Below are 944,375 nucleotides of genomic sequence, written 5' to 3'. Positions count from 1 at the left end.
TCTGAAAAATGTTACTATGAAATCATGTAAAATTTTTATGTTTTGGGGAACCCACCAGCAGAGTCCATGAGCACAAGCTCCAGTTTAAGGACCTCTCTACAAAGTGATCACCACTATATATCTTCCGACATACATTTCTTTACTCATCTTTGGGAATAAACTATGAATTTTTATAAGTTTATACTAAGATATAAATTGTGTGGATAAAGGAATTTGTCTGCTTCCTATGCCCAAAACAAAGAATCCAATAGGACCTTCCATCAGTTTTTAATCTTCTTTGGGATTGTTGATTTATGTGAGGGGAAAGCTGTGCTTTTACATATAAATAATTTGGATTCAAATGTATATAAACATATACAAATATGTATACACACATAGGATGTATATGTATGTTCAGGGGTTAGCTTTTATAAAATTCAGTTTAGAAATGAAATAATTGTTAGTTCTTCATTTATTGACCTGAAAACACCTGTTGGATGGCTGTGATAGCACAGGCACTTGAAAAAATAAAAAGAAATAAAAGCAATATAGACAAAGCATAGGCAGAGTTGATTTAATCTATGTAGTCATGTTATTTCTAACTCCCCAAAGCAGGGCTTACTTGGAAAATCACAACAAATAATGAATTTAAGTTATAAGGCGTTCTTGGACTTACTAGAAATGGGCTATTTTGTTCAATAGATAATGCTGGCATTGGAGAATATTCATTATACTAAAAAGAAAAACTTTTGAGAATGTTTTAAGAATCCATGAGATGATTACCTCAGCTCAACAGTGTTATTTTTTTTTCCTAAACAAACCACAAGGACATGTTTTTAAGCACTACTCATAAACAATTCTCTTTTCATGTGTTAGCTAAGACATTTTCATATCAAATTATATTATAGGAACATAAAATGCTGAAGTTAATAAGACCTTTATTTTTCAGCTGAGTAAACTGAGACCCAAAAGGACATGGTAACTTGCTTTAGGTAGTCCACTGAGTTTGTAGTGGAGCCAGGATTGGGGTTCACCTTTTCTAATCCCTGCTACTGAATGGCTCTTTTTACCTCCCTGTGACATATACATCTAATAAGACACAATCTAGCCCTCGTCCTTTGAACCTCTGTAAAATCCCTTTTTAGTGCTGTGTTGAAAGATAAGCCACATGTTAATTCCAGTTTCAGATGCCAGCAGTCACACTCTCCCTCTTTCCAATATCGCTTCAGGTTCTGAATTTGTTAGTTTTATATATTTTACATACGAGAACCTGTTTTCAGAGATCAGGTTCTTATATGACAGTTGCCATTTGACCAAAGAACAATATGACAATTGTGCTAAAGGGAATATATTCTCCAAAAGTTTACACTGGAGAAATAAGTAATAATGTAGTTTTTAGGAAATGCTAGTAATGTAATACTACTTTAATGTTAAATTTAGGTTCATAGATGAAAATAATAAATGTCACCATTTTCTAACCATGCAAGGGAGTTGATATTAAAACAAAGAGCTGTTGTTCTCTACTCTTATGATCATATCTTGCTTCTTGTGCAGGAGAAAAGAGCAGGCTTTTTGTAAACTACTGAGACAGGAAGTAAATGAAATCAAGTGCAGTGGGACTGGCATTTACTTCAATCACAGGGGAACAATGAGCACTCACTGTTTCCTTCTGTCTAAATCTCCTTCTATTGCCCCAGCTTTTTTATTCCATCATGTCCTATTCTCAAAGGACAGAATTACAAAAGTGAGCTAGATGAAGTGTTCCAAAGAAAAGAAGCAGACTTGCAGTACTTAGGAAAGAGGAGTCTAATTTCATTAGGAGAGAAGAGAGAGGCCTTATGAACCCATTGACAATTAGCATACAGTTAAGCAATGTTGCTTTAGAACAGAGCCCCGTACTCAGAATGCTCAGTGTTAAGTTACAGAATTAATAGGTAAGGGCAAGAAATACTTCATAGATAATAAAACTAGGAGGAAGAAAGAGGGGAAAGAAATACTATTTAGTACATCAAGACATAATACGTTTCTTTTTTTAACTCCCAAGTTGCACAAATTTGTAACGAAACTGGTTATTGCTCTGGCTTGAAAAAATGTGAAAAAATGTGAGGTGTGATTTGCCTTTTGGGAAGCCTTCCGCATTTTGGCTGACACTAGAATTTTAGCAGAAGCGTCCCCTTTGACCAGAATTATATTCGGCTTCTTTACGAGCAGAGTGGAACAGGTGCTGTTCCACCTAGAGAATGCCCACGTAGAGGAGAACCCAGCCTACATAACTGCTCTGATGTATGTAATGGGAAAGAAGGAGTCGTCATTCTTAGCTTCAGCTGCATACATGGCACATTAAAATTCTGACACTGAAAGGTCATATTTCTCAGTTCTTCCCCTTCTGCCCAAGGAATGAAAACCTTCTTAACAATTGCAAACATTGAGGGACAGATATTTTCTCTGTTGTATTGTAACAGTGCATCTGTTCATCTACATGAGCCCATTCATCTGCAGCTAGTTATCAACTTAGGACAGCTATATAATTCATTTTAATGGTGAGAAATCTCTGCAGTGCGTAAAACAGGGGCCTTGCTTGCCTGCTAAACAGTCCACTGCCGCCAACATACCGGCTAAGAAGCAAGCAGTTGAATCTGCTAGGATTTCCTCTCCAGCCGAGCCTTAGAGGAATGTGAAAAACCTTGCCGCAGGGATGCTGGAGGGGACCTGGGTGCACCCATGCTCTGGTTGGACAGGCTGTGCAGTCTGTTCCCCAGGAACCCAGAGAAGATCGAGTTCAGGAAAACCCCAGTCCTTGGGCCATCTCAGTGTTAATTAGCCACAGACCTGTGTGCCCATCAAGTGCAATTACACCCTTACGTAAGGATGTCGACTCTCTGCTTACTGACATCAGCAAGAAATTGTCTTTCTTTCCTTTTCATAGGAAAAGTAGGCGTCACTAAAAAGTGGGAGTAATCCCTTGTGGTACTGCTCTTTCTAGAGCGGGTTCCATTGTCGTTCTTTTCATCCAGCTGCCTCCCGTGTTCGTGGACGGGAGAGGACCCCACACTAGAAATCAGAAGGCTAGAGCTCTTTATCCACAAAACTTATCAGACCACATACACAGAAGTGGGAGTATAATCTACTGCTGCCTAACTGACGGGATGCAGTGGGGCCAAAGGATGGGGGAGGCGTGGGGGAAGAGAGAACAATTTCCTGGGCAAATCTTCCCTGCCAGGTACTTTGATAACACTAAAAAATAAAGCACTCTTCCAAGGAAGGAAAAACACAGGATGCTATGAGACACAGTCCATGGTAACTGAAAGATTTAGTGTTTAGTTGTATTTTCTCGGCACGCAGAGAAATATCCTAAAGCAAATCAGCACCACTGCTTGTCTTGTCCTTCCCAGATCCCCATCAACAAATTGCTTATTATGTCCAGTATCACTGCCTTCTGAAAGCCTTTAACTAATTTTTTTTCCGACCTCAGTGTGGCTGGAGATCATTGTATTAAGTTATGAAAATTGAGCTAAGAATTGCTGGAGGGTTATGTAAGGTATTCTGCTTATTTAATCTTTGATGGAGGGAAGAGCCAATTTTTATGAGACATCCTACTGAATTTAAACCAAGGCTTATGTCTTTTACACATGGAGATGATCCTTTAAAAGACAAAAGCACTGTATGATAGCCAATTTTTCCTACATGTGGACGGAAATAAAGTAAATTTATATTTCCATTCTCTGTTATTCATTTTCATCAAAGTTCACATTATGAAGATTTTGTATCTAAATTGCATGTCTGTATATATCAGTGTTTGTGTGTGTGAGTATGTGTTTATGGTAGATTATAAGAAAAGTTGCCTTAATGAAAATTGAATTCTTTAGTAATGTAATAAAGTGATTTCCAACTCTTCATTGTAAGCACTGAATAGTGGCATGTGTGCAATGAGGAGTGCTGTCCTCCCATCAGAATGTGAGATGCTCAGTAATCCCAGCATGGCATTTAACGCTTTTCTAGTTAAGTGGAAGTGTGAGATTATACAGTGCTGGAGGGAAGGACTAGCTCATATTCAATACTTGTAAGGAATTGAAAAAAATACATTTATTTTTATGTGTAATTTTATTGCCGTAAAGTCCTAGTAAATGCTTTTTAAAACCTTCATTCCTTTGGATCATAGCATGTTTAAAAGCTAAACAAGTATGGCTATACAAACATACTGAAAATTCTTTTAATTGTAAAATAATCGTGTACCTTTGGCAGTAATAATCAAGAATTTTCTCCAAGACTTTGGAAATAGGTTAATGTTCTTTTTTTATCTTGGTAAGTCCAAACAATCCCAGCAATCTAAAATATGAAAATATGAAGATATTACAAAAGTAATATTTCAGAAAGATGCCTATGAAAACCTTTGAAAGTGGTCTAATTTCTGAGTTTCCCAATTATTTGTAATTTACATTTCAACAGGATATATTGGGAACTAGAATTCTGATCTGTAAATTTAATATGCTGGGTTTGGGATTTTGGTTTTCTTTTCTTTTTATTTTTTTGTATTCTCAAATGTCAATAGTTTGTACCCATTAAAATGAGAATATTTAAGTATTTATACAATTTTAAGTGTCAAAATTATATATTTTTCTGTGCAGAAAACTGATAAAATATAATATGCTCATTGATGAAGTCTTAACCTTTGAGTATTTAAATCTGATCAATGAGGATTTCACTTTTGCCTAAACGCAGAGTACCTGTTTATTAACTCCTGCTTAAAGGGCTTGTTTTTTTCTGACACGTCCCTTTTTGAGATCTATGGATTACATGAAATTAATAATAATAATAGGCTTGTCTTACATTTACATAGGTGGGATATGAGCTGTTTGCCTTAAGCTCTGTCTTAGAGATCTGAGTTCCAGTACCACCTGAAAACTAGCTGTGTGATTTCCCCTATCAGAAAAGTGCAGACTGGAAAATTCTCTACGTTGCATTCCATTTTGTATTTCTGTGTTGGCTGTGAACTTCAGTAGTGCCATAATTTTATAAAGGAGAAGATGAGTAACAGTGCTTTAGACAGACGACTTTAGATAGTCATCTGCAGGGCCTAAGGTTTGAATCATAAGACACAATATTGGAATGCTTTCCTGCATCAGCAGAATGAAAAAATGTTTGCTCCAGAGTAAAAGACATTGTACTATCAGGACTAAGCGTATGTTCTTTAAATTAAATTACTATTCATTATTTTCATTAGCTTAAAATTCATTCGTGGACTCTGGTGCCACAGTACTCTATAGATTTTTAGAAATGGCAACTTGTTCCTTGTAGGGTTTAAGAGGGTTACTTGCTGTACTACACGGTACTACATTTTTCTCAATCACTTCTTACCACATTGCCGTCTTTCAAACGATTTACTTTCAGTGAAGCGGTTTCCCTGAGAGGGTGTCTTGCCCCCAGTATTTTGCCAAGCTGTCATGCATTCTGTAATGGGCATTCAGTAGGTCAAGTTCAAATGCATTTAAAAGGCAAGATTAGCAGTTACGTGCTTGCATTCCCAGTGTGCATTATTCGCTTTGTGTAATGGTGCGGTCACGAGTTTTAATAAAATGCATGTTTTAATAGTATTGCTGTTGTAAAATTACTCAGCAGCAGCAGCCAGTGAGGGGAAAGCACAAAAGATAATCGAGAAAGAAAACGCTCTCTGACATGCACAAATCGAGAAGACTTGAGTGCAGAGCACGATGCGGAAGATTAAAAGTTCTCTAAAATGCCTTCCCTTATTCATAGTGATCATTCTGCTGTTGTGCATGTGTTTGCCAGATCTCCAAAATACGAAAATATGTGACAGTAAAAGTTTCTCATCAAGACTTGTTTTATCATGCAGTGAAATCTACAAGAAATCTCTTTTAAGTGGCTTGTGTTTAGAGGTAATGTTTGCAGCTTTCTGGGAAACGTAAGCACGCATCCCAGAAGTGGGTTTACAGATCAGCTATAGACCCAAACACAGGTATGAAAATACTCTTTGACTTAGAGTGACTGTTAACGGCGACAGATTTCAAAGTCGCCTCATATGCATTTTGACCAGGAGATTTCTGAAATTTAAGTTTCAGGTTCTATCTGACAAGACCTCAAGGGAAGGTTAGATTAGTAGACCAATACTGATATCAAGTTTCTGAAATAACTGTCTAATTTCCTTGGGCTTGTTTTATGGTGGTGGGTGGGAAATGGTTTGTTTATTTTTCATTTCTAGTGAGAGACTTAAGAAAAATATTTTGGGAATAGTTACTTATGTTGTGGTCTTCAAAAGCAAATGGAAGCAACGTCCATACATGTGTTAAAAATCTATGGTTTTAAGTGTTTTCCAACACAAACAAAAAACACCGCAGCTCTGTGGTCTCTGGTAAGCCTCTTTTGGGGAGCTTGGCCCCACCCGTTCACCCTTCCCTGCCAGTATCTGGAAGAGTGCTTCGAATTAGAGCAGCCGACAGGCAGGACCTGCAGATCCACAGCCATCTCTGAAGATCTGCTGTTGCTACAGCTTCTCTTCTCAACTATTTGCTCTAATCTGTATTCCTCACCTATTTCCTTGAGCACAGCTCTACCCTTAAACCTTCCTCGCGACGCTCAGGCGTGCTTTCTTCTTCTTCTTGCCTAACCCGCTATGCAACTGGAACCCCCAGGTCCTCTGCCACACTTAGCATAAAACTCACTGCTGGGAGCTCTGGGCTGGCCCCATCCCTGCTCCCGTCCGTCCCCCTTTCTGCCTCTGGATTGACCTACAACCCTTGGTCCACACTTTCCTTTGTCTCGGGGTGTAACGGTGTCATAGAGGCCCTGCCCGGGCCCAGCCCTGACTCCGTGCCTGTGCTCGCTGTGGCTGCCCGTCGCTCAGTGGCTGTGGAAGTGGGTGTCCTCGTGGGGAGCCGAGTGCCGTGCCAAGCATCTCTCTTCCTGGGTGTGGCGACTAGGGAGGAGGTAGACTGTGTGTCTTCGGGTGGCCCTAGTCTTCCTTCCTCACTTGTCAGAGGTTCTGACCTAACCTGGACGAGCTCTTGTGTAGGGAGAGCTGCTTCAACTGGTCTACCTCGTCTCTCGTCTCTTGCTTTCCTCGACCTTGATACTAAAGAAGAGCAATTTGATTGGATACAGTGAATTTTTGATTAGTCCACTCTTAAGGAGGAAGGATGGTTATCATCCATCAAAGACTGTGTATGTGCCCATGTGCAGGAAACAGGCAACTCAGCAGGCTGAGACTGCTGGCCCTAGAAAGTCCCACTTGAGTGGTGTGTGGGTTGTTCCCACCAAAAGATTGGTTGAATTCCTAAGCCCCAACTCCTGTGAACGTGACCACGCCTGAAAATAGGTTCTTACCTGGAAATCAGGTGAAGACAAACACCGGGAGGGGCCTACGGGAGAGAAGGCTGTGCAGGGACAGACTACGCAGCTATACTCGGAGGCCGAGGGCTGCGGGGGCACCAGGGGCCTGGGGGAGGCAAAGAAGGACTCTTACCCTACAGCCTTCAGAGGGAACACGTCCTGCCTGCACTTGACTTTCAGACTTGGAGGCTCCAGAACTGTGAGGCACTGCGTTTCTGTTGTTTTCTGCCACCCAGTTTGTGAGAATTTGTTATAGCAACTGGAAGATACAGAGACACCTGGTATCTGCAAAGCTGGACTTCAGAAGGGTTCTCACCATCCTAGGTGCTGAGAGTAGCACAAGGTGAAGAATTTTCTTGTTTGTTCATATGTTTTTGTTTATTATTATTATGAAAATAATGAAAATGCTCTAATAATGTTTGAAGTGATGAATGCACAACTATGCGATTATACCAAATGCCATTGAGTGTACACTTTGGATGAGTTGTATGCTTTATTAATATGTCTCAATAAAACTGATTTAAAAAAGAGTAGTACACTGCGCATAAACTGTATAAACAATATGGTTTTTATGAACTGCTTTCCTTCTGGGGATCTGGAATGTAGGGGCAGGCTAGGTCTACGTGGCATACGGGACTAGGCTCCTGTAGAAACCATGGGTTAAAGGACTTCCTGGTAAACATTTCTCACGAACTGGTGCAGCCTATTGCTGGAGGAATGGCACATCCTGTGGGACTCCACTGGGAGAAGACTTTTGAAAGCTTGCACCTGGTTTCCTCCAGAGTTTGCCCCGTGTGCCTTCTTAGTTTGCTAATTTTACTTTGTATCCTTTCCCTGTAATACGTCTTAGCTTTCAATGCAATTGTTTGTTAAATCACTTGAGTTCTTTTAGCTATAAACAAGCCTGGCTCGGTCCTGGGACTCTGGACACAATCTGCATCCCCCTCGCACCTTGTTCTCTCACCATCCTGCCCTGTGCCTGGGGGAAGGGGATGCAGGAAGTTATCTATATTCTTAGCTGTCTCTGCCATTTCTTCCACTCTGTGCAGATGGCTGGACCCGAAAGGCAGGCTGCTATCTTCTTTCCTCTCTTCTCTCCTTTCTCTCTTTGCTTTCCTTTCTCCATCTGATTAACTAAGGGTGATAAGTGCCCCATATTTGGAGTCTTTATTAAGTGGTGAAAGCTGCATTCGGGACCATGGCATAAGCCTCATGCACAAACGCACATTCACCAGAGAACCCCAAATTGGGATGTGAACGCTGGCCCAGCTACTAATAGTGCTTTCTCTCCCCTTTGCAATTGTTTTTTCTGAATATGCCTCCCTCAGGAACCTGACAGGAACCAGAGGTAACTGACAGGGCAGAATTCAATCAGTCTCTGGTTCTTGTCAAGTGTTCACGAACGCCTGTTTCTTTTCCTCGGCACTATCTTGACTAAATTTCAGTCGGGCTTCTCTCCTTCCTACAGATTCTGATACTCTGCTTGTCCCCAAGCCTGGGCGAGCACACACACAAAAATATTCCCCCATTATCAACGTCCCTGCAAGTCAGCTGACCTCAAATCAGTAAGCACTGTGAGACCGCACTGGTCATTTACTCTTGCTCGCCCAGCTTCTCCTGAAAGCATTGTTTATCTCGCTCGCCCCTTTCTAATTCTATAAAAGCCGTGGTTGACTTTGAGATGCCTGCTGACTTCTGAGATGAGATCATTCTCCTGATGGCAATCATATTTTTTTCTGAATAAAGTCTCTCCCTAATTCTCTAAATCCAGATTTGTTTTTATTTCACCATCTCTTATGTTAAATATTAAAATGTCACCAAAATCTCTAATACTGCTCACCTGCTCGTCTCCTCCTCTTTCTAGTCATGCTGGCCTCCAGCCTCTCTCTTCCCTATATTTTCCCCAAGTGGATTGTGGTAGAAACAGTCTGGGCTGGTAGAATTAGTTGTTTCAAGACATTCCATCTTTCTTATTTCTATTTCCGTTGTTTGCCAACTGATCTCATTTCATCAAATCTCATAATTCCAACCTTAACCTAAAGGTTATATTCCTAGGAAAAATAAACTTTTCTCCATCAGCCATTCTTTATTACACCTTTGAAAACACAAGAGGTCAGTTTTCCCACCAATATTTGGTTTATTTCACAGAGCAGTCACTTTATTCTGTAACAGAAAATTTGAGGTCAATATATAACACAGTGATCCTGATTCTATTGTTTATTAAGTCCCATATTTTTAGTAATATGCTTTATTCAGGAGCTTTTAAGTTTCTGTCAGGATGAAGGGTGGTATTTATTTCAAATGGCTCCATATACTGATGTCTTTCTAGACCTACAGAATTCCAGAATTGATCATATAATGTGGCGATTACAATCCCTTTTAAGTTTTAGAGTCATACTGCTTAAGTTAAAAATCCTGCCTCCATCAATTTGAGCTTTTTAAGTAATCATGGAAAAAAAGCTTTAATTTTTCTTGGCTTTAGTTTATTCTTCACAGGATTAGGGTTACGTGAATTAAAAGAGAGAAAATGTTTAGGGACTGGCGCAAAGTGAGAACTCAACGCTATTAATAACAATGACAGTTTTAATCATTGGACAAATATCAGTGTGAAAGTTATGGAAACAGTAGGAAATAGCAGGAAGGATGGGGCATTAAAGTCAGGCAGGTATGAATTAAAAATTCTGGCTCTACCATTTTACTAGAGGTATGGATTTGGAGCAGATCTCTTTTCATCTAGTTTTGTCATCATTAAAATTGAGATAATATACATACTTTCAGGGTTTATATGAGAACTAGCAATTGTACAATAATAGTACTTAGAATCATGCCTGACTACATAGCAGATAACATATATAAGTGCAATTCTACCATTTTACTAGAGGTATAGATTTGGAGCAGATCTCTTTTCTTCTAGTTCTGTCATCATTAAAATTGAGATAATATACATACTTTCAGGGTTTATATGAGAACTAGCAATTGTACAATAATAGCACTTAGAATTATGCCTGAGTATATAGCAGATAACATATATAAGTGCAATTATTATAATTATTCTGAAAGAAATGTCAGTAGACTATGAATAAATCATTATTTTTCTGTATTATGACCTATTTATAAAAGTAGATTTTAAAATTTTAAACTCAAGACCATTCATTTTCCATAATAGAAAAGATGTTTTCTATGTGCATTCAAAAGTATTTTTCAAAATCCACAGTCCTTGTCCTTCTTTTTACTGTGGTGGATTGAATTATTTATAACCAATTTATTAATAAACATGGTCTTGATCTCAATCCGTGTTCCTGAAACCACTGTACAGTTACCCCTTCAACATCAAAACTTACCCCAATGCAGTCTGGATATACCGCAGGTTGGCATAAGAAATTAAATGGAAATTTGGGGGGAGTTTTTTGGCAGCCACAGATAACACACAAATGCCAGCACTAGTCTCAGAAAAATATTTAGAAACTCAGAAATGCATAAAATATATGTATAGCATTGTATAACACTCAACATATTTTATCTTTTGATACCATAAATATGCAGTTTCTTTCTTAAAGTTAAAATAAGTAAAAAGTGAGTTTGCAAAAAAAACACACAAATGCCAGAAGATGACAGACAAAGGCTAGAAATGTAGAGATATCTAAAAAGTTTAGCAACTCATAAATGCATAAAACGGATGTACTGCTAGGTATAATATTACCTGCACAGTATGTATTTTCCTGTTTAATAATGTAAGCGAACAGCTACACATTTTTTAAAAATTAAATTTGTAGTACAAGAGCTGTGGTTCTACACACTGGTTTGGCTACACCAAACCTGTTACAGCAACTGCTGACATGACATCTCGCGGCAGCTATCCGGCTCTTTGCAACTCCTTTCGTGCATCTTGTGTCGTTTAAACACCATAAACTCTATTAAAATCATGGATCCCAAGCGTCGTGTTTCTAGTAGTTGGGAAAGTGCTTCCAAGAAGCAGAGGAAAGTGATGAGCTTGAAGGAAAAAGTAGAATTGTTAGATCTGCTTGGTTCCCACAAAAGGCCTGCTGTGGCTGGCGGCGGTTGCTGCGCTAATGAGTCGAACAAAAGGCGATCAAGAACGAAGAAGGCAACCCGAGGAGCTGTTGCTGCAGCTACACAACAACTGCAGAGCGTTTGCAAAAACCACGAGATCTGCATCTCTCTAGTCTAGAAAGTGCAGCGTTCTTTCGGGTGCAGGATGGTTATTAACAAGGCATTCCAGTAGCCTCTGGCATCATACAAGCAAAGTCCCCATGATTCCCTAAAGGAAAAGGAAGGCGACGGGTCTACCCCTGTGGATTTTCAGGCCAGCAAAGGCCGGTTTGAAAATTAAAAAAAAAAAAAAAAAAAAAGTTGCACCTACACAATGTGAAAGTAACGAGAGAGGCAGTATCTGCTGATCAAGAGCACCTAGGGAGTTTCCAGAAACCCTGAAGGACTGATTGAAGAGAAGGGCTACGCACAGGAACAGATATTCAGCGCTGACAGAATGGCCCTGCATTGGGAAAAGGGCCTCAGAAGACATAAATCAGCCGAGAGAAGCGAGCCCCAGGTTTTAAAGCCGCAAGGGATAGGTAGCCCTGCTCCTTTGTGCCAGTGTCACAGCTTTCATAGTAAAGACAGCCCTGATAGAGGAATCTGCCAGCCCTTGAGCTTTGAAGGAAAGGACAAGTGCCAGTGCCTTTCTTCTGCATGTCAGATGAGAAAGCATGGGCATCCGAAGCACTTTCCCTTGGCTGGTTCCATCAGGGTTTTGTGCCAGAGGGTAGAAGCTACCTTGCCGGCAGGGGATTGCCCTGAGGGTGTTAGAGCTGCTGGACAATGCCCTGTGGGGCCACCCAGAGCTCCCTGAGTATTCGTGCTCAGAATTAGCTGCCATGTATCTATGACCAGACACTGAACCCAAACTTTATAATAAGGTACTATAAACACTCCAGAGAAGGAAAAGAAAACATTCAGACTTCTGGTACTAAGGGAGGGCCAAAAATTTTATGCAGATTTTCAAGACCCTGCGCCCCTAGCCCCTGCGATGCGGAAGGGATACTTGTAAAACCAGCCAGCTTGGTTAAGTGTGGCTCGAAGGAGTGAGGGTTGGCCTGATCCAGATTCCTGGAGTCCTTTTTAAGCAGAAGAAATTCGGGTGCCTTCAGAGCCACTGGGAGGAACCAGAAGTCGGGGGTAAGCAGAAGCCAGTGGAACCAGAAGTGAGCAGCTGGAAGAGGAGAAGGCGCCGCCGTGTTGCACGAGGCAAAGAGACAAGCCTGGAACCTTGCCATCTCCGGCACCCAGCAGGAGAACGTTACAGACCTCTGGGGGAAAGCATCCCCTTGCTGAGGCTTCAGTTTTGAACTTCTTCTTCCCTCAAAACTGTGAGCCAGCAAATTCCCATTGTTGAAGCCAACTCATTGTGTGGGAGTTGTCATAGGTGCCCGGCTAACTAAACATTTATTTAATGTCTATGCATATACTCGAACTATTTTAGCCATTAGCTGAGGCTACACACCAATGGAAAGTTCTTAGGAATCTTGGAACAAAAGAGCAGGGTTTTCTTTTGATTTTCTGGAAAAACTGTGTTATTATCAAAGGAAACAAATTCACAATTCTAAAAAAGTCTTTTATATCTTGACTTCAGATCTTGATTCTAGAGATCCTGGCCATCTGTATAAGTGGAAAGGCCACCTTAAACTTAGTATTTTTAGTATTTTTTTAGTATTTTTCTTGATATTCCATGAAATATGTACACACAAACATACACACACACTCCCACGCTACTGGTCATAAGCTATACCAGCACAGTGTAGTAGAAACGCCATGACACTTGGAGGTAATCAGATGTAGGCATAAATCCCAACTCCACACTAGCAGTATGACCTTGGACATCCTACATCACTTCTTAGCATTCCAACTTCATTACCTGTGGAATGAGGATAATACTCAACTCACAGGATGTTAGTGATGATTGAATGAGATCAAGTGTGTAAAATACACAGGTCTTGGTGTATCATATGATAATGTCCTCCCCATGTTAATCTGATCCACAGTTTCAACCACCATAACAATTCTCTGATGGTCTTAAGTCAAATCTGTTGCATGTTTTTATAACTTGTGAGTGTAGGCATTTATTACATTTCTTCCTGGACTATAAGCAATTTAAGGGCAAGGTTGCTATCTATTCACCTCTAAATCACCTATCTAATCATCTATCTATTCACCTCTAAATCATTAGCCTGTACATGTCTAATTCTAGCTCATACTCTTCTCGTTGTCTACAAATAATTTTTCTGTACTAAATTATTTCTATAAATTACTCCACTATTGGCTGTCATTAATGACCTTTTCATCATGACATATTTATGCTATGGAGGTTCTGATGTGGATGCTCATCATCTGCATCTAAGAATATAGTCTTTCATAGTCACAAGCTGATTTATCATTTCAATGTGCTTTCAGGTATTCTCGAGAATTTTACAGTGAAATACTTTCTTCTTCTCAGGCTCACTATTTTTCACCAGTTATGACTTTCTAATTTCTTTCATTAGGTGTATTGCTTTAATGCAGTCCTTACTTCTTCCATAACTACCAGCAACCCTCACATTTTGAGATTCCTTGATAGCCTAAAGTGGGGCTAGATCTTATTTCCTGCTTGTGAGTGTTTGTGTGTTTTTGTTCTGTTTTTATTTTCCTCTTTTTGCTATCTAACTTGTTGAGTTTCATTTTCATTTTTTCATTCATATATCTTTCATGCTTACCAGCCACTCATTGGGTATATAATGTCATAAAATTAACACACTACTTGTCTTCAGAGAGCTTAGTGGAAGGGAATGCCTGGAAGAATATGTACACAGATTATGTAAGGAGATGTTTTTTGATAAACTCTATGACGGAAAAGTAAAGTATGTGAGAAGCAGTAATGAGAGGGGGATCTAATTTAGATTGGGAGGACTTTTTTGAGAAAGTGACATTTAAGAAGAGATCTAAAAGATAAGTAGCCATTTGGGGAAAGAGCGGAGTAATATAAGGGGGCAGTCCTAAAGTGGCAGAAAGAATCACAATTTTAATGAGCCAAAAGAAAATCAATGTGGCTAAAGCACTGCAATGTAAGATGCCAAGTAGCATGAGATAGGGCTGGAGAGGCAGGCAGGAGCCAAAATAGGGAGGACTTGTGTAGGATCTGGAATTTAACCTGACAGAAACGTTAACCTTCTCGAGCGCTGCACGCTTGCTTTTAAACGGTCCCTTCATTGGCTGTATGGATATGAAGGCCAGTGAGGAAGCCCCTAAAGAATGCCAGGAGCGATCCACACTCCACCCACCATTTTTAACGGGGTCTATTACGAGAGACCATTATAGCAGTTTCAGCTACAGATGATGATAGCTTGGACTAGCATTTAAATAAAGAGATGACTGCATGACAGTAAGGGCAGGTTAGAAATAAGTGGAGATATTATTATTTACTGAAGGTAGAATTGAGGGCAATACTGATAGATCACATGTGAAGGACAAGTGGAGATGAGGTATTACAGATGACCTCTAAGTGTCTGGCATAAGAAATGCCTTGAGTAGAGGTGCCATTTATTGACTGGAGGAATTTTGAAGGAGGAACTCATTTTAGAAGGATACTATTAATTCACTTTTAGATATAAGTTTTCATTTCCATAGGATATTTAAGTGAATTTTCAAGCAGCAGCTGGCTATATAGCCAGGAGCTCAGAAAAGAAGTTTAGACAAGAGATATAATTTTAGAATTATGAGAAATTGTGGGAATTTGGAAAAGGTCATTCAGAAAGAAGTAGAATGAGAATATAAGGGTGCCCATGTCTAGTGGATGCTGTGGTGTACGACATAGATGGCTCCTTCAGGACAAGGCACTCATTCCCTTATCCACTGTCAGTGTTGGCTACTGAGTTTTTATAGGCAAGTCCCTCCTTGCAACTGTTCTCACAAAGGAGAGTTCCTTGCAGTTCTTCCTTGGAAGCAACTCAAATTAAAGGATAAGGGAGACACAATGTGGGGTAACAAGAGCCCAAATTCCTTGTTGTGATGTGAGATAGTTCTCATGAACCATCCCAGCTTCAGATAGCCCCCATAGGATCAGCTCAGGCCTCTGGAGAACCCAAGTGAAGACTGCTGATGCAAGAAGCCATCTTAGGAAGCAGACTCCAAAATGGGATTTTGCTGCTAGATAATCTTCCAGTTAACTGGCAATTAAATGGTGTGTGGAGTATGGATAGATCCTGGCATTCTGCAGTGGGTAATTTTAAAAGTTTTACCAGTGTGAACTAGAATGGGCTATTAGTAGAACAAAATGCTTTGGTAAGTGCAATAACTTGGATGTTTGTGTAGTTCAAAAGTGTTGTTAATTATAAGCCTATGGAATCTCATGGTTCTTGTTGAGTGAGTGATCAATTGCAAAAAGAGACAATGAAGGGAGACTTCTGGGAAAATGACATTGGATTAGCTAGTCAGGGCTCAAATCTCTCACAGAAATAATGGGGGAAGGGCAAAAAAATCTATCAGCAGGAGCTGCTTTGGGATCTGCAGAGCAGGAGAGTGCTGTGAATCATCTAGGAGGGTAAGGGACAGAGAGCCAAAGAGGCCAAATGAAAATTTTGAGTTACTCAACCCTGTGTATGGGAATGGCACATATCCTCCAGTCTCAAGGAGAATAGACTCAGTAAAACACCTGACTTACTGCAGCAAATTGAGAGGGGAAAAAGGTCCTCCTCCCTGGGAAGAAGAGGGGTCTGGAGGAGGGCGGGGAGTGGTTTCTCTTCATTGAGTTTGGTCTGCTGAGCTCGCTTTGAATCTTGGCTGTGGCTAGCCCAGAAAGTGGAGGTTGAAAGTGACCCATCCATGGGTCAGCACCCAGCAAACTCAGAGAGAGAAAGAAGTATAAGGGGGAAGGGATATGGGGTGGGCAGAATAGATGGGAAATAATAAAAAAAAATAAATACCCCAGCCATAACTGAAATGACCCCAGGAGTGGGGGAAAGGACCAGATTTGGAAGACTGTCCCACAGGCCCTGGGAGAGAGAGGAACTACCTCAGTGAGGGGGTGGGCTAACAGGGGAGAGAAGGAAGCCGGAGAGATAACAAACTATTAGAAACCCAACCCACCTGAAGGGATAGTAGAGGGGGGAGGGGGATAAGCTTTCAGAAGCCTACTTAACCTGTGGAATGAGTGTAGCTCAATGGATGAACACCTGCCTCACAGATACTGGGTTCCTTGTTCAGTCCCTGGTACTCCTTTAGGAAGGGATCCAGAGACTGATCCAGCAGGTTATCCGGCATCCCTTGTGACAGGGAACTTACAGACTGAGGTTTTTTTAAGGTTTTTAGATTGTTATTTTATATTTATTATTATTGTTGTTGTTTTTAACCTGTTTAATTTTTTAATATTTTTAAATTATTTTATTCTCTAAAACAAGGTACCTTACCTGTGGAGGATGGGCTGCAGGGTGATTGACTGATAAGCACTGGCATCCTGAGATGGATCCTAGGGAACTAAGAGGGAAGCCTGTTTTTCCTGAGTTGTGTTTTTTTTTTTGTATTTTCACTTTCTTGGTTTTCTTTTTCTTTTTTCTTTTTTTTTCTCCTTGGTTTCTTTATTCCTTTTCTTTCTTTCATTTTTCTTTTTCATTCTGTTTCTTCCATTCACCCTCTCTTGTGTCTTCATTTTTTTCCTCTTCTCATTTTTTCTTGTTTCATTTTTTTCTTTAATACACCTTTTACATTCTTACACCTTGCATTTTTAATGATTTATTTACTTTAGTACTTTATTTTTCTTGGCACTTTTATGGTTCCTTTCTATCTTTCTATTACTATTATTCTTTTTCTCTTCAATCTTTTCTATGGTCTTAAATTTTTTTCAAGGAAACACAGAAAACAACAAGGACACAGAACAAGTGTAAACAAGTGTCAAAGAGTAAATTTAACAAAAACAAAACAAAATAAAACCCTAGGGTAGAAAGAGAAGCTAACCATCTGAATAAACCTGTCAAGATAAACAGATGCCTATGAACCAGCAAAAAATTAAAAGTCATACTAAGAAACAGGAAGACATAGCCCAGTTGAATGAAAAAACTGAAAAACATGAGGAGATGCAGAATATGGAACAACTAATCAAGGATGTCCAAACAAATACAATGAATCAACTTAATGAAGTGAAGGAAGAGATCAAATATATTAAGAAGACCTGGAAGAATATACAAAAGAAATCATATACATACTTTAAAAGATAACAGATCTGATGGTGATGAATGGCACAATGCAAGAAATCTAAAACATGATGGAAGGACATAACTGCAGATATGAACAGGCAGAGGAAAGAATTAGTAATATCAAATATAGTACATCTAAAATCATACAGATAGTAGAACAGATAGATTAAAGTATAGGAAAGAATTTAGCAGGGACTTAAGGAATTGAATGACAACATAAAATGCAAAAACGTATGCATTATAGGCATCCCAGAGGAAGAAGAAAAGCGAAAGGGGGAGGAAGGAGTGGCTGAAAAATTTCCCAAGTCTTCTGAGGGACATGGATGTACATGTCCAGGAAGTGCAGTGTACTCCAAACAGTAGAAATCCTAACAGGCCTACCCTAAGACATATACTTATCAAATTGTCAAGTGCTCAAGACAAAGGGAGAATACTGAAATAGCAAGAGAAAAGAGATCCCTCATATACAAGGGAAGCTCAATAAGATTAAGCAACAATTTCTTATCGGAAACTATGGAGGTGAGAAGACAGTGGTATGACATAGTTAAGGTGCTAAAAAAAAAACCCGTCAGCCAAGAATTCTGTAAAAAGCAAAGCTGGCATTCAAACATAACGGGGAGTTCGTAATATTCACAGATAAACAGAAATTAAGATAATTGGTCAGCAAGTCTTGCACTTCAGGAATTACTAAAGGAAGATCTGCAGGTAGAAAGGAGAAAAACAGGAGAGAGGGTTGGAGGAGATGAGATAAGAAGATTATTAGTAAGAATAAAAATATAAAAAGAGAAATAAAAACAAAATATGACATATATAAAACTGAAGAAGAAATGGCTAATTAAGTACTGCCTTGACAGTAATAACACTGAATGTTAATGGATTAATCTCTCCAACCAAAAGACAAAGATTGGCAGAATGGATAAGGAAATATGACCCATATATATGCTGTCTACAAGAAAGTCAGGTTAGACCCAGGGACTCAAGAAGGTAGCATATGAATAGTTAGAAAACAATTTTACATGCAAACAATAACCAAAAAAGAGTGGGAGTAGCTATACTAATATCATACAAAATGGACTTTAAGTGCAAAACTATTGTAAGAGAAAAAGAAGGATACTATAAAGTGGTAATCTATCAAGAAGAAAGAACAATCATTAACATTTATGCACCTAACCAGGGTGCCCCAAAATACATGGGGAGAGCATTGGAAAAACTAAGGAGAGAAATAGATGCCTCTACAATTAGAGTGGGGGACTTTAATACACCATTATCACTATTAGACAGAGCATCTCAACAGAGGGTCAATGAAGAAACAGTTGCAACGTCTACTCTCCAGTTCTTTGGTCCCATCCAGCACAACTAACAAAGTAATGATGATGAACAATGCCCATCCAGAGAGTCTGCAACTGTAAACAAGGTAGTTCCATCCATCTGCCCCGTGGATCTAAGTTCCCTTTAATTAGAGGCAGAGTGGGCATCACCATCTTCAAATCCTCAGGATTGGGGAATGAATAATGGACTAAAGTAGACATTATTATTCTACTATAGACTTATTGTTACTTTAGTAATGGAAGAACTTGTACCATTGATATAAAGGCAGTGGCCACCAGAGGCTCTGAGGGAAGGGAAAGGGAAAAATAGGTGTAATATGGGGGCATTTTCAGGACATTGAAATTGTCCCACTTGACATTGGAATGATGGATACAGGCCATTTTCTATTTTGTCATAATTTACAAAATTGTGTGGGACAGAGCATAAACTCTAATGTAAACTATAATCCAGTTAGTGGCAACGCTTCATTATGTGTTCATCAATTGTAACAAATTTACCACACTAATGAAGGATGTTGTTAATGTGGGAAAGTGTGGGAGGGGGAAGGAAGGGGGCATATGGGAATCCCCTATATTTTTTATGTTAACATTTGTGTAACCTAATGTTTCTTTAAGATAATTAAAGTGGAAAAAATAATGCATTAAATGACCTAGACCTTATAGCATTATTCAGAGCATTACACCCAAATACAGCAGGATATATATTCTTTTTGAGCACACATGGATCATTCTCCAGGATAGACCACATGAGCGGTCACAGAACAAGGATCAGCAAATTAAGAAAGATTTAAAATATACAAAGTAATTTTTCTGACCACAACCGAATGAAGCTGGGAATTAATAAGGAGTAGAGAACCAGAAAAGGCACAAGGATATGGAAGTTAAATCACACACTCTTAATCAGTCAGGGGGTCAAGGAGGATGTTGCGAAAGAAATCAGTAACTACCTTGAAATAAATTAAAATGAGAACACAATATATAAAAATCTATGGGCCACTGCAAAAACAGTGCTGACGGGGAAATTTATAGCCATAAATGACTATATTAAAAAAGAAGAAAGAGTTAAAATCAAAGAGCTAACCACATGCCTGGAGGAATTAGAAAAAGAAGAGCAAACTAATCCTACAGGAAGCAGAAAGAAGGAAATAACAAAGATTAGAACAGAGCTCAATGAAATTGAGAATTAAAAAAAAAAACTAGAAAAAATATAAAACCAAAAGCTGATTCTTTGAGAAGATTAATAAAATTGTTAGCTAGACTAGCAAAGAAAAAAAAGAATATGCAAATACGTAGAATAAAAAGTGAGAGAGGTGATATCACCACTGCTCCCAGAGAAATAAACAGTAACATAAGAGGATACTTTGAAAAATTTTATGCCAATAAGATGGATAACTTAGATAAAATGGACAAATTTTTAGAAATGCATGAAAAATTTTATGCCAATAAGATGGATAACTTAGATAAAATGGACAAATTTTTAGAAATGCACAAGCAGCTTACACTGAATCTAGAAGAAATAGAAGACCTCAACAAAGCAGTCGCAACTAAGGAGATTGAAACCGTCATCAAAAACCTCCCAAAGATGAAAACCCAGAATCAGATGGCTTCTACTGATCATTACAAAAAGAACTAACACAACTCTGGCTTAAATTCTACCAAAAAATAGAAGTGGATGAAACATTGTTTAACTATTCTATAATGCTAACATCACCCTAATATGAAAGCCACATAAAGATGCCACAAGAAAAGAAATCTACAGACCAATATCTCTAAGGGACCTGGATGTTAAAGTCCTTAACCCGATACTTTCTAATCATATTCAACAAAACATCAAATGAATTGTTCACCATGCCCAAGTGGATTTCATCCCTGGGATGCAAGGGTGGTTCAACATTAGAAAATCAATCAATGTAATATACCATATTAACAGAGCGAAAGAAAAAAATCACATGATCATCCCTTGATACAGAAAAAGCGTTTGACAAAATACTACATTCCCTCTTGATAAAATCAAAAGATAGGAATAGAATGAAACTTCCTCAACATAATAAAGCATATATATGAAAAACCTAGCATTTCTTGCTACTCAGTGTGGTTGCGAGTGGATCCCGAAAGAGCTCGGTCCTGAGTCTCACCCATGCACTTGAACCAGCCTCCCACTTCTGCTTTGTCCAGTGCCTTTCCACACGTTGCCTTTTGCCCCTCCCAGAGGAGTCGCTGCCACCAGCTCACCCAAAAAGAAGATGGAGATTTCGAGGTCACCGCCATGCCTAAGAATAAAAGTAAAGGAGGTAAAAATAGACATACAGGGAAGAATGAGAATGAATCTGAAAAAAGAGAGGTGGTGTTCAAAGAAGATGGACAGGAGTATGCTCAGGTAATCAAAATATTGGGGAATGGATGATTAGAAGCAATGTGTTTTGATGGTGTAAGGAGGCTATGTCAAATCAGAGGGAAACTGAGAAAAAAAGGTTTGGATAAATACCTCAGACATTATATTGGTTGCTCTACTAGACTACCAGGATAACAAAGCCGATGCAATTTCAAATACAATGCAGATGAAGCTAAAAGTCTGAAAGTCTATGGTGCCCTTCCAGAGTATACTAAAATCAATGAAACAGATGCTTTTGGTCTTGGTGATGATGGAATACAGTTTGATGACATCAGAGACAATGATGAAGACATTGATGATATCTAAATTGAACTCAACATTTTAATTCCAGGTTTTCTTGGGATTGTTCTAAGTTTTGGATTTTGATCATGATCCCTAAAGAAGATTAAAATTTTATTAACATGAGTGCAATTTGTTACAGCAGACTGATTTGTTTTTAAGGTATTTGCGTTTCTTTAAAAACTGACAATGCTGAATTATCCTGAGTGAAATGGGAAACCATCTTTGTTCTTTTGATGTAGTAGAACTTATGGGTAAAATACCCACAACATTTACTGTTTAAAAAAAGAAGAAAAAATTGGATTACTGCTTTTCCTACATTTGCTCTACACTCATTATGGATTATGAGTAAGCCCTTGTTTTGTGTGGAATGTATAGAATCTTTCTGCGTATTCCAGCTACCTAGATATTCTCTTGAGATTTTGATACAGTTCCAGAGGAGGGAGGCAGAAATCTGCATTTGAAGTCAAAATGGGGAGATTTGTTTTTCATATTTGAAAATCATGTGGCTATTTCTATACAAATTTTTATATCACATACATTCTTTTCATGATCTTGTGTTGCCACCATAAACATGTCAACAAAGAAGCATTTCCAAAATGCAGTTTTTAGAACCTGGGTTTTAATAGCAATTTTGAATTTATAAGGTTAGAAATTGTAGAAATTGAACACTAGGTGGCACCCAATTATCTTAACATTAGAAATACTGATATATAATTGCTGACAGTTTTCTTAATGTGCATAGGAAATTTCCCAAACAAAAAAGATTGTTTTGATGGTGTGCGTGTTTGTAGAATATTTTAACAGAACAAAAGGTTATTCTAAAAGTGTCATTTTATTTTCAAAACTCATATGCGTTGTAAGCTACAATACTGGGTACTTTATAAACAGTTAAATTATATGTAAATGAAAATTTAATTCGATAACTCATACAAATTAAGCTTTTTTTCAAATTCCCTATTCTGGGGAAAGGAGGTAATCACAATTTCTGACAAGACAATCTCAAATTTCTGAATCAAAGAGCTACAGCTAAAATATAGTAAAATGTCATACTGCAGAGTGCATTAGGCCCTTTGTGTTAGGGAAGTATTTTATTGTATGTACAGGTATTTTTCTTTGTATTTTATTGGGAATTTAGGTTTATCCTTCCTTTTTTACTTTTTAAAATTATCAATCACAATAACATGAAGTAAAGGACTGGGCCTGGTTGGACCTCACTAGCCACATTTAAATCAAATGCAATTTGAAAAAAGATCTATTATCATGTAGTTTGTGAAGATTTTATTCTATTAGTCTCCAGAGAACTTTTCAATGATAAAAAGTAAAATAAAGGGGGATAAACCTTTACATAACCACATAGTGCACCACTATTTTTGAGAAGCTCAGTGGTATCTGTGTTCTGTAAGCCAGGGCGGATAATAGGAGATGCAGTAATAGAACTGAGATCACTAATACCAATAGGGATGATAAGATCCTAACATAATGGAGGCCAGTTGCAGATATCTGACCATCAGAAGCAAAGGGGCACAATTATCACAATGAATGGCAGGATCAGAACAGCACTGGGGAGTGCCGGAGTGCCTGACCTGTAGAGAGCTCTGTACGTGGTTCATAGAACATCATGTTCCCAATGTCAAGGTAGATAATTAGCCAACAAGGGCATGGTTTAATTTAAACATCCAAGAAATTTCAAGGTTGGATGATCAGGAGTGTGAGGGAAGCTTCCTAAATAAAAAGACATAATCCATTGTCCATTTTAAAAACATGAATCAGTTATCATTTCTGAAAATTACTGATTTTAAGAAGCCTGGTCCTTATGAGGAAGGACCCTGCAACCCTACGACAAATATATTTGGTAATTATTCCCCTAGTCCTTTCCTAGAGGAACCTATAGCCATTTACTCAATAACTTTATATTAGAAAAAAGGGAATATCCAAATATTTTAAGGATTCTTGGATGAAGGGCCTGAGCTGACATTGGTGCTTTAAGATTTTATTATCATGGTCACCCTGTTGAAGTGGAGTCATATGGGTGCAGCCCACAAACTCTTCCATGGTCATTTCTCCAAGATCCCAAGGGTATAACTGGAATAAACATAATTGGTAGTTGACAGAGCCCCCATATTTGTCCCTCAGACTGTGGAATAAGAGCTACTGTAGTGGAGGCCATGTGGAAGCCTCCAGCTTTGCTCCCCCTACCCAACCAAGATAGAAAATCAAAACAGACATTGCATCTTGGAGTGAATAAAAGTGAATTAAGTTCACCATTGTATCTCTCTTTAATCAGTTCACGAGCTTGGCTCCTGCAAAAATCCAATGAGTCCTGGCAAATGAGAGTGTAATACCTCAAAGACAATCTCTGGCGGTTCTAAATCATCTGCTGTGTTGACTTTGTTTTCTCTGCTTGAACATATCAATGCAGTCCACAGTGTGGACTCACTGTTCTGGAAAATACGTTTTCCTCATTCAGGTGAAAATGAGGATGAGAAGTAGTTTGGTTTCTCATGTGACTTTAAGGAATTTCACCAGGGCTATGTTAACTTTTCCAATCTCATGCTGTAGTAGGAAGGGATCTAGATGGGCTGAACATTCTTCAGATCATCACATAGGTCCTCCACATTGATGCCCCTTGTTATCTGGATAAGCAGAAGTGGCGACAGCTGTATTCCAAAGGGTGGGAGGTAAACCCTCTGAAGATCCATGGGCCAGGCATATCATGAAAGTTTTGGGGGTCCAGTGGTCTGGGTATACCTGACTATCTCCGCCAAAGTAAAGAACTATCATACCTTGAAAGGTAGCATAACAGTCTGGTAGAACTTTTTGTACTCTGAAGGCAGCAAGTTCCACACGTGGTCTCATTTATTACTTCATCTCACTTATTAGTTGATTTGTAATGCTTCTTGCTTTAAAGTGACCTGCAGCAGGTTCAGGTTGTGGTGCAACCTCTATACCTTTGGCTGTATGACCCAGAAGAAGTTGTGGTTCTAGAGGTATCTGTGATATGAAAAGACACTACTCAGATCTTATGGTAAGCACTAATAGCAAAATCACAGAATAACCCGCTAGCACTCTGGAGCATGGCCAACCGCCATTTGAGACACATCTCCAAAGATATTAAGATCCTAGTAGAAATGGACTCTCTGTCCATGGAACATAAAGTGACCATGCAGTCACAGTTCCCCATAATGAGCCCAGTTCTGTGTAACTCACCAACTCATAGGTTGGGTGATGCCAAAGAGCAATCCATTGAAAGATGAAGTGGTACACTTGATGCTGGACACAAGCAGGGCAGGGCCAGACGCTAGAGCAGGTGGCACAGACCCTGTGCTGTCAGCCACTGGAAGACAAGCATCTCTCTATATCTATGACCTCATAGGAAGTCCTTCAATGACCAGCTGATAAAGAAAAAAATTAGCTCCTTACTGGCACAGTTATCATTTCTATGCCCCAATTGTTTCTCTGACTTAAAGGTATACATTTTTTTACTTCTCATGATAGCATTTTATTAAAAAGGTATATTAATATTAATAGGCAAAATTATTTTGCAGAAACAAAATGTTTAGTTATATTTTCAACTGTCTTTTTAAGACAGTCTCTGCTAAGTTAACATGCTCTATGAGAATTTGGAGCAAATGAAGATAATACTATTGAGCACTTATTATGCACTATTATAAATGTGTTGAAATTAACCTTCATAATATGTTGAGGAAAGTATTATTATTATCTATATTTTACAGATGAGAAACAGAGGCACAGAGAGTTAACATAACTTGCCCAAGGTCATACAGAGAATGAGAAGTTGAGCCAGTAGTCAAATTCATAGAGAATGAATTCAAAGCCTGCATATATTAAATGTTTCCTCCTGTCTTTTACATAATATCACAACCTGTGTCATGTTACCTTCACATAAAGAGCGATTTATCATCTGGCTATTTTTTCTTCTTAGGTTTAAAATTATGGTAGGCAGAATAATGGCTCCCCAAAGATGTGATGTCCCTGTCCAGATCTCCAGAACATATGAATATATTACTTCACTTGGCAAAAGGGACTTTGCAGAGGTGATTAAGGTTCAGGACTTGGAGATGGGCACAGTATCCTGGATTACCCACGGAGGTCCAGTCTTACGCAAATCCTTAAAAGCAGAGAAACCTCCCTGGCAGCAGTCGGCCAGAGGAAAATGTGGCTAGAGAAGAATTGTCAGAAAGAGGCAAGCTTGCTGGCTTGCGGGGGGTGGGGGGGGGGGGGGGGGTGTTTACAGGTGGCCTATAAAGCTGCAATGGCAAGGAAATCACTTTTTCCTTGGAGCTTCCAGAAAGAAACCCAGCCCTACTGACACCTTCATTTTAGCCCAGTTGAGATCCATGTCAGAATTTGGTCTATGGAACTCTAAGATAACATATTTTCAGCTACAAAATTTGTGGTGATTTATTAGAGTTGCAGTAGAAAACGAATGCAAATCAGCAACTACATTCTCTTTGCTACTAGGGGAGAACATGTTTGATATCTCTCTCTCTCTCACTTTTCCACATGTAAATAAATACACACACACACATCTAGTCATTTCAATCACTCTGCTAATAGTATTTAAAAATGATCTAGTCTGATAAGATAAGGAAGGCTGACCAAACCTCAGGCAAAGGCTTTGTTTGCTTCAACAGCTGCACCCACACCAGCCTCAGAGGGTGGGTTTTCATGGCATTCCCAGACTCACCTTACCCCTATTACAGGATTCGTATTTACCCCCGTAGCTGGCCCTGAAGTCTACTTTGATTCATACACTATTTTGATACCTTTTCCTTATTCACCCAAATGCGGATTTCTGGTTTTACCATTTCTAGTCTCATGTGATTCAGATAGCTCGAGGCACAAATCCTTTGCAGTTATCCGAAATGTACACGTTCCTGAAAGTATCTCATTTGGAGACCAATTTACATGTATGTTAGGCTCTATCTCTCAAAATGGCTTCAGGCTGAATTGTCTTAGTTCTAGTTTGAATGAGAGGAAATGGCCATTATTAGACATTATAATTTGAAAAGGGAGCTTTATGAGGGGAAACAAAAATTGAAGTGGCATTTAGGGTCTTCAGGTCCTTTTGAAAAGAACTGCAACCCTTATTCCTCTCCTAGGTTCTTCACCTTTCCATTTTCCTTTTCATTCTTTTTTGACCTCTCAATTTCGGACGCCATCTCTCTTTGTCTTTTTAAATACACGCAACCCTTCTCAAGAGCACGGTGTGGAAATCCTTTGGAAATATCAACAAAAATATTTCCGTGCTTTGACTCAGAGATCCAACTGTTGTCAGATTTCCTCTAGGTTCTTGGCTAAGCTGCAAGAAATGAATTTTGAGAGCAGGTGGGTTTAGTTAGGCCAGTAATTTATTGAGGAATGGTGAGAAGAGAAATGGAGAAAATAATGGATCATGGCCTGGGTTCCAGGTAAAGAGGAAGGGGCTGAAGATAAAGTGGGCTGATTTACAGACTATAATTCCCCATTACAGATTATAAATGCCCAGGTTTACTCCTATATTGATCCAGGCAGGGGGGGCAAAGAAGGTAAGAGCAGGGGTCAAACGGCAAGAGAGGGCTGGTTCAACCTTTGCACCTGCTGCTTGAACCATTAATTATTCCACCCCTTTGCTAATGGCAGGGCAGGTGTCCCAGCTGTTTGCTATTTCGATTGATTACCCCACCCATCAAGCCCCCAGGAGGGCCCAATGATAAGGCCCCTGGGGAATCTCCGGGGCTTCTCCTGGCTTCTGGAGGAAGTCTCACTGGGACTGGGGCAATCTCCCAAAGTCTTCCGGCAGCCATCTTTGGAGTAGGGAAGGATGCTCCTTTAACTGCAGGAACTGAGTGTTTTGTCCTGCAAAAGAGGGGCTGACGTCAAAGTGTACACGCAAGCTTTAGAGAGGTAGAGCCCTTTTTAATTTATCTGTTTTGCTTATGGAGAGAATGTCTTGGCAACAGGAAGCAGTACCTTTCTGCAGTGTTTTGTCTTTGTGGTTTGACTTGGGGGTGAAATAGATTAGAATGGAACAAACTGTTTTGCTGATGGAAGGGCCTGGGTAAAGAACACTCAGGGCCAGCACAGTGGCAACAAGGTCTGCACAGTTGTTTTCAACTTAGCAGCCTTCGATGGGTTCACATGTGGCTGTTTTCAGCTACGAGTATTACAAAGAGCAAAGCAGACATAGCTGTTTTCAGTGAGCTTCTTATAGCTTCTTTAACCAGGTACCTCCTACATTTAATGGTGGAGGTTTTTCCTGCCAGGTTCCAGATCCGTCTATTGATGCTCTAACTAGCCAGCTTCATTACTCTTGGAAATATATTACAAGATATACATTACAGCACTAAAATCCTAGATATAATGTAAATGTCTAAATGTCTACTAGCAAGGCATTGGTCAGTTATGACACTTCAACATAAATAATATACAACCACAAAATTTATAATTAAGGAGAGCCTAGGAATAACTGCATTCAAATTCCAGATTAATTACCTAAACTACTGAGGAGGCATGTAAGTTTGGGCAAGGTACCATTCCTATTTAAACCACAATTCTCACACTTGAAAATGTAAGTGAGATTAGTTCTCATATTGATAATGTGAAGATTAAATGAGCTAAGGCATATGAAACACTCAGTATAGTTCTTGAAACATTACAACCGACTCACTAAATTGTAACATTTTTATTCTTTATTTGTAAATAAGAAATTAGAAATCACAAGGGTATATGCATTATGATTGTGAATATGAAACACGCTGAAACATGCAGATTAGTATAAATGTTATAGGAATGATTTCTTATGTAGTTATTTACAAAGAAATTATAAAACAATACAGTAAACATGGTCAATGTAGTCATCATAAGGCTTTTCTTTAAAAGAAAATACTTGATTATTCTTATAAATTTGAAAGTCCCATATGCAATTTTATTTTCATTACGCTGTGCAAACCAGCAAGTGCTTTTGCAAATAAGCAATGCAAAGTTTCAAAAACTCAAAACATCTTTTCACTTGTATTTTAGCAGCTTTCAGGAGTCTAATCAGAGGGGCAATGGAACTTGGTTCTGTTGACATGCCCTCCAAATTAGCACAGACCTCACAATAGGTGGCCAAAATGAGGCCCTTTTTGTGAAAGCAAAGAAAACTGTTCCTACCAATCAAAGCCCATATGAACAAGGAAAAGGCTATTTAAAAACATTCACCATCAATGCCAGTTGTCAGCCTGCTAGAGACACTGGCTGAAATGACTTGTACCCATCAAGTATTTGTTTCTACAGATGGAGAATTATATATTTGACTTGTTGGAAAGGTTGGGTACTAAAAATACATTCACTCTCTCCTCTCTCTTACAAAACACAGAAAGAGGAACAAAAAGAGTGGCAGCTGCTTATTTCTCTCTGTAACAAAATGTGACTTCTAAAGCAGCAATGGAAAAAGAGCAGAAAATGAAGCAATTTATAAAAGTCACACAATAAAACAAAGCCATAGAATATAATGTTGATTAGAATTTATTGAAACCGATATGTATCTTAAAATATCAACCATGTTGATTTTGGTATCTTATTGAGAAAACATGGAATTAACATGGCTGTGGTTTTATCACAGACATTGCTGCTATACAGGTGGATACCTTGAGCCCCTAGAGAAACAAAGCCATATCCAGTGTTGAGAGGCATTGATGAGGGAGGAAACTGCCTTGTAATGAAGAAAACACTTGATTTCATAGAGATCCCTGTCAGTAACAAGGAGAACTTCTTGGGTAGGCTTTCATGCAAGTTGTCAAATTGAAGTACATATCCGAAAATGTTGAGCAGATAAACACTAAGCATAAGGCAAATAAAATAATTTTCATATTAGGACAGAGCAAATAAATGTGTTAGGAAGGGCAGGAGGTTGATTTTGGTGATACATCCTGAAATACTATGACAGACTCATAGGGACTTTTTAATGGCGCATATTTGGTCATAGCTTTGACTAGGGAGGGAGTTGTGGAAAGATCTGAGACAATTTTAATTAGTATTACTGTAGACTCAATTCTTAAATTTTCTCTGTAGACTCTAAGTCAAATTACCTACCTCAGCCTATATGTGGAGGATTACTGCAGCAGCCCTTTATTATTTTGGATGCCCATTCCAGTTTTGTACAGTTCTATTGCACAGCTGTAGCTTTTATTGGACAAAAATGGCCCCCAATAATTTCTATCCATTGGAACTAATCCTTTTATGCTATACAAAGCTATAGTACAAATGTAATATCAGTCGGACTATTTTCAGAAATTCAACAAGTCTCAAAAATTCAAGGAGAGGAGGAATATCTGCACATCCTAAGTTAAGGGCTTAATAGCCAAGGGAACTAGAAATGAGTTATTTTACTAAAACTGCAGACAGCCTTATATTCAGATAATTGTTCTTCACCTTCCAATGTTTTATAGCATTTTAAACATTCTTTAATAAAGTTCTGCTTGTAAGATGGGAAAGCTTTTAATAGGCTTATTAGGACCATCATCCATGGATTAATGGACATCTGTTGAAATGGGCACTCAGCCAGACTGGCTGTAAGGCAGGGGACTTGTTCTTAGTGACTTTAGTGACATTTCATGGATGGGGGAGAACTCAAGGGGGCCTTTTCCTTGAGGTCCATAACAAATTTTGGATCAGGAATGTAAAATATAGGAGAACATGGTGCTTTCTGAGGGTAATAAGTATTTCTCAAGCTCAAAGGAATCAGTTAGGTTTGTTGCTATTTTATCAAAGAAAGGAACAATAAAAATGTCATTAAAGCATTTGGATGGATATAAAAATTATCTCATCTCTTTATAAGAATACATTAGTTCAGCTACATCTAGAAATTATTCCTTTTCTTGGAAATATACTGGCTTGAGAAAAACTGTCAAAGGGCTAAGCAAAAATAGCAAGGTAAGCACAGATGTCTTCTGCTTGAGTTTGGGGCTGGGGTTAGGGGCACACTTTGTATTAGATTACAAATCTTAGAATAGCTTCCACAGGCAAATACTAGGGGCTTCTTTGGGGACATCCCTCAGGGACTTAAACATCACCTTCAGGTAGAGATCAGGCCCCACTCTATTGCCTAGCCTTTTTACAAATGGCTCTGTCTCATCCATGTTTGAGAATAGTCTTTTTCCATGATTAGTGGCTCAGTTTCTTCATGCTTCTTTCTCTTGAAATAGCACAGCAGGCTTCTCCGCACAGCAGTGACAAAAGCCCCTCCCATAGCTATGACAACAGCCCCTCCCACAGCTCCCCCAATGAGCCATTTCCAATTATGAAGGGCTTGTTCAAAGAAGGGCTCAATGTCTTGAAAAAAGCCTGCATCTGGAAAAGAAAGACATCCATCATTTTTATTATACTTTCATCCTCTTCCTCCTTTTCCTTCTCCTCCTCGTCACCCTCCCCCTCCTCCTTCTCCTTCCCGTCATTATAATCAGCATCACTGTATAGTACTTTGAGGTCAGAACCCTGTGTGTTTGAATGTCAACTCTGCTATTTATTAGCTATAAGACCTTGAGAAAATTATAACAAATAGTCGTCATCAAGAATATAGGAAAATGATGCCACCTGTCTGAGATAATTTGAAGTTACAGACAATATCTGTAAATTAGCACAGTGTACTCAGTTGGATTTTAGATATTTTTCATAGCTCCTTCTGCTGATCTTATAACAATCTTGTTTATCTATTTAAGTGTGTTTTATCACTAAAAATTCAATAATCCAGCCTTTCAGTTATTTGACAAATGACAAAGTCTCAGGAATCTTAAGATACTTCCAAGAACTCCCACGGCATTAGAGCAATATCTGTCTTCATAGTGGCCACAGATTTAAATCACCAAACAAGAGATTTTAACCAACAATATTTCTGAACTAATTCTGAGTGAGGAATAATTTCTAGCTTTCTGATTATTCCTAATGCTTCAAACTAATAAAAATATCATTGGGAAGGCACAATAACCCAGACAACTGCTGGCCATATAGTCCTTTACACTTCTGAACTTATCTAGTTTTGATAACCTGAAATACAAACGGCAGAAATAATTATTGGGTCCCCTTACCCATTCTTGATTTGTTTCATGAAATCAAATTGTATCTCCTCAACTGCTGTGAGTTCCTTAAGAATATTAGATTCAATTCAACAGGTATTAAACATCTATGTTGGAGCTTTAGGTTTATGATTTCCTCTATTATTGTACCCATTATTCTATAGTCCAGTTATTAATTTACATATATGTCTTTTCTATTAATATAAATTGGCTCCTTGAAGCCAAGATTATGTTTTAATCATTTCTATAATCCTGGCATTTTCTTCAGAAAACACATGTAAGAGGATTAAAAATTGTTTATTGAATGAATGAATGTGTTATAGGACCCAGAAGAGATGGTGAAGGGATGTCCCAGGACGAGGCTGAGGGACAGGAAGATTAGATTCATTGGAATGTTGCCAAGGAAAAAACTCATAGTTCTCTTAAAGAGTGGGGTATAATTAGTGATGAAAACTTTAAAACAAAAGGAGAAAATAAAGTATTAACTCTGAGGGAAAAATAAGGTAAGAAAGGAAATGTATTCTTACAATTTGGCTCAATTCTGAATAATATTTACATAGTAACAATAATGAAAATCCTGAATGTGAATTCAAACCCGAATGGTGACATTACTATACTGATAAGATAGAGGAAAGAAAAGAGACAATATGGAGGAGAATTTAGGAGAATTAAAATCTTTATTTAGTATAGGAGGAATTCCAAAGGTAAACCTGATAAATTAAGAGACACTAATATTTGCCCACTAAGAAGACATATAGAGGGAAATGCCAGCATAAATAGCTAAAAGAGTTAAAGTAGCTGATCTGGAGGTGGGATTGGAGAAAGAGGTAGAGGCTGGAAGGTATAGCCTTTTGGTATAAACCTTGGAGCACTTTTGGCTTTTAAAATAACATGCATACATTGTTTGATAAAAATGAAACAAAGTAAAGCCTATGTCTGCTGACATGTTTATTTGTATGTTAAAAAATAAAAGAAAAAGCCCACAAACACTAAAAAAAACCCACAATAGGTAATCACTGTCTGAGCAGTGAGATTATGGGTGTTTTTTAATTTTTGTATTTATTCTGTTGAAAATTCCAAAATCTAAAATGAATATAGCTTACTGATACAATTAGAAAAAGTGTGGCGGCGGATTTGGCCCAGTGGTTAGGGCATCCGTCTACCACATGGGAGATCCACGGTTCAAACCCCGGGCCTCCTTGACCCATGTGGAGCTGGCCCATGTGCAGTGCTGATGCACACACAGAGTGCCCTGCCACGCAGGGGTGTCCCCAGCGTTGGGGAGCCCCACGCGCAAGGAGTGCATTCCGTAAGGAGAGCCGCCCAGCATGAAAGAAAGTGCAGCCTGCCCAGGAATGGTGCCGCACATACGGAGAACTGACGCAGCAAGATGACACAACAAAAAGAAACACAGATTCCCGTGCTGCTGACAACAACAGAAGTGGACAAAGAAGACGCAGCAAATAGACACAGAGAACAGACAACCGGGGTGGGGGGGAAGGGGAGAGAAATAAATAAATAAATAAATCTTTAAAAAAAAAAAAAGTGTTACTTAAAGAGTACCTGAAGCAATGAACAGATTATGTGGTCAAAGAGCCGGGAAATCCATGGTAATATAGTACAAATCAAAATAATAGAATATTATATAAGGATTATACACACTAAACTTTCCTATATAGCAACAAAAACTTAAAAAAAATTAAACCTAATGCAAAAGAAATCTTATTCCCACTATCAACAGGGTATTTAAGACCCTCAGCAGTTAAGTTAAAGAGGGATTCTTTGCTAGTCAGTGCTTGGTAATAATCCCTTGGTGCCAGGAAGGCTCATCCCTGGGAGTCATGTCCCATGCCAGTGGGGAAGGTAGTACATTTATATGCTGACTTTGGGTTAGAGAGAGGCCACATTTGAGCAACAAGGAGGTTTTCAGGAGGTAACTCTTAGGCAATATATAATACTAGACTAAGTTTCAATTTCACAAGAAAATTTTTATGAGTACAATAATCAATATCAAGGGCCTGGCATAATGGTCTGTCCTCTTTCACTAGGCACTGCCCATGTACTCAGGAGATTCTTACCACTTTAAAAGAGAATATAGGAGGAGTCATAGGATATATACTTAGTGCCCTTCCCCTCTTCTTCTCTCCCCTATTAATAACATTTCACGTGTAGGTGGTACATTTGTTACAACTGATGTACAAATATCAAAGCACTGCTGCTAACCATGGTCAGTGGTTTACATTATGGTTTACATTTTGTACTGTGCACTTTTACAGGTTTTGTAGTGGCCACCAAGGTTCTGAGGGAAAGAAGAGGGAAGAATAGGTGTGACATGGGTTTTTTTGGGAAATTGGAATTGTCCTGCATGGCACTGTAATGATGGACACAGGCCATGATACATTTTGTCAAAACCTATAAATTGTGCAGTGCGAAGTGTAAATTAATAATGTAAAATATTGGCCATGGTTAAGTAGCCATGCTTCAATATGTGTTCATCAATTGTGAGAAATACCACACTAATGAAAGATGTCGTTAATATGGGAAAGTGTGTGGGGGGGGAGGGGGTGGGATATATAAGAGCCCCTGTATTTTTGATGTAACATTTATGTAATCTAAATCTTCTTTAAAAATAAAATAAAAATTCAAGAAAGAGGGATGCTTACAATCTATATAATTGTAGAATCTATGTAGGGAACTATACATTTTGAGTAATGAAGAAGTCCTCATTTAATATCTGTTATATAGGAACATATAGACTCTCTATAAAAAAGCAATTTATTTACAGAAAATGCTTTATAAAAGAGCAATTTTGTCATATAAATGGAAAGAAGAGAGTACATCCTTGCCTTACCTTGCAGTAAGATATACCTTGTGACTAAGTTGAACAAAGCAGTAAGTGTTACTTTGGGCAATTTCCTTTAAAAGAAAGGGCATGCCTTCTCTTAGTCCCTTTTTCCTTTCTGTTAGCTAGAAGGTATATGGTATTGGTGAGTCATCATGGACCTAACTCGAGGGGCTGTGGAGCTACAAGAAAGGGATGACTCTGGTCCTTGAAACAACGAAGCTGATATTCAACAGCATACCATATTCAGACTGCTATTTAAACAATATATAAACTTCTAACTTATTTAAATCACAGAAATATAAGCCTATATCCAACCCCAGGAAAAAGAATATTATTTAATACAATATTTTGGAAAGGACTGATAGCAACATTAAGTAAAATTTAAAGTGAGAGTTCCTTATTCACCATAAACTCAGTAATGTTCAGAAATATTAAGAAGAAATGTTCAATGGTTTTTTAAATCAGTAGAATCTGATAAAAATGAACTTTATATCAAAGACTAATATTCAAAGATAAAAGTAGAATTTCCTAGCTTAAGCAATGATTGTAGGGCTAAAGCTCTTGGTCCTCATATTTTTTTTCCTCTCTTCTCCCTGGTACCATGTTATGTTGTTCGTGTGTTCCTAGGAATTTGTCCATTTCATCTACATTGTCTACTTTGTTGGTATACCATTGTTCATGGTACGCTCTTATGATCTCTTTTATTTCTGTGGCATTAGTAGTAATGTCCCAATTTCAATTTCTGATTTTATTTATTTGCATCTTCTCTCTCTTTTCTTTGTCAGTCTAGCTAAGGGTTTGTCAATTTTGTTAATATTCTCAAGGAACCAACTTTCAGTTTTATTAATTTTCTTTATCATTTTTTGTTATTGCTGTTCTCAACCTCATTTATTTCTGTTCTGATTTTGTTATTTCATTCTGTCTTCTTGTTTTGGGAATACTTTACTGTTCTTTTTCTAGTTCCTCATGCTGTGCAGGTACATCGCTGATTTTAGCTCTTTCTTCTTTGTAAATGTAAGCATTGAGGGCTATAAATTTCCCTCTCAGTACTTCCTTCACTGCATGCCAGAGGTGCTGACACATTGTGTTCTCATTTTCATTCATCTCAAGGTATTTATTGATTTCTTTTGCAATTTCTTCTTTGACCTACTGATTATTTAAGTGTGTATGGTTTAATCTTCCTATATTTGTGAATTTTCCCTTTTCCTGCCTGTTGATTTCCAGCTTTATTCTTTTACTATCAGAGAAAGTGCTTGTATAATTTCAATCTTTTTTAAGTGTATTGAGATCTGCTTTGTGACCCAGCGTATGGTCTATCCTGGAGAAAGAGATATGAGCACTTGAGAAGAATGTATACTCCGCTGTTATAGGGTGCAATGTTCTGTATATGTCTATTAGGTTTAGTTTATTTGTTATATTATTCAAGCTCTCTGTTCAGTTTTTCCAGTGTTTCCCTCATGTAATTGAGGCATCTTGGTTAGGTGCATATACATTTATGATTGTTATTTTTTCCTGGCGAATTGACTCCTTTTAAATATAAAATGTACTTTCTTGTCTCTAATAAAAGATTTGCTTTTTAAGTCTGTTTCATTAAATGTAAGTATATACTCCAGCTATTTTTTTTTTTTGGGGGGGGGGGGTTCCTGCATGCATGGAATATCTTTTTCCAACAATTCACTTTCAATCTATTTGTATTCTTGAGTCTAATGTGAGTCTCTTATAGATAGCATATAGATGACTCATTTTTTAAAAAATCTCTTCTGCCATTCTGTATCTTGATTGGGGAATTTAATCCATTAACATTCAAGGTTATTACTGTGAAGGCAGTTCTTACTTCACTCATTTTGACATTTGGGTTTTATCTGTCATATCTTATTTTCACCACTCTTTTTATTCTTTTAGTTACTTTTATTGATAAAATCTTCATTTTTAGACTTTTCCAAGCCTCTCTCTCCTGTCTTTTATATTCAGGCTGTAGCACTCCCTTTAATATTTCTGGAAAAGCTGTCTCTTGGTTATAAAATCTCACAGTTTCTGTTTATATGTGAATATTCTAAGCTCACTCTCATTTTTGAAAGACAATCTTTCCAGATTTAAGATTCTTGGCTGGCAGTTTTCTGCATTCAGTATCTTAAATATATCATACCATTGCCTTCTTGACTCCATGGTTTCTGATGAGAAATCAGCACCTAATCCTATTGGGCATCACTTGTATGTGATGAATTTTTTTTTTCTTGCTACTGTCAGGATTCTCTCTTTATCTTTGGCATTGGACATTCTGACTAGTATGTGACTCAGAGTAGGTCCTATTTGTATTAATTCAAATGGGAGTACTTTGTGCTTCCTGGACATAGATATCTATGTCCTTCAATAGGGTTGGGAAATCTTCTACCATTAATTCTTCAAATATTCCTTCTGTCCCTTTTCCTTTTCTTCTCTTTCTGGGACACCCATGGCACATATATTTGCATGTCTCTTGATGTCATTTAGTTCCCTGAGATCATGTTCAATTTTTTCCATTCTTTTCTTTTTTAATTTTTTTTTTTAAAGTCCAGGGATTGAACCCAGGACTTGTACGTGTGAAGCAGTCCCTTAACCACTGAGCTCCACCTGCTCCACCCATTCCTTTCTTTGTTTGTTCTTTTGTATGTTCGCTTTTGGAGGCCCTGTCTTCAAGCTCACCAATCCTTTCTACTGCTTCTTCAAATCTGCTGCCATTTGCCTCCAGTGTATTTTTAATTTCTTTTATTGTGCCTTTCATTCCCATCAGATCTGCTATTTTTCTATGTATGCTTTCAAATTCTTCTTTGTGCTTACTCAGGGTTGTCTTAATATCTTTAATCTCTTTAGCCATCTCATTAAATTTATTAAGGAGATGTGTTTGAACATCTGTGACTCATTGTTACGACTCCTTTATGTCATCTTGTTCCTTTGACTGTTTCTTGGTATGGATTGTAGTTTTTTGTTGCTGTTTCAGCATCCGATTTACTAGAAGTATTTATTCTGGGTTCAGTTTCTCTTTTTAGTCCAGAGCTATTTGATTGGCTTTGTGCTCCAGCCCCTCTTTCATACCTGGTTCAACTTAATTTGGAACTTTTATGTGTCCAACGGTCCAGTCCATGCAGGACAAAAGTGGCTGCAGTTGCTCAGAGAGGCTAAGGAAATTCATCTTGCCCTGTCAAGGGTGGAGATGGAGCCATAGGAGTGTCCAGCTATTTAGTCCATGCAGGCCCAAAGTACCTGCAGTTGCGAGGAGAGGATGAGAAAACTCTGCCCTCCACCTTCTGACGTATCAGAGGTTGGTGTATACACAACCATCTAGTCCAGGTGAGTCAAAAGTGCCCGAAGTTGCCCTGAGGGGCTGTGAATGTCCGTGCCCACTCCTGTCCATTGTGGGCAGGGATGTAGTCACATGGGTACCCTACAATCTAGTCTGTGTGGACCAAAAGCAATTACAGTTGCCCAGAGAGGCTGGTGCAGGTCTGCCAAGCTTCCTTCCTGCCAGAGGTGGGGCTTCAGCCTAGGCCAGATGGCAATCTGACCTGAGTCAAGGGAAGCTGATCCATATTGTCCCTGTGATTTTCTCAGCCCCACTTCCCCTCATGCTAGAGGTAGAGTTAAAATGGAGCCTATCAGCCTCTTTTTGACTTGGACAGGTTAAAATTTTAGCTGTTCTTAGGATTATGCTTTAGTCAGCTGAATTTACTAATCAGTAGCTGAAGTCAGTCTCCAGCTGTCTCTTCTTCCCCCCATTTTTTGGGAAATGGAGCTTCCAGCTCCAGCTATGGAATAGCTCTTGAGGCATCTTACACTGCCAGCATGGGATCAGCACCAGCCTCCATGGTGTGGTGTGTTTACTCACAAATATTCACTACAGATAGGTAATCTCCTCCATCTGTTCTTCCAAGGATTTTGCAGAATTCTCTTCTCATCTCCTTTCTCTGCACTCCCCCTCCCCCATATTCAAGTGACGTAGATGTGTAGGATGAGCTGACTCTTGGAGTTCCTTACTCTGCTGCTATCTTGCCCCTCCGATCTCTCAAACATACTTTGATAATTTATGTAGTTCAGCTATCTCTTCTGTATTTTCAGCCCATTTCTTTCTTTGCTCCCTTGTAATACTTGTCACCTGTATTATAATTATATATATGCAAGTCTCATTTTTATGGCTTGATCACAAACTTTTGGGAACAGTTTTTGTTTTATCATTTGTTTTGTGTCTCATTTTTCTATTAATGAATTCATTCATAAAACAAATATTCACTTAGGCACACTGCAGGTCAGGCAGTTGGCTAGGTATTGAGGATGAAAAGATAAGACAGAGACACTGCTCTGTAGGAAAGAATACCTAGAAGACCAGGCAGGTAAACACATTATTTCAAGAGTAATGCTGTTCTAATAAAAGTATGAAAAGATACAATTGGATTGTGGAGAAAAGACCTTCTAAGTCTGTTAAGGAGGTCCAGGCAAGCATCCCAGATGAAGATTATTCCAGTGAGTACAAGAATGAGCTGGACGTGTGTGATGTTGATGACACGTCATCCCAGGTAGAAGGAAGAGTGCAAAAAAAGGTGTAGCCAAGCACAGCTATTGAACACACCCATGAGTCATAGAAGCCTCATCAAATCCCATCTGCAGAATAAAATATTCTCATTACTGTGACCATGGTCTTCCCCTCCTGTGTTTTACTTCAAATTTCCAGGGCTTTTGGAATATGCTGGAAAGCAGAGCACTGTCCACACAGAAGCATCTATGGGAAGCCGAATTACATTTCTAAGAGTACTGAAGACAAAGTTTTTTGGTCCTATTTATGAATCAGTTGTGTATGTCAAAAAAAATCACCCATTACTCAAATTTTAAAAACACTGATGGATCTGTTTATATGAGAAAGTGTTTGACACATGTCAGACATCAGATGCCTTTTTCAGCAAACACTTAAGTAATTATAAACATGAGAAACTGACTGGTGAATAATGAAACACTTGAATCATATTATTACATCAAGTAAGTTGAATTTTAGCAATGAAGAGAGGCAAATTTTAAACTCTGAAAGTACAACAGAAACAAAAACAGAGTAATTCAGAGAATAGAAAAAAGACATTTCTTGTTTATTTCGAAGTCAAATCTCTCTAAAATTAACTTTGTAAATTGGCACCTGTATAAAAATTATTGTAAATAGAGTAATATTTCAAATCAATTTCATTTCATCAGTTTATTCACTTATCTATTTTATCAGTTTATATGCTAATGTCTCTCACATTAGCATCTCAGGGCCAAATCTCTCATCTGAGTTTCAGAGCGGTCCTTCCAACTGCGCCAGACACATCTTCACCCTGATGTCTTGTGTCTCCATTCTTACCATATAATACGTAGGATCATGCGCTTCCCTCCAGGTGTGGCCCTGATCCTATCATTACTACCTCAGCACATGGCACTGCCACTTACCAGTTCCACATATTAAAAATTAATGGCATCCCTGACACATCCTTCTTTCATACTCAGTATATAAGTCATTTATAAATTCTGTAAATTTTATCTTCCAAATATTATCAAATTCTTTCATGCATTTTCCCTCGCTTGCTATCACCACCACTGCATTCCAAAACACTGTCACCTCTCCCTGGACCCTTGCAGTAACATTTTCACGAGCTCCTGTGTATCTGCTTTGCAACTGCTACAAAACTTTCTACAGTAATCTTTTGAAAACTCAAATTTGACCATGATATGCTTAAAACAAAACCAGTGGCTTCCATTGTTGTAACAAAATAACCAAAATCTATAATGAAGGGCCTTTAGGATCTAAAGACTCCCGTGCCTCTTGTAAATTTAGCATATACTCTTTCTTCTGAGTTAAAATCTTATTCCTTTTTTCCATCTAGTTAATTCTTTTTTTTAATTTTTTCTTTATTTTTTTAATGTTACATTAAAAATATATGAGGTCCCCATATACCTCCCACCCATCTCACCCCACTCCTCCCCCCATAACAACAACCTCCTCCATCATCATGAGACATTCATTGCACTTGCTGAATACATCTCTGAGCACTGCTGCAACTCATGGTCAATGGTCCACACCATAGCCCACACTCTCTCACAGTCCACCCAGTGGGCCATGGGACGGCATACAATGTCTGGTAACTGTCCCTGCAGTACCACTTAGGACAACTCCAACCCCTGAAAATGCCCCCACATCACATCTCTTCCTCCCACTCCCTACCCCTAGCAGCCACTATGGCCACTTTCTCTACACCAATGCCACATTTTCTTCAATTACTAATCACAATAATTCATGAATAGAATATCAGTAAGTCCACTCTAATCCATACTGTATTCCTCCATCCTGTGGACCTTAGAATGGTTGTGTCCACTTCACATCTATATCAAGAATTGCTGGATACAATTTTGTGCTTTCAGTTGTAGGCACCCTTGGCTCCCTGGTGTGGTGGTTGAACCTCCATGTTAGCTGAGTGGGGCAAGTCTAATAAACCAGAGCATAGGAGTTGCAAGTCTGTTGAGGCTCAGGGCCTGGCTATCACAAGGACAGTCCAGAGATTCAGGTCCCCTGGGTATACACTAAACTCCAGCACCAGCTACAGATCCAGTAAAAGTAACAGGGGCGACTTGTGGACAAAGATCACATCTGAGCCCAGCTCCATCACACAGAAACACAAACTCCAAAGAAGTACCAACTGACATGGCACTGAACTCCATCTGCCATGGCCATAGAACCTGTGGGTCTCTGCGGGTCTCAGAAGAACCAATACCTGGGGTTGTATCTACTTTATCTGTCTCTGGGACTCTGCTCAGGTGTGCATAAGGGCAATTCCTCTGATAACCTCCTGGCTCTTTTTGGAGACTCATAGCCAAATAAACTCATTTGTCCTTTCCATTTCCCCCTTTTATTCAAGTCAAACGCATTTTTAATTACTGGTATTATACGTAGACTGAGATATTCTGCTGGTCCAAGTTGACCCTTTTATTCAAGGTCATTTTCTAGTTACATCATCAGCTGGTACTTGGTAGTAATCCCTCAGCACCAGGGAGGCTCATCCCTGGGAGTCATGTCCCACGCTGGGGGGAAGGCAACACATTTACATGCCAAGTTTGGCTTCGAGACTGGCCACATTTGAGCAAGATGGAGGCTCTCAGGAGGTAACTCTTAGGCACCCTGCAGCTCTAGGCATTGTTCTTATTTCAGGTGCACAGGCTCACAAGCATAGTCATTAGTATCAAGGGCTCATTGTTGGACCTTCCTTATGTTTTGATCTTTGCCATTGCACTCGGGGGATTGTTGCTATTCCTTTAGGGAATGTGATAGAGCTCCTCTGGCTAGAAACTCAGCACTCCCTCAGTTGCTGTTTTTAATTGTAACCACTATGAAAATATCCAAACATTTTTATGTACCCTGGATATATACCCAGTAGAACTCCCTGCCAACCATGTGTCCCCTGTCAATAACATCCCACACCAGTATTCCTCCCCTGCCATTGTTGAACCTCTCTGTGATCCAAAACTTCTTCAAAAGTGAAGCCCAATATATTGCCAGGTTCCATTAATAGTAAAATGGAATATAGCAATGAGTTTAAAGGTTACGTATAATACATATTAATTTGGAAAAAATAAGGTAAAAATAAATTGGGGTATCAAAATATTTAAAAATGCAAAAGCTTTGTTTTTGATGTTTTGCCTTCCATCACTGCAATAAGTGTTGCCTTGTATGCAAATTGGCAAGGCAACTACTTCCGTCTTTTCCTCAGTGTCTACATCCTTTCTTTTTCTTTTTTTTCCTAGTTATTAAGCTTATCTTTACAAAAGTCCTAGATCACAGCAATTCATATATACAATATACAGCACTCCCACATATCCAATATAAAACCTTTTTCCCTTCTACAGCAATAATCTTTTTACATATTCTTACTATATTTACTGAAACTTATGTACAGATTTTGAGACAATAGCTTTCAAACAAGGTAACATTTGGGTTTACATTGTGGTTTATAATTTAAACTAAACAATTTTCTAAATTTTTAGTTATCTTATGTTCTGTTATACCTATTTCCCCTGAAATGTCACTTCACTGACCACTACAAGTACATACATCTTTAAATAAATACGAAATTAGGTAAGAATTTCAGTCTCTCTCTTCCATTATGTAAGTTCTAAGGAGATAGAAACTAGGTTGTTTATCATTGTAGCAACAATATATAGCACAATGTTTTGTTCATAAGAGTTATTAAACAAATGTATGTAAAGTGAAAAAATAACTGAATAAAAACACTTAGAAAAGTGTCTAGTAAGATAAAACTGAAAAATGTTTTAAAATACATGTCTAAAAATGACCTGAGTCTTAAGAGGGGCGACATTTTGCTATCAAGCTTCATTTATATTACTTAAGAGCCACTGCCCTTCATGATACACATGATTAGCAGTCAAATTGATTCATTAATTTAACCTATCCCAGACATTTTTCTGGTACTTGGGATAGAGAGGTCTGTAAAATACCAATTTGGACCTTATGGTGCTCTCAGTCTAAGGGAATAAAAAAATTATTTTTACCATGCAACTCTATAAAAGGACCGAATAACCATGACTATGTATACGTATAAAATTATTTCACTTCTGAGAATTTGACAAGTGGAGGAATAGGATCAGAATTTCAGCAGGTTCAAAAGCATGGGCCCATGGAAGAGTCTGGAATGTTGTGGAAATGGAAATAAGGCTAAATCGGAAAACCCTAAATAGTCAATCTTTGGAAAACAGAAGGAAGAGAAAATCCATTACTTGAGGCTGCCCCTTTTTTGACTCACAGGAAGCCCCTCTCCACATGACACCGCCACCATTTGCCCCTCCCTCATTCTCAAAGATCTCAAGGCTTTCCAAAAGTTTGATCTCATTTGTCAGCCCTTTAAATATACTTTTCAGTAGCTCTGATCTTCAAATAAAGCAAAACAAGGCAATCAAACAGACATCTGCCCATTCAGTGGTCCCCCAAAGGGCAGGACAATGTCAATAAAATATGTATTCTCCTGTTGTCTCTTAATTGTGGCTCAGTTATGTGATGTGCTAGCCAAGTGACTGGGACCAGTTATTTAAATTCATTAGGTCTTCATTTTCTCATTGAGAAAAAAGGAAAAAGAAATAATAGTACCTACTTTATAAGGTGGTTATGAGCATTAAATGAAGCAATATACACAGGACAATTAGAACATAAAAAGTACTCAGTATGTGTTAGCTGTTATTAAATGACTCAATTTATCTTCTCAATGTCATTCCTCACTCTCATACTACTCAAACAGGGTATTTCAACATTCCATAAATACACTGTATACTTTCCTACTCTATTTTTCCTGTTACTCTCATAGCTTAGACTCTTCCCTGTCCTTCCCTAATTGCCATCTACCGACTCATCCTTCAAGGTCTTGTCTTGTCTTTGCTTATAATTCCTTTAGCTCACTTAACACAGCCTGATATTTTGTACTTGGTGCACATGTGTCTGACTGCCACACTGGAGTTAGAGCACTCTAAGGTCCAGAACGATGTCAGTTATTAATGTGTGACTGGACACATAATGGACAGAAGAGCTAGGTATTTGGTAACCTTCATTCATTTGTTCATGTTTGTTCCCTTTATCTCTTAATTCATTTATTTAATCAACCCATATTTGTTAAAAACCTCTTATCCAGAAGCCATATATTGTCTTATTGTTTTTTGTTGTTGATATTCGTTCAACAGAGTGGAAGCATACTGTGGTGAAATGAGGAAGAACTCCTGGATTTGAAATCTGGGTCTTCTGGCTATGTGATTGATCTCGGGAAAATTACTTAAATTCTCTTAGTCTCAGTGTTCTCATCTCCTTATAGGGTGAAAAATACTTTTCTCTTATATGACTGATCAATAATGCATGTAAATAACCTGCATTGAACAGGGTCTCAGGAAGGGAAGAATTTCTATCCTTTACACATTTATTAAGATGGTACTGAGATAGTTCTACTCAGGAAGATCATTTAAACTTCAGTTCTAATTCCAGTCCTATTATATTATATATAAGGTTTTATATTACTACCTTAATCATAACCATAGCATGGTAATAGCTATAATGATCATTATTATTATTTCCTGGACTTAAAACAATATTTCCATAACTTTTCTTAATAACTTAGTTTGCCAAAGGGCTACTGATGGAAAATACCAGAAATCTGTTGGCTTTTATAAAGGGGATTTATTTGGGTAAAACTTACAGTTCCAAAGCCATGAGAAGTCCATACTGTGGCACCATCAGAGAAGCTTCTCATCAAAGACAGCTGTTGTTGATCCTGGCATGTTGTCACACTATGAAGCAATATGGCAACTGGCCTCTGCCCAGGTTTTAGTGTTTCCCTGCGGGCACTCTCTCTCAGGCTCAGCTGTTCCACTTTCTTTCTGATTTCATCTGCAAACTCACATAAGGTCTATCTCTTAATTCTTCCCATATCAGTCTTAGCTATTCTGCTTGCTTCCCAAAGTCAGCTGTAAACTATCAGGCAAATAGCTCCTTCCTCACCAGGCTCAGTGTTTGAGCCTTCTCCTTTCTGTCACATGGCAGGATAAAAAATGACAGCGCTCTCTCTTCTTATGTCTGTCTGTCCATGTGGGTCTGTTTATATCAAACCAAGCAAGGGGGTGGGGACTCAACCTGAGCCATGCCTTACTGACCAGTCAAATGAAGAGCCCCAAGGCAAGGAATTGTGGGAAGATGGCCTTAGACTGGGAAGGCAGGGCTCAACTCTCTCACAAAGACAATGAAGAAAGAGCCATAAGCTGTCTGAAGGAACTGCTTTGGGGGTCAGCAGACCAGGACAGTGATAGACAACTCCCCAGAGGGTGAAGGACAGAGACATGAAGAACCAGAAACAATAAACATGAGTTACCAGACACCTGTGGTGGCTGGGAAGGGCTTCCCACCCCCATTCCCAGGATATTAGGCTGGACTAAAACCCCAGCTCCCTGCAGCCAACCGAGAGAGGAACAGTCATCTTTTACCCTTGTCAGCTGTTTACAAGAGAAAAGGAAGGGGGAATTGGGGGCCTTTCTTCAGTGAATTCGGCCAGCAGAGTCAAAAAATACAATAGGCAAGAGAGAGAAATTGGTCATCAGGGTAAATTCACCAACATATTCAGATGCCTAGACATTAGCAAAAAATTACAAGTCATGCTATGAAACAGTAAGAGATGACCCAGCCAAAAAAACAAACCAAATATCCTGAAGAGATACAGGATTAAAGATGATTAAACAATGATAATCACACAACTCTCCTAAATCAATTCATATAATTCAAAGAATATATGACTAAAGAAATAAAGGTTATTAAGAAGACACTGGAAGAGCATAAAGAACAATTTAAAAGGCTGCAAAGAAAGTAGCAGACCCTATGGGAATGAAAGACACAATGGATGAGATTAAAAATACATTAGAGGCACATAAGAGCAGATTCAGATTGCTCAAAGACAGAATTTGTGATTTTAAAGACAGAAGAACATCTGAACTGGAAAAGACAGAACAGGAATAAAAGGAAATGGAAAATAGAATGGAGTCTCAAGGAATTGAATGACAATGCAAAACATTTAAACATATGCATTATTGGTCTCCCAGAAGGAGAAAAGAATAGAAAAGGGGCAGAAAGAATATTTGTTCTTCTTCTTTTAGGAGACACTGGGACCCAGACCCAGGATCTCCCATGTGGTAGGTGGGTGCCCAACCTGTTGAGCCACATCCACTTCCTATACTAAATATTTATGCTCCTAACCTGAATGCACCAAGATACATGAGGCACATACTGGCAAAGCTGAAGAAAGAATAGATGTCTCTATGATAATAGTTGGAGACTTTAATATACCACTCTCAGTATCCTGGAAAGAGGATAAATAAATAAAGAGCTTGAATATTATGATCATGAACTAGACCTAATAGACATCTATAGAGCAATGCATTCCAAAGCAGCAGGATATACATTTTTTTCAAGTGCTCATGGATCCTTCTCCAAGATAGAACATATGTTGCATCACAAGACAAATCTCAATAAATTTAAAAAGACTGAAATTATTCAAAACACTTTCTATGATCATAACAAAATGAAGCTGGAAATCAATAATAGATGGAAAAGGAAAATTCATAAATATATGGAAATTAAGCAACACACTCTTAAATAATCAGTGGGTCAAATAAGAAATTGCAAGAGAGCTCAGCAGATATCTTGAGATGAATGAGAATGAGAACACATTGGAAAACAGCAAAGATGGTGATGACACGAATATTTATAGCCCTCAATGCTTACATTAAAAAGGAAGAGGACCTAAAATTGAAGATCTAACTGCACACCCGGAGGAACTAGAAAAAGAACAGCAAAGTAATCCCAAACCAAGCTGAAGGAAAGAAATAGTAAGATCAGAGCATAAATCAATGAAACAGAGAATCAACAAAACCAAAAGTGGTTCTTTGAGAAGATCAACAAAATTAACAACCCTTAGCTAGAATGACAAAGGCAAAAAGAGAAAAGATGCAAACAAATAAAATCAGAAATGAGAGGAGGGACATTATCACTGAGCCCACAGAAATAAAAGAGATCCTAAGAGGAGACTATGAACAGCTGTATGCCAAAAAACTAGATTGTAGAGGAGACGGACAGATTCCTAGAAATACACAAATCACCTATACTGACCCTAGAAGAAATAGAAGACTTCAACAAATGAATAACAAGTGAAGAGACTGAAATAGTCATGAAAAATCTCCCAACAATGTAAAGCTTGGGACCAGATGGCTTCTGGTGAATTCACAGGTGAATTCAACCAGTCATTCAAAGACAATCAAATACCCATCTCACTTAAGCTCTTCCAAAACATTGTACAGGAAAGAATGCTACCATCTTTCTGAAGCCATCACCTTAATACCAAATCCAGATAAAGATGCTATGAAAAAAGAATATTACAGACCAATAATCTAATGAATATAGACGCAAAGATCCTTAACAAAGTACTTTCAAAGTGAACCAAAAGCATATTAAAAGAATCATACACCACAATCAAGTGGTTTTCCTTACAGGTATGGTAGGGTTGTTCAATGCAAGAAAATCAAGTAGTGTAATAAACCACATGAATAAATTGAAGAAGAAAAATCACATGATCCTATTGATTGTTGCAGAAAGGGAATTTGACAAAATACAGCATCATTTCTTGATAAAAACACTCCAAAATAGAGGAATAGGAAAAAGCTTTCTCAATATGGTAAAGTGCACATATGGAAGACCTACAGCTGGCAAGACCAAAAGCTCCCCACTGAGGTCAGGAACAAGGCGGGCATGCCCACCGCCACCCTGTCATTCAGTACTGTGCTAGAAGTTCTAGCTAGAGCAACTAGCCTAGGGAAAGAAATAAAAGGCACCTAAGTAGGAAAAGAAGAAGTAAAACTTTCACTATTCGCTGATGATATGATCCTATACCTAGAAAATCCTGAGAAATTCACAAAAAAACTTCTGGAATTAATAGAAGACTTCAGCAAATTGGCAGGATACAAGATTAATATGCTAACATCAATAGTGTTTTTATGTACTACATATGTATAATCTGAAGAGGAAATCTGAAAAAAAATTCCATTTATAATAGCAACTAAAAAAAATCAAATATTTAGGAATCAACTTAACCAAGGACATAAAGGACCTGTATTCAGAAGAGTATAAAACGTTGCTAAAGGAACTGAAGAAGACTTAAATAAATGGAATGACATTCTGTGTTCATGTATTGGAAGACTAAATATGGTTGTCAATTCTACCCAAACAGGTTTACAGATTCAATGGAATCCCAGCAAAATCCCAACAGCCTATTTGCAGAAATGGAAAGGCCAACTATCAAATTTAACGGGCTCTGAATAGCTAATAATGCCTTAAAAATAGAAGAATGAAGTTAGCAGACTCTCACTAACTGACTTTAAAGCATATTACTTAGCTACAGTGGTTTAAAAAAAAAATATTAGCATGGTACTGGCATAAAGACAGACAGAAGATTGACCAATGGAAACAAATTGAGAACTCAGAAATAGACCCTCACATCTACAGTCAAGGGATTTTTCACAAAGCCGTTAAGCCCACTCAGCTGGGTCTGAAATATCTATTCAACAAATGGCGCAGGGAGAAGTGGATAGCCGCATCAAAAGAAAGAAAGTGACCCTTATCTCACATCTCATACAAAAATTAACTCTAAATGGATCAAGGACCTAAATACAAAAGTGAGAACCGTAAAATTCCAAGAAAAATGTAGGAAAACATTTTCAAGATCTTGTTGTAGGTGGTAGTTTCTTAAACTTTACATTCAAAGCATGAGCAACTTAAGAAAAAAGAGATAAATGGGACCTCCTCAAAATTTTGCACTTTTGCACCTCAAATGGGTGACAAGGCAGACAACTCATTGAAAGAAAATATTTGAAAATCACATATCAGATAAGTGTTTAAAACCCACAATATATAAAGAGACTATACAGCTTAACAATAAAAAGACAAAATTCCTGATTAAAAAATGGGCGACTTGAAAAGACAATTGCCCAAAAAAGAAATACAAAGGGAAAAGAAATACATGAAAAAATGTTCAACATCACTAGTGATCAGAGAAATGCAAATCAAAACTATAAAGAGGCTTCATTTCACATCTATTAGAATGTCCACTATTAGAAAGTTGGAAAACTGTAAATGTTAGAGAGGATGTGGAGAGATTGGAACTCTTATTCACTGTTGGTGGGAATGAGAATGGTATAGCCACTGAGGAGGACTGTTTGGCAGTTCCTAAGGAAGTTGAATATAGAGTTGCTATGTGATCCAGTAACACCATTACTAGGTGTATACCCAAAAGAACTGAGAGCGGAGACACGAACAGACCTCTGCACATCGGTGTTCATAGTGGTGTTATTTATGATTGCCAAAAGCTGGAAACAACCCAGTGTCCGTTGACTGACGAATGGATAAACAAATTGTGGTGTATTGATATGATGGAATATTATGCAGTGGTAAGAAGAAGGGAAGTCCTGAGGCATATGACAATGCAGCATGAGTGAATCTGGAGGACATGTTACGTGAAGCAAGCCAGACACAAAAAGACATACTGTATGACTGCACTTTTATGAACTAAATATATTATGTAAACTCATGGAGTTAATAATTAGAATATAGGTCACCAGTAAATAGAGTGAGGGTAGAGAACGGAAGGCTGATTGTTAATCTGTGCAGAACTGGTAAAAAGTTGTTAGTAAATCTTTGGAAATGAATGGAAGTGGTGAGAACACATCACAGTGTTTGTAACTAGCAGAGCTGTTATATGGCTATGACAGTGGTTGAAAGGGAAAGTCTAAGGTCATGTACATGACTAGAAGGAAAGCTGATAAATGTAACATGGGACTCTATAAGATAGTAAAACTTCATGTAAATTATGAATATGGGTGAATTGCATATGTAAGACTCTTTACAAAATATTAAAAAACCACCACCACCAAAGCAATCTTCACAGGTAATCTTATAAAACTCCCCTCAGCTGACTTTAATGCAATCAAAGCATATCATACAAGAGGAATAGATTCGTTTACAAACACAATCTTTCTCTTTTTGGGATTCATAAAATAATCTCAAACTGCCACAGCATCTCTAGCTGTAAATTCCCAGAGAAGATTCCAAAACTGCTGGGTGTTTACCTTGTGCCACACTGTACTCAGGCCTTTCTCATACCACAGTCCTGTAATTCTCACAATAATTCTTCGAGGTATTCTGATTCCAATATTTCAAGTGAATAAATTGAGATTCAGGGAATTAAAGTAAACTTTCCAAGATCACATAACACCCAGCTCATACATCCTTGTTTCAAGCCTATTCTTTTTCTCTTCTTAATTCAAGTGTTTTTCCTATGAGTGCCATGTGTAAAATGTCCCATTTGAAGCAGAATGAATAAGAATATAAGGATCCTGGGAATTTGGCCCATGGAATAAAAATCAGTCATCTGTTAATTAATTTAAAGCCCTTTCCCAATTTAAAGGGTTTTGGGATAACATGGCAGAACAGAAGATTTTGCATTTGCTCAAAAGCAACTTGTCACACTCTATTAGCCACTGATCAGAATGAAATTGAGTACCTGAGTCTAGCAGGTAGCTGTAGTCATAACCCAGATCTCTGGAAGAAATGAAAAAATCACCGTTTCTGTAGAGAGGTATAAAAGGAACCATGTAAGAGTCCCGGTTATGTCCAATGGGAGCGTTGGCTTCTGGAAAAACTTCCTTAGGTGGCTGGTGTCTTCGAAGCCACTGCTCATAAATACTGCAAAAGAAAGGGTTATTCAGACTCAAAAAATACAGTGTTCATTAAAAAATATTTGAAATGCTTAAAGTAAAATGAGGCATTTCTGAAAATCCCCCAGACATGGAAAGTTGCCAACTATCTTCTTCACACTTTGAAAATATTTTGTAGGCACTAATTCATGCTGTCAGACCCTGAAGCTTATTCATTTTAAAGAAATACTAGAGCACAGCTTTGTAACAGGAATTTCTTAGAGTACCGGAACTTACCTGAGAAGTTTAGATCCTTTGGAATGCTAAAGAGCATGATAATTATTGGTTGACTGACAATTTTTGATTCACGGTTATAAATTGAATATGCTTCTTGCCCCAAAGAGAGTCAGCCCAAAGGAAGAAAATACTAAATTATTGGAATCAGCAGTGGGATTTGGTGTCTTTAGTGGGTGGGAGGACTTTCCATTATTTCACCCCGATACAGATAGGGGACTATGTGCTTAAGGAATTTGGTGGGAGCTCATCTCTCATAAGAGAGGCTAAAAGTACTTATTCATGGTTTCCCAACTTTCCCTGAAACTGGTCAATTGAACCACATGGTCAATAATCATCCAATCAGACATACTGATCCAAGACTTTGAAATGAATGAGCAACACAAAGAAGCAAGGACACCGGAAAATCCTTCCAGTAGTGGACGATGTCGTTGCTGTAATAACATCCAGTTTTCAGGGGCAGTGGAGACAGATGGAGCAGCAGATGGATGCGCTGATCAGCGTCCTCCTCGTTCTACGGCGTGGTTTAACAGATCTTAGCTGCTGTGCCTCCCCCTTGTTTCTGCCCATTTCTGACCCTGTTTCTCCATAGCTCTGCGATCCCTTCAATATCCTCTCAGCAAATTCTTCTGTTGTTTATTTAAATCAGTGAGATATAGTTTTTTTTTGCATGAAATTGAAATCCTGACTGGATTGGAAGCTAAAAAATTAAGGGAACAAAAAATCCAGTAAGAATGGAGAAGGAACTTAAGCTGTAGGAAAATTTATACTGGATCGAGCAGAATGGGGTTGTAGTCAGGAAGAAAAACTAGATTTGGAGACAGAATTCAGTATATGGCCTAGCTCTTCTGTATAATAACTGTATGACTCTGAGCAAATCATTTAACTTCTTAGAGACTTACCCTCCGCATCCTTAAAATGGGAGTAATAATATCTGTCCTACCTGTTTCAAAAGGCACAATCCGATGGGGTAACTTTTATGAAAACACTATTAAGTAAGCTATTGTTACTTAATTGTACCATGTAAGCTGGGAGGTGAACGGGTAGTGCGTGGGTAGAAAGGGCCGTGTCAGGAAGGGAGAATGATAATGCTGAAAAAAAAATTGAGGGAACATTTTTGACAATTTGAAGCACCATGAAGAGAGAACAAGGAAGCCAGAGGGCAGCAAAGGTGGTATTTTCTTCATAAAGGAAAACAATTCTATTCACTTAAGAATCTGGACTTGAAACACTTGTTGTTGACAAAGTTGTGTGTGTATGTGTGTGTGTGTGTGTGTAAAATAGTGAAGCTTTATTGATAATGATTTATTACCTTAACTTAATAGTTTTCCAAAAAGTAGTCTCATTATGATTGTTACATGTTTTGCAACCAGGAGAACCATTCATGTAGGACCACAATAATATGCACTATCTGCTATCTAAGTCTTTATTTAGCATGTAAAATATTCTATTTAATCCAATAGCAGTTTTAAAAATTCTGATGCCACTTTTTCAATGTTTGTTGCTTTATGAACACTGACATGATTTTTTCAGCAGTTTTTTAATCGAATTTTTATTTTATTTTTTAATTTTCTTTTTTAAAGTTAGTAAATCACACAAAATGTTACTTTAAAAAACATAAGAGGTTCCCATATATCCTACTCCCCACCCCCCATCCCCATTGTTTTTTAATTGCATTTTTTAAAGATACATCACAAAAAATGTTACATTAAAAATTGTAAGAGTATAAGAGGTTCCCATATACCCCCACCCCCTCACACCCCATTCCTCCCACATCAGCAACCTCTTTCATCATTGTGGCACATTCATTGCAGTTGAATACATTTTGGAGCAATACTGTGCCACATTGATTATAGTTCCCATTGTAGTTTACACGCTCCCCCAGTATATTCACTTAGTTATGGCAGCATCGTCCCTGCAAAATATCATTTAGGACAACTCCAAGTCCAGAAAATGCCCCACATCACATCTCTTCTTCCCTCTCCCTGCCCTCATTAACTACTGTGGCCACTTTCTCTACATCAATGCTACAATTTCTTCCATTACTAGTCACAATAGTTCTATAGTAGAATACCAGTAAGTCCACTCTAATCCATACTTTATTCCTCCATCCTGTGGACCCTGGGATGGTGATGTCCACTCCACCTCTAAATCAAGAGGGGCTTTAGATTCCACATGATGATGGATGCAATTCTGCTTGCATTTGTAGGCACTCTCAGTTCCCTGGTGTGGTGGTTGACCATCTTCACCTCCCTGTTAGCTGACCTGGGTAAGTCCAATAACCAGAAAGTCAGAGTTGCAACTCTGCTGAGGCTCTGGACCCAACTGACACTTGGACAGTCCAGAGATTCAAGTCTCCTGAGTGTACACTAACCCTAGTGCCAACCACAGGTTCAGTAAAAGTTACAGAAGAGGCATATATAGAAAGGTCACATCTGAGCCCAACTCCGTCACACTCAGGAACACAAATTCCAAAGTAGGGCTTCTGACATGGCACTGAACTCCAGAGCCATTTGCCATGACCATTGAACCTGTGGGTCTCTGTAGTCCTCAGGAGAGCCAGTGCCTGGGTTTGTATCTACTTTGGCTGTCTCTGGTGTCCTGCCGAGGTGTGCATAAGTGTGACACCTCTAATGACCTCCCGACTCCTTTTTGAAGACCCTTAGCCATATAAACTCATTTGTCTTTGCCATTTCCCCCTTTTATTCAAGGTCAAAAGCAGTTTTTAACAGATGATCCTACATGTAGGCTGAGATATCCTGCTGGTCTGTGTTGACCCTTTTATTCAAGGTCTCTTTCTAGTTGCATCATGAGTTAGTGATTGGTAGTAATCCCTCGGTGCCAGCGAGGCTCATCCGCAGGAATCATGTCCATGCTGGAGGGAAGGTAATGCATTTACATGCTGAGTTTGGCTTAGTGAGTGGCCACAGATTAGCAACATGGAGAATCTCAGGAGGTAACTCTTAGGCACCCTGCAGCTCTAGGCCTTGTTCATATTTCAGGCACACAAGCTCATAAGCATAGTCATCAGTATCAAGGGCTCATCATTGGACAATCCTTCTTCATTGATCTTTGCTGTTGCACTTGGGGGATTGTTTCTGTTCTATTGGGGAATGTGACAGAGCTCCCCTGGGAGCAGTTTTCTTTTGAATATTTTATTGTGTAAAGCTTATTCATTAAAAAAAAAGACAATAAAAACATTTTTTAAAAAGGTAATTCATAATATTCTTCAAAAATTTCTCCTGGATTTTTGCTATTTTTTTTTCACTGCATTCTGAGCACTGAGAGAATGTGCTCACTTTCAACTTTTTCCAATACAGCTTTTGAAAATCATTTACATCCCCTATTAACTTCACTAGCAGTAATTAACCACCTATGAGTTCATCAAAATTAACAAGGTTTAACAATTTTAGAAATGCAAATATTGTTTCTTTTGAAGTGAAGCTAACACAAGATGTCAAACATTTCCATTATGTATCATTTTTGCCCAATATCAGATGCTCTAGGCTGTGATACATTATTATTTTTATTTTTTGTCTTTTTTTAAAAAAGATACATAGATCACAAAAAAATGTTACATTAAAAAATATAAGAGGTTCCCATATACTGCCCGCACCCCTGCCCCACTCCTCCAACATCAACATCTTTCATCATTGTGGCACATTCATTGCATTTGGTGTGATTTATTATTAAAAGCATTGCTTCTTTATTCCCTCTTAAGTTCTGAAGATTCATATTTATATTTAAAAGCAATGATAAAAACGTTTCCAAACTTCATTGCTGCTACATTCTTGTTTATTCTTTGTATTTTAAGTCCTCAAATTTATAAGATAGCAATACTGATCAATTATTATTTCCACAAGGATAACAGCACACTTACTATAAGAACAGTGGTACTTTCAAACTATTTAGAAGATATGTGGATATGAGAATAATGCTAAACTGGCAATTTTCCTATGTGTCAAGAGTGAGGAATGCTTGTCCAGGCATGGCTGAGCCCAGGGAGGGCCACAAACATGTCCGAGATGTTGCAGTGACAGGAGTCCCATCTGTTGTTGGGCATTATGACAGCCTAAGACACAAAGCTAGAGTTTAAATTAGAATTTATAGTACTATATTTTACTGCTAATCGCCGTTACTATTCTGTGTACTTACGCATACTGGCTGAATCCCAGGGTGTGAGAGAATACTGTAAGGCTATGTGAACTCTAATTACTACTCTGACTTTTAACACTGAAGGACTAAGCTGGGTAGGTCTGGGAGCCAGGGGGAGCACCCTGAGAAATCACAGTAATCAGGGGCCACCGGAACTAGGATTCTTGCTTCTAATGCTCAGGCCTTGTGGAATGGCAAGAGGGAATGATCTACTTTCTCCTGATTCCTTTAAGCTGAATGAAGAGGGGTATGTGAACTGACTTTGAATTAAAAAGAGAAATTGCCTTCACTTTACTTCTGCAGTCAGATGAGATGCCTCAGTATGAACAGTTCGGCTATAACCTGCAGCTAGCTGTCGTTAAATGCTTAGTGAAAGGACAGAGTTGATCACCATTTCTGCGCTAGTTATTACACCCTTAGAAAACAGAATGTGGGCTGGGTGGGGATGATTTGTCCTCATTATCTTGATAAGGCTAGCCAATAGGAATAGAATGTAAGCAGTATGAGAAGTTAAAATTTTTCCAGCAGCCATCTTAAAAAATGAAGTGAAATAGGTAAAAATAATTTTAATATACTCTTTTTAACCCAATATATCCTAAATAGCATTTCAATGTGTACTCAATATAAAAAATTATTGAGCTATTTGTACCTTCTTTATTTCAGATTAAGTATTTAAAACCCAGTGTGTATTTTATATACAGTTCTTTAGTTGCTCTAACCATATGTGTCTCATTTTCCTCACGTTAAAATTGGGAGAATAAACGCATTTACTCCTAATGTTGTTATGAGGATTAATTGAGCTGTTACCTGTAAACACTTACTTCATGCTCATTGCATGCCCGGAAGAGTACTAAGCAATTTGTGTGCATTTAATCCTCATAATATACCTGTGAGGGTAAGAACAGTTATCGCCCCAATCTTTAGGTGAGCAAACTGATGGCTGGAGGAGGTGAAGTGGTTTTACCAAGAGCATACAACTAGTAAGAAACTAAGCTGAGATTTGAATCAGACAACTTGATTCCAAACCTGGAGATGTTAGCCATTTTGCTAGAACAGCAAAGGAAACGTGGAGTCCGTTTAGGGAATAGTGCACGGTTTAGTTTGTGCATGAAGCCTAACAGTGGATGTGGAAACCAGTGGAGGCTGACTGATACCTGTATCGTCAAGTTCTTATGTGTGCACGTGAGACGGCAGCACCTGGCTTCCACAGCAGGTGCGCTCGTATTTGTGGGGGCCGTGTCCCTGAGCACGTGTGCAGTGAGGAGAGGAGCTGATGAAGAATGTGAGTCACACTCCCAGACACCTCGCGGTTAGCCTGGGGTCGCGGGAGCAGCAGGTGGACAAAGGTGGGGAGAATCTGATCCTCCAGCTACAGAGAGGAGCCGTGAAATAGGGAGAAGACAGTGTCCAAGGGCAAAGCTGGACTCATGAGGCCGAGAGGAGAAACTGGGCAAAGCCGGCTCACAAAGCGGGTCCCCTGGTCGTCATCTGCTGTTACCAGGGCACAGAAGCCCCATCACACGCTGTAGCCGTACCTCGTGCAGTGGGTTGAGAAACATGCTTTATGGGGAAACTTTCAGCACAGTGTCAGCAAGTAGAGACAGGCGTGAGCCCCCAGTCCTGCTCTCTTTCCATAGAGGAGCCAACTGGAACCCCCACTGGACACACGCGCGGGTGGAGGACTCCTGCCGCCTTGCTCCTCTCACAGGACACGCTCGAAAGCAGACTCAGCCCTGAGGGACACACAGGCCGCTGGGCGCCACGGCCTCTGGCTTGGCTGCCCGCTGCCCACAGGCTGTTGAAGGCGGCCCCCAGGATTTCCCTGCTCTTCCTGGACCTCAAGCCTTTGCAGATCCCCTCCCCTCGGGGGCAGGCTGGGTCTAGTGGCCGCTTCTAACCAACAGAGCAGGGCAGGGCCGAGGGCGTCCCCTGTGCGTGGGCTGCACAGGCCTGTGGCTTTCTCCTTGCCGGCAGACCCTTTCCTCCGCTGGCTTTATGGAGTGAGCGGCTGTGCCAGAGGCCCGTGTGGCCAAGAATTGAGAATGGCCGACAGCCAGGGAGCGGCCGAGGTCCTCCGGAGAGACTGGCCCTGCCCACGGTCACGTCGGGGAGCGCAGGAGCAGGGCCTCCCCTGTCGTGTCTGCAGGTGACCCCCAGCACTGACCAGCAGCTCGAAGGAGTGTCGGAGGCACCCCGAAGCCGATGACCGGGCCGAGCTGGGCCTGGGTCCCTGCTGCGCAGGAACCCTGGGTGATACAGGTGTGCTCTCTTCAGCCGCTTGTTCTGCCAAGTTTGTGAGGCAGTAACAGATCACTGATACAGGGGTGCTCAGGGATTCCAGCTCCCCAGTGACCCAGGGGCCCCTGGCAAGCCGACGTCCCTCTTCCAGGTGTGACAAGCGCCAGTGGTGTTTGCAGCCCTGCCCTGGGGGACAGGGAGCCCTCCGTGCTAACCAGCTCACTGTCCCGGCACCCCAGAGAGCCCCGTCCTTCTCAGACAATTGTGCGCCTCATGCCACATGGTAACAGAACATCTTCAGAGCAGTAAGCAGCGTTCAGCGGTTGGCAAACTCCCTTGCACAGAGATGTTCTTTCCCAGACACTAGAAACTTTGCCACGAGTAGAGTTGTTAAAGGCACCAAATGAGCTTAGAGAAAGGTCCCTCAAACCGTGAAGATGTCAGTATCTTATCTGAGAAATACTTTTTGCGATCACAAAGTGGGGGAAACAGGAAGTGGGGTCGTGTGACCGAAGTGAAATCTGATTTTTTTTAAAGCAGTTGTATTGAAATATATTCACACTCCATAAATCCATTCAAATTGCACAATCAATGGTGCTCACAGGTTGAGCACTCATGTCCCACATTCAATTTTAGAACATTTTACTCCAAAAGGAACACGCCCTTACTCCTTACGCCCCCCATCATTGGCATTCAGCGTTGTTATGGTAACTTTTACAACTGATGAAAGAATATTTTAACATTACTGTTAACTGTAGTCATAGTTTTCATCAGGTGTATTATTTTTTGCATATGCCACCCTTTTATTAACATCTTGTAATAGTGACATCCATTTGTTATAGTTCATGAAAGAACATTTCTTATATTTGAACTATTAACCACAGACGTTGCCCCCAAAAGAGTTCACTGTGTTACACAGTCCCATGGTTTATCCTCTAGCTTCCCTTCCAGTGGCAGAGGTGATCATAAACCTCCCCTTCCAATCATGTTCACACGCAATTCAGTGCTGTTAATTATACTCACAATAATGTGCTACAATCACTTCCATCCATTTCCAACTATTTACAATCAACTGAGTTAGAAATTCTGAAAACATCAAGCATCAGCAACTCATTCTCTGCCTTCATTCTTTCTCCTTGTAACTTACATTTCATGTTCCAACTTTATGAGTTTATTTATAAGTAGCTCATATCAGTGAGATCATACAGTATTTGTTCTTTGTGTCTAGCTTATTTCTCTCAACATAATGGCTTCAAGGTTCATCCATTGTTTATGCATCAGAATTTCGTTACATTTTACAGCTGAATACTATTTCATCACGTATATATACCACATTTTGCCTAACAGTTCATCAGTTGACAGACACATGGGTTGCTTCCATTTTTTGGCAGTTATGAATAATTCAAGTGTTTGAGATTTTGCTTTCAGCTCTTCTGGGTATATACCTACTAGGGGATTGCCAGATCATCTGGCAATTCTACACTTAGCGTCCTGAGGAACTGCCAAACTGTCTTCCAGAGTGGCTCACCATTTTACCTTCCCACCAACAAAGAATTAGTGTTCTTATTTCTCTGCATAATCTCCAATACTCTTAGTTTTTTTTAAAACTTATTGAAGTATATCACTCATACATAAACTATATAAACAATAAGTGTACAGTATTAGTTGTGAACTTACAAAACAAACATACGTAACATCATACAGGGTTCTCATACTTTACCCTACTACCAATACCTTGCATTGTTATGAAATATTTTTAACTAATGATTAAAGAGCATCTTCAAAATATTACTACTAACCAAAGTATTTTCCCAACCCTCCCTATTATTATTATTTTATACCATTTATACATGAACATACATAAACAATAAGTAAAAGATGTGAATCTACAAAGCAAACATGCATAATATTATATATGGGTCCCATACATCAACCCACCACCACCACCTTTCATTGTTGTAAGATATTTGTTACAAATTATGAAAGAATATCATCAAAATCTTACTAGAAACTATAGTCCTTATCTTACATTTGATGTATTTTCCTCTGACCAACCCGATTATTATATTTTAAGTATATTTTTATGATGGAATTTGTAAATTTACAAAACGATCATGCACATGTGCAGAATTCCCGAACAACACCCCTCTATCAACACACCACACAGAGGTAAAAATTTATTACAGATTATGAGATAATATCATCTGATTATTACCAGGTCCGCATTTGCCATACTCCCCCATTACCAGCACATACATCTTTGGCATAGATACACGCACATTACATTATTACTGTAAACCACAGTCCACAGGTCACTCCAGCTGTATTGTTTCCATGCTTCTCCACATTCACACCACCCTGCGATATTGATGTACATCTGCTGTAGCTTCCTTCATTGTTTCTGATGAGAATTGGCACTTAATCTTATTGGGTATCCCTTAAATGTTATACATTGCTTTTCTCTTGCTGTTCTCAGAATTCTCTCCTTGTCTTTGGCATTTGACATTCTGATGAGTATGTGTCTGAAGTTGGTCTATTCAGATTTATTCTGATGGGAGTACATTGTGCTTTTTGGACATTGATATCTATGTCCTTCAATAGAGTTGGGAAATTTTCTACCATTATTTCCCTTCTCTTCTCCTTCTGGGACACCCATGACACATATGTTTGCAGGTCTCTTGTTATTGCTTAGTTCCCTGAGACCTTGATCAATTTTTCCAATCTTTATCTGATCTTTTGTATGATCGCTTTCAGAGGACATTTCTCCAAGCTCACCAATCCTTTCTTCTACCTCCTCAAATCTGCTATTGTATGATTCCAGGGTATTTTTAATTTCACTTATTGTGCCTTTCATTCCCATAAGATCTCCTATTTTTCTAAGTATGCTTCAAATTCTTCTTTGTTTTTACTTAGTGTCTTCTTAATATCCTTGATCTCTTTAGCCATCTCATTGACTTTATTAAGGTGATTTGTTTGAACATCTGTGATTAGTTGTTTCAACTCCTTTATGTCACGTGGAGGCTTATCTTGTTCCTTTCACTGGGCCATAGCTTCCTGTTTCTTGGTGTGGATTGTAATTTTTTGTTGGTGTCTTGGCATCTGGCTTACTAGAGTATTCTGGGTGCAGTTTTTTCTTTAGTTTAGGACTTCCTGCCCTTTCTCCTTTGCTGGTTTTCAGTAGGAACCAAGGATGTAGTTGGTGCTATAAGTTGTGGAGGCTCAGGCTGCCCTCATTGCCCCAGGGACCAATGAAACTTCTCCCAACTTTCTCCTTTGCCAGGGGTAGTGACAGAGTCTCAGCTATGTGGAATAATTCAAGTACAGGCCTAGACTGTAGTTGCCCAGAGAGACTGATGAAGCTTCACATCCGTTTCTCCCCTGCCTGGGGCAGGGATGGGGCTGCAGGTATGGGCAGCAATCTATGCAGTGCAGGTCCAAGATGACTGCAGTTGCCCCAGTTGATTTCAGATTATTCAGTTTGTGGCAGCCAAAGGTACCTAATATTTTCTGGATAGGCTGGTGCAGAGCTAGCCAGCCTCCTCCCTGCTAGAGGCAAGGCTGAAGCCAGGCTTAGGGCTGCAGGCCAATCTGGGTGAAAGAAACCAGTTCCTACATCACTGTGATTTTCAGTTAGCCCAGCTTCCCCTCATGCCTGAGGTGGAGTCAAAATGGCAGCTACTAGCCTCCCCCAAACCTGGACAAGTTCAAACTTTATCTGCTTTTAGGGTTATACTTTAGCCAGCCAAATTTACTAGTCAGTAGCTAAAGTTGGCATCCAATTGTCTCTTCCTCTTCTGTTTTTGGGAAGTGGAGCTTCCAGTTCCAGCCACAGAATAGCTCTTGAGGTAGCTTGTGCCAGCAGAGTTGGAAGATCACCAGCCTTCATGGTGTGCCCTGTATTTTCCCGGAGATGCTGGTCCAGGTCCCCTCAGCTTCCTCCCTGCTGGAGGTGGGGCTGGGGCTTATGCTGGAGCTGCAGTCTGCTATGGTTGGAAAGAAGCAGGTCCCTATTAGCACTGTGATTTTCAGTCCGCCCCACTTCCCCTCATGCCAGGTGTGGAGTTAAAATGGCAGCTACTGGCCTCTTTCTGACTTGGACAGGCTCCAAATTTAGCTGTTCTTAGGGTTTTACTTTAGCCCCCAAATGTACTAATCAGTAGCTGAAGTTGTTGCCCAAATGTCTCTTCCTCCCCCATTTTTGGGAAGTGGATCTTTCAATTCCAGCCACAGAATGACTCCTGAGGTGGCATGTGCCACCAGTGGAGGATGGGCACTGGCCTCCATGGCATGGTGTACTCTACTTATGAATCTTCTCTGCTGATGGGCAGTCTCCTCCTTCCATTCTTTCAAAGATGTTGCAGGATGCTTTTCTGTCTCCTGGAGGCCCCAAACAGGTGCTATAGATAGCTCTGGATGATTAATAAATTCTCTGTAGCATGAGCTGATTCTAGGAGCTCCTTATTCTGCCATCATCTTTCTGGTTGTCCCAGTTTTTTGGTTTTTAAAAATGTGGCCATTCTAGTAGGTATTCAATGATATCTCATTGTGTGTGTGTGTGTGTGCATGTTTTCTTTTTTGGAGGTACTGGGGATTGAACTTGGGACCTCGTATATGGGAAGCAGGCCCTCAACCACTGAGGTACATCTGTTCCCCAATGAGAGTTGTTTTTTTTCTTTTGTTTGTTTTGTTTTTAGGAGGTACCAGATTTTGAACCCAGGACGTTGTACATGGGAAGCAGGAGATCAACCACTTAAGCTACATCCACTCTCCTCTCATTGTGGTTTTGATCTGCTTTTCTCTGATAGCTAGTGATGTTGAATATCTTTTCATGTGCTTTTTGGTCATTTGTCTATCCTCTTTGGAAATATGTCTATTCAAGTCTTTTGCTCATTTCTTAATTGGGTTGTCTTTTTATTATTGAGTTGTAGGATTTCTTTATATATTCTGGATATTAAACCCTTATCAGATATTTGGTTTCCAAATACTTTCTCCTATTGAGTAGGCTGCCTTTTCACCTTCTTGATAAGGCCCTTTGAAGCAGAGAAGTATCCATAGAAACCGTACTGATTTTTGTGCATGATTTTATATCCCATCACATTGCTGAGCTCATTTATTAATAAGCTTTGTTGTAGATGTTTCAGGACTTTCTAAATATAGGATCCTGTCATCTGCAAAAAATGAAACTTTTTCCTTTCCCATTTGGAGAATTTATTTTTTCTTGCTTAACTGCTCTAGCTACAACTTCTAGCACTATATTGAACAACAGTGATGACAATGGGCATCTTTGTCTTGTTGCTGATCTTAGAGAGAAAGCTCTCAGTTTTTCACCATCAAGTCAATGTTAGCTGTGGGTTTTTCACATATGCCCTTTATCATATTGAGGAAGTTTCCTTCTATTCCTACCTTTCAAAGTGTTTTTATCAAGAAGGGATGCTGGATATTGTCAAATGCCTTTTCTGCACCTATGGAGATGATCGTATGTTTTTTCCTTTCATTTTGTTAATATGAAGTATTACATTAATTGGTTTCTTATTAATTGTCTCTTCCTGGTGAAATGCCCCCTTTAATGATACATTGTGTCCCTCTTTGTCTCTTATAACAATCTAGCCTTTAATGTCTATTTTATCCATTATTAGGATATCTACCCCAGCTCATTTTTGGTTACTGTTTGCATGGAATATCATTTTCATCCTTTTACTTTCAATCTATTTGTGCCTCTTGGGTTTAAGATGAATCTTTTGTGTACAGCATACAAATAGGTCATACTTTTTTTATCCATTCTGCCAATATATGTCTTTTGATTTGGGAGTTTATTCCATTAACAGTCAATGTTATTACTGGATAGGCATTACTAATCTTGGCCATTCTATCCTTTGGTTTTTATATATCATATGTTATTTTTGTCTGTCATTTTATTTTTTTGGTTAACTTTTCTAATAATCTTCATTTCAACATTCTCCTCTAAGCCTCTCTTTCTAGTTTTTCCTTTCAGCCCATAAAACTTCCTTTAGCATTTCTTGTAGGACAAATTTCTTGTTGATGAACTCTCTCAGTTTCTGTTTATCTGTGACTGTTTAAAACTCTCCTTCACTTTTAAAGGACAGTGTAAATAATTCTTGCCTTCATTTCCCCCCCTCTCTTTCATTACTTTCAATATATCATACCACTGCCCTCTTCCCTCCCTGGTTTCTGCTGAGAAATCAGCACTTAATCTTATAATTTTTCCCTTGTATGTGACATCATTTTTTCCTTGCTGCTTTCAGGAATTTCCTTTTTACCTTGGCATTTGACTTTCTAATTAGTATGTCTGATGTAGGTCTATTAGGATTTATTCTGTTTGGAATATGTTGCATTTCTTGGACATGTGTATTTATGTCTTTCATAAGAGTTAGGAAACTTTTGGCCAGTATTTCCTCAAATATTTTTTCCATCTCTTCTTCATCTGGGTCTCCCATGACAGGTGTTTGTGTGCTTTGTGCTGTCATTCAATTCCTTGAGCCCCTGTTCAATTTTTTCTTTTCTTTATCTGTTCTTCTGCATGTTTGCTTTCAGATGTTCTATCTTCTAGTTCGCTGATCCTTTCTTCTGCCTGTTCAGATCTGTTGTTATATGAATCTAATGTATTTTTAATCTTTTATTTTGTGCCTTTCATTCCCATAAGTTTTATATTTCTCTGCGTGTTTTCAAATTCTTCTCTTTGCTGGCCCAATGTCTTCTTAATATTATCTCTTTATGTCTATTTTCCTTCATCTCCTTGAATTGATTTAGGAGATTTGTATTGACATCCTTGATTAGTTGTTCCAAATTCCATATGTCCTCTGAATTTTTAATTTTTTTTTTTCCTGTTCTAAGCCATACCTTCCTGGTTTTAGTATGGTTTGTAATTTTTTGCTGATTATCATCTGATTATCTTGATGAGTTTACTCTGAAGGTTGGTTTCTCTTTTGTGGTTTGACTGGCTTTGTATTAAGATTCTTCTCTGGCACTTCATTCTTCAGTGTTTTCCAGCCAAAACAAGGCCAGGGGCCCACAAAGGGTACAGACCAGTTCCAAAGGGCTCTGGGGAAAAGGTCAGGAAATAAGCAAAAAAGCCTTTTTTTCCAGCTCCCCAATACTGCACTCTCCTGGCCTGGCCAGCAGAGAACAATCTTTGCCCAAAAGCCTTTATGATAGCTCTCTTAGGGTGCATTTTCCTTGACTGCCAATAGATCACACTCTTTGGGAACTTATTTCCCATAGCCCTAAGTAGGCAGGGTGCTTTTAGACCTCTGCCAGCTCCTCATCTGATGTGGGGTTGAAGCAATGGTGCAGTGGCACCTGTCTGGGATGGGCTAAAACAGTGGGACACAGTGGTCTAAATTCACCAGACTAAATCTGGATCAGTACAGGGCTGTGCCCCCACTCCCACCATTTCTGGAGAAGGAGGATTTCCATGGTCTTCTCAGTCCACAGCAGCCCACCAGGCAGGGATCAGATCCAGTCCTAAGCTGCTTGCTTTGAGGGTAGGGGACTGAGACCCCAATGTGGGGGGTGGGCACTTGCAGTCATGACCTAGCAAGTTAATCATAGTCTTTCACTACAGTTTCTCAGTCTTTTTGTCCTGTTCTCCCCTAGATGCTGCCGTGGCCTCTGGAGCCCCAGAACAGTTGTTTCAGAGTTTTAAATTGTGAACTAATTGAGGAATCAACAGGTCACTGGCAAACTGAAATCTGGTCCATGAATACCAAATTCTTTCTACATTAGCTCAATTATTCAACATGCATTTATTGAAGTACCTGCTATATGTCAAATTTTGGAGAAACACAAACCAGAGTTTTGCTGTTTATGACAAGGGGAATTTGTAAAAATTTCTTCACCTACTTGAAGTTGATTTTCCTTTTCTTCTTCTGCAGAATGGCAATAACACCTGCATCGTGAAGGTATTGTGAGGACTGATGAAGACTATTAAACTAATTAATGAGAGAAGCAGATATGTCTTGACGGAGTGCCTACCTACCATATGGAAGGCCCAGGGTTCGATACCCAGGCCCTCCTGACCTGTGTGGTGAGCTGGCCCATGCGCAGTGCTGCCACACGCAGGGAGTGCCAATACCATGCAGGGCACCCCCGCGTAGGGGAGCCCCACGTGCAAGGAGTGCGCCCCTCAAGGAGAGCCGCCCTGCATGAAAAAAGTGCAGCCCGCCCTGGAGTCACACACACAGAGAGCTGATGCAGCAAGATGACGCAGCAACAAAAAGAGACGCAGTTTCATGGTGTCACCTGATAATGCAAGCAGACACAGAAGAACACACAGTGAACAGACACAGAGAGCAAACAATTGGGGAGGGGAAGGGGCAAGAAATAAATAAAATAAATCTTTAAATAAAAATAAATTAGTGAAATTAATTTATTTCAGTGAGTTAAAAATTAACATTAAAATTAATGCACATAGCTGAGTTTTTGAACACAATGGTAAGCAGAAGTTCTTATCGTTCCCCAATCCTTCCTCTTCTTTTGTCTATTATATTGGAAGGACTTTACAATTAGTGAGAGACTTGGGATATGATATAAAAGAACAGTCAAAGGCTTGACTATATGTGCTATGTCTTTAAGGATGGTTTTTATTCTGACAGGCAGATTCAGGAAAGGAAAAGTTTCAAGAAGATTGTGTGTTGTTTCATGTGACTCAGTTTCCTCAACTGAAGAAATGAACTATTTTAACAAATAAATCCCAAGTGCCATTCAAGTTCTTTAATTTTATGAATCTTTTCGTTTTAATTCTATGATTTTCTCCTCTTCATGAACCTATTGCTTATCCATTATATATAATTCAGAAAATACAAACAAGAAAAAGGGAGAAAAAAATCACAAGTAATTGCTCCCCATTTTTGGTGACTCTAGTTTTTTAATATCCATATATCTACCTATATATATATAGATATTAACAAAAAAGGGAATGGTATTGTAGATAATGTTTTATAAGACATTTTATTTGTACTGAACAATGTTTCTTCCAACTGGTAAATTTATTTTAATGAGGATACTCTCTGATAATTAATCCCTTCCCCATTGCCATTAAACTTTGATTTAGAAAACCCCAAGACACAATGAGCCACTAGATAAGCACTTGAGGCAAAAATTGTACCTTCCTTCAATTGAGAAAAATGGCCACCACAGTTCAATTTATAAATAATCTTGTTTCTGCCAAGAAATAAAAATTCTTTACCTAGGTAGGACAAGGACATCAATTGTTAGTACCGAAAGACTTAATGGATGAAACCATTAATGAGCCCAACCACCTTAACAACCTTTTAAAATGAAAGTATTAATCCTGATTAAATTCTTCATCAGTGGTTCTCATTTTCAGTTAATTTCATTGGGCCATGTCTAGAATGATTCACATCAGAATACTAATGTTTATCGTAGATAATCACACTGACATTTTCCAAAAAAGTCCTTTAAATTATATCTACATATATTTCTGGAAGCTGGAGCAAAAATGAAATACATAATTGAGGAATTAGTAAAAGAGAAAGATGTTACAGATGGAAATAAGAACAGATGTGCTTGGTAGATAAAAATGACATTGCACTTCTGGTTTCAACTCTGACGTGTAAGGGCCCTGGTCTTGCTGATCGTTACAATGAGAAAATTCAGACATACTGAAAATCAGTGGTTTTTCATGCACCCCTCAGAGAAGTGAGGTCACAGGGCAAAACTGCCACAGCCAAATCTTTAGAGACAGGTGCATTCAGAGGCAAACAGCTGAAATCTGCTTGCCAAGAGTAGAAGCAGCTGGACCCATAAACTGGTAGAAACATTTAAACCTTGATTAATGGCTGGAGACCGTGTATGACTGAGAGTTGATACTCATAACTCCTGGGGGCACCGCCTTAGGTGGGTTCCCACACATTCACAAGTGTTACCTTTAGGAACCTCACTAGGTTCTCATGATGAAAATTCAAGAATAATCTCTTCTTAGATGTGGCAGGAAGAGGGGAAGTGTAGCCATTGGGAAATAGGCCTACAGTCTTCTCCTAACAAAGCCGTATCTCGGCTGGAGGAGAATTCCTCCCAATCGGTCTTTTTAGCCTCCTGTCTCACTTAAGAGGGTAAAGACCAAATGGTCACGTCTTTAAAGAAATAGGTTGAGAGACCACAGCGAGGGAAGGGTGTGGGGGGCAGTTGGAGTGAAGTGAGGTCTAATGACTGGAGAAACAATTTTGAAGATCACACACAGTCCTGAGCAAAGGTTCACTAGAAGACCAAGACTTAATCAGCATGCTTTATTATTTATTTTTTAAGATTTATTATTTATTTCTCTCCCCTCCCCACCATTGTCTGCTCTCTGTGTCCCCTCGCTGTGTGTTCTTCTGTGTCTGCTCGCATTACCCAGCGGCACTGGGAAACTGGCTCTTTTTCACCGCATCATCTTGCTGCGTCAGCTCTCTGTGTGTGCGGCATGACTTCTGGGCGGGCTGTGCTTTTTTCATGCAGGGCGGCTCTCCGTATGGGGCGCACTCCTTGTGTGGGGGCTCCCCTACATGCGGGTGCCCCTGCGTGGCATGGTACTCCTTGGCGCGCATCAGCACTGTGCGTGGGCCAGCTCCACACAGGTCAGGAGGCCCTGGGGATTGAACCCTGGACTCTCCATATGGTAGACGGACGCTCTATCAGTTGAGCCACATCCACTTCCCCAGCATGTTTTAGAACCCTTCCCACCCCACATTTTACCAACGGAATTCCAGTATGATAGCAGTGGACTACAGCTACAAAAGGAGGTGTTCTTAGGAAAGCCGAGTCAAGAAAGGAAGCAAAATAAAAAACACCAGGGGAATTTGAAGCCCGTGGCACCTATACCTGCAGGATACATTAAACTCAGCCCAATTCCTAACTAGATTAACATAAAGCCTATTCGTTTCCATTCCTAGCACTTGATAAGAAAAAATGTTTGGCTTTCAATTAAAAGAAGTTACAAGGCATGCCAAAATGTAAGGGGAAAAAAAAAAGCAGGAGAGAGAAAGCAATCATTTTAACTCAACTCAGGTATGACGTCATCATATAGGGCTTTCACCCAGCTGTGATTCACATGTTAGGGGCTCTAAAGGAAAACAGAGGCTTCACCTAAGAACAGGTGGGTATGTGCAATTAAAGGTACAATTCCAGTCGCTCAAAATTTATTGAATTGCAGCTATGTAACAGCAAGGTTTCAAACTTTTCTACCTTTTTGTATTATTTTTTTCTTCCTGTAGCCTTGGTTTTCAAATATTTACCTGCTAAAACAAATCTTTCTTATTAAATGAACATACACGTCTCCATTTTTGTACTTAATGAGAGAATTCCTATGAGGCTCAGTACACTCATCTACAGAATGGGGACAGTATTATTTACAGTAATGTGGTCATGAGAAGAAAAATGAAAAGAAATGAAAATCTGAGTAACACTACTCAAGGATAAAATGAGACAATACTTACAAGGTTGAAAGGCGGTAGGTTTTTTCTAATCCCCTCATTTTTGAAAGGAAAACAAAGCTAACCTGTGGGGGTTCAGAAATGGGAGGAGTCTTGTCGAGCAAGATTCAGATGCACAAGGAAAGCACACGCAGTCGTGTGCTCAAAGAAGAATCTCCTTTATTAGTTTTTACCCGGTATATGTATTTCTCAGATTCCAGCTATGACGTAGAATTAACAAGTGATTATGACATAGGAATTGGTCCTCCTGGTTAGTCACAAGCATTTCTGGCCTAGCACAGCTCGTGATGAATGACTCCCTGTGTGCTCACAGCAGGCTATGTTCCCAACGTTACAGCTGCTTTCATCCCCTTGTGCACTCAACAAATTTTCCTGGGTACGAGGAGGCTCCTCAGCCAGACTTGATGGTGGCAGCTGCATTCAGCTCTCAAGCTCAAGGCTTTTAGGACGCGGCATTCATCTCCAAGCCGCACCTCCCCAGGCCTCGCAGAGGCTCCAGCTGCTGCACTAAGGAAGGCCACAGCTGGCTAGCAGCAGTCCAGGCCTGGAATCCACGGCTTGGGCTGCCCTCTCGTTCTAATGTCTGGAATGCACTGCTGTGGGTGCTCACACAGGATGGACGGGGCCGTGTCTGCCGTCTTCAGCGCACGTGTGCAGCTACCCAGGTCTCCAAAGAACACTTGGAGGAGGCTCTGCCTGAGCTTGATCTTGAAATGCCACCTGCTGTGCGCTAGACGCCCGCGCTGTGTCCGCACTGAACACGCTGAGCGTTCCTCTGCTCTAACTCTTGGGCCTTGGTTACAAACCAGAACGGCAGAGGATGCAATCCAGGGAGAGCAGGGAAAGGGTAGGCACCAGCATGGCAGATACGACATGGGAGAAAAAACGACAGCACGCTCCACCAGAAAGAAGAAGAGAGGAGGTAGTGACTGAGCTCCTCCATGGCGGAGTTAAGATCTGACTTCCACCTGTTGTGAGACGCGAAGTCCGACCCAGGGTCTTTGCCAGGCCTGACCTCGCCGGCAAGTGCAGAGGCCACAGCACAAAAGCTGCGTCTTGGTCAGCCCTGCTTCAGGCTTCTGGTATTGATTTTGTAAGGCGTGAGGGGATAATCTCTGTAAGCCTCAGTTTACTTATCAGTGAAATGTGGGTATTAACAAACTCCGTAGAGCAGGGAGACCTAAATAAGGCGAGGCTGGCGTGGCGCCGCACCTAACGTGCCGTCAGCTCTGTGCCCAGCTCTGGTTAGTCGGCACGGTGGTCCTTGCACACAGCAAAGACGGTTCTGCAGCTAAAGACGAGGGGCCCGTGTGACTTCCTTTAGACCAGGGCTTTTCACTTCCTTCTCCTTGAGCATTTTAGCTACCAAGAGCAGCGTGGAGGTAACCTACCACTTCAATATGTCAGTAACTTTTATTTCTCATTTTTTAGAAAACACACAAATTGGAAATGTTTTTATCACAGATTCTGGAGCTAGATGCTTGGGTTCATTTCTGGCCCTGATACTTCATACCTATATGAATTTGGGCAAGCCACTTAGCCTTTTGGCGCTTCAGTAGCCTCGTGGTAAAATGAGAATTATAATAGCACCTATATCAAGGGGTTGTTGTACTAAATGAATTAATACATGTAAAATTATGTAGAATAATTTGTAGCAGAGAGTAATGCTATTATTAATATTGATATTAAAATTAGAAATACTTTGGTTTTTGCATTTTTCTTCCATAAGTTTTCTTTAAACTTTTATCTTGTACTAAATCTTTTGCTTCTTCAAGGATCAGGTCAAATGCTACCTCTTTGAAAGCCTCACAGAAGCGGACGTGGCTGAAGCAATTGAGCTCCCGCCTACCACATGGGAGGTCCCAGGTTTGGTTCCTGGTGCCTCCTAAAGAAAACAAGCAAGATAGCAAGCTGACATGATGGGCTAGTGTGGTGAGCTGACACAAAAAGATGATGCAACAAGATGACACAAGGAGGAAAACATAATGAGAGACACAATAAAGCAGGGGGGGCAGAGGTAGCTGAAGTAATTAGGCGCCTCTCTCCCTTACAGTAGGTCCCAGGTTCGATTCCTAGTACGTCCTAAAAGAAAGATGAGCATATAACAAACAGATACAGCAAATGCAAACAGTAACAACAACAACACAGATGCAGCAAACACAAATGACAATGAGGGGGTGGGGAGAAATAAAATAAATTTTAAAAAAGAAAACCTCAGTCAGAGGCAGTTTCCCTCCTTTGATTATCATGTTGTATTGCAATTATTTGATTAAGGGTCATCCTACAAAACTATATGGGAAAATCACTGACAGCAATGAGGTTGCCTTATTGATCATTTTACACTCACTATCACATTTCATTATCACAAATCTGGGCGTTGAGCTTTAGATGGTTCACAAAATTTGCGGGAATGATGTCTCTCTCTCAGGAGGGGTCCACAATTTAATCAAACTCTCAAAAAACAAAAATATTCTAAGAATGAACTAAAACTTAAGAATTATTTATTTAGTGACCTGGGATAAGGAAGGATCCAAGAGCTGTCGATGCTTCGACTTGGATACCTCCTCCACTGTTGCCGCTCGCTCATCCGCACCAGCTACCACAGCGCCTGGTATGCAGTAAGCGTTATGCCAGGTGCTGAAATACAAACGCACTTGGCACTGCCCCTGTCCTCAAGGGAGTTACAGTCTAGTAGGTCGCTCACATGAGTGCCAGGGGAGGAGCAAGGCTGTTGATGCCCCAGGGGATCCGGGAAGGGCGAGAAGGCCACCTAGGTGGTGGGTGGGTGGTGTCAGGGAGGGCTGGCCCCTGTAGGAACCTAAGTTATGCAGTGAGGGTGGCAAGCAGAGAAGGTACAAGGCCCGTCTGGAAAGAGTACAGATCCTGCGTCAAGGAGGAGAGCTCAGATAGAGGCTTTTTTGGCCACTAGTTCGGTAGGGCTGGAGGGTCAGTTATCTGTGGGTGCTTGGGGCTTAACTCAGATAAGGCAGGGCTTTCTACGCAAGGTAAAGAATCCGAGGATTATTCTGAAGACTATGAGGTGCCAGCGAGGGACGGTAAGTAAGCAGGCATAATGACATCTGAACTAATGCATTGTTTGCATTAATCGACAGCTGAATTTAGGATCCCAAAGGGCATAATCAGGTAACAGATACAGGCCGACTTGTGCTGAGACCACAGAGAAACACTTGTGGCCTCTGTCTGGGCTTGAAATGACAGAGTCCCAGCAGCTCCTTTTCCTCACGCTCTTGACTAATGACAGAACACGCTTGGAGAATATTTGGAAGTTTAAAAACAACCCTTTAAAAGGAAATTGACACTTTAAGAGCATGGTTGTCAGGGATGAGGAGCGGCAAATGAAAAGCCTGTTAATACAGCTGAGAAATTCAGCTGGGGCCGAGCTCAATCGACTCTCATTTCAAGGATGCGTGCTACAGCCTCGCAGCTTGGTCGGGGAGAGGGCTAAAATGCCCTCCAGGGGAGGGAAAAAGGAGTTAAAACCAGATTAAAATCACTTACGTTAATGACGAAACTTAGTAAGAGAACCAAAGTATCGGTGAAAATGGGCCAAAGAGAATTAAAGAAGGGTAGTTTCCAAGGTTTATTTTCCTCTCACTTTCCCATAAACATTGAAGAGTATCATTAGGTGGCAGGCATCGTGCTCTGTGCTGTTTCGTGGGGTGGGATAAAAGCAAGCCTTGTGATCCCCTGGCGGTTACAATGTGCACCCAAGGTTGAATGTCACCGCATTAGCCAGAAACTGCACTCAGATGAAAGGCGCTGCAGAGTGACTTGGTGAAAGGGAGTCTTAAAGGGCCGGCATCCCGCAGGCAGTGGTGGGTGGGGGAGGCGGCAATTCATTAGAATATCACTGTTACTGATTGCGCCCGACAGCCTCAGCGTTTCTACCCTTGAAGTGATGACAGTAAAGCTTACCTTGCCCACTTCACTGAGCTGCCTGTCCACTCATTCGGTCAATGTTTTTTCACGTACCCACTTCAAGTCAAGCTCAAAGGATGGGCAGGAGTGGCCCGAGCTTGATGGGTAGAGAGAAGCACAGCACTGCAGTGCAACCAGACGATGCTCTTCAAGGCATGGGTAAAAAAACCTACTGGATTACAGCAGGAGCAACTAAGTTTCCTGAATTGGCAAGGAGGGTTGGACAGCAGGTGGTATCCGAGGTGAATTGTGGGGAAGACATGCATTAAATGCTCTCACCCACCAAGGCGCCTGGGCACTGCTGTGCTGAAACATGTGTCAAAATGTGGGCTAGTGCGCGATCAACAGGAAGTGAGGCGGGCAAAGGGGGAGAGGTCAGGTTGTGAGAGGCCTTACATAGAACAGGGGGAGGAGTTGGGCTTTATTCAATAATTAATTTGCACCAAAGTACTTTATATATGGCATAACCATGATCGGATTTGAATTTTAGATATATGATTAGAGTGGGTGTGTGTATTTCATGATAAATTCTATTATATTAAGATATCAAAACATATTATTCCCATCTATTTGAGATCATAGTGGATCAGGGGCGAAGAAAGAATAAGGCAACTTCTACACCTAACAAACAAATGTTACATTTCCTAAGACACTCTGTAGACCCTCTTCCTGCCAAATTTCCTTTCATCTAACAAACTTTTCCATTACTTCTAACTACTCCCCATGAAAGTGATGCTTCCTAGGCTCTGAAAATAATGGAAAACAGCTAGTCAATTTAGTAGTGATTCCCATTTTGAGTTATTCATCATGTGTCAGGTACCATGCTGGGGATTTTGATATACACTACATCTTATTTAATTTTCCAACAATGTTGCAAAAGAGGAACTAGTGGGAAGCGGCTGTGGCTCAGTCAGTTGGGCTCCTGTCTAGCGCATGGGAGGCCCTGGGTTCTCGTCCTGGGCCTCCTTGTGAAGGCAGGCTCGCCCACACGCTGCCCGGCCCGAAGATGCTGCGGAGTGCCACACACCCACTGTCTGGCCCAAGTGCCGCAGAAAGCCGACTTAGCTAGGTGATGCAACAAAAAAAGGGGGGAGACAAGCAAAAACACAGAAGAGCGTGCAGCAAATGGACACAGAGAGCAGAAAGCAAGCAAGCCACAAGGGGGGAGGGGAAATTAAAAAAAAGAGGTACTAGTAATACAGCTAGTGGGAAACAGATGTGGCTCAGGCAATTGGGCTCCTGCCTATCACATGGGAGGTCCACAGTTCGATTCCCAGTGCCTTCTAAAGAAGACAGCAAGCTGACGTGATGGGCATGGCAAGCTGATGCAAGAAGATGACACAACAAGAGACACAAGAAGAAAAACATAATAAGAGACACAGCAAAACAGGGAACAGTGGTTTCTAGTGCCTCCTAAAGAGGACAGGATGGTGAGCTGTCACTATGGGCAGGTATGGCGAACTGATGTGACAAGATGACGCAACAAGAGACACAAGAGGAAAAACATAATGAGAGGAGAAACAAAAGCAGGGAACAGAAGTGGTTTAGCTGATTAGGCACCTCCCTTCCACATCAGAGTTCCCAGGTTTGGTTCCCGGTACCTCCTAAAAAAACTAAGAAGAGGAACAGACACAGCGAGTGTGAACAATGAGGGGGTGGGGAGAGATAAATAAATAAAATAAATATTTTAAAAAATATAGCTAGTAAGTGACAAGTGGCAGAATCAGCATTAAAAGCAGGTAGTGTAAATACAAGGCAAGTGTTCTAAGCCTTAACAGAGTACTTCCTCACAGCTGAATCCCCACTAAAATACAAAGAAAGAAGCAAGCCAAAAAGGGAGGCTCAGGGAGTTAATTAACTTTCCTTAATTAATCTAGGTAATAAATGGAGCAGTGGGGATCAACCCTGGTCTATTGGCCTCCATTCTTTCCGTGACACCAAGAGCTTCCAGTGTGTGCTTTGCAAATACACACACACACGCACACACATCTCATGACTTTAAGATTCTCTGATGTAATCAGGAACATAGAATATTAGAAAAGAGGTTTGGAGAGGAATAAAACTTTGAAGCATTTTATATTAGAAATGGAAACTTAATCTGTTCACTGTTATATAGAACCTGAAACAGTGCCTGTTCACAGGTGGCACTCCATAAATAAATGTTTAATAACTACTCCAGAGGGATTCCTCAGCCTATCTGGAATCAGCAGAACATAGTGTACATTTCTTTAAACACTTTATTCAGGAAAGAGTTATTGAGTACAAAGCAAGGACAAGTGTATTGGTAAAGTGGGAGATAAGAAGCTGCAAAGGGCAGAGTCCTTCTCAAGAAGGTGTTAGAGGGGAAAGCCACTTCTAGCATGATACCTTTTTTTTCCTTTTGTTCTTTGAGGTACTGGAGGCTGGGGATTGAACCCTGGACCTCATATGAAGGAAGCTGGCACTCAGCCACTGAGCCACGTCGGCTTCCTTGAGTTGGTTGTACTGTTTACTTTGCTTGTTTGTTTTTGTTTTTTCAGGAGGCACCAGGAACGGAACGTGGGCCCTCCCGCGTGAGAGGTGGGTGCTCAACTGCTTGAGCCACCTCCACTCCCTTCATGTATACCTTTTTTTAAAAGAAAACTTTCATATCCTAGTTGTTTTGTTTGTTTGTTTTTAAAGATTTGTTTTATTTATTTATCCCCCCCCCCCCCATTGTTTGTGCTTGCTGTTTGCTCTCTGTTCATTCTGTTCTTGTCTTTTTTTAGGAGGCACTGGGAAATGAACCCAGGACCTCCCATGTGGTAGGCAGGCACCCAACTGCTTGAGCCACATCTGCTTCCCCAGGTATACTTTTTAATCCTGTACTTTAGCAAAGGCCTGAAGATCTGTATCTGATGTGAAATGCATATTCCAGCACTCTGTTGTAAAAGTTGTCATTCACAGTAAGAGCTGTGGAGTAAGATCAAGGGGGCATAATTGGTTTAGGTACCCTTTCACTGAGCCCACATCCTGCCATGGGCACCAGCCAAAAAATCTGGTTTTCAAAATCCTCTCTGAATTTTGCTTTTGGTTTCATGCCCCTAGGCTCTAAGCATCAATTTTTCTTTTTTTCAGGCGGTACCAGGGATTGAATGCAGGACCTTGTACAAGGGAAGCAGGCACTCAGCCGCTTGAGCTACACCTGCTCCCCTAAGCACCAACTTTTAATATCATGCCAACAGTCTTACTCTTTCCACTACTGTGACAAGTTTCACCTGCTTTGGAGGATGACAGTAGAAGAGGTCACCATACATCTGTTAGATGTACAGGTAGAGAATTCCTTTATAGGAGACAAGAATTGTTTCCCCAGATAAAAGGATATTACTACCGTTAGGCCTAAGGCCCTCCAGACACACTCTCTCACTCCCAGCCTCACAAGGTATGGGCACAGTTGTTGGGAATCCAGAGAAATTCTGGGTTTACTCATTAACTAGTAATCTACAGGAACACATAGAGATTCTTCCATCCATAGCTGCACAAAGGCTACAATTCCAGTAATCCATTTTCCCAAACCTCACCGTGAACTAGAATATCTTTTAATTCCCTTGTAGGGACTCGGGGTCCCTGTTAGTAAAAATCACCAAGCGCCACCTCATCCTTCACGCTGCCTCAGCCCTGGGGCTTCGCTCCTCAGTGCCCACGCCCGGCCCGCACAGCCCCTGGCCTCCACTTCTGCTCCACAGCACGGAGTCAGGAAATTCAATTGTTTGGATTGGTGCATATGGATCACAAAACGGAGGAGTGAGAAATGTGGGTAGAGAGGAATCAAATTGTAAAGCCCTCTGGTGTCAGCCCAAGGAGTCGGAATTCATTCCATATGTAATGAGACACTATTGCCATTTGAGTAGGAAAATGATATGGAAAAAATTTGCAGAGAAATATTTACATGGAAGTGGTGTGCAGAATGGATTGTTCCCTGGAGAGATTAGAAGTAAAGGACACTATATATGCCATGGGTAAATACCTAGTGTCTATACTAAGTGTAAGAAAAATCAAGGTGGTATCCGTAGAAGAAACAAGAAAACAAATAAGGTCACAAATGTTTGAACACCAGGCACGCCATCTGGCAGAAGGAAAATTCAGTATGAGCGCAAATGCTTCTTTTCCACTGAACAGCAAATATTCCATGCATGCCTAAGAATATTTATGATGTGCAATTATAGAACCATACGGAATTCAAATATACAAATAATTTATGCAGTAATAATACAAATATCATTTGGAAATTTAGATGAGAAAAAATATGATGTGCTCAAGTCTAGTATAATGAACAAAGAATATAATGTAAAACATCTTTCAGAGAGGAAATTTTGCGGGAGCTGACAACCTGACATCTTAATCACAGCTAATGATTCTGACTGCTAGCAGGAAGCAACCCAAAAAAAGAGAAGCAGGGAGCTGAAAAACAACATGATTTTCTGTGTTATACCCTAAAAGAGAAGATACCTACCTACTCACCTATCCATTTTTTAAAATGGTTTTCTGTAGCCAAACTCTTGGGAAACATTGACAAAGGAAAGTATTCCTACACAAAAGCCAGTGATCTGAGAGTCAGCCAATCTAGGGTGAAAAATGTAAATTGCCACTTTAGGCAAAAGAAAACCTAATATTCTGTTTGTATTGGAACTTTAGGATGGGAAGGGAGCTAATGCAGGGGAAAGGATCCCTACTTCCTGCACTAAGAAATGCTCTTTAGAAGAGAGAGATCAATAGAACTACTTTCTGAAAACAGAGGGTAGAAAACAAAAGGAGCAAACATAGACATCTCAGAAAAGTCAACTACCACAGTGAGAACTTTGAAGTCTCTATAATTTTTCCAAGTTGTTACAAATCATTAACTATTGTCTCCCCAAGTTATTAGTAGCAAAATCGGTCCATTAGGGACCATCAAGGAACACAGGAACCGTGAGATACATTTCACTCCACAGTCAGGCCACAGAGAGGAATTCTGAGGGGTAGCATGGACACTGAAAGCAGGGTTTTTAAATTCCTCCATGGTGTGATCTATGTATCTTCAAAAAAATACAATAAAAAAAAATTTAAAAAAAGAAATTAAACAGTGGCGGTGATTGCACAAGTCTGTGAATATACTCAAAACCCCTGTATTGTATACTTTAAAAGGGTAAAATTTATGGTATGTGATTTATATATCAATAAAGCTGTTTTTTTAAAGTTTAGCTATGACAAATACTCAACCTATACAATCAGTAAAATATTTTTCTCAATGGAAATGACTTTAAATAAACATATTATTTCCTTGCCAAAAAAAAAGAAATTCCTCTGTGGGCCCATTTGACACCCCTCTCTATTTTTCAGAGGTAAAAGTAATAAACATCTTGTCTGAAGCCTCTCCCTTCACTACTTCTTTATGCCAGGATGGTGGGAACTGCTCATTCCACTTTCTATGCCCCCCAGTGCAGTGGCTGAAAGCTGTATGTTTCCCAGCCAAACAGACTTTCCAGTCTGATCCATTCCTGTGGGTGGGAACCCAATGTAAGCAGGACCTTAAAAGGAGGATACTTCAGTTACGGTGTGGCTTAGGCCGACCAGGAGGAGCCTTCATCCGCCTACTGGAGTCCTCTATAAACAGAATGAAATTCAGGCACACGGAGAGAAAGCCTCCCGGGAAGCCCGAAGCTGAACCTCAGGGGAACCCAGAAGAGAAGGCAGAGAGCAGGAGATGTGTGCCTAGCCTGGGAAAGCAAAGGACCTCTGAAGGCCACCGGCCCAGGAAGAGAGCATTGCCTCGACAGCCTCTTGATTTGGACTTTTTCCCAGCCTCAAACCATAAGGGAATAAGTGCCCAACCTGCTTCATGGAATTTGCTTGAGCAGCCAAAGAAACTAGAACAAAGAGTGATTACGATTTTAAAAATACGAATGTGCAGGTCTCCACGAGGGTGAGTTTCACCATTTTCTCCTTGTCAACAAATATTTGAGAATCTCTACTTGTTAAGAAAACATTCCTAGACCTAATCTTTCAAAAAACAGAAGAATGTCTCAGAGGCTTGTTATCTACCTAATGAGTCTAGACCCAAAACTGATCTAAGAATCAATGATGTCTGAAAAAAAATTAAATGTTTCTAAACACATCATTACCAGGGACCCACATGGGGGAAGAGAAGGAGAGAAAATGCTAATGGGCTGTTTTCTTGAAGCAATGAAAGGAAAATGGTATTTAGGAAAAGTAATTTCCCCTAGAAAAGAAAGAAAATTGTTCTTTTAGACATAAATCATCCTTACACACATCACAGAATATTAAGGCTTAAAAGGAAACTATCACCTAATTTTTGCAGGGTTTATAAATGAGTAGCCTATAGCCATTGCAGTAATTGTGGATTTGCCATCTAAATGGGCCTTTACCTACTTGTATCTATTTTGTTTACTGAAGTGCCATTAAGTGTATGCTTTTAAAAAAGGGTGCTGAAGTTTCACTTCTAAAGTGGCATCAAGGGAAGCTCGGAGAACTTGCTCTCCAGTGACAAAAGCGTAACTGATGAAAATTATGAAAAGGAATCAAGCATATACAATCTCCAGAATTTGTTCTAAGGTAACATAAAATTCACCAATCTAATATGTATGTGTCAGTGAATTCTGGTATAATCACTATATTTGGCACCCATTGCTGCTATCTAGTTCCAGAGTATTTTCATTACCCGGAAAAGGCACTGAACACCTATTAGCAGGGTCCCCAATTGCTCCCTCTGCCAGCTCTTGGCCCTTGAATGTACTCTCTAACTCCATAGATTTGCCCACTCTGGGCATTCTGTACAAATTAAAGCACACAATATGTGGCCCTTTGTGCCTGAGTTCTTTCCCTTGGCGTACTATTTTCAAGGGTCACCCATGGATGAACATTGTAACTTAATTCCTTTTTACGGATGAATCACCATCCATCTTAAGGCTCTCCCTCAGGTTTCTCCAGGGCACATGGAACACTCATCAGGAAACTCTGTACATGAGGCCATAAAACAATCTAATACATCTAAGAAGACATAAACTATACCAAGTATGCTCTGTGATTGGTATGAAAAGAAATAAAAAATTAGTGAGAGAAGGGAATATGGAATATTAATAAATATTTGGAAATTAAGCTACACATTCCTGAATAACTGATGGGCCAGAGAAGAAATCAAAAGGGAAGTTAGAAAATACTTTGAGGTAAATGAAAACAAGTACAAAATACAAAACTCTTGGGATGCATCAAAATTAATAGCAGCAAATGCCTACATTAAAAAAGAAAAGGATGTCAAATAAATTACCTAACCATCCACCTTAAGAAACTAGAAAAAGAAGAGAAAATTAAACTCACAACAAGCAGAAAGAAAATAATAAAGATTAGAAAGAAAATACAGAAAATAGAGACTAAAAAAACAAATGCAAAAATAAACAAAACTAAAAGTTATCTCTTTCAATAGAGAAATGAAATGTACAAGCCTTTAGATAGACCAACCAAGAAAGAAGAGAAGACTCAAGTTACTAAAAGCAGGGATGAAAGAGGGGACATTGGTACTGACTTTGCAGATATAAAAAAGATTCTAAGGGAATAACCTTAACAATTACATGCCAATAAATTTGTCAGCTTAGATGAAATGGGAAAATTTCTACAATCACACAAACTACCAAAACTGATTAAAGAAGTAAGATAAAATATAAATAGACCAAAACATATAAAGAGATTGGACTAAGATTAAATATTAAATAATAATAATAGCTATTATTATTATAAAATTTAACTGCCCACAAGGAAAATGCTGTTTTTGGTGAATTCTAACAAACATTTCAAGAGGAATTAATACTATTTCTTAACAAACTAGTCTGAAAATAGAAAAGGAGGAACTACTCATTGTGTCTGCTTGTCAGCTCGTTGTGTCACTTCATTGCATCTACTTGTCTCCTTTAGGAGGCACCGGGAACAGAACCCGGGACTGTGGGAGGAGGGTGCCCAAGTGCTTGAGGCACATCTTCATGCCTCTCCTATATTTTTGATATAACATTTATATAATCTAAAACTTATTTTAAAATAAAATATTAACTAAAAAAAAAGTGTTCCATTGATTTATGCCATCATTATTGAGAACCATGTTCACAATAGGTTACCTTTAGCTGTCAGGCCTGATTTAGAAAGTGGATCAGAATACAGTAAGCAGTACACTAGTATCTCCAGCTGCATGGGGCTGGCAAAGTCAGTGGTTAATGGATTAAAAAATATTTCACATTCCTCATAAATCTTAACAAGATGCAATTGTGTTTTCATGAGAACAAGAGATTGTTCAAACTCCTTCTGCAGACCTATTTTTACACCTTTTATTCATTTTGAGGGTGTGGCATTGTGGCAGTAGGGTACATATTGTTTTGTAATAGGAAAAGGATCTACCTAAACACAGAAAAAATTTTTAACTATTTATAACTTAAGAAATTATGCTGCCTGCTGTCCTAAAGTTACTGAAGGGGAAAACTATGCTGCCTATTGGCTATCTGCATCAAATAAGTTGAGGATAAAAATAAAACTGACTCCTTTGTTAGTAATCTGATGGACATACAATAACATTTCTTTAAAGATAAAATGAGAAAAATTTCCCATCACCTGTATGCCAATATCTGACCAAAGGAGATTGTGCAAATTGGTAAAACAGTAAAATAAGATAGGGGTGCTACTGGTTCAGTGTGAAAATGGAAAGCTTTTAAACCTGGGTAGTAGATTAGAAAAACAAGAAAGAAATGATTAAGTGTCACTTCCTCTGACACCTTTCATGATGTGCATCATAGAATATGTTGAGAAAAAAATATCTATGATATTCTGATTAGGATAGTAAATGATTGAAAAAAATAAATGAAAAAAAGCATATTATGATAGGTGGACAGATATTTTGTGAATTTAAGAAAAACAGATTATTTTATTGTGTGTTTCTGTGAACACTGCGTATATAAGTGTGAACCTGATTTCGGCTTGAAGACTGATGGCGCGACGTTGCCAGCACTTGGAGACTTAGCCCTAAACTGTCATTGATTCTGGACTGCCCTGAACACTTAAGACCCTTCTGAGAGCTGTGCTGCTTCTTTTCTGCCATAATTCCTTGGCCTGGATCCCTACTTACTAATCAGTTAGTCAAGTCCTTCTAGAATTGAGTCCCCACCTACCAAAATAAACTTCTCTGGCAGCTATTTGTCCTACCCCAAAGTGAACATATATGAGTGGGCAATTTTAGTTTCCAAACAGACTGTGCATTTAATTGCAGCTAATGACACAACATCAAGGTATGCTCTCCGTAAAAAACAGTCACATTTTCCATAAGAAAGCAAGCGGCAGTGTTTGTTAATCCCCCCAAATCAAAGTTTCCATGCAAAATTCAGCAAATATTTGAGTGGTAACTATGATATTTGCCCATAAAGTCCTCACGAACACACATAGAAATATTGTCTCTCCTCTTAAGAGGTTGCAGTATAGATAGGAAGACAGATATGTGAACATGGAGTTTTTAAAATTTTTATTTAAAAATTTTTAAAATTTTAACACTTTTTTAAAATTAAAGTTAATAGGTAACAAAGAACATTACATTAAAAAACATAAAAGGTTCCCATATAACCCACTCCCCACCCCCACCCCATCATTTCTGTAAATTGTATTTTTTTAAAGATATATACATCTCAAAAAATGTTACATTAAAAAACATAAGAGGTTCCCGTATACCTCCCACCTCCCTACCTCAACATGCAGTTTTAATCAGAACTAGAATAAAGATAAGGAAGAGGTAGCAAAAAGGAGGAAGTAATCAGCTCTGCTTGGAGGCAGGGAAGACTTCAAAGAGGTAGCATTCTCTGAAATGGAGCTTAAAGGATTTCTAGAGACTTGGCTGGAGATGGGGAGGGAAGGAAAAGCTAGGAAATAACTTCAGACAGAGATGACACTCAGGATATCTTGATTCTCCACAGTTAAGGGAGAGAAAAATGTACTTCGTCTTCAGCATGCAGGGGCTGGAGTTAAGTAACCTACTTTTCAGACTCTACCAAAACATCTGTGCGGCCCTTCTCTGCATTTAGTGGTCTCTGTGCCAATAGGAAGGAGCTTAACGGTTAGTCATGATACCAAAGGCCTGTTTGTATTTTCCTTAAAGAGGTAAAGTTGATACTTTCTGCTGCTGTCATTCAGGCACACGCCTAAAGTAAATAATCAGAGTGGTGGAAGTGGAGGCTATGTACCGGGTCTGAAAGGTGTCTTTCCCCTCTTCAAGGCTGACCTAGCTACTGCGGCTGCTGGATGCCAAATCCTGGGAACACCAGAGAACAAGAACGAGCTTCTCTGGGAGCAGGCGCCAGGCAGCCGCCAGCCATTGGTCGGCTGGTTACAAGCTGAGGTAGAGGCCTGTGCTGTACGAAAGGAAACCAGAGAAGCCACCAAATTCAAAAACCCGGAACAAAAGTGTTTCACTCTTCCACACAAACTGCCTGACCCAGTCAGAGATGTGCCGGTTTCTGATTGTGAATATTATTTACATAGGTCTTCATGCAGTACCCAGCATTCACTTGGAATTACATTACATGCACAAAATTAAAATAAAAAATTCTTTTCAAGAAATAAAATAGGCAGTAGTCATAGACAAACAACAACAAACAAACCAAGGTGTTGAAACTTAAGACAGGCACTTTAAAATAACTGTGATTAATATGCTAACGGATGTACTGAAAGTTGTTCATGATATACATGCCCATATAGTAAATCAGCTTAGCTATGGAAACTACAAAAATGAGTCAAGTGGAAAACCTAGGAGGAAATCCTGCATCACAGTTGAAGAATTCCCTTTAATAGGTGTATCCGCCAAGGAAGGAATCGGTGACCATAAAGATAGGTAAAAATTTATCAAGACCGAATCACAAGAAAAATATATTAAGAAATAAGAATAGAATATCCAAGAGTTCTGAAACAAGGTCAAATGCTCTAATCTAAGTATATTTGGAGCCCCAATTACACAGAAGATAGAAAGAATGGCTGCTGAATTTCCAAAATTAGTGAAAGATGATGAACCACAGCTCCAAAAATCTCAGAGAACTCTAAACAGGAAATACACACAGGAGAGCAAATGCAGGAAAACCATAGTCAAACCAGTGAAAACAAAAGCTCTTGAAAATCTCTAATGCAACTTAAGAAGAAACATAACAGAAAAACAAACATAAGAACTACAGGAGAATTTTTGACAGAATCTGTGTAAGCCAGAAGACAATAGACTGGCATATTTTAAGCAATGAAAAAAAAATAACAACAAAAACTAGGAGCATGGTACTTACTAAAAGAATTTTCACAAAATAAAGTAATATAATTACATTTTCATAAAAATAAAAGCTGACAGAATTCATTGCCAACATAAATGCACTGAAAGAAATATCAAGAGATTTTTCAGACAGAACGTATGTGATTTAAAATGGAAAAATAAATATTAAATGCCAGAAATGATATTTATATTGGCAAATATAAAAGATAGTAATTTCTTATTTTTAATCCCTTTAGAGGATAATAGGAAAAAGCAAAAAAAAAAAAAAGATAATAGATTTTCTAAAATGAAAATAGTAAAGTGAACTGTAGAAATCATAACAAATGTAGATGTAAAATGCATGGCAACAGTCACACCAGGATGGCAGGGGAGAAATGGAAGTCACTGTTGAATGGGCCTTACACTATACATAAAGCAGAATAATACCATTTGAAGAAAGACAAAGATATATTAAGCATGAATATTGCAAACCCTGGAGTAATCACTGAGAGATAGTAGAAAGAACAGATAGCTAGAGGGAGAGTGGGAGAGGAAGAGGCAGGGATGGGGGAGGGGAAGAGAGAGAAAGGAGGAGGAGGAAGAGGAGGAAAGCAAATAAGCCAACATGTAGATAAAATAGAATCATAGGAAAATAATCAGAAAAGAAGGAATAAAAAGAGGCGGAAAAAAGGAACGAAGAAAATAAATAGCAAATTGCTTACTTTAATCCCAACCATATTGATAATAACATTACATACACATGTTCTTAACACTCCAATTGAAAGTTAAAGATAGATTGGATTAGAAGGCAAGATACCACTACATGCTACTTTTAAGAAATCCACTTTAAAATTAAAAAAGAAGAAGATACACCCGGCAAGCCAAATCTAAAGGAGACTGGAATGGATATATTAATGTCATGTAGACTTTAAAAGTAGGCATAAAGGGGAACCACTGCATAATGAGACAGGAGTTCCTTCACCAAGAAGGTGTAACAGCCCTAACCGTGTGCAGACCAACGACGGAGCTTCCAAACACATAAAGCAAATACTGATAGGACTGATAAGAAGCATCAACATATTCACAACTGCTGTTAGAGATTTCACTCCCAAACTTCTTTCTCCATAATCAAAAGAATAATAGGTAGACAGCACCCTGGGCTGGGGTCAGGAGAACCTGGGTGAATTCCTCCCTTTACCACATATTGGCTTTGCAGCTCTCCAAAAACCTCCCTCATTTCCTCATTTCTAAAATAAATCATTGCACTAGAGTTGCTAAAATTAAAGGGGATAAATACAGGAAGCATTTACTAAATATTGCTCTCTTTCCAATTCTGAAGTTCTAACCTCTGCACAACGGCCCTTGAGCGGTGTGTCTACCTTGTCAATTTCATCATGCACAAACCCCCTCCATTTATTATGGCCCAGTTGTACTACCATATCTGTTCCTTCAACTTCTTAAATTGGCTTTTCTTTCAGAGGCTTTTCATTTGCTTTTCCTGGATCATCAGTGCTGAGTTTAATTTCAAATCCCCACTTTTTTTTTTTTTTCAGGTATAGGGGCGGGGAATTGAACTGGGACCTCATATGTGGGAAGCCGGTGCTCAACCCCTGAGCCACCTCAGCTCCCCGGAGTTGGTTTCTTCATTTGTTTGCTTGTTGTGGTGTTTCTGTTTTTTAGGAGGCACCGGGGACTGAACCTGGGACCTCCCACGTGCGAAACGGGCGCTCAACCACTTGAGGTGCATCAGCTCCCCTAATTTTTGTGAGGTGCAAACCTCACATTCAAGTTCTCTGCAGTTATTTTTCTCCCTAGGTCTTAGGCAGAGTCTGAAAGTTTCTTCCTTGTCTCGCGGTGGGATTTGATTTTCCAGGACGTTCTCCCCAGTGTGCAGAGATTTCAGGGTCTTGACTCTGTGTCCCAGCCTTGGTGGGCCTACGCGCTTCATTAATGCCCCATGGGAACTCTAAACCCTAGCGACTCAGAGGAGAAACTCCAGCACCCCGTGGTAGCTGCGCCTCGCCTCCACCGTCGCTGCTCTGGTTTTCAGGTTCTTTTTCTTTTAAGAACCTAATAAACTTTACCTCTTTGAGAGCTAACTAGGCAGGTAAAACAAAGGTTGCTGTAACTTTTATCCAGCTATTAGAGAAACTATTTCTCTGTTTGTGTCAAGGGAATTTTCAGATTCTCTTAGTCTAATATCTTCCTGGACTAGAAAGTTAAGTATCATTTTTATAACTGCACTTACAAAATAAAGTATATTTTAAAAAATGATAGGGAAGGCATTCTTAAAAATGCTCTCTCAACGAGGGGACACTAGCCATCAGAAGAGCAAACACCCTCCTTGCACAGTGTGGGGGGGGGAGAGAGGGCAGAAGTGGGGGTGGCTCCTCAGAGGGTCATGCCACTGCCTGGGGGTCACCACTAAAACTGGGGCTCCTCTCCACACCTGCTTCCTTCCCAAACATCAGCTCTGCGCTTCCAGAGTTTAATTAAATGTCAATGATGTAACTGGCGGAGGCCAGAGTCTGATGTGTCAGGAGACCTCACAGAACAGAGACAAAGGGTTTTTTTAAATGCTTATTTCCAGTCTCCCAAGTGTTTCCTTCCTGGCTTGGTAAAAGGAAGCCCTATGATGTGGGTCTTGAAGCTCTTTTCACGGCTCGCCGTTTCTCTCCCTAAGACCAAAGGGACTTGGCCGCTTCTTTGCTTAGAGAGGGACTGTTTTACTTTTATGTTTTCTCTCTCTTCAATGTGGGTATCTTTGTCCTCATGGATTGTTTTGTAAAATAAGGATCCAGCACTAGAACACTTCTCATTCCTGCCTCTTCCCCTTTGTCTTCCTGAGTTGTGATGTCTTTCCTAAGTAGACAACAGATTCTCATCCTCGTTGTTATTTCTAGATGATTGTGACATTTTGTACTTGAAAAGAGTGATCTTGGGTTTGCTGGTCTCTGGGATGGAAATACCACTTGTATTGTGCGTCCTTGGTTTTCTCTGCTTTGCTGATCCCACATGCAGTAATCTTATTTTAATTCTCCCAGAAACCTCATCTCATTTAAATCGCATTAATAAAATAAGGTCATGACAAAAATACATTTTTATGACTGGATTGGCAAATGAGGTTCTCAGTATAGAATCTCCTATGGACGTTTTATGCATCAGTGCTCTGATTGGTTCCTCCTTTGGGGAAAACATGGGATAAATCGCTCCAGAGGCTGCCATCCTTTAGAATTTAAGTCATATGTATTTATTTTCAGATTTTAACCTTGAAATCAGTTTTAAATGCTCCATTTAAAAATTTTTTCTCTTTTTTTAATCAAATTTGCACTGAAAAGTATTTATTATAGTTAAAGGAAAGATGTAATTTCCAAATAATTATTCTTAATTTATATTCTTAAAATATTTGTTGGGCTAGCTCCCAATTTTATTATTACATGTTAAACGCTGGGTCTAAAAGTGACATTTTCAGTTCTTGTTCTTTCCTCATTCTTCTAGGTTGACTTTCATCTCTACCACCCTACTGACAATGTGCATGATATGATGCCAGGGACCTCATAATTGGGATCATAATAGAATGGACCAACAGGACTTTTGAGTAAGACAATAGCATTAAATTCCTATTTCAGTCAATTAACAGGTCTGAAACTTTGGACAAATTGTTTCATCTTTCTGAGCCTCAGTCTTCATGCTTTTAAAAAGAGGATAATGAATATTTAAGGATTAAGTAAGATAGCATATATGGCAATCCCTATTACGTTTTCAAGCAGACAGTAATGAAACAAAATGCTGTATATCTTTCCTGTTGTCCAGATCAGCGTGTTTCTTTAATTCAGCAGACCGTTTTCATACCAAATGACATAAACAAAAGGTGATTTCTCCATCACTTTTTCTCAAACCTCTTACAAAATCTTCCTTTCCTGTTTTCTCTCACTCAGTCCCCACCCCATTTCAGCTGATACCTGTCCCTCAGAATATATTGAGAAAATAGAAGTGATCAGATAGGAATACTCTTGTTTTTCCAACGTCTTTTCTCCATCTCCATTCCGGGGTCATGAAAGGCCCATCCCTACTGCTTGCAAAGACCCACCTCACCAATGAGCTTTTTATCCCAAATCTCAAGCACCTCGCTGTGGCAATTTTTCCCTCTCTCCACTTATTATCCAACTATCTTCCTCTTTAGTCTTTCATTTCCAACAGCCTACAAGCATTCTCTAATATTCCCAGATTCCTCCTTTCCCATCATCGCCCCTAGTTCTGTTGGTTTCACCACTGAATTACCCGTAGACTCAATCTTCATCCTGACAGCTCCATGGTCGCTGGTTGGAATCACTATCATCCCTCGCTTGAACCAATGCACAGGAGGAATCTGGCCCCTCCTGTAATTCGTGCCCTAAAAGTCCATGCTTCACATTCCCCAGGATAACCTTTCTGAAAATTTCAAGCTTCTAAAAATCGTCAGCCTCCAGATTAAAATCTTCCAAAGGTTTTCCACTGTGCTTAGACCTCTCCTGATCTCTTCAGCTCCTCTTGCACGCATTCCCCTTGTTTATGTTGAGCTTTGCTGGTCTCCTTTCTAACCTTGGGGAACTCTTTCCTGTGAAACTGTTTTCTTCCATAGGCTCTTTGCATTGGTCCATGGAACGCTCTCCTAAAGAATTTTTCTGTGTCTGGCTCATAATCAGTGTGAAGTTATAGCTCAGCTCCTCGGAGAGACCAGCTATGACTAGCATATCTAAATTGAAATCTCATCTCAAGTAATTATTTATAAAATACAAATTTTATATTGCATCATATGCGTAATTCAATTTTGGGCTTATCCCTTGTTTACTTGTGCTTTTCCTGCACTAGAATGTGTCTAAATGCCAGGCAACTTGTCTGTCTTATTCATTGCTGTATCCCAGATAGCTATATTTTTTAAAAAAAATGTATTTATTTATCCTCGCCCCTCCATTCCCTGTGTGTTCTTCTGTGTCTGCTTGTCTTCTCTTTAGGCAGCACCAGGAACCAATTCTGGGACCTTTCAGAGTGGGAGAGAGGCGCTCGATCTCTTGCGCCACCTCAGCTCCCTGGTCTGCTGCGTCTCTTATGGTGTCTCCTCTGTGTGTCTTTTTGTTGTGTCATCTTGCTGCACCAGCTCTCTGCGTGGGCCAGCACTCCTGCACGGGCCAATCAGTACTCTGCATGGTCCAGCTCACCGTGCGTGCCAGCTCGCCTTCACCCAGAGGCCCCAGGAATCGAACCCTGGACCTCCCAATATGGTAGATGGGAGCCCAATCTCTTGAGCCACATCTGCTTCCCCCCAGCTACCGTTTGAACTATTTTTGCATCTAAGAACTTGAGTGTGTGATTTTTAAAATTATCATATTAAAAATCAGGACTACAACTGTAGATAGCTGCTAGTGTTATCACAACATTTTGGGGAGAATTAACAGCCCACACAGCTCACAAGTAGCAGCTTTGGGAGTCAAAGGAGCTGTGTTTGGTGCTGGAATCTGTGCTCTTAACCACCGCAACGATTGCCTTCTAGTCTCCTGATTTGGGCTTTTTGATTTTTTTTTTTTTAATAAAGATTTATTTATTTATTTAATTCCCCCTCTCCCCCGGTTGTCTGTTCTCTGTGTCTATTTGCTGCGTCTTGTTTCTTTGTCCGCTTCTGTTGTCGTCAGCAGCACGGGAAGTGTGGGCGGCGCCATTCCTCGGCAGGCTGCTCCCTCCTTCGGGCTGGGCGGCTCTCCTTATGGGTGCACTCCTTGCGCGTGGGGCTCCCCTACACGGGGGACACCCCTGCGTGGCAGGGCACTCCTTGCGCGCATCAGCATTGCGCTTAGGCCAGCTGCACACGGGTCAAGGAGGCCCGGGGCTTGAACCGCGGACCTCCCATGTGGTAGACGGACGCCCTAACCACTGGGCCAAGTCCGCCTCCCGGCTTTTTGATTTTTGATTGCCCTGCGTCCTCCTTTGGATCAGGTCTCTGCTGCTCGCTCAGCAGTTCGGACCTTTGGTTCCCTAAATAACCATCGGGACTTTTCCTACAGACATTCTGCTTCAGCTTGCCCTGGTTAAATTCCCACCTGTCAGCCTGCCCCTGGAACCTTCTACCCTGCTCTATAAAACCTGCATATACTGTCCCCCTGCTTTGCATAAATCTGTGTGTCCTTGGGCGAGTCACACTGGCTGGGTCCCAGTTTCCCTGTTTGTTAAGTGAGGAGTTGGACTATAATTGAAGTTCTCTTTTAGATTTAAAAAATGATGACTCATTTCTGTATGCTCTTTCTTTAAGTTACCGATATATTTTTTGATTGCCATAGTACTAAAACACGTTAGTCTTACACAGGATGGGGAGATTTCCCACTTTATAGAAGGAACATCCCTTAGGCTATTAGGTACAGTACATAACTGCTTCATTGCTTAAGAGAATGTGATTCACTTCCTGACCTCAGTGTTTTACGTCACAAGGTCATGTATAAGCCAGCAGACGGCTGCCGGCCTTAGAGCTATCGGTTCCATGACACTTTGGTCTAAAGAGCACATGATGACTGTCGTCTGTGTGCCAGGCTCTCCGCGAAGGTTCCGGGCTAAAAGATGTCAGCAACTACACCCTGTCCTGAGGGAGCTCAGGACTCAGGGAGAGAGAGCAACGAACCCACGGGAGAGGCAACTAAAACAGCCTGGAACAAGAGCTGCAACTAAAAACAACAACAAAAGCAGCCGTGGGGAGAGGCCACGTGGAACGGTAAAGGTGCTGCTGCTACTTGTTCTCCCGCTTTGACAAATAATCAGGTATCTTCAAAAAGATACAATTTAAAAAAAAGATGGGGGTGGGGGTGGGGTATATGGGAACCTCTTATGTTTTTTAATGTAACGTTTTGTGTGCTCTATTAACTTTAAAAAAGATAATTAAAATATAAAATAAAATTTTAAAAAATAAGTAAAGCTTCTTTAAAAATAAAAACAAATAATCAGGGACCATGATTTGGGCAGGAGTTGAGGATGGCGGTTACAAATATAAATACAGGAATATTCTTCTGCTCCAAGGTGTTTAGAACGTGGTGGTACATGGGAAAATGTAAGTAACACAGTTCATAGACTATGGTTAACAATGTTGTAATGTTTTCGTAGCAAAAGCAAGGCTGGCACTGTATTAATGCTAAAGGTAAAAAACGAATATGGGGTTTGGTTTTGCGAGATATGAACATGATTAATCATTTTTTTTTCATTGACTATGCTATTTAACTAATCTATGTTCATTTGTGTATCTTTCTTAACAATAGGGGATTAAATGAGTTAGTAGTCTGGAATGAGATAAGATAAAAGTACTTTTTAGGAATAATGCATCCATATCTTCCTGAGCTGCCTTTCTCTGTTATTTTACTTTTGACTTTGAGATAAAGTTATTTAAAATAAAAACAGTATGAAAAGAGGTCCAAAACAGACAGGTTGCCTGCTCCAATCCCATCCATTGCTAGAGCAGACTCTAAGACACTTCTTTCCCTCTGAGCTCACTGCCTTCCACTAGCCTGGGATCTCTGCCTTTCTGAGCAAGCTTCGGGCTGGCATTCACCAGTAAAGCAGCAGCCTGCTGTCCACTCTGAAGCCCCAGGGCCTTGCGTGGCTGCCCCCCTTCTGCACAGACTATTTCTGGGCTGCCACGTTGGCAAGGCACCTGGAGTGTGGGCAAGTAGGCGAGGGCAGCCCTCTTAGTAGGACGGTCCAGGGGAGGCTTGGGGCAGGGTAGAGGGAAAGCTCATTCCAAGTACGTAATTACTCGCAGCTGAGGAGGAACCCAAGCCTGCGGTCCCTGGAACGATTTGCCTCAGGTTTGTGCCTAGTCGGGACTGTCAGGCAATCAGGAGACAGGCTGTTGGAGAAACGATATCGTCAGCACGGGAGAGCGCTCGGAAGGCAGGAAGGAAAGAGTGTGGTCTTGGGAGAATGCTTTGTGTTTTGTGAAGTGTAAACTAACATTTCTCGGGGGGGGAGGTGGCATTGTCACCCACATTTTATGAATGAGGAAACTGAGGTCCGGAGAGGTTCAGCAACTTCCCCAAGGTCCAGGAGTGGAACTGAGCAGAGCCGGGACGTGCCCAGGGGTCCCTGGCTACAGATCTCACTGTCCTTGGGCCGCGGGATTTATCGTTCACATCTGTCATCTAGTAACTGCGCCGCGAGCTCCTGGGGGGCAGGATCACAGCTGCCTGCGTCCCACTGGGCTCCTGGTCTGGTGCCTTCCCACTCCAGCTCCACCCGCAGAGAGGAAGGACTTAAGAATCATTTTTTTAAACTATTAGGAATAAGGTTATCTCTACTAATTTTACTTTTTTTTCGTTTTAAAAAACAAGTGATGAAAGTATATCATTCATCCATGAACATAAAAAAAATAAGTGTATAGTAAAAGTTGTGATACAAAACCAACATGCATAACATCCTACAGGGGTCCCATACATCGCCCCACCAAAAATACCTTGTATTGTTGTGAAACACTTGTAAATTATAAAAGAGAATCATCAAAATGTTGAGACTCATCAAAATATTTATAATTCTAGTAGTATTTGGCCCATATCTTACATTTGGTGTATTTTCCCCCAACCCACCCTATTGTTTTGTTGTTCATAAACTACACAATCCATCCAAAGTGCATAACCAATGGCATTCAGTACAATCGCAGAGCTGAGTCCTCATCACCCAGGCAACACCGGATAAGAATCACTTCCATTGCTGCTCTAGGCTTTTGGGTTATTTTAAAGGGCAAAGTTTGTGTCCCCTTCCCCACTCTTCCACTCCCTGTCTTGACTTGATGAGCTTGTTTACCAACTTGTTCTGCCCCAAATGACCTCCTGGTGTAGACACCAAATGCTTAACTAGAGCTCAAAATAGCCACCTGGCCTGGCAGCTCCTGACATCCTGTAAAGGAGACAGCCTAGACTCTCTTTATATCTACGTTCCTTCTCTCGGGTCTCTCTAAATCCATTGGGAAGCAGCAAAGAATATGAGTTCCTATCTTGACTAGTTACTTAACCTAGCTTTGCTTCAGTCTATCCACCTGTAAAGTGTGGCTGATAAAGGTACTTACCTGGTAGAGCTGTTAAAAGTTATAAATGACTCAATTCATGCGATGCACTTAGAACCTGGTGTGGAGTGCACACTCAGTAAATGTCCGTTTTAGGGTTTTAACTACTGGATAGGTCCTGCCGTTTCTGTTCACCTCATACCTTTATGCCTTTCTTGTTTTATTCCCTATGATTTAAGGTTTTTACTCTCAATCTCTGCAAGTCAAAATCCTACTCATTCTTCAGGAGGCCACCAGTCTTAATTGTTTTCTAAACAATGAATTCAACTACTCTTCTCTGAAGACAGTCTGGGCCAGACCTAGTGTTAGGTCCTGCAGATTCAGGGTTTGAAGACGCTCCTACTTTTGTGGTGCTCTTTTTTTTTCACTCCCACACACCCTGACATATTAAAGCACTATTACTGCAAAGGTAGCTTTTTGCTTACATTACTTAGTTGTTTACATTACTTAGTTGTTTACATAGCTGCACGGGGGATGGCCGGGAGGTAAGTGTTAAGTGAGGGCTGCCGCCCTGTAGCCGGGGCAGCCGCAGCACACAGGGCACTTAGTGTTTGCTGGATGAACAGATGAACGAATGCAGCTGGAGAGGGGTGCTGGCTTATGACCCCACGTGCCCGTCCTGGGTGCTCAGGTGCCAAGGAGAGGGAAGTGTTTCTGAGCTGCCTTTCCCCTGCTCTGCCATTTATTCATAGAGCACCGTCCAGCACCAACTTTCAGCCTCCCTCCTGAGAAAGTTAGAGGCTTCAAAGCTCCTGATTCCACTGCTAAAACTTGAAAGAGGAAACCGTGTTGGCCAAGTGTAGCACAAGGCGAGGCAGGCCTTACAAAAGTAAACCGTGGGTTTGCGAAAGGTTAGTTCCATTCACGGACTATCCCTAAGGGGAATCTGAAGATCTGCAGAAAGTGGAGGCTCCCGGAGTCACGAAGCAAAGGTCCAACCCCCAAGCTGTGCCGAGCAGGGTGGCGGTTTCAGAAACTGCTGCTGGGCAGAAAGTCAGGAAGAGTGTGTAAGGAACAATGTAGCACCTTGAGCTCAACCACCTAGTAGAGTTCTCCATGCAATCAATCTACGAGGGAGAGCATTCTAAATAGACATGATTTACCAGCAGCTACTGTAATAAAAATAAGAAAGAAACAAACAAAACTCTCAGCAGCTCTGAGAGCTGCAGGCCAATGATTGTACCTTTCATCTCCCCACTTTTATTTCCTTATGTTTGGCAAGCGGCTCTATCATTTGGTATTATTATAAAAGTGTATAGACTCATTGCAAAAAAAATCAGAAAATTAAGGAAAGTGCAAAGAAAATAAAGTTCATACCTAATTCTACCAACCAGACAGCCATTATCAACATTTTTTTTACACCCTGCTTCCTCTCCTCTAGGCACGCACACAAAAGTGAATACAGGGAAGTGGCTGTGGCTCCATCAGGTGGGCTCAGGTCTACCATATGGGAGGTCCTGGGTTTGCGTCCCAGGGCCTCCTTGTGAAGGCAGGCTCGCCCGCAAGCGCTGTGGAGAGCCAACTTAGCAGGGTGATGCAACAAAACAAAAGGGAGAGAAGCAAAAGCACAGAACAGCGTGCAACAAGTGGACCCAGAGAGCAGACAGCAAGCAAGCCACAAGGGGGCAGGGGAAATAAAACAAATACAGGCCCAGATAAACGCACAGTGAGTGGAAACAGAGCAGACAGCACATAAAAAGCCACATTGGGGGGGGAGGGTAAAAAAAAAGTGAATACATGTATGTTTTCAGAAGTTGAATCTTATTAAAGGTCCTGTTTGGTAATACCTTCCTCATTTAATAAAACATAATAAGCAGTTTTAAAAATAATTGCACATGTGTATCATTTTAATACTTATTGAATTTTCTATTGTGTGGATGAGTTCATTAAATACAGTACAGGCTATTTGGAAAGCACATTGGAGAAGACAGTTAAAATGCTTCTCCTAAAGCGGACAAAGAAGACAATGCAACAAATAGACACAGAGAACAAACAACCGGGGTGGGAGGGGGAGGGAAGAGAAATAAATAAATAAATCTTTAAAAAAATAAAAAAAAATAAAAAAAAATGCTTCTCCTAGACAGTTGGCTAGTTTGATGCAGAAGTTGGAAATTGTAACCTCTCATTTGTTCATTCAACAAAACATGTGATGGGCACTATGCTGAGTACAGAGAATACAAATAACAACACGTAATAGATAAAATGAAAATTGAGGTAACAATTCAAGGTCTCATTAGATGAGCTAGTATCTGGACAATTAAAGTACAATGTCTTAAGCTCGATAGAAAAGGTCAGCACAAAAATTCTTGGAGATCCACGAGAATGGAGTGAGTGTCTTAGAGAAGTAGAAAAGTACCCTGAGATGATGTTGTTTCAGCTGCCTCCAAATCCATAAATCCAGTGGGCACACCAGCCTCAGACTTTTAGGAAGGAGGCAAAAGCTGAAGCATATAGCAACAGTGCACAATGCCCTGAATAAATGTTTCTTGAAATATTATTGGGCGAATAGCTGCAGTAGTGAAATAGGACCATTGCACAGGCTAATCCTTGAGTAACTCCCTAAAGCATTGCTATTTACCCAGGGACATAACCATAACTTTAACATGGACTTCAGAGTCCCAGCAGAGCTTGGCTTTCCAAAGTAGTCCACACTCTGAATATCATCTAAACCCTCAAGCTTTCCACGAAATTCACCTGTTGGCAAAGAGTTCTTCAATTGACTGGAGAATATTAATAAGAATATTAATAAGTATTCCTTATTATTGAGCATCAGTTAAGGGCCACGCATGGCATGCATGCCATTTCTAATACTCCAAATAACCCACTAAGGTGGTATTACTATCTCCATTATACAGCCCAAGGACTGTGGCCAAGTGGTCAGCAGACCCAGATCTGAGCCTGCGTCTGTGCTGCCTACTGTTTACATAGTGTTCAGAGTCAAAACTTTATTTGTTTTCTGTTAACTTTTGAGTTGTTCAGGACCCATTGAACTACCCCTTGTACAAGCTGGGGGAAGGAAAGCTCAGAAAAACGATGTGGTTTATCTAAAGTCCCAGGGGTACTAACAAACAAGTTCCCAGTGTGAAGAAACATCTTCCACTGGTCCACTCTGTCACCAACCACTATCAACAGTTTCTGCCTGGGCACTTACCCAAGATATTAGCCACCAGGGTAGAGTCCTGCGGCGGCCTTCTCTAACGTTCTAATGACCATCTCGAGATCTTCGCTCAAGTCATTAGACTCTAGCAGTTCTGTTTATTTCAAAATTAAACAGAAAAAGAGCCCAAACAAGTCCTTTCTAAGATTTCAGCCTGGGCACTCAACTATCTTTGAAATAACAACACGTCTTTATCACCTTCAAAGATATAGCTACATCTGGGTCTTTCCATGTTCTTCATTACACTAAAATATTTATAATATGATCTATACTGGGAGGCAGCATGATGTGGTAGAAATTGATCAGGAGATCTGCATTTGAGATCTGGTTTCATCTTTTAGTATCTGTGCGAAGAAGCATGAATGATTTTTTTTCTTTTTTATCCTACCTTTCCATCTGTAAAAATGGGGGCGCAGGATCTCATATAGTTGTAGTGAGGATTAAGTAAAATAAAAAGAGTATAGCTTCACAATGGCAGGGATTTTTGTTCACTGCTTTATCCTCAGTGCTTAGTATAATGGGTGTGGAGCAGAGACTCAGTAAGTATTTGTCAAATTATTTAATTATTTATTATTCATTAATTTAATTCATTTAAGATGCTCAGCTGATATTTATTGGCTCCATTCTTTGCTAGGTTCTAGGGATAAGGCTTAGAAGGACTAACAGGACATAATGACAATAAAGCAGACAAGTAAACAGAGGATGACATGTGTGGGGTGTATAGAGTACATAAGAGCACACAAAAGCATAATCGAAGTTTGGAACCCAGAGATTCCTCCTTGGGCAAGTGGCATCTATAGCAGTAATATGTGAAAAGCCCCTAGCACAATGCCTGGCACAGAGCTGGTGTACAAAAATTTAGTTCCCCGTATTTTTTCCCCACCCTTTCCCATCACCCAAGTAGGACAGCATTTCAAGACAACCTCAGCTTTGCTCGGGAGCTGTTGTAGCGATAGGCAGGTCTATAGTCTCAGTTGCCCTGTCTTTACCTTTCCCCAAAACAGATTTCCTTGGAGAAAGAGAGTAAACAACACTCCAACCTATTCTTTCTTTTCGGGTGATCACTCTTCAACTCCCTCTCCTTGCCAGACAGTTTTCACAAATCTTAGGACAGCTTAGAGTCTCTTGTCAGATCTTAATCTGAATAGAGAAGGAAAAATTATTTTAATTATGAATTGGACTTATCTATCTGTCACTTACCTATTAATCATGACTAAAAGCATGCCACTATGAAATCTGCTAAAGCCCTGTAATTGTCTAATGCATTCCACTGTCATTTTTCAAGAAGACATTATTTAGAGCGCTGTAAAACCATACCTTGGAGCTTTAGTCCAATCCCTTATTTTTACAGATGAAAATACTGAGGATAAAAATGTTGAAAGACCTGAAAATATGAAGGAAAGAAAGAATAAAAGAAACCACATAATAAGGCATATCTCCTGTATAGTGAAAAAAATGCCTTTAAAATTTAAAAGGTAATTGACAATGAGAAAAAAGAGTATTTGTAATGTTTACAATGAAAAGGTAGTATTTTTAAAAATTATAAATAAACCACACATATCTGCATTAAAAAGGCAAATGAACCTAATATAAAAAGAGCAAAGAATATGAGCAGACTGTTTTAGAGAAATAAATGTGATTAATCTAGACCATGAATAGGAAAAAGATAAAGAAATTGAAATAAATATTTTTCTACATATCAATGTAGCATATATTACCAAGTTTGACAATGCCCAGTGCTGGTGATGACACAGGGTGGCAAATGTAGATGGGGCAATCATGTGGAAGCAATTTTGAAGTAGCTGCCAAAATTTAAAATGTTTTTTACTCCCCTCATCTTTCAATCCACTGTTAATAATTTATTCTATAGCTATACAATCAATAGAATTATTATTTTTATCTATAAAGCAAGAACACTGCTAAAAGCTACATCATAGAGCTGTTAGTGTGGATTAAATGAAATAAAAGTTGTCAATATACTAGAATAGCCCCGTCACATACAATAGCTTAATATATATTTACTTCTAAAATTATTATATCAGAAGCTCCTCTGATTTTTTTTATTACTTAAAAGTGGGAGAGATGGAATGCTATTCAGCCATGAAAAGGAGTGAGGTTCTGATACAGGTGGCAGTGTGGATGGGCTTCGAAGGCATCACATTGAGTGAAATAAACCAGACACAAAACCAGATATTTCATGATCTCACTGATATGATAAATTAGACCAAGCAAATCCAAATCCAGAGGGTCAAAAACTAGAATATAGGTTATTAGGAGCCTGGGTAGAAGTCGGGAATGGAGAACTAATGCTTCATAAATTATACAGTATCTCTATTTGGGATTATGGAAAAGTTTTGGTAACAGATGGTGGTGATGGTGGCACAACATTGTGAATATAATTAACAGCAATGGATTATGTATTTGAATGTGGTTAAAAAGGGGAAATTTTAGGTTGTATATATGTTACCAGAATAAAAATGAAAAACAAAACAAAACAAAACCTAGAGCTGTACAACATAGCGAACCTTATTGTAAAGCATGGCCCATAGGTAATAGCATGCTTATAAAAATGTTCTCTTATCACTTGTAACAAATGTACCACACTAACGTAAGACGTTAGTAATAGGGTGGTATATGTGAACTGTGCATGTTATACATAATATTTTGGTAAACCTACGACTTCTCTAAAACAAAAAAAGTGGGCAGAAAGAATTAGCTTGTGCTTAATTGCTCATTATTGGTTCATTTTGGGGGCAACGGTGGCTAACGAGATCGTAATGCTACCTCTGCATATGTTCTTGTTTTAGAAGCCAAGCCTCCATTTTCTCTTCCAGTTCATGCTTCCAGTTTGTGACTGGCCCTCCCTGAGACAGGAGGTAGGTGTCTGCCCTGGAATATCCACTCGTCTCTCAGGCCTGGCGCCCTCAGGGCTCAGCTCATAGGGCATCTTCTTTCACGGCGTGTTCCAGGAGTTTCTCCCGTGGAGCAAGGATCATACCATTCTCCAGCTGTTTACTTGTTCCTATTTGCCAAGAGACTAAGCTTCTCCAGTCTGGTAATCTTGCCTTATTCTGTTTCCTCAGTGCTGCCTAGAACCATGTCTGAAACATACTAAATTCTTAAAACATGTTCATTGTATTGAATCTTTATTAAATTCTGTTTTTTCAAGGCATGCAAAAATCAGTTAAAATGGTCTTTGTTGTTTCTTTTATAACTATAGGAAGTGTAGCTTTTCCAATAATTTATTTCATTGGTAGAAATTTATTATACATCTACTAACAAGTTGCTAAACAAATCACTATGAGAAAATAAATATAATCCAAGGCATAGATCCAGCTAGTAAGTAGGTAACAGATTAGGGGGATAGACAAAGCACACATGACTAATATAATAAAAAAGAATAATGCAGATGATGCCTCCAGAGTAAGAAGTAAAGAGACAATGTGGTGGGAGTTAATAGGTGAGCTGGCAAATATGTAACAACCATCTCTGTAAGAATGAAAGTCCTAATTCGTAGCATTTGCCAATTTACGTGATGCAAATATTCCTATGATAGATGATTTCAATCTAACAACTTGAGGTCCCTGAATGTGCTATTGGGAAAGATGTACACAATTAGATCTTGCTAGCCAGTGTGAATCGGTTCCAGCATACCCTGGGTGGGAGGACTCGTTATAGATGGTCAGGGCATATTGCATGGAAGAGGGAAAAAGTGAAGCTAGAATGGGAGATTGTATAAAACTTAGAAAGGACAAGAAAAGTATGTTCCAGGCTTCAGGTGTTTATAAAGAATAGAGAGGCAGGAATGAAAATGAAATTTTGCTGCAAACATACCCTGCACGGAATGGGTGCTCAATAAATATATTTTGTCAATTACTGAATGGCAGTGAGGAGAGCTACTGGCTGGAGAAATGAGTCTCTGTAACTAGAAATAACAATAAAATAGCCAGAGGGAAAAATACATATTAATGAAAGCTGTAGCAAGTTAGTGCCCCGATCACCTCAGGTCCCTGGTGCCAAATCTGTCTGACCACCTCTTTGGTCATACCTTACGGCCTGCCAGTGCACCCTTCAGAAGACTGCCCTTGGCCACTGCAGCCACCTGATCTATGTGGACTCTGGCTAGCACGTGGGCGTTTAACCCATAGCCAATGGCTGGTTAGTATGGGGGTATACAAATCCAGCCTCTTTGTCTTAGTGCAGGACACTCTACTGCAGCCTGCCTGAGTCTAGAACTGCTGCCTTTTTTGGTGTTTTCATCCTGATTTGTCTAATTTCTTCTTAGCTTCTCCTGGGAGAACATTTGCATCCAAAGCCTTAGCTTACGGTCTGTTTCTGGGGGACCTAATCTGACACAGTAGCCTTCTGGAACGCGTTGGCTTTTTCTACAACACAAACGTCACATTTGATAGATACCCACCACACTGAAACCCACTAAGCACGGGGTGCTTGCTTAAGTGTCCACTGACCTGTCGATGAATGCGTGGTGAAGAAGGAAGATGGGGTCGTTGGCAGAGGCGGGCACCTGGGACATGGTCCCGTTCATGTAGATGTGCAAGGCATTGTGCATGCTGCTCTGCCCGGCATCCGCCACGCCCGTCATCGGACTCGCAAACCCTGGGGGCAAAAAGACAATTGGAGAAAAATTGGCCCACCTAAATGATTGAGAATCTAAGTGATTATCTTGTTTGGTTTACAACTATCATTGAAAACGTGATTCAAAAGATAAACTCAGTAATCAAATTCGTTCTGAATTGGGATTCTTTACATTCTGTACACGGAGTAAATTTCAGAAAATCTTTGTGGAATCTAATGGCTTTAATCTGGGTGCAATGGATGGATTAGCCAAATGGATTAGGCTGAGCCAGTCTCTACTCTCTCTTGTTGCTTCTGCCTAGGATTCCCTCTTTAAAGTAGTAAGAACATTTCATAATAATTAGCATAGTCATTCTCACTTCAACTTGTAACAGCACCTAAAGCAGATCTTTCCAGCCTGTTTTATGTCCTCTCTTTTTTTCCTGTCCTGGTGGATACTTTTAACTATGGCTTCTGGTCCCAGAAAAAGCATAAAATTTGTGGCTTCCCACATTACAATTTATCTTGGACAGTCCCAGGGACATCCAGCCACAATTGTATGATTTTGCAAAATGTTTGTTTCAAAGTTAATCAGAACTCCAGTAAATTGTTCTATTAATTATGCCAGGAATAGTGATAATGGAAATAATAATTATAATAAGAACTATCATTTTCTGATTGTTAATTGCTTCTGAGCATTAACTGTGCTAAATGTCCTTAAGTCTTTCTGGCAACTTTGTTGATTAAAAACTGCCTCCATTGGAAGGAAGAGAAAACGGAGGTTCAGAGTTTTCGAAGGCTACACAGTGTTTTTAATTCATATCTATTAGGCTTCAAGGTCTGAACTCTCCGTTTTTTGTATTCTCTTTCACATCCCTGTGGGGAGAGGCAGAATAAGGTATTTCAGAGTCCATTAAGGTAAAACACAGAACACGTAGGTTGAACTGAAAATTAGAACCAGGCAAAGAAGGTAGTGACAGAGCGAAACGGTAAGCAAGAACCAAGTTGGAGAATTTGGCCCAGGATTTATTATTGAATTTCAGAATTTAGAAATATCAAGCAAGCAGAAATTGTGGCTAAGATTATAATCTAAACCAAAGACTAAAATAAAACAATGAAAGCTCTAGATTGGGACAGGGGAGGCCCAGCTTCATTTCATGCAATTGGGAATATTTTCTCATCAAAGGTGTTCCTTTTTAAGTGCAGGTCTTGACTTGTGCATTTGATCCCTCCTGTGACCCCCCACCCCCCAGTGTGGCTGAGAGTATTTCTGCTCCCTAGGCTAGTCATTTCCGCCCTCTTTTTGAGCTTAACTAACTCCTTCTCGGAGGTCATTCTAAACCCTGCTTCTTCTGGAAGCATAGCCTAACAACACGTACTCCATCCTCCTCTCAGCGCTCTTACCTGTGGCACCTTTTATGGATCTATCTCTGTATTTATATTTCTATGAATATACACATACACATTTACATAGGACTTACTAAGTGCAGGCATTTTTCTAACACCTTGACGTGAATCAATTTTATGTAACCTTTAGAATGGCCCTACAAGTTAATTATCTTCACCACCCATAGGTAGCCATGGAAACCGAGGCTCAGAGAGGTCAAGTAACTTGCCTAAGGTTAGAGAGTGAGTAAGGGGGAAGTTAAGACCGAACACAGCACAAATGTGATTTATTCTAGCACTCAAGCTGTTAAATGCAATGTTTCATGTAGCAATGCGTCATATTATCATGTTCTGGAAAACAGTGGTCCCCAAGTTTTATCCTTGGACATCACCAAAAGTTTTAAAACCATGTTTTATGGATGCTCTCTCGTGTTTTTATGTAGTTTCCAAATTGTCCTTATTGTGATTATAAGTAGCTTTAGAATATGTAACTTAAGGGATATTGTAAATTGTACACATTTAAAAATAAAATTTTAATATAGCTTTTAAAATATATTCACTAATGGGAAGCGGACTTGGCCCAGTGGTTAGGGTGTCCGTCTACCACATGGGAGGTCTGCGGTTCAAACCCTGGGCCTCCTTGACCCATGGGGAGCTGGCCCATGCGCAGTGCTGATGCGCGCAAGGAGTGCCATGCCACGCAGGGGTTTCCCCCGCGTAGGGGAGCCCCATGCGCAAAGAGTGTGCCCCGTAAGGAGAGCCACCCAGAGCGAAAGAAAGTGCAGCCTGCCCAGGAATGGTGCTGCACACACAGAGAGCTGACACAGCAAGATGATGCAACAAAAAGAGAAACAGATTCCCATGTCGCTGAAACAACAGAAGCGGACAAAGAAGACGACGCAGCAAATAGACACAGAGAACAGACAACTGGGGGTGGGGGGAGGGGGAAAATAAATAAGTAAATAAATCTTTAAAAAAATAAAATAAAATATATTCACTGAAATGATTTAATACTGTCAGTCATATAAAAAATGTACACTCTTTTACATTTTGAAATTTTATGTGGCTTGCTCTTTTTTTTAACTTGAACTTATGCTTTTATTCTATTTCTGCACAGACTTATATCTAAATGCTATATATTTACCCTTGAATTTTAAAAAATTCATTAATTTATCAAACTTTACTGCAACAAAAATAGGTTTAAATTACGATTTTTTTTTTTAAAAAGCTTCAGGTGACCATTAAGCAATCTTCTTATTAGTACATGACTGATAAAAATGGCATTTATATTAACTATTTTACAAAATAATGATTACCTATAACAAAATTTTATTGAAAATGCCTTTTTATAAGATTGATGAAAGATGGTTAAGTCATGATCAAAATTTAGTTTTCATAATCTGATTTATTAGCTGACAACTCAATGAAGAACTCTGATGAAAACAAAGAATTGGAAACCACCAAATTTGTAAGGTGTTTGCTACCTACTCATTAAAGTCACTCACTTTTTAGCAACACCGGCAACAATATTTTGAATTCACCATTTGTTTGGCACTCTGGAAGTTTTTAGCCTTTTTAAGAATGTACCATGGTGAGAATAGATTCAGGTCAGGTAAAGAGTCATCACTTTTTTCTGAAGAATCAGACAAAGGAGAATGTGCAAGGCAGGGATGGTGGGTAGACTGGTAAAGAACATTCAAGGGTCTTCTCAACAGGATTAATTTTAGACAGGGTACTTTAGAATAGGATCTAGAAATATATGTTTTAATCTCTGTGTGCAATGTACCCTTTAGAGAATCTTTATGAACTTTAAGTATGTCTAACCCAATTTGAAGATGCTGCTACAGAGGAAAGATTTTACACCTAAGAAGACCTGGGTTTAAATTCTGTCATGTACTGAAATTACGACCTTTGTCAAGTGAGTTATCTTATTTGAGCCCTAGGTTTTTCATTGATAAGATGGGGAACAATTAATATGAATTTCTTGAATGGTTGTACAGGTGAATTCTCAGTAGCATGTATGCAGCACCGACTGTAGGCTATGGCACAAAATGGGTGCTTCCTGCGTATTAGCTCTCATTTCAGTGATCTTGCTGCATTTGAGAAGTGGGAGTTGCTATCCACGAACACAGGGCACTCTGCCTCTACCCCTGGAGGAAAGCTGCTTTGCGGCAGCCAATTCCAGCTGTGGCCATCTCCCTTCCTTCTGAACCTCGTTGCTCTCAGGAACGCTGCCTGCTATGTAACCTCATCCAAACTGTTTATTTTTTTTTAAATTTATCAAAATATGTCACTCATTCTCCGAGGTGATCCTAGGTATAGAGTTGCCATTCCAAGAGTGTGTTCAGCAAGGCGAGTGTGTGTTTACTCATTTCTCGTGCTGCCTGCCTGACGCTGCATCTTGGGGGCGCCTCCAGTGTTACTGAGGAAGCAGGTGTGAACACGAGGCACGTGTGCCTTGTCGGAGTAAACTGTGATTTGTGCTCAGAAAGAGTTCAAAGCCACAGGCTGACCAAATACCCAGCCTCCTGGTGGTAGGTACCAGATTAATTCAAGAATTAGGATTATTTTAACAATTCTAAAAGAACAGAGAACATCTTGAATCTTCTAAAGCTGAAAATACCTCAGAAATAGGACGGAGTCTTTGCTTTTACAGTCAAAATAAAGCTTGGCCAGAGCTCACGGGAACAAGGAGGTAGAGGGAGAAACTCCTGGGCTCCTTGGCCCCACAGCAGTGAGGAAAAACCAGTAGAAAACGGCAGAAACAACTTTCTCAGAGCTCTGGAAAATAGTCAAAGAGTTGTAGTAACTAGGCAAGTGCCAAATCAAGAGAAGACAACTTTAAAATGGGAAGGAAACCTCGTGGCATGTTTTCTGGACCTTCCTGCACTGTCTTCCCAGCTGGTGTGCCACCAACTCAGGTTCCCCGCGTGGGTTCCTGATCCTCGGTTTCAAAGGAGGCAGAGTGGGCACAATAGGCTTATTGGGGCACATGTATGTCTGTGCTAATTCACTGAGCGGCAGTCTAAAGGACTCATCAGGTCCTCGTCTCTGCCTGGTCTGTCCCAGAACTTGATTTGAACATATTAAATCAACTAGCACCTTAAGAAAACAATTAAGTCACAGCTGCCTTGGGCAAAGAATGAACAATTGAGACACACAATAGCACCAAGGACCAGAATGAAAGACTGTGAATTTCCTCAGGCAAGTCTGGCTCAGTATCCCCCCACAGGGTGAGTCGCTACAGCCAGATGTGCCTGCCCAGCTCCTGCCCAGGCTGACGATAACAATAGGAAATTTCCATTTGTCCATCCATCCATTTCTTTTTCTTTTCTTCCACGCTGAGCATGACACCGTGGAGTTTGTTTCTCGTTTACTTCTTTGTGTGTTGCTAATATTAATGCTTATCTCCCAACCCTGGGGATTTGTGTTTTTTTTTAAACAAATCAATTTTATGGATACATATTAATAAAGCATACTATTCATTTGAAGTGTGCAATCAATGGTATATGCTATAATCACAAAGTTGTGCATTCATCTCAGTCATTATCAGAGCAGCATTTTCATTATTTCAATAATAATAATAAATAACTAAAAAACAGATAAGCAAATTAACAAGAACATTCCGCACCTATCAACGTGTTTTCCACAGCTGCTGTTCCTGACTAGAATGTGTTTCAAGCACCTGCATTTTTAACAAAGCATCCTGGGTGATTCTAAAGTGCAACTAGGTGTGAAGTATTCCCTAGTAAGCTAAATTGTTCTCATCCTCTAAGCATGAACAAATGCATTAAAAAATTTACCTCTGAAAATATTATTCTGTTCACTGGAAATCATCTCCTCCTATATCAACAATCCAAAAATGTGTCTGCCTTTAAAACCCCACATCACACACATCTGCCATGAAGTATTTTCTCACTGATGAGTGTTCTACTTTGTCCCCTTTAAAAATGTTTAAAAAATTGAGCAGCTACTATGTATCAGGTACTAGCTGGGCATTTTCACATAGATCATCTTTAATTCAGTATCTTCCATCCTAGGAAGCTTGGTAATAGATGTTGCACTTTATCATGCCTCTTAAAATTTGAAATGAGAGAAAACGTGTGGCAAAATATTCAAGAGAACAGAGAAGATTTATTTCATTTGATTGAAAAATATGAATTTCTGTTTCAACATGTTTTATGTTTCAGAGCAAGAACTAGAGAAAGGAAACCAAAAAGAAGATAGAAAATACACATGAGTGCATCTGAAAACAGAGAAGGGACTGTTAGACCACAGGCTATATTCCCCTTAATTTACTTGGCTAATGTGCAACTTAATTCAGGAACTATAGAGTGCACAACACCACAAGGTTCCACACAGCAATTTCAGGAGTTTGTATTTGATGGCTGAATTCCTTAGAAGGCTTGTAACTTAAGCTACTTCCAGCAGAAATATAAAATCCCAGATCAAAGAGCTCTTGGATGTAAGCAAGCCCCTAGGTACAAGGGAAGTGTTAACACTCAGTTCAATTCCCAGGTTTCTTCAGTAATGAGCTAATTCTACAGACATAAATGTAACTAATTAACATTTATGTTTACTAGAAAATACTTTTTATTTGACTCCAGAGATTCTTTCCATTCTGGAGCACAGAACAATGTAGCAAATAGAGCTGAGCGTTTCTTACCATATAATTATTGGGTGATTACTGAGGTCACAAATGCTGCACAAATTCTGTGGTCCTCAAAGTGTGGTTGCAGAGCTAGTAGCATCACCTGGAAACTTGTTAGATATGCAAATTCTCCAGCCCAATGAGAGAACTCCTGAATCAGAAAGTCTGGAGTGGGCCTCACCATCTGGGGGAGTGAACTCACCATCTGTGTTAGCAAGTCCCCCCGGTGATTCAGAGGTACATTGACGTTTGAGAACCACTGCTCTGTTTGTTTTCATTGTTTGCACAAAGACGATGGTGAATCAGTACAGCAGAAGTAGTTCATGTGTTACCATTTTAAATAGTTTATTATTTTAAACATCAGACTAATTTCTCCACTTGGTAAACTCAATATTTGTTTATAATCATTTTCTCTATATAAATGGTATAAATGCATAGCATATACATTTTTTGTACATGGTCCTTTAGTTTTTCTACATTTCTTAGATCCTATCTTGGCTTTATAAACAACTCCATGAAACGATTTTAGAAAGCAAGAGTAATGTTCCGTCTTTTTACTCTAAAATTTGTCTGAAACTTCATTTAAGGTAAAGTTTTATAATGGCTTCCTAAACTGGAGATTAGGTTTGTGCCGTTGGGAAAACTCAGGCATAATGAACCATAGGGAAGAGTCTTTTAGTTCATTAGATAACTGCACATAATGAGGCAAGCAAAGAACTTTTTAAGCTAAACTTTATTCAAGCTATTTCAACTCTTCTCTTATGGCAGAATCGTAAGAACCTAGTACATTAGGTATCTCTCATATGATATGCCAAAACTTTGAAACTTTGTGTAGCAGCCTGATATTGATGAATTTCAAAAAGAAAGATTGGATTATGTTTATAAACTGATCTTTTCCTCTGGGCATATTAGATTATGTTGGATTCAGAGGTTTACCTCATTAAGTAATCAGTAAACCTCTTGTGCCAGTAGGGTGTTCAGTGTCCACCCCTTGGTGGGTGGGGACTCACAAATAAAAGGTGTGGCAAAGGACAGAGTTGGGGTTTTTGATGTTGGAGTTTTGCTGTTGGAGTTTGATGCTAAAGCCTTAAGCTGGAGCCCTGGGAAGTAAGCACACAGAGGAAAGAGAAGCCAGCCCCAGGAAGGGAGGAACCCAGGAAGCCTGAGCCCTGGCAGCCGTCGGCAGCCATCTTGCTCCGTGAAAATAGACCTTGGTGAGGGAAATAATTTAAGCTATATGGCCTGGTATCTGTAGGCTCCTATGCCAAATAAATACCCTTTATAAAAGTCAACTAATTTCTGGTATTTTGCATCAGCACCCCTTTTGGCTGACTAATACACCTTGTTAATGTTAATATCAATACATATATAAATATATATTATATATTTTCTGTAGTGGCAATGCCAGAACTCTATCCTCAGTCTTCTCATGCCAAATCCAAGGTTCGTCCTTTTACACTCTGTGGGAGCCCAGAGACTGGGATGCCCCTTCCCTTAAAAGAAACACAGTCTGAAGCACATGGCCGCCCGGGCTAGCCTGAACACTGACTAGTTAAAAAGTCACAGACCTACTGCCAACTTTGATCTTCTCAAGGTTGCATGCTCCGTGCCTGCCACAGCATCACCAAATGCCCATCTGTGTGCCTCGCATGACTTTTGCAGGAACCCTGTTCTTGTACCCTATGGAATGTCTTTGTCCTGAGAACCCTGATAGTCCCCTCCTTTCCTCACTGCTTTGCAGAGCATTAATGTCATTCATTCTTTGACCAGCTGCCGTCGAGGAGTCTCTCCTGTTTCGAAGTCCCAATAAAGCTCACGTCTAACCAATTGTCTAGTGCATTCTTTGGTCTATGGCTGCCCTAACCTGTACCCTTCAAAGTTGGGTTGAAACACACTGCTTCGTAGCAAAGGTAGGATGACCAATCATCCCAGTCCTGGTTTGTCCGAGAGTATTCTGGTTTTAGCAGAACCACAAACATGCAACTGAGGGCCCCCTGCTCAGAACTAAGCTATGCTCGGTTCAATGCTATGCTGTTGCCATCATGAAATGTGTAATATTTTTTTTTGCACTTTGCCCTGCAAATTATGTGGCTTGTCCTGGTCCTGGGAAAACCCATATTCCTGGGCCAACAGGGAGGTTAAGCCACCCTACAAAGTTTCTGTATAGCATCTCTCTGTTGACTTGCTTTGAGATATTTCTACAGTATGCAAGTCAATTAAGTCACTTAAATGTATTCTACTATTTCATTTGTCTTTGATTTTTAATTAGGCAAGATCATTCAATGATTGTTTCATATTCAAGTACACATACAGACTCCTTATAGATGCATAATTTTCCATAATGAGTATTGTACGTATTTGCATTTTCGTTACAGTTTACATAACACTTTTTCCCACTTGACGTTCCCAGTAGTGTCCTGACTAAAGATTAGCAAGCAGATCTCAGTGGGGTAGGAATGTGGTGCAGCTTTGCAATGTTCACCAGTTTCATGGCTCTCTCGGGAGGGTCCGGAACTAAGTATCAGTCTACTTCGTCCTGAGCTGCGTTTTGGAATGTGAGGCTTCAAAACTTGCTGCTTCAGTCAGACTTGATTAGCACCAAAGACGTTATGAAGGCTCCACATAAACAGGCACTCACGCCCCACGTCCCACCTGCCCGTTATGAAGGCTCCACATAAACAGGCACTCACGCCCCACGTCCCACCTGCCCGTTATGAAGGCTCCACATAAACAGGCACTCACTCCCCACGTCCCACCTGCCCGTTATGAAGGCTCCACATAAACAGGCACTCACTCCCCACGTCCCACCTGCCCGTTATGAAGGCTCCACATAAACAGGCACTCATGCCCCACGTCCCACCTGGCGCCGTGGCTAGAGGATCAAGCCCACAGTGGGAATGCAGAGTCTAAAGAGTGGACGTCTTGAACGTGTTTATGTGTGGATTCCACCTCCGGCATAACAGAGAGGAGATAATTTATCAATAGTTTAAAACTGTTGCCAGTTTTTCTTATAGTCTAAAAAATTGCAATCTCATTTATAGCTACCTCCCTCCTTTTTCTCCCTGCTGGTCAGTTTTTCATGCCTATGTGTCATCAAGCTACCCACCTGATGCCACTGAACACAGATTTGGGAAGAGACTAATAATCAGCTCTTGGAAGCCAGTAGGAATCAGCTGCAGCACGCTGCTGGATGTTCCACAGCGTCACGGGCAGGTAGAGTGCCAAGACACTTGCTGCGAATGAGGACACTGAGGTGGGTGAACCGAGAGGATATAATTTAGGAACATATTTTCCAAGTGGCAATGCTGAAACTCTACCCTAAATCTCCTCCTTCCAAATCCGGAGTTCTTCCCACTATACTATTCCATCTCTCATCTATTGCTGTATATAAATTTGTATTCAGAGACTATTTCTGTAATAACAGAGCAAACATATGCCATGGATAATATATTAACATCAAGTAAATGTTGTGTCAGGAATGCATAATTAATAAAGGTTCTACTTATATTAAATTATGGGAAGTTACCTGTAAGATGCTTTGACTAAAATCACTTGAAAATATGCTTGAATTTTTCACAGATATGTTTGTATTTATCAACCTTTAATTTCAAATGGAGTCTTCCTGTCCTTGCATATCATAAGGCCTCATCTCCACAACTTAATTGTTAATAGAAATATGATTCATATATTTTATTTCTCTTCCTTGATAGTTATGACTCTAGAACACAGACTACCACTATTACTACTTCTCTTATTCTGATGGAGTAGGCACTAGACTAAGTGTTTCTTTGTGTTATTATCATATTTAATCCTCATATCAACTCTGTAAAAATGATATCATTAAATCAAGGCTGAGAAGGCTAAGTGGTTTATCTCAAGTCACTCAGCTGGTAAGTGGCAGACTAAGGATTTGGAGCAACTATCTGCCAGATTTCCAACCTCTGCTCTTAATCATTCCGTTATATTCTGTCAGTGGGTGTAGAGCTATTAATTGTATTAAAACCTAAAATCATGGACATAACAATAGATTTTCTGCCCTGGTTTCTCAGAGGAGAGAGGGTCGTATCATGTATTCCTTAGGCAAAGACTTTGTTATCAAAGGACTACAGGGGGCACACTGACAAAATACTCGCTGATCACTGGCCATCCTTTATTCCAGCTGGATAAATGAGTTTCTTGTCATAAAACAGAGAAAGCTGGAATTCTTTAGTAGTATCCCAAATATATAAGGTCCAGTTGGCCACCTCTATAAGCCTTACGTTTGTTTTTGTCAAAAATTCCCTTACTGGATTTCAAAACTTTGTAGAAGGATATAACTGCCTCTCAAAGATTGCTTTTAAAAGTCATTCTAAGCAGAAGATGCTATCATTTTACTAGACTTTGCCTCTTGGAAATGAGCTCCAATTAGGACTAACACTTTTCTGAAACTGATCTTGTCCACTGAGGTCTCAATTGCTTTTCTTCTCCACTGCTCTGTTGGGTTGTATGCAAAGCTAGAAAAGTTACTCTGTGCATTATACTGTCAATGAACTATTTTAAGACAATTGAAAATATTCACTCGTGTATTCTTCATAACAACATATGAGATAAGCATGTGATTAACCTCACTTTGGAGATGATGGACCTAAAGTACAGAGACGTGAAGTAACTTACCCAGAGTCATCTGTCTAGTAAGTGACAGAACCAACATTTGAACCACTACTCCATGCTGTCTCTAAAACCTGTCCTTTCCATTTGGAAGACTTGGGGACATGACCTTCCATGTTGATGACCCAATTTTGCTTCCTATTAGCTGTGTGATCTTGTCAGGTTATCTATCTCTGAATCTCAGTTCCCTCATATATAAATTGAGCATAATAATATTGATTCTTCTATTTTTTCTGGTATTTAATCTTCTAGATTTAGCTGAGCTCATAGTCACTGGTTGGAGATTAGATTCTCCAGTTTCTCTTAGATCTAAGTATTTGTTTAGACTTTTGGTATAGAACAGAAATGATTAGTAACTCCTCTGGATCATGCCTTTAAATAGTAAGGGGCACACTCTCTTCCCTTTTCCCTTTTCCTGATGATTAGGATGAAGACATGTAGATGGTGGACGATGGTTTAGAGATGAGAGATGCCAGAGGATGGCAGAGTTGTTCTACCAGTCTTGGATTATCTACCACTGCATTGTTTCACAAGAGCAAAATAAATTTCTATCTTGGGTAAGTCATATTATTTGGGCTCTTGTTTCTAAAATTATGTAAAAACATACCCTCATAAGTACAAGGAAAAAGTAGGCTAGTTCAGCAATATCCCATGAAACTAACAGCATGCAGAATCTGGAAGAAAAACACTGACCCATAGTTGCTTTTGGTGTATATACAAGTGATGTTTCCTTTCCTGCTTAACTGCCATCCTTCAAGTATTTCTTCCTATAAACTGGCCCTTTATATCCGTATATTCTCATCTATTTATTTAAGTAACAAAGTTATGATTCTCAGCACACATGCTTTCAAAGCTTCTGTTGGTGAGTTGCCCATTGTGAGGTTACTTTCAAGAGATTTTAATTTACTACAGAATGAAAAAAAAATCTTTTGGATTAAATTACTCATAAAAGATAACCGAATTAGAGCACTTTGAATAAACTACTAAAATATTTTCCTCATTGTGATAATAATGACAGCAGCTTCCCACACTTAACTGACATTATCTTGACTCTCACATCAACTCCCCGAGATAGAAAGAGCAGAGATACTATCTCCATTTTATAGATGAAAAAGATGAATTGTGTGAAGTTCAACGACTTACCCATGGTCTTGTATCTTTAATGCTAGTGATGTACTCCAAAGACGGTTGTATTCTTAACACATTCATAAACATTTTCTATGTGGTTAAGAGTTCAGAATGCCACACGGACTTTGAATTCAGCTCTGTCACTTGAGAGCTATGTTGTCATAGGCAAGTTACTTTGCCTTTCTGACATCTTATTATTCTAAAAATATAGGGATTATGCATAGAATCTACTCCATAGAGTAAGCCTGAAAAAAATGTAGATACAATATTTAATAAATTGGGAAGTGGACTTGGCCCAATGGATAGGGTGTCCACCGGTAGGCGTCCACATGGGAGGTCCGCGGTTCAAACCCAGCCCCCTTGATCTGTGTGGAGCTGGCACATGTGCAGTGCTGATGCGCGCAAAGAGTGCCATGCCACGCAGGGGTGTCCCCCGCGTAGGGGAGCCCCACGCGCAAGGCATGCACCATGTAAGGAGAGCTGCCCAGCATGAAAGAAAGTGCAGCCTGTCCAAGAATGGCGCTGCACACACGGAGAAGTGACACAAGATGACGCAACAAAAAGAAACACAGATTCCTGGTGCTGCTGATAAGGATAGAAGCGGTCACAGAAGAACACATAGCGAATGGACACAGAGAGCAGACAACTGGGGGTGGGGTGGGAGAGGGGAGAGAAATAAATAAAAAATAAATCTAAAAAATATTTAATAAATTATGTGACATTTTGTAACCTCTAAATAAATGTTAGCTATAATTTTTTTTTAAGTTTTAATTTTTAAGGGATAAGTGATATATAGTGCAATAAAGATGCAAAACTCTAGGGCATAACATTTGCATTTTATTTTAGTATAATTCATTCTCTGGAGCACAATACAATATAACTTGAATAGTGTTCCCTGGAATTGTATAATGCAGTTAATTTAGGAATTTTTAAAATTTCTTTCACCTTGAGGAAAGTGGTATCACACCACATAGCACTGGAGACAAGTTTCCATCTCATATATTTTCCCTTGGATATAGCAAAAAGTTCTATTACAAAGTTCTACTGAAAAACCTACGTAAACAAATAAATAATCATTTTGATTCCCCTAAACTTAAGTGTAAAGTAATTATTCATAGTTGTTGGCATGAAATTAATTATTTCTAAAATGATGGAGAGTAAAGTTAACCCTTGGTATTTGTCAATGTAATATTTCCATTTTAGACCAAGGTTTCCTCAATAAGTTTCCTAAAATTTATAACCTGCAAGATTTTTTAATGAGTCATTGGGAAAAACAAAATAAATTAGGTAATGGTAGGGAATGGGTTCTAAGATCAAATTAATTAAAAAGATTTTCAGTAAAACGGATCAAAACAGTAATCTATACCACAGAATTTCTTGGATCACTTATGCTAAGGTTATTGTGGCATTCTAAAAGGGTATCTACTATCTATAATTCTCAAATGTATCCTCCAATGATCAGCTTATCTCTTTATTTACCCTACTTTATACAGATCTCTGTTAAGGATAAATAAATTGCTATTTATGAGGGGATTGTAGGAAGATGGTGATGGACTAACAGGCAGGGCTTAATGCTCTCACAAAAACAATAGAGAAAGAGCCAAAAACCATCTGAAGGAACTGCTTTGGGGATAAGGAGAAGAGGACATTTCTATACAACTCCCAGATAGGTAAGGTACAGAGAAATGAAGACGCTGTAATGACCAACATGAGTTTCTAAGCTCCCCTGGCACTGGAAAGAGCTCCCCTCCCCCACCCCCAAGATATTAAGGTGGGGTAAAACCCCTGACTCACTACAGCTGCCTGAGAGGGAAAAAGACATCTTCTTCTTCCCTGTCAGCTGTTTCAAGGGAAAAGGGAGGGGGGTTGGTGCTTTTCTTCCGTGAATTCAGCCAGCAGAGTCAGCTTTGAATCTCCAAACTGGAGATTCAACACAGGAACACAGGAAAGCCCAGACTGAAACATCGCTGTGGAAAGGTGTGCTAACTGGTGCCATCTGCTGGCTAGTCTGAAAATTGCATGTACAAAAACTGCACTCTAACCAACCGGTGATAGAAAATCTACACACCACTTATGAGTTCCTGGCCGGATTTTGAAAACTTAAGATGGACAATTTTAATGCCTGAGAAGAAGTTGAGTCAAATATCAAAGAAGAACTGTGGTGAAAAAACAAACAAACAATAGGCAAGAGAGAGAAATTAGCCATCAGAGTATATTCACCAACATATCCAGATGCCTAGACATGATTAAAAAATGACAGGCATACTAGGAAACAAGAAAAAATGGCTGAACCAGAAGAACAAACCACATATCCTAAAGTGATACAGGATTTAAGACAATTAATCAGTGATAATCATACAACTCTCCTAAAATACTTCAAAGTATTTAAAGAAAATATGACTGAAGTAATAAAGGATATTAAGAAGACATTGGGAGAGCATAAAGAACAATTCAAAAGCCTACAAAGAAAAGTAATAGACCTTATGGGAATGAAAGACATGATGAATGAGATTAAAAATACAGTGGAGGCACTTAAGAACAGATTTGAATTGCTTGAGGACAGAATTAGTGATTTCAAAGACAGAACATCAGAACTGGAAAAGAAAGGAGAACAGAAAGAGAAGAGAATGGAAAAAATGGAACAGAGTTTCAGGGAAGTGACTGACAGTGTGAAACACACAAACATGTACAGTATTGGTGTCCTAGAAGGAGAAGAGAATGGAAAAGGGACAGAAAGAATAGTTGAGAAAATAATGACGGGAAACTTCCCCACCCTTATGAAGGGCATAAATATCAATATCCAAGAAGAAGAACACACCTGAAACAGAATAAATCCAAATGAATTATGCTGAAACACCTACTATTCATAATGACAAATATCATAGATAAAGAGAGTATTTTGAAAGCAGCAAGAGAAAAGCAAAGCATCACATACAAGGGAAATTCAATAAGATTAAGTGCCAACCTCTCATCAGACACCATGGAGGCAAAAAGAAAGTGGACTGATGTATTTAAGGTACTGAAAGAGAAAAACTGCCAGCCAAGAATTTTGTATCCAGCAGAGCTGTCCTTCAAAAATGAAGATGAGTTCAAAATCTTCACAGACAAATAAAAACTGATAGAATATGTTACCAACAGACCAGATTTACAAGAGATACTAAAGGGGATATTGCAGTCTGAGAAGAAAAAACAATGGTGAGAGATTTGGAGAAAAGTTTAGAAATTAAGATTATTAGGAAAGGTAAACTAAAAGATAAGAAGACAGACATTAGAATGATATGACAACAGAGAACCAAAGGACAAAATGAATGAAGACTGCACAGTAATAATATTGAATGCTAATGCATTGAACTCCCCAATCAAAAGACATAGATTGATAGAATGGATTAAAAAAAAATATGAGCCATCCATGTGTTGTCTACAAGAGACATACCTCAGATGAAAGAACACAAACAGGTTAAAAATAAAAGGTTGGAAAAAGTTATTCCAAGCAAATAAAAACCAAGAAAAAGTTGGAATAGCAATACTAATATAAGAGAAAATAGATTTCAAAGGCACAACTGTTATAAGGGATGAAGAATGTCATTATATATTAATAAAAGGGCATATTCACCAAGAAAAAATGATTAAATATTTATGCACCTAACCTGAATGCCCCAAGATACATGAGGAACACACTGGTACAACTGAAGGAAGAAGGAGATGTCTCTACAATAACATTTGGAGACTTCAATATACCACTCTCAGTATAGGAAAGAACATCTGGACAGAAGATAAATAGAGAAACAGAGAACTCGAATAGTGTGATAAGTGAACTAGACCTAACAGACATCTATACAGTACCGCACCCCAAAACAGGAAGATATACTTTCTTTTCAAGTACCATGAATCTTTCTCCAAGATAGACCATATTTTGGGTCAGAAGACAAGACTCAATACATTTAAAAAGATTGAAATTATACAAAATAATTTCTCTGATCATAACAGAATGAAGCTGGAAATCAATAATGGATGGAAAAAGGAAAATTCATAAATACACAGAGATTAAGCCACACACTCTTAAATAATCAGTGGGTCAATGAAGAAATTGCAAGAGAATTCAACAAATATCTTGAGATGAATGAAAATGAAAACACAACATATCAAAACCTATGGGACACCACATAGGCACTGCTGAGAGGGAAATTTATAGCTGTAAATGCTTATGTTAAAAAAGAAGAATGTGCTAAAATTGATGATCTAACTGAACACCTGGAGAGACTAGAAAGAGAACAACAAACTAATCCCAAGCCAAAGGAAATAAATAGTAAAGATGAGAGCAGAAATAAATGAAACGAGAACAAAAAGCAATAGAGAGAATTGGAAAAAAACACAAAACTTGGTTCTTTGAGAAAATCAACAAAATCGACAAACCCTTAGCTAGACTGATAAAGAAAAAAGAGAGAAGACACAAATAAATAAAATCAGAAATGAGATGGGACATTCCCACTGATGCCACAGAAATAAGAGAGATCAAATGAGGATACTGTGAACAACTGTATGCCAAAAAACTAGAAAATGTAGATGACATGGACAAATTCATCGAAACACACCAACTATCTACACTGACCCTACAAGAAATATAAGACCTCAATAGGCCAATCACAACTGAAGAGACAGAAATAATTATCAAAAATCTCCCAAAGATGAAAAGCCCTGACCATGTGACTTCACAGATGAATTTATCAATTATTCAAATATGGTCTAATACCAATATTGCTAAAATTCGTCCAAAAAATTGAACAGGAAGAAACTCTACTACTCATTCTATGAAGCCAATATTACTGTAATACCAAAACCAGATTAAAGATACTACCAAAAAAAAAAAAGAAAATTACAGACCAATATCTCTGATGAATATTGATGGAAAAATCCTCAACAAAAGACTTACAAACAGAATCCAAGCACATGAAAAGAATTATACACCACAGTCCGGTGGGTTTTATCCTAGGTATGCAAAGGCGGTTAAACACAAGAAAATCAATTAGTGTAATAAATCACATTGATAAATTGAAGAAGACAAATCACATGATTCTCTCAATTGATGCATAAAAGGCATTAGACAAAATACAGCATCCTTTCTTGATAAAAAACACTCCAAAAGATAGGAATAGAAGGAAGCTTTCTCAATATGGTAAAGTGCATATATGAAAAACATACAGCTAGCATAGTATTCAATGTTGAAAGACTGAAATCTTTCCTGCTGAGATCAGGAACAAGACAAGGATGCCCACTGTCACAATCACTATTCAATACTGTGCTAGAAGTTCTAGCTAGGACAATTAGGCTAGATAAAGAAATAAAAGACACTCAGATAGAAAAGGAAGAAGTAAAGCTTTCACTATTTGTAGATGATATGATCCTATATCTAGAATCTCTTGAGAAATCTACAACAAAGATACTAGAACTAATTGACAAGTTCAGCAATGTGGCGAGATACAAGATTAACACACAAAAATCAGTAGTGCTTCTATATACTACTGATGTGCAATCTGAGGAGGAAATAAGAAAAAAAGAATTCTATTTATGATAGCAATTAAAACAATCAAATATTTAGGAATAAACTTAACCAAGGACCCAAAGGACCTGTGTACAGAAAACTACAAAACACTGCCAAAAGAAATTGAAAAAGATCTAAATATATGGAAGGACATTCTGTGTTCATGGGTTAGAAGACTAAATATTGTTAAGATGTCATTCTACCCAAACTGATTTGCAAATTCAACACAATACCATTAAAAATCCCAAGAGCCTTTTTTTGCAGAAGTGGAAAAACCAATTATCAAATTTTTGGGAAGGGTAAGGGTCCCCAAATACCTAAAATGATCTTAGAAAAGAACAAAGTTGGAGGACTTTCACTTCAGAATTTAAAACATATTACCTAGCTACAGTGTAAAAACAGCATGGCGCCGGCCTAAAGACATACACATTGGTCAATGGAACCAAATCAAGAACTCAGATATAGACCCTCACATCTACATTCAAGAGATTTTTTACAAGATGGTTAAGCCTCCCAGCTGGGCCAGAATAGTCTATTCAACAAATGGTGATGAGAGAACTGTATATCCATAGGCAAAAGAAAGAAAGAGGACCTCTATCTCACAGCTTTTACAAAAATTAACCCAAAATGGATCAAAGACCTAACTCTAAAATCTACAACCATAAAGCTCCTAGAAGAAAATATGAGGAAACGTCTTCAAGACCTGGTGGTAGGTGGTGCATTCTTAAACCTTACACCAAAAGCATGAACAATGAAAGAAAACTTGGATAAGTGGGACCTCCTCAAACTTAAACAGTTTGTGATTCAAAATATTTCATTAAGAAAGTGAAAATTCAGCCCACTTGATGGGAGAATATATGTGGAAACCATATATCCAATTAGGATTTGACTTCCATTCTATAAAAAAGATCATATTACTCAACAGTAAAAGAGCAAGCAATTCAATTAAAAAATAGCAAAAGACTTAGACATTTCTCCAAAGAGGAAATATAAATGGCCAAAAAGCACATGAAAAAATGTTCACTATCACTAGCTATTAGGAAAATGCAAATCAGAACAACGAGATATCATCTCACACAGCATAGAATAGCCATTATTAGAAAAACAAAAAACAATAAGTGCTGGAGAGGATGTGGAGAAATAGGAACACTCCTTCACTGTTGGTGGGATTGTAAAATGGTGCAGCCTCTGTAGAAGACAGTTTTGCTGTGCCTCTGAAAGCTAAATACAGAACTGCCATATGGTCCAATTCCTATACTAGGAATATATCTAGAAGAATTGAAAACTGATGTGAATAGACATTAGCACACCTATGTCCATGGCGATGTTATTCACAATTGTCAAAAGATGGAAACAACACATGTGGCCATCAACCAATGAATGAATAAGCAAAATGTGGTATATCCATACAATGGAATACTGTGTTTCTGTAGGAAGAATTAAAATTGGGACACATATGATAACATGGATGAACCTTGAAGACATTATGTTAAGTGAAATAAGCCAAACACAAAAGGACAAATATTACACTGTTTCACTAATATAAACTAAATATGAAGAATAAATGCATGGAGTTAAAATCTAGAGTATAGGTTACTAGGAGATAAGAGGATGATAAGAAGGTGTACTGATGCTTAATGTATGTAGTTGTTTTAATTAACACTGTAAACATGCAGAAATGGATAGAGTTGATGGTAGCACATTATAGTGCATAGAATTAATGCAGCTGGTCTATAAATGGGATTGTGACTGAAAAGGGTAGTCTAGGGATGTAAATGTCAATTGAAAGAAAGCTCAAGAATAATCTAGGAACTGAACAAAATAGTGAACCCAGAGGTGGATGAGAATTGAGGTTAATAGAACACATACAAGAATATCCATCTATGAACTAGAACAACTGTATATCAGTATTGCAAGATGGTAAGAATGTGGAGAAGAATGGAAAAATATCATTAATGTCACCAATGGACTACAGTTAACAGCAATACTGTAATATTCTTACATCAATACCAAAGATGTCCTGTGTTAGTAATAGGGGGTTGTGGAAAAAATATATCAAATGTACACTATAGACCATAGTTAGTGGCAATAGTCTGATGATCATGAGATAATCTGTAACAAATGTTCCATAACAGTGTAGTGTGTTGGTGGTGGGTGGTGGTGTATGGGAATTTCACACATGTGCATCATTATTTTGTAAGTTCACAACCTCTCTAATAAAAAATATATTTTTTAAAGTAAAGAATTTCTCTTTTTCTTTGCACCATTATATGTGGTAGAATTTTCTGAGTATTTGTCTCAAGGTAATGAGAGGTTTTTATGTCTAATGCCTGGCTTCACATTCGGAAGAGGTGAGTGATTATTATGCTCTGTAAAGATCTTCTAGGACCCTAAGATGAACTGTTGAAAAATAAGATTATCCCTTAGCAAATAGCCATCTTCCACATTTCAAGTGAATTCAAACAATAAAAAAGTAAATGAACGCTGTCTATCACGGTTAAACATTCATCATGAAGACCAATAACTCATGCTGAATTATAAGGGAAGCTGGGAAGACTATTGAAGGCTACAGAGAAGAGAAGGGATGGGAAGGGAACTATTTCTTGTATAGGAAGTAGGATCCAGGTGGACATTTATCCTTACCATAGCCTAAACTTGTAATTATTAGGCAAAGTTTACAAGTCAGCAAGATGCTTAGGATGCTAGAAATGACTCAAGTTCAGTTCTGAACGCTTTCAAAGGGGGTGCTCCAAATCTCTCTAAAGGGTCTATAAGCTCTTTGCAATTGCCACCTGGGAAGTTCTTGTTGGTGTGGAGCTTCCTACGACTGTTTGCCAGCACAGGAGAGCAGCATCTTTTAATTCAGAGAAAAAGAGGACACATGCCTACTTAAATAAATTGACTTTACTTTCTCGACATTCACATTTAGCAAGAACAACAAGAGGAGGGGAGTAGGAGAGGGAAGGGATGGAAGGGTCATTCCCAGAGCTCTCCCCTGCCTGTCCCTGGCAGGAGCCACCACCCACGGGAAGAATCAACAAAACAGGCGGGACAGCTCTGCTGGGAAGGAAGAAGTCCAAGCCCGCCTGGTGCCAGGCCCCTGCACCCAGACACAGCGTCGCGCAGCGGGTGATTTCTGAACCATGGGTAGAATTTCAGCCCTGCCCGAGAGACTGCAGAGCACATTTGAGATGCAAGAACCAAAGGAGAGCAGACAGTTTCTCAATCTGGAGCAAGTTCTGCCTCCTAGCTGGAGCCGTACCTGACCTTCTGTGGCCAAACCACTGTTCCATCAAGGTGTTGCTTCTAGGTAAATGGATACACGAAAGCAGACTGGAATTTGGACATCATCTCAAGACGTTTTATACTTTGGATTAGTTGATTCTGATTTTTCCTCTGCTGATTCATTTCTGGTGTCCTTTTGAGGCACTAAACGCAAAGAGAATATACCAGGGGATACCAGGAAAGCTGCCCAAGTGTTAGCATTCCCAGCTCTGAGGAGCACAGAAAACGAAGACGTTTACCATTTATAAGGTTCTGGTCTCAGGTGGTAGGAGTGAGTGGTTTGTCTTCAGAAGGTATGCAGAATTTGATAAGTTTTACACCTTAAAGAAACAGTTTCCTATTATGGTCCTAAAGATTCCTACCAAAAGAATATTTGGCAATAATTTTGATCCAGATTTTATGAAACAAATTAGAGCATCCAGAGCTTTATAACCATCCAGATATCAGAACTTTCCTTCAGATGGATGTCCAAAACGTCAGTCGGATCCATCTGAAGATAAGGATGAAAGAAGGACTCAGAACCTGCTCTCCATCTCTCGGAACCCCTACCTGGGGCCAGCTGGAGAGCCTCATGCCCAACCCACAGACTTTGAATTCTTAAAAGGTATTGGAGAAGGTAGCTTTGGCAAGTTCTTCTTGAAAAATGGAAACTGAATGGGAACTTTAAGCTGTTAGTGTACAGGAAAATAGTTCTCAACAGAAAAGAACAAAAACATATTATGATTGAATGTAACACACTCTTGAAAAACGTGAAGCATCCATTTTTGGTTGGATTACATTATTCTTTCCGAACAACTGAAAGGCTTTATTTTGTTCTGGATTTTGTTAATGGAGGGGAGCTGAGCTTTCATTTACGAAGAGAACATTCCTTTCCTGAACAGAGCTAGGTTTTATGCTGCTGAAATCGCTAGTGCATGGGGTTACTTGCACTCCATCAAAATAGTGTACAAAGAATTGAAACCAGAAAATATTCTTTTGGATTCAGTGGACATGTTGCTTTAACAGATTTTGGGCTTTGTGAAGACAGAATTGCTATTTCTGATGCACTTTGTGTTGGAGTACCTTGCCCCTGAAGTCATCAGAAAACAGCCCTACAATACAGAAGACTGCTGGGCCTTGGTGCTGCTCTACAGATTTTCTCATTTTATTGTCACAATGTTGCTGAAATGGACAACCCTATTTTTCACAAGCCCCTGGTTTGAGGCCAGGAATGAGCTTCACAGCCTGCTCTATTCTGGAAAAACTCCTAGATAAAGACTGGCAAAACTGACTCTGTGCCAAAGAAGACTGTCTTGAAATTCAGAATCATCCTTCCTTTTTTTTTTTTAACATCTCTGCTGGTCTGACCTTGTGCCAAAGAATATTCTACCACCATTGAATCCCAATGTGGCGGGACCAGATGATATCAAGAACTCTGATGCAGCATTTGCAGAGGAAACAGTTCCATCCTCCGTGTGCATGTCTTCTGACTACAGTGTAATGGAGGCAGGCGATGCATTCACGGGATTCCCTTATGCAGCTCCTTCAGAAGAACAGTTTCTGTGAACAGTTTGCCATTCAGAAAACATGGAGCAGTCATAAGGCTAGAGACAGGATTGAAATTCTTATTTTTGTGAATATATTAAAAATCCATCTCACTAGAAAAAATACATAACTACATGGACACCAACAAAGTCAAAACTATGTCATGATTGTTATTAAAGTTGTAATAATAATCATCATCATTAATAATTATAAATAATCATTGACTGTTACTAGTATCAGCACTAATAACCCCAACCTAAGCTATTCTGTTTATATTCTTTCTGAAAGAAATTTAAAATCTGATTTTCCTATCACTTAGATATCTCTGCAATGTCTCTGGGTCTAGAGAAATCTGTCTTTGCAAAAATGGAAATGCCCCTTAATATTTAACAGTTATATTTTCTTGCAGGCTAGTACCACATCCTAACTAGAGAGTTTCTAAAGGCCAGATGAGTTGAGCATACTCTGGTCCTGCCACCCTTCTGCTTTGGGAGACAAAGTACTTAAAATGAATTTAAATGCCATTTAGATATATAGAAATTGTGCTTGATTGATTTGCAAGCCTAATACCTAAGTATAAACTCTTCCCTGAAAGAAGTTTCTGCCTGATGTATATTAAAACATACAAAAATATCCACAAAACCTTTGTCCATAATATGGCCATCCTTATATTGTTTCAAACTTTTTACAAAGGTGACTTTATCTCCTGATAAATGAGGCTCCTTCAAAGCAATGCTACTTGAAAGTAGCACACATGCCACTGGTTTGAATTCCCTACATGTTATAGGAGAGGTTCTGTTTTCCCTGAGAAGTGAGAAAAACAGTTACCCTTTAAAAGCAAAAGGAGTTGCATCAGATCACAATGGCAGGAGATAGATTGAATCTTAAACACACTGGAATAACTACTTCACTGGGGACAGAGCTTCAGCTTAATCAATGAATATTAAAATATCAGAGGACTGTTGTCAGGATTAAAAAAAATAATATGTGAGAATCACTGGCATAAGGGATTTTTATTGGTATTGTTATGATCAGGCTTACTACCACAGAGACAAGACCATATTCAGCGGAGACTGCCTGTGTAAACAAGCCTGTCAGTAATTTTGGCAGAGGGTGGTTCTGGGGAGTTCAGCAGCCTGGTCTCTGGAGGGCTCCCTGTTCTGGAAGACCAGGTCTCAAGATGCCCCACTTGATTACTAGCTCTGCTTTCTGGTTGCCTCAGGTTGGGTAAAAAGTGTGTGTAAAAGAGAATTTGATCTTTGTGCATGACTGTTTTGTAAACCTGCAACCTCTCTAACAAAGGGGTAAAAAAATAATTTTGAGACTTTGAATCACTACAACGTGTTACTTTATTTAAACCGCCTCCTTATCGCTCTGGTTTACAGTTAGACTCAGTTGAGTTGAGTTTTTGAGTCTGTGTCAGTGAGCCTGATGATTTATGGGTGTCCACAAAAAAAGTCCATTTATCAGGCTGGGAGACTGAAAACTATGTCATCCTCTGAGACCTCTTTCTGGCTAGACAGTTGGCCTTTCTCTGCAAACAAACACATTATTCATCCTAAAACTTTATTCAGAATTTCAAAACTTCTAATATCTTTCATTGTATCCCTCCCCAGGCAGCTCGTTTAGCACTCTCTAGATTGATCATTACCAAATCCAATCAAATGGAATAGTAAGACACCTCCCAGTGAAGTATTTATCAATCAAACACACACACACACACTCTCACACTTACACACACACAAGAAATGGTTGAAGGGTTGCGGGGGGAAAAATGATAAAAGGGTTGTTATTTGAAGATAGTCAGAATTTTAAAAATGTTTGTGTAGTTTAAGAGGGCAAAATAAGGACCAATTATTATACATCAATGGTACAAGTTTCAGAATTGTCCTCAACTGCTTGCTTGTTCTCCTGCCTCATATTCATCACTAAGATTTTCTAACTCAATGCTCAAGACAATTCATCTTCATCTTCACTGTCATTGACTTAGATCATGCCCTCACCACCTATCATTTTCCAAGTCAATGATCACTCTTTCCAAATTTTCCTATAGCTCACAGCAGGATATCTTTTTGAGACACATACTGGATAATATTGGTTCCCTGCTTACAAATTGACAATGGCTCCCATGGTCTAGAACAGTGTCTCACAAACCAAGATGCTCAGAATTATCTTGAATATAGGAAAGATATATCATGATTTTTAAATATTGGGTTTTCATCATGGTGACAGCTAACCTTTAGTGTAGCACTAAGGGATTTATATGTTTTCTTTATTAGTGCAGTTTTGAAAGCATTTAATGGAATAAACTTTAGCTTTATAATTCCCTAGGAATCTGTGAATATACTTTATGGGATCTATGGACTTTCTCCCAGAATAAGGTTGAGAAACACTGGTAAAGATGATATACTTTAAACTCCTCATAGCCCTTGGTATTTCCCACTACAAACCCCAAACTCTAGCCTTATTCAACTTTTCTGTTTTTTTGTAGCCAACCTCACTCTTTCACATCTCTATTACACTGCGTATTTTGATTCCTTCTGCTGGAAATGCCTCGCCTCCTTTCCTCTGCTTGGAGAGCAGTTATAGATATTTCATCCATTTCTATTTTCACCTTTGTGGGGAGTCTTTCTGGTTTACCTTTGGGTTCCTACCTCATTTTCCTGTGTCTATGTGGTGTTTCCTCACTAGATGGTGAGCTCTTTGATGGTGATACTGTATAGTATTCATCTTTGTGCACCTTTGCACTCTCCACAGTACCAGATTCATGGCAGGCTCATTAGGTTGAATGGAATTAGATTGTTGGTTCAAACTTTAAGAAATTTCTGGATCTCTCTTGTCAGATAGGTTGTTCCCATGTGTGGTGCTTGAGTCAATCTACTGAAAAGTCTCTCCCAACTATCCATGTCCAAGATCCTAAGTTGCATTTGTTAGAGGAGAATGGTTGGAAACAAGGCAGTGAAGAGAATGCAGATGAGCTTGGACCAACTTGAGATGGATTTTCTCTCTTTTCATGTTGCAAGTATAGATTTTATGAATGACATTAGCTTTCTTTTAATCATTATTTAGCAATCAGTAGGTCCCAAACATCTACTGTATTTCAGGTGCTGTACTTACAGAAGAGAACACGCCAATAACCTAGAGCTGTTCCTGATTCTGGCACTTTTTTCCCTTTGGGAACTAGGAACTTTGTGCTGTTTCATCAGTGCTTGGAACCCCCTCTGAAAGGCACCTCTGGACCTGCTCCAGAAATATTCCTTTCCATCCTCCTTTCTCCTTTATTTTTCCTCTAAACCTAGCTCATCATGATATATTTTCTCAGGACTCTATACTGAATATCTAAGCTAACTGTCAAAGAAGTTAATTATTGGTGATTGAGGTTGTCAGTAATTAGTCCCAGCTGAATAGAAAAATAGCTACCATTTATAGAAGAAATTCCAGTCTTACATATATTGTATCATCTAACTTTTGGGTTAACTGTATACTTTACTACTATTATCTCTATTTTACAGACGATGAAACTAAGTCCCAGAGAACTTAGACAACTTGCTGAAGGTAACCCATTTAGGAAGTAGTTCAGCTGGAATCCAAACTCAGGGAGTTTTGCACAGCATGCATTACCTTTACCTACTTCACTAAACTGCCAGCCCTCCAAAGGGATAATTACGTTTTGCAGTAGCACTCTTGTAACTGCTCCTAACTGTGAAGTATAGGAAACCACAGGTTTCAGAGATTTGCCTGAGAAGTTTCTTCTTTGAACCTAATAACCCATACTCCATGGGAACCACCTTTTCCATTTAAGAAGACTGCCTTCTATAATGCAATCTTGCTTTTCTTTTCTTGATGCAGGAACATATATGCAATTCATAAATTGCATATCTTCATTCTGTATTTCAGCCTTGAAAGTTAAGAAGAAAGCTGAGGTTACAGAAATAATTTCAGTACAAAAGTCTAGCAGTTCCTCCATTTTAGGATTGACTAAGAGTTTGTTCAATGCAAAGTGTATCACACACCTCTCACAGTCCTCAAAGGAGAAAGGGTGGCAATCCTGTGAGAGTCAGTCAAAAGCCACACTTTCATTCCACATGCGTTTACTGGGAGGGCAGAGTGTGGAGGTGCTTTCACCCAGCTCCCCTCACAGCCATGATCACTTGAGCTCTGCCTGGAGCCCAGCATGGTGCATCCCCATCTGTCCAGGATCTGGGATAAGGTGTGTCTCTCCAATGAACAAAAATTACACCTAGGGAAGCAGATGTGGCTCAATCAACATGGGAGGTCCCTGGTTTAGTTCCTGGCACCTCCTAAAGAAGACAGTGACCTGACACAACGAGAAGCTGCAGCAAGCTGATGCAACAAAAGAAACAAGAAGAAAAACATAATGAGAGACACAACAAAGCAGGGAGCAGAGGTGGCTCAAGCAATTAGGTGCCTCCCTCCTACACTGGAGGTCCCAGGTTCAGTTCCCAATGCCTCCTAAAGAAACAAGGAAGATGAACATTCACAGCAAGTGCAAACAATGAGGGGCTAGGGAAAGATAAATAAATAAAATAAATTTTTAAAAGAAAAAAGAATTGCACCCAGATCTTGGTCTCTAATATCATTCCCCCTGGAAGGAACGCTTGTTCCTTGGAGATGTGGCTGATTCCAGGCCTGGAGCAGTGTAGGCAGAAGATGAATCGAGATCTTTTTTTTTTTTAATACCAGAAAGAAAGAAAGTCCAGGAAAAAAATGGCAAAGATAGGAAATAGAAACACAATAGCCAACTTAAAGGTGTGCTCACTGGCCAAATCCAGGACTACTTGAACACCAAAATAATATGGCATATTATTGAAATATAAAACACTGAAAAAACAAGAAGTCTCAACTTGCCTGCGTGCTTGCCCATGCACACACACGCAGAAAGAAGGACATTGAAATGGGAGGGGAAAGACTGAGCGCTCTTGCTGACAGTGGAATCCTGAGTGTTGCCCGTTAGTGTGAAGGGTGTATTGGAGTTGGAAAGTCATCATTCGGTAAACATCAGTGGATGCTAACTACAGGAGAAAATTGTGATGAAGAGCAGACTATTTGCATAGTCTTAAAAACTATCTCCCTATAGAGATTTTTATTAATAGTTGTAAGGAAATACAAGGAATTATACTGTGAGGAATTTGGATCACGTTTGGAGCAGGTGATCAAAATTAAACATCAACAGTGAGAGTCAGGTGGCCTCATGTTGCCTAAAGATGTTACATCCTCTTGGGAAGGGTGGAACCTCATTTGAGAACCACTGGCCAAGAGAGCACAAAGCCACTTTTCTTTCTAGACCTGAGGCCTTAGTGAACCCTTCCCTGTCTCATCTTTGTGACAAGCCTTAAAGGCTAATTCAGTGTTTCGTCTCTCATGGCTGAAAAAGCTGAAAACCCTCAAAGTGTCGCGGGTGCCCCAAAGATGGAGCCCTGTGTTGTGATGTCATTAACATCGACAGCTGTGGACCTGCTGTGGACCTCTGCGAGTCCACTGGGCACCCTGGCCTCCTGGAAGCTGACTGTCCACTGCACGTCTTCCTGAGTCCTGGGATCTGGGCTATGGGACTCGGAATCAAGCATTGCCTTCTCGCATAATATTGAGGGACCGACTTCACACTGCACCTTCAAGACACTCCTCACCCTCTCGGGGTCCTCAGAGCACAGTGGAAAGAAAATGGGCTTTAGCATTTGATAGCTCTGGGTTCAAACTGAGGCTCTGCTTCTTACTGAATAAGCGACAACAGACACATTGCTTAAAATCTCCAATCCAGTTTTCTCTTTTTAGACTGGGAAGAATAATGTTCTCTTCCTAAAATGGCAGGTATAAGAATCAAGCAAGCGAGTGCGTGCACAGTGGTCAACGCAAAGGTGCCGGCCCGGGCGATCTCTCCAAATGTTCACCATTACTATTACTGCAGGAGGGTAAATGTAATTTCTATTTTACAGCAGGCTCAAGAATTCCTCTTTAGAGTGGGTCTCTCTTTGTTTCAATTGTTTCTGGGTGAGAGGAAAGCCCTGAGGTTATAGATTGGAAAGAAACAGGGAAATGAGAGAGAAAGTGAAACTACTCTGCAAAGTAGATTAACAGAAGTTAGAGGATAACAGCAACAACAGAAGTAAAAACAAAACAAAACAAAACAAAACAAAGTTAAAGAGAAAGAGAGGAAATAGGGTTCCAAAGGGCTTTTAGGGTGTAGATGTCTAGTGTTAAATTTTCAGTGGTTTGTCTGACAAGTTAGCCCCCAAGTCTCCTGATAAATCTATGACTTGAGTGTTTCTGGTTTTGTTTTATTTTGTTGGACTGTTTCTCTACTGCAGGTTGAGTGAGCGGGATGGGATTCATGACTGGGATTCACCTCTGAGCAGAGAAAAATGAACAAGTGCTGAATAGAAGAAGCAAGCAAGATAGAGAGCTCTCTAAGAGGAATCTTACAGAGATTGTGAGAAGGAATCTCTGACGAATCACGGCAATCTCAGAGGATAACAGGATGGAGACTTGATTGGACATATGGGTTGTGTCCTTTTTATATCTAAGACCACATACTTCCCTCAACGAGCTTACTACACAGACTGTTGTAAACTAGAGAAAAACACTGTAAAACAGGAAAATGTTATAGGTCCAAAATCCCATATCTATCATCCCTCAATTCAAAAAGCTCTGAAAATGAATTTTGTGTCTGTTTACCAGCAACAGTGTTTTAGTGATAACAACTGACTTTAACACCAGTCAACTGTCTATTGTCTCTATTCTCATCCTGGGCATATTCATACATCTGTACAATTTGCTGAAGCATTATAATGTCTTGTGTGCTGCCCAGACTTTGCTAATGGTGCTGGAATACACATATATATGTATATAGTCACATGTCCTTACCCAACTCAAAAATTTTCTGACTTTTCAAACATCTCTGGGCTCAGGGTTTTGGATAAGCGATTTTAGTCATGAATTCAGGGAGAAAAAAGGAGTGAAGGGAAAGAGCTTACCTTCCAGTGTATTTCTAAAGCTGAAATTGGAGGTTTTATCCATGGAGCCGGAATCATACTGGGTCAAATTCAGACAGAATTCCACATCGGCCGAGGAGGGCAGCCGCGGGGTCCGGGCTCTGTCGTGGTTTCCCGGGTTGCGCAGCAAGGGTCCCTCAAAGGTGCCGTTGCACAAAGCGTGTCGGCTGTTGTACTCCTCCAGCCGGCTGCAGATGATCTGCACAAAACGCCTGGAGTTAAAGGAGCTTCACCACCTGGGAGGTGAGGGGGCGGCGTGGAGTGGGCCACAGCAAACATTCCCCAAGTGGGAGCTTTGCTGTCGGTCCGCGTTATGTGCAGAATGACAAGGCCTGTGAACTAGTTTATCTTGTACTTTGCTGTCATGAACGTCCCATTATTGCTTTTTTTGAGATGCACTGTAACACTCTTGGTTGGTAATATTTTTAAAGCATAGCAGTTTCCCTGATTCTTTAATTTGGTTGGAATTAATATGACTCTCCTTGCAGAACAATCATCTCACAAATGATAATTCTTCACATTTATATAAAAATAAAAAAAATAAAAAAAAAAACCATGGTAAATGCCTTGTTTCAGCGGAATCACACAGCAATGATTTCCACATTTACAAATGAAGAAACTGAGGCTCAGAAAAGGTAAATGACGTCTCCTAGCTTGTCGGGCAAGTAAATGGGAGAGTTGAGACTCCAGCCCTTAGTGCGGTCATAGCCTGCCAGCATGGCTTAACGTCCAAAGTTATTTAACCAGTTTCGTCATTCTTTAGCCAGGGTTCTAGTCCTGTAGCTCGTTTGCAGTTGACTCCAGATATGACGTCCCTTTCATTTAACATAAAATATGATTAAAAATCTGGTCAAACCATCAAAGAACAGGGAAATGGCTAGACTTTGCCCTTTTAAATATAAACCTGACTCAGAGAATGCTTTGTGAGAGAAAGTTTGCTACAAATAATAGCACCCGGTACTAAATAAACACTTATTAGATGGCAAACGCTGGAATCAGACTATATTTGTGGGGCAGAACAGAGCTCCCCGCATTCTTCCTCTGTTGACTCGTTGCCATTCTCGCCCTGGCGTGCCCTGGGCTCTCAACCTGCTGGGGCATCGCCACTGCCTGGCCTGGTGCAGCGCCCGTGACCTCGCCGACCTCGTGCTGAAGGTCTCGTTTGGCTCCACAGTCGCCCTCGCCCTTTTTCACCCAGGTCTCTGCTCTAGGAAGCTGACTTTAAGGCGCTAAAACACTGGCCGCTCTGCCCTTGGCTTTCTTTGGGTTTGGCTAAAGAGGACATCACAGTCTTTCAGGGGACAGGGGCAGGTGGAGTGGGACTTGCTTTTCCCTGGGCGGCCTCTGCCCATTCAGCATGGACTGGCTGAATTCCTCCACTGAACGCCCCTCCAGGGCCCGCGCCCCTCGCCCCCCTCTGCTAGCCAGGCCAGGAACTTTGCTTCAGGCCCGGGGTGGGAAGAGCCGTTGTCGGCCCCAAGTGCTGCCCTCCGCTTGGTTGGGTCCCACAAAGCCCATTCAGAGTTTGGTTAATATAATCCACTTTTGGTCGTCCGTTTTCTGATGGGATCCTGACGGAGGCACAGTTTCCCTGCTCTCTCCCCCGCCCGCTCCTCTGCTGCCTCCCTGCCCGCCTCCTGCCACGGCTTCGCCAACGTGCTGCCGCGCCACGGCTGCACTGCCTCCATCTCCTGAGTGGACTGCACTTCCCCACTTAGTCCCTCACCTCTTTTGGTATCGCAGTGATGCCTACGCTGAAGAGCTACTCAGAACTGTACTCAGCCTCACCCGTCTGCTATGGCAGTGTGCTGGAACACTTAGCGCCAACTAGCAAGAGCTGACTGTGTGCAGCCCTTCCCAGCTCTGTGTCCCACGGGTCACCATTCTGGGACCACTTACACCGGAGAAGTTGACAAATGCTACAGTGCGTGGTCCTCCCTCCCCCTCCCTTCCTGAGAGCTAGCTGTTAAACAATTACCGTGCACCACAGTATTCTACTTTATCGGTAGCCCCTAGCACCTTCTGAGAGGCTATATAATTTATTTATGTATAACGATTTTATGACACACACACACCTTCCTAGCTCCCACCCCCACCAGAAGGGACTTACATACATTCCTCAACACTTAAGTTGATCATATTTTAAAAAATAAATTTTGGCCTTAATGAAGAAAGCAAGATGACGTCTATGCTCCATCTTCGTAACAAGCAGTAAGTAAGATCCATAAAAGTAAGGGCTGTATTTAACTCTTTTACTCTATATCCCTATTAGTTACAGTACCGTGCCTGACATGCAGTAGACGTTCGATAACATTGATGTTATGGAGCAAACGTGAGTCCTCGCCCAGTGCACACTGTATCAATTAAAGGACATTGACTTTTGAGAAGAGAAAGAGCTTACTTAGCAAAGGCAGGCCTTGTGGAAGATGGGAGAACTAATCTCCATCTGCCTCTCCTGGAGTTACAAGTGTAGCACATTCTACTGGCTTCTTGGTGGGGACTTGGGTGAAGCCAAGCTCCTCGCCTCACTGCACAGCCCATTGTCCAGTTGAAAATATCTGTTATTTATACAACACAAATTCAAAGAATTTCAAGACCATAACCACGGATGATTAAATCTCAGACATGGGGCTTCCTTATGATAAGCATGGTGATTTGTGCAGCTGCACTGGTCTTGGACCTGTAACTTCTTTTCTCTCTCTGCATCCTCTCCTTTGGCTCTATTAACGCATTTCAGGACTTACATACCAACTAATGAGGACTCCAGAATTCCTATCTCCAGTCTAAAAGCCCTCCTCTGGGTTCTAAACTTATATTTCCATCTCTGATTTCATATTTCAACATTGTCTTACATGCATTTCAAACATAACACTTTAAAGACAAAAAAAAAAAAGTTCTCCCTTGTATTTCCTGTCACACCAGCTGTAGCTCAAGCCAGAAAAACATCTTCATCATATTCAAGCCAGAAACTTTTATCATTTGTCTTTTATTTTTCTTTACTTTTCGCATTGAAACCAGCAGCCACTCCTGTCAATTCTACCTCCAAAAACACATCTTGAATCTGTCCACCGTTCTCCATTTGCTTACACCCCGTGTGGTTCTCCTGGAGTCAGACTTGCTCCTCACTTTTCTCTAGGAACTCCTTGTTCTTTGCCATTCCATGCTGCCCGTGTTCAAGTGTAAGCAAGCTTGCTCTTCTCTGAGTATCTAATACCTACCTTTCCCCCATTCCTGTTCTGAGGGGGGAAAACAAGGCATTGTTGACTCTAACTTAAAAAGTGTCTCAGTTCAATATAGAAGTGGCTTCCCCCAAAATGTGTAGGTTAAGTTTAATTATGTTCCAAGACAGGAAAAAAATGCAAGAACAAAAAAGAGACTCAGAAAGATCTGACTCTGGATGTGAAGAGATTTTAGAAATCCTCCAACCAATTATTTTGCTTACGGATTCATTTATATGCAGGCAGAAGATAAAATGTTACTAAATAAGCCTAACAATTCTCAGTGATTAAAAACATTATATCATAATGTATTTGTCAGCTTTGTTTTTCTTTCTCATTGGTACATCAATTAATGCTGCAACTTAAAATCAGCCATGTCCGGCATCAATAACACAGAGCACTTTATTAAGATAGCGAGAATGAATCCTACACTGAAGATGAAATGCAGGGCAGTCCATCCTGCCGAGCTTGACTGTTCAGGGGGTATTTGCTTCCACAGGGGGCTTGTGACCACTGTTTGGATAGCATTGTTCTTTAACCAACGTAAGGCTTATTTGTTTTAATCTCACTTAATCAACAACCATTACCACCACCCTAACAAAAATGTAATCTCCATGAGGACAATTGTTTTCGTTACTGTTCACTCCTTTTTCTCAGAACCTAGACCAAGTATCTAGCACACTGTAGAGACTTAAATATTTAAGAGACAGATGATCAAATCAATGAACGAACTAATGAATCTTCAACAGCAAATGGGCTGAACACCCATTTTACTAGGCCTGTGATTGATGCCAACTTCTGCCCTAGAATATATTTCAAAAAAAAAAATGTTTCCTTATGCATAACGTTTACTTTCCTTAAATACGTATTGAGTTTCTACTCTCTCCCAAGCCATTAGAATAGTACCTCTGTGTGAATATTTTCAAATGAATCTCACAAATCTTTATATGATTATGATGAAAAAACCAAGCCTGAGTGTGAATAATTGCAAAAAAAAAACAAAAACGAGCGGAAACTAAAGATTTTGTCATGATTTATGATTGTATGGACAGCTAGCAAGGTATATGGAATGGTGTTTTAAAAGCGAAAAGCCTTCCTGGTCAACTTGTTTGCACCACAGTTGAAAATAATCAAGATGACTCTACTAGTCTCCTCTCCCAGGGAGCTTGATGCCTCAAACATGTAAAAGGAAATTAATTCCCAATCAAATAAAACTGAATGTGCCATGCCCTCCAAAGATGGTTGCGGCTATGTTAGTCAAGAGATACTTAGAGAAGCTACTTTCAATTTTTGGTAATAAGATGTCATTTATATATTGAAGCAGTGTGTGATGGGAAAGAATTGGGTTCCCAATTCATGCAGAATCTGACTTAGCTTCCTATTAGCAATGAAGAAATTATTTAGACTTGTTATGTAGCAATTTTCCCATCTGTAATAAGAAATAAAGTATTAAAATGAGCAGTTCTTGGCTCAACAATCATCAGTCTCTAGTTTTTTTCTAACACTTAATGCCATTCGTCAATCTTTTTATCCATGAGATAGCTATTTGAGAATTAGAAATGTTATCTAAAGTCATATGATGTTTAGAGCCAAAGCCAGAACACTAAAACACAGATCTCCTGATTCCAAAACTATAACCATAACATTGAATATTCTCTGTAAATGACTCAGGACTGGTAGAATAAAACTAATCTAGCTTTCATGCTGAAAGTAATGTATTGAATTCCTTTATAATGTTGATTAACTGGACACCATGGCAGGTACACGGACTAAGTAATTTTCAACTCTGTTTGGATAATAAGATACCTCAGGATAGTTTTCAAAGGATCCTGCTGCTTAAAAGACTCCTACAGCAGGGCTGGGTTAAATTAGAAAGAGTGTGAATGGATCTATTTTTGCTGAAATGCCAACCACCAAGTCACCAAGTGTTCATATGACTGAAGGTGTTAGTTACATGAGCAAAATCTACCCTGTTCCAGAAATAATTTGAAAAGCTTAATCCTACACCATCACCTTTACATTTGATACTGCAAAGCAGTCAGAGGAGGACAAATTGTTATCACTGTGTTTATGAGCATGGACAAGGCAGTCAGAGAGACATGGGTTGCAAGGCTGAGTCTTATTAGCTGTGTGATCTTGGGTAAGATACTTACACTATCTGAGTCTCCAGATTTTTCATCCGTAAATGGGATAACAACTTTTTTTTTATCGAGGATCAAATTATCTAAATATGTAAAGCTCTTAGTATATACTACCTGGTGTCAAGTGTTTAATAATGAAAGTTATTATTTTTGAATCCCAGACCATTGGACAAGCCATGGAATCACTTTTAACTCTGGATCCATAACATTAGGTTGTATATTTATTATTATAATTGGTAGATATTATTTTGCATTTTACAAAATACTTATAATAATAATTACACCACATGGTATTCAAACACTATGAAAGATTCTAAACTAGTCATTTTACATTAAAATATACCATTGAGCCCCTTCACAATAATCTGTTAATATATATTATTCTAATTTCAGAGACAAAATGTTTTCCGAATAATTAAGTATCTTGCCCAGGGTTTGTAGCTAAGTAACTAAGTATGGTCTTTCTACTGCTTTACTCTACTTTCCATTTGATTTAGTCCCATCAACATGGGAAACATGTATATATGACAATTTAGCCCCAATTTTTTCTGGTGGGAAAACCAAAGATCAGAGATTCTAAATAACTTGTCCAAATCACCTGGTAAATGGCAGTGGTAGAATGTGAGCCCAGGCTTACTGACTGAGATTATGTTTTGTTTCATTTTATTTTGTAATCACAAGTGATTTATAATATATAATGGGGTAAAAATCAAGCATCCCAAGCCAAGTGAAAGAAGACAGAGAGAAATAAGGAGCAGAGGTACTAGTGAGGAAGGTGAACTTAGATAGCAATTTCTTAAAATTAAAGAAATAGTAATAAACTACTAGTTATAAAACCTCAAGGAACAAAGATATACTATTGTGTCATAAAAGGTTTATTTTGGGGGGAATAAAAATGTACTCTATGGCATTCCACAGAATCTTTTTCATAAAGAAAAAAGAAGCTGTTATTTCACTGAGCTGTTGCCATGGTTACCCAGAACCCATGACTTTCTGCTGAAATGTGACTTTTTTCCCATCCCACTGTTTGCTTTCATGTGATGTGCTTTCCCCCTGATGAGTGAAATCCCTGTCTGCATTTTGCTCTTGTCTATCATTTAGGAAATGTTTTCTCTCTTTATTTTGATCCATCATGACAGCTACATCTGGTATAGCTTTTCTTTTTATGGCTAGTTTATCTACTAGTTACATAACATTGGTCGAATTGTGCTGAGCACCCGTATTTGTGCTATCTCACCACCTCTAAAAATAATGGACTTTTTGTTATAAATCTATCTCTACTTTAAAAGCTCCTGGCATTAAACAATAAATAAATAAACAAAAAAGAAAAAGAGAATTCGGAATATAAGCTATCTATGAAAACGAACCTAAGTATCTGACTTTTTATATATTATTTTATTTAATAGACAATCCTACCAGGTAAATATTGTTGATCCCAAAGAATGAAGCAAGTGATGTGCAAATGTTAAAATTTGCTTCATCTTCTCTATCGTCTGCTGTCATTTTTGTAGGTACACCCACATACATACACATCATTGGGGAAATGTAATTAAAAACAAAATCTTCTCCCAACCCAGAAAACCTCTCCACAATTTTCTTATCGAATAAGCATTAAACCAGATTGTGATGCATTACAGGTGATCTGCTAAAGAGATTGCAAAGGCAGAAAGAGAGCTGGCCCTTTTCATGTGGCTATGCAGATAGAACCCACTACATGTACATTCTTAAAATATTTCTTCCCTCTATGACTGAAGGAACTTTTACAGTTTGGACCCAGGAGCCTCCTAGAAGTTATGCTAATTTCTTTCCCGGAAACTGGGCTACCTCTGCCTTGATTGCATTTCAAAAGGACAAAGAGAGAGCCTCTAACATGGTTTTCTGAAGTGAACACTAGGAGTTGGGGGGCAGAGGAAGTCCCTTCCCTTCTGTTCCCCAGGGAGATTTCAACCTTTTATTTTTCAATTTGTTTTTATCCTTACAACATACAAGTCCACAGAAAATCATGCCAAATATCTTGTGCTCGACTTTGCTTATAGGCATTGCTTTCTCCTTGGTATTGGGAATCCAGTGCTAAAAAGAAACATGGTCTGGTAACTGCTGATTATAGCAGTTTTACTTGTTATTGTAATAGTTAACTTTGGCTTTATTTCCATTCCTTTATTTGTTATTGCAGTTGTTAACTTAGCTTAACTGAGTGCTCCTTACTTTTTATTGTAATGATTACTTTTAGGTCATTTCCACATATCTGATTGATCTTACTTGTTATTGTAATGATTACTTTAGCTTATTTCCATTTCTTTACTTGATGTTGTAGTTGTTATCTTATATTAATTGAATAATTTGTAAAAACTCCTCAGCTGCAACAATTCTACCTCCCCTTGTTTGAATCCTATAAGAACCCTAAACTCTTTAAACTCAGAAAGACGGATATGAGCTTTCTCCTGTTTTATTACTTGGCTGCCTTGTAATAAAACTCTTCTTTTCTTGAAATCCCAGTGTCACAGAATTAGATTCTGTGCAGTGAGCCCTTGCTTTCTAACAGTCTAAGCCATGCAATTATAGCCATGCAAGGATTTGTTCATTAGTTTTAAATCTATATTAGATTCTGAACTAACATTTCTCTGATTTTTTATTTTATTAATTCCGTCATGCCCATTCCATGTATATATTATGGTTCTGGGCTCTGTGTATACAAAACTAGATTTGAAATAGTCTCTATCTTGGAGCAGCTGACAGTCTGGTAGACAAAGATAGACTTATAAGCCATTATGTTGAAGAGTTCTAGGTGCTATGGTGTAATATCTGTATAAAGAATAAGAAGGCCATAAAGGAGAATAGCAACTGACAAGAGTAGGGGATGTGGCTCAATAAAGTCTAATCGAATATTTCCATTAAAACCTGATTAAAAAGATGACATCAGTCTATCTGCCCATGTCGTTTGGCGCAACTGAATTTTAAAGGAGTCAAGGTGATGATGTGTCAATTTATACATCAATAAACTAATGGATTATTTGATCCCCTCTAAATGGTCCCTTAGAAATAGGAAACAACACAGTTAACTTTAAATAGCACTGGAGTCAGAGGCACTGGGTTTTAGTCCTCAGGTTTGCTACACATTTTCTGGGCAGCCTTGGGTAAATCATCCCATCTCTTTGAGCCTCTCTTCTTTTAAAAAATGAGAGCACTAGAAACCATTGCCTCAGTTAATAAATATTATCAGTCTCTTAAAAGCTCCATTTTTGTGCCAAATGGAAAAATATCGAAGCCAAGGAAAAAAATGGAAGCATTGCCTCAAAGAGGTTAGCAATCTAGCTAATTTAGAAGGCATTAATGAATTCATTTAGTCTGGAAGCTATTTGATCTCATCGAACAGAAAATAGTCCTGTTCTTGATTTGAGTCTTCAATTTAGGCAAAAGCATTAACATTAGTGGTGTGTTTATTACAGATCTGCATTTGTAAAGTGAAAGTAAAGAGATACAAAAACAATTTCCATATCAATTAAATCAGTGGTTCTCAGAGCTTGCTGAAAATTAGCATTACAGGAGTTGATTTTAAAAATGCAGATGTCTGGACTTAGCAAACCACCTAAACCTGAATTTCTGGTTGAAGCTGGATGGATAAAGTCCATTGAACAATCCTTCCTCTAAATTTTTATTTTTTTATGTTTAAAGCTCTATAAGTAAAGAGTTTGATACTGAAAACTACAGAATTAAACCAACCTTGTCAAAATGAAAAGTCATCAATATTAATATGGCCTGTGCATGAATTCGAACTTATCTTATTCTAAATCCAAGTATACCTAGTTCCCAGAAAGCCAGTTAAGTGATTTTGGCTCTATAGGCTTTGAATAATCAGGGAGGATGCAGACTGAATGTGTATATGAACTTACATCCAGACAGAATGTAGGTGATATGTTAATTCAAACTTACCTGGAATGTGGGTGATATGTTAATTTAAGTTTACCTGGAATGTGGGTGATATGTTAATTCAAACCTACTTGGTACCCAAACAACACTTAAAACCCTAAGAAACTAACAAAGAAAGTCATTTTTGCACAAAAGCACTGCTTGACTCCCGGCTCCTACATCCTCTGTATAAAAGGGACCTAGAAATCCTATTTGATGTTTGGTTCTTTGAATGGAAGTCCAACAGCCTGGCTGGCTGTTAATAAATCTTCCTTCTCAGAGATTCCTCATGTCCTGGCCTTCAATACCGCGATCTGACTTCTTTCTGCCATAGCATCACAATCAAAACTAGGTTTATTGATAGGCAAACTTCTAGAGCAGGGAGATCTCAAACCAGTGATGTCTGAATGAGTCTCCAAAGCCAGTTGGTCACTGCAGCTTATAAAGGCATTTAGGTGATAACTAGTTGACATTAAATTTCCTTATTACATAGAAGGGTCTTACAAAGCAGGAAACTGATATACATTTATTAGTATGATATGCTTGTCCATTCTGATAAGCTATCTCTTCTGGGCCAAAACTTGCTTATCAATAGGTATTGCTAACTGCATCTTTGTAGGGTGTGTTCCATTTTCTGGAAAGCCCCCAAATTCAATAGTTTTTGTCTTCTAGAAAATCACTGTCCTTTCTCAAAAAGGGGTCACTCCCAACAATGCCCAAGGCAGGTAACTTGTCACCTCTTCCACTAATTATCTAAGGCACCAAATGCAATATGTGGACAACAATGTTCATTCACATTTAAACTGTGATTTGCTTGTTTTTCTTCAATGGTCTTCTCCCATTAATTTTATTTTTAAAACCATTTACTACACAGAAAATAACCACAGAAACAGGTTGAAATCAATGTTATATCAATTTTAGTCTAGTGTTTACCTATTAGGCCCAAAAAGTTTTCTTCAGACATTAATAAAATTGGCCACAGTCATAGATAATAATTGGAAAAAAAACTTTCCCTTTAATAATCAACAGATATTTAGGGAAAATTAGGAATTCTAAATATCATGAGGTAGCACATATCCCATGTCATTAAAAATCACTTAGTATCTATCTATTATGCGTCAGTGTGTATTTTCTAACATTTTGGGTAATTTGGATAATTCTCCAGCCTTTCTGGGCCAGGTGAAGATGCATAGTTAATGAAACCATATAACTGACTGAAAATCCCACATCAGAGCTTGGAAATATTTTAAGTGGTAACAGAAGTTGTGAGAATTAGGTGAGAGTTTTGCACTTTATCAATTACTGTGGGTGGACTGAAATCTTCACTGAATAAAATTCTTTCAGATGAGCACATTGTTTTCCAGCCTGTCGTGCACAAATACATTCATTTCTCTTGGTAAATAGCTGACATTGGTGACGCCAGGAATTATATAGTGGAGGCTTTTCAGTGAGCTTCCCTAGGCTCGATTTGAAAGGTGGGTGAACTTCGGTGGGATGGCCAGCTCCACATCAGACTGCAGAGTATGAGGCACAAAGTGCAAAATTCTCCCATCCCATTCAGTATTGGACTGAATTCCTTTTTAAAGCCCTGCTAGTCAAAAATGCTGCATTAGAAATTTTGGAAGGCAGGCAGAAAAGCATTCCTTCTACCTACATGGTTTAAAAAGATTAAATAATTCAAAGTTTATTTCTTTGGTTACATTTTGTCCCTAATGTAGAGTGATCAGTTCAGAACAGGAGAAATAGCAGTTCCTTATTTTGGACCCCTGAAATTTGCAAGTATGTAGGAGCAAACCAAATTTCTTTTGCAGCCTAATGAAAAAAAATGAGAGAATACAGGTCAAATCCTGTGACTGAAGACACCACAGAAGACATGTCCTTGGAAACAGTATAGAGTGGTCATGTGGTCAGACTATCTGGGATCAAATCCTATCTCGGCCACTTACTAGCTGCGCGATCGTGTGCAAAAAATCTCTTAAATCTCAGTTTACTAATCTTTAAAATGAGGAAAAGTCAGTAAGAGTATTAAATGAATTAACACAGAAGCACTTATAACAGGGTTTTGCACATGCTCAGTGTTCAAGGAATGCTAGTTATTTTCACTATTTATCTACTTGGACTTCAGGGTTTTCATATAAATATATAAAATAAATAAAGATTTAATCCAATCAGTGCTCCCCAAACTTTCTTAATTATAATAATCATTATATACACATTAAGTTATACCTTCCCAGGACCCTTCACTGGAGATTTGGATCTGGGAGAGGGCCAGAAATTTGTGTTTTTAATGTGTACACAATATGAATTTTACTGTGAAAGAAATATCAGCTACATGGACCTAAATCATTTACTTATTCTCTCATGCAGGTATTCATTCATGTATTCATTCATGCAACAAATCGTTGGGGAGCACTTGCCATTGCTGCCCCACACCAGGTGCTGAGAGGGAGAGGGCAGATCCAAGCATTCTTCCCTCCTTCCAGCTTACAAACCTGGTGGAGGAGAGAGATGTTAAAGAAAAAAATCATGTATGCACCTGCAGTTGTGCAGTGTGGCATAAAGGACACCTGCAGGGCCCTCCGAGCGCTCCTCAGAGGACCTGCTCTCCCCTGGGTAGGGATGGCGGGGGAGCGCGAAGACCTCCCTAAGGAGGGGAGAGCCAAGGTGCCTTTCTGCCCTGACGGGGTGTTCCCCGGTTCGGTCAGCCTTACACACCAGCCCCCGCTCACCTGCCAAGAGGAGAAGAAAGACGCGGGGCTGAGAAGGCTCGGGTCCCCTCGGTGGCGCCCGCCCAGGTACTCGTCGGTGCAAATGCTGCATTCTTGTGCATCCCGCCAGTCCCAGTAGGGGATCGTGAAGTTCTCATCCCCTGCCAGCGTCTGGATCTCGTGTTCCCACAGCAGTAAGAAGAGCCTGTGCCAAGTCAGGAAGCCAGGTGCTTCATGAGCAAAATCAATGTCTTTCCAGACTTGCGACTCCCCAAGCAGCGTGTCCCTTGACACGTAATAATGCACCCAAACGAAGAGGTCATAGACACTGATGTCTCTAAACATGGGCGTTGATCCATTTCCCATCTGATTATAGGTGCCTATGGGGACAACATAATCCGAGCTAATGGTATACTTTGCCAGATTAAGGTAAGCAAGGAATTTGTTTTTCTCCGGGACACTCAAATCAAAAATGTTCCTTCTCACCAGGAATCTCCTTGCTGTGCAGTTCGGTCCACTAAAGCCAAACCTGCAGCTCCCACAGCTGAATCCCATGAAGTTGCCAGAGCACTGACAGGTCCTGTTATAGAAGACCGTCGGCCAAGACTCCCGGTCATCCACCCCCGTGAAGGGGAACTGGGGCCCCAGAGGTGCGTTTGAGAGGGCGATGGCCTGGCAGGAGCCTCTGCCCGAGAGCCGGCCACAGGGGCTCCCGTCCCCTCGCCATGGTGGGCAGCAGTCCTTCTCCATCAGGTTCTTGGAGGAGGCACAGGCTCGAGGGAACTGCCCGGCGGATGTCTGGAAACTCCACAGCAGGCAGGACAGCACAATCAGAAGCATTTTTCTGCTGGTCCTCACGAGGTGTGTGGAGCAAGTTGGTTAACTGAACTCACAAACTTCTCTCTCTAGTTTCCCCAACACACAGATCATCACATGTTTTGCTCGGAGCTGTATAATACCACTCCCACCCCAACATCAAACGCTCTCAGGCTTTATCTTAAGCTTTCGTCTTCTGAAAAGCACATGACTAACTTTTCTTTAGAGTTGGTAGCCCTCTTTTAAAGTGAGAAACGTTAATCACCACTAATAGCTTAAATGCTTATAGTAAAAGGAATAATATTAATAATATCTGATTTAAGTAAACACAGTTAATTGACTTTGAAATTAGTCGTGATTTGAATTTTCAAATGAGAACTAGTGTCAGGACCAGACCTGCTGATTTTAAGAAATATCAGGAAGTGTTAGAAGTTATGGGCACAATACGGTTGTTTCTCAGAGGCAATAAAGTGCAGAATTTAATAGCTTTGCAAAAGGGCTTTTTTTTTTTTAGGGTCCAGAGATAATTACCTGTATCTGATTATATTGCAGTTTATTTATTTTCTACAAAATATCAGAAGAAAAAATGTCCCTCTGATACTTTTTCTTGACAACCTCGTTGTACTTAGCTGTTTACCTGCTCACCACTGACTTTCTGACTATTGCTAAGGGTAGGTCACTTTGACAACTTTTACTAAGCAATACTCTGAAGGAGGGGTTCTTAACAAGGTTCTAGGAGCTTGAATTGAAATTCAAAAACCTTCCTGTGGGGACATATTCGTGTGCATGTGATCTATTTATTACATAATACACAGTAGAGCGTGGCCCTAGTAAGGGGCCCGTGGTTTTTACCTGACTGGCACAGGGGTCCGTGGAACAGAAAATGTTCAGAACCCCTGATTTAAACTCTTTCAGGAATCCTTTCTCTGCCTCTGTGGTGAGACAGACTCTCTAATGTATGGACCTATACTAAATGGTTTGAGCTGAAGAGAGCCCTCTTTTGAGTGGAAGAGTGGCAGGACATGAGCTGTTAAGTCAAAGCTGGTCACCAGAGACGTCTATCCTTATTCTGCCCTACGCTTAAGGTTGGGTGGTTCCTTGAACTTAAGGCATCCAAAAAAGAAAGCAGAAGCCACGAGGGGAGTGTCGCTGCCCGGCACCTCAGCAGGGGTGTTATACAGAGAAGATCCTGGGTGCTCAGTCTGCTCTGCTTGCTGCCCCTCCTGCTGGGGTTTTTCTTGTTAGCTGGAGAAACACCAAGGCTTCTCCATGTCACTGTCTGGGAACTCAAAGTGGCCTTTTCAGGTGGAAGGAGCAGTGTGTGGGTACGGAGGACGAGAAGAGGAGTTTCCATGGAAATGCCACCTCTGGCTTGGATCAGAAAGTCATCACATGATCTCCACAAGGAGGCTTAATCGGTTTTCTTCCTCCTTGCTTTCAGGACGACAAAGAGATTAGCGCAGCGCCTCTGTGTCCCTCAGGAGCCCTGGGTCTGTGTTCCTTAAAACCACATGGGGTGTTGTGGAATTCCGTTCCATTTCCATTTCAGACAGAACTCAACTTCTCACCTTCACATTAACAATTGTGCTTTCACTGGCCTTGCGATCAGGGCTCCCCATGAAATAACTCAGAAAGCCTCCGTCAATCCGCTGGGCTTGCTGCTCCTTCCGCCAGGGCTGTCTTCCACAGTGCTCTGCGCCTGTGTACAGGAATGGTTAAAATGGACTTATTTTCCTTTTCAAAATGGATTTCCTCAAGCAGACAGACTTTATTCCTCCCATATCCAGGCTTCCATCTCTTCTGGCCATACGTGTAAGGCATACTGCCTGTAGAGCCTCCCAAATGTAGAACTCCCTTTATTCTGGTTCCTCTGTGAACTCCAGATATACATTCCGTTGGGTCTCCAGGTTACAGGATTTGAAGGTGTCCTTTCCTACCCTTGGAGATTCTTTCATGACCGAACACCTTAGTGAGTACGATATTCTATTAAGTAGGGTTAGGGGGTTAGTAAATGCTCCACAAGTATTTATTAAGTATCAGCTGTCAGGCAAATGCTAAGATGGGGATGTTATGGTAAGCACAAAAGATTTCCACCCTCATGAAGCATATTATGGAGCATAATAAATACTTTTAGGAATTATTTGTATTTATAGCTATATATCATTTAAATGAATTTTTCATGATTAAACAGTTTTTAAAAATTTCTGTCAAAGAAAATTAAAGAGAGCTATTATGGAACATGGCCAAGCAATCTGTCTAGCCTCATAGGGCATGATAAAGGAAGGTATCCAATGGAGAGTGATATTCCAGGTAAGAGCTGAAGGATTAGTAGAAGTCTGGTGAAGGCGAGAACAGAGAGAGTAAAAGTTTTCCAGGTATAAGGAATATCATATACGAAGACTCTGATGTGAGAAGCAGCATTGTCATGTTCAAGCCTCCTAAAGACAGTTAAGATTGTTACAGCGTTTTGAACATCTAGGAAGAAGGCATCGAAGTAGGTAGGCACAGCTCAACTCTCTCACAAAAACAACAGAGGAAGGGTGAATGTAAACCATTATCCCTGTGGTGCAGCAGCGCTCCAAAATGTATTTGCCAAATGCAATGAATGTCCCAGGATAATGAAAAAGGCTGTTGATGTGGAAGGAATGGGGTGAGGGAGGTGAGGGTATATGGGGACCTCATATTTTTTTTAGTGTAATATTTAAGAAAAATAAAGAGAGAGAAAAATAGGGGAAAAAAAAAATAAAACCATAGAGAAGACGGCAACACTAACCACCTGAATAAACCCATCAAGATAAACAGATGGCTAGACACCAAGAGAAAACTACAAGTCATACTAAGAAAAAGAAAAATATAATCCAGTGTAATGAACAAACTAACAAACAGGAGGTGATACAGAACACAGAACAACTAATTAAGGATGTCCAAACAAGTATCATGAATTAACTTAATAAAGTGAAGGAAGAGATAAAGAATATTAAGATGGCACTGGAAGAACATAGCAAAGGAATTTTAAACATACATAAAAAGATAATGAATCTGATGATCATGAATTGAACAATGCAAAGAAATAAAAAACACCCTGATAACACATGACAACAGATTTGAACAGGCAGAGAAAGAATTAGTAACATCAAAGACAGTACACTTCAAATCAGACAGATAGTAGAAAGATAGATAAAAAGAAAAAGCTCAGCAGGGACACAGGGAAATGAAATGACAACATGAAATGGAGACATATGCACATTATAAGCATCCTAGAGGAAAAATAGAAGAGAAAAGGGGCAGAAGGAGTGTTGGAGGAAATAAAGACTGAAAATTTCTCAACTCTTTTGAGGGACATGGATGTATATACAGAAAGTGCAGCATACCCAAACAGTATATATCCTAAAAGGCCTACCCCAAGACATATACTTATCAACTTATCAAAAATCTCAAGGCAAAAAAATAATACTGAAAACAGCAAGAGAAAAAAGATCCATCACATGCAGTGAAGCTTGATATGATTAAGGGCTGATTTCTCATCTGAAACAATGGAGGCAAGAAGGTCATGGTATGGCATAATTAAGGTGCAAAAGGAAAAATAAAAAGCTGTCAGCCAAGAATTCTGTATCCCACAAAGCTAGCATGCAAAAATAAGAGAGAGTGCAAAATTTACAAAGAAACAGAAATTAAGAGAGATGATCGACAAGGGTCCTGACCTTCAGGAAATACTAAAGGGAGTTCTGCAGGTTGAAAGGAAAAAACACAAGAGAGATTATTGGAGGAGAGTGTATAAGGGAAGATTATTCGTGAGAATAACTAAATAGATAAAAGGAGAAATGAAAACAGAATACGATATATATAAAATAAAGAAAATATGGCTGATAAAGTAATGTCTTGACAGTAATAACATTGAATGTTAATGGATTAAACTCACCAGTCAAGATACACAGATTAGAAGACTGGATAAGGAAATATGACCCATCTATATGCTGTCTACAAGAAACGCACCTTAGAACTAGGGATGAAAGAAGGCTGAAAGTGAATGGTTGGACAATGGAAAAGAATTGAGAATTCTGATATACATCCTCATATATACAGTCATCTGATATTTGACAAGGCCACCAAGTCCACTCAACTGGCAGAGAATGGCCTCTTCAACAAATGGTGCTTGGAGAATTGGATATCCATATGCAAAAGAATTAGAGAGGAACACCATCTCACACCAAATGAAAAATCAACTCAAGATGCATCAAAGAAATACTTTTAAGGGTCCAGAGCAAAAAGATCTTGGAAGACAATGTAGGGAAGAATTTACAGGACCTTGTAATAGGAAATGGCTTCATGAATTTCACACCCAAAGTACAAACAGCAAAAGAAAAAATAGATGAATGGGACCTCCTCAAAATTAAAGCCTTTTCTACCTCAAAGGTATTTATCAAGAAAGTGAAAAGATAGCCTACTCAATGGGGGAAATATTTGGTAACCATATATCTGATAGGAGCCTAATATCCAACATATATAAAGAAATTCTATATCTTGAAAATAAAAAGACAAACAACCCATTCAAAAAATGGGCAAGAGGCTTGATCAGACACTTGTCCAAAGAAGAAATACAAATGGCTATAAGGCACACAAAAAGATGCTCCACATCACTACCTATTAGGGAAATGTAAATTAAAACTAAAGTGAGATACTATCTTATTCCCATTAGACTGGCAGCTATTAACAAAATAGAGGACTACAAGTGTTGGAGAGGATGGGGAGGAATGGGACCCTTATCCACTGCTGGTGGGAAGGTAGAAGGATTCAGTCATTCTGGAGGACAGTTTGGCAATTCCTCAAAACACTAGCTATAGATTTTCCATAAGACCCAGCAATTCCACTGCTGAATATATACCCAGAAGATCTGAAAATAGGGAAATGAACTGGTATATACACTGGTCATGGTGGCATTATTCACTATCGCCAAAAGCTGGAAAACAGCCAAATGCCCATCAACAGATAAATGGATAAACAAATTGTGGTGTATACATACAATGGAATACTACTCAAATATAAGAAGGAATACAGTACTAACACATGGGATAACATAGATTTTGAGGACCTTATGTTGAGTGAAGTAAGCCAGGCTTGAAGGACAAATACTACGTGACATCTCTGATCTGAATTAAGCAAATCAAGATGTCTGAGAGAGCTAGAGACTGGAAGATAGGCTTACTGGAAATGGGGTGGGGGAAGAAGATTGTGAGCTGATGTCTACACAGGTGAAGTCTATGGTAAATTGGAGGTAAGTAGTTGTGCAGTGAAAGGATAAGAACAGGGGCATAGGGATACTATTGGGTGGGACTTTGCAGGCTTGAGGGGGGCTAGAGTTGGGAGGATGGGTCAGACGGTCCATGGAATTGGGGGGGAGGGTTGGGTGGGAGCAGATAAATACAGGAGATTGTCAGGTATGTGGCTGAAACTATAATATTGAGAAAACTCTTTAGAAAATATAATAAGGGTAACTGGTTTAAGGTGTTTGATTGAGGGCATCTGGCACAAGGTGTACCTGGGCAGGCTTCTAGGGAGTGTGAGTGCACATCATGTCATAGTGTGTTATACCAGTGGGTGGAGACCCATACAATAAGCAGGAAGGTGTTATACCCCTATCCTGGGGGGGGTGGGGGGCTGATGTTCTCAAATAGAGGGGAGGGTGTCTCTCGAGAGCATGGTGGTTCCCAATGGGGGAGGACAGACTAGTGTGTCAAGCTCTCAGCATTTTACAAGTATCTATGAATCTTGTCTTTCAAGCAGTGAAGCTTGGGTGTCACTGTGGGTCCGGAGGGGAGGGGGAGAGAGGAGTAGAATACATGGAAGAGGGGGTAGCTAGGGGCAATGGAAGTGTTCTGCATGATCCTGCAATGATGGATATAGGCCATGTTAAATATCACGAAAGATTTATAAAAGTGTACAGTCTAAAATGTAAACCATAATGTAAAGCATAATGGAACCATGGTTAGTAGCTGTGTTTCAATATCTGTACGTCAGCTGTAGCAAGTGTAACATCCATATATAAAAAGATCATTGCTGGGGAAGGGGGAAAAGGGTTTGATGTTGGATATATGTGAGTCCCCTATATTCTATATGTGACTTTCCTGTGGCCTAAAACTTTTTTGAAGTCATAATAAAAAGAAAAAGAAAAGGATGTAGACACTGAGGAAGAAATGGAAGAGATTGCCTTGCCACTGCACATGCAGGGCAATACCTATTACAGTGATGAAAGGCAAAAGTTCAAAAAATTTTTGTTATTTTTCATTTTTTTAGTACTCCAATTTATTTTTAACTTTATTTCAGTTTTTCTAAATTATTATGTATTCTATTTCTAATCTTTAAAACTATCATTACTGTATTAGGATTCTCTAGGGAAACAGAATCAACAAGAGATATCTGTCAATAGTAAGAGATTTTATCAGAGTCTCTAAGGCAACAGTAGGGATGCACATGTCCAGGTTTCGCAGGCAGGCTGCAAACCAGGGGCTCCAATGAAATTCCAATGAAGTTCCTTGATGTGTTCTGGGAGACACTGACTGTCCAAAGATGAGATGGGAAATTCCCCTTCAATGATGGAATCACTTCCCCTTTTAAGGCATTCAACTGATTGGATAAAGCATCACTGACTGCTGATGGCAATATCCCTGATTGATGTAATTGTAATCAGCTATCCATGATTTACCACTGCAGTAAAGTCAATGGTGACTAAAGTCCATAAATGCCCTTGTATTACAATTAGCCCAAGTTGCTTTGCTTGACCAAACAACTGGGCACAATAACCTGGCCAAGTTGACACATTAGCCTAACCATCACGATTACTACTTTATTTTTCTATTAATTGAATTTGGCAATATATTAGACTTCATTTTTGAAGAAGTTTTGGGTCACAGAGGGGTTCAACTATGGCAGGGAAGGAGCACTGATGTGGTATGTCATTGATAGAGGATGCATGGATGGGAGGGAGTTCTTCAGGGCATGCATATAGGGTATATAGATAGGTTCAGGTGTTTGTTTGGTATGGACATAGTGGGTAGAGTTTAACACAACTGAAGAAGTGCTCAGTTCCCATTCTGGGGAACTCTGTCACACTCCCCAGTGGAGCAGCAGCAATCCCCCAAGTGCAATGGCAAAGACCAGGGAAGAAGGATGGCCCAATGATGGATCCTTGATACTGATGACTATGCTTATGAGACTGTGTGCTTGACATTTCAAATAGGCCTAGAGTTGCAAGGTGCCTAAGAGTTACCTCCTGAGAGCCTCCATGTTGCTCAAATGTGGCCATTTTCTAAGCCAAACTCAGCATATAAATGTATTACCTTCTCTCAAGCATGGGATAAGACTCCTGAAGTTAAGCCTCCCTGGCAATGAGGGATTACAACCAAGCACTGGCTGGTGATGCAACTAGAAAAAGACCTTGAATAAAAGGGCAAAATGGTAAAGAAAAATGAATTTAATGGCTAAGAGATTTCAAAAAGAGTGGGGAGGTCATCAGATTGGTTGAGCTTATGCATGTCTCAGCAGGATCTCAGAGACAGGTAAAGCAGATACAACCCTAGGTGCTTCTGAGGCTAAGGAGATACCCAGCTCCTATGGTCATACAGATGGCTCTGGAGTTCAGTGCCTTCCCTATGGGCCCTAATTTGGAATTTGTGCCTCTGAGTATGATAGAGTTAGACTCAGATGTGACCTCTTTACACATGCCTCTTCTGTCACATTTATTGAACCTGTGGTTGGTGCTGGGGTTGGTGTATGCTCAGGAAACTTGAATCTCAGGACTATTCATGTGCTACCTGTGCCCTGAGCCTCAGCAGAGTTGCAACACCTACTTTCCTGTTCATTGGACTTACCCAGGTCTGCTAACAGAGAGGTGAAGATGGTCAACCATCACACCAGGGAACTGGAAGTGTCTACAACTGCAAGCAGGAGAATCCCATCCACCAGCCATGTGGGATCTAAGCCCCTCTCGATTTATAGGTTGAGTGGACATAGCTATCCCAGGGTCCTCAGGATGGAGGAATAAAATATGTATTAGAGTGGACCTACTGGTATTCTACTAAAGAATTATTGTGACTCTACTTATGGAAGAAACTATATCATTCATGTGGAGATAGTGGCCATGGGAGTTGCTGAGGGCAGGGAGAGGGAAGAAGAGGTATGATATGGGGGCATTTTCGGGACTTGCATTTGTCCTGAATAATACTGCAGGAACAGATGTAGGGCATTATATATCCTGCCATAACCCACTGAATGGACAGGGAGTATAAATTACAACATAAAATATAATCCATGCAGTGTAGCAGTGCTCCAAAATGCATTCATCAAATGCAATGAATGTGTCACACTGATGAAAGAGGTTGTTGATGTGGGAGGAGTGGTGGTGTGGGGAGTGGGGGTATATGGGAACCTCTTATATTTTTTAATATAACATTTTGTGTGATCTATATATCTTTAAAAAGATAATTAAAAAAAGACTGATTAGTGGTTGGACATGGTGTTAGAATATCCTAGTTTTTATCTAGATCTCTAAAATTTTTTACCTCATGTATTTATCATCTACTGATAATTGTTTCCTACATCTATTATTTCACTAGTGGTCTAATTCTTCCTTTCCTTCACATTTATTAACTGTGATTGTTTTGTAAAGAATAACATTTCCTCATCAATGATTTGGTTGCCCTGAAATATAGTCTGTGTACTTAAGGCAGAGTAATTAAGCCTTCTAAAGTTGTATTTGTGTTTCATTCCGTTCTTTTGGAGGTACAGAATGACATATCTTTAGCCAATATTCAGTTTATTAGGGGGCACCAGCCTCGGTACATTCTGATATGTTGGACAATGCTTATTTTGGTTGTGTTTACATATGTGTGTATGTGTTGAGTTAAAGGGAAAAACCATCTAGCCACCAATCTTTTAGTCCTGAAGTTTAAACTCATTTTTTCAATATACACTTTGAACATGTACTATGCCCTTGAGCCTCTCCTAGATACTGGGGAAGTACAAAGAGTTTTACATAGAACACCAGCTGCCCTTAAATTTTATGCTCTCGTGTCAAAATCTCTGAATTTATATCCAAAGCTTTCCAGTTATTTGTTCTTAGACCCTAGAGGAAGAAAAAGGGAGAGAGTATGAGCATATAATTAGACATTGTTTAGTATTAATTTAACATGGCTTCAGTGTCCTTAGCGTACCTCAAAGGGCTGAATATTAAATGATACCAGATGTGGCAAACACTCAACACAATAAATGGTGATATGTACTGTTAACAATTATTTTCAGAGACCACAAACTGGGTGCTACAGCATTGTCGTTATTCCTAGATACAGGTTGTCATACTTTTCAGTGTTCAAACCTGAAGGAAAAAAGATTTTATTACATATGATTAGATCTCATTATTACAACCTGGCTTCTTCTTCTCTACCTAGCATCTTTTCATGCCCTTTCCTTTCATTAAAACCTTATTCTCTAAGATATTAAATTTCAGCAGTTACACCAAGATGTCATGATTCCTTAGGATTCATGCACTTTTCCCAACCCAATTCCTTCTTTATTCACTTGCATAACATCTGTTCCCACTGTCAGATTCAGCGCGGTGCCATAGCCTCCAGAAAGCCTTTGCTGATCCACTGTCTCCCAGAATGTCAGGCTGGGGCTCTTTCCTCTATTATCTCATTGTGACCTGAGGTTGCCTTTGTCATTGCACTCAACACTGCATTGTAATAATCCATTAATATGTCTGACATCCCCTGTAGACCTTGAGTCATTTGAAGGTAAAGATGAAGTTTCACACCAAGTAATGGCACAGTGCCTAGCACTGTAGGTATATCTTTATTAGATGAAGAATAGATGGGTGGAGAGACGGATAGATGGGTGGATGGACAGATTTCTTTCTCTTCTGTTTTCCATATTTTAGGGCATACATTTAAAAGTTTTAAAATATTTCAAATACATGAAAAATAAAAATAATTGAATGTACACACGTGTACCCCTATGCCTGTGTAACAAATCTTAATCTTTTAACCTGGTGGATGAACTTTTAATGCCACATAATAGCATTTTGGACACAGGAAAACCTGAGTTGGAAGAGGAAGGGAAAACGTATAAATGAGATGAGCCCTGGTACTTTGAAGATAGTGTCAGGCACTGACACAGGGGGGCAGGTCCCAGCGATAAGGTCAACATAGAGTGAGAAAGATGAGAGGAGGCCCATAGAAGAGCGCTAGGGGTCTGTTTTATCAGCACCTGAACAGGGCCTGCCTAGAAGAGAGGAGGGTACTAGTGCCCACCTAGAAATATTCAACCATCACTTTTATGCAATGTTATTTACTAGATGTCTACCTTCTGCATTTTGCATATACTTTTTTCGAATTCAATCCTCAAAACAATCTTTCGAAGTATACATTATATCCCTCCATAGTTAAAAAAACTAACGTTAATTCTTAAGTCAAACTTACAATAAAATGCAGGGACAGTATACAAGAAAGCCAAATCCTGCAGGTATTCTATTTTATTGTATCTATCATGCCACTGATAATTTTACTTGCTGATTGCAATTTACCATATTAACCCTGCTTCTATCTTATTCCTGACTTCATACTTCACCTGAGCAATGTCCTCATAATTGTTCTGATGGTTAGTTTTGGATAGTTGACTCTATTCTTGATAGGCTATTAGATTATAGATGTGTTTTAGCTATCTCTTGCCCTGGTTTGAAAATGGTCTTTTGTGATAGATTATCTCAATCAGATATTAACCACTTCCCCCTCCAAAAAACCCACAACTGATTTTAATAGGCTATTGAAGAGCTAAACAAACTTTTATCACCACAGTGCAGGGCAACCCATACTTTCTTTGCTTCAGTTCAACTGTCCATAAATTATACTAAAGATAAGTGATATCAAACTTCAGAGAGCTCATTTCCTTATAATGCAAAATTCTATGACATGCAGACCTACTTCTGCTATCCCTTAATGCATATCCCATTTGTAATTAAGCGTTTATTCAAAGTTATTTCAATAGGATTACAAAGAGCAACATCTGCATTCAGGAGTAGAGGGCATACTTGAAGACAAACCATTGAGAAAATGGGTTAGCAGTACAATGTAACTCCATATGATTGTAGAGTCGTGAGATGGCTGTTGAGAAGCAGCCCCGCCTCTGATGAGATCAGGGTAGACCTCGCCCATGAACCAAGATGTAGAAATAAACTCCACAGCTTGGTTCATTGAATTATCTACCCCGGTTTAGGCATATTCTTACTTCGACTTCACATTTCTATGGGTATGAACCCATTGTAAATAGGATCTCTTGAAGATGCTGTTTTTAGTGAAGGTGTGGCCCAACTGAATGAGTTTGGGTCTTGATCCAAATTACTGGAGTCCTCTGTAAGCAGTAGAAATCCAGACATCATCAGAGAAAGCCACGGGGTGGAGCCAGAAGTCAGAAGTCAGTGGGAACCCGGAAAAGGAGGAGAGGACACGGCCATGTGAGGGGAAAGCCAAGTAACCCATGGGTTGCGGGCCTGCTGGAATGCTTCCAGACTAGGAGGAAGGGAGCCTTGCCAGGTCCTGGATTTGAACCTTGCCTTCAAAACCGTGAGCCCATAAATCCTCATTGTTTAAGCCAACCTACTTTGCCATATTTGCCATAGCAGCCTGACAAGCTCAGTATTTCAAACCAGTTAAGGAGAATTTAAATTTGAGTCCAAGTGGAGGTCGGTGCAACAAAATGGGAAAACCAGGCCATAACTGCATGAGAAGAACTAGTTTGTTACTCACAGCTCCCAGAGAGAGGAGTGCCATGGGGTCAGTGCGAAGCATGGCAGGCTCTGGTGGCTCAGCCAGCAGGTGGGAGTGCACAGGCAGAGCCAGGGGACCTGGGGGCTTGTGCCTGTATTGTCATCCAGGGGTGGAGGTTGGTAGACTTCCCACGGGTGCCAAGAATCGTTTAGCTTCAAGCAAATGCATGTGCAAAAGGGAAAAGGGACTGGGGATCTGAGGTCAGCTTATCATTTGAGCCCGGCTGTGAGTCTGGATGAGGTGTGTGAGTGTGCAGGTGGTAGCTGCTCATGGGCTCTGGGGGAGGTTATCCTCCTGGGCTGGAAACTGGCCTATTAATCAGGCCAAAGGTCAGTGTTGAGGCAAGTGGCTTAGCCTAAGTGAGATGGATACCGAGGCAGCACACACATAATTTTGATAGCTATGACACTAATACAACAGCTTTTGTAACATTCGGGCAACTCTGAGTTAGAAGAGTCATCATGGAAAAGGGGAAAACATGGCACAAAAAATTAGTTCTGTCACTGCCATGCTCTCTGTGACTTTGGGCAAAACAACAAACCTCTCTGAATTTAACCTATCACAACTGAATAATGGAAGTGATAATTCCTGTTTAGTCTACTTCCAAAAGATAATAAAAAAGATATTACTTTTTAAAGAAAGATATATTTAATTTATTTCTCTCCAGGCCCCTCGCTGTCTGTGCTCTGTGTGTGCTCTCTGTGTTTGTCGTGTGCTCATCTTCTTTTTAGGAGGCACTGGGAACTGAACCTGGGACCTCACATGTGGGAAGGAGGTGCCTAATTGCTTGATCCACCTCTTCTCCCCACTTGTTGTGTCTCTTATTGTGTTTCCTTGTGGTGTCTCCTCATTGTGTCAGCTCACTGAGCAATCCCACCGAGTCAGCCCGTCCCATCAGCCCATCCTGTCAGCTTGCTGTCTTGCTTGTTTTCTTTAGGAGGAAACCAAACCCGGGACCAAACCCGGGACCTCACGTGTGGTAGGCAGGTACCCAATTTCTTGAGCCACATACACTTTCCAAGAGATACTTTTTTTTTATAGATATAGATCAAAAAGTAATTTCTTACTATCTGTGAATGTTTAAACTATTTCTTCCCAAATCTGACCCTCCCACTTCTCTTCTCCTGAACAGCTCCTGTAGTTCTTGGTTACCCTAGTGATCCCTGTAATAAATAAGGTAGAGATTGTGATATCCAGTATTAGATCTGCTTTGGTTACTCCCTGCAGTTAAACCTGTCCTGCCCACTCTTCTAAGATGATTTTATTTTTTTTTATTTTTATTTTTTCTGGTTTTTTTTTTTATTGACTTTGTAATAATATTACATTAAAAATATATATGTGAGGTCCCATTCAACCCCACCCCCCCACCCCACCTCTCCCCCCCCCAGCAACACTCGTTCCCATCATCATGACACATCCATTGGATTTGGTAAGTACATCTTTGGGCACCTCTGCACCTCATAGTCAATGGTCCACATCATTGACTATGAGGCCCATACTCTCCTCCATTCCATCCTGTGGGCCCTGTGAGGATTTACAATGTCCGGTGATTGCCTCTGAAGCACCATCCAGGGCAGCTCCTTGTCCCAAAGACGCCTCCACCTCTCATCTCTTCCTGCCTTTCCCCATACCCATCAGCCACCATGTCCACTTTTCCCAATCCAATGCCACCTCTTCTATGTGGACATTGGATTGGTTGTGTCCATTGCACCTCTATGTCAAGAGGAGGCTCAGATTCCACATGAATGCTGGATGCAATCCTCTCACTTTCAGTTGTAATCACTCTAGGCTCCATGGTGTGGTGGTTGTCCTTCTTCAACTCCATCTTAGCTGAGTGTGGTAAGTCCAATAAATCAGATTGTAGGTGCTGGAGTCTGTTGAAGCTCAGGACCTGGCTCTCACATTGTCAGTCCAGAGATTCAAATCCCCTAAATATATCTTAAACCCCAACATTAACTGCACCTCCAGCACATTAGCATGAAAGTCTTATGAAGGGAGATCCCATCTGAGTCCAGATTCATCACACATAAACACCATTTCCAAAGAGGGGCCATCTGACCTGGTAGTTAACCCCATCGGCCATGACCATAACTCCCATGGGTCTCTTTAACCCTCAAAGGAACCAATATCTGGGGGTTGTATCTGCTTTATCTGTCTCTCTGACTCTGCTCAGTTGTGCATAAGGGCAATCCTTCTGCCAGCCTCCAGACTCTATTTTAGAAACTCGTAGCCATATAAACTCATTTCTCCTAAGATGATTTTATATGGCACTTAACCTATTAGTCTCTGCTGATTTTTTTTAACACTTATTTTTATTTATTTCTCTCCCCTTCCTCCCCCAGTTGTCTGTTCTCTGTGTCTATTTGCTGCATTGTCTTCTTTGTCCGCTTCTGTTGTCGTCAGTGACACGGGAATCTATGTTTCTTTTTGTTGCATCATCTTGTTGTATCAGCTCTCTGTGTGGGCTGCGCCACTCCTGGGCAGGCTGCACTTTCTTTAGCGCTGGGTGGCTCTCCTTATGGGGTGCACTCCTTGCGCATGGGGCTCCCCTACGCGGGGGTCACCCCTGCGTGGCATGGCCCTCCTTGTGCGCATCAGCACTGAGCGTGGGCCAGCTCCACACGGGTCAAGGAGGCCCGGGGTTTGAAGCGCAGACCTTCCACGTGGTAGACGGACGCCCTATCCATTGGGCCAAGTGTGCTTCCCTTAGTCTGTTGATTGTACTCAAGCTTGATTTGCTCTGAAACATTCTTTTTAGATCAATTTATTTTTTTATTTTTGGGAAAATTGACATTCAATACATCAAATATTTATTTAACATTACCCAGTGTGAAGCACTACTTAGCACTGGGGGGAAATGAGACAGAGCCTACTTATAAGGAATCATAAACGTGCATTCCTTCATTCCTTCACTTAATCAATCAGTATAAAATGTATTAAGTGTTTACATTTTGCCAAGCGATGTGCTTGACAATAGAGGATAACAGTGAGAAATGGGCCTTGGCGTCTGATCTCACAAAGGTCAGTATCTGGCAAGGGGGTCAGAAAGGGCAAGAGATAATTGTAGGCCAGCTAGTGAAGTGCGTATTCTTAATAATACTGAATGTGGTATTGTCAGAGCCCTGACAGGAAGCAGCTGGCACACTCAAACTGGGCTTTTGAGAAGAGTTTCATAAAGGCACTATTTAGATTGTGGGGGTGGGGCTGGGGTTTAGCTTTTAAGGCAACCAATAAGGGAAAGTTAAGAACCCAGGGTCTGGATGGGCAGCAGGAGGGGACAGTCGCTGCAGCACAGAGAGGGCCACTGCCCTGACCGAGCAGCGGCGGGGCCTGGCCTGCGGCAGGAGGCAGCGCCCTCGGCCTCCGAGGCAGAGAGGGTGCAGGGGCTGAATACCCTGCCCCGACTCCCGCCTCCCCCCACGCTCTGACTCCCTGCCTGTGCGCCTCTGGAGGAAGCTTCACGTCCCTCGCCACGTGCACGCCAAGGGAGCAGGTTGCCCACCGCAGGGATTCCTGCACTTCTGCCGCAGGGGCGCAGAGTGGATGGAGGACGGAGGAGAAAGGCCCTGGCGGCCGACAGCAGAAGATCCAGCACCAGCGCCTACTTGGTGCTTTTCACACCATGTGGCTCAGCTTTGCAACAAACTCACATGAAATGGTGATTCTAATTTTGGATGTTCAGAAAGTTTAAACGACTTAACTAAGGGGATGCAACTAATGATGCAACCCGTACCTGGTGGACCAAGGGCTTGAACTCATGGTGTGGTTGCAGCTTCTCTGTCCTTTTCATCCTGTCAGTGTGTAGGGACTGATGTTTAGGGAAATACGGGATGCAGTGGAGCCACAGCTCCCACACAGCCTGGGAGCGGGCCTGGGAGACGAGACTGTCAGGAAGAGAAGACGTCAGCGAGATGACGTCTGAGCTGAGCTTTGAAGGGGAAAGTGGGGAAGGAAGTGTAGCCGTATGGCAGGAGCAGCAAAATGTAAAGATGCGTTTAGTGCTTTAAGTAACTGATTCATGGCAGAAATAGAAAAGGCAGAGTGAATGAGAAAGTATGACCTCTATGCTAGCAGTGTGAAAAGTTGACATGATTTGGGGATGTCTAGGTGAGATTTAGGTTTTATGATGTACACCTCACCATGGATGAATATTAGGTCCATGTGGGCAAACAAATAGGATTACTTTAGGTGAAATAAGAGGGCAATAGAGGGAATAATTATAACAAATAACAAAAAAAGAAACAACCTGTTTTCTCATGATTGTAGCCCAACTCCTTCCCATTGGCCTTCAAACTCATCACCCCAGAGGGCTAGGCCAACATTTCCTAGAAGTTTTACCATTATAATATTTATAATATTATTGTATAAATGTAATAATTTTGCATTATTGATGTGGCTGACAGACCTAATCCCATTATAAATCTAGAGTGTGTAAAAGAATCTACTGATAAAATCAAGTCTAAAAGGGGATTAGCAAGATCTCTAGCCTACAAGTTCTGTAAAGCACATTTGTAATAACTTGGTCCCCATATCCCTTACATCTGATCTCTATTAATTTTTTTGAGTATTTCCCATTTATTCACTGTTTGATATTGTAAAGGCAATAATAATACATTGAAAAATCAAATAAACAAGCAAAACAAAAAATCATGGGTTTGAAACAAGAGTCCAGTATACAAACCAAGATTTGTCTTATGTATTTTTGGCCTCAATTCTTTATTAGTAAAGTTGGAATAAAGTAATTTGCTCACAGGGTCTCACAGAATTATTGTGAGAATTAAATAAGATAATGCCTATAAAAGAAAAGGTTTCTGACCCCCATGTTCCATGTTTTCCAGATCCTTTTTTTCCCTTTATATTTTATATGTCTCCCTGCTGAAGGTCATGCTATTTCTTGAGTAAGGAAGGACAAGTAAGGTGAAAACATATGAAATTCAAATATATCCAATTTGTTCCTTAAAATAGCCATTCTAAAAAAGTTTTAGGCAGTGGAAATGAAAGAGTTATGCAGAATTTTGCATGATCAACTTCTCTCCCATTTCATATTGTATCAATTTATTACTAGTTCAGCTAAGTAATAAAAATATCTTTGAGCCAGTAAGAGTCCACATCATAATATCTCTATTATATGCTAGAGACAGACCAAGGGGTTAAGAAATTTTTTCCTGATCCTGTGATCATTTTATAGTTGTACCTAAAATTTCAAGCTTCGTGTTAGATCCCCACATTGTCTGATCTCTTTGCCCCTCAAGGAATTGATATAAGTAAAGTCCTTTGATATCAGATAAAAACAGCTCTTGTACCCCAGGAATATTTATATCATATGATCAGAGACACTGAAACAAGGACAAAACATGTGTCATGCCATGGGAAAGCAATTCTGATACAGTCTAAACTTTCCGACTTTGCCGACATCAAGCAAGAAGCCGGGGATAAGGAATTCCACCCCATCTAAAGCGTTGGCTAAAGTAGTTCTGGGGAAGGAGAGCCTGGGAATAGCTCACAGTTTTCAATCTCAGGTTCACCATCCAGCCCTGGACAAGGTAGGACTGTCCACCTACACCATATTGTACACTTGAACTCAGCTGAGGCTCCCCAAGAGCTGACCTAGCAGACCAGCCTGCTTCCTGTCTTCCATCAAGTCAAGAGATAGGAATTTAGTATAAATTAGGAGTATATATAGCCTTGACAGTTTACAGATATACCTCCATGCACACTCTATGACTCAGTTTTACTTCCTCAAGATTTAACGATTAGATGCAAAGCTATAAAGATGGCCATCCACTGCCAAGGGTGAACTAAGGATGTCAGGACGTTAGGGCTGTGTCAGACCTTATGGAAGAATGGGAAAACTTCCCTTGATTCAACAGTCTAACTCCTACGTCAGAGTCAGGCTACCTTCTCCATGTTGCTATTTAGTGGCTAGGATCTTTCCAACCAAGATTTAGGTCAGCAGACTTATTTTTACTTAACAAAAATCACATTATTTTATTGTAAGAGCTAAACTGCAAAGAATAAAAGAAAGAAGAGAATATATCAGATATAAGCCGATATATTGAACTCCCAGAAATATGTATGATTATTTTTCTTCTTCTTTTCAGATTATATATATAATACAATATTGAAAAATATATATATATTTTTAATTTCTCTCCCCTTTCCCAGCCCCCTCCCCCAGTTGTCTGCTCTCTGTGTCCATTTGCTGTGTGTTCTTCTGTGTCTGCTTGTGTCAGTGGCACCCAGAATCAGTGTGTTGTTTTGTTGCATCATCTTGCTGTGTCAGCTCTCTGTGTGTGTGACACCATTCCTGGGCAGGCTGCACTTTTTTCACACTGGGCAGCTTTCCTTACAGGGTGCACTCCTTGTGCGTGGGGCTCCCCTAGGTGGGGCACACCCCTGCGTGGCACAGCACTCTTTGCGTGCATCAGTACTGTGCATGGGCCAGCTCCACACAGGTCAAGGAGGCCCAGGGTTTGAACCGTGGACCTCCCATGTGGTAGACGGATGCCCTATTCGTTGGACCAAATATGTTTCCCTATAATACAATATTGATAGCAATCACATGAAGTACAAAACTGATCCAGACTCTCACCTGCTGTAGGGAAACAGAAGAAGAGATATGGTGTGGGGGCGTTTTCAGGATTTGGAGTTGTCTTAGGTGGTGCTGCAGGGACAGATGCTAGACGTTGTGTGTCCTGTCGTGGCCCGCTGGGTGGACTGGGGGAGAGAGTGGACTACAATGTGGACCACTGTCCATGTGGTGCTGTGGTGCTCCTGAATGTGTTCGCCAGGTGCAGTGGATGTGCCGCGATGATGGAAGAGGTTGTCGATGTGGGGTGGGTGGGTGGGGGATATATGGGGACCTCCTATTTTTTGAATGTAACATTTAAAAGAAAATAAAGATGAAGGAAAAAAACAAACTTAGATTCTGAAAAAAAAAGTATTTTGATTAGCAGAGGTTAAAAATAGAAAGAGAGAGAAGAAAAAGAATAAAGAAAAGGAAGGAAGGAAGGAAGGAAGGGAGGGAGGGAGGAAGGAAGGAAATCCTTGGTTCCAGAAATGATCCAAGAATTAAAATCAGTGCTATAATCTTTCAATAGGATCCACTTATTACCTATGAGGATAATAGCCCAGACATACACATTTGATGCTAGGAGATAAGGTTTTAATACTCATGCACAATGAGATATTTGGTGTTAGGCTTGTACAAGATGGGGAGTTGAAACAGAGGCAATTTGAAAAGGCAATCCTTCAGGAAGCAGATGGACAGAACAAATATACTCATTAGAACAGGAAAGTTGCAAAGATAACTAAAAACTACATATAACTGAACAATTTTTAGGATTACAAAAAATATGAGGCCCCAATTTTAAGAAGCACATTGAGCTGCAAGCAGAATAATTAAAATAGGCTTCTAAATGGACGTACAGGGGAGGGGCAAGATGGCATAAGTTTTAGTGAGAGCACTCACCATCTATCTTGCAAAAAACATCTGAGTGGGGGCAAGATCCTGCCTCAGTGAGCTGTTTTGGGAACCCACAGAGCAGGAGGCTTCAGGGCATCGACCTAGAGAGAGCTCAACAAAGAGATAAATTGCTTAAGGGAAAACTGTGAGTTTCTTGACCTAGAGGCTAGAACTGAGAAGCAGCTGAGCCCCAACTTCCAGCAGTCACTCAGCCAGAGGAAGCGTTCTCCGAGTGGGAGGGTGCTGGTGAGGTGGAGAGGGCTTTCCTCTCTGTGGGTTTGGTTGCCTAGACCCCCTTTTGAGTTCTGAGGAGCATATCAGCTGGCTGGAGGTGGCAGTAGGAAGAGGAGAGAGGGGAACCTGCTGAGGCAGCCCAAATTACCTAACCACCCCGGGATAGAGAGACTTGGCCAGGGAGTAGGAGGAGTCAGGCAATTGGCTAGTCCTATGCTGAAAACTATCAAAATTTCAACTCCCCTAAGGGAGGCGGACAGTAGGAAGTGCTTAATAAGCTTCCAAGAGCCCATTTAGGGTTCCCTGGGAGGAGGGGGTGGTCTAGAAGAGGGTTGAAAGTTATTTTTTCCTGCAGTCAGTTAAGTCACCTGGGTCGCATTTGAATTTCAAAAGGGAACACTCACACAGGCTATTGCCTCATGCTTCCCTGGGAGAGAAAGCAATACGAATAGAAAGGGGGACAGTGTCCTAATCAGCAGGAATTTATCCAACTGCAAAGAGTCAAACCTGCACAAGGGAAAGTGACTAGATAGCTTTCTGAAGAGCTAACTGACCCAACAGGAAAGTTTAACTCAGTGGAGGAGTTTCCGCCTTGAATAACAAGGTCCTTAGCTCAATTCCTGGCTCCTCTTAGACTAGAGATCTATTGGGATATTAAACATAGAGCTGATACTTTAGGACAGGGAAAACACAGACATTATTCTTGTAAGCTTCTCTTGGGTATCTTATATTTTCTAAAAAAAAGGTTACTTTTGTTTTAAAATTTTACTTAGTTTACTCACTAAAACTTGCTTCAAAACCTGCAGAGTAATTGATGAGCACTGGCGGCCTGAGAAGCTCCTCAGGGGCCTAAGAGGGAAGACTGTTTTTCCTTGGCTTTTGTCTGACTGCTTGCTTGTGGGTTTGTTTGTTTTTTGTTTTGTTTTGTTTTCTTGTCTTTCTCTCCTCTTCCCTCTCCCCCCTTTTCTTTGTATTTATTTTCATTTTTATTTATTCCCTCCCCCCTTGCGGCTTGCTGGTTGTCTGCTCTCTGTGTCCATTTGCTGTGTGCTCTTCTGTGTTTTTGCCTGTCTCCCTTTTTGTTGTGTCACCTTGCTGAGTCAGCTCTCTGTGGTGCTTGCGCCCCGTGGCACTCTGCGGTGCTTGGTGGCCGGGTGGCACTCTGCAGTGCTTGTTGGCCAGGTGGCTCTCTGCAGTGTACGGGTGAGCCTGCCTTCACAAGGAGGCCCTGGGTGCTTCCGTACGGCAGACGGGGGCCCAACGGACTGAGCCAAAGCCGCTCCCCTCCCCCCCCCTTTTTAAAGATATGGAAGTTAAACAACACACTCTTAGACAAACAGCGGGTCAAGGAGGAAATTTCAGAAGAAATCAGTAACTACCTAGAAATGAATGAAAATGACAACACAACATGTCAAAACCTATGGGATGCAGCAAAAGGTGGAAATTCATAGCCATAAATATACACATTAAAAAAAAAAAGGAAGAGCTTTAAACTCAAAGACCTAACCTCACCTGGAGGAATTACAAAAAGAACAACAAACTAACTACAAAGGAAGTAGAAAGAAGGAAATAACAAAGATTACAGTAAAACTAAATGAAATAGAAATTAAGAAACCTCTAGAAAAAATAAACAAAGCTGAAAGCTGGTTATTCAAGAAGGTCAATAAAATTAACAAACCCATAGCTAGACTAACAAAGAAAAAAGAGAGAGAAAAAGCAAATATAAAAAATAAGAAATGAGGAAGTGGATATCACCACTGACCCCATAGAAATAAACTGTATTATAAGAGGATACTTTAAAAAATTATATGTAAACAAGAAAATTTAGAGGATATAGGCAAATTCCCAGAAACACACAAGCAGCCTACAATGACTAAAGAAGAAATTGATTAAGTCAACAGACCAATCACAAGTAAGGAGCTAGACTCAGTCATTAAAATCCTCCCAACTGGGAGGAGCCCAGGACCAGACGGCTTCACAGGTGAACTCTACCAAACATTCCAGAAAGATCTAACACCAATCCTGCTTAAACTCTTCCAAAAACTAAAGTAGAAGGAACATTGCCTGATTCTATGATGCCAACATTACCCTAATATCAAAGCCAAACAAAGACATTACAAGAAAGGAAAGTTACAGACTATCCTCTCTAATGAACCTAGATGCTAAAATCCTCAAAAAAATACTTGCTAATTATATATTCAACAACACATCAAATGAATTATATGAATTATACGCCATGACCAAGTGGGTTTCATAGCAGGTATGCAAGGATGGTTCACCATAAGAAAATCAATCAATGTAATACACTCCATAAATAGATCAAAGAAAAAAAATCACATGATCAAATCTATAGATGCAGAAAAAGCATCTCACAAAATACAGCACCCTTTCCTGATAAAAATACTGCGAAAGATAGGAATAGAAGGAAATTTTCTGAACATGATAAAGGCTATATATGAAAAATCCACAGCTAACATCATTTGCAATGGTGAAATCTTAAAATCTTTCCCTCTAAGATCAGGAATAAGACAATGATGCCCACTATCACCCCTCCTGTTTAATGGTGTGTTAGAAGTACTTGCCCAAGCACTGAGGAAAGAACAGATATAAAAGGCATCCAAATTAGAAAAGAAGAAGTAAAAATTTCACTATTTGCAGATGACATGATCCTATACATAGAAAGCACTGAGAAATCTACAACAAAGCTTCTTGAGCTTATAAATGAGGTCAGTAAAGTCACAGATTATAAGATCAATGTGCAAAAATCAGTAGCATTTCTGTACACCAATAATGAGCAATCTGAGGAGGAAATCAAGAAAAAAATACCATTTTCAATAGCAACTAAAAAAATCAAATACTTAGGAATAAATTTAACTAAAGATGTAAATGCCTTATGTAGAGAAAAGTACACAGCACTGTTAAAGGAAATCAAAGAAGTCTTAAATAAAGGGAAGAATATTCCCTGTTCATGGATAGGAAGACTAAATAACATTAAGATGTCTATCTGACCCAAACTAATCTACAGACTTAATGCAATCCCAATAAAAATCAACACAGCATTTTTGTGGAATTGGAAAAAGTAACTATAAAATTTATTTCATAGGGCAAGAGGCACTGAATAGCCAAAGACATTGAAAAAGAAAAATGAAGTTAGGGGAATCACAATACCTGATTTTAAAACATACTACCGGAAAGAGGATGTGGCTCAACTGATGCAGTGTCCACCTACCATGTGGGAGGGTCCAGGGCTTGATACCCAGGGCCTCCTGACCCATGTGGTGAGCTGGCCCACACGCAGAGCTGCTACACACGAGTCCAGGCCACACAGGGGTGCCCCCACGTGGGGTTGCCCCACGCACAAGGAGTGCACCATCCAAAGAGAGCCACCCTGTGTGAAAAAAGAAAAAAACACAGCCCATCCAGGAGTGGTGCCACACACATGGAGAGCTGACGAAGCAAGATGATGCAACAAAAAAGAGATGTGGTTTCCCAGTGCTGCTAAGGGTGCAAGAGGAGACAGAAAAACATACAGTGAGTAGACACAGACAGCAGGCAATGGGAGGGGGAGGGGAGATAAATAAATAAAATAAATCTAAAATAATTAAATTAAACATACTACAAAGCTACAGTGGTTAAAACTGCAAGATATTGGCACAAAGATAGACTTACCAACCAATGGAACTGAACTGAGAGTTCTGACATAGATCCTCGCATATACAGTCATCTGATATTCAACAAGGCCACTAAGCCCACTCAACTGGAAGAGAATGGCCTCCTCAGGTCACTGGAGAACTGGATATCCACAAGCAAAAGAATGAGAGAGGAACCCCATCTCATGCATTGTACAAAAATGAACCCAAGATGGATCAAAGTTCTAAATACAAGAGCCAAGACCATAAAGACCTTGGATGAAAATATAGGGAAGCAACAGCAAGTCCTTGTAATAGGAAATGGCTTCATGAACTTCATACTCCAAGCATGAGCAGTGAATGGAAAAATTAAAAACTTTTCCATCTCAAAGGAGTTTGTCACAAAAGTGAAAAGACAGCCTACCCAAAGGAAGAAAATATTTGGTAACCATATATCTGATAGCCTAATATCCAACATATATAAAGAAATCCTATTATCTTGAAAATAAAAGAGAAACAATTCATTTTATTTTATTTTTTTATTTCTCTCCCCTACCCCCTCCCCCGTTGTCTGTTCTCTGTGTCTATATGCTGCATCTTCTTTGTCTGCTTCTGTTGTTGTCAGCAGCACAGGAATCTGTGTTTCTTTTTGTTGTGTCATCTTGCTGTATCAGCTCTCCGTGTGGCTGCACTTTCCTTTGCTCTGGGCGGCTCTCCTTACGGGGTGCACTCCTTGCATGTGGGGCTCCCCTACGTGGGGGACACCCCTGCGTGGCACGCGCACTCCTTGCGCGCATCAGTACTGTGCCTGGGCCAGCTCCACACGGGTCAAGGAGGCTGGGGTTTGAACAACAGACCTCCCATATGGTAGACGGACGCCCTAACCACTGTGCCAAGTCTGCCACCCAATTCATTTTAAAAATGGGCAAATGGGGAAACGGACTTGGCCCAGTGGTTAGGGCGTCTGTCTACCACATGGGAGGTCCATTGTTCAAACCCCAGGCCTCCTTGACCCGTGTGAAGCTGGCCCATGCACAGTGCTGATGCGCGCAAAGAGCGCCGTGCCACGCAGGGGTGTCCCCCACATAGGGGAGCCTCACGCGCAAGGAGTGCGCCCGTAAGGAGAGCCGCCCAGCGCAAAGGAAAGTGCAGTCTGCCCAGGAATGGTGCCGCCCACACTTCCCGTGCTGCTGATGACAACAGAAGCGGACAAAGTAACAAGACGCAGCAAATGGACACAGAGAACAGACAACCGGGGGAGGGGAGGGAATTAAATAAATAAATAAATCTTTTTTTTTTTAAAAAAAAGGGCAAATGATTTGAATAGACACTTCTCCAAAGAAGAAATACAAATGGCTAAAAAACATATGAAAAGATGCTCAACATCACTAGCTGTTAGGGAAATGCAAATCAAAACTACAAAGAGATACCATCTTACACATATTAGAATGGCAGCCATTAAAAAAGTCAGAAGACTACAGTGTTGGAGAGGATGTGCAGGAATGGGAAAACTTATCCACTGCTGGTGGGAATGTAGAATGGTGCCGCCATTGTGGAGGACAGTTTGGCAGTCCCTCAAAACACTAGCTATAGATTTGCCATATGACCCAGCAATCCCACTGCTGGGTATATACCCAGAAGAACTGAAAGCAAAGACATGAACAGATACCTGCACACCAATGTTCATAGTGTCATTATTCACTATTGCCAAAAGTTAGAATCAAACCAAATACCCATCAACAGATGAATGGATAAGCAAACTGTGGTATATATATACTATGTTATATTACACAGCTGTAAGAAGGAACATAGTACTAATAATGTGATAACATGGATGAATCTTGAGGACCTTATGTTGAGTGAAGTAAGCCAGGCATTGAAGGACAAAGATTACCTGACCTCTCTGGTATGAATTAAGCAAATCGAGAAGACTCAGAGAGCTAGAGTCTGGAAGATAGGTTTACAGGAAATAGGAAGAAAAAGGTTGTGAGCTAATGTCCATATGGGCAAAATCTATGGTAAAGTACGAGTGAATAGTTGTGCAGTGAAGGGATATGACAGCAATGTAATGATAATTTTGGGTTGGGTGGCGCAAACTTGCCATGGGGGATAGGGTGTAGGATGGGTGGGATGGTACATGGAACTGGGGGGAGGGTGGGGAAGGGAACAGGTAAACACCAGGTATTGGCAGGTATGTGGTTCAAGCTACAATGTTGAGAAAGCTCTTTTGGCAATATGACAAGGAAGGGTTACAGGTTTAGGGTGTTGGATGGTGGGGGCATTTGTGAGGAATGCACCTGGGGCAGTCTTCTAGAGAATGTGTGAGTGATCATTTTGTCATAGTGTATTGTATCAATGGGTCGAGACCCACATAATGATCGGGAAGGAGTTGGACTCCCTCCTGGGGGGGACCGACATGTTCTCAAACAGAGGGAAGGGTGTCTCTTGAGAGAATGGGTAATTCCTAATGGGAGGGACAAACTAGTGTGTCAAGCCCTCAGCATTGTTGCAAGTATCTATGAATCCTGCCCATCAAGGAGTGAAGCCTGGTGTTTGCCATGAGCCCAAGGGGAGAGGGAGGGAGGAATAGAATAGGTGGAAAGAGGGGTTATTTAGGGGGCAGTGGAAGTGTTCTGCATGATCTTGAAATGATGGATACAGGCTATGTTAAATTTTACTAAAAATTTATAAAAGTGTATGGTCCAAAATGTAAATCAAAATGTGAACCATTGACCATGGTTAGTAGTTATGTTTCAATATTTGTACATCAATTGTAATAAATGTACCATCCATGTGTTCAAGGTTTATAAAGGGAAAGGGAAAGGGGGGAGGATAATGGGTATATGGGAGTTCCCTTATATTCTGTATGTGACTTTACCATGACCTAAAATTTCTTTGAAGAGAAAATGAAAAACAGTAAGACTAGGGAAGAAATGGAAGAAAATGCCACTGTACTTATGGACAACAGATATTACAGTGATAAAAGGTAAAATGTTAAAAAAAATTTTTAAAAATATGTTTCATTTTTCAATACCCCAGTTTTTTTTACTTTGTTTTAGTTTTTCTAAATTATTATGTTTTTTTATTTCTTATTTTTAAATCTATCATAATTATATCATTTTCCTATTAATTGAATTTGGCAATAATCTTGGCTTCATTTTTGAAGAAGTTTTGGATCACAGAAGGGTTACAACTATGGCAGGGGAGGACCATTGATGTGAATTCTCAGTGATGGGGGATACATGGGAGGAAGATTGTCTTGGCATACATATAAGGTATAGAAATATGTTCAAATCTTCATGGGTTTTGCCACAGTGGGTAGAAATTCACAGAACAATTGAAACAATACTGAATTCCCATCCTGGGGAACTCTGCCACATTCTCTAATGGAACAGCAACAATTTCCCAAGTCCAGGGTCAATGACTAGTGAAGAAGGATGGTCCATTGACAGGCCCTTAATATTGATGACTATGCTTATGAGCCTTTTCTCTTAAAATTGCAACTTAACCTAGTGTTGTAGGGTGCCTAAGAGTTGCTTCCTCAGAGCCTCCATGTTGTTCAAATGTGGCCTCTCTCTAAGCCAAACTCAGCATGTAAATGCATTACCTTCCCTCCACCACGGGATAAGACTCCCAGGAATGAGGCTCGCTGGCACCGAAGGATTACTACCAGACACCAGCTGGTGATGCAACTGAAAAAATACCTTGAAAGAAAGGGGGAAAGGTAAAGATAAATGAGTTCATATGGCTAAGAGAATTCAATATGTGTCAGGAGGTCATCAGAGAGGTAACACTTATGGACGTCTCAGCAGAATCTCATAGAGAGACAAAGTAGATACTATTCCAAATAGTGGGGCTCCCGAGGGCTTTGGAGACACCCAGGTTCTCTGGTCACAGCAGATAGCTCTGGAGTTCAGTGCCTTGCCAGAGGGCCCTACTTTGGAGTTTGTGCTCCTGAGTGTGACAGAGATGGACTCAGATGTGACTTCTCTATACATGCCTCTTCTGTCCCTTTTATTGAACCTATTGGTGTTGGAGTTGGTAGGTGTACTTCCAAGAAACTTTTTTTTTGTCTTTATTCATTTTTTAAAAAAATATTACATTAAAAAAATATGAAGTCCCGATATACCCCCCATCCCCCTCACCCCACTCCTCCCCCATAGCAACATTCTTCTCCATCATCATGAGACATTCATTGCATTTGGTGAATACATCTCTGAGCATCGTTGCACCTCATGGTCAGTGGTCCACATCATAGCCCACACTCTCCCACGTTCCATCCAGTGGGCCATGGGAGGACATACACTGTCCAGTAATTGTCCCTGCAGCACCACCCAGGACAACTCCAAGTCCCAAAAATGCCTCCACATCTCATCTCTTCCTCCCATTCCCCACACCCATCAGCCACCATGGCCACTTTCTCCACACCAATCCCACATTTTCTTCGATTACTAATCACAATAGTTCATGAATAGAATATCAGTAAGTCCACTCTAATCCATATTCTATTCCTCCATCCTGTCGACCTTGGATTGGTTGTATCCGCTCCACATCTATATCAAGAGGGAGCTTAAATTCCACATGGATGCTGGATGCAATCCTCCTGCTTTCAGTTGTAGGCACTCTTGGCTCCCTGGTGTGGTGGTTGACCTTCTTCAACTACATGTTAGCTGAGTGGGGTAAGTCCAATAAAATAGAGTGTAGGAGCTGAAGTCTGTTGAGGCTCAGGGCCTGGCTATCATATGGTCAGTCCAGAGATTCAGATCCCCTGGGTATATATTAAACCCCAGCACCAACTACAATTCTGGTAAAGTAACAGGAAAGGCTTGAGAAAAAAGATCACATCTGAGTCCAGCTCCATCACACAGAAACACAAACTCCAAAGAAGTGCCAACTGACATGGCACTGAACTCCATCTGCCATGACCATAGAACCTGTGGGTCTCTGTAGCCCTCAGAAGAATCAATACCTGGGGTTGTATCTACTTTATCTGTCTCTGGGGCTCTGCTGAGGTGTGCATAACCTCCTGGCTCTTTTTGGAGACTCATAGCCATATAAACTCATTTGTCCTTTCCATTTCCCCCTTGATTCGGGTCAAAAAGCATTTTAACACCTGTTATTATATGTAGACTGAGATATTATGCTGGTCCGAGTTGAACCTTTTATTCAAGAGACTTGAATCTCTGTGCTGTCCATTTGCCAGCTGGGCCCTGAACCTCAGCAGAGTTGCAACACCTACTCTCCAGTTCACTGGACAAACCCAGGACAGCTAACAGGGATGTGAGGATGGACAATTACCACACCAAGAAACCAAGGGAGTCTACAACAGCAAGCAAGAGAGTCCCATCCATCCTCCATATGAGATCAACTCTCCCCCTCAATTAGAGGTGGAGTGGGCATCACCACCTCAGAATCCTCAAGATTGGGGAATAAAATATGGACTAGAGTGGATTTACTGGTATTTTACTATAGATATATTGTGATTCTAGCAATGGAGGAAATTATATCATTGATGTGGAGACAGTGGCTACCAGAGGTGTTGCAGCCAGGGAGAGGGAAAAGGGGCATTTTCAGGACTTGGAATTGTCCTGAATGACATTGCAAGGGCAGAATCAGGCCATCACATATCCTGCCATAACCTACAGAATTGAGTGGGAGAGAGTGTAAAATTCAGTGTAAACTATAATTTATGATTAGTGGCAATGCTCCAAAATGTGTGCATCAATTACAATGAATGTACCACACTAATGAAAGAACTTGTTAATGTCAACAAAAGTGGGAGGTATGGGGAGCAGAGAATATGGGAATCCCTTACATATTTTTCTTTAACAAATTATGTAATCTAAGTATCTTAAAAATAAATAAAATATGGGAAGTGGCTATAGCTCAATCAGATGAGCTCCCATCTACCATATGGGGAGTTCTGGGTTCATGTCCTGGGGCCTCCTTGAAAAGGCAGGCTTGCCTGCACACTGCGGAGCACTGACAAGCCCGCAAGCACCACAGAGAGCACACTCAGCAAGGTGGTGCAACAAAGAAGGGAGAAAAGCAAGAATACAGAAGAGTGCACAGTGAATGGACACAGAGAGCAGACAGGAAGCAAGCCTCAAGTGGGGGGGGGGCGAGGAGAAATAAAATAAATAAATACAGGCACAGAACTCACAGTGAATGGACACAGAGAGCAGACAGCATGCAAAAAGCTGCAGGGAGGGGGAGATAAAATAAAAAATATATATATATATATATTAAAAAATAGAATAAAGAGAACCAGCAAGATGGTGGAGGAGTAAGGAGCTCCTAGAATCAGCTTCTGCTACAGGGCAGTTAGCAAATACCTAGTGCTCTCTGGAGCAGCTGAATCATCTGTTTGGGGGCTCCAGGAGACCAGAAGAGCATTCTGCAATATCCTTGAAGGAGTAAAAGGAGAAGACTGAACATCTGCAGAGAAGACTCATAAGCAGAGGCTCCACGCCCCAGAGGCCGGCGCCCATCCTCCACTGGAGGCACAAACCACCTTGGGAACTGTTTTGTGACTGGAACTGAAAGCTCCACTTCCCCAAAACAGGGGAGGAAGAGACGGTTGGGCACCAATTTCAGCTGCTGATGAGGAAACTCAGTGGGCTACTGTATGATCCTGAGAACAGCCAAAGTTTGAGCCTGTCCAAGTAGAAAGAGGCTGGGAGCTGCCATCTTAACTCCATGCCTGGCACAAGGGGAAGCGGGGAGAACTGAGGATCCCAGTGCTGGTGAGGACTGGCTTCTTCCCATCCAGATCATATTGCAGGTCTAGCCTAGACCCCAGGGCCACCTCTAGCAGGGAGGAAGCTGCAGGGACCTGCGCCAGCCTCTCTGAGAAATTACTGGCCAAGCCATGGAGGTCAGTGATCATCCTAGTCTGGCAGCACAAGCTCTTCTATAGCTGAAATTGGAAGCTCCATTGCCCAAAAGCAGGGGAGTAGCAGATGGTTGGCTGCCGATTTCAGCTACTGATTGGGAGATTTGACTGGCTAAGATATAACCCTGGTAACAGCCAGGGTGTGAACCAGCCCAAGACAGAAAGAGGCCAGTAGCTACCATTCTGACTCTGCCCCCAGCCTGAGGGAAAGCCAGGTTGACTGAAACTCTCAGTGTCAGCAAGAACCAGTTTCTTTCACACAGATCAGCCTGCAGCCCTAGCCTAGGCTTCAGCCCCACCTCTGGCAGCAAAGAGCCTGAAGAGCCCTGCACCAGCCTATACAGGTAACTGCAGGTAACTTTGGCTGGAATAGACTGAAAATCAGAAGTCTACCAGGGCAACTGTGGTCATCTTGGACCTGCACTGCATAGATTGCTGCCCACACCTGCAGCTCCATCCCTGCCCTAGAAAGGGATGTGAAGCTTCATCAGTCTTTCTGGGCAACTACAGTCTAGGCCTGCACTTGGATTATTCCACATAGCTGAGACTCTGTCCCTACCCCTGGCAAAGAAGAAAGTCTGAAGAAGCTTCATGAGTCCCTGGTGCAATGAGGGCAGCTTGAGCCTCCATAGCTTACAGCACCAACTACATGCTTGGCTCCTAATGCATAACCAGCAAGGAAGAAATGATAGGAAGCCCTAAACTAAAGAGAAAAACTGCACCCGGAATAAATACTCTAGTAAGCCAGATGCGAAGAACCAACAAAAAATTACAATCCACAACAAGAAACAGGAAGCTCTGGCCCAGTTAAAGGAACAACGTAGGCCTCCAGATGAGATAAAGGAGATGAGACAACTAATCATAGATGTTCAAACAAATCTCCTTAATAAATTCAATGAGATGGCTAAAGAGATTAAGGATATTAAGAAGATACTGGATGAGCACAAAGAAGAATTTGAAAGCATACATAGAAAAATAGCAGACCTTATGGGAATGAAAGATGCAATCAATGAAATTTAAAAAAACATTGAAGGGAGGAGGCAAGATGGCGGCTGAGTGAACTTCCCGGTTACTAGCTCCTGGAGGGAATCGGCTGGGAAGCGTCAGAGACTCCTTGGGACCGGGCTGTTTCGGGATTTTTCCTGGTCCCAAGGTGTTTGGACATCGATTTGGAGGGAAGGTAACAGAGAGGATCCGTCTGTGAAATATACACGGAGATACCAGCTACGTGTGGAGGATTCCCTCCTTGGGTAGGCAGAGCCGAGGCAGCTAGCACCGCGCGGAGCCCCAGCGGGCGGCGGCCAGAGGGTAGCCTAGCTGGGCCGCGGTGGGCAGCGGGCGGGGGATCCGAGCCACGCCGCGGTGGGCGGCGGGCGGGAGAGCCGAGTCGCGCTGTGCCGTGGTGGGTGGCGGGCAAGGGAGCCGAGCCCAGCCGAGCTGCGGCAGGGGGCGGGCGGGAGAGCCGAGCCGCGCTGTGCCGCGGCGGGCGGCGGGCAAGGGAGCCGAGCCCAGCCGAGCTGCGGCGGGCAACGGGCGGCGGGCGGGAGAGCCGAGCCGCGCTGTGCCGTGGCGGGCGGCGGGCAAGGGAGCCGAGCCCAGCCGAGCCTAGCCGTGCCGCGGCGGGCGGCGGGCAGGGAAGCCGAGCCGGGCCGAGCCCAGCTGAGCCGCGGAGGGCGAGGGGGCCGAGCCCAGCCGAGCTCGGTCGAGCCCAGCCGCGCGGCGGAGGGCGGCGAGCGGGAGAGCCGAGTCGCGCTGCGCCGCGGAGGGTGGCGGGCAGGGAAGCCGAGCCCAGCCAGGCCCAGCTGAGCCCGGCCGAGCCGTGCCGCGCCGTGCGGGAGAGCCGAGCCGGGCCGAGCCCAGCTGAGCCGCGGAGGGCGAGGGGGCCGAGCCCAGCCGAGCTCGGTCGAGCCCAGCCGCGCGGCGGAGGGCGGCGAGCGGGAGAGCCGAGTCGCGCTGTGCCGCGGAGGGTGGCGGGCAGGGAAGCTGAGCCCAGCCAGGCCCGGCTGAGCCCGGCCGAGCCGTGGCGGGCGAGGGAGCCGAGCCCAGACGAGCTCGGCCGAGCCCAGCCGTGCCGCGCCGGGCGGGAGAGCCGAGCCGCGCTGCGCCGCGGCGGGCGGCGGGCGGGAAAGCCGAGCCCAGCCGAGCCCAGCTGAGCCGCGACGGGCGGGGGACCCGAGCCCAGCCGAGCCTAGCCAAGCCCAGCCAAGCCCAGCCGAGCAGCGGAGGGCAGGGGACCGGAGCCCAGCCGAGCCCAGCCGAGCCTGGTGGCAGGGTTTCTGTTCTTTGTTTTGTTTTTTGTTTTTTTTTAAATTTTATTTTTGTTGTTGTTGTTTTTTTTTTTAATCCTCTCTTTCCTGTCCCCAATATTCTTCTTATACTATTTTATCTTAACAATACAATAGGTCCTACAGGAAATACCTCACATTTGCTGGGTTTCCTCACCCTCCACTGCCTCATTTCTCTGTGAATAGATTTAGCCTATCTACACTATCCCCTTTCCCCTACAACTTGATATCCTCCACCACCTGCTATCTCTCCTATATTCCATCTCCCTTTCTTTGATCCACAAAGTGTCTAACTCTTAATTTCTAATACCTTTGTTTAGTTTTCCATCTGGTATTCGTCCCTGAAACTATTACGTTTCTTTTCTCTTTCCCTCTCTCACGGAAACAATAGCCTCTTAGTACGTACCACATTCCTCCCATATTCAGTCGTCTACCTCATTATAGGTACTTTCCTACTACTATAACTCTACACAATTTACATGATCTAACCTCCATCCTCCCAGAACTCATATTGTTGCTTTGTTAACATATATCACCAATACACTTTTTCCTCCCTTACACAATTGCCTTTCCCCAGCACTAATACTTTCCTTTAAAGTGAGCTTAACTAGCAATAAGAAATTGGAATAAGAAGAACAAAGTGAAAAAGAGAAGATATAACACTTACACAAAAACAACAGCTAATTAATCTCCAAGACTAGACAAAGAAGCTAAGGAACTGATTAAACTCGTCAAGAAAAAATGTTGACAAGACAGCAACAAAAATCTACAAACCAAACCAGTAATCAGGAAAACATGGCTGAATCCAATCAGGAAGGGGGGCAGGACTTCGCACAAGCAATGAAAGATCTCAAAACATTTATCACCGACAAATTTGATGAAGTAATGAAAGAGGTTAACAGCATGAAGACAACACTTGGAGGGGAAATTGCAGACATGCGCAAAAAAATAACAGATATGATGGAAATGAACACCACAATTCAAGAAATCAAAAATACACTTGCAGCAAATATCAGCAGACTAGAAGAGGCAGAGCAGAGAATTAGTGATGTGGAAAACAGTGCATTGGAAATCAAACAGATAGTAGAAGTGGTCAATAAAAAGGTAGAAAAAATCCAGATAGGACTTAGGGACCTGAATGATAACGCAAAACGCTCAAACATACGTATTATAGGCATTCCAGAAGGAGAAGAGAAGGGAAAGGGGTCAGAAGGACTGTTGCAGGAAATAATGAATGAAAACTTCCCAAATCTACTGAAAGAGACAGATGTACATATCCAAGAAGCACAGCGCACTCCACTGGTCATAAACCCCAACAGGCCCACCCCAAGACATATACTTGTCAAATTATCCAATGCTCAAGACAAAGAGAAAATTCTAAAAGCAGCAAGAGAAAAGAAAACCATCACATACAAGGGAAACTCCATAAGATTAAGTGCTGATTTCTCATCTGAAATGATGGAGGCAAGAAGGCAGTGGTATGATATAGTCAAGGTACTAAAGGAAAAAAATTTCCAACCAAGAATACTCTATCCAGCTAAACTAGCATTCAAAAATGATGGAGAGTTCAAAATATTCACAGATAAACAGAAACTGAAAGAGTATATCAACAAGAAACCTCCCCTTCAAGAAATTCTTAAGGGAGTTCTGCAGGAAGAAAGGAAGAAACAGGACAGTCAGAGATGGAGGAGAGTGTAAAAGCAACAAGAAAGACAAAAATAGAAGGGGAAAATAAAATAATACAAACAAAATATAACAAACACAAATCCAACCAAAATATGGCTACCATAAATAACTCTCTAAACGTAATAACACTGAATGTCAACGGACTAAACTCACCTATCAAAAGATTCAGACTGGGACACTGGAAAAGGAAGTACGACCCATCTATATGCTGCCTACAAGAGACACATCTTAGACCCAGAGACTCATGGAGGTTGAAAGTGAATGGCTGGAAAACAATCATACAAGCAAACAACAACCAAAAAAAGGCAGGAGTAGCTATATTAATATCAGACAAAATAGACTTTAAATGTGAAACAATTGTGAGAGACAAAGAAGGATACTATATTTTAGTGAAAGGGACAATCTGTCAAGAAGATCGAACAATCATAAATATTTATGCTCCTAACAAGGGCGCCTCTAAATATGTGAGGCAAACGCTGGAAAAACTAAGTGAAAGAATAGATGCATCTACAATTATAGTGGGGGATTTTAATACACCACTATCAACTCTGGACAGAACATCTCAAAAGAGAATCACTAAAGAAACAAAACATTTGAACAGTATATTAGAAGAGCTGGATCTAATAGACATATATAGATCATTACACCCAAACACAGCAGGATATACATTTTTCTCAAGCGCACATGGAACATTCTCCAAGATTGACCATATGCTAGGCCACAAAGAAAGGCTTAATGAATTCAGAAAGATTGAAATCATACAAAACAATATCTCTGACCACAGTGGAGTGAAGCTGGAAATTTGCAAGGGACAGAGACCCAGACTCCACATGACAATTTGGAAATTAAACAGCACACTCTTAGAAAAACAGTGGGTCAAAGAGGAAATCTCAAAAGAAATCAATGACTACCTTGAAACAAATGATAATGATAACACAACATACCAAAATTTATGGGATGCAGCAAAAGCGGTACTGAGAGGGAAATTTATAGCCATAAATTCATATATCAAAAAAGAAGAAAGAGCAAAAATTGGAGAACTAACTGCACTTTTGATGGAATTAGAAAAACAACAACAAAGTAACCCAACAGGAAGAGGAAGGAAGGAAATAACAAAGATAAGAGCAGAACTAAATGAAATAGAAAATAAGAAAGCACTTGAAAAAATAAACAAGACCAAGAGCTGGTTTTTTGAGAAGATCAACAAAATTGACAAACCTTTAGCGAGACTAACAAAGAAAAAAAGAGAAAAGATGCAAATACACAAAATAAGAAATGAGAAAGGTGATATCACCACTGACCCCACAGAAATAAAGACTAACATAAGAGGATACTTTGAAAAACTATATTCCAACAAAAATGACAATTTAGAGGAAATGGACAAATTCCTAGAAACACATAAGCAGCCCATACTGACAAAAGAAGAAATTGATGATCTTAACAAACCAATCACAAGCAAAGAGATAGAATCAGTCATTAAAAATCTCCCAACTAAGAAGAGCCCAGGGCCAGATGGCTTCACAGGTGAATTCTACAAAACATTCCGGAAAGAACTAACACCAATCCTGTTGAAACTATTCCAAAAAATCGAAACAGAAGGAACACTGCCTAATTCCTTCTATGATGCCAACATTACCCTAGTACCAAAGCCAAACAAAGACACCACAAGAAAGGAAAATTACAGACCAATTTCTCTAATGAACCTAGACGCAAAAATACTTAACAAAATACTTGCTAATCGTATTCAACAACACATTAAACAAATTATACACCATGACCAAGTGGGATTTATTCCAGGTATGCAAGGATGGTTCAACATAAGAAAATCAATCAATGTAATACACCATATAAACAGATTGAGAGAAAAAAACCACATGATTATATCTATAGATGCAGAAAAGGCATTTGACAAAATACAGCACCCCTTCCTGATAAAAACACTCCAAAAGATCGGAATACAAGGAAACTTTTTGAACATGATAAAGAGTATATATGAAAAACCGAAAGCCAACATTGTTTACAATGGCGAAATCCTGAAATCCTTCCCTCTAAACTCAGGAACAAGACAAGGATGCCCATTGTCTCCGCTCCTATTTAACATTGTCTTGGAAGTACTTGCTTGAGCACTGAGACAAGAACCAGATATAAAAGGCATTCAAATTGGAAGGGAAGAAGTCAAAATTTCATTATTTGCAGATGACATGATCCTATATATAGAAAACCCTGAGAGATCTACAACAAAGCTCCTAGAACTCATAAATGAGTTTAGTAAAGTCGCAGGTTATAAGATCAATGCGCAAAAATCAGTCGCATTTCTATACACCAATAATGAGCAAGATCAGGAGGAAATCAAGAAACAAATACTGCGGTCACCCCTCGGGCTGAAGTGTGGTTTGCTGGCCTGGCAGGGGAGCGGCCGCGGTAGGCCTAATTCCGCTGCCCCCATAATAGGGTGGTTGGTCGGGCCCACCGCCACCCCTGAAGGAAGCTCGGCATGGGCGCAGAGTGCCCTCGGGTCTCCCCTTCTCGGCAGCCATGCTTCCGCAGCCACCCCTCCTCCCAGATGGCGCCACCCGATGCCTTGTGGGGCGGCACCCTTCTTCTTCCTTCTCCCTGCGCAGGCGCAGGGCAGAAAATTCCAGTCTGCCCTTTTCCCTTCCCCCGACAGCAGCAACAGCCAGGCGTGGGCGGAAAAATCCAGCCCGCCCTTTTCCCTTCCCCCGACAGCAGCAACAGCCAGGCGTGGGCAGAAAAATCCAGCCCGCCCTTTTCCCTTCCCCCGACAGCAGCAACAGCCAGGCGTGGGCGGGAAACTCAAGTCTGCCCTCCACCCCAGCAACAGCAGCCACCAATCCCTAAACCCTGCCCCTTCCCCCAGCAACAGCGACAGCCAATCCCTAACCACCACCCCTCCCCCGTCCAGTACCGCCCACTGACCTTTCGCCGGCAACCAATCAGAACAGGGCGTGGCTTCGACCAATCAGCCTTCCCCAGCCCCTATAAAACTGTTGCCTCTCCCTCAGTAAAGTGGACTTGCGTGTTTACCTTGTCTCCGCGGTAGTTCTTCTGCCGTGCGCCCTCCAGTCCTGAGAGCCCCCGACAAGGGCCTGGCCTCCCTTGTCCCCAGTTCGTCGCCTGCTTCTCCGGGCGACCCCTTCGTCGCCGGCTTCGCCGGGCGACCCCTTCGTCGCCGGCTTTGCCGGGCGACCCCGTCAGCCGAACCGCGCAACCCCTTGTGAGACCGATCCCTCGTCTGCTGCCGGACCGACCCCTCGTCCCAAGTGGGACTGACCCCTCGTCCCAAGCGGGACCGACCCCTCGTCCAGAGCTGGACCGACCCCTCGTCCGCAGCCAGACCCCACCTCTACCGACTGAGCAAGCCGCCGCAAAATACCATTCACAATAGTAAATTAAAAAATCAAATACTTAGGAATAAATTTAACTAAAGAGGTAAAGAACTTATACACCAAGAACTATACAAGATTGTTCAAGGAAATCAAAGAAGACCTAAATAAATGGAAGAATATTCCCTGTTTATGGATAGGAAGACTGAATATTATTAAGATGTCTATCCTACCAAAACTGATCTACACATTCAATGCAATCCCAATAAAAATCAACACAGCCTTCTTTAAGGAACTAGAAAAACTAACTATGAAATTTATTTGGAATAGAAAGAGGCCCCGAATAGCCAAAGACATATTGAAAAAGAAAAACGAAATAGGAGGAATCACACTTCCTGACTTCAAAACATACTACAAAGCTACAGTAGTGAAAACAGCATGGTACTGGCATAAGGAGAGACACACAGACCAATGGAATCGAATTGAAAGTTCAGATATAGAACCTCATGTATATAGCCATATAATATTTGATAAAGCCACCAAACCCTCTCAACTGGGAGAGAATGGCCTATTCAACAAATGGTGCCTGGAGAACTGGATAGCCATATGTAGAAGAATGAAAGAGGATTACCATCTCACACCTTATACAAAGATCAACTCAAGATGGATCAAAGACCTAAATATAAGAGCCAAGACCATAAAGACCTTAGAAAGCAGTATAGGGAAACATCTACAGGACCTTGTAATAGGAAATGGCTTCATGAATATCACACCAAAAGCACGAGCAGCAAAAGAACAAATAGATAAATGGGACTACCTCAAAATTAAAGCCTTCTGCACCTCAAAGGAGTTTGTCAAGAAAGTAAAAAGGGAACCCACACAATGGGAGAAAATATTTGGCAACCATATATCTGATAAGAGACTTATAACTTGCATATATAAAGAACTCATATATCTTGAAAACAAAAAGATAAACAACCCATTTAAAAAATGGGAAAAAGACTTAAACAGACACTTCTCCAAAGAAGAAATACAAATGGCTAAAAAGCACATGAAAAAATGCTCCAAATCTCTAGCAATCAGGGAAATGCAAATCAAAACTACAATGAGATACCATCTTACTCCCATAAGATTGGCAGCCATGAAAAAAACAGTAGAATACAAATGCTGGAGAGGATGTGAAGAAAGGGGAACACTCATCCATTGCTGGTGGGAATGCAGAAGGATCCAACCATTCTGGAGGACAGTTTGGCGGTTTCTCAAAAAATTATCCATAGATTTGCCATATGACCCAGCAGTACCACTGCTGGGTATATACCCATCAGATCTGAAAACAAGGACACAAACCGATATATGTACACCAATGTTCATAGCAGCATTGTTCACTATCGCCATAAGTTGGAATCAATCCAAATGTCCATCAGCAGATGAGTGGATCAATAAAATGTGGTATATACACACAATGGAATACTACTCAGCTGTAAGAACCAATACACTACAATCGCACTTGATAACATGGATGAACCTTGAGAATCTTATGTTGAGTGAAGCAACTCAGGCATTGAAGGACAAATACTATATGACCTCAATGATATGAAATAAGTTAACTGCCTCAGAGAGCTAGAGTCTGGAAAAGTGCCTTACAGGAAATCGGGGGGTGGAGGAAGAATGTGAGTTAATGTCTGCAGGGGTGGAATCTGTGATGAGCTGGCGGTAAGTATGAGCACAAAGAAGGGAGAAAATGGGGGCAAGGGGTTACCTTCGGGTGGGGTTTTCTGGGTTTGAGGGGGGCTGGGGATGGGAAGAGGGGTAATATTGTCCAAGAAATAGGTGGGAGGGAGGGGCAACATACGAATATGGGAGAGTGTCAGAAGTTCGTTGAGAACTAAATGTTGAGTAAAATGTATCAAAGTACAAGTAGGAGGGTTACCTGGTTAGGACGCTCAGGGGGTATGGTCTGATGCGTGACGGACTCCGGAGGGAATAGCTGAAGGCTCATTTTGCCAAGGTGGGTTCTACCATTGGGTGGGGTGGACCCATATCCTGGGGAAGACTAATGCGGTTGAATAGAGAGAACTGTATCTCTCGTGAGAAAGGACGGCTCCCAGGGTATTAGATTGGCAGGCGTTGTGGGCCCTAAGGGGAGGGGAAAATGGATGTGGAATGGATGGAACAAAGGTAAATAAGGGGGCAAAAGAGGAGTTATGTGAGAGTACACGAGGATGAATATAAAACAGCTAATATTACACCAAAAACATATAGGGGACGACAGACTAATAATGAAAACCATAAGACAAAACATAGGATAACTAAAAAATTTAGAAAACTGTACAGCCTAAAATATGGACCACATAGTAAGCACAAATGTCACCTTGTTTGAAAACTATAGTGTTGGAATCTGTACATCAGTTTCAGGAAATATGATATGAATAAGTTAAAAGATTATTGCTGTGCAAGGGAAAAGGTTTTATGGTGGATCTGGGGAAATACTGTATATTGTATATATGAATTTCAGTGATCTAAGACTCTTCTGAAGCTGACATTATGTTGGGATTCACTTTACGGGAAGTTTTGGATCACAGAGTGGTTCAACAATGGCAGCGGAGGAATACTGATATGGGATGTTATTGACAGGATATATATGGTTGACAGGGAGTTATATAGGGCATATGCCCAGGGTATATGGTAATGTCTATATATACTCATAGTGGAAACAAAAACAACAGCTGGGGGGATACTGGGCTCCTGGCCGGGGGGTCACTGTTGTGGGCCCTGGGAGAGCAGCGGCAATCCTCCAGGTGCAACGGCAAGAACCAGGAAGGAAGGAGGGCCCATCAGTGGGCTCGTGATACTAATGGTTACACTTTTGAGCCTATACACCTGCAATAAGAACAAGGCCTAGAGTAGTATTGTGCCTGGGGGTTTCCTCCTGACAGCCTGCATGTTACTCAAATGTGGCCACTCTCACAGCCAAACTCAGCGTGTAGATGCGATGCATTCCCCCCAGTGTGGGACATGACACCCGGGAATGAGCCTCCCTGGCACCGAGGGATCACTACCACATACCAGCTGAAGAAGCAACTAGAAAATGACCTTGAATTAAAGATTCAATGCGGAACAGCAGAATATACCTGTCTTCATATAATAACATGACTTCGGGAAGCTGTTTGACCTAATGTAAGGGGGAAATGGAAAGGAGAAATGAGATTATAAGGCTGTGAGTCTCTAAAAAAGAGTCTGGAGGTTGTCAGAAGGAATACCCCTATGTACAACTGAACAGAGTCTAAGAGACAGATAAGGTAGATACAACCCCAGGTATTGGTTCTTTTGAGGGATAAAGAGACCCACGGGTTCTATGGTCATGGCAGAAGGGGTTCACTGCCATGACAGATAGCCCTTCTTTGGAGCTGGTGTTTCTGCGTGATGGAATTGGACTCAGAGGGGATCTCTTTTCACAAGACTTCCATGCTACTTTATTGGAATTGTAGTTGGTGCTGGGTTTAAGATATATGCAGGGGATTTGAATCTCTGGACTGATAATATGACACCCAGGCCCAGAGCCTCAACAGACTTCAGCTCCTACACTTTGATTTATTGGACTTACTCCACTCAGCTAACATGGAGTTGAAGAAGGTCAACCACCACAACATGGAGCCTAGAGTGTCTACAACTGGAAGCGGGAGGAGTGCATCCAGTACCCATATGGAATCTAAGCCCTCACTTGACATAGATGTGCAATGGACACAACCAATCCAATGTCCACAGAGAAAATGTGGAATGGGTGTGGGAACGGGAGGAAGAGATGAGATATGGAGGCGTTTTCGGGACGTGGAGTTGTCCTGGATAGTGCTTCACGGACAATTACGGGACATTATAGATCCCCCCAGGGCCCACTGGATGGAACGTGAGAGAGTCTGGGCTATGATGTGGACCATTGACTATGGGGTGCAGTGATGCTCAGAGATGAACTTACCAGGTGCAATGGATGTGTCATGATGATGGGAGAGAGTGTTGCTGTGGGGGGAGTGGGAGGCGGGGGTGGTGGGGTTGAATGGGACCTCATATTTTTCATAATGTAATTTAAAAAAAAATAATAAATAATAAAAAACAAACAAACAAAAAAAACATTGAAAACATATAATAACAGACTTGAGGGGGCAGAAGAAATGATTGGTGAGCTTGAAGAAATGGCCTCTGAAAATGAACATACAAAAGAACAGATGAAGAAAGGAATGGAAAAAATTGAACAAGGTCTCAGGGAACTAAATGACAGTAAAAGGCATGCAAACATATGTGTCATGGGTATCCCAGAAGGAGAAGAGAAGGGAAAAGAGACAGAAGGAATATTTGAAGAAATAATGGTAGAAAATTTCCCAACCCTATTGAAGGACACAGATATCCATGCCCAAGAAGCACAATGTACTCCCATCTGAAAAAATCCAAATAGAGCAACTCTAAGACACATACTCATCAGAATGTCAAAGGCCAAAGACAAAGAGAATTCTGAGAGCAGAAAGAGAAAAGCAATGCATAACATATAAGGGATATCTAATAAGATTAAGTGCTGATTTCTCACCAGAAACCATGGAGGCAAGAAGACAATGATCTGATATATTTAAGGTAATACAAGAAAAAAAACTTCCAGCCAAGAATCTTATATCTAGCAAGGCTGTCATTCAAAAATGAGGGTGAAATTAGAATATTCACAGATAAACAGAGACTGAGAAAATTTCTAAGCAAGAAACCAGATTTTCAGGAAATACTAAAGGGTGTGCTAGAGCCGGAAAAGAAAAGACAGGAAATGGAGCCTTGGAAGAGGGAGTAGAAATGAGCATTATATCAGTAAAAGTAACTAAAAGTGTCGAAAGAGTGGTGAAAGTAAAATATGACAGATGAATCTCAAATAGGCAGGAATAAACTTAACCAAAGATGTAAAGCACTTGTATTCAGAAAACTGGAACTCAATATTAAAACAAATTAAAAAAATCGTAAATAACTGGAAGAACATTCCATGCTCATGGACTGGAGGACTAAATATCATCAAGATGTCAATTCTACTCAAATTGATATACAGATTTAATGCAACTCTGATAAAAATTCCACCAGCATTAAGGGAAAAATTGAAAACATGATCATTAAATTTATTTGGAAGGGTAAGGAGTCCTGAGTAGCCAGAAATATCATAAAAAGGAAAAGTGAACCCTCATCTCCAAACTTTACACCATAATACCTACTTATAGTGATAAAAACAGCATGGTACTAATCAGAGACAGACACAATAGACCAATGAAACCAAATTTAGGGTTCAGAAACAGACTCTCACAGGTATGGTCAAGTGATTTTGACTAGCCTGACAAACTCACACAGCTCAGGCATAGCAGTTCATTCAACAAAAGGTGCTGAAAGAATTGGACATACATTTCTGAAGAAAGGAAGGAGGACCCCTATCTTACACTTTATCCAAAAATTAACTTGAAATGGATAAAAAAACTAAAAATAAAAGGAAGAACCACAAAAGTACTAGAAGAAATTGTATTTAAATATCTTCAAGACCTGGCAGTAGATGGTGGATTCTTAAAGGAGATAAGAGAAGGACTGAGTGGACTACTGATGTTTAATGTATGTAGAAGTTTTAATCAGCTTTACTGTAAAAGTGTGGAAATGTATAGAGTGGATGGTAACACAGTGAGTAACAGCTAGTTTATAAATGGGGATGTGGCTGAAAATGGTAGTCTAGGTATGTAAATGCCAATTGACAGAATGCTAGAGAATAATCTACAAAGTGGATAGCACAGTAAACCAAGAGGTGGGCGAGAATTGTGGTTGATGGTACAGATGCAAGAGTGTCCTTTTTTAGCTAGAACAAATGCACATAACTACTGCAGGGTGTTGGGAATGCGGAGAAGCATGGGAAAAATACAGCTGGAGTGACCTATGGACTGTGGTTAGTAGTAATAATATAATATTCTTGCATCTATGAGAAAGATGTACTGTGTTGATACTGAGGCAGTATGGAAAATGTGAGCCAAATGGTAACAATCAGGTGCTATTATTTTATCTGTAGCAAATGACACACCACATTGCAGTGTGTTGATGGAGGGGTGTTGTTGGGAATTCTGCACAGGTTCATGATTGTTTTATAAGTTTACAACTTCTGCTAAAAATATATATATTTAAAAAATAATCATAGGGTGGGTTGGGGGAAAAACACACCAAATGTAAGATAAGGACTATGATTAGTAGTAAGGCTTTGACATTATTCTTTCATAATTTGTAACAAACGTGTCACTACAATGCAAGGTGGTGGTGGAAGGTTGATGTATGACACCCCTGTATGATGTTACACATGTTTGCTTTGTAAGTTCACAACTTTTAGTATACACTTAATTGTTTCTGTATGTTCATAAATAAGTGATGTAAAGATAGTAATAGGATTGATTAGGGGAAAAATACTTTGTATAGTAGTAATAGTTTGATAATGCTCTTTAATTATTAGTTAAAAAGGTTTAGAAACAATGCAAGTTATTGGTGGTAGGGTGAGATGTTATATCTGTTTGTTTGATGTTATATATGTTTGTGTTGTAATTTCACAACTATTACACACTTATTGTTTATGTATGAATGATATATTTCAATAAATTAAATAAATAAATAGAGGAGGTAGCATGACAGTAAACAAAACAAAATTATTTCCTGTAAAAATGAGAAGACTTGTTCTCATAAATAATAAAGTTTAATAAGGTCAAATCTTTAAAAAAAAGAATGAAATTAAATAAAGGTACTTGGGGAAAAGATTGAGAGTATCATTCAAAGACTTTCAATGAAAGAATGACTAGAATATATATTCCATTGTGAAGGAAATCACACTCAGAAAGAAGTAATGGTAAGCAAAAAAAAAATCTGAGTAAAAGATATGGTAGATTATAAATACTTTGACCATAAAAGCAATACAATATTGAATAAATTGAGAGGTTTAAAAAAGAGGTTGAAATACAATTCCATATAACACAAAGTGGGCTTTAACCTAAAAAAGTTTGTTGAGTATAAAAAAAGCCATTACTTCATGATGGAAGAAACAATTTATTTACCAGAAATTTAAAAAAAAAGAAACTGTGTACATTTAGCATGTATTCATTGATCCATCCTAAATCCCAAATATAAAGACATCAAAAAGTTGAAAGTAATGGGTAGAAATGGAAACTGTGTAACTATTAGCCAAAATAAAGCTGTCATAGCATTATTTTTATCAAGAAAAAATTAGATTTTAAGTAAAAACATTCATTAAGGATAAATAAAGCCATTACTTAACAACAAAAGTAATAATTCCCTACCATATGGATTCAAGGCATTTATAATTTCCATTTAGTAGGCATATTATTTGTATGTATGACATAAACTTTGAGCCTATTGCTTTTGTCATTTTATTTCAAATATTTTATAATTTTGCACTAGCAGCATACAACATAACTGAATTTTTATACTTCTAGCTACATAGCTACAAAATCCATTGAGTGACCACTGACAAAACTCTACCCACTGGAATATTCTCACAATCTGCAGAACAAATCTTTTTATCCCCCAAAATATGAAATATTTTATCAATTGACAACGAACCAGTTCCCAAACTATATCTCCCACAAATACTGAATAAACAACATTATACCCATAAGTTTTTGATCATATTGCAATAAAAGTAGAAGTTAGTTACAAAAAGCCAATATTAAATCCTATTTATTTGTAAATATATAAATTACAGAAGGAAACAAAATAGACATGTGATATATTTAGAATTAAAAAGCAAAAGATAATAAGAAATAGCTCTATAACTAATTTTATAAGTCCAATTTCTTTTAAAAACAGTCCAAGAGAATATGAGGACAGACAGCCATAGGAAAATATCACTTATACATAATGTAAAAATCTCCATACAATTTTAGCACAAAGAAAAGGAAAATAATTAAAAATAACATGTTATGACAAACTAGGATTCATTCCAGTAATCAAAAGATAATTGAATAGATTTTGTTAAAAGCAAGTTTAATTTCACATCTTGCTAAAATTAAATGATAATGGGAATTTTTAAATGAATAAACTCATAAGGAGATGCCTAAAAGAAGAGGAGACAACAAATGTGGGAAAGTGAGATTCAATGGATAACAGGTAAGTACAGCCATTCTGATAAAGCTGATTCCTAAACCAGAAGAGGTGAAAGTAATAAAGCTATAAAAGTACATTTCAAAAACTTCAAAGGCTCAGAAACTGACAACATTATGTGCCAGTGGACATAAAGGTGAAGAGGAAATTAAAAACAGAGTGATCATTTGAAAGTCTTTTTTATAATGTAGTTTGAGCCCAAGATTCTTCTGCCCTGTTGTGGCAGAGGTTGTCCCACTGAGCTCCACTGCCATGCCAGCAGAAGTGAAGGGCCTCTGTGGTCTCTGCATCGAGGAGCAGCTGGAGTGGGGTACTGTCCTGCAATCACAGGGATTGGGGAAAGCCTGTCCACCTTGAAAGATGAACCCCCAGACCTCAAGCATCTAGCCTCAATCTTCATCTCCCAGGTGAAGCCTAGAAAACAACTTAATATACTGACTGGCTCTTGGATTTCCCAACGAAACAGCTCCTTCAGACCTTCCTATGAAAAAGTCCATGGTCTACAAGCCTCCGGCAGGTACACATATTTTCTAGTAAACTTTGTAGTGACTCAAGTTGAAGTGTGAGCAAAGGTCACACAACACCTGAAGAAATCTCTGAGAGAGACAGAAAGAAAGATGTGACAGCAGCTTTGACTCCTAAGTTTCCTAGCTGGAAACTCTTGTGTCAGAAGATTTCTCCATCAAAATCTAAAGATGAATTACCCACTGACTTCTGGCATTTGGTTTTACAGAGGAATGTGAGGCTAGGTTACTTTTTATTCATTTACAGATAATCTATTTTATCTGTTTGCATTCTTACAGGGTTCTTTCTGATATTCATAGGAAGGATCAGAATTTTGTAAAGAGATTGTAGGAGAGAGAAAAATTTAAGTATCATTGATCATGTGCCAGAAGGTCTTTCCGGAAATATTTGGATAAGGAAAATTATTATGAAGTTTTGCAAAGAACCAATGCACTTTCCCCTTTGCTGCCACTTTGAAAGACTTAAAGACATATTTAGAAATTTTGGCATCAGCCTCTAGTTCTTTTGGGTTAATTACCATATCTGTAAGACTGCCCACACAACCACTGATTATATTTGGCTAATAGATGTGTCAACAATCTCTCTAATGCTTCATTGGAATTGCTGTAGGCTAGTGGCTCTTTTCATATTTGCAGATTTAAGGAGGGGAATGGTCCTCAGGCACATCAAACATCATAGCCTCCGTGAGGTCTCCTCATGGAGATACTGTTGCCAAAAATTCCTGATCTTGAAATAGGAGAACTCTCATTCCACAGTGAAAAGATAAAACACCTCCCAACTGCTTTCATGTGGATAGGACTTGTGGGTTAAGAGGTGAATCACCAGCAGGACACTTACTGAGGCTTGTTGGTTCATGTATTTGTTTACGTTGACCAGCTCTGTCACTCTTATAGTTAGTGGACATTTTCAGCTCTTAGATTGTCCATTTGAGATTATGGTGTGAAATTTTGTCTTTATCCATGTCTTTACAAGTATTTTGGTGGTAAGTTTAATAGGCTGTTATCAGGGGCTGCTAGTCACATTCTGTTTTAAATGAGAAGTCTAAGTTATTGTTTAATAAACTTGGCAGTTATAAATGAAATATTCTTGTATGCCACAACTCTCCAGTGAATAGAAATGATTTAAAGTATTCATCCATGTAACATATTTATTATCTATTATGTTCCAGACTCTGGGTTTGGCCCTGGGGAAATAATTTTAATAAAATATTACATCCTAAAGGCACAGCAATCTAATGTAAAGACAGTCAGATAAGAGATAAATCCACTACAGCGTAGAAGGAGCTATAATTGTGCTGAGCAGAGAGTAGCCTCATTTAAGTCAGCGTAGGGAATTAGGGAAACGTTTCCAGGGGGAATAGAGTCAGGCATGGAAAGATGGTTAGGAGAAGAAAAAGGCTCCCACTTTCTCCTTTATCTGTGAGTTGAGACGGTAAGTATGAGGGATCTAAAACAGCCTCTGAAAGTAGCAGGCTGGGATGGAAATGGGCACCAAGTGCTGTTGCCCTGAACTTGCACTGTTGATAAGTCACACTTTCTCTTATTTTTCTTCAAAAATCCTCCAAGTATCTTAGAAGAAAATCTGAGGCTACGATCTTGGCCTCGATTCAGGTTATCTTACCTCCAGAACCTGAAGAGGCTGAGGATAGATAAGCAAGAAAGAAGCAATGGAGGAAAACTAGGAAGAAAAAGTAAAACAACCCCAGATGACAACAATTTATGATTCAATAGAGGAAATGAAGCATCTGCATTTTAACTTGCTGAACACCAGCCTCTCTCCTCTCCACACTCTGAGAGATATTCTGGGGACATAATAAACAGAGTAAAGACAGTAGAATCAGCGGACAGCAGCAAGGTCCTCTTCCTTGTCCATTATTCTGCTTCCAGTGTGCCAAGATTTTCAAGATTGCAAGTACACAAGTTTTTTTGTTGTTAACACTATGAACCAGATTACCAAGATTATGATAGTTGATATTTATCATTGCATTATTTTTGTCACAAGATCCAGAGTTGAAATTAGTTTTTAACATTCCTCTCTCTCTCTCTCTCTCTCTCTCTCTCTTTGTCATTACTGGAGACATGTTTATGCTGATTGAGGCTAAAAATGTTCTTTAAGATTTTGGTGTTTATTTTTAAGGGCTTAATTACACATTCACCCAAATCCCAATGCTTTCATGTTCCTCTCAGGATTAGTTTTCTGGATTGCTGTAAAAAAAATTTCACCACAGACTCAGTGGTTTACAATGACATAAATTTATCCTCTCACAGTTCTAGAGGCCTTTAATCTGAAATCACATTGTCTTTTTTTAAAATTTATTCTCCCCCTCCCCCATTGTTTGTGCTTGCTGTCTGCTCATCTTCTTTTTTGGAGGCACTGGGAACCAACCTGCTACCTCCCATGTGAAAGGGAGGCAATCAATTGCTTGAGCCACGTTCACTCCCTGCTAGTTGTGTCTCTCGTTGTGTTTCCTCATTGTGGGTCCTTGTTGCACCATCTCATTGCATCAACTTATTGTGTCAGCTTGCTGTGTCATCCCATCATGTCAGCGTTCTGTTTTGTCATCTTTATGTGGCACTGAGAACTGAACTCAGGACCTCCCATATGGTAGGCAGGCACCCAATTGCTTGACCCACATCTGCTTCCTTGAAATCACATTGTCTTTGGTGCTGCACTGCTTCTGAAGAGTCTAGGAGAGACTGCTTCTTGGCCTCCTCCAGCTTCTGATGGCTCTTGATCTTCCTCGGTTTGTGGCTCTATAACTCCAATGTCTGACTCCATGTTCATGTGAACTTCTCCTCTGTGATTTCTCCTTTTATGTCCCTTATAAGGACACTTTTCATTGGATCTAGTGCTCATCTGAATAATCCAGGGTAATTTCATTTAAAGATCCTTAACTGAGAGAGGAGGGGCAAGATGATGGCAGAGTAAGGAGCTCCGAGAGTCCTATAGGGCAGTTAATAATCATCCAGAGCTACCTAAAGCACCTGTTTGGGGACCCAAGAGACCAGAAGAGCATCCTGCAACATCCTTGGAAGATAGGAGGAGACTGATCATCTGTGGAGAATATCTGTGAGTAGACACTCCATACCACAGAAGCTGGGGCCCATCCTCTGCTGGTGGTGCAAGCCTCCTCAAGAGCTATTACGTGGCTGGAGTTGGAAGTTCCATTTCCCAAAAACAGGGGAGGAAGAGACAGTCAGGCACCATCTTCATTAACTGATTTGTAAATTAGACTGGTTAAAGTTCAATCCTAAGAATAGCTTAAGTTTGAACCTGCCCAAGTTGAAAGGAAGCTGGTAGCCTCTATTTTAACTTTTGGTCCAGCATGAGGAGAAGTGGGGCTAATTGAAAATCACAACACTGGTACAGCTGTCTTCTTTTCACCTAGGTTGGATTGCTGCCTAGCCTAGACTCAAGCCTTACCCCCAGCAGGGAGGAAGTTGGGGGGACCTGCACCAGCCTCTCCAGGCAACTGTAGTCACTTTCAGCACTATAGACTAGATCGTTGGGCACCAATGTGACTGCATCCCTGCCTCCAAAAGGACAGGAGGGAGGATAGTGTTTCCTTATCCTCTCTGGACAACTGTGGGCACTTTTGGCTTACATGGAATAAATTTTTGGACACCTACAGCTTCCCTGCACTCCTATAGGATAAGAGAGAGAGGCGGTGTTTCCCCAGCATCTCCAAGCAACTACAGGCACTTTCTGCCTGCAAGGATGAGATAATTAGGCACTCCTGTGACTCCATTGCCACCCTGGCAGGGCAGGAGGAACAATGCTCCCTCAATCTCTCTGGGCAACTGCAGCCACTTTTTGCCAACATGGACTAGACTGTTGAACACATCTCTGACTCCATTCCCACCCCTGACAGGGCAGGAGGAGGGATAGTGCTCCCTCAGCCTCTAGAGACAATGGCAGTTGCTTTCAGCCCACATGGACTAGATTGTTGAATGCACTCATGGCTCAATCCTGACTCCCAAGGGAGGGATAGTGCTCCTTAAAGCTCACTGGGCAACTGTAGTCAGTTTTGACCAGCATAGCTAAGTTTGTTGTTTTCACCTGTGACAACATCCCCACCCCGTTCACGGGAGGAAGGGGCATGGAGCTTCATCATTTTCTCTGGGCACCTACAGATGGTCCTCACTTGTATAGTTTGGGTTACTGCACAAGGCTCTGTCACCGTTTCTATCCCAAGCAGAGGTGAAAGGTGAGGGAGGCTTCCCCAGTTCCCAGGGCAATGCAGGCAGCTTCAGCCTCCATGGTTTACAATACCAACCGCAGCCTCAGCTCTTACCCCTGCACCCAGCAAAAGAGAAAGGGCAAGAAACTAATGAAATACAGCTGAAAACACCAGATTGGCTAAACATGAGCCACTACAAAGTTCCAAATTAAGTTGAACCATATATCAAAGAGGGGCTGTAGCACAAAGCCAACCAAATAGAAAACCCCAAACTAAAGTGAGAAACTGAGCCCAAAATAATTACATCTAGTAAATCAGATGCTGAAATGTCAACAAAAAATTACATTCCATACCAAGAAACAGGAAGATATCGCCCAGTCACAGGAGCAAACTAGCCTCCAAATGACATAAAGGATTTGAGGCAACTAATCATAGATGTTCAAACAAATCTCGTTAATAAATTCAAATGAGATAACAAAGAGATTAAGGGTATTAAGAAGATATTGGGTGAACAAAAAGAAGAATTTGAAAACATATATGGAAAAATAATAGATCTTATGGGAATGAAAGACAAAATAAATGAAATTAAAAATATACCAGAGGCATATAACAGCATATTTGAAGAGGCAGAATAATGGATCAGTGAGCTTGAAGACAGGGCCTCCAAAAGCAAACATATGAAAGAACAGATAAAGAAAAGAATGGGAAATTGAACATGTCTCTGGGAAATACATGATGGCAAGAGACAAGCAAACTTTATCAGTCTGCCAAAGGAGTGCTGATACAAAGTACCAGAAACCTGTTGGCTTTTATAAAGGGTATTATTTTGAGTAAAAGCTCACAGTCCCAAAGCCAAGGAAAGTTCAACTCAAGGAACCATAAGAGGTACTTTCTCACCAAAGTCAGCAGCCATGTGTTGAAGCAAGATGATGGGCATCTCTGACAGGTTTCAGTCTTCATCTCTGGGCTTCCTCTTCTCTTGGGTTTCATGGGCCCAGCTTCTTCCCAGTTTCAGCTGCAGGCTGGCATAAGGCTCATCTCTCAGGGTTTCTAGGTCAGTGTCAGCTCTCTTAGCAAGGTCATTTGAAAGCTCTCACACCCGGCATGGGGGTGGGCACTCAACATGAGTCACACCTTCTGATATACTCAAATTAAAATCATGCCTTAATCTTAACATGTAATCTAATCAGACATCTCAACTGAATTTAATACAAAGCGTATCTCACCCAGAGGAATAGACAGTCTTTCTCTTTTTCAAATTCATAAAATAATCCCAACTTGTCACACAAACATAGGAGTCATGGCTGTCCCAGAATGGGCCAAGAATGGACAAGTGACAGAAGGAATATTTGAGGATAAATAATGGTAGAACATTTCTACCAACTATTTGAAGGATGTATTTATCTGTGTTCAGAAAGCACAATGTACTCCAACCAGAATAAATCTGAATAAAATACTCTGAGACACATACAAAATAGTATGTCAAATGCAAAATAGAGAATCCTGAAAGAGGGAAGAGAAAAGTGATTTATGACATACAAGAGATGCCCAACAAGATTAAGTGCTGAATCTCCATCAGAAACCATGGAGGCAAGAAGGCAGTGGTATGATAAATTTAAAATACTGAAAGAGAAAAACTACCAGTCAGGAATATTAAATCTGGCAAGACTGTCTTTCAAAAAGGAGGCATGTTTAGAATATGCATAGTGTATTAGTCAGCCAAATGGGTGCTGATGCAAAATATCAGAAATCAGTTTGTTTTTATAAAGGGTATTTATTTGGGGTAGGAGCTTACAGATACCAGGCCATGAAGTATAACGTACTTCCGTCACCAAAGTCTATTTTCATGTGTTGGAGCAAGATGGTTGCCCATGGTTGTGAGGGTTCAGGCTTCCTGGATTCCTCCTGTCCAGGGTGTTGCTTCTGTCTGGGTTCAAGGTTCCTTTCTTCCCAGGATTTTCTTCTTCCTGGGCTCCTGGTTCCTCTCTTCCTGGGGCTGATTTCTCTTTCCTTTGTCAGGTTACTTCCTGGGTCTACAGCCTAAGGCTTCAGCATCACACTACAACCTCAAAACTCCAACATCAATAACCCCAACTCTGTTCTTTGCTATGCCTTTTATCTGTGAGTTCCCACTCACCAAGGGGTGGGGACTCAATGCCCTAATGACATGGCACAATCAAAGCCCTAATCATAACTTAATCACGTCCAAGTACAGACAAGATTATAAACACAACCCAATATATCTTTTTAGAATTCAAAACTATATCAAACTGCTACACACAGATAAACAGACTGAGAGAGTTTGTAACAAGAAACCAGCTTTGCAGAAAATGCTAAAGGGAGTGCTACAGCCTTAAAAGACAGGAGAACAACCAGCAAGATGGAGGAAAAGTAAGGAGCTCCTAGAGTCAGCTCCTGCTACAGGGTAGTTAGTAAACACCCAGAGCTATCTGGAGATATCTGAGGCACGTGTTTGGGGGCTTCAGGAGACCAGAAGAGCATCCTGAAATGTACTTGAAGGAATGGAAGGAGCAGACTGCCCATCTGCAGAGAAGATTCATAAGTAGAGCATTCCACACCCCAGAGGCCAGTGCCCATCCTCAACTGGAGGCACATGTCACCTCAAGAGCTGTTCTGCAATTGGAAATGAAAGCTCCCCTTCCCAAAAATGGGAGAGGAAGAGATAGTTGCGAACCAATGTCAGCTACTGATGAGTAAATTCAGCAGGCTAAAGTATAATCCTGAGAATAGCTAAAGTTTGAGCCTATCCAAGTCAGAAAGAGGCTGGTAGTTGCCATCTTAATTCTGCACCTGGCCTAAGGGGAAGTGGGGCAGTGCTGGTAAGGACTGGCTTCTTTCCATCCAGATCAGATTGCAGCTCTAGCCTAGGCCCCAGTGCCACCTCCAGCAGGGAGGTGGACATGTTATAGCTTCTCTGGGAAATTACTGGCCAAGCTGCAGAGGCTAGTGCTTATTCTACTCTGGCCACACAAGCCTCCCCAGGAGCTATTCTTTGGCTGGAATTGGAAGCTCCATTTCCAAAAACTGGAGAGGAGAAGAAGGTTGGCTGCCAATTTTGGGTACTTGTTGGTAGACTTGACTGGCTAAAATATAACCCTGGGAACAGCTGGGGTGTGAATCTGCCCAAGTCGGAAAGAGGCCAGGGGCTGCCGTTTTGACTCTACCCCCAGCCTGAGGGAAAGCCAGGCTGACTAAAATCTCAGTGACAGTAGGAACAAGCTTCTTTCATACAGATCAGCCTGCAGCCCTAGACTAAGCTTCAGTCCCACTTCTGGCAGGAAGGAGGCTGGCAGGCTTTGCACCAGCTTATCCAGGTAACTGCAGGGACCATTGGCTGGCACAGACTGAAAATCAGAAGTCTCCTGGGGCAACTGCAGGCATCTTGGACCTGCACTGCATAGATTACTGCCCACACCTGCAGCTCCATCCCTGCCCCAGGAGGGGAGAAAGGGGTTTGAAGCTTCATCAGTCTCTCTGGGCAACTACAGTCTAGACCTGTATGACTTGGATTATTCCACACAGCTGTGACTCTGTCCCTAACCCTGGCAAAGGAGAAAACTGGGAGAAGCTTCTTTGGTCCATGGCTCAATAAGTGCAGCTTGAACCTCCATAGCTTATAGCACCAATTACAACCTTCGCTCCTACTGCACAACCAGCAAGGTAGAAAGGGCAGGAATTCCTAAACTAAGGAGAAAAACTGCACCCAGAATTAATACTCTAGTAATCCAGATGCCAAGACACCAACAAAAAATTACAATCCACATTAAGAAACAGGAAGCTATGGCCCAGTGAAAGGAACAAGATAAGTCTCTAGATGACATAAAGGAGTTGAGACAACTAATCATAGATGTTTAAACAAATCTCCTTAATAAATTCAATGAGATGGCTAAAGAGATTAAAAATATTAAGAACAGACTGAATGAGCACAAAGAAGAATTTGAAAGCATACATAGAAAAATAGCAGATCCTATGGGAATGAAAGGCACAATTAATGAAATTTAAGAAACATTGAAATCATATAATAGCAGATTTGAGGAGGCAGAAGAAATGATTGGTGAGCTTGAAGAAATGACCTCTGAAAGTAAACATACAAAAGAACAGATGAAGAAAAGAATGGAAAAAATTGAACAAGGTCTCAGGGAGCTGAATGACAGCAAAAGGCATGCAAACATATGTGTCATGGGTGTCCCAGAAGCAGAAGAGAAGGGAAAAGGGACAGAAGGAATATTTGAAGAAATAATGGTATAAAATTTCCCAACACTATTGAAGGACATAGATATCCATGTCCAAGAAGCACGATGTACTCCCATTAGAAAATAATCTGAAAAGACCAACTCCAAGACACTTACTCATCAGAATGTCAAATGCCAAAGACAAAGAGAATACTGAGAACAGTAAGAGAAAAGCAATTCATAACATATACGGGATCCCAATAAGATTAAGTGCTGATTTCTCACCAGAAACCATGGAGGCCAGAAGACAGTGATCTATTTAAGATACTACAAGAGAAAAACTCCCAGCTAAAGAATCTTATAAGCAGCAAAACTGTCTTTCATAAATGAGGGTGAAATTAGAATATTCACAGATAAATGAGACTGAAAGAATTTCTAAGCAAGAGACCAGATTTTCAGGAAATACTAAAAGGTATGCTAGAGTCTGAAAAGAAAAGAAAAGACAGAAGAGGGAGCCCTGGAAAAGGGTCTAGAAATGAAGATTATATCAGTAAAAGTAACTAAAAGTGTCAAAAGAGTGGTGAAAATAAAATAGGACAGATAAAACTCAAATAGACAGGAATAAACTTAACCAATGATGCAAAGCACTTGTATTCAGAAAAGTGCAACTCAATGTTGAAAGAAATCAAAAAAGTCCTAAATTACTAGAAGAATATAACATGCTCATGGACTGGAAGAGTAAATATCATTAAGATGTCAATTCTACTCAAATTGATATACAGATTCAATGCAATCCCGATAATAATTTCACCACTATTAAAAAAAGAAAAAGGAAAACACAATCATCAAATTTATTTGGAAGAGGAAGGGGTCCTGAATAGCCAGAAACATCATAAAAAGGAAAAGTGAACCCTCATCTCCAGACTTTGAAACATATTGCCTAGATATAGTGGTAAAAAACAGCATGGTACTGGCATAAAGATAGACACATAGACAAATGGAACCAAATTGATGGGTCAGAAACAAATAGTCAAGTGATTACTGACTAGCTTGTCAAGGCCACAGAGCTTGGGCAGAACAGTCCATTCAACAAATGGTGTTGAAAGAACTGGATATCCATAGCCAAAAGAAGGAAAGAGGACCTCTATCTCACACCTTATCCAAACTTAACTTAAAATGGATCAGAAACCTAAAAATAAAAGGAAGAATCATTGTAGGAAAATATTTTCAATACCTGGTGGTAGATTTTGGATTCTTAAAGGAGAGAAGAGGAGGACTAAGATGGACTACTGATGTTTAACGTATATAGAAATTTTAATTAGCAATACTGTGAAAATGTGGAAATGTATAGGGTGAAAGGTAACACATACTGAGTAACAGCTAGTTTATAAATGGAGATGTGGCTGAAATGGTTGTCTTGGTATGTAAATGCCAATTGACAGAATGTTGGGAGATTAATCTAGGAACTGAATAGCACAGTAAACCAAGAGGTGGATAAGAATTGTGGTTGATGGTACAGATGCAAGAGTGTCCTTTGTGAGCTAGAGCCAATGTCCATCAGTACTGCAGGGTGTTGGTATGTGGAGAAGCATGGGAAAATTACAGCTGGAGTGTCCTATGGACTTTGGTTAGAAGTAATAATATAATATTCTTGCATCTATGCGAAAGATGAACTGTTTTGATAATGAGGCAGTATGGAACATGTGAGCCAAATATACACTATGGATAGGATGACAATCAGATGATATTATCTTATCTGTAGCAAATGTTCTACCACATTGTGGTGTGTTGATGGAGGGGTGTTGTTTGGGAATTCTGCACATATGCATGATTGTTTTATAAGTTTACAACTTTGGTCATAAAAAAAATTTTTTTTTTAAATAGGGGGTTTGGGGAAAAACACACCAAATGTAAGATAAGGACTATGATTAGTAGTAAGATTTGACAATATTATTTCATAATTTGTAACAAACCTTTCACGACAATGCAATGTGTTGGTGGATGGTTGATGTATGGGACCCCTGTGTGATGTTATGCATGTTTGCTTTGTAAGTTCACAACTTTTATTATACACTTATTGTTTATATATGTTCATATATAAATGATATAAAGATAATACAAAAGGATTGGTTGGAAAAATACTTTGGTTAGTAGTAATATTTTGACAATGCTCTTTAATCATTAATTAATAAGGCTTAACAACAATGCAAGTTATTGGTGGTAGGGTGAGTTATGAGAGTCCTGTATGATGCTACGTTGTTTGTTTTATAAGTTCACAACTATTATTATACTCCTATTGCTTATGTATGTTTATGTATAAGTGATATACTTCAATAAATTAATTTAAAAAATTAAAATTAAAAATTAAAAAAATAGAGAAGACAGATGGAAGCTTGGAAGACAGTCTGGAAATGAAGATCACAACGGCAAAAGTAAATGAACGTTTAGAGAGAGTGGTGAAAATAAGAGATGATAAATAAAACCCAAAAGTCAAAATGTGTGAGTAAGAACCACCTTTAGAATAATAACATTCAATGCTAATGCATTAAATTCCTAAATCAAAAGAGACTGGCAGAGTAGATGTGAAATTATGAGCTATCTATATACTGGCTATAAGATATTCATCTTAGACCCAATCTATTCCAATAGATTGAAAGTGAAAGACTGAAAAAAAGTATTCCATGCATGCAGTGAAAACAAGAACAAAAATAAAAGCTGGAGTAGCTATACTTGTATTGGATGAAATAGACTTTAAAAGTTTTAAGTACAGAGAAGGAAGGACATTTTATATTATGAAAAGGGGAAATTCATGAGGAATAAATAACAATCAAAAATGTATATGCTCATAACCAGAATGCCCCAAATTATATGAGGCAAACTAATAAAACTGAAGGGAGAAATACAAAGTCTCTATAATAATAGCTGGAGCTTTCAATACATCACTCTCATCATTAAATAGATCAATAAAGAAGAAGAAGAGCAATAAGAAACAGGAAGCCTGAATGATTTCATAAATTAACTAAACCTAATAGGCATGTACAGAACACTGCATCCCAAGCAGCAGGATATACATTCTTCTCGAGTGATCATATATCTTTCTCCAGGATAGACCATATGTTGGGACACAAAACAGATCTCAATACATTATAAGAGACTGAAATTATTAATAGCATTTTCTCTGATCATGAAGGAGTAAAACTGGATATCAATAGTAGGTGGAAAAAGGGAAAATTCCCAAATATTGGTAGATAAAACAGTATACTCTTAAATAATCAGAGAGTCAAAGAAGAAATTTTGAGAGAAATAAATATCTTGAGACAAATGAAAAGCAGGACACAACATATCAGAATCTATAGAATATAGCAAAGGCGGTGCTGAGAGGGAAGTTTATAATCCCCACGGCTTATATTAAAAAAAAAAGAAAAAGCTAAATCAGTGATCTAATCATACTGCTGGAGGAACTGGAAAAAGAACAGCAAACTATTCCCAAAGCAAGCAGAAAGGATGAAAGAACAAAGATCAGAGTAGAAATAAATGGAGTTGAGGGGAAAAAAATAAAACAACAAAGGAAAGAATTAATAAAACTAAAAGTTGTTTCTTTAAGAAGATAAACAAAATTGACAAATCCTAAACTAGAACTTACCAAATCCAATGGATGTGTCACGATGATGGGAACGAGTGTTGTTGGGGGGGGGGGGGAGAGGGGGGGTGGGGGGGTGGGGTTGAATGGGACCTCACATATATATTTTTAATGTAATATTATTACAAAGTCAATAAAAAATAAAAAAATTAAAAAAAAAAATCCTAAACTAGAATGACAAACAAAAAAGAGAGGATGCATATAAATAAAATCAGAAATAAAAACAGGTATCTTACTACTGATCCCACAGAAATAAGAGATCATAAGAGAAATACTATGAACAACTGTTTGTCAACAAACTAGAAAATGTAAATGAAATCGAAAAATTCTAGGAACATAGAAACAACCTACATTTACCCTAGAAGAAAGAGAAGACCACAACAAGCCCAACACCAGTAAAGAGATTGAAACAGTCATCAAACAACTCCCCAGGAGGAAAAGCTTGGGATGAGATGTCTTCACAGATGAATTCTACCAGGCATTCAAAGAAGACTTAATAACAATCTTACTCAAATTGTTCCAAAAAAGTGAAGAGGAAGGAATGCTGCCAAACTCATTCTATGAAGCTGTGTTAGTCAGCAAAAGGAGTGTTGATGCAAAATACCTGAAACCGATTGGTTTTTATAAAGGGTATTTATTTGGGGTAGGAGCCTACAGATACCAGGCCATAAGGCATGAGTTACTGCCCTCACCAAAGTCTATTTTCACTTGTTGGATCAAGGTGGCTGCCAACTGCTGTGAGGGTTCAGGTTTCCTGGGCTCCTCCCTTCCAGGGTCTTGCTTCTCTCTGGGTCCAAGGTTCCTTTCTTCCTGGGTCTGGCTTCTCTTTCCTTTGTGAGCTTACTTCCCAGGGCTCCAGCTTAAGTCTTCAGCATCAAACTCGAACCTCAAAACTCCAACATAAGAAACTCCTCAACTCTGTCCTTTGCCATGCCTTTTATCTGTGACCCTTATGATGTGGCCCAACCAAAGCCCCAATCATAACTCAATCACGCCCAGGTACAGACTAGATCACAAACATAATCCAATATCTATTTTTGGAATTCATAACAATGTCAAACTGCTACAGAAGCCAATTTCACCCTAATACCAAAGTCACGTAAAGATATTATGAAGAAAGAAAATTACAGACCTTTTGCCTAATGAATACAGATGCAAAACTCTTTAACAAAATACTTGCTGATCCAATCCAACAACGCATTTAAAGAATTTTTCATCATTATCATATAGTATTTATACTAATCATGTAAGGTGGTTCAACACAAGAAAATCAACTGTCAAAATACACCACATTAATAAATCAGAGAAGAAAAATGACATGATCATCTTAATTGACACATAAAGGCATTTGACAAAATACAACATCCTTTCTTTATAAAAATACTCAAAAAGATAAGAATTGAAGTAAACTTTCTCAACATGATAAAACCAACAGCTAGCATTTTACTAATGGTGAAAGACTGAAACCTTTCCCATTGAGATTGGGAATAAAACAAAGATGCCTACTGTCACCTCTGTCATTCAATATAGTGCTAGAGGTTCTAGCTAGAGTAATTAGGCAAGAAGAAGAAATAAAAGGCATCCAAATTGGAAAGAAAGAAGAGAAACTTTCACTATTCACAGATTATACGATCCTATACCTAGAAAAATCAACACCAGAACTCTAAGATCTAATTAACAAGTTCAGCGGAGTGACAGGATATAAAATTAATACACAAAAATCGGTAGTATTTCTATATATTAGTATTGGGCAATCTGAAGAGGAAGTCAGGAAAAAATTCTATTTACAATAGCAACTAAAATAGTCAGATACTTAGGAATGAATTTAACCAAGGACTTAAAGCATTTGCATTCAAAAAATTATAATGCTTTGCTAAAAGAAATTTTTTAAAAAAGACCTAAATAAATGGAAGAACATTCTGTGTTCATGGATTGGATGACTAAATATAATAAAGGTCTCCATTCTACCTAAACTGATATACAGATTAAAAGCAATCCCAATAAAAACCCTAATATCCTTTTTAAAATGGAAATAGAAAACACAATAATCAAATTATTTGGAATGGTAAGGATCCACGAATAGCCAAAAACATCTGAAAAGGAAGAATCAAGTTGGAGTACTCTTACTTCTTGACTTTTAAATCATATTACATAGCTACAGTGATTAAAAAAAAAAAAAGCAAGATACTGGACTAACAATAGACATATAGATCACTGGAACAGAATTCATTTTTCAGAAACAGACCTTCAGATATGTGGTCAAGTGATTTTGACAAGGCTGTCAAGCCCACCCAGTTGGGGCAGACCAGTCTATTCAACAAATTGTGCTGGGAGAACTAGATATCCATATCCAAAGAAAAAAGAGAACCCTTGTCTCTCACCTTGTACAAAAATTAACTCAAAATGGATCAAAGATCTAAACATAAAGCTAGAACCCTAAAACTCCTAGAAAAAAATGTAGACAAACATATTCAAATCCTGGCAGTAGGTGGTGGTTTCTTAAACCTTACACTAACTGCATCAGCAATGGAAGAAAACATGGATAAATGGGACCTTCTCAAACTTAAACACTTTCGTGCTTCAGAGAACTTTGTCAAGGGAAAAAGGCAGCCAACTCAATGGGAGAAAATATTTGGAAACCACATATCTGATAAGCATTTGATTTCCATGCTGTAAGAGATCATACAACTCAACAATAAAAGAGCAAGCAATCCAATTAAAAATGGGCAAAAGACTTAAAAAGACATTTCTCCCAAGAGGAAATACAAAGGCAAAGAGACACATGAAAAAATGTTCAATATCACTAACTCTTAGGGAATGCATATCAAAACTACAGTGAAATATTATCTAATGCTTCATAGAATGACATTACTAAAAACAAAAACAAAAACAAAAAAACAACACCACCAACCAAAAAAACCCTGGAAAACAGAGTGCTTGAAGAGGATGTGGAGAAATAGGAATATTCCTTCACTCTTCTTGGGAATGCAGAATGGTGCAGCCTCTGTGGAAGACAGCTTGGCAGCTACTCAGGAAGATAAATAAAGAACTACTGTATGATCTGGCAATTTCTCTACTAGGAATATATTCAGAAGAACTGAAAACAGTGACGTGCACAGACATTTGCAAACTGATGTTCATAGTGGTGTTATATACAATTGCCAAAAGACAGAAGCATCCCAAGTGTCCATCAACTGACAAATGGATAAATAAAATGTGGTATGTACATATGATGAAATACTATGCTGCTGTAAGAAGTGAAATTGGGACACATATGACAACATGGATGAACCTTGAGGACATTATGATGAGTGAAATAAGCCAGACACAAAAGGACAAATACTGCACGGTCTCACTAATATAAATTAAATATGAAGAATAAATGCATGCTGTTGAAACCTAGAGTATACATTCCTAGGAGTGAAGAAGAGGGCTGAGAAGGGGTACTGATGCTTTGTATGAAGAACTTGTAAATAGTTCGATTGTAAAATTGTGGAAATGGATAGAGTCGATAATAATAAACTATAGTGAGTACAACTAACATGGCTAGTTCATAAATGGGATTGTGGCTGAAAGGGGTAGTCAAGAGATTTAAGTGTTCTTAAAACTAGAAGAATGCTAGAGAATGATATAGGGACTGAATAACAGTGAACCTGGAGGTGGATGAGGATTGTGGTTAGTAGTATGAATACAAGAATGTTCTTCTATGAACAAGAATAAATTTACATCATTATTACAAGGTGGTAAGAATATGGTTATGCATAGGTAAAACACAATTAATGTAACTTATGGACTATAGGTAGCAACAGTATTGTAATAATCTTGCATCAATGTCAAAGAAGGTACTATATCAACGCTAAGGGTCAATAATAGGGAGTATGGGATTTTTTCTTTTGGACTAAAGAAAATACTCACAAACTTACTAAGGCAATGACTGCACAACTCTGTGATGGAAGTGAGAGCAACTAAGTGTACAATTTGGATGACTTTTACAAGACATGTAACTGTATAACGCAGTGAAACATAAGGTAGAAAAATTGACTGTGGTTAACAGTACAATTATGAGCTTGTTTTCTCTTGAACTATAACAAATGTTTCATACTAATACATGGCGTTAATAATAGGGGTGTACGTAAAAATGTACCAAATGTAAGTTATGGACCAGTTAGTAGTAATAGTCTGATGATGTTCTTTCATATTCTGTAACAAATTTTCCACAGCAGTGTAAGGTGTTGGTGGAGAGATAATGTATGGGAATTCTGCACATTGCGTATGATTGTTTTATAAGCTCATGACTTCTCTAATTCATAATAAATAATATATATATATATATAAATGATCCTTAACCTTAATTATATCTACAAGGACCCTTTTTCCAAATGAGGTCACATTCGCAGGTTCTGGGAATAAGACATGGACATTTTGGGGGTCTAGCTTTCTACTCACTACATACTCATTGGGAATTAACACGCAAAATTTTAGAAGTAGATATTTTAATTTAAGGGTAACACACAAAATTTTAGAAGTAGATATTTTAATTTAAGGGTCAACTAACTTAAATTAACTTAAACTTAATTTAGTTCCATCCGCTTATTTTATAGAGCAGGGAAATAAGGCCAAAAGAGGTGTAATAAATTAGCCAGATCGGAAAAGAACAGAGCACAGTTCCCTTGACCCATACTTAATGCTCTTTAAACTCTTTACCAAGGGTCAGCTTTATTAATACAGCCTGAGATTTTTCTTGTAAAGGGATAAGCTTTGGCAAATGAGGAAGATGAGAGAATAATAATATTGAGAATAATATAATAAATAGCTAACATTTACCAATAACTGAATTTGTACCAAACATTGATTCCTTATGATAACCTCCAGTTGTAGCTGTTATTATTCCTAAATACAGAGAGGAAACTGAGGCTTAGGGATGTCGAGACATGTACAGGGAATAGCACATACTTTATGTGTGACTTGGCCATGGCCTGTATATAAAAAGGCAGAAGAGGTAGTTCAAGTTGGAACTGCAGTGTTGGAACCATTTGTGGAAGGAATCTGGGACATCCTAGGAATAGTCAAGGATGTTCACGGAACGTTTTCACTACCTGTTCAGTTCAATTCATGATGGTTTAATTGAACCATGAGAAGAAATGTATAGCAGCAAGAACTGATGACTGGAAAGAGAATTTTCCTGAAAAAAAAATCTCTGATGTGGAAAACAAATGAGATGGTAACACCCTGGATTTGGCTGGGAAATGTGAGTGCTTGAATTAATTACATGGATTGAAATAAGTAGAAATCAGACTGACAAGGAGAGAAGCACTCTTGATTGGGAATGTGAAAGACCTAGAATCCAAAGAGAGTTGTGCCGTCAACTAGTCCTGTGACCTTGAGGCAATGTCTGAAGGCTGCAGTCCTCTTACTGTAGAGCCGGGATAATAAGACTATCTTGGAGAGCTGTGAGGGAGTTCAACGAAATAATTAATGCGGAGTAATTTGCACAGAATTTTGCATTAAGAGGTGATCAAAAGAAACATGCTGCAGCAGCATGCATGCTAGAGCCCAGCTTTTCCACATAAAGGTGGCTGAAAGTTTTTAAAGGGCTGTAAATTTATAATAGCCTGCTCTGAAATACTGCCTTCGAAGAGGTTTATTGTGCTAAAATAGTTTGTCTGATAAGAGACACATTATCTTATCTATTTATGAATTCCAGTTATTCTGTGCATCAGATAAGGTGGTCTGGTTGGCTTGTAAAACATCACTGGAGAAAAGGTTATGAAGGAAGAGCACAGCGTCTATTTCTATGCTTGCAGGCAAATGGCAACAAGGGTTTGGATGAGGATGTTGAAGTGGACATGTACAGCAAACACTTAAACAGTTTTGAAATATGAATAAGGAAGATTTTATATTTGGCTGGGTTTTAGAACAGAAGGAAAATCCAAAATGTAATCAATAACTTGCTTGGTTCATTATTAAAGAAGTAATACAGGTGCTCTACAGACTATGATAAAATAAGGAACACAGAGGAAAAAAGGGAGAAGGTCATCTTAGAACTGTCCACCTTTATTTCTTGTATAATTTCCTGGCTATTTTTACTTTTTACACAGTGTGACCATAGTATCCATACAATTTTGATATTCTCCATTTCACACTAGTCATTGTAACAAAAGACATTTTAATGTCCTCAAAACATTTTAAAAATATATTCTTAATGACTACTTACCAGTCCTTGGTAAATATATACCAACTTCTACTTGACAAATTTTTCATAATGTGAGATATTTAGATAGTTTCCGTATTTTGGGTATTATAAAAAAAAAGCTACAGAAACTACTTTTGTGTACAACCTTTTATTTATTCCCATTTATAAATTTTTCTTATAGAGAGAAGCTAAAAAATATAATGATTAGGTTTTAAGTTTCTGGATACATATTATTAAATTATTTATGAGAACTTCCCTGCCCTTCATACTATATCCAGTATTGAGCTTTCCCACCTTAAAAAAGGATTTTTATTTATATTTTGCACAATGTATTTCTGTATCATAATTATTTATAGTCATGTAATCAATAATATTTATTTGCATTTTATATTTATCTAATATTTAGTAACTACAAAAATTTTGAGCCTGGAAGCCAGAAAATTATTGGTCTGTTGGTGGATCTATGAAAGTATGAAAAAGAGCTGATTTGTGGAAAGGCAGTGAGATTCTAGAGCACTTCTACAATTGTATCCAGGTAGGCAGAAAAAGAGTCATTGAGGTGAGGGTGTTCACCTTTGAGAACAGGGCTGACTTTTCAAGCATTGAAAGAGAATAGGTAGCGCCAGGGAACCTGAGGCCCCTCTCAATCAGAAAGAGTGGGCACCATCACCCCCAAATCCTCAATAATGAGAAAGAACAAACATAAGGGGGGAATGCAACAATGGACTAGAGTAAAATTATTATTCTAACAATGGAAGAGCTCGTATCATGGATATAAAGGCAGTGGTCACCAGAGTTCCTTAGGGGAGGGAGAGGGAAGACTAGATGTAACATGGGGCATTTTTAGGACATTGAAATCGTCCTGCATGACATTGCAATGATGGATACAGGCCATTATACATTTTGTCAAAACCTATAAAACTGTGTGGGGCAAAGTATAAACTATAATGGAAACCATAGACCATAGTTAGTAGCAATGCTTCAATATGTTCCTCAGTTGTAACAAATGTACCGCATTAATAAATATGTCGTTAATGGGGAAAGAGGGGGAGGGGGAAGGAATGGGGTAAATGGAACACCCTAAGCTTTTGATGTAACATTTATATAATCTAAAGCATCTTTAAAATTTTAAAAAAAAAATTTAAAGAAGAGAATAAGATACCATTTCCCATGAGCTTATATGCCTCTCCTTTGAGATAAAACTGGCAATCAACGCTGATTTCAGGAGATGATAATTTAATCCATTTAAATTAGTTTATTTCTGAAAGGTAAATACTTCCTGCCTGGGAAAAATCATTAAAGGCTTTATGTGACTAACACCTTAATTTCCATATATCACATACCCCCAGGCTGATCCAAGTGGTGACACTATGGTGAGAAATCAGTTAAAACTGGACTGAAAGTTCCTGTGGCAGTTTGAAGTTACTTTATGAATGCCAAAAAAAGAAAGAGTATGTTTGTGAATTAATTCATCCCTGTGGGTGTGAGACCTTCTCAACTGGGGCTACATCACTGAGGCATGGCTCAGATTGAGTCTCCACCCACTTGCTAGGTCTTATATAAAAGGAGACACCTGAAAAAGGGGTCCACCATACTTTATCCTGCCATAGAGTAAAGAGAGGCTCAAAGAGCTGAGGCCTGGGGAGAGAGGAGCCGTATGCCTGAAAGCTTGCAGCTGAACTGGGGAAGAAAGTAGAGCATCTGAGCTGGAGAGAGACCAGGTAAGAGAAAAGCCCGGTGACTGGTTACCCAAAGCTGAGCTCCAGGAGATGGTAGAGCCTGGAGGGGAAGGCAGAGATTGCCTGCCATCTTGCTTCAACCTGGCAGCTGGCTTGGGTCAGAAGGTACCTCTTTCATGGTGCCTTGAGTTGGACTTTTCATGACCTTGGAACTGTAAGCTTTCACCCTAAATAAATCCCCTTTATAAAAGTCAGACTATTTCTGGTACTATGCATTGGCAGCCCTTTGGCAAACTAAAACAGATCCTAAAACCGCAATTTAAGGCAAATCAAATTCCATTAAATCTTGGAAATTACAGCATACAATAAAATAAATTCCAGAAGGAGTGAAGAATTCAATGTAAGAAATTAATTAGTACATACATACAACAAACCTCTAAAGGAATTCTAAGCATGTATTTTTTGGCTCTACTTAGGCAAGAATTCTATAGTCATGAAAACAATATACAAAAAGCAAAATACCAAAAATTAATGGATTTATTTATATATATTTTAAATATTAAAGTATGTAAAACACAATAATTAAAATTAAAAATTTAATGAGAAACTGGAATAAAATATTTACAATAAACCTTATAGGAAATAAATAAATTTAATTACTGTGAAAAATTTCAACTACTCAAAAACAAAATGACCAAAGATTTGAGTACATAATTCCTTGAAAAAGGAAAAGAGGAAATAGAGATATGTATGTTAATTCACTGAAGAACAAAATCCCATTTTGAACTTTATAAATAATTAAGTGAAATGAATGAATATACATTTTCACTTATCAAAATATTCTTTTAAAGATAATAATGTTTGTGAGAGTGTCATGCAACAGACAGTCTTAAATCATACCTGGGAAAGTCTGTAATTGGTGTGAACTTTCTAAGGAACAATTTTTCAATGTGAGACCATTTGAAAGGTTTAGACAATCTATGAACCTGTTCAAAGGAAATAATAAGAGAAGAAATTAAATTTAGATGACAAATCTGTCATTTGTCATAATACAAATGTTAGTTTTAATAAGGAATGCCTAGAAATGGCCTGAATGTCCAGAATTGAGGGGTTGCTTAAATAAATTGTAATTTTTTCATATAAGGGGACATACAGCTGCTAAAAATTTTCTTTCAGAGAATATTTAATGACTAAACAATGTGTACAATGAAGGTCAAGTGAAAAAAGAGGGATGAAACAATTGAAAATAAACATGTTATATGATCCTGCATCACCAGCAATTCTCAACCTAAGCATGCATAAGAATCCATGGGGGGCTTTTTAAAAAACAGATTGCTGGGCTGCACCCAGCACAGAGTTTATGATTTTGTAGATCTTGGGGGGGGGGGGGGGAAGTATGCAAGAATTTATATTTCTAATGATTTCCCAGGTCATAATAATGTGCTTGATCTGGGACCACTTAGAGAAATTTTTGCACCTGTACCTAGAGACATATACAATCCTCCTCACTGCAATATTCAATATTGCTTGTTTAGAAATAACACTTGGGGACAGTGGCTACAGGCATTGCTGAGGGCAGGGAGAGGGAAGAAGAGGTGTGATACGGGGGCATTTTCAGGACTTGGAGTTTCCTGATGATTTTGCAGGGATAGATGCAGGACTTTATATATCCTGCCATAACCTACTTAATGGACTGGGGAGAGTGTAAACTACAATGTAAACTATAATCCATGCGGTGCAGCAGTGCTCCAAAATGTGTTCACCAAATGCAATGAATGTGCCACACTGATGAAAGAGGTTGTTGATAAGGGAGGCGTGTAGGGTGTGGGGTGTGGGGTATATGGGAACCTCTTATATTTTTAAATGTAACTTAACATTTTTGTGATCTATGTATCTTTTTAAAAAAAAGACAATTAAAAAATTTGCTAAAAAAAAAAAAAAAGTGAAATCCAGGTGTAGTAGTCAGCTAAAGGGGTGCTGATGCAAAATACCAGAAACTGGTTGGTTTTTATAAAGGGTAGAAGCTTTTTTTGGGGTAGAAGCTTACAAATACCAGGCTAATAAAGCATAAGTTACTTCCCTCACCAAAGTCTCTTTGGAGCAAAATGGCTGCCAACGTCTCCAAGGGTTCAGGCTTCCTGGGTTCCTATGTTCCTGGGGCTTGCTTTTCTCTGGCTTCAAGGTTCCTTTCTTCCTGGCGCTGGCTTCTCTTTCCTCTCTGAACTTACTTACCAAGGCTCCAGCTTAAGCCTTCAGCATCAAACTCCAACATCAAAACTCCAACATTAGAAACCCTCAATTCTGTCTTTTGGCAAGGATTTTATGCCCTAATCATAACTCAATCATGCCCAGGTACAGATCAGATTACAAACATAATCCAATATCTATTTTTGGAATTCATAACCATATCAAACTGATACACCAGGTCTGTAATATTTCCCCATATCTCTAAACACATGCATATTATTTCATAACTTGTGGAATAAACTTAAGAGAGCCAACCAAACTCATTTCTTCCTTCAGGATCCATGTTTCTTGGATTTTATGATAAAGGTTATACTTCTCTGAGGTGTTCACATAAACAGTCATATTATTTATGAAATTCACTTACAAATATTTTTTAAATAAGGATCTAATATTTGATTATATTAACTCATTTTTACAGATCTTGCCATATTACCAAATGTTTTCACAGAAACCATTAATCTTATGTGATAATAAATTATTCTTATTTAAAAAAAAGAGATAACACTTGGAATTAAAAATGAAAGGCTGACAGTAAAAGATGGGGCACATAAATTGAGATATAATCATGAAAAATATCACTCAGCTATTAAGAATGGACTACATCTACATGTCATTATTAAGGGATCTCGAAAGTACAATGTGGAATGAAAAACAGTTAAAAGTTTATGAAGGATACATAGAGAAAAATATAAATTCATGCAATTTTTAAGATCTTATTGGCTATTGTTCATAGGTACATATGTGCAAAAATGACTCAAGGATAAGAATTAGAATTAAATTAGTGGCAATGTCTGTCTCTGGGAAGGACAGAAAAGGGTCTAATTTTTTCAACTTTATCTCTAATTAAGTTCTGTTATAAAATAAGGTTGGAAGCAAATATATATAATGAGCATTTTTGAAATGATATTGGGAATGAGAGCCTGACTTAACTTTTTCTTGTGGTATTTAGCATTCAGCTACTCTGAGGCATCTGTCTAGGTTCTGGGATCCAGAAACGTATGCAGCTTTGTCACTGCCCTCATAATTTTCATCCTGGTGCCTAGAGACAATCAAAAAAAAACCAAGTAACTATAGCAGCTAAACACTGGGTGGGCGTAAGGACTAGGGAGATGGATAACAGCAGTCAGAGGGACAGGAAATGCAAAGTAGGGGTGGGAAAACAGAGATGAGAGTTATTTAGGGGCGTCAATGACAGCGACGGTTGAGAAGGGAGTGAGGCGGTCAGGATGAATGCAAGAAGAGCACTCGGGGGCAGAATAGCCCGGGAGGAGGGTCGCTGTGCTTGAGGAGGAGCAGGGAGCATCTCGTGCTGGGAGTGAGGGATTCAGGGAAGGAGAAAAGGAGATGGGGTCAGGGAGGTAAGAAGCCACCCAAAGTATTGTCTTAGTATCCTGGCTGCAATCACACCTACCACAACATTAGTTGCTTAAACCACGGGGATTCATTGGCTCATGGTTTTGACACCAGAAGTCCAAACTGAGGCTTCTGCAAGGGCGGTGAAAACTGGAATTCTGGGGCTGGCTGCTGCGATCACTGGAGCCGTGGTTTTCCTGTCACAGGACAGTGCACGTGACCACACCCTCTCCTTTCTCTCCTGTTTCCCTTGGCTTCCAGCGTCTTGCTGCTGCCCCTGGCTGCTTTCTCCCTCAAGCCTTCTCTGAGGTCTCGTGATAAGCTGGGACCTGCTCTGACTCAGTTGGCCATACCGTCACCCAAAATAACATCTTCATAAGGTCCTATTGAACATGCATACCCACAGGAATGGATTAGGATGGGAAACATGCTTCTTTCTGGAGTAAATAAATCAACATACTCATGTAATTGTAAAATTAACCCATTTCATCAAAATGTAACATATATAGAGCCAAGTGCCCAAATCATGAGTTTTCAAAAGAACAACCTGTGTAACCACTGGCCAGAAAGAGGACACTGCTAGCACCCCAAAACCCCCTCTATGCCCCTTACCATACACTGATCCCTAACTTGATCAGATAACCAATATCTTACCACTATCTATCAATTTGACTAGTTTTTGAACTTATGTTATGGAATCAAATAATATGTATTCTTTTGTGCTGGCTTTTTCACTCTGCACTATGTTTGTATGAGACATCTATGATGTTTATGATGTTGGATGTGTAGCTCTTTCTCCTCTCTTTCTCTCTCTCTCTGTATAAATATATATATGGATTCCATGATTTGTTGACTTTAGTTTTTTTGTGCATTTGGTGAGGGAGATCATTCCAGGTTTTTACTATTGTTAGTTTTACTGCTATGGATGGTCTTACACATGCCTTTTGGTCAACAATATGGGAATGTTTCCATGGGCATATACCTAGGAATGAATCGCTAAATCATAGTTTATGTATATTTCAGTTTCAATGTACATTTCCATCAGTAGCTTATGAGAGTTCCAATAGCTGCACATCTTAGCCAACTATGGTATGATAAATCTTATTAATTTAAACCATCTTGGTGAGTATATAGTGGTATCTCATTATGTTTTAAATTTTCTTGCCTCTGATGGGTGAAATTGAATACTATTGTCATTATTATAATATCTTTTTTTGAAAAGTGACTGTCCAAGTATTTTCCTCTTTATTCCTTTGGGTCATTTAATTATTTAATTTGTATGTATTTTTTTTATATTTTTGATGTGTTGTTTGCTAGATATATGTATTGTAGATATATTCTCTTATCTTGATACTTGCTTTTTAAAAACTCTCATAGTAGTATAGTTTCTGAACAGATTTTTAAAATTTTAATGTTATAATTTGCTGATCATTTTCTTTATGGTTAGTATATTTCATGACCCTTTATAAATCATTACTAATGTTCTCCTATGCCATTGTCTAAAAGCTTTACTTTTTCTTTTAGATCTAAAAGCCACTTGGGAATGGTTGTGGGTTTGTTTTTTGTTTTTTTTTTACAGAAATAACCTATTTTTAGTGAAAAATAACTAAAATTTCAAAAACAAAGAATAATTTAGTGAGAAGAATAGCATCAGTTTACATATACATAAATCTCTTTTTTTAACAAATCAATTTTATTAATACATTTTAATAAAGCATAAATCCATCCAAAGTGGACAATCAATAGTATTCAGTGCCTATTAGTCAGCCAAAGGAATGCTGATGCAAAGTACCAGAAATTTCTTGGCTTTTATAAAGAGTATTTATTTGGGGTAAAAGCTTACAGTTGCAAGACCCTGAAGAGTTCAGCTCAAGGTACCATAAAAGGTACTTTCTCACCAAAGATGACTGCTGACCTCTGTGATGGTTCAGCCTTCCTTCTTCCACTGAAGGCTCCATGGTTCCAGCTTCTTCTAATCTCAGCTGTAGGCTGGCATAGAGGTTGTTTCTTTCTGGGCCTTCTCACCTACTCTGGTGTCTTCACAAGGTCAGCTGCCATCTATCAGGCTAATGGCTCAGGCTAATGGCTCATCTCTCCCTGGAGCTACAGGATCAAAACTGACAATGACCTCCCTTTTCCATTTCTTCTTCTGTGTGTCTTCTAGAGTGAGTGTCTGTTTCTATCAACCCACCAAGGGGTTGGGAACTCAACCCTCAGTTATACCCTACTGGTGTGGTCAAATCAAAATCCTAATCTTGATTTAAGCAAGTAAATGAAAATCCTGTGAATTTAAAGCAATCAAAGAATAGCATACCCAGAAGATTGCAAACATAATCTCTCTTTTTGAAATTCATAAATAATTTAAAACTGCCACACTCCACCCTCTGAATTCCAAAAAGACATTATAATATTAAAAAAAAACCCTAAATCCTTTCAGTTAACAATGGTAAGTACAAAATCATATCATAATCAGTTTGTAGAGATACAGTTTAAAAATGCAGTTTTTCTTGGGGCAAAGTTCCCTCTGGCTGTAGAGTGTGAAACTTACAAAACAATTTATCTCCTTCCAATATATAAAGGTACAGATACAGGATTAACATTTGTATTACCATAAGGAGAATTTGGAAGGGAAACGTGAATCACTGGTCCACAACAGTTCTGAAAACCTGCAGGGCATAGTCCATTAGATTGATTTTTAAAAGATTTATTTATTTATTTATTTATTTCTCCCCCCTCCTTCCATTGTCTGCTCTCTGTGTCCTTTCACTGTGTGTTCTGTGTCTGCTTGTATTCTCATTAGGTGGCTCTGGGAACTGATCCTGGGACCTTCTGGAGTAGGAGAGTGGTGATCATTCTCTTGTACCACCTCAGCTCCCTGGTCTGCAGCATCTTTTATTGTCTCTCCTCTGTGTCTCTTTTTGTTGCATCATCTTGCTGTGCCAGCTCTCTGCATAGTCCAGCACTCCTGCATAGGGCAGCACTCCTGCGAGGGGTAGCACTCTGCATTGGGGCAGCAATCCACATGGGCCAACTCGCCACATGGGCCAGCTTGCCTTCACCAGGAGCTCTTGGCTATCCAACCCCTGGACCTCCTGTATAGTAGATGGGAACCCAATTGCTTGAGCCATATCCATTTCCCTACTCCATTAGATTTTAAAGTCTGAGAGTCATTCTTAAGATGATGACTTCTTCTCTGGGACTCATGGTGGCCTACCCTTTCCACAGGCTTGTCCAATGGCCGTTTTCTTGGTTCTACATTTATCAGGCATCTGGATGGTGAACAAACTATACACATCACCCTCCAAGAAAACTGGGGTGATGGCCACACTTTCCCCAATCTGTGGGGTACAGTCTCAACACCCCTAGTACAGTGATGCGGTAGCAACACATTCTCTATCTCTGGCATAGCAGCCCAACCCTCTCAGAACAGTGAGTTGGCATCTTTGCCTTCCCTAATCTATAGGGGATGGGCCACCCCTCTCAGAGCTATGGGATGTTGACCTCACTCTTCCTCAACTATGGGGAACAGAGTCACCTCCTTCAGAGCACTGGGGTGTGACCTCACTCTCTCCACCCCTTGTGGAATGCACTCCACCCTCTCTGTAGACTGGGGCAGCAAAACTCTCCCTGAGCAGCAGGCTGGAACATCCACCCTCTTCAAAAGCCAGGGCAAACTCACCCTCTCTGTGCACATGGGTGGAGTTCCTCTCTTGGCCCAAGGAATGTCTTAATTCCAGACCTCAGCTTCCATGGTTTTCTTCTTAAAGCTGTTCTCCATTCTATCTCTCCTATGAAAGTCCTTTAAGTCCAGGACGACAGTGGTTTTGTTCATACAGATCTCAAAAAAAGCTTGTTGGTTTAACATGGAGGAAGCAGGGGTCCAAGCCATCAGACAGTAACACCTTCCACAAGCATTTCCTGGATGACTGCCCTTTTAATCCTGATTTACAAGTTCCAAATTTAGGGAAGTCCTCAAATGGGGTTCTATCATCTAGGGGCAGATTTCCAGTGGATTAGAATTTTTGGAATTAGTTTCTGATTTCTTTGTGCCCGATAATTTACTTATCAGCTTATCTCTGTCCTCTAACATTTTGCTGTAAGTTGCACGGAGAAGCCAGGTTGCTTTTTCCACAATTAGTTTGTAAGTTTCCTTGGCTAAATGTCTAAGTTTGTAATTTTCCAAATCTGCCTTTCATATAACATCAGGAGTCAATCTTGCTAAGTTCTTTGCAACTTTAAAACACAGATCACCTTTCCTCCACTTTCTAATAATAGTTTCGTTATTTCCTTCTAAAGCTTCATGGAAAGTCTTTTTAGCATCCATATTACCACCAACAGTCTCTTGAAAGCAATCTAGACCTTTCCTATCTAGCATCTTACAATTCCTTCAAAAAATACCCCTTATTCGTCTATAAAATCATTCCAGCATTTTTGGTAATTTTCATCAGTGCAACCCCACTCTCCCAGTTCCAAATTCTGTATTAGTCAACCAAAGGGGTGCTGATGCAAAGTACCAGAAATTTGTTGGCTTTTGTAAAGGGTCTTTGTTTGTGCTAGAAGCTTACTGTCACAAGGCCCCAGGGAGTCCAGCGCAAGGTTCCATAAAGGGCACTTTCTCACCAAAGATGACAGCCAGTGTCTGCGAGGTTCAGCCTTCCTTCTTCCTCTTAAGGCTCTGTGGTTCCAGCTTCTTCTGATCTCACTGTAAGCAGAGCCTTCTCACCTGCTCTGGTCTCTTCACAAGGTTAGCTGCAAACTATCAGGTGAATGGCTCATCTCTCCCTGGGGCTACAGGATCAAAACTGAAAATGTTCTCTCTCTTTCATATCATCTTCTGTGAATCTTCTAGAGTGAGTATCTGTTTCTGGGTCTTTGTTTCTCTGTCCCTCACCCTCCTGGGAGTTGTGTCGCTCTGTCTGGGTCTGCTGATCCACAAAGCAGGTCCCTTGTACATGTTTTGTCTCTCTGTTGTTTTTGGGAAATAATTGAGCCCTGCCTGCCTAATCTGATGACATCTTCTTGGCTAGGAATTGAACCTGCAATCTCTCATGTGGGAAGCCAGCAGCACTCAACCACTGAGCCACATTGGTTCCCGAGTTGGTTTTTCATTTGTTTGTTTGTTGTTTCTTTCTGTTTTTATAGGACGCACAAGAACCAAATCCAGGACTTCCCATGTAGGAGGAGGGAACTCAGTTGCTTGAGCCACTTCAGTTCTCCTCTCAGAATTGTTTTTTTTTGTTTTGTTTTTTTTCCAAGATTTATTTTTATTTACTCCCCTTCATCCCCTCCATTGTCTGCTTTCTGTGTCCATTTGCTATGTGTTCTTCTGTGTCCACTTGCATTCTTGTCAGGTGGCATGGGAATCTGTGTCTCTCTTTGTTGCATCATCTTGCTGCTTTAGGTCTCCATGTGTGGCGCCACTTCTGGGCAGACTGCACTTTTCATGCGGGGTGGCTCTCCTTGTGGGGTGCACTCATTGCACTTGGGGCTCCTCTATGAGTTGAACACCCCTGCATGGCATGGCACTCCTTGTGCCTGGCAGCACTGAGCAGGGGCCAGCTCACCACAAGGGCCAGGAGGCCCTGGGTTCGAACTCTGGACCTCCTATATGGTAGGCGGACACTATCAATTGAGCCACATCTGCTTCCCAGAATTGTTTTTGATACATGGTGTACAATAGGAGTCAAGGTTTATTTTTTCCCATTTACTTATACAATTGGCCTACTAGGCCAGTTTAGTCAAAGTATCATCTTTTCCCTCAATTCTCTGAAGTGTACCTTGATCAAATAGCACGTGACTATGTATGGGAGTCATTTTATGTACTCTCTAATAAGTATCGCTGGTCTATTTGTCTTTTTTCAAACTATGTCACATTGTCTAAATGTGCCTTTATAGTCTTCACACCTGATAGTGCAAGAGTTCTGAATTTGTTCTTCAAGGTTGTCCTGAATATTCTTGGTCCTTTACATTTTCAAATGAATTTTAGAATTGCCTTGTCATTTTTTACGAGAAAGGCAGATGGTGTACTTTGGGGGCATTTACATGGATTACCCAGAAGTCAACAGGGATCTTGAAGAGAAAGGATAGGACATTGCCATGGGATGAGAGGCAGAGATACAAGCCTGGGAATCCCAAGGATAGAGCAAGAACACTGGAGTCTTGGGGTGAAAGTGAGCTTTACCAATATCTCGATGCTGAACTTCTGGCTCATGAAACCAGAAGCTGATAAATGCTTGCTTAAGCCAACCCATTGTGTAGTACTTACGATAGCAGCTAAGGTAGAAGTAAGACACATTCAATCATTTGGATTTTAACCATGCTAAGAGATATGTAGTGATATCTCAGTGTAGTTTTGCTTTGCATTTCCCTGAGGAAGAGTGATGTTGAAAATCTTTTCATAGCTTTTTTGTAATTCACAACTCCTATTGAAGTGTCTGTTTGAAAATTTTGCTCATTTTATGGGGTTGTTTGTTTTCTTATTAGTTGAATTGTGAAAGTTCTTTATATATTCTAGATGTGTGTCTTTTTCAAATACTTATTTAGTACTCATATTTTCCTACATTCTGACTTTTCTTTTCATTTTCCTAATGGTTTAATTGACTAAATGTTTTGAATTTTGATAAAGTCTAATTTGTCTTTTTTAAAATGGTTGCTTTTGCTGTATCCTATCTAAAAAAATAAATAAATCTTTGCCTAACCAAGTCACTAAATTTTTCTCTGATTCTAAGAATTTTATAGTTTTGTATTTTACAACTATGTCCAGAAATTATTTTGTGCTATATGTTTATGTGGTAAGAGTTAATTCTGAGATTAATTTTTTGCATGTGTATATTCAGTTGTTCCAGCACTGTTTGTTGAAAGGACTATTCTTTCTCCTCAAATTATCTTCGTACTTTTGTAAAAAATTTAATTATTTTTTGTTGCATCAAACTCAACATCTACCCTTATGCCAATGCTACATTATTTTAATTACTGTTTTTTTAAATAAGTCATAAAATCATATAAGATAAGCTTTCCAACTTTGTTCTCATCTTTTAAATTATTTTGGTTATTTGAGGTCCTTTGTTTTTCCACGTAATTTTAAAAATTAGCCTGTGATTTTCTACAATGAGCCCACTGTGGGTTTTTTTAAGATTGTTTTGTATCTATAGATAAATTTTGCATGATTTGACACACCAACTATATATTGAGACTTCCAGTTCATGAACAGGGTGTATCCCTCAATTAATATATTTAATCTTTGATTTCTGTTGTCAATGTTTTATAACTTTTGGCATACAGATTTTGCATACATTTCTTTCACATGTTCTGTTGGATGTATCCCTTAAGACTGAATGCATTACGTTACTATTATAAATGGTACTTTGTAGTTAATTTCATTTCTTAATTGTCCATTTCATTTTATAGGTAGTTAATTTTGGTATGGTGACTTCATTATCTAAAATTTGATACGCTCATTTGTTAATAACTTGTTATGGTTCTTTTGGAGCATATTCACTCATGTCATCAATGATGAAAAGACAGGTATTTTTTCCTTGCCAATCTGTATGTCTTTTCACCTTTTTTTTTTTGCTGAACTGCACTGGCTAGGATATCCAGTACAATCTTGAATATGAGTGGTGAGAGTAAACATTATTGCCTTGTCCCTGAATTTAGGAAGAAGGTATTCAGTCTTTAAAAAATTAAGTAAGATTTTAGCTGTAGGCTTTTTGTAGATATGCCTTATCAGTTTGTGGAATTCCCTCTATCCTAGTTTCCTGAATATTTTTAAATCATTAATGGATGTTGAATTTTGGAAGATTTTCTTCTGTATCCACTGAGATGATCATATGATTTGTTCCTAATTGTCAGTGAGTATGGTGAATTACAATGACTGGTTTTCAAAATTTGATCAAGCCTTATATTTCTGGGATAAAATACACTTGATCATGATGTATTATACTTTTTATAAATTGCTAATATGACTTGATAATATTTATAGGAATTTTTGCATCCCTATTATTTAAAGAATAGTATAGTTAATAGAGCGGGCTAATTCTGACCCAGAATCTAGGATACGATTCATTCTAGATCATCACTGTTCATCATAATATTAACAATAATCCCTTACATTTACCATCAATATATGCTTTAAAATTCATTTTTAAAAGCATTATTTCATAAGATCATCAGAATAACCCCTTGGATTGCCATGGTGACGGGAGGAGGAAGGAATTGTGAGGGGACTGGTGAGATAATTATGTAATTTCAGCATGTTAACTGTGTGAAATCTTTGCTTTCTCCATTAGGCTTGGTCTGGGCAAAGCCTTTTGTATTAGTCAGCCAAAGGGGTGCTGATGTAAAATATCAGACATCTGTTGGCTTTTATGAGTGATATTTTTTGGGGGTAGAAGCTTACAGTCACAAGGTCATAAAACGTAAGTTACTTCCCTCACTGAAGTCTGTTGCCACATGTTGGAGCAAGATGGCTGCCAGTTTCTGAGAGGGTTCAGCCTTCGGCTTCCTTCTAAGGCTCCGTGGTGTCAGCTTCTTCCAGTCTCAGCTGTAGTTAACATAAGGCTCATCTCTCTCCCTGGGGCTGATTTCTTTCCGGGCTTTCTTAACTGCTCAGGGCTCTAGTCTCCTAAGCTGCAAACTATCAGGTGAACAGCTCATCTCTCTCCCTGGGGCTCCAGTATCAAAAAACTAAGTGCTCTCCTCTGCCCTGTTGTTTTCTGTGTAAGTCTCCACTCACCAAGGGAGCAGGGACTTAACATCCCACTGATGTGTTCAAATCAAAGCCGTGATCTTAATTTAATCAAGTAAAAGTGAAACCTTTGAATTTAATAAAATCAAAGGGTATCATACCTATAGGAACAGACAAGTTTACGAACATAATTCAATATCTGTTTTTGGAATTCATGAACAATACCACACTGCCACACCTTCTGTTAATAAAAATTCATAAGATCTTCCTCTTCTTTCTATATATTATTTTTTCACCTCAATTTCCTTCCCCTCCCAAAGAAAAAGGCCATATCTACTAAAATAGTTAGGGATAGAGTGGGTTCTTGTAACAAGAAAACAATTGCTTCCAAATTAGTGGAAAAATATAAGTGGTGACTATGACTGTCAGGACGTTATCGGAATATATAATTACATTTAAATCAATGTTAAATCTTCATCATATTTTAGCTAAACTCCAGCAAGTGATAGAACTGCAAATTGGAATGGAAGCTTCACAAACTTTAAAATGAGGGCTCTAAGAGTTTAAAGATTGACATGCCCCAAATCTGTCATTTGACAACTTTGTAATTATCCTGTGTAAGTTGATGATATCATCTACTAAACCGTATTCTCTTTGGGCTACAATATCTTCTGAACTTCTATTCAAATATGCTACAATAGTAGACACTGGAGTAACGAGAAATAGCTTTTGCAATATTTATAGGCAAATTCCCCTTTCTGGTTTTTTTTTTTCCTCCCCTGTTCATGAAACTTCAACAGTACCACTTACCTTACTATAGAATGGATTGGCAGTAAAATATATCCAGGGTTTGAGCCTGAATCTATTATGACAAGTAATAAATCACCTGAAAATTCTTTATGTATTTGAGGTGTCAAGATCACTCTAATAGCAAGTTGAAGACAGAAATTATTTTCCCCCTCAGTTGGCAAGAACTTTCACACTCTTTCCATTTTTAGAGTGGTGACTGAACTAATGACCCTATTTCCAATCAAATGTTTATGCTGTATCTTGTCATCTGTTTTGTGGTCCTGAAGAAGGTGAAATGTTTAAGGTACTGATATTAGGTATTTTTCTTTTCTTATGTCTTTAAATATATAACCAAACCATACATATCCTTATTAATCTCATAGGTACTTCCCCACCCCCCATCCCTCTCTACTCAAAATAAGTGGGAAAGCTGGTGAGATTCATCTGCAATATTTCTCCTCTCTAATCCCAGAATGGCACTAGGAAAAAAAATCACAGTACTGTGACCCTCTCCTCAAATACAAGTTAAATTTGTCAAATTTCAACTTGACCTTTGATACTTCTTTTCATCCTTTCTAACCCTTTCTTTTTTATACCCCTTCCTCTTGCCAGGTGAATGAACTGTTCTCCTATATTAGCTAGAAAATTCTTCCTTTTTCATAAGAAAGGGACTTTCTATCTTTCCTAGGCTAATATCTCTCCTTGCCCTTGTCTTTATTCTCTGATTTCTCTTTTAGGAACTTTCTCTTTCACCAGTCCTTGCATTCCGCCCTGAAATACATCACCTCTTCCTCCAGGAAAAACTCCTTTTTTAAAGTGGCTATTCCTTGTCTTCATTTCACAGCCCAACCCTCACCCTGTAACATGATGACAACTCCACTCGCCACAGGGAACCATCGCACAGGTCAGCAGTAGGTGCCTCCTGGCAACAGTGGCCTTTCCTTAGTTCTTCTTCTTGGACATCTCTTCGCACACTGATTCTGTTTCTTCTTCCTCCATGCCGAAGCTCTCCCCACTTTGGTTTTCTGTTATTTTCTCCTCCTCCTCATTCTACCTAATTCATAACTTTCTTTTCTTCCTCCCATCACTACTTATGTGGAGGTTCTCAAGGTTCTAGTCTCGGCCCTTTCTTTTAGTGAATTTATTTTCTCTCTTCAGGAGAATATCATAGTTTCAAGTAGCTGTTCTTCAAAAACATATTTCCACATCTATATTTCCTAACCTGTTTTACTGTCTGTATTTTAGCTTGCCAGTCTTAAAATCTGGGAGCTATTTCTCAAAATTTCCCTTCTCTCACACTTCGCATTTGGACAAATAATCATCCTAGCTATGTTCTAACACAGAAATGCTTTTATTGATTCATTTCTTTCATCCTCAGTGCCTTGCCATAATTTGAAACTTCATAATTTCTTCCCTGGACATTTGAAAATTTTTAACTGCTCTTCCCACCCTTTTCTGCACGTGTTCCTCTAACTGGCTTAAGTATTCTTTTTCAACACTTTCATAAACGTGTCTCTCTTTTTCAATGCCTCTTTAAAGAATGCTCCAACTCAACATGACCTCTTTCTCTTTCAAGTTAAGATTGTCATCTGTGAAAAATCAATGTCAGTTATTTTTTAATTTCTCAGATGGGAGAAATGAAGATTGATAGACACAACCTGAAGTTGCTCTGAGATTTGACAACAGGTCTGGAAATATAATTATAATCCGGGTTTTCAATTTTTTTGTCTTATAATTATGGTTAATGATACATGTATTAGTTAGCCAAAGGGGTTCTGATGCAGAATACCAGAAATCTGCTGGGTGTTATAAAGGGTATTTATTTGGGGTAGGAACTTACAGTTACCATGCCATAAAGCATAAGTTACTTCCCTCACCAAAGTCTATTTGGAACAAGATGGCCTCCGACATCTGTGAGGGTTCAAACTTCCTGGGTTCCTATGTTCCTGGGGCTTGCTCTTCTCTGGGCTCAGGTTTCCTTCCCTCCTGGTGCTGGCATCTTTTTCCTCTGGGTGCTGACTTCCCAGGTCTTCAGCATCAAACTCTAACATCAGAAAATCCCCAACTCAGTTCTTCAGCATGCCTTTTATCTGTGAGTCCCCACTCACCAAGGGGTGGGGATGCAATACCCTAATCATAACTCAATCATACACAGGTACAGATCAGATTACAAGCATAATCCAACATTTCTTTTTGCAATTCATCATTTATATCAAACTGCTACACTCTACCCTCTGAATTCCAAAAGTCATCACGATATTCAAAAAAGCCTTAAATCAGTTACAATGCAAGTACTGAATCATGTCATAATCAATTTAAAGATATACAGTTTGTCTTGGGGCAAAGTCCCGTCTGCTACAGAACTCTGAAACTTACAAAACAATTTATCTGCTTCCAATACACAAATGGATAGAAAAAGGATAAACATTTTCATTCCAATTAGGAGAATTTGGGAGGGAAACATGTGTTATAGTTTCTCTGCAGTTCTGTGGACCTGCAAGGCATCCTCTATTTGATTTCAACGTCTCATAGTCATTCTTAAGGTGATGGTTTCTTCTCCTTGGGGACTTATGGAAACCCACCTTTTCCACATGCTTGACCAATGGCCATTTTCTTGGTTCCACCCTCATCAAGCATCTGGGTGTTGACCAAGCTCCAGATTTCTCCCTCCAAGAGTGTTGGGTTGATTGCCACACCTTAACCAATCTTTGGGTTAGAGTCTTAACCCCCTCACCCCCCAGCACAGTGATGTGAAGAGAACATTCCTCCTAACCTTTGGCATACAGGTTCAACCCTTTCACAGCAATGAGTTGACGACCTGGCCTTCCCTAACCTTTGGGGGACAGGTCCACCCCTCTCAGACCTGAGTGGTGTTGATCTTAACTGCCCTAATTCTTGGGGAATGTTCTCCACCCTCTCTGTACCCTGTGGTGATAAAACTCTCCCAGAACATCAGGTGGGAACATTTTCACCCTCTTCAACTGCTAGGGAAAACTTATCCACTCTGTACATATGGGTGGGGTTCCTTTCTTGGCCCAAGGTGAAGTCTTAATTCCAGATCTCAGCTTCCATGGTTTTCCTCTTAAAGCTGTTTCTCCTTCAATCTCTCCTTTCCATATCCTTTTAATTCCAGGCTGACAGTGGTTTTGTTCATAAAGCTCTCTCAAAAAGTCTGTTGGTTTAGCATGCAGGAAGCAGGGGTCCAAGCCATCAGACTGTAAGACTTTCCACAAGTCTTTCCGACATAACTGCATCTTCAATCCTGATTTACAAGTTCCGAGTTTTGTTAAGTCCTCCAATGGGGCACTTTTATCTGGGAACTTGATCTCCAGGAGCTTGCAATCTCCAGAATCAGTTTCCATTTTCTTTGTGCCAGACAGTTCCATTCTCAGCTTATCTTGCTTGTCTAGTATTTTGCTATAAGCTGCAAGCAGAAACCAAACAGCACTCTCCGGTTTACTTTGGAAATTTCTTTAGTTAAATGCCCAGGCTCACCATTTTCAAATGCTGCCTTCCATAAAACACCAGAAGTTAATCTTGCTAAGTTTTCTGCAACTTTAAAACACAGATCACCTTTCCTCCAGTTTCCAATAATAGTTTCATCATTTACTTCTAAGGCATCACAAAAAGTCTCTTTGTCATCCATATTGCTGTCAACGGTCTGTTCAAAGCGTTCTAGGTTTTTTCATCAAGCATCTCACAATTCCTCCAAAAAATACCCCTTATCCATTTATAAAACCATTCCAGCATTTTGGTAATTGCAAAAGCACTTCCCCACTCCTCAGTATCAAATTCTGTATTAGTCAGTCAAAGGGGCGCTCATGCAAAAGACCAGAAATCTGCTGGGCATTATAAAGGGTATTTATTTGGGGTAGGAACTTACAGTTACCAGGCCATAAAGCATAAGTTAATTCCCTCACCAAAGTCTATTTGGAGCAAGATGGCTGCCGACGTCTGCGAGGGTTCAGGCTTCCTGGGTTGCTATGTTCCTGGGGCTTGCTCTTCTCTGGATTCAAGCTTCCTTCTCTCCTGGTGCTGGCATCTCTTTCCTCTGGGTGCTGACTTCCCAGGTCTTCAGCACCAAACTCAAACATCAGAAATCCCCAACTTTGTTCTTCAGCATGCCTTTTATCTGTGAGTCCCTACCCACCAAGGGGTGAGGATGCAATACCCTAATCATAACTCAATCATGCCCTGGTACAGATCAGATATAAGCATAATCCAACATTTCTTTTTGGAATTCATCAATTATATCAAACTGCTACAATACTCATTCAAACGCACACAGCTTCCTCATAAATAAATAAATGCTAGTGGAAATCTGTCATGATAAGTGGGTGCTCATTGAGTAAAAAGCAGTAATAGTTCAAAGCAGTCTTGGTTAATCTGGCTTGATATTAAAATAATTTAGGGATTAAAAAAAATTGTTGAAGCTTAGGCTTCACCAGAATCTCTGGATATGAGACTCTGGCACCACTACATTTTTTGAAGCTCCTTAGTTGATTTGAATCACTGGCAAGGCTGAGAATCAACAGCCTCCCTTGCTGCTTAATGAGTGATCTCCTGACCTATAGAGAAGGGTATAAGTAGGGTATAAATCCTACTTAACTTTCAAGACATCTTACTAATGTCATCTCTACAAAAATCCTTCAGGACTTCAAACTTCAAGTCACTTCTCTGTGTTCTTGTCTTTAGCCTCTGTTGTACCCATGGTGGCAATCGAACTTGAATTATAATGTGTGGTGTGTATGATGCGGGAATCCCTTCTCCCCTGCCCACATTCTGTATGGATCTTAGAAGAGAACACTTCTGCAGATCTTGTTTGTGGTCTGGCATCATGCTGAGAAGCCAACTTCTATTTTTGTCCCTATTTGCGGCAAAAAGAGTTAGTAATCTATTCTGTAAGACTCTAGCATATCATGAGCAATATCTTTCCATTAGCCTTTAGAGTTACTTTGAATAAATATTGGAAAATACACTCTATATTTTTTCTTTCAACATGTATTTCATAGATGAGTAAGAAGAACACTGGAAGGACTCTCAACTGTTTCTTGCTCCCATGTGGTAAGCACCTTTGGGTCAGGGTCTTAAACTTGTCTTCTAAAGGCATGCCTTGGATTTTCAGTGCCTGTCCTGTGTCTCTGCATCTCTGAATCCATTTCTCTCTCTTTCAATGTCTCTCTCAGTTTTTTCTTTTTTTCTTTCTTTGCCTGCGTGTATAGTTTTGTCTCTTTCCCTCCTTTCCTTATGAATAATTGTCAAGTGTGGAAGGCCTAAATTCTTTGTATCTGATGAAGTTAACTTCTCCCATAAGTGAGTATTCCAGGCTGTAAATATGGGTGAGTTGTTAAAGAAGTCTACTTGACTTATATCTAGGCAACCTTCTTCAATCCATTTTTACCTTGTGCCTTGATGTTACTGGGCACTTGCTTGGCTGAAGAAAAGGTTTTCTCTTTGTTGATTTTAGTTTTTCCATCAGATAGAACCTGTAGGGAAACCTCCCATCTGATCTCTAGAAATACTGATACTTTTGTGGGGGTGGAGGGGAGGGTTTGCTGGGGATGCTGGGAAAGAGGATGGTAGCAGCCATTTTGTGGTTAAATCAATTCTGTCTCCATGGAAGTGCATAACAAATGGGATTCACCAAATGCAATGAATGTGTCATGATGATGGAGGAGAATGTTGCTATGGGGGAAGTAGTGGGGTGAGGGGGATGGGGGGTACCTGGGGACCTCATATTTTTTTAATGTAATATTTTAAAAAATGAATTTAAAAAAAGATTAAAAAAACAAAACAAATGTGAAAGTCTGGGTTTCCAGAATATAGCTGTCATAAAAGGAAAAGAGATTCCGTTCAAGTAGGACCCCCTTGGATGAGACCAAGCACACTAAAGTATTGATGAGGGAAGACATTTGGACTTGATGTGGGAAAGACACTATGGGGAAGAAACGAGCCTCAGTAAGACCTCGTGTCTAAACATGATGCTATTGCAAATTTTTAAATTTTGGAAGAAGATAAAAACATTTGATATTCTTCACATGCATTTTCTATCTAAACTCATTCTCATTAGATTCCATCTAGAAGTCTTTACTATGGTTTTTGGCAAAGATGATCTGAGCTAAGTCCTAATTCCTGGAAACATAATTTTTCTTAACATTATTTTGAAAGCATTAAATATTACTAAGCATTTATTTAGAGAGAAGAAGCAAGTATAGATGTAGAACAATTATGTGATAATCTTCTGAGTTCTATTAACTTTTGGAGTCTTTTTTGGACTCTTTGAGTTCTGTTCACTGTTTATGCAGATGAACCCACATGTTATCCAAGAAAAATCAATGAGATGTGACTGATAATCAAGATTAAGTTGTTGAAAATTTTGGGCTTCAATTACTTTAGCCTTTATAGAGTATGAAATATGAAATTTCAATTTTGAACTTAACTGTTCTTACTGAGCAGAAGGAAGTAATGTTATTTATACATATGTTTCATTGCTAATATTGCATTATTTGGAATAGTCTTATGCCACCTTACAGTACTCATTTCCTACACCTCCTACTGCACCACATGGCAAGGAAAATTTTTCATGGGTAATTGAACTAGAATAAAATGTAATTATTTTCCTTTTCTTCTTCATTCTGGATTCACCTGGATATAAACACTGAACTATCGATCTATTGTCCTAGGAGAATAAAAAAACCAGTAAGAGTAGGCCTTGGGGAGCAATTTGATAACAGTGAGTGCAGACTTACTATGATTTATTGTTTTTTTTCCTTTCATGGGTTTGGATATATTCCTGGTTGACAATGATGTTACTGTCACCCATTAGAATAAAAGAACTACGTCTAATAAATGTCAAAGTTGTCTTCTCCTTTTTTTTCTGGCATTCTCATTTTAGTTCTTCAGGGTAAATGCTTTAAGGGAACTTCTGCCTTCTCTTTCCCCACCCCCACCTCCACCTCCTTTTCCTTTACTCGTTTCCCTATAGCAAGAAGAATAACTAATTGGATTGGTAAGGATTTGTCATTCATCAGGCCACATTTTCTCTATAGATGAGTGTTTCATATTCAAAGTCATTGTTCATATAAGACATGATTTCTTGCTTTAATTCAAGTGTAGTAAATGCTCACATCTTCTGGTCTTGCCAAATATGCATTGCTTCCACGCAGTAAACATATGAGCATACAAGAACAATCTATGATCTGCCTACTCTATTTCCCTCCTACCCCCACCTGGAAAAAGGCTCACCATTCTTGAACTCTCAATTCTGCAGGAAATCTGATGGGTGAACAGGCACCTGGCTAAGTGGGTAAAACTTGAATTACAGATCTCTGGTCTCCACCAGTCCAGTATGCTTCAAGGTAGCCCATTATAATATCAATTTAAATTTACATTCCAGAAATTCCAGATTTGAGAATAATTTGGCATTAAGATGGCCATTAATAGATTATTTTTTATATCTATTTGGACTGTTTCTGTGTTTATTGTCTCTATTATGTGGCACCTGGATAAAAGGAGGATCGAGGAAAACATCTTTCTGTTTCCTCTATCAGGAATGCTTGGTGTATTAGTCAGCCAAAGAGGTGCTGATGCAAAATACCAGAAATTGTTTGGTTTTTATAAAGGGTATTTATTTGAGGTAGGTTACAGATACTAGGCCAAAAAGCATGAGTTACTTTCCTTATCAAAGTCTATTTTCACATGTTGGAGTGAGAGGACTGCCAACATCTGTGAAGGTTCAGGCTTCCTGGGTTCCTCTGGGCTCAGCTCATCTTTTTTTCTCCACAAGGTCAGCTGTAGACTATCAGGTGAATGGCTCTGTCTCTCACCCTGGGGCTCCAGCTTAAGACTTCAGCATCAAACTCCAACATCAAAACTCCAACATTAGAAGTCTTTAACTCTGTCCTTTGCCATGCCTTTTGTGATGGGGTCAATGCCCTAATGACATGGCTCAATCAAAGCCCTAATCATAAGTCAATCATGCCCAGGTACAGACCAGATGACAAACATAATCCAATATCTATTTCTGGAATTCAGAGCCATATCAAACTGCTACACTTGGCTTATTTCTTTTCTTCATTTAGGTCTCTGCTCAAATGTCCATTTTCTAGAAAATCTTCACCTGACAATCCTCTCTGAATTCAAATGCTTTTCTCTCCCTGGTTCTAACTCTTATTCTATGTTTTCTCATAGCATTTATCATGTCACTTGATATTACATTTTATATTTGTTTGCTTATTATTTGTGTGATGGTCTAGAGTATAAATTCTGGGAGTTCAAGGTCTTGTCATGTTCATAGTCATATCCATTGTACCTATACAAAAACAGGGTACATAGAAAACACCTCACTGATTAAAAAATTATTCTTTATGACCCTGGTGCCTGTGACATCATCACTGCACACTTAATATGTTGAATTGAAATGCCAAATGCTAAAGCTCCTGCTCATTTCAGGGGCAAATCTTTAACAAAATGTGTGGTTTGAGAAATAATTTGAATCAAACTTGGTTTTAGTGTCCAGTTTTCTTTATGCAACACAACTGATTTAAGGATTTAAGGGAAGTTACTGACTCATTCACTTGGTCAGTATTTTCTAACTCATGCTGTTTCTTGAATAAACAAGAAGATGCAGTGTGGTCCCTACTCTCATGAAGTTTACATTCTAGAATGAAAGATAGTTCATATGCTTGTATTATAAAATTAATTTATTTTTCATTATTCTGTCCTTGGTAGACTTATGAAATATTTGTTCCCACACAAGACTACCTTATTGGTAAATTAAAAACATTTTCCCAAGGACAAAAATAAATATCAAGTGAATATTATGTGCCACATACTTGAGAGAAATACTCACTTCCCTTCTTACTCCTCCAAATGTAAAATAACATATAGTCCAACTTACTCAAGTTGTGGAATTTTTTCTGATGGAAATATATGTCCATAGGTAATACTGCTTTATTAAAGGCTCTAGGATTTAAGGTAGAAATAAGTTTCATCTTGAAATTAAATTGAAACTACAGAGAAGACACATTTTACTAGCATTCATTAATTCTTTATATACTTTTGGTCAAGAAACAAACATATGCAGAGAATTAAGTCTTCCCAATTGGTAAAAGAATGATTGAACTTTCTTATAAAGGGACTGCCATTTGGGTAGGTCCATCTCTCCCTTTGTTCAGAGAGTCATTTCACATGCGACGTTAGGCTCTAATGACAAATACTGCATGTCGTTAGTCAAAATAAGCACCCAAAGTCTCTTAGAAAATTATCATATGGGTTATGATTACTCTTTCTCTCAATAAATCCAACAAGTCCAGCATGTCCCAAATATTAGACATCTGTTTGTTTGGTGAGAACTGAATGATGTGGTTGCTTTTGTTCAAGGCCATGTGACAGTTTTAAAGGGTAGACTTACTATCTAGTCCTTTAAAAATGTTCAGTCTTCCAAGACTGTACCTAGGGGAACAATGAAAAAGGTATCTAGAAATTTCACAGAGGATCACCTTCACTCAACTAGCTTGTCCCTCACTCTGTTTTGCCTGCTGTCTTTTTTCAGGCTTTTCAGTTCGTGCTCTTAAATTTTGCTTCTGCTTTGTCTTCTTCTTTGATACTTATTTATATTTCCTTCTCTGCTTTAGCAGCCTTGCCTGACCCCTCACCCATCTCTGTTTACTCCATTACAGTCAATCCCGCTTATCTTATCTACTACTATATACCTCTCACATACCTTCTCCTTGCCTGCTTTCCCAAGGAGGGGATCAGGCACACATTGCTGTTACTCTATAAAAATGATGAATTTGAATCCCCATGTCTCCACTATTATTGTAACAGGAGTCAGGATCAAAACTGAAAACACAACTTCTCAGCCTCCCTGAGAATTGATCTCTAGGAATCAAACAACAAACATGAGCTGGGAACAAATAAGCTGGCAACCCATTTTGAAAGTTTACATAGTTTATTCTTGGGGAATTCAGAGTAATTGATCTTTCTGGACAGCCAGAGCAGCTGACCCAAAAAGGATCTATTTGTATGATATATTGAGAAACTTTATGGAAAAGAATTCACTCCAAAAGCAGAGAAGCAATTTGACAAGCCAATTTCATGGGCATTAAGGGAGATTGTTATAAGTAGAAGAATATGAACTCTTCAGAGTCCCTCCAAAGCAACACAAAATAAAATTATGGAAAACCCACATAAAATGTTAGATATGCCTCTTCTCAAAAATATTTGCCTGTTTCGTCATATTGCTTTCTTAGTTATTTTTAAAGAGGATTTAGTTTACATAATTGTTACATAAAAAATATAGGAGATTCGCATATTCCCTACTCCTTCTCCCTCCCACACTTTCCCACATTAAAAACTTCTTTCATTAGTGTGGTACGTTTGTTACAATAGATGAACACATATTGAAGCATTCTACTAGCCAAGGACTATAGTTTACCCTATAGTTTACACTTTGCCTTGAACAATTTTGTAGGTTATGACAAAATGTATAATGGCCTGTATCCATCATTGCAATGTCATGCAGACAATTCCAAAGCCCTGAAAGTGCCCCCATGTTATACCTGTCCTTTCCTTGCCCTTCCCTCAGAACCTCTGGTGACTACTGCCTTTACATCAATGATAAAAGTTCTTCCATTGCTAGAGTAATAATAAGTCCCTAATGGAATAATAATCAGTCTACTTTAGGACATTGCTTATACCCCAATCTTAGGGATTTGGGGATGGTGAGGCCCACTCTTTTTCTAATTGAGAGGGGTTTAATCTCATGAGGTAGGTGGATGGAACTGTTTCACTTGCATTTGCAGACTCTCTCTGTTCCTTGGCATGGCTGTTGTCCATCATCATCTCCTTTTTAGTTGTCCTCGGTGAGTCCAATGCACTGGAAAGTAGGTGTTGCAATTCTGCTGAGATTCAGGGCTCAACCAGCGTGCATACAGACCAAAGAGTTAAGTCACTTTGACATATATTTAACAAGTACACTACTAATTATAGGTTCAAGTAAAAGGGGCAGAAGAGCAACATGTAGGAAAACTATAAATGTCTACTTCTGTTACACTGGGAGTATAAATTCCAAAGGCCCACTGACAGGGCACTGAATTCCTGAGCTTGTCTGCCCTGCTTATAGTGTCTAGATGACTCTAGTGTTTGAGGCACTGTTTACTGTGGCAGTCAATGAGATCACGCTAAGACATGTATAAGTGCAACCTCTGGAATGATCTCCTAACTCACTTTGAAATCTCTTAGCCATAAAAACTCATATTTATTTAATATTTCCCCTTTTTGTTCAATGTCTTTTCCCAGCAGCATTGCTAATTGACACTTGGCAACAATCCCTCGGTGCCAGGGAGGCTCATCCCCAGCAGTCCTGTCCCATGTTGCGGGGAAGATAGTGCATTTATATGCGAGGTTTGGCTTAGAGAGCAGTCATATTTGAGCAAGAAGGATGCTTTCAGAAGGTACTTTTCCCTCCTATCTCTATTCTTCTTTTCTATTTCTATTGTCCCATATTTCTGTTCAGTTCTGATGTAGGGCAATTTAATGGTCTTTTTGTCATTTTGTCACTTATAGCTTACTCATACCTACAGTATCTCACCTTTCAAACTCAGTGACTTTTCAAAATGCTTTCCTAAACAAAAGTAAAATTCATTCTTTAGCAGGAGATATGTTGTTAGCTGTTAAGATTGTAATTCTTTTTCTCCCCTATAACTCTTTCAAGTTTGATTGCTATGTATTTTCCCCAATACAAGACACACTGCACAATCCTGGGGTGGGGGTGGTGGTGAGGGTTCTCATCAGTATCTTTTCAGGGAGGCATGGTTTGGCAAAATGGATTACACAAGTATATTATGTCTACTACTGATCGCATCTGTATTCTCTGAGCATTTGGATGTCCATGGTAAATCCTATTTAAGATCATTGCTAAATGTATATAGTATACTCATTAAGTGTTTAGGGAAACATTACTTACAATTCAATTCAATATCTAAATGTTTCTAACTGATTTGTTGCTCTAATTTGTATATTCATGTGATGGCATTCTCCTTAATTTTTTGACTCACTGAACTTTCTAAACAGATCATATATATGATTATATATGTACTTGTTTGCGTTTGTGTGTACATGTTATTCTGCAGGTTAGTGATATTGCCATCAAGTCATCAGATTGTATGTGGCTTTAGAAATTACTTACAATACAATTCATGCCCTAAGCATAATCTATTTAAGGTCTTTGTGTATAGTCCTCAATTCAAACCCAATTGAGAAAGACAATATAATTATACATAATAAGCATTATATAATATATAATTATCATGTATTTTAAAGTATAGTTATTATATAATATGATAAATTACATTTCTTATTATATAGATTATCAAATAACATATAATTTACCTATAACATATTATATGAATCAACCCTCATCAAAAGGACACATTTTCCATAAGCAATAATAAATATTTTAGAAGTTTATTTTCTCATCAATTTTCACTTTTTATTTATCATCTCACTCTGTCTTAGCTTGGAATGCTTTTGATTGATTTGACTTTAACCCTTGGATTTATGAAAGAATTATAGGATTTCAGAACTGAATGTCCTTGCTGAACATCAAAGGACTGGAATGGTTTATCTTTGGAGCAGTCAGATATTCTCTGACATGCCCACAGGCACTCTGTTCTTTCAGTCTAAGTTTTCTGACCTAGTCAGGGGGAAGACTTTTATTCACTTTTATTCTTCACTGCCCTCAGAGCACTGGTACTTTCTCTATATTCTTGGGAAAGAAAACAGAAAGAGATGAGAAGCAGAATGTAATCCCCCTGTGTCTAGGTTGTGATGTCAAACACTAGCATTTTCACTACCAACTTGCCTTTGCTTTATGCTTTTTACCAGGGCATTCCCAGTTGCAGCACAGTATTTCTGTATCATTTGGACTTTGAGGCAGCTCTATGGTGGAAGGTTGGACCAGGGGCAATCCTTTCTAAAAAACTTATTCTATATAAAACAAATGAACAAGAAGTATATGTGGATCTCTCTCTCTATATATATATACACACATACATATATATATTTCTATTTATTTATGTACTTATTTGTTTAAAAGTCTATTTTTGTAGTAATAAACTTTATTTTTAGGGAAGTTTTATATTTACATTTACAGAAAAATTACACTGAAGGAATAGGAAATTCCCATATAACCCCCCACTCACCCCCACACCCCCACAAATAACATCTTGTGTTAATATGGTACATTTATTACAATTGATGAGCCAATATTGAAGCATTGCTACTAATCAAAGCCTATAGTTTACATTATGGTTTATACTGCATAGGCTTTGACAAATGTATAATGGCATGTGTCTGTCAGTACAGTATCATACAGAACAATTTCACTGCCCTGACAATGTTCTGTGTTCTACCTATTCATCCCTCCCTCCCTTGGCAACCATTATCTTTATATCAAAGTTAAAAGTTCTACTGTTAACACAAGATAACTACAATAACACTAAATATACTTTGGTCCATGGTTACCCTAACCCTTTATGTTTGTGCATTCCTCAATCCTGAGGGATTTGGGATGATGTCCACTCTAACTGCTTCAGACTGAGAGGGGAACTTAGATATTATGGGGCAGATGGACAGAATTATTTTGTTTGCAGTTGTAGATATTCCTTGTTTTTTGAGATAGGACTTGTCTATTGTCATTCTGTACTCAGTGGCCCAGGGCAAGTATGAAGAACTGGAGGGTAGGAGTTGGCTGCAACTTTGCTAGGATTCAGGGCTCAAGGAGAATATGAACAATCCAAAGATTTAAGTCTCTGAGAGATATATTTAATGGATATATTGAAAATTGTAGGCCAAATAAAAGGAGTAGAAGAATCACGAGTAAAGGAATTATAAATGAGTATAACTAAGTTATACTGGGGAGAAAAATTATCATATATTCCCAAATAGGGCCTGCTGAAGGAGTGTTGATTTCATGAGGCTGTATGCCTTGCCTCTGGTGTCCACATGTCCATAGAGCCCTCAGGAGCACTCTTGTTTAAGTTTAAAAACCTATTTTTGAAGTACCAACTGATAAGTCTTAGAAGCTAACGATTATTTGGATATATATTTTTTAAAGAAACATTCTGTGAATTGGAAAGTAATCCATTATACCAGTATACCTGAGATCCAGGTAGGTACGGATGGATATCAGCATAACCAGGAATGTTCCCAAATATAAGCAACTTTGACATGTACATGCACTTTTCCATAGAGAGGGTCTATAAAAATGTAGAACTGCTCTGGCCCATAGGATATATGTGTAGTTATGTATTATAGAAATGGAAAATTCAGAAACATTGACAAAATAGAAACTTATTTCTTCCTCCCATAAAGTTCCAGGCTAGTATGTATCTTTAATTTTTTTTTTGAAAATTAATACCTTTATTAGGTAAGATAAAAGCACTACCATAAAAAATAAAATCACATTAAATTACAGAATAGATTTCTGGGAATTATATTACTTCATCCAAAATTCTGAACTTATATTGTAATACAATGTCGAATTACTATCACAAAAGTGACATGTATAATTTCATCATCAATATATTCAAAGTATATAATTCTTAGCTCCACAGATTGAAGTACTATTACTCATTTATTTCATTTGCTCTCTTAAAATTTTTTTCTCTCTCTTTTTTAAAAATGTTACATTAAAAAATATAAGAGGTCCCCATATACCCCCCCACCCCTCTCACTCCACTCCTCCCACATCAACAACCTCTTTCATCATCATGGCACATTCACTGCATTTGGTGAATACATTTTGGAGTACTGCTGCACCACAGGGATAATGGTTTACATTGTAGTTTACATTCTCCCACAGTCCATCCAGTGTGTCATGGCAGGACATACAATGTCCAGCATTTGTCTCTGCATTACTACCCAGGACAACTCCAAGTCCTGAAAATGCCCCCACATCATATCTCTTCTTCCCTCTCCTTACCCTCAGCAGCTACCATGGCCACTTTCTCCACATCAATGCTACAATTTCTTCCTTTACTAATCACAATAGTTCCATAGTAGAATATCAGTAAGTCCACTCTAATACATACTCTATTCCTCCATCCTGTGGACCCTGGGATGGTTATGTCCACTCCACCTCTATATCGAGAGGGGGCTTAGATTCCACATGAATGATGGATACAAGTCTCCTGCTTGCAGTTGTAGGCACTCTTGGCTCCCTGGTGTGGTGGTTGACCCTCTTCACCTCTCTGTTAGCTGGCTGGGGTAAGTCCAATGAACGAGAGGGTAGGAGCTGAAAGTCTGCTGAGGCTCAGGGTCCAGCTGTCACATGGACAGTTCAGAGATTCAGGTCTCCTGAGTATATACCAACCCTAGAGCCAACCACAGGTTCAAGAAAAGTGACAAAAGAGGCATGTGTAGAAAAGTCACATCTGAGTCCAACTCCATCACACTCAGGAATACAAACTCCAAAGTAGAATCAATTGACAGGGCACTGAACTCTAGAGCCATCTGCCATGACCATAGAACCTGTGGGTCTCTGTAGCCCTGAGGAGAACCAGTACCTGGGGTTGTATCTACTTTGGCTGTCTCTGGGATCCTGCTGAGGAGTGTGTAAGCATGACCTCTCTGATGACCTCCTGACTTTTTTTTGGAGACTCAGAGCCATATAAACTCATTTAACTTTGCCATTTCCCCTTTTTCTCAAGGTCAAAAAGCATTTTTTAACACATGATCCTACATGTAGGCTGAGATATTCTGCTGGGTCTGAGTTGACCCTTTTTTTCAAGGTATTTTTCTCATTATATCATGCTTGGTAGTAATACCTCGGCCCCAGGGAGACTCATCCCCAGGAGTCATGTCCCATGCTGGGGGGCAGGTAATGCATTTACATGCTGAGTTTAGTTTAGCGAGTGGCCACATCTGAGCAACGTGGAGGCTCTCAGGAGGTAACTCTTAGGCACTCTGCAGCTCTAGGCCTATTTCATATTTCAGGTGCACAGGCTCATAAGTAGAGTCATCAGTATCAAGGGCTCATTGTTGGACTATCTTTCTTTATTGGTCTTTGCCATTGCACTTGGGGGATTGTTGCTCTTCCATTGGGGAATGTGATAGCTCTCCCCTGGCTAGGAACTCAGCACTCTCTCACTGTCATTTTTTCTTTAATTTTTGAAATATCATGGATTCAAGCTCCTTTGATATTTTTTCCACCATTCTGTGATATTTATTGCTTCCACACATACCAAGATGACTTTCCAATAGAGCAAGATTTAGTCAACAAAGAGACAATTTCCCTTTAAAAGCTAGCTGGAGAATTGCACCATTCCTTCCATAAACACCCCACTGATAAGAATTTAAAAATAAAATCTTCATTCTGGGAGATTGGTGCTTAGCAAAATACTGGCATTCTATTACCATAGAGGAATAGGTTTTAAGAAGAACCAGTAGTCTCTGCTGCAAACAGGTAATACATAGTGCTTAGAAAAATACCTGGTACATATAAACATATATTAAATGGTAGCTATTTATGCATGGATTCTCTTAAGAATTCTGTCATATAAAAACTGGAAAGAAAGCAGTAGCAGAGGAGTCAGAATATTATAATTTGAGTTATTTACCATGGATACCATTGTCTTCTTTGTTTTATATATAATTTCTTTGGATTCTGAGCTGATATGAATCAACTAAGGCAATAGAAGGGGCTCTATAACTGTTTCTCCCACAGTACTGGGTATGCAACACAGGACTGACTAGTTGATGCAATCCCAGGTATGTGATCACTGAAGTAGAATTTTGTCTCTCGTGAGACTTTAGCCTTAGATATTACTTTATTTCTACTAGATGGCAGCAGATATTCTAGATTTGGACCAAAAGAAATGATTGGTCTACAGTGATAACTGGTGTCACCCACATTGTTTTAGTTTATGCAAAACTAATGAACTATGTTTTTACATAATGCAAAGCAGAACTCTGGGGTTTTATAAGTTAATATTTCTAAATTCATGAAAATGATGTCATTGTGTTATTATTTTATTATTACAATTATTAATATTGATATTAATATTTTCCTTATGAGGAATTTCCTAGCAGGACATCCAATTAAGAGAATGGAGCATCTTTGAAGATTCAGACTATCACAAAACCTGTTTATAAGCCCCATATGAAACCAGATCCATTACTTTATAGACATTTACCACATTTGGCATTACATAAAAATTTATTTCCCTTATTCAGAATAATATTTTTAAAAATTATTATTTTCATCATAATGGAAAGTAATATATAATGATAAACAATATTTATTAATTTGGTATTTTTCAGAGTTATTAGTAAGAAGTTTCAGTGTTAGATTGGGAATTAGAATAGGTGAACCTAACTTTATTGTTCTTTTTATCTCCAAGAGCTCACTAATTTGTTTTATCCATCATAAGGCCTATGTTCTAATTCTAATTCTCACTGTGTGATCATGAATGAGTCATCTAAATTTCCAATTCTGTAACATAACTGGATCAAACTAGATGCTCCAAACCCAAGAAATCTAAGATTTACAATCCAAACTTATTCATTGGGAGTATTAATCAGAAGGAAACTTTAAAAATGAATATATTGATTAGGGCTTTTAAATTAGAGTTGTAAGCCAAGAAACACAATTTGAAATAAATTACTAAAAAAGGGAGACAAAAGAATTTATTGGAAGGCTATTGAGGCATCTACCTTTGATCACATTTCATAAACAAATGAATCATGGCGGCTGGGTTCATGGGAAAATACAATTGGCAGGTAGGGAAATGCCTTCTTTCGTGCTTGCAGTCTAATTACTGGTCTATAACCACTCAAATTTATAACCATAAAGAAAGTATTAGACAATAACAATCACACTAAAACAGGGGGCCAAAATACTTTACATCATAGCCACATTGTGTGAAGTCTTTCCACTTAAAATGGGAATTTAAGTAGACATGTGTATGTACTTATGATATAATAAAAATACATTAATATTTTATACAGTATATTTTCTTTTAAAAGGTGGATAACTCGTTCAAATGAAGATTGTGATGTATTCAAATTGTAACTTTACTTATAGGTACATAAAGTTCTTATCTCTTTTTAATAATCCAATTAAGAGAGATAGAAAAACCTGGAGCTAATTAAATAGGCCAGAAGAGAAGTATTTATGGAAAAGGAAACTTAAAATAAAAAGAAAGAAAACTTATAATTTAGTTTAAAGGTTGAAGGACTGGATGCATGCTTATGCCATTCACTAAGTCAGGAAAGACAGGAGAAACAGTTTATGAGGGGAAACGGTGGATTCCCTTTGGACCTTAGTGTACTTTAAGGAATTTGCTGAGTACACAAGTGCAGATAACCACTGGACAACTAGAAATTAGTGTTGAGTTGTTCAGGAAAAGATTGAAGCCATAGATATAAATTTGGAAGACTAGGGTAGAGGTAATTGCAGGTGAGTGAGCCCTTCAAAGAGAGGTGCATAGAAAAAGGTATGGGAATGATGCCAGAATATAGGGGTTTTGTTTCCTGTCCTTGACAAGTCATAACATTTCTTATGATTTTCCTCTTTGTTCTAAAGACTTGATTCATGAAGTAGTGTTTAGAAAGCTGATACTGTAAATATTAATGTGGTGTTCAATAAAATCTATGTGACAAACACATGCCATTTTGAGATCCCATTTACATGGAGAATCAGCTACTCTCATGATTATAATTTCATAACACAATCCTTACAAATCTTTTTGACTTCACTGACACTTTAATTATCAAGTGACATGTCTAGTCCTAAAGCAACAAGTCTGCATAATCAGTCATTTCACTTCTTGTGTTTTTACAAATCTTAATACCGCTCAGCAATCTCAAAATCTGTCCTCTGCAGTTGTGGGGAGAACAGACAAGAAATATAATATGATTATCATTTAATATTTTGAATAATTATTTCCCAGTGAATTCAAAACCAAGGGCAATTTTTTAATGAGAACAATCTTTTTAAAAAATGTAATATTGGCTTTTAGGTGTCTTTGACTTGGTTGTGACAGAATAATCAACTACTGGATTTACCTTTTATGGTCCATTTAATTTTCTCTTGGAAGATTTCTTTCCTTATCCTGCTACCATGCTCCTCCATGAAATGGTTACAATGAATAAGGAATACTTACATATTTCAGGATACCATAAGAATAAAAGGTCAGTTATTTGTTTGGCTATTTTTCTCCCATGTGCCCAATACCCCCCCCCCCCCACACACACACATTAAAGGTGTAGCTTATGAGATAATATATTTAAAGGTAGTGAGAGATGGGGCAAGATGGTGTCAGAGTAAATGCACCCACATCATCTCTCCTACCAAAAAATGGCTGAGTAGGGACAAAGTCTTGCCTGGGTAAGCTGTTTTGGGAACTCACAAAGCAGGAGGCTTCTGGACATGGATCTGGAGAGAGTGCAACAGGGAGAGTGGTAGCTTAAGGTAAAACTGCAGGTTTCTGGCATTTCAGGCTGGAGCTGTGGGAAGGCTAAGCCCTTCCTCCAGGGCAGGAAGCTGAGGTGTTCCCCAAACCCCACTCATATAACTGGAGGAGACAAACTCCAGGAGTGGGAGGATTCTGGTGAACCCTATCTTCAGTCTCTAGCTCTCTGAGACAGTGTGATTTGCTTAATTCATATCAGTGAGATCATGTAATATTTGTCTCTTAGTGCCTGGCTTACTACATTCAACATAAAGTCTTCAAGATTCATCCATGTTTTCATGTGTGTCAATACTTCATTCCTTCTTATAGCTAAGAAATATCCCACCATATGTGTACACCACATTCCACTCATCATTCGTTGAGGGACAGGTGGGTTGCTTCTAACTTTTAGCAATAGTGAATAATGCCACCATGAACATTGGTGTGCATGTATCTTTTTGTGTCCCTGCTTTCAGTTCTTCTGGTTATATACCCAACAGTGGGATGCCTGGATCATATGGCAGTTCTAGAATTAGTTTCCCAAGGAACCACCAAACTGTCTTTCACAATTGCTGCACCATTCTACACTCCCACCAGCAGAGGATGAGGGTTCCCATTCCTCCACATCCTCTCCAACACTTGTAGTCCTCTGTTTTTTCAAATAGCCCCTGGTCTAATAGGTGTAAAATGATATCTCATTGCAGACCTGATCTGAATTTCTCTAATGTCTAGTGATGACGAGCATCCCTTCATGTGCTTTTTAGCCATATCCTCCCTGAAAAAATATATGTTTTAAACCCTTGTCCATTTTTTAAATGGCTTGCCTTTTTTTTTTTTTCTGAGATGCTGAATATTAGGTTCTTATCATATAAGTGATTCACAAATACATTCTCGCATCGACTAGGCTGATCTTTCACTCTCCTGATAGATATACAGTTCTCCAGCACCATCTGCTGAAGAGACCATTCTGTCCCAGCTGAATGGGCTTGGTGGCCTTGTCAAATATCAATTGACTGTATATGTGAGGATCTATATCAGAACTCTCTGTTTGGTTCCATTAGTCAGTATGTCCATCCCTGTGCCAATAGCATGAAATTTTGTCCACTGTAGCTTTGTAGTATACTTTAAAGTCAGCATGATTGCTTTTGTCTTTTTCAATGGATTTTTGGCTATTTGAGGCCCCTTGCCACTTCAAATAAATTTCATGGTAGACTTTTCCAAATCAGTAAAAAATATCATTATGATTTTTTATTGGGATTGCACTAAATAAGCAAATCAATTTGCACAGGACAGACATCTTAAAGATATTCTATCCTCCAATCCATAGAACACAGAATATTATTCCATCCAGCTAGGTCTTCCCTGATTTCCTTCAACAATGTTTTGATGCTTTCTGTGTACAAGTCCTTCTCATCTTTGGTTAATTTCATTTCTAGACACACTTGATTCCTTTAGTTACTATTACAAATAGAATTTTTTTCCCTGATTTCCTCCTCAGATTGCTTATTATTAGTGTGTGTGTAGATATGCTAATCATTTTTTCATGTTGATATTATATCCTGCCACTTTATTGAATTTATCAGCTCTAGAAGCTATGTTGTAGATTTTTTCAAGGTTTTCTGTGTATAGGACCATGGCATTTGAAAAGAGTGAAGTTTTATTTCTTCCTCTCCAATTTGGATGGCTTTCATTTCTTTTTCTTGCTTAAGTGCTTGAGCAAGTATTGCTATTAGAATGTTAAATAAGATCAGCAACAGTGGACATCCTCATCTTGTTCCAGATTCTAGAGGGAAAGCCTTTATCATTTCACCATTGAATTTAATGTTAGCTGTGAGTTTTCCATATATACTTTTTTTCATGTTGAGGAAGTTTCCTTCTATTTCTGTATTTTGAAGTGTTCCTATCAAGAAAGGATGCTTTTTGTGTGACCTATGTATCTTTTACAAGTAAATAAAAAATTTGGTTAAAAAATAGAGGCTGAAGAATGTTTGAAGTAAAAAAAAAAATGCTGTATTTCGCCAAATGCCCTTCCTGAATCAATAGAGATGATAATGTGTTTTTATCTTTTGATCCATTAATGTTGTGTCCTACATTACTTGACTGTCTTAGGTTCAACCATTCTTACATACCCGGGATGAAACTTGATCATGGTGCATTATTAATTTTTTTTTCTTTGTTTGTGCTGGGGCTGGGGATTGAAGAGCAGGATCTCATATGTGAGAAGCCTGCACTCAACCACTGAGCCACATTGGTGTCCCTGAGGTTTCTTTTTTCTGGTGTGCTTTTCGTTTGTTTTGATTTTAGGAGGCACCATGGACCAAACCCAGGATCTCTCATGTTGGAAGCAAATGCCCATGCATTATTAATCTTTTTTAGTATTTTTGTTTATATGTTATTAATTTTTAATCATACTTTACTTTTAAGATCACCACTCAAGACATGAGGGCTAGGAATTCAGAAGAATAGAATTCACACAAGTAAAGCCTAATGCATATTCATTTAACTGGCAAACATATTCCAGGGAGTTTTTGTTTTAATTCCTCTCTCACACTAAACTGTATATTAAACATTGTATTCCAACCATCAAATATAATTCATGTGTATGTTATAGAAACTATAATTAGTGTTTATTAAGAATAAATGTGGTTCCTTGTATTGAAAAAGGGACTTTATATCCTGAAAGACCTTACTGTCTGCCAAACCTGGGAATGTATTCTCAGTATGACTTGGACAAGTCACCCAAGTTCATTGGTCAGTGTTAGTAATAAGAGCTTACCTTTATTGAGCCCTTATCTCAAGGCTCTAAATATGAAGGTGTTCTCTGTGCTTTATGTATGAAAACTCCAGTAATCTAATATTTCAGAGGAGGAAACTGAGCCACAAGGAAGTTAAGTAGTTTGGACTAAAGGAGAGGCTCATCAAGATGGTGTCAGAATAAGTGCACCCACATCATCTCTCCTGCAAAAGAGTGGCTGAGTGTGGGACAAAATTCTGCCTGAGTGGGCTGTTTTGGGAACCTACAAAGCAGGAGGCTTCAAACATCATTCTAGTGAGAGAGAAACAGGAAGAGTGATTGCTCAAGTTAAAACCGCGAGTTTCTGGTGCTTGAGGCTGGAGCTGTGGGATGGCTGGGCCCCTCCCTTAGGGCAGGAAGCTGCAGAGTTTCTTGAACCTGGTGATCACACAGCTGGAGGAGACAAACTCCGAGAGTAGGAGGGTTTGAGGGAAGGGTGGACAGGGGTCCCACGAGTGCAGGTTCACTTGTCTGAACCCACCTTTTTGAACTTGAGGAGCATACCAGCTGGCTTGAGGAGAAACCCAGAAGTTGGGAGAGGTGAATCTGCTGAGGCAGGATGATTTGCCTAATATCCCTGAGATAGGGAAAATTGGTCTGGAAGAATGTGGGGCCAGGCAATTGACTGGTCCTGTGTAGCACACCTGGGGGAGAGGGATAGTGGGAAGTGCTTGATAGGCTTCCAGGAGCATATCTAGGGCTCCTGGCAAGGTGTGGGTGCTCTCTCTCAGGAAGACTGAGTGTCATTGTTTTCTGTGGTGGGTTGGCTCGCCAGGGTCTCATTTGAATTTCAGAGAGGAAATCTCATGTGGGCTTCCTGCTGCCCTGGGAGAAAGGGAAGTGGGGAAGGGAGAAAGGAGAAAGGGCAGATTCATAATCAGCTTGTTCAGTTGCAAGGAGTCAATCCTGCCCTGGGAAGGGGATTCTTTTTGAGGAGCAGGTTGACCCAGAGGGAGGGTTTGGCTAAGTGGAGGAGTTTCAGCCTTGAATGTGCAAGGTCTCTGGTTCAGTTCCTGGCTCATCTTAGAGTAATAGCCCACTGGGATATTAAACACCTAGCTGATACTTTGGGACAGGGAAAACATAGACATCATCCTCATATTAGCTTCCCTTGAGTTTCTTATTTTTCCTAAAAAAAAAAAAATTACTTTTGTTACATAATTTAACTTAGTTTACTCACTAAAACTCAATTCAAAATCTGCATTGAGAAAGCTGTAGGGTAATTGATTAAAACCAGGAGCCTGACAAGCTCTACAGGCTTAAGAGGGAAGTCTTATTTTTCTTAATTTTAGGTTGACTCCTTTTTTGAGGGATTGTCTGGGTTTTTTATTTTCCTGTCTTTCCTTCCTCTTCATCCTACCACCTTTTTGTTTTCGTTAAGGGCTGCTGGCTTGTTTCTTATTTGCTGTGCTTCCTCTTCCCTGGTTTGCTCTTTTCTGTGTATACTGATTTTGGCTACCAACACTATCTCTTTTCCCCCCTACATCTCTCTATCTTCTACCTTCTTTGTTGCGCTTACATTCCACCTCTCTTTGTTTAACTCCCAATATTTCTGGCTTTTTATTTCTAACACTTCTACTTGTTTTCTATCTTTTATTAATGTTTTATCTTATTGTTCTTTCTTTTCTCTTTCCCTCTTTCTTGATCACACCAACCTCTTAATTCATACTATATTCTTCTCCATATGCAGTTTCCCATTTCATTGTAGGTACTCCCCTTTTTTATTCCTATTACTCTACACTGCTTACATGAATTTAATATTCATTCTCCTAGGTCTTATATGGTTCTTCTGCTAACATTTACTATCAATATTACTGTTGTACTTTTTTTTTCCTTATCTCTTTTGCATTCCCTGGCCCTAATTTTTTGGTTCAAGGGAACTTAGACAACAAAAAGGCAATAAAATAAGAAGAACAAAGTGTCAAAGAGAAAATTTGAAACACACACAAACAAAGCACCTAAATAAAACCCAAGACTAGAGGGAGAAGCTAATGAACTGAACAAACCCATCAAGACAAAATGTTGACCAGACAGCAACAAAAAATTACAAACCATACCAATAATCAGTAAGACATTGCCCAGTCCAAGGAACAAACTAAAAACCAGAAAGTGGAGCAGAACATCAAACAACTAATCAAAGCTATCCAAACAAATATCATGTACCAATTTAATGAAGTGAAAGAAGAGATTAAGGATAGTAAGAAAACACTGGGAGAACATACTGAAGAAATTGTAAATATACACAAAAAGATAATGGATTTAATGGTGATGAATGGCACAATGCAAGAAATAAAGAATACACTCTCAGCAAATAACATCAGATTTGAACAGGCAGAGGAAAGAAGAGAGAATACATCTGAAATCAAACAGATAGTAGAACTGATGGATAGAAAGATAGAAAAAAATCCAACAGAGACTTAGGGATTTAAATGACAACACAAAATGCGCAAACATATGCATTATAGGCATCCCAGAGGAAGAAAAGAAGAGAAAGAGGAAAGAAGGGTTGTTGGAGGAAATAATGGCTGAAAAGTTCCCAAACCTATTGAGGGAGATGGATGTACATGTCCAGGAAGAGCCACACACCCCAAACAGTATAATCTCAACAGGCCTACTCCAAGACATATACTTGTCAAATTATCCAAAGCTCAAGGCAAAGAGAAAATACTGAATGCAGCAAGAGAAAAGAGAACCATCACAAACAGGGGAAACTCAGTAAGATTAGGTGCTGATTTCTTATCTAAAATCGTGGAGGCAAGAAGGCAGGGGTATAATATAGTCAAGATACTTCACTGAAAAAAATTTCCAGCAAAGAATTCTCTACCCAGCCATTCAAAAATGGTGGAGAGTTCAAAATATTCAAAGATAAACAGAAACTAAGAGAGTAAGCCAATAAGAAAACTACACTTCAAGAATTACTAAAGGGAGTTCCTCAGGGTGAAAGAAAAAAAACAGGAGAGACAGAGACAGAGTAGAGTGTAAGAACAACTAAAAAGACAAAAAGAGAAATAAAAACAACATATGACATACACATATCCAAAGAAAATATGGCTAATATAAATAATTCCTTGAGAGTAATAACACTGAATGTTAATGGATTAAACTCAGCTGCCAAGAGACACAGATTGGCAGAATGGATTAGGAAATGTGACCCTTATATAGGCTGTCTGCTAGGAATCCACCTTAAACCCAAGGATTCAAGGATGTTGAAAGTGAACATCTGAAAAACAATCTTGTGAGCAAACAATAACCAAAAAGGGCAGGAGTAACTATACTACTATCAGACAAAATAGACTTTAAATACAAAACTATTGTGAGCAACAAGGATGGACACTATATACTAGTAATTGGGGTAATCTTTTAAGAAGAAAGAACAATCATAAACATTTGTGCACCAAACCAGGGGACCTCAAAATATGTGAGACAAACACTGAGAAAACTAAGTGGAGGAATAGATGCCTCTACAATTATATTGGGAGATTTTGATACATCTTTATCACCATTAGACAGAACATCTAAACAGAATCAATAAAGAAAAAAAAGACTTTGAATAATATATTAGAGGATCTGGACCTAATAGACATATACAGAACACTATGCCCAAATACAGTAGGATATACATTCTTTGCAAGCACACATGGATCATTCTCCAAGATAGACCACAAGTTAGGCCACAGTGAAAGTCTCAATGAATTCAGAAAGATTGAAATCATACAAAATAATTTCTCTGACCACAGTGGAATGAAGCTGGATCTGCAAAGGCCAGAGAACCAGATTAGGCCCCAACATATGGAAGTTAAGAAACACTCTTAATCAAAGAGTGGGTCAGGAGGAAATCCCAAAAGAAATCAGCAGCTACTTTGAAACTAATGAAAATGACAGCACAACATATCAAAACGTATGGGATGCAGCAAAAGCTGTACAGAGAGGGAAAATCTTAGCCATACATTCAAATACCAAAAAAGAAAAAAGAGCTAAAATCAAAGACCTAACTGCACACTTGGAGGAATTAGTGAAAAAAACAACAAACTAACCCCAAAGGAAGAAGAAAGAAAGAAATAATAAAGACCATAGCAGTACTAAATGAAATGGAAAATAAGAATACACTATAAAAAATAATCAAAACAAAGACTGGTGCTTTGAGAAGATTAATAAAATCGACAGACCCTTAGCTAGACTAACATAGAAAAAAAGAGAGAAGATGCAAATACACAAAATAAGAAATGAGAAAGGGAATATCAACAATGACCCCACAGTTATAAAGAGTATCAGTTGAGGATAATTTGAAAAATTATACGCCAACAAGAAGGACAATGAAGAGGAAATGGAAAAATTCCTAGCAACACATAAACATCCTACATTGACAAAAGAAGAAATTAATGATCTCAACAAACCAATCACAAGTACCGAGATAGAATATGCCATTAAAAGCTTCCCAACTAAGAAGAGCCCTGGGTGAGGTGACTTCATAGGTGAATTCTACCAAACATTCCAGAAAGGTATGGCACAAATCTTGCTTAAAATCTTCCAAAATTCAAAATAGAAGGAACATTGCCTAACACATTCTATGATACCAACATTACCCTAATACCAAAGCCAAACAAAGACACCACAAGAAAGGAAAATTGCAGACCAATTTCTCTAAACAACCTACAAGCTAAAATCCTCAAAAAATACTTGTTAATCATATTCAACAACAAACCAAACAAATTATACACCATGACCAAGTAGGTTTCATCCCTGATATGCAAAGATGGTTCAACATAAGAAAATCAATCAATGTAATACACCACATAAACAGATCAAAGGAAAAAAATCACATGATCAAATCTTTAGATGCAGAAAAAGTGACAAAATGCAGCAACCTTTCTTGATAAAAACACTGCAAAAGATAAGAATAGAAGGAAGCTTTCTGAACATGATAAAGGGTACATATGAAAAACCCACAGCTAACATCATTTACAATGGTGAAATCCTAAAATTTTTCCCCCTAAGATCAGGAACAAGACAAGGATGCCCATTATCACCCTTCATATTTAACATTTTGTTAGAAGTAGTTTCCCAAGCACTGAGGCAAGAAACAGATATAAAAGGCATCAAAATTGGAAAGGAAGAAGTCCCTTGGGATAGAATGGCCTCTTCAATGAATGGTGCTTGGAGAATTGGATATCCACATGCAAAAGAGGGGGTTGAGGGGTATATGGGGACCTCTTATATTTTTTGAGAGTAACATTTAAAAAATAGAGAAAATAAAAGAAAAAAAAGAATGAGAGGATTACTATCACACATCTTATACAAAAATCAACTCAAGATGCATCAAAGATCTAAATATATAAGACAAGACCATAAAGACCTTGGAAGACAATGTAGGGAAGCATCTACAGGACCTTAATACCCAAAGCATGAGCAGTGAAAGAAAAAATAGAAAAATGAGACCTCCTCAAAATTAAAGCATTTTGCATCTCAAAGGGAGCTTATCAAACAAGTGAAAAGACAGCGTACCCAAAGGGAGAAAATATTTGGTAAACATGTTCCTAATAGGAGCCTAATATCCAACATATATAAAGAAATCCATTATCTCAAAAATAAAGACAAACAAACCATTCAAAATTGGGCGAAAGATTTGAATAGACACTTGTCCAAAGAAGTAATACAAATGACTAAAAAGCACATGAAAAGATGCTCAACATCACTAGCTATTAGGGAAATGCAAATTAAAACTACAATAAGATACCATCTTACACCATTAAACTGGCAGCTATTTAAAAAAACAGAGGACTACAAGTGTTGGAGAGGATGTGGAGGAATAGGAACTCTCATCCACTGCTGGTGGGAATGTAGAAGGATCCAGTCATTCTAGAGGACAGTTTGGCAATTCCTCAAAAAACTAGCTGTAGATTTGCAATATGACCCAGCAATTCCACTGCTGGGCATTTACACAGAAGAACTGAAAACAAGGACACAAACCAATATATGCACACCAGTGTTCACAGCGGCATTATTCACTATCACCAAAAGTTGGAATCAACCCAAATGCCCATCAACAGATGAATGGATAAACAAAATGTGGTATATACATGCAAGGGAAACTATTTAGCTATAAGGATGAATATACAGTACTAACACATGGGATACATGGATGGATCTTGAGGACCTTATGTTGAATGAAACAAGCCAGGCATTGAAGAACAAACACTACATGATCTCTGATATGAATTAAGTAAATCAAGCTGTCTCAGAGAGCTAGAGACTGGAAGATAGACTTACAGGATATAGCGGGGAGAGGAAGGTTGTGAGCCAACACCCACATGGGCAAAATCTATGATAAAGTTGAGGTAAGTAGTTGTGTAGTGAAGGGAAAAGACGGGGGTGTAGGTATATTACTGGGTTGAGCTTTGGAGGCTTGAGGGGGCTAGGGTTGAGAGGATGGATCAGATGATCCAAGGAATTGGGAGAAGATTCGGGGAGAGTAAGTGAACATGGGAGATTGTCGGGTATGTGGTTGAAACTATAATATTGAGAAAACTCTTTAGAAAATGTAATAAGAAAGGGTTACTGGTTTAAGGTGTTTGACGGGGCATCTGGCACAGGGAGTATGTGAATGCTTATCATGTCATAGTGTGTTGTATCGGTGGGTGGAGACTTATACAATGAGTAGGAAGGTGTTATGCCCCCAACCTGGGGAGGCCTGATGTTCTCAAACAGAGGGGAAGGTATCCCTCAAGAGCATATATGACTCCCAATGGGGGAGGACTGACTAGTATGTCAAGCCTTCAGCATTGTTGTAAGTATCTATGAATCTTGTCTTCCAAGCAGTGAAGCTTGGTTGTCACTGTGTTCCCCAAGGGGAGGGGGAGAGAATAATAGAATAGATGGAACAGGGGGTAAGTGGGGGGCAATGGAAGTGTTCTGCATGATCCTGCAATGATGGATACAGGCCATGTTAAATATCACCAAAAATTCATATAAGCGTATAGTCTAAAATGTAAACCATAATGTAAACCATAATGGAACCATGGTTAATAGCTATGTTTCAATATCTGTACATCAGTTATAGCAAATGTAACATCCACATGTAAAAAGATCATTGCTTGGGAGGGGAGAAAAGGGTTTGATGTTGGGTATATGGGAGGTTTTGGCCAAAATGGCCTGAGGCACTAAGCAGTTCTTTTCCTGTGGCCGATTCCTGCACGCGCCAACCTGAAGTCTGCCTCTTCCCTCAGCAAGAGAAAGCCAACAGCCAATCGCATGTGCCAACCTGAAGTTTGCCCCTTCCCTTAGCAACAGAAAGCTACCTGCCAATCTAAAATGTGCTGTCCTGTTCGCCAATCCATTCATAAGATGCCGCCGAAACCCAGCCTATCTGCGATTGCCACCTCTCCCCCCGCCCCCACCATAACCCATAGAAGCCGATGTACTCCCTCAATAAACTGGACCTGCACCACGAGCCTGCCTCTCCAGAGCGGTTACTGTGTGTTCTGTGCTCTGTTCGTCACTTACCTCGCTGGGCTGCCATCCCGCATCTTCCCCCCACCACGCAGGTGGGGCTGGAGAGAGTAGCGGAGACCGGAGGCGATGCCAACAACTGGCGCCCGAACAGGGACCCCCCTCGCTAGCCGCCAGTGGGATGCGCATCGACCCTCTCTGCATCGGTAAGTGAAGCTCAGTATGGGGAGTCTCTCCTCTTCTGAGAACGCACCCCAAGCGCGCATACTACATGCTCTCCTGGCAAGTCGCCGCGTCAACATTACTGAGAAAGCTTTCTCAGTACTGGGACTTAGTTGTCTGTTTTAATCCCGTGGCTAACCCCTGCCACTTTGTGGGACCCTGCCGCATGGACTAAGCTCATCTCCCGGGTGCAGTCCGCAGAACAACGGAAGGCAGGCCCTTCCCCCTAGGCTGATGCCCGCCCTCCAGGCCGTCCACGCCTGCCTCGCTAGGCCCTCCTCTGGCGAAGCTTCCCCCTCCCCCTCGTAACCTTTCCTACTTTACCCCTCCCCCGCAACGATCTCCTTTCAACCCTCCATTCCCCTCCACCACTCTTCGTCTCCCGCCCTCCCGGAGTGCAGCAAACCTTTCCCCAATCCTTCCTCCAGCCTCCGCCTGCACGATTAGAGCCCGCCTCCGGCAAACCCGATTGCGAGCTGCTCGCCTCCGCTCTGAGTCCCTCGGTTGGTCCTGTTACAACTCAGCCCCCGGATCTGCCTTACCCCCCTCCACCTCTTCCCCATTTCGGTTTCTCTTCCCGCCATCCAGACAAATCCTCTCCACCCCCCCCCCCCACCTTCCTCCTCCCCCACCCGGCACTCCCTTCTATTCCGTCCCCTACGCAAGCGCTTCTGCTTTTTATCCCTTTCCCTTCCCCCTTCCCCCCTGCCACTGTATCCGTTCCACTACCCCCCTGAGAACAGCCCAGCCTTTTGGGCCCCCTGGGACAATAAAACCATCCAAAATTTAAGGAAAGCAGTCCAGGAGGATGGCCTTAACAGCCCATATGCTCAAATGCTCCTGGAAAACATGGGGCACGCACATAACACACCCACTGATTGGAAAAACGTCACGCGCAGTCCTCCCTCCCGGTGACTTTGTTACTTGGCTCGCCCTTTACACCGACGGGGCTAATACTCAGGGCACACAAAATATTCAAAATAACCTCCCCGCCATCCCGCCTGACGCGAAGGACATTTTATCCTCCCCGCTCAACAACTTACCTGCCCAGCTCCTTATTTTGATCAGTGCCGCGCTCTCGCAATGGCTGCCCTCAACAAAATAACCCCAAAGGCAAACCCGTGCAGCTTTCCAACCTACTCCAGAGCCAAACGATCCTTCTCTTCCTTCTATAGTCGCGTCCAAGAGGCGGCTGAAAGGCAGGTTTCCCACCAAGCCGCCGCCGGCGCTTTACGCAAAGACCTCCTCTGGGAGGGGCCAGCTCCGCTTGCAGACAGGCTACGACGCCCTGCGCAACACGCCTCCCACGCACTGCGTTCCTGCCGGTCGCGACCTCGGCGGTTTTACTGCCGCCCTTACGGCTTCATCCTCCGCTTCAGCCTCTCTTACGCCAGCTGTCCTGGCGACAGCGATCGCTGAGCACCTGCAATCGCCCTCCCGACGAGATTGCTATAAATGCCGCCAACCGGGACACTTGCTAGAGAGTGTTTCCCCAATCCCCCCCACCCCACCCCCCTGCCCATGGCTCACCGGCTCTCCCCACTTCCGTGTGCCCCAGGTGCCGCGAGGGTTTACACTGGAAAAAAGACTGCCATTCTAAAGCTGATGCAGCTGGTAACCCGTCCCGCCTTTAAACTCCCACGGGGCAACCCTCAGCCCCACCACTAAGAGGGCCGCCCACTCCTCCCTCCGCACGTGCTCTCCCTTCTTCCGATCCCTGCTGGGAGCCAAACTCCTGCTGCCAAAAAACCTCCAACAATTTTAAGTTCCTGGAGGATCAAATAGCAGCGCTAGAAGGACATCTCTCTACACTAGCCGTTGAGGTATCTCCTCCTCCTGTTTCCCCCGTTAAAGCTAAGCCCCCAGGGGTCCCCTCCAGCCCCGATGCAGGTGTCCCCTCCGGCCCTGATGCGTGCTGCAAAGAACCTAGTGCTTATCTTACATTTCTTGAAAATCGCATCGCAGCTCTTGAGGAGCAGTGTCTGTTAGCTCTAACAGCAGGAGATTCTTCTCCTGCAACTCCAACTGACAAGCCTCTCAAATAGTTGCCTTTGCCTGTAAAAACCCCCTCTGTCCTCTGGACTATTCCCATCACCCAACATAAAGCTTTCCTCACCCTACAGGTTCAAAATAGACATATCAGAGGACAGATTGACACAGGGGCTGATGTCTCCGTACTCCGCTCCGCGGATGTTGACCCCTCCTGGGCCATAGACCCCATCCCCTTTGTCCAGGGAGTAGCGGGGCTCCAGCCTTCTCAGCAAATACGTGTGCCTCTCACCTGGACTGACCCAGACGGCAAATCTGGCACCATCCACCCCCTCGTTTTACCAAACATAGCTCACACATTATGGGGACGTGATTCTTGCCGCTCATCGGAGCACTTATTTCAACTCAAACATCCCCGCAAGCATAAGGGCCACTGATCCACCTCCGTTGTTTTACATCATCCCCCCCCCCAATCAAACTCAGGTGGACAACGAATAGTCCAATCTGGACGGACCAGTGGCCTTTGCCTCAAGACAAACTCCCCCATCCCCTCTTAACCCAGGGAAGAGGATATGCTTGTATTTTTCCAGAGAATACAGAGCATCCGTTGTGGATCCCCAGTCGTCTCGTGAAACCTGCAACTGTGTCAACAAACAACCCTGATGAACGCCTGCAGTAATAATAGTCTCCTTTTGTACGGCATAGTGGTTTTCAGCACCGTCCTCCTCCTGACTGGCATCACTCCCGCGGATTGGACAAAGGTTCAACAACGTCTCTTCATCCTTATCACTCTCCTCTACATTGGTATTCTTCTTCTAGTAATATGCTTCCTTTTATCTTAGTCTCTATCCTCCTTACAGCCCTCTTCCCCGCCTCCATTATAAGTAGGGGAGAAAGTAAAAGAGATGACTACTCCTGGAATTTGTAGTTAGAGAAACCTTCTCCCGCCAGGGACGTACCACATCTAGCAACATTGGATCAGGCTGTTGCCCATCCACAGGGTGGGCAAACGCTATTTCCATTAACCTCCATCCTTTGTCCTTTACACTTGATAACCCCACACCCCCTTGGTACGCTGTTTGGAATCAACCCTACGCATGCTTCCCCTTTCAACAAACTGAAGCATATTGTATTAAAAATAATTATAATCAGTCTTATGGCGGCTGCCCATATTGGACCTGTCAAATTGGAGATTATGGCACCTGTTTTATTCCCCCTGCCACCCCTAATAGGGCTTTACCCTACCCTCAATCTGTCTCATCTCCTTTAATGTTACCGGTGGGTCTCTAATGCTTCACATACAAGATCCTTGGGATTCCAAATGTGCTTCTGGAGTTTCCGGAGCATTATATGTTAATTCTGAGAGCAGGCCACATAGTTTTCTTTTTATAAATCGTCAATATACTTATGAATATTCTAATACAACTCGGGATATTACACGAGTTGAAAAAAAATACATGAATCTGAAACATCCTTACACAAAACTCTCAACCATGAGTCTCAATATTCTTTCCCTTCCTATATTGAAATTCTCAATTCCACTCTCAACTTCCTCAACCAGTCCACTATTCTCCCTAACACCACCCATTGTTTCCTCTGTGTGAAACTTAGTCACCCTTTACTTGCTGCTATGCCCATACCTTACAACATTACCAATTTCTCCAACCGCACGTGGTCTACTTGTGGAAACCCCATACCTACTGTGCCCTTGTGGAATGTCAACGGCGACAATCTAACTTGCCTCTTTACAAACTCCACAAATCATTACTCCTCTCAGCCCAGTTCTTGTGCTATCAATGAAACACTTCCTCAGAATTTTTCTATACCTGTCGGCTTTTACCTCTGGTGTAACCAATCCTTATTCACCTGCCGTAATGGAATTCGCCCTGAACCCTGCATCCTAGTAACCCTTACCCCTCAACTCACCCTTTATAGAGAAAGTGAAGTTAAATTTCTATTATCACCTATTCAGAAGCGAGCTGTTTTCCTTCCCATACTAGTCGGAGTTAGCCTCTCAGCATCAGTCACTGCAATTGCTACTGCAGGAGGCACTCTTGGCCACGGTGTTGCCACCTCAGCACAATTTCAAAAAGAGTTACAGGTAATCTTAGACTCTACTACAGCATCCCTTGAGTTCATACAGAGACAAATTTCCTACCTTGCTCAAGTTGCCTTACAGAACAGAAGAGCATTGGATCTTCTTACAGCTGAGAAAGGGGGAACCTGCCTCCTTCTCCAGGAGGAATGTTGTTATTATGTTAATGAGTCTGGAGTAATAGAGCAAAATGTAATCAAGCTAAAAAAATTTGCATGATACACTGTCTAACAGTCCTCTTACTTCCCACTCTCTTCTTAACTGTGTTTCCTCTCCAGTAGCACCGTGGCTCGCCCCCGTTCTCGGTCCCCTTGTTTTCATTATTGTATTTTTTACCATAGCGCCTTGTCTCCTAAAGTGGTTTCAGAAGAGAATTGAAAGTATTTCTGCCTTTACTGTTTATTCACTTCAAATTTGTCAATATCAACCACTAGCACAGAATGAAGACCCTGCCGTCGGGGAATTGGCCACAATGCAACTATAGTAGTGCACAGATAAATAATGGAACTGCAGTAATATCGTGCCCGCAAATTAATTCCCTCTGCCCAAGAGATTAACTGGCAGCCAGAGATGGGTAAGACCTCCAGAGGGAGGCAACCTAAGGCAGGCGCAGTTACGCGGGTGAAAGAAGGCAAATTATATAACTGGTAGCCAATGACAGGTAAGATTCTCAGAGGAGAACAACCTAAGACAGGCATAGTTATAGAGCCTTCTTAAAAAACACAGATGGCGGAACTGTTGGCCAAAATGGCCTGCGGCACTAAGCAGCTCCTTTCCTGTGGCCAATTCCCGCACATGCCAACCTGCAGTCTGCCTCTTTCCTCAGCAATAGAAAGCCAACAGCCAATCACGCACACTTACCTGAAAACTGCCTCTTCCCTTAGCAACAGAAAGCTACCTGCTGATCTAAAATGTGCTGTCCCGTTCACCAATCCATTCATAAGATGCTGCCCAAACCCAGCCTATCCGTGATTGCCACCTCTCCCCCCACCCCCACCATAACCCATATAAGCTGATGTACTCCCTCAATAAACCGGACCTGCTCCACGAGCCTGTGTCTCCAGAGTGGTTACTGTGTGTTCTGTGCTCTGTTTGTCACTTACCTCATGAGGCCACTGTCCTGCATCTTCCCCCCACCGCACAAGTGGGGCTGGAGAGAGTAACGGAGACCGGCGGTGACGCCGACAGGAGTTTCCTATATTCTATATGTGACTTCACAGTGACCTAAAATATTTTTTAAGACATAGTAAAAAAATGGATGTAGACATTGAGGAAGAAATGGAAGTGTTTGCCTTGCCACTGTACATACAGGGCAATACCTATTACAGTGAAGAAAGTCAAAACGTTAAAAAAATTTTAATGATATTTTCATTTTTTAATACCCCAGTTTAATGCTACTTTCAGTTTTTCTAAATTATTATGCAGTCTATTTAGAATCTTCAAATGTATCATAACTATTTCATTTTCCTATTAATTTGGCAATAATTAGACTTGACTTTTGAAGGAGTTTTGGATCACAGAAGGGTTCAATGATGTCAGGGGAGGAGCACTGATGTGGGGTCTTATCCATCAAGCATACCTGTGTGGGAGGGAGTTCTCCAGGGCATGCATATATATAGGGTATACAGATATGCTTGGATATTCATTGGTTGTTGACGTAGTAGGTAGAGTTTCACATGACAACTGAGGGAGTGCTGAGTTCCCATTCTGGGGAAATTCTATCACTCTCCCCAGTGGAAAAAAAAACTATTCACCAAGTACAAGGGCAAAGACCAGTGAAGAAGGAGGGTCCAGTTATGGGCCCTTGATACTGATGACTATGCTTATGAGACTGTGTGCTTGAAATTTCGACTAGTCCAGAGGTGCAGAGTGCCTAAGAGTTATCTTCTGAGAGCCTCTATGTTGCTCAGATGTGGCCACTCTCTAAGCCAAACTCAGCATGTAAATGAATTACCTTCCTCTCAGCTTGGGACATGATTCCCAGGGTTGAGCCTCCATGGTGCTGAAGAATTATTGCTGAGAACCACCTGGTGATGCAACTAGAAAAAGACCTTGAATAAAAGGGGGAAATGGTAAAGACAAATGAGTTTATATGACTAAGAGACTTCAAAATGAGTTGGGAGGTCATCAGATGAATCTCACTTATGCATGTCTCAGCCAGATCTCAAAGACAGTCAAAGTAGATACGATTCCAGGTAGTGGTGCTGATGAGGGCTATGGAGACACCCAGCTCCTATGGTCACAGCAGATGCCTCTGGAGTACAGTGCCTTGCCAATGGGCCCTACTTTGGAATTTCTGCTCCTGAGTATGATGGAGGTGGACTCAAATGTGACCTCTCTACACATGCCTCTTCTGTCACTTTTACTGAATCTGTGGTTGGTGCTGAGGTTGGTGCATGCTCAGGAGACTTGAATCTCTGGACTGTCTATGTGCCAGCTGGGCCCTGAGCCTCAGCAGAGTTGCAGCTCCTACTCTCCTCTTCATTGGACTTACCCAGGTCAGCTAACAGGAAGGTGAGGATGGTAAACCACCACACCAGGTACCTGAGAGATTCTACATCTGCAAGTAGGAGAATTCCATCCATCAGCCATGTGGGATCTAAGTCACCTCTCGATTTAGAGGTGGAGTGGACATTACCATCCCAGAGTCCTCAGGATGAAAGAATAAAATATGGACTAGAGTGAACTTATTGGTATTCTACTATAGAATTATTGTGACTCTAGCAATGAAAGAGATTACATCATTGATGTGGAGGCAGTGGGCATGGGAGTTGCTGAAGGCAAGGAGAGGGAAAAGAGGTGTTATTTGGGGGCATATTCAGGACTTGGAGTTGTCCTCAATGATATTGCAGGAACAGATGCAGGACATTATATGTCCCACATTATATATCCCCTGTGGATGGACTGTGAGAATGTGTAAACTACAAGGTAAACGATAATCCATGCTGTGTAGTAATGTTCCAAAATGTACTCATCAAATGCAATGAATGTATCACTCTAATGAAAGACGTTGTCAATGTAGGCAAAGTGGGGGCTGTGGGGAATGGGGTATATGGGAACCTTATATTTTTTTAATGTAAAATTTTGTATTGTCTATGTATTTCTTACATTTGTAAAGGCCAACCAGCTTTGCAGATAGGAACAACACATCCCAGATTTTCCCTTCTGCCACTGCCATTTTGCAGAAACTGAAGAAATAATCACATAACTGTAGTAGATTGAATTATGTATTCCAATTTAGATGTGCTTTTTTGGAGCATTTTTTATATTGTATATTTTTGAAGATACATAGATAACAAAAAGTGTTACATTGAGAAATATAAGAGTTTCCCACACACCCCACACCCCTATCCCCCACTCCTCCCATATCAACAACCTCTTTCATCCTTGTGGCACATTCATTGCATTTGGTGAATACATTTTGGAGCACTGCTGCAGTGCATGGATAATAGTTTATATTGTAGTTTACACTCTCCCCAGGTACATTCAGTGGGTTATGACAGGATATATAATGTCCAGCATCTGACCCTGCAATATCATTTAGGACAACTCCAAGTCCTAAAAATACCCCCACATCACATCTCTTCTTCCCTCTCTTTGCCCTCAGCAACTACCATGTCCACCTTCTCCACATCAAAGCTACAATTTCTTCCATTACTAGTCACAATAGTTCTATGGAAAAAACCTTGAATAAAAGGGGGAAATGGTAAAGACAAATGAGTTTATATGGCTAAGAGTCTTCAAAAAAGAGTTGGGAGGTCATCAGAGGGATCGTGCTTACGCACACCTCAGCAGGATCCCAGAGACAGCCAAAGTAGATACAACCCCAGGTATTGGTGCTCCTGAGGGCTATGGAGACCCACAGGTTCTATGGTCAAGGCAGATGGCTCTGGAGTTCAGTGCCTTGTCAGTGGGCCCTACTTTGGAATTTGTGTTCCCAAGTGTGATGGAGTTGGATTCAGATGTGACCTTTCCATACATGCCACTTCTGACTTTTACTGAACCTGTGGTTTGTGCTGGTATTGGTGTATACCCCAGAGACTTGAAGCTCTGGGCTGGCCATATGCCAACTGGGCCCTGAGCCTCAGCAGAGTTGCAACTCCTACTCTCCTGTTTGTTGGACTTGCCCAGGTCGGCTAGCAGAGAGGTGAAGATGGTCAACCATCACACGAGGGAACTGAGAGTACCTACATCTTCAAGCAGGAGAATCATATCCATGAACTATGTGGACTCTAAGCCCCCTCTTGATATAGAGGTGGAGTGGACATCACCATCCCAGGGTCCACAGGATGGAGAAATAAAATATGGATTAGAGTGGGCTTACTGGTATTCTACTATAGATGTTCTCTTAATCTTAATCCACATTCCTACAGGCTTGAACCCATTGTAAATAGTACCTCTTCAAGATGTTGTTTTAGTTAAGGCATGGTCCAACTGAATGACCATGTGCCTTAATCCAGATAACAGAGTCCTTTATAAGCAGAATAAATTCAGACATAGTCTGGAAAAGTCATGGGAAGGAGCCAGGACCTGGAAAGAACTTGGAAGTCAAAAAGAACTTGGAAGAGAAAAGAGAGGGCATCACCATGGTACAGGAAACTCCAGGAACCCAAGGATTGCTGGCTAGTCAGAATGCTGCCAACCCTGGGAGGAAGCAGGACTTCTAGACTTCAAAACCACAAGCCAATAAATTCCCATTGTTTAAGCTAATCCGCTGTGTAATTTGTCATAGCAGCCTGATAAACAGTCAACCAGCATTGAATAAGTGAACAGAAGACATTGTAAGTGATAGGTACCCAGATCTTCAGACTCCTCCCACTTTAAACCCTAATAGAGAAACTCGGTGAGGTTTCCACTCCACATGTTAGCTCAGCATGGAAGTACCAGCCTTGGCATGCATGTGCTGTATGCCTTTTCTGAATAAAGGCTGTACCACTGAGAGCTATACAATGATGTTAGGAAGAGAATAATATTGAGATATTTAAATTATGACATGGTAACTGCACCTGAAATAAGTATTCTTTTTGAGTCACATAATTTTATTAAAAAATAATAAATACACAAAATTGTTCATTTGCCTCTCCAAGGGGAAATTAGTGACTCATGAGAGGAAGGGAGCGAACAGGTAAAATGGTAAATCTTAGACATAATTCTTTATTAGTGATTGAGGAGGTGATATAAACCCAATGAAGGAATTTCTATCGGTTGGGGGGGCAAAATATTACATGTATGTGGCATGCAACATAGTATTAACATTAATCTAAAATAACAGAAAGTAAAAATATTGTGGTACTACTGTAAGAATAGGGAGGCTAGTGGAATAGAAAAGAAAATATAAAAATAGAACCAAGTTAATGTGGACTTCTAGTATATGATAAAGGTGGCATCTTAAATCACTGGGACAGAGATGGGCTTCTTTAAAATGGTGCCATGACAATCAGTCATTTGGAAAAAAAATAATAAATTTAGTGTAATGGCATAAAATGAATTGTATTTGGTGCCTCATCATCTATGCCTGACTTAGATATAAGTTTCCCTTTTGAGCAGTCACCCCAGTTAGCCCTGCCCTGGGCATAACCACAGCTGGCAAAGCCTCTACCTCCAAATGATTTGGAGGAATAAGAGACACCCTCAGCTTCTCCAAATGACCCTTTCTACTGCTTTTCACACTGTATAGTTTATAAAGCTGCTGATCCCCAGTACCTTTCGGAAAGCCCTACCCTCTGGGTCACAAAAGAAGTCAAGAGCCCAGGACCCACATGTGCTCTCCCTCCTCCCCCTCCTCCATTGACGCTTGTGGGAGCCTAGGCTGGGAAAGCTCCAGGACTCTCATCCACCCTTATTCTCCCTGTTCCCCCTTCGTGTTCTTTGATTTAGCAAAGCTGTAAATTTCTTTTTCTGTATAGTCAATGACTTTTATTTTATTTTTTTATTAAATTATCTTTTTTTAAAGGTACATAGATGACAAAAAATATTACATAAAAAAATATATGAGGTTCCCATATAACCCCCCACCCCCCATCAACAACCTCTTTCATCATTGTGGCACATCCATTGCATTTGGTGAATACATTTTGGAGCACTGTTGCACCGCATGGATTATAGTTTACATTGTAGTTTACACTCTCCCCCAGTCCATTCAGGGGGTAAAGCATTCTAGGCTGGCTGGGTGGCTGGGTGGCTAGCTGTGTTTGTGCCTCATTACCCAAAGAACTTCCATATAACATTCAAAACATTTACAGCCATCCCTCACCCTACGTGAAAGAATAAATTCTAAATGGATTAGTAATATAATAGTGAAATATCCAACCATACAAGCCCTAGAGGAAAGCATTAATACATTCTTGTTTAACCTGTATATAGAGAAAAGCATTCTAACTATGAATAAAAATCCTGATGTAATAAAAAAGATTGATACATCTTTAGAAAGGGGTAACCTTTCTAATATATAAAGAACTCTCAAAATTGAGGGAGAAAGAACAAAATCCTGATTACAAAATGGGCAAAAATATGTACAGATAATTCACAAAAATAGATACTAAAAATAAACTTAGGAAAATATATTCATCCTTGATCATAATGAAAGTGATTTAAATTACTCTACACTGAGATATTGTTTCTCATCTATTAGCTTGATAAAAATTAAAGTAAAACACCATACTTGTATGTGAGATTATGGGGAAACAGGCATTGTCATATATCATTGGTGGGAATGCTTGACATTCCCAATGTCAATATTTCTAGTGCCAATATCAAACAAAATTATATATATATATATATTTATCATTTGACCAAGCAATCCCTCTTCTAGAAATGTACCCTAAAGGTGTACTTTCAACAAGATATATCTCAAACAAGATGCAAGATATACCTCCAAAAATACCTTGCACAGTTGTTCATTAATAGCATATATGTATGTGCTAATACATAAGAGAGTAGTTGAAAAAACTATGATAATCCACACTATATAGTATTGTTCACCTTACAAAGAATAAAGAAAATCTCTACGAACTGATAAGTATATACACTCAAATGAATAAAAGTGAAGTGTAAAAGAGTTTGTACTATGATAACTTCTGTTTAAGAAAAGGCAGCATTAGGAAATAAACATGGGTCTATTGGCATTTTCACAAAAAATAAAGGGAAGATAATCAGAGAGTCCAGGGAAATTGGGTTATTTTCATGTGCTGGATATTATGGGTAAAATTGCTATGAACATTTGTGTAAACATTTTTGTTTGAGCATATGCTTTTATTTTTCTTGGGTAAATCGTGAAAATGCAATAGCCGGCTTGCAAAGCTTGTATATGTTTACCTTTTCAAGAAGTTAGTGAACTTCTTCTCTAAGTTATACCATTTTACATTCCCATTAGTAGCATATGAGAGTTCCAGTTCTACATTATCACCAACACTTGGCATCTTCCATGTTTTTAATTGTAGGTATGTTTTAGGCATGTAATATTCACTCATTGTGGTTATAATTGCATTTTCCTAATGACTAAAGGTGTTGAGTATATTTTCATGTACTTACTTGTCATGTATATATCTTCTTTGATGAAGCAACAGCTGAAATATTTTTAAATTGGATTGGTTGTCAACTTATTTTTGAGCTGAAGTGTTCCTTATATATTCTAGAAGCATGTCATTTATCAAATGTCTGCTTTGTAAATACTTTCTAACAGTTCATTGCTTGCTTTTTCATTTCCTTAATGCAGTCTTCTAAAAACTTATACTTTTTAGTTTTGATAAAGTCCAATTTATCCATCTATAGTTTGTGCTCTTTATGTCCAATTAAAAAATATTTAGCCATTGAGTTTAAGAAGAAATTTGGGGGAAATTAGAAAATACTTGGAGGCAAATTAAAGGAAAGACACAATAAACCAAAACTTATAGGATGGAGCAAAGGTAGTGCTCAGAGAGAAAGTTATAGCTATGTGTACCTATATTTAAAAAGAAGAAAGATCTCTAATTAATAACCTAAATTTACATATGGAGGAAATAGAAAAATAATACTAAAGTAACTCACAGTAAGAAGAAGAGAAATTATTAAGAGAAAATGGAGAAAAGTGAAATAGAAGATAGAAAAACAATTGAAAGAATAAACAAAGCATAAAGGTGGTTCTTTGAAAAAAATCTATAAAATTGACTAACCTTTAACTAGACTGACAAAGAGAAAAGATGCAAATAACTAAAATCAGAAAAGAAAATGGTGATACCACTACTGGTCTTATAAAAATCAAAAGGATTATAAGATAAAATTATGAACAAATTGAATACTTACATAGTAGATAATCTAGAAAAAATTGAAAAATTCCTCAAAATACATCAATTACCCAATTGACTCAAGAAAAAAATAGAAACATCAGCAAACCTATAACAAGTACAGAGATGGAATCAATAATCAAACTTCCACAAAGGAGAGACTATAACTAAGATGTCATCACTGGTGAGGTCTACCAAACATTTAAAGAAGAATTAATACCAATCCTTCTGAGACTTTTCAGAGTAATTCAATAAGAGAGAACACTTTCTAATTAATTCTATGGGCCAGCATTACTCTGATACCAAAACCTGCGAAGACATTCCAAGTAAAGAAAATGACAAACCAATTTCCCTTATGAATATAGATGAAAAAATCATTAACAAAATACTAGAAAACTGAATCCCATTGCATATTAAAAGATAGTATATACTGTTACCAAGTTGGATTAATCCCAGGGATGCAACAGTGACTCAAAATATGAACATCAGTCAATGCAATGCACTACATAGACTGAAGGAACAAAAACAAGGATTATCTCAATAGATGCTGAAAGGCATTAGACAAAATCCAGCACCCTTTCTTGAAAAAAGGAATAGATGTAAACTTTGTCAAAATGATAAAACATCATACTCAATGGTTGTAATACTTAAAGCTTTCCATCTAAGGTCAGGAATGAGACAAAGATGCCATTTTCACCACTGCTATTCAGTATTGTACTAGGTAAGGAAAAGAAATAAAATACATAAAAACAGGAAAAGAATAAGTAAAATTGTGTATACTTTCAGATGACATGATCATATAGAATCCCCAAAGAAAATCACAAGAAAACTATTAAAGTTAATAAATGAACTCAGCAAAGTGTCAGCATATATGATGAACATGCAAAAAACAATTGTGTTTCTAGGTTAGTAATGAACAATCCAAAGATGAAATTAAGAAAGTAATTTCACTTATAATCTAAAAGGAAAAAACTATATACTTAGTAATAAATTTAGCTAAGAGTATGAAACTCTTGCATACTGAAAACTATAAAACATTCCTGAAAGAAATCAAAGAAGCTCTCAATAAAATGCAAGAAATCCCACGTTTATGGATTGGAAGAGTTACATTGTTAATATGTCAAAATTATTCAAAGCGATATACAAATTCAATGCAATCTCTTAAAATTCCAGGAAACTTTCTTTGCAGAAGTAGAAAAACTGATCTTCAAATTTATATGGAATAGTAAGGGACCTTGAATAGTTAAAACACTCTTGAAAAAGAATAGTTTTGGAAGAATCATACTTCCCAAATTCAAGTTGTACTACAAAGAGACAGTAAACAAAACAGTGTCATACTGGGGCAAAGAATGACAATAGATTAATGGAAGAGAATTAAAAGTCCAGAAATAGACTCACATGTATGGCCTATTGATTTTTGATGAAGGTCCTAAGTATATGCAGTGGGGGAAAAATAGTTTTTTTTCACAAATGGTGCTGGGAAAACTAGATATCCATGTTCAGAGGAATGATGTTAGACCTATACCTCACACTATACACAAAAATCAACACAAGTAGATCAAGGACTTAAATATGCACTAAAACTATAAAACTCTTAGAAGATAATGTAAGGGCCCATCTTCATGACCTGGGATTCAACAATGGATTACTATATGTGTCATCCAAAATACAACAAGAAAAGAAAAAAATTAATTTGATCTTATCAAAATTAAATACTGTTGTGCATCAAAGGAAATGATCAAGACAGTGAAAAGACAACCTAGTGAACAGAAGAAAATAGTTGCAAACTATACATTAGATAAGGGTTTAATAAAAAATATAAATAACTCATAACTAAACAACAAAAGACAAACAACCCAATTTAAAAATGGACAAAAGACTTGAATAGACATTTCTCCAAAAAAATATACAAATGGCCAATAAACACATGAAAAGATGTTCAACATCATTTTCCACTAGGGAAAAGCAAATTAAAACCACAATTAAATACCACTTCACACCCACAAGAAGAGGTATCAATTTAAAAAAAAAGGAAAATAATATATGTTGGAGAGGATGAGGAAAAATGTAATTCTAGTGCATTGTTAGTGGGAATGTCAAGTAGCACAGCCACTGTGGAAAGGAATATGTTGGATCCACAAAAAGTTAAATATAGAATTATCATTATATTTGTCAACTCTCTTTCCAGGTATATTCCAAAAGAGAGTGAAAACAGGATAGCAAACAGATACTTGTACACCAATGTTAGTAGCAACATTATTCACAATAGCCAAAAGCTGGAAATAACTCAAGTGTCCATCACTGAATGACTGGATAAACAAAATGTGGTACACACACATGATGGAATATTATTTCACCACAGGAAAAAATGAACTTATGAGACTAGTTGCAACATAAAAGAATGTTGAAAACATGCTCAATGAAATAAGCAAGACACATAAAGACAAACTTGTATGATTTCACTTATAAGAGATCACTAGAAATAAATGCAGAGATAGAAAGCAGATTAGAAGAAAAAAGCTGGTTAGTTGAGAGTGGGGTATAGGAGATGTTTGGAAAAAAAAGAAAATAAACCCTGCAAAATCCAAGATATTTTATTTTCTTCCATATGTTTGATAGGTCTTATATTTAGGTCTGCAATCTATTTTGAGTTGATTTTGGTATCTGATGTAAAGAAAGTATCGATGTTTACTCTTTTTGTATATAATTATCCAATAGTTCAAGGACAATTTATTGAAAAGATGATCTTTTCCACATTGAATCACCACAGTATTTTTAATGAAAATTAATTGGCAATATAGGAGTAGGTCTATTTCTGGAGTCTCTCTTCTGTTCCATTGATCTATATATCTACATTTACCCTCTTTCCACTTTCTTGATGACTGTAACTCTACAGCAAATCCTTTATAGTAAACCACTTTACAGTAAACCCAAGTAGTGTAAGTTGTTCAACATAGATTTTCTTTTTGAAAGTTGTTTTTGTTATTTTTGATCCTTTGTTTTAGCATACCAAATTTATAATCACCTTACAAATTTCTACAAAAACATCTGATTTTGATTGAGACTTTGTTGAATCAGAGAACTTTGGGGAAAATTCATATCTTAACAATCCTGACTCCTCTGACTCATCATCATCATCATATATATCTTCATTTATTAAGGTCTCTATAATTTCTCTGTGTTGTTTTGAAGTTTTCTCTATAGATGTCTTACACATCTTGTATAAATATTTTCCATGTTATTTCATATTTCAATGCCACTGTAAGTGGTATAGTTTCTTTAAATTCATCTTCTGATTGTTAATTCTTAGTATTAACAAATGAAATTAATTTTTGCATATTTACCTTATATCCTATAACCTTACCAAACTCACTATTAGTTCTAGCAGATTTTTAAAAGTAGATCCTGAAGATGTTTTACATTAACAATAATGCTGTTTGAAATTAAAGGTAATTTTAATTGTTCTTTTTCCAATCTGGATAGCATTATTTCTTTATCTTGCCAGGACCTTCAGTACAATAATGAATAGAAATAATGGTAGCAGATATTCTTACCTTATTTTTTATTTTAGAATGAAGCATTCAGTTTCAGTCTGTCATCATTTAAGTAAAATATTAGCTATTAGTTTTTCAAGGCATGCCCTTTATCAGGTTGAGAAAAATCTCTTCTATTCTTAGTTTGTTAAAAGTCATTATTATGACTAGATTTTGGATTTTGTCACATTCTTTTCCTGCATCCATTGAGATGATTATTTTCTAAAATTTCATTCATATGATGATTTACATTAATTTTTCAAATATTAAACCAACTCTTGCACTCTTTAAGATCAAACCCACTTGGCTAAGTCATACTTTCTCTTTCATATTTTGATGGATTTGATTTGGTAAAGTTGTTTTTAGATTTCCTTGATTGTTTATTAAAGATATAGTTTGGCTCTTACCTTCTTTTTTAAAGTTTTATTTTATTTATATTCCTCCCCACTTGCTGCTTGATTGCTGTCTGCTCTCTGTGTCCATTTGCTGTGCATTCTTCTGTGTCTACTAGCTTGCCTTTGTTGGGTCATCTTGCTGTACCAGCTCTCTGCGGGTACGGGCCATAAACTCTCTGTGGGTGCAAGCCATAAGCTCTCTGCAAGCATGGTCCATCAGCTCTCCATGGGCATGGGTTGTCAGCTCTCCAAGGATGTGGGCCTGCTTGCCTTCACAAGGAGGTACTGGGAAGTGAACCCAGGGTCTCCCATATGGTAGATGGGAGCCCAATCGATTGAGCCACATCCACTTCCCTCTTACATTCATTTTTTAATTGTCTTTTTTAAAGATACATAGATCACACAAAATGTTATATTAAAAAGTATAAGAGTTTCCCATATACCCTATTCCCTACACCCATCCACTCCTCCTACATCAAGAACCTCTTTCAACACTGTAGCACATTCATTATATTTGATGGATACATTTTGGAGCACTGCTACACGGCAAGGATTGTAGTTTACATTGTAGTTTACAATCTCCCCCAGTCCATTCAGTGGGTTATGGCAGGATATATAATGTTCAGCATTTGTCCCTGCAGTATCATTTAGGACAACTCCAAGTCCCAAAAATGCCCCCCATATCACACCTTTTCTTCCTTCTCCCTGCTCTGAGCAAGGCCCATGGCCACTGGCTCCACATCAATGATACAATTTCTTTCATTGCTAGAGTCACAATAATTCTATAGCAGAATATCAGTAAGTCCAACTCTAATCCATATTTTATTCCTCCATCCTGAAGGCCCTGGTATGGCAATGTCCATTCCACCTTTAAATCAAGAGGGGACTTTGTTTACACATGGATGAGGGATGGAATTCTCCTGCTTGCAGTTGTAGACTCTCAGTTTCCTGGTGTGGTGGTTGACCATCCTCACCTCCCTGTTACCTGACCTGTGTAAGTCCAAAGAACTGGAGAGTAGGAGCTGCAACTCTGCTGAGGCTCAGGGCCCAGCTGGCACATAGACAGTCCAGAGATTCATGTCTCCTGAGCATACACCAACCACAGCACCAACCACAGGTTTAGTAAAAGTGACAGAAGAGGCATGCGTAGAGAAGTCACATCTGAGTCCACCTCCATCACACTCAGGAGCACAAATTCCAAAGTAGGGTCCAGTGGTAAGGCATTGAATTCAAGAGCCTTCTGCCATGACTGTAGGACCTGGAAGTCTCTGGAGCCCTCTGGAGCACTACTTCCTGAGGTTGTATCTACTTTGGCTATCTCTTGGATCCTGTTGAAATGTGTGTAAGCCCATAATGACCTCCTGACTCATTATGAAGTCTCTTAACCATATGAACTCATTTTTCTTTACCATTTCTCCTTTTTAGTCAAGGTCTTTTTCTAGTTGTACCACCAGCTGGTACTCAGTAGTAATCCCTCGGCACCAGGGAGGCTCATCCCTGGGAGTCATGTCCCACACTGGGGGGAAGGTAATGCATTTACATGCTGAGTTTGGCCTAGAGAGTGGCCACATTTCAGCAATGTGGAGGTTCTCAAGAGGTAACCCTTAGGTACCCTGCAGTTCTAGGCCTAGTTGAAATTTCAAACATAAAGGCTCATAAGCATAGTCAATAGTATCAGGGGCCCATCATTGGACCCTCCTTCTTCACTGGTCTTTGCTCTTGCACTTGGGGGATTGTTGATGCTCCATTGTGGAGTACAACAGAGCTCCCCAGGATGGTAATTCAGCACTCCTTCAGTTGTCATATGTAACTCTACCCACTATAACAATACTCAATGAGCATCTGCATATATCTATATATTCTTTATGCATGCCCTGGAGAAATCCCTATGACCCATACATCCCCCATCAATGACACCCTGCACCAGTGCTCCTCCCCTGCCATAGTTGAACCCTTCTGTGATCCAAAACTTCTTAAAAAATGAAGCCTAATGTATTGCCAAATTCAACTAGTAGGAACATGAAATAATCATGATAGGTTTAAAGATTAGAAATGGAATACATAATAATTCAGAAAAACTAAAATAAAGTAAAAAATAAATTGGGGTATTAAAAAATGGAAAATATCATAAATTTTTTTTTTTTTTAAGATTTATTTATTTATTTAATTTCCCCCCCTCTCCTGGTTGTCTGTTCTTGGTATCTATTTGCTGCGTCTTGTTTCTTTGTCCGCTTCTGTTGTGGTCAGCGGCACGGGAAGTGTGGGTGGTGCCATTCCTGGGCAGGCTGCTCTTTCTTTTCACGCTGGGCGGCTTTCCTCACGGGCGCACTCCTTTGCGCGTGGGGCTCCCCCACGCGGGGGACACCCTTGCATGGTACGGCACTCCTTGCGCGCATCAGCGCTGCGCATGGCCAGCTCCACATGGGTCAAGGAGGCCTAGGGTTTGAACCGCGGACCTCCCATATGGTAGATGGATGCCATAACCACTGGGCCAACGTCCGTTTCCCCATAAATTTTTTTGATGTTTTGCATTTCATCAGTGTACTAGGTTTTCCTCTGTATGTACAGTGGCAAGGCAATCTCTTCCATTTCTTCCTCCGTCTACATCCTATTTTTTAAAATAATTTTATTATGTCTTCAAAAAAGTTTTAGGTCCTATAAAAGTCACATATAAAATATAGGGGCCTCCCCTATACCCAACATCAAACCCTTTTCCTCTTTCCCCAGCAATGATCTTTTTACATGTGGATGTTACATTTGCTTCAATTGATGTGCAGGTATTGAAACATAGCTACTAGGCATTGTTCCATCATGTTTCATAATTTACACTGTAACGTCTATGAATTTTTGGTTACAAAACTCTATGTCTCTATTCATAATAGTTACTGGTCTGTAGTTTTATTCCCTTTTAATTCCTTTGACTGATTTTGGCATCACAGATATATTTACCACATCAAGTGATTTGGGCAAGGTTCCTTCCTCTTCAACTTTCTCGAAGTGTTGGTGTGGAATTGAAATTTTCACATTTTACAGATTTAGTAGAATTCAACAGTGAAGCCATCTTACCTAGAGTTTTCTTCATGTAAAGTTTTGTTTTTAAATATAAATTCAGTTTCATTTATTTCTTCTCCAATGAGGTTTCAGTGTTTTTGTTTTTGTTGTTGTTCAAATAAACTATCCATGTTATGTATATCGTTGAAATTAATGACATAGAGTTTTTCAAAATATTCACTTATTTTCCCTTCATGCCTGTAGCATTTATTTCATTACTGATAGTGGTAACTTTTTCCTCCTTTCTCCACTTTTTTTTCTTTTTCTGTCTGTGCATTGGTTTATCAATTTTATTTATTTTCTCAAAGAAATAGCATTTCATTTATTTTTCACTATTTTCCATTTTGGTGATTTCTGCTGTTTATTATTTCGTTTCCTTTATTTATTATGGATTTGATTTTCTTAAGTTTCTCTTTTTTTTAAATGTTTTTAAAGTCTTTTAAGGTCAAATTGTGGCTTTTTTTTTTTGACATTTAGCTAAGGTAGGTGATAGTGCCCTTATTTCTCTCTCATTACTACTTTATCTGCAGACATAAAGTTTTGATGTCATGTTTTTGTATTTTATTTTTATTGTGATATATCCATGCAGTAACACACACATATATATATAAACAGAAAGTTTGCCATTTTAATGATTTTTAGGTATACAATTCATTGGCATTAATTATATTTACAATGTTGTGCAACCATCACTACCATCCATTACCAAAATTTTTTCATCCCTTAAACAGAAATTCTCTCTCCATTAACCAATAACACACCTTCACTCCTTCCCCCAACTCTGATAACCAACTCTGATAATGTAATCTACATTCTGTCTTTCAGAGTTTGCTTATTCTCCATATTTTATATAAGTGGGATCATACAAAATTTGTCATTTTGTCTCTGGCTACTTTCACTTAGCATAATGTTTTCAAAGCTCATCTCTGTTGTAGCACGTATCAGAACTTCACTCTTTTTTAGGGCTGCATAATATTCCATTGTTATAGATATATACTATATTTTGTTTATTCATTCATTCATGGATTGTTTCTACCTCTTGGCTATTGTGAATAATGCTGCTATGCACATTGGTGTATAAGTATCTATTTGAATCCCTATTTTCAGTTCTTTGGGATATATATCTAGGAGTGAAATTGCTGAGTTATAACAATGATTAACTTTTTGAGGAGTTGTCAAACTGTTTTCCACAATAGCTATACCATTTTGCACTTTTACCAGCAATGTACAAGGGTTCCAATTTCTCCACATCCTTGTCAACACTTGTTGTCTGACTCTTTAAATTCTATCCAGTCTAGTGGGCATGAAGTGGTAAATCCTTTTGGTTTTATTCTTTCTCAGCCTAAATTTTTTACCTGATATTAACATCTTGTAACATTAATATACACTTGCTCAGTTTCAAAACAAATCACATATTCAATATTACCCTTATTTATATTTCACATGAGGTTTTACTATACTATATAGTCCCACATTCCATTTTTTAAGCTTTCCTTCTAGTAAAACATATGACCTTAGACTTCCGCTTTTAACCACTGTCATACCCATATAATAGCACTACTAGTTAAAAACACTATGTTGTGTTTTCACCTTTTCTACCCACTTCCAAAGATTAACAAACAACATTTATACTAATTCTGCACAGGTTAACCCCCAGCTTTCCATTATTCAATCTCATTCTATATTCTAGTGACCCATATTCTAGTTTGGTTTCCATGATAAATAAAGAGGTGCTACAACTCAACAATAAAAAAAAAATGACTTGATTTTAAAAAGTGGGCAAAGGATTCAGACACCTGTCCAAAGAAGAAATAAAAAAACAAATTGATTCCTACGTATTTGAGTCTTTTTGTTGTAAATGGAATTTTTTTTCCTGATTTAATCCTCAGATTATTCAATACTAGGTACAGACATATTACTGATTTTACATGTTGATCTTATATCCTGGCACATTGCTGAACTCGTTTTTTTTAGCTCAAGTAGCTCTGTCATAGATATTTCAGAATTTTCTAACTATAGGATCATGTCATCTGTGAATAGTCACAGTTTTACTTCCTCCTTTGCTATTTAGATGCCTTTTTTTGAATATGTATTATTAAAGCATAAATCTATCCACAGTATACAATCATTGTTATTCAGTATAATGGCATAGCTGTGCATTCATCATTTCAATCAGTCTTAGAGCACTTTCACTTTTCCAATAATAATAATAATAAATAAAAAACAAGCAAAACTCATCACCTCTCAATCTATCTAGGCTTCCCCTGTGTGTACATAGCTGCTATTCTTTTACCTTCTCTCTAGTATATTTGTAGTTATATTTTGTAAAAACTGTCTTTTATAAGCAATATGACCCATATTCATGAGTTTTACATGAGGTATCGTGTTACCGTTTTCAGCTTTCTTTCTAGCAACATACATGATGTTAGACTTTCCCTTTCAACCACTGTCATACCCATGCAATAGCATTGCTAGGTACAAACTACAAACATGAGATGCTTTGACTCTTTTTATTCATCTCCAAAGATTTATAAACAACCTCTTTACCAATTCTGCACAGATTAACCTTCAGCTTTCCATTCTTTATCCTTCTATTTTCTGATGATCTATATTCTAATTATTAACTCCACAAGTTTACACAATATATTTAGTTCGTAACAGCATAATCATACAATATTTGTCCTTTTGTGTCTGGCTTGCTTCACTCAACATAATGTTCTCCAGGTTCATCCATGTTGTCATACAGTTCATGACTTTACTTCTTCTTACCACTACATAATATTCCGTTGTGTGTATACACCACACTTTGTTCATCTGTTCATCAGTTGATGGACACCTGGGCTGTTTCCATCTTTTGGCAATTGTGAATAATGCTGCTTTGAACATCAGTGTGCACATGTCTGTCCATGTCTCTGCTGTCAGTTCTTCTGGATATAAACCTAGTAATGGTATTGCACGTCACATTGCAAGTCTATATTCAACTTCCTTAGGAACTTCCAAACAGTCCTCCGTAGTGGCTATACCATTCTACATTCCCACCAACAGTGTATAAGCATTCCTATCTCTCCACATACTCTCCAACATTTAGTTTTCTGGCTTTTTAACAGTGGTCAATCTACTAAGTGTGAAATGATACCTCATTGTAGTCTTGATTTTCATTTCCTGGATCACTAATGATTTTGAACATTTTTTCATGTGTTTCTTCACATTTGCATTTCTCTTTTGGAAATCATGCCTTCTAGTCTTTAACTCCTTCCTCAGTCAGGCACTGTCTTTTCATAGCTGAGTTGCATGATCTACCTGGATATCATGGATATTAAACCCTTGTTGACTATCTGATGGTCAAATATTTTCTCCCATTGAGGTGGCTGCCTTTTCACCCTTTGGCAAAGTTCTTTGAGGTGCAAAAGTATTTAATTTTGAGGAGGTCTTTTTTAACTGTGTTTTCTTTTGTAGCTCGTGCTTTGTGGAAGGTTTAAGAAACTGCCACCTACCGTAAGATCTTGAAAATAGTTTTCTACATTTTCTCCAGGGAGTTTTATGGTTGTTGCTTTTATATTTAGATACTTGATTCATTTTGAGTTAATTTTTGTATAAGGTGGGAGGTAAGGGTCTTCTTTCTTTCTTTTGGATATAGCTATCCAGTCGTCCCAACATTATTTGTTGAATACACTGTTCTGGCCCAGCTGGGAAGGCTTGAGAGACTTGTCAAAAATCACATGACTGTAGATGTGAGGGTCTATTTCTGAGTTCTTGATTTGGTCCCAGTGGTCAATCAATCTGTCTTTACACCAATAATACTATGCTGTTTTTACCACTGCAGCTAAGTAATATGCTTTAAAGTGAGTTAGAGTCCTCCAACTTCGTTCTTCATTTTAAAGACATTTTTGGCTATTTGGGGCCCCTTACCCTTCCAAATAAATTTGATAATTGGTTTTTCCACTTCTGCAAAAAAGGCTGTTGAGATTTTTATTGGGATTGCATTGAATCTGTAAATCAATTTCGGTGAAATTGATATTTTAATGATATTTAGTCTTTCAATTTTTGAACACAGAATATCTTTTCATTTATATAAGTCTTCTTCAATTTCTTTTAGCAATGTTTTATAGTTTTCTGAATACTGGTCCTTTATGTCATATTTTATTTTAGTTGCTATTTTAACAGGAATTTTTTCCTGAATTCCTCCTCAGATTATACATCAGTAGAGCAGTGTATAGGAACTCTATTGATTTTTGCATATTAATCTTGTATTCTGCCACTTTGCTGAATTAGTCTGTTAGTTTTAGTAGCTTTGTTGTAGATTTTTCAGGAAAGTCTACATATAGGATCATATCATCAGCAAATAACAAAAGTTTTACTTCTTCCTTCCTATTGGGTATGTTTTATTTCTTTATCTAGCCTAATCACTCTAGCTAGAAACTCTAGCACAATATTAAATAAGAATGGTAACAGTGGGCATTCTTGCCTTGTTCCTGATCTCAGAAGGAAAGCTTTCATTCTTTCACCATTGAGTACCAAGCTAGCTTTTGGTTTTTCATGCATGCATTTTATCATATTGAGAAAGCTTCCTTCTATTCTTATCTTTTGAATGTTTTTATCAAGGAAGGGTGTTGTATTTTATCAATTGCCTTTTCTGCATCAGTTGAGAGGACCACGTGATTTTTCTTCTTCAATTTATCAATGTGGTTTATTACACTAATTGATTTTCTTGTGTTGAACTACCCTGGCTATCTGGGCTAAAACCCACTTTATCATGATGTAAAATTCTTCATGATGATGTAAGTATTTTGTTGAGGATTTTTGCATCTATATTCATTAGAGATATTGGTCTCCAATTTTCTTTCTTTCTTTTTTTTTGTAGTAGCTTTATCTGGTTTGGGTATTAAGCTGATATTGGCTTCATAGAATGAGTTTGGTAGTGTTCTTTCCTAATCAATTTTTTGGAAGTGTTTGAGCAAAATTGATACATTGTCTTTCAATGATTGGTAAAATTCACCTGTGAAGACAACTGGTCCTGGGCTTTTCATCTTTGGGAGGTTTTTAATGACTGTTTCAATCTCTTCCCTTGTTATTAGTTTGCTGAGGTCTTTAATTTCTTCTAGGTCAGTCTAGGTGGTTTGGGTCATTCTAGGAATCTATCCTTCTCCTCTGCAGTGTCTAGATTTTTGGCATATAGTTATTCATAGCATCTTTTTATGATCTTTCTTATTTCTGTGGGGTCAGTGGTAATGTCCACCCTGTCATTTCTGGTTTTATTTATTTTCATCTTCTCACTATGTTTTCATTTTTATTTGCTTTAAAATATTTCCTAAATTCTATTCTTTTTTAGAAAAGATTAATTAATTTATTTCTCTCCGCCCCAGTTGTCTGCTCTCTGGGTCCATTCACTGTGTGTTCTTTTGTGTCTGCTTGTGTTCTCATTAGGTGGTTCTGGGAATCAATCCTGGCACCCCCCCAGATGGGAGAGAGGCTATCATTCTTTTGCTCCATCTCAGGTCCCTGGTTTTTCTAAGTCTCTTATTGTCTCTCCTCTGTGTTTCTTTTTGTTGCATCATCTTGCTGTGTCAGCTCTCCACACTTGGCCGGCACTTCTGCATGGGGCAACACTGTTGCGCGGGGCAACACTCCTGTGTGGGGTAACACTCTTGTACCAGGTGGCAGCCGGCTTGAGCTGGCACTCCACATGGACCAGCTTGCCACATGGGCCAGCTTGCCTTCACTAGGAGACCCTGGACCTCTTATATGGTAGATGGGAGCCCAATTGCTTGAGACGCATCCGCTTCCCCCTAAATTCTATTCTGATTTTTTCTTGAACCATGTGTGATTTACGAGCATGCAATTTATTTTTCAAATATTTAGTGACTCCCTAGATTTCTTTCTATTATTTATTTCTATTGAAATGTTATATTACTAAGCCTTTTTAAAAAATTGGTGACCAGATTATGGTCCACCTTTGTGATGTTTTGTGTGCACTTATAAAATATTTGTATTCTGCTGTTGTTTGATATATTGTTATTGAAATGTCAAATAGGTCATGTTAGTTGATGGTAATGTCAAAGCTTTACCCTCTTTACTAATTTTCTATTTAATTGTTCTCTAAAATATTGAGAGATGGGTGTTGATCTGTCCAACTTTGTGAATTTATTTCTCCTTTTATTTCTTGAAGTTTATGTTTCATGTGTTTGAAACTCTCTTTTACATGCATATCATTTAAAATTATGTGTTCTGGATGAATTAAGTTATTTATTATTATAAAACTGATCCTTTTAATCCTGTTAATACTGTTGCCTCTGAAACATACTTTGTTTGATAATAAGTTAGCCAATATACCTTTCTTTTGATAATGTTAACATGGTATAACATTTTCATTCTTTTATTTTTATCCAATTTGTTTCTTTATAATTAAAATGAGTTTCTTTTAGGCATCATAGAGTTGGGTCTCATTTTCATTGGGGGTATTTAGATCATTTAGATTCGTATCTAAACATTATTGATTCCATTTTTACTTTATTACTATTTCTTAATTTTCTGACTTATTTTAATTCAGTAATTTTTATTCCATTTTCCCTTTTTGGTTAGTATATAAGTTTTACTTATTTATTTGTATTTAGTTTTTTTTGAGGGTTTATATTATACATATTTAATTGTACCTTCAAACAATAATTTACCAGTTTACTTAGAGTATATGAAGCTTATGTCATAGCACTCCATTTCTCTTCTCTTATTCTTTGCTATATTATCAAGTTTTAAAATTCTGTTTTCTTCAGGTATAAAATGGAATATAGGATCATTTCCTTATGGTTGTAGTAAGGATGATTTTTATAATGATGGTGTAGCAGTTTGATATTATTGATGAATTCCAAAAAGAAATATTGGGTTGTGTTTGTAAACTGATCTTCTCCTCTGTGCATATTGGACTATATTGGATTCATAGGTTTACTTGATTAAGTAATTATGTAAACCTCTTGTGCCAGTAGGGCAGATAAAAGGCATGGAAAAGGACAGAGTTGGGGGCTTTAAATGTTGGAGTTTTGATGCTGGAGTTTGATGCTAAAGCTGGAGCCCCAGGGAGAGAGCCCCAGAGCCATTCACCTGACAGTCTACAGCTGACCTTGTGGAGGAAACAGAGGAGCTGAACCCAGAGGAACCCAGGAAGCCTGAACCCTCACAGATGTCAGCAGCCATCTTGCTCTAACACGTGAAAATAGACTTTGGTGAGGGAAGAAACTCATGCTTTATGGCCTGGTATCTGTAAGCTACTACCCCAAATAAATACCCTTTATAAAAACCAATCAGTTTTTGGTATTTTGCAATACCAAATGTTTGTTTGTATTAATCAAATGTTAGCTCCTGTCCTTCCCTCCTTTTCCTTACTTAAGAGCAAATCATGGTAATTTGGAGATGTACTTTAGCCTGTAGGACAATTTTTGTTAATTTATAATTTTTATGAGAGAGAAAAGGAGGATAATTTAAGAAGCTTTCCCTGAAAAGTGTACCTACAGGTCATTCTTTCCACTTTGCTTTGTTGGATTAGGTTCACAGCTTTCACATCTCTCAAATTGCACAGAAATATAACAGAATAAAAGCAGTGAATTAATTACCCTTGAATGCCCTATCACATTTACGTTGCCTGCCTTTGCATGTAAGAGTATCAAAGGCAGAGACTTGGACTAAACCACAAATAGCAGCCTGCCACTACCATGGTCCCCAAGGATCCTCCTTCCTGAGGTCCAAGCCTTTACCTAGTTGTCTTCAGTGTTATTACAGGATTGGTCAATGTGTCCAGCAGAATGAAGCAGAAATAAGTAAATGGCAACCTGTGACTTTGGCGACTGTAGGGGACAAGCGAAACTGAAGCTTTCTGCTTGCTTGATCCTCACCACCACCCCACCACTAAGGGAAAACCAGTCATCTTTGTTTGAGCAGCCATATGGAAAGTCCATCTTACAAGGAACTGAGCTCTCATGCCAAAAGTCAGTTGAGTAACTTGGAAGAGGATCCTCCAGCCCCAGTCAAATTTGATTGCAACTGTTTGCTCCTGAGCCAGAACTACACAGATAAACTGCTTCCAGAATCTGGATCTTCAGAAGTTGTGGGAGATATTAAATGTTTGTTATTTACATTAATAAGTTTTGGGGGTAGTTTCTGTTTTAATTTAATTTAATTTATTTTACTTGGAAATAAGCTTTGGGTTACATAAATGTTACATCAAAAATACAGGGGGATTCCCATGTACCCAACACCTCTCCCACCCACTTCTCCCCATTAACAATATCTTTCATCAGTGTGGTGCATTTGTTACAATTGTGGAACACATATTGAAGCACTGCTACTAACCATGGTCTATACTTTACATTATAGTTTATACTTTGCACCACACAATTTTATAGGTTTTTGCCAAAATGTATAATGGCTTGTATCCATGATTGCAATGTCATGCAGAACAATTCCAATGTCTTCAAAATGCCCCATGTTCCACCTATTCCTCCTTCTCCCTCACCTCAGAATCTCTGGTAGCCACCGCCTTTATATCAATGTTACAAGTTCTTCCATTGCTAGTATAATAAATCTACTTTAGTCCATAGTTGCATCCCCTCTTATGTTTGTTCATTCCTTGACCTTAAGGATTTTGGGATGGTGATACCTACTGTTTCTGATAGAAAGGGTACTGAGATCCCATGGGGAAGATGGGTAGGACTGTCTTGCTCACAGCTGTAGATACGTTCTGTTTTTTGGGGTTGGAGTTGTTTATCATCAGCCTTCTGTTAGTTGTCCAGGGTGAGTCCAGTGAACTGGAGAGCACGTGTTGCAACTCTGCTGAGATTCAGAACTCATTCTGCATATGAACATCCAGGAGATTTAAATCTTTGGGACATACATAAATTTAATGATTATAGTGGTAATTATAGGTTAAAATAAAAGAGGCAAAAAAAAACACATGTAGGGAAATTATAAATGAGTTTAACTCTGTTACATAAGAGAGCATATATTCCAAGGTAAGGCCCAATGACGGGGTGCCAAATTCCTGAGATTGTTTCTGCCCTGGCTGTAGTGTCCAGATGCCTCTACAGCTCTTGGGAGGCTGCTGTTTGAGGCACTGTTTACTGTGGCAGTCAGTGAGAGCCTCATGAGATGTGCTCTAAGTATAATGTCTAGAATGACCTCCCCACTTACTTTGAACTCTCTTAGCCATAAGAAATCATTTGTATTTAATATCTTCCACTTTTGGTCAAGGTCTTTTTCCAAATGCATTACCAGTTGATACTAGGTAGTAATCCTTGGTGCCAGGGAGACTTATCCTTGGAAGTCATGTTCCACACTGGGGAGAAGGTCTTGAGTTTATATGCTGAGTTTGGCTTAGAGAAAGGCCACCTTTGAGCAACAAGAACACTTTCAGATGGTAACTCTTAGGTAATATATAATAGGCTAAGTTTCAGTTTCACAAGAACAAGGTTTGTCAGTACACCTATCAATATCAAGGGTCTGGCATATTGGTCTGTCCTCCTTCACTAGGCACTGCCCATGTATTCTAGGGATTCTTGTCATTCTATTAGAGAATGCAGCAGGACTTCCCATGATGGGAATTCAATATTCGTTCAGTTATTATGTGGTTCTCCACCCACTGAGACAACACTCCATGACCATTTGAACATACTCATATTCCATAGAGGCATGCCACATGTGCATCCCTCTCCACACATCCTCTGACACCCTGCACCAGGGATCCTCCCCGCCACTGTTTTGACCCTTCTCTGATCCACAATCTCCCCAAAACTAAGTCAGAAATTAAATAAAAATAATAAAATAATAATAAAATAACTTACAAAGAGAAAAAAGAAAAATTTTTCATTTTGTCTTTCATCACCATAAGATCTGTTATCTTTTAGGTACAGCGACAATTTCTTCTGTATGTTCTACCAGTGTCTTTTTTTTTTTTTCACTTTATTTTCAAAGAAGCTTTAGGTTATAGAAAAGTCCCAGAAAATATAGGGTATTCCCTTACATCCCACCCTTCTCAAATTTTTTCCTGTTAATGACATCTTACATAAATATGGTACATTAGCTACAACTGATAAACAACATTGCAGCATTGCTACTAACCAGGGTCAATTGCTCAAATTATAGTTTAAATTTTGTACCGTATACCACTATATGTTTTGAAAACATTTTTAATGGCCTGTTCTGTCATTGCAAAATTATGCAGAACAATTTCAGTTCCCTAAAAATGCCCTGTGTTCCATCTATTCTATTCTTCCCTCCTCCTCCCCTCAGAACCTATGGTAACCACTAAATTTCAATTTTTGAAGAATGAGATTCATAGTTACAGGCATTAATATTGAGGTCTTGACATTTTGGTCTATTTTCTTTTAGTAGACACTGCCTATGTTCTTGAGAGATTCTTGCCTCTCAATTGAGAACATAGCAGGACTTACTTCCCAGGATGGGAGTATAATATTTTCTTGTTTATTGTGTGGTTCTCCACCCACTGAGATAACATCCTATGACAAGGTGAACACTTTCGTACTCCATAGAACATGCCCCAGCTACACCTATCCCACATATCCCTTCTACCCCCGACACCTTGGACAAGTAACCCTCCCCTGCTATATTTGCCAAGAGAACATTCCTGTCATTGTAGTTTTAACCACAGACCTACAAATTCCCAGAGTTAACCTGTTTTTTTCTTCCAGCCTTCCCCCCAGTTCCATGGATAGTCCAACCCAATCCACCGTGCTAGCCTCCTTCACATTCCAGCACCATAGAACCCATTCACATCCATCCACACTATCATCCCCCATCCACTGCCCAACCACCCCCTTCCACCTTATCATAAGTTTTGCCAATATTGAACATCAATTCACCATCCTCTACTTGATTTGTGTCTCCTGATAACCTATAATCCAGACTCTAGCTCTGTGAGTCTGCTCAATTTACTAAAGTCTTATCAGTGAGGTCATGTAATATTTGTCCTTCAGTGCCTCAGTTATTTCTCTCAACATAAGGTCTTCAAGTTTCATCCATATTATCTCATGTGTTAATACTACATTCCTTCTTACAGCTGAATAATATTCCATTATATGCATATACCACAATTTACTTAACCATTCATCTGTTGATGGACATTTGACTGGCTTCCAACTTTTGACAATAGTAATTAATACCGCTGTGAACATTGATGCACACATATCTGCTCATGTCCCTGCTTTTAATTCTTCTGGGTATACACCCAGTAGTGGGATTGCTGGATCATATGGCCATTCTATAGTTAGCTTCCTGAGAAACTGTGAAACTGTCCTCCACAGTGATTGTACCATTTTACACTCCCCCTAGCAGTGGTTGAGTTTTCCCTTTTCTCCACATCCTCTCTAACACTTGTAGTTCTCTGTATTTTTCATAGCCACCAGTCTAATAGGTATAAGATGATATCTCCTTGTAGTTTTGATTTGCATTTTCTTAATGGTGATGTTGAACATCTTTTCATGTGATTATTTAGCCATTTGTATTTCTTCTTTGGAAAAGTGTCTACTCAAATCTCTTGACCATTTTTCAAATGGATTTGTTGTCTTTTTCTTTTCATGAAGTAGGATTTCTTTATATATGTTGGATATTAGGCCCTTATCTGATAAACAGTTATCAAATATTTTCTCCCATTGAGTATGCTGCCTTTTCACTTTCTTGACAAACTCCTTTGAAGCACAAAAGTTTTGAAAAGTTTTGAAAAGATCCCATTTATCTATTTTTTTTTCATTGTTCACACTTTGGGTGTAAAGTTTATGAAACCATTTCCTAGTACAAGATCTCTTAGATGCATCCCTACATTATCTTCTAAAAGCTTTATGATCTCGGCTTTTATATTCAGCTCTTTGATCCATCTTGACTTAATTTTTCTATAATGTGTGAGATATTGATCTTCTCTCATTCTTTTGGAAATGGATATCCAGTTCTCCAAGCACCATTTGTTGAACAGCGATTCTGCCTTAGTTGAATGGGATTGGTGGCCTCATCAACAATCAGCAGAATGAATAACTAATACGGATTTTTGTATTTTAATATAGGATACTATCATTAGGAATATCTAAAAATTTGGAAGTAGTTCTGGAAATAGGCACTGATGAAAGTTGGGATGATTTTAAGGAAAGTATTAGAAAACTGTCAAACATTCTGAACTTTGGGAAAGCTTCTGGTGATGACCTCAAGGGAAGTGATAATATTGGAAAACAGGAAGGAAGATTCTAGTTACGTGGTAGCTGAAAATTTAGCAACAGTTTCATCTACACTAATGTGGAAGGTAGAAAATATGCTAATTAACTTGCCTAATTAGCTAGGGAGATTTTCAGGCAAAGTTTGGAAGAGGTCTCCAAATTTGTTTCTTTCTAATGCTTATAATAAATGTGAGAGGAGAGATGTAAGTGAAAGGAAGGGCTATTATATATGCAAGAGTTGGAACTTGATGGATTTGAAATTTTTCAGCTCTCCAGATGGGTAATGGCTTTTGATGAAAGATTAAATCCAGGGCACTGCCAGGAAAACAAGGTCCAAAAATCCAAAATTGTAGCTAATGATGTGACTGAAAAATAACTTGATAAAATCTTCAATAGATTGAAGGTGTGATTTATTGTATCTTTCAGTCAGGCAAAAGGCCTCTAGAGAAATTGAGGGCATGCTACACATTTCCTTTCTTTCAAACAATAGGGCTTTTAAGACAATTAAAGGTATTGTCCCTCAGCATGCTCAGCAGGAACTCAAGATAGAGAACCATATGGTTGTACAACCATGTAGTTGTAGGTGTGACTTTTGTTTAATGGAATGAACACTAAGAAGATTTGCAAGAGATTCCAAAAATCTTAAGAAAATTATATCATCATAAACAATGCCAGGGAGCAGATGTGGCTCAAGCAATTGGGTGCTCTCCTCCCACATGGAAGTCCTAGGTTCAGTTCCCAGTGCCTCCAAAAGAAGATGGACCAGTCAGAGGAAGAGCCATTTTCTGGTAATAATTTTTAATTATCTTTTTTTAAAAAAAATATATAGATCACACAAAATGTCACATTAAAAAATATAAGAGATTTCCATATACTCCCACTCCCCACATCCCCCACTCCTCCCACATCAACAACTTCTTTCATTCATGTGGTACATCATTGCATTTGATGAATACATTTTGCAGCACTGCTGCACAGCATGGATTATAGTTTATGCTATAGTTTACACACTCTCCCATTCCATACAGTGGATTATGGCAGGATATATAATGTCCTGAATCTGTCCCTGAAATATCATTGAGGACAACTCCATGTGCCAAAAATGCCCCCAAATCACACCCCTTTTTCCCTCTCCCGACTTTCAGCAACTAGAAAAGGACCTTGAATAAAAGGGGAAAATGGTAAAGACAAATGAGTTTATTTGGCTAAGAGACTTCAAAATGAGTCGGGAGGTCATCAAAATTAGAGGGGTCAGGCTTATACACATCTCAGCAGGATCTCAGAAACAGCCAAATGTGACTTCTCTACACATACCACTTCTGTCACTTTTACTGAACCTGTGGTTGGTGCTAGAGTTGGTGTATATTCAGGAGACCTGAATCTCTGGACTGTCCATGTGCCAGCTGGGCCCTGAGCCTCAGCAGAGTTGCGACTCCTACTCCCTGGTTCATTGGACTTATCCAGGCCAGCTAACACGAAGGTGAAGATGGTCAACCACCACACCAGGGAACTGAGTGTCTACAACTGCAAGCAGGAGAATCCCATCCATCAGCTATGTGGGATATCATCCCTCTCTCGATTTAGAGGTGAAGTGGACATCGTCATCCCAGGGTCCTCAAGATTGAGGAATAAAATATGGACTAGAGTGGACTTACTGGTATTCTATTACAGAATCATTGTGACTCTAACAATAGAAGAAAGGGTATCATTGATCTGGAGACATTGGCCATGGGAGTTGCTAAAGGCAGGAAGAGGGATGAAGGGGTGAGATGTGGGGCCATTTTCAGGACTTAGAGTTGTCCTGAATGATATTTCAGGGACAGATGCAGGATATTATATATCCTGCCATAATCCACTGAACAGACTGAGAGAGAGTGTAAACAACGTAAACTATAATCCATGCTGTGTAGTAGAATTCCAAAATGTATTAATCAAATGTAATGAATGTGCGACCCTGATGAAAGAGATTGTTGATGTGGGAGGAGTGGGGGGTGTGGGAGTGGGGGTATATGGGAACCTCTTTTATTTTTTAAGGTGACATTTTGTGTTATCTATGTATCTTTTTAAAAGATAATAAATAATAAAAATAAAAATAAATTACCAAAAAAGGAAGGCAATATTTTTGAAAACTTTTATATAAGGAACTACAATTAAGGCTCCTCATCTGCATCTGAACCTTACTTAGATAATAATATTATGGCCTTCAAGCTGGTATTATAATGAGATGAGGCTTTTAAGAGAATTAGTATTTTTTGTGTTTTTTGACTGTGGGAGAGATGGAAATCACTGAGCCCAGAGGGCAGACAGTGGCACCCAGCCATTGATCCTCACTCCTTTGTGTGGTCTCTTCTCACATTATTTCATGTGGTCTGTGTGTTCAACAGAAGAAACCACAATAAAGCGAGTATTACAATAAAGTGAGTCACACAAATATTTTGGCATATAAACGTAATGTTTAAACGCTATTGTAGTGTATTGTGTAAAGTAGCATTATGTCTACAAAAACAATGTACATACCTTAACAATAACATGCTTTTGGAAAAATGGTACCAGTAGACTTGCTTGATGCAGGTAAAAAACATAACATCTGCAAAATACAATGAAGCAAAGTACAGTAAAATGATGTATGCCTGTACAAGAAATGAGGCAATGTGGCAAATGGCACTAAGTGGATAAGATGTCATAACACATTTAGCAAATATATAGAGGGAAGGAGGAATTTGAAAGAGTGGTGGATCATGAATGGCACTGTAGAGAAGGTGGCACCTGAAGTAAATTTTGCAGGATAGTTACATGACCATGCATGGAATCAAGCATTCATTGATTATAAAAGTACCACATAGGATTTAGAGCATCACCTCTGAAACTAGAAAGGATAGAGCTGGGGTCCTGCTCTTCTTCCTTACTAACTGAATGATCTTGAAACTATTATGTTACCATTGTAAGTCTCAGTTTTATCATACATAAAATGGGGATAATGTTTGTGCCTACCTCATGGGACTATCAGAAGGATTATGTTAGACAATCAATGGAAAATATACAGTATGGCTTGTAGGCAGCAGCAAATGCATTGAAATGATTATAGCTACTAACATAATGATTATTGTTAACAATAATAATTATTGCTATAGCTTACAGGAAACCTACAGAGGTAAACTTACCCCTTTATTTTTGTTCTCACCATGAAGGCAAACATGATGCCTAAAATTGGGCAGCCACTGTGTATTCATGGGTAAAGGCCAAGAGAAAGAAATGTTGATCTTGCTTTCATCAAGCCTTGAACCATACCATCAATATCTTATCATCAGACTTCATTTTATGTGGGAATTTTCATCCATGTGTTTGAATCTTCTGCTTAACTAGTGTTAAACAACGCCTGCGTCTAAATATATTATACTTTTCCATCTGATACTTTAAACCTCCGAACAAAACCCTTTTAGAATGACTAAGATTTGGTAGGCATTATGTGCAATAATGTTTTGATAGGTGGAAGTACTTCCACACTCATTCTGAAGATAACATTGCAAGGGTTCACTGAGCTCTAGGGTAGTGGAGAGGAGGCCACCAGCTTCATGAACTCAGACTGCAAGCCCATACCTTCCATTTCCAGTATCTCCAGACCCATGTTAGAGTCTGTTTCCTCATTGGTAAATTGAAGGGAAAAAAATAAAGGCTTTATAGGACTTCTGTGACCAGTAAGTGCAATATTATATGGAAGTGTTCTTCCATAGTGTTGGGCGAGAGAATTCACTTACTAATGTAGAGCTATTTTTAATATAGCGTCTGGGCATTATTTCGTTGTGGGTTTTCTTAAGTAATGGACTATTCAAAGAATAAATTCCTCCTGGATAGTGTCCAAAACTTCTGTTTGTTTGATCCTTTCATCTTACCTTCAATCTCATACCCACCCCGCCTCATCCCCGCAAGCAATCTGAGCCCAGCTGGGTGCTGAGCACGGAGAACAGGCTTGCTGAGCATATTTATTGACTTATTTCCAAAGTACCTAGAGGTAAGAAACCATCATTATCCCTTCACATATTGAGGCTACTTCACATATCCATGCTATAAATGCATCAAATGTTTTTTTTTTTTTTTTGTCAAATAAACTTCATATTAATTTCTCCTTGAATGTTAAAATAGCTAAAAGTTTAAATAAAAAGCCTCACCTAAGGTTTTCCTTGACCTATATCTTTATTTCCTGGGTACAATGAAGAGAAATTTGCAAACTGCGAGAGAGTTCCATAAGAATAGTGCACTTTGATTATATTTTAAATGTTGATAATAAGGAAACATCCTAGTTAATGGCTCAATTAGCATATCTCTTGGTTGTCATGTTAACTCCATGTAACAGAGTTGAATCTAAATTAGTGAATAATTCAGTGATAAGAAGTTCTGCCATTAACTACATTTGCAGCTTCCTAAACTTATGGAGTAGAATGTCACAGGCTCCGGGATCAAGAAGACCTGAGTTCTTATCCTGGTTCTGACTTTATTTCCCATGGGAATTGGGAAAATTACCTAATATCTCTAAGTCCCATTGCTCATTTTTCAAAATGGTGATAATCATTATATTCACCTCACACAATTGTTGGGAGAATTAAATACAACCATATGTGGAAAATAGTTTAAATAAGGCTAGCATATAATAATTGCTCAATAAATATTGGCTATTAATATTATAATTTGCAAATATAATCTAGAGGTTTGTTGGGCTTCCCTGTCTCTTAAAGTCTTGATTGGTTTAACTGGACCCCTTACTCCACACTCAATTTATTCTCCACTATTTCTAAAATTCAGAGGGACGTCCATTCTCATGGGCCTGTTCAATTAGTTTTTCACATCTGCTGAATTTTTGTTTTTCGCTTCATTTTAGAATTTTCTCTTTATTGCTGCCTGGTACTAATTCAAGCAAGGCATGACATATGTAGCATGGTTTTCAAATGTAACAAATTTAGTTCTTAGTAGACCCTACTGCCAAACTCAGCCTTAGGTTTCACTTTTTTATAACCACATAACCAAAAATTCATTAATATGCTCTGCCAAACAACTGTGATGATTCTACCTGGACTCTATTTCTCTCTTCCTTTTCTAATAGTAATTACATCACTGCTATCCTTCCCTCATTCAAAAACAACTAGGACTGCAATTAATTTGTGTTTAAAATACTAAGGTCTATTTTTGCTCTCTTTCAGCCTTTTGACTTAAAGAAATACAATCATACATATGTTCTTAATGCCTTATATATGCACAGGTAGAGTTGCCATTATTCACCCATCCAAGGGAATTCTGGAAAGATGCTGTCAGACTATGGGGACAGGGCTCAACTCTCACAAAAACAATGGAGAAGGAGCCAAAAGCTGTCTGCAGGACTTGCTTTGGGGGTCAGCAGATCAGAGCAGTGCGTCATGACTCACAGAAGGGTAAGGGACAGAAAGACGAAGAACCTGAAGCAACAGATATGAGTTACCAAACTCTCATGGAAAAGACAGGGGAATGAAAAGAGAAGAGAATGGAAAAAATGGAGCAGAGTCTCAGGGAACTGAATGACAATGCAAAATGCACAAATATACATATTATTGGTATCCCAGAGGAGAGAATGTAAAAGAGGCAGAAAAAATATTTCAGGAAATAATGACTGAAAACTTCCCAACCCTTATGAAAAATATAAATATCAATATTTAAGGACAATGCACCCCAAAAAGAATGAAAACTGAATAGACCTACCCTCAGACACCTAATATTCAGAATGACAAATACCAGAGATAAAGAGAGGATTTTGAAAGTGGCAAGAGTAAAGCAGAGCATCATATACAAGGGAACCTTGATAAGATTAAATGCCAACCTGTCATCAGAAACTACGGATACAGAAAGAAGGCGGTATGATGTATTTAAGGTACTGAAAGAGAAAAACTGCCAGCCAAGAATTCTGTACCTAGCAAAACTGTCTTTCAGAAATGAAGATGAGTTCAAAATCTTCATAGACAAACAAAAACTGATAGAATTTGTTATAAAAAGAAAAAAAAAACAGAATAACAAGAGATACTACAGTGAGAGCTCCAGCCTGAAAGGAAAAAGTATAATTGAGAGACTTGGAGAAGAATGCAGAAATGAAGATCATTAAGAAGGGTAAATTAATGAGTAAAAAACAAACAATAGTGCAATATGACAACAGAAAGCCAAAGGGCAAAATGGATGAAGTAAGTAATGCCTTCACAGTAATAACATTGAAGGTTAATGCATTGAACGCCTCATCAAAAGACATAGACTGATAGAATGGATTAAAAAATAGGAGCTATCTATTTGTTGTCTATAAGAAAGTCACATCAGATGTAAGGAAACAACCAGGTTAAAAGTGAAAGGTTGAAAAAGATATTCCTTGTAAATAATAATAAAAAAGAGCTGAAATGACAATACTAATATTGGACAATATAGATTTTAAATGAAAACAGTTATAAAGAATGAAGTGGGCCATTTTCATTAATAAAATTCAACAAGACAAAATAAGACAAAAATAACTATACTAAATATTTATGCACCTAATCTGAGTTCCCCAAGATACATGAAACACATACTGGCAAAGCCAAAGGGAGAAAGAGATATCTCTATAATAGTAGCTGGAGATTTCAATACACCACTCTCAGTACTGGATAGAATATCTGGGCAGAGAATAAATAAACAGAGAATTTGAACAACATAATAAATGAACTAGACCTAACAGACATCTATGTAGCATTGTATCTCCAAACAGCAGAATTGTTTTCAAGTGCTCATCACTTTTTCTCCAAGATAGACCATATGTTGGGTCACAAGACAAGTCTCAATAAATTTAAGAAGATTGAAGTTATTCAAAACATTTTCTCTTATCGTAACAGAATAAAGCTGGAAATCAATAATGGATGGAAAAAGGGGAAACTCATAAATATATGGAGATTAAACAAATACTATTAAATAATCAATGGGTCAAAGAGGAAATTGTGAGAGAATTCAGGAAGTATCTAGATATTGAAGAAAGTGAGAACACAACATATCAAAACCTGTGGGACACCACAAAGCAGAGCTGAGAGGTTGGTTGATAGCTCTCAATGCTTATATTAAAGAAGAAAGAGCTAAAATTGAAGATCTAACTGCAAACATGGGGGAACTAGGAAAAGAACTGCAAACTACTCCCACATCAAGACTGTCAGGACAGATATCTTCCTTGCAAAAACCTGCTTTTGGTCTGTTAGTTACAAGTTGAGCAGCCCGCACCACTTTGCAATGGCAGACCATTTGTTCAAGGAAGGCGGGATTCAGAGCCAAAATGCATCTGTTCCCATTGTGGCCTCAGTATCCTCATCTGTTCAAAGGGAAAACTAATATATATTCTGCTCGGCAGGGTGACTGTGATGAGCAAGTTAGAAAATCAGTAATAACATGCTTTTAAACTATAAAACATGATCGGGGGCTTCTACTGACATTAATGTGGGAAGCGCTGACAGAATAGGAGTACACTGGACTCTGAACTCAAAAGCCTTTACACCTCCTTTACCTACCTGCCTCCTGAAAAATGAGGCAAATTACGATAATAACAAGTTATATTTAATTAATATTTAAGTATTTTATTATAGTATTCCAGTAATAATATCTTTCCACAGGTCTTTTATAAAAGTTAAGGAAGGTAACGTTTTTGGATATGACTTTATAGGGTATTCTCAGAAAGTAGAAGCTGAGTCAATACTTACTCCTTTCTTCCGCCCTCATAATTTGGCTCTGGGAGTCAGGACCACTTTCTCGCTTCCTGCCCTGAGCTGCCGTTAGGGCCTGCCCGGAGAGAGGCTGGTCTCCCCGGAGCAGCGCGCAGGTGGCGGGGTTCTGGGGCGCAGGGGGCAGTACCGGCTTTGGCATGGCGTGGACCAAGGTCGTGGGAGGTGATCGTTTTAAGAGCATCCTGCCTTCGCCCAAGGCCTTTTCAACTTCGTCCACTCACTATCCGAGCCGGAGCACGGCCTAACTGTTCAGAGGGCGCGACGCTTCCTGCCTGGTGCTGCTGATACAGCGGGGTTCATGTCTGGTTTCCGCAAGAAATCCAGTCTGTCATGCCACTGCCTTTTTAAGAAAGAGGGACTGTGAAAATTGCCATCTGGGTTGCTCACCTTCTGAAATAATCTAATAAAAATAACCACAGAGAGACGGCAAGAGAAGCTGTAAGATCCCTGGCACGGTACCTTCCGCTGTGCATTTAGCCTAGGGGAGCTTAGGGGTGGGGCGAGTGGAGAGGCAGGGGAGGGCTCTCACATCACCGATGCAGCCACGGTGGAAGAAGACACTTCCTCATGCTCAGGGGTCTGCTTTATTCTATCGAATGTCTCTTGGCAGGTGAGAGACCTTCCTGAGAGAGGGCTGTGGAATTGTCACTCTGACACGCCATGCTCCCCAATTCTTAAAGGGCATGGACAGTTCCAGAAGAGTCCCAGCGCTTATAAATTATGTCCTTCTCAGGCCGATGTTGTACCCACTGCACTTGCCTTTTGGCTTTGGCTAACTTCAGGCTGGGTTTGAAAAGGGCTTCTGCGGGGAAGGCAGGGCCCGCAGCCGGTTCTTACTCGGCAACCCTCTGCTACCCTCTTCTGGTGGTAAGCTAGCACTGCAGTTTAACCCTTCAAGCCCCGAGTGCCTTACCGCTTCTCGGTGTGGATGGTAAGGGGCAGCTTAAGAACAGGGTCCTAGGGTAGACTCCCCGCCAGACGCAGCTGCAGCCTCTCGGAAGCCAAGTCCTGCCCCAGAATTTGCTACCTGAAGGTCATGGTAAGAGTCGTTAGGTCACGGGCCAGGGCAGAAGCAGCATTATATTTTTGGCAATGCTCCCAATAAGAGGTTAGCCGTTGTGATATGAATGAAGAGACAGACTCTATTTGGAAATGCAGGCAACAGGTAGATCACTGGCATGTCACCTTCTTAGAAAGGTCTTCCCTGGTCACTCAAGTTAACGTCTTCATACCTCTATTTCTGTCATTTAAATTTTTTTCTCCATAATACATTTTGCCATCTAACATGCTAAATTTCATTGTTTAGTAATTAAATTGTCTGTATATTCTATTAGAATATAGACTATATTACTGGAACTCCAGGAAAGCAAGGGTTTGTATTTCTTTTTCTCTGCTGTATCTCCAACAAATGAGGAACTGACCCCTATTAGTTCTGCAGTAAACGTTTGTGAAACAAAAGTATAGCTCTAGGAATCAGACTTGGTTCACTGCACTGCAGGTTAGGGACCCAGTATAAATGTGCAGCACCCCTTACCTGCTGTTTAGCAAGTCAAAAACAGCCAGAGGAAACTAGAAAAGAATTGAGTTACTAAAACTGGAACCACGATTAGTCAGACCTTCAGAAGGTGGGATTGATGTTCAGTCTGGGAGGGTTTGGCTAAGATTCTCAAATGCTGGAGTTTGTAAGAATCACCAGGAAAGCTTGTTTAAAATGGGGATTCCTGGGCCACACCCCCAGAGATGATAATTCAGGAGGTCTGGGTTGTGATTCAGAAATAGAGAGTTTAAAACACAAACCTCCACGATATTCTCATGAAGGAGTTCTCTGGTTAAAAAATTGAGGGGGAAAAGGGAATTACGCATGGGTCAAGATAAAAATCATTCCTTGAGACTGCAGATATTCTGCAGGTGGGGATTTTGCATGAGCTAAAGACAGGGTGGCAGACGGTAGGGATGAGTGAAGTCTGGGGGCATCAGGGCATCCTATGATAGGTAGTTCCAGAGCTTGTTAAAATGTACTTCCTGCAACCTTATTCTCAAATATTAAGATTTATGTACAGCAAGTGATTCTGTTGGCAGAATTCTTAAAGCCATCCTTTGGGAAATGATGACGTAAAGGAAAGTGAAGGTGGACAAAAACCCAAAACATTTGAACATCTGTTATTTACATGCTAAGAGGACTCTACACAGAAGTAAGTACTATCATCACCATTTTACAGACGGAAAAAAAAAAAGAGAGGCACACCCTCCACAATTCCCTGAGATTACACTGTTATAGAAGAGGGGAGCTGTGGCTCCAGTGAAGAGTGTGCTACATCCACTGACCATCTTCCTACTCTGCCTGGGTCTTTCTAAATACATAATGATGGCATCTAGTACAAATACAAAGGAAATGTGTTGAATGAATAAGTGTGTGGATGATTGAGTGAATGATAAATAAATGATAGCAAACTGAGTGCTAAATTAAAACAGATGAAGGTGAGAAAGCTCATCATGACAGTATGATAGCATTCTGTGCCATAATGATAATTAGAATCATTATTATAGTCATCTGATATAATCAATCAATACTAGGTGTTATACCCTCCATATACATTCACATACATTGAGGGAAAGTTAGGTTTATAAGATAATTTACACAAAGAAAAAAACACCTTTTAAAAACATACTGTTTAATTTTGCTAACTGTATGTACTCATGTGGCCACTGCCACATTCATGATATAGAATGCTACCACTGCCCCAAAACTTTGCCAGATGCCTTTTTGCAATTAATTTTTCCTCCACCAAATTCTCTTGTGAGGGGAAAAAAAAAAGATCTCATTTTGAACCATTTTGCCATTTTGCCATTTCCAGAGTTTCACCTAAATGGAGTCATACTTTATATAGTCTTCTGTGTCTTGAATTACTGTAGCTTTACAGTAAATCTTGATATCCAGTAGCAAGTGCAAGTCCTCCAACTTTGCTTTTCTATTTCAGAAGTGTTTTGGCTATTCTAACTCTTTAGTTTTTCAAATATATTTTAGATTCCACTGCAAATTTCTACAAAGGAAAAAAAAAAAGCTTGTTGGAAGATTGATGTAATTTGCACTGATAGATAGGTAAATGGAGAGACTTTGAGGCTTCCAATCCATGAACACAATATATCCCTTCATTGACTTTAAATCTTCATTAATTTCTGTTAACAATGTTTTTAGGTTGTTAGCCATATAAACCTTGCAACTCTCTTAGTGTATTTATCAGCAAATAGTTGAGACTTTTGATGCTGTTGTAAATAGTATTTTCACTTCAATTTCACATTGCTTATTGCTTGCACCAGGGATCTGAAAATGAACATTCTCTTAAAAGGTTACACTGCAGGTGCCTCATTTGCCTCCCCTAAGCTCCCTTCTGTTAAAATATGGAAATACAATTAAATTTCATATATTGACTTGTGTCCTGTGAGTTTGTTAAACTCGCTGATTAGTTTTAGGAAGTTTTTTGTATATTATTTAGAATTTTCTCTGAAGACAGTCATGCCATTTATGAACAAAAACTCCTTTCTGCCTGTCCAGCCCATCTGCTTTTTATGTTTTTGTCTTTTTGTATTGCTCCAGCTAGGCTCTACCTCCAGTACAGTATTCTATAGATTTAATGAGAGAAGACATTTTTGCCATGTTCTTGATTTTTAAGAGAGAAAGTCTGTAATCTTTCTTAAGTATGAGGCTTGGTGTAGCTTTTTTGTAGATGCCTTTTATCAGGTTGATGAAGTTCTATTCTTAGGATGCTGGGGGTATTTATTATAAATAAATGTTGAACTTTTTCAAATTTTTCTGTATCTTTTGAGATTGTTATAAAGAATTTCCTATGTGAATTATGTTCATATGCTGAGTTAAATTATTTTCCAATGCTGACTTAGGTCTGCATTTATAAGATAAAATCCTCTTTATCACTATGTGTTAAACTTTTCATATATGGCTTTGTTCAAGTTCCTAAGATGTACCAGGGAAAGGCTAAACAAATTATAATTGAGTAGACTTCAGAGGAAGGAAAAATACATGATTTTAAAGAGGCCAATTTAATAAGAATATATGTAAATTATCTGAAATGTATATTTACATGGTAATGATTCAAAACACTGAAAGTAAAAACTACTAAAATTACAAATCAGTAATTTTAGTCCTATACTTGTATAATCCTCTCATAGTAATTGATATAATAGGTACAGGAAACCTGTACTAAACATCAACTACCTTGGCCTAATTGTTTTTTATAAATACTGCCAACAGAAAACATCTTTCAAGTATACAAAGTATATATCCTGGACTTCAAAAACAACTCAATAAATTTAAAAGGATTGGCTTATACAAATTACATATTTTGGCCTCAATGGAATAACAGAAAAATGTAGAGAAAATCCCAAAATATTTGGGGATTAAAGAAGGTAACTGTAAATAAGACATGGATAATGAACAAATTATTAGAAATTAGAAAATATTATTATTATTAATCCTACTGAAATGAAAGTACAATATATAAAAATTTGTCAGATACTTTGTTGAGAGAAATTTATAGTACTAAATACTAACATTAGAAAGGAAAAAAGCCTCAGAACAGTTCTAAGCCTCGAGCTTAAAAACTTGAAAAAGAGGACCAAATTAAATCAAAAGCAGAAAGAAGAAAATAATAGAGTTAAGAGAAGTAAATGAAGAAAAATCAATAAAATAGAAGCAAAATACAAATAATACAGAAAAATTAATGTAATAAAAAACTGGTTCATTGAAAAGATTAACAAAATCGACAAATTTTTAGCTAAATTCATCAAGGCAAAAGAGAGAAAATACAAATTACCAATATTTTGAATAAAAAGAGACAACATTTATTGCAGGGATAATAATTTATACGAAAAGGCAAAGGGTCTAGAATAGCCAAAAATTTTCAAAGAACAAATCTGGAGGACTCACACTACCTGGTATGAAGAATTATGACAAAACTGCAGTTATCAAGATAGTGTCAGAATGGTGAAAGGAGAGACATAGATCAACCAAACAGAACAGAAAGCCCAGAACTGGTCTTTCACATAACAGCAAGATTCCCTGCTACCAGTTTCCACCATCCCATGACTCCCTTTTCATAAAAAGTTAACTGTGGAGATAGAAGACTTGGTTTTACATTTGTAAAAGATAAGCTTTTCTCCTACCGTAGGGAGGAAAAGGGATGTCTTATCCTCTTTGAAACCAAGTAATGAGTGTTCCAAGAGAATCACTAATTGAGTGCAGTTGCTTGTGAGGAAGAGACTAGTATCTCATTACATAGCTGGGTAGGTTTTAAATGGCAAACCATTATAGACCCATCAGAGTGGTCCATGGTGAGTTTCTTCTTGGGAGCGCTCAATCTGAAGTTTAGGTATATATATGTACACACATAGTTATATATTGGTGTTCATTTTTAGTATAAAGATTTCTAGAAATTAGAGTCACCTGAAGTAGCCTATGCCATGGGGCTTAAAGAGAAGGTATATGGAAAAAAAATGTTGACAACCCCAAAATATTCCAATTCTCTGATGACCTTGGAAGTACAGAAGCAGGCTCCACATACAAGACAATGGAAGCTAGCAGGTTAGCAGAGAGGCGTCAGCCAGGAAGCTCCTACTCAGCCAGCTGGCTGGCCGAGCAATGGAAGGTCCACTTCAGAGGCGTGACTGACAGGCGCACCACTGGAGGAACTGCTGGGGACATGACGCCCTCTCTGTGCAGGCCCTTAGAGACAGAGGGAGCTGGATGAAGCTGGACACTACCATGAGAAAACCAGGCAGAAGCCAGTGTGGCTGCAGAGCATCTGGACATCAAATTGGAGGCAGCAGGCATAGCTCCTCAATGCATCATCTTCACAGCCACATAAGGAGAATTCTGCCTCCTCAATTCTTCCCTGAATACAGGGCGGGGCTCTAGAAACCAGATGAGGTTAGCATGAAAGATGTTTAAAGGCAGTTACTCCTCTCCTCTTCCAAGGTGTTAGAGTGGGACAAAGTTCAAAGAATAAATTAGTCCTCTTTTCCCTCCCCTAGCCTTCAGTTTTCAAGTCTTTCTTGGACTGAATGGAGAGAATGTTGATTTGGAAATGACAAATAAGTTTTAAAGTGAATTTCATTATCTTAATAAACCAAAATGAAAAAAAATAATTATGACTTTAACATTAGATTCCCTATAAAAAAGAAGGGTTGAACAACATAATTGAAAGCAATATTTAAAAACCAAATATTACCATGTTTATGTTCCAAAGCGTCGCGCTCCCTCGAGGCACCACTTTCCCTGTTTGTGCTACGTCGTTGCCATCTGAGGAGAGCATGGCCTTGAGACCAGTCTTGTGGCTAAAGCACACTGAAAACTTTGAGAAATAATCCATCTGCTTGCGGCTTGCTGCATGGCTTTGACCTAAAATTCTACTAACCATGGTTCACTTAAACTTCTGTGTCACCAAGGAGGACACAGATCCAAGATTAAACTCAAGAGTATGAGTGTATTTCCCAAAAAATTGTACCACAGCGTACGTGTCTTGGTAGTAGTACACAAAGCACTCGTTCACCTGGGCTGATAAACCTAAAGTCTCTCAGCACAATCTGGACTTGCTACTTCGAGGTCTCAGTGGGCTTCTTGCTTAGAAATCCTTGCGTCTCAGTGCTCATGCGGTATGGGGGCCGATCCAATGCTTTTCCTACACCTACAGTTATATGCCAAAAATAAGATGAAATCACTTGTTTCCTAGGCAACACTTCCATGAAACGCATAGTGCTCCTTTGGAGGTGTCTTAAATGGCAAACTTTACTATTTGCTATATTAATGTGCTCACTTTTTTAAAGTAGCAATCTGTAAACCGCATGCTCGAGCATGCATGGATGTTAGTTTACACAACTAAGCGCTGACCGAGTTCTATCCAGGGCCAGGTGTTCTTTTCCCTGTGAACTCTGCCCAGAAGAAAGGAGGTGAAAGATAAGGACAGAATGAAGGGAGAGGAAAGGAGGAAAGGAAAAGGAAGGGAAGGGAAGGGATGGGAAGAAGGAGGAGAGAAGAAAAGGAAAGAGAAAGGACAGATAAGAGGAAGGAAGAGGCTCCTCACGGATACCTCACCCACACGATCCTTACGAGGGGCAGATCGAACTGCTGGGCATAATGCTTGGCACTCATTACTTGATCAATACCTGGCCACTTTTTAAAACTTTACGAACCTGAAAAACATCATTTCTGTGTCAAGCTTAGGCAAACACTCAAGTTTTACATCAGAAAGCAAAGGCTGCAGCATATCTGAGATGGTATTTGGGCCTTAGATATCAATGAAGCTAATACTTTGATAGTCTAGGACAGACAAGTCTTTCCTCTGTAGGTTGAATTGACATTAGAATTGAGAGCTGTACATTCTGGGTGAATTTTACCCAGTACTTCCAACTATTTAGCACCTTCTACCTAGAAGGCTTTTTTCTAAGTATTTTATATTCATTATATCCTTAAATTCTGGCTACCCTAGGAGAAAGATATCATTGTCAATATTATAAAGATGAGAAACAGAGGCTCAGAGGTTTTAAGCACTTTGCTCAAGCTTGTGCAGCCAGTAAGTTAGCATCTAGAGGTCAAACTCTGACCAATTTCTTGATGCTTGACAATACTTCCAGAAGTCCTCTGTTTTGTCATTTTCCCAGAGAACTTGGTTTGACATTTCCATAAAGCCAAAAAGTAGTTAAATATTATCGGACAAAATGTGCTGGATAAATCAAGCTACTCCTTATCTGGCCCAGTAAAGAATCAGTAATATCTGATACTCCCGACTATGAGTAGAGACAAGTCAAAATTACCAGTTGTCCCACTCAGAGACATTTAGAGCTAGGTTAACAACACAATTTGATAAATACATTTTACATTGATTTGTGCTGGTGTTATTTCAAATCTGAAAATTCCTGGGTTCATACAGATGTCTCAGAAATACAATAGCTACAGAACAGATTCATGGAGAACTCTTTTATTCTCCAACTTATATCTCTTCAAAAACAAATCTTAGAAGGAAGCAGATTTGGCTCAAAGGATACAGGGTCCACCTACCACATGAGAGGTCCAGGGTTCAAACCCAGGGCCTCCTGACATGTGTGGTGAGCTGGCCCACGCGCATGGCTGATGCGCACAAGGAGTGCCCTGCCACGCAGGGGTGTCCCCCATGTAGGGGAGCCCCATGTGCAAAGAGTGCGCCCCTCAGGGAGAACCGCCCCACGTGAAAAAAACACAGCCTGCCCAGGAGTGGCGCTGCACACGCAAAGAGCTGACTCAGCAAGATGACACAACGAAAAGAGACACAACAGATTCCTGGTGCCGCAGACAAGAATACAAGCAGACACAGAAGAACACACAGTGAATGGACCCAGAGAGCAGACAATGCGGGGAAGGGAAAGGGAGAGAAATAAATAAAAGAAAATCTTAAAAAATAAATAAATAAATCTTAGAAAAGGATGCACTGAAACTAGACATGAAAATAGCTTTAAATGAACTGACTCTCAACCTTCAGCTAGTTGTGCAAAACTGCAAAATTCTTACTTTGATAAAATTGCGTATTTTAGAGGAAATAGTTTAAAAGAGATATTTACTGTCTACTTGAGTTTTCTGAACTATCAAAACCTAATGGTTCTTGTCAATTAAAAACATATTCTTCTTTATTCTTTCTGACTTGTACAGAGGAATTCAGCTGGTTCAAATTTTCTGGCTTCCCCCCACCACCACCCCAGATAACAGAATTAAATATCTTAGTTTGATAGTTGCATCCAGTTTCTTAGAGCCATATTGACAAATAAGATGCTCGGGGAAGTTTCATTTCTGAAGGTGACTATGCTTTTCCTGAAATTGGGTTGAGCATTTATTAAATTCCTTTTTAACAGAAATGGGAAACAGTTAGGGTATGATTGTTTTTTTGTTATTAATTCTCAGAGCCCTCAGTTATCCTGCAGATTAGATGATAAAATTTCTCTGCCATTTCATTAACCTCCTAGACAATCAGAACAATTGTTTTCCAGATTCCCTTATAATTAGGTTGGAGCCCTTTGACTGAATTCTGGCCAGTGAAATGTGGGCAGAATTTATACACACTGTATCTAGGTCTGGCCTTAAAATCCTCACCTTCCTCTTTCCCAGTCTATACACATTTGGAGAGTCTATATTGAAAATAACACTTCCACAAGATGAAGGTACCTGGGTCCTAATAAGCATGAAGCAGAAAAAGCACCATTTCCTGTACCTCTTCCCACAACTACCTGCCAGCTCTGCTGGCTCAAATGGCTGGTAACCTGAGCAACCAGTAAAGTCTTATGGAGACCAAGGATTTATCTGTTACAGCAAGTAGGGGTGGTTTTTGCTAACTATAGCTACGTTAAGTGTCTGTGCACTCAGTCTTTTCTAGGGCAATGACATTATGAGATGGGAAAACTTACAGTTTAGACTTCACAAGACAGAAATTTTGATTCTAGCAATATATGATGCTAACACTGTAACATTCCTAAAGAGTACACTGGAGGAAATATTTTCTCCATACATTTATGGCGGTTGTTTTCTGTCATTTGATGCTAGTCTCAGCTGCAGTTCCTTGATTTCACAGCAATCTGGTCTGAAACAGGAATTCCTGAGATATTTTTTTCCTTGGGCCTATATTCCTTGCCCTATCTTTTTGGAGGACAGAAAAGGTCTTTATTTTTCTTTTAATTTTTTTGTCCTCTATACCGATCCCATCTCACTCCAAGCACAAACAAATCACTAAGCATGGAGTCATGTATACAGCTGTTTTATCTTACATATTTGTTTGATGTAACTGATGTGCACTTTGATATTGCTGTTAAAGCCATTTAAAGGTCTAATTTTTATTTTAGCTGACCTGACTTGAGAATATTGGTGAAAAACAGTCCAAAGTATCATCTGCTAGATTTTTAAAAACAATTTTTACAATTTTTATTTTTAAAGAGGCTTTAGATTTTGCAAATATTACATAAAAAAATATGGGGGATTCCCATATACCCCACCCTCTACCTATCCCACACTTTCCCACATCAATAACATTTTGCATTAATGTAGTACATTTGTTACAATTGATAACACATATTGAAGCATTGATACTAAACATGGTCTATGGTTTACATTATAGTTTATACTCTGCACTGCACAATTTTATAGGTTTTGACACAATGTATAATGGCCTTATCATTCATTGCAGTGTCATTCAGAACAATTCCAATGTTACAAAATGCCCCATGTTACACCTATTCTTCTCTCTCCCTCCCCTCAGAACCTTGGGCGACCACTGCCTTTATATCAATGGCACATTGTCCTTCCATTGTTAGAATAATAATAAGTATACTTTAGGTTATAGTTGCCTTCACTCCCTTATGTTTGATCATTCCTCAATCTTGTGGATTGGGAATGGGAATGCCCACTCTCTTTCTGATTGAGAGGGGTCTTAGATCCCTTGGGGTGCATGGATGGAACTGGCTTGCAGTTGTAGTAATCTTTGCTTTTTAATTATCATCCTGGGAAGACCTGCTACATTCTCTAATCAAGTGTCAAGAATCCCCCGAGTACATGGGCAGTGCCTAGTGAAGGAGGACAATTACACCAGGCCCTTGACATTGATGGTTGCACTTATGATTCTTCACTTATGAAATTGAAACATAGCCTAGTATTATACGTTGCCTAAGAATTAGGCCTCAAGGCTTCCTTGTTGCTCAAATGTGGCCTCCCTCTAAGCCAAGCTCAGCATACAAAAACACTGCTTTCCCCCTGGTGTGGGACATGACTCACAGGGATCTCCCTGGCACTGAGGGATTATTACCAAGCACCAACTAGAGATGTCATTGGAAAAAGACCTTGCCCCAAAAGGGAGATTATTAAATACAAACGAGTTTTTATGGCTAAAAGATTTCAAAGTGAGTCAGGAGGTCGTTCCAGAGATTACACTTATGTACATCTCAGGAGGACCTCACTGACTGTCACAGTAAACACTGCCTCAAACAGTGGGGCTCCTGAGGGCTCTAGAGACATCTAGAAACTATAGGCAGGGCAGATAGCTCAGGAATTTGGCACCCTGTCAGTGGGCCTTACTTTCGAATTTATGCTCCCCAATGTAACAGAAATTATAAATGATTTCCCCACACATGACTCTGCTGCCCCTTTTATTTGAACCTATAATTAGCACTGTACTCTTTAAATATATGTCCCAGAGACTTAAATCTTCAGTCTGTCCATTTGCCAGTTGTGCTCTGACTCTCAGCAGAGTTGCAGGACCTACTCTCCAGTTCACTGAACATACCCAGGAAGACTAACAAAAAGATGACGATAGACAATGTCTATCCCAAAATCCATCCACTAGATTTTAATTAATAAAGGTCAGAAACCCCCTTTCATATTCTTTAAGATCTGTGGGGCTTACATGTGTTGCCTGCCTGGTTCCCCATGGTTACTTATAGAGGATTATTTTTAAAAAGCAAAGAAGCAAACAACCTCCAGAAATTATGGAGAAATGCTACAGTTGACCATTCCTAATTGTGTACTCTGGAAAACATGTTCTTAAATTTAATCCACCCCTGTAGGTGTGAACCCTTGTAAATATGACTTTATTGATGAGGTTATGTCAGTTAAGGTGTGGCACAACTGAATCAGGATTTAAATTTTTTTTTAAAATTTTTAAAGTAGGGTTTGATTATATAATTGTTACATTAAAAAATATAAGGGATTCCCATATGCCCCCCTTCCCACACTCTCCCACATCATTATTGTGGTATGTTTGTTACAATTGATGAACCCATACTGAAGCACTGCTACTAACTATGAGCTACAGCTTACATTACAGTTAACACACTATCCTACAATTTTGTATGTTATGGCAAAATATACAATGGCTTGTATCTGTCACTGCAATGTCATGCAGGACAATTCCAATGTCCTGAAATTGACCCCATATTACACCTATTATTCCCTGTTCCATCCCTCAAAAAATCTATTGACTACTGCCTTTATATAAATGATAAGAGTTCTTCCATTGCTAGAATAATAATAAGTATATAGTAGAATAATAATAATAAGTCTACTTTAGTCCATTGTTCATTTCCCAATCTTGAGGATTTTGGGATGATGATGCCCACTCTACTTCTAATTGGGAGGGAGTTTAGATCCCATGGGGCAGATGGACGGGACTATCTTGCTTGCAGCTGCAGACACTGTCTGTTCATCATCTCCTTGTTAGTCTTCCTGGGTGAGTTCAATGAACTGGAGAGTAGGTGTCACAACTCTGCAGAAATTCAGGGCACAACTGTTGATAGGTTCAAATAAAAGGGACAGAAGAGCCATGTGTAGAGAACCTATAAATGAGTCTAATTCTGTTACACTGGGAAGCATAAATTCCAAAGGAAAGCCAGCTGTCAGGGTGATGAATTCCTGAACTGTCTGCCCTGCTTATAGTTTCAGGATGTCTCCAGAGCCCTGAGGAGCCCCTCTATTTGAAGCATTGTTTACTGAGGCAGTCAATGAGTTCCTGATGAGACTTGCATAAACAACACCTCTGGAATAACCTCCTGATTCACTTTGAAATCTTTTAGCCATAAAAACTCATTTGTATTCAGTATTCCCACTTTAGGTCAAGATCTTTTTCCATTACATTGCTAGTTTGCACTTGATAATAATCCCTTAGTGCAAAGAGGGCTAATCCCTGGGAGTGCTGTCCCACACTGAAGGGAAGGTAGTGTGTTTATATGCTGAGTTGGGTTTAGAGAGAGGCCACATTTGAGCAACAAGGAGGCTTTCGGGAGGTAACTCCTGGGTAACATATAATACTAGACTAAGTTTCAGTTTCACAAAACAATGTTCATAAGTACAATCATCAATATCAAGAACCTGGTGTAATTGTTTGTCTTCCTTCACTAGGCAGTGCCCTCACTCAGGGGATTCTTGCTGTCCTATTTATGTAGCAGAGCTCTCCAGGATGGGAATTCAGTGTTCTTTCAGTTATTGTGTGGATCTCCACCCAGACAATGCACCATGAACCCTTGGGCATATTCCTATGCTTAGAGGCATGCCCCAACTGAACCCCTTCCCATTGGTCCCCCCATTAGTGACGCCCTCACCAGTGATCCTCCCCTGCCACTATTGTGACCCTTCTGTGATCCTAAACTTCTCCAAAAATGAAGACAACAAAATAACCAAATAAAACTAATAAGAAAATGAAATATAATAATTTTAGAAATAACCAATAAAATATAAGAAAAGTTTTTTAAAAATTGAAATAGTAAAAATATAAAAAACATTTTTAGGCATTATGTCTTTCATTGTTGTAAGATCTGTAGGAACTGAGAAGCCAGGAGAGGCTGCCAAGAAAGTCAAGGACCAAGGATCACCAGCAGCCATCCCCAGAATGTCACAGTATCTGTTGAAAAAGCATCCCCTTGATGGCATCTTGATTTTGGACTTCTCCTAACCTCAACACTATGAGCCAATAAATTTCCAATGCTTAGGCCAATTCATTGCATGGCATTTGTTTTAGCAGCCAGGAATCTAAAACATTGGTTAAAACTGTATAGAAGACTGAAAATGTTGATGATGTCTGCTCAAGTCTAGTTCTCTGTTACTCAAAAGTTCTGAAGAGCAGGGGAACTTTGAGAGATCGTCTAATATATTTATTTCCAAGAGTTTAAGTTGAGTTCATTAAAGTTATGAATAGTAAACAAAGAGATTGTAATGTTGATATAATAGCATAAATCAAAGTTCAAAGTGTTTGATTCAATGCAATATATGAATATTGATACAAAAATTCTAAATACAAGTTTAATCAATAGGATCCTACAGAAAAGTTAAATTATAATACATTTTTACTAAATGAAGCTTACTTCAGAAATGAAAGAATGATCTGTTAATAGGTAAACATAACTAATTTCACTAAAAGTTAAAAATCACAGATCATCTCCAATTTTTTAAAAATGTCAGAATTCAACATCTATCCTTAGTAAAATAGCAATAAATGGAGATTAATCACAATTACTGGAAACAGCAGCATTCTAGTTAAAATAAAAAACAAAACAATGATACTCATTATTCCTTTATTATGTAACATCATGAGTGATTTATTAAACAAGGTCATTAGACAAAGGAAGGAAATAAGTATGAAAATTAGAAAGGAAATAGAATTATTCTCTGGAGATCACATAATTGTTTACTGTGAAACCAAATCAATTTTTTTCAGAAATTATCAAAATCAAATGAACATATTTACGAATGATAAGAGAATTTATCAAGCTGAAAATTAACTTACAGGAACCAATTAGTTTCAAATAGGTGAAAGGCATTTAGACAGTAAAATAAAAATAATGTCCCATTTGAAATAGAAAAAAAAGGGAGTATATTTAAGAACAACCACTGAAGTACTCAACAAAGAAAACTTTAGAATACATCTGAAGGATACAAAAGAAGTGTTTTTAAGGGGAAAAAGCCATGCTTTGAAATAAGTCAAAATATAAAGAAAATAATTTTGCCTTAGTTGCTTAAAATTTTACACAAGGCTCTAAAAATGCTTTGTGTAAAAGGATTTATGGGGCTTGGTCTAGAGAAACATTATTTTTTTGGAAAGAAAATGGTCAAGAATAGACAGGGAAATTCTGAAAAAGCTATATAGTGATTAATTTTATCAGATAACAACAGAAAACATCGAAAATATGATAATAATAATATGCCATATGATAGAGATAAATGAATCCAAGATCTATGGAGAATAGAAAGATTAGAACAGAGTTTCTCAGTCTCAGCACTGTTGACATTTTGTGGCTGATAACTCATTGTTATAGGACGCTCTTCTGTGCATTCCAGGGTGTTTAGCCACATCTTTGGTCTCTACCCACTATATGCCTCTAACAACCACACCCCCTTCCACTGTTGTGTTTGTTTTTTTTTAAGTTTTCATTTTGAAATAATTTCAAACTTACAGGACAGTTGCAAAAATAATGCAAATGCCATACAGAGAACAGTAACATAACTTCCTTCCAAATACACAGATCCAACAACTTTTAATATTTTGCTAAATTTTTCCTTCCTTCCTCCCTCTCTTTCTCCCCTTCTTCCATTGCTAGAATCACAATAAGTCTATAGTAGAATACTAGTAAGTCTACTTTAGTCCATAGTTTGGTCCTCAGTCATGAGGACTCTGTGATGGTGATGCCCACTCCACCTTTAACTGAGGGCGGCTTCGAGCTCAAATGGCTGATGGATGGGATTCTCTTGCTTGCAGCTGTAGACATTCTCGGTTCCTTGGTATGTTGTTTGTCCATCATCTCCTCCTTGTTAGTTGTCCTGGGTGATTCCAATGAACTGGAGAGTAGGTGTTGCAACTCCATTGAGATTCAGGGTCCAACTGGCACATGGACAGCCCCAAGATTTAAGTCTCTTGGACATAAACCTACCAACTCTAGTACTAATTATAGGTTCAAATAGAAGGACAGAAGAACCACAGGCAGAGGAACTACAGCTGAGTTCAACTCTGTCACACCAGGGAGCATAAATACCAGAGTAAGGCCCACTGGCAAGGCACCAAACTTCTGAGCTATCTGCCCTGACTACAGTGTCTGGATGTCTCCACAGCCTTCAGGAGCCCCTCTAGTTGGGGCAGTATCTACTCTGGTTGTCAACGACATCCTGCTGAGATGTGCATAAATGTTACCTCTGGAATGAACTCCTGCCTCACTTTGAAGTCTCTTAGCCATATAAACTCATTTATCTTTCCCTTTTCCCCCTTTTGGTCAAAGTTTTTTGTTTTTTGTTTTTTCCAGTTGCATTGCTTTTTGGTACTTGGTAGCAATCCCTCAGTGCCAGAGAGGCTCATCCTTGGGAGTTTGTTATTGTCTTTTAATCTCACTCTCTCACTCTTTTTTTAAAATTGTGAAAACATATATACAACATGACTTTCCCACATTAACCACTCCCAAGCATTCAATTCAGTGGAAATAGCCACCCCCACAATGTTGTGCTGCCTCCACCACCATCTATTACCAGAAATTTCACATCAGCCCAAATAGAAACCCTGCACCCATTATGCATTAACTCCCCTTTTCCCTCCTCCCTTGCCCCACTTATCTGTACTCTACCTTCTGTTTCTCTGAATTGGCATATTTTAGCTATTTCACGTAAGTGGAATCTATACTATACTGGCCCCTTTGTGTCTGAGTTATTTTACTTAGCATGTTGTCTTTAAGGTTCATCCATGTTGTAACGTGTATACAAACTTCATTCCTTTTTAGAGCCAATATTCCATTGCATATTTATAACACATTTTGTTTATCCATTCATCTTTGGATGGACCTTTGGCTTGCTTCCATCTCTCAGCAATTGTGAATAATGCTGGCATGAACATTGGTGTACAAATATATGTCTAATTCCCTGCTTTCACTTTTTCTGGGTATATAACCAGAAAAGGGATGCCTATATCATATGCTGTTTCCATGTTTAACTTTTTGAGGAAACGCCATAATATTTTCCATAGGGGCTGCATCATTTTACAATATCACCAACAATGTACTAAGCTTCATATTTATCCACATCCTCTCCAGAATTTGTTGCTCCCCACACCTTAATTTTAAAAAATAATGACCTCTCTAGTGGGTATGAAATTGTATCTCATTATAGTTTTGATTTGCATTTCTGTAATGACCATTTGTATATCCTTAGAGAAATGTTTAAGACCTTTGTTTTAGAATCCCTCCTCATTTCCTTCTGTGTATATTTTTCCAATGTTTTCCTTGTGGATTTCTATTTAATATTCTAAATCTATAATAACCTTATTTGGTTTGATACCAGCCTAATTTCAATAGTATATACACACCATGTTCCTATATCTTTCCACCCCCCAACTTTATGTAGTCCTTTTCATAAATTACACATTTATATATTATACTTTAAAATCATTGATTTATCATTAATTTTACTTATGTTTTATATTCTATAGGAAATAAAAAGTGGGTTTACAAACCAAAAACACAATAATATTGAAAATTATATTTACCCATGTCATAACGTTTACCAGAGATCTTTATTTCTTCATGCAACTTCAATCAATTGTTGAGTGTTCTTTCCTTTCAACTCTGTTCTTTCCTTTCTTGTAGGACTTGTCTAGTGATGAACTCACTAATAAAAATGTCTTGATCTCTCCTACACTTATTTTTTACATTTACTTTTATTTTTTAATTGTCTTAAAAAAAGGTGCATGGATCACAAAAAATGTAACATTAAACAATATAAGAGTTTCCCATATAACCCACACTCCAGCACATCCCACTTCTTCCACATCAACAACCTCTTTCATCATTGTGGCACATTCATTGCATTTTGGAGCACTGCTGCACCACATGGATTATAGTTTACATTGTAGTTTACCCTGTCTCCCAGTCCATTCAGTGGGTTATGACAGGATGTAAAATGCCTAGCATCTGTCTCTGCAATATCATTTAGGACAAATCCAATTCCCAAAAATGCCCCCACATACCTCTTCTCTCTTCCTGCCCTCAGCAACAGTGTGGCCATTGTCTCCACAACAATGATAAAATTTCATCCATTGCTAGAGTCACAATAGTTCTATAGCAGAATACCAGTAAGCCCACTCTAATACATATTTTATTCTTTCATCTTGTAGACCATGCGATGGTGATGTCCATTCCACCTCTAAATTGAGAGTAGGGTTAGATCCCACATGGCTGATGGATGGGATTCTCTTGCTTGCAGTTGTAGGCACTCTTGGTTCCCTGGTGTGGTGGTTGACCATCTTCACCTCCCTGCTAGCTTACCTGGGTAAGTCCAATGAACTGGAGAGTAGGTATTGCAACTCTGATGAGGCTCAGAGCCCAGGTGGCACATGGAAAGTCCAGAGATTCAAGTCTCCTGAGCATGCACCAACTTTAGTGCCAACCACAGGTTCAGTAAAAGTGACAGAAGTGGCATGTGTAGAAAGGTCACATCTGTGTCCAACTCCATCACACTCAGGAGCACAAATTCCAAAGTAGGGCCCATGACAAGGCACTGATCTCCAGAGCCAACCACCATGACTGTAGAACCTATGTGTCTCTGTAGCCCTCAGGAGGACCCATACCTGAGGTTGTATCTACTTTGGTTGTCTTTGGGATCCTGCTGAGATGTGCATAAGTGCAATCCCTCTGATGACCTCCTGAATCATTTTGAAGTCTTTTAGGCACATAAACTCATTTGCCTTTACCTTTTCCCCCTTTCGTTCAAGGTCTTTTTCTAGGTTGCATCACCAGTTGGTGATTAGTAGTAATCCCTCAGCACCAGGGAGGCTTATTCCTGGGAGTCATGTCCCACACTGGGGGGAGATAATGCATTTACATGCTGAGTTTGGCTTAGAGCCACATTTGAACAACATGGAGACTCTCAGAGGTAACTCTTAGGCACCCTGCAGCTCTAGGCCAAGTTGAAATTCCAGGCACACAGGTTCATAAGCATAGTCATCAGTATCAAGGGCCTATCATTGGACCATCCTTCTTCAGTGGTCTTTGCACTTGCACTTAGGGGATTATTGCTGTTCCATTGGGGAATATGACAGACCTCCCCTGGCTAGGAACTCAGCACTCCCTCAGTTGTCATTTGTAACTCTACCTATTATGACAATACCCAACAAATATCTGAACATTTTTATATATGCTATATACATGCCCTGGAGAACTTCCTCCCAACCATGTGTGCCCCCATCAATAACACCCCAGACCAGTGTTCTTCCCCTGCCATAGTTGAACCCCTCTGTGATCCAAAACTTCTTCATAAATGAAGCCTAATATATTGCCAAATTCAGTTAGTAGGAAAATGAAATAGTAATGATAGGTTTAAAGTTTAGAAATAGAATACATACTAATTTAGAAAAACTAAAATAAAGTAAAAAATAAACTAGGGTATTAAAAAATGAAAAATATCATGAAAGTTTGTTTTTGATATTTTGTCTTTCATCACTCTAATAGGTGTTGCCCTGTTTGTACAGGGACAAGGCAATCTCTTTCATTCTTTCCTCAGGGTCTACATTCATTTTTCTTAAAATTTTTAATTTTGTCTTCAAAAAAGTTTTAGATACAGTAGAGTCACATATACAATGTAGGGAACTCCCATATACCCAATATCAAAACCTTTTCCCCCTTCCCTGGGAATGATCTTTTTATATGTTCCTGTTATATTTGCTACAGCTGATGAACAGATATTCAAACATAGCTACTAACCATGGTTCCATTTTGGTTTACATTATGGTGTATATTTTAGACTGTACCCCTTTATAAATGTTTAGTTACATTATGATTTATATTATGGTTTACATTTCAGACTATCCACTTCTAAAAATTTTTGGTGAAATTTAACATGTCTTATATCCATCATTGCATGATCTTTTAGAACACTTCCATTGCACCCAAGTTACCCCTGCTTCCATCTATTCTCTTTCCCCCTCCCCTTAGGGCCAACAGTGACAACCAAGCTTCACTGCTTGAAGGATCAGATTCATAGTTACTTGCAACAAAGCTGAGTGCTTGACACACTAGACTGTGCTCCCCCACTAGGAAACACCAATGCTCTCAAGGGATGCCCTTCTCTCTGTTTGTGAACATCAGGCTTCCCCAGATTGGGGGTACACCTTCCCCCTCATTGTATGGGTCTCCACCCAATGATATAACACACTATGACAAGATGAGCACTCACACACTCCCTAGAAGCCTGCCCCTGTGACAGATGCCCCCCACTAAGCACCTTAGACAAGTAACCCTTCCTTATTATATTTTCTAAAGAGTTTTCTCAACATTATAGTTTCACCTATGTACCTGACCATCTCCCATGTTCACCTGCTCCCCCCAAACATCCCCCTAATTCCATGGACATCTGACCCATCATCCAAATCTTAGCCACCCTCAAGCCTGCAAAACCCCACCCAATAGTATTCCTATGCCCCCATCTTATCCCTTCAGTACACAACTACTTACCTTCACTTTATCATAGATTTTGCCCATGTAGGCCTCAGCTCACAACCTTTCTCCTCTCTCCCCCCCCCCCAATTTCCTGTAAGCCTATCATCTAGTCTCTAGCTGTCTGAGAGAGCTTGATTTGCTTATTTCATATCAGAGAGGTAATGTAGTATTTGTCCTTTTAATGCCTGGCTTGCTTCATTTAATGCTTTTCTGGATATAGAATAATTGGTTGGCAATTTTTTGCATACTCCCAGAAAGCATGCATTGGTATGTTTGATGGTATCCCACAAGTCTTTTGGGTTCTTTCAATTTTCTTCTTTCAGTTTTCTTTCTGTTCCTGAAATTGAATAATGTCAATTGTCTTATCTTCAATTTCATTAATCCTTTCTTCTATCCCCTCCACTCTACTGTTGAACCCCTCCAAATATTTTTTAAAATTTCTTTACCATGATCTTCAGCTCTGTTTGGCTCTTTTTCATGATATTGTCTCTCTAATGACATTCCTTTTGTTTTAGTCTATCATTTTCTTGATTTTCTTTAGTTTTTTATCTATGTTTTTCCTTTAGCTCATTGAATATATTTAGGACCATCTTTAAGATGTCTTTATCTAGTAGTCTAAGCTCTGGTCTTCCTAATTGATAGCTTCTAATGATTTATCCTTCTCCTTTGCATGAGCCACCATTTCCTGTTTCTCTGTATATTTTGTAATCTTTTGTTTCATCCTGAACATTTTGATTTTTAATGTGTTTTCTCTAAAATTTAGACACTGAGGCATCTGTTCCTTAAGCTTATATACAGTTAGTGTTATGGACTAGATTTCATTGAATGCTAGGGAAGCAAAATTAATAAAAGAAAAAGCAACCACTTTTCTTGGTCTTGACAGACTGGCCTGTGTGTATACTCTTCTTCAGAGCTTATCTGTCATAACAATAAATTTAGAGAATAGCCCAACATAAAATTACAGGCTCCTCTCTGATCTTTTCTGCTTATGTGTCGTGTCCTGATCATGTATACATGGCCCCAAGAATTTCCATTTACACGTATCTGAATGTCCCCTCTTCTCTGGGAAGCAGTGATTCCTCCCAATCCCAGGAATTGCACTGCATGTTCCATGACCAGCAAACCTGCCCAAGGCAGCTGTCATTTGACTGCTCTTCTACAGTCAGTAAGGGAGCTCTCTGAGTTGCCTTCTGCACTCAGGGCAAGTTCTAAAATGGTGAGCCTGTGATGAGTGCCCTGTTTCGGTCCTTCAGGCCACCACTAGACAGATTGATGCAGACATACATGCTCTCAGAATGTGCGTGAAGGGTTACTCTGCTCCCTTCATAGCTGGGGTCAAGTCACTGCAACATGAACACAGCAGGCTTTGTGCCAAGTTAATGAAGGGGTGGGGGAAGGGCCATCCAGGATGCCAAAATACCCGAACATTTTTTAAATTTGTCTTTTACTTGATTTGACACTTGCCCTGTTAACTATTTTCTGGAGGTTTGAGAAAGATAGTTCTGGCAGTTCTTGTCTGATCCTTATAATTTCTTTGTGAGGTCAAAGCCCTGGAGCACCTTGCTCTGCTACCATGATAACTCTAATCCCTCCACCTGTTTTAACAATCAAAAGTGACTCCAAATATGGCCAAATGTCACTGCAAAGCCTTAAAGCCACCCCCAGTAGAGAACTGCTGATATAAAAATAGATTCAAATATAATTGGCTACTTACTCTATGATAAAGGTGGCTTTTCAAATCAGTAAAGAAAAGACAGATTATTTATTTTATGGTTGGGACAACTGGACAGCCTCCCTGGAATAAATTAAGATTGGATCAATACCTCAAACTTTACAACGAAATGAAGTCTGTAAATTTTAAAAATAAATTAAAAAAGAGAAACAAGTGAAATCATAAAAATACTAGAAGAGAAAATATATGAAAAGTTTGATTTTTAAATAATCTTTCTAAAACTGACACAAATTCCTAAATTTATATAAGAAAAATTTGATAAATTTGATTCCTTAAATATTAAAAATATAATTAAATCAGCAGAATAAAGTATAAGTAAATAAGTGAAAAATAATTGCAACTTACATCACAAAGAGCTACTTTCCTTGTTATAAAAAGAATCATTATAGTCAGTAAGGAAAGCCTAAGAGTGCAAAAGAAAAGTAGCAAAGGATAGGTATGGTTGATAGAAAAAGCAACACAATGACTTTTATCCATACAAAATGAGATTTTGCCTTGTTTTTGTCTTATTCATAGTAAAAGAAATGCAAATTGAAATGATGCTCATATAACATTTTTCTCTCATCACATTTTGCAAAGATCAAAAGTATGATGACCTACTATGCTGTAAGTACGTGGGAAAACAAGTCCTTACCTATATCCCTGCTCAAGTATCAACTAGAGCAAATTCTATGGAGGGAATTTTGGGAAAACCTATCAAATTTCTAACGGAAAATCTTCTTTGGGTATATTGCAGGTATATTCACAGTTGTGTAAAATTATGTACTCAGTAATGATGCTTATTATAACATTATTGATAATAGCAAAAGTTTGGAATCATCTTGTTTATTTCAAGTTGCTGGTTAGAAATTTAAATTACACACAGCTTATCTAATGAAAAAAATAAGCATTTTTTCTAAAAGGGCTCGTGAATTTGTATTCCCTAAGTGTCTGTATGTTGCCTCATCTTGAAGGAATGCTTTGCTAGGTAATATTTTCTTTTTAATTTCATAGGCATTCAAAAAAAATAAATTTTATTACTGTAAAACAACCCAAAAATTTACAGTACATCAGTACAAAGGAATACTATGCATACTTTAAAAAGAATTAAGTAGTCTTATTTGTTACCATAAAAAAGAAGGTTCAGAATGATGTATTTAACATGCTCTATGTAAAAATAAAAATAAGGAATACATACATTTCCGATATATCTGAACTGATATAAGAAACTAGTAATGGTGGCTATCTCTAGGCATAGGAGAGATGCTCACTTCCACTTACTACCCTATTATAACTTTTAAATGATGTACTATGTGCATTTATAGCAGGGATTTTTAATGATATTGAATTTTTAAAAATACCAATGTATTATCCTTATTTTCTCTGACCTCTAGCTGAAATCCAGCATTTCTTTCACTTATGAATGTATACAATAAATAAATTACAGCAGTATTCATTTCACCTGACTGGCAAAGGGGCCCATGAAACAAAAAATGTTAAAAACCCCTGATATATAGTATTCAAAAATGAATAAATTCTTGTTTAAAATGTAACAGAGCATAGTGGTTGAAAGCATGTCAGAGTAAGCACAGAGTATATCCTATGTAAATTCTATGTTTTCACTGAAGACCCCTTAATTGGAGTTAACAGCCTCAGAATCACCTACAACCACTATTATAAAATAATATAAAATTATTTTATATTTTATATTTGAAAATCAATATTGCAACTGCCACCTGGAGATGACTAGAACTCTGCAGGACTCTCTTGCCCTTATTTTACTGTTATTACAGGGGATCTCATTCCTTGGATGACATTCTTTCCCTACACCTTTATGCCACATTAGCCATATGATATCCATAGTAGTTTCTTGCTGGGGTTGACTCTTGTCATGAACCTCAGCACACTTATCCCGTAACTGAATATTGCGTAACCTTGGCCATTTGCGCTAGGGGCAAACAGGATAACTGTTTGGCAGCTCACCGGAGGTGGAATGCCTCCTCCTATGTGACTTCAGAGATCATCAGCTACTTCAATGTCTTTCTTGTGTAGGACGACTGCTTCATCCAAACCCAATATGGCTTTGCTCTCTTTCTTTGGTCACCATATGCAGAGTTGCTGATTGTGTTTCCTCCCTTAGGCAAGCGTTACAATTTGGTTATTTTCCATAGTCTCTGTGAGTTTTCCTTATGGAAGAGAGCCTTCCAGTTAGCACAGTGAAGGAAACAGGTCAAGAAATAAATAAACAAGCTTAAAGCACAGAGGACAAGCAGGTTAACTGGGAGAGTGAAAAAGCGTTCATTAATTGATTCCACAAATATTCATTCCATGCCAACTCTCCACTCCAAGCACTGTGCTAAGAAATACTGAAATAAATAAGGCTCAGATGCTGTTCTCAGATTCTCAGATATTATTAGGATATCTTTTGTCAGAATTATGCTCATGTTTGCACAGAAACTGCCAGAGGCTTCATCTATTAATGCTTTCATACTTTTAAAAAATCATCAATGACGACATTGTATTAGTTTGGGTATTGCTTTTTGATGATATACCTTTGATATCTGCAGGATGGAGGCTCTTTAGTATCATGAATTCTAGATATGTAAGGCAGCTTAAAGAGGAGAAAGGATTGTTTCAAATCTCATGAAATGATTTTGTCATGGTCCTCATCGGAGATCATTTTCTTGCTTCCCAGCTGTAAGAGTCTGACTTTTCATAAACTTTTTAAAAATTGAAGTTTATCATTCAGACATGAATACACATAAACAATAAGTATATAGTGAAAGATGTGAATTTACAGAACAAACATGCGTATCGTCATACAGGGCTCCCATACATTACTCAGCCACCAACACCTTGCATTGCTGTGAAACATTTGTTACAAATTATGAAAGAATATCATCAAAATCTTACTCTAACTACTGACAATATCTTACATTTGGTCTATTTTCCCCTAACCCACCCTGTCATTAATACCCTATATTAGTATTATATTCTTATTACAGTTCATGAGAAAGTGTTCTCATATTTGTTCTGTTAACCACAGTCCATCTTCCACCGCAGGATTGACTGTGTTATACAGTCCCAGGCTTTGTACAGTCCATTTAAAGGGTACACTCTGTGGCTGTCATATTCATCACAGAGTTGTGCTGTCATCACCTCAATTTTTACAATGTTTTCATTACTCCAAAAGGAAAAATCCCATACCCCTTTCAACCCCCCTGCTTTGTCCTCACTTAGAATTGATATATCTTCTTTGCCATTGCTGCAAAAATATTACAATATTACAGTTGACTATCATCCATAATTTACATTAGTTCTAGTTTTCCCATGTATCACCATAGTCTTAACACTTTGTAAAAGAAGAACATTTTTATACCATTAGCCACAATCTTCATCCACCACCAAAATTACTAGGTTTTACTGTCCCTAGATTATTTTCTAGCTTCCTTGCAATTGAAATATTACATCCACAGACTACCCCTTTAACCTACCATCACAGTTGTAACTCATCAGTGTTATTTATACCGTCTATAACGTATAAACATCAACTCTATTCATTTCCACACATTTAAAATAAACTTTATTAAATGTAAAACATTATGTAAACTATAGACCATATTTAGTAACAATGCTTCGATATATATATAACAAATATACCACACTAATGAAAGATGTTGTTTGCGGGGAGAAAGGGATGGGATATATGGGAATCCCCTATATTTTTTATGTAACATTTATGTACTCTAAGTCTCCTTTAAAAATAAAACAAAATAAAATAAAATTCTACATGCAGGCATCAGCTCCCATTCTCAACCCACATTCTATTCCTAGTAACCTATACCCTAGAATTTACCTCTGTGAGTTTACTTGTTGTATTTGGTTATGAGACCATATAATATTTGTCCTTTTCTGTCTCACATTTCACTCATCATAATGTCCTCAAAGTTGATCCATGTTATCATATGCATCCCAATTTCACTTCTTCTTACAGCTGAATAGTATTCCATTGTACATGTATAACACATTTTGTTTATCTACTCATTGGCTCATGGACACTTGGGTTGTTTCCATATTTTAGCAATTGTGAATAATGTTGCTATGAACATCACTGTGCGAATGTCGTTTCGCATCCTTGCTTTCATTTCTTCTGAAATATATTCCTAGTAATGGGATTGCTGGACCATATGATGTTTTTATATTTAGTTTCCTGAGGAAATGCCAAAGTGTCTTCCACAAAGTTTGTACCATTCTACATTCCCACCAACAGTAAAGGGCTATTTCTGTTTCTTCCCATCCTCTCTAGTACTTGTAATTTTCTGTTTTTTCAATAATGCCCATTCTATAAGGTATGAAATGATATCATAGTGTAGTTTTGACCTCCATTTCCCTAATAGCTAATGATGTTGAACATTTTTCATGTATTTTTTAGCCATTTGTATTTTCTTTTTGAAGAAATGTCTATTCAAGTGTTTTGCCTGTTTTTTAAATTGTGTTGCTTGTTGTTTTATAGTTAGGTTGTAAGATCTCTTTATATAAGATAGATATCAAACACTTATCAGATAAATGGTTTCCAAATATTCTCTCCCGTTGAGTGGGTTCCCTTTTCATCTTCTTGCCAAAGTTCTTTAAAGCACAAAATGTTTATCTATTTTTTCTTTCTCGTGCTTTGGGTGTTAGCATGGACATGTTACTATCAGAACCCTCTTACATTGCTGGGTGGGATGTAAAATGTTGCAACTGCTTTGTAAAACAGTCAGAAATTTCCTCCAATGACAAAAAATAAGGTTATCCAGTGACCTTGCAAATCTACTTGTAGGTATATGCCCAGAGTAATGAAAACATAGGTCCACGCAAAAATTTTCACACAAATCTGTGTAGCAGTATTATTCACAATAACCAAAAGTTTAAAAAAATGCCCACCAACTGATGAGTGGTTAAACAAAATGTGATATAGCCATACATTGGAATATTTATCAGTCCATGAAAAGGAATGAAGTACATGAAATGCTGATAGATATTTCAGCATGGATGGACACTGAAAGCATTGAAGTGAAAGAAGACAGTCACATGTGACTAAGTCTAACATGAGTCCACTCATAATACATTCAGGAAAAGGAAATCTTTTTTCCAGACATAAAAAAGTAGATTGATGGTTGTTTAGGGAGTGATGAGAGGGTCGAGTTGAAATAGAGTAAGGGTATGGAGTTTCTTTTTTTCATTTAATAGATTTATCCTTTTTAGCAGTGTCAGGTGGAGAGAAAATATTGAGAAAAATATACAGAGAATTCCCATATACCCAGTCTCCTCCCAAATACAATTACCCTATTACTAGCTTCCTGCATTAGTGCAGTATATTTATTAAAAAGATGAACCCATATGGAAGCATTGTTATTAAATAAGTCCATAGATTACATTAAGCTTCACTCTTCATGTTGTACAGTTTTATGGCTTTTGACATACATACGTGCATAACGTAGCCACCATCTAGTACAATACAGAATAGTTTTACTGCCTTAACCTCTGCTCCATCTATAAATCCTCATGCATAAACGTTGGCAACCATTTATCTTTTTACCTTCTCCATAGCTTTGACTTTTTTTGGAGTGTCATATAGTATGTTACCCTAATCACTGATTCCTTTCACTTAACAATATGCATTTAAGTTCTCCATGTCTTCTGGTGCCTAGATAATACATATATTTTTATTGCTGAAGAGCGTTCCCTTGTATGAATGTACCATCACTTGATTATGCATTCAGCTATTGAAAGACATTGTTTTTGCTTCCAATTTTGGCAATTATTAACAATATTGCTATAACCATTAACATGCAGGCTAATGTATTGAAATGAGTTTTCAACTCATTCATGTAAATACCTAGAGGCAACTTTGCTAGATGGTATGGTAAACCCATGTTTAGCATTAGAAGAAACTGCCCAACCCTTTTCCAAAATACCTGTAATATTTTGCTTTCTCACCATCAGTAAATGGGAGTTCCTGTTTCTTCACATCTGTACAGCATTTGGTGTTGTCAGTGATTTTTATTTTAGCCAATTTAATACATGTTAAATGCATCTAGGATTTCTTCATGAGTTGAAGAAAATGTACTAAAATAGGCTGTGGTAATGATTAAAGATACGTGTGAATATACTAAAAATTACTGAATTTTGCACTTTAAATAGGTAGAGTTATGATTTGTGAATTTTATGTCAATAAAGCTGTTTAAAAATAACAGTAGTACAATTACTTAAAATGTGCTACCATTAGTTGTAATAAATGTTCTACACCATGCAAGGTGTTGGTGGTGGGGTGATGTATTGGAATGCTGTATTTAATGCATGATTTTTCTGTAAACCTACAACTTCTCTAATACAGAAAAAAAAAACTAATTCACCTGGCAGCCCACACTAAACACTAGTGGATTCCAATGTATTAAAGTATTTTATATATTGCCACAAAAAAAGAACAATATGCTTCTAAGTTAGATATTTTATTTTTTAAAAAAAAGAAAAGAAGGGTTGGGGATGATGTGGAGAAACTGGAACCCTCATAAGTTGCAGGTGGAAATTTAAAGGCTGTAGCCACTGTGGTAAACAGTTAAATGATTCTTCAAAAGTTAAATTTAAAACTACCATGTGACCCAGAAATTACACTCCTAGGCAAATACCTCAATGAATTGAAAACAGTTATTTAACAAATTCATGTACACGAATGTTCATGTCAGCAGTATTCACAGCAGCCCAAAGAGGGGAACAACCCCACTGTCTGCCAGTGGATAAAAAGGATAAGCCAGGGAAGTGGATGTGGCTCAACTGACAGAGCATCTGCCTACCATATGGGAGGTCCAGGGTTCAAACCCAGGGCCTCCTGACCCATGTGGTGAGCTGGCCCATGCACAGTGCTGATGCACGCAAGGAGTGCTGTGCCATGCAGGGGTGTCCTCCACATAGGGGAGTCCCACGTGCAAGGAGTGCACCCCACAAGGAGAGCTGCCCTGTGTGAAAAATAAAAACACAGCCTGCCCAGGAGTGGCGCTGCACACAGGGAGAGCTGACGTAGCAAGATGATGCAACAAAAAGGGACAGATTCTCGGTGCCGCTGAAAAGAATGCAGGCAGACACAGAAGAACACACAGTGAATGGACACAAAGAGCAGACAAAGGGGGCAGAGGAAAGGAGAGTGAAATAAATAAATCTTAAAAAAAAAAAGAGGATAAATCAAAAGTGACATATTCATACAGTGAGATGTTATAAAGCCATAAAGAGCTATGAAATACAGATACATGATACAATTGGGATGTACTTGAAAATGTTATTCTAAGTGAAAGAAGCCTGACAGAAAAAGTCACATATTGTATGTTTCCGTTTATATTAAATGGACCAAAGAATTAATTCCACAGATAAAATGAAGCTTTAGTGGTTGTTGGGTCTGGGGGAAGGGAATGGGACTGAAACCTTAATGGTACAGGGTTGTTTGGGATAATGAAAATGTTTTGGAATTAGACAGAAATAATAATTGTACAATGTTGTGTCACTAAGTGACACTGAATTCTATACTATAAAGTGGATAATTGTTTTGTGAATTTTGCTTCAATAACATTTTTTAAAATTCAAAAACAAACAAAAGAAATTACAGCCTACCACAAAATCTTGAGGATGGTTTCCTACATTTACTTGTAGGAGTTTTATGGTTGTCACTTTTATATTTAGGTCCTTGATCCATTTTGAGTTACTTTTTGTATAAGATGTGAGATAGGGGTCCTCTTTCTTTCTTTTGTGTATGGATATCCAGTTTTTCCAGCACTTTTGTTGAATAGACTGTTATGCCCCAAATGAGTAAGTTTGACAGCCTTTTCAAAAATCACTTTGCCATACATTTGGGAATCTATTTCTGAATTCTTAATTCTGTTTTTTGGCAACAGAACAATCTTTATGCCAGTACTGTTTTTATGACTGTAACTAAGTAACATGCTTTAAAGTCAGGAAGTGAGAGTCCTCCAAATTCATTCTATTTTAAGATACTTTTGGCTGTTTAGGACCTTTTACCCTTCCATATAAATTTGATAATTGGCCTTTCCAATTCTGTAAGAATAACTGTTGGATGATTTATTGGTATTGCTTTGAATTTGTAGATAAAGTTTAATAGTATTGACATCTTAATGATATATAGGCTTCCTGTCCATGAACATGGAATATCCTTCCATCTACTGAGATCTTTTTTCATTTCTTTTAGCAACATTTTAATAGTTTTCTGAATATAAGCCCTTAATGTCCTTGATTAAGTTTATTCCTAAATATTTGATATAGTCTGTATTATAAGGGGATTTTTTTCTGACTTCCTCCATAGATTGCTCATTAGTCATGTATAGAAATGCTACTGATTTTTGCATTATTAATCTTGTATCCTGCCACTTTGCTGAACTTACCTATTAGTTCAAGTAGCTTTGTTGAGGATTTTTAGGATTTTCTAATTACAGGATCATGTCATTGGCAAGTAGTGGAAGCTTTACTTCTTCCTTTCTTATTTGAATTACTTTTATTTTTTCTCTTTCTTTCTTACCTAATTGCTTTAGCTAGAACTTCTAGACAATATTGAATAACAGTGGTGATAGTGGACATCTTTGTTTTGTTCCCCATCTAGTGGGAAAGTTTTCAGTCTTTCTCCATTGAGTACAATGTTAGCTGTTGGTTTTTTCATATATGCACTTTATCATGCTGAGAAAGTTATTGCATTCCCATCTTTCAAAAGTTTTCATTAATAAAGGATGTTGGATTTTGTCAAAGGTCTTTTCTACATCAATCAAAATGATCATGTGATTTTTCTTCCTCAGTTTAGTAATGTCATGTATTACATTGATCGACTTTCTTATTTTGAACCACCCTTGCCTAACTGTTATAAAACCCACTTGATCATGATGTATAAATATTTTGATGTACTGTAAGATTCAATCTGCAAGTATTTTATTGAGGATGTTTGCATCTATATTCATCAGAGAAATTGGTCTTTAATTTTCTTTTTTCATGTTATCTTTTTTTAAAAAAGATTTATTTATTTATTCATTTCTCTTCCCTTCCCCCCCCCACCCCAGTTGTCTGTTCTCTGTGTCTATTTGCTGCGTCTTCTTCTTTGTCCTCTTCTGTTGTTGTCAGTGGCATGGGAATCTGTGTTTCTTTTTGTTGCATCATCTTGTTGTGTCAGCTCTCCGTGTGTGTGGCACCATTCTTGGGCAGGCTGCACTTTCTTTTGCACTGGGCGGCTCTCCTTATGGGGTGTACTCCTTGCGCATGGAGCTCCCCTACATGGGGGACACCCCTGTGTGGCACAGTATTCCTTGTGTGCATCAGCACTGTGCATGAGCCAGCTCCACACAGGTCAAGGAGGCCCGAAGTTTGAACCGCAGACCTCCCATGTGGTAGGCGGACTCCTTAACCACTGGGCCAAGTCCGCTTCCCTTTCATGTTATCTTTATCTGACTTTGGTATTAGGGGGATGTTGGCTTTATAGAATGAGTTTGATAGTGTTCCATCCTATTCTAGTTTTTGTAAGAGTTTGGGCAAGATTCATATTAATTCTTCTTTGAATGATTGATTTCAACAGTAAGGAGACTGAAATCGTTTCAAAAATCTTCCAAGATGAAAAGTCCAGAATTTGACTTTTAACATATATATCTATGTAATATAAGTGCAACTTTGTAACATTTGATCTCAGAATGCTAAATTTTTGTCTCATGGGTGTTTTGAAAGTGCCCCTAATCTACCCTCATGTAGCAGCCTGGACGTTCTTCTGTTCTGACACTCAGAAGAACATATTCTCACTGTCTTCTTTCTCCCCCATGCTCCCTACTAGGCTCTGAGCTTCCATCACATAAGGAAATTTGAATAGATGGATTTAAAATATGATTTCCAGATTTACCAAATAAAAATGCAGATAAATAATGAATTTTTAAATATACGTATGTTCTGTGAAATACTTATGGTGTACTTATACTAAAAAATATCATTCATCTAAAATTCAAATTTAACTGGGCTTCCTATATTCTAACTCTACATTAAAGATATCATAACCAGAAGATTCTAAAATTCTGTCTTAAATATTATTTATGATAAAGGACAAGATTTCATCACCAGTAACGAGAAATTTAAAATTTGACATTTTATCAACCCAATTATCAAATACTATAGTCTAGATTGTCTTTAGACCTACATTTATTTATAACAGTAGTAATAAATGGTTGTATTGTTTGTTTTTAGCCCTAAGTCTTAATTTCAGTTTATTTTTATTTCTCATAGAATCATGGCTTATCAAGGTAAATTAAAAGCAACTTGAAGGATGTCACATCTTGTATTAAATCAGTAAATATTTATTAAGCTGTTTAAGTGTGACTGACATACTCTAAGCAGTGATGGTGACATGACAGTTAAAAAAATGAGCAGTCATAGAAATAACATTGGGCATATGTTCATAGAACTGGCTTTAGATGATGCAAACAATAAACAGTTAATAATTACATAGTGTGAAGTTCTGTGAGTATAGAAAATTTCAGAACTTTGGGAACAATATAGGAGGAAGGTCTGATAAATACTTCAGGATTTGAAGGTGGTCAAGTGATATAAATGAAGTAGCGTTATCAAGGTTATATAAGGAAGCCTTTTAGTTTTGCTAGTCTTAATTTATTCACTTATTTTATATGTTACCTGCCTTCAATTAGAAATTGATTATAGTAAAATAGAAGGATTGAAACAAGAAAGAATAGGATTAATATTTGAATCTACAATTATGGATCTACCAAAATTGAGGGTTTAAATTTAGATAGAACGCATGGTTAGTTGAAAATTTCAAAGTTCCTAGGGAATTTTCTTCATTGTATTTTACATATTTCATGCAGGAGAGCCATATTTAGAATGTTTTTGATGAAAAAAAATCAGTTATAGTTTATTTCCTGAATCCCCATGTTGTACTTCTTATGCCCCCAGTATAGTCCTTGTTCCTCACTAGCTCTCTCTTGATGTTACATTGGTTTCCATGTTTCCATGGAAGAAAGACACCTATGGTTAGATGCGTTTCACCAGAGGAATGAATGCAAGGTTACTCTGCTTTTCTAGCCCTCTATCTCTCTATCCACTCAGTTTTCTGTCTAGTCATCTATCTATCATCTACCTATCTAAAATGTTTAATTTGTGATGCTCAGTATCTCCTGTTTACTCTTTCTCCCATTACTTTATGGGGATGCTCCTTTACTGTCTATAAAATAAAGACATTTAAGTTAAAGACAGTATCTTGAGATGCTGCACAAATAGAGGAAAAATTATAATTCCAAGATTCTGAATATAAATAATGAGAGATCAATTTTCTCTATCATTTAAAAGTCATGAAAATGGCCACCATGGAAACCAGACAGTAGGCCAAGGAACATCAAGAGAGCAGGAGTGATGTCTTGAGCTGAGACTCTGAGTCTAAAATTTGGAAAAGTCACATAGATTTTAACCCTCATTTTACTATTACTTCCTCATAAATTAGGTGATTTATTTTAGAATAAATCCTGGAATTTGATGATTTTTACAGATTTCTACCCTGTGCTATTTTCTTTACTTTCTTTTTTTCCTTCCTTCCCCATTCCTCCCTCCTTCTTTTAAAATCTTTCTTTCATTCATTAACTCATTTTTTTCCCCTTTCTCCTCCTCCTATGCTTTCTCTTTCCTTATTTTTTGACTGAGGTCTGTGGTGGGACATGTAGAAAATAAGAAGATGGGAGGAAACTCCCTTGACATTTTAAGCAATTACTTAGAAATGGGGGTGATAATAAAATAACTCAAAATCTAATAATTAGAAAATAGATAACTAAAAACTACTGACTTACTGAATATTCTAGCTAGGTCAGATTCAACTAAAACATTTCTTTTTAAAAATTTTAACTTTGCTTTATGTGAATAAAATAGAATAACATGCAGTGAAAAATTAATCATCAGCAAATATATTTACAAATATAGGAAAATAATACAATGTCAAGCAAAACAATCACACAAAATTTTGTGTACTATAAAAAGGCAGGTAGGCTGTCAGAACCTTGAAGGTATTGTATCTTGTAACTTCTGAACTTAGTTCAGGTTCTGGCATGTGACTTGATAAAAAATGCTTATTTAATTCTAGTAAACTAAGAACTGGTAGTATCACATGCTTACAATGTGAAAGGCACTGTTCTAAAGGCATAATAGCAGTTAGACTCCTTGAATCTACACAAGCTTATGGCATAGCTACTATGACTTTACCATAAATTTCCATATTTTCCAATACTGAAACAAAGTCACAGAAAATTTAAGTAACTAGTCCACATATAACTAGTAGGTGACACAGCCAGGAGTAAAATCCATTCAGACTGATATCAAAGATGATACTTTACTCAAGTGCTATACAGCTTCTCAACCACCATAATAATAACGAATGGTTTGGTGAATGCTTACCACATGCCAAGCTCTGTTCTTTACAAGTATAATACATGTAGTTTTCACAGCTCATTTTTGGAAGTAATATTTTCTGCATTTTATTGAAAAGGAATCTAAGGAACAATAGTGAAGACTGTCCATTTTGCCTGGAGAACATGTTCCTGGTCTATCAGGCCGTCTCTGATAGAGTCACATGTCCAGCATCTTTGCTAAGTCCTGGGGTGACCTATAAGCCAAATACACAACAGCTTCAGAAAGAGGTATCATTTCATTAATTTTCAAGTTTCTGGCATTGCACTGATTACTACACAACTCTAAATAATTATTGGCTCAATAAATTGCTTCCAGGAAAAGGAAACATTGAAAATCACAGAAATCTTTCACATCACCACAATTACAGAATGTTAGCAGCAATGTAAGATCTCAGGCGGTGCAGACTCCTTGGTGTTGATGGTACTAGGAATGGGTGGAAGGGCTGTATCTAAACCATTGAGAGCCTAATTGTTTTTAATGTAGACAGTGCAACGTTTCCAAGGATTCTATTAAACAAGGATTCCAAGGCTCTGTTTGGAAAGACAGAATCCTCGGTATAACCTTACTTGGTCATTTAAATGCAAGACAGAATGCTGGTGTCATTATATTTAATCTGTTTTTGACTGTAGATGAAAAGAAATCATGGCCTTTGCCAAAAGTATTGGCTAAGACTTACCACAAGACCTTGCCCTGTAATCTGAATACCCTACAAAGAGATTAACTCTACCAGATGAGAAGATGCTTTTCAAATTTCCAAGTGTCAAAAAAGGTTGGTCTCACACTTCAAGCTACAGGTCCAGTACATGAGTCATTTCAATGTGCAGAAAGTAAATAACTGATAAGGAAGCTAACCGAATCCTGTCATCGTTATCATCACCAAATACCATATACCTACCAAATTTCAGTTCCTACAACCCATTATTACTAATTTTAGCATCAATTCCACTGATAGGTACTATTATCCACTTTTAGAGAAGGAAAGCAAGAGATTTCTAATCTACATGAAAAAATTCAGGAAGGAAATTTCTTTTGTTATTTATGACCCTAATAATCCAACATCATGAACAAAATTCTTGCCTGCACATACTATTGTACTAGGATCAAAGAGCCAGAATGTGAGGGAATGTGAGAAAAAAGAAACATGATTTCTACAACACCTTTTAGTTTGAAAAGTGGCATTATGCATAAGGAATAAATTTAGGCAATTTTTAAATTTATTTTTTTAATGTTACACCCCCCTCCTCCCCTTAACAATTTTTTATATTTATTGCAGTTTCTTTAATGGTGAAACATTAGAATCAGCCTAAGTAGTCAGTATGCCATACAGTATGCCCAGGATGCCAAATGCCACATCATTTTGATGCAATTTAACACACCACTAAAATTATGCTTACAAATATTCCAAAATAACATTTAGACCACATTAAATACAATTTTAGCTGAAAAAAGTAGGATCCACCACATCCTGTAAAGTTATACATTATACTTGGATGGTAAAGAATGTGGATCATTTTTCTTTTACTTTTACACATTTCCCACTTTTCTTTATTTTTTTTTAACTTTTACATGTAAAATATTAATAAATAGTTCTGCTAATGAACAAGAAAAATGCATTTAAGAGTCTAATTTTATTTTATGTTTCCTGAAATCTGGTAAACTCAATTCTCAGATCAATAGCTGGGCAACAGGTAGAATATTCTTCTTAAAACTCCCAGTATAGACAAGTGTTCTCAGAGGATAACTACTGAACTTGAATGAGACCTTTCCTTTCTGACCTGTCTTCCTGATTTTCTGGAAACACAGAATACATGAAAAATTACAATTAGTATTGTGTACTACAGGTATACTACATGGTATGACATTTCATTGGTGTGAACTACATCTCCCAGTGTACAAGGCACCGCTGCTAGTCTCACATCAAGAACAGCCTTCTTTAATTGGAGTTTTCTTGAAGATGCTATCTTTTTTTACTGAGGCAATACCAATATTTTATCTTGTTTATTTTATTTTATTTTTAAAGAAGCTTTAGAACATAAATGTTACACTAAAAATATAGGGGATTCCCATATACCTCACCTGATCCCCTTGCTTGAGGCACAGTTTACTGTGGCAGTCAGTGAGATCCTACTAAGATGAGCAGAAGCACAACCTCTGGAATGCCATTCTGATTCAGTTTGAAATCTCTTAGTCATAAAAAATTATTTGTGGGCGGCAGGCAGACTTGGCCCAGTGGTTAGGGCGTCCGTCTACCACATGGGAGGTCTGCGGTTCAAACCCCGGGCCTCCTTGACCCATGTGGAGCTGGCCCATGCGCAGTGCTGATGCAGCAAGGAGTGCCCTTCCATGCAGGGGTGTCCCTGCGTAGGGGAGCCCCACGTGCAAGGAGTGCACCCGTAAGGAGAGCCGCCCAGCACCAAAGAAGGTGCAGCCTGCCCAGGAATGGCGCCGCCCACACTGAGAAATAGACACAGAGAACACACAACCGGGGTGGGGGGGGGGGGGGAGGGGAGAGAAATAAATAAATCTTTAAAAGAAATCTTATTTGTATTCACCATTCCCCTCTTTTGGTCAAGGTCTTTTTCCAGGTGCATTGCTAGTTGGTGCTTAATAATAATCCCGTGGTGCCAGGAGTCATGTCCTGTGTTGGGGGAAGAGCGTGTGTTTATATGCAGAGTTTGGCTCAGAGAGAAGCCACATTTGAGCAACAAGGAGGCTCTCAAGAGGTAATTCTTAGGCAATACATATTGCTAGGCTAACTTTCAATTTCACAACAACGTTCATTAGTACAAGCAGCAATACCAAGGGCCTGGCATGTTGGTCTGTCCTCCTTCACTAGACACTGCTCATGTGCTGTAGAGATTCTTGCCACTCTGTGAAAGCATGTAGCTGGACTCCTTTAGGATGGGACTTCAATATTTCATCAGTTATTCTGTGGGTCTCCACCCACCGAGACAGCAGCCCATGATCACTTGAACATATTCACATTCTACATAGGCAGGCTGCAGGTTCACCTCTTCCCACACATCTCCCCACCACTGATACCCCACACCAATGATTCCCCCCGCCACAGTTTCAAATCTTCTGCAATCCAAAGCCTTTCCAGAAACAAAGCCAAAAAAAACCACAACAGCATAATTTTAAAAATACAGAATATAAAAAATATAGAATATAAAAATTAAAAAAAATATTTTTGCATTGTCATTCATCTCTGTAAGAAATATTTTTATGTACAGTGACAATTTCTTCTGCATGTTCCCCCAGATTTTTTTCACTTTATTTTCAAAGCTTTAGGTTACAGAAAAGTCACAGAGAAAATATAGGGGATTTCCACATACCTTATTCCTGTCCCCTCTCGCATTTTCCCTATTAATAACTTCAGACCTGAGTATGTTACCTTTGTTACAATTGATGAACAAATATTGAAGCTTTGCCACTAACCATGGTCAATGGTTTACATTTTGGTTCATATTCTGTACTGTACACTTTCATAAGTTCTTAAAAAATGCATAATGACCTGTATCTATCATTGCAAGATCATATAAAACAATTCCAATGCCCCCAAAATGTCCAGTGTTTCACTCATTCTTCCCTCCCCCTCCACTTGGAACCCATGGTAACCACTAAGTTGCAATTTTTGAAGAATAGTGTTCATAGTTATATACATTAATACTGAGGGCTTGACATAACTCTCTCTCTTTTTTTATTAGGCACCACCTATGTTCTTGAAAGACACTTGCCCCTCTAATTGAGAACATAGCAGGACTTCCCCAGATGGGAGGTTAATAGTTTCTTATTTATCATGTGGGTCTCCACCCACGGTGGACAAATACCTTATGACAGGATGCACACTGTCATATTCCATAGAAGCATGCCCCACATGCCCCACTTCCCCCATACTGCTCCACCTTCAGAGCCCAGCACCAATAACCTTCCCCTGCCGTACTTGCTAGAAGAATATTCTCACCATTGTAGTTTTAACCACAGACCTGGAAATCTGCTAAATTCTCCTGTTCCTTCCTCTTGCCTGCCTCCCATTTTGATGGATAGCCCAACCCAACCCTCCTCTGCTCACCCTCACATTCCAGCTTGATCAACACCACAATCACCCCTTCCACTGCCAAACCACCCCATTCCATTTTGTCATAGGTTTTGCCCATACTGAGCTTTGGCTCACCACTGTCTACTTCCTTTCTGCCTCCTGATAGCCTATCTTCCCGACTCCAGCTCTGTAAGTCTGCTCAGTTTGTTTAGGTCATATCAGTGAGGTCATGTAATGTTTGTTCTTCAGTGACTGGCTCGCTTCACTCAACCTAAGGTCTTCAAGATTCATCATCTTCTCCCATGTGTCAATATTTCATTCCTTCTTACAGCTGCATAATATTCCATTGCATGTATGTACAATTTGCTTATCCATTCTTCTGCTGATGGACACTGGGTTTGCTTCCAACTTTTAGCAATAGTGAGTAATGTTGCTAAAAACATTGGTGTGCATGTATCTGTTTGTGTGTCTGAAATTTAGGCAATTTTTAAATTAACTTTTCCACTTTCCCATTTCCAGATAAGGAAATGAGATTTCAAGGTTTCGCAGCCTGTCCATGTCCCTTCAGCAAGTAAGAGCCAGATCCAGTTTACAGATGCCAATCTGTTAGGTTTGAAGTCTAGCAGACAAACTGTTACCCCTTGGGTGGGAGCACACAATTGAACTGGATCTAGGTGTTCACTCTGTGCTATTGGGGAATTGCTTTGCCTCTTGTTGAGGCAGAAGTTGTGCATGGCCAAGGGCAAAGAAGGGGAGATGAGCAGCTCTTTGACTGCCAGATGTGCTCCAAGAGGATCTACTCTGAAGACAGTCAACAGGATTTCCTGACACACATTTTCTATGACATGTGAGAGATAGAGAGGAGTCAATGACATTTGCAAGTCCTAAGCTTGAACAATTGTAAGTATAATGAATTTTCATTTGCTTTTCTATTCTTTACATGAACAGCAATATTTTGATCATTAACAGTTCACTCTAAAATAAAAGTTATACTCTTGAGCAATTTATCATTAAGTCTTAAAACATTGTTTCTTCACATCTTTTAATTCTCATTTTACCTAATTCAACACATTGTAATTATAAGTAAATCTATATTTTAAAAATCACTGAACAATTTAAGGTTATATAATTATGTTTTCCTTCTCATCTAAAAATACTGCTAATTTTCAACATGGGGCATGCCCTTTGCGTTTTAGCTTTTAGAGCATAGGTAATGGATTGTTCTTGGTAAACCATGCATTACATTTATGGAGTGCCTAATGTTTCCAATATGCCGACATGTCATCTTGCATAGCCTCACCATAACCCTGGAGACAGCAGGTAGGATATATGTAGAGTCCATTGAAGAGTTTAAGTGCCTTAGTGGCCACCAGGAGAGCTACTTCTTGACTAGGCTCAACCCATTCATTCACTTATTTGATCCAGGGACAAATGGTGAGAAAGGAAGGGGAACTGATGTGTCACATGCTCACACAAAGGTACGTGGCCACACAAGGTTCGAGCCTCTTATCTTGTCTTCATCGCCAATGCCCCAGGCAATAGGGCTAGCGCACCACTTAAGACATGCGACTCAGTGACCTCATCGGAATCATCCAATCCTAAGTTTCCTTGCCTTTGTCTTCCTCAGAATCCTCAGTATTTTTGTATTTTCTCATCTGTGCCATCTTTCATTCTCATTTTTCTTATTCAATGAGATCCACTAGACCTTTGCCAGTCTCTTTAAAAATACTAAAACTTGCTTTGTGGATTGCAATAAAAGAATCTAAAAAATTAATAATTCCCCCATCAGAAGAGACTTGGAAATGGGTAGAAGAAAGATTCCACTAGCTGGCCCATGCGCAGTGCTGATGCGCGCAAGGAGTGCTGCGCCATGCAGGGGTGTCCCCCGCGTAGGGGAGCCCCACGCGCAAGGAGTGCACCCATAAGGAGAGCCGCCCAGCGCGAAGGAGGGAGCAGCCTGCCCAGGAATGGCGCCGCCCACACTTCCCGTGCGGCTGACAACAGAAGCAGACAAAGAAACAAGACGCAGCAAAAAGACACAGAAAACAGACAACCGGGGGAGGGGAGGGGAATTAAATAAATAAAAATAAATCTTAAAAAAAAAAAAAAAAAAGAAAGATTCCACTACAATGCTCCACAAAATGTGGTAGATACATACATATTTTTTTTTTTCTTTTAGTTGAATCCTGACGCTATCAAAGACTAACTTGCCTTGTTAGGGGTCGGGTAAGAAATAACAATATCAGTAATGCTGTTCTTACTACACGTTGTTATTACTATAAAAGCATGCGTAATGCACACATAAGGCACACCCCTCCAGTTTAGTGTCTTCCTCTCTAATCTTCCACCCGGCTGCTGCATCTGGTTTCCAAGATACAGCTAGGGTACTACAAGGAGAACAGTAGTAATAGCGGTAGTGCTGCTGTAATGCTGTTCTTCTCTATGAATTAAGCCATGCAAGTAATTTATACCAATATTTCTCCAGAGACAGAGATGAATTCTCTTTTTGAAGTCTGTGAACCTCAGCATTTCCGACAAGGCTGGGCGATAATGGGAGGGCCGCGCAAAAACATTTGAGGAAGTAAAAGACATTGGGTAACTACTAGGAAAGAGAAAAAATAATGGGTGTAGGAAGACTCGTTTGTGGGAAGTGGGGACAAACGCAAGCTGCTGTCATCAATAAGTAACATCATTAAAAAGGCCTCTCGAACCGCTCACCTCGTTGAACCACTTGGGGTTCGCTAACTTCCCTCCAGCAGTAGCGCCCCGTCTCCCCATCATTGTCAGGGCTTTAAGTGCCACCGTCAAGGCGAGGCTTATGATCCACCTGCTCCCCCAGCTCCTGTGAGTGACACGACACCCACGCCTCCCCACGTGGCCCTCCCCGTTCCGCGGCCCCCTGAGGCAGGCTGAGTGAGGAGCTGCGGAGCGCGCCCAAGGCTAGGCTCGCCTGAAGCCCGAGCCCGCGAGGCTGCGGGCGCCCAGTGGGCCACCGAGCCCGCGCCCCGGCGGGTCTCGCGCTGCCCGCGGCGCTGCAGGGGAAGGAGCGAGCGCTGCGCTGCGCCGCGCTGCCGCCTGCGTCCGCCCCGGCGCGGCACGTGCTCCCGGCGCTGGCGCGGGCGAGCGAGCGCCACCGCAGCGGGCCCCGCAGGAGCTGCGCCTGCCGCCACCGCCGCCTCCGTCGCCGGCTCTAGCGCTGCAGCCGCCGCCGAGGCCGCGCCGAGAGCGCAGGCGGCCGGCGGGGAGCGGCTGGCGGGGGGCGCCGGCGCGGGGCGCGCACCTGGTAAGCACGGCGCGGGGCTCGGTCTCCTTCTCGGCCGTGGTCACCCGGGCCGTGGACTGCGGCCGGGGCCCCTCCCCCAGTGCAGGCAGGGCGAGCGAGGGGCCGGCGGGGACGCTCGGGCGAAGGGGACCCGGGAGGGCAGGTGGTGGGCAGGTGGAGGGCTGCTGGAGCCAGGGACGCGGCGGGAGCCCGCAAGTTTAGGAAAGTCACCCTGCAAGGACGTGTGCTGGGTGAATCAGACACGAATTTCCCGTCAGAAGCCCGGGCTGCCGCGGCGTCCCTCCAACGCGGGGTTTATGGAGATCGTTTTGCTTTTATTTGCATAAGTGAGGGATTTAAGTGGGCTTGTTTCCATAGAAAACGAACTAAAAAAAAAAATCAGGAGAGAAAAATAGAGATCTGAGCTCAAGGAGGCGGTTAGATCTCTCTTCCTCTCTCTTTCTGTTGCATACCGATACATGTGAAAGAAGGCATGCATCCAGCCAGGGGTGAGGTGAGCGGGCGCGCTCTCCTGGAGGCCGTTAGGTGTTTGGGGAGCTGATAGGAGCACTTGCTAGTCCTTCACCCCCTCAAAGAGAGGCAGCAAAGGAGGGACCTAGTCTTCGAGCGCCAGTGTTCCGTGTCTGAAATGACACCTGCACATCATGGCTATGCCAGTGCCACGGAGAGGTGTTCTGGAGCGGGGGGCCGTTTCTGAGGAGGGCCCCGGCAAGTCTGGACCTGCCAGTTCAAGTGCATGGGCCCTCAGGAGGCTAGGTAGGTACCCTTCCTCTAGGTTCATTGCAGAACTTTGGCCAAAGAATGGTGACAAAGAGGGGGATGTGGGAGAGAACGCAGCCAAAGAAGAACGAACGGGCTGTGTGGGGAGGCGGAAGGAGTGTTAGCCTGGCGTCAGGTGTGCCATCGCTGTGCTCCTTGAGTCCCGTCATGGGTAGGCACTGGGCTGGCTTCTAGGCAAATGTGTGACCTTGAACAAGTCCCTTCATCTTCTGTACTCAGTTTGTCCATCTGCAAAACACAAAGGTTGATCTCTGGGGGATGATCACTGAGTTCCCATGCAGTGGTAACTGTCATAATAATTATAGGGGTTTGAGGATCTGCAGGCAAGGAGGAAAAGGTACCCACGACATTGGGATAATGGAACCTACCGGACGTCCTCCCTCAAAGTACCCGAAGCAGGTCCGACCTCGTGGCTGTGCTGTTGGGGTCGTGCATGCTGAGGGGTCTGTGGAAATGCAGGAGAAAGTCCATCAGACAGCTAGCACGCAGCCCAGAGGACCTGGGGCTCCCAGAGCTGTCTGGAGCAATTAAGATACAGTGGAGCCTAAAGTCACACAGCCGTTGAAGAAGGAGGTGGTGGCGAGCTATGAATTTCTTTGAACTTGAGGGATTGGGGGCTAATCTGGAATGGGCTCTGACACATGGTACATGAGTGGCCTCCCTGTTTAAAGGTTGGACACTACGGAAAGCATGATGGAGATTTTAAAATCAGATCAGAATATATTGTAAACTGGGCAGAGGGGTGAGGATGGCGAAGGGAATGGCTCTTCCTCCTGGGACACGGTTCTGGACTCCTGAGAAGCAATTGAAACCTGACCCTCGCCCAGTGTCGTGAGCCCCTCTGCCACTTGTCCTAAGAGGACACAGGTATGCTCTCCCTGTCAAAAGAGACCCGTTCTTTAGACTCAGGGGTCTTCCTTCCAGGTGTCCAGATGCAAAGGTGCACTTGGGACTCAAGTCCTGTCGGAGCTTCTGGCTGTGAAGCCGGTCCGCCCTTTCAGATTCGCCCCGAGTCTGTTCCTAAAGGGACTCACTGTGCCACTTGGTGGCACCAAAAAGTTGCGCTGAGAACTCCGTTCTCTATAAATACAAACTACCACCCCTCCCTCCTCCGCGCTCTCCCCTTCCCCCTCTTCCCCCTTTCTCAGTAGAGGGGAGATTGCTGCACACGCCGCCTTCAGCTCGGCTGTTGCGTGTGCGCCGCGCGCAGGAATGAGCTTGAGAGCGTTTTAGGGGGGAAGCCCGATACTGGAGAGGCCGGCTCTGCGCCGCGGCTCCGCGCGACCCAACTTCACGGGGGGCTAGCTAGACCGCACCTCACTGCCCGCTACGCGGCCACGGGGGTAAGCTCGCGAGGCGTCTGCGTGCCCGGCAGTCCCCGCCGCGGGAAGCAGGTAGCAGCTAGCAGCGTGCTGGGTGGCTCGCAGTTTGGTTGCTGGGGGTAGGGGTAGGAGGACGCGCAGGGAACAGGGGTGGCCGAGCCTACCGACTAGGTTCAAATCTGTTCCATTTGCGGACGCGCTTGGTTAATTAAACCATTTGGAGAAAGAGGCGAGGGCAATGGGGTAGAGAAGGGAAGGGCTGCGAGGCGTGAGAAAGGGATTCTGTCTGCTTATAGATCCAGGCTGCTGCTCGCGGTGTAGAGTGTAGACCGTGCTCCCCCAAACCGCCGGAGGGACAGGTGGAGAGAGAAAGGGACCGGGACCACGTCCCGGTAGACCTGGGCAGCCGCCTGGCGGCTCCTGCTGAAGGAAGAGGGGGACAGCGGGTGGTGCTGAAAGCATATCCCTCACTGAGGCTGGAGTGCCTCTCTCTGCGCCTCAGTCTGCGCCCTCCACTCTCCTCTCCCGTGGATGCATCTTTCCCCTGATGCATCCTCTGATGCCTGCTAGCTAAGCTGGGGCGGCAGCACAAGCGGCGCGCTGAGGGGGGAGCCCAGGCTACCGTGATTCGGGAAAGAGAAACCGAGGCAGGCCCACGGGCGCGGAGGCTGGTGGTGGAGGAAGCCGGGTCTGTATTTGATCCTCGCAGGGGGAAGCGAAGGGTTCCCCGGGGGGGCTCTTCAACCTTGTGCTTGAGCTTCCCCAGCCCGTTTCCCTCCGGAGCTGCGCCGTGCGGGAGGGAAATTGAGGAACGGTTAAGAGGCACCTGTGCTAATTTGAGCACAGCCTTGGGGCTGCCCCAGCCGAACTGAAAACTTGAGTAGCCGGGCAGATAGATTCTCCAACACTTCATCCCTTCCTCCCTCCCCCGCCTCAAGAAATCGACACAGGGGGGTGGGGGGGCATTCGCCATTCCCTGTATGAGGTTTTGTCGTTCTGATCCCTTGGACTGAGCTGGAAATAATTTGTATGGGTAACATTGGGTGGTCAGCTGGAGCATCCAAGGGCCATAGGCCAGGGTTTTGTGTAGAATCCTCTAAGTTGCCTAACATTTTATTTTGAGTTTTGGATGTTGGGGTGTGCCACGGCTTCTTACATGTGCCTTGTGCCATTTCTCTCATGGAGCATGGGAAATCTTTGATTTTCTGTTACTTCCATGTAACTACACATTTAACAATAAGTTGTGACTATTCAGTGCCTTTACGTATGTCTATTGACATTTAAAAGGATCGTTGGTTTGGGACTTGAGAAGTCTGCTTCCTGAGCTCATCAGGTTAGAAGTCTCTGCTCTCCCAGAGTAACCTTTTCAGCACTATGGACAGAGACTTCCTAAGGAGAAGAATGTGAGTAGACCATTAAATAACTGCTTCTCTTAAAAGAAAATACTTAAAAGCATCCCCTCGTGATTTACACTCTGCTTACTCTAGGTAGTCTCATTGGACCTTCTAGAACTTTGTGGTATCACATGGCATTGGCATGTTTGTGAACTATATGGTCAAAGGGAAACCAAACTCTTTAACGAACGTTGGAGAAGGGCATATTGAGATTATGTGGTGGGGGGAGATGATATTTGAATAATCCAAGCCCTTGCCTGTTCATCATTTTACTGCCACAGGTAGACACACGCCTCTACCATCAGCTCATGGTATGTTCTGGGCAAGATTTCAAACATCCAGGCGTAAACTAAACATTTCACTCATAGACAGTATGCATAACCATTAAAAATATCCAGACTTCTTGGAGTACTTAGGTAAAACTGTATACCATTTTCAGTTTTTAGTCTATTGACATTATACTTCCTAATACAAGTTTTATTTCATTAAATAAACTTATTTTGTATTTAAAGAGTTTTAATAAATCCACTTATTTTTCCTCAAAAACATTGATGATTGTATTGGACATGTATTATATTTTCTTTGATAGAATGGTCAGGACATTTTAGAAAGAAAAATTAAGTTAAATGCAAATAAAGTGTAGGCTACTACTACAGGTTGGAAATATTATATAAAGGTAATTATGAAAAGCATTTACTTATTTGTACATTCATTTTTATCAGGCTTTTAAGGAAAAGAAATGAAGAAAAAGAAATATCCCAATATCTCTCATATTTTTGTATTATTTGTATTATTTTGATTCTTGTTTATTACTATATCTATATCAAGTATAAACTAACTTCATAAAATGATGAAGACTGTCCTTTGATATATTTTGATATTTGCTAAAACTAATTCAGTATTTTGGGATTTGGAAATACTTAGATGTATTGCAGCAAAACCGATATATTTTACAATTGATAAATGAGTGCCACTTTTCATAATCACAAATATTACTCCTAATGTAGAGGCATCATTTAGTCCTCATTTAGTCAGCGAGTGTAGCTTAGGAGAATATAAAAAGACAGGAGCATCTCAAAAAATCTTATTTTTGTTCACAATTTGAACTAAATTCACCCAAGGAGGGGAAATGCATCTTGAATCTGAATTTTCACCAATTCATAAGTCAGGTAATAACTTCTTGGTATTCCTTTATCTCAATTGGTTAAAACAAACTTAGAAAAAATTGTATGTTCTAGGTTGGCTTTCATTTCTTTTAAATTCATAGAGAGAGAAAAAAATGGTTTCTAGACCTAGATTTTGCCAGTCCTAATCTTGTTTGGTTAATATATACCTTTGGTCAGAAATGGTATAAGAATTGGTGCAGACTCATCTCTGCTCTAATAATTACCATTTATTGAGCATATCATATTATACTAAGTACTAAATATGTTATTATTTATTCCTTATAACAATTATACGAGGTATTATTTGATCTTGCTTTTCTGTTGTGAAACCTGGGTTTTGTTTTATTTTCCCTTTTTTTCAATGCCAGATAAATAGGAAATGGGAAAAATAATTATATCTGATCGGTTTGGAACTCAGAGTTGCTATTTTCCTATTTCTTCGAGCTATTTAATCTATGATAGGGATGAGCACCAGGAGGTATTATTTAATTTTGGTTTCCAGTAAGTTGTGGTATAGTTTTCTGGTTGAAAGTAAAGACCCTGTGACATGATTGCCTAAGTTTGTATTCCAGCTTGTTGACTACTTGCTGTGTGACCTTAGGCAAGTTAATTAATGCCTCAGTTTCCTTGTTTTTAAAATAGGGAACAGGTTATAACAATATAAACCTCATTGAGTGGTTATAATGAATTAATAGCACAAATACAAGTTAAGTGACTGATCCATAGTGAACGGTGTATGCATATTAATTATGACTGTTAATTACATTCAGAGTTTTGGATACCAATTCAGGACCATTGGATTCCCAAACCGTTGCTCTTAACTGTGATACTGACCTACAACCTGGATCGACATCTTAAATTCTGAATAATCCTATTTATTTTGTGTCAGCAGCATCTTCTTTCTCTACAAGAAGACTGCAAAAAATTTCACTCTTCTCATATATTTAAACATAGTTTAAAATAGACTTGTCAGTTCTTTAAGATAATCAGAAATCAAAGTGGTGCATAATTTTCTGCCTTAAGTATCTTCTTTTTAAGCTAAACTGTTTAGGAAATTTAAAGGAACAACTTAGATGCAAAAAAATTTAAAAAACCCACAACCCTGTATTTTATATAGATATGATTCTGTTGGTCTTGTAAAGATCTCAGACCTAAGAAGAATTACAGAAATATTAGTTGTCACAATGACTGGTTATTTAGGCCACTGACTTTAAACTTTTGAGAATAAGACTTCTGAGGAAAATGGAAAGCTCATAATCATAATGGCACTTGTGAGCATTGTAAAAATAATACAATCTACATTAATAATTTTTTTGAGAAATAATAAAAATATTTTTTAGAAATAAATTTTCAATACACAGTGATGTAGTAGAATTCTTTGAAGAGCCACAAGGATATGCCATTATAGTGCTTATTTGAAAATAAACCCAAAAATGAGATTTTGAGAAATGAATGTTTAAATTACTATATAAAATTATCACTCCTTATTTATTATCTTTGTAGAATTATAATGAACTTTGTATTTCACATTGTAAGCAGCCTCTGAAATGGGAAAGTATATGCTAGGATACTTCCCTCACATTCATTTAGTGTAATTTGTCGAAAATTAGAACTGTGCTCATTTAATGTAAGGCAGTACCATCTCAGACTCTGTTTAATCTGTTGTTGCTGTTTTAAAATTGATATTGCCACATTTAAAACAAGGTAGTACAGTTAGAAGCATGTAACAAAGTAAACGAGGAATAGGGCAAGTTTTTCCAACCTTCTCTTCTCAGCAGTGGAAGTTTCAGGAAAAGGCTTTGTGGGACTAATGAGTCCAGATGATTGGTTCTTTGTTGTATGCTTCCTTCATGATTCTATATCCCTTGCCAGGATGATTTTCATCTAAATCGTGATTCTGTATCCCTTGCCAGGAGGTTTTCAACCGTGGACACCTTTGACCTGCAGGGTACATTTGGCAATGTCTGGAGACATTTTTATTTCTCAAAACTGGGGCAGGGGTGATGTGCTACTGGAATCTAATGGATGGAGTCCAAAACACTGCTCAACAGTCTACAATGCACAGGACAGCCCGACATAACAAAAGATTATTTAGCCAAAAATATTGATAGTGCTGAGGTTAAGAAACTCTGATCTCAATGATGCCAGGAAAGAGTTACCTATATTTACTTGGAGTGTTCATATGACTCTTGAATGTAGTTGATGGATGTTAGAAATAGAATTTAATGGAAAGCAAAATCTCCAAAATGTTTTGCAATCAATGCATAAGTTTTAACCAACCAACCCATTTGGACATTTGGGAGACATTATTATCTGATTATGTTGAGTATGGGATTTGTAGCCAAAGAGAGTTGGGTTTATCTGATCTCGCCATTTATTATAGTTGTGAGACTTTTGGCAAGATTATTCATCTCTAAACATCAATTTCTACAATATTGAATGTAGCTAATAATCATACCTACCTCACAGGATCATTGTGAGGCTTACCTTAAATAATCCTTATACATTATTTAGCACAAAATTGCATTCAATAAATGCAATCTTTTGATGAGTAATTACCGATCAAGTCACAGAAATTCAAAAACACACTTTCAAGCACCTGATAAGTAATATAACATGCATACTGCTTTACAGTTTTTGGAGAATTGCCATAAATAACAAGAAAATAGCTGAAGGCTGCAAAATGGGTCGAAGCCTAGAATCCCAGCTTGGCAATTAAATTGAGACTAGTTAAGTGCTGATGGCATCACTTTTATTGCTTTGCTGCAGAAGACTGCTTTGGGTCTTCATGGACTACTAAACCACTTGTTTAGATGATTTACAACGATTTAGTGAGCTTTATTCTACTGCCAGCACATTTTAATTAACGCATAAAATTACAGATTTCACTTTTGTATAATACTATTTCCTTATTATTATTATTGTCGAGGGAGGGTGTGGAGTTATCTATTTTTCAATCCTGGGATAAACAGAGGGGTTTCTCAACTTTCTCGCTTACAAGGTCACAGATGTGTGCTGGAGATAGCAGCAGCAATGGAGCTTTCCTCAGACTATAAAGCTCTATGTCACTACAACATGGAGTGTCTCTTATCTATGGTATGCACTTGTTTTCAGGAAAATACATCAAAGACAACCACGGCATATGCAATGCTGACACTCTTGACTGTTTGTTATGAGGCTGTTGCTCAGGCAGAAGGAATCATTTCAGTGTTGATGTCCTGAGCTATGTGATTTGCTTGTGTGGGGATTTAGTTATGTAAGAGACATCTGTGCCAGGAAGATGGTCAGTATTTGAGAAGATTGTGCAAAATAAAAGACAATGTGAACTGCGAATCGGGTTACAATGTATATTGTCATTCATGGCAAATTCTGCCCACCAGTGTCTCTCCTTCATATGAATTTAGGATACAGCATGAGACGGTTTGAGAACCTGATGCAGAATGCATTGATGTATATTATATACATGCCAGTTGTTTCTTTTCATAATGAAGTAGTGATTAAGTTGACTATGTTTTGAGCCCAGAAATATAATATTGAATAAAGCAGGCTAATGCTTCTGAAAATAGGATCTTGAATCCATATACTATATAAGTTGAACTAGCCATATAAACTGTTGTCATTTACCCACTTTTGATGGATATAAGTCTCCATATTTTAAAAAAGTCTTCATGTTATTTATTATATCATATATCTATAATATTTTGAAAATTTTTATTGTCATTACATTCGCTCGTGACTTCCCATTATCTGTAGCAAGAGCCTGCTACTTTTTTATGCTACTAACTTCCTGGTCTCACCTAGCAGCTATCACCTAAAGGAAATAATTTATCCTCTTCAAGCCTCTGTTTCCTCATATATGAAATATGTATAATTAGACATCTCATTAGTAATTTTGTAGATTGAAATGAGATAAAAATGGAATAAGGTTTTGTGCACTGAAAATTAAATATTACAGTATTATTTTTCCCTTATTTTCTTTTATCAGACCCTTGTTAAAAGAGTGAATGAATCCTGTGGTAAGATGGCTAAGGAGAAATGGTCTCACCCATGAACCGATGTAGGAGCAAGAGAGAGCAGGTCCTCAGGCAGGAAAGGACACTGGGTGCTTTCCTGAACTGATGAGGTGACAGAGAAAGACTCAGGTGTTTGGGGTGAAATTGGTATAGATTGTAAAATGAGCAAACATGTATTCTAGCAATATCATGTTTGCTATTAATCCTATAGAAATGCTTTAAAAAGTAAGTAATGTACAACATTGTTTATGATAGCAAGAATATCTGTAACCAACATAAATTTCTAACAAGAGGGGATAATGAAACTAATTTTAGTGCTTTCGCATGATTGAATACTATGCAACTGTTAACAAAGAAATAGATGTTCTAAATTTGAATCCTGGCTCTGCTATTCACTTGCTTTGGAATCTTGGCCAACCCATTCTGTGAGCCTCAGATTCTTCTTCTGAAAAATGGGCATGCAATTTATTATCTTATGGTTTTTGTGAGGATTAAATGACATTTTAATTGAAATACTAAGCACACTGTCTAGTACATGCTAAGCTCTTGGTATACTTTATTTTTTATCACTGTCCCTATCATCAAAATGAATTGATATGGAAAGATATTTAAAATACATTATTTAGAGAAGTATAAAACTATATTATGAGAGAGATTTCTTAATAAAATTATACTTAAATAAAATAAATATTTAAATGATTATATGCTTAGAAAGTTATAGAAGAGTAGAAGGGTACACACCTAGTTGCAGCATGTGATTAAGCCTGGGTTTTGAGATAACATCTTTGCTGGGTTCTGGTTCCAGGCCTGCTGCAAATCATTGAATCTCCATGGGTGTCATTTAAACTGAATTGTCTCCAGGGCCCTCTTGATGCCATTTTCCTCAGTATTTTGAAAAGCCATGGGGAGCACTAAAAGTTCCTCTCTACCATTTTGTTCAGGACTTCCTTCTCTTTTTGAGGTCCTTTGTTGACTTTACCTAATTGTACCGCTGGGGTTTCAGTCCACATTTTTCAGTTTTCAGTGGGGGAGTGGAACGTAAGTGAGGGAACTGAAGGGCAAGCCAGGTGGAGGCAATTCGTTTTCGTGGTTCACTCATCAGCAGTTAGTGAACATCTGTTTTGCACAAGGATTGTGCCAGGTGCTGTGTATGGCACAGATTTAACCCCTAATGGGCTTGAAGTCGGTTGAGAGAAAATATGTATATAAATAGCTACAATGTTGATTTTAGTAATCGATGCCACAATAAAGTGTGGATGAAAACACCAGGTGAGTTCAGAGGAAGGAGCAAATTCTGCAAGGCGAGCAGTCTTTATAAAGAGTTCATAAAGGGACTCGTCTTTTTTTTTTTTTAAGTATTATCTCATTTAGTCCTCATTGAAATCTTTTGGAGGTAGGTTCTCTTCTTATTCCAGCTTGCCAAGAAAGGCCTGAGGCTTAGAAAGGTTAGGTGTCCAAGGCCTACAGCCAACAAGTGGCTGGTTTCCCTGACTTCAACGCCAGGGCTCTTAACAATGCCACCACAATGACCACTGAAACAAGGCCATATTAGGGCTCAGAAGCAGCCTAAATAAAGCCCCTGCAGCAGCGGCAAATTTAATTTGACTTGCAGAGAGGAACAGTAGGAGGTAATCTCCATTAGGGAGATCAGGGCAGGTAGTTAGGAAATGCATCTCACAGTCACAAATTAAAAAAAAAAAGTTGTAGAAAACATACTGAAAGGCAAAGAAGAAGAAGAAAAAAATGACCTGAATTTCCACCTCCCAGAGGACACGTCTATTAAGATGTGAGTCTGTATCATTCTAATCAATGTGCATGCATACACACCTTCTCCTAATATTCCTTGTGAAAATCAAATCCTACCTGCTTTTTATTTCTGCATAACATAATAGGAATACTTCACACTCCACACCCATCCTTCACAAGAGACAGTTTCTGTGCCGACAATTTCCCATTCTCTTTTGCAAATTTTCCCTGATCTCCAGGAGTTTAAATCCTGGAATTCCTTAGGGCTCAGTCTTTGGAACTAGTCTCTTTTCTTTCCCAGTTCCTAGGTGATTTCATAGTTTTATGATTTACAAAAATCACATATACTGATGCCTCCTACATGCATCTTTCCTGTCCAGTCCACTCCAGAAATTCAGCCTCTTAGGTCCAGCCGCTTATTTGGCATTTCTTCTTGAATGTGTAATAGGCTTGTCAACCTTGATGTACTAAACTTAATTGCTGTTATTCCCAGCAAGCCTGCTCCTCCACAGTGCTCTCCACCCAGTCCAAGTAACAGTGTCTTTTTATTTGTTCAGGTCAAAAATCTTAGTGTCCTCATTGACTTTTTCTCTTCCCTCACATCCCAAGAGGGATCTCATGGCAAACTCTTTCATTCTACTTTGAAAATAGGTAGAGCATCCTGCCACATCCCACCACATTTACTGACGTCATGATCCAAGTCATTGTCATTTACCACTTGAATTATTGCAGCACACCCCTAATTGCTCTACCCAGTTCTGTAACCAAGACCTTTTCTGAATATGTAGGTCAGATAGTATCTTCTCTATTGCAAACCCTCCCAGGGCTAACCATCTCATGGGATGTTAAAACCAAAGTCTTGTCTACATCCAAAACAGGTGGCCACCACCGGGCCTTACATTATCTTTCAGGCATTACCTCTTCCTCTCTCTCCAATTTTACTCTAATGCAGCCACATTATCCTCCTTGCCATCCTCAACACACCAAACATACTCTGCCTCAGGGACTTTGTATTTACTTTTACCTGCAATGCACTTTCTGTACATATTTGCATGTCTCGCTCCCTTACTTTCTTTCAGAATTTACTCAAATGTTATTTTCCCAGTTTACACTGCTTTGACCCCATTGCTCAAAAGTTCCCATGTCTCTGACACTTTCTGTCAACCTCCCTGCCTTATCTATTTTTTAACCCTTATCGTTGTCTAGCCTACAATACTTTACTTACTTATTTTGCCTATTGTCTAACTAGCCCCCTTTTGATTAAATACTCCATGAGTGCATGAATGCATGTCTGTTTTTTCCATAACTGAATTCTCAGTCCAAGAAAAGTACTTCGCACAGTATTTTCAATAAGAATTTATTAAACAAATGAATGCTGCTGATAGATCTACTAATAATATATCCCCTCCTGGGCTGGTTGGATTTTGTATTCCATTAATTTCATGTCTTTTGGGAGCATATATGTTGACTTGTTTAATCTTATGATAAACTAAATTGTAGCAAATTACATCACATTTCTATGTCATAATTTAAAGTGTACTTTTCAGGCATCTGAGCATTGCAGCTAATGTCAAGAAAGAATAGCCATTGTGCAACCAACTATTGTAGTGGATAGCAGGGCAACATAAATAGATGTGTACTAGATCAACATACCTATTTGCTGGATTATCTTCTCTTTTCCTGGAATGCTCTTCACCTTCCAGTTTGCAAGGCAAACTCTTGTAAATGTCCATCTTGATGTTTCAAACGGTATAGGATGGCCCTTCCAATTTCTTTGGACTTTGGGTGTACCTCTCTTCCAGGAAGGGATGATCAGTGGGCAAGGGATACTGTAAAGAGCATGTTAAGGAATCAACAGACATAAACATGAATTCTAACTCATCACTTTCTAAGTGATTGGCTAGTGTTTAAAATTTCTCAAAACCTATTATATCATTTGTAAAACAGAGATAATAAAATAATACCTACTTCTCAGGGTTATTGTAAGGGTTAATGATATATCCATTCAAACACCCACAGAAATGCACAGGCATGGCTATTGCATGACACATTTTCAGGGTGCACAAAACACAGGTTATAATGTCCTCACAAGGGAACCTGATGTATTCTCTGCAGTGTGGTTTTGTGAGTGTCTATGTGTGTGAATGTAAAGTCTTAAGAAGATTCTCTTCTGGTTTCCCTGACATTTTGCTCTTGGCTTTACACCTGAATTTCTGGGTTGCTCCATTCCCCTTAGCTGGCTTCTCCACAACCTGACTCTCAATGGGGCTTTCTTTTCAGCTCCATCTTTTTCTCTCTATATAATTGTTCACCAGGTGATGGCATTCATTCCGAAGATTTTATTTCTCAATGACCCTCAGTTTACATCCCCCAACTCCTCTAAGCTCCAGCCTTACGTGTTTGCCTTCCTGTTGGTCACCTGAACCAGAGCGTCTCAAAAGCATCCAAACTTACCACGTTAAAAAAATAACCGATTTTCCTCTTACCCTCATCTGCTTCTCTACAAGTCTGTCCTCTGACCCCTATCTGTTTCTATACCTATGCTAATGGTAACAAAATGCACTTCTTTTTCTGACTAGAAACCTGGGATTAGACCCTGATTTCTCTTTCTATCTTATTATTCACATTCAATCTGTCAGCAAGGACAGTTGATTCTACTTGCAAAGTATATCTGATTGTGCCCACTTCTTTCCATATCCACTGCCTCCATTAAAACCTAGACAGTATCATTCCTTACCAAGATTGCTACAACAGTCTTCCAATAAGAGATCTCTAACCCATTATCCAGAAGAAGGTGTAGACTGAATGTTTTCTTCTTCAGTTGTGCCAGCCATTTGCTTACCCTTCCTCCATGACTTTCATTTGCATTAAACATTCAAATTCTTTTTGAGTCTACAAGATCCTACATAGCTTGACTCTTTCTTACCTCTCCAACCTCATCCTGTACCACTGTCCCTTCTGTTCATTATGCTCTAGTAGCCTCACTTTTCAGGTGATGCTTCTTTTCATTCTTCTACTTCTTTTCATTATTCTTTGCATCCACCAACCTACTAACATCACCTTTTAGAGTATCCTCTCTTGACTTTTGTAAGTTGGTAACAAAATGATATTCTTTTTAAGCTGATTTTCTTCCTCCCAGTTCAAGGATTGCAACTATTTGCTTACTTAAATATTATATCTGTCCCCCTCCTGATCTGTAAGTCCCACAAGGATAGGAAGCATGATATGCCCTGTTCACTTTTGAATCCTCGATGCTAAGTAGAGTGCCATAGCATAGGCATGCCATAAACATTTGTTAGATAAGTAAATGAATAGATGCCTGGTGCACAATGAGTGTTCAATGACAGATAATGAATATAATTATCAATGCACATTATCGTACTTCTTTGTTACATTAGTCTCTCCCACTCAAAAGTTAATACAGACTTGTTGAATGAGTTAATTAATTAATTTAGTCTTTAATAGGAAGGCAATCTCTTAGTATTGTAATATGTGTACTTTGTCTCAATATTTAGGAATTACCTAAAATAATCTAACTAATAAAATGCATGGAATTTAATTTCAGCTCTTAGGTTTGACGGAACACATCTCATATCTTTTCGATGCTCTTACATAATAAAAATGAGTCTTGTTTTGTTACTGAGTTTGCTCACTAACATTCTGTATTTAATGAAGAATTGTGATTCTTTTTTTTCAGACTTTTTGAATTCACATGACTGAGCATAATCATCGATCCTCTGGTATTTGGTCTAAGGAAAATTAAAGGCAAGCTTGGGAATATTCAGAAAATTTCCCAATGAGAATATTAATATCAATTTTTGTTCCTTTCCTTCTGGTCTACAATGCTAAGTTCCATACCAGAGTAGATTTTTTCCTGTATCCAGTTTTTTGAATGAGGTTTTAAAACTTTATTAGAGGTGTTGTAGGTGTACAGAAAAATAATGCATAAAATGCAGTTCCCATATACACCCCCCAACATGCACATTTTTCTCTATTAATTAATACTTTGCATTCGTGTAGTATGTTTGTTATAATTGATGAAACAATATTATTATAATTATATATATATAATTATAATCATATAAATCTAGTTCATGGTTTACATTATGGTTCATTGTGTTGTACAGGCCTATGGATTTGTTTGTAAATTTACTCTAGTAACAAATATACAGCCTAAAATTTTCCCTTTTAACCACATTCAAATATATAATTCAGTGGTGTCAATTACATTCCAAATGTTGTGCTACCATCATCACCAAAACTTTTCCATCACCCCAGATAGAAACTCTGTACCATTTAATTAGTAAGTCTCCATTCCCTACCCTACCCTGCCCCCTGGTAACCTGTATTCTAATTATTTTATGTCAGTGATATTTGCCCTTTTGTATCTGGCTTGTTTCACTCAACATGATGTCTTCAAGGTTCATCCAAATTTGTCTCAAGCCTCAGAACTCCATTCCTTTCTATGGTTAAATAATACAATGAATGAGCCTTTTTCTTTTGGTGTTTGACGCTGTACAGTCCTTTCTCTGTTGCCATAGGAAACAGTAGAAGGAAACAGTGAAAGTGACTGTGGGAGTGATTAAAAGAGTGATTCAGGTTATATTGTTATTGTGTCTGGACTGGAATTTCTGCAGACCCAGTGACTTTTGAAGACCATTAGTATTCTTTAAAAAGCATCATAATTACATAAGTTCCTGAGGAAACATCACCTGTCTTTGAGAGATGGTGCTTTGGGAGTTAGTCACTTTAAAACAATTTGAGATCCTTGGCCAAAGGAGATGATAACATACAAAAATAGTCCCTTACACAATTCCTTTAAATAACCTAAATCACTAATTTGCCAGTTTCCTTTTACAAATTATGCTAAAAATTGGCATAACCAATTTGGGACAAAGTCTCCTTCTTCCCAGGATTTAAACTGAAATAGATGACTTATATTGGTAGCTGCATCAGATTTCTACTTGGAAACATACTGTCCACCATACATCCTTCCAGCCTTTTCAGCCTTCTCAATGTGGAATTTTTTTTTCTAAATCAGGGCTGGAAGACTGATTACTGTGAATTTTATTACAAAACTCTGTTATTACTTTGAAGACTCTCAGGAGGACCTAGTGCGTTGCCAGAGAATTTTCTGTCCTCACCACCAAGCCACAAAATGCCCTTGGAAATATAATAACAAAAAAGATCATGTCTTGAATGCATATATCACTATCCAATTTACAAAGCATTTATATCATTCGTATCTTCGATTGATTCCCATGTGAGAGACTTAGCACATATTATCCCCACTCTTTAGATGAGGAAACGTGGGTACTGAAAGGTTAAACAATTTACTAAATCCTTTTGCTATAGCAGAAATGGAACTTCAACTTGTGTATTCTTTTCTACAAAAATCTGTGCTTATTTCTTTATACCTGGCTGCTTATCTGGGGATCTTTTTTTTTTTTTTTTGTAATATTCCAACCCTCTTCCTTATTCCCCATGGTTTATTTAATTTAGAAATGTCTTAATGGAAGGAAGACTTGGCCCAATGGATAGGGTGTCCGCCTACCACATGGGAGGTCCGTGGTTCAAACCCTGGGCCTCCTTGACCTGTGTGGAGCTGGCCCATGTGCAGTGCTGATGCGTGCAAGGAGTGCCCTGCCATGCAGGGGTGTCCCCCGCATAGGGGAGCCCCATGTTCAAGGAGTGCACCCTGTAAGGAGAGCTGCCCAGCGTGAAAGAAAATGCAGCCTGCTTTGTGAAGAACACAGAGCAAATGGACACAGAGAGCAGACAACTCGGGGGAGAAAGGGGAGAGAAATAAATAAAAAATAAATCTTTAAAACAAATTTCTAAAAAAAAAAAAAGAAATGTCTTGTTCTAACTAATATGTAAACAATGTATGGTACTTATTTATTCCTGAGTACATTTTTCAATTTCCTTTACATGGCATTTGTGGAGGGGGTATTTAAACTTTTAAGATGGCAGTGTTATTTTTTTTAATTGCCTAATTAATACATGTTGATTCTGAAACCTTGGAAAGAAACAAAAAGCACAAAGAAACTTAAAGCAAAATAAAACTCTCATAGCCCAAAGAGCTCCAAGATTTAATATTTTAAGATTCATTCTCCCTAAACTTTCCTGACCATGGCGTCGTTTTGTTTCTAGAATCCTTTCTCTCATTTCTGCCTAGTAATTGAGTTCTGTGTGCCACACAGAAGTTTTGGTTTTGTGTACTCTGTATGAACAAATAAAAATATTAATCTAAGCAAGGCAGGGTCAAGAATCCAAACCCACTGATTCATAAAATTACAAAGGAGACAGACAAAAGAGAAAGATTATTGGATACATTCTTCTCCTAGGTTACCTGTGTCATCAAAACCCTCTTTCTCCATCTTTTGCTCTCCTCTTTATGCTAGTGCCTAAACCATTAGAGCTTCCCTAAACTAGTTGTACTTTGTTGCTAAAAACCGATGCTCTTTTTCTCTTTCAGGTCTTGATGATCATGATCACACGGAAGCATCTCACTAAGTGGTACCTGGGGATGCGGTAGTCCTTTAGAGAGCGTATCTGCATCAGCTCCCTGGCTTGTCACTCGACCTAGGACGTTGCTTGCTTCTACCCATCAGAACTCCCTTTCTTTTCCTCACCATGCTGTCTCTATTAGCTTGAACCCCTTTCCTACAATGGTCCTTCTGCTGATCCTGGCAGTCCTGCTCTGGAAAGAAGATGTCCGTGGAAGCGCACAGTCCAGCGAGAGGAGGGTGGTGGCCCACATGCCGGGAGACATCATTATCGGCGCTCTCTTTTCTGTCCACCACCAGCCCAGCGTGGACAAGGTTCATGAGAGGAAGTGTGGGGCAGTCCGGGAGCAGTATGGCATTCAGAGAGTGGAGGCCATGCTGCACACCCTGGAGAGGATCAACGCAGACCCCACGCTCTTGCCCAACATCACGCTGGGCTGTGAGATAAGGGACTCCTGCTGGCACTCCGCTGTGGCTCTGGAGCAGAGCATTGAGTTCATAAGGGACTCCCTCATTTCCTCAGAAGAGGAAGAGGGCTTGGTGCGCTGCGTGGACGGCTCGTCCTCTTCCTTCCGCTCCAAGAAGCCCATCGTAGGGGTCATCGGGCCTGGCTCCAGTTCTGTGGCCATTCAGGTCCAGAACTTGCTCCAACTTTTCAACATACCTCAGATTGCTTACTCGGCAACCAGCATGGATCTGAGTGATAAGACTCTGTTCAAATACTTCATGAGGGTTGTGCCTTCCGATGCCCAGCAAGCCCGGGCCATGGTGGACATAGTAAAGAGATACAATTGGACCTATGTGTCAGCTGTTCACACTGAAGGTAAGTTTCCTTGGCATTCAAAGAGTAATGCTAACTATGTTCTCAGAAGCTTCCTAGTTAAAATTTCATGGTTTGCAAAGCTAAAATATTCCTTATTATTTTGGATTTTTCTGGTTGCCCCGGTTATACCAATACTAAGAAGGATTTGGATGGCAATTGTTTAGAGATACGGATTGGAGCCAATAGGAGAGTTGATATGACCATCACTTGGTTAAAATGGCTATTTTTAGACTATGTATTTTGTTACTTGTATTTTTGCTATAATGGTGCTTTTTGCTATTTCTTACTAAAGGTTTTTGAAGTTTCTACTTCCTCCCTGAATCTCTCACATTTTTGACGTTTTAAAATTGTTCCAACTGCCCTTTGTTTCTGACAGTTAAAGAGAGCTATTTATAAATATACAAAAAAGACTGAAGGCAGCCTATTCTAGACCAAGTAAGCCGATAGAGAAAATTACCAAACAGTTTAATCTTGCAACTATTTTTCGATAGTGTGTAAAATCTAATTTGGAATATATGTATGTATGTTTATTACTACATTCTCCATTATCTTCTTTAGCAGAGGATTTGGAAGGCAGATATAACTCCTGGGCTGAGATTCATTCTGAATAATAAAAGTGCTGAATAAAATACGCACTGCTTCCAATAGGAATTTGATGCTATTCCTCTAGTCATTCTGCAATCATGTGGGTTCAATTTTGAAAAGCCTGATGGTTTTACAAATGGAAAAAAGTACGAATTAACTTTACCCTTATATAGAACATACTTGTGAAGCATAACTTTAATATTTAAACATTAATTTGCTTTGAAATGTATTGCTTCTTTATGCTGAAACCATAGTGAGGAGGGAAAAGCTGAGTGAGGTTTTATAATAGTTAATATCAGTCCTTTGTTTTGTTTACAGTGCTTTTAAAATCCTTTTGTGTGCATAATTTGTGAATTCTCTAACAGAGTTGTTTGGGATCATTTTATTGCCTCCATTTGACAGAAGAGTTTGACCTATAAAAGCTAAATTAACCAAATGGTGAGTCTTACTCATTACTCAGCACTCTTTCTAGGAGAACAAGCTGCATTTACTAAACATTATATATACTTATATATGTAGTATATATATGTGTGTGTATATATATATATATATATGCAAAGAAGATAAATATCTCTTTGAAATATCTCATTGAAATACTGTGAGGAATGGTTGAGATTAAAGAGAAATCCTGCCATAACACAATCACTATGGCTCAAAGAATCCAATACATAAAATGTGGGGTTGAGTTATTTGGAAATTAATGAAATTACCATAGTCCATCTACTTCAGAAGTTGGGGACCGATCACCAAAAATAAATAGCAAAATTTTTGTTATAAGGTGGCATGATAGCATGAATTTCCCTGTATGGGCACTTTGATTAATAATATTCAGAGTTTTGCAACCATAAAATGGGCTTCTACAATGGACGGAAACTTCCTATCTCTGGAATTTTTCATGTACAAGCGACTTCTTTTCTTAGGAGAATGTTGATCTATAGACATTTTGAGCAATGGGTAGGTGGTTGGACTCAGACAGCTTTGAATTCTTGTCTAATATTAAGATTTTTCTCATGCAACCACTATTTTATCTGATGCTCTCAAAAAAGGAGTGAGAGTCTAGATACTTGATTCCTATTTTAAAATGTAAAGGATGTAAGAATTTAAATAATTCATCCAAAATATACCTAGCTGTAATTTCAGAGCCAGAAGTAGAACTCGTGACTATGGACTTTTAATTCAGTGTACTGTTATAATTTAACAGAGTCCAGGGGACTCACACCCTGAGGATGTATTTATGTAACACATGCTTAGTGAGCACAAATTTATGCAAGGCCCTGTGGTAGGTCCTGTGAAGCACAGCCTTATTCTTTACACCTAACTTTCCCTCAGGGAGTTTGCAATCTGCTAGAGGAGATGAGGCCTGCACTATTACTTCCATACCTATAATTCAAGATGGCAGAAAGTTACAAATAAATATTTAGAGGAAACTGAGGGAGAAATAAATCATCTTTTGCTCTGTGTTTATGGGAGTCATGGTGGAAAGCTTAGAGAAGGGAATGGAATTTGACAGTCAAATCTATGCCTTTACTTCAACATGAAGTCCAGCATAAGGATATTCATCTCACTGATTTTGAACTCTGCCCATCAGGTGGGGCTCTATTGCCTTGTTTAAACCACAAAATCAAAACAAAATGCCACGCTGAGATGTTAAGAGTGAATCAAAACAGAATGAAAGCTGTGGGCAATGAGGAAAACTTTAAAATTCTTTGTACCCCTGGAGACAGATATTTGAGTTTTCTTAGAGTTTGAATGTTTTACTTGGATACTTGCATATATTCATCCTTACAATATTGCCCTCGGTCTAATTCAATTTCACGAAGAGAATTAACTCCTAGACTGGGTTGTACACATGAAGCTATGTGTATTGTACTTTAAGGGCGACTTCAAGGATTTTCACACGTCACAATTTTTGCTGACTTTAGTTGAAAGTCCTCCGTGTATCCCCAGGGCTTATCAGGGTCCCTGCTGTCCAACAGGCGCTCGGAGGCTATTTGTTGAATGGAGGGATACTGTCAGAATAATACCTGTCTCACTATTTATGAGTATATAGTATGTGGATAAATAGCAGGCACTGGTAATGTTTCACAGTTTTGCCTCTTTTTAAAAATGAAGTGCCGAAATGCCTTTTTTTGATTAATTGTAAATTGCTGTTCACACCCCACTCCCTTTTTCTGTTTGCACTGGTTCTTGAATTTCTTGCTTCCATCTAATGATATGGCAATGCTAATTTGTTCCAGTGAAAAAATATGTCAGTGATGCTCAGGAGGAAAAATATGCCAGTAAGTTCTACTAGTGATGTAACCTCACTAAAAACATTGTTTTCGGGTTTCCCTACATAATGCAATGTTGTACCAGCTTCAGTTTATAATATGATTTTCTAGAAATGATTTACTTAAATCGTGGAAACTATCAAGCTTTAGCAGAAAGACCTTCAATGTGACTCCTAGTGTGTTTTCTTAGTTCAGCTTCTCAAAAGTGGAGCACACTTCCCGCCATATCTTCTCTACCTCTTGTGATTGTATCAGGATAACAATATGAAAATTAGTTTGAAAAAGTAAGAAATATCAGCTTAGGCCTTACAGAATACTTTTAAAGGGATTTCATTTTGTTTCCTTTGGGGTTGAATGGTGCTGAGAGTTGAGGTGATTTGGAGGATGATTGGGATGGTATTTCAGACACACAAACTACTGTTAGCTTTGTAGAATGTTAGTTCTGAAAGGGTCTTAGGCAAGCATTTAGTTTTTATTTTACAGTTGAGGAAACAGTGACAGAAAAGTCAAATAACCTGGCATTACTTGACACATAATTAGTAGCTGGATCTTAGATCTCGGCTCTTCTGCTCCTCTCTTCGTTTGTCATTTGGAAAGAGGCTGGGAAGGTTGGCCTCAGAATCCCTTCCAGGCCTGACTTCCTGTGACTTGCTTTCCCCAAGCATCCTGAGACCACACCTGGGCTGAATTAAGTGGTGGGCATCACACTTAACCAACAATGAACTGTTTAAAGGATAGTATCCGGAATGGTTCTGAGACTTGACATCATATCCTTGGGGAATGCTCTTAGCAGAGAGAAGAAAAGACAGGGCAGGGACCTGACTGCTAACTTAAGGATTTGAAAAGCCTTTTCATACAGTAGGGTATGGCCAGTAGTATTAAAAATAGAGCTAATGACTGAAATACCAGAGTACTGAATTATGCTTCAATTTATAAATGCACACACACACACGGTTTTTGCTCAAGGGAGATGGACTATATAGCCTTATCGATAACTCCCCATATTAAGATTCTATTACTCTGCAACCTAAAAAATGGACACATATACCATGATGTTTCATCAGCTTGTTAGTTTATTCATTTATTCCAGAACATAGCCTGAGAAAGTAGCCCTATTGCAGATTAGAAAATAAATATGGAATGAAAAAGTGATTTCCCCAAAATACTGCATCTAGTAGTGTCAAAGCAAGGATTTGAATCCGAGGTCAACTATTTGGAGATAAGTCCAGATTTCCTTCCATTAGACTGGAGTAGTTATGACTTCAAGGAAAAGGGAGTGCACATCTCTTGGTTCCTTTTCTTGCCCCTAGGAAATAAGAAATCACTGTTTGTTTCCCTACTGAGCGGATCTTTTGAGCATATTTCTTTGTCTTTTTATCCAGCTTTAAAAGCAACACCTTTCCTTGTTCTCAGGGAAGGGATTAATTACAGTAAAAAGAAAATAAATTAAGGAGGAGACATGTGGCAACAAGTTGACCTCACAGAAGACCTTTCTGTGCGTCTGACGAAAAGTACAGCCTGTGCCTAGATGTTTCTATTCATGTCTCCACTGCAGACTCCACACTCGTCCTTCAGATGCTAATTATAGAGGAAGCAATATGGTATGCACTTTTTAAGAGCTGGAGGACATATTGTTAAATGATGTACCTTAGGAATAAAAGTGTATTCTTTGGAATTCATTAGAGCCCTGAATTATAAAATCTCATTTTTGCACATTTGTAAACATTCCAGAAAAGCTTCTTGATTTAACCAAATGTTGAACTGAGGAGACGTTTCGGCAAGAGGTGTGAGAAGTCAGATATGTTTATTTTATGGGACTTTGAAAGGAAAAATCTTAGCCCAATAATGCAATTTATGCATGGATTCTCCCTCCTTCCCTCTCCCTCACACACACAGTCTTTCAAAAGAAAAACATTGTCTAGTCATTGATTGGTTTTTTTCTTTTTTTAAATTCAAACCGTGCATCATAACTCGTGGAGTTATTTGTAAAACCATTTCAGTGGGTGGAGACTAGCATTCAATATAAAGTAGAATTTAATATAGGATAAAATAGAACATAAATATGTGAGTATATCACCTGAGAGTTTTCTAAACTTTTATTTCAGTTGCTCATAGCTATATATGTTCATTGTCTTAACATTTAAAATAGTTCATACTATGTCTTGTGTTTAAACGTTTTTCTGAATAAGTTGCTTTCCTTTCTAACATATTTAATAGTTTTTTTGTTTGTTTGCTAGATAAATATGCACAGGTTTATTTTTCTGTGACAATGCCATGGATTCATCACTCCTGGAAGGGTGTGTTTTTTAAGTCTTACAAAAACGAGCAAAAACTCCAAGATAAACATGATATGGAGGATTTTAGCAAAGTATTAGTAATTAATATATTATTGATAAATGGCATAAGCATCAGGATAGGACAATGGAGAGGGCACTAGACCAGAAGGGAGAAGGAAAGACCTCAGTCCTAGTTTTTATCCAAGACTGAGGACAAATCTGAGGACGTTTTAAAAATATCCCAATATAGTACATGAAAAACGCTAAAATGCTAATTATAATCTTGAAATACTTGAAAAATGTACATTTAACATTTTAAAACTTCTAACCGCCCCCCCCCCCCCATAAAATACAATGTAAAGCATTTTGCTAGTCACAAGATGATTTCTTGGTTATTAAAAAACAAATCATGATATACCATATGTGGTGTGGTGTGTACTAAAGCACATGTTTAAAGATAGAAAGTAAAAGAAAAAAATAATATAAAGTAAGTCATCTTTCAGTTTTCTTTTAGTGTCCCAATGAACATATGTAAAATCTCATTTGAATATAGCCAAGTCTAATTTGAGGTCCTTTGAGAATATGAAGCTGAGGCCAAATATCAATGGTATAATAAAGTAAACTTAGATATGAGAGAGCACTTTTAAATGTAAAAGTAGGTCCATGAAGTGGGTGAGCTACACTGGAGTCATGAACTTAAATTTACAAAGCTTGTTGCAAAGACATGCCTGGCATCTAAAGTCCCTGACTCTTCCGAGTCATTTTTTTGGGGGGGATTGAATCCTTTTCTCTGTAAAGACATGTTCAAGTCCTATCCCTCACTCCATTTGTACCAAGGATGTATGAAGATGTTATTAGTAAGTTAAGGCCGCACTTCAGCCCATTATGGTTGAAGGCTTTATAAGCAAAGGGAATTGGACGAGGGAACAAGGAACCAAAGGAGAGGAAGGGAATAAACAGATCGTCGTATGACAGAGCATTGACAGAAACCCATCACCAGACTGTTACAGACTTTGATGACCTCAGTTTTGGATATCTAACCTCTAAAACGGTGAGCCAAAAAAAAAATTCCTTTTTCAGCCAACTAGTGTGTGGTTTTTGTCATAGCAAATTGAGACAATTCTATTTAAGTAGTACCATGAACAAAGGCAGGTTTGAGTGTAAAACCTAGCTCAAATTTTTGCTATCTGTGTGACTTAGACAAGTTACTTAATTTATTGTCCTCATGTATTAAATCAAGATAATAACACCTCTCCCATAGTGTTGTTGTGAGAACTAAATGCAAAGCACTTATCATCAGGCTTGGCACATAGCTTGTCACATAGCAGATTTATCTGCTAAGAATTTTCCTTGCCTTATCACGGATGTGAATTTAAAAATCCATAAATGATGTTTTAAAATGAATTTGCCTAGTTAAAACTACTGAAAGAGGAGGAGAATTGAGCAGGAAGTGACCAGTTCTACAGAGCATAAAAATCAAATAAAAAATCAAATACATAAATGTAGTGAGATTTAGATTCTTACTGATTTTCCTTTTGAAAGATAGGTTTGTAGTTATAAAGCAAAACATAAGGTGCTTAGGGATTTGGCACCAATTCCCCACGCTGTCGTCGTGCAGTTGCTGACGTGTTTTGGGAGGCATTATGGTATAGAAAATGAGCAGGTTAGGAAGCCCAGAGTCACACTGCTGAACTAATTGCCTATACCGTGTGTGTTTGTGGAGGAGTGTATGTGGGGGGTTGATAGGGAGCGAGAGGAGACTGAAGACGGAAAATTAATTTTATAATTTAAGCATTTCTGAATTATTTTTCACTTCTCAATGAACTTTAATAACTTCTATTATGAAGAAAGCATAAGCACACTAGAGACATAATTTCTTTGTATATTTCAAATTGGACTTATACATGGATCTTCACTAGGCTGTGTCTGGAAGCTCTGCTTAAGTCTTTTGGATCATCGAGGCATGCCATAGGGCTGAGTATAAAACCAAATGGAAATTATACATGAGTCTAACTATGTTTCATTGGGGAGAATATATTGCAAAGTAAGGCCCCTGACAGGATGTTGAATTCCTGAGGTTGTCTGCCCTGCCTGTAATGTCTAGATGTCTCTAGAGCCCGCAGGAGCCTCCCTGTTTGAGGCATTGTTCACTGTGGCAGTAGTAAAATCCTCCTGAGATGTGCATAAGCATAACCTCTGGAATGACCTCCCAACTCACTTTGAAGTATCTTAGCCATGAAAACTCATTTGTATTTAATATTTCTTTTTTTAACAGTAATTTAAAGTTTATTCCAGTTATAATGCAGGTTATTTTGACTTAAAGGTAGCATAACATGGCATATTCTGAGTCCATTCCTGAGATATTCTGTTGTACTTATCTCTGTTTGTTTTATTAGTCTATGCAATCTCTGACACTAAGGGGTCATTTGGGTTCAGATCACAAAGCAGTGAACAAATGGATAAAAGAACTTTAGAAATAGTTAAATCAGGAGATCACTGTGATCTCAGGTTATTGAGGTAAATGCTGCCATTACTGTTAATATTAGGATGATAAATTCTTGTTGTAAGTGCAACCTTAGGTGGTTTGAAGGAATAGACTGTAGGAAAAAGAATTGTCAGAAAGAATATAGCAACTTGATATGGGCTGTCTTTATGTCCCATAATTGTGGCTTGCCAATGAAACATATCATCCCCAACCTTTTGGTTAAGGTCTTTTTCTGAATGCATCACCTGTTGGCACTTGGTAATAATCCCTTGGTACCAGGGAGGCTCATTCCTGGGAGTCATATCCCACTCTATGGGAAAGTAGTGTGTTTATATGCTTAGTTTGGGTTAGAGAGAGGCCACATTTGTGCACCAAGAATGTTTTCGGTAGGTAACTCTTAAGCAATATATAATGCCAGACTAAGTTTCACTTTCAGAAGAACAAGGTTCAAAAGTACAATCATCAATATCAAGGGCCTGGCATGTTTGTCTGTACTCATTCACTAGGCACTGCCCATGTACTCGGGATTCTTGCTGCTCTATTAGAGAACGTAGCAGGACTTAGCAATAGAAGAACTTCTAACATTGATATAAAGGCATTGGCTACCAGAGGTACTGAGGGGAGGAAGAGGGAAAAACAGGTGAAACATGGAACATTTTGGGGACATTGGAATTATCCTGCATGACATTGCAATGACAGATACAGGCCATTTTGTCAAAACCTACAAAATTGTGCAGAGCAACATGTAAACTATAATGTAAACTATAGACCATAGTCAGAAACAATGCTTCAATAAATGTTCATCAATTGTACAAATGTACCACACTAATGAAAGTTTTTATTAATGGGGAAAAGTATGGATGGGGAGAGGGTGGGGTATTTGGAAATCCTCCTATATTATATAAGAAGGTTTATGTAATTTAAAACTTCTTTCAAAATAAAAAAAGAAGGAAATACTGTGGAACCTAGGAAATAAAACAGATAAATTATATAAATAGACAAATTAGTTTGAAAATTAAACTGATGTTCTCTTACAAATCATTATAACTCAAATAATGATGATGATAGTAATAATAACTATTATTTACCAAGGGTTTACAGTGCTTAAGAATCTATAACTTTAGTTCATAATCTGTGATGCGATATCAAGATACAAATTTCCATGTTATCATTAGTATATTAGTACTGATATATTCTGAAAATCAGTAGAATTTATAGCTACAATTTAGAATAGGTTAAATATAGATTGGGCAAAATGGATTTTATCTGTGTTACTTTCCTCTAGTATTCTAAAATCAGAACTATTTGTATCTTAGGCAATTTCTTCACAAACATTCTTCATATTTCTTTGATTATACAACCTCTTTTCAAATGTCATAGAACTGAATTTCAATAGATTTAGATGAAGATATTTAAGCCTTGACTCTCCCTAAAGGGAATAGAGAGCCATTTAGATTTTTTGGGAAATGTATTACTGCATTGTAATATGATGACTTTCATCCTTTAGAGAAGGTGGAAAAAGAAGATGTTAAATAAGACATATTAAAGTGTTATGCTAGTTTAATTTCCATTTAATAGACTAAAATATATGTCTATCACAAATGAAGTTGGTAATTAATGTTTTTATTGATGTAATTTGAGAAAGACAGAAAATATATTAAGACATTAAAAAATGAAGCATTAAACAGCTATCTGGGTATTTTATTTGTAATCAAACATATTTTGTTTTTTTTCATCTCCAAAATGAAAATAATTATCCCTATTTTTTAGTGGAATCAAATTATGCAAGTAATCATTAATTTCCATTATGCATAATGTTAAAACTCTAGCTCTTATTCAAAGAATATGTGCTCAAGCATCAAGGTGACAATATTTGACAGCGGACTTGGCCCAGTGGTTAGGGCATCCGTCTACCACATGGGAGGTCCGCGGTTCAAACCCCGGGCCTCCTTGACCTGTGTGGAGCTGGCCCATGTGCAGTGCTGATGTGCGCAAGGAGTACCCTGCCACGCAGGGTGTCCCCCATGTAGGGGAGCCCCATGCTCAAGGAGTGCACCCTGTAAGGAGAGCTGCCCAGCATGAAAGAAAGTGCAGCCTGCCCAGAAATGGTGCCATACACACCATTGTATGCTGACACAAGATGATGCAACAAAAAGAAACACAGATTCCCGTGCCGCAGTCAACAACAGAAGCGGACAAAGAAGATGCAGTAAATAGACACAGAGAACAGACAACCGGGGTGGGGGGGCGGGGAAGGGGAGAGAAATAAATAAATAAATAAATAAATAATTTTAAGAAAGATGACAATATTTATTTTAAGAATTTGTGTTAATATCCAATTAATAACAGTAAACAATCACATAAATAATAAAGTGCAAAATATTCTAAGTATTTGGGAGTTTGGTGGTACTTTCATTTGCCAAGTTGCTTGGAGCAGTGAAAATGAAACCTGATGGCAACACTTTTCATGATTTGGGACTGAATTTTGCAGAAAATATTTTAGACTTTTAAAATTAAATATGATATATTTCAATGTAAGAACATAGTCCATGAAAATCCATAAAATAAAGCTTTATTTCCACATGAACCTACATCAGGTTAATTCATTTATTCTTTCATTTAATACTTTTATGGGGTACCAACTATGTGCCAGATTCTGTAGCAGACATTATTGAAAGAGTGAAATGGAAGCAGTTGCCAGCACATGCCTTCCATGGTTACATACAAAGCTATGGCCTCAAATTATTTAAAAATTTACTCTCTTAGGAAAAAAACACACCTGGTGATTATATGTAATCAGAAACTCATTAAGGAGACATCTGGGATGTTTGTGGTAAAGTGGCAGAGTAGTAAGCTCTAGGATAAGACCATCCACCAGAATAACTATTAACAGGCAGGAACTGTCTGAAACAACTTTTTGAAACCTCACAGGCCAGAAGAACATTGTACAGCTCCAGGAAAAAAGGTAAGGAAGAGGCTGGTAAATTACAGTAAAAATCAATAAATTGCTTTTTGCTCTGTGGTTACCAGCACTCATCCCCCACTCTCACAGCAGGTTGCTGTGGGGTCCTGCCTTTCGCTAGCTGGCTGGTGACAGAAAGGACGTAAAAATCCTCTTCCCTAAGACAAGAAGGGGCACTGTCGATTACTGTTCACTTTTTGATAAGTTACTTCAGATCACTGGGGGCCTGCTCTGAGGGCAACCATTGTTCCAATCTGCCCCAGCAGAGGTAGTGATGGAGGAGGCTAAAAGCCACAAGGCTTCCTCAGAGCCGCAGGGCACAAGTGCAAGTGCTGCATTTGCTGAGCAGGTCAAGGAAGTTCAACTTTGGAGAGCCATAGAAGAAGCTTCTAGTATCCTTCCTGACCTCACCAGAAGACCAGTTTGGAGCTGGTCTGTGCCCCCTTCCTGGTTGCTGTGGCAGTTTGAGATTATTTTATGAATCCCCAAAAGGGAGAAAGATTATGTTTGTAAACTAACCTATTCCTCATTGTGATACACATTGGCTGCATTAAATTCAGGTGAGATGTCTGATTAGATTACCTGTTAAGATTGGCCTTTTCGATTTGACTACATCAGAGGGTATGACTCAAGTTGAGTCCCCACTCCCTTGCTGGGACTGATATAAAGGGACACCCATTCAAGAAGACACACGGAGGAGAGAACTTGGTCATTTTGGATCCTGCCATGTGACAGAAAGGAAAAGGCTCAAACAGCTAAAGGAGAGATGGATCATTTGCCTGAGAGCTTACAGGGGACCTTAGGAAGGAGCCGAGACTGATATAGGAAGCCCTTAGAGGTAAGCCCTGAGCCAGCCTGCAGCTGAGATGGGGAAGAAGCGGGGCCATGGAGCCTCAAGAGGAAGAGGAAGCCCAGAGGAGAGGCTGACTCCTGGCAGAGATCGGTGGCCAAATTGTTTCAACACCTGGCAGCTGACTTTGTTGAGAGAGCACCTCTTATGGTAGCTTGAGTTGGACTTTCCATAGCCTTGGGATTGTCAGCTTTTTACTCCAAATAATTACCCTTTATAAAAGCCAACTGATACAATTGCTGACTCTGTTTTGATTGGGAAAGAGTGTCTTGGAAAACTCCTCTCTGGTGTGGCCCCCTGCCAAGAATTTTCCAACCAGGAAAAAGCAACTTGAGGCAATGAAAACAGTATAGAGGCTAATAGTAGGGGCATAGTCTTGCCTGCTTTAAATGCATGGGGAAGGTAAGTCTGTCTCCTGTGGAAGAGAGGGAATATTCAAACTCCTATAAACAGAGGAACTCCAAAACAACTAACAAGCACCAGCCCAGGACAAGAACCAGACCCAGAGCCAGAAAAGGCAACAAGGATCCTGCACACTACATTCCCCTTGGGCAGACCTTCCTGATAAGTCTAAAGTTCAAGGTAATCTCTGTCCTATCACCAGCTTGCTACAAAATCCTTGAAACAGGCATCTCAGGGAATAAGTCCAATAGTTAGGTTTCTCAAATATCGAAATGTATAGTGTGCATCAAAAAGAGTACAAGACAAATAAAGAAACAGGAAAGAATATCCCATCCAAAGGAAGAGGATAAAAATCCAAAAAAAAAAATTCCAATGAAGAAGACCAGAATGTGGTATAGTGATCACACTATCAAAAGCAAAGAACATGAGAGAGTTCTAAGGGCTGCAAGAATAAAGCAACATGTTATGTACCAGGGAGTCTGAATCAGATGGAATGCAGATTTCTCATAAGAAACCATGGAGACATGATGGCAGTGGGTTGAATACATAAAGTGCTAAAGGAAAACACTAAAGGAAAATAACCAACATCCAAGAATTTTATACCTGACAATATTTTCCAAAATTAAAGGACAGATTATGACATTCCTAGATAAACAAAAGCTGAGAGAGTTCATCACACCTAGACCTTCCCTACAAGCAATGCTAAAGGGAGTTCTTCAGACTGAAAGGAAAGGACACTAGACAGTAGATCAAAGCAACAAAGAAGTAAAGACCTCTGGTAAAGGTAAACATTGGATAATTAAACATATCAGTACTATTGTATTTTGGTATGTACCTCTACTTCTTATTTCCTACAGGTGTTAAGACATACATGCATAAAAACTGTGTTGATAATGGAGGTGTATGGAAAAAGTGTGCCAAATGTATGCTATAGACCATGATTGGCAGTAATAGTCTAATGATATTATTTCATAATCTGTAACAAATGTTCCACTAGGGTGTGGAGTTGTATGGGAAGTCTACACATCTGTATGATTGTTTTGCAAGTTCACAGTATCTGTAACAAAATATATTTTAAAAAATAGTATGGATTGGGGGAAAAATATACCAAATGTAAGATAAGGAATAAAGTTAGTAGTAATATTTTGATGATGCTCTTGCATAGTTTATAACAAATGTTTCACACCAATGCAAAGAGTTGGTGGAGGAGTGATGTATGAGACCCCTGTGTGATGTTATGTATGTTTATTTTATAAGTTTGCAATCTTTAATATACACTTATTGTTTATGTGTGATCATGTATGAATTATATACTTCAATAAAAATAAAAATAAAAATAAAAAAGTAAAAAAAGTACAGATAAATCTATGGTTATGGAAATAAAGTATACAAAAATTTAAGTGGCAACAAGTACACAAAAAGGTGGGGACAGAGGTGTATCAGAAAAGTATATGCATATGCTGTTGAAATCAAGTTGGTATCAAAGCAAATATGATCATTACATATGAACGATGATAAATTTTAACTCCTCGGTAACCACAATGAAAATATATGAAAAAAATCCAGATAGAAAAGAGGAGGCATTCAATGTGGTACAACAACAACAAAAAAATCAAATAAATATAAAAATAGGCATTAATCAAAGACTTGAGGGATGAAAAAGGTATGACTTACAAAATCTAAATAGCAAAATGGCCTAAGAAAGTCAGACTTGAAATGCTAACAGATTGAACTTTCCAGTCAGAATGGACAAAATGGAATGACCAAACTATATGCTATTTATAAGAGACTTACCTTAAATTCAAAGACATAAGTAGGTTGAAAGTAAAATGATTGGAAAAAATATAGCATTTAAGTAGGAACCCCAAGAAATATGAGACAGACTTTAAGTCAAAAATAATTATGAAGGACAAAGATGGTCATTAATTTTCATAAAGGGGTCAATTCTACAAAAAGACATAATGAACACATATACACATCCCTAACAGCAGAGCCCCAAAATATATAGGACAAATAATGACATATTTGAAGTGGGGAAATTGATGTTTCTACATTAGTAGTGGAGACTTTAATAAAACACTTTCAATAATGGATAGAGCATATACTCAGAAGATCAATAAGGAAATACAAAACTTGAGTAATATCTAACAAACTACACCTAACACACACATATAGAGCTCTGTTGAATACACATCCTTCTCAAGTGCACATGGATAACTCTTCAAGATAGACCATATCTTAGGTCCCAAAACAAGATTCAATAAATTCAAAAATATTGAAATCAACAATGTATCTTCTCAAACCAAAAAAGGAATGAAATTTGAAATCATGAACAGGGAGAAATGGAAAATTTACAAATATGTGGAAATTAAATTACATACTCTTAAACAAAAATCAGTGGGTTAAAGAAGATCTTTGCATGCCACAGTGCAGTCAATGGAAAGTACCAGAAATGAGTTGGCTTTTTTAAAGGGGATTTATTTGGAGAAAATCTTACAGTTTTGAGGCCATGAAATGTCCAAATCTAGGCACCACCAGAGATGCTTTCTTACCAAACCTAGCTACTGTCGATCATGGCATCCTGCCACATCATGAGGTGAGATGGCAGCTGATCTCTGCTGAGGTCCATTCCTTCTTCTCAAGGTGCACCATCTCCAGAAGCTTAAGTGTGGGTGATAAAGCAAATTGCTTATCTCTTTCTGGGGCTCTTCTCTCAGTCTCCGCTGCTGTGCTTTCTCCCTGCACCCAGCTGTGGACAATCAGGCATAGGGCTCGTCTCAGTATTGAGCCGCTCAAGGGCCCAGTCTCTTAGGGGCTTCATGCCTGAGTTTCAGCTGCTAACAATTCTCTCTTACATGGCTGGGTCAAAATGTCAGAGCTCCCTTTTCTGTGTCTCTCTGTGTGTTCTCAGATTATATAAGATCCTGCAAGAAGGCAGAGACTCAACTTGAGTCATGCCTCATGGACATAGTCCAATCAAAAGCTATCAAATGATAAGCTGGAGGTAAGTATTTGTACAGGGAGGCATAGGGATACCTTTGGGTGGGGCTTTATGGGCTTGAGGGTGACTAGGGATGGGAGGATGGGTCAGATGGCCCAAGAAATTGGGGGGAAGGTCGGGGGGGAACATTTGAACATAGGAGATTGTCAGTTATGTGGTTGAAATTATAATGTAGAGAAAAATCTTTAGAAAATATAATATGGAAAGTTACCTGTTTAAGATGCTTAAGGGGGGGGGGGGAGCAACTGACACAGGGCAAGCTTCTAAGGAGTGTGTGAGTGCTCATTTTGTCATAGAGGGTTATATCATTGGGTGGAGACCCATACAATGAGAGTGAAGGTATAACCACATCCTGGGGAGGACTGATGTTCTCAAACAGGGGGAATTGTATCTCTCAAGAGAATTGGTGGCTCCCAATGGATTAGGGCAGTCAAAAATGTCTAGCCCTCAACATTGTTGCAAGTATCTCTGAATATGGTCCTTCAAGTAATGAAAATTGATTGTCACTGTGGGCCCTGAGGGAAGAGGGAAAGAGGTGTTGAATAGATGGAATCAGCATAACTGTGGGGCAATAGAAGTGTTCTACAAAATTATGCAATGATGGATATAGGACATGTTAAATTACACCAAAAATGTATAAAAGTCTAAAGGCTAAAATGCAAACCATAATGTAAAACATAAGATAACTAAAAATTTAGAAAATTGTATAGTCGAAAATATAAACCATAATGTAAACTCAAATGGAACAATGTTTGAAAGCTATTGTTAAAATAGCTGTACATCAGCTGCGGCAAATATAATATGAACATGTAAAAAGATCATTGCTGGGGAAGGGACAAAGGATTTGATGTTGAATATGTGGGAGTACCATGTGTTTTATATGTGAATTACTGTGATCTAAAACTTACATGAAGACAAACTTAATAATTAGAAAAATAAAGAAAGAAAGGATGTAGACACTGAGGAAGAAATGAAAGAAATTGCCTTGCCCCTGTACATACAGGGCAACACCTATAGCAGTGAGGAAAGGCAAAATGTCAAAAACAAAGCTTTTTCATTTTTTCAATTTTTGATACCCCTATTAATTTTTCCTGTATTTAATTTTTCTAAATTACTATGTATTCTATATCTAACCTTTAAATCCATCACTACATTCCTGGCAATATATTAGGCTTCCTTTTTAAAGAAGTTTTGGACTATAGAGAGGTTCAACTATGGCAGGGAGGAACACTTGTGTGGGGTGTTATTGATAGGGGGCACATAGTTGGGAGGGAGTTCTCCAGGGCATGTATACAGGGGACTTAAAAATGCGTATTTCCATAGTGATTTCAGTTAAAAATGACAACTGAGAGAGTGCTGAGTTCCTAGCCAGGGGAGCTCTATCACATTGCGCAATGGAACAGCAACAATCCCCCAAGTGCAATGGCAAAGACCAATAAAGATGGATGGTCCAACAATGAACCCTTGATACTGATGGCTACAATTATAAGCCTGTGTGCCCGAAATATGAACTAGGCCTAGAGCTGCAGGGTGCCTAAGAGTTACCTCCTGAGAGCCTCCATATTGTTCAAATGTGGTCATTCTCTAAGCCAAACCCAGCAAGTAAATGCATTACCTTCCCCATAGCATGGGGCATGACTCCTGGGGATGAGCCTCCCTGGTGCCAAGGGATTACTACCAAGCACCAGCTGATGATGTACCTAGAAAAACACCTTGAATAAAAGGGTCAACTTAGACCAGCAGAATATCTCAGCCTACATGTAATATCAGGTGTTAAAAACTGCTTTTTGACCTTTGATAAAGGGGGAAAATGGAAAGGACAAATCAGTTTATATGGCTATGAGTTTCTGAAAAAGAGTTGGGTGGTCATCAGAGGGATAATCCTTATGCATAACTCAGCAGGGTACCAGAGACAGCCAAAGTAGATAGAAACCCAGGTACTGGTTCTCCTGAGGTCTACGGAGACCCACGGGTTGTATGGTCATGGGAGATGGCTCTGGAGTTGAAGGACATGTCACTTGGCCCTACTTTGGAATTTGTGTTCCTGAGTGAGATGCAGTTAGACTCAGATATGACCTTTCTACACATGCTTCTTCTGTTACTTTTACCAGACCTGAGGTTGGTGTTTGTGTTGGTTTCAGTCCAGGAGACCTGAATCTCTGGACTGTTCATGTGACAGGCAGACCCTGAGCTTCAGCAGACTTGCAACTCCTACCCTCTGTTTTATTGGACTTACTCTGGCCAGCTAAAAGGGAGGTGAAGAAGATCAACCACCACACCAGGGAGCCAAGAGTGCCTACAACAGCATGCAGGAGAATTGCATCCATCATTCATGTGGAATCTAAGCCCTCTCTTGATGTAGAGGGGGACTGGACTTAACCATCCCAGGGTCCACAGCATGGAGGAATAGAGTATGGATTAGAGTGGACTTACTGGTGTTCTGCTGGAAAACTATGGTGATTAACAAGGGAAGAAATTGTAACATAGATGTGGCGAAAGTGGCCACAGTAGCTGCTGAGGGTAGGGAGAGGGAAGAAGAGATATGATGTGGGCATATTTTCAGGATCTGGAGTTGTCCTGGGTGGTGCTGCAGGGACAGATGCTAGACATTGTGTGTCCTGCTGTGGCCCACTGGGTGGATGGGGGAGAGTGTAGACTACAATGTAGACCACTGTCCATGTGGTGCAGCAGTGCTCCAAAATGTATTCACCAGGTGCAGTGAATGTCCCACGATGATGGAAGAAATTGTCGATGTGGGAGGAGTGGGGTGGAAGGGCGGGGGGTATATGAGTGCCTCATATTTTTTTAATGTAATATTTAAAAGAAAATAAAGAAGAAATAAAAAGCTATCAAATCAAGTGATCTAATGTAGGTCCCTTAACAGAATCTAATGCAATCAAAATGTCTCACATCCACAGGAACAGATTAGTTCAAAAACATAATCGTTCCTGGGATTCAGAAAAGAACATCAAACTGCCACAGAGGAAAATCACAAAGAAAATTAGGAAATATCTTGAAGTGAATGAAATTGAAAATGCAAAATGCCAAAACTTATGGGCTACAGCAAAGGCAGTACTTAGAGGTACATTTATAGCTCTAAATGCATGCATTAAATAGAAGAAATAATTCAAATCAGACACCTAATCTCAAAATTGGAAACTAGAAAAAGAATAAACTAAACCCAAAGTAAACATAAGGAAGGAAATAGCAACAATTAGAGAGAAGATAAATGAAATAGAGAACTAAAACCACAATAGAGAGAATCAACAAAATTAAAAGTTGGTTCTTTGAAAAGATTGATAAACTTGAGAAAACTTTAGCTAGACTGTGAAGAAAGAGAGAAGGTACAAATAATGAAAATTGGAAATTAAAAGGGGGACAACACTACTGACCCTACTGAAATAAAAGGTCTATAAGAAGATACTATGAACAGCTGTATGCAAATAAATTAAATAACCTAGATGAAATGGACAAGTTTTTGGAAACACACGAACTTCCTACAGAAGAGCTTAACAAACTGCTTACATATAAAGAGATTGAATCAGTAATCAAAACCTCCAGACAAGGAAAAGCCCAAGACCAGACAACTTCACAGGGGAATTTTACCAAACATTCCGAGACTTAACACCAATTATGCTCAAACTCTTCAAAAAAATTGAATTCATTCTATAAGACCAATGTCACTTTCATACCAAAGCCAGGTAAAGATAACACTGGAAAATTAAATTCAAGGTCAATATCGCTAATGAATATGTATATAAGGGAAGAGGATTTGGCTCAATGGATAGAGCATCCACCTACCACTTGGGAGGTCCAGGGTTCAAACCCAGGGCCTCCTGACCCGTGTAATGACCTGACCCATGCACAGTGCTTATGCATGCAAGGAGTGCTGTGCCATGCAGTGGTGTCCCCTGTGTAGGGGATCCCTACATGCAAGGAGTGCACCCTGTAAGGAGAGCTACCCAGTGCGTAACCCAGGAGTTGCGCCACACACACGGAGAGCTGATGCAGCAAGATGACACAACAAAAGAGACACAGATTCCCGGTGCTGCTGACAAGAATATAAGTGGACACAGAAGATCACACAGCAAATGGACACAGAGAGCAGACAATTGGGGGGGAAAAGGGGGGAAGGGGAGAGGAAATAAATAAAAAATAAATTTTAAAAACAAAACAAAACAAAAATATGTATGTAAAAATCCTCAACAAAATAGTAGCAAACTGAATTTGACTAAATATTATTAGGATATCAATCCTACCCTAAGCAATTTATAGATTCAACACAGTCTCAATCAAAATTCCGAAAGCCTTCTTTGTAGAAATAGAAAAGCAATAACAAAATTTATATGGAAGGGTAAGGCAGCCTGAATACCCAAATACATCTTGAAAAGGAAGATGAAAGTTGGAAGACCTTCCTGATGTTAAAACTTACTACAAAGCCCCAGTTGTAAATAAAAGCATGGTAACTGGCACAGGAATAGATGTATAGATCAATGGAATGAAACTGAGAACTCAGAAATCAACCTGCACATTTATGGCCAACTGATTTTTTTGTCAAGGGACAAAGAACACTCAATGTGGAAGGAATAGTCTCTTCAACAAATGGTGCTGGGAAAACTGGATCTCCATTTGCAAACAAAAAAGAGGGAGGACCCACACCTCACAGCATATACAAAAATCAACTCAAAACAGTTCAAAGACTAATATAAGAACCAGAATTTCAAACTCCTGTAAGAAAACATAGGGAAATTTCATCAGGACTTTGTATTAGGCATTGGTTTCTCAGATTTTATACCCAAAGCACAAGCAACCAAAGAAAAATTAGATAGATGAGGCCACCCCAAAATTAAAAAGTTTTGTGCACTAAAGGAACATGTAGTCAAAGTGAAGAACTGGCTTATCCAGTGGGAGAAACTATTTGGCTGATAAGGGTTTAATATCTAGAACATATAAAGAAATCCTACAACTCAACAATAAAAAGACAACCCAACTAAGAAATGGGCAAAAACTTGAATCAACATCTCTCCAAAGATGTACACATGGCCAAAAAGCACATGAAAAGATGGTAACATCACTATCCATGTAGGAAATGCAAGCCAAAACCACAAGATAACATTTCCCACCTACTAGAATGGGTGCTGTAAAAAAATGAAAATTACAAGTGTTCGATAGGATATGGAGAAATAGAAATTCTCGTTCAATGCTGGTGGCAATTAAAATGGTGCAGCTGCTATGAAAGACAATTTGGCAGTTTCTCAGGAAGCTGGGTATAGAATTACCATATAATATATCAATCCTGCTTTTAAGTATATTCCCAGAAGTACTGAAAGAAGGGATTTGGACAGTTATTTGCACATCGATGTTTGTAGTGAGATTGTTCATAATTGCCAAAAGATGGAAGCAACACAAGTGTCCGTCAACTGATGAATTGATAAATAAAACGTGATACATACATACAATGGGATATTATTCAGCTGCATAAAAGAATAAATTCTAGATACATGTGACAATGTAGATGAGGCTTGATGATATCATATTGAGTGAAATAAGCCAGACGTAGAAGGACAAATATTATTTGGGTTCTCTGATATGAAATAATTGGAATAAGCAAACTCGTAGATTCAGAATCTAGAATATAGGTTATGAGAGGATGAGTTGGGGATATGGAATGGGAAGTTAGGCCTGAAATATACAGGGCTCCTATCTGGACTATTGGAAGTGTTTTGGTGCTAGATGGTGGTGATGGTAGCACATTATGAATGTAATTAACAATGCTTAAATATATGTCTGAATGTAGTTAGAAGGGGAAATGTTAGGTTACATACATGGTAATAAAATAAAATTTTTTAAAAATCCATAGAGCTTTATTGCACAAGCAGTGAACTCTAAGTTGAACCATAGACTGTAATTAATAATACAATTACAAAAATATAATTATTAAAATTGTAACAGATGTTCCACCAATGCAAGTTGTTAGTGATAGTGTGGTGTGTGGGAGTCCTGTATTTATGCATGATTGCTCTGTAAACCTACATCTTCTCTAAAAAAAAAAAAAAGACACCTGTATGGCATGGAATGAGTGTACTATGTAGCTATATTGAAGAAAAGAAGTCTTTATTGATTGTAATTTGGAAAATTAATACAAATTTGATATATGATCCTGGTGGCAAAATAGTACATGACTAAGATGAATATAGGTGACGGACTTGGCCCGGTGCTTAGGGCATCCGCCTACCACATGGGAAGTCCAAGGTTCAAACCCCGGGCCTCCCTGACCCATGTGGAGCTGGCCCATGCGCAGAGCTGATGCGCACAAGGTGTGCCGTGCCACACAGGGGTGTCCCCGCGTAGGGAAGCCCCACATGCAAGGAGTGCGCCCCGTAAGGAGAGCCGCCTGGCACAAAAGAAATGAAGCCTGCCGAGGAGTATTGCCACACACACGGAGTGCTGACACAGCACAATGACGCAACAAAAAGAAACACAGATTCCTGTGCCCCTGACAACAATAGAAGCAGACAAAGAAGATGCAGCAAATAGACACAGAGAGCAGACAACCAGGGTGGGGGGAGAAGGGGAGAGAAATAAATAAATAAATCTTAAAAAAAAACAAAAACAAAAACTAAGATGAATATAGATCTCAGTGGTGGAAGTGGAAAAGCTAACACTCAAACACAAACAATATGCCATCAGCTTGTTTGATACAATGTTATTCTATACCTCCCTAGTATTTTATAATCTAGGATTTAAGGGAGCCATGTAAATATCACAGATATTCCTAGATAGTCCATTTTGTTTATACTATTAAATGTATGAATATTCTAGTGTAAAGTTGATAAGTATTGTTCCATGAGTTCCATGAGTGATCAGAGATCTTATCTAGGCACAGTTAATCATATATTTTTAAGTAAGATAGTTTTTACATTTCCTTCATTAACACGTATTACAGAAAACTTCAAACAATAAACTATACAATGTATAATGACTAGTAACCAAGACTTTCTTTGACTCATTTAGCAAAATCGAGATAATTTATTTTTATGGATTTTGGACCTCTGATAATTAGTTATCTGCATGGAACTTCAGATTTAACCATGGTGCATGTTTTCCAGAATAAATGAAACATTCTTTAAGTGAAATTATTCATAATATAAAAAATAGCTCTTATTTTGTTGTTTCTTCGTATCTACCTCTTTCTTGAAATTTCAACCCCTTTCCTCTTCTCTGCATCTTTTCAGGGTTTGATGCTTTTTTGAGTTTAAGCAATCATTGAGTCAGTAGTTATACTAAATCAGTATCAGTTATTTTGAAAGACCTTCTTGGATGGAGGCTGGATGTTTTGTGACTTTAGAGAGAAGTAATTTGGGTTTGTTTGACAGAAAATTTATTGTCTGGCCTCAAAGCTTGTTATATACTTTTGCTTTCCCCTTTACTTACTCTGCCAGTAGATGGCAAATGATTGAATATGCTAAAAAGGAGAAGAGTAAAACACTTGTGTCATTATTGGAAGGAAAGAATATAATTTAGAAGTATGAAGAGGAAAAGTAGGCTCTCAAGTTTTTATATATTAAATACCAAAGTGGCCATGAGTGGAAATTCAGAAATTATGCACCATTTGTAATCAAAGCCAACTGAAATAAGTCTTAACTGTTCCTGAGAAACAGCAGAAATTCATGCTGAACTAATTATACTTGAATTTGTAAAATTTACTTCTGATTCTCTTAGAGCATCAGAGTATTCAGTTTTGAGGTCAGTGGAATGAACATTAAGCTTGAAATTACGAGGGCATTTTTGATTTCCCACTTTAGGATGACTTTGATCAGCACACTTAACCTCTCTGAATGCACAGATCCTCATTTACAAGATAACACATAGCTGTATCTGCATTCTCTATACCAGAGTTTTATTATGATAGTCAACTGAATAATCAGTTAATGTCCTTTGTAAATATAAAGCTGCCTGATATATTAATTAAATATTGAATGAATATTCTCTAAATGTCCAAATCTATATAATTGGACTAACTCAGCTTTTAGCTTTTATTATAAAATGCCAATACAGTAATATGAAATTAGGTATAAGTTGAAAATTTTTCGTTAATTATGTCTCCACCACAATAAAAACTTTAAGATTTTGATTGACAGACACGGTTAATGGATAAAACTAAACTTCTTTTTCCACATCATGACCGTATCGCATCAGTAATTAGCAAATATTGATAAAGTATGAGATCTGGAAGTGACCCGGTAGTTTTAATAGTGGGAAAACTAACTACTCATTAGAAGAGAGCTCAGGTATTGAATTCAAATAGACTGGGTTCAAATTCCAGCCCCTTTGCTATTAGCTGTGGACCTGAGGCAAGTTCTCTAAACTGAATTACCTCGTTTAAGAAATGGGATGATTATAAATGTTTTTGGCAGATAAGGCAGTTGTGATCATTATTTTAGAACAATGCTTGGCACCAAATAAGGGTTCAAAAATGTTAGCTGCTGTTATTTTGTGTTCTTTTTCAACCTCCTCATTTTTCAAAAAAAGAAACTCAGGCCCAGGAAATTTAAGCGACTTGTGTAAGGTCACAGAGCTGGTGAGTAGGAGTAATCAGATGAGAATCTAACGCTTTATTCCAGGGCAATTGGAAAGTAAGCCTAATATTTAAGTATTTTTTATTTTAAGAGCACTCATTCTCACAGGCAATTCCATTTTCATTATAATTGAGATATTTATTTATTTATTGTTTTAATCTTGGTTTTAAAAGCATGAACTCTGTGGTTAAATAGACCACAATTTGGACAAGTTATTTAACCTCTTCATCAACTGTAAAATGATTGATGGTGATGATGATGATTAGCACCATGATGATTATGATATTGATGATGATAAATACACTTACATAGCATACACTTGGTATCCAGGCACTTTTCTGAGCACTCAAGCATACTAATTCATTTAATTATCACAAATCCTATGAAGTATTACTATTATTGTCTATCTTTCCTAGATGAGGAAACTGAGGCACCGAAGATGAGAATAATAGAACTACAGCAAAGCTGTGTTGTGTAAATTGACTATAACATATATAAAATGCTTATTATAAAAGTATAGTACACAGTAGTCCATCATTAAATGTCATAAGTTAAAACTAGTTTAGTTATAATTATTACTTTTGAATCCAAACATTACTTTAAATGCACCTTCTTGGGTCCTCCATTTGTACTTCTGAATTATTTTCCTTCTAATTTCTGTGCCTGAAGAAAACTTGAATGATATTTCTTGAGTGAAAATTAGGACACAAATGAGGTATTTAAAGAATATATATGACTTCCAAATACAAATGTATATGTAGATATTATTTAACATTTTGGAAAAGAAAAAAATTAAAAGAATGAAAATAAATATTCCAACAGATATGCAACATTTGACATTTAGATATCTTTTCTTTTGATCTTTCTTATGCACAAATAAAAAGATAGACATATACATAATTTTGCATATATTTTTCTTTGACTTTTTCTTTTTACTTAACATTGTAAAGGGCACATTTTCTCATGTTAGTCATACTGTTTATGAACACTATTGTTCATGCTATATTATACCCCTTTTTTTTGGGCAACACTGCCAATTTTGGTCCCTTAGATTGTTTATATTTTTCCACAATTTTAAAAAGCACATAAATGAACGTATTTTATCTGATGTTTACCTCAGTATTTTGTTTTATTTTCTTGGCTAAATTAACAAAAATAAATGTAAGCAAGAAAGAATAATAAATTCCTGTACAACTTGAAAGGCTATGAACATTCTTAAAGTTTTTTTATATTTATAACAGAAAGGTGCCGATTTTTTAATGAGTAATTTCTGGTATAAGAAAGTTCAAGTAACGTATAATTGCTACATTGCTTATGAAGCAGAACCCTGCATCGCTCCCTCTCCATGGGTAACTGCTGTCCAAGATGCTTTCAAAATAAAGTTCTTGGTCATGTAAGACAGAATTTTAAAGATTTAAGTATGTGGAGTGTCTGCCCATCAAGAATGATGTCGTTATTAAACCTTTATTAGACTTCATCTGTAGGGTAAATAATCCCTTAAATTTATTCAAAGTTGAATTCCAGTATGGCCATTATATCTTAATAAAGTCACAAAAATTGCTAAGTAATGTGGGAGTAATTTTATTTTCTTTTTTTTTTAAGACCTTATCCTGACCCCCAAGATAGCTCCCTTGTCTGTTTGGTTGTTGCTTTTGCTCATTGCCTGCATGTTATTTGTTTCTTCTTTAGAAGGCCCTGTAAACTGAACCTGTGACCTCCCATGTGGGAGGCAGGCATGCAACTGCTTGAGCCATATGTGTTCACTGCTCATTTGTTTTTGCTCATTGTCTACTCATTTGCTCAATGTCTTGTTCACTGTTTTTGCTCTTTGTCTGTCATTGTTTTCATTCATTGCTCATTGTTTTTGCTTGATGTCTGCTTTTTGTCTACTCATTGTTGTTTGTCTTCTTTAGGAGGCACCTGGGACCTCCCATGTGGGAGGGGGGTTCCCAACTGCCTGAGCCACATCTGCTCCTGAGTATATTTCTTTTGGGACAGAGGTCACGATCTTATTTCCTAAGCTTGACCTTAGCGACTAATTTATGAAAGCTTGGTCAGCACTGCAGTCCCTGGGTTTATACTCTTTTTACTTGATTCAATGGTACAAAAATATGAAAATATGTAATAGCTGATTTTATCAAATAACTGACACTGTCACTATCCTTCCTTGCTTCAGTAGTCTGTGGGGCATTCTAACCTAGTTACTAATTGATACTAAGCTTAATTGTTGGACGAGTAGCCAAATGTGCCAAGCAATTAAGGATCACAAGGCAGGGCTAGTGAGCAGTCATCCCATACTAAAGAGAACATGCGAGAATAGGAGTGAACGTTTTTTTCCCATGACTCCTGAAAGATAGTGAGGAAGCCCTTTTCCTTCCTGCCCCAGGAAGAATCTCTTGGCCATTCTTTGCTTCAACAACCCTACTCTGTCTCATGAGTTACTTATCATAAAGGACTTCGATAGTATGGAACATATTCCAAAAAATCTTTAGTTGTCCTAAAAACTAACTTTCCCGGGTGACATTTCTTGTTTGCCTATGGATCTCTCATTTTCTGAAATCTTATTCAATTCACTAGGAAAAGAAGAATGATTAGTTGACTCTGTTTGTCTTCCTTCCTTCCAGTAGGACTGATAAGGTGAGGAATAATAATGAACCCCATACTTTGAGTGATTGGCATATATAGAGTACCTTTATTATGTGATCACATTTAATACCCATATTGACTCAGATTTAATGATTGTCACATAATAGGAACCAAGGACGCTAATGTACAGAGAAAATAAGTCATTTTTCAAGGTTGCAGTATGGCAGACACAAAACTCGATTTTAGGCATGGCTGACTCCAAATACTCTTCTCATCTACCGTGGTATTTTCAGTAGTCCAGAGTCAAACGCTGCAGACGTGTGAAGCACCCCGCAAGCCCTGAACCACCACTTCCACTCCCTGATAGAACTACTGTTGGAGGCTTTAGGCATAATTTCCCACCACTTTTCTCTAGTTTTTCAGAACCAATTTCTTTTCCCCCTCCCTCTCTTTCTCCATATTTTGTTAAGCAACATTTTAAACAAAAAATGAATCTTGTGCAGCTGCTTGTGCAGCTTAGCTTTAAAATGCAACAACAGCAATGTGTCACAGGCAGCTCTGCAAGTCACTGTGCTGGACCTTTTCAATGAACATCATTTCCTGTCATTGTCTGGACCCAATTAACTGCTTTGCTCTTTTATACTTTTATTGACACTCAATTCTTCATGTTTGGATTAACTCCTGTCTCAGATTTTCACTCTTGATGAAGTTCATCAGTTTCTGGCCTAGTGTTTCCCTCCACTCTGTCTCTTGTGGCCAGACTCAGCATCTACTGAAAGTTGATGTCCTTCTCAGGTACCAGGCTACAATTCATCATTGGCCCTCAATGCACATCAAGTCAAGTGTGATCTCTCAAACTGAGCTAAACATTTCTCCCTGGCAGTTAGGACACACTTGGAAGTTTTCTTTTCAAGACTGCAAAGGACTATTAATAATCCTTCTTCCCATCTCCCACTACCCCACACATCATTTGATATCACAAGATATAAGGAAAGATGGAAGTCTAATAAACTTAAGGAAGGTTTTATAGATTTCATGTTCACTTCATCTGGTTTTCATTCTTCAATTTCTTCCACTAACATTTTATAGATTCTTGGCTCACAAAATACATCAAGAATGGAGAAACAAATCCTTCTTGGTGGGGAACTTACCTATTAATGGTGTAGAACTGATTTGATACTTGTCGTTTGATATAGTCAACTTAGGACAGCCAGTTCTGGTTATTCAGTGAAGCTGCTATAATGGAGGGTTGAGTCAAGGTGTAGAAGATAATTTATAAGTGGCATGTTAAAGACCAATATTAGATTACAAGCTTTGATTCATAAATTTCAAGTTTGTAGGCTAGGTGGTTAGATTTGATCTTTCCAATTATACAGACAAAATGAAAAATTTATTAGAAAGTTAAAGTATAAAATATTGTATTTGTAAGATTGTTAGCCATAACATACTGGAATAGAATACAATATTTTCTGTTATTTTGATCTAAAATTTTTGAGCTAAAGAATTATCTGATGATATGAGTGAACATCTCTGCTGGTATTTTATGTCTCGTAAGATCTGTTTCAATTGAAAATTGCAATTCTGTTATTTGGTACAATTAAAATGAAGTAAATACTGAAATAATCTTTGATACCTAGATGATCATAATGATTTGTTATATGAAGATACTGAGAGAAGAATCTAGAATCAAAGACAGGCAGGGGGATGCCTTAATGTAGTGGTGACAGCACAGCAGAGGATCCGGTGGGTCCATCCTCCTCAGTAGCTCCGGCATGGGCTTCTGGAATGGGTTGTCTGCCAGGGTTCTTATTTGCATAATATTTCAGTGAGTATCTGTGGCGATAGAAAAGACCTTTTGGAATTGGTGGACAACCCCAAGATTATGCTAAAGATTTTTAAACTTATTAAGGAACCTATGCTAAGGTAAGAGAACATGAAGGAGCTGGTGAAGCAAATGTGGCTGGATGAAGACAAACTGGTTATTTATTCATAAAAATAGTTACGGATAACCTTTTCAATATTTGGTACTAAAGGTCTGTATCACCTTGAGATTAGAGACTATTTTAATGGCCTCAGTGGCCTAATCTCAACTTAATAGCAATGTTTCATTTCTTTAACAACATGAGTAACATGAGTCTGGAAAGTAGAAAGAAGAAGGCAGAAGACTGAATGGGACTACATATAAAATGGGAAGCAGAGAAGAATGAAGAGAATGAAATTCTTCCTTAGTAATATAAGGACTTCAACTTTATGCCAACACTCTACACTTATTCACACAATGAATGCACACACACATTCACACACACACCCCACATCTACTTTCATGTCCTAAAATAGACAAGGGATGTGTAGCAAAGCCATAATTGCGCCAATTGGGCATAGTATGTGTGAATTTGCATCAGCATCTCCTGGAAATAATGAAAATCCTTGGACCTGACCAAGAGTTAGTGAATTCTAAACTCTCGGGATGGGAATTAGCAATCTGTTTTAAGCATTTTAAGAAGGCTAATGTTTGAGAAGTTCTGAGTTAAGTAGCTTTAAATACTCAGTTTAGATCCCATCTCCTCCATCAATCCTTCTGAACCCCTAGCATGAGTGAACTCTCTTTTCTCCTGACATCCTGAAAGTATTTCACACCACATGCAGGGGCCTTATAATGCATTGTCCTGTATTGCAGTTCTGTTTGAATATGTTTTATCTCCCTGGATAGACTAGTATGAAAGTGACTTTGTCTTCTTTATTTATTTATCTTTATTTTGCATGCCCCTGGCTTATTCATGGTGGATAGTATTTAATACTGTATTATAATACTAAACACTAGTTGTTGAATTGTGAATACGTATGAAAGTTCTATAATATCTGAACACTTGTAATTTTGATTAGCCTGTGTAGTTACATTGAGTCCTTTAACCATGAAAAAATGCTTTCACTGGTATAGAAAGAATCATCGAATCAGCACCTATTGGAAGCCAGGCACACATTCACTTAAAATACATACTGAGTGCCAACTATACACCAGGACTATATGATATGTTCAGGAAAAATATGATTTGGCATCTGCCCTTAAGAAAGATACAGCCTATGTTTACATCTCTCATGTAGCCTTCACAAACCAATCCCATCTATGCCAAACTGCACTCAATCTAAATTTACCCCCAGGATACTATATACCATGATTCTATTTTATTTTTAAGAACACTTGTCATTTTCTTAAATTCCCATGTTTTTAAAATCTGTTCTCTTGTTTAATGCCTGCCAGCACCCCACTTCCCAAATTCATAAAAGTAGAAGTAATTGTCTAATTTATTCACAGCTTTGTTCCCAATGCCTAAAAGAAAGGCTGGTATATAGTATCCAGTCAAATATTATTGAATAGGCAAATGACTTAAAAAATGGACAACCTTATGAGGAAGACATTATAACCTCCATTTCATTGGTAAAGAAGCTGAGGCTCTGAGAATGTAAATGACATGACCAATGATCTAGAGCTTTGAATTCAAGCCCAATTCTTTCCAATTCCAAAGCTTATTTTCCTACGTGCATGGGGCCATCATGACCCATGGCCTTTTTTAGTTTCTCAGTCTCCATTTTTTCAAGGATGCACAGGAGTCTGAGCTACAACGTCTCGGCAAAGATTGCCTGCACTTGAAAACTCTTTGCTCATAATAGTGTAGAACTTAGCGGTTGATCATTTCCATGAGTTAAAATGTAAAACTGCCACAACTTTTCATAGTTCCAGCTCTCCCAGCAGCTTTGCTATCTGCAGCAACTTGCTCCTGGATGCTTTCTTGAACTGAATCAAGGAAGCAAAAAGATAGGATTAAGGGTGCAGTTAGCCAATGTATTTCCAGTACAGTGACCTGAAACAGCAGGAACTTGGATATGGGCTGTTTTTTTAAAGAGGCCTGTGCATATGATGGGTGACCTTGATGGTGGTGATATTTTCTTTTCCCCTTCTCTGCACATTTTAGAGATTGCTTTTTATTTATGAAATTGAGGTAAGCGGAAGGCTCTTGATGAACTTTAAGGAATTTTTCTTGTTCCCCTGACTCCAAATATCCACTGAGTCTCTTTCATTTAAGCTCCTTTATAATATGAACATATAAATCTGTCCTTTCCTCATTAGCATCAAAGATTAAGTATCAGATTGTTCTAAAAACAAATTCATTTATTTATAGTACAATGAGGATATATAAAGAAAACCATGACACTTAACTTTGATGGTGAAGTGAGGTGATTCTGGCTAATCATACCATCTATCTCTCTTCATGAATAATCTCAAAGGGCATTAGAAAGAGAATACACTTGGGTGGCAGAATGCCCTGGTTTGGATCCCACTTCTGCCACCATTAGAAACATTTATCCTCACTCACTAAGGCTTAGTTTCTTGTTCTACCAAATGGGAATGATCATGAGTGCATGTCGGTGATATTTTACAATCAAATGAGGCAATGGTTGTGAAGGCCCTTAGGATGGTGCTGACACAAAGTAGGTACATAAATTTGTATTGTACTTATTATTTTAATATAGGATAATTTGTAACAAATGAGTCCCCAGTTTTTATTATAACAGAAGGGCATTAATGTTTAAAAAAATTTTTTTTTGTTTTTTGTTTTTGTAGATACATAGATCACAAAAAATGTTACATTAAAAAATATAAGAGGTTCCCATATACCTCACACCCCACCCCCACTCCTCCCACATCAGCAACTTCTTTCATCAGTGTGGCACGTTCATTGCATTTGGTGAATACAGTTTGGAGCACTCTAACTGCTGGTTCAAAATGTTCAAATAGTATATGTACACTTATGTAATTGCTAGCTTACCTATGTAGCAAAATATTGCATTTCTCTGTCACCATGTCTAACTACTGTCAAGCTGCTGTCAAAGTAAAGTTCTTGGCCATATATAATAGATTTTTAAATTTCAGTTGTATAATGTGTTGGTACATCAAGAATGAGGCAGTCATCCAGAAAAGAAAAATGAAATCCTGGGGCCTGTATCTGGAATTGCTTTTGCTTACAGTCCTGGTCTAGGCCAGGCAGGTCACATTATCTGGAAGTCTTCTAAGGAGACTACCTACTAGCCTAATTAGTGAGGACCATCTTGGTCATGTTTTTGTTTGGTTTACTCCTCAAGACAGTAGTGCTATAGTTAGATTTGTCTGACTATTAATATCCACTAATCTTTCATAATTCTAATTACTTAATAATTAACCGCTGTTCTAGCTCATACTCTCAATTTGAGACCTCTATTATTTCTCCAAACTTAAGAAAGATGGCTACTTAGCTTAAGCATGTTTTCTAGAAGTGAGCATGCATTGACTGTCCTTTGAAATCTATGCAGTTTCTGTGGGGGTCAAAAGGATAAAATAAATCATTTGAGTCCTTGCTTAAAATCTATATTGGTGCTACGAACATGGGATTGGGAGTCCAAACACCTGGTTTAAATTCCATTTCTGCCACTTGCCATCTGGTATGATCTCAGATTTATACAACTCTGATATAAAATACGCCACCAGTGCCAACCTCATGTGGTTAATGTGTGGGTTAAATTAAACGAGATAATGTACATCCAGCACCTAGCAAAATAGGAAGTTAACAAATGCCAGTGCTTTTTCTTACCTCTCCTCCCCTTCCACAAATCAGGCACAGCTGCATACCCTGCACAGATTTTTGTACTGATGAGACCATGAGGCACTTCCTACGTTGCTGCAGCTGTAGGCCAGAAAAGAAAGCTCTGTGTGTGTGTGTGTGTGTGTTTGTAAAAATTGTAATAAAAGGGGCCTCCAGAGTCATGCCACTTTTTTCAGGCAGGGCAATCTATTCCATTAAATTACGTGTTTATGGCAGACAGCTTTCTGCAGCTTCCGTTACAGGAAATAGTCCTCCTGGTTTGATATTTGGGAAGAATTTGAGGTGAAAGAGAATGTGTTTTAGATGACTTGCTGGAGTGAAGTGGGGCTTTTTCTCTCTTCACTAAATCTATATAGTAATGGAAGGGTTGATGGAATTAATTTTATAATGGGTTCGTCTAAAAAACAAACCTCAGCCCGGTGATCATTTTAACATCAAAAGTGATAAGACAAAGGGAAGCGGCTGTGGCTCAATCCGTTGGGCTCCTGTCTACGACGTGGGAGGCCCTGGGTTGATGTCCTGGGACCTCCTTGTGAAGGCAGGTTTGTCCACATGCCATGGAGTGCCGCCCAGCCTGCAATGCACCTCAGAGAGCTGACTCAGCAAGGTGATGCAGCAAAAAAGGGAGACAAGCAAAAACACAGAAGAGCACACAATGAATGGACACAGAGACCAGACAACAAGCAAGCTGCAATGGTGAGGAGGAAATAAACAAAAATAAATAAATACAGACACAGAAGAATGCACAGTGAATGGGCACAGAGAGCAGATAGCAAGCAAGTCACAAAGGGGGGGGGGCGATAAAAAAAGTGATAAGACATGTCAACAGCATGCACTCTTGATATGCGATGACAGTGGTGGTTCACCTCTGAGGTCTTCATCCCCAACACACATAACCCTAGTCGAATCTTAAGAGAGGTATCAGACAAATCCTACATGAGGGGCATTCTGCAAAATACAAGACCAGTACTTATCAAACTGTCGATGTCATAAAAAAAAAAAAGAGTACAGAGGAAAGTGTCATAACTGTCAGTCTTGAGGAGCTTAAGGAGATGTGATGATTATATGTAATGTATTATCTTGCACAGGATCTTAGAGCAGAAAAAAGGAAACTAAGTAAACACTGAAGATATATTAATTAAATATGGCCTTTACTTAACAGTAATAATGTTTAATATTGATTTATGATCGATATACTATAATAGGATGTTAACAATAACAGAAACTGGATGTGGGTGTGTGGGAACCCTGTACAACTTCATAATAATTCTACAAGTCTAAAATTATTCTAAAAAAAATGTTTGTTTAAAAGTCATCATTGGTTCCTACTTATCTTCAAAACTCACGTCACTGTTTTAGGAAGCCCTCCCCTTATGCAAACTAATAATCCCACATGTTCTCACTCTTCCCCACCAGCATCATTTGGATTAGTCTTTCTTGACCAATCCATATTACCTTTCTCAATAATATATATTTTTATTATCTTTTTTTTAAAAAAAGATATATTGATCACACAAAATATTACAATAAAAAATATAAGAGGTTCCCATATACCCCACTCCCCACATGCCCCACTCCTCCCACATTAACAACTTCTTTCATTAGTGTGTTATATTCATTACATTTGGTGAATACATTTTGGAACACTGCTCTCCCACATGGATTATAGCTTACATTGTAGTTTACACTCTCTCCCAGTCCATTCAGTGGGTTATGGCAAGATATATAATGTCCTGCATCTGTCCCTGAAATATCATTCAGGACAACTTCAAGTCCTGAAAATGCCCCCATATCACATCTCTTTTCCCCACTTCCTGCCTTCAGCAACTCCTGTGGCCACTGTCTCCACATCAGTGATATAATTTCTTCCATTGCTAGAGTCACAATAATTCTGTAGTAGAATACCAGTAAATCTACTCTAATCCATATTTTATTCCTCCATCCTGAGGACCCTGGGATGGAGGTGCCCACTCCACCTCTAAATAGAGAGGGGGCTTAGAACCCATATGACTGATGGGTGGGATTCTCCTGCTTGCAGTTGTAAATTCTCTCAGTTCCTTGGTGTGTTGGTTCACCATCCTCACCTCACTGTTAGCAGACCTGGGTAAGTCCAATAAACTGGAGAGTAGGAGTTGCAACTCTGCTGAGGCTCAGGGCTCAGCTGGCACCAGGAGAGTCCAGAGATTCAAGTCTTCTGGCCACACACCAACCCAAGCACCAACCACAGGTTCAGTAAAAGTGACAGAAGAGGCACGTGTAGAGAAGTCACATCTTGAGTACTCCATCACACTCAGGAGCACGAATTCCAAAGTAGGGCCCACTGGCAAGGCAGTGAATTCTAGAGCCATCTGCCATGACGTATGACCTGGGTATCTGTGTAGCCCTCAGGAGCACCAGTACCTGGGCTTGTATCTACTTTGGCTGTCTCTGACACCCTGCTGAGATGTGCATAAGTGAGACCCCTCTGATGACCTCCCAACTCATTTTGAAGTTTCTTAACCATATAAACTCATTTCTCCTTACCATTTCCCACTTTTATTCAAGATCATCTTCTAGTTGCATCAACAATGGAGCTTGGTAGTAATCCCTTGGTGCCAGGGAGGCTCATTCCCGGGAGTCATGTCCCCTGATGGGGGGAAAGTAATGCATTTGTATGCTGTTTGGCTTAGAGAGTGGCCACATTTGAGCAACATGGAGCGTCTCAGGAGGTAACACTTAGGCACCCTGCAGCTCTGGGACAAGTTGAAATTTCAAGCACACAGGTTCATAAGCATAGTCATCAGTATCAAGGGCCTATCATTGGACCATACTTCTTCACTTGTCTTTGTCCTTGCACTTGGAGGATTGTTGCTGCTCCATTGGGAAGAGTTCCCAGAATGGGAACTCAGAAGTCTCTCAGTTGTCATGTGAAACTCTACCCACTATATCAATATACAACAAACATATGAACATATCTATATTCTCTATATGCATGCCTCTCTATATGCCCTCCCACCCATGCATCCACCATCAATGACACCCCACACCAATGCTCCTCCCCTGTCATAGTTGAACCCTCTGTGATCCAAAACTTCTTCAAAAATGAAGCCTAATACATTGCCAAATTCAATTAATAGGAAAATGAAATGGTGATGATAGGTTTAAAGAGTAGGAATAAAATACATAATAATTTAATAAAACTAAAATAAAGTAAAAAATAATTTGGGGTATTAAAAAATGAAAAAAAATCATGAAATTTTTTTTTGACATTTTGCCTTTCATCACTGTAATAGGTGTTGCCATGTATGTACAGTTGCAAGGCAATTTCTTCCATTTCTTCCTCAGTGTCTACATTCTTTTTTTTTTATGTCTTCAAAAAAGTTTTAGGTCATGGTAAAGTCACATACAGAATATAGGAGACTCCCATATACCCAGCATCCTCCCCCTTTTACCCGTCCCCCAGCAATGATCTTTTTACATGTGGATGTTACATTTGCTACAACTGATGCCCAAATATTGAAACATAGCTACTAACCATAGTCACATTATGGTTTACATTATGGTTTACATTTTATACTATACACTTTTATAAAGTTTTGTTGTATTATGGTTTTCATTATGATTTACATTTTAGACTATAAATTTTGGGTGAAATTTAAAATGGTCTGTATCCATCATTGCACAATCATGCAGAACACTTCCATTGCCCCCCAATTACCCCCTCTTCCATCTATTCTGTTCCTCTCTCCCCCTCCCCTTGGGGTCCACAGTGACACCCAAGCTTCATTGCTTGAAGGACAAGAGTCATAGATACTGGCAACAATGTTGAGGACTTGACACACTAGTCTGTCCTCCTCCATTGGGAGCCACCCATGCTGTCAAGAGACACCCTCCCCTCTGTTTGAGAATTTCAGGCCCCCCCAGAATGGGGATACCATATTACCTTGTATTACAACTGCTTGAGAAGATTAAATGCTCCTTAAGGATAGGAGTTTTGTGTTTTGTTTCCACATTCTTGTGCCTAATACAGTGTTATGAATAGATGATGGGTAGATAAATGCTCAGTAATAGTAGAATAAGTGAAAATAATTAAACAAATCAAAGCTAGAATGAAATACATGAACTTTTAAGGATTGAATGAAGAAGAGCTGAAGGGTCCAACTACACTTGGGCCAGTAGATGTCATCAACTGCGATCATGCTGTGAGGATGTTGGCATCTAGTCATAGTGCATTTTACATATTGTTGTATCACTGATAATCACTGACAAGTGGCTCCTTTCCAGAAGGCGATGCTCCACTCTGGGCACTGGATTGGCTCACAGGTACCTCTTGGTGCTAAGTGTGACTAAGTCTTATGCAGCTACAGGATGGGTCCTGCATGTTTGTTTTTTCATTCATTAATTCAATCAGCAAATCCATGATGGCAGTGGCATCAATGATAGCAAGCACTCATTGCGTACTTAAAATGAGCCATATATTGTGCTAGTTACAATACTGGATTAATCAGTTTCATCCATACAACAAGCTGTGGTGTAGATTAATATTATTAGTCTTATTTTATAGATGAGGTTTAAAGATAAGTAGGAAAGTAGATGTGACTCAAGTGATTGGTCTTCTGCCTACCATATGGGAGGACCTGGGTTCAATCCCTGGGGCCTCCTGGTTAAAAAAAAAAATGTGCCCATGTGGCAAGACAGTGCCTGTGTGGTGAGCCGAGTGCCTGTGCAGTGAACTGAGTGCCTGCACGGTGAGTCAGTGCCTGTGTGGCAAGCCAAGTGCCCTCATGAGTGCCCACATGGTGAGCCAAGTGCCTGCATGGTGAGCCAGTGCATACACAAGTGAGTCACACATCAAAATGATGACACAACAAAAGAGAGACAAAGGGGAGAGTAAAAGTAAGATGTGACAGAGACCAGGAACTGAGGTGGTGCAATTGACAGGGAAACTCTCTCCACATCAGAGGTCCGCAGGATTGAATCCCAGTGAATCCTAGAGGAGAAAAACGAGAAGAGAAGACAAAAAGAGAAATAGATACAGAAGATGTCACAGCGAATGGACGCAGACAGCAAAAAACAGCAGGGAGGAGGAGGGAAAAATAAAGATAAGTAACTTTTCCCAAGGTTATACTGCACATACAGCTGGAAGAGAGCCAGGGAGGCGCCTGAGAGGGGTTAGCAAGGAATAGAAACTGAATGCTTCTGATGGGATGTTGTATTGGTGTTTCATCTGGAAATTTGGGTCATTTTTTACCTTTCCTTTGTAGGAACAGAAGCCAAACCTTTGATACATTTTCTTTTCAAGCTTTCCTTTCTTTTCTTTCTGGAATAGAAATTATGTGGCGAGAACATAAACACTGAGTAACAACTGTGCATCTGACACTTGCTTACGAGAAAAAAAATGTCTTGAAGAGCTCAAGCTTGGCATCAGAAAGCCATGGATGGAGCCTGGGTCTGGGTGCAGTAGTAGCCTTGTCGCCTTGGCGAGTCAGCAACAACATTCTCTGCTCTAAGTGGGAGTTTTCATCCTTCCCTGGCAAGATGATTGGTAGTATCAATGACATGTGTTATACATTGGGCACATGGTAGGCTTTTGATAAATGGTAAGAGATTTTTATTATATATAGGGAGATAAGAAAAACACAGCAGCTGGTGGGAAATGGAGGAGTGCTGATGGCTAGATTTCAGTGTCAGTACATTTTTCTGCACCTCATTGAAGGTTAATTTTATTGAATGAGCCTGGGCCCCAAACAACGTTCTCAAGAGGGTTTGTTTTGTAGGGGGTAGTGGGGAGAGTAGTCGTCACAGATGGGTCTGTTTATCTTCCATTCATTGAGCACTGTTTGCAGATTGGAGCTGTGATCATACCCGGAAATCCAATACTTCTACTTTGATGACCTGTAAGTCACACAAGAGCAAGAACTTACTGATGAATTTTTACTGTTGGAGGGCTCAAACCCAGGCTGAGCATTCTGTGTAGTCTCATTTGTACCCTAGAGTGACAGAATGTTAAAACTGGTAGAGTTTACTCTCCTTTTGTCCACCTCTGTGTATCCATCCATGAGAGAATACAAATAGTTTCTTGACACAAGTTTTGCTACTTGTATCTGGTAGTAAAAGTATGTAGTTTCTCCTTCTACCATAAATTTAAAATACCCTAATTATATGCGCTCATCAAAAGTTTGTCTTTAGGTGGCTGTTATCCAGTTGCCTGTGAACAGCTGAGGAAATCTATATTTATTTTAGGAAGGTATGTTCAAGAATTATTTTATCCTTATCTTCTATGGAATTTAGTATTCATATGCCTCAGTGTCCTCATTGGTTTTGCCTTCCAAAGGAAGCAGATAACATAAAGCTTCTTATTAGCTTTATGTTATACAAGCTCCCTGACTTTAAGTAAATCACTTAATCTCTCTCTATATATATATTATATATATTTTTTCTTTTTTTACCTTGATTGCCAGGGAGCTCAGTGTAAAAATAAATTTTCAAAGACTATATCTTTTTTTTCCTACGTGACTGATATATTTAATTACCTTTCTTTCCAATTGCATTTTGATAGTTTTGACTTCAGCAGCCTCTTTTATTATAAGCCATATTAGATCAATTTTTAAATCGACCAGGATCTCAGTTTCAAATAATCGTAATTCTGTTTCAGGAGAGAACATGCAGGCACAGTGAGGTTAAATGACATGCCCTTAAACCACATGGCTAGCTAACGGTAGACACAAGGTAAGAATAGCCAGGTGTTACCTGGTGCTCTCCCAAACTGCTCTGTGTAGTTACATTCACAGGTTTAATGAGAGGTCATAAAGCTATTTGAATGAACTAACTTTCCCCATTGGGGAAAGTGTTTTAATGGAAAGTGCTGTGGACATCCTGCAACATACCTGAGGCATTTCCTGGGAAATGGCAGCTGCTGATACCTGGGTTTTTGATGCATGCATAGAATACCATATTTGTCTGTGTGCTGGTGTCAGCCCACTCACACAGAGAAGGAACCCACAGTTGTTTGATGAAGTATAAGGCCACGAGACAGCCACGAGGGAACACTCTCATTCAGCAATGCTTCTGTTTGTTCTTGGGTAACTACCTCTAACTCTTAACGGAGGTATAGGTCTTCCATACCATTGCCCCCTACAGCCACTGATGGGTTCTCAGTGATGAGCTCGGGGTGACAGGAAGAAGCACGGTGCAAGAGCAGCCAACACACGTCCCGGGAGCTGGCACCAAAGTGACAGCGTGAGTTACCTTACAGTGAAGGAAAGTAAAAGGAATGAGCTTAACATTGTGAGAGCCAATGTCACTGACTTTTGTGTAGTAACTGCCAGTTCATAAAATGATAAAATGGAACAGACTTGTGAGGCGAGTTTATGGAATTGTAGATTTGTGCTTCTTTCACCAATAAACAATGTGAGGTTTAGACAAGCTAAGTGATCATTCCAAGACCAAATAAATATTAAGTCATGGAATGTTTTTTAAACTCAGATCTTGTGAAACCTAGTTCTGTACTCTTTCAACTGAACTATGTTATACTTTTGTTTTGTGCAATTTCATTGATTTACTTAAAATAGCAAACTATGGTTACCAGCATAGCTCTGACCATCCTATGAACCAGCTTGGGTGGAAGATGAGTAAGTGCAGGTCGCCTGGGCACCTGCAATGGGCACCCTGGTCGCAAGACACAGGGATTCAGGAGTCCCTGAAGCTCAGCTAAGAAGCAGCAGCCCAGTCTGCAGCAGAAACGAATCGAGGCAACCAACTTAGAGTAAGCCAAGGTCAGCTCAGCTCAGCAAACTTGCTTTATCCTTTTATGATGTACCAGGCACTGCTGGCCACTATCACAAATCCTGATTTTTTTGTACCATGTGCTGCTGTCCTGTATTACAGTAAAGGCCTTTGCATACATTTATGCCCTTTGCAATTTTCTTTCCTTAAGAAGGTTAAATTTTTGTTTAAGCAATAGAAGTTTCTAGCGATAATTGGAGAAAGAGAAGAGAGGATGCCTGGAGTTCTCTGTATTTGTGTGTGTTCGTGTGATGGGGCTTGGGATGCCATGAATATCTGTGGGAGCAATTTTCTTCCAAGAGGACCTGATTTAGTGATATGAGCTACAGGGTCTTGTCTGCACTTGAATTACTAGACATGTGAGAGTTCCATTTCAGGCTGTGATAAGTATACTATAATAGAGTTAAACTGCCAGAAGGTCATGGGAAGAGGAGCATTGGATTTGGACTTTGGGTGTGAAGACCACTTCTCAGGAGAAATGACATTTGGCTAAGCCTCTCATGATGAAAAGGATGTCGACCTGGGACCATGAGCTGCTTTTACAGATTACAGCTATGACTGCAGCAAGGAGCAAAGGGATTTCTTCCTGAAAGTAGTTTGGGACCTGTCTGCCCTCAGAGAGCAAAGATTTGAGAGCACCTCAGAATATGTTGATTTTTCAGAGAGTTGGATGGGATTTGGCATCTGATTTTTATTTTTCACTCTCTTCTCCACCAGGATTCTGACTAAAAGAAAATATCCATAAAGTTCAATGCAGAGATTCATAAATTGGCTTTATTCAAGCACCAGGTAGAGAATCAGTGGGGTCCTTCCTGCTCTGGTACTATTTTTAAAACTTAAAGAGGTGTTGAAGGCAATATAGAAGTTTCCTTCTCATATCCTCCAGCGGACAGGAGTATTTGGGGAAATTGGGTCTCTGTGGCCCCAGACAGGAAAATAGGTGAGAGACGCCTAAATATGTGTACCCTTCAATAGCTGTTTATGAACATAGAAAAGTAATCCATGTCTGTTTTGATTTCACAATTTGTAATTTATCTGATCACATTTACAAAACTCTTATGAAGTAAGCCAGCAAGCCTTCCTAAAGTCTGCTGTGAGCTGAACTGAAAAGGGAAATACAACTGCATGTATTGACTTAGTCCACAGGGACCTAGAGTCAGTGAAATATGGGGAATGGATCATATTAACTTTGTAATGAAGCAGCTAATGAATAATGAATGTTCTGGTGCTATCTTTGGGTAATCGTCTGCAAACATATGTTTCTTCAGGACTTCATGGGATGTTGATTTTATGCAAATTAGAAATTCTCTACCATCTGGAATGGGAAGCAAGTGCTCTCTGTTTTGACTGATAATAATAGAGCACAGAGTGAATTTAGGAAATTATTATTCAAACAGTATGTACTGATTTCTTAATGTTGTTCTGAGCATTTCTTTCTTGCTCTTTGACCATTTGGACTGGGAAGGAGTTGATGTGCTGAGTCTGCACTTTTTAAATTATAATCTTTGATCAATGAAAGGTTTTCATATTTATTCAATTTGAATATGTTTTGATGGCCTTGTTTCTTTCAATGTACCTTTTTTTTACTTTTTCATATTAGGTCATAGCTTGTCAAAAGTTTCTGTGAAGCAACCACTTTTGCCTCTTTAGTATATGTGGCTCTAGAGACAGAGTGTAATGCATATGCTGAAGGTAGAATTATTAGGCAATTATATTCTTCTAGTTTACATGGTTGGTACCAAAGAAGACTACACTTCCCAACTGCAACTACTCAGATCAGTAAATTTTCTCTGTGGCATGCCCAGTTAAATGGTCCAGGCGGACTTCCTGCCAGAGCTCCCTGTGTTGGACCTGAGTTCTAGGACTTAGAAATGGGAACCAGCTTCGTCTGGCTGGGCACCACTTCACCGGCATGTTTAAATCCCTGACCTTCCCACAGACACTATTCACAATATTATTTCCATGTGTATTGTGCCTTGTTTTGCCCAAAGTTCCATTGCCATAAAAGTCTGCTCTTTCTCTTTTGTCCACTTTATACTCAATTTCTTCTCCTCTGATCTTGGCTTTTCCACTTTACTTATTATTATTTACAATAATATAATTTCTTTCTTATTCTTTTTGAATCAATGTATATATTATATCCATTAACCTAGGCATTTTACAGCATTAGGTAGGTAGCATGGGAGACAAAATAACTTGGTGTTTAATTGAGCTCATTTTGGAATCAAAGCAATTTGGAACCAGATGCAGGTTCTCTCCTGTATAGTTATTTGATTTGGGGCAATTAACTTCCCTAAATGTAAAATTTCTCATCTATAAAATACAGTAATAATGTCTCTATAATAGCAATGTTATAAAGATTACATAAAATAACATACGTAACACATTTAGCAGCCTGGCTGCTCCAGAGTAAATACTCAAATAATGGTCAAAATTCTGTGACTACTGTTGTTACTTTGGTGGTAGTAGTGGTGACAAAGAAAGATCATTGTGCATTATCAAGTTGATCACATCCAGTTCCCTTTGAAAATATGTTGGGAAACGCAAGACCTTGGCATTGGGATGCCTTCATGACTGAAAGGCAATTTTGTTTAAAGCTCTGGTGTTCAGTATTCAGTTAGGGCTATTTTTTGTAGATGAGCAAGTTGAAAGATTCTTCAGTAGCTTCTGCCAAGTTCTCTGCAATACAGAAATATTCAACTAGACACCACTGAACAGATAATGAAAATGCCCTCTCTCCTATAAGTTATTCCTACAAAAATCCAAAAATGTGTTAGCCTGGAAAACCTTGATGACTAGATCTGTCTTATTATTTGTTGTGTTTTTTTAATTCCTTTATCTCACCAACCAACATCCAAATGAACATCATATTACGATGTTGAAATAAGATAAAAATCCCGACTTTAAATTACTGGAAGTAAAGCCAGTGAAGGACTGAAGTATTTGTGAAAGGAAAAAAGGGCTAATGCATTAGGAATATTAAGCAGATGCACAGTGACCATTAATTACAGCTCACTAAGGTTTGTTTACTGAGGTTAGCAGGTTCTAAGTCAGTGAGGTTCCATAGAAAATGGCCTCAGTTAGGCTTGCACCATAATTTATAAAGCTGCAGATATTGTTTCTCCCAACAAATTGAACAATGTAAAAATAAACAAAACTTTTCTTGTTAGTGTCTTTGAGAGCAAAGGAGATGGGTATCTAGAGTCCCACTGGGATGCCTAAAACTGCAACGACTTCTATTTTTCTCTTAAGCATGTACCAGTTTTCGCTTTGGCAAACTCACAGTGTGGAGTGTTATGTGTGGCACCAGGATATGGCACAACAGAGAAAGGAAAGGACTCTCTGGGGTAGGATGGAAGAGACCTATGTTCTAGTAGCTATTTTTCTACTAACAAGCTGTACAGTCTACTGTAAGTCACACCGTCTCTCTGTGCTTCCATTTTGTCATCTTTGAAAAGGTGGTTTTATATCACTAGTTCTTAATCCTTTTTCAAACATAACTCCGTTTGAGAAAACCTTGGAATTTTTGCCAGAAAAATAGAATTTGCACAAAAGTCATTCTATATATAAGTTTCAGTGATTCATTGGTATCCTGAAGTTCATACAATTGCATAGACCCTAGACTAAGAAACTTTATTTCAGATGATTGCTAATTGTCCATTCCAGCTCCATACATCTGTCACCACTGGACATTTAAAAATTCTCCTCCAATTATTTTTACTTGTATATATGGTCTAATGATAAAATGTAAAGGGCTCTAGGACAGAATTCTTTTTTTTTTTTAAAGATTTATTTTATTTCTCTCCCCTTCACCTCCCCCCCCATTGTCTGCTCTCAGTGTCCATTAGCCGTGTGTTTTTCTGTGTCCGCTTGCATTATCCAGCAGCACTGGGAAACTGTATCTCTTTTTTGTTGTGTCATCTTGCTGTGTCAGTTCTCCAAATATGCGGTACCACTCCTGGGAGGGTTGCACTTTTTTCATGCAGGGTGGCTCTCCTTGCGGGGCACATTCCTTGTGCATGGGGCACCCCTACAAGGGGGCACTCCTGAGTGGCACGGCACTCCTTGTGCTGCAGCGCTGTGTGTGGGCCAGCTTACCACATGGGTCAGGAGGCCCTGGGTTTGAATCCTGGACCCTCCATATGGGAGACGGAAGCTCTATCAGTTGAGCCACGTCCACTTCCCTAGGACGGAATTCTGAGATTTGTTCCTATCCTTTTTGTACTTTCTGTAGCTTTGGATTTGATGTGAGATTTGGCCATGCTACACAGTTTTGGGGAGCCATCTTTATAGGGTAGTAGAGTGGGGAAAGCTTGGACTTTGAAATCAGAATGATGTCAATAAAAATTCTGGTTCCTTCATATATTCATTTCATAAACTTAAGGGAACGTACCCTTGGGGCATGCCTTCATTTTACATAAATCTGTAAAATCATCTGTGGTCCTGAGGCTTAAAAAATCATATTGACAGTCTATGTGTCCTGTATTTACCACAGTCCCTTGTACCTTCCTGATTCCTTCTCAGGTCTAAGAAGGTATTTATAACAGTTGCCTCTGCATCAGGTTTTGTCCTCCCTCTCCTCATCCCTGACTCTAGGGTTTCTCAGCTCAATCCAGGAAGAGTTATCCCACCATATCATGACCGTGGATCAAAGTCTAGACAGTGGTATTGTGCTCTGGCTGCAGTGCTGAGTGTTCAGACAGGAGGACAACTACAAATCAAAACGACTTTAAGACATTCACAAGTCCTGGGCTCCCTTGCATTTGGAGTGGCTGTCCCAAAACTAATATTCCTATTACAATAATCCATGTCCCATATTAAAAATTGTTTTGTTGCTAAAAAAAAAATGAAAGTATTTTTAATTTGAGATGTGAGTTTAATAATTCCTTTTTCTGTTGCCTTAATATGTGTGTGTTCTGTTCACATATACATGTATCCATATACATATTTACATGAATTAAGTTGTTAATATTTGATGTATGCTTCAATTTGCAGAAATCTTATTAAAATTATAAACATTTTTATTTTGCATTTTTTATTTATGGTTTAGAGGCAATAATATTTTATGTCCCAAATATTTTTATAGTCTCTAAAACTCCGTCTGTACTTTGTAGGATTACCTAGTAGATAAAATCGCTAAGGGGTTGAGTCCTAATTTCTTCATCTATTAGCTAGATGATCCTGGGTAAATTCATTAATTTCTCTGAGTTTTAGTTTCCTCAATTGGCTGCTTAAACTGGTGTTTAATTTGATAGGGTAAGGCTTTTAATTAGCAATAAGGACAGCACTATCTTTTGTTGATTACTCTAAAATATTATGCCAAAATCCCTTAATTAAGAAACAAACTCCATAAGAAATAACAGAAGCAAATGAAAGTACAGGAATTTTATAAGGAATCTGTACACATTGATTGTCCTTCTATCACCTAAACATGTTTTCCTTTCATTATTTTCATTGTAAATAACTGAATATACAATCAGCTGGAATTCAGAACTTACTCTAATATGGGTATCAAAAACAGGAAGAAATATCTTTAAATGTTAACTAGGATATGCAAGAGAGAAGAGCAGACCAAACTATTTTTTCCAACATCAGATGTCACAATAAACTTGATAGTAGTTATGAGCTGGAGAAATTAAGTATAGGTAGGAAAACAATGATATAAATACTAATAAAAATGAGTAATAAATAAAATATTATTTTGTTCTTTGAGTTCAATTACAACTAGAGATATTTATATTAGTAAATCATTGTTTATCACCCACCCTAGCCATAGTTTTGAGTAAATGCTATAATCAAAATCTTTCACAATCTTGAATTCTGCGTAAACATAGCCATTAAGAACAGCACTATGGATGGGTAAATACAGATTGTGTTGTAAAACAATTTTACAAGTAAAGAGTTCTTGTCTATTCACATAAAATGGAGAGGAAAGGAAAAGAAAAAATGCCTTATTTGTGAAAGATCTGAGCATAATCAATTTTAATTTTACTCAGAATATTTGCTTGATTACCCAGTTAACTTAATTATTTTAGTTAGTAAATTAAGTGATTTAGGTAGCAAATATTCTATATCCCTCACTTTACTTGTCAGTGCCGGACATTTTACAACATAAGGTCTCATTGAAGGAGTTTTGATCCAAAAAGAATAATTTTATTCCATTATTCTCCTCTTAAATCAAATGTCAGTATTTTCTGGAAATATAGTAGTTATGTTTAACTTTGCACCTTTGAGCTCTAATTGGTTCCCAAGACTGTTTTTCTTTATTTTAAGCTATAACGTTTTAATACTGTGAATGGTGAAAGAGATAATAAAAGAATTTCACCTTAACTATCAAAGTCCAGTTATTAATGGCACAGCAATAGACCCACAAAGATTAGAGAATCAGAGAAACCCAAGGGCCATGGTCCTGGTTCAGCATCTCTTTTACTTTTAACTTGGATTACATAAAAGCCTTCTAACTGGCCTCTTTGCCCTCACTTTGTCCTTCCAGTCAATACTGCACTCCGACACCAGAAGTTTCCTTCTTCAACATCGATCTGCTTAGGATTCTTTTCTGCTTAAACCCCTTTACTGCTGCTTCCTATGATTCTGGATAAAGCTCATAATAGTTAAGGCGTAAAAGATCCTTTATTATCTGGGTTCTTGCCTCCTTCCCAGGTATTGTTTTCCCTCTTTCTTTGAGTTATAGCTATGCTTACTTTATAAAGACCCTAAACATGAAGTCGGTTACCAACAATGTGGTAAATCACTGGGTTTGGAATTTACAAGGATTCTTCCACTTAAAAAAAATCATTCCTGAATGCCTGCCATATGCTTGGCACTCTACTTAACAGAGAGATCCATTGGGAAGCAAAAAACACTAATGCCAAGTATATAAACGGTGGGAAACACAATTTAAATTAAAGTAATGCTCATGATCATCATGTAAATCAAGCCTCAGACTTTCCTTGGCTTCTCTGTACAATATTCCTGTCAAGTCATCACTGAAGACGTCTGTCAGTACCTTTGATAACACATTAATAATTGCCTTCTATCAATCACAGGCACAGAACTGAACTCTTACTCCATTATCTTATTTAATACTCACAAATCCCCATGAAATAGATATTTTGCCCAAATTACAGATGAGAAAATTGAATAGCTTATCTAATGTCACCAACTCCAGTATTCAAGCAATGCATCCATTCCTATTAACCTTCTTTTGCCCTTTTTAGCTATTTAGTGCTAGATGGGAAATAACACCTTGACTTTCCTGACCCTAGCCTCAGAAGTGACATATTTTCCTCAAAATAAACCTGATAGAAGTGCATGGACCTTCCTCAGCATGCCATTCATCTTCTTTCTAATTCCTTCCACATAGGGAAAGTGTATTCTATATTTAATCCACTACCGTATGCATTCAACTTCTGTTGAAATGATGAGAAGTCTTTCAGCAAGCTGCTTCTGACAACAGCAGTTTCAAATCAATTCCTTTTATGAATCTATTTATTTAAACATATAAAATATACAAGGGTATTTTAACTGTGGACTCTTCCTTGTCAGCATACTCTAGCTAAAGACAGATTTAACCTACGTAAGACTTTTGCTGAACGTTGGCTCAGCTCCCAACTTGTGAACTTCTGTATCATGGAACACAGTAGTGTCCTAAGCCCAGAGGCAGTCTCAGCATGGTGTGCCAGAGTGTGTTTGCATTTTGGAGGTGGAATCGTGAGTTCTCCATTGCATATAAACCATGTGTTGTCTCTCCAGGCTCCATAAGTCTCTGATTGGACTGAAAAATTAAAGTTCTGTTTGAAACACAATGTCTTTCTGTAGAAGCAAACAGGCTTGTAGACTCAAAGACATGAATTCTTCCTCTAGTCACATGTTAAATCAAAGAATTGTAGATCTGGAGTAGACTTTGCAGTTTAAATGACAAAATCCCCTTTCAAATATTTTCCTAGGCTGTGCTTATAGAAAAGGAAAATGAGTCTTAGGAAGGTAAGTAACTTGCCCAACTCATGACCTGGATTTCAAACCAAGGTCTGGAGGATTCCAGAGCCAGACCATGACTTCCACATGCCCACATTCAACATTTCAGGGCTGCTCTATTTTCCCTTTTTTTGCTTCAGGTAAAATATTCCCAAATCCTAAGCTTTCCTTACAATATCTTTTTTTATTCTGTTTTCATCAGAGGTCTCCCATTGTGATTACTAAGAGAAAAAAAAGGAAAGTCCTCAACCCAAGAGCAAGAGATCTTTGCAATAATTAAGAATTAAACATATAATGTGAGAAGTTCAATTTTGCTTGAATTATAGAATGTAAATGTCAATAATAGAGACTTTTCAGGTTTCTTAGTTAATAATCTAGTCATGACAAAATTATGACATAAAATATTATGAACTATATTTTCTGCCCAAGTGAAAAAAGAAGTCTTCCTTAGAAATTTCTCTTGGAATTTATCATAGAAGGTACTAAGAGGTTTTCCATCCAACCTCCTGCATTGAGGAGAAAATTGTGGTACATTCATACATTAAAAAAATATTATTTATCCCCTATTAATTTTCTAGGATATTTGTAACCTTTTATATTTCTAGATATATTCATCTAGTATCCTCAACTCCAATAATTCTTTCATTCCAAAAGAATCTGCAACCCATTGACCTGACAGACTTTTGGAGGTCCATTATCTTTCTCAAGTCTCCCTTCCATTTTTGTCATCTTATATTTCAAGTTCAATTTTGTAATTATTCATGAACGTATCTTTATTTTCCCTTATACATTGTTCCTGCCACCCTACTTGTCTTGGTTAATCCCATTTCCCCCCTAATAAGTATATGTATCTAAGCCACTGAACAAGGATCGAGAAAACACATGATATTTCACTTTAATTTATGAGCATGAATGTTATGTGGCCCGGATTACTGTCTGTCAATCCTACAACTGCATTTTACTTGCCACTTCATTATTCCACTGTCTAGCTGATGATTCCACACCTCTTCTCTTATGAAATCTGTATATCTCTCTGACTCTTTTTACTTGATGCTGACCTTCCTTGTATTTCACTGACATCCATCACATTCCCTAACTCTCTACCCATATATTTTAATTTCCATCTTGTTATAACAGATAAAACCTGTGTACGTTCACAGGGATGATGGTCCTAAGAATATGGCTCCTGTCCTCATGGAGTTTACCAGCTAATGCAGATGGTAGGTACTCAATAAATGACTGAGTGACTTGATGTTCAAAAAACTGGGCAAAAGTCCTACATCTGTCATTAATTAGCCACATAACTTTTGGTGTAGGTGAAAGGTAAATCTCTTCAGTCTCAGTTAAAAAAGAGGCAGCAATACCTACTACACATATTATAAGATTTTAAACAAATAGCATATGTGAATGTGCTCTGTAAATTGTAACACATTTAGACATGGAAGGAAGTATTGCTTTGTCAGAACAAGGACTACACAGTCAGCTGCACAGGCTGTGCCCTACACTAATCCCCTGGCGGGGGGAGACTTCTCATGTAGCTTTTGATGCGGATGCACCCCTTAACCTTACACAGCAGGCCATACACACAACAAGTTGCTTAAATAATCAAGCATGGTGTTTCAGCAGCTTCCCTTTGAAGCTCATTCCAGCTTTACAATTTGCAAAGCACTATTAAAATCTTGCTATTAATTCTTTTCTATATTTTTTAAGTTTTTTATTTTTATTTTTAAAGAAGCTTTAAGTTACATAAATGTTACAACAGAAACATAGGGGATTCACATATGCCTTACCCTTTCCCTCTCCCACATTTCTCCTCATTAACAACATCTTTTATTGGTGTTGTACATTTGTTACAATTGATTAATGCATATTAAAACATTGCTTTGCACCACATAATTTTATATTAGTAGATTTTGACAAAAATGTATAATGGCCTTTATCCATCACTGCAAAGTCATGCAGGACAATTCCAGTGTCCCCAAAATGCTCCAAGTTATACATATTTTTCCATCTTCCTCTCTCAGATTGCTAGTGGCCACATTTTTAATATCAATCAGAAATTCTTCCATTGCTGGAATAAGTCTACTTTAGTTCATAGCTGTGTATTCCCCCTTATGTTTGTTTATTCCTTAATCTTGAGGATTTGGGGATGGTGATGTCCCTTTTTTTCTGATTGAGAGGGAACTTAGATCCCTTGGGGCAGATGAGTGGAACTGTCTTGCTTGCAGGTATAGATATCTCTGCTTTTTGGAACGGGGGTTGTCCATCATCATCCTTTTGTTAGTTGTCCTGGGAAAGTCCAATGAACTGCAGAGTAGGTGTTGCAACTATGCTGAGATTTAGAGCTCAACCAGCCTGTGAATGGACCAGAGATTTAAATGTTTGGGACATATATTTAATGAGTATAGTGCTAATTATAAGTTCATATAAAAGGAGCAAAAGAGACATGTGTAGGGAAATTGTAAATTTGTCTCACTGCGTTACATAGGGGAGCATATATTTCAAAGTAAGGCCCACTGATAGGGTGCTGAATTCCTGAGATTGTCTGCCCTAGCTATTAATTCTTTAAGACCTAGTTCCTTCCATGCCATCTAGCCACTCCTCCTTCCATGCTCCAAAAATCCCCATTATTTGCATTCATCTTAATGCATATATATATATTTTTTGTCATCACTTATTAGGCAGTTAGATATCCAAGGATAAAGATTGTCAGGGCACTGCTGTGGTCTATTATTTTTATATTTCAGGGCCTAGCAAAAAGTCTGGTGGTACATTGTACAAACACTGCAGTTGTCTGTAATCCCCTTCTCTCACACCAACCCCAAACTTTCCTTCCACTTTGAGACCCATGAGTGCAAGGACTGGGTCTACCATCTATTAACTTCCAATGCTAACATGAAGCCAAGAGCATAATAGTCGCTAAGCAGATGTATGGAAAGTATAGCAAGACAAGAGGAACAAAATTCTTCCATTTATTTAACACACATATTGAGTACCTACTCTGCCTGTTGATAAGTAAAGCCATGGGAAAAAAAAAAAGCAGCGAACAAAAGAAGGCAAAATCGCTGCTTGTACAAGCTTATATTCTAATAGAGAAGACACACAATAAAAAATAAGCAAACCCTGTGGTATGGTAGTGAGGAATAGGCTAGGTCAAATGTCAGATAAGTTTCCCAGAGAAGGCCTCAATGAGGGGATTTTGTGGATGAGTTGAAGGAAGTAAGAGAGCGAGACAAATGGCTATCTGTGTTGAGGGTATTCTGGGAAGTACGAACAAGTGCAGTGAGAAAGTTTTGAACAGAAGAGTGAGATGATCTGATGTATATTAAAATGTATAAGTAAATGAAAATACAGGAGGTTATAGCAATTATAAAAATATAAAGCATTTGGTTTTATTAAAGAGTTGTTTCCGTTGGTTCTTTTCATTTTATTGATGACATACTCATGCAAAACAAAAACTTCCCTTGTTGCAGAAAATATATTTGGCAGGTGAATAAAGGAGCTAATAAATTTTTGAATGCTAGGTGGCTCAGGGGCAGTCCACCAAAACTCATTACAGCACAGCCTGGTGTTTGTATTGAAATCAGGGACAACAAATCCTGGCACTAACGTTAGAAGCTTGTCATTTTTATGTGTTTTAGGAAGCGAGGTCTCCCAACAAGATTTGTATACATGCTTTACCTAATGTTCTTGACTAACAGGATCAATGCACATCCGGTTGCTAAATATAGCCACAGCCCTTCCCTTGATGAAAATAACTTACATATTTATTAAAATGTTGTTTCTTGTGATTTCATTAAATGTATAATCCTTTGGAATTCATAATTGTACCCCAGGTTTGCCTTGTTACATTTTTTTTTTTAACCTAGATAACAGTTAGGAAAACAAGCCAGAAATAGTGAAATTAGAAATAGAAATGTATTTAAGCCAAGAGGTTTAAAAGATAATATTTGCTCCAGGCGCTTGCTTTATGCTCATATGCCTTTTAAAATATTTTCATCACCATAGTTCCAGAACTTTCCTGGGGGAGAAATATATCATATTTCCAAAAAAAAAAGTGCTTTTTGTCTTAATATATGTAAAGACTGTGAACAGAGAGCATTAAGAACAAAGAAGATTTAGAACTTTTGTTTTAAAAATAACAATTTGTCTATATGTGCTCTCTTTTTGTTGACATTATTATGGTTAATGTGATGTTATTTGGAGACTTTGGATGATTTTTAAAAAATGGTGAATTATTCATTAGGAATTTTTTTATTTTGAAATAATTGTGGACTCACATGAAATTATAAGAAATACTATGGAGACATCCACAAGGCCTTTACACAGTTTCCCTCTATGGTAACATCTTACAAATCAAAAGCACGGTATTTACATTGAGACAGTCAAGATACAGAACATTGGCATCACCACAAAGATTCTCATGTTATAGTAGATCCACTTCTCTCCCCACTTCCAAATCCCTCACCCTTGGCAAAGATAAATCTTTTCTGTATTTCTATAATTTTGTCATTTCAAGAATATTATATTTGGAATTGTACATCTTGTGATCTTTGTTTCCCCCCCCTCCCCTTTTTATTGCTGAGCAGTATTCCAGGATTGGATGTACCACAATTTGTTCAACCATTCACCAGAGGGACATCCACTCTGATTCTAGTTTTGGCTATAATCAATAAATCTGCTACAAACATTTTAACACAGGTTTTGTGTGAACATACTTTTTCATTTATCTAGAATAAATATCCAGGACTGCAATTGCTAGTTTATATGGTAGTAGAATGTTTGCACATGATTTATTTAAGGTGAAGTTTGTAAAGTTTCCTTTAAAAAAAGCAAACTTTGAATACAAAGTTGCTTCAGCATCTTTCGTTGAAAACCCTCTTTCCTCCACTGAATTACTCCTGCACCTTTGTGAAAAATCAGTTGAGCAGTTTTGTGTGGATTTATTTCTGGATTCTCTGTTCCGTTCTATTGATCTATTTGTCTCTCCCAACATCACACAACTAAAATCAATACCATACAATGTTGATTATTGTAACTATATAATACGTTGTGAAATCAGGTAGACTTATGGCTCTGACTTTATTCTTCTTTTCCAAAATTGTTTTAACTATTCTAGTTCCTTTTCATTTCTATATTAATTTTAGAATAAGCCTCTCTATACCTATAAAAAATATATACATGTTTCATTATATTTACTCCTGTTTCATTTTTTGAATGCTAGTAAATGTTTTTGCATTTTTATTTTTGTATTCCATGTGTTCATTACTATTATACATAATATAGTTGATTTTATAATATTTATCTTGTATCCTGCCACTTTGCTGAACTCCAGATAGGGACAGTTTTATTTCCTGCTTTCCAGCCTCTGTGCCTTTTATTGCGTGCCTTATTGCACTGGCGGGAACATGTAGCAGTGTGCTGACTAGGAGCAGAGAGACTGGACATCCTTGCCTTGTTCCCCATATTTGGGGAAAGCATTCAGTCTTTCACGCTTAATATAATGTTACCTGTAAGTATTTTATAGATGCTCTTTATCAAGTTGTGGAAGCTAGTCTCTATTCCTATTTTCTTGAGAGTTTTTATTATGAATTGATGTTGAAATTTGGCAAATGCTTTTTCTGCATTGATTGAAATGCTCAGGTGTTTTTTTTCCTTCTTTAGCTTGTCAATACATTGTATAACATTGATTGTTTTATTCAAATGTAGAACTAGTCTTGCATGCCTGGAATAAACCCTGGTTGGTCATGATGCATAACCTTTTTTCTATATTGCTGAATTCTATATGCAAATATTTTGTTTATTTTTGTGACTATATTCGTGAGGGTTATTCGTCTCTAAGGCTTTTGTGACTATATTCGTGAGGGTTATTCGTCTCTAAGGCTTTCAGGGAAATATTTTGGTTTTGGTATGAGATTAATATGTTCTTTATAGTTAAGTGGAAATTGTTTCCTTCTCTTCTCTTCAGGAATGAACTGTATATAATATGTGTTACATCTTCTTTAGATATTTGGTAAAATTTTCTAGTGAAACCATCTAGATCCAGACATTTCTTTTTTGAGTATTAAATTATAAATTCAATTCTCTTAATAGTTATAGGCTGTTTAAAGGCTCTGTTCCACACTGGGTAAGTTGTGGTTGTTTGTGTTTTCCAGGAATTGATCTATTTCATCTAAGTCCACAGATTAATGTTTGTAGGGCTGTTCGGAGTATTCTCTTATTATCAATCTGATGTCTGGATGGTCTATACTGATAGCCCTAGTTTTATCCCTGATATTGATAATTTTTATGGTCTCTCATTTTTGTGTGCAGGTCTTCCTAGAGGTTTGTCAATTTTATTCTTTCATTGATTTTCTGTATTGTTTTTGTTTTGAATTTTATTGATTTCTGCTCTCATATTTCTTTATATTTTCCTTCTGTTTGCTTTGGGTTTGTTTTGCTCTTAGTTTTCTAGGTTTCTGAGGTGGGCGCTTAGATTGCTGATAAATATTTAGTGCTATAAATTTCCCTCTCATTGCTGTTTTAGCCATGTTTGAAAATTTCAATAAATTAGATTTTAAATGTAATTCGGTTTCAATATTTTTTTTAATTTCCTGAGACTTCCTCTTTGACCTAAAGGTTATTTAGAATTGTGTGTGTGTGCTTTTTTTGTTTAGGATTTTATTATTATTTTTTTAAGTTTATTTTCTAAATTTTGGAGATGTTCATATTATTTCTGTTAGTGATTTTACTTTAATTCCAGTGTTGTCAAGCAACACACTCTACCTGAACTCAATTCTTTTAAGTTTCTTGAAGTTCATTTTATGCTGTAGTACATTGAAGGCACTTGAAAACTACGTATTTTGCTGTTGTTTAGAATAGTCTTTTATAAAATTGATTATATCCTTTTGAGTTCTGCTATATGTTTTTTGGATTTCTGATTAGTTATTCTATCAATTTTTGAGAGTGTTATTAAAGTCTCCAACTAAAATTGTGGATTTTTCAATTTCTCCATTCAGTTATTCATATTTTGCTTCACAAATTTTTGTTCAATATTGTTTGTTCCATACCCATTTAAGATTGCTATGCCTCTCTCTGTCTCCAGTAGACTGTTTTGAAGTCTACTTAATCTGTTACTAATATATCCATTCCTGCTTTCATTAAATTAATGGTTGCAGGATATTCTTTTACTTTCAAGCTGTCTATATATTAGAATTTAACTGAGTTTATTGTAGACAACATATAGTTGGATCATGATTTTTAATCCAATCTGTCAATCAATCAGTTCATTAGTATATTTGACCATTTATACTTAATTTAGTATTGATATGCTGTGGTTTAAATTGCCATTTTATTTCTTCTTTTCTGTCTTTGCTCTTTTGTTTTGTCTGTTTTCTTTTTTTTCTTTACTCTGCATTATTGAACATTCTAGAATTCCATTTTGACTTATTGAGAGTGTTTTTGGATATATCTCTTTGTATAGGCTTTTTAGTGCTTGTTCTAGGAATTAAATTATATATACTCTTCCAAGTCTACTGGCAATGTAATTTTTCCCAGTTCAAGTGGAATATAGAAAAATTGTCTTTCCATGCTTATAATATGCTTATCTTAATTATTTCCTTTACATACACTTAAAACCACATCAGGCAGTGTTATAATTTTTGCTTCAACTATCATATATAATTTAGAGAACTGAAAAGAATGAAGGAAGTACTTTATTCTCCCATAATTTCATTCTTTTGTGTTTTTTTTTCCTTTCCCTATGCTACATGATTCCTTCTTTTATCATTTCCTTTCTGTTTAGAGAACTTATTCTAGGCAGACTTTTGGTATAAGACTTTTGGCAACAAATTTTCTTAGTTTTACTTCATCTAAGAATGTCTTGATTGACCATTTACTCCTAGAAGACTATTTTTGCTGGATATGTGGTAGTGGGTCCACCATTCTCTCTACCCTTAAAAATATTTTGTTATTTCCTTCTAGTCTCATGGTTTCTTAAGAGAAATCTATCTCAGTCAAGCTTTTCTCCTATGAATATGGGTGTCCTTTCTCTCGTTGCTTTCAAGATTTTTTTAACACTTTTTTCTATTTTGTTTTATTAGAGTGTACTATGTTGTAGGTTTCTTTTGAGTTCATCATGTTCAAGTTTCACTTACCTGTTAGAATTTGTACATTTATGTTCCTTGCTATATTTGGGAAATTTTGTACCATTATTTCTTCCAGTACTTTTTCTTCCCCATACCCTTTCTTTACTCTTTCCAGGACTCTAATAACTTCCATGCTATAACTTTTTTATAGTCCCACAGGTCCTTGATGCTCAGTTCATTTTTTTCTATTTTTCTCATGTTTAGATTGGGTATTTTGTAGTCTTCAATTTTCCATTTAACTGATTCTATTCTATTTTTCATCCATTCTGCTGTTGAGCTCATCCATTGAGTTTTTAATTTCAGTCATTGTAATTTTAAGTTCTAAAATTTCCATTTAGTTCTTCTTTATATTTTCTGTTTCTTTGTTGGGACTTTCCTTTTTTTTTCCTAAGACTTTTTGTTTTTGGAAAGTATATTAATTTCACTTTTAGCCTAATTTAGGAATGAGAAAAGAATGGAATTGAGGTCAAGTATGAAGAAAGAGGGTTAAAACTTTTAATGGTAAAGTTCCTTCAAAACTCTGATGAAGTCCTCAATCACTGCAACCTAATTTTCAGTCAATAGAGTTGAGATTCAAAATATTGAAAGCAGACTCATTTACTCTCTGTGTCCATTGACTCTTCAGTTACACTGTGATGAGGTCTACCAGGTTGTTTTTAGCAGGGCTCATGCTGTCAGGAAAGAAATGTATTAAGATGTCAAAGAGCTGAGTTCTTTGAGCATAAGTGTGATACACTTCTGAAAGGCCTAGATCTGTAAAATATGAACCTTATTTAAACAGAGCTGAAGGATAGGACCTGAAACTCTTTTGTCTCTTCTGGGTCTGAATGATCCATAGTTATATAGAAATAATTTTGTAAATATTTCAGAGGACCAAGGGGATCCATTTAGCCTTTCTTCAAACCTTTGTTTTCTTATAAGGTATTTGCAAAGCTTCTTATTTTTGAGGCTTACACAACTTCAGTGGCCAGAAGTCATCTAATCTCATTTTTGGAGAACAAGATTTTCCTGATTTCCCAACAAATAAGCATCACTGTTAATGCACCAGATGTAAGCTGATGGGCAAATCTTGGACATGGTTCTTCCTCCTGGAGACTTTTACTTGGATTATCCTTTGCTGCTTGATCTTTATTATAAACACAAGACCAACCCTTCCTCACAATGTCTTATTTCAAGAATGAATTTCTGACATTCTCTTCCTTCTTTTCCTTGTCTTTGCTGAGTTCAGATAAAACATGTATTTCATTCAGTTCTGAGTCAATAGTTGTTCTTTGTGTGAATCTAGTCATTGGAATCATTCCAGAATCTTTCTTGGTGCCATCTGACATCATGTCTATATGATCAGAATCCACATAACTGAAAAAATCATCAAATAAGTCTTAGATCATTTGCCACCAAATACATCTAAACAATGAGTTTTTGGGTGGAATATCACACTGTGTCTTTTCCTAGACAGGATGTCCCCAGGCCCCAGCATACCAGAGCCTTCTCAAAGAAGTTTCCAAGTTTGAATTAACAGTTGAAAGAAAACAGCCCACTGAATTGTGGCTCACTAGCTCTGCTGTCATTTATGCTGCCATTACATGTCAAAATTCTATCAAATGTGTAGATCATGTGTTTCTTGGATTCTGTACACATCTAACTATCAAACACCAATTTTGATCCTCCATTAGAAGCATTATCTTCAGTTAGTAATATCCATATGTTTGTGCCAATGGCATAATGATAGAAATCACTTTTTAGAGATTTGTTTCTCCTCACAGGGATATCCAAATAATGCCCCAAACTATAGCTCTGCTTTCATTGAAGATCAAAGCACATTTTATGACATGATCTGGCACTAATTCCACTCTCATTTTCAGTGTCTCTAGAGATACATGTCCATTGGTTCTTCACATTGTGTGCCCAGAAGTCAGCAACATCTTGTGTTCCATCACAGTCAAGAAACAAGTAAATGGTCTCTGTTTGAACATCAATAACTGTCTGATGGTCCCCTCTTATTCCTAATTGGTTATCTTGCCCATCATGTTTGGTGCTTTTGGAAATGTATATATTCCTGTTGACTGATAAACTGATTGAACAAGCCATCATTTACAGCTTTTTCAATCAGTTCTTCACAAGCATCAAAATCACCCTTCAGCAACAATTTGTCATGAATCTCTTAGCATGAGATGATCCAGGGCAAGCTTGGCTTTCTTTTTTAGTGATTCAAAGGCCTCTGCATATTTGCCTTGTCAGAGATGTTTTAGGCAAATGTGAATTGCTTCCTGTTCATCCTGTTCATGTTATTACTTGCTATACCAGTTGAGACAGGGATATACTACATCAGACTTATAATGGCACTATGTTCAAAATACCCAGTGCTAAAATTAAAGATAGGTCCCAAGGACAAGAGTGGAACTATTTTAATGAGTTGACAAGGAAATATTTGTTCATCAATTTCATGTTTCAAAATAAATGTTTCTTTATTATAATTGTTCTTTTGACCACTGGACAATAGTACTGTCACATTGTCTTCATTTATTCCACTAAAGACTTTAAAGTTCTACAAATTCCAGGCATGAATTTTCTCATGTATTCCAAATGTGGTGGTATTCTGGAATATAGCAACCTTTCAAGCTTCAGAATCAGGTATGGGGAAGATAGTTGCTCTCTGAAGACCACCTTGAAAATTGAACATTTGGTTTATACACTAAAATGTTCAGTTTTGAGGCTGAGAAAAATGTCCCAAGTCATGGCATCATCAAGTAGTGCTTTCTTCACAAAGACCAGCTGTCAGAGATCATGGGCTCTGTTGCATTGCAAGGCACATGGCAGTGTGTTTGCTAGGACTTTTTATCTTTTATTCATTTCAAGTGTGTTTGTAATTGCACATTGAAACATTTTTATAAATAAATTAAAATCTTTAGTTTATAATAACTAAATTAAAATCTTTGTTAGAATTAAAATTCTAACTTCTCAGCCATCACATTATGGGCATTATATTATAAGACTGGGTCACATTTAATCCTTCTGTTTTAACTGGCATTTACTCTGACATAGCTCTGACAAGGAAAAGAGGTGTCATCTCATTACTTCCACGTGGGAGTAAATGTCAAGGTCCATGTTTCCTAGGCTGCTTAAAGCAGATAACAAAAATAGATTGGCTTTAGACAAAGAGAATTCATTAACTTACAGATTGAGGTCATGAGAGTGTCCAAATCAAGCCATCATCAGGGTGATACTTTCTTCCAGAAGATAGGCTGCTGGCAAACCCTGGCTCCTCTGTCAAATGACAAGGCACATGGCATCTGCTAATCTCTTCCTTCTCTTCTAGATTCCACTGCCTTCAGCTTCCTGCTTTCATGGTATTCTCTCTCTCTCTCTCTCCCCCCCTCCTCCCTGCCCCTCTCTTCATCCTGTTCAAAAAGGACTCCAGTAAGAGGATTAAGACCCATCATGAATGAAGTGGGTCCCGCCTTAACTGAAGTAGCCTTATCAAAAGATCCTGTTTATAATGCATTCACACTACAGGATTGGATTAGCTTTAAGAACATGATTTTCTGGGATTGCACAGTTCCAAAGCACCATAGTTCACCACTTGGCCTTCAGCGATACCCAAGAAGGAACAATCCTCATTATTTTTGGATGGGGGTAGAAGTTCCAACTCCTAATGACTTTTCCACTGACACCAAAAAGGGCATAGGGATGGTTGTGTCCTCATTCCCACTGGCTGGTGGGGAAAGTTCTGACTCTCCGCTAGGCCTCCTCTGGCACCAACACAGTGGGAAGAAGAAGTGCATCTCGTTATTGATAAAAGAGGATATGAATTTCAGGCTTCACACGTGAGAAACTTCTTCTGATGGAGAGGGAGAAACTTTACTTGCCAGCACTGATGAAGCCCTCTGCTCCTTAAAGCTTACTCAACTTTTTCTGTCACCACCATGGTGGGAGAATTAGGGCACCTTCTTACAGTCTGACAAGTGTGTAATCCCAGGCTCCCCATACTTTTAGCTGTGGTTTTTTGTTTTTCACTGGAGTAGAGTGATTATCCTATATGTGTTTTCTGCTTTACAAGTCTACTCCTTTCCTGGTCCTTTGACCAGAGAGCAGTGTTTCGTTGGAGATTTTCTCTTCTGTGCCCATTGGCATTTCTTGATCCCAGGCTTCTTCAGATCCAAATCTGGAATATATAAGGTAAGCAGAGAACCCAGAGAATTCACCTTCATGCTTTTTGTTGCGTCTTGTTATCTTAAGATGGTCTTCCTTAACTTTTCCCACATTTTAGAGTTCTCTATGTTTGTTTAATATATGATGTCCAGGGATTATAGTTGCACCTAAAGTTAGATATAGGGAAAATGACATTTATTCTATCTTACCAGAAGCAGAAGATGAGATTTAAAAAAATAATAACATTCAAACCATCTTGTAAAATATTAATAACTATAAACCTATACACTAAGGCTCTATGTAACTTGAAGAATTTAATATGACTAGGAAGAATAGATATGAAGATTTAAGAAATGAAAGTTAAAGTCTCATAATTGGAAAGACAGTAGGTTACATGAACTATATGAAATAACTTCGTCCTATTTTAAAACATTTAAACTTGTTTACCAATCCTCTTTGGAAGTTCTTTCTTTATGTGGCTGCTATGACATGCATAAACCTTTTATTCCTGATGCTCCCCTTAATCTTTCATTATTTTTTGACCCTAGCATCTATATAATTTCTGATATATTAGTTGCTCACAAATGGTTACCAAAATAATCTGGAATCTTAGTTCTTTAAATTACAGACATTGTCCTCTGTTTGAACTATGTCCTCAGCTTCCTGTGAAACATTTGTTTTCATAGAACTATAATTAATTTTGATACGTTCCAACTTGATTACCTATACCAACTACCCTGCCCATGTACAGATTTTTCACTTGGAAGAATGCCTATTAGGTTCCTATCATCTCCCCCACATCTGCTCATCTGAAACATAACTGTTCATATTTCTACCAAAACCAATCCAATTTTTCTTGTTTCCTCCTTTTATGTTAAAGATACTGCTCTTACCCCTGCAACCATGAGTTAAGAGATGAGTCTTTCAATTCTTTTTCTCTCCCTCACCCATCAAACCTAATTTTGCCAATTATTTCTTCACAGGGCTTATGCCATCTCTGCTCTCCTTTACCATGTTTGCAATCCACATTCTAACTTTTTGTTCCTGGAGTACTATAATCACCTAATGGTCTTTCTATCTTGTCTCTTTCTTCATTGATCCCCTCACATAAAATCACCATATTTATGTTCATAAAAGTATTTTTTCATGATATCCCTTGTAAGAATTATTCTCTGTCTTCCTATCATTCAGAAGATTCAGTTAAAATGCCTTAACTTGGATTTCCGAGACTTTACAAGTCTGATTCTAATATATTTCTTGCTTCTCTATTAACCTTCTTAGATAAACATACTTACAGTAAAAGATCCCAGGAGACAGTCAATTGAGTTTTAATACCAGTTCAACCATTTACTCTGAGAACTTGGGCAAGTGGCAATGTTTTGTGACTTTTTTCTCTTTTTTAAACTGCCGAGTCAATTTTAGGTTTACCCTATACGAATAGCACATTCTTCATCTACTATATCCTCTCCTTTTCTCTAGAGCACCAAAATTATTCCCCATTTGTGAATATGCATTTCTTTCAACCTGGCCCTGCTCCTCAGCTTTAGGCTCCAGCTATAATATATGCCTTTGACACTAGTTGGTGTGCTGCTTTAGGGGGTCCTTTTCTAACTTTTAGCATATTTCCCATGTAGCCTTTATCTATAATCACTTTCTTAGTTTTTGACATTTCATGTAGCTCAATATAGCCCATCTTGACACAGCTCCCGTAATGTTACTCTCCAGAGAGCTTTAAAAGGATGAGGTAGAGTGGGTGAGGAAAGAGAAGATGAAGAATTCAGATTTAAAAGGTAAAACTTTCTTTAAATTAATTTTGTCTATAAACACAAAGGAAACAGAGAGATAGCTCCTATTTATGACATTTGGAATTCACCATTATTCAAATTTGGTAAGTAATTAATTCCAGTCATGAATGGCCTGCCTGCATACCTATGTATGTGTTGTTTAAGTGTGCATCCTTCCAAAGGCCGTCCTGTCGAAGTGTATCGGCATTTTTCTTCGATTTTGAAAATAGAGTATTTTATTACAGGAGAAGTTAGCTTTTCCCAATGACTTTAGAGATGAAGACATAGCTGTAATCAAATTTTGTGCACAAAATATAGGCCATTTTTTAGTAAAACTCTCCCACAGGGTTTTACGTGCTAACTGAATTGAACTGTGAAGCTAATAAATTGAGTGATAATTAAAATTTCCCTGAAAAAAATGTGAGGCTATAAGCCTTCACAGAACTATACATATATTTTTTGCCTAGCAGCTATGTACCCTTCTCTTTCTTTTCTGTGAGTGTTGCTTTGTCTTGGTTTGGAAGACCAGCTCCGATGTACATGTCAATTCCTGCAAAGTCTCTGGGTAAAGGATTTAAGTGATTTAAGTGAGGAAAGCTGCCATGTGGTTCCTCCTCTTTCAAGCCCAGAACTCCAGTCTATCATCACTTGTTACACAATTGTTGATATTTTATTATTTGAAGTTTCAGGATTTGGGATCTGTTGGGTACCCTTTTCATATCCTATACAACCTATAAACTAATTTTCAACTATATTATTAGAAATGAGAACTGGTATTTAGAGAATGCCTAATGATTTACACCATTTGAATCTCAGCAGTCATCACATAGCTGTCATCAAGCCAATCTGGAGGATTTGTAATTGTCTTTGATTGAGGCTACATCCTGCAAAATTAATGAATTAAAGATGTTGCATAAATGTAGCCTACATGGTCCTTTGTTACCTTGCATTGCATCTCTCCCTTGTCTTATTTTAAGTCACTTGTTTACATCTAAACTTTGTCCAACTGATTTCTTGTTATTGTCTTGTTTTGTGAGCTTTCACATGTGGATGCCAAGTCTCCCATTCTCTCTGCTACCCTACTCTCACCCACAATTCTCTGTATTTTAAGACTTGGTTAAAGTATCATAATTTTTCTGGAAGTCTTTTTTCCTGACTATTCTCAAGCCTGCCACCCCCAAAAGTTAGGTGCCCCATCTCATACTCTTTCAGGTAGACGGGACTCATTTTGTTCATTTCTGTATCCCCAGGGCTTGGAAAAGACTCATTTGCAAATAAGTCCACACATACAAGGCTAGGGGTTAAGGCTTAAACATGTCTTGTAGGGACACATGAGTCAATACCCAAAAATCTACTTGAACTAATTTTTGTACAAGACACAAGGTTCATTTTATTCTTTTTTAGTCTATCGATGTCTACTTAACACCAGCACCATTGGTGAAAAGGCTTTATCCACTGAATTGTTCTCTCCACATTTGTCAAAACTTTGTTGGTCATATTTATGTGGGTTTATTTTTGAGTTCTTCATTCTATTTCATTGTTCTCTATGTTTATCTCACCAACAATCCCTCCCTGTCTTGATTACGATCGCTAAATAGTAGGCCTTACTATCAATTGCAATAGATTTTTAAAGAAAAGAAGAAAAAATTAACTTCATTTCCTTCTTGCATTTTATATAATGGGTCAATACCAAAGGCAAATGATTCTTACTAACTCTAGAAATCTGGAAGTGAGACAACATAATTTCATGCAAAGAGCTCTGGGCACAAATCTGGGTTCAATTTCTGGCTTCCACATTTCCTGGCTGTGATTTTCAGCATTTCACTTAAACTCTGTAGGTCTTTGTTTCCTAATCTATGAAACATTCCTCACGGAAGTGTTGTGGAAGTGATTTTATGTTAGATAAATTAAGCAAGCAGTTTTAAAACATTTTGGATTCCAGAGTCCTTTATATTCTAAAAAGTAACAGGCTCAAGGAGCATTTCTTTATGTAGATAATACCTGTAACTATTCACCGCATTAAAATGAACATAGAGTAATATTTAAAATAATAATTTAAAAATTTTGAGACTGTATTATGCCAGTTACATGTTAAATCAATAATATAAACTTATGAAGACATTTTATAAATAAAAATTGGTAAATATTGATATTGTTCTACATTTTTGCAAATCTTTTTGTATCTGATAATGAGAAGATAGCTCTATTTTCATAGCTGCTTCAGCATTCAATCTTTGCAATATGCTGTTTTGATCTAAGTATTTGGGGAAATCTTGCCTCATGCAGTTATATAAATGGAAAAGGAAGAAACCGCCTCTTCAGATAATTGTGAATATTTCTCATTGATTCTACAATGGAGTGGACAAGTGGCAGACTCTTAAGCATTAGTTGCAATCTAGAATTTGATAGGCATATCAATATAAATTTTTACTCTTTTATATTAAAATCAGTTGGTCCATTTTGAATTATTTACCCAAGCATGATTTCTTAACCAGATCTTTCAAATGTGACACAAATTATTATACACTATTAAAAAAAATCACATTTGTTAACATCACCCTGGATCACATCAAAATGGTCTTTAAGTGCTGAGAAGGTAACAAGTTTATGATAGTGGATAGAGGTTTTCCAATTAAAAAAAAATTTTGCTTGAAATATTTTGTCATTGGCATAAAATATAGCCAATTGTTTTCTTTGCAGTGACATGGTCACTTCATTAAATATTTTAAAAATATAAGTCAAATATCCAGACCTAAATAGCCATCATTTGTATGCCAGCCATTCTGTCAAATAAAGTTGCAGTTGCATGAAAAAAAGTGACCAGTTTATATCATAATTCCAATGATCACATAATGCAGTAAAAACACATTCCCCATTTTATCATACAGAATATTAAATTATGTGCATATGAATTGAGGTAAGTGAAACTGGCTTTTTAAAAGAAATTTTTACTGCAAATATACTATGGTGGAAAAAAGTAACTATTATTGCTTGCAAATAAGTCCACACATATAAGGCTAGGGGCTAAGGCTTAAACATGTCCTGTAGGGACACATGACCATGCAATGGAAAAATACAAACTATGTCTTAGTGCTACTATGAAAATAATTTTGACAGTTTTGATCCTCTGAAGTGGTCTCGGGGAGCTCATAGGTGGGTATTCATGGGCAACTCTTTAAAAACTGATTAAAACATTACATAAAATAATAAAACATTCGGTTGGTGCTCTTAGCATGGTTAGAATTTAAGGTTTGAATTTACTTTATGTCAGAAGAATTTGCTCATTAATCATTGTCCCAAGAGGGTAATACATCCCATGGGCTCCAGACCCAAGGCTGGCTCCAGGAGTTCTGACCTGAGTTACCTTAGAGATGGTTTACCAATATCGTATCTCTTAGTTGATACTTAGAACATTCTCCTACATTTCATCCACTCCTATAATCATGAATAGGGTGAAATCATTTAAAAATATATTTCTTTTGTGCCTACAATTTTCCAGATCCTGGAGATATAGAAATGAGCAATATGAGTTCTGGCTAGCCATGGGAGCATAAGATGGGGTACTTCACATTTGGAGGTTGTGGGCATGAACGATTTATGCCCTCAAGCTCAAACTAAAACATCCAGCAAATATTTATTGAGTACCTACCACATGCTGAACATTTTTCAAGGGAGAGGACAATAAATGAGGTGAATTCACTCTCTAGGTGATTCCGTTAGTGGTTCATGAATCTTGATTTTACCAACTGTCACAGAACTTGACTTCTTAAAATGTGCCTACCTCACTAAACTTCTGGCCTTATCTCATCTGTTTTCAAACAGTTTTGTTCATGTCAACCCTAAAAGCATCCTGAAAGGAACCCTAGGTACATTTTTAAGTTACCTAAAATGTTTTATTGTAAAAGTTTGAATATTTACAAAAGATGTAGTTTATGCAGTATTGTTTTCATTTTGAAATAAAACCGTTACATCATTGCTTTAAATGTAGTCAATAAAATCTAAAAACTGAAGTTATTTGAACTCCCCATCTGTCATTTAGAAATATCAGTACAAACTCTTCTTTAATAGCCAGAAAATAGGCATTGTGCCCAGTTCTTCTTGAATTTTTATCTCTTCCACTTCCTTTCCCAAATTTTATCTTACTATAATTTTATTTTAGTGTATTGTATGTCACACACACAAAAATACAAATTTTGTGTATATGTGTATATATATGCATATACAAATTTTACGCATTTACATGTATGTGTGTGTATATATTTCCCCATTATTTAAAAAAATATTTGGATTGCTTTATTATTATAAATAAATATTTTAGTTTTCAATTGATCAAATATCATAAATCTATTACATATTTTGAAAGCTAATTATTTCACGTAAGAAGGTGGGAAATGCCAACTTTTAATGAGATAAATGGAGCTCTTCTTCCCAATTATTTATTGAATCCATGGATGACTTGTTATTGTCAGAATTAAGAATATGAGCAAAAGTTTTCTTCCTATTTTTAAATTTATAAATATAACTGCTATGAAGCATTGTTTAATAAGAGATGGGTTAAAATAAGTTAAATTATTGCAAAGACACTAAATTCTTTGATCTCCTTCTGGATTATTTGCTCAAAATAGCATGAGAATCATTCTAAAAAAATATTTGTAATAATCAGCTGACCACCTAATAAATCCTCCTTCAATTTTGATGAAGCAAAGACTTGGAAACCATCTGACTTTCAATTATTGGTTATCCAGACATAAAGTCATTCATTTTATCCACACCAACACCAGAATTTTGAAATGCCACTTTGTTTGCTTTCCTTGAGATGTTTGTATCTTGGAGCAATATAATCATTTTAAAGTTAGGACTGGTACAAAGTAGAAGTTCAAAAGGGAGTTACAAGAAACCACCATAGCTGATCAATTCTGGAATATAGTGCAGACTCAAACTTACTTTGGGCTTCTATAACAGATGTCATTTTATGATATGAGCTTATCTTAATTTTATAGATGAAGAAGGTGAGACTTAGAAAAGGCAACTGTTTGTCAAAAGTTGAGGGCAGAGCTGAGATTTAAACTTAGGTTCAGTGGTGGCTGGTTCCATTCTTTTTCCACTGTCACATGTTGGCAGTTATGACAATTCTCTAATCTTATAAAAAGAACACTGTATAAGTGTAGGGTGGTGAAAGGACTTGAAAAGCTATTTTGTTCTCCTTAATGTTTCAGAATAACGAATGTCTAAACCATCCAAATCAAATGATTGTCTGTGCCTCATAATTTGGATAGCAATCCTGTAGTAATCCATGCCAATGTTATATTTGTAAATGGTAAAGAGAAGACTATTAACTAGAATAAACTTTCATGTCAAATGACAGAGTTTAAGTTCAGCTTTAAGGATACTGCTTCAATATTATTCACAGTTGGACAGTTTTGAGTTTAGGATTTGAAATCACATATACTTGCACATTTTCATGCTTTGTTGACTATATATTGAAATGGTCTAATTCTTTGGGTCTCAGTTTCCTCATCTGTAAAATGGAGCCAATAATAGCTACCTTACAAGTTTAGTGTGAAGTTTTAATGATGTGTCTAAAATGTTTAAGGAAGTATCTTTCTTAGAATAAACATCTGCATGTACTGATGAAGGGTGGAAGGCAAGGCAGCATCAGTAGGGGACAAGGTTGAAGGGGTAGCAGGAGACAGATCTCGGAGGTCTTTGTGTGCTTTGTACAAAGTTTAATCTTTGACAAATAGATTTCTAGCCAATATGTTTTTTTAAACCATTTTTAAAATCTGGGAATGATTTTATATTTACAGGAAAGTTGCAAAGATGGTACAGACAGTTCCTGTATACCCTTCACCCAATTTCCCCTAATGTTAACAGTTTAGCTAACCATAGTAAGTTTAGTCATGTCAAGACTAAGAAAGAATAGTGCAATACTATTAAATAAATTACTACTGTTCATATAATTTTAAAAATAAAAGTACTATTAGGAAAGGCAAAAAACATTTTATTTTATCAATGTATTTCCACTGGGAGGGTGTTTCTTAGATCTTCACTTTTTAAACAATATTAGGTAGCCATTTCAGTTGAGTAAGTTAGTAAATTTTCAGCTCTGCTCAATGCCCAGAAAGCAAACTCAGTCAGATCCTCTTAATCACATTAAAAATCGCTGTCCAAATGTAATTTATTTTTGTTAACTAATTCATAGCATTTTTATCTAAATTTAAACCTTTAATTTTACCCATTTCCATTAAGTACATAATTGAGATGTTGTATTTATCATTAAGGTTTCCAGTTTTTTAAATTATTTTTTTTCAATTACAAAACTAGGAGGAAATTACCAAAATGTACCCTAAAGATTTTGTCAGTGTAAGGAATAGACTTGCAGCATCCAAATTTCTGCACACTTACATCTTCCCTCTCTCTTCACCTCTCAATGTTTATATCTCCAGCATCTCCCCAGTTTTCTCACTCAATATCCAAAATTCCATGGTCTGTCATTTCCAAAATGAGTCATGCACTAGAATGCCTTTGGTCTCCAGGCCTTTTTGTCACTGTTAGACCAATGAGGAGTCCACAGTAAGAGGCTGGGAATTAGAAAGGACCACGACTTGTGCAGCCGCAGGAGCATTGGAAAGTATGTTGGTGTCTGCTGCCGGCCTCCACGTGTCTGCAGTACCATCAAGTACAGCTACTTTACATCAACTGACATCAGTAAAGCTCCCATCGGGAAGGGTTTTCCCACAAGAAGGAGCTTCACAGTATTCCTCTCCCTATAGCAGTGCAGGAGAATGACAGATAGGCACACAGGGAAGCATCAGACCTGAGGGCAGAAGAAGGCAGGACGTTAAGCCAATGGGCCAAACACAACTTGGAGAAAAGCTGCAGGCCTTTCTGCAAATAGTGGGAAAGGTCCTGAGGCAATGTGAATGTCATGGGACACCCCGGAGATGAGCAGCGAGAGCCAGACAACCTTATAAAGAAGTTCAGACCCAAATAAAAATGCCCTAACAAGGATTAATTTTTTTTTCTAATATATGTAAGGAAATAATTTGGAGATTTATGTCAGAATCACAGAACATTTATTACTTGACGTCTGTATTTGTATTTAATTAAAGGCAACGGTAGCTTCTTATAGCAGTGAACAGTTGGCTCCAGTGTCTCAAAAAATCACCTTGTTTACTTTTTTTGGAATCAAAACTGAAATAAATCGGGAGGACTTCGAGAGAAGGTGGTGGACACCAAACCAGCTTTTTAACAGGAACTGTCTGATGCAGCTGTTGTGGGTCTCTGGAGACCAAAAGGACCCTGTTTGGGGTCCAGAGACCAGGACGAAGAGACAGGCACTTGCAGTGAAAACCGGGGAGTGGCTGTCTCCCCGGGCCCATCGCCTAGCCTGGGGCAGCTGCCGTGGCGTCCAGTCCCTGGTTGGCTGCTGCTGCAGAAAGGGGCGTGAAATCCTCTCTCCCAAGAGCAGGGGTGGGCACGGGCGAGCACTGACCTGAACACAGCTTTTGATTAGCGGATTCCGGGGTCTGGGTCCCAGCTCAGAGCTACTGTTTCAACCTGCTCTGGACAAAGGCAGCCGCAGGCCTGCTTATGCCCCGCCGGACAGGGCAGAGATGGTGGAGAGTCAGCACTCAGCGCCTCCCAAGGCTGTGGGGCCCTTTGCTGAAGGCGTGCTGGGCGGGCTGTGGAAGCACAGGCTAAGAACACCTGTCCAGGCTGCTGGTGTCCGCCCCGATCCCCTCCACAGCCACGTTAGGCACAATTCCCAACGGCGAAAGCACTCCAAGTGTACATCAGTCAATGAATAGACAAGCAAAGCGTGGTGTGCATGTACGATGGAATCTTATTCAGCTGTAGAAAGGAATGATGTCCTGGTGCATGTGACAACATGCATGAACCTTGAGGATATGATGTTGAGTGAGATAATCCAGACACAAAAAGACAGATATTGTACGATTTCACTGTCATGGACTAATCATAATAAGCAGAGTCATGGAGTTAGAGCATAGAAGATCAATCTATTACAAATGAAAACATACTTAATTTTCTATATGGTGTCAAAGAAAATGATAGATACACCTAAGGATTTATAAATAGAAATGTTAAAGGGAGGCAAATAAAAAAATTCCTGTGCAAGGTTTCTAAATTTGTGTAGCTTGCAGTGGGATGATGGTGGAATAATGGAGGCGTGACAGATGGAATAGTTCGTCCTTCTATTTATTTTTACCAGGTAATTTTGAATTCAAATAACATCCCTTTTAATTGTCCTGTTGTGTATTTGAGTTTTAAGGAAATTCCATGATCATTGAATCAAATTGTCCTCCTAATGCAAAATTTCCCTTTATAACAATTGGTCTCTCCATGAACTCCAAGAGTGACAAAAGGTTATAGTGCGGATTAGAATCTTAGTCTTTGAACTGCAAAAAAATTTGCATCCTACCTGCTGAGGTCATTTATACAGAGCACGGCCTCAATCTCCTGGACATGACACTATTTTAGATAATCAAAACTTTCATTTGAATGCAAGTAGATACCACTCTTCAAATTAAAACTGTGCATTCGGTATGGAATTTTATTTTTAAAAATGGAGCCCAGTTTTTAAAAGACTTTAACCATCGATAATTCTCAGTTTTTAAAATGGTCTTTTGTTGAGACCATCTGGGACAAATTTCTCATATTCATTTAAAATGTTCATTTAGACAGAGGGTCTTTTCATCTTTTCAAATGAATCTGTTATTTAAAAATTGTATTTGCTGGAATTTTATTCTACCCATACCAGAAATAGTATCTTATTCAATATATATGAAAATTAGAACAGAGAGCATCTGTCTTAATATTGACTAGTTACTAGAGATGGAATTATTCATTTACTTTCTTTCCAATAACCAAGGTTATTTAAGGGAAATATGCTAAGCCTAGAGGAAAAATCAGCAAACCTCAGTATTTTTATTGTGTTTATAAACAAAAAAGAAAGAAAACTTTGGTGAGAATAAATCTACTCTAGCAGTCTGAAAGAATTTCCAATTTTATCTCCCCCTCAAAAAATGTTTTTCATGTGAGGATTTACAGCTTAATTGCAACTGGTGCCATATAAAAACTTACTCTGGATGCTCAATTCAGCAAATAAATATTGAAAATTGTTTCTGTGTATAAAATAATGCTACTTATCATATAGAATGGAATGTTGAAAAATGTAGCAAAATCAACTTTACAAATCTGTTGTGGGTGAAACATGTAATAATAACTACTGTTTATTCGTTTGTGCCAAGCTCTGTGTTCAGCACCTGGATTTTTAAAATTTTTTACTTACAACAACCCTGTTGATTAGAATTATTATTTCCATTTATTAGACAAAGAGGCACAGACTTTGGAAAATCAGATTCATGCTACCATAATCCTATTTGAAAAAAAAGTGAGGTTTAGGAAAGGAGGGAGAATAATAGATCCTTAAGACTCATGAGACTGAAGTACATTTCAACAAGAGTTTAGAGCTAATTATTTAAAAGGCGATTTGATAACTTGTTGAATGGCAAACGATAACCAGGAAGATTAATTAAGCTTTATATTCTTTTTAAAATAGGAAGTTTAGAAATGGAAATTTGTGAGAATCTCTAAGCTTAATATATCTGGATTTAGCGAGGAATTTTTAAAGAAGATAGAATGATATTTTTATATCTAAGTTGCTGAAATATGATACAGAAGACTCCAATAGATTCACATATTATTTAATGATGGTGAGAAACATATGGGTTATATAATAGTAATTTGAAATCTGTATTCAGAATGATATTTTCTGCCTTTATTTACTATGCCTCAGTTTCTTGGTTTGTAAAATGGTACTAGTACCTTCCTCACTGAGTAGGCACCAAGTAACTATCCTGGATTTTACTAAGATATCAATATATTGAAGATAGTATTTTAGATGAAATAATCTTGGATAAACTGGATGTTGTTGTTAGCGATATGCCATAAATTCTGATCTTGGCCATGACCTGTTAGACAGTTGAATTATTGATCTGCATATTGTCAGAAATAGAATACTAATCAAATTTGTAAAGAATAAAATCTTTAAGATCTTGTGTGTTGAAAATGTCAGATATTATAGTCATCATCAAGTATAATCTACGATTTCTTGGACCCCTATTTTATGGCAGGCACTTCTTAAATATTGTTTGTAATTATCACAATAACCTAGTGAGTTAAGCATTCATTGTTGCCTGATTTTACATATAAAGGCACAAAGTGGTTAAAAAATGGCTTCTGGTCACATGGCCAATTTGCAGCACTCTTGTATATCAAAGTCAGGTCTATCACACCAAAGCTTAAGAACTTTCTATTACATTTTGCAGTCTCGAATGAGACCAACATTTATATGGATAAATAAAAATTTCTATTTTCAGGTTAAAGCATATTATGCTTGAATAGGAATAGAAAAAGGCAGCTGGGACTTTTAAAGTGTTCATAAAAAGAAAAAAAATATTAAAGTCTTTGATTTTCTGCAAATTAAACCTGAATTTTTAGTATGGTGATGTTTCCAAGGTAGCCAGTATAAGCTCCTGGAAAGCTTATAGAAGTATTCTATCTACTGCAGGGCTGGGCACATGTGAGACGCTCGATAAATGGTGGTAGTTCTGTTATCATCATTATTTCTATTGAGCAACACATCCCAGGGAAACTGTATGTAGTGATGGGTTCCAGGGCTCTTGTGTAAGAAAAGCCCACACAAAATGTTAAATGTTTGAGAGGTCTCAAAATAGTGCCCCTTAACTCTAGGTTGAAGGAACTAGAACTTTTTATTATAAAGAAGAGTTGATTTAATGAATGTCCTGACAGCGTTTTCAGAGTTCCCAGAAGAGATTGATTCCAAACAACAGAAAGCTGACTTCAGCTTAAAATTATGAAGAAAATTTGGGTAATTAAGATGAATTATCCCATGAGGTACTGGGTTTCTACTTACTTGAAACATTCAGGCAGAGATAGTTGACCAAAATATATTCACCAGGTGCAGTGAATGTGCCACGATGATGGAAGAGGTTGTTAATATGGGAGGAGTGGGTGAGGGGGGTGGGGAGTATATGAGGACCTCTTATATTTTTTTAATGTAATGTTTAAAAGAAAATAAAGAATAAAAAATAAATAAAATAAATAATAAAATAATATAAACTTAAAAAAAAAGACAAAGAGGGCTAAAAGCAAATAAGCATTGGAGAAAGCCTACTTCATGTTCCACTTGAAAATTCTCTTATATATGTGAATGTATTATATATCTGGATATATATGTTTATAATTGTGTATTTGTACACATATACACACACACACTGAAAAGTATATACATATACACACATACCAGACATTTGTATGGAATTAAGTTATTTACATAATTCATTAGTTTAAGATTACAAGGGAATATAGTAAGTCAACAAATTGTAAATTCTGTGCAGCAATCTTTTCTATAGCATTAAAACTAAAAGATAATCTCTTCGAACTCCTGTTAAACATATTTTGGCATGTGGGTACCTGTGCTAACACAACAATAAACGAAAAAGTGTAAAACATACTGAAGAGTTATTTCAAAATGTGAATGAATTTATAAATGGAAAGGAAGAGGTACCGCATCTCTAGAGATTATGTGTTTCTGTCTCTTATAGAAAACAGTTTAGCAAAAGTCCTAGATTTCATTTGAGAAGTTTAATATCCTTGGGTCTGGCAATATTGACTCAGTAATTTGCTCATCAAAGAGACAGGATCATCAGAGTAATTCTGTACTGCCCATGCTTTAAGCATGGTAGGCCTTGCCTACCAGGTTTTTGAGCATTTTCCCAATATTAACTACATACCCATCATTCTGCCAAACAATATAAAATTCTTTAGGGTAGGGGCAAGCTACCATTAGCTGTATTTTAACTTTCTATATTGCATTGAGCCCCTTACTACACGATACTCTGAACATTGTCATCCCTGTTGATATAGAATGAGCTAGATTCTCCAGCCCTTTGGCGCCCTTTCTGCTGCAATCCCTTTTGGACCAGCACTCAGCATCTTTGCCAGGTCCATCTCCTTTAGCCCGCCTCCCACCTTGGCTCCTCCTGGGTGTTCCCTCAGTCCACCATTGCAAAAGTCCTTTACCAGATGCTGTCATTTTACTATCTGTCAATGTTGGCAGTCTCTTACAGTTTCTACCTAATGTGGGGACCTTCAATTTATATTTATTTTATCAGAAACTGTGAGGAGGTAAAGAAAGGATGGCTAAAAAATGAAGTGAGATATCCTTGAGTGTAATAACACTTGGAGTATTTAAGCAGAATCTGAATAATAGGCAGGAATAAAGTAGAAAATGAGACAAGCCAATTTTCCTTCTAACTTCAAAAGTCCAAAATACCATGATATTTCTAGTTGAGCAATACCTTTCCTCCTTAACCCAGTTCAATTTCATATTCCTCTATGGCTGTCTCTTGTTAGAAACCAGAATATTAGTGGGGGGGGGGGGGCGGGGGGGCTAGGCAGTATTTCTCTGATTAAAATCCTGATAATGTGCTGATAAATGTGTTAATTAATGTATCAGAGAGTTGTTTAGCTTTAGCTGATGTTTTTCATAATGATAGTACCAGGAAAAGGCGTATAACCTTATTTGGTTAATTCCTCAGGGAGAAGGACTCAAATGAACAATCGTATGCCGACACATACTAAAACCTAGATCAAATGGAAAAATTCCTGGAAGCATACAAATTGCATAACCAGAATCAAGAAAAAAATAGATCTCAACAGACACATAACATGTAAAGAGATTGAACATGCATTCAAAAACCTCCCAACAAAGAAAAATCCAGGCCAGATGACTTCACTGGTGAGTTTCACCAAACATTCAAAGAAGAATTGACATCAATCCTTTTCAAACTTCTTTAAAAATGAAGAGGAGGGAGCACTTCCTAATTCATTCTATGAGGTTAGAATTACCCCAATACCAAAGTCAGACAATGTTATCACAGGAAAAGAAATTTATAGACCATTGTCTCTTTTGAATATAGATGTAAATTTCCTCAACAAAATGGTGGCAAACTGAATCCAACAGCACATTAAAAGAATTATATACCATGACCAAGTGGGATTTAACCCAGGTTTGTAAGGGTATGGTCAACATAAGAAAATCAATCAATGTAACATACCATGTTAATAGAATGAAAGAAAAGAAAAAGTACATGATTGTCTCAATTGATTTAATAAAGGGGGAGGCATTTAACAAAATCCACACCTTTTATTGGCAAAAATACTCAGAAAACTAGAAATAAGAGGGAACTTCCTCAATATAAGAAAGAGAATATAAGAAAGGCCCACAGCTAGCATCACACTCAAAGGTGAAAAGCTGAAAGCTTTCCTGCCGAGGTCAGGAGTCACACAAGGATGCCCATTTTCCCAGCCAAGTGGTGGAGTTCATCATCAAGACACGTGTATCAGTCATCTTTCTATATACCAGCAATGATCAAACTGTAAGGAACATCAAGAAAAAGTCCATTTACAAAAGCATCTAAAAGAAAAATATCTAGGAGTAAATTCAAATAAGGAAGTAAAAGTCATATACATGGAAGATTCCAAATTATTACTGAAAGAAGCTGAAGAAGACCTAAATGAATGGAAATATATTCCATGCTCACTGGAAGACTTAATATGTTTAAGATGTCAATACTTCCCAAAATGATTTACAGATTCAATGCAATCCCCATTAAATTCCACAGCTTTCTTTACATAAATGGAAAAGAAGAACAAAGTTAGAGGACTCAGAGTCCTGATTCCAAACCTTAGTATAAAACCCCAGTAATAAAAGCAGTATGGCACTGGCATAAGAGCAGATATATAGACCAGCTGAACATAACTGAGATGAGAATTAAGAAGTAAATACATATATTTATGGCCAATTGTATTTGACAAGGGTGCCAAGTCCAATCAATGAGGAAAGAATAGTCTCTTTAATAAATTGTTTTTGGGAAACTGCATATCCACTTACAAAGATGAATGAAAGAGGACCGACCCCTATCATACAACATACAAAAATTAAAATGGATCAATAGCTTTAATACAAAAGGTAAAACCTTAAAAATCTTAAAGGGAAACTGAAAGAAATATTTGCAGGTCCTTTTATTACTCAACAGGATTCTTAAACTTTAAATCAACAGCACAAATATAATAACCAAAGAAACAATAGATGTATTGGGGGATGTGGAAGCGGCTTAAGTGATAAGGCCTCCGCCTACCACATGGGAGGACCTGGGTTTGATTCCTGGGGCCTCCTGGTGAAAAGAAGAAAAAGCATGCCTGCTCTAGTGGTGAGCTGACTGCCTGTGTGGTGAGCAGAGTGCCCAAGCAGTGAGCTGAGTGCCCACACGGGTGCCCGCGTGGTGAGCCAGTGCCCATGTAAGTGAGTCACACAGCAAGATACTGATGCAACGAAAGAGAGAGGAAGGGGAGAGTTAAGGTGAAGAGCAGTGGAGACTGGGAACTCAGGTGGCACAAGTGACAGGGAACCTCTTTACACATCAGAGGTCCCTAGGATTAAGTCCCAGTGAATCCTAGAGAAGAAAGATGAGAAGAGAAGACAAAAAGAGAATTAGATACAGAAGACCACACAGTGAGTGGACACAGACAGCAAAAACGGGGGGGGGGTAGGGGGGGAATGAAAGGGGAGGCAGAGGGGAGGGGAAGGGGAGGAGGAGAGGGATAGGGAGGGGGAGGGAAAGAAAAGAATAGGTATGTTGGACTTCATCAAAATAAAATCTTTCCTGCATCAAAGGACATTATCAAGGAAGTGAAAGACAATTGACGGAATGGGAGAAAATATTTTGATACTATAAATGTGATAAAGGTTTAATATCCAGAATATATAAAGAACTCCAACAACTCAGGAACTAAAAGACAAACAACACAATTAAAATGGGGAAAGGGTTTAAATAATTACTTCTCCAAAGAAGATATGCAATTGGCCAAGAAGACCAAGAAGCACATGAAAAGATGCTAAGCATCATTAGACATTAGGGAGATACACATTTAAAACATAATGAGGGAAATGGACTTGGCCCAGTGGTTAGGGCATCTGTCTACCACATGGGGGGTCCGTGGTTCAAACCCCAGGCCTCCTTGACCCATGTGGAGCTGGCCCATGTGCAGCGCTGATGCATGCAAGGAGTGCCATGCCACGCAGGGGTGTCTCCTGCATAGGGGAACCCCATGCTCAAGGAGTGCGCCCTGTAAGGAGAGCTGCCCAGCACAAAAGAAAATGCAGCCTGCCCAGGAATGGCGCCGCACACACGGAGAGCTGGCACACAAGATGACGCAACAAAAAGAAAAGCAGATTCTCGTGCCGCTGACAACAACAGAAGTGGACAAAGAAACAAGATGCAGCAAATAGACACAGAGAACAGACAACTGGGGTGGGGGGGAGGGGAGAGAAATAAATAAATAAATCTTTAAAAAAAACATAATGAGATACCACTTCAAGCTTACTAGAATGGCTATAATTTAAGTATATATAAAATAAGTGCTGGCATGAAAATAGCAACCATAGTGTGTTGTTGGTGGGGATGCAAAATGGTGCTGCTGATATAGAAAATTGTTTGGGTATGACCTGGCAATCCCACTTCTAGTTATATACACAAAAGACTTGGAAACAGGGACTTGAATAGATATTTATACATCAATGTTCATTGCAGCATTATTCGCAATAACCAAAGCATGGATGCAATCCAATGTCCAAATGTGGTGTATACAAACAATGGTATAGTATGCAGACTTTAAAAGGAATGGCATTTCGATGCATGCACAACCTGGATGGATCTTGAAGACCCCATATTGAGTGAAGTAATTCAGACACAAAAGGGCAGATAATATACGATTTCACTTGAATGAAAAAACTAGAATAAACAAAATTTGAGATAGAATATGAAGTACAGGTTACCAGCTATAGGGTTGAGGGAATAGGATGTTAAAGCATAATAGGTGCAGGATTCCTTTTCGGGGTGATGGAAAAGTTTTGGTAATGGATGGTGATGAGGGTAGCTCAATATTGGGAATGCAATCTTGCAACTGAATTGTTTGTTGGAGTGGTTGAGATGGGAAATTTTATGTTGTATATATTTTTCCACAATTAAAAAATAAGTTACTACAGAGACAATGACAGTTAAATGTATGTAATACATGGTTCTTGACTGAATCTAATAATGGAGGAGAAAATGCCCCAAAGGACATTATTGGGACAACTGGAAAAAATGGAACATAAACTGTATACTTTAAGTCAATGTTAAATATCTTGAACTTTGTGACAGTATTCAATATGTAATGTAAGAGAATATCCTTGGTCTTAGGAAATTTACATGGCGGCATTGAATGTACCAGTAGCGTGATGTATGGAACCCACTCTCAGATGGTTAGCAGATGATACATAGCGATAGATGGAGGGAGGAAGGAAAGAATGGAGGGAGGGAGGAAGGAAGGAAGGGAGGAAGGAAGGAAGGAAGGAAGGAAGGAAGGAAGGAAGGAAGGAAGGAAGGAAGGAAGGAAGGAAGGAGCAAAATGTTAAAGTCTGAGGAATGATGGATAGTTTCCTTATCTTGATTTTAGTGACTTTTTTCATGGGAGTATACATAGGACAAAACTCATCAAATGGTATACTTTCAATAGGGGCAGTTCATTGTGTGTTACTTATACCTCAATAAAATTAGAAGAAATGGTGCTTAAAAGAAAAGTTGGTAAATCTGGATATCTGAGGTAGGAGGTATATTGGATTGGATTGTAATAATCTGTTCTCTATATTTTCACAACTATTTTATAAGTTTGAAATTACCTCAAAATAAAGAAAAAGCTTTTTAAAAAAATTAGCCCTAAATCAAGAAAAGTTTATTTTCTGAGTTTCTGTGGTTCAGGAATCTGGGTCCCACATGAGAGTGTGGGTTGTCAGCTCAGGTTGCAATGTCATCTAAAGACTCACATGTTCATTCGCACGTTTGTTGGAGTGCCTCAGTTCCTCCACAACTGTTGACTATAAGTTTCAGGTCACCACAAGGGCCTCCATAGACTATTTTTTTTAAAAAACATACTTTTTATGTATTTATTCCCCAACCCTCCCACTGTTTTGCACTCACTGTCTGCTCTCTGAGTGTTCTTTGTGTCTGCCTGTCTTCTCTTTAAGCAGCACTGGGACCTTCCAGAGTGGGAGAGAGGTGCTCAATCTTTTGTGCCACCTCAGGTCGCTGGTCTGTTGCATCTCTTATTGTCTTTCTTCTGTGTTTCTTTTTGTTGCATCATCTTCTTGTGCCAGCTCTCGCATGGGCCTGCACTCCTGTATGGGCCAGCTCTCCTGTGCAGGCCAGCACTCCACGCAGGCCAGCTCTCTGCTCAGGTCAGCTTGCCACATGAGCCAGCTCTCCTTTCACCTTGGGAATCAAACCCTGGACCTCCATTTAGTAGGCAGGAGCCCAATTGTTTGAGCCACATCCATTTCCTACAAAGACTACTTTGAGTATCCTCATTATATGTCAGTTGGCTTCCCAGAGTGAGTTATCTGAGAGTGAGAATGCGCCCACGATGGCATCTAACATCTCTTTATATCCTAATCTTGGAAGTGACATATCATTATTTCTGTGGCATTCTGTTCTTTAGACAGGAGTCATTAAACCCAGGCAGCAAGCAAATGGAGGGGATTGAAATGAGCAGGATCAAAGAAAAATATCTGCTGTAATTTTAAAAGCACCACATGGGCATCTTCAGGAAGAAAGACTTACTGACAAATCTGGTTTAGTGCAGCTAATTCCAGCTTTGGGAGAAACCATCCAGTAAAGAGGGAAGAACTGCCTGGGGGGATGAGGAGACATTTCTCTTGTTCTGATACTAACTCAGTGTGCAATCTCAGATACTGCTGCTCAAACTTTACTGTGAACAAGATTTAACTTGAAAGTTTGCTAAAACACACACTTACAGGCTCCATTAATAGAGGTTCTTATTCAGTAGGTCGGAAGTGTGGCCAGAGAATTTGAATTTCTAACGAGGTCTCAGGTCATGCTGATGCTGACACCTGGCACCGCACGTTACATCTCAAGGCTCTAGATCTTGTGTGGTAGACAAGCTTGCAACATCGGCATCACCTGGGAGCTTGGTAGAAATGGGAACTCTCAGGCCCCAGGCAGGTTCTACTGAATCAAAAATTGCATTTTTACATTATCCCCAAGCGAGCCATATGTACATTAAAGTTTAAGAAGCACTGCTCTAGAAGATAATGTTTAACATATCAGAACCTCAATTTTTACATTTGTTAAAATGACAGTGCTAGTCTCATGGGTTCCAACATGATATGGGATGAGAAATTAGCATTTGCTTGGGAGTGAATTGTGCTTCCAGTGGCTTTAGCTTCCACGTTTGTAAAATGGGGCTTGGAAAAGCACCCTTCCTTGCTTATGGTAAGATTGAAATGATGATATTAACCTAAAGTGCCTGTCTTCCATGGGAATAGAGATTTACAGTCTGACTTTGCATGAATATTCAAGTTACAGAAGCACAGAACTCTTTGTGAAATTGCTTATTTGTTATGTTGATCCCACCTATTTGATTAGTTAATTTGGTAAATTTAATTATGCTTTAAGTGAAATGATTTCAGTAATGATTATCGATTTGGAGCTCAGGAAGAGGGGAATAAAATTGATTTCTAGGTAATTACAACTTAAAATACATACATTGAGTGTGGGCAGATGCTGGCTGATTAAAGATAATGAATATTTTAAAACCAATATAAAATTGGGATGAAGTTGGAGGGAGACAGGTTGTGGCTCAGAGCAAAACTAAAACAAAAATGAGAGATGACTGATCAAAACTTGGGTTGATTTCCCTGCCAAGTAGTATGTTATTCACTACTGGAGATGATCAGGCTGAGGCTGGTAGCTCCTAAAGGTGAGTACTATAAAAGGGACACATGCTTTGAGAGGATGGCTAAGATAGACACTTTCCAAGGTGCCTGAAATTCTAAATTCCAATTTCATGACTTCATTTCTCTGACTTCCTCATGCTTTTCTTCCTAATACCCAAGGAAACCCATGTTTGATTTATAACCATTGTTCTCATCTTAAGGTCATTGATGAGTTTCAGCAAAGGACTTTGCAAGGTCATTGATGAGTTTCAGCAAAGGACTTTGCCTAACAGTTGGTGTTGTCAAATAGAGTACATTTTCAGGAGTCAGTCAGACCTGAGTTGTACTCATAGCTTCACCATTTACTAAGTGCATAAATTGGGAAAATTATATATATATATATATATATCTCAGCCTCAGTTTCCCCTTCCCTTAAAGGGTTTGAGAATAGAACTTGAGATTACCAGTGGAAAGATGGTGAAGTAGGAAGCTTCAGGAACTACTCCTTCCCCCAGAACAATTGTTAAACAGGCAGAAACCCCATGAATCAACAGCTTTGTAACTCTGGAGTCCAATAGAACCATGTACAGCATCCAGGGAAGGGTTGGAGGATGAGACTGGTAAATTATGGTAAATAGCAGTAAAATTGCTGTCTGTGTGTTACAGGTGTCCATCCCCTGCTCTTGTGGCAGGCAGCAGTGGGGTCCAGTCCCTGGTGTATCATGCCAGTGCCAGAGAGGGACATAAAATTCTACTTCTTCAAAATCCAGAGCAAAGCCATTTTTGATCACTATTTTTGTTAACTACTTAGGATTGCTGGTGGCTTGGCTCTGAAGGCAGCCATTGTTCCAGCTGACCCTGGAAAAAGGCAGCAGAGGAAACTTAAAGATGGTATGCTTCCTCAGATCTGTGAAAGACCATTGAAGGGCTGCAATGCCTGGGCAGGGACTGAGTCATGAAAGTGCAACTTTGGGGAGCTGTGAAAGAAGTTCCTGGTACCCTTCCTGAACCTTGTCTCCTACTCTCCCGAAGCCAGTTTGGAGCCAGCCAATGCTCCCTTTGAGGGTTTCTGGTCTAGGTCCAGCTGGTAAAGACTGACTTGGTAACCCTTTCTGGTGTGCTCCTGTATTAGTCAACCAATGGGGTGCTGATGCAAAATGCCAGAAATCTGCTGGGCATTATAAAGGGTATTTATTTGGGGTGGGAGCTTACAGTTACTAGGCCATAAAGCATAAGCTACTTCCCTCACCAAAGTCTTGGAGCAAGATGGCTGCCAATGTCTGTGAGGGTTCAGGCTTCCTGGGTTCCTCTGGGCTCAGCTCCTCTGGTTTCTCCACAAGATCAGCTGTAGACTATGAGGCTTTCTAGGCTTTGCCTCTCTACAAGGTCAGCTGTAAACTATGAGGCAAACGGCTGTCTCTTTCCCCAGGGCTACAACTTAAGACTTCAGCATCAAACTCCAACATCAAAATTCTAACATCAGAAACCCCTCAACTCTGTTCTTTGCCATGCCTTTTATCTGTGAGTCCCCACCCACCAAAGGGTGGGGACTCAATGCCCTAATCATAACTCAATCATGCCCAGGTACAGATCAGATTACAAGCATAATCTGGAATCTATTTTTGTAATTCATAACCATATCAAACTGCTATAGTTTCCCACTCAGAAGTTTCCCTACAGGCAAAGGCAGCTTGAGACAATAAAGCTGTGTAAGAAACAGTTGAGATGACAGCCTACGCAAAGGCTGACCTTCCTTTTTTTTTATTTATTTATTTATTTATTTATTTTTTATTGACTTTGTAATAATATTACATTAAAAATATATATGTGAGGTCCCATTCAACCCCACCCCCCCTAGGCTGACCTTCTTTAAGTCCTGCAGTAAATAACCCAGGAGAGGAAGATCTGTGTCTGAAGAATAGAGGGGGCAATCAAACTCCTGTAAAGAGGGGAATCCTAAGGCCACTAGAGTTCATAAGCCTAGCACTAGACACAGGACTAGAAAAGATAGGGGAACCATGCATTTTGCACTTGCCTTGAGCTAACTTTCCTGATTGGGGGCTGAACTCTGATGTAAAGCACCATTCAACACAAAGCCAGTATGCAGATGGTGAAAGGTGTTTTTTGTTTACATTTGTTTGGTTTTGTTAGCCTCTGACATCAGGAAAATCTTTGTCATCTCGAAATTTGATTACAAATCAATAACAGACTTCAGGGAAAATTCTCATAGTAAACATTTTAAAAAACTAAAATGCACAGTGTGCAACAAAATATTATAAGACAAACAAAGGAAAAGGAAATGATGGCTCATCCAAAGGAAGAAGATAAAAGTCCAGAAAACATCAATGAGGAGGACCAGACTGTGGACATAGCAAGAAATACTTTTAAAAAATGAACTTTAATATGTTCAAGGAGATTAAGAAAAACATAGAGACAGAGCTAGAGATATCAGGAAACAGTGAATCAACAATGTGAGAATCTCATGAGATGAAGTTTTAAAGCAGAACCAAACAGAAATATTGGAGTTGAAGAACACAATAACAAAATGAAAAAATTCTAGGAGGTTTTTGAAAGCATATTAGAGCTGGCAGAAGAAAGAATTAGTGAACTTGTAGATGACAATTGAAATGAGTCAGGCTGAGAAGCAGTAAAAAAAAAAAAGAATGATAAGAGTAAAAATAGCCTAAGAGTCCTCTGGGGCAACATCAAGTATACCAATTAATGTATTAGGAAAGTCCCAGAAGGAGAAGAGAAAAAGGGGCAGGGGGAATATTCAAAGAAACAATGATGGAAAACTTCCCAAACTTTGAAAAAGATGTGTATATTCATATCAAATAAACCCATCAATAACTAAACAGGATAAAATTGAAGGTAAATATGCCTCATCACTTGATAAGTAAATATGCTTATCAAAAACTGTCAAATGAAAGGACAAGGAGAGATTTCTGAAAGCTGCAGGAGAAAAGCAATATGTTATGTACAGCAAGTCACAATTAATTAAGTGCCAGTTTCTCATCAGAAACCATGGAGGCAAGAAAGTAGCGGGTTGAAATACTAAAGAAAACAATTGCCAATCAAGAATTTTATATCAGGTGAGACTTCCTTAAGAAAGTGAAGGAGCAATTCAGACATTCCTAGATAGGAGTTCATTACCACATGATCTGCCCTACTATCAATGCTAAAAGGAGTTCTTCAGACTGAAAGGAAAGGACACTAGACAATGGTTCAAGGCAACATAAAGTAATAAAGACCTATGGTAAAGGTAAACATTTGAGTAATTGTAAATGCCAGTATTATTGTATTATAGTTTTTGGCATATAATTCTACTTCTTACTCCTTACAGGTGCTAAAGTGTAAATGCATAAAAAGTAATGATAAATCTATGGTTTTGGACATTCATTGTGCAAAGATATAACTTGTGAAAAGTACAAAAATGGTGGGGAGAGAGGTGTATAAGAACAGGGCATGTGTATGCTACTGAAGTCAAATGGTAGCATAGCAAATATGATTGAATTAGATTTAGGATATTAAATTTTAACCCCATTGTAACCACAAGGAAAGCATGAAAAATATATCTAGATAGAAATGAGAAGAGACTCAATCTGGTACAACACAAAAAGTGAAATAAATATGTAAGTAGATATTAATGGAAGAATTGAGGGACAAAAAAGATATAAATAAGACTTATAAAAAATAAATACCAAAATGGAGGAATGAATGAATGTAGTTCAAGTGGCAGAGTGCCTATTTCCCATGTACAAGGTCCCTGATTTGATCCCCAGTGCCTCCTAAAAACAAAACAAACAACTGAAAAATCAACTCTCATTGGGGAACAGATGTAGATCAGTGGTGAAAGCCTGCTTCCCATGTATTATGTTCTGAGTTCAATCCCTGGAACCCCCTAAAAAAATAAAAAGGCAAAATGGCAGAAGAAAGTCCTGCATTATCTGGAGTGGCATTAAATGTAAATGGATTAACTTCCAGTCAAAAGGCAGAGATTGACAGAATGGATAATAAATCATCATGTCCTAAGTATTTGCTATTTATAAAAGACTCGCCCTAAATTCAAAGAAATAAGTAGGTTTAAGGTGAAAGAATGGAAAAATAAATATATAACATGCAAAGAGTACACAAAAGAGAGCAGGGGGAAGCTATACTAATATCAGCAAAATAGACTTTAATTCAAAAACTACTATGAAGGTCATTATATATTGATAAATGGACCAATTTAACAAGGAGACACAACAATTATAAATATATGTGCATCTAACCACAGAGCCCCAAATTATATGAAACAAATGCAGACAAAATTGAAGGGAGAAATAGTTCTACATTAATAGAAAGAAACTTTAGTACACCACTTACATAATGGATAGAACATCTAGTCAAAAGATAAATAAGAAAATACAAGACTTGAATCATCCTTTGAAACAACCAGGGCTTACAGACATGTGGAGAACACTTTACCTAACAACAGAAGTCACATTCTTCTAAAGTGTACATGAATCTTTCTCTGGAAAATACCTTATATTAGGTCACAAAACAAGTCTCAATAAATTTAAACATATTGATATACAATGTATACAGTGTATCTTTCTGACTAACATGGAATGAAGCTGAAAATCAATAACAGAGGGAGAAATGGAAAATTCATGAATATATGGAAATTAAACAAAATACTCTTAAACAACCAATGGCTTATAGAGGAAATCACAGGGGAAATTAGTACTTATGCTAAGGCCAAAACTAAATCACGGGTGTTTCCTGAATACATCAATTTATTTCAGTATGATGCAATTATTTTATTATTCTCTAATATTGGCAGCAATTACCTTGAGAGTTGAATTTTGGGTTACTAAAATGTAATTTATTGATACTTTCGACTGACTTTTCCCTGAAAATCAGCAGTTAGCAAAATGTGGTCTCAAAGACCGTTTCAAAGGAGATATAAGATCAAAAGTACTTCAAAATAGTACTGGAATGTCATTTATCTTTTCTGCTTTCATTCTTTCATGACTGTGTGGTAGAGTTTTCCGGAGGTTTCTTAACATGTTATCACAACAGATTAAATGCAGAAACAGATACAAGAATCTATCTTCCATTGTCACACACATTAAAAAAAAAAAGAAAAAATGCAAAAACACATGAAATTCTTCTCACTAAATTTTTTATGTCAAAACATAGAATTGTTTTTCATATAAGTATCTATGTTAACACATAATGGGTTTTTATTGTTACTTTAAATGAATTAATAGATGAACTTTTTGAAATTTACTTTCTAATACAGTAAATAAAAATATATATAACCCACTTCAGCAAAACCTCTTTGAAACACTCAGCAATTTTTAGGATGCAAAAGTGTTCTGAGACTAGAAAGTTTGAGAACAGCTGTTGTAGACTACTATATTTTCTTTGAGAAGATACTTCTACTGCAAAGGCTGATGTAACTAGTAAGCATGAGAGAAAATTCTGCTCAAAGCAAGATAGACTTAATTATATTTTCATATTGAAATGTGTAAATATTCCAGCCCCAATAGTCTTCCAAGCATGTTTTTTAGGCCTCTATTCAGAATATTTCTTGGACAAATTTTTTTGTATGATAAAAGTCATCAAACAAGTTGTTCCTATGATTTTTAAAATAATATTAAAGGCTGAAAATTTGTATATATTTTCAACTTGAATTATTTTTTGGTATAAAATATGAATTCCCCAAATTAGAAATATAAGTCCTTAAAATATTCTTTCCATTATTTGAGGTAAAACAAAACACAATTATATAATTTGAAAATTACAACATAATGTGTAATTTGAGTTTTTTCCTTTACTTTCTTCTAATCCACCCCTTTTACTTTTGTGGAATGCACTTCAATACTTTCTCTTTTGTAAGCTTTACTATCATTATTTGCAATTCTACCAAAACTTTTACAAGATTTTAGCAGTTTACTAGTTGAAAGTTTTGATCATAAATTTTAAACTGACTTTAAGAAAAATGAAAACAAAATTTATAAAACTCATTTACAAAAGAAATTCAATAGCGTGAAAGGATAATTAGATTTATGTAAAATTATTCTTCAAAAGCTGAAACAGTTCTAAATTCTGATTGATGATGATCAACAAAAAGAAGAGCATATATTTCAACTTGCTGATGTTGTTTTTTTTCTTAATTTAGCCTAAGTCACTTGACAAATCTCTTGAAATTCAGTTACCTTTTGAAAATATATTTTTATAAAAGGACAATAATAGCTTCTACTTTTGATGGGTGCAATATTTACAGCTTGTTTTGTTGCACTTCTGATTATATGCACATACAATAAATTGCAAGTATATTTCTACTCCATACTTTTCTCTACATAGCGAGAACATCATTTTTGCTTAGGTGCCATCATTCAGCAAACTTTATACCTGTGTAAGCATCAATAGTTGCAGTTCACGTATTTCAGTACTATCATTTTATTTTTTATATGTACACCAGAAAACTTGAAGTGGAAATGAGAAAAAATAATATAGAAGATAAGTAATTAACATTTATTTGCTCTAAATGAAGTCACATGCCTTCTGCATCAATATGTGTGTCACATTATCATCTTAGACACAGTATTCTTAGAATACTGATTAACTTTTGAGTAAATCGTGACCTTCTTCAGCAGATATTTTTGTCAAGTTTTTATGTAGTCTGCTATGACTGTGGCCTTCAGTAGGGTGACATAGCAGTTTGATATTATTGGTGAATTCCAAAAAGAAATATTGGATTATGCTTGTAAACTGGTCTTTTCCTCTGGGCATATGAGATTATATTGGATTCATTGGTTTACTTGATTAAGTAATCATGTAAATCTTTTGTGCCAATAAGGTGTTGAGTCCTCGCCCTTTGGTGGGTGGGGACTCACAGATAAAAGACATGGCAAAGGACAGAGTTGAGGGTTTTTGATGTTGGAGTTTGATGCTGAAGCCTTAAGCTGGAGCCCCATGAAGTAAGCACACAGAGGAAAAAGAAGCAAGCCCCAGGAAGGGAAGAACCCAGGAAGCCTGAACCCTCACAGACTTTGGCAGCCATCTTGCTCCAACATGTGGAAACAGACTTTGGTGAGGGAAGTAACTTATGCTTTATGCCTGGTATCTGTAAGCTCCTACCCCAAATAAATACCCTTTATAAAAACCAACCAATTTCTGGTATTTTGCATCAGCACCCATTTGGTTGACTAAAACAGATGGTAAAGGTCAATCAACTTTTTAATTTTTTTTCTTTAAGTTTACACTAGCAAATAACTTTCTATAGAAATTAAAATTAAGTATTTAATTTTCATTAAACAAGAACCTCTATTTTTTTATCATTTCTGCTGAGGCAATTTGTTTTGAAAAATAAAAAAGCGTTACAAAATAATTAAACACATGCATGCACACTTGTAGATGTAGTCTATTCTTCACAAATGACCAAACCACTGGAATAACAGTTCATATTATTCTCTTACATCAATTGGCAGGACTGCTTGGCCTCTATTTCATGAACATATTTCACAGATTATTGAGCTATTAATTTTCCATTTTTCTCCCTGACTCAGAAGACTGGTATACCAAGGGCCAGATAGTGCCAAACTCTTATCAGCCCACCAGACCAGAAGGAGTTACCTCCGTAGACACTCGAGTCAGAATGCACTGTTTTGTCAGCTACCTTTGAACAAAGAGGGTTCGTTATACTGAACTAGAAAAGAGCTAGCAAAAGAGAAAGGAATTATTCCTGACAGTTTTCAAATTTAATCCTATGGTAAAGAGAAAACTTTATTAATTGCACATTTTACATTCTACAAGATGAGATCATGACAGAAAATGGAAGTACAAAGTGGAGATCCATCAAAAACATCTCAAGCTATTTTAAAGTATTTTTTTCAAGTAAGAAAGGTATTTCATTCTTTCTCATGTCAGTGGAAAGGTGTTTGTGTTAGTCAGGGTTCTCTAGAGAAACAGAATCAACAAGAGAGATCTGTTAATAGTAAGAGATTTTATGAATCTCTCCCACAGCTGTGGGGAGGCACAAGTCCAAGTTCTGCGGGCAGGCCACAACCAGGGGCTACAATGAAAGTTCAGTGAAGGTTCTTGACAAGTTCTGGGAGACATTGACTGTCCAAAGACGAGTTGGGAAGTTCTCTGTCAATGCTGGAATCACTTCCCCTTTTAAGGTATTCAGCTGATTGGGTGAAGTGTCACTCATTGCTGATGGCAATCTCCCTGATTGATGTAATCCTAACCAGCTATGATTTACCACTGCAGTACAGTCAAAGGTGACTAAAGTCCATAAATGCCCTTGTATTACAGTTAGCCCAGTGCTTGCTTGAACAAACAGTTTGGCATAATTACCTGGCCGAGTTGACACATTAGCCTAATTATCTCAGTCCACCTCTTGTCAACTCAGCAACTATACACATTAACTTAAACTATACTTAGTCTCTAAGCAAAAACGATAACAGACATGCATATATATATAATTTCTTCCTAACAATGTTCAGCTCTCTTGTATACAAGCAGAGATGCATTATTTCATATGGAATAGGGTGCAAGTTCTTGGGTAATATTCACTCTCAAACTTGACATCCTCAAACATTATGATGTGAAACTGATACAACTTGTTAGGTTGTCTCTTAGGTTACTAAGAGACACATGCTGCATCTTCTTGTTGACTTGCAGTCTCTTAAAGTGTTGACCTCAACCCCAGGTTGTTTCTTGGGTCCTTTTCCCATGCTTCACAACCTTTTCCTCATATGTCTTCCTTCAACCATACTGTGCTACTTACAGATCTCAGAATGCATTTTTAAGAAAGTTTCTGAAACACCCATCTCTCCCTATCTCAGTGACATCCCTGGAAAAGTCCTTTTTCATCTTTCAAATCTTATCTTCAATATTCCTCCTTCTGAGAAGCCTTCTCTAGAATTAGGTCCTTGTCCCTTTTCATATTTGCATATCTTATCTGTATTTTTTGGTTGTAGCACTTTTTATCATGAATTGCAATTAATATTACTAATAATTACAGAACATTTATTAAATTCCAAACATTTGGCTAAGTTTTGATGCATTTATATGCATTAGCTTATTTAATTCTCACAAAAATCCAGTAACGTATGCATTTTTCATGTCCTAAATTATATAGATGAGGAAATAGACCCAAGAGAAGCTAAGGGAATTATCCAAAGTCAAATGGTTCGTTGATAAGGCCAGGAAAGAAACAGAAGTCAATGTATTTAAAACTTATATTTTTAGCTATTCTGTAATTCTGTCTCATTTATTAGACTGTGAGTTCTTGATAATAGGGGAAATTTAATATTTATATTCAATCTCTGTCCAGGCAGAGTACCTAGTATATTGTATATGCTTAATGAATGGATATTTGTTGAAGAAATGAATGAAAATCTTATCAAATAATGGTAAAATAAGTTTCTAGAATCATAGCTCTAAGCAATAAAATATATTTTAATTAGATTAATTTTTATTATATAGATGTTACTTTTCACTGGGACTTTAATTCTATTCTTTGAATGCTTCATTTAAGAATTTTGTTAAGGGAGTTGCATTCTGAGCGCTTATATTAGTGCAATGATTATTAAAGCAGAGTGTTAGGTGAATTATTTTCCTGACACAATTAACAAGCTTAGAAAATTCTGTGCCAACCTGCTACTCTAAGCTTTGTATTTTCACCTTCTGACTTGTGAGTAGTATCAGGAATGTTGTGTTTCCTTTTGCTACTATTTCATGAACTTTTAGAGTCTGCAAGGCAAAATCAACAGAAACACTAATGCTGTTTTCATATCTGGATTAAAAAATAATTCCTTTAAACCCTTGTTGACCAAGAGCCTACTTTACAGGCAGTAACTTTAGAGAGTTTCAAATGGTCCTCACCTCAAGGTACTTTCCGATTGGTACTAGTAACAAGTGCTTTCAGACAAGTACCTATTGTATAAAACATTATGTGAGGGTCAGGCCTGTTAAGAAAATACCGAGGAGGGAGTGATGAACTGAGGGGAGAGAAAAGACTTTCTGTCCTGGGAGGCATCTGATCCATGTGCTGAGAAATGCAAGATTCAGCAGGTGGAAACCACTTGGGAAGAGTACTCTAAGCTAACTCCACACACAATAGCAAGAAAATTCAGGGTACAGGTGGGTTGTAGAGGGGAACAAGATGTGATTAGATTGTAGATGAAATATGAAGATAGTTGATAGAAAAATATAGGCATTTACGCTAAAGAGGAAGTTGAAAGAGGTGAAGAAAATGGGACAATTTTTTTGTGTGTGTGAATGAAGACCCTGCAGGGTGCCCCTGGGTCCTTGCCAGGAACAGACGGATTGGAGTCCACACGGAGATGGTCACTAGAGAAAGGTTTGCTAATGCCCTAGGATTTCCAGGAGTTTAGGGTTTTATGGATTCAAACAGGGGAGGGTGGAGTGGTGACCATCGCAACAGTGATTGTATACAAGGGTGAGCCTAGTTTGAAATAACCGTAAACAAGGGTAAGGCCAGGCTAGAATATCCATCAAAATAGTAAATTCATGAGTGGGCCTCATTTTGAAATTACCATAAAGAAAGGCGAGGCTGACCCAGAAAGTTTCTGTAGTTTCAGCTATTAACTTTTGGCTCTTCTATAATATTCTGGAACAATAACAGGAAGAAAAAACGTCTATATAACAATTCAGGAATCATAATCATTTAATTCTTAACCCTCAGTTATAATTGCAGGGTACAGAAATGTGAATTTCTGGTAATTTTATTAATATACGGATATTGTTATGAAAGGTGACTTACATGGTTTGCAAAATTCACTGCTTTTCAAGATATTATAGTAAAATACTCATCTTTAACTTTTTCTATTCTGAATATTTGACACAAGATTTTTTAGTGTCATCATTTTCTCACAGCATCAATCATTTTATAGGTATAAAACATAAATCACACTGTTCAGAATATTTTGGATAGCTGACTAAAAAGATTTGGTCCATACTTTGTATTCTTGAAGATCAAAATAAGGCACACTTTGGTTGTACAACTTTGAACAAATAACTCTTGTTCTCTTAGCTTTATTTTATTATCTTCTTAAAATACTTGCTTCTTGCTTTGTATGTGTGTGTGTGAGAGAGAATATACAATGAGATAAAACATGTGAAAGTGTTGTGAAGGCCATATATCATTATAAAAATTGCCCACATCTTTTTTCAGGCTTAATAAATGGAAAATTAATACCATGTCTTTTAATATTTTGGAAGGCAAAAGAGATTTAACACTTGTTTCTATTCAGCCTGAAAAATGTTGATCCCTCAACCTTTGCCAGGGCAACTCTTCCTCCATTCTCCCATTGCCCGCACCTCCTCCATCATGTTCACAACTAGGCTGTGCAGCCACAACAACCATTATAAAAGCAGACTGCGCTACCAGACAATGGCAGCAACCACAAGCAGGTGATTACAGAATAGCAAAGGGGGGTTGACGAGAGCTGTGCTGTCCTAAACAGAAGCCACTAGCCACATGTGGCTTTTTAAATTTAAATGAATTGATGTATCTAGGGGATCTGAGTCTCTGGACTGACAATATGATAGCCAGGCCCTGAGCCGCGACAGACTTCACCTCCTATGCTCTGGTTTATTGGACTTACCCCACTCAGCTAACATGGAGTTGAAGAAAGTCAACCACCACACCATGGAGCCTAGAGTGCCTGCAATTGAAAGCAGGAGGATTGCATCCAATATCCATGTGGAATCTAAGCCCCCTCTTGACATAGATGTGGAATGGACACAACCAATCCAAGGTCCACAGGAAGGAGGAATACAATAAGGATTAGAGTGGACTTATTGATATTCTGTTCATGAACTATTGTGGTTAGTAATCGAGAAAATGTGGCATTGGTGTGGAAAAAGTGGCCATGGTGGCTGCTGGGTGTGGGGAATGGGAGGAAGAGATGAGATGTGGAAGCATTTTCAGGACTTGGAGTTGTCCTGGGTGGTGCTGCAGGGACAATTTCTGGACATTGTAGATCCTCCCATGGCCCACTGGATGGAACTTGGGAGAGTGTGGGCTATGATGTGGACCATTGACCGTGAGGTGCAGCGATGCCCAGAGATGTACTCACCAAATGCAATGGATGTGTCATGATGATGGGGGAGAGTGTTGCTGTGGGAGGAGTGGTGGGGTGGGGGCGGTGGGGGAGAATGGGGACCTCATATTTTTTGAATGTAATATTTTTAAAAAATGAATTAAAAAAAATAAATTTAAATGAATTAAAATAAAATAAATTAAAAATTAAATCCCGCTATTGTATTAACCCCATTTCAAGTATTCAGTAGCCACATGCATCAGAAACTCAGACTTATGGAATATTTCTACATTGAAGAAAGTTTTAGTGTTCTGGACTGGACCTGTATGTCAGACCTGATTGTATGACTAAGTTGTTAATTAATCTTGCATCAATCATTTCCTCTCCAAGAACTCATGCTTATTTATATAACATGATGGTAGTGATGATAGCACTTGCTTTACTTGACCTTAGGGAGCATTCAAAGAAAGATTAAGCAGAGATTTTTTTTTAACATTGCGTAAAACAACACCATAAAGAGTCCACTGGTACTGTATCATTTGGGGGCATTCATAAGGTTGAGGGCAGGCTTTCAAATCCTGAACTGATTTCTTTTTAGGTCTGTATTATTACTCATTACCACTTTAAATGGAACTTTTTGGTCCTGCTAATGTGGAAAATACCAACACAATTTGATGCTGTGCCTTCTCCACTCTTCAACTGGGAGAAGAGAATTTTAGCTAAACTATTGTTTTAGACTTAACATTGAATAAAACAGCTGAGAAATGGCCAGAATATGAACCCTACTCCAACAAAAGGTGAATAGCATATTGAAAACAATTCTTTGAATAGCAACTTTGTCTACACCATTTGTGATGCATAAGGCAATTAACATAATGCATTTCTTGTAGTGATGTTTACAGATGCATTTGATTCACAGAGTAGTGAATGAACATTCAAATTTAGGCAAAATACTTCTCTTGAAACCTTGTACAGAAGGATGGCATATTACAAAGGTGATCTGCAAATGGCTCTGGAATATCTTTCTCAGGATAAAATATTCAACTATATTGTATTCTGCCTAGAATTTGTAACTTTTTCTTTCTCTATAAATGACATTTGAACATTTTCTCCCATAATTTATATTACTACAGACACTGGGATCAATTTACCAAGGGTATATGCATCACTGTGAAAGCATTAGTTTAAAGACTGGACAAAATATTAAATTCTCTTCCTGGGGGGTCCAGCTACATTCTCTAATAGAGTGGCACGAATCTCTAGAGGACATGGGCAGTGCCTCGTCAAGGACAGACCGACACGCCAGGCCTTTGATATTCATGCTTGCACTTATGAACCTTTTTCTTGTGAAATGTAAACTTAGCCCAGCATTATATATTGTGTAAGAGTTACCTCCTGAAAAACCTCCTTGTTGTTCAAATCTGGCCTCTCTAAGCATATACATTCACTGCCTCCCCCCACCCTCCGGGACGATACATGACCCCTGAGGACCAGCCTCCCTGGCACCGAGCGAGGGGTTATTACCAAGTGCCAAGTAGTGATGCATTTGGAAAAAGACCTTGACCAAAAGGGGGAAACAGTAAGCACAAAAGAGTTTTTATGACTAAGAAATTTCAAAGTGAGTCAGGAGGTCATTCCAGATGTTACACTTAAGCATGTCTCAGGAAAATCTCACTGACTGCCACAGTAAATAATGGCTCAAGTAAGGGGACTCCTGAGGGCTCTAGAGACATCTAGACATTATAGGCAGGGCAGACAACCCCAGGAAATTGGACCCTATCAATTGGCCTTAACTTGGAATAAATTAATAATATATAATAGCCCAAAGTGTCAGAGTTAGACTCATTTATTATTTCCCTGTACATGGTTCTTCTGCCCCTTTATTTGAGTCAACATTTAGCATTCATCAGACTCGCCTGGGACAACAAACAAAAGGATGATGATGGGCAATGCCCATCTGAAAAAACAGAGAGTATCTATAACTGCAAGCAAGACAGTTCCATCCATCTGCTCCCTGGGATCTAAGCCCCCTCTCAATCAGAAGCAGAGTGGGCATCCCCATCCCAAATCCTCAAGGGTGAGGAATGAATAAATGTAAAGGGAGAATGCAACTATGGACTAAAATAGACTCATTATTATTCTAGTAATGGAGGAACTTGTAACAATGATATAAAGACAGAGGTCACCAGCGGCTCTGAGGGTAGGGAGAGGGAAGAATAGGTGTAACATGAGGCATTTTGATGACATTGGATCGCTCTGCTTGACATTGCAATGACAGATACAGGCCATTATACGTTTTGTCTAAACCTATAAAATTTTGTGGTTCAACATGTAAGGCATGATGTACACTATGGACCGTAGTTAGTAACAGTGCTTCAATATGCACTCATCAATTGTAACAAATGTACCAAACTAATGAAAGATGCTGGGGAAATGTGAGGGGAGGGAGGTGAAGCATAAGGGAATCCCCTATATTTTCAATGTAATTTTCTGTAATCTAAGACTTCTTTAAGCATAACATTTTAACACCAAAATCAAGATGTTTGATGATCTTGTCTTGGTCCTCCTTTTTACTCACAACCTTCATAGAGTAAACATGGGATTCTTAAATCTGCAAGTATGTGGTGGGCTCTATTTCTACCAGTATCTTCTTGAAAGAATATGAATTACTTTGAATGCCAGGGTTATGACTTTTGATGGAGGCTGTACAGAAAGAGAATTATTGACAAATCATGTTGGGAAATAGTTGGGGATAAGTAACAATAGCATTGTACACAATCACATGTGCACAAGTTAGACTGTTACATCCCAGAGGAATGAAATATTAGAGGGAAGAAAGTGAGAGGCAATCTGACATTCTCTCTCCTCTCTGGCCATCCTCACATTTTCAGGTATTATTAATTGTTGAAGTTTTACTTCAATTTGTGAAGTAGCCTGGGAACTGAGACTTATACATCAGTTACTCACACAATCAAAGTCAAGCCCTAGTATGTGGAGTATCCCCTGGTTTAAAGTCATGTGTACTAAAGTGTCCTAGAAGCCCTGATGGGGCAGCTTAAATAAAAGCCAAGAGCATCTAGATTTGATATCTTCTTTGTTGTTTTTGCTCATTCATTATCCAATGGGTCTCAAATGTGATGTAAAACACAATAATGTGTTTGTATATCCAATAGTTTCTAAGGCTTCATTTTTAATATATACATAAACAGAGATTTTTGTAGCCTTAAACAACTTCCCATGACTTTTTTGTACTTACTATTTCCCCCTTTTGGTCATGGTCTTTTTCCAAATGCATTGATAGTAGATACTCAGTAACCATAGTAGCTTCTAACTGCTCTCCCTTTTATTAGTGTCGTAGCTGTCCCTAAAGCATGTTCTAAAGTGCCTTAAGAGTGAAGTCATTTAAGCACCCAACTTGACCATGACACTACTTAGGAACTCCAGTGGCTCCCTATTGCCGCAAAATGTAGCCTAAGTTTCTAGTATTTCATGGACACAAACTCCTTCACAACCTCACTTCCACTTAATCATCATCAGGCACACTACGCTTTAGTTCCTGTGGTAAGTTAAATTGAGTATCAAAAAACAAACAAACATGTTTTTAATTTTAATCCTTTCCTGTAGGTGGGGATTCATTTTAAATAGAACTTTTTGAAGATGTTATTTTTAGTTAAGACATGCCCCAACTGAATGAGTTTGGACCGTGCTTACTACTGAAAGTTTTATGAAGAGAAAGCCAGGTGGAAGAGCAGAAGCTACAAATCCGGGGAACAGGAAGAGAAAGGAAAGAGCCATGCCATATGACAGGAAACTAAGACACTACCTCTTTCCCCACTCTACCCTTAAAGAAAATACATAAATGAACTTTATTTTGACACTGCAGGCGCTTTGATAAAAGTTTTACACACACATTAAATGTCCAGTTTTGTTTTTAAACTACAAATAATGCTCAAGAATTACCTCCTTGCGAGAGGACTATGGGAAGATGGAAGCAGTTCTGACACCAAAACAGCTATTGAACCGGTACGAACTGTTTGAATCTACTATTTTGAAACTCTGAAGTCTAGTGGAGCACTGTGCAGCATCAGGCAGGAATGGAGAGAAAGCAGGTGGTAAATTGCATAAAAACCAGTGAGTCCCACCTTCCTGCAGTGCCTACCATCTCCCTGCCCCTAGCGTTGTGGTGGGCAACAGTGGGGAATGCAGTTCAGGCTCCTGGCAAAGCTTACTGCTGCCAGGGCAGTTTGGTGGCTGCTCAGTCTTTTTTATCAGCTACTTCAGATCAGCAGGGGTTGCCTCTGATGCAGTCATTGTTCCAGCCCCCTCGGGAAATGCTGTGGAGGAATCTTAACGTGAGGAAGCTCCCTCAGAAGAATGGGAGGCAGTTAAAGGGCTGCATTAACTGGGCAAGTGCAAAATCAAGAAAACACAGTTTCAAAAGTCACAGAAGCTCCTGCTCCCTTGTTGTGCCTCCCTCTTCGCAGTACAGTTGGGAGCCAGCCTGTGTCTCCTTGGAGGGTCCCCTGGCCTGTTCCAGGGGAAGCAAGTAGCCCCTGTATGCATATGGAGATGCATGTTTGTCAGTGCTGGTCTATCAGCTGGAAGTCTGAGAGGCTCAGGCAGGGATCACCCTCCCAGAATTTGTCCTGAGGGTAGAGAAGTGGCTTGCAGAGAGCTGGGACTGTGTGAGAAACAAATAAGTTGAAGGGGAAAAGGACCACCTGCATTAAGGGACTACCCTGGAGAAGGTGAAAGTCAATTTCAAAGGGAGGAGAGGGAGTGTTCACTAGCACTCCTATAGACTGCAAATAGGGACTTGCTAAGGCCTCTAAGAAGCAAAAATCGAGGAAAAGAAGCAGACTCTGTGGCTCCACAAGGGCTCCTAAAAAACAGATGACCTGGCACTTTATGTTTGCCTCCAGCTGATTTTTGTAAGAGGAGGGCTAAATTCTGTAGGAGACCATGAGCAAAGCGAACCAAATTACCAAGACAGTGAAAGTTGCTTTTTACTGTTATTTGTTTTGTTTTGTTTTGATTTACCCCTGTCATTCATGAAAGTCTATGTTATATCACTAGCCAGATACAAACTTAAGACTATACAGCTCAGACTCCAAATCTTTGAGTTAACACATTAAAATATTAAAATGTAAAGTGTGCAATGAAGATTAAAAAATAAACAAAGAAATAGCAAATGATGGTCCAAATGAATCCATTGAAACAAGATAAAAATACAGAAATCACCGATGAAGAAGATCAGACTTCAGACTTGCTGGATAAAGACTTAAAAATAAGAGCCTCAGTGTACTCAAGGAGATAAAGGAAAACATGGAGAAAGAGCCAATATGAGGAAAAACAGTGAATGAACAATATAGGAAGTTGTTTGAGATTCTCAATAGGAACCAAACCAAAATACTGGAGTTGAAGAACACAGTAACTGAAATGAAAAAATTCCCTAGATGGTTTCAACTAGCAGATTGGAGGTGAAAGAAGCTGTGATCTCAAAGACAGGACAACTGAACTAAATCAGGCTGAGGAACAGAAAGAAAAATGTATAGAGAAGCATGAACAGAGGCTAAGACACCTGGGGGACACCAGAGCACACCAACATACACACCAGGAGTCCCAGAAGCAGAAGGAAAACAGAAAGGGACAGAAGGAATATTCAAAAAAATCTTCCCGTTGAATGAAAGACATGAATATGCACATTCAAGAGGCCCAGTGAAGTCCAAACAGTATAATCTCAAAGAGAACCGTGCTCCAACACTAGTTATCAAATTGTCCAAGGCCAAGGACAAGGAAAGTGTTCTGAAGCAGCAAGAGAAAAGTCATGAGTTATGTATAAGGAAATCCCAAAGACACTATAGAGGCAAGAAGGCAGTAGTAAGAAATACTTAAAGTACTGAAAGACAATAAGTGCCAAACAAGAAGTTGGTGTCTGGCAAGGCTTTCTTGAAAAATGAGGGAGAGAGTAAGATATTACCAGATAAACAAAAGCGGAGGGAGTTCATCAACACTACGTCTGCCCTACAAGCAATGCTAAAGGGAGTTCTTCAGACTGAAAGGAAAGAACAATACACAGTGGTTCAAAGTGGCATAAAGAAATGAATACCTTTGGAAAAGTTAGCCTGATGGGTATTTGTAAATGCCAGTATAATTGTTTCTATCTTTTAACATGTAACCCCACTTCCTACTTCCTACTTCCTACAGGTGCTGAAATGCAAATATAGAGTAATGGTAAATATATGGTTGTGGGCACACAATGTATTATACAAAGATAATATTTGTAACAAGTATAGAAATAGGTGGGGGGATGAAGGAGTATAGGAACAGTGTATGTGTATGATATTGAAGCTAAGTTGATATCAAATTAAATGTGATTGTTATAGATTTAGGATATTAACTTTTTACTCCAAAATAACCATGACTAAAATACATGGAAAATATATTCAGAAAGAAATAATAAGGAAATCAAAATGGTGCAATAAAAATAAATAAATATGGAAGTAGACATTAATGGGAGAACTGAGGGCAAAAAAGGCATAAGACTTATACAGATAAAATAGCAAAATGCCAGAAGAAAGTACTATGTTATCAATAGTTACTTCAAATGTAAATTGAGTAAACTCTCTAGTCAAGTGGCAGAGACCAGCAAAATGGATAAAAATTATTATCCAAACATACATTGTTTACAGAAGATTAACCTTAATTCATATGTAGGCTGGAAGTGAAAGGATGGTAAAATTATACCATTTAAGAAGTAACCCAAAATGAGCTGAAAATGCTGTGCTAATATCATATAAAATAGACTGTAAGTAAAAAACTGTTATGAAAGACAATGAAGGTCATCATATACTGATAAATGTGTCAATTCAACAAGAAGATATAACAATTATATACATACATGCTCCTACAGTAGAAACCCAAAACATATGAAGCAAATATTAACAGATTTGAGGGGGAAAATAGACTGTTCTACAGTAATAGTAGGAGATTTCAATACACAGCTCTCAAATATGAGTAGTACATCTAGAGAGAAGATGAGTAAGGAAAAATAAGACGTGGATGATACTCTAGACCAGTCAGACCTAACAGACATAGAAAACTCTTCATCCAATAGCAGCAGAGTACATATTCTTCTCCAGTATACATGGATCATTCTCCAGGATAGACCATGTTAGGCCACATAAAAGTCTCAATAAATTAAAAGAATATTGAAATCATACAATAAAAATCAGTAACAGAGAGAGAAATGGAAAATCCAAAAATATGTGGAAATCAAACACTGTACTCTTAAACAACCAAAGAGTCAAAGGAGAAATCACAAGGGAAAGTGGGAAATACTTGAGGAAAGTGAAAATACAATGTATCAAAACGTATGGGATGCAGGAAAGGTAGTGCTGAGAAGGAAATTTGTAGCTCTAAATGGTTACATTCAAAAAGAAGAAAGAACTCAAATCAAGATTTTACGTCAAAACTACTGGATCTAGGGAAGTGGCTATGGGTTAAGCAACTGAGCTTCCGTTTACCATATTGAGGACCCGGGTTCAATCCTGGGGACCGCCTGGTTAAAAAAAAAAACAAAAAACAAACATCCCAGACTTCCATGGTGGGGCAAAGGCAGGCCCTCGTGAGGCATGGAGAGGTGTAAGGTCTCTGCGCGGTGAAGCGCTGCACCAAAAAAACAAACACACAACATGATGCAGCTAGATAGAAAAACAACAAACAAACAAGCAAACAAAAAACCCCTACAGGATCTAGAAAAAGAAGAGCAAATTAACAGATTGATGAATATAGATGAAAATATCCTCAAAAAAACCCAGCACATTAAAAGAATTATACACCATGATCAAGTGGGATTTATTCCAGGTACACAAGGTGATTGGACATAAGAAGATCAACTGATATACTACACTACATTAACAGAACAAAGAAATACAAGCGAAATTTTGACAAAATCTAGCACTCCTTCTTGTTTAAGAAAACAAATTACAAAACAAGGAATAGAAGGAAACTAAGTTCACGAACAAGACAAAGATTCCCATCGTCACCACTGTTATTCGACATTGTAATAGAAGTTCTAGCTAGAGCAATTAGGTTAAAAAAAAGGGGCAAAAATGAACACATCCAAATTGGAAAGGAAGAAGTAAATCTTTGCTGATGACATGATCCTAAATACAGAAAATCCTGAAAAATCTGCAAGTGTAGGAGAGGGTATGGGGAAATAGGAACACGCATTCATTGTTCTGGAAAACAGTTTGACAATTCCTCAGAAAGTTAATTATAGAATTACCACATGACTCAACAATGACTTCTATGTATATACCTCCAAAATTGCAAGCAGACATTCAAACAAGTATTCATAATTGCCAAAAATGGAAGCAACCCAAGTGTCCATCAACCAATGGAATTGAGAAATAAAATGTGGCATACACAAAAATGTAGTATTATTCAGCTCTAAAAAGGAATGAATACATGCATTCTGATACATGTCACAGCATGGATGAAGCTTGAAAACATCATTCTGTGTGAAATAAGCCAGACACAAAAGACAAATATTGTATCATCACACTGATATGAAATAATTAAAATAAGCAGAATCATAGAAACTAGGATATAGGTTATCAGGGACCAGGGTGGGGGTAGGCAATGGGGAGTTAATTCTTAATTCTCATGGTTTCTATTTTGGTTGATGGACAAGTTTTGGAATGGTTAGTGGTAATGGTAGCAGAACATTGTGAATATAATTAACAGCACTGAATTATATATTTGAATATGGTTAAAAAGTGAAATGTTAGGTTGTATATGTTACTAGAATAAAGATTGAAAAAAATCATAGGAGTATACAACATAAACAGGATATCCTAATGTACACTATGGACTATAGTTAATAGTACAATTATAAAAATGGTTTTTCAGCTGTAAAAAATGTTCCATGTTAAAGGAAGGTGTTCATAATAGGTTGTATATGGAACTCTGTATCTTATGCATGATTTTTCTATAAACTTAGAACTTCTTTAATAAAAAAAAAACAGTTAAAAAAAGAAACCCATTTTCCACTCTATCTTTGATCACTGTCTTCTTTCCTGAGAGCTGTTTTCCCCATCTCTTGTCCCAGAATTTCCTCATAACACATCAAATGCCCATCCTTCCCAATGGCTGAAATCATGTATGCAGCATCAAGGGTGGTTGAAGAAGTATTATTTAGTAATAAAAGGAATGTTTGAATGTTTGTGGGCATGGAGTTGGAACTGCTTTAAAATATCTCCTGAGTTGCAATAGCCAGATCAAGTTGGCTCCCTCAGAAAATCTATTCTTATATTTCTAAATATCCTAGGTTTGTTAATATATTCATTCTTTTTTCTGCATGTAGGAAATGCCTCCTGAAATGATAGGGTTCCTTCTAAAACCTTTTCTGGATCCCCAAATAAAGGTATCTGCTCCCTCCTCAATTCCCTGGTTATCTAGCTTTTGATTTATGTTATCACATAAATCATGTTATAATGATTTAATTATATATTATATTTCCAACCAAACTGTGGGCTTGAAAGGAGAGTCTTTGGTTCATTTACCTCTGTCATTTTAGCACCCAGCTCAGGATTGGCGAAAAGGAAGCATGATGATTGATGGATGGACGGATGGATGGATGGATGGATGGGTGGATGGATGGATGACATTGACAGCTCAGGGAAAGCTGCAGCAATGACTTTTATACATAAAGTCTCATTTTTTTATTTCCTATTTTTTGAAGTAGGAGAAATGAAGGTGATTCAGAAATCTGGTTTCTTTTTTCACTCTGTATTCGCTTTGTCTATTATTTGAAAGACAATTTAGCACTACAGGATGTTTGGGAAACAGAGGGCAAAATCACCCATCGTCTCAAAACTCAAATGCAGTGACTTTTACTTTTATTTTTTTCATTTTCTATTCATGTTGGAAGGTACTTTATAGATAAAAACAATCATGGGATAATGGATGGAAATATATATCTGGTTTCACTAAATTTTTTCCACATATAAGACATGGAAATGATTGCCCAAGGCTGAAGATAAATTTTTCAGATTTATTTGGGAAAGACACTCTTTGTCTGATTTCCTTTAGACACATACATGAATAGGGATGCAGAGATTCTGACATCTGAGCCAGTGTGGCTTACCATGTTAGAACTGCAGTGATAAAAACGCTCCCTCCAGTGGTTTCTTTCTGCCCTCGTTATGGAATTTATAGGAGGTAGTTGACTGAGAAGTCAATAAGAGAAATTTTGCTCCACATCTTGGAATATGAATGTTGCAGTAGGATGTTCATTCATTCATTCAACCATTCAACCAATATTCACTGAGTGCACACCAAACACCTTTTCCTCCACAATTCACTGGCAACAAAATTGTGGGAGAGAGAGATAAAATCCCTGCTCTGATGCAGCCTCCAGGCTAGTGTGTGAGATATACAATTTAAAAAGCAATTATGGGAAGCAGATATGGCTCAACTAATAGGGCTTCCACCTACCATATGGGAGGTGCAGGGTCCGATACCCAGGGCCTCCTGGCCAGTGTGGTGAGCTGGCCCACGTGCAGTGCTGCTGTGCACAAGGAGTGCCACCCCGTGCAGGAGCGCAGCCCACCCAGGAGTGGAGCCGCCCACATGGAGAGCTGATGCAGCAAGATGACGAAACAACAAAGAAAGGGACACAGATTCCTGGAGCTGCCTAATGAGAATACAAGGAGATACAGAAGAACAAACAGCTAATAGTCACTGAGAGCAGACAAAGGCGGGGGGGGGGGGGGGGGATAGGGAATAAATAAAATAAAAATAGAAAAATACATTTACAAAAAATAAAAGGCAGTTGTAATCCATTGAAACCAGTGTTACCTTAAGGACAGCAGGAATTACAGAGCGTGTTACAGAGTCTAGTCAGTCAGAAAAGTCTTCAATGAAGAAACAGTATTTAAATTGAGATTTAAACCTGAAAGATGAAGAGGCCATTTTCAGGGAGGTACCAGAGATTGGTGTTCCGGGAAGAGGGGACAGAGTGTGAGTGAGTCCCAAGGAAAAGCAGAGGGTGTGGTCCTTACACACTGGCGAGGCGTGGGGAGGTAGTAGCTTTGCTGAGCGCTGGCCCTGGAGGAGCTGGCGAGGGCGTGCCAACAGAAGCCTCGCCGTAGGGCTAGACCACCTCCTCAAGGAGTCATCCCAAGGACACTGGAGAAGGGTAACAAGGTATAAGAAGAAACACAGTGAGGGGAAAAGAGCTGCATTTTAGGAAGATCCCGGTATCTGGAGTGCCTTCTGCTTTTCCCAGACTAAATATGGAGCTGTTAAAGCTAAATGGGGAAAGTGAAGCCAACGTTGAGAAGTAAGTTAATAACACATGGTTTGCCTAACAATACAGGAATACATATACATACATAGACACACAGGCAGGCATAGATGAGGGCAAAAACCAGTAATTGGTAATCAAAATGACACTTATTTTAGGGAGACTTAATATGTGCTAACCATTGTTCACCAACCATCTCTAACTTCATCTCATCCCTGCAATGTAGGGTTACTGTTTCTAATTCAGAGATGAGAAAACTGAGGTCCAAGGGAGATAAACAATTTTAGGAGACCTCTCATCTATTAAATAACACAGGTCTATCTTTACTTAAAACGCATAATTTGTCTACCAATCAAAGTTTATTCTCTGTTTGACTGTTGGCCACAAACAACCTAGCATGAACCATTGTTGAGGTTTGATGGATTGGAAAAAGGAAATACAATAGAAGTTAATTCTTCCCTCCTAAGTTTAAGGAGTAGGGCAGCTCGGGGAGAGTTCTGGGCATTTCCCAGAATGTGAAAGTTCTTTCCTTTAACTTCTACCTCTAAAAAGTTAGTTATTCAAAATCTCAATTAGCCTGAAGATACCTTCTATATATTCAACCTTAGCTCTTACTGAGAGTTCTTCAATAAAACATAGTGGAAGTGGAGATTGGTCTGGAAATGGAATTGATCCTGTAAGTGTTAACCAATTCCTTTCTACTTTGGATGCAACACAGTTTTTGCCTACAAGGCAGACATGAAATACACGTGCCTTACAAATCAGTGCACACACTCACACTGCCACTTCAGGAAGAGAACTTGTCAAGCAGAAATTCCTGGACTGATTCTCTACAGTGAATAAATTCATTTCCTGGTTTTCAGTCCAGCTCTTTACCAGTTTACCAACAGCGATGAGAGATAGCATTCATGTGTGCGTTTATACATGTACATGTTTCCAAGATCTGTTTTGATCCAAACAATAAGCCTGCGAATTAGAATCACCCTTGAACATGGGTCAAATCTGAAAGTTGAAAATTCTTTTCAATGTTCACAATAGAACTGGTTTTGCTATAAAATAGCTTTATAAACTATTCACTTTCAAAGAAAATAATGTTAGAAGTAAAATGTTCTTGTAATAAGAAGAGTAAAGCACTGTGGGCTTTCTGGGTAGATTTTCTGTCTTTTCTCCATACTTTTCCAATTTCTTTTTCTGTATTTCTGTTTGCCATTCTAACAATAATCTGCTCCATGTCAAACGATATTATCTTATAAATACTTGTATTATTCCAAACGTTTTTAACTCATTTTCCCTTTTTTATATTTTTATTCTTGCAATTGATATGCTTATTGTAGAAAATTTAGAAATAACTTCTGAGTTAAAAAAAAAAACTAAAATTTCCCTGCAGAATATCCTTTGGTATTGTTTCTCTCGTTTTGACTTTCTCTCTCTCTCTGTATATGTGTGTATGTTATAGATAATGCATATATAACTATATAGACATATAGATGTGTGTGTGTGTATACTTTAATGGGTTGATTTTATAAATATTGTCAATTACATATTCTTTCAATCACTGGTCTGTCACAAACTCAATTAAATTTCTACTGTGTGCCAGATATTTTGCTAAACACAGGGAAATAATTGTAAATAAGAAAAGATAGTTGTTCCTAATGGAGTCTAATGGAATATTAGATGGATAAATAGACAAAATACTGCATCATAAGTGATATGCACATCATTTAGGCTGCTAAAGTACTATTTCTGATGATTGTGTAGTTTTATATTGTATAAATGTGAGTAATGGATGATTTTTGCTTTTTAATAGACGCTACAATGAACACCCATGTAGATAAATATTCTCATACATCCACAAATATTTTTAAAATAAGATATTGCAAAGGAGGTTTCATTAAGCTTGGCCTTAACTTTCTTTAAACTTAAAGCTGTGCCTTATTTTTATATTTGCTATTTTGAACTAATTAGCTCTTATAAAGTAATAGTGTCCATATTACTGTGCCTCACATTTATCCATTTATCTGTTCAATTACTTGAAGTATTTCTTTAACTAGAATATTTTATGGTTACATTTTCTATGGCAAAGTTTGTTCACTTAACAATATTTACATAATATACCTACTATATTTTAAAAAACAGGGTTATGTACTGAAGATTAAATGAAAATAAAATAGAACAAAGTATTACCTTTATAGAGTATATAGCAAGAGACATAGTAAACAGGCAGTTACAATACAAGATGATTGTATTGATGGAGGAAATTTTAGAGCTGTAGGAATAAAAAGGTAGAAAAGTCCTTAACATTGAAGGGGAGACAGTGGGAAGAGTATGAGTTCATGGAGTAAGAGAAGATGAGTTCCCTCTGACAGGAGTGAGACTTAAATTGTGGCCTGAGACTTTAGCTATTGCATTTTATTATAGAACCTTTTTTTGTTGTCATTGTTAAATATTTATTTATTTATTTATTTCTCTTCCCTTTCCCTCCCCCCCAGTTGTCTGTTTTCTGTGTCCTTTCACTGTGTGATTTTCTGTGTCCACTTGTATTCTTGTCAGTGGCACCCGGAATCTGTGTTTCTTTTTGTTGCGTCATCTTGTCGTGTCAGCTCTCCGTGTGTGCAGCGCCATTCCTGGGCAGGCTGAACTTTATTTTCGCGCTGGGCGGCTCTCCTCACAGGGTGCACTCCTTGCGCGTGGGGCTCCCATACGCGGGGGTCACCCCTGCATGGCAGGGCACTCCTTGTGCGCATCAGCACTGCGCATGGGCCAGCTCATCACAAGGGTCCGGAGGCCTGGGGTTTGAACCTTGGACCTCCCATGTGGTAGACGGATGCCCTAACCACTGGGCCAAGTCCGCTCCCCTATAGAACCCTAACAGTTGTGCTCAGAGACCACTCTTGATCATGTAGGACACTGGCTTCTACACATCGATCTAGGCAGTGAAGGAGGAAGGCAAACTAGTTCTAGGCTTCGTGTTTAATTGGACACAGGGTAAAGTCTTCCAGATATAGAATAAGAAGTGACCATGCTTTATTTCCTCCCTCTTACTCCAATTAAAGCAATCTTTCTTTTTTCACTCACACGTCACATTATTTGCACTTTATTATCTTTTTTCAGTTTGTATAATGTTACTCACGTTCAAATCTTATTTCCCCTTTTACTTGGCTCTTTGAAAGGTTTCCATAATTAACTTTTCTCTTCAGCATCAGATGTTTTGCACATAATAGGAGAGCGATAACCATATCTTTTTTTAAAAAAGATTTATTATTTATTTCTCTCCCCTTCCCCCCTGCCCCAGTTGTCTGCTCTCTGTATCCATTCACTGTGTGTTCTTCTGTGATTGCTTCTATCTTTAGCAGCGGCACCAGGAATGTGTTTCTTTTTTGTTGCGACATCTTGTGTCAGCTCTCCAATAACCACATCTTGAATCCATCTTTTCTTTTGGAAATCAGCCTACCTCTAAAAGTGATAATCAGGAAAGGGTGTTTGCATATTCATAGGATTGGTGTGAGGAAGGACTAGGAATTTTATTAATGGAAAAAAGATGGCTGTCTATTTCAGACACACATACAACTTTATGAGATCTTCTAGACATGGACCTTTGTCCCCAGTCAGGTTATACTTAAGTTATCCAAGAAATATAATGCTTTCTTCGATGTCAAGTAAATTCCATTAATGTGTAAAATGAAAAGGGCAGGATTACTAAGGTTTTATCTTCTAGTGTCATCGGTAAAAATGTGTTCTGGTCCTTAGAAAATTTTGTAAACTGAAAACAGCATGCTGTCATTAGCCAAAGCATGGAAACTGTAGCCATCTGTCTTTTGTGAACCACACTGGGAGCTTAATTAAAGAAACCTGCATCTGACTCCCAGTGCTGGGAATATCAATTTCTGATTCATTAATTGTGGAATAAATTTTCTAATGCTTTTAACCACTAATAAGGGCAGTCAGAATATATATACTAGTAGCTCTCAACCTTAAAAATATCCAGAAGCTTTTTATTCTTTCATTTAGAAGGAGCTTCTTTGGAGAAGGCTGATATATAAAACAGAAAAAGTAGAGACGTGCTGGCTGGAATGGAGTTGGGTTGTCAAAGTCTCACTCCTTCTCCTTCAGCTCCCCTCTTGGCCTCCTTTCTCCTTGCACTCTCCCAGCCACTTTTGAGGCATTTCCATGGAGTCTAGATTTCTATTGATTGATCACATTTGAAAGCCACAGGACTGAATTATCTAATTTGATCTTTTGGTTCCAGGTCTCAGTTCTTAAAATTATGGTTGTTTCCCAGGACCATCTTCACACTTGTGCAAATTATTGATATTATTGATAGTTTGAGGGGAAAGATGACAGAAGTGGGATGTTTTATGGTACAATAGAATATTATTTACCTATCTTTCCTTTTGCTCCTGTCTGGGTTTTTCCATGGATGCTGTAACAAATCCTACAGACTGCTTGGATTAAAAAACAGGGATTTCTTGTCCCACAGTTTGGAGGCTGAAAGTCCAAAATCAAGATGTCGGCAAGATCGTGCTTTCTCCACAGTCCATTGTGTCCTGGTCATAGCTTGCGGGCAATCCGTAGCTCATTCTCTACCTCTGTCGCGTGGCTGTCTGTCTCCTTCTGTCTCCTACTTCTAATGCTACTGCATCCAAATTCCTTCTGCTGATAAGGAATCTAGCCATATTCGGATAAGGCCCATAATGATGCACTTTGGTCTCAACTTGATTATTTGAAGATCCTGCTCACAGATGAGCTCACAGCCTCTCGCCTGGGGATTGGGATACATCATGTCCTTGTAGGGTCCATGTTTCAATCCATACAAGCTCTGAAAAACATTGTTTGGTAAAGAGAGGACCACTTGTGACCCCCAGTAAAATCTTCTTTTGTTCTTGTATTCCTGATGGATTATGCTAACTCAATCAAGTAGGACTACATTGACAATTGAGGAGGTAGTCAGCAGAGGTTTACAATCAGGAATGTTTGAAAATTTGAGCAGAGCCTTGAATGATGAGTTCACCAGGCAGAGAGTATGGGATGGGTATTAGAAAAATGGAATAACAATTGGAAAGACACAAAGGTAGAAAGAACATATTATTCCTGGCTATATTTTCATGGTGTGTACTGGTAAATGGCCAGATTTGAGTTAAAAGAGCAGGTAAAGGTGTGACTGTGGGTGAATTTATTGTCATAATGAGGAGTTCCCACTTACGTCTAGAGAAGAGGCACAGTGTGGGAGTAAATGATTTTCCAAAAAGCTGTTTAACCAGATTTCACTCTGCAAAACCTTTTAACAGAAAGAACAAACATATTCGAAATAAAGATTTTGGTAAATGCTAATATGCAAAGAAAACAATATATTAATACAGGAGGTAAGTTAAAATGGGAAAAATATTTATTCAAGTCACACTTGAGCTTCAGACATCATATAAGCAGGAATGCTTTTCTCATAATTCTATTTATAGACCTCATTTAGTCATCCTATTAAAAGTTTTGGTCAATCATGTGCTTCTTATTTCTTCATCTAAAAAAAATGCCCAATGGTCAAGAAGAGCTCTTTCCTGATAGAGTTATTAGATTCCTCAGTTAGTCGATCCATGCCACAACTTCCCTAATAGGTAAACATTCCTCTCTGATTGAAGCACACGAAATAATGAAGCAGTTAGATTTGTAATGCTCCAGGTGATCACGTTTCATTGACTGGCATTCCCTCAGTAATATGAATGTCATCCTTTTCTCATTTTCTCCAAGAACCCTGTGGGGAGACCAGATTGAACAACTAAAATGAAAAAAGAAAACAATTTTTGAAAAGATCAAAAATCACAAAATAATTTGGTCCCTGAAATAATTGATTATTTTGTTTGCAGGGATAGATACAGAACTGATGAAATAGAAAATAAAATTCAAGGGAGCCATTTGTAGATAAATTTTCTTTGTATTTAGTTAACTGATAATTTGCATCCTAGTGAATTTTAGTCGTTGTCTTTAACTGTTTCTTTTCCAATGTGTTATCTATTTGGAATTTCTACAAGAACTGTGGAAATTTAACCACAAGAGTGGAAATTTAATTACAAGCAATAAACAGCTATTTTACTTTAAAAATAAACATTCAAATTGAGTGGGGAGAAATAAAACTATATTCACAGATGACATGATCTTATATCTAGAAAACCCTAAATAATCCATAATAAGACAAAAGAAAAGGAAACAGAGCTAATAAATTTAGCAAATTTGCAGGACACAAAAAATCACTCAAATCAGTTATATGTCTATGCACTAACAATGAACAATCCAAAAAGGAAAATAAGAAATAATTCCATTTATAATAGCATCAAAAATAATAAAAGAATAAATTTTGCAAAGGCGTAGAACATTTGTGCCCTTCAAACTTTAAAATATTGCTGAAAGAAATTAAAGAAGATCTAAATAAATGGAAGGCCATCATGTGTTCATGGGCTGGGAGACAATATCATTTAGATGGCAATAAAAACAAGGCAATATACAGATTCAGTGCAACCCTTATCAAAATCTAAATGCTGTTTTTTTACAGAAATGGAAAAACCTATCCTAAAATTCCTATGAAATTTCAAGAGATCCAAAATAGCCAAAGTGATCTTGAAAAGAATGAACAAAGTTAGAAGACATATATTCATGATTTCAAGTCTAACTACAAAGCTACAGTAATCAAAGCAATGTGGTACTGGCATAAGAACAGACACATAGACCAATGGAATAGATTTGAAGTAAACCTTGGGGAATATCTCCATGATCGTGGATTTGGCAATCTAAAAAATATATGAAAAGATGCTCATCAGCACTAGCTATTAGGGATATCCAAATCAAAACTATCATGGGGTACCATTTCACACCCACTAGAACACTCATTCATTGGTGGGAATGTAAAATGGTCCAGCCACAGTGGAAGACACTGGCAATTCCTGAGGAAGCTAAGTATAGAATTACTTAGCAATCTCACTACTGGGTTTGTACTAAGAGGAATTGAAAGCAGGGGCTCAAACAGACATTTGCATGTTGATGTTCATAGCAGCATTATTTAAAATTGCTGAAAGTTGGAACCAATTCAAGTGTGCATCAACTGATGAATGAATAGACAAAACGTGATGTATGTGTGGACATTATGGTGATTGAAATAAGCTGGACACAAAAGGACAAATATTTTATGATCTCACACATACGAACTAATTATAATAAGCAAATTCATAGGGATAGAATCTAGAATATAGGTTACCAGGGGATAGTTTGGGGTAGAGAATGAAGAGCTGATGTTTAATTTGCATAGAATTTCTACTTAGGCTTATTGTAAATGTTTGGAAATGGATGGTGGTGATTATAGCACATTAGTGTGAGTATAATGAACAGTGCTGAATTATGTATGTGAATGTGGTTGGAAGGTGAAGTTGTTACTAGAATGAAATTCACCTTGGGACTGTATAACACAGTGAACCCTGGTGTGGATGACAACCTGGAGTTAGTAGCACAAGTGTTAAGAATGTTCTTTCGTGAATTGTAACAAATGTATGACCGTATTGAAAGGTTTTAATGATAGCATGGTATATCAAAAAAACACACCTAATGTAAACTAATAATAGTGTGGTATATGGAAAAAATATACCTAATGTAAACTAAGACTTGATTTAATAGTACTATTTCAATATTCTTTCATTAGTTGTAACAAAGGTACCACACTAATACAAAGTGTCAACAATAGGGAGTTATATTGGAACATTGTATTTTTTACATGAATTTTCTGTAAACCTACAACTTCTCTAATTAAAAAACATTATACTATATTCGTATGTATAGGAGATTGTCAGGTATTTGGTTGAGAGTATAATGCTGAGAAAACCTTTTCAAAAACATAATAAGGAAAGTTACCTGTTTAAGATGCTTAAAGGGGATAATCTGATGCAGGGCAGGCTCCTAGGGAATATGTGAATGCTCATTTTGCCATAATGGGGAATATCATTGGATAGAGACCCATATAATGAGAGTGAAGGTATACCCACATCCTGGGGAGGACTGATGCCATCAAATAGAGAGAACTGTATCTCTCAAGAGAAATGGTGGCTCCCAGGGCATTAGGGCAGTTGAGCATGGCAAGCCCTCACACTGTTGCAAGTATCTCTGAACATGGCCCTTCAAGCAATGAAGATTGACTGTCACTGTGGGCCTTAAGTGGAGGGGGAAAGAGGTATTGAATAGATGGAACCAATGTAACTGTGTGGACAATTGAAGTGTTCCACAAGAGTATGCAAGGATGGATATAAGACATGTAAAATTACACCAAAAATATACAGGGGCTGATAGGCTAAAATGTAAATCATAATGTAAAACATAAGATAACTAAAAATTTAGAAAATTGTATAGTCTAAAATATAAACCACAATGTAAACACAAATGTTACCTTGTTTGAAAGCTATTGTCTCAATATTTGTACATCAGTTTCAGTAAATACAGTATGAATATGTAAAAAGATTATTGCTATGGAAGGAAAAAGGTTTTATGTTGGATATGTGGGAGTACTGTATATAGTATTTATGAATTACTGTGATCTAAAACTCTTGTGAAGATAAGTTTAATAATTAGAAAAAAGAAAAGAAAAGGATAGGACATAGACAATTTTTTGATACCCCAATTTATTTTTACCATAATTTTTCCAAATTAATATGTATTCTATATCTAACCTTTAAACTCATTGCTATATTCCATTTTACTTTTAATGGAACCTGACAATATATTGGGCTTCACTTTTCAGGAGGTTTTGGATCACAGAGGGGTTCAACAATGGCAGGGGAGCAATACTGGTGTGGGATGTTAATAACAGGGGACACATGGTTGGCAGGGAGTTCTACAGGGCATATATCCAGGGTACATAAAAATGTTTGAATATTTTCATAATGGATACAATTAAAAACAACAACTGAGGGAGTACTGAGTTCCTAGCCAGGGGAGCTCTATCACAGTCCCTAACGGAACAGCAACAATCCCCCAAGTGCAACGGCAAAGACCAAAAAAGAATGAAGGTCCAACAATGAGCCCTCAATACTAATGACTATGCTTGTGAGCCTGTGCACCTGAAATAAGAACAAGGCCTAGAGCTGCAGGGTGCCTAAGAATTACCTCCTGAGAGCCTCCGTGTTGCTCAAATGTGGCCAGTCTCAAAGCCAAACTCAGCATGTAAATGTGTTGCCTTCCTCCCAGCATGGGACTTGACTTCTGGGGATGAACCTCCCTGGTGCTGAGGGATTACTACCAAGTACCAGCTGATGATGTAACTAGAAAATGACCTTGAAAAAAAGGGTCAACTTGGACCAGCAGAATAGCTCAGTCAACATATAATACCAGGTGTTAAAAATGCTTTTTGACCTGAATCAAGGGGGAAATGGAAAAGACAAATGAGTTTATATGGCTATGAGTCTCCAAAAAAGAGCTGGGAGGTTATCAGAGGGGTTGCCCTTATGCACACCTCAGCAGAGTCCCAGAGACAGATAAAGTAGATACAACCCTGGATATTGGTTCTTCTGAGGGCTACAGACACCCACAGGTTCTATGGTCATGGCAGATGGAGTTCAGTGCCATGACAGTTGGCCCTTCTTTGGAGTTTGTGTTTCTGTGTGATGGAGCTGGACTCAGATGTGATCTTTTTTCACAAGTCTCTCCTGTTACTTTTACCAGAACTGTAGTTGGTGCTGGGGTTTAATATATACCCAGGGGATCTGAACCTCTGGACTGACCATATGATAGCCAGGCCCTGAGCCTCAACAGACTTCAGCTCCTACACTCTAGTTTATTGGACTTACCCCAGTCAACTAACATGGAGTCGAAGAAGGTCAACCACCACACCATGGAGCCGAGAGTGCCTACAACTGAAAGCAAGAGGATTGCATCCAGCATCCATGTGGAATCTAAGCCCCCTTTTGATATAGATGTGGAATGGACACAACCATTCCAAGGTCCGCAGGATGGAGGAATAGAATATGGATTAGAGTGAACTTACTGATATTTTAGTCATGAAAAATTGTGATTAGTAATCGAAGAAAATGTGGCACTGGTGTGGAGAAAGTGTCCATGGTGGCTGCTGGGTGTGGGGAATGGGAGGAAGAGATGAGACGTGGAGGCATTTTCAGGACTTGGAGTTGTCCTGGTTGCTGCTGCAGGGACAGTTACCAGACATTGTATGTCCTCCCATGGCCTACTGGATGGAACATGGGAGAGTGTGGGCTATGATGTGGACCATTGACCATGAGGTGCAGCGGTGCTCAGAGATGTATTCACCAAATGCAATGAATGTCTCATGATGATGGAGGAGATTGTTGCTATGGGGAGAGTAGTGGGGTAAAGGGGGTGGGGAGAATATGGGGACCTCATATTTTTTTAATGTAATATTAAAAAAAATAAAGACAAAAAAAACCATTATACTAAGTGGAAGACATCAGACAAAAAGTACTACATATTGGGATATTGTATGATTCCATTTATATAAAATGTTAAATATACAAATCTATAGAGACAGAAATAGATCAGTGGTTATTTAGAGCTGGAAGAAGATAGAGAGATTAAAAGGTGACTGCTAAGAGGTATGAGGTTCTTTTTGGCATAATGAAAAAATTCTAAACTTGATTGTGGTGATGAATCCACAACTCTGTGATTATACTAAAAGCCATTGATTGTACACTTTGGATGGATTGTATTTTATGTGAATATACCTCAATAAAACTGCTTTAAAAAATCTTACTACCTATGTCCCTTTTGCCAGGTCTTTTGAAAATAGGCTATAGGTGGCATGACACTTCACCCATAAATACTACAGTATGAATATTTCAAGAACAAGCAATTTCTCTTATATGGCGCCAACATCCTTATAGAATCTAAGAAAGCCAACCTTAACTCACTAACACCATAAGAACATAGACCATTCAAATTTCCTCAGTTATCCTATTGTCTTAAAAAATGGCTGTGCCTCATTCAATTTGTTTTTGTATTTGCGTGTTCTGCTTTGTTTTTTAATATATATCTAAGTTCCAATGCTTATATTCACATTTGGCTTTAATTTCTCCTTAGTCCCCCATGATCAAATGATGGTATACCCACTCTCCTTGTTTTCACAGCATTAAATTATTGAAAAGTCCAGGTGAGTTGCCTTGCCCAGTATCTCATAGTCTAGATTTTTCTGACTCTCCTCATGAGCAAATTCATGTCAAACATTTCAGATAAGAACATCCATTGGTGATATGGTATGCTTCTCTCAGCTCACATCAGAAGGTCTACAATGCCAGACCGTGCTCTTCGTTGTTAAGATTAAGACTGGCAGATCTCGCCATTATAAATTGATTTTTTGCCATTATAAAGTTATTTTTCCACTTTGTAAAACTGAAACCATATTTCCTGACAGCATTTCACCCAATGGTCTAATTACCTTATCTAAATCAACTATAACTACAATGGCTCTACATTTATAAATGACATTTACTGTAAAGGAGCTTCATTTGTCCCCTATCCCTTTTCTTCTCTCTCTCTCTGTCTTTCCTTCTCCCTCCTCCCTTCTCGGTTTGTTCTCTTTCACACCACTATGCACACATGGATTCTTTTCTTTTTTAAATTCAAATGTGTTATGTTCCATTTTCATCATTCTTCTTTACTATATTCAGATTGTTCCCAATTTTGTTTGCAAGATCTCCTATAAATTGACTTCTGTGTCCTTTGGTCGTGGCCCTGTTAGACTTTGGGCGTGTTCTAATTTTCTGGCACCACAAGTTGTTCCAGGCTCACTTTGTACATTTTCTGTCCCATATTCAAATCAGCCATTTTTCCAGGAAGTGCTGATTCTTCTTAGCAGAAGATTCTATATAGAAACCAAGACTGGCATTGCATCTGGTATTATCCGTGCTTCGTGGTCTTTCAGGGGACAGGATTAGGAAAACCGTGTGTGTGTGTGAGTGTGCCCCCATGCCCATGCAGACATTCATATGACGCCTCCTGTTCAAATCCAGCACCACAGGGGGCTTTCTCACCTTCCCCATTTTGATATTTGTATTTATCTTCTCCTACAGTGAAAACTCTTGTTCTCCCAAATAACGTTGTTTATTGATTATTTCAATCCCACAATGCACCTAAAATACAATACCCAATATAATGTGCCAAGAAGATCACTATGAAAAATCGACTAAGGTCAGTTTTGTATAAGTTCTATTTATCCCCATTCAAGATTTCCTGCAGGCTGCACAATCAAAATACTGTGTTCAGAAATTTTTTATGGAATTAGGATTATGTATTTCTGCTCTATTAACTTTTAGTATTCGATTTATTTAATTTTTAATTTATTGTATTTTTGAATAGTTAAACCATTTATATTGTTCAAAAATCAGATATATAACAGTAAACATAGAAAACTCTTTCTCCCGTCTCCACTCTATCAAAAAATCTCCTTCCATGTCCCCCCACCCCTCATGAAGTAAAACATTCCTGATTGTCTCTGGAGGCTGAAATGCTTTTAAAACATTTTCTGAAAAGACAGTAACCAGGGATGAGATCACAGTATGTGGGGTGATTTCAGATCAGGAAAAAATGGGCCACTTAAATAATGTTGCAAATAGAAGCTATAAATTGTAACCTATTTTCTGCAGTAAGTTGTGGAGTGGGTCAGTTTCAGCCTGGATCACTAATGGGCCCCAAGCTGGTATGCCCAGACAGGGTGACTGAAGTTTGGGTTAAGAAGCTCCAAGATCAAAACCAGGACTCCAAGGGCTGGGAGAAATTTCCCAGCCTCACTCAGTGATGTTCAACCAAGACAACACATAACACAGAAGACTTTCTACCATCGGATTCGTTCAAGTCTTCTATTCTCACTTGTTTCTGTTATTTACTTGGCTCTTTCCATTACTGCCATCCGAAACTATTTACCATTCCTTACTTTTCATTTCTGGACTTTCACATACTGCTTGGAATATCTGACTCCTTTTTTCAAGTGTGCAGCTACTCGTTGTAAATACAAGTAGTATTTATTTTAGACACTCTTCCAGAAAGAGTTTTCTTTCCTCTCTCTCAACACTTGTTAACTCATTGTCTGCCACGTGTCTAGTGTACCCATGCTATTTCACCAACCATACTCATATACACACTCTCCACACACACACAATTTTTCTAGTCTGGTTTTGTGTCTTCTGTTTTTCTGTTCTAAACTGTGTTCCTTTAGGGCAAGCCCTGAGGGCTTAGCCTAATGCTTAACACATGGAATGTCCATTAAACTTAGGTTAAAATACCAAGTGGTATTTACCAAGGAAGCTATCACGTGGATTGCTTACATGTGGAGTTAAAACACATAAGAATGAAACTACAACTTTTAAAATTTCTTAACTGCAATTATCCTTTTCATTTTGGTCCATTTTTTCCTACCGCTATCCCCACTAAAATTGGTACATATTGTTTGTTTGGGCTTCATGAAAACACAATTAACATGGGCAACCTTGGCTATTTAATATAAAAAGAAATTGTTTTACATGGTATTTATTTCTTTTAAGGTAGGAACACATCGCACCAAAGTTCTGATGATGCAAAACAAAACAAAACTGATTAAACAATTCAGGTCTTCAGCAGTGATATTTGGAGAAAGAAATTTGAATGTATATTGTGGTGATCTCAAGGGAAGAGAAATTATTTCAGATGTGATAGAATAAAAAGGAATTCTTGAGTCATCTACAGATGAATTAGTCATAAACTAAAAATATAGAATATGCAAGGGAAATTATTGCAGAAAATGAAAAATAGAGCAATGGTGAACTTAAAATATACTGCAATCAAGAAGTTTTTAGGAAAATATGGGTAGAGCAGCTAACATTCAGTGGAAGCTCAAGTTATGAGGATAAAAGAGAACATGAACTAGAATCCATTTTGGAATACACAATGGAGATAGTTTATTTTCAAGTTGCAAAGCTATTATAACTTAAGAAATCTAAAATAAACTAATATTTCATATATTTGAAGCCAACACACAGATATAAAAATACAGCCATCTCTTAATTTTGATAAATAACACATTCCATTTGTTTATATGTATTTGAACCCTATTATGATGCAGGTGGGGTGAGAAGACAGTAGATATATATGCAGTCTTTTGTACAATGGTAGTTGGGAGACACAAAAAACTGGGTTTCGTTCTAGCACAAAATGAATGTATAACTATGGGTTTGACTTCTCTTGAGATATAGTTTCTCTTTTTTAAATGTTATTAATAATTACTCCACAAGGTTACTGTATGTATTAAGTTAGAAAATATATGAAAAGTGTTAATACAATGCTTGGCACATAATACATGCCAAATTTTTCTCTTGGTGAAGATTAGACTCTTTCTTCTAAGTAGATTCCCTAGATGATGGATATCCATCCTTCAAATATCAAAAATATGATAATATCACCACAATTTTAAATAAAAGTCTATTTTCAAGAAAAACATTGTCTTCCTAAAATGAGTTCAAGGAGCAAAGGCTAGTATCTTCTTTTCATTATGAATATTCAGATCACATTTTGTTTTAATATGACATGCCATTTAAAGCTAATTGATAAATACAAGTGTTTGCCCCATTTGTACATGGCAATGGATTGTGGGATTTACAGCTTTATTCCTTACTTCGCTTTTTTCTTTATTCTTTTGGCTACATGCTCAGTGTTTTTGCTCACAGATATTGGGGTGTGACTCTAAGAACCATCTCTTCTAATTTTCTGCTTCTATTCTGCAGTAAGCTTGGAAAACAGATGACTGAATTTACTTCAAAGTCTGTCTAAACAAGAAAATATCTACATGGTGTGAGTGCCTAAACGGCCTCCACAAGAGACAGGCAAAGCACGAGAACTTTGTGGCACATAACAAATGGACCCCAATAATGAAGGCTGCTACGAATTTGGGAAAGTCTGGGAGGGGGAAGGAGTGGGGCATATCAGAATCCCTTATGTTTTTTATGTAACATTTATGTTCTAAAGCGTTTTTAAAAATAAAATAAAATTAATTACTGAAAAAAAGAACTCTGTGACCCAGAATTAGTTCAGAAACATTTTTTCCCCCTTCCAGGTACTGAACATATATTTTGTATAATTCAGGGTTCCAGACATGTGAACACTGCTGGGTGAGAGAAGAATCTTTCTAATTGTTTTCACCTGGTTCATTTATTATACTACTACCAATATGTGGAGATACACAGATTCATATAGGAAAGAAAGAAGGCTGTATTTTCATTTTTTTGTTTAGAAAATAGAAATCCATCACCTAGATATCAAAGTCATTTAAATGATGCAAGGAGAAACTTGTTCAGAAAGGCAGGTGTAAATATTGCTGTGATCAGACCCTCAAATGCTTTCATGATTTCTTTTTCCTGCTCAGAGAGTATCACCACGAATGCCACTTACTATTTAACATCAAGCACCTTGAAGGCACACAGACCTGATCTGTACGTGTTGGGTATGACAAATCATCAGAACACCCCGCACAAGGGGGCAGGGCCACTTTGGTCCTTCTGTGCTGAAATTGACCTCGGTAACCCACCTTCTTTCTTAGAGACCCCAGACCCAAATGAGCATTCCTTTCTCTAGCTCACACTGAGTGTTGGTGAGTTTTTACCACACTCACATATGCCATTGATTTATTCTCAGTAAATTATAATTATAGCAGGGCCAAGATTGGCACTTCTTATTCTTTAGTCTTCCTGCTTCTAACCTCCCTATTCCTCACTCCCTATACTTCAAAAGCTAGAATTGTTGCATACGTCATTGGTGCTAAAATGCTTAATGTGATGAATTGTGCATCTGTTACACCCCTCTCTCTATGGCAGGTTTTAGTTTTAATGGTACAATTGGTTCAAATGCAGCTGAGCGCCGTCATTAGGCCCTTAGCTGACTTGCTAATTATATAAGGCTAAATGGATTAATGGTATTTCTATTACCATTCCTAGTTGCGGTTTATAAGTTAGCACTCTCAAAAATATTACCAGTGAATCTATATTTACGTCTTTTGTACAAAGTATTCGCTCTTATCATGTATTTTGTCCAGTTATTTCAGCTTTTCTTGTTTGCATGTTCGATGTCACTATATTTGACCCTGGCTTTCGTGTTTTCATAACTTTCATTCTTTGGCATGTTAGTAAACAGAAGAAAGTGTGAGAGACGATAATGAGCCAGGGCTGGAGGACTCAGGTGTGTCTTGCTGCTCCTGGCCTTAATAGTTAAGCCTCTGTTTCTTTAACAAGTGCTGTGATTTGTTACGTCTTGGCTCGGGCTTACCAAATGACTTCCTGCTTAATAATAATAGCACTTTTCATTGACTGCTTGCCAAGTCCAGGCACTTGGTTAAGTACTTTACATATTATTTTTAATCTTTACAACCCCTCTGCAAGTAAGATGGTGTAAAGATGAAGAGCCTCAGGGAGCATAAATAACTTGCTCAAGTCACATAGCGGCTATGCGGTTGAAATGAGATTTGAACACAGGTCTTTTTGACATTCTGTTCTCCAAACTGTTTCTAGGCTTAATGCTTGTTTTCTTTAATAGTAAGTAGTTACTCTAGACAGCCAACAGTCAGAAAAAGAAAATGTGGGGTTCACTTTGTAGAAAAATGTACCAAAAGCTTAAAAGTAGAAGTCATGTAAATATTGCCAAAAGGTCTAGGAATAGTTGAGGTTGTAATTTTATTTTTAATGACCTCCTACTTTGAATAAAAAGGAGAGTGTTCTATACTAATCAGCCAACCCTATCTTTTCGGAAATCCTAGAATGTGTATGTTTTTTAAAACTGGAATTTAATTAAGAGAAAGTACTATAGGAAAAACATAAAGTGTGAGTTACTAAACAAAGGATTTTCATCCTCTGGAATTCCCATTCCCGTGGGTGTGCTTGACAAGAGGGTCTCCCTCTCTAGCCCCTAAGTGAAGGAGTGAGGGGGCGCCACGAGACTCGCGCTGTGTGGGTCTGCTCTCCGCTCTGAGTGAGGGGCGTCTGCCCATCTCCTAGTAAGGGGAGAATGGAACTCCCCAGCCATGCTGACCTCTTGCAGGAAAGCCTCTTTATTTATTTGGATGCACGTTTGTTCGTAGAGTGCCACCTTTGGCGTAAGACAAGCATGTTTGCTAATTCTGTCTCTGGCACTTTTGCACCTTGTAACATCCTCAGCCTCACTTCTGTATTTGCCAAGTGGAAAGTCAATGCAAAGATTGGATGCCTGATATACAAGTCAAACAAAATGTGTTTTCCTTTCCTCCAGCCGTGCCATCTCGTCTCTTCACTAATCAACTCATCCTCTCCCTCTTCTCTATTTCTTTTATTATTGGCAACCTCCAACCTAAAAAAACCGATAGCCAATGCTGTTTCTTTGGAAGGCAACATGGGATTGTGGGAAAAATAATCAAATCAGGGTATGAATCCCAATGTTGTCATTTACTAATTGAGAGCTTCGTGAAGTCACCTGTGCTTTCTAGGCCCTCGTTTTCTCTTCTGTCATATGGGAGACATCAATAGTTACTTGCAGATTTGTAATGTTGATGTGAAAATAAAATGCAATTGTTAATGCACAACAGTACTTAGCACAGAGCTTGGTACATAGTAGATCCGCAGTAGGCAGTCGACAGATAATTTGTCCCTTCCCTTTCCTTTACCAGAACTTTAAATCACAGAATTTGGTCAACAGTCCTATCTATTGCTGACCTATGTCTGTAGTCTGGTGTTTTTCAGATTTAAATTTTATCTTACTTTAAAGGAAAAACATTCACTTGGAATTGTACCACAGATATGCATGCTATTTTTAGTATAATATTATTTAAAATATAAAAGCATTATATTATGAATTAGGTAATAATGTTTATAATGCCTACTCAATTACAAAGCCAGAACAAGCTTTCAAATAAAATATAAATAGAATTAAATTAGAATTAAACCATCAATTTAAAGTTCTTGGTGGTGTTTTTTTTCCTAAATTAAACCATGTGTGTGCACATGATTATGGTACTGCAGATGTTTGGTTTTTTTTAAAGGAGGGATTGAACCTGGGACCTTGTACATGTAAAGCAGGCACTCAGCCACTGAGCTACACCTGCCCCCCTGCACGTGCTTTTGAATGCAGCATGCTGCTATGTGGTAACTGGAGTCTCATTCATTTTTCTTTACTCAAATTATTCAAAATTTCCAGTTCTGCACTGGATTCTGGATGATTTAATCTTCACCTGGTGTAAAAGCATCATCTATATGTCAAAGGTGCCATTTTTATTTTCCTTCTCAATAATACATGGAAAATAAAGTAAATCCTGCTTTGGGCACTGAAATGTACTGCTGTTTTTGGTTATTGGTTATCACTTAGAATATAAGGGCTATTGAAGGTTTTGGATTATTTTTTAAAATTACTTTACAAAGTGCAAAAAGTGCTTACAGTTCATTGTGAAACTTAGTATCAAAGAATAGCAGATCAAAGTTTGAAAATTCTGTCCTGTTCAGAACTAAAATACACGTCAAGAATAATGCCGCTAGGAATTCCATTAATGATGGGAACGTGGTCGAGGTAGAAAAATTTAGAGAAAAAGTGAGTTGCAATGCAGTGTGAAATCAAGGGTTGTTTGTTTCTTTTGGTTTGGTTTTTTGGTCATGCTAAAGCACTCGTGGCTTTTATATTGTTAAACTCCTCTTTAGAAACAAACAAAAAACAGTTCATAGTAAGATAAAGACCAACCTTAGTATCCTAGCTCTAACAACACTTTCTTTTTTCTAGTCTTTCAGAGTAAACTTTTGTTTTAACCAGTCCAGTCCTGGTATGCCTTTATAATCTCTTTAAATGCCTAGAACATATAATAGATTTTAAAAGCCATTTACTGAATGAAGAAATGATTTCAGTCTTTTTAGAATATTTTACAAAAGACTTTTTCTTATCTCCCTGTATCAGTTTAGGAGGCCTATGTGTAAGCAGATGAATGACTTAAATGATATTTAATTATCTTTAAATAATCATTGAAATCATACATTTTAAAACGTATGATTTTTAGGTTTCCATGATTTGGATCTAATGCAAGAGTAAATGATAGATAAAATTTGGAAGAATATAGAAGTTGACCTAGTTGATTGTGTGGTGTTAGATAGGCTTAAGCTTCAAACTTAAAAGGGTTTACAAGGCAGAATGAATGGAGTATATGACATGGAATGATAAATGAGAACATTACTAAAAGTATTTAAAATTTAAAAAATGAGGAAATTGTCCAATGAGTAGCAAGGTCATGGAGTTTGAGAGATAAGAGAGTATGAAAAGCTGAGAGGGTTATTACCTTGAAGTTGATCTCTAATTCAGTAATGAACAGCGATACAGGAGCATCACAGCTATGGTAGCAAAGATATTTCACAAACAGACGAACTCCAGTGCATCCACTTTCTCTTCGACATTCATTGCTGTCATTTTTTTTGTTTTTGAGCCTCATATTTAGTTGAATGTTAGTAAAGAATGACACATTTCTTTTCCACTGGCAAATTAAAGCATGTGCTTAGCACAAAAAGTTGCCCCAAACGATTGAATTGCAGAACTGAATTGTTTTCTGAAAAACTCCTGATTGTTCTAGTTTATAAAAGATAGGCAATATTGTAAAGTTTAAATGTTAATTACTTATGAGTGACCTTTCTGAATTGCCCATTTGCAAGGCTTGGCTCTGAGACAAATTTAAAAGACTCTCTGAGTATGTTTTTCCAAATAAAATTGATTTGTAAAAAAGGTCATATACATGATTTAGAGACATGTGGGTCGGAAGAAGTAGATAAGTAATTGCACATTAAATGCTTACAGTGTAGGTGGTCTTTGATGAAAGCCTACCTGGTATTTTGGCAGCATCAGTTTTTTAAAGATTTTCAATCTAATGTAGAAACAGGGCACCGAGACTTCAATTTAACATACTTTGCTGAGAGTGGATTTCAATTTGAAGTGAGCCATTGTGACTTAAAAATATTGCTAATCCCAGAAAATATCTGGAGAGTAACTGCTCATTTGAAAAATCAAAGAATAATTTTATATGACCATACTCTCATGATCCAAACATAAGATTTAATATGCTGCTGCATGGAAATCTGTTTACCTGTCTGTCGTCCTATAGTCATCCTGTCTATACAGATAGAAAACCTGCTCTTTATTATTTATGCATGTATGTTTATGTTATATTTTATTGCTAATGAACTATAACAATAATGATAGCCAAGCTGGACTGAGGGCTTACTATATTGCTAAATTCAAGGATCTGTGCTAAACATCTCTTATACCGTGAAAATTTTCACATCACTATCTATGTATTTGTGAATGTAAGTACTTATATGTATAGAGTTTTATATATATATATATGTTTGTATTTGCATACATGCTCATACTAATTTTAACACCTACACAGTATGCCATTGTATGAGTATATCATCATTTAGCCCATTTATATTTTTGTTAGGAATTTGTGTTTTCCAAATATTCTGTGCAATATATGCAAACATAAAATGATTTTTTTGGTAACCAAATCCTTCTAGCATATTAAGTCATTTCCTTGGGATAAATCTTTGACATATAATTCCTGTGTTGAAGTACTTACATTAGTTTTTGAAAATTCATGATTTTGCTTCTGCATCAAAAAGGTAAAAAAAAAAAAAGATTTTAGATCAAAAAAAGATTTCTTTATATAGACCAATGAATTGTCAGCCAGTAATCTCATACCAGTCTATAGAACAACCACTGTTTGCGAGACTTCTTTTCTTACAGCCTTGCCGATTCTGGTGCTAGTACGGGTTCATGATGAGGCTGGTCGGTCTTGAGGTTGGTCCAGGAGGATTTATCTGTGGAGGCACTGAGCCACTCTTTCTTCTAAAGCGTGGGCTCACCGTTAGGACCCCTGGACAGGTGGAGCTGGAAGTGTGCCCCCACAGAGTATTCATTAGGTTGATAGATCTGGGCACGGAAGCAAGATTTAGTGTCGTCTCTTCAGGTGGAATGTGATCCATAAAAATAGTTCAAAAAATATTTCCACACACAAATAACAAATGAAAATATAAAAAAGATATTTATTTTGCCTTTTGCTCTAGCAATATATTCTTTATATGCCTATTTTTATTTGGCTTGGTTTTATATGGTTAATGGTTAAGGAAGTCATTTCCCTTATTTTGATTCATATTTCTTGGTGTGAAAACCTTTGTAGTATAACTAGAGCTCAAAAACAGGAGATTTTAGTGTTTTAGATTATTCAGGAGGATTTTAAATATTTTTTTCCTTGAAAGTAGTCATGCAACTATAGCATATGTGGTTACATTTTCCCCCATCCTGTCATTAAAATAAATTTCTCCACTTTTTATGTGCTCGGCCCAAATTTCCACAGCTAGAAATAAAAAAATTCAGAAACCATACTTCTCCCTTTTTTTCAGAAGAAGCTGCCATTTCACTCCTTCTATGATTGAACTGGCCCCTATGTTGATTTCTTCTTGTTCGCTATCTTGAAGTAGCCTGAAAAATGGAAAGAAGTAATTTTTGAGGGTTAAATAATCCAAGTTGGGGTTTTATACTTTGCACAATACACTAGATTATTATTGAATACATCATTTTAATTTGAGTAAGTTAACAAACACTTGTTCTTTGGAATATTTTGTTTTCTTTGGGCTTAAGAATTATAGACACAAAAAAAGCTCAGAAAGCTGACAATTTCTTCTCTGTGTCTAAAAACTTGGTTCAACTGTTTTATGTTTTAAATTATTTTCAATACAGGTTGACCCAATGACCTTGTTAAAGCAAACTCAGGTAATAAGACAAATTAATATCCTCTAGGTGTTTAACTATAATAGAAGTAGATGGGAATACTGCATGTATCACTCATAAATATAGTGACTCACACCAGATCAAATGGAAAATTATGTTTTCAATTTTGAATCCTTTGAGGCTACCTTTGATCAGACTATTTAGATTTAATTAGAATCATTCATAGAGTTTCATTGGCAAGTGATGAATGCATTTAATTTATTATTGTTTGTAATCTGACTAGGGAAGAAGAAAAAACTTTGGTGTCTCTCATTAACAAACACAGACTAACTCTACCTGGTCAGAGGATACCTGTTAATAATGAAGTAGGATGCTAAGGTGAAAAAAAGAAACATTAATAAATAAAAATACTATCACCAGGCTCTTTATTAGTTTAAGTAGCCTGTTAGGCTGAACAAAAACTTTAAATGATAAATTGTTATTACTTAACTTTTGAATATACATAAAAATGTTTGAAGCTGAAAAAAAAAAAAAGAATTTCCTAATTAGCCTTGTATAACACCAAGATTTAATTCATGTTTAAGAACATACAAAGATGAGTGGTAAAGAAAATTCTTCATGAGTATTGTTTTATTTAGATTTTGCTTACAAAGCATCTTTTCAATTATTGCATTTGTTATTAGGGATAGTTAATAAATAATTTCCTTTTAAAGGATTATAGAGTAGAAGGGATTACTTCTATATTAGTTGGATAGTGATATTCACTGAAGTATAGATTGAACCAATAAGTCAGAACCAAGAATCTACTGATGTTATGCTGAATAGCACCTAGGGCATATACTTTCTCAAGTGCACACCTTCAGAAAATGTGAACAGAAAGAAGTTTTCTATCCATGTCTCTTAATCCCATTTTACTGCAATCTATATACAAATACAAAAGGACAGAAATTGCTAATGAGCCATACAAATTATAAGATTACAGTAATTTATGTTAAATGTACTTTAAGATTAAAATGTAAAATTATAGACCTGCATTTGGTATATTTAATTAAAGGAAGTTTATATTCATCAAGCTAGGGGTAGCAGAGAGGCTATCTGGATGAACCCTTCCAATATGTCTTTGCAGATCCCATATCTAATTGACATTCTTTTCAGTATCAGTTGGTTCATATTATATATAATGACCAGAAACTGCAATGAATTGAAGGATACTTTTAAATGCTTTAATGATTTATTAATAACATCACAGTAAAATCTCACTCTTTGGACAGTAGTTGTGTACATACATGTGAGATATATTATTTGTCAATCCAACCATGAAGCTTGGCACTTATGGATTAACAGACCCCTCACAGCCTCTTTTTTTTTTTTTAATATACTTAAAAAAATTTTTTAAAGATACTTAGATTACATAAATGTCACATAAAAAATGAAGGGGATTCCCACATGCCCTTCTCCTTACTCCTCCCATACTTTCCCACATTAACAACATCCTTCATTAGTGTGGTACATTTCTTACAGTTGTTGAACACATTGGAGCATTGCCATTAAGTGTGGATTGTGGTTTACATTGTAGTTTAAACTCTCTCCCATACAATTTTGTAAGTTATGACAAGGTATATAATGGCCTGTATCTGTCATTGCAACATCATTCAGGAAAATTCCAATGTTCTGAAAAAGCCACCATATTATACCTGTTTTTCTCTCTCCCTCCCCTCAGAACCTCCAGTGGCCACTGCCTCCACATCAATGAAAAAGTTCTTCCATTGCCAGAATAACAATAAGTCTGTAGTAGAATAACAGTAAGTCCACTCTAGTCCATCATTTATTCTCCAATCCTGAGGATTTTGGGCAGGTGATGCCCTCTCCACCTCTAATTGAGAGGGGGCTTAGGTCCCAAGGGGCAGATAGATGAGGCTATCTTGCTTGCAGTTGCAGATTCTCTCTGTTCGTTGTGATGGTCATTGTCAGTCATCATCTCCCTGTTAGTTGTCCTGGGTGAGTCCAGTGAACTGGAGAGTAGATGTTGCAATTCTGTTGAGATTCAGGGCCCAGCTGGCAATGGAAAGTCCATGGACTTTATGTCTCTTGGACATAAACTTCACAACTCTAGTACTAACTATAGGTTCAAATTAGAAGGGGCAGAAGAGCCATGTGTAGGGAAACCACAACTGAGTCCAACTCTGTTACACGGGGGAATATAAATTCCCAAGTAGAGCCCACTGGCAGGGTGCCAAACTCTTGAGCTGTCTGCCCTACCTATAGTGTCTGAATGTCTCTAGAGCCCTGAGAAGCCCTGCTATTTGAAGCAATATTTACTGTGGCAGTCAATGAGATCTTGCTAAGATATGCAAAAGCATAACCTCTGGAATGACTTCCCCACTCACTTTGAAGTCTTTAAGCCATATAAACTCATTTGTCTTTACCCTTTCCTCCTTTTGGCCAAGGTCTTTTTGCATTTGAATTGCTAGCTGTTACTTGGTAATAATGCCCTCGGTGGTCCCAGGGAGGCTCATCCCTGGGAGTCAGGTCCCATGCTGTGGTGAAGGTAATACATTTATATGCCAAAGTTTGTCTTAGAGAGAGGCCACATTTGAGCAACGTGGTGGCTCTCAGAAGGTAATTATTAGGCACCCTATAATACTAGGCTAAGTTTCAATTTCAAAAGAAAGTGTTCATAAGTACATTCATCCATATCAAGGGACCATCAATGGCCCATTCTTCTTTACTAGTCACTGCCCCTGTACTGGAGGATTCTTGCTGCCCCATTAAAGAATGTGACAGAGCTCCCCAGGATAGAAATTTGAATTTCTTTCAGTTATTATGTGAATCTCCACCCACTGTGACAATGTCCCATGAACACTTGAACACATTCAAATGCCTTATATATATATATATGCCTCAGTGAACCTCCTCCCATGAATCCCTCCTCACTGACACCCTGCACCAATGATTCTCCTCTGCCACAATTGTAACCCTTCTGCGATCCAAAACTTCTTAAAAAATGAAGCCAAGAAAATAACCAAATAAACTTAATAATAAAATGAAATAATAATGATAGTTTTTAAAATAACAAATAAAAATTAAAAATTTTTGAAATAATAAAAAAATAAAATTTTAAAAATTGGCACTATGTCTTTCATCACTTTAAGATCTGTTTGTCTTGTATGTAGAGTGACATTTTCTTCCATTTGTTCCCCCAAGTGTCTTATTTTTTTCATGTTTATCTTTAAAGAAGGTTTAGGTTACAGAAAAGTCATGTACAGAATATAGGGGATTCCCATGTACCCAACATCGTCCCCCTTCCCCCCCATCCCCTATTAATAACATTTTACATATGGATAGTACATTTTTACAATTGATGTACAGATATTGAAGCACTGCTACTAACCATGGTCAATGATTTACATTATGGTTTATATTTTGGACCATACACTATCCATCATTGCAAGATTGTGTGGAACAATTCTAATGACCCCAAAATGCCCATGTTCAGTCTATTCTATTCCTCCTTCCCTCTCCCCTCATGGACAACCACCATGCTTCTTGAAGAACAAGACTCACAGTTACTTGCAACAACATTGAGTGAGGGCTGACATCCTGGTCTATCCTCCCCTATTAGGCACTGCCTATGCTCTCGAGAGACTCCCACCTCTCTTTTTAAGAACCCAGCCGGACTCCCCAGGATGGAAGTCCAACACCCTCTTGGACATTGTGTGTGTCTCCACCCACTAATACAGCACACTGTGACAGGATGAACACTCACATACTCCCTAGAAGCCTGCCCCAGGTGTACCCTGTCCCACATTCCCCCCACATCCAACACCCTAAACCAATAACTCTCCTCTGACATATTGCCAAAAGAACATTCCCAATGTTGTTCTTTCAACCACACACCCTCAAATCCCCAGAGTTCGTCTGCTCCCTTCCCCGCCCCTCTCCCCAGTTCCGTGGACAATGCAACCCACCCCCCATGCTACCCCTCTCATGGACCAGCACAGCTCAACCCTATAGCATCACTGCACCACTGTCAGCCCATCCACTGCACAACTACACCACCTTGCCATAGATTTTTCCCATAAAGGCATTTCATAGTCACTCTTTAGTACAGCAGTTATTTGTAGCCCAACAGGGTGGAAGCGCTGGTATTATCCCATCATTCTCATTTCACAGTGAGGTAAGTATGGCCCATAGGGGAAGTGAATTTCTGCAAGTTATATACTTTGTGGGCAGCCTACCAGCATTAGAATCCAGAACTCCTAATTTTGAATCTCATTTTCTTTTCCCCACTCTGAAATTTTCTTCAGTTTTGTTCCTGGCTCCTTTGGGAATCTGATGGACTTTTTTACCAGAAAAATGTACATATGCCCATCCATACAAAATGCAACATATAAGCTAAGAAGATTCACAGACTTGTTAAAGCCCACCCATGAGCCTATCCCATTTTTTTTCTACGTTAATAACCAAATTGTCTGGGAAGTGGTGCAGGAGTGAGCTCCCAGAACTTGGTTCTGAAATCCCAATTTTTAAAGGAAGCCTTTAGGTCATTATATTTTTATTTTAAAAAAGTTATTGAAATATATCATTTATACATGAACGTACATAAACAATAATTGCGTAGTAAAAGTTGTAAGCTTACAAAACAACATGCACATCATCACACAGGGCTCCTGTACATCATCCCACCACCAACACTTTACATTGTTGTGAAACATGTGTTTCAAACTATGAAAGAGCATCATCAAAATATTATTTAAAGCATATTTTCCCATCTATTTTAACATGAAATACTGGATTGATATTATATGTATTTATCTTTGAAGAGTGTTTTTGGGAAAACTAGATCTCACTTTTGTTTCACTGAATTTAAGTGAATTAAATTAAATTCACAAAAAAGTCCAAGAGAAAATAGAAAGTGAAAATCTTTCCTGCTTCATTTTTTTCTTTAGTAATGTCAGCCTTTACCTAGAAAGAAAATGAAAGAGTTAATAATGTAGCTCATATATATTGAGGAACATGATTTTCCTCCAGAGAAGGTGCCTTCCAGTTCATGTGGGTTACGGTTACCAAGAGACAAAGTTCAGCTCATTCAAATTAAGTCCAGTGGGCTGACAAATGCCAACCTTGCGATAATTTATTCTTCTTTTTAAAGAATTAAAAATATGTGTAGTTTTGAAATTATTTCTTGTTTTTGTTTTTTGTTTAGCATTCATGATGCAAATTCTAAATAATGAGGCATTCTCCGAGAAAAATCTGAGACTGAAGTTTTAATTCTAGAATATATCCTTTCTGCCAAGACTTTCCAAAGACTCTAGTTTTTCAGTCCTGGGGTATTTGGCTATGTGCAAATAGCACTAGTAGAACTGGGGCAGGGCCAGCAGGGCAGGGAAACTTCTGGAAGACTGTACTAGTTCTTTCCTTTTGGTCCATCTTCAGCCCTGGTGCATTCAGCTAAGTCCAAACCACTGAGACCTAAAGAGACTTTCTTTTTACAAGCCATCCTGAGGCCGACAGCAGACTTAGTACTATACACCATGAAGTTTCAGCTTTCTGAAAAGAAAAGCTAAAATAAATTAAAAAGCATTTGGTCATAGCATTTTAGTGTAAATGGTTTAAATAGGTGAGTGGTTGAATTTTGAATGTCTGTTAAATATTAAACATTTAAATAAAATTCTTAAATGTTTAATTCACATAGTTAAAACGGAAGGGCTAGATTCACTCATTTATTCAACAAACATGGGCTGAGTAGCTACCATGTGTAAAAAGCCATTCTAGGCATAGGATTAACATTGCAAAGAGCATGGAGCTACCCATGTAGGGCTTAGTGAGTCCTAAATTGAGGTCCTTTAAGAGTAGATTTCTTTCTAAGAGGCCACATGAAGATGGAACATACTGAAGGACCTAACCAACAGTGAGAAAAAAAGGACTCTAAAACTGATCCAAGATGATGAGGTACATAGAAAAAATTGAAATTAAAATCAAAAGGACATTTGTGTGGCTATAAGTGACTACTTACTAGCTCCAAATAAACTAAAAAAAAAAAAAAAAGGTTGCAAAACGGATAGCATGCTCTCTTGCAAACACAAATACATATGCCAAGTGATAATGACAGCTCCGGGTGAAGGGACGGGGTCTGCGACGTGCATGCCATCAACACATTCCCTGCATGCCTCAATGATGTGTGTGGCTATCACAGGAAGACAGCAGTAAGCACTCGCTGAAACCACGAAATGCAATAATTTAACTTGCAAGCGTAACTATCGTGAGTTTGTAATACTTTCCATAGTTTGCCCCATGGATGAGAAAGAATAATTTCCTTGAAATTTGACACTAAAAGAAAATCCAGGAGAACCAGCCCAGATTTTGACATTAGAGAGACCTGGTTTTGAATCCTGGCTCTTCTCTTACTCTGTGTGATCTATCTGTAAGATGAGAAAAGAATGCATATGTTGAGGGTTTGGGAGAATTAAATGAGAAAAGGGGTAGGAAGTATGTCCCTCACATGATGATATTCACCTAAATAGATGTTCAATTAGTAGTAGGTCATTTGTGATTACAGAGCAGAATTCTCATCTTGATTTCTTTTTCATTCCTGTTTTCCTTCTGGTCTACCAGGTTGCCTTGAGATAAGGTATCTCACAGGTTGCATATAGCTAAGAGATAAGGTAGATCACTGGTAAAAAGAAGGATTTGCTACATGCCCTAAAATGTGCTTTAGGTGCTTTCTGGTTCCTGGAGGAATATTTAAACCTGTGAAATACCTTGTAACTGGCTCTGTCATCTGGTATCCGTGCCTTGAAATTTGGATCATGAACCCATGAGGGTGAATGGGATTATTTTACAGGGTATCATATGTTGAATTTGCTGAGGTCATTACAGGATGGACAGGTCAGAAATCATGATATGGTTGGGACAAAGAATAGTAAAAGTTGAAAGTGGAGAATAAGGCAGGACTTACTGGAATGTCACTGGTGTCTAGGAAAGAGGTAAAAGACAACCAATGGGTTTCACTTGGTAACTATGACCTTGAGTTTCTTCAATTATTATAAAATAGCAATAACCATGCTGCCTTGTAGTTGCAGATGCTAAAAATCCACTCAGCAGCCATTCTATATATGGGAGTTATTTTATTATTATTATAATTTTATTTAAAGCAAGACACTGCTGAGCTAATGAAACCCTTCTTGACTACCCTCAGGATTACTAATCAGTTGATTGCCTTTTTATCTTTCAACAATGCACATACTTTATATACAATTACATAATTTTAGCCACATGATCCTCACAGCTCTTGTGTAGTTTTGTTTTTTTTTTTTTCTTGCTTAGGTAATAACATCTGTGAGAACTTCATAGAGCAGAGAAATGAATTTTTAATAAGAGTAAATGGTACAGCCACTATGTAGGTAATATCCTAACTTCATCTCATTAACCAGAGACTCATTATATCCATGGCATTTGAGAAGTGACTGTTCTGCAGTAGTTTCTGTTTTCTTTACTTTATAGTCTTTGAACTTAAAACTCCACTTGGCCTTTAGATTTTTAGACAATTATGAGACTATGAAACCATTGTTTGGTAAGGGACATGATTCTGCACAACAAAATCCATAAGCTTAGAGCCCATCACCTTTTCCTGCCTGCTGAACAGGAAGTTAGAAGATGCGTGACTCCCCAAGAGCCTATGTGCATTGTCAGATTTTCCTTTAAGACCTACAGAAACGAGCTGATCAGATAATCGTTCAAGATCCAGGACTAAGTGCCTAAAACAATAAATGTTATGTGAATGGAATTTAAATCAGTTCATGCATTGTAAACTAACAGTCATCTTTGATTAGGTATGGATCAGATTCTAAGATCTTTGCAAGAGAATTGAATTAAGCCAAGGAGAGTTGCAACAGCTATAATAGAATGACCCCAAAGGTGAAAAAGGAACTTATTTCCCCATCGATTCATTACATTTTAGCTCTCCATTACTTCATTCCAATACAACGTAGAAATTTTTTCTGTCCAAAAAAACCTGAAAGTTATAAATTAAAAATTATATTGCACATGTCTTATTATGTTTTACACTTCTGCAACCAAAAAGTTGGTTCCTTTCTGTTTTGCAAACCCACAACTTTATGTAAATTTTAAAAAGCTGTAACAGGCTGCTTTATTCCTGGAGAACAGCTCCAGAGAAGAGCTGTCAATGGTACCTTTCCTTTTAAAAGATTTTTTTTTTAGCTCTAAATATAATTAGAAGTTAAGACTCTTTTATTTCACCAAGAGTAGGTGGTGGTCATCTACCCAGTGCTCTAATTGTCGTAATTGTCAATCATTCTATTTTCTGTAAAACTTGAACATTTGCTTTTTTTTTAAGGTTGATAACAAAGTCATTATAAAATATACTGGGAGATGCCTTAATTGTCTGGATATTTTCTTAGACTTACCTGAATGCCAAGACCAATTACAAAATGATCATCCCATTATTTTTCCATTTTAGGCAATTTTCCATGAATAATTCAAGAAAAAATTTTTCATTGGGTTTTTAGTTTTATTTTTGTCATGGCTCCCAGGCACCTTATTCTGACTTCACTTTTTTATATTTCAGAGAAGGAAAAAAATAACAACTCTTGCAAAGATTAAAAAAAAAATTTCCTTTTACATTTATAAGGCATACATTATTGCCCTTTATTTTGTATGCAATCATTCCCACCTTGCTTGAAGTCCACAGGCAAGGTATACACTGGTTATGTATCCTACTCTGGGATTGTGTGGAACAGGGCAGTAAGGAGAGTGCTGAGCTCCAAAGTAGCCCTAGCACCTCTGCTGCCCCTTCATTGTCCCAGCTGCCCTGACCTCTCCCCTGAATTATTCTACCTGTTCTCCCTGCTGCTGTCCCAGGATTCTGGCAGCCTACTCTCAATACCCAAGCCAGAACAATCCTTCTAAATTATGTCAATCTAAATTATGGAGGATTCTGCTGAGAATCCTCCAGTTTATTATCTGTTAGTCCTCATAAAAGTATAAGGTCCATTAGGATATGGAATTTTTTGTGCTTCTTGTTGGAAGAATGTCTGCCATATAGTAGATGCTTCTTAGTATTTGTTTGAATGAATGGATTTCTGAAAGCACACTGTTTCAAAGTCAGAGATCTGAGAGTTGTCAGCCTATAGATGGTGACTGAAAAGATTGGGAGGAAACAAGAATAACCATTGAGTACTGGTAAAGTGAAGTTAAGAAAGACAAATTCAGCCTTCTAGAGATTTCCCCAAAGCTGACTTCATTAATGGAAGCATGGCATCTACACCTTGGGAAGATTGTCATTTAGGCTGTTTGCAGGGTACAGAATTTACCCTATATGGTTCCAATGGAGAGACTTTAAGGCAGGGACAAAACATAGGTTCAGGGACAAGTGGGCTGAAGGAGCAAGACAAGATGGTACTATGAGCACAGTCAGTCATGGAACTGTGGACGGCCCACATGTGGGAAGTCTAGTCCTAGAGGGAATTAGAGCAGCTTGCGTTCCAGCCTCAAGTTATTTCCATGAAATATGAGGGAGTAAAGAAGTCAGCCACTTTATGAAAATAACAAACATGAGTTTGATGACAGTAAATTGTCTAATGTAGCATTACCCACATTTTAGTTATACCAAAGTATGCTTATTTAAAAAATATATTTTATGCCAAAAAAAAAATCGAAAAAAAACCTACCTGTTGAATAGAATTATGATTTGTGCTCCACAAATACGACTTCAGAGTGTTCCCCTACTCTTCTTTCAGGTCCCTTTGGGAAGTGACATAGGTTAACTCATTCTCCTCAGGACTGTTCCAGTACTCACAGCGTTTGAAGCTACGACTGCCCTTCAGCGCCCCCAGGTGGGGGGGACCGCCATTTTAATCCGTATACCAAGGAAAGAAATGAATATTTATTGTGATTGACTAGTTCATGTTTGTAGGTTCTCCACCCCCATGCCACCCCAAACAAGGTACCTTTTTCTTCTCCCCAAACAAAATCATGCACAAAATCCAAAAGCATAAGTCAAATGAAAACAAAACAAAACAAAAAACTTCTCTGAAGTTAAAATAATATATTTGGGGAGAGAATAGGAGAGGGGCCCAAAACCTCACCATTTACCTCACCCTGACACCTAATTTTACCTTCTGAGGAAACACAAAGTGTGAAGGAATGATCTAGCTCAACCTTCCTCAGTGTCCACTGAACACAGACAGATCACAATTGCAGCTTGCGAGAAGCAGAGCCCTGACAGAGCCAAGGCTGTGAACCTGGTGATTTTGGGGGGGTGGGGTGGGCACTCTGCTACCTAGTACTAAAGCCACAGTGGTACCCACATGAACTCCTCATACCACTGATGCCACAAACAGAAAAGTTTGTGGTTTTCTAAGAGGGGGCAAAAGCTCCACTTTGAGTTCAACACATCTGCATGCTTTCTCCTCTGTGTGTTTGTTTTAATTTCACCTGGCTTATTTAATTATTATTTTTTAGTAGAAAATGAGTGGGAGACATAGGATAAAGAAAAAGAGGGAGATAAATGTATAATCTAGACATGGCCACACAAGCTATGAAGTTATTATTCTGTATAGGCAAAGAGCATGTTAAAAATGTATCCTTTTCTTATGACTCACCAGAGATTCCAGCCAGTTGTCTCTTCACTTGGAGCCAAGTTGTGCACACACTGGGGACTATTCCCATCTTATCATTTGTTAGACTCTACACAGTGGATTTTTAATCTCTTTCATTTCTTTGGGAGCAGGGCAATCACATAGTCAAACCAAGAAATGTCTAGAGAAAAGAAAATTCTTACTTATAAAGCAACCCTGTTTTTAAAATACAATAGGATGTTCTCTTTCTGGTTAGTTTGTGGTAGGTGCTCATTCCAACAGGCAATTTAATATTTAAGACTCAGGAGGACCCTGAATTTATGTCACCATCTCATATCACTCAGATTTCAGGTTGCTTGGAATGGTAGGACATTTATTTGAAACTGAAATATAAAATACTCTGCATTTTATTTTTTCAAGTGTTGAACCCATTAATGTAGCTATATATTCACGTGGATAGAGATGTTTATGTGGATAGATATTTCACCTATGGATTCTCACTCTGCTGGCTTCTCATATTTTTGCTTATAACCACCACTGATTCAGATGGCATGGGCGCAATATTTCTCTTCGACTGTTTGACAATTTTAGACATAATATGAGGAACTGTTGTCTAATTCACCTTTCCTAAAAATCTCAATGAAAGGAAAAGCTCATCTAAGGAACACCCACCTGGTCTATAGGAAAAAGAAAAGTACATGGCAGGAAAACATTTCTTTTTGCCTGCAAAATACTTATTGAAATAGCTGTGGTTGTCCACTTCAGGGCTTTGGGCACCTGGGGTTAGATAAGAATGTACTTATTATTATTTCAGAAGTAAATACGTATTTGCTCCTCCTCTATGTTAGTCACTTCTGTGGGCTCTATGAAGAAGGAGATGAATAAGGTAGACCCCGCCGCCACCCTGTAAATGTGTATTTACCCTTTTTATCCTCAGGAAGGCCAAGAAGCAACAAGCAAAGAAGCAAACTGAAGGAGAATTTTAAGTTGTAGTAAGTGCCATGAAGGAAACAAACAAGGACTGAAATAGAAACTATTATGTGTGTGGGTGTGGCCCCTCTTTATAAAGAAAAGCCTATGATAACAGTGTGAAAAGAACAAAAAGAGGACAAAGAATTAGAGAAACCAGGAGGGCAAGCCGTTGTAGTTTATTCAGAAAATAAAAAAGAAAGAATCAAAAGGATCAAAAGAACAAGACTCCCCCACCAGTCACATTGAGGAAGGAAGCAGATGAGCAGGAACAAGATGCCAACTTTGCTAATATTTTAGAAGTGTAAGATGAATTTTAAACTGCTATTAAAACAATACTTGGCCAGAGGAACCCAGGATTGCTAGAACCATGCCTTATAAATCATCTATTTCCCATGAGCCTTCCGAGGAATTTATATACTCAACAAACTGTGTCAAATGGGAAATCAAAGTTGCACTTTGATTTTAATAGGGCTAGTGCCTATAACTGCCAATTAAACATTTGGAAAAGCTGGACTGGAGCATATGACTTGGACTCAATATTGCCAAGCAAGGCCTCTTTCCGCAAAGTCCAAATCATACCCCTAACTGGCTGCCAAACTCTAAATGATTACAGTTCCTGAGCTCCAAAGTACTAGAAAGCAAGGTGGCTGGGCTTCCCTGGGGAGTGGAAAGAAGAGTCATAAGCATATATGCAAAGGAGACCCATTCAGAGGGGTCCTGAAATCTGACCAGTCGATATAAAAACACTCCTTGGTGGTACCTTAGGTTAAATTGAAATATAGAAAGTATTTTCATGGATAAATAATGAGGGAATAATAATGCATGTGAGTCAGAGGGAGAAAAATAACAAAGATTTGGAAACTGTATTCTAATTTACTTAGAAAATAAGACAGAGTAATAGTCATGGCAGGTAAAAAGGTATAGAAGGGTCAGAAAATGAGAATGTAATTTAAGGTCACTTACTTTTGAAAAGCAGGCTAAAACTTTAGTCTCTTACCTACAGCCTCTGAGCAATCATTTTCAAGTTTGTAGGAGGATAGTAACATGGCCTGGCCTTTAGGAAGCTAAATTCTGGGGACAGCACTGTATGTAAAAGAGGGATTACAGAGCAAAGAAACTTCTCTCGGTGGTGGTAAGAAAATACGGTCACAACTGGTCAGACCTAAGGTGATCATTTTTATTCATGTTACTGGAAAAGAGGCTCGTAATTTGTTTTGTCTTTCATCACAAAAGGAAAGTGAATCATGACTATTATTTGCAGAAACCTGCCATGCAGCTACAGGCCTTTCAGGAGCCGTCCGTCCTATGGCAGTGGCATGAGAAGCCCGGAATAGCCCTGGAAGATGGCGGAGTTCACTTGGTGTTCCACTCACAAGTCTTTTTAGTGCACTTGTAATTTGCTCAAATGTGGAGAAACTTGATATTTGTAGGAAAATGATGAAAGACCAATGTGTAAATAAGTATCAGGGCTGACCTGAGACCACAGACCAGGGGAGGGTGCTCCTGGGGCTTTCCTGGGTGTCAGGGGTCTTGTGGCTCCTGGGATTTCAGTCTAGCTCCTATTCATGGAGCCGTTCTCTATGTCGGGCGTTTCGTATGTGGAAACTTAATTCTTGTAGCCATCCCCGTTTTCAGATAGGGACACTACGAGCCAGAGACACCAAAGAACCTATCCAAGATTTCACAGCTGGAAAAAATGGAACGCCTAGAATTTGAATCCTGGCATCTGCTTCTGAACTAACATTCTTTCCCCCTTAACTGAGTTACCGCAGATACTCAGTATATCTCCTAAATTGTTAAAACAGAGGACAAAATATGTTATTAGTAATTATGAATGCTAATGAGCACCCAGAATTACTTAGTATTTCTTTTTATATATTTGTAACTGATAATTTCCCAGGTTAGCCTGACCTGGTGAGGATTACCTGCCACTTTTCAGTGTTTTTTAATGTACCTAACTGCTCCATGGGTGTGTATAGCACACTCAATTTTTTAGCAGAAGATGATGGCTAGTTGGATTAACGACTTACACAAGATTACAGAGCTGATATGGACAAAGTTCTAATATCATAGCACATCTTCCAACTCCAGGTCAAGTGCTATAGCCAATGTACCATGATTGGGATTATACTTAATACAGGAGGATCTCAAAATTTTAACATCTATTTATTTTTAAAAAAAACAAAACATACCAACATCGATTTCTTATGGAAATGTAGGTTTGCTCCTGTCTATAAAGTGAAATGGAAACAAACCAAAGGGAAATAGTAGAGCCTTTCTTTTCTTTTTTTCTCACAGATGAAAAATATGTCTTCTTATACCCAACGAAATAGCTGTAAAATAATCTGTTACTCTTGAATTTACATATAAATGTCCTTATAATTTTGGAAGAGCTAGTAAAGTAATAAAGCATGTCTCACCTTCTTGAGAAACCATTTGAGACACTTTTGTTCAGCTGCCCTATGTGCTATGAGTCTTTCATCAAAGTGACCCAAAATAAATGCTGAAACTCTTCATATCAAAAGCAAAAGTAGCCCCAAATTATATAAGCCAAGAACTATAAATGCCTTTGATTTATTTGTCAATGAACAGTAGCTCTTTTATGTGTTTTGGAGAGATGCCTTAAAATTAGTTCAGGTTTACAAAACCCAGAGGCTCAATATAATTCAGCTCTCTAGAGTGTAATAAATTAATTAGATTTAAGGGTGCTTCAAGAATTTTGAATATATTTTAAATACCTTAAGCAGTGTTTAGTTCTTGTGTGTTGTGTTTGTCCCTGCCTCCCCCTACCCCACGAGGTTATATTTTTTGTTATGAAAAAAAATGAAAACTGATGATGTGGAGGTTGAATGCCTACATTTCACTGTCTATGCCCCCACCCACCCCTCCAGCCCCATTCTGCACCAGGCTTTATGTTTCCTAGAGACAAGGACTGTGTTTCATTCATTTTTGTTCCTCTCAGTACTTGGCATTGAGTGGGTTTCTAATAAGTGCCTTTTGGCATGAGCCATGGAGAGATAGAAGGGTATGGAAGGAGCCCTCCCCCACAGTCAGTAGCCCAGGAAAGCCACTCCCACAAGAGATGCCCATCTCCTGGAGAAGCTGCCCACTTGGTCCACATGGTCATGTCTTCCCTTCCACAGGCTCTTGCTTTCAGGTCCCTCATGAACATCACCCTAGATTTAGGAACAAATGGGCCATTCTGCCCAGTCTCAGATCCTTCTCTCTCAATAGCAGTGATTTCTCTCTACCAGGGTAGCATTTTCTTTTCTCCCACAAAGTTTTTGAAAGATCAACAAAGTAAATGTCTAAGCACAATTGGCCTGCATCTTCTGCTGAGATGCAGTGTAAAACACTCACGTTCATGCTCCCAACAGAGCTCATGATTCAGCAGCATATTCCCATGCCATTAAATGATGGTCATGCTCTTTGGATAACAAGAGTATCTTAGTTTTGAAGGGCTGCTGTAACAAAATACCGTAAGCTGTGTGGCTCAAAACAACAGAAATGTATTGTCTCACGGTTAAGGAGGCCAGAAGTCCAAACTGCAGTGTCAGCAGTGTCGTGCTCTTACAAGTCTGTAGGGTTCTGTCCCCACATGGCCATCTCTGGCTTAGGGTATGACCTCGACTCTGCTGCTGTACATGGCTGTGGTCTCTCTCTGTCTGTCAAATTTCCTCTCCTTATGACACTAAATCTTATTGAATTAGGGCCCACTCTAACCCAGTTTGGCCTCATCTTAACTAATAATACCTTCAAAGATCCCATTTTGAAATAGAATCACATTCATAAGGTGGGAGGGTAGTGCTTGAACATATCTTTTTGGGGTACACAATTCAATCCATAACAAAGTGCTTCCATTTATGGGGTCTTTTGTGTTAACGTAATTTAAAATTCTGTGTGGTTAATGAATAATGCAGCCTGATCACCGCACTGAATGATTAAATGTAAACCCTACAGAAATGGAGAGTAACTTGGATGTACTCTCTCTCGCTCTATCAGATCCTATAACTGCCTGGCACAATATATATATTCTTCATTCAATATTCCTGCTTTTTTTTTTAAGGTGCTGGGATCGAAAATTGAACTTGGGACTTTGTATTTGGGAAGCCGGGGCTAAACTACCAACCCGTGTCGCCTGGCTCCACTGAGTTGGTTTTTTCGTTTGTTTGCTTGTTGTTTGTTTTTTTGTTTGTTTTTTGTTTGTTTGTTTTTTTGTTTGTTTGTTTTTAGGAGGCTCTGGGAACCAAACATGGGACCTCCCATGTGGGAAACAGGTGCTCACAGCTTGAGCCACATCTGCTCCCTTTGTGCACCTAATATTAATCTTTATTGAATACTCAGTGTGTCCTAGACACCGTGCCAAGCATTTTGTATGGGCCATTTCCTTTTAATCCTGGCAAAAGCTGTTGGTTTGAGTAGTCTTAGTGTCTGCTCTTCAGAGATGAAGAAGTAAGACTAAGAAAAATTAAGAAACTTTCCCAACAACACACAGATTCAAAGTGGCAAAGGTAAGATTTAACCCTAGACATTCTAACTGCATAGCCCAAACTCTTCCACATTAGTTTATCCAGCATTACACCTGGTGTGGGAGATAAACTAGTTAATAAAAACTCTTCTCTGCCCTTAGACAACATATACCTTTAGGAGAAAAAGAGTAAAGCAGTATGAAACACGAAAGGACAAGGGTTATAAGAGGGTTAAAGTGAGGGACCCTTTGGGAGCTTCTCAGAGGATCGTCAAACTCATAAAGCATAAGGAGAATTTAGCCCGGTGAACAAATGTGAGAAAAGATGCTAATAGCTTGTATAATTCCAGAGCTGTAAAAGAATATGGCTCATTTATGAATTCATTATGATTGTTTGCATGGGTGGTGGGGCACAGAACGGAAGCCTTTGGCTTTTTAGCCCTAGTTTTGAGATGCAATCAGAATAGGAGGTTTCAAAACTGATAAGTACTTAACAATAAACAACCCAGCAGAGATGAAAAGAAAATATCAGAGGCTATGGGAAGGTCTCTGTTGCAAGCAATCAAGCAAATGATCACTCTCCAAGGGCCAAGGAGAAGATAGACCTCCCTCCTCATTAGCAAACTGGGGAATATTGCTGAAAAGTTCATGTGAAGCCTTAGTGGCACTGTTCCCAGAGCTCATTCGCCAGGGCGCATAGACCCCTGAAGAGGCACAATCTGGATCCTTGGTGTTCCTTGGCGATGAAGCAATTAGGAGAGCATTCCAAGATGACTCTGAGCTCAAAGAGCACAAAGGCTGAGAGCTACCTCAGGAGATCTCTCAGCAACCAACACCAGGAAGACCTAGGCCGGAATTCCACCTCTGTCCCTTTCTAAATTGAGGATTTTCTGTAGGTTACAATCATCTTGAATTTCTCAAGCATAAAATGGGAAAAGAAGATACCCAGTTCATAGGGTTGCTGTGAGAATTTAAGTGAATTAATGCATGAGAAAGGACTTAGCAGCACTGAGGTCACTCAGTAAATAATAGCTGTTATTTTCTTACTGTTATCTGGCTCAAAGCATTTATTTCATTGATGTAGAAGCAACCAAAAAGTGACTTGTCTCACCTCACACATGGTACTCAGTAGAATAGCTGACCCACCACCAACCACCAGTGCTCTCCCTCCGCATCTCCACAAAATGATTTTAGGTGCCATTAAACACCTTACACTTGGCCCGGAAGCTGTAGGTGATCTTGAACCCTTCTTTGCTATTCCCACAAAATTTTGGGCCTGCTCTCCCTTTGAGTGAGGTCTACAGATCACTTCAAATATGGAGTCAGTGGTTGGCAATATAGGAGTGGCTTTGCAGTAACAGAGCTGAAACGGAGCTGACTTTGCCTGAGTTTCATAAACGGGCTCTGGTAGCGCCATTTTCCCAGACAGCCGTGCTGAACCAGACAGGCTAAAAGCACCTGGAGAGGTGCTTACCAACGTCTTAGTAATTATTCCATTATAACTGGAATTACCTAGTTAATATCTTTCTATGATGGAAGGAGAGAGGCTATGTCCTATTCATCTCTGAATCCCATATTACCAACACTGTGCCTAATATGTAGAAGTGAGTCCGAACTATAATACAATTTGCTATACTATACTATGCTAATATAATATGTATTTTGGCATTTAATTAATATGAAGTCCGTAGAAACAGTCATGACTTTATTTTATTAACACCAGCATTGATTAGATGATTGTCTATTTGACACTCAAAATGGTAATTTTGACTAGCATTATTTTGGATGTGTAAGATTTTCTAACCCAGGTGAAAATTCACATAGGTTCCTTAGTATTAAATCTAGTAAAATAACCACTCACTCAAATCATATCTAAGCAGTGCATTTTAGGAGTTTGTTCACAATTGGCAAGAGCCAACTGTACATCTCTCCCCAGCTCTGCGTGAAGTAGGATTTCATGTTAGTAGCTTGAAAAATGGCCATGGTAGACTGCTTTCTTCCATGGAAATCACCAAACCCTGCTTTTCTTCTTTTTTCCAGAGGGCTGGCTGCTTTACATTTGCTGCACCCCACTGTACAAATAGGTCCTAATACTGTCTTCTCTAATCTCTGTAGTTATGCACCCATGGTCTTATCTCTAAGGTGGTAAGCTTCATCTAATTATCTGATTCCACTTCAATCTTTATCCCACAAAGAAGCCAATAAATAATTCCGAGTAGAGTTGCTTGCATTATAGGCAGTGCTCATAAATAAGGTTAATGTGAGAAAGCATTCTCCATATCAAACTTTCTTAAGATACCTTTTTAGGTCTCCCTGGGTCTTATTAAGTAGCAGCTGGGAGATCAGTTCATGAGTGGATCAAACCCCGAGTTCAGTAACCTGGCCAAAAATCACCGAGGAAGCAGACAACAAGAGTTTTACTAAAAGCTCACATCAGTTTAAGTAGCTAACTTACAAACCTTTGTCCTGCCTTATTAATGCAGACGCCCAAGCGTGGGGTCAAAGCAGTTCTTCATGTTTTCTGGAAAGTGTAAAGCTAAGTTTATATCGTGCACCTAGGAAAGGGGTGGGTTTCCCTTCCCTCCCCCTAACTTCAGCTTTACATGCAGGATAATAAAAGATTATTTCAGGGCATTCCAGCATTATGAATAATTGGTTCGGGTGCCTAAATGGAGCCTGGATTTTGAACTGAAGGTCATTATTCAAAAGCAATCTTTGGCTATAAATCAGTCCATATCCTCTGTAGTCACTTGAGGGTGGAAGGATTCAAGAGTATGCGTGTGTTTTAAAATTCTATTAGAATACTGTTCTCAGTTCCTTTCTCATAAATAATCAGTGACCTTACTGGATTTTCTCCAACATTTAGTAAAAGGGGAAGATATAATTTTTACTGCAAAATCTAAATCGGTTCTCTATCTCCGGTCTCTGGGGAGTTTGAGATAACATTGAACTGGGACTGATAAATGTCCGAATTATCACCAGCATCCTTACTGATGAGATTTCCCCCACATCCCAGGATCTTGATGTCTTTGGAGATGAAATATCCAGAAAGAGCAATGAATTATTCTGGCAGCTACTTTAAAAGGAAACTCCTGGAGAACTGCAAAAGATATCACAAGGATTTTAATAATCCAGTTTGGGGAGTAGAGCAAAGATCTAAATTCTACAGTTAGATAATGAAACCGAATGTCAAGTGACAAGGAGAAAATAAAAAAACAAATAATAAAAAAAAAAAATGAAAATGAAAACATGTGTAACCCTTACATTGCTTCTGATTCACACAAATTTCTGACCTCAAAAGAAATGAAGGTATTTTGTTCGGGTTTAGGGAATTTTAATCCATCTAGCCATCTGTTCATACGTTCTTCTTTAATGAATAAACTTACTTACATTTTGGAATCTAAAAATGACTGCAACAGTCTCTGATGTCAGGAATAGTGCTTCCAGGGCACACCTACACAGATAGAACTGAAAAAAATAAAAATAAAAAGATGAGTTTTTGACCAGGACCAAGAAAAAAAAGAGAATGATGCTAAAGCAGACATACAAATTGATACACAGTTGAAATATAATGTAACAAATGGAAAGAAAAATATATCATGTTCTGTATGAACCCCAAAGATATTTAAATACCTGGAAGAAATATAATGGAAAGGGAGAAGTATATATATCTTTGAAGACTTGTGGTCCACGAACTGCCGTGCTAGGGGTTTCCATAGCTTCTTTTACCCTTCTCAGTAAAACCACAAGTGTAAGTATTATTCCCACTTTATAGATGAAAAAATTGAGACTTAGGGAAATTAAGTAAGTCAAAAACATAAAGCTAGTAAGTAGTATTTCACAACCATCCTTTTCTGACTCCAAAGCCAACACTTTCCCTCCTACATAAAGGAAGCAATTTTTACCCAAATCTCTGAGGATCAGTTGAAGCTGACCAGAACGAAATGTAGAGAAATTTCCTCTTCTTTTGTCGGAAAATTCTGTGAGTCCTGGCTAATTCTGAAGATCTGAAAGAATGATCTAACTTTAAAATCAGCTCTGTTTGAGGGATTCCCAAATATCTCACTGTCATTTGAACCAGTGTCTTAAGTGACTGTTAAGGCCGTAGACATGATGTTGGTTAGCTTTTTTTTTAAAGATTTATTTATTTAGTTTTCTCCACCTCCTTGTTGTTTTTCACTTGCTATGTATGTTCATCTTCCTTGTTTCTTTAGGAGGCATAGGGAGCTGAACCTGGGACCTCTGATGTGGGACAGAAGTGCCTAACTGCTTGAGCCACCTCCGCTCCTTGCTTTGGTGTGAATCTCATTCTGTATTTTCCTCCCATGTCTCTTGTTGCATCATCTTGTTGTGCCAGCTCGCCATGCCTGCCCTTCACATCAGTTTGCTGTCTTCTTTAGGAGGCACTGGAAACCTCTGCCCCTTGCTTTGCTGTGTCTCTCATTATGTTTATTTTCTTCTTGTGTATCTTTTTGTGTCGGCTCCCCACACCTGGCTGTCATGCCAGCTCGTTGTCTTCTTTAGGAGGCACTGGGATCCTACCAGCAACCTCCCATGTGGTAGGTAGGAGCCCAGTTGCCTGAGCCACATCCGCCTCCCTAGCTTTGTTTTTGTTTCTAATTTCATGAAGACAGAGACTCAGCTGACTGGCAGAGTGGCAAATATGATCTTTTCTGGCCACTCTGAGCTATCATGGCTACTGGAGGCCTAGCACTGAAGTTCTGATTTTTGAATGACCTCATTTTTGACCACTCTATTCTGTTCTGTGACTGTTCTGCAAATGGATACATCTGGTTTCTCATCCACATTTTACCTAACAATCCTCAAGTGCCTCCATTTCTATTTATATTTTTGTGTTGCCTATTTAGAGTCCAGTATACTGAAACCTAAAACCCATGTTGGCCATGTGGTTAATAGGAAGGCAAATGTTTAAACTTGAGTGCACTAGGGTGAGGGTGTAGTGTTCTGAGAAAGGGAAGAAGAGTCTTTTCCCCTTTATTCCCTGCTTGTTAATTGGATGAAGCCAAATGCTTCCACTCAGTTTTATATTCAGAAGTAAAAACACTAAAATTATATTTAAATGAAGACTTGATGACTCTTCTATGACACCACATGAAGGATTTACTTTAATGATTATACACATAAAAAGAAAATACATGAGCACAATTCCAGGATCCCAAACATGGCACTAATACTAGAGAAAATACTGTAAAAAATATGCTTCTTTATTTTGATTTATTTTTAAGAAACTCTTTCTTAAAATGCAAATATTTAGTAATGTTCATGATTAACATAAAACTTAAACTTAAATATTAGGTGCTATCACACATTTTACTCTTATAACCCTAATACTTATTCTTTTAAGATGGTAATTAACATATCTTATTAGAACAAATGCACGAAAAAGGCACGCATGCACATTGAGATTTGATCAATACTGAGAGAATACACTAAAAGTCTTTATATTTCCTTGTTACTTTATAAAAATGGTGATGATATTTGCCTTTTACAATAATCTTCAAATGGCATTTTTACACTTCTGACCTTGTTACAAGATTATGGTGGCTTTTTCTGGCCACTGAAATAGCAATATGACCAACAGAACATGCTTTTCCTGAGGAAAGGATCTTATCTTAGTTATTTTTATTCCTCCATCTGCACCCACAGGACTTAGCAGAGGGCCTTGCATATTTTTCTGCCTGGTAAAAATGTGTGACTGAACATGGAATATAAGTTTTATTTTTTTAAACAAAATTTTTCTATTAAAAAAAAAAGGCAGCAGCAGGCTCACCTTCTGTTGGTAATTGTATAGTTTTAAAAATGTAAGCCACCATGGCCAAATTAAACTCCCCAAATGAATTGTTCAGTAAATTAGTTATTGATCAAAATTAATTTTTAAAATTTTAAACTTAAATTTTGAAATCATTTCAAACTTACAGGGCAGGTACAGAAATAATGCAAACACCATATTGAGAATTCTAACATACCAACATACCCCTGTCCTCCCAGACACTCAGATCCACCCGTTGTACCATTTTGCCACATTCATTGTATCATTCTATTGAGCCATCATTTCATCAATCTATCTTTCTGTCTATCAATCTATTTTCAGAACAATTGAGTGTAGGTTGTAGACATATTCCTTGGACATTTAATACTACCAGGTACAGTTCCCAAGAGCAAGGTTATTCACCTAGCCATATTAAATGCAATTATCAAGTTCAAGAATTTTAACACTGATATAAAGCTTGAAGCTTATATCCCAATTTTTTATATGTTCTTGCCTTTGTTATTGCCTTTAATTGTTCTTTCTTTTTATTTGCTCTTTTTTTAAATTGTGGGGACACATATATATATAAAACATAAACTTTCCTGTCTCTATCACTCTCAAACATACCATTCAGTAAGATTAATCACATTCACTATGTTGTGCTATCCTTATGCCTTCCATTACTAAAACTTTCCCATCTTCCCAAATAGAAGCCCTATACTCGTTTTGCACTAACTCTCATTCTCCCCTTTCCCGCCATGTACTCCAGTTTCTGTCTCTATAAGCTTGCCTAGTCTCTGATATCTCTTTTGTAGTTACCATGGGGTTTAATTTTAAAATCCTAAATCTTTAACAATCTTGTACGTTTTTTTTTTTTTATACCAACATATCTGCAGTAGTGCACACAAATTATGCTCCTGTACTCCTCCCTCTCCTCACCTGTGACAAATTACCAGTTTATAAATAATGGGTATAAAATCATTGATTATTTTATGCATTTGACTTTAAGATCCTTTAGGAAGTAAAAAGTGGAGTTACAAACCAAAAATAAAATAGCACTGCCATTTATATTTACCCTTGTTATTATGCTTACTGGAGATGTCTATTTCTTCCTGCAGTTTTGATCTATTGTTTATTGTCCTTTCCTTTCAACCTGTAGAACTCCCTTTAGCATCTCTTGAAGGGCTGGTCTAGCGGTCTTAATCTCTTCCTCATTTTAGAGAGACAGTTTTGCCAGATATTGAATTCTTGCTGGCAGTTTTTTGCTTTCTGTACTTTAAATATGTCATTCCACTGCTTCTTGTCTCCATGGTTTCCAGTGAGACACGGACGCTGAATCGCATTGAGACTCCCTTGTGCTAGACATGTGGCTTCTCTTGTGGCTTTCAGAACTCTCTCTTTATCTTGGTGCTCAACAGTTTGATTATAAATTGCCATGGTGAGGATCTATTTGGGTTCATCCTTTTTGGAGTTTGTCAAGCATCTTGGAAGTATATGTTCAAATCTTTTGTTAAATTTGGGAAGTTTTCAGCCATTATTTCTTTGAATATTCTCTCTACCCCTTTCTCTCTCTCTTTTCCTCCTGTGACACCCACAGTGTGTTTATTGGAACCCTTGATGGTGTCCCACATGTTCTTCAAGCTATATTCACTTTTCTTCATTCTTTCTTCCTGTTAGTCTCAGGTTAGATGACTTCAATTGCCTTAGTTTAAAGATCACTGATTCTTCTGCCCCTTCCAATGTGCTGTTGAACCCTTATAGGGAATTTTTAATTTCTGTAGCTGTGGTCTTCAGCTCTTTTGGTTCCTTATAATTTCCATCTTTCTATTGATAGTCTCTTTGTATTCATCTATAATTTTCTGATTTCCTTTAGTTGTTTTTACATGTTTTCCTTTATCTCTCTGAGCATATTTAGGACCATTTTTTTAAAAGTCTTTAGTATGTCTCATATCTGGTCCTCCTTACTGATCTTCTCTTTTGCCTGGGTCATCACTTCCTATTTCTTTGTCTGTTTGGTAATCTTTTGTTGAAACCTGGATTTTTTAATATATTAATGTGTTATTGCTGGAATTTAGACTCTGGAGAGTCTGTTTTTTAAACTTGTATCAAGCTAGTGTTCCACAGAGCTTACCTTGAATGCCAAGAGCTAAAAACAATAACACACAAGTGAACAAACTAAAACAGAAGGAGGACAAAGAGAGACTTTCACAGTTTTTCAGTGCAGGCCTCTCATCTTGAGCATGCACATATGGCCTTGGGAATTCACCTGTTTACACAGATACGAATTTCTTCTCTTCCTAGAAACAAGTTTCCCCATGGTCTTGGGGAATATCCTACAGACAACAATCCCTTTACTGTAGCTCCCACACCAGTAATCCCTTGCTTGAGTCTGCCACATGACTGCTCCCCACTACTCTGGAGGAGAGCTTGGTGTGCTGCTTTCTATACACAGGACAATTCTGGGATGGTGAGTCCCTCAGACCACTATCAGACAGATCGGGCCAGACATACATGATTCCACCATGTATATGAGAGTTTCTCTGTTTCCTCTAGAACCAGCACCAGGGATCTGCACTGGAAGCACCAGCAGGCTCCACATCAAGTTGGTGAGGGGTCAGGGAGGAGTTAGCCAGAGCACCGTGAGAGCCTACCACTTTTAAGTAGTTTTCTCTTGGTTCAGTGTGTACCCTATTATTGCAGTCCTTCAACTGTTCTCTGGAGTTTTGAGAAAGATGTTTCTGCCAGTTCTTTCTGATTGTTCAAAGTTTCTATGGACAGACAGATCCTTGAAGAAGCAGCTCACTCTGCCATCTTGATTTTATCAACTAAAATTTTACTGGATGAGCTAAACTGTATATTTTCCATATTTTTTTCCTAGCAACTGGAGAGTACATTCACATACATTATAGAATACTTTTGTGTGCCCAGAACAAGTAGCTACTATATAATTATTCTATATATACAGAATCCTCCTGGGGTGATTTGAAGCTGTATGTACCCTGAAAAGACATATTATTAAATTTAGTCAATTTCTGTGGATGTGGACACACTGTAAGTAGGATCTCTGAAAAGGTCATTTCAGTTAAGTCATGACCCACCTCACACAGGATGGTTCTTAGTCCTCTTATGGGAGATCTTTAAAAATGAAAGAGAGAGAGAGAGAGAAAAAAACAGGAGCAGGAAGCTGAAATCAGCAAACCCTGGAAAAGAAAGAGAGACCAGCACACATTGCCATGTGCCTCGCTATTTGGCCGAGCAAGGATTGATGGCATCTGGTCTTCGGGAAGAAAGTATTGCTCTGATGATGACTTGATTTGGACATTTTCTCAGCCTCAAGTCTGTAAGCTAATAAATTCCTATGCTTGGAGCATCCTAGGAAACTAAAACAGCTACTGATGACGATAGTTTTGAAACCAAACTTATCCATAGAGTTTTCTATAGAAGGACATCTAATTATAGTGGAATTCAAGTGGAATAATTATAACACTTTCCCCAAATTGCCATGTGATATGTCTTCATAAAAAAATATGCTCCATAGCATTGAAACTTTATTTATATCTTTTCCTCTCTGCACAAATGAGTTTGGACTTTCTCAGATGGAAGATCTAAAATGTAATAACTAAATTGCCTTTAACTAGAGCATAAGATATGGGATGAAATCAGAATGGATTATATTGTATCTTGCAATATATATGAATTTCAGAAACCTTTATATTACAGAAGATATTATAGAAATCAAATCGTATTTTAAAGGAAGCTGCTTTGGTGGTCATGGGATGTGCCTTTATTCAAATTAGTTAAGGAGATAATGTGGAAATTTGAAATGTGGAAATATTATACAATTTGAAGGGCAAACATGGAAATACCAAATTATAAATAGTAATAATAATCATGACATTTACCAACTGTGTGATCTTGAATTCAGTGACAACTGCATTATTAAAATCCTTAGCTATCCATAAGACTGGTATTTAAGAATTCAATGAGTATATTTTAAACTGCACATAATTTTCTAAGTGTATAATAAACTGAATGAGAAGCAGGGTTTATAGAAGTTATCTTACCTTGACAAAAACTCCTTTAATTCTGATGTTTTTTGGTGGATATAACCATTTCCAAGAACATCAAATAGTCTCAAGAAAGCTTTAAGTAAATAATTTTATGCCATTTGATTTGTTTTGAAGTAGAACCTTATTTGTGTTCATAATTTATAAAAAAGCTGACTAAAGGATCCCATTTTCTTTTTTCTATTTGACAAATTTTGGAACTGTTTTCATAGGCTATTGCAAGTTAACAAGAACAAAACCAGGTTACCAGTTTTTAAATGAGAATTAGAAGAGTCTCAAAGAACTGATATCATTTGGCTTACATCTTTTGGGCTTCATTTCTACTTGAATAAACAACCTAATTTCTTCTGTTTGAAATAAAAATAGAAAAATTGTTTTCTAGTGAAGAGAACTTACAGTGCTTGCTTACTGCAGGTGGTTATTTGATATAACCCAAAACCCACCTTGGGATTTAAATTTACAGCTTTTTAATATGTTAGATTGTTTATCATCATTATCCTATCACAGAAAATGTTTATCCTGCAATCTGCAAAATATCTTCCTGCAGTTATTAAACCCCCTACCTCTTGTTAATCACCTTACTTGAAGAAATCAAGGTGACTGATTTTTTGAGACTCAGAAAGGTTGAAAATGATAGCATTTTAGAGAATGACTTTAAAACATTGCAATTGTCTTTTATTTTCATGAATTCATAATAAATTGAATTAGTAATATTATTCCTCCTTTAGAAAGAAGGGGAAGGTTTTAGAGTTAATACAGTCTTGCCTCCACCTAAGTTTTGTCTCCCATTTGAAGCTCACATTAAAAGATGCATGCAATGCAGTGTCCATTTCTGACTAAGTGAGTCCTGCCAAAGGAGAAGAGTAAATGTCACCTGCTCTGTGAGCATTTCCTGGATTTCTTCAATCTCTAACTGCTTATTACCTTTTACCATGACTCACGTATTGAGGACCCATATCAGATGATTCTTGGTCTATATCAGCTAATTGATTTTCATAACAATTCCATAAGATAGGTACTGCAATTCTCTTTCTTTAAATACAGGAAACTAAGTCAAACTGATTAAGTAAATGGCACAAATTTACACAAATAATGTGTGCAGAAAGCGGTTTCAATTCCAGTCCAGTAAGACTTCAAAGTCTAGACACTGACAAAGTCTTGTTAATGAATTGCACTGCCTCTTTATTTACCTATGCCCTGTCTTTCTGACAGGATCACAAATTTCTGGAGCCATGAGGTATTTTCAGGATATAGATTGAGTGGTTTGGTGGCAAACACAATGGATCAGAGTCAGAAGACCCCTGTCAAGTCTGCACTATCAATTTAAAAATAAACCAGTATCCTCAATTTTAAAATAAAGAGCAGAATATTTATATCCCAGTATTATTGTTTGAATGTGTGATAATATATATATATAAATTATTTTTAAACTATAAATCTGGTTTATATGTTATTGTATATGGACATATACCACTCTTTGTCCCTAATCAGCATTTTAATTTTAGGTCTACACAAAAAAGCTGATCAGTGAACATTTTTTAATGAATTAGTATTATGAACTGTTCTGCTAAATACGTATTAATATACATACTTTTGACTCACTTTTTCTATTGTTTATTCCCTTTAGTACATATTTGTAGTCCCATTTCTTTTTTTTTTTTTCCTGGTCCTTATGTTGTATATGTATGCCATTTTTTATTCTTAAAATTGTTGCTTTTTTGATTGTCAAAAACTCTTTTTCCTTGTCCAATGCTTATGTTTTTCTCACTTCTCTGCTCTGCAGAGCTCTTCATTTGCAATTAACCATCCAACCATTCTGTGCTCTCTACTTCGTGCCTAGCTCCAGATTCCTCTATTCTTGTTTAAGGCATGACTGGCTCATTGCCAGAATTGTCATATCATTTCCTTTCCAGACTTTAAGATAGAATCTCTAACATCTCTCCCCACATTCCCAGTGCAGACTCACCACATGGTGAAAGCCTCACCGGGTTTCTTCCCTGAATGCTGGTATCTACTTCTTTACAGTAAGACCAATGCTTTGCTGTTGTTTGTTTCCTTATCTACCATTTTCTATACCTATAGAGATTTTGACTAATATTTTGTGAACAAAGACTGAACATTTGTGTAAAGGCAAGGAAGAATCATGAGGAGTTATTTCAGCTACAGGTCTGCTAAGAGCCTTCTAGTAATACAAGCATGTTCTTCTGATGTTTGCTCTGTTGACAGTTTCATTGGCCAAAAGGTTCTTAAGATAAAGGACTAGAGAAATTTTACTGAGGAATTCTTTCATATCAGTTCGGGAAAACTTATGCCCAGTGACAGAAAAGTGATGGAAATCATTCAAAAATATAGCAGTCGTCATAAAAGGAAGAAAGGCAAGACTGTGGGAAAACTCTGCAAAATGAACTATAAACAGAATACAGATAAAGAGAAGAGTTTATAGCTCTGAGGGATAAATTTGGCCAAAAGCATGAATAAGAAATTTAATTTGAATTGCTGTGAATCTTACAAATGAGTAAAAAAGATACTTCATTACAAGAAATACGTAGTCTAACTTTAAGCACCCCAGCATTTTCTGACATATTGTCATGGTTTGAAACTGTATGGACCACAGAAAAGCATGTTCTTAAAATCAATCCATTCCTGTGGGTGTGGACCCATTGGAACTAGAAATTTTTGGTGAGTAGGATTTTTTTTCTCTTAATTAAAGACAAATTATCTTATGGCATATATATTCAAAAATGTTGTCATTTTTAAAATGAGTTGCTTGCTTTCTTATTGTTGAAGTTTGAGAGTATATTCTATATTCTGGATACAAATCCTTTGTCTGATATATGATTAGCAAATACTTTCTCCTAGCTTATATTATTTTTCACGTGAAATTTTTCACATTTTAATCTATTTAAATCTATTCACTTTCTACTCACGACCCCTTATATTTCATTTACCTGTAGAAACTTCTTCCCAATTAAATATTTATTGACATATCTTTCCTCACTTTTTATAATTTCATTTGCACTTTCCATTAAACTCCTCATCCAATATTGGCCTTTAAATTTGCATCCGGTAAAAATCACTTTTTTAACATAATGTTCTCAGAGTTTTGACAAATGCACAAATATCACCACTCCAAAAAATTAACACCTCCCTTTGTCCTTCCTAATTACTGATCTGATTTCAAGCCCTATAATTCTGCCTTTTCCAGAAAGACGTATAAATGGAATTATATAGTATGTCACCTTTCAACTCTTATGTCTTTTACTTAGCATAATATTTTTTAGATTTATTTCCATCATTGCATATAACAATGTTTTGTTTTGTTTTTTCATTGTAGAAGAGTATACCATTGTATGAACATACCACAGTGAATTAATCCATTCACCTCTTGAAGGAAAATTGTGTTTTTTCTAATTTTGGCAATCTGTATATACCTGGTATAAATATTGTGTATATATTCTGTTAACAAAGTTGAAATTCTCTTGGGTAAACAGAATAGGATTACTGGATCCTGTAGTACATTTATTAATAATGAACTGCCAAACCTTTTTCCAGAGTGGCTATACAATTTTGTATTCCCACCAGTAATTTATGAGATTTTCGGTCACTTCACATTTTTTGTCAGCACTTAGTATTATCATTTTGTTTTACTACAGCCTTTCTAACTTCTGTATGATATTATCTCCTTGTTTTTAATTCACATTCCTTCAATGAGTAATGATGTTGAGCATTTTTTAATTTCCTTATTTACCATTGATTTATCTTTGGTGAAGTATTTTTTATTTTTTGCCTATTTTTAAAAATTAAGATCCTTGTTTTCTTATTGTTGAGTGTTGAAGATATTTTCTGTATTTCAGTATAAGTACTTTGTCAGATTGGTGATTAGGAGATACCTTCCCCTAGTCTGTGGCTTGTCTTTAAATTCTAAGTGTCTTTCACAGAGCAAAAGTTTTTAATATTAATGAACTCCAATTTATCCATTTTCTTTTAATTTTCTGAATCATGTTTTGGCATGATATGTGAAAATAATTTTTCTTCCAAAGATCACAAAGATACTCACCTGTTTCTTTAAAGGGGATTTATATTTTTAGGTTTTAGTTATGTTTACAATCCAATTTCAATCACTTTTGTAAAAAATATATGAGGTTTGGGTAAAAGTCCATTTCCTGACAAATGGATAACTATTTGTTGAACATCATTTGTTAAAAGACCTTTCCTTTCTCCATATATTGATTTTTCACTTATGCCAAACACCAGTTTATCCTATTTCTAGACTCTCTTTTCTATTCCATCCATCTACATGTCTAAGCTTTCACCAGTATCACGTAGCCTTGATTGGTGCAACTTCTGTGGTAAGCTTGGAGATTGGGCGATGTGAGTCCCCAACCTTGCTGCTGCTTCTTTCCTCCGCTTCCTGCTCCTCCTCCTCCTTCCTTTTCCTCTTCTTCCTCTTCTTCCTCTTCTCCTTCTCCTCTACCTTTTAAAAATGATTGATTATTCCAGTTCCTTTGTCTTTCCATATAAATTTTAAAACTAACTTGTCAATATCTAAAGAAAATTCTGCTGGGATTTTGATCAGAATTGTGTTGAATCCATGGAGAAGATTATGAAAAATTGACATCTTAACAATATTGAGTTTTCCAATCCATTGCTTCTTTCTCCATTTATTTAGGTCTTTTTATTTATTTCATCTGTGTTTTTAGTTTTCATTATACAGATCCTGCACACATTTTTTAAGGATATGCATTAAATCTAAGTATTTAATTATGTGGAGTGGTATTATAAATATCACTTTTGCTTCAATTACGAATTCCAATTGTTCATTACTAGTATTTAGATATGTGATTGTTTTGTGTGTGTGTCTATTTACCCAGTATTCAGTGACCCCAAACATAAAGTACACTTACTCAGTCTAGGAGACATTTTTGTCATTTTAAAAAATTCTTTGGTGATTTTCTACTTAGACAATCATGTGGCCAGGGAAAGAAGATAGTTTTAATTAGTAATTTCCAATATCACTCTCTCTTTCTTTTTTTCTCTCTTATTGTGACTAGGAATTTCCTGTCTAATATGGAATCAGAATAGTAAGCAAGGCCTACTTTCAGGGTATCCATATAATTTTCCTTCTTAAGTCTGTTAATATGATTGATTGTATTATTTAATATTTGAATATTGAGTCTGCCTTACATTACCAGAATTAAACACACTTGATTATGATGTGTTTTCCTTTCATTTTATTTGTCATGGGAGTCGATTTGCTAACATTTCATTGAGAACTTTAATGTCTATGTTCATGAGAGATATTGAGCTATAGTTTTTTTTTTCATAATATCATTGTGAGATTTTGGTATTAGGAAATGTTGGCTTTATTGAATGAATTGGGGATTACGTCCTCTTAATCTAGTGTCTGGTAAAGATTGTGTGCAAATAGTATTACATTTTCCTTAGATAGAAAGAATTCGTCCATGAAACTATCTGACCCTGGGACAGTCTCTGTTACAATAAGTTTAACTATGAACTTATTTACTAGATATAAGATTATTCAGGTTTATCAGTTTTTCTTGATGAGTTTTGATAGGTTGTGTCTTTAAAAGAACTTATTCATTTCATCTAAGCTGTCAAACTTGTGGCTATAGAATTGTTTGTAACATTCCCTTAATATGTATTCTTTCGTATTTCTGAATACATATGTATTCTACAGATTTCTGTAGAATCTGTAGTGATGACCCTACTTAATTTCCATTACTTGTGATTTGTGCCATTTCTCTATTTCTCTTGATCCAAATGTCCAGTTTTTCAGTCTTTAGTTTCATTCGTTTTCTCGTTTGTTTTTCTGTTTTCCATTTTTGTCAAGGTCTGTTCTTATGTATATTGTTCCTTTCATCTGCTAATTTGGTTTAAATTGCTGTTTTTTCCTACTTTATTAAAGCTGAAGTAAAGAATATGGATTTAAGATCTTCTTTTCAAATCTCTTTTTTTTTTTTTTAATTTTTTTATTTTTTATTGACTTTGTAATAATATTACATTAAAAATATATATGTGAGGTCCCATTCAACCCCACCCCCCCACCCCCCCTCTCCCCCCCCCAACAACACTCGTTCCCATCATCATGACACATCCATTGGTCAAATCTCTTTTAATGCTAGAAATTTCTTGCTGAGCACTGTTTTGCTGCGTTTCAAACTTTTTGGTATATTTTATTATAAATTCAGTTCAAAATATTTTCTGATTTGCAATGACTTCCTCTTTGACACATGGTTTATTTAGAAATGTGGTGTTTAAGCTTCCAAATATTTAAAGGTTTTTCAAATATCTTCCAGCTATTGATTTATAGTTTAATTTAATTATGGCCAAGGAGCAAATTTTATATGATCTTTATTCTCTTAAATTAGTTAAAGATTGTGTGTGTGTGTGTGTGTGTGTGTGTGGCTGGAATATGGTCTAGCTTGGGTGTGTTTTGTGTGAACATGAAAAGAATGTGTAACCTTCTCATAGTGAGCTGAGTGTTCTATAATGTCAACTAGACTAAATCGGTTAATAGATTCCTCTAACCTTCTATACCTGTCTACTTGTTCTTTCTGTTATTGAGAGAAGTGTGTTGAAATCTCCCAGTTTAACTGCAGATTGTAATATTTCTCCCTGCTGTTCTATCAGTGTTTGCTTCATGTATTTTGAAGCTCTGCTCTTAATGTATACACATTTGTACTATTTTTAATTGATCTCTTTTATCATTATACAATGCCCTTTCATCCCTAGTAATTTCATTGAGTATAATGAGACTGATACCAATAGAGCCACTACAACTTTATATTGATTACTGTTTCTATGACATGTGCTCTCCATCCTTACACTTTTATTCCAACTGAATCATTTTATTTAAATTAGGTTTCTTATAGACAGCATATTTGGCTCTTTTTGAATCCAATTCATCAATGAATGGCCTGACTTTTAAATGGTGTATTTGAGCACTTACTCATAAAGTAATTAATGACATAGATTTACCTATACCATTTTATTATTTTTTTCTTTTGTGTCCTCTATTTTTTGTTTGCTATTTATTTCTCCGATTTCCCTTTCTTGACATTTTTTTGTGATATTGAATACTTTCATCTTTTTAGATGATAATTTATCTACTGGCTTTTGGGCTAAGTATATTTTTATTTTTTTTTATTGCTTGATCTTTGGGTTAGAATACACATAACTAACTTTTCATAGTTTATTCACAGAACACACCATTTTAAGAAAATGTGAACCCTTACAACAATGTACAGTTGTTATATATATATATTACATTTATTTACAATGAAACCTTAACCAGACAATGTTATATAGACTAAGAAATGCAAATAAAACATCTCTTCTCTAAATAATACATGTAAAAAGAAATAACAGGTGAATATTAGGGCAAAGTTTGAGCCAAATTACTCAACACATCCTCAATGTCCTCTAGAACTTGTCTTTAAGTTGTATTTTCAGACCAATCACATTCTATTATACTATGCATTTATTCCAGCCCAAGGCAGGCTGGGCACTAACCAAGACGACCTTATGCTTTCCCATCGCTTTGTTTTTCTCACCTCACTTGAAATGACTTCCTTTTGAACTTCAGCTTTTACCAAATCCTATCCAAATCCCACCCCACTGTATTTTGTTGTTGTTGCTGCTGTTGGATTTTTTGTTTCTGAGGTACTGGGGGTTGAACCTGCGACCTTGCAGGTGGGAAGCCGGCGCTCAACCACTGAGCTACATTGGCTTCCCTGAGTTGGTTTTTTGTTTGTTTCGTTTGTTGCTCATTTTTGTTTTTTCAAGAGGCACTGGGAAGCGAACCCAGGGCCTTTCCCTTTCCCTATGGGAAGCACGAAGTCAACTGCTTAAGCCACATCTGCTCCCCTCCACTGTCTTTTTTAAAATTGAACTATATATTGCAAAAAGTCTTCTTTTCAGTTTTAAGTGAGCAGGTCTTCTTTCTTTAACTCTATCGTAGACTTTTCAGAGGTATGAATTCAACCTTCTGGGTCTGGTTTTCAGAGCCACGTCTCACAATATAAATGCGCAGTAAATATTCATCACTAACTTCTCTTCTTACTTTCTGAGTGTACTGCATTCAGGCAGCGCAAGGCTGGCTCGGAGGGCGAGGGGAACTGGAGAGTGACTTGGCTGGAGAGCAGGGCTCAGCCCCCTGACCAGGGGGTCCTGGTGCCCGCAGGCTCTTGAGGTGGGGCCAGCACCCAGCCAGCTCGGGGGAGAGGGGGGTGGAGGGCAGGGAGATAGGGCGGGCTGCCCAGAACAAAATAAAGACCAGGGAAGACGCCGGCGGGCCGGAGCGGCTGAGGGGGAGGGCAGGGGAGGTGGTCAGGCTGCCGCGCCCTCCCTCCCTGGGGGCCAGGACCTGGGCCAGCGGGGGGTGGGCTCACCAGGCCAGCGGGGCGTGGGCTGACAGGCACCCAGCAGCCCGGGGGAGAGGCCGGGCGGGCACCAGCACCACCGAAGCCGGGTCTCCCAGAGCCGCCCCTTGCCCTGGGGGCCCGAGCCCCTCTCCCGCCCAGGCCTGCCGAGGGAGCCGGTCCTGGACGCAGGCTGGGGTCCAAAACGTCTTGATGTGGACGCCCCGCGGTGGTCAATGTATCCAAAACAGAACGTCTCGACTTGCCTGCCAGATACCAGCTCCACTGAAAGATTATCCCATCTCTTAGTTGCTCGGACAGTCCAGAAACTATAGAATCGTTTTAACTCAGATAAAATACAGATGAAATACTATTCCACACACGAGGCTTTCTCCGTAGAAGCCTTTGTGATCAACGCTTTCTCCTCCGTTTCTGCTCCCAAGCCCTAATTCAAGCCCTCCCCATCCCTCACTTGGATTCCTGCATTAGCTTCTTTCTCGCTAGAGCTTTCACCCCATTTTTGTTTCCAGTCATCCCCACAAACCAATGCCAGGAGAATATTTCTTAAATGCTATTTTATTCTGTAACTTTCATGCTGGAGACGTAAAATGGCTTCAGCACTTCCTCAATCAGGTGGCAGTTCTCTGTCCAGCCTCAGAACTTCTCTGTTTTTCTCTTCCCTCCATGGTTAACCTGCCCGGGCCCCACGATTCACAAAAACGTGATCACAGCCACGAATATAATTCATATACATTTCCCTTTCTCATCCTCCATACATTCTCCCCCTTCCTGGAAATCTCTCTCATCTACCTAGGTATTTACTCTTTTCTATCCTTCCTTGGGGGCTTAACTGATGTCCTAACACCTCGACGTCACACTGAGTTTTTTACTTCTGTTTGCATAACAGTCCTGACAATGGCTGTATGTGATAGAAATTGAAGTCAGGCTAGCTTAAGGAAAGGGAGGGGTTTCATTCTGTACGTAATTTGGGGTGCAGGCTTGAGGTAGGAACGGCTGACAAAGCACTCCTTCCCCGACTCCTCGTCTCATGGAGGCCGCGTGCTCTCTTTTCATTTTTCCATGATGCTGAACCACGGTGGATGACCACGCTTGGCTCACGTCCATGCAGAGAATCAGGAGATAAGAAACTCTCTATACGAGCCGGAGTTTGAAACAAATCCGAGCAAAAGGCCTGAATATCCACGTAGGCACAAGCCAATCACTGAGGCCAGAGGGCTGAAGAGATAAACGAAAAAAGGATCATGAACTCACCTCAAATAAAAAGCAAGATGGGGTCTATTGGCAGGAGCAGGACTATGCACAGACGCAGCTCAGAACACCTTCTTGGAGGCGGGGAAGGTATCGCATTTGTATCAACCAGAACGAGCGCTTATTAAAGCGCTTCTTAAAATGAGCCACGCTCACTTCCTCTTTCAGAGCAGGTCTGTATCTCCATGAGATCAGGACCTGAAAGAGTCCTGAGTCCTAGAATTATTCCTAAAACTGACTCGCTGTTTCAGCAGAAGGTTAGGAAGAGGGAGGACTCCCATTTCAGGGATTGCTCATCCAGAAGTGACCCCTGGAGGTGTGACCAGAACCAAAGCTGTGTCGAGGGACAGGGACGCAATATGCCGCGCTGGCAGCCTCCCTGTGTTTCAGAGGAACAGCTTGTAGCTCCTCTCTATTAGGTAATCCCAAAGGGTTTACTACACTTCAGGATCCCAAAGGTATGATTAAAGGATGAGGGTGTGGGGGAAACTGCAGACATTAGCGCAACAGAGTGAAGAAAGTCAACACTTTGGTACTACCCTGGGATTTCATCAGCAGCAAAATGAGGACAGGAGAAGTGGACCATGAGTGATTTTATTAAAACAGTGGGTGAATCCAATCAAGATGCTTCAGCTATTAGGTTCCCTGATGACAGGGGTCATGCCTGTTTTAATTTGCTTTGTGAAGTGCCTACGCAGGCATCAGGGAAAGGACTGTTTTGAAGAAACACTGAATTGCTGTATCTTGGTCGCAACATGACTTGAAGACTCAGTGCACCACCATGTCTAATGAGCAGTTTTAGTTTTACATCTCCCGGAAGAATGCTTGGCAATAATCGAGTTAAAGCTTGCTATTTAGCTGGAGGTAGACATTTGAGAACAATGGGCATTCGCTGAGGTATTGAGAATGGACGGAGCAACATAGGGAGGGCTTCTGAAAAAAGGAGCAGATCCTAGAGAGGCTCGGCAAACTCTGCGTCTGAGAAGTTGACAGGAAAATAAGAACTCTGTAAATATGCCTGTGATTAATAATAGCAACACTTCTTGAGGCTTTAACATGTGCCAGGCTCTGCTCTAAGTATTTCACATGCAAAACCACCTAATGAGCATTTTATAGATGAGGCAAACAAAGGATTAGAAAGATTAATTTACCCAGACTTTCACATCAGTAAGTAGCTGAGCCAGGCTTTGAGCCACTTAAGTGAGATTCCAACTTAGAATAACGTTAAAGCCATTCTATAGACGCTTATGTTGTATGGCTGCCCATAAAGAAGGACGTACAAGAGAGTAAAGACAGGAGCTAACATTTGCTGAGGATCTACTCTGTGCCAGACATAAGACTGATGCTTTTCCTAACGTATCTGATTTGACTTAAGAAACTGAGATGCAAAAACAATTAAATAATCTGTCTTGAATCATATATGTATCTAGGAAACTGCAGGTATCTGAATCAAACCAGCTCTTTCTAATATATGACGAAGCCTCTGACAAAATCTTATTTTAATTTCATTGTGCAGAAGAATCCAGGGGCCGTCTTTAACAGGAAGTGTCACAGAGGGCAGACTGCCCGGGTGGCAGGGTCAAGCCCTGAACAGCCACAGAGAAGGTGGCGTCCGCCATCACGCTCTTTCAAGCCGCCATCTTTTCTCATTTGGCCAGCTGCAGGCACCTCCTAACTGGCTTCCTGCTAGCGCTCTTATCTGACCACACAGGAAGTCGTAATTTGCCAATGTTTTTTTCTTAAAAGACTACATAGCTTAATTCCAAAGAGCCCTCGACACTTTGTATTCGGCACAAGCACCCTCCCCCCGCCCCAGATGGATATCACAAGTGGCCCTGCAACCCTCCTTTCTCCATTTCCATTGTCAGCATCCTAACTCTGGCCTTTATTACTTCTAACCTTTCTAATTGCAGTGCCCTATTGTTTCTGCCTGCACCATCTCTCCACTCTCTTATTTTTTTTATATCCAGAGTACTTTTCCTTAAGTGCACTTCAGATCATCTTCCCTGTTGCTACCCTTCCCTTGTGCCTTTATCAAGTTAGCTGTAGCCCAACGGTCACCAATAGTGATCCAGACCTCACTAACCCACCTCAGCCTTCCCTGCTCATTCTGTGTAGTCCATCTAGACTGTAACCCCGATTTCCAGAATCTACCCTTTCTGCAAAGCCCAGCTTAAATTCTACTTCATGACCAGACATTTTCCTGACATCCTAACTAGATGTGATATAATCTTCCTCTCTCAACCACTAAACTGTAATCTGTATTGTACTGGCTCTTTTATTATTATTATTATTATTTTAATAAAAGGAGTCTGTTATAACCAGCAGAACTCCAATGGCCCTTTCAAAGACAAGGAGCAATTGAAAATAGGATAGAAACCATTGGGCAGCAGAAGCACAGCAAATTTTATTGGCATAATACAGTGTCATGCTGATGCCAGTTTGAAAAGGCATGTACAAGATAATTGCTAAATTTTCAGGAACCCATTGTTAAACCCAGCTACAATTAAAATATAAATTATATAAAATAACAATAGATTAAAGTTACCCAGATGCAATTAAATAGGAAAGCAGAAAGAGCAAAATGAGCATCTGCAAGTGTTTTATCACCTGATGGGGCCAGAAGTCTCTTCTTCCTTTGAACTCTGTCAATTATATGCAACATAATGTATCTCTATTATGGTAGTTACAAAGTGACCATATATAAATGTGTATATATATGTGTGCGTATATATGTATATATATAATTCCTGCCATATATACACAGATAAGAATCTCTCTGTATATTTTTCTACGTGTGTGTAGACAATCTTACGTCAGTCCTCTGTGATTATTATTATACTAACAAACATATTTCTGTACCGTGCATGCCACCCCCTTCATCCCGGTATGTTTTTCATATTAATTTCAATAATGCTTTGGCGTTGACTGGGAGGGAACCTATTCCTCTTAAGTGTTTTGTATTGAGAATCCATGGAAATCGCCCAAGGTTAAGAAACTATCCATCTTGGTTGAACTTCCTCTCCCCCCACCCCTCCCAATTTAGCAAGAGTTTGAGTGCCATTTATGAGCATATAAAACCTGAATTTGAGATACTAATTTTGAAATTGGGCATCCTTCCAAAGGAGAGCTAAAATTAACCCTTTTCTTGCCCAGGCTAAGGGCTTTAACCCTTGTCTTGAACAGATGCTGTTCCTGTAAAACGAGAAGCACTAGATCTTCTGATTTTCAAGGGAATGTACATTTCTTCCCGATGGATTTCCAATTATTATCATTAAACAACCTTAATTCTTTTAGAAATATGTTTAGGGAGTTTTTTTTTTTCTGGTATGGTACATGTGGAAAATGTGTTTTGTGGCTGGAAGAAAGTCTCTGCAATTGTTGGGATCTTTTAACAAACTGATGAGAGTCCATGAACAAGCAAACAAATAAAAACATGCCTTACCAGACTAAACATCTATTGCAAAGGATGGAACATCTCAAAAGACCAACGCATGCCTGACGTCATCTTAGAAATATTAATAGAATGGATGAATGGATAAATAGTATTTAAATAAATACTAAATTTAATTTAAATAAATTGCAGGATTTGCCACTTCCATGAAGACTTTTTCATATATTAAGAGAGACTTCTCATCTAAGCTGAATTGTGTAGAATTTCTGATTCTGGGAAACCTCTTTAAATGTACAAGGGAAACTTATTTGAGGAGTTATTCACAAGACTCAAAATATATAATGAGAAATAGAAACAATTTGGAGCAAGCATGTGTAAGAACAATGAAGAAAAATTAATAAAACTCTCCTTGTAATTATTACTATGTAACAATATGTAAGAGGTAGGTCTAAAATCTCACTCTCAAAGAGTGCATATCATTTTATATACGAGGAGACAAAGCACCCCTCCTGCCAAAAAGCCAAATAGTTTCCTGAAAACCATGCAGGCAATAAGTGAAAGAATGAGATTTCAGAGACTGACTCTTCCCTCACTCCAAAGCACCTATTACTTACTTTTCCAGCTCAGTCCATTTGGATCACAATGAATGCAGAGCAGATCCTAAACAGAGCTGCTTTACACACCTATACAGAGTAGATGATGCTCAATGGTAATTTTTTAAAATAAAAATTCTATACTCCTTTTTAAAAAATGCATTTATTTGACAAATACTCAAACTGACTAGGCTCTGGAGTTAAGAAGGTAATTAGGATGCAAACCCTTTCCCAGATTACTTCAGTGCCCTAGGGAGTCAAACAAAGATACCATTACAATAAAACTTGAAAAAAAGCTGTGTTAGTGGAGTGATGTGAGAGCACAGTATAAGACATCTATTTAGTACTAGATAATTAAAGGATGCTGTCCCTTTCAGCTGAGTTTTCAAGGATGAATAGTGTTTTCATTTCCTAAAGGCTGCAAATGCAAAAATACCAGAAATGGGTTGGCTTTTATAATGGGAACTTATTAGGGTAAAATCTTACAGTTCCAAGGCTGTGAAGATGTACCAATCAAGGCATCGTTAGAGATGTTGTCTCCCTGAATTGCAACTAAGGGTTATCAGGCACCTGGCAGCAGCATCTAAAGATGCTTCCTCCAGGAGCTCAGCCGATGGTGATCAAGCACATGGCAGGTGCAATGGAGGCTAGCTCTTCTTTCCACTCTCCTCTGGACCTGTCTCCTGCAGCTTGGAGCTGCCCCCGGATCTAGCCTCTTGCAGTCCCCATTGCTTTAGCTTTGGCTGCTCCAGCCTCTCTCAGCCTTTCAGGGTTTCTCTGTCTTTCTGCAGCTGTAGGTGATCCTGGAGTCCTCTTTCATGAAGCAGGGCAAAATGGCAGCTCTCTTTCTCTGTGTTCCATTTATATAAGACTCTAGTAAAAGGATTAGGACCCACCCTGGGTCCTGCAGTGTATTCAAGTGCCTTAACTAAAGCAATCTAATCCAAAGTGATCTAATCAGTCCTTTGGCTGAATCTAACCAAAAGGTACCACATACAATAGGTTCACCTGTACAGGAGTGGCAGGCAGCAAAGCTGGAGAAAGGTGTAGGTACTAGATTATTAGAAGTCTTGGATGCCTTAGTGCCCTAAGAAATTTAGATTCCGTTACGAAACTTAAGGGATATAAATTATATCCTTTTATGTATAAACCAACGCTGTCTAATAGAAATACTAGTCATGAATGTAATTTTAAGAAAAATATAAAATATGTGAAGTTAATTTAAAATACATTTTATTTAACCCAACACACCCAAATTTTATCATTTCATCATAGAATCTATATTATATTAATACTAATGAGTTATTTCTATCATTTCATCGTAGAATCTAATTATAAAGTACTGAGATATTCTTTCCTATTTTACATTATTTTTTAATACTAAGTCTTTGAAATCTGGTTTGTATTTTACATTTACTTTATACTCATTAAGTTCTAAGTCGTATGTATATATACATCTGTAATTTTTCTGTAAATTATACCTACAGAATATCTTCATTTGGATTAGCTACATGTCAAATTCTCAATAGCCCCTTGTGGCGGCCAGATGGACAACACAGGTCTAAACTCTAAGTGAGGGCTGGCAGCGCCGTAATCCCCAAACACTGCAGGGTTGACCCACTCCTGAATGAAGCGCGGAATTTGGCAGCAGCAACTGCACAGCCATTGCACTACCTTTCAGTCCTTTCTACTCTCCTCTCAATTCTGTGGTAAACAATGGTTCAGAGGGATATTTCTGAGCTGAGTCTCCCCTCTCATGACTTGCGGGAGACATGGTATTTCCACAGGGACTCTCGCAACCCCAGAGCCCCGACAGTGCAGACGTTAGCCGTAGGAGGTGGTGGCAGGCCAGGGCGCTGCTGTCAAAGAAGTCACTTCTTTTCAGCAAAGCCTGTCAAGCTTGAACAGCTCTGGCTGTGCTGCAGAGGATTGTCTGCATTCAGCTGGTAATGGGAGAATTTCTGGGTTGTCATTAGATCCAGTTAGAATTGGGAATCGGAGGTGACTAGTGAGCTAAAACAGAAGAAAAATGACTAACTTACCAATCCGTCCAACCCATTGACACCCAGTTCCATAAAGAGATTTGTCCTTCTGTGGAAAGAGAATCACTCTAATGAGATTTGCACTGGAGGCGTCAGCTGTGAAGTTGACAGCTTACAAAGAAGGCAGAAGGAAGTTGAACTCAAGAGGGTTAGAGTGGAATCTGGGTCATAGCTTCTGTCTCAACTTTTTATTTTCCTTTAGGAAGAATAGCCAGAGAACAAAATGAGTCAGTCTTCAATATTTTTGGCAAGACTAATAAGGTTATTTTTCAGTTTAGTAAATCTTTATTTAAGCTATAAAACCAAAGTAATAAAAATTGAAAATACTGCATAATTTCAAATATCAAAATCAATTTTTTCTATCTTCCCCACGTCCATTTAAATTCCTTCCTATCTCCACAGAAAAGATTTAGGTAATAAGTAATACCAGAGCCACCTCTGGCTTTATGGGTCATTTTCTATAGAAAAACTGTAATTCAGTATCATATAATTTGTGGGAGGCACACAAGGGATGCTTTGAGATTTAAACACCAATTCTCAGTAATTATGTGGATTGGAGCATTAAGTTCTAAGTCATATATATACATCTATAATTTTCCTGTAAATTATGCAAAAGCTTATTTGTTAACTGATATGTGTTTGCTGCGATAAATTCAATTCCGTAGCACCTGGAACTGGTTTCAAATAAAACATTTAGTAGTGGGTGGAAAATGTGCCTTTGAAAGAACCATGGACTAAATAGCTGACTCATAGGGTTGGTTGGTTTAAATAATAATAGTGATGATGATGGTGATGTATTTGAATTGAGTACCTTGCCCAGACTATTAACCTTTAACCAAATAATTCTCCAGGATCTGGATGAATGCTGATGATGGCAGTGATGATAAAACCTTCATGTGTTGAGTAACTACATTCTGCGATGATCTGGGCTAAGCACTTTGCCTAAGGTACAACTATCTAAGGCACCTTTGATTCTCATATTTTCTTCTAATTATAACCATTGGTGGCTGCTTTCCTTCACTGCCAAGTTTTTCAAAGAAGTTGTACAAACATATTTTCTTCATTGTCTTACTTCTCATTAACACACAGCCTGCTCCTGGATGGCTTCCCTGTGCTTCTAAAATCAGTGGATCTTTTCACTGCTCATCATACTCTAGTATTCAACACAATTGTTGTACGAAAGAAAATCAACCACTTTCTTCTTGGTTTCTATAAGAATACAGTTTCCTGATTTTCTCTTCTTCTTCTCCATCCTTTTTGTCAGGTTTTCCTTCCCATTAATGGATACATATTTGAATTCTTTTGGGTTTAATCCAGAACTCCATTTCACTCACATTCTGTACTTTAATCCATTCTTATAAAATATATATATATATATATTATTAGAGGAGATGTGAACTTACAAAAAAATAATTCATATATATGGATTCCCATAAAACACCCCTCCACCAACACACTACCTTGTTGTGGAACATTTACTATAGATTATGAGATAAGATTCCAAGATAATTACCACTAATTTATGGTCTATAATGTACATTTGGTTTATTTTTCCTTACCCCTATTATTCTTTTAATTAAAACTTTTTAAATTAAATTTTTAAAAAGTAGCTGTAGATTATGTAAATGTCACATAAAAAATATAGGGGATTTCCATGTGCCACTCTACTTCCCCTTAACACAGTACATCTTTAGCATTGTTGTAAGAACATTACAGTATTGCTTTTAAATATAGTCCACAAATTATGTTAACTGTATTTTTCCCACTCATCTCCACATTCTTACCATGTTGCAATAGTGATACATTTGTTCTAGTTCATAAAATGAAATTTTTGTATTTGTACTATTAGTCACAATCCTCTTCCACGTTGGGGTTCATTATGTTATTCAGTCCCTAGATTATTCTCTAGCTTTCTTTCAATTGACATTTACATCCCTAGACTACCCTTTCCAGCCACAATCCCATTTATAAATCACTTACTTTAGTTCTACTCACGATAATGTCTTACCATCAACTCTATCCATTTCCACACTTTCCGTCAAGTTAATTAAAATTTCCACTTATATTAAGTATCATCAGTACCTCTTCTCAGCCCTCCTCTCACCCCTAATAACCTTTACTCTATGCTTTGACTCCATGCATTCATTCTTCATATTTAGTTCATATTAAGGAGACCACCCGATCTCAATGGAAAGCTTTTGGTCTTTCATCATTGAATCCAATGTTAATTATGGGCTCTTCATATATGCCCTTTATCATATTGAGAAAGTGTCCTTCAGTTCCTATTTTTGTAGTATTTTTATCAAGAAAGGATGCCGTATTTTGTCAAATGCCTTCTCTGCATCAAATGATAGGACCATGTGATCTTCTTTGATTTACTGATATGGTATATTATGAAGACTGCTTTTCTTGTGTTGAATCACCCTTACTGCCTGGTATAAAGCTCACTTGATCATGATCAATAATTCTTTTAAGTGTTGTTGAATTCAATTAGCAAGTATTTTTCTTGAGGATTTTTTGTATCTGTATTCATTAGGGAAGTGAATCTGTAATATTACTATTTTATAATATCTTTATCTGACTTTATTATTATGGTGATATTGACGTCATAGAATGGTAGCTTTTTCAATTTTTTGGAAGCATTTGAGTAAGATTGTTATTAAATCATTTTTGAAAGCTTGATAGAACCTACTTGTGAAACCATTTGGTTCTGGGCTTTTCATTTTGGGTAGTTATTTGATGACTGTTTAAATCTCTTTACTTGTGATTGGTTTGTTGGGGTGTTATAGTTCTTCCAGGGTTAGTATAGGTTGTTCATACAGTCCTAAGATTTTTTTTCCATTTCATCTGCAATTGTCTAGATCATTAACATACAGTTGTTCATAGTATCCTCTTATGTTCTTTTTTTTCTGTGTAGTCAGCAGTAATGTCCCCATTTTCATTTTTTGTTTTACTTATTTGCATCTTCTCTCTCTTTTTCTTTGTCAGTCTACCTAAGGGTTTGTTGATTTTGTTAATCTCAAAGAAGCAAATTTTGGTTTTGCTAATTCTGTATATTGTTTTTCATTCTCAATTTCATTTACTTCTGCTCTGATCTTTGTTATTTCATTCATTCTACTTGATTTCAGAATAGATTGCTGTTCTTTTTCTAGTTCCTCCAGCTGTGTAGTTAGATCATTGATTTTAGCTTTCTTCTTTTTTAATGTAAGCATGAGCACTGTAGATTTCCCTCTCAGCACTGCCTTCACTGCATCCCATAGGTTCTGAAATGTGTTTTCATTTTCACTTGTCTCAAGATATTTATTGATTTCTCTCAGAATTTCTTCTTTGACTCACTGATAATTTAAGAGTGTATTGTTTAATTTCCATATATTTGTGAATTTTCCCTTTTTCCACCTGTTGTTGATTTCCAACTTTATTCCACTAAAATCAGAAAAAATGCTTTGTATAATTTTGATCTTGTTGAGTTCGTTGAGATATACTTTGTGACCAAACATATGGTCTACCCTGAAGAAAAATCCATGAGCACTTGAGAAGAATGTATCCTGCTGTTTTGGGGTGCAATGTTCTATATATATGTATATTAGGTTTATTCCATATTGTATTATCCAAGCTCTCTTTTCTTTATTGATCCTCTGCCCAGATGTTCAATTCAATGCTATTAGTGGTACATTGAAGTTTCCAACTATTATTTTAGTGGCATCTATTTCTTCCTTCAATTTTGCCAGTGCATGCCTCATAAAATTTGGGGCATCCTGCATATGCATTTATGATTGTTATTTCTTCTTGATGAAGTGTCCCTTTTATTAATATATAATGTCTTTCCTTGTATCCAATAACAGTTTTGCTTTTTAAATTCTATTTCATGATGTAAGTGTAGATACTCCAACTTTTTTATGGTTACTGTATGCATAGAATACCTTTTTCCAGTCTTTCACTTTCAATCTATTAGTATCCTTAGGTCTCATATGGGTCTTTTGAAGACAGCACATAGATGGCTCATGATTTCTTATCCATTCTGTCATTCTGCAATTTTGATTGGGGAGTTTAATCCATTAACATTCAATGTTACGACTGTAAAAGGCAGATCTCACTACACCCATTTTAACCTTTGGATTTTATCTATCATATTTATTTTCACCAATCCTTCTATACTTTTAGTTACTTTTGTGATATAATCTTCATTTCTAGTCTCTCTTCCAAGTCTCTCTCGCTTTTTTTTTCAGGCTGTAGCATGCCCTTTAGTATTTCCTGCAAAGCCAGTCTCATGGTTACACACTCTCTCAGTTTATGTTTATGTGTGAGTATTCTAAACTCTCCCCCATTTTTAAAAATTAATTTATTGAAGTATATCACTCATGCATAAACATACATAAACAATAAGTGTATAATAATAGTTGTGAGCTTATGAAACAAACATATAACATCATACAGGACTCTCATAACTCACCTTACCACCAATAACTTGCATTGTTGTTAAAACTTTTTAACTAAGGATTAAAGAGCATTGTCCAAATATTACTACTAACCAAAGTATTTCCCCGCAACCAACCCTATTATTATCTTTATATCATTTATATGTGAACATACATAAACAATTAACTGTATAGTAAAAGTTGTGAACTTACAAAGCAAACATGCATAATACCATACAGGGGTGCCATGATGTTATACATCAACCCTCCACCAACACTTAGTTGTCATGAGATGATTTTTACAAATTATGAAAGAATATTGTCAAAATCTTACTATTTATTATAGCCCTTATCTTACAGTTGGTGTATTCCCGCCCAACCCACCATATTATTATTTTTTAAATATATTTTTTATGGCAGAAGTTGTAAACTTATAAAACAATCATGCACATGTGCAGAATTCCCAAACAACACCCCTCCATCAAAATACCACACTGGTGGAACATTTGCTACAGATAAGTTAATATTACCTGATTGTTACCATGTCCATAGCATACATTTGCTTCGCATTTTCCATACTGCCTCATTATTAACACAGTACATTTTTCAAATAGATGCAAGAATATTATATTATTACTGCTAATCACAGTCCATAGGTCATTCCAGCTGGATTTTACCCATGTTTCTCTACATTCCCAACACCCTGCATTTATGATGTACGTTTACTCTAGTACACAAAGGACACTCTTGCATCTGTACCATCAACCACAATTCTCATCCACCTCTTTGTTTACTGTGCTATTCAGTTCCTAGATTATTCTCTAGCATTCTGTCACTTAGCATTTACGTACTAAAACTATATTTTCAATCACATCCTCATTTATAAACAAGCTTTTACTCACTATGTGTTATCATCCACTCTATACATTTCCACACCTTTATAGCAAATCTAATTGAAACTTCTACATGCATTAAACATCAGTAGTCCAGTTCTGTCTTCCTCTTATCTCCTTTAAGAATCCACCACCTACCACCAGGTCTTGAAGATATTTTCCCACAATTTCTTCTAGAAATTTTATGGTTCTTGCTTTTATTTTTAGGTTTTTGATCCATTTTGAGTTAATTTTTGGATAAGGAGTGAGATAAGGGTCCTCTTTCCTTCTTTTGGTTAAGGACATCCACTTCCTTCAGAACTATTTGTTGAATGGATTGTTCTGCCTGAGCAGTGTGTGTTTGATAGGCTAGTCAAAAATTATTTGACCATACATCTGAGGGTCTGTTTCTGAACCATAAATATGGTTCCATTGTCCTATGTGTCTGTCTTTAGGCCAGTACTGTGCTGTTTTTACCACTATAGCTAGGTAAAATAATTTAAAGTCTGGAGATGAGGGTTAACTTTTCCTTTTCATAATGTTTCTGGATATTCCCCTTACCCTTCCAAATAAATTTGATGATCATGTTTCTATTTTTTTTTTCAATGCTGGTGGAATTTTTATCAGGATTGCATTGAATCTGTATATAAATTTGAGTAGAACTGACATCTTAATGATATTTAGTCTTCCAGTCCATGAGCATTGTCCATGACCATTTATGTTGATTTGTTTTAACATTGAGTTGCAGTTTTCTGAATATAAGTGCTTTACATCATTGGTTAAGTTTATTCCTGTCTATTTGAGTTTTATTTATCAAATTTTATTTTCATCACTCTTTTGGCACTTTTAGTTACTTTTATTGATTTAATCTTCATTTCTAGATTCTCTTCCAGGCCCCTCTCTCCTGTCCTGTCTTTTCAGGCTCTAATACACCCTTTAGTATTTCCTGAAAATCTGGGTTCTTGCTTTGAAATTCTCTCAGTTGTTGTTTATCTGTGAATATTCTAATCTTACCCTCATTTTTGAAAGACAGTCTTGCTGGATATAAGATTCTTGGCTGGAACTTTTTCTCTTGTAGTATACTAAATATATCAGACCACTGTCTTCTTGCCTCCATGGTTTCTGGTGAGAAATCAGCACTTAATCTTACTGGATATCCCTTATATGTTATGCATTGCTTTTCTCTTGCTGTTTCTCAGAATTCTCTCTTTGTCTTTGGCCTTTGACATTCTGATGAGTATGTGTCTTGGAGTTGGGTCTATTTGAATTTTTCAAATGGGAGTACATTGTGCTTCTTGGACATGGTTATCTATGTCCTTCAATAGGGTTGGGAAATTTTCTACCATTGTTTCTTCAAACATTCCTTCTGCCCCTTTTCCCTTCTTTTCTCATTCTGAGACACCCATGACAACTATGTTTGCATGCCTTTTGCTGTCATTTAGTTCCCTGAGTCCTTTCTCATTTTTTTTTCCATTTCTTTTCTACATCTGTCCTTTTGTATGTTCACTTTCAGAGACTACTTCTTGAAGCTCACCAATCCTTTCTTCTGCCTTCTCAAATTTGGTATTATATAATTCCAATTTTTTAAAAAATTTCATTTATTGCACCCTTCATTCCCATAAGAGCTGCTATTTTTCTATGCATGCTTTCAAATTCTTCTTTGTGCTCATCCAGTATCTTCTTAATATCCTTAATCTCTTCAGTCATCTCATTAAATGTATTAAGGAGATTTACTTGAACCTTTATGTTTAGTTGTCTCAACTCCTTTATGTCTTCTGGAGGCCTACGTTTTTCCTTTAACCGAGCCATAGCTTCCTGTTTTTTGTTGTGGATTATAATTTTTTGTTGGTGTCTTGGCATCTGGCTTACTAGAGTATTTATTCTAGGTTTTTCTCTTTAGTTTAGGACTTCCTGCCCTTTCTCCCTTGCTGGTTGTGCAGTAGGAGCCATGCATGTAATTGGTGCTGTAAGCTGTGGAGCCTCAAGCTGTCTTCATTGCACCAGGGACCAATGAAGCTTCTTCCAATTTTCTCCTTTGCCAGGGGTAGGGACAGAATCATAGCTGTGTGGAATAATCCAAGTCATGCAGGCCTTGATATTAGTTGCCCAGAGAGACTAATGAAGCTTCACGCCCCTTTCTACCCTGCCTGTGGTGGGGATGCAGCTGCAGGTCTGGGCAGCAATCAATGCAGAGCAGGTCCAAGAAAACTGCAGTTGCCCTGGTAGACTTCTGATTTTCAGTCTGTGCCAGCCAAGGTTACCTGCAGTTACTTGGATAGGCTGGTAGTGGGACCACCAGCCTCCTCCCTGTCAGAGGCAGGGCTGAAATCTAGGCTAGGGCTGCAGGCCAATCTGGGTGAAAGAAACCGGTTCCTACCATCACTGTGATTTTAGTCACTCCAGCTTCTTCTCAGGCTGTGGGCAGAGTCAAAATGGTGGCCACTGGCCTCTTTCTGACTTGGGCTGATTCATGCCCTAGCTGTTCCAGGGTTATATCTTAGCCAGCTGAGTCTACCAATCAGTAGCCGAAATCAGCAGCCAACTGTCTCCTTCTCCCCTGTTTTTGGGAAATGGAGCTTCCAATTCCAGCCACAGAATAGCTCTGGGGAGGATTGTACTGCCATAGTAGGCTAATCACCAGCCTCCATGGCTTGGCTGGTAATTTCCCAGTGAGGCTGGCACAGGTCCCCGCAGCTTCCTCCCTGCTGGAGGTGGCACTGAGGCCTAGGCTGGAGCTGCAATCTGACCTGGATGGAAAGAACCGGCCCCCACCAGCACTGGGATTCTCAGTCTGCCCCACTTCCACTCATGCCAGGTGCACAGTTAAGATGGCAGGTACCAGCCTCTTTCTGACTTGGACAGGCTCAAACTTTAGTTGTCCTCAGGATTATACTTTAGCCTGCTGAATTTACTCATCAGTAGCTGAAACTGGTGCCAAACCGTCTCTTCCTCCCCTGTTTTTGGGAAGTGGAGCTTTCAGTTCCAGCTGAGGAACAGCTCCCAGTGCAGCCTGTGCCTCCAGTGGAGGAGGGGCACTGGCCTCTGTGGTGTGGAGTGCTCTACTTCTGAGTCTTCCCTGTAAATGGGCAGTCTCCTTCAAGTTGTTGCAGGACTATCTTCTGGCCTCCTGGAGCCCCCAAAGATGTGCTTCAGCTAGCTCCAAAGAGCTCTTGGTATTTACTACCTGCCCTGTAGCAGGTGCTGTCTCTAGAAGCTCCTTACTCCACTGCCATCTTGCTGGTTCTCCTCACCCCCATTTTTGAAAGACAATTTTGCCAGATATAAGATTCTTGGCTGGCAGTCTTATCTCTTGCAATATCTTAAATATATCATATCACTGCCTTTTTGCTTCCTTGGTTTCTGATGAGAATCAGTACTTAATCTTATTAGGTTTCCCTTGTACGTGATTCATCACTTTTCTCTTGCTGCTTTCAGAATTTTCTTTGTCTTTGGTATTTGACATTCTGATTAGTATGTGCCTCAGAGCAGGTCTATCCAGATTTTTTCAGCTGGGAGTACATTGTGCTCCTGGACAAAGATATCTATGTCCTTCAATAGGGTTGGGAAATTTTCTACTGGCATTTCTTCAAATATTCCTCCTTTTCCTTTTCCCTTCTTTTCTTCTGTGACACCCATGCCATGTATTTTTGCATGTGTCTTGCCATCATTTAGTTCCCTGAGACCCTGTTCAATTTTTTCATTCTTTTCTTTACCTATTCTTTTGCCTGGTCAATTTTGGAGACCATGTCTTCAAGTTCACTGATCCTTCCTGTTCAAATCTTCTGTTATATGCCTCCAGTGTTTTTTTTATTTTATGACTTTCATTCCCATAAGATCTGTTATTTTTCTGTGTATGCTTTCAAATTTTTCTTTGTGCTTACCTAGTGTCTTCTTAACATTCTTAATCTTTTTAGCCATCTCAATGGATTTTTTAAAGAGATTTGTTTGGATTTCTGTGACTAGTTGTCTCAACTCCTTTATGTCACTTGGAGGCATATCTTGTTCCTTTGACTGGGCTACATCTTCCCATTTCTTGGAATGGATTATAAATTTTTGTTGGCGTCTTGGCATCTGTCTTATGAATGTATTTATTCCGGGTACAATTTCTCTCTTCAGTTTAGGGCTCTTTTGCTCTTTCTCAGTTGCTGGATGTGTAGTAGGTGTGGAGGATGTAGTGGAGGCTGATGTTGCCCACTTTTCCCCAGCAACTGATGAAGCTTCTCCCATCTTTCTTATCTGCCAGGGGTAGGAATGGAACTATAGCCATATGTAACAATTGAATTAATGTAGGCCATTTCTGTCTGTAGTTGCCTGGAGAGACTGATGAAGCTTTATGCACCTTCCTCCCCTTCCTGGGCAGGGATGGAAATGCAGGTGTGAACTGCAGTCTAAGCTGTGCTGGTCAAAATAACCAAAGTTGGCCATGTAGACTAATCTAGGTCCAACTCCCCTCCTCCTTTGCTGGGTTGGGGGGGGCGTTGAGCCTCAGACACTCAACAAACCAGTCTGTGTAGGTTGAAAGTGCCTGTAGTTGCCCAGCATGGCTAAAGAAACACAGCTCCTCTCCTATTCTATTGGGTGACAGGGATGGAGCTACATGGGTCCAATATCCAGTCTGTGTAGGCTGAAAGCACCTGCAGTTGTCCAGAAAGGCTGAAGAAAGACCAGGCCCCTCCTATCCTGTGGGACTGGGGTTGGGATGGAATTGAAGGTACTCAAAAACCAGTCTATGTGGGCCAAAAGCACCTGTGATTGCCCAGCGAGGCTGGGGAAACATCATCCCCTCTTGTCCTATAGGGGATGGGGGTGGAGCCACAGGTGCCCAGCAGTCCAGTTCATGTAGGACAAAAGTGCCTGCAGTTACCTGTGGAGGCTAGTGTAGGTCCCCCCAGCTCCTTCCTAGTCGGGCTGAGGTCTAGGCTAGGGCTGCAGCCAATATGGGTAGAAAGAAGCTGGTCCCTACCATCACTGTGATTTTCAATCAGCCCTGCTTCCTCTCAAGCCAGGGGTGAAGTTAAAATAGTGGCTACCAGCCTCTTTCTGAATTGAACAGATTCAAACTGTTGAATCTGTCTTTTCTTAGGATTATACTTTATCCAGCCAAATTTACGTATCTGCAGGTGAAGTTGGGACCTAACCATCTCTTCCTCCCCCATTTTTTGGGAAATGGGGCTTCCACCTCCAGCCATGGAATAGCTCCTGAGGTGAATTGCACTGCCAGTGGAGGATGGGCACCAACATACACAGTATGGAGTGCTCTACTCATAAATCTTCTCTGCGGATAGGCAATGTCTTCCTTCCATTCTTTCAAGGGTGTTGCAGGATGCTCTTCTGGTCTCGTGGGCCCCCAAACAGGTGCTTTAGAGAGCTCTGAGTATTTACTAACTGCCCTGTAGCATGAGCTGACTCTAGGAGCACCTTTCACTGCTGTCATCTTGCCTCATCCATTATTTTTGCTGTCTGTATTCTGGTGACTCCCAAAGATTTAGTTCCAACTCAGAATTCTTATTCTCTGGGCCAGAGTTTCCTTAATTAGTTGTCTACTTTGTATTTCTATTTGGCTATTTCACAGAAATGTAAAAATAAAATTCTAAAATTTTATCTTTAATCCAAATTTGGTTCTCTTTTATCTATATCAGTTTGCTAAACCCAACTATATAAACTGCAATTATTGCAGTGTTAGGTATCACAACTTCTGATTCTAAAGCTCAGCAACCTATACGATAGAACCAATGATGACAATCAGACTTCTTGACCTTGACATGTGTAACAATCATAACTACCATGCTTTCTTCTTGCACTCAGTTGATTTCATATCCTCTGCCATGAGTGGATTTCTATGGCTTAACCTGTACCTTTGTTGTTAAAATCAAACTTCTTTTTCTAGCTCCATTTGTGGTAACCAGAAGAAAACTCACCAAAGCAGCATGCCATTCAGGAAACCATTTCTCATATGCTTTTTGACAATATCTGCTAGGCCTGATTAGCCTCCCAATGAATAATAGTTTACACATGTAGTTCAAAATCCACATTACTGCATGAAGCATTATGTAATACAAGATTCTTTTGCTGAAGTGTATACTAGATTCACTAATAATTTCTGTTGAAGTGAGTACTAGATTCTTGTTGTAATATCAGATTTCTTTCTGCTGAGTACTACCTGAAGTGAATTTGCTAAATGAGATCCTGTTATAATATAATAATAAATGTAACGTAATGTAATGCAATGCAATGCAATGCAATGCAATGCTATGTAATGTAATGTAATGTAATGTAATGTAATGTAATGTAATGTAATGTAATGTAATGTAATATAATATAATATAATATAATATAATATAATATAATATAATATAATATAATACAATATAATAAAAACACCCTGGATGAGCTAAATAATGCCCTGCCTCTTGCTGAATGCTGAGCTCTAATGGCCATGCTATGGAAAGGCTCCATGGGTAGGATTTGAAATAATTGAGCCACTGGCCAAATCTTTGAAATACTTTGCTAGCAAAGGTTTTTATAATGATGATCTTTTCAATAATTAATGGAACTTTGATGAGGGCACATTATAGATGATGCAAACGTTTGACTCCAATCCTTCAGATTTAAAATGTTTCCAATAATCATACATCCATCATCCAACACACCTAGTTGTCAGTTCCACGGCCCTGCTTTGGGAGTCTTCCATGGACCATTTACCTCCCTTCTTTTTTCCATTGAGCAAGAAATGTGTTTTCAATTTCTACTATGATTCACAGTGTTTTTGGTGTGAAGATAGAACTATCTGCCCTTTAGCAATGCACAGTCTAATAGCAAGAAGTTGACATAAACAAATGAGTGGGTATAAAGTTTGAGAAGTTATACTCATTGCACTGAATTGCAATGAGGAAAAGGGCATCACTTTTAAAAAAAAAGGAACATCTTCATAAAAGAAATATAAATGAGATGAGGTCACTATGTACTTAATTTTCAATTATTTATGCAAAAGAAAGCATTAAGTGCTGTACAGCCAGTTAGAAAACAGAGTGGGCTAAAAATTAATCGAAGGCTATTAGATTACTCAGATTAATGTAAAAGCAGCAATTTAGGTCCCTGGACACACTTTCCAAAAGGAGCCCTTTAAACTGTGTTACTTGCAAAATAACTAGATTTCTCACTTGCCATACTCAAAGAGATTTCCTTGTTTTGAATTCTCTATTCAGATTTGCTTTTTATTCTAGAAAAGGCAACAAATAAATAAATTGCGGCTGGTTCGCTAGTGTTTTGGCTTGAATTCAGGCTGACCTGTTTTACTTTGCCCTTTGCCGTTTGTCCATGAAGAGAAAACCACGCAAGAATCTCCCCTCAGAGTCTGAGGATCACATTCGCAGTAAGGCACCTGTGGTATTGTGAAATTCACGCCGGGTCAGGAAGCAGGAGACATGTGCTCAAGCCAAGACTCTGACACCAACATGCTATGTTGCACGTCGGTGTTCTCAGCGTGACAGGAAAATCATGTTGACGTTTACCACAGAGTGGTGTGATTTACCAGGAGCTCCTATATGTGAAGTGTCTTTCCAAGGGTTAAAATCCTATACGAATGTGGTTATTCTTACGTTATCCCTATTATAGCCCCATATTCATTTGAGATCTCTTCCTCCTGATTAAATTTGAGTTCCTAGGTCTCATTGATTTTAGACCAGTTACATCCTTATAGATCCTATAGCTTGGTTGTCTTACAATGATCTCATGATCCTTAATATATAATACACGTAATATTATGTATGATATGGAATAGTACATAAAATAATTTTCTGACAACATCGATACTATATAAAGGATATGTAGTGCATCTATATACTATATATTTAAACAAAATCTAAATCCTTGGGATGAGAGGATTATACAATGAGAAGCAAAGGGAAGTAAGACAGAGTGCAACAACAGCAGCTCTATGTCTCTCATAATCTCACACTTAGAATACATGCTTTTTGAGTCAGAGAGGAAGTCATATTGCCTGCACTTTCTGTGCTAGTCTCTCTAGCAGTGGAAACGGAAAAAAGAGTTCAATTTACATGTGTCTAATGCTGTTGCTGTGCCCAGAGTGAACAAGACAAAGAAAAAACAAAAATCCAGGTCTTTAGCTTCCAAATCCGACACCACCACGTGAGAGCCACGTTCTCAGTACTTCTGCATTCTAATTGTGCCCAGGGCATCCAGCACACATTTCACTGCCCCTCTGCTTGCTTATGTTTTCACACAGGCAACTATGGAGAAAGTGGGATGGAGGCTTTCAAAGACATGTCAGCCAAAGAAGGGATTTGCATCGCCCACTCTTACAAAATCTACAGCAACGCTGGGGAGCCGAGCTTCGACAAGCTGCTCAAGAAGCTCACGAGCCACTTGCCCAAGGCACGAGTGGTGGCCTGCTTCTGCGAAGGCATGACGGTGAGAGGTCTGCTCATGGCTATGAGGCGCCTGGGTCTAGCGGGAGAATTTCTGCTCTTGGGCAGGTGAGTGACAAAGAGAAGGCAGACTTGTCTGTGGCTAGAGGCAATGCCAAGAATTTGGCAGCATGCACAGTTGTCTTTTAGTGCATAAGGACAGATGCTTTGGAAGCTTAATCGGCATAGTGCAAGTAGAGCTTAAATATCATAAAGTACCAGTGCCTGGAGAAAAACAGGAAAGTAAGTAGATGTGCCATGTGCTAATTAATAATGACAATAGAAATCAACACATGAAAATGCTGTTTCCTTAAGTCCTCAAAAAACTGTAAGGCAATGTGATAGGTTCTTAAACGCTTAAGTAATTCCCTTCTGAAACAAGCGCATTTAAATTGTCTGTGTTTGTTTTTGAAAATGACTTTTGGAAATGGCTATGTAAACTTTGTTTATGATACAGAATCATAGAATTTGGGGTTTGGAAATGCAGAATTGCTTCCAGGGCCAATTTTTAAAGCATGGGTGGAAAATCGTCTAGTTATTTTTTATATAACAGAAGTAGGATTACCTTGTCTTGCCATCCACATTGTTCCAAGATGAGTTTCGAAATGATGAGCTTCTACAAGGATTGATTTTAATTATCTGGATAATTCACTTGAATGGCACAACTAAGCTCGCTCCTTGCTGATGCTGCTGGTCAGTAAGAGGACAATAACTGTGAATGTAGGAATGCATTCATTCCCGAGGTAATAACGTTCAGATTTATCACTGGCAGGTAAGCGTCTTCTATCAATACCTTTAAAAATTATCATGCATCACATAGTTTTTCTCACTAGGAAGCCAATTTAAAGAACAGAGAAAGCCACTGAAACCACTGCAGTCTTCTCAATATTTCCGTCCAGAGTGGAAAGCCAGTCATTTGTTATTAAACTTGGATGGCTCCTTAAAGAAGGCATGCTTCCTTTATTTTTCAAAGGCTTAACTGACCTTCTGTGATCAGCCTTAGCTCCTGCCTGGCTACATTTTATGACAGCCACTTTATGCGCCTAATATTTTCTTGTCTGATGCGATGACAGTAGATTGATGGGATATGATTTTTGAATGAGGCCACTCATCCTTCATAAAGAAGATGTTGCGTGAGATTCTGTCTTCATCAATAGCATGCATTTTGTTTAAAATTAACCTTCCTTGTTGGAGTTAGTTTCACACAACCCAGCAGCAAGCCCGCTGCCAATGTCGTTACATTCAAAAGTGCAGTGTTACCACAGGGCTGTAAAGAACAGGAGAGAAAGAAGCTGAGCAAATCACTTAGGCTTAAACATATATTTTTGTCTGAAGGTCGATAAGGGATTCTGCAGCTCCTACCTGCTGCCATTGCCAACATTCATAAGACAAAACAGCAGCATTTGTTTATCCTTCCCGCGGTTTATTTGCTGACAAGTAAATGTTTTTTGATCGCATGTACACAAGGAAAACAGATTGGTATTTAATACATTTTTCCTTTTCTGTCTATATCTATGCCAGCCTCAGACTATAATTTTGTAAATACTTTACGTAGAGAAGTTTTCTCCAAATCATATTATTTTGGAGTAATAGATTTATAACCTTTAATCAAATTCTTGCATCCCTTCAATGATAAACTAAGTAAGAATTCAACATTTACTTGAGCACCATTTTTATTCATTCTGAGCAATTTTGTAAGAAATATCTTCCTTACTCTGAACTTTAATAAAGCCTCCCTGGATAGTTTGCCTTTTTGTCACATATCCTTTTCTATGAAAGTAACATGGGACAATCTTTAAAATATTTGGAAACAACCATGTGCTCCCTGTTGCCTTTCTTATTTTCTTCAAAACATCCTTCATTCTTCTAATTGTAGTGAGATGGAACTGAGGGTAAATTAAACCAGTATTATTTATGAAATGCTGTGTGTCGATTACTATGCCAAGCACTTTACTTGCATTGTTTCATTTAATCATTCATTTGGCTAATACTGAGTGCCTGTTACATATTAAAATGCTTGGGCTACATCAGTGATCAATGCAGGCAATATTTATTGCCCTTGTGGAGTGTACCTATAATGTTAGATAGAAGGTAATAATTGCTATAAAAACAATCTAGTTGAGCACTATTATTATCCCATATTACAGACAAGGGCTCTAAGACTCAATAGATATGGAGTAATAGTGATATGACCAAGATTAAAGTTATGCTTGGTGAAAACAGGATGACACAACCAATCCAATGTCCACATAGAAGAGGTGGCATTGGATTGGGAAAAGTGGACATTGTGGACGATGGGTATGGGGAAGGGCAGGAAGAGATGAGAGGTGGGGGCGTATTTGGGACGTGGAGCTGCCCTGGATGGCGCCTCGGGGGTGATCACCGGACATCGTGGATCCTCACAGGGCCCACTGGATGGAATGGAGGAGAGTATGGGCCATGATGTGGACCATTGTCTATGAGGTGCAGAGGTGCCCAAAGATGTATTTACCAAATCCAATGGATGTGTCATGATGATGGGAACGAGTGTTGTTGGGGGGGGAGAGGGGGTTGGGGGGGTGGGGTTGAATGGGACCTCACATATATATTTTTAATGTAATATTATTACAAAGTCAATAAAAAAAAATAAAAATAAAAACAAACAAAAAAAAACAAAAAACAAAAAAAAATATTACTATTAACTATAAAAAATAAATAAATAAATAAATTTATGTAGCTCCAGTGACTGAACATTTAGCACTCTTCTCTACTGTTTCTCAGTAACTTAAAACTATGCCTGTCCTTAAAAGTAGAGGTCTAGAGTAGCAGGCAAAAAAGCAAAATTAAAGTGCTGCAAATGAGAAGTTAGATCATCTACTCATTCTCACTTTACAAATGAGGAAACCAAGACTGCAGAAGTTTGGCTGACCTAGTCACAGTCACAAAGGACCTCAATCACCGTTACTTAAACCGAGTGCTTTCCTCTGCTAGCCTGGTTCCGACAGAGTAGAAACAGTAGAAAAGTTATGACCTGATAGCAAAAGTCCTGGTTCTACATAGACCTGGGTCTTAAATGAACTCATCCTAGATCATCTGGATTTAAGGTAGCAATGTTTGTAAGTATTCCCATTTAAGAATTTCTATTCAATTCTCCCTAGAGTTCCTCTTATTTAAGATCGTAAAATTTTCATTTACTGAATAAAAATTTCTGAATAAAAATCACTCATTTTGCTCCTCTTTTCCCTGCTCCCAACTCTAAACTTGAATGGATGATCCTATAAACTAGAAATCAGAGCTATGAGAAAAGAAACTGCATCCAGAAACTCCTAAAGGTCCCTACCTGTAACAGCCGTAGTTACTTATAAATCTCCCCAGCTGTCTTGGGCCAGCCATCTATAATAGATCTTTCAACTAAAGTATTTGGCAGGACTAAGGCAATTCTACTCAGAGACAGCCTCATCCATCAACATATCTCACCATCTGTGCTGCACATCAGTAGAATGTTAGAGTGATATAGACTTGCCACTAGGTTCTCCCATTTGATCTGTGGGTAATCTGTTGTCTCATTGCCACTAAAAATGTCCTGTTCAGGTCCCTGAAATAGTCTTGCTGAATACTTTGGCCCAGACAGCAAGATAGGATCAATAATCTCAGGAATAATGATATTTCTACAGGGATTTATTTTTCTGAATATGAAATGCAGTGCCTTAGTCCTAGACCTGGGAAAATATTATTTGAGATATATTATTTGAAATTTATAAATCTGAACTTTAACTTGAACCAATATTTGGAAATAAGAACCAATTTTAGCAAATTAACTATTTAACGATCTTTTTAGCATGTCTTTGATTAACTAAATCTGTGTATGTTTGAACTGAGGTCTCTTCTTCAATAGATGACAATTGTTACAAGGCAGCAAGATGAAAGGTACTTATGTTTCAAAAGTATTTGGGAATTATGACTAGCATTTCTTAGTAGGAGATTACTTTAAATCAATAAAAAATTTAAAAGGTGGAAATGGGGAGACAGTAGTCTAGGAAAAAAAAGATTAATATCATGACCTGAACCAGTATGAATGATGTGAAGGTGACAGACGAAGAGCTATCTAGAAATCTAAAATCTAAAATCTGAATCTCTATGAAATCTGTATGAAATCAATAAAAAATCTGAATCTGTATGAAATCAATAAAAAATTTAAAAGGTGGATATGGGGAGACCAGTAGCCTTGAAAAAATTGATTAGTATGATGGACTGAAGCAGTATGTATGGTGTGAAGGTGACAAATCAAGAGCTATCCATGAATCTAAACTCTGAATCTGTATGAAATGCTAATGTACTGGAAATTGTGGAAGGTAGGGCAGGTGTTAAGGACGTCTTCTTGTTTACCTTGTGTGACAGAATGGATGATGGTACCGTTCGCTGAGATGGTGAGAAGGGTAAGGTAATCTAATATGAAGTAGAGAGAAGATCAGGAGTTCATTTTGGACAAATTGACTTTGATGTGCATTTCAAACATAAAAGTAGTCAAGAAGATAAGAGAATATGGGAGTGTGATGCTCAAAAGAGAGATGTAGTGTATAAATAGAAGTGAGTAGACCCTCTATTTAATATGTAAATGGGTAATAATTGAAGCCATGTGTATATAGACTTAAAAGAGAGGAGTTTAAGAACTTAGCTTTGAGAGACCCAGCATTGTTGACTGGAAAAAGATGTACCTGTAAAAAGGGGATAGGGAGAAGGCAAATCCAGAGATGTAGGAAAAAAACAAGAGTGTTAAGCCAATGAGACTGAATATTTAAAGAAGGAGAGGTCACCAGTCAAGTGATTCTAGGAGATCAGTGGAAATAACAGTGTACTGAAAGGATTGATGGAGGTGGATGTGACTGATGATTCAGCAAGAGATGACGGAATGGAGGGATGAAGGCAGGCTAGGAATGAAGAGGCTGGGAAGTGAATAAGAGGTGAGAAAACAAACCCACAGAGAAGTAAAGGCAAAGTGAAACGGTGAAACTATATACATTGAGGGAATGTGAAGTGAGAAGAGAGTTTTGTTTTTTTAACATAGTGATTTTGTTCTTTCCAAAATCTTAATTTATGACCATGAAATATAAAATGTGAACAAAGCTCTACAGTGAAAAGTACTTGAATTTCCACATCCTCATCAACACAGGATATTATTAAATCATCTGATCTCTGCTAATCTTATATAATAGATGAAAAACGTCATTGTACTGTCTTACTTTGGAGCTCTTTAATTTTAAGTGAAATTATACATTTTTTCTTGTGTCAAAAAGGGATAAGTATTTCTATTTCCTGGAAACTATGTATTGTTAGTCTATTTTTTCTGTTTATTTTTCCTTATTGATTTATAAGACTTCTTCCACTGACATTTGTTGCAAATATTTTTCCACTTGTCATTTGAATTTAACTTTGTTTATAGGTTTTGGAAAATGTTAAAATTTACATTTTAAAGTATTTTTTGTAAAGTTATTCTTTTCTGACTCATGGGATATATAATTATATACAAAGTCCAGCCACCGAGCTTTGATTGGTTGTTTAATTTTAGGATGCAGGTAGAATGAGGGATTTAATAAATGAGAGAAAGGGGACAATTAATAGTATAAAATCTCTAAAAATGTGGGAGAAGGTGGCATTTAAAATACAGGTGGAGGTAATAAGCTGAGAAGGTCAGGTCTAGAATGGACCAAAAATAAAATAATATGTCAGGGTCAGAGATAGGCATATTTAAAGGTTTGAAAATGGGAAAATCATTTGTTGGCCTCTAATTTCCTTGTAAATTTGCAGGCAAATGAAGAAGAGATGTGTTGTGTGTATGTATGTGTGTGTGCCTTAAGGGGTGATAATAGGCTGAGACTTTGTCACTGGAGGCTAGAGAAATGGGAAAATTATACGTATAATAAGCAGTTTCATATATTATTTTATATTACTCCAGCTAGTAAAACCAATGGGGAGAGCAAGATTTTGTTCCACTATAATGAAGAAAATGTGTTCTTACCACAACAGCACATTTCACCTTTGCACATTCACTCCCCCATACAGTACTGTAATAGACACTCAGGTTTTAAAGGCTGATTAGACAGAGGCCCTGTTCACAAGTCAAGAACCAACAGGAGTGAGTCACAGAGATTAACGTGCATTAGCTAATTTGAGTCAAGCCCGTGGTCTGTGACCAAATGGACTCCTTAACACTGCCTGCCCTCTGGACACTCAGGCAAAGCTGGACAATCACAGGGCTTTCTGCCTCCTAGATGCCTTCCAGAACGTTTTCATAGGAAACGCTTGGGTTCTGAGGACAGACAGCTCCGAAGAAAGGAAGGGCCAGTCACCCATTCTCCACTCCCTCTCTTCTCACCAGTGAGTCAGGTGTCCCCAGCAGAGAAGGGAGGGAGGAGACGAAGTGCACTTGCCTGCTGTGCTTCCGTTCTGGAGAGTGGAAATCTCTTCCCACCAGCCCTGTTGACATGTGAGGCGTGAGGGGTGAGCCTGCCTTCCATCTCTTACAAGGGCCTTCTGAGGTTGGTAGGTACCTTGGCTTTACAGATGAAGAATCTGAAGCTCAGAGACATTACTTGCCTCATTCATGGTCACCAAACTTAATGGATGCATACATGAAATGTAAATAAAACCAGTCACTTTGTGAGGTGATGGGAGTCAACTGGAAATGCTCAAGAGAAAACCTTGATGCCATCAGCTGCAGGAGCTTCCTATGATAGATGAGACAGACTGATGCCCTCCTCTCAAGGATCTCTTTCCAGATCTCTGTGCCTCACGGCATCCTGGCAGCTTTAGCTTCTGGACTGATGGTACTTCTAAAATAGGTTTAGATTAAATGTTAAAAATAATTGGATGGTAATGGTAGCTCTTCATGGAGCCCTTCTTTGCATTGCAAATTGCTTTGCATGTACTAATCCCTTGACTTTGCATAATGACCCTATTCAGAAGGTTATTGTCAATCAACTCATTTTATAGATGAAATGAGAACCTAGGCACAAAAAGACAACTAACTTGCTTAGTGGTGGAGAGAAGTTTTGAAAGCAACCTGTATCCTTAATCACTGTACTAAACAATTTCTGGACCTTAAAGAATCTTTAATTTCAGTAGGAAATTTGATATTTGTGATATAAAATATTAATTTATTTTTACCTATTACTAAGATAGATTGTTTTTAATAAAGACAAAAAAGGGATTAAGAGTAATTCTGAAAAGAAAGATGTCTCATTTTTTTTGGAAGAAAAATAACTCCTATAAACCAAAAAAAAAAAAAAAAAGCAATGATTAGATGAATTATTTGTACTATCCTACTTCTTTTCCAGGAAAAAATTCTGACAAAACTTAGCTTTCAGAAATAGAAAAGTTTTGAGTTGCTATATAAGTGTGGGCAAACAACTGTGGAGAAGTAACGGCAAACAATATTATTCTGTGGTACAGTGAAAGTCATTGGCTTTGCCAGGATTTTCTAGAAGACTGACATGATTTGGTAGTGTTCACAGCAAATGTAGATAATTACCTTATGAACATATTTTTAAAAATATATTTTTTATATATTTTTAAAAGATACATAGATCACACAAAATGTTACATTAAAAAATATAGGAGAGGGAAGCGGCTGTGGCTCAATCAGCTGGGCTCCCGTCTACCGTATGGGAGGCGCTGGGTTCACATCCCAGGGCCTCCCTGTGAAGGCAGGCTCGCCCGCATGCTGCGGATCGCCTACCAGCCTGCAAGCACCACAGAGCACTGCTCAGCCCGCAGACGTTGCAGAGAGCTGACTCAGCAAAGGTGACGCAACAGAAGGGAGACAAGCAAGAACACAGAAGAGCTGGCAGCAAATGAACAAAGAGAGCAGACAGCAAGCAAGCCGCAAGGAGGGAGGGGAAAAATAAATAAATACAGACACAGAAGAATGTACAGTGAAGTGGACACAGAGAGCAGACAGCATGCAAAAAGTTGCAAGGGGGAGGGATACAAAAAAATATAGGCGATTCCCAAGTCCCCAAATCCCCATACCCCCTGCTTTTCTCACATCAATAACTTCTTTCATAAGTGTGGCACTTTCATTGCACTTGATGAGTACATTTTGGAGCACTGCTATTCAGTATGGATTATAGTTTACAGTGTTGTTTACACTCTCTCCCAGTCCATTCAGTGGGTTGTGAACATATTTTTATTAATTGGAGGATGGACATTGTGATAAATCGCTCTAAATCAGGGCCTGGAAAACTAAGACCCTTGAGCCAAATCTCGCTCCACTCCTGCTTTTTGTTTTAAATCAAGTTTTCTTCGCCCTTGCCCTTCATTTCTGTAATGCTTGTGACTGCTTTTGTGCTAAATGATAGAGGGGAGGACTTGTCAGACACTGTGTGGCCCACAAGGTCTAAAATACCTACTACCTGGCCCTTTACAGAAAAAGTTTGTGGAACCCTCATCTGCAGTTTTCTAACCTGTGATGTTGGCCCTGCCTACTGACGCAACATATTGGGACTTAGGCTTTAAGCATTTATTCAGTAATATCATCCATGGCTTGCACAGAAACTCCACTTTCTCTTCCATCTCCTTGAGGTTTAAGGGCTCCTGATGGGTCACAGGGAGGAGACGTTTTGAGTGGTAGGTGGAGTTAGGGGTACAGGTTTGGGTGCTGTGAGCCTCAGTGGACATGTGACCAAGGATGGATGCCTTAGAGGCAGACTTGGCCCAGTGGTTAGGGCGTCCGTCTACACATGGGAGGTCCGCAGTTCAAACCCCGGGCCTCCTTGACCCGTGTGGAGCTGGCCCATGCGCAGTGCTGATGCGCGCAAGGAGTGCCCTGCCATGCAGGGGTGTCCCCGTGTGAGGAGCCCATGTGCAAGGAGTGCGCCCCATAAGGAGAGCTGCCCAGCGCAAAAGAAAGTACAGCCTGCCCAGGAATGGCGCCACATACATGGAGAGCTGACACAGCAAGATGATGCAACAAAAAGACACAGATTCCTGTGCTGCTGACAACAACAGAAGCAGACAAAGAAGACACAGCAAATAGACACAGAGAACAGACAACCGGGTTGGGGGGGGAGGGGAGAGAAATAAATAAATAAATAAATCTTTAAAAAAAAAAAAAAGAATGGATGCCTTTTCTTGACAGCAGCATCCTTGGACATAATGTCCAAAGCAGTAGGAGCAGACAATGCTTTGAAACCACTGTATTCAACTTACTCAACCGAATCACTCCTTATTCAACCCTGAGTCACTTAATCTAAAATAAATAATGAATGTATGCTTATGAAGCTAAGTTTCACATGGAATGTACTACTGGAGTGTAAAGAAAATCTTTCTAATAAAGTTGTTTACCCCTCTCATTTGCCGAACTGGACTGATGGCAAGGATGAAAAAGCCTGCTGTCTTTCCCCCTTATCCATCGTCCACATTTTCCTGAGACTTTTTTTCCTAAAGACAAATTTAGTTGTGTGACCCTTCTGTGTAATGCTCTTAGGTGACTCCCCTCTGTCCTCAAATCAAAAAGCCTGAATTTCTCATCCATGGCCCTTTAAGACATGGCCATAATCTGTCCATTTATAATGATTTCCTATTATATGCAGAGGTGACCTATAAAATATTCTGAAAACAGTAAAACATGAATCCAATCACAACAGATGCAAACTGTAGCTAACTGGCAAATCAGTGCCAATGCACACGATCTGAATCAGCATCGATATCCTCCTGTCCTTCATTACCAAGTGTTCAACCTCCGTGTCTCAAAATACTTGCAATTCCCCAAACATACCAAGTTCGCAGACTCACCTCTGCTGTCTTCTGCCTGGAATGGCTCGCTCTCCTTTACCCGCAGCGCTCTGACGTGTCTGGTAAGACACGCCTCGACAGCACTGGCGCCTTTTTCGCCTCCAGCAGGCCTTCCTTACAGCCTTTCACCTTTGCGTCTGCTTTCCTATTTCTCTTCCTTACTAGAATGTGGGCTCCTTGAAAGCATGGCAATGTTTTATTCCTCTTTTATCTTGATTACCTAACACAGAGGTATCTGAGAACGGTCGAGTCTGCAGAGGAGAAACCTCGTTTGGCATTTGCATGCAGAGACAGACAATGTGCTCTCCGACCCCAGTTGCCCTAAGTGACAGGCAGGTTTCTCAGACCAGCGGAGCGTGGAAAAGCAGACTAAACGTGTGCTGCTCGGCAAGGAGGCCAGCCAAAAGTCCCGGGGCAGAGGCGGGGCCAGTCTCAGGACAGACTCCCTGTGCTCTCAGGAAGAGGTCTACATCACTGCTTTTAGAACACAACGGTCAGACTTTGGCCTTCACAAAACACACTGTTGTGGAAATGACACACTTTCTATGAAGGTTTTCCATGCAGTCAACTAATTACTTGCAATAGGAACAGTCAGATTTCAAGATTAGTAAAGTAGTGCGATAAGGAGGACCATGAAAGTACATGGATACACACATGGCTGTGTTCTTTAAAGGGAAATCTCAAGCGGTTTAGTTCTTTTCAAAGAGGAAGGAAACAAATACCGTATCTTCTGTACTCTGACCTCATAACGGACTTGCTAACTAAGGTGGTGAATAGAATATTGATTAGAAATGGCTCAATTAGTTCTGCACACCTTAGAGCTTTGTCTCTCTAATATTATTTCAAGATATGGTGTCAATTTTTACCTTTCAAGATGATATATAGAGAAAACTTAGAATTTCATTTGAAATTCTGAAGAAAATTTGTGTTGAAAAAGAAAGGAATTCTCACTTTCTTTTGGTCTGTTAAATGCTGCCACGCTTGGCAGATTGAAGAAAACATGGCGCCAGAGCAAACTCATTTAGATTGGTGTGAGCACCTGGCCTTCTTTCTATTGCCGTGTTTCAATTAAGATAGCAGCACTGTGCTGTCGAGCGAGCTCTGAGCCAGAGCAAGGAGATGTGAATTCCAGCTCAGGTCCAACCAGCACTTTCTAGCTAGGAAGAAGTGATTAACTTGGGATATCTTCCTTGTTTCTAGACTTAAAAACTGTACTCATCCCTCATGCCACTTTCCCCAAGCAATCTCTCCTCCAGCTATGTAAAATTTCATCCAGGCTCAGGCGTCTGAAGGGTTCAGCTTATTCCTCCCCCTGTGTCATGCTGGTCCCTCTGTTTGGAACAATTCCTCCTTTTCTCTTTGGTCTCACCCTGATATGAAGGTTTTTTGGTGTTTTTTTTAAAGACTTATTTGTTTCTCTCATTCCCCCTCATTGTTTCTCTCCTTCCCCCTCATTTTGTGCTCACTGTCTGCTTTCTGTGTCCATTCGCAGTGTGTTCTTCTGTGTCTGCTTGTTTTCTCGTTGGGTGGCTCCAGGAACTGATCCTGGGACATTCTGGAGTGGGAGAGATGCGCTCAATCTCTTGCACCACCTGGTCTGCTGCAAATCTTATGGTCTCTCCTCTGTGTCTCTTTTTGTTGCCTCATCTTGCTGTGCCTGCTCTCCTGTGCAGGCCCGCACTTCTGCATGGGCCAGCACTCCACATGGGCCAGTTCTCTGTTTGGGCCAGCTCACTGCACAGGCCAGTTTGCCTTTTCCAGGAGGCCCTGGGAAGTGACCCTAGATCTCCCATATGGTAGATGGGAGCCCAATCGCTTGAGCCACCCCTGCCTCCTGATAGGAAGCTTTAGTGTCTAGTTTGCTGTCTCTATTACATACTTTAATATGCCATGTTCCCTTGGCAAAACATTAATCATACTGTAGTAGGTAGTCTTTTCAATTCTTTGCCTTCATCACTGTACTGCAAGTGTGATTAGCATATGGACTGTGTTCAACATTTTATCCCAAGGGACAATTCCAAAGCTTGCAACGTAACAATTAGTTCCGTCTGTTTTACTGACTTGGTGAAATGAAGATGCTCTTACCCGCTGACCTGACTCGCAGGGTGGTTATGAAGATACTGGTAAGGGGAGAATATTTTTGAGGACTATGTGGGTTGTGACATGTGCCACATTTTAAAATATTCTGGAGCTTAATAATAAATTATTTAACACTGTCACTCTATTCTTACAGATAAGAAAACAGAGATGTTGAAACCGGCTCGTCTATGGGCAGAAATAGTTCATATATCACATTTATTCCTCTACTTGAGAAAATTTATGAGTATGCACCAGTTACTGACCTAGACTTTAGTTGGAAGAAATCTGTAGGTAAAGAAGGGCACTTTGGAGTTCGAACTCATCTCCAAATAGCTCAATTTTAGCCACTTCCTTCTGCAGTGTACTTGGGCTCTCCCATTGCTTGGACTAGTGATCTTTTATGGATTCATGAACAAAGTCAGGGGTTTTCCTACCAGGAAAAAAATGAATCAAGCTCAATTAATTTTTTTTTTCTCTCACTAGGTACATTTTTTTCCTGGAGGCTATTCATCAGGGAGGTGACTCCCAGGCTACTGCCATTATTTAGTTAGTAGTTTTTAATACTACAAATTATTATTATCTCTGGCAGGAGATTATCTATAAAGGGGTAAAGCAAACACTGAAGAATACTCGTGGCCTCAGGAAGAAGACCCGGGGAGGGAGCGAAGCTGGAAGGGAGCCCCTTGCCCAAGGCAGGGATTCAGACGTCCTTGCAGAAGGTGTGGGTGCACCCCACTGGCTGGCGCAGCTCCGGGCCAGGGGTGGCCCACGTGCCCCTTGCAGAGGCTGATGGTGGAGAGCTGTCACCAGGGACAGCAAGCAGCAGACACCTCTCCAGGTGCCAGCAGGCCAAGAGTGGGGCGTCAGCCGCTGGGGCACCTGGGAATCCTCCCATACAGGTGCAGCTGGAATTCGATGAGGGCGATGGCTGCAGGACAGCACCCCCACCCCACCCGCATCCACGCCCTAGGAACAAGGAGAAAACAGGAGACGCTGGAACAGGAAGAGAAGCGGCCAGCGCTTAAATTATACGCCCACGTAGGAGAGCAGTGTATTAGTGAATTATCCCTTCCAAGCCATTCTTCACTCACTTCCGTTACCTATTTTTGTCTTTTTGTGTAATATTCTTCTGTTGGTTGTGTTCTAAACAAAGGACGGGTTTTTTTTTTAAAAAATAAAATACGTCTTTGAGAATAGACCAGCTACTGAACCAATCTTTATCGAAATATAAAACTGTGCTGATATTCTTTTAAAAATTGAAGTATTTGAAATGATAACAGACTATAGCAAAGCATAAGAAGTGCAGAACTTTTTTATCACGAGGACTTACTCAATGACCCTGCCATAATTTATCTAGAAATCATATGCAGGCACCTACTAATGACCAATTGGACCTGATTCCACAAAGTAAGTTAGCCAATTAAAATTCCATCTTAGTGTTCACTAGGAATTGTTTGGTGTTACGATGTATAGGTTAGTGATTCTTACTTACTAAGCACTGTGTACAAAGCAGTGTACTTGACTTTTTATTGCATCAGTAGATAGCTAAAGATAAACCCCAGCACTGATGACAAGCACTGTTGAGGCTCTAAATGCATACGGCAATCCAGCTTTGCTCCCATGTTTCATCAATGTCTTCATAGGCAGAAGAAAGAGAGCTTCTGACCAACAGGGCGCCTGGGCATAAACCACATGGGCTAGATGTAATATTTAGCCCTATAGACTTTAAAGTTACATGTTTTCATTCTAGTTAAATATCTGGCATATTGTGTGTGCATTGTCCTTTACAAAATATTTGCCTGTGACTTTATATGAAAATATTGTTTGAAACTACTTAAAGATAAATAAATTCATCTCTCCACAAGAATCTTTGTCAAACATAGATGTTTCAGAAACATGCTCAGCGTTTTCTATGATGGCATATACATAAGCTTGGGTGGAGGAAGGCAGGAAGTGAGGGCAAACGACCAGGGGGGGCAGGGCTCTGACCTCAGACTGGAATGCATGGGCAGGGGACATTAGCAGTGCACCGCTGAAGGCGGTATCAGAGTCCTCACGTGCTGGCGCAAGTCAGGAGCTGGAGGAACTGGAAGTCTGAGTCTTCAGACCCAGATTCCAGGGTCACACCTTTCTTTGGTGATGGCAGGTGAAGGCTCATGGGCATGTATAAAAGAGAAAGGTCTACAATGCTCAGACAGGTGAAGGAGCCAGTGAAGGAATGGGAAGGCTTTGGTCTGGAGTCCATCGGGGCTGAAGATTGATGCTGGGGAGGCAGGTTGGGCTAAAATGAGAGCCAGACCTCCAGGTCAGAAACTGTCGTTGGAGTTTCATGTTGCAGAAAGTCACCAGTTTGTTTGTTTGTTTTTTCAGTAGTAAATGGGAAGAAAACACAAAAAGATGCTTTGAAAAGGTGCGTGTGAAGAATAGACTTGAACAGGAAACGCTACCGAGGAGGTTAATTCTGGCATAAATTTGCGGTTGAATGTAAAAGAAAATAGGCAGAAGAGAGGGAAAGAAGCATTAGGTAAGAACAGTCTATTGGAATATGTGTCTAATTAGATTTAAACAGTGGGAAAAAGAGACATCAGGTAGTTAAGAATGACTCTAAGTCTATTAGAGTCAAATTACTCACGGGAATGCTGCAATATTCTCAGAAAGCATTCAGTTTTAAATTTAATGAATGAAATGCATTTCAGTTTATAACATTTTAGGGAGTGATTTGTAATCATATTAGGTGGCCAAATTCTATCACAGAGTGGTTCTTTACCAGGGTTATAATCAGTATCACCAAAGGTTGTTTTATTCCATAAATATTTCTACATCTCCACCTAATAAAATAAAAAAATAAAAATGTTTGGGTCCCACCCCAGACCTACCAAATCAGAACCTTTGAGCAGGATGGGAAACCTATGCAAGTATATATATATATGTATTTCTTTATTAGAGAAGCCGGGGTTTACAGAACAAGCATGTATACAGTACAGATTTCCATATACCACCCTGTCATTAGCACCTTGCACTGTTGTGGAACGTTTGTTATAATTGATAGTAGCACATTTTTATAACTGTGCTATTAACGATAGTATATTAGTCAGCTAAAGGGGTGTGGATGCAAAATACCAGAAATCTGTTGACTTTTATAAAGGGTGTTTATTTGGGGCAGAAGCTTACAGTTACCAGGCCATAAAACCTAAGTTACTTCCCTCACCAGTGCCTGCTGCCACGTGTTGGGGCAAGATGGCTGCCGGCGTCTGCCAGGGCTCAGGCTTCCTCTTCCTCCACGGGCTCCCTGGTCCCAGCTTCTCCCAATATCAGCCGTAGGCTGGGATAAGTCTTGTCTCTTTCCTGAGGGTCATTCTTCTCCGCGCTTAACTGCTCTGGTCTCTCCACTAGGCCAGCTGTAAGCTATCAGAACGGCTCCTCCCTCTTCCCGGGGCCTCTGCGGCGTCTTCTCTCCTTCCTCACGTACCTGCTTCTCTGTGGGCTTACTTTCCGGGCTCCAGCATCAAAACTGTCACCTCCCTTCTCTGTGGAATGTTTTCTCTGTGAGTCCCCACCCATCGAGGGGGTGGGAACTCAACACCCTACTGACATGGCCTAATCAAAGCCTTAATCATATTTAATCAAGTAAGAGTGAAACCTCTGAATCCAATACAATCTAATGTATCCAGAGGGACAGACCATTTTACAAACATAATTCAATATCTAACTTTGGAATTCATAAATAATACCAAGTGCTACAGATAGTCCATGGTTTAACTTCAGGTTGTTTAAAAGCTCCATGGATTTTAAAAAATGTTTATTCCATTATCATATGTACAATCCAATGTTTCCCTTTTTATTCACATCCAGGTAAATATATCAGTGCTGTTAATTACATTCATGTTGTGTTACATCACCTCCATCCATTACCAAAACATTTCCATCATTCTAAATAGGGACCCTACATAGTTTAAGCCTTGACTTCCCATCTGCTGTCCCCTCCTCTTCCCCTGGTAAACTATATTCTAGATTCTGACTCTATGAGTGTGCTTTTTCTAATTATTTCAAAATACAGTGAGAGTGGGGCAGTCCGAAGTTGTGAGTTGGAGCCGCAGTGGTGAAATTGGTTATCGCCTGGTACTTATAGGCATGTAGAGTTTAATAAGATTGCATGTGATTCTGACATGCCCAGCTGGTTAAAAACAAACATAAAAATAAAGCCTCAACCAAATTAATATATACCACTTCACTTGTATTGTTGAGAGATGCAGTTGGAAATTGTAAGAAAGTTTATTAAAGGTGAACTACGTGTTGTAAATCACTATTTATTCTTCTCTTGTTCTGCTGCCTCCCTCTCTGCCTGGTAAGGGGTCTGCATTAAGTTCATTTTTCTTTGAGTAGACAATTTCTCTTTCTCCAAATTCCAGACTTATTTAATTTAATTTAGTTGTAATAAATGGTGTGTCCTCTTTGCAAAGATGGCACTTTACCTTTTTTTGTCCTGCTAAAACTTTCACCAGAAACTTGAAAGATCAGGGGGGAAAAAGTGCAGGCAATTCCAGGATGTAACAACTACTTTTGGAGGCACACATATAGATATAAAATGTTCGTGAAATATGCAAAAGCTCCGTGTTCTAACATCTGTCAGCGAAGCACTCTCAAGACACTCGTCAGAAGGTACAGATGACAGAAGAGCTCTCTCTCCCTGGAGGTGGGCTGCTTGTGTGGGCTCATTGTTTGGGTGACTCTGCGTGAGGAAACAGCTGAGCCTTCACTGCGCTGGGGCTGCCTGAGCTGAGACGGCGGGAACGCTGAGAACACGCGCCATGGAGCGTTCACAGCGACGGCCTTTTCTACCCTGCAGCTTCCCTGACACAGTTTCTATGTTGCCTGTTATCTAAAATTTACCCTCATAAAATGCATAGCAAACTCTCTCAGTTTGCCTTTCTTTAATCTCTTAAATCTGTTTTCTTAATTTTTTTTTATTTTCAGTATATTTTTATATAGTATGTTGATGTAACAGAAATTTAAGTCTACTGTCCAATCTCCCACCCTCAAACCAAGTCTTTATATATATAAAAACTCCATGGATTTAAAGTATTTTTATTCTGTTATCATATGTACCATCCAAATAGTATAATATATATACTATTTTATTTTTTGAAAGATACTTAGGTTACATACATATTATATAAAAAATATAGGAGATTCCCATATGCCCCACTCTCTACCCCTCCCTCTTTTTCCCACATTAATAACATCCCTCGTTAGTGTGGTACATTAGTTACAATTGACGAACACATTTGCTAAGCGTAGATCATAGTTTACACTGTAGTTTACACCCTGCACAATTTTGTACATTATGAGAAAATATATAATGACCCGTATCTGTCATTGCAATGTCATTCAGGGCAATTCCCAAGTTCCAAAAATGCCCCAGTATTACACCTGTTTTTCCCTCTCCCTTCTCTCGGAACCTCCAGTGGCCATTGCCTCCCAGTCAATGATAAAGCCAAAACCAAATCCTTGTTTTCATTTGTCCTTTCTATCTTTGAGGTTTTGCCCCATGCCCATTCACCCTTTTTATGTGTAGTGTTTTCATGGGTAGACATCACACTCACGCCTATTCCCATGTTTTCACTGTCCCTTTTGCTTCTCCTTTATCTCTTCCTCTTCTCTCCCTTTCTCCTTTCCTGGCCTTTCCCCCAGGTCCCTGAAGGGAACAACTTGCATATTTGGTTCCACACATTCCTCCTTGCTGCTATAAGCATTGACACATGCGTTTTCCCCAATCTACATTTTTGGCTCTCATTGTGTTAATTTTTGTCATACATTTTACATATATAGTCATACATGGTTCTTTGGTTTTATAGCTTCTGGGTGTCCTTCTTTGATCAGAAGATTTCTTTGAAAATGAAGAAGAGGCTTTTTGTTGTTTACCTTTACTCACTTAACCTAACCAGAGTTCTTCTAACAACTATGCAGGAGAGGTCCAATATTGTTTTCTTTCAAGTGGATGCTCAGATAATCTGCAAAATTCATTAAATAAATAATCCATTCCCACCAAAACTTACAACAATTCTTCTTACACTAAAATTTTGAATGTCTCTTCTCTTTGGGGCATCAATGTTTTATTTGTCTTTTCCAATACAAATATTCTAGTTGTTTAATTTTACTATCTTTTTTTATGTTTAATTAATTAATTTATTTTCACCCCCTCATTGTTTGCACTTGCTGTGTCTGTTTGTCTTCCTTGTTTCTTTAGGAGGCACGGGGAACTGAACCCGGTATCTCTAATGAGGGAGGGAGGCACCTAATCGCTTGAGCCACCTCTGCTCCCTGCTTTGTTGTGGCTATCATTATGTTTTTTTCTTCTTGTGTCTCTTGTTGCATCATCTTGCCATGCCTTCCTGGTGCACCAGCTTGCTGTTTTCTTTAGCAGTCACCAGGAACTGAATCTGGGACCTCCCATATGGTAGACAGGAGCCTAATCCCTTGAACCTCATCCACTTCCCTGATTTCACTAACTTTCTAGTACATTTTAGTAACCAATTGACATGCCTACTTTCTTATTCTTCCTGTTTATAATTTCATTTTTTTCTTAAACATTGTTGCTCCATATATACTTTATGACTATTTTTCCTAATTATAAAATTAGATTTCTAAATTTTAGTTACTGAAGGATTGAGATATTTATATTAAATGATCCAACCTAAAACCTATGAACTAATTTTTATTCAGGTCACTTACATCCTTTTGTAAAGATGGTTTGCTTTGTGAAATTTTTGTATTTTTGTTAAGTTATACCTAAGTGTTTTGTAGATTTTGTTAAGTATTTTTAAAAATTCTGGCTAATTATTGTTAGGATAGAGAACAGCTACTTAATATTTGTATAATTCTAAATTTCTTATTTAGAATTTGTAACTTTATTCAGAACATTTTGGGTTTTCTTGGTACACAATCATTTTATCAATACAAAATTATTGTCACCTCCTTTCCATTATTCATATCCATATGTCATTTTCTTGTATTATTGTATTCACTAAAGTCTCTGAAATACAAGTTTATAGTAATAATTATAGCAAACATCCTTTTCTTGTACTTGGTTTTGATGGGAATGGTTTATTCCAGTATTTATAATGAAATCTTTTTCTTTTCCTATTTGGTCATTTTCTTCTCTTTCATGATCCCGGGTGTGCCTATCTTTAGTTCTGAGGACTCACATTAAAATGAAATTTTAAAAAAACCCTCAAACTTGAACAAGTAAGAATAGACGTGAACTTAGGGTCTCGAGCAGTGACTGTGCGCAGTCTTCCCAGTATTTCCCCCGCCTCCCATGTTTATTCCCTTCTGCTCGCCACCTGTGTCCTACCACTTCTCTTTCATGCCACTCCAGCCACAATGGTCTTCACACTGCTCCTGAAGAACACATGAATCCATTTCTGCTTCAGGGCCTTTGCACCTCCCGTTCTTTTTTTGTTTGAAACAATCTTCCTCCCAGTTTCCAGGTTGCTGGATCCCCCATCGGCTCTTGCCATTCAGATATCAGCCTATCCATCCGATTTCCCTGACCACCGTACTTCAACTTGACCCCTGCCTTCCTGCTCACACTCCCACTCTTATCACCTTTATTTTGCCAACAGCATTTATTATTTTGTAAGAAGCTACATAATTTTCTTAAGCATATGTTTTAGTGTCTCTCTAGCCTATGCTAGAAGGCAAGCTTCATGAGGGCAGGGATTTTTATGTTTTATTTTCTCTCCTTGGAAACATTTCTGCTAAATAATAAATGCCCAATAAATATGTGAATGGATAAGCAGCTGACCAAATCAATGAAGTATTTCAAAATGACCAATAGCCTGAACTTCAAATAGAAGGCTTAAACAAGCTATAGAACTCTTAATCCAGATATTGGGAGATAGAATTTTTAGTGGTTTCTGAATTAAGACCCTGGAATCAGCCCAAGGATTAGAGGAACAGGTCTGGGAGAAGAAGCATGTCTTTCATCATCAGTCAGTAAATAGTTTAATTATCTCATCAAAGCTGATCTGGTTCCTCTTACCAACTTTATCTCATCCAAATACTCCAAACAGCTGACTCTTCATTTGTCCCCAAATGAAGCCTTGGATAAAAAGAAGGACCTGATATATCAAGAGACAATTGAAAGCTAAAGTTCTAGAGGATCTCTAGTATGGGAGTATATGCGTGGGCAAAAGTCATATGTCACCTAGAAAGAAGAAGTACAGTTGAAGGTTGAGGTGGAAAAATATAACGTTGCTGATATAGAGCAGTAACAAAGGAAATCAAGGTCCAGGATGTGGCCCCAGGAGTGAGTGACTAAATTAAAGTAGAGGTGACTGGCACAGTCATGAACTTACTGATAAATCTTTTATATAGACCTTCAATTTGCTAGAAGTTTCTATGTCTTTGATGTTCAGATAGCCTCATATCTCAAGCAAAAAAAGAAATTTTCCATTTGTACAATTCATTCTTTCAGCCTGGGAGGAGAAAATTATTTTTTAATCTATTACAAATAAACCTTTTGCCTCCTAAATAGATTCTTAGGTCTAATACTATTCCAAACCTTTTAAGATGTACCTACATTTAGCATGTAACCTTTAAAATTAGGTAGTCTCAATAGATGGCCTAATTATGTGGCAAAACAATTGAAAAAGTCTGTAGTTAACACCCCTGTGGGCAAATTTCATTTCTAAAATTGCTGGATAATCGTATGATTTCCAAATAGAAAATGAAGATATTTTAGCTGAGACCCTGCTACTGGGCATTTTGAAGCAATACCGTAACCATAACAGTATTAACACCTTATCTCTGTGTAGTGCTTTGAGGATTACAAAATGCTTTTATGTGCATTATACCATTTAATCCCCCATCTAGTAAATTCCATGTCATTCACCAATGACAATGTGCCCAGATGGCTGAAAATAGACATAGAGCCACCCACATCCACATTAGACTAAGAGCTCCCAAATGCGGTCCATTGCCAGGCTCTGATGAAGTCTCCAGGGACTTGTCCTTTCCAGGGGAAATGTTAAAAACACCACGAAACTTACAACACACAGACACACAGAGACACATGTGTGCATGTGTGTGTCTGTATGGAGTCGCTTAGAACCCTTCTTTTAAAAAGGATTTTTTCCCATTTGTTTATGCCTTCTCCAAGTATCTCTTGGGTAGTTATCCCAGGCAGTATGTGAAATGCAGAATGTAAGATAGCAACCATAACTGATATAACCCTGCCTTTCTGAGACTTGAAGTCCAAGGGCAAAATAAGTACCAAGTAATTAATAATAAATTTTGATCAGTGCACTAAGAAATATTTTTTTTAACTTTTTGGATGGAAAATCCTTTTTCTTATATTAATGGGTGATAGTTTATGGAATGTGTTTTTCTTTAAAAACATGATTATTGTCAGAATAGATAATTGCCAATGCTCTGTTGGCTTTAAATTAACTTTGCAATCATTATGGTCTTTGTGTATTCCTTTAAGGATATTAATCCAGAGAGCTTCATGTTGAGTTAAAAAAACAGTTTGACACCTACAGTGAGAACTCTTCCTTGTCTTTTGCATAAAAGGAATGACTTTTTAAATGACTCAGTAACTATCTAAAAAGTTCCAATATATTTCACGTTGCAACTCAGAATGCAGTTAGATTAACTATTTTAACAGCATTTGAACATAAGGTATAATATCAGGGGAAATAAAAGCCAACAAGAAAAAAAAGCCAGTAAGGATGACTGAAAATATCAAAGAAAACAAGGAGTATCATTTGCATTAAAACTAAAACTGCCTTATTTTCTTTCCGTGTTCCTTCACAAATATTCAATAGTGATAATCTCTCTTGAGGCTAGAGACGGTATTAGTCCTAATTTATCTTAATTCCAGAAGCTCTAATCATTTGAGTATAGCTTGTCTTTCCTCTCTCATATTTTGAGTGACTTATGTTTACTTAAACCACTTTTCAAAAATGTCTGGAATTCACTGCACTTCACTTTGTGTTTTATGGTGTCAGTCCCAAAAAACAAGCATCACTGAGGTATTGTGAGACAGCGCCACAGCTGTATATCCACTGATATCTATTCTTATATCTTTTTTTCATTATTTCTCCCCCCTTTCCCCTCCCCCCACCCTTTCCCCTCCTCCTTCCCCTCCCCCTTCCTCCCTCCCATTATCCACTCTCTGTGTCCATTCACTGTGTGTGTTCTTCTGTGTCCGCTGTATTCTCATTAGGCAGCTCTAGGAACCCAACCGGAGACCTTGTGGAGTGGGAGAGAGGTGATCATTCTCTTGCTCCACCTTAGCTCCCTATTTCACTGCCTCTCATGTTGTCTCTCCTCCATGTCTCCTTTATGTTTCATCTTCTTGCTGTGTCAGCTCTCTGTGTGGGCAACTCCACTCCTGGGAGGTCTGCCCTCCTGCATGGGGCTGCACTCCTAGCAAGGGGGCCACTCCTCGCACAGGGGGCACCCCTGTGTGGGGCGACACTCCTTATGCATGGCAGCACTCCATGTGGGCCAGCTCCCCACACAGGTCAGGAGCCCTGGGTATCAAACCCTGGACCTCCTATATGGTACATGAAAGCTCTATCCATTGAGCTGTATCCGCTTCCTGATCCTTACATCGTTTTTTTTAAGATTTATTTCTCTCCTTACCCCCTCCCCACCATTGTCTGCTCTCTGTGCCCATTCACTGTGTGTTCTTCTGTGTCCACTAGCATTCTTGTCAGCAGCACGGGAATCTGTGTCTCTTTTTGTTGCATCATCTTGCTGTGTCAGCTCTCCATGTGTGCGGCACCACTCCTGGGTGGGCTGTGCTTTTTCTTCATGTGGGGCAGCTCTCCTTTTAGGGCGCACTCCTTGTGCATGGGGCTCCCCTACACAGAGGACACCTCTGTGTGGCGCAGCATTCCTTGCGCACATCAACACTGGGCATGGGCCAGCTGCACACGGGACAGGAGCCCTGGGGTTTGAACCCTAGACCTCCTATATGATAGATGGATGCTCTATCAGTTGAGCCAAATCCACTTCCGATTCTTACACATCTTGATAAAAGTAATAGCAAATGTGGATTTGCTGATTTAAGATATAACTCAAGTTTCCAGTTAACATAATTAAGATGATAGAGTGGTAACTAAAGCAAGTAAGACTGGACTGATTGGACTAGTAAAAGGTGGTGCTTCTGGATGGGAATGCTGAAGACAACTGATAATACAGACAAAGAGCAACAGTTTTCAACCTCCTTCAGGTGGCACTGACCTCATATCAACTGGAAGAAGTGAGGAGAATCAAAGAGGAGAAGATTCATTCATAAATAAGAAAAATGCTTAAGCAAACAAAGGATTCAAGATGAAGCTTACTTGATCTTTATCCTTTTAATTGAAATAATTGAGATCCTGAAGGTAAATCCAATAGCCAATAGAGAGGTAATAAAAACAAAATGTTGCCCATGACAATAGGAAAACAATAGATCAGTTTGAGGCACTAAGAATTACATAAGACATTAGTTTCAGATACCACTCTTAAAAGTGGTTGTTTTCATGTGAACGCATGTACTCACTCATATGTATTATATATCCAGGCTTAAAATTCACAGAAGCAGCATAGGTTTACATGCGTGGTGATGTAGATGTGTAACTTTGACACTGAACACACTATACAAATATATGGCTCATGAAAGATAATGGCAGTTGTGTGTTCAGTTTAACATGCTCATGTGCATACCATCCCCCCAAACACACACATTACACATATGCAGAAGGTGGTTAGTGATTTAGAGCTTTCCGAATAAACCATACTGCCTGCACATGTACTGGAGAGGGGAAAGGGGTACATATAGAGATTCAAAGGGGCAAAAGCATCCATGCATGTGAGCTGACCTTGTGGTTACTTCTGGATCTGTTCACTAAAGACGACTCTTATCCTCAGTCCTCTTGCTCCTGCATCTGAGAGGATTAGGGAAAGCCCTTGAGAACCAGTCAAAGCAACTTCTAAAAGTGAAGTCACATTGATCATGATCACTTATTTCTGTTTTCTGCTGAATGCCTCCATATTGACAAAAAGGGATTTTGTTTTCTTAAATTATAAACCCACAAAGGGCAAAAATGGAAAAAGAGAGGATACCAATGCAAATTTGTAAATTGACCAGTGGTAACTTATTTACAAAGAAACCTGAATATTCAGCTATAAAGCAACCCAATTTGCAGTACAGACCCCTCCAAATTTTCCAAAATGTGTTACCTCTCAAAGGTGGAATCATGGTAGGACTGAAAAAAAAAAAAAAGCAGAATGATGGAAAGTTTGCTCAAGCTTGAAATGCCCCAAGAATCCTACAAATCTGGCAAAAATGTGAAATTTATTCAAAGTATACAGTGAGAGAGAGAATCTCTGGATTGAAAGACATAAGGTCAGATGAGAGTGAGGGTACTCTAATGAAATGGGGAAATAACTAATTGTTTACATACCAAATGTTCACAGCTTGAATCCTCTTCTGTTGAGGTCCTAGAACGTAGGCAGCAGGTCTTTCTCTCCAAGCAGGAGAGTATATTTTCTTCCCTGAGATTGATATGACCAGACGTCAGGAATGACCCAATGAAACAGCCTCTTAGGATACCCTGCTGTGAAATCCACAATAGACTGTCTCCACCTGCAGGCAGAGTTTTCCAAGCATGTTTTTAGTGCTCCACCAATAAATATGAAAAGACCTTTCTACACTACTAGACACGAGAAAATTCCCAGTCTTAGTTTGCCAGGACTATTATACCAGATATCACAGATATTTATTGTCTCAGAATTTTGGATCTAGACATTCAAAATCAAGGTGTCAGCAGGATCATGCATTGTATGACATCTGTAGAATTCTGGTGGTGCCTTGTAGCAAGTGATACCTCTGTCTCTGCCTGTCACCCGTCTGTCTGTCTCATGCTCCCAACCGTGTCCAAACTTCCTCTGCTTACGAGGAACCTCAATTATATTGGATTAAGGTCCAACCTGACTCAATTTAGCCTCACCTTAACTAATAACATCTTCATATTCCTTTTTCCCAATGGGTTCACATCCATAGGACCAGGAGTTAGAACTTGAGCTTGTCTTTGGAGGATCTGATTCAGTCCCTAGCAGCCCCAAGCACGGAAGACAGATGGCAAAACTGATGAGCGTTAAAAGCTGTCCAGAGGAAATAATCTGCAGGGAGATGAAAAGTTCAAGTAAAGAACTAATAGCAATAACTTCAAAGTCATAAGAAAAAAATATTGCATCCTTGGAAATATCTCTACTGTTTTTTACGGACATTTTCAAATCCTAATTCCCCACAGCTTAAAAAGGACCCAGAAAGTTGTATTAAGTTCAACAGTTGAAGTGATTGAATTTCCAGGCTAAACTTTTTCCTGAAGGCATTGGGAGTTATGGAAGGTTTTAAGCAGGGGGATAGGAGGAACAGCTATATTATTATCTGGAAGGTTATTCCATGAGCAATATGGAGGTAGATCAAAAGGGCAATCACATTGGAGCCTGAGAAGATGAGCTAATATGATGTGCAAAAATTCAGGCAGAAGCTGCTACCACTTGAAGTAAAGTAGCATTGGGGAAAGAGCAGAGAAACTAACTCTAGAGATTTTAAGGAAAAATGATTGTCTAATTGAACGAGGTTATGGGTGATGGGAAAGAAACTAAGATTCCTCAATTTCCAGTTTATTAACTGGGTAAAGCCCATTTAACCAGGTAGAGAGTAAAGGCGCTGAAGTTTGGAAAGCAGATAGTTGGTTTAGTTTATAATATTTCTGGAATAGTCAAGTAGAGATATCAAGAAACTCAGCCTCAAAAGCACTTATGAATATACTCTCATCGTTCCTCAAAACAATGGTCAGCATTTATTGCAAAACTCACCCTTAGTCATTGTTATCGGGAAGCAAAATAAATGAGTGACTAAGAGTGAGGTCTCTGAAGCCCTGCTCTATTGTTAATTACACAGCCTAACCTGGAGCAAGTTTCATTGCTTGTCTGTCTCAATTATGAGTCACATATTTGTGTTGTGTGTTTCCATATTTGTGGTCTTAAGACTAAATTGAATATTAAATGACTTGATTTGTATAATGCATTTAGAAAAGTATTTGTCATGTAGCAAGCACTAAGTAAATGTTAGGACTTTTTTCCTCAGATGACTGATGATATCCACAAAATCACACAGTTGTGCAGTGATAGAATTAAGACTCCAACAAAAATCACAAATAAGAAAACAGACTACCTAATAAAATTGACTCTATTTAAATAGATTTAAATAGACAATTCACCAAAGAAGATATACATGAAATGAAACTCCACACGTTTAGTCGTTAGTCATTAGGAAAATGTAAATTAAAACCACAATGATATATTGCTATACAGACATTAGAATGGCCAAAAATTAAAATATTTGTCCATACCAAGTGCTGGCAACTATGTGGAACAACTTGAAATCACATATAGTGTTGTAAATGTAATTTGATTTAATCACTTTGAAAACCAGTTTGTCAGTTTCTTAAAGAGTTAAAAGTGAATCTTCCATATGATCTAGCCATTTCACTCTTAGGTATTTTACCAAGAGAAATGAAAGCATGTATCTATACAAAGACATACTTGAATATCCTTAATACCTTTATTTGTAATAGTCCCCAAACTGGAAACAACCCAAATGTCCATCAACAGAAGAATGGATCAACAAATGATGGTATATCCATATCATACAATCAAATGCCAAAAAGAATGAACTATTGAAGCATGTGATAGCATGGATGAATCTAAAAGTAATTATTCTGAGTGAAAGAAGCCAGAACTCAAATCCCAAGCCCACAAAAAGGTTGATATTGTATGATTTGCTTTCTATAGAATCCCCCCAAAATGCAAACTAATCTACAGTGACAGAAATTAGTTGAGTGGTTGCTTGACGCCTAGGGCAGAAAGCAAGGAATTGTGGGAGGGGGATAACAAAAGGATTTTAGGAAACATTTGTGGATGACAGACATAATTTATTGCCATGGTTGTAAGGATGTTGTTGAGGATTATGTCATCTCTCCCACAAAAGGTGTGGTCACGTCCCAACCCCTGGTCCTGTGGGTGTGGACCTTTTGTAACTAAGATCTCCTCAGGTATTATTGGAGTTAAACCAAACTGAATCAGTTTGGGTTTTAATCTGGATTACTGGCGACATTTATAGGAAGAGTGGAAGTCAGATGGAGAGAGAAACCATGGGGAGCAGACAGAAGCTGGAAGTTAACCAAACTGGAAGAGAAAGGAGAAGACTGTCACCAGGTGCCATGTGAAGAAAGCCAGAGAACTCCAAACACTGCCAAAAGATACTGTCCCTGGGTGGAAGCAAGCTTCCCAGCCTCTGAAATTGCAAGCTAATAGATTTGTGTTGGTAAGCCAACCCATTTTATGGAGTGATAGCTTGGAGCTATGTATTCCAGAAAAGCTAACAAACAAAAAAAACCTCACGTCCTTAAACTTAACCCTTGTAAATAGGACCTTTTCATGAGGTTATTTCAGCTAAGGTGTGACCCAGTTTATTACTGAAGACCTTATAGGGAAGGCCATACAGAGAGACCTGGAGGGTCAGCCAGAAGCTGAAAGTCAATGGAAGAGACTGGAGAAACCAGGAGAGATAAAATGTACATATCGACTTAACAGAAAAGTCAAGAGCCGAGGACTGCCAGCAGCCAGCTGCAGAACCCCACCTTGGGAGAAAGCTTCACCCTCATGATGCCTTGATTTGAGACTTTTCCTAGCTTTAAATCATGTGCCAATAAATTCCCATTTTTTTAAGCCAACCCATTGCATGGCATTTGCTTTAGTAGCCAAGAATCTAAGACATATGTTTTTGGTTTTTTAAAATTTAATTAAAACAATTTTTTTAAAGATACTTAGATTATACAAATGTCACATAAAAAATATAGGGGATTCCCATATGTCCCGCTCCCCATGCCTCCCACATTTTCCCACATTAACAATGCCCTTCGTTAGTGAGGTACATTCATTGCAATTGATGAACACACTATGAAGCATTGCCACTAAACATGGATTAAAATTTACAATGTACTTTATACTCTCTCCCATCCTATTCTGTACCTTATGATAAGATTTATCATGGCCTGTATCTGTCATTGCAATGTCATTCAGGACAATTCCCAACTCCCAAAACTGCTCCCATATTACACTTATTTTTCCCTCTCCCTGTGCTCAGAACTTCCAGCGGCTTTTGCCTCCACATCAGTGATTAATTTCTTCCATTGCTAAGTCACAACAAGTCTATAGCAGGGTGCCATTAAGTCCACTTTAGTCCATAGTTTATTCCCCAATCCTGAGGATGCTGTGATGGTGATGCCCACTCCATCTCTAACTGAGAGGGGTCTGTGATCCCATAGGGCCAGTAGATGGGACTGTCCTGCTTACAGTGGCAGACTCTTGTTTCCCTGGTGTGGTGGTTGTCCATCCTCCCCTCCATGTTAGCTATCCTGGGTGATACCAATGAACTGGAGAGTAGATGGTATGACTCTGATGAGATTCAGGGCCCAGCTTTAGCAGCTGGGAAAATAAAGGAGATAATTTCTCAGGTGTGTGCATGGTCAAACTATCAAAATGTGCACATTAGATATGTGTCATTTAGTGTGTGCCATTTATAACTCAATAAAACGGTTTAAAAACAAAATGAACAATGACAAGTTTGAACTGCGTGATTCCTGGCTTACCCTCCCTCCCCTCTAAGTGCCTCTAGAGTTATGTTGTTGCTGAATTTTAGATGCCTGCATGGTAAACTGACATAAGAGGAAGGAAGGTCGATCCAAGGGTGGAGAGGAAGGTCAGGCTAGCTGACACAGCAGATAGGCTGAGGAAGACAGAAGCAGGTCTAGAGGTCCAGCCAAGGTCAGGGCATTTTGTACACCCAAGGAGAAGGGGTAGGAAACCATGGACATAAATGTCTTAAACTCCATTTGAAAGATGGGTCAAAATCGTCTTTTGATTATTTTACTACAGATGAACAGGGTCACCAAAGTCACATGGCAAAGAGATCAGTGTATTAAGGCTGGGAATCCTTGCAGGTGTAGTGGACAGATGTTGGAAAACACACTTAGAGAACCAGAGAAGATTGTCTTCAGAAGTCCAGTGGTGGGTAGGGGCTTACACAATATGGTGGGAGAGGACGGTGGACCCCTGTGTCTAAGGGCTCCTTGCTTGGGCAGTTAAAGCTTTAAATCTGTGCCTTTATATACCCCTGCCTTATCCTCCACTTTCTTTTTGGCCCCTCAGGAAAGATTTCTAAGAGGTAGGAAACTCAAAAGAGGGCTAATGGGGAAGCAGACATGGCTCAATCGTTTGGGCTCCCGTCTACCATGTGGGAGGCCCTGGGTTCATGTCCCGGGGCCTCCTTGTGAAGGTAGGCTCCCCCGCAGACCGCAGAGAGCTGACGGCCTGCACCCATGGAGAGCTGGCGCAGCAAGATGATGCAACAAAGGGAGACAAGCAGACACAGAAGAATGCGCAGCGAATGGACACAGAGAGCAAACAGCAAGCAAGAGGTGGGGGAGATAAATACCAAAAAAAAATTGAAAAAAATGAAAAAAAAAAAAGATGGTTAATTGTTGTTGGGAAGGGTAGGGAACAGGGCATATGGGAATCCCTTATATTTTTATGTAACACTTATGTAATCTAAGTATTTTTACAAAAATAAAAAAGTTTGTATATCTATATGGCTTAAAGAACACCCTTTTTTATTAAGAAATGGGAAACCAATGACTTAAAGAGGCCCAAACCTTGTGCTTTCATCCTTCTCTTCTTGATGACTTATTCAGAAATTTAGAACAGCTCTTTTCAAATAGATTCTCAGGACAGATGCTTAATTATCTTGTTATTTATGGCCATTTTAACCCTGATGGAGAGACCTTCAGGAACTCAGCTGAAGCCTCGGATCATTGCCTTTGCTGACAAACTTCCTGACTTCAGTCATGCGTGTCGTAGGCAGGGCCCTCCATTTGTACATATTTATTAAAAGAGCTCTTGAAATTCTGAATAAAGAGAATTTTGACTTCCCTGTAAGAGGCTAAGTTGTCTAGTACCCCAAGGAAAAAGAAAATTGCCAAGGTTAATTTTGATGCTTTTGTTAGCTTATGCAAATTTTAGGAAGTCCATTGTCTTGAGATTTGCTCTATTTCCTGATTATAAAATAAGTTTAAGAAGCTGTATCTCCAAAGGATATACCTTGAAATATTTCTTTTCATTTTACAGAGGAAAGGGGATAGTGAGTAAACTAAGTATATTATTAACTACTTGGTGTCAGTCAGCTATCAGCTGTGAAACTGGTATTTCATTTGATTTTCATAACAAACTGACAAATTAAAAATTATTTTCTGCATTTCTAGGAGTGAAAAAACAATGCTCAGAGAAATCAGGTCATTTACCCAAGGTTGCACAGTTAAGCAATGTCAGAGTTAGGTTCAAATCATAATTTTTTGAATTCCTGCATTCCCCCCAAATATCTCACTGAAAATAAATCAGTTAACTATGGAGTGACAGTGTCAGCTGAGGTAGGGAGTCATAGAAATGACAGAATCATTAATTGTGCTGATTAAATTTCTATTGGTTTACTTTAAAAATTGGTTTCTGGATCCTTAAAAACATGGAGTTGTATGATCCATGGAAATCCATGTGGGTTCACTGAGAATAAAGTAGGCAAAATACTGTTCTTTCCATTTTTTTTTAGAAATAAAGGCAAATCATGGCATTGCCATGAAAAACAGATATTCTTTAATTCAGTCTTTCTTTCAAAAAAAAAAAAATGCCATTTAGATAGTAAATTTAGCCAGGCACCTCGCAAAAATTTATCTTGATACCATATGGGATGATATAAAAAATGTGGATTCACATGAATTCATAGTTAAAAGTGAGTTTGGATGGATTCATTATTTAAAGAAATTTTAAACATTACTATCAACCTAAAGAGAGTCTTCAGTGACATATCAACAGTACTGTACTGATAGATCCCATCTATAAATTCATATAGCTCTTTGCAATTGACAAAATATTTTCATATTTTGGAACATTATTTCTGCTTCAGAGAAGTAAGCTAAGACTTGCAGTGTTACATAATTTGCCCAAGGTCAGCAGCTCAGAAATTATGGTGTCAGACCTTAAACCATATTATTTTGATTCCAAGATCTATGTTCTCTTCACTTAGCTAAGACTCTTTTCCTTTCCTCTGAAATATTTGAATTAATGATTTACATGAATGCAAGTGCTGCTTATCAAATTTGTCCTTCACACAAAGCTGGAAGATGCAACAAACATGACTAGCAACAATCAAAATTGGAAGGAAAATTCATTTCAGTTGGAATTTAGCTAGAAAGTTTAAACTTAATAGAAATAATTGTAAAGCCCAGCAATTAAGTTAAATTAATGGAGTAAATAACTTTTGATATTTGCTTTGTTAATTTTATAGTATCTTTACATGGGGGACATTGATTTAGTGACATACAGCCTCATAATTAGTCAGCTTTGTTCTGCAAGTGATCTGATTTATTAGACATACTCTGTAGAATGCTTTAGGGTTGAATAATGTCCACTGTACATACTAACTGTATATGCCAATTCATGTTTATAAATCACCAGACAATAAATCCTAAGTAACAAAAGTTGAATAATAATAGACATTACATGAATATTAAAGCAGCTCTCTATTTATGTGTAGTATCACTACACAAAGCAATGAATTACTCATATTTGAAAGATGTAGTCATTCATTTTCTCTTCTAACTCTGCTAAACGAAATGTCTTCTCTAATTTTCAGAGAGCCAATAGGAAGTGTATCCTAGATATATCTTCAAAATATTTATTGGTCATATACTTCTGTGCAGAGAAGAGGCTTTTATAGAATGCCAAAGGCTGATTTTCTTCTGTCATCATCATGAACACAACCTATTGCAGAATAAAACCAGAGTTGATCGTGTGGGTAAACCAAAGTGCTGTTGCAAGATGGAGGTATAAGTTTCTGCTTGCCCTCTAAAGTGTCATCAAGATAGGACTACCAGGGAAACGGATGTGGCTCAAACAACTGGGCTCCCCTCTACCATATAAGAGGTCCCGGGTTCAATGCCCAGGCCCTCCTGATGAGGGCAAGCTGGCCCACGCTGCTAGCTGGACCACGCAGAGTAACGGCCCATGCTGCCCCATGTGGGAAAGTCACCCCGCACAGGAGTGCCGGCCGACACAGAGAGCTGGCGCGGCAAGATGATGCAACAGGAGACACCAAGGACAGAAAATAAGAAGACGTAGCAGAACAGGGAACAGAGGTGGCGCAAGAGAGTAATCACCTCTTTCCCACTCTGGAAGGTCACAGGATTGGTTCCTAGAGCCTCCTAATGAGAATACAAGCAGACACAGAAGAATACACAGTGAATGGACAGAGAGAGCAGATAACGGGGGAATTGGAGGGGGTAGGGAGAAATAAAATCGATCTTAAAAAAAAAAGATAGGACTAGCACATATGCTTTAACCTATTAGTCATTTTCTTTTTCTTTTTTCTTTTTCATAATGAAAGTGGCTTTACTGTTTGGTGAGTTCATATTTTAAAAACTATCTTATTTTTCAGACCAAATAGAAACTGAAATGGTTTTGAATATTTCAAGTCACAGGAATCTCAGCAAGCCACTCAATCAATATTTAATAAAAATTCAGTGAGTGCTTACTACATGTAAATTACCATTAAAGAAGGAACTATAGAAAGAAGGAAACAGACCTGTGGAAGCAGTGTAGCATGGTGGCTAAAAATATAGACTTCAGAGGAGAACGTGGATTACTTGCAGGAGCTCTCAGTCAAGTCATTTAATTTATGGGAGCCTTATTTTTCTCATGTAAAATGAAACTTTTCAATTAATCTCAGATTTTTTTGTAGGATATTGAGACAAAACATATAAAGGACTTAGCACAAGGACTGGACAAAGTAGGAACTCAGTAACATGGTAAATAACTTTATTATTACCCCTCTCTTAAGGAGCTTTCAATTTGTTTCCTTGCACATTCAGAATGACTTTTTGTTGTTGTTCATTGGTTTGGTTTGTAGATGATAAAAATATCTTTAATTAATTGATTTTATAGTTAAAAGCATTAGGTAAAGAAATTATGACTCAATGTTAAAATTTAAATATGATCAAATAATAGCATATTTTAGTAGATATAACATGATAACACTGAACTGGGAATAGACTCTTAAATGTTTGGAAAGTTTTTTTGAGATTTTAAGTGTTTAAAGCTCAAGCAAAGAAGTATAATGGAAGAGGCATGGATTTAAAAGAGAAGAAACATTGAGTTTAACATTGTCCAATATTAAATTTTCTAAGATAAAATGGGCATTTGCTGCACTGTTTACACTTCAGTGGTAGAACTAAAAAAAACATATCCCACATTATTGGTTAGTGTCAAATTCCATTATATGTTCTCCTGAAAACTTTCAGTGCAATCTGAAGACATTTTACAGCCATTTTGTTAGGTGCCACAACTACAGAACCTAACAGCCAAATTTTGTCCTCTTAATAGAGTGATAAGGTGGTGGTTTAGTTTGTTGTATTTTGTTGGCTTTAATTATTTTGTGTGTATGTGTGTGCTACCTGGAGATATTTTGTTAACAGCCTTAGTGAATTATAATACTACACATATTTAAATGTAAAAATAAGCATATTTGTCACCTTAATAAATTTCCAAATCTGCACACCTTTAATAATTTGTTTTTCTTGTTTTATTTCATTGGCTAGAACATCTAGCCCATGTTGGATTTGTGTGGTGAGAGCAAACATCCTTGTTTTCTGCCTTTTCTCCAGTGGAAAGCAGTCTTTCACCACCAAGTATAACACCAGTAGTAACATTCTCGTAGGTGCCCTTTGTCAGGTTGAGTAAGGTTCCTTCTGTTCCCAGTTTGCTCTAAGCAAAACCAGGAATGGATGCTGACTTTTGTCAACCTTCCTGTTTTTCTGCATCTATTTAAATAATCATATTGTTTTCCTATTTCAGTGTGTTAATATAGAATATTAAATTGATTGGCTTTTGTATGTTAAGCCAGGCTCACATGGCTTCACTGGTAGAATATATTTCATAATTTGAGTTTAGGGCTTGTTTTTGTTTCTTTGTTTGTAGGAAGATTTTTAACTACAAATTCAATATTTACGTAGATTTATTCAATTTATTTATCCTTGAGGGAATTTTAATTGTTTTTTTATATTTCGTCTAAGTTTTAAAAATTAAAGGCATAATAATTTCCTTCTAATATCTGTGTGATCCTTTTAAAACCTGAAAAACCCATAATGATGTCACATCTCTTATAATTCATGTTGGTAATTTGTGTCTTTTCCCTCTCTCTTGCTTTTCTTCATCAATCTGGCTAGACATTTTTCAATTTTTATTTCATTTAGAGTCTCACTAATTTTTATAATTGCTTTTTGTTTTATTTCTACTCTTATTATTTCCTTTCTTCTGCTTACTTTTAGTTTCAGTTTTTCTTCTATTTCTGATTTTTTTAATGGTGGAAACTAAGATCATTGATATATGATCTTTCTTATTTTTTAACACAAGTGCAAATTTTTCCCTAAGTTTTGCTCTAATGGCATCTCATAAATTTTGATATGTTGTATTTATTTTTGTTTGGTTCAAACACTAATTTCCATTTAAATTTCTTCTTTGACTCATGGGTTACTTATAAAACTTCTCTTTAGTTTACAAATAATAGGTGATTCTCATATATCTTTCTGGAATTAATTTCTAACTTAATTCCACTATACTCAGAAAATATACTGTGCATATCTTGAATTGTTTTAAACTTACAGAGATTTGTTTTATAAGCCAGAATCTGATCTGCCTTGGAAAATATTCTGTGTGTATTTGAGAAGAATGCATGTTATGCTGTCATTTAGTGGAATAGTCTATAAATTTTAATTACCAGAGATTGGCTGACTCTGTTGTTCAAGTCTTCTATTTCCTTATTATTTTTTCAGTCAATTTTCTCTTAATAAATAAGCTAGGGTTATTGACATTTTGACTATGTTTATGAATTTATCAATTTCTCTTTGTGGTTCCATTAGTGTTTCTTTATGTATTTTGAGGCCCTGTTATTAGAGGCATAGCTATTTAGGATTATTATGTCTACTTAGTGAAATGACAATTTGATCTACAGTAATATTTGTTTGAATTATGAGCCTGCTTCAGTTGATTTTTTTTCTCATTATGGGCTGCATTTTCCTGCTATTTTCATATCTGGTAACTTTTAATTGGAAACCAGATAATATAAATTTTGCCTTTGTGGGTATTGTATAACTATTACTATAAATATATTCATCTTTATTATAAGGTGGAGTTCAGGTATTTGAAAACAGTTTGATTCTTTCTAGCCTTATTTTTTTTTAAGTTTTATTAGGAAGTTATAAGCTTTCAAAACAATCATGCATAACAAGCAGAATTCCCATACATCATCCCACCAACAACACCTTGCATTTTGTGGGACATTTGTTACAAATTTTGAAAGAACATCATCAAAATATTACTCTTAACTATGGTCTAAAGCTTACATTTGGTATATTTTTACATAAACCACACTATAATTAATACTAGGTATTAGTATTGTACATTTGTCATAGCTCATGAGAGAATGTTCTCTTTGTACTGTTAACCACAGTCCATTGTCCACCACATGGTTCACTGTTATACATGCCATTCCTTGTACATACCATCCACTGTACACTCAGTGTCTTTCAGTTTCATCACAGAGATGTGCTGTCATAGGTTCAGTGAATTTTGCTCTAGCTGGAACCTCCAGCACTATATTGAACAACAGTGGCGACAGTGAGCATCCTTGCCTTGTTCCTGATCACAATGGGAAAGCTTTCAGTCTTTCACCATTGAGTACAATGTTAACTGTGGGTTTTTCATATCTGCCCTTTATCACATTGAAAAAGTTTCTATTCCTATCTTTTGGAGTGTATTATCAAAAAAATACTGCATTTTGTCAAATGCCTTTTCTTCATCAATCAAGATGATTGTGTATTTTTTCCTCTTTGACTTATTAATGTGGTGTATTACATTGATTGATTTTTGTGCATTGAAACATACTTGCATGCCTGGGATAAAACCCAATTGATCATGTTGAATGATTCTTTTAACATGCTTTTTGGTTTGATTAGCAAGTATTTTATTGATGACTTTTGCATCAATATTCATTAGGGAAATGGTTCAGTAATCTTATTTTTTCATAATATCTTAGTATCACTTTGGGGTTAGGATGGTGTTGGCATCATAGAATGACTTTGGTAGTGTTCCTTCCTGTTCAAGAATTTGGAAGAGTTTGAGCAAGACTAGTATCACATCTTTGAATGATTCGTAGAATTCACTTGTGAAGCCATCTGGTCCTGCCTTTTCATTTTTGGGAGATTTTTGATGGCTATTTCAATCTTATTATTTGTGATGGATTTGTTGAAGTCTTCTATTTACTCTAAGGTCAGTGTAGGTTTTTCATGAATTTCTAGGAATTTGTCCATGTCATCTACATTGCCTAGTTTGTTGGTGTACAGTTGTTCATAGTATCCTCTTATGGTCACTTTTATTTCTGTGGGGTCAGTAATAATGTCCTCCATCTCATCTCTGATTTTATTTTTTGCATCTTCTTTCCTTTTTACTTTGTCAATCTAGCTAAGGATTTGTCAATTTTGTTGATCTTCTCAATGAACCAACTTTTGGTTTTATTAATTCTCTCTGTTGTTTTTCTAGCCTTGCTTTTATAATTTGTTAGGCAGTACTTGAAATGTGTTTAGTCTAGAGCTAAATATTCTGCAGTACAGTGGCAAGAACCTTCTGTGTACTCTACCCAATGCCTGTGAATTATGAGGTGTTCCACTTTGGCTTATGGGAACAGGCACTATTTCAGGTCCTATATGTGCACTGGATATTGTTCAACCCAATACATTCAGGTGGTAGATTTCACAGCCTCAAGTAGTTAAGTCAAATGCATGCACTGATCAATACTCTGATAAATTCTTGAGAGAAACCTTCTGCAGATCTCCAGAGTTTTCTTCTCTGCTCCTCTGTCTTGTAAATCCTAGCAGCCCTTATTCCCTCAGACTCTCCACTCCATCTCTCCACGCAGGGAAGCTACCAGGTACTCTGCTTTAGCTCTGCCTCCCTGTGCAATGGCCTGGAAATTTCTTCATGGAAGTAAGCTGGGGCAATTATAGTTTTTATTTTATTTGCTTCCCATTTCTCAGGCGATCACTGTTGTTTGATATCCAGCATCTTGAAAACTGTTTCATGTGTTTTGTTCAGTTTTCTGTTTTGCTCTTGTTGTTTCAGATGGGAGGGTAGATCTAGTCCCTGATGTACCACCTTGGTCAGAAGCCAGAGTACAGTAACACAAATTTCAGAATCATTTAGTAGTTGAAAGTATTGTCACTTCCTAGAAGCAACTGGGATTTAGAAAGCCAAGCCTTGCTTTTCTTTATTTTCTGAATTAATGGATAGATTGGAAAGTAAGTATTATTGTAAAGATTCTTTGTAAGATATAGAGGGGTGGACAATCGAAACACAAATAAGCAAGCTTATTTCTCTCCTAAAACTCCATGAGCTACTCCAGCCATCTCTGTACCTTCCTGTCAAACCAAGAATTATCTGGATAATCCAACATTTTACAGAAATGCCCTTTAAGGTATGTGGGAATGTATATGACCACATTTGTTTATCTGCTGAGTTTAAATTTTAAGGATACTACAGATTAATTCCCAAGTCTCATAGTCTATTTCACAGTCATGAAGCAGTTATGTAATACCATGACTTCTCACGATATATTCAGGAAACGCCCGCCAGAAGGAGCTAAAACTAGAAGATATTTCATCAACATGAACCTCAATTTTTCAAGGTATGACAGAATTTTCATTGACATTCTTTGTTTTAATAAGCTATAGAAAGTTAAATTGAAGTAGATGATGGTAGAGTAAGTTGAACTAAAGCTGGTTATAAAGTGGTAACTAAAGTATGCTGATTAAAGGATGTCTGCTAAACCTGGTGGGAGAACTTTAAAATCATGGCCTGGAATGCTCTCTTTGGGGCAGTGTCATCAATTATGCATGCATTTAGTACACAATACTTAGTACTCCCAACCTGTAAGTCATAGGGGATACAAATATGAATAAAATGTCAGTGACTTGTTGGACTGAAAGACATAAGTGATGCAAATCTATTAGAAATCACCAATATCTTGGACAAGAAACTCAGGATATTAGAAGACACAAGGATGTAAAACAATGCACTAAAACAAGAAAAGATATTAAAATGAAATAAATAGAAAATATTAAATTTTGGGTAAAACAAGTATCAAATATAATCTCATGGAATTGGGATTGAGGGTAAAGAGGTAAGGCAGGAAAGTCCAGGCTTTCCCAACTTTTTAAGTAAAAGATGAGTGCAAAGACTGAGATTCAGGGACCTTGTATTCAAGTAATTTTCTAGCTATGGAACCATCTTTAAGATATTTAAAATACTGGTATTTCAATTTCCCCAAATCCACATAGGTAAAACTAGTAGTTAGGAAAAAAAGTTTTACTTTTCCATTCAAGTTCCAAAAGGAGTAATTTGATTCCTGGAGCTCAAAACTCTCTGCAATTAAAACCTGGGTTTTGGTTAAGAAAAATATAATTTTGTCTTGCATTATTGAAAGAGTCTTTATATTCTTTATATTTTCTTTCAAGGACAAGGCAAGTGTCAGCCATGTTTTTGTCAACAATAAGAGTTTGTCAGTTGAAAGAATTTAAGTCGTAAGACCTGGTTCAAAACCAACTCTGCCACTTATCGAGCTCACCTGAGCAAATAATTTAATATCTCCAGGACTTAATTGCCTTATCTCTACAATGAATTCATTAGAAAAGAGTCTCTCCAGCTGGAACATTCTATAATTCTAAGATTCTTAGTCATACATAATTGAGCAGTTCTCACTAATATGCCTTTGGTAGTTGATGTATCACATCTAATTATCTTAAGTTTGTGGGAGCTCTTCAGAACCTCATCACTGAAATGGCTCTTCCTGCTGGGCTATCTGCAATATATATGGATATTGGAGCAATTTCTCTTTTATATTTATGGAATTACTATTGAAATATAATGTTTCTTTTGGCAGAAAATGGTTAATATCATATGTAGGTTATCATTATAATATCGCACCCTTCAGACTTATAAAACATGTAACTTCTGAAGCAAGGGAAATTAACTTTACCTTTCTTTTGCTATCTCTCAAAGGCAGTAACATTAGCAATATCACCAAGTGGCCCAGAGTGTACTCGTTTAATGTGAGTCTTATATAACTGACCTAATTCTCCCCTCTATACCCTGGAGAAAAGATTTTATTTGGGAAGTATCATGTCATTCCTAGCCACTCTCCTTAATATGTGCTTTATATTTGTAGCGCTGGATTTAGGGTTTTTTTTTTTTTAGTGAGGGGAGTTTTTCCCCTGAAAGGGGACAAGAATTGGAACTGATAGGGAAAAAGAAGCCACATGCTGTGTGTTTGCGATGTGCCTTCATAGTAGATAGCTGATTTCATACCCACAGCACTACATATGTTTTCATCACTGGTCCCCATCTTGGCAAACCTGCTGTGTGTCCTGTGGGTATTAAATTGAAGAAGCACTTCTCTAATTCTGAAAATCCCTTCTAATTTCACTAGTCAATTCAGAGCAGGCTTATTAAATTCCCAAAAGTGTACTAGGGCAGGCAAAGCCAGTTTCTTCTCTGCTTCTCCAGGAATATCTTCTAACTTCTGTGTCTGGAAGGAACAAGAATGTTTCTACACATACAGATTACTCTGCAACACTGTGGATTCTACAAAAGGTTTTTTTTTTTTTTGCTATGAAATATTTAAAACTCAGTTCATGAGCTTCCCAAGTCTTTTGGTTACATTTAGTGTTCATTTTAAGACTTTCTTCTCTTTGTCCCCTTTCTAGAGTCTGTCAAAAAGTACATTAAAATATATTCATGAAGATTTTCAGAAAATATCTTATTTGTCAGTGCCCTGCTGTAGATATGTGTGCATAATTGAATTTTTTACGACTAATTCATCCACCTCCAATCTCTTATAGAATCATAGCAACTTGAGAACTGAAAGGGAAATTGAGGTGTTTCTAAATCAGTGATTTTACCATGGCGGGGAGTATATTAGAGCTGATATCATTTTTACCCAAACCTTATGTGATTTAATTTTCATGATTGTTCTCTGAGATAGGTAGTCTTTCTCCCATTTTCCAGATGAATAAACCCTGCAATCTTGTGAGTAGCAGAAACAGGTTTCCATATTCCAGTCCTGTTTCTCTCAAATCCTGAGATAATTTCATAACTTCTTGAAATCAAAGAGGCCATCGTTTGATATTTACTTCCTCTGTGGACCTGGATGGCCAGGAATAAATCAGGAAAGATGCATATGCAATAATTGTGGGTGATGCTGACCATTTCTATATCATTTATACTTTGCAATGAAGTTATTGTGAGGATTCATATAGACATATATATGACTGGCATATAGAATGACTGACACAATTATCTTATCAATAAAGGTTGGTTCTTTGCCCTATTCTGTCTCTGTTGTGGAGGAATGTGGAGGCATCACCCTGCCAGATGATGCCTTCTGAAACTTGCTTCTTCTAACAGCTCCCTAAATCGTCTTCAGGATCTTCTTTCCGTAATCCATCACTCACTTCCTAGAATCCCACTGTACCTTGCTAAGCTTAGTTATGGGCATTTACTCTAGTCTTGGCTGTTTCCTCCAATAATATTTGTAGAGTAAAAGACATTTGTATAGAACTGTTGCTTAATAAAGAATCACTCTCGTATTTATTTTTGCTTTACTCTTCTACACATCCCCAAATCCCACTCATCTCCCAGAGCCTTCCCAGGTTCTTTCCTGAAAGCCTTCCTCAACTATTCTTGCCTCATAAATACTGCCTTTCCTGAATTCAGTGAAACCACTACACATGGTACTCTTTCATTTACACAGCCTCACTGATCTAGACTCCAATTGTTGTTTTCATCTCTTTTGTTCTACAGTCTTTCTCATTCCTGAAGCAGCACCCCAAAGACTGAGTCATCTATCAGAGGTCTCACCACAGCATAGCAGCCCCATAGTTTCAGCACACCTGTGGTTTCTCTCCTCACTAGCAGAGGCCTCCCTAGCTTTTATTCCTTGTAGGCAAAGGCCCCTAATTAGGTTTGCCAAATGAAATAACAAGATGCCCAGTTAAAATTTTAGGTCAGATAAATAACATTTTTTTAGTATAAACTGTCCCAAATATTGCATGGGAAACATACTAAAAAATAATATTCATTATTTACCTGAAATTCAGATTTAACTGGGTGTCCTACTTTTTTTTTTGCTAAATTGTCAGCCCTTTCCCTAAGGTGTGGCCCTCTTTTCTTCCCCACTTATTAACCATGTGATGCCTGGTCACAATTAATCTTGATTTTAGTGTCCTTGTAGGCTATGATCCCTTGCATATCTGTAGTGCTGCCCTATTTACAAAGCAATTTATCTTATTTCTTCCTCAAAGTTGTCCAAGAGGGTTACTATTATTTGTATTTATTACGTTGATTGTTTAATATTTCTAGGTTTCAATTTTTCTAGGATATAACATAGAGTGAATCCTATCTACTTTGATGAATGCTTCTGAAGATTAAGGGAGATGAACTGCATAAAGCAAAGTGCCTGGCAGGTCAAAGGAACAAAGTGACGCGATGCATCTGTGTAGCCATATCACTCTTCTTCTACTAACCCAAATGCCTTACTTAAGATGATGGAGACAATCCATGGGGGAAGCTTAAACTTGAATCAGCTGGCTTTGTCTATAATAGTATACCATACAGAGAGTAATGAAGTCTGGAGTGAATCATATAAAAATACCCTATTTCCACAATGGAGGTATTTTCCAATTAATTCCTCAGTTATAAGGAATATGTGAGATGATGGTTTGTTCTTAATTTGAATCAGCTCTGTGTTTTTTCCTCAGTGACTTGAGAATGAAAAAAAAAAAGAAAATGTTTTCAGGAGTCTTGGGTTAAACTAATTAACAGTCTTCACATAAGAACAAACACACTATTCAAAGATAAAGGAAGTGGATTGTAGAGTATGCCCGTTCTCCATGGATATACAAGAATATTAATTAGTTAAACACTGATGCCAACAAATGCCAAAGAACTATCCCTCATAAATCTTTGTAAAATGTGAAAAATAAAAATATGTCCTGGGGAGCAAATGAATTCATGTGCTGGGATTATATTTTAAGGTACATGATTAGTATTCATGGACATGGAATGAGCAACATTTCAGAGATTTCTGCCAAGCCAGAAGTTCGTCTATGAAGACTGAGAGACTGCAAAAGAAGAGTTGTTAAAGTAGCTGTTTTCTATTTTATTGTTGTTATTATTTTTCCGTCAGTGATACTTCCAATTCCAATATGCCATGGTGACACATAGGAGAGACATCTCACCATGGTCAGTATATTGAAATGTGTTTTGAAAAATTGGCCTTCTCTTATAAGTCCAGGTCTTACTCTTTCATTTCACAAAACTTTTTCTTTTTTACAAATCCATGCTGTTCGTGAAGATCCATGCCACTCTCTGCTTTGCCTTCCTTTTTATAGGGGAGAGATTTTAAGAAACAATAATAATCCAAATACAATATAGTGCTTCAGCATTTTTTCTGTTTCTTTCTTTGTGTGCCAACATATCCTTATCCATATGCAGCTAGCAGAGTAAATACACGCCCTGCATTTCACATCTAGTCTTCTATGATTGCAAAGTACATATATACAGTATTTAAGGACAGGCAGATTTTCTGATACCTTGCTAATATTTTAGACTGCTATCATTACTTAGATAATTAGTAGTAAGTTTATATTCAAAGTTTCCAAGTTTATATTCCCGTAGAAAGTTTAAATTATGATATATTAGGTGATAAATTTACTACACATGTCCAAATGCATTCCAACTATATGCTATGTAAAACATTTGTATGCCATAAATAATTGCTAGGATGTAGTATATGTACCATCACATGTAATAGGATTGAATGGTAAATATTACATAGTGCTTTTTTATATATGTACAGTATAGATTAGCTAACCAAAATCCAGAAATTCCTAATTGACTGTACTACCAAAAGACATGTTATGAAATGTCCAATGTGCCTGTTTGGGGATTAAAATTAGCATTCTATAAATGATATCAAATTCTGTGAAACAAATGTTCTAAGGTGTTATAAAAACTGCATAGCAAGTGAGAAAAGGCTTGCTAACTGGAGAGTAGGTAAAAGTCAATGTCTTCTTAGCACAGTATATACAAATTGTGTAAAAGGTCTTATTTCAAAGTTGCATTTCCTTACCTCCAGATGCTTAAAAAATAAATTCATATGAAGAAAATCAATCTAGTATCACTTTGTGTTCCTGTGAAACCCTGAATGCAGTTTGCCTATCCGTTCTCTCCTTTGGTGGAAGACTGCTTAACAGCCTCATGGCCAATGACTGCTTGTAACGTTAGGTTTTTCAAACACAAGACAGCCCGTCAATCACTGCTGGCCTGCAGGGCCCAGAAGGAGCGCTGAACAGGACGGTGCCGTGAAGATCACGGATGCTGCTGGCGACTGGTTCAGCTCCCCTGCAGACAAGCTCAGCTTCTGAGCCCGGGTCTGCGGGTGTAAGCTCACTTGTAAAAGGGATCTTCGAAGATATGATTAAGATGAGGTCTAAGTGCATCGGGCTGTGCCTTAATCCAGAATAGAGTCCTTATAAACAAAGGAAGTGTAGACAGCAAGCAGATGGCTGAGCAGGAGTGCTAGGTGCCACGGGAGGGTCAGGAAGACCCAGCAATGTGACAGAGGCACAAGCTGATGGTCCTCACGCCACCACCAGGAAGCTCAAGACTTCAGCAAGGCACGGCCTGCCGAGTCCTGGATTTTGGACTTCTGGCCTTCCCCTGTGAACCGATGCCTTCCTGTTGCTTAGGCCGACCAGTCTGTGGCATTTGTCATAGCAGCCCTGGCAAGCTAAGTCAGCTGCGATCCAAGTTAAAAGTCACATGGGCCTTTAGAAGAGCAGGGAGGGAGTTCACATCACGGCGAGTAAAACGGGTGGTGGCTACTCTCATCTCACACACTAAGTAGTTGTGGAAGGCATGTCGTCTCCCTGCCCACCCAGCTGGCAATAGCCTAGTTCCAGACCCAATTGTCTCCCATTTGAGTAAAGGTCTCCTAACTGCCTAATCTTTCCCCGTCTTTTTAAATTTCAAGCGAGCGAAAGCAGCTCAAGCAGTTGACCGCCTGCTTCCCACACGGGAGGTCCCAGGCTGGGTTCCCAATGCCTCCTAAAAACAAACAAGCAACAAGCAAACAAATGATAACACCAACTCAAGGAAGCCGATGTGGCTCAGTGGTTGAGCACCAGCTTCCCACACATAAGGTCCTGGGTTCAATCCCCAGCCCCGATACCTCAAAAAAAAATCAAAATAGCCACCTTACTGTGGCCAGAATGGTCATTCTAAAATAATACACAGTGACCACATTTTAGTGAGCGAATTCTATGGGCAGAGAACATTGCCCTCTGTTTTAAAATGATGACTTATATTAATCATTATGGTAACAAAGCCAGTTAGGAACTGGGTCTCAAAGTGTTTAAGTTACTTGCCTCAGCTGCAACATTTTTAAATAAGAAATGGCAGAGTGGATATTTGAATGTGAGAGACCATTCTCCTTGTACACAGTCAACATTACACAGGATCTGCCTCCAATACACATTTCCCAACTTTTTCCCCAAACATTGCTATACCCCATGCTGGTTATACTCACCTCCTTTATCTCTGGATGTGGGATCTCTCTGCTTGCCAGTTCTCTGCTTCTTCCAATACTATATTTTCCAAGATCCAACCCAAAACCCATTTTTTCTATGAATCCTGCTCTGTTCACTGTCTCCAAATTCTCATATAACTTTCTTTGTACCTGATTTATAATCATGTTACTATAATTCATTTATGTCTTGCATATTTTATCATTACCACTAAACTACCAATTATTTGAAGGCAGGGTCCATTTCAGATTCATCTCTTCATCTAGCATACTGGGTCAGCAGACCAGCCTGTCTGAATAAATAAACGCAAGTATGAATGGACTCTACATCTCTTGCTAAACAATAAAATAATTTGGATGACACGTTTTTTTTTTCCTTTCAGAAAAGGTCAAATACAATTTCACCAATGTGCTCAATTATGAGAGAACTTTAAAAGTTCCTTTTTAATACGCTATTTTGAAGTTTTTCAAAGCAATACTATCATTTCATTCATTTAACCAGCATTTTTTTGAATGCCATTTGTATACATGGGACATGCTTGACAGTGGAGATACAGAAATAAAAAAGCAATGTCTTTGCACTTGAGAGACCTAGAGATTAGTGGGAAATATATGTCATTGGGCAATTAGTGCAAAATATAAAAATGCAGAGACAGGCCAAGGATTGTAAACCCTGGGCAAGTCAGGGAAGGTTTCAGAGAAGAAGTGACATTTGAATCAAGTCTTAAAAGAACATCAATGTTTTGAAGTTTGCTTTTAAAATGCAAGTACTATCTGAGAGTTGGGGGAAGATAAATGACCTGGGGAGGTAGCTGCAACAGACTTTAATGCCCTAGGATTGGTTATTTTCTCAGGACCATCAGGTATAAGAAAATAAGGACTGTTTCACAGGACGCTGTGAAGGTAGCCTGAGATGCTGGATATTTCTGGGAGGAATCCCTGATGAGGATGCTAAAGGGAATAGAGGGCACCAGAGATGAGGAGCTAGACCTCCTCCATGATCAGGTATAAATACAGCTTCCTCTAAAATGACAAGAGTAGAGCCAGTCACAGAGCTGGGTCCTCTCCACGGGTGGGTCAAATCCTGGGAGCTCATTAGGGTTCATGATGGAGACCTACAGTCGAAAGGCAGAATGCAATTTGCATATTCTCCCTTGACTCTAAAACTTGATTACCTACAGGTAGAGACTGAAGGAATTAGAACTCGTCTGTTAATAATTAAATTGATGATTAAAATTAATGATTAATAGAACAATTAAAAGTAGTGGTTAGAGTAATGTTGAAACAGCCAACGTATTTTCCCTATAGGACTTAGATTCGATACAGAGCATACCCTACATAACTTGTTTTTGAATAAATGATTAAGGATTCTTAAAGTTCCAGAATTTCAAAATGTGGAAGAAATGTTTGGATCATCTTAGAAATACAGATACTTACCCTCATCCCTTCCTTCAGACCTACCGAATCAAATCTATGCAGATAGACCTGGGCTTCTGTAAATTTTTAAAGTTCGGCAGATGATTTTGATGTGTATTTTTGGTTAAGAACCACAGTCATTGTTCCTTCTTTACATTATACAGATGAGGAAACTGAGGTCCAGAGGGGCAAAGGACATTGTTCAAGGTCATTCAGCTAGAAAATGGCAGAGCTGGGATTTGAATTATGGTCTTCTTTCCAGTGGTCCTTGCAGTACTTGAAAGCTGCTCATGAAGGACCTGATCTCTTGATATACGGGGCAGAAAAAGCAAGTCAGAGCTAGTAGCAGACCTAAAAGCCCTAATCAGAAATAAAAAACAGCAGTGTAGAGATAGGAGGGAAGCAGGAGATGAGAACATGCCCAAAAGATCAAGCAGCACTCAACGAGAACAAAATAAGTCAAAGCGATATGCATTTTTAATGAGACTAGTAGAGTCTGTCACTGATCAGACATTATTGAGCAAGAAAGTATTAATCACTAAGGACAGAAAAAGGAGAAGACAAAAGATAGGGGACAGTCCTTATTCTCTGAGGGTTTAGAATTTTTGATAAGTATTTTTGACTAGAAGCGTGAATATTCCGAGGGAGATCAGTAATGTTTGATTTGACTTGAAGTTTCTGTCTCTTGCTTTAATAAACCTATGCAGATGATTAACCTACCCTATACTTCCGAAATCAACACAAGTATATTAAGAAACAGTATTTTCTCTTTCTTGTAATTACGCAATGAAATAGCAGAACTCATGCGTTTTTAGGTTTGAAAGCTCACGCGATACAGCAAGGCCTCCAAGAGTGTCACCATTAGCCAAGTGCTATGGTTATAACCACCCCCTAATAGGTCTCTGACACATACATTTTTATAGCTGAGGCTTTCTGGACAAAAATCACTGAATCGATCCCCATTCCTATTGGGAATTCTCATTTTTGATGAGTGAGCTTGGCCATTATGAAATCTTAAAACCCAGAAGAAATACTCTTCCTAGTTCTTTTTCTCTAAGATTTAAATCTTAATCCATGTGCTCTTATCACTGTGATTGCTAGAGTCAAAAGAAAGCAGAAAATCAAGGAAACACATGCAAAAGGAGTCTGTCTCTGTGAGGCTTAGACTAGTGACAGGCCCTAGGCTCAATCATCCCTCTCCACCTCTTTTCCCCACACTTGTCCCTGCTTGGCCATCCAAGACAAGGGGTTTCTACCAGCTGGTACATCTTTCTGGCCCTTATTGCAGCAACCAAATGGGAGCAACCGGAAGATGGTTTAAACTCTGGTACTGAAAGCTCTGACCCTGGCGTCACAGCCCCTGTCAGCTTTCTCTGGATGGCAGTTATATAATTTGACTGAGACTATATATCCAGTGAATTGTAAGACTGGAATTTAAATTCAAAGTCAGGAGTGACACCGCAAGGTCAATGTGCCTGCCATTACACCACACTACCTGTGTGTGTGAAATCTGTTTTTTATACACGTGTGCTTATCTTCTGCGCCACACTTTTCCCTCATTGTCTTCTTACTACACTCCTTTGGAACTCAGGAAAGAACCATGGGGTATTTATCTAACAATTCACAGAAGTTGAAAATCAGTCGTTCTTAAATTTCCTTCTAATAGAAATGAGAATGTGATTATTCGCTAGTAGATTTGCCTCAGAGAAATGCATTGGTCTGTACAGTTATATCTGGATCTTGAATTAACATTTGCAAAATCTCTTATGTAAGACAGAACCCAGTAGCCTGTGCCATTAGCCCCAGTAGACATGCATTGCTTTATTAAGACACAAATAGGAATTTTTGCCCCAAGACATAAAGGAATAAGACATTCAACCAGCGCTTGCATGACAACATAGCTTTCTTATTCTCTGCTTGCAACTATTTATGCATTTTCCAAGAAAATTATGGTCTTTTAAGGTCTTCACAAGTTTACCAAATCCCCAAATTTGTGGACAATCACTCTCCAATGTCAAGGATCTACTGTATATAGTATTAGGTGCCTATGAAATGTCATTCTTTCAAGACTATAAAGATATTGAGTTGGAATCTCTCAAGAGAATATACCTGAGTCATATGTCATATACTAGTAGAAGTAAGCTTGCATATTATAGGCTATTATTGTGGACATTCTACTTGAATGACATTCCCTAAAATATGCATGCCATGATTAAAGCATCCCTTATCTATATCTAACAAGTTGTTTTTAATAGCATTGCTTTTACCTTTCATATTACAATGTGATTATGTATCGCATTTGACCCTCATGGCCACAGTAGGAGGTAGGTCAACAGTATTATTTTCCTGTTTATAGATAAAGAAAATGCAGCTCAGGGCATTTAAAGATCTTGCAAAAAGTCTTGAAGTTAGGAATTGATAGAAGTCTCTTACTTACCAGACCGGGTTCTTTCCACCACATCATTATGCCATTTGGCCAATCCATCAAGAGTGCATTCATTCATTCATGGATTTATGAAATATTTACTGAGTGTTTGCAGTGTACTTGGCAATGTAACTGGCATTTAGGACATCAAGACAAAAAAGATATGGTCCCTGTCCTAAAGGAACATGCAATTTGGTATGGGAGACAAATAAGCAAAGAACGAAATATAATACAGTTTTCCAAGTAATTTAGCAGAAGTTAAAAAAGAGTGCTGCAGAATCTCAAAAGTATTACCTAACTCTGCCTGGATTATTCAAAAAAATGATTTGATATGACGTAATCTCCTATAGTCCAGAGAATTACCTAGCCCACAAAATCAGTGATGTTATTGGTTTAGGAGTCCTAGATAAGGATGGAACTAGACTAGGGATCAGGAGGCTTGATTTAAATAAGTAATTTACAGAATGACTCTGGAAATTTGCTTCCCTTTTGGGCCTCGATTTCTTCATCTGTGAAATGAAAGGATTGAGCCAAATGATAGGTAAACTCCCTTCCAGCCACAAGCTTTTGTGTTTATACTTTTCTCACAGATGTGCATAAACTCCCATTAGGGCTGTTTTCAGAAATTGCTTCTTACATTTTCTTTTAAGTTAGGAATTCATTCATGTTGTCAGTTTCCCTTTTCACTGGGACGTTGGCTCTATTTTCCTTTGTCTATTGGCCCACAGAGTCTGATGCTTGCCAGGAAATCTGGGACCAAAGCCCAGACTGTTTCAATTGCGATTATTGATATGCACTTTCCTGCGTTATCCAGTGTTTGGTTTGAGCTGGGCACTTCCTGTAGGTGAAGAAAAATAAAACTATCCTAGAACTGTCTTGACCATAGATACATAAGAGAACTATCACTGATTCAGAGAAACACAAGACAGGTGGCCATATAAATATACAAACTTTGACTGAAATCTTATCTGCTTTTCATTAAAGATACTGAATCTGGAATTTTAACTTTGGAATAGCTTTAAGGTATTTGTGTCTTCTTCTCATTTATCTTATATATTTATTATATATAAAAACACATAAACTCATGCCCTCAAAATAAATAGGATTAACATTTTTTGTATGTTCTTCCAAACATTTTCATGCAATTCATACTATGCATATTATAGTATATCATAGGTATAATAATATGTACGTTTTTTGATACATATATATGTAAATTATTTTACAAAAAAGAGATAATGCTACATGTACAACTTTGCAGCCCCTGACTTAATTATAAAATTCCATACCAAAAGTAAAGATTTAAATCTTCTTTTTTAATGTGTTTAATTTTCATTTTATGGATCTGCCATAAGGCATATATATAATCATTAATGAAAATTTAGGTTTATCTAATTTTTTCCTGTTATAAACAGCAGTGCAGAGAAAATTCTCCATTGAAAAGGTGTGGAAATTTAATTTGCTTTTAAGAGCAATTTCTAAAAGTGAATTTCCTGAGTCAAAGACCACGTACTGCCTGAAATAAGAACAAGGCCTAGAGCTGCAGGGTGCCTAATAGTTACCTCCTGAGAGCCTTCGTGTTACTCAAATGTGGCCAGTCTCAAAGCCAAACTCACTATGTAAATGCATTGCCTTCCCCCCAGCATGGGACATGACTCCCAGGGATGAGCCTCCCTGGTGCTAAGGGATTACTACCAAGTACCAGCTGCTGATGTAACTAGAAAATAACCTTAAATAAAAGGGTCAACTCAGACCAGCAGAATATCTCAGCCTGCATATAATATCAGGAGTTAAAAATGTTTTTTGACCCTGAATAAAAGGGGGAAATGGAAAGGACAAATGAGTTTATATAGCTATGAGTCTCCAAAAAAGAGCCGGGAGGTCATCAGAGAAGTCGTCCTTATGCACACTTCAGCACAGTCCCAAAGACAGATAAAGTAGATACAACCCCAGGTATTGGTTCTTCTGAGGGCTACAGAGACCCACAGGTTCTATGGTCATGGCAGATAGAGTTCAGTGCCATGTCAGTTGCCCCTACTTTGGAATTTGTGTTTCTGTGTGATGGAGCTGGACTCAGATGTGATCTTTGTTCACATCTTTGTTCACAAGACTCTCCCGTTACTTTTACCGGACCTGTGGTTGGCACTGGGGTTTAGTGTATACCCAGGGGACCTGAATCTCTGGACTGTCCATGTGATAGCCAGGCCCTGAGCCTCAACAGACTTGTAACTCCTACACTCTGGTTTATTGGACTTACCTCATTCAGCTAACATAGAGGTGAAGAAGGTCAACCACCACACCAGGGAGCCAAGAGTGCCTACAACTGAAAGCAGGAGAATTGCATCCATCATCCATGTGGAATCTAAGCCCCCTCTTGATATGGATATGGAGTGGACACAACCATTCCAGGGTCCACAGGATGGAGGAATAGAGTATGGATTAGAGTAGACTTATTGATATTCTATTCATGAACTATTGTGATTAGTAATCAAAGAAAATGTAGCATTGATATGGAGAAAGTGGCCATGGTAGCTGCTGAGGGTAGGGAGTGGGAAAAAGAGACATGATGTGGGGGCATTTTCAGGACTTGGAGTTGTCCTGGGTGGTACTGCAGGGTCAGTTACTGGACATTGTATGTCCTCCCATGGCCCACTGGGTGGACTGGGGGAGAGTGTAAACTATAATGTGAACCATTGACCATGTAGTGCAGCAGTGCTCAGAGATGTATTCACCAAGTGCAATGAATGTCCCATGATGATGAAGGAGGTTGTTGTTATGGGAGAAGTGGGGTTAGGGGGATGGGGAGTATATGGGGACCTCATATTTTTTTTTAATGTAACATTAAATAAGTAAATAAAGACCAAAAAAAAAAAAAAAGAGAATTTGGAAAAGAAGGTCCTAGGTAGCCAGGAATTTATACTATCTGCTATTACTTATGGCACATTTTTGATACTCATTATCAAACGTTTTAGCAATGCATATTGATTTTTAAACAAAGTGAATTTTATATTGCCTTTTCATTATTTAATAGAATTTAATAAAATAAGCAGTAAAATGCAAAATAAAGACCATGTATTTCTTAGAACTCCTGATACATACTACTAATTTGCCCTCAAGAAAAGATGAGAAAGTTCCTGTTGTTTTTGTGTTTTTTTCAAATTTTTGTTAATTTAGAATAGAAGCAGTGATTAATTTTAGGAAAATAAAGGCCTACTTACTTCATAGCTTGCTCCTTTCATATAAATGCAGAGATAAATTAGAACGAGTATTAAGGTAGTGCGTTTGCCCCTTCTTGAGTCTTACCTCACTTGTGTAGAGAATAGGCTCTATCACTGCACACTGCAAAGACCATGCTTTCCTCACAGGAATAAAGAGCACGGAAACACTGAGCAAAGAAACACTCACGATTGTGATTCAAGGTCCAGGATTTTCAATGGCAGCACTGCCCCAAATATCCCTCTCTACGAAACAATTATGTTGATAATAATTTAATTTTTAATATGTGTTTTTCTTTATTAGAGAAGTTGTGGGCTTACAGAACAATCATGAATAAAACACAGGATTGCCATATACCGCCCCACTGCCAACACCTTGTACTGATGTGGAACATTTGTTATAACTGGCAATATCACATTTTCATAATTTTATGATTAATTAAATCCATGGTTTAACTTAGGGTCCACTGTTTGTGGAGTGTAGTTCCATGGATTTTTAAATACTTATTATATTACCATATATACTGTCTAATATGTCCCTTTAAATCATATTCAAATATATATTTCATTGCTGTTCATTGTGTTCTCAGTGTTGTGCTACCATCACCACCACCCAGTGCAAAAACATTTCCATCATTCCAAAGAGGAACTCTGTACATTCCCTATGTCCATCCTATTCCCTGGGAACCTGTATTCTAGATTCTGACTCTATGACTTTGCTTATTTTAATTGTTGCAAATCAGTGAGACCACACAGTATTTGTCATTTTGTGTCCAGCTTATTTCACTCAATGTAATGTCTTCATGGTTCATCCAGGTAGTTGCAGGTAACAGGGCTTCATCCTTTTTACAGCTGAATGACATTCCATTGGTGTATATACCACATTTTATTTATCCATTTACAAATTGATGGACACTTGGTTTGCTTCCCTCTTTTGACAATTGTGAATAATACCACTATGAAAATTTGTTCGAGTCCCCGCTTTCAATTCTCTTGAGTAAATACCTGGAAGTGGGATTGCCAGGTCTTCTGGTAATTCTATACTTAGCTTTCTGAGGAACCGTCAACTGTCTTCCACAAGAGCTGCACCACTTTACATTGCTACCAGCAATGAATAAGTGTTCCTATTTCTGCACATCCTCTCCAACACTTATTTTCCATTTTTTAATAGCAGCCATTCTAATGGGTATAAAGTAATACCTTGTTGTGGTTTTGATTTACTTTCCTGATGGCTAGTGATGTTCAGCAACTTTTCATGTGTTTTTTTAGCCATTTGTATTTCCTCTTTGGAGAAATGTCTATTTACGTTTTTACCTACATTATAATCTGATTGTTTGCCTTTTTGTTGCTAAGATGAAGTATTTCTTTATATATTCTGAATGTTAATCCTTTATCAGATGTATGATTTCCAAATGTTTTTTTACTCTTGTGTAGGTTACCTTTTTACTTTCTTGATAAAGTCCTTAGAGGATAAGTTTTTTAAAATTTTGATGAGATCCCATTTATCTACTTTTTCTTTTGTTGCTTGTGCTTTGGGTAAAAAGTATAAGAAACCATAGCCTAACAAAAATTCCTAAAGATGCTTCCCTACATTTCCTTCTAGAAGTTTGATAGTTCTAATGCTTATATTTAGGTCTTTGATACATTTTTAATTGATTTTTATTTATAATGTGAGGTAGGGGGTTCTCATTTTTATTGCAAATGGAGATCCAGTTTTTCAGTACCATTTTTTTAAGAGACTGTTCTTTACCAATTGAGTAGTCTTTGCCCCCTTGTCAAAACTCAGTCGGCCATATATGTGAAGGTTAATTTCTGAGCTCTGAATTCCATTCTATTGGTCTTTTTGTTTGTCCTTGGGTTAGTACCATGCTATTTTGGTCAAACTGTGACTTTGTAATATGTTTTAAGATTGGGAAGTGTGAGTCCTTCAACTTCATTCTTTATCAAGATGGCTTTAGCTATTCAGGGCCGTTTATACTTCCATATAAATTTGATGATTGGCTTTTCCATTTCTTCAAAGAAAGTTGTTGGACTTTTGACTGGGATTACATGGTATCTATAAATTTCTTTGGGTAATATCCACAAACCTAGAATATCCTTCCATTTATGTGGGTCTTCTTTTAATTACTTTTTGTAATGTTTTGTAATTTTCTGCATACATATTCTTTTTTATCCTTGGTTATACATATTCCTAGATGTTTCATTCTTTTAGTTGTTATTGTGAATGGAATTTTTAAAAATTTCTTCTCCCAATCATTCAATGCTTACGTAAAGAAAGACTACTTATTTTGGGGTGTTGATCTTGTACCCTACCACTTTGATGAATTTATTTGTTACCTCTAAGATATTTGTAGTAGATTTTTCAGGATTTTCTGTAACAAATGATATCATTTACAAATATGGAAAATTTTACTTCTTTTCCAATTTGGATGTCTTTTATTTCTTTTTCTTTCTTGATTACTCTGGCAAGAACTTCCCAGTATGATACTGAATAACAATGGTAAGAGTGGGGATCCTTGTCTTATTCCTGATCTTAGAGGGAAAGCTTTTAGGCTTTCACCATTAAGTGGGATGTTCACTGTGATTTTTTCATATATGCCTTTTACCGTGTTGAGGTAGTTTCCTTCCATTCCTGTGTTCTTAATGTTTTTTCACCATAATAGGATGCTGTATTTTGTCAAATGTCTTTTCTGCATTGATTGTCATACATATGTGGTTTTCTCCCATCATTCTATTCATGGTGTATTACATTAATTGAATTTCTTATGTTGAGCCAACTTTACATATCAACAATAAATTCCACCTGACCATGGTGTATAATGCTTTTAATATGCTGTTGGATTTGGTTTTCTAGTTCTCTTTGAGGATTTTTACATCTATTTTCATAAGAGAAATTGGTATGTAGTTTTCTTGTGATATCTATGTCAAGCTTTGATATGAGGATGACGATGACCTCATAGAATGAGTAAGGGAGTATTTCCTCATCAATTTTTAGGAAGAGTTTGTGTGCAGAATTGGAGTTAAATCTTCTTGGAATGTTTGGAAAATCCCTCTGTGAAACTGTCTGGTCCTGGGCTTTTCTTTTGGGGATAATTTTCATTACTGATTCAATCTCTTACTGAAAAGGGGTTTCTTGAGATTTTCTGATTCTTCTTGAGTTAATGTAGATAGTTTTTGTGTCTCTAAGAATTTGACCATTTTATCTAGGGTTATCTAATTTATTGGCCTACAGTTGTTCATAGAATCTACTTAGAGTCCATTTTAATTCAGTGGAGTTGGTAGTAATGTACACCTTTTCACTTGTGATTTTCATTATTTTTATACTCTTTTATCCTTTGTTAGTTAAGCTAAAGATTTTTCAATTTTAATGATCTTTACAATGAACCAACTTTTGATTTTGTTGATTCTCTCTAGTTTTTTGTTTGTTTGTTTGTTTTCTATTTGATTTATCTATGTTCTAACCTTTGTTATTTCTTCCTTCTGCTTGTGCATTTAGTTTGCTTTTGTTTTTCTAGTTCTTCTAGTTTAGAGTCTTGCTGTCTGATTTGAAGTCTTTCTTTGTTTTAAATGTAAGCATTTAGACATATAGATTTACCTCTTAGTACTGCCTTCACTGCATCTCCTAAGTTTTGATATGTTGTATTTTAATTTTCATTAGCCTCAAGATATTTCCTAATTTGGCTTCTCATTTCCCTCTTCAAATCATGATTGTCTAAGAGTATTTTATTTAATTTCTTTTTTTTTTTTTTTAAGATTTTATTTATTTCTCTCCCCTTCCCCCCACCCTGGTTGTCTGTTTCCTGTGTCTATTTTGCTGTGTGTTCTTTGTCCGCCTCTGTTGTTGTCAGTGGCATGGGAATCTGTGTTTCTTTTTGTTGCATCATCTTGCTGTGTCAGCTCTCTGTGTGTGCAGCACCATTCCTGGGCAGGCTACATTTTCTTTCGTGCTGGGCGGCTCTCCTTACGGGGCACACTCCTTGTGCGTGGGGCTCCCCTACGCAGGGGACACCCCTGCGTGGCAGGTCAATCCTTGCGTGCATCAGCACTGCACATGGGCCAGCTCCACATGGGTCAAGGAGGCCCGGGGTTTGAACGGTGGACCTCTCATGTGGTAGACGGATGTCCTAACCACTGGGCCAAGACCACCACCAATATTTAATTTCTATATATTTAGGAATTTTCCCTTTCTCCCTCTTTTAGTGATTCCCTGATTCATTCTGTTGTGATCAGAGAATTTATATAGTATGCTTTCAATATTTTAGAATTTATTAAGACTGTTTTGTACTCAACATATGGTATATCCTGAATATTGATCCATGTACACATGAGAAGAATGTGTATTCTGTCTTTGTTGGGCACACTGCTCTATATATGTTAGATCTTGTTAGTTTAGTGTATCATTCAAGTCCTATATACTTCTTTATTGATCTTCTGACTATATGTTTTATACTTTATTGAGAATAGTGTGCTAAACTCTCCTGCTACTAATATAGAACTATCATTTTCTCCTTTCAAATTTGTCAGTATTTGCTTCATATATTTTGGAGCTCTGCTGTTAGGTGCATATATATTTATAATTATTACATTTTACTTTTGAATTGTTGCTTTTATTTGTAGGAAATGACCATCTTTGTCCCTTATAACTGTTTTTGACTTAAAGTCTATTTTATCTGATATTAGTATAGCCATTCCAGCTATTTTTTTGTCACTACTTGCATGGTATATATTCTTTCATGCTTTCATCATCAACCCACTTGTATCTTTGTATAAAGGTGAGTCTTTTGAAACAACATATAGGTGGGGCATGCTTGTTATCCATTGCGCCAATCTCTGCTTTTTGATAGGAGAGTTAAATCCATTTACATTTAAAGTCACTACTCATAATACAGTTCCTTCTTCTGCAAGTTGGTGAAAAGACAGAGATCTCTTGAGCTTCAGCCCACCTAGCAAAGGTCTGCCCAACGCTAATGCACTGTGTGGGGTTTCTCTGTCTTGTCTTGGGCCTTGGCTTTTTGTTGTTTTGTAGTTCCCTTTTTTACAGGGATTTGGTCATCCCCACTGTTTCTCAGAGGATTAACCTCCCTCTCTCAAGTATCTGAAGTCAGCAGGCCTTGTCCCACACTGTCTGTCCCTTTTCCCAATTCAGTTTTTCTTAGTGAAAATAGGGCTAGGAGCCCACAAAGGGGTTGCAGACCAACTTCAAAGTACCTTGTGGGGGGTCAGCTCCCCAAAGCTGAACTTTCTTGGCCTCCCCAGCAAATGCACCCCTTCAGCTAACTTTCTCCCACCTGGAGGAAGCCCTGTGTCTTTGAATTTCCACTGCCTCTGTCCTTTCCAGAGAGGCTTGAACACTGGATGCCAGTGCCTTTGCCTGGGGCAGTTTGAAACAATAGCTTCCCTCAAAGCTGGGGCCCAGGGATCTGAATTCACTAATCAAAAGCTCTGATCAGTTATTGACTGTGCATGCCCCTGTTCTTGGGGAAGAAGTTTCTGTGACCCTCTCTGACTCTAGGCAATAGCCAGCGACTGTACCCGGGGCAACCTGCTAGAGTAGGGGATGGGTGCCGGCCACCACCAAGCAGAGAGCAATACACATTTCCTTAACGTAATTCATCAACCTCTTCCTCCTGCTCTTCTCTGGTTGCTGTGCTGTGTTATTCTGGCCTCTGGAGTTTCAAAATAGCTGTTTCAGAAAGTTCCTGCCTGCTTTATAGTTGCTTTGGAGGAAGGACTGAGTCTTGGGGTTCCCTAGTCCACCATCTTCTAAGGAAGTCCAATAATTTCATTTTTTTACAACACCATATAATTTTCAGAAACTTCCATTTTAATTTTCTTGTTTTTCTTCTACATCAATCTTTTCTAAATGCAGGGAAGACTGAGCACATAAAGATAAAATGTACCCTTTTCTTAAACAGAATACCATGACTTAAATGATGTGACATGAAGACAATTCTCTGCCCTACATAAAGTACCACCCCACAATGACAATCTTTTCATTTAAATTCATCGTTTAAATAAATGAGCTCTCTCATAAAATTTCCTTGCTGTAATTTCTCATTCATTCTTTTCAGCAATCTCTCTTCCTTGAAATATAATGAACTTATGATCAGGCATTTCTAGCACCTAGTGCAGTTGCCTTTCACATAATAAATGCTCAGAAAGAGTTTTGGGAATAAATGGATAAAAGATTAATAAAAAACAGCAGCTGCCCTCAAGAGAATTTTAGACAAATGGAGAGGAAAGAAAAGTTAAACGATATTGTCAAATTCAAAAATTAAATAAGATTAACTGAGAGCAGAGTTGAACAATACCTAACACTGATTTAGATGGAAGGGGAGCATTTAGCTTCAGGAAAATTCTCCATCAGACAGTGATACGTACTGTCTAATAGATTTTTGGCTAGTGGTATTAAGAGGTTAATGGAACAGACTTTCTGGATCTACCTGGAAAGTCCTCAATTACACCTTTTTATCCCAAATGACTTATATTTGGATACCCAAGCACCCCTGTTATTTAATGAAAAACTTGACTGGTCTTTGTCCTCAGGAGCTTCAAAATCTTTCGAATTTCCAATGAGATGAGGGACTTTCAGTCTTCACGGAGGGCCACAGAGAACACCAGGTAGTTAAACGTAAGGCCAGACAAACCCACAGTCGTGGGGTGGGGACTGGCCACACCAGAAAGACCGATTGTGTGACTGGTGGACTGGGGCTCTCAGCCGGCCGTATCCCACACCTCTGGGTGGACAGGGGCTCTGCAGATACAGCCTCATGGTCATTGATTCCATCAGTCAGGCCTATGTGATGGACTGTAGACAGCCTGCGATACTAGGAACCCAAAGAGCTTTCATGGACGGTAAAATACTTTTCATGCCAGGACGGTGATGTGTTCTGATTCTGTAGGGGAGTAGGTGGAATCATGCATTTGAAACTCTTTTAGTCCTTTCCCCATTTAAAAAATTTCTTCTTATTTGCATCCTTTTTGAATAATAAACTTGTAATTTTAATTATGTGATTTAAGAAAAAAGAAAGTGATGGTTAAGTTGAGACTTAAAGGATAAATAAGAGTTTGCTAAGAGAAATGGGAAAGAGCAGAAAAAAGAAATGATATCCCAGTCAGGGAGATATAAACATAAGAAAAAGAAAAAAGTATTAGAAAATTCACAGAAGGGAAAACAGCATGGCACTTTACCATATACCACCACATATTAAAAATTATTATATATATGGCTTGGCTCTCCAACTAAATTAAAAGAGAGATGGGGCCATGTAGAAGTATAATAATATGTCTAGAAATCAGATACACTGATTGCAGCTTAACCCTATGCAACTGTCGACAGGCTATCTACTACCTTTATGCCCCCAAATAGTAGAATCTATAAACTGCCAATGTAATTAATATTGACGTCCCATAATGGTTGTGTGTACTAAATGAGATAATGCACATGGGAGAATCACTTTTCAAAACTGTTCACACATATTATTAGAATAACCTTCCAGAAAGCAGAAACTATATAGCTTACATTTCATTTTCTTAATCTTTGGTTGTTCTCCGGTACCATCATATATTTGATTAAATGCCAATGATATAATTCATTCAAACACTGAGTGGACATTTATTACTCATTGCCTTTGTATATTTCACTGTACAATACATTATAGGGACTAAAAGCATAATAAGATATGGTCCTTTCCATTAAAAGAGGCTAAAGTCTATGCAGTACTAAAACACATATTTTAATAGTCATTATGCAAGATTAAAAAATAATATATTACGGCCAGATACTTATAAAGTACACTATTGGTGATCAAAGAGGGATTAAGTAGGGCCTCAGGAGCAAATTGCATTTGAGTTGGACCTTAAGTGGTGGACAAATTTAAACTGAAGGAAAATGATAGCAAGAGTTTTGTGGGAGACAATGACAGTAGTCGAATTTCAGAATTAATCACGAGTTACAAGATCTCCTGTCTTTCTCTATTTTGAATAATAAGTCTTCATTATTTACCGCATTAAATATCCCTGTAAAGCAGGGTTGGTCTGAACTAAATAATTTTCTTCTGAGTATAGTCTTGTCTAGAACCTGGGGTTGGAATTTAACTTAAAAGTGGGATTATAGTAAAGTAACAATATTAACCAACCTCAAATTCCTGAGCAACACCTTTAACTACAGTCAATAATTATATATATATATTTGGAATTAACACATCACACCTACCTGCTACGCATTATTAGATTGCTTGACATTTTAATAATGTACGTTTCTGACATTAGAGAATGGTTGTTAAAGTCATTTAAGCTGAACCTCCCCCCTGCATTCTGTTTCTGATTAAGTTTTCAGAAATCATTTTAACTCTTGTGTATGCTCAATTGATGCAAAATAAATTTCATTGATCTTATCCCAGGAAGTTACCTCGTTTTCCCTCATGCTGACTGATGATCCATTCACTTGTGAATGGACACTCATATAACTTAAGTATCGACACTTTAGTACAGATAGTTTTATGGTAAATACCTGGACTATGTCACGGTGCATCAACTCTCATGTTTTCCTTTGGGAAGAAAAGGCTACTCCTAGAACTGCATATCAATTCCTTCAAACTAGCCAAAATCTGATACCAACCTTTCAAATATGCTTTTTTTTTTTTTGCCCATCAAGTTAATGATAAAAATTTGAATCAGTGACCATGTGTCTATTTTCTAGTCATATACATTATTCATTCATAGTTATGTGCAGTACCTTGCTATATAAAGATTGCCCATCTTCAGAACCTCAAGATCATTCTCTTGAGACTCCTATCACTTCAACATGTATTGATATTCTAATGCATTTAAAGAGCTAATCCAGATATTGTTGGTCCACAAAAACAAAGAAAACATGGTTCTTTCTTCAAGACATTTGATGACATATGCACATAATTTCAACCCAGTGTGGAAAATTGAATAATAGCAATGCTAAGGAGAAACCTAAGCCAGGTTCATAGGCTTCAGGGAGGTTTCTTAGTGGTGATGATTGAGCAGAAGCTCAGAAGTTGATTTGCAGGATGATGTCCACACCTGCAGTTGCTGAACGTGAACTGGCATAAATTAATCCAACAGCAAATAGTCCTTGGTTGCCTACTGTGTACCAAGAAATGAGCCAGTTTCCAAGCGTATAATAAAATTGTCCCCCTTTTCTAACATGCACACACACATACACAAGTGCAATCTCTTCTTTCGCCTATGTCTTTAGGATAAGAGAACCAGAACCTGCTTCTTCCTTGGTCAGCAAAATTATACAAGGCCCTCATAGGGCCTTGGACAAGGTAACTTGTGGCAAAGGAGAATCACATACGATCCTACCAACTAAGATCTCAAGAATGTTATCACCTATTTACCAAGTTCAGTTTGTTTTTTAGGCTAGGTGTAAGGCATATAACATGCAGGAATCATGGCAGTTATGATGGATCCCTCTTTCGTGACCTGTCATGAATAATAGAAATCAGTCATAGAAATACCCTGGCACTTAGAAAATAACTACAGCCCTTACTATTTGTCATCTGACTTATCATCAGCATAAATTTCAACTGAAATGCCAGTATTGAGTCTATATGTGATTTTCTAATTCATTCCTCTGTCATTATCATAGAACAGCTTACATTTACTAAATAATATGGTGAGAACTGCGTATGTTCTTCAAATTGCATCTTCCTTAAAATTTGGAAGAAAATGTTACTTTTTACAAAAATTCAATTTGTTTATTCATCATATATTTGTTAAGCATCTTTTGTACCCAAGCAACATACCAGGACATGAAATACAGTTGGATGATCCTTAAAATATATGAAAATGTAGAGCTGTAACCCACGTGCTGGAAGCAATTCAAATACTGACCTTGCTTTGCTTTAGTCATGCTAACCACATGACTGACCCCTTGAACCACATTTTAGTCTATGGATTTTGTTTTTTCCACCACTTATTTTTAATTATGCTGAAAATGCAAATGGTCCTGAAGATCAGTAATAGTGTTTATGCTAACAGTAATAGTACTCTAGGCAAATTAATTATATCCTTGAGATCATTTTCTGGACCAATTTGTTGAGCCCGTGTTCTCTGAATAATTCATCCAATAATTCAAATTACTACTACGTTTCATTAAATAAGTAACAATCCGGAAGATTGGCTAATTATGTTTTGTTTGTTTGTTGTTTGTTTACAGAGGAAGCATCTGAAATTTCAATAGGGATGCGTGTAACTGTGAAATCCTTTTTTTTTTAGGCAAAGGAACCCACCATAATAACCACATTGTCAATATAGCAAAATGATTAATATCATGAGATGATATCCAGTTCCCAGATAATTCAAAGGGTTCTTACTAGAGAAAAGTTCTTGACCCAATTTCATAACTTCTCTAAGCCTTCATTTTTTCATTTGTAAAATGAGGATTAATACTAGTACCTAACTGATAGGATTTGGAGATAGAATAATGTGCATATTAGACACTTATCATAGAGCCTAGCACAAAATAAATGTTCAATAATTAGAAGCTGTTATTATTATTACAAGTAATTAGTTATTTCCAGTGACTTCACAAATGTCTGCAAGCAGTATTGCCATGCAAAGCAATTTTTTATTTGCTTTTTTCTGTGGTATAATCTATCACAATTGACTGTGCTTAAGGTCAACTTACTTTTCTTTCTCTTCCAAGTGCATTGCCTAGTTCAGGCTTTCCCTCTGTGGTGTCCCCTGCTACTTAAAGTTGTGTATCCATTCTGAAGTGGTGTGGAACGCACAGGCCTGTGAATTTCTGAGCTTTACGTCCATGACCCTTTTATCTAGTTCTATAGTATTAATAATTGGGTTCCAGACAAATGGAGAATATGGACTCATCAGGTAGCCCGTCCAGGAAGGGGCTCCATGAGGATGGGAATTGTCCTAACTCTTTACCCAAGTTGCTCTTACCAAGCACCTTATTATGTCTGTCAAACCTATGTTTTCAATCCACGTTTCCTTCCTAAGTTCCTCACCCACGTATTTATAGGACACTTCCACTGAATTTTCCATAGACACCTCAAACTCAGCTAGTCGAATTATCTTACCATTTAAACATCCAACTTCAATATTGAAGATTGAGAGTCAGATTTTTTTTCCCCTCAAAATCTTAACTCTCAAGTCTAACTGATGACTAATCCTGTTGATTCAAATGGTTTAACTTCTTCCTTACATGTGTGTTACTCTGCATTCACACAGCACAGCTTTGAAGCGGATCATCATCATCTCTGCCTTTGGAGCTGTTTCCTAATTGCTCTTCCTCTGTTCCCTCTCTTGTTCTTGCAATCCGTCTTTCACACTGCAGCTAGAAAGGTGTTTCTAAAATTTTATTCTACTGCTCTAATTTCCAGAGGTGCCCCACTGAATACAGATAAATTTCAAATTACTTATCATTGCATGCAAAACTCATCATATTTTAACCTCTGCTTTTCTTCTCTAAACCTATCTTTCGCTGTATTCATCCTTACTTCTCAATGTTCTCAGTTTATCTTTCCTAAGTGTATCCTTACTTTCTGAGCTGTTGCCTGACATGCCCTACCCTTATCTTTTTTTCTCATTTTCAGCTTACGCTTTTTCTCTCTCTTCCATTCAAGGCCTCCTGTCCTTTCATACTATCCCAAGAATATGTCCATTTGTCATAGCTGACCGTTTGTATTTATTTTACAAATGGCTTATGATATCTTTTATTCTAGAGATATGTTTTAAAAAAAGAGTGGTCCATGTTTCAGCTAAAGTTAGAAATCTTACATGGTAAGATTTTTCATGGGGTAAATATTTGTGGATAGGGTGATTGTCCCAGAATAATAATCTATAAAATTAATTCATATACAGTTTTTTCAGTGTGTTGATTTTTTTTCTTCCAATAAAGATGACTAAGCATCTCTAATCAAGGAACTCATAATTTGAATGGAAAAAAAGCCACTTACACTGATAAACAAAGTGATGTAGTGGTATTCTGCATGGAAAAATGATATGCATGATACATATTTTGAATGCATGAAAGCATAAATTGATGGGAAGATGAATATAGTGCAAAAACAGCTCTCAGAATCTGGAGGAAAACCTAGATGTTGCCTGGAATGTAGTAAATGGTCAACAAATACTTTTCAAAAGAATTGATTTTAGACATTTATATTGCTCTAATAGAGTCAAGGAAGACCTTACTGACTTTGTGACACTAGCTAAATCTTAAAGGATATGTAAGATTGGGGAGAAGTATAAGGAAAGGGAGAAAATTGTAGGCAGGGTGAGAAATATGTGCAAAGACATGAAAGAACAAAAGAGTTTTGAGTGTATGGGAAGCAGAATGTACTTTGATATTAAGAGAATACAGAATGTACTGTAGCAGTAGTAGAAAAGGGTCACTGGGATTGGTTAACTTGCATGGTTCTGGAGCTATTTTGTAGGTTATGGGATGCCACTGGGATATGATTTGAAGGATTAAAAATTTTCCCTCACATTTTTATTCTGCACCACAAGGGGACAGTGAAAATGATTCTATCATTCCGAATTGTAAGACTTTTTCTAAGACTTTAGAAAACTTTACAAATTCTTTTGTGTATTAAATATATATAATTAAACAATAAATGTTGGTTCAATTTATGACAAAAACATGAAAGGTATTTTATATAGGCAGATATCTTAATGGGCAGATAAACTTCATCTAGTTAATTCACTCTTAAATTTTCATTTAACATTTTTTAGGGGGTAGTTTGGTTTATTTTTTATTTTTTTGCCTTTATGCTTTCTTAAGTTAAAATTGGCTTCCAAATCCTAACAATTTATCTCACTACCCACAATTTCCTTCTTACTAGGGATACAAACCTTCATTCCTTGGGTTGTCATTCATCTCTTGCTCAGAAATAAAATAGTTATGTCTACAAGGAACTGTAAAACATTTTGGCCCATATCCCTCATTGTACAGCTTGGAGCTGAGGCCCAGAGCGGGGAGCTAGCTTTCTTACCTGCCCTCCTTGGTCTGGTTTAGAAGATGGGTCTCCTAATTCTTAGTCCAGTGATCTTTACTCTGATTATGTTATTGACCCAAGAAAATCCTTACTTTTCTTCCAACTTTATTCACCCGCCTTAGTATCACATTTCCTGTAGTCCAGTAAGAAGATGGATGCCCAAAGGGAGAGCAGTGGTCCATGGTGACAGTAGCACAAGATTCTCCATCAAAACCCCAAACTCAGAGGCTTTCCTTCCTCCCCATGGACCTTTAAAAGCAGGGGCGGATGCTGGACTTTGTGTGTCCTGTCGTGGCCCACTGGGTGGACTGGGGGAGAGTGTGGACTACAACGTGGACCACTGTCCACGTGCTGCAGTTGTTCTCCAGAATGTATTCAGCGGGTGCAGTGGATGTGCCACAATGATAGAAGAGTTTGTTGATGTGGGAGGGGTGATGTGAGTGGGGTGGGGGGTATATGGGGACCTCATATTTTTTTAATGTAACATTTAAAAAAAATAAAGAAGAAAAAAAATAAAAATAAAAGTTTTCCTGCCTCTGAAGAGTTATGCCCAACTGCTCACACCTGTCACTGGACTGATTTTGCAATATAGCTTTCTATATACAGTTTATTTTCCCATTTTCTAGTTTCCACAGAAACTGATGGGATTTTAAAGAAAACACACATTTTTAAAAACAGAACTGGAAATTAAGAAAAATTTTAAAAGTCAGTTCCCATCATAATCACATTTCTGGAGGTCTCAACAATTTTTAATAACTTACTTTCTGTACTCTGAGAACCTAGTATGACCATGTCTCTGTTTGCTCTCAATTAGGAGACATGATGTGAACTATAGATCCCATAGAACGCTATCTAAAATCATAATTTAAATAATTTTGGTAAAGAAAATTAATTGATGAAAACATGATTTTCTTGTTTATGAAGGTGCTTCCTACATCACACTTTTTCATGGAATTTGCCGCTTCACAGGCTCGCTGGCCTTTTCTGACCCTGTTCTCACTCTTCTTCCCTTTTGAGATCCCTTAATCTAAAAGTCTTCTTATTTCCATAGGCAGATACTTTTGGCAGTATTTTTGGTCTGCTTTCTCCCTTCTAAAAACATGCCATTGGGTTTATTTTGTCATATCTGAAGAGCCCATTAGATTTATTTTACCAAACCAAGGAGAAATGTTGGTAAGGTAATTCTCAAGCTGACCATTTATATTTAATAGTCCATTCTATCGAAGGAATAAAGAAGAGTAAGCAGATATTTCTTCCAATCCTAGAATGATCTCTAGGCCTAGAATGGTAAGCCAGTGGGATATATAGAAAACAGTCCATTATAGATATCAACATTTATTAAACACCCACTTTGCCAACTACTGGCATAGAAATGAATAAAGTAAAACAGCTTTCTTTGAAAAGTTAATAATCTAACAGTGAAGATAGGCAGAGATGCAACTGAAATATGCATCTGCTGAACTGGCATCTCCATTTGGATATCAGGTGTAAGATGTCAAGAAGAAACTACATTTACACCCTTCTCTCCCTAATTGGGTCATTCATTTGCCTGGATTCCCTCTCTCAATAAACTATACTATTTTATAGTATATAGTAAGTGCTTAACATGTGTTTTGAATAAATAAATACATGTTTTCAGCTTCAAATCATCCAACAAATATTTATAATGTATCTCCATCTCTGCCTTCATGGAGCTTATATATTTAATGGGAGGAGAGGAGAGATAAACATTGCACACAAAAATTAGAGCATATAATGTAAGAAAAATAAAGCAAGAAAAAGACAGTAGGAGAGTTTGCACTTTTAAATAGGATGGGCAGGAGCAGCCTTACTGAGAGGGTGGCGTTTGGAAGACCTGAAGGGAGTGAGAAAAGGAATCATGCTAGTAATTAGGAAGAACTTATCAGGCTGAGGGCACAGTATGAGCGAGGACCCAGAAGGAAATGGTGCTCCGTAAATTCCAGGAACATCAAGGAGTACAATATGGCTGATATGGCATGAATGAGTAGGAGACATAAGCCAAAGAGAATCGATCAAATAATGTGAGAGCTATGAGCACTTTGGTTTTTACTGTTAGTAATATGGGAGGTCATTTGGGGATTTGGTGGTGTTATCTAACACAGTAAATTATGGCAATGCAAAGGAATAAGCCTCTGTGAACCCCAAGTTCCAGACTCAGATTTGTTCCGGGTAGTACAGGCAGAGCAGTGTCAACAAAGACTTCTTGGAAGAAAAGATAGCTGAGCTGACTCTAGGTTATCTATAGAACTCCTAGCCAGCCTTTAGCATCATCTCAAGTGTCACCTCCACCATGCTGCCATTGCATCTTATTCATACTTCCGTTTCATTATGCTATATATTTATCTTTTTTCTCTATTAGATCATGACCTTCTTAGTGGCAGGGAAGATGCCATATTCATATCTGTATATAAAATACCTGGCATATTCTAGACATACACTTGATGTGTCTTCAACCAATGGGCATCAGAGTGGAGAATAGAAAATATGTGCTTCCTACTGGTGGTTCTGAATTAGCAGATTTTTGCACTATCTGATTGAGCATCCCATCTCATGGATCAGCATGTAATTGGGTGACACTGCATTATCTTTGGTACCTGAGCAGAGCATGAGTGTATTGTTAATATAAGCAAAATATTGTTTTCTTTCCAGTAGTTATCCTGGCCTGTAGCTGAATGATTCACGGTCACTGTCATCATTGTCAGATGTGTCAAAAAAAAAAAAAAAAAAATAGAATATGAGTGTTTTTTCTTTTTAATGGTTTAATGGTCAAATTTTCAATAAAAATTTTATGCTCACTTGCGAGTCATGGCAGGTCTTTCCTACACATGCATTATTTGCAAATACCTGTAGTAAAAATGACTAATTGGGTCATATAACTGAATGTTTCAACTACGTAATATAATAGCAGGTTTCTGAGAATTGTATTTCAATTGGCACAATGTTTTCAGCAACATGACTGTTCAAATATTCATAGACATGTTGATCAACTGCCTTCAGTACCTGAACAAATGACTATTATTTTATTTCATACATAGATGTTTTGGGGTCACAAGGAATATGACAAAATAAAATTTTCATTCCACCCTTCTCAATGTATTTTAAAACATTTCAGTCAATTTCCTCTTGCTTGGATTCCTCTCCAAACTGAGTTTCCGTGCATGCTAAACTTACTCCTTAGAATTAGAAAAGCATTTGGAGAGAAAGATAATACTCTCTGCATTTAGAAGTTGAGTGAAATAACCACCAAGATAAAATTCTAGTGAGGTTTGTAATTTGGGCACAAAACTATTTATTTGAAGGTCTTTAATTATAAGGGAACATAATTGCAATTTTAATGTTACTAAGTAACCAAATGTTTGCCATGGAATCATTTCAGTTGAGATAGAAAGATAAGCCTGTACACTCCACCTCCACTGACAAACCTCTGCAAAATACATGTGCAATCTTTTAAGAGCTCTGTTTAATGCTAACTACTGAAATGCTTTGCTTTGTTAGTGTGTTAGTTACCTTAGTGTGCTAAATTAAATGAAGAATTTTACATCATAAAATCTCTTGAGAATGGTTTTAAAATGATAATTTAAGTCAGGTCTTCTCTTGTGAGAAATATGCCACAGAGAGAGCTGAAAATATACTTCCAGATTTATTTACCACAAGGGATTATGTGATGGAGATAACAGTTAAATGATTTCCAACATGTGACCAGAGACTAACATTCCCAAAGATGGACAATGCTGTATCTGGTAATTGGGTTTTATGGACTTGCCTTGTATTTTGCATAATTCTGTAGCGAGAAATTAATTCTGCATTTATGGAATCATTTTTTAAAATGCTTTCATTTCCTAATGCCTCAGTGATCTTTACTTATAGGATGGATAACCTATAAGTAGCAGCATGGTTTTTATTAAACAGAATGGGAGAAAATGTACTATAGTGATAAAGATTCTGACAACCTGTGCTCTAGCTCTAACACAGCTACCACAGTGGTAGATGGGAGCTGTGTGACACTGAACCATTTTTTAGTCTCTTTGAGCTCATTTTTCTCATCTGAGGTAAGTAGATGATAATCTCTATCACACAGCATTACTGTTGTGATTTGCATTCAAAGAAATTAGCACAATATCTGGCACCGAAGTATGTGTGGGCTCAGGAGGAAGGGTACAGTGGCCGATAGCTAATCCTGCAATGGGCATGAGAGTGGAGGACAGAAAAAGTATACACCTACTTGGGGTTCTGAACTAGCAGAGATTTACTCCAAGTGACTGGACATTCCAGCTAAGGTATGAGCATATGATTAGGTGGTATTGCATTATTTTGGGCACCTGAGCAGAACGTGCAACTAACACACACAAGAACTTTGCTTTTTTTCCCTTCCAGCAGCTACTTTCCACTTTGCCTGCTGCTGTAAGATTTCCTAGAGAGAAGAATATGGAAGATAAATTTGGGTCACAGTGGTAGATGGGAACGGTATATGAACTGGACCTCTGGGCAAAAAAAAAAGGGGGGGGGGAAGGAGAAGCTTGATTTGAAGTATTATGAAAAGTTGGAAAGAAATAAGCATAATTGGTTCCTGTATGCTAATATGAAGCTGACACCAGAGCTTACTGATTCTGGGGAATTTTTTTTCCTGTGTACACAAGGACTTGCAGCTAGCAGATATTAGTGGGAACAAAAGAGAGAATGTAAAAATAATAACTAGTCTTTCCTCTGTGCCAAATTGTCAGGTGTTTTGCATGGACTAACCCACGTTTCAGCAACCTGTGAGGTAGACATTTTTACCCTTGTTTTAGAGATAAGAGAACTAATATTAAGATAATTTCTTAGTGCAAACCGAAAAATAATAAACTGAAGTGTCCCTTCAACTCTGCAATGACACATCATCTGCTGCTTCAATTCATCAAAGGGATGTTCTAGCGTCCGAGATGAGGACGGGGAGAGTTGCCTGCATTAGCCAGAGAGCAAAAAGAGAAGCATTGTAATTAGCAGTCAGACTTCTGGAGGATCGTGGTTATCATTCAGTAGACCTAAGTACTGGAAGCTTGTGTGGCTCATGCTACTACTGCCTTTGCTTCATCATTCTCCCTCATCCTTTCTTTTATTCCAATCACTTCCCCACAGCTACCTACCTGCATTTGATTTCCTTCTTGAAATAATATTCTAGTGCCTGTGGAACTTTAAACAGTTAATGTGCATGTGTCAAATAAACTACACTTAGGGTGATAAAAATATTATTATTTCATGGAAGCTCAGTCATAATGTATATGGGCAATGAGGAAGAGACCCAATAATTAATGTAGAATTGTTTACAGAAATCTGAAAATCAGGGCTGACTCTAATGAGCAAATCATTGGAACCTGGTTTAATCATCTTGAATTTCATTTGAAGACATAGCCTGCAAGTTATTCTAAGAGGGAAATGGTTAAACCTCACTATACCTAACAGGCAGCATTCAACTTCTTAAAAGTAAAGATCTCTTCATCCCTTTTTGAGAATGTGAAAGCAAACACAATATTTAGAAAATAATAGTTTTGTGTAAGAGTGAGCTTAGTAGTTTAGAGCCCAGCCTTTTGAGTCAGGCAGGCTCTTGTTCCAGTACTGTCTTTGCTACAATCTAGCATGGTGATCCTAGGCTAATGGCCTAATCTCCAAACTGTCATCTGTCGAGTGGAGATAATATTAATACATAACTAATGAATTTGTTGCAAGGACAAAAATGAAGAATGTCTAAAAAGGGCTTAGTACTCTGTCTGGCATACAGAGTGAGTGGTCCCTGATTGATTGCAACCATTATCATCACTGAAGTTTCCTTTAAAACCTACTAGAACACAGCTGATCCATCCTGGACCATGTAAATTTACATTTGAATTATTTGGGCATTATATTACTCTTTTTTCTCCTATAACTTGGGAGCTAAAGTTTTCCAATCTTCAGAGGAGAGAAAGGTACAGCCTCATTTTTAATAGGGACAATCTTACATGAGACAATACATATAAAGGCATAAGGAAGTGTCTGGCAAAAATATGTTCTTAGGAAAAGTTAGATATTATTAACTTATTACAAGAAGAACTCTTATTTTCTTATTAGGAATCCAGTTTTTTCTTAAATTTTTTTGGAAATAAGCTTGGATCTGATAATGTTCATTTTTTATCAATACCACTTGATACAAGGAGAATACTGTAAGATCTAAAGTAATAAGAGGAATTATAATTTTATTAATCCCAATAGCTTTCAAGCTATTAATGCAAAATTTTTACCCAGGCATAGCATTTGAGGAAGGCTTGGAAATCACCCGTGTAAATCGAATACCGTGTTAATGTGATTCTCCGTCTCCTGCTGTCAGGCAGCAACGCTGTTGGCAGCCACCAGTGCCCTTAATTCCTTTGCTCAGCATGGGCTCTCGGCTCTGTTGGCTTGTCAGTTCCAACAGGTGTCACTGTGCTAAGAGGCGATTAGATCCAGGACGCTGGGGCCCTGCGGTGGTCGACGTCCATGCCCGAGGAGGTGCGTGATCAGCCTCTTGATGCTCCCCCTCTTTGTCCATGCCTAGGAAGAACCCAGGAAGCCTTCTTTAAAGTCACCAAGCCTAAGAACAAGCTCACTGTTTGCCTGACAAATGGGCCTGGTTGGAAGCCACCGGGGGACCATCTGTGCAAATCTAATGTAGTTACAATGGCTGGAATCACAGCCAGGAAAATCCAGCCTGCTTGGAAACTGAGCAAAGGACTATGCCGTAACCTTTATGCACAGCCTGGTATGATATGTGCACAGAAGACTGACTCGAGTGGTTTGAGTTCTTCATATACCTGTGCACAAACCGAAGACGTGTGCTTTTGTGATAAAGATCCTGGTGTATATTTTGTGAGACTTATCTCTGCTTATGTAATGTCTTCAGCACTTTGCTATGGATGCCCAGAACACGTTCTGGCATTCTTTAGTCAGAGGTGACCATAGGCTGGTAATCAGAGAGATGTATCTTAAAGATGTTGAATTTTTTTCAGAAAGATCAATTCAGCATTTATTAGAAAAAGACACGGCCCCCCAGTCCTACCTCCTGTATTTCCAGCAGCTAAGAGAGTTCTTACACAGTGCTACAGGGCCTCATTTGAGTACATCCATACAAAACTATTTCACTCCTTCCCACATACCTGACCCTCTTCCAAAACGGGTCACTGGCATGACCTAGACTAGAAGCCCTCTTTAATTCACTCCCTTTATCCATTTAATTAGTCCTAAGTCCTTCAAACCTCCAAAATACAGATCAAGTCTTATCTCCCCCACTGGCATTGCCTTAATTCTGCCCTCTGAAAATACCTAATAAGAATTGTTCAGCACAGAGTCAGCTTTCAACAAACAGTAGTTTTGTGTGGATTACTTTTTTTGTACATTCATTTTGTTTTCACAAACAAGTCCTGAAGTATGTACTATCGCCCAGTTTTACGAATGAGCCAGCTGAGGCTGAGGTAAACTAGCTGTCCAGGGTCACCCCGCCAGCACGCGGAGGCCACCTTTGCACACCGGCCCTCAGAGCCCACCGCCCTGACTGCTCCATCAGGCTGGGTCCTCTGCCGTCAGGCCTGCTCTCTCTCTTTCCCATCTTGTTCTGCTGAACGCCTTTGCATGTTATTTTATTTTATTTTTAGTTAGAGAAGTTGTGAGCTTACAAAACAATCACACATAACGAGCACAATTCCCATAGAAGATACTGACTTTTTTCGAGTCTCCTTTCTTAGTTACCCACCTCCTCCATGCTCTCCAGAACAATGCTCTGCACAGAAGTTTACATCAAAAGGAAATATATGGCACAGTATTTTGGTGGCTTCTCTACTGTGCTGTTTGCTTTTCCAGTTTGGAAAGCAGATATATAGCCAATTAGAGAGACTTAGACAAACCTGACATGATTTTCAAGAAGTTTTAAGATTTCCTGGGGAAGACATTTCCATGTTTCAATGACCACAGAATTAAAATGTGGGCATAGATCAAAGGAAGATGCAAAAGGGTCTCTCTTAAGAGCTACCTGATGTGTGGTAATGGGAGTTTGTTTCTGAAGGATTGTACTGAACACTTTCTCTAGGTCTGTAAGAACTCGTATCACATAAAATATTTGTCAGCGTTCATAGGCACTATGAACGTACCTTAAAATTATCCGAATTGGCTTTTATAAATCTAACAACTCATGACAGTTTGTGGTTACACTATCTGTTTTTCAGATAGAGGAACTGACTCACGAGACGTTAAACTGCTTTCCCAATATCATAAACCTGGAAAGTAGCTTGGTCCACCTTCCACAGAGCAACTAAGAAAAGAAGTCTAAAACAATGGCTATAGAACTCATGTCCTCTACCACCAGTAGTGAGGGTAAAAACAAACACTTGGTGCTTGTATTTTGAAATTTCCATGGATGACCTAGTGGAAATAATAAAGGAAATCCTCATTAGAAAAGTGAGCGTAAGGTAGTGTAGAAACAGCTTAGCATGGTATTTAAGAGCATTCCTGGAAGCGGACTTGGCCCAGTGGTTAGGGCGTCCGTCTACCACATGGGAGGTCCGCGGTTCAAACCCCGGGCCTCCTTGACCCGTGTGGAGCTGGCCCATGCGCAGTGCTGATGCACGCAAGGAGTGCTGTGACACGCACGGATGTCCCCCGCATAGGGGAGCCCCACGCACAAGGAGTGCACCCCGTAAGGAGAGCCGCCCAGTGCAAAAGAAAGTGCAGCCTGCCCAGGAATGGCGCAGCACACACGGAGAGCTGACGCAGCAAGATGACGCAACAAAAAGAAACACAGATTCCTGTGCTGCTGACAACAGAAGAGGACAAAGAAGAAGATGCAGCAAATAGACACAGAGAACAAACAACTGGGGCAGGGCGGGGGTGGGGAATAAATAAATCTTAAAAAAAAAGAAACGAGCATTCCTGCTGGAAAGACAGGTAATAAAATATACTTGCACCCTTAATTACTACTGTAAGTATTGCAGGGAAAGCACACAGGATGCCACAAGGGTCTATTAAATGTCTGGGGAGGTCAGGAAAGCGTTCTACGGAAGAATTGAGACCTGAAGAATGAATTAGACTTAGCTAGGAAAAGTAGGCTCGGGGAGAGCACTCCAGGCACAGAGAGCAGCACCTCATTTCCTAGGAGCGGAAAGAAAGCCAGGGTGGTTAGAACTTGGAAAGCAAGAGTGAGCTGGAGCGACAGTCCGGGGAGAGGTGACGAGGGCTGCGGCCAGGGCGGTAGCATTTGGTGGCCGTCAGGGAGGGGGTGAAAGAGCCCTCGGGGAGCAGGAAGTTATGGCCTTGGTGACACTGCGGATGTGCGAGGTAAGAAAAGATTGGCTTGGATCAAATTAACCCTGGCTTCCCCTTCTTGCTGTCTAAAGAGCCCCAAACAAGGAACGCTTTCCCTGAAATATACAGGTCAGGAGTAGTAGCTGTTTCAAAGGCATGACCCTCGCTGGGGTTTCTGTGGAGGTGGGCATGAGTGTGGGTGTGTGAGGATATTAATTTCTTTCACTCCAAAATTAGAAAACGCTGCTATCATTTCCTCTTTCTCCTAAGAGAGAACAGCACAAAATCCTGTTATTGATAGCTTTAAATAATTGGGGGTTCACGAGATAGTTTGAAAAACCAAGCACTTATCCAGATTCTCAACATTTTTCCTTTCACTCATCTCCTTAACCTCTATTACAGTGTGATGCTTTGTAGGCAGCTGAGCCTGCTATCTTTAAGACACCAGAGAGCAAAATAAAGCAGATGCTTGTATCTTTTAGAGCAAATGCCACTACCACTGGATTCAGGCAAATGAAAAGTTAAGGGAATCTCAAGTGCCTGCCACCCTGAAGTAGCTGTGGAAAGCTAAAGTATCCTTACAGGGTTCCTTTTTACAGCTCTAGAAGCTTAGATAGATATCTCCTCATCTACTTAGGAGAAGGTTGAGAACAGTGAGGAGAACTCACTTTAGATCCAGTGCCCCGGTTCAACTCCCATATCTAGCACTTCCTAAGTGGTGTGCATCTTTAGGCAAATTGTTCTCTAAGCAAATGCTGTTTCATCTATAAAAGGGGAGAATAATCCAGGCTTTTCAGGGTTTTTTGCAAGGATTAAACTCAGTAAATTATGTAAATTATTTCTTACACAAAATATAGACCTTGTCTACATAGAATAAGCACTCAATAAATGGCATTTCCTTTTATTTAAGCCGGAAGGACAACAGGCCAAGATCTTGCTTCAGAAGACAATGCTGAAACTTAAATATAAAATCTATTTCAAATTCATGATACCTAAGTAAAAATATTAAGTGATACATGGACAGAAACAACTGATCTTCCCACTTTGATAGAGAAACATTTTTGTTTAAAAACATCTGGAAAAGGGTAGCAGACTTGGCCCAGTGGTCAGGGCGTCCGTCTACCACATGGGAGGTCTGTGGTTCAAACCCCGGGCCTCCTTGACCCGTGTGGAGCTGGCCCATGCGCACTGCTGATGCGCGCAAGGAGTGCCATGCCATGCAGGGGTGTCCTCTGCGTGAGGGAGCCCCACGCGCAAGGAGTGCACCCCGTAAGGAGAGCTGCCCAGCGTGAAAGAAAGTGCAGCCTGCCCAGGAATGGCGCCACACACATGGAGAGCTGACACAACAACAAGATGATGCAACAAAAATAAACACAGATTCCCATGCCGTAGTCAACTACAGAAGCAGGCAAAGAAGAATATGCAGCAAATGGACACAGAGAACAGACAACTAGGGCAGGGGTGGGGGAGAAGGGGAGAGAAATAAATAAATAAATCTAAAACAAAACAAAACAAAACAAAAACATCTGGAAGAGCTAAAAAGAGTGACCTGATCATATATTCTCTGAGCCTAGTTTTCTTACTTTGATAAGAAGCAAGCTAGACTAGATCAGCACTGACCATTAGAAATATGTGAGAGAAATATAATGTGAGTCACATATATAATTTACAATTTCCTAATAGCGACATTAAAAATATGAAAAGAAACAGGTGAAAATAATTCAATAATACATATTATATTTAACCAAATATATCTTAAATATTAAAATTTCAACGTGTAATCAATTAGAAAATCATTGTGATGTTTTAATTTGCCTTTTTCAGTACTAAGTCTTCAAAATCTGGTATGCAATTTATATTTACAGCACATCTTAATTTGGACTAGCTAGATGTCAAATGGTTGTTGGCTACCATATTAACTACATTTTAAGCCAATTGTTATTCTGTTTTTCTTGAATACTAGTTTTCATAAGCATGAGTTTAGTACATAGTGAAGGATAGATTTCTGATTTGAGTTTAGAAGGAGAAAGCGGTCTTTAAATTGCTTAGCAACAGCTGAGTGGCAATATGGTTATAGCTGTCCAGGAATCCTTTCTGAGGATAAATGACAAATGTCCCTCTGTTATTCTTTTTAGAAACTGAATCCATTATCACATGATTACCTTTAAATTAACATTCTGCCTACTGCTACTAATACAAGTGTCATAAAAGATTTGAATCATTAGGTACACCCAGATTGTAGCCCTTATGAATTTCTGTCAAGAATACATTTATTTCTTGAAGCATATTCCGGTTACTCCTTTCATGTGATAAAATTCTGTTCAGTTTTGTGACACATACTATCAATCACAAAGTGATAAAAACAAATAGATAACAGACCAACACAATTTCTGTTTCTCACAAGGTTAAAATGGGAGTATTTGGATGTATCATCAGGCAATTAAGAACAAGAATTGTTTTTCATTCCGTTTTTTTTTTTATGAACAAGTTTTACATTTTAGAACAGTTTTAGACTCTCAGAAAAATTGAGCAATCTGCAGTGTTCTTGCATACCCTCAACACACAACCCACACTCATACATGGACACACGGTGTCCCCTTTCGTAAGCATCTTACTTTATCAGGAAGGCACGTTTGTTAAATATCCATTTAACTCCCCCCCCCCCATGTCTTTTCATAGCTTGATAATTCATTTCCTTTGATCACTGTATGGATAAAAAGATTGCATGGATGCATCACAGTTTATTTATCCATTCACCTTCTGAAGGACATCTTTGTTACTTCCAGTTTGGGGCAATTATGTATAAAGCTATATAAACATTTATGTGCAGATTCTTTTTAACATATTTTTAATTTATTTTTAAAAGATACATAGATCACACAAAATGTTTCATTAAAAAATATGGGAGGTTCCCCTATGCCCCACTGCCCCCACTTTTCCTTTATGGTCATAAATTTTAAGCTCCTTTAGGTGTGTGATTATTGGATCATATGGTATACCTATGTTTAGCTTTGTAAGAAATAGGGCGTCTGTTTTCCAAAGTAGCTGGACCATTTTGTATTCTCACCAGCAATGAGTGAGAAGTTCTGTTTCTCTACATCCTCATCAGCATTTGGTCTTGGTGCCCTTTTGGATTTTAGCCATTCTAAACGTTGTGTAATGGCATCTCAATACTGTTTTAATTTGAAATTCCTTAATGACACAATATTGAACATCTTTTCATATGCTTATTTGCCATCTGTAAGTCTTCTTTGCTTAAGTGTCTGTTCAGAGCTTTTGCCCACTTTGTAATTGGTTTGTTTGTTTCCTGACTGAGTTTTAAGTGTTCTTTGTTGTTCTTGGTTACAAATCCTTCATGAGAAATGTGTTTTGCAAGTATATTTTCCAAGTACACTGCCTGTATTTTCATTCTCTTAACAGTGTATTTTGCAAAGCAGGTTTTTGTTTTTGTTTTTAATTTTAACGATGCCCAATTCATTACTTTTTTCTTTCATAGATCACACTTTTGGTATTGTTTTTAAAACTCATTACCAAACCCAAAGTCATCTAGATTTTCTCCTATAATATTTTCTAGAAATTTTATAGTTTTGCATTTTATGTTTATGTCTGTGATCACTTTGAGTTAATTTTTGTGAAGGGTGTAAGGTCTGTGTCTTAGTTTCCCAGCTGTGATCACAAATACCATGGAATGAGTTGACAGGGCTTTATTGGCTCACAGTTTTGAGACTGGAAGAATTCCAAAATTGAGGCACCAGCAAGGTGATGGCCAAAATCTTTGATGTTCTGGGACTGCCTGCCAGTGCTCCAGGGGCTCCTGGGTTTTGCCATCACATGGCAATGTCCTCTCCTTCCTCTCCCTGGATCTGCTGACTTCCCCCTTCTGGCTTCTCATGGTTTTCTCTCTCTCTGTCTGAAAGACTCCAATATTTGGGATCAAAGCCCACCCTAATTCATTTGGCCACAACTTACCCAGAAATAATGTCTTCAAATAGTTCTGTCTGTACCAGGTTAATACCCGCAAGAATGGATTAAGAACTTTTTGTCCCCTGGGCTACATAATTCAATGTACCACAGTCTGTCTACATTCTTATTTTTTTTTTTTTTTTACATATAGATATCCAAAAGTGTCGGCACCATTTATTGAACTACTTTTTCTCCATTTAATTGTCTTTGCTATTTGTCTCAAAGATCAATTGACTACATTTTTGCAGTTTTATTTCTGGGCTGTCTCTTCTGTGCCCATGATCTATGTGCCTATTCTTTCATAAATACTCTGCTATCTTTTTTTAATGTAGTTTTCTTTAAAGTAATATAGATTACAAAAGTGTGATGTTAAAATATAGGGGAACTCCCATATGCCCTGCTCCCAATCCCTCCCGTATTTTCCCACATTAACAGCTTCCCTCATTAGTGTGGTACATTTGCTGCAATTGGTCAGCACATTTTGGAGCATCGTCACTAAGCATGGATTATAGTTTACATTGTAGTTTATAGTCTCTCCCGCACAATTTTGTAAGTTATGACAAGATATATCTGTCATTGCAATGTCATTCAGGACAATTCCCAAATCCCCAAAACACCCCCATATCACATCTGATTTTCTCTCTTCCTCTTCCTCCCCTTAGAACCTCCAGTGACCACTACCCCCACATCAATGATAAAAGTTCTTCCATTGCTAAGATCACAATAAGTCTGTACTAGAATACCAGTATATTCTGGGATGGTGATGCCCACTCCACATCTAATTGAGAGGGGGCTTAGATCCCATGGACAGATGGATGGGGCTTTCTTCCTTGCAGTTACATATTCTGTCTGTTTCTTGGGATGGTTGTTGTCCATCATCATCTTCTTGTTATTTGTCCTGGGTGAATCCAATGAACTGGGGTGTAGGTGTTGCAACTCCGCTGAGATTCAAGACCCAGCTGGCATATGGAGAGTTCAAAGATTTAAGTTTCTAGGACATACAACTATCAACTCTAGCACTAACTAGAGGATCAAATAGAAGGGGCAGAAGAACCAAGTGTAGGGAAACCACACCTGAGTCCAACTCTGTCACAAATGGGAGCATAAGTTCCCAAGTAGGGTCTATGGCAGGGCACCAAACTCTTGAGCTGGCTGCCCTGCCTTTAGTGTCTGTATGTCATCTCTATTTGAGGCAATATTTACTTTGGCAGTCAAGGAGATCCTGCTGGGATGTGCATAAGTGTAACCTCTGTAATGACCTCCCAACTCACTTTGAAGTCTCTTAACCGTATAAACTCATTTGTCTTTCCCCTTTTCCCCTTTTGGTCAATGTCTTTTTCCAGTTGCATTGCTCATGGGTGCTAGGTTGTAATCCCTGTGCTCCAGAAAGGCTGGTCCCTAAGAGTCATACCCCATGCTGGGGGGAAGGCAAAGCATTTATATGCTGAGTTAGGCGAAAGAAAGGCCATATTTGAGCCAAGAGGAAGCTCTCAGAAAGTAACCGTATCTTGATTATTGTAAGTTGTGAAATCAGGATAATGTCAGCCCTCCAAATTTGTTCTTCTTCTTCAGTATTGTGTTGACTATTTGGAGTATTTTCCCTTTCCACTTTAGAATTAGTATAATGCTATAAACAAAATAGCTTACTGGAATATTGACTCTATAGATCAAATTGGAAGCAATTTACATCCCAACACTATTGAATCTTCAGATCCATGAATACGGAACTTCTCAACACTTAACTAAATATTCCCTGATTTCTTTCATCAGAGTTTTGCAATTTTATGCAAACAGATCCTGTACATATTTTGGCCTATACCTAAATGGTTAATCCTTTCTTTTTAATTATTTTAACTTTATTTTTAAGGAAGTTTTAGGTTTACATTTACAGAAAAATTGCACCAAAAGTATAGGGAATTTCCATAAAACCCCTTTCCCCCTGAAACCCACACTCAGTTACTTCTACTATTTACCTCTTAGATTAACGTGATACATTTGTTTCAGTTAACGAAAGAATGTTTAAATATTGCTACTACCCAAAGTCTATAGCTTACATTATGGTTTGCACTTTGTGCTATACAGTTCCATTGACAAATGCATAATGGGATACATCCATCATCGGAGGTGATGGGGGCACAGTGATGTGATCGCAATTAATAGCACTGCAGTTCATTCTTTTTGTGCTAAAGTCAATGGTAATGTGTTTTTAATTTCAAATTCCAAATATTCAAATGGTTTAAAGGAAAGCCATTGACTTTTTTGTTGAAAAAAATTTAAATTTTACTGAAGTATATCACTCATGCATGAATATACATCAACAATAAGTGTGTAGCAAAAGTGGTGAACTTACAAAACAAACCAGTATAATATCAAACAGGGCTCTTATACATCACCCCACTACCAACACCTTGCATTATTGTGAAACATTTGTTACAAATTATGAAAAGGTATTGTCAAAAGATTACTACTACAATCCATATCTTACAACTCACCCTATTATTATTATATTTTAATATATTTTTATACAGAAGTTGTGAACTTACAAAACAATCATGCACATGTGTAAAGCAATTGACTTTTGTATACCAACCCTGTATTCTGTAACCTTTTTGTAATTGTTTATTAGTTCTAGGAATTCTTTGTGCATGTGTCAATTCTTTGGGAATTTTTTACATAGGCAGTCTATGTCATCTGCGGACAAAGACAGTTTCATTTCTTCCCTCCAGATATGTATATGATTTACTTATGTTTCTTGTCCTATTGCATGATCTAGGACATCAGAACCTCCAGTTCAAGGTTGAATATGTTTATGTTTAACTTTGCCTTTAATTAGGAATAGTGAGCGGTTACAGCATGTCTTATTCCTGATCTTATGAAGAAAGCATTCACTTTCTCACCATTAAGTAAGATGCCAGCTATAGGTTTCATAGATGTTCTTTATCAAGTTGCAGAAGATACTTTCTATTCTTAGGTTGCTGAGAGTTTTCACCATGAATAGTTTTGGATTTTGTCACTTGCTTTTTAATTTCAAAATCATTTCATTCTACCTTTGGAGGCAAATGGGCTCTGGGAAATGTCAGATCCACTTAAAAATAATAGAGGCATTTTGGGCATGAAAAATATGGACTATCTTTGGCTCATGAACTATCTAGGTATACTAGAATTAAACAAATATTTTAAGTGTATTTCTTCTAGCAGTTCTAGGATAGAAGAAATTGTACCAAAAGCATGCTGACATCTTATAACTTTAAATAAATGAAAAGAGGGAAATACTGATCTTCAGGGGACTTCCCTCTAGGGATTTCTAAATTTTAATTGCAGTAGAACACTCTTCCCCTGAAGAAACTCAAATTCTGTTCCATCATGTAATTAAAAACTCTTTTTAACCTACAAAGATATGGCAGATCTTGTCCTTAAACAGGGCCTTTATATGGAAAGAATGATTTGGTCAAACTCATATTACTGTTATTGACCGAAGTTTTTATTCTGGTTCACATTTTTCTCTGTTTGGGATAAATTAATTTTTGGCTTCCTCTACCAACTTTCCTAAGATTCTGTTTTCTGGAATTCATGGGGAAGCCAGTAATAATTTGAAACTTTGAGATCACCCAAACTCTTCTCTGTTTTCAGACATCTGCTTTCCATGTCCAAATGCTTATTGCAATAGCCAACTTTATCTCTGAGTTAATTTCTTACATGGATTTGTAACCTGTTATATTTCTCCAGTCCTTAGCTGAATTACAGAGTGCTCTTTGATACAATATTTCTTCGTAATCCTGTAAGACAAGTGGAATTTATTGTCTTAGTTAGGCATCAGAGGAAATCTAAAGCCCACAAAGTTGTTTAAAAACTGTCTCGATTTGTGCCATCAGTTGGACGAAGGCCCCAAAATGAAGCACCTTGGCAGAATAAAGCACCTTGGCAGAATAAAGAGAGTGTTGCCTTAGGGAACAGACCAGCCCCAACTGTACTTTAACTGTAGACTTTTTTGTTGGATGTGGATGGTATTAATCTTTTTGAGTTTCACCAACTTTGAAGTTAAGAGGGATGAAGGAGGTATTAATGGTGATAGATAATATTTGTGAACACACATGCACACATACCCTCATACATATACATACAGTTTTCAACAAACTCAACATCTGATTTTTAAAGGACCTATAGAAACCTTAGGGAACTCTTGGATATGTCTGTGGCCTGCTCAGGAGTACGAGGGTGCCTATTTGATTACTGCAGGTACAAATGGGTATTGAAGTGAGTATTCGTGCCTTTCTGCATTGCTTTCCTGCTGCACGACAGAGTGAAGAGAGCTACACCTAACACAGCATAATTAATTTTTAAATTCAGTGCTGTTAATTTCATTCACGCTGTTGTGCTGCTATCACCACCGTCCATTACCAAAACATTTCCGTTGTCCCAAATAGAAACTGTACATGTGAAGCCTTAACTCCTTATTCCCTTCCTTCCTGCTATCCCCTGGTAGCCTATATTCTAGATTCTGACTGTATGAGCTTGCTAAATCTATTTATTCCAAATCAGTTAGATCATCCAATATTTGTCCTTTGCATCTGGCTTATTTCACTCAATATGATATTTTCGAGATATCCATATTGTCATCTGTGTAATTAATTCTAACAAAAATGTAACATAAGTCAGCTTTTAAGCAAAAGATTGTCAAACAGTTATTTAAGCAGTGATTCTGTAACACTGAACTGTATGTACTTTTGTCAGTTATTTTCTATTACTCCTCTTTATGAGTTCTCTTTCTTTTCTATTCTGGTCAGAAAAACTGTACTCCATTTGCCCTCTTCAAGAAAGTCTGATAAGGAAATGTATATTCTAATGAAGTTGCCCTATCGTTCTTCTTGTTAGGTATGAAGAAGGTACTTGCTGCTTTCACTTTTCCACTTTTACAGATTCATCCGATAATCCTTATACTTCATATATATGCTTTAAATATGTCACCTGGGAGATTCCAAAATGTAGATGCCCATTCCCAGGCAGAGCTCACAAAGAGCACTTTAGTGGGGTCTAGGAATTTGGAATTTTAATAGGCACTCAGATGGGAGACTTTGTGCTATTCTAGGTTCAGCCTCTCACCTTGGTTCTACATTTGCTCTATTTCTTAATCAGTTTCAATCATATTCCTTAACGTTTTCCTCTTGTCTTTAAGCCTAAGGAATGTGCTGCCCAGCTAGCTATGCTATGCTCACAGTGACAAAGTAAAAGGTTTGCACAAATCATTAACGTTTTGTGGGAGACATTCTGAAGCTGTATTCTAGTATGTATCTGTACTAGTGGAAAGAATTTTGAGGACTTAGCATCTCACTGCCAGGAAATGGGAAGCGTGCTGACAGTCTGAAGTTTCAATGGGAAACATAAAGTGAGCAGAAATGGGATTTTCTTTTTTCTCCCTTCCCTTCCCCTCCCCTCCTCTCTTTTTTACTACCCCTACAAGAAGAATTATAGGTGCCTAGACTAATCTCCTAATAAATCCTAAAGCACTGCCCATATTCTTGAATAAATAAAATTTTCTCATTAAAAGAATAAGAGGGGTGGTATATTGTCATTTCATGATATATTTACTTTGTGAAATAAATTAATCTCAGGGAGCAAATTTAGCTCAAGAGGTTGAGTGCCTGCTTTCCATGTACAAGGTGCTGGGATCGATCCCGGTACCTCCTAAAAACAAACAAAACAAATGGAAAAAACAACTCTCAATGAGGAGTGGATGTAGCTCAGTGGTTGAATGTCTGCTTCCCATGTATAAGGTCCTGGATTCCATCCCTGGTACCTCCTTAAAAAAATTTAGTCTAGCAAAAATATATAGCATTTTAAATAATTCTGCATAAGTTAGATATTCTCTGTGTCTGAAAATTCCAGGAAAAATGTGAAAGTCTAGAGGGTATGCTTCATAAACTTTATATTTTTGACTGATTTTCTTGACTTCATTTTGATTTCTAAATTCTGATACTGGCAGCAGCAGTCATAATTTCCTTCAGTCTCAAATGCTTATGTGTAGTTTTTATGCTTAGAATTAGGTTTTCTTTTTGAATACACAGAAAGTAATAGTTCTGGCCATATTAACAGTCACTGTCTTTGACTATAGCAACTAGTCAGTAATTCTGAAAATTTATTTCTTATTACAAACCAATTAGTTTACAGCAAAGTCAGGTGGAAATCAATCAGCTTGTATACTTGAAAAAAGATGGAGTTTTAAGCTTCTTTTTTGTCTCCAAATGCAATGGGTCCAAATTAAATCCCATTTCTGCCTCAGAGAAAGAGATTACACACTATAGTCCCCATGATCATCACAGCCAGTGTATGTTGAGCACTTTCCTTGTGCCATTGCCCATTTAATCGTCATAATGATCCAATAAGATGAGTATAAATGTACTTGCCCCTTCACATGTAAGTATATTGAGACTTAGTGAGGTTAAGTAACTCATTCAAGTTCATGCAGCTAGCAAGTAATGGTGACAAGTTTTGAATCTGTGCCTGCTGATTCATGATATAATACAATGGTTTTTAGATAGAGAGTCAGACGAGCAAGTAAAACACCAAGAATTTTAAAAAGTGAAGTTGTTTTTCAATGTAAGGAGTACAACAAAATGCCATGACACCTTTATTAGGGAACTTAACAATAGAAGGTCTGTTGTGGTATGTTCTTGATGGAAATTAACATGATATCATCATGAGCAGTATGGAAATAACCCTGGCTATTAGCAGAGGAGTCATGTATTGAGAGAAGTATAAAATAAGATTGGATCAATGCAATGGGGCCTGATTATACAGGACTTTGAATTCCAAACAGAGCTTACTCTTGATGTAGTAGAAAGGTTATCGAGAAAGAGAGTGCAGCATGGCTCTCTGAAAGCTTTGGTTCCCTGAGATGAAATAGAAAGCAGCATTGAATTTACCAGGGAAGGAAGACTTTGTATATGATATTTGGGGATTCATTACATAAATAATTTTTACAGATATTGTGTTAGAAGGATACTGTCTTAATTTGCAAAAGGCTGTCAAAGCAAAGTACCAGAAATGGGTTGGTGCTAATAAGGGGAAAAAGCTTACAGTTCCAATACCATGTGTTGGAGAAAATACGGCGCTTACTGGGACACAGAGACTGAAATGACTATAGACAAAGACTTATTGAGAAGCTCTCCCAATGGAGGAGTCTGAAGAACAGACTTCAGCCCCCATCCCCCCCACTAGCATGGTGGGGGCCTAAAGAGAGACTTTAGCCTGCCCCTGGAAGGGGGACTTGAATTTATACAGAACTTTCCTAGGCAGGGAATTGCTAGTTGGTGGGAGGGGGTCGAGGGTCCGAGTGAGGTGCAGGGGCCAATGGGAAGCCCTAGAGGTGGAACTTTTCCTGACAGTGACTAGAAGATAGTGGGTTAGGGAGTTATGGTTTCTTGGAATGCTGCAGGAGCAGATGTTTCTTTGTTCTGTAGGAATTTTATCTCCCTCTGATGTGCAGGTAGGGAAGGTCTCCATTTCCCTTTACTCCCGTCTCTATGTGGTTCTTTATTTAACCTGTGGGGAAGGGCCATGCCCTTGGACACGTAGGCTTATGGGGGATGGGGCTGGCCTTTCCCCAGTGCATATCAGGGGAAACTGAGCCACAGCTTGTTAATTATTGCATACCTTTAACACCAAGAAATGTCCAAATCGAGACATCGGCAGCGATGCTTTCACAGGGTCCCGCCATGTCGTGAAGCAAGATGGCCGCCGATCTCTGCCGAGGTCTCGCCTTGTCTCCAGAATCTGCCAATTTCCTGGAGCTCACTGTGGGCACCCAGGCATAGGCCTTTTCTCTTACTTGATCTTCTCTCTCAGTCTCGGCTACTCTGCTTTCTTCCCGAATTCAGCTTTGAGCAGTCAGGCATATGGCTCATCTCTCCCTGGGCCTCAGCTCTTTAAGTCTCTCAAGGCTTCTCTTCTTGAGCTCAGCTGAGGGTGAATCTGGAGTTTTTTCTCTCACATTGCGGGGCCAAATATGACAGAGCTCCCTTTTCCTGTGAATCTGTCTCTCTCTGTGTCGCCATTTATATCAGACCCAGCAAGAGGGTGGAGACTCAATCTGAGTCAAACTTCACTGGTGTAATCTAGTCAAAAGAATCCCATACCCACCATAATGAGTTAGTTCAGAAACATAAACTTTTTCTTTTTGGGATTCATAAAAGAAGTTGAAACTGTCACACACTAACGATCCTTATCAGGCAGCTTACTGCCCAATAGTACGGAAAAAGCAAGTTCAAGAAAATTATGAAATTGCCTTATCATGTAGTCGTTATTATGGGAGTCTATATAAGTTTTAGTGGGAATGCCAAAGGAAGATATTTTCAAACTAGCCAGAGCGTTGGAGGTGAGCACAATGGAGACAGCAACCCTGCAAAGAAGTCAATGAGAAGTAGAGGAAATCCAGACAAACAGCAAAGCCTAGAACCAGGGAGATCATAATGGTAAGCATTTATTGATTTCTAATCCTAGCACAACTCATTGAGCTAGATGTTTTATGTTCATTTTACATACAAAGGAATGAGGGAACTAAGACACAGAGAGGCTAAATAACTTCCCAAGGTCCCTCAGGTGGTAAATGGGAGAACCAAAACTTGTTTAACCTAAGCAGGCAGGTGCCAGAGTCCTACCATTGCAATATGCTGTCTCCACGGAATTGGTGGTCATGGTTTAGCTGGATTGTTAGGACCAAGTAATACGTTTGTAGACAGGAGTTTGATAAGTCACAGGGCAAACAGTCAAATCACAATAGTAAATTAGGATTTAGGAAATTAATTCAGAAAACAGAGAATAAGGCAAGGAGGCTAGTTGGAGATTTGCCAGGAAAATACAAGCGGAACAACAGGGGAGGCTCTTTTCTATCCCTGACATGAATAACCAGATAAGCCTCTTCTCAGCCAAGATTTTTGTCTAGTTAACTCTGATTAGTGATGATGCCTCATCCCACCATACCAGAGACATGCTGAGTTTACTGTTCACACTAAAAGCTGGTTTCATCAACTTCGGAGTATTGAGTAAGTATCAAATAATATTAAGAAGTTATTCTTAATAATGTGTTAGGTATGTTTATGGTATTGTGAATTATGTCTTTAAAATATAATAGAAAGGCTTTATGTGTTTACAGGAGAAATGCCTTTATTCAACGATGTGATTTAAAATATTTGAAAGAAAGTAGTTTCATTTAATGTTTTCAGGGATATTGGGATGGGATTATGTGGCTTTAGCATAACCAGTAGGCTGAACAGTTTCCAATTTAACAGATTACTTGGAATGGAGCCTTTTATAACTTACGTTAAAGCTCTCTAAGCATACCTATTTGGTTTGTGTAATGGTTGCCAAATAATGTGACAACTTGGCCAAGGTAATGGGGCCCAGTTGTTTGGTCAAGCAAGCACTGGGCTAATTGCACTGCAAGGATAGCTCATGAACTTAAATCATGAGTGAGTTGATTGCATTGTATCACTGATTACATCTGCAGTCAACTGAGGAGATTGTCTTCGGCAATCAGTTGAAAGCCTTAAAAGGGGAAGTGATTTCGGCAGTCAGGAATGAGAATTCCCATCTCTATCTCAGACAGTCCTCACCTGGGGACACTCAGCAAGGATCTTCATAGGCTTTCCTGGCTTGCAGCCTGCCCTGCAGAATTTGGACTTGTGCATCACCATGGTCACATGAGACAATTTTATAAAATCTTATAGTATGTACTGATATCTCCTGTTGGTTCTGTTACTCTAGAGAGCACTGACTAATAAAGTGGGCAAATAAGAATACAGTAAGAATATAGCATATCAAAAGCATTAACTAACTTTAGAAAAATGTATTAACAAATACTGCAAATCTACCAAACATACACTCCTTCTTTCCGCTTCTTTTCATCGCCTGGTAACTTCTAATCTACTCTGTCTCTGCAGATTTTCTCTTTCTTGACATCTCTTTTAAGTGGCAGTATACAATATTTGTCCTTATGTCTCTCTTATTTTGCTGAGCTTGATGTTCTCAAGGTTTTCCCATATTATAGCATGTCTCAGAGCTTCATTCTTTCTTACGGACAAATGATATTCCATTATGTGAAAGCAGCTGTAGCTCAAGCAGCTGAGTGCCTGTTACCTCCAAACAAACAATATTATGTATATGTATTAAATTGTAGAATACCCATTTTTTATCAAGACCAGAAACCAAAAGACAATTAATTTCACAATATTTTAATATCTTTGAAGTCAAAATATATATTATTTTATTTAAGAATGAAGAGAAAAGGAAGACCTGAAAAAACTCTTTCCTTCAAAGTTTCTGCTTTTATTCCCTCTAGGAAACCAAAATAAAGAGAACATAATCTCTAAAATCATTTAACTCAAGGAAGTTTCTATTTAAGCTCTTTTCTCTAAATGAGTTGGATTTTATTCTGAATTTCACTCTGTTCCTAAATTTTATGTCTTCACCCTTGAACCATTGGCTGATGTCATTAAGCACTTGTTCAGTTGCAGCTCTTAATTGTGGCCTCATTAGTAGAGGAAGAGCTATCTGCTGTTTCTAAATTTTGAAGGGTTTTCTTCTGCATTCTAGCTTCCTTCTTCAGGAGTCATAGGTCACTGTCATTAGCTTTTCTTCTAGACAGGTTTCTGGGTAGTAAAGTACTTGCAAAAGAAAGCATTACTTCAAACACAATGTGATTTGATGATGAGAGAAATGAAGACATAAGATAAATAATGAGTACAGATCTTTTAAACAAAATTAATTGGGCTATCCAGTTAGTTGGAAATAATTGGTTCCAATTCCCATCTATCTTATAGTGAAAGAGCGGTTGGCATGTTCTTAGACAGAGATGAGTCCCAGGACAACTCTATATTATCAAACCATTATGGTTTGATTATGGTCCACTTCCTTCGGACCTTGTAGGATTGCCTTCATCTTGAATGCTTCGAGCATTTCTCAGCAAGGGCAGAGACTGCTGAAATGAAAAAGCCAGGGGTGGGGGGCACTTTTGGTGGGTCTTCTCCCAAGAGTTTGCCAATAGCAGCCCCTTGTCACAAGTAAAGTACTGTAATAGGTGTTGGGAAGATAAAGAGGTTCTCCAGCTTGCCATCTTCTTGGAGCACAGAAAAGAATCATACAAATTAGAAATACAGGATTTATAACCAGCCAAGATCCAAATGAATTGCTCACTGAGAATGTTATGGAAATTCATTGGAAAGTAAGGTACTATGAGGAGAACTGAGTGGTAGAGAAGTAAATGCAGAGCTTTGAGGACCATAAACCTAGTTTTAAAATCTGACTTTGATATTTTTTTGACTATGCAAACTTGTACAAGTCACTTAGCCACTCTGTGGTGCATTGATTTTAATCTGTAAGGTGTAATAATAATTATATTATTAATTACTAATAGAAATAATTATCTAGTTTATGATTAAGCATATAGTTAAATTTTTATTTTTATAATTAAATTTTATCAGAGCTAAATATTTCAAAAAACTGTAATTTTGAAATAAAATTGGATGTGAGCAAAGTTAATAATCTATTGAAAAAGTATAGTTAGTTTTTGATCAATGGAGCCATCATTATACATAAATGTACTCTAACGAACTTTCTTATTTCTAAATAGATAATACAAATTTACAACTGTTCTAGAATGTAGGTAGGACTTTCCCCGTCCTTAAAGCCATGCTTTTCCCCAAAGGCTTAAACTTTTTAAATGTTTCCTATATATTATTTTTGAGATTTTATAAAGTGCCTCTGATGGAATTGTTATGGCTTGATTCCTGACCCAAAATTCCAGTCTCAGCTCAGCTACTGGGTAATAAAATGGGCCAGCCATGTTTCCTTCCAAGAAAGTTGGCATGGCATGATAGGACAAGCGTTGCCCCTCTTCTCTAAAGCCTTAATTTCCTAATATGGTTCCTGGGACCAGTGAAACCTGCTTTCAAAGTTTCATCTGGGGATTGAATCCATGATGTGTATCCACTTCTTCACCTTAGGTGCATAATACTTGTTAGCATCTTCTTTTCTTTTCCATTCTCCACCCCTGAGCTTCAGCTGCAGAAGCTGTAAAATAAAAAGGAAAGGATTTTGTGATTGTTAAGGTCTCCACCAGCCTATAATTCCATGGTTGCTGAATATCTACTTGTAGGGAAGGTGACCTTGTCATAAATAATGGTTTCCTGCACAGAATGTCTTGCTGTTAATGTCTCCCTGTCTGTTTGTAATGCACCGCTATTAAGCCTCAGTATCATTTTTTCTTGTCCTGCCTTTTTTCCACTGACCTTTCATTAATATTATTCACTTGCAGACATTTAATGTAAATCAAATTTCTCTCATTTAACATTCTACTAGTCTGAGGTACAGGTTTATAATCTAACTACGTTCCTAGATCTATAAATTCAAACCTTGGTAAATGAAAGATGCATGTTTAATGTGCTTCTGTAATTATGAAATAGAAGAGAATTTTACTAACATGTTTTTTAAGTTAATGCTCATTCAACACACTTGCAAATACTGCCTTGTTCACTAACCTTCAGTATCATTTCAATCTTTCCTTGAAACATCATTGACTTTTGCTTTTCATGTTTGCCTAACTAGTCTACATAAGCTGTATTACCATTGGCAATGAACCACAGTTCCTTCCAGCATGTGTAGCGAAATCAGTGTGTGTGGTTGTATTAGTGAACCAAAGGGGTACTGATGCAAAATACCAGAAATCTGCTGGATGTTATAAAGGGTATTTATTTGGGGTAGGAGCTTACAGTTACCAGGCCATAAAGCATAAGTTACTTCCCTTACCAAAGTCTATTACCCCATGTTGGAGCAAGATGGCTGCTGACATCTGTGAGGGTTCAGGCTTCCTGGGTTCCTCTGGGCTCAGCTCCTCTGTTTCCTCCACAAGGTCAGCTGTAGACTATCAGGTGAATGGTTCTGTCTCTTTCCCCAGGGCTCCAGCTTAAGACTTCAGCATCAAACTCTAACATTAGAAACCCCAAAACTCTGTTCTTTGCCATGCTTTTTATCTGTGAGTCCCCACCCACCAAGAGGTGGAGACTTAATGCCCTAATCATAACTCAATCATGCCCTGGTTACAGATCAGATTATAAGCATAATCCAGTATTTCTTTTTGGAATTCATATCATATCAAACTGCTAGAGTGATCAATCATCTGAAAATAATTAGAAGTATCTTCTGCTTCTGGTCCTTAATCTGCCATTTTTGGTTAGCGATTAAGTGTGGAAAATTGTTGTTAGGTTTCTGATATGATGCAATGTGATTTTATTTGCCTCCCTTCTCTTCAGACAGGCTGTTTGGTTCAATGGTAATTTGAATGCTGGTAAAATGGCCCAAAGGCTATCTGGAGGCTTTTGTAATCAGATACCTTTCACCATCACTGAATGCTGCCAACTCAGTCAGCTTGTGGAAAGTTCCTCACACATGCAAAAAGAGATCATTGCCCTCAATTAGGAGGTCACCATGGAGGGTCATTTAGGGAAAGGCTAGAGGTGGTCATTGAGTATATCTTACAGTGCAGAAGCAAACTATTTGTGTGGTAGGAAAAGTGTGACTATCCCAGATGTTTGGAAATAGATGTAGATATAAAGACCCAATGTTTCAGGTTATTAAAATATCCTCTGCCCACCCTCCCTTTCTGCCATAATCTTTTGTTACTGAAAATCTAAACCGAATTGTAAATCTTACTGTTCACCCAAATTCTGTGCTAAGCAGTGGCAGCTTGGTTGTTATTTACTATTGGGGTTTTCATCAGAGCTCTACACATCAATTTATCAGATCCTATGAGGGTTGTGAAATGGTGCCTTAAATTTTTCCTTTAAAATCTTGGGTCTTAATGTCACAATCTATGCAGGGAGATATGGGGTTGAAAGAGAGCGTAGAAATCTGCTCTGAAGCTGTCTTTGCCCAACAAGCTCTCTGTTTCTACATCTGCCTTTTCAAGGGTTGATAGAATTTGTGGGGTGCTAAGGCCTCTTCAGTACACATCAATGGTGCTGCTTCTGCATGAAGGGAAGCTGACTAGAACTTCCTCTTCACTCTTTCTTCTGCTTAATCTATTCTGACAGGGAGAAGGAGGTTTTGAAGTCATAGCCCTTCTAACATCAGTAGCTACCTTTGGTAAATATCAGTTTGCGTACAGATTCCCAATGGATTTATTAAAATTGTATTTCACAATCTCCCAGAGCCTCAATTTGCAAACCTGGAATGAGGACAAATAGTCTGCCTTTCCAACAACCTCCCCAGAAGATGTCAAGGTAGAAAGATGTTCTGTGGAGGTCACATTTAGAATGAGTTTCTCCATATGACGTTCTTTCTGCATTCCTTATAGCCTTTACCTAGAAAGGAGAGGGACGAGTGCATTGGGAGTCAGTAGGAGAATACATGAGACACACCATTTCAAAATATGAACTGCCCTTCATTTAACTGGTGAATTGGAGAGTCGGTATTTTGGAAAGAACACTGGATGAGACGTTATAAACCTGGATTCCTAATTTTACTTTACTTTGTAACTTTGACTTCTCCCACCCATTAACTTAAATTCTTTACCTTGTTTCGTTTCTTCTTCTGGGAAATAAGGGTTTCAGTAATATCTTTCCTACTTATCTCACAAATTTTGGAAGAGGATCAAATTAGATAATGGTTATGAAAATGCAAATGGAAATAATTATATGTTGTCTAGAATTACAAATGATCAGAGATTGAACTACATGACCACTTAGACCTTCTGCAGCTCTAATCCCTCTTATTAGGAAAAGGGTTACACAAATGCCACCCAACACCATGCTTTTACAACTGCAGAGTCTATAAATATCTGTGGCACAGCCTAACCTTTCACTTCACTATAAGTGAACATGCTAATCACAGATGGCAGTGGGGGTGGTTTTGATGATGTTCTTTCACTGGAGCATTCGTCTTGCGTGCTGGGCCACTTGATATTGTTTTAAATGTATGTTTAGCAGGTGTGTGCTCCTATCCGCATTTACTTCAATTTCTCTGTCTCCATTACTCTTACAGCTGGATCTACATCCACTGCGGAGTTCTCTCAACACTCCCACACACACTCAATGACAGCTTAAGTTGCTTTCCTTCCTTTGTGCACTCTGTGCATCCTATCTATTGGAGCACTACCCTACTAGTACATAAATTCCTTGAGGGTGCAGGCCGTGTTTTAATCATGGTCAATCCTCCACACATATGCATGTCACATAGTAGACACTGATAAGGAATGAATGCATGAATGTAAGAATAAATGCATAAAAGTCCCCATCTGCAGGTTCAGGCATGTACAATTATTGGGTCACTTCCTCGCAGATGCTAGAAGGAAGTCAGCAGTCTCAGCCCCACTGAAGGAATAAAGCATGAAGTCTAATCACTTGAGGCCCAACCAAGCTCCAGGGCTGCGATTTTGCTACATCTGCCAATGGGGCAGATGGGGGGACCTTGAGTGCTGTGTGGTTTCCAAGTTGCAGCATTCCTTTCTCTCCTGTGTTACAGAACTGACTTTCATCTTTGGTTTTCTATTCTGTAGCCTCTCTGATTATCTGCCTGGTATTCCAGACTGATGCTCTCACCTAGTTCCACCCAGCCCCATTTCTACCCATGGATGCCCTCTCATGCAGCAGGAATTTCATCCTAAATATCACTAAATTTACTACTATTGAACTACTCCTAAGTAGTGGTTCTACCTAGTTTCTAAATTCTTGCCCTCCTGCCATAGTTGACTAACTGCCGCAGATGTAGTCATTCTGCCATCGTGTACTCATGGTGTATTCTCCTAACCAGTTATAGCGATGAATGGCTTAAGAAAGCACTCTAGGAAGACACTACCAATAGATCATATTTGGCAGGCATAAAGAAATCATAGTCTGACTCCATCTTGGATTGCTCTACCATCTCCGCTCAGAACTGCCTCTAGAGTCAAATAATCTTCCACCAATCTGCCAAGCCCTCAAGCTCATGAGCAGGCTCTGCCCAATTCCAGTTTCCTTTGCAACCACCTCATCCAAAGATGCTCAGATCCTTGAATTCTTTATGCCTGTAATGATTCTGTGTGCAGATATGTGACTGACTAGATAAAGATTCCTCCTGAATCTTAACCGTTCTTTCTTTGTCACAGTGTATTATTGGCTAAAAGCATGGACTCTGGATCCACACTGCCTTGGTTCCAATCCCAAGTCTGTCACTTACTGGTGTAGTAACTTGGACAAGTTAAATAAGTTCATTGAGGCTCAGATTTCTCATTTTTACTGGGGTGGGAGTCTTCCAGCAGCTGTCTTGGGGGTTACTGATGTCCATGTGGACTCTCTGCCAGGTTCCAGATTCATCTATTGATTCCCTTTCTTACTAGCCTGCTTTACTTATGGTGGAGAAACTTAGCAAAATCATCTTAAACAAGTTATCAAAGTTAACATCACAAAGCTAGCATACCAATATCATGTGCCTCTGCACTGAAAAGTTCCAAATCACCTATGTTGTATTCTTACAAAAATGCATAAGCAAAATATAACCAGGAAGAAGATTGCACAAACCCAAACTGAGGGTTATACCACAAAATAATGAGCCTGTGTTCTTTTGCAATGCAACAACTAAAAAAAAATAAAAAATAAAAAATGGGTAAAGAACTTGAATAGACAATTCCCCATATAAGATATACAGATGGCCAATAAACACATGAAAATAAGTTCAACATCATTAGCCATTAGAGAAATACAAAATAAAACCACAATGAGATACCCTTCATACCCAAAAAGGATGGCAGTTATTAAACAACAAAAACATACATACAAATAAACAGAAAATAACACGTGTTAGAGGGAATGTGGAGAAATTGGAATACTAGTTCATTGTTGTGGAAATGTAAAATGGTGCAGAAACTGTGTACTGCAATATGCTTGTTCCTCAAAAGGTTAAATATACAATTAAAATATAATCTGGTAATCCCACATCTAGGTATATACCAAAAGAGAATGAAAACAGGGTTGCAAACAGATACTTTTACACCCATGTTTATAGCAGTATTCTTCACAATAGCCAAAAGCTGGAAACAACTCAACTGCCCATCAATAAATGAATGAATAAACAAAATGTGGTACATACACACAAGGGAATATTATTCAGCCATAAGAAAGAATGCAATTATGCAGTATGCTGTAACATGAAAGAACCTTTTAAACTTTATGCTTAGTGAAATAAGCAAAGCACATAATAACAAAAGTTTTATGAAAACGGTTATAAAGAGATAACTGGAAATGGGAAATTTACTGAGTCCAAAAGAAGATTAGAGGTTATAGAGAGGGAAATGGGAGGAGAGGGGAAGGGAGACTGTTTAGTACAATAAATTAAATAAAAATAAAATGGGAAACAATGAAAGAAAAAATAAGTTGTCATCTATCACACAGTAATACTGTTCATCAATTACAAAGAGGGTCAATATGCATCTGCTAATTTGAAAGCTCTTCAAGAAAAAGATGTGAAGAGAATGCTCTTGCTTGCATTAAAATAAGCATCTATCTCTCGCTTCTATGTTCATAGCTTGGAAGTGGATGAATATTTTACCATAATGAAAATTCAAGAAAGTCAGAGGGTCAAGTGTAGTTAAGAAACCTGAGGACACCATTTTACTGAGGTACTGATCATTGATTTCTCAGTAACATTTTTCAAAGTTCTAGAAGTATACACAATAAATTGCTTGTTTCTGAAGGTGCAAGGGTAAAAAGAAACTTATTTTTCACTGTTCACTCTGCCTGATGCACAATTTAAAATTGTCCAAATTTCCTCTGCTTCTGACTCCATCGTATTTGATTAAGTCCCAACTTGATTGTTTGGCCTCACCTTAACTAATAATAACATATTCAAAGATTCTATTTACAAATGGGTTCATGTCAACAGTACTGGGGTTTAGGACATACCTTTGTGGGAAACATGATTCCATCAATAACAGGGAGAGAAAGGAATTTAGGCAGAAGAAAGGCATGGCCAGAGAACCAGGAGCTGATCATCTCAGTGAGAGGTTCACTGCGGAACGCGGGGTACATGCTGTCAGTTAAGCTGGACATGGGTGTGGGGGTTTCATCGAAGACGGTCTTGAACACAAAGACAACATGTCAGGACTTCATCCAGTAGTCCACAAGGATCACTAGAAAGTTTTTGGACAAGGTAACGCCAAGATCAGTAATCAAGAGAACTGTAAAAGTGACTGTGTTGGATGAGGGGGTATCAGGGCTAGCAACCATAGGCTACTCTATGTTATTTAAACGTTCAGCATTCACAGGAAGAGAAGCAGTCTGCAAATGCAAGCCTGGCTTTCTTAACTGTGAAACAGTTGTTCATGGTTAAAAGGACTAAAAAGTATTGTAAAATCAAAGATTTTCACCTTCACAAAGGCAGGTGGTTGAACTGAAGAGTCCTCTTAAGAACAGCTACCTCACTATATATTTGCTACCTAGCTGTTGCAAACAATAGATGGGACAGTTTTAAATAAAGCTTGGAAGTGGATGAATAGTTTACCCTAATGCAAATTCAAGGAAGTCAGAGGGTCAAGTGCAGTTAAGAAACCTGAGGACACCATTTTACTGAGGTACTGACCATTGATTTCTCAGTAACATTTTTCAAAGTTCTGTTTTTTGCACAGATGTTGAGATGGCATTCTTAGATTACCCAATTTTGTATTAATTAACATCTTTTTATACACTCTTCTCTCTCATGTTTCATACTTTGAAGAGATTTTATGATAATGCTAAAATAAAAAATAACAAAACGACAATATAAAAATGCAGAAGCATGAATTTAAACATTTCAAAAACTCCCTCTGATTTCAAAGGAATTAGCAGAAGCTCAAAATGTGTTGCTTAAAAAATGCCCTCTGAGAAACTGAACTTTTTAAAGCCTATTGTCATTAGATAACACTTTCCAATTTTATTCATACTAGTTTATTAATTTTCATAGGCATATTTCAAAAATATTGTAATCATGAATAATTTTATATCCTACTTTTTAATTGCTTTAGCATTTTTAAACATTTTTCTGTATTATATAACTTTCTTATCTTTCCTTTCCAATGATAGCCTAATATTGTATCACATAGCTAAACCATATTTATCTTAGACATTCTACTCTCATTGGACATTTAGGTTATTTTTAAATTTCCTCTATTATAAGCAAGGCAATTATGGATATGTAATTAGTTTTTCTAAATAAAAAGCTCTTTATGTATTTAGAAACATCTACTTCTAGAGCTATATGTGCTTTAGTTTCTAAAAGCAAAGCTGATTTATTTAACCGTTCAGGAAAACATGGCATTTTGGTAATTGTTTATACTTAACATTGTTACTTTTGGTTGATAACTATGAAATTGATGGATACATTTATTCTGAAGTCCATAAATTGAAAGGAAGTCCTCTTAAGACACACATCAAATCCATAAAAAAGAAGAAAGTAAGCTAGGTTTCCCAGTTTTGTATATTCTTACTTTCAAAACAATTTTGAGTGCCTGTCACTCACCACCATAGTTTTCTTTTGTACTAAGATGAGTAAGACCTAATCTTTCATTTCAAAAAGGTCACAGTCCACATGGTAAAAGAGCAAGAAAAATCATTGTTGGTGGTAAATTCTCTAAGAGGGACATACCCAGGTATTATTTGTTAATGATTATCGTAACCACCAAGTTGAGCATTCAGTGTTAGTATACATGTCTGTTTTAAATCTCCATAATAATCCAATGAGGTCTAAATAGTATTATTCCCATTTAACAGATAAGGAAACTGAGCATCAGTAAAGGTAAATAAATTGCCACATGGCACTCTTGGAGTCAGGATTCAAACTAAGATGATTTGATCCAGAATTCCCTTTTATTATTGAAAAAATAACATTGTTTATTAGATTATATAATTCCCCCAATAATGTTGAAACATAGTTTTCTGGTTCCTTGAATTCTCTCCAGATGTTATAAATCCAATATATTACTCCTGTGCATTTTTTAAAAATTAGGGTATAATAATCATGCCAGGACAATAAACATATGACCAGACTTCCTGGGCAAACTAATTATGTAACACTGGTTGAAATGTTCTTGCCATCTTGTCTACCTACCACTGGGAGTAAGGAAAAAGCAAAGTTTCCAGTGAAAATACTCCTGGATAAAAAACAAACACCAGTCCTCTGTGAATCAAAACCAGTGTCCCTGGGCATAACTCATTTGTAAATATAGATAAATATATTTAAGAAGTTCATGAACATGGTAACTAGTTAAGGGATTTGGGGATTGCATAACTGCTGCTTCCATTTATAAAGTTCCCAAATATAACTGGATCACATTTAATAAAACTATTTTAAAGCTGAATTTCATTTTTTTCTTTTTTATCTGTTGAAAAAGACCATTATCTTGTGATATAGCTAGGTGTGAAATAATAGACAAGAGACAAGATATGAATCTTTGAATAGGCGCGACTAAAAGCATAACAAGCTTTTCCCTCCCTCACCTTTTTCAATCTTTGGAAAATAACACCACGAGATGGTCTGTACAAATCTCCGACATGGCTATCCTGTTATTGGTCACCTAGATATTGGCATATCCATATAGAGGGCAGATCATTATAACTGCATTTAAAAATCAGCGTTTCATGTTCCACCATGTACAAGCTCTCAGAGCCTCAGTTTCCTTATTTGTGGTATAAGAAAATACATTAAAGAACCTGGCATATAAAAGATGTATAATGCATGTTACATGACCCTAAATTTGATTCATTTTCATCAACATTTAAGTATTTTTTGAATACCTACTTGATGTAAGACCCTGGACTGCCCAGAGAAAGACATAGTTCCTGACTTGAGTTTCGTTGTGGGAACTAGATATTTAAGTCCTATTCATCTCTTCACTTTGCCTGTGCAAAGATGGAGACCTGGACATTGCACCTTAATGGTATTGTAATGTTTGAAGGGCCATAAACAATGAAATCTGTGTCTGGATATAAGAATCAGCAAGAATTTACCATTGTCTTTGCAGACATGAAATCTTTTCACAATGTGAAATTAAAGATGCATGTTAATCTACAGGCAAGGTATCTAGAATTCAACTTCCCTTTATTCCTCTAGTGGTTTCTTTTTTTAAAGTCCTGGATTACATAATCAATTTATTTAGTGGTTTATTGGTCTAGAATTTAATTTGTTCTAGCCAATACATTTATTTTCTAGGTGAGGAGACAGATTTGGATGCTAACTGACAAGGCTTCAGAGACACAACATGAGAGCATTAGGACAAGAGCCAAGCATTTCCCTGTGCTCTCTCCTTGTCAGACTGAGCTGCCTTGTTCTTAGTACACTGACGACTTAAAGAAATAGCATCCCTGGTGAAATGGCCACTGATACCATGAGAGAAGCACTTTAATCTAGTAATGGTGTATTATATTGTTGCTAAATCAGGGGATTAATAAGCAAATTGCATGAATGCCCCATCCTTCTCCATCCTATAGAGAAATGTGCAGAGTGGAAACAGCTGGAAGCACCATGGAAAATATTCCGAAGTGGGGCTCTGTCCTCCTGACACTCATATATTATTCACAAAGTTGAAAAGGACGGCAGACAATATCAACTGTACTATGTCGTAATGGAACTTCTTCTTACCACTTTTAGGAACCAGCTCAGCTGCTTGTAACAGACTCTTCTGTCTTTGAGCTTACTCAGACCTACACATCTAGCTTCTTGTTAAGAAATCCTGAAATTTGGGAGAAAATAAACCTCCATAGTCATTGGAACTTACCTTTCTTCACCTGTGTAAGTGTTGGGTGAACATAAAATCAGTATGCACGTGTAAAGATAAAGATCCTTGATAAAGTCCATCTATGGATCCAAAAATAAAGCAAATTTCAGAATAATATAATGGGTTGACTTCAGGAATAGGTTAAGTTCATTTGTTTGCATGTATTTGAGATGTGTCTTATTTCTCATAAAATGCTAGAAATATCTTCAGAAATCATAATATTCAATCCCTTTGAGATAAAAAGAGGCAAGCAAACTTTTCTAAGGACATAAATAGGGGACTATAATTTATTGTCTAAATAAATACAACTTTGAAAGTGCACAGGGGCATTATTACTCTGAGAGAATAGGCATAAACTGAGGCATATGGTCACTCTAAGCATCAAATTAAGTAATAACTGTGTCTTTTGAACTTGACAATCACATACTAGCCTGTCTGCACCACCCCTCGCTATATGGGAGAGCCTGAGGCTGGACTGTGTGGTGTGTGTTAGTAGGATGGAGAACAGTCTTACCCCATTGGAGTCTCCTGAATGGCCCGGGATTTTAGTACTATGACTTTGAAATTTTAAGAGTATAATGAAAAGGTGAAGAATTTTTTCTAGTTATAAACTAGAGGAAAGTGTTCCCATTCAAAGTGTGAAGCTGTAGTTCAATGTTCTCAGTACACCCAGGGGCTGCTTTATTTGCCAAGGATAACAGGTGTTGGGAAGCAGATTTGTTCTAGACTCTGTCAGGGAACAGGAGACCCCCAGCCTGTCTCTAAGTTCTTGGCTCAGGACCTGGGGAGACCATGCTCACCCCTCAGCAGCAGGTTAGCCACTTCAGAGTGGGACTGAAGTTAGAGAGGTTAACAGAAATACTCAAGTGACATGGCACAAAATGCAAATTTTATCAGTGTAAAACCAAACAGCGAGGCTATAGGCACGGGAAATGTATATTCTGAGAATCTTTCCTAAATCACTTTCCAGCAAAATGGAATGCTGGCCAAGCTACATTTTTAAATTAAGTGTACTGACCACAGAGTGCCAAGAAAGCTGAGAGATTTCATTTCACTGTTAAAGTAACAGTTATATTTGAGCAAATGAAGGTAAAACCCATGAGAAAAGGGTGAGAAGGTGGTGAATATCAGCACTTCCCAGAAAATAAAACTAAATTTAATGTATTTCTTAGTGTTATATAATAAGGTGAATTCATTAAGGGTGAATAACTTGTGTTATAAAAAGCAATGATAACTTAAAATATTCTATTTTGAATATACCGACCAAATGTGGAATCTTAATAAAATAATGAAACATGCTTATGAACAGATTATAGAATTCAAGTATTTTAACTTATTTTTACCTAATTATTAATTTAGCAAACATAGAATGTGTCTATGACCTCTCTCCTTGGTCACCCAACACAGACATACGGTCACCAAACAAAAATTACACTTTTGAAATCCATTTCCAATTTTCCATACACAACATCAGTAACAGTCTTCTTAGTAAGTGTTTAATTGGCCACATTTATTAAGTACCCTCTGTATTAGGTGCTATTTTATGCAGAAAATATTACACAGAAATTTCATTTTAAGTTGCCAGAGCTTGTGACAGAAAAAAATTCTCAGTGTTCTCTAATAAAGACAGGTTCAAGGAAGTATGATTGAGGAAATAAAAACAGAAGAATATTTGGATCAACTGGATCAACTCATGTTGTAACACAGTGTTTCCTGAATGTCAGGCATTCATGTATTAGCAATAATTTTTTCTTCCTATTCATGTACTAACTATACTAATTGTTTATTTGTAGGTCCTAAATAAAGTCACTTCTATAGTGAAATGAGCTTATTTATAAGGAAAATTTATTCTACATCCATACATGGGGAAACAGTAATTTTAACAAATGAAAGTTAGCCATGAAAATACATGACTAGTGGAAATTCATCAGTATGGTACTGTATTAGTTTCCTAGCTGCTGAAACAATGACCACACAATGGGTGGGCTTAACAACAGGAATACATTGGCTCCTGTTCTCAAGGCTGCCAAGGTTGCTTCTGCCCAGCATTGGTATCTTCTGGTTGAGCGGCAATCATTGAGGTCCCTGGGCTTCTGTGTCACATGGCAATGACATGGTGGCATCGCTTCCTTTCTCTTACACCTCTGTTGATTTCCAATTTCTGGCTGATCCTCTTGTCTTCTCTTTCCCTTTCTGTCTAAAATTCATTCTACTTAAAAAGGACTCCAGTAATCTGGATTAAATCCAAACTGACTCACTTAGGCCATGGCTTAACTGAAGTAGTATCTTCAAGGATTCTATTTAGTGAGTCCACGTCCACAAGACCATGGGTTGGGACTTGAGCATGCCTTTTGTGGGGGGCATGACTCAATCCCCAATAAGTACCTAGCTGCACCATGGATGGTCCCAGTAGTGGTCATGCCACACTTTGGTAAATATTGCTCACAGCCTTAGAAATGTAGAGCAAACAGGCGGCAGCAGACTTCCTTGATTTAAAGGAGGCATGAAATATCTAAGGTAAGGGTATTATTACAGGCATTCTTCTCCTCAGTTTTCTTTTACTACTGCATTTTGTTCTTCCAGGAGCCTTTGGGGAATCTCTTCTCTAAAATTTATTAATTCCCTTGAGCTCCCCTAGGATGATAAGCATTTGCAGGAATAAATAGCAGAAGTTCTCTGCTATTATATAACTTAGACAAACGGAGAAAATATCTGCAGTCCTTTGCGGTCGACTCCCAGAAATCTTAATATCTAGCCACCAAATAGTTTCCATTTCCAGCTTATCAATTTTGTTAATTTGTCTGAAACTACTGCAGCAAATACAATAGTTTGAAATTTCTGACTACAGGAAAACCTCATTGTCAGAAATCATCAGAAATTTGATGGGTTTTCAATGTATGCTAATTCAAGGCAAAGCCTAGTGCTAGCCTCCAAGGTATTTAAGTCTCAAAAAGAGAAGAGCCAATCAATAAATCTGGATTCCAGTCCTCACAATACATGGCCTGAGTAAAGTCATTTCACTCTTCAAATATCTGCATATATATGTTATACACATATATATAAAATACGAAAAAAATATTTCCTCATTTCAAAGTGTATATTTTTATTAGGCTGTCCAGAAATTTCATGAACAGATGAGAGAATGTTAAATATGTGTATATATTTAGTTGTTCAGTGGCAGAATATTTAACAGCTATTATGTTTAAGATACTATCTTACATGCTAAGGATCCAAATACAATACTGAGCAGAATATTGTCTCTACTGGCAAGCAGCTTAAAATCTCGTGAAGGAAATAATGTATTCACATCAAGAAAGACCACACATTATATTACAAAGTATTGCTAGGTCCTGTAGAAACTCAAATTTCTTCATCTGCCATTATATGCTAAGATTAGTAGATAAATTTCTTGGGCCATCTCTGTGAAATCCTCTTGGTAAGATCAATACATTTTACTACAGTACAGGTGCTATGGAAATTAAGATGAAAAATAAAATACCCTGAAGCAACCACAGTCTTGGAAGTTAGGAAGAAACTTGAGAAACAGATGGAAAGAGAGGTTTGAGGTAGGAAGCATGACCAGGAGAAAAGCCAAGCAAAGTTAAGACTTTGAGAATGGAGAGTATATGATGCCTTTCTCTTGTCACACTTAAGCACTCAATATACAAAGCTGACTTAAGCAAAAACCTTTACTAGATTAAGAGGCAGAGTGAGATGCAAAGATTCCAAAAGGACAGTTAGGCATGGCCCTTGAGGGATGTTATAAACTAAGTCCTCTAAGGAGTCCCCAAAGTGAGCAAACAAGCTGTAGGCAAAGTTCTTCAGGTAAGACTGGTATAAGCGCTGAACCGGATTAAACTATCTGAGGTCGGTCCAGTAGAAATTGTCTCCTGGCATTCCATTTAGTGGTAGATCAGAGAAAATGCCTAAGGTCATGATGCTGTGAAGCAATCCATGTTGTTTTCTAGGATGTATCTTCTCCTCACAGAAGTAATACAGCAATCCAATTGTCCATGTGATGAGTATCAAATGCCTGATATCTGCTGATGCCACCCATTCCTGGAAAACGATGGCAAGGACAGGATCTCCAGACTGAGTTCTATCTACTTAGACACACAGAGATGGGCAGGGGCCAGTAGAGGGAATGGAATGAGAACATGCGTTCTCAGAAGGATTATTTCACTCTACTTAATCAGAGTTCTTGCCATCTTCATTCTCAATGTAATCTCTCCCATTCACAATATTTTTCTCTTTAAATAATAGTCTCCAAACAGCAGTAAAGGAACTTTGGTGTCAAATATTTCTTGTATTTATAATCTTGTTCTCTCAGTTCAAGTTTCCTTATCTGGAAGGGAAAAAAAGGGCAATTTTATTTGCTTTGAAAGATGAAATGAGATACCATTGACAAAAAGCCTAGAACAATGTCTGATAGGCATAGTAGACCTCCAATGAAGGTTAGCTCCTTCTCCAGGGCCAATGTTGGAAACTGTTTGATTTTGCAAATGTTGTGGATTACTTGTTTATTATAACATCTATCCTCTAATTTTCTTATTGTACATTCAGTCATTGGTTCATTCATCCACCAAGCATGGATTGAGTATGTCTGTGGGCAGCCACTGGATTAGATTCTTGAAATGTAGACATTAATGGAACAGAGGACAGCCTTCAGGGAGCTTGTGATCCAACAAGGGAGACAGACATTTCAACAATGTAGTTTAATCTAGTTTGGTAAGTACTATGGTGAAGATGTGCAGGGAATAGTGGGGCTCAGAGGAAGGAGTGGTCAAATCCAGTTGCAAATAGGAATGTTTCAAAGAGGAAATGAATGTACGATTATTGTCTCAGCCAGTGAAGGAGGCACTGGATGTGATCCAAAAGCCACTGGACAAATATTACATTTGGTCTCATTTTGCAGTGTCTCTAATAAGAAGGGCTTGATTCTGTGGCCCAGGTCAGCCTAGACTGTCTGCAGCTGGGACACAATTACTCCCTTTGTAGTCTAGAAGAAATGAGTTCTGACAGCGACTTGGGAAGTCAGCAAATATATCCAGCTATTATGCTCTAAGTTATCTGGGATAAAGAAAAAGGATTTTGTGACTGCTTTGATAAACTACTCTTGAGCAAATCTGACCCTGCTGATTGGTGTTTGGCACTGATCATTCTTCACAGCCAATTCAGTTCAGTAAATGTGTGTCAGGTAACTCCAGGCCAGGCACAGTGTCAGACAATGTGGTGATAACTCTTAACAAGACAGTCTCAAGAGGGATGTGCGAAGTTAAACAGAAATGTTCAGGCAACGTTGGTGTATTTATTCATCAAATATTTGGTGAATAGGACTACACATAGGTAGATGCACAGAGTGATGTGGTGGCACAGTGGTACACTTAGCCTGGTCTGGGATTCATGGAAGGCTTCCTGGAGAAGTTGGCACTTAAAACTATATGAAAAAGAATCAGAGGTGGTTTTCCAGGCAATAGGGGAGTATTTTCAAGCAGAGGGGAAAGACCGAGCAATGTCGCAGAGTTATAAGACAGCATGGTACCTCTGGGGAATAGTAAGTAAAGCCCACATTGCTATAACCTCATGTACAAGGGAGACACAACATCACAGCTGGGGTCAAGGAGGTCGGAGAAGCAGCAGGAGTGAAATCATGAAGAACCTTGTGTATATGACTAAGGGTGTAAGAAAAAGGACTTTGTCAACAACTAGAGCCATTAAAAGGAATACCAGTTTTTCTGAATAAAGGAGATTCTGTTTTCAGTAGAGCACTATAGAGATTTTTTTTAATTTATCATAGTTGCTATCTGGAATTATATCATTTGTGTATTTGCTCTTGTCTATCCATTTGCCCAATAAGAATTTACTGATTTCCTGCAATGCCCACTTACTATTATGTGTTCTGAGAATAAAGCAGTGAGTAAAATAGGTTCAGTCCTACCCTCATAGAAGGGGTTAAATACTAAACAGATAACTGTGCAATAACAATTATGGGGAATATTGTGAGAGGTAAGTATCGTGTATTGGGAAGCCAATAATTTTAAGGTTCAATGTGAACAGAGTGCCAGGGAAGGTCTCCTGAGAGGGTCACTTCAGCAGAGACATGATGAATATGATTTCAATAGGTGAGGATGGTGTGGGAGAAAAGACACCTTTCCAATTGAGGGGTAGAATGTGCTTAGGCTCTGTGGTAGATTAGTAACTGAGCAGATGCATGGAACTGGAAGGCAGCCAAGAGAGACAGGTTGTGGTGAACAAGAAAGAAGATGGTGAGGAATAAACCTGGAGAAATAGGTAGTTACCAGCACATGCAAGGCTCCATAGATTATAGTAAAGATTTGAATTATCTCCTATGAATGTTCGGTTAGGATTTACAGTTAAGAAATTTTACTCTGTCTGCCAAAAGAAAAAGAAAAGGAGTCAGAATAGGTACCAGAAGATCAGGTATGAGATTGGTGTAGGGTATCCTAATACTGAGGGTTGTGGCGGTGGAGGCAAAGCAGTGGGGAGACTCCATAAAAATTAACTCTGCAGGTCAAAATGTCCAAATTATGACCTAGAAATGGTCTACATAGCAAGGTTCTTTGATATCCAGTTCTTTGATATTTCAGATGTTTCTACATCTCTTTTAGAACTCAAGTAGCTCAATGACCTTTTCAATAGTAATAACCATTTGATAGGTGAGAGAAGCCAGAAATAATAAATTGTTGCATAGCTGAGAATTGCTAGGAAACCCAAACCGAGCAGACTGTTTTGGCATGTAGCAAACAATGGGACATAGCTGGCGTTTTGCCCAGGGATCTCCCTTGTCTTAGTGCAGAGAGATTTATTGTGCCAGTGCTTTCCAGAATAATCTGAGAGATTTAGGGAGTTGAAGCAGCTTCACTGAGAATTCTGATGCTATGGTTTCTGAAAAATACAAAAGCTACAGTTGATTGATTGCTCTCACTACTATGTCTTTCCATAGGGAGGGTCCAAAAGATGGTCACTGCCAGGACAGAATAGTTTCAAAAAGCTCAGCAGATTTCCAAGAAGCTACAAAAAGCTGGAAGGAGATGGCACTTCAGGTGTCAGGGCACCTCTAAAGTGATGCCAAGTCATATTACCACAATTTTTTAGGAGCTTTTTAGTAATATTATTTTGTATTCCTGCCCAAAAAAAAGACCCAAACCAGAGAAAGATACAACATAAAACCAAGTATGGTTGTAGGCTAAATGTGCAGGTGCTAATTGTTAGTGATTTTCAGCCATGCAATGTAATCTCGATTAAATGTGGACCAAGAGAATATTCAGTTATGTGATGTTTTCTTCTCACCGCTTTGCTAATTAATTTAGAAATGCGAATTGACCAAATACCCAGTGATGGGCCATGTGTTCAGTTTGTGATAATTAGATATCACTAGTCATTCAGTCACACCTTGTATTCCCAGCCTATTTTTCTAGGAAGAAATTAGAAAGTAATGAGGTGTGTCATCATAAAAGTGAACAGTCTTTCAAATTCTCATCCAGTATTGTGGAGAATAAAAGCTTTCCTTTCCTTTGTCGGTTTCTTTTCACATTTTCATGATATTGGTACAATAGGACATTATCATCTATATTTGTCTTGGAAACATAAAAGCTTTGTTGAGGAAAGAATTCATAGATAGAGAACTTCACTCCTTTCAAACAAACTCTCAGTGGCTGGATGGAGAGTTACTTAGGTGGACCAAGATGAAGTGATGGTTGTGCATTTGTAGCAGTATGAATCTCTTGGTTTATTCTTGTATGGAATAAAATTGTAAGCATGCATCATTAGTGCCACTTACAATCAAAGATAATGCTGCTAGCAGTAATGTTAAATTGTTTTTGTAGCTGCTAAGATGTATTACACATGTTTGTATGAATTAGGGAAAGAAGTACCACTTTTGAATGTTATCAAGCTCTAGACTCCTCAGTTAGAATAAAAAAATCATTCTTGTGTTCAGATTCCCCAAAACTGCTGAGATGTTCTCAATAGCCAGATGTCACCTCCTCCAAGGAGACTTTCTCAACTCCCTACCTCTGCCAAAAAATATTCTATTCCTCAAAAGGAAAAAAGTTCGTTCATTGCATAATGAAAATATTCATTATTATAGCTACCCATTATTAAGTATGCTTTCTCTGTTCCAGGCCTGATGCTAAATGTTTTATGTGTATTCTCTCATTTAATCTTCCCTATAATCCAGAATGCGGATTCATTAACAAATTTATTGGCGAGGACTATAAGACTCAGTCTCCATAATGTGCTTAAGGCCATGCAAATGATAAAGTAGCAGAACCAGAATTTGAACCTACATATCTCAGAATGTTACATGGTGGCTATTTCGCAGTAACCACTGTGGTGTTCATGTCTACTTTGTGGAAAAATGCACCTGAAGTTTTGTGAACATTATTGGATTATTTTTTTTGCTCAAGATGGAGATCGTCTTTGAGCCAAAAAGTAACTCGGCAAATCCTTCTCTCAAACCTAGTAATGATGGTTCTATAGAACCAGGGTTAGTCTAAATCAGTAGAAATGATCTTTGGATAAGGCATAAGGATTTTCAGGGAGGAAAAAACAAAATATGCCCTCCAAAATTCTTAACTTTTCTAAAATGTGTTAACTTCTTTTTGAATAAGCTGGGTATATCTCCTCATTACAGAGACAAGAATTGTAAGTGGTCTTGCATAGCAGACAGTCTGGTTATAATTAACTAAAATTAAGAAATGTCTGGTCAAACAACAGCCCATATTAGTTTCTGTGGCAGTTTGATATTATTTATGAATTCCAAAAAGAGATATATATTATGTCTGTTCCTTTGGGCATGATACCCTTCAATTGTATTAGATTTAGCTGAGATATCTTTGATTAAATTTTGTTAAGAATAGGGCTTTGATTTGACCACATCAATAGAGTGTAACTCAGTTTGAGTCTCTGCCCCCTCTGTGGGCTATATAAACGGAAACTCAATCAAGAGCACAGAAGTAGATACACAGAGAAGATACACAGAGTAAGAGACAGCTTTCCAGACATGGAAGAGGATTCTGCAAGCCCCAGGAAGAGAGATAAGCCATTAACCTGACAGATTACAGTTGACCTTGTGAAGCAAACAGAGCAGCTGAGCCCAGAAAGAAATAAGCCCTAGGAAGAGAAATGAACCTTATGCCAGTCTACAGTTGAGATCAGAAGAAACCGGACCCATGGAGGCTTAAGAGAGAGGAAGACAGTCGAACCCTCGCAGACATCAACCATTATCTTGCTTCAACACATGGCAACAGAATTTGGTAAGGAAGTAACCCTGAGTTAGACTGTTTAGGCCTTGTAATGTTAAGCTTTTATCCCAAATAAATACCCATTCAGAAAGTCAACAGATCTCTGGTACTTTGCATCAGCACCCTTTTGCCTGACTAATACAGCTTCATATTGGCAATAGGGAAAAAGACAGCAAATGTTCTAAAACAAAATTTATCATTTGTTATTGCTCCTAATCTTTGTCCCAGGTCAATAAGTGACCTAAGGCATTTACCTCAGGGTATGTTCCTCGTTTCATGGATCATGGTGTACCACGTGGAAGGAGTTTCATGCTCTAAATCATCTTTGTTGAGATGTTTTATCTTGGATAGTGTGGTAGTTTGAGATTATTTTATGAATCCTCAAAAGAGAAATATTATGTTTGTAAACTAATCTATTCTTCTGGGCGTGGAACCCCTTGATTGTATTAAATTCAGTGGAGGGACTTTGATTAGATTACTTGAAAAAGATCAATTTAGATGCCAGGATAGAGGGGACTACAGGATCATTCAAGCATGAAGCCCCAAGAGGCTGGGCTCACAGAGCAGCTCAAGAGGAATGGGTGAGCTAGGAGGGAATGGCTGAAACCAGGTAGTGACTGGCAGCCATCTGGCTTCATCACGTGGCAACACATCAGGATCAGCAGGGGCTGACTTTGCTGAGAAAGCCTCTCTGATGGTCAGTTCCATAGCCTTGGAACTGTAAGATTTTACCCTAAATAAATACCTTTATAAAAGCCAACAGATTTCTGGTACTTCGCATGGGCACCCTTTTGGCAAACTGAAACTTGTAGGCATCTGGTTATCCCTATATTACTTCAAGTTATGCTTCAAGCTAAAACTGTTTTGGCCGTGGTTTGCAGAGTAGAGTTTTTTAAGGTGAATGGTAGACTTACCCACAAATATCCCCTTAAGTTACCTCAAACCAGGGACCGGAGTGTGGCCTCTCGGGTTATTTACATTTAATGCAAGGATGTCCATCCTTCTGCTCACTGAATTGTCTGCTAGGGGAAAGAGAGCTGCATTCAGCAATTAACATAAAAGACCTCCACTCGAAGCTCTTTCTAGAGAATTATCTTGAGTTCCCTGACACTCCGTATCTTAACAATATTCAACTCTTTCCATTGTTCCCACCTTCTTTGCATGTCTTTATAATTTTATACTTGCCATTCATTTATTTATTCAACAAAAATCTATTGGATGTCTTTTGAATTCCAGGCCCTGACTTAGGCTCTGGGAATACAGCAGAGAACAAAACAAATGTCTCTGCCTTCATAGAGTGTATGTTCTAGTAAGGAAAGACAGCCAATAAAAAGTTAAGTAAGTAAATATATATAATATTAAATGGGAATAAGTACTAAGAAGACAAATACCCAAGGGAAGGGGAAGACAGTGTCTTGGACAAGGTAATTTTCGATAGGGTAGCTAGGAACACCTCACTGAGAAGAGAGACACACCTACCCTATACAAGAACTCTAACCTCTCAGTTCCCCTAACAACTGGAGGGGAATGAGGAATTCAGTCAAACGTTACCTTCTCAGCGAGGACTTTCACAGTCTGTGAATTCCTTAAGGAAGGAAGCCATATGAATGTTCACTCGTTATACGATATATACTCTGTGAAACCTTTACAGTATGAAGGTGATTTAGACTGTATTTCTCCTCACATCATAGTGAGGAAAACAGATGAGAATAAATAATTGCAATGCAGTGAAATATGTAGTAATAGAGACATACAAAGTAAACCAGCAATGAGGAAGATAGAGAAATGAACTGAGCCTAAGGGGAATACAAGAAGGCTTTAGAAAAGTGGTGATATTTGAAAAAAGGATTAAGAGAAGAGAATGGCTAATAATAACTGCTAACCTTTGTATTTCTGTCAGAGAAAATTTTAATAAAGCGTTTTTTTTTCATTTTTTAATCTCAAATTACATAAGTAGCATATGAATATACTTCCTCTGTGGAAATTTCAAACAGAAGCACATTAGAGTAAAACATCAGTTACACACTCTTCCACTTCCACTGGCTCCAAAAAGCCTGAAGTCTGCCTACTTTTTAATACTGAAAATGAAGGGAGAAGGGGGTAAAAGAATTTCATTTCCTTGCAGGACCAATGTGTGCAGAGGCTTTCTGTGGGGTATGCCCTGTATTAGGTGAAGTAAACAAGTGCTACGGTAGTGTGGCCCTTCCCCTCAGTAACTCCAGGTAGAAGAAATCATGGGGGAAGGCATTGACTCATGAAGGAATATGGCACCCTCAAAGTGGTTTGCTAAAAGGCGGGGAGAACACAGCTCAAGGACTTTGAAGAAACCATTCTGGAATGATAGCCAGGGCCTCGATTATAAATCTAGAAAGCCAGTGGCTAAGCTACAATCTTGTGTACTAACAAAAGCCTTCACATTTCTTTTTATATTCTATGAGGAGCATTTAGGAATTACAAGCAGAAGAATGCTATCATTGCATGCTTGTATTTCTGTCACCTAAATAAAAGCCTTCTCAATAATTTGATGCATTCCATTATCTTTCTAATACATTAATATATTGTTTTAATTAATAACATGAATATATATTTTTAACTATAAATAGTTCATATAGAAAATATGGAAACGGAAATATTGGGCAGAAAACAAAAATATGTCTATAATTCAACCACCTAGAGAAAAATGTTAACATTTTGATATATTTTTTCAAGCATTTTCCTAAATATTTATATGCATTTCCTTATTGTGTATCATATGTACTTATTGCTGTAACCGTGGACTTTTTCCAGTGCCTTCAAATACTCTCCAGAAACATAACATAAAATGGTTAGAGAATAATACTCTGTTGTATGGAAAATCTACTTTATTTACTCAGAGCTAGTTTAGTGCAATGTTTAAAAACATGGGCTTAGAAGTCAAACAAGTCTAGGCTTTTGTGTAGTCCTGAACGCCTTAGCTGGATGAACTTTAGTATCTATACACCTCAATTTCTTTGTCAGTAAAATGAGGATCAAACTAGGATCTACCTTATAGGATTATTATGAAAATTGAATAAAGTACAGAAATTATTTCAAAGATTAGTGTGTTGAAATATTAAACATTCAAGAATTAAATGTTAGCCACTATTATCTTGAATGAAATTTACAGATATAATTATTATATATATTATATAATAAACTATTAACAATTACTTAGCTGATGTTTCAGTGTTTTAAGGCAATCCTAACCTTCACAAAGAGAAACAGATGACATTTATTAGTATGTAACCCTCTATAGCCAGTGGTATATCATTTTTCTTTCATAATGAAACTGATTACTATTTAAACTATTTGATCTACAGAAAGAAAACAGTTGCACTGTGTCGCTTTGCTAGTAAGGCTAAGGCATATATGATGATTCATTACTCTATATAATGTGAAATCCTTCCAAGTGAGCCAATCCTGAAACAGAAACCAAAGCAAACCAAATGAAAGGAAAGGACATTCTGGAGCTTAAGCGAAGAGTTAATTCATGAGAGCTAAAGCAGACGCCAGAAATAAGATCCACCAAGGTCGTTGTTCTTAAAGTGGGATTTAAAAGAACGTAAGGAGGGGAGAGGATGTGGCTCAGGCAACTGAGCACCCTCCTCCCACGTGGGGGGTCCTGGGGTCAGCTCCCCCTGCCTCCTAAAGAACAAACAGACAAGGAGCCAAAAACAATGAGCAGATGAGCTCATACAAGGAGAAAGAACACAACAAAAACAATGGGCAAACAAAGAGGTGAGGGAGCCCTCCCAGGGCTGGGGTGGTGGGGGAATAAAAAAAGGAAAAAATAAATAACAGAGAGTGGTTCTCAACTCAGTCCTAATCTTAGACCATATTCCATATAACCATCCTGACCTCAGTTCCACTGCCTGTAAAATGGAGCTTCTGATACCTGCCTCCCTGTGTATTTGTGAGAATTAAATGGTTTAACATGCAAACCGCCAACTCTACAGGATTCAGGAAACATTAGCTCCCTCCTGCTTTCCTTTATTAACTGTATCTTAAAGGGGTTGGCCAGCATGCCACGTTGGTGAGCAGTCAATAAAATTCACCGCCTGCTGCTTCATGCGTTTTGTTTAAAACCTTTATTGAATGGTCCTCGTCGAGGCAATTGGATCTGTTCTTACTGCCAGTCAAACGTGGGCTCTCTCCTGTCTCAGTCCTCAGCCAAATCACCCACCACCCACACCAGCTACCCTAATAATAACTACCTTTTCAGCAAATATTTACTGACACCTCACTAAGGACAAGACACTGTGCTAAACGGCGTTTCCAGTCTCCCTGGTCCTTGGTGGTTTTCCCCAGCCCTCCAGGACCTTCTACCAAAGAACCGAACCGAGGGGATTCTACATCTGGCCTAACTGCTCGGGAATTGGCCTGATGCTGGCCCGAACTGCCCAGGACCCTCGCACCCAACTCTCCTCTGTACCCCTCTTCATCCTTCTTGCCCTCGCATCCTCTCTCAGCACTGCTCTGCTGGCAGAAACATACCCTCCTTTTTCTCACTGTTCTGTGAGAAAGTTTCAGAGTGAAGAGACTCATAGAATTCTAAAACGGGAAGAGCTTCTAGCGTGCACCTAATTCAGTGTTTCCTAAACGTGGCTGTGCATCAGAATGATCTGGGGTTCTTGATAAAAATAGAAATCCTCAGACTAAACCCCCAGATAGACTAATTCTGGGTTTCTAACAAACTCCATGGGTTATTCTCATATACAACTAGGTTGAGAAGTCACTGCTTTGATTCCTATTTCCACCTAAAATAAAACTGTGAGCCAATTCAGGAATTGTATCTCTCCTCTCTTACATCCTTGGCCCCTAACACTGCACAACCAAAACAGAGTTGGCACTCAGTAAGTACTTGTCGAAATAAAAATAAAGCACAGCATATACACCCTCAGCATTAGTTATTTGTGTATTTATATTTACTCAGCTCTGGTCCAAAAAGGTTTTAAGACAGCTTACAAGGATTCATGTAAAATCTCTCTCCATTCTATAGATCAGGAAAGGTTTAAATTATAGAATAATCCAAGGCTGTTGGGAGATAGGTTGAAGATCTGTCAGCTTCCTAGAAAAATTCTAACTTTATTAACATCCACCTTAGTGAGAATTGTATAGCTTTATTTTTCTTTCATGAAAATTGCCATCATGGAGTGATACTACAATAGTTGAAAAAGCACGTCTCATAGCCAGGTAGAGCTACGTTGAAATCTGAGTGTAGTTGGGTATGCACCATACCTAACCACAGGAGGCACGCCGTGCGTGTTAGTTAATGACTAAGTAAGTGCCCTGAGAAATGTAATCCGCCGCTCTTTACTACTATTTCTTCAAGTGAACCTTTCAATTCGGTTAAACATTTTATCCGGTGTAAAGTTTTTTTAATTGTCAAATTTACATATAGCATAAAATTTGCCATTTTAACAATTTTCAGGTATACAGTTTTGTGGTGTTAAAACATTTACAGTGTTGTGCTGCCATCATCACCATCTAGTACCAAAACTTTTTTTTTCCTGATGTTATTTATTCATTTTCCAAATTCTACTCAATTTATTCATTTTTTTAAAAGATATTACATTAAAAAAAAATGAGGTCCCCATTCGCCCCCACCGCCCCCACCCCACCACTCCCCCCACAGTAACACTCTCCCCATCATCATGACACATCCATTGCGTCTGGTGAGTACATCTCTGGGCATCGCTGCATCCCATGTCCCGTGTTCCACACCATAGCCCACACTCTCCCACGTTCCATCCAGTGGGCTGTGGGAGGACATACAGCATCCGGCAATTGCCCCTTTTTATTACCCAAAATAGAAACTCTATATCCATTAAGCAGTACTCCCCATTGTCCCTCCTCCCAACCTCTGGCAATCTCTAATCTACTTTCTGTCTCTATGAATTTACTCATTACAGATATTTCATATACATTGAATTATATTGTATTATATTGTGACTGATGTATTTCCTTAGCATGTTTTCAGGGTTCATCCATGTTGTAGCATGTATCAGCTCTTCATTCCTTTTTTATGACTGAATAATACCCCACTGCATATATATACCATATTCATTTTACCTATTCATCTGTCAGTGGACTTTTGGGTTCTTTCCACATTTTGGATATTGTGAATAATGGTACTATAAATGCTGACATACAATTATCTGTCTGAATCACTTCTTTGAGTTCTTTGGTCTATATTACAAAGAGTGAAACTGTCAGGTTGTAGGGTAATTTTGTTTAACTTTTTGAGGAATTGTCACTCTTTTGCACAGTAATGTACCATTTTACATTACCACCAACAAGGCACAAGAGTTAAAATTTCTACATGTTCTCGCCAAAATTTGTTATTTTTAAAAAGAATAGCTATCCTAGTGTGTTTGAAATGGTAACTCATTGTGATTTTTATTCACATTTCCCTAGCGGTTAATGATGTTGAGCATCTTTTTATGTGCTTATTGGTCATTTGTATATTTTCTTTGCACAAATGTCTTTTCAAGACATTTTTCCATTTTCAATTTGGTTGCTTATCTTTGTGTTGTTGAGGTGCAAAATTTCTTTATTTATTCTGGATATAAATCTTTATCAGATATATTATTTCCAAATATTTTCTTTCATTCTACAGAATGCCTTTTAATTTATTTGATAATATCCTTTGATGCACAGAAGTTTTTAGTTTTAATGAAGTACAATTCATCTATTTTTTGTTTTGTTACTCATGCTTTTAGTGTCATATCTAAAAATCCATGGCCTAAAACATGGTCCTGAAGATTTATCCCTATGTATTCCTTTGAACTATATGGTTTTAGCTCTTATATTTAGATCATTGATCCATTGTGAGTTAATTTTTGTATATGGTGTGAGGTAGAGGTATAAATTCATTCTTTTATATATGGATATCCAGTTTTTCAAGTACCATTTGTTCAAGAGAGTATACTATCCCCATCAAATGCACCTGGCAACCTTGTCAAAATCAATTTACCATAGATATAAAGGTTCAGTTAACTTTTATTTCATAAATCCTTATTGAGCAACTGATATGCACCAGGTACTATTTTAAGAAATTGGGCAACAAAATAACAAACCACCACTGCCCTCATGATGTTTATATTCAACCAGACATAATTATGCCTAATTCAGAAGGTTGCTATGGAGATGAAATATATATAAAATCCATAAATGTTCATTCCCTTGCCCATTTTCTCTTCTATTCAATTGATATACACACCCACAATAACTTTTGGAAATAAATTTGCAAAAGATCCTTTCTTCAAAGAAAATTGTAATTCTGGGGAAAATCAAGAAGAGTCTGAAGTCCAAAATAGTTCTCTGGACTGTATTTAGGGTCTATATTCCATGCAGGGCTGGTGAAATTTACAGAATTTTTCACCTTGACTGGTGCTGGGGCTAGAGGAAGTGGTCAGCCTCTTCACAGAGTTCTAGATGCAGCTGCATCATGGAGGAACTCAGTATGTATCAACCAGAGATATGAGTTCAGACTCATTGTGATGCACCTGAAGTTCCATTTCACCAGTTCCTTTAAGGGCTTTTTGAAGTGACTGTGAAAGCATTTCCAGGGGTCAGAGGCAAATTCATTTCCATCTAGGTAATGATCAAGCTGCAGCTACATCTCAAAGATGCAATCATGGTGATTTGTATGCCCAGCTTTTCAATGCTGACTGTACCTGTGAGCTGTCAGGTATGTTCTAGATCTATCACTTTTTCCCTGAATGTGTCCATCACAATGATTTTCTTCCATTTTTACCCTGCATGAATTCAAGGTGCTCAAAGCCTGAGATGTTGAGAGCATATTTTGAAGCTGGCCTGTTTCTTGAACATCACCTGCCCATACAAACCTAACACTAGGCGTGCCTTTCCTACGTTCTGAAAAATCTTCCTACCACTCTTGTTTCAGCTATCACTGTTCTGTTCTAACCTTCAAAACACAGCTCATGGCCTTCATCATTGAGAAAGAATTCTGTAGCACCCTGTGGCCCATTGTGACTTCCCTACTCTCTAAGCGTCTTCAAAATTTATTCTCTATGCTACACCTTACCTGGGAATTGAAACAAAACAAAACCTTTAGCTGTGCGTATATATGCACATACATATATAAATATGTACATACATATTTAATATTATATGGCATATCAATTTAGGGGTCATGATTGAAAGAGGTGAAAACCAAAGTCCATATTCTTTGTGCAAAATCTGACTGTTTGAAACCTAAATATCTTTGATCAGTTAACTATAGCCCATAAGATTCAAAAATCCGGAATGTTAGGGGGTGCCAAACAATATTGTTTCTGCATGTTTTTTGAAAAATGTGCAGCTTTCAACAGAAAGAAAAAAATAAAACAGTATTTTTTAAGTTTCATGGGAAACCATCAAAATTATCTGGAAATAATTAGAAGTTGTTTTTCTCCTATAGTTTTTCAATTATTTAATCCCAAAATGAATCTCAGTCTCTGAAGACGGTGCTGGCATGGAGGGTACCTGAGACAACTTGCAGATGAACAATAATAAGCAGAAATATGCATACTTCTCAGTGGAGAAAAAATTGCAATTCTTCCCTCCAGTGAAGAGCTGCACTCCATGCTCATGCCTCTGACTCTTAAATCTTTGGGTAAAAAACAAAAAAGATCTGTGTTCTCAAGTAGTAAATGAGGATGGGTAAAGGTTCTCCAGGTGCCCACACCCTGTCTCTTCTCTCATTATGCAGCAAATGTCACCATAAGATCTGTTTCTGTTTATGTCTTTTCTAATAATAACAAAAAGCCATCATAAGTTGAGTTCTTAGGTGACAGACTCTGTGCTGACAGCCTTATGATTATGGAGTTGTTTCATCTTCACAGAAAAATTAAGTGGTAGATGTAATTATTTTCCCTATTTTGCACATGACAAAAGCTGAGACTAGGAGAGAGAGGGCCAGGCTTTTCACTTATGTCCTTATTCTTAATTGCTGTACTATACTGTAATAAACCATGAACTCCCCTGGGATGTTTTTATTAATAATTATTTAGAGAATCCTTTGCTAGCACACCACATGACCTTAGTGGGTTCTTAGTAAATTTTATTCAAAATTTTTTTTACTAAATGTTCAAAGTGAATTAAAGGCACAGTATAGCACTATGTTTTCTGGAATATAATTGCATGCTGTATTTCCAAATTTTGCTGTAATTTTTCAATATATGCTCAAGTCTGGGAGGGATTAGAAGGCAGATATTCTCCTTTCTACACTCAGGCCCTTCTATATGCAGGAATAGCTTCAAACTTTGACCAAATGTGAAAAAGAAACATCAATGAATACCAAAGACCTAAAAATGAAAAACAATTTATAATTGCCAATTATTTATAAACAGAAATACAACTTTTGGTTTTTGCATTGGGTCTTTGTACCGTTCACATCATGAACACAGATGAGATTGCATCTTCTTCTAATAAAAACCCTGAGATGATAGCAATGAAATTTATTATTGTTTTACGAGTTTTGTGAAATTGCCACATCCTATCCTGTCAATAAGATCAGATTCATGTCTTTGGCATGCCAGCCTGTTTTTACCTGGATTTTTTTTGGCTTCAAATATGAACAGCATTTCGTCTAAGGCCATTCTAACCCTATAGGTAACTATCTAAACTCCTCCTGCCAGCATTTAAAAATCCTACCTTACTTCCCATGCAAGTGAGACATCAAGATCACTAAAAATGTATATTGAATAATGCAGCATTCTTCTTTGAAACAAGAACAGCAGGAAATGTTGGCTCTAAAAAAGGGGTTCTTAACCTGTTTTGTCCCACAGACCCCTTTGCCAGTCAGGTGAAAATCGCAGACCCCTTCTCAGAATGTAGTGGCAGATAGCTTTATCACACTCGACCAGTGTCAGGCCTAACAACTACCCATAATTCCAAAGTATGGATGAGCGTAAGCGTTTTTTTGAGATACGTACCTGTAATGTGATATGAAATGAATACCACTCTAAATTATTGCATACATTCATTAGTGAAGGAAATGCTAGATTTCAGTTAGAGGTCAGAGAAAACAAAGATAATAAGTTGGTTATTTTCATTTCAAGTTCACTGACCCCCTGAAATCTTTCCACAGATCTCTTGGGGGTCCATGGACCCCTGGTTAAGAACCCGTGCTCTAATGAGCTCCTGCAAGCTACAGAGTATCTCTGTTTCCAGCACACATATAAGATAGATGAAGTGGAGAGTTTCAGAAATGATGACTCAGAAACAGATCATAGAGAAGGTATATAATATGCCAATTATTTGTATTTTGTTAATGAATCTCAGTTTCTTCTTGAAGGAGTCAAGTTACATTTTCTTATTTATACCAGACAAAAGAGGCTTGCAAGGAAGATCTTCCCCCCACTCCAATGATTACTTCAGTACCTTCTATCATCGTGCTTTATATACTCATTCATCAAACACTGGGCAAAAAATGTGTACCAAGATAGGTTCTTGGACTGGAAAGTGAATAAGGCATAATCCTTGTCTTTGAAGAATTCACAGTCTAGAGGGAGTTGGGGTGGGGAAAAGTGTATATTATCATTAGAATTGGTGTGTTGTAGTGAAATCTCTCCCCCACAGTTCTGACATTAACTAGTTATGTGATTTTTTGGAAAAGACCCTAAACTTTGGTTCCATATTCTTTGAAATGGCAATAGCACGAATTAGGAAAGCCAGAATTTTTTTGAGTGCCTACTCTTTGCCAGACATAGTGTCTAAGTGCTTTAATCATATTACCTCCTTTAATCCTTTCGAGAGCCCTAATCCAAAAGTTACTATTATTACTATTCCCATTTCATAGAGAGGTTAAGTAACTCACCCCAGCCATGCAACTAGCAAATGTTAGAGGCAGATTGTGAGCCCAAGCAAACGGATTCCAAAGCCTGTGGCCTGGAGACGGACATGTCAGCATGAGATCCAAGAAGCCAGAAGTCAAAGGAAGGCTAGCACTGGAAGTTTCTTGGTAGCAGTAGGATGAACACATTCTGCTGCTGCAGAAGCACCTTCCCCCCTCTCCACTCTGCCCAGTGCCTTGCCTGCTCAACCTCTTGGGCTCTACCAATGGGCACTTCTGCCTTGGCTGCAGTGGATTCAGCCTGTGAGAAGCACCATCAGGAAGCTGAAGGCCGGGAGGGAGGTCAGGGTGCTTGCTCCTGCAATGGCTGCCTTCCTCTGCAGTCACTGCGAGCATCTCCTGACCCAGGTCTCTGGTCGGGGCCCCCTCCCCTTGGCCCTGCCTCACCCGAATCTCCTGGGATGCCTGCTCCTTCCCTTTGCTCCTTAGCTCTAGGGGGTAAGCTAAGGCCCAGTGCTCCTAGGATCTAGGCACTGCACTGTCTAACGCTTCACCACACTGTGTTCACACCTTTACTAAGTGTCCTTTTGCTGCAAGAGCTGAATTCCAGGTTCTTGGTCCCACTTCAAGAAACAACTCAGAGGCACACCACAAATATAAGAAAATAATTTTTTGAAAGATTTATTTATTTGTTCCCCCCGCTTCCCCTCCTCCCACCCTGCTGTTTTTGCTGTCTGTGTTATATTCTCTTCTCATTTTCTCTCCTGTAGGATTCACTGGGATACAATCCTGGGGACTCCCTATGTAAAGAAAGGTTTCCTGTCAATTGCACCACCTCAGTCCTTGGTCTCTGTTGCGCTTCACCTTGACTCTCCCCTTGTCTCTCTTTTGTTGTGTCATCACCATGCAGCGTGACTCACTTGCACAGGCACTGGCTCGCCACACGGACACTCACATGGGCACTTGCACAGGCACTGGCTCACTGAGTGGCACTTGCGCTCACCACACAGGCACTTGCGCTCACTGGCTCACCGTGCGGGCACTCACCTGGGCACTGGCTCACTGCACGGGCACGCTTTCTCTTCTTTTTCACCAGAAGGCCCCAGGGTTTGAACCCAGGTCCTCCCATATGGTAGGTGGAAGCTCTATCATTTGAGCCACATTCACTTCCCAAGAAAAGAATTTAAGGAGAAAGTATGCCCTTGGAGACATGAGTGTGCCATGCTCAAAGAAGAGAGGTGCTCTCTCTAGGGCTGTCTGGTTTTATTGGTTACCTAGGGGGTGGGGGTCAGTACTGATTGGTGTTTTTATGACAAAGCAGGGGAAGCTCACTGGGTGGTTTGGTTTCTAGGGTGCGTCATTTGGTGGCAGTTGGCTTCTGGTTGGGGTACACGAGCCCTGGAAGGCACATTAACTGCTGGTGATTGGCCTCTGGCCAACAGCCACGACGAGCCCTGCTGCTGTTTACTGGGAGAGGTGTCTATGAACATAGGTGGGTGGCGGGGCCCTTCCTGTTTTCCCTTCCTTCTTCCCTGTGAAAATGTTGCTAGTTGAATTCTGGTAAGGATGCCTGTGTCCTGAGAATTGGCGCTGGAGGTTTTCTGTCCCTCCCCCTTGGGTTCCTGTCCTATCCTGCCTCACCTTGACCAGTCTTCCTGAACTTCCCTCATCCACATTCAGGTGCCCCATCTCTTCCAACCAGAACGCAGACTTGGGTCTGAAAGACACTTACAGCATTAGCACCCTGACCCCAACTCACCCTCAGCAGTAAACAATTCCTTCCAATACCTCAATTTCCAGTGCTCCTGCCACACGGTCCTTTTCAGATATTCAAACTTGTAGGTACCTACCTTTTGCAGGACCTGGCAGATCTTGTTCCTTCTGCCTGGAAAGTCCCTTCTGGACACCAGGGGCCCTACACACCACACACACCCACACACTCACACACATGACTACCTGACACATATGAAGGGTTCACTGATGTTTATTGAATTAATGAATGCAAGTAAGAGCTAAAGAAAGATCTTGCTTTCCTCAAACTTTTCTCAAATTATTTTGATCCTCTATAGATGAATAGCCCTATAGTATAAATCCCAAAGCCATTTATAACATCATGCTACATTTTCACATCAGTTCTCAGACTGGGAATGTGGAGAAAATGGTTCTGAAAAACTTCAGTGACTTGTCTAAGATGCCTCAAGTACTAAGGGACAGAGCCATGATTGAGAACCAAGTTGGTTGAAATCCAAATCTTAAGTGTGTTTTTTGTCCTACTAGCACTGTTTTTCTTGGGGTCCCTAGCAAGCGAGGCCCAGGCAGTAAGTTCACCGGATCAGCATGCCCTTCAGCAAGTGCTCCATCTTGGACCCTAAAAACAGAACGGACTTCAAAATAACTTTCTTAGGAATGTGTTAAAAACTATGTTTCAATATCTGTACATCAGCTGCACCTAATATAACATGAACAGGTAAAAAGATCATTGCTAGAGAAGGGGGAAAAGGGTGTGATGTTATGTATATGGGAGTTCCCTATATTGCATATGTGACTTTACTTTGATCTAAAACTCTTTTGAGGACAAAATTAAAAATTAAAATAAAAGGGTATAGACACTGAGGAAGGAATGGAAGAGATTACCTTGTCACTGTACGTACAGAGCAACATATATTACAGTGATGAAAGGCAAAATGTCAAAAACAAAATTTTATAATATTTTTCATTTTTTGATATCCCAATTTTTTTTTTACTTTATTTTAGTTTTTCTAAATTAGTATGTATTCTATTTCTAATCTTTAAATCTATCATTACTATTTCATTTTCCTACTAATTGAATTTGGCAATATATTAGGCTTTATTTTTTAAGAAGTTTTGGACAACAGAGGGGTTCTACTATGGCAGGGGAGGAACACTGGTGTGGAGTGTCATTGATGGGGGATGCATGAGTGGGAAGGACTCCCCCAGGGCATGCATACAGAGTACATAAAAATCTTTGGATATTCTTTGGGTATTTTTACAGTAGTTACAGTTACCAATGACAACTGGGGGCATGCTGATTTCCTATCCAAGGGAGGTTTGTTACATTCTCCAATGGAACAGCAACAATCCCCCAAGTGCAAGGGCAAAGACCAGTGAAGAAAGATGGTCCAATGAGGAACATTTGATACCAATGACTATGCTTATGAACCTGTGTGCCTGAAATTTCAACTAGGCTTAGAGCTGCAGGGTGCCTAACAGTTATCTCCTGAGATCCTCCATATTGCTCAAAAGTGGCCACTTTCTAAGCCAAACTCATCATGTAAATGCATTACCTTCCCCCCAGCGTGGGATGTGACTCCCGGGGATGAGCCTCCCTGGCACCAAGGGATTACTACCATTTGCTAGCTGGTGATAAAACTAGAAAAAGACCTTGAATAAAAGGGGGAAATGGTAAAGACAAATGAGTTTATATGGCTAAGAGTCTTCAAAAAAGAATTGGGAGGGCATCAGAGGGGTCGCGTTTATGCACCCCTCAGCAGGATCCCAGAGACAGCCAAAGCCGATACAACTCCAGATACTGATGCTCCTGAGGGCTATGGAGACAGTTTCTATAGTCATGGCAGATGGCTCTGGAGTTCAGTGTCTTGTCAGTGGGCCCTACTTTGGAGCTTGTGCTCCTGAGTGTGATGGAGTTGGACTCAGATATAACCTTTCTACACATGCCTCTTCTATCACTTTTACTGAAACTGTGGTTGGCAATGGGGTTGGTGTATACTCAGGAGACTTGAATCTCTGGACTGCCTATGTGCCAGCTGGGCCTTGAGCCTCAGTAGTGTTGCAACTCCAACTATCCTGTTCATTGGACTTACCCAGTTCAGCTAACAGGGAGGTGAGGATGGCCAACCACCACACCAGGGACTCAAGAGTGCCAGCAGCTACAAGCAGGAGAATCCCATCCATCAGCCATGTGGGATCTAAGCCCCCCCTCAATTCAGAAGTGGAGTGGACATCACCATCCCAGGTTCCACAGGATGGAGAAATAAAATATGGATTAGAATGGATTCATTGGTATTCTACTATAGAATTATTGTGACTAGCAATGAAAGAAATTATAGCATTGATGTGGAGAAAGTGGCCACGGTAGTTGCTGAAGGCAGGCAGAGGGAGGAAGAGATGTGATGTGGGGGCATTTTTGGGACTTGGATTTGTCCTAAATGATATTGCAGGGACAGATGCTGAACATTATATATCCTGCCATAGCCCACTGAATGTACTGGGGGAGACTGTAAACTACAATGTAAACTATAATCCATACGGTGCAGCAGTGCTCCAAAATGTATTCACCAAATGTAATGAATGTGCCACAATGATGAAAGAGGTTGTTGATGTGGGAGGAGTGAGGTGGGGTGTGGGATATATGGGAACCTCATATTTTTCAATGTAACATTTTTTGTAAAAAGGCAATTAAATTAAAAGAATTTAAAAAGGAAATTTTAAAAAATAAAAAAGGGAAACTATTCTTTTCTAGACCTTTGTCTTTTTTGTTACCCAAATATTCATCCCACCAACCACTTTTATGAAATCAACCAAACAATACTTTCTGTGGCGAACAGGATGGCAGCTTTACAAGCACCTTATTTTAAACAGTTGACAGGATGGCAGCTTTACAAGCACCTTATTTTAAACAGTTGACGAACAATGCTTGTCTTTAGGGAATCTTGTTTGAAACCTCTTGATTGCAGAGTGCCACAATACTGAAAAACATTTGCTGAGGTAAATCGGCTCCTGGGGCAGCTTAATTGGAGACAATTGGAGTTGTGAAAGCGCAAATGAAAGGCTGGTTGGTGAAGGAGAGGGAACCAAAGGGGCTTATCTGGAAGCTGGAAGAGGCACGGTGGAAGGCAGCAGAGCTGTTGCTTGCTTTTTTTTTTCCCCCAAACTTCCTCGTGCCCAGACCAGCAGCACCATTGTTCCCAACTGAGAACAGATTCTGTTTGTTCAATGCATGTTTTTGAAGAAAGAGTTGCAGACACTCAGATATAATGGGGCATTCACACATTCAAAACCCCGCTAAATTTGGCCCCCAGGGCACATGGGGATGATGCCAGGAGCACATGCTTGCCTGGAAATGGTCTTGGAAATGCAGCCTCTGTTGACTTAGGGTGAGTTCCGGCCAATCGCCTAGCTGGCCGGTGCCACAGAACATTCTGGTTCCTGCACCCACTCCGTCAGGATGGTGCTGAGGTGTTCTCTTCTCTGCAGTAATGACTTGGTTACCTCATTCTAGACTACTAGGTTTGGTTTCAGTTTCTGAGAAGTGCCAGTTACCTTCTTGTCCACAGCCATTGCCTACCTTCTTCCACTCCACTGTCCCAGTGAATCTATCGACATTGCAAATTAGGTATGCTAAACACTTGCTTAAAGGATTTCGTAGTCAGATAAAGTACAGACCCCTTTACTGGCTCTGTGTGACCTGACTTCTAACTAACCCTTTTGCCTTGTGGTCCATCACTACCTCATTCTCACCATAAACTCCTGCTACAGAGTGCTTTGCAAGGGAGATCTTACACCGTGGTGCTTTGCACATGCCACTCCCTCTGGCTGGGATTTCCTCCTTTGATATACTCACTGGTCCTTTACCATCTCTCAGCATCTTCTCCTTGGGAACGCTTCTCTGATGTCCACTCTCTCCTGTCATCCCCACAGCACCGTGGACTTCTTTCTAAAGTAGCACTTAATGTTTCATCATGTACAAGATGCCATCAAGGGTAGGTCATATTTCACAGAAATGTGAAAATAAGAAAAAAAGTATGCAAGCTAGAACTGATGAAATGTGGTGTTATAAATTCCTGTTTATTTGCCTCTCCCATTAGACCAGGACTTTTTGAAAACAAGGTTCTAGCATTCATTTTTGTAACTCAACTACCATTGTACATGGGTCAGATTAGAGTTTAGTAAATATTTGAATAAAAAAAAAGGAATAAGCAAGTGGTATTTAATGGGTGGTGAACCAGGTGGTGTCTCACAAGTGTCCAGATCTGATTGCCAATACTGCCAGGAAGGTTGGTCTGTACCTCTCTTAAAACTTTGCAAGTAGACATAGAAATACTATTGCCATAAAAATCTAAATTATACTATAGAAAAGTAAATCATTTTCTCAACTGTGAGAATATGCAATGTGTCAGGTTATTTGTGGGAGGAACTTACATACACATTTTCTAATTCAGTAGATGTGAGATTGCGGTGGGAGGGTCTTAAATATTTACAGATGAAGTCAAACCCAGAGAAGGTCAACAATTTGTAAGGTCTCACAACCTGTGAAGTGCAGAGCTAGGATTCAGTGCAAAACTCACAACTCAGTCTTTAGTCTATACACTATGTAGCTTTGTCTCTCCCCTCCAACTCCACAATGTTTCCCAAACCATTATATGTCTACAAGAGATTGGTACAAAGAAATATAATTGAATAACATTGAATCTTATGCTGACAAGGTTCCTCCCTTTCTCATCCAATCTTTTAGGTTATATCAGGGACACATTTCTCTTGGTGCCAGTGTGGTGCCTTTACTTACAACTGCTAGGTCCCCTGTGCAACAAAGGGAAAGCAAACTGGAGGGCTCAATATGTTGGCAGGCAAGAGTATCTGTTTAGATTTAATAACATTGTTTTCTTTTCATACTTATTTTTAGGCTATCTTCTATTTATAGCAAGTTGGCAAGCAATTTTGACATAAGATTTTTTTCCATGTAACCATATTTAAGCTTCAAAATATGAAATAATAGGAAGAAAACTTTAAATAGTCGTGCAAATAGTTCTCAAGGCAAAAGCCATGAAGGTATTAATGAAATACTAAAATTTTTGAGAAGTCATCAGTGCTTTCCAGGGATGAGAATAGAGTGATTATAAATTTGGGGGCTACCTCCCCTTGCCTTTGCCTACCACCACTTGATGCTCTGAGTTCTCCTTATTGTCTCAATTCAACAAGAGAATGGGGTGTTCATGGCATTTATATGAAGTTTGGTAAAAGAATATTCCATACAGTCACGCATCCTTTTTTACCAAAAATCCTGAAGAACTTGTACACAAGGAAGGAAAGCAACGTTTCTTGTTAGCTCGGTTCAAGAACATAGTGCCATCGGCATGTCTGAAGCTCAGGACCTAAAGGTTCTCCTTCTTTCTTAGATGGAATCAAAATCTTAATAAATGAGTGCTGGGGAACTCATTTATGTAGGCAATGACCAATGTGCCTAGCCAGACGCCAGGGTAATACATGGGCATGTATCCGATAGAGACATGCATTAGTTGGGGATGGTTAGAGGATGCTGGCTCAGCCAACTAATAGCACCCCCATGAGATAGAGAAGGAAAGAGGACCTCACACATGTGCATGGTCTTTAAACTCATAGTTACGCTGGCCTCTTAGTTATCTAACATATATATAAGTATGTATGTATAGAATCTACCGAATTCCACACACTGATCCAAGTATTTTTTAGATATTAGGGTATTGAATGAGTCAGATAACATCAATATTTTGCTTATAGAGCAACAGAGGCATAGGTAAGTAACTTTTTCAAGGCCACACCACTGATGAGTCAACCCCAGGTCCCCAGGGGCATGTTGTTAACCCCTCAGCAAGGATCATATAGATTACCCACTGCTCTTCCTCCTGAGGGGCCCAGAAAGGCGATGATCAGAGAGATGCAGAATCATTCCCTCACCATATCTAGGAGGAAGAAAGAGAAAGAAGGTTCTACTTCACTGACCTCAAATACTGAAATCTAGAAACTATGTCAGTCAGCAGTACACTTCACAATAAGATTGTCAATTTCACTAGTGTTCTCTTAACACCAGTGATTTGTCACCATCATCTATGTGACATTTCCTTTAATGAGGTACCAGTTCTCTACACTACCACCCTTTCTTAATTTAAAGTAAGGTACAAGCAAAAGCATAGATGTTATGGAGTTATAAGCCCTCATATATTGGTGGAGTTGTATATCCTCATGTGCAAAATAAAAGAATATTAAAAGACAGATACATTTATATATATATATTTTTAGAGATAGTTAGGTTAAGACTGGAGGGAAATCATCTCAGGAAGCAGTTTTAAAAATCTGGTGACCATACACCCATGTTTATTCTTATTATCTCAGCACAGTTGCTAATAGTGCCCCTTTCACTCTCAACCATGTCCTGGGTTGGATGATAAATTATTTGGCCAACCTACCTAAAAGAGCATCTCAAGCCAGGGACTTTGATTCCCACAGTGGTGAAGGATAGCACTACGGAGATAAAGACACAGTCCCTACTCTCAAGCATTTCACAGACTGAATTTTACCCCTCTTTGAGGAAGATAAATAATCAAGACGATTGTAATTTAGGGCAGTAAATGCCAGGATAGAGATGTCCAGACCGGGTGCCTTGATAAGAGAGTGGCAGCGTTAGATCTAGAATGAGGAGGGGTGGAGGCTTTAGGGACAGCTTCTGGTCTTAATACAAATCTCGAAGGACCACAAATATTCATCAACATTTGAGAGTCTGGTGAAGGCCGAACATTCAAAATAGAGGGGTAACAAATGAACTTTGATGGGATGTATAACAGAGTTCGTAACAAATAGTGGTCAAGAAGCAACAAGGTTTGGGTGGGGCTGATGCATCAGATTTTGAATCCCAAGTCTGTGAAATTCTCGCTGTCTTTGGGAAATTACTGAACCTCTTTGTCTTGATGGCCTCATGTGTAACACATCGAATGATATCTAGCTCATAGGGTTGTTGTGAGGCTTTGATAAATGCATGTACGTAAAAATCCTTGAAGTTGTCTGAAACAGAGTAAATGCTATCAAGGACTGGTTTTTATTGGTTCACTAAAACCAAAATAGGTAGGGCGCATGCATGTGAATGTCACCAAAGAAGTCAGGAGAGGAAGGCAGTTTCTTGCGTGACTTAACCAAGGTGTTTTGTTTTGTTTTTCATTTGATCCGGAGGTGACGAGCAGTTATTGAAGGGGAGTGACACATAGTAATATTATCAGATTGGAATAAAGGTTAATCGGTCTTGGCAAGTGTGCAGAGGGTGAATTGGAGATGAGCTCAGCAAGAGACTGAGTGAAAAGCTTGGCAGTAGATGACGAGTACAGGGAGAAAAATGTTCAATTCAGGAAACATTGAGGCTCCCTCACCTAACTCCATGTCAAAAACATCACCAGACTGGTAGGGCATCCCCATCACCCAAGCTAATTAGAAGTATGGCAACAAAAACAGGGGTGTGGAGATGAAACCTGAGCCTCAGAAATAGTAACACTCTCAGCATGTATTTTGTAAAGGTGGTATTTAAAGGGGACTGAGTTCTAGAGTTGGAAGGGACCTAGCGAAATAATCGAATCCAGTGATTCTCCCTTGTAGATGCACATTAAAATGCTCTAGGGCAGGGGTTCTTAACTAGGGTTCCATGAGCTAGAATTGAACGTCAATAAAACATTATTCTTGTGGGGACGTGTGAGTGTGGGTGTGATCTATTTCTTAAATAATACACAGTGTAGTGTGGGCTTAGGAAAGGGTCTGTGGTTTTCACCTGACTGGCAAAGGGGTGTGTGGAACAAAAAAGGTTAAAGACCCATGCCCTAGGGAGATTTTACAAAATACCTGTATCCAGGCCCCAGGCTAGATCACTTTTATGAGGGTCTCTGGGATCAAGTCCAAGGACTGAAATGATCCCAGGTGATCCTAATACACAGCCAGACTGGAGAACTGCTGCTCTCTTCCAACCCCGTGAGAGGTGGAAGTTGAGTCCCAGAGAGTCTGTTCCTTTGAGGTGGGTGGTAATCGTTCATTCACCTTACCTGTGATAGATCAGTGTAGTTTCCTAGGTGTTTGTAACAAAATTGGAACCTCTTGGACATTTGGCAGTAAACCATATTTTATACGTTATATGTCATGTGAGAAACAGGGAGGAAAAAATAAGACCTGGAAAGCAAATTACAAAATTAGAGGAAAAAAGCATAAGAATTCTCTGTCAGCAAAAGGAAAAGAGACTGCATATGTATCCCACGTATTATTAATTCCAGTCCTAGTAAACCCTACAGAAGTGGTTTCCTCCTGCGGTAGGTTGAGAACAGGTAATTCAGAAAGACCAGGAAGAAGCACAGAGAAAAGAAAGAGCGGGGAAAGCTCATGGAAGTAAGGGGCATTGTCTATCATTCACGTCGGCATCCCCAAGCATCGAGAGCAGTGCTCCACAGACCACGTAGTTCTATGACTTATTTAACGACGAGAGAAATCGAAGAAAGGAAGAAAAGAAGGGAGGGAAAGAGAGGCAGGCCAAGGCACACATTCATTTTCTCAAGATGTTTCTGAACCGTATTAGAAGAGAGAAAATTATTTTCAAAACGTTCAGTTCCGGTTATATATGGGGCTCCTTTTTCTACCAGAAGCACTTTGGATTTCTTTGAGAGAGACATTTACAAAGGTTCCAGTCTGCAGAGAGAAAAGATGGTTACTGATACTCTGTGTTTAAAAGTGAGGGCGCGGTGGAGAGAGAGTTCTGGGTTTACAATGACCCTGTCCCTTACCTCATGACCTGCGGTCACGTCTGTAGCAGCTTTGAACTTCAGTTTCCTTAAAATGGGTATCTTAGGTTGTCCTAAGGATTCATGAAGTGATGCATGTAAGTTATCAGGACCTTATCACGCACATGGTGAGAGCCCATTCATGTATAGTTATTTTAATTATTATAATTTGACCCATCACACTTCTCACAGAAGAGAACAAAGAACAGGATGAGAGAGATTACTGACGGACCAGGAGGTCATAGGGTTGGCTGCAACTCAACTTGCACTTTGCCCAACCTTTTATTTAAAACTTAAAAATCCTAGTTAGGTTTGGTTTGGGTTGGCCTAGAACCCCACAGTGATGACAGACTGGGGATTAGACATTTTCGGGTAACACTAGAGGTTGAGGTCCCTTATCCCCTATCCCCTCCCTCAGGAGCCCTATCCTATCACAAGGTGACAAGTTTCTTGGAAAAAATATCAATTCTTATCCTGTAAAGTTTAATCAAACTCTCAAGTTTGCCTGAAAAGAAGTATTTTGCTCTCTTTGAATATTTGCCTAGGATCTTGATCATTCACTGAGGAGTTACAACCAGGGCAGGCAGGGCCTATCTGGGAGAGGACCCAGAACTTTCTTCTGGTCAGAGTTCATATATGGCAGCATTTTAGACTGAATTCTCCATATTTGATTGGCCATGTTGAGAACGGAATTAGAAAATATTGGCTGATTCAGACAAGGAAGATATGAAATTCAAAGAATCAAGTAAGGGTCTCCATCAAGCCAAGAAAATACACAAAACACTGAAGAACAGATGGATTTCTTCTTGAGATCATAACGCAATACCATAGGCTGGGTTCCCAGGAAGCAGACACTGAGAATCTGAGATTTGCATATGAGCGGTTTTATTGGAGCCTAATCTTGGTAGCAGCACTGGACAGAAAGAAAATGAATTGTGATGCAGTTTTAATAGCAGTCTCTCACTGACACTTTGGGACTATTAAACTATGATGGCCTTTCAGAGTTGCCATTTAAGGCAAATTATCCTTTTGTGTCTATTAATATGTATCAAAAAGTCAATCCTATGGATGTGGGACACCATGGACAAGGCAGTTTACCACAGCCTATATCTTTAGGGGCTTAAATACACTGAATAAAACTCCGGATGGTGCAGCAGCATTCCACTGTGCATTTAGGAACTAATATGATGTGATGGTTAGGCTAATTTGTCAACTCAGCCAGGTAATGGTGCCCAGTTTTTGGTCAACAAGCACCTTGTATTGCAAGGACATTTCATGGACTCTAATCATCAGTGAGTTGATTACATAGATGGCTGGTTGCATCTACAGTCAACTGAAGTGATTACCATCAGCGATGAGTGACATGTCATCCTGTCATTTGAAGGCCTTAAAGGAAAAAGGATTTCAGCATTCAGAGAGAGAATCCCCATCTCTACTTCAGACAAACAGCGTCTCTTGGGAAATTCAACAAGGACCTTCATCTGAGCCCCTGGCTTGCAGCCTGCCCTATGGGCCTTGGACTTTTGCATACCCACAGCAGTATGAAACAATTTTATAAAATCTCATAGTATTTTCATATACCTCCTGTTGGTTGCATTTCTCTAGAGAACCCTGGCTAATACACATAAGTAGAGCCAGAAGGAACAAGCATGTTACATGAGTGGGTAGCCTAGATCCCATGTCATTTACTGCTGTCAGACCAGTACTTCTTCCATGGCTCACATCTGGCTGCAATGGGAGTCCCTATGACCAGCTGACAGAGAAGTGAAAAGGTTCATCTTGGTTCACGGATGGGCCAGTCTGATGCATGTATAAGCCAGTGGGTTACTGCTGTGCCCATAGACTTACCCAGAGCTCTCGCTGTTTGGAGTAAGAGGACTGGCCTTCATACCTCCTCACCTACCAGGCATCAGACGTAGGCTGTGCCCCTGGCAGAAGATTACCTAGGTTGAGGCAGCATCTTAGCTTGCTTTGGGGAAGGGAAATTCCTGGAAAGGGAATCAGGAATGAGCTGTCAGCAGTCAATGCTCCTGGCAGCTGGGGGGATTCGTGCCTTGGGGGAAAACCAATCTTGGTGGCACTGCACAGCCTCCACTGCACACATCTTAAAAGATAATAAGGAAGGGGATAAGGCCTAGGAAGTGAGGGATGCTTGGTGATTCTAAACCCTATTTAGGATCTGATATATCCCGATAAGCTTTTTATCTAAATGTGTTAAAAATAAAAGGACTGCTGCAGTGAAAAGCCTTTTTGCTGCATATTATAAAGTCTCTCTTACAACTCTCCTGGCAAATGTAGGCATGGACCTTCTCAAACTTCAGAAACTTTTAGATGCCATTAACAAGAACAATCCTTAGTGAATAGCTAATCCAACTCTTTGATTTGTCAAACTAAAAAGATAATACATGGGGAAATAGTTTATAAATCTGTTGTTTCTAAACCTCAGTCTTCTGCATCTGTATACATGCAATAATGATAATTCCTACTCACAGGACGTAATAACTCATAGAAAACTGAGTTTCAGATAGACCATATAACTAGAAAATTGGTAGAGAAAGCATTTGATCTCAGAACTATCTGGTTAAAAATCCTTCACTTTGTTCAATTCATTGTAAAGCCATCATTTCTATTTTAAAAAACAAACAAAACCTTGCAGTTCCCTTGAGATGATCATTCATTCATTCCCCCAGCAAGTACTTCCTGATGCCTACTCTGTACCAGGCATAATGCCAAACACAGGCAGGTTTTAGTGCCTGCCCTCATGGAGTTTGCAGCCCGACAGGAAGGATTAGTATTCTTCACATAATCCCAAGTAAATAAAGAATGACAGTTGTGATAAGTGCTCTGAAATAGCAGAACATGGTTGCATGAATGTGCATAGTAGTGAGATTGACCTCATCATGAAAGTCAGAGAAGTTTTGCTGTATTAGCGACTACGTAATGAAGATAGGAGCATTAATGGAGTCTACTGTAGTAGCTCAGGCTGAAGGAACATGCCAAGGAGCCTGGCAGAAGAGGACATGGCACACATGAAGAACTAGAAAGTTATCCTGGCTGGAGAGGAGGGAGCAATTGGGAATGTGGGACATAGTGGGTCTGCAGAGGTAAGCAAGGGCCAAATCATGCAGGATTTTTGCCCTTACTTTGAGAGAAATGGAAAATCACTGAACTCTTTCAGTCAGGGAAGCATAGAGTTAGAGTTGCATGGTAAAGTTTCCTGGCTTCCTTATGGAGAACTTTGGAGGAGGACAAGAGTAGATAATGATAGAGAGCTCTGGGGCTATCATAATTGTCCAGATGAAAGATGATGACGGCATGGACCAGAGTGGGGTGATCAAGATGGAGAAAAGTGGGTGAACTTGAGCAGTATTTAGTCAGTAAAATTAACAGCATTGGGTACTGGATTACATACGGAAGAGAAGATGTCTAGGACGTCGTTTAAGGTGTTTCATGTGCATAACTGAATGGAACCAATCAAGATATACACATATAAACACTTCTACACCCGGTGAGTTAAATGTTGAATGAGATTGCTTATATCCAAAGAGAATTCTTGGAGTTTAGAGGTTTGGTCTTCAAAAGTGGTCCTTAAGTTTTGAATTGTGGGTCTTTTAAGGAAGAGATGAAAGGGAAGAACCCTCTTCTCCAGAACAAAGTATTTTCCCTTCCGCGTACAGTTTCGTACATTTTATATGGGTCTGCTTCATCCGTGTAAATTTAATTTCCCATGGCATTTATGCAGTCCATGGAATAAAGGCTAAGAAAAGCTACAAGATTTTCATTCTGTTAGGTGTATCCCACTTTCTCACTTGCACATTGCACTACATGAAGTTGGAAGACAGGGAACGTGGCTCCGTGTGGCTGCTACAGTTGTCCATTTAGTGTATTTTATTGTTAATTCATGAAGGAGTATTGAGTGACTTGGGAAGGCCCTATCCCTATCCTAGGGAATCACAAAATATAAAAGCCCCTCTGGGAACCCCTACAAAGCACATCAGTCTTTAATGTCAGAACCAAACTCAGGGGCACTGTGGCACTCCTGTCACGTAAAGCATCTCTCCCTCAGAGAAACGCTGCCTTCTGGTAGCTGTGCTTCACGTTCATGGCTTCAAGAGGCCTTGGGAAAATTAGAATATTTCCTTCCCCAAGGAAAGAGTCATTTGGATGCAGCTGCATATGAAAGGGAATTGCTGACTTAGGAGCTGATTCTACGATAAGCGTTTTATAAAAATACTATGTACAGCAATTATATACGCTAACACTATATGTACATTAGGCATAAATTACATGCTAAATCAGCTCCTCTGCCAATCCAGATATAATTGAAAAGAGGCTAAGCATTTAAATTGCAACTGGCAGGCTTAGAAAGAAAAATACTTAAAGGGGAAAGTACATATAAAGGGATATAGTATCACCTTCTGCAGATATTGTTTTAAAATTACACGGTCATCTGACATGAATTTTCCTCTGGAGTTTAAGGCTAAGTTTGATAAATTTTTAGAGTTCTTCCATTTCCTGACTCAAATAGTATAATGCTAAATACATATGGAGAGCTTAATGCCTGACAAATACTGTGCGAAGCACTTTACATACATTTGACCATTTAATCTTCACAATCATTCTATGAGGTCGTATCGTTTTGAAACCAATTTTGTCATGAAATGCAATGATGTTCAGAATTGTTACAGATCTTTTTCAGTGGGACCTTATTATCAAGTATCAAATGGCATAATCAAATCCAGCTGTGTTTAACTTGCAAAGACCAAGTGTTTCCTTGTAATTGATCATTCTACCTAAACCACATATCCCCTATGTGGGAAGATTCAGGAATGATGCATAGTTTAATATCCCAATTACTTTTCACTCTTAACCATTATAGTAACACAACTACAAAAGATATTTATTGATCCCTTGAGGGAAGGGACTACAGATATTCTTTCAAGACCATTGTAAAACAATGCTGCAGAAGAACGGACATGAAATGTGAAATGATTAAAAGCAAGTTTAATCTAAGTCACCATGATAGAATCATCTGAATGCTCTTTGGTAAGGGGAAAGATAATATTCCTCAGGATCTAGAGGAATTTCTCCAAAAAGAGTAATAGTTACTTCCTACAAATATTGACTGGGGCTTTTCAAAGCAGCAATGTGATCATACAAAGTGAAAACATGCTCTTGTGTGGAAAGTTTATTCTTAGTGAATCACAGCATTTTGTTTCACAAAGCAACTAGAAAGACAGCTGCACTATTGAAATAATGAGAGTAAATTTTTGGAAGATGTCTGGGTAAGAAATTATCAAGCAATAATTTTTTCAACATGTAAGGACTGCACTTTTTTAAAGATAAAATCGTTCTTACATATTATATGATCATTTTTCTACGTTGTAAGTTGCAATCAAGACAAATTCATTCAGCCTCCTCCTAAAAATATGTCACGTAGAAAAAAAGAAGCCTGAAGGCACTACTAATTTTTTCTCTCTTAATGTCACACTCAATTATTCTAGAGCCTTTGACCCAGACACACAACTTATTTCTCTGAAAGCAGCCATTAAATCGACACAGGGCCAAGGGTGATATGGCTCATTTGGAGCTCAAGTAAGAGTAGGTGGTTCAGCAGGGAACTGAAAACACTTCTCTTTAAGACTCCAGTTTGCCAATTAGCCTCACCTTAGAAAAAACTGGATCGTTGGGTGCCCTTTAGTGTTCTATCACGTGCATATGAAAGAGAAATAGTTCGTCTTTCTCTACAGTCATATGTAATCATCAGCCTAAGGTGGTGACACAACCATAAACACCAGATCTGTGTAATAAAATAAGAATATCTCCAACAAGGATCTCTAAATGACCAAGAAAGTACATTGTTGAATAATCTTCAGCCCTCTGGTCATGATGACCTAGTAATTGTTCAATAATGCATGTAAGCACATTTGGAGTTCATTGAAGATTCCCATTGCTGGTTCAGTTGAAAGCGTCTTTGTGCTCAGTATGGTCCCACAAGAAAAGTTACATGGTCTAAGAAGGGTCAAACGGGACATGAAATGGTGGCGATGCCCTGTGTTCTTTCAGCCCTGTGCCCTTTGACAGTCTCCTTTTAAACTTAGACCACTTCACTTACACTCAGTCACATATTTTCACTTCTGCTACACTTTTTTGTGCTATTCATTGTACCTGCCTGACTATTCTCCCCGCCTCCACCAGACCATTGCACGCTCTTTGTTTACTGATACACTGCAGAAACATGGTGGGCTTAAGTGTGTGTAATAGGTACAATTCAGTTTAAGAAAACCCAAAACACAGCAAATTAATCTCAACACATTGATAAAATAGGAAGAAATAGACCAATAAAACTTAAACTTGCAAAATCACCTTATGAAGGAAGCTGTCCAATTACACAACATAACTGTGACTACTCTGCTAGTGAGTATTATAGTTACTAGTTATGGAGTTCTGTGAAATGGGTATTGTCTTAGCTTGCCAGGACTGCTATAATAAATACTACAGATTGGTTGGTATAAACAATTAGAATTTATTCTGAGTTTTAAAGTTTAGGAGTCCAAAATTAAGGCTCATGCTTCATCCAAAGGGGGTAGTGTTCTGGTTGTGACTTACCAACAATCTGAAACTGAATAACCACCTCCATCACATGGCTAATCTTTCCTCTGTCTTCCTATGCCTCTTACTCCCACGTCCAAATTTCCTTGCTTTAAGGATTCTAATCATGTTGGATTAAGACCCACCCTAATTCAGGTTGGCTTTACCTTAACTAATAACATCTTCAAAGTTCCTATTTACAAATGGGTTCATGGCCACAGTACTGGAGTGCATGATCCAATCCATAACAGGTACTAGCATCCCTGATTTGTGGATGAGAAAACCAAAAGGCAGAGCAGTTAGGTCACTAGTTCAGATCAAGAAAGAATTAGGATTAAGCCCATGTCTGTTTTACCCCACAGAAAGTGTCCTTCACATTTGATCCACCCTTTTCCTCAGGACTTAGGACTTGCTTACCAAGTTCACCTAAGCTGTTGCACTGCCCGAGGTATCTTCCCTCCCTCTTGGCGCCCAGATCCTCTCATATGTTGGGAATTTTCTTCCTCACTCCTGATGTTTTCTCCTTCTGAGGAAGCTCAGTTGGTGTGGCTCTGGGCTGCTCTCTGAAGAGATGGAGTGATTTCTTTAATTGGTAAGCTTGGGGAGTGTGTTAGTCAGCCACAGAGGTGCTGATGCAAAATACCAGACATTGGTTGGTTTTTATAAAGTGTATTTATTTGGCGTAGTAGCTTACAGATACCAGGCCATAAAGCACAAATTACTTCCCCCACCAAAGTCTATTTTCACGTGTTGGAACAAGATGGCTGCCGACATCTGTGAGGGTTCAGGCTTCCTGGGTTCCTCCCTTCCAGGTCTTGCCTGTCTGGGTTCAGGGCTCCTCTCTTCCTCTGTGAGCTTATTTCCTGGGGCTCCAGTTTAAGGCTTCAACATCAAAAGCCAACATCAAAAGTCCAACACCAAAAACCCCTCAACTCTGTCCTTTGCCATGCCTTTTATCTGTGAGTCCCCATCTACCCCAAGGGGTGAGGACTCACAGAGCTAATGATGTGGCTCCATCAAAGCCTTAATCATAACTTAATCATGCCCAGGTACAGACCAGATTACAAACATAATCTAATATCTATTTTTGGACTTCATAACCATATCAAACTATTACAGGGAGGATAACTGAGATTGGTTCACGTTTACCTTCCTTCTTTGGAGAGTCAACCTTTTAGAGCAAGGGCTCCCTATGCTCCTGCGACTTACCTGGTGAGGGGTACACCTCGTACAGTGCTGCCATGATGATGGGTAAATCTGCCTGGTTCCAGGGATTACCTCCAGGAAGTCCACTTGCCTCAACTCTAAACTAGTCTCCCTGGGAATGAATGTGGCTCAAGCATTGAGTGCTCGCCCTTCCACAGGGAGATCCCAGGTTTGGTTTCTGGTGCCTCCTAAAAACAAAAATAAGCAGGAAACAAAACAAATGGAAAAATTAACTCAGGGAAGCTAATGTGGCTTGGTGGATGAGCAGCAGCTTCCCATATATGAGATCCCAGGTTCAATCGCCAGCCCCCCAGTACCTCTGAATAAATAAGTAAGTAAATAAATAAAGAAATAAATAAGTCTCCCCATTTATCATCATCAGTGATAATGGTAATATTTTGACCTCTACCTTTACTCTTTATTTCTTTACTTTTTCAGAATTGGGTAAGGATGAGGGGTTCATTTTCAGAGTCCACCCAGACCCCCAGATTCTACTGCCTCTGAAAAGCTTTCCTCAATCCCCAAATCAGAAGTCACCTTTCCCTTTCCTGTGTTTCTCACAATGCTTTGCATGCAATCCTCTGTAATAGGCTCAGTTGTATTAGTAACCGATTCTACTATTAGCAGTATGAAACCTGAGTCTCAGGACTGTTCCTCATCCATTGGTTTATGAGTGTACTTCATGCAGAAACTAATGCAGTGTTTTGCCCACAGTAGATCCTAGAGCATGTTTGTTGAGTTGAATTGTTACTATGCCATGTTATCATCCTGTATAACTTTAAACTTTTTTTTTCATTTGCTCTTTACTTACTTCCTCAGTTCTTTGAAGGCTGTAGGAGATAGAGACTCCATTTTCTTTCCTTGGCAGCAGACCACTCCAGGAGATGATGCAGGTCCAGGGGAGAAGCGGTAAATTGCCTGGCCCTTTGGCTGACAGGGAGCCAGCCAACAATTCCTAAGGACTGAATGCCTCTCCTCACATCCACTCTGACCACTCTCCCTGTGCCTGACCCCAAGATGAAGGCCTTGTGGAGGGTAGCCCTCAATTAGGAAAAGGGACTTTGCATTTGAGAAGTGGTAACACTCTCAGGTTTCAAATGGAGACATCCTCAGGAGCAGCCACAAGCCAGCTGCCCTTGAGGCCATTTCAGGCAAGAAAGAGTATAGCAATTTTAATTGAAATTGGAGTATCATTGCATATCTTATGGTTGTATTCCAAATGAATATGAATATGACAATGTTTCTGAGGCAATAACTTTCATACCTAGCATTTTAAGAGTTTGTGCTTATTGCCAAAACACTAATTAAGCTGTACAGATGAGAAACTAAGTGACTCATTCTAGGTCACTGAGAACTTCAGTGCATGGCTTCTGGATGTCATAAGGCCCTGGGTAATGATTAGCTTCAGTTCACTCAGCACTATTCTTTATTTGAAGAGCATTCTGTAGCTAATCATAGCCCTGTTCATTCCTTCACTCGTGTATCTATTCATGCCTTCATACATTCCGAAGGCTCTTTGCGAGCATTTATACTGTGCAAAACTCAACAGGAGGCGCTAGAGACAGAAGAAGGAATTGTCATTTCACGCTTAAGGAGCCCATAGGAAATGCTAAACCAGAAAATGTGTTATTAGGGTTCACAGTGATAAAAGACATGAGGTAAAGGGGTTGAAGGAGGATAAAAGAGGGGCTCTAACTTTCCTGAGACATGGGAATATTTCCTAGAAGAGGACACGTTTGAGTTGAACATTGAGAGCTTTAGCAAGAGTTTTTAAGAGATGAAATAAAATGGTACCGAACTTTCTATGTGTCAGGGCTCTGAGGAGAGCTACAATGGACAAGGAGGCCTGAGGATGAGCTGGGGTAGATGAGAAGAGCCCCCGAGGCCATGCTAAGTGTTTGGGATTTTATGCTGAAGCTCCTAGGGAGCAATCTCTGCAGGAAACGGTGTGATCAAATTTACGTCATATTGCATTGTTATGAACTAAATACATCGTGTAAACTCATGGAATTAATAATTAGAGTATAGGTTGCCAGACAGTAAAATGACGGTAGAGAATGGAAAATGGAGGGTTAATCTGTACAGAATTGGTAAAAAGGTTGTTTGCAAATCTTTGGAAATGAATAGAAATGGTGAAAGCATATCGTAGTGTTTGTAACTAGCAGAGCTATAAACAGTGGTTAAAAGAGTAAGTCTAAGGCCATGTATATTACTAGAAGGAAAGCTAAAAAATGTAACATGGGACTGTATATCATAGTGAAACCTCATCTAAAATACGAATCTGGGTGATATTTCATATATAAGACTGTTTTTGCAAAATATAAATACAAATAAATTAGAAAGACAGAAACAGAATAGCAGCTATGTAAGGCAAGGGAAGCATAGAGTTATTGAGAGATGATGAGGTTTTTTGTTTGATTGTTTTTTGTTTTTATTATTATTATTATTATTGGAATAATGAAATCCTCTAAAAATGATTGAAGTGATGAGTGCACAACTATGTGATTATACAGAATACCATTGACTGTACACTTTGGATGGATTTACACTTTATTAATATGTATCAATAAAATTGATTTGTTAAAAAATTTACATAGAAAGTTTATCTTGGAACCAGGTACATTGATTGCAGGCTGCTGTAGCAATCCTGGCCCTGTAAGAGTCAACAAGAGAAGTATTAGCAATGGGAAGAGACATGGTTGAGGGATATTTGTTATAGAGTTTCAGTGCTTGGTTCTGATTAAATGTCTGTTTATTGGGGGTATTAGGTCACAGGAAAGAACGAAAGTAAGAGAATAAGGTGGCAACTGAGAATAACTCCTAAGATTCTGGCTGAAGTGCCTGTGCAGGTGGAAATATATATTAACATTGTTAAGAAACACAAGGGCGTTAAGAAACACGAGAGTGAGATTGGGAAAAGAAATAAGCTCAGATGTTGAGATTGAAGTGTTTGCTGAACATTCAGGTTGCAATAAATCAGGAGGTATAAAATAGTTATCAATGATAGAGGTAGATGGTTTTGACATGCAATTGTATTTCTAATTGCTTTGACTTCCTAGAGAAGGTGCTTATTTCTAAAACTGAGGGTCATTCTCAGATCATTTTTATGTCTGAGTACAGTAAGAATTATTCTTTTGAAATACTAAGCACCAGGCTTACAATACATCTACTTATTATTCTCAGGACTATAGAAAATATAACTACATGGATAAGTACAATAATTAAAATATGTTACAATGTTACCCTTTTCCCAGTAATAGAGAAAAATAACTTTGATTATTGTAGAAGAGGTATCCACTCAAACCCCTATTTAGCTTTATTAGAAACCACCTCTCACACTGTCCTTCTCATCCTCCTCCCCTCCCACCTTCCTGCCCTCCAAAAGTGAAGGATTACATGACAGTTTTAACCTCTCTTCAAGTGTCTGTGGCAATGTGTTTAAAAAGAACGAAAAGAACAGGGCCCTCTTTGTACTCTAAAACTTTTACTTATCTGAATGAGTAAACGTATCTGTGTGCTGGCTTTGAGTTGGTTCTCTTCTAAAATCCACATATTTAGGTTCCATCCATAAGGCTAACCCAAATCACTGAGCTGAGAGATGAATAAAAGTGTGAGGTTAAAATTGGATGGGGATCCACTGATAAAAGAATGTGCTTTCTAGAGTCAGTTCAGCTTGCACCTCCTACCTGGAAACCTTCCATGGCCCCGGGTCTGATTTAGGAGAGCATTACCATAGAATATGAGGACAGCTTGAGTGTTTGTGATTAGACTAACAGCTCTTTGAGAGCAGGCACCAAGTCATTCAATTTTGCTGCCTCAGCTCCTCCCAGCATGGCACCAAATCCAAAAGAAGCACTCACAAAGTTTTAGGAATTTGGTTATTTATCTATCATGCCAAACCATGAAAAGTCCTATTCATTAGAAACTATTTCTTTTAAATAAATTCTAATTTATTCCAAAATTCATCTTTTTATTTAAAAGATAAAACAACTTGAATAAAAATGTCATTAGAAAGTTGCCTGTAATTCTCTACTATAACAAATACATCTATTAATATTTCATTATATTGTTCTCTTTGGGATTTATAATATGCCTTCCCATAACGATGGGCTTTCTCTTCTCCCTGCAAAAACATCGTGGTTAAAAAAAAAGAAATGTGGGTTATGAAGTTAGAATCAAATATTCTGAATCATAAACATGAAACTCACATCAAGAAAGCTGCTCATATTCTAAAATTATGTATATAATATAACAGGGTTAATTTAACCATAAATTAGGTGGAAAATGATAACACTCTAATGCCTGTAATACACATTTGTGTTATAGTTATTCAGTCAATTTTCTTGTCCTCTTCTTTATTGGCATTAATAAAGTGTCCATTAGAGAAGAATCGCCTCTGTGTTACTGGGCCTTTGCATAAATTTGTGTCAAGAATTCTTTTCCTGTATTATGCATTTATTTGTTGTCATGTTATTTAACCAGTTGCATAATAAAGGACAGGTTATTTTGATTCGTCAGTACCTATGACAGTGCCTGGCATGAAGAATGCATTTCAAACATGTCTCATGGAATAAACAACCAAACAAGGAAACTGGTTTTAGAATAAGGCTTGGGGACTCTTTATATCTCTCCAGCTTGGACTCAGAAGGTGTTTGGAGATCATTGATACCACCTGAGTGGTAACTCATACTCCACAGCTCGGTCTCTTTATTCATCCTGAGAGCACTAGCTCCTGGAGGCATAGGCAAGCCCCCAGAGCTGAGTAGATAGAAGAAAAAGAGAGCTTGGGATCAGAAGTTGAGCTGCTCAAGTGATATCCAGTGGTGTGTGCAGGTCTGCCTGAGATCAGGGCCCAGGGAGGTGAGGGAGCCACAAACTGAAGACAATCAGCAAGCATGTTTGCTGTGTACATGTCCCTCTCACTGCAGCCTTTCTAAGCTGCATCAAGCCCACAATGAGCCATGCTTTCTCTACTTCTTATACTGTTTCTCCACCTATTGTTTGCTTTTATAACCTCAGTTCTTCCGCCATTTCTGTATGGGCTTATTTATCAGGTGTCATTTATGTATCAGCTTCTCCAAGAAATCTTGGCAGATTCCTCAGACCTGAACTGGGTGACCTTCCTTCAGGATCATGGGGTCCTTTTCTCTACCAAACATCACAGTGTATGGAAATTGCCTAGTCAGGCCATGCTTCCCCAATGTATAAAAGAAATTACAGTTTCACGCTGTACCCAGAGCTTATCAGAGTACCTAACACAGGGTAGGCATTTGGTAAGCATTTGTTGAATGAATAAGGAGGAATATGGATTTTTTTTTTTTTTATGTATGGGAAGAGAAATATTGAAACACTGAGTAGTCTTCTCAATACTGGAATTACCAGTTTCTAGTATTCATTATTTATGCCATAAATATCTGTCCAGAACCTATGCGATGCCGGGTACTCTACTACATCCTGGAAGCACCCATACAGCAACCCTTTCCCTTAGTGTCAGTTTTGTAAGGGTGATTTTTGTATTTCAGCTAAAATTGTACAATAACCCTGCAGAGTTGGTGCTTTTGTTGCATATTTTGTAGATGCAGAAATTAGTTTCCTGGAGGTCAACTAACTGCTCAAAGTCTAATCTAATAAGTTGAAGAGCTGGAACCAACTCCATTCTGTCTTATTAAAAGATTGCTCATTTTCTAATCTGTATCTCTGAATATTCAGCTGAAGTTTACAGGATTATCTCTTAGTTGGTTAGCAAATAAAATGTAGATATCATGTTCCTCTGTGGTGTCTTTGGCATTAGTGTATAAAATATTTTGTAATTTTATTTCCTTAGGAACTTTTCTATATAACTGAAAAAAATATATTCAGGATAAGTAAAAAGTTATCTAGTTAAATTTATGTGTTTTAAAAATGATTTCCACTAAGTTACATTAATTATAAAATCAAACAGACATTTGTTAAAATATAAAAAGTCCAACTTTTGGCCAACATTTTCCATTTGCTATTGGGTTTTGTACTGAAATTTGGTGAGTATTTTTCTAGGCTCTTATCTTGAGCTCTGAGGGCCTGTGCATCAAGAAATAAGTTGGGTTATACCCCCGGGCACATTAATATATGTACAAATATCCTCAGATACCCCAGTAGTAGAAATAAAATTATTTAAAATTAAGGACAGCTAAAGAAAATTGAAAGAGATCATTTAAATATGAGATATAATAGTCAAGGAAAGACCAAAATACCAATTTTACTTCATCCTTTATTTAGTGTCTTCAGGATATTATTTAAATATCCAATGGTGTGATTCCAAGATTGGGTTTAACTCATCAGAATTTAAGCCCAGTACTGAAAGCAGACCTTCACAGACTCTACTTTTTTGCAGGTATCCTCATGCCTGTCATACGACCCTTCTAGCTTCAACTGAGACCTTTCTAAATGGTCCTGCCTAATGGCAGTCAATGTGAATGAGAATGTATGCACAAATGCCTGTGAATGTATTTAGAGAAATACACGTAGCAAAGAGAAGGAAAAGATTAAGAATTAATCCAAGGCTAAGATTAAATATTCAGGGCATCTAAATAAGCTCTGTTAAGTGGAAGGAAGACTGCTATTAGAGTCAGCGATCTGGAGTTGAATCTCAGTACTGTCACTATCTTGTAACCTTAGACAAGATTTTTAGACTCCTGACTTTTACCTTTCTCATCTAGAATATAGTAATAATATAGTATAATACTATCTAGAATTGTTCCAGAGCCTAATTTAGGTAGGAGGGCTATGGAGAAAATGTTCTGCAGAATTAATAAGCGTAATCCAGATGAAATGTCAGAGGGAAGGGTAGAGGTTGGGACAAGAAGAACTGAAATAACATTTTCAAGAAAACTGAATTGAAAGTGCAGAAACTCCCAGGTGGGACTCTTGTCTGAGGGTCTAGGAGAGGAGATAAAGCAAAAAACATAGAACTGTAATAGATGGCAAAATCTGGTTAGGTTATGAGATTGGAAAGAGAGCAGTTGAAGAGGATTTGGAGAAAGATCACTTCCAACTGAGAAATCTAGGAAGGTGAGGGGAGGCAACAAAGAAGAGAAAAGGGGAAGGGAAGACTTTATGAAAAGCACAGTACTACTCTGTGCTCTGGTTATGTATTCTTTGGTGTTCCATGGTTTTGGAGGACATTTCTGCTGCTACTGATTCTGAAATGTATTGTCTCCAGGCCAGACTTCTTCAATGAGCTCCAGGCACATTGATGGAACTGCCTTCTCAATGTATCTACTTGAAGGTCTTTTAGGCATTTTAAGTTTAACGTATTAATACAGATCTCTTAATCTGCACCTCTAAATGTTGCTTCATGCTTAGCCATGCCCCACTCAATTAAGTTTCTACAATGAATTCCACAAGTTAAAAACTTTGCATTCATCCTTCTTTCCTCCATATTTGTAACTCCTTATGTCCAATCTAACAGAAAATTCTACTATATCTACCTCAGAATATGCCTCCAGTGTAATTGATAGGTATAACCAACATTTGTACATAACGATTGCAAACTATTTTTATCTCTTACTTGAACTAGTACAGTAGGTTCCCAATTGAACCCTCTGATTATACTTTCATTTCCACAGAATAGCTGGAGTAATCTTTAGAGTATAAATGAGATTATCCAACTCCCATGCTGCAAATGCTCCAGTGATTTCACATTACATTTAGAATAACATGGTCTATAAATCCAATAAGATTGGGTCCCTCTCTACCTCCCCTAAGTAATCTCTTACTATTCTTCTTTTTGTTCATTATGCTTCAATCACACTGTTCTCTCTATTCTGAAAACATGCCAACGCTTATTTTGGACTTAGACTCCTTGCATTTATTATTTCCTCTGCCCAGAACACACCTCTCCCAGAACTCAATGGATTGCATCAATCTTGTTATTGAAGTCTCAGTTCAAATGTCACCATCTCAGAATGTTCTTGTGAGAACATCACAGGAGGTTAGGCTAATGTGTCAATTTGGCCAGGTAATGATGCCCAATTTTTTGGTGAAGAAAGCACTGAGCTAATTGTAATGCAATGGCACTTCATGGAATTTAATCACGAGTGAATTGCTTGCATATATGGCTGGTTACATATACCATCAGCTGAGGAAATTGTCAGCAGCAATGAGTGACATATAATTCAATAATTTGAAGGCCTTAAAAGGAGAAGTGACTTAAGCATTCAGAGAGAGAATCTCTAGCTTTACTTCAGATAGCCAGCATCTTCTGGGAAATTCAACAGGAATCTTCATCTGAGGCCCTGCTCACAGCCCTCCCTACAGAATTTGGACTTGTGCATCCCCACAAACACATGAGAAAATTTTATAAAATCTCATACTATTTACAGATATCCCCTGTTGATTCTCTTTCCCTAAAGAATCCTGACAAATATAGCTTAGTAACAAGAGCGGTTCTTGAGAAACAGAATTTTAAAAATGGGATTTCTGAATTGGTTCTGGGATTTTTGCAATTGTCTCTATTCTGATTAAATTCAAAAACACTAATGACTCTGTTTCCAATAATTAAGAGGTCACTGGCAGTCCATGGCAAGTATTGGCAACAGAAATACAAAAAATGTCACTACTGTATATGACTACTTCTATGCTTATAGAGGGCTAGGATCTCGGTGAGCGTTTTTTAACAACAGTTTTGTGGAGTTAAAAGGTACATTTTTGTTGGCTGGCTATTCCTAAATATGCTGGATATAGTTTCAAAAGAAAGGAATGAACTGAAGACTTGAAATTTGCAACTTAAGTGCTACATGAATGATGTGAAAGTTTTATGTGTGCTCTGAAAGAAAACCTTGTTTCGTGTAGCAGCAGACTTGAGAGCTCTGAAAACAAAAGACTCAGAGTCTCATTGTATGAACAACAGAGTTACAACAGAAACTAAAATTTCAACCTTGCAGCGTGTCTGCTGATAAAGTAAGGGCATTGATTGGATAGGAGTAGAATCCTGAGACTTGGGATGGAGACATATGGGTTATGATGAAGGCATTGGGAACATTGAAGCCCTAAATTCTTCTGAGACTTTGCCAGATAACCCCCTGAGGAGACCACCAATGTCAAACCCTACACTAACCAACCTCCACCCTGCCCAGAGGAGTCTGCCATCCAACCTCCATATGATTAGATTAATCCTGTCTCACCAGAGGAAACTGCCAGGAAATGCCCTGAGGTAAGTGGCTTGCAAGAAACGTCTAATTCTTCTCTTTACCCACCCTGAACACCCCTCTTCTCTTCCAGACCTTTACCTATACAAAAGGCATAACACGACTCTAAAGATGAAGTACAAAGTGTGACCTGTGAGGAAGTACATTATACTATAAAAGAACTGCATGAGTTTTCCAATTTATATATAGAGAAATCAGGGAAATATGTGTGGGAATGGATATTAAGAGTGTGGGATAATGGTGAAAGGAATATAAAGTTGTATCTGGCTGAATTTGTTTATATGGACCCACTAAGCAGAGTTTCTGGGTTCAGTGTTAGAAAGGGCTCTAACAGTTTGATCAGGTGGCTGGCTGAAACATGGACCAAAAGATGGCCTGCAAGGCCTGAGGTTGACTCTCCTGATTTAACCTGGTATACAGTAGATGAGGTGATCCAAAGGCTTACAGTGATTGGAATGCTAGAATGGATATATCATTAAAGACCTGCCTACCCACCCCAGGAATGTTCAGAGGACATGCCTTCACCAGGGCTAAGGAATAAATTGGTGAGACTAACTCCATCTTTCCTAAAGAGCTCTATGATTGCTCTTCTCTGTAGGTCGGATATTACTGTGGGAACTGCTATCAGGGAACTAGAATTCTTAAATGTTATAATTGGATCCAGGGTTGGCAGAAGCTGAGTGGCAGCACTTAATCCACAAAGATAACATGGGCATGGCTACCATAATGAAAGGCAGACTCAAAGTAGCAATTAAAATAGTCTGAGTCTCATGGACCTATGGTGCTGCCTAATAGATCATGAGGCACCTAGAAGTAAAATAGATGGGCAGTCTACTAAACTCTTATTTGATATGTATAAGCAGAAGAGTTCTAGGTCAAAGAAACAAAATACAAACTTGCATTATAGGAACAGAGAGTAAGGACCCTTAATCAATTCCCAGACTTGAGACAGTTTACAAACCCAGAGCCCCCTGAATGAGGGGAAGGCCAGGTCCCCTTGGGGAAGGAACCTGTCACACTGCTGAACATGTATACTGTTACTCTTCCTCCGAGCTTTCCCCAAAGAGCCCTCTGGCCTTTTTCCAGGGTAATCTTGCATTAAGGAATAAGAAATGATCAGACATTTCAAGGATTATTAGACACTGGTTCAGAAGTGACATTAATTCCAGGAGACCCAAAATGTCACTGTGGTCCACCAGTCAGAATTAGAGCTTATGGAGGTCAGGAGATCAATGGAGTTTTAACCTAGGTCTGTCTCACAGTAGATCAAGTGGGTCCCTGGACCCATTCTGTGGTTTTTTCCCTAATTCCAGAATGCATAATTGGAATAGACATACTCAGCAACTGGCAGAATCCCCACACTGGATCCCTGACTTGTGGAGTGAGGGCTATTATGGTAGGAAAGGCCAAGTGGAAGCCACTAGAACTACCTCTACCTAGCAAAAGAGTAAATCAAAAGTGATACTGGATTCTTAGAGGGAGAACAGAGGTCAGCACCACCATCAAGGGTTAGAGGGATGCAGGGGTCATGATTCCCACCACATCCTCATTCAAGTCTCCTATTCCACCTGTGCAGAAAACAGATAGGTCTTGGAGGATGACAGTGGATTATCAAAAACTCAACCAGGCAGTGACTCCAATTACAGCTGCTGTTCCAAGTGTGGTATCATTGCTTGAGCAAGTCAACATATCCTCTGGCACCTGGTATGCAACTATTGATCTGGCAAATACTTTTTTCTCAATTGACATTAGTAATGACCACTGGGAACAATTTGCATTCAGCTGGCAAAGACAGCAATATACCTTCACTATCCTGCCTCAGTGGTATATCAGCTCTCCAGCCCTATGTCATAAAAGTGACTGCAGGGACCTTCACCATCTCTCTCTCCCACAAGACATCACATTGGTTCATTATATTGATGATATTATGCTGATTGGACCTAGTGAGCAAGAAGTAACTACCACTCTATACTTATTGGTAAGGCATTTGCATGAGAGAAGAGACTTCCTCCTCAGTGAACTTCCTAGATATCCAGTGGTGTGCAGTATGTTGAGATATCCCTTCTAAAGTGAAGGATAATTTGTTGAAGCTGGCCCCTCCTGTGGCAAAACTAGAGGTTAGTTGGCCTCTTTGGATTTTGGAGACAATGTATTCCTCATTTGGGTGTGGTACTCTGGCCCATTTACTGAGTCACCAGAAAAGCTGCTCGTTTTGATTGGGGATTGTTTGATCTGGAACAAAAGTAGGCTCTGCAGCAGGCCCAGGCTGCTGTGCAGGCTGCACAGTCACTTGGGCCATGTGATACAGCAGTTCCAATGGTGCTGGAAGCATTAGTGGCAAACAGAAATGCTGCTGGAGCCGTTGGCAGGCCCCTAGTCTAGAATCACAATGAAGACCCTTAGGATTTTGGAGCAAAGCCCTGTCATCCTCTGCAGATAACTACTCTCCTTTTGAGAAACAGTTTTTGGTTTACTACTGGGCCTTCATGGAGACTAAATGCTTAACCGTGGGCCATCAATTTACCATGAAACCTGAGTTTCCTATCATTAACTGGGTTATGTCTGATCCACCAAACCATAAATTTGGACATGCATAGCAGCACACCATAATGAAGAGGTAGTGTATAAATTAGATGGGGCTCAAATGGGTTCTTAAGGCACAAATAAGTTACATGAGGAAATGGCCCAAAGCCCATGGCCTCCACTCCTTCCACATTACCTTCTCTTTCCCAGCCAACAGCTATGGCCTCTTGGGGAGTTCCTCACAATCAGTTGACTGAGGAAGAGAAAACTCGGGCCTGGTTTAAGATGGTTACACAATATGCAGATACCACCTGAAAGTGGACAGCTGTAACACTGCAGCCCCTTTGTCCCTGAAGGACAGTGGTGAGGGCAATTCCTTCCCATGAGCAGAACTTCAAGCAGTACCTCTGGTTGTTCCTTTTGCTTTGAAGGAGAAATGGCTAGAGTGTATTTGTACACAGATTCATGGGCTGTTGCCAATGGTTTGGCTGGACGGTCAGAGACTCGGAAGGAACATGATTGGAAAACTGGTGAAAAAGAGTTCTGGAGTAATGTGTGGATAGACCTTTTGGAGTAGGCAAAAACATGAACATATTGTGTCCCACATGAATGCCAACCATAGGATGACTTCAGCAAAAGATTTTAATAATCAAGTGAATAAGATGACCCATTCTGTGAATAGCACTCAGTCTCTTGCCACTCCTGTCATTTTCCAATAAGCTCAGGAATAAAGTGGCTGCAGTGGGGTAGGGATGGAGGTTATGCATTGGCTCAGCAACATGGACTTCCTCTCACCAGGGTTGACTTGGCTACAGCCACTGCTGAGTGCCCAATCTGCCAGCAATAGAGACCCACACTCAGCATCTGATATGGCACCACTCCTTGAGGTGATCAGCCTGCTACTTGGTGGACCACTTCCATCATGGAAGGTACAGTGATTTGTTCTAACTCAAATAGACATATACTCTGGATTTGGGTTTGTCTTCCTTGCACACAGTGTTTCTTCCAAAACTACCATCCTTGGACTTATCAGATATCTAATCCACCACCATGGCATTCCACACAGCATTGCTTCTGCTCAAGGAACTCAGTTCATAGCAAATGATGTGCAGAAATGGGCACATGCTTATGGAATTCACTTGTGTTACCATATTCCCCATCACCCTGAAGCGCTGAATTGATAGAATGGTGGAATGACCTTTTGAAGACTCATTTATGGGGCTAACAAGGTGGCAATACCATGAAGTGGGGGGGGGGGGGGGTCAAAGTTCTCTAGGTCCATTCTATGTTGGTATTTATTCCATAACCAAGATTCATGGGTCCAAGATCAAGGGATGGAAATGGGAGTGACACCATGTACTATTACCTCTAGTGGTCCACTAGGAAATGTTTTTCTTTGTGTCCCTGCAACCTTAAGCTCTGCTCGTCTACTAAGGGAATTCAACATCAATTCCAATGAACTAGAAGTTAAGATTGCCACCTGGCCACTTTGGGCAACTCATGCCTCAATCAATAAGCAATGAAGGGAATTACTGTACTGGCTGGGGTGATTGATACTGATGATCAAGGGGAAATAGGACTGTACCTACACAATGGAATTCAGGAGATCCCCTAGGGCATCTCTTAGTACTACCATGCCCTGTGATTAAAGTCAACAGAAAATTGCAACAACCCAATCCATGCAATACTCAGAATCTTCAGGAATGAGTTTGGGTTACTCCACCAGGCAACAGACCATACACAGTCAAGGTACTTGCTGAGGATAAAGGGAACATGGAATGGGTAGTGGAAGAAAGTAGTAATAAATATAAACTTTGACCACATGACCAGTTACAGAAATGAGGATTGTAATGGTCATGAATATTTCTTCATTGATTTGTTGAGTATGTTTGCGTATGTACATAAAACTAATATCTATGTTTTCTTTCCTACCCTTTCACCTTATTCTATGACATAAGTTATATTAATTTCATATTGTAGTATTTAAAGATGTCAATTTGAAGAGTGAATATTACCCAAGGACTTACACCCTGTTCTGGAGGGATTTAATGTGCTTCCAGTTGTACGCAGGACATTTGAGTATTGTTAAGCAAAAATACATATATATATATATATATATATATATATATGTTATGTTTTTATTTAGAGACTAAGTATGGTTTAAGGTGATGTATATGGCTACCAAGTTGCCAAGGGTTGGACTATGATGGTTAGGCTAATGTGTCAACTTGATCAGTAATGATGCCCAGTTGTTTGGTCAAGGATGCATTGGGCTAATTGCAATACAATGGCAATTCATGGACTTTAATCATCAGTGAATTGATTGCATATATGGCTGGTTACATGTATAATCAACTCAGGTGATCAGCATCAACAATGAGTGATGTATCATCCAATCAGTTGAAGACCTTAAAAGGAGAAGAGATTTCAGCATTCAGAGAGGGACTCTCCATCTCTACTTCAGGTAGCCAATGTCTCTTGGGGAAATCAATGAGGGCCTTTATCTGAGTCTCTGGCTTGCAGCCTGCCCTATGGCATCCCCACAGTCATGTGAGTCCATTTTATAAAATCTCATAATATTTCCAGTTATTTCCTTTTGTTTCTGATTCCCTAGAGAACACTGACTTATATACCACCCAAGCTGAAGCATCACAATCACCTCCACCATTATTCTCTGATCCATTGTATCCTACTTTGTTTTGTGCTCTTCAGAGCAAATTTCATTTCTGAAGTGATTACATACACACATACATACTAGCAATGTTATATATGTGGGTGTCTGTATATGTATATATATATTTTTTACTGTCAATCCCTCTGAAAGAAGTCCCATAAAATATGTACCTGTCTCTCTCGTCACCACTATATTGACAGTACCTGTCAAGTTCTTGCTACACAAGAGGGCTCATTAAATACTTTTTAGCTGTTGAATGATTTTGTTGTATATAATCTATTTTCATTTATCCAAAGCAGATGTTGAATGGTACAGGGGAGCACAAAGTGTTCATTTTAAACTATGGACTATAAATTTATACGTAAAACAAATTCTCAAATAACAAAATGTATTGAGATATTATGAGTGGGTATTGGTGAGTTTGAGGATAATGCCCATTAACATTTGTTAATTTCATGTCTGATAATTACATGCATAGTTCATCACATCGTATTAGGAAATCACTAATACTTTTTAGCCTAACAGAAACTAACTAAATAAATAAAATTAACTAGTACAACATAAAATGCAAAAGTAATTGAAATTGGGTGTGTGTATAATACATGCCATTAGGTACTGTTTTCCCTGGTAATGACATGGGAATGACCTCTTAGTGAAGCAATAGAGTGCAGGCCAAGTAATCATGAGAGAGTCACAAATGCCCATACCTCATGGGAGCATTGAAAATACTGTTAATGAGCAACACTGTGAAATTAATGCACTGCCTTGTGGGAACAATGATCCCTTGGGACCTGCCTGTGGTGGCATTGTAGCTATGACTCATAGCCATGAATTATTAGGAAGAGTGCCTTGAAAATAGAATAGAAACTTTAATAACATAACACCTACATGAGTTGGGAAGGTAGCATATTGTTTTGTTTATGGGTTGAGAAATTTTCTGCAATTCATTGATATCACCAATGAATTGGTAGTAATGAAATCAGCAGCACTGAAAATGCTCAATAAGAATATAAGTTGATTAAAACAACATTCAATTCAAGCACTCAGTGAGCTATTGAGCACCTATAATGAACGAGACTGTGTGGGACATACAAAGAAAAAGAAAGGAGGAAAAACAGAAGGAGAGCAGGAGAAAAGAACCCAAACTTCTTTAATTCATGGAAATAAAAAATTAGTGGTAGAAAATTCTAATATATACTAGGCTATTCTACGTCTGACTGTGATTGGAGAAAACTGTATTAACAGGCATACATTCAAAGACTTGCCGACTGATGCAATAGCAAATTATTTGTTATGAAAAGAGTAGCAAATATTGGGTAAAGTGTCAGGAAGTAATTATTGTCCATGTGTTTGAAGGATCAGTAGAATTTAAATAGACAAAAAACAGTGTTTAGATGTTTTTCATATGCTAAATAATTTATAGATATTCTGATAGTAGTTACTATATGAATAAATAGATAGCTAACCCACTGCTAATCTACAGGATTGTCATCCTACACATGGTTATATTCAACATCAAATCTGAGTATAGTCAATGTTTAGTCTTTCTAATTGGCCTTGCAATTGCAGTCTTTTTTATTAAAATCACTATTCTCCAAGGCTGGATTATTGGTGAATTTTTATATTATACTCACAATAACTTTGCTGGATACTGCTTGGCTCTAGTTGGTCCATGCAACTTCCCAATTATGCTATAGATGTACAGTAGTACATAGGAAACAACTTATTTGTAGTTTAGCTTCTTTTACAACTTCTAAATTGAAAGGAAGGGCTAATGAAATCATTTGAGCCCCAGGATGTAGTGATACGTGAAGCCATCTCTATGACTTTACTTCCCAATAATGTAAGGCAGTAAAATCCAGCTAGGTAGATCAAAGGCAGGTAGGTAGATGATAGATAGATAGATAAAGTTAAAAATGCATACATATATATTTTATACATTATTTTGTTTTCATTCTGTAACAACCTAAAGAGTCATGATTCATCACTCTCAGATTCATGTGTCCATTCAAAATATTTTGAACTCTGAACTGATATACCTAATATCTTTACTTGTAGATTAGAAAGTCTCCATATCTAAAATAAACTTCATAATCTTCTCCCCAAGACTGATCATTCCCTGTGTACCTGCTCTCAGTGAATGGCGCCACTAGTCCCCCAGTTGTTTAAACAAGAGGTTTGAAAGTCATAAATGCTCGACTTTCTTCATATAGCCAACCAGTCGGCAAGCCCGTGAGTTTCATTCTTAAGTAGCTCTCAAAGTTCTTCCTTCATCTCCACTGTCACTGCCATCATTCATGCTACAGTAACACTCCCCTGAATCAGTGCAACCGTAGCTTCCACTTTCGCCTCTCTTGACTCATTTTTCATGTTTTAATACTATATAGAGTGATGCTTCTAAAATACAGATCTGATCCTGCTATTGTTTACTTAAAACTCTTCTGTGACCTTTTGTTGTTTTTAGCACAAAAACCTGTGAGGTTCCTAGGGCCTGGCCTTTGGTGTGTGCTGCTTGCCCGTCATTAACTGCCCTGGACTTCTTTGAGCTCCTTGAATGAATCATGCTCCTTCCTACCGTTGGGGCTTCAAGTAGGACAACTCTTCTTCCTGGAATACTGTTCTGCATGATTAATTATTACTGACATGTTTATTTACCTGGGTAATTGCCTCTCCTCTTTTGAGCTCAGATTAAAGATTCACTGCTTCAAAGAAGTCTTCCTGGCCCCCAGACTAGGTCAAGTCAGCTTCTGATATGTTTTTGTTGCTGTATTTCTTGCCCTTACAGTAATTAATTTGTAGTAGTAAAATTAATATGTGATATGGGGTTAATAGTTTTCTCCACTCTTATGGCAGGGGATATATCTCTTCTGTTCTATTGAGTGTTTTGTCCTTTGATCGATGTCTGGCATATAGGAGTTGTACAGAAAAAATTTGTTGAATTAACTAATAAATAGGAAAGTTATGAAGGGGAAAAATTAGTCAATGATGAAATTAAAAGCTTGAAAATGAGTGCTGATGCTTAGTAGGCTAAAGAAGCAACTATTTGGATGGTGTGTAACAGATAATCGATAAGTGAAGAAAGGTTCAGGATATGCTAGACAAATTAAAAATTCATTGTTTGTAACCTTAAATCCACATTCTTCTGAATATCGTGATTTTGAATTTGTTAATGATCATAAATTCTTTATCAATACTATTCCAGCATTTTTAATATGTACTGCAAAATTGTTGATAACTGATCATCTGAATATAGTAGCAACATTCCATGTATCATGCTAATATGAAACATTAAGTTAAAAACTCACCAGTTTTTACTATTTAATAAAATAAAAGTATCTTTCTTCCAATTAAATGTTCAGTGTAGTGAGTTAAGCACAATGATACAGCCTTATAATCAATGAAAAATTCATAGCCATATGACAATTTAACCACTATTTGTGTTATTTAATATTTTAGTTGTTGTTGCAAATAACAAATAATTCAATATAGACTGACTTCAGCATAAAAAAGGATTTCTTATTTCATGTAATTTTAAAAATCCATTGTTCAGGTTGCAGGCATGGGTTGACCAGGACTCTGGCATTATTTCTTTCTGATGTTCCATGTCTCAGACCCACCCTCCGCTGGTTTCTCTCTCACACTGGAAGAATTGTGTATTTGTAACTTCTATTCATATAAATCAATAGAGTAAATTTAACTTCACTGAAACATAAATAAACGTGTAAAATTTCATACAGTACAACATTATTGGAATTTCATGTTATTTTAATTTATGGGAACATTAACTGCACTTCTGCAGCTTTCATGTATTTTTTTCCAAGCTGGCAATCAGAAGTAATTATTTTAATTTCTCAAATATTAAGTACTTTTCTATATATTCAGATGAACAACCACTAAGTTCTTTCACCCAAATGACCATGTGTATTCACCATTTGACCACAAGCAGTAAGTGCAGTCCCTGGCACAAAATAGATGCTAAATAAATATGTGTTGATGAATTAAGTGAAATAACTTCAAGTTTGAAGATCCATTAACTTATCAATACTGTAATTTTTCATTTAAAAAATAATCACTTTTCTTATCTAGCAGCTTTAAAAACAATGGCATTCTCAAATTGAGAGAGTCACTGTATCTCATTCACTTTTCATTCCATAATGTATCCAAAATATCAGTCTGATCTCTGAAATACACCATGTTCTACAATACGAAATTATTACTTTTTACCCTTCCTATAGAATCCCATATGTACTAAACCATAGCACTTTTACTATAATACATAACTTTGTTATCCATTAGTTCAAAAAATATTTATTCAATGCTTGCTATTTTCCAAGCACTGGGATGTAAATGTAAGTAAACACAGGTAAGATGCTAACTCATCTCTGACCCCAAAGAAGGCTTTTTCTCTTTTCCTTTCTTTATTTTTAAAGAAGCTTTAAATTATATAAATGTTATATCAAAAATAGGGGGGATTCCCATATACTTCACCTCCCAAACTTTTAATGTGGATTAACAACATTTTTCATTACTGTGGTGCATTTGTTACAATTGATAAACACATTGAAGCATTGCATAACCATGGTCTATAGTTTACATTACAGTTTACGCTTTGCACTGCACAGTTCCATAGGTTTTGACAAAATGCATATTGACTTGTATCTGTCATTGCAATATCATGCAGAACGATTCCAATGTCCCAAAAATGTCCCATGTTACACCTATTCTTCCCTTTCCCTCCCATCTATCTCCCACTGGTGACCACTGACTTTATATCAATGTTCCAAGTTCTCCTATTACTAGAATAATATCAAGTCTACTTTAGTCCTCCTTATATTTGTTCATTCCTCAGTATTGAGGATTTTGGAATGGTGATGCCCACTCTGCTTCTGATTGAGATGGGGCTTTAGATCCCATGGGGTAGATGGATGCATTGTCTTGCTTGCACTTGTCAATACCACTGTTTTTTGGAATGGGCATTTTCCATCATCATTCTTTTGTTAGTTGTCCTTGTGAGTCTGATGAACTGGAAAATAGATGTTGGCTGCAGCTCTGCTGAAATTCAGGGCTGAAATGGATATGAATAACCAGAAGATTTAAGTCTCTGTCACATTTATTTAATAGTGCTAATTATACGTTCTAATAAAAGGAGAACCATGTGTAGGAATATTATAAATGAATCTAACTCTGATACACAGGGGAGATAGGTTATCATATATTGCAAGGTAAGGTCCACCAATGAGGTATCAATTTCCTGGGGTAATCTGCCCTGCCTGTAGAGTCTAGATGTCTCTAGAGCCCTCAGGAGCACCCCGTTTGCAGCACTGTTTACCGTGGCAGCCAGTGAGATCCTCCTGAAACATGCATAAGCGTAACGTCTGGAATGACCTCCCAATCCACTTTCAAATCTCTTAGCTATAAAAACTCTTTTACTCATTCTAAGTCTTTTTCCAAATCCATCATCAATTGACACTTGGTAATAATCCCTTAGTGCCAGGGAGATTTATCCTTGGGATTCATATCCCACACCGGGCAGAAGGTAGTGCGTTTATATATTCAGTTTGCCTTAGAGAGAGGTCACATTTAAGCAACAAGGAGGCTTTCAGGAGGTAACTCTTAGGCAATGCATATTACTGAGTCAGGTTTCAATTTCACAAGTCAAGGTTCATAAGTCCAAGCATCGATATCAAAGATCTGAATGTGGTCTGTTCTCCTTCACTAGGCACTGCCCATGTCCTTTAGAGATTCTTGCCAATCTATTAGAGAATGTAGCAGGACTCCCCAGGATGGGAATTCAGTATTCCATTGGTTATTTTGTGGGTATCCCCCACCAAGCAACACCCCTTGACTGCATGAACACATTCATATTCTATAAAGGCATGCCCCAGGCGAACCCCTGTCCATACATCCCCCCACTACCAACACCCCATACCAGTGATCATCTTCTGCCACAGTTGCAACCCTTCTGCAACCCAAAACCTCCCACAAAACAAAGCCAAAAAATAAAATAAAATTTTAAAATATTTTTTTGCATTGTGCCTTTCATCACAAGATCTGTTATCTTTTATGTACTTTGACAATGTCTTCTGCATGTTCCACCAATGTCTTACTGTTTTTCACTTTATTTTCCAAGATTTAGTTTATAGAAAAGTCATATAGAAAATATAAGTGATTCCCATATATCCCCCACTAGCATCCTGGATGAATATGGTTCATTTGTTACAACTGATGAACAAATATGGAAGCATTGCTACTAACCATGGCTCCCAAGTTGAGAGAATCACTGTATCTCATTCACTTTTCATTCCATAATTTATCAAAAAAATGGAAGTCTGTTCTCTGAAATATACCATGTTGTAATTATTATTCTTTTTATTTTTCCTATAGAATCCTGTGCATATTAAACCATAGCATATGTATTATAATGCATAACTTTGTCATCCATTAGTTCAACAAACATTTATTCAATGTTTGCTATTTTCTAAGCTCTGTGAAATAAATATAGGCAAGATGCAATCTCTAATCCCAAAGAAGTTTAAGTGTGTTCTATTTTGTGTTGGAGTAGAGAATGGGAAGGTAGATGAAGGACTTATTTTTTGTCATAGCATCTCAAATGATAGCATAGGCAAATAGTAGGTGCCTAATACACATTTTTTATGTTTGCAATAGAAAAATGCTTTAAAAACTGAATGAATAATGTCATCTGGAGAATTTTTCTGCTCCTTTAGGAAGACTGGGAGTAGGGCTTCATTTCTTTGTGGTTACAAAACCAATCAGGGGAATGAAATCTAAATTAGATACACTGAATTTTATGAGTAGGTTATAATAAAATTCAAGACATTAAATTAAGTTTTATGACATGCTAGTAACTTCTCTGATCGATTAAATAATTTCACTCTCTTGATGATCCCCATTGATGGGTTCTTTCTTATAATTAACCTCAGGGCTTTTATCCAAAGGTCCATGAAACCAGAGCCATAATTCCCAGAATGAGATATTTCTTTCTAAATTCTTTTCCACTTGAGAATGCCCATTTCCTCAATTATGGACACCTATTCTTCCTGCATTTCCACACTCGGTCTATCTCCCACCCTGTGTTTAATCTTCCACATGGTTACATTCAACTCCCAATCTTTTCCTTTTGTGGATTCAATAAACATTTATTGAATGCCTATTATATGCCAAGCACCATTATTTGTAAGTGAGGGCTATGGGAGAATGAGTCCAAGCAATGAAGTCTAGATGACTTGAGAGAAGATCAGGCAGGGCAGATGACTAGGGACAAGATGATGAGCTGATATTAATAATTATGGAGTTCCAGATGAGGATGGGGCACCCAAATAGGACCATCTAGCAAAAAGTTGTAACTGTGGGACAATATCTTCCAGAAAGAGTTAGGGTCTTCATAGAGGCAACAGTTAAATGGTATCTTTAACACAACTTGCACACACCATGAAAATCTCCACCCTTGTGACTGCTGGGAAAAGTCCCTATTATCTCCAGCCCATACAAAACCCAGGTACACATCACAACTCAGTTCAAATCTTTCTTTTCTTCAGTGCCTGTTCTGACTGTCCTTTTTTCTGTGAATATGCTCTACTGCTGAGCTTCTCTACTTGTGGCTATTATAACATTCGGCATTTGCTTACGTGTAGCCTTCGTTTGTTCTAAATTCTTTTGTGAACCGAAAGTTTATCTACCAAGAAGACTCTAATTTTCTCGAAGATAGAAAATATGACCTCCCCTTTCAATTTCCCCAGAGACCTGAAATCTCAGCATATCTCTAAAGTTCCTTTAACACTGAGATTGCTAGCATGTCTTTCTCTTTCTTCGCATAACAAAGTCTATCTTCTTTAACAATTGGCACATGCCTTATGTTTATCCATATTATGAAATACCTATTTTATTTGTAGGTAATGAGTTAAGTGCTGTAAATACGGAAATAAAACACCATTCCTTAAGAAGTTCACAGTTTCCTGAAGGAGTGAAGCATAAAAACAATTGAAATGCAATGTGATAAGTGCTAAGTTGACATTAAGCACAGAGAATTTAAGAAACAAACTGCTTATCTGTCAGACTTGAATGGTTACATAAGGCATAGAGGAGAAGAAATCTGAAATGTGGTTGTTACTGGATTCTATCTAGGTTCTTGGCTTTGCTGCAGAAATTAATTTCAAGAGCACTCCAGGTGAGTTAGGCCAGTAATTTATTTAGGTAGGGAGGGAAGAGAAATGGGAAAAAATAACAGAAAATAATGGAGCAGGGTCCCAGGTAGTGAGGAAGGGGATGAAAAGGGATGAAGAGGGCTGATTTACAAGCTACAGTTCCCCATTATAGATTATAAGTTTCTAGGCGAGGAAAAATGGTGAAAGCAGCACAAAGAGGGCAGGACAGGTTTGTAGGCAAAAAGAGCAAGGCTAGAGTGCACCCAAGCCTCAAGGTTCACTTTTAATTACTAATTATTCCACCCCTTTGCTAATGGCAGGGGAGGGGGTTTCAGCAGTTCCTTTTCGATTGATTTCCCCACCCATCAATCCCTTAGGGAGGACCCAGTGGTAGTTTCTAGAGAATGCCCAGGACTTTTCCTTGTTCCCAAGAAGAAATCTTTGTTCTCGGTAGCAGCATTCCGGAGATGGGGGGTTCCCCAGCAGCCATCTTTGGGTTTCAAATGTCCATATGGACTCTCTTGCCGGGTTCCAGATCCATCTATTAATTCCCTATCTTATTAGCCCGCTTTAGTTGGAAGAATACATATAAGTTAGTAAAGGGAAGGGAAGAAGGATGTGACTAAACAAACATGAAGCGATGATTAGAACTGTAGTGGGGAGTTAATGAAAAAGCATGATATTGTCTAGAAACTTAAAGTAATAAGGGGACAAAAAGTGGAATGAGATGATACGGAGCAAGGACAATATCATGAATGATCTTATGTGCTTAGTTAAGGAGTTTGGATTTTATTTAAAGGCAAAGGAGAGCCAAAGAAAAATTTAAAGAGACATGTAACATAATTAGATTTGCGTTTTGTTAAGTCTCACTGGTATCACACAAGGAAGATACTAGCATCTAGTCCAAATGAGACAATGAACTCGTAAATAGAATCATCACTGGCATGGTCAAAGGAGAGGAACTGATTCTCAAAATAGTAAGGAAATAGAATCAACATGGCTTAGGCACTGATGGAGAAGGTTCCTGGTAAAGAAAAGCTCTAAACTGTTGAGAATGATTCTGCCCCTCTCCTGCTATCTGCTTTGAGTAATTGGAAGAATAATGATAGCATCCATCTAGAGAGGTTCCACAAGAGGGAGAATAATTAATGTAAAGAAAAATGCTAAGTACTATTGCTTTGGACCTGTTGCGTTGGTAGTACTCTGGGTCATCCAGGTAGACCTGGATTGATACACTGATTAGGCCATTGACAATACCAAGCTAGAGCTCAGGAAGGATAACAAGGCTGGAGATAAAGTTTTAAAAGAACTTTGATAAAAATAATAATTGGTTCCATAACATGAATAATGAGAACTGTATGCAAGTGCAGGGGAATATATACCAAAAAACAAAACCCAAAGTACACTTACACTGAAGGTGTGCCTGTACGAAGAAAGGCTTACTAGGAGGATGCAAAAAGAAGACAGCCATGAGAGGAACAGCAGGAGAGACTGACACTACAGAAACCCCGGGGGAGATCCAAGGTGGAAGTGATCAAATATCTAAAATGCATCACAGCCAATGACCATCAACATACTTCCCCTGCCCAAATAGAACCAGAGTAATTCCCTGCTTTGTTCTGATGTTTCTTAGACCCAGCATATAAACAAGATGTGTTGATTCTTTCTTCACACTTCTCTGAATCCTCTTCATGCTGATTTCTATAGGCCAATGCCTTGCCCTCAAATCTATTTGTTTAAATCACTGCAACATGGTCCCACAACCTGTAGCACATATATATTTAATAATTATACTCTTTTTTATCAAAATAGTCTAGGGTCTCATGGTCTGAAATTCCAGGTATTAAACAACGAGTCCTTTGACAATTGCCCCTTCTCTTTTCTGTCATAGCATGGACTCATGTTTATACTAGAGATAAATGTATCTCCCTTAATACCTTTTCTCTTTTTCTGCCTCTGAGATATTACTTTTACTCTAGCTGAACATTCAAGCATGAACAACAGTAAATTTGAAAGACTTAGGGGCAATAACAAACTAGAAAAGGGACTTTGCCAAACTAACCATATTTATAATAAATGAATTTGGTAATGTGAGGGAAAAAAAAGTCTACTCTTATAAATAAATTGTTCTTAAGTCACCGGGCCTCTCTAGGGTAACCTGACATGGGTCCAGAGAGAAGGGATGAATAACCTCAACTCACTTGCAGGGCGCTAATTGTTTTATTTATTGGCTTCTCTGTATGGAACTGTAACTAAAATTCTACTCTTTGCATTGCCAATAATTTCACAACTGCAGATCTGCAAATTGTCCCAGTTCTTTGGAACAAATGAATTTCAGTTTGCTTCTTTTAAAAATCTCCTGTAAGAAGCAGTGGCTCAGACAAGACAGTACTTACATTGGAAATAACAGGTGCTATTTTGCCTAAACAAAAGTGTGTACATCCATGTGCATGTGTGTGTGTGTGTGCATGGTATCTATGCTTTGCCTGTGCCAGCATGTATGTGCATGTTTGTTTGTATGTGTGTTGCAAAACCCTAACTGCTCTGGAGAAGAGATGTTTTTGGTACTTTTACAATCAGCTGAAAAGACAAGAGGGTCAGGTAACTAGATATGTAAAAATATCTGTCCATCAGATGAACGTCACATTGGGCAAAACAGCCCATCAAATAAACCACAAATGACTGTAATAACAAATGTAGTCTTCTTGTTATTAAAATGTTATTTACTGATAAGACTGTGGGAAAATGACAAAGTAGGAAGCTCCAGGAATCAGTCCCTCTACCAGAAAAACTATTAAATAGTCAGGAACTGTCTGAGTCAATTACTTTGAAACTCCAGAGTCTAGCAGAACACTGTGCGACCTCCAGGGAAGAAAAGAGGAAGAGGCAAGAGTCACCATAAATGCCACTGAATTGAACTCTCCAGGAAGTGGCTACCATCTCCCATCACCCCTCCTTGTGGCACACAGCAGTTAGGTACACAACTCTTGCCCCTGGGGCAACTTGTTGGTGTCGAGTTAGAATATAAAGACCTAGATCCCCAAGATCTCAGAGTGTACAATGTCTGATAGCAGACTATTGCTCTTGGTCAGCCACTTCAGATCCCTGGGGTGCCTGGCTCTGAAGACAGCCACTGTTCCAACTAACTCTGGGCAAAAGTGGCAGAGGACCCTTAAAGATCTTTCCTCAGAACCACAGAAAACAGGTAAAGGACTATATTTATTGGGTGAGTGATGAATCAAGTAAACACAGACTCCAAGAGCCATAGGAGGAGCTCCTGGAACCTTGCTGGCCCCTTCCTCAAAAGCCAGTGTGGAGCTGGCTTGCACCTACTTTGTGGGTCCTCAGGCTTTTTCCAGCTAGGAAAGGCTGACCGGGATACTTCTCTCAGCCTTACCCTCACCCCCATCCAGTAATTTGCCTTACAGGCAAAAGCAGCTCTAGACTGTAAAAACTGATTAGGAAACAATTCATTAAGGGGGTCTGGGTCAGACTTACCTGTTTTAAATCCTGCTGTGGGGCACAAGTCAGAGCTAGAAGGTCTGTTTCTTGAGGAGTAGAGGAGACATTCTAATTCCTTATAAACAGAGAAACTCCTAAGGCCACTAGCAAGGACAAGCCCAGGATATGACACAGACCCAGGAAAGAGGGAGGACCCTGCATTTTTCATTTCCCTTGGACTTACATTGATAGAAGGTCTGAATACTGAAGGCAAGCACTAGCCAATGTAAAGCCAACTGGCAAAGAGTGGAAGGTATCTTATGCATTAGTTTGCTTCATTTTCCTAGCTTCTGGCAAGTAAAAACATTTCTATCCTATCACTAACCAGATACAAATTCAAGAAGAGACAGCTCAGGAACAAAATCCCAGAGTTAACACTGTAAAATATTAAAATGCACAGTGGGAAACCACAGATTACAGGACAAAGAAACAGAAAATGATGGACCATCCAAAGGAAGACATTAATGATGAATATCAGTCTATGGAAATACCAGACAAAGACTTAAAAGATCTTTAATATACTTAAGGATATGAAGGAAAATACAGAGAAAAACTAAAAGGTATCAGGAAAATAAATAATGAACAATAGGATCATCTCAATAAAGAGACAGAAAAAGCAACCAAACAAAACTACTAGTGTTGAAGAACATAATAACTGAGAGGGAAAATTCCCCAAAGTGTTCCAACAGCAGACTGGAGCTGGCAGAGGAAAGAATCAGTGAACTCGAAGAAAAATGAATAGATTGAAATATCATATCAATATATGCTTTATCCTAGAAGGAGAAGAAGGAAAGAAAGGATCATAAGTAATATTCAAGGAAATAATAAATGTAAAACTTGGCAACATACATGAATATGCACATCTAGGAAGTCCACTGAACACCCAAACACATGGTGCTCAAACTATTGAATACAAAGGACAAGGATAAAGTTCTGATAGTTGCAAGAGAAAAGTTACGTATAAGGGAGAGCACAATGAGAAAGTGTCGATTTCTCATCACAAGCTATAGAGACAGGGAGACAGTGGGTTGAAAGAAAATAATTGCCAACCATGAATTTCATATTCAGTGGGACTTCCTTTCAAATATGAGGGTGAGATTAAGACATTGCCAGATAATCATAAGCTGAGGGAGTTTAGGGCCACTAGACTTCTTCTTCAGGCAATTCTAAAGAGTTCTTTAGACTGAAAGGAAATGACACTAGACAGTAGATCAAAGTGGCATGAAGAAATAAAGACCTCCAGTAAAGGTAACTAGTTGGGTAATTATAAATACCAGATATATTGTATTATATTTTTGTTAAGTAATTCCATTTCTTCTTACAGGTGCTAAAATAGAAATGTAAAAAATATGTAATGATAAGCCTATGGTTTTGGACAATCAATGGATAAAGATACAATTCATACAAAAAGATGGGAGGGCAGAAGGATATAGGAACTCTGTATGTATATGCTATTGATATTAACTTGGTATCAAATGAAAATCATAGTTACATATTTAGGATGTTAAATTTTAACCCCATGGTAACCACAAAGAAAATATATTAAAAATATATCCAGGAAGAAGTGAGAAAGAACTCAGTGTGGCACAATGCAAATATTAAATAAATAAGAAAGCATGCATTAGTGGAAGAATTGAGAATTTAAAAAGGTACAAGACTTGCAAAAACTAAGCAGCAAATTAACAAAAGAAAATCCTGCATTATCAGTAGTTACTTTAAATGTAAATGGATTAAACTCTAGAATCAAATATCAGAGATTAGCAGAATGGAGTTTTAAAATGCATATCTCATCTATGTAATGTTTATAAGAGGCTCTCCTTAAAAATCAAAGATCAAGGGTCAGGTGGGATGGAGTAGATAATGGGGAATTAATTCTTAATAGGAGCAGAGTTTCTGTTTGGGGCAATGGAAAGTTTGGTAATGTAAAAATAAAAATTCCAACAGATAAGCAGGTTGAAAATGAAATAAAGGAAAAAGATATACCATGCAACTACTAACCAAAAGAGAGCTGGATTAGCAAAACTAGTATCAGATAAAATTGACTTTAGGTCAAAAACTCTTACAAGGGACAAAGGTCATTATTACTGATAAGGGATCAATTCAACAAGACATAATTATAAATATACATGCACCTAACTGCAAAGTCACAGAATATGTGGGGAAAATACTGACATTTGAAGGAAGAACTAGACCATTCTACATTAATATTAGGAAACTTTAATACAGCACTTGGAATAATGAATAAAACAGAAAATTAGTAAGGAAAGAGAAGACTTGAATGATACTAAACCACTTAGACCTAATGCATATATAGAATACTTTACTCAACAGCAACTTAAAACACAATTTTCTAGTGCACATGGATCATTCGCTAGTATAGACCATATGTTAGCATATACAATGAATCTCGATAAATTCAAAATTATTGAAATCATACAATGTATCTTTTCCAACCACAATAGAATGTAACTACAAATCAATAACAGAGAGAGAGAAATAGAAAATTCACAAATATGTAGAAATTAAGTAATTTACCTTCAAACAACCAATGGATCAAAGAAGAAATCCCAAGAGAAATTAAATATTTTGAGGCTAATGAAAATGAAAATAAAGCATACCAAAACTTATGGGATGCAGCAAAGGCAATACTGAATGGGAAATTTAAACTCTAAATATTATATTTAAAAAGGAAGGAAGTTCTCAAGTCAGAGACCAAAGCTTACAACTGGAGGAACTACAGAAATAAAAAGAGCAAACTAAAGTCAAAATGAGCAGAGGGAAGGAAATAACAAAGATTAGAGCAGAGATAAATGAAACAGAGAATAAAACAACAATAAAAAGAGACTCATTAAAACCAAAACTTGGCTCTTTAAAAAGATGTTTAAAATGGACAGTGAAGCTCATTGTCACCCCAGTCTTCCTTGTTGCTTTTCAAGTTCTTGCCTTTCTTGAATTTGTGTTATCAACTTCTCCAACACCTCCACAAATTTTCCTTACCAAAGTCCCTAAGGGAGGCCTTTTTCTCCACTTATCCCTTAAATACTGGGCTTCCTTCCTTTCTCCATTGCTCATCACACTCACAACACTCTTACCGGGTGATCACATTCTCTCTAATGGTTCTACCGAATGCCTTTCCATTGATAACCTCTAAATAAGTATCTCTATTCTACGTTTCAGATTATATACCTAACTGCATCCTTGACATATTCATCTGAATTCCTTTTAAGTGTTTTAGAAGCAATATATCTTAAACTTCCCTTACAAAAATGCTTCTCTTTAGTAAATGGAACTGATCACTCAAATCAGAAAATTAGGAGTCATCTAGAATCCTTCAACCTCTTCAGACTCACAGAATAGCAATCACAAATACCCTTCTTTGACCTTCTAAGCGTAGGGTTTCTTACTTTGTGCCTTACATTTCATGCTTCAAACCCTCATCATTCCTCACCTAATTTATTGCCATAGCTTCCAAATAATAGCCCTGCCTTTTTTCAGATCCATTTGTATAGCAGAATGATTTATCAAAACTGTGGAATGTGTCATTTTCTTGTCTAAAGGTTCTGTGAATACCAACTGCTGAGCTTTCCCACTGCATAAGAAATATGGACTCACTCCTCTTTGCCTTTGCCCGTGGTCTTTGCCGTAGTTCAAGTGTCATCCGCGAATTCTCACCCGGCAAACTCTGCAAACCCTTCACGAGTTAGTGCTTTCTTGGCCTTGTTCACCACTGTCTCCTTAGTATCCAGTTCAATGCTTCACATAAAGAGGCACTTATCAGAAATTTGTAATTAATTTATTCTCCCTCAACCACCCATTTTCCTTTTTATCTTTCAGTTTTTTAAGTTATGAACAATTTCTTGTTTTTAATAACATTTTTGTTGCAGGGATCATATATTAAACAAACTTGACCTAGAGTTTTTATATTTTACTTTGAATAAAATTTTTCCTGAACCATAGCATTTGTTCCTGTTAGATTTAAGTGAGCTTATGTCTGCTGCATTCCTCAAAAGAGCTTTCTCAAAATTCCCCATGCTTTCTGTACACTTTGCCAATTATTGGCTGTTTTTCCTTTAGATTGGGGACCAGATGTCAAGCTATAAAAAAATAAAATAGCATTTCCCGAAGATATGGATCCAATTTTCTCTGTCTCACCTTGAACAAATCTCTCATACTACATTTTATTGAAATTATGCTTTTGTTTACTTCTCCAACTCTTCCCTCAGATTGTGAGATTTTGAGGTCAGGGACAATACTTACATTAGTCTAATTTAACACAGTACCTGGAATATAGTCAGTGTTCAGTAAATGAGTTTCTAGACTGACCTAAATTTGTTCCTCTATTTTCAGATTCCAACAGGATTTCCTGAGGGGTAGTTATGACTTTTATCTTTTTAAGCCTGTATATGGGTAACATTGCTCAATATATGTGAACTACTGTCAGTTTTGTCATGGATTTTTTAAAAGTGGTAATCGGAAACTCCATGAATATTCTTTGAGAAGCCTAGCATTTTAAATGTCTTGAGAAATAAGTTGAGTTGACAATGAATCCTACTTGTAGAATTCACTGCTGAACTTTTCCAAGTTAGTGTTACAGAATTCTTAATTGATCAGAAGATAGTTTTACATTTCCTTTTTTAAACAAAGGTATTTTACTGAAGTGTAACGTATACACAGAAAAGCATAGAAACTGTAAGTATGTAGTTCAATGAATTTTCAGTTAACAAACCGATTCAAATACCACTCAGATTCAGAAAAAGAACATTATCAATGCCCCAGAAGGTCTCGACTTGCTCACCCAATCTAACATACTCCTCTAATCATCTCATCACTTCTAACACTGTACCTTAGTACTGGCCATTTTAGAATTTTATATAAATGGAATGTGAAGTATGTTCTCCTTTGTATCTATCTTCTTTCTCTAGATATTTTGTTTATAATATTATCCATTTTGCTTCATGTAGCAGTAGCTTGTCATATTCATTGTTACATATTGTAGAATTATATCATATGAATAAACCAAATCATTATACTTTCTCCTGGTGAAAAACATTTGGTTCATTTTCAAAATGAGGTATTATGAATATTTCTAGTATGAACATTCTACTACATGCCTTTGGTACATAAAGGGTAGTATTTCCATTAGGACATACTGAGGCATGGAATTGCTGTGTACTTCTATTCTGCAATAAGCCAAATCGTTTTCCAAAGTGGACTAGAGCAACCTATACCCTTGCCAGCAGTGTTTAGGAATTCCAGTTGCTCCACAGTTTAGTTCTCAGTGTCCAACTTTTTAAATTTTAGCCATTTTGGTTCATGTTTAGGAGGGCTATTTCATTGAGGTTTTAATTTGTATTCTCCTAATTAATACAGTTGAGCACCTTTTTTATTATTAGATAATTCAAATCTTATTTTGAGAAGCACCTGTTCAAACTCGAACCTTTAGATCATTGTCTTTATTTACATCAATTTGTCAGGGTTCTTTATATAACAAAAGTCTTTTCCAGATCGTCTCTCTCTCTGTCTCTCTTTCTCTCTCATCTATCATCTATCTATATCTACCTGCAATCTATCATCTTTCTACCTATCACGTTAGCTAGCACACAGACACAGACAAACACACCAGAGAGCTCTTAATTTGTGTCTGCGTTTTCAATCAACTAACAGTGACTTTTAATAAAAATAAAATTTTAATTTTAGTATAGGTACATTTACCAGTGTCAGCTTTTTTGCTTAATCCTTTCTGTGCGCTGTTTGAAAAATCTTTCTTACCCTAAGGCGATAACAATATTTTCTTTTTAATATCATGTAGAAGTCTATTGCATTAACTTCCATATTTAGATCTACATTATCTAAATTGATTTTCATGAATGGTGTGAATTAAGGATCAAAATTTTTTCCATATAGATATACAAGTTACCCAATATTATCATTTACTTAAAAGAACATTTTCCACACTTCTTTGCAGTGATGGCTTTGTTATAAATTAATTCCTTCTGTATGTATATATAAATATATATATATATGGGATTCTGTTCCATTGGTCTGTTTTTTCGGTCTCTACTAAAACACTATGCTGTATTCTTAATTGTAACTTTATAGTAAGCCTTAATAACTAATAGTGCATTTTCTCAAATGTCGTCCTTCTTTAGCAAGATTATCTTGGCTATCCTTGCCTCTTTATATTAGCACATGTATTTTAGACTCTGTTCATAAACAAACTCCATACCTACCCTGGACACAGAAAAATCCTGCTGGAATTTTATTGGGATTATATTGAATCTATAGATCAACTTGAAATATCTAGAACATTCAATAAAATACTGAAGAGAAGTGGTAGTGGGTATCATTTACTTGTTCTGGATATCAGGAAGAGATCTCTCACATTGCATGGTTATAAATGATATTTACTGTAAAGACCCTGGGAAAGATTAAGAAAATTTTCTTTTTTTTTGCTGAGGATTTTTTAAAATCAGAATGATATTGAATTTATCAAAAGTTTTCCTTAATTGATTTGACTCTCTAATTTTGTTAATGTAGTGAATTAAACTGGTTGATTTCAGAATGTTAAACTAACTTGCATTCTTTATACAAGTTGACCATGGCGCAATAACAGTTTTATTGTTGGACAGGATTTACTAATGTTTTGCTTAGAATTTTACATTGATATTCATGAGAGTTTGGCCTACATTTTTTATTTTTTGTGGGTAATGTTTCTTCTCTTTGCTCTGAAAGAATTTATGGAATATTCGTGTTATTTCTTTCCTAAATGTATGGAATAATGTGTTAGCAAAGCCAACTGGACCAGTTTGTTTTTTACTAGGATTTTTTCAGTAAACATCCATTGATTTAATGCAATTACTGATGTGTTTGAGTTTAATACACTACCCTACAATTTATTTCCTTTTTGTCTTACATGTTCTTTTCTATGCTTTTTACCTTCTTTTATATTAATCAAGCATATTTTATTCCATTCTTCCCATCTACTAGTTAAACTTTCTTTTAATAGTCTTTTAGTCATTACTCTAGTGTTTCAAACTTGAATCCTTACATTCTAAGGGAATATTACAAATTAGTACTTTCACGATTTCCCAATCATAGATCTTTAGATTGAAAATCTCTGTAAATGCATGCATCACTTTTATGTTCTGTGCTGTTATAATGTAATTCTATTTATGTTAAACCCAAAAAAACCATTATTGTTATTTTACATTCATTTAGATATTTGTTTCCTCTACATATATTGGGACAATTACACTCTCTGCTGCTATTTCCATGGTTTTCCACTTTCTTCTGAGAAGCTCCCAAACTCCTGTTAATATTCTTTTTCAAAATATATTTTAATTACAGACGTTGTGAACTTAAAAAACAATCATGCACGTATGTAGAATTCCCACACAACAACCCTTCACCAACACACCACACCGTTGTGGAGCATTTGTTACAGATTATGAGATAATACCATCAGACAGTTACTGCTAACTCTGGTCCGTAGTGCACATTTGGTTTACTTTTCCATCCCCCTTATTATTGACACAGTACTTCTTTGGCACTGATAGAAAAATATTACAGTATTGCTGTAAACTATAGTCCATAGGTTACATTAATTATTATTTTTCCCATGCTTCACCACATTCTCACCACCCTGCAATAGTGATGTACATCTGCTCTAGTTCCCAGAAGCACATTTTCATACATTTACTAATAACCACAATTCTCATTCACCCCAGGCTCACTCTATTTTTCAGCCCCTAGATTATTCTCCAGCTTTCTTTCAATTTACATTTAATTAACTTGACTATAAACGTGTAAAAATGGATAGAGTTGATGGTAGTACATTATAGTGAGTAGCAACTGGTTTTTAAATGGGATTGTGGCTGAAAAGGGTAGTCTAGGGATGTAAAAGTCAGTCAACTATTAGTATTCTTTTACTACATGTTTTGTGGCAATGAATTTTCTCAGGTTTTGTTCATCTGGAAACATCTTCATTTTACCTTTTTTAAAATGCTTTTTATCAACTTTATTTATATCAATTTTGTGCAGAATAATATATCCCTATTTTCAGTGTCCATTTGGTAAGTTTTGACTGATAAATATGCCCTTGTAAAGCATCCTCACAATCAAGAAATGGAACATTTCCATCATCCTAAAAAGTTTTCTTATACCCTTTCACAATGAGTTCTCCTATCACTGACCTGCTTTCCGTCACTATTGATTAATTTAACCTATTTTAGAGTTCCGTATAAATGGAAAAGTGTGTATTCCCTTTTGTCTGACTTTCTTTGCTCAACATAATAATTTTAAAATTTATTCATGATGTTTAATGTATCAGTAGTTTGTCTTTTTATTATTGATGACAAGTGTTCAATTGGATGAACATACCACAACTTATCCATTCACTTTTGTTAAACATTTGTTTTCTTTTTCTTTAATTTGTTTTTTGGCTATTACAAATAATGCGGCCATAAAGATTCCTGTGCAGGTCTTTTTGTGGACATGCTTTTGGTTCTATCATGTAAATAAATAAGTGTGGGTTTGCTAGATCATATGTTACAAAGATGTCTAAGGAACTGACAAACCTTTCCAAAATTTTGTAGCATTTTAAATTCCCATTAGTAAGGTTTTAAAGATTAAACTACATATTTTTAAAATATGTAAGTGTTAAAAAAAAGTGTTTCTACTTGCCTACTTTTATGATTTCTTTGATAATCATTTTTCTTTAACTTGAACACTTCCCTTTACCTTATATTATAGTGCAGATCTCATGGCAACACATTGTTTCAGCCCTTGTTCATTTGGAAATATTTTTGTTTTATTTTAATTTTTGAAGTCTTCTTTACTGAGTATAGAATTCTGGCTTGGCGTTCATTACCTTTCAGCACTTTAGATATGTCAGTCCACTGTCTTATTTATAGCTTCTTTAACTGCTCAGTGCCACATCTTTGGAGGTTATTATTCCTTCTTTAAATATTTGTTTTTTAAGATTTTAAAAATTTCTTCTTTGTCTTTGATTTTTATCCACTTAACTATGATACACTTAGATATTAGTTTTTTTGTATTCATTTTGCTTGGATGCATTATAATGATTAATCTGTGGTTTAGTGTCTTACATCAGTTTTAGGAAATTCTCCACAATTTCTTCAACTTTTGATTCTACTCTATTCTCTTTCTCTTTTCCTTCTTGGAATCCAATTGCTTATGCTGAACATTTCTATCGTGTTGCATATAACTTCAATGCTTTTCTTTTCTCTCTTCAAATATTTATTTCTCCATGCATCAGTCAAGATATTTTCTAGTCTCCTATGTTCCAGTTTTCTAATTTTCACTTTGGCTGTGAGTATTCTGCTAAAAGAATAGCACATCTACTGAATTCTTGAACCTAATCACTGCACTTTTAGTTTCTTAAATTTTTCTTTTCTTTTTCATTAATTCCTCTTTACAGCTAAATTCATTTATTCTTTTCACATATTAATCACCATTTTTTTTTGTTCATTCTCTACTAACTCTAATAACTGGTATTAATTCTATTGCCTATTTTTCCTTGTTTTTACTCATTTATTTCTGCTTCTTTTATGCCTGCCCATTTTCTATTGAATGACAGAAAAGATACATAAAAATTGTGGAGATAATTTGAGGCTATATATGCTGGTGTGCTCCTGCAGAGAGCATCTGCTGCTTTCAAGCAGTTTGAGCAGTGGAAGTTCTTTTTAATGCACCTGGTATTGAGAAGATTTGAAGCTAGGCCCCATATTTGTTGAGCCTTGTCTCTTTTTAGTTTTGTCTTAGAACTAGGGTGTAGTCATGAAAGATGCCAAAGGCAAGCTTAGAGAGTTTACCAGAACGTTTCCTCCTTGGAGGTCCACAGTTACAATCTTTTTTCTTTAATCCAATATGACTGTCTAATGGTCTGCTCTTCTCTTCAACCTTTTAGCCACTGCTTTCTGCTCAGTTTGAAAACTTATTGGCAACTGCCTACAAATTGGTGAATTGCTCAGGAAATAAAGTAGCACCAAATTTCTATCTCAAATCTCTGTGCTTTATTTCCCAAATATTTGCTGATCAAGTTTTGGCTGACATGGTAGACCAGCACTTCCTTTGTCATCCTGGCCCATTCAGACTGTGAACAAAAATTCTTTGAGTCTCACGTGCTTTCATCTGAGCTTCTTAGCCTCTTAACCCTGCTGTTTAATGAATCATCTTATACCTCAAAGGGAATAGTTTATATCAGTAGATTTTTCTTCTCTCCAGGATCTTGATCTCTGGCAGACCAGGTAGCTTTCTGATGACTTAACAAGATTTTTAAAAAAACTGTATTCTGCCTTTTTAGTTACCCTCAGAAAGAGAGTTTTTCTCATTCATCTTAGCTGGAAATGGAAGTAGCTGTTAGGATTCTTGTATGTGACTTACATAGTAGTCCACTTAGATAATTACTGGGTAGGTGGCAGCTAAATCTTTCAGTCTTCTGGCTTTTAACATTTGTCTGACTACTTGTTTAATAACTATTTTTAGGAGTTAGTCTCAAATCCAGTGTATTTTATATTTTTTAATTAATTTTTAATTTTCAATTTTTTATTAAAGGAGTTTTGGCTTTACAAAACAATCATGCATAAAATACAGGGTTCCCACGCACCACCCCACCACCAACATCTTGGTTTGATATGGAACATCCTGGTTTGATATGGAACATTTGCCACAATTGATGACAACACATTTTTGTAATTATACTATTAATTAAAGTCCATCGTTTAACTTAGGGTTCCCTGTTTGAGTATTGTAGTTCCCTTAATTTTTCTTTAACTTTTATTCTGTTACCATCTATACAATCTAACTTCCCCTTTTGATCATATTCTGATATATATTTCAGTGCTGTTAATTGTGTTCACCATGTTGTGCTTCCATCACCACCATCCATTGACTAAATATTTCCATCATTCCAAATAGGATTCCTGTAGATGTTAAGCCATAACTTCCATTTCTCATCCCCACCCCATTACTTGATATCTTTTTGTGCCTGAGTTATTTCACTCAACATTAGGTCTCCAAGGTTCATCCATGTTGTCGCATGTATCAGGACTTCATTCTTTTGTACAGTTGAATAATATTCTATCATCTGTATATACCACATTTGGCATATCCATATATCTGTTGATGGACACTTGGGTTGCTTCCAACTTTAAGTAATTGTGAATAATGCAGCTATGAACATTGCTGTGCAAATATCTGCTCAAGCCCCTGTTTTCAATTCTTTGGGGTATATACTTAACAATGGGATTGCTGGGTCAAATGGCAGTTCTATATTTAGCTTTCTTAGGAACCACTGGACTGTTTTCCATAGTGGCTGCACCATTTTATTTTGCTACCAGAAATTAATGAGTGTACCTATTTCTCCACCTCCCCTCCATCACTTTAAAAAAATATTTTTTTTTTTAATTTTGAAGGAGCTTTAGAATACATTACTGTTACATAAAAAATATAGGGGATTCCTGTATACCTTCCCCTCCTTCTCCTACAGTTTCCCCATTAACAACATCCGTCATTAATGTGGCACATTTGTTACAATTAATGAACACATATTGAAGCATTGCTACTAACCATGGGCTGGTTTACATTATGGTTTATACTTTGAACCACACAAGTTTATGGGTTTTGACAAAATGTAAATGGCCTGTATCCATCATTGCCATATCATGCAGAACAATTCTAATGTCCCAGAAATGCCCCCATGTTATACCTATTCCTCCCTCTCCCTCCCCTCAGAACTTCTAGTGACCAAGAAGCAGAGAATATCCTCAACTGCAAGCAAGACAGTTCCATCCATCTGCCCCCTGGGATCTAAACCCTTTCTCAATTGAAGTAGAGGTGGGCATCACCATGCCCAAATCCTCAGTGTAGAGGAATGAACAAACATAAGAAGGAGAAGCAACTGTAAACTAAAGTAGACTTATTATTCCAGTAATAGAAGATCTTGTAATATGGATAAAGACAGTGGTCATTCCTTGTTATTTTTTTTTTTTTTTTTGGCATTTATAACAACTCAAATGGTTGACTTTATTGCAAGTTTTTATTTCTTTATCACTTGTTATTTTAATAGCAGCCAGTCTGATGGGTGTGAAATAGTATCCCATTGTTGTCAAATCCAGTACATATTTTTGATAATTTACTATTCTTCTGCAGCCATGAGTTCTAATTTATAAACCATGTCTAATAATAGATCCGAGGAGTTAACAATAGTCTCTTTAATGTGAATTAAAGAGAGTCCATTCTGTTTTTATGTACAGAAATCAAGGTCTTTTGAGCATCTTCTAATAGCTCATAATTATGAGTAGACAATCAGTATATTTGCCAGTGTATTCTAACAGAACATAAATGAGCATTTTATCAGAAAAGGAATTCAGTGGTTTATGTCAACCTTCTGTTTACAATCTCAGAGAGGAAAACAAAGAGAAAATGAAACAAAATAGGTGCATGTAGGTTTATTATATATTAAATATTAATATGTATTATTATATATATAGTATACAATATATGTTATAATATACATGCAAATACACAACAGGAATTAAATTAACTCTCTTTTCTCCACATTTCATGCATAAAACCAGACAAATTTGGACATACATTTGGGTCAAAAAGCACATTCAGTAGATTGTTCTGGTTCAGTTTTGGTTTCTAGATTTACGTAGACCCGGGGTTGAATCTTATATAACATTGCAATTTCTTCTTGTGTAGTCTGAGAAGGTAAAATTATCTACCATATAGGATTATACAATATATACAATACCTGTCAGAGTAAGTCTACATATAAAGTGCTTAGAACAATGCCTGTTGGAGAGCTAACACTGCATGTGATTTGTTATCCTTCCAATGCATTTTCATTTGCCTGCCTCTAATGCTGAGAATGGGTGTGAATGACCCCTTTTCTTCCTCATATGTAGCACTCTGCAGAGCACTTAGCATGTACTCAGTTGCTCATTAGATTTTGCTAACTAATAGTGTCCAATATTGCAGGAAGTTCAAGGAATGTATGAGGAAAATGTATTGGCTATGAAATTATGGTCCTGGTAAACTTTGTAAGCAATAAGGGAAGAAAACATTTTTCAAGGGATTATTTCCATCAACACGATCATGATACATGCCTTATTGTCTGGAATTTAATAGGAGTTCAATAAGCAATTACTAATTGATTGGCCAAACATTTTGCTTAGCCCTGTCTAAGTACCATGATTCTGCTCCCAGAGCTGAGCCTGGCCTTTAGGAAAAGAGGCAAACAAGGAAGAGAAAAAAATAATTGGGGAAAGGTGAGCAGTGTCAAAGCACAGACAAGTCATAGAAAACATTTGAGGGCTAGTTCCACTGGTAGAAAGTGATCAGTTTAATGGAAGGAATTAGTCCAATTCAGTGGAAGAAAAGTTTGTATCCTCAGCAAGGAAGCTTCAGGAGAAAAGGTAGAAAAGGTTTTATGATGCTATTGGACAAGAGCCTAGTCATAAAGAGCTTTAACTATTGAAATGAATAATTTTGCTTATTAAGTTGTTGCACGTTTTATAACAAAGACTCGAGTTTCGTCTTTCTCCATGGATACAATATGACGAGAGAAAGAATAGATTGTGTAATAAAAATGTAATAAATCTATTTACAAAGAAGCTTCTCTTCTGTAAAATGTACATATGGTGGAGGAGGACTCCCTGGAGGGACAAGACTGACCCAAGGACAGGACGTCTGCCATGCTACCGCCTAGGTCAAGGAAGGCTGGAGTTCCCACCAATCTCTTCTCGAATCCCCAGGCTTTTGGAATTTGGTCAGATCTCCTAAGAGTGTATCATTCCCAATATTAACATGCTCTCCCCTCTACCTGAGGAAATTTGAACAGAGGTGGAAGTGAGTAAAGGTTTTCCATACTGTGAAATTTAGCCCCTTTAATTTATTGTTTCTTCGTTTCTGTAGGTCAGTAGACCTGGCAAAGGGATAACTGGGTTCTCTGCCCAGGAGCTCAGGCTGAAGTCACATTGCATTCCTATCTGAAAACTCCAGGGAAAAATCTGCTGCCCAGCACATTTAGCATGTAACTCGCATCAGTTCCTTTTGGCTGTAGGTTTGAGTCCCCACTTCCTTGCTGGCTGTTAGCTAGCACCTCTCTCAGCTCCTAGGGGCAACCTGCATTCCTTACCACGTGGCTCCCTCTATCTTCACAGCTAGAAATGGAGAGTCTCCTTCTTGTTAAATTCCTTTTATGATTAAATCTCCTTTATGGGAAAGAGTCAGTTCCTTTTCAGAGATCACCTGATTAGGTCAGGCCCACCAAGGATAATCTTCTTATTATAAGGTTAATTTATTTAGGACTTTAATTACCTCTTGAAAATGCCTTTACAGCAACATCCAGGTTGTAGCTTATCGGATGCTGTCTTAGAATTCTGCCATCATGTTTCCAATCCGGCACTCTGCCCCTAGCCTCCAATACATGCCTCTTAAATCTGTGAAGGGTAGAAAGCTGGATCTTTAGATTTAGAATGATCTGGATTTAAAACCCTTCTACATTTGCTGTGAGATTTTCTTTTAAAATTTTGTTGTAGTAATATATGCTTAACTCAAAATTTCCCATTTTAACTACTTTCAGGTGGACAATTAAGGGGTACTAATTATAGCCACAATATTGCACTACCATCACCAACACCCATTACTCAAATATTTTCATCAGCTCCAACAAAAATTCCTCACTCATTAAGGAATAACTCTCCATTTTCCTCACCCCCTTGATCCCAGCTTTGGAATTTTCAGTCATTTACTTAATCCCTCAGAGCTTCAGTTTCTTCAACTATAAAAACTGGAGCCAGTAATAATTACCTCTAGGGTCAGTAGATAACTGGGAAAAGTGACAACGGGCCATCATCTGCCTTACCCTGGCATAGAAAGCTTTGAGTTAGTTTTCCTTCTTTTGAAGGTTGTGATGTAGCTCCTCCAATCCACATCTACTTTATTCTTTGTAAAGCCTTAGAAATAGAAAAAAACCAGATTTATAAAATCCAGGCATAATTTTATTTTCAGTAAATAACCTTAACATTTTCTCAGAAATTCAACACTGTGTTCGGTTTGGGAATTAAACAACTCATTAGTGTTGATGGGTGTACGTGCGTAAGAAATTTTATTTAAAAGCTCAGTATCACTCCTTGCATTTCACTATTATTTAAAGATTCTAAGACCTCCTACTATATCAGAATAAAAAGGGAATTTTATATGAAGACAGCCAAGCAGCCAGTAGACTCCCACTTTTAGGGAAAAAAAAATCCCAAAATATCTGTTAAAATGCTATTGGTAAGAGATTTGCCAGAATGATGATTACATGTGGGTAGAGCAGCAGTTTCCATAATAATTACGTGGGTAGTGAACAGATTTTGGGAAAAAATGCTGGGATGAGGCCTAATGAATGCGATCGTTAACTGTAATAACTTCAGGTAGAGAACCGAGAGAGCCATTTCAGAGGGGGTGATCAGGTCAGCCTTTCAGAGGCATTTTATAAGGCACATCCAGTGTTGTTTTCCCAATTAAAAATGAGTGAAAAGTAGTTCTCTTTTAAAAAATAGGCCTGAATTGAAGTTGGCTTTTTAAAGTCTAATTTTTAAATGTTACATTAAATATTGTTGAGTGCCAGCCATTATAATAAACTTTAGTACACAAAGATGTCCAAAATATAGAACTTAGAGTCTACTCGAGGGAGACAGAAATAGGTATAGCTAAACTTAAATACATTGACAAATGCAAAATTGAAAGCATCATCATGTCACCCTAAGAGAGCAGGAATCATGTGTGTCATCTTCAGTACTATACCCCACATTTAGAACAGTAGTTGCCCAATACCTGTTCAGTGCATGAAAGAATAAATGTTACAGTATTTTGCAAGCAGAGAGGAGGGAACTCTTGAGTCCATGGGGCCTTGATAAATGTTTTCCATTCATCTCACTGAAGCTACGTCTGTCGGCTGGGTGGGTGAATTGCTTTTCCTCAATTCAGGAAACATGAGGTGAAGGGAGGGCATGTTGTGGAGAGAGAATAGCCTCCTCTCTGTCTTGGAGGTAGGGAAGTACCTGAGGAATAGCAAGTTCTCCAGTACACAACACGGTATGGTGGGCGACTGTTCTCAGCAGTGCAGCTGTGACCATAAGGACGACAAAAGATATCAGTGAGCCAGAATTGTGTACACATGACACACCCACAGCCACATCTTCACACAACACACACCCACATTCACAATTCTTGGGACACAAATTTACTCATTGGAGGACAGGTAACTTCTAGGAATAGTGATTCAGATATCTACAGTTTTAGTCTGGAATTATTCCTTTAGAAATAGACCTTAGGGTCATTGGCCTGTCTGCCCATGGCAGGTGGCTCGGTGGAGTTATAGTAACTAATTGTGCTGCCTTTTTTGAGTTCAAATCACAAAATCCTTCCCCACCGTATGTGATTAGTTTACCATGAAAATAAATCAAGAGATTTTAAATGAACTAAGAGTTTGGAAACAAGGAGAATACCGGTAAAGGTGATCTGGAAAATAATCTCAGAGAAGTAGGACAGGAAAAGGATTTTCAGTAAATGATAAGTCAGTGACTGAAAATCTAATGAGCTGCACTCTTTTGGGAAAGAAGTAATGAAAAGGAAAGGGGATGTTCAGTCTGAAGGATAAATGAAGAAAACTCAATGTTCTGGCAGTCGGCAGCGCCCATTCAGGCAGGTCATGCCTGACGGACTGGCAGCTATTTGAGGGGACAGACGGGAACCTAACACAGTGTCTGGCACAGAACAGGCTTTCAAAATGCTTACCAAACTAATGCACTGAAAAGAACAGACATGGACATTGTTGCTAAATGATCACCAATGCAATTTTTAGTGTTGCATATGCTTTTCTGTTTTCCATAGCAATACTTTATTTTTTATTGTTTTATTTGAAGATTCATAGATCACAAAAAATGTTACATTAAAAAATATAAGGGGTTCCCATTTACCCCACATTCTGCCCACCTACTCCTCCCACATCAACAACCATTTTCATCATTGTGGCACATTCATTGCATTTGGTGAATATATTTTGGAGCACTGCTGCACCACATGGATTATAGTTCACATTGTAGTTTACACTCTCCCCCAGTACTATCAGTGGGTTATGGCAGGATATATAATGACCGGCATCTGTCCCTGCAATATCTTGTAGGACAACTCCAAGTTCCGAAAATGCCCTGACATCACATCTCTTTTTCCCTCTCCCTGTCCTCAGCAACTACTGTGGCCACTTTCTCCACATCAATGCTACAGTTTCTTCCATTACTAGTCACAATAGTTCTATAGTAGAATACCAGTAAGTCCACTCTAATCCATATTTTATTCCTCCATCCTGTGGACCCTGGGATGGTGATGTCCACTCCACCTCTATATCGAGAGGGGGCCTAGATCCCACATGGTTGTGATGGATAAGATTCTCCTGCTTGGAATCATAGACACTCTTGGTTCCCTGGTGTGGTGGTTGACCATCTTCACCTCCTTGTTAGCTGACCTGGGTAAGTCCAACGAACCGGATAGTAGTAGTAAAACAGATATACCTAGTGGAAGTGAAGAAAGGAAGGAAAGGATATATTGTTTGTATTTTACAGACTTCAATTTTGACAAGGGAGAGAAATTTGAAAGTTATTTAGGTCTCTATTCTAAATTCAATAATTTGTGAATACTTTCCTTCACAACTTTCCAAGAACTTTTATTAGTCCTGTCAGCCTGTCCTCAGGGGCTTCCACAGTTCATCGAGAACAAATTTTGATAGCGAACCTATTTTTTGCAAACCCCACAGTAATTATTTGGTAACCATTAACTGGATATTTGCATCAATAATTCAAATGCTGAATGATACAAATAACAACACTAATCTTAAAGTATTTATATTATTAAGATTGTATAGAGTGCAGACTTATAATTGTCATTTTTCTCAGTTTTTGGAGTGCTCATAGCTATTGTTCAGCATACAAAAGCATAAATATCATAGAATAGATAGGGCTACTGTGGTAGAGGAATCACAGGTAAAAAAACAGTTAGCCTGCATTTTCCTTTAACATTCAAACCAGTTGTATATAGAGGGAATAGGTAAAGATTTAACAGGAAAAACAATGTCTGGGCATCATCCAAAGGGGAGTCGGATCAATATAGACCCCAAGTTGGATCAACATAGGCCCCAAATTGTACTCATTATTTCCTTCTTTCATCATCAAACCTGCTTCTTTTCCATAATTTCCCACCTAAGCCATGGCACTACAATATTGCTACTCTCTTCCTATAAAAGCAAAAGAATAACTTTATCCCTGACTCTGCATATTTTATATATATACACATATATATACATACATACATACATATATATATATATATATATATATATATAGTCCTTAGAATACCTTAAAAATAAGGCTCTCACTGGAAGTTCTGAGGGAAGCGAGAGGGAAAAACAGGTGTAATTTGGGGGCATTTTTGGGACTTGGGAATTATCCTGAATGACAGGTCAGTGACAGATTCAGGCCATTGTATATCATGTAATAAGTTCCAAAAATGTGCAGGAGAGAGTGTAAACTACAATGTAAACTATAATCATCACTCAGTGGCAATGCCCCATGATGTGCTCATCAATTGTGACAAATGTGCCACCCTAATGAAGGATGTTGCTGGCGTGGGAAAACGGGACATACGAGAATTCCCTATATTTGTTGTGTAACATTTATGTAATCTCAATTTCTTTAAAAAAATAATAAAGTATATTAAAAAGATAAATGCTATGAAATAAAAAAGAAAATTAAAAGAGTAATGAGATTTCTCAGTCAGGAAAATAATAAGGCTCTTATGCCTCCCTACTGCTGCTGCTTTAAGTCAATCCTCTTTCATTAGTTTCCTTGCCCATTCCAACACTTTTTCTAACTAGATTCTCTAACACTAGTCTCTAGCACTAGTCATGATCAAAGCCAAAACCTTTGTCATGGCACAAAGGCCATTTACAATTCGTTCTCCTCAGGTTAGCTTCTCATTATGTCTCTATCCTGCACACCTTACATAGTTGCATTACTTACTGTTCATTATTCCCTGATTCACAAATGTCTTCTCTTTACCTAGGATGTCATATTTCAAAATACACTCTCCCTGTTATTCAGCTTTTGAGATTCAATTCCAGTCTTTATTTTATATAGATTTAATCAATCTATTTAGATCTGCTCTCCCATAGCATTCGGTTCAAGCCTGTTACACAACATCTTCCTCTCTCACTCTTACTCTAGACTATGAGCTCTGGTAAGGTAGTTGTCCGCTGCATATGTAATATATGGTTCTCCACTTCATTACAATTTCAATACTTAGTAAGTGCGGTAGATTGGAACTTTCTTCAATATATTCATTGTTCCGTTTTGTGGGAAAATCTTACACCCTTCCCCATGCAGGTCAGGTTTGGCCACGTCACTTGGGTGCGTCAATGAAATATGAACAGAAATGATGTGTGCCACCTCTGAGCAGAATTTTAAAAATTCCCTGCTGCCTGTTTTTAATTTTCTACAAGACTGGCAATGTCCCAAAAGGAGCCTGCTTTTTAAAAACAATCAGTGAATATGAAATGGAGGAGAGTCAAAGGCAATGTACAGTGAATATAAAGCTTAAATGAGAAATAAACTTTGGTATCAAGGCATTGAAATATTGGGACTGTTTATTGCCAAAACAGTTTAGTCTAAGATAGAGGGATATTTAATAAATGTTGTGGAAGGGAAGAAGGAAGGTTACAGAAATGTAAAAGATGAATTTTAGCTGGAAAATTCCAGAGTCAATTTTATTTTAAACTAGAACCTTTCGTTGAAAAGAGAGAAGAATTAAAACTTTTAAGAGTGGCTAATTATTAGAAATAATGGGAATTGGGGGTTGATAATAGAAAGGGGGAAAGGTAGATTGTAGAGCAGGAGATGGTTTGGTCATACAGTCTTGGGAAGAAAATGCACGTTAAGTTTTGCTGAATAAGTAGGTCCTTAAGAGGTCTTCAGGGAAGATTTAAAGGAATCAAGGTACATTCTGGGGAAGAGTTTTAGAATGGGATATAATTGTAATAAGGGAGGAGAAAAGGTTCAAAAGAATATTATTGGGACATATGAAAAAATTAGAATATAGACTATAAACTGTATATCGATATTAAATTGCTTGAACTTGATAACTAAAACTGGTTACATAAGTGAATGTCCTTGTTCTTAGAAAATATACATGAAACTCCTATATGTTCAAGGAGCATGAAGTATGCAACCTACATCAAGTGTTTGGAAAATAGATAAATGACAGGTGATAGGTAGGTAAGTAGATGATGGATAGATAGATGATAGATAGATAGATGATAGATAGATAGAATAATTAATAGAATGATACAGCAAACATGGTAAAGCATTAAAATTGGTGGATCTGGGTATCTGGGAAAGAGTGTGAATTTTGGAGCTTTCTTTATGGGTTTTGTATTATATTGCAACACTACTGTAAGTTTGAAATTATTTCAAAATTTAAAGTTTAAGGGAAAAAAATTCATCAAGTTAAGCCAAACTAAATGAATTAAGAATGATTTTTCTATTCCAATTCTTCAATTTACTCTGGTTCCATGGTCAAAGGAATACTGTAAGCCTGGCTAAACATCATTTAAAATACTAATAAATATGTATGCAAAGAAGTAGAAGGAAAAGGATGAAATGGTTATGAGGACATGGGAAAAATGCCTATCAGGGAGAAGGGAGAGAGATTAGATAGATGATAGATAGAATTTATCTAGAAGTGTGATCAATAAATGTTAGGTTCTTCTTCCTCTTCTTTCCCTAATTCTATAAAACATGTGTCATCCAAAGGTGTTAAAGTAGAGCCCTAATCTTGAAAAATGCAATGGTGTACCAGTGTAGTAGAATGCGTTACATGGTAGAAAGATAAGTTCGAGATTTTCTTGGCATTTCTTTTTTCTTTTGGATTTATCACTCCTTACGTAGAGATGCCCTATCATCTTAGTGCCAGTCCTGAAAGCACCTTTTCATGAACACGTTAATACTTAATAACTTGAACCAACACAGCACCATCTAACTTAGCCGGCATTTAGTGGCATTTCTTGAGACTCACACAGCAGATATTCTCCAATTACTTTAAATAGGATGACACCTATTTCATTATGTGAGATTTTGGAATTTTCTGTTCCCACACAAACGCCTTTTGAATTTAATTTTTTGTTGAATGAAAACATTTGGAACAAAGCAGATGTTAAACCCACCACCCTAACTTATAATGCTAGTAATAAAACATCCTATTTTACTAAATCCTTAACCTTAGAGATTTATAAATGAAAAAAAGAGACAGCGAATGAGAGAGAGAACATGAGGGGTGAGTAAATTAACACTCTCTAGGCCTGCCCCTTTTCCTTCATGGAAACAGTACCTGTAAAACGTTAGTCAAGACACGCTTTTCACAATCCCCATTAAGTTCAATGAATGAATTGTGAAGGGAAAATTGGTCCCATTATAAGCTTACATTTCTTATGTAACATTCATAATCATGGTGTTACATAAGAGAGAGCTAGCATGTATAAAAGGAGCGATTTAATTTCCCACTTCCTTGGAGAATGGGGCTCTGCCTGACAAATGGAGCTTCCTGTTCTATTCGCCCCACACCCCTGCATCTCCTCCAGTGCCAGCCCGACGCACATTCTCCTATCAGTGATACAATAAACGCTGCAAACCAGACGGAGAAAATGAGGCAAACAAGCCCACTTCATTTAACTTGTCAACTTTAACTAAAATCTTCTGAAGCTGGAAATTAGAAACGTGAAGGAAGATAATGTGTGAAGTGGCTGAAGTCAACATTGGGACAAATGTATTGCATTAACATTTTTTTCCCTTGATCTGCCACAAAAGTTTTTGAAATTTCACTAGAGATATATTTTTTTAATTTTTCTTTTAGCATTTTAAAAAATTTATTGAAATATGTCACTCATCCATAAACATACATAAACATTAAGTGTATAATAGTTGTGAACTTACAAAACAAACATATATAATATCAAACATATATAACATCTCATCCTACCACCAATAGCTTTCATTGTTTTTAAACCTTTTTTTAACTAATGATTAAAGAGCATTGTCAAAATATTACTACTAAACAAAGTATTTTCCCCTAACCAATCCAATTATTATCTTTATATCATTTATATATGAACATACATAAACAATTAAGTGTACAGTAAAAGTTATGAGCTTACAAAGGAAACATGCATAACATCATACAGGGGTCCCATACATCAACCCTCCACCAACACCTTGCATTGTCATGAGACGTTTGTTACAAACTGTGAAAGAACACCGTCAAAATCTTACTACTAATCATAGTTCTTATCTTACATTTGGTGTGTTTTTCCCCTAACCCACCCTATTATTTTTTTTTAAATATTTTTATGACAAGTTGTAAATGTATAAAACAATCATGCTCATGTGCAGAATTCCTAAACAACACCCCTCCATCAATATACCACAATGTGGTGTGTCATTTGCTACAGCTGATAGTATCATCTGATTGTTACCATGTCCATAGTGTACATTTGCCTCACATTTTCCATACTGCCTCAGTATCAACACAGTACGTCTTTTGCATAGATGCAAGAATATTACATTATTACTACTAACCACAGTCCATAAGTCACTCCAGCTATATTTTTCCCATACTTCTCCACATTCCCAACACCGTGCAGTAGTGATATACATTTCCTCTAGCTCACAAAGGACACTCTTGCATCTGTACCATCAACCAAAATTCTCACCCACCTCTTGGTTTACTGTGCTATCCAGTTCCTAGATTATTCTCAAGCATTCTGTCAATTGGCATTTACATAACTAGACTACCATTTTCAGTCACATCCCCATTTATAAACTAGCTGTTACTCACTGTGTGTTACCATCCACTGTATACATTTCCACAATTTTACAGTAAAGCTAATTAAAATGTCTACATACATTAAACATCAGTAGTCCACTCAGTCCTCCTCTTATCTCCTTTAAGAATCCACCACCTACCACCAGGTCTTGAAGATAATTTCCAATCATTTCTTCTAGAAGTTTTATGGTTCTTGTTTTTAGTTTTAGTTTTTTTTAATCCATTTTGAGTTAGTTTTTGGATAAGGTATGAGATAGGGGTCCTCTTTCCTTCTTTCAGCTATGGATGTCCAATTCTTTCAGCACCATTTGTTGATGGTTTTTTCTGCCTGAGCTGTGTGAGTTTGACAGGCTAGTCAAAACTCACTTGGCCATACCTGTGAGGGTCTGTTTCTGAACCAGAAATTTTATTCCATTGATCTATGTGTCTGTCTTTAGGCCAGTACCATGCTGTTGTTACCACTATAGGTAGGTATTATGATTTAAAGTCTGGAGATGAGGGTTCACTTTTCCTTTTTACGATGTTTCTGGCTATTCAGAACTCTTTACCCTTCCAAATAAATTTAATGATCATGTTTTCATTTTTTTCTTTAATGCTGATGGAATTTTTATCAAGATTGCAGTAAATCTGTTTATCAATTTGAGTAGCACTGACATCTTAATGATATTTAGTCTTCCAACCCATGAGCATGGAATGTTCTTCCAGTTATTTAGTGCTGTTTTGATTTGTTTTAACGTTGAGTTGCAATTTTCTGAATACAGTTGCTTTACATCATTGGTTAAGTTTATTCCTATTTGAGTTTTATTCATCGTATTTTATTTTCACCACTCTTTGACACTTTTAGTTACTTTTATTGATATAATCTTCATTTCTAGACTCTCCTCCAGGCCTCTCTCTCCTGTCTTTTCTTTTCAGGCTCTAGCACACCCTTCAGTATTTCCTGAAATTCTGGTCTCTTGCTTAGAAATTCTCTCAGTTTCTGTTTATCTGTGACTATTCTAATCTCGCCCTCATTTTTGAAAGACAGTCTTGCTGGATATAAGATTCTTGGCTGGAAGTTTTTCCTCTTGTAGTATCTTAAACGTATCAGACCTCTGTCTTCTTGCCTCCATGGTTTCTGGTGAGAAATCTGCATGTAATCTCATGGGGTATCCCTTATATATTATGCATTGCTTTTCTCTTGCTGCTCTCAGAATTCTCACTAGTGATAATTTTTAATGAAATATCTTTTTATCGAAGAGGACTTAGAGGAAGAAAGGGCTCATTTTGTTTATTTTTTTGTATCTTTTTACATCCACTTATGCTTTAGGAAGTATAATAAGTCATTTCAATCCCCTTTGGTAGCTTAATGAGTAATCTATGACCTTTGGAACAATTCCCTATTATTAATCTTTAAATAACTTGATATAACAGAGTATATAGAAAAAGTACATGCATTTTCTATTATTTTGATTACTTATATAATACTTTGCCCTAAAGTGGTTTTATCTGTAAAATATTGGAGCATGCGCTCTGGCTACAAAAAAAAAAAAAAAAAAAAAAAAATGTTAAGGATAAAATGCATTTGAATAAAGATTAAAAAGAAATGAATAAAAATAAATATCTAAATATTAATAAATGGTTGATAATAATAATCCCTGCCTTCCCCTTTTCCCTAGAACTCTCTCCCTCCCTCCCCCTGCCTCACCTTACCTCCAAATCCTCCTGCTTTGCATTCAGGAGGCTCCATTCTCTTGTTCATTTCAAGTCTTTCCATAGCCCTCCCTTACCCTCTTTGTTGTTACTTTTTATATTGGTAAATATATTAGTCAAAGGGGTGCTGATGCAAAGTACCAGAAATCTTTTGGCTTTTAGAAAGGGTGTTCATTTGGAGTAAAAGCTTATACTTACAAGTCCTTAAAGAGTTTCAGCTCAAGGTTGCTTTCTCACTGAAGTCATTTGCCACATGTTGAAGCAATATGGCGGGTGATCTCTGTGAGGATTCAGCCTTCTCTCTCTCAGCTACTGCCTGGCATAGGGCTTGTTTCTTTCTGGGCCTTCTCAGCTGCTCAGCCCCTCTGGTCTCTTTGCAAGGTCAGCTGTAAACTATCAGGAGATTGGCTCAGCTCTCTCTGGTGCCCCAGGATCAAACATGACAGAGTGCTCTCCTCATCCATGTCTTCTTCTGTGCATCTTCTTGTGTAATTGTCTGTTTATATAGCCCACTAAGCAGAGCAGGGACTTTACCTGAATTACAGCCTACTGATGTGATGGAATCAAGCCCTAATCTTAATTTAATCAAGGACCTCTCAGCTGCATCTAATATAATCAAATGGGATCATGCCCAGAGGAACAGATCAGTTTACAAACATAATCCTTTTCTTTTCTGGAGTTCATAAATAATCTCAAACTGTCATAGTAAATGTTCCCTTGCCTTTCTTCTTCTTTCCTTGAAGAGCACTTGCACCTCTTCAAAGAAAAAATTAGGACCACCAGTTTCCAGCAAACACAGAGCCCACACTGTATTCTAGTGGGAGACAGGATGGGGCAAGTCAGAGTCCACTTTTTTCTGGATGGGCCAGGGTGCACCTAAATTTGAAATACCCTCTCATCATGCCTATCATTTCCAATGCTGTGCCTCGTGCATCTTTCAGAATAAGCGTAGAATTCTTTTATTTATTCTGTTATTTTCTTGTACAGTGTAAATATGAACTCTTGGCTGCTCCCACTTGTATCTTAAAAGTCCTACATTACTTTGGGTGACGGGTGCACAGAACAACATGCTGTCAAGGGGGAAGTCCCTGTCACCAACTGAGATGGCCCATGGTAAGAAGGCCCTTCAGTTACCCTGAGATGAAGCGTCATTTCATACTGTGTGTCTTTAACTTATTAGAGAAGCACCACAGCACAGGTAAGAGGAAACGGACTATGAACTACCAAGAGGGTTTGAAGAACCAGCACGTCGCGAATGACCACCGTCAGCAAGGGCTTTTCTTTAACTTCTCTGTAATTCACGGGTAAAATTAGATAAAAATGAATACCATGTTATAGGGTGACTAAGTGAATGTTAGGCAGGTTTTGGAAGTATTTTTCTTCCTTATTTTATGATATTTAAGGAAAGAACAAGTAGTGTGTGTACGTTTAACATGAATTAGGGATGACTGTTGAGTCAGCAGTGTGAATGGAATTACTATGCCATTTCCACACATATACTGTATTATGCAACCAGTAATATAGTGCCCAAGTACTGAATGTTCTCTGCAGTCCGAGGTAAATGTAGGTGGAGACTTTCAGCACTTTTAGAGCCCAAGTTTCCAGGTTTATGTTTTTGCACTTTTTATTCTAACAAGCTGTTATCGCAATGATCACCTTGATGGAATGCAGGACAGAGGGAGGCCCGAGGCAGCAGCGGTTTAAGGACTATTCTTTTCAAAAGGAAAGCAGATGGAGCCGTTTGCCTAGAGGCTGTCTGTCCTAAACTGAAGGGTTTTTTCTTTCCCCACAGTGACGGCTGGGCTGACAGGTATGATGTGACAGATGGCTATCAGCGAGAAGCTCTTGGTGGAATCACCATCAAGCTCCAGTCTCCCGATGTCAAGTGGTTTGATGATTATTATCTGAAGCTCCGGCCAGAAACAAACCTCCGAAACCCTTGGTTTCAAGAATTTTGGCAGCATCGTTTTCAGTGTCGTCTGGAAGGGTTTGCCCAGGAGAACAGCAAATACAACAAGACTTGCAATAGTAAGCAAATTTACTATTTTCATTTAAAGTAGATAAGGTGAAGGATACAATTGAAGTGAGTCGCGCAGGGTAGCCAGTGATGGTAATCTGTTTAAAGGAGGACTGATGCCTAAAAAGAGTGGGTCTTGCTCTTTATGGTGATGAGCAGGTTTTATACTTACTTAGGAAACATAACAAAACAAGTATTAACCCTGTTGAGAGTTTAAATTATTAGTTATACCATCTAAGAGATTGGATACACTTCTGTAACATAATATGCTGAAAGGATCATGTGAGCTCAAGAGAGGAACTACATTTTTAAATCTTTTTAATAAAGAAATTGTAAGTTTTGCAGGAAAATCGTGTAAAAAAGTGTTCTCATATACACCCCTCCCTATGACTGACACTTTGCATTAGAGTGGTATCTCTGTTGCAATTGATGAAATAATATTATAATTGTAGTATTAACTATAGTCCATTCTTTACATTAAGGTATATTTTTTCCCAATGTATCATCCTATTATTAACACCTTGTGATACAGTGATACATTTGTTATAATACATGAAAGAACATTTTTGTATTGTACTAAAATTAACTGTAGTCCATTATTTACAATAAATTGTACATTGTATTGTACAATTCTATGTTTTAGCTTTTAATTTTTATTCTAGTAACATGTATATGACCTAAGATTTTTCCTTTTAACCACATTCATAATTATATTTTAGCATTGTTAATTATACTCACAATGCTGTGCTACCATCACCACCACCCATTTCCAAAGCTTTACAATCAACCCATAGAGAAATTCTGTTCAAATTAAGCATTAAATCCCCATTCCCTATGCCCAACCCAAACTCTGGGAACTTATATTCTAGATTCTAACTCCATGAGTTTGATTATTCTCATTATTTCATATCAGTGAGATCATACAATATCTATCCTTTTGTGATTGGCTCATTTCACTCAAGGTTCATCCACATTGCCACGTGGGCCATAATGTCACTTCTTTTTAATGCCGAATCATATTCTGTTGTATGTATATATCACATTTTATCCACTCATCAGTTGATGGGTGGTTGCCATCTTCCAGCAATTATGGGCAACGTCACTATGAACATTGGTGTGCATATATCTGTTTGAATCCCTGCTTCAGTTCTTTGGGGCTGTACCTAATAGAGGGCTTGCCTGGGCACCTGGTAATCTTATAGTTAGCTTCCTGAGGAACTGCCAAACTGTCTTCCACAGCGACTGCATCATTTACATTCCACCAGCAATGAATGAGTGTTCCCATTTCTCCACATCCTCTCCAAAACTTAACAATTTTCTGTTTGTTTAATAGTAGCCATTCTCGTGGGAGTGAAATGGCATCTCATTATGGTTTTGATTTGTATTTCCCTAATATGTTGAAGATCTTTTCATGTGCTCTTCAGCTATTTGTATAGCTCTTCAAGTCTTTAGCCCTTTTCTAATTGGGTTGTTCGTCTCTTTATTATTGAGTTGTAGGATTTCTTTATATATTCTGGAGAGTAAATCCTTGTCAGATATGTGGTTTCCAAATATTTTCTCCCTTTGAGTAGGTTTTTATTTCACTTTTGTGATAAAGTCCTCTGACATATCATTTTTTAAAATTTTGATGAATTCCAGAGAGAAACTATTTTTTTTAATCCTTGAGAGTAGAGTCTGCATTCTGCTTATTGCTGTTACATTTAGCAATTAGCATAGTACTGAGAATAGAGTGAGTGTTTCATATATAACTGAAGAATGAATAAATGAATGTTGAAGAATAGATCCAATTAATACTTCCATCAATGAACCATCAAATAGTAACAGTTATTTTCTATATAGAATTGTGCTGTTTCAGGTGACATAACATGATCCATGCCATTTGAGGACTTACAACATGAGAAATAGTGCTTTAGTAGTAAGGGGACTGTCACAGTTTGATATTGTTTATAAATTCCAAAAATAAATACTGGATTATGTTTGTAAACTGGTCTGTCCCTCCAGAAATATTAGAGTATATTGAATTCAGAGGTTTTGCTTTTACTTGATTAAATAATGATTAAGACTTTGATTGGACAATGTCAGTAGGACATTGAGTCCCCACCCCCTTGGAGGGTGGGGACTCAAAGAGAAACTACACTGCAGAGAAGGGAGTTTGGAGTTTTTTGAGCTGGAGCCCAGGAAGTAAGCACACAGATGAACAAGGTAGCTGAGCCTGGAGAGAATTGAGCTCCAGGGAGAGAGACAGAGCCATTTGCCTGATAGTCTACAGCTGGCCTTGTGGAGAGAGCAGGGTAGCTGAGCCTGGAGAAAGGAAAGCCCAGGGAAGAGAGGAGTGGAGGAAGCCTGAACCTGGCAGATGTCAGCAGCTGTCTTGCTCCAACACAAAGCAACAGACTTTGGTGAGGGAAGTAACTTAAACGCCTTATGGCCTAGTATCTGTAAGTTTCTACCCCAAATAAATACCCTTTAAAAAGCCAGCAGATTTCTGGTATTTTGCATTTGCTTTGGTTAACTAATACAGGTACCAAACTGAGGAAAACTGCCTTCAAAGTATTTAGTGCGTCCGAAAAGCGATCATTACACCAACAAATTGCCATCGAATGTTTTAAGTTGAATAAGGCTCTATTCAGTTAGTATCTTCCAAAGAGAATTTTGACTATTATAACCATGTAGGATTAATACATACACACACACACACAATTTGATAAAAATAATATAATTAAAATATTTTAGTTAATGGTATAGTTGCTAATCTATGATCCCACTAGAGAACAACGAGGGTGTACATCTGAAATCCTGGCTCATGAAACAATTCCAAAAGGAGAAAGATAAGAACAATATAGTAAGTTTTCATGAAGCATGTTACCTGGAGGGCATGTCTAACCCATATCCTTGGTCTCTAGTGTTTTGTGATTTTCTAAAAATGCCATTACTTGGTAAAATAAGAAGCCAGAAGCTTTACATTAGTCCCTATTTGGGGAGCAGGACAAGGGAGGGATGCTGGGGTGAAGGGTATTAGAGAAGTAATGAAATCCAGGAATTAGAGAAGCATGATGTGGAATACATTTGCCTTTTTCCTCCTTGAGATTCTGGCCAGTCTTGTCCAATATCTTCTAATGCTTGTTTATTTTCCTTGTGTTTATTTTTTACTTACATGAAACAATGTGTGAGAATAAATTGTCTTGTGACTTTGTTTCACAGTTGCAATGTTTGCAGCTAATTTCCCATTTGTCACAGTTCCATCAGGTTCTGGGAGACATAGACGTCTTTCCTGCCTTGATATTCGGGGAGCGTATGCCTCTCTGTTTGCATGCGGATTGCTCTATTTAGCTACAGCAGTTATAAAGGGTGTGCAGTAGCTCTGGTTGCATGTCCAGGTCCTCTTTACTAAGGAGTTGGTGACAAGTCCTAACCAGCATAAAGCGAATTTTTAGTCAGTCTGCATCCTCTGGAATTACTGTTGCTCTCCCCCTATGCTCTTTGGGCAGAAGTTTCTCCTCTTGTATCAAGTTCTTTGCTTCTCTGACTCCCTCTTTTTGGAGTCTTGCTTAGATAGTCTTTAAAAGCTCTTTGATTTCCATGGAAACATTATTTCTATGGAAACTGCTCTGTAAAGCCTCCCTTTGGTCCTGCGACTGCAGCTCTTGGTTTCTCACCAGAGCCCCCTGCTCTGTTCCCTCTGCTCAGAATCTGTTCCCTTTCTCTAGTAGTAAAAAGAGGCCTTCCTTGAAATCTTATCTGACAACAGACATCATTTTGTACATAAACATGAATATTTCATATGTAATACATTTGTTATTCCTTACCCTCATTTCAGAAACAACAAAACAAAGATTTAAAGATGAACTAACTTGCTCAAGCTCGCGTAAGTATTATGCACTAGAACTTAAAAATTGAACTCAGATTTGTCTACAGTTTAACCATTACACTAACTAAAGAACTAGAATACTATAGGGTAAAAAAAAAAATCACCACCAAATTTGCATTAAATAATAGTTAATATATCAGTCAAAGGTACAAAAAACAAAAATAATTCTTAACATCATTTATGCATGGCTATGGAATGAAATCATATATACCCCCAAATTCATAATTTTTGTAACTGCTTCTTTTGACACTATTTCCTTACTTACCCAAATGTGTTTTTAGCTTCTCAATTCCCATTTCTTCAGAATGGTGCAGTTAGCACATGCATAGTTATAACACAACTGAATATGACTAGCTCTTTCTTAAATATAATGTGCTATAAGTTCTTTCATAAGACAGACTGAATGAGACAGTTATTTTTATCTGAAAAGCATTTTTGAATTGGAGTGGTAAGAAATATTAAGAGTTTATTATCCATGTTGGACAAGAAAGCTTCATCTAATTCACGGCCTAAAGTACCTTGAGCCTCCCAATAGATAGCTGAATTGTGTTGAATTGAATTTGTGTTGAATTGAAGTGGCAATACAGCTGATTTAAAGCTTATTTTTCTTAAGAGCTTCTTAGAAGGCAAAGTATAAAAGCTAGAACCTGAGTGAGAGGTATCTAAATCTAGTAGTATAGAATTAACAATAGCCTTATGGAGAATAAGGAGAAAAAAATCTGGTAACCAAAAAGTTTGCAGAAAATTCATATACTCAAAAACAAATAAATAAGTAAAATAAAGTCTTCCTGGAAAGAGACCAACTCCTAGAAATTAATTCTGGATGGATTACAAATCAGTGATATTTTTTAAATCTGGGGGAAAAACCAATGTGACTAATAGCAACACAAGGTTAATTGCAAAGCCAGTAAAGCTAGCTTAGTACAATTTTAGCCAAGTACAATTTGTTTTTCTTTAGATTGATGCATAATAAAATCTGGATATCAGTCTTTCAGCTAGCCGCTCCCAATTTCCCACTAAAATATAGATGAATACATTGATAACAAAAGCAAAATAAAAATAAAATCTTACATCAACAGTCTTAATGAAGAACGACAGCCATCGTAATGCCAGTGCTGGGGTGAATTCCACTAAAGAGCCGCAAGACCTGTGAAATCAGAAGCTGGGAAGACTAGCTACATATTTTGAAAAAATAAGTAAAAGTCGAGGGAGCCTTCTTTCACAGCATGCGTGCACATGAGCACACACAAACACACACACACATGCACGCAAACCCAGAGATGGAACACAAAAACACACATACACACACGTACACATATCCAGAGATGGGGAAGAGAGTTAAAGGTGAAAAAGAAACTACAGTGCCAAGAGAAGCTAATGTATGGAACTGAGGATGGTTTTACTCGAAAGTAATAGAATATATGAGATGTAAATATTTCATAATTTTGATGAAGTTGAATTTTTGAAGTCCCTGTGTTAAGAAGAAACATGGTAAACATTTAAAAGGCACAGTAAGATGGCAAGTATGATAGTCTAAATATTTTTCTTACCACCTGAAAACTACTACAATATTATAAAATAAGTATTAAAAAGCCATAGGTAAATGTACAAATCAATAGATAAATGTACAATAGCTATATTGGCAGATTGTTCCTAGAGCAATTAGCAATGAGGAATAAGGTTAAGTAAATCATTCACTCTCATTGTTAATAATAAACATACAAATATTACTTTTATATGTATCTATTTTAGACACTCTAAATTGAGGACATATTACTACTTAATCAGAAAACAAGACGAAAATAGCATTTTAAATTCTCTTTTTAGGATCCCCTCCCATTTTTTTAAGGAAGGCACTTCCATGTGTCTTATGTGTGTCTTTGTGTGTGGGGGGGTATATTTTGTTATTTCACAATGGGTAAAATACACATAGGAATGCTCATAAAGCACACAAATCTTAAGTGTAGAGCTTGATGAATTTTTGCTGATATATAGGTACATCTCTGTAACTACCAACAAGAGCATAGGCCTCAGAAAACTCCCTCATACACAATCTCAGTCAATAACATGACCCATTAAAATAAATTTTTCCTATACCAATTCATTTTTGCCAGTTCTTAAACTGCCTATAAGTAGAATCATACATTATTTACTCTCATTTCTGGCTTTCTTCCACTCAGAGTAATGTAGGATTCATCACTGTAATTGCATGAATCAATTTACTTTTTTGTGGTTGGTTAGTATTACTTTGTCTGATAATACCATATTTATTTATCAGTTCTTCTAGTGATGGACATTTGTGTTATTTATAGTCTTTAAGTATTGTAAATAGAGCTTCTATTACTAGCCTGGTAAATTTCTCCTGGCAGACATATATCCTGATTTCTGTGATGGAATTGCTAAGTCATTGACTAATCTTATGCTTATCTTTAGTAGAAAAACTAACAAGCAGTTTTCCAATGTGTTTGAACTAATTTATACTTCCACCAAAATTTATGAGACTGGAAGTTGTGTCACATCCTTTGTATTGTGTTTTTTATTTTAGACATTTGGTGAATATATGATTGTGATTTTTCAAAAAAAATTATTAGAGAAGTTATGAGTTTACAAAACAATTATACGTAAAATATGGAAGTCACGTATACCATCATATTAACACTTTGAATTGGTGTGGAGCATCAGTTATAATTGATTAAACCCACATTTTTGTAATCGTGCTATTAATAAGAATCCATGGTGTTATCAGACAGAGTAATACTAACCAACCACTGTTTGTGTAATTTCATGTATTATTTTTTTAAAGATCAATGTCAATAGTGGTATTATCCACAGTTACCAAAAGATGGAAGCAAACCAAGTGCCCATCAACCAAGGAACAGATAAACAAAATATGGTACAATGGAATATTTATTATTGAGCATTTAAAAGGAATGAAGTTCTGGTACACATGACAATGTGGATGAACCTTGAATACATCATGTTGAGTGTAATAAGCGAAATATAAAAGGACAAATATTGCATGATCTCATGGATATGACATACTTAGTACAAGGAACTCACAGAGTTAGAATCTAAAGTATAGGTTACCAAGGGCTGGGTAGGGAGCGGGGAGTTATGCTTAATTTTTACACAATTTCTCTTTAGGGTTTGTATTAGTGAGCCAAAGGGATGCTGATGCAAAATATCAGAAATTGGTTGGTTTTTGTAAAGGGCATTTATTTGGGGTAGGAGCTTACAGATACCAGGCCATAAAGTGTAAGTTACTTCCCTCACCAAAGTCTATTTTCACATGCTGGAGCAAAAATGCTGCTGATTTCTGCGAGGGTTCAGGCTTTCTGGCTTCCTCGCTTCCAGGGTCTTGCTTCTTCTGGGTTCAGGGTTCCTCTCTTCCCAGGGCTTGCTTCTTCCTGGGCTTAGTGTTCCTCCCTTTCTCCTGGGGCTTCCTTCTCTTTCCTCTGTGTGCTTACTTCCTGGAGCTCTAGCTTAATGCTTCAACATCAAACTCCAGCATTAAAATTCCATCATCAAAAACCTTCAACTCTGCCCTTTGCCAACGCCCTAATTATGTGACCTGATCAAAGCCTAATCATAAATTAATCATGCCCAGGTACAGGCCAGATTGCAAACATATTTCAGTATCTATTTTTGGAATTCATAACCATATCAAACTGCTACAGGGTTGATTGTAAAATTTTGGAAATGGATGATGCCACTATTAACGTTGTTATGCAAATACATGTTTGCATCCCTGCTTTCAGTTCTTTGGGTTTTATACCTATTATCATAGAGAGCATGCATGAGTCTATGGTAATCTTATAGTTAGCTTCCCGAGGAAGTGCCAAACTGTCTTCCACAGTGTATCACTTTCCATTCCCACCAGCAATGAATGAGTGTTCCTATTTCCCCACATCTTCTTCAAAACTTGTAATTTTCTGTGCTTTTTAAAAAAATAATAGCCTTTCTAGAAGATGTGAAATGGCATCTCATTGTGGTTTTTATTTGATTTTTCATAATCACTGGTGATATTGAACATCTTTTCATATGCTTTTGAGCCATTTGTATAGCCCCTGGGAGAAATATCTGTTCAAGACTTTTGCCCATTTTAAATTGTTTTTCTTTTTATTGTTGATTTGTAGAATTAGCTTATATATTCTAAGCATAAGCTCTTATCAGATATGTGTTTTTCAAATATTTTATTCCAATGAGTGGGTTGTCTTTTCACTTTTGTGATAAAGTCCTTTGATGCACAAAATATTTTTATTTTATTTTAATGAGGTACCACTTAACCTAATTTTCTTTTTGCTTGTGTTTTGAGTTTAAGGTCTAAGAAACACAAGATCCTGAAGATGCTTCCCTACATTTTCTTCTAGGAGTTTTATTTTCTTGGTATTAATAGTTCATTTTTTGATCCTTGTTGAGTTAATTTTTGTATGTGGTGTAAGATAAGGATCTTCTTTCATTTTTTTGAATATGGACATTCAATTCTCTCAGCACCAATTGTTAAAGAGACGATTTTTTTTCCCAGTTGAGTAGTCTTGGCAGCCTTGTCAAAAATCAGTTGGCTATATAAGAGGAAGACTGAATAAGGCATTCTAGGAGTCAGCTTATCCCGTAGGGCAGTTAGAAATCTAACCATGGGAAGCAGATATGGCTCAACAAGAGAGGTTCCACCTACCATATAGGAGGTCCAGGGTTCAATACTCAGGGCCTCCTGGCCTGTGTGGGGAGCTGCCCCACATGGAGTGCTGCCATGCACAAAGAGTGTCGCCCCGCACAGGTGTACCCCCTGTGCAAGTAGTGACCCTGTGCAAGGAGTACAGCCCCATGCAGGAGGGCAGACTGCCCAGGAATGGAGCCATCTACATGGAGAGCTGATGCAGCAAGATGATGCAACCAAAAAGAGACACAGAGAAGAGACAATATGAGGCACAGTGAACTAGGGAGCTGAGGTGGAACAAGAGAATGGAAGGTCCCAGGTTGGGTTCCTGGAGCTACCTAATTAGAATACAACAGACACAAAAGAACACACAGTGAATGGACACAGAGAGCAGACAATGGGGAGGGGGAGGGGGGAGAAATTGAAAAAAAAAAGAAATCTAAACATATTTATTTAAAGCACCTGTTTGGGGGGCCCAGGAGACCAAAAGAGCATCCTGAAACACCTTTGAAAGAATGGAAGGAGGAGACTGCTCATTTGCAGAGAAGATTCATGAGTAGAGCACTCCACACCACAGAGGTTGGTGCCCATACTCCACTGGCAGTGAAAGCTTGGAAGCTCCAGTTCCCCAAAATGAAGGAATAAGGGTGGCTGGGAACTGACTACATTACTGATTGGTAAACTCAACTGGCTAAAGTATAATCCTATGAACAGCTAAATTCTGAACCTGTCAAAGTAGGAAAGAGGTTTGTAGCTGTCATTTTAACTCCATCCCAGACATGAGGGGAAATGGAGCTGATTGAAAACCACAGTGATGGTAGGGACCAGCTTCTTTCCATCCAGATCAGACTGTGACCCTAGCCTAGGCCACAGCTCCACCTCTGGCAGGGAGGATATTGGGGAACCAGCCTCTCCAAGCAACTGCAGGAGCTTTTCACTAGCACAGACCAAAGAGTCAGAAACTTGGCACTACATCCCACACTCCAATAGGATAGGAGGGGGAGCTGTGCTTCCTCAGTTTTTCTGGGCAACAGCAGGCACATTCAGCCTGTACAGACTGAATTATTGGGTGCCCCACCCCCACCCCCCATAGAATAGGAGGAGACTTTAATACATCACTCTCAGCATTGTATAGAACATCTAGGCAAAGAATCAATAAAGATACAGAGATTGCATAATATGATAACAAACAAACCTAATGGACATGTACAGAACATTGTACCTCGAAACAGCAGGATATACATTCTTCTCAAGTGGTCATGGATCTTTCTCCAGGACAGACCATATATTGGGTCACAAAGCAGATCCCAATAAATTCAACAAGTCAAAATTACACAAAGCAATTTCTCTGATCATAATGGAATAAAACTGGAAATCAACAAGAGGTTGAAAAAGGGAAAATTGACAAATACATGGAGATTAAGCAATACACTCTTAAATTATCAGTGGGTCAAAGAAGAAATTCTGAAAGAAATCAATAAATACCTCAAGACAAATGAAAATGAGAACACAACATATCAGAACCTATGGGATGCAGCAAAGGCAGTGCTGAGAGGGAAATTTATAGTCCTTTCCCTTACATTAAAAAAGAAGAAAGAGCCAAAATCAATGATCTAACTACACAGCTGGAGGAACTAGAAAAAGAAGAGCAATCTATCCTGAAATCAAGTAGAACAAATGAAATAGCAAAGATCAGAGCAGAAATAAATTAAATTAAGAACAAAAAGCAATAGAGAGAATTCACAAAACCTAGAGTTGGCTCTTCAAGAAAATAACATGATTGACAAAGTGCTAGCTAGACTGACAGAGAAAAAAAGAGACATGCCAGTAAATAAAATAAAAAATGAAAATGAGGACATTACTACTGACCTAAAAGAAATAAAAGAGATTACAAGAGGATACTATGAACAACTGTATGCCAACAAACTAGAAAATATAGATGAAATGGAAAAATTCCTAGGAATATATACACAACCTACACTGATCTTAGAAGAAATAGAAGACCCCAACAAACCAATCACAAGTACAGAGATTGAAAAGCCGTCAAACAATTCCCTGAAATAAAACAGATGAGTTCCACCAAGCATTCAAAAAAGAGGTAATACCAGTCTTACTCATCCTCTTCCAAAAATAGAACAAGAAAAACTACCAATTTCACTCTCATACCAAAGCCAGATGGAGATATAACCAAAAAAAAAAAGGGGGGGGGAGGGGCATTTCCCTAATGAATACAGATGTAAAAATCCTCAATAAAAATTTTGCTAATTAGTTGAGCAGACTCACAGAGCTGGAGTCTGAAAGATAGGTTAACATAAGACAGAAAGGGAGTAGAGAGTAGTGAGCTGATGCATATATGGGCAAAAATGTATGATAGGGTGGGAGGATGTGGCTGGGCAGTGGCAGGGTATAAGAATGGTGCAGTGATGCTGATTGGGTTCAGCAGTACTGGTCTTTGAGGGAGAGCAAGGTGGGCTGTTGGGTTGGACTATACATGGAACTGGGGGGGGGGGCAAGATTTGAGGGAAAGAGCAAGTGACCTCTGGGAATTTGCAAGTCTGTGGTTAAAACTACAATGTTGGGAATGTTCTTTTGGCAAATAAGGCAGAAGATAGTTACTGGTGTAGGGCATCAGGTATGGGGGGGAGAATACGTGGAATAGGGCACACCATGGGCATACTTCTATGGAATATGATTGTTCATCTTGTCATAGTGTGTTATCTCAGGGGTGGAGAACCACACAATAAAGAAGAAAATATTAAACTCCAATCCTGGGGAGTTCTGCTATATTATCAATTAGAGGGACAAGAATCTCTCAAAAACATAGTCAGTGCCTAATAAAACAAAACAGACCAATATGTAAGCCCTCAATATTACTGCAAGTAACTATGAATCTTATTCTTCAAAAATTGAAACTTAGTGGTTACCATATGTTCTGAGGGGAATGGGGGGGAAGAAAGAATAGATGGAACATAGGACATTTTTAGGCATTAGAATTGTTCTGCATGGCCTTGCAATAAATGGATACATTTATTGCATATATTTTGCATATATTTGTACTCCTATAAAAGCTTATGGTGTGAAATATAAATCATAATATAAAGTATTGACCATGGTTACTAGTAACGCTTCAATATTTGTACATCAATTGTAACAAATGTACCATACTGATATAAGATTTATTAACAGAGGAGAGTGGAAGAAGGAAAGGGGGTTAGTTATATGGGAATTCCCAATATTTTCTTTGTGACTATTCTATAACCTAAAGCTTCTTTGAAGATAAAATGAAAAAATAAGATATTGGGGGAACATATGGGAAAAATTATCACGGTGCATACAAGATAACAGATCTTACAGTGATGAAAGACACAATGTATAAAAATATTTTATTTCAATTTTTTTAATTTTTAATTTTGTATTTTATTTGCTAGTTTAAAATTTTTTATTATTTTATTTTCTTATTATTTTTATTTGGTTATTTTTTGGCTTCATTTTTGGAGAGGTTTTGGATCACAGAAGGGTCACAGCTATGGCAGAGGAGGATTACTGCTGCCTACTCTCAGTGATGGGGGGATGTGTAGGAGGGGTGCATCTGGGGTATACCTCCAAGGCATATGAATATGTTCAAGTGTTGATGGGGCATTGTCTCGGTGGGTGGAGACCCACACAATAACTGACAGAATATTGAATTCCCATCCTGTGGAGTCTTGCTACATTTTCTAATAGAAGAGCAAGAATCCACCAAATACATGGACAGTGCCTAGTGAAGGAAGACAGACTATTACATCAGGCCTTTGATATTGATGATTGTACTTATAAACTTTTTCTTGTGAAATTGAAACTTAGCCTAGTATTATATATCACCTAAGAGTTACCTCCTGAATACCTCCTTGTTGCTCAAATGTAGCCTCTCTCTAAGCCAAATTCAGCACATAAATGCACTTCCTTCTCCAGCCCCCTGCCCCAGCATAGGACATGAATTCATGGGATGAACCTCCCTGGCACCAAAGGATTATTACTAGGTAGGAACTAGCAATGCATCTGGAAAAAGACCTTGTCCAGAAAAGGGAAATATTAAATACAAATGAGCAAAAGCTAAGAGATTTCAAAGTGAGTTAGGAGGTCATTCCATAGGCTACACTTATGCACCTATCAGCAGGATCTCATTGACTGCCACCATAAACAGTGCCTCAACATAGTGGCTCCTGGGGGCTCTAGAGACATCTAGACACTATAAGTAGGGCAGACAAGCTCAGGGATTCAGCACTCTATCAGTGGGCCTTACTTTGGAATTTATGCTTTCCATTGTAACAGAATTAGACTCATTTATACTTTCACTATGCATGGCTTTTATGCCCCCTTTATTTGAAACTATAATTAGCATTATTCTTGTTAAACATTATGTCCCAGAGTCTTAAATCTTTGGTCTGTTCATATGCCAGCTGAGCCCTGAATCTCAGCAGAGTTGCAGCACCTACTCAAACATTCACTGGACTCACACAGAACAACTAACAAGGAGATCATGATGGACAATGCCCATCCCAAGGAACAGAGAGTGTCTGCAACTGCAAGCAAGATCATTCCATTCATCTACCCCATGGTATCTAAACCCCCTCTCAATCTGAAACAGAGTGGGCATCACCATCCCCAAATCCTGAAGATTGGGGAATGAATGAGGGACTAAAGTAGACTTACTATACATTATTCTAGAAATGGGAGAAATTTTATCACTGATATAAAGGCAATGGTACCAGAGATTATGAGGGATGGAAGAGGGAAGAACAGGTGTAACATGTGGGCATTTTTGAGACATTGGAATTGTCCTGTGAGACATTGGAATTGTCCTGCATGACATTGCAATGACAGATACAGGTCATTAAATATTTTTTCATAACCTATAAAATTGTGCTGGGAAGAGTGTAAATTATAATGTAAACTATAGTCCATGTTTAGTAGCAGTACTTCTTTACGTGTTCATCAATTGTAAAAAAGGTATCACACTAATAAAAGATGTTAATGCAGGAATGTGTGGGAGGGGGAGGTCTGTAGTTTATGACAATCCCCTATATTTTACATGAAACATTTATGTAATCTTTAAATAAATTTTAAAAATGCTTTCTAATTGAATCCAACAACACATTAAAAGAATTATTCATAATGATCAAGTTGGTTTTATACCAAACATGCAAGAGTGGTTCAAACAAAGAAAATCAAGCAGTATAATATACCACATTGATAAATCAAAGAAGAAAAATCAAATGATCCTATTTATTGATGCAGAAAAGACATCTGACAAAATACAGTATCCATTCTTGTTAAAAACACTACAAAGATAGGAACTGAAGCAAACTTCTCAACATTTTAAAGGCCACATATGAAAAACCCACAGCTAACATTGTACTCAATGGTGAAAGACTGAAAGCTTTCCCATTGAGATCAGGGACAAGACAAGGATGTCCACTGTCACCACTGTTGTTCAATATAGTGCTAGAGATTCTAGTAGAGCAATCAGGCAAGAAAAAGAATAAAAGACATCCAAACCAGAAGGAAGAAGTAAAGCTTTTGCTATTTGCAAAGGATATAACTCTACACTTAGAAAAATGCAAAAAATATACAACAAAGCTGCTAGAGCTAATCAACGATTTATGTAGAATGTCAGGATACAAGATCAATACACAAAAATCAGTTGTTCTATAAACTAGTCATGCACAATCTGAGGAGGAAGTCAGGGGAAAAAATCCGTTTACAAAGCAATTAAAGAATCAAATACTTAGAAATAAACTTAATCAAGGAGGTAAAGCAATTGTATTCAGAAACTCACAATACATTGCTAAAAGAAATAAAAAAGATGTAAATAATTGGAAGAACATTTCATGCTCATGGACTGGAAAACTGAATATCAATAAGATGTCAATTCTACCCAAAATGATATATAGATTCAATGCAATCCCAATAAAAATTCCACCAGTATTTTTAAACACAATTATCAATATTATTTGGAAAGGTAAGGGGCTCTGAATAGCCAGAAACATCTTAAAAAGGAAAAGTGAAGTGGGAGGACTCTCTCTTTTGCACTTTAAATCATATTACCTAGCTAAAGTGGTAAAGACAGCATGGCACTGGCATAAAGATAGACATACAGACTAATAGAACCAAATTGATGTTCAGAAGAAGGCCCTCACATCTATGGTCAGGTGATTTTTGACAAGCCTGTCAAACCCACTTAGCTGGGACATAACAGTCTTTTCAACAAATGGTGCTAGGAGAACTGGATATCCATAATCCAGAGAAGGAGAGAGGACACCTATCTCACACCATATACAAAAATTAGCTCAAAATGAGCCAAAGACATAAATATAAAAGCTATAACCATAAAGCTCCTAGAGGAAATTGTGGGAAAACGTCTTCAAGATCTGGTGGTAGGTGGTAGATTCTTAAACCTTATACCAAATGAAAAAGAAATGAAAGAAAACATAGATAAATGAGAACTCCTGTAACTAAACACTTAAGTGATTCAAAGGACTTCTTCAAGAAGGTGAAAAGGCAGTGTATATAATGGGAGAAAATATTTGGAAACCATATATCCAATAAAAGTTTGATTTCTATTCTATATAAAGAGATCATACGACAACAATAAAAGAGCAAGCAATCCAATTACAAAATGGGAAAAGGACTTGGGTAGATGTTTTGCCAAAGAAAAAGTGCAAATGGCCAAAAAGCATATGAAAAATGTTCACTGTCACTTGCTATTAGAGAAAAGCAAATCAAAATGACAATGAGATGATATCTCACACTGCATATATCTCACACTACACAGAATGGCCATTATTTTAAAAACATAAAACAGTAAGTGCTGGAGAGGATGTGGAGAAATAGAAAATCTCCTTCACTATTGATGGGAGTGTACAGCCTCTGTGAAGACAGTTTGGCAGTTCCTCAGGAAGCTAAAAATAGAACTGTTATATGATCCAGCAATTCTTCTACTAGGAGTATATCCAGAAGAACTGAAAACTGTAACATGAACAGATATTTGCACACCAATGTTAATAGAGGCTATATTCACAATTGCCAAAAGATGGAAACAACACAAGTGTCCATCAACCAATGAACAAATAAAGAAAATGTGATATATATATATATACACACACACACACATAATGGAAAACTATGCTGCAGTAAGAAGAAATGAAAGAATCTTGAAGACATTATGCTAATTGAAATAAGCCAGACACAAAAGGACAAATATTGCATATCACTAATGTGAACTAAATATGAAGAATAAACACATGTATTTAAAACCTAGAGTATAGGTTATTAGGAGATAAGAGGAGGACTGGGAAGTAGTACCGATGCCTAATGTATGTAGAAGTTTTAATTACCTTGACTGTAAAAGTGTGGAAATGGATAGATTTGATAACACATTATAGTGTGTAGCAGCAGTTTATAAATGGGATTGTGTCTGTAAAGGGTAGTCTAGGCATGTAAATATCAATTGAAAGAAAGTTAGAGAATAATCTAGGGGCTGAGAAACATAATGAACCCAGAGGTAGATGAGAATTGTGGTTAATACTACAAATGCAAGATTGTCCTTCTTTGAATTAGAATGAATGTAAGTGACTATTGCAATGTGGTGGGAATGTGGAAAGGCATGGGAAAAATACAATTAACTATGGTTAACTATGGTTAACAAAAATACTGTAATATTCTTGCATCAATGCCAAAGATGTACTGTGTTAATAATAGGGAGGTATGGAAAAAAAAATGCCACATTTATGCTATGGACCATAGTTTGTGTTAATAGTCTGATGATATTAACTCACAATCTATAACAAATGTTCCACAATGGTGTGGTGTGCTGGTGAAAGGGTGTTGTATGGGAAGTTTACACATGTGCATGATTGTTTTGTAAGTTCACAACTTCTTTAATAAAAATCCATTTTAAAAAATCATTTGACTATAGATGTGAGGTCTATTTCTGAACTCTCAATTTGATTCCCTTGATCAGTTTGTCTATCCTTGTTCCAGTCCTTGCTGTTTTGACCACTGTAGCTTTATAATATGATTTAAAGCCAGGACCTTTTAGTCTTCTATCTCTGTTCTTCTTTTTCAAGATGTTTTTGGCTACTTAGGGCCCCTTATCTTCCAAAAAAATTTCATAATTGGATTTTGCACTTCTGCAAAGAAAGCTGTTGGCATTTTTTATTGGGATTGCATTGAATCTGTAAATCACTTTGGGTAGAGTTGATATCTTAAACAACATTTATTCTTTCAATCATGAAATGTCCTTCCCTTTATTTATGTCCTCCTTGATTTCTTTTAGCAATGGTTTGTAGTTTTCTATGTGCTAGTCCTTTATATTCTTGGTTAAATTTATTCTTAAATATTTGATCCTTTTAGTTGCTACTTTAAATGGATTTTGTTTTTCATGATCTCCTCCTCAGATTGATCATTAGTAATATACCAAACACTGGTGATTTTTGCATCTTGGTCTTGTGCTTTCACCACTTTGCTGAATTTGCTTATTAGCTCTTATATCTTTGTTGTAGATTTCTCAAGACTTTCTATATATAGGATGATGTCACCTGAAATTAGGCGAAGTTTTACTTCTTCCTTTCCAATTTGGATGCCTTTTATTTCCTTTTCTTCCCTAACTGCTCCAGCTAGAACTTCCAGTGCAATGTTGAATAGCAGAGGAGACAGTGGACATCAATTTCTTATTCCACATCTTAAAAGGAAAGCTTTCAGTCCTTCACCAATTAGTGTGATGTTAGCCATGGGTTTTTCATATATGTCCTTATCATATTGAGGAAGTTTCCTTCTATTCCTATTTTTCTATATGTTTTTATCAATAAAACACAGAAAAAAATCAGAAAAAATATCAGTAAAACACTTAGGAAAATAAAGAATGCTGGATTTTGTTAAATGCCTTTCTGCATTAATAGAGATTATCATAGATTTTCCTCTTCATTGTGTTAATGTGGTGTACATTAATTGATTTTCTTCTGTTGAACCACACTTGCATACCTGGGTAAAACCCACTTGTTCATGAGATATTGACTCAATATCTAATTAGATATTGACTCTAATTTTCTTTTCTTGCAGTGTCTCTATCTGGCTTTGGTATTGGAGTGTTGTTGACCTCATAGAATAAGTTAGGTATTAGACCTTCCTGTTCAGTTTTTTGGAAGATTTTGGAAAGGACTGGTAGAATCCTGTTCTACCAATCTTGGACTGATTAGTAGAATTCACCTGTGAAGCTATGTATTCCTGGACTTTTCTTCCTTGGAGAGTGTTGATGACTGATTCAGTCTCTTTAATTGTAAAGGGTATGTTGATGTCTTCTCTTTCTTCAAGACTCAGTTTAGTATTTCATGCATTTCTAGGAATTTGCCCATTTCATCGAGGTTGTCTAATTGTTGGCATACAATATTTCAGTGTCCTCTTACAAACTTTTTGTCTCTTTGGGGTTTGTAGTAATGATCCCCTCTCATTTCTGATTTCACTGCATCTTCTCTCTTATTTCTTTAGCAGTCTATCTAAGGGTATGTCAGTTTTGTTATTCTTTTCAAAGAACAGATGTTTTGTTTTGTTAATTTCTCTATTCTTTTTTATTCTCAAATTAATTTATTTCTGCTTTAATCTTATTTACTTCACTGCATGCTTTGAGCTTATTTTGCTGTTCTTTTTCTGTTTCCTCCAGTTTTGCAGTTAGGTCTTTCTTCTTTTTTAATGTAAGCAATTAGAACAAAAATTTCCCTCTCTGCACTGACTTCACTGCATAACATAAATTTTGATATATTATGTCCTCATATGCATTCTTCTACAGATTTCCTTGGCAATTTCTTCCTTGATCCACTGATTATTTAAGAGTATGTTATTTAACGTTCATATATTTTTTGATTTTCCAATTTTCTGTCTGTTATTGATTTCCAGCTTCATTTCATTATGGTAAAAAAATTCTTTATATAATTTCAATATTTTCAAATTTATTGAGTCTTGTTTTGTAAACACAGCATGTGGTCTATCTTGGAGAATGATCCATGTACACTTGAGGAGAATGTACATCCTTGTGTTTTGGGGTGTGGTATGCTGTATATATCTATTAGGTCAGTTCATTTATCTTATTATTCAAGTTCTCTGTTTCCTTATTTATCATCTGTATAAATGTTCTATCTATTGATGGGAGTGGTATCTTGAAGTTCCCAACTATAGACTAGTAGAAAGGTCTATTATTCTCTTCATTTTTGTCAGCATTCATCTCATATATTTTGGGGCACCCTGGTTAGATGCATTAATATTTATGATTGTTATTACTTCTTGGTGGATTGCCCCTTTTATTAATATATAGTGTCTTTCTTTTTCACTTATAACAGGCTTTGAGTTAAAGTTGACTGTATCTCATATTAGTATAGTCACCTCAGCTTCTTTTTGTTTTCTATTTGTTTAGAATATCTTTTCCCATCACTTTTACTATCAACCAATTTGTGCCTTTGGCTGAAAAAGTCAGACTCTTTTAAACAACATATATTTGGATCATGCTTTTCTAACCATTCTGCCACCTGTGTTTTTTGATTGGGGAGATTAATTCATTAATAGTCATTCTTATTATTGTAAAGGCCATCTGATCAAAAAACACTTTATTTTTGTTTTTTGTTTTTTATTTTTTATTTTTTATTTATTTATTTTTTTAAAGATTTATTTTCATTTATTTAATTCTCCTCCCCTCCCCCGGTTGTCTGTTTTCTGTGTCTTTTTGCTGCGTCTTGTTTCTTTGTCCGCTTCTGTTGTCGTCAGCGGCACGGGAAGTGTGGGCGGCGCCATCCCTCGGCAGGCTGCTCCCTCCTTCGCGCTGAGCGGCTCTCCTTATGGGTGCACTCCTTGCGCATGGGGCTCCCCTACGCGGGGACACCCCTGTGTAGCACGGCACTCCTTGCGCGCATCAGCACTGCACATGGGCCAGCTCCACACGGGTCAAGGAGGCCCGGGGCTTGAACCGCAGACCTCCCATGTGGTAGACCGACGCCCTAACCACTGGGCCAAAGTCGGTTTCCCTATTTTTGTTTTTTATATATCAAATCTTTTTTGTCTATCCTTTATTGCAATCTCTTCTGTATAGTAGATCTTCTGTGATGTATCCAACCGATCTCTTTCTCATTTCTGTTTCTGTATATTTTAAAAATAATTTCTTTGTGGTTACTTTGGGTTTTATCACATACTCTGCATCTATAACCTACTATTGTGAAAAGGTAGTAACTTAACTTCAATAGCATACATGTTTTCTGCTCCTATATCCCTTTGTTTCCTCTATTTATATTGTATTTGTCATACATTACCTCTATATATTTTGAATGTCCATTATCAGTAATATGCCTTTTTCTTATACACTTGTATTCTGACTTCTATAGGAAAAAAAGATTAGAGTTGTATAGTGAGAAGAAAATACTGTTAGGTTTTGCATACCCTTAGTTATCTTTACTGGAGATCTTCATTTTTTCAGATTTTTCAAAGTCACTCTCTCCTGTCTTTTCCTTTCATTCTGTAGTACTCCCTTTAGAAATTGTTGTAGAGTTGGTCTTTTTTGATGAACTCTCTCAGATTCTGTTTATTTGTATATATTATACACTTGGTTATTGATTTCCAGCTTCATTCCATTATATTCAGAAAAGATTCTTTGTATAATTTCACTCTTTTAAAATTTAATGAGACTTGTTTTTGACTGAACATGTTTTCTATCCAGGAGAATGATCCATGTGCATTTGAGAAGAACGTATTTCTTGCTGTTTTGAGGCAAAATGTTCTGTATATGTCTGTTAAGCCCAGTTCATTTATCATGGTATTTAAGTCCTCTCTTTTCGTATGGCCTTCTATCTAAATGTACCATTTATTGTTGAAAGTGGTATATTGAAGTTTCCAGCTAGTATCGTAGAGGTGTCTATTTTTCCCTTCAGGTTCACCAGTATTTGCCTCATGTTTTTGGGGGCACACTGATGATATGCATAAATATTTGTGATTGTGATTTCTTCTTAGTGGCTTTCCCCTTGTATTAATATATAGTGCTCTTTGTCTCTTACAACAGTTTTTTAAAGATTTATTTATTTATTTATTCTATTTCTCTCCCCTTCCCTGCCCTCCCTCCCAGTTGTCTCCTCTCTGTGTCCATTCACTGTGTGTTCTTCTGTGTCCACTTATAATCTTGTCAGTGACACCAGGAATCTGAGTCTCTTTTTGTTGCATCATCTTACTCCATCTGCTCTCCGTGTGTGTGGCACCACTCCTGGGCAGGCTGCACTTTTTTCACACCGGGTGTCTCTCCTTACAGGACACACTCCTTGTGCGTGGGGCTCCCCTATGTGGGGGATACCCCTGCATGGCACGGCACTCCTTGCACACATCAGCACTGCATGTGGGCCAGCTCATCACATGGGTCAGGAGGCCCTGGGTTTGAACCCTGGACCTCCCACGTAGTAGGTGGACATTCTATCTGTTAACCCAAATCTGCTTCCCAACAGCTTTTGACTTGAAGTCAAATTTATCCAATATTAGCATAGCTACCCCAGCTCTGTTTTGGTTCCTATTTGCATGGAATACCTTTTCCATCCTTTCATTTTCAATTTATTTGTTTCTTTGGGTGTAAGGTGAGTCTCTTTTAAACAACAGATACCTGGGCCATGATTTTTTATCCTTTCTGCAACATGTGCCTTTTGATTAGGGTGATTAATTTAATAACATTCAGTGTTACTATTGTAAAGACAGTATGTACTTAAACTATTTGGTCCTTTGGTTTTATATGTCATATCTTTTCTCTTTGTCTTTTCCTTTTTTGCAAACTCCTTTTCATGTATAGTAGCTCTTTTGTGAATGATCTGCCTGGTCACTTCCCTTTTTCTATTTCTATATATCTATATATTTATATATATTAAAATACATTCTTTGTGGCCACCCTGAGGTTTATATTATACAACCTACATCTATAACCTCCAAATTCAAAAAGATATCAACTTAGCTTCAATAGCATACATGTTTTCTGCTCCCATATCACTGTTTCCTCTCTTTATGTTGTTTATGTCCCACTTTACCACTTTATATTTGGCATGTCCATTATGAGGAAATATGCCCTTTTTTTGTTCAATTGTAGTCTTACTCATACAGGAATTAGAGAATATAGTTGAATATTGAGTATCTAGCATCTTTGGGTTTTACATTTACCCAAACTGATAATCCTAATTTCTTTACACTACCCCAGCCACACTTATCTTTTATTTTTCCTTTCAGTGTGTAGATAATCTGTTTATTACTTCTTGTAGAACAGGTCTCTTGTTGAGGAACTCTTTTAGTTTCTGTTTATCTGTGAATCTTTACACTCTCCCTCATTTTGAAGGATAGTTTTGCCAGATAAAGAATTTTTGACTGGCAGGTTTTGTCTTTCATTATCTTGAATCTATCATACCACTGCCTCTTACTTCGATGATTTCTGATGGAAAAAAAATTATTTAGGATCCCTTATGTGATGAATTGCTTTTCTTGTGCTGCTTTCATATTTCTGTCACCTTTGAAGTTTAATTTGTTCCCTTGACAGGAGTCCTATCTTATTTTTTCTTGGTATGGCTTGTAAATTTTTGCTGATGTCTGGGCATCTGATCACTTTTGCATTAACTCTGGAGACCACTATTTCCCTCTGACTAGAGTTTCTTGTTAATTGGATTTGTGATAAGGTCTTACCTTTAGAGTAGCCTATGTTTAACTCTTCAGCTCTTCTTCATCTGATTCTTGCCTTGATTATATGTTACACTTTTTAAGATTGCATTTTTGTGCAACTGTTTCACCTCAAGGAGAAAGCACCCTTTCCTCTGTTCCTTCTCTGAAACTCTTGTTTTTTTCTATTAGTTTTTGTGAAAAAGTTTCTCCCCAGTTCCTGTAATTTGTTTAAGTTCTCTTCTGCTTTCTGTTTCTCCTTTTCCATAACCTTTAAATTCTGTTTTACAGCAACTTAGCCGTCCCCCCCCCCCCACCCTTTTCTTCAGTGATCCTTTTCTGCCTCCAATCTCTTCCATATTAAGATATCCCACCCCAGGGACCCAGATGGGGTCAATGAAAACAAGGGTATCAATCCAGAAGTGTCTGCTTTTCACTTTGGTGGTCCACCAATAGAGACTGGATTGATTGTGGACACCTCTTTCAAACAGTTCTGCCACAGTCTCTCATTTTTTAACCTCTTCGGACCCTTTTGTATGCCACATTCCTCCACTGCTTGTGCTCTGCCCTAGTGTCTGCAGATTTGGGTTCCTGTGCCAGGATATGTGTAGAACTCTATCTCAGGGCTGTGAGCAGCTCTACAGCCTGCAATAATGGCAAGAAAGACCTGTGCTGTGCAGCCTCTGCATGAATGCTCAGCTGTGCAGAACTACGTGAGGGGTCCAGTCTGCCAGGTCCTTACCTGAAATTGTATATTGTTTTTTCCTTACTTTCATTCAACATTTTTGGATTCCTTCTCCAGTCTCTATCATCTTCCAGAGTTCCAAGCAAGTAGGATTTGTAATTTTATTAGTTTATTCTGAGGGGAGACTTTTCCAGGGGATGTCTTACATTGCCATGTTGATAACCTCAATATTATTCCTAGGATTTTAAGGTTACCTTTTTAAAACTTTTAATTTTAATTTTTTAGCTTGACTGTGTTGTGACTAGCTATGACTTTCTTTGCACATCCTTTGCTTAGAATTCCAGAACTTTTAAATCTATGGATTAAGGATTTCCATCATTTTTTGGAAAGTTCTAAGGCAGTATTTTCTTTAATATTCCTTTTGCCCCATTTCTATCTCTTCTCCTTCTGACACCTAACTACACCTATGTTAGGTCATTTGACTAGGTCATGCATGGTGGATTATTCTCTGAGCTGTTTTATCTATCCTGTTTCTCCTGGTGCTTTAGTTCAACTATTTTCTATTGTTTTGTCTTTGACTTCACTGATTATGGTAGTTTGAGACTATGTACATCAGAGGATCATGTCCTTAATAATCCATTCCGATGGACATGAACCTATTGTAGGTGGGAACTTTGATTACATTATCCCAGTTAAATGCCTCTGATTACATTACTTTGTTAAGTCATGACCCAGGGTGGATCTTGATCCCCTTAATGTAGTTCTTTATACATAGGATGAATATGGAAAGATACCCAGAGAGAAAGATTCCCAGAAGCTGAGAAAGGAAACCCTGGAAGCCAGGAGCTAAATCAATGAAGTCTATGAGGGAGAAATCCATTAGAGCAAGAAGTTGAAATCAATGGAACCTGCAAGTGAGATAGCCACAGAAGGAGCAGCCAGAAGGTGAAAGCAATGGAGCGTGGAGGAGAAGACAGAGTCTGGCAGATGCTGTGGTTGTGCACTGCCATGTGGCAGGGGTCCAGGATTTCTGGCAGTCATATCTTTGGGGAGAGACCTTCACCTGGTGTCTTGATTTGGACATTTTTCTCAGCCTAGAATTGTAAGTTTATAAATTTTAAAATCTCTATTGTAAAAGCCAACCCATTTCTGGTACATTGCCTTGGAAACCTTTAGCAAACTAATCATGTCTTCTGTGTCCAGTCTGCTGCTATTCAAAATGAGTTCTTAATTTTGGGTATGTTGTTTTGCAGTCACAAAATGCCCAATTAATTCTTTTAGATGGTTAACTGGTTTTCTATTGAAATTCTCCATTTTTTCAGAATTTTGCTCTATTTTCTTGAACATATTGATTATAGTTATTTTAAAGTCCCTTTTTTCTAATTCTAACATCTGGAATTTCTGTCAGGCTGCTCTTATTGACTGTTTTTCTCTTAAATATTAGTCACGTTTTATGCTTCTTGGTGTGTCTTCAATTTGTTTTTCTTCATGATGGACATTGAGTATAAAATAGCCAGAAACACTGGTATTAAGAGTTTGCTTTTCTAGATTCAGAGGAACTGAAATGAACTGGATCACAGCATAAATTAGTAATAGTCTGCTTTTTAATGTGAGACTACCATAGGCTTTTTTATTTATCTCCCCTCCCCCTTGCGGCTTGCTTGCTGTCTGCTCTCTGTGTCCATTTGCTATGCACTCTTCTGTGTTTTTTTTACTTGTCTTCCTTTTTCTGTTGTGTCACCTTGCTGAGTCAGCTCTCCACAGAGTTTGCGGGCTGGCGGCTCTCCGCATTGTGTGGGTGAGGCTGCCTTCACAAGGAGGCCCCGGGACGCGAACCCAGGGCCTCCCATATGGTAGACGGGAGCCCAACCGATTGAGCCACAGCCGCTTCCCTACCACAGGCTTTTAATTTGGGGCATAGATAGTATATTCCTTGCCCAGTGTCACTGATTCAGTTAGATTCTTACTATTTTTAAGCTCTCCAGTGTCCTGCATAATACTCTTCCTAAATTTGACAACTATCTTGATGAAGAGACTGACAGAAATATGAGCAGTCTCCAGTTCTCAAGTGGGGCTTTTCTTCCAAATACTACAAAACAAGGAACGTTTTCAACCTTTCTCTTCCAATTCCTGAGGCACTCCTGCAGCCCCTGATTCAGCAAGTAAAGCATGGAGGGAATACGACTATCGTGCATTCAGGACTCCCTGAGTTTATAAATTGTAGTACCACACCTTTTCAATATCTAAAATCTTTACTGGTTTCTCTGTTTTTTCCCCAGTAGTGTGCCTTCATTCCAGCCAATCCAAATCCTCTGTCTCAATCCAGAACCTGCCAATGTCCTTAGGCAATAAAGCAGGCACTCACCCCTTTGCTTACTTTTGCAGGTCTCCTCTCTGCTCATTCAGTCCTCCTTGCTTCCTTACCTAGTCATTGCCTTTAAAAATTCTGCCTTTCACATTTTTTGACATTTTAAAATTATGCAGTAAAGGAGTTTTCAGTTGCTTTCTTCTCCACCCTACCTGGTAAAATCAGACCATCTTTACTCTTTATTCTTAATTGTGCCTACCAGTGCAATCACAATTTTCATGTGTAAATAAAACTTGTCATTTGTAATGTCTAAAATATGTATTTGTTAATTTTTTGTTATTTTATTTCTAAGCATATAAAAAGGTAATTCAAAGTATTACTTTGGCCCTTAAGTGTTTTAACTGTGTAGAATTGTTATATATTATCAGTGATATAATTTCAGTTTTATTTAATTGCACAAATATGGAAGACTTAAATTTTAAGTTAAATTAGTTTAACAATAATAAATTTAAAATATTGAGAATATAATTTAATTCTTCTTTGATTGTGTAGTTTAAGGAAATCATGTTAAAAGCTACAAAGAATTAAACTGTTCTCTAATCACTCTAAGCTATTCTATTTTTTAACTAATTAAAGAGCCTATTTAAGGACTTCACAATCATATTCTGTCATACAGTGACATCCACTTAGCATTTCTTTTATATGATTTCTCCCTGTTACCTCCAATATCTTCCAGTGGTGTCATTTATGGCATTAATACACAGAAATTCTCACCCATATATCCTGAGTGCACGTCAATTAATGTAACTAAAGGTAACAAAATTATAACTTTTACAGTCACTGTTCCAAATTTTGATTCCCTTCTTTTCATCCCAGTTTACTTAAGTGATACCGTCATCTACTCCATCACCCCAGAATAGGAGTGAGTGATCCTCATCTACCACCTGCTCTGACGCTCACACCCAGATGGCCACCATACTCTGCTAATTTACTGCTTGATCATCTTCCACGTCTGCCCCATCCTTTCCACTGCTGTGTAGTTTCAAGTCTTTGTACATTGTCATGGTTTAATTCCTCATTATCTCTTAACTGAAATAGTAGAAGATTACTATGTAATCTTCTTTTTGATATAATTTTATGCTGAAAACTAGTCCCAGAACAGTTTCCGTAAAGAATAAATTTCATCATGTTATTCCCATCCTTAAAGATCTTTCCTCATTCTCTGATTTCTAAAAATGAAAGAAAAAAAATAAAGGGTGCAAGTTCCTTTGCCCTAGTCAAAGCTCTTCAAATTAATCATTTACTTCTTTCAAGCCTCATCTATTCCTTAAACCCATGAAATCTATGCTCCAGCCACTTAACAGATTGTGCTCCTCTATTTTAATATGTCATGCCCATTCAAGTCCTTGTGCTTTTGTATATGTTACAACTTGCTTACTTTGTAACAAGCCATCTGCAAGACATTTGTCAATTCCAATGAGTTTACATTCTCATAGTTGCTAATCCTTCAGTTTCCTGTTCTCATTAAAACCCTCCTCCTCACATTTCACTTCCTATGCCTTTGTCTTTCTTGCCACTGGAGTTCAGATATTGGATACCCTTCTTTTTGTTTGTTTTATGTGCCCTAGTCAACAGTCACTCAGGCATTTGTGTGTGTGGCAGATTATCAATGAAATGAGGCTGAAATAACTGGGTAAGGAGCAATAGAGCAGTGCTTCGGCCATGATTGCATTCCCGGGGCTCTAGTATCGTTCTGTTTCTTGATCTAGTGATGGTCATTAGGATGTGTGCATTTTGAGAAAAATTCATGTGGAGTTACAATTTCTGTAATTTTCTATATTAATATTTTAGTAGTTTATATTAGCTCTCCCCCAAATAGAAATCCTTTGGTCACTATATCCAAAAATAATTTATTCCTGTCTAACACTTCTCCACAGCACACCCCCTCCCGCATGCCCAATCCCCCGCCGGGTTTCTGCCACTGTATTTCTTAATCACACTCCCTTTCTTTCCTGGTAACACTAATCTCCACTCTTCTTACCATCTTTACACAACAAAATATCTCTTCATTTCATATGTACAGTTGTTTACCTATTTCTTTGTTTTCTAGGCTCCTTCAAAAATTCCACCCTTTGAGATGGGATGCTCACCTTTTGAGCCCAAAGCTGTTGATAAAGTTACTTTGCCACACAGAAGGCCATGATTCCAGAGAATTCTATAGGAGCTGAAGCAGTTACAGTCAATAGATCTTTTTTCCACTCTTACACTAACATATAAATTCCATTTTTTTCACGTGGTTTCACTGGCATGTAGAGATTTTATGTTCATCTTTCTCCTTTAGGTTATATATTTCCCAAGGAGAGCAGCTGTCTTATTTAGCTCTGATTCCCAAATGTCCAGCAACACACCTTGTATGTAGCAGACATTTGATAAATGTTGTTAGATAAATGTGACTTTACTTATCATAAGCCTAAATAATGTTACATTGGCTAGAAGACCCAGAAAAACGGTTTCCAATCTGTGAGCTGCAGGCCCCCAATAAGTCTCTGTCAATCTATTGCCTGTGTCCAGAATCTTTATGAGAATGAGCATTGTCAGTACACTGGAGATACTTGTGTGTGTGTATGGACCTTATTTTTATTGTGGTTGACAAATTACAAATTTATTTTAAGAGTTCCTGAAATCAGGGGAGGCTGGAGGTGCATGCTTAGGAGTCCACTGCACCTGGAATCCAGAGGAATTGGGACCATGATGTGTGCTTCTCTCCTCAAGTACAGCATGATGGGGGACACAGGTGTGGGCATGTCATGTCTGCAGTTTACCAACAAGGGGTTCCAGCTTGTTCACATCCTCCCAATCAGTGTGGGCTTTGAAGCCCATCTGGTCAACAGTGATGGAAAACAAATCAAATTGCAAATTTGGGAAATAACCAGGCAAGAAGCCTTTTGTTCTACCACCCATTTCCACTACAGGGGAGCAGTTGGAGCACTGTTGGTGTACGAAATTATATGTATGAAGGTGTAGAACCTTCAGCCACCTCAACACATTGTCAGAGGATGCCCAGCAACAGTCCAGCTACAAGGTGCTGGGCATCATGTTGATTGGGAACAAGAGACCTAGAGTCCTGCATGGATGGAAAGGTCTTTGCTCAGGAGTATGGGCTTACATTTATGAAGACTTCAGCCTCCAGTGTTGAAGAGGCCTTCATTAATACAGCCAAAGAAATATATAGGAAGATCCAGTAGGGTTTGTTTGATGTCCACAATGAGGCAAAGGGCATCCAGACTGGGCCCCTGCAACATATTTCACAATCAGGGGGACATTGCGCCTCCCAGCCAAGCTCTCCTGATTTAAGGAGTAACTCCAGCTGTTGTTAAACATCTGGCCTGAACTCTTTTTTACTTCCTGAAACAGGTTCAGATCAACAGGCATAAAGGAAGAGGTCTTGTTTGCTTTGGCTGAGAACAGCCTCTTTCTAAGGTTGATGACTTGCCTCTCCACTTACAGAACAAGGAAGGATTTGGGGCCTTACTGACCTGTCCTTCTTCAGGGACATTCCTTATTGATTAGTGCTCGTCACATCCTCCTATTTTAATTTCTAGAATGTTAGGATCAAAGTTTACTGTCACTATAGTTAAAATTTTTTTAAAAATTATTTTATAAGTATACATAATCTGCTTCCCACCAAGAACTAGACACAAGGGTCAAGAACATTGTCTTCGAGCCCTTAAGACTGCTGGGATCTAGCTGGCTTTGGGTGAACAGCTCCTCTACCTAGAAATTTCATTGAGACTCACTTCCTTGCCTTTGGGTGTCCACTTGCCACTTCTTGGGAATTATTGCAGGGGGCAGTTCCTTCTACTTTAAGTTGTTCAGGGATGCTGACAGCTTCTCTACCATCCGGCTGTTAAGTTCTTTCTCTTAGAGTAGCTACAAAACGTTTGATACCAGTAGAGTGGGTTCTGGACCTCTGGCTATTTATAATCATTACCAAAAGGAAATTTTCCTTCCCTGCTCATTTTGTTTTAGGGATCTTACGCTGCAGTGTCTTTCATCAAATAGACCTCTACCATTTTAATACGCTCACTTCTTACTAGACCTGTTTACATTTTCTACTCTAACCAAGCTAATTTGCTTTCTGTACATGAAATATTTATTCCCGCTCTCATGCCTTTGCATGTGCCCTACTCATCACTGATATCATACTCAACATCCAAGCTTTTCCTTCAGGAAGCTTTCTGTGACTGAATAGGGACTTCTAAGCAAATATCGACATAGTACCCCTTAGCTTTCATGTGCTGTTTATAGTTATTTGTATGTCTATTAACTTATATATGTTTTGTAATTTTTGTGGGGGGATCTGGTCCCCCCATTTAGGGTGTAAGCTTCTTTAGAGTAGGAACCACATCATCCATTTATTTTTGTAAACCCCCATCTTCCTACACAGTGTTGAGTGCTTATTATACAATCACTGAATTTGACTGACTTAGACAGGCTCTTTAAGAACAGGTTCATTTCAGACTTCAGAGGAAACAAAAGGCCTTAGAGACAGCTCGTTGGTTACTCTATCTCAATTTCTCCCATCTGCTTACCCTGGGTTCCACATTGCTCTTCTCCTTCTCCTCTCCCACCCTTCCCTGGCTCTTTGCCTCCATTCCATACAGCAAGCAATGGGACTGCCTACTTCCAGCTGTCAAATAAGTGGTATTTCAGGAATTCTCCTTTTCAAAAGGATGTAGCATTACCTTAGCCTAATTTCCCTTTGCTTCACTCAGCTAGTATCCTTATAGGTCAATTGCTATATCTTATTATCTTGGTTTCCCATTCTCTTCCATAGAACTGAGGATTTTTAAACAAGTATTTTGTTGCTCATAAATTGTTTCATTATTAAATATATGCATGTAAAAAGAGTTACTGAAATAAGAGTTTATGGTATCTGTTTTCTAAGTCAAAAGACACTAAAAATACAAATAGCATTCTTGGAGTGTGTGAAACTAAAAGAATTTCTATTTTGAAACAGGTTGGCAACAGTAGCTTGAAAGTATATTTGTCTTTCTGTTATAGTAAGTTTGTAGCTAGAGGTGGTCACAATGTCTTTGAAGAATAAGGATTTATCTACTTCCATCTTTTTTTCCCTTTTAAACTATACATCCGTAGTTTAATCATTGCTCAAAATACTTTGGGGTCTCTCAGTCTGAAAATATGGCTGGAAAGCCAAAACAGTTTGTTGAGAGTAAATAATTGTTTGGGTAAGAGTAACTAGAACAGAGAAATAGTTTCGTAAGGGCAAAATAAAGACTATTCTACCACAATATTAATTACCATATACTGAAGAAAAAATTTGATTGTATTATTCTGGTGTATGCAGTGAAATTTACTGAGCAGAATCCCATTTCTGTTTTTGTATCAACCACATAATTAAGGTAATAGAATTTGATGTGACAGCATTGACTTGACACAATTCTTGGATTATGTATGTTTTGATACTTTTTATTACCAGCAAAATTGATTCTTCATCTTGGAATGTGCTTTCAGGAAATACAACATAGAGCTAGATCAAGGCCCAAGATACCAACATATGAAAATTTTGAGAAGAATAATTTGGCATATTTATTATTTGAAGTTACAGAGTTTAAGAATGAGAGTAATTATCCATCCAAGTAAGTTTTTGGCTTTTAAAATTTTCCATGATGAATATCTACCATCAAAAACTCCTCAGAGAGATCACCAGAAGAAAAGCCTTACATCTGAAACTTCAAATATTTCCAAATTCTTAAGCAGTGTAATTGGAACCCAAGATGTGTTAAAGATACTTAAAGTAAACCAAAGACCAATCTAGTTTGTTCAGGTACACAAGGTGCATTAGGTAAAATATGGAAATTAGGTCCAGAAGACCTAGTTAAAGACACTCAAACCTGTAATATACTATGTAAGCTAAGGCTCAGTTTCTTTGTGTGTAAATTAGAGATCATTATTTAAAAATAATACTTAACTCACAGAATTCCAGTGAGGTTTAAATCTGATGATGTATAGGAAGTCACCTAAAAATGTGATGAGAAGATGTCTGCTCCCCAATAAAGATAAAGTAATAGAGACTGAATTTACTCTCCTGCCTAAAATAGCAAGAACAAAAAAGAGGCAAAATATATAAAAACAGTTATCAAGGCCCTGGACATCGAGTGATGAAAGACATCTATTTTTAAGAGACAGGAAATAAGCGCGGTGAGTGCTCTAAGTTGAGAGTTTGGAAATAAGTACTCAGGTAGGCCAAGGACGTTAGAGTTCACAGAGCTAAGGACTGTGACTTTATATTAGGAAAGATTCCTTAAATATGACACCAGAAGCACAATACAAGATGAAATAATAGATTGAACTTTATGAAAATTAAAAACTCTGCTCTTCAGAGGATCTTGTAGAGAGAATTAAAAGCAAACCACAAGTTGGGAGAATTTGAAAATCTTATCTCTGTATCCAGGCTATATAAATTCTCAAAAAAATTCAGTCATAATTCAATTAAAACATTTGAAAAAGCACTTTTTCAAAGAAGATATAAGGACTGCAAATAAATACATGAAAAGATTCTCAACATCATCATTCATTAGGGAAATGAAAACTTAAACCACTGTAACACCCTATTATACATATAATAGAATAGTTGAAATTATAAATCTTGGTCATACTGAGGTATGGAAAGAATGGAGAGGAATAAGTGCATTCATACACTGCTGGTAGGAATGTAAAATGATTCAACCACTATGGAAAACAGGTGGTCAGTTTCTAAAAATGTTAAACAAACATTTCCCATGTAATGCACTAGTTCCCAGTGCCAGGACATTTTTCAGCAGTTGCTCCTTCCAGAAAAGCTAACAGTCCTAAGACCCAGGTATCAAATTCCTTAGTTACTAGAGCTTTGGTGTGGCAGGGATAGGCTGAATACCCACCAAATACATTTCTTCTTCTTGAGCACTTAGGAAAGTATCATATGCAAACCTACCTTACAGTTGTTGAGTAATATTGGCCAATAGAATATGGATAGAAGTGATGCGTGTCACTTACAAGCCTGGTGTCTAAAGTTTCCCCGAGACGCTAGGCTCCCCCCTCCATGTGAAGGAAAACAAAGGAATCAGAGATGGCAAAGTCATAGGACGGAAGGAGCTCAGATCCCTGAATCACTTCAAGGAGGAGCACTCAGAGGCCTTCACCATGTGCTTCAGTCTGCAATGTGAGCAAAAAATAAACTCTTATTGGATTAAGCTACAAGGAAATGTTATCATAGAAAGTACTGTTAATTACCCTGACTCTATTTGCCTTCCTACTGCTACTGATGGGCAGCCTTTTGTCATGATGTTTAAATGTCAGTCTACTCCAAAGTGACTGCTAGAATTAAAAGGTCCATCTGTTACCATGGTGATTACCACTGATCCTTTCCACTCAATGTATTTTGCAATACATACTAGGACATTGGGCCTATTGTTTCCAAAATATTTTATTTGCTCTAAGCCTATCAGAACAGATTCTAAATATAATCTTATATAGCACCTGACTTATTTTTGGGAAAGGAATTTTTGGTACAAATTCAGTACACTTATTAAATTTATATCATATCTTCTTTATCAAGTTTTCATTTTTTGAGCATCTTACTTATAAGATACTCAACTAATTTTAAGAGAGAATGCAGGGGAGTAGATATAGCTCAAGTGGTGAGCACCTGCTTCCTGTGTGAGAGGTCTTGGGTTCAGTCCCTGGTAGCTCCTAAAAACAAAACAAACAAACAAAAATCTAACTTGGGGGACCTGGTGTAGCTCAGTGGCTGAGTGCTGGCTTTCCACATATGAGGTCCTGGTACCTAAAAAAAAAGAGAGAGAGGGAGAGAGATAGAGAACGCAAAGTTCAGCTAGTATCTTAAGCTGGTATCTTCCTTCAGTTATCTTACAATTTATCTGTCAGTTACCTTAATACAAGACAAGTATAAAATGAGTGACAAGAGTGCCTTAAGCACTTTAAGATCCCTAGGCATTAAAGAACATAGAGGACACTTGTATCTGGGGAGATTAGAGCTTAATGGGAGACTTTGCATTTGAGTTTAGTCTGGAAGTTTGGACAGTGAGAAGAAAATTTGGAAGTAGAAGATTCCAATCTTAGACGACTAGGAAAATTAAAGAATGAAGATGAGAAAATACAAAGCCTGATCAGATGATAATGTAGAAGGCCTGTTCAGCCAGAGTGGAAGCATCATATGTGGTAACAGATAAGGCTAGAAATGAAAGTAGGGATTTTTAAGGATCTTGAAGGCAAAGCCATAATTTTGGGAATTTTTCTCTAGAGTCTCAAGAATTGTTGAAGATATCTGAGCACGAAAATGTTATATTCAAAAACTATATTTAAAAATGTTAATCTGGCAGTGTCATTCAGAATTTATTGGATGGAAAGGAGATTAATAGAAAGGTGTCCAGTTAGAAGATTAGTATAATTGAATTGTAATTGTAAGAACCTGAGTTAAGAGTGTGGAAAGGAAGGGAAAAATTTAAGTGCACACAATGAAAGAATTGTCAGTGAGAGAAAATGAGGGGTTGAAGAAAATGGAAGAGTCAAGGGTAATTAAAGTTTTCAATATTGGGTGATTGAGAAAATTTTATTAATAAAGAAATAAGGAAATTAGGAGAAACCTAGATTAGGATAAATGAGGTGAATTTTGGTTAAAAGGTAGAGATAAGTATAGACAATTGGAAGAAGTGGGATAGGTACTTTAATGACAGGGAATGGTATTATTGAATCCCCGGTGCTAATCGGAGTAAGTAGAAGATGAGAAGCCTCGTTGGAAGCACGAATAACTCAAAAGTGAATACTAATGAGAACTGCCCCAAACATGAACCTCTCAGACAGTAACTGTAGGAAAAGCAGAATTCTTTAGAACTAAAAATGTTACACAAAGAGATATGAGACAGATCTATATATTAATAAATGTGACAAATGTGATTAAATGGTTGATTCATGAGTAGAGGGTCTGCAGAAGAGTGAGACACATAGGTATTATAGAAGAGTGATGACAAACAAGCTATGGGATTTGACCGGCTGGATCTATATCCTGGCTCTGCCACCTAATAGCTCCAATTTAACACTGGACAAATTGCTTAAACTCTCTATCCTAACTTTCTTCTAATGTAAACTAGGGGTGATATTAAATGCCTACCTGATGGAAATCATAGGAGAGGAACTTTAAAATAGTAGTCATGAAGTACTTAACATAATTTCTGGCATTTAGTAAAATAAAAATAAATAGCTATTGTTTCTTCTGCACAGTATTTTTCTCTAGTGATTTCATAGAACTAAGTATCTCAACAGTTGAGAACAAATAAAAGAATGTGGCTATCAGCAAGGATTCAACAAAAAAAATCACATTGAATTGTGTCCTGTATGAAGAAATGCATCTCAGACAAATGGAAATCACCAACATCTATTTTCCTTAATAGAGAGGAACACAAGCTATTTCTTTATTTTAACTACATGAAAACTCTTGCTGCTATAAAGATCCCATGTTAAAGTATTTTTCTATATTCTGCTTGAATCTGTGTATATTGCAAATGGAAAATTCTAGCAAAATATAAAAACAATGTTCAAGAATGGTTCTAGGTCACCAATATGGCAATGTAAGACATCCCCTGAGAAAAACTTCCTCATAGATTCAGTGAATAAAAGGAAAAATCCCACTTGCTTAGAACTCTGGAATACAGTGAAGACTTGAGTAGGACTTCACAAATGATGAATTGAAGAAAATGATAAATATTGGGTAGGAAAGTTCCATCTAGAATCTGCCTATCCACTCCCTCCCCTTCACTTGGTCCTGCACAGTTTGGAAGTTTCTCAGCAGCTGTGAACAAGGTCCCTCCAGCCCCCCTGCTTGAATAGCAGGGATAGAACCCCACATATATACTGGCACAGGCACTCAAGCCTAAAGAGAACCAGGGCATAACACAAGAGTGCTGTGTACAAAAGAACCCCAGAAGAGAGAATGATGGAAAACTCTAGGTGAAAAGTGCTGAACTCACCCAATCCAGCTTCTGTTGACTGGACCACCTACACACAAAAGGGACTTTTCTTGAGCGACCCACCAGTCTAGATTTTATCATCGGCTCCTGGGACAGGATACCCTAACAGCAAAGAAACTGGAGGCAGATAAGCCTCACGGAGAAAGGAATAAAGGGGGAATTCAAACTGAAATGCTGTAAGACAGGAGAGTCCCAGAAATGAAAAGAATAAGGAAAATGGGACACTTAAGGGGGGGGGGGCCTTAAACAAATCACAGGAGCTGGAGAGAAATTCTCCACAAAAATAAACAAAACACATCAAAATTCTGAAAGAAGGAACAGAAAAAAAGTAAGTTTTTCTCCTGGAAGTGAAACAATTACACAAAAAAAGTGCAATCTTAAAAATTGTACCCCATATTCAGGGAAAGAAAAAGATGAAAAAGAGTTGGTGAAATCTAATAAGTTACACACAGGCAATTCTAAAGATCTAGAATAAATTGGGCCAAGCTTCAAAGAAGAGCTTTAACACAAAACCAGTCAACAGTAAAAACCTAAAAAGGGTAGAAACTACCTTCAGAGTTAACTTATCAAGATAATCAGATGCCTATATATCAGAAAAAAAATTATAAGCCATACTAAGAAAGAGGAAGTCATGGCACAGTCAAGGGAACAAAGTAAAATTTCAGGGGAGAAACAGAATTTGAAAAAATTCATCAAAGAAGTTCAAATAAATCTCCTAAATTAATTCAAGGAGATGAAAGAAATATGCATAAAGAGATAAAGAATATTAAGAAGGCAATGTGTGAGTATAAAAAAAGAATTTGCAAGTATAAAAAGAAACAACATAGCAGAAATAATTGATATGAAAGGCACAATAATGGAGATTTAAAATACATGAGAGGTGTAAAACAGCAGATTTGAACAGGCAGAAGAAAGAATCAGAGAACTAGAAGGCAGGGCAAGAAGAAGACCTAGCAAAAAGAGTAGGAAAAACTAAGCAGAGTCTCAGGGATTTCAGTGACAGCAGGAAGCATGCAAATATATGTGTCATGGGTATCCCCCAGGAGAGAGAAGGGAAAGGGGTTGAAGAATATTTGAGAAAATAATGTCCAGAAACTTCCCAACTGTTATGAAAGACCTAAATATACATGTCCAAGAAGTGCAGCATACTTCAAACAGAATAAATCCTAACAGACTTACTCTAAGACATATACTAATCAGAATGTCAAATTGCCAAAGGTAAGGACAGAAATCTCAAAGGAGCAAGAGAAAAGCAATTCATCACATAAAAGGGATCCACAATAAGACTGAGTGCCAATTTTTCATCAGAACTCGTGGAGATAAATAAGCAGTATGATAGATTTAAGATAATGAAATAAAAACCTGCCAGTTAAAAATCCTTTACCTGACAAAATTATCCTTCAAAAGTGAGGGAGAGGTTTAAATATCCACAGATAAACAGAAACTTAGGGAGTTACTCAACAAGAGACCTGCCCTACAAGAATTAATAAACAGGAATCTGCAAGTTGAAAGGAAAAAAAGAGAGAAGAATGGCTGGGGTAGTATAAAGAAATTAAGATTATCAGTTTAGGTAAATGCAAAACCCAAAGGTGCTGGATCCTCAATATACAACTATACTCTCTCATTCCTGCATGAGTAAGACTACAATTGAACAAAAATAAATATAAAGGGAATATCAACATAAACAACATAAAGACATAAACAACATAAAGACATAAACAATATAAAGAGGGGAAAAGGTGATACGGGAGCAGAAAACATGTATGCTATTGAAGCTAAGTTGGTATCTTTTCAAATTATGAGGTTATAGATGTAGGTTGTATAACATAAACCTCAGGGTAACCACAAAGAATATATTTTAAAAATATATAGAAACAGAAATGAGGAAGTGATCAGTCAAATAATTCACAAATAATCAACTATACAGAAAAGGAGTTTGCGGACAAGGAAAAGGAAAAGAGAAAAGATATGGCATGTAAAACCAAAGGACAAATAGTTGAAGTACATACTGTCTTTACAATATTAACACTGAATGTTATTAGATTAATCACCCTCATCAAAAGGCACATGTTGCAGAATGGATAAAAAATCATGACCCAGGTTGTTGTTTAAAAGAGACTCACCTTAGACCCAAAGAAACAAATAAGTTGAAAATGAAAGGATGGAAAAAGTATTCCATGCAAATAGGAACCAAAACAGAGCTGGGGAAGCTATGCTAATATTAGATAAATTTGACTGTCAAAAGCTGTTACAAGAGACAAAGAGCACTATATATTAATGAAAGGGGCAATCCACCTAGAAGAGATCACAATCACAATATTTATGCCCTTCACTAGGGTGCCCCAAAATACGTGAAGCAAACCCTGGCAAAATTGAAGGGAGAAATAGACACCTCTACAATACTTGTTGCAAACTTCAATATACCACTTTCAATAATAAATAAAATATTTAGATAGAAAATCAATAAGGAAAGAGAGAACTTGAATACTATGATAAATGAACTAGGCTTAACCGACACATACTGAACCTTATACCCCAAAAGAGTGGTCTTCTCAAGTGCACATGGATCATTCTCCAAGATAGACAACATATTGAGTCATGAAACAAAAGACTGAAATTATTCAAAGAATCTTTTCTGACCATAATGGACTGAAGCTGGAAGTCAATAATAAACAGAGAAGTGGAAAATCCACATATATGGAAGTTAAATAACACACTCAAAAAATTAGTTCATCAAAGAAGAAATTGCAAGGGAAATCAGTAAATATCGTGAGACAAATGAAAATGAGAACAAAATATATCAAAAGTATAGAATGCAGTGAAGTCAGTGCTGAAAAGGAAATTTATAGTTCTAAACACATACATTAAAAAAGAAGAAAGAGTTAAAGTCAAATACCTAACTGAACACCTGGAGAAAATAGAAAAATATCAAATTAGCAAACTGGTCCCAAAGTAAGCAAGCATAAATAAATAAGAATAGAGAGATTTAATAAAACCAAATTTTGGTTCTTTGAAAGGATCAATAAAATTGGCAAATACTTAGCTAGATTTCAAAAGAAAAAAAGAGAGAAAAGGCAAATAAATAAAATCAGAAATGAGAGGGGAACATTACTACTGACCCCATAGGAAAAAAAATGTTCAAAAGAGGTACTATGAACAACTGTATGCCAACAAATTTGACAACCTAGATGAAATGGACAAATGCCTAGAAATCAGAAACAACTTACACTGACTCTCAAAGAAATAGATAACCTCAACAGACCAATTACAAGTAAAGAGATTGAATCAGTCATTAAAAACCTCTCAATCAAGAAAGAACCAGAACAGACGGATTCACAGGTGAATTCTACCAATCATTCCAAGAAGAATTAATATGAGTTCTGCTCAAAATTTTCCAAAAATTGAACAGGAAGGAAGAATACCTAATGCATTCTATGAACCTAACATCAACCAAATCAAATAAAGATATTACAAGAAAAGAAAGGGAAGCAGATATGGCTCAAGGGATGGGGCTTCCTTCTACCACATGGGAGGACAGTGTTTGATCCCTGGGGCCTCCTGATGAAAAAGAAGAAGAGAAAGCATCCCTATGTGGTGAGCCAGTGCCCATATGGTGAGCTGAGGGCCTGCAGGGTCAGCTGAGTGCCCATGTGAGTGCCCGCATGGCAAGCCATGTGCCCATGTGAGAGCCCACATGGCGAGCCAGTGCCTGCATGGCAAGTCAAATGCCCACCCAGCAAGCCAAGTGCCCATGAGGTAAGCCAGTGCCCACGCAAGTGAGTCACACAGCAAGATGATGATGCAAAAAACAGTGACAAAAGGGAGAGTCAAGGTAAAGTGCAGCAGAGACCAGGAACTGAGGTGGAGCAATTTACAGGGAACCTCTCTCCATACCAGAGGTCCCCATGATCGAATTCCAGTGAATCATAGAGAAGAAAGATGAGAGGACAGGACAAAAAGAGAGAAAGAGAATAAAGAAGATAACACAGTGAATGGACACAGACAGAAAAAACAGCAGGGTTGGGGAGGAGAATGGGGAGGGGAAAAGGGAGGAGAAGAAAAAATTAAGTTAATTTTAAAAAAGAAAAAAAGGGAAAGAAATTCACGGACCAATTTCTCTTATGACTATAGATGGAAAAATTCTCAAAGATATATTTGCAAATTGAATCCAACATCACGATCAAGTGAGTTTTATCCCAGGTTTGAGAGACTGGTTCAGTAGAAGAAACCCAACTGATCTAATACACCACATTAACAAGATGAAGGGAAAAATCCACATGATCATCTCCATTGATGCAAAAAAGGCATTTGACAAAATCCAGCATCCTTTCTTGAAAAACACTCTTAGAAGTATAGCAATAGAAAGAATCTTACTCAACAGGACAAAATGCATATATGAAATATCTACAGCTAACATCATATTCAATGGTGAAAGACTGGAAGCTTTTCCTCTGTCTTTGATTAATACAAGGATGTCCACTGTCACCACTGTTATTCAACATTGTACTGAAAGTTCTAGCCAGAGAAGTTAGGCAAGAAAAATAAATAAAAACATACAAATTGGTTAAAGAAAGAAGTAAAAATTTCCAAATTTACAGATGATTTGATTCTCTACATAGAAAGTCACAAGAAATCTAAAACAAAGCTACTAGAGCTAATAAACAAATACAGCAAAGAAGCAGTGTACACTATTAACACACAAAAATCAGTATTGTTTCTACACACTGGAAATGAGAAAGCTGAAGAAGAAATCAAGAAAAAGATTCCATTTACAATAGCAACCAAAAGAATCAAATATCTACAATAAACTTAACCAAGAAAATAAAGGACTTTTACACAGACAAATGTAAAATATCGCTATAATAAATAAAAGGAATCCTAAATAAATGGAAAGATATTCCATGTTCATGGGTTGGAAGAATAAACACCATTAAATATAAATTCTACCCCAAATGATTTACAAATTCAGTGTAATCCCAATAAAAATTATAGCAGCTGTCTTTGCAGAAATGGAAAAGTCAATTATCAAATTTATTTGGAAGGGTAAGGGGCCCCGAATAGCCAAAAATACCTTGCAAAGGAAGAACAAAGTTGGAGAATTCACACTCCCTGACCTTAAAGCATATTACAAAGCTAAAGTGGTCAAATCAGTATGAAACTGGCACAAAAATAGATGTATTGACCAATGGAATTGAATAAAGAGTTCAGGAATAGACCCTCAAATCTTTGGCCATTTGATTTTTGACAAGGATGCCAAGTCCCCTCAATTGGAAAAGAATAATCTCTTCAACAAATGTTGCTACAAGAATTGGTTATCCATTCTCAATAAATGAAAGAAAACTCCAATCTCACAACTTAAACAAAAATTACCCTAAATGGATCAAAGACCTAATTATAAGAATCAGGACAATAAAACTCCTAGAAGAAAATGTAGGCAAGCAACTTCAGCATCTTGCGTTAGGCAATGGTTTCTTAGACTTTACACCCAAAGCACAAACCACAAAAGAAAAATATGTAAACCATAAAATCAAAAGTCTTTATCACAAAAATGAAGTCAAGCTACACATTGGAAGAAAATATTTGAAAACCACATATCTAATAAGGATTTAATATCCAGAATATATAAAGAAATCCTACAACTCAGCAGTAAAAAGAGAAACAACCCAATTACAAATGTGCAAAAGAATTTAACAGAATTTTCTCCCAAGAGGATATAACAAATGACTGAAAAGCACATGGTAAGATGCTCAATATCATTAGCTATTAGGGAAATACAAATCAAAACCACAGTGAGATACCTTTTCATTCCCACTAGAATGGCTACTATTTAAAAAAATTACAAATGTTAGAAAGGATGTGCTGCTGGGAATGTAAAAGGGTACAGCTACTTTGGAAGTTTGGCATTTCCTCAGGAAGCTAAGTATAGAATTACCATAAGACCCAGCAATCCTACTACAGGGTATATACCCAAAATAATTGAAAGCAGGAACTCAGATATTTGCACACTGATGTTCATAGTGGCATTATTCACAATTGCCAAAGGATGGAAGCAGCTCAAGTTTCCATAAACTGATGAATAGATAAATAAAATGTAGTGTGTACATATAGTGGAATATTATTCAGCTATAAAAAGGAATGAAGTACTGATACATGTGAGAACATGGATGAACCTCGAGGATCTTACATTGAGTGAAATAACCCAGGCACAAAAGGATGGATATTTTATGATCTCACTGATATGAATTGCTTAGAATAAGGAAACTCATAGAATTAGAATCTAGAATATAGGTTACCAGGAGATACACTAGGTTTAGAGAATGGGGAATTAATGGTTAGTGTGTCCAGAATTTCTATTTGGGTCCACTGTAAAATTTTGGAAATGGGTGGTTGTGATGTAACACATTGTGAGTATAATTATCAACTCTGTAATATGTAGCTGAATGTGGCTAAAAGGGGAATCTTTATATCTTACATGTTACTAGAATAAATATTAAAATGAAAGCATAAGACTGTATAACACAGTGAACCCTAGTGTAGACTATGGTCTGTAGTTTATGGTACAAGAATAAGAATATCTGTTCATGAATTATAATTAATTATAATTTGACACTAACACAAGGTGATAAATGGAAAAAAACACCAATATATTTTAATATTTTTTCATCAATTGTAACAAAGGTAACAGCAGTTTGAAAAATTAGTAAACTTACAAAATCGTGCTATCATCAATTGTAATAAACTGATTGAATCCAAGGTGTTAATGGTGGAACAGTGTAAGAGAATCCTGTATTTTATGCGTGACTGGTCAGTAAACCCACAACTTCTCTAATAAAACAAAAATTAAAGAATTGTTCATCCTGATGGCAACTGCAAACTTGGGGTCTAGCAAGGGAGGAAGAGCTATTTTTTAACATATAAACTTTTAAAATTTTTCACCAAATTCATTATTTTTGAAGTCCTCTTAGTTCAGTAAACTAGTGTATTTATGTTTCCTGGACTAATACAAAAATGGTTCCTAATAAAAATATTAAAGAGGAAAAAAAAGAGTGATTCTAGAACAACTTGTCTAGGCTATAGTTATGTAACCCTTGGCATATAAAAATGTGGTGTTTAACGATATTACTCCTCTACCATTTTCTAACTTGGTAAACTTTGGCAAGTCATTACATCTCTATATACCTTGGTCTTCTTACCTATAAATGCTGCCCACAACTTACAGATTTATTGGAAGTATTGACCAAGGAATATATCTGTGCAAGTATAGCATGAGGTCACCTGGCTAAAAAAATAAGCCAGCTATGCAGTACCTGCTCTGTTCGGGGAGCCATTTATTAGTGCTCACTGCCTGCTGCCTCTGAATTCTACCAGCTGGTTCTGTGTTTTGCCTGGATGTGGCACTGAAGTAGTCATGACAGCTTTTTCCTTTGGCCTAAGCTAGTTTATTCCTCTGGGAATAATAGATTATTATATAATAAAATATATAATAACACCAATTAAACATTCCCTCTCAGTTATGGAAGCTTAGGAGTTAAATGAATATCCATTCATTTCATGCATTTGACTCTATAACATAATACTGGCGCAATGCTAGTGCTTACTAATTTTTAAAAAATAAATATGAAGCTATGGCCTCTCGAAAAAGGGATCTAATCAATACTCGTAATGAAGCAGAATAATAATTGGGTCAGAGTCCAGGATTCCGACTCGGCCCCTGTGGAACGCGTGCATATCACTGTAGATTAGACAGGCAGGGACATGGAGTTGGCCTTCTCTCTTTTTCCCCATGCTTTCTTGCTATGGAAATTAGCTGAAGGAGGGTGCACTGCCATCTAGAAGGGCTCAGCTACCGTGTTTTAGCCGTCTTGTTTCCTCTTCTCAGTGAGGCAGGATAATGTTGACTCTCCTGTACTTTAGAAAGCCTGACTGATTCTCTGGCACTCTTGGAGGAGCACTCCTCAGGTTCTTTAGGGAGCATGGTTAAGCTTTGGGGTACAAGAAATTGTTGGACTCTTCTCTGTGATCTGATTGCTCAGGAAGATAAAGTTCTGAGTGTGGACTGGGCAGACACACTGAGTGTAGGGAAAAGACAATAAATGGTGTTTCTACAGATACTCGCCTACCACTTTCCATGTTGGGAGCATGAAAACAGATGGTAATTTGACTCTACGAATTCTTTCCATAAATGAAAGTGATAGAGAATCCTCAGATGACGTAGACCTGCAGGTCAACCCTGAGGTCACTTTTTAGATTAATGTTCATATAAGATTCTTACCCTGATGATAGCTAATTATCACTGTACTTTTCATAATTTTGTATTTGTGATACAACAGTTTGTGTTTATAAAATATGAAAAGTGGCTACCTTATGCTAAACTCTTGAAATTAAGCTGAGATTGTTTTCTTAAGAAAAGAAAAAAAACTAGTGTAAGATTTTGAATTTCATGCTAAAGTGAAGAGGTACCTTGGATCTTGAATTTAGTGCAATTTACCACAGTCTGAAAAATACAAGGGCATTGTAATTTCATGTTTGCAATGTAGTCAGTATCTGCTCAGACTATATCTAACTGGTGAATTTCCTGGGGATGAGCGACTATAGTTTTGGCTAGGATTCAAGACTCCAAGATTCTTTAGCCATCATACCATTTTTTGTACCATCAAACCTCACCTCCCTTTCTTAAACAAATCTCCAGACGAAAACCAAAAAGTCTGACAGACAGCAAATCATTTTCAAAAGGAGATGTTTCAAAAAGTCCTGGAGAACCAGCTTTTCTTAGACACCGCGAGGAAAGGCGTGGAAGCCAGCATTGACGCTTGCAAGGATTATTCTAGAGCACGTGGTCCACTTCCCGCGCGGGGGCTCCCGTGGGGCCTGCAGTGTCCACTTCCTCATCCCAGCTTCTCTGTGGCCATTCGTCCTTCTCCCCTGGTTCTCGGTCTCTTTGGAGTCCTTGAAGAAGGAGGCGTGGACCAGAGCTTTAAGTTCTCAGTCGGTACTTAATTCTCACTGGCCCAAGAGAGGGAAAAAATTCACCTGGCGATTCTCTTCATCTTAACTCAATCAGCTGATTCGAAGACTTTTGGGAGATTGGAGGATCCTCAGAAACCAGCTTTCAGGGTGGCAAGGCTTCTGCCACCCCAAGTGAGGGAAAGCAGGAAGAGTGAACTGGACTTGGTGTCTGCATTCTCTTCATCAAATAACTCAGCTCAGGAATTATTTTGGCCCCTGGTTCTACTTGGATATAAAATTCTGCAGTTTGCCTCTCTTGGGCAGTAGGTGCCCATACAAACCCGTGGAACACTAGATATAGCCAAGCCACGAAGTATTATAAAATGTATTATAAAATTAATTAGAACAAAAGAAAATTAGTAAGTCGATGCCCATCGGATAGCAGATAGCATTTTGAAGCAGCCACTGATTCATGTTCAGATAGGGGTTTTAGTGATCTTTGGTGGAACCAGTTATAGCATGACTCTTTTAAGTAAAATAAGTAAGTAGAAATGTAACTGAATAGTATTATTTGGAAGTATGCGGGGGCCTCCCAGGATCTACTTGAGACTGGGGCACTTTTGGAAACCTGGACCAGCTTCCCTGGGACAGGGAACAGGAGGCTTAGCAATGAACTTCTAGCAGTTTGCCAAGGGCTTAATAGTCACTGGATTTGGTCATGCACTTCATTGCAAATAAACACCAGCTATCGCTTTGCTTTATTTCACTTTCTCCAGATTCCAAGGAGGAAGCTTCTAATTTGCTGAGCCCAGATTATATTCTCATTGCCTGGCAGCCAGGAATGGAGAACATGGAAAGAAAAGGCCACGTCAACTTCCCTAATGAAAGGATTTTACAGCCTTTAACCTGAATCTAGGGACAATGAGAATTTCATCAAAATTAGGAAGGTGATTTGGATCCTATGCAGTCAAAATAATGAAGGTTCCTACAGCTTAATTCAATAATTGGGGACAAAATAAGAGGTCTCATTCCCATCATCATTATCATAATAACAGGTAATAAGTAGTTATTTCTGGATAAACTCTTTACATACCCACTCTTTCCCTATACCATCGTATTTTATTCCTCCGTCAATTTTGTGAGCCAGCTAATATTAGCTATCTTCATATGAAAATGAAAAAAATGCTTAGAGATATTAAATGACTTTCTCAAGAGTAAATGGCTAATAAATGGTAAAGCAATCTCAAACTTCAGGCTACAAGACCTCAAAGAAACAAAACCATATGCATACCCAGCTTAAAACACCCTGGGTTTGACTTCTCTACTTCTACTTGTAAGTTTACAAGTTAGAGAACACAATAGATACTTACAACCCATTGGAAAGAACCCGGAATGGGTTGACCTGTCTGGAGCACTGATGGCATTTATGTTGGAGCTAAGTCAGCACTAAGCCTGACGTAAAGGGAAGTTCACATTGCAGGAAATAGCTTCTTTAATAAGACCCTTCTGTGATTCTCTGTGTTAATGCAGAACTAGAGTGGTGGAAAAAGTATTTTGTGCAGATGATTAAGAATGCTTTTAAATTTGAAGGATGCGTTTTCAATTTGTTTGTCCTTAGAAAAGTTTTTGACCTATACGACCCTCAGTTTATTTATTTAAAAGAATGTGGCTAACAACTTCTGTGTTGGTTAAATTAGAATAATGGTAATTTCTCAAAAATTAATCAATAAACTATTAATCAATTCCCTTTTACATCTACCTAAATTGCTCTATAAGTGCTACCATCAGAAATTAGTAGGAATGATTACTCCTATTTTCAAGTAAAGGAAACCAACATTCCAAAAAGTGAGCCTCTTACGTTTGTAGGACATTAAAGGAGATATTGGTGTGGTGGGAGATCAGACTACAGAGCCAGACTGAACTGGGCTTGAAATTCTACTTCATTACATTTTAGCTTTTTGTCATTGGGTGTCTCACTTTAACTCTCTGAATTCAAATTTTGTCATCTGAACAAAGGCAGAAAATAATGCTTAGCTTATATTTTAGGGTCCTCCAGACCTGGCTCCAGGGAAGCAGTACAGTGTGTGTGTGTATGTGTTTATGCTGTATGTAGTTGGTTTATGTGATTGTAGGGTGGGGAAGTAAGGAGTTGTAAGGAAGGCTACTGGCTGGAAATTCCAGTTAGTTATGTTAAATTATTGGCTGGAAACTCAGGAAGAAGTGGAGGACGTCCTCCTGAGGCAGAATTCCTTCTGGTCTTTGGAACCCGCATTCTTATTTGAAGACTCCATCTGAGTGAATGAGGCTTCTCCTCATGATGAAGGGTAATCTCCTTTCTTGGGGTCAACTGGTTGTAGATGCTAATCCCATCTACAAAACACCTTCACAATAGCAACTAGGCCAGTATTTGATCAAACAACTGGGCACCATCACCCAGCAAAACTGACACATGAAATGAACCATCTCAGCTTGGATGTTTGTTGTGAGAGTTAAATGTGGAATGTAAAGCAACTAATGTCTAGCATGTGTGGAATACTTCCTTCTCCTATCACTTCTCTTTACATGATTGCTTTTGAAATACTTCAGAATAAAATAATTCATAGGAAATAATTATTGTCATGATCAAAGGTTGGCATTGTCATGAATTTTAAGTAATCTCTATAATAAAGAAGCTAGTACAATTGATACAGTAACTATTACACTCAGAGGAGAAGCTTCATAAATACTTTATTTTTAAAATATTAATTTAAAATACTTTTAAACTCAGAGAAGAGTTACAAAAATAATACAAACCCCATACGGAGAATTCCAAAAATCCCTCTCCCTACAGATACCCAGATCTACCAATTTTAACATATTGCCACATTTGCTGTATTATCTACCTGTCCTTCTGTTCATTAGTCCTTTCTTCTTTCTTTCTTTCTTTCTTTCTTTCTTTCTTTCTTTCTTTCTTTCTTTCTTTCTATAATCCATTTTCTGAACACTTGAGTGTAGGTAGTTCCCTTAAGAAAGTTATACTGTCATATACGGTTACTAAATACAAGGATATTCAATATTCTAACTACCTTAAGTGCAAGGTAGTTTAACAAGTTAAAGTTAACATGGATATAAAGCTGACAATCTACATTCCAGTTTTTTCATATGTCCAATAACATCCTTTTGAGCTTTATATCTTTCCTTGTTAGATCCCATCCAGGACCATATGTTGTATTTAATCATGTCTCTTTAGTTGGTCTTTCTTTTTTTAATTGTAGGAACATGTGCAATGTAAATTTCCCCCTCTCAACTACTCCCAATTATCCCATTCAGTGCTATCAATCATTCACAGTATTGCAGTACCCTCACCACCTTCCATTACTAAAACTTTCCCTGCTCCCTAAGCAGGAACCCTACAACCATTATGCACTAACTTTCCATTCCCCTACCCCTTGCTCCTGGCAACCTGCACTCTAATTTCTGTGTCTGTGAGCTTGTATTTTCTACAATATTTTCTTTGTAGTTACCATGGGCCTTATATTTACACTCTCATTTGCTTTGATACCAACTTAACTTCAACAGTGTAACAAACTACATTGCATTAGCCCTCTATCCCCACCACCTTAGGCAGTCCTTGGCATAAATTACATGCTTATACATTATGAGTCCAAAACCACTAATTTACCATTATATTTTATGTGTTTGCCTTTTAGATTCTATAGGGAGTAAAATGTGTCATCATGACTGAGGCAGGGTCTCAAAAGTACTTTTGATAAAAATAATGCTAATGTCAAGCATCTCCCATAAATTCACTTTCTACACTAATCAAATCTCTTAAATAAGATGTAATAATTAATCTTCCATGTGCTCTGTTGGGGAACTCTGCATTTTGTGGTTGAATTCTTTGCAAAACATTTATACACTGTGTTATGATTCATATTTTCAATTTTCTACATCATTTTAATTACAGTACATATTGTAAGAGTTGAGATTTCATTTAGTGTGCCTGTTATTTTTAATTAGAATTAAAAATCTTAATGGAACTTAAATTCGTAGCCTCTTTGCCTCTTTTTTCTTTTCAGAAGCATAAGCTCTGGAACATTTTGAGAATAAAAAGGTATGGTAATTGCTCAAATGTTCAAGTGTGGGGGACAACAACAACAGTAAGAGTTTCCAGTTAGTGCCTGTTAGGGTGGTCTGTGTGAATGTCTCTAATCCTCACAACTCTTTAAGAAGGGATTCTTTTCCCTCTTTTCCAAATAAGGAAGCCCTGAAAAGGAATCATCCATTTCTACTTGAGAAACTCTAGGTAGGCTGAATGGTAAAGCTGTATTTTGAACTATCGATAGGAAGCTAATCAGATAGAGTAGAGAAAGCCAGATCTTCAAGAAACGTGAAGCAGAACTGGAACCCGAGAAAGAATGGTGGAGATGAAGATGAACGAACAGAGAGAGCCACGTGGGAAAGCTCTGGTCAAGGAGCTTAGCCTCAGTGCAGAAAGGACAGTGTAGCGCCCTGGATTTTGTCACACGCTTTTGAAAATAATATGATAATCATCAGCCTTCAGCATACCTGTGGAATTTTTCCTTCATTTCCATGCCATATGGAAATTCTTCAAAATACTGTAACGTGAACGGAAGAGAGATGCTGTATGAAATAACGTATCCGTCAGAGAGCTTCCAACTGCCTGTTCATGGCAAGTCATTTTAATTTAAAATTTGGTGTTCTGCACATGGAAGTATACACTCCCTGTTGAGTTTCTGTAGCTCCCTGAGGGTACGTCTTCTTCCTGCAGCTGCTGCATGCATTTGCATTTCAATCTGAGCATTTAGAGGTCAACTGCCTGTATTTCAGGCTTGGTTATAAATTACAGTTGCTGCAGATATTAGAAACTGGTGTCTCTACAGGCATGTGGATACGGCTCCTGGTCCCCAGTGTCACCACAGTACCTAACACAGCATAGGCACATGTATGTTAGGCAAGAGGATAAATGATTTATGGGCTGTCATCATCCACTCCAGCTCTTTCATAAGCTATTTTTCCCTTCTTGACTTCACCAGCCTCTGTCTAAGTACTTTCAGTTTCCAAAGTCCTTTTTTCCTTAATCTTAACCTATACTCCCAGGAAGCTACCCACACCTCCGTTATAGCATTGAATTTTCGGTCTGGCCCACTCACGTTAAGTTGCGTATGGCAAGTTTATATTTCACATTCATCCATCATTTACACAGCCCATCAGTATTTTACTCACTGTTTTAGCTGCCAGAAATAAAACGATAAACAAGACCAATGCAGGCCCAGTTCTCATGAGCAGATTGTCTACTAACGCAGACCCCATCCTCCGTTTAGAGGCTTTTAGACCAAATAGACGTTTAGCTGGTGCTAAATGAAGGCATGGGCAGCCCACTCAAAGCCAGGTGTTAGGAACTGTGGAGAAACAGGAAGAACAAGCAGTTTTAGCCTTCAGGGAGCTCATCCTCTGCGGTGGGTACAGACAAGCACATAGATAATTCCAATGCACGGCCTAAAGTGTTACGTGTTGTAATAGAGGTATAAACACATTTCTGCGGGAGCAAGGGATGGCAAAAGATTAATTCTGGCTTGGGGATGCTCTGCCCTTCTGTCACAGCAGGAAACAAATTATTGTGTCATCCACTGTGCATAACTGGAATCCATTTGCTATATGCATAAGAAATGAGAAGGCGCAGAAAATAAATGAGAATACGGAGAATTTGTTTCCCTGCAATTTTCACAATATGTTATCCAATGGCATCTGGCTGATTTATAATCTCTTTCCTAGAGAATATGCAAACCCCGCCTTTATTTCCTCCCTCCCTTTACTACCTTTCCCCTACTGATGGGCCGAGAGGAAATAATGATGGCAATCTGAAAGTATTTTAGTACCTGGTATGAGGGATAACATAAATAATTAATTTGGGATTTTTTTTCACTATTGCTCATTACTCTTTGGTCATGAGTTAAGTTGCTGAAAGCATTTTTAAATTATGTTCTTCTTTGCCTCTCCTAATGAAAATTGCACCAGACAAAGAATTAGGGGATAAGGGGTCTGAGGGCAGTTGCCAGTAACTGAAAGTATGGCTTTAGGGAAATCATTTCCCCTCTCTTGGCCTTATTACCCCCCATCTGTAAAATCAGTTTATTGGACCTCATTAGGAGTCACAATCTCAGGTGAATACAGGCGCCAGACAGGTGATGTACAAGATTGAAGCAAATCAGTATTTGCGACATGGAACCAGTGTTGTCACATTTTCCAATTTTTCAACAGAGTCTGTGAAATTTCCACAAAATAGCATTTAGGACAAAGAACATTTGACAGGCTAACTTCAGCCCAAAGGCTTCTTCCTTCTTGCAGCTTCTAGCCTAGGTGCTCTCTCAAGTCCCTTGTATCTCAAGCATTCTCTGATCATGTGATGAAGACATTCTGCCTTCCTTGTTAAACAATTACTGAGCTTCAAAGTTCTGGCTCCCCAGATGAATCAAATAATGTGTTCTGAGAACTTTGAAATTAAATTGCAATCACAGACTGGAGGGTTTGGGTTTCTGCTAATCTTTTTGGAGCTCTCTGATTTGATTAAAACAGTAAAATTAGGGTTGAATGTGAAGTGCTCTAAATTAGGGATCCAGATTTGAAAAAAAAAAAATAGATGAAAGGAGGGCCACAGCCATCGTCCCCTGCTCCCATTGCTTCTCTGCAGGAGGCTGGGAGGAGACCACAGGCAAGTGTGGGTTGGCACAGAACCTCCTGCCTGGTTTGGGCCTGGCCCACCCTAGATGCTGGCAAAAAGTCCTTGAACAAAGTAGATGCTGCTGAGTGGAATCCAGATTTCTGGTGTACTAATTAATATGTGAAGGAATTAACGTGCCCTTCTTTTCTACTTCTTGGTGGATAAGAAAGAAAGTCTGGATAAAATAGAGCAGTTTTATTATGTGCACTCGGGACTTTAAAATTTCCCTAATAAGATGAGACTCCGCTCTCCCATTAACTTCTATCACTGAGACCGTGTGCTACTTAACTGAAGTTTTTTAAGAATAGAGGTTCTGACCTACCCATATTTGTCTCAACAGCATCCAGCACCAGGTCTGGTGTAGCAGGGAGTCAGTAAACATACGCTTTATCAATAACTTCATTTCTGAATGGGTCAACAAATAAACTAATGAGCTAGAATTCCTCTCTAAGACCAAAGCAGCAAGAACAAAATTAATGAATATAACTCTGTGATGTATCTACTAATACATCTAAAGAAAGACCATGTCAACCAAAGGAGAGAAGGAAGTTTAGAGATAGAGACAGAGGCAGTAAAAGTTGGGGGAACTCTGACCGCACATGTGAGGGATCTTAGAAATCTGTTACTCTAGGACTCACCTCATGATCTTGAACATTTTGAATATCTCTGTCTCATTTAAATCTTGCAGCGAATGTTGACTGTTTTGGTTGAACAGGCCACCAGCCTGGTTGACCTCAGGTTGCAAACCTCTACTCGCCTTCTGTGGGCAGCATTTCCGATGCCAGCTGAGCTCTCAAACCCTTTGCAGTGCTCTCAGGATCTGTTGTGCGTGTGCCTCGTTGAGTGGCCAGTCCTGGGCTTAGGCAGTGTCCTACCCTGTAGTTCATTTAGCTCTCAAAACTTCAGTTTACCCATCAGAGGCAAATCCATGCCTGCACAACCCAGGGGTGCTGAGATAAAGGCAGGACTCCTCAACATAGAGTTATGTCAGGATGAACCATGCTTGTTTCCCTAGAGAGCCTCTCCGTTCAGGGGAATTTAGAGTGCTAGTGTTCAGGTGCCAAGAGAGGAGATAATGTGCCTCCACAGTGTAAGACATCATGAAGGAACATACTATCCATGGAAAGGATCTTTTTTTTCTCTCTTAAAGCAAGTTTTTCTCCAAATGGCAAGCTCTGTCTCCACCTCAACTGTTCTCACCATGTTGCCTTCTCTTAATTTCTACATCTCTTAATCCCAAACATTCTTCAGTCTCCATGTCTGTACCAGTCCATCCAGATGCTGCTTCCTAAGTTCTTCTGTTCCTCTCCACGATCTGCATCCTCCACAAGGCCATTTTTATTTCTCACTGGGGTCACTGCACCATCTCCATGGGTACTCCTGCCACCACTCACAAAGCCCTTTAAACCTTCCTTCAACTGCAGTCAGAATGATTTTTATAAAATAAAATCAGATCATGTCCTTCTCTAGCTCAAACACTTATAATGGATCCCACTGTGGTTATAATAAAGCACAGAGATTGTAAGGTATCTAAAAGGCCTTATTTCCCTCCCGCACTTGAGTTCTCACTATCCTTTCATCTCCTACTCCATGCTCTGTCATTACAACCTCCTTTCAGTTTCTCAAATGTATCATGTGCTCTCTCATCTGTGAACCTTCGGACATGCTTGGAACAGTTTTCAGTCTTCTCGCTGCTGTTTGTCCAGCTGGCAGTTGATCAGCCATGGCACTAGGCTCAGTGGCCTTTGGAACACCTTCCTGGCCACCCCAGTCTGGGTCTGGTGTGCCTCCCAAATCAGTCCCGACTCAACATTTATTAACCCCCCTTGTAGTTCACTGCTCAGATACTCCTCTGCCCTCAAGACTCTAAGTAAATGAGAGCAGAAGTTACGTCTACCCTGTTCCACATTATAATTCCATGCCTAACAATTTCTGAGCTGTCAGAAATAATAGGCTTTCAGTCCACATTTGTTGAATCGGTAACTCATTCCAAATACTAGTTCTTTGATGCAGCCTTCCCAAGTGCCCTACTCTAGAAGGGATCTCTTCCACAGATTTTAACTCCACGTGTGTTATACATATGCTTTGAGACTGGAAGTGGTGGGTGACAATTCTAAATAAGGAAGATGAGAGTGAGATGGTGGAGAATCTAATTTGCTACGCTAAGAGCATTTCATAGCTTGGAAACTGGAGATTCACTGTGGATTTTTAAACCATGGAGCAATGTAAGCATATCTGATCACTAGGGAAATGAATGTACCCTACATGAATTTTATGGTACAGACATACAGCATAATCCTATATTTATCCCCAGAGTTCATTTAATGGAGAAAGTGCACCTTGTTACTATTGGGAAATCAGGTTTTTCTTCAGGGTTTGGGAAGAAAAACCTGGAAATAGAAGATAATTATTACGTTGGTGCCCACATTTCACAAAAACCTCCGGTTCTATGATAAATTGTGCCAGTGTATCCTCTTATTACCGAAGTTCCGTGGATAGTGCTATAGTCCAAATAAATCTCAAAGTTAATTACTAATTTGTTTCCCAACAGGTTCTCTAACTCTGAGAACACATCATGTTCAAGATTCCAAAATGGGATTTGTGATCAACGCCATCTATTCCATGGCTTACGGACTCCATAACATGCAGACTTCCCTCTGCCCAGGCTACGCAGGCCTCTGCGATGCAATGAAGCCAATTGATGGGCGGAAACTTTTGGACTCTCTGATGAAAACCAATTTTACTGGGGTTTCTGGCGATATGATCCTATTTGATGAGAATGGAGACTCTCCAGGAAGGTATGGGCACAGTTCTCCTCTAGACAGAAGAGCCTGAGAGAAAGTCAGCTCTTGATCCTGAGCCACCTGTTTCTCTCCTTCATGGTTACTTAGATTTTCTGGCCATACTTGGCTAAACCCAAAGTGAGCAAAGACAGAGAGAGGCAGGTCTTATTTCTGTGGCCAGGGAAAGAATTAATGCTGACACTCAAGATGTTTTGGCATCATTGCCACATTTCAGGAACCTAAATTTGGAAGCAGAATCCATGCGCTGTGATAATCAAAATCCAACTCAGCGGTTTCTTCATACGTATTTGTTTTGTGATACCTTGCACACTGTTCTCTTCTTAGGTCATAGAACTCTCCTGAAACAGGAATAATTAAATGTATAGTTACCCAGAAATAGGGTTGAGGTGTTATTATAGTATTTTCTGTATCTACAGTGAGTTATAAGTCACATTTTATTTTATTATCCTCCAGCTGGAGCAATTTCTTTGGTCTAAATTGCCCTTTTCTTTGAAATTTCACTTTTCATTACTTGCAGAAAGGATCCTGAGAAATATGAACCTACTTATAATTGTAGGTCAGCCTCTCAGGAAGTCACCAGGTACCCAAAAACCTACCATTATTCCCATCTGTTTCATATTCCAAATTCTTAAGAGACTGTGGAAGAGACTCTCAGCCTGTGAGAGTCATGAACAAGACATCCTGAGTTGCAGCAGGGCTGGGATTTTTCTCTGCCTTCCATCCGAGAAGTCAGGGTGCTCTGGCCTCCCACCGTAAAAGCCCGGTGCTTTTCCAGCAACAGCTTCTGCTTGACACCTGCCATTCCTGAGATGGGCCAAAATGCTCGGGTCACCTCATGCTGTGCTTGCAGCCACCCTGCAAGGGCAGGTCCCATGAGGCTCTCCCTGGCTCACACCCCACATGCTCACCCATGCTCCCAGCAGCCTGGGTTTTGGGAGCGTCCACACTCCTCAGGTGAGCTGGGGCTCTTCCCCGACGCAGCTGCTGCCACCGCACGCGCTGTCTCCTAGGTGTCGGCGAGTTCCCGGCGGTCCAGCCAAGGTAAAAGTTGGATCCCTTCTCTACTCTAGAGGTTTAAAACGTCAGGCCATTTGTCAAGATAAACTGACTTTTCACATGTGGTTTTCTAATTTCTGGGTATTCAAAGATCCATGGTAGGAAAATAAATGCAAGCATTTTCCCAGTTTCAAAGAAAAAGTTCCATTTGTTGTACGGCCTCTCATGGCTTTCGGGTCAGTTGAAGACCTCGGCTGTGATACCTGCACCCGTGTTTCTATCCCCGAATGCATCTCTGGAGCACTGACGTCAGCTGAGGGCTTGCTCACAGACTTTGCTGACAGCGGCTCCAACAGCTTCCACAGCTTTTAGCTCAGGTACCCAAGCCAACTCCAAAAAACGGGGCAGTAAGGCATGGCTCAATGGCTCTGCCTTGTTCCAATGGGAAACTCGAATAGCCCAGGCAGAAGATCACTGCCTCATACATGACCCTGCAAATACGCTGTAATGGGACATATTTAGAACGTTAGTTCTTAACCTTTTCTAGGACTATGAATCCCTTTATGACTCAGGTGAAGTTTATAGATGGTTCTCTCCAGAACAATATACATAAAATTTTGCACACAGTTTCTGGGGATTCACTGTTGGCTAGAGACTATCCATGCACTATTACGGTTGGGTATTACATTAAGCCACTGATAAGTCATCAGTTAGTTTCATACTATTATCTTTTACAGCTGATAAAATTAAAACCTGTAAAGGTTAAATGGCTTGCCCAAAGACACAGTCTAGTAAATGGCACAGCCAAGATTCTAACGTCATCTGCTCCGCTTCAGCTCTTAGCTTTATCCCACAGCCTGCTGAGGAATCAAGCAAGCAGGAGTGAAATTTAAAGGCCACTCTTTTGTGTGAAATGTATTTGTAAGTATTATGTTATTACTTCTGGAAAGTAAAAGTTACTGCTCCGCTGGATCAAATCTTTATATTCCCAGCTGTGGAAGGAAGCAAAGGAGTCTTGGGTGATGAGGGATACTCCTAGTTTGCAGGGTCACAAAGAAAGATCCTAAACGGGGGAAGCTGGAAGAGCAGGAAATGTGAGGCCACACATGCATTTGTGGATCACTGGAGAGTACATTATAATCAGTGTTTTTACAACTCACACCTGATTATACTACTCTAAGTACACAATCCTTTAATGAAATCCTTAATGCTAGTTACGGTCTGGACTTCAGAATTTTTGAATTTAGAAATGTTTATACAATCCATGTAGTGCTCCAGTATGATTTGGGACAGTACCCTCTAATCAACAAATTAATGTTTCTGCAGAAAAAAAGTGAATACAGTACCAGGTTTTGGCAGGAGCTAAGTTCAGACTGGGTCATATTTTGAGTTATGAAAAAATTAATAGTTTTCAGAGTTCTAAGTTTTCAGAATTACAGATAAGAAATAGGGACCTTTACATTTATCATCAAAGAAATAGAGCAAGGTTGGCAAACTATATGGTCCCTTGGCCAAATCTTGCTTTTAAAATATGTATTTTTATTAGAGAAGTTGTGAACTTACAAACAATAATGCATAATGAACAGAATTCCCATTCATCACCCCTCCACCAGCACTTTCCATTGTTGTGGAACATTTGTTACAGATTATGAAAGAACATCGTCAGACTATTACCACTAATTATGGTCCATAGTTTACGTTTGGTGTACTTTTTCCATACACTCCTTGTTGTTAACACCATGTATTAGCATTGTACATTTCCTCCAGTTCTTTTATTTGCCCTATTAATCCATCTTCTACCATGTGATTCACTGTGTTATATAGTTCTATGCCTTATACAATCTATCCAAAACGTACAGTCAGTGGCTCTTACTCTTATCACAGAGTTGTCCAATCATTGCCTCAGTCAGTTTGTGAATGTTTTCCTTAATCCAAAAGAAAAAATCCCATCCCCCTATTATTGGTAGAGTACATTCTTTGACAGTGATGCAAGACTATTACAGTATGTTGTTAACTATAGTCCATAAGTTACATTAATTGTAGTTTTCCCATGCATAACCATATTCTTACCACCTTGTAGTAATGGTGTTAAGTTTATTCTACGTCATGGAAGAACATTCCTATATTCATACTATTAACCACAATCCTCATCCACCTCCAGAATCATTGTTATTTAGTCCCTAGATTATTCTCTATCTTTCTTCCAACTGACATTTACATCCCTATGCTACCCCTTTCAGTCACAATCCCATTTATAAACCTGCCATGCTAGTTATATTCACTATAATGTGTTACCATCAACTCTATTTCCACACTTTTACAGTCAAACTAATTAAAAATTCTACATACATTAAGCATCAGTACCCCTTCTAAGCCCTCATCCTACCTTGCAGTAATCTGCACTTTAGGTTTTAACTCCATGTGTTCTTTGTATTTCGTTCACATTAGCAAGACCGTACAATATTCATCCTTCTGTGTCTGGCTTATTTCAGTCAGCATAAGTCCTCAAGTTTCATCCATATTGTCATATGTGTCCCAATTTCTTTTCTTCTTACAGCAGCGTAGTGTTCCATTGTGTGTATATACCACATTTTGTTTATCAAGTGTTTATCAAGTGTCCACGCTTGGTGGACACTTGGGTTGCTTCCCTCTTTTGGCAGGTGTGAATACTGCTGCTGTGAACATGAGTGTGCAAATGTCTGCCTGCATCACTGTTGTCAGTTCTTCTGGATATATTCCTAGTAGAGGGAATGCTGGATCATACAGCCGATAAATATTTAGTTTCCTGAGGAACCATAAAACTGTCTTCCACACAAGCTGCACCATTCTACATTTTCACCAACACTATCACCTTTTTAAATAAATAAAGGTGTTATTGTTTTTTACATATATATATATTTATTAGAGAAGTTATGAACTTACAAAGTAATCACACTAATGTGTGGAATTCTCATACATCACTCTTCCACCAACACACTGCATTGTTTTGGAACATTTGTTACAGATTATGAGATAACATCATCACACCATTACCACTAACCATGGTCTACAGCCTACATTTGGTATATTTTTTCCATGTAAATAAGGTTTTATTGGAACATAGTTACATTCATACACTTGGGTGTTGTCTCTGGCTGCTTTCATAACAAGGGCAGAATTAAGCATTTGCAACAGAGACCGTCTCACAAAGCCTAAAATATTTTCTCTGACCCTTTACAGCAAAAGTCTCCTATTCTCTAGAATAGAGCATCCACTGAGAAGTAGGACTTCGGAGGCCTGGCTACTGCTGGGGATGGACTCTAATGGGGGAGGGGAAACACAGAGATCAATTACATACATGGTGCAACCGAATAAAGCAACATTGGATTACTATAGGGGTTATAAGCCTGCAGATGTCCATTATTTGACAACAATGGAAGAAAGGGAGGTTCTTGTATTTTATGTTAAGTGGCTAACATAAGTAGAATAAGTTAAGGATACGTATTGTAATCCCTTGAACAACAACCAAAAATATTACTCCAAAGAGGAATATCTTAAAAACTTATAGCAAAATACTGAAAAAAATAATTAACCTGAAAAAAGGCAGGAAAGAGGAACAGAAGGACAAAAACATGGGGTAAATAGAAAACGAAGCTAGAATACTAGAAATTTGCAGATACATGACTTGTTTCGTAAACCAATTCTTAAAATATGGCACTGGCTATGGAAGGATCATGGAGAAGATCTCTTTCAACTTCTGAATTTTCCTGGAGAAAACTGAGTCCCAGAGAAAGAAAGAGACATGGCCAAGTTCACATAATCAAGTAGTATTAGAACAAGGACACTAAGCAACTTTTAAGTACATGCATCAAGTAAGAATAATTTAGCTAAGATTTTTTTCCCCTTACGTTACATTTGAAATATATAGTTTTCAGGAAGATCAACACTGTGCACCAGAAGCAGTTGCAGCAGCTGAGGAGGAGGAAGAAGAGGAGGAGGAAAAGGAGTGGGGAAAGGTAAAAAGAAGAAGAGGGAGTGGTAGGACAAGGAGGAAAGAAGTGGGGGAAGAATTTATACCCAAGTGACATGTGATCGGAAAGACATACTAATCTTTGATTCTGAAGTTGAATATGTGCAACTTGGACCTCCAAAGTTGTCAAAACAGATTATATTTAATTGTGCTCTTTTTTGGAAAATAAAATACATTTGCACACATTAAAAAAATGGATAAACATTGCTGGAAGCCATTACAACATGTGTTTAGTTTTCACCTAAAATTTAAGTAAAAATCTAAATACTTTTTGAAACACTCAATTTGTCTCACTTTAGCTGAAAAATAAAATCTGCATCCTGTCATTGAAATGAAAAGAAGCAATACAAATATACAAGAGAAGGGAATGTCTTCTTTTGTAAAGGATTAATTCTTATCTATCTCTTTTATAGTATAACTACTACCAAATATTTTTAAAGCAATATTATATTTTCACAGATATAGAAAATAGAAATAATGTCTCTTTGTATTTATCCTGTATTTTTCTTGTAGGAAAAAAAACACAATTACCAGAAAACTAAAGGCTAATTCCAGAGGGGAATTCATTGTCTCCAATGTAGTTAGAAGAGGTGGATTGGTCTGAAAAAAACTAAGGTTTAACTTTTCTTGAAATCACTTCCCTGCAAAACATAACATTCTGCATTCTATAGATTTGTCTATTTTTTTTTAACTGGATCTCTTGACTTTCTCCAGTATCTTCTATATAAAACAAAAGATTACTGAGTGTAAAGATAAGCACCTTAAAATGTAGATTGGGTCAGATTTCTGCAGTATACAAGTGATGGAAAATTGATCTCTTCACTCTAGCGAGTAGAATTGGAGCAGTCCAGCTGCGAAGAACACTTGAAGTTTAAAAGCTGAGTTTAGAGGCTGGAGCTGACACTTGCATGCCCTGGGACCTGACCATTCTCATTAATCTCCCCGAGCTTCAGTTTCATTATCTGTGAACTTCATAGGTTGAATTAGACTTTGTCAGAGTTAAGAATTAGTAGAAATATGCCGGATGGCTCCTTGGGGGGAGGACAAAGAAACCCTCATTTTTCTTCAAATCAGCGGCAGCACAGAAAGAAACCTCCTGACACAGACATTTCTTTCTTTCTCTCAACATAGGTTATTTGCTCAAAGTAGCGAATGATATAATATATGACTACATTTGACCTCCATGTTCTGTGTTCTAATAGCTCAGCTGATTGAACACTTAGTAGCTGTGGGACTACCACGACACAGTGGCAGGTCATAGGACCAGTATTGTATCCTTAATAATTGGTTCTTTTGATTTAAAAGTGGAATTTAGACCACTACTCAGAATTATTACTGATGGCAAATAAAATACTTTAGGTAATTCTTCAACTACCTAACAGCTGACAAAGTTTAAAAGTGAGTTAACTTTCTGACAAAGACAGTACCGTAAAAAAATGTGATTGGGAGTGAAAACAATAGGTATCATATTACAATGCCAGCCCCAAGAGATTGGTGCCAGGTTTATTCTCAGCAATTCTGTGCAGAGCCTGGGGCTGAGTATGCAAACCTAGTCACTTGTGCCCAAAAGTTACAAAGTTTTGCATCCATCTCTCTCTCCAGAAGCTCCACATGCAGAAAGTTCAAGAAGGCATTTTTAAAAGCCTATGTGCCAGTTCCATAGTCCCCGGGGGTAAAAACATAGGGTACTTGTGCGTCATTTTCCAGAGCTGCTACGACAAATAACATACAATGGGTAGGCATTTATTGTGTCACAGTTTTGAAGGATAGAGTCCAACACCGAGGTGCCAGTGAGGACATGCTTTGTCCCGAGGTCAGGAGCATTCTGAGGAGGGAATCCTCTGTCACAAAGCAATCTCCCTCTCCCTCTAGCTGCTCTTTTGGCTTCTGCTGACTTCTGGCTTCTCCTGACAGAATTCATCCACATTTCCTCTCTTTATGAGGCCTCCAGTCATTTGGACTAAGACCCATCCGATTCAATCTGTCTTCATCCAAAATAGGGTCATGAAAGACCCTGTTCACAAATGAGATCCACCTTAACTGAGAATGGCGTCTTCAAGGTCCTCTTTTCCAACAGGCTCACACCCACAAAAATGCAAATTAAGACTTGAACATCATTTGTTGGGGACATGATTCAACCCCCAACAGGTACATGGGAACACATTGTCCACCTAAACTACGATGGTGGTAGAGCTCCTCCAGTGTTCCCGGATGGACAACACTTCAAGAATGCTTCTCTGGAAATGTTCTTGTATATAAGGAAAGACTTGTACAGAAGCACATCAGATTATCCCCCCTTTATATTTCCATGCCCACACTCAATAAGAACAAGAGCTAATATAGACTGAGAACAACAAGATGCTAGTCTCTTCCATCATTTTTACATTACATGAGGTGCTTTAAAGGGTATCCATTTTCCAACTTATTTTAAGCATCATATCTGAAATTGTCTTACTATAATGAACTTTGACATTGGTAAAGAGTTATTAGAAAGGAGACTATCAGCCCTATCCAGATTAGTCCCTCATTCTCTAAAATTGAAGATTAAAGATTCACCAAATTCTTCAATTGGTTACCAAAGAAAAATTTTATCATTGTACTTGAGTGGCGACAAAAACTGTTTTTATCTTTGTTAGAAGCCTAACAGTAGTATTTGTTTAAGTTTCTTGAAGCTATTTCAAAACCTCTATCAACCTGCTGAGGTCAAGTCTCTTTTTCACATTAGATTACTTTCTATTTCAGGTGTAAGCTTGAAAGCAAAAAATTGCCTCTGAAGAAAACAAACAGTGGGTTTTTTGATATTGTTTGTTTTTGGTACTTTAAGTACACAGTCTTGGAAAATTCCTGTGTCACTAATAAGTCAGTAGATACATTTGCGGGGGGGGGATGTGAATCAAATCTATTTTTATTCATATCTTAATATTTACATTATTAGCCAAATATTTATTTTATTCTTCTTCCCAAGATATGAAATCATGAATTTCAAGGAAATGGGAAAAGATTATTTTGATTACATCAATGTTGGAAGCTGGGACAATGGAGAATTAAAAATGGATGATGATGAAGTTTGGTCCAAGAAAAGCACTGTCATCAGATCTGTGTGCAGTGAGCCATGTGAGAAAGGCCAGATAAAGGTAAAATAGAGTTTGTGTTTCTTTCAGTTTTGCTGTACATTTAAAACTGTCAATTATCACTGGCTCTTCTTAAAAATTGGATTTTTGTCTTACCTTTTATTTGTAAACCTCTAAAGTCAGAATTTTTTTTAGTCTCCTAATTATTTCCTTGTGGTGTCTAGAATATTGTCTACAATAGTGTTAGCAGTTCGACTGATTCGACCAAAGGACTCATTTTTTTCCCACACCCTTGCTACCTTCATGGAATAAATGGTTCAGAGTTGGAAAGAGTACTATCTTCCAATTACTTATCAAACTCCTATTAATATGATAATTGAGAACAGTGGGACCAAAATAAGTGAGACATCCTTTAGTCGTAGAAAAGCTAGAATCTAGATAAGGAAAAACATCATGGCCACAGACAAGTACGCCATATAAAATGTGACTTCTTTAGGAAAGGAAAAGGTGTGTGTGGGGTGGGAGGTGTCTATATAAGGTCAAACCAAAGAGAATGAGATTTCTTCTGATTCAGATATAAGAAATGGGACCATGAAAATGGGTCAGATTTCAGAGAAAGATGTGGGAAAAAGGTCTTATATGCAGAGGGAATGGTGGTAGGGAAAGTACAGTAATGGTTCATTGAAAACTATTTTGGAATGATAGTGAATGGTCTAGAGTACATGGCTCTATATGGTTATTATACAAGAGATAGTTTCAATGACAGGTTGAAACCATATTTGTGAAGAATTTTTACACAGTAGAAGAATTGTACTCCCTATTAGTGCATTTTTAGTAGTGGCTAATTTGCAATAATGTTTGTTTAGGCTTTTTTTAAATTCCAAGTTCTGTTTTTTTCAACTAAACACTTTCACTCTATTTAAAACACAATTCATTGTATTTTCTTCATATGGTATACAGTTGTACCTGAACAACTTCATTAATGAGATCTGCATCTCGCAGCATTGTTGAGAGAGTTGTAAAGTTAATGTCCATGAAAGTGTTTGCTCTAGCAAAGTTTCAAACACATTGCAGGTTGGTATTCAGAAAGAAAGCAACACACCATCAGGTTATTCAAAAAGGATGGGAATTGCTATGAAAAAAGAACTGTCACAATCTCTAGTGTTCAACATGAATGTGAAACACAGGAGAACAAGCTAAAGTAATGAACAAGTCAGAGCTGAATGATCAGAGGAGCACTTGGTACAGTGTCACTATTGATTCATAAAGAAACTACAATATTGGAATGATTCAAGGAGAGGAGCATGAGCTAATTTTGGAAAAAACTGAAATTCACAAATCAATACAAATTGAGGCACATGAAGCCAACAAATTTCTAGGAGGGGAAATTCAGCTTATTTCATTTTCTAGGCCCTGCTAAGGTCCTAAGCAAAGAATATTCCAGTATTTAAAATACATTTCCTTGCATTTTACAATATACAGTAATTGTCCAAGGATGAAAATTGTCCTGAAAATGAAAATTTTCATTTTCTATATTAGTATTTTGTATGCATACTACTAGTAAAAATAGATAACATTTTTAGAGTGTTCTACAGTTTAAAAATCCCTCTGATGATTTTTAATCCTTAGGAAACCCTAGATGTAAAAAGTGTGAACTGTTTTTATAAAAACTATGGATGTGGTTTGAAGAATAAGGATAAACGAAGAACAGTTGAAGGCCATACAACTACTTAGTGGGTGAAGTAAGATTGACACCCTGGTGCATCTTGATTTCCAGGTTCTTCCAAAACATCATGAACTCAATTTTTATGTATACCGATAAGGCTCAATATTTATGAGCATGAGTCTTAAAGTCCAACATATATTATTTGATCCCTCATTTACCCTCAGTTCTTTCCTATGAAATGAATGAAATAATAATAGCTAGTTCATAAAGAATTATTGTAAAGTTTTAATGAGATAACAGTATATAGTATGCACTAAATGGTCATGAAATAATATTCAATAGTATTATGATATATATTTTAGCTAGATTAAGTAGGTCCAGTTAGCAGTATTGCCTCAATTAAATCATTATTTCAGGGAATGGACTTTTCAGGCCCTTTTTCTTGATTCCCTACTGGTGTTGTCGCTGTTTCAAGAACCAAGGAAGCGTAGTAAATGTAAGGAAATGGTGCCAGCATACAATCATTTTTGGTCATAGATACCTAAAAGTTGTCGTTAACAAAGAATATTAATAGAGTTAACATATCAAACAAAATATAAATTGTAATCATCGCTGTTTCTGGTTATTGCTGGTTATTAATCACAGTTTTAATTATTTATAAGAATGTTTAATTAATGCTATCTCTATTCCACAGAGGTTATTCAATGTACCAGTGGTGAAAAAACAAAACAAAAAAACCAAAACTGGCACATCCATTTCTAAAGAATAACATCTGGGGCTCTTTCAACTGTTTAATAATTTCAATTATTTTCTTTGACTTAAAAAATCAAACAGATGAAGAGGTGTATAATAGTCTCAATGACCTCATTCACCTTCATCCCAAACAAAAAGGACTACTCAAATAAGGAATAGGATTTATTGAACCAGATTTTTAGTGGAAAAGGAGACCAAAAGAGTAACTCAGGAAAAATCTTCATCTTCTGCCTCTTAATTCAAGCTTCTGCTTTTCTACCCAATAAAAGTTCCTAATTCTTTTTTAAATCAATATGGACAATTATTTGAACATTAAGAGTTAAGCAACGTTCTTTTTTGTTATTATTCAACTAGAATTAAGCCAACCAATTTTATGGTATTGAACTGGTTGTTTAACTCAACCTCAGTTTCTTTAATTATGAAGTGAAAATATTAATTCATATACTGCCTTTTTGATAACATTTGAAGTAATATATGGGAAAGCTGTTTTGGCTTTTGAAGCAGTACATTTAAAAAAGGAATTGCTTTTTGTTTTATTTATGCAAACAAAATAATCAATTGTTAAAAATATTTGCTTTAGGTGATCCGGAAGGGAGAAGTCAGCTGTTGTTGGACCTGTACACCCTGTAAAGAGAATGAGTATGTTTTTGATGAGTACACCTGCAAGGCATGCCAGCTGGGGTCTTGGCCCACTGATGACCTTACAGGTACATGTATCACATTCCTCAAAGGTCAACTGAACAAAGACACGGAGAGGGAGGGTCACATCTTCAAGTGTTTCCCATCCTAGATTTCACATCTTGTTTATGTGGCAAAGAACTCCCTTCAGAATAGAAGCCCTCCCAAATCCTAGACTAATCATAAAAGTGTTTAGATTTCAGGGAGAGACCTGCCTGTAATCCCAACCCCAATCCCCCAAACTTGATCAGAATCCCTCAGTTGTTTACTGGGTATTCTCAGTCCATCTTCAGGATAAGCAGGGACACAATTAAGTACATCCTTTGAGGCAGGGATGGAGGAATCATCATATATCCAAAAGCAAGAAGGTAGCGCATTATTGGGTAGAAGTTGATCTAAAAGTCTTTCTTTCTCTCCGGGATTTTCCTCAATTGAAACTAGGATGCTCCAACTAATAAGAGTTTTCAAGTAATGTTGGCACAGGGCAAGACATGTCTCTGCTTATTTGTTTGTTTGTTTGTTTTGATTTGGGTTGGAGTTTTTTGTTGTTTTCTGTTTTGCTCCAAAAGATGTTAAAAAATATGTCATGTGTTATTTAGAATATATTTCACAGTCAATTCTGATCTTTGCAATATGAAAACAAACTATGATTACCTCATTGATTCCTTCATCTTTTCTCCAATAAATATTCTTTAAAGCTAGTGTATACAATATGCTTATTTGCCTTTCAATGAAATAAAATCATGGAAATAAAGGTAATATGTCTACTTTAAAGAAGTTCACAATTTAATAAAGGAAGTTCACAGTTTAATCATGTAAATATATGATTAAAATGTTATAAGAGAATATAGATTATGGACATGGGAGCATGAGGACTGGACCAAAGAACCTGAGTTTGCATGTCAGACAGAGGGCAAACCCTGTGGTATGTAGGGCAGTCTGGTGGTTTTAGAGTTCAAATGAATTTAGCAAGAAACTCCTAGAGGCAAGAAGACAAAGTCATCAGTGATGGGACCCAGCCCTCCCAGTGGAATTAGCTTATTCGAAAGCCTGGTTCTAAAAACCTTGTGATCCTATGCCTTTTGAGATCAGTTCACTTTAGGGATTTGTTTTAGTGATGAGCTTTCATTAAGAAGACATTCCTTTTCTTTTTTTTTTTTTTTTTGTCTCTGTTTATTTTTTTAATATTACATTAAAAAAATATGAGGTCCCTATATACCCCCCACCTCCTTCACCCCACTCCTCCCCTCATAGCAACAACCTCATCCATCATCATGAGACATTCATTGCATTTGGAGAATACATCTCTGAGCACCGCTACACTTCGTGGTTGGTGGTCCACATCATAAAACAACAACAACAACAAAACAACACTGATTTAGTAAAATATCCAAGTTCCTCATGTTAGCATTTGTGTCCTATTTTCACCAACAGACAATGAACTTACACTTTTATTACTTCTGGTGGCTCCAGAACCAACTTAGTACTAAACACAAAACCTTCAATACATTTTGTTGAATAGACAAACTAGACATTTCTCTCTCTCTCTTTCTCTCTCTCTCTCTCTCTCTCTCTCACACACACATCTGTGTATATATGTGTGCAAACACACAAGCGTTGACAAATTGTGCTAAATAATATGAAGTAAAAGACCAAAAGTTTAAAGAGAAGAAGGAAAGAATTGGGAAGACAATTAAAAATTTGGTCAGGGAAGATTTCTCTGAAAAAGCAAAAATTAGCTGAGATCAGAAGGATAAATAAAAGCAACTAGCAAGGACTAATGAAAAAGGCTTTTCTGGCTGAGGGGACAGTGTGTGTGGAGATCTCTATGGCCATGTCATGGTAAGCAAAGAAGGCAATGGCATTAGAAGAGATTAATACCATTGCAGGGGCTAGGTCATGCTCAGCCTTGTGTTTTAGTAGAAGAAAACCATGATTGGATGTGTATTTTAAAAATACCTTCGTGCTGTGAGGGAGAATGGATTGCAGGGGTATGGAAAGTTGAAGCACTGACACAAGTTAGATGACTACACAGCAGGTTAAAGTTCTTGGAGTCTTGAACAAGACAGTGGCATTGGAAGATCTGAGAAGAATTAACAGTGTATACATATAAATTGGCTGTGGACAGTGTCACTGGATGCTGCCAAATTGTCTGCCCTGAAGAATGGAGAAATAAATACATTATTTGAGAAAGATAAGTAGTTTAGTTTTATAGATGATTAGTTTGAGAGGACTTTGTGTTTTTTTTTATACTTTTTAAAATGCATTTTTTAAGATACTTTAGATTATATAAATGTTACATAAAAAGTATAGGGAATTCCCATATGCCCCACTTCCTACCCTTCCCACACTTTCCCACATTGACAACATTCTTCATTAGTGTGGTACATTTGTTACAATTGATGACCATATATTGAAGCATTGCCACTAACCATGGATGATAGTTTGCATTACAGTTTATACTCCAAGTACATATTAATTAACAAATTAAGGTCTTCCTATGTGCTAGATAATACAATAGGAACCAGAAAAAAAAGAAATAGCTTGAATTTCTAAATTTCTGAGAAACTTGTAATCTAATGGGAGAAAAAAGCATTTAAATATAAAATAGCAAAGGTAACAAATGCTACAAATAAAGAATGAAAAAATATTATGAAAACATTGAGAAAAGCATAATTAACTCTGGAGAATTTGGGAAGGTTTATTCTTAAGGCATGAGTTGAAGCTCATTTTTTTTTAATGCGAAAATTATATTAGAAAGAGGAAGCTTTTTTTGGAATTAAGACATATAGGAGAATGAGGAATGGCCAGTGAATTATTTTTGCACACTACTAAAGGTATTCACACCCTTCTATCTTTCTTATCATCTCAGTGATAGCCCTTCTATAATTTAAAGACAAACCCTCCAGTCGTTGATCCTATCTCATCCCTTTTTCCAATCAACATTCTTGAATGAGTAATCAACATTCCTTTTTTACTTCCTTGTACTTGATTCATCATATCAACATGTCTCCATCTCTTCCCTGGCTGTTTAAAATACCGTTGACCACCATATTACCAAACTTGATGGTCAATGGCAGTCCTTATTTTGCAAAAAGTTTCTGCTCAATTTAATGGTCTTGAAACGGCACACTCTCTTAAAGTTCTCTCCTGCCAGCCATGATGTGACATAGGTTGCTCTGACCTCCTAGACACTTCCCAGTTCTTTTGTTGCCTCTTCCACTTAGTCCAGATCCATAAAGATTGATGTTTGCCAGGGTTCCATCATTAGTTCATTGTTATTCTCCCTCTACACAATCTCTCCCATTGATACCATTTATTCTGATGGATTTATCTATTACATATGTGCTCTTGTATTCCTTTCCTAAGTTTCAGACTCATGAATCCAGCTATTTGCTGAACATCTCCACTTGGTTAGGCCACCTGTATCTCAATCTACGATGTCCAAACCTCATCATCTGCCTATGTACCCTTTAACTAAGCATAGACTTGCTTCCCTCTTTATAGCTTCTCTTTCAGTTAATGGATCCTCATCCTCCTATTTGCCTCAAGTAAACAGAGGTGAGTCATCTTACGCTTTTCTCTGTCCCTAGCTACCCATATCTAATCATATATTAGAACTAATTATATGAATTGCTAAATATTTAACTCCCTCCACTCTTCTCCATTGATACACCTCTTCCTTAGACTGGGGTCTTATCACCTTTAACTCCACTCTTGTAGTAAATTCCCAGTTTATTTCCCTTCCTGCATGTTTATACCTTATGCTTATAAATCCACTTTTCATCATGCTTTAGGATAATGTATCCAAAATACAAGTGTTTTCTTTTTTCTTGTGTTACAATGTTACCAATGGTTTCATATCTAACTTTTCAACATGACATACAATATTCCCTAACTCCCTCATCCTTCTTTGATCATTCTAGCTTCAATTATCAACATTTGTCACCTTTCATATTATATTCTAGTATCAGGGATTGCTTATAATACTTATATATACACAATGCAATTTAAGTCCTCCCTGCCCTTGCAGATGTTGTGCTCTCTGCCTGAAATTCCTTTACCCATCTTTCTTAAACTGATTATCTCCTAATCATACTTCCTTACTCTTCTCAGGTGTCACCTTCTCCATAAAACCTTCTTTGGTATACCTAAGTTTCCCTCTTCTGTATTTTTAATGAAAATTCTGCTTCATTCTTTTTTTTTTTCTTTTATTTAAATTTTATTTTTAAAAAAGCTTTAGATTACATAAATGTTACATCAAAAAGATAGGAAGATTCCCATGTCCTTTATCCTTTCTCCTCCCACATTTTCCCACATTAACATCTTTCATTAGTGTGGTACATTTGTTACAACCGATGAACACATTTTGAAGCACTGCTACTAACCATGGTCTGTAGCTTACATTATAGTTTACACTTTGAACTCACAATTTTATAGGTTTTGATAAAATGTATAATGGCCTGTATCTGTCATTGCAATATCATGCAGACCAATTGCAATGGCCCAAAAAATGCCCTGTGTTATACCTATTCTTCCCTCTCCCTCTCCTCAGAACCTCTGGTGACCACTGCCTTTATATCAGTGTTACAATTTCTTCCGTTGCTAGAATAAGAAGTCTACTTTAGCCCATAGTTTCATTCCCTGCTTGGGTTTGCTCAATCCTCAATCTTGAGGATTTGGGGATGGTGATGCCCATTCTGTTTCTGATTGAGAGGGGCCCAAGATCCCATGGGGCAGATGGATGGAACTATCTTGCAGTTGTATATACTCTGTTTTTTGGGATAGGCATTGTCCATCATCATTCTTTTGTTAGTTGTCCTGGGTGAGTATAGTGAACTGAAAAGTAGGTGTTGCAGCTCTGCTGAGATTCAGGTTCAACCAGCATGTGAAGAGAGCAAAGATTTACATCTCTGGAACGTATCTTTATTGAGTATGGTGCTAATTATAGGTTCAAGTAAAAGGGCCAGAAGAGCCATGTGGCGGGAAATTATAAATGTGTCTTAACTCTGATACACTGGGAAAGTATAATCCAAGGTAAGCCCCACTGACAGGGTACCAAGTTCCTGGGGTTATTCACCCTGCCCATTGTATCTAGATGTCTGTAGAGTCTTCAAGAGCCCACCTGCTTGAGGCACTGTTTACTGTGGCAGTCAGTGAGATCTTTCTAAGGCGTGCATAAGCATAACCTCTGGAATGACCTCCGGACTCACTTTGAAATCTCTTAGCCATAAAAACTCATTTGTATATAATATTTTCCCCTTGGGATTTTTTTCTGAATGCGTCATGAGTTGGCACTTGATAATAATCTCTCCATGACAGAGAGGCTTATCCCTGGGAATTATGTCCCATGTGGAGGTGGAGGTGGGAAGAGTTAGTGAGTTCATATGCTGAGTTTGGCTTAGAGAGAGGCCACCTTTGAGCAACAAGGAGGCTTTCAGGAGTTAACTCTTAGGCAATGCATATTACCAGGCTAAGCTTCAATTTCACAAGAACCAGGTTCATAAGTACAGCCAGCAATTTTGAGGGCCTGGCATATTGGTCTGTCCTTCACTAAGCACTGCACTGTACTCTAGAGATTCTTGCCACTCTATTAAAGAATGTAGCAGGACTTCCCAGGAATTCAATATTCTTTTGGTTATTGTTTGGTTCTCTACCCACCAAGACAACACCCCATTACCATGGGAATATCTTCGTATTCCATAAAGGCATGCCCCAGGTGCACCCCTCCCCAGACATCCCCTGTCACTGACACCCTGTACCAGTAGTCATCCCCTGCCACAGCTGTGATCCTTCTGCAATCCAAAAGCTCCCCAAAAGCAAAGACAAAAAAAAAAATAATATACAAAATGCAAAATAAAAATTTTTTAAATAAAATAAAAATTTTCATTGTGTCTTTCATCACCATAAAATATGTTGTCTTTTATGTACAGTGACAATTTCTTCTATATATTCCCCCAGTGTCTGAGAAAATACGGAGATTCCCATTTACCCCACCCTCTCCTCTCTCACATTTTCCCCTAATAATAACATCTTACATGCGTATGGTACATTTGTTAAACCTGATGAATGAATATTGAAGCATTGCTACTAACCATGGTCAATGTTTTACATTATGGATTACAGTTTGCACCATACACTTTCATAGGTTTTGACAAAATTTATAATGGCTTGTATCTGTCATTACAAGATTGTGCAAGATAATTCCAATGCCCTAAAAATGCCCTATGTTCCATGTATTCTACTCTTTCCTCCCTTCCCCCTCAGAACCTATGGTAACCACCAAGTTTCAGTTTTTGAAAAATATAAGGTTCAGAGTTACATGCATTAATATTGAGAGCTTGACATATTGGTCTGTTTTCTTTTATTAGGCACTGCCTATGTTCTCAAGAGATTCTTGCCCCTATAATTATGTACATAGCAGGACTCCCCAGGGTGGGAGTTTGATATTTTCTTGTTTATTTTGTGTGCTTCCACCCACTGAGATAACACCCTATTCCAAGATGAACACATTCATATTACAGTGAAGCATGCCCCAGGGGCACCCATTCTCAAATATCGCCCCACTTCTAATGCCCTGCACCAGTAACCTTCTCCTGCCCTATTTGCCAAAAGAACATTCCCATCATTGTAGTTTCAATCACAGACTTACAAATCCCCAGAGTTCACCTGTTCCTTCCTCCAGCCCTCCCCCCAGTTCCATGGATAGTCTAATCTAACCCCCCACACACACTTTGCCCCCCCTCACATTCCAGCTTGGACAACCCCAATTACATCACTGCACCACAATCACCCCCCATCCACTACCCAACCACTCCCTCCTTATCATAGGCTTTGTCCATATTGAGCTTCAGCTTACCACATTCTACTCCTTGTCTCCTGATAACCTATCTTCCAGACTCTAGCTCTGTGAGTCTTTTCAATTTGCTTAAGTCATATCAGTGAGGTCATACATTTGTCTTTCAGTGACTGGCCTACTTCACTCAACACAGGTCTTCAAGATTTATCCATGTTATCCATGTGTTAATACTGAATTCCTTCTTACAGCTGAGTAATATTCAATTGTATGTATATGCCACAATTTGCTTATCTATCTATTATGGGCACTTGGGTTGCTTCCATCTTTGAGCAGTAGTGAACATTAATCTGCATATATCTGTTTGTGTCCCAGTTTTCAATTCTTCTGGGTATATACCCATCATGTCACTCTTTAAATTGTTTTTCAAACTGGATTTCAACGATCTATGTCCTTATTAGCATCCCCTACTAAAATGTTAGTTTCTCAAGAACAGAACTGTCCCTTAATCATATTTGTATTTGCAGACAGTAGAACAATGCCTAACATAGTAGGTGTTCAACATATTTGTGTCAACCTGCAGTAAAATGATGGGGAGAAATACAAACGCAGATGAAAGTAGTGCCAGCCTATGATGAAAAACTTTGATAAAGATGCTTGGACTTTGTCCTACAGACAGTGAGGGGCTGGAGGAAGTTTGCAAGCAGAAGAATGGTATAACATATCTCTAGCTATGTGCGTCCAAGTCAGTGTATGTGTATAAATAAATTCCAAACCTGAAATTTATCTTATGGACCAATCCAAATAACAAATCACTTTGCTAGCCTGCACACTGCTTTGATATCTTCAGCTATTCTAATGCCTGCACAGAAATACTTGGGGCTAGCATCAGAAATATTGTAAACCTTTCTTCTTTTATCCTCTTGGCTTTCGCACTTCAGCCTTTTATCTAACAACTCAAGTCACCTTTGGGTCAGTGTTGTAATAATGGTTAACATGAATATAAGGCTTCTCATGTGCCAGGAACTGTTGTACAAATGTTAATTCATTTAATACTCAGTACAACCCTATAAGATTACCAGTATGGTTCAGAGATCAGAGCCCACCAAGAATTGAATAATTGCTTAGATAAACAACTAGAAGTGAGAATCAGTGAACATTAATCTTTCTATATCAATGGATATCAATGGATATCTATTATATATCAATGGATTTGTATATATGTATAAAATATATATACAAATGCATATATGTATAGAAGGATGTCTGAAATGAAGGTTACATAATGTTATGAAATATTGTTTATGATTGATGGAATTTTGGGTAACTTTTCTGTACACACAAAATACACATACATATAATTAATTTTGATAATGCATTTTTATATAAACAATAAGCACATTAAGATAATGTTTAAGTTAGGTGTATTCTCAGTAGCCACCATAAATTGGCAAGAAACAAGAATTCAGAAGAGAGAGAATCTGTTATGAAACCCACAAAGACAAGAAAGAAATAATATTATAAATGAAGAATGATAACAGAACATAGTGTCAATTGAACTTATTTGCCTTGAGGACAGCAAGTAATTATTCATTGTTTAACAATCATCATGAACCTTAACTAGCAGCAAATAAGGTAAGCAAGGTTCTTGACTTCAACTTGATCGTCATCCTAAATATTAACAAGTGATAACAGAATATTAATCTACACATACAGAGAGTTCAAAAAACTAAAAGTAATGTAAACATAAAAAGATCCACACCTAGACACATCATGGTGAAACTGTTGAAAGATAAAGATAAAAAGAGAATCTTGAAAGCAGCAAGGGAAAAATGACACATCACACAAAATGAATCCTTAATAAGATTAATAACTGATTTAACATCAGAAATGAGGTAATACAGATGACAGTGGTATGTCATACCTGTATTCAATGTGCTTGGGGAAAATAAAACTAACAACAAAGAACTCAAGATCCAGTACAACTATCCTACAAATAAAAAGAAATTAGGACATTCCCAAGTAAAAATAATTTGAAATAATTTGTCACTATCTGGCCTAGACTATAGGAAATAATAAAGTAAAATATGAAGTGAAAGCATAATAGATAATAAGTCAAACCCAAATGCAGAAATAAAGGGCACCAGTACAATTAATTATAGGTAAATATATTAAAATGTATTTTGGTTTGTAACAGTTTTCTTCTAGTATTTAATTTATAATTCAACTGCATAAAGCAATAATTATGGCACTAGGGATTGATGAGCTTATAATATATAAATATAAAATTTGTAGGAAAATAATAGCACAAGGTGAAATGAAGGAATGGATCTATATTCAACCAAACTTTTATACAACTGAAATTAAGTTGGTATTAATCTCTAGACTGTTTAAATTAGGATGTTAATTATAATTCCCAAGGAAATGACTAAGTAAATAACAAATATATATATGTAGATGTACGTGCACCAAGAGGAGAGTCCCAAATTACAAGAAATTTTTAAATTACAGAATTAAAGGAAAAACTAACCAGTTAAATAAAAATACTTGGAAAATTCAATATCCAACTTCCAGTGATGGATATAACAATGAAACAAAAGATCAACAAGGAAATAGAAGTCTGAACACTATAAATCAATCATATTTAATAAATATCTTTAGAACATTCTACACAAAAATGGTAGAAGATACATTCTTCTCAAATTAACACAGAATATGCTCCAGGATAGACCGTGTGTTAGGCCATAAAACAAGCTTCAGTAAGTTACAAAAAAAAAAAAAGAGTAGAAATCTTACAAAGTAAGTACTTTAACCAAAATATAATTAGTTTAGAAATCAATAATAGAAGTTAACTTGGGAAATACACAAATACATGGAAATCTAAAAACATAACCTTAGATAACCAAAGAATTAAAGGAGAAATCACTAGGGAAATTAGAAATCACAAAGGACAGAGAAAGAAAGAAGGCTCAAATTATTAAAATCAGGTGAGTCATCATCATTACAAATATAAAAAGAACCATATGGCAAAAAAAATAAAACTAGATTAGAATAGATTACTTAGAAAATTTAGTTGAAAGGAACAAATTCCTAGAACTATGAAAACTAAAGGAAGTGACTCAAAACAAAAGAGAAAATCTGAATAGATTTGTTATAAGTAAATACATTGAGTTAGTAATGAAGCAATTTCCACAAAGAAAAGCTGGCTCCCAAATGGCTTCACTGGTGAAATCCACAAATGCTTAAAAAAATTAGTATCAATCCTTCACAAAATCTTCCAAAATTTATAGAGGGAACACTCCCCAATTCATTCTATGAAGCTAGTATTATCCTGATAACAGAATAAAAAGAAGACATCACAAGAAAAGTAAAGACCAATATCCCTCATGTATGTAGATGAAAAAATCTCCCCACAAATACCAGCAAAATGAATCCATAAACATTCAGGAAATATTATACCTCATGACCACATGAAATTTATACCAGAAATCCAAAGTTGGCTTAACATACTAAAGCCATTACTGTAACACACTGTGTTACAAGAAGACAAAAGTCACATGATAGTCAACAGATGCAGAAAAAGCATTTGGCAAAACTCAACATCCTTCATGATAAAACATTTAGCAAATTAGGACTAGAAGGGAATTTCTCATTCTGATAAAGAGTATTTACAAAAAACCTGCAACTGATGTCATAATTAATGGTGAAAGGCTGAATGGTGTCCCCTAAGATCAGGAGTAAGGCACAAGTATTAACTTCTACCATTTCTATTCATTATTGCATAGGAGGTTCTAGCAAGGGAAATTAGCTGCCGGCATCCAAATTGGAAGTGATATAGAAAGTATTTGTATTCACAGATGGCATCATCTTGTATACAAAAAATCCTAAGGAACTAAGATCAAAAGAAAAAACTACTAGAAATAATAAAAGTTCAGCAAGGTTACAGGATAAAATCTCCATATATTAAGATCGATTGCATTCCTTCACACTAGCCATGAACAATCTCAAAATTAAGAAAATAACATTTCATTTATGATATCATCAAAAATAATAATTAGTAATAAATTAATCAAAAGTGCATCTTTTACACTGAAAATTACAAAACAGGTTTGAAATAAGTATCCAACTAATTTAAAAGATATTCCAAGTTCATGGATAAGAATATTTAATACTGTTAGGATGGCAATATTTAACAAATTGATCTACAGTTTCAATGCAAAATAATCTTGAAAAAGAAGAGCAATGCTAGAGGGCTCACTCCCCAATATTAAAACCTAATTTAAATAATCAAGACAGTGTAGTATTGGCATATGGATAGACGTATAGGTCAGTGGAATAGAATTAAGAGTACAGAAATATACTTTTACATTTAAGTTTAAGTGATCTTTGACAAGTGTGCCAAGACAATTCAATGGAAAAAGAATAGTGCTGGAACAATTGGATATCCACATGCAAAAGAATGAAGTTGGACTCCTACCTCATAACACATACAAAAATTAACTCACGATGAATATAGAGATATATTTAATAGCTGAAGTTTTAAAATGATTAGGAAAATCATGGAAGTAAGTCTGCATGGTTTCTTAGATACAACACTAAAAACCTAAGTGAAAAAGGAAAAAAAAACAGATAAAATGGAATTCATCAAAATTAAAATTTTCTGCCTATGGATACCATCAAGAAAGCAAAAAGACAATCCACAGAATGAAATAAAATATTTGCAAGTCGTATATCTAGTGAGGAATTTCTATCTAGATTATGTAAAGAATGCTCATAACTCAGCAATATAAAGACAACCCATTTTTAAAATTTGGCAAAGGTATGAATAGACATTTTTTCAAAGATATAAAAATGGCCAATCAATCAGCACATGAAAAGATACTCAACATCAAAAGTCATCAGGAAAATGCAAAATAAAGCTACAATGAGATATCACGTCCCACCCAATAGGATAACTAAATTTAAAAAGATAGGCAATAACAAGTTTTAGCAAGAATCTGGAGCAATTTGACCCCTTGGATATTGCTGGTAATAATGTAAACATTCACAGTGCCTCAAAATGTTTAAAAGTTACCAGTTCCACTCATAGGTATATATCCAAGAAAAAAACAAAAATGTGAGCATAATTGCTCATAAAAGCATTATTTTTATTTTTTTCTTTATTCATTTTTTTAATATAACATTCAAAAAATATGAGGTCCCCATATATCCCCCACCCCCCTCACCCCACCACTCCCCCCATAGCAACATTCTCCTCCATCATCACGAGACATTCATTGCATTTGGTGAATACATCTCTGAGCATCGCTGCATTGTTATTTTTAATAACCAAAAAAAAAGTGAAAACAACACAAATGCCCATCAGCTAAGGAATGCATGACAAAATGTGACGTATTTATATTCAGGCATATCTCGTTTTATTGTGCTTCACTTTATTGTACATCACTGACACTGTGTGTCTTATAAATTTAAGGTTTGAGGCAACCCTATGTCAAGCAAGTTCTGTCTATTAATGCCATTTTTCCAACAGTATGTGCTCACTTCGTGTCTTGTCACATTTTAATTAGTGTATGCACGCAGATTTTTAGACATCATGCTATCATACACTTATAGCTTACAGTATTGTAAACATAATCTTTACATGCACTGGGAAACCTAAAAAGTGCGTGACTTGCTTTATTGCAATGTTCACTTTATTGCAGGGGTCTGGAACCAAACTTGCAGTATCTCAAAAGTATACTTGTAATGAAATAGTGTATGACCATAAAAAATAATTAAATACTGATACATGCTACAACATGCATGCACCTTTAAAACATGATGCTTGGTTAAAGAAACCAATGAAAAAAGATCATATATTATATGATTCTATTTATATGAAATGGCCAGAATAGGCAAATTCATAGTTACCAAAAGATTAGTAATTGCCAGGGTCTGCGGAGAGGAGACATGGAAAGTGATAATGGGTATGGGGTCCCCTTCTGGGGTGATGAAATTGTTCTGGAATTAGTGGGTAACTAACTGTACAACTTTGTGGATATACTAAGAACCACTGAATTTTACCTTTAAAAGGATGAATTTTATGGTATGTGAATTACCTCTCAATAACATAACAGGTATAATAACAAAAACGTACCTCCCATGCATCCTTTCTTAAGAAGGTACCTGGGAATGTGTTGCACCAAAATGAAGAAGTAAACAAGAAAGAGGATTACATAACTTTAGGAAACTGGTTATAACTCAAGACAAAACCAGCAGATTTCCTAGGATGATGTTGTAGCAGTGGGCCCAGAGAACAAGTAGTCCAAATGAAATCTAAGACTCAAGAAATCCAGGAGTAATTTCTCCAGGAAAGACAAATGAAGCGCATGGATCTTGTGATATGTTTGGCTTGCAGAAAACTTAGTTGAAAGGCTATTGGAGTATGTGAAATAAATTAGCTAGAATTGCCTGAAGTGCTGGAGGGCAGGAACAGCTTCCCTGAGGGAAGTAGTAAGACTGTATGTTGTATCGTCAAAGAAAAAAAAATTGCACGGGACAATGTTAAGCAGGCAAATTTACTTTTTTCAAGTACTACTGCAGCAGGGCAGGGAGAACAGAAGCCAAGTCTGAACTCAACTTCTTGGAAACAATGTACAGCAGGGTTTTTAAGGGCTGGAGTGGGTGATAGGAAAGCAGTGGAGAATGTTGGGCTTTGTTGTTCCGTTTATAGAGCACAGGCAGAGTAGACTCAACACAATTCTTAAGCCCTGGATTTGCAGAATACGCATTGACTTCAACTTAAACTCCTCAGCTGCATTACCCACCCCTCAAAAAGAGTCAAATCTGTCCTTTGAACTTTGAAGCCAGGCAGTGACTTCTGCTCTCCTGTTAGGAAGCTGGATGGCATCTTCTTCCAATCGAAGGCCGTTTCATCTATTAACACATTGAAAATCTGTGGTTTAGTGCTGCCACCTTCTTAAATTATCTTAGCTGCAGCTTCTGTATAACTTGCTGCAGCTTCTACATCAGCACTTGCTGCTTCACCTTGCACTTTGATGTTATGGAGACGGCATCTTCCCTTAATTCCCATGAACCAACCTCTGCCAGCCTCAGACTTTTCTCCGGCAGCTTCCTCACCTCTCCACCTTCATGGAATCTAGGAGAGTTAGGGCCTTGCTCCGGATTAGGCTTGGTTTTAGGAAATATTGTGGCTGACTTGACCTTCTGTTCAGACCACCAAAACTTTCTCCATATCAGCAATACAGCTGCTTTGTTTTCTTATCACTTGTGGGTTCACTGGAAGAGCCCTTTCAATGTTCTTCAAGACCTTTTCCTTTGCAGTCACAACTTGCCTAACTGGCGTAAAGACCTTGCCTTTGGTCTGTCTTGGCTTTAGACATGCCTTCTTCGCTAAGTTTAGTCATTTCTCTTTTTTGATTTAAAGTGAGAGACGTGTGGCTCTTCCTTTCATTTCAACACTTAGAGGCCATTGTGGGTTATAAACTGGCCTAACGTTGATATTGTTGTGCCTCAGGATCAGAGAGGCTGAGCAGAGGTGGGGACACAGCTGGTCGGCAGAGCAGCTGGAACTCATTTATGGATTAAGGTCGCCCTCTTAGATGGTGGAGTTCGTGGTGCCCCAAACAGTTGTGATAGTAACATCAAAGACCCTTGAGCACACATCACCATAACAGGTATAATAATAACGCAAAAATTGGAAACGCTGTAAAAATTACCCAAATGTGACACAGAGAAACAAAATGAGCACGTGCTGTTGGAAAAATGGCTCTGATAGACTTGTTTGACACAGGGCTGCCACAAACCTTCAATTTGCAAAATATGGCAGACCTAGTGAGGTACAATAAAGTGATGCACAGTAAAGCAAGGTATACCTGTATCTCATACGTCTGTACTGTGTCAAAATTTACTAATTAAATTACAAAATTAAAGGACTAAATTAAAGTGTTGTAAGAAAGGGATGAGCAAAAACAGTAAAAAGTTTTTGCAAAAATTGACTTGAAAGTTCTGATACCTTGAACTAGGATGATGTAGGGGAAATAAAAAGCAATGAAGACATTTGTCTAAAATCAATGACACTTGTGTGATTAATTCCTTTAGGAGAAGAAGGTAACTGCAATGTGGTCTAGTTAAAGAAAAGAAGAAGAAAAAAATTATGGAAGACAACACTCTGGCCTTTATTCTCAGAGAATTCCCTTAAAAGCCTCTGCCAAGACACCTTTTTTATTGCACACCATTCCCTGCCATGTATAAGCAAAGTTGCCCTGGAAAGAATATTTAATTTGCCTCCTATCAAATAATTTAACCTGGGATATATATAGCAAGAGCCCTTCAGATTAGAACTTCCCAATCTCACACTGTGGAAACACTTCCAGGTGGGCTTGCCAAGCTCTGGCAACCCAAGTAAAAGGAAAAAGCATGAACAATGTGGCTTTCAAGAAGTAACTAAGCAGAAGACTTTATGACAGGAAGCTAGACTGATTTCCTGGTTTTCACTCATAAAAGAAATGTGCCATTTAGTTTAAGTGCAGAATTATAAAATGGAAGCAAGGCCGTGCATATCAACATTTTAATGCCAAAAGGAACATTCTCTAGGAAGTTCCTTTGGTTCCCTGAGTTACCTAATTGCTTTGGAGATTGGAACTTTTGTATCTTCACTTAAAGGAGGAAAAAAAGAGAACAGAGTCAAATAAAAGAGAATTGGTGGGAATAGGGAAGGACTGGAGGATGAGCTCCAAGAGCATATAACCACCAACAAGTTTTGTTCACTTCCACCTTTGAGTTACTTTCTTCTTACAAATGTTTATTTCTGTTCTTTAGTTTGTTCACTTTTCCTGGGAATTTATTTTTACCTTTTAATAAATAAGCACATTAAATAAACTCATAGGAGGGTTGCTTTTCATTACCAATGATTTAACTATCTTAAGCATTATGCTTTTGAATTTTTGAGCGAGATATTATTTTCCAGTTAAATTAACTGAGACTCTGGAAGAGTCCATTAATTGGTCAAGATAAAACACAAGATCAGTTCTTGGTATTTTGATTCCAGGGTTTTATGCTACAACACCTGCCTTTCTCCTCAATCATATTTTAGGACCCCATATGGTTAGGCAACTATAAAAAGAGAAAAACTCAACTTCAAGTTGGTCACATGTTCATTATCTCCAAACTGCACTGATATTTTTAATTCCAAATGTGACAGCTATTAGATTATTACAATTGAATTAAGACAAGGAAAGGGAAAAAAATCCTTTATTACATATGAGGTACTTCTGATTCTTTAGGGGATATTTTGTTATGAGTTTAGGTGAGAAATACGTTGATTTTTATTATTACATTTGTAATAAATATTTTCTGTTAATATTTAAATGAAACAAATTTTAGAACACTGTTCTCTAGCTTCTTGACTTCCGGGTTAGGTAATAATCTGAATTGGAGCACATGCTGTACAGCTGGTTAACCTACGGAGATTCACTCATTCATTTATTCAGCCAAATTTTTATCAAGTTTCTACTCTGTTTTCTTCAACATTGTCCTAGTTTTATTTTGTTACAGAAATAATTGGAAGGTGCTTGACTCTATTTATATGGAAGTACATGTTTATAGTAGAAGGAGACACAGTTAATTGCATTGAAAACATATGAGTTACTATAATAAATTTTGTTTTTTATTTTTAAAGAAGTTTTAGATTACGTAAATGTTACATAAAAAATGTAAGGGATTCCCATAAGCCCCACTCCCTCCCCCTCCCACACATTTCCACATCAACAACATCCCTCATTCCTGTGGTACATTTGTTAAAATTGATGAACATATATCAAAGCATTACTATCGGCCATGGATTACAGTTTACACTCTGTCCCGCACAATTTTGTAGGTTATGACAAAATACACAATGGCCTGTATCCATCACTGCAACGTCATGCAGGAAAGCTCCAAAGTCCTGAAAATGCCCCCCGTTACACCTATACTTCCCTCTCCCATCCCTCAGAACCTCTGGTGGCCACTGCCTTTATATCAATAATAAGAGTTCTCCCATTGCTAGAATAATAATGTCTATAATAGAATAATGATAAGTCTACTTTTAAGTCCTTTGTTCATTCCCCTATCTTGAGGATTTGGGGATGATGATGCCCACTCTGTTTCTCATTAAGAGGGGGCTTAGATCCCATGGGGCGGTTGAATGGGACTATCTTGCTTGCAGTTGTCCCAAGGAACACTCTCTGTTCCTTGGGATGGTCATTGTCCATCATCATCTCCTTGTTAGTTGTCCCAGGTGAGTCCAATGAACTGCAGAGTAGGTGTTGCAACTCTGCTGAAATTTTTAAAAATTGTATGTACCATTTTTCTGTAAACTTATACTTCTCTAATAAAAAAAAATAGCATATGATATGTACACTGATTAAAGCATATACTGGGTGCAATGGCAGCACAAGATGGAATTATGCTTTAGTAAATATTTATTGCATCTAACCAAATGCCAAGCATGGCGCCAGACACAGGATGTAACGGTGAAGGAGCCCCATTCCCTCCCTCTAGTACCCTACAGCCGAGGCAGATAAACATACACGTAAAGAGACAATTTCAATATAGTAAGTATATTGAAGAGTAGGAACTGATTTTAATGTTTGTTTAATAAGATAATAAAAGACAGAGGAGGAAAGCAAAAAAGGAAGGGACAGAGGGAGAGAAAGCAACAATGTGCTAGGATGGGTGTAAGCATGGATTCCCATAGGAACACAGAAGAGAAGAATTTAACCAGTCTTGGAAATTTAGAGGTACCTCTAGGAGGAAAAGGAATCAATGCATGTGTAAATGAGAAATGAATCAAGTAAACGGCAGAGAAACTTGGGGACAGAATTAAAAAGACTGTAAGGCGTGATACCAGTTATATCTGAAGAACAGGCACATGTCAGAAAATATTTTTCCAATGTAAAAATATTTACAAAGCTATTCAGAGGAAAGCGTATCACTATCTCACATTCACCTTATCATCGAATCCTTTGATGGGAGCCGTCCTTAAACAGCAAACATCATCATGGAGACTATTTTATATAACAATGGAATTCCCAGGTCCCCAAGCACTTACTTTATTTTCTTTCTTAGGTTTGTCACATAAATGCTAACCTATGCAATATAGGAAAGTTGAATTGATGATAAATGTAATGTAAAAGCAGAGACATTTGGCTGCGTAGAAGTGGCTGCAGCTAGTCATCTTTATTGTCCTGCAATAGCATTGTGATTTAATCAATAGACTGTGAAGTCATGAAGTCAGACATATCCACATTCAAATCCACACCCCATCACGACACATTGTGTGACTGTATGCAAAACTATTTCCTTCTCGGAGCTTCAGCTTCCTCTTCTGTAAAATGGGTGGAATAATAGTAATTAATTCATAGAATTTTGGGAGACATTAAATAGCATACAAATAATTTAGTGCATATGATGTTAATATTATCACTCTAATGTCAATAAAACTTAAAAATACATGGTAACTAGGAAGGAATAGAGAATCATTAGGTTGACTTAAGAATGAATGAATGAAGGAGAAAACGTTTTCCACATTTGAAAATAAAATCCTTTAAGTCACTGTCTAACAAAGTGAAGAGCACAAAGTAGGCAATCCATTTGTTTTCCTGGACCTTTATATTATAAATGACATTTTAACATCACTTAGATTATCTTCTCAGGCTTCCTGATTCTAAATGAATGAGTTTTGTAAACTATTGTGATCTGAAAATTCCAGAAAGGGAGCCATGGCCCATAGCACTGATAAAAGACATTTGACATCTTTTTCTCCTATTAGCGAATTTGTGTGTTTACGAAACAATCATGCACAAAATACAGGATTCACGTACACCACCCCTCCACCAACACCTTGCACTGATGTGAAACACTTGTATCTACTGATGATAGCACATTTTTTAAAATTGTACAATTTTTGTTAGTTGATGAAAGATTATTAATTAGTTCTATCTATTGTCCATTGTTTACATTAGGTGTATTTTTCCCATATACCAGCCTATTAATACCACCTTGTATTAGAATTGTGTATGTGCTGTAATTCATAATAGAGCATTCCTACCATTAACTATTAACTATAGTCCATCATCTACAACAGGTTTCACTGTGTTTTACATTCCTACATTTTATCTTTTAATGTTTATTCTGGCAGTGTATGTATACTAAAGTTTCCTCTTTTAGCCCCATTCATTTATACATTTCAAAGCTGTTGATTACCTGCATAAAAATGTGCTACCATCACCACCATCCATCTTTTTTTAAAGATTTATTTTTTATTTATTTCTCTCCCCTTTCCCCCAGAGGTCTGCTCTCTGTGTTCATTTGTTGTGGCTGTGTGTTCTTCTGTGACCGCTTCTATCCTTATCAGCAGCACAGGCATCCGTGTCTCTTTTTGTTGCGTCATCTTGTTGTGTCAGCTTTCTGTGTGGGCGGCGCCATTCCTGGGCAGGCTTCGCTTTCTTTAACGCTGGGCGGCTCTCCTTACGGGGCACACTCCTTGCACGTGGGGCTCCCCTACGCGGGGGACACCCCTGCGTGGCAGGGCACTCCTTGCGCGCATCAGCACTGCTCATGGGCCAGCTCCACACGGGTCAAGGAGGCCCAGGGTTTGAACCGCAGACCTCCCATGTGGTAGGCGGATGCCCTAACTACTGGGCAACATCTGCTTTCCACCATCATCCATTTTCAAACCTTTACCACTAGCCTATATAGAAATTCTATGCAAGTTAAGTGTCAACTCCCTATTCTGTAATTCCAATCTATCTCCTAATAATTGACACCGAGATTTTAACTGTATGAGTTTGCTTATTATAATCATATCATACCATTGAAATCATACAATATAGTCCTTTGGTGTCTGGTTATTTCACTCGGTATCATGTCCTCAAGATTCATCCATGTTGTCACATACATGGACTATATGTCACTAAATAATATTCCTAAATAATATTCACTGGAGATTCCCAAGCTTCTGGAATATCGTAGATACTCAGTGAAGATTTGCTGAAGAAATGAATTACAGAATGGAAGGACGGAAACAATTCCCCATGTACTTAGTGCCTGACTCCCCATGGAACAGGAAGTTTTATAGCTAATCCTTCTGATACCCCTAAATGGTTGAAATCATTATCTCCATTTTACAAAAACAAACAAACAAAAAGCAAAAAACAAAACCAGAGGTTGAAGGTATAAGGTGTCTGTGCTTGTGGTCACACAGCGAGCAGTAGAATTAATGTTCAAGTCCTATTATGATATATGTAAAATTCATGCTTTGTCTTCAACCTGATGCCACGGGAAACATGGACATGACCATGAACCTCTGGTTTCTTCCTGAAAGGATCTCTAAAATGCAATGAAAAATTTTTTGGACTCCAGTTCTTTTCAAGGAATTAGTGGGCTTGATAAATTTCATTTAACACTGAAAAGTTTTTTTAACTCAGGTTTTAGGATTTGTATTTCGATAAATTTTTAAATTCTTTATATTCTTCTAATTTCTCACTCCTCATTGATTTATAAATTTGTTTTTCACACCAGATGAGTCAAAAAGAAGGTATATTTGCACATACAAAAAAATAAAAGTACTGAAAGGCTCTCTGTCAATGGAACATCTCAAAACACGTCCTGAAAAAGAAAATAACCCCTTTTTCATCTTGCCAGCAACCATGGGAATAAAAAGTGCCTTGCATTCATCCTTGCAATGATAAATTTATTGTCTGGCTAAAACAATGTCATTGTGGTCAAAACCACTCTGATACAACCAGACTGAAGAAAATAATGTGGTTTCATTGATTTCCGCTTTTGATAAGTAAAAGTTACCCAAAATAAATTATCACGTTTCCCCCAAGAACATAAAACATTATAACACAGTACTTACCACCACATTATCTAACCCACTTGGAAAACACTCTAGTATGCACTGATATATTATATGAGTAATACGAAGCAGAGAAACGTCTCCTAGCCTGACACCTCTTAAAAAGGCAAAGTGAAAATTCACATTAAGTGGAGTAAAAAATTCATAGAGCATTATGTGCCACCTTGTACTTACAAACAATTTAGGCAATGTAATATAATTTACTCGGTGCGGTGCCGTGTATCTATAAACAGGCTAGGGAGAGCAAAGTGGCCCAGTTCTTCCCAGAAAAACACAGGGCAATCCAATAAAACACATAGGCAACTTAGTGGACGTTGAGTCACTACTGTCTTATGTATATTTAATCCTCCTCTGTTCCCTTTTTTTTTTAAATGAAAGATTTATTTTATTTATTTCTCTCTCCCTCCCCCTGTTGTATTGCTCTCTGTGTCCATTTGCTGTGTGTTCTTCTGTGTCTGCTTGCACTCTTGTCATGCAGCACCAGGAAACTGTCACTTTTTTTGTTGCGTCATCTTGCTGCATCAGCTCCCTGTGTGTGCGGTGCCACTCTTAGGCGGGTTGCGCTTTTTTCACGCGGGGTGGCTCTTCTTGTGGGGCACACTTCTTGTGCGTGGGGCACCCCTATATGGGAGACACCCCTGTGTGGCAAGGCACTCCTTGCACGGGCAGCACTGCACATGGGCCAGCTCACCACACGGGTCAGGAGGCCCTGGGTATCGAATCCTGGACCCTCCATATGGTAGGCGGATGCTCTATCAATTGGACCACAACTGCCTCCCATCTGTTCTCTCCTTTTCACACTTTGTACCTATTATGCCACTGTTCAAGTACATATTATTTTATGTGGCCTTCACCCTAATCCTTGCAATATAGACAAGTATTATCCTCTTTTCCTCTCTAAGCTTTTGCTGATTTCTGATCTGTACTCTCAGCAGTAACTCCCAGAAACATTCTGATTTCCCGTATTCCCACCCTGCAGCTCTGATTTCCACACTGGAGCTGCTGCCTGTTCTGCTCACCTTCTTTCCATGCCTGTAATTCTCCTCCTCGGATGCCTTCCCATCAAATGCCCTTCAGGTCTATCCCTGCCTCACTTTCTTTAACTGAAGCTGAAATACTGTGGGTGTGAAATAAAAGAACCTGCCAGCACCATCCTCAGCCAAGGGCCTGGCAGGGCCAAAAGCCGAGCCTGAGCACTCCCTCGGCCAACACAAAATTTACGGGGATAAATGATTCCTTCACATCCCCCCAGTGCCCTGAATGGAGGAGGCGCACGACGATGCCCATTGAGCTAAGGCGTGAGTGAAACGCTGTCATTGTGCTAGACATTCCCTGTGCTAAAAAATGTCCTAACTCTTTAAAGGGTAAAACGGCATTGATCTTTCCTCTTGTGCAAATGGGTGGGCTTGTTCACTTATTTTCTTTCTGTACCAAACATGAGAATTTTGGTTAATTAAGTAGGTACCAGTAGCTCAACTAGGAAGTGAGTACTTAAAATTCAAGAACTAGAAAGTTGAAGAGAAGCAGGAGGTAAGTCCAGGGCAGAGTTTGCATTTGATTTTGCCATTAGCCTTAGGAAAGGTAACAGAAACCAGGTCTTAGAGAAGTCCTGATGGGTACCAAAGAAATAGAGAAGCAAGACTTTGTAACAGTCTGTGGAAGTGTAGAAGGAATGCAGTTGGTCCCAGAAAAGTGGCCACAAAAACTCTGAGTCATCAAATCAGAAAGCCTTTGAATATTTGGATGGACCACCTGCCACTGGGAGAAACTGTGTTTATGCAGATTTTTTTGCTTATAAAAGCAATTTTTTAGGACTCCGACTAATATGGAGGAGAAGGAACCTGAAAAGGGTCTGGCAAGCTAGGAATGGTAAATAGAAATTAATTATAAAACATTCATTAGAATTCATTTAATGCATATAAACTGCCACTGATTTTCTCTTGGTTTTAAAGTGATGGCTTTATTGTTTTATTTTAATAAAATAATTTTGTTTTTTTCATTTTTTAAAGATTTATTTACCACCCCACTCCCCATCGTTGTTTGTGCTCACTGCTCTCTGTGTCTGTTTGTTGTTTGCGCTCTGTGTCTGCTCGGCTTCTTTTCCTTTTTGAGGAGGTACTGGGGAGCCGCATCTAGGACCTCCCATGTGGGAGGTGGGCGTCCAACTGCTTGAGCCACATCCACTTCCCCAGAGTTTAGTTTTCAGCATTTTCCAGGCTCAGCCCTGAAAAACTGCTTCATGGACTCTTTTCAGGCATTTAGTCTTTAATTTCTCAAATGTGAATTCTTTCACAGGGGGTTTTCCAAATCATAGCCTTCATCATAGGGAAGAGAATCCGGTATTAGTTCCGTTTTAAGTATAGAAATACATGAAAAGACTAACTAAACTAAGAGTCCTCGTATTTACAGGAACAATTTGTGTCAAGCAGAGAATGCAGTGGCATGTCCCCCGATTCCTCATTTGTCCTCTTCCTCATTATTAATGTACTCATCCACTCACTGAACCCAGGTAACTGCCTGCTTGCTTGTGCCAGGGACTGGGCTTCGGGCTGGAAATTCTGTAGTGAGCAGTCTCGTGCTCTCAGATCGCTCACGGTCTACCACGAATAGCAGAGGCTCGCCTTCAGCATAAATCTCAAAGCTGTGACAGGCACTGGCCTGGGGAGCTGGTCGACCCATGGGCGGAGCCTGCTCTACAGGCTTAGGGAATCAGAAAAGTCCTCCTCAAACAGTGACATCTGGCAAATAGAAGAACAAGGAGCGAGTGAGCAAGGGAAGATGGACAGAGGGAAGGTAGAAAGAGAGCAAAGTATTCCATTTCATTGTTTAAACCCAAATACCGTGCTTTTCTTCATCGGCAGTATGACCGGAAGTCGTATTTTCCAAAGCTGTCCCCTAAATATATGCATCTGTAATTAGGCTTCCCTTGAGCACTCTGCAGTCCTATTAAATCATCCTTTATGCCTTAGTCATGAAATAAATCTTCGAATACAATTTCAAACTCCCCTGTAAAATCTAACCAATAAAGAAGAATAAAAAATTTTAAAAAACAGAAATTATAGCCTGGAGTTTTCAGCTCTTTGAGAGAATTTTATATGAGAATCTAAACCAAAACTGTGTAATAAACGTTGAAGGGCATGAAGTAGGTTGGTCTAATGATGAATGAATGGCTGTGAGTCAGCACTACGGCAAAGTTGGGGAGGTCCCGTCATCAATCCTTGTTCTTCTGTGCTAGGGGTGTTCAGTGCCCATTCAAAAAATATTCGATGCTAAAAACAATTTAGGGGCACAAAAACAGTGGCATACCGATCAGTTTCTCTGGCCAGCAACCCACGGGAAAATCTTGCTCAAGACTTTGAATGAATTCAGTGTATCAAGAAGAAGCATGGATTTGCATCAGGATAACAAATGGCATATACTTATGCAAACTCCGCCCCACCTTACTCCTGCAGACACCACTTCTTAATCATGATTCTTTCTCCTACTAAGTGCATGTGTCGCCTCAGGACCCCCTAAAAACCCATTTTCTTCCCACAATGTAGAAAGAAATTTTAAAAATATATATAAGCAGACCAGGGATTTAATCTCATGCCCACCACATTAAAATATTGTGCTAAAACTCAGTTTTGCCCATCTGCAAAACAGAAATAATGATACCTACCTCACTTGTTGATTATGATTAATTAAAATTTATGAGAGAGTACCTGACTTATAGTATTCAGTAAATATTAGTTTTATCCTTCTTTTTATACTGGCATAAGCAAGAATAAGACAGTTTCCTACTAAGGCAGTGTCTGATAGAACTTATCTAACATTTGCATAGAGACTAGAATTTATTTGAAGGAGTGGTATGGTGTGTCTTGTTTCATGCTAAGGTAATGGTAAAAATCAATCAACTCTAGGATATTCCTTCTTTTCAGTGAACTCGGGGACTTTTCTTCTGGGCTTAAGTAAAAAAAAAAACATTGCAACTAACTGCCTTTTTGGGAACAGAGAATTTGAAACTTGTATCTAGATAAAACTTGTTAAAGAAAAACTTCTGCTCATTGCCATCCTCTCTTCTTTATGCATACTTCCCAGGTGCAGAGAAACACTCAGAATTAGATTAACAGAGCAATCAATCATAACACATTTTATCACATGCCTTTGAATTGTTTACCTAATTTTGCCCTCTCTAGGTATGAGAATCTTTACCTTAACACTCAGATGCAGTTCACCTAGTTTAGATTTCTATCTGTAACAGTACCTAACAGTTCGTTAACTAGAGACTTCTTAAAGATAACCAGGATTTGCTGAGAATGACTGGACCCATGCACCAGAATGGGAACTGCATACCTTGATTATAGAGGTAATGTGTTAATTGGTAAAATATTCTGCTAACCATATTTGTGAGGCACTGTGCTCACTACCGGGTCCCATTTGTGAGAAGAAGGAACAAAGTCCCATCTCCAGGGAGCTGATTGTCAAGTAGGGAAATAGACCTTGACATATAATTGTACACGCACAAACAAACACATTCATTGTCACACTCACAAAATAGATTATAATTATAATACAAACTACAAAGAAGAATAAGGTATCTAAATAAAACAGACCATACACATGACAATTCCAATTCTTATAAACATGAAAGTGATGAAAAATTTAGCCCAGACTAAGTGAATAGGAAATATAAAGAATCAGGGATATGGACACTAGAGAGAAAAACTATAAGCCTGCATGCTCCTGAGATCCCAGACTGGCAAACTAGAGACCTAAATCCTGAGAGGTGAAGAAAGTAGAAAAAATAGACAAATGGCCTATTGATAGAATAGATTGAAAGCAAGCATGACATTGTTAATCATGCCAACACCGTGTGCTCTGGGCATATCTATTCCTCATATATCTAGGAGAATTCCTACAACAGTCTCCTATCAGCCTTGCATAGCTCAAATAGCTTAGCCAGCAGTTGAAGGAACATACCTTCCAATCTGTCTTAGTTTTGCTAGGCTGCAATCATAAATACCACAAACTCGTATTGACTTAAATAATAGGAATTTTTGGCACGTGATTCCAGAGCTAGCACACTTGCTTCCTCCTGGGGTCAGTAGTGTTTTGGATAGCTGGCAATTCTTGGAATTCCTTTTGCTTTCCCATCACAAATTATGTCCTTGTCTTTCTCTTCCATTTTCTGTTGACTTCCAACTTTTGGCTCCCCGCCATGACTTTCTCCCTCCATGTCTGAATTTCTTCTGCTTATACTCTAGATTAAGGCTTAATCTCATTCACTTTTACCAGACCACACCTTAACTAAAATAACATCTTCAAAAGATCCTGTTTACAATGTGTTCACATGCACAGGAATGAGGATTAAGACCAAGTATGTGTCTAATGTGGTGTACGTAATTCAATCCACCATTCTCAGAGATTCTCAACATCAACTTCCCTTCCTTCTAAAGGACACAGGAAGGAGAGTTCCTGTCCAACCTTGTAGCCTTTTGCAGAACACCAGACATTTGTATGAGAACCTTTGACTCCTGATTCCCTCTGCCTGAACAGACTCTTGGAACAGGGTTTGAAAATGAAACAATCTAGAAACTATTAGTTACAGGAGTATTCATACTGTAACACTGATGATACCCAAGCATTAAGCTTAGGAATGAATCACTGCTGGGCAGTCACATCATTTTCATGCATCCAAGAAATAAGTGGACTGTCCATTCTCCCATTAGATGTGTGGGAAGCACATTGGCATAATTAGAGGGTGAAGGGCAACTCACTCATCTTTAAAAAATAAAAACCATTATATCTTCTACATATGTTCATTCAAACTATAAAAATATGAATTATTCCAGAAAACCAGAGAGTTATGCCTCAAACATGACAGGGAAGCAAAGTGAGAAGTGAGCAGCTATCTAAATAGATGATATCAGGAAATAGGCCATAGTTTGCTAATCCATGGTTCATCTACATTTCTATTTAGGAATGTACTGTTGTGCATCTTCTGAGGATGAGAAAATCTAATATACTTGTTAAGAGGTAACTAAGTTTATTGAGATTATCAAGATTATTTAAGCTAAAATATGACTGAAAAAAGTGCTAAAGGAATTAAACCTATAATGAAACTATAAAACATATACACTGTAGATTCTTGGCTTTCCTCTACACACCCTTCCAATAACTTGCTATTACATTGTGAATGAAAGAGGCATAAATGGAATACCACTCAGGTATAAAATGTCCAGTAATTCATAGAAGAAAATAAATAAGAGACTTAAGAAGAATAAAGAAGTGCTCAGATTTTTATTAAACGAATACTCATAATAGGGGTGGAAATTTTGGGAATTTTGAATGTATATAATAGTAAGGTTGGCATTAGCTCCAGATTTGGTAGAGCATGTCCCATGATAGGAATACAATAACTGAAAATACCACCCCCTATTCAAAAAGGAACCAAAACATATAAATGATATACCACCACTAACCTGGAGGCTTTATGGAAATTATCTGGGACAGGATTAAAAAGAGAAAAACTTAAGAGGTATTGTTAAAGGAGACTAAGGCAGGTCATCCAATTAACCGTTTCCTCTGGTTTCTGAGATGCTTCCTTCCTGCTAGCTGGTCAACCTTATGCCTACCTTGAAATATCCTCTTCCTCTTCCACCCCTTAAGGCTGGTGACTTCAAGTCTCGGTTCTTACTACAGCTATGAATCCCCTGATGAACCGCATTGATTTCCATCTCCCTAATTACTACCTGTAAACAATGATTCCTAAAGCTATAATAAATTATATATATAATTTATATATAAAGATATATAAATTATACCTTTATATCTCTTACATTCTGTTTCCACCTGCCTCTGAGATGTCTCATTAAGTCACAGACATTTCAAATAGAACATGGTCACCCTGGAACTAAAGAGTATTCCAAAAACACCTGACACTTCTCTTTCTACAGTGCTCAGCGCTGTCATAAACTCAAGTAGAAGCCTCTTTGATTTTTCTGTCTCTGTACCTCATAATTTCAACCCTAGGTCTGATGATTTAATTTTTCAGTACAATGACTTTTCATTTCTGCTCTTTTCGTCCCTTGACTGTCCTCTTGTGACAGCTTCCTGATTGGTTTCTTTGCCTCCAGTCTCCACCTCCTTCTCTTCTAATTCATCTTAACACAATCCCCAGCAAAACTTATTTCTGGCCTTGAGAAAATGCAGTTCATGGAAAAGCTGAGACAGAGTTTGATAACCTCTTGGAGTTATCATATAAAAAGTTCACACGTTGGATGAGAATTTGGTACGATAACCTCTAAGGTAGGGTTGCCAAACAGGGACCAAGGACATTTGCACAAAGTCACTGAGGTTCCTCATTCAAAACTAGATCCCATTGCCCCACCCCGAACGTACTGACTCAAAATCTTCTGAGTCTAAGCCCTTGAATGGTATTTTGTTGCCTCCCCAAGAGAACATGATACAAATCTGTTTTTCTGGAAACTCTAAGATCTTGTCCAATAGTAAGATTCAGTGATCATAATACTCTTATCAGAATCCAATTTACTATTCCAAGAGGATATTACAGTGGTATTTGGTGCAAAGGCAGTAATCATTAAACTAAACATAAAGCCTTCTGGGTGGTTCGCATTAAATGGAAAAATTACTCATCTGGATGTATATATCTTGGTAAATTTGTCAAAATAATCACAACACATTAGGGTCATACCTGTGCACATTTTTTTTTTCAAACACATATATCTAATGGGTTTTCTTAATGGGTTCATGAATATATCTGACACAGAAAATAATGGTGTTACTATACGCAAAATACTTAGAAATTAGGATGTTAATTACTATAATAAGAGCAATTAAGATTTAGCCACACAGCTAGAAAATAAAATGGAGCTAAAACAAAAGCCATAAAAGTATATATATACTTTTCAGTTAATTCTCCTTTAGCTAATGAGAATATTCTCACTTCATATACTACATAACATGTTTCTTACATCAATAATTACTATGGACATTAAGAGTTCACGACCTATCAGGGGAAATAGACCTCTATAGAATTAACTACAGTGAATAATGGATTTCACTGTGGTATTGGTACTATAGATAGTTTTGGAACAATAAAGATAGGAATGATTCTTTCTGTTGTAAGAGTCTCTATAAGGAACAAATTTGTAAATATGAATTTAAACCCTGTGGTATACTAAAATCTCAGAAGGTCACTTCAAACACAAAAATAGCAGATGTGAACACTGGTGACTGAAAATATGAATACAGATATATTCATTAGCAGTGGGATATGTTTTTGTTTATAATTCATGATATTATGGAAAATATTTTTTTTTTACTTAGTCTGGATATCCCAAGCAATTTTTTAAGTTAAAACCATTCCACTTTAATATTAAAAGTACAGGTTTTAGAATAAAAATACATTTTCCTATAGAAACAGTTTTGTAAAGTGTACTAAAAATCCAAAGCTAACTCACACAGTATTAAACTCATGTTGGATTTAACTATAATATTAATGGTATGATCTGAAATTAGGCAGGAAAGAATGCTTCCTTCCCTTTCTATAACAGAGCTGTTCTCAGGCCTATTTTGAAATGCATATACCCTTCTTTGCTGCCATTACTTATTGCTATCTCTACTCTTCCCCAGTAACTCTAAATGTTCAACACCTTTGATCATGGGCCAGGGCGAATTAGCAGGAACACATTATTCCATATATCAGTATTTGGTTTGGTTGCATTTAAAAGAAAAACTGGTACTTAAACTAGGCAGATGTGGATGAACATAGTATATAACATATAGATCATCGATAGTTTCAGGATTTTCAGGGACTTGGGATCAATCCACTTCTCTCTGCCCAAACTCAGAGCATGCCTTAGAGTCCAAGATAACTGGTGGAGTTCCAGCCATCGTGTTTATAGTCCAGGCAGCAGGGAAAAAAAAAAAGCAGATAAGGGCAAAAAGCATACTCTTCAAGATGTGTCATTCACTTTTAAGACATTGTCTACTTACATCTTATTGGCTCAAAGCTAGTAATATGGCACATCTGACTGCAAAGGTGTTGTGAAAATGTAGTATTTTAGCTGCGTTTTTTTCACCCCAAATGAAAATGGGGATCTCTTGCTGAGGAAGAAGGGTAAACTAGGTATTTGTAGGGAATTTGTAATCTCTTCCACATCCCTCAAATGTTCAATGCTCCAGATTGCATACCTCCTTTCTGAGACACTCAATGAAGCTATCGCGGTTCAGTTTTAGGGAAAAATTGAGTTGACAGGAAAGACCTTCCTAGATCTCAACTCTGCATGTGAAAACCACTTTAGGGCCCTTAGAAATCTTGATACCTGAGCCAACTAAAAACAAAACAAAACAAAACAAACAAAAAACAAAAAACTGGGAGTGACACCCAGTGCATACTATCATGTTTTCACACCTCTGAGTCAGGGGTTCTTAACAAGGGATCTGTGAGCTTGAATTGGAATTTTATAAAACCATTATTCTTGTGGAGCCGTGTTGGTGCAGGTGTGATATATTAATTAAATAATACACAGTGTAGTGAGGACTTAGTAAGGGTTTGTGCTTTTCACCTGATTGGCAGAGGGGTCCATGGAACAAAGAGGTTTCAGAACTCCTGCTCGAGTGATTGTAGTATACAACCAAGTTTGAAAACCACTATCTTAAAGAAATATAAAAATAAGTCAGTTAACCCAAATGATGCTATATTTTGTCATTTTTTTTCCTGCCAGAAAATCAAGTGAAATAAAAAAACTGTAAGTCATGTGCACAGAATAATTTTGAGGAGTGGTGACCCTTCCACTTTATGCAGTCTCCCCTTCTGTAAACATCTTCTCTTCAATAATATCTGAACCATAAGATTCTCTGAAAATCCCAACTTTTCTTTTTTTAAAGCATATTGTTTATTTCTTTTTTAAAAGATACATAGATCACACAAAATATTACATTAAAAAATACAGGATTTCCCATCCACCCCACTCCCCACACCCCCCACTCCTCCCACATCAACAACCTCCCTCATCAGTGTGGCACATTCATTGCATTTGGTGAATACATCTTGGAGCACTGCTACACAGCATAGATTATAGTTTACATTGTAGTTTACACTCTCCCCAGTCCATGCAGGGGGTTATGGCAGGATATGTAATGTCCAGCATCTGTCCCTGCAGTACTATTCAGGACAACTCCAAGTCCTGAAAATGCCCCCACAGCACACCTCCCTTTCCCTTTCCCTGCCTTCAGCAACTGCTGTGGCCACTGTCTCCACATCAATGATATAAATTCTTCCATTGCTAGGGTCATAATAATTGTATTTCTTTACAGTGGATTCCAATACAGCCTAGATGGATTCAATGCCTGCCATCCAGTCAAATACCCTGTAATGCCCCTAAAGAATTCTCAAGTCCATCCATGCCTTTTCATTTACTGCTTTCACTCTAGGATGAATCAGCACTGTCTCAATTCCCTTCTACAGTTGGCCTTTAGGGGGTTTCTCTGCATCTGGTTTTTCCTTCATCTTCAACCAATAACCACAAGGCACTAAAGGAATGTTTGAAAACTGCACACACACACCAATCTGACTGTGCTATTCTCTAGTCCACGTAGATCCTTCCAATAGTGCTAGGGCTGAACGCCAGACCTAAGATTCCCTGCAGTGGCTCTCCTGCCCCCCTGCCAGCCCAGCACTCAGAGGACCACCGTGCAGGGACCTCCTCTCATTCCCTGGACACACCTCACTCCCTCCTTAGAGTCGGCCTCTGTGTGCCATGGTCGCCACACCGCCAACTTCGACATCATCATTTCACTAGTTCCTGCCTAAGGAGGGCTTTCCGGCTGCCATGGGGCAGGGCCTATGCCAGACTCTGTCATGGCCTTTGTCACAGTCACAGCCATTGTTTAAAATTCCCATTCCATGCCCCCTTCCCAGGTGATATTTTCATGAAGTCAGAAAACATGCTCTTCATTATTTTGTTTCCATAACCTCAAACAATTGCTATCAAAGGGTATGTATTTTATAACTAAAATGATAAATACTTCGTGAATAAGGACATGAGTGAATGAGCAGGACAGGACACTCAGATTAGAAAGAGCAGTGGAGGCAAGCGGACACGGCCAGAAGCAGCCGCTTGAGACTTGGGAAACGTGACCGAGTAAACGTGTCGCTGTTCTTTTTCACCATGTGTCTGTGCCCCTGCAGGTTGTGATTTGATCCCAGTGCAGTACCTTCGCTGGGGCGACCCCGAGCCCATCGCGGCGGTGGTGTTTGCCTGCCTCGGCCTGCTGGCCACCCTGTTTGTCACCGCGGTCTTCATCATCTACCGGGACACACCGGTGGTCAAGTCCTCCAGCAGGGAGCTCTGCTACATCATCCTGGCTGGCATCTGCCTGGGCTACCTATGTACCTTCTGCCTCATCGCCAAGCCCAAACAGATTTACTGCTACCTGCAGAGAATCGGCATCGGTCTCTCCCCAGCCATGAGCTACTCGGCCCTGGTGACCAAGACCAACCGGATCGCGAGGATCCTGGCGGGCAGCAAGAAGAAGATCTGCACCAAGAAGCCGCGCTTCATGAGTGCCTGTGCCCAGCTGGTCATCGCGTTCCTTCTCATCTGCATCCAGCTGGGCATCATCGTGGCCCTCTTCATCATGGAGCCCCCGGATATCATGCACGACTACCCGAGCATCCGGGAGGTCTACCTGATCTGCAACACCACCAACCTCGGGGTCGTCACGCCCCTCGGCTACAACGGGCTGCTCATCTTAAGCTGCACCTTCTACGCCTTCAAGACCAGGAACGTGCCCGCCAACTTCAACGAGGCCAAGTACATTGCCTTCACCATGTACACCACCTGCATCATCTGGCTGGCCTTCGTGCCCATCTACTTCGGCAGCAACTACAAGATCATCACCATGTGCTTCTCGGTCAGCCTCAGCGCCACCGTGGCGCTGGGCTGCATGTTCGTGCCCAAGGTGTACATCATCCTGGCCAAGCCGGAGAGGAACGTACGTAGCGCCTTCACCACCTCCACCGTGGTGCGCATGCACGTCGGGGATGGCAAGTCCTCCTCGGCGGCCAGCAGGTCCAGCAGCCTCGTCAACCTGTGGAAGAGGAGGGGCTCCTCGGGGGAAACCCTCAGGTAAAAGCGGTGATGGCCGTGGGGGGCCCTGGCCCCTGTCGAAGCCCTTGGCGTTGACCTCCCGGGTCTTTCCAGTATTTTTGGGGGGGGGGGGTCATTGGATGTGGGCCCAGTTAGTTAGGCCGGGACAAGAAGCATAGAAGTTGAGAGCTCTGATACAGCAAGCAGCTAGAGTAAAAGGGGAAGGGAGTCAGGAGAGCAGAGCTAAGTTGCTGAGCCCGGGCGAGGATGCAGAGGCCCAGATGGAGCAAAGATATATTGTGAAGTAATTCTGAGTCACCGGGAAAAGAGTAGGGGAGATGATTATTAATAGGAAACTATGCTAAGAGGAGAGCGTTAAAAAAAAATCCAAAACTTCACACATTTGATGATAAGCGTGTGCCTGACTAGTTTTCAAGCACCAAAGAGCCATCAACTGCCTGTCCCATAGAGCCAGGGTAATGTAGAGTGGATGTTTAACGTCTTAATAGACACGTTGAACTCTTTGGACAATGCGTGAATAACTGAAAGGGTTAAAAAAGTGGAGCTGCATATAATCTTCCTACAGAACCAGTCAGTTTCCCACTTCTCTGTTGTTCCTAGTCCCATCCCACCCCCAAGCTCGATATCACAGGTGGTAGTTATTGGACAAGTGTCCCTGGAAAAGAATTTGGTGCCAACAGCCAATGATTTTTCCCCATGTGAGGGCCTTCCTTATGTGATAAATGACCCTAAAGCACTTCAAAAGGAAATAAGTCATCTTACCAGTGACAAAGGAAAGACCCTGAGTTATTAAAAAGGCTACTAGATTGTTGAGCTGGGAATAGGGACCTCCGCTATGTAAGAAATGCATGTCAAAAGAGCTAGTCAGGATATCAGCTCTGCTCATCCTATGGAGGTTTGGTAGTTTATCTAACAGCTAGATAAAAAAATGGGGAGGAAATTTTTCAAAATCTTTCAAATATCTAAGGACTATTGCTTGAATTAGTCACCTGTATCTTGCTTGGCCTATATGAAAAGGCCTACTTTTCTATCAGCCCTAATTTTTCAAAAGCATTAGAATTGTGCATCTCTTGAGATTTGGAGAGAACTTGCAGGATACTCAGAGTATGTCCACATAGCCCAATTCATTTGCATTACTAACTTGTGTCTTCGCCTCTTTCAATGACTTTCTAATTCCTTTATACGTCTCATCTTCTCCCATAAACACTGTCCCAGGTAATCAACTGACTTGTAAACTTTCAGGAAAACGACTGTGTCTTTTACTTCTTCGATGAATCTTGGCAATGCCAAGGTCTGTACACAGTAAGGCCTTCTATATATCCCACTGGCATATTATCCAAATGTCTTCCTGATTCCTCTCTGAAACATTCTTTTTCTAAAACTTCTGCAAGATGAGCCTTTCATTTTGGCTGAGAATATTGATTTTTCAAAATTTTATTTCATCAGCCAAACACTTTCTTTGAACAAAGTCTTTTAGGGAAGCCTGCCATAAAAAAGAGACAGGTTGATGGGGGGAGAGAATTGTAAGTCTGCCCCTATGCACCCAAACACCGACTACGGGAGACTGCTCAGGGTGAGAGCAGTGCCTTTGTCATCATAGCTGAGAGAGGCTGCAGGCATTATTCAGAGAGTTCTTGTTTGGCCTCTACTCAGATATCCAGTCTGAAACCTGCTTTCAATAAGGAGAAGAAAGGACAGAAAAAACTATAATTCCATTACACCACATGTATTTTATACCTGATCGCCCACTAAGCCAAAATCCTAAAAGACAAATTAAATCTATCTGAATTTCCTTTCCTCTCTACCTTCTACGAGCCCTAAATTAATGTTTCTTCTCTGTGATCCGAAATCAAGATTTTCAGAGCAGTCATATAGCATCGATCACACTTTAACATGTAGCGTATACCTATATATGCGTGGGCTTAACTCCCCTTTGCATTTGTAATATCTGTAAGGGCAGTGTAGAGGGCACGTCCATAGCAATGGCACTCGAATAACAGGGAATTGCTGTGCTTGGTTCCTTCTAATCTTTTCTTATTTTATTCTAAGTTACTACTATTAATTAAGCTTCGCAAGCTTGAGCTTTGGAATATGCCAATGAACACATCTTTTGGGACTTAGGATGGTCTTAAGTGGGTAAGTTGAGTTTCTGGATGTAGGTATTTGGAGAAAAGAAGCTTCTATGCTGGGCCCAGTCTGGTTCTGCTCTCTTAGGTCTGGTGTATGGAAAAGCAGATGGGTCTGTGCCCTGTTTCTGGATGAAGCAATGCATGTCCCCTCGCCGTCTCAGGGAAGGCAACAAGGAATATTCATTTTAAGGAGGACACTATTTGGGCACTTTTCAGTGAAGAAATTAATATATCTCCTAATGTTGTAGTGACTCTGGTTCCAAAATTTAGTGCATAATCTTGGAGAAGTGCATGGAGAGAAAACAGTAGATGTGAACAGAGCATACTAGCTCTTAGTTTTGGCTTTGGGGTCACACTTGGGTCAAATCCAGTTGTGTGATCTTTTTTTTAAATTAATTTATTTTTAATGTTACATTTTAAAAAATGAGGTCCCCATATACCCCCCACCCCCTCATCCCACTCCTCCCATAACCACAACCTCCTCCATCATCATGGGACATTCATTGCACTTGGTGAATACATCTCTGAGCACTGCTGCCCCAGTTGTGTGATCTTGACCAAGGTATGTAAGTCTGCTTCCTCAACTGCAAAACGTTAGATAATAATTCCTGTTGTGAGGAGGAAATGAGATAAAATACGTTAAATTTTTCGTACCAGCACATAGCAAGTATTCAATAAATGGAAGATAAACCAAAAGAGAAGACATGTTTCTGGTGCCTGAAGAGTCGATCAGGTCTTTAATGAGAAGTGGGATGAATGGAGCCAATTTACACTTCCGGTCATAGAAACCCTTGGATTTTCACCAGCAGTTTTCTGGATGTGATATAGGTCCACCCTAGAGAACAAAGAAGAAAAGTTCCCAGAGCCAGTCATTCAATTCTCTGAACTAGCAAAGGGAGATTTTTATTTAAAAGGGAGTGAGTCACTATAGATTTTTTTATAGAGAAGCATGCTATTTATGCCATCAATGTATAGAGGTCCCTGTGATTAACATTTTGGTTCTAGACACTAATTTCCAGCGCGACGTGTGGCAGCGGCAAATCATTGTCAAGCAGATAATGCCAGGCTTCCATTTAAGGCCTTCACTTTAGCTGCAAATTGACAAAAATGAACACAAAACTGCTTCTGACCTAAATAAAGCATTGAACCCAATGAATTTAAAGTTTTGGTCTCCACAGGATTCAAAATCCCCGGAGACATGTGCCGGGGTTCTGAAATGCAGCAAGCCTTTAAAGGCTAAATTAATGATGAAGACCAATAACTCTAAATCATAATTTTTCTCAAAAGGGAACCTACACCTCTCCCACCAAGAACCCTAGTCAGGTGGCAGAAACACTAAAGTTGCCTCTACCTCAACTTTAGAATTTTAGGAACTATCATTTGCCACTTCTGTTTTAATTAGCTAATTACCTCTGTTTTAATTAACATTGTCATGAGGGCCCACTTAAGCTGTCTGCTAGAGTAACTAGCCCTTCCACCTCCGTGCCCAAGTTGTAATTTGCCTGAAAATTGGTTCTCTTGTGTGAATTCCAAAATACCCCAGCTATTATCAGAGCGTTGATGATTTCTAATTGCTTACACCTCATTAAGAGGTTATTAGTCTGTATAATGTGATGTCCATGTTCTTCCTTCCTCTTTAGAAACCTCTGCCTCTTCCTTCTCTCTCTCTAGACACTATGCATCCTCCAGTGTCCAGATTCCTCAATGAAATTCTATCTCAGTAAAATATCTCACAGAGTCTTCAACATCTGGACTACTACTGGAGCTCTTATTATCTGTAGCATACATTTAGCACACATACCTAATACATCCCATATTTATTATTCATTCACAAACACATATGCAGGACTGAGCATTGCCTGGAACCATGCTAGGCCCTGGGGATATGGGAACTGATTTGTTTTGCATAAATGGAATATATTTTCACAACTGGACTATTCAGTTCTGTCTTAAAGATATGCTTATCTCCCTCAGTGCCTAGCACAATGCTTGGCATGCAGTGGTGCTCAATAACTGCTGGAGAGTGATAAGATTGATTAAGCATCTGGTGGTTTGCAGCTCACAGCACTCACACGGCTTTCACATTTAAAATTACTCTTTCCTGTGTTGACTTGATTGCTTGGATTGTAGCCACTGATGTTTTATCCTATAACTATAAGAAAAAAATATTCTTTCTTAAAATAAAAAATAATAATAAATGACTCTTCCAACGAGTGCCTGCTGTATGCCAAGCACTGTTCTAGATACTGAGGACACAGAGATAAAGAAAATATAGTCTTTGTGGAGCTCTCAGTCTCGTGAGGGAGAAAGAATTAGAAACAAGTTCAGTAAAATAATGTAGTGCCATGATAGGGATCTAAAAGGCAAGAGAGGGGTCCAGGGTTCAAAGAAACAAATTCTAACTCTGGGGGTCTGGAAAAGCCTTCCAAAGGAACCAGTTCAAACAAGAGTGACTGTCTAAACATCATGATTCTCGGTCAGAAGCCTTAGAGGTTCTCTGCTAGCTGGGATGGGATAAAGCCAAACTTTCTTGGCAGAATGGGAAGGGCTCCCAGGGACAACTCCTCCTTGCCTGACCAGGCTCACATCGAGACATTCCCTGCTTGACTCTCCACACTGGTGCACGTGCAATCTCCTGGCTTTTTGGCTTCTAGTATGGCAGACTCTTCTGTATGAAATACAAGCACCACACACACACTTAGCCAACTCATCTTAGATATCAGTTTGGCTGGTAAGCTGGCCTGAGCCTCTGAGAATGCACTACCTCCCTGTCCTCATGATCAGAATGACCCGCATACCTATCACTACCATTTATCATCCTGGTTATGGTTACAGTTGAATTGTAAGACTCCTTCTCAAACATACACACTACACAAGGACTTTCTTAAGGACAGGGAACTATGTCTAATTCATTCCCTCTTCCGTTGGCTCCCACACAGTGCCATTCACACACAGCTTAAAATCCTTGTTGAATGAATGAACGAATGAGAGAATAATGATGTTTGAGCTTCACCAGTGTTTGCCAGTGAGTAAAAAAGAGTTAAAGTTAGGGAATAATTTGATTTCCTGAGTCCTGGTTACACCCAACAATCCTCTAAACTCCTCACATTTATTGACTATTTTGCTCCCCAAAACACTTGTGGGGTAGGCATTATTGTCTTCTCCATTTTACAAATGAAGCAGCTGAGGCAAGCAGAGACTAATTTCCTTGCTTAAGCCCAGACAAGAAATAAGTAGAAGAGTTAGGGCTAGAATAAAGGCAGGCTGGTTCAGAGCCCATCCAAATACACACTAAATTATGTTCCCAGTTCCAGTCCTTAACCCACTAGCTTGAACTGAGAAAATCTGTGGTTGAATGTTTGAGTGTGATTCTCCCCCAAGGAGTGGCCCTGAAAACTGTCCCCTGGATATTTATTGCACTGTACGTCGTTGGCACAGTCATACCTACAACTGAGCCTGATTTGTTTTGCACTTCTTTTTTTCTATATGAATAAAGTGCATAGAAGCTCTGAGATAAAATTCTAACTTTAAGGACTGTCTGGAATGTTCTATTTAGTGGATATTTTCAAATAACTATACATATTGTTTATGAAAATAAAATCTGATTCACTTATACTACTAATTATACTTAATATTTTTCAGTTTATCATAATTTTAGGATTTGGGGCAGGAATTATGAGGATTTACACTACTTCCTGGCTTACTAGTTTTTATGTCTAATCTCATGTGAAATCTCATGAAAAATGGAAGGAATCCTGGTGTTTTCCACCTTGGTTCACTCCAGTTTAATTCAACCAGCATTTGTGGAGGAACTACTACATATCAAGTGCATCACCAGGTATTGGAAGCATAAAGATAAATATGCTTTAGTTTGTCAAAAGCTGCTAATAGCTATATACCAGAAATGGGTTGACTTTTACTATGGGGATTTATTAATTTACCAGTTTACAGTTCCAAGGCTTAGAAAAATGTCCAAATCAAGGCATCGGACAATGCTCTATCTGTAAAGACCATCTGGCAGTGATCCTGGACTTCTCTACCAAATGGGAAGGCACAGACTGTTGTGTCCTTCTCCTCAGGGTCTCGTTGCAGTCTCATTGGGGTCCTCTCTCAGCTTCCAGGTGTTTGTCTCTATGGCTGTCTCTCTCCATATTCATGCTGTTTTTAAAGGACTATAGTAAGAGGATGAAGACCCACCCTGGGTCATGCCTTACTGAAACAATCTAACCAAAAGGAAGGTCTCACCTACAATAGGTTCGCACCCACATGAATGGATTAGCTCTAAGGATATGATCTTTCTGAGGTCCATAAAAGCACCAAATACCAAACTTTGCCATTGGAGAAGCTCACAAAATATTGTTGGAAACCAATTTACAGAAAAAACAATAATTTTTGTAGTGTATGAAATGATAAAGGTGAAAGAGGCACAGGAAAGTCAGAGGCCACTAAAAAGGGCACTGTGTCCAATCTGAAAATTCTGAGAAGACACCTGGGTTGAATTACAGAGGATGATTAAGTGAACTATGTGAAAAGATGGGATATACTGCTCTGGGCAACTTGAAAAATGGCCCAGAGGCTGTTTCATACATGATAAGTGGGGAAATTATGGCACGTAAAATGTGAGCCAGCTTGTGACAGGAAATGAGGCTGGAGAGGTTGATATGAAAGAGGAAGATGGGACTTCTGAATCATGTACTTAACTGCTTAGCCTTGAGGCACTCTTAACCTAACACCTTCTAGCTCTCTCTATTTTCTTTCAGTAGTCTCTTCTCCCAGTTTTATAACGGTTTTAGATATCCAATGCCCTCATACTCATAGCCACCTCCCCCCTAACTTCAATTTGTTGCTTCCTCATCCCATCCCTAATTGAAACTTACTTGTCCTCTGTCACTTTTCCTCTCTGCTGGAAGACAGGTAAATTAATATTTGCTTTCTTATGCTCATGATTATTAATGGCTTACTACATTCTTTATGCAGCAAACTCTTATTGGAAAATATTACATATACTATGACAAGTACTTTTACATAGGTTACCTCATTGGATCTTAACAAAATAATTTATAATGGAAAATATTTTCCCATATCTCCAGAGACACAAAAAATAACTGAGGCACAAAAAGGTTAAAAAGCCTCCAGTGATAGAATTCTGGGAAGATGGCATCAGAGTAGGCACACAAGGCTCAACTCTCTCACAAAAACAATGGAGAAAGGGCTGAAAGCTGTCCTAGGATCCGCTGTGGGGGTCAGCAGACCAGGACAGTGCTGGCCAACTCCCAGGAGGGCAAAGGACAGAGAAACAAAGAAGCAAAAACAATGAATGTGAATAACTAAACCCAGCAGCAGCCAGAAAGGGATCCCAGCCCACCCTCCAGACATTAAACCTGGATAAAAGCCCTGGCTCTCTGCAGCCTACTGAGAGGAGAATGAATGTCTTCCCCTGCCCCCCATCAGCTATTACAAGGTAAGGGGGAGGGTGAGTTGGAGGGCATCTCTTCAGTGAATTCAGCCAGCAGAGCTCTCTTTGAATTTTGGCTCTAGCTAGACCAGAAACCTGGGAAAGCAGAGATTGAAAGAAAAATCTCCATGGAAATGTTCATTGATAAGTACCATCTGCTGGTTGGCCAGGAAATTGCAAGAAGAAACACTGCTTTTAGTTCTTTCTTTAGCCTTACCACTGGGATAAAATCACTTACATTAGTGAATCCCTGGCCTGATTTTGATTACTTAACATGGACAATTTTAAAGATTTAGCATAGGTTGAACCAAAAATCAAACAAGAGCTGTAAAAAAAAGAACACCAGGCAAGAGAGAGAAATTGGCCATCAGAGAAAATTCACCAACATATTCAGATGTCTAGACATCAGCAAAAAATTAGAAGCCATTCCAGAAAACAGGCAGAGATAACCCAGACAAAAGAACAAACCAAATATCCTGACCATATAGGATTTAAGATAACTAATCAATGATAATCACACAAATCTCCTAAATCGATTCAAATAATTGAGGGAACTATGGACTAAAGAGATTAAGGATATTAATTGACCATAAAGAACAATTTGAAGCCTTGCAAAGAAAAATAACAGAGTTTATGGGAATTAAACACATGATGAATGAGATTAAAAATATTTTAGAGGTATGTAATAGCAGATTTGAATTGCTCAAATACAAAATTAGTGATCTCAAAGACAGAACATCCAAACTGGAAAAGATAGGAGAACAGAAAAAAAAAGAAAAAGGAAAAATGAAACAGGGTCTCAGGGAATTGGATGACAATGCAAAATACATAAACATACACATTATCCATGTCCCTGGAAGAAAAGAGAATGGAACAGAGGCAGAAAGAATATCTGAGGAAGTAATGGTCAAAAACTTCCCAACCCTTATGAAGGATATAAATATCAATATCTAAGAAGGACAAAGCACTCTGAACAGAATAAATCCAAATAGACTTACTCCAAGACTCCTATTATTCAGAATGACAAATATCAGAAATGAAGAGAGGATTCTTTTTTTTTCTTTTTTTTTTTTTTTTAATTTTTTTATTTTTTATTGACTTTGTAATAATATTACATTAAAAATATATATGTGAGGTCCCATTCAACCCCACCCCCCCACCCCCCCTCTCCCCCCCCCCAACAACACTCGTTCCCATCATCATGACACATCCATTGGATTTGGTAAGTACATCTTTGGGCACCTCTGCACCTCATATACATTGGTTCACATCATGGCCCATACTCTCCTCTATTCCATCATGTAGGCCCTGTGAGGATTTACAATGTCCGGTGATTACCTCTGAAGCACCATCCAGGGCAGCTCCATGTCCCGAAGACGCCTCCACCTCTCATCTCTTCCTGCCTTTCCCCATACCCTTTGTCCATTATGTCCACTTTTCCCAATCCAATGCCACCTATGAAGAGAGGATTCTAAGCAAGGAAAAGCAAAGCATCACATACAAGGTTCCCTCAATAATATTAAGTGCTGACCTCTCATAAGAAAACATGGAGGTGAGAAGAAAGTGATAAGATGTATTTAAGGTACTGAAAGAGAAAAACTGCCAGCCAAGAATTTTGTATCTGACAGAATTGTCCTTCAAAATGAGGGTGAGTTCAAAATCTTCCCAGGCAAACAAAAACTAAGAGAGTATGATACCAAAAGACCAGAATTACAAGAGTTACTAAAGAATTGCTGCCATCTGAAAGGAAAAAAACAAAGGCTAGAGACTTGGAGAAAAGTCTAGAAGTGGTGATTATTAGGAAGGGTAAATTAAAGAGTTAAAAGACAATTAAAAGTAAGATAGGACAATGGAAAGCCAGAGGACAAAATGGGCAAAGTAGTAACATTGAACATCAATGGCTTGCACTCCCCAATCAAAAGACATAGACTGACAGAATGGATAAAAAATATGAGCCATCTATATGCTGTCTACCAGAGACTCACCTCAGATGTAAGGACACATTCAAGGTTGAAAGTGAGAGGCTGGAAAAAATTCCAGGCAAATAGTAACCAAAAATGAGCTGGAATAGCTGATACCAATATGAGACAAAATAGATTTTAAATGCAAGCTTTATAAGGGAAGAAGAAAGCCACTATATACTACTATAAAGGGCAATTCACCAAGAAGAGATAACTATACTAAATCTTCAGTCACTTAACTCAGGTGCCCCAAGATATAAGAGGCAGACACTGGCAAAACTGAAGGGAAAAATAGATTTATAATAATAGTTGTCGATTTCAATAGACCACTATCAGTATTAGATAGAACATCTGATCAGAGCACAAATAAAGAAACAGAGAGCTTGAATAATATGATAAATGAGCTAGACCTAACAGACATTCATAGATCATTACACCCCAAAATAGCAAGATATACATTGTTTTCAAGTGCTTATGTGTCCTTCTCCAGGATAGACCAATGTTGGTTCATATGATAAGACTCAATAATTTTAAATTGGTTGAAATTCTACAAAACAATTTCTCTGATCATAACAGAATGAAGCTGGAAATCAATAGTGGACAGAAAAAAGGGAAAATTCATAAATATATGGAGATTAAATAACACACCATTAAGTAATCTGTGGGTCAAAGAAGAAAGTGTGAGATAATTCAGTAAATACCTTGTGATGAATGAAAATGAGAAGACAACACATAAAAACCTATGCGACAATAGAATTTTTAAAAAGTTGGTTCTTTGAGAAGATCTACAAAATTGACAAACTCTTAGCTAAACTGCCAAAGGAAAAAAGAGAGAAGATATAAATAAAATAAGAAATGAGAGGGGAACACATTACTTCTGGCCCCAAAGAAATAAGGGAGATCACAAGAAGATACTATGAACAACTGTATGCCAATAAGCTAGACAATGTAGATGAGATGGACAAATTCTTAGAAACACATGAACAACCTACAGTGACCCTAAACAACATAGAAGACCTCAACAAACCAAACACAGCTAAAGAGATTGAAAGAGTCATCAAAAACCTCCCAAAGATGAAAAGCCCATGACTAGATGGCTTCACAGGTGAATTCTACCAGTCATTCAAAGATGATCTAATACCAATCCTGTTCAAGCTCTTCCAAAAAATTGAACAGGAAAGAATGCTACCAAGCTCATTGTATTAGTCAGCAAAGGGGTGCTGATGCAAAATACCAGAAATCTGTTTGCTTTTTTAAAGGGTATTTATTTGAGGTAGAAGCTTACAGTTACCAGGCCATAAGTTACTTTCTCATTAAAGTCTGTTTTCACATGTTGGAGCAAGATGGCTGCTGATGTCTGCCAAGACAGTCAGCAGGCTTTCTGGGTTCCTCTCTTCCCAGGGCTTGTTTCTCTCCAGACGTAGTTGCCCTGCTCTCTCTACAAGGCCAGTTGTAGACTATCAGATGACTGGCTCTGTCTTTTTCCCCAGGGCTTGATTCTCTCCAGGCTCAGCTGCTCTGCTCCTCTGTGGCTTACTTCCCAGGCTTCAGCTCAAAAAACTCCCAACTCTGTCCTTTGCCATGTCTTTTCTTTGTGAGTCCCTACCTACCAAGGGGTGGGGACTCATGCCTTACTGATGTGGCCCAACCAAAGTCCTAATCATAATTTAATCAAATGAAAGTGATTCCTTTGACAGACCAGTTTACAAACATAATCCAATAACTACTTTTTACTCATAAACAATGCTAAATTGCTACACTCACTCAATGAAGCCAACATCTCCCTAATAAGAAAACTGATAAAAATACTATGAGAAAAGTAAATTACAAGCCAATATCATTAAGGAATATAGAAGAAAATATCCTCAAGAAAATACTTGCGATCTGAATCCAGAAGCACAGTAAATGAATTATACACCACAGTCAAGTAGGTTTTATCTCAGGTATGCAAGGGTGGTTCAACACAAGAAAATCAATTAGCATAATAAACCACATTGATAAAGTTAGAAAAAAAGTCACATGATCCTCTTGATTTATGCAGAAAAGGCATTTGACAAAACACACCTCCCTTTCTTGATAAAAACACTACAAAAATAAGAATAGAAGGAAGCTTTTTCAATATGGTAAAGTACATACATGAAAAACCTACAGCTAGCTTTGTCCTCAATGGTTTAATACTTAAAGCTTTCCTGAGATGAAGAGCAAGACAAGGATGCCCACTGTTACCACTATTATTCAGTATTGTGCTAGAAGATCTAGCTAGGGCAATTAGAACTAAAGAAATAAATGGCACTCAAAAAAAGGAAAGAAAGAAGTAAAAGCTTTCACTATTCACTGATGATATGATCCTATATCTAGAAAAGCCTGAATAATCCACAACAAAGCTACCTGACCTAATAGACGAGTCCAGCAAAGTGGCAAGATACAAGATTAATATGTAAAAATCAGTAGTATTTCTATACAGTACTGATGCTCAATCTAAGGAGGAAATCAGAAAAAAAAAATCCATTTATGATAGTGAATAAAAGGAGCAACTATTTAGAAATAATCTTAACCAAGGACATAAAGGACCTGTATTCAAAAAAGTATGAAATGTTGCTAAAAGAAAACAAAGAAGAATTAAACAAATAAAAGGACAATCTGTGTTCATGGACTGGAAGACTAAATGTCATTAAGATGTCAATTCTATCCAAACTGATTTACAGATTCAATGCAATCCCAATAATAATCCCAATAGCATTTTTTTATAGAAATAGAAAAGTCAGTTATCAAGTTTATTTGGAATAGTAAGGGGTGCTAAATAGAAAAATTTATGTCCTAAAAAGAAGAAAAGAAGTTGGAGAACTCTCACCTCCTGACTTTAAAGCGTATTACTTAGCTACAGTGGTAAAAACAGCATGATACTAGCATACAGACAGATTGACCAATGGAACTGAACTGAGAACTCAGAAATAGACCCACATATCTATGGTTAATGGATTTTTGACAAGGCTGTCAAGCCCTCCCAGTTGGGATGGAACAGTCTATTCAACAAATGGAACTGGGAGAACTAGATAGCTATACCCAAAAGAAAGAAAGAAAACCCCTATCTCACACCTCATATAAAAATTAACTCAAAATGGATCAGGAGCCTAAATATAAAAGCAAAAACTATAAAACTCCTAGAAGAAAATGGGAAAACATCTTCAAGATCTTGTGGTAGATAGCACTTTCTTAAAACTTATACCCAAAGCCCACACAATGAAAGAAAAAATAGATAAATGGGATCTCCTCAAAATCAAACACTTCTGCACCTCAAAGGACTTTGCCAAAAGGGTGAAAAGGCAGTTAACTCAATGGAAGAAAATATTTGGAAATCACATATCCAATAAGCGTTTAATATTCATGACATATAAAGAGATCATACAACTCAACAAAAAGACCTGATTAAAATATGGGCAAAAGACTTGAATAGACATTTGTCCAAAGAATAATTACAAATGTTCAAAAAACACATGAGAAAATGATCAACATTACTAGCAATTGGGGAAATGCAAATCAAAACTACACTGAGGGAAGCAGACGTGGTTCAACTGATAGAGCATCTGCTTCCATACGGAGGGTCCAGGGTTTGATACCCAGGGCCTCCTAACTCGTGTGGTGAGCTGGCCCATGAACAGTGCTGCCGCGTGCAAGGAGCGCTATGCCATGTAGGGGTGCCCATGTAGGCAGGAGTGTGCCCCACACACAAGGAGCGCACCCTGTAAGGAGAGCTACCCCGCGTGAAAAATGCAGCCCGCCCAGGAGTGGCACTGTACACACAGAGAGCTGACTTAGCAAGATGATGCAACAACAGCAAAAAAGAGATGCAGTTTCCCAGTGCCACCAGATAATGCAAATGGACGCAGAAGAACACAGAGCAAATGGACACAGAGAGCAGACAACAGGCAGGAAAGGGAGAGAAATAAGTGAAATAAATCTTAAAAAAAAAACAAAAAACTGCAAAGAGATACCATTTCACCCCTATTAGAATGACCGCTATTAAAAAGATGGAAAACTGCAAGTGCTGGAGGGGATGTGGAGAGAGAAGAATGCTGTCACTGTTGATGGGAATGCAGAATGGCACAGCACCGTGGAGGCTGTTTGACAGTCCCTAAGGAAGTTGAACATAGACTTGCCACATGACCCAGCAATGCCACTGCTAGGAAGATACCCAGAAGAACGAGAGCAGTGGTGTGAACAGACATCTGCACACTGATGTTCATAGCGGTGTTATTCACAATCGCCAAAAGATGGAAACAACCCAGGTGTCCATCCACTGAAGAATGGATAAACAAACTGTGGTGGATGCACATGATGGACTATTATGCAGCTGTTAGAAGAAATGAAGCTGTGAAGCATATGACAGCGTGGGTGAACCTGGAGGACATTATGTTGAGTGAAGCAAGCCAGACGCAAAAGGACAAACACTGTATGATTATGAACTAAATATATTGTTTAAATTCATGGAGTTTAGAATTAGAATATAGGTCACCAGAAAATAGAAGAAGTATAGATAGTGGAAAGCTGAGGGTTAACCTGTGCAGAACTGGTTAAAAAAAAAAAAGATTGTTTGTGTATCTTTGGAAATGAATAGAAAAGGTGAAATCACATGAGAGTGCTTGCAACTATCAGCTGTTATGTGGGTATGACAGTGGCTGAATGGGAAAGTCTACAGGTCATGTACATTACTAGAAGGAAGCTGAAAAATATAACATGGGCCCATATAACATAGTGAAACCTCATGTGAAATATGAATATGAGTGATATGGCATATATAAGACTGTTTTTACAAGATATAAATACAAATAAACTAGAGAGGTGGAAACGGATTAGCAGCTATGTATGGCAGGGGAAGTATAGAGAGATTGAGACAAAGATTTTTGTTCACTTGTCTGGATTTTGTTTTTTATTATTGCTATTATTAGAATAATGAAAATGCTCTAATAATGATTGAAGTGATAAATGCACTACTATGTGATTATACCAGATACTGGTGTTTGTACACTCTGGATGACTTTATGCTTTATTACTGTGCATCAATAAAATTGATTTATTAAAAAAAAGAGCCTTTGGTGTACATCTGATAAGTGGTGAAACCAAAATTTGGAATTCAAACCCAATTCTATATGTGGACAATGCCCATTTTCATTCCAATATTGCCTTTTTGATGGATTCCTTTTCTCAACCGCACATCCTTTTTAGTTGTTAAGAAATAAGGTTGCTTTGAATGTATATATGTACCGTAAATATTTTGATACTGGATTTTCACTTCCAAAAAATGGGCCCTCAAGATGACCTTTTTTTTCAGTGTACAGGCAAACCAGTCAAGGAGAAATCATGGAACAAGGGAGCTTATCAGTGTCTCTCACCTTATTACTGAGCCAAAGGCAGTATGGGACAGGGAAAAGAGCCTCGCCAGCACAGACACAGGTTCTAATCCTGGCTCTGCTGCTTAAAAGCTGGAATCTTAAACAACTCTTGGGGCCTCTGGAAAACGCAGATGCTGTCACTCACTTCACAGGGTCCTTGTGAGCATGAATCAGAGTGTATGCACAGCCCAGGCCAGGAGAGGTGTTTCCTTTTCTTCTAATCGTGGCATCATCTTCGTTCACGTCCCCCCAAAGCCCTGGTGAGCTAAGAGCAGGAAAGTTCCACTACGCCGGCCTCAGGAAAGTTAACGATGTGGAGGTCTGTGGCTTTGGGAATCCAGGTGGTATATCCTGGGGGTCCGTGACCCTCCAAATTTCCATTTTATTCCTAGGTTAAGCTCGTTCCATTAAAGTGCCTGCTGAGCAGTCATGCTTTTCTCAGAGTTTTCTCTCATTCTTTTTATTTCTTCATGGGAAAAAAACGTGATTTTTCATTTGGACCCAAACATGTGGTCCTTCTTTACCTAATTATGTAGAAAATAAATTACTCACCACTTAACCACTATGGGAAAGTTTTATGCATGACTTAATATGACGCGCTCTTTAGGAAGGCCAGTGTGTGCTCACTTTGTTCATTTATATTTAGCCACAGAAAACGGCCATTGAAGGGAAATGGTCACAGCCCTCTCATGTGCACTGGCCCTCTGCCTGGCCTTGCTCCCTGGCTCTGCATCAGCAGGCTCCACAGGGCAGAGCTGCCAGAGAGTGACCCCCTCCGCTGAGTTAAAATGACACGGCCCAAAGTGCGGACCAATACTGCTGTTTTCTTTCATTCGTTATTCACGTGGCTTTTTTAGTTGGAGAAAAAAGAGAGGCCCTGGCTTGGTAAACAAACAGCTGTCTGTCACTGACCCTGCTCTTCCAAAACACACAATAGCCAAATAGCGAAGCGCACGGAATATAAGGAAACTCTCAATGGAGACACAAATAGTTACAATTAGAATTTGTTAAGCAGGTCCCAATCCTGTGTGAGCCACTCTTCTATGGGTTTTGCATTATTACCATGTAATGAAATAAAGTTCCTCAGCCCCAGAGTTTCTGATTCAGTAGACCTGAGGCAGGGCCAGGAAATGTGGCCTTCTCATAAGCCTCCAGGTTATGTTGAGACTTCTAGTCTAGGGAACACATCTTGAGAAAACTGTACTTATATATCTCACAACTGTGTGAATGAGATATAACTATTATCCATGTTTTCCCAGTGAGAAAACTGAAGCTTACAGAGTCACTTGTCTAAGATCTCACAACTTGTAAGAAACAAGGTAGAACTCAAACCCAGGCGTGACTCCAAACACCTTGTTTTTTCCATGATGGCATGACTGATAAGCTTTCCAGAGGATCTGTACAACAGGAAGTTGTTCCCCCAAGAAATCCTTTCCCCTTTTTGGTTGTTCCATATTAGGACTTTTACTCCATGAGCTCATTAAACTCCAGGGCATTGTCTGTCCTCCTAGGATAAGGTAATAACACAGCTATTAAAAGAGGAATGTTACTAGGTGGGTTATTAAGCATACTTTCTGCTTCTGCCAATCTGGCAGATTCCAACTGGTGATGTTGCAATGTTCATCCAGCTTCTTTCCTTCTGGCTCAGAGGCATACCTTTTTCCTCACTAGAGCCACCATCCACCTCCAGAGACCAGCTGCCATTCTCCTCCACGCAGTTCCAATTAAACAGCTGTGTCAGTGGAGGCCTGGAGGGACATGGTTAACCAGGAATGGGAGAAGACTCAGGTTTTAAATTGTCTAGAATCTCAGCATGTGATCACCACAAAATATTGCCATAAAAGCAAGAAAAGGGTGTAGCTCATTGGTTGAGTGCCTGCTTTGCATGCGCAAGGTCCCACAATTATTTTAAATTTAAAATAATTTAGATTTTGTTTCAAAAGCAGAAACAAAATTTAAAAATCAAAGAAATCCTGTTTGCTCTTAGATGGCATGGGTAGAACAGGGGAGGTACTCTTCTGGATGTGATGGGAAGGTTGAGTACAGATGTGGACTTTTAAGAGGAAATGCACAAATGGGATTTAGATCAGATGGGAGGCAAGGGTAGTCAAGAGTCTAAAAACAAAGTCATGTGAGATAGTTTTAAAGAACTGAGAATTTTTAACCTGGAGAAGTAAAAGCACAGGATGGGATCCCTACAGAGATCTAAGGGACTGTCATGTCAAGGAGCAACTCAACATCAGAAGTAGCAGAACTCATCTTGCTAGCATATGAAGCAAAACCAGAAGAGGAGGGATTTTTAGGATGCACAATGGACTCATTAGAGAAGGATCTTTGAACATTTGGAGCTGCCTCCATGAGACTTGTGCTCTTTGGTAGAGAAGGAGAATGCTGCTCGCCCCGGGCCAGATCCCACCAGGCAGGAGTGCTGTGGAAGGAACCACGTCCTAATCTCTGGAACATGTTATGTTATGTGGCAAGGGAATATTAGTGGGGCAGATGGAATTAAAGGATTAAGGTTGCGGGTTGGTGCATCGTAAAATAAAGGGTATGCTGGTTTGTCTGGTTGGGCCCAATGTGATCACGAAGGACCTTTCAATGTGGAAGAGAGAGGCAGAGGAGGTAGAGGCAGAGTGGTAGGACGTGAGGAAGGCTCAGCTGGCCATTGCTGGTTTTGAAGCTAGAAGAGGGCTGGGAGCCAAGGAATGCAGCTAGCCTCTACAAGCTGGAAAAGGCAAAGAACGTAGCCCTCCTGACACCTTGATTTAGCCCCGCGAGAACCATTTCTGACTTCTGACCTCTGGAACCGTGATATAATACGTCACGTTGTGTGGTTTTAAGACACTGCATTTGTGGAAATTTGTTACATCAGCAATAGGAAACTAATGCAATTACTTTCAAGTGTGAGATTCTGAGTTTCCAGTATCTAATATGATGAAATGTGATAGATTGTGTTTGGAGACAAATTTGTGGTCCAACACTGAGTTGTGTGCACCAATCTTACTCATAGTCCCATCTTATTCTTCTACTTTTTTATTATTTTTGTCTCGTGGTTTTTATTTTTAGTCTATTTCCTCCTGTCATACTGTTTGCATCTGTTCTAGTCTCCCAGGTTCTAAAACAAATACCGCACAATGGGGTGATTTAAACAAGAGGAATTTATTGGCTCATGTTTTGAGGCTAAGAGAAGCCCCCAACTGCAGAATCAGCAAGGCAATGTTTTCTCTCTGAAGGCTGTGGAATTTGGGGGCTGGCTGCCTGCAAATCTAGGGTCCTTGGCTTTTTGATCACATGGCAATGCACAGGCAGCGTCTGCTTTCTCTGTCACGTTCTATTGACTTCCAGCTTGGGTGCCTCTTTGTGGCTTTTGCTGTTTCTGAAATTCTTTTGCTTATAAAGGACTCCAGTAATCCAGATTATTAAAATGCATCCTGTTTCAGCTGGCCACACTAAAAGAATATCTTCAAAAGGTCCTTTTACAATGGGGTCACATCCACGGGAAGGAATTAAGATGAAAGTGATGTTTATCTAGGATACAATTCACCTACCACAGCTTCTTTAAAAATATACTTAAATCCCTTTGGAGTGAAATAGTGTATAAATAGCCATCAAAAAGCGTGTTCCCCTGGAGTGGCATGACATCGGGTGGATGCCCTCCGTGGTAGGCAGAATAATGGTGCCCCTGGGTCCCCACCCTAATCCCTGCAACCTGTGAGTATGTTACTTTACATGGCAAAGGGGTCTTTGCATATGTGATTGGGATTATAGATACGGAGGTGAACAGATCGTCCTGGATTATCCACGTTGACCCAATCTAGTCACAAGGGTCCTTAAAAGCAGAAAATCTTCCCCAACCGCAGTCAGAGAAAAGTGAGGGTAGAAGCTGGCTCAGAGTCTGCAATGCGTGAGGGCCTCAGCCCACCACTGCTGGCTTTGAATAGGAAGGAAGTGGGCCGGGAGCCAATAAACGAGGGCCGCTTCCAGAAACTGGAAGAGAAAAGTGAACGCATTCTCCCCAGAGACTCCAAAAAGGAATTCAGCCCTGCCAACACCTTAGTTTGAGCCCAGGGGCACCCATGTCAGACTTCTTATGTACAAAACTTTAAGATAATAAATACGGATTGTTTTAAGTCACTAAGGTTGTGGTAATTAGTTACAGCAGTGATAGGAACCTAAAAAACTTTCCATGAGATCTGGAGCACCGGTGAGCGATCCTATCCTGGTGGCAACTCTCCCTAAATGACATAGACCACCTTAGCTCAGGCAGCAGGAGAGGAGACTTTAGTGAAGTGCCATGACATTTGAAAAGCCTTTACCCTGGTCATACTCATCACACATGAGTGTCACCGTGTTTGTGCCCCTCTGCCCCCACACATACGTACATTCTACCCAACATCACTGAAGGCAAGAACGTTTTTTTCCTTCATCCCTAGGTTGGCTCCAAATTGGTGCTCAGTAAATTGTGCATTTTTCAAGTAATAGAAAGGAGATCAGTCCCTACTATACCCTATTACTTATACTCCCCAGAGGATGACAATGTTCTCACTGCTCAATGCCATTGATCTAACTCTCCCCAGTGCTGTGTTCTGTCCAGTTCACTCTGGGCTCCCACTGGGGTGTTAGTCAAAAGCCGAGGAAGGCAGAGCCATCCTTGGCCCCCTGCTCAGAGTCAGCCACACCAGACAGTGTCCTCTGACTCAGGCAGACACATTACGGCACTGGGGAAAAAAGGCTCAGCAGGGGCATCTGAGGAAATGAGAGGAACTTGAGTTGAGAGTGAACACCTCTCTAAGGAACTACCAGCCATTGGACGGAGTCCAGTGGGTAGCCCATTGCTGGACAATGGAGCAGGGCAAAAGTAGGCTTTTCTCCCCCATGCACAGAGCCAGTGCCTGCCAGGACAGCAAAATGAGAACCAAATGTTCTCACCCAAATGGACTAGCAAATACTTTTCCCTTTTATTGGTTAACTAATGAAACGTCAAGAGAAAATTGATTTCAACAGTCACAAGAGAAGTCTAAGTTTAAGACTTGTTTTAATCTAAAGGATGTTTGAAATTTCTGATGATACTTGAGAAAAACTGGGCAAATTGACTTCAGTGAAGAATTTACAAAGACATGTGGGCAGAATGCTAATGTACTGAGCTGGAGCTAAGCAGATGCAGACTTCTGATGTCCTGCCTGTCTTTTTCACCTTCAAACTCCAAATCCCCACATCAAAGAACAAGTTATCTAATTTCCCCTTGGACAGTTCCAGAGGCTTTAGTTTAATTGTATTCACTGTGCAGACAGTGCTTTGTGGCTGCATCTCCAGGGAGAACGGTGCCAGACGGTGCATTGCTGTGTGGCTGGGGTGAAGGGGTGGTCAGCCTTTAATCTCCAGGGCATTCCTGAACACCCTTAGCTATGCTAGGGAAGTAGTAGACTCCTCCTACCAACTGTTGTAAAGACTCCCCTTCTCTTCCCCGGACCCAACAAAGCCCCAGCTGTCAGATGACCAGGTCCCTCTCCTGGCCACCAGGTGGCAGGCGGGGCTCTCTGGGCAGCTCCTGTATGGCCAGGCGCGGGCTTGTGTAGCACTGATAGCGGATGTCACTGCAGGCTTGTAGAGACAGCATAATGTAAGCTGCCTGAGGCAAACTTCTGCAGGAGGCGTGCTAGCAGGAGATGTGCTGATTCCAGACGTACCAACTGGAGAGGGAAGGTTCCTAATAGGAGCTTACAAATTTCATCGGTTAATTTTATCATCATCATGGATGCCACATTTTCGTACCTATAAAAATAGTGTGGCACATAACAAGCGGGGAAAAGTCATCGTTGTTTCCCAGAAATTTGAGGCTAGATTTTTAAAATGTATGTATGCATGTACACTCACCTACAAACATACATAAATTCTCACACGCTATAGAGGCAACTTGCCTAGGTGTTCTACTTCGGTCACTGAAAATGTGTTTCAAATTCTATGAGTCAGACGTCCAATATTTATTCTTCAGGTGTCAAACCCTCTACTGCCAAGATCAGCCATGTACTGGTGATAAATCATAGGGTAGTTTGAGATTTTTTGTGAACCCCCAAAAAGATAAGGATTATGTTTGTAAACTGGTCTGTTCCTCAGGGCGTGATACCCTTTGATTGTATTAGATCCGGCTGGGATGTCTTTGATTAAATTATGTTATGATTAGGGCTTTGATTCGACCACATTAGTAGGGTGTAACTCAGGTTAAGTCCCCACCCCCTTGGTGAACTGATATAAACGGACACTCACCCAAGAAGACACACAGAAGAAGATGCATGGAAAAGAAAGAGCACTCCATAGACACAGTGGAGGAGAGAACTTTGATCCTGAGGCCCTGGGAAGAGAGATGAGCCACTTTTCTGACAGGTCACAGCTGAAGACAACAGAGCATCTGAGCTGAGGGAGCCCAGAAAGGAAGGAGCCCTCTGCCAGCCTGCGCTGAGAGGGAAGGCTGAGCCCTCACAGAGATCAGCAAGCATCTTGCTTCAACACCTGGCACCTGACTTTGGTGAGAAACCAGCCTTCAGCTGGACTCTTCAGGGCCTGTAAATATAAGTTTTTACCCCTTTATAAAAGCAAACCAAGTTCTGGTACTTTGCATCAGCACCTCTTTGGCACTAATACGAACCATGTGCCTAAACAGTGTCTGTTTAATTCACTTTTTTACAACCATCCTGTAACAGGAAGGTTTATTATACCCATTATACCAAGGATGTTACTAAGGGTTAGAGTGATGTAGAAACTTGCCCAAGATGGGGAGTGATTGGGTTTTGAACTCAACTGATGCAGTTACGAAATTTGGCTCTAAAATCTGCTAAAGTCTGTGGCTTTCTCAAAAGTTTGACCTCTTGGTGGAATGGCCATGCTGCCCTGTCACATGCTTTGTGTCTCCACTTCTGGAGAGAAACAAAGCATGGTGAAGGAGCAGGTAGCTTTTTAGTGTCTGCAAAATTTAGTGAGTCAGAGTCTGCAATGTTTTAGGGCTAAATATATTATGGGAAATGTTTTGCTCAATGAATGCAAGTAAGCAAATGTTGGGGTCTGCTGGTGGAAGGTGAATGGGAGAAGGGATTTTGAATTGATTCAGGCAATCACAGCAACTATCACTGGATTTAAAATGGAGCTTTTAGGCACTCTAGCCCAAAGTTTTAAACTGGCAGATGCTACAGAAGACAGGTGGAGTGTAGGATGTAGAAAGAGGAAAATGAGAATGATGACTTGATGATGGTAGCTAACATTTACCAAGCACTTCCAACGTGGCAGGTACAGTTGCCAGTGCCTCATAAACATGCATCAAATCCTTAAAACCACTCCATAAGATTGATAATATTATTACTCCAATTTTATAAACAAGGAAAGTAAGAGAGTGAGGCTAAGCAAATTGCCCGAAGACAGAGAGCTGGAAACGATAGGAACCGGACTTCAAATCCAGGCAATTCAGCTCTAGAATCGAGGGCCTTAGCCTCCAGGAGTTATTAGCCCTGGGATTGTATTTGAAAGGTAATACAGAGTTTGCAGGAATCAGTGAGAGGCTTGAAAGACTGAGAGAGACATTTAAGAAAGTGTCATCATTTTTGTGATTTGATTTAGGTTGGACAGCCTTCTACTTAAGTCCCTTCATGAAAGAAATGTCCATTGTTCCGTTTTCTTTTGTTAGCCCCTTCCCCTTACAGCCTTCTCTTTCTAGGATACTTAAAGCCACTCTCTAGAGCAGGGGTTTTTAACCTTTATGTTCCAAATACCCCTTTGCCAGTCAGGTGAAAAACATGGACCCCTTACTAAGTCCACCCTATACTGTGTATGATTTAATAAATAGATCACACCTGCACCAACATGTCCCACAAGAATAATGTTTGTTTGAATTTCAATTCACACTCACAGACCCCTTGTTAAGAACCCATGCTCTAGAGTATTCTGCTGTGTTGCAATCCAGTTAAGGCCCAAAGCTAATCTGTTTGGGTCATAAAAAACAAAGATACTTGGAAAGGACATTTCAGGGTTTCCTTGAAGGCTCTTGTTCTTCTGATATTCCTCTGGGGATAAAAGCTAAACCATCACCCTCATTAACCCAACCCATGTCATCCTGTCTCTTTCCTTCCCCTGGCCCTTCGTCTCTGGTCAGCATTTGTCCCTCCTAGTTTCACCACATCTTTTGCATATTCACCGATAGTGCCATGGATCAGGTCCCCAGAACCCACTGTCTAAACTACTGACATGATGTCCTGAATCTCTATTACGGATGGACCTCTCACTGCCATTGCTGCCAGGAGTATCTTCCTAAAGTGTCAATCTGAGCGCAGCACCCAGCCCTCGTAGTAATTTCAAGAGGTACACATGGTTTACAAAGAAGCAGTCTAAGCTCCTTCACAGGGCTCTCAAGACCTGTCACGACCTGGTCCATGATGACCTCCCCTTCCCAACCTGCTACGCCAGCCCTTCTATGCCAGCCCTTCTACTCCAGCCATATACTCCAGCCATATACTCCAGCCATATACTCCAGCCCTTCTACTCCAACAGCGCCAGGCTGGGTGTAGTTCCCCCAATACATCATGCCTTCCACCATCCTTTCGTTTGGTATGCTTCTGCCTATGTATATGCTGTCAAGTCAGCCTCTACTAATGCCTGCCTTTGTCGCCATTTCTTTTACCCAGAACACACTTTTTTTTTTTTTTTTAATTTATTTAATTCCCCTCCCCTCTCCCAGTTGTCTGTTTTCTGTGTCTTTTTGCTGCGTCTTGTTTCTTTGTCCGCTTCTGTTGTCGTCAGCGGCACGGGAAGTGTGGGCGGCGCCATTCCTGGGCAGGCTGCACTTTCCTTCACGCTGGGTGGCTCTCCTTACGGGTGCACTCCTTGCGCATGGGGCTCCCCTACGCGGGAGACACCCCTGTGTGGCACGGCACTCCTTGCGCGCATCAGCACTGCGCATGGGCCAGCTCCACACGGGTCAAGGAGGCCCGGGATTTGAACCGCGGACCTCCCATGTGGTAGACGGATGCCCTAACCAGGGGGCCAAAGTCCGTTTCCCCAGAACACACTTCTTACCCTCCAACTGTCAGTCCAGATGTTGCATTTCTTTTTTAAACTGTACCCCCGTGGAACTTTCTGGATCCCTTGATGTAGCACTCAAGGTTGTTTTGTATTGTTGGTTTGGGAAGTGATTTTTTTCTGGCTAGACTGTAAGTTTCTGGTAGGCATGGCCTTCTACATCTCCATCACAGAAACTAACCCAGCACCTGTTTTCAACAAGTTCTCTAACAAATAATGTGCTAAATGAGTCACTTCTCTAATTTGTCTGGCAAAGAATTAGCTCTTCCCCATTCTGGTGAATCAGCACTCAGTAGTAACTCATTTTCCAAGAAAAAAAGTCCACTTTTCAAATCTTGCTTCTACCAGTGCCTGCTAATATATCATTCAAATATATTTCTGTCTCTCACGGAGCATGTAGAATCTAAAAGTTGAGAAGATTTAGATTTGCTGTGTTGTTGTAGTGTTAGGGATGTTATATTTAAGGTGTTTATCTGGGGGAGTGAGAAATGCTTTGAAATGATTAATTAAATGCTTTGGTTTTGCAAGAACTGAAGTATATTTGTTGGAGCTATAAAAGACTATGTCTGAATGATTTTGAAGAATTGCATCTAAAACACTCCCATTGTATAATGAATTGATATTTTTGAATGTTGTGAATTTTAATTTGCATGTGATGTTAATGGTCTCATTTGTTACTACTTGAATTTCATTAAAACACTATTGAATAATTGAAATAAATTGTTTGGGTGGTAGGGTAAACAAAGCCATTTTCTCGAAATTCTGTTTCAAGAAGCATTCTTTTTATTTACCCTGGTCTTGTTTAGAGGTGCTTGGAGATGGGCCATATCTGGGCATGCAAGTCAGATGGCTTTCAGAAATAACATTCATACCAGAGTAAAGTATGCCTCAGGCATAATTCTGTAAGTTAACAGCTTTTTCTCTTCCCTCAAGCTCCATTCCCTTGGTAAAGATGGAATTGTGGAGGAGGAAATAAAAAAGAGGAAGATAATAAGCTTTTCTTTTGGTGATTGGCTACAATATGTTCCCTTCCTTTTCCCATGTTCAGTTCTGCGATGTCCCTCCCACCTGCCGGGAACGCATATGTGCCTGCAGACACATACACACACCGAGTATTTCTCAGTTCTAATATTGCTGTTAGTTGGTGGGAATAGGTCTCTATCTGGTGACTGAGGCAAGAAAAGGACAAGTGTCTATCAATCTCCTTCGAAGTGCTGTGTATGCACTATTGCATGTAATATATTATTTAATTTGTACAACAACATTGTGAAGTAAAGATATACCCACTTTTATAGCTGTGGAAGCAAAAGCTCAGAGACAGGAAACACTTGGTCCAAGGGTGTCCCTTGAGCTTGTTACTGAGCTGATTGGAACCCACGACTATAAGCCAGGTTCTCCTGGAGCTCTTCTCACTGTGCCTTACTACCTGTTTCATCACTCCTCAGCTGAAAAATGTGTTCTTGCTGATCTGAACAGGGGGCTCTGTTATCCAGTTTCAGCTCTCAGAGCTCTATTAAGAAAATCTTAAAGAAAGAAAGGTGGGAACACTGAAAAGAAGGATAAGTAGGAATATTTGAGTTGCTTGGGTAGAGGAAGGCATTCCAGCAAAGTACAGGGTTTGAGAAGCATGTGACTGTCTCAACCGCTAGGGACGGCTTCCTGTCTTACAAATACAGGTGTTCCCTAAGCACTTTCAATTTCTAACTTTTACAGGGACATCATCTTAAAAGGAGGGGTCTTCATTTAGCTTAATTCTAACTAATGCCTAGGATAACCATTCCATTGTAACACATGGAATAAAACACACAAAAATAAACATATTACATATAATATTATTTTGTACATATTGTGTGTTATATAAATTATATATATATATATATTATCGTCCAACTGAAAAACAGAGGAAAATCATTGTGACAGAGAATAATGCTGGAAAATGTGGACTGTATTTGTTATCTTCTGTTAATTCACATATCCAGCAATTATTCTCTAAAAACATGGTCTAGTGAACTGCTCTAAGCTTTGAGGAAAAGTTGGTGAATAAAAGAAAATCCTGAACCTCACAAACTTCAGTTCTAAATGAAGAGAATGACGATAGAAAGTAAACAGATAATATAATTTCAGATAGGTACAATTGCTATATAGAAAAAAGAAACAAGGTGAGGGCCTAGAGAGAGGCAGATTGGGGGATGGCTGTAGATGCAGTGGTCATGAGCGGCCTCTGAATACGTTGAACGGATGGCAGAAGGAAGTGAGAAAACAAGACACGTAAGTAAGTCCTCCAGGCAGAGGCAGGAGCTGTTGAGAAGGTCCTGAAGCAGGGACCACGGTATCACTTGGGGGGAAGAGCAAAAGGTTCATTGTGGTTGGAATAAAATAAGGAAGGGAGAGCATGGTAAGAGAAAAATGTGGACTCTTCCTCAGGGTGAGACTAGATGTGGCACCAATTTCCTGAATGTGATGGGAAGCTTTGCAAGGTTCGAGAAGAAGTTTCTGTAGATAGAATAGAATCTAAAATGGCAAGAAGAAAAGGAGAAAAATCAGACAGCGATTGTAACAGGGGTAACGGTTTCAGCTAGAAAATACGGAAGGACTCAGTGATTGGATGCTGTGTGTAAATGAAAGGGAAGAATTAAAGGTGAGTCCTAGATTCTTGACCTGTATAAATTGGAACATTGGGACCTCTGTAATTAAGACCTGAGGGGAAGAAGTTTGAAGAGTAAAATCAAGAGTTAAGTTTCGGACATGTTAACATTAAATTGCATATTTGTCACACCAGTGGAGCTCTCAAGTATTCTGTTAGATATGAGCCCAGGGAATCCAGACTGGAGATTAAAATGAAGGAATGACTTCACTCAATTTAAGGTCCTCAAGATAGAGTGTAAACTACAATGTTAACTATAGTCCATGCTTTGGCAAGTTCCAAAATGTGTTCATCAATGGCAATGAATGGACCACATTAATGAAGAAAGTTGTTAATGTGGGGAAGGGTGAGAGGTGTGGGGAGTGGGCATGTGGGAATAATCTAAGTATCTTTTAAAAATAAATTAAAAAAATATTTTAAAAATAAAAAATAAAGGAATGGAGTTGTAGTATCATTAGCATTTGATGATGAAAATACGAAATGAGAAGAACTTTGGGACTGGGGGATGGTAAGGTAAAGGAGATTAGGTCTGGAGAAGGATGATATGAGCTTTGAAACTGTTATATTTGAGGTTTCTAAGAAACTTCTGAGTGAACAGTTCTACAAGCCTTCTGGTAATACTGGCCTGAGGACCAGGAGAGTTTGGGGTTTGGAATCTACTTCAACCTGTATGCAGTGATAAATATAGAGAGTAAAACAAACAAACAAACAAAAAATGGCCAAAGAGAGATCTCAGGGACTAGATAAACAAAAGAAAGCCTGATAACTAGATGAAGAATTTCTAGGTATTAGGATCAGGCACATCTGAGACCCAAGATAAAAGTGATCCCTGAGAAGGAAAATGAAGGCATGGTCACTAGTTCTGGTATTTAAGAATAGTCAAGTTAGATAGAGTTAAGAGTCACCATTGGATATGGCAACCAGAAGTTGGCTGGGGATTTGACAAAAAAGGAATTTTAGACCTCATCACTTTGAGGAAGTTCTTTGTCTCCCCAAAGGTGCAAATGAAATGGAAATTGGGGGTCAGGTAGAACACTGTCTTTATTCAGCTATTAGATTCAACAGCATAAACTATGACCTAATATGTAGACTTCAGAGATACAGGTGGGATACCCACAACCACAGATTCTGTAGAGTTCGGAGCACTGCAACCCCACAGTAGGCTCCTCAAAGCTTCCCTTGTGAGGGGGTTCGGGTCTTGGCTTCCTATTTGCTTGACTATGTCCATGTTTCATGTTCCTTCACCCTCTCCACTACATAGCCTGGAAGTCTAAAAGCTGGTGAGTGTAGGAGCAGACAAGGGAGCCCTGGGGCTTGGCCGCCTTGCCATAGCCATGGTATTCCACCCAAGGACTGTGCTGGCAAGTGCAGGTCAAATTGGTCCTAAGGAGTGGATGATGAACACGACCCCTAGGGGGCAGCAGAGGCTCTCCAGAGGGGAGAGAGACCAGAAGAGTTGTGGGAAGGTTCACTGAAGGAGACACAAGAGGACAAGCTACACCAGTGTGGAGAAGGGAAGGGAAGTCCAGCAGGGAATTACTTTCGGTGTAATTTTTCTGTAAATCTAAAACTTCTCTAAAGATACTATTTATTATTACAGAATAAAATTTTCTTAAAAAGGAAGTCAATAATAACAGGGGTTGAAAGGTCTGTCCAAAACAAGTGGGCGAGAAACGAGGAGCACTGGGCAGAAGAGGGTCTCAGAAACACCAAGTGCTCTTATTGGTGAATGTTTATTACTCAAGCCATAAGAATGCAGAGATACCATTTTCTGAGGACTTATCCTTTGCCAGGTGTCTGCTATGACCTAGGTAATTTTTTTTTTTTTTGAGATTTATTTTATTTATTCCTCTCCCCTTCCCCCCTGTTATCTGCTGTGTCTATTCGCTGTTTGTTCTTCTGCGTCCGCTTGCGTTATCCTGCAGCACTGGGAAACTGCATCTCTTTTTTTGTTGTATCATCTTGCTGCATCAGTTCTCCGTGTATGCAGCGCCACTCCTGGGTAGGCTGTGTTCTTTTAATGTGGGGCGGCTCTCCTTGCAGGGCACACTCCTTGCGCATGGGGGACCCCTACGCAGGGATGCCCCTAAGTGGCATGGAATTCCTTGCATGTAGGCCAGCTCACCACACGGGTCAGGAGGCCTTGGGGATCGAACCCTGGACCCTCCATATGGTAGGCAGATGCTCTATCAGGTGAGCCATAACTGATTCCCGACCTCGGTAGTGTTTTCAGCACTAGAGACAGATTGTCCTCCAAGATAACTCTTCTCCTTATAGAAGAGCCAGAGATGAACACAAATAATGCCACTCAAGAGTTGTAGGTTTGTTAAGTCTTTGTATGAGCAGCCAAGGGACACCAGGAGGGAAATAATCATATGAGAGGTTACAGGAAAAACCTCAAAGAAAAGGATGGCATAATGGTATGAATCCTGGTTGTAGTGTGTTGTCTCTCCCTCTGATTCCTCTAGATCTTTCCTGAAATAATGCGTCATCTTCTTCCTCATCCAGTCATTCTTTCATTCAGCAGATTTTTATTGAACCCCACCGGTTGCGGCCCCTGTTCTGGGCAGGGAGGAGACCATTGTGGTCCCTGACATCATGGAATTTACAGTGTTTTAGTTGTTGTGAACAAGGCAGACATAGGCAAGGCACTGATTTTGCCCAAATTCATCCCCACTGCCTCTCTCTGCACCCTGCCCTCCTTCTAAGCAGGAAGGAGAAGCTAAGCCTTTCAGTTCTAAGAGGCCCTGTGTGGGGGAGAAAGGAAATAAAAAATCCATGTCCTTTCACGCCATATTGTTCTTATCACATTTGCACTTAACAAATAGTACTTGTGCGATGTGCCACGGTTCTGCCTCACAGGCTAAGTTCAAGCTCCATCATGGCGTACTTCCTTTGCTTTGTAGGAATTTGATCCTAGCCTCACATAGCAGTTGTCACCTTCACCACGATTTTAGTATCTTTAATTGTTTATGGCCATATTCCCCATCGTCATTAAATACTAAGCTCATTGAATTCAGGGACAAGAATATATATTCTTGATGGCAACTATAAAACCAACATTCTGCTAGTTATCCAATAAATTCACAATATATGCCTGAGTATATTCTAGACCTAGTCTTCAATTCCTGCCTCAAAGCTTATCAGCTACATAATCATGGGCAACCTTCAAGACTTTCTGAGCTGTAGTTCTCTTTCAAATAATATCATCAACATTCCCCAGGATTGTGGGACTGTGATTTGGGGCAATGCATAAAAAGCTCTTAGCCTGGCATATATAATAACTCATCCTTCTTCTCTTCCTTCTTCTTTGACTTCCCTTTCATTTTTTTTAAATTGAATTTTATCTTCCATTTTTGTCATTGTTTCAGGAATTTGGGTTATTTTCTTTAATCTAACATTTTAGAATACATACTTTATATTCCATCAACCCAGATGCATGTCCTGGCTTTATTCCTCTCTGCGTGACTTTGAGCAAGTTACCTAACCACTCTATACCTCAGTTTATCTGTAAAATGAGGATAAGAAATAATTATAGTGTTTTTTCAAAATTAAACACCAAACTCCAAGTAGAATATCAATCCTGTGGGCTGTTTTATTGCTCTGCATTATTCACAGAAGAAAATTTTTAAAAAGATAATTTATGTGATTTATCCAAAATCATGTAGCTAGCAAGGGGGTATATTGCTGGGAATCAAACCCATGGTACTTAACTACAAAATTGTTAACTTAATTATCATCCTATGATGACTATTTCAAGCAAGCTAAAGCCAAAGCAATTTAGAAATATTTGGAGAACTATTATATATCTACCTACACGTGTGCATTTGTGTGTATGAGTACTTAGAGATGTGTGATTATCTATATGTGTGCATGTATATTTGACATACAATGCTGTATGCCTGCATGTATGAGCTTATCACATACTGTCATGATAGAGGCCTATATTTCTAGGTACAACTCAAACCCTAGTTCAGTACCTGTTACCTAGAGAGTGCTTAGGAAACATCGGTAAATTGACTACAGAGAAGAACTTCTTAACTTTTTTTTAATATTTCTGTGGACTTCTCCAATTATGAACGTAACACTATCATACTTTCCATTTATTTTGATAGACTTTGGGCAATGTGAAAATTTGCTTAAAAATAGGAAAGCTGGCATATCCATCTGTTGTGATTATGTATGATTATAATAAGCCGTAAAACATTATTCTAAACATAGAAGAAATATAATTCTCCTTATTAAAGTGACATATTAAGACAATATAATGAAGAATACAAGAGAAATATAAAGGCTATCTCTAGTCATAGATTTGGGATTTCAATCTATTCTGGCCAGTACCACAGAGTGGATATGCTTCTTTAGAAGATCATGTAAGAGTGTAACTTTGCAGACCAAACACTTGTCGGGATTTCTTCCCAACCGCAGTGATCATTGCATCCCTCAGCAGATGCCCTAGGGCAGCTGGCATGCCTCCCGCAGCAGGTCCACCAGGGCAGTTGGCATGGCTCCCGCAGCAGGTCCACCAGGGCAGTTGGCATGCTTCCCTCAGCAGGTGCACCAGGAAAGTTAGCATGTCTCCTTCAGCAGGTCCACCAGGGCAGTTGGCATGCTTCCCTCAGCAGGCCCACCAGGAAAGTTAGCATGTCTGCCTCAGCAGGTCCACCAGGAAAGTTGGCATGCCTCCCACAACAGGCCCACCAGGAAAGTCAGCATGTCTCCTTCGGCAGGTCCACCAGGGCAGTTGGCATGCCTCCCTCAGCACGGTGTCTCAACTCTTGAATAAGAATTGTTGAGTAAATTCTGTGCTCAGTGGAAAGGAAAGGCCAAGCATAGGTACTTCCTTGCCTTGATAAATGTCCTCAGTCTCGCTGTCCACAGCTTTATTCATGCAGTTGAGCCCCTGCCATACACCAGGCCCTAAGTGCTTATGAAAAAAAGCAGAAACAGCCCTGCCCTCATGAAGTTTACGGTCAAGGAGAAAGTTGGACAGTGAACCAGCAAGGACACAGATAACTAATAGGGGTCATGAAGGAAGAGAACAGGGCTCCATAGAGAGCAGCAGGGGAGACAGGCTGGTGAAGTGAAAAGGAGAACACCGTCAGTCTCAATATCATTTTCAAGTGCAGCGTAAGGCACAGCAACCTAAGTTAAGGATGTATGGGAACAGAGAGAGAAAAAAATCAAAGATTCATCAACCCACAAGGTTTAATTGAGATTAAACCTGTTATGCCACATGGGAGGACTCATGGTTTGATAAGTATTAGGACCTTGTGGAGAAAATAGAACAAAATATTGACTCTCAGGACCAACTAGGGAAACTCTAATGTATTAATATTAGTACAGAAAATCCTGACAGGTGTGGAAGTCACCTTATTTAGCCCCTCTTAAGAGCAAGCACTTGATATAAATTACCTGAACTCCAATATGCCCAGTTTGCTGATGGGGAAATTTTAGCCCAGAAAGTATGAGTACCGTCTGCTGGCATAACACAATTTATGATTCACCGATGAGGGGGTTTTGCAAAGCCTAAAGCTTGTACAATTTGCAGGACCCTCTTCAAGAAAAAGAAAGCAGAACATGAATGCAGTATGAATACAAAAATCGGGCAAAGGTTCTGCAAGGGGCTGTTGCAGGTGGGGAGGCCCTGGCTCGTCACCAGTTCAGGGTCAATCTGCTTACTTAGAAGAGGACTGAGGTTTGGGCTCTTCAAACCCCAGACTGAGACAACCAAGCTGCAGTGGCAAATTTTAATCAAGGTCAGCACTACAAAGGGACCAGGCTTCTTATCCAGTAGGGTGGCAAGAGCTCAGGAAAGAACAGGGCCTTAAGCCAACAAAATCATTTAAAAAAAAAAAAAAAAGAAAGAATTTGGGAAAACAGCTCATTGCCTGTGCCCCTTGGGCTCTTTAAAGGCAGAACTGAGCCCAGCAAATGGCACAGGTTCTATCTGTAGCCAGCATTTTAGTTAGAAGCACTATGCATCACAGTTAACCAGCCTGGAAACCTCGGGCAAGTCACTTGATTTCCCGTGTTCTCATTTGTTAAGAAAAAAGGATAATCATATAACCTAGTTCCTAAGACTGTTGTGATGATTGAACAAGTAAATTTGGGTATTTAGAATGGCGTCTGGCAAATACACCATTACAGCGTTCAGTAAATGCTGGGTTTTATTATCATTTTAATCCAGTTTGATCTGACTCTGAAGACTTTTCAGTTGTTTATGCACAAAAATGCAAAGAAAAATCCCAGTTGGAAAACTACTGTTCTGTCTGCAGGAAAAATAAATTAACTATTTGGTTTGAAATTCCTCAGTCTTAAGACAGAAGCCAGCAACTTTAATTAATGCTTTACTGAAATGTTTCTTTAGGGTGATCCTGTTCTCCAATGGAACCCTCCCTCTAGTCAACAATTTGTTCCTCCCTGAAAAATTTCCCCCCCTTGGAATACAGTGAATTATATTGCACCTTAGAATTGATTTAAATATCATTATCTTCCTGGGTTTGTATTGATTGTGAAACAAGTAGCAATGTTGAAGGAAAGAACAAAATGAAAAGGCAATGACTTAGGAAAAAAATCACATATGAATACAAGTTCTCATCATAAGTAGGATTAAAATGCATCCTTTGGGATTTCTCTGGAAACCAAATAAAAGGCTTTACTCAATACAAAATTTAACACATTTCCATAATGTGGGTAGGCTGTAATTTATAAAACTATTTTCAAGGGGTTTATTTGTTCTAGTCTTATTTAGCTTTTGCCATTTTCTACAATACTGAAGGGAAAAAAATATTTGTATAGCAACCCTTCAACTTTTTTTTTTTTTTTTTAATAATTTCCTTAGTATAAATTCCTATGACTCCAATTACTGGGTCAATATAGCTTTTTTTTTTTTAATGATTTATTTTATTTCTCTACCCTTCCCTCCCACCCCCCTGAATATTTGTCTGCTTTCTGTGTCCATTTGCTGTGTGTTCTTCTGTGTTTGCATTCTTGTCAGTGGCACCAGGAATCTGTGTCTCTTTTTATTGTGTCATCTTGTTGCATCAGCTCTCTGTGTGTGCACCCCCACTCCTTGGACAGGCTGTAGTTTTTTCACGCAGGGCGGCTCTCCTTATGGGGCACTCTCCTTGCACGTGGGGCTCCCCTACGCAGGGACACCCCATATGGCAAGGCACTCCTTGCGCGCATTAGCACTGCGCATGGGCCAGCTTCACCATGCGTGTCAGGAGGCCCTAGGTTTGAATCTTGGACCTCCCATGTGGTAGGTGGATGCTCTATCCATTGAGCCAAATCTGTTTCCCAGTATAGCTTATTCCTTAATTTTAATGGGATATTTGCATTGTTTCCTCACCTGTCAAATTCTGCTTTCCATTTATTTTATAGAACACAGAGTAACATATTTCCTGGCAGCTTTTCAAATACTTTCACAGCTTAGGTTAATTTCTGACATTATTTTCTGGGGCTATTAATCATGCTCAATTTTAGTTTCTAATCTGAAATCTGGATGAATCAACTTGACATTTCAAGTCTGGACAAAAACTTCTTTTTCATTGTATGGAGACCATAAGATATTCTGGAATGTTTAGTAAACCATGCCAATATATTTATTTATATATAAGCACATAAAGATCTGAGGGATAAAATTGTAATAGGCAATTCCTTTTCAACACTACTTTATAATATTGACTTATTTTAGATTTGGCTTCCTTACTCTTTTCCACAAGGACTTTCCTTTTGCCTTTAGTTAGCAGATCAGTTTGTCTTGGAAGGTTGAACTGGGCTTTCCTCAAGCTCTTTTTAACAGTTTCGATGTACTGCTATATTCTTTTTTGTTTCTGTCTGTCTTCTGATATCATACTGTATCCCACACATCAGCACTGGTTGCCAACTCTTCTCAGTCATGCCTTTTTATTTTTTTATTCTCTGAGTTAATTTAATATTATTTTTTTGTCTTTATTTATTTTTTACTGTCTTCAGCTTTTGTTTTTGTCCTCACTAGGCAGACTCTAGTCAGGAAGGGCAGTCTGTTTTTATGTTACAGGGGCCCTGGAGGTGATTTATTCCACTTGGCTGTTAATGCAGTCAAATTTGACCTTTTAAAAAACAAGTTCATACTGGACTCAAAGCCTAGCACCACGAAAAGAAGGCTGTTTCCTTCCTATATGACCTTTTTGATGTCACAAATGTGTTATCTGGTTGTTTAAAGAGGTTTTTCTTTCAATATAAAAGGAAGGAAAAAGTGAGGTATTAATAAAAGAGCATAGAATTTGGAGATAAAACAAATTCTTGGTTTCTAGTCCCAGTTCTGTGACTTTTTACCTCTGGGGTCTTGGCCAGGTTAGTGAGAATAATAATACTTACATTAAAGAGTTTCTTGAGAGAATTAAAGGGTATAGGAATTATAAAATAATTTTGTAAATGCTATTTAAATGTATATTAGCATTATACCACTGCTTCTTTCTTACCCTTACTACTGGCAGGATTTCAAGTAAGGATGGTCCTAGAAATTATGTGGCAATAAATCTGGAAATAAAAATGCAATGTGCTACATTCTACCTCAACCATTAATCCCAAAGACTTTTTTTTTAATTTCTTTTTTTAAAGAAACTTGAGATTACATAAATATTTCATTAAAAATATGGGGATTCCCCTATGCCCCACCCCCTGCCCTTCCCCCACTTTTCCACATCAGCATCTTTCATTAGTGCGGCACATTCGTTACAGTAGATGAACGCATGTTGAAGGATTGCTGCTAACCATGGGCTATGCTTTACATTATAGTTCACTCTGCCCTGCACAATTCTGTGTGTGTTTCATCCGAACTTTGCCTGGGAACCAAACGCTGAGCTCTAGGCCACCATTTCAGGAACAAACATGGGAAAAGGATTGAATGGGCCCAAAGATATTGCAAGGCTTTGTATTCTTACGAAGAAGAAGTAGAGACAACTTGAGCAAACCAAGACTGAAAACTAAAGTCAAAATCATTATTCCAAAGCCAGGGAGGCAAAGGGAAAGGGAGAGCTAAGAAGTGAAAACTGGCTCCTGAGACATTTCTATCATACATCTCAAATAGGGTAGTGCCTGGAAGTTAATTCCAAAACCTCCATTAAGTAGATTAGGACCTCTGTAATATGGATCTGTAGCTCACAAGGTAAGAAAATGTACATGAAGACGCTGGTCTTGTTTATTCTCTTTCTCTCTTTATTTTCTTGACACCTTCTTAGTCTAGTGATATGAAAGATAATTGAGGGAAATGGTTGGCCAACACACGCAGGCTGTGCTGATTCTGCAAATGAAAGTGACCAAAATCTTCACTGCAGTACTTGTAGGACTTCAGTGCTCTAACTTGTGATATTTCCCATCACTCAATTTAAGAAAGCATCTGTAAGTCACAGGAGCTGGTGATTCCTACAATCAGCATAGCTTCCAGAAAGTGAACAGTGGTGCTGGGTCCATGGGTATGGGGGCCAGTTATCTAAGCTTTTTCCAAGTATGGATTATTGAGAAAATAATGGTTTGTTTTACCCAGTCTGTCTCCCTCTTATTTTCTATAAAAATCTGTGAAGACTATCATACCTTTTGATGCATTATATGTAAGAACAATATTTAAAGGAATTTAAAAACTAGGTAAAAATAAAGTACTTGTTAGTAACCTATATAAAGTATGTGCACACATACTAAACCTAAGTAAGTACTGTGAACTTCAGAAATTCTTAGGAATTCAGCCTTGGTAGAGAAAATTAGGCAACCAAATATTATAGGCAGGATGATTTCAGCATCAAGGTGCAAACCTAAATCAAAGATGAGGAAATTAATCTCACCTAAAAAGACGTTCTGAAGTTCACAAGGCTCTAGGACCAGCAGATTCACGGGCTCAGAGGTACCATTAAGAACCTTCATTGTTCTAGTCTTTCTCTTCCTTCAGTTTTTGTTTCTGGGATGTTGGCATAGCTCCTGTCATGTCGGAAAGATGGTTGTAGCATTGTCAGGTATCACACGCAGACACGAAACCGTCCATAGCATGAGGACGTCATAGTTTCCTGTGTCTTCTTGCTAAGCCATTCTCAGAAATGCCACCCCATTATCACTGGCTGAAACTGATAAGCAAAATGGGGTTGCCGGTATCATCTCAGACCAATCAGCATCCACCTGCTGGAGGTAGGGATGGGACAGCTTGACAGGAAGCATGTGGCTAAATGAAGGAGGTGTGACTACTTTAAACAATGAATACCTGATAGGCCATTCTTCTTGGCTTCAGTGATTCATTGCCTGTCTATCATTTTGCTTATTTTTTACTTACTCCATAAACTCCCTTTCCAAAGTGGCTATTTCACTCTTCCTCTCCTACTTTCACAAACCTCAAATTCTACCTAGGCTACTCAAACTGATTTTCATTCTGACTTTGTTGAGACAGATGGAAAGATCGGTCAATTAGCATGGACTTGTGAACCTTCTCTCCTTCCCATCTAAAAATTTGTCCATAACTTGCTTCCCCTGCTATCCCTTTATTCATTCACGCGTGCATACATTTGTTCAACAAGTGTTATCCCCTGTAACGAGCTAGGCAATGTCGGATGGAACTTGGAAGACAGCAGCGAAGGAAACCTTATTGGCCAGGAAAGACTCTTATCCTTCCACATCATTTACCTCTGTTCATACTGTATTTCTGTTCTCCCATAGAATAAAAAGCAGGTGGGGACAAAGAGGATTTAAATTTGCTTTTTAAGTGGGATGTATCATAATGGTTTAAATTACCGAGTCCATTGAGGAACAAACTCTTATTCATTTACTCCCCAACCTTACTCTCCTGCTTGCTTTAGTTTCCATTTCATGTCGAACTACTAAAATTTACACATAAAACATAAAGGAAGTATCTGGCAGTTTTATTCTATCTCCCTTTCACAGACTTTTTTTTTGTCTTTATTTTTTTAATGTTACAGTAAAAAAATATGAGGTCCCCATATACCCCCCACTCCTCTCACCCCTCTCTTCCCCCCATAACAACAATCTCCTTCATCATCATGAGACATTCATTGCATTTGGTGAATACATCTCTGAGCATCGCTGCACCTCATGGTCAATGGTCCACATTATAGTCTACACTCTCCCCCAGTCCACCCAGTGGGCCATGGGAGGACATACAATTTCCGATAACTGTCCCTGCAGCACCACCCAGGACATCTCCAAGTCCCGAAAATGCCCCCACATCTCATTTCTTCCTCCCATTCCCTACCCCCAGCAGCCACCATGGCCACTTTCTCCACACTCTTCAACTACTAATCACAATAGTTCATGAATAGAATATCAGTAAGTCCACTCTAAACCATACTCTATTCCTCCATCCTGTGGTCCTTGGACCACAGACTTTGCAACTCCTGCACTCTGGTTTATTGGACTTACCCCACTCAGCTAACAGGGAGGTGAAGAAGGTCAACCACCACACCAGGGAGCCAAGAGCACCTACAGCTGAAAGCAGGAGAATTGCATCCAGCATCCATGTGGAATCTAAGCCCCCTCTTGATATAGATGTGGAACTAGCAAGTCCGTAAGCCCCTGATCTACACTGGCGGCATAATTTGCCTGCTCTCTGTGAGCACCTTCAAACGTTTGCCTCAATATGCTGATGGCCCCAAATGTATACTATTACTAGTACATTCAGCAATGTAGCTACTAAAGCTGACCACTTGGATGACTCATCAGCATTTCAAGCCCCATATTCTGAAGGCAAGCTCTTTATTTCCTCCCCCATGCTCCTTCTCCTACATTTTCTTAACTTCGTTAATTGCACCAACCAAAAGAAACTGGGATAGCATTTTAGACTTCTCTCTGTTATGCTCATAATCCAATAAAGCATGTTCACCATCCTCAGATGTTCTTGACACTGCGCTCTACATTTCCTCCAGGTCATTACTGTCCTAAGGCATTATCGCCTCATCTCTCACTGGGCTACTGCAGTAGTATGAGTCTCTCTATTTCTAGTTTGGTTCCTCAAATCCCATAGTAATCTATCTTAGTTTCAGCTTGTTTTTTCCTGGTTTAACAATCCCACAGTAGCATCTCATAACCTACGGCAGAAATTCTTCCAAGATGTAGATTTTCTAGACCTTTCCATCTGCATTACCCACCTTGTGCATATTGTTTCAAACCTTGAAAGCCACTAAACATTTCCCCCATCCATACCATGCTGTAAGCCTCCCCTCTCCCCCATTCATACCATATCTCTTCTGCCTGAAAACCCATCTTCCTAAACGAACTCCTACTCATCGTTTAAGATTTATACTATGCAGCATATTTTTCCTAAAGTTTTTCCTGCCACCCTAGGCTGGGTTATATAGCCCCTTTCTGTATTTATTTCCATCATAGAACTTCCCACATTATTTCAAAAGTACGTGCTTTCATTCCATCGTCCCACTCTTGAGTTTGAATCTATCAATGGCATGGATTTGCATTTGAGTTATCCATGTGTTCCTATCAGTGCATAGGACCAGACACTCAATAAATGGTTTTTGAGTGATTTAAACTAGATTTGTGTTCCAGACACCCAAAGGAGGGAACACAATTTAAAGTTCTATCACCAGATCCTCCACTGGCTGTCCTTGTTAACTCTGCTACTTATTTGCAAAATGGTGCCAAGAAGAGAAAACTAAACAATAAACTTTTGTAGTCCTGTTTCTAAGAATACTGCTGTATAATCAAAGATTACTGACATGATATTTAAAGGAAATAGCATGAACTTTGGAATCAGAGAGTCACAAGTTCTTATCTTGGGTCCCTCACTTAAAAGCAGTGTGACCTTGGGCAAGATACTGAGCAAAAGCAGGTTCTTGCCCTGTGCCCTTCTTTAATGAACACTTCCGGAGATACTGGAGTTTCAAAGAGAGAAAGGGTTTATTTGCTTGCACGTAACAGAGGAGGACAATGGCCTTTGGCCCAAAAACTGGCTCTGGAAACTGCAGGAATCCTGGTAGTTTTATAATACCCAGGCTTAGCAGTTTTTGCTTATGAGGAATTGGGGTGGGGCTGCTCAGTTCCTTCATTAGTAAACATTAAAGGGCTGTACAGGATGGGGGGAAACAAAACCTAGTGAGTCACAAGGTTATCCCAATCACAAGACAATCAGTATCAGAGATCAAGGTATCTGCGAATGGGGCCTCAGTCACAAGGTTTTTCTTACAGATTTCAAACAGAGGAGGGTGGACCCGTGACCATTTCAATGGAAATATTCTTATACAAGGGTAAGATCCCTCGGGAGTAATCACCACAATGGCAGATTTTTAGCTGGAAATGACCATCTGCAAAGGGGGAGGTTGCTCTGGACAGTTTCAGTAATTTCAGAGATCGACTTTGGGCTATTTTATAATCCACTGGAAGAAAAAAGTCATCTATAAACATGATTCTGTAAGTGCAGTGATTTGTTAATTTTTAACCCTCGGTTACAGGCGTGCTGTCTGCCTCCTCAGAACAAGGATACTAGCCCATATTTTGCAGGGTTTTGTTAAGAATTGGGGATAATATGCAGAAAAGAGCCTGGCACACTAAAAACTCTGTTGTTGTTGTTATTTCTGTAATTATGTTATGTCTTTGAATATAATTAGAGTAAACTAAACATTTTATTTGAAAAACTAGTTAATATTCGAAAAGCACTTCATGCCTAGCATGCTTAGTAATTATATAAAGTACGTATTATATACGATTTAGTAAGCAGCTAAAATATATATGAATTCATTATATAATAGAAATGAATACTTTTAATTCATGTTTTATAAGCTATAAAGTCTGAAAAGCTTAAATTATTCTTAATTGACAATTCCCTATTTCTGAAATAAACCACATTACAAAGAATTGTACATCTGCAGTGGAGACTATTGAGGCATCTATTAGTTACTCTGAACAGCACATTATTGGTGAATAGAATAATGAATAAGTGAATGAATGAAAATGTGTTCTGCTCAAGTATCTGGTTAACATAACGAAACTGTAATTACAGAATTATAGTCGGCAAGAAGGATTCCATCTGAAAACAAAGCTGAGCTTTCTAATCGGTATTAATGACATTTTCACCTTGCTTTGAATTAAGAACTACTGGAAAGTTCTTTTTTAAAAAAATCCCTTGCTTTATTGGAACAAGTTTTATTTGTGAAAACTTTCATCAATAGCGGTTGGGTCTTGATGGAATGGAATGTTCAGGATTTATTTCGTAAAGGGGGTACCTGGTTGTGTGTGTGTGCTTGTGTCTTTGTGTGTGTGTGTGAAAGAGCGAGAGGAGGAGAGGGAAGCAGAGGGTGAAGGAGAAAAAGTGGAATTTATGAGCATGAAAAGTCAGCGGTCCTGACTCGCCTGTGAAAGATTTCAGTGATTGACTATTAGGCTAACAGGAGATACTGAAAAATAATTTAAGGACCTCTTTGTAAAGAACCAAATGACCATTAATTGTACTGATTAATTTAAGCAGTAAAGCAGTATTCTGATTGGGCAACCCAATTCGCAAATGCACACAAAATATTTTCTGTTGAAATGTGGCGTTTTAGTCAGGGATTGGTACTGGCAAGGGATTCTCTATTGAAGGGTTTGGTGAAATAAAGGCTACTTGGTCTGGCTCGGTCGAGTGCTCTACGCCCTTTGACAAAGCCTTCAGGTTTTTGTCCTCTCTTCTTCATGGCTAGATGTAGAGTTACTTGTGTGCATACTGCCTTCTTCCCTTCCTTCTCCCACTACACTGTGAGCTCCATGAGGCAGGGCTGGTGGATTATGTAGCTCTATATCCCCAGTACAAAACCTTTTGCCTGGAATTTAATAGATGCTCAACTAATGCCGACTGAATATATTAATTCATTACATCCGTTTAGCTTGATGTAATGAACCATTTTCATTAAACACTAAATACCTTTAACATTTTAGAAGACAAAAAAAAAGAAGAAAACCTCTACTTTAGGACTAATAATAATGTTTTGTCTTTATTTTATTTTATATTAATTTTGAGACAGCAGGAAAAGAACCCAAAACTAATGTGGTCTTTTAAAGGGTAAATAAGTCTTACAACAGTAGCACTTTAAAATTGCCTGTTGAATAGTAGGAACATGGGTGACGTGGTAGCATATCAGGTTCTAGTTTTAGAAGGAAAAAGAACAATAAACCTTAATATTCTAGGGCCCCTGCAAGCTCTACTAGCAGTTATTCTCTACTGACTTAAGACTTTGGTCAAGTCAGCTAAGTCTGCATCTCCTTACTTGACAAACAAGAGCAATGCCTTCTTTATGTATTTGACAAGATAAAATGCATGTGTAAAAGATATTTCTGTGAAAACACCTTAACTTGGAAAACTGTCATTCAAATGTATGGGCTCATCATGATGTACCAAGTAGCAGAAAATGTTGGGAATCTCATCATTTGTTTCAGGTGAAGCATCTATTACTTCCCAGGAGCGATGCCTTGCAAATTCTGATACAAAAACTGTCTAAGCCAATTTAGGCAGCCCAATACTAATGGTTAGACTTCAGCTTAATTTTTATGTAAATCTTTCACATCCACAGTGTCTATTGTATTATTCAGACATAATTGCCCTCAAAGAAAGTCTGTAAATGATAAGGATTAGAAAAAAGATAGTAAAAAGCAGCACATTATAATGGTTAAAAGTGTGGGTCTTCTAAATTTAGATGCCGTGTGTTCAAATCCCAGCCCCAGCTTTTACTATGTGTCTTTGGTCTACTTAATCTTTATAATCTTAGGTTTCCTCTCCTAGTAAAATGGAAATAATATTAGCATTGTCTCTGTTACAGAGCTGTTGTCAGCTCAGGAAAAGTTCTAGTACAATGCCTGGCATGTGGTAAGCGTGAAATAAATTCTAGTTTGTTGATCCTCATCTATTTCCTAGATGCTAGGAATTGCACATCCTTTACATTGACTCTTAAATGTGATGAGTTCACAGATTAAGAGGTGATATAAAGGTGTGGATTACGCTTAGCTTGGCCACGAATGAACAAATTCACGCCCACGGTTATCCTACTGCCCTGGCGCTCATCTGACGAGTACCGCGGTTGGCCATTGTCTCGAGAAGCAGGGACCCCCATTTGGGCAGGCTGGCCCCCTCTGCAGCCACGGCTGTCCCCCAGCCTGGCCGTGAAGCACGCGATCATGACTTTCTGTTTGCTCCTGTCCCTGTTCATGCTCACCAGGTACAAAGACAGGAGGCTGGCCCAGCACAAGTCGGAAATAGAGTGTTTCACCCCAAAAGGGAGTATGGGGAATGGTGGGAGAGCAACAATGAGCAGGTAAGCAAACCGTGAGTGGCCCGAGGTGGTGTGCAGTAAGTGTCTGTGAGCATAAAGGAACAGGCGGCTCCCGGGCCCAGGTCCTCCCCTCGCTGTGCGTCCAGCCCGGGCCACCGCTGGTTTTCCGTGTCTGTTCGATTTGCAAAACCCATGCCATTCTCGTGTGAAGTGACGGGAGCCTCCTGTCCCGGCTGCTGCTGTGTCTCAGGGCTGAGCGCTTTGCATGTCTGAAGGCTTAGCTCACAGTCAGTTCTCCCCAGGGATTTCACTTACTGGTCAGGTGGTTCTGGAGTTTGCAAAGTGGGAGAGATTGGAGGACGTTCACAGCCCAGGACAAGCCAGTCCTTTAAGAAAACGAACGCAAAGGCTGAGGACTGGCGTGAGGGTAGGACTGCAATTGAGATAAAAACCCCATCCCTGAATGCGGGCAAGTCCGGGGCTTTGACTTTCTTTGACTGCAGCATCATCTCACAGCCAAGGGCAAATGCTCTGCCAAACCAGTGAGCTGCAAAGGCAAGAGGCCTCTCTTGAACTGCAGTGGGAAAAGCTACTCCTCCTCTGGCTACCTTCGCTTTGCAGCTCCTTTAATTCCTTCTGTTTGTTCTGAACACTCCCTGTTGCTGAGCTGTGCATGTTCCTTCCAAGTAGGTACCCGAAATTGAGTTATACACAGTAAATTGGGGTGTTTGGAGCTATACGCATCCACTGAGCTGTGTTGCATGAAATGAGTGTGCTTTATTGCATGGTACTAGGTTTCAAGAAAAGGGTTCTGGAGATAAGGACTGCCATGATTGGCATTAAACAAGGAGAGAACCTTGGAGGAGACTTGAATTGGGGCATCACTCACCAGGAGCTAATACCCCACCTCTCATGTGTTGTAGCATTTCCAAATGTGTCTGTGTTACAAAGTTAGGGAAGGGAAACTTGCAAATTAGCCGGGGTCAGAGCATAGAGAAAGTCCAGGCAGTGGAGTGTATATATATGTGTGTGTGTGTGTGCATGTGCTCAGAGCAGAGCTTAAAGCACAGCTGTACAGCAAGAAGATAATCCTCTTTAATCCTGTTGAATTTTCACCTACAGAATTGTGTTTGCTTCCTCAATGGTGGGGTCTTTCTGGTTTCTAAAATTATGACTCACTTTTTCCAAGGACCGCTATATTATACAAATTTGGGCAGGTCGATCACATGGCAATACGGGAGGATGGTGCCTGGAGCTGAGCGGTGTGTAGCCTGAACAGTAACTTTCGGCCACCCTGGCCAAAAGCTTGGCTGTCTTTTCATGGCTTCCACAGACAAGGCCACGTGCATATGTCTAGGCACATAAGTGTGCACATGTGTGTACCTGGTATCCTTGTGTCCATGATCCCTTTACACAGCTATCTTTGGATCTCACAGTGTTAGAAAATAAAGCCTCAGTGGATCAGTTTGCAGGAGTGACTTAACAGACTGGTATTAGGGGTTCAGGTATCTTTTCTTGTAGCTATAAGTGGCACAATCATTGAAAATCAGGCAAACACCATCAGAGTTGGCTGGGCAAGGCGGAAGTGCCTGAATCAAAAGGGAAAAGGGGTCTGCCAGACCGACTAATGATTTGGGGCAAGTATCTAGGACTGGAGTTCCCAAACCTGGCAAAACTGGCTGCCTATCAAACCTACTGGAACAAAATGTGGGGGATACAGCCCAGGAATCTGTCATTTAACAGGCGTTGTAAGGCATAAACTACCCATAAACTGATATTTTGGAACAAGTCAGTCGTCTGAGAAATGACGTGAAACTGTTCACAGCAAACATTAGATTGTCATTTCTGGCATCCAGCATTCTTGAGATTGCCAGTACTGGGATTTCTCAATGCTGATCAGTCCAGAGTTCAGATTTGTCCAAGACCTGCTTAAATGTGTGTGGGGGTGGGGAGAAGGAGGAGAAGTGGAAGATGCGGCACCGAGGCTCAGGGGGACCCAGAGCAGAGACCAAGCTTCCTTCGGTCAGATCCACATTTGTAATGGTAGCATCTTAAGAAGTGACTGTGTCCACTCTGGAAATGGTCCACATTTCTCTAGGACTGAGGAATACTGGGAGCAGCTACCTTTTACCTTTACTTAGTTGGTCAGAGCCAAGGTCAAGGCAAGGCTTTTGGCCTTGATAAGAGGGGAAAAGGCAGTTCTGTGAGGGTGACACCTCAGCCCCAAGATCCACGTAGTTATTAGGGGACACACGGTCTTCCCTTCCTACTTCCTCTTCCTTCCCATTTATCTAGCATTTAATAAAAAACCGACAGTGGCGGGTAAGAATCCTTCAACACTCGGAGAGAACTTTCCCTAAGGGAGAGGAAAGGGCCTGGAACTATACAAAGGGAGAGGCCAAAATTCCCGGGGCCTCCCTATCTTTTTTCCTATGTCATAGACGTTCTTATAAACACATGCACGTGTTTTCACCCATACACACACCTGACTTCTAAATGCAGGAGAAATAAGTTTAACCTGAGAGGGTGAGGATGGAGAGGCGACAACTGTAGTGTAAACCCTTTCTAAGGGAGAGGGCGGAGGGAGGTGGCTGGCTCTGGAATCTAATGGAGGCCTGGGAAAAGGACAACCGAAAGGCTGGAAGACTTAGCACCAGCTGGTAAGGAGCCTCTTCTGTCCTCCCCACGCTCTCCTCCCACTTGCTTCCCACAGTCACGGGCCGTTGTCCCAGTGCCGCCAGGGTGCTCTTTACTGGTGAAAGCATCTGGACTGGGTTCCGTGGCCTGTGCTGAATGACCACTGCCAAGGGTGGACCCAGGGAAGCGCCAACCACCACGGGAAACCGGAAGTGTCACTCTGCATCTCATTTGCCCGTAATTTCTACAGGGAAACTGGAGAATGGCCAGAACCCTGAGTTGGCATCCGATGTGCTTCACCCAGAGCAAAGTGGCTTGACGGGGAGAGAGGCGGTGTGTGTAGTCCCAGAGGAGAAGGCCGTTATCTTGACCTGTGAGATTGGCAGGCCTCAGAGACGCCCCTTCAGAACCCCTTCCTCACTCAACCCCCCATTTGGAAAGAATGAGAAAAGAATTTGTAGGCGTAACGTTCCCGCTTCCTGAAATATCACGTTGCTGTTTTCTGTTTATGTAAACAGGTTTTTTTCCCCCCTCTGTCTGAATATAGGGTCAGCTGTCATCTTCTCCTATCTTCACAGGGGACAGTCTAAGTGTGTTTCAGAGCAGAGTCCCCTTGATTGCAGGAGAAATGAAAGAGAGCACTAAACAGGGAGGCGACCTAAGATCCAGAAACTCTCTAAGCCATGTTATTGTGTGAGTTCTTTCTGAGGTGGGAGCCCCTCGGGATTGGCTGAAACCTGGACAGTGAATGTTCCTTTCCCGCCTCCGCAGGGTGCTCCACCTGGACGCGTGGGCATCTGCGTTCCGAGGGGCTCAGGCTGCACCCCACGGGCCCAGACATTCTGAGCCTCCAGGCTCTCTGTGACCCTTGAAACAGGTAGATCCATAGCCCACCTGCAGGGCTAGACGAAAGGAGGGATGCTAAAGTGTTATTTTTATTATTGTTGCTATGTCATAATATCACTTATGGAATCATTAACCTGCCATAAATTGAGTAATTGATTTTCACCTCGGAGATGCAGTCTCTAAGCTTAGTGGGTATACATTTTTAATAAAGCCCTAGAGAATCTGGTAATGGTGATATCATAAGAGTAAATCTTAAATTAGCAGGACTTCAGATTTGAAAGGTAGACCCAAAAGCTGATGTCTGTGTGAGGATTGTCTTGCCTTTCATTTCTTCAATTATTTATTCATTCATGTAACACTCATTTATTCAGTACTTACTATGGGCTAAGCATCTACTCAACTCTGGAGATAAATAGATGAATAAGACATGAAAAATTGTAGTCTAAGGGAGAAGGAATTCAGAAAAACAGATCATTGAAATGCAGTAAGGAACCCTTCTCCCCAGGACACTGGGTTTATGTATGACTCAGATTAATTTCTCATTTAGTATCATAAACTGTAGCCTATGCCAGTGGAAAAGAATTAGGAGCAGTAGACTCAAAACTGTAATAAAAGTGAATTGAATGTTCGGGGAAGGCTGGGCATACAATTATATACAATTCTGGGTCCACGGAAGAGACAGACTCTTTCCAGTACAGTAGAGGCAAGCTGGTTGCTTAGCAATAGATTAGGACTTCTGCAGTAGTATTCTCCTCATTCCTCCCCAAAGTCATCCTGAATTAGTGTGCTAATTTATATTTATAGATGTTCTAAAAAAAAAAAAAAGCAATTGCTCTCATTACAAAATTTTTATGTGTGAGACACTGTAATAAGTCCCCTCACATACATTATGAATTAAATTCTCCCATGAACATTAAAAGGAAAGTATTTTTCATTTCCATGATACAGACAAGAAAAATAGGCTCAGGTATATTAAATGACTTATATCATACAGTGATTTAATGAAAATCCTAAGATAAGAGAGATTTTAAATCTTCATTCTGGCAATAGCCAGGGTATGACCATGCACTGCCATTGTACTCCTCCAATCTCTGTTTTTTCTAAAGTGAGGATAAGAATATAGCACTTCCCCTATATATTGCTGTGAGGATTAAATGAGATACTGCAGGTACCAAACTTACTATAATACTTACACACAGCAAGCACTGGATAAATTTCAGTTATTATTACTATCGCCCAATGTTATCCACATCAGAAAACTCCTTTAAATCTTCTCTTCCACTCTCTACTCTGGTTATTTTCTCAAAAATCAATTCTGGGAGAGTTAATAATGTGTGACCTAATTATAACAAGAAAATAAACTTGATGCTGTAATTCCCCTGCTGTAAAATTCATCTTCTCCAATGGCTATTTGTAAAAGCAGCCAACATTTTTGGGGCACTTACGTAAGTCAGACACTATTTTAACTGCTTTACCTTAAATGATGGCATCTTATTTAATCTTTGACAAAAGTAAACGGTAAAGCCCATATTGGAGGCCAAATCGGTCTGACTCTAAAAGGCATGCTCTAACCACCATGGTATCTACCACCTAGGATAAAATCCAAACTCACTTGCCCGTAATTCAGTGTCCTTCACTGCCTAACAACTGCTGGTTGACCTTCATGCCCTCTCTCTCAGCACATTGTTTTCCTGACTCGCCAAATTTCTTACCATTCCCCCGACACACTGACTCGTCTCTGCAGTGATACTACATCTTAACATGGGCTCTTTTCTGCCGGGATTACCTTCTTTTCTCCTATCCATCTTCTTCAACCCCCATTCCTATTCTACCTGGTGAACCCTGACACAGTGTTCAAACCTAACTCTAATATCATCCCCTTTTTGAAGCTTTTCTAACAATTCTTTAGTCTCTTCTCCCTTGTCCATAATTCTGAAATGTATTGGGTTTGCCTCTGGTATTGCATATTATCTTGTTGCCAGTGACTTCTCACAAAAGTTGAGGTTTTTTGAAGACAAAGACCAGGTCTTGTTGATTTTTGCAGCCTCAGTGCCCAATAGTGCTATAGGTCTATTGATTCATTCAACCAGTCAGTCTTGAGCAGGGAGAGTCCTTCCGTACATGGGTAACACTATTTTAGGGACCATGAGCTGTTGAGGGAAGTATAAGATCATCTCCACCCTAAGGGAATTGATAACCTTAATAAAAAAAATAAAACTTACTTAGATGGAACCTACTAGAGCAATAGGCTGCAAAAAGATGTTAAAGCTCTAATCCAAATAATAAGACCTTGATTCGTACAGAGAGCGGAGATAGCTACAGGATGAGCAATTATAAGGTCAGGTTTCCAGAATTCCTGGAAGAAAAGTCACAAAACATATTCTAAAGAATACTAATAATCAGGTGTAAGAGATGTAACTGGGGTTGGGGGACAGGGGGAGGTCAAAAAGGGGGTAAGGGTGAAAATAATCTAACAAACATTATATGCTGCATCCTTTCTTGAAGATTCTTACTGAACATTAGTATAATAAAGGCTTTGAGAAGTTCAACAGAAATTAGTTTAATTTTTAACTTATTTGACTCTAGAACTATTTATTCAGGAACAATCTATTGTTATTCTCATTTTATATACCATTTTTCAATTGACTTTATAAGAATATATTGATAAAAAATGAAGGAACAAAATGATAAATTCTGAACCTATATTAATCCTTGAAATCTTATTATAAGTTTCCCAGGAAAGTTTTTATAAGACCCAAAAAAACTCAGAGGCTAGTTACTGGTTTGGTTATTTGAATAGAAATGATGAGCTTTATTATTTGCCACAAACATAAACCAGATTCATAATTCCCTTTGCTTATTTTTCCAAAATAATCATTAATTGCTGTGAGTATATTCAATTTAGAGGTTATTAAATTGAACAATCTTCTCTTCAGCCTGTGAAAAGCATAAAAAGGATTAGTAGCAGGAGTGCTTAGACTTCATGACCATCTTGTCTAAGGTATCCGCTCAATCATCTTCTTATCTAATACCCTTTCTGTATTTTTATAAAAAGAAGAAGCTAGTCAAAGCTTTTTGTGAAGGTTGCTGCACTTGTCTGTGAAATGTATATTTTTGTGTGTGCATATCTGTATACACACACACAGATAATCTCTTTCTGTAGATAATCAGTGGTTATATTCAACTATAAACTTACCTGAGACAATTTGACATCTTGATTTTCTGTAAAACGGAAGAAGGAAGTAAAATAATTTCTGATGCAACAAATGCCAAACAAAGCACGAGCCAGCCTGCCTTGCAGTCAAGTACCAACCTATATGCTCTAGAGGAGGAAGTGAACTCTACAGGGGTACTTTCTATTTCCAGTCCCACATCAATTGCATGGATAAAATCTTGCAAAAGTGTCCACCTAATATTATTACCATGTTCCCATGGTTGGATAATGTGGGCAAAGCTGAGTGCTCTGAAAATCTACTTTAATTGTTCCATCTAATCCCGAGGGCCCTGAGTTACTTTGAACTGATTCTTCAAAGCAAGGCGTATTTACTTAAAATAGCATTTGTTCATCACGTTATACATAAGGCACTATGCATCATGCTGGGAATTCAAGGAGGTGTGAAATTGGGTTTCTATACCTAACATTTTTTGCCATTATATTTTACATGCCTAAAGCAGAGGCTATGTTTTTATATCTTTATTTTCTCTACCCCTAGAACAAATCACCAATGGAAAATCATGCATTTAGTATTAGATATAACAGGATTTAGCATCTTAAGTTTTTCTCTCTTTGAACACACCAGTTCCGTGAACCTCTCTAAGCCTCAGTTTCCTAGTTTATAAAATGGGCACGATGCTGACAACTGTCTCATGGATTGTTTTGAGAAATTAATAATGTTATTATATGGGGGGAAAACATATACTCAGACATTAGATATACATACAAGAAACACTAAATTTCAAGTGAAAAAAAAATGTATTAATCAGGAACAGCTGTGTTTTTCACTAATGACTTCCTAAGAGTCCAGAGAAAGGAGAGATCCCTGTCTTCTCTGAGGTACCAAGAAGACTGACATAAGCAGAACAGTGTGCAGAGCAGACGTAAGAAGCTGTTTTAACAGTGCGGAGATACAGTGCTAAACACCCCAAGCGTCCAAGGGGGGTGGCTGCAGTGGACTTCGTGCCCTGCCTGTGGCATGCGTCTATTTTAACCAATAAGAAAAAATAGTCAAGGACTTGCCGTCTTAAACCTGGAGCCTCCGACAGATCATGAGCAATGCTGGTGGTGAATCTCCAGTCAAGCCCCAAGACTCCAGCACTATTCATCCTTTCGGTTCAAGTTCCAAGCTTCAGCTGAGGCGCCTCAACCCAGCTCGAAAGGAATCTTGCCCAAACGGAAATCATTTTTCCAGTAATTATGGGAGAAGTCCTGGCACGTGCTCTCATCTGAAGGCCCCTCCAGATTCACCTCTGCAGTGTTGCCCTTGTTGACAGAGAACTTTGGATTTGGTCCATCTGCTCTCTTAGGAGAGGAGCTTGGCTTTGCCATTTCCCTGGAAACGTGTCTTGTCACCCCTTGGGCACGTGTTCATTTTGGCACTTAGCACAAGACAGGATAGCGTGGCGGGTGTGACTCTGGACTTGAGAGCAGATTTGAGCTCTTTTTCTGCCATTTGATTCCTGTGTGATTCTGGCAGCTTCGCTGGGTTCCATACGCCTCCGTTTTCTCCTCTGTCGTACCAGTTTAATGATGCTTGTATCACCAAGCCAGCATGCAGGATGGTGCAATCCCATTTATTTACCTGTCAGCCCCAGCCCACTCGCTCTGTATCAGGCACCCCACTAAACACACCCTCACTGCTCTTGGGGTGCTCCAGGTCTAGGGCAGGAACAGATTTGTGAAAAGTGTTGAAAGACTTGAAAGACCATGCGGTGTGTGCTTTGTCAGGCACCCTTCCGCCCAGTCTCAGTTGGAGCACCTCAACCAAAGCCTAGAATTTAAATCTCAGGCATGAGGGGAAGTTTTGTTTGGTTGGTTGTATTCCCTTTATTAGAGAGGTTGAGGGCTTGCAGAACAATTGTGCTTAAACTACAGGATTCCCACCCTATTATTAATACCTTGCATTGCTGGGGAATATTTGTTACAACGGACAATAGCACATTTTTATAATTGCACTATTAATTAGAGTCCATGGTTTAACTTAGGGTTCACTCCGTGGATTTAAAATAAAAATTATTGTTACCATACAACCTCACATTTTACTTCACTGCCGTTAATTACATTCACAATATTGTACTACCTGGACCTTGCCTCCAGGTAACAGAACAGGTCAAAGAAATAGCTTAATTTGAGAAAGACAAAGCTGTGATAACCCAACAAAAATCCTGCGCTCGGCGCATGCTCTTGCGTTATCTCCTACTTTATTACACACTTTCTTTTTAGGAGGATATTCTTAGACATTTTGACCCAATCTAAATGGATATGAAACATCTTTAAAATGCTTCCTATTGCTGTTAAGTCAAAGAAAAGTTAAAATAGGGCTCTGTGGTTCGCCTCCCACAGGGATTGTATTAGGGAATAAATGGTTGATAAGAGATATCTTCTGGGGAATTAGCATAGATACATGTAAATACTACTCCCTCCGCAGCCACTGCGAGAGGACTGTTGGAAGGTCTTCATGGGAAAGTGCATGTGAAATTAATCTCCTTGACACCTCTGCAATTCACGCATTAATCAGGGTTTATTCATTGGATATTTTAACACTTCCCACGCTTTAAGCCCTTGCTCGGCTCCACTTTAATTATAAATCCTTCCTTGGAATTTCACCCCTCAGCGAACCACAATTCCTCTGAAATCCTCTAACACAGACCAGGAAAACCCAATGGACAGGGACAAGCGTGTTTTCTTGAACAATCATTGTCACATGAGTAATTTCCTCCCCTCCCTCGCTTTTGTCACCTGGGTTAGCCTCTCAGCACTGTATCCCCGCATCATTCAATTAATCCCTTAGGTCTACTCTGGGCACCACCACTTTGCTTATGTCCATCTTCTTGGTTTCTCACCTCCCGAAGGACTAATGAACTCAATATATATCCATTAGGTTTTAACATGTTTCTGAAGTAGCACCAGTCCTGGGGCCAAATGACGTGGTAAGGCAACGGATGGAGCTGCTGAGGGTTTCAGGACTATCGCATGGTTTCTGCAGGCAGATAGGCTTTCTTCAGCTGGAGAAAGAAGACCAAACACGCAACACATTAAATAGCAATGTGGAATTTTTATAGCTGAAGAATCACGTAGAAAAGAAGCCTTGAGTATTTCTTTATCCATTCATTTATTGATCAGGCGTGCAGATTGCAAATGAACGTCACAATTCAAACATCTCTCTGGTCTAATATATTAGACTACCAATCTGTTCCAGACACTGATAAGAAGCCACGGCTAACCACAAACGAGATATTCAGAAAACATAAGAAAAGAAAGAAGATACACGTAGGCTGGAGGTGGCCAGGAAGAATTTTAAAGTGGGCAAAGAAATCCAAGCTTCAACATCTGATGCTTTAATTTCTACAAAACTCCACTACAGTCAAACTGGGCTCCTGGTCACATCTTGAGTATGCCCCTTGGGGGTTCCTAAACCTCTGTCTGTGCTGTCCTTCAGGAAGGGCAAGGCCCACCACTTTCATTTTGTATTTCACTATATTTTACCAAGTATAGTGAAATACAGGCCAAGATACAATTTGCCTCCTGTGGGCAGCCTTCCCTAGCCACTCAAACTGGACGTGGTCTCCCCTCTGGTGCTTGAATCCCTTGTGATCTGCAGCCTGTGGGAGCATGATGACCTCATCACTTCTTCCCATGCTCCACTGACCTCTCTCACCTTCCCTGCCCTTACAGCCTGCCACTTGCCCATCTGCTTCTTCATGGCCGTACCCCAGGGAAAGGATGTACAACCTCTTTCTATGCAAATGCCCTGAATAACTCACAGTATTAGCTTTCTTCTGTACAAATCCTCTCTCTCGAATTCAAGTGTACGTTCTTTGAAGGAAGTTTCATATCAGTAACTCTCAGCCACAGTATCAAAAAACACTGATGGGTAACAATCATTTGTGAGAATTGTCACACGTGATGTTACCAATATTGTTCAAATATCAATATTTTCCAAATAATGCAGGTTTAAGGTCATGCCTACAACTGCACCATTCTCATTTACTGATATTTCAAAATAAATTAGAGAGGAAATGACATAGTTACAACTTTCAGGGCGGACTTAAATGTGCTACGGATAGCACAATGGTCTTTTAGTGCATCAAGGCATCAAAAAAGCTCTAGAACTCCTGTATCACACTAATTTTGCATGGCTTTAGGTTTCAAGGGCTTTCATTCTCAGGGCATCCAGTCATTATCCCTGACAAAAGTGGTGCTGCATCAACCTGTGCCATTAGACTTAACAATCAAATAGAGACGTAGGGTGCTTTCTTGAGACTGCAAAGTATATGACGGAGAAGTACAGAAACATAAGGCGAGTAATAGAAGAGATACATCAAATGTTAACGTATCCATTTAAAATACATAAGCTGCCCTCCCTAGCTACCATGTGAGGCTTCTCTTCCATAGAATAATGAGAACTCACTTCAAAAAGAAAATATGGACATTCTGATAGCACAGAAATTGGAACTGGAAATCAAGAGATGGTGCTAGTCTCAGCCAGTTGTTAACTGTGTGACGTTAGGCAAATCACCTACTCTTACTCCTCCCCCCTAAACCTCACCATTTTCTCAACTTCGAAAAGGGGATAATGACATCAATCCTACCTACCTTTGACAATCAGAGTGCTCCTAAAAGTGCTTTGTAAACAACTGTGCAAATGTAAGGTAGTATTGCTTTGATTATCTTGTCTGTATTAGATAATTTAGTTCTTGAATTCATTTCCATTTACACAAGTGTTTTTCTCTAGCAATGCATATATCATCAGGGCCATTTAAATTGCTTTTATCAGTGAGACATCTCTTCACATTCATTTATGCTGTAAGGCAAAATGTATTCAGATGTTCTGCTGTTTTCTTATATAGTGCAGTGAATTCGTGTAATTTTCAGAGTCAAGACATCAGGTTTTAGATGTGGCTCAAAAAGAAATTTTTCTACCTAATTTAGAAAGACTGAAATATAAACAATATTGAATTCCTCAGTATTTCTCTTTAAAACTGTTATTACCATACTTCATAATTGAAAGCAAAATAGTGATAAGTTTAAGAAAATCAGTAGCAACTGCAATTGCAAGATTTCTGCTTACAGTACTCTTAAAACATGAGATCCTTTTATTGACCTAATATGTTCTGATATAGTTATATAGGCATATGTCACTTCACTAACGACAAGTCAACTTTTTACTTCTTAAAATACTCTCTGTATAAGAACCTGATAATCATAGTGCACCTCCCTCTTGGCTATTCCCAAGCCAAAATCACAAATAAGAGAAGTTAAATAATAAAGAGAATTTTTTTCATAAGAAGTATGCTCATTTTCAGAGGCTATTTTTTATTCCTCTGGTGCCCGGAAACTGTGCAAGTTATAAAGGAACAAATAACCCATGTGACAAAAGAGAGAAACCACCAGATAGATTGTTTGGCTTTACCCCATATTTTACTTTGCACTGAATTCTCTGTTACCTCAGCCAGACCTCAGAATGGCAAGAAGCTCACTGATTCTACTTTCGAAAGCTAGTATTCACTTAGAAGGCAAAAACTCACCCCCAGGCACCTTCTCCCTCCCAGACCCTTCCACATACATTATCTCATTTGGTCCTCACAACAACCTTGGCCAAATGAAATACTGTTTGCCTTTTAGGGAGGCTTAAAAATGTTGCTCTCTTCCAAGCATCCGGATGGCCGATGAAGACTTAGAAACCAGGGTTTTTGACCCTGGTTTCTGGGTCCAGGACCCTCTTGTTACCACAGTGACCTGCTGTTTTCAGAATCCTCTTCATCCATCAAGTGCTCATTAAGCTCCTGCTGTGTGCCACTGAACAAGGCACAGGAGGTCTTTCTCCTCATAGACTGTACGGTCTGTTTTCCTGAAGAGTTCCTATTTGCTTGGGGAGACAATGTTTCCTGACCCCAGGAATGAAGTGAAGTGTTCAGATTTGGTCTCCAGTTCTCTGGGGTCTCCTCTGCTCATGCTCCTTTCCACTGTTATTCCGATGGCCTCCAGGGTTCCCCCTCACGCCCTCCTGCCTCCCCGCCGCAGCCACGGGCTCAGAGGCCACGGGCAGGAAAGAAGAGCTCAGTACATTGTGCGGAATTGATGGCTTAAGCATGGCTCCCTTCTCACACGTTCATCCAAAGGTTTTTCAATCTGAGGTCATGTTTTGAGGCATAACTACATGTGACTCCAAAGGCTATCATTTTAACACCCAACCTTCTAGTCCATCAGATTAAGCTAATGTCAATAAAGAGAGAGCGATTTTGAGAAGCAAGTCGTTGCAAGACCTCCCATGTCTCTGTACTAACAGCAAGAAGTGCCCTTGAGTAAAGCATATAGGAACAGATCCAGCTATTCCTCTAGCTTCTAGTCCATGCTTTGTATTAAAAGGACCCTCGGCCACCTAAAAGGCTAGCTGTCCCTCCCAGCACGCCTGCTTCCTTTGCTGTTGGTAGAAGATGAGGGAGTAGCTGGCAGTCGTCCTCCCAATCAAATCCCATAAATAACTGAACCTCTTTCTTCTGAGTCATGTGGATTCCTGGGAAGAGGGAAAGAAATGCACTGAAAACGTAAACGATGGCAGAGGTGGTTAATGCAAAACAGGAAAACAAACCCTGAAACTTCACTGGAGAAGGAAGCAGACTTCGTTTGTGTCCCTTCTGCTACCCTGGATACACAGCACCCTCTGCCTCTGGAAATGCTTCTGAAGTGCAGGAATGCAGTGGGTGGGTGCGAGCGGAGGTGGAGGGGGGACACTCCGCACATTCCGGAATTCTGAAGGACACCAGTTTGCAATACACTGGATAGATTAAATGGAGAGAGAATTGTGAGGAGTGAAAGGAAACCCACCAAGTGGAAAGGGACAGAGGAAGCAGTGGGCAGCCGTGGGACAGAGGGCTGCAGCACGTGTGAAAGGGGCTGTGGAAGCGGTGGCCTGCTCTCATGGGAACTAGTGTCTCGGTCAGAGTGCACCCAGCACTTGCAGGCAGGCCTCTCATGGCAGTGGGCTCCAGACGGGGTTCCACCCCTGACAAAGGCAGGCCAGGCCTCCAGCAAGGAGCCCAAGGGAGGATGGGAAACCAGAGAGAAAGGACAGCTGCCTGGAAGAATTTCTGTCTGTGGTTTGTGAAAGACCTGCTTCAAAATCACTTTGGGGAAGGGATGTGGCTCGAGTGGTTGAGCACCTGCCTCCCCCGTATGCAGTTCCAGATTGGGTTCCTGGTGCCCCCTGGAAAAAAGGAACAACAAGCAAAACAAACGAAAAACTAACTCAGGGAAGCCGATGTGGCTCAGTGGTTGAGAGCTGGCTGCACACATCTGAGGTCCCGGGTTCAATCCCCAGTACCTCAAAAAATAATAATAACTTTGGGGGACAGGGGACAGAGCGCTTGTAAAAATATATAGATTCTTGTACCCCTGTCCAGTCCCTTAATCCAAATCCCCTGGTGTCAGGCCTGGATCTTTAACACATGCCTTAGGTGAGTCTTATGCATAATTACCATTTAATAACCATGGGCAGAGATGAAAAATCAACTTCTCTCTCGGACACAACCCCCAGAGCCCATCCATCTGCACGTAACAGCACCCACGGGATACAGAGATCCCAGACCCCTTTAGGACCGGGGCTCACGCCAGGGTGTCCCCCGAAGTTCAGGCCCCATCTGCCAACCACACGTGAGCCCCTGTAGTTTCAGAGCCTGCTGGTGGGGTCTCAGCGGTAAGGAAGACGCGGGCAGGTCTGCGGCTGAGCTGAACGCCCCCAGCGGAGCCGCTTTCAGAGCCAAGGGCGCGCCCAGGCAGCCTGCTGGGGAAAGGGGCAGAAGGGCCCTAAGAAACCAGGTCAGTCGGCGGCGCTGGGCGGGTCCCAGGCCCAGGGGACTGTCTTAGGTGCCAAGGCAAAACGCTGCACTTACCACACCGGGCTGCTCACCGGGTTTCAGGCCCTAAAAGTGAACTCATGGGAGTTCCTGGGAAGTGGAAAAGTTCCAGGTAATCAGAAGCCTGCGTGGGTGTTCGCTGCGTTTGTGTATTCCAGCGGATAGCAGACGAGGTGAAAACCCATGTTCAAAGTCAGGAATTCAGACAGAAGTCCCTAGCCGAGCAGACTCAACATCAGCCTGCAGAGTAAGAGCCACCCCGGGAACCCTGGCCGCCTCGCCCGTTCGTGGTGCCCTGTCACCAGGGAAGGGTGGCTCGGCCCCAGTTGCCCCACTCAGCGCTGGAAGCCTGGGCCTGGGCCCGCGCCTCTGCGCACGCGCCGGGCGGCCAGCCCTGGGGGTGGGGCAACGGTGGGCTCAGGACCACTGCAGAGTCCCCATAAGCTCTTCCTCAGCGGCACTCACGTCCCCTTCCACGCGCAGAACTTTCGTGACTGAAAGCCCAATCAAATCAGGTGGCTTTTAACTCAAGCGAGCAACCCCCTGCTCTTCCCGACCTGGCCCTGGGAAGCCCCGTGTCCTGAGGGCCTAAGGAAAGTGCCTCCCGGGCCGGGCCCCGCCGCCCCCGGGGGCCGCCGCGCGCAGGCTCCGGGCCGCGCTGAGTCACCTCTCCTCTCCCTTCTGCCCGCAGCTCCAACGGGAAATCCGTCACGTGGGCGCACAACGAGAAGAGCGGCCGGGGGCAGCACCTGTGGCAGCGGCTGTCGGTGCACATCCACAGGAAGGAGAGCGCCAACCAGACGGCCGTCATCAAGCCCTTCCCCAAGAGCCCCGACGGCCGCGGCGCGGGGGGCGCGGGGGGCGCGGGCGGCGCGGGGCCCGGGGCGGGCGGCGCGGGGCCGGGGGCGCCCGAGGCCGCGGACGCGGGCCCCAAGGCGCGGGCCGAGGCGGCGGCGCCCGAGGAGCGGCTGCCCGCGCCGCGCCCGCGCTCGCCCTCGCCCATCCGCACGCTGAGCCAGCGCGCGGGCCCCGCGGCGCGCCCGGACGCCGAGGCGGGCGCGCGGCAGGCCGAGGCGGGCGCGCGGGGCAGCCCCCCGCAGGGCTCGCTGCTGGAGCAGATCGGCAGCGTGGTGACCCGCTTCTCGGCCAACATCAGCGAGCTCAACTCCCTGATGCGCGCGCCGGCGGGCCCCGGCGCGGGCGGCGCGCTCCGCTCGGCCTTCCTGATCCCCCCGGAGCTGCAGCTGCCCGCCACCGTCACCACGTTCGCCGAGATCCAGCCCGCGCCCGCCGCCGAGGGCGCGCAGGCCGCGGCCGGCACCCCGCCGGCCGGGGCCGCGGCCCGGGAAGGCCCCGCGCCCGGGCCCGAGGCCGCGGCCGGCAAGCCGGACCTGGAGGAGCTGGTGGCGCTCACGCCGCCGTCGCCATTTAGGGACTCGGTGGACTCGGGGAGCGCGAGCCCCAACTCGCCCGCGTCCGAGTCGGCCCTCTGCATCCCCTCGTCCCCCAAGTATGACACGCTCATCCTGAGGGACTACACGCAGAGCTCCTCGTCGTTGTGAAGGGCACCGCAGCCGCGCGCGCTCGCGGGCGGAGCGCAGGCCTCCGGCGGGCCCGCGGACACGGCGCCGGGCACGGCCACCGGGTTGAGGCCGAGGTGGGCGAGGCCAAGGACACCGGAAGTGCGGGCGAGACGTGCACAGCGCCATTCAACGACGAGAGACCACGGCAACTACAACTCTTTTGGCAGATTTTCTTCTCGTGGCCTTAGAAAACATGGGCTTTTAAGAACACTGCTTGTATTTTTGAGGGCTGACAAGGAGTCTGTTAAAACAGTTGCAGACCTAGGGCTCTGCGCCGGCGACGCGGGGACTGTCACCCAGCGTGACCGAGGGCGCGGAAGGCATCCTTAGCAAGCAACTGGAACGAGTTTTGTTTGTTTACTTCCTTTCTTTTCCCGGAAGATTCTTTGATTTACCAAACATGAATGTACATTTTCTAACAAACTCGAAATCTGGGACCAAAACGTCAACCTTCCTCCTTTTGTTTTCCTTTTTCTTTTTTCCCTTTCCTTAAAAGACCTGGAAGAGCAGTAACTTGGAGCCGGTGTTTGCTGCGGCGTCTGTGAGGGCACCCCCTGTCTAACGCACAACTGGACAGCGCGCGCTGCGCTGACGCACCCAGGGCTTTTCCCAGAGACCTTCCTCTCCGACTTGGTTGTAAAATCCTCTTCCAAGAGCCGACATCCGGGATTCCATCTAGTTCTTTCAGATTCACCGCCACTAACCAAGAAAACCAGTGGAAAAGATTTCTTGACTATTTCACCATGTTGCCAATCAATACTGGAGTAGCAAAAAAAAAATCATAATTCTGGAATACTGTTTTGTATTTCCCTCGCAGGGGTACGTTGTGTAGCTGGAAATTCTCTTTATAAAAATAATCCTTGAGCTCCAGCCCAGCTATCTCCTTCATGAAATGCGGCCACTCCTCCTTAAGAGTGCTGCTGCGTTAGTGTTCCCAGTTGAAAATAGTAGAATATGCATTTGAGCTTCTTCCTTCCTTTCTTTTGAGAAGCTGATGCACAAAGAGCTCCTCTCTTCTTTATGAATCCCGCCCCTGGAAGAGTGGTCCATAAACCCAATGAAGACGGTGTCACAATTGGAGGGACAGTCCTTGAAAGAATCAACACAGTCTTAACACACTGGAAATTTTAAGCTGCGTCAAGTCGGCCTAGCAGAGATTTAGCTACGCCAGTGAGCAGTGATTTAACTTTTCTTGGCTGCTGAAACGAGGCAGCTGTGAACTATGAAGAACGTAGATTTTTCAAAGCAATACAGAATTCTAAAACAGAGGAACCTTAATGGATATAAACTACACAGTCTTTCTTAGCCATTCCAAAAAGAGGCAAAGCAATTATTAATATTTTCCTTTTTAAAACAATTATGAATATGCTCTTGTGCACTTCATACTGTCACTTTTTTAAATACCGCAGAAAAGAGATTTCAAGTCATAATAGAAAACGTACTTTGATAGGCTCGTAGAGGTAGAATTCATAGCTCAAGACCTCCACCCACTGTCATCCTTTTCTTCCTCCCATTACAGCGATCCTCAGGTGCCAAATGTTTGTTTGTGCTTTTGTTTTAAATAAGGATAGTAATAAAAGGAGGAGGTGTCCTAAATATTTAAAGTCGAACTGACTCAGCCTTCCACTAAAGGTAGCCTTAGGAGAAAGATTTACTGTGAGGCAGAGTATGCTTATTGCAGACAGAAAAATAAACAAAACTTTTTCCTTTAGCTCAATTTCTTTTATTTGACATGAATTTTTCATTCAGTCTATTTAAAAAATAGCAACTGAGAAATGGAAATGTATCCATTGGCATAATTTAGCATTCTGCACTTTTATACGTCTAAAAAAATGTGCTGCTTGTTAAACTTCTTTCTTGATATCTCTACTTACGTAAATTTTAAACCAAATCTCCCAACATAAACATTAAAAGCTGACATTAATCTACCAAAATTGTAGTTAAAAAAAAAATCAAACCTCCCAGACAGATTTGAAAATAGCATCATCAGAACACCCTTATCCCAATTACTATAATAAGACACTTGAAACAGATGCAAAATCTAGCAAAGTTTCATTAGAAGCAAACGGTTCATGAGAAGCAAATGCATGCATCTTCCTGAAAAACAAAGGCAAATATTTTGAAATGTCAGTTCCCCTGGATCACCATCGAAAGGCAGGGTTCATCTGGGGATGACTGTCTTGATTTTTAGGCATTGAAACCTCTTTAAATAAGCTTTACTATCTAAGTTTTATAAACTTGTTTCATAAAATCCTTCCTTTGATCCACTTCATTCTCCAGTACAAGGTTTCACTCTGTTAATCAATAGAACACTTTTTTAAAACCTTCTCCATGAGCAAATTCCTTTTCTAATTTTTAATAACATATTTCTTTTTAAAAGTACACTACCTTAAGAGAGTATTCATTAAAATTATAATTTAATGCAAATGAATTTCTATCTGATAATTCCATATGAAATCATAATCAACTATAATATGAAAAATAATTTATCCAACTAGAGGAGAACAAGATGTACTTTTGTCTGTATTTCTATAATTTTTGCCACTTCATTGAATACATTGTGTAATGGACATAACATTATCGGTAATACATTCTTGAGGTCTTTTATTTTTGGAATGATGCTAAATCTATCTCTTTGTCAATTCTAATACGAGGTTCCAAGTAATAAATCTACAATACAAAGAGAACTGAATATTCATTCTAGGGCTAGGATAGGAACTTCACAATTCATTTAGGTACCTATTCTTGTTGAATTTCCTTGAAAATAAACTATTCCTGGCGCCCAGGAATAATTCAGTTGGGACTAGCATGACAAGGAAGGAGAAATTGCAGTGAAAGGCTAAGGCTCAGAAAAATGACCCTAAAGGAGATTTTGGTCCCAGGACGAATGAGAGAAGCCCTGGTGTGATGAAGTGATGCTGGTGATCTAAGCAGTCCTCTCATCCTTTTATTTGGGGAGAGGAGTTGGGCAATCTGAGAAGCCCGTATCTGCACTGAAAAGAATGGTCTTTCTGGGCTAAAGCTGGGCTAAAGGAACAGAGAGGGAATACGAAAAGAAAAGTCGTAAGACTTGATTGAAGCAAGGTGAAAAAGAATACCCCAAACGTGCTGATCCTAGATAGTAACAGTCTTTCCCAAGCCAGAGAGCAGAAAGGCTAGGGGTTATTTCTGCCTAAATGAATTGTGCAATGGCCCTGTTGCAGTCCTGTGACTTCCCAGCCAGGAGTTAAGCACTCTTTTTAAGGAAAACACAAATCCTATGCTAGTCTTTCAGCAAAAATGTGTATGTTTTGGAGGCTTCAAAGGTATTATCTGAGTTCACATTTAGCAACAGCTTATTAATAACCCTCAAGCTGACAGAATCTCTATAGTTACCATTTACACTTTTATACTGTGAAAAAATACAGATCAGTGAAAGCATAAAGATGAATCGGATTTCACTCTGAAGAGGGACTGTGGCCTCAGAGAATTCTCTACTGTCTGCTGAAGAAGGAGGCATGTATAAAATAGTTGGCTGAATTTCACTGATCTTCCCAATGTGAACAAATATACTATGTATATTGTGTGTATTTCTAGAATTTAATGGCAGCTGCTGGTGGTGTTGTAATTAGAAATCTATATAGAATATAGATGTTTTAGAAAGATGGTGCCAATCCTAAAAGAATTGTGTGGGCTACAAGTGCTTGTACTTACTTTTTCTGCACTTATAACTGATTTGGTTTAAACATTGTGTGCGTGTTCCTTTTTGTTCTGTTGTTGCGGCTTGTATTATTAAAACAATAGAGAATGTTAAATTATTTTGATGTGAATTGCAAATGATTTTTTCATAAAGTTTAACATTTTTAACAGCATTGTTTCGCTTTGTACTTGTATAATTGTAATTTATTTTAGCATTTTAAAATACACTTGCTTGTTTCTTAGGTGTCTAAATCATGTTATAGCTGTGTTTGTGAAGTCAGTTACTTTTTGAAAAATATTAAAACAGAAACTATGGTATGACTTTAAGATTTTCCCCTCAACTGTTTAGTGTTTTCTTAATAGTGTTTTCCAAGAACCCCAAAAAACATGCTATTAATTAATTGTAAATAATTACTAAAATACACATTTGAATGATGAGGTTTACAATTAGACTGTGCGCAATAGTTTAACATGAAAACACGAAACAACCCAAACCAACCAGAAATACTGTCCCCCAAAGACACCTACAAACGCATTTTAGACAAAAACTAATGAATGAGCAATTACTTTTTTTTTTAAAGGCAGCATCTTGGGACCATACCTTGATTTTTGTCTAGAGATACAAATACAAATTATAAAAATAGTTCCAGAATTATCTGAGTTGAATAGGTAATACTGTACAGATAATAAACAGTATGGTAATATCACACACATAATACACAGACACACATAGATAAAGATATTTTCCTTTGGAGTCTATATATGAGTGTCTGTGCATTTTGTGCATGGGTGTATTTGTATAACGTTTTCCAGAATAAAAAAAAATCACTTTTTATGTGGACTATCTCATAAGCAAATTTACAGTTCCTGAAATTACATGCATGACCTAGAATCTAAAGGCAGAATATAAGCTAGATAGTTTGTAGAAGAGAAAGATAACATGGATTTTAATATATATATTCATATATATACAAATAAACATGCATATATTATCAAAATTGATGTAAAGACATTTGATCCTGAAAAAGGAAATAGCACATAATCCATATTCTCTGATTTGTCAGATATTGATCCTTCAGTGTCTTCTACTCTAAAACAGTAAGATTATGTATATGTTTACAAAAACTTGATGATGAGATTAGATAGCTGGGCCACATACAGAAATTTATCTGCTAAAGGAGAATGGAAAACTATTCAAAACCAGTGATGTGATGTTGGAGTCATGTATTACAACAGTTAAAAGATGAAATATTTCCATATTTTACAATATTAGACACCAGAAGGTAAAGAGTTATGCTTTGTCTTTAATGAAAATCTTAGGAATGAGAAAAAAAAATGACATTGAATTAAAAGTCAAGATCTATTAACGTGTCCTAAATAACCTTGGATAAATTAACTTGACTCCTCCAGAACTCAGCTGCTCTTTCTTTAAATGAAAAATTGAGCTATAGTAACTGGTAAGGTTTCTTGCCATTTGTTCCTGACACATGATAAATATTCAAGCAATAGTTGTCAATCGTGGTAATGTAGTCTTTATTATACAGTTAACATTCAGCAGGCTACTTAGATAAACTATGTATAGGCCAATATTATTGGTGGAGCTGTAAGGAATTCTTGTTCAATTTAAACCATAGATTATGGGGGCAGGGAGTCTATTGAAGTTTGAACTCATATTCAACCTTGGAACTCTCCACCTACGGTGACAGTAAATTGATATTAAATACTATAGGAAGATTGCTTTCCTTTTCTTATAATATATGCTAACTGCTGGCCAATTCTTTGGTTATGCTGTAAATGAATGATCCATTTTAGAGAACACATAATTCTCAAAATTTTACATTTCCATAGTACGTAGGTAGGTAGGTGGGTTGGTGTGTGTTCAAGTTATCCAAGACAGCTTTGCACACCATGAAAGGACAAATGTTTTACAATAAATTATAAAAATGATAAGCCCATGAGAATCATATAATATGGTAAATTAGCCTTTCTGAACTGCTAAAGAGCAGTAGGTGTTTCATAAAATTTTAAAGTTTTTAAGGTTTTAAAACTTTTGAAAATTATAACACCAAGTTAAATGGCTGCCTTCACTTTAGATCTTGCTAATCTTTAATATGTTAATATGCATTGAGCATCTCTATCTTTCTCTCCCCCCCCCCCCCCCACCCCGGCATTCTCTTTCTCTCTATTCTCTCTCTCTCTTTCTTTAATGATGCATCATGTCCCTGTATATTCTCATAGGACACATTTTGGAAAAGAGTATGATAAAAAAAATTTAGAATTTGTGCACAATTTTTCTTTCAGTATGCAATATGTATTGCTATTCCCATGATAATCTTCTAAGACCCTTAGAGCAGAAAAGAGATTGGCACAGTTATTGCATCTCCTTCAGGAGCCATTTTACTGAAACATGGGAAATCTTGCTCAGTTCTGTGATACACTTTACTCCTATTTTCTAATTTCTCAGGGTTCCACCAGCCCATTTACTGTATTCTCAGAAATCAAGTTAAGTCCTTCCTTCCTCCCTTCCTCCCTCTCTCCCTCCCTCCCTTCCTCCCTTCCTTCCTTCCTCTATTTTTTTTTTAATTATTCATTTTTAATTTTTGTTGTTTTGGTCAGATATGTTGGATGGTTTCCTTAACTCCAACAGCATGGGATGAAGCAATATGTGCAATATCAGCATTAGGAGATGTCAAATAACCAGTGAAGTGCATTCCAAGGACAGCAGAATGCTTTTACAAAGTATTATCAGGAGCTATTTCAGACAACTTTTTTCAGATTCTTTTTAATTTAGCTAGATGAGCAAAATTAATGGGCACATCCATAACAAATAGCACATTAGTACAGTCTTCTGCATGTTCAAGATAATGACTTAAGCCCTTTCCTTCCCTACATGTCATGGTGCTTCCTTGTCTCGTACTTTCTCCATCTGAGCAGCTTACATCACCACTAGCCCTACTACCTTCACTCCGCTTTCCAAAGAGGTGTGGTAGTGGAAATCCAAAGACTCTATACAAAGAGAAAAGGTTTTACTTAAGGCCAAGTACCCACCCCAATAACCCAGTGCAATCTCCGGCAAAATCAGAGGAATATCAGGCTGGTTCTATCCAACCAGCACAAGAAAAGCCAGTGGGAATGTTCTTGCTCTTTGATCAATAACACAAAGCAGCAAACTCAATTCCTGAACAATAAGAGAGGATAAGCTGCAACTATTCTTAACTGAGAACAGTGGAGTTTGAGACTCCAAGAAAATTGCTAGTGATGATACCTGGGCTAATAAATAAATTAAAAGTCCAAATAGATCAAATGAAGCTAAGAGATATAAAAGAAAAAATAATAAAATTTTGTTGGTGAGCAATGTTATTTGCTGAACCAGCACCATCAGTTAACCAGCCCTGAAGTATGTAAAGCACTGAAACAGGCAAATGCTAACTTCACAAAGGTGGGTAAAGCAGTATTAATGTCTAAAAAAGAGATAATTCAAACTGGAAAGTTTTAAAAGAGTTAAAGGGATATTTCGAATCGATAAGACTCTACTCAGAACGTAGAACAGTCATAAACCTGTATGTGCTTACCAACAGGATCCCAAAATATATAAAGCAAACACTAATAGAAATACTAGGAAAAAAATCCATAATCATAGTAGATCTCTTTAATGTGCTTCACTCAAATGCATCAAGAATGTAAAAAGAAAAAAATAAATGTAAAATAAAATTTATAGGAATCACTAACACAAACCACAAGAAAAAACAACAAATCTACTTAGAGCTTTGTTCCTGATAAAGATCCTTTTCTCATCATCCATGAAACATTCATAAGCATTAAATTTGAATTAGGTCATAAAGGGAATCTTAACAAATTCAGAAAAGGTGAAGGAGGAAAAAATTCAGGGAAGAGGAGAATTTTAAATAGGTTGATCATGGAAGATTTTACTGTTAGGTGATATCTGAGCAAAGACTTTAAGGAGGTGTAAAAGCAAGTCCTGAAAATATCGGGAGGAAAGAACATCTCAGGCATTTGAATTTGGGAAATGATTTGAAGGAGATTTTATTTAAATTGAGGACTGACTGGGTGAAGAAAGTGAGATGGAGAGTTGTGGGGTAAAATACCCATTTCCAGGGTGGTGATTAATAGAGAGTAGCATCAATCCCTGAGTCAGTGAGCACAGCGGGGAGCAAAGGAGGTTTGATGTACTCTGTGTGGGACGTATGAAATGGAGATAACTGAAACTATAGTGGAGATCTCCAGTAAGCAGTGGGTAATGGGGGTGGGTTTCAGGAGATAGAAAAAGATAGAAAAAGTCCAGCAGGGTACCCACAGCACATCCAAAAGGGCTATCAAAAAGGGAACAATGAAGGGTCTCTTCATATATGTCTGACGAGGCTTAGAGAATCGATTAAGACTAGCAGGGGCTAGTAGCAATAGGATGGCTTTGGTCCTTGCATCACTACTACTAGATCTGAAGGAGCAAGGGGAGAAGGAGGTTGCTACTTAGCTAAGAGTTGCTCCTATAGAAAAGGATCCCCTAAAAGACACTGTGTTCTTGGCAAGCAGGGGGAGTGCCATGTATCTTTTGTCAAAACTGTCACACATTTCAGGTGAAGGGTCTAGAACTATGACAATTGTCTGTACAAGTACAATAACCCAAAAAGGTCTTGTCAATCAACTTAGCATCTTTCTTATACCAGCTTAAGAACCAATTACCCTTTGATTAATACAGCATTGCATTTCTAAGTAACATTGACATTTATGTATTCATATAATTCTGACTGCCTAATAACCAAGACAACTAGTTAAACCTAGAAATCATTAAAACTAGAAAGGAGTACAAAGAGTATTATTGCCAGGTCTCCGAATATACATGGGCCTTGGAACTATTGCTGTGAAAGGGATACATCAAACCAGAAGAGTAAGCATGATTACAATTTAGGTCATTCATTTGATATTAGGACAATCACATATACTTCACGAAATAGAATGTAAAATCCATATGCATTATATAGATAAATCAGAAGATATGAAAGTAATTTCACGAGTTCATGTTCCTCTTCTGTGAGGAAAAATTTTAAAAAATATTCTTTCCAATTTACCCATTTACCTTGATATTGGAGTCCACAAACCCAGCTCTACCATTTAAATGAAGCTGACCATGGGTAAATCACTAAAATTCTCAGAGCCTTAACTGCCTCTTTTGTCTCATGGAAATAATACCTAGTACAAGTATTGTCATGAGGATTAAATGAAATAATTTATATAAAACACCTAGCATAGGGCTTGGCAACAGAAGAAGTGTCTAAATATGTATTGGTCCATTCTTGACTCCTCTTCTATTAGAGATGAGGTTCCAGAAAGCAAAGCTGATTTTCTCAAAGCCACAATTAAGTTTGTGATGAAAGAGTCAGGACCAGGGAAAGAAAAGATTAAGCATCTGTTATATATCTGTAACTGTGCTGGACATGGAACATATGTGATGTCATTTAGTCCATATAAAAACCCTTATGAATTATGATAGAAACCATTTCCTAACTTCTATTCCAAGGGATTTGTGCCACAGTACTCTGCTTCTCATGGGTTTGGATCCTCTGTTTGTCCCAATGTGTAATTACATTAGCTTCCAACAGCAAAGAAGCCCACAGAACTATTCACATCTAATTTTCCCTCTTGCTGAAGTCGCTCTCCTGTTTACCATGCTAACAGGTGGCTCTGAAATAATAAATGTATGGGATTCTGGAGAGACAGAGCAGAGCAGCTGGCAGGCTGAGATCAGAATGCCACTCAAGTTGAAATGATATGAGAAGCCTGGAATTAGAATTGGAAATCTCTTCCTTCCTTCCAGCTTCTTTCCTGGAGAGAGTAATCTGGAATGGTCCCAAATGATGTCTCACCTTTATTTTTTTTAAATAAATAATATCATATGCTTATACAATTGCCAACTTGAAAACTGCTTTCAGTAAAGGAGTAAGACATGCTTTACAGCAGCATATCTCTCAGCATTCCCCAGAGATGAGTCTGACATGTTTCTGGCTCATAAGCCCTGGCCAATGGATTGTAGCCACTCTACACATCAACCATCTGTGTGGAAAATATGCTAAAAATCTGTTCTGCCAAAGGATAGCCAAGGCTGTATGGTAGCATCTGTAAACTAAAGGAAAATGGTCCTCTTTTGAGATTTTTCCATTATACTCCTTCTTGCCCTATGATGGGCCATTTTGATTAGTTTATTTGAATTCAACTCTATCATCACATCCCTCCGCTGCTCAAGAAAAACATGCAAAGCATCCAGGGGCATATTCACAGTGCAGAGAACCAACAAGCAACTATCTTAACCAGGGAAATGATAACATAAATTTACCATGAGAAGCACATTTAGCCTTGACTGAAGTAACAAATTACGTCTGGACAGAGAACAGAGATAGAAGGAGAAGAGAGAAAAAGGAAGGTTTAGCAAACTTTTAACTAACCTAAAAACTAAAACCTTAACAGAATTTTGAAAATAAATTATTTTCAAATGAATACATTTATTTTAGGATCTTCATTAAATCAAACATTTATTAATTCTAGCCAAAGTTCTTGGCCAATGAAATACCAGGTGGCCTAGGTTTTCCAGAGTACAATGTATGATGAGACTTCTACAAAAGGCAACACAGTTCAGTGTCCCCAAATCTGCTTCCTATTACAGGCTTAGAATCCTCATCAGTATGAGGTCCTCCTTTGTGGAATTAATGGTGGCTTGATAAATGTTTATGAGTTGTTAATTATTATTGATTTTAATAATCAGTTCCATCAAAAATGAGATTTAAATTCATTTTTCACAGGAATATAATCTTATAACTACTATATTAGAAGGCTAAAACTTGAACTGTGTGTTCTAACTTCTGGTCCTGATATAAGCACACCTCCATGGTACCACATTTTCTCATCCTCTTATTTGAATTCTTATTTGAATTGTGACATGAAAGTGACCACTTTCATGTCACAAGTGGATCAGTTTCTTACAGAAGCATAGTCATGTGATTAATCTATCCTTTCACCTTTCCATTTTGTCTGTAGCTCCCCTGAATGACGTCAGCTGACAGCTGCTTTTGTTTTGTAGGATTTGTTATTATTGCTTGGTTATATAGTTTAATCACATAGTTGGCTTCTCTAAGTTCAGGGGGAAAGCAGAAAGATTTTTAGTCTCAATAAATATTAGATAAAGGGCAAACTAAAGGGAAAACAAACAGACTGCAACAGACCTGGGTTAAAACTCTGAGTCCCATTACCAACTAGCTGTGAGACTTCAGCCAAGTAATTTAATATAATTTTAATATAAACCTGAACTAAAGTTTTCTTTTCTGTAAAATGGAGATGTTAAATAGTACTCAGCCTATCTTGGGGTTTTTCTGAAGATAAAATAATTTTATAATGTGTACAAATGCCCTTATAATTATAAAACACTATAATTTTACTTGGTACTAAAGAACTATGCACTTCCATGTTTCCACTCAGTTCTTCTGGTTGTTTGGAGAAAAACTGAACCCTTGACTCCTACATTTCCTTCCTCTTTGTTTCATTCCTTCATAAATGTCATTTGGTCAACTTTCAAAACCAGGGTCAGACACTTCAATCTACTTTCATCGGCTTAAGATACCATCGTCTCCTGTCTGGCTTCTTGCTTCTGCATTTTCCCACTCTCGTGCCACCCCATTCTATTTGGTTCCTTTAGAATATAAGTCAGGTCATGACACTCTTTGGCTCGAAACCTTCCAGTAGGATTCTCAAAAAATACAGCTCAGGCAGGGTGCAGCTCTCTGGTAAAATTGTGGGGAGGCCTAGAAGTAGTCTGGGGGAGCCACCTTAGGGACCACTGCAGGCCAGGAAAGTGCCACACACAGCATCCAGGAGGGCCTGGGAATGCAGAGACAGAGAGGCCAAAGGGAAAGCCTGGAGGACACCCCCGGCCAGGAATGCCACCCGGCCCCACCTCTAAAGCAAACAGCCTCGGGGGGCTGCTCAGAGACCAGCAGAGAGGGAGAAGGATAGATTTCTCCCAAGGAAGAGGGAGGGTGAGAAAAAGGGCTGACTGTGGTTTCTCTCTGGTGAATGTAACTACCATAATTCTCTAGTTCAGAAGGGATAGTGGAAATGGAAGGATTCCTATCGAGAGAAGGGTAGGCTGAGGAGTGCCATTTGTTGGCCAGCCAGGAAAGGGAAAGGAGACAACCTGGTCTGTCTTGATCCTCTGCCAGGCTCAGGAGACCAGTCAGTCCCCCTTAGTGGCTCCCTTCACAGTTTTGGCTACTTAAAAAGGGCAGTATTAAAGTTTTAGAACACGTTAAACTAAAAATCAAAGAAGAGATGTGAAATAAAACCACAAAGCAAAAGAGAGATATTGACCAACAGATTAAAATCATCAGTGTAAGCAGATACCCAGGTTCAACAAAAGATAACGACCCACACTAAGAAAGAGGAAGATATGGCCCAGTCAGGGGAACAAGCCAAGAATCTAGATGACACCCAAGATTTAAGACAACTGACCAACGATGTTCAAAAACTCTTCTTATCGATTTAAGGAGATGAAGGAAAATACCATTAAAGTGATAAAGGATATTAACATGACACTGTGGGAGCATAAAGAACAATTTGAAAGCCTGCAAAAAAAAAACAAACAAAAAACAGAGCTTATGGGAATGAAAGACACAATGGATGGGATTAAAAATATATTAGAGGCATATAACAGTAGATTTGAAATGTTAAAAGAATGAATAAGTGAATTCATACATAGAACATTTGAAGTTGAAAAGATAAGAGAAGAGAGAAAAAAGAGTGCCAAAAATTGAACAGGGTCTCACAGAACTGAATGACAACACAAAGACATGCAAATATATGTGCTATAAGTGTCCCAGAAGGAGAACAGAATGGGGAAGGCTAAAAAGAGTATTTGGGGAAATACTGACAGAAAAATTTTCAGCCCTTATGGAAAGCATGAATATCAATGTTGAAGAAGGACAGTGTACTCCAAACAGAATGAATTCTGATAGACTTACACTAAGACATCTACTCTTCAGATTGTCAAAGGCCAAAGAAAAGAGAGTATTTTGAGAGTAGCAAGAGAAAAGCAATGGATTACATTCAAGGGAGACTTAATATGGCTAAGTGCTGATCTTTGTTCAGAAAACATGGAGGTGAGAAGAAAGTGTTATGAGGTATTTAAAGTAGTGAAAGAGAAAAACTGCCAACCAAGAATTCTGTATCCAGCAAAATTATTCTTCAGAAATGAAAGTGAGTCTAAAGTTATTACAGAGAAACAAAAACTAAGAGTATATGTTATCAGGAGATTGAATCTACAATATTAAAGGGAGTGTTATAGCCTTATAGGAAAGGCAAGAAAGAGAGCCCTGGAAAAGAGTGTAGAAAGGAAAAACACAGGAGAAACTGAATGGGCTAAAAGACAGACAATAGTAAGATATGACAGCAGAAAGCTGAGATAAAATGGACTGAGTAAGTAATGCCTTTACAGTAGCATCTCTGAATTTTGACGGATTGAACTCCCTAAATAAAAGACATAGGTTGATAGAATGGCTGTAAAAACACAAGACATCTATTTGTTGTCTAGAAGAGACCCATCTTAGATGGAAGGACACAATTAGGCTGAAAGTGGAAAAATATATTCCATGCTAATAGCAATAAAAAGGAACAGATTTAATGATACTAATATTGGATAAAATAGATTTTAAATGCAAAACAGTTATAAGAGATTAATTAAGTTATTATATAGTAATAAAAGAGACAATTCACCAAGAATAAATAACAATAATAAATATGTATATACCTGTATATATATACCTGTATATACAGGTATATGTATATATATACCTGTATATATATAAGTGCCCCAAAATTCATGAGATACAGACTGGCAAAACTGAAGGGAGAAATAGATGACTCTACAATAATAGTTGGAGAATTCAACACTCCACTCTCAGCATTAGATAAACCATCTAGACAAAGGATATATAAGGAAACTGAGAGCCTGAATAATATGATAAATGAACTAGATCTAATTGACATTCATAGAACATTCCACCTCCAAACAGCAGGATATACATTCTTCTCAAGTGCTCATGAATCTTTCTCCAGAATAAATGATATGTTGGGACATAATACAGATTTTAATAAATTTTCAAACATTGAAATTATACAAAACACTTTCTCTGATCATAATGGAATTAAGTTGGAAATTAATTACAGGCAGAAAAAGGAAAATCCATAAATACATGAAGATTAAGGAGTACACTCTTAAATAATCAGTGGATTAAAGAAGAAATTACAAGAGAAATCAGTAAATACCTCAAGGCAAATGAAAATGAGAATACAACATATAAAAACTTATGAGCTAGAGCAAAAGCAGTTTTGAAAGGGAAATTTATAGACCTCAATGCTTATATTAAAAAAGAAGAAAGCACTAAAAGCAAAGACCTAACTGCATGCCTGGAGGAAAGAACAGCAAATCAATCCCAAAGCAAGCAGAAACAAAGAAATGATAATGATTAGAGCAGAAATAAATGAAATGGAGAAAAAAAAAAAACTAGAGAAAATCAACAGGGAATGATAAAATAATAAATATTTAGCTAGATTAACAAAAAAGAGAGAGAGAAGATACAAACAAATAAAATCAGAAATGAGAATGGTGACATTACCAATGATACAATAGAAATAGAAGAGAACATAAGAGGATAGTATGAACAACTATATGCCAACAAAATAGACAACATTGATGAAATGGACAAATTTCTGCAAACACATGAACAAACCACAGTGATCCTAGAAGAAATAGAAGACCTTGACAAACTAATCACAAGTAAATAAATTGAAACAGTTACCAAAAACTTCCCAAAGATGAAAAGTCCAGGACCAGATGGTTTCACAGGTGAATTCGACCAATCATTTAAAGAAAATCTAACGTAAATCTTGCTCAAATTCTTCCAAAACTTTGAACAGGAAGGAGTGCTACCAAACTCATTCTATGAAGCTACCACCCTAATACAAAAAACAAATAAAAATATTATGAAAAATAAAATTACAGACCAATTTCTTTAATGAATATGGATGCAAAAATCCACAACAAAAAACAACAAAATCCAAAAACACATAAAAAATATACAATATGATCAAGTGGACTTTATGGCTAATATGAAGGGTGATTCAATCATTGTAATATACTACATTACTAAATTGAAGAAGAAAAGTCACATGATAATTTCAATTGCTGCAGGAAAGGCATTTGACAAAATACAATATCCTTTCTTGATAAAAAATGCTCTGAAAGATATAAATGGAAGGAAGCTTTCTCAGTTTGATAATGTACATGTATGAAAAATTCATGCTAACATTATACTTAATGGTGAAACAATGAAAGCTTTCCCACTGAGCTGGGGAACAAGACAAGGATGCCCACTCTCCCCACTGTCATTCAGTATTGTCCTAGAAGTTCTATCTAGAGCAAGTAGGCAAGAAAAAGTACTAAAGATATCCAAATAGGAAAGGAAGAAGTAAAATTTGTGTTATTCACTGATGATAAGATCCTAAACTTAGAAAATCCTCAAAAGTCCACAATAAAATTATTTGAACTTATAGGCAATTCTAGCAATGTGGTGAAATAAGAGATTAATTTGCAAAAATCAATAGCATTTCTATACACTATTTCTGTGCAATCTGAGGTGGAAACAAGAAAAAAAATTCCATTTCTATTAGCAACTAAAATATTTAGAAACACATTTAACCGAGGACTTAAAAAACCTGTATCAGAAAACTAAAATATTGCTAAAAGAAATCAATGATGGTCTAAGTAAATGGAAGGATATTTCATGTCCATGGATTGGAAGAGTAAATATCATTAAGATATCAATTCTACCCAAACTGATCTACAGATTTAACACAATTCTGATAAAAATTCCGATATCCTTCTTCGCAGAATTGGAAAAGCCACTTATCAAATTTATTTGGAAAGGTAAGGACCCCCAAATACCTAAAAATATATTTTAAAAAGAAAAATGAAGTTAGAGGACCCTCACCTCCAGATTTTGAAGAATATTATTTAGCTACAGGGGTAAAAACAGTATGGTACAGGTGTAAAAATAGACATATTGACCAAGGGAACTGAATTATGAATTATGAAACAAATCTTCAAATCTACAGTCAATTGATTTTTTTTAAACTTATTGAGGTAAAGCACTCATTCACAAACATACATAAACAATAAGTATATAGTAATAGTTGTGAACTTACAAAACAAACATGTAATATCATACAGGACTCTCATACCTCACCTAATAACTTGCATCATTGGTAAGCATTTTTAACTAATGATTAAAGAGCATTGTCAAAATACTAACCAAAGTATTTTCCCCCAACCCACCCTATTATTATTATCTTTATATCATTTATATATGATCATACATAAACAAGAAGTGTATAGTAAAAGTTGTGAACTTACAAAGCAAACATTCATAACAGCATATAGGGCCCCCATACATCAACCCCCAGCACCTTGCATTGTCATGAGACATTTCATATGAATTATGAAAGATTATTGTCAAAATCTTACTACTAACCAAGTCTTTATCTTTCATTTGGTGTATTTTTCCCCCAACCCACCCTATTATTATTTTTTAAATATATTTTTATGACAGAAGTTGTAAGCTTTTAAAACATGTGTGCACATGTGCAGAATTCCCAAACAACACCCCTCCATCAACACACCACAGTGTAGTGGAACATTTTTACAGATAACATAATATAATCTGATTATTACCATGTCCATAGATGCAAGAATATTATATTATTACTGATAACCACAGTCCATTGGTCACTCCAGCTGGATTTTTCCCATGCTTCTCCACATTCCCAACACTCTGCAGCAGTGATATACAGTTGCCCTAGCTCACAAAGGACACTCTTGCATCTGTACCATCAACCACAATTCTCATCCACCTCTTGGTTTACTGTTACTCAGGTCCTAGATTATTCTCTAGTATTCTGTCAATTGGCATTTACATACCTAGTCTACCATTTTCAGCCACATCCTCATTTATAAACTAGCTCTTACTCACTATGTGTTACCATGCACTCTAAACATTTCCACACTTTTACAGTAGAGCTAATAAAAACTTCTACATACACTGAACATCAGTAGTCCACTCAGTCCTTCTCTTATCTACTTTAAGAATTCACCTCCTACCAACAGGTATTGAAGATATTTTCCTACAATTTCTTCTAGAAGTGTTATGGTTCTTGCTTTTATTTTTAGGTTTTTGATCCGTTTTGAGTTAATTTTTGGATAAGGTGTGAGATAGGGGTCCTCTTTCCTTCTTATGGCTATGGATATCCAATTCTTTCAGCGCCATTTATTGAATGGACTGTTCTACCCAAGCTGTGTGGGTTTGACAGACTAGTCAAAACTCAACTGACTATATTTGTGAGGTCTGTTTCTGAACCATAAATTTTGTTCCATTGTTCTATGCTTCTGTCTTTAGGCCACTACCATGCTGTTTTTACAACTATAGCTAGGTAAAATGATTTAAAGTCTGGAGATGAGGGTTTGCTTTTCCTTTTTATGATGTTTTTGGCTACTCAGGACCCTTAACCCTGCCAAATAAATTTGATGATCATGTTTTCATTTTTTTTTTAATGCCAGTGGAATTTTTATTGGGATTGCATTGAATCTGTATATCAATTTGAGTAGAATTGACATCTTAATGATATTTGGTCTTGCAATCCATGAGCATGGAATGTAATTCCAGTTATTTAGGGCTTTTTAAAATTTCTTTTTACATTGTGTTGCAGTTTTCTGAATACAAGTGCTTTACATCATTGATTAAGTTTATTCCTAACTATTTGAGTTTTATCTGTTACATTTTATTTTCACCACTCTTTGACACTTCTAGTTACTTTTACTGATATAATCTTCATTTCTAGACTCTCTTCCAGGACCCTCTCTCCTGTCTTTTCTTTTCAGGCCCTAGCACACCCTTTAGAATTTCCTGAAGATCTGGTCTCCTGCTTAGAAATTCTCTCAGTTTCTATTTATCTGTAATAATTCTAATCTTACCCTCATTTTTGAAAGACAGTCTTACTGGATATAGGATTCTTGGCTGGAAGTTTTTCTCTTGTAGTATCTTAAATATATCAGTCTTCTTGCCTCCATGGTTTCTGGTGAGAAATCTGCACTTAATCTTATTGGGTATCCCTTACACGTTATGCATTACTTTTCTCTTGCTGTTCTCAGAATTCTCTCTTTGTCTTTGGCATTTGACATTCTGATGAGTATGTATCTCAGAATTGGTCTATTTGGATTTTTTTGGATGGGATTGCATTGTGCTTCTTGGACATGGCACAGAAGGGAGCATATATAGAATTAACAGAGGCACAGAAGGGAGCATATATAGAATTAACACTGCAGGCTTATCAAGAAGCAGTCATTAGTCATTCTGCAACTTCCTGAAAGTATTTCTCAAATAAATTTCATTTTACTAAAAAAAAAAAAAAAAAAAAAAAAAAAAAAAAAACAAGGTTGGGAAATTTTCTACCATTATTTCTTCAAATATTCCTCCTGCCCCTTTTCCCTTCTCTTCTCCTTCTGGGACACCCATGACACATATGTTTGCATGCCTATTGCTGTCATTTAGTTTCCTGAGACCTTGTTTAATTTTTCCATTCTTTTCTTCATCTGTTCTTTTGTATGTTCTCTTTCAGAGGCCATTTTTTCCAGCTCAACAATCCTTTATTCTACCTCCTCAAATCTGTTATTATATGATTCCAATGTTTTTTAAATTTCATTGATTGCACCTTTCATTCCCATGAGATCTGCTATGTTCTATGTATGCTTTCAAATTATTTTTTGTACTTCCAGTGTCTTCTTAATACCCTTAATCTCTCTAGCCATCTCATTGAATTTATTAAGGAGATTTGTTTGAATATCTATGATTAATTGTCTCAACTCCTTTATGTCATCTGGAGGCTTATCTTGTTCCTTTAACTGGGCCATAGCTTCCTGTTTCTTGGTGTGGATTGTAGTTTTTTGTTGGTGTCTTGGCATCTGGTTTACTAGGGTCTTTATTCTGGGTGAGTTTTTTTCTTTAGTTTAGGGCTTCCTGCCCATTCTCCCTTGCTGGTTGTGCAGTAGGAGCCAAGGATGTAGTTGGTGCTATAAGCTGTGGAGGCTCAAGCTGCCCTCATTGCACCAGGGACCAATGAATTCTTCTCCCAACTTTCTCCTTTACCAGGCGTAGGGACAGATTCACAGTTGTGTGGAATAATCCAAGCCCTGCAGGCATACTGTAGTTGCCCAGAGAGACTGATGAAGCTTCATACCATTTCCTCTCCATCCCACCCCCACCTGGGGTGGAGATGGAGCTGCAGGTGTGGGCAGCAATCTATGCAGTGTGGGTCCAAAATGACTGCATTTTTCCCAGTAGAGTTCCCATTATTCAGTTGGTGCCATCCAAAGTTAACTGCAGTTACCTGGCTAGGCTGGTGCAGGGTCCACCAGCCTCCTCCCTGCCAGAGGTGGGATTGAAGCCTAGGCTAGGGCTGCAGGCCATGCTGGGTGAAAGAAACCAGTTTCTATGGTCACTGTGATTTTCAGTCCTGGCTTCCCCTCAGACTGGGGGCAGAGAAAATGGCGGCCACTGGCCCCTTTCTGACTTAGGCTGATTCATACCCCAGCTGCTCTCAGGGTTATATCTTAGCCAGCCGAGTCTACCAATCAGTAGCCGAAATCAGCAGCCAAATGTCTCTTCCTCCCCTATTTTTGGGAAATGGAGCTTCTTAATACAGTCACAGAATAGCTCCTGGGATGGCTCATGCTGTCAGAGTAGGATGATCACCAGCCTCCATGGCTTGGCCGGTAATTTCCCAGAGAGGCTGGCTCAGGTCCCCACAGCTTCCTCCCTGCTGCAAGTGGCACTGGGGCCTAAGCTAGAGCTGCAACCTGGCCTGGCTGGAAAGAAGCCGATCCCCACCAACACTGAGATATTCAGTCCACCCTGTTTCCCTTTGTTCCAGGCACGGAGTTAAGATGGCAGCTCCCGACCTCTTTCTGACTTTAGCTGTTCTCATGATTATACTGTAGTCTGCTGAATTTACTCATCAGTAGCTGAAGTTGGTGCCTAACCTTCTCTTCCTCCCCCATTTTGGGGAAGTGGAACTTTCAATTCCATCTGCGGATCAGCTCCCTAGGTGGCTTGTATCTCCAGCGAAGAATGAGCACCCGCCTCTAGGGTGTGGAACGCTCTACTTAGGAGTCTTCTCTGCAGATGGGAAGTCTCCTCCTTCCACTCCTTCAAGGATGTTGCAAGATTCTCTTCTGGTCTCCTGGAGCCCCCAAACATGTGCTTCAGCTAGCTCCAGAGAGCTCTGGGACTTTACTAACTGCCCTATAGCAGGAGCTGAATCTAGGACTTCCTTACTCTGCCGCCATCTTGCTGGTTCTCTGTCAATTGATTTTTGACAAAGCTATCGTGCCCTCCCAGCTGGGCCAGAACAGTCTCCTCAATAAATGGTGCTGTGAGAATTGGATATCTATATCTAAAAGAAAGAAAGAGAATGCTTATCTCAGACCTTATACAAAAATTAACTCAAAATGAATCAAGGGGGAGGTGGACTTGGCCCAATGGATAGGGCTTCCGCCTACCACATGGGAGGTCTGCAGTTCAAACCCTGGGCCTCCTTGACCCATGTGCAGCTGGCCCATGTGCAGTGCTGATGCGCGCAAAGAGTGCCCTGCCACACGGGGGTGTCCCCTGCATAGAGGAGCCCCATGCACAAGGAGTGTGCCCCGTAAGGAGAGCCACCCAGTGCAAAGAAAGTGCAGCCTGCCCAAGAATGGCACCACACACTCGGAGAACTGACACAACAAGATGACGCAACCAAAAGAAACACAGATTCCCAGTGCTACTGATAAGGATAGAAGCAGTCATAGAAGAACATACAGTGAATGGACACAGAGAGCAGACAACTTTGTGGGGGGACGGGGTGGAAGGGGAAGGGGAGAGAAAAAAAATTCTTTAAAAAAAAATGAATCAAAGACCTAAATATAAAAACTAGAACTATAAAACTCTTAGAAGAAAATGTAGGGAAACATCTTCAGGAATACATGCTTGGTGGTGGTTTCTTGGACCTTATATGCCCAAAGCAGGAACAACAACAACAAAAAATAATGGGACTGCTTCAAAATTAAATACTTTTGCCCTTCAAAGGAATTTGTCAATTAAGTAGAAAGTTGGCCTACCTAATGGGAAAAAATCTTCAGAAACCATAGCTCTGATAAGAGATTGATCTCCATGTTTTATTAAAAAATCACACAACTTAATAAAATGACAATTAACCCCATTAAAAATGGGCAAAAGAATTGAATAGACATTTTTCCAAAGGGGAAATACAAATGATCAAAAGACAGGGAAGGACAATCTGAAAGGATAAGCACAATGATGTATGTGACGGTACCTAGCACAATACCTGGCACATAAAAGGTGTCAAAAGAGAATAGTTTCCATCTTCTGTAATAAACATAAATGCAAAATATTTTTTAGAGGTAATATAGCATAGATCAAAGAAAATTAGTATTGGAATCATATTATGTGGGCATGAATGTCTGCTCAGATAAACTGTTACTTAACCTTTCTGTGAGATTAAGTAATTGAATTAATTACACTTCTTAATCTCTCTGTGTCTCAGTTTCCTCCATCTAAATGGAGAATCTAGTTCTATAGCAGCTTATATTTTATTTGACAGCATACAAAACAAACAAGCAAAGAAAAAACTCATAAAATAACAGTACTTTATTTCTTTCTTATGTAAAAGAATTAGAGCCAGATCATCCAGGGAAGGAATAGTGGCTGGTAATATCATCAGTAATCAAAGCAATTTCATTCTGCATTTAGCCATCCAGGGTTCCTTCCTTAAAATCAGCCCATAGTCCAATAGCTACAACAACCCCAGTCATTCTGGGCCTATCCTATGCAGGAAGAACCTGACATCAAATTGAAGTTCTCTTTCTAAGGAAGAAGGAAAGAATGATCAATATTCAGGAGTCTAGCAACACCCACCACACATTACCTCTCTTGCAGGGATGTTGAGATAATTGAACAAGATGATGCATGTAAGATAACAAGGATAGTGCGAGAGACACACAAGTAGAGCTTATGCTCTTATATAAATCAAATCAGTCACAAGTCAACACTTACATTTGAATCTCTTTAATTCCCCTATTTTTTTCATTTTTTTTTCTGTGTTAATTGCACATTAACGAGTAAAAGGTAGTGGGGTATTTAGGAGTCTCTATCACTAGAAATAGGGGGCTCTTTCACTGCGAGAATTATTGGTCCTCTCTTTCAACGTCTGGAAGCTTGCAGGTTCAGAAACCTGACATAATTATAATGGGTATACCTCCTAGAACATTCTAACAGTAAACAAGCTCACAGAGACTGATAATCAGTTACCTTGATAGCAACCTAATAATTTACACTGAGAAATATAACTTCTGAGTGAAAGAATTCCATAATCTTTGGCCCATGTGCCATTCTGAGGGCAACCTAAACCTAAACCAAATTATTATTTGAGAGTTATTAGTATAATGGCAAAGAAAAGAAAATGAAATGATCTTAAATGGAAAACTTGCACCCACTATCTAGGCCACCTTTTCTCTTGCATCATGACGGATCATACTGGTGACTTTCTATACCACCTTTTTCCCCCCTATAGACACTAGCCCCGTATTCCCTTTTAAAAATCTATTAAATCTGATCTTAAAGCCAGTTACTGCCAAACTTTGCTGATCATTTGATCCTGAATGTTTTATCTAGGTCCTGGCTCAGTTCTACTTAATCTGAATTTCTAGGGATATCCAGAGAAGTGACAAAGGGATTCATATATTTTAAATATCTTCAAGATAATTCTGCTGGAGGACTTTCTTGACCTGCTTTTGGGAATCACTAGTCTAGACCACAACTTCTGACATCCTAATACGGTCAGTACTTTGAAGTGAGATGCAGGAGGAGGGAGGTAGGAAAGGGAGAGCATAGTCTCTCTAGGAGGATATCTTATCCTTCAGAGTTGCCCTCTTCCACTTCCTTTCTCCTATTTCCAAACCTGAAATTTGCGGAGACTTCTTTCTTACCTGCCTTGAGAATTAATGTTATAATACATCACAGTTACAAATTTTGCCCTCAAGGAAGTGACACTCTATAAAGTACTTAGCAGACATACCAAGACAGTTAAGATGTGGAAAGTGATTCACATGTTGAACTAGAGGAATCAACTATGTTGGGGCAGAGGGAGAAACAGCCACAACTGATTGGATGGATGAAGTAAGGATCAGGGAGGCAGGGCATCTGAGCTCAGCCTTGAACGGGGGTTGGAGGCTGACAAGTGACATATGGGAAAGTGCCGTTTAGGAAAAGGGGACACCATGCACCTAGGCATGGAGGCCTCACAATGGAGTACGGCTCTTGCTTTCTGGCTTGACCAGAGGTCACCCTTTCTCCTCCATTGACTTGACTGCAAGGTGATTCCCCTGAGGTTTGTTGGACTCCACCTGGATGCCAAATGCTGCCTATGTTGAAATATTTGTTTCTAGAGCTCTGAAACACCTCTGTATCTAAAAATTAGGCAAATTAACCAAAGTATCTCTTCTTTTCATCTCTGTGAAGCCAACACAAAAGACCTTTTCCTACAATCTATCAGGAAACAACTGAAAACTTAGCCAAGTGTAGATTAAAGTCAATCTACAGGTCAGCCAGTTTCTGAGGAGCGGGCAATCTTTACATCCTTAATAAACTCACACACACTCAAGCTTCAGAGAAATGAAAGGTAAACTTCTTGCCCTCTGCTTTGCTGTGCACACCGACGAAGTAGAATTAGAACTTTAAGACCCACTAGAAACATGGAAAAAGAAAATAGAATTAACTGGCTCTCCTGCCAGAGGAAAGAGATTAAAAAGTTAGAGAAGGGGCTCATCCACCAAAGCAGCAACTCCACATGACAAGGTTAACTAATTTAGAAATACACACACATGGATAGACACACATATACACACAGGCCCATGAGAATACAGCTAGTGAAAACTGAAATTCAAAAATTCTGAAAACACTACTTCACTGTATATCTAAGAATAATTAAAGATTTAAGTGAAAAGAAAAAAAAGGAAACCTGAATAAAGCAAGAAAAAAATGACTATCTGATTTCAGGATAAATAAAGATTTTCTAAATATAGAGGCAAGGAAGAGATCGCAAAAAGCGATTATCAATAGATTCCATGACTTTAAAAGTTAGAAGAAATGCAAGTAACAAAGGAAAAATGTCAATTTCATGAGAAAAACGATTTTAACATGACAATGATAAATAATCTTTTCTAACAAACTAGAAAAAATTTAAAAGATAATTCTCAAAATTAGATGAGAGGCAATTAAACAGACATTTATAATTGTGACTAAAATAACCATATATTTGAAATGAACTTTAGCAAGGACATAGAGGAACTGTTTTCAGAAAACTAAAAATCTTGGCTAAAATAAACTGAAGAAGACTTAAATAAATGGAAGTTCTTTCCACATTCTTGGATTGAAAGACTAAAAATCATTTAGACATCAGTTCAACCCAAACTGATATTTACAGATTCAATGCAATACCAATAAAAATCCCAACTGTCTTTTTTTGAAGAAATGGAAAAGCCAATTATCAAATTTATTTGGAATGGTAAGGGGCACTGAATAGGCAAAATGTCTTATAAAAAAAATGTCTCACTTCCTGACTTTAAAGCGTATTACATAGCTACGTTGGTTAAAAACACCACAAACAAACAGCATGGTACTGGCATAAACATAGACAGATTGACCAATGGACCTGAATTGAGAACTCAGAAATAGACCCTCATATCTATGGTCAATTGATTTTTAACAAGGCTGTTAAACACTCCCAGCTGGGTCAGAATAATCCATTCCAAAAATGGTGCTGGAGAACTGGATAGTCATATCCAAAAGAAAGAAAGAAGACACCTACCTCCAACTCATATAAAAATTAATTCGAAATGGATCAAGGACCTAAATATATAAGTGACAACCATAAAACTCGTAGAAGGACATGTAGGAAAACACCTTCAAGGTCTTATGGTGAGCGGTAGTTTCTTAAACCTTACACTCAAAGCACAAGCAAAAAAGAAAAAAATGGATAAATGAGGCTTCCTCAAAATTGAACATTTTTGCACCTCGAAGGACTTTGTCAAAAGAGTGAAAAGGCAATCAACTCAATGAGAGAAAATAACTTGTCAATCACATAGCTGATAAGCATTTAATATCCATGATATATAAAGAGATCACACAACTCAACAGTAAAAAGACGAACTACCTGATCAACAAATGGGCAAAAGACTTGAATAGACATTTACCCAAAGCAGAATACAAATGGTGAAAGAACACATGAAAAAATGTTCAGCATCACTCAAGATGAAATGCAAATCAAAACTACAATGAGATATCATTTCACATGTAATAGAATGGTCACTATTAAAAAGTTGGAAAACTACAAGTGCTATAGAGGATGTGGTAAATAGGAATGCTTATTCACTCTTGGTGGGAATGTAGAATGGTACAGCCACTGTGGAGGCCAGTTTGGCAGTTCATAAGGAAGTTGAATATAGAGTTGCCATGTGACATGGGAATGCCTTACTAGGTATATACCCAGAAGAACTGAGAGCAGGATACAAACAACATCTGCACACCAAGTTTCATAGCAGCATTAGTCATGATTGCCAAAGATGGAAACAACCCAGGTGTCCATGAACCCATGATTGGATAATCAACCTGTGGTATATACCCACAATGGAATATTATGCAGCTGTAAGAAGAAATGAAGCCATGAAGCATATGACAACATGGATGAATCTGGAGGACATTATGTTGAGTGAAGCGAGCCAGACATAAAAGGACAAATACTGAATGATTGAGCTATTATGAACAAAATATATTAGTGAACTCATGGAGATAATTAGAATATAGATTGTAAATGGAACTATTTTTCTGATCTACTCCTCAGATTCCTCATCAGTATTGTACATAAACACTACTGATTTTGGCATATAAATTTCATATCCTGCCACTTTGCTTAGCATGTATATTACTTTTAGTAGCTTTGCTGTGGATTTTTCAGGATTTTCTAGATATACGATCATATCATCAGTGAATAGTGAAAGTTTTTACTTCTTCCTTTCCTTTTTGGGCGTCATTTATTTCTTTTTCTAGCATAATTGCTCTAACTAGAGCTTCTAGAACAATACTGAGTAACAGTGATGACAGTGAGCATCCTTGTCCTACTCCCAATCTCAGTGGGAAAGCTTTAAGTCTTATACCATTGAGAACAATGATAGCTGTAGGTTTTTCATATATGCACTTCAACACATTGAGAAGGCTCCCTTCTACCCCTGTCTTTGGAAAGTTTTTTTTTGAGAAAGGATGGTATATTTTGTCACATCCCTTTTCTGCATCAATCGAGAGGATCATGTGATTTCTATTCTAAATTTATCAATGTGTTTTATTACACTAATTAATTTTCTTCTGTTGAACCACCTTTATATATCTAGGATAAGACCCACTTGATCATAGTGTATAATTCTTTCAGATTCTGTTTGCAAGTATGTTGTTAAAGATATTTGCTTCTACATTCATTATAGATATTGGTCTGTAATTTTCTTTTTCCATAATATATTTATCGGGTTCAGTATAAGGGTGATGTTGGCTTCACAGAATGAGTTTGGTAGCTTTCTTTCCCTATTCAATTTTTTGGAAGAACTTGAGTAAGGTTTGTATTAGATCATCTTTGAGTAATTGGTAGAATTCACCTGTGAAGCCATCTGGTCCTGGGCTTTTCATCTTTAGGAGGTTTTTTGTGTTTTTTAAATTTTATGTATATATATATATATAAAGATACTTAGATTACACAAAATGTTACACACAAAACATATAAGGGATTCCTATATGCCCCACTCCCCGTATCTCCCACCCTTCCTCCCGTTAACAATTTCTTTCATAAATGTGGTACGTTCACTGCAGTTGATGAACACATTTGGAGCATTGCCACTAAGCATGGATTATAGTTTACACTCTCTCCCACTCAATTCTGTAGGTTATGGCCATCTATATAATGACCTATATCTGTCATTGCAGTGTCACTCAGGGCAATTCTAAGTCCCGAAAATTAGCCCATATTATACCTCTTTTTTTGGGGGGGTGGAGGGGGTTGATGACTGTTTCAGTTTCTTGTGTTGGGTTTGTTGTGATCTTCTCTTTCTTCTAGGGTCAATGTAGGTTGCTTTGTGCTTCTAGGAATTTGTTCATCTCATCCATATTGTCTAGCTTTTTTGCATATAGTTGTTCATAGTATATTCTTGCTATCTCTCTTATTTCTGCAGGGTCAGTGGTAATGACCCCCTCTTAATTTTTTATTTTCTTTATTTGCATTTTCTCTCTTTTTTTCTTTGTCATTCTAGCTTAGGGCTTACCAATTTTGTTGATCTTCTCAAAGAACCAACTTTTGGTTTCATTGATTCTCTCTATTGTTTTTTGTTGTTGTTGTTCTCTATTTCATTTACTTCTAATCTGATCTTTACTATTTCTTTCCTTCTTCTTGGCTTGGGATTAGTTTGCTGTTCTTTATCTAGTTCCTCCAGGTATGCATTTAGATCTTCACTTTTAGGTCTTTCTTCATTTTTAATGTAAGCATTAAGGGCTATAAATTTCCTTCTCAGTACTGCCTTTGTGGTGTCACATAGATTTTGACATGCTGTGTTCTCATTTTCATTTGTCTCAAGATATTTGCTGAACTTTCTCACAATTTCTTCTTTGACTCACTGATTATTTAAGAATGTGTTGTTTAACCTCCATATATTTATGAATTTTCCTTTTTTATCTATTATTGACTTCCAGCTCATTCTATTATGATCAGAGAATGTCTTTTTTTATATTTCCAATCTTTTAAAATTTATCAAGAACTGTCTTGTAACCCAATGTATGGGTCTTCCCTGGAGTATGATCCATTAGCACTTGAAAAGAATGTATATCCTGCTCATTTGGGGAGTAATGCTCTATAAATATCTGTTATGTCTACTCCCTTTATTATATTATTCAAGTTCTCTGTTTATTTATCCTGTGCCCAAATAGTCTATCCAATACTGAGAGTGGTGTATTGAAGTCTCCATCTATTATTGTAGAGACATCTATTTTTCCCATCAGTTTTCCCGTGTCTGTCTCATATATCTTGGGGCACTCAAGTTAGGTACATAACTATTTATTATAGTTATTTCTTCTTGCTGAATTGCCACTTTTATTAATATGTAATGATCTTCTTCATCCCTTATTACAGTTCTGTGTTTGAAATTCATTTTGTCTGATATTAGTATCACTACCCAAGCCCTTTTTTGGTTCCCATTTTTGTGAAATAGTTTTTCTTACCTCTCACTTTCAACCTGGTTGTATCTTTTCATCTGAAGTGAGTCTCTTATAGAAAGCATGTAAATGGCATGTTTTTTTATCTATTACATCAGTCTATATATTTTAATTGGAGAGTTCAAGCCCATTGTCAATACCATTAACATTCAATGGTATTACTGTAAAGTTGTTACTTTCTTAATTCATTTGTCCTTTGGCTTTCTATTGTCATATCTTACCACTGTACTTTTTTTTTAACCCTTTAATTTCCTCTTCCTAATTATCATCATTTCTACATTCTTCTCCAAGTCTCTTACTCTTGTTTTTTCCTTTTAGGTTGATGCACTCCCTTTATTATCTCTTGTGATTCTGGTCTTTTGGTAACATATTGTATCAGTTTTTCTCTGTGTAGACTTTGAACTTACCCTCATTTTTCAAGGACAGTTTTGATGGATATGGACTTCTTGGCTGGCAGTTTTTCTCTTTTGATACCTTAAATCATGCCATTTTCTTCTTGCCTCCATGGTTTCTGATAAATGGCACTTAATCTTATTGAGTTTCCCTTGTATGTCTTATACGTGATGCTTTGCTTTTCTCTTTCTGCTTACAAAATTCTCTCTTCATCTCTGATATTTTTCATTCTGAATAGCAGGTGTCTTGGAGTAGGTCTACTTGTACTAATTCTGTTAGGGATATGTTGTCCTCCTTGGATATTAATATTTATGTCTTTCATAAGAGTTGGGAAGTTTTTGATCACTATTTTTTCTGCCTCTTTTCCAATTTCTTCTCCTTCTGGGAAATTGATAACATGTATGTTTGCTTGTTTCTCACTGTCATTCAATTCCCTGTGACCTTTTCCATTTTTTCCATTCTTTCTTCTTTCTATTCTCCTGTCTTTTCCAGTTCAGATGATCTGTCCTCAAAATCACTAATTCTTTTTCCAAGCAATTAAAATTTGCTGTTATGTGCCTCTAATGTATTTTAATCTTATGTATCATGGTTTTCATTCCCAAAAACTCTGTTTCTTTTCTCTTCATGCTTTCTAATTGTTCTTTATGCTCACCCAGTATCTTTTTAATATCTTTTATCTCTTTAATTATATTTTCCCCCAATTCTTTGAATTGATTTAGGAGATTTGTGTGATTATCATTGATTAGTTGTCAGGATATTTGGTTTGTTCCCTTGGCTGGGCCATATCTTCCTGTTTCCTAGCAGAGCCTGTAATTTTTTTCAATGTCTAGCATCTGAATATGTTGCTGAATTTACTCTGATGGCCAATCTCTCTCTCTTGCCTATTGTTTGTTTTGTTTTGTTTTCACAAGTCTTCTTTGGTATTTGGTTCAACTTATTCTATGTCTTTTAAATTGCTCAGCTTAAGTTATCAAAATTGGGCAAGGGACTCACTAATGGGGTGAAGATTTTCTCCCAAGAGTTGAGGCTAAAGAGCAACCTAACAGCAGTTTTTCCCCTTGCAATTTCCTGGCCAGTCAGCTGATGGTGCCTGTGGGTAAAGTAAACCTGTCCAGTTTCTAGTCTGGACTGAACCAAAATTCAAAGTGGGTCTATTGTCTAAATTCACTAAAGGAAACCATTCTTAAACCTAGAATGCACTCTCCTTCTTTCCTTGTAACAGCTGACAGAGAGAAAGATGTCTGTTGCCCTCTCACTCAGCTGTAGTGAACCAGGGATTTTATTCAGGCTTAATGTCTTGCAGGTGGGAGAGGGGCCCTTTCCAGCTGCTGCAGGGTTTAGTAACTCACATTTGTTTTTTGGGGTGCTTTGTCTCTATGTCCCTCACCCTCCTGGGGGTTGTGAAGCACTGTCCTGTTCTGCTGACCCTCAAAGCAGTTCCCTCAGACAGCTTTTGGCCCTTTTTTTGTTTTGTGAGAGAGTGAGCCCTGCCTGTCTATCCAAAGTCATCTTCCCACAACTCCTCTATGTCCATTTTCTTTCAACTGATCTTGACACTGTGAGAAAATTGCTGAGGTAGCACAGGAGCTGACACTGTTAATATAAAGTAAGAAAGTACCACCATGCTGATCTCAGAAATGTTTAAGGAAAACAAAGAGGAAAGAACCTATTCATTGACAAGAAAAGCTAGATACAGCTAATTTGTCAAAAATAGAACATATTTACCATCAAATTCCATATACCATTTATTCCTTGAATCATCAAGTATTTCTTAAATGTCAATGAGGTGTCCTATCTATGCTAGGAATGGGGAATCTGATTTTTTCAAGAGTTTGGTTTGGCATCTTAGGGGCATTTCAATGGGGATTTGGATACTTGCACAAACAAAAGATGGAGGAAATAAAATATGAAGGGATGTATTAGTCAGCCAAAGGGGTACTGATGCAAAATACCAGAAATTCATTGGTTTTTATAAAGGGTATTTATTTGGGGTAGGAGCTTACAGATACCAGGTCATAAAGCATAAGTTACTTCCCTCATCAAAGTCTATTTTCATGTGTTGGAACAAGATCGCTGCCGATGTCTGTGAGGGTTCAGGCTTCCTGGGTTCCTCTGGGCTCCGTATTTCAAGTTTTCTCCACAAGGTCAGTTGTAGACTATCAGGTGAGTAGCTGTGTCTCTCTCCCTGGGGTTTCTGCCATGTCTAAGGAGCCATCTCTATATTTCTGTGTTCTTCTCAGGTCCTCTGTTCCAGGGGCTTGCTTTTCTTTCTTCTGCATGCTGACTTCCTAGGGCTCCAGCTTAACACTTCAGCATCAAAACTTGAACATCAGAAACCCCCAACTCTGTCCTTTGCCATGCCTTTTATCTGTGAGTCCCCACCCACCAAATGTTGGGGACTCAATGCCCTACTGGCACAAGAGGTTTACCTGATTACTTAATCAAGAAAACCTATGAATCCAATATAATTAATATGCCCAGAGGAAAAGATCAGTTTAAAACCATAACCTAATATTTCTTTTTGGAATTAATCAATAATATCAACAGTTACAGGGGAAAAGGATACACTAGAAAAAAGTCTATCACTGTTTGAGCATAAGTTATTATGAATTTTGATGATGCAGGGTAATCTACAAATATCTCACTTAAGTATTTGATATATCCCCATTTTAGAAATGAAAAAACAGATTTTTAAAATCTTTTAAAAAATTTTTGTTCCTAAATAAATTTATTTGTTACTAAAACTGTTTCATTCCCAAGTCTGTGCTCTTTCCTCAAGTAGACATATAACTAGTGTGACCTCTTAATTTGCTTGTAACAATAGCAAGTCATTACTAAGCAGCTACATCTTTCCAGAGCCCTATAGCTGATTTCTCTTTATACTGGCTTAAATTGCGTTCTGTATCTATTCTAGAAGCCTCGACTGGCATGGGAATGATATTACACTTATTTCAATTATTGGCTTGAGACTAAACATTTATGATTGAAAGGAGTTAAAATCAGTCAAAAAGTCCAGTACTATCTTCTTACTTTAATTCTTTAATACTATCTAAATATATATTCTTTGTGTATTGATTTGTCTATCAATTTATCACTGTAATCTTAGTTCCTAACCCATAGCACTCAATAAATATTTGGTATAATCCCCATTTTCGAAGTGAAGAAGAAACAGATTTTAAATATTTGCTCCTAAGACAATGATTTTCATATTGTCCACAGTAAAGTCATTTAGGCCATGTGTATAAAGTAGGAAAAGATAGGATGGTATATAGCCAACTCCAGCAGTGCCACCTCTTCACAAGAAAAGCTTCAGAGCAAGTAATTCTCTCAGGGAGTGGGGAGGTAGAGATCAGGGGACAAGGTAATCTCTCTCTATTCTGGAAACCATTCAATTTGAGTCTTCTTTTATTGCCTAAAAAGAGGCAGCTGGGCAGAGAGAAAAGAGCCTGGTTCTTAGAGGAAGACTTGACTTGAGAGTTTTCTCTAGTTCTCACTCCTGGTGACATAGTGCCCACTGTAGCACTCACTGTGAACATCTGTTTCCTTCTCTGAAAGGTGGGAAAATAATCGGGACCATTCAAATTTTGTACACCTTATGACAATATCCTCAGTCAATTGTGATTAACCAGGTTCACTTTGAAAAGCTTCCCACTGGTGAATTATGCTGATTCAAGAAGTCTAAATAATTGACTTTATATACCATACCTTTTTTCCTTTATAATTCCTTTTGAATCTTCTGATTTCCTCTCATTTTGCCTCCATCTGATTCCTTTTAGCCAATGTTTACTTTATTTTTTTCCCAGCCTCTGACCGAAGTTTTTCTTTCTAGATTCTCCTTCAACAGATCTCTCCTTGACTTTGCAATGAAATGATTTTCTTTTGGGTGACACTGCTTGGATCAAAATGATCCTTGACACCTTCCTTCCTGGACCTTGCCTTCCCAGGTAAATGTGTTTGACTTGACATTGGGATGCAACCAGACAAAGTCATATATGGAAATAATGCTGGTGAAAGATTTCATAAACTGTATAGCCATGGCCTTGAAATTTTAGTGGGCATCAGAATCAACTGGTGGTCTTGTCAAAGCACTGGCTCTGGACCCCACCCCCAGAGGTTCTATTCAGTAGGTCTGGCAAACGTTGGGAGAATTTGCATGTTCCCAACTGATACTGATACTGTTGGTTAGGGGACCTCCTTTTGAGGACCAGTGTTCTAAAGTATCTTAAAATTATTAATTATAGTTGGGTAGGAGCAGCAAAGTTGACTTCAAGAGAATCCCTCCCATTGAGTTCAATTAAATCAGCAAATATTTAGAGATACATAACTATGTGTCAGACATTGCTCTGCAAGGTGAAAAGGTAGTCCCTGCCTTTAGAGAGCTTATATTTTTGCGAGAGAAATTAACATGTCAAGAGATGCTGTCCATAATGTGTAAAAAAAAGTCTGGGCTATAACTATGGACAGGGAACGAGGGAAAGTGGATGAAGGGGGACAGTTTAGAGAGAGGGTTCTGGAAAAAGTCCTGGAGAAGAAGATGGCTCAGTCCTCTCTTTGAGCTTTCAGTCTAACGGAGGAGAGGAAGGTGTACATAACTAACCATTGTAGCAATAGAATGGAAGAAAGGTCATGATGGGGCTTTGTGAGAGGTGGGAGCACAGAGCAAGGGCTGGCATTTTGGGACATTCTGAAAGGTGTCTTGGTTCAGGCATGTAGATTGCACAGGATTGTGATGGGCAGAGCAGGTTCCAAAGGCAGCAAAGTTATCAAGATATTGCAAGAGTAGGTAAGTTTAAGGAAAGTGAATAATCAGTTCAGTGAAGGTAGAACGTACATGATGTCAAACTTAATTGGGAAATGAGAACTGAATGCTGTGTAGGAGCAAGATCATGGAGAGGTTTGAAGTCCAGATTAATGAGATTAGACTTTATTCCTTACATGGAGACTGTGGGGAAGAGGTGAGTACATTTCCTACCTAAAATGCAGTTACTCAGATAGGGCAGGTCAGTCCCTTCTGTAATATGATCTGTGCCTACAATCATTTGCTCTGGATCAATAGGACTTAGAAACTGACTAGATTCAAAAATTAAGGAAAAAGAGAAGTCAGATAACTAAGAATCTCAAGTCAGATTACTTGGAAGGTGATAAAGTCCTAAACCACTTCAGCTGCAAACCATCTTGACCTGACTTAAGCTTCAAAGAGTAATTTATTGTAAGTGGAGCAATGGCTAATAGTTATTGGAAATGTACAGTGCCAAGAACTATTCTAAAATGGATATAGCTATGATCTCTGTTACCTTCTCTTAAGAGTACTAATGAGGTAACTAGTATTTCCATCCCTGTTCTACAGATGAAGAAATCGATGCCAGAGAGTTAATTCAACTTGTCCAAGGTCATGTGGCTAGTAAGTGGTAGGGTAGGATTTGAATCCAAACAGTTCAACTCCAGAGTGTGTAGTCTTAGCCCTAATCAAAATTTCCTCCCCAAGATTAAGGTCTATCTCACAGAATCCTCCTCCGCAAAGGAAAACTCCAGTCCCCAGGACAGTTTAAAACACAGATGGGAAAATTCATGGGAAATAAAGCAGTATTCAGTTTTCTTATCTCATCTCTGCTTCATTAGCCCCCTGGTGAAATATGGTGATGCTGGAGGGATAGATCTGCTTAGTTCCCAAATTGACTTGGCTCATTTCCAGTCACAGGGTGTCTCCCTTTTCTTTTTCAATCATATTTTGATTTTACTCTTATTCTCCTTCTAGACTTGAAATTCCCAGCCAAGGAATTCCAGATTAACTATATGATTACGTTCCCAACTCTGGTCCAGGGGCAGGAGGCAGGGATGACCACTGCTATGGCTATGTTTAAGACGCTGTGTTTTCCTTGGCAATCACTGTGAGTTGCATGGCCAGCCCCTCATTTTTCTACCACCAAACATCCTAGGACTTGAAAGGCAAAAGGCCTGAATTTAGATCTGTGCTACACAACAAGTTATACGTCATTACGAAGTCATTTCTTCTCTCTGGGCTTTTGCTTCCTCAAGATATATTAAAATAAAATAGCAGGAATTACCCTTGCTCAGCCTACCTCACAGGGTGTTTGTGAGGATGAACTGGAATAACTACTACTACTATTATTATTGCTATTATTTTTATTATTACTAAAGTGCTTATCATGCATGAAGCACTATTTTAAAGGATTTACATATCATTTTCATTAGCCATGTCATTGACCCTGTGAGATAGGTGCTAATTTATGCCAATTTTACCAATGGGAAAACTGAAGAACAGAGAAGTTAAACATACTTGTCCAAATCCACACAGATAGTAAGTGGCAATCCAGAGGACCTGGCTTTAGAGTCTGTGTTTAACCGCTAATGACATGGATGTGAAAACACGCAGTAATCTACAAATCACTATCCAAACATAAGACATTGAAATAACTGTCACTCACTGCATTTTAGCACCAGAAAACAATGTTACGGTCTGAGGAACATCAAAAGAAATATGATTGAGGTTTTGGATCCTTGCACAAAATTTTAATACTCTGATTTTGTCTTAGTTCAGTTGTTTAAAAGATTCAATTCTGGCTCACACTTCTTCCATGAAGCGTTATTTTTGTTTTGTTTTTTTCCTAGCTACTAAAATAAATATCATACAACAGGTTGGCTTAACAACAGAAGTTTGTTGCCTCATGGTTTCAGAAGTTTGCTTCCGCCGGGGGTCGCTATCTTTTGCCTGGCCAGCAATCTTTGGGGTCACAGGGCAATGCTCTGGCAATGTCTTTTTCTTTCTCTCCCAGGTATTGCTGACTTTCAACTCCTGGCTGCTCCCTGTGGCTTCTCTTCTGGGTCCCATTTCCTTTGCTTATAAAGACGTCAGCCATATTGGATGAAGGCCCACCTTCACTCAGCCTGGGCACACCTTAACTAATACCTTCTCAAAGGTCCTGTTTACAAATGGGTTCACACCCACAGGACCAGGGGTTTTGACCTGGATATGCCTTTTTGGGGTGGTTTGATTCAGTCCCCAACAGATGTGCTTCCATGACAAATATTTTGATATATAGTTTAGCTTTCATGATAAATATTTTTATATATAATTTAGCTTTCATGACAAATATTTTGATAAATATTTAGCTTTCATGACAAATATTTTTATGTATAATTTAGCTTTCATGACATATATTTTGATATATAGTTTAGCTTTCATGACAAATATTTTGATAGCTCCATCAGAAATTAATACTTTGCTTAAGTTCATTCATTTTCATGGCTCTTGAAATGTGTATTATCTTTGCTGCTTTGGGCTCTGAGTTTCACTCAGTTCTAGTTCTAGAGTCAGGTTCCTATGGCAAAAGAAAATGAAAGCATGAGAAAAACAATGAGAGTGACCAAGTCAGGGAACAAAGAACCAAAAGACTGGCAGTCAGCCAGAGAGGGAAGAAGAATCTTGGTCATTTCCCAAAACGCATGTTCTCTAGGAAAATATTTTAATCAAGGTTCTTTTATTTACAGGAGGGCTACCAAACCGAGGGGGAGATGGGATGGAGGTGTTGTCAAGAAATAGCGGGACTCAAAGACCACAGTTAGGGACCCGTCACGCAGCCTGGCATCTAGGAGCTGGAGCTGGAAATCTCACGAAAGAGCAAGGGTCTGTATCAGGTGGCCCCACCACTGACGTGACTCAGTGACTGAGCACACAACTGAAGTGCCTTTCCTTTTCTGCTTCCCATTGCCTGAGAGTCTCCATATATGTGAACCAAATTTAAGTTATAGCTTCTTCTTTTGCAGTAGTTTGGTTGATCAAATTTTGTTCAGGAGTTCACCCAGGTCTAATAAGCTGTTTCCCAGGAGGTGAGTCAATGAGCCCACTGTGCTTTCCCAGCTGAAACCGGGGGAAAAAGGACATTCTCTGAGAGGGTGGGTGTGGGGTAAACACACCAAAACTCTCCAAAAACCATTCACTAGCCCTGACTCATTGTGGATCTATGTAAGGGATACAAGGAAGGCAGGATAAACAGAAAAACAACACACTTAGAACTGAAAAAGAAACTGGGGTCTAATTAAACACTTCCTGGTGCTGCAAAGACAGACAATGCTGTGAGAACTCAGAAAAGTCAGACCAAATGACCAGAGCAGTAGGAGGGGCTTCCAGAAGTAACTTGGAGCTGGCCTAGGCCTGGAGGCATTGCTGGGTTTGACTGGGAAGGGCAAAGGTCATCACATGCAGGAACAGAATGGAAAAGGTGAGGTTTTCTTGATTCATAGATTCATTTCTTCAACAAGGATTCATTGAACTTTCCTTATGTGGTAGACCCTCTGCTGGGATGTCTGGATGTGCATGGGCGCTCCATAAATATTTGTGGAATGAATGAATGGAGAGTCTGCATAAATAAGAGAGTGAACAGAAGATGCAAAATTAAGATGAGGCCGTATCACGGAGGGGCGTGAAAGCCAGGCGATGGACGTTTAAGAAAGAAAAAAAAACTATTAAGAGCTCTTAAATTAAGAGACGTTTTGTTGAAATTGACATTTAAAGAAGAGGAGTTGAGCTGAGATTTACAGCCAAAATGGAGAAGCCAGCCAAAAGAAAATGGCAAGAGACTGTGCGTGAATTATTGAGGACGGGGCCTGGGTTGTTGGCAAGACCTGGAGAGGAGAAGACTTACATGAACGATGTTCTCAAAGAAGAAAAGAGAGGAGGAGGATACATCAGTGATACTTCTGAAGTCTTCATGCCATAGCAAGAGAAGACGATGCACAGCTTAGAGGCAGGCACTTGGGCTCCTGCCTAAATGTGATGTGATGATTCCTGCAGAAAGTAGTAAACTTGTAAAGCTCCGGCCAGTCTGCACTTGGGAGTCACTGTTAAGAAGATGGTTGTCCTGAAATTGAAAAGCACTTCCACGTGGCATATCAAAGCTGGCTGTAGCTTCTAGAATACCCAATTCATTTATTGGCTTGTTGCTTTACTAACTGGAGCTCCTGTCCATGGAGATTTCCACACTGAGTTAATGCTCTTGACTGAGCAGGTGAGGGGGAAGGCAACAATGCCCAGTTACCTAAAAGCACTTCACCCCACCCCAAGCAATAGCAAATTTGTTTGCTATTCACCCACAGAGTAATGTGTGCCCTTAGAGAATAGCACCAAGGAAATATATTCTGATTATAGTAAAAAAAAGCTCATTGAAGCCAGCTTCCTAAAAATTTTTTATTTAATTTAATTTAAAAAAAAATTTAAGTGCATCGCTCACTGCCAAAACACTCTCTTTTTCTCCCAAGCTAAGTTTATACCTCTTAAGCCTCTTAAGTCTCCTTTTTTGGCCAGAATGGAAGACTGAATGCCACTTTCTTCTGATCTATTTCAAACCTCGCTTTCCAGCAAAAGGTTCAGTTGAGTGTTTTCATAGAGAGCCAGACACTGGCCCCAGAGGCAGGATCTCAGGATCCCACTGCTCACTGTCAGTACAATTTCAACTTTGGAACAGAATAATTTTAATGTAACTGGAATTTGGAAACCAAAACCACTAGACTATCCTTGACACTCAGTAAGTCTAGTGGAAAGATGGAAAATTCAATCCTGTCAATGGCAAATTTCTGCATAATTCCCCTCCAGTGGGTTGTTGGGTCCATAAAGTCAAGGTAGCTTGGAGAATGATTGTCTTTTTCATTTGCCATTACATCTTCCCTCAGATTCAACCTTTCTTTGACTGAAATAAGAGCTTCCATGGTGGTGACTACAGCTTCATTTGTTCCCCACTCTTAATCCACCTTCGGTGCATGCATTAACTGCTACTCTGCTTAATAGCTCATGAAAGCCTAAAATACAAAGTCTGAACTTTGCCACTCAAGAGTCTCCAGAAAGTGAGTCCAATCTAAATCTTCACTCCTTCGCCTGTGCCTTGCCACCTCTCTGCGTGTCGTCATGTTCTGTCTGCTGCCTGGAAAACCCTTGCAGCTTGATTCCAAGTGTAAACAATGCATTCCATCTTTAATTCAGAATCTAAAATATGGAGGTGGGGGAAGGGAAGAACCAAAATTTACTACCAGCCAGGTGCTATGCGATGCATTGTATTATTATCTCATTTAATGCCCCAACACCTCAATGTCAGTATTAATATACCCATTTGAGGAAAGTGGTAAATGAGGAGCTTTGAACTAAAATAGCTCTTCCTTGGTCTCACAGTAATATTCAAAACAGACTGTCCAAAGCTTGAGTTTTTATTCTCATTGATGCTGCCTCTTTGACTTTTATTAGCCTAATCTGGCCTCAATGTGGGTTCTCATTGCACCCACAATTCCCTTCTTCTCCACCAATGAAGCAGGCTAGTAAGATAAATAAATCAATAGATGGATCTGGAACCTGGCAGAGAGTCCACATGGACATCAATAACCCCCAAGATGGCAGCTGGAAGGCCCCACCCCCAAGATCCTACCATCCAGAACAAAGACTTCCTCCAGAAGCCAGGAGAAGCCCCGGATATTCACCAAGGACTTTATCATTGGGCCCTCCTGGGGGACTGATGGGTCGGGTGAGCAATCAGCTGGAACCCCTCCCCTGCCATTAGCAAAGGGGGGGGGAGTAATTAACTGTTTAAAAAGGCAGGCACAGAGCCTAAGCATGTGCTCTCTCGCCTGTGGAGCCATCCTGCCCTCAGGGCACAGCTCTCACCATTTTTCCTCTGGCATGCGGCCGCACAAGTAAACCTAGGCATTTATAACCTATAATGGGGAATTGTAGTCTGTAAATCAGCCTGCTTTATCACTTTTCAACCCCTTCCTCTCTACCTGGGACCCCTGCTCTGTTATTTTCTTTCATTTCTCTTCCCTCCCTACCTGATTAAATTACTGCCTAACTCACCTTGCTTGCTCTTGAAATTCATTTCTGTAGCATAGCCAAAAACCTAAATAAAATCCAAACTATGCTCCCACCAACACAGGCTTTGCTAAAACTCCTTTTTATGTATTTTCTCTGTGGGTGGTTTAGAAGCCTTCCGTCCTAACTAGTGTTCCCACCCAAATGAGTATGTCCCTCCTGCTTCCTGGGTTTGAGCTATTTTAAAGGCCAACACCCCCATCCCCCAAAAAATTCCTGTTTTAATTAAAAAGAAGGCCAACCCAAAATACTTCCAAAACTAAAATACACGTAACCATTTTGGAAAAAGTTAATAGTCGGTGAGGGTCAGCCTCATGAAATGTCAAGGATATGAATTTCTAAAACTTTATTTCTAATATATCAAAAGTTTTGAGCTGAGCACACTGATATTTCCAGTACTCCAAAATACCCTCCTTGTCCTCCCTTTCTTTTTCTACCTCTCCCAAGATTAACCTCTCTTCTGGCTTCTAACATCCTAGGTGGATATTACTTTATTCTCTACCTTAGTAAATGGAATAATACAATATACATGACTTTCATTTGGCTTCTGTCACAGGATATTAGGTTTATGAAATTCATCCATATTGTTGCAGACCTTGTATAAATCAATTATTCATATTTAGTTTAGCACTCCTTTGCTTTGCTTAGCTTTCTACTCTCAGAAATTATGGGAATGCTTCAATTGCAGAAATTAGAAGAATGCCACATGCGCAATACCCTAAGGGAGAAGAAGCCTAAAAATTTAGAACTGGATAGAAACTACGAACCATTTATCCAATATTTTTCAAACATTTTTGCATCCAACTAACAGTATTTATGTGACTATAGGCAAGTTCACTGACATTATTTGTAAAGCAGAAATGATACCTAACCCAGAGAGTTGCAGCCCAAACTACAGGATACGATGCCTACAGAAGGGACTCGAGTTTGCTTATTTTTTAAATCTAAATAAATAGGCAGGTGTGCTTGCATGGCCAACCTCAAGCAAGCCTGAGGACCGGCGCTGTAAACTACCAGGAAAGAGCAGGAGGCCGCATGGCGCCTGTACAGAATGCCTGTCTTCCTTTCTGAGCCCGTGGGTTCCAGTCTTAGCCTGCCTTCCTCTTTCTCCTCGTAGGGACCCAGGGCCTCCATACCAGTCCTCAGCACGTGTCTATCTCCATAAGTTAGGCATCAGTTAAAGGCCAACAGCCCTCCCCAGCAGGGAGAGAATGCACAGATGGTATCATAAGCCATCATCTTCCCAAAGCGAACCGCCTTGCAAACGTCCTTCCTCTGGGCGTAGTGAAGACATCACTGGGCCCCAGGTGTACGCTTCATGTCACGCTGCAGGGACTCTTCCTCCTACCCTCTGGAAGGTCCCTGCTCTGAACCCCTCTGACCCAGCATTTTTCCGTCTCCTTGCAGAGCGCTTCGTTCTCTGGACCACTACCATCATGATTCCCTCCTGTCGGTAAGTCCCAGTAAGCTCGTGCCTGACGAAAAACCAGGTGTGTGTTTTGGTCTCACAGCCTCCCTGATTCGTGCCTTCAGGAGCTGGGTTGTAGCACCACTTAAGGAATCTCAAGGTATAACATTTTGAACCTCAGTGCTCTTATCTGTCAGATGGGGACATTTGGGCTATACACCTCATGGGCTTGTCATGGAAACACAATATATGCAGAGATACTTTCACAAACAAAATGCATTTACAATCCAAATTATTAATATTACTACAGAAAAGACCATGGGTCACCTGTTAGTTTTTATACCACAATAATTTTCGTAGAGGAGAATTTGTGTTGGTGTCAGTCAGGGGAGGAAATGCCTTAACTGATTCTTTTTTTTGTTAATTTAATACAGGGTATTTATTTGGGGTATTACCAGGCCATAAAGCATAAGTTACTTCATTTCCCTCACCAAAGTCTATTTCCACGTGTCGGAGCAAGATGGCTGCTGACGTCTGCCAGGGTTCAGGCTTCCTGGGTTCCTCTCTTCCTGGGGCTCGTTTCTCTCTGGGCTCAGCTGCTCTGTTTTCTCCATAAAGTCAGCTGTAGATTAAGAGATTCTCTAGGCTTTCATATCTGCACATTGCAGAAACTCTACAATATGCCAGTCACAGATGATCATTTTATAAGTACATTCACTGAGACTCTCTAAATCCCCGCACCCACCAGGATTTTGAATTGTACCCCTTTTCACGTGAAGAAACAGTATCTAAGAATTAAGCCTCTTCTCCAGGGTGAAATAGCAATGGTCAGGACTAAGACACAAGCCCAGGTCTGTCGGGCCCCGCAGTCCCTGCTCTTTGCATCATATGGCCCCGCCTTGGCAAAGGGAAGTAACAGATGCTGCCCAAGTTAAAATTACAGGAAGTCGCGGTGAGCAGACTGGCATAGGCAGTGTGGAGTGGGTGGGACAGATGCCGGAGCTAGGCGGAAGGATGCGTGCCGTCTGAGGGGGACCAGGACAAACAATCCGAGACCTGCTGAGGAAGAAAAATCTGCTGCCCTCAAAATGTTGAAACAGCTCGTTGAAAGACAATCCTAATTTCCCTCCAACAAGCAGCAGATAGAGATTAGTGAAATGAAACTAGTGAGGCAGCCAGACATGCTGTTCAAAGTTGTCATGTGCCTGTTCCCAAGAAGACCACCTATGTACAGTGCGGCTTTCAAATGGCCTCACTTTAAAAGGGACCCTTCGGTCCAGTAGTGCGCTTCTGGGCCATGTTTTGTTTTTCTGTTTTTTTTTAAAGATTTATCTATTTATTTATTTATTTATTTCCCCTCCCCCCCACCGCCCCAGTTGTCTGTTCTCTGTGTCTATTTGCTGCGTTGTCTTCTTTGTCACTTCTGTTGTTGTCAGCGGCATGGGAATCTGTGTTTCCTTTTGTTGCGCCATCTTGCTGTGTCAGCTCTCCATGTGTGCAGCACCATTCCTGGGCAGGCTGCACTTTCTTTCGCACTGGGCGGCTCTCCTTACGGGGCGCACTCCTTGCACGTGGGGCTCCCCTACGCGGGGGACACCCCTGCGTGGCACAGCACTCCTTGAGCGCATCAGCACTGCACGTGGGCCAGCTCCAATTGCTTACAAAAATGTCACCAAACATTAAAAGAAACATGTTGAATATTTCCATCCCTCTGGGCTAGTGCAGTCATAGAACACATCAGAATAAAAAGATGTTTTTTGGGAAATAGCACCCTTTAAAAAAAGAAAAAAAAGCAAGTAGAACAACTACAGTCACTCGATTGATTTAGCTAAGGTTCAATTTGAAAGGAGCAGAGAAACTAGTCATTTTGGTCCATACCATCTGGTTAGAAAATCCTTCCTGGAAATGCCATAAAAATGGCAATTTAAAAAATGATGTAAAATGAAAGGGATTCTCTAGAAAAACCTGAGTTGACTCCCTCTCCCCCAAAATATTTAGAAGAAAATATTTTCTTTTTCAAATATGAATTCAGCATTTTTATGTTTTAAATGTTTGTAAACACTAATGCATTCTTGTTGTAAATATTTTAAATTGTGCCACAAATTATATATGAAAAATGTCATCACCCAGACATAAATGTTGTTAGCCCTTTGATGAAGATTACTCTGCACAAATATCTCTCTTCTCTCTTCCCATTCCTTCCTTCCCCTTTTCTTCCTCCTTCTCTCTCTCTCCCTCTTTCTCCTACTCAACCACACAATACATATATACACAATGTGTTACTGTTTGCATATAGTAAGCATTATATGGGTTGACAGCAATGTAAATATGTGATAAATATGAATGGCATTTCAGAGATAGAATCAATGGGACACTTAGAATTTTGATGTGAGATAAAGGAAGTAAAGGTGATTTTAAGATTTTTAGCTCTGGGTCCTGAGAAGATACCAGAAAGAGAGATGGGGAATCCAGGTGGGGAACAGATTTGCAAAAGGGAGACTGTGGATGAAGGTTGGTTCAAGCTGGGTGGATTTTTGAGAGATGAAGAGGATATCCACGTAGACTGTGAAGCTGGAGATTTGAAACAGAGCGTGGACTCAGGAACTCAAGGAAGGTGGTAACTTGGGGAACCACGAACTTTATACATGATTAAGGGTGATCTTTGGCTGGGGCTGTGACAAGGTGAAAAGTTTAAGCTTACAAGAGATATAGTGTATGCATTCATCCAGTAAATATATGTTGGAGGTGTCTAGCAGGTGTATGGCAGGAATATAATGTCAGCATTGGCCTGGATAAGAAGAACTCACTGGATACGTGACTTAAAATGATCTGTTACTACCGTTAAGGACACATTGATAATACCGTGCTTCTGACCTACATTGGCCTGTATTGTGATTTGCAAGTGATGATTTTCCAACAGGGCTGCACAAAACGATGACAAATGCTCTACTTAATGAACCTCAAAGCAATTACAACACAAACACATCAGAAGATTATATTGCATTTAATCATCAGAGAAATAATAAACAAAAGTGCACTCTGGTGATTAAATGAACTTAATAAATCAATAATAAGTTAATTTCCAGAGCAGATTTAGAAGACTACAGAACTCTGATATGACGTGATGGTAGGTTAATTGTTCGGTTCTGACAGAATGAGGGGGAAATAATGGAAAGAGCACTTAGCCAGGATTTAGGAAAATTGAGGTTTGGTTTGGGCTCTCCAATTCAACTAACTTCATGCTTTTTGTCATCATTCTATTTCCTGAACCTCAATTTCCGTAACTGTCAAACAACACTAAAAATATCTTTCGTGATATTGTGATGAAAATAAGTGCGATGCTTCAGACAGAAGTTATTTCAGAGCCTGTTGATTTCTTTTGCCAGCACATGAAGGGCCCCTGGGGAGGAGGTCGTTGGTGTTTGTGGCAAAGAGAGCAAGCCTGGATGCCAAGGAACTATACCCAGTTTCACCATCATTTTGGTACATTTCCTTACCGCACCTCAAAATTTAGACGTCAACCTTGCTGGCTTGGCTCAGGGAGGAGACGGCCCTTTCCCAAAGGCAGACTCATGTACACAGGCACATAAGGTGGGGGGAAACCCAGAATCCAATGTTCCAATGCATTATGAGACACAATGATCATTGCAACTGGACTTCTGGAGGTAAAACTGTCTATTACAATCTCTCCCGTTTGGCACACTTTCATGAGTAGACAGATATTAGCGATGATATTTTTAGAAATGGAACTAGAACATGAGAAACGCTATAGAATCAGAAGTGTAACCTCACGGCGCTGTAGGCTAACTTGCCGCAGGCATTTCGTAATGGAGAAGGAGTCTACTCCCTGGGATGGATGTTCCTGGGACGGCTGTTTAGAAAGACATTGGGTGTCTAATGACACGTCTGGCCTTTGTCCCAGCTCCTGGGACTTCCTGCGTAATCGGCGTGCCCTTGTTATTTGTTGCGGGCCCTCTAACCTACACCACACAGTTTACGCTCATTCGATGGCTCAGAATGGGGGCTGAGCACACCAGTGGCCAAGGGACCAGCCATGTGGTCAGAAGGTTAGGCTTAGCTATCATCCTGACCTCCAGAGAGAAAGGGGGGCTGGAGAGTGAGTCCAGCATGCAGCCAATGATCCAATCAGGCACTCCTCCCTGAGGAAACACCAGTGTAGAAGCTGGACACCGAAGCTCAGGGGAGCTCCCCTCCTTGTCAGGATACACTGATGAGCTGGGACAGTGGCACCTCCTGACTCCACACGAAGGCAGTGAAGGCTCCACATTTCAGATGTTCTCAGACCTTGCCCAATGCACCTCTCGTTTTGGCTGGTTCTTATGAAGGTCCTTTTTGCTCTAATAAAACTATTATTGTAATTATGGTGCTTTCCCACATTCTTTGAATTGTGTGCGTGAATTATTGAACCTGCGGGGGTTGTGGGAACCCCCAAATTGTAGCCCGCTGGATAAAGTGAGGGTAGCCCTGGAAACTCATGAGCTTGTGGCTGAGGTCGGAAGTGAGGGAAGTCTTGGGAGGGACAGCACCATTACCCTGTAAGTATGGCCCCCCTCCCAGAAAGGAGGGTCAGTGGCCAGGGCTCGCCTGCTGATTCTCCTTTTCTAATCCTTAGTGCGTGACCGCTTTTTGAAAAGGCACAGCCTATCTCTTATATGTTATTATATTCCAGCTGGGTCTAGTTAAGTCCAGTGGCTGGTGAGCCACTAGAGCTTTCGTTTCTCTATCTGATCAAATTGGTATTGATTTTACAGGTTTCATCTCAGAGGAAGATCTTCCTTACCAGTTCTTGAGCAAAGCGCTGTGCTCCCTCTGCAAAACCATATAGTAGCAAAAATTTTCTTTCATACTCAGGTTCACTATGAGAGCCTACTGAAGAGAATGAGATAGACTACCGGGGCTCTCCAAGAGAACTGTCTGTGGTGATGAGACAGCCTTTGCTGTACAATGCAGTAGCCACTAGCATATGTACCTATTGAGTACTTCACATGTAGCTAATCTGACTGAGGAACTGGATTTAGATTTCATTTACTATTAATTCATTTAATCTAGATGTAAGTAACCACTCGTAGCTAGTGGCTACCAAGTTAGACAGTGAAGACAGAGAGTAGTTCCTAAACTCCCTGAATCTGAAAGCTTTGTGAATGGGGCATAGCCACCTTTAAAACTCCTCAAAAAAAACAGCAGTGGACTTGCAATAGATACAATTAATTCTACCCATGCTCTTTTATCTATTCAGTTTCGGATCAAATACTTAGTCGTTCTGATTTGTACCTTCTTTTTTGCCTAGAGTACAGGAAATTACCTTCCAATTATTGTATGGATTAAATAAATACTTCTGGTAAATGGTTAGACCTGAATTCTTTGTAAGCCTCAGAATTCCTAGCACTATGGAAGATGCTAAGTACATGAGTTCTGGAAGGTCTAAAACCATCCCCATTCAAGGTGGTGGAAGGAGATGGGCTCTCTCCCCACACACGCTTTCGAACAACCAGCAAGAACAGGCAGAAACACCTGTCCCAAGGCTCCAGGACACAGTTAAACCACTGCCGCCCAGGGACCTGCCTGCAGCCGCCTGAGGCACTCACCATCCAGTGCTTGCCCTGCAGTAGAAGGCGAGGAGCTGTCCTGGGGAGTGCTAGGGGAGGACAGCCAGGACAGCCGAGGCAGGCTGCCCGAGGGAAGGCAGTGCTGGCCTTGCGGCAGAGAATGCCGGCCAGGGCCAAGGGGAAGGGAAGAAGGGAATTCCCAGGCCCACACATGCATGCCCGAGATGAGAGGCTTGCTCAGAAAGGACCAGGGAGGCCTCTAGGTTCTGGCCTGGGGCTATTCTCTAAAATCCTGCCATGACGAGGTGCTGGGGAGGACACTTGCACAGGTCCATCTGCAGAGATTAGAAGTGAGCCCACACGCCTTGTTTTCTTCTCTGCATAGATTTTAATTCTCACCCCCAATTTCAACTGCTTTTACTCTCTCACTGCTTTCCTTCAAGTTAATGTATTTTGTTTGTCTCTTCAAATGGCAACTTGGGAATTTATTTTTCTAATATATTTTCTTCTGTATTTTATTAATTTCAAAGCTTATTGATTTTTTCACCCTACTTATATTTCTGCCTGTTTACACATCATTTTATCTTCTAAACTAGTGATACGAATATTAAATTCCTTGATTTTACTTTTTTTACCCTTTAGTAATGAAGACATTCAAGGCTATGAATTTTCTTCTGATAATTGCCTTAGCTTTTTGCCACAGGTTGGGTTTATGTGCTGACATTTTATCATTTTTATAAGAATAGGGTAATATCAGTTTTTATTTCTATTTTGGTTCATATATTATCTAAATATATTTATTAATTCCAAGTATTTACATAATTTTACTATTTATTTCTAATCTATTGGGTTTTAATCAGAAAAAAAATTTAAATCTTCATTTTAAAAAAAATTGTTAGGGTTTACTAAATGTAGAAATATATATATATTTTATTTGGTGGATAGAATAAAGCATCTATTATGTACTAGTTACTCACGTAAGTGCTATAGATAAAGCAGTGAGCAAAACAGACTAGATAACAGCTCCTGACTCTCAAAAGCTCATATTCCAATTCAAGGAGAAATAAAATAATCACATGCAAAAATAATACAACACATCATCTTCAAAGGTAATAAGATAGAGGATACTAAAAAAATTAATAACAGATATAGAAATTAATTTTCAAGTCTAGTATTAAAATGATATATTCAATTTTATTCTCTTAATCAAGTGATTATCAAATGATTCTGTAGCACTCATTATTTATCAAAACATTCTTATGATTTCAAAATCCCTCTTTCACTTTAGAAATTTGTGGCAGTCTCTTTTGACTGATTCAACTATCATTTACTGGATAATACCCTTTTCTGAGCCATATTTTGACACAGATTCAGAAAAAGAGAACATTAAAAATCTCTTTTATGACAACCTCCATTAAATTGATCAACATTAGGTGACTTGTGGCCTCAGGTAAAAAAAGTCCCTTAACAAAGATGGCATTATTGATAGCTGAGTCCTCTCTGAGTTTCTTCTGAACAGCAGTCACATTCAAAACGTGCTCCATGGGGAGTGGATGTGGGTCAAACAGTTGAAGCCCTGCCTCCCACTGGGAGGTCCCAGGTTCGGTTCTGGATGATTCCTAAAGAAAACAAACAAATGAGCAGATAATGATGAAAATAAAACACAACAAACAACAAGCAGACGATCAGAAAAAACAATGAGCCGACAACAAGCAAAAGCAATGAGCAAAATCAATGAGCAAGATGATGAGCAAACAATGAGCAGACAACAAGCAGAAACAAACGAGCACTGAGTGGATGTGGCTCAAGCAGCAATTAAGGGCCCATCTCCCACATGTTAGGTCCTGGGTTTGGGTCCCGGTGTCACCTAAAGAAAAATAAATGTCTTCTTAGTCCTTTAATGCTAATGACCAAGACTGTTTTCCGCTGTCCCCGTTGTCCCCACCCAGCTGCTAGCCTTACTCCTGCACACACCTACTCTCCCCCTCCCCAATGCAAAAGGCCTTGAAACTATTCTTGCAGCTGTGGGCTCAGAGAACAACAACTAGGACTGCAGGGGGGCGGGAAAGGGAAAAGAACAATTTCAGACCCTAACTATTCAAATCCCCCAGACCTCTGCCTCCTCCCCAGCCCTTAGACTGCCCAGACACAGAGGCCCCTAACGAGGCAGTTCCTCACCTCCTTCCTCCTCTCTTCCCGCCCCCACACCTCCAGGTGGCCCAGTTACCACCAAGGAAAACACTGGAGCAAAGTGGTCCTTTCCCAATCTCAGTGAACCCTCACTCACCCCACTGACCACCCCCTTTTCTGGCTTCCAGGGCTTTCCTCCAGCCCACTCCCACCCCTTTAAAAAATTGTGCTGCCCTTTGTACGGAGTTGAGTTCTGCTCTCTTTTCCTTTCTGTCCTGGAATAAAATGATCCTTGCCCGTTTAACATTGTTTAGGGGAGGTTTTTCTTTGGTACTCTGAGATTTTTATGTGTTCAAATGTGTTTTCTTTTGACTAATTGAGAAAAATCATTTATTTCATTGCAACGTAATGAAGATTATTTATTTGAATATCATTTGTAATTAGTTACCTAAATTTTATTAAATTTTTTTCATGACCAATTCATAGAGCTTTGTAGACATTTGCCCAATTTTCACGACTCAATCAACTGAAAGAAATGTAAATCTTCATTATGTTTGTCATCCAATAACAAGTTTATTTTCATAAAATGTATCAGGTAATTGAGCTATATATCTCAGAAAAACATGTTCTTCTAGTTATCCCATTCCCACGGGTGTGGACTCTTGTGGTAGGACCTTTTGATGACGTTCCTTCAGCTGAGGTGTGGCCCACCTCAGTCAGGATGGCCTTAATCACATTATGGGAAGAACGCAGGAGAGAGAGCAAGCCAGAAGGAAACACTAGAAGCAGAACGTTAATGGAACGGAGACGAGAACAGAGAAGCCCGGACAGGCCACCAAGTGCACTGCCGCTCCCAGCCCCAGAATTCCAGGCTTAGGGGAGAAAGTATCGCCTGGCTGATGCCTTGGTTTTGGAGTTCTCCTAGCATGGAAACCATGAGCCTTTAAATTTCCATTGTTTAAACCAATCCATTTCATGGTATATGCTTCGACAACGAGGAAACTAAAACAGAAGATCTAAGCTTCTTCAAATTTGCACTTTGTTTTATTTCAAATGGTCTATGAGACTTCATTTCTACAGTTTCCTTTCTCTCCAAACAATTCTTTCTTTTGTTTAATACAGCCAATCACTTTAATTGTTTATTGAATTATTACTGATAAATCTCTTTCTTGTAATGGGAAAGGAAATACTAATATCTCTCCTGAAATATCATTTAGAAAAGCCATCTCTAGTTAAATTTCATTTTTAAAAATGTCAGTGACTTCCAGTTCATACTTTCCATTATTGTGAATATCCACAGCCTGATACAATTTCCAGATACTTCTGCACCTCTCGCATAAGGAGCTGCCAATTTGGTTTACATATATTCTCCCAAGTTTCAACTTCTAGATCCTCAGATATGATTCAGTTCTACTTGGTATTTATGTGATAAATGGAAGAATGCAAATTTTATTCAGAAAAGATGATTAAAATGACTTATCTGATTTTTGCACGATCCAGACATACTTTTATTCAGGGACAGTGCCAAGTGAAATACCTGGAAATTTTCAAAATTTTGGCTAAAACTTCAGTTTTTCTACTTAGTATTATAACGTACCATCTGCCCAAAAATGTAATAGCGTTTTCAAAGTTCTACATAATCCCATTTTCTTGGTCACAGATAATAAAACTATGTATGAACATATAATTTCAGAAATTTGTCTTTCCCATCCACAGGATGAAATATACCATAAAAATGTCTTCAAAGTCATGACTTTTGCATCTGAGGTAAATTTCAAAAACATCTGAAACAGTTGAAACTTTGTTGATGATGGCTGAACTTTTTAAAATATAACACACTCATAGAGAAATGTATGCAAGTTATACATTTACAGCTCTATAAGTTATCACAAAGGATTTACTATTAAGGACATTTTTTTTGACTACCCAATAAAAAAATGAAGCTCCAACTCCAATGTCACCAGCACTCTTGCTTTCTTTTTCTCCACAAAACTCATCACCACCTGACATAGAATGTGTTTATTTCCTTATTTGCATGTTTTCTTATCATAACTATCTAAGTCTGTCTTCTTCCAACTTTGTATTGTCTTGGTTCTTAAGTTCTTAAAAATTCATTTCACCATTTTAGTACTGAAATGGTCAGACATCTTTTTAAAAAATTGAGCTTCCTACCTACCAATTGGTGTCTAATGTAATAGTAATTGTGGTAAGTAGCAAGACTAAATAATAATAATTATAATATAAACTCATTAGTTTATGCCAATCATATCAGGTTGCCACAGAAACTGCTGGGGAATCAGATTCCTGTCATGGAAACACCTCCACAACATTTACAGCATTGTCTGCTGGCTTCCCTAAGTCGTGGTCAGTGCAAGACTACTATGATGATCATTTATGCTTTATCATTTATCACTTATCATTTATCACTGCTTGCTTTAGGAGAAACATCAGTTCATCATTTTCCTCAAGTTACAGCGTCATTAATTCTTCTGAGTTTAGATGACTCTTTTGCATCTACAAGAGAAAAAAAGATAATATTAATAATGAACCACAGGTTGGAATATTTTCTGATAGTGTGCAAAAACCAGAACAGCCTGGAAAATGTTTTGATGCTATACAAAAGTCAGTACAAAAAACACAAATAATTTGTATTTTGGGGAAGAAAAACAACTTGATTATTCAAGTAAAAATATGAGAGACTTACTAACTCCTAGTAACATAAAGGTTGGGTACAGATGACATTTGTCTTATTTTGCCAGGCTGCTGTGACAAATATTGCACAAAGGGTTGACTCAAAAAATGGGAATGTATTGACTCAGGTTTTGAGGCTAGAAGTCTAAAATCAAGGCATCTGCAGGACGATCCTTTCCCTTCAAAGTCTGTTACATTCTAGTGCTGGCTGCCCGCGATCCTCGGGACTGGTTTCATGGTTTGTAGCCCTCCCTCACGGCGTGTGGCAATATCTTCTTTTTCTTGCGATTCTGAGGATGTTGACTTGCAGCTCTCGCCCCTGGCTTTCCTGGCTCTAGCTGTTGGTTTCTCTCTCTTTAGAAAGTCTCCAGCAATCTGAATTAAAGCCCACCCTCATTCAGCTGGGCCACACCATAACAAAAAGGAATCGCTTCAAGAAGTCCTATTGACAGTGGGTCCATACCCACAGGAACGCGGACTAGATTAAGACCACGTTTTTTCTGGGTTATATAGCTCAGTCTACCAAAACTTTTCAAAGTTATAGCATTAAAAACTGAAAGGTCTGAACACTTGCAAATTTCTGTAAGAATGGCACTCACGTTCGACTTATACTTCGTGGTCCAAGTGAAATACATGTGCAGGTATAGATGAGGAAAATAGTTTAAAAGGAAACAAATCAGTTTCACATAAAAAAGCAATCGACAAAAGTGAAACTTTGGGGAACATTCCTAATCACAGAGTGTCTAAAAAGCAACAAACTATATCTATAAAGAACCATCTCTCTATATACATAGAGACAGAGACAGACAGAAACAAAGATACATATATACACATACATATGTACACATATGTAATCTAGCCATTTCAGAATTCATATACTTAATAAAATTTGAAAAATGTAATACAGATATTAGTAGATCACTGCAATCTAGATTAATTGGTCTTGTTTTTGCTATTCTGCTTCTTGTTTGTTTGAATTTGCCTTTTCTCAATTTTTTAAAGTGGTGAAATACAGATGCATAGAGACAATTGTGTAGAACATAAATCTAAACTGTAATTAATATTATAAAACAAGTATCACATAACCACACTCCAAGTCAAGAAATAGAATATTATCAGCACCTAGGCTCCTTTAGGTATCTTCACTGATCAGATTAATTTTCATAAATCCTAAAGTTAACATAATCCTGACTTATATGAAGAATTCCAGCTGTTCTAGCTGTTCCCATTATCATTTATGTCTAGCAAGCCACCCAAAACCTAGTGGCATAGAACAATAACCATTTTGTTAGGCTCATGGAGTCAGTGGGTCAGGAATTAAAAAAGGGCAGAGCAAGAAGTTGTTGGAGTTTCTTCTCAATAAGTGGAACTTCAGCAGGGAAGACTCAAAGTTGGAGGTGACTTGAGTTGGGATCTGAAACCATCTAAAGACTCATTCAGTCACCCTTCGGAGGGTTTGCGCCGGCTCTCATCTGGGACTTCTGCTGGCCCTCTTTGCCAGGCCACTTACACATGACCTTTCCATGTAGTTCTTGGGCTTCCTCAAAGCATGGCAGTTGGGTTCCAAAAGTGGATGTCCTTTTATACCCTTTCCTTGGACATCATGAAATATTACTTCTGCCATAAAGACAAGCAAACCCAGGTTCCACAAGAGGGGACATTGTGAGAAAACCATATGGGATTTAATGTGGTCATCACTGGAAAATATAATTTGTCACAATCTTCCCTCTCACCAAAACTAACACCCCTTCCACATGCAAAGTATACTCATCCTCTCCACCAAGATCTCCAAATCTCATATCACTGCAGCATGAGTGTGAAGCCCTGGATCTTGTCATATTAATTTGGTCCAGATATGGCTAAGGATCCCCAGGTGTGTTCCTTTGGTTATAGCTCCTGAAGCACTGTTCCTCTTGATTTGAGGTCCAGAGGTCTACAAAGATATGTTATCTGCCACCCTTACACCCAACATATGATGTCAGAATAGGTGTAGGATAACTGTTACAGACTCTTATGTTCAAAAGGGGAAGACAGGAGGAAAGCAACCTGGCAAGAGTCAAAATCAATAACTGATATCTGGAATCACCTGAATACTTGCTCATTCACAGGTCTGGTAGATTTTGCTGGCTACCGGAACATCATGCATATGACCTAAATATGACTACCTAGATATGACCACTCCACATGGCTGCCTAGGCTTCCTCGTGCTCAGTGGCTGGAAAGGTGAAAGCTTTCTCATCTTTTCTGATCTAGCCTCAGAGGTCACATAGTATCAAATAGAAGTCACGAGCCCAAACAATTTCAAGAGGAAAGAGTATAGATTCCACCTACATGTGAGAAGAGTGTCACATCGTAGAAGAGCATGCATGATGGGAAATAGTGTTTTGGCCCCCTTAGGAAAATACAATCTGCAACAAGTGTTTCCTAAACTAACTGTATCTTTATTTCAACTGTCAAATGAGACAGAACCAGAAGAAAAAGATGGCAAGTTAAAATTATAAAATTTGAAAAGAATTTAATGAAAAGACCATTTACAAAGGTGTGATCAGAGCATAGAGAAATTTCAAGGGATAGTTTGAAATAGTATACTTGATATTGATCATACTATGTATTATTTTATATCTTCTTTTTTTAACATCATGTTACTAAGATTCATCCATGTTCTTGGATGTAGCTCAAGTTCATTCATTTTCATTTCTGCGTAGAATTTTCCTTTATGAATATACCACAATCTAGTCATCTATTCTATTGATGGACATTTTTATATGGTTTTGAATATTGTGAACTATACTGCTCTTAACATCCTTGAACATTTATACTGGTGCAAGGACATATGGATTTTCTGGGATGTATACTAAGAGTAGAATGACTGAATTACATTCCTCTCCAGCTTTACCAGATAACGTTAAACTAATTTCCAAATTACACTCTCCTTTACAACAATGTATTATTGTTTCTTTTGGTTCACAGCATCGAAAACACTCGGTAATGCCAAATTTTGCCACGCTATCACTTTGGTGTAATAGTGTGGTTTAATTTGATTTTTCCTGATTGCTAAAAGAGCTTGTGCATTCTTCATATTTATTGGCCGCTTAGACTTACTTTTTATACAATTAACAGTTTGCCTTCTGCTCAGTATTCTATTTCATTTCCTGTCTTACTGTTTTGTGGCATGTCTGTATATATTCTGAGTATAAGCTCTTTGTCAGCATATATGTTACAAAGATCTTTTTATGTGTTTTTTTCTCTTTTTCTTAAGGAAACAGTTTACAAGAATTTTTTATTGATTGCTTAATTATTTTCATTTCTTCCTTGAATAACTTTTCCTTCTCCATAGCACTCTGACCTTTGACCCTGGGTTCTTCACTAACGGTCATGAGGCTGATTTATGGCCCTGTACCAGCACTTCCTATTCCCAATGGCACATCTGGAAGCATTTACCCAAACTGACAGGCCCCACCTACAGGCCCCAGCATTTGCTGCCCAGATGGGACTAGGACAGGAGCTTAAGGCAAAATCAACAAAACTTGGTGATGGATTAGTTGAAGATGACAGATCAGTTAAAACTGCCTACCAACAATTTGAATGATTATATTCATGTCTAAGACAGAAATGTGATAATAGAAACAATTGATTATATTATTAAATAATTAGAAGATGATGTCAACATTTGGCAATGTTTTGTTAGAAGATATTCAATTATATTCTAGGAAAAATGTCATGGTTGTTTGGTAGGAAATGACGGGGACGTCTCATTACTGAAGGCTCTCACAGGAATTTTTAAAAGTCAGCAGTTAAGATTGCTTTTGTGCAATGAAAGAAAAATTAGATAAATGGGACCTCCTCAAAATTAAAAACTTTTGTGCTTCAAGGATGTTTTTCAAGAAAGCAAAAAGGCAACCTATTAAGTGGGAAAAAAATATTTGGAAACCACATATCTAATCCTACATTATACGATAAAAAGACAAACAACCCAAATGAAAAATGGACAAAAGACTTGAATATACATATTTCTAAAGAGGAAATATAAATGGCTAAAAAGCACCTGAAAAGATGTTAAACATCAGTAGCTACTAGGGACATGCAAATCAAAACCAAAATGAGACCTCACACCTACTAGACTGACCACTATTTAAAAAACAGAAAATTACAAGTGTTAGAGAGGATGTGGAGAAATAGGAGTGTAAAATGGTGAGCCACTGTGGAAAACAGTTCGGCAGTCCTTCAGGAAGCTAAGTATAGAATTACCATATGCTCCAAGGGATTATTACCAAGCTTTACTAGTAATGCATTTGGAAAAAAGACCTAGACCAAAAGGGGGGAGTTATTAAATACAAATGAGTTTCTATGGCTAAGAGATTGCAAAGTGAGTTTAGGAGGTTCTAGAGGTTACGCGCGCCTATCTTAGGAGGAGCTCACTGCCTGCCACAGGACAGTGCCTCAAGCAGGGTGCTCCTCAGGGCTCTAGAGTCATCCAGATACGATAAGACAGTCCAAGGAAATCAGCACCCCGTCAGTGGGCCTTACCTGGAAATATATGATAACCCATCTTCTCAAATGTATCTGAGTTAGGCCCATTTATAATTTTCCCACACATGGCTCTTCTGCCCCATTTATATGAACCTATAATTAGCACTATATCCATTAAATATATGCCCCAGAGGCTTAAATCTTCTGACTGTTCATAAGCCAGTTGTGCCCTGAAGCTTAGCGGTGTTGTAACACTACTCTCCAGTTCATCAGACTTACCCCGGACAACTAACAAACAGATGATGATGGACAATGCCCATCCCCAAATCAGAGAGTATCTACAGCTGTAAGCAAGACAGATCCTGCCATCTGCCCCAGGGGATCTAAGCCCCTCTCAGTTAGAAGTAGAATGGACATCACCAATCCAAAACTGTCAAAACTGATGAATGAATAAAGGTAAGGTGGGGAATGGACTAAAGTAAACATTATTATTCTAGTAATGGAAGAACTTGTCACACTGTTATAAAGACACCAGAGATTCTGAGGGAGAGGGAAAATAGCTGTAACACGGCACATGTTTGAGACTTTGGAATTGTCCTGCATGATATTGCAATGATGGATACAGGCCATTATATGTTTTGTCAAAACCTATAAAATTGTGTGGTGCAAAGTGTAAACCATAATGTAAACTATAGACCATGGTTAGTAGCAATGCTTCAATATGTGCTCATCAATTACAAGAAAAGTACCACAGTAATGAGAGTTGTTAACGGGGGAAAGTGGGAGGGGGAGAGGGTGGGGTATATGGGAATCCCCTAGATTTTTGATGTAACATTTATGTAATCTAAAGCTTCTTTAAAAATAAAGAAGAGAAAAAATTGTCATGTGACCCAGCAATCCCACTACTAAGCATATACCCAGAAGAACTGAGAGCAGAGACACAAATAGATATATGAACACCAATGTTCATAGCAGCTTTATTCACAGTTGTCAAAAGATGAAAGCAACCCAAGTATCCATCGACAGATGAATGGATAAACAAAATGTTGTATATACATAAGATGGAATTTGATTCAGCTCAAAGAAAAAATGAAGTACTGATAAATGTAACAACATGGATGAACCTCAGGGATCTTATGTTGAGTGAAATAAGACAGACACAAAAGGACAAACATTGTAGGATCTCACTACTATGAACTAATCAAAGTAAGAAAACACCTAGAGGTAGAATCTACAATACAATTTACCAAGAGAATAGGTCTAGAGAATGTGTAGCTGAGGCTTACTCAGTGCAGAATTTTATAATTAGGCTGATTATAATTGTTTGGAAATGGACAGAGATGATGGTAGCACATTACTGGGAGTGTAATTAACAGCACTTGACTCTGTGTGTGAATGTGGTTGGAAGGGGAAGTTGTGGGTCCTATATATTAATAGAAGGAAAGCTAGGGGATGAAAATAAGTTTGTTGAGGTCTGTGGTGTTCTTTCAGGATCTATAACAAAGTACGTCACTAATATAAGGTGTTGATAATAAAGTGATATGTGGGGCATAATTCACCTAAAGTAAAAAATGGACCGTAGTTAGAAATATTTTAACATTCTTTCATCAATTAAAACCAGCTCCCACCCCAATGTTAAGTGTCAATAATGTGGGGGGTGGTGCAGAAGTATGGGAATGCTGTATTTTTTACTTAGAGAAATGTTGTGTGTCACAGAAATAACCAAATATCTTTGTCAATTATATTGTTTTACTCTGAGTCTTCTCTGAAAGCACATGCAGCCAGCAGCATGTCAAATCTTCATCTTCAGGAAAAAAATGAAAAAAAAAAGAACTTTAAATGAGACATAAGGTAATTACATAAATTATGTATCTTGAAGATTATATATCTACATACTTTCTATGTACTATAAATGTCTCCTTGTAGCCATAGGTATGTTTTCTGGATATATAGATGCCCTCAGAGTAGCTAAAAAATATTAAACTTCCTCTCCTGGGAAAGTCCTGCTACTTTCTCAAATAAGATAGCCAAAAGCTCTGGAATATACAAGCCTTACGTAATAAAAGGAGACAGGCTAATAAACTAAGCCCTTGCTCTTAATGTTTGTGCCACCTATGAACCTTATTCTTTTAATAATAAAATTAAGCCTAATTACAATGAATGCCTAAGAGTAACCCCCTGAAAACCTCCTTGTTGCTCAAGTGTGACCTGTGTCTAAGTCAAACTCACTACTTTCTCCCTGACATGGGACATGACTCCCAGGGATGAGCTTCCTTGGTGCTAAGGCATTATTACCAAGCATTAATCAGTGATGCATTTGGAGAAAGACTTTGACCAATAGTGAGAAATTTTAAATAAAACAGATTATTTATGGCTGAGATTTCAAACTGAGTCAGGAGGTCATTCTGGAGGTTATGCTTTATGCAGCTCTCAGCCAGATTTCACCAACTGTGACAGTAAACAGAGCCCCCCAAAAAGTGCCCCTGAGGGCCCCAGGTTTTTCTAGACACCATAAGCAAGCCTCATGGCCTCATGAAATCAATGCTCGCCCCCCTCCCCAGCAGCTCTATCTGGAAATATATGAATAGCTATTTCCCCAATATAACATAGTTACACTCATTTATGAATCCCCTAATCATGGTTCTACTAATTCTTTTATTGGAACCTACAGTTTTCAATTTACTTGTTAAATTTATTTCTGAGAGACGTAAAGCCTTTGGCTTGTTCCTGTGCTGGTGGAGCCCTGAAACCCAGCAGGTATGTGGCCACCTCTGACTCTCCAGTTCTTCAGGCCTGCCCTGGATGATTAACAAAACAATGGTGATGGACCAGCACTTCCCCAAAGCAAGGAATACCTTCAACTGCAAGCAAAACAACTCCATTTCTCTGCCCCACAGCATCTATGTCCCTTCTCAGCCTACGGCAGTCAAAGTGGACCTTCTCCCAAATCCCTCAAGGCTGAGGAAGGAACAAAAATAAGAGGGGAGTATAACCACTTACTAAAGTGGATTTATTGTTACTGCAGTTATTATCTTGTGGTTAACATTAATATTAAAAAGTAACACACAAAAAAATAAATGTTAAAAAGATTGCTTTTGTGGTAGCCCCAAGGAAAAAGGAAAAAAGAAGGGCTTCTTGAGGACTCTCAGGATGAAGCAGAAGCAGTGGAAATCCCCAACCCCTAAAGAAAGATAAAAGAAGGAAAAATTCTCATAGTCATTTAGTACTAGGCACTGTGTATTCATCACAGTGTTAGGTATTGGCCAGTGCAAAATTACATATAATTAAAAATTTACAGTATTAATGACTCAACTTTTATTGATTAAAATGTTAGGCTCCAGCAAAAAAAGTTTGCATCTGTGTACCATTTAATTTTCATATATATATATGTACTTATTAACATTGGTATCTTAAGATGAAGTGCCTGAAGCTTAGAAAACTGAAACATCTTACCCAAAGTCAAACAGTGGAGATGGCAAAATTCAAGCTCAGACTTCTCTGATTCCAACGACTGCTCTCTTAGAGAAAGGAAAGCAAGTTCCGTCTCTCTGTACTAGAAGGTCTCACTTGGTGAAAGACCAAAGAGTAAACAGTCAAGAAGCTCATAATTGCATCTCCAAACAGCCAATGTCTAGCTGTGTGACCTTGAGAAAGTCTTTACCCTCTGTGTGCCATTTTCCTCATCTGTAAATTAGATCTTTTTCCCATCCACTGATCTACTGACTAGTAAGTCAACTTTAACCTTTCGTGATGATTTCTTTCACCATTCCACTCTCCAGGCCCTTGGGTCTCCGATTCCCCTTCTTCCTCTCCCACATGCCACATCCCAGTGGGTGACGGGTGACCACTGACTCCATAGTCTGATTTGGTTTACAAAATATTAGACAATAAGACCTCTAAAGTCCCTTGCAGATCATAAAGCCCACTAATGTGATGCAGCTGACAATGTTTGCTTTTTTTCCCAAACTGTAAATGTATTCAGCTGTGAAGGAGAAATGCTATTTACTGAGACACTTCATTTTGTGCAAAGAAGAAATTCACTGAAAAAAAAAAAAGAAAGAAGGCTGGATGGAATTTCCTCTCTGTGGAAGAGATTAAAGAAATGCTTAAGTGTTAAGAACAATGGAATGTAGACAATATAGATTTATTCCAGAACTTTGAGACAGCTTCGCACTCTGAAATTAGTTACAGACAGTGGGAAAAAAAGAAACGAAGGCTTCCCGGAGGGAGCCCAGAAAAAGTAATTTGACATTCGCAAAGCTCTTTAGTCCTGAATCCCCCAAAAGCAAATTGTTTATTTTACTTGGAAATTTAAGTTCATTTAACAACCGCTGCCAATGACAAGGAGGTAGCAAGTGGGCTTTCACACTCTGTGATGAGCTGAAAAGCAATCGCTGCCTTCAGGAGTATATGACAGGACTTGAGGCTGTTAAAGACAACTGAAGTTCCTCATAATTGGGAAATTGCCTCTTTCACACAGTCCATCAGACACTCACTTGACTGTACTTAATGGAAGATGCTGATGGAAAGCCACAAAGGTGTCATTGCGGTGACGTTCCATTTAAAGTCACCCCCAGGCGCACAGCAGGGGCTTTCCAAGGGGAGGCACAACCAGTAGGCTGGAAGCAGGCAAGATTACAGTGCAGAGCTGAACAGCACAGGAGAGAGTTCTGCAGCGCAGTGCCTTCGGGAGGGCGCTCCGTGGGTAAGCTGTGCCCTTGCTGCTTGCAGATGGATTTCGTGTCCCTCTCCCAGCCCTGCCTGTCCCCTGGAGAAAGAGTGCCAAACCTAGAGGCACTGTATAATTCTACTGAAGGGGAAATGCAAGTAAGAGAAAATAAAGAGTGAAAAGGAACACAAAGTCTTTGTTCAATGGCATGAAAACTCAGCAAGAAATCACAACAGCTATTTGCAGTTGCTTGATGTGTCTCGTCATCATCAATGAGGGAACTGCATTAGACAGATAATGTCAAAATCAGCTCTAAAAGTTCATTTCTGTGGATTAATCATTGCTTATTTTAGTTGGAGGCATCAATTTAAAGATAAAAGAAGAGTAAGGATGTAGAAATTGGCAGATTCTTTTAAGAAATCAAAGGGATCAAAAGGCCTACATGAATTACAGGGGCCTAGCTAGCGAGAGCTGACATTCTCCTTAATGACCGACGCAAATCCACCTCCTGTCCCCCTCCTAGCAGCTGCCCCACACTCGTCATTGTCCCCACCACGGCAAAACTCCCCCGTGAATCTTCCTGCCTCTGTTCTCGTCTTCCAATTTGTTTCCACGCTGTGGCTCTAGTTTCCAAATGCAAATCTGCTCATGTCAGTCCCTTGCTCACAAATTGTGCATCGCTAACTTTGTTCTCAAAATCAAATCCAAACTCCTGACATGCTGCCCAAAGTCTTCTGTGAGATGGCCTCAAGGGCGTGCCACAAACAGTGTCTGGGCTAGGAAGAAAGCTCCTGGGACTGGGAGTTATTTTTATCTGAGATATTCTAAGAAGTATTCTTGGGATGGAGGACAAGAGTCACATATAAAAAGAGATAGAAATGACAATAACAACAACAGAAAGCCTAATGTCATGTTTGAAGGGTTGAGAACAAAAGCGGAGCAGAGAGAAGTGCTATCAAGAATGAGTGCACTTTTCCCTTGTTTTCAGTTCTGCTGGGTATATAACCAGCAGTGGTATTGCTGGGTCATATGGCAAATCTATGGTTAGCTTTTTGAGAAACCGCCAAACTGTCCTCCAGAATGGTTGGATCCTTCTGCATTCCCACCAGCAGTGGATGAGAGTTCCCCTTTCTTCACATACTCTCCAGCATTTGTATTCTTCTGTTTTTTTTATAGCTGCCAATCTTATGGGAGTAAGATGGTATCTCATTGTAGTTTTGATTTGCATTTCCCTGATAGCTAGACATTTGGAACATTTTTTCATGTGCTTTTTAGCCATTTGTATTTCTTCTTTGGAGAAGTGTCTGTTTAAATCTCTTTCCCATTTTTTAAATGGGTTGTTTATCTTTTTATTTTCAAGATATATGAGTTCTTTATATATGCAAGTTATAAGTTTCTTATCAGATATATGGTTGCCAAATATTTTCTCCCACTGTGTGGGCTCCCTTTTTACTTTCTTAACAAACTCCTTTGAGGTGCAGAAGGCTTTAATTTTGAGGAAGTCCCATTTATCTATTAGTTCTTTTGCTGCTCGTGCTTTTGGTGTGATATTCATGAAGCCATTTCCTATTACAAGGTCCTGTAGATGTTTCCCTACACTGCTTTCCAAGGTTTTTATGGTCTTGGCTCTTATATTTAGGTCTTTGATCCATCTTGAGTTGATCTTTGTATAAGGTGTGAGACGGTAATCCTCTTTCATTCTTCTACATATGGATATCCAGTTCTCCAAGCACCATTTGTTGAATAGGCCACTCTCTCCCAGTTGAGAGGGTTTGGTGGCTTTATCGAATATTATATGGCTATATATGTGACGTTCTATATCAGAGCTTTCAATTCGATTCCATTGGTCTGTGTGTCTCTCCTTACTTGGAGTTGCCCTGGATGGTGCTTCAGGGGCAATCACCGGACATTGTTAATCCTCCCAGGGCTCACTGGATGGAATGGGGGAGAGTATGGGCCATGATGTGGACCAATGACCATGAGGTGCAGAGATACCCAGAGATGTACTTACCAAATGCAATGGATGTGTCATGATGATGGGAGTGAGTGTTGCTGGGGGGGGGAGGGGTGCGGTAGGGGTGGTGGGGTCGAATGGGACCTCATATTTTTTAATGTAATATTTTTACGAAATCAATAAAAAAAAAAAAGATAAGAAAAAAAAAAAGAATGAGTGCAGAAGAGGCTTCAGGAGAAGGCTGTGCAAGGTGAGGGCAGAACTCGTCATTTGCATGCTGCCTCACGCGCGTTGTGCGACAGAGAGTAACAGTGCAAAGCAAGAAGGAAGCCCTGAACGCTGCCTTCCTTTCCAGCCGCAGCTCCTGCCGTGTGCCCTCCCTCGTGTTCTTCTTAAGCCCCAGTGAACTACTCTGTGGCCACTGGAACATGCTCCATGCCCCTTCACGTGGCCTCCGTGCTGTGCTCTTTGTGCTCTGGAATGGGCTTCATTTTGCTCTTCTGCTTGACAAACTTGAAGACTTTGAAAAGCTGCACGCGCCCTTCCATGATCCATGGAACAGCTCCTTGTTGCTTCCTTATGTCTCCATGGGGCCTTATACATACCTAAGGGATAACACCAAGTACTGTTTGTTAACATGGCTGTCTCCACATTAGAATGTGAGTTCCTGGAGGATAGGTGTGTGTCGTATTCCAAATACGAAAAATGTAACTGAAAGAAAGAGACAGAGGAAAGGATGAAGCCTGAGACTCATAAAAGGCAGTCTCCTTTCTCAGAGGATGAACTAAGGGGAATAAAATAGAGCTCTACATTAAGGATCATGATTTTTCTGACTTCAAATAATCCCAGCAAATATTTCCTTCTAATTTAAAATAACTGTACCCCCAATTTTCTTTTAACCTATCCATAAGAGGGAGAACTGTATGGAAGACACTGTACGGAGGTCAAAATACTGCAGATGTGGGGTAAATAGGCAGCAACTTACTTGGGACACCATTCAGGATTTTAGGACATGGCTTTAGGCTGCCTCCCAGGGCAAGGTCATTTGGCCTGCCTTGTCCATCTTCCTGTGGATTTCCCATTTGGGAGGCGTATGAGGAAACAACAAAGGCAGCTGGAGTTAGATCTAACACTGCTTAGATCACAATGATATTTTCCCTTGACTGAGAGGCTTCATCTCTAAAAATCTGGATTTTGGGGAGAGAGGCGCATTTAGAAAGACGAGTATATTTTTAAAACTCCAAAAGTTGATAGGGTTTTGATTGCTGCATTATCTTTCTGTGAGGAGGGATTCGATTAAATAAATTCAATTCTGCAAACATTTATTAGGTTTCTACTGGGATAAAAGTCATTGTGCCAAATCGGAATTATAAAGAATAGGATGGGGTCATTTTTGAATGAATGAATAAGGCAATATAGCAGAATGATTAAGAACTTCAGTCTTGGAGCAAGACAGATCTGGGTTCATAGCCTGAACCCAGTATTACATATTTCACAGTATTATTATAAAAATTAGATGATTGAAATATATGAATCAGGATCAAATCAGTTGCAGGTAAAAGAATACCCATGTAACAGTGGCTTAAACAATATGGTAACCAAGTGTCTCACATAACAGAGAAATCAAGAGAAAAGGCAGCTCTAGGATTAGTATCTGGCCCAGTGATATCCATTAGCACCTCGGCTTTCCACTGCTTCAGCTCTGCCTCCCTCAGCTTTCTTTTTCATACTGATCACTTCAAGACCATAACTTGACTATTACTTTTCCAGCCCCAAATCCTTCCCAATCCAAAAGAACAAAGAAGGCAACGTCTCCTTATGTACCACTTCCTCTTTTCTTATTTTTTTATTTTTTAGGAAAAAGTATCATAATTTACTTTCCTAGAAGGAAGGGAGCTTCAGATCCACAAGAAGTCTTGTCTCCAAGTTCTATCAGGTAGGAATGGGCCACCTGCACATGCTCTCATAGCAAAGGGCACCATGAGTGCCTGGCATGTTTCACCCTCTATCGTGGGAGGGAAGCCCTGCCTTCAGAGAAAAAGGGAGAAGAAAATAGCTTTTAGATAAACAACCAATGGCATCTGCCATGACACATAAAAGACTTAGATGAGAGATGAGAGCTATTATCTCAAACGTATTCCATTTTGATATATATATATATATATATATACTCTAAAGAGAATGAAAGGGTATATTATAGTAACAGCTAGTTAACTTTTATTTGATTACTGTGTGCTAGGCATCGTGCTGGCATTTTTATGCATTTCTTAAATTTACTTTAACAAGCACCCTAAAAGTAAGTAATACTCATGTTCCTATTTAATGGATGAGAGTCTTGAGAGGCAGGCAGCATGAGAAAATTGCCCAAAGTCATGCAACTAGTAAGTGGTGGAGCCAAGATCTATTTTGAACAGTCTGATTTGAAAAATCAATAATATAACCACTGACCTCTGAGATGGAAAGACACGTCCCTTAATCATGAGTTTTCTCTTTGGAAGCACTATAACAAAGTTGAATTCTTCATAAGAATACAGAAATGGACTTTGAAATTTTTACAAACTGCCTCCAAGACAGATTTCCACAAGCTCATCCCATATTTTCCAGAGTAGAACATTTTTAGCCAAATTCAAGCAAGAATATTTAGAAACTAAATTTAAATTGTCTTATTATTAGAGAGGTAGTCTTGTAGAGTAGGAAGCTCACTAATTTTAGAATCATTGAGTCCCATTATTTAAGTTGCATCAAAGTCACTCAGAAAATAAACTTGGGCAAGGTACCCAGAGGCTCCCAAAATTATTTTTCTCATCTAAAATCAGGTAGAATAATGATTAATTTGTGTTGTTGAATTAAGGATAAAATGAGATAATGTAGGTAGATACGTAGCACATCTCATGTTGTAAAATAGTTACTCAATCATAGTAGATTCTGTTATTATTATACAGTAGATTTTACTACCCCACTTCTCCTGCTCCGTCATTGACATTCCCATTATTTTAAATGAATTAACATATGTATACACTAGCTACTTTATTTGGGCATCATGAGTCAGGCTGAAAAAAAACCCAAATTTTGAATTGGCTTATGCATTGAACTGGCTCCAAGGAAATGTAACATTGCTAGATGACCATATTTCCAAGGTAACCAAAGTTACTGCTTTTAGAAATTAGCATCACAGTAATATATTTTGTCATGTGACAATAGCCTATGAAAAGTGATGAGATGTGACCAATTTAGTTTTATATTTAATAATATAGAATCAGTGAGTGTGTACTACATAATACTGGCATTTCTGCTAAAAGTCCATCTATGGTTTTGATCACTTGGTCATGGGAATTTATTAATGTGGGTTACAAGTAGTATTCCTTTTTCACATTTATTTCTTTCAAATATTTTAGTATTTTTGGCCTTGCAACCATGCTTTACCTATTTGAGGATTGTAGTGGTGACCAACTCAGGATATTTTTGAGGATTAAATGAGTTTATATATACAGAG

At 38.6% G+C, this 944,375-nt stretch overlaps 2 protein-coding genes, 1 long non-coding RNA gene and 3 pseudogenes across 4 annotated transcripts; 3 read left to right on the top strand and 3 right to left on the bottom strand.

The window, feature by feature from the left end:
- Window positions 1-28,233: 28,233 nt before the first annotated feature.
- Window positions 28,234-144,534, bottom strand: TYR (tyrosinase). The gene is made up of 5 exons (XM_058306161.2): window positions 142,041-144,534; window positions 130,029-130,245; window positions 100,771-100,918; window positions 50,600-50,781; window positions 28,234-30,896 (listed from the first exon to the last, which is right to left on the bottom strand). Exons 1-5 carry the CDS (start codon window positions 142,857-142,859, stop codon window positions 30,661-30,663), a joined length of 1,602 nt encoding a protein of 533 aa, XP_058162144.1. The 5' UTR covers window positions 142,860-144,534; the 3' UTR covers window positions 28,234-30,660.
- On the top strand, window positions 121,371-123,057 carry LOC139439770 (serine/threonine-protein kinase Sgk3 pseudogene; annotated as a pseudogene).
- A 189,895-nt stretch (window positions 144,535-334,429) lies between the features above and the next one.
- Window positions 334,430-882,587, top strand: GRM5 (glutamate metabotropic receptor 5). Of its 2 annotated transcripts, XM_058306159.2 has the most exons (11): window positions 334,516-334,626; window positions 335,893-336,008; window positions 349,403-350,256; window positions 530,769-531,018; window positions 721,639-721,874; window positions 775,335-775,581; window positions 783,558-783,726; window positions 786,663-786,789; window positions 818,654-819,593; window positions 862,390-862,485; window positions 877,691-882,587. In XM_058306159.2, the coding sequence occupies exons 3-11, from the start codon at window positions 349,596-349,598 to the stop codon at window positions 878,559-878,561; spliced, it is 3,597 nt and encodes a 1,198-aa protein (XP_058162142.1). In that variant the 5' UTR covers window positions 334,516-334,626; window positions 335,893-336,008; window positions 349,403-349,595; the 3' UTR covers window positions 878,562-882,587. The 2 variants fall into 2 exon arrangements, with proteins under 2 accessions (XP_058162141.1, XP_058162142.1); XM_058306158.1 differs by lacking the exon at window positions 335,893-336,008 and having other exon boundaries at window positions 334,430-334,626.
- On the bottom strand, window positions 406,378-414,240 carry LOC131280118 (muskelin-like; annotated as a pseudogene).
- On the top strand, window positions 749,819-750,447 carry LOC101445157 (ras-related protein Rab-2B pseudogene; annotated as a pseudogene).
- On the bottom strand, window positions 872,237-877,694 carry LOC131280119 (uncharacterized). The gene is made up of 2 exons (XR_009187717.2): window positions 877,036-877,694; window positions 872,237-875,660 (listed from the first exon to the last, which is right to left on the bottom strand). It is a non-coding gene; the product is annotated as an uncharacterized lncRNA (long non-coding RNA).
- Window positions 882,588-944,375: the final 61,788 nt, after the last annotated feature.

This window comes from Dasypus novemcinctus, chromosome 10 (genome assembly GCF_030445035.2).
Source record: "Dasypus novemcinctus isolate mDasNov1 chromosome 10, mDasNov1.1.hap2, whole genome shotgun sequence".
Taxonomy (NCBI): Eukaryota; Metazoa; Chordata; class Mammalia; order Cingulata; family Dasypodidae; genus Dasypus; species Dasypus novemcinctus.
This window is presented reverse-complemented; position numbering and strand designations above follow the sequence as displayed.

Bases quoted from the DNA above. Each gene is read 5' to 3' on its own strand.
- TYR (XM_058306161.2), bottom strand. From the start codon at position 142,859: ATGCTTCTGATTGTGCTGTCCTGCCTGCTGTGGAGTTTCCAGACATCC. The intron at 100,919-130,028 runs GTAAGCTCTTTC...TTTTGCCCCCAG, and splicing joins CTTTAGAAATACACTGGAAG to GGTTTGCGAGTCCGATGACG. The intron at 50,782-100,770 runs GTCAGTGGACAC...TTTCTTTTGCAG, and splicing joins CACCACGCATTCATCGACAG to TATTTATGAGCAGTGGCTTC.
- GRM5 (XM_058306158.1), top strand. From the start codon at position 349,596: ATGGTCCTTCTGCTGATCCTGGCAGTCCTGCTCTGGAAAGAAGATGTC. The intron at 350,257-530,768 runs GTAAGTTTCCTT...GTTTTCACACAG, and splicing joins GTCAGCTGTTCACACTGAAG to GCAACTATGGAGAAAGTGGG. The intron at 819,594-862,389 runs GTAAAAGCGGTG...CATGCTCACCAG, and splicing joins TCCTCGGGGGAAACCCTCAG to GTACAAAGACAGGAGGCTGG.